Here is a 1117864-nt window from a genome sequence, read left to right as displayed (position 1 = left end):
GTGGAGATTTCATAGAACTTTGCTTTTACTATTCATGGCATAAGCGCACTAAGTTTTTCCTTCTTATAATCTTTTCTTGAAAAGCGTACTGTCTGTCTGCAATTCTGAAGCTATTCTGATAGGTGACTGTCATCCTATTACATTTCCTAATATATACCTTCCCTCCAGTGGTCTCACTATTAATAAAAAGATCACCGTACACGTAGTTTTATCCACAGGGGGCGTGATTCACTGTTGATCCCACAGCCCTGCTCCTAACCTGTCAAAGTGAGATTCACCAGTCTGTGCTGCATACATCAGAGAATGTTGTAGAAGCAATCAGAAAAATAACAAATATCCTCTAATAGATGACGAAGTCCTGCATTCTCTAATGGTGACAAAACTTCACTTTCTCAAGAATGTAAATCAGCTCCTATAAGATTTCCTTCAGTATTTCCTGACCCAAGAAATGAAATCTCTCTTGATTATGGTTTTCTCTGTCTGATAGTGGGCAGTTATAATCAGAGCAAGTCTTGGGTATAGTTTCACAACTTCAGGAATATCTGGTCATTTCATAATCAGCCATGTACAACACTGGATCTTACCGTAAATCTCCAATGGCACTTGGTTTTGGTTGTAGTCATCGTTTCTCTTGGCCAAGAGAAGTAAAATCGAGCATTTCAACTGATAAATAAGGGTATTACATAGACGAGACATACAAAATCATATTTATCTTACAGAAAGAGAAAGGTGCTGTTAGGAGTGGATTCATTAGCTTTCTTTCAGTTCCACTTACAGGTTTTAGTAGTGGATTGCATTTCAATTCTTCTTTTCAACCATCATATTCCTATCACTTCTAATCATGTTCATTGTCTTCCATCAGTGTGTGTCAAGAGTCAGTTGGTCCTGTTGGTATTCCACCTGCAAAGATAGCATAGAAGGGGAAACAATTGTAAAAAGAGATATTTTTTAAGCTTAATTGGGCCACAGTTAATCATCTCCCCAAAGAGAGACTGTCTTACGTATAGAAGGAGCAACCACTAAATGGTGGGACTCCCAAAGGAGAGAGTGCTTCAGCTTTCCAGCCAACAAAAAAACGGGTGAGTATGAAGCTGTCTGTGACTTTTTTCTACCTGTCAAGGTATCTGAAAACATGCATTCAGAGGCTTTTCCAATTTCAGTTTTGTCAAAGGTCCTCTGATTGAATCTCCTATGGAACTTTGAAATCAGTGATCATAGTATAAATTATTTTAATTAGTTGACTTGTAGAGCAGAACATTATAACTTTTAAAAAAGCAACATAACTTTGTAGTTAGAATTGTGACCCATGTCTTTACATGGGAAGAATTGCTTGCCCAAAATTGCCTGGTAATCGATGTAGCGTTTTATAGATGCTTGACCTGCTCACGTTCTTTAGAATCATGCATCCCTAACCTTTTCCAAAGATCCAGAGAGGTGTCCCCTTGGGAATATGCAGCCTTAACCTTTCTTTTCCTAATTCCCAACCTTTGTAGCTCTTCCCTGGCTACTCCCATGATATTCATTTCCCTTAGTAGTGTTCACTATTACCTTTCAGCAATGGGGAAAAGGCTCATGCTAAAAATTCTCGGGGCATGTTTTTCTGAAAGTGAACTTGTCATTGGAAAATCAGATATTAATATAATGATATTTCACCTAGGAAACAGTCTTTGGATCTTAGTGTGGATCTCTATAAATGTTTAGGACAGGATTAGACCCTGAAACTACACACAGCAGCTGTTCATTTTGTTCCTCTCTGGATCACATTCTTTTTTTTTTTTTAATTTAAATTTATTTATTTTAATTGGAGGCTAATTACTTTACAATATTGTATTGGTTCTGCCACACATCAACATGAATCTGCCACGGGTGTACACATGTTCCCCATCCTGAACCCCCCTCCCCCTCCCTCCCCGTACCATCCCTCCAGGTCATCCCAGTGCACCAGCCCCACATTCTTAATGTTTTAGTGCCCATCCACCTAGCCTTCTATTCTATTGATATATGTAGGTATGGATGGAGGATAAAGACCCACACATACATCTTCAAACATCAAGAAAAATAGCATATGTAGCTTCCATGCCTCCAGGAAATATGGGTGGATCAAGTATTTCTCTGTAGTTATTATTCATGATATGCAAATGGTAGGGAAATTCACATTAGTAACCAAACACACCAAGAGAAATTGACTAATTTCAATGTTACTGAGTCAATTTTGACAGTTAATGCCGAGCCCAGCACTCCTAATTTGTTGATTGCAAAGACAGATCTACCTAGCCAAATCCAAGAGTATAGAAGGAAATTAATTTACTAAAATGATTATATAGCCCTATGTACTGGAAATTGCTTATTTGCCTATAAAGACCTGGCCCAGAGATTTTCAGAGACATTTCCCATACATTCCAAAGTTGAAATATGCATGTGTATGCATGCTCAGTCGTGTCCAAGTCTTTGTGACCCCACGTACTGTAGCCCACGAGGCTCCTCTGTCCATGACATTTTCCATGTTGAAATAAACCACATTTAATTTATGGAATTAGTTATTAGATCTCTTAAAGTCACAAGGTAGAGCAATAAATAAATTCTCCAAGCAGATCTTTCCTGAAAATATGATCCTAGATTTGCAGTGAACCATCCTCCTATATGAAAATCTCATTTCTTCCAAGTAGAAGAAACAGTTTCCCTTAGATAACAAAATACATAATGATGTTTCACCTAAAAATAGACAGTTATATAAGTATTTAAGATAAAGCTTATATGGCCCATGTGTCTACTGAGAAAAATAGTTCTCTGCGTTCTTATACTCAACACTAAAATTTGTAAAATATTTCAAGGAAGATATCTTAAAAGATTTTACATTCTCATGATGCTCATATAATTGAAGAATATGGTTAATTATGCGGGTGAGAATTATCTGTGTGCTTGACAAGAACATATTTTTAAAATAGTAGAATTAACCAAAAGAAAATGTGTTATGATCTCATCCCAGGCTACCCTTGTCTAAGATACTTGAAAGCCCTCATCCTTCACAGGTGACTCAGCAGTAAAGAACTCGCCTGCGAATGCAGGAGGCATAAGAGATGTGAGTTCAACCCTTGTGTCAGGAAAATCTCCTGGAGGAGGATATGGCAACCTACTCCAGTGTTCTTGCCTGGAAAATCCCACGGACAGAGGAGCCTGGAGGGCCACAATCCATGGGGTCACACAGGGTCAGACACAGGGTTGGACACAAAGGGTCGGATGTGACGGAGTTGACTTAGTGTCATGCATGTTTTCTGCTCCTACTAGTATCCTTGTGGAAGATCAACTCCCAGTTTTCAGAAACAATAGTACAATTAACACACTCTCAGTTTTTATATGAAAATCGAAGCTGAGAATGCATAACTTTTGGCTTTGGCAACCCCCCCAAAAAGTATGCTTTTGGCACGCTTTTCTGTATTGCTGAGTTATTTTGTGTAATGCACTGGACTTAAACAGGTGTCTCATAAAATTGCCTTCAATAATTTCCGTCCTCTTTTTTCTAAAGTAATGAGCAAGATTATAGTCATGTCTGACTATTTGCAACCCCATGGAATAGTCCATGGAATTCTCCAGAATACTGGAGTGGGTAAGTCATTCCCTTCTCCAGGGGATCTTCCCAACCCAGGGATCAAACCAGGTCTCCCTCATTGCAGGGAGATTCTTTACCAGCTGAGCCACCAGGAAAACCCAAGAATACTGGAGTGGGTAGCCTATCCCTTCTCCAGCAGATCTTCCCTACCTAGGAATCGAACCGGTGTCTCTTGCATTGCAGGCAGATTCTTTACCAGCGGAGCTACCAGGGAAGCTCTGTCAAGCCCCCCAAAAGTATGCTTTTGGCACAGTTTTCTGTATTGCTGAGTTATTTTGTGTAATGCACTGGACTTATACAAGTGTTAATAAAAATGCCTCCACTAATTTCCTTCCTCTTTTTTCTAAAGTCATGAAGTTTCTAAATTTCACAACGTAGCAACCTGATAATTTCATTTATAGAAAGCGGATTCTGTTTTTATGTTATTTATATTTCAGAATTAAATATTTAAAATAATCAACACACCAGAAGGGATATTGAACTTAAATCTAGCCCATACAAACATTAAAGCTCAAACAGACCTATCAGTATTTAAAAAGCTTCTGAAACACTGACCTTTTATGCACAGTAAATTAAGTGCTGTTTTCAATCTTCTTTTTACCAAAAGTTGTCATTTCAACCTGTGTAAAAACCAACCAAAAAAAATTATTTTTGAAATAGTAGTTTGAAGATTATTTCTATGAGAATCAGATATAGTTTCAGCAGTTAATCTCCTCTATCCCATCTCTTCCCAGAGCATAGAGATACATAAATACAAAATGGATGATATAAATCAAAGAACTCAGATTGTATTTTCAGATGTCTAGATTTGCCCTAAAAGTCCATGTCAGGTTGACATTCTTTTTTATCAGATCTCTTTTATAAACAGGAAAAGGGGGCAGAGATGGGAAAGGAAGCATATTCCTGATTTCCTTTTCCTTTTTTTGCTAAGGGTGTAAATTTAAAGTCATTTGAAAATTGCTTATAACACTATTAATTATATCTTTCCTTCTAAATACATAAGTAGATTTTTAAAAGAAAGAATTTCATTTTTCCTTCCTCATTTGGCAAGCATTTCTGGTAGAAACTTTTTTGATCAATTAGGGCCACTTTCTTCCTTTTCCAATTATACTGTCTTTTGGGAGGTTTTGAATACAGCTCTTGAAAAAAACATCCTCTTGTAGGTCAAATCCTGGGGGATTAACAGGATGTGAGTTTATATTTTTCTGGAAGCACACAGGTCCCCATACATTGGCTGATATTTTCTAGAAATGTGTTTTGGCGTGTTGGTGTAAAAGGAATGGGACTCCCACCTAATTTTGCCCAAATACCTAATCATCTACTGCCATATAGACTCTCCACTAACTATAGCTTAGCTTAAATGTTCTCAGCTAAATCAACCCTCAACTATCATATACACTAATTGTCTTATCCCTAGCATTTGCTGCTAACATCTTCAGTTCAGTCGCTTAGTCGTGTCCACCTCTTTGCGACCCCATGAATCGCAGCACGGCAGGCCTCCCTGTTCATCACCAACTCCCGGAGTTCACTCAAACTCATGTCCATCGAGTCGGTCATGCCATCCTAACATCTTACGAACAGGCAAATTCACCCTTTCAACCAGTTGGTACATGAAATTTCTCCAGGGGGAAGGATAAGGGGTGGGTACAGAGTGGAGCCTATTTAACAAACTGTTTCATTATGTCCTAGAATCTGTTTGGGACACTTAGACAATTAGAAATACTGAGATGACTTTATTTTATTGATATTTCACCAACAACTTTTGTGGTATTGGATCTAAGCAAAGGATAGCACCATGCAAAAATGTAAAGTTATTTTTATTGTTAGAATTTGCAAGAAAATGTCTTTGATCTTTCAGTCTAAAACTTTAAGCACAAGTTTTTGCTGCCATTGGTAATCCAATAGGAAATTTGACACCCTGAATCTTGGTAAATGTATGCCTGAGGCTTAAAATATCCTTGATATTTTCAGATTGTTCTCACAGACTGCATAGATTTACTTTTTTTTCTAATAAATGACTATCTTTCTCATCAAATGGATTGGGAATTTTCCCAATAAGCACCCGAAGAAACTGTGAGCATTAGACTGCATCAGTGGCTCTGTTTCAGTATCCCCTTTTCCCACTTCTGACTCTTAATCCCTGTGTACATCTTTCAGAAACAACTGCAAATAGTGAGAGAAAGTTAAAAAAAAAAAGAGTTGTCCTCCCTTTCAGAATGGACTAAACCTACTTCTTATCTTTAAAAATGTAACTGTTACATTTTTTAACATTAGATACAAAACCGAGAGAGATGCTTTTAAATCTCAGATATGAAGCAAAGATTGCATTTATGCAAAGCTCTCAGGAAATTTGTGTTAATCATTGAGACATGGAGTTTACTAACATTACTCACATCAGTACCCAACCACTACCCTCCCCATCCTGTTCATTCAGTATCTAGAGGCAAACAAAATGTAGAGCCAGGAAATAAAGATGATGGGCTTCCCTGGTGGCTCAGAGGTTAAAGCATCTGCCTTGAATGCAGGAGACCTGGGTTCGATCCCTGGGTCAGGAAGATCCCCTGGAGAAGGCAATGGCACCCCACTCCAGTGCTCTTGCCTGGAGAATCCCATGGAGGGAGGAGCCTGGTAGGCTACAGTCCATAGGGTCGCAAAGAGTCGGACATGACTGAGCGACTTCACTTTCACTTTCTTTATTAATATCATAATCACATCACCACTCAGTTACTACATGGTGTCAGGAAGTAGGCAAAAGAGATGAAATCAATTCTAGTCCTTGAACCAGATCACCACCTTGCTCACTCCTGTGATGGATATGGTCTGTGAACATTAGAACCATGCCAGAAGGATACTTTTCACTTGAGATGAATAATACTTGCAGAGATTCCTTTCTGCTCTGAGCCAGAATATTGTGTTTGACTCAAACCTTTCCAAACAGAATCATCCAGCTCCATCACATACTTGTTGTCTGCTTGGAGAGTGAATCCCTCTTTCAAAACTGGTTGCCATGGAACCAATTTCAGCAACACTTAAGTATTAGACCTAGTGATGAGGAGTCTAAACTTTCATTTTTTTCCTTTCCAGCCTATGCACTTACACTCCAACTCAAAAAATCATGTTGTTGGTAAAATGAAAATAATAATTGCTTTGTCATTGTTTAGAATTAATTCATATATTTTCTGAACTTGAAGCTTCCAGTTACTCAAATGAGATCCGTGGGTTTACCCAAAGACTAGGTTTGTTTTGTAAAGATACCAGAATTGGTTTGGGTCCCTTTAAAGCAACAGACAAGATAATAACATTTGAAAACAATAAAGGTTCAGCACAGACTGCTGGGTTAGAGGAGGGCTGGGCTTTTGACAGGCTTCTCAGTGTTTTGCTCTTAATCTGTCATGGTTCCCCATACTCAGTGGAAGGATATTGACACAGCTCCAGACTCTGCCTTTTATTTCCTAATTCTCCCTGGAGAAACAGACCTTCCAGAGCTTGTAATATAAAAGGAAAAAAGATTGTGGGGGAGGATGACAGGTGCCTCATTGGTTGACCCAGAAGTTTTGTACAAAAACACAGACCATCTGATTGTCTCCATATTAAGACGGTACTTACTAAAGGGCTTTTGTTAGTGACTGCAACCCACCCAGAAAACAAGATTTGAGGAAATATTTCCAATCCTTTATCAAAAGTCAAAAATCACTTTGTTGAAAGTATCTTAAATGTCACTTTATCTTCCTGCCTAGAACTCATACATCAATAAGGACTGAAAAATGCAGAGAGTATTTGGGCAGTTCAGTTCAGTCACTCAGTCGTGTCTGACTCTTTGCGACCCCATGAATTACAGCACACCAGGCCTCCCTCTCCATCACCAACTCCCAGAGTTCACTCAAACTCATGTCCATCGAGTCGGTAATGCCATCCAGCCATCTCATTCTCTGCCGTCCCCTTCTCCTCCTGCCCCCAATCCCTCCCAGCATCAGAGTCTTTTCCAATGAGTACTTGTGAATTAAAATTTTAACTGGATGCTGGAGCTTGATAAGAAACTTGATAAATATCAACTGACAAATTACATGAATAAAAGGAATCAGAAGTTAAATCAAAGATGGCCACAATTTAGCAAGTCAGTCTTCCAAGATCATTGACCTACTTTATATTCAGTTAAAACTTAAAAAATAATTTATATAGCCAAATCAGTGGAACAATTTTTAAATCAAATATCAGAGGCAATTACATTTTTTTCAATCATACAATTCCATAGACTTCAAGCATTTCTTTTGTGCAGAGTATTATACTAGGTAATCTAAGATCGCATCAAGCATTTAAGACAATTCCAAGAAAATTAGCACTAGCCCTGAATTTAGTCAGAAAGAGTCCGGTTATGGCACTCTAATTAAATTAATCTTCAATTTTGGTCTAGAGACATTTTATCAATTTGAAACTGCTAAATGGAACTGTTCTGAAATCTGTCAAGGAACTTTCCTTTAATAGAAATAGAACTGCTAATTTTCTTAACTCCACATTCTGTCTTTTACCAATGAGATAAATGGATTCAGACTCAACATCTTCAGAGTGTACAATGAACCAAAACCTGTGTGAGAATGACATACAGTCTTTTGTTTCAACATTCAAGTTGGGATAAACTTGTTCCAGAAATGATTTGCCTCCCCATTACTGAAGTTTTTTCTATTGGGTGTTGATATTAGTTCATCACTGAATGTTCTTAACTCTGCCCATTGCTCTTTTGACTTTGAGGTGTCTGACTGTATTTGGAGTTACAACCTCAGCTGTCACATTTTAACAGTCAACAAGAGAAGACCTCAGTCCCCATGTCTGAGTACACAATGTTCTCTTTATTTCAACACCAAATAATCACCAAAGAAGTGACCCCAAAGGCTTTCATCTGTTGAAAATTAGAATTTAATTGTTTCAGAGGATTATGAATCTCAAGCTCTTTTGGGACTTAAATTTCCTCATCATGAAATGGAAGGACTTCGCTTTTAACTTGGCTTTCCAGAACCCATCAGGCACTGGCGTGATCCTGGTATCAATCCAAGGGGTATGGGTTGAAGGTGCTTTATGTTGGGAACCAGTTGGTCCTCATCACACTCCTCACAATACTTGATTATCAAATGTGAGCATCAAGCCAATAAAGCTACGTTAAGTCGGATGGGAATTTAAAGATTTACTTTGAAACAATTCTTTACGCAATGCTGAAAAAATTTCCTTCCCTAAGGGGAGTGAAAAGTCTCTGCCTTTGTGGGATGCCCGACAACAGAAAATTTAACCAGATGGGAATGCCTTCCTCCTCACTGACCTTCCTAAGGTTGAATCTGCTAATCTTCTAAATGTAATTTCTGAGTTCACACAGTTTCCCACAATAATTCCACTTTTATTTTTCATTTTTTTGTGTACTTAATGACAATCTGTTAGGAGAAAGAGACTGCCAGTAGTGACTTTATACCAAAGTGTGTGAATGCAAACAAGATGTATACTGACCAGGAGAAAGATTATTAAAAGATACAAGTATTCTAAAGGAAGATGAAAAAAGAATTGCTTTTGCTGCAAACTCAGCTGTCTTTTAAACACTCCCTTGTTATGGAGAAAATGACTCCTCAAAAAGATTTTACAGAAAAGACTTAAATCCCATCCCTAGCAATCATCTGATTCGCCACAGCCCAAATGTCTCATTAGCAATCTGGAATTGCACACGGTTAGAGAAAATATAGCAAAAGGATGTAGACATTGCCATGGGGAAAAGAAAGAAAAAAGAAAAGCAATCACGACAAACTCTGCTTATGTAAACAATGTTTTAGTGGAATATATGTAAGCCTTCTCTTGAAGGAATACCAGTTAGAATGTCATCAGAAATGGCAAAACCATTTCAACATCATAGCAGTAATTTATTCCAGTTTTATTAGCACTGAGGCATAAAGCCAAATTTGTCAGGAGGAGAGGCAAACAAAAACTCCTGGCATTAGAACAGAGAAAGTGATCTTGTGAGCCTAGTTGTTGAGAGAGAAAATTAAAAGATAGTATTTTTGTCCTAACTAAGGGCTTCCCTGTTACCTCAGACAGTAACGAATCTGCCAGCAATGCAGGAGACCTGGGTTTGATCCCTGGGCTGGGAAAATTCCCTGGAGAAGGGAATGGCAACCCACTCCAGTATTCTTGCCTGACAAATCCCATGGACGGAAGAGCCTGGGGTTGCAAAGAGTTGGACACAACTGAGTGACTAACACACACAGTTATGTCTGACTTCTACCTAGGGAAAAAATTACTTTTCCTTCTCTCATTGTATGTCTTTATATAAAGCTGCTATTTAGTTGCAGTAGCCATCATATTTTTATATTTCTTTAAGTCCCCCATGTTGAGTTTGACCCCTATTTCACATTTGATTAGCAAATCCTAAATTGGAAAGGTAAATATTTGTGTCTTTTAAATAACAAATCTGCACCATAAGCATTTTCCAGATATGTCTGCCTTAAGCCATCCTGGTAGCTCGGTCAGTTAGCAGTAGGTGCTTGGTAAGGTGGAGAAACCATAAATAGATGGAACTTGCCTTCTTCGTAGGAAACAACCCCTTCACACAAACTCATGTCTGTCTTTCCTTAACCCCTTGTGCCCGTCTAGCCTCTTGATTGACCGAGGTCCACATGTCAGTCAAAAGAATCGCCATCACTGATTACACTTGTTGACAGCTTGTCGAACAGAATTCTGCATCAATGATACTTCATGGAGTGGCCTTTGGAGTACTTGCTTCCGCTTTACTCTTTTACGTAGGTCCCTGCATTTAATAGGTGTATTACTAGAAAAAAGTCAACAAACCTTTGTTTGTGTTCAGTGAAGGAACTGTGAACAGATTTAGCTGTTATCATGTTAACCCTCCTGAGGTCTCAGGAAGAATATCACCTGGGTGGCAAGAGAGAATTTTAATACTATTACTAAAATAATACTCCCTGAAGAAAGGTTGTAGAGTTTTCTGCATTTGCCTCTTGGGACTAAATTTAATGAGGTATAAAAAGCCTTTATCCCTCAGAGGAAGGTCATAGGTTAGGGCACGAGTTTGAGTCATATTTTACTTATGGGTTTGCTCTATATGCTAATATAGGACTTAAACATCGGAACCTCTCATTTCTCAAGAAGTAAACTAGTACCAGTTGAATTCATCCTTTGCCTACCTAATAAGGATGCCTCAGGAAAAATCCAACTGACCATCCCATTCCAGATGGAACTGGGAGCTCAATTAAGGTACTTTGAAAAACTAAAGTGTGTTTTAGAAGAAACTACTACAGTGGCTCTTAACATTTGGTCCATGACAAGGCAGCATCTGTAGCAACTTTGAAATTTGTTAGGTATATAAATTCCCTGGTCCCACCTGAGAGCCCAACCCAGACCCATAAATCAGAAAACCTGGGAATGGGCCCAGCAATGTGGCTTCTAACAAGCCCTTGGGATGATTCTGATGTATGTTCAAGTTTGAGAACTACAATCTGTGCTCTCAGTGGTCAAGAAGAGTTCATGTCATCCTCTGTTTAACTCTGCTTCCTCACAGGAAAAAGTTTAAAAGCTTAAATGATAGAGTCCATCTAGGCCCAGTACATTCTGATATATTTACAGAAATGTCCAACATTCAGATGTAAAATATTCAGTATAACCTGAAGGAAAATTAATCCTTACACATATTCTTTACTGGTGTAACTGAGCTTCAGGCAAGATCTCCTATCAGAAAGATTAGCTTTTCTGCTGCTACTAAGTCACTTCAGTCATGTCCGACTCTGTGCGACCCCATAGATGGCAGCCCACCAGGCTCCCCCATCCCTGGGATTCTCCAGGCAAGAACACTGGAGTGGGTTGCCATTTCCTTCTCCAATGCATGAAAGTGAAAAGTGAAAGTGAAGTCGCTCAGTCGTGTCCGACTCTTAGCGACCCCATGGACTGCAGCCCACCAGGCTCCTCTGTCCATGGGAGTTTCCAGGCAAGAGTACTGGAGTGGGTTGCCATTAGCTTTTCTAGTTCTTCCTAAAACACAACAGCTAATCTGCTTTGCCTGACTAACCAGTGTCCAGAGAATGACCTTGGACACCTTTCTCTTAATTGATCAGCTCTGGTCCATTTGCCTTAATGCTAAACCATTGTCTAACAGAACTGAGTTATATTTAATGCTATGGTCTATTGGTTTGAAGAGTGGGTATGGACTGAGCTAAAATGATTATGGTTCTAAGTGAATTTGGGTTTTCAAAGATAGTTTCAAAGGTTCACATAGCTCATAAAAACCTGGAAACCACAGACAATGTAGACAACAATCCCAAGACCCCTGGGAGGTTTTTTCCTAGGCTCATTTGAATTGGTGCAGAACAAGAGTGAAAAGCCAGCAAGTTGATTTGGCTTATTAAAATGGCTTAGGAAAGGGAGTTTAAGGTTGTGGGATATGTGTGTATGCTTCTTTAAATTGAACCTGAAAGTATCACATTGACAGCTACTTAAAAAATCCATATGTATATATTTTTGACCACTTCTTCTGATGCAGAAAAGTAAACTCAAAGCAGCCAAAAGGAAACCGGAACCTCAACAATGATGTTCTGAAGAAAATGCTAAACTATGTTCCCAGGTCTTCCTTCAAAGAACCGAACTTGTCAGGTATCTTAGAATGACTTTTTGCTTTTTTTCAGGAATTACTGAAAAAGAATAATTAATTTATCATAATGCTGTACCTGCTTCTCTAGAAATCTGATTGTTGGTCAAAATTTGAACATTTGGGTGTCCTGTTTTCTGTCTCTGACAGCATTTTCTCATCAGTTCTTTCCCCACTGTGACCTGATCACCACACAGTTCCAGCCAAAGCACCATTCCCCTTCCTCTGTCTGCACTGTGCTGTCCATCTCCATCTGCATATTTGGCCTTTCACTCAGAGCTAAAACCTCACTGAAAAGACCCTTCTTAGAATGATCATCAAATGTCAAGGTGCTTGATAAGGGGACCTGCCCCTTTGCAGAGGGAGGGGCTAGATCAAACTGACCGGGGCCCACTCAGAGCCTTGACCTCCCCCCCAGAACTCTGTTGTCCACCAGGCAAAATCACAGTGGTGGCTTGGCTTTATCCACAATCCATGGTTTAAGTTATTGACTCAAGTCTTGAAATCTTAAATCAAACCTGGATTTGGATTCATTTTGATATTTGTCAAAACTAATACAATTATGTAAAGTTTAAAAATAAAATAAAATTTAAAAAATAAAAAAAAAAAAAAAAATTTCCCTCAGAAAGCGCAAGAGAAAAACTTCTATGTTCTAAAGCCCCCCAACTTGTGCAGTACATTAACAGGTCTTGACATTAGAAGGTAACAGAAAATTGTCTGAATCTCCAGCAGCTTCTGCCTTTCCATGCCATCCATAGTGATGTTCATAGGACAGTGGTGCAATTTAATACTATTCTAATAAGCCATAAACATAACTGTTGGCACAACTGTTATTCCAGGGGGACTTCCCTAGCTTTCACCTATTAATTTTAGTAGACAGTAGAAGGCTCACACTGAGGACACATTTTGAGCTTCTAGATGAGCGCCAGAAAAGGAACTAGCATTTTGTACCCACTTTATCTACACAAAACACTGCTCTGTGCCACTGGGAGTGTTCCTGGCACAGCAGCCCGGATGGAAGAACTCAGGTAGGAAACAAATTTAGAATGTCTCTCTCACCTTTGGTTAGAGTGGTAATTCATTCCCACTGAAATAAGCTTGGTGGATACTTTTGATAGTAAACTGAACTCATAGGCAATCCATAAAGAAAAGGGAGGCAGATCACTGTGCCAGAAACCCTCTCATCCTAAGAGGCGATCATAAATCCAACGCACAGGACAGAAAAGGAAAGGACACGCACAGTATAAAGGACCCACCACAAATAGCCTCCAAACACAGATAGGGGGAGAGTGGAGAGAAGAGGGACAAAGTGGAGGAGGAGTTTGTGTCTCGAAAAATGAAGTAAGCAATCATAATGTCCCTCTAGCTGATTCTGAAAACAATCGCCTGTCTAAAGCTAATTTTTAAACAACTTCACTGAACTTTGAAATTTCTGAGTAGTGGTATGTCAATAATACATTTGGCTACTTAACTGAGTCTTTCCGTTTTTATTCTTCCATGCCAATGAATGTAACCTCTGAGACTGACCATTTTAAGTACACATACATGCATACCACACACACACACATAAACATTATATATTACTCATTTTGTGGGAAATATAGTATATTATAATTAAAAAGATTGCAGTGGATTCTTTCAGTGTGTTTCAGTGATAATATTTTGTTGGAAATAAAGATATTCATACCCTCTCTTTGCTGACCATATTGTTAAAACTGTGATCTTAAGCAGTGCTGTCAGAAATGCCTGTGTAGAATATCTTCTCTAGTATCAATGAGTCAATATACTTTGAATTTAACTTTCAAAAAAGGTATGTGCTAAACTTAAATATTTTTATATCTGTGGTGTTTTCCTATTAACCTATAGTTGTGAACAAGTGAGTTTACAACTGGTATCATCAAAAAGGGAAATGGCCTACACAAAATGTTAAAAGTGGAGGAAGTTATTTGTAAAGTCTTCTGCCAAAGACCATTTAATGATCTGTAAAATGTAGATTAACTTCTTTCATTACGAATGTAATTGTAAGAAATGCTCACCCTCTCATCCTCTATCTTTTGAAAATTAATATTTTGTATTTCTAAGGACCAAGGAAAATATTTTTTAAGCCAATGTAATACACAGACGCCTTGGAAATGAAAGGTACAGTGACTTAGATCAACAGCGTGATGTTAGGTTAGAATTTCAACATCTGATGGTAAATTTATCAGTCTTTCCTATAATTCTTAAACTGCACTAAAATACGTTTGGGTAATTCAGCTAAATCTTTTCAAATTAAAGGCACCAACATTAATGGCAGATCTTATCTGACATGGAAGGTATTAAAGCACTTGCTTTCAAGCACCTTGAATGAATGGAAATTACCATCTAATTTTCCCACCTAACCATCACATGTATGTTAACTCAGAAATCTAACAGCATTGCATAGAAGGTTAACAGACTATGTACACCAAGGATATTAAATTTGTGCAGTTAGTGAGAACTAGCCATTTAAAAATATATTCAAATGTTTTGTAAATAAAATTTTTGATTCCTATAGTTTTGTTCAAACTACTTTTAAAATTATTAGATATTATTTGAATTTTAAAAATGATCTGTTATAAGTTAGATGTTGCTTTATTGACTCTGTGATTCAATGTACACTCAGCCATATTCCTGTGGGGAAACATCAATCTTACTGAGTTTCTTGGCATGAGCCAGATCTTCATAGATTCTTTAAGGACTCTAAATATGAGACAAAAAAAAAAAAAAAAGGAAAACAAAAAACACACCAAAATTAAATGCTAGTGAAGAAATTAGAAACCTATTGTATAAAATGTATTTTTAAAATCTTAGGATATATGTGATTTACACTGCCTGTTAATCTGGTCTGTTTGTGAAATAACCACAATATTTGTTAAGACCCTGAAACACCGAATATTTGTGATGTTTGTATAGCACCATTGTTATAATATGTGATTTCAAATGGCAAGCATCTTTGTTGTAATCATGTGAGCCCACAGAAGAATAAAGTCCTGCTGTTAATGTATAACCAGCTCTCAGAATTCAAATTTCCTGCAGCTTCTGTATCACCAATAAATGAGAATTGTGAAAACAATTTTTAAAGAATTGAGTTTATGATCACTGTGCATTTTCCTAATGAATTAATTAGGAGAGTTTTCAACAGAATGCCCTTTCAGTCAGTTAAATACAACTGCTGATTCCAACCATACCATCATTTCAATGGTTTCTGTATCCTTGATCTACCTACCCAAGACCAGAAGCTTGCTGCAAGGTGTGTCCTAACAAATGTACAATAAATGACTTTTCCTGCATGCTGCCTGAGATATACTGTAATTTGAAATGTCTTACCCAACAAATTATATATTTCATAACCCCAAATTGAACTGTCAATATTTCTTATGTGTATAACTGATGGTATATGAATACCAAAATCAGAAGCACTGTCTGTCATACATGTATGTTAAATGTGACATTTAACTTGTTAAACTGTAATCTGTGAAGTGTTCATTGCCTGAATGAGTCAATTCTGTACAAACCATTGTCTTAACTGTTTTCCTAATCTTACCGTATTTCCTAACACTTAAATATAAATGTTTGTAAATTAGTCATTCATTTTTATTGATTTTTTTATGTATCTTCAGTGTGACTCCATTAACTAACTCCAACAAAGGAGAATCAAAATGTTTCCCTGTCATAGTTAATTCCAGGCTCAAGAACATTATAGCTTTGGCAAAAATTCATTCATCCATTTGACAAATACTTATTGAGTATCTACTGTGAATCTGGCTCTATATAAATATTGGGAGAATTTTTGAGGACAAAAGTAAGGACTTCTGAACTTTCCCTAAACTATTCTGCCGTGACTTTCATGTAATTAACAAATTACTTTCTTTCTATGTTATAGCAATGATAGAAATTAGCCACTGAGGAGTCTTGGATTAAAATACAGTACATTTGGCTCAGAAAATGCAACTATCACTTGCAGAAGTATTGTCTTAAAGTCGAATTAAAAGTTAAATTAAACTAAATCTCAATTTAAGAGATTTGACCCTAACTCTGGAAGAAACATTTAAAAGATGCCGCCTTAAAATTTGTATGCTTAGTTGCTCAGTCATGTCCAACTCTTTGCGACCCCATGGACTATAGCCTACCAGGCTCCTCTGTCCATGGGGATTCTGCAGGCAAGAATACTGGAGTGGGTTGCCATGCCCTCCTCTAGAGGATCTTCCCAACCCAGGAATCAATCCTGCATCTCCCACATTGCAGGTGGATTCTTTACCATCTGAGCCACCAGGGAAGCCCAAGAATTCTGGAGTGGGTAGCCTATCCCTTCTCCAGGGAATCTTCCTGACCCAGGAATCAAACCAGGGTTCCCTGCATTTCAGAGGGATTCTTTACCAGTTAAGCTCCCAGGGAAGCCCCAAAATTGTATACTATGTTTTAAAAAGTTACTCAAGTTTCATTGCTACATATAAAATGTAGCATCAGATCACATTTCCTAAAATGATACTTCTGTGGGGGATAAAAGAATTCTATAAAAAAGAACATAATGCCTGCTAAATTATAAATATTTATCCACAGAGTACCACAAAAGAGAATACACCCAGGATGTTTTCTCAATGATATATTTCCTTACATGTATTGTGTTGATCAAAAAGTTCATTCAGCTTTTTCTGTAACAGCTTAATGAACTTTTTGACCAACCCAATACCATATCCGTTTTTTAAAAATGCTTGTACACACACACACACACACACACTTGCAGCCAGATTCATATCTTTCACCACATTTTCATCATTTTTATTCAAGGAGATGCCCCCATATAACCCTATGGTTCCTGCCATTAAGGTAATAAAGCACTTAAGGTAATAAAGTTGATGAGTATATATGCCTTGACTTTGGTATCACAAATTAATTTCTGCAGCATTTCTCATTCCTCTGAAGCTGTTGGAAACAACTGCAGCTTGCCATTCACACAGATATTCATTCATTCACTGTAAATATTTGCTAAGTACTGGATTAGATCTTCCTGTGCCCAGCTACATGTGCCCAACATGGAATAGTGCCCCTAAGTGCTGGTTGGTGGGGTCAGAAAGTTTGGATTTAGAATGCAGCTTTGTCTAAACCTCAATTTCTTTCTGTGTAAAATGAGACTAATAGTATCTATTTTTTAGGGTTGTCATAAAGATTAAATGAAACAATCACCATGTATGGAGTGCCTGATACTCATAAGGCTGTCAACAAATGGTTGTTGGTATGTGTGTGCTGGATAGTATTTATGTCCCTGATAACAGTGACAAAACTTTCTCCTGATCAAACTTGAATACGGCTCCTCGGAGACCTCTTCTTGACTAGACCTTGAACTTGGGCTCTGTCCCTGGCCCACTAAGTTCAATTTGGGGGGGAAAAAAAAGCCTTTAGGGTCAGTTTAGTGAAAATCCTCCCAACCCTTGATACTTGGTCCAGTTCCCTATCCCCCAACTCTTCACAACTTATCACCCTGGCCTGCCTTCAACAAGATTCCTGTTGAATCGGACTAGCAAAAATGCACCCAGCCTTGCTGTTCACTTTTAGTAATTTTCTATCCACCGACTCCCAATCCTGCTCCTTGGTTATCAACCCCCATTTGTCTTCATTCTATTCAGATTTGAGTACAGTCTCCTTTCCCTTTTTTAAAAAACTCTTCCTTATCATATTTAACAAGTGTCTGAATGAATTTTTCTTGAACACCAGCAACATCTTCTATACTGAAAGGTGAAAAAACCAAATGAGCTGAATTCTTTTTTTTTTTTTTAGTTTTCATTTTTTTTATTTTACTTTTTAACTTTACAATATTGTATTGGTTTTGCCATATAACTCCCTTTATCATAGTAGCTTTAGCCAACATTTATCAAGTGCTTGCTATTAACCAGATAATGTACTAAGCACTTGACTTGGATTATATCCCAAATTCTCACAAAAACTTTCTGAAACAAGAATAATTTCTGTCCCTTTTTACACATGAGAACTTTAATCTTAGAGAAACACTTGCCCCAAATCACTCACCTATGAAATGGCAGAATCAGACATTGAATTCAAGCCTGTCTGACTCCAAAGCTTAAGTTTATGATCATTGATAGAGCTATCTCTATCTTGAAAGTATCTGCTAGGATTGAGCAAACTCCCAAGATAACATAAAATAATAACAATGTCTATCAATACATACAACCCATGCAATCACCATGATCACTAGGTGAGTCCAAAAATTTCCTCAAGATTTGATAATATAATTCCACAGTGACAGTTCTACAGCATTATTATCAGAGAACTTTTCTCTGTGGAACGAGATTATAGAATATCATATCCCTAAAGAGACGTTAGCTAATATGCCCCCGAGGCAAGAAAAGCACACAAAGTAAGTTTCCCATGCCTCATCAAAGTCACACTGGAAACAGCTCATCCAACACCACCTTCACCTTCAGACAACCATAGAGAACAGGTATATATCTTTCTTGCTATTTTGGCCTTTCTTATCTGTGTACATCTGACTTGGAAACAAAAATCAAGCTGATTTCACTCACAAACTTACAACACAACTCTTCCAACAAAGCAAGTTACAACTGACGTGTGTGTGGTAGATACTCCATGATTGGGAACAACTATCAGTCAAAAACTGGGCTTGAGTACACCAGGAATTCTCTCACTGCAAATGATCATTTTGTTCTAAGCTGTCCATAACAACAGCTATGTTGAAGCACTATAGTCACCGTCTGTGAACAGCTGTGATTCTCCAATTGCACCTAGTTTCTGTGCGTATTCCAGAAAAGAATCTACTTCTGCTTCATTGACTATGCTAAAGCCTTTGACTGTGTGGATCACAACAAACTATGGAAAATTCTTAAATATGTGGGAATACCAGTCTATCTTATCTGCCTCCTGAGAAATCTGTATGCAGATTAAGAAGCAACAGTTAGAACCGAACATGGACTGGTTCCAAAGTGGAAAAGGAATACGTTAAGGCTGCATATTGTCACCCTGCTTATTTAGCTTATATGCAGAATACATCATGAGAAATACCAGGCTGGATGAAGCACAAGCTGGAATTAAGATTGCCGGGAGAAATATCAATAACCTCAGATATGCAGATGACACCACCCTTATGGCAGAAAGTGAAGAGGACCTAAAGAGCCTCTTGATAAAAGAGGAGAGTGAAAAAGCTGACTTAAAATTCAACATTCAAAAAACAAAGGTCATGACATCCGGTCCTGTCACTTCATGGCAAATAGATGGGGAAACAATGAAAACAGTGACAGACTTTATTTTCTTGCACTCCAAAATCACTGCAGATGGTGACTGCAGCCATGAGATTAAAAACACTTACTCCTTGGAAGAAAACCTATGACCAAGCTAGAAAGCATATTAAAAAGCAGAGACATTACTTTGCCAACAAAGGTCTGTATAGTCAAAGCTATGGTTTCTCCAGTAGTTATATATGGATGTGAGAGCTGGACCATAAAGAAGACTGAGCACCAAAAAATTGATGCTTTTGAACTGTGGTGTTGGAGAAGACTCTTGAGAGCATCTTGGACTCCAAGGAGATCAAAACAGTCAATCATAAAGGAAATAAGTCCTGACTATTCATTGGAAGGAGTGATGCTGAAGCTGAAGCTCTTATACTTTGGCCATCTGAGGCAAAGAGCTGACTCTTTAGAAAAGACCCTGATGCTGGGAAAGATTAAAGGCAGGAGGAGAAGGGGATGACAGAGGATAAGATGGTTGGATAGCATCACTGACTCAATGGACATGAGTTTGAGCAAGCTCTGGAAGTTGATGATGGACAGGGAAGCCTGGCATGCTGCAGTACATGAGGTGGCAAAGAGTCAACATGACTGAGCAACTGAACTGAAATAATGTGCTTATCAGCTACAAAGCACATACTCACAGACAGGGGAAGACAATATAAACAGATCCAGAGATTTGCCACTTAACTCTTGAGTTTTCTTTTCATTTAGAACCCAGTCATTAAACATGTTTAAGTGCAGATTCCCAGGATCCTACAGTTGACATGCTTACATAGGCAAAACTATCAGTAGCTCTTCCTAGGATCTGTGCTCACTCATTCACTGGCAGATGAAACTTCACTCCATTTCAAGGAATAACACACTGCAAATAAACAATTAGTAAAGGGTCACATTCAATCTTCAGTTAGCACCTTAGCCAAATCCTTTTTAAGGGCCTCTACTTCCATATCTCATCCACTGGCTGAAAATGGAATGCCATGATATATTTTCAGAAATTCTGAGATGATAAATCTATAACATTTGAAGGTTATCTATGATGGTCCCAGGCAAATCCCATCTATTGAAAGGAAATCATTTCATGTGAGCAATAAACACTGGCCTTTATTACCAATATTTGGTATGTTAAGGAATTTTTATAGCAATAACAAATTATTAAATAGACTATATGCAACAAAGAATTCATCCTAGGTTCTTGTTCTTGCAATATGTCACTAAAAACAAGGTACAAGTATAATAAGAATCCAGTATCACAAACCAGAAAATTCGACAATAGGTCAATTCCTCATCAAACCGCTGTACCTATTCTGACAGCTCTGCTGATTTTGCTTTGTGAAAAGAAAAATGTTAACAACCTTCTTTGGTTACCATGAGAACTAGAAGACAAACAACCAAGCAAGTTTCCTAAAGGAAAAAAAAAAAAAAGCATGTGGCCATCTGTTTAAAAATTCTAGCCAGCAAATTCCAAACATATATAAGTCCCAGTCCTAAAGAAGCCAGCACCTAAAGCTGCAAATGATAAGACTGTCCTTGAGTAATCTGAGGGCAACTCATGTTTGGCCATAGTGCAATAAAAATGAAACAAAAATCATGGTTCTATTACTGAATACAGAAAAATCTGTATTTCATGACTGAAGGTGACATGATGCCTTATCCTTCACACATTCATGAGGATTTCTACTAAGCCACAGTTCCATAAACCCCAAGGGAAAGATTAACTCAAAACTCCTATCTAATCTCCTTCTGTCAATGAATCAGAACATAAGAGTTTTTTTGGTTTTTGTTTTGTTTTGTTTTGTTTTTTCCCAAACATCCTTTCCCAAAGGCTTTTCAGTTCAATAGAAACAAATTGCCAAAGTGCCTATGTCTTTCTGAAGATGATGAGAAGCAAAGTCCAGATGTCAAAAAACATATAGTTGTCAAGAAAAGATTAATACACACACACAAAATGGCTACAAGAAGAACAAAGACAATATTAGAGCCTTTTAGAATTGTTGAAGGATGAAATTAAAAAGAAAAAAAAAAAACACACATCGTAGGCAAATGGCAGACCCTTTCAGCTCAGCCAACCAGGGCACTTCAATTTTATTTGAATCAGAGAAAGATTGAGATGGAACATCATGTTTTTTAATCACGGGAGCTACTAGTGCTTGACCTGCTGTAACTTTTGAAAAATTGCTGTTCTCACTATAGGGCAAATTCCGTGAGTCTAAATGTCACTGTATTTCAATTGCAAAACTTCTAATATTCCTCCAGAAGGGCACTAGAAAGTAAGGGTTAAGAGCATAAATTCTGGACCTCGACTCAGTTCAGTTCAGTTGCTCAGTCGTGTCTGACTCTTTGCGACCCCATGAATCGCAGCACACCAGGCCTCTCTGTCCATGACCAACTCCCGGAATTCACTCAGACTCATGTCCATTGAGTCAGTGATGCCATCCAGCCATCTCATCCTCTGTCGTCCCCTTCTCCTCCTGCCCCCAATCCCTCCCAGCATCAGAGTCTTTTCCAATGAGTCAGCTCTTCACATGAGGTGGCCAAAGTACTGGAGTTTCAGCTTTAGCATCATTCCTTCCAAAGAAGTCCCAGGGCTGATCTCCTTCAGAATGGACTGGTTGGATCTCCTTGCAGTCCAAGGGACTCTCAAGAGTCTTCTCCAATACCACAGTTCAAAAGCATCAATTCTTTGGCGCTCAGCTTTTTTCACAGTCCAACTCTCATGACAGTATTCTTGCCTTTAGAACCCCATAAACAGAATGAAAAGGCAAAATGATAGGATACTGAAAGAGGAACTCCACAGGTCAGTAGGTGCCCAATATGCTACTGGAGATCAGTGGAGAAATAACTCCAGAAAGAATGAAGGGATGGAGCCAAAGCAAAAACAATACCCAATTGTGGATGTGACTGGTGATAGAAGCAAGGTCCGATGCTCTAAAGAGCAATATTGCATAGGAACCTGGAATGTCAGGTCCATGAATCAAGGCAAATTGGAAGTGGTCAAACAAGAGATGGCAAGAGTGAATGTCGACATTCTAGGAATCAGCGAACTAAAATGGACTGGAATGGGTGAATTTAACTCAGATGACCATTATGTCTACTACTGCAGGCAGGAATAGCTTAGAAGAAATGGAGTAGCCATCATGGTCAACAAAAGAGTCCGAAATGCAGTACTTGGATGCAATCTCAAAAATGACAGAATGATCTCTGTTCGTTTCCAAGGCAAACCATTCAATATCACAGTAATCCAAGTCTATGCCCCAACCAGTAACACTGAAGAAGCTGAAGTTGAACAGTTCTATGAAGACCTACAAGACCTTTTAGAACTCACACCCAAAAAAGATGTCCTTTTCATTATAGGGGACTGGAATGCAAAAGTAAGAAGTCAAGAAACACCTGGAGTAACAGGCAAATTTGGCCTTGGAATACGGAATGAAGCAGGGAAAAGACTAATAGAGTTTTGCCAAGAAAATGCACTGGTCATAGCAAACACCCTCTTCCAACAACGCAAGAGAAGACTCTACACATGGACATCACCAGATGGTCAACACCGAAATCAGATTGATTATATTCTTTGCAGCCAAAGATGGAGAAGCTCTACACAGTCAACAAAAACAAGACCAGGAGCTGACTGTGGCTCAGATCATGAACTCCTTATTGCCAAATTCAAACTGAAATTGAAGAAAGCAGGGAAAACCACTAGACCACTCAGGTATGACCTAAATCAAATCCCTTATGATTATACAGTGGACCTCGACTAGTTGGGTTCAAATCCTGACTCTGCTAAGCTAGATATTCATGGTTGTTTATTTGCTCAGTCGTGAATGGCAACCCACTCCAGTGTTCTTGCCCAGAGAATCCCATAGACAGAGAAGCCTGGTAGGCTGCAGTCCATGGGGTTGCACAGAGTCGGACACGACTGAAGCGACTTAGCAGCAGCAGCAGCAGCAGCAGCAGTCCAACTCTTTGCCACTCAATGGACTGTAGACTGCCAGGCTTCTCTGTCTATGGGATTCTCCAGGCAAGAACACTGGAGTCGGTTGCCATTTCCTTCTCCAAGGGATCTTCCCAACCCAGGGATTGAACTCATGTTTCCTGCAATACAGGCAGATTCTTTACCACTGAGTCATCAGGGACAATTTACCTTATCTATGCCTCAGTCTGCTCATGGGGCTTCTCAAGTGGTTCAGTGGTAAGGAATCTGCCTGCCAATGCAGGAGAAACAGAAGATGCAAGTTTGATCCCTGGGTCAGGAAGATACCCTGGATAAGGATACAGCAACCCACTGCAGTATTCTTGCCTGTGAAATCCCATGGACAGAAGAACCTGGTGGACTACAGTCCATGGGGTCACAAAGATTCAGACACATCTGAGCACACATGTACACACACAGTCTCCTCATAAGTACAAAGGGGACAATTATAGCACCTCTCTTGTGGAGTTATTCTAAAGATGAAATGAGTTAATACACACAAAGTGCTTAGAGGGTGCCTGATACAGAAGGATGTTACATACTCTCATCGTAGCCTACAGACAGCTATGATTGGCTGTTTGCTACCTACCCACACTGAAATATGACAGTTCTACTCTGTGTTTAAGGGAGAGAAACAGAAAAGAACAGAAACTGATGCAATGGGGAAGAGACAAAAGAAAAATACAAAAGTGGTGGCAGGAAAATGGATATTAAGGAATGTAGAATAAGAAAAGGAGGGTGGAAGGAGAAAGGAAGATTGATGGGTTCAAGTATTGATACACTTATTGATGCCTGCTAAAGTACAGTCAACCCCTGAACAACGCAGGGGCAGAGGTACCCACCCTCCACACAATCAAAAATCTGAGTATGTGTGCATGTGTGCTAAGTCACTGCCGTTTCTCTGCATTCATCGATTCAACCAACCGTGGATCACGTACTTCTATAGTGTTTACTACTGGGGGTGGTGGCGGGTGGGAAACACGTGTAAGTGGACCCATGCAGTTTAAACCTATGTTGTTCAAGAATTAACTGTACTCTAAAACATCTGATTTAATATAATTTTATAAAAAATAATAAATCAATAGTTCACCTTTATTAAGTCCCAGCACTTACTAGGCACTTAGTATATATCATCTCATTCAACCTTCAACAAAAAGAAAAATAAATAACAGTAAGGTATTATTTTAATCTTTTTATTTATTTATTTATTTTAATTAGAGGCTAATTACTTTACAATATTGTCTTGGTTTTGCTATACATCAACATGCATCCACCACGGGTGTACATGTGTTCCCAATCCTGAACCACCCTCCCACCTCCCTTCCCATACCATCCCTCTGGGTCATCCCAGTGCACCAGCCCCAAGCATCCTGTATCCTGCATCAAACCTGGACTGGTGATTCATTTCTTATATGATACTCTACATGTTTCAATGCCACTCTCCCAAATCATCCTACCCTCTCCCTCTCCCACAGAGTCCAAAAGACTGTTCTATACATCTGTGTCTCTTTTGCTGTCTCACATACAGGGTTATTGTTACCATCTTTCTAAATTCCATATATATGTGTTAGTATACTGTATTGGTGTTTTTCTTTCTGGCTTACTTCACTCTGTATAATAAACTCAAAATGGATTAAAGATCTAAACATAAGACCAGAAACTATAAAACTCTTAGAGGAGAACATAGGTAAAACACTCTCGACATACATCACAGCAGGATCCTCTATGACCCACCTCCAAGAATATTGGAAATAAAAGCAAAAATAAACAAATGGGATCTAATTAAAATTAAAAGCTTCTGCACAACAAAAGAAACTATAAGCAAGGTGAAAAGACAGCCTTCAGAATGGGAGAAAATAATAGCAAATGAAGCAACTGACAAACAACTAATCTCAAAAATATACAAGCAGCTCCTGCAGCTCAATTCCAGAAAAATAAGCGACCCAATCAAAAAATGGGCCAAAGAACTAAATAGACATTTCTCCAAAGAAGACATACAGATGGCTAACAAACACATGAAAAGATGCTCAGCATCAGTCATTATCAGAGAAATGCAAATCAAAACCACAATGAGGTACAATTTCACACCAGTCAGAATGGCTGCAATCCAAAAGTCTACAAGCAATAAATGCTGGAGAGGGTGTGGAGAAAAGGGAACCCTCTTACACTGTTGGTGGGAATGCAAACTGGTACAGCCACTCTGGAGAACAGTGTGCGGATTCCTTAAAAAACTGGAAATAGAACTGCCATACGACCCAGCAATCCCACTGCTGGGCATACACACCGAGGAAACCAGAATTGAAAGAGACACATGTACCCCAATGTTCATCGCAGCACTGTTTATAATAGCCAGGACGTGGAAGCAACCTAGATGTCCATCAGCAGATGAATGGATAAGAAAGCTGTGGTACATATACACAATGGAGTATTACTCAGCTATTAAAAAGAATACATTTGAATCAGTTCTAATGACGTGGTTGAAACTGGAGCTGTTTAAACAGTCAGGTATTATTAGCACCATATTTCAAAGGAAAACTTGAGAATTAGAGAGGTCCCTAATGCATGAGGCTTATATGGTTATTCAGTGCAGAGGCAGCATGAGGACTGGTCTGCATATCCACCCCCTGGGCTGTATGCACTCTCATACAAACATCAGGACAGAGTTCAGTTTTGGAAAATTCCAAACGTTGAACTGGATGAAAATGGTAACAGCTATAAAGAAACCTACTCCTGAAATTTTCTCTTCTGTTCTCGTCCTTGCAAATTTGTTGTTAGACTGATAGTTTTATATAACTTTATCAAAAGCAATAACCTCTTACTCCTTCATAGTCTCAGTTAATCTAGGGATTCATTATCGTTGTCAATGTACATGTGCATATTGTAGAACCAGGCTCCTGCTATGGTTAAAGTAAAAGTAATTCTTACATGATGGGTCTATTTTTTTAAAAAGTCCCACACCTCAAAATGTTAAAAATCAAACCTAATTTTCCCACATGGGAAAAAATGTGAAAAATAGGGAGATTGGGTTTACAACCACAAATACTTATGCTTGATAAACTATTGTATTCCAGAAGACTGAACTGCATCAAGTTTTCTAAGTGAAAATATGTGAAGTTTTCTAAAATGCATACAAATCTTTTTCAGGGAAACCAACTATTTAATTGCTGATAATTGCATTGAAGTTGATGTTACATCACAGCTCGAAAAATTCCTCGTGGATTCTTTCACAGTTCCTTCAAAATTTTTTTTGCAAGGAGCCAGAAAGTGAAAGAACTTGTTTACTGTGATCATAAAAGTTATGAAGTATGTTTTGAGAGGAAATTTTACAGAAATCTTTAAAGAGGTGCTGAGAAAGATGCCAAGTCACCAATCATCCAAGGAAACTTACACCTTGTCTTCTTCATTCCATTGTAATGAGACTGTAGCTCTATATCCATGGGAGGCATGAGACAGCAAGTCACTTTTCAATGCTGAGATTAATTTCCTCCTACTGATAAGACAAAGGAGCACTTACACACTGCATTCGAGAATCTCTTAGGAATAACATGTGTTTAATTGGCAAAGTGCTTTAAGGGTAATTACTCTGCATCAAAGACTGCCTATGAGAATTTAGGACTAAATCTATCACTAGGATAGGGCATTTCGTTGATTACTTACATTTAATAAACTATTGTCTTTATGTAACCTATTAAATAGAATTAAAGATGAGTGAGAAGGTTTCAGAATCGATAGAAGACATAATTTACTTTTATTTTCTCGTATGTCAGAATATAGAAATCTTTCTTGACTTCTCCCGGGAGTTAATTTTACTAAGTTGCTATATTTATTCACAAAAGAGGTTCAGGAAATTAACCCACAGCCTCGGTAGCCATATGTTTGTCCTAGAGTTGGCACTCATGCATTATATGGATGGAAGGATGGGTAAATATATGGAAAGGCCAGAAATAGAATCTAAAGACTGGATGGGACCACTGTGGTAAATCAAGTTACTGGGGAAGATTTCAGCAATTAGAGCAGTGGTTTTAACCTTCGCCAGACATTAACAAGCACCAGGGGAACATTTCAGAGAAACACTTGGCTCAGGACCCTTCATAGGCCAATTAAATTAAAAATTTTACATATGGTAGTAAGTGGTATAGTATAAGGTATTTTTCAAAATTTTACCAAAAATAGTTGCCAGGTTCTACAAATAAAAGATAGTTTTCTCAGTTTAAGTTGAATTTCAGATTTAAAAAATTAGTAAATTTTGGTGTAAGTGTGGTCCAGGCAACAGTTGGGATATACTTATACTAGAAAATTATTTATTGTTTTTCTGAAATTCAAATTTAACTGGGAATCCTTATTAATCTGACAACCTTATCCCCCAAGATATTCTAGTACAGTATTAAGAACCATTGTGTTCCATTAAATTAAGTGGGTAGAGTGTGTCATCAAAAAATAGAATAGCAATAAACTAGGCTATCCAGGACATCCAACATTTGGCAGTCAACAGCGGGGACACAGACCCAGAAGCAGTGGTCTATTCTAGAAAGACTGATGAGAGCCAAAGTCAACCCTCAGTTTCAAAGAAACTGGGGAATCAGATGAGAAGCCAAAGCAGTGAAACATGTATAATAGCATATAAGAAACGAATCGCCAGTCTAGGTTCAATGCAGGATACAGGATGCTTGGGGCTGGTGCACTTGGATGACCCAGAGGGATGGTACGGGGAGAGAGGTGGGAGGGGGTTCAGGATTGGGAACACGTGTACAACCGTGGTGGATTCATGTTGATGTATGGCAAAACCAATACAATATTGTAAAGTAGTTGGCTTCCAATTAAAATAAATAAATTTAAATTAAAAAAAAAAAAAAAGAAAGAAAATGCTTGCCCAGCCAGGAGGCATTGGGTAATTGTCTAGAAAGGGTACAAAGACACTTTCTGGGATGATGCAAATGATCCACATTTTTGTTTTGAGTGGTGTTTGCATAGGTGAATACTGCTGCTAAAACTCATAAAACTGAGTGCTTAGAATCTATGCATTTTATTGTGTGTAAAGTATGCCTCTATTTTTTAAAAAAATATATAGTTATTAGATTTTTCTGTGCAATATTGTTGCCCAGCAATGCTATTGTTATTATCAAGAGATGCTGATGGACTATGTTGCATTGTTCATAACTGCCTTTTTGTATTACAACTATTTGTAACTTTATGAAATCTTCATAAATACGATCAATTGCAATAATAAAGTTCTGGAACACTTAAAAATGAAAAAAAAAAAAAAGAAATTCAAGTAAGTTTAAATGAACAAGACAAGGATCCAGCGATTTAGTATGATATGCCTTGGGGTTTTCAGGATTAGAACACTGCTGTGTAAATAAAGAAGATGAGAAGAGAATTCACAAAAAGCAAGATGCTTCACAGCAGCACCAAATAATGGATTCAGGACACCTCTGCTAAGGAATGAATTCATCTCAGAGTCCGAGGTCTGTAATTCTAAGAGAGTTGTGAAGTGACTATTTCTGTGATTGGAGGCCTTTGGGGTTGAGGGTTGGACATTTCATTATGGTGGAATCAGCAAATAAGCCAGCACTCACATCAACAACTCTTGAAAAGAGTCTCTATTGACCAGTATTCATGTCAAAGCAATAGCCAGACCAGAACAGTGTTAAGAAGATAAGCCTTGAGCAAGATAAATGTCAGTTACTATATAAAAGAGTTTCCTTTTGTGAGCTGAAGTTGCCAAAATGAAAGTAGATTTGACATTAAAGGGACTATCAGAGAGAAAAAAAGATTTAAGAAGGCTTGCTCCCTGTTAGGAAAATCCAAGCGTATTCTGAGGAAAAAAAAACAAAATACAAAAACAACAAGAACAGAAAACGTAACAGTAGAATATATCGCTTTTGGAATACCAGTTTTAAAACACAGCTGAGTCTTGAACATCACAGGAATGAATGGCACAGGTCACTTATATGAGGGTTTTTTAATAGTAAATACCACAGTACTATATGATCCATGATTGAATGAATCCATGGATGCAGAAGAACTATGTATGAAAGCAAAGGGCTGACTATAAGTTATAAACAGATTTTCAACTATGTGAGGATCAGTGCCCCAGTACCCATGCTGTTCAAGATTCATCTGTATAGAAATAATTGGAACAAGAAAGATGTGGGGTCATCTGTCTAGAAACAGCTGTAACAGGAAATATGTATAATACCTTTAAAAACTCCAGTAACTTCTATGTATAAATACAAAAAAGGAGACACTAACAGAAAAATGAATGCGTATAGAACAACCACTTGCAAAACAGACTATCCAAGTTGTGAAAAGCAAAACATAAAAGGCAATAACCACTTCAGGAACTAGAAAAATGCGTATTAAAGTTACACAGTAATGATAACACATACCCACCAAAATAGCTAAATTAAAAAGACAGTCAAATGTCAAGTGTTGGTAATAACATGAATAATTGAAACTCACACACTATTAGTTCAATCATGCTGGAAAATCATTCAGTATCACCTATTAAATGTAGAAGTATGTATATCCTATAGTCCAGCAATTTCACTCCCTAATATGCAACAGAAATAAATGTGTGTAACATATACCCAAACTCATATGCATGCATATTAATAACCCAAACTGGAAAAACTCAAATGTTCAACCATAGAATGGTTCCATAGCTTGCACGATATTTACGCAATGAATACAATATAGAAATGAAATTCAAACTACAGTTATTCACAATCATTTGATGAATCTCATAAATATAAGGAAGCCAGACATTAAAGAAAAATTACATACGGTTTCATTTGTGTAAAGGGCTTCCCTAGCGGCTCAGATGGTAAAGAATCCACCTGCAATGCAAAAGACACGGGTTCAATCCCTAGGTTAGGAAGATCCCCTGGAGAAGGGAATGGCTATCCACTCCAGTATTCTTGCCTGGAGAATTCCATGGACAGAGGAGCCTAGTGAGCTACAGTCCATGGGGTTGCAAAGAGTCGGACATGACTGAGCCACTTTCACTCACTGCCTATAATTAGGGAAATCTGGCTCCATATTACATCTGTTCCTTTTTATTTTAACCTTTGTGCATTCTTGCCTGTGCTTAGTGATGTTGCATCTTTTGTAAAAAAAAAAAAAAAAAAAGAACGTTGCCTGTAGCCTGAAATATACAGGATATCCTATTCTTAGGGCTCTGACTGGTAGGAGTCCATTCATATAGAGATAAGAAGATGCAAAGCAGAGAATAACATTTGTCTTTTTGGAGATTTACAGGAACAGTGACCTGACCTACGTGGACAGCAGCAAGAACAAAAGATTCCTACACCAAGAAGTGGCAACAACTAAAAATGCCCTTCTCTCACCTTGTGTTTAAGAGAGCTTTGCTGAAATTCTTCAGGAGTTTGTAGTTTTGAGGGCATAGGCCACCTGTCTCCTTGCATGGCCTTGCAATAAACCTTTCTCTGCTCCAGACTCGCATGTTTCAGTTTGTTGGGCCTCACTGTGCCTCAGGAACACAAACTTGCATTCAGTAACATACCTATTTTACAGGTGTGTGTGATGAAACAAAGGAACCTTCATGAAAATGCTTAATAACTATTATCATGAATTTTATTCATTTGTCTCAAACAGTTTTCAAAACCACAAGCTTACTTGTACAATTAGAATGTTATCTGACAGAGGCATCACAGAAGTGCTTTCCTTGCTCGTACAAATAAATCAAGACAAGTACAGCTCATTATTCTCTTATGTTCTGTTAAATCCTATATGCAGTATATATAACATTCTTAACTTTCAGACAGAGTAGAGCTTTGAGCATGATTGCCTCACCCCTAACACCCAGTGAGCAATTTCATACAGCCTCTCAGAAAATGAGGTAGATGATTCATCCTATTCCTTATATTCACTATTCATCTACCTCTCAGGTTTTTCCAGTGATAGTTATCAACAGTTTTCAGACTGTTTCAGATTTGAAATGTGATCTTTTGTCACTAGCCAATGTCCTAGAGGAAGAACTTTTGACCTGTTAATGCTGCTAAGCTGCTAAGTCATTTCAGTTGTGTCTGACTCTGTGCGACCCCATAGACGGCAGCGTACCAGGCTCCCCCGTCCTTAGGATTCTCCAGGCAAGAACACTGGAGTGGGTTGCCATTTCCTCCTTCTCCAATGCATGAAAGTGAAAAGTGAAAGTGAAGTCGCTCAGTCATGTCTGACTCTTTGTGACCTCATGGACTGCAGCCTACCAGGCTCCTCTGTCCATGGGATTTTCCAGGCAAGAGTACTGGAGTGGGGTGCCATTTGAAGTTAAAAAAAAAAAAAAAGTGAAAGTGAAGTCTTCAGTCATGTCCGATTCAGTCATGTCCGATTCTTTGCAACCCCATGGACTGTAGCCTACCATGTTCCTTTGTCCATGGGATTTTCCAGGAAAGAGTACTGGGGTGGGTTGCCATTTCCTTCTCCAGAGGATCTTCCGGACCCAGGGATTGAACCCGGGTCTCCTGCACTGTAAGCAGATGCTTTACTGTCTGAGCCACCAGAGAAGTCCACTGAAGTAAATAGAAGTGCAACAAATGAGTTGTCTTCCTGCTCTCACTTCAGGTAGAAAGATCCTTCTAAAACTTACTGTCTCTTCCTTTGCCCTTGACTCACATCAAGAACTATCTTTCTAGGTGCCAGTGGTCACTCCTAGGCTTCGGCTGGCTCAGTGCAGCCCATATCTACCTTTGTACTAATGCAACAGGCAGGCCTCCCCAGGTTCATTTCCTGCATGACTGAGACTTTATGTGGCATCATCACTCTCTCCTCTACGGTGGGCAGTTTTAAAAGCTGACTTTCATCACCTGTCTCCTTTATCTCTCTTGACATCACAAATATTATGGTAAGGGTTTCTCCCCCAAATTATCCCTTGGTAAAGAGGGAGTCACATTATCTACATTCTTAAAATTTCTCCAAATAAAAAGTCACAGCTGTGTAACTTTACTCAAAATAATGAAATGTCTTTCGGATGAAACAGGTTCACCTGAAATCCCCACACTCAGTGTTAGTTTCATGTGTATCGGGGTCATATGATGGATTAGGTTGGGAACAAGAAAGAAATCTTAAATCAAATAAAGATGTAGGAATTATTCCTGAGGTATGATCTCATAATTGAGTAAACAAGCATTTTAAAGAGCACTTGAAAAATCAACATAATAACATGTTGTAGCCACAACAAACACACACACACACATGAAACGAAGATCAAGGATACCATCTTTTGAATGAGTATTTGTGACAGGGGATAATAAATGCCAGTAAAAGCATCCTACACAGATTCAAAAAGGACTCTGTCTCAAAAACATAGATAGAAATAACGATGGCATGCTTTGGAAACCTGTCAGATGATTCAAAAGTGGCTCTATTGAGCATGATGCTTATGCTCAATATTTCATGTGTTTTAAATACAGTTATTCATAGAACATGAGGGTATAAAATACTGTATGACTAATTAATACCTTATAAAATATGCTATTTTCATATGTCTTTATAACTAAGTTAAAAATAAATATAATTTGACATTCATTTGCATCCTGAAAAGTTTACTCCTCATAACTGAATTTGTTTGGTGTGGCTGCTATACTTTACGCTGGGAAAATGGTAGGCACTTTATGTGGAGTCTCCTCATGCTTATGCTTGTATGTTAGTCATTTGGATCCCTCACCAACTCAGGTAGTCAGAGAGTTAAGAAAATTGAGGCCCCAGGTATCGATGTTATAGTCAAGACTCACACAGTGTTATCAATGGCACAGGTTGGATTAGAACCCAGGTCTCTACATCAGACCTATGTTCATTTCAGTCAGAGAAGAAAATCTCAGCAACATCACAAAGGTAGGAGCAAGCATGGTGGAAGTAGAAAGTACTGAGGACAGTAAACAGAGAAGCTCTATAGGATCATGGGGCTTCCTTGGTAGCTCAGCTGGTAAAGAATCTGCCTGCAATGCAGGAGACCCACGTTTGATTCCTGGGTTGGGAAGATCCCCTGGAGAAGGGATAGGCTACCCATTCCAGTATTCTTGCCTGAAGAATCCAATGGACAGAGGAGCCTGGAGGGCTACAGTCCATGGGGTCAGAGTTGGACACAACTGAGCAACTAAGTACAGCACGTGTTATATATATTTATATGTATGTCATATATTATATACAAATTTATATATATATATATATATATAGCCTCAGTTTTCTTAACTCTTTGAATACCTGAGTTGCTGAGGGAATCCAAAGGACTAATACAAGCACGAGGAGATTCCACATAAGGGGTCTACTATTTTCTCAGTGGAAAGTATTGCAGGCACACAAAACAAGTTCAATTTAAGAAGTAAACATATATATATATATAAAATTATATATAGTTATTTTAGGAGTATATATTTAAATATATATATTTAAACTGAAAGAGTAATACATGTTATGGTAAACATATGATTTTGTTTCCTTTTTCTGCAGACTAATCCATTAAGTACTGTCAGGAATGTCTGTCATAGACTTGTGTTCTCAATGGCAGGAGAGGTACATGACTTGCTTGGATCCATAAGAGAGTCCCCCCTCTCCTGAACGTAGTTACCAATCTACCTGGGTCCCATGATCCAAGAGGGGCTGTAGCAGGGAACAAGTCTAATTCCATATTAGATCTGTTTCTTTCACTTTAACCTTTGTATTCTGTTGCTTTTTCTGTAAGTTAACCTCTAAAGGGATGTTGCCTACTGCTTAAAATATACATAATGCCCCATTTTGGGGAACCCTGCCTCCCATGTGTGAGTGTTAAGCTAGAATACCTTTGTTTAGCCTGCAGGAAACATCCTGACCAGGCCCATCTGTAAATGGCTGCAGGAAAGAAGAAACTGACATATCCCCTCTGGAGTCTTCTGGCTGGAACTAGGAAATATTTGTAACAACTTACTGTCTTTTTTGCTCCTTACCTCCCCCTCTTTGTTCTATAAAATAAACTAGCGTCCAAACCCTGGCAAGATGGTTCTTTGGGACTCTTCTTATCATCTTCTCAGTCTGCTAACTTTCTGAATAAAATTGCCATTCTTTGCCCCAACAGCTCATCTCTCAATTTGTTGGTCTGTCATGTGGTAAGCAGTACAAGCTTGGACTAGGTAACAAGGCCAATCAGGATCCTGTATAGAAAATCTCTTTGTCCTGGGGTTACAGAATGGAAATAACAAAGACTAGTGTTCCCGTTGGCCACATCTCCTGACCACGTGGAGAAAGCTCATCTTTAATAGGTGTGAAGAAGGCCAATGCAGAGAGAAACAGGGTCAAAAAATCTAATGAAGGAGAACACCCTGTTTTGAGACCCCTGTTCTGGTTGTTGCTCAGTGTTCCTAGACTTCCCAGTCATATAAGCTACTAAATTTCCCTTTTTAATCAAAGTCAACCAATGAAAATAAAAGTATATCAAGAAAATAAAACCAGACAATTAACCTTTGACAAAGGAGGCAAGAATATACAATGGGGAAAAGGGGAAAAGACAGTCTCTTCAGCAAGTGGTGTTGGGAAAGCTGGAATATATAAAAGCCACATATAAATCAATGAACAAACCACACCCTCACACGATACACAGAAATAAACTCAAAAAAATAGGTTAAGGACTTACAAATATAAGATAAAACACCATAATAACCCTGAAAGAGAACACAGGCAAAACATTATCTGACCTAAATCATACCAATGTTTCATTACTTCAGTCTTCAAGGGCAATAGAAATAAAGGCAAAAATAAACAAATGAGACCTAAACAAGCTTATAAGCTTTCGTACAGCAAAGGAAACCATAAACAAAATGAAAAGACAAAGTACAGACTAGGAGAAAATATTTGCAAATGTTGAAACTGACAAGGGCTTAATTTCCAAAATGTGCAAACAGCTCATACAACTCAATAATGGAAAAACTAACAAATCAATTGAAAACTGAGCAGAAGACCTAAATAGACATTTTTCTAAAGACATACAGATGGTCAATAAGCACATGAAAAGATGCCCATCACAAATTATTAGAGAAATGCAAATCAAACCTGCAATGAGGTACAACTTCACACTGATCAGAATGGCCATCATTAAAAAGTCTACAAATGATAAATACTGGAGAGGGTGTGGAGAAAAGGGAACCCTCTTGTACTTTGATGGGAATGTAAAGTGGGCTTTATCCCAGGGATGCAAGGATTCTTCAATATCTGCAAATCAATCAATGTAATACACCACATTAACAAATTGAAAAATAAAAACCATATGATTATCTCAATAGATGAAGAGAAAGCCTTTGACAAAATTCAACATCCATTTATGATAAAAACTCCCCAGAAAGCAGGAATAGAAGGAACATACCTCAACATAATAAAAGCTATATATGACAAACCCACAGCAAACATTATCCTCACTGGTGAAAAATTGAAAGCATTTCCCCTAAGTCAGGAACAAGACAAGGGTGCCCACTTTCACCATTACTATTCAACATAGTTCTGAAAGTTTTGGCCACAGCAATCAGAGCTGAAAAAGAAATAAAAAGAATCCAAATTGGAAAAGAAGAAGTAAAACTCTCACTGTTTGCAGATGACATGATCCTCTACATCGAAAACCCTAAAGACTCCACCAGAAAATTACTAGAACTAATCAATGAATATAGTAAAATTGCAGGATATAAAATCAACACACAGAAATCCCTTGCATTCTTATACACTAATAATGAGAAAATAGAGAAATTAAGGAAACAATTCCATTCACCATTGCAATGAAAAGAATAAAATATGTAGGAATATATCTACCTAAAGAAACTAAAGACCTATATATAGAAAACTATAAAACACTGGTGAAAGAAATCAAAGAGGACACTAATAGATGGAGAAATATACCATGTTCATGGATTGGAAGAATCAATATAGTGAAAATGAGTATACTACCCAAAACAATTTATAGATTCAATGCAATCCCTATCAAGCTACCAACGGTATTCTTCACAGAGCTAGAACAAATAATTTCACAATTTGTATGGAAATACAAAAAACCTCGAATAGCCAAAGCAATCTTGAGAAATAAAAATGGAACTGGAGGAATCAACCTGCCTGACTTCAGGCTCTACTACAAAGCCAGTCATCAAGACAGTGTGGTACTTGCACAAAGACAGAAATATAGATCAATGGAACAAAATAGAAAGCCCAGAGATAAATCCACGCACATATGGACACCTTATCTTTGACAAAGGAGGCAAGAATATTCAGTGGATTAAAGACAATCTCTTTAACAAGTGGTGCTGGGAAAACTGGTCAACCACTTGTAAAAGAATGAAACTAGAACACTTTCTAACACCATTCACAAAAATAAACTCAAAATGGATTAAAGATCTAAACATAAGACCAGAAACTATACAACTCCTAGAGGAGAACATAGGCAAAACACTCTCTGACATACATCACAGCAGGATCTTCTATGACCCATCTCCCAGAATATTGGAAATAAAAGCAAAAATAAACAAATGGGACCTAATTAAACTTAAAAGCTTCTGCACAACAAAGGAAACTATAAGCAAGGTGAAAAGACAGCCTTCAGAATGGGAGAAAATAATAGCAAATGAAGCAACTGACAAACAACTAATCTCAAAAATATACAAGCAGCTCCTGCAGCTCAATTCCAGAAAAATAAATGACCCAATCAAAAAATGGGCCAAAGAACTAAATAGACATTTCTCCAAAGAAGACATACAGATGGCTAACAAACACATGAAAAGATGCTCAACATCACTCATTATCAGAGAAATGCAAATCAAAACCACTATGAGGTACCATTTCATGCCAGTCAGAATGGCTGCGATCCAAAAGTCTACAAGCAATAAATGCTGGAGAGGGTGTGGAGAAAAGGGAACCCTCTTACACTGTTGGTGGGAATGCAAACTAGTACAGCCACTCTGGAGAACAGTGTGGGGATTCCTTAAAAAACTAGAAATAGAACTGCTTTATGATCTAGCAATCCCACTGCTGGGCATACACACTGAGGAAACCAGAACTGAAAGAGACACATGTACCCCAATGCTCATCACAGCACTGTTTATAATAGCCAGGACATGGAAGCAACCTAGATGTCCATCAGCAGATGAATGGATAAGAAAGCAGTGGTACATATACACAATGGAGTATTACTCAGCTATTAAAAAGAATACATTTGAATCAGTTCTAATGAGGTGGATGAAACTGGAGCCTATTATACAGAGTGAAGTAAGTCAGAAAGAAAAACACCGATACAGTATACTAACGCATATATATGGAATTTAGAAAGATAGTAACAATAACCCTGTATATGAGACAGCAAAAGAGACACTGATGTATAGAACAGTCTTTTGGACTCTATGGGAGAGGGAGAGGGTGGGATGATTTCGGAGAATGGCATTTAAATATGTATAATATCATATATGAAATGATTCGCCAGTCCAGGTTCGATGCACCATACTGGATGCTTGGGGCTGGTACACTGGGATGACCCAGAGGGATGGTATGGGGAGGGAGGAGGGAGGAGGGTTCAGGATGGGGAACACATGTATACCTGTGGCAGATTCATTTTGATATATGGCAAACCCAATACAATATTATAAAGTTAAAAAATAAAATAAATAAATAAAGTGGTTCAACCATTATGAAAAACAGTATGGAGGTTCTTCAAAAATCTAAAAATAGAGTTGCTGTATGATCCAGCAATCCCACTCCTGTACATATACCCAGACAAAACTGTAATTCAAAAAGATATATGCACCCTTATATTCATAGAATCACTGTTCACAATAGCAAGACATGGAAACAACCTAAATGTCCACCAACAGATGAATGGATAAAAAATGTGGCATACACACACACTAAAATATTACTCGTCATTAAAAAACATGGATGGTCCTAGAGATTATCATACTAAGTAAGTAAGTCAGAAAAAGAAAGACAAATACTTCATGATATCATGTATATGTGGAATCTAAAATACGACACAAATGAACAGAGCTACTAAAAAGCAGCAGATTCACAGACATAGAGAACAGACTCATGGTTGCCAAGGTAGAGAGAGATAGTAGGAAAGGGAAGTACTGGGAGCTTGGGATTAGCAGATGCAACTATAGGATAAAAAACAAGGTCCTGCTATTTAGCACAGGGAACTATATTCAATACTATGTGATAAAACATATGGAAAAGAATATGAGAAACATATGTGTGTATTTATACATATAATTGATTCACTGTGCTGTACAGTAGAAATTAACACAATTAACACAGCAACATTTTATTGAATTACACTTCAATAAAATTTTTAAAAAAGACAAAAGTAGAAATCAACCACAGTCATTACCCAGGAATGAAAACACTAACAACCCAATTGAAAACTGAGCAGAAGACACACTCACGTGTGGAAATACGCTGTTTAATGAAATATTTTTTATGATATATTGCAAATATATTAGCATAGGATGCTTCACTTCTGTAAATTCTAATACTAACCAGCTGCATAAGAATGAGCCATCTCTTAAAATCCCTGGTTATCAGTTTTTGCATGTTTCAAAGGAAGAATCTGGAAGCAGACTGCTAAGATCCAGCAAAGCTGGTTAGGGAAAGTGAAACCTTTGAATGAAGTATTTTAAATGCCAGGTACAGCAGTCTGAGCAGCAGTCAACTACAGAGGGCTGCTAAGCCAGAGTCCTTCTCAACTTCACTATTTTTTTTTTTTTTTTTGGTGGAGGGTGGGGGTGTCTGTTGTGGGGGGAGTACTTTTTATTTTTAGCTCTTAGAGCACTGATTGAAATTCTAAGCTAGTCCCCCAAACATAACTTTTTCCCCTAATTTCTATCATGTCCTGAAAACAATTCATTTCTGTTTTTCTTATTCCTGAAATGAGCCTTATTATATATAAGCCATATGTAACAAGTTGTGACCTTGGCTTCTGAAGAAAGGAAGATTTGAAAACTCACTACTAGTCCACTTTTGTGGACTTTGGGCTATTCTCTTATTTAAGATGCTCTCCTGAATCCAAGTATAATTGATAGTACCTAACTCCCTGATAGCATATTCAGAGACATTACTTTGCCAACAAAGGTCCGTCTAGTCAAGGCTATGGTTTTTCCAGTGGTCATGTATGGATGCGAGAGTTCGACTGTGAAGAAAGCTGAGCACCGATAATTGATGCTTTTGAACTGTGGTTTTGGAGAAGATTCTTGAGAGTCTCTTGGACTGCAAGGAGATCCAACCAGTCCATTCTAAAGATCAGTCCTGGGTGTTCTTTGGAAGGAATGATGCTAAAGTTGAAACTCCAGTACTTTGGCCACCTCATGCAAAGAGTTGACTCATTGGAAAAGACTCTGATGCTGGGAGGGATTGGGGGCAGGAGGAGAAGAGGACGACAGAGGATGAGATGACTGGATGGCATCACCGACTCAATGGATGTGAGTTTGAGTGAACTCTGGGAGTTGGTGATGGACGGGGAGGCCTGGCGTGCTGTGATTTATGTGGTCACAAAGAGTCAGACACGACTGAGTGACTGAACTGAACTGAACTGAACTCCGTGATACATGGGGCTTCTCTGGTGGTCCAGCAGTAAAGAATTCAGCTGCAGTGTAGGAGACGTAAGAGATGTGGGCTCAATTCCTGGGTCAGGAATGAAGAAGAAATGGTAACCCACTCCAGTATTCTTGCTTGGAGAATAACATGGACAGAGGAGCCTAGTGGGCTACAGTCCATGGGGTTGCAAAGAGTCAGACATGACTGAGCACACTAGGTGATACCCGCTCTGCTAGCCTCCCATCTAATAACAGTCTGGATCTTTTGACTGCTCTTGCTTTCAGCCACAGAGCAATCCCAGAGGAAAGGCTGAAGAAAGTTATGGGCCTTTTTCACTCCTGGGAACTTTATCAATAGAAACCTGAGAAGGAATTTTCCCCAGAAGGGACTCTTCAGTAGAAAAGATGTCCCTGCAGGGAGGTGACTTTAGTGGCTTTTACCATTTATCTGGCATGTGGTATTTGCTCCTTCTTACAGTAAAAATTCCTCCAGGGGCATGATTTCTAACAGCCCTTACTAGAATGGGTAGATGCTGTCATGTACAATATCAACCTGAAAAGAGTAATTCTGACACAGAACTGGAGTCCATAAGCAGAGGAGGCCCGGTGTCCCTCTGCCATGGTCTCCCTCCATCCATGTGGTGTGGTTTTACCATCATAGGCTACATTTCCTGGTATACATGGCTTTATTTGGGTTAACCTCTAATGCACCCACCCTTCAGTGATGTTTCATCATTATCCTTAGACTAATGGCTTTTAAGGGCTTCCCAGATAGCACAGTGGTAAAGAATTTGCCTGCCAAGGCAGGAGATGCCAGAGACACAAGTTTGTTCCCTGGGTCAGGAAAATCCCTTGGAGTAGGAAATGGCAACTCACTCCAGTATTTTTGCCTAGACAACTTCAAGGACAGAGGAACCTGGTGGGCTGCAGTCCATGAGGTCATAAAGGGTAAGACTGATCACACACTAGAATGGCTTTTAAACATGATTTCTTAGCATTGGTCTCCAGGTCATCACCCAGATGCCAGGAGCTCCTAAACACTGTGACGCCCACTTAGGGAAGGTAAGAAGGGAACCAGTATGGTGAGCATACTCTAAGGGCCCGGATACTCTGCTTCGCATGTATGTTCACTATCTTAAGTCATCATTATAACTGTATGGTCTGTAAATATTACCCCCTTTCTTACAAACGAACCTTGTCTCAGAGATGTCACTTTCCTCTTGCACGTCAGAGATGTCACTTTCCTCTTGCACGTCATCATGTCACATAGGATGTGAAAGACTTAGTGCTCTGCTGTGATTCTTCCCAGATTAGACCAGAACCTTTCAGAGAAATCCCTTGAGGAAACAGGAAAACAGGAAATAACTATTTGGGCCTCCCCCACCCCCACCTCAGAATGGATCTGTCACAGCTGATGATGCAGTCTGTTTTTGAATAACTGTAGATACTCTTTCCCTTCAGATCTATTATGAAGGATGGGATCAGTTGAGATGGAGGGGGAAGAGGGGCAGGGAACTGGGGAGTTCCACTTGAGCTTCTAAGTGCTGGTCGCTTCTTCTGACCTGTAACACCATTCTGGGGACCACTATTCAAGTTCCTCTCCTGGGAAATTTAAAGACAAAGCTACTTGTCTGAGCTGAACAACTCTTGGAAGAGAAAGGATGGCTGTAATTTCATCAGAAGGCCAAATGAATGACCAAGAGGAGAAAGAGAAAGATAGCAGGGCTGGCATACTCGGAGATGACTGGTTAGTCTTAGTCTAATGTAGGCTTGGCTCTATTAGCTGTGAGGTGGAAAGACATATTAAGACACCAGGCAGCAGAGTGGCCCTGTGAAAGTCATGCTTTATGAGTAAAGTAAAACAGAAGGTTGGTTTGGAATTATTTTTATCATTCCTTGACTCCATAGCCCCCACCACATACATATAAACATATGCATGCATGCTCAGTCACTTTAGTAGTGTCTGACTTTTTGCAACTCTATGGAGGACTGCAGCTCAACAGGCTCTTCTGCCCATGGAATTCTCCAGGCAAGAAAACTGGAGTGGGTTGCAGCACCTTCCTCCAGAGGATCTTCCTGACCCAGGGATCAAACCACGTCTCTGTGATTTCCTGCATTGACAGGCAGATTATTTACCACTGAGCCACCAGGGAAGCCCCATGATTCCATATCAACTCTGCCCTGTGTAGTAAAAAAATATACCTGCAGAACTAGAAAAAGGGCCTGGTTTTTTAGCTTTCAAGAGGTAATAGGGAGGTTGTCAAGTACTGTATAATAAATTCAATTTCCCTGCCCTCTAATTCCTTGGTTGGCACAGGTGACTTTAATTCCCTACTACCTCCTGGTCCCCCAGTGATGCTCTACTGAGCTCCACTGAGATGGCAGCAGCTGACCCCAGGCTGTCCCTGTTGCCTGAAGTACAACATACTGCTCTTCTCACTTGCATCAACATCAAGAGGAAGCCTGACCCAAAAGGTAATCTATGATAGAGAGGAAGAAGATGATACCGAATTTAGCTGGTGCAAACTGAGTTAATTAGTAAAGGCAGGAGAAACTACACAGCAGACCTTAAGAAGAAAAAAGAAGAGGAAAAGGGTTATAAATGAGTTTCACCACAAGACTGAGGATACCCAACAATGCTGAGTAAATCAAATCTTGGAGGGGTAACGGCAAGTTAAGTCTTTCACTGGGCAAACTCTGTCCTGGCCATCACACATTCACCTATGCTGATCTGATTTAATGAGAAAAATTAACATGCAAATGCAAAAGGGTCATGAGGCGGCAAAGTGGCATGCATTCCATCTAGGAGAGTCTTCTGGGGAAGTGCATCTTGGAGAAGTTTGAAACAAGATTACAATAAGGGGTTAACTTGCTCTCCAGAAGAGAGGCAGATCTTCAGTCTCAGAAATCTGTTATTTCTACTATTTCTGGTAGAACTCACGGTAATAATCAGTCCTTTCTACATCTTGGCTAGCTTCATGCATACTGCAACAACCTCAGGCCCAGAAATCTGTTGTGTTGTTTAGTCAATAAGTCGCATCCAACTCTTTTGTGACCCCATGGACCATGGCCCGCCAGGCTCCTCTGTTCATGGGATTTCCCAGGCAAGAATACTGGAGTAGGTTGCCATTTCCTTCTCCAGGGGATCTCCCCAGCCTGGGATCAAACCCGCGTCTCCTGCATTGGCAGGCAGATTCTTTACCACTGAGCCACCAGGGAAGCCCAGAAGTTAGTCCTAGGAGAATGTGTCCTGCCATGGCCTCTTGTCTTTGTCCTGGGGACTAGGCCCTCCTAGAGTAGGGTTATAAACAAATAGTCAATGACTAGAATTGGCCAGTGATCATGTGGTCCAGGGACAGCCTCTAGGTCTATGGGTTGTTTGAAGACCCTCACAAAGAAAGAGACTGGTTGGAGCTGGAAGTGTTAGTGATTTCTCTCAAGTAAAACAATAGTCTGAGCCTTTGTTTTGATTGGTCCAGGACCATGAATAAGAGCCTTTTCAGCATCTGAAGTTTCAGATGTGGAATTATGATGAGGTCTGTTGTAAATAACAAGAATAAGACAACTGATATGATTGCACCAGCTGTGGCCAAGGCTGGCTTCCAATAGATATCAACCAATTAGTATGGAAGACCATATGGGTGGTTTTGTATGTACATTTTACTTTTACATTCTCTCTCTTAACCATCACAATAACTCTGTGAAGTAGATACAATTTATTTTATGAATTAGGTATTTCAGATCAGAGAGGTTGAATAAATTGCCCAAAGTCACACAGCTATCAAATATTATACTTAAGATTCAAACTCAGGACTCCAAAGTTAATGCTACTCTCTCTGTTGTATTTTCTGTTAAAAAAACAGCTACACCCTACTCTTGCAATGCAAGACCCCAAAAGTCCATAATCAGTATCAGTTCCACCTTATAAGTGGAAGCTGGGTGAGAGTAAGATGGGAGGAGGGATGGTGCAGGGAGCAGCAGGTAGGAAGAAATAGATACTGCAGGGGACAAGTACTGGCCTCTCTGAGCTCTGGGTGTGGCCCCGGGATGACTAGCTGACACTGAGAAATGACTGTGTTGGTTAACTGATCCTAGAAGTTGGGGAGCAATGTAGTAGTTGGAAGCTACTGAAATACTAAGATTCTGGAGAAAATTGCCAATTCCCACAAAAAGAAAGGCATTGAGAAGGTTTGATCTAGAAAAGAAGAGGCAGTTCATCACAAGAGTTGATTGTCTTCCCATAAGAGACCAAGTGAAATTCAGAGACATTCCTAAAGGAAAAAGAACAGAGAATAGGATTGTTATTTTTCCTGAATAGTCTGTCACGGTTGATGACTCCCAGTTTGTTCTTGAGTTAAGTGTCGACACTCTTGCTAGCATAGAAAGTCTGATCTCCACACCAGTGACAACCAGGAACGTAGGGGCCTCGAGGGGTAAGGAAACATCAGTGATGGAGCAAATGTCATTCTTCTAGCAATTCACACTACGGCTTGGTTAAGGCTCCATGGCCTCTCAAGAATTCTAGAAGCAGCTGGAAAAAACTGCAAGCTAAAGCAGCAGCCCTGCCCCATGTAGTATGTTTGTGTAGAACCTCAGCATCTCTTTAAAATCTCCCGTGGAGTGAGGAGGAGGACTGAGTTATGACACTCTTATCCATCTCTTAACATTTCATGTGATTGAGTTCCTTACAGAGTCCACCACTGGCAAAAATCACAGTTCAATAAATCATCTCTACAACATCCCAGGAGGTAGGGTAGGAATTATTTTCTTTGTACAGATGAGAAAACAGAAAAATTTCCACTTCATACTCTTTGTCCCTAATACAATGTGTTTTCTATGTCACTGTACTGCCAGTGGTGGGAGGGAGCAGGCTGGTACCTTGGAGTGGGGCTGACCTGGAATGGGTAGCGTCTAAACTGTGGCATGAAAAAAAAAAAAAACACAAAAAAGATCAACTAAAGCCCCAAAGATGCACTCTTTGGGAAACAACTTGCTTTTGTTCTTTCTGCTAGATCCACAGAAGGACCACACTCTACCCTGCCCTTCGCCCTCTTTTCCCATCTTGATTCCATTTTCTCCTAGAGGTACTGTTATGGGTTGAACTGTGTTTCCCCAAAAGCTACACTTAAGTTCTAACCCCAATACCTCTGCATGTGACCTTATTGGGAAATGCACATGTGTTGTGCGTGTGCTCAGTCACTTCAGTTGTATCCGACTCTTTGTGACCCTATGGACCATAGCCCACCAGGCTCCTCTGTCACTGGGGATTCTTCAGACAAGAATACTGGAATGGGTTGCCATTTCCTACTCCACAGGATCTTATCAACTGAGGGGTCAAACATGAGTCTCTTGTATTACAAGCAGATCCTTTACTGCTGAGCCACCAGGGAAGCCCATTGGGAAACAGGGTCTTTAGCAAGGAAGTTCAGCTAAAATAAGGTCATTAGAGGGGGCCCTAATCCAGTATGACTGATGTCCATATAAAAGGGGGAAATTGGACACAGAGACATGCCCAGAGGGAAGACAATGTGAAGACACAAAGGGAGACCACCACCCAAGACTGGGGGACTGAAGTGATGCACCTAGAATCCAAGAAATACCCAATGCTACCATAAGAAAGGCATGGAATAGTTCATGCCACAGAGCCATCAGAAGGAGCATGACCCTGATGACACCTGACTCTAGATCTCCAGAACTAAGAGACAATGAACTCTGTTGTTTAAGAGCCCAGTTTTCCATTTGTTGTTATGTAAGCCCAGGTGCCTTCTCCTGCCATAGTCCACCTCCTCTCAGCCTCCCCAGCCCCACAACTTTGGATAACTGGGGTCAGATGTCAGACTTCTTGTGTTCTATGAGACTCTGCAGAGTTTTCCATCCTTTGTATTTTACCGCTCTTGGAGTTTTTTCAGCTCTTCATTTAGACTTCTCATACTTCCTCCTGGACTCTTAGGTCTGTTGATTTGCATTTTAAAGTATATTTGCTGCCAACATACTTTGAGCCAGACCTGGCTATATTCTGGTTGATCCATCCTTCTTAGCACACTTAGCACAGAGTATTAAGAATCTATATTGCATTTTATTGACCCTTTCACAGAGACAGTGGTTTGCAAACTCGAGCGTAGTTCAGAATCACCTGGAGGACTGATTCATTGAAGCATGAACTGTTGTTCCCGACCCCTGATTCAGCAGGTCTGGAACAAGGTCTCAGAGTTTTCCCTTTTAACTAGTTCCTAGGTGTTGCTGTTATGAAGACCACACTTTGAGAATCACAACTCCGATAATCATGCTTGTGGGAGCTGGAGGGGTTAGTGATCCCCTAGAGAAGCTGGAGGGAAAGCAATTCAGGCTGCAGAGCCTCAAACTGGTGGCGAAATCTAGTGCACATTTCAAATTAACCCATGTTTGTTGTCTACATTAAAAGTACTGGGACAGATTCTTTGAAACAAGCAGATTTACATCTGGACCCTCACAAGGGGAAATATTTTGCATCTTCCAAGTGAAGCTCAGATGACTAATGGAGCAGTAATTCTTTCACCCTCTCACAACTTTCGTTCCAGAATCCTAAGGGATTGTTTTGTAATTCCCAATACCTGTTTCTCTTCCATCCATCAGAATCATTTTAAGAGTTAAAAAGAGCCACTTGATTCAAACATGCTGAGAAAGCAGTAAGTCAATAAGCAGCAGTGAGCATGGAGGTTAAGGGAGCAAGCCTTGAAGTCAGACATTCTGAGCTGTGATTTCCATCCTGCAATGTGCAAGCAACATGACCCTGGTCACTCACTCCGCCTCTCCATCTCTCAAAGAAGAATAACAGGACCACTTCCTCTCAGGGAGCTTATAAGAGTTATAATAAACTCATTCAATCACTGGCATTAGTCAACTTTCAATAAAGTTTGGGGATTGCTAGTTTCATCATCATATTTCCCATGAACATCTTATCATGCCTTTAGCAGATAAATCATCCACCAATGAGTAGAGCCAGAGTTACAAAAATACAGAGAATTATGTTAGGAGCTGGTGTGGCTGGACTACTATTGTAGGAAAACAGAGCATATAAGGAGCACACAGGAGGAGGACACCCGAGGAAGGTCAATGTGTGGGTGACGCAGGAGACACAGTAAAGGTTAGACTCTGATGTCACAATGTTGCACAACGTCCTTATGACTGGAAGAGAGGGATCCTCTTATTTATGAATTAGACTAAACAATCCTGGTACTCATTCGCTTATGATTTTCCTTTCTGGAATTGAAGATCAAATCCGCATTAACTAAATCCAAAAGTTTTCAGATTTCTTTCCCTCCAAATAACATTTAGATGAGTTAAGTGTAAATGAATATGAAACAGATGGATTAAATTGCCACTTAAGTACACAGGGGGATTAAGAATCAAATAGAAAAGGCAATTAGCAAAATACATTCTGAGTTCACTGAACCTGAAATACTTGAAAAGGTATTTGCCAGGTGGAACACACCCAAAATGCAGCTGCAGCTCCCCAAACCCTAAGCCCTCTGTCACCGGTCTCTGAGAGTCCCCACCTGCCACTCATCTCCCTCTGCCTCCACTAAGAGCCATAGAGACAAGCAGTAAACTTTCATATTCATCATAAGGACATATTCCAATTATTAGTATTCTTTTACTAATGAAACTGCTCTAAAATTTTTCTGCTTTTGAAACTGGCTTTCAAAACTTCCTTACATTTTTTGCTCCTGAAAAGCACAGAAACAGGAGATAGAGGTGAATAACCATATGGGTTTGAAATCCACTATATTTATTCATGTAATTGGCAGGTATATCCAGGCAGCTGCAATGTGGAATGAATGAATATGCAAATACCGTGTCCTAAGTCAGAAGATCAGACCCCAAGATGAATGACATCCCTCAGGGACACTATACTTTAGAAAGGGAACAACACACACACACATCTGGGTGAAAAGAATGAGATAGTAGGGGATCACACACAGCTGGACACAACTGAGCAACTGAGCACACACTCATACAGCCAAAAATGTGGGCTTACGGGAATTTAGCAAGGAGAGTCAGAGAGCAGCAAACTAAAGTAGAAATTATGAAAGAACCCTGAATTCTCCTCTCAGCTTTACCGCTCACTAGCTGTTTCCCTCCGGCAAGACACTCTGGGCCTCAGTCTCCCCAGCCACGGGTGGTTGGAATAGATTAATTTCCCAGCATTAGCACACTTTTCATTTTTTGTAAATGGAATCTTAACATAGAATTTCAGTATGTTTAATAGGTCAAAACAGACCTTTTCCGGGAGATATTGGGCTTTACTTACCATGTCACCTAAATCAGACAAAACAGGTAGAAACCTCTGGAACAGATGCTTAAAGGTGATGTCAAGTCTAAAAATCTACAGGCCTGCAAAATCACTCACAGTTGAGGTGAACAAAGACTATGTCTTCAAAGGAGAAGCAGAAAACTGGATAAATACAAAGGATCTCAAGGAAGGAGCACTTCTTTATGGGGCAGGGACCTCCAAGCAGCCCAGGACCCAGCAGTGATGAGCTTGTCCACTTCCACAGAACAGAATGAGTAGGAAGAGCACTGGCTTTGAAGTCAGATGGCTGAGTTTAAATCATCATCTTGCTGTTAACAGAGCTGGGTGACTACAGACAATCACTTAATTTCTCTGAACCTGATTTCCACATCTTGAAAGTGGCTTAATAATGTCTACCCTCACAGGGTTACTGTAAGTTTAAGTGAATAATGTAAGTATATATATACACACACAAACACACACACACATTTTTTTTATTGTGTGAAATAAAATTTACCAATGTAACTGTTTTAAGTGTAAAGTTTAGTAGTATTAAGCATATCCATATTGTAGAACAGATCTCCAGAACTTTATCTTGCAAAACTGAAAGTATGTTCATTAAACAACTCCCACCCACAATCCCTGGGAACTAACGTTCTGTTTTGTGTTTCTATGGATTTGACCAGAGATTTCATATAAGTGGGGACCATATAGTATATACATTTTATAAATTAGTAACAGACTTATTTCAGTTAGCCTAATTTTCTCAAGGTCACCTATATTGCAGGGTGCGGTAGAACTTCTTTCCTTTTAGGGGTGAGTAACATTCTGATGTAGACATAAAGCACATTTGGCTTTCCATCCATCCGCTGATGGATATTTGGCTCATTTCTATCTCTTGGCTACTGTGAATAGTGCTAAGTTAACAGTATACAGTTAGGCCTTGAATGGCACAGGTTTGAACTATGATGGTCCACTTTCATACACATTTTTCAACAGTAAATACTACAGTACTATTCAATATGTGGTCGATTGAATCTGTGGGTGTGGAACCACAGACACACATGGCCGACTATAAGTTACATGTGCATTTTCAACTCTGCAGAGTCACAATCGCCAACCCAGGCATGTTCAAGAGTCAACTGTGTTTCAACAAACCTGATTCTCTGTAAATATGGGCTTTGTTTTTTGATATTTTTGCTTTTAAGCAAAAATTAGTATGCCTTGTCATTCATATTTCATGAATTTTGCTCTTCTAGCCACACACATTTCCTATTCTTCTTGTAACCAGTAACACTCACTTATTAGCAACAGATCAGATCAGTCACTCAGTCGTGTCCAACTCTTTGCGACCCCATGAATTGCAGCACACCAGGCCTCCCTGTCCATCACCAACTCCCAGAGTTCACTCAGACTCACATCCATCGAGTCAGTGATGCCATCCAGCCATCTCATCCTCTGTCGTCCCCTTCTCCTCCTGCCCCCAATCCCTCCCAGCATCAGAGTCTTTTCCAAGGGGTCAACTCTTCGCATGAGGTGGCCAAAGTACTGGAGTTTCAGCTTTAGCATCATTCATTCCAAAGAAATCCCAGGGCTGATCTCCTTCAGAATGGACTGGTTGGATCTCCTTGCAGTCCAAGGGACTCTCAAGAGTCTTCTCCAACACCACACTTCAACAGCATCAATTCTTCGGCGCTCAGCCTTCTTCACAGTCCAACTCTCACATCCATACATGACCACTGAAAAAACCATAGCCTTGACTAGACGAACCTTTGTTGGCAAAGTAATGTCTCTGCTTTTGAATATGCTATCTAGGTTGGTCATAACTTTCCTTCCAAGGAGTAAGCATCTTTTAATTTCATGGCTGCAGTCACCATCTGTAGTGATTTTGGAGCCCAGAAAAATAAAGTCTGACACTGTTTCCACTGTTTCCCCATCTATTTCCCATGAAGTGGTGGGACCGGATGCCATGATCTTCGTTTTCTGAATGTTGAGCTTTAAGCCAACCTTTTCACTCTCCACTTTCATCTTCATCAAGAGGCTTTTGAGTTCCTCTTCACTTTCTGCCATAAGGGTGGTGTCATCTGCATATCTGAGGTTATTGGTATTTCTCCCAGCAATCTTGATTCCATTTTGTGTTTCTTCCAGTCCAGCGTTTCTCATGATGTATATTAGCAACAGTGAAAGTGAAAAGTGAAGTTGCTCAGTCATGTCTGACTCTTTGCGACCCATGGACTATAGCCCACCAAGCTCCTCTGTCCATGGGATTCTCCAGGCAAGAATACTGGAATGGGTTTCCATTTCCTCTCCAGGGGATCTTCCTGACCCAGGGATCGAACCCAGGTCTCCCACATTCCAGGCAGACGCTTTAACCTCTGTGCCACCAGGGAAGCCCTTAAATACAAGAAAAAAAATACAGTCTCTCAGTAAACCTCCTATAGAGGCACAGAACTTCAGATCCAAGTACTAACATCAAAGATTTCAAGGGAGGAAAGGAAGCCAGGTTGAAAGAAGGAGGGGGAGGAGGCGGGAGAGGGGGGCAAAAGGAGTGGCCTTACAGACATCTCCTGCTACCTACAGATACCCAGGTGTTATGGGCCTCTACCCTGGGCCTCCAGAGAAGGGAGGACTGGAACTCAGCCCTACCAGAAATGAGACCAGATCAGAACCAGAATTCGAGTTCTCTGCCAAGAGGAGGTGATCAGTCTCCAGTCCTCAGCTCAGGCTGAGGGCCCTTCGACCAGATTCCTGCGTCCAGGACTGGGGGACTAGAAAAACGGGGAGAGGATAGGAAGGGTTAAGGAGAGGAAAGAGAGAGGGAAGGGGAGTGAGGTCAATAAAGTCTCTTATTCCTTACCTGGTTGGGGCACTCTGGCCAGTTGTCCACGTCAGGAGGAGACCAGGGACAAAAGGGTCCCAGTTGCAGCTGCTGGGTCTGGTCCCTGGCAAGCTGGCCCCTGAGTACCCTGAGTGGTCAGGATGTCAGTCTCAGCAAAGAAGAGTCCCTGCCAGAGTTGCCATTTGCTGCAGGAAGGAGGACCCTTTCCAGGGCCCGAAACTGGGCTCTTGTCTAACGCTTGGAAATGAATTGTCTGAGGAGACACATGTGCTGACAAAGCAAGAGACTTTATTGGGAAAGGGCACCCGGGTGGAGAGCAGTAGGGTAAGGGAATAATAAGTGACTCCTAACAAAATAAATGACCTAATTTACCCAGCTGAGTTTTGAATCCATAACACTGATATAACTGTACAATGATTCAATTGAGTTTAATAGCCATTGTCTTCTATGTCAAAATTGCCTTCTCCTGAATTAAGGCAGGAATAAGAATCAGAAAGATCATCTCCAACTTTCATTAAAATACTCTTGGATTCCTTACTTTGTCCACCTGCTTTCCCCTCCCCCCCCCACCCATTTTTCCACCAGAGAAAGTCTAAACAAGCTTGCATGCATCTTGGAACCAGATAGATTCTGTCCCTGAATTTTCTGCATTTCTATTCTGTGAGTTGAAGGAAATATTCCAAAAATGAACCTAAAATTACCTTCATTTATGTGATTTAAAGCATTCCAGAATATCTGAAGAACTATGGATGGAAGTTCATAACGTCATATAGGAGGCAGTGACCAAAACCAATCCAAAGAAAAAGAAATGCAAGAAGACAAAGTGGTTGTCTGAGGAGGCTTTACAAATAGCTGAGAAAAGAAGTAAAGCAAAAGGCAAAGGAGAACGGAAAAGATATACTCTACTGAATGCAGAGTTCCAGAATAGCAAGGAGAGATAAGAAGGACTTCTTAAATGAACAATGCAAAGAAATAGAGGAAAACAATAGAAAAGACTGGAATCTCTTTGAGAAATTGGAGATATGAAGGGAACATTTCATGCAAAGATGGGTACAATAAAGGACAGAAATGGTAAGGATGAAGCAGAAGAGATTAATGAGAGATGAAAAGAAGAACTATACAAAAAAGGTCTTAATGACCTGGATAACCATGATGGTGTGGTCACTCACATAGAGCCAGACATCTGGAGTGTGAAGTCAAGTGGGCCTTAGGAAGCATTACTATGAAAAGCTAGTGAAGGTGGTGGAATTCTAAAAGATGATGTTGTTAAATAGTTCCATGCAATATCCCAGCAAATTTGGAAAACTCAGCAGTGGCCACAGGACTGGAAAATGTGAGTTTTCATTTCAATCCCCAAAAAGGGCAATGCCAAGGAATGTTTGAACTACTGTATAATTGCACTCATTTTACATACTAGCAAAGTTATGCTCAAAATCCTTCAAGCTAAGCTTCCATAGTACATAAATCAAGAACTTTCTGCTGTAAAGCTGGAATTAGAAAAGGGAGAGGAACCAGAGATTAAATTGCCAATAATCATTCGATCATGGAGAAAGCAAGGGAATTTCAAAAAAACATCCACTTGTGCTTCACTGACTAGGCTAAAGCCTCTGACTGTGTGTATCACCACAAACTGGAAAATTCTGAAAGAGATGGGAATAGCAGACCACCTTACCTGCCTCCTGGAAAACTGATATGCAAGTCAAGAAGCAACATTTAGAACCAGACACGGGAATGACTGTTCCAAATTGGGAAAGCAGTGTGACAAGGTTGTATATTGTCACCCTGCTTATTTAACTTAGATGAAGAGTACATCATGTGAAATGCCAGGCTGGCTGTATCACAATCTGGAATAAAGATTGCCAGGATAAATATCAATAACCTCAGATATGCAGATGATACAACCCTAATGACAGAAAGAAAAGAGGAACTAAAGAGCCTCTTGATGAGGGTGAAAGAGGAGAGTGAAAAAGCTGGCTTAAAACTTAATCAAAAAACTAAGATTATGGCATCTGGTCCCATCACTTCATGGCAAATACAAAGAGAAAAAGTGGAAGCAGTGACAGATTTCATTTACTTGGGCTCCAAAATCTCTGAGTAGGGTGACTGAGGCCATGAAACTAAAGGACATTTGCTTCTTGGAAGGAAAGCTATGACCAACCTAGATAGCATATTAAAAACTTTTTCCAGTATTCATGTACGGATGTGAGAGTTGGACCATAAAGAAGGCTCAGTGCCAAAGAATTCATGCTTTTGAACTGTGGTGCTGAATATTACTTTTGAGAGTCCCTTGGACTGCAAGAGATCAAACCAGTAAATCCTAAAGGAAATCAACCCCTGAATATTCAGTGGAAGGACTGATACTGAATTTTAAGCTCTAATCCTCTGGCTACCTGATGAGAAGAGCGGACTCACTGGAAAAGACTTAATGCTGGGAAAGATTGAAGGCAAAAGAAGAGGGTGGCAGAGGATGAGATGGGCAGATAGCATCACCAACTCAATGGACATGAATTTGAGCAAACTCCAGGAGACAGTGGAGGACAGAAGAGCCTGGCATGCTGCAGTCCATGGGGTTGCAAAGAGTCAGACATGACTTTGTGACTGAACGGCAACAAAAGTATTCCAGATGAAATTCTGCTTCCACTGTAAAAAGTGGTCATCCACTGATGATAATACTGCCCACAGCAACTGAGACATAATTGTTTTAGTGATCACCTGTAAGATTACCTGCCTAGCACTCCTTTATTGCTCTTTTTTTCATAATGCCCTCCTCACCTTGATATGATGAGTTGAAATTTTTCATCACACTTGGAACTTTTCAGCCAATTGCTTCAGATAGTTCTGCCCCTCTTCTCCTAAGATTCCAATTTTAAGTGTTTGACCACTGGGAATTATTCCATAATTATTCCAATAATTCCATTATTCCACAGGTCATGGACACTGTGTTCACATTTACAACAGGACATTAAAATCCTTCTTCGCTGATTTTATCATTTCTATATCTGCTTGTTCTCACTGATTTCTCTCTTGATTATGGGTCACATTTTCCTGCTTCTTCACCTGATGATCTATGACTGGATGCTGGACATAGTGAATGTTACACGGTCAGTGCCTAGATTCTGTTTTCTTTTTTTAAAGAGTGCTTCTCTTAGTTTACCTGTGGATCATCAAATCCTTTTGAGGCTTCTTATAAAACTTGGTAAGAATGGGTTTTTAAGTAGTCTCTGGGAATTATTCAGCTTCTAGCTCCCTGGTAATTCATTATTTTCCCAGATGCTCTTTCTTTGCCTGGCCTGTGGGGATTCACTGCAATGTGGACAGGTTAGTAATTATCCAAGGAATTGAAGAAATCCCTATGCAGATGTCTATGCACTTTCTCTGGATATTTTCTTTCTCTTTAGTATTCTGTGCCATAAATTATAGCTACCTTAATCCCTCAAACTCTGATCTCTGAGACTACAAAGTTCAACAATTCTATCTGGGTTTTTTCTCCCTGGGCAGAGTCCAGAAATTGCCTACAGGTAGGAAGCTGGGTTAATCATATTGCTCTTCATTTTCTCTTCTCTAGATTCACAGTCCTCTGCTGTCTATTGTTAAATTTGGGGCAACAGTTTTCAGAATTTTTTATGGTGAGAAGGCTAATCGGGTACCAGTTATTTTGCCATGGCAAGAAGATAAAATGTTGATTTTAAAAAGAGATGCAATTTTTGAGATCCTGTTATGGACCATTGGTTTCACATACATTATCTCTATTCTTTACAATAATTTCTGAAAGGTTGGTAGTTTATTTTCATTTTATGGACAAAAGATCAGAGGTTCTAAGAGGTAATGTCATTTGCCTGAGATTGTATAGCCAATAAATGAGCTCTGATTCCAAAGATAATTTGAAGCAATTGGTATATCATTCCATTTTTATTTCTACAGCTACACTAGCTTTATTATTCTATTTTTCTCCCTTCTAGAATCCTTATCCACTGATATTTTAAGATGATGCCTTCTTAAATGGAGAAAAACCACAATCCTGCAGTACGTCAAAGGACAAACAAATCTGTCAAGAACAAATTTCCTACTGTTTAAATTTTATTCAATAGTGTTTTAAAACATTACTTTTATTTTAAAACCAATATATATTATATGTTTATATATAACATATATTTATATGCATGTAATGAATATTATAGAATAGAATGGATAGTCAACTTGAAAATTTAAGATAATGTTAAAGACTTTAGAGGAATGTTGTTTCTCCAGGAGGTTGCTTTGAATTATTTACCCAGAATCCCAGAAGTATAGCTTCACTTTTTTCTATCAGGGGCATGCATGAAAAATCTTTGACACACACCAGCCTGAGGATACATGCAGCACATAAAGGCTGAAGGGAGGATAAGCATGCAGGCAAGAAAGTTTCAAAATGAAAGGCTATCCCTCTTCTATCACAGAAAGGGGTAGAGTGTTGCCTCTCACAATACTTTTTGCTCTCTAGTTTTATTTTATACCACAAAATACCCTGACTGCCTTTATGAAGGAACATTTTATCTCCCTTCTTCTCTTTACTGCAGTGGCTTTCAAATTTACAGTCTCTAAGACTCACTCAGGCAACTTTTTGAACATCTAGACTCCAGTCCCTACTTCTTAAAGATCTGATTCTGTGTTCTCAAGATCTCAGAAATCTGCATGCCCATCAAGCTGCAGGTAATTCTGATGGTCTTTGGAGTACAAAGATAACAACAGCTCTAGTGTATTGAGCTAGATGTACAATACGTACATCACAGGTGCTGTCTAGGACTCTTCCCCAAACCTGGAGGGGATATAAAACCTGCCCATACTTCTTACTGGGCCTCCCTGGTGACTCCCATGGTAAAGAATCTGCCTGCAATGCAGAACAGAATGTGATCCCTGGGTGGGGAAGATCCCCTGTAGAAGGAAATGGCAACCCACTCCAGTACTGTTGCCTAAAGAATCCCATGGACAGAGGAGCCTGACGGACTACAGTCTATTCTTATCGGTGGGCAATTAACTATAGGAAAATAATACCAACTGTTGAATAGAAATCTATTTGTTATATTTTCAAACTTCATTTTAGTTGACCAAGTAAAAATCAATTCATAAATACTACAAAAATTCACCAGTGGCTCATGAACTTGGATCTTAGACTATAAAATAAGAACAACACATTCCCTAAATTCAAGCAGCTCATGTGCTAGTAGAAAAGACAGATGTGTGAGCAGTTAAATTACAATGTAAATCTGATAAGTACTATTCTCAAGATAGGAAGTGGGGGAATGGTATATAAAACAACTAACGGCTGGAGAACACTGTAAAAGCTGCATTTAGTCAGTGCCTTTTGAAGGATAAGAATGCATTTTCAACCACACAAGGGACAAAGAATGCATACAAAATATCTAATCTGACCCTTCGGTCATGTCCATGGAATAGCCAGAAGTTCAGTGTGGCAGAGAACGGGGTTATGAGATATGGGGAGAAAAGCACATCACTTCAAACTATAACAGGTGGGTTTGTCCAAGAACTAAAGATGAGGGCATCTGCGGCAAGAAGTGAAGGGGACCAAGGATGAAGTGCAAGGGGATTGTTTAAATCCAGCTAAGATTCAGCCCAGGGCATCCTCTACGCCTCTGCGGAGCCAGAGAGTTGTTTAAATGCTCAGAAAATTGTGCCCAGATGTTTTGACATGAGGACCTCATTTCCCAGGAAGTCAATTAGACACATTTGTTGCTTATCCACGGAGTTCTGGTCTCTGCCAGATTATTCGGCACTCCAGGGGAATGTGTTGTTCAACCCTGTCGTGTCTCCCCAGTGTAATTGTCATGTATATGTCTGCAACTAATTGATGCTTGCTTGCTTTTTAATAATTAGTCAGGTGGTGGTAATAAAAACCGAACCAAAAAAAAACCTGGGCTGAGTTTCATTTAATGACTGTTTGGGTAATGAAAATTAACAGCAGAAGAATCCAAGCACAACCTGCTTTAACCTCGTGTACTGAAATGGAGGAGGGCTGGCAGGGGGTGGGGTCCACCTGACATTCCCTCAGCCACGTCTCCTGCCGAGTGTGAGGGGTGGGGTGAGGAAGGGAGGCCGGGTGTGAGCTGAGCCCATTCCAGTTCCCTGGAGAAAGACAGTGAGTAGTCAATCATCAGGGGAGCAGACAGATCTGTCTTAAAAGGTTCCCTTCTCATCTGCTTCACCCTTTTCACCCTCCTGACACTTCCCTCAAAATATTTTCGTATGGCCCCATTTTGCCAAGCTTCCCACTGAAGCTCACAGTCCAAGGCCTGTCGAACCAGGAGCATCTCTGGGTACCTGAGATGCTCTTGATCTACCATGTCCAACAGATGTTAATGTCCTCTAGCAAAATGTATGACTGTTCTAACAATAGCCAGGAAACCTCTGGAATAAAAGCTTAGGTCACTTCATTAAACAAAGAAACCCAAACAGTTGAAGTGTGGACAAGAGGCAAAGAGAGTAAAGGCTGAGTACTATCAGAGGAAATTCTTTAATATCAGCTACACCCTTGTGGGCTTCCCAGGGGGCACTAGTGGTAAAGAACCCACCTGCCAATTCAGGAGACATGAGATTTGAGTTCAATCCCTGGGTCGGGAAGATCCCCTGGAGGAGGGCATGGCAACCCACTCCAGTATTCTTGCCTGGAGAATTCCATGGACAGAGGAGTCTGGTGAGCTACAGTCCATAGGGTCACAAAGAGCTGGACACAACTGAAACAATTTAGCACGCATAGCACGCACACCCTTGCAAGGAGTTTGGAAATAATTATTCTAGCTTTCTATGTATTCTTCTTGCTGTTTTCTATTTACCACTCAAGCCTAGCTCTCTTAACACCAGTCTCTCTTATTCTGCTGACCTTGAGGTCTGCACTTAGAAGTCTTACGTGTGTGTTAGTTGTTCAGTCGTGTCTGACTCTTTGCAACGCTATGGACTGCCCACCAGGCTCCTCTCTCCATGGAAATCTCCAGGCAAGAATACTGGAGAGGGTTGCCATTTCTTTCTCCAGGGGATCTTCCTGACCCAAGGATCGAACCCAGGTCTCCTGCACTGCAGGCAGATGCCTTACCGTCTGAGCTATCAGGGAAGTTCAAAAGTCTTATAGGCGTCTTCAACTTTACATGTCTAAAAACAGATTCTTTTTCTGCCCCAATGCCTCCATCTCAATAAATGGCAACTTAGAGTTTTCCATTTGCTCTGCTCCAAAGCCATGACATCATTCTTTATTTCTCTCCCTCTCTCACAGCTCACATTAATCCATTAGCAAATACAGTTGGCATCCGTCCTCCTATTGGAGTCCAGAGTTTGATGATTTCTCATCCCCTCCATCACTGTCTCCTTGGTTCAAGCTACCATCATCTCTCCAAGAACCAGAATCATTCTGTCTGCAGCCCTCTAAGAGTTTCCTGCCTTCAGGCTAAGAGATAACGTTTATTGAGCTTTCATTAAGTGGTAGCACTGTTCTAAGCATTTCAAAAGTGTGAACTCACTTGACCCTCATATCAACTTCATGAAGTCACACTGGGTTTATCTCCAAGTCTCCAAATGAGGAACCTGAGGCACAAGGCGGTAACTGTGCTGTCTAATTTCTCAGACCTGCCTTGGTTACTCTCTGTCTTAAGACCTGATTGGCTGCCTCCTCCTCTGATTCTGGGCACCAGTGTCCTAGCAGTAAGTTGTTACTAGTAAAGATAACTTTATTTTGCTTGTATCCAAATAACTGTTGTATGCTGGTTTCATCCATCAGAATGTCTTTCCCCATGTTCTATTTTTTACCTTGAGAATGGACATTTGATTAGTGTTCAGAACCAATAGTGGTCTGTGCCTGAGACCTCAGAGGAAAAAATTTCATTTTCATAGAAGATTCCTATGCATACAATCTCTTAAGCCTAGGGGAAGGAATATTAATCACAAAATTCCTGGTGCCATCATAGATTCATGAAATGGAGCTTTTATTTTGGGGGTTGCTGGGAGGTTGTCAGGAGGAGGATCTACTCGTAGATGATTCCCTGAAGTTACATATCATCATTGATCCCTATCTGTGGTAAAAACTCTGATGTTTAGCCTTAAGCCTCAAGGAAATATTCAGTCCCTCTACTGCTTTGATACTCAGATTTTTCTGAAAACTTATCTGCTGGTAAAGTTCCATGATATTTTTAAAGAGGATTTAGAATGTAAGGTTAAGATATTTGGGAAACTAATGAAATATAAAGAAAAATAATCCTATCATCCCTCACTATTTTTTCCTATTTTTCTTTTTCCAGTCTCCTTCCCTCCCTACACCCCAAACCCTATCATTTCCAAGAAGCTAAAAGAAGTTCTATATATCATAATCAGGAGACTTTTCTGGTTGCTATTCTTTAAAATGCTCCAAAGGTAATGGGGAGATGTACATTAAGTAGAGATGTTGATTTGTTAAATGTGGCCAATAATTTCCTCCCATAAGAAAAATATTTTTTTTTTTTTTTTCCTTCCAATTTTATTTTATTTTTAAACTTTACATAATTGTATTAGTTTTGCCAAATATCAAAATGAATCCGCCACAGGTATACATGTGTTCCCCATCCCGAACCCTCCTCCCTCCTCCCTCCCCATACCATCCCTCTGGGCCGTCCCAGTGCACCAGCCCCAAGCATCCAGCATCATGCATCGAACCTGGACTGGCAACTCGTTTCCTACATGATATTTTACATGTTTCACTGCCATTCTCCCACATCTTCCCACCCTCTCCCTCTCCCACAGAGTCCATAAGACTGTTCTATACATCAGTGTCTCTTTTGCTGTCACGTACACCGGGTTATTGTTACCATCTTTCTAAATTCCATATATATGCGTTAGTATACTGTATTTATGTTTTTCCTTCTGGCTTACTTCACTCTGTATAATAGGCTCCAGTTTCATCCACCTCATTAGAACTGATTCAAATGTATTCTTTTTAATGGCTGAGTAATACTCCATTGTGTATATGTACCACAGCTTTCTTATCCATTCATCTGCTGATGGACATCTAGGTTGCTTCCACGTCTTGGCTATTACAAACAGTGCTGCGATGAACATTGGGGTACACGTGTCTCTTTCCCTTCTGGTTTCCTCAGTGTGTATGCCCAGCAGTGGGATTGCTGGATCATAAGGCAGTTCTATTTCCAGTTTTTTAAGGAATCTCCACACTGTTCTCCATAGTGGCTGTACTAGTTTGCATTCCCACCAACAGTGTAAGAGGGTTCCCTTTTCTCCACACCCTCTCCAGCATTTATTATTTGTAGACTTTTGGATCGCAGCCATTCTGACTGGTGTGAAATGGTACCTCATAGTGGTTTTGATTTGCATTTCTCTGATAATGAGTGATGTTGAGCATCTTTTCATGTGTTTGTTAGCCATCTGTATGTCTTTTTTGGAGAAATGTCTATTTAGTTCTTTGGCCCATTTTTTGATTGGGTCCTTTGACAAAATTCAACATCCATTTATGATAAGAACTCTCCAGAAAGCAGGAATAGAAGGAACATACCTCAACATAATAAAAGCTATATATGACAAACCCACTGCAAACATTATCCTCAATGGTGAAAAATTGAAAGCATTTCCTCTAATGTCAGGAACAAGACAAGGGTGCCCACTTTCACCATTACTATTCAACATAGTTTTGGAAGTTTTGGCCACAGCAATCAGAGCAGAAAAAGAAATAAAAGGAATCCAAATTGGAAAAGAAGAAGTAAAAATCTCACTATTTGCAGATGACATGATCCTCTACATAGAAAACCCTAAAGAGTCCACCAGAAAATTACTAGAAATAATCAATGACTACAGTAAAGTTGCAGGATATAAAATCAACACACAGAAATCCCTTGCATTCCTATACACTAATAATGAGAAAACAGAAAGAGAAATTAAGGAAACAATTCCATTCACCATTGCAACGGAAAGAATAAAATACTTAGGAATATATCTACCTAAAGAAACTAAAGACCTATATATAGAAAACTATAAAACACTGGTGAAAGAAATCAAAGAGGACACTAATAGATGGAGAAATATACCATGTTCATGGATTGGAAGAATCAATATAGTGAAAATGAGTATACTACCCAAAGCAATTTATAGATTCAACGCAATCCCTATCAAGCTACCAACAGTATTCTTCACAGAGCTAGAACAAATAATTTCACAATTTGTATGGAAATACAAAAAACCTCGAATAGCCAAAGCGATCTTGAGAAAGAAGAATGGAACTGGAGGAATCAACTTACCTGACTTCAGGCTCTACTACAAAGCCACAGTTATCAAGACAGTATGGTACTGGCACAAAGACAGAAATATTGATCAATGGAATAAAATAGAAAGCCCAGAGATAAATCCACGCACATATGGACACCTTATCTTCGACAAAGGAGGCAAGAATATACAATGGATTAAAGACAATCTCTTTAACAAGTGGTGCTGGGAAATCTGGTCAACCACTTGTAAAAGAATGAAACTGGACCACTTTCTAACACCATACACAAAAATAAACTCAAAATGGATTAAAGATCTAAACGTAAGACCAGAAACTATAAAACTCCTAGAGGAGAACATAGGCAAAACACTCTCCGACATACATCACAGCAGGATCCTCTATGACCCACCTCCCAGAATATTGGAAATAAAAGCAAAAATAAACAAATGGGACCTAATTAACCTTAAAAGCTTCTGCACATCAAAGGAAACTATTAGCAAGGTGAAAAGACAGTCTTCAGAATGGGAGAAAATAATAGCAAATGAAGCAACCGACAAACAACTAATCTCAAAAATATACAAGCAACTCCTACAGCTCAACTCCAGAAAAATAAACGACCCAATCAAGAAAAATATTAAAATTGCCTTTAGAGCCAATTTCTCTAGAGCTGTTTTCACATAGTTTAACAAAAGGACAAATTTGCCAACTGCCAATGAAACCAACAGTAAAAATGAAACCCTCGGGAAATGATTTAATCTAAACCACATTCAAAATGGATAAACTTATCAAATACACGTTTCAAAACCAGCTTCCCAACCACATACGAAGGAATGGAAGGTGCTTTATATTAGGAATCACTGGACAAATGCAAGGTTCTTCCAGATCTGATTATGTCCAAGGTCAGAATAGCCAGTACTAGCAGAGGATGTACAAGCAATCAGTCTTGGTTACTAATAGGAAACAGACATCACGCTAACCACTATGTCCATCTCAGCTTATCTCACATTCTATAAACTGGCAAAATGAGAATTCAGAAATCAAACATAGAGAAGGAGAAACAAGAGGCATACACAGTCCTTATGAAATACATTAATTGGGTGGAGGGTGTCAATTATTCATACTGATGAATATATGCTACATTCATCTTTTCATTCAAGATTCTGTTATATGTGCTGGGGAAACCACAATAAACGTGTCTCCACTTTGATGCTAGTGTGGAATACGGGTACTCCAGATGTTTCTAAAAGTGTGAAAAGTACTATGAAAAGTGCAGCAGAGGGAGTTTCAGAAGCACATAATGGGTAAAATTATCTGGAGTTCAGATTAGGCTGGTGTGAAGAAGGGACAACAAGTACTGAACACAAAGAATGCACAGGAATTAAAGTAGAAGAGCATTGTAGGAAAGAACATGTGTACACTTCTGGAGGGGGAGAAAATAAAAGATGCCCTGTGGGCAGTCAAGAGACTACACGGAAGCAGGTTGCATGGGGTTGGAGAGGTGAGCAGAGCCAAAAGGTTGCATAAACAAGGTTTGGATTTAATTTTAGCAGCAAGCATATGCTGTTGAAGGCATTTAAGCTATAACAACAGGAGGAGTCATATAATTAGACTTACAGTTTTCAAAGAATATTCTGTATGTAGACTAGAGGCTGGATTTGAGAAAGATAAGGAATAACTTCATTCACTAAATATATTTTGTACAAACTACTGATTTGCTTAGGCACTAAAGATATGGCAGCCAATGAAAAAAAAAAAAAAAGATAAATAGTAGGAACATCAAAAAGGAGATTAACATGATAGTCCAATTGGGAAAAAGGGTGCATGGACTAGGATGCTGACCATAAGATCTGACCATAAGATCATGTGAGACCTTTCACATGATTTAGTGATAATGCAGTACTAGAAGTGAGCAGTGAGAAAGAGGACTAATGGAGCTACTTATAAATATACAACTAAAAAATAAAAAAACTCCATAAGACTGTTCTAGGAGAGGGAGAGGGTGGGAAGATTTGGGAGAATGGCATTGAAACATGTAAAATATCATGTAAGAAACGAGTTGCCAGTCCAGGTTCGATGCACAATACTGGATGCTTGGGGCTAGTGCACTGGGACGACCCAGAGGGATGGTATGGGGAGGGAGGAGGGAGGAGGGTTCAGGATGGGGAACACATGTATACCTGTGGCAGATTCATTTTGATATTTGGCAAAACTAATACAATTATGTAAAGTTTAAAAATAAAATAAAATTTAAAAAAATAAAAAATAAAAAAACTAACTATAAAAATAAATAAATAACTATAAAAATAAACTTGAGCAGCAGGCAAGTTCATGGAGTCTATCAATAAATTCAGTCTTGAACATATTTCCAAAAGATTTTAAGGTATATTGAAACATTCAAGTGGAAAGATCAAATAAGCTTTATACAAATAGGTGGGGCTTGGCTAGGATCAAAGATGAATATAGGTAGTCAATGAAATCATGGAAGTAGATGAGATGAGCTGGGAAGAGTGTATCAAGTGAAAAATAAAGCACTGTGAAATTTCAACATTTACAGGTTACTTAGAAAAAGAGTTAAAAGAATCTGAAAAGGAATAACCAGAGAAACCATGAAAAGTGGAGCTTTGAGAAGGAAGAGTGGTGGTCACTGTGACAAATGTTTCTATGAGGTCAAATAAGGACTGAAAATTGTCCATTGTATTAAACAATATGAAAGTCATTGGCAACCTTGATGTTAAGCAGTTATAAAGTAGTGGAGAAGGTAAAACCATATTATAATGGGTAGAAGGGTGACTGTGAGATTGGAAAATAGAAATAGTAAGAACTCCTTCTTTATGAAGCATCTGGAAAGGGACAAGAGGGAAAGCAGGCAATCAAGATGTGATTTGATCCAGGTAGAAAAGACTGGGGACTCTCTTCCCAGAAAGGAATGCCCGGTGAGAACTGCAGCATGAAGGATGCCCAGTGACGGGTGTGCTCAGACACCCTGCCAAAGCTCATCACACCCCAAAAGATTTGGGAAATTGTACTAGTTTCTCACTCTCATCTCTACCACTTACTTTTTGCTTTTTAAAATTGAGAGAAATCTGAGAATGTTTAAAAGCTGATTGGAATGAGTCAGTAGATATGGAGAAATTAAAGCTCCTGGAATTAGGAAGGATTTAACAAAAAGGTAAGTTCCTGGAAAAAGGAAGAAACTGTAGAATTTAAAACAGAGTGTAGGAATCAGACTTTTACAATAGGAGCTTAAATTACAAAAGTGGATAAGCAGGAAAAGATGATTGAAATAGCTGGATTTGTGAATTTGGTAGCACTAAATTGAGTGAGTTCTTGTCTGATTATGTCTAACTTCTTTGTAAAAGAGGAGCCAGATCTATCGCCTTAACTGAAGGAGGATACCCTGATTTGGAATTTTGAGGACAGCAGGACAGTTTGAAATGGAAAAGTAAACTGAGAGACTGCTGGGTCGTATCATGTACTCAGATGGAGATGATCACCACGAAGTTAAGACAATGTCAAGAAACACCCAATAAATCAGACACAGGCACATGAGAAAGAGGGTGGTTGGATTTGTCCAGGGTTTAGGGTTTCCCCAGGTGAGTGTAATTACACTAGAAAGTTGGGTTATTAGAAGAGAGAAGTTTGAAATGATAGAATACTGCATACAGGCTAGATAAAAGTGAGAGAAAAGCAAGAGGCAGAGGAATCAACGAATTTGAAGTCCCAGTGTGTGTTATAAGAGGGGGTCATGAGGACAATTTAATCAGAGAGCTCCAAGCAATGAGAATAAATTATGGTTTTGGAACAGTTTTGACTGATGTCAGGCTCCAGACTGTGGCCAGCTGAGTATAAAACTGAATGAAGGAAGAATTCCTCAGAGAGAAAGAAACTGAGAGCCCAAGATATGGGATGGATTGTTTATAGAGCATTAAAATCCCCCTGGATGATGACTGGACTGTGAAAGCAGAGGCAAAGCACTCTTGGGATTGAACATTCCATGAGGAGGACTCACTGGGTGGTCAGCAGATAACAGCAAGAAGGAAACATGAGAGGGTGGTGGAACAAAACTCACGAGTCTCCAAGAAGCAAGATCATCATCATAGACTTGGGGAATGAAAATCACACCAGCGATCAGTGGCAGGATGTAGCAGAAGGAGCCCCTGGGGAGGGAGAATCCTCAGGTGGGACCCAGGTTTCCGCCACAGCCAGGAGGTACAGGGAGAAGCAAATAAATAGCACAAAGTTATAGGGAAGTTTGTTCATCAGTTACCAGGAATTCTGAGAGCCAGATGGAAGGGAACAAGGAGAGAAGCTAGAGTGGAGAGTGACACTGGCGGGGGCAGGAAGCCTCAAAAATGCTACAGAAAAGGGAGGCAATAAACACAGGGACAAAGAGAGACAAGCAGGACAGAGGAAGAATAATGATGCGATGTCCTTGAAATCCTATCTTTAAGTATCTGTTTAGTGTTTACTTAAAGAGATTGGGGGGAATCTGATTTCACAGTGATAAAAAGTATCTGGATTTTCCTTCGGCTTTTTAAAATTGAAGTATAGTGATTTTGCAATGTGGTATTAGTATCGGGTGTACAGCACAGTGATTCAGTTATACATACACACATTTTTTTTCAGCTCCTTTTCCATTTAGGTTACAACAACATATTGAGCATAGTTCCCTGTGCTATACAGTAGGTCCTTGTTTACGATTTTATATTCATAGTGCATATATGTTTATAAATTAGGAGTTTGGAATTAAAAAGTATCTGTATTTTTAAGTTCAAAATATGGGTAGTATTACTTGCCTTAAGCACTTGGAAGGACAATTTCTGCGATAATAAGTGTCTCCGTTTTCTCCTTCTCCTTGCCGACTGAACAGGCAGCAGACACCAGAGGAGGGACCTCTGTCAGCCTGACCTCACCATCCTGACTGAGGGGCTCCTGCTAGAACTCCTGCCCTCTGGCTCCTTTACTCTCTCCCTGCCAAGGGACAGTGACATGGCTAATTGGTGAACTCAGCATGTGCTTGGCTCAATGGCTTCCAAGTCTCCTCCCCTTGCTTCTTCCTGCCCTCAGGATGTGCACATTACCTGTTCTCTGCCAAGGGGAGTGCTCCTGGGAGAATGAATTAGCAGAGGTCTGCTAGGGGCTGAATACATAAGATTTGCTTACCCAGGGGTGAAGCATTAGGAAGCCCACAGTGCACACAAAGAAAAGGCCATTTTATTGAGTCACCTTCCATAGTAGCAAAGCTAACATTTTAAATCTCCATCCTTCTGCTTCCTGTGTCTCATTTTTCAGCTGGCTCCAAACTCAGGGTGAAATCAACAGTGTCTTATTATTGCTATTATAACAAACTACTACAAACTTGGTGACTTAAAACACTATCAGTTTGTCATTTGATGGTTCTGTAGTTCCTAGGGTTCAGGGATGAGGGCATGGACATCCTAAGGGACCACAGATTTTAGGCTGTCTGATACCCCACTTGCAGGTTAAGTGCTTCTGTCTTGAAAGAGAAGGAAGGGCAGGAAGCAGTGTTAGCTGTGCCACCCAAGCCTTCCCAGACTTATTTCTAAAAGCCTACAGCCACTGTTCAGATTTTGCTAGGTGACCTGGAAATTTAGAGAGAAATTGAAGGGAAACAGAAGACAGAGGATTCCCTCCAAACTTACTGGAGGGGTTGCGGAGTTTGGAAGGTGGAGAGAAAGGTCATGGAGTTAGCTGGGAATCTTCCACCCACCCGTGAATATGGAGAAAGCAATGACCAGGTGTGTCCCTGGAGGAGCCAGCACCTCAGCACCACAGTTCCAAGACCTAGCAAAGATCTCCCTTCCCCATTGTGATGTATGGGGCCAGAGAACCATCTGACTCCATGGAATCACCATGCCTTGTACAGTGAGATCAAGGGCCCTTCTCTGATTTTCTGCATCATCTTTAAAGAGACTTGCTCAAGATAAGCACAACTTTTATTCTCCTCCTTTCATCTCAGGAAAGTTTCCAATTTTGTCCACGGTTTTTTCTCCCCCTCCCTGCCTTTTCCTCCTCCTTCGATTTTCCTTTGTGACTTTCTAAACCAGACAATTTCTTGGAGAGCATACTACCGAATTTGAATTTTAAGTAATGAATCATTCATATTCAGTACCTGGGGCAATGCCACCTATTGTTCAGTTTTCCTAGCCAAATGAGACACAAGGGGCCAACAGGCTGATGCTAAGGTAGATGGATTTATGTAGACACACAAAGGAGATTGGTAGAAATTAAAAAATATGTGTTTTTAATATTTTCACTAAAGACATTGTTATATGGGCACCCTAGCTAAAGTGGGTAAGTTTATATTTCCTATAAGGAAATCAAATTAACTAACCCCATATTTCCAACACTTCTAAGAATTCTGACATGCTCCTTCTGACACATGGAAAGTACAGAAGTCCAGAAGGGACTGTCTTCTGGAGGATGCCAGAGATAAGCAGTGACACGAAGCAAGATGGCTAGCAGAGGGGGAGCCAGACCTCCCAGAATCCACCTGGGACTCACTGCGGAGGACTGGGGGCTTTGAAATGAAAGAAAGGATTCCTTTGCCTCTTGGTTCAATAAAGCCCCAGGGGGGCTTCCCTGGTAGCTCAAAGGGTAAAGAATCTGCCTGCAGTGTAGGAGACCAGGGTTCAGGTCTCCAGGTTGGGAAGATCCCCTGGAGGAGGAAATGGCAACCCACTCCAGTATTATTGCCTGGAGAATTCCATGGACAGAGGAGGAAACGTTCATGGGGTTGCAAAGAGTTGGGCACCTTCACACTTTCAAAAAGGAAACATCAGGTAGTTGATCCAAAGGCATAAGCAGAAACCTTGATACCCTGCATGTAGGGCAGGTAAGATTCCTCTCTGCTTTCCCTGTCTGCCGTTCAGGCTCAGCCACAGGTTTGGGTCAGTGCTGAAGGTGGGATCTCTCTGCTGGACTGCTGGCTGCAAGGCTCTGAGTGCACTGTTCAGATTTTTCCCTTCAAGTACTATTTGCTAGACTTTTGCTCCTGAAGATAATTCTGTCATTATTCTTAGCTGATTCAGCAGTCATTTAAAGATACTTGTGTACTTACTTGTGGCTGCCTAGCATCCTATTTCTATCCCTTCTGGTCAGCGTTCCATCTTTCCTTGGGGAGAATCAACCCATTCCGGGGAGCCTTGTGGAAGGGTGATTTCTAACACCACCTTCCCCAGCAGGCTCCTCTTTTGGAAGCTCATGGGATCTTGACCAGTCCATTGGATGCTTGCTCCTGGGACTCAGAATTTTGAGGAACTGAAACCAATGCTGGAGGAAACGGAAAGGTCAAATTGATTAGAAGTTGTAGAAGGGCAGCGGCATTTGGACCCAAGTGGCTTTACAGTGTGTCCCCAGCTGAATCTGGCAGCTCTGCCTCCGGAACGCCCTTGGTTTCCCATCCAATTGCCAGTCTTGGATCTTGAGTCTCCTTTCACTGCACAGACTCCCTCCCAGTATCCTGCTGGCCAGTGTCCTTGTTAAGAGAGCTTGCTTGCAGTCAGGAGCCTAACTATTGTATTTTTATAGAGTTTTGATTCTATAAGTCAAGATAGTCAAGAGACAATATTTAATAATCCCTCCTATGCCATTTGGGCTTTCCCAGTGGCTCAGTGATAAAGAACCTGCCTGCTAACACAAGAGACATAAGAGACATGGATTTATTTCCTGGGTCAGGAAGGTCCTCCTCCAGGGGGGATCTTGGCAACCCACTCCAGTATTCTTGCCTGAAGAATCCCCATAGACAGAGGAGCCTGGAGGGCTATGGTCTACGGCATCACAAAGAGCTGGACATAACTGAAATGAATGACTGAGCATGCATGCACACACGCACGTATGACAGTAAAAAGTTGAGTTGGGATGTGGATGGGGACAGAAGGAAATGAAACGAGTACAGACCACTTAGAACTTGTTCTTCACACTATTTATGTCAAGAGTACAATTGACTTCAAGCACAGATGGGAACAAATGGCTGTATTAAGGAGGAATGATAAGACAGGAAAACCAGGCTGCCTCCTAGCATTCTTCTGTGTTGATGACATCATTATTTATGAGGAAATACTAAGAATTCCTAGAACTCCAAACACAGAAATCTCTAGACTGAATCACAAAATTATATTCCAATACAAAATATATTATTTCTATAATACTGTGTTAGTTGCTCAGTCATGTCTGACTCTGAGACCCTAAGGACTGTATCTTGCCAGGCTCCTCTGTCCATGAAATTCTCCAGGCAAGAATATTGGAGTGGGTTGTCCCCTTCTCCAGGGCATCTTCCCAACACAGAGATTGAACCCGGTCTCCAGAATTGCAGGCAGATTCTTCACCATCTGAGCCACCAGGAAAGCCCAAAATATTGAAGTGGGTTGCCATGACTTCCTCCAGGTATCTTCCCAACCCGGGGATCAGACCTGAGTCTCATATCTTCTGCATTGGCAGGTGGGTGCTATGCCACTAATGCCACCTGGGAAGCCACACTACTACTTGGAAAGCTCAGACACTCACACATAATCAACTGTTTACTATCAGAATTCAGAGGAATTAACAGTGGTACAGGATACTTTAAAAGTGCAATGGAAAGAAAAAAAAATCTGAGACACTTAAAGGAACTGATATTAAGGCCTTACTAGGCCCTACACAATGAGTCCAGTCTATATGTCTTCTCTTCTTTCACACTAGTAAGTAGGGCTGTCGGAGAGGGCAATGGCACCCCACTCCAGTACTCTTGCCTGGAAAATCCCATGGACAGAGGAGCCTGGTAGGCAGCAGTCCATGGGGTTGCGAAGAGTCGGACACAACTGAGCGACTTCACTTTCACTTTTCACTTTCAGGCATTAGAGAAGGAAATGGCAACCCACTCCAGTGTTCTTGCCAGGAGAATCCCAAGGATGGGGAGCCTGGTGGGCTGCCATCCATGGGGTCGAACTTAGTCGGACACGACTGAAGTGACTTAGCAGGAGCAGCAAGTAGGGCTGTGTTTACTCATAAAAGGTTAAATTTAATTAATACCTTTTATTTAAAGAAAAGTACTCTTAAAGCTTGGGAAAATGCAACTTAAAGTGACAGGTATGATATCAGCCAACAAAAGGTCCACAGAGAAGAAGTTAGGAAACAGATTCAGTTGAAATATTCTAGAGAAGACACACTTCCTGGAGGTGATAATAAAAGAGCCATTTGCTGAGTTAAATAACATGGTGATCATAGGTTTTCAATTAAGCCACCATAACCAACCACATATATTAAAAGTGCAATGTCATATCCATCAAAGTAATGACACTGGTTTATTAGTTCCAAAAGTACTATGTGAAAAACTAAGCAGCTCTTTACTAAGGGCAGAAAGGTGAAATTAACATGTAAATGACTGCCAATGCTAAGGAATTTTCATAAATAGTAATACGGGGCTGCTCAGTTATCCCATTCAAAGCCCCATTCCTACAAAATTCTGGGAACTTAGAGCTCACATCACTTAGTTATGTAACATTTGCTTATATTTTTGGTTTTAAAAAGAAAATTCTTGCATAGTGTCAAATGTGAATGAAGTTATATGAGTGGTACATCAAGTGTCTGTTATAAAAGAATTCTAAAACACAGGAAGATCCTAAAAAGCAAGGCCTAAGGAATCTAAGTTTATGCCATTGGAACAGTTTAGCATGAGCAGTAATTCAAGCAAGTTTCTTTCATTTTGAGTTTTTCCAGTATGTTATCTATTTTTACCCTCACACTTCAAAATGGGTGGGGGTTGTGAAATATAAGTGTATATATCTTGAGGCCTGGCAAAAGACTTAATTTTATCCTCTCTCCTACACTTGCTTACCCATATCTGTGTGCATTAGAATTGACTTATATGTTGAATTAGAAACATTAATCTATTTAAACAGTTATCTATCAACAACAGATATGTCTAGAAACATAAAATGGAACAGAGAGGCAGTGTCTGCTGTCAAAGGAAAATGCACTGCTTTGTCCAAGCCCTCCAGTCCATCCTGCTGCTTTTTATGTCAGAAGGGAATAGCCATGTCACTGAGAATAGCCTCATGCTTAGAGGTCCTAGGGGTGCAGCTAAGATCACCAAAATGTCCCCTTCCCTCCTCCCCAATCCCATGCCCACTATCACTATCACTTTGCTTCTGGGTCTTGCTGCCAGATGAGCAGAAAACCTTCAGAAAGAGAAACTGGCCTCTGGCAGCAGAACGCCTGGTGCCCCAAGTTGGAGGTAGATGGTGGTGGTGTTCGGCAGTGGAGCTGCATGCACTCTACCCTTTGGCCACATCCCTGCATCCCCAGCGGAGCTGCAGCTTGTTGGCCCCAGCAGGTGGAAACGGCTGAGTCCACAGCCTTGGCTGGTGGCAAGGTAGGTCCTTGATGTTAAGTCAAAAGAAAGGCAGGAGAGGCAGCTTGTTGAGTGAAGAGTTAGGAAAGATTACAGACTGGCAGCCGCCGAAACCAAAATCTTAACCTCTTTAATATGTCTCAATAGGAAAGGAAATTGCCAAGGTCGTGATAAGCAACTGTGTCTTAATTCCCCTAGAAATGCTCTGTATGGAGATTTATAGCTATGTATTAATAACAGTCACCAATACTATCACTTGTTAGCCACACTCATCTCAACATGGATTTAAATACAGACCCTTATGTAACTGTATCATATCCCTTACTGGAGTAGAAATTACGTGGAGATATTTTTTTTAATGTAATCTCTTTTATAATGACAAACGCTCTCCAGATGCATCTGGGGTTCAGACCTTAAGATGGCATGCTTATTCACTTCTATAATAATGTTCTTTTGAGTAGAGATCTCCTGGTGAGGTTGAATCAAATATTTTCTTGATTTGTTTCAAATCATGCTAATTTAGATTGCTTAAGGAAAAGAAATGCTTTTATTTCTAAGTATCTTCCTTTGCTTCAAAATGAATTAAGGCAGCAAGGTAAAATAAATTAGAACCAAATACTGGAAAGACATCAAACAAAACAAGAAGTAAAACGAAAAATGAATACAAAAGGGTGTAACACAGAGCCAGGAGTGAGACAGATTCGATTGCGTTCTCCTTAAATAGCCTGTGCCATTTAGCACAGCTGCATGCCCTTCCATCTACTCATTCTAATAATTAATTATTTAGTGTCTATGTACCAGACACTCTCCATGGAACGCTCCACCTTTAGCTTTCAGAGCAATGTCCTCTTCTGATAGAACTTCTCTCTGTTGTCTTAATTGGCCCCTAATCCTTTTGCCATTTCTCAAAGGCCACAGGATGTTTTCACCTTAACATCCTGGGGATTCCACAAACTTACAAAACTGCCCCATGTTGACCAGCCTGAAATCCCACAACTCTAGGAGACAATGAGTCTCCTTCACTTTACTAAGGTCCCCGCCAAACTGCCAGTCACCTAGGCATTAAACTACAAAAGCATTTGTTTCATCCCTCACCTCCCCATCACCCTGACAATAAGCGCAAAGGGCGATGGATAGAATCAAGGATGCACTGCTGTGTGCGCTCACATGAAAGAGGCAAGCCAGGCCTCTGTTTACAGAAAGGTGAGTTGGAGGAAAAACAAATCAGATTTAGGGAGGAAAAAAGGAGGCTATTGTGGGAATAATAAAGAGACATAATCATGTCTGCAAAAGATTAAAATATTTATAAAACAGTGCTACCCGCAAATTCATAGCAACAAATGTGAGAAGCTAGGTTTGTACATTTGATTACTTCCTGCAGTAAATAAACATATATTGACTCAAGGAATAACTTTCCCAATGCTATTACTTTAGATGAATAATTTATTTTGACTATACACAAAGAGCACAGAAATGAAATTGCTTGGGAGTACTTATATGCTTATATTAATAATTTTGTTTTGGCTTTTAAGCATCTTCAGGCACCATGCTGCTGCTGCTGCTGCTGCTGAGTCGCTTCAGTCGTGTCCGACTCTGTGCGACCCCATAGACGGCAGCCCACCAGGCTCCCCCATCCCTGGGATTCTCCAGGCAAGAACACTGGAGTGGGCTGCCATTGCCTTCTCCAATGCATGAAAGTGAAAAGTGAAAGTGAAGTCGTTCAGTCATGTCCGACTCTTTGTGACCCCACGGACTGCAGCCTACCAGGCTCCTCTGTCCACGGGATTTTCCAGGCAAGAGTACTGGAGTGGGGTGCCATTGCCTTCTCCGTCAGGCACCATACTTGTCATCAAAACACTATTGCTTTTTAAAGATTTCTTTTGTGCCAGACAGTATTCTAAGTTCTTCATATTGGTTGTCACCAATATGTCACAGTAAGGTATTATTATAAATATGAGGAAACTGAGGTTTAATAAGATTGAGTATGTTCTTTAAGGTCAAACAGTTAGAATGTGGTAAGGCATGGAATGGAACCTAGAAAGTCTGATACCAGATTTGGTCACATTAACTAGATCACTGCTTAACCATTAATTTAGGATATGTGATCGGAAAAGGCAATGGCACCCCACTCCAGTACTCTTGCCTGGAAAATCCCGTGGATGGAGGCGCCTGGTAGGCTGCAGTCCATGGGATCATGAAGAGTCAGACGCAACTGAGTGACTTCACTTTCACTTTTCCCTTTCATGCATTGGAGAAAGAAATGGCAACCCACTCCAGTGTTCTTGCCTGGAGAATCCCAGGGATGGGGGAGCCTGGTGGGCTGCCATCTATGGGGTCGCACAGAGTCGGACACAACTGAAGCGACTTAGCAGCAGCAACAGCAGCAGGATATGTGATAGTTACAAAACAACCTCCAAATTTTAGTGGCCTAACATAACAATAGTTTCTTTCCCAAATAAACCTCAAAGTCTAAGTCAGTCAAGCCTTCTCCAGGGCAATTGCTCCAGGAGGTGACCCCATCGTCCTGGTTGCTCCCGTTTTTCAGCTCTGCCATCTGACCACATTGTTGTGCAGCTGCCATGAGAGAGAGAGAGCTGGAGAGCTGCATGCCAGCACGGACATCATTCAACCTGGAAGTGACATCTGTCATTTTTGCTCACGGTTCATGGTTCAGAGTCATCACACAGTCACATCCTCACTACATGGGAAGCTAGAGAGCATCATCCAGAGTTCCTAAGAGGAGAAGAATGAAATGGGCTTTGGTGTTGCAACCTTAAGGCTCTCAACCACTCAGCTTGGGAATTCTTGAAGAGGCTGTTTTATATGCAATATATAACTTTATTCAATAGAATACCTTTTAGGAAGAGCACTGTCTGTATCTAGAAGAACTATTTCCTCAAGGGAATTTTAGAGAATGTATGGCTATAAAATGCTGCAGTCCGTGGGGTCGCAAAAGATCCTTCTTAGTGACTGAACAACAACCAGGCTCCAAGAGCGTGATGGAGTTCCACAAGGTCATTAGCAGCTTTTAATGAAATGAAAAGCAGGAAAATTTGTTTTTCTTCTTAGAAGAATGATCAAAAACAGAGAATATACTTAACAAGTAATCAGAGTAAGCTCCAGCCTAAAGAATCAGTGGAGCCCATTCTTGCTGTAAGAGAAATCTTTTCTTGTTCTGCTCTCAATCTCTTTGAGAGATACAGGAAAAGAAAAGATAGCATGAAGCTAAAGGGTAATGTGATCTCTCCCTGGGACCCCAGTCTTTAGTAAAATTGACCAGAGGACATATTCAGAATAAGTCAATTTTTTGCGTGTGGAAAATGGTAAAGGAGCAAAAGGGCATATTTGGGTTGATGTAACCCACTCCAGTGTTCTTGCCTTGAGAATCCCAGGGACGGGGGAGCTGGGTGGGCTGCCGTCTATGGGGTCGCAGAGTTGGACACAACTGAAGCGACTTAGCAGCAGCAGCAGCAGCAACCAGCAACAAAGGTCTGTCTAGGACCTGAGCATTCTGCACACCAAGGAAATGTACTTCCTGAGGGACTGGGTGGAGAGCATGGTGGGTAAAATACCACCTGCTGCTCATAAAACTAAATCAGAAGAAAATACCAAGAAAGAAAAAACAGATAGTAAGAAGGCAGAGGAAAACATAAAGACAGATGAACCATCAAATGAGGAACGTGATCTAGAAATTGACAATGAAGGTGTGATTGAACCAGACACTGATGCACCTCAAGAAATGGGAGATGAAAATGTAGAGATAACTGAGGAGATGATGGATCAGGCAAATGCTTAAAAAAAGCAGCTGCCATTGATGCCCTGAATGATGGTAAACTACAGAAAGCCATTGACTTGTTCCCATCAAGCTAAATCCTCGTTTGGCTATTCTGTATGCCAAGAGAGCCAATGTCTTCATCAAATTACATAAGCCAAATGCTGCCATCTGAGACTGTGACAGTGAGCTATTGAAATAAATCCTGATTCAGCTCAGCCACACAAGCGGTGAGGGAAAGCATTCAGACTTCTGGGCCATCGGGAAGAAGTTGCCCATGATCTTGGCCTTGCCTGGAAGCTGGATTATGATGAAGATGCTAGTGCAATGCTGAAGGAAGTTCAACCAAGGGCCCAGAAAATTGCTGAACGTCGGAGAACGTATGAGCAAAAACGTGAAGAGCATGAGATCAAAGAAAGAATAGAAAGGGTTAAGAAGGCTTGGGAAGAACATGAGAGAGTCCAGAGGGAGGAAGAAGCCAGAAGACAATCAAGATCTCAGTATGGCTCTTTTCCAGGTGGCTTTCCTGGGGGGAATGCCTGGTAATTTTCCTGGAGGAATGCCTGGAATGGGAGGGGGAATACCTGGAATGGCAGGAATGCCTGGGCTCAATGAAATTCTTAGTGATCCAGAGGTCCTTGCAGCCATGCAGGATCCAGAAGTTATGGTAGCCTTCCAGAATGTGGCCCATAACCCAGCAAATATGTCAAAATATCAGAGCAACCCAAAGGTTATGAATCTCATCAGTAAATTGTTGGCCAAATTTGGAGGTCAAGCATAATGCCCTTCGGACATAAAGCCCTGCTAGAGGAAAAGCAACTTAGATCACCTAATGGATGTTGTAATAATACAAACCAGGGTACCTCTGACCTTCTCATGAAGAAAGCTGGGGTGCTTTGAAGATAATCCCTACCTCTTTGCCCCAAATGCAGCTGAAAACATTTTACAGCGGTGTGTCATTAGGGTATTCATTCAGATAATGTTTTCCTACTAGAAATTAAAAACTTTAAGCACTTTTTAAACCTTAAAAAAAAATGAAAGCTATGGTTTTTCCAATAGTCATGTATGGATATGAGAGTTGGACTATACAGAAAGCTGAGCGCCGAAGAATTGATGCTTTTGAACTGTGGTGTTGGAGAAGACTCTGAGAGTCCCTTGGACTGCAAGGAGATCCAACCAGTCCATCCTCAAGGAAATCAGTCCTGAATATGATGCTGAAGCTGAAACTCCAATACTTTGGCCATGTGATTCGAAGAACCAACTCATTGGAAAAGACCCTGATGCTGGGAAAGATTGAAGGCAGGAGGAGAAGGGGACAACAGAGGACAAGATTGTTGGATGGCATCACCAACTCGATGGACATGAGTTTGAGTAAACTCCGGGAGTTTGGACAGGGAGGCCTGGCATGCTGCAGTCCATGGGGTCACAAAGAGTCGGACATGACTGAGCAACTGAACTGAACCAGCATCAGAAACAGTAGATTTAACTCGGGAACCAGAAGTCAAGGAGGCCACAGGAGAGTGATCTCCTAGGAATCAATAGAATTAAAATCTTTGATTTATTTCTTTCTTAATCAAACTAAAGCTAACTGTGAGCCCACATCAATAGGACTGATGGGATAATTCACATCAGTCATTTCTGCCCACTCCCCCCACCTTATGGTTTTGGAAAAGTCCCAGAACACTATGCAAACCAAACAGCAGGGAGCTCCCTTAGGTTATCTGTAATCATTGTCGGTCTGCATTGGTCAGCAACTCTGTCCCCAGATGTCACTACCCCAGCTTGCTTGTGGCCCTCCAAAGGACAAATCTGTTTCTTCTGTGCCTTAGCATCCCTGAGCCTAAGGTCCTGAATTTCTAGGGTACCAAGGAGTTGCTTTTCTAGCAACCCTTCAATCTTGGGTTGAATCTCTTTCTTCTTTCTTGCTACTGTCAGGGTTCTAAAGACTGGATATTTTTACTCCCTCAAAATTCACATGTTAAATTCTAACCCCTAATGAGATGGTATTAGGAGGAGGGGGCAATTAGGTCATAAGGATGGAGCCCTCATGAATGGGATTAGTGTTTCCTTATGAAAGGCCCTACCCAAGAGAGCGCTCTGCTCTCTGTCATGTGAGAATACAAGTTGGTAGTCTGCACCCCAGAAAAGGAAGCTCACCAGAATCCAACTGTTCTGAAACCTGATCTTGGACCTCAAGGTTCCAGAACTGTGATAAACAACTTGTTGTTGTTTATAAACCACCCAATCTATGGTATACCATTTAGCAGCCCAGACTAAGCTTCCGGGGCTCCCTGATTTCCTCTCTTCCTCCAGAACACCCAGAATAATATCTGCAACATTCCTACAAAGTAAAATTTCAAACAAAACAAAGCAACCCCTCCCATATACGTACATAGAATACACACAGACAATGAAAAAACCGATTTTTGGTAGGAAATACACTAGGATGATGATGGTGGTCATCTCTGAGAAGTGAGATTATGGAATCTTATCCTGTTTTCCAAAACTTCTGTGGAGAATACATGCAACTGTTACAATAAATCAACAGCACTTCCCTAGTCTGAGGTGAATTTCAGGGCAAAATGTTTCCAACCTGCTGACAGCTCCCACCTGGAGCTCCTGATTTCCTTTCAGCCTCTCAAGCCTGTTCAGCCTTGTCAGCACTAGAAAATTCTGAGGAATTTATGACCCCAGGGCCAATCCCCAGCTGATGGGGGCTGGAAGTCAGTAAATGTCTCAACTCCCTATCCTCCAGTAGGACATCTGACACATGTCCTACAAAGTACCTCAGAGATCCCAGTGACCCAGAGTGCAATGTGCTCGTCAACACACTTTACTGGCTTTTCTCCATTCCATCTCACCTTCTCCAGTTCCTCAGCTGTGCTCCCTGGGATCACTTCACAGGTAAACTACTCCTGACTGAGTCTTCCTTGGAAAGGACCGTGAATCAAGACGAGGAAAAGTCAGTATTTCACAGTGTCACACTTGTTCACATCTGTCTATCATGCAGTGTGCCCTACTGAGAGCTCCAATGAACCAGGTGAAGAGAATTCCTACAAACAGGACCCTATGGCTTATGAGGCATCAACCTTCATCCTTATCTCTATTCCTCTACATCACCTAGTATAGAGTTTTGCTCACATTACTCTATTAAATGGTTGTGGAATTCTCTAATGGAAACTTGAATTCTTCTTTCAATGAGCCAACACTAGCATGGGTTCAAAACCAGACTTTTGAATCTCTATATGCAGCGCAACCAAAGGATGCTCCTTAAAGGGTACTGCTTGCTCATTGAAAGGCTGCTGCTGTTGCTGCTAAGTCGCTTCAGTCGTGTCCAACCCTGTGCAACCCCAGAGACGGCAGCCCACCAGGCTCCTCTATCCCTGGGATTCTCCAGGCAAGAACACTGGAGTGGGTTGCCATTTCCTTCTCCAATGCATACGTGCATGCTAAGTCACTTCAGTCGTGTCCGAATCTGTGCGACCCCATGGACAGCAGCCCACCAGGCTCCTCTGTCCACAGGATTCTCCAGGCAAGAATACTGGAGTGGGTTGCCATTTCCTTCTCCTCCTTAAAGGGCACAGGTCTTTTTTATATATAATTCATCACAGTGCCCAGAAGCACATGTCTGAAGTCAGTGATGTGATTTTGTAAATCAATTCAAGTGGGTGCCATTTCAATGATGGTCAATAGTGCACACTAAAATAAATGTCACTTCCCCTTCCCATTTCCTCTAGAATCATCACATCCTTTGCCACCAGTTGTACCTACACAATGGTTAGTTACCCTCAGAGAGTAAATACTGGCTGGCTGGCATTCTCTTATATGAGCTCTCTGTGAGTCACTGCATCCACAATTTGCTGGTATCATGAGAATTTCTATTTATGATGATGAGACAGAAGTACTAATTGCATAATCTTTGAAGGCTGTCATCAAAGAAAAAATGAATTATTTTCTTAATTGTATTACTCTTCAAAAATTGGCAGTCTGTCTGTGGGCAACTAGTACTCTCGGCTAACCAGTTTATTAATAGTAAGATCTCACATGTGCGGATCAAGCTGAGGTCCACAAGAATTCATCAACTACATCGCCAAAGGCATTGACTGCCATGCCTGACACTGTTGAGAGTCTGTCCCTCTGCCGCATGACTAGTGTATAGCTCAAGTCTTTTACCTTGGCATCCTGAGAGCAAGGATGGAGGCTGAACAGAGGAGAGAGGAGTCCATAATAGCTTGAACTTTGGAATCAGATACAAGCCTGTAATCTTTGTTTATACATTCAAACTACTTCATTATGACCTAGTAGATATCTGACAAATAAAGGTAAGTGTTATATTCATGACATTTTAAAATACCCAAAAAAGGGTCTCAAGTACTTGGTGGCATTGAAAACTTACAGAAAATGCTCCTCATCCCTCACTGCATTTGAAACCTGGGATTAATTTAGGACTGATAGTACCCAAGGAAAAGTCAGCAAAGTTACTCTTTTCATCTGGAGTCCTCGGTTTCCCCACTCAGTCCTCTTCACTCTTCCTCCTGAGTGCTCAGTCTCCATCAAATGGCAAAATGTCAATAACACACACTGGACTTGACACCATAGACCTCTCCTTCATCTGGAATACAGATCAGAATTCAATCTTGCTGTGGGTCACTTTTAGATGAAGACAGAGATTCATGTTCCATTTGTGTTTGCGTCTGGACTGGAGACAATATTGGAGGAGGACTGGAGGTGAAAGAGTGACAAAGAAGGTTGCTGGGCTCTTACCCAAAAGGCTCACTTTGGACACACATTCTCTTAGGTTCGCCTCTCTTTCTCCCTGTTCCTATCATTACCTCCACAGTCTCCTCGTCTTTTTTCCTCTATCTCTACTTCAAATGTGAGCAAAAATAGATTTAAGGTATTTTCTGTTTCGTATTTACATTTAAGGATGAACCTATTTATTATGTACCATGCACCATTTATGATATTTTCTTATATAATACCTTAGTGCCTCTGTTTACATTCAAACTCAGTTTTACTTCCCCTAAATTTAGTGTTACTTGCTCTACCCAAAATTATTCAGAGGAAGGTAGTCAAAGTTAACTAGAAAAAAATGCCCTAATACTTCTTTTACCCAGTTACCCAGTTTTAGGTCAAACTCAAAGGTGACTATGAATTCAAGTAGCCCAAAATGTATACAAGCATATCATGTTCAATGAGCAAGAAATGGTTGAGAGAAAAGAACAGCTGACCCTTGAACAACATGGGTTGGAGTGCAGGTCCATTTACATGAAAATTTTTTCAATAAATACATATGGCACTACATGATCTGAGGTTGGTTAAATCCACAGAATCCACAGAGGCAGAACACAGATACAGAAGGCTGACAGATTTTTGTATCCATAATGGGTTCTGGAACCAATCCCTCATGAGTACAGAAGGACAACTCTACTATTATACCTGTGATTGGTATCCACACGCACTGTGCTTAGTCTTTCAGTCGCGTCTGATTCTTTGCAACCCCATGGACTGTAGCCCTCCAGGCTCCTCTGTCCATGGGGATTCTCCAGGCAAGAATACTGAAGTGGTTTGCCATGCCCTTCTTCAGGGGATCTTCCCAAGCCAGGGATCTAATCCAGGACTCCCACATTGCAGGCAGATTCTTTACCATCTGAGCCACCAGGGAAGCCCTGAAAAAATATTAACGCTCTTCAAAAACTTATCAATGAAGTAGAAATTGAAACAGATATTTGCAACCTTTTCTCGACCCTGAGAATGGCTTTAGCAACCATTATGCAATTAGCTTGAGGACATCACAGCATGTCGTTCATGGGCTCATACCTAAAAGGCTCATTTTGGACATATGTTCTCCTAGGTTCTCCTCTCTTTCTTCCTGCTCCTATCATTACCCTCCACATTCTCCTAGTCTTACTTCCTCTATCTCTATTTCAAATGTGAGAGAAAAGAGATTTAAGGTATTTTCTGTTTTGCATTTACATTTAAGGATGAACCTATGTATTATGTACTATGTATTAATTAGTTAAAAGACAAAATGATAATAACGTACCCACATAAGGTACCTAGAATGACAGAATGGCTAAATTTGGGGTGGAGGGAGTTAGTTAGCTTACTTGGTTCCATGGTCCACTACTTAAATTTTCTAAGTCTCCATTTTCTTACAAATTACACAATAATTCTAGGCCATTGGGAAAGGATTACATGAAATAATGCATATAAAACACCTAGCACAATCCTAAAACATAATAAATTACCCATAAAAGAAGTTTATTCTGAGCACAGTTATTTCTTTTTTTTTTAATTCATTTTCTCGTCTCAATTTTCACTTTGTATAGTTTCTATTTAAAATTAATAGCCTTCTTTCCTTCATGTTTTGCTTGTGGTCTCTGTGTGTTATCAATTAGAAATCCCAGCTATTCTGGGAAACAAGGTCTAATTCACCATGGGAGTTGCCACTTTCGTTGATAGTAATTATGCTAACAGCAGTGGCCACTCTTGAATCTTAACTACAGCTGTCTTCAAAGGCAGTGACTGACTAGTTTCCTCCAGCCAATGGCATATTGATTATACACCTTCCTGCCTCACTCGCCCTTGCTCTCAACATGGTATTTATGAGCCAATACCCCCTGGCATCCTCACTCAGCTAAGCCAGCCTGAAATGCACCCAGCTCCAGCTCAATTTGAGAAATTAGACGGTAATGAGAAAATAGGGAGTGAGTTGGTAAAACAAGCTGGGATGATGGAAAATCTGACATGATTTATGTCTAAAGATCAATGAAGGTGAGAGAGTAGAATACAGCCAAGACAGAGAAGGAAAACAATTTTCTGTGTTATATTGTACTTCTAGAACTATCTCCACAATCCCAAAGGAAAGAAGCAAAACTTGCCAATGAGCATTTGATGAAGTCAAATTTGGAGTTTGTTCATCATTCGTTTAAATATTTACTGAGTACCAACTGTGGAACAGGCTCTCTTTGAGATGCTGTGAAATAAGACTTAACAAAAAGCAAAAATCTCTACTAGCAGAGAGCTGAAGTGGGCTGCCTGCTAGCATTTGACCAATTTTGCTTGTCTCTTCTAGTCTTGTGGGTCTGAAATTTTCATGAGTTAAAAAGAAGTCAATAGACTTTCACTTCTCTTTTGCTGAGTTTTTGAGCAAGAAGCTCTTGAAGGAACCACATTTGTGAATTAAAAGAAGTTAGAAGAGCTAGGGAGGGAACCATGTATAGAGGTGAGGAAAAGGACTTCCAAAAAACTAGAAGGCACACAGAAGCAAGCCCACTGAAGCTAGAAAGTGTATTGACAATATCAAGTGTAGGAAAGAGAGAACGAAGCCCTTTGAAACCATTTCCAATGTTAAACATCCATGCTGGTGTTACTAAAGCTGAAGAAATGAAGGTTAGTTTAGCACTTTTCCTAAGCTAACTCAATCAAAAGCCAGTGAGCATCATGATATCATGTGGCACAACTATTAGAACTTCCCTTAATGAAAGCAGCAGTCCTTGGTCCACAGGTCAGACACTTTATTTTAGAACCTAGAAACAAGAGTAATACAAGTCTGTCCTCTGATTCTCCATAGAATCGAGGAAAAAGACACATGTTGACAGTGGACTAATTCTTAGTATCTAGAGGTTTCACACGTAAAAGACTGCTTAGGAATTGAAAGATCAGATGGCCTTATAAGCAGTAGTCAAGAGAATGATATTTAGTGAATATGAGTTACTTTTCCTACTTATTACTGCATCAAGTAGTAACTGATGTCAGAAATTTTGGTCAAATACTTTGAAAATTCAATAATTTATAACTTCTCCCTTTAACTCCCATATTCCACCCCCAAATTGTGTTCACTTTCACAGTAACAGATAACTCCCTTTATGTCAATTATTATTTTTAGATTATATTTTTATATTGACTTGGATGATTACTTAATTGGCCTTTTTTCCCTCCACAAAGCTATAAGTGGCTGGGAAAGCAGAGACCAAGTCATATTTTTACTAATTACTGAATCACCAGCACCCAGCACATAGTAGGACCTCAATTAATATTTGCTAATCGAGTGAACCTCCAACCTTTAAGACTGCAGACTTGGTTATATTCCAAACACAACATTATGATAGACAAAGCTGGTGTGAATGAGTTACGAGGAACTGGGGAAAGGGAAACAGAATGAGATTATTTACGATAAGTAGTAAATTGTGCTGTGGGAAAGTCCAATTCAAAATTCCAGGAAAGGGTAGGCACAGACCCGTGGGAACCAGATGTGCTGATGTCAACTTCTTCAGTAGTTTTCGGGCTGATATTATTAATACCCATTGTCATCATCATCATCACTATTTGCAGCTATTTCTGTGCTAGGCATGTTACATATATTATTCCTGCTGCTACTGCTACTGCTACATTGCTTCAGTCATGTCTGACTCTGTGCGACTCCATCGACGGCAGCCCACCAGGCTCCCCCGTCCCTGGGATTCTCCAGGCAAGAACACTGGAGTGGGTTGCCATTTCCTTCTCCCATGCATGAAGGTGAAAAGTGAAAGTGAAGTCGCTCAGTCCTGTCCGACTCTGAACGACCCCATGGACTGCAGCCTACTGGGCTCCTGCATCCATGGGATTTTCCAAACAAGAGTACTGGGTAGTGGGGTGCCATCGCCATGTTATTCCTAATCACCAAAAGACCTGCTTATGTGTGATTATCCTCATTTTACAACTGAAGAGATGAAGGCTTCCAGAGTTAAGCAGAAAAGCCAGAAATCAAACTCAACTATGATCCAAGTGTACTGCACTTCCTCCCCGAACACCAGCTCAGGAATCACAATTTTTTCCTACTAGATGTCTTCCACAAAATTCACCATCTTAGATTTCTTAGCAAACAGTTTGCCTCTCCACCTGATTTGCTTTGACACTACTGGTGGCCATTAGATTCAGCCTGTTTTTTCGAAGAAAATGTTTTATTTTCTGTGACATAGTAGTTTCTTACCTAGTCCTATTCTGACAACTCAGGCTGCTCTAGCCAAAAAGTAAATGAAACAACCCTGAGAATACCCTATGGTAGAGGCCTGAAATCATTCCTGTTTGGTCTTGCAGGAGAGTGCCAGCTTGAGGATATCACTCACTCCCCACAGGAAAGCCGTACAGTATGACAGAAGGGGTCCTTTAGTTAAAGTATCCTTTAAAAAGCATAATTCTTTTTTTCCTCAGTGGTTCAATAAAGGAAAGTGCCAAGTCAATCACATTTATGTTGTACCTTCCCATCTCCAGGCATCTTTATTTGCATATTAGAAACCTTACAAATATTTAGTGAATCTAACTGGTTTTAATAGATCATCTATTCTAGGGAGGAAGGAAGATCCAGTCTGAAGATGACAACGAAGACTTAAGGAATATATCTAATCAGATTTGATGGCAAGTAAGCAGTGGAAACTGGAGTAGGAAATGGCAACCCAATCCAATATTCTTGCCTGGGAAATTCCATGCACAGAGGAGCCTGGCAGGCTACAGTCCCTAGGGTCACAAAAGAGTTGGACACGAAAGAGGACACATGCATCCTGGGTTGAGTTAAACTAGTGGAAATGAGTGGAATTATAAAAAAGTGTGTGGTTCTAACTAGTGCATGCTGTAGACCTTAGTGAGCACTGACCTAAAATGCTAATACCTAAAAGACCATCAGAGCAGCTTAGAGAGACTAGAATTAAATTTAGTGTGAATTTTCTTTCCTCTCATCTACAGCTGACTGTGGAAAAATGTTTTTCAATGACCCACATATACATGAAATTTCGGGTCCCCTATGGAAGGCTAGGACAGAAAACTTTGGAAATTATGCTGGGTTAAATGAGAACAGCATATGTCAACTAGTTTACTCTCACTGATTGTCAAGAGTAATTTTCTCTTCTCTTTTTTGGATCTTGGTATGACCCAGATAATCACGATGGTGTGATCACTGACCTAGAGCCAGACATCCTGGAATGTGAAGTCAAGTGGGCCTTAGAAAGCATCACTACGAACAAAGCTAGTGGAGGTGATGGAATTCCAGTTGAGCTATTCCAAATCCTGAAAGATGATGCTGTGAAAGTGCTGCACTCAATATGCCAGCAAATTTGGAAAACTCAGCAGTGGCCACAGGACTGGAAAAGGTCAGTTTTCATTCCAATCCCAAAGAAAGGCAATGCCAAAGAATGCTCAAACTACCACACAATTGAACTCATCTCACACGCTAGTAAGGTAATGCTCAAAACTCTCCAAGCCAGGCTTCAGCAATATGTGAACCGTGAACTTCCTGATGTTCACGCTGGTTTTAGAAAAGGCAGAGGAACCAGAGAGCAAATTGCCAACATCCGCTGGATCATGGAAAAAGCAAGAGAGTTTCAGAAAAACATCTATTTCTGCTTTATTGACTATGCCAATGCCTTTGACTGTGTGGATCACAATAAACTGTGGAAAATTCTGAAAGAGATGGGAATACCAGACCACCTGACCTGCCTCTTGAGAAATCTGTATGCAGGTCAGGAAGCGACAGTTAGAACTGGACATGGAACAACAGACTGGTTCCAAATAGGAAAAGGAGTACGTCAAGGCTGTATATTGTCACCCTGCTTATTTAACTTATATGCAGAGTACATCATGAGAAACGCTGGACTGGAAGAAACACAAATTGAAATCAAGATTGCCGGGAGAAATATCAATAACCTCAGATATGCAGATGACACCACCCTTATGGCAGAAAGTGAAGAGAAACTCAAAAGCCTCTTGATGAAGGTGAAAATGGAGAATGAAAAAGTTGGCTTAAAGCTCAACATGCAGAAAACGAAGATCATGGCATCCGGTCCCACCACTTCATGGGAAATAGATGGGGAAACAGTGGAAACAGTGTCAGACTTTATTTTTCTGGGCTCCAAAATCACTACAGATGGTGACTGCAGCCATGAAATTAAAAGACGCTTACTACTTGGAAGGAAAGTTATGACCAACCTAGATAGCATATTCAAAAGCAGAGACATTACTTTGCCAAAGGTTTGTCTAGTCAAGGCTATGGTTTTTCCTGTGGTCATGTATGGATGTGAGAGTTGGACTGTGAAGAAGGCTGAGCACTGAAGAATTGATGCTTTTGAACTGTGGTGTTGGAGAAGACTCTTGAGAGTCCCTTGGACTGCAAGGAGATCCAACCAGTCCATTCTGAAGGAGATCAGCCCTGGGTGTTCTTTGGAAGGAATGATGCTAAAGCCGAAACTCCAGTACTTTGGCCACCTCATGCGAAGAGTTGACTCATTGGAAAAGACTCTGATGCTGGGAGGGATTGGGGGCAGGAGGCAAAGGGGACAACAGAGGATGAGATGGCTGGATGGCATCACTGACTCGATGGACGTGAGTCTCAGTGAACTCTGGGAGTTGGTGATGGACAGGGAGGCCTAGCGTGCTGCAATTCATGGTGTCGCAGAGTCGGACATGACTGAGCAACTGATCTGATCTGATGTGGCATGTTAAAAAAAAAACCTAGCTATACACCTCCCATTTTCCATCCAACTTTGAAACGTTTGGTCCTTTGCCAAAATATTGATAAATGTAATAAATTAATGATCTGAAGGAGAAAAATCATCTTTTGGGCAATGTTTCAAATTAAAAGTACTCCCCACTTTAGGGAAATTCAATTTATGAAATTCTAAGATTTTAACCAAAATCTGTGTATAAATTATGGATTGGAAGAAAGATTCAGGGTTTATTTAAATTACTAAAAGAATTTCTTCCATTTCACAAGATCCTCTGAAGGCTTACTATAAATGGTGCATTAGTGCATTGAATATATGGGATAGGATTTAATGGCACAGATGAAATTAATATAGCGTCCCCAGGCTCTCTCCTTAGGAAACTCAACCTATGGATTCCATTCAACAAGTTTACAAGGAGGGTTCAACTCTGGTAAATACTGGAAGTGTAGGAAGATGGTGCAGGACTGGTGTGTCACTTCACCTCCCTGGGACACAAAAATACATGATTTTCTTCTGCTTTAAGTGGTCTTGGGTCCCAAGGCCAGCAACTAAATTTTAAAGAAGCCCTAGATGAATTCACCTTATTTTTTTTTTAATAAACTAGAAGGAGAACTCACTGATGTGAAAGCAGAACTTAATTAAAACTGAAGAGCAGATGAGCTGGAACTGAAGAGCAGGAAGTGCCATTAAAACCAAAGCTGTCTTCCTCCTCGAACCCTCGACCCCAAGACACACAGAATGAGCAGCCAAGTACAGAGGGGATATCACTGCCCTGTTAGGATAAGAATAATCATGCTAGTACTGATACCCTGAACAATTATTATAATAATTCCAAAGCATTCATTATATCGAACTGTATTGCTGATGACATCACAGTAATGACTACTGAAATATATCTTAATTATGAACAATGATCATAATACAGTCAAAATTCCTCCCCCTACCCTCCAATAATTAGATGTTCTCTCAAATGGCAAGACCAAGAAGATGTGTATTTAGGAGTTTGGAAAGACTTCTGAGGAGAAGATAAGGTGACCCCCTTTTTTAAATTTATTTATTTTAGTTGGAGGCTAATTACTTTACAATATTGTAGTAGTTTTTGCCATACATTGATATGAATCAGCCATGGGTGTACATGTGCTCCCCATCCTGAACCCTCCTCCCACCTCCCTCCCCATCCCATCCCTCTGGGTCATCCCAGGGCACCAGCCCTGAGCACCTGTCTCATGCATCAAACCCTGGACTGGTGATCTCTTTCACATATGATAATATACATGTTTCAATGTTATTCTCTCAGATCATCCCACCCTCGCTTTCTCCCACAGAGTCCAAAAGATTGTTCTATACATCTGTGTCTCTTTTTCTGAAGGTGACCCCTTTTGTATCTCATGTGGCACTGATTATGGATCCACTTTCTCCTCAATACCTGCCTACTGAGATGATTTCTTGTGTTTTCTTCCTTCCTCATCTACCCTCCCAATAAACGCTCATTGCCAAAAGTGCCCAAGCTGGTCACTGTTTCCTGCAACATGAAAAAGCACAGCCAGCGCACCTGGCTAATTACACATCTGCCTCATCACTCAAGTCCTACCCCCATTAATTTAAGAGATTTCAAGAAGGGAAGAGAAAAATCCACTTGCCACCTTCCCTCCATTCTTGCATATCATTCAACGACATAAGGCTTCAGAGAAATAAAAAAACATTGTATCTCATCATGAAGAGATTAGGAGTCTTTAATCTCTCAGTTCAGTTTAGTTCAGTCGCTCAGTCTTGTCTGACACTTTGCCACCCCATGAATTGCAGCACACCAGGCCTCCCTGCCCATCACCAACTCCTGGAGTTCACTCAGACTCATGTCCATCGAGTCGGTGATGCCATCCAGCCATCTCATCCTCTGTTGTCCCCTTTGCCTCCTGCCCCCAATCTCTCCCAGCATCAGAGTCTTTTCCAATGAGTCAACTCTTCGCATGAGGTGGCCAAAGTACTGAAGTTTCAGCCTTAGCATCAGTCTTTCCAAAGAACACCCAGGGCTGATCTCCTTCAGAATGGACTGGTTGGATCTCCTTGCAGTCCAAGGGACTCTCAAGAGTCTTCTCCAACACCACACTTCGAAAGCATCAATTCTTCGGCACTCAACTTTCTTCACAGTCCAACTCTCACATCCATACATGAACACTGGAAAAACCATAGCCTTGACTAGACGGACCTTTGTTGGCAAAGTAATGTCTCTGCTTTTGAATATGCTATCTTCAGCTAAACCCCATAATACATTATAATCTTGGGTTAAAAAGTCAGTAGTTACTCAGTGTCCTAATAAATCACCTTCTAGATGCAGACTCAGCCCAACAAGACAGCTCTGCATGCAGTTAGTTCAGGCAATGTATTCCATTTGAAACCCTGTCTGACTTAGCTCTCTAGTGTCTGAAATTCTGCACCCCTATGTTTAAGATATATCTCTCATAAACAGCATATAGTTGGGCTTTGGTGTTTTTTTTTTTTTTTTAATCTTGTCTGATGATCTTTATCTCATTGGAATATTTTACCTTGTTTATTTCATATGTAATGACTCATGTATTTGAGTTTAAACTACCACATTACCACTTACTTCCTGTTGGCCCCATCTGTTCTGCGTTTCTCTCTCTCTCTACCTTGGTTTTGTTCAGATTTACTGAATTTATTATTCTTCATCTATTTTCATCTAGATTATGTTGTTTTCTTGGTATTAGTTCTGCTTAGGACATGTATCTTTGGTCTGAAGGTTTTCTGTCACCTCTGGGAAATTCTTTCCAGTTGTATCTTCAAATATTGTTTCTGTTATATTCCCTCTCAGTCTTTTTTAAAAAAATATTACACACAGTCATTTTAAAGTTCAGGCCTAATTAACTCCATTATCTGGATCCTCTATGGATCTGGTTCCTTTGTCTCTTGTTTCTTTTGGTCTGTGGTGACAAATTTATGTTTCCTCGTATGAAATATGTAGGTAAAATTTGAGGCTTTACAATATGGTATCTTCCTTCTAAGTGGTTTTAAATTTGCTGCTAAATCTAGGCAAAGGACACTCACAATTTCAAATCATCACAATTCAATCCGGGTTTGACATGATTCAAAACCTATTTCCAGGAGAGGATGTGGAGAAAAGGGAACTTTCCTACACTGTTGGTGGAAGTGTAAGTTGGTATAACCACTATGGAGACTAGTATGGAGGCTCCTTATAAAACTAAGTATAGAACTACCATACAATTCAGAAATCCCAATCCTGGGCATATATCTGGAGAAAACCATAATTCAAAAAGTTTCATGCACCCCAGTGTTCATTGCAGCACCGTATTTACAACAGCCAAGACATAACAGCAACTTAAACATCCATCAACAGAGCAATGGATAAAGAAGAGTTGGTACATATATACCCTGGAATATTTCTCAGCCATAAAAAAGAACAAAATAAGGCCATTTGCAGCAACATGGATGGACAGGATGATTATCTTCCTAAATTAAGTATCTCAGAGAAAGACAAATATCATATATCATCACCTACATGTAGAATCTTTAAAAAAAAATGATACAAATAAATGTATATTTGCAAAACAGGAACAAACTTACAGACATAGAAAACAATCTTATGGTTACCAAAGGGATGGGGGAGAGGGATAAATTAGGAACTGGAAGTAACATATACACACTATTTTATGTAAAACAGATAACTAACAAGGACCTACTACAGCAGGGAACTCTGTTCAATATTTTGTAACAACCTATATGGGGAAAGAATCTGAAAAACAATGGAGACAAATTTATATATACACATATATACACACATACACATATAACTGATTCATTTTGCAGTATCAGAGAAACTAATACAAAATTGTAAATCAACTATATCCAATAAAAATTGACCAAAAAAAAATCTATTTCCAGTTTACTCTTACTCCTAGGCAGTGCCTTTGGGATCCCAATACAAAAATCTGAGGGATTTAGCAGAGCTGCCTCCCTGATGAATCCTTCACTCTGATGTTTGTCTCACCTGTAAGCCTCTAAAAGCTCTGCTTAATATTCTCAGCCTTTGAATCTCCTTTCCACTGGAAAACAGCCCCAAGGGCCCAGCTCATCCCTTCAGGGTCTTCTCCCAGATCTTTGATCCATAAGTTGTCACTGTTGTGACTTTCTTAAGGCCTTAGAAGAGATGTTTTTCATATTTGATCCAGCTTTTCCACTATTCCCAGTCGGAAGATTGGCCTGAACCATCTAAATTCACCATTATCAGAAGTAAATATCTCATGACCTAGAATCTAACCATTAGAGAGTTCTCTCTGGCTGAAGACTTTGCTTCTACTTAAAATCTAAACACTGAAGAAGAGTACATCAAGTCTCTTCATTCATTTACACTTTCAAGGAAATAAATATGTTTATTATTTCCTAGATTGGGAGTGAAAAACACAAAGGAAATAGTGGGTGCCATAAGTTTAGCTTGCAGGAAGAATTCTCAGTATTGCATATACAGATAACAGGGATAAACTGATAATGTAGTTTATTTATATTAACCTACACTAACATATTTTTGATCCTGGGGTTTTATGGATGCCATTTAGATGATTCTTGACTGCTCAAGTTTCTCACTGGAAAGATCAGTGTAAGGATATTAATCCATCCATCTGTGGCTGCCAATGGCAAGGTCAATCATCATTTGTACCGTTTGCCCTTAGCATGAAAAATCTGCTCAGCCTTAGCCTGATAAGCAACTCTGATGTCTTCCCTCAGGAAAGCATGGGCTACTAATTATGAAATGATTCTCTTGGTATTTCATTAAGTTTATGCTCCCCGCCAATGACAGAGATGATCATTTATTTATTTGGAACCATTTTTTTATGTGCAAAGCACTAAGGCAGGTGATAGAAAGGATAAAAAAGCTGAATCTTGATCCCATCCCTTTATAACATGACTCTAGTTATATTACTGTGATTTTAAGAGTTTTATTGAAGTGACTTACAATAAAGAACCATATACAAGTCCTTTTTGAAAGAAGTCAAGGCATAAACAATAAATCTATGAACAAATCTCTACCTCTGTTCTCAAGGAGTTTATGATCCAGAACTAACTCAGCTTACCATGGAGTTAATTAGGATGGGATTGCCCTTGAATGGAAGGTCATTGGGCAACTTTGGAGCATAGAAGGATGCTCTTTCAATGTGGACACTGTGAGTTATCTGCTGAACAACCAGTGTTCCTCCTCTTTTTCTTAATAGAGCCTGTTTTATATTTATCCTCTCCATCCATAGTCAGGAGAAGGGAAGCTGGCCACCCCTCCCTCCCCAACATCTGCAGGGGTGGGTATGGTTGATCTAAATTAATCTTCTTCCAGGACCGGTAATTAGGGCAATGGTAGGCACATGCCCCGGCTTGTCCACTGGCTCCCGGCCCGGCAGGGCACGGTGCAATCCAGACGACAGACTGGAGGGGTGGGAGCTGGGAAGATCTTCCTGGGAAGCTGCAGGGAAGAAGGTGCACTCCTCGCACGATTCCTAGAGGGGCGGCTGCCAAGGCAGTCCAGAGCATGTGGGCAGGACTCAGAAACTTGGTGCAACTTAGACTTCCCTGGTGGCTCAGATGGTAAAGCGTCTGCCTACAAGGTGGGAAACCTGGGTTCAATTCCTGGGTCAGAAAGATCTCCTGGAGAAGGAAATGGGCAACCCACTCCAGTATTCTTGCCTGGAAAATCCCATGGACATAGGAGCCTGGTAGGTTACAGTCCGTGGGATCACAAAGAGTCGGACACAACTTCACTTTACTTTTCCTTTGGGCGCTTGACCCAGTGCTGGTCACTGAGATGTGAGAGCAAGTCTAAACTGCTCCAAAAACAAAGCCAATCCCCAGGTCAGGAAGATCCCCTGGAGGAAGAAATGGCAACCCACTTCAATATTCTCACCTGGAAAATTCCATGGACAGAGGAGCCTGGTAGACTCCAGTCCATGGGTCACAAAGATTGGACACAACTGAGCACACACAAACACACACACAAGACAGAGCCATAGAAAGAGACCTGCTGTCTTCTCCCTCCAGACGTTTCTAGGTTTAATGATGACACCCAGAACTGCAACAAAGCTTAGGATGAAGACAACGTGAAGAATGACAGACTTTAGAGATGGCAGGAACATGGCCCTTTGATAACATCATTAAGCCAGTGAGGCTGGAAGTGTAAGAAATTAATTTCAGACATGATTTTCAAGAAGGGCAGAATGTAAGGATATTGCCTCATCTTTTGCCTACCTTACTCTGCATGTGTTCACACAGGCAGGAATCATATGGAAGTCATCGGGGTTGGGAGATAATCTTTAGTCACATAGTCTCCTCTTAGTGACTTTGTCCCCATTTGATAAGACACAGGAATTGGACAAATCACAATACAAGCGACAGCATCATTCCTGACAAGGGCAAACTAAAATGTTGGGCTTGACCTATGGTCAGAGTTGAGCTTCCTAATCTCTCTCTGTTGTATGTGGTCCACAGCTGAAGCTTTCCTCCTCCCCTGGAGGGCCAGGACCTACCTAGAAAACACATCAGAGTTGTGAGCAAAGCAGCGCTGCTGAAAAAGGTCTTTCCAAGAGACACCTCGGCAAGGTTGAGCCTTCCATGCTCAATTACTTCATCTGTCACACTCCCTGCTCATATCCTCCATCTCCCTGGAGACATACGATAAGGGCTTACAAGAGGCCCTTCCATGTAGTCCTTCCATTCTTCTCCATGTTGCGGCAGTAGAGCACTAGTTCTTTCCTCTCCTTGAAAACTGGATAAGGGGGACAGCTCCTCCACTGTAACCGGGGCAGAAGCTGTGTTCAACAGAGGAGCACTTCTTATTTACCTGGCTTAGAGTCCAATCTTAGCAGCATGTAAAACATGTTAGTTGAGATTTTGAAGGAGATGTAATATATAGAGCTGCATACATATATATACATGTGTGTATGTGTGTATATATGTGTGCATATATTTATATATATATGCTATTTTGTGGTAAGGAATCAAAACTTCTTGGTTAATACGAAAATTTACTTGCTGGAGATTAACATTTTTATTAAAGAAAACTCCGATGGAGTCAGATTACCTGTGTGCCATGTGACAAGTGATGAAGTTTTTTCCTTCATTGCTCCTTTCCATTCCTAGCTCATCCTTTAAGGGTTTTCCCTTTGTATATCCAACTATACAATCCACAGACAAAAATTTATTCAATTATTATTTACTGTAATGTAGTAATAGTTTCTTCAAGATTTTACTTGTGTCTCAAAATTGTGCTTGCGTCTCACCACTAGCCAAAGCGTGAAGAGAATAGAAATGACTTGAGATGTATTCAGGCCAAATGGGGGAAAACTCAGATTAAAGCCATCAGTTTTAAACACCTTGATCAGTATCATCTCCATGAGTAGGAATACTCAGAAACTGCTCAAAATGTGAAGGCTCAGTCAAATAAGATGTCAGCTGCACTCTTCAATTTATGGAGCTTGGAGCCTCCTCACACTCAATCCACTATCAAAGGAATGAGTCGCTGAGCTCAGGGATGGGTTTAGCAACTCAAAGTTCTATTGGTAAAAACAAAATATTTAAGACCCACTACAGTTTCCCAGCCAAACAAAGTAAGTCCCCCCTGGGAGGGTAGGTGCAAAATCGATATGAAGGGAGAACAATTGATGTACACAGGGAACTGCTATCTGGAAAATATTCGGAAGTTATATTTGCATGGCCAACTATCCTTGGCCATCTGAGGCTGACCAGAAGCTAACAGACTGAACTCTACAGAGCTGAGAACTCTCAGTCACACGAGCTATATCTGGTGATTTCTCACATGAACCTCTAGTCGAGAGGAAGAAAAGAAATTACACTGACCTGAGCTAAGGTTTAATGTATGCATTCAAATAGCACATTCTCCAATTCCCACTCCTCTTTGGAAATGAAACTTTTAAAAATGAAAAATTCACCCCCCAAATTAGGAGAATAATACATGGACCATCTGTGCTGTCCCCAACTAACTTGGGAAATAAAATATTATAAATACAATTGAAGCCTTTCTTATGTGCATGACCCTCCATCCCCCAACAGTGAAATATTCTGGATTTTCCACTTATCATTCTCATGCATGACACTTTTTACCACATGTCTGTAATCCATAAACAATATACAGTATTTTAATGGTTTTAAGATTATATAAATAACACGCTAGTGTGAATATCACTTCTGCAACTTGCATTTTTTTTCTCTTGACATTATGTTTTCCAAATTGAAGATTTTTGAGCAGAACCATGATAAGATTTTTCCTCTTGTTTTGACTTAGACCATCACAGTCTTGAGAAATCAGGTAGATGAATAATAACTTAAGTACAGTTGGCCCTTCATACCTACAGTTTCCACAGCCACAGATTCAACCAATCACAGATTGAAAATAATTGAAAAAACATTCCATAAACTTCCAAAAAGCAAAACTTAAATCTTCCACAGTTGTACTGGCAACTGTTTACACAGCACTGACATTGCATTAGGTATTATTGGTACCTAGAGATAATTTAAAGACTATAGGAGCGTGTGCAGAGGTTTCATGAAAATTCTACACCATTTTACAACAGGGCCTTGAGCATCCAGATTTTGGTATCCACCTAGGGGTTCCAAGAACCAGTTCCCCCATGGATAGATACCAAGGCATGATGGCAAATCACTCCAAGTTTGTTACTATGTCCACCTATAATAAGCTAGTATCAACAATCTTCAAACAATTGGGAAAAATTATTATTTCTTATTCTTTAATATTCTGTACTTTATCTCTCTTTTCATAGATAATACCCTACCATCCCACACTCTTCTATTCTTTCTAATGCCTCCAAGACAGAGAAGTATGTAGACACCAAAATACGATATGGTAGCAAGCAATAGATAAGATGAATTCATCATGCTTGATTGTAGAAAAATGGGAGCCTTCTTTGAAGAGTTATGATAGGATGGGAATAAAAGAGATTGAGTCCCCAAGCCAATAAAAAAACATCTCCAATATATTCCCAGTCCCAGTTCATAAGTCCACCTGAAGTGTAAGCCCCCATGAAGGCAGAGAGTATGTTTCTACTTCTCTGTATCACGGTGTGTGGCATATGCTCTGCATAAGACAAATTGACAATGAATATTTCTTGAAAAATCTGATGATGGTGGTGAAGAAGACTGAGATCAAAAAAGTTCAGCATTAACACAATGCCAGGCTTTTAAATCATCAAAATTACTGATTTGTTGCATTTTTATGTAAGCTCTCCTAATCCTTTCTTGTGTTTCCAACACAAACAAGCATCCTTTTTCATGTTCTTTCAATCTCATTAGTAAAAAAAAAAAAAAAAAAGGAAATCTGCCACCTTTGAATACCAATCATCTTCATATTTTTATACCTGAGGCTAAATATACCATCAATGAGCTTTAACCTTATCAGCTAGAGCCCTGTACCACTGTGCTGACAGGAGAGCCAGCCGGTTCCTAGGGGGTATTCTGTCAGAGCTATAAATCAAGATCTTCTTCAAGCAACCATCAAGTCCTGTTTCATCCAGGCCAAGGCAGGAAAAATGAGCTTATGTGTCAGAAAGTTAACAGATTACTTCACAATAAGAAATATAGCTGCCATGGAGAACAGAATATGCCAGTTTCCAAGACTGGCTTCCTCTCTCACACAGTCCTGAAGGTTTGCTGATGACATTTATTTTCAGAAGGTCACCACTGTGTGTGCCTCTCTGCTGAGCTGCAAGTGCCCTGTTGCTCTAAGCCAGAGGGAATATCCTGCTTGACTTTGACCAAGCTTAGCTTTCTCAGAGGTTTATTTTATGCTCAGTGGCTTTCTATTAATAAGTGGAAGTGTGAATCTTTGCTTCAGTCCTCTTTAAGTCCTTCTTTGTCTTTCTATTAGTCCTTCTTATTTTTAAAAATACTGATCTGATTAAGCCCTGGTCCCCAAAGCAAACCTCATAAGGGCTCTGAGCAAATGTGTATGTAAGAGTTAAGCTTAGTAGGGTTCTTTATGTATGCAAAGAGTCCTAATTGGATCTCCTGAATCCAATCTATACCTATATTCATTTAAAGGCAAACTAAAATATTACTATCTCATAAAAGAGGCACACCTCTTCAAGTAAGCTGTTATACAGTAGATCATCAGCAAAGCTCTCAATCCTAAAATTACATATTAAATCATAATCTGGACTGATGAAGATATAGGCAAGGAAATAAATAATATACATGCTTAAAAAACTCAGATGACATTAGTTCTCTATGACATTTTTGGTAACAGTTTACAATATCAGAATATGTGAGCTGAAAAAAACTTTAATAATTTTTTAATCACAAATTTCACAATGGTGCTTAAATTGACTTTAGTCAAAATAACCAAATTACCACTGGACATTTTATCAGGACATGAGAAGATCTGAATCAAGCAATTCTATAGAAACTATTGATACAGTCATAATTTCTATTAATAGCAAAACACTGAAGATAGCATATGAAGATCAAGTATACTCTAGCTTCAACTAGTCCCTTTCCAACAACAAGCTTAACAGATTTTCCATAATGCACAGTCCTTAACTATTTATGCATTTTATTTAATCTCAAAACCCAAAAAAGAGAGCTGGGATCTAGTCAGATCATTTTCAGCAGGTTCATGAACTACAGATTTTAAACCCATTTCAATAATTTGAGCAATACCAAAGAAATTCTTAGCAAAGGAGTTAGAGCAATTAAAAGTTTTAGCTGATGTTAAACATCAAACTTTCAATAACCCCCTCATGAATTTAATAAAACCTGGGCAAATATAAGCCAAAATTCTTTGATACAACATCCAAAGGTTGGACTTGTGTTTCTGAAAAAAGGCATTACATTATTTTTTAACACTGGAGGATCTCCCCTTTCTAACTTCAAGGCCAGAATAAGATCTTGAGCATTGGCCTTAGAGGACAGGTGTCCTATGGCTATTCTCATGCCAAATGCCAAGAGTCAGGCCACTATTAGGGCAAGATGGGGTGGGAACAGGAGACAAAGCAGATTTAAACATTGTCTGTTCCTTGTGCAGTGCATGTAAAAGAGGGGCTAGGACAGATAATAACTTATATGCAGAGTACATCATGAGAAATGCCAGGCTGGATAAAACACAAGCTGGAATCAAGATTGCTGGGAGTAATATCAATAACCTCAGATATGCAGATGCTGCTGCTGCTGCTAAGTCGCTTCAGTCATGTCAGACTCTGTGCGACCCCATAGACAGCAGCCCACCAGGCTCCTCCATCCCTGGGATCTCCAGACAAGGACACTGGAGTGGGTTACCATTTCCTTCTCCAATGCATGAAAGTGAAAAGTGAAAGTGAAGTTGCCTAGTCATGTCGGGCTCTTAGCGACCCCATGGACTGCAGCCGACCAGGCTCCTCCATTCATGGGATTTTCCAGGCAAGAGTACTGCAGTGGTATGTCATTGCCTTCTCCGGATATGCAGATGACACCACACTTATGGCAGAAAACAGAGAACGAAAGAGCCTCTTGATGAAAGTGAAAGAAGAGAGTGAAAAAGTTGGCTTAAAACTCAACATTAAAAAAAGGAAAATCATGGCATCTGGTCCATTAAAGTCATGGCAAACAACAGGGAAACAATGGAAATAGTGACAGACTTTATTTTCTCGGGCTCCAAAATCACTGCAGGTGGTGACTGCTGCCATGAAATTAAAAGATGCTTGCTCCTTGGAAAAAAAGCTATGACCAATCTAGTTCAGTTCAGTTCAGTCACTCAGTTGTGTCCAACTCTTTGTGACTCCATGGACTTCAGCACGTCAGGCTTCCCTGTCCATCACCAACTACTGGAGCTTACTGAAACTCATGTCCATTGAGCCGGTGATGCCATCCAACCATCTCATCCTCTGTCATCCCCTTCTCCTCCTGCCTTTGATCTTTCCCGGCATCAGGGTTTTTTCAAATGAATCAGTTCTTCACATCAGGTGGCCAAATATTGGAGTTTCAGCTTCAGCATCAGTCCTTCCAATGAATATTCAGGACTGATTTCCTTTATGATGGACTGGTTGGATCTTCTTGCAGTCCAAGGGACTCTCAAGAGTCTTCTCCAACACCACACTTCCAAAGCATCAATTCTTTGGTGCTCAGCTTTCTTTATAGTCCAACTCTCACATCCATCCATGACTCCTGGAAAAACCATGGCTTTGATAGACAGACCTTTGCTGGCAAAGTAATGTCTCTGCTTTTTAATATGCTTTCTAGGTTGTTCATAACTTTTCTTCCAAGAAGCAGGCATCTTTAAATTTCATGGCTGCAGTTGCCATCTGCAGTGATTTTGGAGCCCCAAAAAGTAAAGTCTCTCACTATTTCCATTTCTTCCCCATCTATTTGCCGTGAAGTGATGGGACCAGATGCCATGATCTTAGTTTTCTGAATGTTGAGTTTTAAACCAACTTTTTCATTCTTTTTTACCTTCATCAAGAGGCTCTTTAGTTCTTCCTTGCTTTCTGCCATAAGTTTGGTGTCATCTGCATATCTGAGGTTATTAATATATCTCCCGGCAATCTTGATTCCAGCTTGTGATTCATCCAGCCCAGGATTTCTCATGATGTACTATGCATATAAGTTAAATAAGCAGGATGATACTATACAGCCTTTACATATGCCTTTCCCAACTTGGAACCAATCTGTTGTTCCATGGCCAGTTCTAACTGTTTATTCTTGACCTGCACACACATTTCTCAGGAGGCAGGTCAGGTGGTCTAGTATTCCCATCTCTTGAAGAATTTTCCCCAGTTTGTTGTGATCCACATAGTCAAAGGTTTTGGTACAATCAATAAAGTAGAAGTATATGTTTTTATGGAATTCTCTTGCTTTTTCTATGATCCAACAGATATTGGCAATTTGATCTCTGGTTCCTCTGCCTTTTCTAAATCCAGCTTGAACATCTGGTAGTTCATGGTTCATGTACTATTGAAGCCTGGCTTGGAGAATTTTGAGCATTACTTTTCTAGCATGTGAGATGAGTGCAACTGTGCAGTAGTTTGAGCATTCTTTGGCATTGCCTTTATTTGAGACTGGAATGAAAACTGACCTTTTCCAGTTCTGTGGCCATTGCTGAGTTTTCCAAATTTGCTGGCATATTGACTGAAGCACTTTCACAGCATCATCTTTTAGGATATGAAATAGCTCAACTGGAATTCCATCACCTCCACCAGCTTTGTTCATAGTGATACTGACTAAGGCCCACTTGACTTTGCATTCCAGAAGACTCCACGCATGGACATCACCAGATGGTTAATACAGAAATCACACTGATTATATTCTTTGCAGCCAAAGATGGAGAAGCTCTATACAGTCAACAAAAACAAGACTGGGAGCTGACTGTGGCTCAGATCATGAACTCCTTATTGCCAAATTCAGACTTAAATTGAAGAAAGTAGGGAAAACGACTAGATCATTCATGTATGACCTAATTCAAATCCCTTAAAGTTATACAGAGAAAGTGTCAAATACATTGAAGGGATTAGATCTGATAGACAGAGTGCCTGAAGAACTATGGATGGAGGTTCATGACATTGTATAGTGATCAAGACCATACCCAAGAAAAAGAAGTGCAAAAAGGCAAAATGGCTGTCTGAGGAGGCCTTACAAATAGCTGTGAAAAGAAGAGAAGTGAAAGGCAAATGAGAAAAGGAAAGATGTACCTATTTGAATGCAGAGTTCCAAAGAATAGCAAGGAGAGATAAGAAAGCCTTCTTCAGTGATAAGTGCAAGAAATCGAGGAAAACAATAGAATGGGAAAGACTAGAGATCTCTTCAGGAAAATTGGAGATACCAAGGGAACATTTCACACAAAGATGGGCACAATAAAGGACAGAAATGGTATGGACCTAACAGAAGCAGAAGATATTAAGAAGAGGTAGCAAGAACACACAGAAGAACTATACAAAAACGATCTTCATGACCCAGATAACCATGATGGTGTGATCACACACTTAGAACCAGACATCCTAAAATGACCAACCTAGACAGCATATTAAAAAGCAGAAACATTACTTAGCCAGCAAAGTTCCATCTAGTCAAAGCTATGGTTTTTCTAGTAGTCATGAATGGATGTGAGAGTGAACTATAAAGAAAGCTGAGCACCAAAGAATTGATGCTTTTGAAGTGTGATGTTGGAGAAGACTCTTGAGAGTCCCTTGGACTGCAAGGATATCCAACCAGTCAATACTAAAGGAAATAAGTCTTGAATATTCATTGGAAGGACTGATGCTGAAGCTGAAACTCCAATATTTGGCCACCTGATGTGAAGAACTGACTCACCGGAAAAGACCCTGATGCTGGGAAAGATTGAAGGCAGAAGAAGGGGATGACAGAGAGGATGAGATGGTTGGAGGGCATCACTGCCATGATGGACATGGGTTTGTAAAGCTCCAGGAGTTGGTGATGGACATGGAAACCTGGCATGCTGCAGTCCATGGGGTTGCAAAAACTCAGACAGACTGAGTTACTGAACTGGAACCAGAGGACAGCTAACTTGATGTCCATTGCATCAAGCCAGCAGGAGAAATACCACATATTAAGACACATGAAATATACTTTTAATAATACTTCTAATAACCTTTATCTCTTGTGCTCAGTCACTTCAGTCATATCTGACTCTGTGACCCCATGGAACATAGCCCAGCAGGCTCCTCTGTCCATGGGATTTTCCAGGTAAGATTACTGGAGTGGGTTGCCATTTACTTGTCCAGGGGATCTTCCCCACCCAGGGATCAAACCTGCATCTCCTGCATCTCCTGCTTCTTCTGCATTGCAGACAGATTCTTTACCGATAAGCTACCAGGAATAGTTAGGATCTAATTATAAGCCAGCAACTGAGTTTTTCCCACCCAGCTCTTAGCAACTACACCTAAAGAACACCAAAACTTTTCCTACATCATGTGGGCAGAATCCAGGTCCATCCTGGATTTTCTGCAACTTACAAGCCTTCTGGTTATGAACCAGTGCATGAACCTCTCTGAGCCAGTTTCTTCTTAATAGCCTATGGCCAGATCTCAAGAAAAGATGAGACAAAGATGAGCTATAATCATCACTCCATGTAACTCTATGAGGCCTTTCTTGTCTTACAGCACAGTACAGTGGAAGGAACACAGGCTCAGAGTTGGAGAGTTAACGATTTGAGACTCGAGTCTGGTAACTAGTGCCATGTTACACAGGAAGAGTAGCTAGCATCTCTAGGCTTTATTTTTCCCCAACTATAAAATGGGGATAATGATACATTCACCTGCTTTTTAAGCGACGTCTTCACACTGAGTTTTTCAAGGGCAGGGACTGACCCTTATAGGTATTCAGTAAGGGAGGTCATAGCAGTGGTTGTTGCTATTATTATTATTATTGTTGTTACTGTGCTGGTTGATTGATCTGGAGAAGCTGTGGGCCAACTGAGAAACAGTGAAAAAGGAAGGAAGACAGAAGTGGAGCTGCCTTGACAGAAAGAGACTGGTGGTGTGTGAGGGGAGAAGAAATAGGTTAAGAAAATTAGGAGAGAAATCTTTAAAAAGCCAGAGTGGGAAGTGAGAGAGAAGGTCAGTAACCACATGAAAATAGGTTGAGGGGAGGAGAAACAGAACCCATGAGAGTGGTGGTGGTGTAGCCATTCTAATAAAAACTTCAAAAAGACACATGAGGATAAAAAGCTTCCCTGGCAAATGGGACCACTGTGATTGGTATGAGTCAAGAGATCCCTTGGAAGAAATACGTCATCATGACAGACAATTGAAAGCTGCTATAATAAGCATCCAAAGAGCATGGCTTTGACTACACTTAAAGAATATAATAAATACATACAAATCCTATCAGATGTTTGCTCTCCTACTATACCCTAGTTTAAGGGAGAAAGGGTAACAATTCCAGCACAGTACTGAATACAAAACCTTGTGGAGAGGGAATACCAAGATGCCACTGGCCTTCAGGACTTTAAGTAAAAAAATAATAGGCCCTCTTCATTCAGAAGACACCATACTGTTTCACAGGAAATTTCTGAGAGGGAATTTATTACTAAACAAATCACTCCTGTGTAACTACAACTAACCAATTGGTTTACCCGAAGAAATCAAGGCCTTTTTTTTTTTTAATATCACACTGGAATCCCCAGTTTCCAGGACACGGTGGAAAGGTCTTCCAGTTCCATCTCATGAAGGAACAGCTGAAGGTGCCTCACAAGAGGCCCTGCCCCATCTTCAGTGATGTGGATTCTTCACCTCACCTCCGCCTTTACCCAAGGTATGCAGATACCTAGTTACACACTCTCCATCAACCAGGAAGCTGAAGCCTGTTCACTATAGAAAGCAGGGAAACTTGGTGACCTCAGCTTCTGAAGATTCAGAATACTTGATATTAAAAGGGCTTTCTGCTTCTCCCTCTTTGTTAAGGGGAAAAACAAGTAAAGGATTTCTTGAAACACTGGGGAATCTCTTCGGCTATACTAGCATAGGGTGTGCCTTCCTAGCAAAGACATGTCAGTCTGGAACAAGATGACCAGGACAAATCCCAAGGCAGGTGAGGTGAGCAACACAGCTTAGATATGGATGGAAACAGTGACTGAAGGAATCTGGAGAGAAGAGCAAAGAGAAACAACCCAATGGTCATTGTGGAGGTCAGCCAGGGCGGTATAAAGGGGATGGAAGTGTGGTACCCAAGGAGCTCAGGACAGGAGCCATCTAAGGGCGGAAGTGCCCTCTGGGGCATGGAACCAGCAGCAGAGAATGCAGTGGGTGCAAGAGAGACTATAAAACAAACATTGTTTCCACAATCCCTGCTGATACCTTCATTATGGCTGCTTCTGGGAGGAGCCACAACAAAGCTGTTTGCTTTCTTTATTTGACAGCGTGCAGAGAGCTGCTGCTGGCCAGATTTTACACAAAGCCATGATTTCTGGGGCCAAAATGCTTGCTGGTGAAAAAATATATTCCTAGGATTTGAGTGGCTTCCTTCAAACAAAGGATAAAAGATATAGGATTTATTCCAGCACATCAGCTTTCCAACTGTTTTCATCAATGCATATTCACCCAAAGTATACACAGGACAGAGTTCACTGAGAAAATGATACTCACTTTGTCATTTCCAATAGGTCTCAAAATACTAAATTTACATTAAAGGACAAATCCCTTTCAAGTCTTGTGAAAGAAAAAGGTTCACAAGACCAAAAAGATGGAGGTGAACTCAAAAGTCCTCTTATTCTATCTTCAAGCTGCTGGGTTACTAACAGTTTAAATACTTGTCACTGACCCTTTTGCAGACTTGAGCAGTCAAGATCTTTTACTGAATTATCTTTCTTTAATAAAATACAATTCTTCAGGCAGATTTACCCATGCCTAAGAAAATACATTCAGTGTTAAAAATTAAATGAAACAAATGTTTACAGTGCTATATAATTTAGCATTTGAACTGGGGTAAAAAGGGGGGACTAAAGTGGTCATATTCCCCCAACACCATGTCCAGACCAGCCTGCTACGTCGCTTCAGTCGTGTCTGACTCTGTGTGACCCCACAGTCCGCAGCCCACCAGGTTCCGCCATCCCTGGGATTCTCCAGGCAGGAACACTGGAGTAGGTCACCATTTCCTTCTCCAATGCATGAAAGTGAAAAGTGAACGTGAAGTCACTCAGTCGTGTCCGACTCTTAGTGACCCCATGGACTGCAGCCTACCAGGCTCCTCCGTCCATGGGATTTTCCAGTCAAGAGTACTGGAGTGGGGTACTCCAGAAGGTACATTGCCTTCTCCGCCAGACAAGCCTAAAAGCATCCAATTTGTCTGTTACCAATTCTGATAAACCAGCAGCAAGACCTCTAAGTACTAGCAGCAATGAATGAGGGGAAACAAGTGACACATATTCAGGATTTGTCTTTCCCTCCTACACTGAATTCACAATCCAAGATAAAGACAAATGAGAAGAGAGAAAGAATAGAATAACAGAAAGACTAATCCCAGGAAAACAGAAAGGTGAGGTTTATTCAGTGGTAGACAAAATCCTACTTAAATACCTAAATGCCCCACCCATTGCCAGGTATCCATGACATTAGCCAACAGAATTACTGTATAATCTACTGGAGGGGAAAAGGAGAAGCTCCCACGTATGGACCAGAAAGCCTCCGTTGCATGATTCTGGCTCTCTACTTTCCACTATGGACAGATAAGTCACAGTGTGTGATACTTTGGTGACACAGGCAATTCATGATAGTCAGATCATCCTGGAATGAGGTCCAGGTGGTGCCAGTAAAGCAGCTACAGAACAAATATTCCTGATGTCTGATTCTTGGCAGGATACTTTAAACAAAACAAAAATTATATTTTGTTGTCAAATAAAACATGGCACATGCAGCAAAATGGTTTTGCCCTTCTAATAAAGGTCAGAACCTTACTTTAGATGAAAGGGGTGGCGAATACCCCTCACAACAGGGGTTTTATCAGTTTAAAAGATTCAAAGATGTATTTTGCTTTGCTTTGTATAACTTTCCTTCACCAATGTCTGAAACCTGTATTCCTCAAGGGGAAGATATGCCAAATATTGTTTGTTTTAAACATGGCTGGTAATCAATAACATAATAGGTCCTTCCATTTATTTCACTTAAAACTCATATGTCCTCACTCCCTCCTTTCTACACTTTGGGGGTTGAGATCTCCAAGTGTGTAACTTGAAAACCCTACGGAAATGGTGATGATATCCACACGGAGGACTTGCATATTTAGGGCCAAGCAGACACGGTGGCAGTCTATAGTAAGTACTGGTTCCCAAAATTGAGAGATTGAGTCATCCCTGGAGAAGGGAATTGCTAAGATTCAACACATGATTTAGAAGTGGTTTACAAACACACTGCTGGTGAAGAACTGGGCAACAGTTAAGATCAGAATAGCCTGCCAGTTTGAACAAAGTTTTAAAGGAATTCTTTGTCCAGTAACCCATCTGAAGAAAGGCTGTGTTAAAGAAGTCAAGTGGTCCACAAAGAGGGTTTTGAATGTATCCATTTGGAAGACACTTCCAGTCAGTATCATGCCTTCTCTGTTGTAGAATGGGCCTGGTTCATCATCCATTCAGTTCCGTTGCTCTAAAATTCAGATATAATATTTCTAAGGACAATATGCTTATCTTGGTTCTGACTCCATGATTTCCCAGCAATTTATGATCATTTATTTGCTGTGACAAATAGGATGACCTCAAGAAGATGCCCTCGATACTGAACACAGTATTCCAAACCTGGAAAGACATTCACCCCACTGTAAATCACTCTGAAAGCTTCCGGATTTATCATGTGTTTCTTGGGGGTTTAGGTTGTATCAACACCTAAGGGCTGCAGGAGCTCTGGGAAAAATTGAACCCAGAAAGTTGTCGATTGCCCTTAAACCATAGAATCTCCACCAAGGAATATCTAGTGAGGCTTTAATTGAGCTAACACCAACTTCATTTAGCAGCATCTTTTTTTTTTTTTTTTTTAAAGCAGAAAAGACACAATGCTCCCCCTGCCTGGGGGCTGTTTGGCCCACCTCCAATAGCACTGTGCACACAACAGATCATTCAAATGCATCCTCCCCGCACCATCATGAAGATGTTTTGTTCTGGTGAAGAGTAGTTAATGCGGATGTTAGAACAACCCAGAGTCATTTTTATTGTGAAGACTGGATGTGTAATTCAAACTTGTGAATTCAATAACTTCTCATTCTAGCACCCAAAGGAAATGTGTCTAGTCGAGCTCATTGCAATCAAATGCCCTCCAGCACACTGAAAACCCATTAAGAAAGAACAAGACACTCCAGACACTTGCTGCACCGCTGGGAACGGGGGCACAAGGGAGATTGCAGGCCCTTGGAAAAGGGAAATCACATAATTTCTTTATGAAAAAAAAGTCATTATCTTTTTATTAACCTCACTGGGATACTCTGAAGTATCATACATACTAGCCACCTTTTCCCCTTTCCCTGGAAGCCCCAAGCCCTTCATAAAATATATCATTTCCCAGTGATGTACCAAAAATACATCTCTGAATGAATACGTGTCTAGATGGATAAAGCTGCATTATTTGTTAGTGTAGATGAGGCTTAAAACTTGGCTTGGACTTAAAGCGTGGAGGGCAGTAATTTAGGAAATTGGCTTGAAAAGACTGTTGAACTTTAAAAAAAATTATAGCTAGCACTTGCCTTGTGCCAGACACTACCTACCTGGGAGCTTCTGATATGTTTGTAATCCTCCCAATAAGTCTGCAAGATAGTTATTATCCGTCTTTTAGTAATGGAGAATCTGAGAGAGGAAGTAACATTCCCAAGGTTATACAGCCAGACAGCCAGAGAGACAAATCTGTCTGATGTCCAAAGACTTTTCCTTGAAATACACTGGAGCAATTCTCAGAATTAGTTCTGGATCAATGATTAAACAGTCAGCCTCTCTATGCCTCCATTTTTTCCTTCTATAAAATAAAAGTAATATATGAAGTAATTCTGAGTTTCCTTCTTACTTTAAATCTTATGACACTATGTGACTTCTACACTGCCCAATACGCAATGCAGCAGCATTTTCCTAGGATTTGTAGAAGCCTTCAAAGTGCTAAAGCACAAAAATCTTGTTTATAATCTATTGGCTAAACACTATGCTAGCAGTTACCTTCAATAGCCAGTTACCAAAATTGAACCTGGAAGACAGCAAATGGTTTTAGTCCTTCCTAAAAGGTTCAGTGTAGTCAGCAGAAAACAAACAAACATATTCACCTCAATGGATCTAATTATGAGCTTCCCAGGTAACTCAGAGGTAAAGAATCCGCCTGCCAATGCAGGAGACACGGGTTCGATCTCTGGGTTGGGAAGATCCCCTCAAGAAGGAAATGGCAACCCACTCTAGTATTCTTTTCTGGGAAATCCCACGGACAGAGGAGCCTGGCAGGCTATCGTCCATGGGTTCGCAAAGTGTCGGACACGACTTAGTGACTGAACAACAACAATTATTACAGGGTGATCTTTGAGGAATGGATCTGCAGATGACCTTAGCTGCCACAATTCCAATGGTGTATTTCAGGTGCTTTTGGCTCAGTTTGTCTTTCAATAATACCTGCTGCTTAAGTAGATATGAATATCTGAGAGTTGAAATACTGTAGCTGACATTCTTTGCAAAATTCCAGGTCTGAAGAATTCTGTCCATTGTAAGATCCCTTATTAGTATTAGGGATTTTAAATTAGACAAAATGGTTTTGTTGTAAGTGGGAACTATTTCTGGGAATGTAGCAAATTAAAGTCAGACTCAGGTGTCAGTTCTGTTCTGCCAGGAACAGACTGTGTGACAGAGGGTTAAATAAAGAGCTGACACACCTCCTCTGAACCTCAGCTCCTTACTGGTAAATGTGTGTAATAATATTCACCTTACAGGGTTGCTGTGAGACAACAGGAAGTGGGATATAGAAACAACCTCCTAACTGGTGTCTCTGCTTCTATCCCAGCCCCCACAGACTTTTCTCAGAACAGCAGCTAAAGAGATTCAGACAGAAACAGAAGTGAAAGAACTGCTCTCTCACTCGCAGTAAAAGCCAAAGGCCCTTCTGTAAGGCCCTGCAGGATCTGTACCTTCTCCCCACCCCTTCACCCCCTAGTTCTCTGCCCTTATCTCTGGTCAGCCTGCTCTTGAATGGTGTGGCGGCCACACTGCCCTCCTTGCAGGCGCTGGAGTGCTCCAGGCATGCTGCTGCTGCCTCAGGACCTTTGCACCTGAAGCTCTCTCTGCCTGGAATCCTCCTTCCCCAGATGCGCACAACTTGCTCCTCACTCCTATGGGCCTCTGCTCTCAGAGCACCTTCTCAGTACCCTCTTCCTTGGCATCCTTTCCAAAATGATCACTCCTCTGCTCCCAAGTCCTCTCTCCCTTCTATTTATTTTAACTTTAGTATTTATTACCATATAACAGACTATAGGTTTTACTTATTTGTCTTGTTTTTTAGCTGTTTTGTCTTCTAGAATCTAAGCTGCCAAGACATGTATCTTTGATTGGCTTTTCCATTGCTATGACACCAGTTTTCAGAGTTGTGCCTGGCATATTAGTGTTCATTAAGCTGTTTGGATAAAGGAAAGAAAAGAAGGAAGTCTTTTTAAGGCAGTACTTTTCAGAGTAGCAAAAAGCTGGAAAAATATCTGTCAATAGATAAGTATATAAATAAATTGCAGTATGACACACACAAAAATACTATTTAGAAGTGAAAAATAAAGGCAACTGTGAAAAATATACATGATTCTTAGAAATATAGTTTGAGTAAATAAAGTAAGCTGCAGAAAACTTTAATACACAGCATAATACCAAAGCCCAATTATAAGGAAAACAAAACAGTACATTGTTAGGAATATGTTCATATGTGATAAAAACTAAACATATATATATATATGGAATGAATTTGCTTGCCAGGAAATTAATTTGCTTTCCATATAATATATATATATATATATATATATGTATACATACATACATATATGTATGGAATTAATTTGCTTGCCAGGAAATCCCTGAACACTACCTTCCTGTAACTGTCACATATATAAACTGGGTAACCACACAAACCAATAGACTATATAATTTAAATATATATACATAAATATATAGTGAAGGTAATAAAATAAAATAGAAATTTGATGCATAATTGTTTCAGGTTAACCGTTATCTCAAGAGAGATAATTAAAGTGTTAAGGGGTATCATCAACATTTCTTCTTTCCTTCCTTCTCCTTTCCCTTCATCTTCCTGTTTGAGAGAGAAAGGGAGAGAGATGCAATAGTGTGAAACTATAAAGTCTTCCAAATTAAACTATAATTTCCATGTAATCAGAAAAAAAAACTCCAACAGGATTTGAAAGAATCTGAAAAGCATATAATCCTGAAATGCATATGAAAAAGCAAACAGCCAAGAATAGGTATGAAATATAAAGAAGAATAAGAATATGAACAAGAACAAGGAAGGCTTGCTGTCTGACCAGATACCACAGCAATGCCCCCTTAATCTTGGGGGATTCAACGTAAAACCCCTGGTAGATGCCTGAAGCTGTGCAGAGTACTGAACCCTACATACACTATACTTTTCCCATGCATATCTATGATAAAGTGTAAGTTATTAATTAGACAAGAAACAGATTAACAACAATAATAAAAGAGAATTATAATGTATAGTAATAAAAGTTATGTGAATGTGGTCTCTCTCTCTCCCAAAATATCTTATTGTACTTTACTCACCCTGCTTGTGATGATGTAAATCAGAAGATAAAATGCCTAGGTGATAAGATAAAGTGAGCATTGTGACATAGCATTAGGCTATTATTGACTTGCTGACAATGAGTCAGAAGGAGAATCAACCCCTTACCTATGAACTATTTCTGGAATTTTCCACTTAATATTTTCATACCATGATTGACTGTGGGTAACTAAAACTGCAGAAAGTGAAATTTCAGGTAACAGGGGTAGGTGTGGGTAAGAGGATACTTACAGCATAGTTAGTGGTTAATTGCACAAACTCTGGAGTCAGACTTCATGAATTTGAATCTCTGTTTTGCAATGTACTGCCTATGGTTGTGTTTTTTCACATGTTCTTGTTCAGATAAAATGACATCATACATAAAGTCCTTCCAATTTGTCTGACAAGTAATAAGTGCTTTGTAAGTGTTAGATATTATTGAAGCAATAAATTAACAAAAGACATAATTAGACAATTCACTGAAGCAGAAACTTTATAGTGTCCAATAAACATGGAAAATTGTGTCAACCTCACTAATACCTAGGGAAATACAAGTTAAAGCAATAAACAAAAAATCATAGAAAAAAATCTGATAGTACCACATATTAAGGAAGTTGTGAAGAAAAAATATTTTTTTAACTACAATATTTTTAATAAACAATCTGGCAATATTTACTAAAGCTGAATAACACATGAACTACAGCCCAACAATTTTACTCATGGGTGAGTTCTCTAGCAAAACTCCCCCAAGTCTCGCAGAACATGACACATGGTACCAATCATTATGATTTTGACACAGACAGATCAAGATGGTGGAATAAGAGGTCATAGAACTCACTGCCCCACATGAACACATCAAAAATAGATCTATATATGGAAAAATCCTCACTGGAAATTGGCAGAAAAGCTCCACTACAATCAAAGCTATAAGAAGAATATATGTGGAATTGAGGAGAAAAGGAAAAGAAGTAATCAGGTCAAGACCTGTGGCCCTGGGAGGAGACTCAGAAGAAATGGGAGATTATATGGGCTGAAATTCACCCTGGGAGTGAGCAGTTCAGGCCACTTCTTGGGCACCCTAGTCCTAGGTCCTATATAAGGAAGATAAGCCCCCTAGGTGGGTGGGAGGGCTGCTGGAATGAACAGGAGGGCTGTGGGAAGCGTGGACTGCTCTTGCAAGGAGTGTGTGCATGCTGTCTTGCCCCCAAAGGTGGAATGGAGAAGGCAGATTTAAGATTCTCTAGTTGCTGCAGATTTAAGACTTCTCTAGTTGGAGAAGGAAATGGCAACCCACTCCAGTGTTCTTGCCTGGAGAATCCCAGGGACGGTGGAGCCTGGTGGGCTGCCGTCTATGGGGTCACACAGAGTCGGACACGACTGAAGTGACTTAGCAGTAGCAGTTGCTGCCCAGTTTCCTGTGATAGAGTTAGCATGTGCCCCAGCCTGGGCTGAGCAAACATTCCTGTCTTGCTTACTCCATGTTGTAGATCTGCACTGGACCAAGAGCTGCCACAATTCAGGAGACATATTTGTCATGGGGTGCAGATGAAATTCAGACCTGGGGTGGCATCTGGGAGGGGTGGATGGAAGCAGTCATTGTTGGAGTGTACTCAGAGGCATATTAGAAGCAGCCTGGAATTCTGATGGTGGCCAGTCCACCACAGCCCAGGCCCCAATACATGCCAAGAAATCACGCAGATCCCACCTGCCCTGCAGTAGCTCCACGACAGGGAAGGGGAGTCTAGGGGTTATTGGCAATGAGGGACAAAGAGGACTTAGACCCAAGACCAGGTCTGAGAAGGGCAAGGACAAAAATTGCTAGCATCTGTATAGGCAGTGCATCAGAGGCAGCTTAGACCTCAGTCTGCAGATAACTAGTGTCCCATCATAAGCCAAGAGCCTACATAGACCATCCCTTGCTTTAAGACTGCTTCCCTCTCAGGCAGCGGTCCAAGAACTGGGAGAGAGGAAAACACACACACAAAAGGAATAGAGTCAGCTCAGACCTGATCCGCAGAGCTCTGCCTCACATGTGGCTCCAGTCTTAGATTCTCCATCTCCAAATTCACCTCCTGATGCTGCTGCTGCTAAGTCACTTCAGTCGTGTCCGACTCTGTACGACCCCATAGACAGCAGCCAACCAGGCTCCCCCGTCCCTGGGATTCTCCAGGCAAGAACACTGGAGTGGGTTGCCATTTCCTTCTCCAATGCATGAAAGTGAAAAGTGAAAGTGAAGCCGCTCAGTCATGTCCTACTCCTAGCGACCCCATGGACTGCAGCCTTCCAGGCTCCTCTGTCCATAGGATTTTCCAGGCAAGAGTACTGGAGTGGGGTGCCATTGCCTTCTCTGATTCACCTCCTACTAAGGTGATAGCTGCCAGCATATCCTGAGGAAGGACATGACTTTTGTCCATGTCAAATCTAGCTCTCCAAACAAATGCACTGGGCATAAGTAGTCTATAATGGACACTCCCACATAAGGACACTATTTCAAGACCATCGCTGGTAATTGTTAAGCTAAATTCATAGAGACAGAGTAGTTAAGCAAAATTAAAAGGCAGAGGAACTGCTCTCAATTGAAAGAACAAGAGAAAAGCACTGAAAATATAATGAAGTATAAATAATTTACCAGATAAAGAATTCAAAATGTTAGCAAATGAATGCTCACCAAATTAGGGGAAAAAATAAATGAACACAGTGAGAATTTTAACAGGGAACTAGAAAATATGAAAAAAATTATAAATGAAGAATTTCATAAGTAAAATAAAAAAAACACACTAGAAGGAATGAATAGCAGACTAAGTGATACAGAAAATATATAAAATAGAGACCAAAAAAAATAGAGAAGACCAATGAAACCAAGAACAGTTGTTCGTTTGTTTGTTTTTCCAAGATAAATAAAATGGTTGGACCTTTAGCCAAGTTCACCAAGAAGAAAAGAGAATGGATCCAAATAAACAAAGTAAAATGTTAAAGAGGAGAAATAACAGCCAATACCTCAGAGATACAAAAACATCATAAGAGAATACTGCAAGAGTTACATGCCAACAAAATGCGCAACATAGAAGAAATGGACAAATTTCCAGAAATGAACAAGACTGAACCAGGAAGAAACAGATAATTTGAACAGATTGACCACTAAAAGTGAAATTGAATTTGTAATAGAAAAAGTCCCAGGAAAGAAAAATACAGAACTGGACAGCCTCACAGGGGAATTTTACCAAACATGTAAAGAAGAATACCTAGTCTCTGTTCCAAAACACTGAAATGGGCAGAACATTCTCCAAAATTCATTCAGCAAGATCACCATTACCCTGATATCAAAACTAGACAAAAACACTACAGAAAATAGAGGCCAATATTTTTTATGAACATTGATGCAAAAATTCTCAACAAAATATTAGCAAACCAAATCCAAGAAAACATAAAAAGGATCATACACCATGATCAGGAAGGATTTATTCCATGGTTGTAAGGATGGTTCAATATACACAAAAATCAATGTGCAGACCATATTAACAAAAGGAGAGATGAAACCCACATGATCACCTCAACAGATGCAAAAAAAAAAAAAAAAGCATCTGACAAAATTCATCATTCACTCAGAATAAAAACTCTCAAAGTTACTATATAGTGGGGACATACCTCAACTTACTAAGACTATTTAGGACAAACTTAGAGTTAACATTATACTCAAGCAGTGAATAGCTGAAAGCCTTTCAGCTTGTTAAATTTAGGAATGAGACAAGGATGCCCACTTGCACTGCTTCCATTTAACACAGTATTCAAAATCCTAAGCACAGCAATCAGACAAGAAATAAAAGCTATTCAAATTTTAAGGTAAGAAATAAAACTTTTACTGTTTTCAGATGATGTAATACTCTATATAGAGAACTCTAAAGTCTCTACCCCAAACCTATTAGAATAATTTAATTCAGAAAGGTTGCAAGATACAAGATGTATATACAGAACTATGTTGCTTTTCTGTTTCCCAACAGTATCAGGAAGTAAAAAAAAAAAAAATTATTTAAAATTGCATCAAAAAAACAAAATATCTAGAAGTAAACTTAACCAAAGAGGTGAAAGACCTATACTCTGAAAACTATAAAACATTGATGAAGGATATTGAAGATGATTCAAAGATGGTTCAAAGAAATGGCAAGATAAACCATATTCTTGAATTGAAAGTATCAGTATTATTAAAATATTATTAAAATGGCCATACTACCCAAAGCAACCTACAAATTTAATGCAATCCTTACCAAAATACCCCTGACGGAATTAGAACAATCCTAAAATTTACATGGAACAACAAAAGACCATGAATTACCAAAACAATGCTGAGAAAAAAGAATGAAGCTGGAGTTATAACCCTTCCAGACTTTAGCCTATACTATGAAAACAAAGCTTCAGTAATCCAAACAGTATGGTTTTGGCATAAAAACAGAAATACAGATCAACGGAGCAGAACAGGAAGCCCAGAAATAAAAGCATGCACCTTCAGTCAATTAATCTATGACAAAGAAGGCAAGAATATAAAATGGAGAAAGACAGTCTTCCCAATAAGTGGTGTTGGGAAATCTTGCCAGCTACATGTAAAATAATAATTTAGAACATTCCCTCACACCATATACAAAAGTAAACTCAAAATGGTTTAAAGACCTAAATGTAAGACTTGGAACAATAAAACTCCTAGAACTTAAGCAAAAAGAAATAATAAGAAATAATAGTTCTTCAGGCAAAAGAAATAATATCAAAAGTAAACAAATCAGCCTAACTAAACTTAAAAACTTTTGCACAGCAAAGAAATCGATCAATAAAATAAAAAGACAACCTATAGAACTGGAGACAATATTTGTAAATTATATGACAGACAAGGGGTTATTATCCCAAATATATAGATAGCTCATAACAACAAAAAACCAAATAAGTAGATGGTTAACAGGCACATGAAAAGATGTTCATCATTGCTAATTATTACAGAAATGTAAATAAAAACCACAATGAGGTATCATCTCACCCCTGGTCAAAATGGCTACCATCAGAATGTTGACTAAGATGTGGACCAACCCAGACAGCATATTAAAAAGCAGAGACATTACTTTACCAACCAAGGTCAGTCTAGTCAAAGCTATGGTTTTTCCAGTAGTCATGTATGGATTTGAGAGTTGGACTATAAAGAAAGCTGGTCACCGAAGAGTTGATGCTTTTAAACTGTGGTGTTGGAGAAGGCTCTTGAGAGTCCCCTGGACTGCAAGAAAACACAACCAGTCCATCCGAAAGGAAATCAGTCCTGAATATTCACTGGAAGGACTGATGCTGAAACTGAAAGTCCAATACTTTGGCCACCTGATGCGAAGAGCCAACTCATTGGAAAAGACCCTGATGCTGGGAAAGATTGAAGGCAGGAGGAGAAAGGGATGACTGAGGATGAGATGGTTGGATGGCATCATCGACTTGATAGACATGGGTTTGGGTAGACTCTGGGAGTTGGTGATGGACAGGGAAGGCTGGCATGCTGCAGTCCATGGGGTGGCAAAGAGTTGGACACGACTGAGCAACTGAACTGAAGATGTGGAGAAAAGGGAACCCTTGTAGATTGTTAGTGGGAATATAAATTGGTGCAGCCCCTACAGAAAACAGTACAGTAGAATCTTTAAAAGCTAAGAATAGAACTGCCATATGATCCAGAAATGTCACTCCTGGATATATATTTCAAAAGATGAAAACACTAATTCAAAAAGCTACGTGCCTCCAATGTTGACAGCAGTGCTATTTACAATAGCCAAGACAAGGAAGCAAGTCAAGTGCCCATTAACAGATGACTGGATTAATTAATGAGATGTGGTGTATGTGTGTCTGTTGATATATCAATATATACTACTGAATATTACTCGGCCATAAAAACAATGAGATTCTACTGTTTCTAAGAACGTGTTATTATACTTAGTGAAATAAGTCAGACAGAGAAAGACAAAGACTGTATGATATCACTTATATGTGGAACCTAAAAAATAATGCAATTGAATGTGTATGTATATAGAAACAGATTCACAGAAAACAATGTTATGGTTGCCAAAGGGGGGAGGGAAGTGGGGAGGGACAAACTAGGAGTATAGAATTAACAGATACAAATACTACATGTAAAATGGATAAGCAATAAGGCATACATTATAGCACAGGAAATTATACCCATTATCTTGTCATAGCCCATAATGCAGTATAATCTGCAAAAAATACTAAATTACTATGCTGTGCACTTCAAACTAACACAGTATTGTAAATCAACTACTTCAGTTAATAAAAGGTTGAAGAGGATGACACATTCCAAATTCATTCTATAAGACCACCATTACCTTAACCAAAACCAAGCAAAAACAGAAAATTTCAGGTCAATATCCTGGATGAACATAGGTACAAAAACTCTTGATAAAATATTAGCAAGCCAGCAAAATATTTAAAAGACTCACATACCATGATCAATAGGTACTTATTCCAGGATGCAGAGATGGTTCAGTAATCACAAAACAATTAATGCTTTGATTCACCACATTACAAAAGGAAGGATAAAAATTAGATGATTATCTCAACAAGTGCAGAAAAAAGCATCCATTTATAATAAGAAAAAATCCTCAATGAAGTAAATACAGAAGAATGTACCTCAACATAATAAAACCATAATAACAAGCCCACAGCTAACATCTTAATGGTGAAAAATGTAAGACTGTCTTCTAATACCAAGACAAGAATGCCCTCTAACCACTTTTATTCAACATAGTATTGGAATTCAAAGTCAGAACATTAGATAAGAAAAAGAAATAGAGGCCACCTAAATTGAAAAGGGAGGGGTAAAGCTATCACTATTTGCAGATGACATGATATATAGAGAAAACTCTATAGACTCCATCTAAGAACTGACAATAGTAATAAATTTAGCAACGTGGCAGGATAAAAAAGTCAATATACTAAAAATCTATTGCATTTCCAAATACTAATAATGACCTAACATGAAAAGAAATTAAGGAAATCCCATTGACAATTGCATCAAAAGGAATATCCAGGGATAAATTTAACCCAGGAGGTGAAAGATATGTACACTGAAAACTATACAACATTAATGAAAGAAACTGAAGAAGACACAAATGAATGGAAAGATATTACACATGCATGAATTAGAAGAATATTGCTAAAATGTCCATCCTACCCAAAGCGATCCCTATGAAAATTCCAATGACATTTTTCACAGAAATAAAACAATCCTAAAATTTGTATGGAACCACAAAAGACCCCCAAACAACCAAAAGAATCCTGGGAAAAAGGAAAAGGTGAAGGTTATCAAAAGAGTATATAGTTTTGCAGAAAAACTAACACATAGGTCAACAGAACAGAACAGAAACTCAGAAATAAATCTGCAGATATATAGTCAATTAATTTACAACAAAAGATAAAAGAATATACAATAGCGTAAGGACGGTCTCTTTAATAAATGGTGTTGGGAAAACTGGATAGTAATATGCCCAAGAATGAAACTGGACCTTTATCTTATACTATACAAAAATTAACTCAAAATAAAGACTTGAATGTAAGATTTGCATGAAAAGATGCTCAACATCACTCATTATTAGAGAAATGCAAATCAAAACCACAATGAGATACCACCTCACACTGGTCAGAATGACCATCATCAAAAAGTCTACAAGCAATAAATGCTGGAGAGGGTGTGGAGAAAAGGGAATGTTCTTGCACTGTTGGTGGGAATGTAAATGGATAGAGCCACCATGTAAGATGGTATGGAGATTCCTTAAAAAACTAGGAACGAAACCACCATATGACCCAGCAATCCCACTCCTAGGCATATACCCTGAGGAAACCAGGGTTGAAAAAGACACATGTATCCCATTGTTCATTGCAGCACTATTTATAACAGCTAGAACATGGAAGCGACCTAGATGTCCATTGACTGATGAATGGATAAAGAAGTTGTGGTACATATACACAATGGAATATTAGTCATAAAAAGAAATGCCTTTGAGTCAGTTCTGATGAGGTGGATGAACCTAGAACCTATTATACAAAGTGAAGTGAGTCAGAAAGAAATAGATGAATGTTGCATTCTAACGCACATATACAAAATCTAGAAAAATGGTACTGAAGAATTTATTTATAGGGCAGCAACGGAGAAACAGACAGAGAATAGACTTATGGACATGGGGAGAGGGGAGGAGAGGGTGAGATGTATCAAAAGAGTAACATGGAAACTTACAGTACCATATGTAAAATAGATAGCCAATGGGAATTTGCTGTATGGCTCAGGAAGCTCAAGCAGGAGCTCTGTATCAACCTAGAGGGGTGGAGGGAGGAAGATGGGAGGGAGGGGAGGGGATATATATATATATATATATATACACACACCTATGGCTGATTCATGTTGAGATTTGACAGAAAACAACAAAATTCTGTAAAGCAATTATCCTTCAATAAAAAAAAAAGTTAAAAAAAAAAAGACTTGAATGTAAGATTTGAAAGCATAAAACTCCTAGAAGAAAATACATGTGGTAAGCTCCTTGACATCACTGTTGGTGATGATTTTTTTTAAATCTGACACCAAAACCCAAGGCAACAAAAGCATAAACAAACACTTGGGGGTACATCAGACTAAGAAGCTTCTATACAGCAAAGTAAACCACCAATAAAAAGAAAAGGCAATCTACCGAATGCGATTAAACATTTGTAATTTATATATCTGATAAAAGGCTCATTTCCAAAATATATTAAAATTCATATAACTCAATAACAAGAAACATCAACAATCCAATTTTTTAGTTGGCAATTCTAAATACCTATTTTGCCAACGAAGATATACAGATGGCCTTCAGGTATATAGGTAGATAGTCACTATCACTAAGCAGGGAAATAAAAGTCAAACCCACAAAGAGATAGCACCTCACAGCTGTTAGCATGGCTATTATCAAAAAGACAAATAGCAAGCGTCCATGAGGATGTGGAGAATAGGAAATCCTTGTGTATCATTGATAAGGATGTTTATCAGTGCAGCCACCATAAAAAACAATATGGAGTTTCCTCACAAGTAACAAAATATACCTATCATATGATCCAGCAATTTCACTTCTGGACATCTGTCTAAACAAAAGGACGAGCTCAAAAAGACATATCCACACCCATATTGATTTTAGCATACTTATAATAGTCAAGATTATAGACAAGTCCACCTAAGTGTCCATCAATGGACAAATGGATAAAAGAAACTAATACGCACACACACAATGGAGTATTATTATTCAGCCATAATAAAGAATGAAATCTTTCCATTTGAACAGTAGGAATAGATTTTGAGGGTATTGTGTTGTGCTTCGTTACTCATTCACGTCCAACTCTTTCCGACCCCATGTACTATAGCCTGCCAAGCTTATCTGTAGGGATTCTCCAGGCAGGAATACTGGAGTGGGTTGCCATGTCCTCCTCCATTTGAGGGTATTAAGCAACAGGAAATAAGTCAGGCAGAGAAAAGACAAATGCCATATGATCTCACCAATATATGTAATCTAAAAAAAAAAACTACAGAATAACAAAAACCCCACACAAGCTCACAGATACAAGCTGTATCTTGAGATGGGAGTGGGCAAAATGAGTGAAGGAGATCAAAAGGTTATAGACTTCTCATTACTAAAAAAGTCAAGGGGATATAATAGGCAACATAGTAACTACAGTTAATAATACTATATTGCATATTTAAAAGTTGCTAAGGGTGATTTTTTTTTTTTTATTGCAGAGCTCGGCATGCAGGATCTTAGATCCCCAGCCAGGGATCAAACCTGTGCTCCCTGCAGTGGAAGGGCAGAGTTTTAATCAGCAGACTGCCAAGGAAGTCCCAACAAAAGGTTAATCTTTAAAGTTCTCATCACAAGAAAAAAATTGTAACTATGTGTAGTGATGGATATTAATTAGACTTATTGTGATGATCATTTTGTAATATATGCAAACACCATTCATTATGTTGTATACCTGAAATTAATATTTTATATATCAACTATACCTCAAAAAAATTTTACTAAAAGTATAAAAATATATTAGGGATGAATAAGCACCAAATTTAGAATAGAGATTACTTTTGAAGGAAGGAAGCAATAAAGGAAAGATATTGAGGGAACATCAAGTACTTCTAAAGTGCAACTTCACTAAAATGTATGAAGCACATTAAGCAAGATATAACAATTTGCCAAGCTTAGTAAGGGAATATTTTATTATTGTCTATTGTTATTGTTCAGTTGCCCAGTCGTGTCTGACTCTTTGTGACCCCATAGGCTGCAGGACACCAAACCTCCCTGTCCTTCACTATCTCCCAGAGTTTGCTCAAACTCCTGTCCACTGAGTCAATGATGCCATCCAACCATCTCATCTTCTAGTCGTCCCCTTCTCCTCCTGCCCTCAAGCTTTCCCAGCATCTGGATCTTTTCCAGTGAATCAGCTCTTCACATTAGGGGGCCAAAGTATTGGAGCTTCAGCTTCAGTCACCTTCCAGTGACTATTCAGGGTTGATTTCCTTTTCTTTAGGACTGACTATACTTTCTGGTGGCTGAGACAGTAAAGAATCTGCTTGCAACGCAGGAGATATGGGTTCGAACCCTGGGTTGGGAAGATCCCCTGGAGAAGGGAACAGCAACCCACTCCAGTGCTCTTGCTGGAGAATTTCATGGACAAAGGAGCCTGGTGGGCTACAGTCCATGGGTTCGCAAACAGTTGGACATGACTGACTAACACTTTCACTTTCTTTCCATACTTTCTATTAATATGTGCCCAAAATATTTCATAATTTTTAAAAAATCTGAGTGTTGAGTATATTGCTGAATATTACATCAGAATCACATTCCTTTAAGATAAATAAAGCAGAAAGAGTATGGATGTATCCATGTATGTATACATGTCGATGTATTAGTGAAGGAAGATGCGGACTGCTGACTGTGGCTACCTCTGGAGTAAGAAATGGAAAGGGGAAGGAAGCAAAGAGAAGTTCCATGTTTTGTTCAATATGCTTCTGTGGCTGGAATCTTTGAGAATGTTCCACTTGAGTCATAAAAAAGAGAAAACACTGGAATTAAACCCAGAGGAACACTCAAAGGCAAATCCCAAAGAACACAAAGGTTAGACCTCAGTTCTGTAGAAAAGCCAGAATCTTTCTTGAGGGAAATGTCTCCCTTCCTTTGTAGCAGTGAATTCCTTTAAGAGTGGCTTAGAAGCACTAAAGCAGATGAGGCATTACTGGGGGAAAATTATTACCAGGGTTGTCCTGAAGCTACTACATTCACTCAGCAGAAGGAGCCCAAGTCTTTAGGATGGCACGGGGACTATAACCATCCTATTTATTTGTGCAGGACAATTGTTTCTAAGTCAAGGAGTATTCACAAAATAGAACCATCATGAGTTTTACAGATTAAATGGCAAAACAGTGCTGGGAGGGGAAGGGCTTCAAGAAGTTGGTCTTCGGATCTCCAAATATAAGGAAGCCCATTACCATTAATCACAGTGAAACCAGAGCTCAGCAATAAAAAACAGTTGGCTTTAGAAAGAGCTGTTTTCCAGGAGTCATTTATTCATTTGATGTTATGTCAGTGATAAACCATGCCAGCTATGATTAAGCCAAGTTCATTCAGATGCACACCGCTGTGTTCTGGAACAGCTAAGACCAAAGCCCTCCATCTTTGTCAGGAACTCCAAACTATTTGGGCAACTCAACAATGCATCTCTGTGGCAACCAGTGCTTAAAATGTAAATTGTGTTCCTCAGGGTACCTAAAAGCAAAGTGAAGGAGGTGTGAGGTGGTGTGAAGGAACAGTAGACTTTGCAGAACCATGTCAGAGAATATCAAGGTCAGGAGGCTTGTCCTTCTTTGTTTCTGGAAATTAAAATAGTTGAAACAACACATAATAACAATATCTGACATTTCTTGTGGACTAATCCTACGGCCAGAAGGAAACTGGGTGCTATGCATATCCCACTTCTTTGACTATTACAACCTCATGCAGCCTAACGTGTCACCAGAACAGGCCCCCTGAGCCTTCTGCCCACAGCAGACCTGGGTATCAGCAGGCTGATCATGGTGCAAGTTGAAATGATGTCCAGCTGTGGCATATCCTTTGGGAAAATCATTTTATTTATCTGAGTTCCAGATTCCTCTCCTTTATTCTCATTAATGATAAAATGAAATAATGATTATAGAAAGTTTCTGAAAAGTGCTCAGCTACTGATTGTTATAAAACCTAAACTGTAATGAGGGGGAAAGTATTCCAACATTCAGCACACATATACACACACACACACAGATGGCTGTCCTCAATTTCACAGGTACCATATCACCTCTTTTTTTAAGAAAACCATATTCTCGGACTCTTTCCTCAAAACAATATCAAAACAATACACAGATCAAAATAGAGACTAGTACTCAAGTCTTCAAAATACAGCATTACAAATACATTCCATTGCCTGTATCACACTGCCCATCTTGCATCATGCTGCCAATAACCACTACTCTCGTGTATGTGTGAGTGCTCACTCAGTCATGTCCAACTCTCCTGCTTCCCTTCTCTCCATGCAAACACCAACCAGATCGCTTCATGTTAGTGACCAATTTCTTCTGGTCCACTCATGGAGACATAATAATGCAGTTTCCATCTAAAGATGGCAAATCATTATATTGCCAACAAAAATTAGTGTTTTTCTATTGCTTTGGGTTATTCAAACAAAATAATGCCTTGCTCTTGTTTATATACACACACACACACACACACACACACACATATATATATGCCTTAATTCCTCTTTAACCACTGCCCCTAATTATTTTTATGTATTTATTGGCACAGACACACATAATATACATAAAATTTTATATGTGTCACATAAATGGTGTTCAGTTCAGTCGCTCAGTCATGTCCGACTCTTTGCAACCCCGTGAATTGCAGCATGCCAGGCCTCCCTGTCCATCACCAACTCCTGGAGTTCACCCAAACTCATGTCCATCGAGTCAGTGATGCCATCCAGCCATCTCACCCTTTGTCATCCCCTTCTCCTCCTGCCGCCAATCCCTCCCAGGATCAGGGCCTTCTCCAATGAGTCAACTCTTCGCATGAGGTGGCCAAAGTACTGGAGTTTCAGCTTTAGCATCATTCCTTCCAAAGAAATCCCAGGGCTGATCTCCTTCAGAATGGACTGGTTGGATCTCCTTGCAGTCCAAGGGACTCTCAAGAGTCTTCTCCAACACCACAGTTCAAAAGCATCAAGTCTTTGGCACTCAGCTTTCTTCACAGTCCAACTCTCACATCCATACATGACCACAGGAAAAACCACAGCCTTAACTAGACGGACCTTTGTTGGCAAAGTAATGTCTCTGCTTTTGAATATGCTATCTAGGTTGGTCATAACTTTCTTTCCAAGGAGTAAGCGTCTTTTAATTTCACAGCTGCAATCACCATCTGCAGTGATTTTGGAGCCCCCCAAAATAGTCTGACACTGTTTCCACTGTTTCTCCATCTATTTCCCATGAAGTGATGGGACCAGATGCCATGATCTTAGTTTTCTGAATGTTGAGCTTTAAGCCAACTTTTTCACTCTCCTCTTTCACTTTCATCAAGAGGCTTTTGAGTTCCTCTTCACTTTCTGCCATAAGGGTGGTGTCATCTGCATTTCTGAGGTTATTGGTATTTCTCCCAGCAATCTTGATTCCAGCTTGTGCTTCTTCCAGCCCAGGGTTTCTCATGATGTACTCTGCATATAGGTTAAATAAGCAGGATGACAATATACTATACAAATTCTGTAACTTACTTTTCTATAACAATATGTCTAAACTTCTAGCAATGTTAAAACCGATGTCCTATTTACATAGACTTATTCTATGGAACTTGATGCGATCTAGTGTATCCTGTTATTACTTGGAAAAAGTGAAGACATTTTCCACTTCCAGTTGAGAGGAGAGAGGAACAGAAAGACACAACTGCTGGGCTGGTTTCAGGCACATCAAGTGTTCTGGTCCTTGATTGAATGTCACACTTGATGTCTCATTTATAAGTGACATTGTCAGGAAATCGGGCAAATCAGGAGAGAAGTAATAGCTCCAGAGCTTCAAAACATAGCAGCTGAATTTTTTTAACAGGAGGGACCAGAAAAGAATTTTCACTTCAAATCCCTCCATTTACCAATAAGAAATCTGAGACTAAGAAATATTATCAATTTATCCAAGGTAATAGCCCAAGTTTCCTGGCTTTGCTTCTGTATTGGGTTTTCTTTTTTCCTACTTCTTCAAATCTGTCTCAAAGAACTCAGGAATAAACAATAAACTAGTCTATATTAAAAAAAAAATCCTTGCAGCTCACCAGCTGTAACAGCTGCTGTATTTGATTTGGTTTTTGAGCTGGGAAATGACAGTAAAAATTAATTGATATTTAATCAATCAACAGTAATAATGACAGATTGCTTTCAGACTTTTCTAAAGGCCTAAAAAGTCAATATTTGCTCAAGTAGGGCAACCACAGGACTTCAACAGGCCACAAATAATATCTGTGGTGAGAATTAAATTTACTTAAGTGATGCATTTACTTAGCACAGTGCCTGGTACATCAATGCTTCCTACTAGTAAGCATTTTTATCCAAATGCACCCTCTTTGCTTAAGACTCTCTCATTGCTCTGAAATGAAAGAAACTGAGGACCACTGAGTCCTGCTCACCAGCACCCTAGCCCAAGTCAACTTTCCAATTCTTATTTCATTTTATTCAGAGAGGGGTGGTGATGATGTTTGGGTCAATTCCAAAAGGAAAAAAAAAACAAAACAAAACAAAACAAAACCCTATTTCATTAGGAAAAGTGTCTTCCCATTATGGAAGCCAGCACTTTTCCTACCTGGCATCTCTGCTCAGCTATGAGTGGAAATGGTTTCTAATTATCCTCCCAGGCCCCCTCTTTCTCTAAGTCTTTAGACAACTACCATGTGCCAGCTGGCAGTGAGCACTGAAGTTGAGAGACTCTTCTCAGGTTTTGCACATTTGCTGTATTAACAAGTTTGTCCATTTGATTTCTTCCAAGACCTTCTTTCTAAATGAAAAGTAAACATGCCATTGTCCTTGGATAAGCGCCTCTTTGACCTTCTCTCTTAGGCTTATGAGAAGCAGATGCTATGTGGTTAAAATCTGGACCTGGGGACACCCATCAGTGTTCTAATCATATATGTGTAAACCAGATGTTGGCCAAGGAATCCTGGCCTCTTGAATGTAGATAAAATCAGCTCAATCCTTGTTCCATACATAGTGCAAGTCCAAAACATCTGCCCGCCCTCCAAACTTTCTTACACATTCTTGGGCAGCCGCATTGCTCATGGTCACCTCTGCTCCAGGCTCCTATTTCTCATAGGCTTGTTTTCTCCACTCAGCACTGAACATCCCCAAATGTCAAACTTAGCTTTGCAAGCAATTTCCAAATCAATCAATCAAACACAACCCCAAAGCAAGAACAGTCACAACTCAAGTGAACTTCAGATCTGAGGAGAGACAGAAGAGGCTGTGGCATCTCAGTTTTTATGCATTCTTGTTATTATGAGATGCCTTTAGGTCATTTCACCATGGGGAATTTCCACTGGCTGCTCTTGAGACCAGCTTCACCCCATATTTCTGGCTTCATTTTTTTTGTCCAAACTATTTCATCTCTCTTCTTCACAGAACTCCAAATTCCTCTCCTTCAGCTATGCAGAGCCATTCAACCCTTCCAAGATTAAGACTTTGCTCCCAGACAGCAAAAGTCCGTCTTCGCTTACCTTCACTTACCAAACCCAGCAAGCTCCTCAGCAAGGCCACACAAGCTCTACTTAGAGAGCAGTTGTCATAGCTAATGGAAGTTTTTCATTTGGGGGTGGGGAGGGCGGGGATGGTGTTAGGGATGGGACCAGAGGACAGCATTGGTCATACTGGTTTTTGTACCTGCTCAAGTTGTGTGCTTAGATGCACAGCCATTTGCAGTCACCTTGAATGGAACCAAGTTGTAAGGAATTGACATCTTGCATGTGTGCATGCTCAGTCATGTCTGACTCTCTGCGAGCCCATGGACTGCAGCCTCCCAGGCTCTTCTGTTCATGGGATTTTCCAGGCAATAATATTGGAGTGGGTTGCCATTTCCTTGTTCAGGGGATCTTCCCCACCCAGGGATTGAACCTGTGTCTCCTGCATTAGCAGGTGGATTCTTTACCATTGAGTCACCTGGAAAGCCAGGAATTGACACCATGGGAAGAAACACTTAAGACATAGGAAAGAAAAAGCAGCTAAAATTATAGGAAGATAAAAAAATGTAAAAAAGGAGTGATGAAATAAAGTGAAAAAGAATGAGAAACAAAAGGGGTAGCTAAAAGAAGAGGAGGCTGATTTTATGACAAATGGAAAGAAAAGGAAGAAAAAAGTGTGAAAGAAGGCAGAATTGAAGGGGGCAGTAAGAAGATGAGGGTGGCAGAGAAGAGATGTCGCTCTGCCTACATCTTCTCCTGGCTCCATCATTCTTGAGGTCACCCAGCCTGTAGGTCTCAGCAGTGTGGTCTTACAAAGCAGAGCATGAGGCTTGAACTCTGGTCCAAGCTCTAATGAGTGTCTGTAGGCAGGTCCTTTACCCTGTCTGGCCTGGTTGATGCATTTCTAAAAGACAGTCATTAAACTCAGTGTAAAGGTCCCTTCCAGGGACCAGTTTCAATGTCTCCATGAAACAGGTTAGTTAACTCCTCAATCTCCTACTCCACTGCACACTTAGTCGCTCCCTTTTTCACCCCTGTCCCATTCCCTCCTCCTCCTTGATCTGGACATAGTCATAAGCCCGAAAGCTCTCACTGAGTCAGCTGTCCATCTACTATCCAGATAGCTGCTAGCTACCCAGCAGCATCCCAAAGACCATCAGGAAGAGACACAATGTTCAAATGCATCATTTTAACCATGATTCCAACCACTTTTAAGTATCATGTAAAATCACATGGTATCAAAATAAACTGGTTTTACTGTTTAGTAACTGGTACTACTGTTTTAAGATTTACTATTACTGTTTAAACTAAAAGGCCAAAATGCTATGTGAATTTACATGCAGATTTATCTGCCTTGTTAAACACCCATCAAGTCCCAGAGTGTGCAGACCTCTACTATACACCACGGGAGATTGCAGAATCAAAGTAATGTGGGTTAGGGAGTCAGGGGCACCCTAATCGGGGAAAAGTAGGGCTGGCAAGTAGGGAACTGGGCTACATGACTCTACCTACAAAGCACAACAGCTTGTAACAGTCCTTATCAAAATTCCTAACTTCTCAAAGGCCTCTCCCCACAGCCTTTCAGGGGAAAACAATCAGAGAATTAGAGCACCTAATTCACCAGTGCTATTAATAGCTAGAAGACAGTCTTTCTAAAGCAATAAGACTTTATTTCTTATAAATAATAAGACTTATTTCTCTACAAATAAGTCACTAAGTATATCATTCATATCATGGAATGGGCTGAAGAGAAATACAGACATTTGTGAGCAAAGATACCTTTTCTGTACCTCTGAAATTATGCTACACAGACTACATGATTTTTCCATGTGTACATCAGGCTGCATTTTTAAATTAAAAAAAAAATGTTTTGCCATGTGCTGATACTAAAATGGTTTTAAACAATGAGGAAAGAAAGGCTGGGAGATTTTTAAAAAGGAGGGGGTAAGAAACCAATGAAGACTACTAGGGCTGGTAATCTTACTGTTATACTTGGAGTGGGCTTTATTTATACAGAGCAAGTCTGGCTATAGCAGATTAAGTGCCTGAGAATTAGGTCAGAGAATTGGCCAGCACTCACAGTTTTGAGAGCTTTAGTGGAAACCCTGAGAGAAGTTTTCCATGGTCAAATCTGTTTGGGAAATGCCATATTCTAGACCCCTGTCTTTGAGAGTCACAATACCTATTAAAGACCATAAGGTTTCTTATAGGAAAAAAGATAATTCTCTCAGTAAAGCTCAGCCTTGTCCAAACCCATTTGGCTACAGAACCCTTTTTTCACATAATGCCTACTAGATCTGGTATTCCAGAAACACACATTTGGAACAACCGACCCAACATCATTCAGATGTTCATAATTAACCTCTTCTCTGTCATAGGAAGATGAAACCTAAGAGCCATAAAGTCTTAAAAATAAAATTACCCTAGATTGGTGTTCACAGATGAAAGGCAAGTTGGGGGAGGGGGGTTCAATTTTACCAGGTGGAATAAGATGCAGATTAACTAAAAAGCACTGAGATGTTTATCACTGCATGAGGCTTCTCATTTTTTGGCTGTCGCTCTGGACATATGAAGGACCACATGATCTTGAGCTACCTTTGCATGACATGTTATCTGACCTTCCTCCCATGGATAGTCATTTTTCCCTGTTAATTCTTCAGTGAAGTCATCTCAGTTTGTTAATAATGCAAAAGTGTGCTGTCTTGCTTGTAAATCACAGTCTTAAGAAGTCGCTCAGTCGTGCCCGACTCTTTGCGACCCCATGGATAGTAGCCTGCACCAAACTCCTCTGTCCATGGGATTTTCAAGGCAAGAAGTACTGGAGTGGGTTGCCATTTCCTTCTCCAGGGAATCTTCCCAAGCCAGGGATCAAACCCAGGTCTCTCACATTGTAGACAGACGCTTTACCGTCTGAGCCACCAGGGAAGTCCAGTACATGCAATACTAGGACACATATAGTTCTACGAGAACCAGTAAGTAAAACCTTGAACAAGGCCATACCACCAACTAACTGCTGTCTGACCTCACCCAGATGACTTAACACTTGGCCATGACTGCCTCACATTGTGAAATGAGAGCATAGGACTTGATTCCAGTCCGAAATCCCAGTCAGCTCTAACAGAACAAGAGACAAAAGATTAGTTAAATATTCTGGTGTAGAGTCAGAACAACCTAAACTCAGCTGCATGCTTGGATCAATTATGGAACTTCTTTTGACTTTGGGATAATAATAATTATCCCCAATTATCCATTAATAGTTGACCTAATACATGAGGCTTTAATATAATTAGTTACATTAAAAATATTTATAGTCTGGATCTATAAGTATTGCTATTACAATGATCATAGTTTCCTATGCCACTGAAATCTGGGCATCTAGGTAACAGACTGGGCCCCCAGAAAGGGCCATACTGGGCCATGTGAAGTCTACAGACACATGTAGAATAGCTTGATCGTGCTAGTCTACACTATGTGTTAGAAATGCCTACTGCTTCCACATATAGGAAACAAACTATGGTTACCAAAGGGCACAGCAGGGAGGGGGATATAGAGCGTGGGCATTTGAGATTAAAGTACACACACTACTATATATAAAATAGATAACCAACAAGGATCTACTGCAGAGCACAGAGAATTATATTCAATATCTTATAAAAATAGTGAAAGAGAATGCATGAAAGGATATTATATATATATATATATATGCATATTGGAATCGCTTTGCTGTACACCTAAAACTAACACAACATTGTAAATCAACTATATTTCAATAAAAATATATTTTAAAAAGAAATGCCTACTGCTAAGTCATTTGCTGAGAGCTTGAAACGAACCAACAGCACAGTTGGCCCTCCATATCCTCAGGTTCCACATCCACAGATATGAGTGGCTGACTGTACTAGGCTACTTTGAATAACGAACTTGAACATCCATGGATTTTGGTATCCACAGGGGTCCTGGAAGCATCTCACTTGGATAAGGAGAGACAACTTAAACCAGATACTGCTGATGCTCTGCTTAAAAGCCACTAAAGGACTTCCCCGGTGGTCCAATGATTAAGAACCCACCTGCCAATGCAGGGGACACAGGTTCAACTGATCCCTGGTCTGGGAAGATTCTACATGCCTCGAGGCAACTAAGCCTGTGCACCACAATTACTGAGCCCATGTACCGCAACAAGAAAAGCCATCACAATGAGAAGCCTTTTCACCCCAAAGAAGAGTAGCCCTTGCTCATGGCTACTATAGAAAGCCCATGTGCAGCAACAAAGACCCACTGCAGACAGAGAGAAAAAAAAAAGTAATTAAAAGCTACTGGTTTCATTCTACATCAAGAGTAAATTACCAAATGCCTACAGGTCCTAGTACCAACTGGTACCAGATTACCTCTCCTCTTCAGTCACTTCTCCAACCACACTGCTCTACTATCAATATTGTGCTCCAGCTGCTGCTCCTGTCTGGGTGGCATCTGCCCTCCTTCTTTGATGGCCTGCTTTTTTCTCATCTTTCGGACCTCAGTTGAAGTATTACTTCTTCAGAGAGACTTCCCCAACCACACCATTGAAAGCAGCTCCCAATTTCCTCTACTTACTGCACCAAATCCCATATCCATTGTGTTAGCACTCTGTGATCAATTCATTTGTTGATTTATTTGGGTCCAGCTGCAATATCTCAGGGCCCATCTTAACAATAACCAGTTATGCAAGCAGAGTGGAAAGTTAGTCTCAAATTTTAGTCCTGATCTTTTGGGTCCAGTGTCCTCTACTCCTCAGTCACAGTTTCTATATCTATTAATTAAGAACCCCTCCCCCCCAAAAAAAGAATCTTACTGGTGCAGCTAAGCTTAGATATTCCTCATTAGTCCGAGGAGGAGGTAGATCCATGCCATACAATATGACCTACCATTGTGGGCATGATTGGACAGATACCCCAAAATATGTTTGAACAATGTTCAAGTTCCATGGAGCATAGTAGATGGATTAAGTTCTGAGCAAAATCTAGAAAATGTCCCCTTTCAAAACCTACTCAGCATCTCCTTCATTTCCTCCTCCTCCTTTCCTTAGGAAAGGAAAAAATCCTTTCCTAAGCAGCTATGACCACATCCTCCTCTCTGAGAGCACCCACATTAAAGCCTATATCTCACTGCACTGTGATTTTTTGTAAGTCCATCTCCCATAATGAGATGGAGTACCTCACATCTGTAAGCACCTCATACAGTGCCTACTTAGTATGTGATGTTCAACAACTCTTTACTAAATGAAGAAATCAATGCATGAATGAACTGATTAATCAAAAGTTAACAGTTGACTATGACAGAGTAAGTAAGTGAAGTTGCTCAGTCGTGTCCGACTCTTTGCGACCCCATGGACTGTAGCCTACCAGGCTCCTCTGTCCATGGGATTTTCCAGGCAATAGTACTGGAATGGATTGCCATTTCCTTCTCCAGATCGAACCCGGGTCTCCCGCATTGTAGACAGACGCTTTACTGTCCGAGCCACCAGGGAAGTGACTATGACAGATGGCATATTCAATTTGAGAGGAAAGAGTTATCCTGAGCAGTGTTGGGTCAGATGTTAGAGGTGTTGATATATAAATAGTCAAGGATGTAGAAAGAGAGGTCATCTGTGTACCCCAAGGACTGGCCCATAGTCAACCTCAGTAACCTGTAATTGTAATGATGATAATGATGATGATGCCAGCAGTCAAGGATGAGGTACATAAAACATTTCTCCCTTCTGATGGAAAGGTGACAGTTGTTCAGCACCTTCCTTCATCTTCTCTTCTCTCCACATACTTTTAAAGGTCACTCTCTAAAAAGACCATTTTTAGACCTGGTTCTGTGGGAGGATAATTAAAGAGAAATTATCTGCATTTCAGAGGATGCCTTACATTAAGCTGAAATTAAACTCAGTGAAATAATTCCATTTTTGCCGCAAACATCTTGAAGCTCTTTGGGTCTCCAGTAGGAGAGGGTAATCCAGTTTTTATCATTTGCTTTGCTTGAATACAGCTGCTTCCTTTTGCTGAAACAGCTGGAATATATCTTGTTTCCAAAGTTTTGCTTCAGAACTTGGCTTTCCCTCTTTTTTTCCAGGCCTGGTGTAAATAAGGACATAAGCTGAGAATGAAAACATAAACCTAGAACAGCCATTTAAGGAGTTAGAAAATCTGTTTTCCTTATAAGCAATGATGGGACTCCAATCCATCACCAATTTCCCAGGAATGTTAAGATGTCAGATGGGATATCAGTTACAGATAGTCTGCAGAAAGCAACCTGTGTCTAAAAGGATGGAGTTTTAGAGAAACAATTCTGTGAAAACTAATTGTGTATGTTTCTCAGAATGACAACCTTAATCATTTGAGTAATGTGAATGAAGACTGTTGAAACATCACCCCATGTCCAATAACCTTGGAAACAGGCTAAGCATGTTGCTCTTTGACAAATGGATACAGCTTTGTTGGACCTCAGTCACTGACTTTACAAATGAAGAATATTTCTAAGAGCACTGGCGAGTGTTTGATAAAATAAAAAAAGCAATTGCTTTCCACATATTAACAATAACAATGGTGATTCCATAATATTAATAACAGATATTATTGATAATTTGATACCTTACAATTATAGACTATCGGATTTCAATCTCAACTCCGCCACTTACTATTTATGTGACTTATAAGTTATTTGATTGCTCTCTACTCCAGTTTACTCACTTGGAGTATGAGGATAATAGTATCTACCTTATAGGAATGGGCAAGGGTTCAATCAACAGGGCATGGTATAGAATGCTGCTAAGTCGCTTCAGTCGTGTCTGACTCTGTGCGACCCCATAGATGGCAGCCCACCAGGCTCCCCCATCCCTGGGATTCTCCAGGCAAGAACACTGGAGTGGGTTGCCATTGGAATGAGGGCTCTGTAAATATTAGCTCAGTTATTACTGAGTTCTTACTATGTATCTCATGTTAGTTTGACACTGAAGTCTCTGTTCCTCATCCTTGTTCTATCCTGCCTCCTGGGTGATGGTTGGTAGATGGGGTGGGTGAGGAGGGTGGATGGGTGGAAGACAGAGCAAAGAAAAGCATTAACAGAAACACTCAACTAAACCTTTTAACAGCTCACTCTGTGACTCGTATCACATACATATCACAAGACAGAGACATAAGCCACAACATTTCTAGAGAGGAATCATGGAACAAATCTCACTGTATACCCTGTATTTCTTTCATAATGTTTTCAATCAGGGAAAATCTGAGTAAAATCTATTTAACAAAGGTTTATTAAGCAGTTGAATGAACAAAGGATAAATCTTGGGTTGAAAAGGCAGGTAAGTGGCAGAAGGTAACAGAGAAGAGGTAGAACTTGCAGAAGGCAAGCTGATGGTGGTTGGGGTAGGGGCCAGTGGGTAGATGGGGTTACCAATGGAGTGAAGGGCATCTCAATTAGCCCTTTTCTGTCCTCTTTTGATTTACATGATGGCAGAATCTGGGTGAGCCCCTGTTTACAGTCAGGTCCGGGAGAAGTCAGCTCTAAAGTGGAATTTAATGTGCAGGGAATTTATTAGAAAGTGTCTTCAGGATCAACTGTGGTGTAAGGTGAGAAAAAGAAACAGGATTGGGGAAAGGCAGAAGTTGAGCCATGAAGCAAGATCTGTGGCTTCAGCAGATCTCATGAGGGGCTTTGGAGCTACAATAGCCATGAGATTTACCTCTGATGAGCCAAATGGGCCAGGCCTTTGCACTCCTGCCTGGATCCATCACCATATGTGGGATGGGGGCAAGCAGGCTTTCTGCAGCTGATGCAATCTCTGAAGAATCTGACAGCACTGCCAGAAGCTGGGACAATAATCCTTCTGAAAAGAAGAAACTGGTCCTCACAATCCCCAGATTAGCGTTTTTCCACCTGCAGTCCATCAGCCACCTACCTCAGCATCACCTAAAAGGGGCAGATTCCTGGGTCCCTACTGCTACCTCTTGAATCAGAGTCTCTAAGGGTAAGGTCTGAGAGTATGCATTGTAATAAGCTCCACAAGTGAACCTGGGTCACAACTCTTACCAAAAAAAGCTACATGTATGAGTTTAAAGAAAAGCCTGTTGGCAAATAAAGTAGGAACTTGAAAAAGAAAATTTCCAAATTCTGCTACTAATCCCACCATGTTCAATGCAATTGACAAAGTAAATTCTTGACGAAAATTAATTTCCTACAGCCCCCTCGGTGGCTCCTGTATGAGGATTTCCCTCTGTGAGCATGGGTACATTCTCTGTGGTTGGCCATCCATCCTGTATGTCCACAGATGCCCAAGAGGAACACAGGGCTTCAAATACATCAACCAGAGCCTGGCAGGCCTGGTGCTGCAAATGCTGATTCACTGTACCAACACAGTCTACGGGCTCATTTGTGTCTCTTCCATGGAATTCTTGTCACTTCTGAAGAGTCCATCAGTTCAGTTCAGTCACTTAGCTGTGTCCAACTGTTTGTGACCCCGTGGACTGCAGCATGCTAGGCTTCCCTGTCCATCACCAACTCCTGGAGCTTACTCAAACTCATGTCCATTGAGTCAGTGATGCCGTCCAACCATCTCATCTTCTGTCTCCCTTTTCTCCTCCTGACTTCAATCTTTCCCAGCATCAGGGTCTTTTCCAATGAGTCAGTTTCTCACATCAGGTAGGGCCAAAGTATTGGAGTTTCAGCTTCAGTACCAGTCCTTCCACTGAATATGCAGGACTGATTCCCTTTACGATTGACTGGTTTGATCTCCTTGCAGTCCAAGGGACTCTCAAGAGTCTTCTCCAACACCACAATTCAAAAGCATCAATTCTTTGGCACTCAGCTTTCTTTATAGTCCAACTCTCACATCCACACATGACTACTGGAAAAACCATAGCTTTGACTAGATGGACTTTGTTGGCAAAGTAATGTTTCTGCTTTTTAATATGCTGTCTAGGTTGGTCATAGCTTTTCTTCCAAGGAGCAAGCGTCTTTTTAATATTATGGGTGCAGTCACCATCTGCAGTGATTTTGGATCCCAAGCGTCTTTTTAATATTATGGGTGCAGTCACCATCTGCAGTGATTTTGGATCCCAAGAAAATAAAGTCTGTCACTGTTTCCTTTGTTTCTCCATCTATTTGCCATGAAGTGATGGGACTGGATGCCATAATCCAGTTCTTTGAATGTTGAGTTTTAAGCCAACTTTTTCACTCTCCTCTTTCACGTTCATCAAGAGGCTCTTCAGTTCCTCTTCACTTTCTGCCATAAGGGTGGTGTCATCTGCATAGCTGACGTTATTGATATTTCTCCCGGCAATCTTGATTCCAGCTTGTGCTTCATCCAGCCTGGCATTTCGCATGAAGAGTCCATATGTCAGTAGTACAACCCAGTTAAATCACTGCCTTGTATAAGGAAGCTTTGGGAAGTTGTTAAATAAACTTCCAGCTCCACACCCCCTGAGGAGTATACTTAGAGAACAATTTAATCTCTGTCTCCAAATCTCCACTTTTCTACACGTAATTTTTCATTTGAAACCCATCCTCTGAGCACTGCCAAGTTCACCCCTCTTCCTGCCTTCCTTATTAAGGTCTGGGGCTAGCAATGATATCAGTCTAAAGGCCTTAACCTAAACTAGCTAGACAAAACTAAATATATGGAAAACATCAAAGTTTTCTTTCTGAAAAAGTAAATATTCATATTTGTCCACATACATTATGAGACAATGAAGTTCACATGGTTTGACTCCATAATTCACTTCTTGGAAGTAACCTAAAGAGTAACAATAAATGTGGAGAAAGCACAAAGATATTCATCATAGGATAACCTCTAAAAGTGACACAAATGGAAAAAAAAAGCTAAATATATGCTACAAAAAGAATAACTTAGTATACATTACATGATGGAGCTATTAAAATGTTTAGGAATGTTTTGAATAACAAAGCAAAGAGACTTCTTTTACTGTTGAGTGAGAAGTGCAGGATATGTAGCAGTTCACACTAAAAGAATTCAAACATTAAAACTGCTTATTGAAAAAACACTAAAATATTAATATCAATGTGTCTAGGCGATGGAAATGAATAATTTTCTTTGAAGTATTTTAATGTTACACTCTAAGTTTATAATTTTTAAAGAAACATATAAAACTTAAACCCTCAAGTTTGTTAAGTCTCTCTATATATATATTAACATAGAAGTCCATTAAAATGTGGATTCCTAAATTTGAGGACAGTGTTTGCTTCCTAGAAATATCCTGGTATATGGGAAGTGTATCAAAGAAGGGATAACTTGTTATTCAGGTATAATCAATCCATAGACTTGGGTAAGGTCATGTGGTTTCAACTATGTTTTCAGAAAAGTTATTTGTTGATAGTCCCCAAAGGAACTGCCCTTCCCTGGTGATAGGATCACTGCCACAGTCACCTCTGGAGAGGGATCTATAGTTGCCTGCACTATGCATGTGACATCGACAGATTGCTTTGCTTTGTGAAGTTGGCTGTCTTTATTGGAGCCTCAGGTGTAATTTCTGGTAATTCTGTATGAGTTATCCTTCTTTGCTTGTCCTTTCAAGGAAACGAGACATTGATTACAGAATAGTAAATTCATTTCCATAAAAACTGTAAGCAAAATTAAAAAGATAAACATTTTCAAATCAAATAAGCTGGGGAAACGTGTCAGAAATATGGTAAGAAATAGTGTTCTTTTATTAAAGGACAAATCAAAAAGAAAAAAGATAAAATAAGTACTTTTTTAACATAATCTTCAATGCTGGCAAGTGTACAATGAAAGAGATGCTCATACACAGATGAGAGGAGTGCGACTGACACAGTTCTTCTAGAGGTCTGCAAGGCTACATGTATCAAGAGCCTTTAAAATAGCTATGCTCTTACACAATCTTTCCTTTTCTAGGGATCTATTCTAAGAAGATGAGTGGAAATTTTTCTGGTTATTTATCACTGTGTAACAAATCTTCTAAAATTTAGTTGCTTAAAACAACAGCAGCCCATATTTAGCTCACAGATGTATGAATTGGGCAGGGTTCTGCAAGGAAGGCTCATCTCTGATCCACACAGCATCACCCAGAGCAGAGGAGGCAACAAGAGCTGTGTCTATGACTGTTAAGTTGTGGCCAGCTGGGAGCTTGGATAGACTGAAGTCCTCACTTCCTCTCCACATGGGCCACTCCCTCTGCTGCTTTGGCTTCCTCACAGTGTGGAGGTTGGGTTCCAAGAGGCACAAGGTGGCTTCTACTAGTTCCTTAAGGCTTAGGCCCAGAAATTGGCCTAGTGTCTTTCCCAACCAAGATTTAAAGGGAAGGACCTAGAGCCCACCTCTACATTGAAAGATTATTAAAAAAATTTAGGGGCTATGTTTTAAAACTGCAACAGAAATGAATACAAATGTACACTATGTCTATCAAAGCCTTAGACATATTATGAAAATATGACATAAATGAAAATATGAATACTCAACATTAGGGGGCTAGTCAAATAAGTTATTTATTTAGCCAATAGGATATTCTATAATCATTAAAGTTATGTTTATAAAAATTATGTCTCAAATGTCAAGGAAAATGCTTATATTAGATTTTTAAGATGGACAAAATCTGCATTTATTGTTTATTGCTAAGTTGTGTCCAAGTCTTTGTGGCCCCATGGACTGTAGTTAAATATGTAAAATGTACTGAGTTGGGATACACTATGATAAACTAAAGCTTAATTCTGTAGAGAAAATAAGATGTCTACACCAATATCTTGTTATAAGAAATGATAAAAATCATTACAGAAAGACAGAGGAGTCATCACAGTATTTGAGAGGAAGAATAGGTTACTTTCACTGGAGGAATCAGGGGAGTCTACATAAAGGAGGTGATAATACCTATTGTTGTTTAGTCGATAAGTCATGTCCAACTCTTTTGCAGACCCCATGGACTGTAGCCTGCCAGTCTCCTCTGTCCATGGGATTTCCCAAGCAAGAATACTGGAGTAGGTCGCCATTTCCTACTCCAGGGGATCTTACTGACCCAGCATTCAAATCCTAGTCTCCTGCATTGACAGGTGGATTCTTTACCAATGAGTCATCAAGGAAGCCCAATCTGCATGATTTGTGTAAAAAAAGCAATAGTTCTTTGTATCTGTAAATTATCATTGGTTTTCATTTTGTGCTTTCTTTCTTTATATTCTTGTAGTATTTCCCTAACATCCCATAAGGGGCATGTGGATTAGTCACTAAGTTGTGTCCAACTCTTGCAACCTCAGGGACTGTAGCCTTCCAGACTCCTCTGTCTATGGGATTCTCCAGGCAAGAATACTGGAGTGTGTTGCCATTTTATTCTCCAGGGGATCTTCCCAACCCAGGAATTGAACTGGAGTATAAGGGGCATACTTACTTTAACTATTATAAAATATAACTGTTGGATTTAATAAATGGGAAACAAGCCCATAAACATAACAGTTTTTAATGTGGTCTGTTGGCCAGTCCTGGACCTTGGACTGCAGCAGCTTGGACTCTGCCTTAACCCTGCCTGTAATGGGCACCCTCACACAAAGTTAAAGCTCAGAGCTTTACCTTTGCTGGGACTTCTGCCTTCCATTCTACCTGATGTGTCATCCAACCATCTCATCCTCTGTCACCTCCCTTCTCTTCCTGCCCTCAATCTTTCCCAGCAGCAGAGTCTTTTCCAATGAGTCAGCTCTTTACATCAGGTGGCCAAAGTATTGGAGTTTCAGCATCAGTCCTTCCAGTGAATATTCAGGACTGATTTCCTTTAGGATTAACCAGTTTGATCTCCTTGCTGTCATCCTGTGTCTTCTCCAGTACCACAATTCGAAACCATCCATTTTTCAGCACTCAGCCCTCTTTATCATCCAGTATTCTTGTCTTGAGAACCCCATGAACAGCTGACCTTGTTACTACCATCATTATGCTACTTAATCCTTTTATCTACAGGCCATTCCTCTCTTCTCAAAAACTCAAATTAGATGTGGCTTCCCTGACCCAACTCCACTTACAGCTATGCTTATGCTATGTCCTTTCTGTCAGTTTCTATGGGACTCTATGCTGACTCCTATTCTTACACATCATATTTGTAGAATTATCTGCTGATTGTTCATCTGAACAATAAAACTCACCTATTTATTAGTTCCCTGAAGACAAAAATTGTTTTGACCACTGTATTTGGGCTTCCATGGTGGCTCAGATGGTAAAGAATCTGCCAGAAGTACAGGAGATCTGGGTTCAATCCTTGGGTCAGGAAGATCCCCTGGAAAAAGGAATGGCTACCCACTTCAGCATTCTTTCCTGGAGAATTCCCTGGACAGAGGAGTCTGGCGGGTCAGTCCATGGAGTCATAAAGAGTTGAACACAACTGAGCAACGAACACTTTCCCTTTCACTGTATTTGTAGTAGACACTGGCTTCCTCCAAAGCCATTTACAATCCTCCCTCCCTTGCCACATCTCACAATAAATATTAAAAAGTCAAATGTTTGTATCACCAGCCTTCGTTATAGCAAGCAGTTATGGCCCATGAGACAAAATTTGCTGTGAGGATTTTACTTAAAAAGCAATATTCTTCTTTCCTTTCCTTGACATTCCTACTTTGAGTAGCATTGTAATAGCTGGAGGACAGTGGTCATCCCGTCACAAGAAAAAAGCAAGACAATTTCTGGGATATTGACAAGCTTCTAAATCCAATAGCAGCATTATTACCTAAGAATGATAAAGACCTATCTGTTTAAACCAGCAAACTAAGACCCAGGACCACATCTGGCCCACTTCCTCCTTTTGTAAAGTAAGGGTGATAAAAGGGTTATTCACTTATGTATTTTCTATGACTGAATTACATAGGGGCAATAAAGACCACATGGAAAAGCCTCAAGTATTTATTATCTGGCCCTTTACAGAAAGCTTGTTGACCCCTGGTCTAACCACCTTTTGGTCATGGTTCCTGTTGATTACATACAGCCAAGTGACTTTTTGATAAATGTCATATCCCCAATACCTAACATAAGATTATCCCAAAGAAAGTGCTCAATAAATGGATGTCCAAGGAATGAATGGGTCAATAATTTGAGGTCACTGACAATATCTCCATTAAAAAAACCCCTCCAGTGCCAAGCAGCACCTTTCATCGTGGATACTCAATAAATGTATATAAATTTTCATTTAGATGTGGAAACAAAAAAAATTAACTTTCAAAACAATTAGAGAAAATTTAAATACTGAACCGTGTGGGCTTAAGGGTAACAGTTTTGAAAATGCTGGGCTATATGTGTGAGCTAGTGCAGTAAAATTAATTTTCATGGTGCAGCTGGGAACTTTAACAATTTTATTCCCTTTTCTTGGTGGAATTACATTCTAATAACTCACACAGTATTTGACTAATAGGGGCTTTTAGAGGTACATTAATCTTAACCCAGGATGTTTTACAAAAATATCTTCTAGGACTTCCAGTCCTAAGGATTTGACAAGGACTCTGGAAGCTTAAAACACTAGTTGTTTAGCTGAGTAGAACTTACAGAAGAGAAGTTGGCTGGAAGGGCATTCCATATGGGAGGTGGAAGCATAAGAATAAAGTACAAAGGTACTTATTTGCCCCTTATGGGAATTAGCATAAGGATATAGTACAAAGGTAGAAAAGACTGTGGCAAACATGATATGGAGTGATATTTAGTTTCTCCATTTATTTTGGAATGTTATTTTCCTTCTAAATAGAAACCAGTATTGAATTCAGGATATTAATGGGGCCTCTCATTTGATAAATAAAAGTATTCATGGTCTCACAACTAGTGGTCTTGTCATCTGAAGTAATCAATGATTTTAAATCATAATGAACAAAAGAACTACACTTTTACCTTAGGCCCAACTGCAAGTTGAGCTATTTCAAATCCTAAAAGATGATGCTATGAAAGTGTTGCACTCAATATGCCAGCAAATTTGGAAAACTCAGCAGTGGCCACAGGACTGGAAAAGATCCATTTTCATTTCAATCCCAAAGAAAAGCAATGCCAAAGAATGCTCAAACTACCGCACAATTGCACTCATCTCACAGGCTAGTAAAGTAATGCTCAAAATTCTCCAAGCCAGGTTTCTGCAATACATGAACCGTGAACTTCCAGATGTTCAAGCTGGTTTTAGAAAAGGCAGAGGAACCAGAGAGCAAATTGCCAACATCCGCTGGATCATGGAAAAAGCAAGAGAGTTCCAGAAGAAAACATCTATTTCAGCTTTATTGACTATGCCAAAGCCTTTGACTGTGTGGGTCACAATAAACTGTGGGAAATTCTGAAAGAGATGGGAATACCAGACCACCTGACCTGCTTCTTGAGAAACCTGTATGCAGGTCAGGAAGCAACAGTTAGAACTGGACATGGAACAACAGACTGGTTCCAAATAGGAAAAGGAGTACATCAAGGCTGTATATTGTCACCCTGTTTATTTAACTTATATGCAGAGTATATCATGAGAAACACTGGGCTGGAAGAATCACAAGCCGGAATCAAGATTGCTGGGAGAAATATCAATAACCTCAGATATGCAGACAATACCACCCCTATGGCAGAAAGTGAAGAACTAACGAGCCTCTTGATGAAAGTGAAAGAGGAGAGTGAAAAAGTTGGCTTAAAGCTCAACATTCAGAAAACTAAGATCATGGCATCTGGTCCCATCACTTCATGGCAAATAGATGGGAAAACAGTGGAAACGGTGGCTGACTTTATTTTTGGGGGCTCCAAAAATCACTGCAGATGGTGATTGCAGCCATGAAATTAAAAGATGCTTACTCCTTGGAAGGAAAGTTATGACCAACCTAGATAGCATATTAAAAAGCAGAGACATTACGTTGCCAACAAAATCCATCTAGTCAAGGCTATGGTTTTTCCAGTGGTCATGTATGGATGTGAGAGTTGGATTATAAAGCTGAGTGCAGAAGAATTGATGCTTTTGAACTGTGGTGTTGGAGAAGACTCTTGAGAGTCCCTTGGACTGCAAGGAGATCCAACCAGTCCATCCTAAAGGAGATCAGTCCTGGGTGTTCATTGGAAGGACTGATGTTGAAGCTGAAACTCCAATACTTTAGCCACCTGATGCAAAGAGCTGACTCATTTGAAAAGACTGTGATGCTGGGCAAGATTGAAGGCAGGAGGAGAAGGGAACAACAGAGGATGAGGTGGTTTTGTGGCATCACAGACTCAATGGACATGAGTTTGGGTAAACTCTGGGAGTTGATGATGGACAGGGAGGCCTGGAGTGTTGCGGTTCATGGGGTCACAAAGAGTCAGACACAACTGAGCGACTGAACTGAACTGAACTGATCTACATGTAGGACAGTTTACTAAGATAATCTCTGTTCAGTTTCTTGTCTTTAAACACTCAGATGAGTCCATCAATAGTCCAAAACTCTTTTGCATTTTAAAGTGATTTATGTCATAAAGAGAACATGTTCAAATAAAGAGTATACTTTTGATACACCTCTTCTGGCTATACCAAGAACACTGAAAGTCCAGTATATAGATTTTGTAAACACTGTGCCAATCCTTACCAAGTGTTGCCTACAAAGCTGCCAGAAATCTGAACTAAGAATCTCCCAACTCCCAGTGGAGGAAGTAAATGAAAAGTACCCTTTTTTTTAAAGGAATATAGTGGTTTCATTGAAGGGACAAGAGAAATGGAGTTGAACTGAGGAAAAATCAAAACATAAATAAAAAAAACCATAATGGATCCACCAAAAGTTGAATTGAATAAATGAGTCAGGGGACCAAGGTTGGGACACTTGAGTGTATTAAGAGATGAAAAGGAAGGATGAGGAGCAGGCATATAAAACCCACTTACTGTGCTTCTACAGTCTTGAGCTTGACTTAAATCCCACCCTTGCTTGGTCAGCTGGAGCTCAAGGGAAGGCAAAAGACTCAGTGAGTTTATCTCTCTAATACTTAGAATCCTTAACTCATTAAAAGGCTCATTTATAGGATTTCTGCCTCCCTCTTAACAACATCATTCTCTTTTCTTGAAGGAATTTCATTCAAACAGTGTATACAGCATTGGCCAATAAAAAGTTTTTAGAAGTATATTGAGCCATGGTGACTCAAAGAAAAATCTCAAAGGATTTCTGATCTTAATGATTTGATAAGGAACCCAATTCACCTAAAGACTGACACCTTGGAGTGTGCCAAAATGCTTTGCCCTGGAGATATCTTGTTTTTTGCCTTTTCACTTTTTCTTCTACTTCCTTGGGCTAGGAAGAGAGATGAAAAGAACATTACACAAAAATCAAGACCTGAATTCTGGCCAAGGATCTTCCACAAAGTAGCCTATGGTTTCAGTCAAGTTACTTAACTTTTCTGTGTCATAATTATGTCTTTTGTAAAATAACAGTTCAGAGTTCTGAAATCCTTACCAGCAATATGAGTCCTGAGGATAACCCCAGACCTTGTAGTGATCATTGTTCTGGATTGTAACTGCTCTAACATCACTCTAAGTTCCCGTGGAAATTATTTTAAAGGCAGTACATTTGGGAAGATGGCAAAATGTAGCAGAAAGCATGTGGATTTTGGAGTCAGATACCTAAACTGACAGAAGAAAAAGAGCAGCTCTTACATAAATACAATTTTTGTTACTTTGGGCTGGTTCCTCAACCTCTTTGAGCCAAGGCTTGGCTCAAACCCTTGAGCCAACATTACAAGGATATAGTGACAACTACCTAAAGGAACATATAAAACATATGGCAAGGGGTCTGAAAATTTCAAGTACTCAATTAATGTTAGTTCCACATCCACTTTACCCCCATGGTTCAAGATAAGAAGAGATGAAAAAGATTCAGGCAAGATTACAAAGGGTTTGACCAAGAGTAATTAGGAGTATAGTGAATAAAATAGATGTGGAAATTTAGTAGAATAAAATTATTTGAAAGTAGAGAGAGTTCAGTTTTAGGAGTATCAGTTTGAGATGAAAGCTAAATAGCCTAGAGAAAATAAATGTCCAGAAAGCAATTGAGAATGTAGAAAGAAAGGCTTGTGAAAAATAAGAGAAGATTAAAAAATTTGAGTGTCTTTCATCATTAACCCTCTAGAGGTAAGTTTTTCGAGTGTTGATTGCAAGCCATTCTAAGAAATACATTTGATATTTCTAACTAGTATTTACTAGTGTATATGTGTGGGCTTCCCTAGTAGCTTAGCTGGTAAAGAATTCACCTGCAATGTAGGAGATCCCAGTTCAATTCCTGGATAGGGAAGATCTGCTGGAGAAAGGATAGGCTATCCACTCAGTATTCTTGGGCTTCCTTGGTGGTTCCACTGGTAAAGAATCTGCCTGCAATGTGGGAGACCTGGGTTCAACTCCTGGGTTGGGAAGATCCCCTGGAGATGGGAATGGCTACCCACTCCAGGAGAATTCCATGGACTCTATAGTCCATGGGATTGCAAAGAGTCAGACACAACTGAATGACTTTCACTTCACAAAGTGTATACGTATGTGTGCACATGCATATGAATGTATATAGGCATGAAATAAATTCCCCATTTAAGAGTTTGTATCCTTACACCATGATACAGTAGGGTATTTTCTATTGCTTTCTAGTCTATTCTACTCTTTCTGTTTCATTAAGTAAAAAAGAAATTATGGCAGCAACTCTAAGTCGATTCCACGGCCGAGTAATGTCGACAACCGAAAATTTGAAAGACAGTCCTTTGGAGGAAATAGAGACATAATTTATAGCTATTATCTAAACTATCCACATAAAGAACTCAATAATGACCTTCCAGCTTTCTCCACAGAATAAAAATCCCTGGTTTCCTGAGACAAGATAGAGCACTGCATGTGTCTGATAATTTGTTGGTTGATTTAATGGTGTGCCCTTGAACAGTAACTGACATAAATAAAAGCTTTTATCAGTTTTAAACTGTGTTCCTCTGGATTTGGACCTTTGATCTCCTCACCAAACCTGGTAAGAATTCACACGGGTTCATTGGATTAGCAGAGAAACTGAGGTTTCTGAGTCACACAGCTGTGAGTGAGTCCAGTTTTCCTGAATCTGTAGGTCAAGTTCTTCACAAGTAAACCTGCATAACTATTCTGTTCAAAGCAACAAACACATTGATAAAGTACAGACAAAATATTCTTACTCAAATAAATTCCTGCTGCTGTTCAACATGGCAATCATTTCACAGGCTTCACCCAAAACACAGTGCAATGTGAACTTGAATCTCCCTCCAAGAGTGTCCCCACTGATGGACTGTTGATCCATCAAGTTGATGGGCTGTTTCCATCAGTGTCACATCCAGATTCTCGGCATCTGTCCCCAGCCTGCAGCTAGGCTTCAGTGCTCTGCTGTTTCCACGTAACAAGATGAGAGAGAATCCTAACTGAGACTATTACCCTTGTCTCTAATGAGTGGTTTCCATTAAACCAAGTCCTTAGCTAGTCTCAATAAGAGAAGAGGTAATTTCCTGATATTGGATCTTTTTATGACTTTCTGTAAATGACTCAGTGGGGACAAAAATGCTTTTTCTCACAAATCGTGGTCCTGTAACAATTTTCTATCTGATGGAAAAATTAAAATGAGGAACAGTATATAGTTTGCTTAGATCTCTTTGATCCCTGCTTTTCCCTTTCATATGCTTTGAATAAAATTAAGCTAAATCATCAAATAATCAATTTTTCAAATGGTTTCCCTCTTGAAATTTTCCTCCTTTAAGACCCAGTCTAAGTGCATCTTCTTCGCAAAGATTTCTCTGGTCATAATTAATAACTTCTAATGCCCCACAGCAAAGTCTATGCCTCTCTATTTTAATATTATCATTCTGTTTCTACTATTAAAATTTTTTTCATTTAAAATCATTTAAATCTCATCATAAAAATTGTATATTAATATTTGATTATATTTTTGTTTATAACTAAACTCCTTCAAAATTCTAGGTATCATTTATGACTTGATCTCCATGTCTTATGCACAGGAGGTCTACATAACTGACAATGGTCATACATAAGGTCTACATAAGGTCTACTCGTGATATTGAATAATCTGTAAGTTAGAAATCAATGTCGTTTTGCAGTATTCTTCCCTGGTATTGATCAATATAAACAGTTCTTATACTAATACTGTTTCTTCTCAGGGAAAGAAAATCATAACTCAAACCAAGGACAGGGGAAAGTCTCAATGGAATATGAAGGAAGTAGGAAACACCAAGTCAAGCATGGGGAATCCCTGTCATTCAATAGCTTAAAAGTGAATGGGAACTGAAAAGAGAAAAAATACAGAAATGAACAAAGATATATAATTATGAGGTAAGAATTGGACAGAATGACCCCACACTGATTGCAAACCTAGTAAGTAACCTATATATACACAGTGCTTATTTAGTTCAACAAAATGGGTGATCTTCTGTCTTACAGATACAGAACCTGAGGCCCAGACAAGTAAGGAGTTTGCCAAGATTACATTCAAGAAGTATCTGAATCAGGATTTAAATTTGGCTCTGTCTGATGCAAATGTGGGTCTGTCTAATGAACAGACTGGTTCCAAATTGGGAAAGGAGTATGTCAAGGCTGTATATTGTCACCCTGCTTATTTAACTTATATGCAGAGCACATCATGTGAAATGCCAGGCTGGATGAAGCACAAGCTGGAATCAAGATTGCTGGGAGAAATATCAATAACCTCAGATAAGCAGATGACACCACCCTTATGGCAGAAAGTGAAGAAGAACTAAAGAGACTCTTGATGGAAGTGAAAGAGGAGAATGAAAAAGTTGGCTTAAAACTCAACATTCAGAAAACTAAGAACATGGCATTTGGTCCCATCACTTCATGGCAAATAGATGGGGAAACAATGGAAACAGTGTCAGACTTTATTTTCTTGGGATCAAAAATCACTGCAGATGGTAACTGCAGCCTTGAAATTAAAAGACGCTTGCTCCTGGGAAGAAAAGCTATGACCAATCTATACAGCTTATTAAAAAGGAGAGACATTACTTTTCCAACAAAGGTCCATCTAGTAAAAGCTTTGGTTTTTCCAGTAGTCATGTATGGATGTGAGAGTTGGACTATAAAGAAAGCTGAGTGCCAAAGAATTTATGCTTTTGAACTGTGGTACTGGAGAAAACTCTTGAAAGTCCCTTGGACTGCAAGGAGATCCAACCAGTCCATCCTAAAGGAGATCAGTCCTAAATATTCATTGGAAGGACTGATATTGAAGCTGAAACTCCAATACTTTGGCCACCTGATGTGAAGAACTGACTCACTGGAAAAGATCCTGATGTTGGGAAAGATTGAGGGCAGGAGGAGAAGGAGATGACAGAGGATGAGATGGTTGGATGGCATCACCAACTCAATGGACATGAGTTTGAGCAAGCTCCAGGAGTTGGTGATGGACAGGGAGGCCTGGCGTGCTGCAGTTCATAGGGTCACAAAGAGTCAGACATGACTGAGCGACTGAAATGAACTGATGCAAATCTTTTTTCCACACTTGTGACTGCCTGTCTAAAATGTTATTATTTTTTTTTTTTTGCTATCCCAATTGATAGGATATATAAGCATAGTGATAGCCATAAGGTATTAGAATTCCCATCTCTCAGGTTGTATTACTTCTGCCTTTGTCTTGCTATTTCCCCAGGTAATATATGCTCCAAATTGTAAAAATAAGGCTAGTTCTATTTGCTTTTCAACAGGTGTTTGATCATAATATCCTGGACAGGGGAGATACTACTTTCTATCAAGGAACTGTCAGAGCTGCTAACCTTTAACCATAGTTTCTAATGTGGAAACAGCAGAACTGAGGGCCCCAAAGGGATAGGAAGCCTTGTTCACAGGTAACTGAAGTCACACACTCCATCAGTTCCAAGGGGAAGTCATCAGGGTTTTGCATATAGAAATCTAAAATCTCGTCTTCCTCATTTGCACTGATTTTAAGAGTTGGAAGATCTATCTATGAAATGTTTAACACATTAACAACAGAATCAGTCCCTTAAAAGGCAATTGACTAAATTGTTCTAACCCTTGCCCTTGAGACCTTGGCTCCTAATTTAAAGCTAAATCTATCCTTGGCCAAAAACAATAATCAAAGTCACAGAAACAGAGAATAGAAGTGGTTTCCAGGAGTTTGGGGGAAAAAAATTGGGGATTGCTATTCAGTAAGTATAAAGTGTAAGTTCTAGAGCTTTGTTCTGCAACAGATGGCCACAGATAGTAACACTATATTGTGAACTTAAAGCTTTGTTAAGAGGGTAGATCTCCTGTTGGATGTTTTTATTGTTAGGGAGGGAAGAGCAGGGAGAGAGGACATATTGTGGAGGGGATAGGGAGGAAAAAAATGAAATTCCACTGGTGGTTGCCAGAGCGAAGTGGGAGGGGAGTTTTAAGTAAAATAGGTGAAGAGGATTAAGAGGTACAGACATCCACTTAGAAGATAAATAAATCATGGATATGTAATATAAAGCATAAAGAATATGGCCAGTACTATAATAATTTTATATGGTAACAGTTACTAGACTTATCATGGTGATCATTTCATAAAGTTATTCAGATGTCGAATCACAGTGCTATATACCTGGCACTAATATAACATTGTAGTTAGCTATACTTTTCAAAACTGAAAAAACTCAGTCAGGATTCAGGACACCAATTTTACACTGAACCTGTCATTAGCTCCTGATTTAACCTTCCCATATTTAATTACACAAATGAGCTAATACAGATCTCTCTTCCTATTTCCTTCTTACCTAAATGATGGGCACTATATCAGAGACATGTTCTGTACTTTTTCACTTAACTAATATATCCTGGAAAAATCAGTTCATAACAGTTCACAGAGACCTTTCTCATTCTTTCTACAACTGCACAGGATTCTATTTGTAGGTGGCTTAGTTACTTTGCTCGGAGAAGGCAATGGCACCCCACTCCAGTTCTTTTGCCTAGAAAATCCCATAGATGGAGGAGCCTGGTAGGCCGCAGTCCATGGGGTCGCTAGAGTCGGACACAACTGAGCGACTTCACTTTCACTTTTCAGTTTCACGCATTGGAGAAGGAAATGGCAACCCACTCCAGTGTTCCTGCCTGGAGAATCCCAGGGACGGGAAGTCTGGTGGGCTGCCGTCTATGGGGTCGCACAGAGTCGGACACGACTGAAGCAACTTAGCAGCAGTAGTCACTTTGCTATGGATGGGTAGTTAGATTTTTTCTATTTGTATTTCCCAATTACCGATGATAAATCTTGTGCATTCATAATTTTCATATTGTTAGGGATGTATCTTTATGGCAGATTACGAGAAGTGAGATTGCAGGATCGAAAGGTGAGCACAGTTTAGTAGGCATTGCCAAATAACCGTTAGAAAGGGTTGTAAAGTTTGCATTTCAAGTGGTAGGTATTGAGAGGAACTGTCCCCTCACAGCCTTGCCAACAGAGTATATTGTCAATACTTTTTTTCACTCATCTTAAGGGTGAAAAATGGCATATCAGTGGTTTTGTTAATTTGCATTTCTTTGATTATACATGCAACTTTCATATTTCTAAAGGCCATTTACATGTTAATCTGAATTATCTGATACTGTCCCTTTCCCACTTTTCTGTTGGATTTTGGCCCTTTGCTCCTTGATGTTTACAGTTCCTTTATATATAAAAGAATATTTGGTTTAGTCTGTAGTATATGCTGCAAATATTTTCTCCCAGTTTTTCAGCTATGGTATTTTTTTTAACATGCAAAAACATTTTATTTCATATAGTCAGAGTTATCAGTCTTTTATTGCCTATAGATTTTGAGGTGTAATTAGACTTTTTCTTCACCAAGAGGAATTCACTCATGTTTTCTTACAGTTCTACATAGTTTTGTGCTTACATTTAGATCTTTGATGCATTTTAAGTTAGTGATGTATTTGCTATATAGTGTAAAGTACAAATCTAATTTTTTTTTCTTTTTCCAAGTGGTAACTAGGCTATTCAAGCTTCCTTTATTAAAAAGTCCATCTTTGCTTTTTATCATATTGTGAATTTCCATATAAAGTTTGGTCTGATACTGAGTTTCTCTGCTATTCTACTAGTGTATTTGTCTATTTACACTTTAGCATCTCCTTCTTTTAATTATAGAGGCTCAACGTTAATGTCTGATAGGTTTGGTCCACACTCATAATTTTTCTTTTTCAGTGTTTCTCTTTTATTCTGTATATTTGGTTATTCTTTACATTTGGTTTCTTTATAAAAATTTAAGCATCAATTTATAAACTTCCATAAAAAGCTTGTTTATATCTTATCAATTAACAGGAAGAACTGATATCTTTGTAATGATGTGTTTGAGTTATTTATATCTTTCATTCTCTTCAGTTTGTCAAATGTAATATATCATGTGCAGATATACTTTTGTTTCTTTGTTTATTCTTATACTTTGATTCCTTGCATCTACTCACTGATTAATGCCTGTACTGAAACAAAGAAATTAGTGAATGTATTGGCATCCATGCTATCCATTCCTTATCTTGGAAATACCTCTAGAGTTTCTTCATTAAGAAAATGGTTTTGGGATTTATATATATTTCATCATGTTAACACAAGAGAAGACTCTACATATGGACATCACCAGATGGTCAACACCGAAATCAGATTGATTATGTTCTTTGCAGCCAAAGATGGTGAAGCTCTATACAGTCAACAAAAACAAGACGGAGAGCTGACTGTGGCTCAGATCATGAACTCCTTATTATCAAATTCAGACTTAAATTGAAGAAAGTAGGGGAAATCACTAGACCATTCAGGTATGACCTAAATCAAATACATTATGATTATACAGTGGAAGTGAGAAATGGATTTAAGGGCCTAGATCTGATAGATAGAGTGCCTGATGAACTATGGACAGAGGTTCGTGACATTGTACAGGAGACAGGGATCAAGACCATCCCCATGGAAAAGAAATGCAAAAAAGCAAAATGGCTGTCTGGGGAGGCCTTACAAATAGCTGTGAAAAGAAGAGAAGTGAAAAGCAAAGAAGAAAAGGAAAGATATAAGCATCTGAATGCAGAGTTCCAAAGAATAGCAAGGAGAGATAAGAAAGCCTTCCTCAGTGATCAATGCAAAGAAATAGAGGAAAACAACAGAATGAGAAAGAAAAGAGATCTCTTCAAGAAAATTAGAGATACCAAGGGAACATATCATGCAAAGGTGGGCTCAATAAAGGACAGAAATGGTATGGACCTAACAGAAGCAAAAGATATTAAGAAGAGGTGGCAAGAATACACAGAAGAACTGTGCAAAAAAGATCTTCATGACCCATATAATCACGATGGTGTGATCACTGACCTAGAGCCAGACATCCTGGAATGTGAAGTCAAGTGGGCCTCAGAAAGCATCACTACAAACAAAGCTAGTGGAAGTGATGGAATTCCAGTTGAGCTATTTCAAATCCTGAAAGATGAAGTGCTGCACTCAATATGCCAGCAAATTTGGAAAACTCAGCAGTGGCCACAGGACTAGAAAAGGTCAGTTCTCATTCTAATCCCAAAGAAAGGCAATGCCAAAGAATGCTCAAACTACCACACAATTGCACTCATCTCACATGCTAGTTAAGTAACGCTCAAAATTCTCCAAGCCAGGCTTCAGCAATACGTGAACCGTGAGCTTCCTGATGTTCAAGCTGGTTTTAGAAAAGGCAGAGGAACCAGAGATCAAATTGCCAACATCTGCTGGATCATCGAAAAAGCAAGAGAGATCCAGAGAAACATCTATTTCTGCTTTATTGACTATGCCAAAGTCTTTGACTGTGTGGATCACAATAAACTGTGGAAAATTCTGAAAGAGATGGCAATACCAGACCACCTGACCTGCCTCTTGAGAAATCTGTATGCAGGTCAGGAAGCAACAGCTAGAACTGGACATGGGTCAACAGACTGGTTCCAAATAGGAAAAGGAGTACGTCAAGGCTGTATATTGTCACCCTGCTTATTTAACTTATATGCAGAGTACATCATGAGAAATGCTGGACTAGAAGAAGCACAAGCTGGAATCAAGATTGCTGGCAGAAATATCAATAACTTCAGGTATGCAGATGACACCACCCTTATGGCAGAAAGTGAAGAAAAACTAAAAAGCCTCTTGATGAAAGTGAAAGAGGAGAGTGAAAAAGTTGGCTTAAAGCTCAACATTCAGAAAACGAAGATCATGGCATCTGGTCCCATCACTTCATGGGAAATAGATGGAGAAACAGTGGAAACAGTGTCAGACTTTATTTTGGGGGGCTCCAAGACCACTGCAGATGGTGACTGCAGCCATGAAATTAAAAGATGCTTACTCCTTGGAAAGAAAGTTATGACCAACCTAGATAGCATATTCAAAAGCAGAGACGTTACTTTGCCAACAAAGGTTCGTCTAGTCAAGGCTATAGATTTTCCTGTGGTCATGTATGAATGTGAGAGTTGGACTGTGAAGAAAGCTGAGTGCCGAAGAATTGATGCTTTTGAACTGTGGTGTTGGAAAAGACTCTTGAGAGTCCCTTGGACTGCAAGGAGATCCAACCAGTCCATTCTGAAGGAGATCAGCCCTGGGATTTCTTTGGAAGGAATGATGCTAAAGCTGAAACTCCAGTACTTTGGCCACCTCATGCAAAGAGTTGACACATTGGAAAAGACTCTGATGCTGGGAGGGACTGTGGGCAGGAGGAGAAGGGGACGATAGAGGGTGAGATGGCTGGATGGCATCATTGACTCGATGGATGTGAGTCTGAGTGAGCTCCGGGAGTTGGTGATGGACAGGGAGGCCTGGCATGCTGCGATTCATGGGGTCGCAAAGAGTCAGACACAACTGAGTGACTGAACTGAACTGAATCATGTTAAGAAAGTATCCCTCAAGCCTTCAATTCATTTTTTTTAATGCTTTTATCAGTTAATATTGAATTTCCTCTATGGCTTTATCAACATCTATGGAGATGGTGGCTTGGATGGTAAAGAAATGCCTGCACATAGAAGAAACATACCTCAACATAATAAAAGCCATATATGATAACCCACAACAAACATTATCCTCAATGCTGAAAAATTGAAAGCATTTCCCCTAAAGTCAAGAACAAGACAAGGGTGCTCACTTTCATCACTACTATTCAACATAGTTTTGGAATTTTTAGCCACAGCAATCAGAGAATAAAAAGAAATAAAAGGAATCCAGATTGGAAAAGAAGAAGTAAAACTCTCACTTCAGATGACATGATCCTCTACATAGAAAACCGTAAAGACACCACCAGAAAATTACCAGAGCTAATCAATGAATATAGTAAATTTGCAGGATACAAAATTAATACACAGAAATCCCTTGCATTCCTATACACTAACAATGAGAAAACAGAAAGAGAAATTAAGGAAACAATTCCATTCACCATTGTGACAAAAAGAATAAAATACTTAGGAATAAATCTACCTAAAGAAACAAAAGACCTATATATAGAAAACTATAAAACATTGATGAAAGAATCAAAGATGACACAAAGAGATGGAGAAATATACCATGTTCATGGATCAGAAGAATAAATATAGTGAAAATGAGTATACAACCCAAAGCAATCTATAGATTCAATGCAATTCGTATCAAGATGCCAACGGTATTTTTCAGAGAACTAGAACAAAAAATTTCACAATTTTTATGGATATACAAAAAAACCTCGAATAGCCAAAGCAATATTGAGAAAGAAGAATGGAACTGGAGGAATCGATCTGCCTGACTTCAGACTATATGACTAAGCTACAGTCATCAAGACAGTATGGTACTGGCACAAAGACAGAAATATAGATCAATGGAACAAAATAGAAAGCCCAAAGATAAATCCATGCACCTATGGCCAGTTCATCTTTGACAAAAGGAGGCAAGAATATACAATGGAGAAAAGATCATCACTATAACAAATGGTGCAGGGAAAATGGTCAACCACTTGTAAAAGAATGAAACTGGAACACTTTCTAACACCATACACAAAAATAAACTCAAAATGGATTAAAGATCTAAACATAAGACTAGAAACTATAAAACTGCTAGAGGAAAACATAAGCAAAACACTCTCTGACATAAATCATAGCAGGATCCTCTATGACCCACCTCCTAGAGTAATGGAAATAAAAGCAAAAATAAACAAATGGGACCTAATTAAACTTAAAAGCTTTTGCAAAGCAAAGGAAACTATAAGCAAGGTGATAAGACAGCCTTCAGAAGGGAGAAAATAGCAAATGAAGCAACTGACAAAGAATTAATCTCAAAAATATACAAGCAGCTCATGCGGCTCAATTCTGGAAAAATAAACGATCCAATCAAAACATGGGCCAAAGAACTAAATAGACATTTCTCCAAATAAGATATACAGATGGCCAAAAAACACATGAAAAGATGCTCAACATCACTCATTATCAGAGAAATGCAAATCAAAACCACAATGAGGTACCATCTCACACCGGTCAGAATGGCTGCTATCAAAAAAATCTACAAACAATAAGTGCTGGAGAGGGTGCAGAGAAAAGGGAACCCTCTTACACTGTTGGTGGGAATGCCAACTAGTACAGCCACTATGGAGAACAGTGTGGAGATTTCTTAAAAAAACTGGAAATAGAACTGCCATACGACCCAGCAATCCCACTGCTGGGCATACACACCAAGGAAACCAGAATTGAAAGAGACATGTGTACCCCAATGTTCACTGCAGTACTGTTTATAATAGCCAGGACGTGGAAGCAGCCTAGATGTCCATCAGCAGGTGAATGGATAAGAAATCTGTGGTACATATACACAATGGAATATTACTCAGCCATTAAAAAGAATACATTTGAATCAGTTCTAATGAGGTGAATGAAACTGGAGCCTATTATACAGAGTGAAGTAAGTCAGAAAGAAAAACACCAATGCAGTATATTAATACATGTATATGGAATTTAGAAAGATAGTAACGATGACTCTATATGTGAGACAGCAAAAGAGACACAGATGTAAAGAACAGACTTTTGGACTCTGTGGGAGAATGCAAGGGTGGGATGATTTGAGAAAATAGCATTGAAACATGTATATTACCATATGTGAAATAGATGACCAGTTCAAGTTTGATGCATGAAACAGGGCACTCAAAGCCAGTGCACTGGGAACAACCCTGAGGGATGGGATGGGAGGGAGGTGGGAGGAGGGTTCAGGATGGCGGACACATGTACACCCAAGGCTAATGAAAATTAATTAATTAAAAAAAGAAAAAAGAATATATCTGCAATGCAGGAGACCTGGGTTTGATTCCTGGGTTGGGAAGATCCCCTGCAGCAGGACATGGCGGCCCACACCAGTATACTTGCCTGGAGAATTCCCATGGACAGAGGACTTGGTGGGCTACAGTCCATGGGGTCTCAAAGAGTTGGACACCACAGAAGTGACTGAGCACATGCATATGGAGATAATCACATGATTTTCCCCTTAGAGTTATCAGTATGTGATAGTAATGAATTTACTATTATCAAACCAACCATGAAATAAATTTCACTTGGTCATAGTGTATTTTTTCTTAATGTGCTTTTGAACTCCATTTGTCATTATTTTTGCATCAATATTCATAAATAACATGGTTCTGCTATTGTAATTTGATAGTATATTTAGCAGAATTACATATCAATATTATCTTTGCTTCATGAAAAAGTTGGGAAACTTTTCATCTTTGTTTTCAAAGCTCTGGAACAACTTACACAGCGTTGAGACTATTGCTTTTTGAAGACATACTAGAATTCCTCTGCAAAACCATCTGTGCCTGATCCTATTTTTGTGGGATACTTCCTTATCTCTCATTATTTCTACTATAGACATTGATCTGTTTATACTTTAATGCCAGTTGGGCCAATTTTCGTAATCTCTATTTTCCTAAAAATGTATCCAGTTCATCTAAATTTTTAAATTTGCATATAGGTCTGTACTCTACTAGTAGTTGTAAATTTTCTTCTGTTTCAATGGTTATGTCCCCCTTGTCAATTATTATTTTGTACTTATGTGATTTCTCTTTGTCTTGATCAAGTTAGCTAGTTTTGTTGACTTTAAAAAAAATACAATTTTGGATTTATTAAGCCTACTTATTTGCTATTCTTTACCTCACTGACTTCTGCTTTATCCTTATGATTGCCTTCTTTGTGTTTTATTTTGTTTTTCTCTCACTAGATTTTGAGCTAAAAATTTATTTTCAGTTTAATTTTTAGTGTAAGTGTTTAGTTCTGTGAATTTTTCATTAATGACTGCTTAAAATGTATGCCACAAATTCTAACATATAGAGAGCTTTTTCTTAATTTTTCATTTTATAATTTCATTTTGTATTTCCCTTTTCACTAAGGAGTTGTTTAATAAAAAATTTTAAATGTCAAGACAATTTCTCTTTTTCTTAGTTATTTCTAGTTTTATTGCTTGTGATCATACAGTTTCACTTGTAATATTTCTACTTTATGAAACTTAGTAATTCATTAGAGCTGACTTGTACTGGTTTATGAAATTCAATTATCTTTCTCTCTTCCCAACTCCTTGTTCAGTGGCATTACATTGGTAACTTCAAATTGGCTATAAGAAGATTTACATCAGATAAATTAGCAAATGGTACCACAGTTTTTTCTTCTAGAGAGCTGCTTGTTAAATATTTATCACCACACCACTGAATTTATTGTGTGAATGTATCTGTAGAGTATCATACAATCAAATTGAGTGATTATTGCATGAACTTGAAAAGAAAATGTCCTCTCTATTGTCAGGGTATAGAGTTATACCTATTCATAAGGTCTTCCACATCGATTGTTTCTAGGTCTTTCATCTCTATTTTTGTCTACTTTGTCTTTCTAGTATTAACATTGATGTATGAATGTCTCCTGTTATTACTGTGGTTACCTCTGTCCCTTTGCAGCTTCTATAGTTTATTTTTATGAAGGTAGTTGTTATATTATTTGGTGCATAAATATTCATAAGGAGTGTTCTTGCTTGGAGAATCCCAGGGACAGGGGAGCCTGGTGGGCTGCCGTCTATGGGGTCGCACAGAGTTGGACAGGACTGAAGCGACTTAGCAGCTGCATCAGCAGTGCCAGAGTCCAGATTCAGCAGCCAGGGTATCAGCCTGAAGGGATGAGCAGTGTCAGCAGGAAATGATGTAGCCTCTGACTCGAGGTATGGGACTACATGTTTATTTCAAGCATCAGCTTCTCTTTTATACCTTTTCAAAAGCCTTAGATCAGAGGTTTGACATTTTCAGTTCTCCCTCACCCAGATTATTGTCTCATTGTTACCCTTCAGAGTTCCTGCTACAGTGATTCTCTCAGAATCATGTTTACTTGTGATTACATTATAACTCATGCTATGTCTGGGCTGCATATCACATTTCTCAGTTTATTTCTTATCTTTCTAAATCCTGCTTGCCCCTAGTATCCTAAGCTCACTATCTCCTAAAAAGGCTTCTAACTATTCTTAATTATTCATAAACCCTAAACTCAGCAAACTTCTTTTGCCATAAACATTTCCCTCACAAACAGGTCTCAGATAATAATCTTTCCCATGGCCTCAAGCTGTGGCCTATGTGCTTATCCTGGGACATTCTTTGCAAAAATCCTTGAACAAATGTCAATGGTTACTTTATAGATTATTTTCTGGTCACAACTGCAGAAGGCTTTGTGCTTTCTAAGGGTTCTCTCAAGAACAATAAGCACCTTAACATTCTTTCCAGCCAACTCAACGAAGAAAGGAAGAAACAAGTCAGAATCACAAGAGCTAACTCCTTCATCCCGGGTCCGTGCCTGTGGAATGAGAGAGGGGGCTGGGGCCGTGCCTCCATTTTGTCAGTAATGCCTAATGCAGCTCCCAACAATACTGTGAATTGTGACTTTCCCATCAGCAAGTATCCTTCTTAGATCTCAAAGAGATAATTCATACACTGATGTTTATAGCAGCATTATTCAAAATATCTAAATGCAACCCAAGGGTCTATCAATGGATGAATGGCTACATAAAATATACATATAATGGAATATTATCCAACCTTAAAAAGCAAGGAAATTCTGACATATTCCACAACATAAAAGTTGAGCCTATTATGCTAAGTGAAGTAAGCCGGTACACACAAAAAACAAATACTGCTTGGTTTCACTTATGAGATACCTCGGGGCTTTCCTGGTAGCTCACCTTGTAAAGAATCCACCTGCAATGCAGGAGACCCCGGTTTGATTCCTGGGTCAGGAAGATCTTCTGGAGAAGGGATAGGCTTCCCACTCCAGTGTTCTTGGGCTTTCCTAGTGGCTTAGATGGTAAAGAATCTGCCTGTGATGCAGGAGACCTGGGTTCAATCCTGAGTTGGGAAGATCCCCTGGACGAGGGCATGGCAACCCTCTCTAGTATTCTTGCCTGGAGAATCTCCATGGACAGAGGAGCCTGGCAGGCTACAGTCCATCGGATTTCAAAGAGTCAGACATGACTGAGTGACTAAGCACAGCACAGCATGAGATACCTAGAGTAGTCAAATTCATAGAGACAGAAATTAGGATGGTGGTTGCCAGGGGTTGAGAAGGGCTGGGAGGATGGGAAGTTATAGTTTAATAGGTATAGAGTTTGCTAAATGAAAAAGTTCTGAAGAAAGAAGGTAGTGAGGGTACTAAGGTACTAAGTCAAGATATTAGTACCACTGATCTGTACACTTAAATATGATTAAGATGATAAATTTTATGTTCTATGTATTTTACCACAGTACAAAAAATGGGGAAGAAAGTGCCCTTCTTTGACATATTTATGCTTTGGGGTTTGAATTCTATTTTGTCTAATACCAAGATTATTACCCCTACCTTCCTTATTTTTCTATTTGCCTGCCATGCCTTAGTTCATTTATTTGTTTTTAGCCTTTCAAAATTACTTACTTTCAGCTATAGCTCCTATACACAGTTTATGTTTTTTGAGCCAAATTGAGTATATTTTTATTTGAGTATATAAGTTAAACCCATTCACATTTATTGATATAACAAATAATGTTTGATCTCAACCATGGCAAAATTTTATAATTACATGTATTTTGCTATATTTGCTACTTTTGTTTTTCTATGATATGCATTGTTTGTTCTTCAAACAACTTTTGGTATTAGAAAATATTTGTATTTTTGTACTGGTGATTACAATGGTTCTTATGTGTCTGTAATGCTTCCAATCTCCTGGGTTGATTGGATTTTGCCTTTTATGATCTGGTTTATCAGTTTTTGTTACCATGCTTTACCTCCTACCTCCTGCTAATACAAATACCAATAAACTTAGTTAATTTTCTTCTTTCCTGTCCCTTTTCCTCCCACTTTTCAGTCACATTATTTCTACTATGTCACAACATTTGTGCTTTTGCTAGCCTCATCTCCACCTTTTTTTAAAATTCTTATGTTGATATTTGCTGCTGCTAAGTCGCTTCAGTCGTGTCCAACTCTGTGTGACCCCATAGATAGCAGCCCACCAGGCTCTGCCGTCCCTGGGATTCTCCAGGCAAGAACACTGGAGTGGGTTGCCATTTCCTTCTCCAATGCATGAAAGTGAAAAGTGAACGTGAAGTCGCTCAGTCGTGACTGACTCATGGCGACCGCATGGACTGTAGTCCACCAGGCTCCTCTATCCTTGGGATTTTCTAGGCAAGAGTACTGGAGTGGCTTGCCACTGCCTTCTCCAATGTTGATATTTACATGCTGAAAAATTTCATCTGAGTTTCAGGTTCAGCAAAACCCTTTGGTTGAAATTTCCTCCATCATTTCTTAGGGAGGGATGAAGTTTATCCTCTACAACTGACAAAATTAATGCAATAATGAATACATCCTCAACTTTTTCTGCTATATAAATGATATTCCAAAATTATGCTATTGTTATTTTATTTTCCTTAAACAAAATTAGTAGCAAAATACCACTATGTCTCTCATTTCTACCCACTGCTGCCAGGAAAAAAAAAATCTTAAGTCCATAGTAATATCTGTTTCACACTGAGTAATCCATTTGAAAATATTATGGGTTAAAATATTGCTTTTAACCTATATTGCTTTCGTTAAAAGCAACAAAACATACCACACATCAAAAAAAAAAAGCCTTTCCAAATACCTTTTAATAACATTCCCACTAGAATATTTAGATAAAACCACAATTTAATTGAATCTCTGCTAAAACATATAACCTTAATAGCGTTATTCAGTGCTGGCATCATCCCAGTCAATCGTAGTTCTGTTTATTCATTTGATGTCTTAACACTTAGTTGAATCATCTAATGAAAACATCCCAAGAAAAATAATGGTGTAATTATATAAGCATGTGGAGCAGAACAATTATAAAGCAAAAGCCATTAGCATTCAGTCAGGTTAGAGAGTTAATCAGCATATGCATATATCTTAAGGTGCAGGCATCAGTGGCCTTTACTATCTGTTTTGCTGGTTTTTCATTCTGCATGTTTATTAATTTTCTTTAACTAGATGCCATAGAATGTTTTCCTTACTTAGGTGTTAATGCTCATGTACATGTATTCACTAATTCCAGCTCAGAAATGCCCAGGAGCCTTGGAAACCTAAGTGGAGTATAATTACAGGTACATCAACAGGGAAGAAATAGGGAAGTCTGTGTGGAGTGAGACCTTTTGTGTGCATGGTAGGCACAAGGTCTACAATTAAATTCCTAAGTGGGCCTTCAACAGGCACACTGGTTCATCAGGAAAACCCCCAGCGTTTAACTGTAAGTGAAAATGTCATGTAATTTTAGAAGTCCTTTTTGCAGTCTGACTCCATTAGTCTGACGGGAAACCTTTGAGAGAGAGCAATTTCTCTGAACTTATTTTCTTGGTAGCCTTTTCCATCCTTCCTTTTCCTCCTCACCATCCTCTCACATGGCAACTATAAATATCTCTTCCTTGAACACACTTGCTTAGGTACTTGACAGCTTGACTCAGTTCTCAAGAAGACGTGGTTTTGATTCGTGTGTGCCTAAATCACTTGCTTCAAAATATCACGTTTCTCAAGACTATACCACTTGAGTCGAGTGAAGGCAAGGGAAGTTTCATGAAACTTGATAGAACTAAAATTCTCTTTGGGAGAAAGGAAAAAACAATCTGGCCACTACAGAATATCATTCTACAATGAAAGGGACTCGATGAGTAGTCTTAGGGACAGAATTTGTCAGAACATGTTCTTCTGTAGAGGCGCATCAGAACCTGAGATGTGTGTCACCCAGGTAGGTTCATTATTAATACATTCACTCTAGGTGCCCTAATATAAGGAAATGAAAACCTTAAAGGCAGAACACATCACTTGCTTTTATACCTCAAGAATTTTAAGGACATACGTGTGTGAACTTAAGTTTTGATGAGGTGGTTAGTGCACAAAGGGAATATAAATGACTCATTTTCAATGACTCACTCTCATTCCCTCTTTTAAAAAAATTTTTAAATAGCATGTAATTTCAAAGGTTCAAATTATGTGATCAATTCTTCTATGACATGTGTTAAGAAATCCTTCAGCAATTAAAAATTTCCTAGGAGGAAGGGTATGATAGCAATCTGCTAGTATCTTTTTTATATCGATGTACCATTTTGCAAAAATAGCTCAACTCTCTTTATAAATAATTATTCTCAAGGTTTTCAAATAGTATGATTTTTAGTCTTCTCTAGTCTAGCCAAAGAAAGGCCAATGAGAGCACCTACAGTGAAAATAATGAGTGAAAATGACTCACCAAGAAAAAGGTACAATGTAGTGGAAAGAACTGAATTTAGGACAAAACAGGCAGGCATATGATACACAATGACAGAGGTTTTTACCAAAAACAAACAGGTTGAAGAGATAACTAGAGGCCTGAGGTTTCCCGGACATTACACCGAGATAAATCTGTCATGACGTGATTCTTACCATCAACTTCACAGACCTATGCACCATACACTCAGACATGTACATATTCTTAGTAATAGGGTCAAAATAATGAAATTCACATTGAGACTCATACACAAACCAAAAGGTTCCCAGTAGGGGTGTGGTAGCCATGGAGATTCTAGAAAGAACTTGCAAGACAGAAACCGGTACAGGCACTATGGAGAACAGTATGGAGGTTCCTCAAAAAACTAAAAATAAAACTACCATATGCCCCAGCAACCCCATGCCTGAACACAAACCTGGAGAAAACCATAATTCCAAAAGATACATCCACCCCAATGTTCAGCACTATTACAATAGCCAGGACATGGAAGCAACCTAAATGTCCATCAACAGAGGGATAGATAGAGAAGATGAGTTACATATATACAATGGACTATTCAGTTCAGTCGTGTCTGACTCTTTGCAACCCCATGAATTGCAGCACACCAGGCCTCCCTGTCCATCACCAACTCCCGGAGTTCACTCAGACTCACATCCATTCAGTCAGTGATGCCATCCAGCCATTTCATCCGCTGTCGTCCCCTTCTCCTCCTGCCCCCAATACCTCCCAGCATCAGAGTCTTTTCCAACGAGTCAACTCTTCGCATGAGGTAGCCAAAGTACTGGAATTTCAGCTTCAGCATCATTCCCTCCAAAGAAATCCCAGGGCTGATCTCCTTCAGAATGGACTGGTTGGATCTCCTTGCAGTCTAAGGGACTCTCAAGAGTCTTCTCCAACACCACAGTTCAAAAGCATCAATTCTTCGGCACCCAGCCTTCTTCACAGTCCAACTCACACATCCATACATGACCACTGGAAAAACCATAGCCTTAACTACACGGACCTTTCTTGGCAAAGAATGTCTCTGCTTTTGAATATACTATCTAGGTTGGTCATAACTTTCCTTCCAAGGAGTAAGCGTCTTTTAATTTCATGGCTGTAGTCACCATCTGCAGTGATTTTGGAGCCCCAAAAAATAAAGTCTGACACTGTTTCCACTGTTTCCCCATCTATTTCCCATGAAGTGATGGGACCAGATGCCATGATCTTAGTTTTCTGAATGTTGAGCTTTAAGCCAACTTTTTCACTCTCCACTTTCACTTTCATCAAGAGGCTTTTGAGTTCCTCTTCACTTTCTGCCATAAGGGTGGTGTCATCTGCATATCTGAGGTTATTGATATTTCTCCACCACAAATCTCTTTTACTTCACTTTCCTGGCATCCACTTCCCGAGGGACTCGACTGTCCAGAGTAACCATCACTTTCCTGTCACTAGACTGTTGTATCTACATGACACTGCCCTTGTCTTGTTACCAAAATAACAGAACAGTCAGCAATCAGAAACCTGTTGAGTCTAGCGGTGTGATAAGGCTGTTTCCTTGAACTCTACCCTCCAGTAGTTCTGACATGCTTGCAGTTCCCTCAAATTCACCATGAAATTTTCTTCTTCTTCCTTGACTTTTACCTGGTTTGTTGCTATTTACAATCCCGGATCAGATTAGGTATCTGTTCTTCTAGGAAGCCTTCTCTGACCTGAGCTCATTCATAGCTTTTGTAATCCTATTGTGTTTCAAAAGGATTATATATGTATCCCTTTTGTACCAATTAGACTATATAATCCAAAATTTCATGGCTATTTATCTTACTAGTCTATCATCTTGTGAGCAGAGACTATGTGTTTTAACCTCCAGTACTAAGCACAGCACTTGGTAACTAGAGTCAATAAATGCATAACCCATAGTGAACAATAGAACACATGTCACTGGGTACCACATTTATCTTCTTTGGTCTAAATCAAAATTATTTTTTTAATTCATTTCACCAAAGATTTTATTCTGGCTTCTTTTCTTGAACTGAAATTTGCTGCTAGTCATTGCTGTTGCTTTTTTAATGTCAGCTAACTTTTCTTGACCATGCCAAAGCCTTTGACTGTGTGGATAACAATAAACTGTGGAAAATTCTGAAAGAGATGGAAATACCAGACCACCTGACCTGCCTCTTGAGAAACCTATATGCAGGTCAGGAAGCAACAGTTAGAACTGGACATGGAACAACAGACTGGTTCCAGATAGGAAAAGGAGTATGTCAAGGCTTTATATTGTCACCCTGCTTATTTAACTTATATGCAGAGTACATCATGAGAAACACTGGGCTGGAAGAATCACAAGCTGGAATCAAGATTGCTGGGAGAAATATCAATAACCTCAGATATGCAGACAATACCACCCCTATGGCAGAAAGTGAAGAACTAACGAGCCTCTTGATGAAAGTGAAAGAGGAGAGTGAAAAAGTTGGCTTAAAGCTCAACATTCAGAAAACGAAGATCATGGCATCTGGTCCCATCACGTCATGGGAAATAGATGGGGAAACAGTGGAAACAGTGTCAGACTATTTTTCTGGGCTCCAAAATCACTGCAGTTGGTGACTGCAGCCATGAAATTAAAAGATGCTTACTCCTTGGAATAAAAATTATGACCAACCTAGACAGCATATTCAAAAGCAGAGACATTACTTTGCCAACAAAGGTCCGTGTAGTCAAGGCTATGGTTTTTCCAGTGGTCATGTATGGAGGTGAAAGTTGGGCTGTGAAGAAAGCTGAGCGCCAAAGAATTGATGCTTTTGAACTGTGGTGTTGGAGAAGACTCTTGAGAGTCCCTTGGACTCCAAGGAGATCCAACCAGTCCATTCTGAAGGAGATCAGCCCTGGGATTTCTTTGGAAGGAATGATGCTAAAGCTGAAATTCCAGTACTTTGGCCACCTCATGGGAAGAGCTGACTCATTGGAAAAGACTCTGATGCTGGGAGGGATTGGGGGCAAGAGGAGAAGGGGACGACAGAGGATGAGATGGCTGGATGGCATCATTGACTCGATGGATGTGAGTCTGAATGAGCTCCAGGAGTTGGTGATGGACAGGGAGGCCTGGCGTGCTGCGATTCACGGGGTTGCAAAGAGTCGGACACAACTGAGCAACTAAACTGAACTGAACCTTTTCTTGATTACGCTCAAGTTTTTCTTTTTGCATTTGCTTTCTGTTTTTGTCTGTTATGTTGGTTTTGGAGTTAATCTCTGTTATATCATTTGTGTGGGAAACTATATTCCAGGTTCCAAAAAGTTTTATATATTCTATAGGGTTTTAGTAATGGATTCTGCCTTTACAAAACCAACTAAACAGCTATACAAGGTAATGCCAAGCTACCATGATGGGGTTGTGAAGAGTGAGCAAGGAAGTGTTCCTTTCCTGGAGACTGTATGAACATGTTTATAAGCTAAAAATTTTTTTAAAAAAGAAAAAGAAGAAGGACAAGGTGGCAGAGTCAGGATACTTCTATGTTTGTCCTCAAGATTTCTGTTAATTAAACTAATTCAAATAACCATGCTTGAGATGTATTAAAGGTTTCAATAAATCAGGTAAGGCCCTGGATTAAGCAATTCATATATAGTATTTAATTCTTCCTAGTAGCTCAGAGCTTCCCTGATGGCTCAGTGGGTAAAGAATCCACCTGCAATGTGGGAGACCTGGGTTCGATCCCTGGGTTGGGAAGATACCCTAGAGAAGGAAATGGCTACCTACTCCAGTATTCTGGCCCGGAGAATTCCATGGACTGTAGAGTCCACCGGGTCTCAAAGAGTCAGACACAACTGAATGACTTTCACTTCAGTGGCTCAGATATTAAAGAGTCTGCCTGCAATGTGGGAGACCCGGGTTCAGTCCCTGGGCTGGGAAGATCCCCTGGAGAAGGGAATGGCAACCCACACCAGTATTCTTGCCAGGAAAATCCCATGGACAGAGGAGTCTGGTGGGCTACAGTCCATGGGATCACAAAGAGTCAGACATGACTGAGCGACCATCACTCACTCAGGTACTGTGAGACAAGTATTATCTCCCCCATTTTATAGAACATGAGACTGAGGCTTAGAAATGTGAAGTCGTTGTCCAGGGTGGAAGAGCTAGCCAGAGATGGAGATAGAATTTGACAAGACAAAGACTGGCTCCAGCTGTACCTCGGTGAAGCATGGCTTCCTGTCCAACCCCATTAAGCTGTCAGGAAGAGTGATTACCCACAGGCATGGTGAATAGGTTTTAACTCATGCCAGCTCTGATAAATTTGTGATTGTTTTGATAAAGATTCCAATGCTCCATCAGAGCTCAGAGAAAAAGAATGCTGTTCTCACTTAGTAATATCTGCCTTTGGTGAGAAAGTGGAAGAGGGACTATTTGCTATGTATTTGCCAACCCTGGAATAGTGAATTCTCTGGAGAGTTTCTATCTTTTCAATACTCCAGTTAGAGTCATAAGAAGAAAAATAACATTGACAATTGCTGCCACTCCTGATTTATTTTTTAATGGAAAGACACCCATCTGTGATATAAAACTTAAAAATGGAATTCAAGCTGCTAAATTGTTCTGAAATCTGTATTGGGAAAGGTTAACCTCAACTACCACTGCTTCCAACATTCTATAACTTTTTTAAATGATAGAAGAAGTGATAGTCCAGCAGAAGGGACAAAATGAAGTGGTATGCTTCCCCCGCACACCCCCCCCCAAAAAAAAAAAAAAAAAAAACTAACTAAACTTCCTTATAACTGTCAACCAACTGCCAGGAGCTTCATGAGTCATGCACCCAGATTAATATATCTCAGTTCACCATTGACCCAGGGAAATATACAGGAAAATCACATCTGTCTAAATATATCCAACCATTTCTCATCACCAGACCAGCAACTGCCATGACCCAAGTCATTCTCATTGCTCACCTGGGTGACTAATATCCCTCTACATGGCCTCGTGGTTTCTATAATACCTTTGTCCTCCGCAGATTTTAGCACAGGTGCCAGACCAATTCTCTTAAAAGCATAAGTCAGATCCAATCACCCATTCCTTTGCTCAAAACCATCCAACATCCCATACTCCTCAGAGGAAAAGCCAAAGTCCATACAGTGGCCTCTGAGGCACTAAGCTGCCTTTTATTCCCCTTCCCATCTGCATCTCACTTCTGTCCCCTGCCTCCCAACTCTACTGACACTAGCCTTTGCTATTCTGTAAACATGCCAGGCTTGCTCCATCTCAAAGCTTTAGTGCTTGTGGTTCTCTCTGACTGGAATGTTCTCCCCAGGTCTCCCCACAGACTCACTCTCTCTTGTCTTTGTTCCAACATCCTCTTCTCAATGAGGCCTTTCTACCTAACACTGCAACCCCACATTCTCTACCATATCTGCCTTCTCTGCTTTTTACAAAATACTTTTTCTGAATACCTTACAACCATCCTACACATCGCATACTCACTTTTTGTTGACTTGCTCCTCTCTCCACCCTGACTGAACTGCAACCTTCCTGAGGGCAGGGACATCTTCTGCTTTGTTTTCTGCTGTCTTCCCAGGAGAAATTGTGGCTGCCACGTAGTATGAATGAACGAAGTATCTAGACCTACAAAGTCTGTTTCCTGGAAAACAGAGAAAAAGAAAGTAAAATCAAAATTCTAAACTTTTTTTTTAAACAGTGAATCCAGAATGTATAAAGATTCCTAAATGTGGCTTTATGTGGGAACCTGAGTTTTTCCTGTGGTCATGTATGGATGTGAGAGTGGACTGTGAAGAAAGCTGAGCACCGAAGAATTGATGCTTTTGAACTGTGCTGTTGAAGACTCTTGAGAGTCCCTTGGACTGCAAGGAGATCCAACCAGTCCATTCTAAAGAAGATCAGCCCTGGGATTTCTTTGAAAGGAATGATGCTAAAGCTGAAACTCCAGTACTTTGGCCACCTCATGCGAAGAGTTGACTCATTGGAAAAGACTCTGATGCTGGGAGGGATTGGGGGCAGGAGGAGAAGGGGACAACAGAGGATGAGATGGCTGGATGGCATCACTGACTCGATGGACATGAGTTTGAGTGAACTCCAGGAGTTGGTGTTGGACAGGGAGGCCTGGAGTGCTGTGATTCATGGGGTCACTAAGAGTTGGACACGACTGAGCAACTGAACTGAGTTTATTTCTTTTTTTATTGGAGTACAATTGGTTTACAATGTTGCGTTAGTTTCTGCTCTACAATGCAGTGAATCATGTAGGTACGCATATATCCCCTCCCTCTTGAACCACCCTCCCACCTCCCAAACTCCCTCCCATCCCCCTCCCATCCCACTCCTCTAGGTCATCACAGAGCACTGAGCTGAACTCCGTGTGCTATTCAGCAGCTTCCCACTAGCTATCAGATTTCACACCCGTAGTGTATATATGTCAGTCCTACTCTCCCCGTTTGTCTCATCCTCCCTTTCCCTGCTGTGTCCACATACCCATTCTCTATGTCTGTGCCTCTATTCCTGCCCTGCAAATAGGTTCATCTGTACCATTTTCCTAGAGGACTGTTACTTAATAAAGATGCCAATTTCCAGGGGTCTTAGTCCCCAAGACTCCACACTAAAGTGCTCAGTTCAGAGTGACCACAAAAGCACTTTTTGTCCTCACTACTGTGTAGCCAGAACGGATGAATCATAATATGCGTTGTACTGCCGCCAGACCAGGTGATTCTTGTGCACTTGAAAGTCTGAGAAGCATGATCCTGAGTAATGAGTTCCAGCAAAGGGCTCTGAGGCCTTATCAATGGATGTACAAGTCAGTCTTCTGACTCCAGGAAACCTATGTGTTCCTTGTTCTTAGACACAGAGCTTTAAAAAAAAAAAAATGTTGACTTCAATTGTCAAGGTTCCATTTCCAAGTCCAGTTTCAGCTACATGTGAAATCTCCTAAAAAAGAAAAATCTTTGCTCAGTGTCCCATCCTGCCTTTAGTTCACATGCTGTGGCCAGCATGCATCTCAGCTTAGCCAAGAAAGCATCACACAAAGAAAGTAATGCCAGAACACTTACATTGAAAGCCCATTGATCGATCACGTTTCCCTCTTGGGGCCCCTGAGTCATCTGTTTAGGCAGAGAGAAATATGGGCCCTCCCTCCCATCAAGGAAATTTTGAGTTTCAGATGGGATGGTATTTGTGAAAGTCCTCTGAAAGGATAATAGTGCTGCATAAGATGAGGTATTATCTAAGCATTAGTATTTTACTTGCCATTTCCTAATACATGCTTGGTTCATGCTTAATGAGATGGATTCACTCCACATCACGATTAGCAGTTGAGGCCCAACTGTTGTTTGTTCTTGTGCCAGAAGCCATAGCAGCTAAGGTAGGACATCTTCCAATCAGATGGTTTTGGTCCTAATTATTTTGCACAGCACCGACACAGCAATACACTTTCCCTTGCCACTGACAGTATTATAAGAAATAACTATCCTTCCTTCCTGAATCATCAAATCATTAGAACCAAGTCTCTCCCCACCCGTTGCCTAGAGTTCTCATCCTCTTTCTGTGCTTCAACCATCCTGTCCCTGACAAATCTTCCATCACATTGAGGAGCAACTCGCCTTGTCCTCGCCAAGAAGGAAACTTCTCACCCATGGGAGCAAACAGTTGCTGTCCTTGCTAAAACAGATGTTTTAGCAAACATGCAGGCTAAAACATCTCATAAATCCACATTCCTATCGATAACATCTTCTATTTGCCCTGGGAATTTGGATATCATTCCCAGCTCTTCAGCTCTTGCTGATTCCTCTCTGACTTCATTGTTGTCTTCTGAATTCACAGGATTCATCCACCAGCAATTCCACTACCTCTCCAGGCCCGCCAGTTGTGATCTTTGCCTCTATGCTATATTGTCGACCAGAACCAAAGTGCCTGGGCCTGGCCCCTCTGAGTTACTTGATCCCAAGGCCACTCAAGAGCTAGTACTGGTACCAACATGCTGGTCCTTCTCATGAAACAGCTCACTCTGCTTGTGCCATTATCTGGGTGCCATTTCCATCTACAACCCCATGGTTGTTCTATGGGACACTCTCCAACAGCTCCCATAAGTTCTTTTATTTTAAAAGATGAACTTATCCAGTGAAGTATAGTGAACATATAGAGAAACACATGAGTCATAAACAGCTCAGTAAATATTCAGAGTGAGCACATGGGTATGATTTCCATTCAGATCAAGAAATAGAACATTTCCAGCATCTTAGAAGCCCCTTCATGCCATTTCTTAGTTATTAAAATCCCCAAGATAAAATACTGGCTACTCCCAGTCATCATCCACCTCCCAACAAAGAACCATTCCCTTGACTTTTAATACCATAGGTTCATTTTGTCTACTTTTGAGCTTTACCTATGGATTCGTGCAGGATGGATTCTTTTCTGCCTGCCTTTTTCTACAAAGCAGGTCTATAAGAGTCATCTGTGTTGTTGCATGCAGCAGTTTTTTATTACCATAAAATATTATAGGTTATAAATATACCACTACTTACCTACTTTTGATGAACATTTGGCTATTTCCAGCTTTGTTCTGTTAAAAGTAGCATTGCTATAAACATCTTTATTTATACATGTCTCTTGGTGAACATAATGTACACATTTCCTGTTGAGTATATAACTGATTGAAAGGATGTATATGCCTTCACTGTCAGTACATGTGACAGTTTTTCCAAAGCTATTGTGCCAGTTTACACTCCCATCAACAGTATTTGTGAATTCCAGTTACTCTACATCTTTGCAAACATCCGGTAATGTATTTTACATTTTAGCCATTCCAATTATTGTGATTTAATGCGACCTCTCATGACTGATAATTTCAGGCATCTTTTCCTGTGTTTATTTGCATTTTAGATATTTGCTTTTATAAGTGCCTGTTCAAATACTTTGCCCATTTTTCTGTTCACACATCTTTTTCTTATTGCCATATGGGGTAAACATATTTACATTTGTAGGTGGTAGAAATGTCATCTCCCACTCTGCAATTTGCCTTATCACTCTCTAGTGTCTTTTGATAGAGAGATGTTCCTAACTTAGAGTTCAGAAATCAAAATTTTTCCCTTTTGGTTATTGCTTTCTATGTGTCCAAAAATCCCAGCAAGCGATCGTCTGCCTCTAACGGATGCGCATTGTCCCCACCATGGCATCTGTTGATATGAAAGTCACTCAAAATAGTCGACCTTTAAAGTCATACAAATGGCAAAATTTCTCAGGTTTTCCCTGAAATTGACTTCTCAAAGGTCAGCCAAGAGCTAGCCTAGACCTTTGAGTCATCCACATACTGCTGATATAAGATTTATTGACATTGGCTTGAGAAATCCAGTCCCAAAACATCCCCAGTGAATGAAGCAAATACCTGTTTTAAAAAATGCCTATCTCACAATCACTTATCAATTTGTTAAATAAAGACAGAAAGTATTATATTTAATTATATTGCCTTGTAAAAAAAAAATATTGATCAGCATTAGATTGTGAGGACCTTTATATCCCAGAGACAATTTAGGGCCATTTTGTTGAATCCTCATCACAGAGAAGATAATATTATATCTTTTACAGATGAGAATTTGAAGTACAACTGTAAGAATTTAGATAATACTTGAAAGCCCATAGAACAGAGCTTGTGACATTGACTAAGCAGTCAGTAAATCTTGGCTATTGTTGTTGCTGTTATTGCAAGTCCGTCACTTTGCAGTGGTAAAAAATAAGGCCCACAGAGATAAAGCACCCAGTTCTCAACTCACATGGCTATCTCGTCGCAGAATTAAAACTAAACCCCATGTAATCATATTCTCAGCCAATAGATCCTTTTTCTTAAACAGTCTGTCAGCATTGCCCGCTGGAAATAGTTTCTGAGGATATTCACAGAGCAATGGATTCATAAACACAATAGCTGATGGGGGTGAAGCACATTACTTCATATTTTCATTTTTATCACTCTATAAATACTGTGCTTATTATGATTTGATCTTTTTGTTGCTGAAACAACATCCTTCCTATTTTTCAAATAAGATCATTTTACTTCGAATATGAATGTTACCTTCTCCACCAAAATGATAATTAATGGTGAGTGTTTCAGTTAATTTTGTTGGGTAACAAACTATCAAAAAATGTGATAATATAGAACAGCAATCATTTTTTTTCCCCCCTCAGGAATCTAAGGGTCAGCAGTTTAGGCTGTGCTTACCTGAGTTGGACTCATTCACACTTTTGTGCTCAACTACAGATCAGCTACCCAGCTCTGCTCCCGGGGGTTGAACTTCAGCTGCTGGGTTGATGGTGTCTCTGGGCCATGTAGCTCTCTTTTTCCCATAGTCAGCCTGGGCTTATTTGAATGGTGATTCCAAGAGAGCAAATCAAAGCATGAAAAGCCTCTTGGGACCCATACTCAGAGCAAAGCACTCGTGCTACATTCTATCGGCCAAAGCAAGTCACAAGTTGTTGGAGGTGGTCACGGAGATGATGTGACTGCTGGTTGACCCAGGCAAGTGGAGGCTCCTCATATGCTAATAATGATTATTTAAAAATGCTTTTGCAATTCAAAACGCCACTTTTTTAAAATAGAAATCTATACCTCAGAAATCATTCCCAATATATGTTGAAAGATAAACAATTCATTCTTGGTGTTAGAATAACCTGTTCTTGGAATGGAGGTCCCACTATTCCCAAATGAGCAGCAACTTCAAGGACTAGGATGCACCAGTGAGAAAGTAAGGCGTAGTTGAGACCATCCAGATTGCATACGTGACTGAACCCAGTTAAAGCCTCCACATCAATTTTCAGGATTCTGACAGTCAGGTGGGAAAATCGACTCATCTTGCAGCTGCCCCAGACAAGCCACAAGCCACATCTTGCAGTTGCCCCAGACAACACTTATATGGGTTGTTCATTAAACCTTAAAGCTACCAGTCTGGAGTGATCTGCCTCTTTCTTCCATCTCTCCTCACCCTCTGTGCATGAAGGCCAATTTGCAAACCAACACAAGTCCAGCCCAGATTCAAGAAGTGAGGAGGTAGACTCTACCTCTCAATGGAAGATATTGCAAAATCACACTGTCAAAGTCAGATACAGTGAGGGAAACAGTTGTGGCTGCTTTTGAAAAACTTTATGACATTGAATATATGTAAGTGTCATGTAAATACGTGAATTCTATCCTTGTGTGGATTAGAATTCCTGCTTTCTTTTAGCAAAATAAAACTTTCTCCATAGTCACTAAAATAAAGATTTATATTTTATATTTTTTCCTATCATATGAGCAAATATTTTAAAATTATAATACCCAAGGTTGACAAATTAGGAAGGAAATGTGCATTCTCATATGTATATGCAAAGTGCATACTTTTTGAATCAAGAATCTCATGATGAAGTTATGTTTTAAAAATGTGGATTTCAATCCTGAACCCCTCTCCCTGTGGCAGATTCACGTTGATGTTTGGCAAAACCAATACAATATTGTAAAGTAATTAGCCTCCAATTAAAATAAATTTTAAAAAAAGTTTCTGAAAAACAAAATGTGGATTTCACAAAGATATACCTTCCTCCCACAGCTATTTAATTAAGCTTTTTTTTTTTTTTTAACACTGAAACACTGAAAAAGTTGAGGCCTAACAATAAATTGGTTAAACACACTCTGATATAACCATATAATGAAATACTATGAAGTGAAGTGAAGTCGCTCAGTCATGTCCAACTCTTTGCTACCCGGTGGAGTATAGCCCACCAGGCTCCTCTGTCCATGGGATTTTCCAAGCAAAAATACTGGAGTGGGTTGCTATTTCCTATTCCAGGGGATCTTCCCAACCCAGGGATCAAACTCAGGTCTCCCGCATTGCAGGCAGATGCTTTAACCTCTGAGCCACTAAAGTCATTCAAATGAAGATGTAGTCAAATATTAAATGATATGGAAAGGTAGTCACAACATATTAAGATCAACACAGGAGGAGCCAAGATGGCGGAGGAGTAGGACGGGGAGAACACTTTCTCCCCCACAAATTCATCAAAAGAGCATTTAAACGTCGAGTAAATTCCACAAAACAACTTCTGAATGCCGGCAGAGGACATCAGGCACCCAGAAAAGCAACCCAACTCTTCGAAAGGAGGTAGGAAAAAATATTAAAAACAAAAAAAAAGAGACAAAAGAGGGAGGGACGGACTTCCGTCCCGGGAAGGGAATCTTAAAAAGAGAGACGTTTCCAAACATCAGGAAACCTTCTCACTGCCGAATCTGTGCCGAGCTTTGGAAGCACAGAGGGCAACATAACAGGGAGAAAAAATAAATAAACAATTTAAAACTCGCAGATTGCGAGCCCTACGGTAACTCCCCCAGCAGAGAAGCAGCGCAGACGCCTGCATCCGCCATTAGCAAACCGGGGCTGGGCAGGGAGGCGTGGCGTGGGCTGCATCGCTGAGAGTAAGAATCTGGCCTGAATACCCTGAGCGCTATCTGAGCGAAATAATTTGGGCTAGCAAACCAGACTGTGGGATACCTACCACGCGAAAAGCCAGCCCTAACCTAAGACCGCCAGGCCCGCGCACGGAACAAAGGACTGAACAGAGAAAGCCGGCTTCAGACCTTCCCCCTGAGGTGACAGGCAGCCAGAGCCGGAAGGGGGCAATCGCAGCCCCAGAGAGACATTATCTATAAAACTGTAAGCAGGCTTCTTTGCTAACTAAAACTTCTTGGGGGTCTGGACGGTCAACATCTGCCTGAGAAGGTGCGCCGGTTTTACATCCAGATAACCGAGTGGCGGGGAGGCGATAAGTCGCAGCATTGGCGCTCGCCTGGGAAGAGCAAATTGGCGCTCGGACCTGGGAAGAGCACAAAACGCAGGCCCAACTGAGTCTGCGACTCTGAGGACTACCCGAGTGCCTGAACCTGAGCTGCTTGGATCTGGGAGGTGCATGCAGCCCAGGGCCAGCCTCGGATTGTTCCCGGCGGAACAACCTAGAGTCCGAGCAGTGTGGACAGGGAGGCTACAGGCGCTGTGAGCGGGGGCAGACCCAGGGTGGCTGAGGCACTGCGAGCCCATGCCAGTGTTATTTGTTTGCAGCATCCCTCCCTCCCTCCCCACAGCGCGACTGAACAAGTAAGCCTAAAAAAAAAAAAAAAAGTGTCCTCCACCGTGCCCTTTGAGTCAGGGCGGAAACCAGATACTGAAGAGACTAGCAAACAGAAGAAGATATAACAGAGGGAAACGCCTTGGAAGCTACAGGCAATAGATCAAAACCCTGTGGTTACTACGGACTACATAGGAAGGGGCCTATAGATCTTGAGAAATATAAATCTGACCAAGGAACTAGCCAAAAATGAACTGAACCCACAACACCCACAAAAAAAAAAAAAACAAAAAAGTCCTAGATATATTTTTATTATTTTTACGATCATTCTTTCTTTTTTAATTAAAAAAAAAAATTTTTAAGTCCTCTATTGTTCCTTTAATTTTCACCTTTATATCCTATTACTTTGCAAAAAAAAAAAAAAAAGACCCTATTTTTTTCTTCTTCAGCAAACTTCATATATATATATTTTATAATTTTTTGACCTTGTTTTTTTTTTGTTTGTTTTTGTTTTTTTCTTCTTTTCTTTAACATTGTATTTTTGAAATTCTAAACTCTACTCTAGATTTTTAATTTTCGCTTTTTGGTATATGTTATCAATTTTGTACCTATAGTTTTTTTTTATATAATTTCTGTGACTTTTTTTTTTTTTCTTCTTCTCTGTTTCTTTCTCTTCTTCTTTTATATAACATTGTATATCTGAAATTCCAAACTTTACTCTATATTTTTAATTTATGCTTTTTGGTATTTGATATCAATTTTGTACCTGTATTTTCTTTATAATTTTTGTGACATTGTTCGTATTTGTTTGTTTTCTCTCTTTATTTTTCTTCTTCTTTTTTTTTTCTTTTTTAACATTGTATTTTTGAAATTCCAAACTCTACTCTAGATTTTTAATTTTTGCTTTCTGGTATTAGTTATCAATTTTGTACTTGTACTTTCTTTATAATTTTCGCAACCTTGTTTGTTTTTATTTGTTCGTTTTTTCTCTCTTTCTTTTCCTTCTTCTTTTCTTTAACATCGTATTTTTGAAATTCCAAACTCTACTCTGGATTTTTAATTTTCGCTTTCTGGTATTAGTTATCAATTTTGTACCTGTACTTTCTCTATAATTTTCGCGACCTTGTTTGTTTTTGTTTGTTCGTTCTTTCTCTCTTTCTTTTCCTTCTTCTTTTCTTTAACATCGTATTTTTGAAATTCCAAACTCTACTCTAGATTTTTAATTTTTGCTTTTATGTATTTGTTACCAATTTTGTACCTATAAGGACCCAATCTTCAGGACCCATTTTTCACTAGGGAGTGAGATTACTGGCTTGACTGCTCTCTCTCCCTTTGGACCCTCCTTTTTCTCCACCAGGTCGCCCGTGTCTCCTCCCTAACCCCTCTCTACTCTACCCAACTCTGTGAATTTCTGTGTGTTCCAGACGGTGGAGAACACTTAGGGAACTGATTACTGGCTGGATCTGTCTCCCTCCTTTTCATTCCCCCCTTTTATCCTTCTGGCCACCTCTGTTACCTTCCTCCTTCTTCTCTTCTCTGTATAACCCCGTGAACATCTCTGAGTGGTCGAGTTGTGGAGTGCACATAAGGAAGTGACTACTGGCTAGCCCACTCTCTCCACTATTGATTCACCTCATCTCATTTGGGTCACCTCTAACTCCCTCCTCCCTCTTCTCTTCTCCATGTAACCCTGTGAACCTCTCTGAGTGACCCTCACTGTAGAGAAACTTATCATCTTTAATGTAGATGTTTTATCAATGGTGCTGTATAGAAGGAGAAGTTTTGAAACTACTGTAAAAATAAGACCGATAATCAGAAGCAGGAGACTTAAGTCCAAACCCTGACTCCAGGGAACTCCTGACTCCAAGGAACATTCATTGACAGGAGCTCATCAAATGCCCCCATACCGACACTGAAACCAAGCACCACACAAGGGCCAATAAGTTCCAGGGCAAGACATACCAAGCAAATTCTCCAGCAACAAAGGAACACAGCCCTGAGCTTCAAGATACAGGCTGCCCAAAGTCACCCCAAAACTATAGACATCTCATAACTCATTACTGGACATTTCATTGCACTCCAGAGAGAAGAAATACAGCTCCACCCACCAGAACACCGACACAAGCTTCCCTAAGCAGGAAACCTTGACAAGCCACCTGTACAAACCCACACACAGTGAGGAAACGCCACAATAAAGAGAACTCCACAAACTGCCAGAATACAGAAAGGACACCCCAAACTCAGCAATTTAAACAAGATGAAGAAACAGAGGAATACTCAGCAGATAAAGGAACAGGATAAATGCCCACCAAACCAAACAAAAGAGGAAGAGATAGGGAATCTACCTGATAAAGAATTCCGAATAATGATAGTGAAATTGATCCAAAATCTTGAAACTAAAATGGAATCACAGATAAATAGCCTGGAGACAAGGATTGAGAAGATGCAAGAAAGGTTTAACAAGGACCTAGAAGAAATAAAAAAGAGTCAATATATAATGAATAATGCAATCAGTGAAATTAAAAACACTCTGGAGGCAACAAATAGTAGAATAACAGAGGCAGAAGACAGGATTAGTGAATTAGAAGATAGAATGGTAGAAATAAATGAATCAGAGAGGATAAAAGAAAAACGAATTAAAAGAAATGAGGACAATCTCAGAGACCTCCAGGACAATATTAAACGCTACAACATTCGAATCATAGGGGTTCCAGAAGAAGAAGACAAAAAGAAAGACCATGAGAAAATACTTGAGGAGATAATAGTGGAAAACTTCCCTAAAATGGGGAAGGAAATAATCACCCAAGTCCAAGAAACCCAGAGAGTACCAAACAGGATAAACCCAAGGAGAAACACCCCAAGACACATATTAATCAAATTAACAAAGATCAAACACAAAGAACAAATATTAAAAGCAGCAAGGGAAAAACAACAAATAACACACAAGGGAATTCCCATAAGGATAACAGCTGATCTTTCAATAGAAACTCTTCAAGCCAGGAGGGAATGGCAAGACATACTTAAAATGATGAAAGAAAATAACCTACAGCCCAGATTATTGTACCCAGCAAGGATCTCATTCAAGTATGAAGGAGAAATCAAAAGCTTTTCAGACAAGCAAAAGCTGAGAGAATTCTGCATCACCAAACCAGCTCTCCAACAAATACTAAAGGATATTCTCTAGACAGGAAACACAAAAACGGTGTATAAACTCGAACCCAAAACAATAAAGTAAATGGCAACGGGAACATACTTATCAGTAATTACCTTAAATGTAAATGGGTTGAATGCCCCAACCAAAAGACAAAGACTGGCTGAATGGATACAAAAACAAGACCCCTACATATGTTGTCTACAAGAGACCCACCTCAAAACAGGGGACACATACAGACTGAAAGTGAAGGGCTGGAAAAAGATTTTCCATGCAAATAGGGACCAAAAGAAAGCAGGAGTAGCAATACTCATATCAGATAAAATAGACTTTAAAACAAAGGCTGTGAAAAGAGACAAAGAAGGTCACTACATAATGATCAAAGGATCAATCCAAGAAGAAGATATAACAATTATAAATATATATGCACCCAACACGGGAGCACCACAGTACGTAAGACAAATGCTAACAAGTATGAAAGGAGAAATTAACAATAACACAATAATAGTGGGAGACTTTAATACCCCACTTACACCTATGGATAGATCAACTAAACACAAAATTAACAAGGAAACACAAACTTTAAACGATACAATAGACCAGTTAGACCTAATTGATATCTATAGGTCATTTCATCCCAAAACAATGAATTTCACCTTTTTCTCAAGCGCACATGGAACCTTCTCCAGGATAGATCACATCCTGGGCCATAAAGCTAGCCTTGGTAAATTCAAAAAAATAGAAATCATTCCAAGCATTTTTTCTGACCACAATGCAGTAAGATTAGATCTCAATTACAGGAGAAAAACTATTAAAAATTCCAACATATGGAGGCTGAACAACACGCTGCTGAATAACCAACAAATCACAGAAGAAATCAAAAAAGAAATCAAAATTTGCATAGAAACGAATGAAAATGAAAACACAACAACCCAAAACCTGTGGGACACGGTAAAAGCAGTCTTAAGGGGAAAGTTCATAGCAATACAGGCACACCTCAAGAAACAAGAAAAAAGTCAAATAAATAACCTAACTCTACACCTAAAGCAACTAGAAAAGGAAGAAATGAAGAACCCCAGGGTTAGTAGAAGGAAAGAAATCTTAAAAATTAGAGCAGAAATAAATGCAAAAGAAACAAAAGAGACCATAGCAAAAATCAACAAAACCAAAAGCTGGTTCTTTGAAAGGATAAATAAAATTGACAAACCATTAGCCAGACTCATCAAGAAACAAAGGGAGAAAAATCAAATCAACAAAATTAGAAACGAAAATGGAGAGATCACAACAGACAACACAGAAATACAAAGGATCATAAGAGACTACTATCAACAATTATATGCCAATAAAATGGACAACGTGGAAGAAATGGACAAATTCTTAGAAAAGTACAACTTTCCAAAACTGGACCAGGAAGGAATAGAAAATCTTAACAGACCCATCACAAGCATGGAAATTGAAACTGTAATCAAAAATCTTCCAGCAAACAAAAGCCCCGGTCCAGACGGCTTCACAGCTGAATTCTACCAAAAATTTAGAGAAGAGCTAATACCTATCCTGCTCAAACTCTTCCAGAAAATTGCAGAGGAAGGTAAACTTCCAAACTCATTCTATGAGGCCACCATCACCCTAATACCAAAACCTGACAAAGACGCCACAAAAAAAGAAAACTACAGGCCAATATCACTGATGAACATAGATGCAAAAATCCTTAACAAAATTCTAGCAATCAGAATCCAACAACACATTAAAAAGATCATACACCATGATCAAGTTGGCTTTATCCCAGGGATGCAAGGATTCTTCAATATCTGCAAATCAATCAATGTAATACACCACATTAACAAATTGAAAAATAAAAACCATATGATTATCTCAATAGATGCAGAGAAAGCCTTTGACAAAATTCAACATCCATTTATGATAAAAACTCTCCAGAAAGCAGGAATAGAAGGAACATACCTCAACATAATAAAAGCTATATATGACAAACCCACAGCAAACATTATCCTCAATGGTGAAAAATTGAAAGCATTTCCTCTAAAGTCAGGAACAAGACAAGGGTGCCCACTTTCACCATTACTATTCAACATAGTTTTGGAAGTTTTGGCCACAGCAATCAGAGCAGAAAAAGAAATAAAAGGAATCCAAATTGGAAAAGAAGAAGTAAAACTCTCACTATTTGCAGATGACATGATCCTCTACATAGAAAACCCTAAAGAGTCCACCAGAAAATTACTAGAAATAATCAGTGACTACAGTAAAGTTGCAGGATATAAAATCAACACACAGAAATCCCTTGCATTCCTATACACTAATAATGAGAAAACAGAAAGAGAAATTAAGGAAACAATTCCATTCACCATTGCAACGGAAAGAATGAAATACTTAGGAATATATCTACCTAAAGAAACTAAAGACCTATATATAGAAAACTATAAAACACTGGTGAAAGAAATCAAAGAGGACACTAATAGATGGAGAAATATACCATGTTCATGGATTGGAAGAATCAATATAGTGAAAATGAGTATACTACCCAAAGCAATTTATAGATTCAACGCAATCCCTATCAAGCTACCAACAGTATTCTTCACAGAGCTAGAACAAATAATTTCACAATTTGTATGGAAATACAAAAAACCTCAAATAGCCAAAGCGATCTTGAGAAAGAAGAATGGAACTGGAGGAATCAACCTACCTGACTTCAGGCTCTACTACAAAGCCACAGTTGTCAAGACAGTATGGTACTGGCGCAAAGACAGAAATATTGATCAATGGAATAAAATAGAAAGCCCAGAGATAAATCCACGCACATATGGACACCTTATCTTCGACAAAGGAGGCAAGAATATACAATGGATTAAAGACAATCTCTTTAACAAGTGGTGCTGGGAAATCTGGTCAACCACTTGTAAAAGAATGAAACTGGACCACTTTCTAACACCATACACAAAAATAAACTCAAAATGGATTAAAGATCTAAACGTAAGACCAGAAACTATAAAACTCCTAGAGGAGAACATAGGCAAAACACTCTCTGACATACATCACAGCAGGATCCTCTATGACCCACCTCCCAGAATATTGGAAATAAAAGCAAAAATAAACAAATGGGACCTAATTAACCTTAAAAGCTTCTGCACATCAAAGGAAACTATTAGCAAGGTGAAAAGACAGCCTTCAGAATGGGAGAAAATAATAGCAAATGAAGCAACTGACAAACAACTAATCTCAAAAATATACAAGCAACTCCTCCAGCTCAACTCCAGAAAAATAAACGACCCAATCAAAAAATGGGCCAAAGAACTAAATAGACATTTCTCCAAAAAAGACATACAGATGGCTAACAAACACATGAAAAGATGCTCAACATCACTCATTATCAGAGAAATGCAAATCAAAACAACTATGAGGTACCATTTCACACCAGTCAGAATGGCTGCCATCCAAAAGTCTACAAATAATAAATGCTGGAGAGGGTGTGGAGAAAAGGGAACCCTCTTACACTGTTGGTGGGAATGCAAACTAGTACAGCCACTATGGAGAACAGTGTGGAGATTCCTTAAAAAACTGGAAATAGAACTGCCTTATGATCCAGCAACCCCACTGCTGGGCATACACACTGAGAAAACCAGAAGGGAAAGAGACACGTGTACCCCAATGTTCATCGCAGCACTGTTTATAATAGCCAAGACATGGAAGCAACCTAGATGTCCATCAGCAGATGAATGGATAAAGAAAGCTGTGGTACATATACACAATGGAGTATTACTCAGCCATTAAAAAGAATACATTTGAATCAGTTCTAATGAGGTGGATGAAACTGGAGCCTATTATACAGAGTGAAGTAAGCCAGAAGGAAAAACATAAATACAGTATACTAACGCATATATATGGAATTTAGAAAGATGGTAACAATAACCCGGTGTACGAGACAGCAAAAGAGACACTGATGTATAGAACGGTCTTATGGACTCTGTGGGAGAGGGAGAGGGTGGGAAGATTTGGGAGAATGGCAATGAAACATGTAAAGTATCATGTGGGAAACGAGTTGCCAGTCCAGGTTCGATGCAGGATGCTGGATGCTTGGGGCTGGTGCACTGGGACGGCCCAGAGGGATGGTATGGGGAGGGAGGAGGGAGGAGGGTTCGGGATGGGGAACACATGTATACCTGTGGCGGATTCATTTTGATATTTGGCAAAACTAATACAATTATGTAAAGTTTAAAAATAAAATAAAATTGGAGAAAAAAAAAAATAAGATCAACACAATTATGGTGTTATTTGCTTTATTTGCATTTTTGAATTATAACTACTTTCTAAAGATATTACAATTGTATTTTTGTTTTTTTACAATCAAATGGATAGATGCCCTTTGACAATAAACTTGTCAGTCCTTTTACCTGCTGCAAATGTTGCATTAAGAAAAAACTAAATCTACCTTTAGTTCAGTTGCTCAGTCATGTCCAAATCTGTGACCCCATGAACCACAGCAAGCCAGGCCTCCCTGTCCATCACCAACTCCCAGAGTTTACCCAAACCCATGTCCTTCAAGGTGATGATGCCATCCAGCCATCTCATCCTCTGTCGTCCCCTTCTCCTTCTGCCCTCAATCTTTCCCAGCATCAGGGTCTTTTCCAGTGAGTCAGCTCTTCACATCAGGTGGCCAAAGTATTGGAGCTTCAGCTTCAACATCAGTCCTTCCAATGAACACCCAGGACTGATCTCCTTTAGGATGGACTGGTTGGATCTCCTTGCAGTCCAAGGGACTCTCAAGAGTCTTCTCCAACACCACAGTTCAAAAGCATCAATTCTTCAGCCCTCAGCTTTCTTCACAGTCCAACTCTCACATCCATACATGACTACTGGAAAAAACATAGCCTTGACTAGACGGATTTTGTTGGCAAAGTAATGTCTCTGCTTTTTAACATGCTGTCTAGGTAGGTCATAACTTTCCTTCCAAGGAGTAAGCGTCTTTTAATTTAAATGCTGCAATCACCATCTGCAGTGATTTTGGAGCCCAGAAAAATAAAGCCAGCCACTGTTTCCACTGTTTCCCCATCTATCTGCCATGAAGTGATGGGACTGGATGCCATGATCTTAGTTTTCTGAATGTTGAGCTTTAAGCCAACTTTTTCACTCTCCTCTTTCACTTTCATCAAGAGGCTCTTTAGTTCTTCTTCACTTTCTTCCATAAGGGTGGTGTCATCTGCATATCTGAGGTTATTGATATTTCTCCTAGCAATCTTGATTCCAGCTTCAGTGTAGGCTATTATCACAGAAGAACTTACGAATCTCATGTACTGTAACACATTGTTTAAACTTGAAGCTGTGCCATGAGTCATGAACCCATGCTTGCCAGTCATTTTCTGTTTTAATACTCCAGTAACCGGGATAGGCAGCACAGTTCTTTTGGGGATGGAAGTCATAAAATGTTGTTAATAGGCACAGCTTTGCCATGTTCCAGTTGAATGACTTGAAAAAAATCCTTTTTGTTTCATTTTTCCATCTGTCAGATGAGGATACAACTCACCAAACTTCTTGAGAGCAAAAACTGACCAGGTCTAATTCAACTTTGTGTCCTCAGCCATGCCTAGGGATACATTATTTGTCTTCCAATAGTGCACCTGCCTACTTCATGGAGGTGTCTGGGGAGTCATGGAGGATGCATCACTCTATTAGGAAGGTTTCCATAAGGAGGGAAGATGAATCAGACACCACTTATGTACCATGTCAAGTCCTCTCATATTCACCTATGTCAGGGCATTTGGCCACTTGTTCTAACCTCAGTGACTGCAGTATACTAACTCTATGGGAAATCTGTCCAATCTCACTTGGGACAACCCAACAGCATCTTACCACACACCCATATCAAGGAATATTGAGACACTACAGGACCCACACACATGCAACACAAAAGCACATAAGAATTGGCACTTAAGGTGATACTCTGACCAGTGGAAAAAGTCTTTTCCCTTCCTCCCCAAAAGAGACCATCCTGAGAAATGGCCATTTATATGGCCAGTGAAACATGGGTAGTGCATCATCATGTTAGATCGCGCACCTTCCTTGCTTCACTTCCCCTTTCCCTCACTTCTACTTCCTAGGATTTCAGGCCCCCACAGGAAGGGCCCTGAAGGGCAGTGGTTAATGAAATCCTGGTGGACAGAGCTGTCAGCAGTATATCTGACATTCACTTTGTAGGGAGAGATCACTTAAGGTATAGATATACAAGGAATCCAGGGCAGTTGATTGGCTGGTTTGTCAGGGGCCCAAAAGGAACAGATTAGAAGACTGGGGAGAAAGAGTTCTATGAAAGACATAAAACGGTGGACATTTTTGAGCACAGGCACAAAGTGTGCAAGGTTATGCCTCACGTTCTTCAGAGAATGTGAGTGTCCTCCAGAGCACCCACCATAGAGGAGATTCTCAAAGACCAAATGGATAGGAATGACTTGTCCTGCATAAGGCCAGGCTGTCTCCTTGACTACCCAAGGTGGCATGATGAGCCCATACACAGAACAATCATGGTGTAGGAATGGAAGCTACAAAAGGACCCCTCAGCATGGACTCACTTTAAGCGAGACTGACCCAGTTCTACTACTGCTGAATGCACAAGCTGCAGAAGGAAAAATTAATGCCGAGCCCTCATATGGCACCATGCTGGAGGGGACCAGCCAACTGTTTGATGGCAAGTTAATTATATCCATTCCACCTTAGAGGAGATAGCAATTTATCACAACCAGAATCCATGTCTACTCTGTATATATGTTCTCCTTCCTTGCTACAGAGCAGTATTATCCTCTGAGAAGATATGCAATGTCTGTTCTCCTGACATGACATTCCATATAACATGGCCTTGGACCAAAGGACCAATTTCTTATTAAGAACATTCAACAACAGGTATACAAAACATGATACCCAAAAGCAGTCAAGCTAACAAAATGCTGAATAGGCGGCAAAAGGCTCAGTTCTTTAGCAATGTTGAAGATGGCCTCAACACACCAGGGCTTTCTTACCTAAAATGTGATATACACATTTAACCAATAGCACTCTGTTCTCAATATGGAAAATATGAGACTCCAAAGGGTAAAAATAGGTTTTGCCCCTTTCATCATCACTTCTGGTGACCCACTGTGGAATTTGTGTTTCTCATACTATTTCCTAATTTGGGATGGGGGTAGGGATAAAGTGAGCAGTGTGAGGAATAAATTTTTCCATCAGGTAACACACAATGATTGCAGTGAATTCTCCACTGTAATACCAAAGGCTTCCTTACATTATCAGACAAAGAAGAGAATCATCCTATTGGTAACAGCAATCAACCCTGACTGCCATGAGGAGCTGGGGTAGCTGTCATACAATGGATGAAGGGAAGAGAAGCAGAGGATTCCCTGGAATCCTTGGTGCTTCTCAGTCAATAATCACAGTAAACAGACAACAGTAGCCTTCACAGCCTGACATAAACAAGGCATAGAAAACCTGAGGGATGAAGGTTTGAGTCACCTTACTGGGTAAGCACATCAGATCTGTTCAGGTGTTGGCCACAGGTAGGAGAAATCTAAAAGAGATGGTGGAGGAGGGAGATGATACACTACTAATTAGCAACTGTCATCTGCATCATTAACCATCTTGTCCAAGTTTCTGCAGAGTTTGAGCTGCCCATTACCTTGGAAGGTCCTCTAACTGGATTTGTGCTCTCCCCTCCCAGAGAGGCCATCATTTCATAGTATAGGAGCCAAACATGATGTCTGTTCTCAATCCTGCACCATGTACTTCTTGTCTCCTGCCCAGGGGTTCCTGTTGTTACTATGATGGAATATGCTGCAGAGCCCACATAGGCATATCCAAGGTGTTCAGAGGAATTAACACCCATGAAGTTAACTTTAGACCAAGGGCAGGCAGGAACAGTGGATAAATTCTTCTCACTTCTTCCCTTGGACAGACTTTTTGTAGACCAGTCATTTACATAATCTCTAAGAAGATGATCCAGCAAGATGAGCAGCTGATCTTGACACCAAGTGGTGGTGGGCTCGATAATGTACCTTTGTATTGGCCTTCCCTCCTTTCCTAACTCAATTCTGTCTTCCCTGCTGTTCCTTGGGACTATACTTCCTAATAAAGTAGCACAGAAGCCTCTGCCTCGGGCTTTGATTTCAGCAAAAACCAGGATAAGACAGAAAGCAATGGGTAAGCACAGCTGTGACGTTCACTCCAGAGGAGAAAAACCTCTGAGGTAGACAGCAAGGAATCTAGAAGTGGGAGGACACAGTCCACTATTCCCAGAAACATGAGTCTTCATGAATTTCCCAGGGACCTGGGTTCAATGCCAGGATTAAGGCAAAGACTAGTCCTATAGTCAACAAATGGATAAATATTCCCAAAACTCCCTTTCTTCTTCATCAACCTTAGAATCTATCTTTCCTGTTCTGATGATGTTGACCCTATCTTCATCCCCAAGGATGGTCATGATACCAGGCATGGCCTATCAAAAGCCCCCCACCCCTAGAACCATGATTGTTTCAAGGATTAGTCTCTGATTAGAACCAAACCAGTCAGGATCTTCTCTGGGATCTTTCTACCAGTTCTATAAGGGGAAAAAAAAAAAAAAAAGCTCTCTTTTTACTGGGGCACTCAGACTGGGAGGATGTGAGTCTTGAGCTTCTAGTGGTCTTCACTCATGTCCCATGGAATCTGCCCAGTAATACAACCAAAAGGAAAAACTCAGAGCAGCAAAAAAAGACTTTTATTATTGATGCCACTGCCATAGGTCCAGGTGGGACTATCAAGAGATAAGCATACATTAGTTTCTAGGAAAGTAGTCAGGGATGTTTATGACCACAACACTGTCACAATGAGGTGAGCCCTTATTAGCTTCCCTGGTGGCTCGGACAGTAAAGAATCCGCCTGCAATGTGGGAGACCTGGGTTCAGTCCCTGGGTTAGGAAGATCCCCTGGAGGAGGGCACGGCAACCCATTCCAGTATTCTTGCCTAGAGAATTCCATGGACAGAGGAGCCTGGCGAGCTACAGTCCATGGGGTCACAAAGAGTCAGACACAACTGAGCCACTAAGCGCACAGCACAAGTGAGATTTGAAGGCTGTCAAAATGCTATCAAAGATAGTGTAAGCATAACAATCTACAACTTAGAGCTAGCTTCACGCATGTCTGGATCTGGGGTTCCACACATTATAACCATGACTACCTCTGTTCCTCTATTTTCAGCTCTAAATTCTACTCTCTTTTTGGAGGGGAGGGGCTTCACTATTGGGCAGCATTCATGTGCAGAACAGTCATGGCCTTGAGGATCAGAGTGATTATGGTAACTGTAATAACAGGTGGTGATTACAGCCAGTGAGCGGGGAGTGGGAGAGGGAGCTCCAAGTCGGGGAGCAACACGTCCATCTCACAGCCAGAAGAATATATGCTCCCTCCCTTTCTGGATTTGGTGAAGATTGTAAGGTAAACAGAGGCAGAAATCAAAGTTGGAGTCCTAGGGGTCCCCTGGAAGGGAGCTAGGGAGAAAAATGTTGCTTTTGATTGGCACTTTTTTCCTCAGTGGCTCCACCTTTGTCTACTATAAGCATGCTGCTAAGTCACTTCAGTCGTGTCCGACTCTGTGTGACCCCATAGACGGCAGCCCACCAGGCTCCCCCATCCCTGGGATTTTCCAGGCAAGAACACTGGAGTGGGTTGCCATGTCCTTCTCCAATGCATGAAACTGAAAAGTGAAAGGGAAGTCGCTCAGTCGTGTCTGACTCTTCGTGACCCCATGGACTGCAGCCCACCAGGCTCCTCCGTCCATGGGATTCTCCAGGCAAGCATGAACCACATCAAATGTTAAGCAGATAACATCTGACAGACACAAGACCATATTTCCTCTTCTCCTTACCACAATAACATTCCCCTGCACACCATTTGGATTTATCACTCTTGCCCAGAATTCTAACAGCTGAGTCATGAGAAACCACAAACTGAGAAACAATTTGATTAAAAAAAAAATTTTTTTTTAAGTTAACATAAGCATCAAACTGTAAAACATGCATATATGAAATTTAGTTTTGCAATTAAACAAAATTCCCAACAAAGTCAATTTCATACCTCCTAAGACATACATAGGTAACATTCTTATGATGCCTAGGAATTAAGCATATAAGTGGTTTGAAGAAATTACTTGTTGCATTTTTCATAAAGTCAAGGCAAACTGTATGAAAAATGAGTCAGTTGTCGAGACAGGAAAGAAAACAAATGGTCCCCTTAATCCTCTCCCATCAAGAAGCAATTCTGGGAGGAGCTAATCAGTGCCCAAAGGACCCCAACCCTTGCCAGGAATGTAAACTTCCCACCCTACTCCTAGCAACCAGGGCCAAGACAGTGGCCAGCTGGTGGGTGGAAAATAGCTGGAGCTTCACTTGCCCTGTGATTAATCCAAGAGATTCCAGAGCACCTTCCTGTTTCTTTTAAAGAACATACAACATTAGACCAAAAGGATTTTGAAGGCAAGAAACTCCACATCCAAGATGTCTAATACAGCAATTTTGCCAAAATCAGGGGTTTCCTGTCTTTAATTTCTTTTGCTTTCTATAAAATTTTAGGCATGCAATGAGCTCAAAGAAGAAAGGATGAAGGGCTGAACTGTGATCCTTCCAGAAAAAATGAAAACAAATGAAGCAAAATAAATGAAGCTAATGTGTGTATGCGTGCTCAGTTGTGTCCGACTCTTTGTGACCCCATGGACTGTAGCCCACCAGGCTTCTCTGTCCATGGAACTTTTTCAGGTAAGAATACTGGAGTGGGATGCCATTTGCTACTTCAGTGGACCCTCCAACCCAAGCATCAAACTTACATCGCTTGTGTATCCTGCATTGGCAGGTGGGCCCAAATGAAGCTAATACTAATAGTTATTTGGAAGGAAATATATAATAAAATAACTGATACTTTCCTTTAATTTTAAGAAAAGCAGACAATAAGAATCTAAAATTCAAGCCCAAACATCCCCTTCCATACTTCTTACCTCTCCACTACTATGTCCCTACCTGGAAAGGTGCTCTGATACCTGAGGGCAATAAAATGTTGAGAAGGAGAGGGACCCTGCCTGTCTATAGTCAGGGAAGCAGAGGGTATGTGAACGTGAAGAGCCCCCTAACCCAGGCTCTGGGGGTTAGAAAAGCTTCCTGCAGAGAATGATATCTTTGCCCAAAACTAAAACTCAAGTTTCTACAACGTGGAGAATAGTGTTCCAGGAAGAGGAATAACATACATTAAGCCTGGAGAGGATACTATCACTGAAAGATGCTCAGGTGAGTTCATTTGAGAGACGGATGTAGGTAGAGAGCAGAGAATGAGAAAGAGATGAAAATGGGGGGAAAGAGGCAGGAACAAGATCATGAAGGATTTTAAGTCATGTTTAGGTGTTTGCAATTTATCGTAAGAAAAACAACAAGACATGAGGAGATTTAACTGAGGGAGGGACCTATACGTAAGTATTTGAGAATCTTTGCAATCCCAGTGTCTAGTATGATGCCCAATTCTTAACAAGTGTTTAATAAATGCAGGGGGGTGAGGAGGTATGGCAAGTACAGAAGAGAAGACTAACCAATAAAAAGATGGGTTTTATAGACTGTTATAAAGTATTTATAAACATACTCATAATTTTAAGTGTATGCTATAAAACAATCAACTCATTAGATCACAGTCACAAAACAAAACCCATCACAATGTTTAAGATGCTAATATTACATCTTAAATATTAAAAACAAAACCATAAGTTACTTCATGAATGTTTCCTCATTGCATAAATTCAATAGTTAAATGCTAACACTAAGGGAATAGGTGGCAAAGGTGTTCTGGAACTTGAGGCAAGGAAAGATGATAGCATAACCATAAAGAGTATGGGCTGTGGTTTACTCTACCTACATTCAAATCCTAGGTCCTAACAACATCCCCAGATATGGAACATTAGCCGAGTTACATTTCTGTACCTCAGTTTCCTTGTTTGAGAAATAGAAATGAAGTCAATTACCTCCATAGTTTATTGTAGGACTCAGGTTACATAGTACCTAAACAGCAACCACACCAGGCCTGACAGGGTGACAGCTTTGTCACCATTCACTCCCCTCACAGGTGAGAAAGGAAGGCTTTAAAGCACAGCATTATGAAGACTTTAGAGACGGTATGGAATTCTCAAGGGTTGGAGGATGCTGAATACCGTTTAGAAAGGAGAGTGCCAGAGAATCCTAACCCATTCTGAAATTTTATCTAGAGTTGGGCCCACCACCTTTCTTTAGAATTTAGAATGGAGATGAAGTTCTCATTCATTGTAGGTACTTCAGTCATTCACTCCACAAGCATTTCTTGAATACCTACATGCCAGGCACCACATTAAGGAGTTATAGAGTTGACAATGAAATAACAGATCAAAAACAAAAAAGAAAACAAGGGAACCAGTACGTGAAGTACTGTGACAAAGAAAACTTATACCTACAGGAAAGAAATGGAGCAATTTAGGCTGGGGTTCATCAGACATTTTGTGAAAAGTGACCTTCTTTCGCTTTCCTAAGCCTAGAGATGAAGTGCTAACAATAAAGGCTCTGAGCAAAGTAATCACACTGCCAAGCAGAGGAAATGGTGTGGTCTAGATATGTAGCAGATACACACAAGTATAACCAGCAGGTCCTGATGTACTGATTAAAATCTCAGGATTAGCAGAGCTTTTGTGGACTTCCTGAAGAATCTTCAAAAATTAAGAATTAAGGAAGGTAGAGATAACACCAGAGAAGGCAATGGCACCCCACTCCAGTACTCTTGCCTGGAAAATCCCATGGACGGAGGAGCCTGGTAGGCTGCAGTCCATGGGGTCGCTAACAGTTGGACATGACTGAACGACTTCACTTTCACTTTTCACTTTCCTGCATTGGAGAAGGAAATGGCAACCCACCCCAGTGTTCTTGCCTGGAGAATCCCAGGGACAGGGGAGCCTGGTAGGCAGCCGTCTACTGGGTCGCAGAGAGTCGGACACGACTGAAGAGACTTAGCAGAGATAACACATAGGAAGTTTTACATATTTTTTATGTTAAGGCCAACAACAAAGCTCAAGGAAAAGAGGGGTGGTAACAGTACCTGCAGAGATGAGAGAGGAGGAGCAGCAGCAGCTTCTTCAAAGGTACTAGAGAACTTAAAACCATGTGTGAAGGAGTTAGGAGTGGTGAGTGGGAGCAGACTAGACACAAAACAAAAAATACATCCTTGGGGATGTCATTAAAAAGAAAAGGGAAAGAGAAAAGTCATTAAGAATTGTAATTCACATATGTTTTTCAATAAGGGTTTAGAAGAACAAAGCAGAAGAGTAAAGCCTGTCTTGTATTAAAAAGGAGGGATGAAAACTACAAAGTAATTTATCAGTGTAACCAGCATGGTCCGTCTCTCTCATGTATCCCCATTCCCCAAATGACATTATCTGAGATCCTTATTCCATTTGACTAGATAAATCATTCCCAAGTATCCCGGACTCTCTGGGAAATGCTTCACACTCTTAGAATCCACCTCAATTGTCCCCTGGCTCCAGGCTTCTATCTGTGGACCATCACTTGTATAGTTCCCTGCCACCTCATCGGATGCTTCCAACAGGCCACTCCGCTCCTTTAGACTGCTGTGTCTAAAGCCTGGGTACAGATGCTTCCTCAAGTCTCAGTTAAAACAAGTCAAATAAACAGGATTTTGTTGCTGTTTTGAGGAAAATAGAGGGGTTGAAAAAATAGAAAGCAGTAAAATTGAAACCACTTTTATTAGATATGGTGCCCACCAAACCTATAAGGGGCTTCCTGGTGGCTCAGATGGTAAAGAATCTGCCTGCAATGTGGAAGACCGGGGTTCAGTCCCTGAGCTGGGAGGATCTCCTGGAGAAGGGAATGGCAATCCACTCCAGTATTCTTGCCTGGAGAATCCCATGGACAGAGGAGCCGGTGGGCTACAGCCCATGGGATCACAAAGAGTTGGACACAGCTGAGGGACTACACTTTTCAAACCTATAAACTAAGACCACTCCCATCTAAATCATTTTTTTAGGACCCTGCTTATGAACCACACATATACCATAATGGAATGTCTTTAACATATGTTGGTTTTCAATAAAACAGTTTCCTAATCCCAAGGCCCAGAAAGACGAAGGAGTTTATTCCTCACTTCCTAGTGCTCATTCAAGACCTTGGACCAGCCTCCCCTTTTCAAGGGAAAAACTCCAAGGTAAGGCCTTGCTCTATGGCTTTCCTGTGAGTGAGCTCATAAATATTTTATGCACAGATTCCCAAGTCTGGATATTCACTTTTTTTAAAAGTTCCCTGTGTTCTACAATATATCCTTGTTGTTTATCTAGTTTATTCGTACTAGTACATTTCTCTTAATCCCATCCCCCTATCTTGTTCCTCCCCAGTGTTCCTCTCCCCAGCGGAAAGCACGAGTTTGTTTTCGGGGTCCGTGAGTCACTTTCTGTTCTGTTGTATATATTAATTTTATCTCTAGATTTCTGGATATTGACTCTTTAATGTAAGATTCAGGACCTTGGTCTAGTTTGTGCTAAACTGCATCAGACTAAGGACACATGAGGTAAAGATCGTATCTGCACATGTTTCCCGCCATGACAGGTCTCAGGTTCTTCTCTGCTATCAGTAACCACTTAAATACACACAAAGGCTAGACTACATTGATACACAGAAATACAAATGTATGCATAGTGAGTGAAGTTGTTCAATTGTGCCTGACTCTTCATGACCCCATGGACTGTAGCCCACCAGGCTCCTTCATCCATGGAATTTTCTAGGCAAGAGTATTGGAGTGGGTTGCCATTTCCTTCTCCAGGGGATCTTCCTGACCCAGGGATCGAACCTGGGTCTCCCGCATTGCAGGCAGACGTTTTACCATCTGAACCACCATACTGCTGCTACTGCTAAGTCGCTTCAGTCGTGTCTGACTCTGTGGGACCCCCATAGACGGCAGCCCACCAGGCTCCCCTGTCCCTGGGATTCTCCAGGCAAGAATACTGGAGTGGGTTGCCATTTCCTTCTCCAATGCATGAAGGTGAAAAGTGAAAGTGAAGTAGCTCAGTCCTGTCTGACTCTGAGCGACCCCATGGACTGCAGCCTACCAGGCTCCTCCATCCACGGGATTTTCCAGGCAAGAGTACTGGAGTGGGATGCCATCGCCTTCTCTGCTGAACCACCATAGGAAAAAGCATATTCTAGGAAAAACAATCCCAAGATGCAATTCTGTCTGCTGTAAAGACATACACTGTAAATCATAAAGTCAAACATCTTATTCTGAGGGGCCCAAGAAGCCTCAACCCTTTTGAAGTCCAGGAAGAAAACTTTATCCTGTGTTCAGCTCAAGGCCCACAGGATGAGGACTAATGGTGTTCAGAATGAAGAATGATTACAAACCTCTGATTAAGTAGCTGCTCTTCTTTAAGTTCTTAAAACAAGCAATTTTTTTCAGCTTCTACCCACCGCATTGTTAGGATTGCCACCTGACACTAATATACAAACAATTTGATATTTGTGAAGTTTTTTTTTTTAATACTGGTGCATTCACAGTATATCTGTATATTAAAATTTATTTTTCATAATTTAAAAAAACCCTGAAAGCCAAATACATGCAAAGGGCTTAGATCAGTATAATGTATCACCTCAGCAACTATAAAAGAGGTCAGTCTTTGCAAAGCTGAAGACAAAATAATTTAGAGACAATAATGAAGATCTTGAATACCACAAAGAGAGGGGCATGTCCTCAAATTTTCATATCCTAAATTATATCCTTAGTTCATTTTGAAAACTCATTGCCATATATTCCTGGCCAGAGATCTTAGAAACCATTCATCTCTTGGAACCCTTAACTCCTTTTGTTCTTTGGTTGTCTGATAGTCACTAATTGATCAGTTGCTTCTCAGACTGCATATCCCTTATAGCTAAAGTCCTTCTACAGAAATTGTATATGTAAATCTTCCATAAATCTGAATGTCAACCTTGGGCTTCCAATTAAACAGAACATAAACATACATTTATTTTTACTTCTCCCAACTCCACTAAGATTACAGTGAATTCAGTTCAAAAGCAGGGCAAATTTCTTAGGCTTCAGAATTCCTTGGAAGTACCAAATGCCTTTGAGGTCATGGGAACTCAGTGAAAACCCACATGCTGAATATGAAATCTCTAGTTCTTTTCCCAATATAACTCCTAAAAGGCAAAGCAGTCAGGTATATGTCCCTCAGCCAGAAGGTTGGAGAATTATCCCTAGGAAAAACTAAAACTAGACACCTAAATATATTGACATTTTGCACCCACAATGAAATGTCTTAGTCACACTTTGATTCACAAAAGTGAGCAAACCCCTCAATCATATGAGACTTTCCAAAGAGCATTTCAATGCCCCATTTCAAAATGTATGCCAAGGACCACCATATATTTAAGAAATACCTCTAAAATGAAGACAGAATACAAAACAACAGAAAAAAAAAGATATAAGAGTCAGAGATAATGCAGAGAAGAGAAGAATATATGAAAAGAACTATTAATGGTCATGCTCCAAGAGATTTTTGGAAACACTACAAGAATGAGGTGCTCTAAGGTGATCTCAGCACCACAGAGGCACAAAACCTCCCTCATTTTTGTCCCCGTCCAACTCCCACCCCCAATGTCAGCATTCATCCATGGACAAAAGTGTCTGAGTCCAGCACCATACACCAGGGGACCTAGGAAGTCTCACCTGCCCATAAATCACGTAACAGGTAGACAGACCTGTCTTAGCTGTGGACTTTGCAGTAGCCCATGACCTGATTCCAGACCCTCTCAGCCACAGTCCATGAATCCCTGGAAAACATTGTCTCAAACACTCACCCAGGGACTTCTCTGGAGGTCCAGTGGTTAAGACTCCACACTCCCAAAGCAAGGGGCCTGGGTCCAATCCCTGATGAGGGAACTAGATCCCACATGCTGCCATTGAGAATCCTCAAGCCCCAGCAAGGGCCCGCATGCCACAACTAAGACCAAGTGCAGTCAAATAAATACATATATAAATAAGTTCTTTGTAAAAAATAAAAAACAAAAACCACTCACTCATGGATGAGAGATTCTTTGTGGAAATCCAAATTTCCAGAGAAGTGCCAGCACATTAGTGTAGCAAAAAAAAAATCAATTTGGATCCATTGAAGTGGGTCAGAAGAACAATTTGACTTTACTTCCATCACCCCTCCTCCAAGATGGCACAGGTTAGGGCCAAGAGATCTTCTCTTGCTTGTGATTTCTCCTGCACAAGGAAGGGAGTGTGTGAGTGAGCAACAGCGTTCTCCAGCTATGCAGGATGCTGCCAAAGAGGTTAATTTCTCTCTCATCCAGCCAGAGTAATGATTGTGAGCTACATGACTGGGAGGTAAGTGGAAGGGATAGAAGAGACTGGGAGAGTGGCAGATATATCTCTAGGGGAGAATTGGAAGGAATTAACTCCAACAGAAACTCTATCCTGTCCATGAGCTGCTGGGAACATCTCACCCACAGATCTCCCCAGGTGACCCACAGGTACCCTACAGAACTCTGCATGCCACATCCACACACCCTGTCTTCCTGTGACTGGCTACTCATGCACGCTCCCAACAGTGACAGCAAGGACTATATTTGGCAGACATCCAGTGAGCATGCACAAAAATCCAGTCCAAATATTCTAGACACAGAGAGCCAATAGACTTGAACTTCACCTTTGGGAAAACACAAGAGGTTGTCACCCACTCAAACTAGTACGTTGCAGAATCTGAAAAAGTAATACATGTTTAAGAATTCTGCAACAAGCAGCAGAAAGCATGGACCAGGTTATCCACAGAAGGACTGAGATACTTCAGAATCTCTAGCAAAACTAATGGAAGTATTCTCTCTCCAGAAAGCAGTCATTAAAAAGATAGAGGATGTGACTGCTACTTCAAACATAAACAGCAATGCTAAACTTCAAGGAAAAAAATAACAATAAAAAAATAAAATAAAATAAAAACAAAAAATGTTAATATTTCCAAAAAAAAATTAAAAAAATAAAGGAAAAAAAATCAAAGTAACATGAAACCAAAGGATCACAGTTTTCCGGTGATCAGACTCAGAGACATGGAGGCCAGTGACGTAGCCATTAAGAATTAAAAATTGCTGTTTTTAAGAAACTCAATTAACTACAAGAAAATACAGTGGCAATTTAACAAAATCAAGAAAGCAATATATGAACAGAACAAGTAAAATCATTAAAAAGTACCAAATTGAAATTTTAGAGCTGAAGAATAAATAAATTCAACAGAAGCCATCAAACAGGGAAAAAAAATCTGTTACCGAAGACAAGAACTTGGAAATTATCCAGTCAGAAGAGAATAAAGAAAAACATGATAAGGAGTGAAGAAACCTATGTTATCTATGGATTACCGTCAAAACTCACAATGTTTTTAATTATTGTTGTTCCCAAAAGAGAAGAGTGAGATGAGGGCAGAAAGTTTATTTAAAGAAATGATGGCAGAGAAAATCTGGAGAAAGATTTGAACATCCACGTTAAACTGATAGACCATCAAATAAAAAATCAACATAGACAGTCTCCAAGAAACATTACAATAAAAATGTCAAAGATCAAAAGCAAAGAGAGTCTTAAAAGCAGCAAGAGAAATAAAGCATGTAACTTAGGAAACCCCCGATAAGGCTATAAGCAGATTTCTCAGCAGAAACTTTACAGGTCAAAGGATAATGGGAAAGTATATATTCAAAGTCCTGAAAGAAAAAAAAAAAAAACTGCCAAAGAAGAATATTTTACCTAGCAAAGCTTTCATAAATGAGGAACATTTGCTCCAGGACACACAAAAGCTGAGTGTTCACCACCACTCCCAAGCTAAAAGATCCGAAGGGAGAAATAGACAACAATACAAGAGTAGCAGGAAATTGAATATTCCACTTTCAACAATGAATAGATCAATCTTACATTTAAAAAAACAAAAAAATTCTGGACTTGAACCATACTTTAGACCAAATGGACCTAATCAACATATATGGAATATTCCATTCAACAGCAGCAGAATATACTCTACTTAAGCACACACAGAACATTCTCCAGGATAGTTCATATGACAGGTCACAAAGTAAGTCTTAGAAAAACTAAGAAGATTGAAATCATACCAAATATCTTTTCCCCCCAAAATGACATGAAACAATATCAACAAACAAGAAGGCTGGATAACTCACAAACATAAAGTTGTTTATGCTCCTGGACAACTAGTGGGTCAAAGAAGAAATGAAAACAGATATCAAAAATATCTTGAAACAATTGAAAATGGAAATAAGCACACAAACACCTATAAGACATCACAAAGGCAGTTCTAAGAGAAAAGTTTGTAGTTCTGTTCAGTCACTCAGTCATGTCCGACTCTTTGCAACCCCATGAATCGCAGCACACCAGGCCTCCCTGTCCATCACCAACTCCCACAGTTCACTCAGACTCATGTCCATCGAGTCAGTGATGCCATTCAGCCATCTCATCCTCTGTCGTCCCCTTCTCCTCCTGCCCCCAATCCCTCCCAGCATCAGAGTCTTTTCCAATGAGTCAACTCTTTGCATGAGGTGGCCAAAGTACTGGAGTTTCAGCTTTAGCATCATTCCTTCCAAAGAAATCCCAGAGCTGATCTCCTTCAGAATGGACTGGTTGGATCTCCTTGCAGTCCAAGGGACTCTCAAGAGTCTTCTCCAACACCACAGTTCAAAAGCATCAATTCTTCGGTGCTCAGCTTTCTTCACAGTCCAACTCTCACATCCATACATGAACACTGGAAAAACCATAGCCTTGACTACACGGACCTTTGTTGGCAAAGTAATGTCTCTGCTTTTGAATATGTTATCTAGGTTGGTCATAACTTTCCTTCCAAGGAGTAAGCGTCTTTTAATTTCATGGCTGTAGTCACCATCTGCAGTGATTTTGGAGCCCCCAAAAATAAAGTCTGACACTGTTTCCCCATCTATTTGCCATGAAGTGATGGGACCAGATGCCATGATCTTTGTTTTCTGAATGTTGAGTGGTAAGTGCCTATACTAGGGGAAAAGATCTCAAACAACCTAACTTTACATCTCAAAGAAATAGAAAACCAACAACAAACTAAGTCTAATGTTAGCAAAAGGAAGGAAATAAAGATTAGAGCAGAGATAAAGGAAACAGACACCAGAAAAAATTAGTAGAAGAGATCCATAAAACTAAGAACTCCTTTCTTGAAAAAATGCACAAAGATGACAGATCTTTAGCTAGAATAACTGGGAAAGATCAAATAAATAAAATCAGAAGAGACTTTGCCACTGATATCATACAAATAGAAAGGATCATAAAGAAACATTATGAACAATTGTATGCCAACAAATTGTAAAGCCTAGAGGAAATGGATACATTTCTAGACACATACAACCTACCAACACTAAATCATAAATACAAAACTTGAACAGACCAATAATGAGCAAGGAGAGTAAATCAGTAATTAAAAACTTTCCAGCAAAGAAAAGTGCTGGATCAGATGGTTTCATTGGTGAATTCTACCAAATATTTAAAGAAGTATCACCAATCCTTGAGGCATCAGTTCACACTTATTAAGATGGCTATCATCTGTAGGACAAGAGATAAACATTGGTGAGGATGTGGAGAAAAGGTTGTAAGAATATACATCAGTATAGCCACTACAGAAAACAGTGTAAAGTTTCCCCAAGAAATTAAAAATTACCATATGATCCAGCAATCCCACTCCTGGGCATATAGCCAAAGGGAATAAAAACAGGATCTTGAAGAGATATCTGCTCTCCATACTCACTGCACCACTATTCACAAGAGCTGGGGTATGGAAACCTCCTAAGTGTTCATCAACAGATCAACGGAGTATTATTCAGCCTTGAGAAAAAAGGAAATCCTTCCTTTTGCAACAACATGGATTGACCTTGAGTACATGATGCTAGTGAAATAAATCAGAACAAATACTATATGATCTCGTTTATATGTGGAATTCAAAAATGCCAAACTCATAAAAACAGAGTGGTGTCACCAGGTGCTAGGGATGGCAAGGAAAAAAAAAAATAGGAGAGATTGTCAAAGGGCACAAATGTGCAGTTGTAAGATGACTCCGTTCTGGGAATCTAATGTCCAGCATGGTGATTATAGTTTATAATATGGTATTATATACTTGAAATGTTCTCACCACAAAAAAAGGAATGCTAATTATGTGATGTGATGGAGATGTTAGCTAATACTAGGCATTGGACTTCCCTGGTGGCTCAGACGATAAAGCATCTGCCTACAATGCGGGAGACCCAGGTTCGATCCCTGGGTCAGGGAGATCCTCTGGAGAAGGAAATGGCAGCCCACTCCAGTACTCTTGCCTGGAAAATCCCATGGACCAAGGAGCGTGGTAGGCTACAGTCCATGAGGTCGCAAAGAGTCAGAGACAACTGAGTGACTTCATTGTCTGACTGTCCTGTTGCAATATATAAGCATCAACTCAATATGGTAAACTTCTTAAACTTTTACAATGTTATATATCAAATGTATCTCAAGTAAAACTGGTAAAAATCACAGTGGCAAAAGTTATTATCAGTAAAAGTTGATATGTATTTTAAAATGTGGTAGATCTAATTGTGAAATATTCCAAGGGAATATTTTAGAAAAGTAAAAATAAAGCATTAAAAAAAAAAAAAGAATGAGTTGCTTTAAAAACTAACGCAAAACAGTATGGAACAAGAGATAGTTTGTGATGAGTAAAAATACCATATATATACACACACACATATATGTGCATATATATTGTGATATATATGTCTCAGAATATAACAGTTGAACAAATCTCCCAGGGAAGCAAGTAGCAGCAGTAGTTTTGGGGTATAAGCCACTTGGAATGCAGCTGCACTAGCTGCTCCTACTGGAGCTATGCCATATCTGGTCCTACTCTGGAACTGAGCTTCCAGGGCACCATATAAATCTAGTCCCTCCTAAATGGTCTGAAGCAGACAGAGGCTTGCAAGCTTTTGTTCCTTCCTCCTATCACACAGTGCCAAACCATTCTTATCAAATCATTTACTTCATTAGATAGATAGTTGGAATACAGGATGCCAAATATCACCATATTCAATTCAAACCATATAGACACTGTCCTGAAGCAGGGACATGGGAAACCCTCAGAAATGTCTTACTTACTATGTAACATGTACCACAAAGGAAGGGGGTATATCCCCCCTGCATTTCCTGCTTCCGCAGTCAGTTCCAAAGAAATGATTAAAACATAGGAAAATATGAGCCTTTGTCACCCATCACCGTTGAGTAATAATCACTTCAGTCATGAAGGAGTCTGCTCCGATAAGGAAGCACACTGCCTGGAAAATGTAATGTTTCATATTCATGCATCTGTGCTCTTGCAAATGCTTTCTTGGCACCATCGTATTTTGTATGATTAATTTTCCACTAGATTTACAAAGGAATAAAAGTCCTTCTTTACAGAAGTTTGACTTGTATTTTCTAAGTAACTCCTGACACCAAATGCTGAAATTATGCCTTAGCTTTCAGCAGGGGAAAAAAAATGTTATTTTCTCCAGCTAGACATTTTTAGTTGGACATTATCTTTTCTAACATAACTCTAAGTTTTATCTTTTTTTTTTTTTTTTTTTTTTAGCAAAAGCACATACTAGATAGGCATTATAATATACTGAGTCTTCAGGTCTATTATAGCCCTCCTAAACTCACATACAGAAAAAAACAGTAAAACTCAGGGTCCCAGTTCTCCAGTCCAGGACATACAGAGCAAGGTACTGTACAACCCTCAGGGTACCAGAGTGTGCATAGGAGAGCTCAGTAAGAGCATAGCATAACTCTGACCTAGGCTTGATACCCATTCTCAGAATGCAGAATCATCCCTCTTTTCTGAATTTAAGTTAGGAAAAGTGATAGAAGGGCTTCCCTGGTGGCTCAGACAGTAAAAGAATCTGCCTGCAATGCAGGAGACCTGAGTTCGATCCCTGGGTTGGGGAGATCCCTGAAAGAGGGCATGGCAACCCACTCCAGTATTCTTGCCTGGAGAATCTTGTGGACAGAGAAGTCTGGTGGGCTACAGTCCATGGGGTCACAATGAGTTGGACATGACTGAGCAACTAAGCACACAAAGGATAAAAATCCCAGGATCCTGTGTCAAATGAAGACCCAGAAAGCAAGCTATTCGTCAGGTGCCATGCTGTACATCATAGGTGTACATCGTGCCTATATATCAGGAGGCACTACATTTTGGAGACAGCTTTTATAGACAGTAAACAGTATAGAACAATAATAACAACAACAACAACAAACACAGCTTCCTCTCACATCCCCCTAATCCTTCCTTCCCTCATCAAACACACATACTCCCACAAAACTGGATTCATTACATTTATGATAGGCCCAAGAACTTATATCTTTAAAAACCTCCAGTGATGATCAGAGAGGGCAGGGGTCCCCAATCTCAGGGATCTAAGGCCTGATGACCTGAGGTAGAGCTGATGAAAATAATAGAAATAAAGTGCACAACAAATCGGAGAAGGTGATGGCATCCCACTCCAGTACTCTTGCCTGGAAAATCCCATGGACGGAGGAGCCTGGTAGGCTGCAGTCCATTGGGTCGCTAGAGTCGGACACAACTGAGCGACTTCACTTTCACTTTTCACTTTCAGGCATCAGAGAAGGAAATGGCAACCCACTCCAGTGTTCTTGCCTGGAGAATCCCAGAGATGGGGGAGCCTGGTGGGCTGCCGTCTTGGGGTCGCACAGAGTCGGACACGACTGAAGCGACTTAGCAGCAGCAGCAGCACAACAAATATAATGCAATTGAATCATCCTGAAACCATTCTGTACTCCAGTCTGTGGAAAAATTATCTTCCACCAAACCAGTCCTTGGTGCCAAGAAAGGCTGGGGCCCACTGAGCTAAGGGACCACCTTTCTAAGTCAACCTTTAAGTCTCTTCCAGAGCTTTGGTAGATAGAAAATATGGCTTGTGCTGTACAGGAGCTTGAAATATAGTTAGCAATATAGAGCAATATAGGTGTTATATGAGCTATATCAGTGTAATAAATGTTCTAGGAATACAAAGATTCCAGAAGCTCCTCTCTGGAGGAGGAGGAGGACCCCAAGATAAGTGTCAAAAAATCTGTAGGGTGTGCAAAGTCAAAAGAGACGGAAGAGGCCATTCATGGAGAGAGACACAAAAAGAGCACTGGAGTGTGCTGCTGCATGCCCAGTGATACCTGCAGATGGATACTGGCCATGAGCAGTGCCAGTCTGGTCTTGAGACAACAGTTCTCCCCTCTGGAGAGCTTTCACCCAGGTTTACCTTATGAACCCTGAAGCGGAAAGAAGAAGAGTCCTCAGCCTACTGTATCGATGTAGGCAGCCTGGTGTATCTTTCAAGACCTAACTCAAATCTAGCCTCATCTCATAAAGCCTTCTCAAGTCAACCCAAATCTCTTATCTTTTCTCCTCTGAGCCCAGCTAGACATGAATTAAGAGCACTTAATCCAATTCCCTGGATTACATCCGCACAATACATCCTGAAAGGTTCTGCTGCTTGCCCTACGTCACACAGGCAGAAGACCCAAGTGAAGCAGACCTCTGGTCTCCTGTTGAGAATCCAGTGTTCTCTGTGGTGGTTGCCTAGGGATGGGGAAGTTGGGGGGCTAAGAGCTGAGGGGGTATGGAATTTTCTTCTGGAGTGAGAAAGATGTTCTAAAATTGATTTTGGAGACCACTGTGCAATTCTGTCCAAGAGCCACTGAATTGTACACTCCAAATGGGTGAATTATATGACATTTGAGTCATCTTAGACACAATAGATAATTCAATATTCTGAAAAGTTATTCAAGTAACCCACAGTAAGGGAGAAAAAAAGGAATACAAAAAAAAATTAAGATGGTACATTTAAACCCTAAAATATGTAAGAAGTTATAATAAACATAATGCTAAGAAGGAAATTTATAGCACTAAATGATCATGTTAGAAAAGATAAGTCTTAAATCAATAGTCTAAGCTCTTGTCAAGAACCTAAAAAAGAGCCAGATAAACTCAAAGCAAGCAGAAGGAAGGAAATAACAAAAATCAATTTAAAGTAAGAAAACAAAAGAATTAATGGGAGAAAAAAACTAGTTCTATTAAAAGATCAATATAATTGTCAAACCTCAAGTAAGACTAACAAAAAGGAAAATGTGAATTATCAATAATAGTAATAAAACATATTATATCACTATAGTCCCCACAGACTTCAAAAGGATAATAAGGGAATGCTAGGAATATCTCTGCAAGCATAAATGCAATAAGTTAAGTCACTCAGTAGTATCCGACTCTTTGTGACCCTGTGGACTGTAGCCCACCAGGCTCCACCGTCCATGGGATTCTCCAGGCAAGAATACTGGAGTGGGTTGCCATTTCCTTCTCCAGTAAATGCAATAGATTAAGTGAAATGGACCAACTCCTCAAAAACAAACCATCACAATTCATCCAACACAAAATACTAAACTTGAATAAGCCCATAACTATTAAAGATATTAAGTTATAATTTTGGAACTCCCAATAGAGAAGTTGCCAGACCAAGATGGTTTCACTGGACAATTCTACCAAACATTTAAAGAAGAGTTAACATCGATTCTACATAATCTCTTCCAGAAAATAGATTAGGAAAGAGTAATTCCCAGTTCATTTTATGAAGAGAGTTTTGACATGATACAAAAACCAAACAATATTTTTAAAACCACAAATATTCTTAAATATAGTTGCAAAGAGTCCTTAACAAAATACCACATAGAATCCAGCAACACACGGGAGTTATATATCAATTATACCCTAATTTTTAAATTTTTATTTAAAAAAAGAATTATACACATGACAGGCCAGGGTTTATTTAGAGATGCAAGATGGGTCTCATATTTGATAGTCAAACACTGTAATTCACTATATTATTAATAGTCTAAAAAGAAAAGTCCCTGATCCTACCAAATAATATGAAATCCACATTCAATAAAATTCGACACCCATTCATGATAAAAAAAAAAAAAAAGTAAAATTTCTCAGTAAGAAGAGAGAAATTCAACTTGATCTACAGACTCTACAAAAATCCACAGCTAACAGACTTCCTGGTGAATGAATGAATGCTTTCTAAGTTCAGGAACAAGGCAAGGATGTTTGTCCCCATGTTTTTATCCATTACTGTACTGGAAGCTCTAGCCAGTATAATAAAGTAAAATAAGCAAATAAAAGGCACACAGGTTGGAAAGGAAGAAATAAATCAACTCTAGTTGCAGATAATATGATTGTCTATGTGAAAAAAATCCCCAAACAACTACATAACAAAGCTTTCTCAAACTAATGGAATCTGCAAAGTCACAGAATACAAGATAAACATAAAAAACTGCATTCCTATATACTAGCAATGAACACTTAGGACAATGAAAGTTAAAAAGCAATAGCATTTAGCGTTGTTCAAGAACATAAATCAAAGATAGAAGGCGCTATTCTAATTGAACTGGAAATAACTTAGATGTCCTTCAACAACTGAATAAACTATAGTATACCTATACTATGGCATACTGCTGAGTAATAAAAAGGAATAAACTATTCAAACAACTGGATAAATACCTAGAGGAATCTGCTGAGTGCAAAGAGCCAATTGCAAAAGGTTAACGTGCGTGCGTGCGCGTGCGTGCGCATGCGCGCATGTATGCGCACTTAGCTGCGTCCAACTCTTTGCAACCCCGTGGACTGTAGCCCACCAGGCTCCTCTGTTTATGGAATTTTTCAGGCAAGAATTCTAGAGCAGGTTGCCATTTCCTAATCCAGGGGTTCTTTCTGCCCCAAGGATTGAACCTGCAATTCTTGAACCTACCTGCATTGGTAGGCGGATTCTTTGCCACTCTGACACCTGGGAAGCTAAGGGCAAACTCCAGAAAGCAGAGATGTTTCTGCCTACTTAGGGGCCAGGATGCTTTCATGTGTGAGGTGAATGTGATAACCACTTCACTACAAAGTTTACATACTAATTCTATTTAGATAACATTGTTGAAATGATACAATCACAGAAAAGTTGAAGAGCTCAGTGGTGGCCTGGAATTAGGTACAGGGCAGAGAAAGGAAATGGGTATAGCTATAAAAGGGCAATGTGAAACATCCTTGTGGTGATGGAAAAGTTCTGTATCTTGACTGTATCAATGTCAGCATCCCGGTTGCGATGTGTTGTAGTTTGGCAAGATAATCCCAAAAGGGTAAACTAGGTGAGGCATAAATGGGATCTCTGCATTATTTCTTACAATTGCATGAAAAGCTACAATCTGAAGAATAAAATTTTCATTTAAAAAGAAGGTGGCATGCTTCAAGAAATAACATGAATAAAATTTTGAACAAGCAAACATTTTCTAAATCTAAGAATCCTGTTCTAGATACTCATCCACCCCTCCAGCCTGATTGTTCTGTAGCCCTACTAGGAGCAGCGTGGTGGGTAAAGGGTAAGGAAGGTCACACACCTGGAAATTATCACTGAGACTTGGAAGTCACTCGATCAACTCCAAGTTAGACAAAATGCCCCCCCACTGCCCCACAATCCAGTTTCTGCTCCACAGCCAAACAGGAAGGATATTTGAAATCTCAAAGACTTGATCCTATCTAGGAAAAAAAGCCTGAGAACAGCAGTCCCCACAGACCTCTAACCAAGATAAGCAAGATGACATCTGTGACAAGAACTGAAGTTCTCAGGAGACTTATTAAGTGAGGAATTGAGGTCTACAGTGGTCATGATTGCAGTTTGAAGGAAAGGGAAGGTTTAATTCACACTAGCGCCTACAATTTGCAAATGGAAAAGTAAAATAGGAATTGAGATACAAAGGTGAGGAGGAGAGATTTTAGTCCCAAATTGCCTGGTTTGTCTTGGGGCTTGAGGCAACCACCTCCTCCATCCCCACCACCCACAGGCACATGACCTCCAGAATTCCTTTCAGGATGTATGTTGCCAGTAACACAGCAGAATCCAATTTCGATCATGTGGTATCTCCTGTCATATCAAATTGTCTCATCATTTTCTGTATAGGAAATTTCTCAATACTCGGCATTTCACACACAGGTTTCCCAAGTTGAAGAATTTGTCATTCCAATGCTAACACTGCTCTCTAGTGGCTCAACAGGCAGCTAGCTGGGCAGAGCTGAAAACCTGTTTGCTCAGTTTTATCATATTGATAGCACTCTCCTCCACCAAAGCAGCTTCACAAGATAACAATTTCCTTTTGCTAAAAACCAATTCATCCTATGATATCATGCACAAGCACATTAGAACAGTATTTGCAACTAGGTTAGCTAATATGACTATGTTTAAGCCTCACTGGTGATTTAGTCACTAAGTCGTGTCCAACTCTTGCAACCCAACGGACTGTAGCCTGCCAGGCTTCTCTGTCCATGGGATTCTCCAGGCAAGAATACTGGAGTGGGTTGCCATTTCTTTCTCCAGGGGATCTTCCTAACCCAGGAATCAAACCCAGGTCTCCTTCACTGCAGGCAGATTCTTAGCAGTATATACATTTATCCCAGATTTTAAAGATTTGATAGGATTCTCCTTAAATATTCCTCATAAATGTATATCAATGTTACAATATTAAAACATTTGCCCACAACTCTAATAATACTTATGGTATAAGATGAATATTTGGTTTCCTTTGCCATTTAAGGAAGAAAGCATGACTCTGCCTCTTTAGAAAGCATGATGTTGGGGAGTTGTATGGAGTATAGGACACATGGTTTGAAGGATCCCAGATATGAGTTTAGATCCAACCCTACTACTGGTTAAGTATCTCAGTCAAATCACTTGATTTTATGATGCCTTGGTTGCCCCTTCTATAAAAATGGAAATAAAAATAATGCCCGGCTCACAAACAAAATGGGAGAAACTTAGAATTCCTGGCATAGAATAGCTTCTTCAGAAATCATGTGTATTATGAGGTATAAGTTTGTGTCAGTTACACATGCCAAAGAAACTCAAGTTATACAGGAAAAGTCATTAGGAAGAATTATAAAAAATAATTTCCTTTCCAATCTAATGACCAAGATAGGAACATAAGCTCCTATCTCCAAATACTGTATTTTTTTTTAGTAATTCTTTGAAATAATAGCATTTACTATATGATATTCAGTTTTTTCAGTACTTTACATTAGACATTTAATCCTACAAATATCCTACCAGAAAATCTGCAACAGAGAGATCAAGGTTCCACAGCTTGTCTGAGGCTCCAAGGGCATTTGAACCAAGACACTTAACTGTGCCCTTCTATTACTGTGTGGGATCACCTCCCTTAGGCAAGCCCAAGCATATATAAGGGAATGTCAACTTGAGATTTGTGTTATCAATGATGGCTTACTTTTAACAAGACTGAAGATCACGCTGACTGGTTTTAGAGAATAGAGAAGTGAGCCACCACCCAAGAATCAAAATATACATTTCTAATTAGAAATTCTTCCTACCCACTCATTTTATTTGCTTGCCATGCATAAACCAGAAAAATGAACAAGCAAAATGTTTTCACTTGTTCAGTATTTTATGATATGTGGTTTCTTCCAACCCCTGAAGACTATTTTCATCTTCACAACAATGCTGACATAGGAAAGTGTTATCACCCATGTTAGACATCCAAGGCCAAGATGGGTCAGTAGTAGATCATCCAAGATCGCAGAACCAGTAAATGTCAGAGCTATGAGCCATAAACCCTATTCTTCGCTGCCAATCACATTTTTCCCCTTACAAGGTCTCTAGAAAATCCTGTTCCCAAGTAGATCTCAAAGCCTATTTTCAACAACACCAGCAGTGGAAAACCCAGTTTTTATTAGGGGGAAAATGGAAGAAGCTGGAGGTTGACCAGGCCAGGTAATTCTGAAGGAGCCATTGTTGCCTTTCCCTGATTCCCAAGTCAGCTGTGGTTCCTCCAAGCCATGAAGATTAGGGCAGGGATGGCAGGCGGAAATGAATCCTCACACCTATCTTTAAATCCATCAACACAGAGAAACAGATCATCTGCCAGCTCTCAGGATCCATAACCACATTGGTGCATCAGGACACACATCCAACTTTGCCTTACAATCAGGGGGCAATGAAATTGGTTTTCTATATTGCTGTTTTCAGAACTTCCAGTGAAAGCTGAAGATGATGAAGAGGCGCTTCCCAGAATTATCACATCAGACCTTTAGTGGTTCATTCTACCCCAGTGTTCCTTTAGGCCCACATCTGTATAGCCAAGCTCTATTTATCACATCCTAATAGCTCATCTTCAAAAGATATTTTAGATGTTAAGTTAGAAGGATGCAGTCCCTTGAAATTGCTATTCTCCATCCTGAGAAATCTATCAACTATTCATGTTTACAGTCTTCACTCAAAATGAAGCCATACGTATTACCTATTTTATTGAAGGGGGAAAAAACCCTCTAAAGAAAGAATTGTCTGTCTGTGCTCCAGCTACCATGATGTCTTATGGTGGAGGGTGAAGCTTCAGCGGCCTTTCGATGCAAGAGGCAAAGTCACCCTCAAGCATACAGCGACAACGAAGACTACGCTTTCCAAAGTTGCCTGGCAAATTATCTTGTCCCCCACTAAAAGGAAAACAAATCTCTACAGATACACGCAGCTGCAAGCAATTACTCATCTTCATTAAACACTCACTGAAAAGACTAATTCAAAGGACCCGATGTCTACACCTGTGTGAGCAAAGTAAACAAGTTATAAGGGGAAAGGGCAACATCTACATAAAAAAAAAAAAACCACCTGTCTATAAAAACCTGTAAATGGTCATTTTCAGAACACCACTATTAACTAATCAAGGCACCCAATTACTCTTATCGTTAGTAAGTGGCCTGCATTACTCCAAGAATAAATAATTTATGGCTTCTGTTGCTAAATATTGTCAGTCTCCTGCTACACAAAATACAAGTCTCATGCTACTCTTTAAAAATGGCATAAAATTAACAATTTGAGAGAGATTTTAAGGTCCAGGAATATCCTCCAGCTTCCACCCAGGGACTGAAAAATATGTACTTAAAGGTTTCACAAAGCAACAAAAAATGTCAAGGGCGTGAATGTGGAATATTGAGTTGGCCAAAAAGTTCATTTGGGTTTTTCCATAACATCTAATGGGGCTTTCCTGGTGGCTCAGATGGTAAAGAATCTGCCTGCAATGCAGGAGACCCAGGTTCAATCCCTGGATTAGGAAGACCTCCTGAAGAAGGGAACGGCAACCCACTCCAATATTCTTGCCTAGAGAATTCCAAGAACAGAGGAGCCTGGTGGGCTATAGTCCATGGGGTCACTAAGAATCAGACGGGACTGAGTGACTAAGAACAGCACATAATATCTTGTGGAAAAATTCAAATGATTATCTTGGCTAACCCAATACAAAACACTATCCACTCTGGACACAACCTAGGATCCAGCATTGTGCTGGGAACATTTCATTGGTTATTTTATTTTCACCACAAATAAACAATGTTGCTAGTATCATTTTCAAAGTTCAGAGAAAAGAAGTGACCGGTCCTTGTTTTCACAGCTTGTGAATAGTCAAACAACAATTGGAATACTCTTACTCCAAAGCCCAAAGTCTTAATCACTCGGCTGGTCTACATAAGGGGCTGAATGTTTAATAAATGGAATCTCAAATTTAGCTAACATGTTGAAATCAACTGAAGAGTTGTTTTTCAACACTAATATATAGATTCAACCCCCAGGGAATGAGTAAATAGATTTCAAGTCTGTTCTGGACTTTGGGATTTTTTTTCTAAAATTTCCCAGGTTAACTCTCTTATGTTCTCAAAATTACTGGAATGATATAACTAGCAGGGCTCCTGCATTCCTTTTCTCTTTATATCATGTCCTGGAAATGGGAGCAGTTTAGCAAAGGCTTAAGAGAGTTGGTTTGGGATCATTTGGATCTGGGTCTGAATCTCAGCTCCATCACTTCCTGCCTTTGTAATTAGGGCAAAATTAGTCTTGCTAAACCTTGGTTGTCTTGCCTATAAAATGGAAACTCAGTTGATTGTGATTATTTAAGGGCTTGGCATGGTGCTGACAAGTACCATGTAAAAATTCCCAAAACGTCACTACTGTTATTACTACAATCATCATCTTTGAAATATTGCTTAACTTATTAGTTTAGTGAGTTTGTTAAATCAAGATGGAAATCATGCATAAAATAACACTATTAATGTTGATAACCATCTTGGTGATTATCCACTGGTGTTTGTGAGATATATTCACTTATCACCTCATTTAATACTCATCACATCTCTGGCATTATTATTCTATATTATATGTGAAAATGAAGTCCAGGAATACTGTCTCTTTACTAATTTCACATAGTTCCTAAGGGGCAGAACCAGAAATTCAAACTGACTGTCAAGGTGGTTCAGGTTCAAGTAACACTGAACACATATTGAAAGTGGTATTTTTGCAGAAACATACCAAAAAGCATGTAAGAGTTTTTCTTCAATGTAGAATCAACAATTTGAGGTTATCTTTTGAACTGCCTGTAGAGTTAGTTTTTAAATACAAGATAAAATCACTCTTTGTTGTTATTTTATATGGTATGAAGTGTGACCCAGCTTGGTCACTCAATCCACAATGTTTACTTTTAAATATTTCTTTGAGTATGGATTTGTTTTCAAACAATGGAAAATAGAGTTTTCCATCAACAAGCATGTTCAAAGAGATTTGCCTCAGATTATGTAGGTAGTTTCAGAAAAGGAATTTCAAATTGATGAAGCTATAATAGCATTCTATCAAAATGACCAGAAAAGTGTGAACCTCTTTGGTTGGACAAGGTCTGGTTTGTTTTTCAAGTTTCCTCATTTTATCGCAGCAGCTTATATACACCTCGACTTATTTCTGAGGCACAAGTGAGACGTCAGGAAATCTCCAATGACTAAGATTGTTACAGGAAAAAAACCCAATTTTATGTTCACTTTGGATTCCAGTCGGTCCTTTTTCTTCAGCTGGGAGTCATTTTTCCCCTGATGCACACAGATGAAATCACTTGACTCCATTTTTCTTTGATTTCATAGAAATGGCCTCTCTAAAGTTATCCTGGAGGTTTAATTCTCATAGTAATTCCTTTACATTTTAAAACCTCCTCCTAAAGTTATATATTTCTATCAAACCCATAATCTTTATGCAATTGAGGATATTCTTAAAAATGCCTGAAAACTCATTTCAGAATCTTAGTCCTGCTTGGTAACAACCTAGAGAGGTAGGATGGGGAGGGAAGTGGGAGGGATGTTCAAGTGGGAGGGGACATGGGTAAACCTATGGCTGATTCATGTGGATGCTTGGTAGAAACCAATGCAATACTATAAAATTATCCTTCAATTAAAAAAACTTAAAAAGAAAATCTTATCCATATGTAAATATGGATAAAATACAGATAAGGAAAAATTAAGGACCAGCATAGGCAGCGAATGGACATTAGGTCCAAAGACCATGATAACTAGAAGGAATACTAGAGATCATTCAGTCCAACTCACCCACCCCTATCCATGAGTGAAACTGAGGCTAAGAAGTGTCGAAGGACTTGTCTGCAGCCTCTCAACTAGCAGAGTGGGGACTATAACTTCTAAAATGTTTCTTCTGACTCTTAGGGTGGAGTCCCTCATCAGTGTCTGCATTGCTTCAAGCAATAAATAATAGGATAGCTCCTTCAGGTAGACCAGGTTTAAAAAACATGATCATTGTGGACACATTGTGGGGAGGAGAGAGGGGGACAAACTGGGAGAGTGGCACTGACTTATATACACTACCATGTATAAAACAGATAGGGAGTTGGAACTTGTTACAAAGCACAGGAAGCTCAGCTCTGTGATGACTTAGAGGGGTGGTATGGAGCTGAGAGAGTGAGGTTTGAGAGAGAGCAGATATATGTATACATATAGCTGATTCACTTCATTGTACAGCAGAAACTAACACAACATTGTAAATCAATTACACTCTAACAAATAAAAATTATTTTAAAAAATAGGAGATAAAAAATAAAAACATGATCATAATGAGATATTATAAGGATGAAGGAAAAAACACTAATGTTAAGTCCAGAACTGTTAAACTCCCAGAACTAGAGAATCAAGTTTCCTCCAGCTTACAAAGGGACTTGGAGATCATCTGATCCTCACTTACTTTACAAATAAGTAATCTACGTGCAGAAGAGTCGACATAACTAAAAAGTAACAGCAATAGTTAACACATATTGACTTTTGCTCTAAATCGAGCACTTTCCTAAGCCACTGATATGCACGTTCTCAAATGCCTCCACAGGTAGATCCTATTAGTAGTTCTGTTTGTAAAAGAGGAAATTGAGCAAAAGGAGGTCATTACCAAGTTCACACGGCTGTTGTGGTAGGCAGCCTTCTGAAATGGCCCCCAAGGATCCCTGCCTTCTGGTATTCATATTTACTAGTAACTAACAGAACACAGCTAAAGTGATGGAGTGTCACTTCTGAGATTGGTTACAAAAGACTGGCTTGACTTGACGGTCTTCTCTCTTCAGTTCTAGCTTGCCTTCTCCAATGAGGCCAGATGAACGACACAAGAGGAGAAGCCCACATGGCATGGGACTGCGAGTGACTTCTGGCCAAGAGCCAGCAGTAAACTGAGCCCCTCCATCCAACAGCCCACAGAGGACTGAATCCCACAAGTAACCAGGGGAGTGAGTTTAGAATTAGCAGCTAATGTACCCTCAACTAAACCTGGAGATGGCCACAACCCAAGCCAACACCTTGATTGTAGCTGGTGAAGATTCAACTAAACTGCACCAGGATTTCTGATACACAGAAACCAAGGAACAATATTGTTTTAAGACACTAAGATTTGTGATAATTTGTTATGTAGCAATTTGATAAATAATACATTTACAAAATTGGAATCTCAGGATTTAAGCTCAAAGGCAACTGACATATCCCGTTTCTTAGCTTATAGAATAACATCACATGGATAGTCTATGGAAGATCATAATCAACCTCAAGTATCATGACTAATTCATGTTTTCATTAATTTTTAAAAATTACTGAACCTCTAATAGAGATAAGCAACTCCTAGATTCTGTGATATGAACATTTATGATACAAGGTTTCTGATCTTTTACTATGTACTTTCTATTAGCAAGGAAAAACATGCAAACAAGTAAACATTTTTAAATTACCACTCAAATTCAAATTATACATATTTTTCTGATTATATATGCAGTTTTGTATTTTAATGTAGATATGCACTGAACATCTAATTCCTACTCTTAATAATAAGAGTTGTTTTTTTTTAGTAGCACAGGGATTAACCCTTTTTTACAAAGGTCCGTCTAGTCAAGGCTATGGTTTTTCCAGTGGTCATGTATGGATGTGAGAGTTGGACTGTGAAGAAGGCTGAGCACCGAAGAATTGATGCTTTTGAACTGTGGTGTTGGAGAAGACTCTTGAGAGTCCCTTGGACTGCAAGGAGATCCAACCAGTCCATTCTGAAGGAGATCAGCCCTGGGATTCCTTTGGAGGGAATGATGCTAAAGCTGAAACTCCAGTACTTTGGCCACCTCATGCGAAGAGTTGACTCATTGGAAAAGACTCTGATGCTGGGAGGATTGGGGGCAGGAGGAGAAGGGGACGACAGAGGATGAGATGGCTGGATGGCATCACTGACTCAATGGACGTGAGTCTGGGTGAACTCTGGGAGTTGGTGATGGACAGGGAGGCCTGGTGTGCTGCGATTCATGGGATTGCAAAGAGTTGGACACAACTGAGCGACTGAACTGAACTGAACACATAAACAATGTTATTTAGTATAAAAACCATTACCCACTCCTATCTCTTCATTCAACCTAAGCACATTAGTATTTTAAATAATGCTTCCTGAAATTAATATAGGAAGAAGACATACAGCAGATGGGGTTTATAAAAAGAACCTATAGGGAAAGAACATGAGATATTTAGAAATAAAACACAAATTAGAAAATAAGGAAGTTTTTAGGGAAATAAAAGGCAGGGGTGACATTAAACTTGACAGAAAAGAGCGGATAGAATTATTGATTGCTGGCTGTAGCTAACCCATGTTCTGACTTTTTTCCCCCTGCTTTCCTCTGGGGTACAGATGAGGAGAGTTTGCACTAAAATGATAATCCACGGCTTATTTGAAAATGTATCTGACTTAATTAGCAGAGGATGACAGAGGGGATAAAGGCCCTGAATGTTGACTTTGGGTTCCTAATGGTTTTCAAGAGAATTTGTCTCAGTTTGGTTGATGAGACTGACAGGCTATGAAGTCAAAGTAGTGACAGAATAAAAGAATGATGTGTTTTTCCCTCGAGCTATTGGATTAAGAGCTGGAGATATAAATTTTTCATGAATTTGTGTTTTACTATCCATAAATATTTCTTTCTGCCTCAGACAGCTTAAGGAGTCTTTCCTTTTCTCATCTTTTCCAAAAATATTAGTTTTGGCTTACTTTTTGGTTTTACGCTTTTATTTTCTTTAGCTGCACTAATGCTGTGTTCCACCCTAATGACTCTTTTGTGAGAAATAAAGCAGTGATTTTTCTTTTTTTGTAATTCTCTAAAGTGAAAGAACTTCATACACACTAAATTAGCCACATCCTCATCATTCTTGCCAGACTGTGTCTAACAGGTAAGTATTTTCAAGGGAATTGTCCACCAAAACATGAAGACTGCATTGGAGTTTGAGTTACTCAGCTTAGGCTTAACTCAGCTGAACGAAACATCATAGTTGTTTCGTTGGCATTGTAACATGAGTTGGGGCAAGTGACAGATATTTCCTATGGTTCTGGAGGCTAGAAGTTCAAGATCATGGTGCCAGCAGGGTCGGGCTCTGGTAAGGGCTCCCTTGCTGGCTTGCAGATGGCTGCCTGCTCCCATGTCCTCATATGGCAGAGAAAGAGCTGCTGTAGTCTCCTCCTCCTCCTCAAAAAACTAATCCATCCATTCACGAAACTCTACCCTCCCCTAAACTTAGTTGCCTCCAAATGCCATTACACTGGGGGTTGGAGCTTCAATATGTGAACTTGGGAAGAAACACAAGCATTCCCTTTATAATACTGCCTAATATCATTGATTTAGGGCACTAGGGCTAATGAGCTCATAGTAGACTGAGTGCTTTGCTCAGCCTATGGGGCTGTAGTCATGAGCAGCTAGAGAGAGACTGTCATGCCAAGCTGGACTATCTATGATGCACACACACAACAGAACCAGCTGTGTAATGGGATAGGAATTTTAAGCAAGTATAATGAATACATAGAATTTAACACAACATAAGCCAGATTAATGCTAAACACAAAGCAGGGCTAAACTCAATGATGTTAAAATGTTTAAAAGCTAGATATGGAAGTTATTACATTGAAATGAAAACTCAGTAGAATGGATTAACAGCAGAATGGACTAAATTAAATCACAGATTAGAGAGCTGAAAGAGTCCTGGGAGAGTTCCTCAACCCAAACATCAGCAAGGACATAGGTAGGGAAAACATAAAGATGGAAGATATGAAGAACAGAAGAAGGAATGTCCACGAAAGAGAGAAAAATAATGTGAAAAAAATGACTGATGAGACTTTCCAGAACTAAAGACAGACCTGAGGGCTCAGGAAGACTTCAGACTATAGGGAATTTTAAGAAGACAGAAATATAACTGAGACTCTTTACTAACTAAAAACAAAAACAAACAAACAAAAAAAATTCAAGACAAAGGCTTCTGAAGTGGCTGAGGGAAGCCAATCTCCTTCCCAAAATCCTGAAATTAAAGTCTGATTTCTCAGCTGCATTGGATCCATGAATACCAAGTGCTAGTATTTTCAAACTGCTGAAAAGATCATTGTGGTGGTGGTGATTTAGCCGCTAAGTCGTGTCTGACTCTTGCGACCCCGTGGACTGTAACCCACCAGGATCCTCTGTCCATGGGATTTTCCAGGTAAGAATATTGGAGTGGATTGCCATTTCCTTCTCCAGGGGATCTTCCTGACTGAGAAATCAAACCCAGTCTCCTGCATTGCAGGCAGATTCTTTACCGACTGAGCTATGAGGGAAGCCCATTAACCCTAGAATAGGGTTAATGAAAAGATCATTAACCCTAGAATATTATATCCTATTATGCTAATATTCAAAAACAAAGACACAATCCTATTTCAGACTTGTAAGATGTCACCAAAAAAGGAAAAAATACCAACACTGAAGCCATTTGAAAGATATTCTACAGGAAGATGAGAAATGAGTGCAGAAGGAAACAAAGAGATGGGAAGTAAGCAAAAATAAACAAATTCAAAAATTTTTTAGTTTAAATACAGAGGAACAGAATGAGGAGGAAGGAAGATGGAAGGTGGAAGGGAAAGAGGCAGAAATGGGGATACAGGTGAGGACAATCAAAAGGGTAACAGGAAAAGAAAAAATATACTCAGTCTTGGAGGAGGAAAAGAAACTTGAAATGCTAACAAAAGAATTAGGGGATGGAGGTGGAGTATGAACAAACATAGGCAGATGGGCGTGTGCTCTAGTACTCCCCTTGTGGTGTTTGGGGGCCGTAAGTGCCGACACATTTTGTAACCTGATAGGGGAACAGCTATAAATATGGCTTTCAAAAATTTAGGAGTAACCAGAAGAATAAAAATTAAAGCCCAACTTTCAAGCCTATCCAGAAAAAGAATTGTTTTTAAAGAAAAAGCATAGCAAATAGGAAACGCTGAGCTAATTCTCAGATATTTTTGTCTTTGAGTCTGTACAGTAAACCACATTAATAAATTTTCTGATGTTGAATCACTCTTCCCTTGAGAAACTATATTTGATCACAATGCATTAAAAAGTTATTAGATTATCTGTGAACTATATTAAGATTCTTTTATCTAGACTCATAAATGAAATGGCCCTATAATTTTATTTTTTTGTGTGCTTGTCTGATTTGCGTATCAGAGATAATCTATCTCTGTATGATGATTCAAGCTGCTTTCCTTCCCCACCCCCCTTTTTGTATACTGTGTTCTGGAAACATAGCCAAGTCAACTTGTGCTTTGAATAACCTATAAAACCCTTTGTGCCTAGCTCATGATGTGAAGGGGGTGGATTCTTGCTATTATAACATCTTTAATGGCTACCAAGGCCTCAAGGCTCTTTTCAGTCTGGCGCATTTACATCTGCAGATAGACCATCTTTTTCTTACAATCTGTGGTCCAGGCAAGCAAGCCTACTTGCAGTCATCTCAGTGTTACTTCTCCCCCTCTCTTCCTGTACTCTGTATGTGTTCTTTCTTCTGCCTGGAATCACCCACGACACTATCTACCAATCCCCACTTGCTTTTTAAAACCTCTGCCTGGGCATTTCCCCTCCTGAACACTTCCTCAACACACCCTCTAAGGCAGCCTTTAGGAGGTTCACCCTCCTAATCACACCCTCAGCCTTTTTGGCACCAGGGACCAGCTTCACGGAAGACAAATTTCCACAGATGGGTGAGGATGGGGAACAGTTTCAGGATAATTTGAGCACGTTACATTTGTTATGTACTTTATTTCTATTTTTATTACATCAGCTTCACCTCAGATAATCAGGCATTAGGATCCTGGAGGTTGGGGACTCCTGTTCTAAGGGAGGAAGGTCTTGTTCACTGGATGGAGTCAACTTTCACAAACACCTATGTTCCATTTACATATGTCCTGGTTTCATAACTGACACATTTTCACGGTCCTCTGAGGTCAAGATCGCAGTGTGGGACACATGTTCCTGCCACAGCACTCTGGGTCTCTCCTTTTATTGGAGCCACACGGACCTCAAGACAGAGGAGAATTTATCAGGCCTCAGCACCCTGAGGACTCTAAAAGGGGAATTTTTAAATAACTAACCTAAGAAACAGGTAGTATGTTTCAACTTGCCAGAATCCTTTTACAGGGCCATCAACTTACCAGGATATACAATCGACTTGAGAGAAAGCCTCAAGGCATGCTTGGGTCACCCATCCTTCATTAGTTCAAGCTCTTTGTTTGACACCACCACAACCCCCACACCCTTGTGATCACAATTCTTCTCACACTGCACTGACACTGAGTGTGCCTCCAGCTTAGAAGTGGGTTAGAGAAAACTAAAAGGCCCTTGACAGACGGAACACTATTCTAAGGAACCATTTACATTATTGAATCAGATTATGTCTAAAGTGGATTAAGAAGAAGTTAGGGACTTAAAAAAATGATGACATTAATCACAGGCTAATTCTTTGTCTACCTTGCATGTCTGAGTTGTGTGAGTTAAACTATTTGACCTAGTTATATGCAGAGGCAGATGGAAAGAATCTGGTCTTTCCTCTAAGAATTCAGCACAACTTTTAGCTAGGAGAATTAGATGAACATTTCAAGCCAGGAGACTGTCATTTAGAAAATTTAGAAAAGCCAGACCTGGAATCCGAGGTGAGGTTAAGCCCAGCCACACTCTACAAATTCGGTATCTTGGGCTAGTGATTTTAGTACTCTGCTTGCTATCTCTATATAAAATAAGCATTCCTATCTAGCTCACAGGGATCCCTACCATGAAAGGGGTGAAATGAGATTTCTCTTATGAAAGTGACTTGTAAACAAAGAATTACACAGATCTATTATTCAGTAAGCAAAGAATTGTTGGCTGGCCTTAAAAAGGGCTGCAGTATTTCATGCCTGGCTTGTACCTTTTGTATATTAAATACAAGAGATAATTTTCTAGATGACAGTCTCCTGGCTTGAAACATTCATCTAATTCTCCTGGCTAAAAATTGTGCTGACTTCTTAGAGGAAGGACCAGAATTTTTCCATCTGCCTATACATATAATAGGGTCAAAAAGTTTAACTCAAACAACTCAGATGTGCAAGGTGGACAAATAATTAGTCTATGGTTAATGTCATCTTTCTGCCAGGTTCCTAACTTAACTCACTTTAGACATAATCTGATTTAATAACGTAACTGGTTCCTTACAATCATGTTCAGTCTCTCTAGAGAAGGATGCTCAGGGTCCCAGCTCACCTTTACATGCCGCAGCCTCTCTCCCTAACTTGGCATCAAGGTGTATGGAAGAGTCGAGTGTTTGAGTCCCTAGGGACATTGTGGGTGCACCAATCTTATACTGGAGTTGTGGGGCTTGGCTGGCCTGACCTCTAGAACAATAGTCCTGGCCGGCCTGGGTGCCCCCAGGCTCTGCTGGCCTTCCCTTGTTGAAGCTGGTGTAACTCAGGCTCATTCTTCTGATTCAGATGGTACTCGTGTGCTGACTCACCATAGTTTGGTTTCTATGGGCTGCCGGTCAGGAACTACTCACCACCACATCCTGGGTCAAGGGTCACTGCTGCAGTATCAGCCCCCTGAACAGGCCCACTGGCACACAATCCAGACCCTTCCTGACAGAGGCATTAGGGCAACTCACTATTGGCTTCTCTGTTCTGAGCCAAGGGGTGATGTCCCATGGCCGCACTCCAGAGAAACAAAGAGCGGGGAGCCTTTCTGTCTGGCATTAGCCTTACTTACCCCACACATGTTTCCCTTCAAGCCTAAACCTGGTGAAGGAAAAACGGGCAGCGCACATCTTACCATCTCCCTTCCCCCTTTTTGTCTGTATTCTCGGTACACTTTTTATAAGACAGCGGATAGTGTAGGCAGCCTCATCATTTTCCTGCATCCAGTCCTCCCCACACCCAGACCAGAGGAGCTGGCTGCCATGAACAACTTCCTCACCCTGGGCAGGACTCTGCTTATTTGTTGATCCAATCCAGTCTTAGGTATTGATATAAAGGGGAGATGGGGGACTCAAAAAACATTTCTCAAGACCCTATTTTAAATATCAAAATCTGAGGATGTCCTTGCTCTTTCCCTTAGCATCCCTTTTGTAATACAGTCTGTTCTTCAGGCCAACATGTCTGCCTGTGGGAGGCTGAGCCTGTATCCAGAAAGGGAGAAAAGGAAAGCAAACTAATACATTTTAAAGATATTACCCCTGTGACAGACCAGTGGGTACACTGTGGTGACATTCAATGTTTCCATGGAAGGATGAGGAATGGAATTCAGACATAGACCTCCATCTGGAAGACCCACTGCCAGAGGCCTCTCGAGATCTTAGAACAAGGGATTCCCTGGTATTCAGGGATCCTGGAAGATGCAGCCTAAAAAGGGCCCAAATTTTCCAAGTGGTCAACCCTAGTATCAGTAGGCAGATATCCCAAATACTCCTGCTGGTGATGGAAGGGGAACAGTTGATCATGGCTAGCCCCTGTATCTGCAGGGAGCAGAGCCACAAACCCAGATGTTTACAGGCAGTAGACCGAGAATACACATGTCTGAAGCAGTGGGCTATAACGACTCTATAGAGTGAGTGGAGCCTCCAGGGCACCACAGAGTAGAGACTTTTTAAAAAATGTTTTAAACGTGGTTTCTTCCCCCACTCCTTTGCCCCCCTGCTAAAGCGCTCAAGCCCAAATATATCCTGTAACCCAAATTTTGCATCTTTGGAATTTATATACAATTAAAATAATCCTAAATGATTGGTGTCCTCAGAGTAGAGAAGGGGTTGGCAGCATTGAGAAAGTAAGTAAAGCATCTCAAAAATACATCAAGTGAGGAGTTAAGAACTCACTAGCTACACTTCATGTAAAGAATCTGCCTGCCAATGCAGGAGACACAGGGAACGCAGGTTCAATCCCTGGTTTGGGAGGATCCCCTGGAGTAGGAAATGGCAACCCACTCGAGTATTCCCACCTGGAAAATCCCATGGACAGAGAAACCTGATGGGCTACAGTCCATGAGGGGTTGCAAAGAGTCAGCACACACACTTCACATTCAACTCGAATGACACTTTAAAGTAAACCTTATTTCATCTACATTGATGGTGAAGAGGGTGTAGATTGTTTAGTTGGGGATCTATTGAGTTGGCCAAAAAGTTCATTCAGGTTTCCATACACTGTTACAGAAAAACCTGAATGAACTTTTCGGGCAACCCAATATTTCTATCATAATTGATCTTTAAAAAGTATACTAAGTCAGGAGTCACAAATCCAAATGGCCACAGGGCTCATGCAGGAAGGATCACTGTGTGGGGCAAGAGGTGAACTACAGGATTGCGGGACTGGGAAGACCTGGGGAGGCCTGTCTGCCTGCAGACACTCAAATGCAATGTTTTAATATAGTCTTGAGGGACAAAAAAACATCTGCTGTGTCTCTGGGATCAGCAGGACACTTCTTGGGACCTCTGGTGTACGTGAACAACTCATGTATCTCCTAAAGAGATGAAATTGGTTTCTATTTCATAGAACAAGATTATGTTGGAATTAAATATCCCCTCGGTAAGAGCATATGTGTGTCTGTGGTCCCAACACAAAACACAGGTCTATGACCCTTGAAGGGATTATCTGTGAAAAAGATCAGTGAGAAGACCATGAAGATACAAACGTCATAGGTTTCAAATCTTTGTCCTTAATAAATATGATGATTATTAGAAGGGTGTGAAAAAGCTGTGCTTGAGATCAAAATGAAATTTCCCTGCTTTTCTAAGTTGATCACTTTGTTTTCTGTCTCTGTGTGTGAAGTTATAGAACCCACCAAAATCTTGTAAGATAAGATCTCCTCAAAACCTACACTTCTAGCTTCACCAATTGCAGTGATTCATCCTTCTTTTGAAAACATCTGTGTACTCAGCAAGCATCTGACTGCCCTGGATGTTTAGCCTGGGATTCAAGGTGTATCTACACCATGGACCATCTAAAGATCTCATAGATTGATGGCTTCTCTTCTTCCTCCCAAGCAAAGACCAATCCTAAGAGGGTAAAAAAGGTCACTTTTGAATAATAGGCACCACGTGTTCTGGGAAAACAAGCGTGGGGTTGGAGGTGGCAGGCAGGGAAAAGGGACAGAATTATGACCAAATGCCATTCAGAATATTTCTAAAATACTTCCCAGAATAGTTGTCCTTCTGGATAATTGTTCTTTCCCTGCAGCTCTTCCATTTTTGCCCTGGAGAAGAGGAGGTCAAGTACCACCTGGGGCAGAAGGAAATGAAGGGGCATTTCCTGTCAATGGAGGAGAAACAGGAAGTCCTTATTGTGAGGGGAAAGTAGTTGTAAGGTAGCCTGTGAGCAGTCAGATTAAGTTTCAGCTGGAGGAACAGGGAGTAACTTTCAAAACCCAGTTGTCTGCCAGGTGCCAGGATAAAGCATCTCCAGGCACCAATTTTGTCAGTAATATAATAAAACATTTTATCCTTATCTCTCTAAACTCCTATATCATTTTTAATATGTTATAAATAGAAAACAGCTAAGAGGGGTGCTGTTTATTAATTTCTCCTAAAACCCCCAGTAAGTATCAGGAGACCTTATGCAGAATATTAGCAATTCTCCCAAAGGGCAGCTTTGATTAAATTCTAACATCTTGAACAATCATAGGGATGAAATGGACTGTTGAACCTGGTTAAGGATCATTGTTAGCCTTCCATGGGAGATGGAAAGGAGTGAAATGAAACCACACTGTTACACAAAGGTAAGATTGAAATGGACTCTGAGGGATGAAGCAATGAAAAAAAAAAAAAAACTTCTTGGCTCAATAACTAAGATGTTCTTGAAGGAATTCAATGTCATTAAAGCAAAATCAGACTTCTGTTCTTCCTCCCAAGTATAAGGGTATGAAAGAGGTCATTTATGAGAAAGAATAGGCATGCATAGCCAGCAGAATATTATATAGCACAAGAGTCAAAATCATAAGGCAAGCCTTGGACATTCATGATGTTAACACTGGAACAGAAGGAATTAAAAGGTGAAACATTATTACTTCTATAAAGAGGTGGCAGAACAGATGCTGGTGTTTTGGAACAACTACTCCATTTCCTGTGCCAGAAACCCTGCATGTAACAGGACAAACTATGAAAGAGCCAAGGTGAAGGGCATTGTTAAGATCAAAAGGGGACAAGAACAAACCTGAAGCCATTGCTCTACACTTCCTGTCCCTTCCACTCCCATAGTGAGATCCATAGACAAAGCCTTGGCCACCTCTTGCCAGTGAACCACACGTTCAATGACCTCTTCTTCAAAGCAAATTTTAGGTCAAAAGAGATTTTCTTCCTTCACCAACTCCTTGGGCCTCTATCAGCATCCCATTGAATTAGAGGATATAGACAAGATAATGGGTTCTTGAAACCCTGTATGCCTCAAGACTTGAATCTTTATTTCTTTTTTCATTAAGTGCAAACCATCTCTCCTACACCTTCCAAGTAAACCTACTCTTCTCTATTTGTTCATGTCACCCTTGCTTCTGGGATTCTGCAGGACACAGACCGCCCTGGAATCACATTCTCAATATGGTCTATATCCAAGTCACTTGTCCCTTGGTCCCACCGCCACCCCCAATTCACTAGGGTTTATACTATGTTTTCAAAAAGCTATCACTATCCATAATTTTTCACCATAAACTATTGGAAAATAAGCTGCTCTTTTAGAATTCACTCTGCCTAAAAATGCAAATTCTAGGAGTTTGTTTATTCACAAAAATTTTTTTGTATATATGCAAGCAAGAGGGTAAATGCAGTTTGTGCACGTGAGGATGTTTGGATCATTCTTTTACTAGATTGGAGGCTCCTAGAGGGTAATAAGAGATCTTGTCTGTGACATGTTACTTATCTCCCAAAACAGGTTATTAATGCTTTTAATAATGAAGATGAAATTCCCCACAACACTGGTTTCACCTCAAGACAAGAAAAAGGGGCAGGGTATGGGGAGGGACTGCTTGGTGTGTATTAGGCTTGCTATTATCTGAAACAAAACCAGAAAATAACAAATCTTGGTGAAGATGTGGAGAAAAGTGAGCCCTACTATTAGAGGAAATGTAAAATGGTGCAACACCTAGAGAAAACAGCATGGAAATTCCTCAAGAAATTTAAAATACAACTACCATATAATCCAGCAATCCCACTCCTCAGCATATGCCCAAAAGAACTGAAAGCAGGATCTCAAAGAGATACATGCACACCCTTGTTTGTAATAGCATAATTAATATACAAGAGGTGGAGGCAGATCAAATGTCCATCAACAGGTCCACAGATTAACAAGATGTGACATATACACAGAATGAAATAGTATTTACCCTTAAAGGAGGAGGAAATTCTGTCCCATACTGCAGTATGCATGAACCTTGAGGCCATTATGCTAAGTGAAAGAAGCCACTTACAAAAAGACTATATGATTCTACTTATAAGGGATCTAAAGTTGAACCCCATCTTTACCATTTTCTCACTATATGATTCTAAGAAAATTAAGCTCTCTATACCTTCATCTTCTTATCCATGAAATGGGTGTAATACTACTATCTACACATCACGGTATTGTTGTGGGGATTAAAGGAGTCGATACACATAAATGCCTAGACCCATGCTTGTTATCTAAGAAGTGTTCTGTTAGTGTTAATTTAGGAAACCCTCATTTCCTAATAATCACAAGAATGGTTAAAACTGGTTTGGTTTGCATCTTACCACAGCATGACCTGAGGCTTCCATGATAGCTCAGAATTTAAAGAATCCGCCTGCAATGCCTGGTTCGATTTCTGGGTCAGGAAAAATCTGCTGGAGAAGGGAAAGGCTATGCACTCCAGTATCCTGGCTGGGGAAATCCTATGGACTGTCTAGTCCACAGGGTTGCAAAGAGTTGGACATGACTCAGCGACTTTCATACCATGACCTAACCTCTATACGAAGAAATTTACTTATTCAAAACTGTCAAAACCACGTATCCCCTTCAGAGTCTGTGCTTAGTTGCTTAGTCATGTCAAACTCTTTGGGACCCCATGGACTGTAGCCCGGCAGGCTCCTCTGTCCTTGGGATTCTCTGGCAAGAATACTAGAGTGGGTTTGCCATTACCCTCCTCCAGGGAATCTTTCCAACCCAGGGATTGAACCCAGTTCTCCCACATTGCAGGCAAACTCTTTACCATCTGAGCCACCAGGGAAACCCAAGAATACTGGAGTGAGTAGCCCATCCCCTCTCCAGGGGATCTTCCCAACCCAGGAAACAAACCAGGGTCTCCTGCATTACAGGCAGATTCTTTACCAGCTGAGTTACCAGGGAAGCCCCAGAGTTTGGTAAGGATTAAATGAGATGATCCATGTAAAACATTGTGTGTGGGGCCTGGTCCATGGTAACCAATCCGATTTTGTTTGAGTTTTCATACAGTCAATCAACAACTTTTAAAGACGTTGTCACATGAGAACTTTTAAAGGCATTGTCACATGAGAACAACTTAAGTCACATGAGAAAAAGAGTGCAAGACTCCATCTCTTGTTCTCATACTTATTCCTTTTTACTGAATAAAGATACCTTTACAACCATGATATAGGAGAAAGGCCTGTAGAGTGGACACAGCATGGGCAGAGTGCCAAGGAGGGAAGGAAACTCGGGAAAAGGCTTCACGGAGGGATGGCATCTAAACTAAACTTTCAAGAATGGGCAAGCGTGTCTTTTGGAACTACGATTTTCTCTGGGTATATGCCTAGTAGTGGGATTACTGGGTCATACGGCAGTTGTACTTTTAGCTTAAGGAAACTATAATTTAAAAAGACACATACACCCCAATGTTCATTGCAGCACTATTTACAGTAGCCAGGACATGAAGCAACCTATTTGTTCATTGACGGAGGAATGAATAAAGAAGATGTGGTACACATACACAATGGATTATTAGTCATAAAAAGGAATGAAATTGGGTCATTTGTAGAGATGTGGATAGACCTAGAGTCTGTCATACAGAGTGAAATCAGAAAGAAAAAAATACTGTATATTAACATACACATGTGGAATCTAAAAATATGGTACAGATGAACATATTTGCAGGGCAGGAATAGAGATGCAGATATAGGGAATGGATGTGTGGACTTGGAGGAGGCAGGGAGGTGGGATGAATTGGGAGACTGGGATCGACATATGTGCACAGCAGCGTGTAGAACAGATAGCTAGTGGGAAGCTGCTGCATAGCACAGGGAGCTCAGCTCAGTGCTCTGTGATGACCTAGACAGCTGGGACTCTTGTTGCTATTCAGTCACTACGTCATGTCTGACTCTTTGCAATCCCATGGACTGCAGCATATCAGGCTTCCCTATCTTTCACTATCTCCCAAAGTATTCTCAAACTCATGTACATTCAGTCTGTGAGGCCATCCAACCATCTCATCTCCTGTCACACCGTTTTCCTCTTGCCCTCAAGTCTTTCCCAGCATCAGGGTCTTTCCCAATGAGTCAGCTCTTCACATCAGGATAGGTGGGATGGGGAGTAGGATATAGTGAGAAGTCCAAGATGGAGGGGACAAATGTATACATTTAGCTAATTCACTTTGTTGTACAGCAGAAACTAACAACAACAACGCTGTAAAGCAGATATATCCCAATTAAAAAAAAAACAATGGACAAGACTTTAACAGGAGGAATAGTGGGATTGGAGGTACAGCTTCATTTCCCTAGTGAGGAAATTGTGCCTGAAAGTGTAGAATTCCTTGATCCAGGGGTCCCAGTGAGCAAGTTGGCAGGGTCCAGACCTGAAGCCAATCCGGTTGGCTCACAACCCACACTCTCACCCACTGAGTCCTCTAAGAGTCTTTACATCTTCCTCTTTCAGAATAAGATTTAGGGAATAAAACTTTTCAACATTAGATAATCCAAATTAATCTAGAGAAAACCTCCTGGCCCAGTTAATGTCCTCCCTCCCACAGCTATGAGCCCTCTAGCTGGCCTGTCTTTACCTGACATATATGAGAGTGTCCATCACACCCGAACCCTGGGAGGCCTCAAGGAATTAAATTTAAAATCACATTGCATTCTGGGGAACAAGAGTCCTGTGGCTTTGATCTAGACACTGTCTCCACATTGCAGATGTTGATGGAGCTGCTCCTTATGGAGAGGGTTAAGCCTCTCAGTAGGGCTGCAAGGGTGACCAGATGGCACTAACTTTGATGCTGGGAGATTGATTTCATCTTGAGTTTTTCCTCCCCAAGTAGAGACGGTGATATTTACTATATATTCCTCACACAATGACCACAGCCCAGGCTAATGAATGCTTCTATTTATCTCAGGGAGGCCCTGAAACCTTTAAGGGAAAACAATTTGGAGCTCTATATTTATTGGATGCTCGCGATCCAGTGGAGACCCACTGGTCACCAATGGCAGCAACATTTCAGAAACAAGCTCACTATAAACCAAATAAACTATCCAGGGTAATGGTCTGTCCTCTTCTGCCCACCAGGAGTCACAGTCATCTATCTTCCATTGATTCCAGTTTTCTTCTCAGAGTCTCTTTCAAGTTATAGGTCATAGAAGACCTTGACTGACACCAGATGCAATTAGATTTGCCAGAAAGTAAGAATTCAGAGATGGTGCAATAGATTATGCCAGAGCTACATCTTACAGAGAAGATGGAAAACCAAGACAAAGAAAGCTAGTGGGGACATATCTGCAAGGATTCTCCCTCCACACCACCTGTTAGTATCAGCAACTCCCACTGATGGACATTTCCGGGGGGCCAGTCACCATGGCCACCTGTTTTAAATGCCTGTTACTCCACACACAAACCCTGGAAAATCTGTAGTACTGCTTATACTTAACAGTTAAAGAAATGGAAGCTGAGAGGAGCTAGGAAATTTTTCAAGGTCACACAGCCACCAAATGGCAGAACTGACATTTGAAAGCAGCTCTATCTAATCTCAGATCTCCTGCCAACCTTCTCCCACACACCCCAATCCTGTGACTGGTGTCCTGGAGACCCAACCACTCTGGAAGCAGGAAAGGAAGGGGATAGAAGTCGGAGATTATAGTTAAGTAGGCATCTCCTAGGCCTCGACTGTTATAACAAAGTTGATCATCAGGACACATATAGCTCAAGTTGATGACTCAACCATTACTGAAACAAGAAGATGCTTTAGCAGAAGACAGACCCAAGGTCCATCCAGCCACAAATTATGCAGCTTCTCAGAACTTTTATGAATTCTCTTTCAGAAAAGTGGAGCTCACACCACCTGGTTCATAAAGTTGTTATGAAACTGAGTTACTTAACATACATTAAATCATCTGCTGCTGCTGCTAAGTCTCTTCAGTTGTGTCCAACACTGTGCAACCCCAGAGACGGCAGCCCACCAGGCTCCCCCGTCCCTGGGATTCTCCAGCCAAGAACACTGGAGTGGGTTGCCATTTCCTTCTCCAATGCATGAAAGTGAAAAGTGAAAGTGAAATTGCTCAGTTGTGTCTGACTCCTAGTGACCCCATGGACTGCAGCCTACCAGGCTCCTCCGTCCATGGGATTTTCCAGGCGAGAGTACTGGAGTGGGGTGCCATTGACTTCTCCCAGAAGATAGTAAATGCCTGAGCAAGGCTAATCCCCCCAACCCCTCCTCATAGCCCCATGATTCCATTCTTCTGTCTCCCAGTCTTATGAGATGAGCATACAGCCCAACAGAAGAAGCTGAGTCAACCAAATGTGTAACCTTGCCATGGCCTGGATTTCTTTCACAGTTTCTTTTTCTGAAACTTTATAACTGACTAAAAAAAAACAAATGTTTTGAATAAAAACCTACCCTTTGCCAATCTATTCCCTTTATGTCACTCCCTTTTCTATATAAACCTCACATATGGGAAACAAAATGTACTTGATAATATGCTTTCAAATATAATTTCCTTCCTTCCATCTTCCCTGTGGGCACAGCTCCCAGAAAAAGTCTTCATACCTCATTAAAAAAAAAAAAATCACTGACTTTATGAAGAGTTTAGTTCTGGCTAGTCTTTCTCAGTCCCAAAAGATCTGGCTGTTGTAGATTTTACCCCATAAATACCCTAAAGGAGAATGACAATAGAAAAAACAAACCTCCACAGGAAGGCTATAAATCTTATTACTGTTTAAGGCATTATGTTTATGACTTGCCACCTTTGATAAACAAAGATGCAACTTTAATACATGTGACAAAGAAATGCTAATTATGTGATGTGAATCAGATGTTAGCTAATGGTAGGATGGTCGCTGTTTTGTAATATATCTATCAAATCAATAGGCTGTACACCTTAAGTTTAAAAAGTTATACGTCAATTACATTTCAATAAACCTGGGGGAAAAAATAATACATGTGACCCAACAGTTAAAACCAAATGCTTTGAATCACATTGTCTGACACAACAAAATCCATTTTGATTTGTATGAGATTGTGGTTTACTTTTGGTATTTTTGTTACTTTGAAATCCCTGAGCACCTTTTTGTTTTTAACTATTCACCAAATCCCTCTCACACTGTCATGCTTCTAGCCCATCCTACCATCCTTTTAACAATACAATTTTATAGTATCCCATGGATGCCTGGAAAGAATTTTAGTACCTGGAAGGCAGATACCATGTAATTCATTCTGGTTCTTGGTTCAGGGCCTTGCATATAATGGATGCTAAGTATTTAAAGTCAGTTGAACTGCATCTTATTCATCTTTCAGATGTCAAATAGAGCCTAAACAATTACCAGGTATCTAGGCCAGACTTTATATCCTTGGTTATTTTATTGAGCTGATGGATTGTTAACTTTAAGACAAGCATGGTACTTTACACGGGAGAACACATTGTATAATAAAACATTCCCTGGATATTCAGTTAACTGGGAATTAAGCCGAACATCCCATGTAATGAACAATTAGTGAGCTGGAGAAAGAAGCTTGGGTCCTACTTCACAACTCTTGTGGAAAACAAGTAATTGATGTTAATTCTTGCAGCAGAAAGATCAAGGAAGGATTCACTTAAAGTGTGAAAGTATCGTGTCTCATGTTGATAAGGACCTAAGGCTCTTCCAGTTTGTAAAAAGGCTCTGATTTTGGGACTATCGTACTATGTGAGACTAAGCAATGCAGGACACTTCAGTAGCATAAAAAATGACCTAGATTTAAAGTGAGAAATTTGTGAGGTTGAGAGACCCTGATCTAGATTAAGCTCTGCCACTTGCTACTTGTGTGACCTTGACCAAGTGACTTTCCTTAACTGTGATATGAAACATGGAATTCCTTCCCTATGTAACTTGTAAGTGCTGTGAAGATCCAATATGGTAATAAAGACATATTTGATAAACTAAGCATATAAATACACTGTAAGCATTAAAGCATATTTAAGAAATGAAAAAGTTCCTGAGTCATGAGTAACCTCAGCCAGCCAGTGCCTCAAAATGAGCAGCTCCAAGGGGTCAGGTCAAGGACACAGCTTCAAACACAGCCCTCTAGCAAGAAGGCCTGTTTTCCCTAGGAGCCCAGGTTCACCTCATAGCAGGTCTTAACCCCCAAGGCTATTCTAGAACAAACGGAATCCCTCAGAAAGCATTTAGGAGATGCCTGGGAGAGCTGCTAGGGAAGGGTACCTGGTTCTCACCACTGTTGGCCTCCATCAGACCCCAAGGTGGTGACCAGCTAGCCTATCCTGAGGTAGACTTCCAACTAGAGACAACCAGGAAAACCAAATTGGGTTCCACTCCAGTGGCAGTTCCTTAAATTCAGAAACATTTATAGACTGAAACTAATTTGTCAAAGACATTCCACCAAAAGGTGGTGATCTCAAACCCTAGAGTTTAGGGATTAGTCATGAGTTCAGGCACAGTCCAAATGCTTATGGAAACAGGGGCAAAGTAGGGCAGAAAAGCAGTTAGTATCAAAACATAAGGTGGCCAATTCTTTTTAGCTGATGAAAACTCTGGCAGAAAAGTAGCTTAAAATGTTTTTCTTTCTAGGCAGTCCTTGGAGATGAAATTATCTAGAATGGTCTTCACAAATCATATGCTTACTTGATTGGAAGAGGTAGAAGGGAGAATGGAGGTACACCTCAAAGTCCAAATCATGTTTAATTTATTGTAAATCCTAGAAATTTAAGACATTTAGTGACATGCCCCCAAAGCTAAGGAACTGTACAGGAAATTCTAAGATTTTTCTTTGAGGTATGGCATTAATATTAATTCAGTCAACATCCATCAGTCTCCTCTCATTTAATAATACAGAGTAAACCTCTACAGTTATACTCAAAATAGATGTTAAAATAAGAATTGAGATATGTGGCTACAAATTTTAAATAACTTAAAATGGGAAAGAACAAAGCACAAATCATAGATATGTGTCACTTTTTTGGTCATTTTAAATAAGTGGTCTTCAGTGGGAAGTTCAGAGTTAAGGAAAGATTTCTAAATATGTATGGCCATGAATTATAAGACATGAGGATGGGAGTATTTTTTAAAATCCTAGGAAACAAAATGTTAGTGATTGTGGTACATTACTATTGGCCCTAGTTAAAAAAATTTTTTTTTTCCTGACTCTCTCAGCTCTGCATGGTTGCACTTGTCGTCACACGTGTGACTTTCGTAAAGGGGAGAGAGAGGAAGGATCTCCTTGGGATCTCAGATTGGCCTCCTGGTGGCCAGTCTTGCCTTGAGGGGCGCAACAGACCCTGTGTGGTGGGTGGTTAAAAAAAAAAAAAAATTTTTTTTTCCTATCAGAAAACTTATTTTAAAAAATCTGAGAATGAAAAATCCCCAGTTCTTCCTACACTCTGCCTATTAAAACACTCTAAATCCTAACTTTATTGAAATGTGCTTATTTCTTTCTCCTTAAGTGATCCCTGGATTTGGAGCCATAATAAAATATCAATGACTGATGGGTTCTTTTAAACCATCCAATTGCAAAGTACTTTGTTAAGGGCACTCAAAGACAGATCTCATGAAGTTCCTGCCATCACTTTATTGGAATGCTTAAATTTTCAGTTTTATTAAGGAAAATATGAGGGAAAATGGAAAATATGATAAGAGATTAATGTGTTTAATACACCATAAGATATTTTATAAAGCAGAATATGATTACTTATTCTGTATACAGGGTCAACTAAGGGTTATTAAAGGAATTAGAGTGAATGGGAAAAACCCAGGAAGACATCGAGAGAGGGATCAGAATTTTTTTCAAAGATGAATAGGATAGTGATAGAATAAAGAGGGAAGGTACTTCATTATGCCAAACAAAATGCAAAAGTGAGAAAAAGAACAGAGGACCAAGGGTTGAACAGTTTGGCTGGATCAGAGGGTGAAGTTAAGCCACCATAAGGAAGACTGGAAAAAAAAAAAAAAAGTGAAGGACCTGAAAGGTAAATTTCAATTTGCTATTTAAAAAAAGAAGGAAGGGAGAGAGAAAGAAAACCCTTTTGATGATGACCCAGCCGTGACTCCAATGGCATAATTAAAGCAATATTTTAATGAGATTAATAGTATAACATGTAGAAAAGGAAAGGGCCAAGAGTCACATGGATCAAAGCCAAAGACAAGGTATCCAACAGTTCTTCCAAAGTTCAGTTTCTTTAGCTATCCAAAGCTATGTTTACTAAGAATGACATAATACCAACTTTGACTTATCTACTGAAAGACTGTTCATATAAAAATAGCTGTCATTTATTTAAGTATGTTTTCTGCATGCCAATCAATATTATTAAAAATGAATCCTTCTCTTGTGGATTCTACCACTCCAGTTAAAAGATGGTTCAATGAAAACCATGGACTATAGACTATCACAAAGTCTTGATTCAATTATCTTATGATGGCTAAATGATAGAAATATTATTCAAATCATGAAGCCCAAAAGTTCTATTGGTTCCTACACATCAGAAGCATCGTGCTAATTTCTGGGGACCAAACGTTTAGAACATTAGTTAATGTACCAGAATTGTCCAGAGTAGGCAACCAAGTTGGTAAAGAACCTGAATATAAAGCCAAACAATGGAAGGAGCAATTCAGATTCCTTACAAATCTCCTTATTGCCAAATTCAGACTTAAATTAAAGAAAGTAGGGAAAACCACTAGACCATTCAGGTATGACCTAAATCAAATCCCTTACAATTATACAGTGGAAGAGAGAAATAGATTTAAGGGAATAGATGTGATAGAGTGCCTGATGAACTATGGATGGAGGTTCATGACATTGTACAGGAAACAGGGATCAAGACCGTCTCCAAGAAAAAGAAATGCAAAAAAGCAAAATGCCTGTCTGAGGAGGCCTTACAAATAGCTGTGAAAAGAAGAGAAGTGAAACCAAAAGAGAAAAGGAAAGATACACCCATTTGAATGCAGAGTTCCAAAGAATAACAAGGAGAGATAAGAAACCCTGTGGCGGATTCATTTCGATGTTTGGCAAAACCAATACAATATTGTAAAGTTTAAAAAAAAAATTAAATTAAAAAAAATAAAATAAAATGTACTTGATAAATAAGAACCCTTCCTCAGTGATCAATGCAAAGAAATAGAGGAAAACAATAGAATGGGAAAGACTAGAGATCTCTTCAAGAAAATTAGAGATACCAAGGGAACATTTCATGCAAAGATGGGCTCGATAAAGGACAGAAATGGTATGGACCTAACAGAAGCAGAAGATATTAAGAAGAGGTGGCAAGAATACACAAAAGAACTGTACAAAAAAGATCTTCACGACCCAGATAATCACGATGGTGTGATCACTGACCTAGAGCCCAGACATCCTGGAATGTGAAGTCAAGTGGGCCTTAGGAAGCCTCACTATGAACAAAGCTAGTGGAGGTAATAGAATTTCAGTTGAGCTATTTCAAATCCTCAAATATGATGCTGTGAAAGTGCTGCACAATATGCCAGCAAATGTGGAAAACTCAGCAGTGGCCACAGGACTTTAAAAGGTCAGTTTTCATTCCAATCCCAAAGAAAGGCAATGCCAAAGAATGCTCAAACTACCACACAATTGCACTCATCTCACACGCTGTAAAGTAATGCTCAAAATTCTCCAAGTCAGGCTTCAGCAATACATGAACTGTGAACTTCCAGTTATTCAAGCTGGATTTAGAAAAGGCAGAGGAACCAGAGATCAAATTGCCAACATCCGCTGGATCATCGAAAAAGCAAGAGAGTTCCAGAAAAACATCTATTTCTGCTTTATTGACTATGCCAAAGCCTTTGACTGTATGGATCACAATAAACTGTGGAAAATTCAAGAGATGGAAATACCAGACCACCTGACCTGCCTCTTGAGAAACCTGTATGCAGGTCAAAAAGCAACAGTTAGAACTGGACATGGAACAACAGACTGGTCCAAAAAGGAAAAGGAGTCCGTCAAGGCTGTATATTGTCACCCTGCTTATTTAACTTTTATGCAGAGTACATCATGAGAAACGCTGGGCAGGAAGAAGCACAAGGTGGAATCAAGATTACCAGGAGAAGTATCAATAACCTCAGATATGGAGATGACACCAGCCTTATGGCAGAAATTGAAGAACTAAAGAGCGTCTTGATGAAAGTGAAAGAGGAGAGTGAAAAGGTTGGCTTAAAGGTCAACATTCAGAAAACTAGATCATGGCATCCAGTCCCATCACTTCATGACAAATAGATGGGGAAACAGTGGAAGACTTTATTTTGGGGGGTTCCAAAATCACTGTAGATGGTGATTGCAGCCATGAAATTAAAAGATGCTTACTCTTTGGAAGGAAAATTATGACCAATTTAGACAGCATATTAAAAAGCAGAGACGTTAGTTTGTCAACAAAGGTCCATCTAGTCAAGGCTATGGTTTTTCCAGTGGTCATATATGGATGTGAGAGTTGAACTATAAAGAAAGCTGAGCGTCAAAGAATTGATGCTTTTGAACTGTGGTGCTGGAGAAGACTCCTGAGAATCCCTTGGACTGCAAGGAGATCCAACCACTCCATACTAAAGGAGATCAGTTCTGGGTGTTCATTGGAAGGACTGATGTTGAAGCTGAAACTCCAATACTTTGGCCACCTGATGTGAAAAACTGACTCATTGGAAAAGACCCTGATACTGGGAGGGATTGGGGGCAGGGGGAGAAGGGGACGACAGAGGATAAGATGGTTGGATGGCATCACTGACTCAATGGACATGAGTTTGGGTAAACTCTGGGAGTTGGTGATGGACATGGAGGCCTGGCATGCTGCAGTCCATAGGGTTGCAAAGAGTCAGACACGACTGAGTAACTGAACTGAACAAATCCACTTGCCCCGTCTATTATATAATATGTAAAATACAAGAAAATACAAATATGAGAAAAATGAGAAGTACAGTAACTTTCACCAAGAGTTAAAGAGCCATTCTGAAGAAAATGCATTAATCTGTACTACTCTGAATATAGATCATAAGCAGTAGGTTGAAAATATAGTGGAGTAACTTTGGATGAATATAAGAAAGTTCAGACAACCAAATATAATCATTTGACAATAGAACAGAACTCCTCAGCATATACTGACCTTTCTAATACCAGAAGTTTAAACCAGAAGCCAAACCATCTGTCAAGGACGCTGTGGGAGTGAGTCTTTAATATGATGCAAAATCTAGGATTTAATTCAACCCTTACATCTCCATTCTAGAATATCCTCCTCTCCTGAGAATCACATTGTTTGTCTACCAGGAACTGAAGCCTACTCCAGCTAGCTTAAACCAAAGGAAAGTTTTACTAGAAGGAACTAGGAGTGCCTCAAGAACCCAAAAGGCAAGAAAAGTAGTTAGGCCATAGAAGGGACTGGAAGAAAGGATAGAAGATGGTCAGGATCCAAGAAGCAATCTGTTTCTCAGGCTCTCCCTCTCCTCCTCTCCTTCTTCCCTTCCCCTTTCTCCATTTTTTATATATTTTGATTTATATATATATATGTTTATGTATAAACATATATATGTGTGTATGTATATATATATATGTATATGTGTGTGTGCGTGTATATATATATATATATATCTCAACATTCAGATAGCACAAATACCTCCCATCTATGTGAAAGCCTCATTTGGATCCTCAGAACAACTGTAAAGGTCAGGTGTAGTGTATTACTATCTTCATTTAATTTTGAGTCAGCTTTACAATCTATGAAATGAAATCTACCAGTCTTACATTAATGGTCTAGCTGGGCCTACATCTAGGACTTCCTGAGTCTTTTCAACTGCTCCTGCCACACTCCTTCAATCAAATTTATTTTTTAATAAGTTCAGTTCAGTTGCTCACTCATGTCCGACTCTTTGCGACCCCATGAATCGCAGCATGCCAGGCCTCCCTGTCTATCTCCCACTCCAGGAGCTCACTCAAACTCATGTCCATCAAGTCGGTGATGCCATCCAGCCATCTCATCCTCTCTCGTCCCCTTCTCCTCCTGCCCCCAATCCCTCCCAGCGTCAGAGTCTTTTCCAATGAGTCAACTCTTCGCATGAGGTGGCCAAAGTACTGGAGTTTTAGCTTTAGCATCAGTCCTTCCAATGAACACCCAGGACTTGTCTCCTTTAGGATGGACTGGTTGGATCTCCTTGCAGTCCAAGGGATTCTCAGGAGTCTTCTCCAACACCACAGTTTAAAAGCATCAATTCTTTGGCACTCAGCTTTCTTCACAATTCAACTCACATCCATACATGACCACTGGAAAAAGCATAGCCTTGACTAGACGGACCTTTGTTGGCAAAGTAACGTCTCTGCTTTTTAACATGCTACCTAGATTGGCCCTAACTTTCCTTCCAAAGAGTAAGCATCTTTTAATTTCATGGCTGCAATCACCATCTGCAGTGATAAGTTAGTAAACTCAAATAAGAATTACTTCACAACCTGATGAGTAACAATTAACTACCTCTTACATATCTTTTCACAACGTGTTGCTTTCAATTACTACAGCAACTTGATCTTGGCCTTGAAAATATTCAAAGAATGTTATAGACAAGGACAGATACATAACTACAGTTCCTTTTGCCTGGGACACTCCTTGCCCCTCTCCCCAGTATACATGTCTTTGCCATTTTCCCTACTAGGATATAAGCTCCAGGTGCCTAGAATAGCACCTGATGCAGTATAGATGCATGATAAACATTTGTTGAATGAATAAATAAACCCATCTCTCTGTTGCAGAGTCTATGGCCCTCCAGGAAATCTGGATCCCCTTCCAATGAAAGGAATTACTTTCTTGGAGTCTTTACTTGATTTTGCTTTGGAGAAACTTTATCAAAAGCTTAATACAACTTAGAACAAGAGGAGTAGGTGGGATAATTTTCCAAGAACAGTAAGATCTCCTCTGAAACTTGCCTAATCCAATAGAAAAAATCAGGGAGAGAACTGAAATAACAGACCCACATTAAAAACAGTAGACATAGACTTATTAATGCTTTGATTGAGATACTGAAAGGGGACAAAATAGTGATGAATGGAGCTACTCAGAGAAGACTGAGATTGTGGGTTCCCAGCACCCAGAGCAAAAGGAAAATTGCCATGGGACAGAAAAGGGTAGATCATCTGCCCTCTAATTACACTGAGAACCTGACTTCTTGAAAGTGAAGAAAAGTCAAATTCAAGGCCATTACAGAGTGCAGAGTACTGGTTTCAAGTACAGCTTTGAGCATAGCTCAAGTAAGGTGATCAGGACCAAATTTCTTTCCTTTCACCTCTCTGCCTTTTTCTATCTTGGTTCTATCTTCAGTTGGCTTTCACTCTGGGGCTGTAAGAGATCGCAGTATTTCTAGTCTACATGCTTCTAGCTTCAAGTTTAACAGGAAAGAGTGAATCTGCTTTGGTGGTATCAATAACCCATGTCCCAGAACTGAGTCTCATTAACTCTGATTGGCCAGACCCATCTCTAACCCACTACTGTAACTAGCAGAATGGCATGTGTAGATTGACCCATGCCTAGGTCTCAGGCTCCATTGTTAAAATCAAGTGTGGAGTCAACTTCTTTTGAAACATATAGACTAAGAGTGGGGAGAGAGGTGGCTCCCTCAGTGGACTATTGGAGCATATGTTTCCTAAAAAGGCAAAGTAGATATTAGACTAAAAAACAACTAGTGCTTACTATTTGCCAACTAAGCTCAACTGTGTCTTTTATCCTAGTCGGCCAAGAGTATGCTTTGAGTCTGCATTTTCGGAATTCCTCAAAACAATCAGAGGGGGTATAAATTTTGGAGACAAATGTAAATTAACATCTGGCTCCAGCTTATATTTACTATGTGAACTAAAGCAAGATATTTAACCTTACTGGTCAATTTCTTATTTTATAATATAGTGATAATTCTTCCCCATAGAATTATTAGGACTTGAGTAAAATATGTATCTATATTTCTTAGCTCAATGACTGACTAGAAAACCCCCAAAAGGATAGCTACAATGATGCCATTAATCATGACGGTATCTGGAATTGCACCATTGCTAGTAGAACTTAGTTACTAACCTATTCCTCTATTCCAGGACACTCAGCATACTCAAGAAGGCAGAGTTCACCCAAAGAAGGTGCTGTGGCCATCCCAACCCATGTGTTCTACCTTTCTGTGATCTACCATCTCAGGTCTATGAAACTAAGATTTCATTAGCCTTATTTTTTTGACATCTTAATATATTTTGGGCTTCCCTGGTGGCTCAGCTGGTAAAGAATCCGCCTGCAATGCAGGACACCTGGATTCCTGGGTTGGGAAGATCCCCTGGAGAAGGGATAGGATACCCATTCCAGTATTCTGGCCTGGAGAATTCCATGGACTCTATAGTCCATGGGGTCGTAAAGAGTTGGACACCACTAAGTGACTTTCACTTCACTTCACTATATGTTAAAGCAAAAATTGGGCCTCCCTGGTGACTCAGACAATAAAGAATCTGCCTGCAATGCAGAAGACCCAAATTCTATCCCTGGGTCAGGAAGATCCCCTGGAAAAGGGAATGGCTACCCATTCCAGGATTCTTGCCTAGAGAATTCACGAACAGCAGAGCCTGGTGGGCTAGAGTCCATGAGGTTGCAAAGAGTTGCACACGACTGAGTGACTAGGCACACACACAAAGCAAAAATATTTTATCTTTTCCACAAAACAAAAGGTTAACTAGCTCTACCTTTTAAAAAGGCAAAACTTAATCACTGTAAAAAGAAAAACACCAAATCCCTTTGGAAAGCTGACCAAACACTGAAAGCTCTGTTTAAAGCAAGCACATTTTGCCTCCTGGTCACACTCTCTGCATTTGTAATTTTGGCATATTCTACAAAACTCCCTTTTCTTGGGCAACTGAAACATTCAGTTTATCACCCCCTGTTGCTAGGGCTTAATGAAGCTGGTTCATTGACAGAAATAGGCAAATTTTCTTAATATTTCTCAGCATCTTCCCTGCATCAAGCAAAATGGAGCTTTCATCTTAAATATTAAAACCTCATATTCCTGCTTTTCTTTGAACATGCTGCCTAAATTATAGGCTCTCAATGACACTGGGAAGGACTTACTTGGACCATTAGATGGAAGGCAGTATTTCTCTGTACATTTTAACAGTGTTTCTAACGCTTTCTCGATGTCCTTTCTTTGCCTTTCACTATGACTAGCAAATCCTCAGAAGGCCTCTTGGCACTATCCATAATTCAGCTTGTCCTCATTCAATTTGATTCTACTTTAGAATAAATAATAGCTCATTACGGTCACTTTTGTCACACTGTGAGTATCCCTGACATCAGAGGAGAAATTCAGTTTTATCATTTGGGCCACAATGCGAAGTATTCTTAGTACATGTTTGTTTGTTTGTTTTTTGTATTAAAAATTTCATAAAAGAGTTTAACATCTTTTTTCATGGGACTTTTTTTTAAAGTCTAGTTTTCTAACATCTCTACAAGGAGGTAGATTGGGGACCATTAGGCCACTCAAATGACGTTACAGCCTTCAGATTTACTTTAGGAAATGTTAGAGAGCAAGAAGAATCTTGTATTAGAGAGTATGTAGTCTCAGGAGAAAACTTTAAACTATACGACTCTTCGATAACATTCAAAATACTTTTTCTTCATCATGCAGGTATGAAAGCCCCACAAGCAAAAGTTTAAAAATAAAACAGAACACCAGTGAAACTAATCACAGCTCATCACATATTGTCATGAGGTGGCTAAAACCAGCATTCTGGTTTTACATTCTCTGCTAGTAAAAAAAAAAAAAAAAAAAGAATCCTTGCACGAGATATTCACTTTATTGAACCTATCTGCATAACGAGTACTAAAACAATGCTTTTGATATTTTTCTTCTCTTTAAAATAAATAACACTTCTAGAAGAAAACACTTCCAGGCTACATTCTCCTGGACTAATGAAGCCAGAACAGAGCATTTTCTTCCATGATTGTCATGAAAATGAAATTTCTCAAGTTAAATCTTTCTAACCAGGCGATCTGACAACATTAACACCCTTGTTCAACAACAGCTTGTTTCACTAGAAGACATCTGCTTTTAAGATATTAAGAAATATTGTTTAAAAATCAAATCCTATTATGAACCTTGCTTTTATTTTCTCCCACTCAAATTTTACCTTTACTTTCAAAAGACAAAGATACACTTTGATTTCTCAGGATTTTTATATCATCTTCCTTTCAGACTTACAGTCACTATTCTTTTATAAACTTCTTAAGATTACAGTGCTTGCTGGAATTTGAAGGAAACCAAAGTCTTGGGATATTATACAAGGTTTTATGTTGGAGAACATGCTCCCAATCCACCTGATAGAGTTCTAGGTGAGCAGAGAGGATGGCAGTCAAGTCAATAACTACATGAGACTTCCCTGCTCCCTCCGATACTTTGTGCTAGCTTCCTTGTGAACTCATCCTTGCTTACTCCATCCTCATGGAGCTTACAGACAGAAAAGAAGGTCCTTCATTCATGTTTCTCTGGGCTGTGGCAGTCACTCAGCTAGTCTTGGCCATACATGTTATTCAAGATCAGACACTGGGTTCTCCTCCCTCTCAGGCTCAGCCTAGCAATCTAGAGTTCTTCTTCTGAAAGAAGTTCCAATAACTCAGCCTGATTCCCTTTCATCTTTAGTCATCACTGCATTCTTTATTCCTTGGGCTTTCTGCTACCCCCACCATCAAGTTGGTTTAATGATGCTGAATGTATCAACTCTCTGCTTCTTAGCAGATACCAATGATATCATTTTTCATTTAATGGTCTTAAAGAAAATCACTAAGGAGAAAACAAAGTCATCAACATGGAGATGTTATTGAGTTACTAACAAAGCAAGTGGCAGGCCATTTATACTCCAGCCCACCTGTTTTACTACTAGGGGTGGAATGAAAAATCCATCCCACCGGCCTGAAGAGTAAAGGTAACAAGCCTTTCAGGGGCTCACAAGGCCAGATGACTCCCAGTTCTCCTGGCCCCTAGCACCCAAGGACAGGAACCCTTGGAGCATCTGCTCAGAGGGCAAGACTTCACAAAGACCCAAAAGCAAGAAAGTCAGATGGGGTCAGAAGACAGGGCCCTCTGCTCTGTGAGATCTGGGTCACCCCTGTAGGATACCTCCTCTAATGAGGCCCATTTTGAAGAGAACTCTGGTGCTTCAAGAAGTGGACTTTGCCGAGGTCACACAGCTAATAAATGATCTCCAACCCTCCCCCGCCCCCAATCTGCCTGACTCAAACTCTTGACCCCTCTGCTCCTGAGGGGTAAGTTTCCACGTGAAACTTTCCACGACCCTCCAGGGCAATTCTTTTTTGCCTCCCCTCTATCCTAAAGAATTTTTAGCTGTTGTGTCAATGCATGCTAAATTGCTTTAGTCGTGTCTGACTCTTAGCAACGCTATGGATTATAGCCCACCAGGCTCTTCTGTCCATGGAATCCTCCAGGAAAGAATACTGGAGTGGGTTGCCATTTCTTTTAGCAATGGATCGTTGCAACCCAGGGATCAAACCCAAGTCTTACGTCTCCTGCATTGGCAGGTGGGTTCTTTGCCACTAGCACCACCCAGTGCAAATAGAAGAGGCTCTTTTCCCTCTGCCCTTCTCACTAGCAGCTTCAGGTCCCAGATGTAACTTTGCATCTTGGGGGAGAGGCGGAGCCAGTTCTTACTGCCTGGGGAACCAGCCTGGGTTCAGGGTTGGAGACAGGCCGGCACCACGGGATGGGGGACAGGTCAAGGCACATCCCGTCCACTTTCCAGGGAGAGGGTCCTGAAAGCAGAGAGAGGCTTTAGAGGAGAGGACATTGATGGGGGCTCACAGCACAGGAGAAGCTGAGAGGATGGACTGGAGACACCACAACAGTGAAAAGTTGCCACACAGAGAGGGGAGAAATTTTCTGTCACTGCCGCGAACTGGAAACCATAAAGACAGACAGACTGCTAAAGCTTTAGGAAGCCTTGTGGGTGGAAGCCTCTGTAAAATATCTAAGTGTGCTAAGTCATTTCAGTCGTGTCCAACTCTGCGTGGTCCTGTGGAATGTAGCCCGCCAGGCTACTCTATCCATGGGCTTCTCCAGGCAAGAATAACTGGAGTGGGTGGCCATACCCTCCTCCAGGGGATCTTCCCTAAAATATCTATACCATCTTTCTTAAAAACATGTGGTTTTAACAACAAAAATATTCAAGTCTTCTGAAATTAGTTTGTCCTTTTGTTCCTGGGCCACATGAGACTCGGGGATTTATTTAAATTACACAGAAAACAAATCAGCACCTGACCACCACTGCCACTTCTTTGGAAATAACTAGAAACCTCTCTGATATGATTCATCCTACCCATGAGTGCTACTGCTAACTGTAATTCCAGTAGATACTGGCTCCTTTTTTTTTTTTTTTAAGTCAAAAGAAATTTTTAAAAACACAAAACCTGATAAATTGGGCATTAGAGGTTTTTTTTTTTTTTTAAACACTCCAGGAGAAAAGGAAAATCCTAGCAAAACATAACCAGCTCCCTGGAGAGCAGAAAATAAACCATGTATACAATGACTAGATGGCTTGCTTCCAAAGTGATAAAAATATAGTTTGATTATGGGGACTCAGCAGGGAGGTGGGTTTCCCTAATAAATACCTTGATTCCAGGTGAGCATTTGAGACCCTAGAAGACTCTGGGAGCATGTACATGTATTCAGAGGTCATTAGTCATCATTTAGCAGACCATTATGCCAATTTCTCACCTTAGTGAAGTCTCCAGTTGAGAGTCCATTAAATTATATTTGCTCTTCAGAGACTGACTTCCTGATCTACAAGGCTGAGTAATGAAACAGTGATACTCATATCAGGAGATGAAACTAAGGAGGTTATTTTCAGCTAAGCATGAAATAATTCACCTGGTAAATAACTCAGAAAAAAAAAAAAAGCTAAAATATTGGAAGCAACAATATTAATACCAAGTTAACTCCCAAGCTGCTGAAAGTATGACTCACTTTGTTAACAAAAGTGGGTTTTTTAGACTCTTAAGGAAGCCATTACCTGAAATAGAAGCTGGTTCTGGGAATACAAGGCTCAGGGAACATTTTATTCCCTGCTCCAATAAAAGTGGATCCTCCAGCAGACAAGGAACTCCTAACTTCTTACCCAGATCTACCATCACTAAGAGCAACAGCAAGTTACATACTGTCATGAGATATTCATGATCCTAAAGAACAAGGAGTCCCAGTGCCTTCATTTTTTCCATTTTTTTAAATTAAGGTAAATTTCAAATAAAATACAATGTCTCTCTTTTTAAATATGCAGTTCAGTGGCGTTTAGAAGACTCACAATGTTATGCGACCATCACATCTAGTTCCAAGACACTTTCATCACTCACTCCAGAAGAAAACCCTGTACCCACTCAACAGTCACTTCCCATTTCCCCTGCCCCCAATCCCTGGCAACCAGTAGCCTGCTTTCTCTGCAGACTTAACTATTCTGGGTATATCATGTGAGTTAAATCATATAAATATGCAATCTTTGGTCCCTGGCTGCTTCTACGTAGCATATGGTTTTTGAGATGCACCCATGTGGTAGCACTTAGTAGTACTTCATTATTTTTCACAGCTGAGTAATATTCCATTGCATGGATAGATCACATTTTGTTTATCTGTTCATCAGTTGATGGACATATGGGTTGTTTTTACCTTTTGGCTCTCATGAATGCTGCTGCTATGAGCTGGGGCCCTTACTAATATAGTTTATTTCTATAAAGCACCTTAAAACCCTCAACAAGTCGCATACAATACCTCATTGGATCCTCTAATAAGATCCTCCCGATTCATTTCTGAGATACAAAATACTTGTTCCAAAAGGTATATTCTAAGCAACCCACTCGACCATTATTAAGTGGCAGGATCCAGGTCCTTTGACTGTTAGTAGAGAGCTCTGTACCCCACACATGTAGACTTCTGGTCCTTAACTCTATATTATTTTCATCTGGAACCAATTTTCCTTGGGAAGGTAAGGCCATGCTAATTCATACTCCAAACTCTATTCAAAACTGTGGCTAGATGCAGTTCTTAGAAAGTTGGTACTGGATTTTCTCTTTATAGTCTGGGATCTGATACAGTGTCTCTCTAGCACAGAGCTGGCACCAAAAGGTTTGGAGGGAGCAGAAGGAAAGGGATGGGGATAAAGAGACAGAAGGAAGAACGATATATACCAGGCAGATGCACAGTATCACAGTTGGGAGGATATTCGTTCCTGTGGTTTCCTGAGATTTTGCCCCCTTTACACACAGTGGGGACACCAGTCAGGGGAGCTTTGGAGCAAGTCGAGACTATAAGCAAAATCAGTGGTAGAAAGTGCTGGGGTCAAACCCCCAGTCTGCAAATTTCCTGCTATGACATCAGGCCTTTTTCTCATTCCTGTTTTTAAAAAATTTGGCCATCTAAAAAACAAGCCAATATGAAAACTAATAACAAGAGCCATAGCAAAAAATACTTCCTAAAGGGCGTTAATTCCATCATCTCACTGCCAAGGTTGTATTACCCACAGCATGCTCTGTGTCCAGGAGAAATCATGGCTCTGGGTACACTGTTCTTCTAGCCAAGTCAATCCTGGATTTACAATCCTACACACAAAGTACAGAGTTTCTAGGATACTGGACAGGTCCCAGAAGATGGATTCTGATCCTTGAAGCACTCTAGAATCATAAAATCTCAGAAACCTGTCCAAGTAATATTCCCAATCTGTATGCCATTGCAATACATATTAAAAAACTATCCTCCTACAGTGTGTTGGGTTAAGTGGCTAGCTGCTCACAGCTGGAGGTAATGAGTCTGGGCCTACTAGCTGAGAAGGATGGGAAACTTTTTTTAAACAGAAGCAAACAAAACTCCAGTCATCCAAATCAGCAACTGATTGCAGAATATTACCTTATGGTAAGAACTTAGTGCTTAAAATTTTCTCTCCTTTTCCTTGTTGGATCTTTCACATTAGCATTACGTAATCCTTATAGTGTCTCTTAGAAGTAGGTGGTATTATTCCCATTTCATAGATGGGGAGACTGAAGCTAAGAGTAATTGATTTATCCAGCTGACAAGTATCAGATCCACTGCTCTAAATCAGGCCTGATTAAATTTGTTGTTCATGACACGATTTGTTCCCAAGCTTGGATATACATCAGAATGAGGAGAGCTTGTTAAGATAAAGAGTCCCAAAGATGGACCCATGGGATCTGTGTTTCTGATAAGCCCCCAGGTGCAGCCAGTCTTGGGCCCACATTCAGGAACCATTACCGAACTGACATCCCACCACAGTGGTCCAGAGACTTAAATCTGACCAAGGGTTCACCGTTGCCCAATAGTTACCCACTGACTTGGCCCAACCAAGCTTTCATCAGGCCTCTCTCCTCCTCACAAGCCTCTGAACTTTGACCCCAAGCCTGAGAAAGAGCTTTCAATAAAATGCATGTCTGTCATGCCTCCTGGTCGTGGCCCAACCCATGTCTGTCTGCCCTCTGGTCGCTTGCCTTATTTCCCCCTCAAAGTTCTCCTAGCCCTGCTTTCCCCTCCCTATGAAAGAAAAGATTTTTCCTGTTTGGTTTTGAGATGCTTGTAGATCCTGAGATCTGAGTGTGCACCCTCTTACAACAGCCTTTTTGAATAAAGTCACTGTTTATTGGAATCCAGATTTGTTTTTTTGTTGACAAAGCCCTCAGTTACGGACTAGGCCTCAAGCTTCACAGAGGTTTCTCCACAGGGGGGAAAAATTGCACATTATTTTGGGTTCTTTTGTGCAGACAGCAAACTGGCTGGGACTTTGACCCCCTGGCCCGCTTGGGGTACCATCTCAGGCTGACGTGTTAGTCCTCACTGTGGACCTTTCTGACCTAAGCTTCAGAACTCAATCCCTGGCATTTGAACATCAAGCCCTGTGGGGACCCTCAGATAACAGACTTGGTATTTTCTCCAGTTTTTTCCCTCACAACTTGAAAATAAATGTGTCTGCCATGAAATACTTCCCTCTGGAGATGCACCAGCATGCTTGTGAGCATCCTCCAGAAACGCTTTGCAAAGTTGTCAAGGCTCCTCCTGTCAGAGGCATCTTGAAAACTGACTATTTTCCTCTAAGGAGCTGCCTTCCTAGGCTTTTCTCCACTCAAGGTGGAGACGCACACTTTATATAAACTATGACTAAGCAGAATCCAAACAGTATCAGGCTGCCCCCGCATGCCTGCGTCTCCTGGCTAAACGCTTGGCCTTGGCTTTGCAGAACTCTTGCCAGTAAATCACCCAGATTCCCAAGATGCAGATTATGGGAAGAGGAGAGTGCCAAATAATGAAATTAAAAGATCTTTTCTCTAAATGTAGAATCCCTTTCCACCTGAATTAGAAAGCATTAGGCTGTTTCTAGTCTACTGCTTAGGATGATTTCATTTGAGAGTTGTTTCTATAAATAATTACACAATTATGCTCTGTTACACAATCCTATGATGTTGCCAACTTTGTCTTTCAAGCAACAGAAGTCAACATAGTTGACATTTGTTTTTTTCTTAAAATTATGACAATCAGAAGCAATGCTGTGTATGCAGTTCCACCAAGACAGTTCTAAAGCTTTCCAAAAGGCAGTGCTTTGTCTTCTCTACTCCCCTAGAGACTCAAAATAAAAGGTGACCAATACGTTAGCAGGGGCGTCCCTGAAGGCTCAGACGGTAAAGAATCTGCCTGCAATGCAGAAGACCCAGGTTCAATCCATGGGTCAGGAAGATGCTCTGAAGAAGGGACTGGCTATCTGATCCAGTATTCTTGCCTGAAGAATTTCAGAGAAACTTGGTAGGCAACAGTCCATGGGTTCGCAAAGAGTCAGACATGAAAGAGCAACTGACATACACAATAGGTTAACAAGCAGCAGCATGTATTGGAAGAAAAACCCTGGAGGGAAAACAGCCAGGTTTCAATACCAGTTCCCCACCTGTCTAAGGCAAGTTCCATCTTAGGCAACACAACCACTTCGAGTCTCAAGTTGTTAATCTGTAAAAGTAGGCATGAATAGCATACAACCCAGCCTACTTCATTTGGTTGAGAAAATGAAGCAATTTGAAAGCACTTTAAACACAGTAAAGTGTTTTAGAAAAGCAAAGCAATAAACACAAAGCACCATCATTAAAGCCGTCAACCCATCCCAGCACGCTGCTAGGCACCCTTTATTTTACACCTCCAGAGAAAGAGGATAATTCTCACCCTTGTCATATATCCTGAAGTCTTCATGAACGACTTTGTCCAAAAAACTGACCGACTGTACAGGTAAATGGCGATATGTTAACAAAGTGCATAATGTATGCAAATCTGCCTAAGGTAAATCTTAGGTAGTATATACACTCGATTTAAGTACAATAGAACTCCACTGTCTAAGGCCTCATTTGAGTTCTTACAGGAATTAAGCAATCAATTTACATAACTCAGTAGAAATTGTTGTATACATAAAGGTACAGATTTTTCTTTGAAATGGACAAGAAACTGGAAATATTTTTCCAAACAAATCTTTTCATAATCTCTCAAATACATTCTGTTTTCTCATGTTGGACCTGCCATGGAGAATTACTGTATTTTCATCACTTTGGAGAGAAGGAAACAGAAGCCCAAAATGAACAAATCAGTCAAAAAGACCTTTTAAGTATCTGTAAAGTTTCTCTAGAACTGGGCCTGGAAAAGATGTTGAAACTTCAGTATCTGCCTTGTGTGAGTTTACCTTGTCGGGGGCAGACGTCTCCATGGCCTGGGGTGCTAACCGAAGAGCTTGCAGAAGACTGAGTTCAGAATTAAGGCTTCAGAAGTAACTGTCACCACAAACATTCCAAAACAGAGCTAAGACCCAGTGTGCCTGGGGCCCTTTTCCACAAATCTCTCTCTTTAGTGGTGCTCCAAGTGCAGAGAACCAGCTTGGGGCCAGCTGCAGAGAGAGCAGAGCATTATTAGAACTGCACTGTTCTCCTGACCCACGACAGAAGGCTAAAAAGCTTTGAGGGTGGGGCCCAGCAATGGTTTACCAAGTCCTCCAGGTGATTCTGATGCACAATTAAGTATGAGCATCTCCACTCACTTCACAGTATAGCGGAAAAAGAATGACATCTCTGGTTTTAGGATGCTGTCCCTAGTGCCTGAAGTGGTCCTGGTTCAGTGCATACTCCCTTCATGTGCCACTTTTTATCATTTTTATCATTAGGAAAAATTTAAATCATGTTGAAATAGTGGATAACCCATTAGTCAAATCCACTTCACCTGCCTTCCCTAATTAAGGTCGTCTTTAAGACTTGCAATTCCTCCAAGCTGCCCACAGCCTACACAATAAGATGTTTGCCTGAGTTGTTTTCCAGAAACTTAGAGTCAATTGTGTCTAGTTGGAACTGAGCTGGTTAAGACTGGATGGGACCACCCACTCCTCCAACTGGGCATGCACATCTAATCTGTGACCTTTTGATGTCAGAGGGCAGAAAACTCCACCCTCAGATGGTGCTAAGCTCCTCCATTTTTCAATGTGCAGAGGCCTCCAGCTTAGTTAGGTGTCAGCAGAAGGAAGATTACTGCACCTTTTCCCAGTCACCTTTCCCCACCTCTGCATGCCCCAAATGGCCCTGCTTCTTTAATCTTTATCCCATAAATACCCCTGCCCCTTGCCTTTGTGGAGGATCTGAAACTGGTTCTCCTGTCTCCTCGCTTGGCTCCCTTGTGAATGAAACTTGCTCTACTGCATTGCACAACTCCAGGGCTGTGTTTTACACAATACAACCTGAGTTATATAACACTGCAGTTTTGACCACAATTCACTTTTTTATGAATATCTTCCAAATACATATATCCTCCAAATTGAATCAGTGGTACATATCCTTTTAGAAACTGTTTTTTCAATGAAAGATATAATCATGAATATTTTGTCTTTAATATTTCTAATCACCCATCTCATGACAGCACAGTAGCCCTCTCATGAATAATTACATTATGTGTTAGTTGCTCAGTCATGTCCGACTGTTTGTGACCCCATGGACTGTAGCCTGCCAAGTTCCTCTGTCCATGGGATTTTCCAGGCAAGAATACTGGAGTGAGTTGCCATTTCCTTCTCCAAGGGATCTTCCAGACCCAAGGATTGAACTCAGGTCTCCTGCATTGCAGGCAGATTCTTTACTGTCTGAGCCACCAGGGAAACCCCTTATGAATATGTTATCTTTTTAATTGAAATATAGTTGACGTACAATATTATATAAGTTGCAAGTGCACAATATAGTGATCCACCGCTTTTAAAGGTTTTATTCCATTTACAGGTATTATAAAACACTGACTATATTCCCCATGTTGTGCAATATATCCTTGTAGTTTATTTTATATATTATAGTTTGTACCTCTTAATCCCCAACCCCTGTCTTGCCCTTCCCTCCTTCCTGCTGTCCATTGGTACCCATTAGTTCGTTTTCTGTGTCAGCACAGTGGTCCTTTTTGTTGGCTTACCATAATTTAAGAAATCCTATATTTTGATAATTTGGGTATTTATAGTATGGAACCCTTACAAATATTACGGAAACAACTTCCAGCTGTCTGTGCACGCCTATGGTGGTTCCTTTGTGGTTATAGCCTAAGCAGAGAAGTGAAGAATACGGTTTGTCATTATTTGTGGTGCTATAATTCTATTCTTCCTGGTAGCAAGTACTAATCTCTACATTTTGGAATCTTCCTGTTTTAACCTATTAATGCTTACTCAATTAAATATGTTAAGCTTTATCTTTATCACAGGAGCATCTAGCTCAACGTCCAATCAGTGAGAAAACACATGGATTGGTCTGCATGTTGCTGTGTTAAAGTGAACTGAGACCCTATGACAGTTCTAGTTTTAATAATTTTAAGAACCTCCATACTGTTTTCCATACCAGTTGCACCATTTTATATTCCCACCAACAGTGCACAAGGGTTTCAATTTCTCCACCTCCTCACCAAAACTAGTTATACAGCAATCCCACTCCGGTTATATATCCAAAAGAAGTAAAAGCAAGATCGCAAAGAGATATTTTCACACTCATGTTTACAGCAGCATCATTCACAAGAGTCAAGAGGTAGAAGCAACTGAAATGTCCATTGACAGATGAATGGATTAATAAGATGTGGAATATACATGAAATGGAATATTATTCAGCCTTAACAAGGAAGGAAATCCCATCACACACTACAATATGGATGAACATTGAGGACATTAGGCTAAGTGAAATAATCCAGTCACAAAAAGACAAATACAATATTATTCCACTTATGAAGGATCTAAGGTAGTCAAATTGATAGAAACAGAAAGTAGAACGATGGTTGCCAGGACTACAGGGAAGAAAGAAAGGGCAGTTGTTTAATGGGTAGAGAGCTTCAATTTGACAAGATGAGAAAGTTCTGGAGATATTTTGCAACAATGTGAATACACTTAATACTACTGAACTGAACACTCGTTTTATGTTATGAGTTTTTTACCACAGTGAAAAAAGAGAAAGAAAAAAGTGCACTCAGCTTCATGTCTAAGTACTACCTCCTGGGTCGAATGTTCTGTGTGCTCACACATAAAGCCTGCATCTAAAAGGGTCAAGGAGCTTCCCAGGTGGCACTGGTGGTAAAGAACCCACCTGCCAATGCAGGAGACATAAGAGACATGGGTTTGATCCCTGGAGGAGAGCACAGCAACTCACTCCAGTGTTCTTGCCTGGAGAATCCCATGGACAGAGGAGCCTGGTATGCTGAAGTCCATGGAGTCTCGAAGAGTCGGATACAACTGAGTGACTTCACTTTCACTTTTCTCTTTCATGCATTGGAGAAGGAAATGGCAACCCACTCCAGTGTTCTTGCCTGGTGGGCTACAGTCCATAGGGTTGCAGAGTTGGACATGTCTGAAACAACTTAGCACTGTTGCTGCTGCTAAGTCATTTCAGCCGTGTCCCACTCTGTGCGACCCCATAGACGGCAGCCCACCAGGCTCCCCGTCCCTGGGATTCTCAGGCAAGAACACTGGAGTGGGTTGCCATTTCCTTCTCCAATGCATGAAAGAGAAAAGTGAAAGTGAAGTCACTCAGTTGTATCCGACTCTTCGAGACTCCATGGACTTCAGCATACCAGGCTCCTCTGTCCATGGGATTTTCCAGGCAGGAGTACTGGAGTGGGGTGCCATTGCCTTCTCTGACACCTTAGCACAGAACAGCACAAAAGAGTCAAACTCAGAGAAGCAGAGAATCAGTGGTGGTTGCCAAGCACCAGGAGGGATAGAGATATGGAGAGCTGCTGTTTGATGGGGGTAATGCTTCAGTCAGGCAAGATGAATAAATTCTAGAGACCTGCTGCTCAACAGTATGCAACACTGTGTGCTGTGTGCTCAGTCCTGTCCGACTCTTTGCGATCCCACAAACAGTTGTAGCCCACAAGGCTCCCCGGTCCGTGGAATTCTCCGAGCAGTAATACTGGAGTGTGTTGCCTGGGTTGCGGTTTCCTTCTCCAGCACTGTATTGGGACTTAAGAATTTGCTGAAGCGCGTGGAGAATTTCTCCCCACGTTCCTGATGCTCTTTGCTCAGTGAGTTCAGCTCCTTTCCGGCATCTGGAATCCTTCAGTGGCTTCCCTTCTCCTAGGACTGAACAGACCTCTGGTCAATGTGTATCTTATGGAAGCAAAGCCACTCTGGAAGGAACCGTGTTCCTGTGCGCTCAGCACTGCAGGAGACAGACCTCAGCCTTCCAAGGAGCTGGTTCATAACAGAAGGCCCGACAGGCATTTCGGAACCTGGGAGAGCAGGGATTATGAGCTCCTGGCCTGCCTGGGGCAAGCAAGGAAAACCCACAGGTCGGTCCAGCAGAGCCAGACCCCTGGTGGCAGCGCTGCAGCCATTTGGCTGAAAGCTGCAGAGCCTGCTCTAATGTACCGTCTGGGGAGGAAATGAATCACATGATAGAGGGCTCACACCTCTCTGGTCCCAGCATGTCTGTGGGGTCGTTAGTCAGCTCACATGGGCTGGAGGGAATCCTGGTTCCTCCTTCCTCCAGGTTATCACCAGAGGTACTGCGTTTTCCTTTTCTCCAGTTATGGCAGCTGCTGAAATATACATGGAAGGAAGCAGTAGCGGTCTAGGGAAGCCAGTGGCTGAGGGTTGTGTGGAGGCAAACATCACCTCGGCTTCTCCCTCTCCACTGGCGCCTCAGTGTCCTCCCCTGTACCCGGGTGAGCCTGGCCACCGTCCTCGTCTCTCACGTGTGGGCTCTTGGGCTGAGCCTACAAGTCCTGCCACTGATGAACTTGCCCCCACCACACTCCACTTCCACCTGCAGCCTCTTTAGGGACAAGCCCTGACATAACGGGGCATTAATTATGTCAGAAATTTAGAAAAGATATGTGGGCCTTGTTTCACCCCTTGAAATGGTCTCTTCCCACTATCCCCTCCGTTTCTACCTACATGAGTACCATTTACCCTTCTTCATCCTCCTTTCAAGTCATATCAAGCTCCCCTCAGCCAGTCACTTAGCTCTCTCTGACGGACCAGTCCACAGCCGACAGTGGGTTCTCCTTTCCCACGTCCCTGGAACCCTCCTTGTACCGCTTGATTCTTGGGTGCTTAAACTTACTTGTATTATCCTTCAATTTTCTGTGTGTATGTCTCATCTCTACCACTAAACTATAAACTCCTTAAAGTCATAGATTGTAAGAAATATCCCCATGCATGCCCTCCCATCACAGCATTTATCCTAAGAAAATTACCACAGGCACTTACGGTCAGTGAGTGGCAACCAATATGTCAACACTAATAACCACTCCGAAAGTTTTTCTCCCAACAGAGCCCAAAAGAGCAGTGATAGTCTGTCTCTTCCCTCACTTATCACTGTCCTCTGCTTCCTAGTTCTCTGTATCCCAGGACCCAAAGCCCTGGCTGTTCTTTAGTTGTCCAGAAACTCTGGAGATTGCAGGACCAAGAAAGAAACTCCAATTTCTTCAGAAACAAGCACACCGTCCTCCAAAGTTCTCAAGATCAAAACACTGTATTCTAAACTGAAATGAGTAAAGATGGTGGAATTCCAGAAAAATGGGGAATCACTGACCAGGAAAAAGCCCCCTCAGTAACAGAGGAGACATCAGTGTGAATGGTGGGGCTCAGTGGCAGGCAGAGGAGATGGTAGGGCTCTGGGCAGGAAGAGTGGGCTTCTCTGCTGTTGTCTCCAGTGACCCTCCCCTAGGGGCTCAGTCCCTGTCTCCTCACTGATGTCTGCCATTTATTTAAAAATAGACAAAGCCTTTGTTCTTCAATCAGAGACCATGTTCAAAATGCAAATATTCCCAGTGTTTAAACTGACATTAAGATGTAAATGGTTTGTGTCAGATCCTTTACTTAATATAGGCTGCGACAACAAAACAATAAAAGGAGACTCACTGAATGAAGAAAGAGAATAGAAAAAAAGCAAAAGTCGCCCTTTGGGGCCAACAATGAATTTTCTCACTCTCTCTCTCTTTTTGTAGCCCTGATCCCATCTGCTCTAGAATAATAATAAATCAACAGAATCAAAAATCGCAATTTACTTTTATAGAATGTAGTCTACAAAATACCTTCATTTCCATTGTCTAAATCGTTTTCCAGAACAACTCTGTGACTTAGACATAGTTCCCACTTGACCGGTAAATAAAACTAGCCTCTTGGAGGCAAAGTAAGTACCTTAAGATACCACAGGTCAAATCAGGTCTCTAAGCTTGGCTCTATATCCATGTATTCAGCAAATAATGATGAAGGACCTACTCCAGATCAGACTGTGCCAGGGGCTGGGAATAAAATGATGGGAAAAAACCACACAGATTGTCCTTAGGGACCTTGGAGCTAATTAAGGGGACGAGTGCTTGACTAATAACAGAAGTAAATGTAGCATCACAGATATGCTAAGAGGTATGGAGGTGATAATAGGAGAATTGACCTACAGCCAGCCTGTGCATTCCAGAAATTCTAAGAATGCCAACCTGGCAGCAGCAGAGAGCGAGACTATGGATAGCTTAGGGAGGTAGGTGGGAGCTAGATTGTGCAGCATCTGGTTTCCAGTGGCTTCAGGGCTTCCCTGGTGGCTAAGATGGTAAAGAATTTGCCTGCAAGGAGGGAGACTGGCGTTTGATCTCTGGGTCAGGAAGATTCCCTGGAGAAGGAAATGGCAACCCACTCTAGTTAGTATTCTTGCTTGGGAAATTCCATGGACAGAGGAGCCCGATGGGCTACCCACCACCCACCCCCCTACCACCACGGAGTCATAAGAATCAGCACGACTTGGTGACTAAACAACAACAACAACAACTAAACAATAACTGCTAAGTCCATGGTCTTTCTGTTAAGAATAATTGATGGCACTAACATGTTTCAAGCAAAGGGATGATTCTGAGAAGTCTTCATAACTGAAAAGAATTGTTGTGGACAACGTTATCATGTGCCCACTTGGAACCATATCCAACTGAACTGAGCATGTCCAACTGCAGTGGGAAGCCACAGCCCACCAGATCTGAGAGCTCTGACTTAAGCCATTACACCTTCCTCTTTCCATTCAACCAAGCATTTCTAGAGAGTCCCTCCACATAAGGTTCCACTCCAATGATGTCTCAGACTCAGACTCTGCCCTAGGAGAAGAGCCATGCAGACAGAGAGCTTGAGAACAAGGTAGGGAGTGATGACCACCTCCTGATAAAAAGAAAGGAAATAATCACAGAATGACTGAGCTGCAGTCTTTTCTCCAGATTGTGAACATTTGGTTTTCATTGTTTTCTGACATTTATTGTTGCAGAGAAGTCAGAGGCCATGCTGATTCATTGTTTTATGCAATCTCTCTTTTTGCTTTTTCAGACTTACATAAGCTTTATTCCTGTATCTTTTCAATTCAAAATTTGACTCTGAGTCAGGGTCACTTCTGATGATCTCTGAAACATAGATTGCTTTCAGTCAGCCTATATGAATCTTTTTTCAACTTAGGAAAGTGTTCTTTAAGTTTAAATATATTGTTAGTGCTTCTATTTGGAATGTTCTGGTACATCTTTGGGATCATATAAAATGATTAAATTGGTTCTCTATTCTCCTATATATATGTATGTATAAACATACACACATATATATGGATATACAAGTATATATCATCTGATATGCATGTATATAGAATAACATCTTATCTTTCACCTTCATTATTTCATTGTACTTTTCCTCTCAATTCTGAGCTTCTCTGTTTGCTACACCATTGATTTGAAATCTGTAATGTCCATTCTTCATGTTACTGCCACTAATAAGAATTTAAATTCTGCTTCATTTAAAATTTTTTTCATCTTATTACATCAGTTGCCCTGATGACATCTCTGGTTGTTCTCTCCTTAATTTTCTGCTTTTGTTTTGCAGATGCCATATCTTCTACATTTTTATTAAGGCAGCTAAATAATTATTACATTTTTTCTTGTGTCCTTCCAGTTAATAATTTTGATAAATCTACACCTCCTATGAATTTTCAGGATGATATACCATCTCACTTATTTTGCAGAAAGTTCTATCTCATAGGAAACATATTCCTATGGTTTTTGTCTTATTTTTATTAAAACTCAAATGAGGAGCTATCTACCCAGGCCTGCATTTCCCAAGAAATAAGGAGTTTGAAATGTCCTTGACCCAATTCTCTGTTCCATCTGGACCTTATTGAAAATCCTTTCTCAGGTCCATAGGCTGTTGTGTGCAGCTCAGACCAATTTCCAGTCGTGAATGGACTTTTCCTATAGAGCAGCTCTGCCAGGCTTCAGTGGCATTGTTCCCTACTCTGACTGGCTGCTTCCCTGGCGAGCTGAACAGATGGAGTGAATAAAAACCTCTCTTGAAGCCTGCCTTCAGCCCATTACTCATGGAGTCAGCCCCAAGGAGGGGATCATGAACCCTACGAGTTTATGGCCCCCTCTGCCCATGGAGGCTCCAATCTCTCAGTGGAGGGGTCATAATGAAAGTGAGAAAGATTATATTGTGGTGACATTAAATTATTAATACATCAGCCAAGCGCTAATGGAGATGGTTACCTAGTTTTCCAGTTGATACCAATCTTGCATTTCACATTCCAGTAGCCCAGGGGAGTGGTCACCAAGGTGCTCAGCACCAATTCTTAGGAAGACAATCTTAACTGATTTCTAAGCGTAAGTGGGCTGCTGATTATGTTTTTCACAGTGCTTCAGCTGTGCAGTCCGTGGAAATTTCTCTCAAGTTTGAGCAATGGGCTGCCAGTCATATTCCCCATATTTTTCAGTGTCTTCCAGGATATTTTATTTAGAAGCCAAGAGAGATTATGCAGGGACCATTTGAACCCCACTCAACACATGTTTTTAACAGAAGCTTCTTCTCTTTAATGTCAGGACTCAACTGCAGGAATTAACTCCAAAGCTAAGAAGAGAGCAGGGTAGGGAAAATGCAGACTGGAAAAATGCAGTCCACTCCTCCTGGGTCTGCACATCTCATCCTCTATCAAATGGAGAAATTATAATGCAAGAAGTTTGCCTCAGGAGCACCTGGCTAGGATCTATGCCTGAAAACTGAAATAAAAGCAAATATAAATGCTCAGGTTCAAGTGTGAGCTAAGATCTCAAGACCCTGAGGTCTGCTCTGTTCCTGTCTGGCTGTGGGATGATGGGAAAACTCCTTGGCTCTAAAACCTTGAGGGCACTCATTTATTTTAAAAGTCACTGCTCTCAGTGAGTGGTTCTCAAGTAGAAGCGATGTTGCTGATAAGACAGTACCATCCACATGACGAGTATGGAGGCAGGTAAAGACAAGCTCAAGATCTCTGCCCAAGGTGCCATCCAGGTCTAAAATCCTGTGGTTTTAATGAAAACTGCATTCAGCAAATGAGAAGTAAGTTCTGGGTGATATCTGGTCCTACTTCTGGAAAGCCCATGGCTTTCCTGAACTGCCAGGAAATGCCCTTGCCAAGATCTCTGGAATGGCCTAACCCAAGATTGCTTTAGGGCTGGTGTGTGCTTTCCAAAGTGGTAATGTTCCTTACATTGCCAAACCAGCTGTGCTGGATTCAAACAATGACAAATGATAAATGTAAAACCCATTAAACCAAAACAGGCATAAAGTAGTTTAGGCAACTGTGTATTGCACAAGCTAGTGTTACCTGATTTTTTTCCTTTTTTTCCAGCAGAGTGGGAAGGTGAGAGAAAATCTAGAGCTCTTGTACAGTATTTCCACCTGAAAGGGGAATGGTACCCACTAATGATGCCTTTACTGTGTCTCCTATTCTCTAAGTCACACACAGGGCTACCTCACAGGGCTGTGCATCCATGCAGACGGTAATATGAATGGCATCCTCCAGATTATATACTGCACATCCAAGACAACCGTACACAACAACTCTTGTACATACACATGTGAACATATTTGTATGTGCATAGCCAATAAAGGCCATGGCACCCCATCCAGTACTCTTGCCTGGAAAATCCCATGGACAGAGGATCCTGGTAGGCTGCAGTCCATGGGGTCGCAAAGAGTTGGACACGACTGAGCGACTTCACTTTCACTTTTCACTTTCATGCATTGGAGAAGGAAATGGCAACCCACTCCAGTGATCTTGCCTGGAGAATCCCAGGGATGGGGGAGCCTAGTGGGCTGCCGTCTATGGGGTGGCACAGAGTCGGACACGACTAAAGCGACTTAGCAGCAGTAGCAGCAGCAGCCAATATATACACATATTTGTACAACTGTGCCAAACATATACATACAAACCAAGGTATTATACATATATATAGATAGATATGCACAGTACCAAACACAAATACATCTATCTAAATACTAACGCATGCATGAAAATACAAGTACAGCATACATCACATGTATAATACATATATAGCTAACATACACACATTCATATACATATATGTGGAATATATATATGGACATACCAATATATACACATTCACATATCCATATGTGTTGTGTGTGTGTGTGTGTGTGTGTTTAGTCGCTCAGTTGTGTCTGACTCTTTTCAACCCTAAGGAATGCAGCCTACCAGGCGCCTCTGTCCATGAGATTTTCTCAGCAACAATAGTGGAGTAAGTTGCCATTACTTCCTCCAGGGGATCTTCTTGACTCAAGGATCAAATCTGCATCTCCTGTGTCTCCTGTGTTGGCAGACAGATTTTTAACCACTGAGCCACCAGGGAAGTACACATATCCATATATAGATGCTAAACATATACACAAATACCCAGGCACATATACACACAGCACAAGCAATAATATACCCATACATAAGGGCTGATGCATACATGCAAATACATAACAGCAAATAAATAATACAAATATATCTAACACACATATGTTCACATACATGAAAGTGTGTGTATGTGCATCCATACATATGCACACATGCATATGCTCAAACATATACATTCACATCACATATACAAACATACATACAAAGTTATGCCTCTGTACATATATATACACACACTGTTTTCATGATAAATTATAATTAATCAATGAAAACAATAGCAACTTTCAGTTCAGTTCAGATCAGTCACTCAGTCATGTCCTACTCTTTGCGACCCCATGAATCGAAGCACGCCAGGCCTCCTTGTCCATCACCAACTCCCGGAATTCACTCAGACTCATGTCCATCGAGTCAGTGATGCCATCCAGCCATCTCATCCTCTGTCGTCCCCTTCTCTTCCTGCCCCCAATCCCTCCCAGCATCAGAGTCTTTTCCAACGAGTCAACTCTTCGCATGAGGTGGCCAAAGTACTGGAGTTTCAGCTTTAACATCAGTCCTTCCAAAGAAATCCCAGGGCTGATCTCCTTCACAATGGACTGGTTGGATCTCCTTGCAGTCCAAGGGACTCTCATGAGTCTTCTCCAACACCACAGTTCAAAAGCATCAATTCTTTGGTGCTCAGCTTTCTTCACAGTCCAACTCTCACATCCATACATGACCACAGGAAAAACCATAGCCTTGACTAGATGGACTTTTGTTGGCAAAGTAATGTTGCTGCTTTTGAATATGCTATCTAGGTTGGTCATAACTTTCCTTCCAAGGAGTAAGCGTCTTTTAATTTCATGGCTGCAGTCACCATCTGCAGTGATTTTGGAGCCCCAAAAAATAAAAGTCTGACACTGTTTCTACAGTTTCCCCATCTATTTGCCATGAAGTGATGGGACTGGATGCCATGATCTTCGTTTTCTGAATGTTGAGTTTTAAGCCAACTTTTTCACTCTCCTCTTTCACCTTCATCAAGAGGCTTTTTAGATCCTCTTCACTTTAGCAATTACTTTTTACATGCCAGGCACCTTTCTAAATGATTCACATGTGTTAAGTCATTTAAACCTCAAAAAATTCAATGAGATCTTAATTTTAGCCCCATTTTACATGAACCAACTACAGCAAAGGAATTTTTAGTAACTTGGTCATAGAGCAAGTAAGGACTGGAACCATGATTTGAATAGGATCCATATTCAAAAGCTATATGAAAGCTAATTATATCTACGTTATTAGGGAACATTTCTCTGTGAGAGAATTATGTCCGATAGTAATAAATGGCATGTGGTAGTGTCTATAAGGCCACAAAGCTGGACTGCAATGGCCTCTCACTAGCCCTTTGAAATGTTTTTTATTCCTTTCCTGATGCCTTCTCTGTGTGCATATCCTCCCTTACCATTCTACCTCTATCCTCCTAAACACACACACACACTCATTTTGGCAGTCTTTCAGATCTTCTTTATATATTCACACATATATGTAGTTCTTTATAATTATATCTAACATTTATAGAATGCCTAATATATAAGAAGATGCTACGCATGCATGCGTGCTAAGTTGCTTCAGTCGTGTCTGACTCTTTGCAACCCAAAGGACTGTAACCCGCCAGGCTCCTCTGTCCATGGGATTCTCCAGGCAAGAATGCTGGAGTGGGTTGCCGTGTCCTCCTCCAAGGGTCTTCTAGACCCAGGATCAAACTTGCGTCTCCTGCGTCTAATGCATTGAAGGCAAATTCTTTACTCACTGAGTCACTGGGTAAGCCCCAGAAGATGCTATATTTCCATGCTACTTAGTTTTCACAGCATTCCTGAAAGGTATTTAGTATTTCTCCTGTTTTAGAAGAAACTAAAGCATGGAGAAGGCAATGGCACCCCACTCCAGTACTCTTGCCTGGAATATCCCACGGATGGAGGAGCCTTGTAGGCTGCAGTCCATGGGGTCGCTAGGAGTCGGACATGACTGAGCGACTTCATTTTCACTTTTCACTTTCATGCATTGGAGAAGGAAATGGCAACCCACTCCAGTGCTCTTGCCTGGAGAATCCCAGGGACGGGGGAGCCTGGTGGGCTGCCATCTCTGGGGTCGCACAGAGTCGGACACGACTAAAGCGACTTAGCAGCAGCAGTAGCAAAGCACAGAGAGAAAACAATTTGTTCAAGGACGCACAACTAGTAAATGGCAGAGCAGAGTGAAAACCAGGTGTTCTGACTCCACAGCTCACGTTCTCTTCCCTGTACCACCCTGCTTCTCTTTCTTTTCATCCCATAGAAATCTCTACCATTTCCATGCACAGATCACAAAAATTGGGAAGGATGAAATCTAGTGAGCCAAAAGATCTTAAGATTTTTGAAATAAAATTGCTGGATTCAGGTCCAAATATTGATTTAAAAAATCACTGTGGCCGTGTTAGGGAAAAAGAAGTTTCACACAGCCAACTGGATGCTTACAAAATTACTGAAGGTCTGGGGTCTGGGCGGGGCCTGACTTCCAAACACCATGGCAAAACGGGCCGCCCCTGGAACTTCTACCTCTGTCCCAGGCAGGGACCTGGAACGAGGATGGTGCTGTTCTGCTGCTGGCTTCCAGGTCCCACTGGGCCCGCTGCGATCTGCGCATCAGGGCCCCTTTAGGACAGCTGGCCCTGGAGGAAAGCATCGCCTGCTGAGCTCTCATGAGCGAAACAGATGCTTCCCGCACTGCCGCTGTTCTACCCTCGGAGCTGATGCTTGAATTTAAGTCTCCTTGAAGTACATCCAAGTGGTGAAACCCAAACCATATCCAAATCCCTACTGCAAGGGAGGCTGGGAAAGCAAGTTCATAGTTTTCCAGCTGCGGTACAACAGGCACACAAGAAACATTGAAATGGTTGTTGAGAGACACAGTGCCCGTCCCGTCCTTTTTAACAGAAAGGAAGTGAATCTCTAAAGAAGTATTTGAAAGTCTACATAGTCAAGTAAGAACATCTCTCAGTCATCCAGCGAATGGCCCATAAAGGAAAGCACATGCTCTGTCCAAAGGCAAAGTCAATCCTTTGTGCTAAACAACCAACTCTGCCCTGGGAACTCTTTCCCAGGTGACAAGGAAGACCCCTCAAAGTTTGCTACCCATCAGAGGTATGACCAGAGCAAGGGATGATGGGCTGACTTCCTCCCAGTCTCAAACGTTGAGAGGCTCTTTCCCAAGCCTGAGAGGGGTACAGACGGTGCAAAGTTGCCCCTCAGCAGGCTGTGAGAGGTAAAGCACTTTCCGAGAGCTGTCATGTTCTGGCCTCTCACCACTTGGACCCTGCCCAACCCTTCGTATTTCCATCTGGCACACCAAGGACTTGGCAGGGAGAGAGGCCATCCCAGTCCAACCCAGGCGAAATGAAACACTTCCCTGTCCCAATTCTGAAGCCAAAAAATTAAAAGGGTTGCAGTGATTCCCTTTTTCCAAAATCACCTTGATTTTAATCAGTACGTCTCTGCCTGCCTTCATGTCAGATGGGCTGCTAACCAGATGTGACTAAGTCTATGCAGCAAAACATCTGAATGCAAGGGTGAATTTTTTTTAGAGTAGCTGAGGTTTAGGAATCCAATAGAGCTGTACAGCCATTGTGGATATAGGTTCCAATATGTTCTTATACTACCGAGAACTTGAGTTTTCTAAAACTGAATTAGACTTAAGGACACCACCAGCCATTCTCAAAATATCTGCTGCTGCTGCTGCTGCTACTAAGTCACTTCAGTCATGTCCGACTCTGTGCGACCCCATAGACGGCAGCCCACCAGGCTCCCCCATCCCTGGGATTCTCCAGGCAAGAACACTGGAGTGGGTTGCCATTTCTTTCTCCAATGCATGAAAATGAAAAGTGAAAGTGAAGACACTCAGTCATGTCTGACTCTTAGCGATCCCATGGACTGCAGCCCACCAGGGTCCTCCATCCATGGGATTTTCCAGGCAACAGTACTGGAGCGGGTTGCCATTGCCTTCTCCACAAAATATCTGCTAGTAGCTACCAACTGCAGCCTTATGGTTTCAAGGTCTTCTCTTATAACCATGAAAATTTTTTCTTATTATATTAGTGGCAAATAAGACAGTTCAAGCTATAGCCTCCTAGCAGAAGGCAATAAATTCTTTAGCCAGAGTAGAATTAGATAATTAAATTGCTTTTTAAAAGGCAGAAAATAAAAATGAATTTTTTAAGGGAAAAAAAATTTTTTTAATATCTTCCATGGACTAGATACCGTTTTAGGCAGTCTACATCTTACTTGATAAATTCTCACACTAAATCTATCAAACAATTCTCACCCTCTCCATTTTTCACTATTTGCTTCAGGAATACAACTATTGTGCTGTGGAGATGGGCTTTGCACCTAAATCTCTGATTCCACAACCCTTGTGGCTCCCGGTAATACGTGGGTATTTCTCAGTTCAGTCGCTCAGTCGCATCCAACTCTTTGCGACCCCATGAATCGCAGCACGCCAGGCCTCCCTGTCCATCACCAACTCCCAGAGTTCACTCAAACTCACATCCATTGAGTCAGTGATGCCATCCAGCCATCTCATCCTCTCTCGTCCCCTTCTCCTCCTGCGCCCAATCCCTCCCAGCATCAGTCTTTTCCAATGAGTCAACTCTTCACATGAGGTGGCCAAAGTACTGGAGTTTCAGCTTTAACATCATTCCATCCAAAGAACACCCAGGACTGATCTCCTTTAGAATGGACTGGTTGGATCTCCTTGCAGTCCAAGGGACTCTCATGAATCTTCTCCAACACCACAGTTCAAAAGCATCAATTCTTCAGCACTCAGCTTTCTTCACAGCCCAACTTTCACATCCATACATGACCACTGGAAAAACCATAGCCTTGACTAGATGGACCTTTGTTGGCAAAGTAATGTCTCTGCTTTTAAATATGCTGTCTAGGTTGATCATAACTTTCGTTCCAAGGAGTAACCGTCCTTTAATTTCATGGCTGTAGTCATCATCTGCAGTGATTTTCCCCCAAAACTTTGCTAGGCATTCCCTTTGGTAGTTTATATTACAAAAATAGTAGGCACTCTTTCTACTTTCCAAATATGAATTATTATATTTTGTTATTAAATATAGAAGTGTTGTATGATCATATTTATTCTTTCAAAATGCACATATATCCACAGGTTATAATGATACACCATTTCCCTCACCATCGCTATTGTGCCTTAAAAGGGTTAAAATAACATCAACCAAAGAAAAATAACTGAAAAGTGGATGAAATTAATAAACAATGTAAAGAGTCATGAAGTTGATAGATACAATCACCTTAAAATAAGATATTCCAAATTCAAGTTGGATCTCTTAGGAGTTGGCATTTTCATTTACTTATTTGTGATATCCTGCTGCTGCTGCTGCTGCTGCTAAGTCACTTCAGTCGTGTCCAACTCTGTGCGACCCCATAGACGGCAGCCCACCAGGCTCCCCCGTCCCTGGGATTCTCCAGGCAAGAACACTGGAGTGGGTTGCCATTTCCCTCTCCAACGCATGAAAGCGAAAAGCGAAAGTGAAGTAGCTCAGTCATGCCAGACTCCCAGCGACCCCATGGACTGGAGCCCACCAGGCTCCACACTTCAAATTGTTGTAGAATTAGAATTAGAAATTATATGCTATGCAAAATTATTTATAATTTGAAAGACTGTACAAAAGAAGATAAAGTGTTCTTTTTGGATACTAAGACATTTATTACTAAATTGACCTCTATGACTTGAATAAACAAATATTCATATTAGAAAGGAGGTGTTTTCTTAGGTACAAGTGAGTATGATACTCTGAAAGAAATTTGTGTCAGACATCTGTTTGACTCAGACATAAATTTCTAGAGAACAGAGTTTTTTGCTTTGTTTCATCTTTACATTGGACCCAGGATGTATGGCCTAGTGAAAGAAAGAGGACATATTTTGGAGTCAGAAATCCTGGATCTGACCCCAGTTCCTCTACACACTAGTTGAGCAGCACTAAAAGACTTGCTATCTCTGACCCTCATTTCCTCATCTTAAAAATTACACGTTTATCTGCATCAAAGGCTTATGGTAAAAATCGACCATGTATATGAGACCTCTATATATGCATCAGTTCAGTTCAGTTCAGTCGCTCAGTCGTGTCCGACTCTTTGCGACCCCGTGAATCGCAGCACGCCAGGCCTCCCTGTCCATCATCAACTCCCGGAGTTTACTCAAACTCATGTCCTATTATATTATATTCAATATATAAGCATCCCTGAATTGACCATGCATCAGATAAAACACCAAGTTATTCTGAATAAAGTTAATTTTTAATTTTTAAAAAAAGGGTTATTTCTGAAGGAAGAAAAAATCTAACCCATTTTATCAAGTATGTTTTTTTGATGAAGATCAAACCTTTAAGTTCCCCACCTTCTTTCCTGCAATATGAAGATGAAGTTCTTCTATCACTTTAGTTTCTTTTTTTTTTTTTTTGGACATTTACATCCCAATACTATTTACTGAGCAAAGATATAATTTTCTTGATATTACAGGTAGCCCCGTTTAGCCAGATCAGTAAAGCGCTGGCTCTCCACAGCGCCACCTAGTGGGTTAGGAAGCATGTACACACCACTCCTCTACAATCAGAGCGGTTAATTGTTTCTCTACGTTTCTGCTTGCTAAAATCTACACTACACATAGAGGTATATGAAAGTGAGAAATCTGATTTTATCTATCTACTTACTATCTATTAAAATGTAAAAGTAATTTACTTTTTCTTTTAAAAATTTTTAAAGAAAATACTTTTAACAAACCCTGCACTCAGAATATGAGAAGAGCATGCTTCTAAAAGCATTTAAAATACTCTCTATACATAAATCTAAGAATATCTGTGAGAAGATTAATATTAGTATTTGTCAACAGTAAATGCTTTAGCAAACGTTTTCCCCCCAAATGGTAAAAGTTATATGCTTAGTCACTAATAAAACACAAAATATGTTTTAGAAAGTGACAAAAAATATAGGGAAAACACATAACTTGATGGGGGGGGGTGAATACTGATACAAAAAAAAAAAATATTTGACTAGTTAAGAAGTGTCAAGCATAAAAGCACTCCCACAAACACAGACATGCACAGACATAACTTCAAGTGGTGATAGGTACTTTTTCTTGGGCTACAAATGCAACTGACATTTGCCTTTATTTACATTGAAGAGGTGGTAAGTTAAAGGGGACTGTGTTGTGATAGCTCTGAGTAATTTGCCAATACCTGCCCTGGGATTAATTAAAAACAGATAAAATTAAAATTAATTAAAAACAGATAACAGATTCATGACAGTCCCTGGAAAATTATCAAGCAGTATCCTAGGAACAAATGATGCCCACCAAACTTCATTCTTTTGCTAACATAAGCATTCAGAGATAGAATTTTTATTCTCTTCTAATGACTTTTAAGCCCAAAATATTTCAAACATATGGAAAAGTATAAAGAATAATGAACCCATGTGAACCCACATGAACAAATATTGACATATTGCCCAATGTGTTTCAAATATTGTTTGTTTTCTTTCATTTTAAGGAATAAAATATTGCAGAAATTACTGAAGTCTTCTATTAACTCCTCTCCAATCCCACTTCCTTTCTTTCTACCCAGAGGTAATCACAATCTTGAGATTAGTATGATTCATTTCTATGTATGTTCTAATAATAAGACATGCTGGAATTAATACTGACAATTCTGAAATAATATAAAAGTACCTGGTGAGAATAGTCAAAAATAGAATGTGTTGCTTTTGCTTGTTGGTTTTACTTTACAGCCCACATAAACCTGCTTAAAATCTACCCCAGTATTGAGAAAAATCAACTTTCAGAATTGAAACAAGTCAATGTCTGTTAACAATGGTGACATTATTTTTAGCTTGGGATAATATTTTTTTCTTCAGGCACGTCAATTTTAGCCAAGAGACTCAATACTGCCTAAATTCTTTTGTTCTAACAGCTTTCTTTGCAATAATTCCCCCATCCCTTACATAGTATTTATTATCCAGAATGTTCCGGCTCATATTAGCAGCTTCCACCCATTAACCAACGAGATTTCGAAAATAATAGATAGCAGCATTACAAATCAGTCTGCAGCCCTTTGCTGGAAGTAGTAACTCAAAGACACTGAACACTCAGGCTGCAGCCCCCTATCTTTGGAGCTGTACTTCCTGAAGACTGTATAGTTTTAGAGCTATTTTCATCACGTCTATAGTTTGGTCAAATGAATTGCAAAATCTCTCTTCATTTCCTTTTCTGAGATAACTTTTGAAAGCACTATAATAGAATAAGCTTTTAAAACTTATATTGCCTCTTCAGTTTTTTTTTTTTTTTCCACCATGAGCTGAGCAAGAATTTTGAAATCTGATCTTCCAGGCTAGAGCTATGAAATATGTAACATACCTAAAGAGAACTACTAAGGGGTGCTGACCATCTGGTCTTGCCTTCAGTAGGAACCAGTGTCTTGCCTGCTATTAAACTCCTCATGTATTTATGCATAATAATATCATGATGGAATGTCTTTAACTTTTGGACTTTATAGAGACAAAAGGAATTTTCAGGATGACTGAATTCACATTTGCTAGAAAATTTTATAAACAAGTTACCATATATATTTATATGTAACAGTACATGGGGTTTAGCAACTATAATAAACTTTGACAGCCAGGGCTAAGGGAACAGTTGTGGTGGGCTTTAAGCTCTTTATTCTTTCCCTGGATGGTCTGAAACCTGAACACTTCTTGCTCACACAGATCCTTTGCAGGCTTCTATCATTTTCCCTAGGAGATGGCAAAATGTTGCCGCTGTTCTCTGCCTCCACATCGAGGGCCTGATATCTGCAGAGCAGCTTCACTGTAGTTCTGCATTTCCTCTGAGCATGGTACCATTGGAGGGGGAGTGGAAGCAGTGCTTTCGCAGTAATGGAGCTATAAATGGATCCTATATTTGCATTGTACTATGATCCTTTCTGTGCAACATTAATAGTCTTCAACCTCTTCATAAAAGTAACTTATGAATATCCAGAGCATTATGATTGAAGTACCTTCATGCCCAGTCATTGGATGGAAGATGCCTTTTGACTGTCATGGGGAACCATCAGAAATGATTGATCTGCTTTCTAATCTTGGCCATAAAGATGAGCTGCAAATCATCAATACTATTATAAGAGTAATTTCATAGCCCTCTCTGGCTACAAGAAAAGGGTAGCCACAAGAAATGAAGATTCACTGGCTCAAATAACAGAAAAGGAAACAGAGATATTATGGTCCGATCCTATCTTTCAATTCTACCTCTCTCATAAACCCTGAATCTCTCACCCTACTAATTAATGTCTTCTTTCTCTGAACTCTGGCTGCATTTCATCTCTACTATACATTGTCATGTGGCTATACCCTAAACCATACACTCTGACTTTGGTTCATAACTTAGTCTTGACTTTGCAATCTATTTGTGAAAACAGGTACTCCCCAATACACATAAGTCCCTCTCAGCATTTACGCTGTATCTAGGCACATGTCACATGCTCCATAAATACTCCTATTTGATAACAGAGCACTCATGATTTGCTAAGGACATGACTCACTAGGATATACCCAGCCTTCCCAAAATATAAGCTAACATGCCACAAAACCAGAGCCATTACCAAGCACTTCTTCTTGAAATGGAGTAGGTATAGGATGAAAGTTGGACAGTAACCTGCAGACTGTGTTTCTGATCTCACTGCTGGTTGAGACCTGCTCTGCAACGGTTAATACCGGTATAAGTTAGTACTGGTCTAAGTGCAGAACAGGTCTGCTCGGTACCAACGTCAGTGTGGATATCACATCATCACTGTCAGTCTCCCCATTAAAATGCCAACATCTTGCCTCATCCTTGCTTTCCCTCAAGTCATCCAAGAGCTGATCAGGAGTCCGCATTGTGGTGGATGTTCAAAGCAGGGCGCCTAGTGTTTTGCTTTGGTGTGAAAAAGAGGTGACTGTAGGTATTTCCCCTCTTTCATGGGTTATTTTGCAACTGCTTAATAAGAACTGTGTTGTGGGGCCAGTTGTGATAAAGTGCTGTTAGATCTGTGACCCTAACAGAGAGGAAAAGAGACCTGTGTGGTCTGCTGTGCCAATGAAGCATGAAATGAAAGCCAGTTCATTTTCCCACATAACCCTGGAGCAAAAATAAACCAACCAACCACTAGTTCTAAGTCCCGAACCCAGGGCCATTGTTATATAGAATCCCCCTCTTCAGTGAATCTATATCTCCTTCTATCTATAACAAAACACTTCGACTATCCAAGTAACATCTATCTGAGATTAAACCAGGACAGACTCCAACACAACAACTACACTTTGATGTGTTCAGTCAGTCCTGCAGACAATGCTTGGTACACGTATAAAGTCACTCGTGAATCTGATATAATCCTAAGCCCCTAAGACGTATGATCCACATATTTAAAATGATACTATTCATTTGACACAGAAGTGTTGGCCAAAAATGGGAATTGTCTTGAGTCGCTGTATTAATTCACTTAAAACTGTAGTCTATAAAGAAAAGGACCTCGTTTGTATTGTTCAATTTTATCCTCAGGGCCTAGAAGAGTGAGTATCATAAGAGGCATTAATTTGGTGACTGTTAAATGTTACATGAATTCATGTAATTTAATTTCATTTTTCATGTATTCGTGGTTTCTTTGTCCACTTCACTTACCTTTTCCTATATCCAAGTCCTCACTGGAAGATTGCTGGTCACATCTAGGCCCACACTTCAATGCTTTGACTCCATAACGAACACAGGAGTTTGGAACTTCATGCTAGAATTCAAAAGGAGGCTGTTTGGTAGTAGGGATTAAAGGTGTTTCTTATGGACCTAAAAACATACTATATTGGTGCCCTCCAAACGGCATCACAGTCTTTCCACTTGGAAGTTCATTTCAACAAGTGGTGAACAAAGCAAATCCTAGCAAAAACAGTGAGAACACAAGAAAATGAACCCAGAAAAACAAGTCTGCCATGAGACTATCACACATGACTTTGCCTGGTTAGTCCCAGAGACTTTCAGAATAAGGGGTGTGGAAGTGAGGAAAGAAGTAAAAGATGAAGGAAGGGAGAGTTTGCCAGCAATCTTGGCTATGCAGCTTCAGACTTAATTGAAATGGAAATTTTAAGATTAAAAACCCCTTGAGCATCTTTGAGACAAGAGAAAGGGCACCGAAGCACATTTAAATCATCTTTCCCTTGAAAAACAAATCAAAAAGTTGAGACATTTTTATGCCACATAATGGAAAGTCAGGTTTCAACCTTGCAGAAGAATAGATGATTCTAAATTTGAAAGTAGAGTTTGGGAATTAATGGTACCATTAACATTTTAAATGCTGTTTTGAGCACACGCACTAGAAAATGATAACAATGTGAAGCTCCTGTATTTAACAGCTCACTGCTTCTATACACTTTGCTCTCAGAGCAAGCATGACGAATTAAAGAAGGGATGCATTGGTCCTTTGTCATTATGACATACACAAACAAGAGGCTTTTTCCAGTAGCCCCCGTATGACCTTAATAATAACTGGAGTCTTCCTTCAGTTTTCCTCGCATGCTACTTCCTCCTATGTCTTCTAAAACAGAGACCATAGCAGTGCTTAAATACTGAATCTTGCAGAGATATGCACATTTTTTCTCATTGAAGTACATGACAAGACACTGCAATCAATTTCTATCTGTTTCCATCAATTTATTTGGAGTTATACCGTTGAATCTCAGGGGCAATCAAATCCTACCTATTAATGGGTTACTAATATTTAGATATAAGGGAAATAGCAAATGTAAACAGAACTCTCAAATCTCACAATGATAGTAAAATTTAAAAGAAAGCATGAACACCTATATTCTTCTAATATTTTAGCTTTGAATTTTTATCAACAGTAGAATCATTGAGGCAGTGGAAAGGGAGTATGCCTACCTCATGGGCTCATCTCACTGCAATTGTCCTCGTCCCTTTGTGGCGCTAAGGATATGCACAGTCAAGCAGCAAAAAGATGCAAATGTAATCACGGCTCTATATCTAGTCTTCCATCAGAACTTATCTCAAGTCTTACTCAGAGGAGCTTCTCTTGCCTTCATATGATATCAATTCTCTTTATAATACATGCTCATAGTATTTTTACAGTTGTAATTTTCCATCTGTTTCATGATAATTTGAATACTGCCAGCTTTTCCATTAGACTAGAAGCTCTGCAAGGGTAAAAACGAAATCTCACTTTTCTCATGCAGCGTACGCACCATAGTTACTTGTTGAGCAATTGAATGCATCAAAAAAAATAATTAATTAATTAATCTATAGGGCTTCCCTGGTGGCTCAGGCATAAAGAAACTGCCTGCAGTACAGGAGACCAGGGTCTGATGGACTCCTCTGTCCATAAGGTCACAAAGAGTCAGACATGACTGAGCAACTAGCATTCCTACTAATAAAGTCATAAAATTAATAAAGCTCTGACCACTGAAAGCCTACGTTTATTATTTAACTTCTCTGCACAATTGCTAGCTGCTTTAAAATGAAGCAAAGCTGTATAACTATAAACCCAAAGTTGGCCTATTGTCTGATTTCACTGCTAGCATAAATATATGTCTTGAAAAAAAATCCTAAATATCTAATGCTTGATAAGAAAGCAAACCGTCTGTCAAGGCACTGTGGGAAAGGTACACGGGAAGGGAACATTTTGATGCAGAAGTTGAAAACAGGGAGAAAGACTGGTCCAGAAAAATGCTAATGAAGGCAACAGCCTAGATAAAAAAATATCTGAGTGGGAAGGGGCAAGAGGAACACAATATGGAGTGCATAAGAAGCATGAGCCACGGAAGGAGAAAGAGATAGGAAATTAGGAAATAACAGATCTGAGTCGTGTATCACCATGAACAACCTTGCCTCACACAAGATCTGATTGGGCGGGTGCCCTGTAAAATAGTTCAGGTCTAAAAGTTGAATTTTTTTTTTTTTTTTGCATAGGACAACAGTTTTACCGAAGTGTCTTCATCTTTGGAAGCCTGAAAGATATTAGAGCAATGATTGTCTCCTGCCAACAGTGTGCTATTTTGTTGGCTGGGCTTGCAGCAAAACAGTTTGATTTTGGCTGTAAACGAGAGTTTCTTGATTACCTGCACTAAAACCCTCTCTGCAGGCTCTATGAACAGATTCTGGGGGAGGCCAGCCTCAGAGGTGCTTCAGGAGCTCCCAGGAGAATCTAAAACATATATACACACACAAGCCTCTTAAGCACAACACAGAGGTAACGCCTACAGGGCTTTTTCACTCAGGTAGAAAGAAGAGAGACCATGTGTCAGTCTTCATAGGAATAAGCACTTTTTGTGGAAAACCCTCTTTCTGAATGCTGCATCCACACACCAAAACTCTAAGGGGCTCTAACTGACTCAAGACCCCGCTCTTTACATCTCCAGTATTTTAGGATATAATTTTAGGATATAATTCCTCTTCTTTGGTGACTAGTACAATAAATCCCCAAATTTGTGGCCTTCCCACAAGTCTTAAGCTCTTAAGCTGACAACTGGGACTTAGCCCTTTCTCAAGAGAGTTCCCAGCCTGGCAGGTATACTGATCAGCAGAGTCAGGCCATCCCTTAGCCATTCCCTCCAGCCTGTGTGGGTCCTGGCCTCTTACTGAGAGGTGGTGTTTCAGAACCCCAGAAGGGTTCTGCTGAGCCCTCTCTTAACAGTTATGTCATCCAAGACATAACTCTTGCAAAGAACTTGGTCTGGATCTCTTAGGATTGGATTAGGAACCCTAGTCATGTCTCTCAAGTCTTTGGGGTTTGAGGGAAGACACAGGTTGTGCGAACTTTCCCTTAGCTCCTGGTGGTTTCCATATCAAGAGAGCCTCCCCTAGTAGCTCAGAAAAGAACCCATGATTCTCTCCTGGCAAATTCAAACTCAGGTATTTGGGGAGATTAGCCCCAAATCTCTCCCATATGTTCTTCCAACAAAGCATTGGGATGCATTTGAGAATTCGGATCAGGAAAAACCCCGAGTTTCCTGATACAACCATTCAAGCTAGTTTCCAATGATAAGGATAGATTTAAGATGAAAATCATGCCTGCCCAAACACATACCATGAAGGAAACATTATCTCAGAAAAAGATGAGCAGAGGAAATAGGAAAAATGTAAATTACTTTTAGTACCTAGATGAATCTCTGGCAAGGTATCATGTTTAGTTTTCAGTACCTAACTAATTTTCATCGCTGGTAAAAATAAAAATATGGATGTAAAGTTGATCTCCAGAATATAGAATTGCCTCTGTTCTCAAATGACCCACGAAACCTTTCCAGTGACTGAGGACAATATATGTGTCAGGTTTAAGGCAATTGTAAGAGTTGCTTAATAAAAAACCCACTTACAAAATAATGGGAACTTTAACCATGCAAAATAAACTAAAGAGAACTGGTATACATTCAGGAACTTCTGAGCTTAATTAATAATACAGATTTTATATCCAGTCAAATTTACATTGAGAGGAGAAGCTATTTTTATTTCGTGACAGCATGACCTCGATCATGAGAAAACAACAATAGGAACAGAGAGCAGAGGGGATGCTGACGGACCTAATACTGAGAAGCAAGGTCTCATCCCTATCATTTAGCTTTTCATGCCTTCAAAACCATCCTAAAGTCTTCTAAACTTGAAAAATGTTCCCCCAAACTGGAAATAATATACTGATGGTTTCTCTCACAATCCTACACTTACACCTCTTGACTACATAAACTAGGTATGAACATCACACCCAGTTTAGGATGTAATTCACACAACTGTGGTTCCTTAAGCCTACATTCGGATTTAAGAGGTAAATCACTGTAGAATCTTTAAAAATATTTTTCCTAATATCAAACAATGACGAGGACTCCCCTGGAGGTCCAATGGTTAAGATTTTGTCTTCCAAAGTAGGGCGTAAGGCCTGGTCAGCGAGCTAAGATCTCATATGCCTCATGGCCAAAAACCCCAAACGTAAAAAAAACAGAAGCAATATTGTAACAAATTCAATAAAGGCTTTAAAAAATGGTCCACACTAAAAAAGAAAAAACAATGACGTTAAGAAGCACATGAAATGACTGTTCAAACCAGAGAAAGTTTCATTACCTCATCCTCCATGTTTCTGCTCTGAATTAAGAAAATCCTTAAAAAGTCAAAATAGTTACTGTGTACTTAACAGATTCTTAAGTAGCATCTGACCATGTGAGTATAATTCTTTCTGGTAGTTTCTACAGTAGAAAGAGAATCAAGTTGTTAAGAAACTAAATGACCCTACCTACCCAGTCCATGGAATTGAACATATAGACGATGGATACAGGACGTGATTCCTCACAAAAAATTAGTCAGTCTCACCCGATGGTAGCTCAGCCTGTTAGCCCCATGGCTCCAGATAAAGGACAGGAGGATCAGATTCTAGTTAAAAATAATGTCAAATTTTAAATTTTTCCACTGATGAAGAAGAGGATCTTTTGTTCAAGAGGGAGAAGAAAATCATCACATTCAAAATAAAAATTCACATTTATCTCATCCCCCAAGTCCCCACCCCTCATGATATTTACCCTCTGACCACAATTCTTCTTAGTTGTTTCTAGAAGTTTATAGACTGTCTAAAGCCTGCATGTCATATACACCCACTTCTGGCTCCTTTGGGGTCACCTTATTCTCCACACACAGGGTGCTATTCAGGCATTTCCCTAATGTCTGGGCACCTGCAGCAAGACTCTGTCAAATACCCTGAGGTACTGGGGCTTCAGCCATAGTCCTTTAATGGGGTAATTGCCTTCAGTCTTCTCTGCTTTTCCTCTGTCCTTTCTCAAAAATGTACACATTCATTTTCCTACACATCCACCATAATATTTATGTCAACAGCAGTCAAGCATAAGCAAACGTGGATTCTCTACAGTGAAGGTACGAAACAGGGACAGCAAGAACAAGACAGGCTCCCCCTCGTGATCCTGTGGCCAACCTCAGTGGGTGCTGCCAGTAACAAGGTGTGGAGGGTGACCTCTGCGGAAGAAACCATGAGTGGATGCTGTGCTTCCCCCTCCTTTTATAGAAAAATTAAAGGAAAATATTAGCAGAAGAGGGTAAAGAGCTTGAGGGTACCTATATTTCAAAGCTCTATTTACTCAAAACTCTGGCTACATTTCTACCACATTTACTGAAAAGCCCAAATTTATTTGATGTTGTCACTACAGATGGGTCAAATTACTTGGATTATAACTTTAAGGGAGTGATTTTTCACCTTTCAAGGGAGTCACCAAAACTGGCCCTGCTCAGTGACAATAGTCATCACCACACTGTGCATTACATCCCAGAACCTACTGAAGCTCAAATTTTGTATCCTTTGACCACCTTCACCCATTCCCTCCACCCAAAACCACCAACCCCACCCCGCCACAACCACCAATCTCTTCTCTGTTTAAAATATACTTGTTATACCCTTTTGCTTTGAATGTTTCTGTAGCCCCATATACAAGGTATATCTCTTATAAACAGCATACATACAGGTGAATTTTTTTAATTGAGTTGAACAACCTTTATCTTCTAGTGTATTTAACTCAGTTATATTTGCTATGATTACTGATATATTTGGGTTTAAATCTACCAATTACCATTGTAGATTTTTTTTTGTCCTATCTGTTCTTCATTTCTTTTTTCCCATCTTCTTGCCTTGTTCTGTATTAAGTACTATTTTATTATTTTATTCTATTTTTCCCTTTATTAGCTTCCCAGCTAGATAATACATTCTTTTACTATCTTTGTAATGGTAACCATAGAAATTACACATGCACTCTTGTTTTGTTAAAATATAATTTAAATTTACACTTTTATCAATTGATGAACAATGCAAGGATCTTTGAACATATTAATGTGATTTACCCCTCTTGTACTATTGTTGTCACATATTTTAATCCCCCCTATATTTTAAACCCCGTAGGTTCTTACTTCTTTGGTAGCTCTCTGATGTGCATGTATACACACACATACACACACTCACATACTCAGCTTTTCTGGCTTTTTTTTTCCAGTGGAAGAATTGGTCAGTAACCAGCTAGCCTGTTGTTGGATTGGGAAATCCAAGTAACTCTGTCTTAAATACAATAAGTAAACCATGATTTGTCTGCTAATATTTTAAGATACAGTCATAGATTTTATATTTTCATTAGCAGTTGACTATGCTTCCTTTATTTAATTCAAGGGTTGGAAAAGTACAGCCAAGTCAGGCCTGTTTCCTATTTCTCTGTATAGTTTTATTGTAAAACAACAGCCACACCCATTTACATATTGCCTATGGCTGCATGCACACTACAGAGACCATATGGCACACAAATCCAAAAATATTCATTATCTGACCCTTTACAACCATAGCTATGGTTTTTCTAGTGGTCATGTATGGATGTTAGAGTTGCACTATAAAAAAAGCTGAGTGCTGAAGAATTGATGCTTTTGAACTGTGGTGTTGGAGAAGACTCTTGAGAGTCCTTTGGACTGCAAGGAGATCCAACCAGTCCATCCTAAAGGAAATCAGTCCTGAATATTCATTGGAAGGACTGATGTTGAAGCTGAAACTCCAAAACTTTGGCCACCTGATGTGAAGAACTGACTCATTGGAAAAGACCCTGATGCTGGGAAAGATTGAAGGCAGGAGGAGAAGGGGACAACAGAATATGAAATGGTTGGATAGCATCACTGACTCAATGGACATGAGTTTGAGTAAGCTCCAGGAGTTGGTGATGGACAGGGAAGCCTGGCGTGCTGCAATCCATGGGGTCGCAAAGAGTCAGACACGACTGAGCAACTGAACTGAACTGAACTGACCTGATCCTTTACAGAAAAAGCTTGCTAGTCCTCTGATTTAATTTCCATTTTGAAAATCAAGACTTTTACTGATATTCTAGTCTCGTTGCTTCCACTATCTGTATTCCACCCTATTCTAGAGATCACTGATAGATTAATATTCTAAAACTCAGCTCTAATCACATTACTAATCATACAGTATTCTGCCATATATGAGTTATCTGTATGTATTTGCTTTCTTACTAAAATATTTATAGTATTCCTTTCTTGACTGCAGTATTTTTCCTTCATATTCTAAAATTCCTTTTTACTAAACTACACATGATAGGTAATCAGTATTTATTCATGAATAACAAGTTTATTCATTGTTAGAAGACATAAAATGTTCTTTTTCACTCTACCATTTCAACATTAATGATAGGCATCTGAAATGATATGTATTATTTTCAGCTCATTACTCTGCAATTTCACTTGAAAATAATTCACCACCACCTCCACTGGGATGCTTGCTTTTCTGCCATGCATCATCCCTCACAGAACCCAGCTTTATCCTTCTGTCCCAGGCTCTTACTCCCACCGGCCAATTCAATTTGGAGCCCTCTTAATCAATTAAAGGTTCCTCTTTCTAACCACATTCTTCTCAGTGTTTATGAGATGTCTTGTTTCTTTGTCTTGTCCTTTGACTCAGAAGTCATGATTTAGTAGATAAATCCTGCTCTGCTAAACTATATGAGGAGTCAACCAGTTCACTTTCCCACCCTCTCTTCTAGTCTAAAGCCATAGGGTTTAAGTAGAAGCATAAATGAATATAAAACCTGAATGACCTTTCCTTTATTTTCCTTTATCGCCCAGAGATTCAAATCTCTTACAGATTACTCCTCTAGGTGACTCAGCAAATGCAGAGAAGTTTTAGGGTGAGCAGGACAAACTGCAAGTCCACAGTACACATCAGCACTTCATCTGAAAGGGCCTCCAGCCAACTCTATACACCACTTTGTTTATCACTGAGACATGTTTAACTCAGAGTTTTGCATAAACTGTCCTTTAGGACATGGGTCTTCCTTGAAATGTTTATCAGGTTGTATAAAAACAACTTCCTTAGTGATAATTATGATAAGTTATAAATAAAACCAGTTTTTCCACTGCCAGTCTCTTAGAGCCTTCACTATTCTAATGGGCACTCTGGACCTGGGAGGGAGGGCTACACAGTCTTACCTCAGTCTTGGAAATAAGCTATTAGCATCTTGATGGACCACTGGTATTAACTGAGTACAGTTTGTAAATGCTGATAGAACTCTCAGCTCCAGCTAGGGCACTTAAGAAGATATTTAATACCTAGTTGAACTGTTTTCCTCTTATTATTGCTTTCTATTGAAATACTGCTGTACTGTCAACTTGAACTCAGCATTCCCATGAAAGCTGAATATCTTACAGCACTGTACTCCCAGCAAAGCCTGTGAGCTTGCCTGGGGAGCTGTGAGGAGTAACATATCTCTTGATGGTGACAATTCTAATTGGATAAATCTAAAGTTAAACAGCCACAGCAATAAGAAAAACCTAGCTTGAAGTCTTTATACCTCTCTATATTTTTATTTCATTTAATCTTGTATATTCAATTTGAAATCACTTTAAATGACATTCAGGGTCAAAAAGGAGAGAAAATTACAATTCTACACCCTCATCTCTTACTTTATATTTATTTGCCTCTCCCCAACCCTCCCCTTATGTTTTTTCCTTAAAAGAAAATAAATAATCTTGCCTGGTTTGCTATATGTTTCCTTTCCTTTTCTGGGTAAGATTATTAAATCAGTTGGGTATTGGTTTATCACTTGGACCAGCTTGTTGTAGAAGCAATTTTTTCAGACATATTTCTCATCTCCAACACATTGAGGGAGACGTGCATAATTAGTTTATGAACAGATGCACACTGCAGCTTCCTCTGATAATGGAACCACAGAAAACATGTTTAAGAGCCATCCCGTCAGTCCAGAAGCCATTATGAGGGCCCTCATAATGATCAGAGAAGCCTGGTAGGCATACTCGTAAGAAATGAATGACAGAGGAAAGTTATTGGTCACTAAACTATTTCATGTTCTGCTGAATTTTTCAAAATTCACTTCCAAGCCTGTTATTTTACTACCAGTGTTAGAAATGGCTTTCTCTCAAACTTGAAGTATTCTTGTAAAGGGATTGTCCCCCTGGAAAACTAGTAAGACATAAAACTGCATCCACACACATTTCTCCTATCTCTTCTTTCCCAGACTGTATCCCTTCTAACATGGGATGAAAAGGAAAGCCTGAATATGATTATTCAGGCAGAACTTGATCACTCAATTCCCAGTGAGCCACTCAGCTAACTCCTAGGTATGTATTCTAGAAAACCAGTTTAACAAAAAATAATTACTATGTGCATCAAAATATAAAATGCTTATATCATGTCAACCTTGAAAATTAGTGTATCTATGCTGCTGCTGCTGCTAAGTCACTTCAGTCGTGTCCGATTCTGTGTGACCCTATAGATGGCAGCCCACCAGGCTCCCCCGTCCCTGGGATTCTCCAGGCAAGAACACTGGAGTGTGTTGTCATTTCCTTCTCCAATGCATGAAAGTGAAAAGTGAAAGTGAAGTCGCTCAGTCGTGCCCGACTCTTAGCGACCCCATGGACTGCAGCCCACCAGGCTCCTCTGTCCATGGGATTTTCCAGGTCAAAAGTACTGGAGTGGGGTGCTATTGCCTTCTCCAAGTGTATCTATAGTTGATGTAGGAGTTGATGTAATATTTATAGCAGAAAAAAAGGATATAACATAAGTAAATTTATGAGGGAAATGTTCAATAATTTGTCTACAACAAAATTTTACAGCATTTAAAAAATGTAGATAGAGAAATATTGTATATGTTAAATAGAGAAGCAAAATATATGTCTCAAACTCTGAACGAATCATGCACACATATGGATACACTGAGAAAAGCAAACTAATGCACCAGGTAATTTCTACCTTATAAAAATTTACATCAGAAAGTATCTCATCATCTTCACATTTCCTTTGTATCCTAATTAAGGTTGACTTTAGCCAATAAAAATATAGTATACTAGGCATATTTTAATTTCAGATTTAAGACAACTAATATTTAGTATAATTAGTGTAAAATATAATTAATAGTTTAACTTTTTAATATAGTATGCATGTAATTTGAATACATATTTATATATCCAAAATTTTATTTTTTAACTGAAAATTCAAATTTAACTTGATATCCTGTGTTTTATCAGGCAACTCTGGCTTCTTTCAACATAACAAGTCAAATGGAGAACTGGAAAAGAGGTTAGTGTTTGGGAGGAAAAGATTATTTAAACTTGAGTGATCAGTCTACTTCTTATGCATGTCCCCAAAGAGAAAGGCTATGTCAGACTTGGTTTGTCACTATTAATGTGGAATTCCCCAAAGTGGGTAGAGATTCACACCAGTTTCTGCAATGACCAACTCATCCCAGGATGCCTTTGAATTAAATAGCAATCCTTAGTACAGCCACACGTGGTGAACCATTTCTGCAAATATGGCACAAACCACAGAAATTTCATGCAGAAATTAAATTTTCAACCCCCTTTCTCTGATGGGGAGTAAAAGGCACTTAGACTTTCTAGCCTCATCTTTATGACAAAAGTCTAAATGGAGAAAATAAAATATAAAATGCTTCCATCATGTCAACCTTGAAAATTAGTGTATCTATATGCAAGCAAGTTTTTATAGCAATACTATTAGCATGTTGCTAATAGTAGGCAGAATGGTTTGTGGAAATAAGATTTCAAATTCCCAATATTTTCCTTTACCAACCATAACAATAGCCTGGCTATCTGAATTTTAAATGAGGAAGTATAAAAATCTCCTTGAAAGTATAGAAGACAACTTACAGAGCAGCCAGTAAAATGCCTCATTTTACAAATAAAAATGGAAGTGCTGACAGGTTAAGTAAACTCTTCAAGGTCACATCTACACTGTGGCTTCCCTTTAGGAAGAAAAACGGAAAGTTTTTCATTTTTCTCACCAGTGCGGCTAGGTGATTGAGGACCAACCATTAACAACAGCACATTGATTTACTACGACTAGGAGTTTCAAGTAAGCAAAACGCACAAAATAGAGCAATGTAGATAATTCTTGACATTTTGCTTTCAGTACAACTCAAAGATGAATTCAAGGATTATGATTAGTAAATATGTATTGATTTCCACTAAGAATATAAAGAATACTTGATTATGCATTATGTTGATTTCCAAGTCAATAACTTTTCTCCACGGCAGCCTTCCACTCTGCATTCAGGTGACTATGCACTGATGCACACAGAGAGGATTGTGGGGATTCATTGAAATAACCCATTAAACAAATAATTAAAAACAAATCCCATATCCAGTTTTTGCTTCCACAAATAAGAGATTTATACACCTCTCTTGAAGAAATTGTTAGCTTAAAATTGTGGAGAGTAACAACATGTTATTTTGTGGGTTCTCAAAGTAATAAAGCTTGCAGGCAAATTGTAATCCATTGTCAGATTAGATGCAAAAGCAGCATTTCTGTAGCAGTTTAAAAGAGTTTTAGATATTGCTAGCAAGGATCTAGTTTCTTTCCTTACAGCAAATGTTACAGAACAAAATACAACACTTTTTTCTTCATCCCAGATGAAGCTCCTTGATATATAAGTGAGCAAGATGGACTCATAAAACACTTGTATTTTACTCAGTTGCCTTACTCTCTTCTTTTAAAGGGAAGGGTGGCATCTTGTGGTACAAACATAACTTGCTTCAATAAACTTACTTTCCCTGTGAGCAAAACAGTTTGGGAAATGGCATCTGGTTCTGAGCATTTAAATTTCTTCTCTCTACAGGACCAGCCCTGCTCTTGCCCTTTGGTGGCTGCCGTTGCTGTCAGGGGACCAAGGGCAGTGGGTGGAAGGTGCTTGGCTTATTAAACACAATCTGACAGCCAAACCACCAGAGTAGATGCTTCTGGAACAGTGGCACTCACCCCTTCCCCACCCTATTCTCCTGGGTGGGGCAGGGAACCCTGATTTTTAGATTTCCTGAGGTTTTTCTCTCCTTGCTGACTTAGCCTACATGATTAACCCTTCCTATAATTACAGTCTCAAGCACTTTGTTTCTAAAAGCACTTAGCCTATTTCTGGGATAGAGAATGGTAGCTGTGGGTTTACAGCAATTCAGTCTTAGCATTTTAATCACAGTGCAGGGAAGAAGGAAAGCCCTGCACAGTTGGGACCAGGAGAAAAAGACACAAAAATGTTCCAAAACAGCTTATTTCATATTGAACAAAGGCAGGAACTCTGCCATAATAATGACGTTCATGGGAGTTAACTTTAATTGTAAACTTTTGCCTTCATGAATTTTTTTTAATTTATTTATTTTTAATTGAAGGATAATTGCTTTACAATAGTGTGTTGGTTTCTGCCATACATCAACATGAGTCAGCCATAGGTGTACACATACGTCCTCTCCCTCTTGAACTTCTGTCCCACCTCCCACACATCCCACCCCCGAGGTTGTCAGAGAGCACCAGTTTGAGTTCCCTGAGTCATACAGCAAGTTTCCATTGGCCATCTATTTTACATATGGTAGTATATATATATATGTTTCCATGCTGCTCTCTGCATTCGTCCCACCCTCTCCTTCCCCTACTGTGTCCACAAGTCTGTTCCCTTCATCTGCATCCCCGTTGCTGCCCTGAAAATAGGTTCATCAGTATCATCTTTCTAGGTTCCACATGCATGTGTTAATAATATACGATATACTTTTTCTCTACTTTGTTTAATAGGCTCTAGGTTCATGCACCTCATTAGAACAAGCTCAAATGCATGCCTTTTTATAGCTGAGTAATTGTGTATATGTACCACACTTTCTTTATCCATTCATCTCTCAGTGGACGTTTAGGTTCCTTCCATGTCCTAGCTATCGTAAATACTGCTGTAATCAACATTGGAAAAAGAAATGAAGGAAACAATAGTAGAGGTTAATAAAACTAAAAGCTGCTTCTTTTAGAAGATAAGCAAAATTGACAAACCATTATCCAGACTCATCAAGAGAAAAAGGGAGAAGAATTAAATCAACAAAATTAGAAATGAAAAAGGAGAGGTTACAGCAGACAATGCAGAAATACGAAGGATCATAAGAGACCATCATGAGCAACTATATGCCAATAAAATGGACAACCTGAAAGAAATGGACAGATCCTTAGAAAAGTTCAAACCTTCCAAGACTGAACCAGGAAGAAATAGAAATTATAAACAAGTCAATCACAAGCACTGAAATTGGAACTGTGATCAAAAATCTCCCAAGAAAACAAAAGCTCAGGGTCAGATGGCTTCACAGGTGAATTCCATTTAGAGAAGCACTAATGCCTATCCTTCTCAAACTCTTCTGAACAATTGCAGAGGAAGGAACACTTCCAAACTCATTCTACAAGGCCACCATCACTCTGATACCAAAACCACATAAAGTCATCACACAAAAAAAGAAAATTACAGGCCAATATTATTTGATGAATATAGATGCAAAAGTCCTCAACAAAATTCTAGCAGACAAAATTCAACAACACATTAAAAAGATCATACACCTTGATCAAGTCAGGTTTATCCTAGGATGCAAGGATTCTTCAATATATGCAAATCAATCAATGTGATATGCCATATTAACAAATTGAAAGATGAAAACCGTATGATCGTCTCAACAGATGCAAAGAAAGCTTTCAACAAAATTAAGTACCCATTTATAATAAAAACTCTTCCAAAAATGGGCATAGAAGAAACCTACCTCAACACAATAAAGGGCTTCACAGTCAACTTTCCCGGAAGGATGTCTTCTTTCACTTGTCAGTGACACTTAAGACTGAGGTCCAACTGTGTTTGCTCCTCATGCTGGAATCACACCACTGGTGTGTCAGACACACAAGCACACAGCAGAGCCATCCATACATTCATTTCTTCCATAGCTTGGATCACAACCTATCACTTTTCAAGTGGCATCAAAGGTTTGTGAAGATGTTTTAAACCATGTTTACTTGTATTAATAGCTTCTAGTTTCTCCCTACTCTTTTTTTTAATAAAAATATCTATGATGCACAATTGTTTCATTAGCACATTGTTCCAATATACATAATATATATGTGGGCATGTCCCCATGTTATGAAATTTAATGCCAACATAGGCTGTCTTGGTAGATGTATTTTGGAATCCCCCCAATTATTCAGCACTTATGCCATTCTTATAAATAACACTTGTAAATCTCCATGCACATTTCTGATTACTTTCTTGGGAAAGGAATCCTGAAAATATTTCTGAGTAAAACATTATGCATATTTTAAGAGTTTTTAAATATATTACCAAAGTAGCCATCTAAAAGACTGTACCAATTTACATTCCACCCAGCAACATTTTCACACAGCAATTTGAGTTTTATTGCCTATTTAAACCTTACTATTTTGATAGGTGAAAACTAGTGTCTCATAGCTAAAGGAAGAACTTGTATGATTTCTAGCAGACAAAATATTTATGTTTTCACTTCATATGAATGCCTTTGTTTTCATTCCTTCAAACTCTTTGCCTATTTTTCTATTAAATTGTATATCTTTTCATATTAATTGGACCAATCTTCTTCTGTACAAAGTCAATTATTTACAATTTAAGTAAAAATTGTCCCCATTTTTTCAATTTTACCTCAATTCCAATTTTTAAAAATTCTAGTTCAATCTGTTTATCTCTTAAATCTGCCAGTAGCCTCTTCTTTTCTTTTTCTAACACATTTTCACTTGCCTAAGAGCTATAGCCTTTATTCCTACCAGAAGATGACTTTCTTCCTTTATCAGTCTAGCATTTGCAACAGGCTGTGTTTCATGTCTGAAAAGAATGGACTGATTATTCAATAAATGGTGATAAAACAATTGGATGGCTAACAGGTTATAAAACTTAGATTCTTACCACAAACAGACATACACAGAGGCATGCACAAATTCCAGATGAGTTTAAGATAGAAAGATAAATGAATTAAAAGAAAAGAAATAATAAAATAATGAATTAGAAAAAGAAATGAAAAGAAATAAAGGCTATGAGTCTCATTAAAAAAAAAAATTTCATGCAAAGTGCAGTAATGAAACACAGACACCAGGACTTAAATAGCAGGCAAGTGGATGATATCCCCATGGACTGGCGAGCCCAAGGGCTTGGCCAAATACACAGCTCTGTGTAAGAGAACCCTCCCACATCCGTGAAGGGTTAGGAGAAGAATCCCCATGATCACTGATCCTGAGTTTCTCATCACTGGTAAGGTGTTAGGAGAGATGCATGTAATCTCATTTAAAGAACATAAGGTAAAGTAGCAGTTCTTACATGCCTGATTGGAGTCACAGACTCATACCTTGACAGATAGGTAAGTAGGTAGATAGGTAGATAAAAATAATGAAGAAATCAACATCTAGATTATGGATATTTTTAACCCCCTCCAAAACAATAAAAAGACAGTAAAAACAGGTGAAGTACATAAAAAGAAAATTCACAGGAAAAATATATAAATGATGAATATACATGTGAAAAGATCTCAGAATAAATAGTAGTTAGGGAAATGCAAAGTCAAACAACAATTAGATGTCATACTTTCATCTACAAAATAGCCAAAATCAATAATTTGACAATATCCAATGTTGAGAAAACTGGCAAAAACCCTCATCTGAGTGGAAATTGGCACAGCCCTTCTGGAAGGCAGTTTGACAGTACTGACTCATGTTTTAAATGTACAAGCTCTTTGTCTCAGAAATCCACAAGTATGCTCCCTAGAAAAATATTTACACTTACATACAAAGGTGATGCAAGAAATTTTTCAGCATAATTTTTCAGTTTTATGGGTGAAATGTCAATTAACATCTTTGTAAAATTATTATTTGTGCATATTTAAGCATATATTTTATAGAAGTGGATTTGCTAAGCCAAATTAAATTTTTATATCAATGGACTAGTTGCCCACCAAAACATTAGGTTTTGTTGACTTTTAACAAACAATGGATAAGTGGATAATATCTCAGTTAAACAATTTGCATTTCCCTAGTTATCAAAGAGGTTTTTAATTTTTTGCACACTTGAATTTATATACCTTCTCTCTAATAACTTTTGAGTTTTAGAAATTTTTCCTAATGCTATTAAATTTTTTTACCATTTTTAAGCTTTAGTGAAATATGCATAACATAAAACTTACTATTGTAACTATTTCTAACTGTACAGTTCAGTAATGTTAAGTATATTTATAATGCTAGGCATTCAATCTCCAAAATTGTTTCATCTTGCAAAACTGAAACTCTGTACCCAGTAAACAAGCCCCCATTAACTGTCATTCTATTTTCTTTCTCAAATGAATTTGATGACTCTGGGAACCTCACATAAGTGAAATCATATGGTATTTGCCTTTCGTGATTGATTTATTTCAATGCAATTTATTTTTAATGTTGAAAACTGGAAAACAAAACCTACTAAAAAGCAGAATAGTTAGATAAACTATAGTATATCCATATTTTTATAACATTCAATTATTTGTTTTATAAGAGAGATATAGATGTATTGACCAGAGGTAATTATAAGTTAGGTCAAGATCATCATCTTGGGTTCAGGTGGTAAAAACTTGCAGAGTCTTGATATATTCTGAAGTCAGTGCTAATAGTATATACAACTGGGGTAGCTATGGGATTTGAGAGAAAGATGGCACTAGTGTTTCTGACCTGTGAAAAGGGAAGATTGGAGAGAGTATTTCCTGAGATTGGAAAGATGATTGGAGGAACAGGTTGGGACATGCAGGAATCAAGAGGGGACTGTTGGTCATATTAAATCTAAGATGTATTGCTGACATCTACGGTGCATATGTAACTATAAAAAAGCATTCATTTTAGCTCACTGTCTCATGCCTTGGGGTTAGACCAATACACTTTTTAAAAGAATTCAGTAACTTTAACCACATGGATTAAAATTCTTTTTCAAAGTTAAAAAAAAAAATGTACACCATATGCAATTATAATCTTTCTAGTCAAATATGCATTTTAATATAGTCAAATATACATTGTATAATAGCATTATACAATGCTACCACCTGCATAAAATGAGTCAATCATAGTTTAATAAGACTTGGATACAGCGAAACAATTTATAATGCAAAATAGAATTATCACATTTGGTGATTATCAAAACTGCAAACCGAATAAAATGAGAAGTTCCATCTGTTACTCTCTACCTTTCACCCCTACATGAAGGAAATATAAAAGGGAAGAGCTCCAGGAGCTTCTCCAAGTGGCTGCATCAGATGAAAGTTCTCATTTGGCAGGGAATGTGTGTTATTCATTTTTGAATCACCCACAGCGGCTTGTGTGTAGTAGGCGTCCAATTAACATTTGTGGAATTTAATCAAAACCTATTGAGCTGTAAAGAAAAATGCCATGGTCATTATTCAATACATTTGCACAACCATTTATTATGAAATGTTAAAAAAAGATAGCTTAAGTTCTGGAACTTCAATTATCCACAACACAGACAATAACTGAGAAAATAAGTGAAAAAGCATTAACTACCATAAAACTACCTGTACTATTGAAGCAAAGTCACCTTTAGGCCAGAGAAGAACTTAGAATTACAGGTAAATTAAAATTCATTGGCTTAATAAGAGTAAATTAGAAGCAACAGGAACAGTTATTTTAACTAGTAAGGTCAGTTCAGTTCAGTTCAGTCGCTCAGTCATGTCTGACTGCCACATACCAGGCCTCCCTGTCCATCACCAACTCCTGGAGCTTGCTCAAACTCATGTCCATCGAGTCAGTGATGCCATCCAACCACCTCATCCTCTGTCATCCCCTTCTCCACCCACCATCACTCTTTCCCAGAATCAGGGTCTTTTCCAATGAGTCAGTTCTTCGCATCAGGTGGCCAAAGTATTGGAGTTTCAACTTCAACATCAGTCCTTCCAATGAATATTCCGGACTAATTTCCTTCAGGATGGACTGGTTATATCTCCTTGCAGTCCAAGGGACTCTCAAGAGTCTTCTCCAACACCACAGTTCAAAAGCATCAATTCTTTGGCACTCAGCTTTCTTTATAGTCCAACTCTCACATCAGACCTTTGTTGGCAAAGTAATGCACTTTGCCAAAGTTATTACCAAAGAAATAACTGGTAAATGCACTGGTAAATAACAACAAATGAAAGAATAAAGGATACCAATTATAAAGTAAATAATTTAAATAATATATTGACCACTAGTGGCATTTTTCTCTTACAAAGTGTTGTAATTGACGTGCATGATGCGAAAAGATTCATTTCCACAAATGTGTTAATAATACATAATTAAATGCTCAGTTCAGTCTCAGTTTAGTCACTCAGGCATGTCCGACTCTTTGCAACCCCATGAATCGCAGCACGCCAGGCCTCCCTGTCCATCACCAACTCCCAGAGTTCACTCAGACTCATGTCCATCGAGTCAGTGATGCCATCCATCCATCTCATCCTCTGTCATCCCCTTCTCCTCCTGCCCCCAATCCCTCCCAGCATCAGAGTCTTTTCCAATGAGTTAACTCTTCTCATGAGGTGGCCAAAGTACTGGAGTTTCAGCTTTCGCATCATTCCTTCCAAAGAAATCCCAGGGCTGATCTCCTTCACAATGGACTGGTTGGATCTCCTTGCAGTCCAAGGGACTCTCAAGAGTTTTCTCCAACGCCACAGTTGAAAAGCATTAATTCTTCAGCGCTCAGCTTTCTTCACAGTCCAACTCTCACATCCATACATGACCACTGGAAAAACCATAGCCTGACTAGACGGACCTTTGTTGGCAAAGTAATGTCTCTGCTTTTGAATATGCTATCTAGGTTGGTCATAACTTTTCTTCCAAGGAGTAAGCGTCTTTTAATTTCATGGCTACAGGGATTCAAAGTGAGTAATACATAGGCTCAGTTGACAAAGAACTAAAAATCCCAAGGCAGAGATAAGAAAATTATACAACTATAAACAAAGATGGACTATGAGGTTTATACAACACTGAGAATACAAAAGAAAGTGAAATAAGAAAGATGTGATTCAGAGGATGTGGAAAGAAAGGAACCCTGCTACGTTGTTGGTGGGACTGTAAATTGATATAACCAGTATGGATAACAGTATAGAGATTCCTTAAAACACTAAAAACAGAGCTACCATAGGATCCAACAAACCCAATTCTGGGTAAATATTTGAAAAAAACTCTAATTTGAAAGGACACATGCACCTTAATATTCATAGCAGCATTATTTACAATATCCAAGAGATGAAAGCAACCTAAATGTTCATAGGCAGATGAATGGATAAAGAAGATGTGGTACATATATACCATGGAATATTACTCAGCCACTAAAAAGAATGAAATAATGCCATTTGCGGCAACATGAATGGAACTAGAGATTATTATACTAAGTGAAGTAAGATAAAGACAAATATCATATGATATCACTTATATATGGAATCTGAAAAAAAAATGGTACAAATGAACTTATTTATAAAATAGACTCATAGACATAGAAAACAAACTTATAGCCACCAAAAGGGAGAGAGGTGGGGGAAGGACAAATTAGGAATTTGGGATTAACATATACACACACTGCTATATATATATATAATGGAGAAGGCAATGGCACCCCACTCCAGTACTCTTGCCTGGAAAATCCCATGGATGGAGGAGCCTGGTAGGCTGCAGTCCATGGGGTCGCTAAGAGTCAGACACGACTGAGCGACTTCACTTTCACTTTTTACTTTCATGCATTGGAGAAGGAAATGGCAACCCACTCCAGTGTTCTTGCCTGGAGAATCCCAGGGACAGAGGAGCCTAATGGGCTGCTGTCTATGGGGTGGCACAGAGTCGGACACGACTAAAGCGACTTAGCAGCAGCAGCAGCAGCTATATATAAATAATCAACAAGGGCCTACTGTATAGCACAGGAAGCTGTATTCAATATCATTTAACAATTTTATAATGGAAAAGAATCTGAGAGAGAATAGGTTAATAGATATACACATATACATATAGCTGAATCACATTGTTGTATACCTGAAACTAACACATTATAAATCAACTATAAAAAATTTCAATGGGGGCGGCCCTAAGATGTTGGAGGAATAGGATGGGGAGACCACTTTCTCCCCCACAAATTCATTAAAAGATCATTTGAACTCTGAGAAAATACCACAAAACAACTTCTGAATGCTGGCGGAGGACACCAGGCACCCAGAAAGGCAGCCCATTGTCTTCAAAAGGAGGTAGGACAAAATATAAAAGATAAAAAGAGAGACAAAAGAGTTAGGGATGGAGACCCATCCTGGGGAGGGAGTCGTAAAAGAGGAAAAGTTTCCAAATACCAGGAAACCCTCTCACTGGTGGGTTTGTGGGGATTTTTGGAATCTCGGAGGGCAACATAACCAGGAGGAAAAAATAAATAAATAAAACCCACAGATTACATGCCTAACTGCAACTCCCAGTGGAGAGGTACCCCAGACACTCGCGAAGGCCACCAGCAAGTGGAGGCTGAACAGGTAGGCGAGGGCTATATTGCTTAGGGTAAAGACTGGGCTTGAACACCCTGAGGACAATCTGAGGGAGGTAACGTGAGATAGCAACCCAAACTGTGGGATAGCCAGAGAGAGGAAAAAAAAAAAAAAAAGAGGAAAGAGAAAGAGAACTTTCCCACGAAAAGCTCTAACCTAACACACTGCCAGGCCCGCTCACAGAACAAAGGACTGAGTGAATACCAGAGGAGAGCTAGCCGGCAGTAGACCAGCCCATTCCCCGCCAGAGGCAGGGAGGCAGGCGTGCAACAGCCAGAGCTGGAAGGCAAGGGGCAAACTTGGCCCCAGAGATGGCATCCTCTACCAAACTGCAAGCAGGCTCCCAGTTGCTAACTAAGTCTTCCCGGGATCCTGGATGGTTGACATCCACCAGGAGGTTCGCAGCCAGAGATCAGCTCCCCAGAGGAGACACACAGCACACCTGAGATGGTGCTCGCATTGCACACCCAGGAAACAGAGCAGCTGGGACAGGGGAGGTGATAAGACGCACTACCCCACCTGGGGACATTGCACTCACCAAGCACCTGGTCACCTGAGCTGCTCAGATCTGGGAAGGGCACAAAATGCATGTCCGACCAAGTCTGTGCCTTTGTGGAGTAGCAACACGTGAACCATGAACTTCCTGATGTTCAAGCTGGTTTTAGAAAAGGCAGAGGAACCAGAGATCAAATTGCCAACATCCGCTGGATCATGGAAAAAGCAAGAGAGTTCCAGAAAAACATCTATTTCTGCTTTATTGACTATGCCAAAGCCTTTGACTGTGTGGATCACGATAAACTGTGGAAAATTCTGAAAGAGATGGGAATGCCAGACCACCTGACCTGCCTCTTGAGAAATCTGTATGCAGGTCAAGAAGCAACAGTTAAAAAAAAAAAAAGAAGCAACAGTTAGAACTGGACATGGAACAGCAGACTGGTTCCAGATAGGAAAAGGAGTACATCAAGGCTGTATATTGTCACCCTGTTTATTTAACTTATATGCAGAGTACATCATGAGAAACGCTGGACTGGAAGAAGCACAAGCTGGAATCAAGATTGCCAGGAGAAATATCAATAACCTCAGATATGCAGATGATACCACCCTTATGGCAGAAAGTGAAGAGGAATTCAAAAGCCTCTTGATGAAAGTGAAAGTGGAGAGTGAAAAAGTTGGCTTAAAGCTCAACATTCAGAAAATGAAGATCATGGCATCCAGTCCCATCACTTCATGGCAAATAGATGGGGAAACAGTGGAAACAATGTCAGACTTTATTTTTATGGGCTCCAAAATCACTACAGATGGTGACTGCAGCCATGAAATTAAAAGACGCTTACTCCTTGGAAGGAAAGTTATGACCAACCTAGATAGCATATTCAAAAGCAGAGACATTACTTTGCCAACAAAGGTCCATGTAGTCAAGGCTATGGTTTTTCCAGTGGTCATGTATGGATGTGAGAGGTGGACTGTGAAGAAAGCTGAGCACCGAAGAATTGATGCTTTTGAACTGTGGTGTTGGAGAAGACTCTTGAGAGTCCCTTGGACTCCAAGGAGATCCAACCAGTCCATTCTGAAGGAGATCAGCCCTGGGATTTCTTTGGAAGGACTGATGCTAAAGCTGAAACTCCAGTACTTTGGCCACCTCATGTGAAGAGTTGACTCATTGGAAAAGACTTTGATGCTGGGAAGGATTGGGGGCAGGAGGAGAAGGGGACGACAGAGGATGAGAAGGCTGGATGGCATCACCGACTCGATGGACATGAGTTTGGGTGAACTCCGGGAGTTGGTGATGGACAGGGAGGCCTGGCATGCTGCGGTTCATGGGGTCACAAAGAGTCGGACACGACTGAGCGACTGATCTGATCTGATCTGAGAACCTGAACCTGAGCAGCCTAGACCTGGGAAGTACATGCAACCCAGGGCCTGCTTTAGAGCAACCTCTCAGTTCCTGCAGAGCAACCTGGAGCCTGAGCAGTATAGACCAGGAAAGCACACTCACCACGAGTGGGGATAAACCCAGTGTGGCCCAGACACTGTGAGCACTCCCTACACATGCCAGTGATATTTGTTTGCAGTGTTTCTTCCTCCCTACAGCACAATTGAACAAGTGAGCCTAAATAAATGACCACCTTCCCACCTTGTGTTAGGGTAGAAGTTAGATACTGAAGAGACTTGCAAACAGAGGAACACAAAATAAACAAAGAAGAGAGAACCACTTCAAAAGTGATAGGTGCAACAGATTAAAACCCTGTAGTTAGCACTGACTACATTGGAAGGGACCTATAGACCTTGAGAAGAAGTATAAGCTGGAACAAGGAACTATCCGAAACTGAACTGAACCCACACTGCCCTCAACAGCTCCAGAGAAATTCCTAGATATATTTTACTATTATCATTTTTTAATTTTTTAATGTTTTTTTTTATTTTTAAGTTCTTTAACTCCTTTAATTTTCATTTTTAAGACCTAGTATTACCTTGCAAAAAAAAAAAAAAAAAAATACCCTATTTTTAAAGCAAATTTCATCTTTTTTTATAACTTTTGCGATTTTTTTTTAATATAGTGTTTTTGAGAGTCTAACCTCTACTCTAGATTTTTAATCTTTGCAATTTGGTATTTGTTATCAATTTTGTACCTTTAAGAATCCAATCTTCAGTACCCATTTTTACTTAGGAGTGTAATTACTTGCTTGATTGCTCTCTCCCCTTTTGACTCTCCTTTTTCTCCCCCAGGTCACCTCTATCTCCTCCCTCCCCCTTCTCTCCTCTACTTAACTCTGTGAATCAATTTGGGTGTTCTAGGCTGTGGAGAACATTTAGGGAACTGATCACTGGCTAGATTGGTCTCTCTCCTTTTGACTCCCCCTCCTCTCCTCCTGGTCACCTCTATCTCCTTCCTCCTTCTTCTCTTCTCTATGGAACTCTGTGAACCTCTCTGAGTGTTCCAGACTGTGAAGAGCAAATAGGGAATTGATTACTGGCTAGATTGCTCACTCCCCTTTTAATCCCCCCTCTTCTCCTCCTGGTCACCTCTATCTCCCTCCTCCCTCTTCTCCTCTCCATGTAACTCTGTGAACCTCTCTGGGTGTCCCTCATTGTGAAGAGTCTTTGCACCATTAACCTAGATGTTTTTATCATCAGTGCTGTATGGATGAAGAAGTCTTGAGGCTACTATAAGAATAAGATTGAAAGCCAGAGGCAGGAGGCTTAAATCCAAAACTTGAGAACACCAGAAAACTCCTGACTCCAGGGAACATTAATTGACAAGAGCTCATCCAAAAGCCTCCATACCTACACTGAAACTAAGCTCCACCCAAGAGCCAACAAGTGTCAGAGCAAGACATACCAAACTAATTCTCCAACAATGCAGGAACACAACCCTGAGCACAAAAATACAGGTGGCCAAAAGTTACATCAAACCCATAGACACCTCAAAACTCACTACTGGACACTTCATTGCACCCCAGAGAGAAAAGATCCAGCTCCACCCACCAGAACACTGATGTAAGCTTCCCTAACCAGGAAACCTTGACAAGCCACACATCCAACCCCACCCACAGGGAGGAACCTCCACAATAAAGAGGAACCACAAACTGCCACCATAGAGAAAGGCCACCCCAAACACAGCAACCTAAACAAGATGAAAAGGCAGAGAAATATTCACCAGGTAAAGGAACATGATAAAAGCCCACCGAACCAAACAAAAGAGGAGGAGATAGGGAGTCTACCTGAAAAAGAATTCAGAATAATGATAGTAAAAGTGAACCAAAATCTTGAAAACAAAATGGAGTTACAGATAAATAGTCTGGAGACAAGGATTGAGAAGATGCAAGAAAAGTTTAACAAGGACCTAGAAGAAATAAAAAAGTGTCAATCAATAATGAATAATGCAATAACTGAGATCAAAAGCACTCTGGAGGGAACCAACAGTAGAATAACTGAGGATAAGTAAGGTGGAAGATAGAATGGTGGAAATAAATGAAGCAGAGAGGAAAAAAGAAAAAAGAATTAAAAGAAATGAGGACAATCTCAGAGACCTCTGCGACAATGTTAAACACCCCAACATTTGAATCATAGGAGTCCCAGAAGAAGAAAGCAAAAAGAAAGGCTATGAGAAAATACTTGAGGAGATAATAGTTGAAAACTTCCCTAAAATGGGAAAGGAAATCGCCACTCAAATCCAAGAAACACAGAGAGTTCCAAACAGGATAAACCCAAGGCAAAACACCCCAAGACACATATTAATCAAATCAATGAAGATCAAACACAAAGAACAAATATTAAAAGCAGCAAGGGAAAACAACAAATAACTCACAAGGGGATTCCCACAAGGATAACAGTTGATCTTTCAATAGAAACTCTTCAGGCCAGAAGGGAAAGGCAGGACATACTTCAAGTGATGAAAGAGAAAAACCTACAACCCAGATTACTGTACCCAGCAAGAATCTCATTCAAATATGAAGGAGAAATAAAAAACTTTACAGACAAGCAAAAGCTCAGAGAATTCAGCACCACCAAACAAGCTCTTCAGCAAATGCTAAAGGATCATCTCTAGACAGCAAACACAGAAAAGGTTAATAAACTCGAACCTAAAACAACAAAGTAAATGGCAATGGGATCATACTTATCAATAATTACCTTAAATGTAAATGGGTTGAATGCCCCAACCAAAAGACAAAGACTGGGTGAATGGATACAAAAACAAGACCCCTATATATGCTGTCTACAAGAGACCCACCTCAAACCTAGGGACACTACAAACTGAAAGTGAAGGGCTGGAAAAAGATATTTCATGCAAATGGAGACCAAAAGAAAGCAGGAGTAGCGATACTCATATCAGATACAATAGACTTTGAAATAAAGGCCATGAAAAGAGACAAAGAAGGACACTACATAATTATCAAAGGATCCATCCAAGAAGAAGATATAACAATTATAAATATATATGCACCCAACATAGGAGCACTGCAATATGTAAGGCAAATGCTAACAAGTATGAAAGGGGAAACTAACAGTAACACAACAATAGGGGGAGAGTTTAATACCCCCACTCACACCTATGGATAGATCAACTAAACAGAAAATTAGCAAGGAAACACAAACTTTAAATGATACAATGGACCAGTTAGACCTAATTGATATCTATATGACATTTCACCCTAAAACAATGAATTTCACCTTTTCCTCAAGTGCACTCGGAACCTTCTCCAGGAGAGATCACATCCTGGGCCATAAATCTAGCCTTGGTAAATTCAAAAAAATTGAAATCATCTCAAGTGTCTTTTCTGATCACAATCTGGTAAGATTAAATGTCAACTACAGGGAAAAAAAACTATTAAAAATACAAACATATGGAGGCTAAACAACACACTTCTGAATAACCAACAAATCACAGAATAAATCAAAAAAGAAATCAAAATATGCATAGAAACAAATGAAAATAAAAATACAACAACCCAAAACCTATGGGATACAGTAAAAGCAGTACTAAGGGGAAGGTTCATAGCAATACAAGCCTACCTCAAGAAACAGGAGAAAAGTCAAATAAATAACCTAACTCTACACCTAAAGCAACTAGAAAAAGAAGAAATGAAGCTCCCCAGGGTTAGTAGAAGGAAAGAAATCATAAAAATTAGGGCAGAAATAAATGAAAAAGAAACAAAGGAGACCATAGCCAAAATCAACAAACCTAAAAGCTGGTTCTTTGAAAAGATAAATAAAATAGACAAACCATTAGCCAGACTCATCAAGAAACAAAGGGAGAAAAATCATATCAACAAAATTAGAAATGAAAATGGAGAACTCACAACAGACAACACAGAAATACAAAGGATGATAAGAGACTACTATCAGCAACTGTATGCCAATAAAATGGACAACTTGGAAGAAATGGACAAATTCTTAGAAAAGTATAACTTTCCAAAACTGAACCAGGAAGAAATAGAAAATCTTAACAGACCCATCACAAGCACAGAAACCGAAACTGTAATCAGAAATCTTCCAACGAACAAAAGTCCAGGACCAGATGGCTTCACAGCTGAATTTACCAAAAATTTAGAGAAGAGATAACACCTATCCTACTCTTCCAGAAAATTACAGAGGCCAGTAAACTTCCAAACTCATTCTATGAGGCCACCATCACCCTAATACCAAAACCAGACAAGGATGCCACAAAAGAAGAAGACTACAGGCTAATATCACTGACGAACATAGATGCAAAAATCCTTAACAAAATTCTAGCAAACAGAATCCAACAACATATTAAAAAGATCATACATCATGACCAAGTGGGCTTTATCCCAGGGATGCAAGGATTCTTCAATATTTTCAAATCAATCAATGTGATACACCTCATTAACAAATTGAAAAATAAAAACCAGATGACTATCTCAATATATGCAGAGAAAGCCTTTGACAAAATTCAACATCCATTTATGATAAAACCCTCCAGAAAGCAGGCATAGAAGGAACATACCTCAACATAATAAAAGCCATATATGATAAACCCACAGCAAACATTATCCTCAATGGTGAAAAATTGAAAGCATTTCCCCTAAAGTCAGGAACAAGACAAGGGTGCCCACTCTCACCACTACTATTCAACATAGTTTTGGAAGTTTTAGTCACAGCGATCAGAGAAGAAAAAGAAATAAAAGGAATCCAGATTTGAAAAGAAGTAAAACTCTCACTGTTCGCAGATGACATGATCCTCTACATAGAAAACCCTAGAGCCTTCACCAGAAAATTACTAGAGCTAATCAATGAATATAGTAAAGTTTCAGGATATAAAATCAACACACAGAAATCCCTTGCATTCCTATACACTAACAATGAGAAAACAAAAAAAGAAATTAAGGAAACAATTCCATTCACCATTGCAATGAAAATAATAAAATACTTAGGAATAAATCTACTTAAAGAAACAAAAGACCTATGTCTATAAAACACTGATTAAAGAAATCAAAGATGACACAAATAGATGGAGAATTGTATCATGTTCATGGATTGGAAGAATCAATATAGTGAAAATGAGTATACTACCCCAAGCAATCTATATATTCAGTGCAATCCCTATCAAGCTACCAACGGTATTTTTCAGAGAATTAGAACAAATAATTTCACAGTTTGTATGGAAATACAAAAAACCTCAAATAGCCAAAGCAATCTTGAGAAAGAAGAATGGAACAGGAGGACTCAACTTGCCTGACTTCAGACTATACTACAAAGCTACAGTCATCAAGACAGTATGGTACTGGCACAAAGACAGAAACATAGATCAATGGAACAAAATAGAAAGCTCAGAGATAAATCCATGCACCTATGAACACTTCATCTTTGACAAAGGAGGCAAGAATATACAATGGAGAAAAGACAATCTCTTTAACAAGTGGTGCTGGGTAAACTGGTCAACCACTTGTAAAAGAATGAAACTAGAACACTTTCTAACATCATACACAAAATTAACTCAAAATGGATTAAAGATGTAAATGTAAGACAAGAAACCATAAAACTCCTAGAGGAAAACATAGGCAAAACACTCTGACATAAATCACAGCAGGATCCACCTCCCAGAGTAATGGAAATAAAAGCAAAAATAAACAAATGGGAGCTAATTAAACTTAAAAGCTTTTGCACAACGAAGGAAACTATAAGCAAGGTGAAAAGACAGCCTTCAGAATGGGAGGAAATAATAGCAAATGAAGCAATTGACAATTAATCTCAAAAATATACAAGCAACTCCTGCAGCTCAATTCCAGAAAAATAAGTGACCCAATAAAAAAATGGTCCAAAGAAATAAACAGACATTTCTCCAAAGAAGACATACAGATGGCTAAGAAACACTTGAAAAGATGCTCAACATCACTCATTATAAGAGAAATGCAAATCAAAACCACAATGAGGTACCATCTCACACCGGTCAGAATGGCTGCTATCAAAAATTCTACACACAATACATGCTGGAGAGGGTGTGGAGAAAAGGGAAGCCTCTTACACTGTTGGTGGGAATGCAAACTAGTATAGTCACTCTGGAGAACAGTGTGGAGATTCCTTTAAAAACTGGAGCTAGAACTGCCATACAACCCAGCAATCCCACTGCTGGGCATACACACCGAGGAAACCAGAATTGAAAGAGATACATGTACCCCAATGTCCATCGCAGCACTGTTTACAATAGCCAGGACATGGAAGCAACCTAGATGTCCGTCGGCAGATGAATGGATAAGAAAGCTGTGGTACATATACACAATGGACTATTACTCAGCTTTTAAAAAGAATCCATTTGAATCAGTTCTAATGAGGTGGATGAAACTGGAGCCTGTTATACAGAGCGAAGTCAAAAAGAAAAACACCAATACAGTATATTAATGCATATATATGGAATTTAGACAGATGGTAATGATGACCCTATATGTGAGACAGCGAAAGAGACACAGATGTACAAAACAGACTTTTGGACTTTGTGGAAGAAAGCAAGGGTGAGATGATTTGAGAGAATAGCAGTGTAATGTGTATATTATCATATGTGAAATAGATCACCAGTCCAGGTTCAATGAATGAGACAGGGTGCTCAGGGCTGGTGCACTGGGATGACCCTGAGGGATAGGATGGGGGAGGGAGGTGGAAGGGAAGTTCAGTATGAGGAACACATGTACACCCATGGCTGATTCATGTGAATGTATGGCAAAAACCACCACAATACTGTAAAGTAATTAGCCTCCAATTAAAATAAATAATTTTTTTAATTCCAATAAAAAAATTTTAAATAAAAAATGATGATATTCATGGAAGAAGGCCAAGGAAAAGGAAAGACTAGGGGGGCTTCCCTGATTGTCCAACAGTTAAGACTCTGTGCTTCCAATGCAGGGGGCATGGGTTTGATCCCTGGTTGGAAAAACTTAAGATCCAATATGCCATGTGGCACTGCCAAAAAAAAAGAAAGTTCAAGGAACTTACCAAGTAAGCTAAAGTATAGGAATAAGTTGGAGATTAATGAGAGACACAAATGGAAAGGCGGGTTGGAGCCATACTATGGAAGGCACACACATCAAGATGAAAAATATTTTAATAAGTAAGGGTGAGTATTTGAGACATAGAAGGATATTAAGCAGATAAATAAGATGATTGGAATTTTAGTAGTGAGAAAATTAACAATCTTTTATAGACCTTGCTCCTTCAAGTGTGGTTCCCAGACCAGCAGCATCAGCATCTAATCTCAGCTTGTTAGAAATTCAGACTCTCAGTCTCCACTGCAAACATACAGAATCAGAGTCTACATGGGGACAAGATCCCCCAGGGAACATGCAGCACATTAAAGTCTGAGAAGAACTGGTTTAGAATAGCCTAGAAGGGAAAAATTCTGAAAATGGAAAGCCAATTAAGAGTTCATTAATAAAAGACAAATTAAAGTTGTAAGAATACAACTATGAAAAGTTTAAAAACCTGAGATACAGATTACGAAACCATTTAAGCAAATTAAAACCAGTCGTACACAAAACAAGACACAAGTTGAATGCAAACAACTACACTTTACAATGGCAGCCTGTAGAGGGAGGAAGGGAATGGAGTTGGGACTGAGCATAAAAAAGCATGAGTGTGTAAGCTCATTACAGGTTCCTTGCAAGGACAATGTGCAGTGAACTGAGGGGTGAGATTAACCCAACCCTCTGCATCGGGCTCTGAAGTACTAATCATGATAATCAAGAAAGTCCCCAACCCATCACTGTGAGCTTTCAATTATTGTACAAACCTTATGTCATTGTTCTCCATCCCCCTTTGCTTCATCCTCATCTTCCTAGTCCTTCCTCTCTCTTTCCCTTTGATCCTCCTCCTCCACCATTTCCTTTCTTTTCTCTCTTTCTGTTCTTATTTTTTCTTCCTCCTCCATCTCTTCTTTCCATTCTTTTTCAACTCTTCCTTCTTTTCTTCCAGAATGAAAACTTTTATCATGTATATATCACAAATTTTACCACAATGATATTAACGATAGCATTTATTGATTGCTTACTATATACCAAGCATCATTTCAAGCTCTTTGTATATATATTTATCCTCACATCAAGTATGTACTATTTTTCAGAAAGTGAAACATGGAGAAGTCAAATAACTTGCCCAAGTTCACAAAGCCAATAAGGAACAAGTAATAAATTCAAACTCCAGGCAGTCTGTCATCAGAATCTAGGCTATTAGTCACCATGCTACACAGCCTGCTCTGAGATAACTCTCAGAAGTGTTCCAAATCCTAATAAGAATGTCTACTGTAGCATGGTTTAAAACAAACAAACAAAAAATCTGTTCTTAACCTAATGTCCACTAATAGCTGTCCATATGTGTGTCTGTTTGTCATATGAACTAGATCTTGCATGTATTTACATGAAGAGACCTAAAGACGTAAGTGAAATACATAAGGAACAAAATACTGTGTATAACATAATTTATTTGTGATTTCCTTTTTAAAAAGAAATGTATGTGTGTGTGCATACACGTGTACAAAATTGTGAGTAAGTATATCTGCAAAAATATTTGGGGGAAAATTATATCTAGGAATATGTTCACAGTAGTTTAAGTTGGAAAAGTCTGGGGTAGAAAGAAAAAAAAAACCCACTTTTTATTTTTCATCCTTGGAGTGCTTATATATTCTAATCACACACTATTTGTTGTTGTTCAGTCACTAACACATGTCCAGTTCTTTGTGATCCCGTGGACTGCGACATGCCAGGCTTCCCTGTCCTTCACTGTCTGCTGGAGTTTGCTCAAACTCATGTACATTGAGTCAGTATGATGCCATCCAACAATGTCATCCTATGTCACCCTCTTCTCCCCCTGCCATCAGTCTTTCCCAGCATCAGGGTCTTTCCCAATGAGTCTGCTCTTCGCATTAGGTGGCCGCAGTATTGGAGCTTCAGGTTCAACATTGGAAGGTTCAGTCCTTCCAATGAATATTCAGGGTTGATTTCCTTTAGATTGGCTGGTTTGATTTCCTTGCTGTCTAAGGCACTCTCAAGAGTCTTCTCCAGCACCACAGTTCAAAAGCATCAGTTCCTCAGTGATCGGCCTTCTTTATGGTCCAACTCTCACATCCATACATGGACTACTGGAAAAACCATAGCTTTGACTATACAGACTTTTGTTGACAAAGTGACGTCTCTGCTCTTTAATACACTGTCTAGGTTTGCCATAGCTTTTCTTCCAAGGAGCAAATGTCTTCTAATTTCATGGGTCCAGTCAGCATCCATACTGATTTTGGAGCACAAGAAAATAAAGTCTATCACTCTTTCCATTTCCTGCATCTATTTGCCATGAAGCAAATGGGACCAGATACCATGATCTTAGTTTTTTGAATGTTGAGTTCTAAGCCAGTTTTTTTTCACTCTCCTCTTTCACTTTCATCAAGAGGCTCTGGAGTTAGTCTTCACTTTCTGCCATTAGGGTGGTGTTATCTGCATATCTAAGGTTATTGATATTTCTCCTGGCAATCTTGATTGCAGCTTGTGCTTCATCCAGCCCGGCACATCACATGATGTACTCTGCATAGATGATAAATAAGCAGAGTGACAGTATACAACCTTGACATACTCCTTTCCCAATTTTGAACCAGTCTGCTGTTCCACGTCTAGTTCTAACTGTTGTTTCTTGACCTGCATACAGGTTTCTCAGAAGGCAAGTTAAGTGGTCCAGTATTCCCAACTCTTTAAGAATTTTCCACAGTTTGTTATGGTCTACACAGTCTTTAATGTAGTCAGTGAAGCAGAGTTAGATGTTTTTCTAGAATTTTCTTGCTTTTTCTATGATCCAATGGATGTTGATGTATGTGTGTATGTATATATATGTGTGTGTGTATATATATACACACACACACACACATACATATATATATAAAGGAAAAGACTAGTCCTAAAATAACAAAAGGATACATTGAAATTATGAAAAATCACATCAATAATGATGATAATTCTGCCCTCAAGGTAATCTGTAAATCTGAAACAAAGTGACAAGAAAAACAACAATATCTTTGGAAGCCAATTAGGAAGTTCTATTGGGCTTCCCAGGTGGCACAGTGGTAAAGAATCTGCTTTCAAATGCAGGAAACACAAGAGACACAGGTTCGATCCTGGGTCAGGAAGATTCCCTGGAGTAGGAAATGGCAACCTGCTCCAGTATTCTTGCCTGGAAAATTCCATGGAGAGAGGAGCCTGGCAGGCTACAGTCCATGGGGTCACAAAAAGTCAGACACAGCTGAGCACAAGCGCAATCCTACTTCTAGGAATTTATCCTACCAAAACCCTCCTATTAACTCCATGATTCATGTTCAAGGCATTTACTGCAGCACTGTTTGTAAAAGCAAGCCTGCAAACAACCTAAGTAATCATCAATAGACAAGTTAAATAAATTATTGCATATTTATCCTGTGGTATATTGTGCAAGTGATTAAAAGCAAAGTATTACAAAGCTCTCAAACTATTACCTGTTTTCTTATCAGTTATAATTGTCATTTTAACATGACAGCTCTCTTTCAGACTTATTTATAAAATGTTATCATTTATCACTACTGTGCATACATAAAAAGGAAAATGTAAGTGAAATGAATTTAGGGATTCCTAAAACTTTCTCACGCTCACAGAGTTTAATTCCCTCTAGGCTCAGAATTATAGAAATCCATATTTTGCTATGAAATGTCATCCTCTGTTCTTCATTATCTTCAAGATCACCTTCAAAAATGTTGACACATTATATTATTTGATGAGGGAATCTTTTAAATTTTTACTAGAAGAAGGAATTGGAAGGTTTTTCAGTTCTTCCAAAGTGATCTTCCCAACGGTCTATTGACTGAAACATCAAGGCGTTGCAGTGGTACACCCTGTGCATTCCAAGACAGTGGTAATTGCACCACAGTTCACTTCAGTTCAGTTCAGTCACTCATTCATGTCTGACTCTTTGCAGCCCCATGGACTGCAGCACGCCAGGCCTCCCTGTCCATCACCAACTCCCAGAGCTTGCTCAAATTCATGTCCATCGAGTCAGTGACACCATCCAACCATCTCATCCTCTGTCTTCCCCTTCTCCTCCTGCCTTCAATCTTGCCCAGCATCAGGGTCTTTTCCAATGAGTCAGTTCTTTGCATCAGGTGGCCCAAGTATTGCAGTTTCAGCTTCAGCATCAGCCCTTCCAGTGAATATTCAGGACTGATTTCCTTTAGGATAGACTGGTTGGATCTCCTTGCAGTCCAAGGGACTCTTAAGAGTCTCCAACACCACAGTTCAAAAGCATCCATTCTTCGGTGCTCAGCTTTCTTTATAGTCCAACTCTCACAACCATACATGACTACTGTAAAAACCATAGCTTTGACTAGATGGAAATTTGTTGGCAAAATAATATCTCTGCTTTTTAATATGCTAAGTTGGTCATAACTTTTCTTCCAAGGAGCAAGCATATTTTAGTTTCACGGCTGCAGTCATGATCTGCAGTGATTTTGGATCCCAAGAAAATAGTCTCTCACTGTTTCCATTGTTTCCCCATCTATTTGTCATGAAGTGATGGGACCAAATGCCATGATCTTAGTTTTAGGAGTATATAAGAGAACTTACTCTGAGAGTTGACGTTCAGAATGAATCTTAAAGGCTCTTAACCCTGAAGTAAACAAACTATCTCTACTCCCTCATCTCCCATTCATTCTTCCTGCCACCTCACCAGTAATGACTCTTGCCCAAGTAGAAAATGATCTCTTGCCTGGCGAATGTATTTAATACTTTACCATAGCTTACTTTATCTCTTTTTTCTCTCTCCTTGTCTTGTCAAATCTTTCAGTATTGTCCACTGACTTTATTATAAAGATCCATGCCAATATCATGGCATGTAAGGACACATACCTAGTTTGAAAAAAATCTTCATTTCAGAAAAAAAAAAAAAAAAAAGCCTATAGGAAAATAGATTAAGATGCAGCAGAGAAGTAAAAAACAAACCAAAAAAAAGTTCATCTTATTTAATAAGTCAATTGACAAATACAATATAAGAAGCATTTGATAGAAGTAATAGCCTCACCAGTACCTTTTTTCCAAAGTAAAGTCATGGTCAGGAGCAAACCAAAAATCCTGATCTCTGTAGGCAGGGAGTTCTCATGGAAAAGAAAAGAATAGCAGACTAGATAATTTGAACTAAGCTCCTCACTGAGAACAACTAGGAAAGCTGAACCAAAACCAAAACAACAACAAAAAAAGACAAAAGTGAACCAAAAACCTTACAAAATAATGCAGTATTGCAAGACCATGATTAAAACACAAGAAATGAGAAATGTAAGGTGAGGCACTCAAAGCTATACTTTTTCCAAAGACATTTGCTTATGTTGGAAAAGAAACTATGAAGTTCATCTGTATTTTGGAAACCTCTTAAATAAAAGGAGACAGAAATCAAGGTCTGGACACTGCCAAGGAATAGGATTCTGATAAATTAATTCCCACTTTAAAATTATGAAAATCATGCCCTCAGGGTAGATGTTAACCAAAACTAAATCAGCAATAGCAGCTATTTGTAACCTATTTGTAACCTCCAATCAGCTGGAGGTTCAGGAATCTCAAGCTTTGAACAAAATGAAAGTTCTCTCTGAATAAAGCACCATCATCCCAGGCATCAAATATTTCTCCAAATATTTTTTAAATATGATGTGCAGCATAGGCTTAAAAGTAATCGAACACAGAAGGAAACAAAGACCCTAAAAAAATATATAAACAATACATAACAGAAATAACTCACAAATATATGATGCATTGAAATTATGAGGCAAAGACTACTAAGAAAGCAAAACAACAAAAAACAATTGTGCTTATTATGTTGAAAGAAATAAAGACCAATATTTAAGTTTAAGACAGAAATTGAAAACTATTTAAAAAAGAAAGACTAAAAAGCAAGTAAAAGTCTGGAATTTAAATACATAATTCCTAAAATTAAGAACTCAACAGATGGTTTGAATATTATATTAGACACAGACAGAAAAAAATTAGTCAACTAAAAGACAGGTCAAAAGAAACTATCCAGAATATACCACAGAAAATTCAGAAAAGACATTTACAGGATATGTTGAGAAGATATAATAAATGTTTTTTTCAGAGACCCAGAAGAAGACAAGAGAATGTGCTGGAGACAATACCTTGAAAAGAGAATAGCTAAGAATACATGAAGACTGATGAAAGATGTTAATCCACAGATTCAAGAAGACAAATAAATTCTAAGCAGGGTACATTAAAAAGAAATCCACATAGACACCATATCAAAAAGGGCAGAAACAGAAGACTAAGAAGTCTTAAAGCCAGAAAAAAAGTGCTCCAAAGGCTCAAAAGTTAGAATTCTAGCTGACTTCACAATACTAACAGTGAAAGCCAAGACTACTTTCCAAGTAGTCCAAGTAGTACATTGGATTACTTTCAATGAGAGGAGGGTGGGAGAGGGGAGAGGTAAGGGAGAAAATAGCACTCTAGAATTCCATATTCAGTAAAAATATCATTCAAAAATAAAGTACAACATTTTCAATTAGGAGAAAAAGGTTTAGTTATCACCAGAAGACTCACATTAAAGGAAATTCTAAAGAACATATTTAAATGGAAAAGAACGATTATCTGAGATGGAAGCTCTGAAATGCAGCAAAGAATAAAGGATGAATAAGGTGGTAAAAAAGTGTAAATATGAAATAATATTAAATGTATAAAAAAAAGTCTTATGATTTCTAAAATGTTAATAATGAATATTACCTGGACACAACAGCATATTAGTTATGGCAGTAATTAATAAAGTTTTCCAAGGTACTTGTATTATCTTGGTGAAAATTTTCATTAACTTAGACTTTCACAAATTATTACTGAATATTTTTGGTAATTGAAATGTATCTTCTAATTTTGAAGGTAAGCCCTAAAAGAATAAAATTTTTAATTTAAAAAATAATGCTTTTTTAAAAGATGGAATCATAACTAAACCTAAAAGAAAGCAATAAAGAAAAGAAAAAGAAACAAAGAATAAGTGGAACAAATAGAAGACAATAAGATAGTAGATTTACATCCAAACACTCAGTAGTTAAGTGGGCAGAATCTCAGAATTAGAAAGCCTTTCTCACCTAGTCACAGGGAGTTTTGAAACAATCATAGGCCTTACTCAGACACAGATAGAAGCAAGCTGCTCCATAAACTCTGCAGCATGGAAAAGCAGGGGAGAAAAATTGCATTCTTCCTTAGAGCAACTGGGTTCCATGAGATAAGAGGAGAAAGATCTGAACCCTGCATGACCACTTCCTGTCCCCAAGTGAACCAGGAAAATAAATCACTTTTCTCCTGAAAGGATGTGTGAGGAGGTAGAGAGGGGTTAAGAATATTACAATGTCTGAATAAAACTAGGGAAAATTCAGGCCATGGTCATAGTAATATTTAATTGTTCTAATCTACTGACTGCAGCCATGAAATTAAAGGACACTTACTCCTTGGAAGTAAAGTTATGACCAACCTAGATAGCATATTCAAAAGCAGAGACATTACTTTGCCAACAAAGTTTCGTCTAGTCAAGGCTATGGTTTTTCCTATGGTCATGTATGGATGTGAGAGTTGGACTGTGAAGAAGGCTGAGTGCTGAAGAATTGATGCTTTTGAACTGTGGTGTTGGAGAAGACTCTTGAGAGTCCCTTGGACTGCAAGGAGATCCAACCAGTCCATTCTGAAGGAGATCAGCCCTGGGATTTCTTTGGAAGGAATGATGCTAAAGCTGAAACTCCAGTACTTTGGCCACCTCATGCGAAGAGTGGACTCATTGGAAAAGACTCTGATGCTGGGAGGGATTGGGGGCAGGAGGAGAAGGGGACGACAGAGGATGAAATGGCTGGATGGCATCACTGACTCGATGGACGTGAGTCCGAGTGAACTCCAGGAATTGGTGAGGGACAGGGAGGCCTGGCGAGCTGCAATTCATGGGGTCGCAAAGAGTTGGACACGACTGAGTGACTGATCTGATCTGATGTCACTGAGACATATTTGTTTGAGGGATGTAAGAAGGAAAAGTTAGGGAAGGAGAAAATAAGTGTACAAATAAGGCAATTCTTTAAAAAGCTATAAAATCTATGCCAAAGCTAGAGAGAACATCTCAGGTATTTCCAGGAGCTGTTAGGACAAAAATGAAGGAGCAGATACAAATTATTAGGAGAGAAAAGGAAGAAAAAATGATCAATACAAAATTTCAAATAAAATATAATTTCTTCAAGGCTTTACTTTAAAGAATATCAGTGGCACAAAAGGATGCATTTTAAAGAATGCATTTTTCAGCTAAAATTGGAGAGCAGTTTCAGTAAAAGAATTCAAATAGAAAAGATACCATTTCAGTCCTTCAATCTTTAAAAATACCCCTAAACTAGCCACCTCAGAAAGATAAAAATATATCCTGCATTTAAAGAATTCCAGAGAAAGATTTTACATGCCATCTCAGTAATTAATTTCAACACTTGACACAAACTGTTTTTATCAACTAAATCAACTATCATTCAGAACCTTAATAGGAATATATTTTAAAAAATTAAATTAATTTAACCTAACCCTTAAATCTATTTTTTTTTCCTTCAGGAAAATAAATATCATACAAGTTACATAAGGCTGGTGATAAGACGCTCTGTTGAACTCTCAGGCAAACCTTCCCACAAGAAGACTTACAAAACCCGGACGTTGCATGAAAATCAAAAGAACAGAAAGAGCATCAGTCTTCATCATCATTGCTTGACAGACCTGGTGTAGGTGCAGAATTTATAATCCTGAAGTGAATTGCTTGACTTTGTGGAAATCAATGAAAGTAAAATTCAATTTAAATTTTGTATTAAAATACCATAAATTTTAAGATATGACTTTGCTGTTGTCGTAAATCAGCAAGACTGGTAAAAATTACTACACGTAGAACTAGAGAATCATCATTCAAGTACGTAAATTATATCCTTGAAGTACAGTATTGGCCCTTTCAGCCTCATCAAGAAGAGAAAAGTTGAGTCAAGTCTATATACTACAGACATACCATTTTATTCATATCGGCAGTCTTCAGAGGTGGAGATTGATATGGCTAAGTCTAATATATATGATATGCAATGATTAATAAACTTACTAAATTTGAGAAGAAGCAACTGTATACACTGTCCTTTTTAAACACTGGGCTTTCCTTGTGGCTCAGCTGGTAAAGAATCCTCCTGCAATGCAGGAGACCTGGGTTTGATCCCTGGGTTGGGAAGATCCCCTGGAAAAGAGAAAGGCTACCCCACTCAGGTATTCTGGCTTGGAGAATTGGAGTCGCAAAGAGCTGGACAAGACTGAGCGACTTTCACTCACATATAACTTGAGAACTGGCAATATTTTACTAAAAAAAAAAAGTACCCTTGTAGCATGACAATGAATTAACCAAGACTGCTAACTTCCTCTCCTGAACTCAATTTTAAAAAAGCAAAAACCAAAACAAAGGAAAAACAAGAAAAAGAAACCAAAATCCAGGGAGGAAACATATGCATTTTATGTTTTTAAAAGCTAACATAAAATCCACATGAGCCTCCTGAAGATCTAGAAAGTGGTTATGACCTTAAGTGGAAAGGAAATAACAGTCTGTTCAGGGGGTTTACAAACCAGGACACCAGTTTCAGACTCCCTACCCTGGGCCAAGGAATCACAGAAGGATTCAGGGATGAATTAAGATGGAATATATGTCAGATACTATGAATATATTTAAGAAATATAAAGGAGAGTGTTACCATCTACATAATATTAATAGCATATAATTGGCCCTTAAACACACAGCAGGTAGAGATGCTTACCATCTATATAATTAAAAATCTGCATCTAACATTAGTCTTTCCTCCACATCTTCAATTTAGCATCTACAAATTCAACCAACCACACATCATGCAGTATTGCAGTACATATTTACTTTAAAAAATCTTTGTATGAGTGGATCCATGTTGAAACTCATGTTCAAACCCATGTTGTTCAAGGGTCAACTGTAAAGGGAGAGTAAATGAAAGGAGGTAAATATTTGAAGAATTAATGACTGATAGTTTCCCAGAATTAAAGATGAAAGGCCTTAGATTAAGAAGGCATATGGCACATCAAAGGGCAAACAGAAGTGGAAAAGAAAATCCAAAATCTAGACATCAGTAGAGGAAAACTAAAGGACTTCAAAGTTCAAGAGAAAATTTGGAAAGCTTCTAGTAAGAAAGAGCAATTCCACTACAAAGAATAAAATTCAGATGATTAGTTGTCTTGACAGCCATAGCAGAGACAATGCAAAATGTTTTTAAAGTGTTTAAAGACAAAAGCACTGAAGTTAAAATTTTATGCCCAATGCTGCTGCTAAGTCGCTTCAGTTGTGTCTGACTCTATGCGACCCCATAGACGGCAGCTCACAAGGCTCCTCTGTCCCTGGGATTCTCCAGGCAAGAACCCTGGAGTGGGTTGCCATTTCCTCCTCCAATGCATGAAAGTGAAAAGTGAAAGTGAAGTCGCTCAGTCGTGTCCAACTCTTCGCGACCCCATGGACTGCAGCCCACCAGGCTCCTCCGTCCATGGGATTTTCCAGGCAAGAGTACTGGAGTGGGGTGCCATTGCCTTCTCCATAGTGTCATTTAAATATAAGAAGGCAATAAGTAAGTATTATTTGTATGCAAAGCCTCAGAAGAAAGCTCAGCATAGCACAAAGACCTGCTGTGAAAACACTTTTACAATAAGTACTCCAAAAGAAAGAAAAAAACTAAAGTCTGATATAAAGGAAGTTAGAGTGAGTAAATAAGTTAAAAAGGGTTATTTTACCTTTAAAAAGCAACAGAGCAAAAAGTTAATAACCTGAGCTAAAGGGGGATGATACCAAGTGGACTTTCTTGAGAAAAGAGGAAAGAAGAGGTTGCCATCAGAAGACACCATTTTACAGATGAGGAAACTGAGAACAGAGAGGTTAAAAACCTATGTAAGGACACACAGCCACTAAGACACAGGGCCAAATTCAGTGCCTGAATTCAAATTCAGGCAGTATGACTCAGAGCTCAACCTTCAAGGAGAAAATATAGATATCGTTAAAAATCAAGAACTATGAAAGGGGAAAAAATAAAACCATAAAAGTAGGTCTTAAACACCGGACATTCAAAAATTTTAAATGTATACCTGTCTAACCAACATAAGAATATTTGATGTATTGATCAGAAGTAAGGAAAGGAAAAATAAATTGACCAAATGAAAGTATGATAAAGAGATGAGATGAATCAGAAAGTTTTAATAACTCTAAATATGACAATAACTAAAATAAATGCAAATCACTACATTAAACTAACCAACAAAAACAAACAGGGTGTCAGTTTGGTTTAACAACAAACAAAAAATAAGATTTAAAAATACATTGTCTAGAGACATGCTTAGTACAGAAAAGCTGGAAATGAAAGGAAGGGAAAAGACGTAATAGGCAAGTGTGAAGCAAAAGAAAGCCAGAGAGGTGGTTTTAACATCAGCTGAAAGTGAATGCCAAGCCAAAAATAGCAGGGAAGAATATTATATACAGGTTAAAAGAATATAAACCCAAAAGGTATAATGATTATATCCCTAAGTGTACTTACTGCTACTGCTGCTAAGTCGCTTCAGTTGTGTCCGAGTTTGTGCGACCCCATAGACGGCAGCTCACCAGGCTCCCCCGTCCCTGGGATTCTCCAGGCAAGAACACTGGAGTGGGTTGCCATTTCCTTCTCCAGTGCATGAAAGTGAAAAGTGAAAGTGAAGTCGCTCAGTCGTGTCCGACTCTTAGCGACCCCATGGACTGCAGCCTACCAGGCTCCTCCGTCCATGGGATTAGCAACATCTCAAATAATAATAGTTCATCTACAGTTAGTGCCTATCAGATTCCAAGCACTCTTCTAAGAGCTTTACATGTATTAACTCATTTAATCCTCAACAAACCTATGCTGTAAATATTAACCTCCATTCAGCAGAGTAGGGAACTGAGTCATAGAGGGTGAAGAGGCTCGCATAAGGACATGCTCATGACTCAGAGTTCACCTTCTCAACCCCTATTTTCCGCTCCTATTCTAAATTATAAAGTAATAACCAACAAGTTTTTAAGGTGATAAATCAAGAACAAATTATGAATTTACTTGGAAATTTTAACACACCCTACAGAAAATGATAGATCAGGTAGATAACAAATAAATAAAGTAACAGAACATGGATCAGCAAATTCTGCCTTGCTGGTTGGCTGGCAGCCAATTTTTGAAAATAAAATTTTATTGGAACACAGCTACACTCATTTATTTACATATAGTCTATGGTTGCTTTTGCATTACAACAGCAGAATTGAGTAGCTATGACAGAGAATGTATGGTCTGCAAAGCCAAAAATATTTACTATCTGTCCTTTAAGGAAAGATTGCCAGCCTCTGTTGTAGAAGATTTAAACAACAAAGTTAACAAGAACCAGTGATAGATAGAGCATTTTATACCTAGAGAATAGCATCTGCACATCTCCCAAACAGTATAGCAAATTCATTACCTTAAAGCTCTAATTCTGTCCCCCTTGCACAAAAACACAGTTGTCCAAAATATAACCCTAATCACAATATTAGATTATAAAACAAACAGAAGGACCAGGAAAGTAAGATGAAAATTAGTGTCTTCCTTAAGAAAAGGTATTTGAATGTGACAGTCAAAGGCACAGATCTTTAGTGCTAATGTAAATGACAGTAGAAGAATAGGTGAATAAAATGTCTCAATGCAACTGTGAACATTCATCAACAGAATTAAAATAAGCATTACCCTCCATTTATTGAATCATCCACTGCACATCCCTTGAAGGAGAAAAAGTGAGAACAACAGATAAGGGCCTGGGCATTGAGGTCAAGCAGCACACATTTCATTCTCAGCTCTGCCACTGAGCACTGTGTGTATTTCAGAAAGTCACTTAACCACTCTGTGCCTCAATTTTCTGATGTGTAAGATGAGACTAGTACCCAACTAACCACAGTTATTGGGAGTAATAAGTCAGTTCAGTTCAGTCGTTCAATCATGTAGGACCCTTTGTGACCCCATGGACTGCAGCATGCCGGGCTTCCCTGTCCATCACCAACTCCCAGAGCTTGCTCAAACTCATGTCCATCAAGTCGGTGATGCCATCCAACCATCTCATCCTCTGTCGTCCCCTTCTCCTCCTGCTTTCAATCTTTCCCAGCATCAGGGTCTTTTCAAATGAGTCAGTTCTTCACATCAGCTGGCCAAAGTATTGGAGTTTCAGCTTCAACATCAGTCCTTCCAATGAATATTCAGGACTGATGTCCTTTAGGATGGACTGGTTGGATCTCCTTGCAGTCCAAGGGACTCTCAAGAGTCTACTCCAACACCACAGTTCAAAAGCATCAATTCTTTGGCGCTCAGCTTTCTTTATAGTCCAACTCTCACATCCATACATGACTACTGGAAAAACCATAGCTTTCACTAAATGGACCTTTGTTGGCAAAGTAATGTCTCTGCTTTATAATATGCTGTCTAGCTTGATCATAGCTTTTCTTACAAGGAGCAAGTGACTTTTAATTTCATGGCTGCAGTCAACCATCTGCAGTGATTTTGGAGCCCCCAAAAATAAAGTCTGTCACTGTTTCCATTGTTTCTCCATCTATTTAGATGGGAAATACTGAGGAATAAGTGAAATGATGTAAACGGAAAGGCCTTAGCATAGTATAGCTCCTAGAACATAGGAAGTTTTCAATCTATTAGTAATTCAGATATCACTCAGTTGATCCTTGGGAAACCATCATGACTCCAGAAACAATGCACTATGCAATTACTTGCTTTTAAGTTTTTTAAAAAAATTTTTTCTGTTGTTATCATATGTTCAACTAGTCATGTTTGAGAATATAAGTTTCTGGTCTCCTCTTTTCTTTCATTCACTAAGAATAATCCAAGTTTAGAAGCAAGAGCATTGTGGGGAGTGGGCAGGGTAAAAGTCTGACATATGTACTGATGGGAGAATAGACTCAAAATGTAAGGAAATCCAAGTTTAAAAGCCAATGTTTTTTCAGTTCTGTGACTATCTCCTAAGAATGACTGTTACGAATGATGGTCAAGCCAGATATGTTTTTATGATCAATATCCTAGAAAACAAGATGTTTTCTAGAAACAAGGTCATCCCTGATAAAAAATCAATTTTAAGAACAAAAGTCCAAAGGTTATTTTCTCTTAAATCTAACTATAACCATGATGCTGTAGGTCAAAAATCTCTATCTTATTATGATCAGGACTGAAAAGAAATAGAAGAAAATGTTATCAGACTAACAGAAATAAAGGCTTACCAATATTTAGGTGGATTCATTTCTTATTATACAGTTAATAAAGGCAGAGCAAGAGAAACTGGCAAAACCCACGATTCAAAGATCTGATTTAATAGCAGAACTTGGACCCAGAATATGTCATTAATGATGCTTTGGGGGAAAATTTAACTTTGCATCTCTCTGGACAAATATTTTAATTTGAATGTTTACTTTGTAGAATTAAAGAAATCCTAAGCTAAAATTGGAGCCAGGACAGCCTCTCTAAGGAGCTCTCTTTGCCCTGCATTGCGTTATCAATTACTCCAAACAGGAAGAGGCATAAGCCTACATCTCTGATAGGAAGGCATCTCCTACTCAGCTGTCCAGCAGGAAAAATAAAACTCTCAGGCACTGACAATCCAGTCTGCTAGCAGCCCCAACAGATAAGAAGCCTCCATACTTTGGACTTGCAGCTTCTTCCAGTGGTCCCCTTGGTTATTACAGCCCCTCTCTACTCCTCCCTTTTCCCCATAAGAACCTATTTGCCTTCCTTGTTTTCTGAATTGCCTATGGTCCACCACAGTTCTCATATCCCACAGTGCAGTTCTTCTATTTCAGAATAGGCTTGCTTTTGCTGGTAAAATAACTGGCTATTATATTATTAATGGGTTTCCCTGGTGGTTCAGATGGCAAAGAATCTGCCTGCAATGCAGGAGACCCGGCTTTGATCCCTGGGTTGGGAAGATCCCCTGGAGAAGGGAATGGCTACCCACTCCAGTATTCTTGACCAGAGAATTCCATGAACAGAGGAGCTTAGTGACCTGCAGTCCATGGAATCTCAACGAGTCAGAAATGACTAAGCAACTAACACTTTCACTTTGGCTTAATATTATTAACATTGACAAAGCATAACCACCAGCTCTATAATAAAGGAAGCCTAGGGAGGAAACCTAGAAAATATTCATTGTTTTGGATGAAGTTTCCTGTAAGACTAAGTCTCTTTTGTGGGAAATTTCTAATTGGGAATACTACCATTTAAATGGTAATCCGAAATGCAGTACTTGGATGCAATCTCAAAAATGACAGAATGATCTCTGTTTGTTTCCAAGGCAAACCATTCAATATCACAGTAATCCAAGTCTATGCCACAACCAGTAATGCTGAAGAAGCTGAAGTTGAATGGTTCTATGAAGACCTACAAGACCTTTTAGAACTAACACCCAAAAAAGATGTCCTTTTCATTATAGGGGACTGGAATACAAAAGTAGGAAGTCAAGAAACACCTGGAGTAACAGGCAAATTTGGCCTTGGAATACAGAATGAAACAGGGCAAAGACTGATAGAGTTTTGCCAAGAAAATGCACTGGTCATAACAAACACCCTCTTCCAACAACACAAGAGACGACTCTATACATGGACATCACCAGATGGTCAACACCGAAATCAGATTGATTATATTCTTTGCAGCCAAAGATGGAGAAGCTCTATACAGTCAGCAAAAACAAGACCAGGAGCTGACTGTGGCTCAGACCATGAACTCCTTATTGCCAAATTCAGACTTAAATTGAAGAAAGTAGGGAAAACCACTAGACCATTCAGGTATGACCTAAATCAAATCCCCTATGATTATACAGTGGAAGTGAGAAATAGATTTAAGGGACTAGATCTGATAGATAGAGTGAGTGCCTGATGAACTATGGATGGAGGTTCGTGACACTGTACAGGAGACAGGGATCAAGACCATCCCCATGGAAAAGAAATGCAAAAAAGAAAAATGGCTGTCTGAGGAGGCCTTACAAATAGCTATGAAAAGAAGGGAAGTGAAAAGCAAAGGAGAAAAGGAAAGATATACCCATTTGAATGAAGAGTTCCAAAGAATAGCAAGAAGAGATAAGAAAGCCTTCCTCAGTGATCAATGCAAAGAAATAGAGGAAAACAATAGAATGGGAAAGACTAGGGATCTCTTCAAGAAAATCAGAGATACCAAAGGAACATTTCATGCAAAGATGGGCTCAATAAAGGACAGAAATGGTATGAACTTAACAGAAGTAGAAGATATTAAGAAGAGATGGCAAGAATACACAGAAGAACTGTACAAAAAAGATCTTCACGACCCAGATAATCACGATGGTGTGATCACTGACCTAGAGCCAGACATCCTGGAATGTGAAGTCAAGTGGGCCTTAGAAAGCATCACTACGAACAAAGCTAGTGGAGGTGATGGAATCCCAGTTGAGCTATTCCAAATCCTGAAAGATGATGCTGTCAAAGTGCTGCACTCACTATGCCAGCAAATTTGGGAAACTCAGCAGTGGCCACAGGACTGGAAAAGGTCAGTTTTCATTCCAATCCCAAAGAAAGGCAATGTCAAAGAATGCTCAAACTACTGCACAATTGCACTCATCTCACATGCTAGTAAAGTAATGTTCAAAATTCTCCAAGCCAGGCTTCAGCAATATGTGAACCGTGAACTTCCTGATGTTCAAGCTGGTTTTAGAAAAGGCAGAGGAACCAGAGATCAAGTTGCCAACATCCGCTGGATCATGGAAAAAGCAAGAGAGTTCCAGAAAAACATCTATTTCTGCTTTATTGACTATGCCAAAGCCTTTGACTGTGTGGATCACAATAAACTGTGGAAAATTCTGAAAGAGATGGGAATACCAGACCGCCTGATCTGCCTCTTGAGAAATTTGTATGCAGGTCAGGAAGCAACAGTTACAACTGGACATGGAACAACAGACTGGTTCCAAATAGGAAAAGGAGTACATCAAGGCTGTATATTGTCACCCTGCTTATTTAACTTATATGCAGAGTACATCATGAGAAACGCTGGACTGGAAGAAACACAAGCTGGAATCAAGATTGCTGGGAGAAATATCAATAACCTCAGATATGCAGATGACATCACCCTTATGGCAGAAAGTGAAGAGGAACTCAAAAGCCTCTTGATGAAAGTGAAAGTGGAGAGTGAAAAAGTTGGCTTAAAGCTCAACATTCAGAAAACGAAGATCATGGCATCTGGTCCCATCACTTCATGGGAAATAGATGGGGAAACAATGGAAACAGTGTCAGACTTTATTTTTCTGGGCACCAAAATCACTGCAGATGGTGACTGCAGCCATGAAATTAAAAGACGCTTACTCCTTGGAAGGAAAGTTATGACCAACCTAGATAGCATATTCAAAAGCAGAGACATTACTTTGCCAACAAAGGTCCGTCTAGTCAAGGCTATGGTTTTTCCTGTGGTCATGTATGGATGTGAGAGCTGGACTGTGAAGAAGGCTAAGCGCCGAAGAATTGATGCTTTTGAAGTGTGGTATTGGAGAAGACTCTTGAGAGTCCCTTGGACTGCAAGGAGATCCAACCAGTCTATTCTGAAGGAGATCAGCCCTGGGATTTCTTTGGAAGGAATGATGCTAAAGCTGAAACTCCAGTACTTTGGCCACCTCATGCAAAGAGTTGACTCATTGGAAAAGACTCTGATGCTGGGAGGGATTGAGGGCAAGAGGAGAAGGGGAGGACAGAGGATGAGATGGTTGGATGGCATCACTGACTCGATGGACATGAATCTGAGTGAACTCCAGGAGTTGGTGATGGACCAGGAGGCCTGGCGTGCTGTGATTCATGGGGTTGCAAAGAGTCGGACACGACTGAGCAACTGATCTGATCTGACCGTTTAAATAAGACTGTTGGACTCACAGCTGACCTTGTGTACCATGGATTTCACCCTTTACATAAAATATGGGAATCTCTTAAGTGATTATTGGAAACCTTTAAATCAATTAAATTTAAATTTTTTTTCTAAAAACTTTTTTCTTAAGCTTTTAAGTCTTCCTAGATCTCCTGGAGAAGGAAATGGCAACCCACCCCAGTATTCTCGCCTGGAGAATCCCATGGACGGAGGAGCTTAGTGGGCTATAGTCCACAGGGTCGCAAAGAGTCGGACATGATTGAGTGACTGACCGCCCCCCCAGAGCAACTCACACTATTATCTCTTCAAGCCTCATCAATAATTATCACAATTGGTCATTTCTTTTAGACTATTACTGAGAAATAACCCCAAAATAAACTCTGAAAATTAATAGTTTGAGTTGTTTTACTGTTCTTGTCAAGTTATGGACTGGCTGAATTTAAATCTTGTATTTAAACAAATTACACTATCAACTCCAAAGGAAAAAAATAATTAGAATAGATTCATTAACACTCCATCTTACTAATCCGTTTCCTAGGATACCTAAGAACAAGATTTTTCTTTGATTTCGAAATATTTTTATTGAAGTAAATCTAACCACACACAAAATACATAGCTGTGTTGATTTTTAAAATCATAGAAACAACAGCAAGCAATTTGAAATTTTATACAGGTTTTCTTCTGATATTTATTTACTGAGACATTTGTTTCCAATTTCAACAGTAAATAAAGAAAGAGAATAATGTCACACATCACAAAAGCTCATTTCTGTAGGCAATGCTAGTGTTAATGCAATCAAGTGAAATAAACAGGAAAAAGCTTATAAAAACTGTATCTGAGTGATGATTAATAGTTTTAAAATTTGTTCCTTGGGTTGTATCTTATCACAGTTCTGTTTACAAGTAATCCAGGATGTAAGATTGGATGATTTGCCTCTGTCAGATGTTGAAGCCTGGGTAAAATAAACAGTTTTCATTTGATGCCATAAAACTTCAGCCTAGAAGGCCATCACAATAACTCAGGAAGGTAAATAAAACACAGAGCACTCCAACCAACATATTTTTTTTTCCTCCTCTCACTTCATAAAACCAAAACTAGGCTAAAACCATGCAGCCATAAAACATCAACCAGCCCTCAATCACCTCTCTCAAAGGCTCCAGAGGCTTCTGTTTGCTTTTAGAAGTGACCATGAGAAGCCCCTTACATTGTGTAGTTTGGCTAAAGGTGAAGCCGTGTCCCTTTTCCTGGATATTGTACAAAAGAACAGCATTCTTTTGTTGTACCAAAGAGAAACATTGTGCAAAACAAAATCCATTCTCCTTGGTTTTTGGTGTTTTCTCTATTCCCTAGCCATGCACCACACTCAAGTACATTTAAAAGACTTTTCTTTAGAAAAACAAGCCATGGGCTAGCTAGTAAAGAATTTTCCCCGCTAGGTTCCCTATAATAACCCTTATATTTAGTTGATAAGAAATAGGTATCAATAATAGTCAAGCCCAGGTGTACAGAGATCTTGGTATTTTTTTAAATAACTAATTTTCTAAAAATAGACTTGCCATATGATCCAGAAATCCCACTCCTGAGCATATGCCCAGACAAAACTAAATTCTGAAAGGATTCATTCACCTCTTTGTTCATAGCAGTATAGTTTACAATCGCCAAGACATGGAAATAACCTAAATGTCCATCGATAGATGAATATATAGGATAAAGAATATGTGATTTATATATATATATATACATATAATATTCCATTGTATATAATGGAATATTATTCAGCTATAAAAAAGAATGAAATAATGTCATTTGCAGCAACATGGATGGATCTAGAGATTATACTCAGCAAAGTCAGTCAGAAAGAGGAAGACAAATACCATAGGATGTCACTTCTATGTGGAATCTAAAATACACCACCAATGATTACAAGCAGACTTACAAACATAGAGAACAGACATGGTTGCCAAGGGGAAGTGGGTGTGGTGGAGGGAAGGACTGGGATGTTGGAATTAGCAGATGCAAACTGTTATATACAGGATGGATAAACAACAAGGTCCCACTGTATTGCACAGGGAACTATATTCAATATCCTAGGATAAACCATGATGCTAAAGAATATGAAAAGAATATATAAATGCATAATTGAGCCACTTTGCTGTACAGCAGAAGTTAGACACAACATCGTAAAATCAACTATAGGTCATTTTTAAATGACTTTTTTTTACCGTTGTCTCAAAAGCAATTTTTACAAACCTCTCTAAATACTTTACATAAAAATTAAATTTTATCTATATGACTTTTATCACTATCTCAAGCAATTAATTGAGGTAAAATCTGAGGAAGACCCTTGCAAGCGTGCTGAGTCGCCTCAGTTGTGTCCTACTCTTTGGACTGTAGCCCTCCAGACTCCTCTGTCCATTGGATTCTCCAGGCAAGAATACTGGAGTGGGTTGCCATGCACTCCTCCAAGATATCTTCCTGACCCAGGGATCTAACCCACACCTCTTACAGCTCCTAATTGAAGGTGGATTCTCTACTGCTGAGCCACCAGGGAAGCCCAAAGAAGACCCTTCAGTTTAGTTCAGTTCAGTCGCTCAGTCGTGTCCAGCTCTTTGCGACCCCATGAATCACAGCACGCCAGGCTTCCCTGTCCCTCACCAACTCCCAGAGTTCACTCAGACTCACGTCCATCGAGTCAATAATGCCATCCAGCCATCTCATCCTCTGTCGTCCCCTTCTCCTCTTGCCCCCAACCCCTCCCAGCATCAGGGTCTTTTCCAATGAGTCAACTCTTCGTATGAGGTGGCCAAAGTATTGGAGTTTCAGCCTCAGCATCAATCCTTCCAAAGAAATCCCAGTACTGGTCTCCTTTAGGATGGACTGGTTGGATCTCCTTGCAGTCCAAGGGACTCTCAAGAGTCTTCCCCAACACCACAGTTCAAAAGCATCAATTCTTCGGCGCTCAGCTTTCTTCACAGTCCAATTCTCACATCCATACATGACCACTGGAAAAACCATAGCCTTGACTAGACGGACCTTTGTTGGCAAAGTAATATCTCTGCTTTTTAACATGTTATCTAGGTTGGTCATAACTTTCCTTCCAAGGAGTAAGCATCTTTTAATTTCCTGGCTGCAATCACCATCTTCAGTGATTTTGGAGCCCAGAAAAATAAAGTCTGACACTGTTTCCACTGTTTCCCCATCTATTTCCCCCCTTAGGAGAGACTAATTCCTAAACCTGTCTCTTTCGCCCTCTTTGCATTTCTGATTGATGGAGTTTCCCTAGGCATTCACAAAACTGCTGTTATATCAACCAGAGTGAGCTGGCCCGCAGAGTGTAACAAGAGTGACACCTGTCACAGGTCAGAAAGAAGGCCCACAACTGACTACATCCCTTCCCTATTTTCAAACAGAGCAACACGTCACCATCAGAATGTCCTTCTGTGTCCAATCTTACTCCTTTCATCTGTGGCTAACATATATAAATTCACCAGCCCTCTGCAAAATACACATTGGTTATAGTACATGCTAAGAAAATGAATCTAGTACTTAAGGTTAATTTCACTCTCTAAAATGCTGCTTTTATCTGAATATTTAAAGGTATATCATGTCAAAAGTAAAAACATTGAGATTTTCCTTCACCTGATTTAAAACTGTAAGCCTTGCTCTTTCCTGCCCTCCTAGCCCTTCTTCAGCTGTCCTATCTTTTAATAGCACTTTTCACCTTCTAAGCAACAGTTAGAACTGGACATGGAACAACAGACTGGTTCCAAATTGGGAAGGGAGTACATCAGGGCTGTATATTGTCACCCTGCTTATTTAACTGATGGGCAGAGTACATCATGTGAAATGCCGAGCTGGATGAAGCACAAGCTGGAAACAAGATTGCAGGAGAAATATCAATAACCTCAGATACGCAGATGACACTATCCTTACGGCAGAAAGCAAAGAACTAAAGAGCCTCTTGATGAAAGTGAAAGAGGAGAGTGGAAGTTGGCTTAAAACTTAACATTCAGAAAACTAAGATCATGGCATCTGGTCCCAATCACTTCATGGCAAATAGATGGGGAAACAATAGATGGGGAGATAAAGTGACAGACTTTATTTTGGGGGGCTCCAAAACCATTGCAGATGGTTACTGTAGCCATGAAATTAAAAGTCACTTGCTCCTTGGAAGAAAAGCTATGACCATCCTAGACATATTAAAAGCAGAGACATTACTTGCCAACAAAGGTCCACTAGTCAAAGCTATGGTTTTTCCTGTAGTCATGTATAGATGTGAGAGTTGGACTATAAAGGAAGCTGAGCACCAAAGAATTGATACTTTTGAACTGTGGTGTTGGAGAAGACTCTTGAGAGTCCCTTGGACTGCAAGGAGATCCAACCAGTCTATCCTAAAGGAAATCAGTCCTGAATATTTATTGGAAGGACTGATGTTGAAGCTGAAACTCCAATACTTTGGCCACCTGATGTGAAGAACTGACTCATTTGAAAAGACCCTGATGCTGGGCAAGATTGAAGGCAGCAGGAGAAGGGACAACAGAGGATGAGAGGGTTGGATGGCATCACTGACTCGATGGACATGAGTTTGAGTAAGCTCTGGGAGTTGGTGATGCACAGGGAATCCTAGCGTGCTGCAGTCCATAGGGTCATGAAGAGTCAGATACAACTGAGCGACTGAACTGAACTTTCACCTTCTAACACATCACATATCTTACTTATTATAAAAATGGCTCCTTTGCTTGCCCTCTGCAGCCCCCAGCTAGAATGTAAGTGCCATAGGGGTATTTTTTAAAACAGAGTGATTTGTTTCATTCACTAATGTTTCCCATATGTTTACCTAAAATTGTGCCTGGCAGAGCTTACATTCAATAAACATTTGTACAATGAATAAATTTTATTTTTTATTTATTACTATTCTACCCTGCTGACTTTAATTACTGGAAATATAAAAAACATAAATGCAAAAATGAGTAAGAATTATACCCAACCTTGGTCTGTTTTTGATAGCCATGTCAGGGAGTGTTTTACAGTAAATACCACAAACCTGTGTAATAACAGTTATACATTTAGGCAAATAGTTTTAGAGTTTTAGCTAGCTTTTCTGAAAAACATTTCATTCTGGGATTTATCTACCTCCAGTTTGAGTATTGTCTATGATAACCTTTGTTTCAGTTCAGGATGCTTTTGTAAGCAGGTAATGACAGAAGAATCCACCTGCAATGCAAGGGACCCTGGTTTGATTCCTGGGTCAGAAAGATCCACTGGAGAAGGGATAGGTTACCCACTCCGATATTCTTGGGCTTCCCTGGTGGCTCAGATGGTAACGAATCTGCCTGCAATGCAGGAGACCTGGGTTTAATCGCTGGAGAAGGGAATGGCTACCCACTCCAGTATTCTGGCCTGGAGAATTCCATAGACAGAGGAGCCTGGCAGGCTATATAGTCCATGGGGTCACAAAGAGCTGGACATGACTGAGAGACTTTCATTTCACTTCAATGACAGAAGAGCCACTGTTAGGGAGATTAAACTATAATGAAATAAGCACCCTCAGAGCTCAACAATGTTATTAAAGACCCAGGTTCTTTCCAACTTTCTGCTTCCCCATTAACTTGCATTTTTTTTTTTTATCATAATGCTTGTTGCCTCATGGTTGCAAGAGGGCTGCCAAGGCATAAGATATCACACTTGCACTCAAGACAGAAAAAAAGGAGGAAAATGCCATACCATTGAGTTCTCTGGTATCTGTCTCTTTTATTAGGAAAGCAAAAGAGGTTCAAGAACATATAGCAGAGATTCACTGGACAGAACTAAATCACATGGCCAACCACAGAGATTAAAAAGCCAGGAAAAGCAAAGATTTGGCAAAGAACAGGATTGCCTGACAATGGTTTTCTAACCTAGTGAGAGATTTTGTTTTTAATGCTAATGCCTAGGCCCCATTTCAAATGAGTTAAATCGTGGAATCATGGAAGGAAAGCAGGAATCATATTTTTATTTTTTTAAGAATTACTTTTTTTCATGGCATTCTCTCCCGTTCTGTCTTCTGTTTGTTTGTTTTTATATTATAGTTGAACAATGTTGTGTTAGTTTCATGTATACAGAAAAGTGATTCATTTATACATATGCAGGTATCTATTTTTTTTTCAAATGGGTATTTTTTTTCTTTTTGATGTCTCTCTTCCCTTTTATTTTTTCCCCCTTTATTTTATTTTTTAAAATAAATTTATTTATTTTAATTGGAGGTTAATTACTTTATAATATTGTATTGGTTTTGCCATATATCAACATGAATCCGCCACAAGTATACACGTGTTCTCCATCCTGAATCCCCCTCCCTCCTCCCTTCCTGAACCATCCCTCTGGGTCATCCCAGTGCACCAGCCCCAAGCATCCAGTATCATGCATCGAACTTGGACTGGCGATTCACTTCATATATGATACTATACATGTTTCAATTTCATTCTCCCAAATCATCCCGCCCTCTCCCTCTCCCACAGAGTCCAAAAGACTGTTCTATACATCTGTGTCTCTTTTGTTGTCTTGCATACAGGGTTATTGTTATCATCTTTCTAAATTCCATATATATGCGTTAGTATACTGTATTGGTGTTTTTCTTTCTGGCTTACTTCACTGTGTATAATAGGCTCCAGTTTCATCTACCTCATTAGAACTGATTCAAATGTATTCTTTTTAATGGCTGAGTAGTACTCCATTGTGTATATGTACCACAGCTTTCTTATCCATTCATCATGGGTATTTTTAAAAGCAGCATTGGTGACTGTCATGCACAGGCAAGGATGAGAATCACATACTGGGCCATTTTAGAGTTATTGACAGAATCAACCACATCCATGGCCATCGTGAATGAAATAATCTGGCTTTTGTAAAAAAAAAAAAAAAGGATTAAGGACAGGGAATGGGTTGGGAAAGCAAATAGCATCAGCCACATTTGTTAACTTAATGTTGTTATCATAAGTCTACTTGAAAGGACTCACTTTGTTGTTCATTCCCTCATTCTTTCAGAAGACATTTATTAAATACCCCCTAAATGTAAGGCCAAGGTCTGTCTAGTCAAGGCTATGGTTTTTCCAGTAGTCATGTATGGATATGAGAGTTGGACTGTGAAGAAGGCTGAGCACTGAAGAATTGATGCTTCTGAACTGCGGTGTTGGAGAAGACTCTTGAGAGTCCCTTGGACTGCAAGGAGATCCAACCAGTCCATTCTAAAGGAGATCAGTTCTGGGTGTTTTTTAGAAGGAATGATGCTAAAGCTGAAACTCCAATACTTTGGCCACCTCATGTGAAGAGTTGACTCATTGGAAAAGACTCTGATGCTGGGAGGGATTGGGGGCAGGAGGAGAAGGGGACAACAGAGGATGAGATGGCTGGATGGCATCACTGACTCGATGGACATGAGTTTGAGTGAACTCCAGGAGTTGGTGGTGGACAGGGAGCCCTGGCATGCTGCAATTCCTGGGGCCGCAAAGAGTCAGACACGACTGAGTGACAGAACTGAACTGAAATGTAAGGCACTGGGGACAAAAGATGATTAAATTCTTAAAGACTAATGAGGGACATAAATACATAGGGAAAAAATCCATTAAAATCCAATATCCCTGACTTCCCTAATGGTCCAGTGCTTAAGACTGTGTGCTTCCACGGCAGTGGGTGTGAGTTCAATCCCTGGCCAGAGTGAGGAGGGAAGCAGGAAAAAAAAAAAAAAATCCAATGTGCCAAAGTCTGGGGAGAGGGGGAAACAAGAGGCTGCTCAGTTTTACAAGATGAAAAAGTCCTACAGATTAGTTGTATAACAATATGAATATAGTTACTACCAAACTGTATATTTAAAAATGGTTAAGATGGTAAAATTTTATGTTATGTGGTGTTTACCACAATTTTTTAAATGAAAGCAAAACAAATGAAAAACAATATGGTGAATCCTAATAGAGGAATAAGGCTAAAGAGCTTATGAGAGAACACAAGATTGTTTTTTCACTTTCAAAGCCTTTGAAAGTGAATAATCGCCCAATTATCCTTTTTGGTAACCATCTGTCTCTACTTGCCAGTTTCATCCTTTATGACCTGATCTTGGGACAACCTGTGGTTGTTCAGTTGCTAAGTCATGTCCAACTCTTCGCGACCCCATGGATTGATTGCAGCATGCCAGGCTTCCCTGCCTTTCACTATCTCCTGGAGTTCCCTCAGGTTCATGTCCATTGAGTCGGTGACACTATCTAACCATCTCATCTTCTGCCACTCTCTTCCCCTTCTCCTTGGGACACTTTCTTGCTTAGAATGTGATCGACAAATGGATATAGATTGTGGTCAATTTGGGGTCCACGTTAAGTGTTTAGGCTTATAAACAGCTACATTTGGATTAAACTTATATCTAGTCAGTCTTTCCTCATTTTTTCCCTTGCATTTGCCCCCATGAGATTTATCTTATTATTGAGATTTTTGTCTGAAGTGTTTGAATATCTCTTTGACAGCATCTGGGTAGAGAGCCAACTCTAATTTGAAGAAGAGCAAGGAGTTTCCAAATCAAGTTATCACCTAACACTGTTTTCAACCAGTTATGTATATGAATGTTTTAAATTCTATGCATACCCATTCTGAAATAGCAAATAGCATTACTTACCATATATGAGCCATACATTTAAAACATATGAGTGCCAAGTTTACCTGCAATTGTTTGGGTTATCAGTCGTCTCCGATATTTGTTATAGGGCCCTGTCTTCCAGTTGCCCTAACTGGGCACTCAGTATCAAAGTTGCCTTCAAGGAAATCAAACTCTCAGAACTGTGACTGCTATTCTCAGGCCCCAAGAAAAGAGCCTCAGGGTTTGTAACAGCATTCCCTCCCTCCCTCCCCCAACACACATTCTTTCACAACTTTAGAAACTTGGTTTTTAAAGAACCCAAGTTTATCATCACATCATTAAATTGGAAGGATGTTTCCAATTTAAAGAGTATGTGTACTCCCAGAATCTTAAAAAGTCTGGAACGTCTGCACAGTAATCTACATCCAATGTAGACAGCCAATACAATATCCACTGCAAACTACGTACAATAGCAGATCACAAATTTGAGCAATTCTGATTTGTGTGATTAATCCATGTTCAAATCTAGTACTATTTTAAATAATAGTAATAAAATTATAAGAAAATGACTATCTAAAAATATAAAATTGAGGATGTTGAGCCCAACCTCTGGTTTTAATCCCCATTAGTTTATCTGCCCTGGGACACTCCAAAATTGCAACACCTACACCTGTCAAGAATAAGAAATAAGCACTTAAGGATTAGACACTGGTTTATATTAAATTTATTGCTTCAGGTAAGAGATAAATTCAGACACTTAGGTTTTCCTTATGGACTCTACTCTGAGTTTTGACTTCTGTTGCTGTTGCTAAGTCTCTTCAGTTGTGTCCAACTCTGTGCGACCCCAGAGACGGCAGCTCACCAGGCTCCCCCATCCCTGGGATTCTCCAGGCAAGAACACTGGAGTTGGTTGCCATTTCCTTCTCCAATGCATGAAAGTGAAAAGTGAAAGTGAAGTCGCTGAGTCGTGTCCGACTCTTAGCGACCCCATGGACTGCAGCCCACCAGGCTCCTCCATCCATGGGATTTTCCAGGCAAGAGTACTGGACTGGGATGCCATTGCCTTCTCCGTCAAAACATGCTACTATATATAAAATAGATAACAAGGACCTACAGTATAGTACAGGGAACTATACTCAATATTTTATAATAACCTATAAAAAGAATCTTAAAGCTTATATAAAAACTGCATATATCTGAATCACTTTGTTGTATACCTGAAACTAACACAACACGGTAAATCAACTATATTTTAATTTAACAAAGACCAACACCATGATAACTTTGAATCCTAAAATACCTGAGGCAAATAGCTGTTCCTATTTGTTTTACTGAAAGTTTGGGCTACTTGAGAGGGTCTAACATGCCAATACCAGAAACAAATTTAATTCAGTATTGAAGATCCTTCTTAGAAGTCCTTCAGCAACCACACCACAGGCAGCCTCTCTCTGGCTACTTTTCTCCTCTGGCCTCATCTTCCCCCACTACTCCCCAAACCTCCTTTCCTTTCCTGAGCTCACCATATTCCCTACCTCCCCTTGACTTTTTAAGCAGCACAGTTTAATTATTAATATCTCTAGATTTCTCTAGTTGAAGCCTCGCTAAACACCATCAAGGAATTCTCTTAAAGACTCATGTGTACCTAAGGTGCATTCTGAAGCTACTTTTAAGATTATTTATCTCAGCCTGGCTACATTTAGATTTTGAATTTTGTGAGGCAGAAGATCTGCATCACCTAAACTGATCAAAGTGACAGAGAAATAGAGCAACATACATATAGTGATTAAAGATACAAATACCTTTATCTATCTGGGATCTAGAAGTTCAGATCAGATCAGATCAGTTGCTCTTTGTGACCCCTTGAATCCTAGCATGCCAGGCCTCCTGGTCCATCACCAACTCCCGGAGTTCACTCAGACTCACATCATTCGAGTCAGTGATGCCATCCAGCCATCTCATCCTCTGTCGTCCCCTTCTCTTCCTGCCCCCAATCCCTCCCAGCATCAGAGTCTTTTCCAATGAGTCAACTCTTTGCATGAGGTGGCCAAAGTACTGGAGTTTCAGCTTTAACATCATTCCTTCCAAAGAAATCCCAGGGCTGATCTCCTTCAGAATGGACTGGTTGGAGCTCCTTGCAGTCCAAGGGACTCTCAAGAGTCTTTTCCAACACCACAGTTCAAAAGCATCAATTCTTCAGCACTCAGCTTTCTTCACAGTCCAACTCTCACATCCATACATGACCATAGGAAAAACCATAGCCTTGACTAGATGGACTTTGTTGGCAAAGTAATGTCTCTGCTTTTGAATATGCTATCTAGGTTGGTCATAACTTTCCTTCCAAGGAGTAAGCGTCTTTTAATTTCATGGCTGCAGTCACCATCTGCAGTGATTTTGGAGCCCAGAAAAATAAAGTCTGACACTGTTTGCCCATCTATTTCCCATGAAGTGATGGGACCGGATGCCATGATCTTCGTTTTCTGAATGTTGAGCTTTAAGCCAACTTTTTCACTCTCCACTTTCACTTTCATCAAGAGGCTTTTGAGTTCCTCTTCACTTTCTGCCATAAGGGTGGTGTCATCTGCATATCTGAGGTTATTGATATTTCTCCCAGCAATCTTGATTCCAGCTTGTGTTTCTCCCAGTCCAGCGTTTCTCATGATGTACTCTGCATATAAGTTAAATAAGCAGGGTGACAATATACAGCCTTGATGTACTCCTTTTCCTATTTGGAACCAGTCTGTTGTTCCATGTCCAGTTGTAACTGTTGCTTCCTGACCTGCATACAAATTTCTCAAGAGGCAGATCAGGTGCTCTGGTATTCCCATCTCTTTCAGAATTTTCCACAGTTTATTGTGATCCACACAGTCAAAGGCTTTGGCATAGTCAATAAAGCAGAAATAGATGTTTTTCTGGAACTCTCTTGCTTTTTCCATGATCCAGAGGATGTTGGCAATTTGATCTCTGGTTCCTCTGCCTTTTCTAAAACCAGCTTGAACATCAGGAAGTTCACAGTTCATGTATTGCTAAAGCCTGGCTTGGAGAATTTTGAGCATTACTTTACTAGCATGTGAAATGAGTGCAATTGTGTGGTAGTCTGAGTATTCTTCGGCATTGCCTTTCTTTGGGATTTGAATGAAAACTGACCTTTTCCAGTCCTGTGGCCACTGCTGAGTTTTCCAAATTTGCTGGCATAGTGAGTGCAGCACTTTCACAGCATCATCTTTCAGGATTTGGAATAGCTCAACTGGAATTCTATCACCTCCACTAGCTTTGTTTGTAGTGATGCTTTCTAAGGCCCACTTGACTTCACATTCCAGGATGTCTGGCTCTAGGTCAGTGATCACACCATCGTGATTATCTGGGTCGTGAAGATCTTTTTTGTACAGTTCTTCTGTGTATTCTTGCCATCTCTTCTTAATATCTTCTACTTCTGTTAGATCCATACTATTTCTGTCCTTTATTGAGCCCATCTTTGCATGAAATGTTCCTTTGGTATCTCTGATTTTCTTGAAGAGATCTCTAGTCGTTCCCTTTCTGTTGTTTTCCTCTATTTCTTTGCATTGATCGCTGAAGGTTTTCTCATCTCATCTTGCTATTCTTTGGAACTCTGCATTCAGATGTTTATATCTTTCCTTTTCTCCTTTGCTTTTCGCTTTTCTTCTTTTCACAGCTATTTGTAAGGCCTCCCCAGACAGCCATTTTGCTTTTTTGCATTTCTTTTCCATCAGGATGGTCTTGACCGCTGTCTCCTGTACAATGTCACGAACCTCATTCCATAGTTTATCAGGCACTCTATCAGATCTAGGCCCTTAAATCTATTTCTCACTTCCACTGTATAATCATAAGGGATTTGATTTAGGTCTTACCTGAATGGTCTAGTGGTTTTCCCTACTTTCTTCAATTTAAGTCTGAATTGGCAATAAAGAGTTCATGCAGTACCAAATAATTTCCAACATTATGTCCTGTTCTGAAGGTATTTTATGAAAGCCTCAAATGATTGCCTAAGTTATTGCTACAGACTGCAGCCTTTATTTTGTATCTGTATTGTTTTTCTGTTAAGCCAAGTAATTAATACTGTAATTAAAAATTGTAGCATTAAATATAAATAGAATATTCTTAGTTATTAAAATTCCAGGTGGCAGTAGTGGTAAAACCTGCCTGCCAAAACAGGAGACGTAAGAGACTCGGGTTTGATCCCTGGGTTGGGAACATCCCTTGGAGAAGGAGAGATTAACTCACTGCAGTATTCTTGCCTGGAGAATCCCATGGACACAGGAGCCTGGTGGGCCACAGTCCACAGGGTTGCAAAGAGTCAGACATGACTGAAGCGACTTAGCACAGCACAAAAATTTTTTTACAGAAAATTGTTGGAAGACAAGGCTGATTATGTGTGGATATGTATCAGAAAGAATTTTCCAAGAGTGCTTAAAAAAATCTGTTTTTCAAAGCAGCACAAAATCTCTGTGGGCAGCAAAGAATTATCACCCTTCAACAAGAAGAAAAACAGAAAGATATGAATACATAATAAAGTAAGTTTGCTTGCTCCATACTCCACTCTCAACATTTCGTGCCAACAATGGGAGGAAAGTGACTGAATCAAGCCAACATTCTAATAAAATCTCCATATTCTATTCTGCCAAATACCATTCACATTAAAACAGGGTGTTTTTTCTGTACTTTTGAAGAAATAAAATCTGTCCTTTGGTTGCTTTTGTTTACTTGTAGTTCATGTCAGCTTGAGTTTTAAGGTGATTTTTTTTTTAATGACTACTGATAAACCAGGCAAAATAAATGGCCATCTACTGGAAAGCAGTAAGAGGAGAAAATGAAAGGAGGAAAATATAAAAATATGGGCATCCTAGGTGGTTTGAGAAGTTTCTGGGACTTTCTTTGGACTAGGAAATAGAAAGAGAGGTTAAGAGCAAAGCTCTCAAGGAAAACAGTTCACAGTAAACATACACACAAATGCAGCACAAGAAAAGGAATATTAAAACAGCAGCCTCAGTAAAGTGAGTGTAACTGCAAGAATAAAGTGGCTTTATTTTATTTAGGCAATATAGCCCATTAAAGTAAATTGAAGAAAATTGTAGATTCAGTCATTCTTTCAGTCAGCAAATATATCGAAAAAATAATTTCCAAACTCTAACGGGGACACTATAAAGGTCTATCAAATATAAATATGGTTTTATGGGCTCAAAATACATTTAAACAAATAAAATCACATCAAATACCCTAGTGTTTTGAAACATGCATTAAACACTCAGCATGCTTTTCTGAGAAAAAGCACTGAATATACTAGGCTTTATTTGTACATCAAAAGAATTTCATGTACTGCATAACTAGAGAAAGATAATATCTATAAAGGAATTGTCTCTCTAGATCAAGCATGGCAGTTGCATCTTTTGAATTTTGATGCTACACAAAAACTACAGAGATATACTAATGAATACATAATGCTTTTAAAGGCAGTATTTACATACATAATGCAATAATTTTCTGCTAAATTTTCTCTTTTCTGACTGTACACTCAGGATGAGTGCATGTAAATGGTTTAAATGATCAGTATGTGGCCAAGAGCTTTTTTCCAAAGTGCTTTTGCCATTGCAAACATAAAAATATGTTTATTCTTTCACAGCTGCATTGACTTGGTTGGAATGCGTGTATCCAGCAGATCTCTGCATCTAAGCTTTTACCACAATGTCACAATTCAGCTGAACTCTAACAATATTTATAAAATTCTACTCTTTGTAAGTTACCATGCTGGCCTGTGTGAACAAGAGCTCATCATACCTCCACAGTGCCCACCACCTGCATATCTACCTTAGGGAGGTGGGCTTCTGAAGGCAGAGAATGTCCTGACTTGGCAAAGAAGCTCAAAAGTTGCTGAGAAGCCACAAACAGGACAAATGCTCACTCAACTTCAGAATATGTTCATTTGTTCAATCTTATTTATAAAGTGCCTACTATATGTCAGGCCCAGTTGCTTTCCTTTCCTTCCCATATGTCATATTTTATATATCATCCTTTATATGTCTCTCTGGGCAATCCAGCACCATCACATTGCTTCCCATTAAACTGATAGGTTCTCAAAGGCTGGGGCCTTATCATATCAACTGACACATTGCCATGGAATCAATAAATATTTATTAATGAATAAATAAATGATAAAAGCATAATTTTATGCAGTAAAGGCAAGGAAAGAGCATCATAGAAGATGTGGTGTTCTAGCTTAGGCTTAAAGAGAAGAAAAGGAAGCAGGTTCTAGACAAAGGGAACAGTGTAAGCAAAGGCCTAGACAGGGGAAAGAGTGGGGATTTGGGGGAAGTTGGCAGTTGAATTGGTTGGTATATAGCTCTGGTTCCCTCCTGGGAAGACGAGCCTTGGCTCACCACCAACCCCACTCAACTGTACCAGAATACTGGGGATGACATATTGAAACCTGACATATTGAAACAACTCCCCAGGTCATTCTGAGGAATATTTCTGGTTAACAAACGTTATTTATAAAGTGTGTAGAAGGGATGATGGGCAAAGAAGAAATAGTAGGCAAAGTTGCAAATTATCAGGACTTCCCTGGTGGTCCAGTGGTTGGGAATCCATCTGCCAATGCAGGGGACAAGGGTTTGATCTCTAGTCTAGGAAAATCCTACATGCCAAGGACCAACTGGGCCCATGAGCTACAACTACTGCAGCCCACACTCCTAGAGCCTGTGCTCTGCAAGTAGAAAAGCCACTGCAATGAGAACCTGAGCATCACAATGAAGAGTAGCCGCTGCTTGCAGCAACTAGAGAAAGCCCGTGTGCAGCCAACAAAGACCCAGCACGGTCAAAAATTATTTTTTAAAAATCTCACAAACAGAACACTCAGTTCAGTTCAGTCTCTCAGTCGTGTCCGATTCTTTGTGACCCCATGGACTGCAGCACGCCAGGTGTCCCTGTCCATCACCAACTCCTGGAGTTTACTCAAACTCATGTCCATTGTGTCAGTTATTCCATTCAGTCATCGCATCCTCTATCATCCCCTTCTCCTCCTGCCTTCAATCTTTCCCAGCAGCAGTGTCTTTTCCAATGAGTCAGTTCTTCTCATCAGGTGGCCAAAGTATTGGAATTTCAGCTTCAGCATCAGTCCTTTCAATGAATTTTCAGGACTGATTCCCTTTAGGATGGACTGATTGGATCTCCTTGCAGTCCAAGGGACTCTCAAGAGTCTTTTCCAACACCACAGTTCAAAAGCATCAATTCTTTGGTGCTCAGCTTTATTTATAGTCTAACTCTCACATCCATACATGACCACAGGAAAAACCATAGCCTTGACTAGACGAACCTTTGTTGGCAAAAAATGTCTCTGCTTTTCAATATGCTGTCTAGGTTGGTTACAACTTTTCTTCCAAGGAGCAAGTGTCTTTAAATTTCATGGCTGCAGTCACCATCTGTAGTGATTTTGGAGCCCCAAAAAATGAAGTCTCTGTTTCCACTGTTTCCCCATCTATTTGCCATGAAGTGATAGGACCAGATGCCATGATCTTAGTTTTCTGAATGTTGAGTTTTAAGCCAACTTTTTCACTCTCCTCTTTCACTTTCATCAAGAGGCTCTTTAGTTCTTCTTCGCTTTCTGCCATAAGGGTGGTGTCCTCTGCATATCTGAGGTTATTGATATTTCCCCTGGCAATCTTAATTCCAACTTGTGCTTCTTCCAGCCCAGCGTTTTTCATGATGTACTCTGCATATAAGTTAAATAGGCAGGGTGACAATATACAGCCTTGACGTACTCCTTTCCCGATTTGCAACCAGTCTGTTGTTCCATGTCCAGTTCTAACTGTTGCTTCCTGACCTGCATACAGGTTTCTCAAGAGGCAGGTCAGGTGGTCTGGTATGCCCATCACTTTCAGAATTTTCCACAGTTTGTGGTGGTCCACATAGTCAAGGGCTTTGACTTAGTCAATAAAGCAGAATAGATGTTTTACTGGAACTCTTGCTTTTTCAATGATCCAGTGGATATTGGCAATTTGATCTCTGGTTCCTCTGTATTTTCCAAATCCAGCTTGAACATCTGGAGGTTCACGGTTCACATACTGCTGAAGTCTGGCTTGGAGAATTTTGAGCATTACTTTACTAGTGTGTGAGATGAGTGCAATTGTGTAGTAGTTTGAGCTTTCTTTGGCATTGCCTTTCTTAGGGACTGGAATGAAAACTGACCTTTTCCAGTCCTGTGGCCACTGCTGTGTTTTCCAAATTTGCTTGCATATTGAGTGCAGCACTTTCACAGCATCATCTTTTAGGATTTGAAATAGCTCAACTGGAATTTAGTGATGCTTTCTAAGGCCCACTTGACTTCACATTCCAGGATGTCTGGCTCTAGGTGAGTGATCACACCACGGTGATTATCTGGGTCATGAAGATCTTTTTGTACAGTTTTGTGTGTTCTTGCCACCTCTTCTTAATATCTTCTGCTTCTGTTAGATCTATACCATTTCTGTCCTTTATTGAGCCCATTTTTGCATGAAATGTTCCTTTGGTATCTCTAATTTTCTTGAAGAGATCTCTAGACTTACCCATTCTATTGTTTTCCTCTATTTCTTTGCATTGATCACTGAGGAAAGCTTTCTTAATTCTTCTTGCTATTCTTGGGAACTCTGCATTCAAATGGGTATATCTTTCCTTTTCTCCTTTGCCTTTCGATGATTCTCTTCTATTCACAGCTATGTAAGGCCTCCTCAGACAACCATTTAGCCTTTTTGCATTTCTCTTCCTTGGGGATGGTCCTGATCCCTGCCTTCTGTACAATGTCACGAACCTCCATCCATAGTTCTTCAGGCAGTCTATCAGAATATTAAACATTAAAAAATTGCAAATTATCAGAGCATAAATTATATGAGTTGATATCAAGAGATAAGAGAGATCAGTAGGGGACCAGGTCATGGCAGTGCTGCCCAAGGCAGAAGAAGAAATAACTCCTCCAGCCTCAGGCTGGCCAGCAATGTACTCTCCTGGATAGAACCACGGCTGACCCAAGGCTGCAGAGTTTTAGGACTGAAGTTTGGAAAGCTCATGTAACCTGACTCCATAAGAATTTTCACAATATGTCCTAGCGGACCATGAGCTGGGTAGGGGGCAGGGCAGAGTGGAGGAATATCCACTTACTGAACTTAATATCCTATTGTGAGGAACAGGAGACACACTTGATAGAGAGGCACATTTAGTAGTTTCTGTATACCTGATTTATATAACTACAGAGCTAATTTAATGCTGCTTATTAAATAATATGAATTCTAGTCTTCAAGTGATGTATTCATTGTCAATTTAAAATTCAGAGTTTAAAAGACACCTCTTCAAATACTGTTAAGAGAGTCAATCAAATCAGGTGGCCCAGACTATATAGTTAATTTAGTGCAGAAATATTACCTCTTTTATGAATATAAAGACATTTTGGTGGAGCATGGAAATGTCTGCTCTTGGGCCTAGGAATTCCCAGTTTGGGCCCAATGCTTGGAGAAGACAGAGCCTGGTCCTCATCTTAGGAGAGTAGTGGGGAGGGATGGAGATGAGGGGAGGGAGTTGGTAGGAATGGAACAAAGCTCAGTATGTACAGTATAAATCAAGACTTAGGTTCTAGCCTGAGCTGTGCCCCTAACTCACTGTCCCTGAGCCTCTTTAAGCATCAATTTCCTCTATCTGAAAAATAAGAAGATGAACGAGATGATAGTACATCTCCTTTTTAAAAAATATTTCACATCTTTATTTTTAAAAGTTATGTCAGAGATATAATTTGTTTTAAAGTTATGCTAATGAGTGCGAGCCTGCTACGTCTCTTCAGTCTGTGTCTGACTCTTTGCGATCCCAAGGACTATAGGATGCCAGGCTCCTCTGTCCATAGGATTCTCTAGGCAAGAACACTGGAGTGGCTTGCCATGCCCTCCTCCAGGGGATCTTTCCCACCCAGGGATCAAACCCACCTCTCTTATGTCTCCTGCATTGGCAAGTGGATTCTTTACAACTAGCACCACCTGGGAAGCCCAAGCTAATGCATATCATATTTTTTTATTGCCTGTTTATATTATTATAGTCAAAGATTAAAATAAGAGTACACTATTTATACTCTTGCTGCTGCTGCTGCTAAGTCGCTTCAGTCGTGTCCGACTCTGTGCAACCCCATAGACGGCAGCCAACCAGGCTCCCCCGTCCTTGGGATTCTCCAGGCAAGAACACTGGAGTGGGTTGCCATTTCCTTCTCCAATGCATGAAAGTGAAAAGTAAAAGTGAAGTCGCTCAGTCGTGTCCAACTCTTCGCAACTCCATGGACTACAGCCCACCAGGCTCCTCCGTCCATGGGATTTTCCAGGCAAGAGTACTGGAGTGGGGTTGCCTTCTTATCCAAGTTCCAACTTCTTATCCAAGTTCCAACTTATTGTTTTCTCCAAGGTACAACAGAAAGACCTATTACTGATGTATCTTCCTTTGTTATAGTCATTTAAAGAGTAGCAGTCACAGATGTTATAGGGAAATCATTTTTAATGCTTCATTTTCCCACCTTAAAAAATATTGATTTGAAAATATTATTCATTTATTTTATACACCAACAATCAATCGTTTGGAATAGGATGTCTCATTATTAGCACAAACCAGTAATCTTATCCCCTATCTCACTACCGGGGAAGAACTGAGGTAAAAATCTAATGGATATTTTAAGCAACGCCATCAGTTATTCATTCCCTCCAGTCTTTCACATTTTATGTTGTTTCCTATAGTCATCATTCACTTCTTTAGCATAGCGAAGCCATGCTATCAGAGGCAAAGATGTGCCATAAGAGCATCTGCTAAGGATCTACCAGATGAGTGGCAGTCTTTATTATTCCCAGTTATATATCCCAATCACATCCCTTCCACCTGCGATTCTAAATAATTCCAGATGCCTAATCAACGAGGTTCCAATCAGTTAACCTAGGAGACCCACAGGGCCCCTCTCAGCCGATCAGACCTTTCTGGGACCTTCCGGCCTGGTTCGCCCTTGGCTACACCCGGCCCTTCGGCCCCTGCGCGCCGCCTCCGGGACCTCGGGGCCGCGCCGCGCGCACCCGAGGCCACGTGACCCCGAACTGCCATGGCGGTGGTTCCCGGAGGTCCCAGCTCCAGGCCTGCAGCGGGCGCCCAGTTTTTCTGCACCGCGGGCCGCGGCTTGGAGCCCTTCCTGATGCGGGAGGTGCGGGAGCGGCTGGCTGCCACCCAGGTGAGTCGGCCTCGCAGCGAGCCGGGGCGAGAAGCAGGGCGGCCCAGGCCCCGCCCCTGCCCGTGGTCCCTCCCCGCTGGGGTCGGTCCTCGACCCTCGAAAGTGACGCGAACCCCTCACTGTCTGACCGCGAACCCACAGAGGCGACGGCCGGGCCCTCGGAGTTCTGCTGGCAGGTCCCTTAATTACTGCCAGAAAGACCCGCCAGCCCTTTCCCCCTACACATCTGTCACTGTCACGGCTGAAGGTTTTTTTTTTAAAAAGAGCTATTGATGTGAGTTACTTCCTAGATTCTTTAAAGAAAAATGTTTGATAGTGCCTGTAATTAGAATTAGACCCGTAAGAATTCTTTCTCCAGCTTTTAAATGCAAATATAATCGTCAGGTTCAGCTATTTTTGTCAGTTTCCTGACACTGTGTTTATCTCAGGACTGTTGGGAGGATTCAGTGATAAAAGTTATGTAAAGTACAGTGTAAATCCGCAGTAAATAGTAGCTAGAAAAATACCCTAGGATGCCTCAGAGAAGGAAGTTAGCAGTTGCTGGTATTATTACACTGTTAATTTCGATGAAATGAAGAAAGTTGTAAACATCAGTTTACCGTCTAGTACATGCTGAGCCTGTTTCTTGAAAACAGGGAAAGGATGTAATAGAAAAAGGCTCCAGTGTCTTGATGGGATTATATATGACAGTGTAAATGATGTATTTTTGGAAAATGAAAGCTTATTGAAAGAAACTGACCACTCCACTCCCAGGACTCCTGAAGTGTTGAAAGCTCACAAAAGGAGTTTCTGTGATGATGATTGGAGAGAGGACAGAGAGGATCATGAAGAATGACATCAGTCTTATTAGACTTAACTGCCGTTTGTGGTTTTAGTCACCGAATGTCATAGAGTGTTAAATGTAGCTAGTCTGAAAAAGCAACAATATAATAGCAACTGCCGACATGGGTTAAGCATTTAATATGTCAGACACTTAATTTTCACAACAACCCTATCTTTTGAGGTGGGCTCCACATTTAACAGAAATGGAAAATGAAGCACAAGTAAGTCCAATAAAATATTCACATCATGGAACCAGAAAATGGCAGAGCTGGGATTCACACCCAAGCTATCTGTGAAATCAGGCATGTTATCATGTTCAACCCAGGCAGGTTGGCACCTGGTTCCAGGTCCTTGAACACTGTGAAGCCATGACACCATGCCGCACTGATTTTTTTTTTTTTTTTTTCAAATATTCACTTAGAGTTCTTGGTATGAAAAATAGAAGGCTTGACCCAATCTGCGTATGCTTCAGTATTAGAAAACTGACCTCTCTGCTTGTTCTCAGTGTTTGCCATTTGCACCTCCGTGGTGTACTTTCACATGTTCCTCTATTTCCTATCAATTGGAGTCATATAAGTTATAGCTGGCACTTGGTCACGTTCAGGTTTGATTTTTTTTCCTCCGGTGTTGGGGCAAGCCTCTTTATAGGTTCCTGGGTATTTTTAAATACTTACAGCATATAAATATAATATATACTCTAGTATGCAGTGTGTAGCATACCTTAAAGTAATGTATTGGGTAAAATTAAGCTTTACTTTGTAATTCTGTTTAATGTGTTAAATACTGTTATTATAAAAATAAAAGTAGAAACAGTAATCTTGAAGATAAAATTCATTGTAGTAGAGGTGTCTGCAATGCCAGAGAACCAGGAGGCCCGGTCAGTTAATTAATTAGCCTTTATAAACCCACATAGCAAAACAATTAGCCCACATAGTAGGGTTAAGCAGATAGTCGAGTTATTTCAGTTATTTCATTTAATGGGATGATTGCATAAGGTTCTAGATTCTATGCATTCCCTGTAGATTGGATACTTTTTAAAAAATTAAGTAAAATATATATTTTTAATTCTCTCTTCTAAAATGAAACACAAAAGCTCACACCCCACCTCGGTCCTTCACCTAGCACTTAAAAATTAATTCTAAAATTAAGTGGCATCTGTAGAATTAGGAAAACTTTGGTATCTCCTTATTACTGTACCTTACCTTTTTGCCTTGGCTTAGGCTTTTCATCTTTGCATTAGATCTGACTCCCTAAATTTTAAAAGAAAAACAAAAATACTAACTGCTTAGATATTATAGCTGACAACAGAGCTGTTTTTTCTTTTAATAAAGGCTGTTGTTTCATCTTCTGAAGTGTTAGACATAAAACCAGTTGGTTTTAGACACTTTTAATGATTTAATTCCAAATGGTAAAAACAGATTGGATATATAAATAAATTTTCAAGTAACAAATACTAGTGTGAAATAGTCTAAAATGCCACAGTCCTCCCTAATTATTGTAATTGAATATGATCAGTTACAAACAATAAACTAAAGAAAATGAGTAACAGTAGCTTCAGCAGTGTTTGAAATCATAAATACCAAAACTCGTTTTTCTACTACTTTGAGATAGAATACTTTACAAAAGGTGAACTATTAAAGCACTTGCATATATATAATTGATTCTCACAGTGGCTATTTTACCATTTCATAAACTACTTTTTTTTTTTTTAAACTTTACATAATTGTATTAGTTTTGCCAAATATCAAAATGAATCCGCCACATTCTGATTACATGCTCATTTCTTATAAAAGGAATGTAGGCCTAATGTTAATTTTTTTTAAATAAACAGAATAAACCAGTGTTGGTATTGATTTTTAGAATGTATTTAACATTTTAAGTGGCTAAACACATATTTTTCTTATGATTGAGCACCCCAGTAGATTAAAGGACCTTTTGCTGCTGCTGCTGCTGCTGCTGCTGCTAAGTCGCTTCAGTTGTGTCCGACTCTGTGCGACCCCAGAGATGGCAGCCCACCAGGCTCCCCCGTCCCTGGGGTTCTCCAGGCAAGAACACTGGAGTGGGTTGCCATTTCCTTCTCCAGTGCATGAAAGTAAAGAGTGAAAGTGAAGTCGCTCAGTCATGTCTGACTCTTAGCGACCCCATGGACTGCAGCCCACCAGGCTCCTCCATCCATGGGATTTTCCAGGCAAGAGTACTGGAGTGGGGTGCCATTGCCTTTTCCTAAAGGACCTTTTAGGTCCTCTTCCTCTTAATTAACTTGATTTTCAGTCGAAAAAATATTTTGTTCTCCACACCCTCCTCCAATAAAATATTTTTAGAAGCTCATTATATAAATTATCTCCCTTGATACTCAAGTAAATGAGAAAAGATAAGATCTTTGTACTATTAAATAATTAATTTAATGTCTAGACTGGTCTAGATGTTTGTATCAGTTTATTTATAAGACTTGAATCTTAGAACCATAGATTTACAGTAAAATATTTATTTCAGTTCCCCCAGAATCTTAACTGGCTATTTCATGTGATGGCTTAATATCAACTATACTTTTAGATCAAGTAACAAAATCTAAACTTCAAAAAAATTTACCTTTTAAAACTTTGTTTCCAAGTTCTAAGCATTTTGAGGTATATATTCAATTTTGACTTTAGTGGGAAAATGTCACCTTTGTAATGAGAAAGAAGTAAATTGTAAAAACCGGAAGTTCTTGTTTTAGTTACTTCATTATCCCCTTAAATATTCATTCCTAAACATTCTTTCATTCCCTACTTCCTCTGTCTGTCTTAGGTACATTGCTAGTACCTAAAGTCTTTGGAGTTTTTAAAATTTATTTGTTTTTCCAGCTCTATTTAGATATAATTGATATATAGCATTATTTAAGTTTAAGGTGATCTGATACGTTTATATGTTGCAAAATGATGACCACCATAGCATTAACTAACACCTCCATCCCATCATGTAATCAGCATTACTTTTTTGATGTGAACATTTAAGATCTACTCTTTTAGCAACTTTCAGCTAAATAATACAGAATTATTAGCCAAAATCACCATGCTATACATCAGAATCCCAGATCTTGTTCATCTTAAAACTATAGAAGTATTGGGGTTTTAATTGTCATCAACTTAGGGCTTCCCCAGCAGAGATTCTTCTTCATCAAGCTAGAGTGTAACTTTAGAAATTACCATCCCAAAAGCTTAATTAGAACAGGTCAGATCAAACATACCATACACTTGGAGTTCAAGTTCCACTGAGTGGGAGCTGTCTGTACACATGGAACACCCCTGATTCCATGGTTGCCTCAGTCCTAGGAGATAACTTAAAACCATGTTAGTTAGCCTGAGGCCATTCCTAAAGGAGAATGCTAGGAGCATCCACATCCATCCTGAACTTTAGGGGGTTGGTTGACCCAAAAGGTTTAGGGTTCCATTGGCATTGAGCATCGTTTGCTGTACCTCGTTTGACTCTCTGAATCAGTGCTCTTTTCATTTTCCTTTCTTCTCTGACTTTGTCTACATATCTATCCTGTCTTTCAAGCCTCTTTCAGTTTGATGCGTACTCTTGCTTCTATCCATTGTCCGGTTCCCACAGCCAAGTGGTTCATTATTTCTTCCTCAGTAATCTGCTTCTCCCTCCAGCATCACATTCAGCACTCAGTCCTTTATGCCCCGTCCACAGAAATCTTTCTTCCAGCTAATTTAGTGCTGTCATAGTTTTCATCAGAAGTCTATAATGGTGAACCATTACCATCTGGGGTAAAATTGTTACTGTTTTTCAAGCTGGGCCTGAGCCGCACCATCCATCCGCCTGACACCATCCAGTCAGCATCACACAACAAAGGTTGCCATGCTGTCTTACAGTTTACTTCAGCCAGATTGTCACGCCCACCTCTGCATTCTTCCCCTGCATTCTTTTGTGAGAATCCCTCTTACCAAATCTTACAGGATTCTTTCCCAAGACTTTTACTAATGGTGGCTTCCATCGTTAGTAATGCTTATTGTACCTGCAACTTACCAGAACATTTATTAACATTTTACTTTTCTCCTGGGCTTAATGCAAATTATTGTCTTATACATTTTACATTTTAATTGTATGTCAGTATATGCCTTTTACATTATTATTCATCTGTAGGATTTATACTCTATGCTTCCTTGTAGACCATGAGGTACATGTTTAATAAATACCTACTGATTAGGTTAAACTTGGTCTAGACACCTAATTTGTCCTATCCATTTTGCCTTTCCTTTCCCCACTTTTAGTAGTTGTGTGAGATTTGATAATTAATCAGTATTTTGTGTTCTATTTTTTTTTTAGTAGAGTGTACACAAAAACTTTCCAAAAAGTAACACAGAAAGATTATGGTCTTGGTCACTGATTATGTGATTTCATACAAATTATTTAACCACTCTAAGCTTTAATTTCCTAATCTATAAAATGGAGATGATAAAATCTACTTTAGAGGGTTGTTATAGGATGAGGGGGAAAAACGTATTCAGAGTGCCTAGGATAGTCTAATAAATAGTAGATACTTCAGAAATAGGCATTTTTATTATTGTTAGATGCTATGTTTTAATGTATTAAGGGGGAGGGAAGGGAAATGATTCTTAATCTGACATTGAACTACATTAATATCTATTTTTTCTATCTCTAGGTTGAATACATTTCAGGAAAAGTTTTTTTCACCACCTGTTCTGACTTGAATATGCTGAAACAATTGAAATCTGCAGAAAGGTTATTTTTGCTGATTAAAAAGCAGCTTCCATTTCCTGTTTCTTCTGTGAGTAAAGGTAGGTGTATACCTGTTGCTTTTACCTACGTGACATAGTGCACTCCAGAGTTTTTTGCTTGGCAATTAATATGTAGCCATTTCACATTTTAAAGAATCATTCATACCCCTGGGATCATTAATTTTAGTTATTTTTCTGTATTTCCTGAATATTATCACCTAATTGTGTTTCTTCTCTTTTACAAGTTTTGACCAATGTGTTGCCTGCCTTCTGAGATTTTAGTGTCCTAAGTCACATTTCTTCCTTGAGAATTATGATCAGACACCTTCTCTAAGGCTATATATGGTTGGTGCATTTATTTAGATTTAGGAGCATGTAATAACCCCAAATGCATTGATTTAAATAATTGGTCAGAACTTATAAATTTTACCTGATGAGTGATATAATTGGAAAATACTACATAGTAAAATTTCCTATTGTGGGGAACTTTAAATTGATAAAGCATTAAAGAGGGCTTAAGAGATTTCTTGTCCACTCCCTACTTTTATAAATGTGCTGCTAAAATAACGTAAAGATACTGACAAAAGCAAAAAAGGATCAGCTATAGCTGGATAAAACATTGCCTTAAACCTTATTTTGACTGCTGCTTGTGCACAAGAAATCATGTCATCACAGCCTATAATAAACTGTGTCAAGAGCAATTCAAATGGTGAGACATCAAGATGGGGCAGAAAAATTGTTAACAAATCCTCAGATATTATGTTGTAAGGTCAGTAAAACTTCATCCCAATATTCCACACACTTTCATCTTTAAAGAACTACAGTAATTACTCTTTGATCATCTTGATGGCTTTTGCTTATCAAGAAAAGATTACATTTTACTAAGCATGACTGCCAGTTCCTAAATTATGAATGAGTTGTGTATCTGAAATGTTACTTTATGGAAGCTCATTTTATGATCTGTGCTAATATTTTGTGGTCTTAAATAGTCTCAAGATTCAGTTGCTCTGTTTTTGAGCTCTGTTTTGCAATTTACTCTTTTTTAAAACTTAATTTTTTATATGCAAGATCAGCATTACTTTAAAGATCAACACACATTGTACATCTCTGTGTATATCGAAGAGATACATATGTTATCATAGGACAAATGATCTTGCTAAAGTAAATGGTAACTTTATAGGAATTTTAAAACAGGTTTGATGTTAAGTATGGAATACATGAATGAACTTTATTCTGTACAATATTCTTAAATTATATAAGTTCCAGATAAAAGGGAAATCAGTATTCATGTAGCAATTTAATAAAATTTCTTATTTTAAAGAAATAAAGGTAATGGGATTTGAGGGTGTGAATAGCTTCAGTAAAGGATAAACTGAGATTTTACTTATTTAGGAAAAATACTTAATGAACTACAAAGACTTATAAATGATGATCCTGAAAGTTGGTTGAATGCCATTTCAATTTGGAAGAATCTTCTTGAACTTGATGCAAAAAAGGAAAAACTTTCTCACAAAAATGCTAACCCACTCAAAAGAAAAGTGGGAGAAGATGATATCACTGCTAAGAAATTGAAAACAGAACAAATCCAAGAGCTACAAGAGACTAAGGAATGCCAGCTGGAAAAACAAATAGAAGAAAAAATATTGGAGCAAGGAAATTTTATCACCGAAGGAGAAAAATTTCAAAAACTTCAGGATGATGTCACGGAAGCTGTTGATACGCGTAACCAGACCAACTTAACTTTTAGAGTTTCCTGTCGCTGCAGTGGAGTCGTTGCAAAGACCCTTACTGCGCAGGTACACTTGCCCCCCAGAGTGGGTTCCCATTTTCTAAAAGAATTAATTATTCTTTAGATCAAAAATGAGGTGAAAACTTCTCACAGAATACATAACCAGGCCCAGACAGATCACTCGACCTAATCGCACATAACTAAATCTCTTCTAAAAATGCATTTTCCTTCTTAACTTTACCTCAGATGCTTAAGAGGAATACTGTGCCAGTCTACATAAAGACTCCCTTTTACTTTCTCCCTAAAAGTTTCCTTAAACTCATAGATACTGTTTACATTTGGAAATTCGAATATCATGGCCCTAAGCTTTTTGGCTTTCTCTTCAGTTCGGTTCTATGTTGATCGAGTGGTTGCTCAGCACCAGGTCTTGAATGTGGGATCTTCCCAGGACCCAGACTGAGATACACAGGTGTACTTAAAAGGAGAACGAACACCACAAAAGGACCCTGCAAAGTTTAGTGATATTGAGGGCATAGGTGTGGGTCCTTGGGCCAGTCTTAAAATCAGACAGACTCTTCAGTCTGAACCTAATGCTACTAAACGGGTACTTTTAAAATATACAGAATTGCCATAGCTAAAATAATTCATCTTTCAGTTTGCATCTATTTCCTGGAACCCAGAATGACCATATTTATCAGGCCACAATCTGGTTATTTCATGTGCCTGAAATTACAAGGAGAGAGATTACACACTAGTAAACGTCAATGCCATAAGATTTGTTGGGGTGGAAGCGGTACAATGCACCCTTATTGCCTTGAATAGAAAATGCTTTCATGTAGTATTTTAATATTGTAACCTTAAATTACCATCAGATAGTATGATTGATTCCCTGATAGTTTTCTGCTTACATTTAAACTTAAAATTTTCATTTTTAGTATTCTTATCTTTTTTTAACCTGTTGCCTTTTCAGGAGGTAGGAAGAGTAATTGGAATTGCTCTTATGAAACAGTTTGGATGGAAAGCAGATTTGAGGAATCCAAATTTGGAGGTAATGAATGTTCATTTTATTTTATATGCTCATAACCTAATTCTTTAAAGACAATGCCAACTATTCTTTTGTTTTTAATTGAAATGTAGTTGACATAAAATATTATGATTCACGTGAATTACACAGTGATTCAACATTTGCATACATTGTAAAATCATCACAAGTCTAATAGCCATCTGTCTCCATTCAAAGTTATTATAATACAGCTGCAATGTCAATAACTTTTAGTGTGCTTTTTAACTTTGCTTTAAAGTTTTAAGTCATGTCTACATGGATCCAGCAGTCTGACTCCTCCTTTGCAACAGAATACTGCAGATTCTTTTGCTAGTAGTTTTCACTGTGAAAATGTCTCATTCAAATTGAACTTTTGGAATGGAATTGTTTAGTCGCAGTTAAACTAAACACTAGAGATGCTCTCTATAATCACCATAATACATAACAAATATCTATAAGAAATTCTAGTTAATGTAAAAAATAAAATTGGAAAACAGACCTGTGTTAATAGTGGCTTTGTTAGGCTTGTGGGATTATTTTTCTTTCCCTTTTCTCTATTTTCAAAATTAATTTAATGAAGTTATACCATTTTTAATTGGAACAAAGTAAACACATGGGACAATGAATTCTGACTATAACAAATGTTCTTTAGTGTTTTTTGAAGACCGTAAGTTTGACCAGTAGTCATTTTTATGATTCATTAATTGGTAGATTATTTTTATATAGCTTTAAAAGGAGTAATGGCTAGTCAAACCAGAAGGCTTTGTGTTGTTTTCTATTTTGTTATTTGATATTTTTTGCTTTTAAAAAGGCATGCCTAGTGTATATCCTTTATTTCTGTTTTGCAAAATTCTTTGACGCTGAGAATGTTTTTATAGAAGCGTATCTTCTTTCATCTCCCCGTCTATGGTTTGCTTATCTTCCCTCTGGTTTCCTCCTCATCTCTCCCTGACTCCACCTCAGTGTCTCAGAACCACAGTTTTCTCAGTTTAGCTCATAAACAAATATATCTAATTGAATTCCTATCATCCATTTAATGCAAATAATAGCTATTGGTAGAAATAATTAACACAAAACAAAATTGACAACAGAATCACACATAGTAAAATCTGTGTGACCAAAACTGACAGAAGAATCAAATTTTAGCAAATTTTGTTCTGTACAAGTAACAGAGAAAACTTCATAGTGCAGAAAGCTGTACCTGATAACATTTGGTGTATAAAAATATCAGTATATCATAACTTTAACTGTTAAATAGAAAAGAATCAATACCAATCAGTAGCTTTGCTAACATGAATAAGATAAAAAAAATTGTAAAGTTTAGCTTCAATGATCAAAGAATTAAACTAAATGGAATTCATTCCAGATTATTCTTTTCTTAGTAAAAGCTTATCAATATTGGAATAGTTCTGATTAAACTATATTAAAATACCTTTGGGGTAAAAGTATCAGGAGTCAAATGTTGTTGAGGTCAAAGAGCAGAGTTAGAATATTCCATAAACCTCATCAGGCTAAAGGAATAAGATTCTTTTAAAATTTATGTGGGCTACTAATTTCAACTTGAGACATTTAAATCCTCACCATGACCTAACATGAGATCTATAGCTAACACTGCTGTGTGGTATTGGAAGGTTGTGAAGAGTAAATCCTAAGAGTCCTCATGGTGAGGAAATTTTTTTTCCCCTTTTTTGCTTTTCTTTTTATCTACATGAGAAGATGGATGTTAGTTGAACCTATTGTGATAATCATTTCATAATATACATGAATCAAACCTTCATACTGTATGCCTTAAACGTAGACAGTGATGAATGTCAATTATTTCTCAATAAAACTGGGGGGGAAATAACAGGAGAAAGATGATCAGTTCAGTTCAGTTCAGTCACTCAGTCATGTCCGACTCTTTGCCACCCCATGAATCGCAGCACACCAGGCCTCCCTGTCCATCACCAACTCCCGGAGTTCACTCAGACTCACGTCCATCGAGTCAGTGATGCCATCCAGCCATCTCATCCTCTGTCGTCCCCTTCTCCTCCTGCCCCCAATCCCTCCCAGCATCAGGCTTTTCCAATGACTCAACTCTTGGCATGAGGTGGCCAAAGTACTGGAGTTTCAGCTTTAGCATCATTCCTTCCAAAGAAATCCCAGGGCTGATCTCCTTCAGAATGGACTGGTTGGATCTCCTTGCAGTCCAAGGGACTCTCAAGAGTCTTCTCCAACACCACAGTTCCAAGGCAACAATTCTTCAGTGCTCAGCTTTCTTCACAGTCCAACTCTCACATCCATACATGACCACAGGAAAAACCATAGCCTTGACTAGACGAACCTTTGTTGGCAAAGTAATGTCTCTGCTTTTGAATATGCTATCTAGGTTGGTCATAACTTTTCTTCCAAGGAGTAAGCGTCTTTTAATTTCATGGCTGCAGTCACCATCTGCAGTGATTTTGGAGCCCAAAAAAGAAAGTCTGACACTGTTTCCACTGTTTCCCCATCTATTTCCCATAAAGTGATGGGACCAGATGCCATGATAGAAAGGAATAAACTCTTCATGTAACTGATGCACTTTTCTGTACACCTGAAAGTAGCACAGCTTGTGGATTAACTATACCCCAATAAAAATTTTAAAAAGAAAAAAAAAAAGCAGTCCCTATAAATAATAGAGTGAAAGGTCACTCTTGCTACAGTGTATTAGCTTAAGCAGGTTTTCTGTTAACCATGATATCAAGTCTTACATGAGGCTAGAATTAGGGAAGATTTAGGTAATTGTCTTTAACCTAAACGGAGAAGGCACTGGCGACCCACTCCAGTACTCTTGCCTGGAAAATCCCAAGGACGGCGGAGCCTGGAAGGCTGCAGTTCATGGGGTTGCTAAGGGTCGGACACAACTGAGCAACTTCACTTTCCACTTTCATGCATTAGAGAAGGAAATGGCAACCACTCCAGTGTTCTTGCCTGGAGAATCCTAGGGACGGCAGAGCCTGGTGGGCTGCCGTCTGTGGGGTCGCACAGAGTTGGACACGATTGAAGCGACTTAGCAGCAGCAGCAGCTCTAACCTAAAATGCTTAAAAATCTAATTTAGTTAGGGTAATTCAAAGAATCGCTGTAAAGAAAAGTGATCTTGAGTTCTTCTTAATGTGATTCTCAATATAAGTTGTTTACCAAATTGACTTCAGAATTTTTCTATGAGATGTACTTAAAATTTACTTTGCTCAATAAAAAATACTATGAAACATTTTTTCAGATATGAAGAGGCCTTGGAATTTGAGGGTTCAGGATGGGGAACACATGTATACCTGTGGGGGATTCATTTTGATATTTTGCAAAACTAATACAATTATGTAAAGTTTAAAAATTAAATAAAATTTAAAAAACAAACAAACAAACAATATATATACGTTGTATAGATTCCAAATGGAAGCTTTCAAATTGTCATTCATTGGGTAACGCATTACCTGGTCCATTCTAACGTCAATATTTGTTCTTTCAGATTTTTATACATCTAAGTGACATTTACTCTGTGCTGGGAATTCCTGTGTTCAGGTACGTATTATTTCTAAGCTTCAGGTTTGTGTCTTAGGAGAGTTTGTAAAACTAAAAACTTTGTGTTTTTATTCATAGTGTGAAACACTGATATATCAGAGGGAGCTTAAATCAAAGCCTTTGAGTTCTTTGCTTGAACCAGTAAAGTATTTGCATGGAACTTTGGATCCTGATTGGACTGGTTAGAGTTGTGAAAGATTTGATCACAATAGTCGACTGATTACATTTTTCATATTGAAAATCATATCTATTTTTTTATTAAATGATTTTCACAGGCCTACATTTAAACTAATTTTTAGTCCATTGGCCTCTTGGATTTTTCATTAAAATAGAAAATACATCACAGTTCTTAAAATTCATCTTGAACATACTTCACATTTTACTGCAGTTTTTTTTGTGGGAGAGTAATTCCAATTTTTAAAATCTTCTTCAGGTTTTCTCCCTAGTTATGTAGGGTACTATATAATAATAAATGCAGTTGAATTTTTCTGAATATTTCTTATTCAGAAATATTTATTGAATGTTTATCATACAGCAGTACTTTCTTAGATGCTTTGGGAAGGAATGGATGGTTGGATGATGGAAATAGTGATTTGCAGTTTCTTGGGAGCCTGTAAATATTGTTGGCATCTTCAAAACATTTTACATGCATAGCCATGTTTACATAGTATAAAGTGATTTAGATATCTTTTCTCTAGGTGATTCTAGGTATGGAATATTTTTAAAATCATAAAAATCCTATGGAAAGATCCCATTGACCCTGAGGTCACATTTGTACATGTGTAAGCCCGGATCAGGATGTAAAAAGAATGCTTAAGGTCATTGTAACAGTTTTATCAGATGATGCACCATCGCAGTTGATTAGCACAGAGCTGAGGACATTCTGGATGGTCAAGAAATGCTGAATGATTGAGTTCTCGCTGTGTGCTAGTTATAGGGTAGGCCCCACTAGCCTCGAGATTACAGAAATCACGCGCCAATAGTCACTTTACCACATATGAGGTCATCACATGGCTCAAGGCCCTGTTGGCTTCCCTTGGCCCCCACCTACTCCAGTACCCTCCCAACTCTCCCAGACCAAACCTAACCCACTGTTTTACAACTACACCTACGAGGTGTCCAGGCTTCCCTACTTCAGTGCCTTTTGGAGTGCCAGGCCCTAACCCCTGCAGATGTAGATGGGGATACCCTATATATTGTAGATAGGAAATGACCCACGAAAATGAAGAAATGTATAGAGATATGAAATACAGGGAAAGCAGAGTATGCTTAGTTTATGTCTGTAAGTTTTGCAGTACTTCCAGGTAAAAGGTCTCCAAACACACGTTTGAAGATAAAGATCTGGGATTCAGGGGACTGATCTAGGCTAGAGATGGAGATGAGAATGTCTTCAACTTGGTGATAATGGTGTGTAAGAAAATAAAGAAGAGATTCATATATGAGGACAAGAGGATCAAAAGCCACATTTATTTTTGTACTGGGGTAAAAGCCAGCTAAAACTCCAAATAAACACATTAGCCAGGTCCTATGAAAGTAGAGAATTATTTTTATTTTCAAAGAGTTTATTTCTGAACAGTTCTTTTCCCTGAATAATTTTATTTTACTGATATAATGAGGCCCTTTTGTTGAAGTAATAGCAGATTAGTTTTGTCCAAGCAAAATAAGAATGGGTACCCTTGTGTCACACATTAATAGAGTTGGCTACCATAAAATAAACCTCTATTAGCAAAAGTATGCACACAATAGTCAAAAATTTCAAAGGTTCTATATAAATCCCCGATGCGTAGAAAAGGACTTCGTAATGTGTATGGACAGAGACAGTTTTCCGTACCAATTCTATTTATGTGTGTGTGTCTAGAGTGAAAGTAATTTCTCAGTTTTGATTTTACCTGATGTGTTTTGTAGCGAGATAATTGCTGCACTTAGCCTGCTGAAGCAAGATTCGTTGATCAGATTATTTTATAATTCTTCTACCCACAAAGTTTATATCCCAGATTCCAAATCTCTGGATATAGTACTATTTACAGTATGAAATTTTATTTCCTGAAAAACCTTTTCAACAAAAACAACCTCTCGTAGTTTTATCATGCAATCTTCTTCATCATAATACTAAATACATAATTACACTGTTTTATTTAAAAGACATACCTCATCTAATTCTAAGATCTTAAGAGGCTTGCAATAAATACAGACAAAACAAGAAAACTTTAAGAGCAGAAAGAAAATGATGAAAGGAAATAGGGTTTGGAAAACACTGTGGCTTGGTGTATTGTTAGTAGAAGAGCCCTCTTAGTGGCTTTAAAACAGGCCTAACCACAAAACAACCAAGCATTGATTTTTGAAATCATACATCATGTCTTACCAATAAATTGTATACACAAAATGGATAAGTGCATTGAAATTTGCAAGGCAGTGTTGTTCACTGCACCAGAAACATAGAAATAATATTTTGAAAATCTGTATCAAATCTGGAAACACCGATATTAGCAATAATGGGGTAGAAGATCAAGTATGAAGTGATAGGTAATGGAGACCGGTGAACTCACTGGGGAGTCCTCTGCTTCAGCATTTCATTCAATAAATTATTTTCGACAATGCAGTGTCAAGCTTCATTCCAACTTTAGAGAAAGGTGCAAATGAGCAAAAGGCAAACTTACGAAAGGGACCTTTTAGAAATTCTTTAAGGGTTGGCATCCGTTCAGCCATGCGTCCTATTCTGCACAGTGCAGTTTACTCTCGATGACTCTGGGTCAGTGAGAAAAGGTCTATTCTACATGGGAAGTCAGGGAAGCGTATAAAGTTAGAAAGACTTCCCTCATAGGATTAAATTTTTCAAGTTAAGCACTTAAGGGTTTAAATTTCAGTTATCTAAAAAATTTTCCTTTCTGAAATACCACACTGGCTGGTTAGACAAGGTACCAGTTAGAGAAGGTAATTTTGTATTAATAAAAAGGTTATATACTCTCTAACTTAGGCAGTACTTCAGTGCATGATGTACAGGTATGAATGGGTTAATTATTTTTGTTTGTATCCTATTAATAGGGTTCCTTTAGCCTGCAGAGCTTACATCAAGACAGCAGGGTTGAGATCTACCATAGCCTGGGCAATGGCCTCCCTTGCAGAAATTAAGGTAAGGAACCTGTTCTGGTCCCTTTTAATTGAATACCAAGGTCCTTTCCATAATTAATTTACACAGCCTCTTATTGATGGTTGCTTTCTTTTCTCTTTGGTTCTTTTAACCTTTTTTATTCTGTTTTTCTATTTCTTTTCTTGCCATTACACTTACGAACTGCAGAGATAGGCTTTTGTCAAACTTCTGGGAGTATTTTGGCTATGAAAATGCTGAGTCAAAAGATAACTACATTTTATTATTTCTAATTTTTTGTCATAGTCATGTGGCCTGTACAACTTCTACTTAAAATTTAACCAAGATCTTGATCAGTTTTTGTAAATGCTCCATGAACATAAGAAAATAATTTTATTTTCTAGTGAAGAGATGGCCTCTGTATCTTTTACTTGCTGTTTTACTATCTGCTCAGTACTGAAAGAGGTATTTTGAAATTATTTAGATTATATTTTTTAAGATTTTGCATTTTTATTCATTGTCACCTCATTCTGTAGTTTGTTCTGTAGTTTGGTTTATACTCATTTGACTGTTACTGCCTCATTGTAAAGTGTTCCTTTTTATTGTTATTAAAGGTTTCATCATGTTGATTTGTAAGTTTAAACTTAAATTTCACCATGTCTTAGTATTTCCACTTTTTTTTCTTTGCATTTTCCTTTGTAGTTCTGCTTTGTTTTCAACTTTGTTTTCAGTGTGTATTTTTTATAAACATAGAACTCTATCTTTATCTCACAATGATAGGCTCTTTCAGTGAGAGAATTCAGTACAGTATTATGATAGATACACCAGTTATGATAGATTTGCTTTGCAACTTCTTGCAGTTTACTCTTTATTTATGCTACTTTCATCAAGTGAATTGTCTCATTGTTTTCCCTGAGGTTGGATTTTACTCTGTGTGCTATTGAATGGCTCCCTCTCCCAGCTCTCTTAATTAAACACATGAGACTTGACTTTAAAACAAGACATCAACTCTTTTCTTTGCCAGCACACTGTTTTTACCACCGACACTCTGAACTTCCTCCTCTGTCCGCTCCTCCCTTGTCATGAGATGAGACCTCCAGGGTATTTTTTCTCTTCTTCTGGCCTACCTTTGCTCCTCCCTACAGTGAGACCTTTGAAACATGTTTACCCTCTTCCACTCCCAACTACCAGCTTGAACTGAATTATTTATTATGCATCAAAATTTCCAAGTATATCCATTTTCAAAAGTTCTTATACTGCACTTATATTACACAACCCATCCGTAATCATTAAGATGCAGTGTGTGTAACATGCATTTCTGTATAAACACACAGGTATAGTGTGAGGTACAGAGCTTCTCACCCTTCTTCTTCACTTTATCTTTCTCTCTTTGAGGTCTCTGCTCTGCTTTATTTGTTGCTTGGATAGTCTTTTCTTGGTACTTTCCTCAAACTTGGTATTTGGTATAATAATATACGCTCTGGACTCCAGTATCTCCTTACACTTCTTCCTGTCACCTGGGTATCCCCCCTTCGGCTTGGTATGAGATCCTTGAGTTCCAGTCCTTTTCTCTCAGACGTCTATAGATGCTATTCCATTATCCTTTCACTTCCAGTGTTTTAGGGGAGCAATTCTTGCCCGTATGATTTTTCTTTTCCTTGATGGCTATCTTGTTCTTTTTATTTGCAAGCTTGTAAGAGTTTTCTTTTTAATCCTCTAATCTTAGGGATATTACCAGATGTACTTGTGTAAGTATCTTTTTTATTCAGCCCAGAACTAGATGAGTCCAACTCCCTGAGTTCCCTTTCCAACCCTACCACTTACAGGCTGGGAAACTTTACGTAAGATACTTAACATCTCTGCGCCTCGGTTTCTCACTTCCAAGATGAGAATAGTCATCTCATAGGACCATGTGAATTAGCATTTATCAAGGGATTAGAACAGCACCTAGCATATAGGAAGTACCTAAGTGTTAACTTCTGCTATGGTAATGTCAAGGAGGGAGAAATTACCTCGCTATCCCCCCTTGAGTTCTTTTGACTGATCTAATAATTAAATTGACACAAGACAGATTAACAGGAGAAAAAAAATTTTAATTTGTACGCATGAAACTCTCATAGATGTGGGACCCCTGAAGTGATGGAAGCAGGCTATTTATATATTATTTTTAGACAAAGAAACACTTGTGAATATTTAACAAAACAAAGGGGTTTGTGCTTGGGGTAGCAGACTAGTAAAGAAGTAACAGTTTGTTTATCCAGCTTTCTCATGTATACAGCTTTGAATTCCCTAACTCGGGTGATAAAGATGCTTTCTATCCTCCTGGTAGAGGGAAGATACCTTCACTTGGGAGATTAAATTCCTGCTTTCAGGGGGAGAGAAGTGGGTCAGAGTGTATTTCCTTTTTATATCATTACCTGCTGTTTCTTAAGTAACTTTTAACTCAAAATAATCAATATGCCATTAAAGCATATTTTGGGGCATCCTGCCCTGGACCTCAACAGTAATAATAATTATAATAACTATTATTTAGTATATTTAATAATTATAGAAATCATTTTTCCCTCCAGCTCAGGTACTCTTTCATCCATTTTTTACTTATTATTTCCTCAACTATTTTGCTTTAGTGTCTTTTACCTTAAACAATTTCCTTTTTTTTGTTTCTGGAGATCCTGTGATAAACATGTTAAGCTTCCTTTCTCACATGTTTTCCATCTCTTTATATTTTGCCTGTATATTTTGAGTTTTCCTTGGACATTATCTTCCAAGGTATGACCAGAGTCACCAAAATGTGCTGTACTTTATTGAAATGTTTAGTTTTAAAATCATGGACTTTTTTAGCTTTGGAAAATTGTGTATGTGTATGCCTAGAGAATTCCATGGACAGAGGAGCCTGGAGGGCAGCTGTCCATGGGGTCGCACAGAGTCAGACACGACTGAAGCGACTTAGCATGTATGCATGCACTGGAGAAGGAAATGGCAACCCACTCCAGTATTCTTGCTTAGAAAATCCCAGGGACAGAGGAGCCTGGTGGGCTGCTGTCCATGGGGTCACACAGAGTCAGACATGAAAGAAGCGACTTAGCATGCATGCATGCATTAGAGAAGGAAGTGGCAACCCATTCCAGTGTTCTTGCCTGGAGAATCTCAGGGACAAAGGAGCCTGGTGGGCTGCCATCTATGGGGTCGCACAGAGTCGGACACGACTGAAGTGACTTAGCAGCAGCAGCAACATGCTATATTTGGTAAAGAACTGTCTGCCAATGCAGGAGACAGAACAAACCTGGATTCAATCCTTAAGTTGTGAAAATCCCTTGGAGAAGGGCATGGCAACCCTCTTCAGTATTCTTTCCTGGAGAATCTCATGGACAGAGGAGTTGGGAGGGCTACAGTCCATGGGGTCACACAGAGTCTGAGGCAACTTAGCACACATCACACGCTATATTTGATCTCTAGCGGCTTTAACTTTTTTCACATATTTATCTGTTCCCTCCAGAAGTTTCATTTCACTAGATGTGTATTGTTTGTTCTGCCTGTTTTCGCTCTAGCTTTTGAGGGACTTCCTACCCTTAGATGTGCAAAGCATGGTTCTTTTTGGGAGAACACAGTATGACCCACCGTATAAATGATCCCAGTATCCAGCCTTCATCCAGGCGGCCCCTCTTTGGAGCTTGGTACCTAAAACTGCACAAGCAGCTCAACCTTGAGTAGGCCAATGCCATGGAAACTGAAATTTAAGCCTGGGGGTGTTAGGTATTTTTCATGTTCAATGTAAACCATTCTACTTCATGCAGATCATAAAAGCAAGGAAAATCAAGTTCTGTGTAAATCTTGGTTATTACTTTAAGCATATGGAAATACTTCTCTGCCACTGTCTATGTCCCCAGGTGTCATGACAGTCCTGCAGTAAAATCAGGACATTGAAAAATATTTAAGGGCAGATCACCTCATCGAAGAGGGACTGTGGGGAGAAAGAGCATGGAGTTTGGTACATTTTAAGTCATTAATAAAAATTAGTTCTCATACCGCTATTAATCTTAAAATTGTCATTTAAATCATTATTCTTTTTGTTACTTTTCTGCCCCTTCATGGGGGATCCATATGACACTCTGGTAGACTTTAGTGTCAGGGAGAAGCTTCTGAAGGACATTTTGTTTCTTTTCATCAGGTAGCCCCTGGCTCTGGCTGAACCCCGCTGTCTTCTGAGCACTCTGCCTCCTCTGTAGACAGACCAAGGGACCTCTGGGCCTGGCGCTGGGGTAGGTGTCCGGCTTGCACCTCGCTGCCCTTTCTGCCCAGGATCTCTCGCTGCCTTAGAAGCACGTGCCATCCAATCATCCTGGTCATCTACAGATCTCTTGTCACCGCTGTACTAGTATACAGCATTATTCCTGTCAGAAATCAACTCAGTGTCTGCGCTATCTGATCCCTTAGTGTCTTGCTCTCCCTGCCTCTCATGATCTGCTGTAGTCACATCCTAGAATTTATCATACCCAGAAAAGTATACCTTCCCCAAATCCCAGAAATGCTGCTCTTATCCTCCTCCTCCTTCCCACTCACTTCCTCCTGTGCCCTGCCATCGTTTTTTAACTCCATGAGACCGCTAGTCACCGGTGGCCCTGTGCTGTGCTGTGCTTAGTCCAGTCGTGTCCGACTCTTTGCAGCCACATGGGCTGTAGCCCGCCAGGTGCCTCTGTCCATGGGATTCTCTAGGCAAGAATACTGGAAAGGGTTGCCATGCCCTTCTTCAGGGATCTTCTGACCCAGGAATTGAACCAGGGTCTCCTGTATTGCAGGCGGATTCTTTACCGGCTGGGCTACCAAGGAAGCCCAGTAGGTGGCCCTGCTCACCACCTGTACTCAGCCCTCCCTCCCCATGTGGATTTTAGGCTCTATCATTACAGTCATTCCCTTGAGCATACTTGTAATTCTCCTGCTTCTTAAGTGACATAAATAATGGAATCAAAAGAGAAGTTTAACATGTTCTCACGAGGTCTACCAACATATTGGAATTACAGTGGCTTATAATTATTATAATCATTATAATAAATGAACTGTCCTTGTTTTGCTCCCTTACTTGTGTGCTGGATTCCATTCCCTCGTGCCTCCTTAAGGACTTTTTTCTCTACTGGGTCATTCCCATCAGCATGTGCACGTGCTATAATATCTTGCAACTTAAAAATGAATTGACCCTCTCCTGAACCCACATGATCCATCAGCTCTCACCCCCTCCTCTGCTTCCCTTTAGAGAAACACTTAGGACCAGCCATCCATATTTGGTGTCTACTTCTTCCTTCCCGTGCTCTCTGGTGTCCCCTTCCCTCAGGCTCTTCTCTGAGCACGCCACCGAAACCACTCACCTTGCTTAGCCTACCCGCACGTGGTCACTGTCACCACTCCTGCCTGTGGGATGTTTCCCCTTTGTTTGAGGACCAGCCTAGGCTCTGTGTCAGGGTCCTCTGCTGTCAGGGTCCTCTGCTGGGCCTTCATCTACCAAACGTTGGTACTTAGGAGATCACCAACATCCAAACGATAGGCTTATATATTTTTTTTACCTTCTCTTAAAAACTTCAGTCACATCAGACCATTGTCATTTTGTAATATTCCGCATTGCCATCCATCCTGTCGGTTCTTCCTTTAAAATATACCCAGAATCCAACTACTTCTCCCCACCTCCACCAATGTCACTCTTTATTCGGGCCGCCATTATCTCTGCCTGGATTCCCTAACTAGCCTCCTCGTAACTCCCCTACTTTTCTGTGGTCCTTTCTCACCAGGGCAGCCACAGTGATCCCTTTGAAATGTTACATCATGTTTCTCCTCTGCTCAGAACCCTGCAGTAGTTTCCCATCCTTCAGAATAGAATCAGAATCCTGGTAACAGCAACAAGATCAGACATGGTGTGACACCCTCTGTCCCCCAGAGGGGAGAGTCATTAGTTTCTTTCCTCCAGATTTCCTGCTCTCCTCTCAGGTACAGAGAGGAGGGCCCCTTTCCTAACCTCTTCACATTGTGTGTGTCATGCGACTGACGTGCTTTCCCCAATTAAATGTTGGTGGAAATGATGTGTGTCAACTTCCAGATGGCACTTTAAAAGCCAGTGCCTGATTTGTTGTGTTTTCTTTGCCTCTGCTGGTGACCCCTTCACTGTGTCACTTTCCGGGTAAGAAGCAGAAGCCCCACGTGTCATACTGTAGGCTTGTACCATGAGCTGAACGGTTTTTTAAACCTGTAGGACGTGGTGGTTGTAATTCTACACAGCGCATCTTGGTGCAGCTGCCTGGCCCCCACTGTGCTTTGACACACTGGTCTCCTGCCTAATCTTTAAATGTGCCAAGCAGACACCTGCCCTAGGGCTTTAACTACCTGAAACTCCTAATAGAGTTGAGAAAGGAATCTTTACTCTGAAATGATTGATTCCTCAAGTTTTAGGCTTCTTAGATAATACCTGTTACAGTAGATTTAACAGCAGCAAATCCACATTTCTGTCTATAGGCTGGTGCAGTTGTTTTAGATCCAATGTGTGGACTTGGAACAATACTTTTGGAAGCTGCTAAGGAATGGCCAGTAAGTTCTAAAGTTTGGTAAACCAAGCAGTGTTTTACTTTAATCAGTGTGTGTTGTGTATTCACTTAACCATTATTTACAGGTAGATTGTCTGTTTAGGGATTATTATTTTTAATTATATGAGTTACTATTTACTTGTAGTCAAAGTAGACTATGAGAGGTTAATTAAATTACTGTGTTATTTCTTTAAATACTGTGATAAATTTAGGAAATTATGACAGAATTCCAGTAACTAGTCATGACCTACATTATATAAATCCCTCAATTCCTTAGACATTTGTATTTTAAAATATTAATTATAAAATGTTAAAAATTAATGTGTTAACATTTTACCAAAAACTTCTTGGGTTTTGGTCCTTGAATGTTATTTTAAAGAAATATCATAAATTTCTTTTAATGTGAATTAACAAATCTATTGATTTCATTTTCATCATTTGAAAAACTGCAAGTAGATTTCCTTAACTACATAAATACGGTTTTATTTACAATGTGAGTTTCTCCCCTCACAGCATGTGTATTACGTGGGTGCTGATGTCAGTGACTCCCAGTTATCAGGTGCATATGACAATCTGAGAGCTGCAGGCCTCAGGGATAAGATTGAGTTACTTCAAGTCTCTGTTATAGGTAAGATATTAAAAATGCAAACTTTTGGGGGAAATAAACATGTGTAAACACACTTAGAATCATAATATAGAACACCACTCCCTTTTCATATGTTAATATAAAGGTTGAATTATTTATACCTTGTGATATATCTGTGGGGCCAATACTCAGTTTACTTCCAATATTATAATTGTAACTTTTTTATTTTTGAAAAGATTCATTGTCAGGAACTATATTTATGTAGTTTCCCTAAGTATGTAAGTAAAGGCATGCCTGAAAAGCATGGTACAGAGTAAAAGCATCTTAAGAAATTTTAAGATGTGTTTGTTGCATCTGAACCATTTCTCATATGATAACAAGGGATCATTTAATATAGGCATAAAATGAACAGAATAATAGCAACAATAATTTGTTGAGAATCTGTGAATTCTTTGCAATAAACGGTATGAAATGTTTTGAATTATCTTACCTTCCCCTTGCTTCAGTTGGATAGTATTCCTATGTTATGGAGAATGAGGTAACAAGCCTTCCCAGTTTGCTACACCAGTACTACTTTTAATGCTAAAACAGAAATTCTAGGGCAAACCAGGATTCATCACCCTGTGAGGCAGAGGAAAGCCATTACTCCCTGTTTACTGATGGGGAGTCAACAGCAAGAAACATTATAAGGAATCAAGTCTATGGAGTCCAAAATAATATTTTACTAACACACATGGTATTTAGACTGAGAGAAGCCTCACATTCCTCCTATCTTTCCGTCAGTGTGCCTTTCTCCCTTAAAAGTGACCACATTTAATTCTCAGCTAAGAAAATCATATTCTCTTGGCACAGTGAGAATAGGTGATAGACAAGTCCCTGTAATCTAGAGAAACAGTATATTGTTAAAAAAATTTGTTCTATGATAGTAAAAAAGTAGTAGAAATGCATTGTTAACAAAATATTAGGATAACTTTTCTATATAGATGCATAATAAAGTAGCCCCAAAGAAGAAATTGTATTGTTGGTTGAAGTTTCATAATTGTTTGCTGCCAGTGACTATCTTTTCAATCTTTCTGTCGAGGTTTTTAATTCGACTCTGTGCAACACAAGTTTCTAGAGGAAGCTGAGGGATGATTAGATTGAAATCAAGTTTTCATATACATTTCTTTAAGAAAGCTGGTTTTTTTTTTTTTTGAAATCTTCAAGAAAAATGGAATAGCTCTATAAATTGTTCCAGAGCAGTGGTTTTTCCAACTCTTTACAGTCTCAAAAGTGCCTTGGTTGCGTGAGAAAGGAAGTACTAATTTGTCCATCAGAATATCGCTGCTGTACCAGCTCAACTTTCATCAGTTCTCATGTTTTGGGTATTTCTCATAAGATTTCACTTTAAAAACAAGCATTAAGTGCTCAATTGTTAATAAAGAAAAGTTTTTTTTTTTTTTTAAGTTTTCTATTATACCTAGTAGCCAAATAAATCCTAGCTTTTTAAAAGATTAGTCTTTTTATTGTCTGTTAAGAACAGACAATAGTAGAGCAAGGATGGAAACAGAGAGACTAGTTGCAAGACTATTGCATTAATCCAGGTAAATGGTGGTGGCTTGGGACAAAGTGGTATTGGTGGAGGTGTTGAAAAGAGGTCAGACATACATATACACACACACATATATATGTATATGTATATATACATCGAATGTAGAGCCAACAGGATTTGTTAGTGGATTAAATGTGAGAAAAAGAACAAGGATGACTAAGCTTTCTGGCTTGAACAGCTAGAGGGTGGCATTGCCGTTTATTGAGTTGTGGAAAACTGCAGGAGGAACAAGAGTTGGGGGCTTGTTCAGTTCCACATGGTGATTAAGAACCATTAAGATCTCAAGGTAGTAGTCAACATACAAATCTGGAGTTTAGGGGAGACAGTGCACGTCACTAGTCTAGATAACATTTACATCCATGAGATCAGCTAGGAAATGAGCACAAATAGAGAAGAGAGAGGCTTTCTCTGAGGATCAAATGCCTAGAGTTCTGGAGAGTGAGAATCTAGTAAAGGAACAACCAGGGATGAGAAAGTAAGAGAGAATCTGAGCAAGAATGAGCAGCTGTGTCAGATGCTGCTGGTTGGTGAAGCACGTGTAGCAGCAAGAACAAAGGCTTGCCTGCCTGAATGGGATCTGGAGAGAACAGGAAGAGGTAACTTGAAGACAGCTAGTTCTCATCATTCTTTTGGGTAGTTGGGCTGGTAAGGGAAGCAGAAAAGTTGGCGTTCTACCAGGTATGTTGTGGTTCACACCATATTCTGCACAGTTCATGAAGCTGCCAGGCTGCTCTGGCATCTGGGAAGTCAGGGGGAATATGAGAAGTGATAGGTTGGGTGTGAAATATGTGTGGGAAATAGGGGGTGAGAAGCCCACCTTAGAGAATTTGAGTGTTTTTGCTACGGTGGCTTTATCATATATCATATGCTATAAGTCCCTTTGTTTGGTAACACTGTTCTGTAACAAACTCTTTCAGCAGCAATAAGGTTTTAAAAGTGCATATTTAATGAAAAATTATATACTGAATTACTATTTCTCAAGAAAGCTGTTGATGAACATGCAACTAAAGTAAAATGTTTATTTACTTTTATCATGCACTGTGAGGGCAATGGTGATAGCAGTAACCAAATGAAATAAACTTGTTTATAGAGGCATCTAGCATTTACTCCAAAACTTAGTCATTATTTCAAGGAGAGCAAGCCAAAATTTAGTGTTTATCAGATGCAACAGAAAGAAATGCATTTAACTATCACTCTGTGAAGCATGACTTTTCATTTAGATCAAATGACCACTCTTCTAAATTAATTTTGTTCATTTTCAATTCCAAATTTTCTTATGTATATAAACAAAATGAAGCTATAGCTATTAGTACATTGGCTCCATTAGCAGAAGACCTCTGCAGAAAGTTAAATGTTACCAGTTTGTATCAGTGTTACCAGATCCTTCAAAAAGAAAATTAGCTAAGTCAAACCAGTAATGGTTTAGTATTCCTACCCCCTCCCAATTCTTGGAAATTTAGGAATTTTTTTTCTGTCAGAGATGAAACATCTTTCATTATTGTGAACGCTACTGTAGATTCAGCTCAGCATTTATGCATTGTTTGGTAGACCACAGAATCCTGGTGAAGATTAATGTTCTTATTAAATAAAGAAATCTATGACAGAGAAATGTACTTAGAATTTGACATGGTACCTACATAATTCATAATTACCTCCAAACAAACTGTGATGTTCTGAATTGAAATAGTAACTTATCAAAATAATAGACTTAAAAAATTTTTTTAATATACACAGAGTAACTAAACTGTAGACTATCTGTAAAGATGGTTGAATGCAAAAAAATTCAACCTGACAGTACATGCTTTTTTGTTTGCCCATCATTTGTTGGGTTTAACTTCTGTGCAGAGTCAATCATGAGAAACGCTGGACTGGAAGAAGCACAAGCTGGAATCAAGATTGCCGGGAGAAATATCAATAACCTCAGATATGCAGATGACACCACCCTTATGGCAGAAAGTGAAGAGGAACTCAAAAGCCTCTTGATGAAAGTGAAAGAGGAGAGTGAAAAAGTTGGCTTAAAACTCAACATTCAGAAAACGAAGATCATGGCATCTGGTCCCATCACTTCATGGGAAATAGATGGGGAAACAGTGGAAACAGTGTCAGACTTTATTTTTCTGGGTTCCAAAATCACTGCAGATGGTGACTGCAGCCATGAAATTGAAAGATGCTTACTCCTTGGAAGGAAAGTTATGACCAACCTAGATAGCATATTGAAAAGCAGAGACATTACTTTGCCAACAAAGGTCCATCTAGTCAAGGCTATGGTTTTTCCAGTGTTCATGTATGGATGTGAGAGTTGGACTGTGAAGAAAGCTGAGCACCGAAGAATTGATGCTTTGAACTGTGGTGTTGGAGAAGACTCTTGAGAGTCCCTTGGACTGCAAGGAGATCCAACCAGTCCATCCTAAAGGAGATCAGTCCTGGGTGTTCATTGGAAGGACTGATGCTAAAGCTGAAACTCCAGTACTTTGGCCACCTCATGCGAAGAGTTGACTCATTGGAAAAGACTCTGATGCTGGGAGGGATTGGGGGCAGGAGGAGAAGGGGACAACAGAGGATGAGATGGCTGGATGGCATCACCGACTCAATGGATGTGAGTCTGAGTGAACTCCGGGACTTGGTGATGGACAGGGAGGCCTGGCGTGCTGAGATTCATGGGGTCACAAAGAGTCGAACACGACTGAGCGACTGAACTGAACTGCAAATGTTTAATCCGAGTTTAAAATGGGAAAAAGACAGTCTCTTTAGCAAGTGGTACTGGAAAAGTTGGACAGCTGCATGTAAATCAATGAAGTTAAAACACATCCTCATACCTGCACAAAAATAAACTCAAAATGGCTTAAAGACAAACATAACCCTGGAGGTGGGAGAGAGGCTTAAGAGGGACAAGATATATGTACAGTTGTGACTGATTCGCATTGCTGTACGGCAGAAACCAATACAACATTGTAAAGCAGTTATCCTCCAATTTAAAAAAAAAAAAGATATAATACCATAAAACTCCTACCCTAGAAGAAAGCATAGGCAAAGCATTCCCCGATGTAAATCGTATCAATGTTTTCTTCGGCCATTCTCCCAGGCAATAGAAATAAAAATAAACAAAGGGACCTAACCAAACTTATAAGCTTTTGCACAGAGAAAAGAACACAGACAACCTACAGAATGAGAGAAATATTTGTAAATGATGCATCCAACAAGTGCTTTATCTCCAAAATACACAAACAGCTCATACAACTCAACAACAACCACAAAAAAAAGTGCAATCCAAGAAAAAAAAATGAACAGGATACCTTAATAAACATTTCTCCAGAGGATAGATGGCCAGTAGGCATATGAAAAGATGCTTAGCATCACTAAATATTAAAGAAATACAAATCAAAACTACAATTAGGTACCACCTCACACTGGTCAGAATGGCCTTCATTAAGAAGTCTGCAAATAACAAATGTTAGAGAAGATGTGGAGAAAAAGGAACCCTCCCTATACCATTGGTGGGAATGTAAGTTGGTGTGGTCACTATGGAAAACAGTAGGGAGGTTCCTCAGAAAACTAAAAATAGAACTATCGTATGATCTACCAATCCCACTACTGGGCATATATACTCGGACAAAAGTATAATTCAAAGAGATACATGCACCCAGAGGTTCACAGCAGCACTATGCCCAATAGGCAAAACTTGGAGACAACCTAAATGTCCATCAGCAGATGAATAGGGAAAGAAAATGTGGTACATACATGTGTGTGTGTGTGTGTGTGTGTGTGTGTGTGTAATGGAATGCTGCTCAGCTGTAAAAAAGATGAAATAATGCCATTTGCCGCAACATGGATGCAACTAGAGATTATCATACTAAGTGAAGTAAGTTAGAAAGAGAAAGACAAATACCATGTAACATCACTTAGATGTGGAATCTTAAAATATGGCACAAGTGAACAGAACAGAAAACAATCTTCCTGTTCACAAAACAAAAACAGGCTCACAGACAGGGAGATCAGACTTGTGATTGCCAAGGGGAAGAGATGAGGGAGTAGGATGGACTGGGAGTTTGGAGTTGGTAGATGCAAAGTATTACATTTAGAATAGATAAACAACAAGGTCCTACTGTATGCCACAGGGAGCTGTGTTCAATCTCCTGGGATAAGCCATAATGGAAAAGGATATAACCAAAGAACTGTATGTGTATAACTGAGTTACTTTGCTGTACAGCAGAGATTGGCACAACATTGTAAGTCAACTATACTTCAGTTTTCTTAAAAATGTTTAAATTTTTGAAGATGTACTGATAGCTGATGTACCTAGCCAGAGTATCTTATAATTGTGCTATAAACTTTTTTAAATAAACAAGTTGCCTAATTGTAGTTGCAGTTTTTTCAGAATTCATTGGAAATCTGTAATCAAAGAATTCAACAAATGGAGTGCAAAAAAACTTTTAAGTTTTTAAAGTTTTTGATAAATTGCAGTCATTAAAAACAAAACTGGCAACAGCACTTTAAAATTATCTCCCAGATGCCAAGCTACATTTTGCATATTCAAGACTAATTATGGAATTCTGAATTAGCAATACATATAGAAATTTCAACTTCATTGAAGTATTTGTATTCTCTATTTTATGAAATCAAAAAGAATAGTATAAAGAGAAAGATAGTAGAAGAGAAAAATTTCACCAGCAGCAATCAAATAAAGAAAAGGCATAATCTAATGCAGTAAACTTCAAAATCTGCCCACAATGGAAACAAAATTATAGGACAATAGCCAATGAAATAGTGGCTACTTACAAGGTTACTAGGAGAAGGCAATGGCACCCCACTCCAGTACTCTTGCCTGGAAAATCCCACGGACGGAGGAGCCTGGTAGGCTGCAGTCCATGGGGTCGCTAAGAGTTGGACACGACTGAGTGACTTCACTTTCACTTTTCACTTTCATGCACTGGAGAAGGAAATGGCAACCCACTCCAGTGTTCTTGCCTGGAGAATCCCAGGGACGGCGGGGCCTGGTGGGCTGCCATCTATGGGGTTGAACAGAGTCAGACACGACTGAAGCGACTTAGCAGCAGCAGCAGCAGCACAAGGTTACTAAGGCAAAGTGGGACCCAGAAATATGCTCAACCAAGATATCATTTTAGTACAAATATATTTTCAAATATAAAAAGTTCAGGCAACGTTTCACTAACAAGCATGTCAGAGGGGGAAAAATTATTAAAAATTAATAAAACCCAGACATTTAAGAGATGAACCAACTGAGGAATAGAAAAAGTCAAGGTGAAATGGCCGGTCATGAAGATTAAATCAAATATACAAGTATATGAGCAACTGAGAATTACAAGATAGAATGCCATTGTTATAAACCTAGATGATGGAAAGAATAACAAAGTACAATGAAAGAAAATATAAAAAGGATGTGCTCAGCCTTGTAAAAGTTCTCAGTTTACCCAGTCTCTTGTCTACATATATACATGAAAGTTATTTTAAAGGCTCTTAAAACTTTTGGAGAGAAAATATCTTAGGGCTATATCCTGGTTTTAAGCAGTTCTTACTCAAACTTATCCCAGAAGGAGGGAGTAAATAGGACAGTTTTATTCAAGACATACCAGTCTTTTACCTTTTTTTTTTTCATGTTTTTGAATCATCCTGCAGAGATGTAAAAAAGATGATTTTTTTACTTATTTTAAGCTATGTTTCTATTTCAGAATTTTATCTCTTTGTTCTTTAACTCTTTGTTCACAGGCAGTTCAAACATTTAATAATTTAAAAGATTTTACTGTGTGTTGACTCTTATGGGTCAGGTGCTCGTGATTTTAGGAGTTCATGCATCAGCATCCCTGGAAGTAGGGCCAGCAGTTTGCGTTCTTCCAGGCCCTTAGTTGATTCTGATCCACATTAAACATCAAGGTTGGTTGTAGGGCCCAAGATTTTGCGTTTATAGTTCCAGGTGATACTGATTGTGCTTCTCTGGGGACCGCATGTTGAGAACCACTGCTAAGGGAAAGGCAAGTTGGAAAGAGACCCATCTGGAAGTAGCAGCCCCACTAGGTCTTTGAGGAGCCGTGAGAAGAATTGTGAAGTTCTGCAGCGCTTCCTGGAAGGATTCTGACCCACTGGCTCCCCCTGGCTGTCATCTCCTTATACACGCGAGAGAGGACGTTGTAAATACTGACAACAGCTGACAATTACTGACTGCTCATTGTGTGCCAGGCAATGTCTGTTGATACTTTCTGTAGGTTCCTCACATGTTAACTTCTGAGATAGGTACTCTTATCCCATTTTACAGATGAGAAAAGTAAAGCAATAATTTTCCAAAGTCACACAGCTGGTAAGTGGCAGCGCCAAATGCAAGCTGACACCAGAGCCTGCACAAAAGCTCGGATTATTTTCTGTTCTATTATTGGAAGATGACACTGGTTCTATGTAAAAGATTACTCCCTTCTGTCTCAGTGATGTTTATTCCTTCATCTTCTAAAATGATTTAAAGCAGTTCGGTAAATTATAATACAGAGTAGAAAACTTGCAAATGAAAGTAGACTAACAAGCAGGGGAAAAAATCCAAACTGGAAGATGGGCAGCTCGTGTTTGTTGTGTGTTTATGTAAGCAAAAGACTTGGGCTCAATCTCAAGATAAGTTACTGCCTGGTTCCTCATGTATAAACATTTGATAACCATGTTTGCTCATTGTCTTTAGTAGTTTTACAAGTATAGTTACAGTGTTCAAGTGGATGTGTGCGTGTTCAGTTTGCTCAGTCATGTCTGATTCTTTGCAGTCCCATGGACTATAGCCCGCCAGGCTCCTCTGTCCATGGGATTTCCCAGGCAAGAATAATGGATTGGGTTGTCATTTCCTCCTCCAGGGAATCTTTTCAACCCAGGGATAGAACCCACATCTCTTGTGTCAGCAAGCAGACTCTACCACTGAGCCACCTGGGAAGCCCCACTCTATATCAATGCCCTAAAACTAAATGAAAAAAGAAAGTGAAAGTGATAGTCACTAGTTGTTTCCGAATCTTTGCGACCCCATAGACTGTAGCCCACCAGGCTCCTCTGTCCATGGGGTTTCTCCAGGCAAGAATACTGGAGTGGGTTGCCATTCCCTTCTCCAGGGGGTCTTCTGGACCCAGGTATTGAACCCGATCTCCTGCATGCAGGCGAATTCTTTACCGTCTGAGCCACCATGACGTTAAAACGTGACTTGGGGGAAAAAAAAAGATTTCCTGCCTAGTTCTAACAAAATATCATCCCATTACTTGTTTTCTAACAACTCACTCTTTCTTCTATTAGCAAATGTTCATCCATTAGACTTTCCCAGATAACAGGATTTTTTGTTTTGTTTTTAAATTTCCTGCCAACAAAAATTTGTATTCAGAATAGTAAAGATTATTTAAATTCTATTGTGTTTCTATAGAATTAGGTGCTGTCTGAAATTAAAATAATTTTTTAAATTTAGATGGTGGTAGTAGAAGTATAAAGAGTGCAAAGTGAAAAGTATAATCAGAAAATGTGGAAGTTGAGATTGGGGGTATTACCTTGTGGTAATTAATTTCTGAGAATAAAATGTAAAGTTGAGAAAGAAATTTAGATTTGATAATCAAACACTATATTTTGTTTTAGTGATGTCATTTTCTTGATTATTGATTGTTTAACTTTTTCTCTAATCTTAGGACTTAAGTGGATGTTCTTAACCTTTGGGGTTGCCATTAAAAATACAATGAAACATATGTGTCACTTTTCTTAAAAACAAATAAATCTACAAATGGATTTTATATATGATCATGAAAAGAAAAATGAAAGTTATAGGATATAATTTTGTAAAAGGTTTTTCTAGGCATCCTAATAGATTTCTTCTTGGATCTAGCAATTTTCTTTTCATGTAATATTTTTAAAGAGTTTAATTTTCTGGTTAATTTAAAATTCTGCTTAACTTATGGCATATTTTATTACACTTGAAAAGCCACTTTTCAAAGAACAAAATACAACAATTGTAACATCTATTTTTAGTGATTCTGAAAGCCTTCAGGATCTTGTCATTCCTTAGAAACAATATTAGAAGCCTTAAATTTTATTCAGTATGCAAAAAATCCTGTGTACTTCAGTTTTATCATATTTAGGTTGTAAATGTTTGAACTTACTGTAATAGAATTTTCTCATTTTTGTATTTCAGAATTGCCATTGCCTTCAGAAAGTGTTGATATTATTATTTCTGATATTCCATTTGGAAAAAAGTTTAAGTTAGGAAAAGACATCAAAAGGATGCTGCAGGAGATGGAAAGGTAAGTTGTTGAGTCTCTTTCCAAAATCTTTGACCCATGGGGCATTTAACCAAAATGTATTGTAGCTCTTCAGTTAAGATTTGATTACATTTTAGTAATTTTCTCGTGTTTTTATAGCTTAATTTTCTAAGATTTCAAATCAGAAGTTTATATAGTTATAAACTTGATATAGTTATTCTATATCATCATACTATAAGTTTTATTCAGGAAAAGATAATTTTTCATTATAGCCAAAAATTTGAAAATCTAAAATAGTGACATATATTTCAGTCACTGAGCTACTTAATTTACATATTTACTTCTAATTCTCCCCCAACCCTGCCTCCTATGTGTTAATCCCCCACATTTTACAGGAGAGAAACCAGGACCCAGAAATATTATCCTTCTCAAGATCACAGAGCTACTGAGCAACAGGACAGAATTTACATATGAAACATTCAGTCAAGTAGAATGATGCCTTCGTTGTTGGTTTGAAATGAAAATGCAGAAGTGCTAGTCATGTAATGTTTCTAAGGTCAACCTCAGGGAATATAATGCAGTGAAGTGAAAGTGTTTCTTTGAGAGGTTCAAACAGTGAGACCTGAATATGAATTTTCCTGATCATTTCAGCTGATAGAGAACCTAGAACACAGAGGAATGAAGGGACATGGATAAGGGGTCCGTTTGTATTAAATTGTCTCAACTGAGTGTGTGATGGTGCAGGACAGCGTAGTACATGGTCGGGAGCCTGTGTGTAACCCTGTTCCACAGTTACCTGACTTGTGACGTCACCTGGGGTCTCAGCACCTGTAACTCAGACATTTCCTGAGCTCCTGTATCGCCTTCTGCTTGATGGAGCATTCCCCTCGAGATTTTGCAATGCTGATTTCATATTAACATCATTTCAGGAGCTTCTGAAAAACATTGATACCCATTCTCCACTCCTCCTCTTTGAGACTTTGATTTAATCAGTCCAGGGTAGAACCTGGGCATCCAGTATTTTTTATCTCCCAAGGCGATTCTGTGGTGCCCCAAGGATTAATAACCACGGCCTTTGTGCCTAGCGTGGTAACTTACCAGTTGTACTGTTAAGCTAGCCCGTGGTGAGATACTACTGTAAGAGCATGTTACACTTAATATGAAACTTTCCACCCAACCTGGAACTTTCCACTAGAGGTGGCAGCTTAGCCTACCTGATGATCTAGTGCTGTGTATTTTAAACATCTTCACAAGTCACTGGAGGGCAGTGTTTGGAGTAGACTGTCCTTTCATCGCTAGTAAATTAGACCAGCCTGACTTTCTCTCGGTCAGTTTTGATTTTTATTCTAAGTAACTGAAAATGAAACTAACAGATATGACCACCCTCACATTGTTTCAGGAAATTTAAATATTTACGCGAGAATCAGGAAGACATTCAAGATTTCCCGCGTAATTCAGGTGCCTCCCAGAAAGAAAAATGGTACTGATTAACCTATTTGCAAGGAAGGAATGGAGATGAAAATGTAGAGAATGGGCTTACAGACACTGTAGGGGAGGGAGAGAGTAGGATAAACGGAAAAAGCAGTATCAACATGTATACACTATCATGTGTAAAATGGATGGCTGGTGAGAAGATGCTGTGTGACACAGGGAGCGCCGTCTGGTGCTCTGTGATGGATTAGGGAGGGATGGGAAAGGGAGGGAAGCTCTAAAGGGAAAGGATGTATTTATAGTTACAGCCGTTTCGAATCGTATGGTAGAAACCAACACAACACTGTAAAAATTAAAAAAGCAAAAAATTTTTTAAATAAACAAAATTTAGAAAAAAAAATTATGCCTATGTACATAAGGAACGTTCCTGGCTCCTGTGCCCAAGCTTCCTTGCTACATGGCCTCAGCCTTTATTGTTTGGCTTTTAACTTTTTCTGGTTTGAGGTTTTGTACAGGCCATATATTGTAACACAATGGTGAAGAGCATGGTCTCTGGAGTCAGAATACTCAATAGTTCTTCTGTCATTTCTGTCCTAGGCATGTTGTTCAATCACCCTGTGCCTCATCTTTAAATAATAGTACATACTGGATAGTGTTGGCCTGAGGAGTCAGTAGATTTAAAGCTCTTAGGACAGGCTAATTTTCCAGGCCAGAATACTGGAGTGAATAGGTGTTCCCTTCTCCAGGGGATCTTCTCAAGCCAGGGATCAAACCCAGGTCTCCCACATTGCAGGCGGATGCTTTACCAGCTGAGCCACCAGGGAAGCAAGGACAGTGCTAGGTGCCTTGAAAGCTCTCAGTAACTGTTAGCTCAGACCTGATTTTTCAGTGTAGAACAGTTCTGGTGCTTTTGAGAAATAGGTGGGGATATACATAAATATATCTAAAGTATACATAACTTTTTTCCCAATGACTTACCAGTAGTTTACACTAAGAAAAAATACAAAATAAACATGTTTATAATAGGCAATGGAAATATTGGGTCCTGAGTGTAACAGAGCACTGGATTCTTCAAGAAAGAACATACAATCAGAATTTTAAATTGTCGGACAGATGATTGCTCTGGTGGTGTGAGCGCTGCACTCTCAGCTCAATTATTTCCTCCTTTAATTTACTTCAGCAATAACAATCTCATGTATGCAAAGGAGAAATACAGATAAGTATAATATTTGAGCTTTCTTCTCAACCAGATGAGCAAAATTAGAAATTTAACTTGTTCGGCTTGAAGGAAGAAGTCACTAAATGCCCAGAAGATTTGAGGTGGATTCATGGAAGAAGCATGATCTCAGTGAAATTTAGAAATTTGCAAAGAATGAAAAAGGAGACCACACCATGTTTTATACATGCAGATATTCTAGCAAGTACTTCTTGGGTAATAATGAAGCAAAAAGAATGTTCAAAAAACAATGAGTATACCAGACTGCTTGGAATAGAGACGAGTGGTAGAAGGTTAAGGCCTAATGCCATCCAAGTTCAAATAAGTTGGGTGTTTGTGTCATCTACCCCTAGCCTTGCAGGTTCACATGTAAAAGAGAAATCTCTTTTATGTTGTTTGATACAGAGCTTCTCCAACTTATTGACCACATAATTCTAGCTGATTTCTTTTTTATATATACAAGAAATAATCTCTCATACTATACTAGTGTTTATAGGAATCCAGTTTGAGACATATTGCTTTATAATTTCTGAATAGCTTTCTTAGTAAGAAATTTATATGTATATGAATGTGGAAAGATGCTTAGAAGGACATTTTATCAAAAATGGTCACCTCTGAGTAGCAAGATTCCAGGTGATTTTTACTTTCTTATTTTCTTCCATTATGTGAAAAAAGTTACAATAAATTAATTGCTGAACATCCTGTTAGACATCATTCCATGTACACATATACAAATAGATGTTTTCAACTTTGTATTAATAGGATCATCCTTAATTTACTGCACTGTATAAACTGCTTTGTTTTTTCCACTCAGAAATATGTCACAATCATTCTGATGAGTCGTTATAATGTACATGATAATTTTCAGTGGTTGCCACAGTGGTTGCATTATATGTATATACCATTATGTAGCCTACAGAACTCGGGATGGGTATTTAGGTAACTTCCACCATTTTATTTTAATAAAGAATAACATTCTGAGCCATCTTTGCACAAACAGTTTTTCAAACTGACTATAATGAGTAAGTTATTTAAAACCACAGTGCCTCTGTTTCTTCATCTGCAAAATGGATGTGGCAACAGAATATACTTGAATTCTAAGGACTAAATGATATACAAAGCATTTAAAACAACATTCATCACATAATACATGCATGCCTGCTGAGTTGCTTCAGTCATGTCTGACTCTGTGCAACCCTGTGGATTGTAGCCCGCCAGGCTCCTCTGTCCATGGGATTCTCCAGGCAAGAATACTGGAGTCAGTTGCCATGATCTCATCCAGGAGATCTTCCTGACCCAGGGATCCAACTCACATCTCTTACATCTCCTGCATTGGCAAGCAGGTTCTTTACCACCTGCTTCTAGTGCCACCCAGGAAGCCCTTGATACTGATAAATATTAGCCGTCTTTGCCATTAATTGTGACTATTATTCTACTACTGCTACAGCTTCTGCTCTTATATCTTAGAATAATTTCCTAGATGTGAGATTGCTGGGTCAAAGGTTATATGCATTTCATATTTTTGATATATTATTGCTAAAGGGAAAGGGAAAGGGAAGTCGCTCAGTTGTGTCAGACTCTGCGACCCCATGGACTGTAGCCTACCAGGCTCCTCCATCCATGGGATTTTCCAGGCAAGAGTACTGGAGTGGGTTGCCATTTCCTTCTCCAGGGGATCTTCCTGACCCAGGAATTGAACCCAGGTCTCCGGCATTGTAGGCAGACCCTTTACCATCTGAGCCACTAGTCAAGCCTCCATATTATTGCTAAACTACTGTCCAAAAAGTTATATCAATTTTTGTCTTTAGGAATACTCATTTTTTTCTAATCTTGCCATCTTGAGTGTGGTAGTCTTTTTATTGTTGTTAATATGGTAGGTGAAAAATTGAATCTCATTTATTATCTTAATTGTGTTTTTTCCTATGTGTTCAGAGATACCTGTGTTTTTTGTTTCTGTCCCCTGGTGTCCAGCCACACCTTTTATCTCACCTCCTCCTCTCCCAGTAGCAAGAGTTTATCCCCTTGGTTCCTGCGTCCTCAGGAACTGTTCTCTGCCCACTTCTTTCTTACCTTCAACCTGTCCACCTCCTCATTCTCTCCAGATCCAGTTATCCCTTCCCCAGACATTTTTGTGGCCTTTCATACTGACACACTGTACTAGGCAGTGGGGATCTGGCTGTGAACAGGACAGAGTTTTTGCCCACGTGGGGCTGGCACTCCAGCATCGGAATACAAATCATGAATAAATCAACAGAATAATTTCAGATCACGATAGATACGATGAACACTAAAGACGACATTTTTGCCAGAGAGTGACTAAGAGAGCAGCAGTGGCTTCCTTAGATAGATGCTCAGGGAAAGGCCTCTCCAAGGAGGCGTCTGAACTCTGAGACCTGAATGATGAGAAGCACACAAGGGAGTGGGTGTCAGTGCCCCAGAACAGCAGAGCTGGATGTCCTGGGGCAAGAAGAAGGGCGGTCAGTTTGTGGAACACACGGTGAGCAAAGGGAAGCAGGCAAGTGGGAGCCGAGAGTTTATTTGAAGTTTAATGGTCGAGAGCTTCGCAGGGATGTAGTTGTGTCTGGTGTGGAAACTCAGAAGGGGAGGTTGGGGGATGATGACAGATTTGGAAATAAGACCTGTCAGGCTGCGGTAGTGTGGGCAGAGGAGAGCATAGAATGAAGTGGATGAATCTGTGATGTCGTTTGCAGACAGACTCGTTTAGATTGGCGGACTGTTGAGATGAGGGAAAGCTACTTCAGCTCCTGACCTCATTGCTGGGTGTGGTGGGGGCAGGGCTCCCTTTAAGTCTTGGTCCTCCAGCTGGCACCTGGTTTCTTAACCTCTGCAACCAAGTTCTTCAGAGAAAAGTCTATACTTGTTCTCCTCACCTTCCCACCCCCGCCTTGCCTCTGCAGACCAGTACTGGCTCCTGGCCCCAACTAGGAGTGCTGCCCCAGAGTCACTAATATCCTCATCACTTGTTAGTCCTGTAGCATTTGACAGTGTTGAGACCATTCATTCCCGTCTTAAAACTCTGCTCTTCTGGCTTCCATGCTATCACCATAGTTCAGACCTTCTCCTTGGCTGTTTCATGGGCTCTTCCTTCTCCATCCTTCCTTGAATGTTAAGTCCCTGTTCCTTGACCCCTTTTCTCTCCTCTTTCTGTTTGTCCACCCTAGGTGATCTCATCCCCCATTATTGCTTTGTGTTTGTTAAGTCCTTCAGTTGTGTCGGACTCTTTGCGACCCCATGGATTGTAGCCCACCTGGCTCCTCTGTCCATGAGATTTCTCAGGCAAGTATACTGCAGTGGGTTGCCATTTCCTCCTCCAGGGGATCTTTCCCATCCAGGGATCGAACCTGCCTCTCATGCCTCCTGCATTGGCAGGTGGGTTCTTTGTCACTAGCACCACCTGGCTTTATCTGCCATTTATTATGGGAAACTCAAATCTCCACCTCCGACCCTGGTCTCTCTGACAAGCTCCAGGCCCTACGCCCAGCTGTCTGTTGGCCCCCCGCTCAGCATATTCCACACGAGCTCTTCCATCCCCTCGTCCCGCCCACTCTGGTTCCTCCCAGCTGGACTACCTTCAGTATGTCCTCTCCACAGCTTCCTGTCTCTGCTCCCTTCCCTGCCTCGGGCACCCCCTTGCTCCAGTCCCCCAGTCCCTCGGCCCAGCTCACTCCTGCTTGTCCTTCACACCCACTGCAGCTATTCTCAGCCTCTGAGAGTCTCCCCGACTCCGAGTGCCCAGGTTTGGGTCCCACCTGAGGTGTTTCCGGAGCCCCTCACCCTTGCCTCAATAGTGGCGTTTGCCACATATGCTCTTTAGCTCTTTCCTTGCCTCTCTCTCCCACTGCTCAGTCGTCTCTTTAGCAACTCGGGACTGTATGTCCTCATTCATCACTGTTTCCATGTAAGTGCTGTATAGACTTTGGTCGAGCGATTGAGAAAGTGAATCCTCCCCCACAGGCTGACACTGCCGGGCCTTCCCTGTCGCCCTTTCTTGTTTTCGTGCTCAGTCCTTCCTGGGGACTTTGTTCTGTTCTTGTTCAGCCTGCTGCCTTTCATGTGCTCAGATTCCTCAGGATCCTTTCATTTGCCTTTTCCTTTGTACAATCACTTATTAAACTGTGACTACAAATTACTTTGAGGCTTGCCTTTTAAATAGAGTAAAAATAGATAATTAAAGCAGATTTGTACTAGTGATTTCATAATTACTATAATGAATATGCATTATGGAAGATACTACCTAATTATCAAAATCCTCGTATTTAAATGGCTAAAATTAAATTTCAAATTAAGAACACCAAATATTTTAAACAAAGTGGGATTGTTTGTTGTCTACAAAGAAAGAAATACTCATACTAATTACCTTTTTTTTTTTTTTTTTTGTGCCAGAGTGCTTCGTGTTGGTGGGACCATCGTGTTGTTGCTCAGCGAAGATCACCACAGGCACCTTAAGGGCGGTGAGACGAGTAGCAGCCCTTTGAATTCCCAGGGCGGCCACACAGAGGAACCTGGAGGCGAAGAGCGCTTGACTCCTGCAGAAAAAGCTGCTGTATCAGAGCCAGTGTCATCGTCATTCGCAGCCAGCAACCAGGAGTGCTTGGACAGAATGCCACCGCTTGGCTCTTTGGTGCCAGTGGACTGCTACAGAGTGAGCCTTGGAAAAACAGACGCCCTCATCTCCAAGTATAAGAAGTCGTACTCCCCTGGGCGATAGCGGCTTGCTGCTACTGAGTCCTTACATGTCAGCTGAACAGCGTAGAGGGCAGTTGTTCCAGGGATCTTAACAGTGCCAGAGAGTTCCAAGTCAACAGATTCCCCTAAAACAGGGTTGTGGCTGCTGGACGCCTCTTCTTCCATAGAATTCTGTTTAACACTCTGAAGAGTGTTTCTGACAGAGGATAATTAACAGATATTTGAACTAAAGGACTCTTAAACTTGCCCTTCTGTCAAAATGTGAACAGGTCTGCTCTGCCCACATTGTTTCTAAGCAGAAGCTTCAACCTCAAAGCCAAGGTTTTCAGAGGCTCACCATCAAGTGTATCTCACTCATCACAAATTTGATACTGTCTTCATTGTCAGGTTTTTTGAAACATAGAAACTTTTATTTTTTGATATTTAACTCGATTTTTTTGAGCCTATAATTTTCTTCTCCATTTGAATGAAAAGAACTTTTATTCACAGTACATTTTTTATGTCCCATGTTATGTAAAGCATCAGTGGGAATAATAATATGAATTAAACCAATATCCTCCAACATAAGGGAAAATAAAGTTTTGTTTTTGTTCTAAAAGCATTGTCACTTCATTCCTACTTAAATTAAATGCATCCTTTGTGTTCACTTCTTAAAGTTGATGAAAAATATGATTTTTTTCCATAGCATAATATAGCTTCATGGCTGCTTTAGTACCATTTGAACAATGTTTCCATTTTGGGGAAAATTCTCATCTTGTGAATCCCACCTCTCCAAAATAGAAGCAAAAACTTGTTTCTGGCTAGGGTGCGATGTGTAACCTCAGCTCAGTTATCAAGGCCCACTGTCAGTGTAGGGTGAGTGGGGTACGTGGGATAGGTGGGACATTTACCCAGAGCACCTCATAGTGGGCCCAGTGGGACAGTAATCTGTTATGTATTCATACAGTAAATACTCATTGCAAACTTACTATCTGCCGAGGCACTTTTTCAGCCCTTGGAGCTATCAGTGAACCAAGCAAATCCCTGCCCTCACAGGATTTAAAGCTAGTGGGGGAGACAGATAAAAAACGATAGACATAATAAGTCATTTATTTGCTAGGTTAAAAGATAACCTAGCGAAGATAATCTAGGTAAGTAGAAGGACCTTGCAGGGAGAAAATAGAGCAGAGTAGTGGCGAGAACATAGGAGGATGGGGGCAAATGTTTTGCATTCTGCTTAAAACAGCTCCAGCTTCACTGAAAATGTGAGATTTGAGCAAATATTTAAAGGACATGGAATAGTGTTCCAGGCATATGGAACAGCCGTTGCAAAGGTCCTGTGGCCAGAGAGTGCCTGATGTGTGTGAGGAACAGCAGAAAAGCACGTGTGGCTGGAGGAGAGTGAGTAATGGGGAGAATGAGAGGTTAAAGAGAAAGTGAGGGGCAGGTAAGGGTGGGAGGGGTTGGTGGGTGGGTTAAATCACATAGGACCTTGACGACTACAGGAAGACTTTGACTCAAAAGCAGTATAGAGTATTTAACAAGTCACAATCTAACATACACTGTATAGGATCACTGTGACTGCTGTATTGCACAGCGACTGTAGGGAGGCAAGGGTGGAAGTAGAGAGGTCAGTTGGGAATTTTTGCAATAATCCAGGCAAGAGAAGGTAGCTTGCCCCAGGATGGTGGAGCACAGGTAGTAAGAAGCAGCTGGATTCTGGATGTATTTTGTAAGCAGAACCAGCAGGATCTGCCGATGGAGAAGACGCAGGAATGACCACAAGATTTTTTGGCCAAGCACCTGGAACAGTGGAGTTTTCCAGTCAACTGTCCAGGGAACAACACAGGAGGAGCAGGCTTGGTGTGAGATATCAGAAGTTCAGGTTCAGACTTGCTCGCTTTGAGATACATATTAAACATTCAAGTGGAGGAGCTGAGTAGGCAATTGAATAAATAATCTGCAGTTTAAGCTGAAGGTCTGTTCTGGAGATAGAAATTTTGGAATTTACAGCATAAAGTTGCCATGAAACTGAATGGGGTCACCATAGGATGGAGTGGAGGAAAGAAAGGAAGAGGAGCAGGGCTGAGCCCTGGGTTCCTTCAACAGAAGAGGGATCTGCAAGGGAGACTGAGAAGGAACAAGCGGTGAGGCAGGAGGAAAACAAGAGCAGTTGCCTGGAAGGCAAATAATATGGTGGAGGGAGTGACCAACTACTAAACACGGCTAACCAGCCTAGTAAGAGAAGGACTGGAAATTGACTATCGGATTTAACAATGAAGAGGTCATATGGGACCTTGATAATGGGAGTTTTAGTGTTGTAGAGAAGGAGAAAAACCACACTGGATTGGGCTTCAGAGAAAACAGGAAAAGAACCAGAGGTAGTATGTATAGGCAACACCTTCAACTAGTTTTGCTGAAAAGAGCAAAAACGTAATAGTTGGTCAGGGACGTGGTGTTGAATGATTTTTTTTTTTTTTTTATGATGAGAGAAGTAGCATTTTTTTATGTTGATGAGACTGTTCAAGAAAGGTAAAAACTGATGAGCCAGGGAAAAGGGGCCAAATGCTAGAATGTCCTTGAATAAGGAGGTGGTACGAGTCCATACATGGAGGAATAAGCTTTCGATAAGAGCATGAATAATTTCTCCATGGTGACTAGTGGGAAGAAACATACAGGCATTTCTGCTATAACATGATAAATGTGTTTCTGAACACTTTTTCAATCCAAAATCCATGCACTAAAAATAACAATTTATGGAAAAGTAGGGTTGGGGCAGACCATTCCAAACCTATCCAATTTTGCAAACTGCATGCTAGCAAAAACTGACATAGTTGTTTGTTGTTTTTTTTTTTAAAGCCTTATATTTCATATAAATAAATCAGAAAATAAAAGACTCCACCTTCCCAAGAAAAGGGCAAAGACAGCCTGCTAGAATTTAGGAGAAGGAAAGATAGAAACTGCTGAGTCACGCCAACGGGTGGCCATTTCCTTCTCCAGGGGATGTTCCTAACCCAGGGATCAAATGCACATCCGCTGTGTCTCCTGCATTGCAGGCAGATTCTTTACCCACTGAGCCATCAGGGAAGTCCCCTCCAAGACAGAACCTGTGGCCAAACCACCAAGACCAGGAAGGACCAGGAAGGAGCGGCATTACGTCAAGTACCTTATTCTGCAGCTCGTCCATTCAGCTCACCCCATTGGTGTCCTTCCCATTCGGCAGCTTTTATCTGGTGGAACAAAATATTAATGTGCTGGGGAAAAAATCACTTGTGATCCAACCCAATTTCCATATTACAGTGACATCATCCCCCTACTTAGCAATAATATTTAATGCCTGTCACAGAAACACACAGCGTAGGAGAACAGACTGTAAGTGGGAGCAGATGCTGGAAGGTGGGCGGATGTGCTGGTGAAAGACTGTTGGAGTCTTCCTACCACTTCCATTTTCTCAGTGAAAAAGTATGTGGTTATTTCCCCAGTTTCTGAGTCTGTGGTTGGAACAGCTTTCCTGTGCAGTGAAAGAATCTACACAATGAGCTCCAAACCAGGGGCTTGGGGTGTCTATTATGGAAGGACTAAGGTTACATACTCCCTAGGCTCCCCCTTCCTATCAAAATGACCAAAGAAAAGCAACACTGTACGTCTATAGGAACTGCAGATCTTGCTGCCACCAAGAATGAGGCACAGATGCTCAAGGGCACAGATCCCATCACTTGGCATCTGAATGCAACCTGTGTCAGCTTTGGGTCTGCTGCTGTGGCTCATTTACTCCTCATGGACGCCTGGGTAGGAGACAGCTCTCTAGCTGGTCCAGGCACACTGGAAGCAGCTCTGCATTTTGCCCTTAGGACCCAGGAGAGTGAATGATGCCCAGACAGTCTGGGATCAGCCTGGATGCTGTGTGGACTCTGTCGCAGGTCCTAAAAGGGAAAGTGTAGCTGCAGCCTCTTGGCTTTTGGAGAAAATCCAAGCTTTCTTATGCAAGTAGTTATTCTTTTAGAAATAACTCTTGCTGCTAAGGGCTTGACCATAGGATTTTAGGTGACCATGTGACCTAAACTATCCATCCTGAGATTCAATCCAGCAAGCCAAGAGTGAGAGGGCTCAGTCTGACAGCATGCCTTCATCAGATGGGAATGACATATACCAGCACTGAGTGTGTGTGACTGACAGTCCTCATCCAGTGAGGTGCCTCCTGCCTGCCACTCCCCTCCCTCATAATCATGGTCCCACAGGGAATTCCCAATGAGTAGATCACCAAGGAGGAAAAAAAGCCAAATCTGGTTTGCAGATGGCTCTGCCAGTTTAGCTGTTATCTTCTGGCATTTAACTCCCAGAGCATGTCAGCCCCACTTGGGGCCAAGGGATGATGGGGAAAGGAAACATTCCCAGGGAGTACCGCTTGAAGCGGTCTGCAATGTCCACTTTACCTTAAAGGAGAGATGGCCTGAGAAGAGGATGCCCCCCATGTCATGGGCAGTAACTACCAGTTTGAAAGGATGGTGAGCAACATGAAGTGTGGGAAGAGGAATGTGGATGGACATCTCAGGATGGGCTCCCATATGGGAGAATCACTGGGTCTCAGCCACTGGAATGGTCCAGAACTCCCACCACGCATGAGACTCAGGTGTGTGAGCAGCAGATTGCCTGGCCTGCGCCTTCCCCGTTTTTCACTCAACAGCCTCATGGACAAAGTGGGCATGGTTTCAGACACAGAGATGAGGCGCTGGCCCAACAAGGACTTCTCACCAAGGCTGATTGCCTACTGCCCCTGCTGATGAATTTTCAGCAGCAGTGACCAGCCCTAAGACTTCGATATAATACCACACGGAGGAGGGGAATTAGAGTGGAGACCCTTCCCTGGTAGGGAGGGCAAGAATCTGTTCTCACTAGACTAACTGCTCACTCTGGACCCCAACTCTCCAGACCAGCCACGCCTTTCATGGACCTTGTTTCCCTGCAACAATACTTCTCATCAGAGTTCATTTACAGTGCTGTGTGTGAGACACACCACTGTGAGATCTGTGAGACCAAGGTTCATTGAATTTCTAGTCTTGTACCATCTGTCCCATCACCTCAAACAGAAGTCCTGATGGCAGGGTGGAAGGGCTATTCGACACTCAATGACTGTGCCAGCATAGAGAAGTCCTTGAGAGGCCGAGAGGCCTCCTTGCAGAATGCTATGTGCACTATGAGCCAAAGACCAATAGATGGTGCTCTTTCTCCCGAAGTCAGAAAAAAGGGATCAGGGGGTGAAAGTGGAAGGCAAGCCTGTTACCATACCCCATCTAAGCAGGCACCATGATGGAATCCACTCTCTGGAAGGGTGTCAGCAGAAGGATCTGGCCTCAGGAGTCATAGGGCCCCAAAGGAACGGTACGAGCTGCGGATGGTGCAGCCCAATGAGGCTGCAACGGCTCATTGTGACAGCAGTCCTGTCATGGCAGCTGGATGATGTTTCTGGTTGTGTAGCCACACAAACTAATTTCCTGCCCTCCCGAACACCTTAATATACCTAATTTTAATGACGTCTCTTCTGCTAAACTGCCTAGAGTAGATTCTGTCAGATGCAGCTAGGAACCCTGTCCCACACACCTGCGTTACTGAAGCCCACTCCCGTCCTCCGGGCACAGCCCTCTCCTTCTCGGTGGGGTGCACTCATCTCTTCTGCATTTGTTCTTTTGCCACAGGTCTTAATTTTATATAATTTCTACACCCCCCCTTCACCAAAATTACTTTTAATGTTTTGGCCTCTTAAAGACGTTGAACAATAATACAGTCTTTTTCATTCTGTGCCTAAACCTTACTTGAATATTTAGAAGAGAAAAAAAAAAACGTGCAAAGTTGCACATCTTTGTGTGTGTAACCAAGATGTAGCAAATGGCAGGTAGAAAATATGTTTCCTCATGGACTTGAATGACAGTTGGTGGACATCCTCAAAGGCAGTGGTTCTAAATATCTTTGCACACTTGGCAGAATTAAATCATGGTTTCAGTGTCTGTTAAAACAGCTTTAATAATCAAATGCACAAAATGATAAAGCTTTTTAAAACAAGTCTCCAAAATTTGAGGATATCTTCTAGTAGGAGTATTCTATCGTATTTTCCCCCACCCTTGGCACAGGGTGTGGCCCCCAAGAACAGTTAATATTCCTTGAACAAAACTAAACTGGCTCCTATTGGAAGGGAACAAATAGATGTTTGTGGATCTGAGGACAGTTAATTAAAGAGACACCCAGAAAGCCATGTGAGAGACAGACAGCTGTCTGGGGAGAGGCCTACTTTCTACATAACCTAGAAAACTAAGCCTCCTCAGGGATTCTAAATATATTGATTTTTCAAGAGGAATCACTCACTTGGATATTGGGTAAATATAAGCGTTCAAGGAGCCATGCAAGAAAGCTTTGGGGCAAAAATTAGCGAGATGAGAGGTCTTCACAGAAAAATCCTGGTAATAAAGAAATCTTAAGTGAGTATTTTCATGCACGTTATACAAACACATTTTTACATAGTGTTTATAGCGTTTTCAATTCTCTTATTCACTTCATTCATTGGACGGCCAAGCATCTCTGAGTACCTGCTGTGTGTCAGGCTCTGGGATGCTCATTAGTAAAGTGAAAAGGTGGGCAGGGAGCAGGAAGACAGCAGCCAGAGGTCTCCACGTATGACAGGGCTATCCCCGACCTCCAGACACAGAGGGACAAAATCACTCTCTGAAAGAGCTTGACAGAGAAAGATGGACAGAGTCCAGGATTGAGAGCAAAAAATAATGGATTTGTGGGGAGTTAAAAAAAACTGAATTCCTGCCTAGGTGTGGCTAGCTTCATCTTTTAGTTACATCACCTTTTAATGACATCTCTTCTGCTAAACTACCTAGAGTAGATTCTGTCAGTTGCAGCTGGGAACCCTGTTCTGCACACCTGGGTTACTGAAGCCCACTCCTGTCCCCCGGGCACTGCCCTCTCATTCATATAAATTCTGTGAATTTATGATGCTCAAGAGATGCAAGAATTTGAAGTATCATTTTGCCATCCGAATGCCACAACCATTTAATACTGTCAGTTTTCATCAAGTTCATTCAGCAAGTAATGGCCTTCTCAAATGTGTAATAAATGAGAACAATTACACCAGGCCCTCTCCCTGCCCATCCTCCTCTTCACATTTCTTCTTACCATTGAGTGGCTCTCCTCCTAGTTGCCCTTCTGTGGCTCCTGCCCTTGATATGTCTACACTATTTAGATTGAATTCACCTCAGAAGAGTGGGCATATTAACCATGTGTTCTGCCAGGGGCCCCCAAATGCCCAGTCTTGGACTCTGTGTATTAACATGATTCACTGGGCCAGAGGTTTTTTGGTTTTGTTTTTATGTAAGTTAGATAGTTCATCTTTCAGTGTCATATCTTTTTGCCTTTTCATACTGTTCATGGGATTCTCAAGGCAAGAGTACTGAAGTGGTTTGCCATTCCCTTCTCCAGTGGACCATGGTTTGTCAAAACTCTCCACCATGACCTGTCTATCTTGGGTGGCCCTACACAGCATGGCTCATAGTTTCATTGAGTTAGAAAAGGCTGTGGTCCATATGATCAATTTGATTAGTTTTCTGTGATTGTGCCCAGTCTGTCTGCCCTCTGACAGATAAGAATAAGAGGCTTATGGAAGCTTTCTGTTGGGAGAGACTGACTGTGGGGGAAACTGGGTCTTATTCTGATGGGTGGGGCCATGCTCAGTCAATCCTTTGTCCAATTTTCTGTTGATGGGCGGGGCTGTGTTCCCTCCCTGTTGTTTGACCTGAGACCAAACTATGGTGGCCTAAAGGAAATCAGTCCTGAATATTCACTGAAAGGACTGATGCTAAAGCTGAAATTACAATACTTTGGCCACCTGATACAAAGAAATGACTCCTTGGAAAAGACCCTGATGCTGGGAAAGATTTAAGGCAGGAGGAGAAGGGGACAACAGATGATGAGATGGTTGGATGGCATCACCGACTCAATGGACATGAGTTTGAGCAAGCTGCAGGAGTTGGTGATGGACAGGGAAGCCTGACGTGCTGCAGTCCACGCGGTTGCAAAGAGTTGGACACAACTGAGCAACTGAACTGAACTGAAGTCAGATAATTGTATGACTGTCTTGCTCAAAGCCCTCCAGTGATTTTCCCATTTTCCTCAGAATAAAACCTAAAGTCTTGATCTGGCCCCTGGTACCCATCTAACTTCATCTCTGACACATCCTCTCTCATTCTGACCCCTTGCCAACCCAGGAATGTGCAAAGTTCTGTCCCATCTCAGGCCTTTGGACTTGCTGGCCCTCTCCCTGGGCATCTCCCCTTATCCTGCACTGCTCAGGCTCTCAGTTGAAATGCCCTCTGATGAGCAAGGCCATCCATGGCCTCCTTACCTAAGCCAGCCACCACCTCACCCTTCACACCTAGTCTCAGAGCTCTTTTTCCATTTCTCTTTATATGTATGACATGCTTGTCTGTTGGCTGTCTGCCCATTACAGTGGCAGGTCCTTGAAGGCAGTGGCCTTAGTAATTTGCTCACAGTTTCTCTCCTGTACTGAAGTCAGTCTCTGACACATACTAGGCACTCAATATAGATTTGGTAAATAAAAGACCACATGAAGATTCCATTCCATGATCATCTGCCAACCAGATGAACAGAGCCAGAAAGGCCTGGATGCTAGACCAAGATCCCCCTCACTCTGAACAAATGCATACACTCCAAAAAAGAAGAAATGTTCAACTGTTATTCCCTGAAGAGAAATTCCCCCCACCTGCTTTCTTTTCCTTTGTGACATTAGAATGTATGGAATCGCGCAGCCCAGAACCAGCTGCTCAATCGTTACTAGGTAAAAGCTTGACATTTTCTGTGACACCCTTCTTGATTATGTAGGCGTATCACAGCCCCACAGGCTGACTGCTTTTAAAAATAATGAAGTTGTACTAAATTTCACTTTAACCCATTGCATTCTTCACTCCTCTGGCTCCCCACAGCCACAGGTATTTTTTTGGACAAGGTTGTGAAAAGCGGGCATCCATGCATCCAGCCCTGTCCAGCTCCACAAAACTCTTAGCCCTTTAATCCATCTCTCTCCAGCTCACCCTCATTACTCCCTCTCCTTCACCTCAGTTCCCTTGAAAACCATTCCTCACTCCTATGAACACTCTTTAAACTGTTACTTGATTTGGAAAATTCTTTGTTTAAGAACTGGCTCATCCTTTGAATCAATACCACATTAATTACTTGTGTTATCTCCTCCAGATTACCTTTCACACTTGGTTTAGTTTCCATCCCCTAGTCCACGTTATCTGAGAAACGTGTTGGCACAATAGTGATTTACTGTAGTCACAGCAGAGGCATATAAAGCAGACACAGATGCCCAATTGACATGTTTGCAGGAATACAGATGCTTTGTTCAACCTCAAAATCTACTTAGCTGTTCTGTTTAGGGTGTTAGACACCTCACTAGAGACTGGCTGAGAGATCTTAGGTTAGTACTCAGTCTCGTTTCCTCTCTTGTCAACAGGGATGATGATGAGGGCCTCCATATACCTTCCAAGGCTGCCTTGAGGTTTGGTTTGGTTTGGTTTTGAACTCACCACTCAGTGATCAACCTCTCCAAGAGAAAACATAAAGTGAAGTACTCTCCTTGATTCATTAGAAAAAAAAATAAGAAGAACCTGTAGGATATCCTTTTTTGACTCAACATCAGATGGCTTTACTTTACTGTTTGTGTAATCCCCATGCTATATTTTCAAAGTTGCATTCAACTTGGATAAATAAAAGTTTACCAAAGTATTCAAAGTATTTCATGGGCTTCTCAAAAGTGTGGTGATTGCCAACATCCCTGGAAATCACATAAGCTCATGGATGTGTCTAGAGGTTCAGGAGAGGTGACTGGTTTTCAGTACTGTACATCAAGACAGTCACAAAACAAGGACTAAAATCCATGAGTCTCTGAAATCTGATACTATTTCTAACTGTATAGCCTCCTTTCTGAGTAATTGCTCTCATTTAATCATTTTTAAAAAGCCATCAGGAATGCTTTCTCAGGACAAAAGAAGGCAGACCCACCCACTTAAATATTAATCTTTGAGCCACCCTGGTGACATGGGAATTTCTCAAAATGTTCAGTGGGGGAAGTGCCAAGAAGGTAATTAAAATTGCTGTCATACCTTTAGGCTGCCGAAGGTCACTCATGTAAGGAGAGGTTCTGTGCTTGTAAAAATAGGTCTGGCATTCTTTAGAGAATTACAAAGGTCAGTGTGTGCTCTGGTTTAGAAATGCAGTAGCTTGATTAAAACCTGCAGAGCAATAACGTCCAAGGGGAACCATAAAAAATGTGGGGGAGTATGAACATATCTAGATGTACACGACTTTGAAAAATAAAATCAAATATAGCTAAAAGTGGACTGGCAGTGTTTGTCCTGGGGCTCCAGTAGGTGGTGTGGATGTCATGTGGAAAAGTGGAAAAAGCAATGACTTTGGAGTCAGCAGGCCAGTATCTAAACCTTGGCTCTGCCATTTGATACCTTAGAGAAGGTGATTTAACCACAAGGAGCCTTAGTTTCTCCATTTAGAAAGGAGCTATAGAACCTAAAATGGACTGAAATCAGTGAATTTAACTCAGATGACCATTATATCTACTACTGTGGGCAAGAATCCCTTAGAAGAAATGGATTAGCCATCCTAGTCAACAAGAAAGTCTGAAATGCAGTACTTGAATGCAGTCTCAAAAACGACAGAATGATCTCCATTCATTTCCAAGGTAAACCATTCTATATCACAATAATCCAAGTCTATGCCCCAACCAGTAATGCTGAAGCTGAAGTTGAATGGTTCTATGAAGACCTACAAGACCTTCTATAACCAACACCCAAAAGAGATGTCCTTTTCATTATAGGGGACTGGAATGCAAAAGTAGGAAGTCAAGAGATACCTGGAGTAACAGGCAAATTTGGCCCTGGAGTTCAAAATGAAGTTGGTCAAAGGCTAACAGAGTTTTGCCAAGGGAACACACTGGTCATAGCAAACGCCCTCTTCCAACAACACAAGATAAGACTCTACACATGGACATCACCAGATGGTCAATACCAAAATCAGATTGATTATATTCTTTGCTGGAGAAGGAAATGGCAACCCACTCCAGTATTCTTGCCTAGAGAATCCTGTGGACAGAGGAGCCTGGTGGGCTGCTGTCCATAGGGTCGCCCAGAGTCAGACATGAGTGAAGCAACTTAGCAGCAACATATTCTTTGCAGCCAAAGATGGAGAAGCTGTATACAGTCAGCAAAAACAAGACCCGGAGCTGACTGTGGCTCAGATCATGAACTCTTTATTGCCAAATTCAGACTGAAATTGAAGGAAGTAGGGAAAACCACTAGACCATTCAGGTATGACCTAAATCAAATCCCTTATGATTATACAGTGGAAGTGACAAATAGATTCAAGGGATTAGATCTGATAGACAGAGTGGCTGAAGAACTATGGATGGAGGTTCATGACATTGTACAGGAAACAGGGATCAGGAATATCCCCAAGAAAAAGAAATGCAAAAAGGAAAAATGGTTGTCTGAGGAGGCCTTACAAATAGCTGTGAAAAGAAGAGAAGCAAAAGGCAAAGGAGAAAAGGAAAGATATATCCATTGGAATGCAGAGTTCCAAAGAAAACCAAGGAGAGATAAGAAAGCCCTCCTCAGTGATGGATGCAAAGAAATAGAGGAAAACGATAGAATGAGAAAGACTAGAGATCTTTTCAAGAAAACTAGAGATGCCAAGGGAACATTGCATGCAAAGATGGGCACAATAAAGGACAGAAATTGTAGGGACCTAACAGAAGCAGAAGATATTACGAAAAGGTGGCAAGAATACACAGAAGAACTGTACAAAAAAGATCATGACCCAGATAACCATGATGGTGTGATCATTCACCTAGAGCCAGACATCCTGAAATGCGAAGTCAAGTGGGCCTTAGGAAGCATCACTACAAACAAAGCTAGTGGAGGTGATGGGCTTCAAGTTTCAAATCCTAAAAGATGATGTTGTGAAAGTGCTGCATTCAATATGCCAGCAAATTTGGAAAACTCAGCAAAACTCAGCAGTGGCCACAGGACTGGAAAAGGATTGCATTCCAATACCAAAGAAAGGCAATGCCAAAGAATGCTCAAACTACTGCACAATTGCACTTATCTCACATGCTAGTAAATTCTGGCTCAGAGTTCTCCAAGCCAGGCTTCAACAGTACATGAACCATGAACTTCCAGATGTTCAAGCTGGATTTAGAAAAGGCAGAGGAATCAGAGATCAAATTGCCAACATCTGTTGGATCATCGACAAAACAAGAGAGTTCCAGAAAAACATCTACTTCTGCTTCATTGACTACGCCAAAGCCTTTGACTGTGTGGATCATGACAAACTGGAAAATTCTTCAAGAGACAGGAATACCAGACCACCTGACCTGCCTCCTGAGAAATCTGTATGCAGGTCAAAAAGCAACAGTTAGAACTGGACATGGAACAATAGACTGGTTCCAAATCGGGAAAGGAGTATGTCAAGGCTGCATATTGTCACCCCGCTTATTTAACTTATATATCAGAGTACATCATGAGAAATGCTGGGCTGGATGAAGCACAAGCTGGAATCAAGACTGCTGGGAGAAATATCAATATCCTCCGATATGCAGGTGACCCCACCCTTATGGCAGAAAGTGAAGAAGAACTTATGAAAGTAATGTAAGTAAAAGAGGAGAGTGAAAAAGTTGCTTAAAACTCAACATTCAGAAAACTAAGATCATAGTATCTGATCCTGTCACTTCATGGCAAATAGATGGGGAAACAATGAAAACAGTAACAGACTTTATTTTGGGGGGCTCCAAAATCACTGCAGATGGTGACTGAAGTCATGAAATTAAAAGATGCTTACTCCTTGGAAGAAAAGCTATGACCAACCTAGACAGCATATTAAAAAGCAGAGACATTACTTTGCCAACAAAGGTTTGTCTAGTCAAAGCTATGGTTTTTCCAGTAGTCATGTATGGATGTGAGAGTTGGACTATAAAGAAAGCTGAGTGCAGAAGCATTGATGCTTTTGAACTGTGGTGTTGGAGAAGACTCTTGAGAGTCCCTTGGACTGCAAGGAGATCCAACCAGTCCATCCTAAAGGAAATCAGTCCTGAATATTCATTGGAAGGACTGATGCTAAAGATGAAACTCCGATACTGTGGCCACTTGATGTGAAGAACTGATTCATTGGAAAAGACTGATGCTGGGAAGGATTGGGGGCAGGAGGAGAAGGGGACAACAGATGATGAGATGGTTGGATGGCATCACCAACTCAATGGACATAAGTTTGAGCAAGCTCCGGGAGTTGGTGATGGACAGGGAAGCCTGGCATGCTGCAGTCCTTCAGGTTGCAAAGAGTTGGACATGACTGAGCAACTGAACTGAACTGAATGTTTGTAAGGAAGATGTCCTGGAACAGTCCCTAAGAAAACTCAGTCCTTCCCTTCAGCATCTCATCAATGTCAAGAAACAAAACTGGAGAGGACTTAAAAATCAGAGCTTTCTTTTCCACTTCTCATTTATATCTAACATTTACAAGAATGAAGGAGACCTGGAAATTGACAGGAATAAAACTCCAGCACCAGCCTCTTAAATTCAAGTGCTTTGAAAATGGGAAGTGGTTTTTTTGAGCATCCAAGAGAGTCCAGAACTAACAAATGGAAACCAGGGCTTAGAGAGAGATGAGAAAACCTCAACAATTTATGCAGCTGCCTGGGTCCCCTTCTGCAGCCCAGTGCTTAACAGCTTCCACCGGTGTGGAGAGCTGTGATGTGTTTCATGTGTGCGGAATGAGTTTGAAGCCCACTGATGCCACATCCAGTGAAGTCAGGTTCCAGCATGGCCCAATTCCCAAAGCAAGTATTGAGGTCTCATCACAGTCAACTTGATTGACAGGCAAAGCCAGGAGGATAAAAATAAATGGTGTTTTATAATTCAAAAACTAAACATCCAGAGCCTGACATCTCTCTGTGATTTTTGAGGGATCTGTTGTGTTCTGGGGGCACTGTCAGTGGGGTCCCAGGCCCTTCTTGCCAGGATCTAGTGGAGTCTTCATGAACCCCCACTCCAGCAAAGCTTCCATGCACTTTCCAGAATTCCCAGAGGATGTCATTCCACATCTACATAGTATTTAGGGGATTTACCTCTAGGGGCCTGTGTAGATTTAGAATGTTTCCTAAATAGCTTGAGAATACAGTTCTCTATACTCACAACCCACGCTCTCAAGGTGGTGGCATCATTCGAGACTTGGCCATCCAGAACGAGCAGATGATGGGGTAGTGGTCTGTGCGTTTGGTGAATGTCAGTAATACCAGCCCTCAGACATGATGGAGACTTAATGAACGCAGGCCAATAGTCTGTCAGGTTGAATTTAAGCTAGGGGTGGCCAGGGCATGACATCTGCCTTCCCCATTCACTTACAATCACTACATCCTTTCCTCTCTGGCTGGACTGAAATCTTCCCGAACACCAGTAAATGATCAAGTTCCTACTCAGACTGAATCCTATTTGCCAACACTGTATAAGCAGCTTCTGGAGAACAACTATAAACCAAAGAGGACGAGGCTAGCATTGGATCAATTAGAGAGAAAGCACATTGCAGTCACTAGAACACATTCTCAGCTACAGCTTTTCAATCCTGGGCTCCACTCAGGATTTATCTTAACACAGGTGCCATCCTAGGTGACACTGTGTTTGCCATAAAACTTTGTATTGTTTTCTTTTTTCAAATTGCTATATGCCTTTTTGATATAAGAACCATAATTTCCTTAGTAAATAACCTATTTTCTTGGGCTCCAAAATTGCTGTGGATGGTGACTGCAGCCACAAAATTAAAAGATACTTGCTTCTTGGAAGAAAGGCTATGCCAATCCTAGACAGTGTATTAAAAAGCAGAGATGTCACTTTGCGGACAAAGGTCCATAATAGTCTAAGCTATGGTTTTTCCAGTAGTCATGTATGGATGTGTGAGTTGGACCATAAAGAAGGCTGAGTGCCAAAGAATTGATGCTTTTGAACTGTGGTGCTGGAGAAGACTCTTGAGAGTCCCTTGGACTGCAAGAAGATCCAACCAGTCAATCCTAAAGTAGATCAGTCCTAGGTGTTCATTGGAAGGACTGAAGCTGAAGCTCCAATACTTTGGCCACCTGAGGGGAAGAGCTGACTCATTGGAAAAGACCCTGATGCTGGGAAAGATTGAGGGCAAGAGAAGGGGATAACAGAAGATGAGATGGTGGATGGCATCACTGACTCAATGGACATAGTTTGAGCAAACTCCGGGAGATAGTGAAGGATGGGGAAGCCTGGTGTGCTGCAGTTCAGGGGGTCACAAAGAGTCAGACACAACTTAGTAACTGAACAACCAAAAATTACTTAGTTGTCATCCTTGATAATGTCCCCTCTTTTCCCCCTCTCCATCTACCTTACCAGCATGCCTTGTCAATTCCATCTATAAAGTATACCTCCCCACTTCTATCTTCATCATATTCGTACCCACCATTACACCTCCAGGACTCCAGCAACAACCACCCCCCTTCTCAATGGGCTTCTCCACTTCAAGTCTTGCCTCCTTCCAATCTATTCTCCATCCAGCAACAACACTGACATTGTTAAACCAGAAATCAGATCCCATTGTTGTCCTTCATTAAAGACTTTCATTGCTTTTCAAGGCCAGAATAAAACCTCATCTCCTTATGGTGACCAGGAAGGCCCTGCCCATCCTCGAAGTCTCTCCTACACCACTGCCCCTTGCTCTTACCCCTCCAGTCAGTGGTCTTCCCTCATTTCTTGTCTGCAGACAGACCCTGACAGAAGTCCACGTGTAGCCCAAGGCCTTGCACATAGCAGACAGTATTCTACCGTACGGTACATGCTGACAGAGGAAAAAATAGGAAGACAGAAAAGTATCTTATTTTATAGCCAACCATTTTGTTTTCCTCTTACAGATGCTGTAAGAAGACATATTCTATTAGATTTTAGGACAATTAGAAATCTTTCTTTTGAAGGATGGCAGAATATAGGTTGTATACAAAGAGGAAATGTATTGGATGGCCATGTTCCCAGTATGCAGTGGGGTGACCTGAGCATCGTCAGGCATTTGTGGTTGTCCTACAGCAAGGAGAACTTCCGGTCAAACGACAGGGCCCCAGGGAAATTCAAATAATGCAATTTAAAAGGGTTCTTGGTCTGTATAGCTATTTACATTCAAAGGAAATTATTTTTGAAGCATTCCTTTCAGAATTCCAATTAGAGATCTGAAACATATCAGCACATAAATGGAAAAACTTTAAAATGAGGTGTAGAACCATATTGAGGTTACTAATGTAGTACTGTTCGAACCATCAAATAAATGTCCCATGGTACTTAGTTCGTAACACATTTCAAGTTATATCTGGGATAGTTTAGGTTAATAGTCCTTTTAATTATTCTAATGAGACTTCCTTGCTTGCCAAGCTATATTCTCATTCCATTTAGCCTATTATACTACTGTTTATTTTTTTATGGGTTCCCTAAAATTGGTGCTAACAGAGTCAGTTCTGTCCAGGGAAGAGGAGAGTTTGTTTTTATGACTGAACTCATACATTTATTCCACAAAGGTTTATAAGCACCTGTTGGGTTCCAGAGCTAAACACTGGAGACAAAACTCAAACAAGACACAGTGTACACCTTGCAAGAGTCTCTCATCCAGTTAGGGGTGAGCAGGTGATTAGTCAGCTGGGAAGTCTGCAAGAGGCAAACTCATTCCCACCACCAAAAAAAATTAATAATGTACTTTTCATGCTACTGATAGATTCAAATAAGAATGATATGAAGTGAAGCACATAGCCAATGAAAACATAATTCAAAAGAAACTTACTTAATAACTGGATTGAATTACTTTAATCCTGGATTTATGGAATCATGTGGGGCCTGAAGGGACTTCCTAGGTGGTGCTAGTGGTAAAGAATCCACCAGCCACTGCAGGAGATCCAAGAGATGCAGGCTTGATTCCTGGGTCGGGAGGATCCCCTGGAGGAGAAAATGGCAACCCACTCCAGTATTCTCATCTGGAGAATCCCATCGACAGAGGAACGTGGCAACTTACAATATATAGTAAGAAACGAATTGTTGAAATATATAGTTGAATATATAGTTGAAAAGAGTTGTGTGTGACTGAAGTGACTTAGCATCCACATGGGGCTTGAAAGGGTAACACATTTTTTATTTGTACTTTATTGCATTTTACTAGAAAAAGCTTCACAGGGGCAATAATTTTGGTCTGTTTTGCTTCATTGGTGTTCCCCAAGTGCCTAGAAAACCACTTAGAATTCAACAAATATTTAAAGTATACCAGGACTCTTGCTTATTAAGGGTCCATGGTGCTTCAAAGAAGGAGGGGATAGGGTTTCCTTTGAGTGGGCAGCAATGTTCTAACATTGCAAATAAACCAAAAATGATACTGATAAAAGGAGGGGTCCATGTGGCCTATGATTATCTCATCAAGGCTTTGGGTAGAGCTCTCTTTTTCGGTAAATATTATCTATATATGGCAGATGGACTTGAATCTTAGTCTACAATCTCAGGTGTTCTGTAAATTTATTTACTTTTTATTCAAAGCCCTTCCTTGCAGGTCTAGGGGGTATTTGCTCTCAGTCATTACTGGGGACACACACAAACTGTACCAACATTCCCAGACCTCCCAAGGGTCAGACAGGCCACCACTGAGAGGTCCATTATTCCAAGGAGTGGTCCCTCCCAGCCCATTGATTCTGTTGCTCTGAAACCATGGTTGGGGCATGAGAGCCATTGTACTAAGGGCCCAGTATTTCTGCACACCCACACAGCCATCCTTCCCAAGGTCCTTGATAACCTCAAGAAATTCATGTGCTTGTGCTTAGTCGCTCAGTTGTGTCCGACTCCATGTGACCTTCTGGACTATATTCCGCCAGGCTCCTCCATCCATGGGAATTTTCAGGCAAGAATATTGGAGCGGGTTGCCATTTCCTCCTCCAGGGGATCTTCCCAACCCTGGGATCAAACCTGGTCTTCTGCACTGCAGGTGGATTCTTTCACCGAGTCATTGGCGAAATCCTTCCAAGAAATGCACAGACCCAGCTAATCACAGGCCTGCCACCCTTTTCTCTCTCCATTCTCCGGGATGCCCTTGAGCACTTCTCGCCCACAAAGTCAGTCCTCTAGCCTGGCCTCCCTTCTGGACTTCTGCATCCTCTCTTCAAGAATATCAGCTACCTCTGCTTTCTGCTCTGCAAAAATACCCGAGGCAAAACATACACACACACACACACACGTAGCCTAGCTACAGGCATGTAACTCCAAGTGGGAGAGAGAGAACATGAGAACAACATTAATTAATTCTTCTGCACATGCAGTACTGTGTGGCCATTTCAATCACTCCTCATTTGCAAGATAATTAAGAAAACACCTCTATGAGAAGCCTAAGGACTGGAAGCCAAATGCCTGTCTTTGGCAACATTTACTCACACTCTAAGATAGTAAATAGAAAGCAAGAAACCTTGCTCTGAGCTCCCTTTGGCTGAAAGGCAGGGAAGCTCTGTTCTTGCCAACACAAGTTTGCATCCTAAGTGTACTCCCTTGGCTTCTGGGCAAATCTTTCTAGTACGTGAACCCTTCAACCTTCTGTCACTCTGAGTCTCTCTTCCACTCACACCTCAAGCCCCTGGGAAGCTTTTCAGAAACTTCAAACGTCACTTACTCAGACGCTGCTCTGGTGGTTGGAATATAAATGCTCAAGAGTCCTGACATCTTCTGTGGGGCTCTTTAAAGAAAACTTCAAAGAAACGGCTCTCCGGCTTTGAAAATTTCCCACATAAGTAATGAATGAAAATAATTGCCCCTTTCTATACATCTCTGATCTCATCCAGAGGGATGGGTTTATTAAATAGGCCTGAGAGATTGTCGGGGAATATGGCCACAGGCCTCAACAAGAGCTTATGAGATCACCCAGATCATCTAACCTCTTCTGAAAGGCTTACGTGAAAATATGCGGAAGTTTGATTTTTGGGCAGGGGTAGGTAGATTATCACTGTCCTTCTACAATCACCAAATCAAGTTTCATCATGAAGAGAGAAAAATCTTTTACAAAATTAAAATCTGAAACACTGCTGTACTTCTGGTATAACATCTTTTCTCTTTTATAGACCATCTTTCTCACATGTTGTGTGTAGAATATCAGATAATGCCAAAGTTTTTAAAAGGAAAAGCAAAAAATTAGCTAGTAAACCTACCCTTCCATTTAGGGCTTCCCAGGTGGCATAGTGGTAAAGAATCTGCCTGCCAGTGCAGAAGACACAGGAGATGCTGGCTCAATCCCTAGTTTGGGATGATCCCCAGGGGGAGGAAATGGCAACCCACTCCAGTACTCTTGTTGGGAAAACCCCATGGACAGAGGAGCCTGCTATATACAGTCTGTGGTGTCATAAAGAGTCGGACACGGCTTAGGAACTGAACATACACACTTTTCCATTTAAAAGATAAGGAAACGCCATGGAAGAGTTTGAATTTTGTCCTATACCCACACATTAAAAAAAAAAAAAAAATGAAGCAAGTGCTCTGAGTCTGCCCTTCAGCTTCATTGTCAGTAAAATGGAATAAAAGTACCTACCTGGATGATCAGGCCACTCAAGATAGTTCTTCTCTTGCTCTCAGCACATCCTCTGCTTGATCCATCCCTGCTTTACCTACACCCTACTCAAGGGAATATGCTTGCCCCCTGCCCCTTAGGCCAGAATAGTTCCACCTGCTAGTTTATTAAAGGGAAACATACACCCTCATGATAGTTGTTAAGCTGCGGGGCGGGGCTGTGAGGGAAGGTGTCTCAGCTTCTTGTTTCCCTGGTAACTAATGAGCCAATCTGACATCAATTCCCTGAGAAATGGTAGCCTCCTTCTCCCCCAGGTAGCAAAGACCACTGCCATAGCCTGCCTGCCATCTACTGAGGGGTATTGCTCTAGGACCTTTTTGCTTCAGATGTGTAAGATTTCATGTCCAATAAACTGCTGATGTCTCTCTGTCGCTGTCTCTGGGCTCTTTCTTCCGTCTTGAGGCTGGTCATCCACAAGGCTTGCAGGGTGCTGCCTAACACTACCTGATAGAACTTTTGAGAGGATTTGAATGAAATTATACCTGGAAAAAACAGTCCAGTTACTGGCACACAGTACGTGCTAAATGAATGTTAGCTATTAAGGAGATAACCACAGCTCTGACGCAGTACAGTGACTCTTTATCACAGCTGCACGTCATACCTGAGGTGTTTCTTTTCCAAAATTATTCAAGCCGAGGCCCAGCTGCAGATATTCTATGATAATTGCTCTGGGACAGGGCACAGTTTAGGTACAAGTGAAGATGATTAAGCAGGTGATTCTGCTGTGCAGCCAAGGTTGAAACCCATTGGCTTAGGAGGTCCAAGGATAAGGCCAGAAACTGTAAATCCTTATCACTGGCTACATGCCAGGCAGACCGCACACAGAGAGGAAGAGGGAGAGAAGAAAACTCAAAATACTTCAGTGAGGTTTTAAAAGAAGCTTGAAAAATGATATCTTTTGTCAATAGCATATGTGTGGGTGCCACAAAAGATAAATAAAAATGACCAACCTCACTGAAATGAAACAAGTCTGTGAAAAACAAGAGTTCTCACCTGTCCAAATGGCTAGGGAGACCTACTGCCATGGCTGAAAGACAGAAGAACACACCCAGATTAACAAGGAGGCAGTCATTTAATGCAGAGATCCGGTTAACATAAAGAGACAGGTTGAACAACAGACAGGACTTCAAACAATACTGCATAGTATTACAGGGTAACTCTTCCACGGTTGGTCTGTTTCTCTTATGATTTCGATTCCAGTACAAAGAAGGAGAAGAGACTTCAATTAAAAATAAATAAGGCAACAGAAGAATCTTCCTGTAACAAAAAACATCAACAAATAATGCACAAATATTTGGAGCTGACACAACAAGACACCATTAGGACAAGTTCTGAAGGTGCAGCATGAAAATTTAACAAGCATGGTACAACAACAAGAAAATTATACTCGCTTTGTTATGAATCCTTTTGCAAATAGAAATGACTCTCGGGTAATTGTTATATACAAACTTTCTGAAATAAGTGGCAATCGTACAAATTTTTCCATTGCAGTTTCCTCTCTTTCTAAACCGAGAAATGTTCCATGGCACTGTTCCCTACTCCTCATAGTCAAAGCATAAATAGTCATTAAAGCACTTGAATCCACAGTAGTCTTGTCCTTATAAAAGTATGGAGGTTTTGCATGATTAGATATCAGTCATCCACAAGGGGCTGGCAGGCAACAGACTGGAATGTAAAAGACGGTATTTGTGCTTGGGATCCTGACTCAAACTCTGCTCCGTCCCCTTCAAGAGTCGTCCGCACTGTGGACGGGGCCACCAAGCAGTGAACTTGAGTGTGGACAGTCATACCGTGGAGTCCCTGCCAGACTTTAGATGTGCAATCTTGGTCCAGCTGATAAATGGGTAAGCAATGCAGAGACCTCCAGCTGCCACAATAAAGCCTAAACTGCACCAGGCACAAAAGATAGACCAGCTGTAGCCGTGTTCCACATCATCAGGCAGGCTATAAATTAGCTTCGGGAGCCGGTTCAAATCATAGGAGATGCTGGCAGCGTAAGTGCAGAGGGAGATGGTGCAAAATATTCCTATAAATAATACAAAGAGAGCAGAGTGATCCGTTACTGTTTTGCCGGCTACAGGCAAATGCCAGACAGGCCTTTGTGAACATCAGATCAACAAATGAGATGATGAGTCCAAATTAATAAAAGATCCACAATTCTTTCACTTGAATTACTTCATTCAACAAACATTGGCAAAACCTTTATGTGCCAGACTGTATGCTAGGTTCTGGAGACACAGGAATGAAAAAAAAAGATGCAGGAAATTCTGGTAACTTGAATTATTCAGAATTATCTAAATTAAATGGTATGTATATATGAATTTTTTTCTTCTTAAAAACTTAGAAATTTTGATTATTTTTAAGGAAAAAATCTTCTATAATCACTCAACCCTAATACAAACAATTTTCATTTCCTTTTTATTGTTTTTGTTTATTTTATTTTTGGCTGCACTGGATTTTCTTTGCTGTGTGCACGCTTTCTCTAACTGCAGTGAGCAAGGGCTGCTCCCTAGTTGTGGTGATCGGGCTCTAGGGTGCCAGATTGGTAGATGTGGTGCTCGAGTTTAGAGGCTCCAAGGAATGTGGGATCTTCCTGGACCAGGGATTGAACCTGTGTCCCCTGCATTGGCAGGCAGATTCTTAACCCCTGGACCATCAGGGAAGTCCCAAGTCTCATTTCCTTTTGTTCTATACCTGAGTTGATGCATTTTTAGAGAGCTGCAGTCATACCAAGTCTTTCTTTTTCAATTAACATTATCCTTGAAATGTATCTGGTTGTCTGTGAATAATATCTCAAATTAATTTTTACAAGTTTCTTTTAAGGCACAGAGCTTGGCACGTTCTAGGGCTTCAAAAATCTTTTTTTTTTTTTTAATGAATGGATACAAAAATTTAAAATAATATAAATTAAATCCAAGAAGCTGGAGTTGATGTAAAATAGCTGACATCATATATAGGAGATCTATAACTCAACCGCTCAGAATGCAGGTAATTTGGGTGGCTTAAGGAAAATGAGAGTCCCTTGGACTGCAAGGAGATCCAACCAGTCCATTCTGAAGGAGATCAGCCCTGGCATTTCTTTGGAAGGAATGATGCTAAAGCTGAAACTCCAGTACTTTGGCCACCTCATGCGAAGAGTTGACTCATTGAAAAAGACTCTGATGCTGGGAGGGATTGGGGGCAGGAGGAGAAGGGGACGACAGAGGATGAGATGGCTGGATGGCATCACTGACTCGATGGACATGAGTTTGAGTAAACTCTGGGAGTTGGTGATGGACAGGGAGGACTGGCGTGCTGCGATTTATGGGGTCGCAAAGAGTTGGACACGACTGAGCGACTGAACTGAACTGAAGGAAAATGAACAATTTAATTTGTTCATGTCAACATGTTATATAGAATTGTCCTTTCAGAACACTAAAATCAGCATTCTGATAAAAATGCTGCAAAAGCCCAAAAGACAGGATTCTTAGTACTCATGGATGTAGATGGTTCTATTTCACCACAGTGGATCCCAAGGATGCTCCTTTTTGGTAGGCATGGGATTGCAATAAGGCAGTTGCCGAGCTGAAGGTGGGTAATAAATACAAAAATCCAGTCAAGTATCAGAATGTTTCGTTCTGTTCTGAGTCCTACATATCTGTTTTTAGTATTTTGGTTTATCCTTGTGTACAAAGGAGGTTATATCCATTTGCTGGAAAATTGCTTTGGTAACCTTAGGGATCTCTGCAGCATCTCCATAGGATTCGGAGACAGGTTTGGAACTGTAAAGAGAAGGTGAAAAGTAACAGACCGCTATATCCCGTTTTAATAGAGCTTTGGGGATCAGAAACACCAGAAGAAAACAAACTCAGAACAGGCAGCAGCCAGGAGGAAATAAAGATCACCTTAATGCCTCCTTTTTTCCCCTTAATGACATTTTTAAGTGATAGAATTTGTCTGCACTTAAATCGCATAAGGATACATTGCCTGAATCCTTTTCCAAATGTGCATTTAGAAATGTTTTAAATGAAAAGGACACTTGATCTGAGGTGATTTGATATCTCCTACTCTTGGCATAATTCTATTTTTAGACTCTAAAGCAATTATGTTTTATAAAATCTTGTTTTCTGACTTCTTGCTCCAAATTATTATGGTAAACACATTGCTTTTTGAGTTCTCTAAAGAAAGATCATGATGGAAATAAGTTTTTCATAAAGAATTGGTCCAGTTAAAACCAGAATACTACTCTGCTTTTTTCAAACCATGTAAAGAGCAAATGTTCTTGCATCTACATGAATGTTTTCAATGGCAGCCAAACAAAGACAATGTTTTATATGTAACAAGGCCCGTCTAATGAGTGCTGGTAATAGAACAATAGGCAGAAGAATTTGATCTCTAGAGTGTCAACAGGTAAAATACTAAAAATAGAACAGTAACCTGCTCACAGGAGAACCAACTCTAATCTGCATTTATCTGTCTGCACACAGCTGAGTGCTTGAAAGTGAAGCTTTTTACAAGTAACATATTTTTAATGACCTCAGAAAGTATGAGTTCAAACTAAGACTCTTAAGCAGCCTTTGATGTCCAAATGCATTGGGCTGGGATGAAAATAATATGTATTCTGGTCCCCAGCTCTGCTACTAATCTCTGAGTTTCGTCTAGGAAAGAAAATGAGGGCTTGGTTCCTGAAGTCCCTCGCTGTGCCAATTTTCAGAGACTCTATTATTCCACAATATAGCATAGAGCCAGGCCATTTCCCAAAATTTCCTAGTGAATCTAGTACTCAGTATTATACAGCTAAATAAAAATTGAAAGAGTCATGAATTTTTCTTTCTGCACGTACTCCTTTTGATTTTATACTAAACTTAGATTTTATTGGCATCTCTCCCCTACCAACACCCAAAACTGCTTTGAGTGAAATGAATTTTTTTTTCCCTTGGTTTCTCCTCATTTTATTATATAAACAATGATTGTACAACAATTAGAAAATGCACATAATACAATATTGTGATGGTTTTTGCCATACATTGACATGAATCAGCCACAAGTGTACATGTGTCCCCCACCCCCCATCTTGAGCCCCCCTCCCGCCTCCCTCCCCATCCCATCTCTCTGGGTTGTCCCAATGCACCAGCTTTAAGTACCCTGCTTCATGCATAGAAACTTGGGCTGGTCATCTATTGGGTGAAATGAATTTCAGCGTAACAACACCAGCTCATACTGAATAGAAAAAGATTGTAACCTGAGGATTTAATCTCTCTCTGCCCTGAGTGTCATGCCCAGGGCACTTAGTTTGTGCTTACCTCATGGACACTGTGAATGATATCACTAATAGAAGTTTTTTCCCCCCCAGCAAGTTGCCAGAGAGCTGAAACTCCCCTAAAATGTATACATTTGTACCCACACCCCACACCCAGGAGCAAAAACTGGCAAATTCATGGCATGCTTTTTGGCTACTGACCTCACCCTTGGATCCATCTTGCTTCGCAAACATGACTGCTTCTTTGTCTTATTTGTATTTCTTATTTTTATTTATCTTATCTTGAAATATACACATCTCTGTGCCACTTAAGTTCTTTCTGAAATAGGACATCACCAAACCTTGATGAAAACCTGCTTTATTTCCTTCTGCCTTTACTCTCTCAGCTGGGATGGGGTAGAAGAGACTCCATGAGCCCATAAATATGCCTGATTTCTACCCCTCCCCCTCCCCACAACTGTCCCCAGAGGCTGCTCTTCTGGGGACATTGTTTTCTCCCTCCGAGATGCTCTTGAAGTGGTTCTGAGTGAGAGAAAAGTAAAGATGAGCCAAAGAGCATATCTAGGAATTTCCCCTTTCTGGACCCTCACAGCTCTAAGGAAGTTTGCACGCACATAGCTGCCACAGCTCTTATTCATGGGCTGGGCATCACTGTTTCTGATTATTACAAAGAAATGTAGGGACAGGAGACAAAGCAGTGTTTCCAATGCTTGAAACCAGCTTTTGGAAAAGAGGCCTACTCCATTCAAGATATAAGAAGAGGAAAGAAAAACCCTTCTAACTTCAAAGACACTAAGGAAAAGTGTTTAAAGGACGAAAACATCTTTGGTGCAGCTAGATTAGTAGTCTTGGTCAGTTTTGACCCTGTTGAATTCTATTTTATTTCCCTACACATGTCTTATAGTCTTCATGTGTGTTAGTTGCCTGGGTTGCCTTAAGAAAGTAGCAGCAGTCTGGATGGCTAAAACAACAGAAATCTATTTTATCACAGTTCTGGAGGCTAGAAGTCTGAGATCAATGTCCTAGAAAGGTGAGTTTCTTGCAAGGCCTCTCTCCTTGGCTTAAAGCTGGTGGTCTTCTCCCTGTGCCTTCACACATCCTTCCCCTGATAATATTTGAGTCCAAATTTCTTCTTTTTTATAAAGACACCAATCACCTGGGATTAAGGCCCACCCTAATGACCTCATTTAGATTTAATTACCTCTTTAAAGACCCTGCCTCTAAATACAATCACACTCTGAGGTTCTAGGAGTTAGAACTTCAACATATGAATGGGAGGCGGGCCACACAATCCAGCCGGTAACATTGTGTGCATGTGTTCAATGTATGAAGTACATTTCTATCCCTTTTATCAGATCAGATCAGATCAGTCACTCAGTCGTGTCCAACTCTTTGCGACCCCATGAATCGCAGCACGCCAGGCCTCCCTGTCCATCGCCAACTCCCGGAGTTCACTCAGACTCACATCCATCGAGTCAGTGATGCCATCCAGCCATCTCATCCTCTGTCGTCCCCTTCTCCTCTTGCCCCCAATCCCTCCCAGCATCAGAGTCTTTTCCAATGAGTCAACTCTTCACATGAGGTGGCCAAAGTACTGGAGTTTCAGCTTTAGCATCATTCCTTCCAAAGAAATCCCAGGGCTGATCTCCTTCAGAATGGACTGCTTGGATCTCCTTGCAGTCCAAGGGACTCTCAAGAGTCTTCTCCAACACCACAGTTCAAAAGCATCAATTCTTAGGTGCTCAGCCTTCTTCACAGTCCAACTCTCACATCCATACATGACCACAGGAAAAACCATAGCCTTGACTAGACGAACCTTTGAAGCCTAAGCAAAACTTTACTATTTTAAGAGTTATTTACTCAGTTTGATCCCTGGGTTGGGAAGATCCCCTGGAGAAGGGAAAGGCTACCCATTCCAGTATTCTGGCCTGGAGAATTGCATGGACTATGGAGAAGGCAATGGCACCCCACTCTAGTACTCTTGCCTGGAAAATCCCACAGACGGAGGAGCCTGGTAGGCTGCAGTCCATGGGGTCGCTAAGAGTTGGACACGACTGAACGACTTCACTTTCACTTTTCACTTTCATGCATTGGAGAAGGAAATGGCAACCCACTCCAGTGTTCTTGCCTGGAGAATCCCAGGGACGGGGGGAGCCTGGTGGGCTGCTGTCTCTGGGGTCGCAGAGTCGGACACGACTGAAGCGACTTAGCAGTAGCAGCAGCATAGTCCATGGTGCCTCAAAGAGTCCGACAGGATTGAGCGACTTTCACTTTCTTTCACTTTCACTCAGTTGCTCAAGAGTTATTTATAAGTGGAATTCCCTGGAGGTCCAGTGGTTAGGACTCTGCACTCCCACTGCCAAGGACACAGGTCCCTGGTCAGGGAACTAAATTCCCACAAGCTGTGAGGCGTAGCCAAAAAATAAAAAAGAATTATTTGTAAGCCCCTTCTAGGTTCCAGACCCAGTTCTGATTATCATAGAGGTAGCTGAGTTGAATGAGTTCTTGATGGTCACAGCCATCATTTTCTTGACACTAACGTGATCATGAACCCCAAATGTTCTTTCCATTCACTTCCAAGCACGCATCTCAGGGAAAAGGAGTAGAGACCCCTCCCCACCCCAGACTTCCTGTAAGTTCCACATGGGGCCTAATAGCACAGAGGATATGGGAGTCAGCAAAACCTGCTGAACAAAACTGAGTTCTACAATGCAGTGAGTTCTACACACCTAAGAACCAATTCATTCCAAACTGCCTTCTGTAAGATTTACCTTGGAAAAGGAAATGGCAACCAACTCCAGTATTCTTGCCTGAAAAAATCCCATGGACAGAGGAGCCTAGCGGGTCACAGTCCATGGGGTCACAAAGAGTCAGACATAACTGAAGCGACTTAGCATGCAAGGTTTATCTAGGTAGCAAGTTATTTCAGATAATGTTGCCTTTTTGTCAGTAGCAACTTAGTTAATGCGAGATATGGGATGAGGGCATGGAAAGATAAGGTACCAACCTTGCATTTCAAAGTTCTAAATCAAATGATCCTTCTTAAAAATCCACGAGGAGAGAGGTCACATCTCTTTCTTCTTCTCTTAGACTTTTCCTTCATTTTCTCCTCTCTCCTGACCAACCAGGAGCTCCCTGGGGCAACCACCACTGACACTTTTCAGCCCAGCTAGTGGTGCCAAGGGAAAGGAGTTTATAAGTCCCAAGCCTCTGTCCTGGCTATTGCTGGTAGCATCGTCAAAAGGGTGAATAATTACTGGTTCTGAAGAGCCCTGTAGGCAGTTACTTTTCTTATAAAATATTAAAAGGTTTTCTGCCAAAATTCTTAATTAGAAGATACAGTGATATCACAGAATTACAAGACTGGAAGGGATATTTTCAGATCAGGAAAGAAGTGAATTTATGCTGCATCTCAGATCATCAACCGAATTTCCTTCCCTAAACTCTTCTCAGTGCCCGTGGCCAGCTGGTACAGTATAATTAGGGTAACTGGGCCCACTCTTCTCACCATCCTCCTTTGATGTGCTTGAAAGGCAGAAGAGAGCGGAAGTTGCTTCATCCTGGTTAGCCTGTTTGATAAATAACGTAGCTGCAACACCCAAAGGCATAAACATTGATTTTTTTTTTTTCCCCCATTCCTTCAAAAGATGGCCTGCCCATCATTCTGGTCTCTGCAATTCCACACACACACAAAAAGCTTCATGCTACTTTTCACACAGATTACTCAAAGAGCGATTGCTAAGTTGCCTTAACTAAATGACTAGGCAGGACTAACAGAGACAGATGACACTTCTTGAAAAAGTCAAATACATGATCCACAGGCTGTAACTACTAAACCCAGAAAGCATGCAATTGTCTTCTGAGAGATTGCAGCAGTGTAATTGACCAGCAAATCTTGGTCTGATGTGACACAAGGCTATTGACAGTCCTTATTGATCTTGCCTAGTGTGAATATTCATATGTTTGGCTGCAAAAATGTTAATGTATTTGATTTTAGACCCTGCTTAGGGTGTTAGATAATACAGAATACATGCACTATATTACCTTTCTAAAAATCTAAAAAATATATATTTTTAAAATCCTGAATTCCAAAGTGCACCTGGCGCCAAGAGTTTCAGATATAGCATTAAGAACCTATAGTTTTAGGAAATAATCAATAGATACCCTAGATAAGTCAATACATCTAAAGAGGAGGCCTTTTAAAAAAACAAAAATTGAATGTATTGAAGCAAAACAATGGATTGCCTAATGTGGGTGTTACCCATCCTGGAACTTGGCTGGGGTGGCCTGGACTGTTTCTTCTTTCTCTGCTGTCCCAAAAGCCCTGTATTGTTAGCAGTGGTCACTCCTGGCACAGCCTATGAAGGGGAATGGAGGCCCCAAAATATTTGCATTGAATAAATTAACTTTTGAAAATATTTATATGTCTGCTGCTGCTACTGCTGCTGCTAAGTCGCTTCAGTCATGTCCGACTCTGTGCGACCCCAGAGACGGCAGCCCACCAGGCTCCCCCGTCCCTGGGATTCTCCAGGCAAGAACACTGGAGTGGGTTGCCATTTCCTTCTCCAATGCATGAAAGTGAAAAGTGAAAGTGAAGTCGCTCAGTCGTGTCTGCCTCCTTGTGATACCATGGACTGCAGCCTACCAGGCTCCTCCGTCCATGGGATTTTCCAGGCAAGAGTACTGGAGTGGGGTGATTTATATGTCTAACAAATGATAATCATCATTCTATCACAATGCTGATCTAATGAAAGCATCACTTGAAGCTGAGGCACATACTCACTAGCAGTGCCCAAAGACAGTGCTGTCTGGTCAAGGGCAGCCCCCCACCCTGGATCATTAGTCTTATTTCCTTTGTCCTCTGGATACGCCTCAGTGACAGGGTGTGTAACCCAGAGGACATGAAGTCAGAAGGTTTTATCTGGGGCCCTGTGCCCTTGGCCCTGCTGGCGGACTGCTTGAGAGCCCCAAGGGAATTAGGATACGTGACAGTTACAGCCCTGCTGTTCCACATGTGGGTAATCAAGAGCTGTCTGTATGCAATACGGCAGAAGGAGAGATTGTTTCCAAGTTTCCATTTTAACATCTTAACTGTCACATCACTGAGGATCTTCATTGAAGGTTTGACTAATAAATTCAGGTAGAGTGAAGATGCCAGCGCCTTAGAAGAGGCTAAGATTAGCATCAAAAATCGGTGGGAGTGACGCTGACTAGGACTGCCGAAGACATTTCTGCTTAATTAAAATCAATTCTTTTAACCCTTATTTGCTCTCATCTGCTGCTGCTACATGGAAAGGTCCTATAGCTAATTTATCTCACGCAGCGGATTAACACAGCTGTCTCAGTGTTTACAAGGAAATGGAAAGGTATTATTTGTAGTAGCAAAAATGAAACAAACCTCCCTAAATCCCATAGTACAGGACTACAGCACAGCAAATCCCCTCCATGGAAGAAAATGCAGCTATTAAAATTGATTAAAAACGGAACACAGAACAATATAGGGACATGGGGAATGGATTTGGTAGAATGTTAAATGGAAGCCTAGAAAACAAAATACTTCCCAAATGATGAAGGTTGCAAACATTTTTCTTCTTTTTTTCTTTAAACTTTCTCTTCTGAAATAACTGTAGACTCAAACGCAGTTGAAAGAAGTAAAATGGTGAGTAGGATGGAGGATGAGTGGGAAGGAGGCTCAAGAAAGAGGAGACACATGTACACTTACAACTGATTCATGTTGTACAGCAGAAATTAATACAACATTGTAATTATAACCCAATTAAAAAATAACTTGTGTGTAGGCAAGATCCTACATTACCCATCACTCAATTTCCCCGAACAGTAATGTCTTATGACGTTAGGATAATAGCACAACCAGGAAACTGACAATGATACAATCCATCCACCTTGTTCAGATTTCACCATTTTTATACACTCACTTGTGTGCACGCTTAGTTCCACGGAATGTCACCATGTGTGCAGATTATGTGACCACTTTCATGGTCCAGATACAGGGCATTCCCATCATGAGAATGCCCTGAATTATCTACCCTTTTATAGCCACAGCCACCTCTCTCCCCTTTGTTTACTTTTGTTTTCATGAGACAAAGATGTGGGCAAGACTTGGTTTAGGATAAGGAAAATATTTTAACAACCTAATTTTTCAGATGGTGACATCTATAAGTGGATTTTCCCTTTAGTCCAAAAAAAAAATGTTGTTTGGACAATCAAAATCAAAAACAAAAAAAGCCAAACAGTGTTATGTGGTGTCTGTTTATCCTCCGGGACTGGTCATCAAACTTCAAGTTCACAAGTTTGGGATTCTGGAGGGGGGTTGCAGTGGGGTTTTGCTATTGTGGCTATTGTTCTGCTTATTCTTTTTTGTTTAACAATTGCACAGGGACTTTGAATGATAAATCCTGCTGAGCCCTGAGTCAGTCTGGCCCGAAGTTACACATTCAGTTGAGGGTTGAGTGGAGGCAGGTGGGCCTGGCTCAAGAAACTCTGTTCCTAATTCTGCTCCTAGCGACCCAAGACTGAACTCCCCCCTCCTCTCATTTAAAACTAAACAAGCCCTTCCGCCTCCCAAGGAATGCTCACTGAGGCTGGCTTTTATGGCCCTATGATTTATTTTTATGCCAACAATTGTTTTATATCTAAGAGCATCCTAAATTATCCATGCATTACCCACATTAAAAGTGTCCTTTAAAAACTAATACTGAAAAACCCTGTGGTTACTACGGACTACATAGGAAGGGGCCTATAGATCTTGAGAAATATAAGTCTGACCAAGGAACTAGCCAAAAATGAACTGAACCCACAACACCCACAAAAAAACCAAGAAAGTCCTAGATATATTTTTATTATTTTTACGATCATTCTTTCTTTTTTAATTAAAAAAAAAATTTTAAGTCCTCTATTGTTCCTTTAATTTTCACTTTTATAACCTATTACTTTGCAAAAAAAAAAGACCCTATTTTTTTCTTCTTCAGCAAACTTCATATATACATATTTTATAATTTTTTGACCTTGTTTTTTTTTGTTTTTGTTTTTGTTTTTGTTTTTTTCTTCTTTTCTTTAACATTGTATTTTTGAAATTCCAAACTCTACTCTAGATTTTTAATTTTCGCTTTTTGGTATATGTTATCAATTTTGTACCTATAGTTTTTTTTTATATAATTTCTGTGACTTTTTTTTTCTCTTTTTCTTCTTCGTCTCTGTTTCTTTCTCTTCTTCTTTTATATAAAATTGTATATCTGAAATTCCAAACTCTACTCTAGATTTTTAATTTATGCTTTTTGGTATTTGATATCAATTTTGTACCTGTATTTTCTTTATAATTTTTGTGACATTGTTTGTATTGGTTTGTTTGTTTTCTCTCTTTATTTTTCTTCTTCTTCTTCTTTTTTTTTTTTTAACATTGTATTTTTGAAATTCCAAACTCTACTCTAGATTCTTAATTTTTGCTTTCTGGTATTAGTTATCAATTTTGTACCTGTACTTTCTTTATAATTTTCGCGACCTTGTTTGTTTTTGTTTGTTCTTGTTTGTTCGTTTTTTCTCTCTTTCTTTTCCTTCTTTTCTTTAACATCGTATTTTTGAAATTCCAAACTCTACTCTAGATTTTTAATTTTTGCTTTTTGGTATTAGTTATCAATTTTGTACCTGTACTTTCTTTATAATTTTCGTGACCTTGTTTGTTTTTGTTGGTTTGTTTTTTCTCTCTTTCTTTTTCTTCTTCTTTTCTTTAACATCGTATTTTTGAAATTCCAAACTCTACTCTAGATTTTTAATTTTTCCTTTTATGTATTTGTTACCAATTTTGTACCTTTAAGGACCCAATCTTCAGGACCCATTTTTCACTAGGCAGCGAGATTACTGGCTTGACTGCTCTCTCTCCCTTTGGACTCTCCTTTTTCTCCACCAGGTCGCCTATGTCTCCTCCCTAACCCCTCTCTACTCTACCTAACAAAAAAAAAAAAATAAAAAATAAAAAAAAAAATAAAAACTAATACTACTGAGGCTTTTGTCTGACCCTCAGCCCCTTTCATTTTCCTAAGGATACAACGTGGGGCCTTTTCAGGGCTGGGGGTAGTGAATCTGTACTTTGATGTCTATGAGGACGAGAGTTTGAAAAATGAGGCCTCAGCTAATAAAGGAAGGGAAGAAAAGGGAGAAGATTTTTAGCCTCCCAGGGCTACAGTCCTTCAGTCTCTGTGTAATCCCCCAAACTTGGAAAAGATGTTCTGCTAAGAATTTTTCAGGACCCAGGTGACTTCTAAGTGCTCTGTTCACAGTGATCATCCAGATTCCAGATCACTGCCAGTTACAGCCTCACACAGAACTTAGAAGGAAGGGCCTCTGTGGCAGAACTGGGTTAGGCGGGCTGACTGGTTGACCATTTACCTGTCAGTCACGAAAGACAGAGAAGACAGTGCCAACCACCGAGGGGTGCTGCTGCCTCCAGTTAACACCAGCTTGAGTAAGTGGCCGTGACAGTGAGAAGTGTCAGAAAACCCAGTCATGCTCACTTGAGTAACAGGACTCCAGAGAAGCAAAAATAAGCTTACTCAAAGTGCCTGCACATCTAGAGTAATAGCGCCCCAATGCTAAGCGTACTCGGGTGAGACTGCTAACTTGGCACTCACTCATCACTATCACACTCATGTCCTGAGAAGCAGCAGGAGGAAAGGTTTTTTTCCCCAAAGCCACGTTCAATTTCAGCCTTCAATTCAGCTCTTTTGACTCCTTCTTAGGCAAAAATGTCCTTCACCAGCTGTGTCTCCACACACTCCCCACCCAACCTCCTGCTTTAAAATGAAGTCACTGCTCAGTTTAAAACCTTCTGGTGACTTCCATCACCCTTGGATTAAAATCCAAGCCACTGCCCGCTTCTCTGCCTCACAGGATGCTGTCCCTCCCCTCCTTGCTCTCCGGCCACACTGGTCTCTCTGTAGCTCAAAACACAAGCATCAACCCGGCCCTCCTTGGGGCTTGGCATTGTGCCTTCCTCTGCCCACAGCACACTCCCCATTTAGAATAGGGTCCCCTAGGCCAACTCGTTTCTCTTTCTCACAGCTTTTATGGCTGTCATAAATGATCATTTGTGTCTCCCCACAACAGAAATGGAGAAGGATTTTATTGCCTTAATCTCTGTGTGTCTTTAGTATGTAAAGCAGTGCCTGGCCCACAGTAAGTCCTCAAAAAATATCTGTAGAATAAAATGAATGAATGTGTTTTTGTGCGTAAAAATGACACCAGGGACTCCATCACTAAGGATGGACTGAGCTGACCTTCTGCCCAGAGGCATGGGCTGTGCTGAGCTATCATCCTCTGCTGGAGGGTTCCTGAGAACCAATGGTCCACTTTTGCTAAGAGTCCACATCAGAGCTAGGGGGCAATATGAAAGAATGGGACAGAAAAATCAGATCTGCCTCATTCGGAGATTAAACCCAAGACATCTCCATCTAATCTTGCAATGCACCACAATAGGGAAATCAGGACTGTGTTTTTAACATTGCTATTTTCTTTAAATTCTGTATTGCCTACCAAAGCCAAAGAACCTTTTGGTTGCTTTTCTCACAAGTGAAAATAAAATTAACAGAGAGATAACAAAGTGAAGCTACATGCTGCAGAATAGCCTTCACTTTTTCTGGGAAAGGTGTCAGAGGTGCTCCACGTACCTGTCATGAGGAAAAGGAGTCCAGCCACATGCTGGGTCAGGCTTTCCTCCCAGAAGAAGCTGACCGTGGCCACAATGCAGCCACAAAGCAGGACAGCCACAGCCATGCCCAGGAAGCCAGCAGTGATTCTTCTTAAATCTAATCTCAAATACAAACATTCAAAATAACAAGAAGGAGAGTTATTGAAAATTAGAGAATGAAGAGCTCTGTATACACTGTGAAAATTAATAAGTTGCATGGATAGGCATAGTGTCTATAGGGCCAAGGTGATTTAGGAAATAAACTTCCCAGGTATTCAGTAAGAGGACAGACCGGGTATAACGAATTGAGGTATCAGCATCTGCCTTCTCTAAATCCATGGAAAAGTCCATACCAAGTAGAACACAGACCAGAGGACACCAGGGCAAATGAGGGTTATAGATAACGAGTTACTTAACAAACTAAGAGTCTGTTTGCAAACAAACAAGGTTGTACTGAACAAACTGAAGAAGGTCTGCAAAAGATCTTTATTATCCTTCAAAGAGCAACAGAAACCTAGGTCACCACCAACTGCAGTGACTGTAATTAATTTGACTTTGGGGAAAAAGTCTAAAAAGTCAGCTACAGTGAAACATGGTTTTACCTGCACACCAAGGATGCCAATTATTTTATTTTTCAGTTATATTTCCTCCTGCTTATTTTCAAAAAGAATTTGAGAAAGTGAAAGCAGTTGTACCTAAAAGGGGACCCAAGATGCACATATAAGACACCTGCTCATAAAGGCCCTCTCCCCTTAAACACAGGTCCTACAACCCACGCATCCAAGTACTCAGGTTAAGGAAGGGCTGTTTTCATGGCCAAGCCCACTGTATATGCAACTGTCAAGTTTGGTCTATCACAAAACCACCAATGGTTGTGATCACAGGGCCAGGAACCCATCCCCTCCCCACCTTCTGGGCCATAACCAAAAGATGGACTGACTTCATGTGCTTTGGTGCCCTGGGCTTCCCTGGTGGCTCAGATGGTAAAGAATCTGCCTGCAATACAGGAGAGGCAGGTCCAATCCCTGGGTCAGGAAGATGCTCTGGGCAAGGGAATAGTAACCCATTCCACTATTCTTGCCTAGAGAATTCTATGGATGGGGGAACTTGGTGGGCTATAGTCCACATGGTTGCAAAGAGTCAGACATGACTGAGCAATGAACACTGAATACTCTGATTGCCCACCCTCCTGTTATTTTCTTTTTCTATTTTCCTCTCTCCTTTTTTAAATTTGAATGCAGATACTTTTAAAAATTGTGGCTAAATTTCTCTGATCCCTCTTAAAGCAATAGATCCCAAACATAAGGCTGACCCTGAGACCAGTCAACAGTCCTGGGCAAGGTGGATCATGCACACCTATGCACATACAGAGCCCAGACAATAGGCACACCCTGCTGCATGAATGTGGGCGGCTCTGCGAAGGTGCCCAGGCAGACACCACCTCACTGTGTGTTCCTGTGGCTCCCGGGCAACTCAGGGTGGTGTATACAGGGTAAATTATGGTAGCTTCCAGTCTTGGCCTTGTCACACATGGTTCATCCCTTTCTTTCAAAAGAATTTCTTATTTCCAGCTCAGAGCATCTATACTGAATCAGGGCATTGCAGCCTAGAAGAGAAAGTGTATACATCACAGAGCTAGGGGTCACAGACACAGTTCATTTAAAGGGGCTGTTTAATATTACAGTGTAGGTCATTTTGAGACATTCAATATCATCATAGCTCAGCCACCATAATCTCACAACCTCCTAAATTCCCTGTGATTCAAGTTTTATTTACTATGGCCATTAAAATGTATACACACAAGGTTCAGATATAATCCACTTGGGATTCGCATTAGTACCAGACATGTTAAGCTTATCTGGTAAACATGGTACAGATCACCAAGTGTGACTGTCTTGGAAAGAGCCACGCCTGAGACTGCTGAAAGCATCTTTCCATGAGAACCTCAAAGAGGATTAGGAGGACAGTGCTCAATGTGGTCTTGTTGGGCAGTGACAGGGTACAAACTCAGAGTAAAGAGATAAGGTTCTTTTTCAGGACCCAGTAATGATCTTTTCTCACCTAAAACCAATGACTATGTGGCTTTCTGGATAGATGATTAAGGCAAAGAACCCCAAACATGCTCAAAAGTAATTATAAGAACACTTAGATAAGGCTCTAACTAAGGTCTGTTGAGAAATGACCATTAAGATCAGCCAGCCAAAAATAATTTTCAGGAATTTTCAGGTTTATTAAGAAATAAACCACATTTAAGCCAAGGACTTTCCAAGTTCTAAATGTGCCGATCACAATATCTATAATATTATACCACTGTTGTGGGCAGTATCTTAAGAGCTTCCATTTATGTGTTTGAGATTCAAAATAGAGCCCTTTGCTCTGCAGAGAGATTTTACTTTGCAAAATGAAACTCTGCCTTTGTAATGACTTTGGTCACCAAACAAGATCACTGAAGTCCTTGCACTGACTGCATTGGAAACGACAATGTCAACCTCTGACTGCGGTAAACACTAAAAAGAATTAGGCCTAGTTTTTTTTTTTTTTTTTTACTTTCCTGTATTAGCTATCCCTAGGCAACGCGAATCAATAGTTTTCAGGTAAATATCAGTTTTCTTTGATGTCACGCTGACGATCCTTTCTAGACTTTCACATTTTCCTGACAGTAACAAAAGAGTTCCTGCCATCAAGATGTGGAGGTAACAGACACCTTCTGAGAAAATTATAACATACACTCAATAAAGATATTTGAGTAGAAACACCAAGGTCTGAGACAGAAACGGTAACTAAAATGAATATTGGATAAACAAAACAAAAATAAGAGCACCTAAGGTATAATCTCCTGGGCTCATTGAGACAATTACCAGATCAGGGTCTTGTACCCCATGACTTGGTAAAGGAAACACCCAGGATGTGGCTTGTATACAGATGCCACCAGGACAGACAAGCTCACTGCACTGTCTCCCAGAACCCCACGCCTCACTCTCACACGTCTGATCTGCAAACAAGCTGTGACCTCGGCATGGTGAGATGACCCTCTGAGTCTCTGCCCAAGTCAGATGGGGCCCAGAGGCCCACGCAGGATCAGCACAGCATCTTTCAGTCCAGATCTGAAACGGCTGGTGGGAATACTTTTTGTTCAGAAAGACACCGCTTCCTCTCTGACCCTTTCCCGGAAATACTCACGAAGCAGGTGCCATTCATCTTGCTGGATTGTCTTGGTCAAATTGAAAGGGATGTTTCGTAAGCGGATTGGCTGAGAAAAGTGGTACTTGATGGCTGTACATCGTTGTGCAATACCTTGAAGGAAATAAGAAATGTGAGCTACTAGTTTGTGCATTTGTAATAGAATTCTGGAAACTGAAGGCAGGGTAATGCATCCTAAACTGGCTTGAAGGGACAAGGGAGAAGAGTCTATTGATTACTCTCATTAATAGAGACAAGTCAAAGCAGTAAAAACCCAAAACATGAAATAATTTTTTAAATCATGTTTCCACCTTTGAATGTATTAAATTTGATAAGAATCTAAACTCCCTTAATTGTTTTTTTCAACATTGAATTTGTGTTAATTAAACACAAAACTCCTCAAGGAGACATGGTCTAAAAGTATACAGAGGATTGGGAGAAATCAGCTTGGAATGTTAACACAGATAAATCTCATGCATCCAAATTTGATCCAACCTCAAACTCTCAAATAATCAAAAAGTACATCAGGAAGTGTGTTGTTTGTAAACCAGAAGACATTTTTCCATAAAGAATCTTCCACATGATGGTTTAAGTGGTAATTAGGTCTCCAGACAACCCACGAGAACCTAACTAGCCCTAGAGTAGCTGAAGTAATTCCTTAATACAAATTTTATTGATCTGAATTCAACGTCCTAAAAGCAAGGGTAATATTAAAAGGAGAAAGAAATGTGTTTCCTCCCTTTTCTGGTTGTTTGCATAATATTTTGAAAGGGGAAAATACCTACTACTTTATCTAGCAACTTCTATATTCCCTTCCAATCCATGCTTTTATTGCATAGATTAACATAGGCCTATTTTTCCCCTAAAATTTGCTGAATCCAACAAAAGTATCTATCTTCCTTTCAAAGTAAAATATAACAAAACTTTGTTGTTTCCTTGTAAATCACCGTGATCAGTTGTTTGGATAAATGCAAACTGATTAGATTAATTTTTAAAGAGCTGTGAGTAAATGTTAATCCTTTAACTCAAGCAGCTGTTAAAAAATATTCTCATAGATGCAAATAAATCTCTAATTGGTAGACTTGGAGTAAATGTAATAATAAAGTGAAATTTTTTTAAAGATCAGACATTGAAAAGGGAGATTAATATTTGAGCACAGTTAATATCATGAGCCAGTTAGCCCCTGACATGAAGGCACCTACAGAATCATCTCTCATAAATAGTTTCTCAGTCATTAGTGTTCGTAAGAATCACCGGGGGAGATAGTTTAACGTGCAGACCCTGGACCTCACCAAAGATATTCTGAATCAAAAGATTTGGGACGGAGCCACAAACCTGACTTTTAACAAACATCCCAAGTAATTCTGATACAGGCAGCTGAAAAATACTACCCAAGACTATGTCTGCTTTTTGGAAGCTTATTTTTCTTTTCCTTATGAAACCATAGATTCTGCAAAAAGCTCAAAGCTCCCTTTTACTTTTCTCTTTGGTTGTGAGGTCTATAAGGTATGTAAGTTCAGTGTTTATATATGTTATGTGTTTATAAGTCAGAAAATTCCTGTGCTTACAAAGAGCAAATGATCTGGGCTGAGAATAATAATAGATAACAGACTGAAAATGTATTAATGGTTTACATTTGTGTTTTTCAAAATTATCATTCTACTTGATACTCATCCTTGGGCTAACTTTGAGGCTCTGTGTAAGCAGGAACTGAAGGGCTAAAGCAGAGTTGAACGACATGCCCCAACACACACACACGGTCCATCAGCAAAGACTGGTAACCTATTGGTTCTAGGCAGTTAAGGACATTTCTGTATAGTCATTAGCTTCCCACTAAGCTAGTCAAGCAGAGACTTTAGGGCCTACATATGACAAAGGATACAGACTTCACAGAATTAGTTCAGTAGAGTCACTAAACAAACAAACAAAAACTATTGACACAAAAAACAATAACAAACTCTGAGCAGGAGGGAGAATCTAATTTCCAGAATTGCTATATAATTTTAAATGCCCAGTTTCAATTTAAAACTACAAAGCAAACACAGAAAAGGAACATATGAGTCATACATAGGAAAAAAAATAGGTCAGTCAATAGAAACTATCACTGAAGAAGCCCAGACACTGGATTTATCTAACCAAGGCTTCACAATTCAAGGTTTTGTTTCTTGGTTTTTGTTTTCTGTTTTTAACACACTGCCAAATATGTGAGATCTTAGCTCCCCAACCATGGATTGAACCCCTGCCCCCTGCAGTGGAAATGTGGAGTCTTAACCACTGGACCACCGGGGAAGTCCCTAACCAAGACTTTAAATCAAATGTTCTAAATATGTTAAAAGAATTAAAGGAAACCATGTCCAAGGGGCTAAATGCAAGTGTGAGAATGATGTCTCACCAAATAGAGAATATTAGTAAAGTGACGAAATGTATGAAAAGAAAAACAAATAGAAAATCAAAAGTTGAAAAGTATAATAACTGAAATTAAAACATTTATTAGAGGGGCTCAACAAAGTTTTGAGCAGGCAGGAAAAATAATCAGTCAACTTGAAGATAGATCAATTGATATAATCCAGTCTGAGGAATATAATGGGAGTCCCAGAAATGAGGAGAGGAAAAAGGGACAAAAAGAATATTTGAAGAAATAATTGTCAAAACTTTCCCAATTTGATGAAAAACATGAATCTATACATCTAAGAAGTTTGATGAAGTAAAAAAAGGACAAACTCATATTCAGACACACCATCATCAAACTCTTGGAAGCCAAAGATGGAGACTCTTGAAAACCACAAGAAAAAAAGCAGTGTATGATATGTAAGGACTCCCCAAAAGACTGGACACTGATTTCTCATCAGAAACCATGGAGGCCAGAGGGAGTATTCAAAGCACTGAAAGAAGGATTGTCAACCAAGAATTTTGAATTCAGCAAAGTTATCCTTCAGAAATGAACAGAAAATGAAGACATTTCCAGTTAAACAAAAACTGACAGAATGCGTCACTAGCAGACCTGCCCTATAAGAAATAGTAAAGGAAGTCCTTCAGGCTGAATGAAGTAACAGTAACTGAATCCACATGGAGAAACAAGAAAACAACAAAAACATTTGTAACGTTACAAAACAGGGAAACATAAATGGAATTACACTAAATATAAATAGACCAAACATTCCAACAAAAGCAGAGATTGCATTACAGATAAAACAACATGATCCTTATGTGATACCCACTAGAGACACACTTCAGATTCAAAGACACAAGTAGGTTGGAAGTAAAAGATGAAAGAAGATACACCATGAAAATAGTCACCAAAAGAGAGATGGAATAGCTATACTAATATCAAACAAAATTAGACTTTAAGACAAAAACTGTTATTAGAGACAAAGAAAGACATTTTATAATGATAAAAGGGTCAACTCACTAAGAAGATATAACAACTTTAAACACATTTTATCCACTTACCAACAAAGCCCCAAAATACTAAAAAAAAAAAAAAAAACTGACATAATTAAAGGAAGAAATAGACAATTCAACAATAATATTTGGAGACTTTAGCACTCCACTTTCAATAATGGTAGAATAGCGGAGAGTCAAGAAATAAACAGAAGATTTGAACAACACTATAAACCAACTAGACAAAACAGGCATCTACAGAACACTCCACCAAACAGCAGAATATACATAATTTTCAAGCGTACATCAGACACTCCCCAGCATACACCATATTTTATGCAATAAAATAAGTCTCAATGCATTTAAAAGTCATGCAAAGTATGTTCTCTGACTGCAATATAATGAAATTGGAAATCAATAACAGAAGGAAATTTTGGAAATTCAGAAATTTGTGGAAATTAAGTAACACTTCTAAACAATAAATGAGTCAAAAAGAAATTACAAGGAAAGTTTAAAAACACTTTGAGATTAATGAAAACAAAATCACAATATGTGAAAATCTATGAGATGCAGCACGGAGAAGGCAATGGCAACCCACTCCAGTGTTCTTGCCTGGAGAATCCCAGGGGCGGCGGAGCCTGGTGGGCTGCCGTCTATGGGGTCGCACAGAGGTGGACACGACTGAAGCGACTTAGCAGCAGCAGCAGCATGAGATGCAGTTAAAGCAGTGCTTATAGGGAATTTACGCCTGTAAATGCCTACATTAAAAGAGAAAGTCTCAAATCAGCAGCCTGACTTTCTGAAGAAACTAAAAAGAGAAGAACAAACTAAACCCAAAGCAGAGAGATTACATAATTAGGGTAGAAGTAAAGTTAGTAGAGACTAGAAAAATGAGGAAAGTTTTTTTTTTTAATTTATTTTTTAAAAGATTAATAGAATTGATAAATACTTATCTAGACCATTCAAGGCAAAAGGAGAGAAAACTTGAGTTACTAAATTCAGGAACAAAACAGAAGACAACACTTCACAAAAACAAAACATGGTAACAAGAGAATACTGTGAAAAAATTATATGTCAACAAATTAGATACTACAGATTATACGAGAACTTCCTAGAGAGACGCAAATTACCAAAACTGACTCAAGAAGAAATAGAACATGTAAACCGATCGATATCAACTAAAGAGCCTTGAGTTAGTTATCGACTTAGTTTAAAAAAAAAAAAAAATTCCCACAAAGGAAAGTCCAGAACCAAAGAGCTTCACTGGTGAACTTTACCAAATGTTTAAAGAAGAATTAACCATGTTTCATAAACTCTTAAAAAAAAAAAAAAAAAAGAGGAGGGAACAATTCCCAAATCATTGGATGAGGCCAGGTTTGCCCTGATATGAAAAACAAAGGCATCACAAGAAAAGAATATTACAAAACATTTCTTATGACTATGTATTCAAAAGTCCTCAATAAAGTACTAGCAAACTGAATTCACCAACATATAAAAAGGATAGAACATCATGACTAAATGCAATTTATGCCAGGATGGTAAGGTTGGTTCAACATAAGAAGATGAATTGATATAATACGCCTTATCGATAGAATGAAGTGCAGAAACCACCTCATAGATGAAAAAAAAAAAAAAAGCATTTGTCAAAATTCATTTGGTACTCACCAATTCCCCTAAGAATTAGACATAAAATAGGTATTATTAATTCCATTAGGTGGGAAGAAAAATCTGATGCTCACAAAGGTTAAGTAACTAGACCAAAGCAATAGAACAAAGTACAAAGCAATAACCGCACTTTAACATATACAGTGTCACCCAAACTTTGCATAATGCTCACTCAGGAAAGTTAGGAATCCTTAACTCTTTTAGAAATGCCTCTTAATTCCGTGGGTAGTGAGACCTGTAGTTAGTTTGTTTTCATGGAAAGGCATTTTATTTTAAACACGGGAGTGTATACATGTCAATCCCAAACTCCCAATCTATCCTTTCCTCTCACCCTTCCCCCCTGGTAATCATAAATTCAAGAACTGTAGTTATTAAATGAACTGTCAGTTTGAAGTGAAAAACAAATTTTTCAGTTTAGTACAAGCATATGCTCTTTTGGAAACACACCTGATACCCAAATTGAGGCTTCTGTCTGTACATTTTCCATACCTTTCAACACACATTATTCAGAGACTGGATTGGCTCATGGTTGACTCAGTGGCCTCATCCTTCCTGCATCTCACAGAAGCTGCTTAAGGCTAGATATGGGGTTGGACTGGGAAGAAATTCTCTCAGACTCAGAGGGCTGGCCTTCTACCAACTCCCGTGCTAAGAATATCTTTGGTCCCTTGCTAAACATCATTACTAATACTCTCAGAGCCCATTTCCTCCTTCACCCCTGCTGGAAATGGGTGTGATCCCAGGGGGCAGAGGCAGTAGCAGAAAGGAGGCGACCGGCCAGCCCAGTGTTCTTCTGCTCCCCACACATGCCAGGAATGAGGTAAGCAGTGCACACGCAACCAAATTATCTTTCCTTCCCCAGGAGGCTTCCAGGCTAAATTTAAACTGCCAAGAACTCTGAAATGAGAAGACATAGGAAGCGTGGAGAGTGACAAGGTCTGAATGGAGCACCTAAAATCCCAAAGATTAGGAGTATGGTGGGGAACCCAGAGCAACTTCCTTGAGTTTGCAAGAAAATGCTCTACAGCCCGGGAGTTACACTCCCTTGAAAGATTATTCGAGATTTCAGGCAGAAGTGGGGGTAAAGATGGAGATAGGACAGATCGCAGTAGGGTCAGAGGCCTGCCATTAGCTCTTTTATATCCTTTAAACATTTGTCCCACCATCATAGCAGAAAGTCAAATCGATTTGAAAAGGAAAGTATATTATTAAGTTCTAATTTCCTATGGCATGCACATAAAACTGACAAAATGAAACTTCATGAAAATCACACAGGAAAAGGCCTGCAGTTGCTTGATGGTTTGCTAAAGACAAAGTTCTTCTGATAAAAAGACAAGAATATGTATATACCTAAAGGGTGGTCAAGATAGAAGTTCCGTGAGATATACTGAAGAGCAATACTATGAAAATCCACAAGGAGGCATTAGATGCAAATTTTTTCAAATCCATGCATGCAAACTGAAATTAACTGGCTTTCCAGGCTTAGAGAGCAATGAATCTGGTTCTCTGGAAAGGAACACAAAAAGCATGAGATCATAGCACCAGATGGCATCACACAATGGGGGGAAGAGACACGCAGGGGGTTGAAAAGAACAACTTGTGGTCTATATTTAGTGATTAATTAGCTTCTTAAAGGGCCAATCAGTTCAGTTCAGTTGCCCAGTCGTGTCCAACTCTTTGCGACCCCATGAATCGCAGCACGCCAGGCGTCCCTGTCCATCACCAACAACAGAGCCACTCTAATGATGATATAAACCATGGAATAAGATATATAGACTATGCTGCACAAGGGTTAAAAATGGGGCTTAGGGGCTGGTGAATTTCTGTTGTTTCTGATGCTTAAGAGAAATGAATCAAATTCTGAGCTAAGTTACAGAAACTCACACTCTAGGTAAAATGACTGAGAAAAGTGAGAAACAGCAGAAGATGCTGTAAAAAATCATCAATCAATGACGAAGCAGTACATGCAGTGGCTAAAGGCCTTGCAGTCAGCCAGGCTCAGATTTGAATCCCAGCTGTACGATTTTGGGCAAATTACGTAACCTCCCTGAGACTCAGTTCCATCATCTGTAAAAGAGTGGGAACAATGGCAGATATTTCATGGGGTTATTGTGGGAAACAGAGATAGCACGGGATGTGGCCCACTCTAAGGCTCAGTAAACGTCAGCATTGGATTACGAGTTATCTCTCGGCATCTGCCCATGTTCACCACCAGAACAATCAGACACACTAGGAGTCTGAACCCTAAATGAGCATCGCTGTTGCTGCTGCTGCTAAGTCACTTCAGTCGTGTCTGACTCTCTGCGATCCCATAGATGGGAGCCCACCAGACTCCCCCGTCCCTGGGATTCTCCAGGCAAGAACACTGGAGTGGGTTGCCATCTCCTTCTCCAATGCATGAAAGTGAAAAGTGAAAGTGAAGTCGCTCAGTCGTGTCCAACTCTAGCGACCCCATGGACTGCAGCCTTCCAGGCTCCTCCATCCATGGGATTTTCCAGGCAAGAGTACTAGAGTGGGTGCCATTGCCTTCTCCAAAATGAGCATCGCACATCAACCCAAATGCACAGAGAAATACACACACACACTCATGAAACACCTGACTGTACAACAGTCTAACCAGTGGCTTTTCTGTTTCCTCTCCTCCACCACCTCTCAAGACTTCTATCGAGTCTTCACTTCACACCTGAACAGCTGGCTAACTGGCCACTTTGCCACTATTTCCCCACCTTCCACCCCACCCTGCATGCCACAGATAAACTTGCTGTGTGAAGGTGTGGGGCCTCTGGAGCCTTAGGTGCTCATCTATAAGGTAGGATATGAAAACCTTTATGATTGTTGCTATATCCACCTGCCTTTCACAGTATCATGAATTTAATATGTTTCTTTAAATTGATAACTCTACCGAAGCCTTTGGCTGTGTGGATCACAATAAACTGTGGAAAATTCTGAAAGAGATGGAATACGAGACCACCTGACCTGCCTCTTGAGAAACCTGTATGCAGGTCAGGAAGCAACAGTTAGAACTGGACATGGAACAACAGACTGGTTCCAAATAGGAAAAGAAGTATATATTGTCACCTTGCTTATTTAACTTCTATGCAGAGTACATCATGAGAAACGCTGGGCTGGAGGAAGCACAAGCTGGAATCAAGATTGCAGAGAGAAATATCAATAACCTGAGATATGCAGATGACAACACCCTTATGGCAGAAAATGAAGAACTAAAGAGCCTCTTGATGAAAGTGAAAGAGGACTGAAAAAGTTGGTTTAAAGCTCAACATTCAGAAAACTAAAGATCACGGCATCCAGTCCCATTACTTCATGGCAAATAGATGGGGAAACAGTGGAAACAGTGGATGATTTTATTTTGGGGGCTCCAAAATCACTGCAGATGGTGACTGCAGCCATGAAATTAAAAGATGCTTACTTCTTGGAAGGAAAGTTATGACCAACCTAGACAGCATATTAAAAAGCAGAGACATTACTTTACCAACAAACATCTGTCTAGTCAAGGCTATGGTTTTTCCAGTGGTCATATATGGATGTGAGAGTTGGACTATAAAGAAAGCTGAGCGCTGAAGAATTGATGCCTTTGAACTGTGGTGTTGGAGAAGACTCTTGAGAGTCCCTTGGACTGCAAGGAGATCCAACTAGTCCATCCTAAAGAGATAAGTCCTGGATGTTCATTGGAAGAACTGATGCTGAAGCTGAAATTCCAATACTTTGGCCACCTGATGCGAAGAGCTGACTCATTTGAAAAGACCCTGATGCTGAGAAAGATTGAAGGCAGGAGGAGAAGAGGACAACAGAGGATGAGATGGTTGGATGGCATCACCGACTCAATGGATATGGGTTTGGGTAAACTCTGGGAGTTGGTGATGGACAGGGAGGCTTGGCGTGCCGCGGTTCATGGGGTCGCAGAGAGTCGGACAAGACTGAGAGACTGAACTGAACTGAAGTGGGACACAGTTTTACTTGCCATCCTGTAACATTGTATTTGTTTTAGAATTCTGTATTTATTTGAAAACAAGGTGTCTTGAACAAGGTAGGTGCCATATAATTGTATAATGAATAGCTTTAAAGCTGTGCCAATGTAGCAGCGTCCACATTTAGGCAAACAGAAGATAAGAACATTTCTAGGGGACTCTGAGAGCAATAAGCTCAGAGTTTTCATTGTCCAACTCTGTCTTGCTCCTTCTGAGACCATACCATCAGCTTCCCCCTGAGTCAAGCCCAGGTTACAAGCCCCTACCTTCTATCCCTGACCCCCAGCTCACTTACCTGCAACTGGTCCCCAGTGGCTCCCCCTACCCCTCCCAGACATGTCCCATCTCTTCCTATACCTCCAACCTTCCCCTTAGAACAACCTACAACCTACTAAGCCCTCAAGGCTCAAAGTCTTCATTCAAAAAGTCTTCTCTGAGCACATGGCCCATGCAGCTCACCCCCTTCTCTGGCTTTATTTTGATGTTCAAGGCTGAGCCACACAATCTGGCTCTAATTACTCAGTCTTTATTGCCTAACAAATCAGCAAGTCTGCCTCCCCCGAAAATCTGAAATTCCTTAAGGGCCAGGCTGTGACTTCCCTTCTGGGTCTGTGATGTTTAAGAGGTACATCAGCCACAGCTGTTGACGAATGCAGTATAACTGATACTTTGGGTCCTCTAGCAGGTAAAACGGAGAAGGCAATGGCACCCCACTCCAGTACCCTTGCCTGGAAAATCCCATGGACGGAGGAGCCTGGAAGGCTGCAGTCCATGAGGTCTCGAAGAGTCGAACACGACTGAGCGACTTCATTTTCACTTTTCACTTTCATGCATTGGAGAAGGAAATGGCAACCCACTCCAGGGTTCTTGCCTGGAGAATCCCAGGGATGGAGAAGCCTGGTGGGCTGCCATATGGGGTCGGACAGAGTTGGACACGACTGAAGCGACTTAGCAGCAGCAGGTGAAAGGGCTGGTGAATAGCGTGCATGGTTTCCTAAAACATTTCAAAAGCAATTTGGAATTCCATAACTGGCCACGAGCAGAAAAATGAAGAGCTCTCTCCCCACCAGCACTACCTGCACACATCCCAGGTTAAAAGGAAAGATCGACCGCGGGGTCACAGGGCAGGGTGGTCACCATGTTCTTCCCTAAGAGATTTAATTTCAGAGGAAGGCAGGTGCTAAACAGGAAAAAGGAAAGGTTTTCCTCATCACCTCCTTGAATCAGCATGAACAGCTCTCACTTAGATAAATACACTAAGTACAGTAAGCCTAGTAGCTTAAAGCTGACTTTTAAGCCTAAAATGACCAAAACCAGTCCTGAAGGGCAAACCCATCATGAAGTGTCCAGAACTGAAGGGAGAAAGATATAAAATCAGTAAACCTATAATGTTGCTGTCCAGTAGAAATGGAACACAAGTCACATAAATAATTTTAAATTTTCTAATAGTCACATTATAAAAATAAACAGGGGGTATTAATTTTAATATATTTTAACAAGCAATCAAGATTTTGAACATTATGAATGAGATATCTGACGTGCTTTTTTTTTACACCAAGTCTTCAAAACCTGGTGTTTGTTTTTCCCTTATGGCACATCTCCTTTTGGAAGTCTCCTTTCAAGCACCCATAAGTCTCCTGTGGCTGGTGCCTCTTGCACTGGAGAGAGGAAGTTTCCAGATGAAGGTGAATAAGACTCTATAAAAGCAACTAAGAGCAAGAAGGTTGGATACTGGAAGTGCCTGAAAGGTGTGAACGTTATTTTTTGCTGAGACTCTTTCTCTACAATACACTAGCTTGTTCTACTATAATTACTTATGATTAATACTAGTGGAGAATCAATTTTTAGCAATGTGGAATTGTGTTTGTGTTCACTCTGTTGGAGCCAGACAACCTGGATTTGTATTCTGGCTTCACCAGTCACTAGCTGTGTGCCCTTGGCCAGTTACTTAACCTCTCTGGGCATCAATTTCTTCTGTTGTAATATATAGACAATGACAGTTCATCTATCACACAGAGGAGTAAATATATAGTACTTATGCAATACTCATGTAATATTATTAGTGCAATTACTATTACTATTGTTAATACTACTACTGTTACTATTTCTACTGCTGCTATTTTGAACAAACCCAGACAACCACACTATTAAAGGTAAGATGCTGGGGAGTTCCTTGAACTGTAGAAAACACATGATCTCTGGGGTTCAATGCCAGAGGGACGGTTCAATGCCAAGTCTGATGGATTCAACCTACTGCAGAGATAGTGAACATCAACACAGGAAATTTTTTTTAAAAAGTGACAGTGGAGAAAACCAGAAATAATACTGGTCACACAGGCCCAGTCCTGTGTAAAGGTGGACACTGTCACTGGGTTAGGGTGATGACTGGTCTGCTGAACTTAACTGTCCTTGAATTTAGTTATGTTGCTGGGTCTAAAACATAATAAAACATTTAAAACTTGCAAACCAGGGATTCTCAGTTTTGAACCATCATGGCACACCATCAGGGACGTGTCTGGTGGCTTGGGGATTTACGATTAGAAGCTGAAGAGAGGATGTGATTTTCTGTGGCTTATGGGGGATGTTAGCCCAGCTGAACACTCTCTACCGCTCTCTCTTTCTCCCTTCCTTCCTCCCTCCCTCCCTCTTCTCTTCCCTCCTCTACCCGCTCTCTCTAGCAGGATATGAGAGAACTGAAATGCAGAGACAGGTCCTGGCCTCTTTTTTTCCATCTCAGAGGCGGCAGGATGAGAAACAGGGGAGTGATTCCACCACTGGAGAGAAGGCAGATGCACTAGTAACCGATACCCCCTCCCTCACCCTATTCCCTGAGCCCCGGCTCATGTGAAACCAAATACAGCCATCAGCTAGTGGATACAGGAGCATCACACGCTGTGTATTTTCCCTGCCACCCACAGGGGATACCATGTTGCAGGGACAGGCCAACAGTCATTTCTAGTTACTCCTTCTCTGGTCACAACATGCTGACCTCAAAGAGATCAATACAGTCTGGACAATAGCTGTCTTAATAGTACCTGGGTCTGTTGTTAATACATACCTGAAGTTAAAATCTCCTGACTCAGGAAGGCATCCAAACAGTCAGTGTGAGAAGCACATCGAAGCTGTCTTCCCCCTCCAGTCCCCAGGACTTTTTCAATTCATGTGAATGTCAATGAGTATACATTTTTTAATCAGCAGGTTAAACCCTTATACTCTACATATTGGGAGAAACTTGGGAATATGAGTTTTTTGTGTGTATGCATTTAATATATGTGTATAAGAAGCAGCATGTGCAGTACTGTGCTCAGTCACTTCAGTCATGTCCTGCTCTTTGTGACCCTATGGACAGTAGCCTGCCAGGCTCCTCTGTCGATGGGATTCTCCAAGCAAGAATACTGGAGTCAGTTGCCATTCCCTTCTCCAGGGGATCTTCCCCACCCAGGGATTGATCTCCTGTGTCTCTGCATTGCAGGCTGATTCTTTACCTGCTGAGCCACCTGGGAAGCCCCACAAAGAAGCTGCATGCAAGAGTGCAAACTGGAAGATCAGCTTTGGAACCAGCACATTGTGTAATTTAAACAATATACTTGACTACCCTGAGCCTCCATTTCCTCATTTGTAGAACAGAGGTGATACAATCTCATAGAATTGTTCACGAGGATAAAACGAGGTCACATATATGGAGTGTTCTAACACTGCCTAGCCCATAACTGATGCTTCATAAAGGCCAGTGTCCATTCACATCCCTCTCTTCCCGCCCTCTTCATAAGCAGGACCATTACAGTGTGAGTCCTGACCTGAGAGATGGCAGGAATTTCATCCTCGTTGCCAGCATTTGGGGAAAAAAATACTGGCTGTGTGTCAGTCACTATCTTTTGCCATCAAGAGTAAATCACCTCATCATTTATTCTTTATTTCATTTGCTCATTCATTCAACATTCATTTAGCAAGTACCCTTTAGATGGAGAACCTGCTTTCTGAATCTAGAATGTGGTTCCACAAAAACTGAAAACTAACAATATCAAACCAAACTACAACTCTAAAATGGGGAAAGGGGGAGAGAGTGGAGGATGAATGGGGAGAGAGAGGGAGCAATCTCCCACCTGCCACATGATGACCTATAAATACTGATGGCTTTAGCAATTCACCAACTACTCAAAAAAGAGCAACTTTCTGGAGAAAAGCTGCCAATTGTAGAGTGGGTTGGCAGTGTCCCAGGGCAGATTATCCTTAAAAACAATGCACTCTTGGCCCTTTCCAGGTGCCTTCATAGAATTCTTCAAACTGACTACACTTTCAAACGTTTGTTTCCTCCGTGAAGATAAGCCCTGGATCGAGCTGAACTGACTAATTGCTACTATACATGGAGATGAGGAAAGCAGTTTGGTAGAGCTAATTTATGAAAATATGGACAAGAGCAATAGCTCTGCTCAGACTGTGAAAAAAATCTAAACATATTTACTATCATGAACAATGTTCTCATGTCCCCTTCACCAGATGGGCTGCTGGATTTATGCTGGGATGTGTCACAGATACACATCAAGATAAATGGAAACTAGAAGCCCCTTTAAAAGCAGCCCTTAGGATCTCAAGAGAGAGCCTATTCTACTGCTGGCTTGATTACTAACAGGGTTGTAGTCTTGGGCTTTGATAGATGATTGAAATCAATTTCAAAAACCATACAAACTATTTTAAAACAATATTTTCAACTTTTTCTGAGTAAAGATCAAGGCTAAGTTCCTGGATGTAATCTCACAAATGACAGAATGATCTCTGTTCGTTTCCAAGGCAAACCATTCAATATCATGGTAATCCAAGTCTATGCCCCAACTAGTAACACTGAAGAAGCTGAGGTTGAACACTTCTATGAAGACCTACAAGACCTTTTAGAACTCACACCCCAAAAATATGTCTTTTTCATTATAGGGGACTGGAATGCAAAAGTAGGAAGACAAGAAACACCTGGAGTAACAGGCAAATTTGGCCTTGGAGTACAGAATGAAGCAGGGCAAAGGCTAATAGAGTTCTGCCAAGAGAATGCACTGGTCATAGCAAACACCCTCTTCCAACAACACAAGAGGAGACTGTACACATGGACATCACCAGATGGTCAATACAGAAATCAGATTGATTGTCTTCTTTGCTGGAGAAAGAAATGGCAACCCACTCCAGTATTCTTGCCTAGAGAATCTGTGGACAGAGGAACCTGGTGGGCTGCTGTCCATAGGGTTGCCCAGAGTCAGACACAACTGAAGTGACTTAGCAGCAGCATATTCTCTGCAGCCAAAGATGGAGAAGCTCTATACAGTCAGCAAAACAAGACTGGGAGCTGACTGTGGCTCAGACCATGAACTCCCTATTGCCAAATTCAGACTTAAATTGAAGAAAGTAGGGAAAACCACTAGACCATTCAGGTATGACCTAAATCAAATCCCTTATGATTATACAGTGGAAGTGAGAAATAGATTTAAGGGACTAGATCTGATAGATAGAGTGGCTGAAGAACTATGGATGGAGGTTCATGACACTGTACAGGAGACAGGGATCAAGACCATCCCCATGGAAAAGAAATGCAAAAAAGAAAAATGGCTGTCTGAGGAGGCCTTACAAATAGCTATGAAAAGAAGGGAAGTGAAAAGCAAAGGAGAAAAGGAAAGATATACCCATTTGAATGCAGAGTTCCAAAGAATAGCAAGGAGAGATAAGAAAGCCTTCCTCAGTGATCAATGCAAAGAAATAGAGGAAAACAAAAGAATGGGAAAGACTAGAGATCTCTTCAAGAAAATTAGAGATACCAAGGGAACATTTCATGCAAAGATGGGCTCAACAAAGGACAGAAAATGGTATGGACCTAACAGAAGCAGAAGATATTAAGAAGAGGTGGCAAGAATACACAGAAGAACTGTACAAAAAAGATCTTCGTGACCCAGATAATCATGATGGTGTGATCATTCACCTAGAGCCAGACATCCTGGAACGTGAAGTCAAGTGGGCCTTAAGAAGCATCACTACAAACAAAGCTAATGGAGGTGATAGAATTCCAGTTGAGCTATTTCAAATCCTAAAAGATGATGCTGTGGAAGAAAGTGCTGCCCTCAATATGCCAGCAAATTTGGAAAACTCAGCAGTGGCCACAGGACTGGAAAAGGATTTCATTCCAATCCCAAAGAAAGGTAATGCCAAAGAACACTCAAACTACTGCACAACTGCACTCATCTCACATGCTAGTAAAGTAATGCTCAAAATTCTCCAAGCCAGGCTTCAGCAATACGTGAACCGTGAACTTCCTGATGTTCAAGCTGGATTTAGAAAAGGCAGAGGAACCAGAGATCAAATTGCCAACATCTGCTGGATTATCAAAAAAGCAAGAGAGTTCCAGAAAAACATCTATTTCTGCTCTATTGACTATGCCAAAGCCTTTGACTGTGTGGATCACAATAAACTGTGGAAATTTCTTAAGAGATGGGAATACCAGACCACCTGACCTGCCTCTTGAGAAACCTGTATGCAGGTCAGGAAGCAACAGTTACAACTGGACATGGAACAACAGACTGATTCCAAATAGGAAAAGGAGTATGTCAAGACTGTATATTGTCACCTTGCTTATTTAACTTCTATGCAGAGCACATCATGAAAAACGCTGGGCTGGAGGAAGCATAAGCTGGAATCAAGATTGCCGGGAGAAACATCAATAACCTCAGATATGCAGATGACATCACCCTTATGGCAGAAAGTGAAGAACTAAAGAGCCTCTTGAAGAAAGTGAAAGAGGAGAGTGAAAATGTTGGCTTAAAGCTCAACATTCAGAAAACAAAGATCATGGCATCTGGTCCCATCACTTCATGGGAAATAGATGGGGAAACAGTGTCAGACTTTATTTTTCTGGGCTCCAAAATCACTGCGGATGGTGATTGCAGCCATGAAATTAAAAGATGCTTGCTCCTTGGAAGGAAAGTTATGATCAACCTAGACAGTATATTAAAAAGCAGAGACATTACTTTGCCAACAAAGGTCTGTCTAGTCAAGGCTATGGTTTTTCCAGTAGTCCAGTAGTCATGTATGGATGTGAGAATTGGACTCTAAAGAAAGATGAGTGCCGAAGCATTGATGCTTTTGAACTGTGGTGTTGGAGAAGACTCTTGAGAGTCCCTTGGACTGCAAGGAGATGCAACCAGTCCATCCTAAAGGAGATCAGTCCTGGGTGTTCACTGGAAAAACTGATGTTGAAGCTGAAATTCCAATACTTTGGCCACCTGATGAGCCGACTCATTTGAAAAGACCGTGATGCTGGTAAAGATTGAGGGCAGGAGAAGGGGATGACAGAAGATGAGATGGTTGGATGGCATCACCGACTCAATGGACATGAGTTTGGGTGAACTCCGGGAGTTGGTGATGGACAGGGAGGCCTGGCGTGCTGCGATTCATGGGGTTGCAAAGAGTCAGACACGACTGAGTGACTGAACTGAACTGAACTGAAGCAATTTTAAGCAAAACTGACAGGTTTGAACTTCACTCCCTTTACTGTTTCAGTCTACCCTCTCATAGTTAGGTGGCCTGGTAGGTTCCAGAGGCAGGAAGCAAAGGAGCAAGAAAATCTCCAAATTGGATGAATTATCAATTATTCACTCCAACAAGAGCTGAGGATGGCACTCACTACCTTCCAGTGGCAAGAACCTTATGGAAGAAGAAGCCAAATCTCAAAGTCATTTGTAGCAGCAGCAGGAAGACAATAGGCAGGGCAAGATCCCTCCGTATCCAGCATCTTTTACACTATTTCCCATGAGTTCTGGCTCCTCCAACAGTTCTATGGGCATTTCTAAATCATGACATAAATCTGCAGCCAGATAGCACACTGTTGAGACCCCCAAGAATTGCTATAGTGTAGTTATAGGAAAATGATAGTCATGCTCTTATTTATTATATTGCCTGTGATGCTATAGTCAACGTGCCTTCTCGTGCATCCTTATAAGTTACATAAGGCACCTTTCCTGTCCCTTCACAAGGAGGGCACAGCGGTTTGCCTTAGGCCACACAACTAAATGGTGATAATGATAGTTTACCGGGGACTTATTCTGTGCCAGGGTCTGTGCTGAGAGCTTAACCCACATTTCCCCCATGAGATAGGTTCTGTTTTACAGAGGAGAAAACAGAGGCTCAGAGGTTCAATGATCTGCCTGAAGTCCCACAGCGAACAAGTGACAGAGCTGGCACTGAATTTGCATCTGCTTCCAAAACCAGTTCTTAGATATCTTAACAGACTCTGTCAGATGAGCGTCACTATGATCATATCAGACCACATCTGATCATAACTAATTAGTCCTCTTACATGAATAAGGACAAAGCAGGCAGGCATGGATGGACATATGGCGTTGCTTTTATTGTAATATTAATGTGTGTATTTCCATCCTCTTTGCTCTCATAGTGCCCTTTACCCACAAGGAAGCAGAAACAAAGACCAAAAAAAAACATTATCCAAAGCTCTGCAGGCAAAATTTCTTTCCCTGCTTGGTGAGGAGGTTTTCAGGTGCCTACAGAGGCAGAGGAAAAACAAAAAGGGCACAGGAGTAGCTGGGGAGAGAAAGGAAGGTGTAGAAAGGATGCGAGGGGCAGGAGGGCCATTCGAGGCTGAGATTCCACCTCAGAGTCCTGGACACACATGGGTCCCAAATCCAGTGGCGGGGGCGGGGTGAGGGGGGTGTTGGGGTTTAATACCTAAAATGAAAATGGAAAGGATAAACTTCTTCCTTGACCAAGCAGAACTCACCTCTGATGGGAATCTCTGTGCGGGTAGGGAGAGGGAACGGGCAGGAGGAGGAAGGCCCACTCCCCAGCTCCCTACTTTAAATTGAAGTCCCCATCCTTCCCCCTACCAGAACTAACCACCTACCCACACAGTCCAAGCAGCCAAAATAACCATTGGATGCTTAATCCTGAAGCATAAATGTGCCTCTGTCCAGCTCCAGTGATAGTGTGAAGGAGAGCTGTAACTCTCTATTTCCACCTGTGCTTATCACATCTAGTCATCACACGTTCTTACTGGAGGACGAGCACAGGACGAGATAACCTGAATATAGTCCAGGGCTGTGTCTTGTTTACTACGGTTCTCACTGCACCTTATAACACACACACACACACACACACACACACACACACACACACACTTATACACACTGCCAGATTTCAGCCCACATCTCATCCAAACATCCCCACCAAATGTTTCCAGCCCTAATTTTACATCAGTCAGAATAAAAGACACAGACAACCAGCAGGAAAAAAAAAAGTGCCAATAGGCAGTTCGGCTAAGTATCACTTCGATCAGCTATTTGTGGATATGGAGCTAAGAATCCAGGAAGTAGGCAGAGTTTATCTGAATGACAAAAATTACAGGTTAACCCTTAGCCCCCACTCATCTAGTCGGGTCAGCAGCAATGAACCTCTCCTTTGCTCCCCCCACCCCGGCCCCCCAGCCTGTGCTCAGTGAGCTCTCTCCTGCAGCTCCCAGCTCAGCCCAGAGCTATAGCCCATTAGCATTCCTATCACTCTCCTCAACCCAAGGGGAAAAACTTCCAGCTGCCTCATACTTAAGCATCACCCTCAGCACCATAAGCCTGAGCCTGTGCATAATTGACAAGGAATATGTTGATAAGGAGTGGGACTGTTCCAAGTTTCTGAAGGATAACTAGGTAATTAAAAGAAAAACCTAATTTAAGAAAATTCAGAAGAAATGCTTTAAAACCCTCTGGCAACATCCTTTATGGATTATCCTCTTTTACAGAGACCTCGGTTTTGCCTTTGTCTGCTTTTCAAAGCCCAGGGCTAGATCGCCACTGTTTGAGGGCATCCACAGCCCCCAACCTCCTCTGAAGGTAACTTAAAAGCCCTCGACTAGAAGTAGAAAGGCCACTTCCATTCCTCCTCCAGGCTCAGAAGTATCTGAGTTTTCTGAGGTTTGAGCACCTGGAGACTTCTTGCTCAGGACTTTGCATAGTACCCTCTGAGGACCCTGGCAGCCCAGCTAGCAGTTGCCCCCACTTTTATCAGGCAGTGCAAAAGGACTGAGAGAACCCCATGAACCCCCCCACCAGGAGCGCCCGTGCAGTGCTCCCTGCTTCTGGCCACACCACTTAGCTGCCTGGCTGGCTTAAAACCACAAACAGAGCCAGCCAGCTGCCAAAATACACCCTGAGACAGACAGACACACCCACCCACCCACACACACACCTCCACTACCACATACCAGGTAATCCATCAGCTCCCAATAGACAGCCTGGGCCAGCATGTTCTTTATTCCACTCTCCTCGCAATTGGCTTAACGTGAAATTACGGCCCCACCCTGCTACCTTTGATTTCATAGGCTATTCCAAGGACTAAGGGAGCACAGGTACTTCTGATGCTTGATCACCTCCTGCATTGCCCCCACGTGGGGGCGTGGGACTGACCTGGCCTTATCTAGTTTGATGTGTTGGGAACAGTTCTAACATCAGCAAATGAACCTTGTGACTTCCCCCCAATCCAATCCTACCTGTAAGTGAAAACAAACACAAGTCTTACCCTCAGAGAGTCTAGTGAAGGACAGTGGCATTGTTGAAATTAATAGGACAAGTAGATGCAAAATTATGACTCTGACATAAAGGAGATGCACGCAGTGACTGGGAACCATAGAGGAGGGTGTCTGAGTGCTGAGGACAAGGTGGAGACAGTCCAGGAATGCTGAGGTCTCGAGGATGAGCAGGATTATCCTCATGGAGCAGAAGGAAAGGCACACACGAGGGCTTTGAAGAAGGAGGCCTGTGAGACTGGGGTGCAGAGGCCGAGGAGGTGTCAGGGAAGATGGTACCAGAGGGGAGGTGGAGGCTAGATCACAGAGAGCCTGAAGTTGGATCTCCACTGTGAGCCTCAGTGGAACAACCCCAGATTGTAAATGACCAGAATCGATGATGAGAATTGATTTTTAAAAAAAAAAAACAAACCAGCCAGAAAACACTTCCCTTTTTCCCCCTAAATGGAGAATGGACTGGAGGGGGCGCAGAGTCATTTGAGTGAAGGAGATATAAGTAGGTGTCTACAGAACTGCCCAGAGAAACAGGTTCCCGACCAAGGGAAGGCAGAGAAGATCTCCTGCAGTGAATCTTAAAACAGAGCCAGAGTCAGCCAGGTCACAGGGGTGCTGACATTAGAGGCAGCAATGGGCATTCCAGACAGAAGAAATAGCAAAAGGGAAGGCAGAGAGGCAAGGAGTGTTTACAGGGACTGATAGGAGGTTCAGTACTGTGTGAGATGGAGCATGATGAGAAATAAAGAACTAAGAGGGGAGGTTGTCAGAGACCAAACAGGAAAAGCTCCCTCCCCAACTATGCAAGGCCTCACCCAGCAAGTTATCAGGAAGCACAGAAGGGTTTAAGCAGGGATGTGATAGGATCAAGTTTTCTCTCCAGTAGATGATTCCGTCAGGCAGACAAAATAGGGGATAGGAGGAGAGACAAGAGTCAGAGAGATTAGTTACCTAGAAGGCTATGAGTCCACTAAAATAACTCTGCAGATATTAAAAAGAGATTAAAACTGGAAAACTCTTGTGGCTCAATGCTGGCTACAAGGCAGTATATATCATATTATCTAAATATGTCTCTGTACTTATGGTTACCAGGGTGGAAGGCTGGGAGGAAGGGACAGTTAGGGAGTTTGGAACTGACATGTACACACTGCTATATCTAAAATGGATAACCAACAAGGACCTACTGTATAGCACTGGGAACTCTGCTCAATATTATGTAACAACCTAAATGGGAAACGGACTTGAAAAAGAATGGATACATGCATATGTATAATTGAATCACTTTGCTGTATACTTGAAACTAATACAACAGTGTAAATCAACTATACTCCCATATAACATAAAAAGTAAATATATGTGTGTGTCTTTATATATTTGCATAAAAACCGGATGAAAAGAAATCAAACTTTGAACAGGATTATATAAGTAAGTCGGAGGGCTACAGTTGATGTTTGTTTTCTTCTTTGCAGTTTTCTACATTTTCTATAATGAGAGCATGTTAATGAAAGTTCATAGTTAAGAAAGAAAGATATAAACCACGGAGACAGCATGAACCATCCTATCACACTGATGGCAACAATTTACATTTCGTGAGTGCATGATGTTTAGTTATCCTAAATCTTAAGCCACAAGATAAATATCATTCTCTCCGTGTTCAAAGAGAGGAAAATGAAAAACAAGGAAGGAAAATGATTCACTTAACATGACACAAAGGGCTGGAGGCAGAAGCAGACAGGAACAAGGTAGACGCATGGACCCTTGAGCTGGTTCAATTCCTTTTTTTGCTGAGAAATTATTTGAACACAACAGTTCATGCACAATCCCATAATTAGAACCAGCCCAACAGACTGCACGATTATCAGCCCAGATCAATAAAGAATAAGCCAATGCAAAGCCGTGGATAGACAAGGCCACAGGCTACACCGTTACAAGGACTGATTCCAGAATCCTGAGTGAGATTATGACAGTATTTTTCTAGAAGTGAGGAGAGGCCAGCCTTAGAAGGGAAGACAGCAGAAGCTGCTTCCACACTGTGCCCATCCTCATGCCTCCCGATGGTGTTAAAAGAGAGGAAAATTCCAACCCAAGTGGGACACAACAGTTGCTCACTTAACTCCCATGCCAGAAGAGGTAGCATGGTTCTATTTCTCTAATTACTGATCATCTCCTGGCTTTCCCCACAGCTCCAGGAGCTACATAATCCTGGCTGAAGCCACAGTGACATATACTGAACCCTCCTGGCTCCCTCCTCCCTAGGATGAGTTCCTATCTCCGTCCTAGGCCAGGCAGCTGTGGTCCCAGGACAGCACCAGGCCTGACTGCTGTTCTTCCATGAGTGCCCAGAAAACACAGCAAAAACACCTTCATGGGAGACTGGCCTGTGTGATCCTTATTTATTTATTTATTTGAAAACTTCAGAAAAGCTTAGAGAAACCCAGCGGTATTTTTTAATATAGTTCCTACAGCCTAAAATAACATTCTTGGCTTTGCCGGATGGGAGGGTTGAGGTCACGGGGAGGGAGGATGGGAAAGGGACGAGGCTGCCCCAAATTGCCAAGCTGGCAGATTAAAGAAGCACAAATTAGTCAGTGTCCAGGTTTATGCTAAAATGGACAACACTGGATTTTGCAAGCTAATAAAGTGGCATTTACATGTAAATATACAGAAAATGAATAACCAATTTACATTTTCTCAATCTACCCGGCAAGTGGTCCTGAGGATCAATAGAATAACAATTAACTGGAAGTTCAGTATCCAGGGGTCCTAAATTAACCTTGCCACAGTAGACCCCCCTGTACATGCTTTGCTTCTTCTAAAGAAGGTGGAAATGGGAGGTCATGGTGGAGCATGGCTGGCAAGTCAAGGTTGTGAACAGGATGACCTTGTGGGATGCCCTATAAACATGACTTAGCCCTGTCTGTCAGTCTCCTGGATACTCTCACAGACCCACACATCTGCCCTCTCAGTGGCCTTTCTATTTTTGAGCCCTTTTTAGTCCCTTGGGCTATATCATTTCTGCCCAGCTCTCAGTCTTACCCGCCTCCCCCGGCAAGGATGGTCACAAACATTAGATCATTCCATAAACAAGAAGAGCCAGACACTTTATCCAAGGGCCTCTTACTGCAACACAGAACACCCCAAAGGCCTCAGGCAGTGACCCAAGGATGCCTCCAAACCTTCACACGCTGAAGTCGCTCCAGAAACCTCACCTGCGACTATTTGCCCAAACTTCAGACTTAACTCCAACTTGCTTCACCTACAGCTCCCTGTTCCTGGCCCATTAGAAGCAGTAAGGTGGAATACAGAAAAGGACAGCTCAAGACAGACAATGGAAACAGAAGGAAGTGATATTTAGGAAGCAGCAAGCATTAAAAAAAACCAAAAATCAGAACCAACACAATCATTTTCGTGAAAAGTATAGTGTTACTGCGATATTTGGTTTTGAGGCACATAGTTCCACATACCTCTATGCTCCCCAAGAGGAACATATCATGTTAATATGCTATATCCCAGTTATTATATCATAGTTCGTAGCAACAACCTTGAGTCATTCAGCAAAAGTTAAATTTAGTGCTCTCTGTTTCAGAAGGCAGATGAGAAGTATGTAATGCACTGAATAATAGATCCATCCAGTTAGATAAAAACAAGTTTCTGAGGCACAGAAAGGTAGGTTTTAGCTCTCTGGAAAACTCACCTTTTCCTTCCTGACACTATAAATAAGCCATAAAAAGTAATAATCTGGAAAACTCTGAAATCATTAAGTTCAATTTTAAAAATGAGAAACTTGGATTTAGAGAGGTTTAAATGACTTGCCAAGGTCCCATGGGTGGCACAAAAGCCAGGCCCAGGCCCACGGTTCCCGGTTCCCAGGGTTCTTCATCTCCTCCCCACTCCACGTGGCCATCTTCCCCTCCGTATACAAACAGTAATTAACGGCAGTCCCTATGTTATTCTCCTCAACGCTGAGTCAGAGAACATGTCTCCTTTTTCTCGTTGTAAAAACTGCTCTGACTTATACGGAAGGAATCTGCTGTGTAAATTTAAGGTGTTTTTCTTCATGAATTCCATGAATATCACACTCCTCGTCATATGGCTTCTACAGAGTAATTTCAGTTTCCTAGTGCATTATCTCCCACAGATTTTGTAAGAGTCTTCCTAGCGTTACTGTTTGTAAAAGGAAATAAACAAATTCCAAAAGAATGAAGAGACTTTCTAAGAAATATATCCCCAAATCAGCAGACCACAGTGAAGACCGTTATGTGATGACTCTTTCTCCTTGGAATTTTGTCTCCCCCATCTTCACCATCACCAATCAAAACAGGTCTCTCTTCTTTTTTTTCCTTCCTCTTAGATAAACTTCTAAATCTTCCAAATGACCCAAATGCTTATGATGGGGAAAAGTGAGGTGGTGGTATGCTCAACCTCCAGACCATATACACACACTGTCTTCTAGATCTCACGCTCTCTCTCAGTAAGAATCAGCCCGACTCTGATGGGGATAACTCAGATGATTATCTTGTCTACCCATCTCTGCTTTGACTGGAAGGATTTAAGTGAAAACAACTGGTCCAATCAAACATCAGAAGTGGAGCAACAGATCTACCATTATAATCATTGCCATGGATGCCTAAAGAAGTTTACCTGGGCATATCCTTTCATCTACATAAAAGAGAAAATTTGGGGGCAAGGAAAGTCATATCAAATTCAAATTTTTTGAATAGGGCTTTCAGTGAAATTAACTATTATGCCAGTGAAATTAACTATTATGCCAGTTACAATATGTGGCAAGCCACCTAAAATATCATTTGAGGGTAGAAAAAAAAAAAAAACCAAGTGAATAATCAAGATTCATAATACGAATTAAAGTGATCAAATATAACTTGCAGGTATTTAACACAGTGGATTATTAAATTCAGAGAGTACATCTCTAAAACCTTTGAACAAAATGAATCATAGTAGATAATTGTGGATTTCTCTGACTTCACATGGCTTGTGAGTATTAAATACTGTCATGAAGCAAAAAAGGAATAAATATAGGATTTTTTTTTGCCTGTAATAACAAAAAAAAGTGTATGAGTTTTTTCTTTCATCGAAATCTTTCAAACTTCTTCAAAGAAGTTTAAAATGAGCAAGTAAGGCAAAATTTAAATTATACGATACAATTTTCTAAAGGGCACTTCTTTTTTGCTCTCTATTATAAACTCTAACTTCAGTTCCTAAAGCCAGGTATAACTTATTATTACCAATTCCCTGTGAAATTATCTAAGAAGAAAAAAAAAATTATACAGTTGAGTCCTTCCAACCAAATGGCAAACACTGCTCGGGCAGAAAAGAATTCCTGGAACAATACGGAAAGTCCCGCTTTCTCCTTTGAAACCCTCAGGAAACGAAAAAGAAAATTAGCAAAAAGAAAGCATGTCACATTCAAAAGAGCAAAGGAAAGAAATGTGGGTGAACAATTGAAAAGAGAGAAAGGTTCTCAGATTTGGCTTGTCCTAATGCTTACCTACTTCTAGAGAGAAATGACCTTTCTCTATCCTTACACTTTGCTGAGTTAATTAAGCTGCTGTTTGCTGGGCATCCTATAATTACTGCCACTTAATGCTGCAAAAGACCCAGCAGGTTACACCGATCCAACCCCTATATTCACAAATGAGAAAATGAAGATCTGAGAGGTGAGGTGACTTGCCCAAGGTCACATAGCTAGTTAATAGCAGAGGCAAGGAGATGCCCCGAGTCTCTGACTCCTGTCACCTCAATAAACTGCAAAATAAACTTGCTGAGAGGGAGATGATTTCAGCACGCCAGAAAAGCCACCAGTCTCTTGGAGAGCTATCTCAGCTTGAAGAGTCCAAGGAGCACACTTGAACCCCACATGGTTTTCCAGGCTTTTTTGTCAGCAAACAGCCTCCTGCCTAAGACACCTGACACAGCATCCAAATAGCTCAGAAACGAGCCTGACGAAGGGCAGCCACCAAGAGTCTTTCAGTGATTCACTCTAGCTCTTGTGCTTTCCAGGGAAAGGAAGTATGTAACTGGACTTGAACAGCGTTACTGAAAAACAGAACATTTAATAAGCCAAAACTGTACAAGGAAATACTTAGAATAAACCTAGGAAAACACTACATATCTATTGAGTTCCTAGTATCTGAAAAACCACCAAATCAGGTCCTGTGAGAGAATAAAGGAAAAGTTCCTTGAAGGTAGGGACTTCCTGCTACGGGATATAAGCTGAAAGACAAGAAAATTGTAACAAAAATGTAATCCTTTTGCTAAGGCTATGGTTTTTCCAGTGGTCATGTATGGATGTGAAAGTTGGACTGTGAAGAAAGCTGAGCGCTAAAGAATTGATGCTTTTGAACTGTGGTGTTGGAGAAGACTCTTGAGAGTCCCTTGGACTGCAAGGAGATCCAACCAGTCTATCCTAAAGGAGATCAGTCCTGGGTGTTCTTTGGAAGGACTGATGCTAAAGCTGAAACTCCAATACTTTGGCCACCTGATGCGAAGAGCTGACTCATTGGAAAAGACCCTGATGCTGGGAGGGATTGAGGGCAGGAGGAGAAGGGGACGACAGAGGATGAGATGGCTGGATGCCATCACTGACTCGATGGACCTGAGTTTGAGCAAGCTCCGGGAGTTGGTGATGGTCAGGGAGGCCTGGCATGCTGTGATTCATGGGGTCGCAAAGAGTTGGACACGACTGAGCGACTGAACTGAACTGAACTGAAGAACATTTTGTGAGGAAAATCCTCCATAGAGAAGCACCCTGTTAGTTTTACAGTGGTTTTTAGAATACATCAAAAACAAAAGCAACCATAAATGTTTTGTTTTACATAATACTATTACTGTTTTTTTAAAATACCAATTGCTTTGCCTTCTTTGAATTATTAGTGTCCTAGTCTTTGAAAGCTCAGAATAAGTCTCTCTTCTCCCTTTCCTTAAATTGAATGAGTGGGTGAAAAAGAATGGACCAAATATCATGGTGATTTGAATCAATCCAGTGGAATTTTTTCAACAACTCTTCCATGGGAAGATAGCCATGTGCCAGATACTGAGCTAAGTGGCATCTGTTCCCAACCTAGGTAGGGAGCAAAGTGGGCAAGGAAATAAACCACAATATAATGTGCCTGCATGCTCAGTTGCTCGGTCGTGTCCGACTCTTTGCAGTCCCATGGACTGTAGGCTGCCAGGCTCCTCTGTCCATGGAATTTTTCAGGCAAAAATACTGCAGTGGGTTGGCATTTCCTACTCTAGGAGATCTTCCTGACCCAGGGATCAGATCCACGTTTCTCCTGTGTCTCCTGCATTGGCAGGTGGTTCTTTATCACTGCAAAACCTGGGAAACCCCACAATACAATGTAGAAAGTAATAATAGAGGTATGTACAAAGCACACTGGGGTCCTAACTAACAAAGCAATTAATTCTGCAGGTAATGAGAGACTAAGGGGAGAGTCAAGGAAATCTAGAGAGGAAAAAACAATAGAAGCCTTCAAGGAGTGACCAAAAGGACAAGGAGCAGTGGCATTTCAGGCAGAAGAAACAAATTCCAGTGACACAGAGTGAAGGGCATACGTACTGAAAGAAGAGCAAATGATCTGGTGAAGCCTGACCCCAGATTGCAAGAAGTGTCTGAGTACATAACAAGGAAAGGAGTTGGAGCCACAAGGAGAAGGCCTTTTTATGAACTTCGAAGAAGTTTAGACTTTTAGATATGAGCAGTGTAATGATTTTGTTTTGGTTTTGCTTGGTTTTGACCCCATTAGCCATTTTAAAGCATGTAATATCTTGTTCTTTAGTACATTACCATTCCTACCATCTATCTCTAGAACTTTTCTATCCACCCCAAAGAAAATCCTATGAATCAGTCACTTCCCCATTCTTCCGTCCTATTTTTCTATCTCTATGGCTTATTCTGGATATTTCATATTCATGGAATCATATAATACTTTGCCTTTTGTGTCTGATTTCTTTCACTGAGCATAGTATTTTCATGGTTCATCCATGCTGTGGCATGTATCAGTACATCATTCCTTTTTAATGTTCCATTATATAGATATAGCATATTTTCTTTAACCATTCATCAGCTCATGAACATTTGGGTTGAATCCACCTTTTGCCTATTTGGAACAGCACTGTTATGAATATTCATGTACAAGCTTTTGTTTGAGCCCCTGTTTTCCATTCTAGAGTATATTCCATTCTAGGATATATTGCTAGGAATGGAATTGCTGGATCAATTGGGTCAGTCTATTTTTACCTTATTGGGGAATCCATCAGACAGTGATTTTTAATCAAAGTAAAGGCATGGTAAGATTGTATTTCAGAAAGATAAATGAACTTGATAGATATTTAAAGAAACAAGATCTTAGAGGGTTGGTTCCCCAAAGATCTACCAAATAGTTGTTCATTTGCTCTTTCCTGCTTTCCTTTATTTCCTGCCTCTCCACTTGTTTTTTTTTTCTTTTTTTTTTCTTTTTGAACCTGCAAATTGGCATGCAATCTGGTGGTCCTAAAATATGTCCTCCCACATACCTTGTGGCTCTACACCATCTTTTGAGGCTTCTGGGCTGAAATCCTGCTAGCTCAGCCCATCTGCAGTAGTTCAGATTGTTTTCTTGCTTTGTAATTCCTGCTGTAAAGAGGTATCAAGCTTTAATAAATAGGCCTCTCAGTTTCAAATAAGAGGTCCAAGAGGAACGCAGCAATTCCATGAGGAAAGGTGAAGTGCCCTGGAGTGCTGTGACTTGAACATTCCTGCTGAGATGCTTGAGCTTCATCTTAATACGCTCTCCCTCCATCCCACTCCTCCAAACACAGAATTCCATGTTGCTGAACAACCACTTCCTTAGGTGACCTTCCAGGTTTGAACAACACTGACCTCATCAATCCAATGTGTATTAAATTTATAGCAACTGCACTATCAGATCTTAAGAGTGCATCAAAATTCTCTAAAATGTACGGTTTTGAAAATTTCACATTCCATTTTGTTAAGTGCAATTATGAAGAAGCCACCATAAAAACAACCATTCAGTCCCTGGGTTACTACAGATTAAAGAGTCACAAACCAGCCTTTAGAAAAGCAAAGCACAGAGCTTTCAGGGTGCTTCAATATGCCCATGAAAAATAGAATATGCTGCTCCCAAATATGCCACTCTGATATAAGAATCATTTTGAGCTGAAGGCAATTGAGAAGAAGCAGATACAAGAAAAACTCTGCCCTTCTCCTACTTGCCTAAAAGCAGGACATAAATTTATAAAGGTGCTGCTTCCTTCTTCTACCAAGGATAGAAGTTAATTACCAGGGATAACTCTAGATTCTCATCAGTGAAGAGATGGCAGCAGAGGAATCTACATAACAATCCTTGCTAATTTCTAGCCCTGATTTACTACCAGTCTCTCCTAATATTTGCCTTCCCACAATCTGTCAGCCCTGGAAACTCAAAGTCCTTTTCCTTTGGTTATCACTTCTCTGAAAATGTACTGTTCTTTCATTAAGATGCCATATAAACCTAAGTCCTAAACACCACTTTGAGCTACCAATCTCTGAGGGCTCCATATGCGTGATGCACACGTTAACTTCTGTTTTTCTCTCTTCATCTGTCTTTTATCAGTCAATTTACAGGAACCCAACCTGAGAATTTAACAAAGCTAGTGGAGGTGACAGAATTCTAGCTGAGCTATTTCAAATCCTAAAAGATGATGATGTGAAAGTGCTGCACTCAATATGCCAGCAAATTTGGAAAACTCAGCAGTGGCCACAGGACTGGAAAAGGTCAGTTTTCATTCCAATCGCAAAGAAGGGCAGTGCCAAACAATGTTCAAACTACTGCAAAATTGCTCTCATTTCACAAGCTAGCAAAATAATGCTCAAAATTCTCCAAGCTAGGCTTCAAAAGTATGTGAACTAAAAACTTCCAGATGTGCAAGCTGGATTTAGAAAAGGCAGAGGAATCAGAGATCAAATTGCCAACATCCGTTGGATCATCGAAAAAGCAAGAGAGTTCCAGAAAAACATCTACTTCTGCTTCATTGACTATGCTAAAGCCTTTGACTGTGTGGATCACAACAAACTGGAAAATTCTGAAAGAGATGGGAATACCAGACCACATTATCTGCCTTCTGAGAAACCTGTATGCAGGTCAAGAAACAACAATTAGAACCAGACATGGAACAACAGACTGGTTCCAAATAGGGAAAGGAGTACATCAAGGCTGTATACTGTCACCTTGCTTATTTAACTTCTATGCAGAGTACATCATGCAAAATGCTGGGATGGATGAAGTGCAAGCTCGCATCAAAATTGCCAGGAGAAATATCAGTAACCTCAGATATTCAGATGACACCACCCTTATGGCAGAAAGTGAAGAACTAAAGAGCCTCTTGATGAAGATGAAAGAAGAGAGGGAAAAACTGGCTTAAAACTCAACATTCAGAAAACTAAGATCATGGCATCCGGTCCCATTACTTCATGACAAATAGATGGGGGGGGAAATGGAAACAGTGACAGACTTTATTTTCTTGGGCTCCAAAATCACTGCAGATGGTGACTGCAGCCATGAAATTAAAAGACACTTGCTCCTTGGAAGAAAAGCTATGACAAACCTAGACACTGTAGTAAAAAGCAGAGACATCACTTTGCCAACAAAGGTCCATACAGTCAAAGTTATGGTTTTTCCAGTAATCACGTATGGATATGAAAGCTGGACCATAAAGAAGACTGACCACCGAAAAAATGATGCTTTCCAACTGTGGAGCTGGAGAAGACTCTTCAGAGTCCTTTGGACTGCAAGAAGATCAAACCAATTAATCCTAAAGGAAGTCAGTCCTGAATATTCATTGGAAGGACTGATGCTGAAGGTGAAACTCCAACACTTTGGCCACCTGATGCGAAGAGCCGACTCATTAGAAAAGATTCTGATGCTGGGAAAGATTGAAGGCAGGAGGAGAAGGGGATGACAGAGGATGAGATGGTTGGATGGCATCACCGATTTGATGGACATGAGTTTGAGTAAGCTCCAGGAGATGGTGATGGACAGGAAAGCCTGGCGTGCTGCAGTCCATGGGGTCACAAAGAGTTGGACACAACTGAGCAACTGAACAACAATCACAATCTGAGAATTTAGCGATATAGAGGAAAAAGATGTTCTTTTACTTCCCTATTCCCATCAGGGCAGGTTGTAGAGAGGGAATGTGGTAAATCTGGAAGCACCAGCAAGAAACTGGGTTCTCTCAGTCCTGTTCTCCCTATGGAATGATCGCAGGTAGGACTGGACCACTGTCTGGATTTCAAGCTGCAGCAGCACTAAAGCAGCCACACTTCCTTTAGCTAACAGTAGCCAGACTTGGTTCAGGTATCAAGCAGGCAAGTGCCTCCTGGGGACACTGAAATCTTAGCCTCTGTCATGAGAAGCTTGATTGGTCTAAGGGGCTCATTCTAATTCCATTCAATTCACTGGGGATTGGTTTAGGAATGGTCATGTGACATAATTCTAACCAATAATGTCTGTGGGAAATCTGGGAGACTTCTGGGGCATTACATTCATTCTAAGAATGTTTAGGAAAAAAGGGGCATGGCCTCTCTCCTGCTTTAGCCTTTGAACTACTGTTGTATAAGGAAGTGACCATCAGTCCTGCTGGTGACCAGGAAGAGACAAGCCTGAAGGCAAAGTTGCCCATGCTGCAACAACTAAAGCCCAACAGAATTCAATCTTCAATTGACCAGCCTAGGTACAGGCTTCCTCTGGACTTCTTGTTATGGGAGAAAACACATTTTTCTTGTAGGTTAAGTCATTTTTATCTGGGTTTTCTCTTATTTAGCTCTAAAAGATCTTTAGTAAACCTTACACAAGTGGATAAATGTTTATCAAGCATTTTATTAATAGCATTTTAAAAAATTAGACTTACAACCAAAATTATAATGTTTCATACCTGACCTTTTCAGGAATTAAAAACTCCAGAAACCTACATATATGGGACAATACTTAGCCAGGGGATGGGGGAGGAATAGGTCTGCCATTTTAACCTACAAATAGAACAGGAAGAGTGCTAAAACAAGAACCGTGTGATAATTGAAAAAATAAAAACATGCTGTAAAAAACACCCATGCCACAAATTTCCAAAATGAAAATCTGGGGCATATTAGTAAGGAACATTCAATTTCCTCCATGGCCTATTCAAATGTGACTGCAGAATCATCTGTATATGGGTTTACTGAATAGTGAACTCTGTTTAATGCCTCTCAGGGTCTCTCAGACAGATTTATTTCAATAACTCTGTTACACTTGGAGGGCAAACAAAACTATGACCTTTTATGATTCCTCCTGTCATTTTGTTTTTAACTTTCTCAAATCAAGTGTGTTGGGATGGGTTCAGAAGACTAACAGGTAATGAGTTCTTAATAAAGTTCCCAATTTCCAAATCAGAGACGGTGCCTGGGGACGACTTTGGGAGATTGAAGTGCACATGCTCACTGTATCCATCAGCTTCCTGTACAAGCCTCACTCCTAAAAAATACACAAACCGGATAAAGCCTCCACTCCCACAGCCAATCAGACTGCTTTCTCTAAGTTTCTTCTACATAAGATCAAAGGACCTCCCCCGTGCAAAAGCTAGAGTCTATTTTATAAATTAAAACTTATTTGAGATTTTGCTGATAACAACATTCCCTCCTTCACAGACATTCTAAAAACACTTTCTGAGCAAAAAACAGAGAGTTAGAGCTGGTGTGCCAGGAATTACATGTAATGGGCAGAAGTGTGCAGCGCACAAGAAAATTCTCTATCACGGCATCATAGTAAAAAAACTGGGTGAGGATCACAGCTCAAAGTTCCTTTCAACTCTATGAATCTTTAATTCAACATGTGCTTACCCATTTTCCTCCAACCAATTTGAGTTTCTTTCAGAAACAAAACGTAACCCTTGAGAAAAAAAGGAAAGAAATACATGACTTTGATGCTTCTTCAGCAGACATTTCTGGCTGGATTCTATCTTCTACTGCTGAATAGTAAGCGATTTCCTTGTGCCTTTTTGGTTTTGTTTCTTTCAAAAAACTGAACAAAAAGACAATATTTTTCAGAAACGTTCTTATCGGCAGTCACTGTCGCTTCTTCTGCCACTTGAATTCAGCCTAGCTCTTTCTTTCTCTAGTATTTGTTAGTTTTAGCTTGTTTCAAACAACATTTTCATTGTCTGAACATCAAAGTTTCCCTAAAATGCTAAGGATCAAACTAAAATGCTAAGGATCCCTAGATGCTAAGGATCAAACCCCCGGGAATAAGTGACTAAGTATTAGTGGCATGAAGCAAATACTGAACTTTGACAAAGACTCCATTACTGCCCTTGGCCATTGTATTTTTAGTTTCTCCTCTCCTACAGTTTATCTTCTGCTGAGTCAAATTGCTGCTCTGATGATCAGTTTCATAATCTTTCAATTCCATGACAAGTGATCAATTCTGTTGTTTTTCAGGATAACTTCCTTAAATACCATTTAATGGGATGCCCATGCTAAAAATTCCATGACAACTATAAACATTACTGTAAGGAGTTTTCAAAACTGTGAGAACATAAGGAACGGCATTCAAACTCAAATTAACCAAAAGCCCCAGCCCACCCCCTCAGACCCTCTTCCTCACTACTGAGGGTGTCCTTAGAGACAGCAAAACCTCACAGGGCAAGGAGGACACAGCACCCATGTGTTTCACTAAGCAGCCTCTTATTTTCAAAAGCATTTCTTTTCAACACTCAGTAACATTTGCTGACTGATTTCTGAATGAAGCAAATGCTTACATCCCCCACACCAAATAAAAATTCCCTAAAATATAGGCAAAAGAGATCCAAGTCACATACAGCCTCCTACCCCTACCCCCACCCTCACTCTCTCAATCTTGCCAGTTAAAGACCCTAAGAATATATGTCAGTGTTCTCTGGCATGGCAGATGGAAGCATCAGTGTTGATTTACAGTTGAGGGACCTATTTAAAGGGACACTAAAGCCTTCTGGATTATCTATACATTCAAAATTTCTCACATATTTCTGGAATCACTTCCCTGTCTACCTGTATGGTATTAAACAACCTGGTGGAACCAGAAGGGAACAGATAACATCCTTTTGGTCCTTAGAGGAGAAATGAGTTGATTGATTTTTTTTTCCATGAACAAAACACTTAAAAGTCTGAACACTGGGGGACATCCAGCAAGTTGTAGAAATAATTCAGTGTGTCTTCAGTCAGTCAAGATAACGAAAACTGAAATATGGTGTGTATTGTTCCCCTTTTTTCACTTGCTAATGCATTTCCTGATGGGTGTCCCCATGACATTATTGTTTGGTCTGCAATCAGCTTATCTGGCTGAGTTACAAGAAAGATGGAGTGCAGCCTGGAGTTTCCTGGTACTCTACAGCAAACAAAGGCTGTCAGCTTCGTGATGGCTGATGCGGACTCTCTCGGGCTCCAAGAAGTTCAGTTACCTCCTTTTAGTTAAAACTTGCAATAAAACAGATTAATCACTGCAATCACTTTTAACCGCAGGGAAGCACTATAAGAAAGTGAAAAATAAATAAATAAACCAGCATCAGTTTTACCAGGTTTTGAAGATAAAGTCCATTTTCTACTGTCAGATGCCTTTATTTTGATAAAAATCTTTACAACCAGTTGTGCAAAGCTTTAGACAATAGTAATGGTATGCTATTTTTAAAATACATACATATATATATATATATATATATATATAAATTGTAGAAAAAACTAATTTGTTACACTTAAAGCAAGTCTACAGGGTTAAGATGATCTTGTCTGAATTGCCCCCAAATTACTGAGCTAATGTTTTACTCCAAAGGAGACACATTTACTACTTGTACTATTTGCCAAACCTCCAGCTTAGTTGTTTTCAACTTTTTCCTTCCATCTCACCAGTTGCTTCTGCAAGGGACAGGGAAGTGAAGGGGATGACCAAATCAGATTATTTCTACTCTTTTAACCAGAAAATAATACAGGAAAATAGGCCTCAGACAGTCAGTCACATAATTATCAAAGAAGGACAATGGAATCTCTCTGAAAGATAAGATGGACACAAGAAAGATGGGCTTAAGGACACTGCCAACCTGATGTTACAGCTTGCTTGTAAGCTGGCAGAGGTCACAGCTCAGTTACCTGGGGTATACTGCACTGCAGGTGTACTCAAAGAGGAAAGGAGGGTTCGTTCTTGGTAACTGTTGGGAAAATCCTAGGACCAGCCTAAATTCCTTCAATGTGGCCACTCACCATCGTTTCCCATTTACCACTGACACTGGGCGTCTCAGTTACTCCCTCAATGAAATGTAACTCCCGGATGCTCCCCCAACAAAAGCTATCTTCTCTTGCAATCAAGAACACTTGGAATTATGAGTAGTCTGCCTGATGGGGTTTAAGGGCTCTTTCTGAGCTTTGAAGAGAAATCAGGAGCTAAGAAAAAAAATCACAGCCAACTCTAGTATGATTGGATGTGAATGTTCTATGGCATAGCAAAAAACTCTTCTGTTGTTCCCCTCAAGGTCATTGCTAAATGTAATCCACGAGACACGGTAGATACAAATGTCATTGACTCTTGCAATTTTGATCACAAACCACTTAAAGCACCATCCACTTTTGTGTTTATGAATCACTATTAAAAGGTGACTTCTCTGTGCAGATGGAAAGAATAGAAGCAAATGTCGTTTTTTGATATCAGAGAGGCAAGTGAGAATTTAATTTCTATGCAAGATAACTTTCAGGAGTGTTATCAATAGGATGTGTTGAAGCATAGGATATCACACTCAGGTATGTTCAGCCCCAAGACACTGCAGCACAAATCTACAAATCTAGTCATTAAGAGCTGTGTAATATGAGCTAGCACTTGTTTAATCATAAAGTCACAGGTAATACTGTTTCATGTCGGAAATGATACAGAAATAAAATGCATCTTCTTCTCTCGCCTGTGCACGATGAATATGTGATACAATGGTGCTGGGAGACCCACCACAGAGGTCAGGCACGATAGTAAAGGAACGATCCATCTTCTGCCCACACAAGAAACCCGGGCTTTGCTGATGGGCAATGAGAGAAGCAGTCTTCCAAGAGAAAGGGGGATATGCCAGGCGGTACATAAGCAGTCCTCTCATGTACCCCCCGGAACATAGATAAACTTTTTTCTATTTATTAATATTACCCCATCCCTTCAAAGTTTGTGTTCATTCATGTTTCATGATGAAGTTTGTTTGGTTTTCCACACAAGTGTACAAAAAAACAAATGAAATTTTTGGACAAGCCAATATATTTCAGTACAGAGTGTGCTGCTGCTGCTAAGTCACTTCAGTCGTGTCCGACTCTGTGTGATCCCATAGATGGCAGCCCACCAGGCTCCCTTGTCCCTGGGATTCTCCAGGCAAAAACACCGGAGTGGGTTGCCATTTCCTTCTCCAATGCATGAAAGTGGAAAGTGAACAGAGTGTGCAAGCATACTCAAATGCTCAGTCACGTTTGACTCTTTGCGACCCCTTGCACTGTAGTCGGCCAGGTGCCTCTGTCCATTGGATTATCTCGGCAAGAATACTGAAGTAGGTTGCCATTTCCTCCTCCAAGAGATTTTCCCCACCCAGGAATCAAACCCATGTCTCCTGCAGCTCCTGCCTTGGCAGGCAGATTCTTTACCACTGCATCATCTGGGAAGCCCATGTAAGTACAGTTCCTGTATCTAATTTTTAAATAAAAAAATATAAATTACATAGAGTGGGGTTTAAAACAGTTTCAGAGACCACTGCCTTGAGAAATAGAGAGAGAAAAAGGAAGTCTTAATGATATCCCCAGCACCCCCAAAACTGAAGAATCCCTTTGCCAGCAGCATCTTCTGGTCCAAGAGAAGGTCCGAGAACAATGTGTAAACTAATGGGTCAGGAAGGAGAAACAGTGCTCGCCTCCCAGATTTCCCAGATACATCTGCTCTTGGGAGATAATTATTCTAACACAAATGATACTTTGGTCTACAAATGAGCTGGAGAAAATCATCAATCTATTTTTCTGTCAGGTAGAACTTGGTGGGTCCTGTACAGACTATTAATTTCATGGAAAATAAGCCAACAGGGAAAACAGATAAATCATTAGCAGAGTGAGGAAGAGACCCAATAAATGCCTACCAATCCTCCTACTTTCTCTTTCTTGCAGAGAGTAAAATGACAAAGTATTTATGTCCCACTGTCTTTGATATCTCTGTTTATCTCATTAAAGGAAAAATGCTTCTGAAACCACAAGGACATATTCTATTTCAAGTTTTAAGAATTCAATCCCAAATGATTTATACAAGTGAACAATATGACTACAGAATCGTAATCTTCATATTTCTAAAATTCTATCATTCTTAACTTCATAAAAACAGAACACTACCACATTCATTTCCCTTTTGTTTATTGCAGGCAATATATAATATTAGGATTCAGTTTACATAAACAAGGAACATATATTTGAAAAGTAGTGTGGATTGTTTTTAATGAAAATTTTTAATTAAAAATTTTTTTCAATTAAACTTAAGGCTAGTAAGAACAGTTGGCACTTTTGATATCATTTCAATGACTAATCCCTACTCAAAATTAATTTCTCCAAAGTTCCATATAATGTATTCACAAGACTCATCAGTGTTTATTTATTAAAGTCAGTGTTTTCAGTAACTGAAAGAAGCATTATAGAATGTTTCCAACTGAGTCTCTTTCCATCTGTCCTTCTATTTTACTGTTCATCAAGTAGTTTAAACATAAGAATTGCACTGGGAACAGAATGCCTGGGTGTCACCCGAAGGCTCCGGCTCTCCATCACTTTGCAGTGTACTGTGTGTCATTTACCTACCAGTGCTAGCAGCCTGCCCAAAGTGTTTATCCCACAGCCTACTAAAAGTAGTTATTCTATAACCTACTAGAAAATAACTACAGTACTTGATAGCAACTCCATCGGGGCAGGTGTTTTTATCCATTTTTTTCACTTCTGTATTTTCTATTTTTTGAAGTGAAAGTGAAAGTCACTCAGCAGTGTCCAACTCTTTGCGACGCCAGGGACTATACAGTCCATGGAATTCTCCAGGCCAGAATTCTGAAGTGGGTAGCCATTCCCTCCTCCAGGGGATCTTCCCAATCCAGGGATTGAACCCAGGTCTCCTGCATTGCAGGCAGATTCTTTACCAGCTCAGCCACGAAGGAAGTCAAATTGTCTATACATAGAACAATACCTGACATTCAATACATGTTTATAAAGTAAATAAATTGGGTGAATGGTGGAAAAAAAGAATCTATCTTTAGGTCACCTCCTCTCATTTCCTGGGCTCTGTACACAATTCATGCCACCTGCCTTCCTGGCTTTCTTTTATACATAAAGGCTTCTTTCCAATGTGGTATTCCCAGGGGCACAGAGGGGCCTGAGGCCCTCCTCTTTAAACCCATTCTTTCAAGTTTCTACCACAAGGCTTCTTTAACTGTTCTAGCCCTCCTGCTGCTGGATGGACGATGATTAATTTGCAAACTTACCAGAATCTGTCTTTACTTTGAACAGCAAAGCTTTGTTAGCAACAAGAGTTAGCTGCAAGAAGGATCTACAAGGAACAGTTAGTCAACTGACAACTCAAATACAAAAGAACTCTCACATGTGTAGCTGAAATCTTCCTAATATTAACTGACGAAATAACAGGGTTTTGATGGGCATTTATTTCTATAATGCAGTGCAAACTTAATATCTCTATAGCATTTGTAAGTTCCCATGTTATCCCAGTGGGCAAGATAGTAAAATGTGGATTAGTCAATATAGTAAGAGGACTTGGTGCTGGAAAATCTATATTCAAATTGTGTTGGGGACTGGTCCTTCCTCAGCCTAAGACAGTAGCATCGAGTTCTAGTCTTGGTCCTTAATGGGTTTATCAATAACTTTACCTCCACTCTGACTGAAGGTCCTGGTTGGAGGTCTAATCTAGACCTTCAAGGGTCACTCTGGGCTAAAAGTAAACTAGAGTCACAATGAAAGGGTGACATTCAGAGTTTGACAATTTTCCTAAATACCTGTACAAATACCAAATACCAAATACCAAATCAAATACCAAAACAAAAGTAATGTTTACCTAATAGAGGTGTCAAAAATCATCTGTTCAAACTATTCTTGGAATCACAGAATTTTAAAGCTATTCATTTCACCCATTCATTTCACAGATGATAAATCTGAGATCCGAAAGAGTTATGTAAGTAGCCCAAGGTAGATGGGGAGCAATATTGAAAGTATTGCAGGCCCTTTTGGCCATCTCCCAAATAACAAATTATGATCCTACAATGTACTGAATGTCATTTCTCCAAACTCTTCATGTCTTAATAATGGCAGCTCGTTAACTTCCTAGGAAGCTAAATTTACATTGCTATTAGTACAACAATGACAGATTTCAGAACTACAAAAAAAGTCCCCTAAAAGATACTGAGCCTTCCTACAAGGAACAAGAAAACTGAAGACCAAGGAGGCCTGGACTTGTTGGAGGAAACAATGAGATTTAGTGGTATGGGCAACAATGGAGCCCAGGTCTTCTGATGACAACCTAGAACTCTTTAGTATTCCACACAAGGAATTAGCTAAACACCATCAATATTACAAAGCTGAGATCATTTTAATCTAAACTTGTGTTTATGATGAGAAAACTGTAATTCTTGAACTAGTACACAAGTTCCATCTTATGGAAGTGCTAGGGTGGACAACCATGCCAGAAAGATGTAGAAGGGATTTCAAACAATAGGTGGGAGGTTGGACTGAATGACGTCTAAAGTCCCTTCAGCCTCTAGGATTATTGGATTCTGAACTTCCCAGGAGCTGAACACCTCAGCTAGCCAGGGCGGATGAGGAGGTGGGGAATGTGCAAGAGTCCTGAGGGGCATACTCTCCTGCCCTTGGATTGAATGAACTCTACCCTGCTGTTTCAGGCATTATTACATATCCAATTTACATGCAATCAAATACCCTAGGCACAGGAAGAGTGGAAGGAAATGCAGCTCTGTTGTTCATTCCCAAAGACAGACTTCACTGCTTAGCTTTCAAAACTGCCTTGCCTAAATGAGCATTCCATAACTGAGCTTCCACTTTGAGCTTTTACAGTTTGCTCATGTACTTTGCTACTATCAACATTAATTATGCAGCATCTTCATGAGGAGAAACCAGATTTGGATGTGAGGTAGGAGAGGAAAGAATAAAGCGCAGTTTCCAAAAGAAGGTTATTGTATCTGCTCCCTGCTCCCCAAAGCACTGGAGTCCTTCCACCACACACAGATTTCAGATGGCAGTCCCCAGCTGAGCTAGCCATGGGAAGGAGGAAGTTGACATGTTTGAGAAATGAGGAATACGCCAACTAAGAAGACTCTGAGGCCAATATGTTATTAACTCCCTCCTTTCTATGTAATTCCATTCCAAACCAGAATTCAACACAAATCTGCTTCTTTGCTTTCCTGAATGGCTACTAAAAATGTAGATGTACCGATTTTATACGTCTTCTTTTTTCTTTTGCAATAATGAGTTCCAGGGAAGAACGTAGGGTGTTTTTTGTTTTTTGGTTTTTTTCGTCTCAGAGAAAAAGAATTTATCATAAGGGTCAAGCTCTGACAGCTAGAAGAAAGCTTCAGCAATAGGACTGTCACACTGAACGAGATTACAAAAAATAAATAAATAAATAAATTCAATGGATCCAACACGCATGGGAGCCAGGTATCCTCTAGACTTCAAAGAGCAAACTGATGTTCTACAACTCAGTGTCAAATAACAAAACAGCAACAAAACAGCCTAACAAGGTATCAAAATCTGAGAGGGTGATTCTGTAGAGACTCTGTGTGCAAATACAAAAAGCTCTACTTTAAAACGCTTGGGCAGGTTTTCCACTCTGCTCGCCCTGAACTGAGGATGGTGTGCCCAGTCATTAGGAGGAAGGCTGCAAAACAGTCGATGTCCTAGCTGCACTCAGCTGCCTCCACCAGGGCATTACTGTCGTCTGAGGTCTAACCCAAAGGAACCCCGCACTTCAGGGTTTAGAGGAAGGTTCCTCCAGCCTCCTGAGCTCCCCATTAGCCGGTCAGACTGGCATGACCACATCAGTCCCGTCTGCTACCAACATTAAAGCAGGACAAGAATAAAGCCCTTTCCTCCTCTTCTGAGATTTGCACCACTTTTCTTCCAAAGGTATTTCTAAAAGGAAAGCACAACTTGAGGGAAGGAGTCCAGCTGGGCAAGGTCGGGTCTTTTTGAGGGTTCCCTTCCTCGCCAGCGGCAATCGACACATGCATTCCAAGTCGGGCAGGTGTACAAAGACAGCGAAGGACGAGAGAGAGGAGAAGAGGGGGAGGAAGGAGGTCGAGGAAGGAAAGGAGACTGAGGTGAAGGGCTGAAGGGACTTGAGGGAAGAGAGGGAAAGGAAGAGGATGAAGAGGAAAGAAGAGTCGGGGAAAGAAGAGCCAGAGAGAAGGGAGGGACGGGAGAAAGAAAGGGAGACGGATAAAGAAAGGAGGCGGCGGGGAAGACGAAAGAGTGTGCCGGGGACGCGGCGGGGAGGCGGCCGTGGGGACCGGAGCCCCTGGGGAGCCACGAGCTGCGCTCCGCGAGCGGGCGCCTGGGGCGCAGGGCGCGCCCGGCGCTCACCTTTCAGGATGAGGGTGTCGATGTCCCGGTCGATGCCCAGGAAGTAGCACTTCCTCCAGAGGCCCGAGTAGGTGGCAAAGAGTGGCCGGCCGCACTCGGCGTCCAGCCCGCCGAGCCCCAGCAGCGAGCGCCAAGACTCGGGATCGGCGCGCCCTGGGCCGCCCGGGAGCAGCCGGCGCCCCAGTGGGGGCGAGTCCCGCAGCGGCAGGTGCGACAGCGGCATCAGGCGGTTCTTCTGGTCCGGGGGGTCGGCGCCCGCACGGCTGCGCTCGCAGCTCTCCTTGTGGCGCCGGGGGTCGGTCTCGTACCAGTGGTCGGTGAAGATGGCCGTGACCAGCAGCCCCAGGGAGCAGAGGCTGAGGCCGAGGCTGAGCGCCGTGACGAGCGCCCGCGGCTCCATGGCTGCTCGCCCCGCCGCCAGTGGGCCCGCGCGCCGCCGCCAGACACAATGCACTTGGCCTCGGCTCGCTCCGCTCTCTCTCCCGCGCTCCCCCACCTGCCCCCTGCCGCCCGCGGCCTCCGGCTCCCGGCCCGGCGCGCTCCCTCCTCGGCTCCCTCCGACCGCGCGCCCGCCTCCTCCCGGGCCCGCCGCTCCGCGCCACCCCGAGCCTCGAGCACTTTCTCGCTGCCCCCAACCCCGCTTTCACCGCCGCTCCCGCAGCCCCTTCCCCTCCCTCTCGGAGCCCCCCACCCTTCTCACCCCTAACTGTCCACACCGCCTGATCGATCAATCCTTCCGCCCTGCCCTCCCGCGACTCCTCTTCCTTTCCGAATCCCTCTCCTCGCCCTCACTTTTCCCTTGTCTCCTCCTCTCTCCCCTTCACCCAGTCCCTACTTTGCCCCTACTTTTCTTCAACTCGTCCTCCCTCTTCTTCGTCCCTGTCTCCCCGCTCTTGTCCCTTTCTGTCCCTGCCCTGGCCGCGACGCTTCTCCCCAGCTACCCACGAGCGCTCAGCCGTCCTCTCCCCTCCGACGACCTGAAAAGACATCCACCCACATCAGACTCAGTCTTGTCACTTGTCCAAGTTGATGTTGATCAGTGTCCCGTTTTGTAACCAGAAGCGAATCCCATCTGGGTCGGGCTGCACGGTGATACTTAACTCAGGAATCTCGATCTGGAGCGGAAGCAGAAGACCCTTTCTCCCTTCTCGAAGAACGCAGCCTCTCAGACCCCTGGGCGGCTCTGTCACCCTGCCATCCCCCGCTTTCCCTCTCCCTCCCCCACGGCAACCTCTCAGCGCTCTGTCCGCTCCAGACCCTCTTCTGAAAGAAAAGACACCGAGTGTCACTAGAGCGATGGACCAATGGCCAGAGATTTTTCTCCCACTCCAGCCTGCTCAGAGATGGACTTCTTTTTCGTCGACCACCTCCAACTCCCGCTGGAATGACGGCCTCCTGGAATTTCTACTAGTCTATAGTGATCAATAAGCCCTTGCAATGGCACCTGGTCTGTGAGGTGATTCTTGTCCTTAAATAAAGAAAGTCCTTAGTAATAAATAAAGGGAATTTTTTTTTTTCCTCCTGTGCAACTTAGATGGGCTAGGAGGGTCAACAGCGTAGCAATACTATACACCAAAGTCAACATCTCAGCTTGCTTCTGTTTTCTAGGGCACTCAGAGGTATTAATTGAGAAAAGCAGGCAGATTCACATTTTCTAAAATGAGGAAACCTTAGGACTCAGGGTCCTGAAAGAGTTAATCTCTGTGTTGTGTGGAATCTGATGATAGAGGAGCAATACCCTCCTGCCACTTAATGCCCAGGAGGCCACATCACAGACAGAAAACCATGCTGCGGGAGCCCAAGGATACCAAGTTTTGTATTCTTTTGCTATATTAATGATCAAAAGATGATGAGGCATTCATTAGATGCTAAATGTCATTACTCCATGATTTAATGGGACTTATTAATTAGTGCCCCACATCAGTTGGTATGAATATTATTTATATATTTCCTCTGAAATGACATCTGTAAAGGTGGTATAAGAATCTTTCTGAGATTTGTTTTCATTGTTGTTTGTACTCAGCATCTTCAGAGGGTATATTGCCCATGAAGACTGTGTACCTCCCTTCACAGATAGATCATTGGAGCAAATCTTTCAGTCATATTGGGCACCCCCTGCCTATTTCTGCTGACCTGACAATGTGAATTATTACTTGGATTGTCTCAGCAAGATCTATGGTGAGCTTCAGTCTAATTAAGAAAGACAAAGAATTATAATTTTAGTGTTCCTCTCACCTATAAGCTTTTCCTTAACAGGAAATGCTAAGCTCATCAGAGGAGTCTTATCTGGATTTACACAAAAAAATGATGAGTCTTAGAAGCTTGCTTTTATTTATACTCTATAATATGTGTAAAATCCTCGATCTTTATGGATACACAGAAAGAATATCTTTCACTGTGAACCCACAGCTGATATCTGAAACTCACTCTAGTTGTCATATGTCCTTTTATTTTTTGAAAATGCCTCTTGAGATCAAGATATTACAAACCTTGCAACTCCCAAGGATAGTCAAACCTTAAGCAACTCTTCACTCCCTTTACAAATCCTGATGTACTCCAACAAATAAATATTCTGCCACATTTCAGAGTCACCTGATTATCTTCACACAATAACCATGTCCCCAACTGGAGCCAACAGAAGGAAAACTCTTTCTCAGGCACTTCTGTTTAACTTAAAAGAAAATAATGTTCTGCTTTATTTTCTTAGCCAGAACCCTTTGATCATACCCTTCTCTGAAAACAGCATTATCCTTGAAGTTCATTTATGTCTGTGTTTAAGACCAGTCTCAGCATATAATCCAAAGGTTACTATATGATGGATTACCCTTGACAGTACTTCATAAAAAATGTCACACATTACAAATATGGGCCAGCAGCATGTAATGAGAGCACTGCTTCTCCTGGTGCAGCATTAACAGCATCAGCGGGAATGTGACATATGATGTGAACACAGGTTTTGCTATAGTAACTGAGTATCGCTCCATCTATGTTCTTAAAATTTCTCTTTTGGATATTTCCAACAATGAACTGTCATCCACTCTGCTGGGGGAGTGGGAAATACAAAGATGAATCGATGGTTCCCATCTTCTGGATGCTCCCAGACTAGTAGTGAGAGAGACATAGAGCTTTTTCTATGCCCTGTAGTATAGAAATCAGAACAAAGTGTGTGGTAATGTGGCCAATGAAAGGACTAACTGCCTGGGGGAGTCAGGAAGGTTACTTAGAGGTAGTAACTTCTGAGTAAGTTCTCAAAGGATGTGTTAAACTTTGCCAGAAGGACTAGATAAAAGATTGGCATTGTGGCCACAATATAATTCTGATTTATATATCTGCCTGACAGATTTGGAGGCTTCCATATTTGAGGCCACTGTAAAAGAAGAATATTTTTCTACATCTTTAAATCATAACGTTGACATCTTCTAATTCCTGAATACAAGCTAAGTAGTTGCAGACCAGGAAAAGCCTACCCTCCCCAGAAGCCTAAGCCAGAATACAGCTGATTTAGGAGAGCATTTAGCCTGGCAGGGAGTCAAAATGATGGGAGATCAAATATCCAACCAGAACACCAAGGCATGTCTTGGCTGTGGCAGTGCTGTGCCCACAGTGCTTTCCAACTTAGCTTGTTCTTCACTTGTCTTAAATTTCCCTTTTCCATCTCCAGATTTGACATTACCAGTATCTCCCTTGGAGAGTAACAGTACCCTAAAGTGACAGGGACAGAGCTAGAGAATTTCCACCTGGGCATCTCACTGTGTTGTGAAACTCAGTACGTTCAAAGGTCAGTTCTTATATTTCCCCTATGGCTCAACTGCACCTCCTCACTTATCCCTCTTTCTGGTGTTGACAGATCAGTAGATATTTTAGAATTTTCTATCATACCCACAAAGTGGTAGGGATTCTTCCTTTGAAATATCTTTCTAGCCAGTCTCTTCTCTACATTTCTACCTCTTGCTAACACTATGACTCTATCATTCACATCTGGATTATTCTTCCAGCTCCCTCCTTGGCTCCCATAATTCCAGGACATCTGGGTTCGTGGGCAGCTCTTCCTGAAGTTATCCTGGACACTGTTGCCCAATGCATCTTCCTCCAGTGTTGTCTTCGTGACTTTCATCCTTCAGTGTCCAACTCTCCTTTCTAAGTTAAAAAGAAATATCCTTTATCTTACTCTAGAGCCTTCTTTGTTACTGTCAATATTCCCATAGCATTTAAATATACCAACTGATGTGTTGGCTATCTTTAAATATTTAGAAAACAAAACACTTTTGCCTTCTCACACTTATCATAATATCTAGGTGCTTTATGACATTCATTGCATTTCTCTATATAGTCAGGAAGTTCTTAAATTTTCTTACAAAAATGTATACACACACACACACACACACACACACACACACAGGGAGAGAGAGAGACCCAATCATCACAGAGCTATGGCAATGATTTATTGACATACCCATGCTAAGTTAACCATGCTATAACCATGAATCTTCTAAAAGGCCCTTTTGCCCCAGTGCTGAGACCAAAAGTAACATCTTTCCTCATTTCAAATGTTTCGATTCCACAGATTTTAAAATGTGAAGTTTAACCAAAATCACACACTGGCTTTCATAAAGAGTAGGGGTTTATTCTTGGTACTATCAGACATTTTTCCAGCATTTAATGTAAAGATAGACTCAATATGTTGTTGACCTACAATATGTCATTTCTGTAAATAATTGAGGTATCTTACATTAATGTCATCATTCTAAACTGTTCCCCTGTAACAATTTTATTTTAATTCAACATTTATTGAGCACCCCCAATGTAAGTTATTTTGCTGGGTTGTACTAAATGATGCTGAAATGATGAAAAGCATGGCCTGTGCCCTCAGGGAGCTTTAGGTTAGTGGAGGAGGAGGAAGAGAGAAACGCAAGAGGCTATAAAGAGAGATGCTTGGACTGAGTGCTATCATGAAGGTGCAAACAATATTCAACACAGACAGATAGGGAAATCTGGCACAGATCCATTTTCAGTGGGAAGAACATGGTTAAGCCAAGTGGAATACAGGCTATCTCAGAGAGGCCTTGGAGGAAACAGGGTATTTTCTGTATATGTGTCAGTTGAGTCCAGGGCAAAGCCAAAAGTAAATTTTAGAAGGAGCACCTACTATGGTGCTCCTCTCTACCTACCCCACACATGTGGCAATTCTTCTTGCCATTTTATCACTAACTGGAAGTCTGGAACCAGAAAATACCACAAAGCCCCAAAATAGATGGTGCCTGATAAATTTCTCATTTCACTGACACACCACGGAATGTCACCATTCTTTTTCACATTCCTGGATTAAGCTGTTTCCTTTTTAAAGCCTTTAAGCACATATGGTGGGGAAGAAAAAAAAAAAAAAAACCACGTTCAAAGAAACCCATAACCATGTTAAGTCCCACTCAGAGTGTGATGTTTTAGCAGATGGTGGCTCATTAATTGCCATACCTAACTGTATTCCCTGCCTTATCTGTGTGTATGGATACTGGGTTTCTATGTTGAGGGCTAGTTCAGCTCACTCAGGCCGTATTGACAACCAAGGCAGAGATACCTAGTCTCTCTGATCACAGCAGCTAGAGATGCTGTCCAGGTGAACAAAAAAAGCTAGTGTCTCCAGGTGTCTCTCCTTTTTACCTCGAATCTCTTCTCTGAGTTTTACCCACCCAAAAGCACCAGGACTCAGGGAACACACAAGCACGAAACTCAGACCACCTAGAAATTCCAGACCCACTGCTTCTTACCCACTCATCCTTAGCCAGTTACCTAACCTCACCGAGCCACACAAATTCTGAAAAACAGGGATATCAGCAGCTACCTCTCAGGATTAATGAGTCATCGTTAACACATGCTAAATATGTTTCCTCCCACTCCTCCCTGAAACATGCTTCGGAAAACCCATAGCCTAATCATACTAAGCCCATATCGCTTAAATGTCATAAATACTAATAGCTGAACAAGTTATTAATGACATACTTTTTTTCATGTTATTATTCATCTTATTCTTGTAGGAGAGGCAATCTATCCATACTCTTCTCGCTTGTTCAGTTAACATGTAGTGAGCACTTGTGGGTCAGGGAGAGAGCGTTCCAAGGAGAGGGAACTGCCAGTGCAAAGGTCCTGAGGCATGAAAGGGCTCTGTAATCACTGAGGAACTGGAAAGACAGCCCTGTAGCTAAAGAGCAGTGAGTGAGGCAGTGACGGGTATGAGATTCAGTTGCAAAGTTAGCCAACTGCCAGTTCATGCATAGCCTTGAAGGGCATTCTACGGAGTTTGGTCTTCAGTCAAAAGAAAATCTTTGGAGAGTTTCAAGGAGGGGAGGAGCCCAAATTGATTTATATTTTATTTTAATTGTATTTATTATTATTTTTAAATTGGGGGCCCATGGGCAATATTGGACCTATAGGTATATGTAATCAATCCTTTTCTTCTTTCTTAAAAAAAAAATATTTAGTAAATTCACTGGTTTGGCTATGCCAGCTCTTAGTTTTGGCAGAAGGGATCTTCGGTTGTGGCACACAGGATCAGTTCCCTGACCAGAGATCAAACCCTGGCCCCCTGCTTTGGGAGCGTGGAGCCTTAGCTATTATGCCACCAGGGAATTCCCTGATTCATATTGTAAACATCATTAAGTGGGAAATGAATTGGGGCTGGGGATGGCAAGTATGAAAGCAGGGAAACCAGGGAAAGTAGGCTATTGCAGTAGTTCAGACAAGGGATGTTAGTACTTAGACTAAAGACACAGCAGTGGAGGAAGAAAAGTGGGTCAAGGTTGAACTCACATAATTACTGGGAGTCTAGATGAAGAAAAGGTGAAATCAAGAACCAGGCTGACACTTCTGGTTTGAGTGTTTGCATGGTGGTATCATGTATTGAGGTGTCTGATGTTCTTGAGAAGGAAATAAAGAAGTCTATTTGGGGCATGTTAGCCTTTGACTGTGTGTGCACTAAGTCGCTTCAGTTGTGTCTGACTCTTTGCAACCCCATGAACTGTAGCCTGCCAGGCTCCTCTGTCCATGGGATTTTCCAAGCAAGAATATTGGAGTGGGTTGCCATTTCCAAACTGTGGAAAATTCTTGAAGAGATGGGAATACCATACCACATTACCTGCCTCCTGAGAAACCTGTATGCAGGTCAAGTAGCAACAGTTAGAACCAGACATGGAACAGTGGACTGGTTCAAAATTGGGAAAGTAGTACATCAAGGCTGTATATTGTCACCCTGCTTTTTCACTTCTATGCAGAGTCAGTCAGTCAGTTCAGTCACTCAGTCGTGTCTGACTCTTTGCAACCCCACGAATCACAGCACGCCAGGCCTCCCTGTCCATCACCAGCTCCCGGAGTTTACCCAAACTCATGTCTATCAAGTTGATGATGCCATCCAGCCATCTCATCCTCTGTCATCCCCTTCTACTCGTGCCCCCAATCCCTCCCAGCATCAGAGTCTTTTCCAATGAGTCAACTCTTCGCATGAGGTGGCCAAAGTACTGGAGTTTCAGCTTTAGCATCAGTCCTTCCAATGAACACCCAGGACTGATCTCCTTTAGGATGGACTGGTTGGATCTCCTTGCAGTCCAAAGGACTCTCAAGAGTCTTCTCCAACACCACAGTTCAAAAGCATCAATTCTTCAGCACTCAGCTTTCCTCACAGTCCAACTCTCACATCCATACAGTGGCTAAGACTCAGAGCTCCTAATGCAGGGAGCATCCCTGATCAGGGAAGTAGATCCCATATGCCACAACTAAAGATCCCATGAGCCGCAAGGAAGACCTGGCATAGACAAGTAGATGTATATTTTTTTAAAAACCAAGGTAGCTTTAAAAGGAAGCAAAGAATGGGCAAACAGGGGTGGGTTGGATATAACCTATCACTCTCTATAATATTATGTGTACTGACACAGCACTGGTTTGGCATTACTAAGTTTGGAAAAGGCTTGTTCATGTTTTCTTCCAGGACCACTAAATTGCTTTGTCATTTGAGAGAGTTTATTTTTTCAGTTCTCCTTTAATGAAAATATAGTTACCAGGTGGCAGTGGGTTCTTAGTGATGGAATTTTTCTAGCCCCTCCCACCCCTTCCTATGTATACTTATATTATTAACTTGTATATATTGAGAGGTAGTATATGTAGTGCTGGGCTGGATGAGTCACAAGCTGAAATCAAGACAGGTGGGAGAAACATCAACAATTGCAGATATGCAAATGATACCACTCAAATGGCAGAAAGCGAAGAGGAACTAAAGAGCCTCTTGAAGGTGAAGGAGGAGAAAGAGCTGGCTTAAGACTAAATATTAAAAAAACTAAGATCGTGGCCTTTTCATACTGTTCGTGGGGTTCTCAAGGCAAGAATACTGAGAAGGGAATGGCAAACCACTTCAGTATTCTTGCCTTGAGAACCCCATGAACAGTATGAAAAGGCAAAATGATAGGATACTGAAAGAGGAACTCCCCAGGTCAGTAGGTGCCCAATATGCTACTGGAGATCAGTGGAGAAATAACTCCAGAAAGAACGAAGGGATGGAGCCAAAGCAAAAACAATACCCAGTTGTGGATGTGACTGGTGATAGAAACAAGGTCTGATGCTGTAAAGAGCAATATTGCATAGGAACCTGGAATGTTAGGTCCATGAATGAAGGCAAATTGGAAGTGGTCAAACAGGAGATGGCAAGAGTAAACGTTGACATTCTAGGAATCAGCGAACTCAAATGGACTGGAATGGGTGAATTTAACTCAGATGACCATTATATCTACTACTGCAGGCAGGAATCCCTCAGAAGAAATGGAGTAGCCATCATGGTCAACAAAAGAGTCCGAAATACAGTACTTGGATGCAATCTCAAAAATGACAGAATGATCTCTGTTCGTTTCCAAGGCAAACCATTCAGTATCACAGTAATCCAAGCCTATGCCCCAACCAGTAACGCTGAAAAAGCTGAAGTTGAACGGTTCTATGAACACCTCCAAGACCTTTTAGAACTAACACCCAAAAAAGATGTCTTTTTCATTACAGGGGCCTGGAATGCAAAAATAGGAAGTCAAGAAACACCTGGAGTAACAGGCAAATTTGGCCTTGGAATACGGAATGAAGCAGGGCAAAGACTAATAGAGTTTTGCCAAGAAAATGCACTGGTCATAGCAAACACCCTCTTCCAACAACCCAAGAGGAGACTCTACACATGGACATCACCAGATGGTCAACACCGAAATCAGATTGATTATATTCTTTGCAGCCAAAGATGGAGAAGCTCTATACAGTCAACAAAAACAAGACCAGGAGCTGACTGTGGCTCAGATCATGAACTCCTTATTGACAAATTCAGACTTAAATTGAAGAAAGTAGGGAAAACCACTAGGCCATTCAGGTATGACCTAAATCAAATCCCTTATGATTATACAGTAGAAGTGAGAAATAGATTTAAGGGACTAGATCTGATTGATAAAGTGCCCGATGAACTATGGAATGAGGTTCATGACATTGTACAGGAGACAGGGATCAAGATCATCCCCATGGAAAAGAAATGCAAAAAAGCAAAATGGCTGTCTGAGGAGGCCTTACAAATAGCTGTGAAAAGAAGAGAAGTGAAAAAAAAAAAAAAAAGAGAAGCAAAAAGCAAAGGAGAAAAGGAAAGATATAAGCATCTGAATGCAGAGTTCCAAAGAATAGCAAGGAGAGATAAGACAGCCTTCCTCAGTGATCAATGCAAAGAAATAGAGGAAAACAACAGGATGGGAAAGACTAGAGATTTCTTCAAGAAAATTAGAGATACCAAGGGAAGATTTCATGCAAAGATAGGCTCAATAAAGGACAGAAATGGTATGGACCTAACAGAAGCAGAAGACATTAAGAAGAGGTGGCAAGAATACACAGAAGAACTGTACAAAAAAGATCTTCATGACTAAGATAATCATGATGGTGTGATCACTGACCTAGAGCCAGACATCCTGGAATGTGAAGTCAAGTGGGCCTTAGCAAGAGCATCACTACGAACAAAGCTAGTGGAGGTGATGGAATTCCAGTGGAGCTATTTCAAATCCTGAAAGATGATGCTGTGAAAGTGCTGCATGCAATATGCCAGCAAATTTGGAAAACCCAGCAGTGGCCACAGGACTGGAAAAGGTCAGTTTTCATTCCAATCCCAAAGAAAGGCAATGCCAAAGAATGCTCAAACTACCGCACAATTGCACTCATCTCACACACTAGTAAAGTAATACTCAAAATTCTCCAAGCCAGGCTTCAGCAATATGTGAACCGTGAACTTTCAGATGTTCAAGCTGGTTTTAGAAAAGGCAGATGAACCAGAGATCAAATTGCCAACATCCCCTGGGTCATGGAAAAAGCAAGAGAGTTCCAGAAAAACATCAATTTCTGCTTTATTGACTATGCCAAAGCCTTTGACTGTGTGGATCACAATAAACTGTGGAAAATTCTGAAAGAGATGGGAATACCAGACCACCTGATCTGCCTCTTGAGAAATTTGTATGCAGGTCAGGAAGCAACAGTTAGAACTGGACATGGAACAACAGACTGATTCCAAATAGGAAAAGGAGTACGTCAAGGCTGTATATCGTCACCCTGCTTATTTAACTTATATGCAGAATACATCATGAGAAACGCTGGACTGGAAGAAACACAAGCTGGAATCTAGATTGCTGGGAGAAATATCAATAACCTCAGATATGCAGATGACACCACCCTTATGGCAGAAAGTGAAGAGGAACTCAAAAGCCTCTTGATGAAAGTGAAAGTGGAGAGTGAAAAAGTTGGCTTAAAGCTCAACATTCAGAAAACTAAGATCATGGCATCTGGTCCCATCACTTCATGGGAAATAGATGGGGAAACAGTGGAAACAGTGTCAGACTTTATTTTTCTGGGCTCCAAAATCACTGCAGATGGTGACTGCAGCCATGAAATTAAAAGACGCTTACTCCTTGGAAGGAAAGTTATGACCAACCTAGATAGCATATTGAAAAGCAGAGACATTATTTTGCCAACAAAGGTCTGTCTCGTCAAGGCTATGGTTTTTCCTGTGGTCATGTATGGATGTGAGAGTTGGACTGTGAAGAAGGCTGAGTGCTGAACAACTGATGCTTTTGAACTGTGGTGTTGGAGAAGACTCTTGAGAGTCCCTTGGACTGCAAGGAGTTCCAACCAGTCTATTCTAAAGTAGATCAGCCCTAGGATTTCTTTGGAAGGAATGATGCTAAAGCTGAAACTCCAGTACTTTGGCCACTTCATGTGAAGAGTTGACTCATTGGAAAAGACTCTGATGCTGGGAGGGATTGGGGGCAGGAGGAGAAGGGGATGACAGAGGATGAGATGGCTGGATGGCATCACCAACTCGATGGACGTGAGTCTGAGTGAACTCCGGGAGTTGGTGATGGACAGGGAGGCCTGGCGTGCTGCAATTCATGGGGTCTCAGAGAGTCGGACACAACTGAGCAACTGAACTGAACTGAACTGAAGATCATGGCATCTGACCCCATTACTGCATAGCAAATAGAAGGGTGAAAGGAGGAAATAGTGACAGATTTCCTCTTCTTGGGCTGCAAAATCACTGTGGATGGTGACTGCAGCCATGAAATCAGAAGACGATTGCTTCTTGGCAGGAAAGCGATGACAAACCTAGACAGTGTGTTAAAAAGCAGAGACATTACTCTGCCGACAAAGGTCCATATAGTCAAGGCTGTGGTCTTCCCAATGGTCATGTATGGTTGTGAGAGCTAGACTGTTAGGAAGGCAGAAAGCCAAAGAATTGGTGCCTTCAAACTGTGGTGCTGGAGAAGACTCCTGAGAGTCCCTTGGATAGCAAGGAGATCAAACCAGTCAATCTTAAGGGAGATCAACCCTGAATATTCACTGTAAGGACTGATGCTGAAGCTGAAGCTCCAGTATTTTGGTCTTCTGATTCCAACAGGCAACTGATTGGAAAAGTCCCTGATACTGGGAAAGATTGAGGGCAGAAGAGGGTGTCAGAGGATGAGATGGCTGGATGGCATCATCGATACAATGAACACAAACTTGGGCAAACTCTGGGAGATGATGAGGGATAGGGAAGCCTGGCATGCTGCAGTCCATGGGGTCACAAAGAGTTGGACACAACTGAGCGACTGAGCAACAATGTATATTTACAAATATGTGTGAGCATATACAAGCTGATATATACACATATCTTTTAAAGGTATAGGAAGACAAAATATAAGCCCTAAGTGCCAAGGAATTTCAACAAAAATGCATCTTAAAGTTGAAAAAGTTTATCACCTTATTGTCCCTCCACTCTCAACACCTGCCCCTTCCCTTGTCTAATTAGAGCTCTCTGAAAAATGTACAAATAAGCACACATTTTCATCTTTTCAGGAATGACTTATGTAAAGACATCATCAGGATCAATAGATTTGTTTTCTGTAATGTAACATACTCTTAAGCAAGTGTACTTAAAAAATTAGCCCACATGTATTATTGAATACTGGTCATATTTTTACAGTGAGTGATGAGTGCCACTGACTGCCTCTTCTACATGCACCCACGCGGCTGACACACCCTCTTCAATATCAGTAAGGCAGAGCAAGTCACCAGCTTCTATAGAGCACCGCTGGCTGTGTGCTGAGAATTTTCTCCCATGCAGACCTGGCAAGACAATGCTTGTACACAAACACATTGTATAGCCATTTGCTGGCTCCGTCAGAGCAGCAACAGGGCAGGGGCAGGGGGTCTCTGAGCCGGGAACTCTCTCTGTTGGAGGAGTCCCTCTTAACCCTTTAGAGGTAACTAATTTCATGAGGTAACTAATCTCATTCATGGCTGCACAACTGCCTTCCTCTAAACCCCTCCTAAGATCTCTCAAAATGGTGCTAATTAGACATCTCATGCACTTTTTGACTTATCATAACATCATTAACAAGGGAAGTAAGCCCCAATGCTGACCAGCTAGGTGCTAGGGCAGACCTTCTGCACTTTGTCTATACCCCACCTGTGTTCTTGACACATTTCACTTATGGTGCTAAGAATATACAGTTTCTCTTTCTTTTGTTTGTTTGCTTTTGGCTGTTTCTCCATAAAGTATTCATGACCTGTCCACATTCTCCTGGATTTATCAACTTAGCTCCTTTTATATCTACTAGTTAACCTTGATGTCTTCCCTTCCTCCTGTACAATAAATTCCTCTTCTGGATCAATACTCCTCATTCAGTACACACTTGCCTTATAAGTAACTCTCAAGATACTTGGGTCCTTTTACAGAGTCCATGTTTGCAGTTCAAAGGCAATCTCTCGGGCTTTAATAACTTGGATTCAGGTAATCAGGGCGGTAGCTACATATGCTCCATTCTGTTAAATGCCAGGTGGAAATCCATTCTGATTGAGTTCAAAGTGAAATTAGGAAAAAAAGTCTTTCCAGCTCTTTGGTACAGGAAATAGCTCGGGGTTCTGCACAAATCTGAAGAGCTCATTGAATGCATCTTTCCTGTGACTTTAGTGGACACAGTCACTGGAGCTTATTGGTGCTCAGGCTTCTCTGTTGCTTTCTGGAGGATTCACTACAATCATCCTCCAGCCTTTCCTATTCCTGGATGGCAGGCAGAGCACGCCTGGAGGGAATGAGTGCTTAGCTGAGATAAAGGCACGGAGAAAGTGGACGCCAGGATCTAAGGGAAACTGGCGAGACATTCACTCTCCAGCTGTTAGGAACTTTAATTGTCATGTCTATTGGAATTCCGTAGACCCTTGGAACATGATCAGAGGGGTAAGTGGGTCAGAGAAGAGGGGAAATAGTGGTGAATTGTGGGATACCATCTTACAAAGAAAGCAATTTAAAATACTGGTTTCCAATTCCTGCTATAACAAATTACCACCAATTTAAGGACTTAAGACAATTCATTACCTTACAGTTCTATAGGTCAGAAGTCCAAAGTTAGTCTCACCAGGCTAAACCCAAGGCATCATCAGGGCTGCATTCCTCTCTAAAAGCTCTATAGAGACACAAATGTAGAGAACAAACATATAGACACCCAGGGGGGAGGAGGGGATGAACTGGGAGATTGAGATTGACATATATACACTATGGATACCACGTATAAAATAGATAACTACTGAGAACCTACTGTATACTTCAAGGAACCCTACTCAGTGCTCTGTGGTGACCGAAATGGGAAGAAAATCCAAAAAAAGAGGGGATATATATACACACACACATACATATAGCTGATTCACTTTGCTGCACAGTAGAAACTAGCATAACATTGTAAAGCAACTACACTTCAATAAAAATTAAAGATAAACCTGAATATTGAAATAGTAAAAAAAAAAAAAAAGCTCTTGGGGAGAATCAGTTTGCTTGCCTTTTCTAGCCTTGAGAGGTTTCCTACATTCCCCAGCTTGTTGTTTACTTCCTCTGTTTTCAAGGTCAGCAATGATGCATCTCTGTAACTCTTTTTCCATTTTCCACCTGCTCTAATGGTACTCAGGAAAGGTTCTCTGGTTTTAGGAATGCATGGGATTCGCTTGGACCCACTGGAATAATCCAGGATAATCTCCCCATTTCAAGACTTCAAGACCTTAATTATATCTGCCAAGTTCCTTTTGCCATCTAAGGTGACATAGTCATAGGTTTTGGGGGTGGGATGGGCAGATTATTCTATCCTACTGTGAAGAAGGCTGAGTGCTGAAGAATTGATGCCTTTTAACTGTGGTGTTGGAGAAGACTCTTGAGAGTCCCTTGGACTGCAAGGAGATCCAACCAGTCCATTCTGAAGGAGATCAGTCCTGGGTGTTCTTTGGAAGGAATGATGCTAAAGCTGAAACTCCAGTACTTTGGCCACCTCATGCGAAGAGTTGACTCATTGGAAAAGACTCTGATGCTGGGAGGGATTGGGGGCAGGAGGAGAAGGGGACGACAGAGGATGAGATGGCTGGATGGCATCACTGACTCGATGAACGTGAGTCTGGGTGAACTCTGGTGTGAACTGAGTCTGGATGAACTCCGGGAGTTGGTAATGGACAGGGAGGCCTGGCGTGCTGTGATTCATGGGGTCGCAAAGAGTTGGACACGACTGAGTGACTGAACTGACTGACTGACCACAACCACAAATGGAGAAGTAAATGGCAGCCCACTCCAGTATTCTTGCCTAGAGAATACCATGGACTGTATGTAGCCTGTCAGGCTCCTGTGTCCATGGGGTCACAAAAGTTGGACATGACTTAGCAACTAAACCACCCCCCACCCCACAACCACAGAGTTGATATCCTCACTGAGATAGAAAAGGGAAGTGTCTACCTTTAGACCTACCTTTTTTTGTCTCCTTCAGGTCTAATGGGGCTTCCCAGGTGGCTTAGTGTTAAAGAATCCTTCTGCTAGCTGCCGTCTATGGGGTCACTACTGAAGTGACTTAGCAGCAGCAGCAGCAGCAGCGGAGATATGGGTTTGATCCCTGGGTCAGGAAGATCCCCTGGAGTGGGAAATGGCAACCCACTCCAGTATTCTTGCCTGAGAAAGAGGAGCCTGATGGGCTACAGTCCATGAGGTCACAAAAGAGTCGGCCCAGATGGTGCAGCGGTGAAGAATCCGCCTGCCGATGCAGGAGATGCAGGAGACCAGAGTTTGCTCCTTGGGTTGGGAAGATCCTCGGGAGGAGGAAATGGCAACCCACTCTAGTATTCTTACCTTGAAAATCCCATGGACAGAGGAGACTGGTGGGCTACAGTCCATGGGGTTGCAGAGTTGGACACAACTGAGCACGCATGCTGTGCTGTGCAGATCTAATGAGATAACCATAGATTTTTAAAAATTCTTGATTTGACCAGTTAATCTATGATAAGTGAAATTTTATTATTGGCAAGCAATAATAATAGTAATTCCATAATAGTTTTTCTTTATGCAAATTATTACTTTAGTTTCAGTTTGGGAGATAACTTTCATTTCTCCTCTCCATGTCTCTCCTTTGAACATCCAGGAGCTTTCTCTACCTTCAAAATCTTTAATCTTCCTGACCTCTCTAGCTACGGAATGATTTCTTCTACAGGTGACTGCCAAAGTTCTCTGACAATTCATCAACATGTGTTACTGTGTTTTCACTTATCTTCTATCCATCCCTCAGGCCCCAGAAGTTTGATTCCTGCCTTAACTCCTCTATTGATGATCACATGCCAAAGGTCCCAGGTATTATGTCACTGAGACCCTTCCTTACTCTTCTGTCTGCTGCTAGATATTCCCATGGTTCTCAACACCCTTGACCAGGCGCTTCTTGAAACTCCCTGCCCTTGGCTTGCGTGGCTCTCCTGACTCACTCACAGCATGCCGCTAGGCCCTGGTTCCTTGTCCTCCTCCAAGGTCTACCTTCAGACACCACCTCTGCTCTTCTACCCCAGTTAATCATGGGCTTCTCAACATGTTTGCCTCTACGTAGATACCTGCCGAATCTGCTTTTCTGACTATCTGGTGGACATTTCTATACAGGTATCCCTCTGTCCTCTCATATCCAAAAGTCCAGAGCTTAAATCTCCAAATCTGTTCTCCCTCCTGATTTATATACCTACTTACTTATATAAAGGTTGTTCGTTTATTTTAGTCAACAAATCCATCATGGTCCTAGTCATCTTGGCTTGAATCTCCAGCATTGGCGTCTGACTCTTTTAATCCCCTCTGGTTAACTTATTCACTATTTTTATTCCTAATACTTCTGGCATCTTTTCCTTTGCTTCCAGTACTGCCCTCCTGATTCTTATCACACATGCCTGGGTGATCTGAAGTCCTTCTCAGCACTTTCTTCACCACCACTGCTAAAGCAGTTCTTAATCTCTCTTCTTCCATCATGTCATTCTTCTTTTCTTCATTGCCTAAGATCTTAGTGCTGTTTGAACCCTCCGCTCTCTCAATCTGATCGGTATTTCCACATTTATCTTAAACTTTTCATTACAAAAATTCTAGGAGGACCAGGCTGTTCACTCTCCCATGAACATAACTTGTTCATTACTGTTTCTGGGTTCACATGGTTTTCCATTCCTGAAATTCAATCTCTTTCTCCACTAGTTTACTCTCATAGACCTTTCAAAGCTCAAGTCTCAATTTCCCCATCAATACTTCTCTGGCCATTTCCGTTTTAAAGACTTTTTTCTTCTTCTGAACACATTCACATTTGCAGAGCACATTGCAAATCAGCAGAGAACTTCCATAAGGCACAGTCAACCACTCACCTGTCTTTCTGCAACTGTCACCATGTCCTAAATTCTCTCCACTGTTACTATGGATGAACTGTGCAGGTATTTACCTAAGTCAACCTGTCCACTTATCTACCAGATTCCACTTCAGCATTTCTGCTTCTCTTTTCTGTATCAATTTCTCCATCCCTCCTGGATAATTTCCATCAGTACATAGCATGCTGTTATCTTCTCATTTTCAAAAAATCAAACAAACCCTCTCTTAATCCCACTTCTGCCTCTATTCATTTTTTTCTCATTCCTTTTACAGCAAAACTCCTTGAAAAAGTAGCCAGTCTGCACTGCTCTAACTTCTCTCTTACTGTTCTGTCTTGAACGCATTCCAGATGAGCTTGCATCCCCAGTGGTCTGCTGAAAATGCTGTTAGTAAGGTCACCAAAGACCTCCTCTTTTTCTTTTCTTTTCTTTTTTTTTAAATCCAATGTTCAATTCTTATTTCTCATCTTGCTAGACCAATCAGAAACGTTTCAACCTTGATGACTTTCTTCTATTTGAAACACTGTTTTCACTTGGCTTCCCAGACTTCTCCCTGGCCATGCCTCTCCAGTCTTTTTGCTGGTTCCTACTCGTCTCCTGGACTTTCCTGATGGCTCAGATGGTAAAGCATCTGCCTACAATGCAGGAGACCTGGGTTTGACTCCTGGGTCGGGAAGATCCTCTGGAAAAGGAAATGGCAACCCACTCCAGTACTCTTGCCTGGAGAATCCCATGGATGGAGGAGCACAATAGGCTACAGTCCATGGGGTCGCAAAGAGTTGGATACGACTGAAAACTTCACTTTCTCATCTCCTAGACCTCAACTTGTAACAGTTTTATATGTCTCAGTCCTTGCCCCTCTTGTCTCATCTCATCTCATGGTTTAAAGTACCATCTATAAGTGGATTCTGTTAGCCCCCAAATTTATATCTTTACCTGAACCTCTTCCCTGAGCCTTAGATGTGTGCATCCAATTGCTCACTCAGCATCTCCACTTAGACATCTAATAGGCATCTCAGTGCATCCCAAATCTAGCTACTGAGACTGTTATTGCTCCAACCTACACTTTCCATAGCCTCCCTGTGTCCATTGCTGATAACTCCACCCAGTCCCTTTCTTTCTCTCTCATTGTATGCACTAGCATATCCTTTTGGTAGTACTTTCAATATTGATCTGGAATCCAACCACTTACCATCGTTCTACTATTATTACCCAGCTTAAAACATTGTCATCTCTCTGCTGCTGCTGCTAAGTCGCTTCAGTTATGCCCAACTCTGTGCGACCCCATAGATGGCAGCCCACCAGGCTCCTCTGTCCCTGGGATTATCCAGGCAAGAATACTGGAGTGGGTTGCCATTTTCTTCTCCAATGCATGCATCCATGCTAAGTCACTTCAGTCGTGTCCAACTCTGTGCGACCCTATGAACAGCAGCCCACCAGGCTCCTCTATCCACAGGATTCTCCAGGCAACAATACTAGAGTGGGTTGCCATTTCCTTCTCCAAGTCATCGCTCTATAATGACACAAATGACAGGTAAGAGTGAAGGTCCTGGAGTCATAGCATGCAGGCTTCAGTCCAGGCTCTGCCACTTACTGAGGGTATGGTCTTGGCAAGTTATTTACCCTTTCTGTGATTCAGTTTCCTTATTTGTAAAATAAGGATAATGATGATGACTGTTACAAGGTTAAGTAAAAAAAAAAAAAAAAAAAAAATATATATATATATATATATATATATATATATATATATATAAAATAAAGCGCTTAGAACAATGCCTGACAAATAGAAGGTGATCAACACATGTCAGCTACATACCATTATGTATGTATAATCTATAAAGCCATAAAAGCTCCTTGACCATAGATGGGAAATAGCAGGCAAGAAGATAAGGAGAACTGTCAAAATGGCCATTCTCCTAAGCATCAGCCATCCACATTTTTAAATACCCAAACCCTTACTGAACTAGGCTGGGGGATAATTGTTTCCACCCACTCTGGACTGTGCCTACTGCTTGATATATTGCTTATTTCGTGAAATTTTTACCTACAGATTTATAGAACGATGGCATGTAGCAAACATCTCCTGATCACGCTGTGCTGTGCTTAACTATTAGCTATTGTCACCTCTCTTTCCTTTGTCTTGAGAGTACTTCCTATGCTACTCTTCTCCAAATCTCCTTTCAGCTCCCAGGAATCCCAGACAACCTTAGTTCTGATCCTGGCTCTATTCTGGGTTGACCTCCTCTTTTCAGGATGCTATATGTAGTTTGCTGTCATTGCTACCAAATATAACATTTAAAAGAGTGCTCTATAAACCCAGTTAACAATGCTGCCCTGAGAGCCATTTTCAGTTCTCATTTTATTGACACAAAGAACCTGGGATTCTTTGCAAAAGTGGTTGATATGGAAAAGGCTGAACTGCTGAGTGAGGATGGAAAAAGCAAGTAATTCAAACTATGTCCATACTATTCAGGACCAAAAAAACCAGGTAGCTTTCAGAAAAGGAAATTGAGAAATGAAAGAATTTCCCTAAATATTCAGCAAGTCCTGAAGCAGGGATCAAACCTCACTGTTCAAAACTTCAGGTATTTCTTTTGGCTAAATTCCAAGATTCTTTGGAGAGAAGAATCTGTTGTGTTTTTGTTTCAGTGGGGCTCATAAGGGCACATGGTGGCCTGGCTGGGAAACACTGAGCAACATCTCCCCCACCATCTGCCCCCTCCATGACTTGCCACTTGTTCAAGGCTCTTGATCACATGCAGATCGCAGACACCAAATAAATTAGGCAGATGGAGCTCATACCTCAAAGCCACTCACCTGCACTCCTTTTTGACCATTGGTACCTTTTCTCTCTCTCACTTTTTTTTTTTTTTTCAATCAGCCTCATAAATCTGACCCTGACAAGGTCCTATCTCTCCATACCGATAGTCAGAGGTGAAATGGTAATTTGTCCTCAGGCTTTCATCTGCTTCTCCACTTGAGTGACCATCAGTGCCATGTGGTAGGTGGCTCAGTGGTAAAGAATCCATGTGCCAATGCAGGAGACCCAGGAGATTGGGAAGATCCCCTGAAGGAGGAAATGACAACCCACACAGTATTCTTGTCTGGAAAATCCCATCAACAGAGGAGGTTAATGGGCTACAGTCCATGGGGTCACAAAGAATCGGACGTAACTGAGCATCCGCACACACCCATTTACTACAGGGGCTCAGGTGTAGCTGCGCAGAGATGTGTGCCAAGTCCTGCCAAACTGGTGACTCCTTCCAAAAGAACAGGATGGTTCTCCAAGTACTGTGCACATCTGATGATTACACTGCCAAGAGCTGTAAAGAACACGATACATTGTTATGTCTTCTTCAGAATATCTGCTTCATTATAGCTATTCATGTACTGGCTAATGATTACCTGGAGTCAAATAATTTTTCAAGAGGCTTATCCAAGTCAAGGATTGAAGGAAAAAAACAGAGTATCCAGGGTGGTAACATTGCTCTCTGAGGGAAGGAGGGCAAATGCCTCTCTGTAGAATTCACCGTGTTCAGGGACATTTGACTCAATTGTTGTGCCCTGGTCTTGAGCCTGTGAGTCTGGGATATCAATTTTGGTCATGTGGGCAAAGTTTAGATTTCTCATCACTTGTGGAGAGCTGCCTTCTGCCTTCTGGGAGCTGCATCTTGGCTGGGTCTTGGGTCATTTCTGAGTCTTTGCCTTTTTCTGCCTGCTCTTCTTAGAGGAGGCTGTCTCTTTTTCTCCTCTCATCCAGATGCTATTTATATGTGGCTTATGTTCCCCTGTCCTCTCTGGGTTTCCCCAGCTCCTTGCATGGGGAGGGGACACCCAGGTTCTCCCTCTGTTCCTCTGATGTGATTTGTATCCATAAAAATGGGCAGTCATTTTCTACAGAGGCCTTTCTATCTAGTCCATTTTAGAGACCTTGAGGGTTAGAGATACCTTATCATACTCTGGCAGCTTATTTTGGCTATTTACAAAATACCATTAAACTTCTTTCATTGGTTCATAATAAAATAACCTATTGAAAGAGCATCATGCTTTCTCATACTTTTGAATGCCCATCATTCCACCAATACTATAGATGATTTATGTTTGCTGGTGCTTTATGGTAAACTCCAGGCTTTTCACTGGGTACAGTCCTTGGGAAAATAGTGTTCTGTACCCCTTGGAGACTGTGGCCTGCAGGTGTGAGCAGCCACCGGATACCTGTGTTGGAGATGATGAAGAACAAGCCGTAACTGCTGCCATGCACATGGCGCAGTTATTACAGGCCAGCCTTCTCATTCTCTGATGCTAATGCTTCATTTTCATTATGTGTTTGGTTCTCATAGCAGCTCTAAGAAGGATATTAGTACTCTGATCCCCATTTTACAGATGAGGAAACAAAGGCTTGGAGATGCTAAGTAAATCCTGCTCCCCACAAAACAGTGGAGCCTTGCAGGCTACAGTCCATGGGATTGCAAGAGTCCAACACAATGTAGGGACTAAACCACCACCACCACAAAACAATCACATAGAATTTGAACCCAAGCCCCTCTGACCTCACACCCTGGACTCCATATGTCTTGTTGCTATGTCATCAAAGCATATCACTAGACTCTCCTGGCTTGGCTCTGGGGACATGCATTTTATTGGTTTCCTTCCTACCTTTCTTCATGGTCTCCTCTGTGGCTTTTCCTCTCCCTGTGGAGCTTTCAATGCTTGAGAGTCTTAGAGTCTGCCTTGACCAGAACCTCCTAGTTTTCCTAGCTACACTCTCCCCTAAGCAATCTCACCTAGTTCTGTGAACTTAAATATCAACATGCATTTAACACCTATCTGCTGACATCTCTACAATCAAAACTTCCTTCCTTGACTCTCAGATTCAGGCATCCAACTGAGATTTCTAAATGGCATCTCAAACTATTGTCATTATTCAATTGCTCAGTCATGTCCAACTCTTGGCGACCCCATGGACTGCAGCACACCAGACTTTCCTGTCCTTCACTATCTCCCAGAGTTTGCACAAACTCATGTCCACTGATGTCAATGATGCCATCCAACCGTCTCCTCCTCTGTTGCCCCCTTCTCCTCCTGCCCTCAATCTTTGCCACCATCAGGGTCTTTTCCAGTGAGTCAGCTCTTTGTATCAGGTGGTCAAATTATTGGAGCTTCAGCATCGGACCTTACAATGAATATTCATGATTGATTTCCTTTAGGATTGACTGGTTTTATCTCTTTCCTCTCCAAGAGACTCTCCAGAGTCTTCTCCAACACCACAATTCAAAAGCATCAGTTCTTCAGCACTCAACCTTGTTTATGGTCCAACTCTCGCATCCATACATGACTACAGGAAGAACCATAGCCTTGACTATATGGACCTTTGTCGGCAAAGTGATCTCTCTGCTTTTTAATACACTGTCTAGGTTTGTCATAGCTTTTGTTACAACGGAGCAAGTGTCTTTTCATTTCATGGCTGTAGTCACCATCTGCAGTGATTTTGGAGCCCAAGAAAATAAAATCTGTCACAGTTTGCATTTTTTCCCCACCTAGTTGTCATGAAGTGGTGGCACTAGATACCATGATCTTAGTTTTTTGAATATTGAGTTTTAAGCCATATTTTTCACTCTCCTCTTTCATCTTCCTCAAGAGGCTCTTTAGCTCTTCACTTTCTGCCATAAGCATGGTATCATCTGCATATCTGAGGTTATTGATATTTCTCCCAGCTATCTTGATGCCAGCTTGTGCTTCATTCAGCCCAGCATTTTGCATGATGTACTCTGCATAGAAAAGGCAAAATGATAGGATACTTAAAGAGGAACTCCCCAGGTTGGTAAGTGCCCAATATGCTACTGGAGATCAGTGGAGAAAGAACTCCAGAAAAAATGAAGGGATGGAACCAAAGCAAAAACAATACCCAGTTGTGGATGTGACTGGTGATAGAAGCAAGGTCCGATGCTGTAAAGAGCAATATTGCATAGGAACCTGGAATGTTAGGTCCATGAATGAAGGCAAATTGGAAGTGGTCAAACAGGAGATGGCAAGAGTGAACATCAACATTCTGGGAATCAGCGAACTCAAATGGACTGGAATGGGTGAATTTAACTCAGATGACCATTATATCTACTACTGCGGGCAGGAATCCCTCAGAAGAAATGGAGTAGCCATCATGGTCAACAAAAGAGTCTGAAATACAGTACTTGGATGCAATCTCAAAAACGACAGAATGATCTCTGTTTCCAAGGCAAGCCATTCAATATCACAGTAATCCAAGCCTATGCCCCAACCAGTAACGCTGAAGAAGCTGAAGTTGAACAGTTCTATAAAGACCTCCAAGACCTTTTAGAACTAACACCCAAAAAAGATGTCCTTTTCATTATAGGGACTGGAATACAAAAGTAAGAAGTTAAGAAACACCAAGAGTAACAGGCAAATTTGGCCTTGGAGTATAGAATGAAGCAGGGCAAATGCTAATAGAGTTTTGCCAGGAGACCACACTGGTCATAGCAAACATTCTCTTCCAACAACATAGGAGAAGACTCTACACCTGGACATCACCAGATGGTCAACACGAAATTAGATTGATTATATTCTTTGCAGCCAAAGATGGAGAAGCTCTATACAGTCAGCAAAAACAAGACCAGGAGCTGACTGTGGCTCAGATCATGAACTCCTTATTGACAAATTCAGACTTAAATTGAAGAAAGCAGGTAAAACCACTAGACCATTCAGGTATGACCTAAATCAAATCCCTTATGATTATACAGTAGAAGTGAGAAATAGATTTAAGGGAATAGATCCGATAGACAAAGTGCCTGATGAACTATGGATGGAGGTTCGTGACATTGTACAGGAGACAGGGATCAAGACCATCCCCATGGAAAAGAAATGCAAAAAACAAAATGGCTGTCTGGGGAGGCCTTACAAATAGCTGTGAAAAAAAAGAAGTGAAAAGCAAAGGAGAAAAGGAAAGATATAAGCATCTGAATGCAGAGTTCCAAACAATAGCAAGGAGAGATAAGAAAGCCTTCCTCAGTGATCAATGCAAAGAAATAGAGGAAAACAACAGGATGGGAAAGACTAGAGATTTCTTCAAGAAAATTAGAGATACCAAGGGAAGATTTCATGCAAAGATAGGCTCAATAAAGGACAGAAATGGTATGGACCTAACAGAAGCAGAAGACATTAAGAAGAGGTGGCAAGAATACACAGAAGAACTGTACAAAAAAGATCTTCATGACTAAGATAATCATGATGGTGTGATCACTGACCTAGAGGCAGACATCCTGGAATGTGAAGTCAAGTGGGCCTTAGAAAGCATCACTATGAACAAAGCTAGTGGAGGTGATGGAATTCCAGTTGAGCTATTTCAAATCCTAAAAGATGATGCTGTGAAAGTGCTGCATGCAATATGCCAGCAAATTTGGAAAACCCAGCAGTGGCCACAGGACTGGAAAAGGTCAGTTTTCATTCCAATCCCAAAGAAAGGCAATGCCAAAGAATGCTCAAACTACCGCACAATTGCCCTCATCTCACACGCTAGTAAAGTAATGCTCAAAATTCTCCAAGCCAGGCTTCAGCAATACGTGAACCGTGAACCTCCAGGTGTTCAAGCTGGTTTTAGAAAAGGCAGAGGAACCAGAGATCAAATTGCCAACATCCGCTGGATCATCAAAAAAGCAAGAGAGTTCCAGAAATACATTGATTTCTGCTTTATTGACTATGCTAAAGCCTTTGACTGTGTGGATCACAATGAACTGTGGGAAATTCTGAAAGAGATGGGAATACCAGACCACCTGACCTGCCTCTTGAGAAACTTGTATGCAGGTCAGGAAGCAACAGTTAGAACTGGACATGGAAAAACAGACTGGTTCCAAATAGGAAAAGGAGTACGTCAAGGCTGTATATTGTCACCCTGCTTATTTAACTTATATGCAGAGTACATCATGAGAAACGCTGGGCTGGAAGAAGACAAGCTGGAATCAAGATTGCCGGGAGAAATATCAATAACTTCAGATATGCAGATTTCACCACCCTTATGGCAGAAAGTGAAAAGGAACTAAAAAGCCTCTTGATGAAAGTGAAAGAGGAGAGTGAAAAAGTTGGCTTAAAGCTCAACATTCAGAAAACAAAGATCATGGCATCTGGTCCCATCACTTCATGGCAAATAGATGGGGAAACAGTGGAAACAGTGTCAGACTTTGTTTTTTGGGGCTCCAAAATCACTGCGGATGGTGATTGCAGCCATGAAATTAAAAGATGCTTACTCCTTGGAAGGAAAATTATGACCAACCTAGACAGCATATTCAAAAGCAGAGACATTACTTTTTCAGCAAAGATCTGTCTAGTCAAGGCTATGGTTTTTCCAGTGGTCCCACCAGGGAAGCCCCAAGGCTACCCTAATTTAGATCAGCCTTTTTATTCTGAAGCTTGAACACCTAGGGTCCTATTGACCCCAGAGAGCCTGTCGCTTTGAGGGCTAGCCAACTTCAAAGAGAATTAAGGACTTGTGGGAGTACACCTCTCAGAGCCTTACCCTAAACACCTCCTTGAGTGGATTTTTATGGCTGAGCCACTGTTCCTGTGCCCTAGTCACCCTAGGCCCAGAATATCAAAAAGAGACAGCCCCTATATCCCAGAACCCACTGAAATTATTCAGACTAGTCAATCCTAAACTTGTTCACCCTGCCTCACCTGTTTCTTCCTGCAGAAACCACAGTAAGGGCTCTCGCCTTCGCTTTCCCCTGCTCTGTCTGTCTCCTGTCTGATCCTGCTGCTCTCCGGTATGCCCCTGCCCTTGGGAACTGTGAATAACAAACTAGTTTCTCAACCGCTATCATCTCTTGATCTATTGTCCTCACCATTCCTGAATAAAAACAAACCTACCATCTGTGGGGATAGGTTTCATGAAAACTGTGTTGATGAGTGAAAAGATTAGGATTCAGCTGTTGGGGAGATGGTACTAATAAGACCAATAGTTCAGTTATAAGTAAAGTCAATTTCTTTTATGACCCATTGGCCAAATATTCACACTGCAGATCCAGTTATTTGCAAATATTTACTCAGAACTACCATGTACCAACTAGTTCTGTAAATGATCATCTCTCTGCTGCTGCTGCTAAGTCTCTTGAGTTGTGTCCGACTCTGTGCGACCCCATAGACGGCAGCCCACCAGGCTCCCCCATCCCTGGGATTCTCCAGGCAAGAACACTGGAGTGGGTTGCCATTTCCTTCTCCAATGCATGAAAGTGAAAAGTGAAAGGGAAGTTGCCCAGTCGTGTCTGACTCTTAGTGACCCCATGGACTACAGCCTACCAGGCTCCTCCATCCATGGGATTTTCCAGGCAAGAGTACTGGAGTGGGGTGCCATTGCCTTCTCTGAATCATCTCTCTATTCTAATTCAAATAGAATGCTTATGTAAGTAGTGAGAATTACCTAGACCAGGAAAGAACCACAGTTCACCTCTGACACACCATGATCATCTGTGCCACCTGGAATGCAGAGCCATGACAGGGATGATGTGACCTTGGATTCTTTCCAACCAATCTGCAATAATCTGTCCTTTAAATCACCTCACAAATATACAGCCTTTAACTTCATACCCAAATATGCTAATATGCAGCAAGGATGGCTGCCATGTCTTTACAATGTATCTTTAAACACATCCATAAAATTGTCCCAAAGTTAATTGGGCAGTATAGATAAGGAGGGTCTGTAAAGTTTTATTTTAACCATTGTATACTTTTATACTTAGAAAACTTCTCCATCCCAATTGCATAGTTGAGGAATCAGAGACCTAGAAAAAGAGTGATTTTTCTAGAATTAATGGCTAACTGGGGATAAAATCCCTAACTCCTACTGATTCTCTACCCTAACTAGTTGTGTGATTTAGAGCATGTCTACAAACTTCCCTAAACCTTAATTACTTTTTCTGAAAACAAAGATAATAGTACCACTTCACGGCTTTGTTGTAGTATTCAAGATGTGAAAAGGGATTGGCAAACCATAAAACAGAAAATGAATAATGTATGTTATTGCTTGCTGTTGTTCAGTTGCTCAGCTCTTTGTGACCTCATGGAATGCAGCATGCCAGGTCTCCCTGTCCTCATCTCCCAGAGTTTGCTCAAGCTCATGTCCATTGAGTCTGTGATACCATGCAACCATCTCATCCTCTGTCATCCCCTTCTACTTGTGCCTTCAATTTTTCCCAGCATCAGGGTCTTTTCCAAGGAGTCATTTCTTTGTATCAGGTGGCCAAAGGATTGGAGTTTCAGCTTCAGCATCAGTCCTTTCAATGAATATTCAGGACTGACTTCCTTTAGGATGGACTGGTTGGATCTCCTTGCAGTACAAGGGACTCTCAAGAGTCTTCTCCACCACCACAGTTCAAAAGCATCAATTCTTCAGTGCTCAGCTTTCTTTATGGTCCAACTCTCACATCCATACATGACTACTGGAAAAACCATAGCTTTGACTAAATGGACCTTTGTTGGCAAAGTGATGTCTCTGATTTTTAATACACTGTCTAGATTTGTTATAGCTTTTTTTCCAATGAGCATGAGTCTTTTGATTTCATGGCTGCAGTCACCATCTGCAGTGATTTTGGAGAACCCCCCAAAATAAAGTCTGTCTCTGTTTCCATTGTTTCCATATCTATTTGCCATGAAGTGATGGGACCGGATCCCATGATCTTATTTTTTGAATGTTGAGTTTTAAGCCAGCTTTTTCACTCTCCTCTTTCATCTTTATCAAAGGGCTGTTTAGTCCTCTTCACTTTCTGCCATAAGGGTGGTGTCATCTGTGTATCTGAGGTTATTGATATTTCTCCCAGCTATCTTGATGCCAGATTGTGTTTCATCCAGCCCAGCATTTTGCATGATGTACTCTACATAGAAGTTAAATAAACAGGTTGACAATATACAGCCTTGATGTGCTCCTTTCCCAATTTTAGAACTAGTCCATTGCTGCATATCTGGTTCTAACTGTTGCATCTTGACCTGCATACAGGTTTCTCAAGAGTCAGTAAGGTGTTCTGTTATTCCCATCTCTTTAAGAATTTTCCACAGTTTGTTGTGATTCACACAGTCAAAGGCTTTACTGTAGTCAATGAAGCAGAAGTATATGTTTTTCTGGAATTCTCTTGCTTTTTCTAAGATCCAACAGTGTTGGCAATTTGATCTCTGGTTCCTCTGCCTTTTCTAAATCCAGCTTACATTGGTTCACATACTGCTGAAGCCTAGCTTGAAGGATTGTGAGCATTACCTTGCTAACATGTAAAAGGCAAATATATGATAGTTTGAACATTCATTGGCATTGCCCTTCTTTGGGACTGGAATGAAAACTGACTTTTTCCAGTCCTGTGGCCACTGCTGCATTTTCCAAATTTGCTGGCATATTGAGTGTAGCACTTTCATAGCATCATGTTTTAGGATTTGAAATAGCTCAGCTGGAATGTTATTAAGAGTATCATTAAGAATGTTATTAAGAGTATCATTAAGGTTATTCCCAGGTGGTGCTAGTTATAAAGAACCTGCCTGCCAGTGTAGGTATACTTAAGAGATGAGGGTTCAATCCCTGCGTGGGGAAGATCCCTTGGAGGAGGGCACAGCAGCCTACTTCAGTATTCTTGCCTGGAGAATCCCATGGACAGAGGAGCCTGGCAGGTTGCTGTCTGTAGGGCTGCACAAAGTCGGACACAACTGAAGCAACTTGGCACACAAAGCATGCACAGGCTGATAGAACAAAGGGGTCAGGCCAATAAATGTCTTGAACTTACAGTCCCACCTTCTCTCAGAAGACAGAACACATATTCTAGAAATACACTCAGATGAAATCCTTCCTCCAAGAGCCTGAAACAACCATATAGCCTCTGTTTGTAATTATGGATTTATTCTTTTTGGCTACTGTGTAATCCAAGGATTACTCTGGGCATCTTGACTGAAAAGCTTTTAAATTATTTAATCTCCTTTTGCAAATATATATTTAGCTTCAGAAGTAATACATGTTAACTGAAAACTTTCCAATGAAGCAGAAGTGTAGAACGCCAAAGTGATGACCCTTCCCTCAGCTTCCTCAACTCCAGTCCCCAAGGGCAGCACTGCTACACACGCATCGTTTTGTAAACACAGGAACGGCTATACAGCAACCTATTGTGGACACCGCTATTCAGATAAGGCTGCTTGGCTGTTTTTTCACAGCTACCTAATATTCTGCAGCATAAATAACACCATCATTGATATCACCCCCCCATTTAGGTTGTTTCCAATTTCTCATTCTTGTACTGCTACTGCTAAGTCGCTTCAGTCGTGTCCGACTCTGTCCGGCCCCATAGACGGCAGCCCACCAGGCTTCCCGTCCCTGGGATTCTCCAGGCAAGAACACTGGAGTGGGTTGCCATTTCCTTCTCCAATGCATGCAAGTGAAAAGTGAAAGTGAAGTCGCTCAGTCGTGTCCGACTCTTTGCGACACCATGGACTGTAGCCTACCAGGCTCCTCCATCCATGGGTTTTCCAGGCAAGAGTACTGGAGTGGGTTGCCATTGCCTTCATGATGCTGTAATTAACTTCATTGTGGATGGACTTATGGAAACACTTGCTTAAGTATTTCTTTAGAATTGATTACTGGAAGTCAAAGGGCAGACACCATTTGGGAGGCTCAGAGTACCTAGACTTGGGGTTTTCCACTTTAAGTAACTGTCCTGACTTTCACTGTTCTTCATCACCAACTGCACCTCCAGGCAGACAATGTTGCAGGAGTTCAAGGCAGATGCAATCTAGACGGGGCTGAGTCTGTAATACACGAGAATAGAAGCCATTGCATAAGATGGGTTGTGTGGCATGCTCTGCAGTGACTCAGCCCTCGCATTGTTTGCCACTCATCCTGACAACTCTGTCCATGTTTCTGCTGACTCGAAGCATCTGTGTGTACAATGAAACTTATGACAATATCAGCATAGGGTTGCTTTAAATACACCACGGAGGTCATGTCACAGTGAGTATTCATAAATGACTTCTTAATGAATAAAAACAAGAGGAAGCTGAAACTCCCATCCTGCAAAAAGGTCAGACTCAGTCTCCATTTGGAGACAGTGACCATCCATCCTTCATCAGCCAGGCAAAGCCCTGGCTCGCCTAAGGCATGGTTCCACCCAGTGGGCTGCTCACAACTGCAGCCTTTCTCAGCTCCCACAGTCCCAGCCCATGAATGTAAACTCCAACTCTTGGGAAAATGCTGAAACAAATCCCAACTTTTGGAGTTGTCTTCAGCTTTGAAAATATGTTTACAGGAGTCTAGTTGTATTTACTGAACAATCATGGACCAATTCCTGATGCCTCCAATTTTTCACACCAACTGTGATTTATTTGTTACATTTGGACTTTTGGCCATGCTATAGTTTTCCTAAATTGAAATGTTTCTTAAGCTCAAAGATCTCCTTGATGTTCAAAAGCAAAATTGGTTTTCTATAAAAACTTGGCATCTCTGTCATTAATTAACAGAAAGTAGAATGCCTCTGTGCGTTTACCTTCACTAAGTGCATCCATGCAATGCACTTCTTTCCCAGAGGCATGGTTTATGCCTATGGACCAGAAATTAAGAATGGATTTTTCAAAAATGCATTCTTTTCACCAGCAGGGAAGTTTGGAAAAGGAGTCTACTATATTTCATGGGAAGACATCAGATACAGGGGTATGAAAATTAAATAGAGCCTCTCACTGTGAGAAAGTAAATCATGTTAAATCACTCACTTTGTCTGAGGCTACTTTCTGTGGCTTGATCCAGTTTGCCAAACAATGTATAGGCTGATCATTCAGTCAGTCAGGAGCTATTCACTGGCTAGCTTATGACTGATCCAACTTGCTAGTAACACTGCAAGGTAGAAGTGTGTGTATGTGTGTATACACACATGTGTGTGAGATTTCATTACTACTTATAACAAAAGGATTCCTAGAATTTAAAGACTGATTCTGGAAAGTAAGATTACAACCAAGGTTTTCTCTGTGGTTTCCTTTCATTCAGCATAATTTGAGTCATGGTATACTTAAATCCATGAACCATATTGTGATATTGGTTACATTTCTATAATACAATAAATGACTTTAAGTCATAAATATTTCTGGGTATACCTTTGAGACTGAAACTACATATTTCATTATTTTAGCCTCTGTTGCTTTTATAACAAGGTTAGGGATATAAATAAAACTGATAAATACTAGACACTAGATAAACACTTGCTTGCTGACTTTAATTACAGATGATCTCTTCCTTCCTTTATTTATGTTCTATGATTGTTGTTTAGTCGATAAGTCATATCTGATTCTTTGTGATCCCACAGACTATAGCCCACCAGGCTCCTGTGTCCACGGGATTTTCCAGGCAAGAATACTGAAGTGGGTTGCCATTTCCTTTTAAAGGGATCTTCCTGACCCAGAGACTGAACTCATGTCTCCTGCATTGCAGGCAGATTCTTTACCACTGAGTCACCTGGGAAGCCCCATATTCTATGATCAGTTCAATTCAGTTCAGTCACTCAGTCATGTTTGACTCTGCGAACCCATGGACTGACTGTAGTACACCAGGCCTCCCTGTCCGTCACCAACTCCTGAAGTTCACTCAAACTCATGTCCATTGAGTTCATGATCCCATCCAACCATCTCATCCTCTGTTGTCTCCTTTTCTTCCCACCTTCAATTTTTCCCAGCATCAGGGCCTTTTCAAATGAGTCAGTTCTTCACATCAGGTGGCCAAAGTATTGAAGTTTCAGCTTCAACATCAGTCCTTCCAATGAACAGACAGGACTGATCTCCTTTAGGATGGACTGGTTGGACCTCCTTGCAGTCCAAGGGACTCTCAAGAGTCTTCTCCAACACCACAGTTCAAAAGCATCAATTCTTCGGCGCTCAGCCTTCTTCACGGTCCAACTCTCACATCCGTACATGACCACTGGAAAAACCATAGCCTTGACTAGATGGACCCTTGTTGGCAAAGTTATGAATGTCTCTGCTTTTAAGTATGCTGTCTAGCTTGGTCATAACTTTCCTTCCAAGGAGTATAAGGGTCTTTAATTTCATAGTGACAGTCACCATCTGCTGTGATTACGAAGCCCAAAAAATAAAGTCACTGTTTTCACTGTTTCCCCATCTATTTGCCATGAAGTGATAGGACCAGATGCCATGATCTTAGTTTTCTGAATGTTGAGCTTTAAGCCAACTTTCACTCTCCTCTTTCACTTTCATCAAGAGGCTCTTTAGTTCTTCACTTTCTGCCATTAGGGTGGTATCATCTGCATATCTGAGGTTATTGATATTTCTCCTGGCAATCTTGATTCCAGCTTGTGCTTCATTCAGCCCAGCGTTTCTCATGATGTACTCTGCATATAAGTTAAATAAGCAGGGTGACAGTATACAGCATTGACATACTTCTTTTCCTATTTGGAACCAGTCTGTTGTTCCATGTCCAGTTCTAACTGTTGCTTCCTGACATGCATACAGGCTTCTCAAGAGGCAGGTTAGGTTGTCTGGTATTCCCGTATTTTGAAGAATTTTCCACAGTTCGTTGTGATCCACACAATCAAAGCTTTGGCATAGTCAATAAAGCAGAAACCAATGTTTTTCTGGAACTCTCTTGCTTTTTTGATGATCCAGTAGATGTTGGCAATTTGATCTCTGGTTCCTCTGCCTTTCCTAAAACCAGCTTGAACATCTGGAACTTCTTGGTTCATGTATTGCTGAAGCCTGGCTTGGAGAATTCTGAGCATTACTAGCATGTGAGATTAGTGCAATTGTGCAGTAGTTTGAGCATTCTTTGGCATTGCCTTTCTTTGGGATTGGAATGAAATCCTTTTCCAGTCCTGTGGCCACTGCTGAGTTTTCCAAATTTGCTGGCATATTGCATGCAACACTTTCACAGCATCATCCTTTAGGATTTGAAATAGCTCCACAGGAATTCCATCACCTCCACTAGCTTTGTTCGTAGTGATGCTTCCTAAAGCCCAGTTGACTTCACATTCCAGGATGTCTGGCTCTAGGTGAGTGATCACACCATCATGATTATCTGGGTCATGAAGATCTTTTTTGTATAGTTCTTCTGTGTATTCGTGCCACCTCTTCTTAATATCTTCTGTTTGTATTAGGTCCATACCATTTCTGTCCTTTATTGTGCCTATTTTTGCATGAAATGTTCCCTTGGTATCTCTAATTTTCTTGAAGAGATCCCTATGCTTTCCCATTCTATTGTTTTCCTCTATTTCTTTGCACTGATCACTAAGGAAGGCTTTCTTATCTCTCCTTGCTATTCTTTGGAACTCCACATTCAAATGGGTATATCTTTCCTTTTCTCCTTTGTTTTTTGCTTCTCTTCTTTTCATGGCTATTTGTAAGGCCTCCTCAGACAGCCATTTTGCTTTTTGCATTTCTTTTCCATGGGGATGGTCTTGATCCCTGTCTCCTGTACAATGTCATGAACCTCCATCCACAGTTCTTCAGGCGCTCTGTCTATCAGATCTAATCCCTTGAATCCATTTCTCACTTCCACTGTATAATTGTAAGGGATTTGATTTAGGTCATACCTGAATGGTCTAGTAGTTTTACCTGCTTTCTTCAATTTAAGTCTGAATTTGGCAATAAGGAGTTCATGATCTGAGCCACAGTCAGCTCCTGGTCTTGTTTTTGCTAACTGTATAGAGCTTCTCCATCTTTGGCTGCAAAGAATATAATCAATCTGATTTCTGTATTGACCATCTGGTGATGTCCATGTGTAGAGTCTTCTCTTGTGTTGTTGGAAGAGGGTGTTTGCTATGACCAGTGCGTTCTCTTGGCAGAACTCTATTAGCCTTTGCCCTGCTTCATTCTGTACTCCAAGGCCAAATTTGCCTGTTACTCCAGGTGTTTCTTGACTTCCTACTTTTGCATTCCAGTCCCCTATATTGAAAAGGACACCTTTTTGGGGTGTGAGTTCTGAGAGGTCTTGTAGGTCTTCATAGATGTGTTTGACTTCAGCTTCTTCAGCATTACTGGTCGGGGCATAGACTTGGATTACCGTGATATTGAATGGTTTGCCTTGGAAATGAACAGAGATCATTCTGTCATTTTTGAGATTGCATCCAAGTACTGCATTTCAGACTCTTGTTGACCATGATGGCTACGCCATTTCTTCTCAAGGATTCTTGCCAACAGTAGTAGATATAATGGTTGTCTTGAGTTAAATTTACCCATTCCAGTCCATTTTAGTTTGCTGATTCCTAAAATGTCAACATTCACTCTTGCCATCTCCTGTTTGACCACTTCCAATTTGCCTTGATTGATGGACCTAACATTACAGGTTCCTATGCAATATTGCTCTTCACAGCATCAGACTTCACTTCCATCACCCATCACATTCACAACTAGGTATTGTTTTTGCTTTGGCTCCATCCCCTCATTTTTTCTGGAGTTCTTTCTCCACTGATATTCAGTAGCACATTGGGTACCTACCGACCTGGGGAGTTCATCTTTCATTGTCCTATCTTTTTGCCTTTTCATACTGTTCATGGGGTTCTCAAGGCAAGAATACTGAACTGGTTTGCCATTCCTTCTCCAGTGGACCACATTTTGTTAGAACTCTCCACCATGACCCGTCCATCTTGGGTAGCCCTACATGGCATGGCTCATAGTTTCATTGAGTTAGACAAGGCTGTGGTCCATGTGATCAGATTGGTTAGTTTTCTGTGACTGTGGTTTTCATTCTGTCTGCCCTCTGATGGAGAAGGATAAGAGGCTTATGGAAGCTTCTTGATGGGAGAGACTGACTGAGGGGGAAACTGGGTCTTGTTCTGATGGGCATGGCCATGCTCAGTAAATCTTTAATTGAATTTTCTGTTGATGGGTGGAGCTGTGTTCTCTCCCTGATATTTACCTGGGGCCAAAGCCAAACTACAGTTGGTTTCCCTGGTGGCTCAGAGGATGAAGCGTCTGTCTGCAATGCAGGAGACCCAGGTTCGATCCCTGGGTTGGGTAGACCCCCTGGAGAAGGAAATGGCAACCCACTCCAGTATTCTTGCCTGGAGAATCCCATGGACAGAGGAGCCTGGCGGGCTACAGTCCACGGGGTTGCAAAGAGTCGGACACGATTGAGCGACTTCACTTTCACTTTCAAACTATGACGGTAACGAAGATAATATTGAGCTCCTTTAAAAGATCCCATGCATGTACTGCTACACTCACTGCTGCCAACCCTGCAGCAGGCCACCACCGACCCACGCCTCCACTGGAGATTCCTGGACACTCCTGGGCAAGTCTGGGTCAGTCTCTTGTGTGGTCACTGCTCCTTTCCTGGGTCCTGGTGCACAAGGTTCTGTTTGTCTAAGAGTCTATTTCACAATCCTGTGTAAGTTCCGGCAGCTCTATGGTAGGGTTAATGGCGACCTCCTCCAAGAGGGCTTATGCCATATCCGAGTCTGCTGCACCCAGAGCCCCTGCCCCTGTGGCAGTCCACTGCTGATCCATACCTCCACAGGAGACGCTCAAACACACAGTTCTGTCTCAGTCTCTGTGGGGTCCCTGGGTCCTGGTGCACACAAAGTTTGTTTGAGCCTTCTGAGCATCTCTGGCAGGAATGGGGTTTGATTCTAAACACAAATTTGCCCCTCCTACCGTCTTGTTGGGGCTTCTCCTTTGCCCCTGGGCGTGGGGTATCTCCTCACAGCCGCTCCAGTGCCTACCATCTTGCTGGGATTTCTCTGACCTTGGACGTGGGGTATCTCCTCACAGCCGTGAGACAAACATAAAATAAAACACTTTAATTCAAAAATGCTATTCAGAATCCTTCAGGATTGTTGCTCATAAGAACCAGGGTGCATGGTGGGACTTAGAGTTGAAGGAAATTGCCTTGTTGGCAGTCCTCCTTTCTTTTCCCCTTCTGCTGAAATCAGGGCCAGAGCCAAAGACAGCAATGCCACGTGTCCTGGGAGCACTGAGTAGCATCAATTCTATTAAAGTGAAAATGGGACAGAACCCAGACTCAGGCAGGCAGGAGGCTTGCTGGAGGCTTACTGGGGCCTTGGCAGCCAAGAGCAGGCAGGAATGGGCATCATGAACCAGGATGCAAGCCAGGCCAGCTGCAAAATTGAAGGTCCTGAGTCCAGCCTGACTCCTTGGTACACACTCGGTGTATAATGGGGTGACAAGGCCCACAAGATTCACTCCTTCTACCACCATCCCTCACCTAGACCCCTGCCTGGCCTCTCTGCTAGCCACCTGTTCATTTCAACCCCAGTTTCAATCTGGACACCTCCATCTACCTGTTCTTTTCTATGGTAATGTACCCCTTTACCTCTAAGCTCACGACATTTCTTTTCGCTCATCATTTAGTGATGCTTGAGCTGCTTTTCTAGAATCACAGCCATCATGGCCCCTGGAGCCTGTCTGTGGCACTCACTCCTGTAACTACCCCCCTAAGCAACCAGAGCGTTCAGCCCAGCATTCAGCTAATGTTTTGCTCTTTGCTCTAGGCTGAGAGAGTCAGACTCAGTCTCAAGGCATAATCATCCAAGGGTGTAATGAGGTCAGGCACAGTTCAGATTTTATGGCTATGAAGAGTTGCAGCCTAAAAGGATGAACACAGGAGCAAGAGAGTCTTAGACAGGCTCAACTGCAGTGTTAGGTAAGAGGCTGCTTCAGAATTGGGTGACAAGGAAGAGCATGGGCCCGGCATTTGTGGCCATGTCACTGGGCACCCAGGCCAGGAATGTGAATGAATCCCAGAGGTGAGGCTATCACACTTCCTACCAGGATTGGTTTGGGGACTGAGGTGGACAGGAGTTGGGAATTGGGGCTATTTTTAAGTCCAGCCTTAAGGAGTTAGGGAGGAAGAAGTCAGAAGAATAAAGACGGTCCAAGAAGCAAGTGATCGGATTCCTCTTGCAGGAGACACAGACTTAAAAGATGACTGTTTATAGTAGATTAAGACAGAAAACAATCTTTTATTTCCACTGAAAGAACTATGTTTGGAAGTACTTTTAGGAGGGAAAAAAAAAAGATGGAGTAGGTAGCAGTCTGGAGTTTTCCAAACTAAACAAAAAATGGTTATTATAGTAGCTATAAACTTACTCACAAACCAAGAGCATTTATTTCTGGTGGGCATGCACCTTGAAGAAGGAAAAAGAATAAATATCCCTTTCAGAACTCACAAGTTCAAGTTAAATGACAACTTTCTCCATAGAACAGGTTGTTCAAAGGAAATAGCCCAGGAGAAGGCCTGCTGGTTATAAGGGAACATCTGAGCTCCCATACCAAGATCAAAAAGTGTCCTCCTCAATGTATGTGTCAGTAACGTAATCCTCACACAGTAATCTAATTTGCCACTGTACGTCAATGCAATAATCATCGCAGCAAATACTTAAATATACGCTTCCAACCTGGATCAATGCCCAGAAGTAAAATGCATCCAAGGATCCGATATTCTGACATTTAATAGAAGTTTGAATTATATTTCCAGTCTGCTGTGATTTAATTTTCTTGAGTTCAATATTTAATAAAACAATAGAAAATTATTACAAGTATTTGTGCCATTCAGAAACCACTGGAAAAGATCCTAGTTCTAGGGTCAGATATTAAGAGATTAAATCCCAATTTAGCCACATACTAGCTGTCTAACTAGCAAATGACTCACCCTGTCAGTCCCTCAGTTTTTCTCACCAGCAAAACTGAGAATCATCCTCAAATCTACTTACCATGGCTGCTGTGAGGGTTAATAAGTGACTATATGTGAATTGCTTTAAGCACTGCCAGGCTTAAAGAAAGGACTCAGCAGAAATTAACTAAGGTTTTTATTTTCCAAAGTGGAACCAGGCTACTTAGTCCTCTTGTTTCATTTGTTTGCTTGTTTGTTTCAAATAGCTATACAAACATCTACACATTTTCCGTTTGTTTCAAATATTCTTCCAAATAAATTCTTTTTTAGAAAGAGAAGAATTGAATCGATTATAAACTTCAACATGCAGATTCTGAAGTTATGCGGACTGAGAAGATAACCAGGTGAAGCATCTGAACCTCAGATCACAGAGAAATCTGACTTAATGCAACCTTAAAAGTGGGTGCAGCTTCTGAGTTTCAAATCTGAATTTCCAGAAAGCACTAAGAAAGAAAGAACTGGTGTTGTAGTACTATTTACAACAGCCAGAACATGGAAGCAACCTCAGTGTCCATCAACAGAGGAATGGATAATGAAGATGTGGTACATACACACAATGGAATACTACACTCAGCCATAAAAAGAAACAAAGTTGGGTCATCTGCAGAGACTTGGATGGACTTAGAGACTGTCATACAGAATGAAATAGGTCAGAAAGAGAAAAACAAATATCATACATTAATGCATAGATGTGGAATCTAGAAAAATGGTATAAATGATCTTATTTGCAAAGCAGAAATAAAGACACAAATGTAGAGAAAAAATGTATGGACACCAAGGGGGGAAAGTAAGGGGGATAAATTGGGAGATTGGGGTTAACACATACACACTATTGATAGTATGTATAAAATAGATAACTAATGAGAACCTACTGTATAGCACAGGAATTCTTGGCTGAGCTATTACTACTGTCCTAGTTTTACAATCTGTGAAAATGGAGAACAGAGAGGTTAAGTGGGTTTTCCAAGATCATACAGCTAAGCAGTAGCTGACATAGACCTGAAAACCAGCTTTATTCAATTCCGAAGGACCTTGCTTTTAATCACTGCCTTGCATTATATAGTGAAGTCGCTCAGTCGTGTCCGACTCTTTGTGACCCCATGGACTGTAGCCTACCAGGCTCCTCTGTCCATGGGATTTTCCAGGCAATAGTCCTGGAGTGGATTGCCATTTCCTTCTCCAGGGGATCTTCCCAACCCAGGGATGGAACCCGGGTCTCCTGCATTGCAGGCAGACGCTTTACTGTCTGAGCCACCAGGGAAGTCTTAATGCCTTGCATTAAACCCTATTAAAGTCACAAAATAACAGAAACTAAGAGGATTTTGTGTATTTTACAGGTAAGGAAACTGAAACTAGTGTTGTGAGGTGCCTTGACAAATATCACCTGGTTCATCAAAGCAGAGCCTAGGACTTAAGACTCTTATCTGACAATCCAAAAAGCTTTCTCCTTACCTAATCACTTCCTTTTTAAACAAAAGCAGCCTTATTCTAGCTTTGGCAAACTCAATCAATCTCTTTACTGAATGTTAGAAAAAAATTTCCCTTCCAGAAATGACTTACTCTTGTTTCATAAGCTCAGTCAATTCTTTTGTAATCCAAAATATGCACCCTGAAATAAATTCCATGGGTTAGAAGTCTAAGCACATGTTTGTTTGTTTGTTTGTTTTTTCCTCTCCCTGCTTTCGAAACCGCCACTCAGAGCATGCTGCCTAACACAGACTCCCTTCCAGGGACTGGAACTGATAGAGAAAAAGGAGAAAAAAGACAAAGTGCAAACCTATTTTCACAATCAGATCTTTCATTCAACAGATGATTGCCAAGTAATAGATGTGACTGACAACAGTCACCCAATGAGGTCTAGCATCTTAACCAAGATGCCCGTTGTTTCTGATCCATTTGTTAAAGATGCCCATATTACACTGACCATGTGATGATTAAGGCATTGTTTACCAAACCAGGCATCATGACTGATGTTTTTTAAAAAGTGCATATATGCAAAATGCAAATCTGATTACCTCAATAATAGCCCATTCTTTAGCTTAAAAGGAGATGCTATTTTGGAATTATCAGCAGAAGCTCCCCCTTGGCCTCCCCCACCCCCCACTAAATGTGCTCTTTGCACGAAGCAAAATGTTGATAATAGTTGAATGTGGGGGAGTGGGTAAAAGGGTCTATTATTCTAATCTATTTGAGAATTTGAAAACTTGCACAATAAAGGCTCATTTTTTTTTCCTCAAAAGTAATCCTTTCCTTGGGAAGAAGCTTCCCAGAGTCTTGTCTCATCAGGAAGCAAGGATTAGTAGAGGGCACTGGACTTGAACTCAGAAGTCCATGACCTCTAGCAGTCCAACAACCTCCTGGGCCACAGAGCCTTGAAGGTTCAACCTTCCCTAACTCGTGGTTTGTCTCATAGTCTCCCCTGCATTTGCTCCCATCACACTCCCTGAGAGTCCTTATCATACTGTATTTCCTTTGTCTTCTTCCCCATTTCCCCAGGAATACAAGAACTCGTCTAGAGATGGCGTCACAACCCAGTTAATGCTGAGCCACCAGGACCTAGTACAATGTCTGCATGTATCCAACACTCAGGAAATATCTGGTTGACCAAACGGCTCGTTGCGATTTTTCAGGATCTTACAGAAAACCATGAATGAACTTTTTGACCAACCCAATACTTACTCAAAGAAGAAAGAAACTGACATTGATTAAGTATATGTTCATTAGGAGGGCCCATTTCTTACTGGTGTTGTCAAGATTGAGACCACTTAGCGCAGTGGTTGGTGTGTAGTAAGTACTCATTTACTGGTAGCTGCTTGAATAACAATAATTATTTCTACTATCATTATTATTACCCACCTATCATATGATATTTAATCATCACCTGAAAGAAAATGCTTTCAAAGTCTCCATTACTAAGTGGCAGAATTTGAACCTAAAACTATTTGTCCCCAAAGCTCATGATTTTAGCTCTGCATCATTCTGATTTCTTATGTCACTGCCAACTCTAATGTAAAACAGACTATGTGTGAGTCGCTTCAGTTGTGTTCTACTCTTTGCAACTCCATGGATCATAGCCCACCAGGCTCCTCTGTCCATAGGATTCTCTAGGCAAGAATACTGAAGTGGATTGCCATGCCCGCCTCCAGGGGATCTTCCTGAACCAGGGATCAAACCCTGGTCTCAGGCATCTCCTGCATGGGCAGGCGGGTTCTTTACCACTAGCACCATGTGGGAAGCCCAAGTCAGTCTATAGATGGGCCTAAAAAGAGCTGAAAGAGCTCAGTTGTGGATTGTTAACCCCCTCCATTGAATGTCAGATTCTAGAGGTAAGACACCTGACACTTTCCACGGCTGAGAGGAAGAGACATCAAACTGTTCCAGGCTGCTTAAACTCAATTTAATCCCTGAGTGAACAGAAAGAAACAAACAGCAGTCACTACAGTTCATGTGGCTGAAATAAATGTATATTTCGCTTGAGTCAGCAGTGTCCCCCCTACTCTGAAAACGCATTAGTGTTAGTTTACTGTACATATACTTTTCTCCTTAGACTTGGTTTAATTGTGACTATGAAGTCACATGGGGATGGCTAGTCCCAACAGCACAGGTTTGAATTAAATGTTAAGAGAACACTGGGCTGAAACAATTTCCTTTTCCTTCATCTGCATTTGAATTTCCCTTTTCCTAAGGAGCTGTGGATAGCAGATGTTAGGGAACACTAAGTTGAGGGTGACTGGCTGGGCAAGGGCTGTAGTAAGGGATAATCAGTCTATGAGTTCTGCCTGTTTCACTAATTTGGTGATCTCAGACCAGTCACTGTTGCTCTTTATGCTTCTGTTTGCCCAGCCATAAAACAAGAAAAATCATGCACGGTAGAGTTGGGAGTTAACATTAACAAGTACCCTTAAAACCCACATAAGACTTAATAAAAATTTATTGCACACAGAAATCTCCATATTTTTACACCTTCCCATTAAGAAGGTGTCACAACAAATGTCATATGATATCACTTATATGTGGAATCTAAAAAAGATACAAATGAACTTATTTATAAAACAGAAACAGACTCACAGACATAGAAAACAAGCTTATGGTTACCCAAAGGGGTGGGGAGGGAAAGATTAGGAGTTTGGGATTAACAGATACACAGTACTGTATATAAAAATAGATAAACAAGGCCCTACTATATAGCACAGGGAACTATATTCAATATCTTACAATATCCTATAATGGAAAGGAATCTGAGAAAGAACATATATATATATATATATGTTCTTTTATATACATTTATCTCTGAATCACTTTGCTGTACACCAGAAGCTAACACAATATTGTAAATCAACTATATTTCAATTAAAACGATGTTTTTTTAATTTTTAAAAAAACTCTCAAGAAAGCACAAATTTTCTAAGCTTCATTCTCATAAGCCTTTCCAGCCCACAGCTGAAGAGCCAGCATCAGCCAGACACAGCCAGCCATTCTCAGGCAGAAAGTAGCCTCAGGGTCCCTTCGGCTTCCAGAAATCAGATATGACCTCCTTGCAACGTTTTCCTTGTGAACTCAGCCAGGTACCTAGAATTGGACTTCCAGGACCAGCCCTCAGATACTCCTTTTCAAAATTTGTTGTTCAGACCATCAGAGAAAATTATAATTCCATCAAACAATTAAGATAGAGCTCACATTTGTAGCTTTCTGGGGAACGCAGAGTGAAATCCAAAATTACCTCCTTAGCAAGAAAAGTGACTGAAAGTGAAAGTCGCTCAGTAGTGTCTGACTCTGCAACCCCAAGGACTATACAGTCCATGGAATTCTCTGAGCCAGAATATTGGAGTGGATAGCCTTTCCCTTCTCCAGGAGATCTTCTGAACCCAGGTCTTCCTCATTGCAGGTGGATTCTTTACCAGCTGAGCCACAAGGGAAGCCCCTAGCAAGGAAGGAAAGTCCTTAAAACAATAAAAATGAATCAAAGATGTGGCAATAAAGTGTTAAAGGCAGGAATACCTTCGATACTGAAAAGTTTGTCAACACCTTTGAAGTTCAGTGGTTTCACCTCTTTCCAAGTGTTGGGGCTTTTTTTTTTTTTAAAGGACATGAAGAACCTTAAAGAGGTCCTGGGAAGTCAGATGTTTTGCTCTTCAACATCAAACTCTCCTGGAAGATAATAAGGAGCTCCCCTTCAAGCTACACAAATAAAATAATAAATAGGAAAATAGTGGGGAAAATAGGAGATAGTAGAATTGATGAGGACCAAATGTTTGGAAAGCAAAAGAGTATTTCAGGAACCTGAAGGTGAACTTCTAACAATTTATTGACCTGGTAGAAAAGTCTAGAAATTGTGATCATAATGGAACACTGAGACAACTTCCTGAAGGAGTTCATAAGCCCTCATGAACAAAAGGGAACAATGGATCAAGACACCCAGAAGAGCCCTGAGAGTTAGGGAGGAAAATTTTGTCTTGCCCTTGTATGATGAGCAAGAGCTAAACATAACTAGTTGTGCAATGAGTTGACTAGTTGAATGAATACTAAATCAACTCTTCTGAGTACACGGAGTTGTCTTCAAATAACCCACTCATGTTTTTAAGCTTTAAGTCAAGAATCCTAACCAAGTATTATTTACAACAACAAATACTGAGACTGACAGATCCTAAATGCCAACTGATATCCACAAGGGTCGTTAAATCAGCCTAGACTGGAAACACCTACACACTCTCTAGCACAAGGAGAAAACATGTAAACACCACAGAGGTGACCTTATCCAGGCTCCACGCCCCCTTTTCGGTTTCTAAAACCATCGCTATGACCCTTCACCTAGTATGCCTTTCCCCACCTTCATGGCCCACTCCTCACACTTGTCCCTACAAATTACACTCTTATTCCCAGAGTTTGCAGTAATCTGGTTAAGGTAATTTATATTAAATTACAGACTTTTGATGACCCTAATGTTTCCAGAAGAATTTTCATTTTTACAATAAAAGACCCAATAAATTCAACTGATGGTCAGTGTAAAGGTTTTAGTTACATATAGAGAATATTTTTTATATGAGAGTGTTTTAGTGAGAGATACAAGTTATTGAAAACAGATCAAGCTACCACAAGCCAAGAGGGAAACTGGGTTTCATTTTTCTGTCTCCCTAAAAACCATTTTAACAGTTTCTTTATCTACATGGCAGAATAAAGCTGTACTATGCTCTCGAGATTCCACATTGCAGTTCTAGAGACCGACTGACTACCTCTAAATGCCATTTTTAATTTACAGGGAGAAAATCTGACTGGCACAGCCCGGCTTCCTTTGCAGCCAGGGACATGGGTATGACACAGCCCAACCATGAATACTGAGGTCCTACCGAGGGGTAGGGAGTTGTATTGGTAGGTATTATACAGGCTAAATGGATATCCTAAAAGCTCTGCTATAAAGGCCTTCCTGCAGAACCTTTGAATCTGTGTTTTCCAAACTTCTCTGAGGGTAGAATCATCAGACCCTAGACTGAAAAGTCTGAATCAGTGGACCTGGCAATGTCTATTTTTAGTAACTACATCAGGTGATGATTATCGTGAGGTAAGCTTGGGAAACTCTGTTGAATCAAACCAGAGGCTACTGCCTATACAGAAGGACATGTTTGACCTGTGTAGCCAAAATCTCCCATCCTGCATTCCTCAAAGTGTCTTGACCTATGATTGTCAATGAGCCTACTCTCTCCACAATCTGATCTCTTGGAAGTCTTCTTTAAAAAAAAAAAAAAAAAAAATTTACTTATTTTGGCTGCACTAGGTCTTTGTTGCCAGGTGCAGGACTTCTCTAGCTGCAGAGAGCAGGGGCTACTGTCCAGTTGGTGGCACATGGGCTACTCGTTGAAGCGGCTCTTCTTGTTGCAGAGCACGGGCTCTAGGACACATGGGCTGCAGCAGTTGCAGTTCTCGGGGCTAAGTGGCTCTGCGGCATGTGGGATCTCCCCGGACCAAAGACCAAACCCGTCCCCTGCATTGCAAGGCAGATTCTCAACCTCTGGACCAGGGAAGTCTTCTTGGGAGTCTTCTATCCTGAATCATTTCAAAGTCTCAGGAAATAACTATGAGGAGACTCAACATTACCCACACTTCGGAGAAGGCAATGGCACCCCACTCCTGGAAATTTTGCCTGGAAAATCCCATGGACGGAGGAGCCTGGTGGGCTGCAGTCCATGGGGTCATTAAGGGTCAGGCACGACTGTGCGACTTCACTTTCACTTTTCATGCACTGGAGAAGGAAATGGCAACCCACTCCAGTGTTCTTGCCTGGAGAATCCCAGGGACGGCAGAGCCTGGTGGGCTGCTGTCTATGGGGTCGCAGAGTCGGACACGACTGAAGTGACTTAACAGTAGCAACTTTCACAGGATATTTGGGCCCAAAGCATGGAAAAATAAAACAGCATGGAAAATCTTGGGGCCCAAAGATTTTAATTCTTTTTGGATTAAAAAGAAATAGTCAACTTTCCATACAGACTTCCCTCCTCCTCCTTAGAGATCAGGATAGCATGAAAAACTCTCTTCCCTTAAGAACTCCAACTGCCTTGAGAGTAGGTGAGTTTGACATCCTTCACATTCTTACTTCACCCCAATCCCACCATTTCAGTTAACTGGGTGTCCTGGTCTCAAGAATTTTATCACATAGCTTAGAAGATCGATGTGCTACTCCTAAAACAGCTTCATAAAGGATAGTGTAACAAATTAAAGGCTTAGCTTTACCTATTAAGACTCACATAATATTATCCTAATAATACAATGCTGGTTTATTTTCAGGCTGGGGTTATCAACTAAAGGATACCCTTATAAACTAAGGAACAAGCAGATACTTAATGACAACTGCCAAAATCTTTTTCCTGTGTAAAGCACTGTTGAGGTTTTCAAAAGATGTATCAGAAATACAAAAGGCCAGTGAACATATGAAAAAATTGCTCCACCTCAGCAAGTATACAAATTAAAAGAATGAGCTCATTTTTTACCTATCAAATTGGCAAAGACAAAAAAAGAATAATCCCCAGTGCTGGTAAGGTTGTGAGAAGGTTGACTCCCTTGCTGAAAGGAGTATAAATTGGGATGGCTTTTCCAGAAGGTAATTGGAATATGTATTTGTAAAGTCTTAAAAGTGGCTACATTTCTTAATCTAGCACTTTTTATTTGTAAGAATTTATCCTAAAAAAAAAAAAGAACTAAGACTGGGCTCATAGATTTATGACAAGATTGTTCATTATAACACTGACTATATTGGCAAGTACCTGGAGAAAAGAACCCAGCAACAGAAAATAGTTAAGCAAACTAAGGCAGAGACATACAATGGATATATTGCACTGTCACAAAAAACTGAGGAGGTATGATAATATTTATAGATGTGGAGTATTTAATATGTTGGCAAAAAAAATCAGTTTAAAAAATATTTATAAAAATAAAAAAATTTTAAAAAATTATAAGAGGTATGACCTCATTATTGTATTAAAAATTGTAGTAGACTATTTGGGCACAGTTGCTAGTCTGTAATTCATTACTGGGAATCACCCCCACAAACCTACCTGAAAGGGGTGGTCTTCCTGGTCCTGTTTTAGTAACAGCTTGACATTGGCTGATAAAAGTGTGGGATCAGTAAATAGCTAGAATTCTCTGACTGGAGAATAAGAACTAACAGACACAATACCGTGCTCACATGATTGCTGAGGAATAAACTGAAGGATGCTGTTCAATTAGGGCAGGGATGGCCATTTTCACTCACTCGCAAGCGGAAGAGTAGCTGAATGAGCCTTGTCTGCAGGAAGGAAAGGGGGAGAAGAGAGAAACAGAACATGAGCTTCAAAAGACTGTGATGTGTGGAAGGAGGAGTGTCCTCTCCCTAACTTTAAAACCTCCTTTTATTGAACTATCTTGAATCACATAAAGAGTAAACTTCTGAATTTAACAGATACGAGCACCGAAGAATTGATGCTTTTGAACTGTGGTGTTGGAGAAGACTCTTGAGAGTCCCTTGGACTGCAAGGAGATCCAACCAGTCCATTCTAAAGGAGATCAGTCCTTGGTGTTCTTTGGAAGGAATGCTGCTAAAGCTGAAACTCCAGTACTTTGGCCACCAGATGCGAAGAGTTGACTCATTGGAAAAGACTCTGATGCTGGGAGGGATTGGGGGCAGGAGGAGAAGGGGATGACAGAGGATGAGATGGCTGGATAGCATCACGGACTCGATGGACGTGAGTCTGGGTGAACTCAAGGAGTTGGTGGTGGACAGGGAGGCCTGGCGTGCTGCGATTCATGGGGTCGCAAAGAGTCAGACACGACTGAGCAACTGAACTGAACTGATCCCTGAAAGATGGTATTTCAGACCAATTTTCTCTGCTTTTTCTTTTAAATTGTAACATGACATGAAAGGTCAAAAAGCCTGCACTCCACCCAGGATTATGCACTTAACTGTGTGATTTGGAGGAGTCATTCTACCATCTAGATTCTGTGAGACTTTCAAGCAGGAAATCCCAGCTTTTTAGAAAGGACAAAGTAGACTCATGGGGGTAGGACCCAGAGAACTCCCTGTCTGCCCATCTTGCAGGTGACTCAAAACCCAAGTGAAAAAGACTGAATCATGCCCTGCCAGTGAGTGGCAGTCTAGATGTGAGTCCTGGTTCTTCTGAGGACACCAGCAAGTGGGTTCGGGCAAATTGCTTAATGATTTTATAGCTCAATCTCCCTATCTGTAAAATGGGATTAATTTTTTAAATTAATTAATTTATTTAAATTGGAGATAATTACTTTACAATATTGTGGTGGTTTTTTGCCATACATCGATATGAATCAGACACAGGTGCACATGTGTCCCCCTATCCTGAACCCCCCTCCCACCTCACCCCATTCCTCTGGGTTGTCCCAGAGCACTGGCTTGTCCTGCTTTGTGCATCGAATTTGCACTGGTCATCTATTTTACATATGGTAATATACATGTTTCAATGCTATTCTCTCAAATCATCCCACCCTTGCCTTCTCCCACAGAGTCCAAAAGCATGTCCTTTACACCTGTGTCTCTTTTGTTGTCTTGCATATAGGGTGGTCATTACTGTCTTTTTAAATTCCATATATATGTGTTAATATGTTGTATTGGTGTTTCTCTTTCTGACTTACTTCACACTGTATAATAGGCTCCAGTTTCATCCACGGCATTAGAACTGACTCGAATGCATTCTTTTTTTATAGCTGAGCAGTATTCCATTGTGTATATGTACCACAACTTCCTTATCCATTTGTCTGCCAGTGGACATCTAGGTTGCTTCCATGTCCTAGCTATTGTACACAGTGCTGCAATGAACATTAGGATACATGTGTCTCTTTCAATTCTGGTTTCCTCAGTGTGTATACTCAGCAGTAGGCAGTTCTATTTCCAGTTTTTTAAGGAATCTCCACACTGTACTCCATAGTGGCTGTACTAGTTTGCACTCCCACCAACAGTGTAATAGGGTTGGGATTAATTCTTACACAGCTTCCTTAGGACTGCTGAAGGATTCAGCTGAGCTATTTCAAATCCTGAAAGATTATGCTGTGAAAGTGCTGCCCTCAATATGCCAGCAAATTTGGAAAATTCAGCAGTGGCCACAGGACTGGAAAAGGTCAGTTTTCATTCCAATCCCAAAGAAAGGCAATGCCAAAGAATGCTCAAACTACTGCACAATTGCACTCATCTCACATGCCAGTAAAGTAATGCTCAAAATTCTCCAAGCCAGGTTTCAGTAATACGTGAACCGTGAACTTCCTGATGTTCAAGCTGGTTTTAGAAAAGGCAGAGGAACCAGAGACCAAATTGCCAACATCCGCTGAATCATCAAAAAAGCAAGAGAGTTCCAGAAAAACATCTATTTCTGCTTTATTGACAATGCCAAAGTCTTTGTGTGGATCACAATAAACTGGGGAAAATTCTGAAAGAGATAAGAATACTAGACCACCTGACCTGCCTCTTGAGAAATCTGCATGCAGGTCAGGAAGCAACAGTTAGAACTGGACATGGAACAACAGACTGGTTCCAAATAGGAAAAGGAGTACGTCAAGTCTGTATATTGTCACCCTGCTTATTTAACTTATATGTAGAGTACATCATAAGAAACGCTGGACTGGAAGAAACACAAGCTGGAATCAAGACGGCTGGGAGAAATATCAATAACCTCAGATATGCAGAAGACATCACCCTTATGGCAGAAAGTGAAGAGGAACTCAAAAGCCTCTTGATGAAAGTGAAAGTGGAGAGTGAAAAAGTTGGCTTAAAGCACAACATTCAGAAAACGAAGATCATGGCATCCGGTCCCATCACTTCATGGGAAATAGATGGGGAAACAGTGGAAACAGTGTCAGACTTTCTTTTTTGGGCTCCAAAATCACTGCAGATGGTGATTGCAGCCATGAAATTAAAAGACACTTACTCCTTGGAAGGAAAGTTATGACCAACCTAGATAGCATATTGAAAAGCGGAGATATTACTTTGCCAACAAAGGTCCGTCTAGTCAAGGCTATGGTTTTTCCAGTGGTCATGTATGGATGAGAGAGTTGGACTGTGAAGAAAGCTGAGTGCTGCAGAGTTGATGCTTTTGAACTGTGGTGTTGGAGAAGACTCTTGAGAGTCCCTTGGACTGCAAGGAGATCCAACCAGTCCATTCTGAAGGAGATCAGCCCTGGGATTTCTTTGGAAGGAATGATGCTAAAGCTGAAACTCCAATACTTTGGCCACCTCATGTGAAGAGCTGACTCATTGGAAAAGACTCTGATGCTGGAAGGGATTGGGGGCAGGAGGAGAAGGGGACAACAGGGGATGAGAAGGCTGGATGGCATCACTGACTCGATGGATGTGAGTCTGAGTGAACTCCGGGAGTTGGTGATGGACAGCAAGGCCTGGCGTGCTGCAATTCATGGGGTTGCAAAGAGTCGGAAACGACTGAGCAACTGAACTGAACTGAACTGAACTCATGTAAAGTTCTTAGCATAGGAACTAGAACATAAAATAAGCATTAGTTGTGGTCTCCAGAGGCCCTATTCAAGGAAAAGGTATTCCTTACTTTCCAAGAAACAGATTAGTCCCCTAGGCCAATGCTTCTCAAACTTCAGTGTGCCTAGAATTCCCTAAAGATGTTGCTAATAAGCAGATTTTGGTGTGGGCTCAGAATTTGCAATTCCAACTAGTTCTAGGTAAAACAAAGCAGGTAATCCACCAAGCTGTGTTAGTGTTAACACTTCTGCCTCAAAGAAACGCATAAAACCTTCTCATACCTGTTTCCAATGTGCAAAAGAACCCTCAATCAACTGGAAAGTTTTAAGAGTGGGACCTTTTAATTACTTAGATGTTCTCACTAAATTGGAGTTAAACATCGCCATGTTTTCAGTTTCAGCTTTCAGAGCAACTGCTTCTAAAATATATTATTAGTTCACTTTTTGGCTTTGGTAAGTTCAGGACATAATTTAATCTTTCTTGGATGATTTGTGAGGCACTTCAGACTCTTACAGTGCCTCTGGTCATTATTTAGAGCATTCATTTTCATTGCCTGGCTCCACAGACACAGGAGTTATGGGGTAAGAAATTGGACTGAATTTGTTCAGACCCAGAGCATAGTCTGAACTCCGTTGAAGGGTTTTATGTGTTTCTACTGATTCTTTGGAATGAGTGTCTTTGCTGACCATAAAGTGAAATGAAGGATGCTATTCTGGTTACTTGAAGGGTCTGATCATGCTCTGAATAGTTGAGTTATATACACTGCTACAGAATAACACCATGCCATGCCAGGGGTGCAGCCAGGCACTCCTGGCCAATCTGTGGAGGATGCTAAAAGAAGCATCCCTGGGAAACACTCAAGACTTTGAGGATATCAGGAGCTCTTTTACCTCATCACTTATGCAATATTGCTTTCTCCCCAGGCTTGTCTTAACAAAGAATTAGGGCAGCTTCAAAGCCATTTCGCAAATAAACAGACTCAAGACTGCTGCTACTGAACACTCAGGAAACCTGCTTTTCTTTACTCATGGTGGTTTTCAGAGGATTTCTACTCCATGGAATGGTCATTTCTTAAGCTATTTCAAACTCACAAGATCTATTGGGAATCACATGAACCATGTCTAGCCTTGCCTGGCTGTTTTTCTCAGTTCAGTTCTATTTCCTTCCTTCTCCTCCATCCCCCTCCATCCTTTCTTCTCATCCTCCTCCTCCCTCCCATGCATTCTTGCTGAGGCATGACACTCTCAGAGAAGGCTGCACCCTCTCTCCCACCCCTGCTATTTCCCATCCTTGCTCTCTGAGCTTACTCCTTTAAACCAGTTCTATTCTTATAGGAAAACTTGGTCTCCTTTTGATATATTTAAGTCAGGCCCCATTTCTCCCAGATATTTCCCTGAATCTTTCCAAATGTCTGCAGGTCTCAGCACACAGACGTTCTTACCAAAGACTGTTAACAAATGCTCTTTTGGAGCCTGAGATACATCCAGTCTGACCCTCCCTTCAATAGACATGGGTGTGAGAGTTTGCTTGGACAACCCTGCAGCAACACCATTATCAACCCAAAATAAACACAAATCTAACTCCAGTAGCTTTGAAGAATCATGTAGATTAACATCAGTCACATTATGTTTTAAAAGTTCTAATAGACACTATTTAAAAGTAAAAAGAAACAGCTAAAATTAATGTTGGAGATGTGGTAAGGTAAGTAGCTTCAGTCGTGTCCGACTCTGTGCGACTCCATAGACGGCAGCCCACCAGGCTCCCCCGTCCCTGGGATTCTCCAGGCAAGAACACTGGAGTGGGTTGCCATTTCCTTCTCCAATGCATGAAAGTGAAAAGTGAAAGTGAAGTCGCTCAGTCATGTCCGACTCTTCGCAACCCCATGGACTGCAGCCTACCAGGCTCCTCCATCCATGGGATTTTCCAGGCAAGAGTACTGGAGTGGGGTGCCATCGCCTTCTCCGTACCTTACTGGAGATGTACCTTAACCCAATATATTAAAATATTATCATTTCAATGAGTATTCAGTATAAAAAATTGTCAACAAAATAGGTATTTGACATTCTTTTTCTATACTAAGTCATCCCCTGTGCATGCTACACTTGCTGCGTGTCTCAGTTTGGACCAGCCACACTTTAATGGCTCAATGGGCAAAGGTGGGCCCTAATGTCCACATAGAAAGAGAAGAATGTAGATGTCTACTGTGAGTCCCATAAAGGAGCAGAGTGAAAGTTTTTACAAGCATATCATAAAGGCTACATCTTTAAAACCTTTCTTAGACAACTCTCCACCCAAGGCAAGTGCTAAGAATCTCACACCCCACTCACCCCCTCGCTGCTTTGTTCTGTTCTTCATTTTCCCTCCTCCTCAACTTGCTTTTACTGGCCTAGGCCCCTGATACTGAAAATGCTTCTCTGACTGCTTTTCCTCCAAGAATTAGTCCTTCTGGAATTATAGTGAATAAAATGATCTATTTTGTTGGGTGATTCTTCAAGGTTCCTGGTTCACCCGGCACCTGCTCACCAGTCTCCCAGGTTTCTTGAGGGTGCCTGGGTGAACACAAGTGATCCCCAGCCGGAAACACATGAGCCACTCTTCAGATGCGTGGGGACTTCACCAAGGCAACGGAATCTGCCTGTGGTGAAAATGCTCCTGCTAACCAGCCCACTTTGCAGAGCCCTTCTCAGGATCGCTGCCAGCACTGCAGTTCTAACAGGAGAGTTACTGAGAAGAGGAAGGATTCTGCTCTGTGACAAAGACCATTCCCTCCTTCTGACACCTAGAGTCTTGGGAATGAGAAGGTAGAAGACACGGAGGCAAAGCAACACTCCCTGGACAGCAGTTTTATTATATTCAGCTGTAGGGGCTACAGAATTAATCATGATCTGTTTGTACAGCTTTCCTGTCAACACTAGTTATAGCTACCTTGTGCTTCTCTAAGAACTCAGAGGGGATGTTTCCCAAAGACAATCCAGGTGGAGTTACAGTTTCTGGTGGTGAGAATGATTTGCTCATGTCCAGCACTATCTTCCCTAAGATTGTGAAACTCATATTTTTAAAAAGTATTTATTTATTTGGCTGTGTCAAGTCTTAGTCATGGCATGCAGGATCTTTAGTTGTGGCATATGAACTTAGCTGTGGTCTGTGGAATCTAGTTCCCTAACCAGGGATTGAACCCAGGCTCCCTGCTACTGGAGCTGTAGCCACTGGATCACTAGGGAAATCCCTGAAATATCGTTTTGAATCATTTAGTTGGAATGAAGATGGAAAACATTGCTCATAAAATAGATGCCTCTATCTATGGACAACAGATAATAACAATAACATCTAGCTAAGTAGCCTTGATCATCATGAGTCACAGCTGGATCTAACTGTTCAGCTCAGTCATATCCAACTCTTTGTGACCCCATAGACTATAGACCACCAGTGTCCTCTGTCCATGGAATTTTCCAGGCCAGAATACTGGAGTGGGTTGCCATTTCCTACTCCAGGATCTAACTGAATAAATCCTTATTATTATTATAGCCACACAAGAGATATGATTGGACCATGCAAATAACCCAAATGTTCTCAGGAATCACAATCAACTAGACTCCCAAGGGTCATCCAGACCAAAAAAGACCTAAAGCTAGTCTAGTAAACCCCTTAAGTCTTCTAAACCAATGCAGTACTGGCAGAAGTGAGTCACCCAGGGAGAGCACGGATTGAACAGCACTCAGTCCAGCATCTTTTTACCTCATATCAATCACTTCAAGAGACCTTGTGCTGAAGACTTGGCTACTCTCAATACTCCCTTTGTATCTAAACATTAATAAATATCCAAGAAATATCAATTGTTCTTTTCATCTTCCCCCAGCTGAATCGAGTCATTCTAATACTGAATGGCTTTTTAATATCTTTGACACACTCCCTTTCCTATGTCTGCCAATATTATAATGCATTATTTGGCTGGTGATTTTTCTCATTTCTCTTCTCAACTCAGCAGCCAGAACTGCTCCTCCTGACTTGGCAGAAGTTGAGGATGTCCATTCTTGCTGACTTTTGTGCTTGTTCATTGCCAGAAACCCATAATGTTTAAGATTTTTCATTTTTCCTCTGCATTTTTTTGAGAGGAATTATTATTTGTGGCCAGAAATTCCATAGTTTTCAAATTTACTCTATAGTTCCTAAAGTACCTAACATAGGCCCTTATTTCTTTGAAATCCTAAAGAAACATACAATTGTCAAGTAATACAAGTTATGCAAGAATTCTATATACATACAGTCTGATTAACCGAAAGGTATTTTATTATTGTTAAATATAGGAGCATGTTTTCCTGAGTGTGGCACACAATCATAGTTTCCTCTGAGCTAGTTTATTTATTACACTTCTCTCTGCTGACCTGGATGAATAATCATCTCAGGTAAGTTTAAGACAGTTGAGGCAAAGTGGAAAAGGCGCCAATGAACTGGACTCTGCCATTAACTATCTGTATCCTTGGAAAGTCACTTAATACCCACAAACCACATTTATCTTCATCTGTTAAAACAGGAGACTAGATTAGACCAATGACTTCCAAGGTGCAGATCCCTGGTGGCTTCTAAATTCATGGCATCTCCAAGTCCATGTGTACACCTAATAGGTTATAGTTGAAATAAACAATATGTCTCATTCATCCAGGTGTAGCTATTTGTTTCAAATATATGTAATTGCTGTTCTGATTAACAAATTTAAATTCAGGCAAATGATTATTGAATTCATAGTGGCATATTGTCATTATACATCTTCTCAACCCATGGATACTACAAGTTTAAGTCCTACTGAATGGGAATCCAACAACGTTCAGGTTGAAAAGGGATTCTCACACTTGAAGATTTCTGAATCTCTGTGGTATGCTCATCTGTAAGATCCCTTGCAACAGTACAATTCTGTGTTTAAACATTTCTACTTTGACAGGGGGTCTTCCATGCTCTAATTCAAAGGCCAGTAAGGGAAACAGTTGAGCATGGGTCAGACTTGGAGTAACCGTCAGCTCACAACATGCAGTCTGGTCACATTGCACTCTAGCTGCAAAAACTCTTGCAGAGGAGAGGAAAATTCCAGATGAGGGCTATTGCTGTCTTAGAAGATTTCTTGAGACTTTCTCCCCCCGACCCTTTTCTGTTCCATTTAACTGTTGACTCACTTCAGGCTATATGTTTCTGGAACAAGCAATCTAATCTGTATCAATTATGGCAGCCAAACATGAAGCAAGCAGTCTAGCCTCCTTTATAGCCTTAGTATTATAACTGGAAACAAGAAGTCTTTTCAAAATAAGCAAATGCAAATACTAAGCAAATTATACCCAAACCACTTCTTTGAGGAAACATCTAAGTTTTTTTTCACCTTAATATAAGCCTTAGGATAATCCTGATGGTGAAAATTATTCCAAGGATGTAAGACTATATACTCATTTATGTAAGAAGCCAAGTTTAATGATTATAAAAATAAAAGAATATAAATATCTTTTAAAGAACTAAGGAAGGGATAACTTAATTATGAGTTCCTTGAAGGATGGACTATCTTTTATTTATCTCTGTGTCTCTGTATCCAAGCATTTATGGTTGTTATTATATTTATTAGATGGTGAGTTTCCTGAATACGAAAAGAAGAACTGGAAGAAGATCTTGACTGTCCTTCAACTAAAAGGAATAGGATTTGAAATAATCAATCACAGCCTGTGAAATCAATATGAATAACACAGAACTGAAGAATATTTATGTAAATGCATTTTCTAAAAGCTTGGGGGGAAATGGGAAATGAGCCAGTAGAACTACCAGAACATATCACTGTAAAGTGATATCAATTTTCCACTATCTGAAAACAGACTTCTTGGGAACCGGTTTATCAGATTATTATGGAGTAAGCAAACTACCTAGGAAATAAAAAGTGGCTAAAAATGTCAGAAGAATGACCTGAAGGAACCATTTGCTCCAATCTAAAGATGCCAGAGAGCAGAAGACACTAAAATTTGTAGGGAAAGAATGAAGAAACACTATTAAAAAGAAAGTTGGGTCAAGATGCTCAAGAAATAAAGTTTAGGCAAAAACAAAACAACTGACTTAAAATGTTTCAAAAGAGAGAGGGCAGTGGTAAGTTTGTGATGTATGAATGGTTAGCTTGACAACAAAAAGAAACTTCAACCAAAGAAAGAATTATTTACAGGAATAATAAAAGTGGAAATCAACATTTTTTTAGTAAATATTATGCACCTGGCACTATTCTCATCTAATTCCATCTTCCCAATTCTGTCATTAGGTATGTGCAATGTGATCTCATTTTTCAGATGAGGTTGGAAACATTTGTCCTGGGTGACCCAACCAGAAAGTGGCAGGGCCAGGATTCAAAAACAGGACTCTTTGACATGATGGGTATTCAACCCTGCTCACACTGGGGATCCTGATGGAAAGTAAAGGAGCAAGAGGAGCAGCATCGCTGTGAAAAGTTTAAGGTTGACTTTTACTAAATCCGTGAGAAAAGCCTAGCTAGCTGCACATGGAAGAAAGTTGGAATGGTCCACCTCATAAAACAAGGCAACTGAGCATCATTTTAAACAAAAGAAAAGGGAGACATTAGTAGCAGAGGCCATTGACATTGCAACACACTGTTTACAAGATTTTTGCAAAAATTCTGCTTCAGTGGCTGATAAAAACAGCCAAAGGCATGATTTATGCAATCTGGCAGTCTGCCATAGAGAGGCAGGAAAGAGCTGACATTTGGTGAACTTAAGTCACAAAGAAAGGGTACAAAAGAAATTTACTAGATTTTAAGCAGGGAAAAGGATTTTTGCTAAGATAACACAAATCATATAAATACAAACTAGACAATAACACAAGCAGTATAATATCAAGGAACACGGAAAATATTACTTGTGATACAGAATATAGGAAATATAGAAAATCAGCTATTGAACCAGATACTATTTTTGTATTTCATTATGTTTTTTAAAAGATAATACTAAAAGAAAAAAGATAATCCTAGCTCCTAGTTTGAGAAGTATTTTTAATTAGAATTCAATTAAACAAAAATCAATGGGGTTCCACTGAGTGACAGGCAAAGTACCAGACTGGAAGTCCAGAGATTTAATAAAACATTTTAAAACAAATATCTTGGTATTGCTAAGTTTGATTTCTTCACTGGCAAACTGGGTATAATAATAATAGGAATACATTCAGAGAATCTTAGTGAACATTAAATGCAACGATGTTTGTGAAAATTGCCAGTGCTATGCAATCTTCGTACTGTTCATGAGGTTCTCAGGCAGGAATACTGAAGTGGTTTGCCATTCCTTCTCCAGTGGACCACGTTTTGTCAGAACTCTCCACCATGACCCGTCCGTCTCGGGTGGCCCTACATGGCATGGCTCATAGTTTCATTGAGTTAGACTGTGGTCCATGTGATCAGATTGGTTAGTTTTCTGTGATTGTGGTTTTCAGTGTGTCTGCCCTCTGATGGAGAAGGTTAAGAGGCTTATGGAAGCTTCCTGATGGGAGAGACTGACTGAGGGGGAAACTGGGTCTTGTTCTGATGGGTGGGGCCATGCTCAGTAAATCCTTAATCCAATTTTCTGTTGAAGGGTGGGGCTGTGTTCCCTCCCTGTTATTTGACCTGAGGCCAAACTATGGTGGAGGTACTGAAGATAATGGTGACCTCCTTCAAAAGGTCCCATGCACTCACTGCTACACTCAGTGCCCCCAACCCTGCAGCAGGCCACCACCGACCCACGCCTACACCGGAGACTCCTGGACACTCACGGGCAAGTCCGGGTCAATCTCTTGTGGGGTCACTGCTCCTTTCTCTTAGGTCCTTGTGCACACAAGGTTCTGTTTGTGCCCTCCCAGAGTCTGTTTCCCCAGTCCTGTGTAAGTTCTGGCAGCTCTATGGTGAGTTAATGGCGACCTCCTCCCAGAGGGCTTATGTCATACCCAGGTCTACTACACCCAGAGCCCCTGCCCCTGCAGCAGTCCACTCCTGACCCATACCTCCTCAGGAGACACCCAAACACAGTTTTGCTCTCAGTCTCTGTGAGGTCTCTGTGTCTTGGTGTGTACAAGGTATGTTTGAGCCCTCTGAGCATCTCTGGCGGGTATGGCGTTTGATTCTAAACATGATTTTGCCCCTCCTACCATCTTGCTGGGGCTTCTCCTTTGCCCTTGGACATGGGCTCTCTCTTCAAAGTCACTTTAGTGCCATGCAGCCACCGTTCCAGTGCCTACCGTCTTGCTGGGGCTTCTCTGACCTTGGACGTAGGGTATCTCCTCACAGTCACTCCAGTGCTGTGCAGCTACTTTTGCTTTATTGACTATGCCAAAGTCTTTGACTGTGTGGTTCACAACAAACTATGGAAAATTCTTAAAGAGATGGGAATACCAGACCACCTGACCTGCCTCCTGAGAAATCTGTATGCAGGTCAAGAAGCAACAGTTAGAACTGAACATGGAATAACAGACTGGTTCCAAATCAGGAAAGGAGTACGTCAAGGCTGTATATTGTCACCCTGCTTATTTAACTTACATGCAGAGTACATCATGAGAAATGCCGGGCTGGATGAAGCATAAGCTGGAATCAAGATTGCTGGAAGAAATATCAATAACCTCAGATATGCAGAGGACACCACCCTTATGGCAGAAAGTGAAGAACTAAAGAGCCTCTTGGTGAAAGTGAAAGAGGAGAGTGAAAACTTGGCTTAAAGCTCAACATTCAGAGAACGAAGATCATGGCATCTGGTCGCATCACTTCATGGCAAATAGATGGAGAAACAGTGGAAAAGTGGCAGACTTTGTTTTTGGGGCTCCAAAATCACTGCAGATGGTGAGTGCAGCCATGAAATTAAAAGATGCTTGCTCCTTGAAAGAAAAGGACCAACCTAGACAGCTTATTAAAAAGTAGACACATTACTTTGCCAACAAAGGTCCGTCTAATCAAAGCTATGGTTTTTCCAGTAGTCATGTATGGATGTGAGAGTTGGACCATAAAGAAAGCTGAGTGCTGAAGAATTGATGCTTTTGAACTGTGGTGTTGGAGAAGACTCTTGAGAGTCCCTAGGACTGCAAGGAGATCCAACCAGTCCATCCTAAAGGAGACCAGTCCTGGGTGTTTACTGGAAGGACTAATGCTGAAGTTGAAACTCCAAAACTTTGGCCACCTCATGCAAAGAACTGACACACTGGAAAAACCCTGATGCTGGAAAAGATTAAAGGTGGGAGGAGAAGGGGATGACAGAGAATGAGATGGTTGGATGGCATCACCAAGTCATGGACATGAGTTTGAATACATTCTGGGAGTTGGTGATGGACAGGGAGGCCTGGTGTGCTGCAGTCCATGGGGTTGCAAAGAGTCGGACATGACTGAGTGACTGAACTGAACTGATGCAATCTTTATTATCACGATTATTATTTCTACTCTGGTCCTACTTAGGTATATGACCTTAGTTGTTTAGTCACTAAGTCATGTCCAACTCTTTTGCAACCTCATGGACTATAGCCCACCAGTCTTCTGTCCGTGGGATTTCCCAGGCAAGAATATTAGAGTAGGTTGTCATTTCCTTCTCCAGGGGATCTTCCCAACCCAGGGATCAAACTCATGTCTCCTGCATTGGCAGGTGGGTTTTTACTACTGAGCCATCATAGAAACCCTGTATGACCTTAACCATTAGAAAATGGAAGAGGAAATGAGGAGGGCTTTCCTGGTGGCTGAACTGGTAAAGAATCTGCCTCAAAGCGGGAGACCTGGATTTGAAATATCCCCTAGAGGAGGGCATGGCAACCCACTCCAGTATTCTTGCCTGGAGAAACCCCATGGACAGAGGAGCCTGGAGGGCTACAGTTCATAGGGTTGCAAAGAGTTGGACACGACTGAGAGACTAAGCACAGTATAGCATTCTCTGTTAATGTAAATCATTGCTTTTCCTCACAATTATATAAATATATTTTACAACAGATAAGCAATTAAAATGTGTAAAAACACAACATCCCCCTACCTAGGGATAGAGAGAAAGAGAAATTAAACTGACAGAGAGACAAAGCTGCTCGGCTCATTCCATATACTGTCTGTGGCACGCAGATCTGTCAGTCATACGAAAACACTTGTGAAATTCAAATGCAGTGAAGTGAAACTTTGAAAGGAAATATCAACATGCAGGCAGAGCCCCCATCACATTCCATTCAAAGGACACATGTCAACGTTAACAGAATAATATAGCAATTTCTTCTCATTTTGTAAGCTCCTACTGATTCTACAAAGCTGGATAAAAACGTTTGTCACCTCCCCCGTGAAGCCCTCTCCAATTTGCTGCCAGAGCTCTGTGTGTAGCATAAGCTTACCAGTTCTCTGTAGTTGGTTGTCTTACACATTTACCTACCCACTAGATTACGAGGTCCTTAAAAATTAGAATAGCATCTTATTCAACGTTATAGCCTAGCCAACCACTGGGTCTGACACATAAAAGTTGTTTAATAACACTGGTTTGAGAATTGAATTAATTAAGTGAATGCTGAAAACACAAAGTACATGACAGAAACTGGCTCTTAAGTCTACATAACTAGTGTTATGATGCCTTAATAGAAAGATTAACCATTTGAAAAAACGTACAAAGTCCATTCATTTCTCCCAACTTGTCTGGCTTCCTAGAATAAGAATGAAGACTTGCAATCCAGAAACTAGACAGCTGGGCTTTATTGACTAGCTGCTGCTTTTGGAGGCTGTCAGAATATTGTTATTTCCTACCGTCCCCAACTTATAAACATCCAGCCTATGAAACACAGGTGAAATAAGCCAAAGTAAGTAGGATAGAAATTATAATCTAAGATACAATTGAAAAAAAAAAATCACCAATTGGAAAAAGCCTCAATTATGCAAATGTAAGGAGCCTACAGTGTTTCAGAGGGAAACATACATATGAAGAAAAAACTCTTCAAGTAACCAGCCAGAAGTAATAAATTGCATAATAAAGGGAGGGAAGTCAGGCTGGTCACAAACTTCTCCTTTGTATTATTAGATATTAGAAGGAAACTAAGCAGAACGTACAGAATTTTGAGGGGCAAAAGTTGTAATGTAAGGTTCTATACCCAGCTTCTATGACTCTTCTAGTTGCAGCTGAGAGGAAACCTAGTTCTAACTATCTTAAGGTAAAATAAATGAGTAAGTTGGTTCAAAAAAATGTCCAAGGTAACTTTAGGTAGAGCTAAACCCAGGGGCTCAAATATTGTCAGTGCCCATCTCTCTCTTCTTCCTCCCTACCATCAACTCCACCAACTGCTGCTTCATCCTGTCTCTGCTTTTCTATCTATATCGGCCTCATTCTCTCACACTGTATGTACACTCTTTCCTTATCCCATGAAGATTGACCCAGGAAACAATTTCATATATTGTTTTAGCTCATGATTCAAATGGATGACAGACTCCGCTGTATCTGTAATACTTTCAGTCTCATGAGATTACTTTGGTTGCTTGTACTCAGACCATGTCTAATCACCGTGGATGAGAAGTTGGTCCATTGTTGGTTAGATGTGGGTCACACACTGCTCTTGGCAGCCAGGACATACACTGTGATTAACAGTTTCACAAAAACCTAATGTGATAGGAGGGAGGCAGTTCTTTCACAAAAAAAGGGGGGCGGGGGGGGGCAGACAATAGGAGAAAATATCAACCACATTTCCCCATGCCCACTTAACACAAACTCATATAATTTCAAAAGTCCCTCCACCTCATGTTTGTCCAACGAATGTATAAATAAAGACTTACTCCAAAGAGAAACAACACAGAATCACACCCAGTTATCACCCCATCTTCATGCCCAGGATCTCTGGGTGATATACACACCTCTGACAAACAGATAGGCTTCTCTTGATTCAATAGCCTGCAGTCTATACTTTCAAAGTTATATTTATGAAACAACTGAAAGTTTGCACACTGATTGGATATTTCATAATAATAATCACTTAATTTTTTAGGTGCTATTATACAGGTTTTTTAAAAATAATACTTGTATGATATGTAGGGTTTGCTTCAAAATAATCTAGTAAGTGAAGACAGGCATAAAACAAGATTGACTATAAATTGACGATCATTGAGGTTGGATACATTAGCATTCAATATTCTATTTATTGTGATTATGATTGAAATTTTTCACTGTAAAGTTACAATAATAATAGTTATAATGAAGAAAGACCTATGGTGTAAATGATCAGTGTAATGATCCCCTACACCTCCATTAGACAGTAGAGGAAGAAAACTGGGTATCTTCAATTAAAACTCCAGGCAGATAGTATGCCATAATGTATGCCACACTGTGTACCAGATCCTTCAGAACAACACAGCAAGAGTTTACCACTTGACAGTGAAACCAGTCAGACAACACCAGGCTTCTCCCTGTGCACAGACCACCCAAATTCATTATGCTTCAAAGCTGCGAGTAAAACGAAGAATGCAGGAAAAAAATCCTTCTGGAGGTCCTGCCCCTTAACAACTCTCTTGTATTTGGTGTTACTACAAGGACCTGGGGATTGCCTTAGAAATCCAACAATCCCAAGTGCTTTCAGATTGACATTTCTCTGGCAATCCAATACTTTAAAAATCCCAGTCATCCACTGATTGAGTCTATTTCTGTAAGTGAAAATCAGAAATCTGGTCTTGTCCTTGATTATAGACCAGGTTTTTTGCATGTCTGCTTCTTGGCAGCATGTCTTAACCCTCGGCTAAGTGAGTCCTAAATGACTCAGGCTGGGGTGCTTGAGGCAGAACTCAGCAGTGCTGTGCCCAGGTTGAATCTGTTCATTGGCTGTTTAATAGGGAATTAACTGTTGTTACCTTCACCACCAGCCATTGCTCAGCAGGATAGTTTGAGGAGGGGCTTAAAGGATCAGGCTTCTGGATTTCTCAAATTGCTCCTGAGTCCCACTCACATCCCCTACTCCATCTCCCACCTCCCAACTTCTGCCAGCAGTAACTCAAGCTTAGGGCAGGGGTTTTGGCTTCTGTAGTTCCATGAAGTACATGATCATCTGACCCCTAGCGGTCCTAGATTACTGCCCACATCCAAAGGAAGGAAAGGCATCTCTTAACAAAGTTACATACTATCTCCTTCGTACTTTCACAAGGACCAATTTACACTAAAGCACTTTCTTTTCTTGAAAGACATGCAAGAAGCAGGTAACATCCTGGAATTTCGACAACTCCTCTAAAGCTCCGATCTCAGCGCAGGCACATGGTCTGAGTCCAAAGAGAAGAGGTGGCCCTTTAACCGTGTTTCAAAACAGCATAACAAAGACGGACAATTTTCCTGCCCTTAGTATAGGGGTCCTCTCCATTCTGTGCTACACTTTTACTCAACCAAATCTACACTGTAGAGTCTGCTTCTAGCATTGGACTATTCCTAATAACAATTCTATGCTTACTATTTTCACTTGTAAAAGACAGAACTCAAACTATCTTAAGAAAAACAAAGAAAATTTATTGATTTGTTTGACTGGAAGGTCCAAGACTTCCAGCATAGCTGATCAAACATCTCAAACAATTCAGCAGGATTCATCTTTCTCATTCTCTTCCTTCCAGTGCTTGTCTGCTTTCTCTCCATCTCTAAAATCTGTTGGTTTCCTTTTGTTTATGTTGGCCTCATTCTCTCTTACATAGACGAACGCTGTTTACATGGCAGGGAAGATGGCCCCCGGCAGTCCAGCTCTACCTCCGTACAGCTCACAAGCCATATATGTCATTTAACTCAAGGGCCCTGACTGACCCTACTTGAATCATATGCCCACCCCTTGTATTAAGGACAATTAAGGACAGGTCATCACAATTGACCCCTTGTATTAAGGACATTAAGGACAGGTTATTACAATTAACCAGGTCTAGGTACATACCTACTCTGAAGTGATAATTACACCAAAAATACATGGGTTGAAGGAGTAAATTTTCCTCAACTGGAAACAAACAACAAAATAGGATAAGTTGAGCAGAAAACCCCAGCTGTTTCACTATTCCAACTTACTTGTTTTCTAATGCCTGAAGGCATTCCCAATATTCATGGGATCCAAAAATATATAATCCATTTGTGTGTGTGTGCCAAGTTGCTTATGTCTGATGCTTTGCAAGCCTATGGTCCCAGAGCCTACCAGGCTCTTCTGTCCATGGGATTCTCCAGGCAAGAATACTGGAGTGGGTTGCCATTTCCTTCTCCAGGGGATCTCCCCAACCCAGGGATCAAACCCACATCTCTTAAGTCTCCTGCATTGGCAGTCAGGTTCTTTACCACTAGCACCACCTGGGAAGCTCATAATCCACTTATCTTTTCTGAAAAACGTACTTGAAGAATCCCAGCTAACCAAAATTAAGGCATTAATACAGGAGATGTTCAGATACTAAAAAAAACACCAGTATACTTCCTTTCCTCAGTTTGACCCTAGACTTAGGAAATAAGTTTTATTTGTGCTTTCAAGTAGATTATGCCATCGTAGGCTAAGATTTGGTCCCTCTTCTTTGTTTTCAACTTAGCTTCTGCTTTGGCTCCTTTCCTAATTCCAAAAAACCTGATTCTCAAGGCATATCCTTTATCAAACATTTCAGATAGCACCTTTCATTGGATTTGACCAGTTAAACAACATAGTTGGTACATAGCTACTAGGATGGATGAAATCCAAAATACTGATAACACCAAATGCTGAAGGATGTGAGACAACAAGAATTCCTTGCTGATGAGAATGCAAAAATGGCACAGCAACTTCAGGAGACAATTTGGCAGTTTCTCACAAAGTTAAACATAGCCTCACCATATGATGCAACAATCACAGTCCTAGGTGTTTACCCAAATGAGTTGAAAACGTATGTCTTACTAAGACCTGCACATAAATGTTTATAGAAACTTTATTCATAATTGCCAAAACTTGGAAGCACTCAAGATGTCCTTCAGTCAGTGAATGGATAAATGGTGGTATATCCATACAATGAAATATTATACAATAACAAGAAATGATCTATAAAGCCATGAACAGACATAAAAGAAATTTAAATGCCTACTGCTAAATGAAAGAAGACATAGCATACTGTATGGTTCCAACTATACAACATTCTGGAAAAGGCAAATCTATGGCAAATCTGAAAAGATCAGCGGTCTCCAGGAGTTTGGGTTGGGAGGAAGAAGGGATAAATAGGTGAAGCATAGGGCATTCTTAGGGCAGGGAAACTGTTTTATATGCTACTGTCATTATGGACACATGATATGAATTTGTCAAAACTCATAGAACTAGACAAGGAGTGAACCCTAACTTAAACCATAGACTTTAGTTAATAACAGTATATCAATACTTGTTCATCAACTGTAATAAATATACCATATCAGTGCAAGATATTAATAACAGGGGAAACTGAGGTGGGTATTTGGGAACTCTCTCTACTGTTTTTCACTTTCTTTGTTAACCTAAAACTGCTTTAAAAAATAAAGTCTACTCATTTAAATAAAACAAAGAAAACATAATTAGCAGAAGTATATTTTGGTGCAAGAAACAAGAAATTGCTCAAAATAAAATGTGTGCATGTCAAAAGAACACAGGATCCAATCTAGAAGAGCTCCCAGGAGCCAAGGCTGAATCAACTTACATAATAAAATAAATAATGATAGCATAGGGTTGTATAAAATCCAGAGAAGAAAATATTGACAAGGCCACAATGAAATTAATAAGATACAATTCTTTCTTACAGGAGAATGAATTCCAATTAAGAAATGTAGAAGGAATGAGGGAAATAGAAAATCACCATCAGAACACTACTGTATAATCGCTATAGGCAAGATCTACTGATGAATGCTCAAATGAATGGATGAAAGCTTGAAGAGAAACAGGATATCTTCATAGTCTCAAAATATCATCAAAAAATTATTCATTACAATGGGAAAATAGTAACTGTACAATGAAGTAAAGCAGACATCATCTTAAATAAATGATCAAGGTTACATCACTAATAATATGCTGATTCATGTATCCACCAATACCATACCCTGAGAGGGGTACAAAACCCCTAAAGTATCCTTCCCAAAATGCATAATTGCAAGCACACTGTGAAAAAACAAGCTAACCTAAACTGAGTAACATTCTACAAAATATCTGATCAGACTCTTCAAAAATATCAAAGTCATAAAAGACCAAGAAAGGCATGTTCACATTGGATAATTTGAGGGGACTTTTTTATGTGGGATCTTAGTTCCCCGAACAGGGATCAAACCCACACCCCCTGCCGTGGAAGGTAGAGTCTTAACCACTGAACCACCAGGGAAGTCCTGAGGAGACTTTATTACTTTTTTTTTTAAACCGAGGGGACTTTAAACAGGGGTAATTTAAAGGGTCGGCAAGGCATAGGGGAATCACAAAGGATGGTCACAGTGACCAGCACGGGGCTTGAGGGGGAAGGAAGTAGTTAGTGCAGCCTGGAGAGTTTGTGGAGAGGCCACTTGGTAGGACCCATGACTTTCAGGCAAGAACACAGCCATCCTGATGTGACTCCCCCAAGGAAGGAGCCAGAGGAACAAATGCCCTAAACGCACTCTCCCCACTGCCTCCAGGCTCCTGCCAGTGCTCCACAAGGAGCAAAAGCCAACCTGAAGCCAGAGGTAAGGAGTTAATGTGGTCCATACACACCTGTCTGCTGGGTCAACCCGCAGCCTGGAGAAAGCAGAGCATGGACCTGGAGGGAAGCCATTCAGCACAAATCTCACAAAGCCCATATTCTAGGGAAGGAAGACAAACAACATAGTAATAGCAAACATTCACTGATCCTGGGAATCCATTGAAATATAGTTGCCAATGCATGAGTTTAAAAAAAAAAAAGTCAGAAAAGCTGCCTCAAAAAGGAAAACACATTACAGAAAAAGAGAGAAACAGGGGAGGGGAAAGTAATATTAGCATACTCTGTTAAACAAAATTAATATGCAATTGTAAGCATTTAAGTATTCACACTATGTAAATGCATTTTGCAAATGAGATTATAGATTTGCTTGCAAACAGTAATCCTGTTAAATAAATGTAAGGTGCCATTATTTAAAACAACAACAATAACTAGTGGATAATATTGGCAGCAGTCCCTACAGAAAGCTCAAGCTTCCAAGAAGATACTATCTATAAAGAAATGTGCACTGCTCGAAGCATCCTCACAGCTAGAAGGGGCTTAGCAAATGAGAAACATTTCTCTGGAGCCCTCCTTTGAACTGAAATTGATTGGCTTGCTGGACAGTAGCCTGGTGAGTTTCAGGATGGAGGTTCAGAGGACAGACTCCTCAGGCTTACGACTGCTCCACAAAGTTTCTATGTGGGACCAGGACAAACTTAAACAGTTGAAGTAAATGGTTTTCCAGCTCTGCTACTTGTAACTATAAACAAGTCTGTGCTGTCCACTAAAGCCCCTCCTCCCCTTCATCCATAGAGCTGACAAAGCAGAAGGATGGGAGGAGAAGCTGAAGTCACCGGGTGTTTAGATCAGTTCTGCAGGACACAGCAAAACCCAAAATGGATTGTGACCTCCTGATAATCTTTCACAGCAAACCAAGTGATCATTGATTAAAAATAGCTTTGAACATGTATCGCACATCTATTTCAGGCCTCGTTTTATTTGGAATGCAAATACTGCTGGGAGCCAGCACTACATGAGCAGCAGCTGGAAATCTACTCAGACATTCTAGCCAATTCACGTCAAGCCCAGTTGGCGAAATGAATGCCATTCTGCGGTCTCAGGGAAGGAGAGATTGTTAATTATGCCCTACTGCCCAGTGGTTTTTATTATGGACACATCTGGACTGAGAGGCTCATTTGAAATCCCCAGTTTCGCTGCTTCCCAGAGCCTAAACCAAGTTTAAAAATTGATTTGTGAGGATGAGAGGGTAGCGCATACAAACTGCCTCACTCACAGACTCCATCCAGGTAGGGCTCTAATGAAAGTCTGTCCTAGTTTCAAAGGCTCTTTCATGCCTCGAGTGCTCATATTTTCATCAGTATTTCTTACCAGTTCCTAAAATGCAGTGTTTGGACAGGCTGCTCCGTAAATAATAAATAAAACACACACACCCATCCCTAAACCTCAGGGCTAAGGAGTTTAGTTTCCACCGCACCCTCAACCACCGCAGGCTGTGATATTTTCATCTCTCTGAAAGGAAGGTAGGCTGGGATCTTGCGTATTTCGACAGAAAGCCTTTCAAGGAATATCTATGCCTTGCATCAAGAGACGCAGCCGTTTGTTCTCAGGAAAACTTCCCTCCAAATGATCGCTGGCTCCTGTTTTGGCTGCATGAGCACTGGAGTATAGACTGCACTGTGGGAGATGCCATCTTTGAGAAAGGAATTAAAGCAGATCATCAGTCAAACCCAGGGTGGCTATTCAAATCCTACTGGGCTTTACTTTTGTTACCAAACGTCAAAATTTGGAGGAGAGAAAGGTTTATTGACGGCCATGCAAGAAGACAAATGGCTCATGCCTTAAAAACCCCAAATTCCCTGAAAGCTTTCAGCAAAGCCCCTTTCTAGGAATGGTAAGGGAGGGGCATGGTTAGTTATTGCCAACTTCTTGGTGTCAGATCCTTTGTTCTTGAGGCCAGGTCATGGTCAGGTAAGGATGTTCCTGTAAGTCTCTATCAAATGAATGCTATTCTCTGTTCTGACAAAAAACGGGCAAGGTCCCAAGGCACAACTGCCACCCTCTGAGGTCCAGGTCATGGCTGAGAAGAGGAAGATCTCAGCTGGTGGCACCCTCAGGACTAGGTCCTCAGGCCCTGCCCAGCAGTCATTGCTGAGGGAGCCAGGTACCCAACCCAACTGGCCTTTAGGCTCCTCAGACCACCTGTACAGAGTGGGCCAGGTCTCACAGGCTGTGACCCAGGCTGACTGCTGCTGCTATTAGGCTGTGGAGGCAGAAATACGAGGGAGGTTCACCGCTGCCTCAAGGCCTGGGCCTCGACTTGGCAAGGGCTCTGGAGCCCTGCTAGACACATCCCCAGGATGTTCCCTGCACCTGCCCCCTGCTCCCCAGGTCATCCATAGGCCCAAGGCAAGGTGAACTGGAAGGCCCCAGAGGAGAAGCCCAGGATCAACCTCTTCCCTTGTTCTCCACCTGAAGACCAGCACTCCACCAATGGTTGGCTGAAAAATCCCCTCACTAATGGTCGCTCCGCCACAGTTGGTTGCTTGTGGGCGGGGCCACTGCAGCCCCAACCAATGGCTGAGGAAGAATCCTGTAGCTCATTGACAGTTGGTTCCTTGTGGGTGGGGCCCACTGCAACCTGGACGAGTGACTGAGCAGGATTACCTACTACTCTTTCTGACAGGGTGAAAGGCTAATGGCGCTGCATGCTAAGGGCTGCTTGGGACCAGGTTCTACACTCTTTGAGCCAATGAGCCACTTTCTATTGAACTTAGACCTCAAGTAACACAGGTCACTTGGAGAAGGAAGTGGCAACCCACTCCAGTGTTCTTGCCTGGAGAATCCCATTGACGGAGAAGCCTGGTAGGCTGCAGTCCATGGGGTCGCACAGAGTCAGACACAACTGAAGCGACTTAGCAGCAGCAGCAGCAACACAGGTCACTAACCTCCCTACGCTCTATTCCATCCTCCTGTGAGACCACCAGTATTCACCAAGTGGAGAGCATCATCAGACCAGGATGGACATGTAGAACCAGGCTCACCTTGGTGAGTCAGGTGTCCTACCTGAGGCGAAATTGTTACCAAGCAAGGGCAAGCTGCCTGCAGCACACAGAAGCCAGTACTATGGCATCAGCTTTTGAGGAAAGGAAGAGTTTATTATAAGATCAACCGGCAAGGAAACTGGAAGCAAAGTTCTCAAATCTCTCTTTTCCACCCAGGCTTCAAGTGACATTTAAGGAGCTAGGGGAGTTTCAAACTTGGAAGCTTATTGGCTAGTCTTGAATTAGTCCATATTGCAGGAAACCAGATTTTCCTTATTGAAGGACATAGTGCTTCCTAAAGAGCACCATGGCAACATTTCTCGTCTTTGAGTTTCATGGCCTGAAGATCTCTGGCTCTGGGTTCCGGGTTATAGTGGAGACATGGGTTCCCATCCTGCACATGCTCAGTCCTGTCACTTAAAGTCTCCAGGTTTGATTAATCAACTTAGTTACAGAGACAAAACCAGTGTAAGCTGGTGCCATTTCAATCTGATTAATTAACATGTTCTTTAAGGAGACAAAATTAGCTTAAGCTGATGGATGTTTTACATGCTGTTTCAATATCAAAAGTGCTGGGAATCTATATTCACTTACCTCCACCCTCCCTCAAACTGCCTGAATACTAAGATTCATTTCGAATTTGTTCCTTTATGCCAAACCTTTCAAGGTTTTAGCCTTAAAAAAATAAAAAATTCAAGATGTAACCTTCTCCTTAGAGGAGACAGTCATGTTTTTATCAGTCACAATGGTGTCTAAGTTTCCAAACTTTTCATAACAGCAGGAATTCTGAAGGAGGAAGAAAGAATGGAGAGGGTGAGAAGGGGTTGTCCCCATTAAGACAATGAAAGTAAACTCGACTGGAGAGCCTTATAAGTTTTGCCTAGAGCTAACCTTGCTTAGTCCAAACTATCTGCACCAGCACTTGGTTGATGGATCAACTTTATAGCAATCAGTTTCTGATAAAATTGAGGAAAATCAATCAGGTGAAGAACTTGAAAATTATAGAGAGCTATATATAATCTAACTTTAAAAGAATTTCGGAGCTGCCAGACCTGCCTAACAATGTACCAATTAAAGGGGAGAGATTGTACTATTCCTTCCCCAGGAAGTATTTAAACCTGTTTCTGACCATGGTGCTAGACAGAGCTTTTCTTTTCTTCTTCTTCTTCTTTTTTTTTTTTTGCTTTAGGCAGCATGGAACTAGACCAAGCTAAAGGTCCATTCCAGCTCTGAAGTTCTCCTGGTTTACTCAACTACCTCATCGAGCCTTGTGATCCTAACTATAGACGCTGAAGTCCGTGTGACATCACAACAGCCAAGCAGGCACACAGGTGCCCACAACTCACAGGATTAGGAAGTCAGGTCACAACTCTTCTGTACCTCTTTGAACTGCCTGGCATTGAAAGAGGGTACTCCACACTTAACTGGCCTGGACAGGGATCCTTTGGAGTCAAGGTCACTGTGCCAGACTCCTAGTTCTGGAAACAAACTTACTCTGGGCTGCCCAAAGCCCACAGGATAGAAGGTAGGAACTTTAGAGAGTGCCTCTTGCATTTCTCTACCATGAAACTAAATGCTTAGACTCATGCTTCCAGTTGGAGCTAAAACCAAGTCAAAGAAGAGAATGACAGTTTGGGGTCATGTTTGAAAATTTGGTGGAATTCAGATTTGCTCGACACTGAAGTTAATGCCAAAGACTGCTCAAACTACCACACAATTGCACTCATCTCACACGCTAGTAAAGTAATGCTCAAAATTCTCCAAGCCAGGCTTCAGCAATACGTGAACTGTGAACTTCCAGATGTTCAAGCTGGTTTTAGAAAAGGCAGAGGAACCAGAGACCAAATTGCCAACATCCGCTGGATCATCGAAAAAGCAAAAGATATGACAAACCCACAGCAAACATTATCCTCAATGGTGAAAAATTGAAAGCATTTCTTCTAAAGTCAGGAACAAGACAAGGGTGCCCACTCTCACCACTACTGTTCAACATAGTTTTGGAAGTTTTGGCCACAGCAATCAGAGCAGAAAAAGAAATAAAAGGAATCAAATTGGAAAAGAAGAAGTAAAACTCTCACTGTTTGCAGATGACATAATCTTCTACATAGAAAACCTTAAAGATTCCACCAGAAAATTACTAGAGCTAATCAATGAATATAGTAAAGTTGCAGGATATAAAATCAACACACAGAAGTCCCTTGCATTCCTATACACTAATAATGAGAAAATAGAAAGTGAAATTAAGGAAACAATTCCATTCACCATTGCAATGGAAAGAATAAAATACTTAGGAATATATCTACCTAAAGAAACTAAAGACCTATATATAGAAAACTATAAAACATTGGTGAAAGAAATCAAAAAGGGCACTAATAGATGGAGAAATATACCATGTTCATGGATTGGAAGAATCAATACAGTGAAAATGAGTATACTACCCAAAGCAATCTATAGATTCAATACAATCCCTATCAAATTACCAACGGTATTTTTCACAGAGCTAGAACAAATAATTTCACAGTTTGTATGGAAATACAAAAAACCTCAAATAGCCAAAGCTATCTTGAGAAAGAAGAATAGAACTGGAGGAATCAACCTGCCTGACTTCAGGCTCTACTACAAAGCCACAGTCATCAAGACAGTATGGTACTGGCACAAAGACAGAAATATAGATCAATGGAACAAAATAGAAAGCCCAGAGATAAGTCCACGCACATATGGACACCTTATCTTTGACAAAGGAGGCAAGAATATACAATGGATTAAAGACAATCTCTTTAACAAGTGGTGCTGGGAAAACTGGTCAACCACTTGTAAAAGAATGAAACTAGAACACTTTCTAACACCATACACAAAAATAAACTCAAAATGGATTAAAGATCTAAACGTAAGGCAGAAACTATAAAACTCCTAGAGGAAAACATAGGCAAAACACTGTCCGACATACATCACAGCAGGATCCTCTATGACCCACCTCCCAGACTATTGGAAAGAAAAGCAAAAATAAACAAATGGGACCTAATAAAACTTAAAAGCTTCTGCACAACAAAAGAAACCATAAGCAAGGTGAAAAGACAGCCTTCAGAATGGGAGAAAATAAGAGCAAATGAAGCAACTGACAAAGAACTAATCTCAAAAATATACAAGCAACTCCTACAGCTCAACTCCAGAAAAATAAACGACCCAATCAAAAAATGGGCCAAAGAACTAAATAGACATTATCCAAAGAAGACATACAGATGGCTAACAAACACATGAAAAGATGCTCAACATCACTCATTATCAGAGAAATGCAAATTAAAACCACAATGAGGTACCATTTCACACCAGTCAGAATGGCTGCAACCCAAAAGTCTACAAGCAATCAATGCTGGAGAGGATGTGGAGAAAAGGGAAACCTCTTACACTGTTGGTGGGAATGCAAACTAGTACAGCCACTATGGAGAACAGTGTGGAGAGTCCTTAAAAAACTGGAAATAGAACTGCCTTATGATCCAGCAATCCCACTGCTGGGCATACACACCAAGGAAACCAGAATTGAAAGAGACACATGTACCCCAATGTTCATCACAGCACTGTTTATAATAGCCAGGACATGGAAGCAACCTAGAAGTCCATCAGCAGATGAATGGATAAGAAAGCTATGGCACATATACACAATGGAGTATTACTCAGCCATTAAAAAGAATACATTTGAATCAGTTCTAATGAGGTGGATGAAACTGGAGCCTATTATACAGAGTGAAGTAAGCCAGAAAGAAAAACACCAATACAGTATCAGTTCAGTTCAGTAGCTCAGTAGTGTCTGACTCTTTGTGACCCCATGAATTGCAGCATGCCAGGCCTCCCTGTCCATCACCAACTCCCGTATACTAACGCATATATATGGAATTTAGAAAGATGGTAATGACAACCCTGTATGCAAGACAGCAAAAGAGACATAGATGTATAGAACAGTCTTTTGGACTCTGTGGGAGAGGTGGGGGGGATGATTTGGGAGAATGGCATTAAAACATGTATAATATCACATAAGAAACAAATCGCCAGTCCAGGTTCGATGCAGAATACAGGAAGCTTGGGGCTGGTGCACTGGGATGACCCAGAGGGATGGTATAGGGAGGGAGGTGGGAGGGGGTTCAGGATGGGGAACACGTGTACACCCGTGGCGGATGCATGTTGATGTATGGCAAAACCAATACAATATTTTAAAGTAAAAATAATAATAATAATAAAAATTTTTTAAAAAGAAAAGAAAAAGCAAGAGAGTTCCAGAAAAACATCTGTTTCTGCTTTATTGACTATGCCAAAGCCTCTGACTGTGTGAGTCACAATAAACTGTGGAAAATTCTGAAAGAGATGGGAATACCAGACCACCTGATCTGCCTCTTGAGAAATCTGTATGCAGGTCAGGAAGCAACAGTTAGAACTGGACATGGAACAACAGACTGGTTCCAAATAGGAAAAGGAGTACGTCAAGGCTGTATATTATCACCCTGTTTATTTAACTTATATGCAGAGTACATCATGAGAAACGCTGGGCTGGAAGAAACACAAGCTGGAATCAAGACTGCTGGGAGAAATATCAATAACCTCAGATATGCAGATGATACCACCCTTATGGCAGAAAGTGAAGAGGAACTCAAAAGCCTCTTGATGAAGGTGAAAGAGGAGAGTGAAAAAGTTGGCTTAAAGCTCAACATTCAGAAAACGAAGATCATGGCATCCGGTCCCATCACTTCATGGGAAATAGGTGGAGAAATAGTGTAAACAGTGTCAGACTTTCTTTTTTGGGCTCCAAAATCACTGCAGATGGTTACTGCAGCCATGAAATTAAAAGACACTTACTCCTTGGAAGAAAAGTTATGACCAACCTAGATAGCATATTGAAAAGCAGAGACATTACTTTACCAACAAAGGTCCATCTAGTCAAGGCTATGGTTTTTCCAGTCATGTATGGATGTGAGAGTTGGACTGTGAAGAAGGCTGAGTGCCAAAGAATTGATGCTTTTGAACTGTGGTGTTGGAGAAGATTCTTGAGAGTCCCTTGGACTGCAAGGAGATCCAACCAGTCAATCCTAAAGGAGATCAGTCCTGGGTGTTCTTTGGAAGGAATGATGCTAAAGCTGAAACTCCAGTACTTTGGCCACCTCATGTGAAGAGTTGACTCATTGGAAAAGATTCTGATGCTGGGAGGGATTGGGGGCAGGAGCAGAAGGGGACGACAGAGGATGAGATGGCTGGATGGCATCACTGACTCGATGGACGTGAGTCTGAGTGAACTCCAGGAGTTGGTGATGGACAGGGAGGCCTGGCGTGCTTCGATTCATGGGGTCCCAAAGAGTCGGACATGACTGAGCGACTGAACTGAACTGAACTAAAGTTAAGGGTTGAGAAACCTGTATGCAGGTCAGGAAGCAACAGTTAGAACTGGACATGGAACAACAGACTGGTTCCAAATAGGAAAAGGAGTACGTCAAGGCTGTATGTTGTCACCCTGCTTATTTAACTTATATGCAGAGTACATCATGAGAAACTCTGGGCTGGAAGAAGCACAAGCTGGAATCAAGATTGCTGGGAGAAATATCAATAACCTCAGATATGCAGATGACACCACCCTTATGGCAAAAAGTGAAGAAGAATAAAAGAGCCTCTTGATGAAAGTGAAAGAGGAGAGTGAAAAAGTTGGCTTAAAGCTCAACATTCAGAAAACGAAGATCATGGCATCTGGTCCCATCACTTCATGGGAAATAGATGGGGAAACAGTGGCTGAATTTATTTTGGGGGGCTCCAAAATCACTGCAGATGGTGATTGCAGCCATGAAATTAAAAGACGCTTGCTCCTTGGATCAAAAGTTATGACCAACCTAGACAGCATATTAAAAAGCAGAGACGTTACTTTGTCAACAAAGGTCCATCCAGTCAAAGCTATGGTTTTTCCAGTAGTCATGTATGGATGTGAGAGTTGGACTACAAAGAAAGCTGAGTGCCAAAGAATGGATGCTTTTGAACTGTGGTGTTGGAGAGGACTCTTGAGAGTCCCTTGGACTGTAAGGAGATCCAACCAGTCGGTCCTAAAGGAAATCAGTCCTGAATATTCATTGGAAGGACTAATACTGAAGCTGAAACTCCAATACTTTGATATCCTGATGGGAAGAGCTGACTCATTGGAAAAGACCCTGATGCTGGGAAAGATTGAAGGCAGGAGGAGAAGGGGATGACAGAGGATGAGATGGTTGGATGGCGTCACTGACTCAATGGACATGAGTCTGAGTAAACTCCGGGAGTTGGGGATGGACAGGGAGGCCTGGTGTGCTGCAGTCCATGGGGTTGCAAAGAGTCAGACACAACTAAGCGACTGAATTGACTGAATGTTAATGGTGAAGCTTAGGTTCAGAAACAACAACAAATATGGTGCCATGGAAAGAACAAGTTTTTTGGAAGCAAATAGATTTGCATTCAGGTTTCAGTTCTACTGCAAGATCTTTGGCAATTTCTTTATGGCTTCTGGGCCTCCATTTTCCTCACAGGTAAAGTGAAGCTAGTAGTTTTTTTCTTTGAGAAATTACATGAGAATTAAATTAGATAGAGAGCTTCTTAGGTGGCGCTAGTTGCCAATTCAGGAGGCATAACAGAACAGTTTCAATTCCTGAGTCAGGAAGATCCCCTGAAAGAGGAAATGGCACCCTACTCCAGTATTCTTGCCAGAAGAACCCCATGAACAGAAAAGCCTGGTGGGCTACAGTCCACAGGATTGCAAGAGTCAAGACACGACTTAACAACTGAACAACAACAACAAATATATCTTGAAACAAATCTGCCATCCCTGTTTCAGGTTAAGGTGGCCTTAAGCCTACAAATGAGGCATATTTCAGAGATGATTAAGTGGGTTTCCTGGTCAGCAGGTAGTGTGTGGCCAAAGATAAAGCAGACCCTGAGACCACCCGGCTTCATGCAGTCTTATAAGCAAACTAAGCTGAGAATCTGTGCTTTCTGGTGAGTGCGGGGAAGGCAGTCGGGGCATGAGTCAAAACCGAGCTAGAAATGAAAGAGCCAGCACTGCACAGTGCTTGGTGCACTCAAGGGGGTTCCTGCCTTCCAAAACTTCTAGGAAGCGTTAACGGATTGTTTTCCAAAAGCCAGGTTATTTCTCGGACTTTAAGAAATGTGAAGGTAACTACAGCAAGGTTTCTCCCCTAAGGTGATAGGCAAAGGCTTTGATGAGAAGTCCCCAGGAAGCTCAAGTCAGTGGGTAAAAGCCTGACCTTGGGGCCTGCAGACTTGTCACAGCTGAGACCTTGTAATGCCAAGGCTGGAGATCTCTGTGAATGGCCGGGACCTTCACCCCCTGTGTCTCCCCAAGGACAGCCAATGCTTCCCTTACGGAAGCTTCTACTAATACTCCTTATGACTGATTAACTCCTTTGAAGGCCTTAAGTGTTTTCGCTGGTTACAGAGCAGTGTTAGCCCCTCCTGGGCGACATCAGGGAGCCTTTGAGCTGGTTCCACAGCAGCCACAGGTTATCATTCTAATAGCCTGTTAAAAGTCTTCTACTTGGGACTTAAAATTGTAACTTGCTCCACTCAATTGTTCCCTTTTATTTTGTTTTGTTTTGTTTTTTAAAGGCTCAGTGCTTTTCTTTGTAAACATTTAGTAACAGGAATTAAGAAATAGAACAACTGCAAATGGAGCAGTGTTGGTTTTGTTCACTTGGGCTTTTTCCTATCAAAATGTGGTACCTGCTCTCTGTATTTTCCTTCCCAGGATGGAGAACTCAGCACATGACTGGAATCACAGGGATGTGAGAGGGCTGAGGAAGGCATGCAGAGGCATGGATGCAGGGCAGGAGGGGGTGAGACACAGGACAAAGAGGAGGTGGGATGTGGTGGTGGGTGGAAGAGACAGCCAGCGTGGTTGGGAGATTAAGCCAATAAGTAAATATTCTGTGATAATAGGGGCCAATATTCTCATTGCTAGGGAAGGTATTTATAAACATTGAAACAGGAAAGTCTGGAAAACCCTGAGGGTTTAAGATTGAAACCAAAGTATTGGTACATACTTAGCTTTCATTATATGTGTCCAAATATATACAGGCATACAAATATAGAAATACTATAGATGAATATGTGTGGATTATATGTATGTACATTAACATGCACACATGTATCTCATATATATATGTGTGTGTGTGTGTATATATATATATATATATATATATATATATATACATATTTCCTATATCTGTCCACTGAGTGAATAACCTAAAAGCATCGATACCCCATTAGCAATTAAAACATTGAGTGCCCAAATCTTGGTCTCTGAATATACCCTTTATTAAAGGAAACCAGGGTACTGGTTTCCTTTAAACCAGTTTTAAAGGAAACCATTGGTACTGCCAATTCAAGAGATGGGGGTTCAGTCCCTGGGTCAGGAAGATACCCTGGAGGAGGAAATGGAAACCCACTTCAGTATTCTTGCCTGAAGAATACCACGGACAGAGAATCCTGGCAGGCTGCAGTCCAAGGGATCGCAGAGTCAGACACAACTGAGCACATAAGCACAGCGCAAAAGAAACCAGAGATCCTTGGGAAAATGGCCGATTCCAGGCCTACAACTGGGAAAGTACGAGTTAAATCTGAAACATCATCTTATACCAGAAAATAAGGAAATGTTTAATGAGCAATGGGATATGCAATAATGTGGATGAACTGCAAAAAAAACGTTAGGCTGAGTAAAAGGATTGTTGCACAAAAGACATATTGTATTAGTTCATCTGTATGAAGTTCTAGAAAGGATATCCATAGTGGGAAAAAATCAGAGCAGTAGTTGTCTGGTGAGGGGAGTGGTGGGGAGAAATGGTGTACCCAGAAAGGGGCATTAGAGAACTCTCAGTTATGGTAAAATTCTCTCTGGATAGAAATCTGAGTTCTGCAGATGTACACACTAGTTAAAACTTATCAAATGGTACACCTAAGATTTGTGTGTTTCCTGGGTAAATGTTCCCTCAAAAGGAAAGAAGACAAACTAGAAACATATTAAACTACAGTTGTTGGTATGTATACTGCAGCATTCAGGGGAAAGTGTACTGACTGACGTCATCAAATTGCTTTGAAGTGCATCCCCCGAAATGAAGTGAATCAATGGATGCACAGAGAGATAAGTAGATTTGTGATGAAGCAAGTATAGTAAAATGTTAATTGTACAGTCCAGATGATAGATGCATGTGTTCCCTGTGGATTTCTTTTTATCTGTCCTGTATGTTTGAAAAATCCCATAATAAAGTGTTGGGAATTTTTTTAAACCTTGCCATGGCCTAAGGTCAGGAAGCAACAGTTAGAACTGGACATGGAACAACAGACTGGTTCCAAATAGGAAAAGGAGTACGTCAAGGCTGTATATTATCACCCTGTTTATTTAACTTATATGCAGAGTACATCATGAGAAATGCTGGGCTGGAAGAAACACAAGCTGGAATCAAGATTGCTGGGAGAAATATCAATAACCTCAGATATGCAGATGATACCACCCTTATGGCAGAAAGTGAAGAGGAACTCAAAAGCCTCTTGATGAAGGTGAAAGAGGAGAGTGAAAAGTTGGCTTAAAGCTCAACATTCAGAAAACGAAGATCATGGCATCCGGTCCCACGGGAAATAGATGGGGAAACAGTGTAAATAGTGTCAGACTTTCTTTTTGGGGGCTCCAAAATCATTGCAGATGGTGACTGCAGCCATGAAATTAAAAGACACTTACTCCTTGGAAGAAAAGTTATGACCAACCTAGATAGCAAATTCAAAAGCAGAGACATTACTTTGCCAACAAAGGTTCATCTAGTCAAGGCTATGGTTTTTCCCGTGGTCATATATGGATGTGAGAGTTGGACTGTGAAGAAAGCTGAGCACCAAAGAATTGATGCTTTTGAACTGTGGTGTTGGAGAAGACTCTTGAGAGTCCCTTGGACTGCAAGGAGATCCAACCAGTCCATTCTGAAGGAGATCAGCCCTGGGATTTCTTTGGAAGGAATGATGCTGAAGCTGAAACTCCAGTACTTTGGCCACCTCATGTGAAGAGTTGACTCATTGGAAAAGACTCTGATGCTGGGAGGGATTGGGGGCAGGAGGAGAAGGGGAGGACAGAGGATGAGATGGCTGGATGGCATCACTGACTCAATGGACATGAGTATGAGTGCACTCCAGGAGTTGGTGATGGACAGGGAGGCCTGGCATGCTGCGATTCATGGGGTCGCAAAGAGTCGGACATGACTGAGCGACTGAACTGAACTGAACTGATTGCTATTTCATTGTAAAGATGTTTCATAGTTTGTGTAATTTATTGATGGTCAGGTTGCTGTTAGTTTTCCCAACTACAAATACTGTGGAATTAAAGTCTTATACCTATATATTTATATAGGTATATATTACTAGGATAGATTCCTAAAAGTAGAAGTTTTGGGTTACAGAGATTGTACCCTATACTAATTATGTATCTACTGTCTCTCAGCCAAACACCCTCCTCCTACACGGTTTTTTTTTTTTTTTCCCCCAGCCTGGGCTGCTGCTGCTGCTGCTGCTGCGTCACTTCAGTCGTGTCTGACTCTGTGCAATCCCATAGACAGCAGCCCACCAGGCTCCCCCGTCCCTGGGATTCTCCAGGCAAGAACACTGGAGTGGGTTGCCATTTCCTTCCCCAATGCATGAAAGTGAAAAGTGAAAGTGAAGTCGCTCAATTGTGTCCATGGGATTTTCCAGGCAAGAGTACTGGAGTGGGGTGCCATTGCCTTCTCTGCCAGCCTGGGCTAGGAATTTGTAAACTCCCTTTCCCAGAATTTCCAGCTGACCTCTTTAGGGTTTCCAAGAAGATATTGCCAAACTAACCTTCAAAATGGTTGCATCAGTTTGAATTCCTAGCAACAGTGTATCAAAGGGTCTGTTTGCCTAGTTACAAAGTTTCCTAAGTAAGAATCTTCAGGGGTGGGGCCCAGGCATCTGTGTTTTCTAAGAGCATCACCCAATGCACAGTCAGATGGAAGCCACTGCTGTAGATCTGATTCTCAAAGTGTGTCCCTAGACCAGCAGTGTGGGCACCAACTGGGAGTTCGTTAGGTATACAGAAAGCTCAGGAGCTGCATCTTAACAAGATCCCCAGGGGATTCAAATGCATATTAAGGCTTGAGAAACACTGCTCTATAAAGGAATCTGTCAGATGAGTAGCAACAGATCATGTGCTGATATAATTTGGTGGCCCTAATTACTGAAGGAGAATACAAAATCAAAACAAAAATTGAGCACAAATTGAATATTTATTTACAATGAAGTAAGAAGTCATAATATTATAAAATACTAATTTCTAAAACTGAAAAACTCCGCAAACATCACAAAAAACAGGGGGGGGGGGGTGGGCTGGGCGGGGAGGGGGGGGTGCAGCAGAATGGCAAAACATATTTCCTAATGAGCTGCCTGAAGTACATGCACAGTTTTTTTCCAAATTGTTAGTCATCTTTTTATATAATTTTTTATATAATTTTTCTATAAGGAAATGAGGATAATTCAGTCTACTAGAAATTTATTTATTCATTATTGATAATTTAGAAAAGTTTTTTTTCCAACTTCTAATTCATTACAGTGTCATGTAACATTTTTAGAGTTTTGTCAAATTTGGGCTAAGCTGTAACCAGTTTCCTTCATCTATGAGCCAAAAGAGTCATGACATTTCAGGCTTCTTTTGCAGTGGCTAATTTTAAATACCAATGACACATTAACTTTTCTGTAGTCCATGTCCTCATGCAGACCATTACGTTTATCCTCCTTCTGTTCTTTGTCCTGGAGTGTCCCAAATCACATAAATTTCCTCTCATTTTTCTTATTGCTTTGTCTATGTTTTCTTTGCTGTTGTGATCGTTTCCTATCTTCTTGATTTTGGCCATCAGAGACTTTAGCTTCCGTTGTGATAAGAGAGTTTTCAATATTTTAAAGTCTCTGTTAGTCTTCTTTCTTTTAGTTTAAATCATCAATTTCCATTAAGATACATCCTTCCTTTCCTCTTTGAGTTTTAGTCTATCAGCCATTCTGAAAATGGATACAAAATTAGTCCAAAATTAAGGCATGCATAAGAGCAAGTCAAATATATTTCTAAATTGTGTCTATAATATATTGAGCTACATAATAGTATAATCAAATTACTTTTACACTACATCTATCACCTTACTGATGAATATAGGAGTTCCGTCACTAGAACCCTTGTTTCTTGAGGACTATTTAATGAATTGTATCAATACTGCATGCTGTTTCATCTAAAACCAATACAATTCAACTCGATAAGATGTATCAGATATGTAAAGGCTTATTCTGTGATGCATAAAACCTGCAAAATCAGAGACTTACTTCTTACAGTACTGCTTAAAGGTTTTTGCCCCTACAAACACAGACATTCTGGAAAATTCTATTTTGAGCACACATAATCAAAACAAGGGAAAACAGTGTGTTTATAATTATACATGCTGCTTTATTGAGTATATTCCTGCTGAAAGAACATTTCCATTTTGTTTAGGCATCATTGAGGACTGAATCCTCCATTTATAACTTTTCATGTTTGATGACTGGAAGAATTTTCAACAGACTAGCTTCTGGCTCTGTACATTTCAAAATCTTGTCCCTCTCCCAAACCCCACATGCTTCCAGTGCCAAGTATTATAGGATAAGTTCATTCCATGGCATCATCAGTGGCCTTGCCCCTTCATGCCACACTTAGTGAGTGAGCATGCATTGGTATCAATACAATGCATTAAAAAGTCCTGAAGAAACAGGATTCTAGTGACAGAACCCCTTATATTCATCAATAAGGTGATAGATGTGATATAAGAGTAATTTGATTATACTCTTATGTCACTCAAAACATTGTATAGACACAACTGAGAAGTGTTTGACTTGTTCTCGTGCATGCCATTCAGCACAGGGAATAGTAGAAATATTTCTGGAAGCCAGACCTATATTAGAATAACTAGTAACAATGCAACTATACACAAAAGTAACTCTAGACTACATGGAAATGTATCATTAATATCTTCAACCCAATTTCTCTTTATCTGAACCCCAAACGTGCCCACAACCAATTCAAGGCCACCCCACACCTGGGGAATTGCAATGAATGGAGAGTGGGAAGTAAAAAGAGATAGTTGTCTTAACCAATTTCAGTTAAAATATTTTACTTTTTGAAACTTTACAAAAATATATGACCAAGTAAAAGATATTGATGGGGCCCCTCCCAGGGCTTCTGAAAAGAGCTGTGCACGCAAAGATCCTTGAAGCTTAAGCTCATTAAGTTCACAATCTGTCCCTGCAGAGAAGCACATAGGATCAAAATGCTAAAGCAGATAAATATTTCAGAGGTCCCTAGTAGAACCCCCTTGACACAAACATGGGGAAACTGAGGTCCTGAGAGGTTATGTGACTTCCCCAGGATCACCCATGGGCTTAGTGACAGAGCTGGGACTAGACGCTTGCCTCTAAGCCAAGTGTTCTTTCTCTAGAGTGCTTGTAGACTTGCAGTTTTTCCTCTTAGGACTTTTATGCTTTTGTTTGTTTGTTTACTGCAGTAGGTCTTCATTGCTGCCCTTGGGCTTTCTCTAGCTGTGGTGAGTGAGTCTACTCTCTAATTGTGGTACAAGGGCTTCTCATTGAGGTGACTTCGTGTTGCAGAGCACGGCCTCTAGGGTGCAGGCTTCAGTAGTTGTGGTGCACAGGCTCTGCTGCCCCATGACATGTGGAATCTTCCCAAACCAGGCATAGAACCCACGTCCCCTGCATTGGTAGGCAGATTCTCAACCACTGGACCACCAGGGAAGTCTAAGACTTTTATACCTTGAGAGCTAAACTTATGCCCAATGAAGGAAACAAAATATTAGAAGAGGTGTCCCTTCAGATTTCATTTAGGCAAAGTGTCCAAAAAACACCCCTTATCCCTGTGACCAGTCTCACAGCCTCTCAAGAAGTACTTGCCAACAGAGATAGTTTGCTGATCCACTGGATCTTACATGGCAAAGAAAAAAAACATTCCTTCCATAAGTCATAACAAACATGTTGATGAGATGTAGTTTGATACCAAAACAGGCATTCTCTACCCCAAAGAAGGAAGGACTACCTCGTGCTAATACTAATGCCAATGTTAGCCTATTACATGGGTCTCATGCTGTGGCTCTCTTCTGATTTGTGCCTTGAGATAAAGATTTCATATCCTTCATTTAAATTACATAATCTGTTGGGTTTTCATGGGCTGCAGCATGTTTCTATACTAAATTTCAGTGTGGTCATTTCCACTGTGAAGATTTATTTAGTCTGAAAATTCACACCACACAATTAACTTACATATCTGCTACCCACGGAAAAGAAATGCAGAAAAGCAAAATGGCTGTCTGGGGAGGCCTTACAAATAGCTGTGAAAAGAAGATAAGTGAAAAGCAAAGGAGGAAAGGAAAGATATAAGCATCTGAATGCAGAGTTCCAAACAGTAGCAAGAAGAGATAAGAAAGCCTTCCTCAGTAATCAATGCAAAGAAATAGAGGAAAACAACAGAATGGGAAAGACTAGAGATCTCTTCAAGAAAATTAGAGACACCAAGGGAATATTTCATGCAAAAATGGGCTCAATAAAGGACAGAAATGGTATGGACCTAACAGAAGCAGAAGATATTAAGAAGAGGTGGCAATAATACACAGGAGAACTGTACAAAAAAGATCTTTATGACCCAGATAATCATGATGATATGATCACTCATCTAGAGCCAGACGACCTGGAATGTGAAGTCAAGTGGGCCTAAGAAAGCATCACTACGAACAAAGCTAGTGGAGGTGATGGAATTCCAGTGGCGCTATTTCAAATCCTGAAACATGATGCTGTGAAAGTGCTGCACTCAATATGCCAGCAAATCTGGAAAACTCAGCAGTGCCACAGGACTGGAAAAGGTCAGTTTTCATTCCAATCCCAAAGAAAGGCAATGCCAAAGAATGCTCAAACTACCACACAATTGCACTCATCTCACATGCTAGTAAAGTAATGCTCAAAATTCTCCAAGCCAGGCTTCAGCAATACGTGAACCGTGAACTTCAATGTTCAAGCTGGTTTTAGAAAAGGAAGAGGATCCCTTGCATTCCTATACACTAATAATGAGAAAATAGAAAGAGAAATTAAGGAAACAATTCCATTCACCATTGCAATGGAAAGAATAAAATACTTAGGAATATATCTACCTAAAGAAACTAAAGACCTATATATAGAAAACTATAAAACACTGGTGAAAGAAATCAAAGAGGACACTAATAGATGGAGAAATATACCATGTTCATGGATTGGAAGAATCAATATAGTGAAAATGAATATACTACCCAAAGCAATCTATAGATTCAATACAATCCCTATCAAGCTACCAACGGTATTCTTCACAGAGCTAGAACAAATAATTTCACAATTTGTATGGAAATACAAAAAAACCTTGAATAGCCAAAGCTATCTTGAGAAAGAAAAATGGAACTGGAGGAATCAACCTGCCTGACTTCAGGCTCTACTACAAAGCCACAGTTATCAAGACAGTATGGTACTGGCACAAAGACAGAAATATAGATCAATGGAACAAAATAGAAAGCCCAGAGATAAGCCACGCACATATGGACACCTTATCTTTGACAAAGGAGGCAAGAATATACAATGGATTAAAGACAATCTCTTTAACAAGTGATGCTGGGAAAACTGGTCAACCATTTGTAAAAGAATGAAACTAGAACACTTTCTAACACCATACACAAAAATAAACTCAAAATGGATTAAAGATCTAAACGTAAGGCCAGAAACTATACAACTCCTAGAGGAGAACATAGGCAAAACACTGTCCGACATATATCACAGCAGGATCCTCTATGACCCACCTCCCAGAATATTGGAAATAAAAGCAAAAATAAACAAATGGGACCTAATAAAACTTAAAAGCTTCTGCACAACAAAAGAAACCATAAGCAAGGTGAAAAGACAGCCTTCAGAATGGGAGAAAATAAGAGCAAATGAAGCAACTGACAAAGAACTAATCTCAAAAATATACAGGCAACTCCTACAGCTCAACTCCAGAAAAATAAATGACCCAATCAAAAAATGGGCCAAAGAACTAAATAGACATTTCTCCAAAGAAGACATACAGATGGCTAACAAACACATGAAAAGATGCTCAACATCACTCATTATCAGAGAAATGCAAATCAAAGCCACTATGAGGTACCATTTAATGCCAGTCAGAATGGCTGCGATCCAAAAGTCTATAAGCAATAAATGCTGGAGAGGGTGTGGAGAAAAGGGAACTCTCTTACACTGTTGGTGGGAATGCAAACTAGTACAGCCACTATGGAGAACAGTGTGGAGATTCCTTAAAAAACTGGAAATAGAACTGTCTTATGACCCAGCAATCCCACTGCTGGGCATACACACTGAGGAAACCAGAAGGGAAAGAGACACGTGTACCCCAATGTTCATCACAGCACTGTTTATAATAGCCAGGACATGGAAGCAACCTAGATGCCCATCAGCAGATGAATGGATAAGAAAGCTGTGGTACATATACACAATGGAGTATTACTCAGCCATTAAAAAGAATACATTTGAATCAGTTCTAATGAGATGGATGAAACTGGAACCTATTATACAGAGTGAAGTAAGCCAGAAAGAAAAACACCAATACAGTATACTAACGCATATATATGGAATTTAGAAAGATGGTAACAATAACCCTGTGTACGAGACAGCAAAAGAGACACTGATGTATAGATCAGTCTTATGGACTCTGTGGGAGAGGGAGAGGGTGGGGAGATTTGGGAGAATGGCATTGAAACATGTATAATATCATGTATGAAACGAGTCGCCAGTCCAGGTTTGACGCACGATACTGGATGCTTGGGGCTGGTGCACTGGGACGACCCAGAGGGAGGGCATGGGGAGGGAGGAGGGAGGAGGGTTCAGGATGGGGAACACATGTATACCTGTGGTGGATTCATATTGACATATGGCAAAACCAATACAATATTGTAAAGTTAAAAAATAAAATAAAGAAAAGGAAGAGGAACCGGAGATCAAATTGCCAACATCTGCTGGATCATCGAAAAAGCAACAGAGTTCCAGAAAAACATCTATTTCTGCTTTATGGACTATGCCAAAGCCTTTGACTGTGTGGATCACAATAAACTGTGGAAAATTCTGAAAGAGATGGGAATACCAGACCACCTGACCTGCCTCTTGAGAAATCTGTGTGCAGGTCAGGAAGCAACAGTTAGAACTGGACATGGAACAACAGACTGGTTCCAAATAGGAAAAGGAGTACGTCAAGGCTGTATATTATCACCCTGTTTATTTAACTTATATGCAGAGTACATCATGAGAAATGCTGGGCTGGAAGAAGCACAAGCTGGAATCAAGATTGCTGGGAGAAATATCAATAACCTCAGATATGCAGATGACACCACCCTTATGGCAGAAAGTGAAGAGGAACTAAAAAGCCTCTTGATGAAAATGAAACTGGAGAGTGAAAAAGTTGACTTAAAGCTCAACATTCAGAAAACTAAGATCATGGCATCCGGTCCCATCACTTCATGGGAAATAGATGGGGAAACAGTGTCAGACTTTACTTTTTGGGGCTCCAAAATCACTGCAGATGGTGATTGCAGCCATGAAATTAAAAGATGCTTACTCCTTGCAAGGAAAGTTATGTCCAACCTAGATAGCATATTCAAAAGCAGAGACATTACTTTGCCAACAAAGGTTCGTCTAGTCAAGGCTATGGTTTTTCCTGTGGTCATGTATGGATGTGAGAGTTGGACTGTGAAGAAGGCTGAGCACCAAAGAATTGATGCTTTTGAACTGTGGTGTTGGAGAAGACTCTTGAGAGTCCCTTGGACTGCAAGGAGCTCCAACCAGTCCATTCTGAAGGAGATCAGCCCTGGGATTTCTTTGGAAGGAATGATGCTGAAGCTGAAACTCCAGTACTTTGGCCACCTCATGCAAAGAGTTGACTCATTGGAAAAGACTCTGATGCTGGGAGGGATTGGGGGCAGGAGGAGAAGGGGACAACAGAGGATGAGATGGCTGGATGGCATCACTGACTCGATGGACGTGTGTCTGAGTGAACTCCAGGAGTTGGTGATGGACAGGGAGGCCTGGCGTGCTGGGATTCATGGGATTGCAAAGAGTTGGACACGACTGAGTGACTGGACTGAACTGAACTGCTATCTGGGCTATATTCTATGGTCCTCGTGCAAGCAACAATCATTTATTGGATGCCCCTGCTGTGCTGGGCCTTATAATAGGGGAAATAGAAGAAGCATGTGACATCCAGGAGGAACTACAAAGATGAAAGACACAAGATGTTGCCCTTGTGGAGGTCCTACACAAGAGGGAGCACCCGATTTCTGACACAACCATTGCAATACAACATGGTAGAGTCTGAGAGCACAGAGGAAGGACAGTGTCGCTCAGCCAGGACGGGGGAATTCAAGAAGGCTTGGGGCTTCCCTGGCAGCTCAGCTGGTAAAGAATCCACCTGCAATGCGGGAGACCTGGGTTCGATCCCTGGGTTGGGAAGATCCCCTGGAGAAGGGAAAGGCTACCCACTCCAGTATTCTGGCCTGGAGAATTCCATGGACTGTATAGTCCATGGGTTCACAAAGAGTTGGACACGACTGAGCGACTTTCACTTTGGAAAGCTGACCTTTGAGTTAATTCTCAAAAGCAAATGTTCACCAAAGAGAGGAGAGGAAGGACATTAAAAGGAGAAGGGCCAAACTATGCAAAGATTTGGTGATGCAAAGGAGAATATTTAGGAGACAACTAAAAGTTTACTGGGACTATAACCTAGGAGCCTGGGGGCAAGGAAGATAGTAGCAGGGGGAAAAAAATGTGAAGACTGACATATCCACCTGGTCTTGGTGCACCATACTAAAGAGTTTGAACTTGCTTCTGAGGCAAGAGTAAGATTTCAGGCAGTGTGATGACATAATATGTGTTTAGGAAAGCCAAGTGTAGGAGGCAGGGAGTGACAATGCTGTGTGTGGCAAAGGTCCAGGCAAGAAATAAAGAACCTGAGCTGGGAAAAGTCCCAATGACTAGGACGACAACACCCACTGGCAAAGGATCTCAAGAGGTATGTTCGTATAACCATCTCACTGTAAAAGTCTATAACTAGAATTGTCAGGCCTGGATAACTGGACAAGAGCCCTCCCTATCTTCTTTAATACAGCAAGTATTTATTTACAACATAAAGTTCCCAAGTCACCTGTATAAGTATCCCAGGATGACTTATATCTGACCATTCTCTCTGGTTCTAACCTGATGATGTCACATGCCATTCACTTTTTTTCTTTTTCACAGTCATCAGAGTTCTATGTAAATGGGCTAATATGTCTGATTTGAACCCGAGTCAAACTAGAAAACACAGAAATGTACTGGCCCAGTGGAATTAAAGTGTCCATTTATTACTAGGACAGTGAGCACCCAATAATCCCCCACATGCAGAGTTTGTTGGTAAAAGCAAAAGAGAAAAAAAGATTAAACTTTAAGACAAAAGGGGCCTCTGCTCCCATCCCAAATCTGTCTTGAAGCTAGAACACTCAGACATGTCTGTGATAAATGGACCCTCAGAATGGACTGCAAGTCCATTCAGCCACTGGGATGGATGAGGTCTGCTGGGGAGCAGCAGGAAAAGAGGGGAGTTACCTACCTCTTCCCCAAGAGCAGTCGTGCTCAGATTTGCTTTCAAGAGAGAGGGAGAGGAAGAGACGCCTAGTGCTTTTGTCCAGACAGTGGGAGGCAGAGGAAGTCAAAGGCCTTGCCTTAGACGCACTTATCCTTGTCAGTCAAATGTGGCCAAGGAATTTCACAGATTCAGACCAGTCAGATTAATCAGGAAGTCCCAGTAAGAGGATGTAGAGAGGCATAAATGCCTTCCCCACATGGTAAGAGGTGCAGACATGTTTGGTGGAAGGCAGGGGTAGATAAATAGTATACAGAATGCCCAGGAAATCTGGATTTCAGACAAACAACAGATAATCTCATAGTATAAGTATGTCCCAAATACTGCATGGGACATGCACTAAAAAAATGTATTCATCGTTTATATGAAATCCAGATGAAACTGGGCATCCCATACTTTATGAGATAAAGCTGACAGCCCTAGTGAAAGAATCTTCTTCCGTAGCCTAGGTGTTCACCTCCCCACATCTGAATTAGACTCTCAGGGTTCTAGAAATGGAGAACTTTAAAATCACCCAGTCCATCCACTTAAATGTGTCTGTGATGAAAATGAGGAGACCCAGAAAACTGCAATAGCTTGACCCAAGGTAACACTTTGGGCAGACCAGGGCATAAAATACATCTGCAAACCCTATCTCCCCCTCTGCCACCCTAAGCCCCTTCGTCCCTTGGCTCACTAGCTTCTGAATTACATGAAAATTCCCTAAGGGCAAAGAGAATGATTTTTTTAATACCTTCTCTCAATGCCTAACACAGTGCTTTATGAGCCCTGGCAGCGCAATCAATACTGTGGAGTGGCAGGCCGTGGGGCCAAATTACCTGGATGACTGCCACCTCTCTCCTCTCCACTCACAGTTTCCATGTCCTGTGTTGCTGACCCTGGATGGAGGGGATGCTGGGAGGTTGGCACAGCCTCCAGCCAGGTGTGAAAATTTTCCCTGCCCTCCTAAGAGATCGTGAAGTATGACTTGCTGAATAACACACAGCCTTTGGGGAGGATCCTCTCCACTGAGGAAATGGGTTTGAGGAAAACACAGTTGAGACCTTCAAGCTTCTGTGAAAGGCAGTCGTTTCACAGAAAAATTCATCAGAATTTTCATCTTCCTCCACAGCAAATCTTTGGCCAGAGCTGCCAGCAAAGAGCCAGCTGGACTTGGAGTTGCTTCTCTCCTTTCCCTTGCCTCCCTCTTGTGGACAAGCAGACAAGCAGTTAGCACAAGGGAAGTGAGGAGGTGAGGAGCACTTATACACATGCTCAGACTGGTAAATCCATGTCTCTGCCAAGTATGGCACTTGTCCACCTTGCCCTAGACTGCCTCGGGCATTTCTCACAGCCCGCACCACTGTGTCTTCTCCTTGTTCCCAGGACCCTGATCATCTTCCCCCAGTCCCAGCCCCTCCTAATTCCTTCTCCCTGTTCCTGACCTCCTTCTACTATAACCCAACCAAGTCAGGCTTCTTGGCATTCTAGTGCCCCAGCAAGTAATTCCTTACTCCTCCATGGAATAAACTGCATCATTCCAATCAGGAGAAGCTGCCCTGGGGACTTCTCTGGTAGTCCAGTGGTTAAGAATCTGCCACGCAATGCAGGGGATGAGGGTGTGATCCCTAGTTGGGGAACTAAGATCCCACATACCGTCAAGCAACTAAGACCGAGAGCTGCAACTAGAGTCCGTGCACAGCAACAAAAGATCTTGCACGATGCAACTAAGACACAGTGCAGCCAAATGAACAAATATTTTTTAAGAAGAAGCTGTACTGTCTTAAACGGGATACTGAGATGCTTAATGATGATAGCATTTGGACCTCCCCAGTGGCGCAGTGCAGGAGCCACAGGAGACAGGGGTTCGATCCCTGGAGGAGGGCATGGCAATCCACTCTGGTATTCTTGCCTGGAGAATCCCATGGACAGAGGAGCCTGGCGGGCTACAGTCCATGTGATCGCAAAGAGTTGGACACGACTGAAGCAATTTAGCACACATGTACGTAAGCACCTTTTTGAAGCACATACATTATCTTATTTACATTCATACTTTTCACAGCAAACCAACAAAGTGAACACCGTGCTTATGTACATTCTACAGATGAGGAAATCGAGGTTTGGAAACATTAAGGAATATACTCGAGATTTTACTGGGATTCATACTCAGAAAATCTGACGCTAGCCTCTAGAAAGCCCTGTCCAAGACGACTTCCTGCAGCAATGGAAATGTTCTGCATTGTCCAGAGTGGTAGCCATGAGCCACAAGTTGCTACTGAGTGTCTGGAATGTGACTATTACAACTGAATTTTAAATTTTATTTCATTTTAATTTACATAGCCACATGGACCAGTGGCTGCTCTGTTGACTAACACAGCTTAGAGTATAACCCCTATGCTATTCTAGTTATTTGCTCTCCCCTTCCCCATATACAGGCACATGCACATCCTGAGTGGATTAGGGAGATATTTTGCTTACATCATTTCCCAGGCCCTCACTCCACACAAGGACACCCTGGTGAGAAAATTAACAGATGAGTTATGTCCTCTTTGATGTAATAAGGCAAGGTGAAAGCGAATCTGTGAGGTAAGAGATAGGAGATCTTATCCTCGCTCTGCTAGTGATAAGTCCCATCATTTCTCTGGGCCTCAGTTTCTGCCTCTGGACAAGAACAGATTATACTCCCTGATCTCAGACCAGATCCAGCTTTAGTGTTCTGCAGTTAGAATGTGGCCCACAGAACCCTTCTCTGGCTCTCAAGGTGGCACACTGAAAATAAGAACCCCAGGTGAGGAGTCTGGCACCGACAGTGATTACCTGGAGGAAGAGACAGCAAGCACGCTTGATTGTGCACACCCAACACCCCATAATATATGGGGTTCTTTTTTTAGAACCCCAATCAGAGATTCCATTTGCATAATTAACATCTTTAGGAATAATTGCAAATGACACATCTGTTCACCATCATCCCCTCCTTGGCAAACTGTGTGTAATAAACACAGCTTCTTCAGCTCTGAAAACACTTGGTGTCTGTCCTTTGCTTGTTGCTTTAGTCACTTTTCACCTTGGGGCTGTAATAACCCCATGTGACCTATTCCTGCAAGCTCACAGCCTTGCTGCCAGCGGTGCTCAAACCAGACTAGGACTTGCTTGTGACAACTACCCATCTTGATGGGCTACAGTGTATGAGTTCTTAATCTTGGCTCCCTAAAGATGCTCCCTAAAGGTTTCAAAAAATGCACAAAATTTTATGAAGTTCTGAGTGAATATACTTGTGTATGTATGTTTTGGGAAGTGGGTTCATGGTTTCCATTTGCGTTTCAGTGGATCTTCAGGATCCAAAAAATTGTTATAAACCACATGCTCCATAATCTCATTCATATGAAAGTCCAGAATGGGTAAGTTTATGGAGAAAGTAGATTGGACTTCCCTGGTGATGCAGTGAAGCAGTGAATAGGAATCCGCCTGCCCATGCAGGGAACACAGGTTCAATCCCTGGTCCATGAAGATTCCATATGCCTCAGAGCAACTAAGCCTGCAAGCCACAATGACTGAGCCCATGCTGCAACTACTGAAGCCCGCACTCCTACGCTCCCAAATCAGAGAAGCCCATGCACAGCAAAGAAGGGTAGCTCTGGCTTGCTGCAACTAGAGAAAGCCCACATGCAGCAATGAAGACCCAATGCAACCAAAAAGAAAGAAAGATTAGTGGTTCTTTAAGGGAAGGGTGGAAGGTGAGTATGGATAGAAGAATGAGGGGGTGATCACTGAAAGCTACAGACTTTCTTCTTGAGGTGATAAAAAATGTTCTAAAATTGACTGTGGTTGCCCTTATCTGTGAATATAATGAAAACCACTGGATTGTTCAATTAAATGGATGAATTCTATAGTAGGTGAATTATATCTCAATAAAACTGTTTTTTAAAAGGCTAAGCACCCCTGCTTAGAGAAAAGGGCAATAGATTGTGGGTGTCCACAGACTGACAGGCTGAACCCTCTCTGTTCCCGGAAAACCTTGCTCTTGTTCAGTTGCTCAGTTGTGTCCAGTTCTTTATGACTCTATGGACAGAAGTATGCCAGGCTTCCCTGTCTTTCACTAACTTCTGGAGTTTGTTCAAACTCATGTCCAATGAGTCAATGAGGCCGTCCAACCATCTCATCCTCTGTCTCCCCCTTCTCCTCCTGCCCTCAATCTTTCCCAGCATCAGGGTCTTTTCCAATAAGTCAGCTCTTTGCATCAGGTGGCCAAAGTATTGGAGCTTCACCTTCAACATCAGTCCTTCCAGTGAATATTCAGGGTTGATTTCCTTTAGGATTGACTGGTTTGATCTCCCTGCAGTCCAAGGGACTATGAAGAGTCTTCTCCAACATCACAGTTCAAAAGCATCAGTTATTCAGTACTTAGTCTTCTTTATGGTCCAAATTTGATATCTGTACATGACTACTGGAAAAACCATAGCTTTGACTATACGGAGTTTTGCTAGTAAAGTGATGTGTCTGCTTTTTAATATGCTGTCTAGGTTGGTGCCAACCACAGTTCTTTATTGGAAGTAAGACCACTTCTCTGCTGGGTCTCCCATGGGGTGTGAATTAAAAGCATCAGGAGAGCACTCTAAACGAGTGCTTCTCAAACTTCAATAAGCCTATGAGGTGCTTGATGATCTTCTTAAAATGCAGATTCTGATTCATGTTCTGGAGTGGGCCGCAATTCTCCTGGTAGTCCAATGAATACACTATGAATAACAAGACACTAGACCAAAACTGCATTAGCATGCTTTCGCCTCTATGGAATCTTCATGCCACCTAGCTACTTATGACGATACATAATTTCCTGAGATATATGGCCCTTTCTTTCTGACTGTGGTTTTCTCCCCAACCAGCTGATCTGTTTTCTCACTCCACTGAACCAAGCTGAAGTGCTTGGAACCCTCAAGGGACCCCTTTATCCTTCTCGCTTAAAGTCTAAGCCAGATACAGACCCAATCAGCTCATTAGCTTTATTTCCCCTCAGCTCCACACTGGCCCAATTTAGCTCTTCAGAATGAGGTTGCCGTCTGCAAAAGGCACACCTAGCTCAAACAGAACTTCGACAAAATAACTTATTCCATCTGTGTGTCATAAATGTAAATTTTCTTTGGCTCCTCTCACTAAAAGATTTCTCTTCCCCGTACTAGATAAGGAAGGAGGGGACCTGATGCTTATTTTGAACCAAGGGGATATCCATCTAAAGGGGGAAGGCTGTGGATGGTCTCCGTGAAGCTGTTGCCTTGAGAAAGAATAAGGGACCCCTTCATTAGACTTATTCAACTAGAACAAAATCAGACACTACAGGGATTGAACGGTGTCGTATATTAAGGGCTGGTGTCTGTTTCTCTGCCTTGAATCTAGGCTGGCCCCATCAGTTTTTTCACCAATCGAATGTGGCAGAAGTGCTACATTAGGAGCTCCAGAGCCCAGTCCTCGAGAAGACTGGCAGCTTCCTCCCTCTTGAAACACTTCCCTAAAAACGTCATATAAAGAACCCAGCCTAGCCAACTCGAATGAGAGGCTGATGGAGGAGAAGAAGGTACCTCAGCTCACAGCCAGGACCATTTGGAGGGCAGACCCATGAATGAAGCCATCTTGGACCTCTTCCTCCTCACTCCCAGTTAAATACAGACACTGACATGAGACCCGGTGAAAACAACAGAGGAATTACTCAACCACCGTACAGAACTGTGAGAATAACACATTCACTGTCGTTTTAAGTCACTACATTTTGAGATGGTTTGTTATATAGAGTAGATAAATAAATGAAATGATGAAGTAGGTAACACCTAAACACGCTTCAAATATAACTCTGCATTTTGAGAAATGTTCGGTGGTGTTGGGGAGGGAGTTGATCAAGTTCCAGTCAAGCTCTTTCTTCTATTTGCAGCTCTCTTCTCCATTAACAACCAGTTGGTTTGCACTTGTGCGGGTTGCTGATCTTCCACATGAGGAAAACAATGAATGCCCCCAAAGGGGCTCTGAGGAGGTCATCTTCAGTGACTCTACTGTAACAGGCTGTCTTATTTGAACTGCTGCAAGATGCTGTATGGGGCTAGGCTCAGGTCCTCCCTGGGCCAGGAAGTGATGTGCCTGGAGCTTTGGAATTTACATTGAACAAACTTCAGTTCAGTTGCTCAGTCATGTCTGACTCTTTGAGACCCCATGGACTGCAGTACACCAGGCCTCCCTGTCCACTACCAACTCCCAGAGTTTACTCAAACTCATGTCCATTGAGTCAGTGATGACATCCAACCATCTCATCCTCTGCCGTCCCCTTCTCCTCCTGCCTTCAATCTTTCCCCACATCAGGGTCTTTTACAATGAGTCAGTTCTTCGCATCAGGTGGCTAAAGTGTTGGAGCTTCAACTTCAGCATCAGTCCTTCCAATGAATATTCAGGATTGATTTAATGTGGACTGGTTGGATCTCCTTGCAGTCCAAGGGACTCTCAAGAGTCTTCTCCAACACCACAGTTCAAAAGCATCAATTCTTCAGCGCTCAGCTTTCTTTATAGTCTAACTCTCACATCCATACATGACTACTGGACAAACCATAGCTTTGACTAGATGGACCTTTGTTGGCAAAGTAACGTCTCTGCTTTTTAATATGCTGTCTAGGTTGGTCATAACTTTTCTCCCAAGGAGCAAGCATCTTTTAATTTCATGGCTGCAGTCACCATCTGCAGTGATTTTGGAGCCCAAGAAAATAAAGTCTGTCACTGTTTCCACTGCATCCCCATCTATTTGCCATGAAGTGATGGGACCAGATGCCATGATCTTAGTTTTCTAAATGTTGAATTTAAAGACAACTTTTTCACTCACCTCTTTCACGTTCATCAAGAGTCTCTTTAGTTCTTTGCTTTCTGCCATAAATGTGGTATCATCTGCATATCTGAGGTTATTGATATTTCTCCTAGCAGTCTTGATTCCAGCTTGTGCTTCATCTAGCCCAGCATTTCTCATGATGTACTCTGCATAGAAGTTAAATAAGCAGGGTGACAATATACAGCCTTGACGTACTCCTTTCCCGATTTGGAACCAGTCTGTTGTTCCATGTCCAGTTCTAACTGTTGCTTTCTGACCCACATACAGATTTCTCAGGAGGCAGGTCAGACGGTCTGGTATTCCCATCTCTTCTAGAATTTTCCCGTTTGTTGTGATCCACACAGTCAAAGGCTTTGGCATAGTCAATAAAACAGAAGTAGATGTTTTTCTGGAACTCTCTTGCTTTTTTGATGATCCAGCAGATGTTGGCAATTTGGTCTCTGGTTCCTCTGCCTTTTCTAAATCCAGCTTGAACATCTGGAAGTTCACGGTTCACATACTGTTGAAGCCTGGCTGAACAAACTTGAGAGAGTACTAATATGAGGTGTCTAGTGGGAGAGAGGGTCTTCCCCAGTGACTCAGTAGTAAAGATGCCACCTGCAATGCAGGTGGAGAAGGGAATGGCAATCCACTCTAGTATTCTTGCCTAGAGAATCCCATGGACAGAGGAGCCTGGAGGGCTGCTGTCCATAGGGTGGCACAGAGTCGGACATGACTAAAGTGACTTAGCATACATGCATGCATTGAAGAAGGACATGGCAACCCACTCCAGAATTCTTGCCTGGAGAATCCCAGGGACAGAGGAGCCTGGTGGGCTGCTGTCTATGGGGTTGCACAGAGTTGGACATGACTGAAGCGACTTAGCAGCAGCAGCAGCAATGCAGAAATCACAGGAGATGTAAGATTGATCCCTGGGTCTGGAAGATCCCCTAGAGAAGGGTATGGCAACCCACTCCAGTCTTCTTGCTGGAGAATCCCATGGACCAAGGAGCCTGGTGGGCTGCAGTCCATAGGGTCGCAAAGAATAGGACATGACTAAGGTGACTTAGCACGAACTCACACGGGGGAGAAAAGGGACAGCAGGATGGCCATGCGGGGATGGAGTAACAGTCCCCGTTCCCCCAACTTCAAACTCACTGCACAGGACTAATTTTAAATCTCTAAGACAAGAGGAAGAGGAATTATGCCAGAAGCTGGAGAAGATCTTTAAAAAAAAAAAATCTAGGTACACATGCTGCTTTAGAGCTCAGCAGACAGAGTCTCTCTTCCCGTCCTCACCCTGACCCACTTTGCCACACAACAAAGCAGCTCTGGCTTCCTAAGAAGTGAAGACTCGGAAGTATTTGCATGTGTGCGTGAGAAGTCACTTCAGTTGTCTGCAGCTATTTGTAACCCTAAGGCCTGTGGCCTGCTAAGTTGCTCTGTCCATGGGATTCTCCAGGCAAGAATACTGGAGCGGGTTGTCATGCCCTTCTCTAGGGGATCTTCCCAACCCAGGGATCGAACCCATGCCTCCTGCATCTCTTGAATTGCAGGCGGATTCTTTACCACTGAGCCACCCAGGAAGCCCTCCAATGTGCTTAGTGGGATTTATTCTCACTGAGGGCTCAGTCAGGAGCCAAAACACATGAGCAAACTTGTTTCTGAGCCCAAATGATATACCAACACCCTTGGGACGCCCTTGAAATAACAAGAAGAGCCTCTGAGGGGAAGGTGATGGAGGTCCAGAGCAGGCTGACAGAGCTCTGTCAGGAGCACCAATGTGAATGTGTCCAAACACATACACACAGGCTGCTTACACAAGGAAACTTTTCAGTTTCTATTCTGAGGGTCAGAGGTCTCCATGACCCTGAATGAGATGTTCCAATATTATCCAGATGCTTTGTACATTCTTCCACTTCCAAAAGCTGTTTTTCTACAGGTGTTTTAGGTTATGTGACAAACAAAGCTCATTTTCCAACCTGGGTATAGGTTTTAACTAAATCTGAAGATCAAGCTATGGCATGGAGGTTCAGAGCTCAGAGACATAACTTAGATCCTCTCCTCCAGCTATTCGCCTTTTGTCTATTCATGGCAGAATAATCCAGAGATTCCAGTACAGACATTTTACCTCAAGGAGGACACAGACTATATTATATGCTTATTTCAAGAAGGGAAATACAACCATAAATATCATGGACCAGGTTACAGGAAATAAACACAATTTGCCTGACTCAACTAGTTTTTTGTAATGACTTGTTGCTAACGGTTTACGACAGCTTATTCCTCTATTAGTCTAATCACTGGGGGAATGCTCTGTGAACAATTTTTAAGTACACAGTTTAACAACTTAGTAATAAATGTAAATTTTAGAAGTCTTGTAACCCAGCAATTCCACTCTTAGGTATATACTCTGAGGAGAAAACCTCATACAAGGGCCAGAGGAGACTTCAATGAGAAGATGTATTACTATATTGTTTGTAGTAGGAAAAAACATGTTTATCAGCAGGGTGGAGTGAAATAAATTTGGAGTTATTCATACAAAGCAATATAACAGCAGTTAAAATCATTGAACTAGATCAACTGGTACAACATGGATAAATTGCAACGTAATGCTATTTGTAAAAAATTGCTGAAGGTGAACCTATGATATGAGAATATCATTCTAAGTGAAGGAAGTCAGGAAGAGAAAGACAGATATCATATCATATCATTTCTATGTGGAATCTAAAATTTGACAAAATCAACTTATCCATGAAATAGAAACAAACTCAGAGACATAGAGAACAGATTCTATGTCTGTGAGAAACAAACTCACAGACACAGAGGTGAGAAACGGGGAAGGATGGATTGGGATTTGGGGATTAGCAGATGCAAACTATTATATATAGAATGGATAAACAACAAGGTCCTGCTGTACAGCACAGGGAACTATATTCAATATCCTATTAAATCTTATGGAAAAAATAGCAGAAATTAACACAACATTGTAAATCAACTATACTTCAATAAAATAAATTTTTTTAAAAGTTAAATTGAGTTACAAATGCATTTTTTTTAAGTTTTTGAAAGATACATGAAAAATATATCCCAAGGGTTAATACTAAAAGTTCACCTTCAAAGAGGACTACATATCTTTCTGCATGTGTATCTATACAGTAAAAGGATTTTAATGAACAAGGAAGATAAACTCTAATGTGGTAAGAGCTCTTCTCTCTGGAAAGAAAATGGAACAAAACTGTGATTGGAAGTCCAGGGATGTAACTATATTGCAATATTTTGTATCTGAGGAAGGAAGAAAGGGAGAAAGGAGGGAAGGGAGAGAGAGAGAAGGAGGGAGGAAGAAAGGAAGAAGGGAAAGGCATCAATGCTAACATGACAAAATAGCAGCTCTTCAATCTAGGTAGTTGATTCATGAGTGTCAATTACATTTTTTCACAGTTTTTTTTTTTAATATTTAAACTATTTTTCAATTTAAAAATGGACAGCTTGCCAGCAAAAGGATTTCACCCCCTCTGATATAGTGCCTACTTACTTCCTGGGTTTATTAATGACCAAGGCAGAAATAGGCATATCCCTGTACTAAATGCTTACACCCATCTCTTCTCATCTCCACACAAGCTACTTTTCCTCACCATTATATACATGCGTCACCTTTGGTTTCTGCAGAAGATACTAGCTCCAGGAGACAGGATAAAAGGGAAAGGCGGGGGGGGGGGGGGGCATAAAACCAAATCCTTGTAAGACAGAAAGAAACACTTGCTCTGTTAGAGCCCACTTTGGAAAGCTCTGTGTTTCTGTCACCTCGGGCACTCTGATTCATTCCAAGCATCTCCTCCAGATACAAGTCATTTAGCCAGCCAACAGGAGCAACAATTACTGCTGGCTTAAAAGATTGGTTGATTTCTCCGGTGTCTATTTGCCTGCAGTTCTGGCTCTCTGACAAATCAAGTCAGATCAATTTGTACCCTAAAGAGTAAATGGGAGGATGTGATTATTTTCTGGTTCAATAGAAAAGCATTTCATTTCAAAAGGCGACTGCATAGCGTTTCTTCCGAGATTCACTAGGAAGGCGTCAGGTCTGTAGAGAGTAAACGATGGGTTCTCAGGAGGCCGGCTAGCTTTGCTTCCCACCTAAACTTTAGGAACAGGAGCAGGATGTAGGGGTGAACAGAAAGCACACTCCACTGAGAGGCAAGGTTCTATCCATCTCACTACAAATCTTAGTTCAGGCTGCTATAACAAAATATGATAGACTGGATGGCTTATCAACTACAGAAATTTATTTCTCGCAGTTCTGGAGGCAGGAGGTCTGAGATCAGATCCTAGTAAGGGACTTCTTCTAAGTTGCAAGTAGATGACATCTCTTTCTATCCTCACATGGCAGGAAAGAGCTAGGCAACTCTCCAACTTCTTCTTATAAGGGCACGAATTCCATTCATTAGGGCTGTACCATCATGACCTAATTACTCCCACAGGCCCCACTTTCAAATACCATTACATTGAAATGAGGGTTTCAACATATGGATTTTGGAAGGACACAAACATTTATTCCATTGCACCTGTGTTTAAGGGATATTTTCTTTCTTTGTCTCATCAGAAGCAGTGAGTGTTCTAAGAGTTAGAAAGCATGCTAAAAATTCTGGAGGATAACTAGAAACATAACTCTACTGGCAGCCACATCAAGATCTACAAAATTACCCTTGAAATGGGATAAAACCAAACAAAAACAGAAAGTTCTGAAGAATAAGAGGGAAACAGAGGTGACAAAATATTAGAAGCAGTTTGGTCCTTGACATTCTAATGCCCTTTAATTGTCTGCCAACAGATCTGCTGTTTGAGACACAGAATTGGAGATTGCTTCTGGGTTCCCATGACTGAGGGCTTTCCCTGTGGGCTCTGCCTTCTCAGATGTAATCTAACACTTGAACTGAATCTTCAGGGTCAAACTCAACCATCACTCCTGTATATTTTCCATTCCCTCACCCTATAGACATTACAGTTGACACATAGGAGTTGGAATAATTTAGGAGAAACACTCCAGCTTTGGGGGCAAGTTGCATGGGTTCCGTTCTCTGCTCGGTGGTATTTGTTGTTAGACCTTGACAAACAATCTAAGGTTCAACTTCCTTATCTGTGTCACAACAGTGATAGTGTCTTCCTCAGAGGGTTGCTGTTAAAAGACATGGTGGGCATGAAGCTCTTGGTGTAGAATCTGGTGTAGATCAAGTGCCCTATAGATGTTCTCTGTGGATTATTGTTATTGTCTACAACTTTGGCTGTGATAGTATTTGGTTGCCTATGAAAGACCTGGAGATTTTAAATCTGATTTTTTTTTTGTGGGAATATGTTCATTACTTTAGTGGACCTCTGACCTGAGAGGTGCAGTCAAGGCTGCCTCTGAGATATCCCTATTTATCATGGAATTGTCATCCTTCCTTACAGTGACCTCCATGGCCGTCAGATATTTACTCTTGCTCTCTGTCTCTATAACACTCCATGGGAGGTAAGTTTATTCATGAGCACCATTGTGTAGCAATGGACATGAAATCTGAAGGCAAGAGTTCTGGTTCTTTCTGTGGCAATATCTAGCGGTGTATGAGCGATTTGTTGAGCATCGCTGCTTTTGGTTTCCTCATCTGTAGAATAAGATCATTTTTCATGCTCTATTTACTGCATCAGTTTATGAAAAACTGAAAAAAATGAATGTGACGGTATGCTGACTTGTAAAGACTAAGAAGGAAATGAAAGAGATACTGGTTATCTTTATTCTGACATCTGCAAGTCCTTGAATGCATGAACCCAACCATCTATCATGGTAACACAGAAGGTAGGAAGTAGGTCTACATAATACTCCTTTCGCCAGCTTCATATGGTAACAAGAGGCTTTATAAATATCACTGGTAATGGAGGATCCCCCAGGAAAGTTTAAAACTTTTCAATATAAACTATAATTTCTATCTGCAAACTGTTCATTGCTGACGCACATGACATAAACTTGGCAAACTAGCAACCTGCCTTCCTTAATTTAGAAACTGATCATACACAGTTCCTGGTTGGTTCGTATATCGCATTTATGTCTGATTTTAAAGTCTAATTTTCATAAAGGATTGCTAAGGGACAAACATTTTTGACTTGCTTTCTTTTTATTTTCAAAACACAATTGTCGTGTAAAGGATTAACTGACTCGGTGTTTTCTGGCTATATTTTGAAAGTCTCTCAAGCTGTAGCCAAGCCCATTAAAACTTTGTTTGCAACAGGAAATGGCTGCCACGTACAAACATTTTCTTTGTGTCTCTGTTAAGACTGAGCTAATACCTACTGTTGTTATGATCCACTGCGCAGTCCCATCAGCAATGAGGCTTACAAAGTAAATTGTAAATAGTTTATTTGCAACAAGCATTTCCTGCTGCTAAAGACTTATGAACACCCTGCTTCATATCCTTGAGCAATTTGGAGGTGATTAATCACCACTACTATTTAGAGGATGCAACCATAGGCAACAAGGGAAAATGTATTTATTGATATTAATGGGATTTATTTTAGATTTTGTTTTTAAGTGTTCAGTCTCCCTAGTTATGGTGAGACTAGAACTCTCAGACCTTTTGTTACAGGGAAATCTCTTTGTCCTTATCTTCATGCCTTTCTTCACACTGTCTCTTCAGCCCAGATGCCCCCACTCCACCACTATTTCTATATCTGTCAAAATCTTTTCATAGGCCCTATTTTGAGATGCCTCCTTCCTACCTCCAACGCCAAACCAACTCCCTCTCCCCTAAGCTCTCATAGCCATGTACTTGTATCTCTGCATGCTGTTTGTTTTGCTTTTTATTTCCTCATCTCATATGGAATGTTATATTTCTTGAAGGACTGTGACCTATGTCATTCAGATTTTTATCTCTCTCTCCTTAGATAGTGTGGCTCAGTGATAAAGAATCTGCCTGTTATTGCAGGAGACACAGATTCAATCCCTGGGTTGAGTAGATACCCTGGAGGAGCAAATGGCAACCCAATCCAGTATTCTTGCCTGGAAAATCCCATGGATAGAGGAGGCTGGCAGGCTACAGCCCTTGGGGTTGCAGGGAGTCAGACACGACTGAGCAACTGAGCACACACACATTCACGCATGTGCCAGCACCTACATGATGTTCGTACATAGCACACACAGTGCATGACAGCTGACAGAGCATGCCAGCTGTGATGTCCTCACTCAGTAAGCATCTTCTAAGTATTTCCTAGGTACTAAGTACTTCCCGGCTTGTGCCAGACTCTGAAATTGGCAAGGGATTCAGTTCAGTTCAGTGCAGTCACTCAGTCGTGTCCGACTCTTTGCGACCCCGTGGACCGTGGCACGCCAGGCCTCCCTGTCCATCACCAACTCCCAGAGTCCACCCAAACACATGTCCATTGAGCCGGTGATGCCATCCAACCATCTCATCCTCTGTCATCCCCTTCTCCTCCTGCCCTCAATCTTTCCCAGCATCAGAGTCTTTTCAATGAGTCAACAAGGATAAATAAGACATGGTCTAATGAAGGAGATGGCTGTGTCAACAAAAATGACAACACATTGTGATAAATGCTCTGATGAAAGTATGCAAAGTAATATGGAGACACAAGAGAGGGAGAGACCAACTCCTCTAGGGGGTGTCCCGACAGGCTTCACAGAAAAGACAAGCTTTGAACTTCAACTGAAAGGATGGGAGAAATTCATCAGGTGACAAGGGTGTGGTGGGTGTGAAAGGCATCAAAGGAAAAGGGAATCATTTATGAAAAAGTCATGAAGGTGTGAGAAGGATGATGCTGGGGAGGGGAGTGTGGGGGTCATGTGATCAGAGCCTTGGGAAGATAGTGGTGAGTGTAGGGAGACTGGAGGCTGGAGAGAGATGGAGCCAGGTGGTGAAATAGTTTCCATGCCTGGCTAAGGCGCTTCCCCTCGACCTAGCAGGCAAGAGATCTGCGTCAGGTTTTGCAGCAAGAGAGAAAATGAATCAGGTCTGGGTTTTAGAATGACCCTGCTGATGGCAGGCAGCTCAAATGACCATCGCTTTTGGCATTTGTTTCCGTTTCCTGTCACTGCACTTCTGTCCTACCTCACTTTAGGGAATTTAGAGCAAATGAGGGTGAGTTCCCAAAACTGTTAACTCTCTTTAACGCTTCAGTCCAAAGCAGTCACATGCTCAGAATATAAATTTACTTTTGCATACTTTCACGTAGGCAATCACAGTAAAATAAATGTTGCTAATCAGTGTTGGTCTCAAAAACTAACAGTGTTTAATTTCTCTCCCCATTCCCTATGAAATAGCATTGCCTTTATAAGGAGTCAGAGAGGAAGGGAATGGAGCAAGTGAAATGTATGAATAAAGCAATCAGAGTAGTTTAATTAAGTGAAACTCTGCCAGCTGCTGTGAATGTGACCCCACAGCCTTATTTTGTTTATATTTCAAATTATCCTTTCTAAAGAAAGAAAAGAAACATGCCTAGTAAGAATCTTTCTACAATCCCTCACCCCCACCCCATCCATACAGACACCCCCACACAGGCACTGGGAAGCAAACGAGATCTAAAAGGAATCAATTCTCAGACCAACAACAGTGAGAGGCAGTGGGAACTGCTGGGAGTGACTCTCTGAGCCTTGCTAACAGCACCCAAAGTGCTTCAGGATCCTGCAGGGAGGGGAGATATCCTAAAGCTTCCAAAAACAGTGGGGGAAAAAAAAGCAGTGGGGGATGAAGGATGCTCTAATTCTCCATTGGTTCTGCCGTCCTTTGGTCAGTCTTAGAGAGCAAGGAGGGGCCTCGCTATGGATGAAAACCCTAATTTCCTAAATATCATGCTTTTTCAGGACCATACCCTTTAGCAAATAGCCAGTTTCTTTTTTACAGTCCTTGGAGAGAAAACAATTAGCCTGTTCATTTTAACTGTTGACTTATCTTTAGCCAATGAGAGCAACAGTTCAAATTTGGACTTGAAAGTCAGACCTCCCAGGTTCTGATCTTTAATTCATAACTTGCTGTGTGATCTGAGGGCAAATTACTTATCCTCTCTAGGCCTTGAGTCTCTCATCTGTAAAGGAAAGGAAAGAACGCACCCACCCCACAAGTTACTGTGAGGATGAAGTAATGGATGTTGTCAACACTGAATAGGGACCTTATAAATGTTAGTATCATCAGCAAGTATCAACCAAACCTTACTACCCATTACTTCTTATCTAGTAATACTAATTAGTGTGAATTGGCTTATCAAGTTACTTTAGAAACAGAACTGTAGAAGCTTGGTTGTAAAACAAAAAAGTCAAAGAACATGAAATCCAGCTCTTCAGAGAAGGAAACTGAAGTTCAGTGATCTGTCCTGAGGCCCTGCGTTGGTAGTGGTCAAACTGGGACCAGAGCCCAGGGTCCCCAGTTCTAGGTAAGTGCCCTTTCTACCATGCCATGTTTTGCTCGTGGAGAAACTGCAATCACAGGTCACTGAATAACCTGAGAAGCTGGTGGTCAGATATACACTCAGCTCCTAGACTCATCTCTAAAACCAGGACAGTGGCAGGCAAACTGCATAGTTGGTCACCTTACTTAAGGCAGACCCTGGATAAGTATTTATGCAGCAGGTGAATTAATGTCTCCTAAGTACCAGTTAAGTTCTCTGTAGGAAGGTGCTGGCTTATGCTGGGACAAGAACACACAAGAAAAGAGAAAGGGGCGGGGAGTCTGGCCTTCTATATCAACAATGAGAGGTCTGATTGGCCAGAAAACTGTATCTTCTTGGTTAAAAAGAAGGTCTCTAAAAATAGATCCTTTATGAGAAAAGAAAACTGAGAAGTAAAGACAAATCATGATGAGCTTTGTCTAAAGGAAAAAAACAGAAGGTTAGTCAATAAAACACAGCCATAGCGGTGGGGATTGGGGTGCTGGCTGGCCCTGGTTCATTTTTTATTGAGGCCCCTTCTTAGCTGGGGACTGGGAATGAGACCAGGACCCCCCCTAAATATATATAGGGGCACCTGCCCTGTTTTAGGGCAGGACTTGCCACTATGTACCCCCAATGGCTGCATGGCATGGGAGAGGCCAGTAGACAAGCAAGCTTCCAGCCTGGAGAACTATCATGGTCTGAGAGATAGAAATGGAAGGACAGAAGGAAACATACCACCAGCCAGCCGCTTTCAGAATAATTAAAGGATTCTTACACTGTGAGTCACAAGCAGCCTAGAGAGACAGTCAGGAAGTACAAAGCAGTATTTCAGGGCCCAAGAATTTGCTGCACATAAACAGCCATCACTCTCCCTCCAAAACAAAAAGGTATTTCCCCGAAATACAGTGCCACCTTAAACTGGCAAAACAAGTGCCTTCCTGCCATGACTTATGTAAAACTGCATATCAGCAATATGGTTTTTGTTTAGTCGGTGGGTTAAACCCTGAAACCTAGAAGATATTCATTCCCTTTTTATTAATAATAGGTTACTGCACAAACTCCACCTGACAGTGAGAGCTAATGGTCGTGCACACTGGTAATTTCTAATTCCTTTTCAGAAAGTTTCCACTTCCTTCAAATGCTCTTTCAGATGATCCAGGGTAAATAGCAGCCCGTGCTCTGTATCTGGGCCTTGTCTTGGACTTGGCAAACAAAAGAGTTCATTCCTGCTCCCCCACTGTATTATTCTGACAACAGAATAATGAAAATATTTGCCTATATTCTCAACACAGCATTGAGGCGCTGACTAGTCTTAGATTGTTCTTAGAACTTATCATGTGTAACAGACCCAGGGAAAGAGGAATGGGATACATGCTTTGAGCTCCTAGAAGCTGTGTTTAGGAGCCCAGCAGACAGACTTGCCAAAATCAACCAGACCAACCCTCCAAACACCAGACGTGTACAAAGGGACAGAGAGGTTGCTGTCCACCTGGTTCCCATTCAGTAGCTTTACCTGTTTCTGTTGCCCCTTCATGCAAAAGTTATTCTTCTAGTTGGACCAAGGTCACCAAACCAGAAAGAATAAGATCCACATGACCCATGATGAAATTTGGCAGCCAGTCTGGGATTCCCTTCCCCAACAGGGCTGTGGCTCTGAATGCTTTCAGCATAAAACCAACTAGCTGGGAAAACACCTGTTATTCATTCATGCCACCATCAATAAGAGACTTTTTCTGATCTGCTACTACTGCTTCTCCTGCTGCTTAACTAAATATTCTGAGCAGGGCAAAGTGTAGGCAAAATTTAATAGTAGATGAAATCTGCCTGAAAGATTCTCTCCATTTCTCTTTGAGCATGATTTTGGCTATGTCAGTGACCTCCTACTGACTCAAGGGCAACAGGATATCACAAGCTGGGCACTCCAGCTAAAATTACCACTTCCATGGTAATATGCTCCAGCCCTTTCCAGAACCATGTTCCTTCTTTGGAATTACTTCTCTCTGTCCTATCCTTTTCAGGGCCTTTACACCATCAAGGCAAAGAATCTTAGTTAATTTAGATGCTACTAAGGGACTGCGAGAAGACCCAGCCAGTCCATTCTTAAGGAGATCAGTCCTGGGTGTTCTTTGGAAGGACTGATGCTGAGGCTGAAACTCCAATACTTTGGCCACCTCATGCGAAGAGTTGACTCATTGGAAAAGACCCTGATGCTGGGAGGGATTGGGGGCAGGAGGAGAAGGGAACGACAGAGGATGAGATGGCTGGATGGCATCACCAACTCGATGCACATGAGTTTGGGTGGACTCCGGGAGTTGGTGATGGACAGGGAGGCCTGGCGTGCTGTGAGTCATGGGGTCACAAAGAGTCAGCCACGACTGAGCAACTGAACTGAACCGAAGGGATTCTGGACTATTTGCACTGTAAGTCCTTCACTTTTGTAAAACAAAGAAGTTATATAATAGTAGAACAAGCATCTCATTCAAAATGCTCTTCTAAAAGTAATAAAACTGGGATTCAAAGTGGTCTGACTCTAAGTACAGTTCTCCCACCATTGTAAATAGATGGGGCCACATTCAAAGATAATTTTCTTAAGATGTGCTAACTCTTTTTCATCTGATGTCCTCTGTCTTTCTCTACTAATGCTTTATTTTGATGGACGCAATTGATCAAGAAAGATCTGGTTACTCTTTGCAACATTCTCTGGTAGAACTCTACTCTCTGAAGGAGATCCATGATGTAAAATAGATCCACACAGCTTCAACTGCCTTTTTCCTGAGGATCAGTCACTATACTGTGACAGCTCTGAACAAGAATTATCTACTCTATCTGCTTGTGTATACTTCTCTAGATCATATCCCAAGATACAAACAAGCCTAAGGGCTCTTGAGGACATTTCCAGTCAACTGAACTGAACATTTCACAGACTGTCAAATGAAATTGAGAGATTTCAGGACAATTTGAATAAATAATCCTAGATAAATAATTCCTGGCTCCCTGAATCATGATGGTAGAACAGGATCATCCTGCTTTCTCTCCAGCTCCTCAAGGCTTTGTCTTAGCCCATAGAGTTCCAACAGCTGTATACCAGACTGTTAATGTTGAAAATGCTGCCCTGTGTTTTAGTTGGGAAGAAGTTCTGGAAATTTAGCAAGTGCAGTTGTATGGAAGAGAAAGCAGAATTTGTCTTAAGAGAGTTTGGGTAAATTTTATCAGTAAGCTTATTTCTTGGAGCAGGTTGTTACTGTGATATTTTTTCCCCTCTGGATACAAAGTCCTAATGAACTACTTCTTAGGAAAAGGGGCAGAAGAATTGGGTGATAGGAAAACTATTCTGTAACTATTTATTTTCTCTTCTTATAACTCCATTTCAGACTTTCTTCACTTCTCTTTCACTAAAGATAGGAAAGTTATTTTATAAATCTAAAATATTTTTGAGTATTTCTTAGATCTCCTTCAACGATTATGCAAAATATGAAAACGCTGCATAAATTGTCCAGAAGTCAGGGCTAAAAAAGACTCCGATTGGTATCAGAATTTATTATAAAATACAAGTCAAGAGACCAAGAGCTTAAAACAAAACTGAGGGGTGGAGTGAAGAGTGTCGGTGGGTTGCTGTGATTATAAGCAAGCAAAAGATATAGGGATCAAAAGGTCAAGTGTAAGAGGAAGGAATGAGAAGGTCCCATGGGTCAGGGCAGATAAGGTCAGGAGTCAAGAGGTCAAGTACATCCAAGGAATGGCCCTAGGAAACAGAGAGCCTTCCACGTGGACCTTCCTCTGGGTCAAAGCTCCATTCCACTTTATATATAAATCATCCCTACATAGAAACCTGTCTGGGAGTGAATCCAATGAGCAAACAGGTATTTCTGATAAAGAAGAAAAGGAAACAAAAATTAATGAAGCCCAAATGCATACCATTTGACATGCTTGGTTTTCACAATTCTTTGAGAGAGAATGTATGTCATGTTTCAAGATTGCCTCTCACCTTTTGACCATGTTGTTATGTTTAGGCAGTTCCCTGTCTTATGAGTTCTGCCTCCCTGAAGTCATCAGAAAATTTGCTTCCCCAGAGACCTCAGCATCAGAATGAAGGCATGATGCCTAGGGTCTGCCACTGAGATGCTCCCAGGCAAAAGTTTAATCAGAAAAGATGAACCACAGGAAGGAGGTGATGCCTGGGACCCATTTGCTGGCAAGGATGATGGCAGACACATCCAGTCTTCTAGGGTACCAGTTGTCGTAAGGTCAGTTCCTGGCCCAGAAGTATTAGTGCTAGCAAAGCTGCAGTACAGCCTGTGTTCCTGGCGGCCATTCTGTGCTCTGGGGGGAGCGGGGTCAGCAGCTCCCTTACTGGGTCGCTTCTGCAGCATAGTTTCAGGCCTTGACCCCAGAAGCTTAGCCTCAAGCCTGCTTCTCTAGCCTTGCCAACCGCTTTGTGAGCTACCCAGTATCTTTTCTGCCTAATCAGTGAGAGTCAGCTGCTGTTGCTCATAATTAAGAGCTCTGAGTGTTTAAAGATAAGTATTGCTACTATCTCTTCTTATTGAAAGGAGGCCAAAATTGAAAGAAGAGAATAAATTAAAATAAAAGAATAAAAGGTCAGTAATTTGTTCAAGGACATAAAGGTCATCAGTAGCAGAGGCAGTATTTGAAGCCAGGTGTGGCTCCCCATTTACAATTGGAAAATGATAAGGGAAGGAGGACTTCTGAGCAGTGGGGTAGGGAACAGCTTCCTTTTCCACAAATTGCCGATACCTTAGTAGTTGGGACACCTTTTTCTCTTTGCTTGCACTCACTTTTATGACTTCACCGTGTGCCAATATGCATATGGGAGACGCTAAAGATAAACCAGCACCACCAATTTCCATTGCTACCTTCAAATATTGCCGTTCACAGTTTGCAAGGGGAGGAACCACTGTCTGTGGATTGCAGAGGAGGTGGCCAACTGTTTGGGGTTTGTTTACCATTGCTTTTCATGAGTCACGGTGAATTATGTATTATTCATAAACTGTAGGTTTGAAGAAAGTTCCCTTGTGCAGTTTCTGCTCATTGGTTCCTCCAATCCAAGACTGAAACAAATAGCAGCAGATAATGAAGTATATAAATCTACCTGCATTTTCTAATTGTGCAAACTAAAGAGAGTCCCTTGGACTGCAAGGAAATCCAACCAGTCCATCCTAAAGGAGATCAGTCCTGGGTGTTCATTGGTAGAACTGATGTTGAGACTGAAACTCCAATACTTTGGCCAATACCTGATGCAAAGAGCTGACTCATTGGAAAAGACCCTGATGCTGGGAAAGATTGAGGGCAGGAGGAGAACGGGACGACAGAGCATGAGATGGTTGGATGGCATCATCAACTCGATGGACATGGGTTTGGGTGGACTCCGGGAGTTGGTGATGGACAGGGAGGCCTGGCGTGCTGCGGTTCGTGGGGTCACATAGAATTGGACACGACTGAGCGACTGAACTGAACTGAATACCCTGAAAATCAGAAAGAGAAGTTAGAAGAGCAGGTTTTAATTCAGAATCCTGCCATGTACGTGAAAAAAAATAAAAACTGGGCATACTGATAGATACATAACAAACTGGAGATAATCTACTGGCACCTTAAAATTCCAATATCCTTTAAGGTGAAAAAACAAAAATGCAAAAGACCTCAGGCAGATGTCAGGAGAGAGCACAGCTCCAACTATAATGTAAAGTAGCAGAAATCTATCTTAGAGCTCCAAAGCTCTCATTCTTTCCTCCTTTATTCCTCTAAATGGTGCTCTCAACCTTTCCAACCCTCAAATATCTAGGTTCTCTCTCTCTCCAAACTCCACTCAACAACCCACTCATCCACCTTCAAGTGAAGGGAAAGTGGCTCAGTTGTGTCCTCCTCTTTGCAACCCCGTGGAATTCTACAGGCCAGAATACTGGAGTGGATAGCCAATCCCTTTTCCAGGGGATCTTCCAACCCAGGGATCGAACCCAGGTCTCCTGCATTGCAGGCAGATTCTTTACCAACTGAGCCACCAGGGAAGCCCAAGAATACTGGAGTGGGTAGCCTATTCCTTCTCCAGGGGATCTTCCCGACCCAGAAATCAAATCAGGGTCTCCTGCATTGCAGGCGGATTCTTTACCAGCTGAGCTACCAGGGAAGCCCTCCCCCTTCAAACCAAGATACGAATGACTGCTGCTGCTGCTGCTGCTGTTGCTAAGTCACTTCAGTCATGTCCGACTCTGTGTGGCCCCATAGACAGCAGCCCACCAGGCTCCCCCATCCCTGGGATTCTCCAGGCAAGAACACTAGAGTGGGTTGCCATTTCCTTCTCCAATGCATGAAAGTGAAAAGTGAAAGTGAAATCACTCAGTCGTGTCCGACTCTTAGCGACCCCATGGACTGCAGCTAATAGCAACTAAAAAAAACTACTCCTTCCCTGGGCATTTACACTTAAACTCAGTCGAAAACTTAACTACAGGGACTTCATTTCGTAGTGGCCATCAGTCACTTGTTGTTGCCCCCAAATCCTTGTTTTTAATCTCATAACAAAAATAGTATCCTTTGATATATACATAAAATAGGTAACATATTGTGATGGCTCGTTTTATGTGTCAATTTTGGTCACAGAGAGACCAGATATTTGGTTTAAACATTTCTTCTGGGTGTGTCTGCCAGTGAGCTTCTGGATGAGACTAGCATTGGATCAGTAGACTGAATAAAAACTGATTGCCCTCCCCCTTGTGGGTGGGCCTCTTGAAGGCCTGAGTAGAATAAAGACTGAGTGAGAAAGAATTCTTGTTTAGTCACTCAGTCATGTCCGATTGACTTTCTTGTAACCCCGTGGACTGAAGCCCACCAGGCTCCTCTGTCCATGGGATTTCCCAGGCAAGAATACTGGAGTGGGTTGCCATTTCCTTCTCCAGGGGATGTTCCGAACCCACGTCTCCTACATTACATCTCCTGCATTATAGGCGAATTCTTTACTGCTGAGCCACCAGGGAAGCAAGGTGGCTCAGTGGTAAAGAATCCACCTGATAATGCAGGAATCGCAGGAGACATGGATTTGATCCCTGGGTCAGGAAGATCCCCTGGAGGAGGGCATGGCAACCCACTCCAATATTCTCCTGGCATAATCCCATAGACAGAGGAGCCTGGAGGCTACAGTCCACAGGGTCGCAGAGTCAGACGCGACTGACTGAGCACACACGAGAAAGAATTCTTACTCTCTGCCTCATGGCATTTGTGCTGGGTCATTGGTCGCCAGCCTTCAGGCACAGACTAAAACTCTTTCATTGGCTCTCCTGAGTCTCCAGCTTGCCAACTTTAACCTCTATATTCTCATGGGCTAATTCCTTACAGTAGATGATAGATGGATAGATAGACAGACAGATAGATAGATGATAGATTGAGCAATGTTATTGGTCTGTTTCTCTGGAGAACCCATATGAATTCATTATGCATCTGTATTCATTATAAAGTATTAGGAAATAACAAATCCTGGGAATTCCTTGGCGGTCTAGTGGTTAGGAGTCCTTGATTTCACTGCCAAGAGCAGCCGTTTGATCCCCTGTTGGAGAACAAAGATTTCACAAGCTGTGTGGTGCAGCCAAAATAAACAATGAATCCTTATGGGCCTACCACCCAATCCAAGAAGTAAACTCTGATTGCTCTTTTCTTTTCTGTTCTCCAGGCTTCTTCTCAGCTGTCCAAAGAACAGAGACTTCCCAGGCAGTCCAGGTGTTAAGACTCGGCACTTCCACGGCACTGGATGAGGGTTTGGTCCCTGGTCTGGGAACTTAGTTCCCTCATGCCATACCACGTGACCAAAATACACATATATTTTGATCACCTTCTTAATGTCTTAATAGTTCCTCACTGTGTAGATCCTGTCTTCTCAACAATAAATAAACAAATTTAAAAATTGTATTTCCCAGTTCTTCTTGTGCAGGACACCTAGGGTGACTGATATTCCAGCAATGCAATGCATCCATATTAGACTGATTCAGAATAAGTTGTACAGGGAATAGGTGGGGCATGAGTAATTCACATTTCTAGCATGGACTGAAACCAGCAGCATAGTGGCTTTCTGATCATAGGAGATGCTGTAACTCCTCTGGAAGGTCACTTTGGAATGTGGATATGCACACTGAGACTATTCCTGCAAGCTTACCTAAAGTCTGTTTCTTCAATATTTGTGTGATTTTTTTCATCTCTATATCCCTGAATAAATTCCTTTCTGCTTAAAGTAACCAGAGAAAATTCATTGATTACAACTAAAGAACTCTGATCAGTACAAAAATTGGACTATAAATGGTTGCAAACAATAGGTTTCAAGGACATGGAACATTAGATTGACTATCTGACCAATTTGGGCTTGAAGTAAGTATTGGAGTATCATTAAATGATGGGATGTGACCCATGGTATGTGAGTCATGGTATGTGACCATGACTAGTAACCCATGGTATGTGAGATAATAAACAGCAACTTAAATATTATCTTTTGTCATTTGGAATTGTTGCAGGAAAGGGGACCTCTTCCAGGGCCTGAGAGTGGGCTCTTGTCTAACACTTGGAAATGAGTTGTCTGAGGAGGTACATGTGCTGACAAAGAAAGAGAATTTATTGGGAAGTGGCACCTAGGTGGAGAGCAGTGCTCTGCCACATGGCTCACAGTCTCAGGTTTTATGGTGATGGTGTTAGTTTCCAGGCTGCCTCTGGCCAATCAGACTCCTTGGCCAAGATGGATTCCAACAAGGATTCCGGGAAGTTGGTAAGACATATGGCCTGACATCTCCTCTCTCCTTTTGACCTTTCCTGAATTCTTCCAGTTGGTGGTAGCTTGTTAGTCCCACATCACTTACCAGACCTCCTGTGGTTAAGATAACTCATGCCCCTGGTTACTATGGTGCCTGGCCAGGCCAGGAGGCTTCAGCCAGTGTTTCCCTAACAGAATGAAGTGACTATTGAAAATTTTGCCTTCCCTTCTGATTGTTTTCCATTTAACATCATTACATTGGGGTTAAGGAATATATAAAATCCGGGTTGAGATGGCTGCCTCTATTAGCATCTGTGAGCTTATAAAAATGAAGACAGACTAAAGAATGTAAATTCTCATACCCAGATATTCTTAGAGAAACAGGAAGCTTTTAGGACTCCTTTAAAAGAGTTTTTTTAATCTCTTATAGTCACGTGGCTGTCAAATGCAAAGCCAGTGCAGAGTCAGATCTGGCCAGTTACTGAATTTCAGTGCAAGTTGAATTCATGCCCTCACTAGATATCCTATGTGAAAGTCAGGGCCTTGTTTGGGAAAGGGGGACCATAAGAAATGGAATGAGGGCATTGAATGGATCTAGATGACTCTGAGTAGCCTCAAATTCCGCTGCACCTTTCTTACCAAAAGAAGCTGTACCTTCTCCCCTGTCTGAAAATGCTCACCTGGCCTGCTTGAAAACCTTATAGTTACTTCATCTGAGACCGTTATCTCCTACTGGAATTCCTCTTCTCCTGCTTTTCACCCATGATCCTTCATTCCCTGCAGGCTTGTAACTAGTTCTAGATCTAGCATGCCTTTAGAGACCAATTTTAATAGTCAAACACAGAAGGAAAAGATTCATACGCCAAAAGAATTGCAAGATTTTGCTCAAAGTAATATTGGTAAAAACTTGGAGAATTTATTGAGTGTTCTACCAGAAACATAATCTTATGGGCCAAATTATTAGCGTGGATGCACTAGCCAGAGATCCAGGGATTCTGCATTCATTCTCCTTAGCTTGAGCCAATTGTTAACTCAGTTGGTAGACTGTAACCTGGATTCCACTGTGTTCTATCACTGAAGGAAGCTGAAATGCTATGACTCCAGAAACGTAGGGAGATAAGACTGTATAGGTGGATTTATCATACACAATATCTAGCACATACCCAAACTAAGACCAGAGAACACTCCCTTTTCTAAAGCACTGGGGAAAATATTGATGAAGAAAGAACCAGAATCCTTGAAGACTGCTTTGTTGAATTTCTGCTGTACCCTGAGGATGAAGGTGGGAGACGTTGCTATTAAAATTAGTTCCCTGATTTCAGCAGGGTTGATGGATATCAAGAGGGGCAGGCACTAAATAGTAGGACTTAAGTGCCAGAAACAGAGCAGATGTAGTGGTTATAATAGCAGAATGATTTGACTTCCAGGGATCTTTTCATGGTGGCTAATTGATGACGATATTTCTAAAACTGAACTAGATGGGCAGCCTATTCAGGATTTCCTTGCCCTGTAAAACTGAAAAATATCTAAGCCTGGTGAACCTAGACTTAAATCATCATACCTGTCTTAAATCATCACTACAGGATCATGACCTATTTCCCAATATTCAGACTCTCAATCCAGTGAATGAAAAGGAGAAATCTTGAGGAAGGACATTGTAAGAACCTATGAAAATCTGTCTCTATACTTAAAGTGCCTGCATACATTTACCAAGGTAACTGTGTACTAGAGAATGGGAAATACCTATAACTTTCACAAATTATCAAGGTGGCTTTGGACTTGGACTAACCCCCAGGGACCCAGAATATCGCTGCTCCCCCCACACATATTCAAAGCAGAGCCTTACATAAGGGGATCCAGAGATAAATGGAGGTAGAGTCCAAGTCCATTTCATGATAGGAACAAAATTTCTGTTAATCCAACCCCAATCCAATGGGGTTATTAGCCCCATTTCCTGAATTACAGTCTGAGTGGATAAATCTAGTATTATAGGAGAATCTTCAAATTGGCTTCCTGACCCAAAGTGAGCACTATTGGGACTGTCTCTTCCTAACAAAATAGTAAACCAAAAGTAACCCTGTATTTTTAAGAGAATTCTGGAAATGTGTCATCATCAAAGAAAACTAAAGAAATGGTGAGTTCTGTTATGCCCTCATTTAACTCACCTGTGTAGTGACTAAATGGATCTAAGAGCATGATAGTAGGTTATCAAAAGCATAATCAGTAATTTTTGTAGCTGCTACTCTTCCTGAAGTCATCTGTGCTAGAGCACACTGACCCACTCTGGCCATCTAAGATGTAGTTATCAAATCTACAAATGCTTTACTCTCTGTCATAATAGCCTAAAATAACAGAAGCAATTTGCTTTCAAGGCTGAGCACTGAAGAATTGATATTTTCAAATTGTGGTGCTGGAGAAGACTCTTGAGAGTCCCTTGGACTACAAGGAGACCAAACTAGTCAATCCTAAAGTAAATCAACCCTGAATGTTCATTGGAAGGGCTGATGCTGAAGCTGAGGCTCCAATACTTTGGGCACCTGATGCGAAGAGCCGACTCATTGAAGACCCTGATGCTGGGAAAGATTGAGGGTAGGAGGAGAAGAGGGTGACAGAGGATGAGATGGTTAGTGTCACCAACTCAATGGACATGAATCTGAGCAAACTCTGGGAAGTACAGGGTGCCTGGTATACTGCAGTCCACTGAATCGCAGAGTCGGACATGACTTAGCGATTGAACAAGAGCAGGCACAGAACATTCATGTCCTGCCTGTGAGCTACACCAATTCTCTATGCTTCTTTTATTTGTGAAAAAAAGAAATTCTATCTTGTTTAAGTGTTATTATTTCAGGTCTCCTGTACTAAGACTGCAGATGGTGACTGCAGCCATGAAATTAAAAGATGCTTACTCCTTGGAAGGAAAGTTATGACCAACCTAGATAGCATATTGAAAAGCAGAGACATTACTTTGTCAACAAAGGTCCATCTAGTCAAGGCTATGGTTTTTCCAGTGGTCATGTATGGATGTGAGAGTTGGACTGTGAAGAAAGCTGAGCGCCGAAGAATTGATGCTTTTGAACTGTGGTGTTGGAGAAGACTCTTGAGAGTGCCTTGGACTGCAAGGAGAGGCAACCAGTCCATCCTAAAGGAGATCAGTCCTGGGTGTTCATTGAAAGGACTGATGTTGAAGCTGAAACTCCAATATTTTGGCCACCTCATGCAAAGAGTTGACTCATCGGAAAAGACCCTGATGCTTGGAGGGATTGGGGGCAGGAGGAAAAGGGGACGACAGAGCATGAGATGGCTGGATGGCATCACCGACTTGATGCACATGAGTTTGGGTGAACTCCGAGAGTTGGTGATGGACAGGGAGGCCTGGCGTGCTGTGATTCATGGGGTCGCAAAGAGTCGGACACGACTGAGTGACTGAACTGAACTGTACTAAGAGGTAAGAAAATTTCTAACAGAAATATGGACCATGTCAAAATGCATAACACACTCAAAGGATGTGGAAAGAAGGATTTGGAGGTATTTGGCCTTTCCTATTTGATAAATGCCCGAGAATGAAAATGTAGAGTCAGATGGTTTTTCTTGAAGGTGATTAGAAAGACTACCTTAACTGTAACAGTCCACATGCTGCTGGTCTACACAGTCAATTTAGATGATAGGTCAAACATTCTAAGTTTGAGTTTTTAATCCATCAAAGTTGTGGTTAAGCTGAACTGACCAGTTGTTCTATGGGACCAACAAGTCAATTATAACCAGGCACTGATAGACTCAGTCTGTGAGACACACCTGCTTTTGATTAGCAAAATGTCTTCATTTCCACCATATAACAGCAATTTTTAAAGTTTTGATTTTTAATGTATACATAGCCACAGACCTATTCTTTTTCTCTTGGTTCTGGAACCAATACAGAATTTGCTAGCTTGACTGAAAGCTTAATCTCTCTAGAGCTCAGTAGTGAAAGAATAATAACACTACACCCACTATAAATTCCATCAGTAGAGGAGTTATGAAGATGAATGAGGCCACACTGGGCCAATTTCCTGTTTCATGTAAATCTAAAACATAGTCAGAGTCACGTGGGATTAGAACCATAGGCACTATTTTTTAGATTCCCAGGAGAAAGTCACTTTATCAACATAAACTTGGCACAATTTTGAAACATAACAACATCCATTTCATTGGCCCATTGACTTGCTGAAGTAAGTTGTGATGTTTTCCTTATTATTTTATGCCTAAAGCCACAGAAAGATTAATGTTACAAGTTAAACAAACAGTTTGATATTTACAGCTTAGTCTGTTGGTGAATATTAAAGTTCTTTGCTAGGCCCAGCTTCCTGAGGACCACAGGAGAAGGTCACATATGTACTGTGGAGACAGTCAGTGCACTTTCTCCCTAATGCTCAGTCCACAGACCATGTTCAAAAGCAGGGAACACAAGAAATAGCCACCATCTGTCATTGGAAGCAAGGGTAGAGAGTGGTGAGTCAATTTAGAGAATATACTGTTTATGAATAAGGAAGAAGATCTGTATCCAGCTCTGGGTCAGAAATAAGCATTGATTTAATAAATGAGAAGCAGTGGTAAACTAGCACTTCCAAGGGGATCTGCTGGATTCTAAATTTCCATAACATCATTTCCATCAAGATATCTTGTTGAGAATGTCAGCTACATGCTGGAGAATCTGAGAGCCCCTGAGGCCCTTGAGCAGGTTTATTTCTGTGACGTTGGGGAAGGCAGTGAATCCTCAGTGATGAAGGAAGAGGAGTGTTATGGGACCCTTTTTCACAGCTGGTAGCATAATGAATACAGGGACTCTAGACTATCTGTGAAGAGTAAGAATACGCCACCCTGAAATATGCCACTTTGACACACTGATTATTTTAAGCTGAAGACAATCGAAAAAAACGAGACCAAAAAAGTTCTCTCTCCTTCCCCTACTAAGCAGGATATAAATTCGTAAAGTTTCCCCTTCTCCCCTCTCTTCCAGGAAAGACAGAAGTTAACCATCAGAGACAATCCTAGACCCTTATCAGCCTAGAGACAGCACCAGTAGAATCTACATAGCAAACTTAATTGGCCTTTATCTTCTCCTAGTCCCCCTATATATTACCTCACCCAATTTTGCCCTCAACAGAAGTTCAAACTGTAACCAAACACAATTACCTGCAGATCTGGTTAAAATGCAGATTCTGCTTCTCACACCCATTAGGATAACTACTATCAAAAACAAACAGAAAATACATTGCCAGCAAGAAGAGAGAAGTTGGAACCCCTGTACACTGTTGGTAGAAATGTAAAATAGTGCAGCTTCTGGGGGAAACAGTATGATGGGTCCTTACAAATAGAACTACTGTCTGACCCAGCAATTTCACTTCTGGAGATACCCAAAAGAACTGGAAGCAAGGTCTCAAAGAGATATTTATTTGTATACCTAGTAGCACTATTCATGATAGTCCAGAAGTGAAGCAACTCAAATGCCTACTGACAGATAAAATGGATAAACAAGCTGGGGTATATGCATCCAGTGGAACGCTATTCGACTTTAAAAAGGAAGGAAATTCTGACACACGCTACAATATGGATGAACATTGAGGCACTGAGCGAAGTGAAATAAGCTAGTCACATAAACACAAATACTGTATGATTTCACTTACACGAGGCACCAGGAATAGCTGAATTCATAGAGAAAGAAGGTAGACTGGTGGTGAATGGTGGTGGATGGCTCCTCAAGATGACTGTTCTCTTGCTGTCTGTACGTCCCCTATTGACCAGCCCCTGTTACACCTACACCTCACCTACATGAATGTGCTCACCCCTGCCCCAGCTAGTGATTATTCTAATCCTTAGGCCAGAACAGCTCTACCTGGTAGTTTATTACAGAGAAACATTTGCCCTCATAATGGTTGTTAACCTGAGGGGCTATAAGGCATGAGTCTCAGCTGCTGGTTTCCCTGGTAACTGGTAAGCCAACCTGACTTCAATTCCTCCTATAAATGGTAGCCTCCTTCTCCCCCCAAGTCAAAGGTTGCTGTGTCTTACCTGTCGTCGGCCTTACATTTTGAGGGGTTGCTCCAGGACCCTTTGTTTTGGACTCATGAGATCCCCTATTCAATAAATCACTGAAGTCTCAGTTGCTGTCACTGGACTCAGTGTTGAGGCTGGCAGCTACAATGCTTGCAGAAGGCATCCCAACAAGTGGTTATCAGAGCCTGGAGAATGAGAAGCAGTTGTTCAGTGGAAGTTTCTGTTTTGCAAAATGGAAACAATTCCGGAGATTGATTGCACAAGAATGTGAATATACTTCACAGTATTGAACTGTACACTTAAAAAGTGATTAGGATGGTAAACTCTATGCTATGTGTACGGTTGACCCTTCATATCCATGGATTCCACATCCACAGATTCAACCGACCATGGATTGACAATATTTGGGGGAAAAAAAATCCCATAAAGCAAAACTTGATTTGCCACTCACCATTTACACAGCATTTACGTTGAATTAGGTAATAAGTAATCTAGAGATGATTTAAAGTATACTGGAGGGTGTGTGTAGGTTATATGCAAATACTGCCCCATTTTATCTAAGGGACTTGAGCATCTGTGGATTTTGGTATCAGCAGTTTCCTGGAACCAATCCTTCTCAGATACTGAAGGTATGTCTGTATTTTACCACAATTTTTAAAACATCTATATGCAAATTCTGAGATCTGGAGTGGGACTAGAGATTATGCATTTTGGGAGGATCTATTTAAAATTCCAAAGCCCAGACTACACCTAGTTCCATTCAATCACAGTTTCTAGGGGTAGATTCCAGGCATAAGAGGTTTTGAAGCTTTCCAAAACCTGCTTCCAAACTATGATTCCAATGTGCAGACATGTTTGGGAACCACTATTCTCCATTGAGTTGGTTTTCACAAAGGAGCCATCTCACTCTCTTCTAGTAAAGAACTGATTGGACAGCCCAGAACAGGCTGCACTTTAGAAGCATCTATGGCTGATTCGTGTTGATGTTTGGCAGAAACCAACACAATACTGTAAAGCCTTTATCTTTCAATTAAAAATAAATACAATTTTTAATAAAAACTAAAAACAAAAAATTACTTGCACTTTGGTGCCACCATCTCCCACCTCCCAAGATATTCTAATTTAATTGCTCTAAAGGAAGGCTTGGACAGGATAGTTTTTAAACCTACTCAGCTGATTCCATGGAGAAGGCAATGGCACCCCACTCCAGTACTCTTGCCTGGAAAATCCCATGGACAGAGGAACCTGGTAGGCTGCGGTCCATGGGGTCTCGAAGAGTCGGACACGACTGAGCGACTTCACTTTCACTTTTCACTTTCATGCATTGGAGAAGGAAATGGCAACCCACTCCAGTGTTCTTGCCTGGAGAATCCCAGGGACGGGGGAGCCTGGTGGGCTGCCGTCTATGGGGTCGCACAGAGTCGGACACGACTGAAGCGACTTAGCAGCAGCAGCAGCAGCTGATTCCAGGTGAAAACTCTTAGCTGAGATGTTTGCCCATTAACTGCGGCCTCTGCATGGCCCGCCTCTTTGCTCTCTCACCTACCCATCTGTTCAGACTCTGCCCTTTGCCTGTCCTCTGTGCATCCCACACTCTGACGTTGGTTTGATTATCCAAGTATTAAAGTGTGGCTGATTAAGGGAGCACAGTACCAATTAATCAAGTGTATCCAGCAGGCACTGAATACTGTCAGAAATCATGGGTCTACTTTTGTGCCATTAACTTCACGTCCAGAAAATTTTGATTTTAAACCATCCACTTTAGCCTCACAAACGTATTCATTCCTTTCAAAAGTCACAGAAAAGGTGTTTGGTTCATGAAACTTGTCCTACTAAGGGGGTAGGATGAGCATGGGATTTGGAGAATATTTATGTGTCAATTTGCATGGGGCCACAGGGTGCCCCTGATGATTGTGGAAACATTATTTCTGGGTGTGTCTCTGAGGATGTTTTCAGATGAGATTAACATTTGCATTTGCAGATTGAGTAAGCAGATTTTTCTCCCCAGTGTGTATGGGCTTCACCAATCCACTCAAGGCCTGCACAGAATAAAAGGATGAGTGAGAACAAATTTTCTCTCTCCGCCCTACTGCCTTTGATCTGGGACACTGATTTTCTCTTGCCTTCAGACTCAAACTTGGACTGAAATTGACTTACACCATCAGCTCTTCTGCTTCTCAGGGCCTTCAGACTTCAACTGGAACTATACCAATGGTTCTTCTGGGTCTGAACTCCTCAGCGTCTATAACTGTGTGAGCCAACTCCTATATATACATAGGTGTGCATTATATATGTTTATATATATGAGTGTATATAAACACATATATACATGCATCTATTGGTTATGTTTCTCTGAAGAACTCTGGCTAATACAGTGTGCCCTAACAGTACTTCATTCATTCATTTATCACGTAAAAACATATTTTTTGAGAGCCTACTATATGCTGGACACAGTTCAACATGCTTGAATAAAACCAGCATGCACTCTTCCAGCTGCAGAAGCCTCTTTTTCTCAGATTAGTAGAAAACTCCAAATGCCTGTAACTTATATACAAGACACAGATTCTACATAGATTAGTATCTGGTGCTTGTTAGTGAAATTCAGCAATCAGTCATCATATTAAGTCCCTGCCTGCCGTCTCTGATGTGAGACCCAAAGGTTCCTGCCACCTCTCTAGGGTACAGTGTCAGACAGGGCTAAGGAGAAAACATGCTTTATATACCCTGATTGCTTCTTGTTACACCTTGCTAATGCAATCTATATTGCACATTAGAATCAGCACAATATTATCAGAAATGCCAGGCAAAAATGTTCTGAGCTGCAATGCTCTTTGTGCTTTGGGTTTTGTTCTTCAGGAAGTTGTTTTAGAAAGGGCACAGCAAGACCTTGTATTTTCTTGCTAGAGTTGTTAGGGAGAACAACTTCTTTACCCTTTTTCAAATAATAAATCGTGAGTGATAAGGTACATCATTGTATCATGTATGACTACTCCTGGCCAAGGAACATTTAACAACATTCTGATAAGTCACAGGACTTATTTTTTTTTTTCTTAAGTTCTCTTTGATCTTTCAGATCAAAACTGTGGCTAACAGCAATGTTTGGGCCAATTCCATTTATGGTGTGCTATTTGTAAAGAACCTAAGCTGTGGCCTTCCTAGGAATAGGCACTTATGGACACCTACACATAAATACAAGCACTGATTTTCTCTGATTACATGTGAGCCTCTCTCCTCTATAAATCTCTCACAGACAGAGGCCTTACCTATCCAATAGATATATTTCATGTCTGTTGGACTTTTGTGGCTCTTGGAACATTGTTCACTTATCTCCTTTATCTTTGAGAAGTTCAGGCTGTGGAATAGACCCTAGCCACTGATTCTCGAGTCAACCCTGAATGTGGAGGGGTCAACAGCATTTTCTGAGTCCTGGGAAAATTCCTGTTGAGCAGATCAGGGAGATGCTTGAGTTCATCTGCAGACTTAGCTTAGTCTAAATCTCCACTCTGAATGTGGCTCACTCTCTGGAAGTCACCAGCCCCTCCCCAACTCAAAGACCTCACACCCTCTGATGTCAGCTTGAACATCCTGGACTGGGTCTCCATCTCACTTCTCTGAAACTCCCTTATCCCCAGACCTTTATCCTGAAAAAAAAAATTGTTTCCTGATTAGGATACTAGCTCTCAGGTTCACTTAAAAGTAAAATGAAACCCTGGGCCAAAACTATAATTAAGCTTGTAATCTTTCTGAAAGTAAAACCAAGAGGTGAAGCTGTGGTTTTGATTTTTCCCCACATGTAGAAACAAGAAGATGGAGATTACTGTGCTCCTGACTGACTCTGGGAAATTATTTCTCCCTTGAGATAGATAGCCCCTTCTTAGTGGCTTCCCAGGTGTCTCAGTGGTAAAGAATCCACCTGCCAATGCAGGAAACACAGGAGACACAGGTTCAATGCCTGGGTCAGAAAGATTCCCTGGAGTAGGAAATGGCAACCCACTTCAGCATCCTTACCTGGAAAATTCCATGGACAAAAGATCCTGGCAGGCTACAGTCCATGGGGTCACAAAGAGTCAGACACGACTGAGCACGCACACATGCACCCCTTTTTAATCCCATTTTCACTTTTCCCTGATTTTAAATAGTTCTACCTTTGCTATTGCACATCTCCAGGTTAGTTTAGAGGAAAATGGTGAATTTTTTCTTAAGTGCTTAACTCAGGTGTGGTTCAAATTTTCAATTTGCAATTAGAAATTAGGATACATGAATTGTGTCCTAAGGAAAGTTCAAGGTAACTTTATTTTGTGCAACTGATATTTTTGTGTTCTCCTCCATTAGAACATCTCCATTCTTTTTCTCTGAATATAAAGATAAAACCTGCTCATTATAAAAAATGCAGGCAGTATAGGAATTTATACATAAAGGGAAAATTGCCTACAATCTCACCATTCAATAGCTTCTGTGAATTTTTTTAAACTAAGATATAGTTCACATAGCATAAAATTAATCCTTTTAAAGTAAACAATTAAGTTTTTAATATATTCACAAGATTGGACAATCCCCACCATTATCTAGCTCCAGAACCTTTTCAGCGTGCCAGAGAAACCACTGCACCTACTGCCAGTCACTTCCCACCCTCTGTCCTCCCCAGGCCTTGCAACCACTAACCTACTTTCTGTCTATCTGAATTTCCCTATTTTGGACATTGCATGTAACGGAGATCATACAATTTGTGATCTTTTGTGACTGGATTCTTTCACTTAGCATAATGTTTTCAAGGTTCGTGTTGTAGCAGGTAACAGTACTTCATTTTTTTTAATGCCTGAACAACTTTCTATTATATGAATAGACCACATTTTTTTAAACCATTCATCATTCGTTGATGAATATTTGAGTTGTTTACATTTTAGGGCTATTAGGAATCATGCTGTTATGAACATTCATGTGCAAGATAACATTTTCAATTCTCCTGGCCTACGAATATTTTAATGAATAATATTTCAGACTTTTTATATGCATATCCCTATTTACAGATAAATATATTGTGATATATTATCACCCCTAACTATTCATTCCCATTTCCTGAGAAATAATTCCTGGAGGCAATTAATCAGGTGTCAAATGACTTGCAGTGTCTTCCAAGGGAACAATATATATACCCACCCCATCATCATCCCCAACACGTTGCTTTCTTACACTCCACGACTGAGCAGAAGTTGTAGAGCCGCCGTATGTTTCTGTGAGCTCTCCTGCTCTTTCCCTCTGTTCTGGGTAGAAGACTGCTTCTTCAGTTTAGGTCCCAGTGTAAGATCACAGAGCTGAAAAGCAGCTGACTGTAGCCCTCACAACATGAAAGAAGAATGAGTTAGTATTATGAACCGCTGTGATTTGGGGGGCCATTGTTTCTGTGGCAAAGCAAATACATAAATAAATCATATACTATCTGCTTTTGGACATTTTTACAGATAAAACTTTTTTTTTTCTTTTTTTGGCAGTGCCGGATCTTCATTCTCCATTACATGCATGTGTTCCTCTAGTTGAGGCGCACTGGCTTGGTTGCCCCACGGAATGCGGGATCTTAGATTCCTAACCAGGGAACTGGTTACAAGTCAATAGCTTACAATTCACCACATACCCTGCATTGGGAGGTAGATTCTTAACCACCTGACCACGGGGGAAGTCCCCTAACGTAAATTTGTATCAGTGGAGTTACTGAAACTGAGGTCCAAATAGACTAAGTGAATTGTTCGGGGTGACAGAATTAGTAAGAGAGACAAAGTCAATTTTATATCCTTGTCCTGATTTGCCTGTTTTCTAATTAAAGCAAAAGAGAGCGTAATCTGGGACCTTCTGATGAGATTACAGGACATTTATAAAGATCTGCACAGTTGTTGGGCTGAAAATTCCAAACTCACTCATGCTTTACTAATTAATGATTTAATACTAATTGGAAAATTGTAGACAGCTGAAATGTGTGTGTTGGGCTTTTGGGAAAATTTTCTTTTTCAAGCAGGTAGCATATTCTAAGAGTTAACCCTTATTCTTTATCTCTGCAGCCTTCAGGTTTGGAATCAGTACTGACAAATAAGATCTCTGCTTTCAATCCATTTTGCATGTCTTACCCAACTGCCACTGCGTTTTGCATGATTTAACACAATCGCCTGCCTCTGCCCCAGAGCCTGTGAGGGGAGTGGAAGGCAATCTTGGCCAGCACCTGCCCACACTCCGTCTGCTTTAAGGCAGTATTTCCATCTCTTTCTCTATCTTAAACTCATAAGTAAATAACAGTTTTGCATAACTAATTTTCAGAAAGAGAGGATTTTAGTAAATTGCCACTATTATTTAATAATAGCCAATGGCTTACAAAGCACCATGGTTAGAATATACAAGTTTTAGTCTTAATATCACTTAGAGGTGATACAATGGCCACCAGTAGTCTTCAGAAACCTGAGCCCAACACCCAAAGAGCTTGCCTTCCTTACAGTATACTGAGTAGGCAAAGTTCCATTAAAAATAATTGACTTCTGGGACTTCCCTGGTGGTCCAGTGGCTAAGACTCTATGCTCCCAATGCAGGTGGCCCAGGTTCCAGCCTGGTCAGGGAAGCTGTTTCAACATGTCACAACTAAGACCCAGCACGGTCAAATGAATAAATATTTTAAAAATAATAATAACAATTGACTTCCATGTTTTAATAGAGGTGAGAATAGTTACATAATTTCTTTTACCAATTTCTTTTCTTTCTCTCTGATCTATTGGCACCTATACACATAGATATACAGCATATGACCAGAATGGTACAAACTGTGAGTCTTTTGCACCAAATATACTTTATATTTCGGAGAAGGCAACAGCACCCCACTCCAGTACTCTTGCCTGGAAAATCCCATGGATGGAGGAGCCTGGTAGGCTGTAGTCCATGGGGTCGCTAAGAGTCGGACACGACTGAGCGACTTCACTTTCACTTTTCACTTTCATGCATTGGAGGAGGAAATGGCAACCCACTCCAGTGTTCTTGCCTGGACAATCCCAGTGACGGGGGAGCCTGGTGGGCTTCCGTCTATGGGGTCGCACAGAGTCGGACACGACTGAAGCGACTTAGCAGCAGTAGCCGCAGCATACTTTATATTTATTACAGCATAGGTTTTTATGGGCTTCCTCAGCAGCTCAGATAGTAAAGAATCCACCTGGAATGCAGGAGACCCAGGTTTGACCCCTGGGTTGGGAAGATTCCTTGGAGAAAGGAATGGCAACCCACTCCAGCATTCTTGCCTGGAGAATTCTGTGGACAGAGGAGCCTGTTGGGCTACAGTCCATGGGGTCACAAAGAGCTGGACATGACTGAGCAACTAATACTTTCATGTAGGCTTTAAGAGATGATCTTAGTTTAATAGCTCAATTCATAGGCAAGAACAATAATATCCTCAGAACGTAAAGGGCATTTCCTAGGTCACGAAGCAGGTGGCATAGCTAGGCCTAGAACGCCAGTCTCTTGACCCTTAGCCCAGGGCTCTCTCCTCACTCCAGGCCACTCCCTCAGCATGTGAGTAACCCAGAGGGAATCTTTACAACCTGCTCAAGATGGGAATAAGATGGCACAACTGAATCTTCTAGAAAGTTGAACCACTCAAGAAAAGTGCCCTGTGAGTGAGCATGAGCCCTGTGGAGGAATAGGAACAAAGATACCTACTAAGTTGATGGATGGCAGCATACACAGGCGGAGAAGGCAATGGCACCCCACTCCAGTGCTCTTGCCTGGAAAATCCCATGGACAGAGGAGCCTGGTAGGCTGCAGTCCATGGGGTCGCTAGGAGTCGGACATGACTGAGTGACTTCACTTTCACTTTTCACTTTCATGCTTTGGAGAAGGAAATGGCAACCCACTCCAGTGTTCTTGCCTGGAGAATCCCAGGGACAGGGATCGTACAGGTGACTTAGCAGCAGCAGCACACACAGGCCTTTACTTAGTGACAGAATTATGACCAAGTAAGTTTCACCAGTCCTCATACTGTCCCTTCAGTGGGACAAGCCAGGGCTAGTCAGAGACATTGTCTTCAAGGGCAATAGAACGAGGAACACTGAGCAGAGCAGTGGTTAAGTCACTGCCCATGTATGAACCCCTGAGCCCAGCAGGATCTGGCTTTGGTCTATGGGTGGTAGCAGCAACTTTGGCACCACCAGCTGCTGGAGGTTAGTCATCCTCCTCATCAGCCAGGAGCCTTCAGTTCCTGGATCTGAAGGCAGAGTCACGTCCTCTGGCCACATTCACCAGTGTCCGCAGTTTGCCATGACCCAGGCATCCTCTGAAACTGGGAGAAAATTCAGAAGAACCAAGACCTTTGACTAAAGGGAGTGGAGAGAAAACTAAATTCAGTAGGTGACCCCCAAACAATACTACCAACTCTGATTTAAGCTCAAGCTTTTAAGATGGAATTAGAAATGTCCTTCATGGGAGGTTCACACAGGACTTAGTCTATTTGTTTTTAAACTACCAGGTTATTCTTAGGCACAGTGTTTCATAAGGTCCCTAAGATAAGCCAGTGTTTGGAAGGCTAAAAAGGTGAGACACCCAAGCTCAGTAATAGGACTTATGGAAAAAATTAGGTCACCCATTGTTCTAAGGCCTCAAAGGGCCAACATTCAAAACGATTTTGCTTTTTGAGCTTTAGACAATTGCTGGGGGTGTGGAGTGGTAAAAGGAACTTCAAATTATGAAACAATGTGGAAAACAGACATGGTTGAATAATCATCATTGGAAGATCTTTTTTATATAAATAGAAAGAGTTGTCAATCCATAGAATTTGAGTAGATTATATACCTAGAATATTCTTGACATTTTAACTTTCTTTCCTTTTTCTCCTTTCTCAACTCCCCCAGATAGCCTCTGCTCGCTGAAAAAACAAACCCAAAATGCCAAGTAAATCTTCACTCTGACTACAAAACTCCAATGTGCAGGCATTCTGTCACTGCTTGTTATTAAGCAATTTCTGTTTCCAAAATGTAATTTTTTCCCCTTGTTTCTTCCTTTCAGACTTCCCCCACCTTTTATATACCTATTCAGCTGTTTCTCAAAAAGTACCTCTTAGGCAGGTCAAGGAGAGTTATATCTGCACATTCCACTGGAATCCAGTGAGGTTAAGTGTAAGATCAAGGACACAGAGCCAGCCAGGGACAGAGCAAACCCAGAGGCCCTAACACCCAGAGCTCCACAAGCCTCATTATTACACTGCCTCTTGAAAACCCTTGCTGTGATTGGAGTTCCTCCAGCTTTTATTGTCACCATTAAAATTATTAATGGTCCAAGAATCCAGAAGCCCAACTAGAGTTTTCTTGAAATACCTCACCAAGGTTGAGGAACACTCAGTCTGAAACATCATTAAACTCATTGCCCCTGGACCAAGTAAGATAAAGAGCAATAGAACCCTACTTGTGAAACCAAAGTGATATTAAAGGCACTTGCATTAGGCTGAGCTTTTCACACATTTTGTTCTTGCTCCTCTGTTACCAAGGGGACCCCGTTCCAATAGCACTCTGGTGTCAGCGTCATCATTACCAAAGGTGGAAATTATATCTGAGGTGTTAAAATGTGTTTAACTGCTGATTTTCTTTTTCCTCTGAAGGATATTGGTGAATCACTCCTGTATCACACCAACCCCTTGTGTTCTGTGAGTGGCAATTACTCCTTTCACATTAAGGATGGGAGCCCGAAGGAAACAACCAAGCGATGGATTCAGAAGTATCATTGTCAACCAATGTCAATGTCAACCAGAAGATTTTAATCATCACCAGTGTAGCCTAGTGGCTGTCTGTTATAAGAAGGCTCTGAAGTCCTGGTGTATTTCTTCTTTTTCCAATAACAATAATATATTTGAATACCTCTTCATGGTGTGAGTGTGTGTGTATGTGTGTGTTCTTATCAAAATATTTCAATGACACATGAACTAGTAGCCTTCAAGGAATTTTTAAAATCTGTTTCCTATGAAGAATGTCTTTTTCTCAGACTGTCTCTCCAGCATCTACTTAACATCAAAGGCTGACATGCAGCCACAGTGTAACTGAGAATTTTATTTAACCTTGTCTTGTGATGTTATGGGATACAAATGAACAGGAAGTGTTGAGATGGCAACTGTTTGGAAAGCAGCCTGGGGTTGAAGCAGAGACCTCCATTACTCAGCCTAAAAATGGCCATGGTCCCTATATATTAAAAAAGAAAACAAATGTCTAGAGATTCTTCCACAAGTAACTTGCTATGGTATAGAGATGGACTAAAGAGACTTTTTAAAGACTTAAGGTCATAGTGATATGTACCCCCTGATATAATGCCCATGAGAGTAACCCCTAACCCTCTGTGATATTCTTTCCCCAAACCCATAACTCCAGTCTGATCCTGAGAAAACATTGAAGTGAAGTGAAGTTGCTCAGTCATGTCCGACTCTTTGCAACCCCATGGACTGTAGCCTACCACACTCCTCCGTCCATGGGATTTTCCAGGCAAGAATACTGGAGTGGGTTGCCATTTCCTTCTCCAGAGCATCTTCCCAACCCAGGGATCGAACCCGGGTCTCTCGCATTGTAGGCAGACACTTTACCATCTGAGCCACCAAGCAAAACATTAGACAAATCCAAACAGAGGGCCCTTCTACTAAATACTTGATCTACCAAGGCAAACAAGACTGAGAAACTGTCACAAATCAGAGAAGCATAAGAAATCACAACGCCGAAGTGTATTGTAGAGTCCTGAATTGGATCCTGGAACAGAAAGGGAGCATTAAGGGAAAAACTAGTGAAGTTTGAATAAAGCTAGTAGGTTAGCTCATAGTAATGTCACAATATTAACCTTTCAGCGTTGACAAATATACCATCAATACATAATATGTTAACTTTAGGGGAAATCAGGTGAAGGGCTTGCAGGAATTCTCTGTATTTTGTTTGCAACTTTTTGGAAATCTACAATTATTCCCAGAGAAGGACTTGGCAATCCACTCCAGTGTTCTTGCCTGGAGAATCCCAGGGACAGAGGAGCCTGGTGGGCTGCCGTCTATAGGGTAGCACAGAGTTGGACATGACTGATGTGACTTAGCAGCAGCACCAGCACAATTATTCCAAAATAAACAGTTTATTAAAAAGAAAGAAACATATCAACCAATCAAATTGTGGGACTTTACTTGAATCTGGATCAAAGAAATTATTTTTCAAACATTTGTTTATGACACAACTGGAATTTTAAACACTGAATATTTGATTATATGAAGGAATTAATTATTCATTATTTTTAGGTGTGTTAATGGGATTATAGTTGTAGTTTTTAAAGGAGTCTTTTTTTAGAGACACAGACCAAACTATTTATAGATGAAATGATAGAGTGTCTTGAATTGGTTTCTCAAACAGTACAGAAAGGGGAATTTGGTGGGGGTGTCAAAAACATGAGTAAATAATTACTGAAAATGGGTGATGGGTTTATGGGAGTTTATTATTCTATTTTACTTTCTTTGGTATGTTTGAAGTTTTCCACAATTTTTAAAAGATAATTTAAAAGATCCAAAAGAGGAAGACCATAATCCCCTAACTTTGGATCACATAGCATTATATCCATTGCTGTATTTGCCAGCTCGGCAATACCCCCCAATTATTCTTATGCGGTGTCTCCCATCCTTACCAAACCCAGAGGCCAACTTTGAGATCAAAGTTCTCTTTGGATTGCCCACTCACATGAACCTCTGGAACTGGCTCAAAGGTACCAGAACATCATCATCAGCTGGGAGACCAACCCCGGGAACCTGAATAGATTTCCCAGTCCTTTGGTAAGCCACAAGGGCCACCCAAGCCCAGGAGGGAGAGAAGAGAGTGTTTCTCGTGAGTCTAAAGGCAGCCTCATCCTTCAGCCAACTCCAGGAGCAGAGAGGTCCCTTCTCTCTCTCAGTGATGGTTTTGACATATTTAGTTCCTTTTAGCCTCCAAGCAAATTGGATCTGAACACAGATGAACAGGAAGAGAAGTGACGACAAGTCAGGGCTTAATTTTAATGCCAAGCTTTTTTTTCTTCCCCAGTACAGAAGTCTTATTAAAGAAACAGCAGGATGCTGACAGGAAACTGTTTGTAAGTAGAAATAACACTTATTATAACAAGTCAGAACAGCAGGCAGATAGGTTGGTTTGTTTGTTAATTATATCTGATTTTATTTTCTAATGAATGCCTTAAGAAAGGGGAGAATCATTCTGACAGCTGTTTGAAACCAGATTTTAAATCCTCTTAGAAACATGATACGGAGCAGAAGCAATCAGATTCTATGAAGCAAAAGGAGGTCTCCTCCAGCCCCTAATTGTTGATCAGATCTGTGAAGCTTAATAATTTATAATCCTGTGAATGAGGATCTAAATTCCTGCTTTAATTGATGCCTGTTATTTGACGGAGAAAGTCTTTTGCTCACTTACGGGGATGGTGCTGATCATGATATCCAGGGAATGCACATGTAACTTGCTTGCATTTATAACAAGTAATCTATAGTTCTTCTCTATGTATGATATTCCCAAGGAGAACAAAGTATATTTGCTTTAGAGGAAAGTGTCACTTTTATCCAGATTAACTAATTAAATGATTACACAGTCATGAATCAGAAAGAAAGATATAACTTCTAAAATAAGGACTGAAAAGAGAAAGCTGAAAAACCATTTGGGGAACAGGGTTGGGAGTGAATTAACCAGCAAGAGTGTTTTTAAATTGCCCTGGGGGTGAATTAAGCCTCCCACTTTTTTTTGGTCAGAAATGAGTAATTACTAAAGGGAAGCAGCATAGCTCACATCCTGGCATTTTTACTTTTATTGGCAGAATTAAGATTTCACATTATACATTCCCACTCTATGTGCACTTTATAGTCTAACTACAAATACCTGCACATTCAGTCAAGGAAATCTTGGAGATCAGATCTATCCAGACAGAGCAGTCTGAATCATTTAGAACACAGCAAAAATAACATGCGATGGATAAAGTACAATAATTAAGGGAAAAGACAGGTTTGTCATCTAGATAATCCAAAGCATCATCTCAGGTCCCAGAGGGATTACCCGCCCCCTTTCCCTTGGCACTTCCCTTCACCCAGACCACCTTCAAAATTCTGCTTGAAATGGTGCCTCCTACAGGAAGCCCTCCCTGGTTCACTGACCTGATTCTTGCATTTTGCTCCTCACTGCCACAAAAAGCATGTCTGTATTTTGCATTTGGTCCTTAGTAGCTTGTTTTATATCAATATTACAGTGTTTGTTTGATTTGTGTCTTCATTTTACCCACCCCCTTATAGGAAAGTTCCCTAAGGACCCCACTATGTCTTCCATTTGCTGCATATTTCCCCAGGGTGTTTCCTGTCAGCAAGAAGGGCTCTCAGGAAAGTTGCCTATTGACATTGTGGAGCCAGTATCAAATCGATGGCTTTGGCTGGGGCTTTGAGTCCATCTAAAAGTTTGGAGTGGGGGGTGGGGGGATGTGAAATTCTAAAATAATTTTAATTAGATTTTTTTAAACCTCCCTGAACCTGTTTCCGGAGAAGGCAATGGCACCCCACTCCAGTGCTCTTGCCTAGAAAATCCCATGGATGGAGGAGCCTGGTAGGCTGCAGTCCATGGGGTCACGAAGAGTCAGACACGACTGAGCGACTTCACTTTCCCTTTTCACTTTCATGCATTGGAGAAGGAAATGGCAACCCACTCCAGTGTTCTTGCCTGGAGAATCCCAGGGACTGGGGAGCCTGGTGGGCTGCCGTCTATGGGGTCGCACAGAGTCGGACAGGACTGAAGCGACTTAGCAGCAGCAGCAGCAACAGCAGCTGAATCTGTTTCATTATCTGTTATGTGGAGATAATGTGAAAGTCCTATCCCTCCCCTACTCCACCCTGATTTTCTTTAAATTAAGGCTATTTTTGTTTTTATTGAATCAAGGGTTTCTTTAGGCTTGCTTAAATTTTACTAGTAAACTCAAAACCCAGCCTGTGAGCTAGATTCAAGGCTGTGTCAGCACAGATGCCAGCTCAGGGCAGCTAAGCTCCCTTCTCAAAGGGACTGGCTTGGCCACATTCCGAAGTTAATGCACTGTCTGCGGCTTGGGGGCTTTTGGCACAAAAAAAGGGTCTGAATTCCTATAGCCACCAATTGGGCAGTCCCTCTGGGGAGAAAGAAGGAAATGAAATTCTTTATCACATTCTCAAGTCCATGGAATTCTGGCAAACAACAGACATGGCTATTCAAGATGGAGCTGAATTCAGATAGAACTGGAGATTGGGAATTGATTTCCAGGGACTGATGGAATTTCTTACCCTCTCTTTATTAATATCCAGCACATTCAGGAGCCTATCCTAAGGCAATTTTGGCCAAGACATCTCAGCTCGCTCTTAGGAATGAGTGTATGCTGAGATGTGGGAAGCGGGGAGAAACTCGCTGAAGAAACACACCACTTCTGCTTCTGAGAGCCAAGGAGAGCAATCCAATCTGCAAAAATGCCTCTAATCAGCTTTCTTTCCACCAGCACCTCATAAATCTCCTCGGAATTTTCAAGAAAACCAGTGGCAGAGGTCATGCTGACCATGAGGAGATGCTGCAGGCAAATCAGTTTCGGTGCGGCATTAGGAAAGAAATCAGACGAAGGGTAGGAACAACCCAAGAAAGTGGTAAAAGCAGAATGTCCAGTTACCAGCACTGAGAATGTAACCCAGCTCCCCACTGGGTAGAGGAGAAGCCCAGGAATGGGAAACCAAGCAGTGGGAGCAGCTACCAAATGTCCAGTGGCCAAGTTCTAACTACCTGTCTAGCACCTGTCAGCTGGGACCCGGCAGGATCTTGCTGTGCCTTTCTAGACCTGAGTTCCCCATGCGTAAAGTGCACAGAGGGCCAGTTCTATGGGCGTGCACTGGGCTTAGTGCTCTGCTGTCACCAGCTAGAAATTCTTAATAACAAGGAACCCCACATATTTATCTTGCACTGGCTTCCTCAAATTATGTAGCTGGTCATGAAACTAAAAGTGAGATGTAAGTGGTTCTGGCTAAATTAATTGATTCATTTATATTATTTTGTTTTAAGCTATCTGTAAATTATCCTATGAAATCAGCATGATGACAGGATAGAAACTAGAAAGAGACCACACTTTAAAGTAAACACGCTTTACTGGCAAACGGTGTGATCATGATCAAGAGGCTATTCCAATTAACTGATAAGGTTAACTGAAATCCTCCATGTAGATTAACTTTCATAACAATAAGATGTTGAGTTACATACTAAACCTGCAATTTTATACTGAAGGTATTTTAATCTCCTGCTCTTTAAATGGAGCAGATGCTCATTCTTAACTATAATTCTCATTGGATAATACAACATAGAAAATGCATGGCAGTTTCTAGTGATTTTAGTGATGTTAAGATCAAAGTAATGTTCATAATGAAAAGCAAATATTTATTAAAGACTGACTATTGAGTAGGGATCTTGGAGTCTGGGATTTAAGATTTAGGATTAGGATCAAAATCAGGATTAGTTAGCAGTTAGGATTAGGATTGAAGCTGAAGCTCCAAAACTTTGGCCACCTGATGCGAAGAGCTGACTCATTGGAAAAGACCCTGATGCTGGGAAAGACTGAAGACAGGAGGAGAAGAGGATGACAAAAGATGAGATGGTTGAATGGCATTATTGACTCAACGGACATGAGTTTGAGCAAGCTCTGGGAGTTGGTGATGGACGGGGAAGCCTGGCATGCTGCAGTCCATGGGGCCACAGAGTCGGACACGAGTGAGTGACTGAACCGAATTAAGGATTGGGATAAAGGGCTGGGATTAGGATTAAGGCATGGTACCTAACCTGGAGACATAATACACAGAAACCTAGACAAGACTACTGATATATACAAATAATATATACATACTTGCTCACACGTACCCAAACAATAGCAGGGGAGGAGGAAGTTTGGTTAAGGGCCAGTGAGTCTCAGAATATTTCAGGAGTTCAGGGGAGGGCAATCTCAGAAAGGAGAAGCCAGTCTAAACCATCACGGTTCCCTTGGTGACAACAGGGTGGACCCCATGGTATCCCAGGAGCTGGTTCCAGTTCAAGTTTAGGAGTCATCATTGAGTCAATTAACACCATTTCCTGGGAGGCTCTGGCTAGTCCTATGGAGACATAGAGGTGAACAAGCGGAGACTCTGGCCTCCACACAGCTCCCGCCCAAGAGAACCAGGAACACAGACCCCTGACTGCAGTCGTCCCCGGACCACCAGCCCCACCTGCTGCAGCTCAGTGACCGGAAGACTCAGAGAAGATGTGTCCATAGAATTTTCTTTGAGTTATTGATGAAGACAGTTGAAAAGTGAGAAAAATATCCATCAGGGGGATCAAAAGAAGCAATCTTCCATCAGTAGGAATGCACCAGAGAATGGTGAGGTGAGAATGTGACTTTGGGTAGAGATTTGGGTTTTCCTCTTTAGCTGGCTGCCTGGCAGTCCCAAGATCTTACCAATCCTGTTTGCTCAAAATGACAGTCACAAAACATAATGTTACCCGACGTTTCCAAAAGCAAAGAAATATGCAGTATCATTTTTCTTTGCTTTAAGCAACTCTGATTTTTAAAATTCAAAGAGATAAATCACTGAAGGATCCTTGACTTCATAAAATGTCTCACGTCAGGATGGCCTTAAAAAGGAAACTCCTGCAGTAGTACATTTTAGGTAGAATTGACTTCCAAAAAAAGAATTTTTATGCAACATGGAAGCAGCCCATCTACTACATGAAGTCAGGTAGCCTTGAAAGTTGATCCAAGTCATAAAAAGAAAAAAAATACAAACAGTCATTCTTCATCAAGATTATTCAATTGAGAAATCCGGAAGGGCCATCTAAACAATAATTTTCCTGTCAGTGACTGTATTATTAGACTGCAGCTTTCCAGTTTCCTGTATGTTGACAGGAAGCTGATCTCCTGAAGTAATAAGAATAAGACAATGTACACCCATGGGATCCTTTCTTCAGCCCCATTAAATGTTAATCAGGGCCAGTTTATCTACACTCAGCCCCTTCCACTGCAGTGAAAAGTCTGATGTAACAGATTGACATGGAAGGATTTCCAGGAAAATTCTAGAATGGAGTATTTAAATGATGATTTGTGAGCACTTAGAAATTGAGACGTGATCACTGATTTGTATTTTCTTGAGCGGCCATACTAAATGATTGATGAAAGGATCCATGTGAGCCTGGAGGGAGGGTCCTGAGAGAGCATCACAGAGCTCTTTACTGCTCAACGTCTTATCAATGTCTAGAATAAACATTTGGAAAGTTCTGTTATCAAAATCATGTAGCATACAAAGCTGGAAGGCTAACATACTAGGTAGCAGAATGTAGATTTTAAAGTTTCAGCAGTATGGAAGAAAAAAATCAAAATAAGCAAAATATAGTTTATAAGGGATAAATACAAAATTTCACATTTAGAATTTTATACAAAGAAAAAACATCTGGCTTGTTGAAAGGTCATGGGACAGAGAACTAGGTGTCTTGACTGGCCAGAGATTTTATACGGGCCCTTAAAGAAATATAGATGTTAAAAACAATAACGAAAAGCTAATGGTTTCTGGGCAGTTAACATTTATTTTCTCCTTGTTTATCAAAGATTCTTATTTTCCTTATACTGTTCTGAACTTTTCCAAATTTTATACAACAAGAATATGTTATTTTTATAAACAGGAAAAAAACTATTCTTACTATTTGAAAATATTCTAATGACTGTCTGTGGAAGTTGGAGCAGGCTATTCTATACAATAGAGGCTGGAACTAGGGGAAATAACTACTACCCAGCTCATAGTGGAGTGAATTCCCATTTCTGGAAGTGTCCACATAAACACTGGCTAACTACAAAGGTAGCATAGCATTTCTCCATCTACAAAAGATGTATTACAGTAACTGTACTTATCATTTGGTTACAAAGGATTCAATAGGTTCATTCATATCAATGTTCTTAAGACAGTAACAGGCCTGTGCTCAATAAACATTAGCTACTAGTATCTTCCAGGAGGGGCTTCCCTGGTGGCTCAGTAGTAAAGAACCTACCTGCCGGTGCAGGAGATGCGGATTCAATCCTGGGATAGAGAAGATCCCCTGGAGAAGGAAATGGCAACCCACTCCACTATTCTCGCCTGGGAAATCCTATGGAGAGAGCAGCCTGGCAGGTTACAGTCCATGGGGTCGCAAAAGAATCAGACACGACTTAGCGACAAAACAGCATCTGCCAGGAGTGGTACAGAAAGAATGTCTGCTTCACTTGAGAAATTAAATGATTACCAAGGGTTTCTTCCAACTCCATGATCTTATTATTCTAGGTGGGAGATTCTCTACTCCACCCCCACCCCAGATGGCTCTCTCTTATTATCTAAGCCTGAAGTTCTGAACAGAATTCTGATAATAACAAAATTATTGCATGGGAGGAAGTGTCCACCGGAGGACGCTGTCCAAAGGTTATGCAGAATCTCATGAGTTTCCTTACCAACATAGGAAGAAGACCCAGCAGTGGCACTGAACATGTAAACCAAAGTCATGATTGAGTTTCCAACGACTAGACAAAGGATAAGGCGTGGGTGAGATAGCCAAAAAAAGAGGGAGCCAAAGAAATCACAGAAAACCTAAGTCCATGTTCATTCATTCAGTCGTCTATTCAACAAACATATTTACCAAGCATCTTCTATGTATTACACATACTAGGCTCTGTGCTGGGTCTAGGCACAGAAAACCAGGCACAGTCCCTACCCTCATGGAGTCTACAGTCAGTGAGAAATTTATCTGAACCAAATAATCACAATAAATATAAAATTACAGCCATGATCATGATATGAAGGAGAAGTACCCAGTGTCATATGGTAGAGATTTGCCCTGGATATAGAGGTCAGGGAAGACAGTTCTGGGGAAGCCACAACTGAGAAAGACTTGAAGAAAGGGGCGAAGTTACAAGTTGAAGAGGGGTGAGGAGCTTTCTGGGCAAAAAACTATTGAGAAAGGGAAACATACCAAGTAAAAGGAAGTGAAAGAAGGCCAGAGTGGCTGGTGTGCAGTAAGCATGGTGGGGCATGGTTTCAGATAAAGCTGGATAGGTGCAGGGCATGTTACGAATATTGTGTCCTAAAATAATGGAAGGAAATTCAAGCATTTCAACCATTTTCAGCCTGGGCAGTGGTGGCCATAAAAATCAGATGAAGAAATCACTCTGGATATGTTGTGAGAGGTAAAGGTCAAAATGGCTGCAGATAGACCAGTAAAGAGGCTTTTGCAGCAATCTAAGTAAGAGATGATGGTAGCTCCGGATAGTGGGAAAGGAAGAAGGAACAAGATTATGGATTCAGGAGAGGTTTAGAAGGCAAAACTGAATGTGAAGGGTAAGGCAGAGGGAAGGGTCTTGGAGACTCAAGTTCTGGCCTATTTAACTCTTCAATGAGATGGGGAACATTGAAGAAATTTGAGGTTGGGGATGGAGATCAAGTTTAAAAACTATAATTCAAAAACATGCATGCACCCTATGTTCATAGCAGCACGAGTCACAATAACCAAGACATGGAAACAATCTAAATGTCCACCTACAGAGGAATGGATAAAGAAGATGTGGTGCATATACACAATGGAATACTACTCAGCCATAAAAAAACAACAAAATAATGCCATTTGCAGCAACATGGATGCAACTAGGGATTATTATACTAAGTGAAGTAAGTAGAAAGAGAGAGACAAATGACATATGGTATCACTTGTATGTGGAATCTAAAATATGATACAAGGACTTCCCTATTGGTCCAGTTAAGACTCCATGCTTCTAATGCAGGGGGCACGGGTTTAATAGCAGGTTGGGGAAGTTCTGCATGCTGTGTGGTATAGCTGGAAAAAAAAAATAGTAAAAGATACAAATGAACCTATCTAGAAAACAGAAACAGACGCACAGAAATAGAGACCAGACTTGCGGTTGCCAAGACAAAGACAGGGATGGATTGGGAGTTTGGGATGAGCAGATGCAAACTATATAGAATGGATAAACAACAAGGGCCTGCTGTGCAGCACAGGGACCTATATTCAGTACCCTGTGATAAACCATGATGGAAAAGAATAGATATACCTTAAACTGAATCATGGCTCTACAGCAGAAATTAACACATTATAAATCAACTCTACTTTTTAAATACTAAAATTGAAAAAAAAATAGAGTTTGGTTTTGGATGTGTTATATTTTCAATATCTGTGAGACTTCCCAAGTAGAAATGTTAAGTAGGAAGTGGATACGTGGGTCTAGAGCTCAGAGGAGAGATCTAGGCTGCGAAAACGTTTTTGGCATGAATAAAATATAGAAGGAGGGAAGAGAGCCTAGGAGTGAACCTTGGGTATTTTAATATTTGTTAATTTGAAAAGAATAGAGAAGGCTACAAAAAATGATAGTAAATTAGCTGTCAGAGAAGACAGAGGAGACCAGAAAAGTCTTGTATCAGTGAAGCTAAGAAAAGACAGTGGTCCCAGGAGGGATGGTGAACAGGACAGATGACTGCTGGGGAGGCAGGGGAAGAGAAAGGACCTCAGCACAAGCTGTTTGGTTTGGTTGATGGCTCAGGAGCCAAGCTGAGAGTGACCAGAGGAGCGAGTGGGAAGTGAGAAACAGAGTCCACAAGTATAAATATTCTTTCTAGAATGCTCTATAAGGGGGAGAAGAAAATGTAATGGTTCAAGAAGAATGTATGGTTGTGATATGGTTGTCTCCACTCCTCCCACTCCACTCTCAGTGGGAGACTTCAGCACACTTCAAAGGTGACGAGAAGAATCCAATAGAAAAGAGACTAAAAATAAAAGCATGATGAAAGAACATGCAGCACCACAGCAGGATAAGAGGCTAAAAAGGACAGCTGGCCAGGGACATGCCCTTTGGCCAGGAAGATGCAGCAGGTAGGACTTCCTGGTCAAAAGGTGGTCGCAAACGGCAGGCCTCTGTTGATGTTATGACCAAGCTGGTGGAGAGGGGACCAGCTGGAATCAAAGCTCCCTGCTGCCCCCTGGTTTAGGCTTCCAAGCAACGTATCTGTGAGAAACTGGTAAGGTACTACCAAGAAATCTTAGCTCAGGCATCCCAGAGATTGGGTCCTTTCCTCGAATAGAAATAACAGTAGTCCCTGTGGGTGGGAGTTCTTAGGGTCCTCTTCTGAGTTGAAATCCATACCAATTGTTATCTGAAGAAATGATATCAGGTGTGCTTCCTCACTCGGGTCTCAAGTTTATTTCCCAGAAATATAATATTTTGCAAATGAAGAAACTGAGCTGCATCCCTAGCTATGGCTATTCTAAACCTGAACAGAAGAATTTGGAGTTTGCATGAGTCCAGCTTTCCCGTGGTTTCGAAAATGTAGAATACCAGCATGGCAGGAAGCTGTCCTCTGAGACAGTGTTTTCAGACACCCACGCCCAGGCCTGATGAAATCACAGTAGGGAAGGAAACCCAGGTTGTCCCAAGCATCTGCTAGGTGCCAGGCTGTGCGTTGGTCACCTTGGCAGGCATTATCTCATTTAACCCTCATAACACTCTCTGACTTCTGGATCTGAGCTTCTACCCAAGATAAGAGAAATCTGCTTTGCCACCTTTCTGAGTGCTCCAGGCTGGTTCTTTTACTTCCCTGGTGGCATTCATGTATGGCCCCAGGCTAACCTGGCCTGCCAGGCCTCTGACAAAGTAGATTTTTGAGTTTATAGCAGCACATTTCCCTAAGCTTTTCTGTATTTCTCCCAGCCAACTCAACTGCCAGGAAAGGTCTGTATTTTTATCTTCTCAACTTTCCTTTCTTCCAAGTTGGGTTCCAGACAAATATTTGTGGTCACTGCCCAATGAAACCAAAGTACACAAATGTCATGTGCTAATTAAAAAAAAATGGCGAGATGAAGGATTTCTGAATACTTACCAGAGACCTAATACATTATTTTTTTTAAGCCAACAACCCAACCTTAATTACAACTCCCATTGTTAGAGCCTTTTTCATCTTTCAATTGACAGAACCAGGGCAACCCACTGAGCAGGGCTTCTAGAAGGAAGTGAGGTTTCCAACAAATAGGAGACACATCTCTTCTTTCCATTTCTCAAGGACATATTCCAATTGTCCTTGGCCACTAGGGACACTTAGGATCCACACTTTCCTTTGCCACTAGTCACTCTCCCATAATTGCAGTATCTCCTATGAGAATATCTCACTATTCAGCTTTTATGTTCTGAATTTCTATAAATTTTTCTTGATATCTTATTTTTCCCAGCTTTATAATCAGATGATATAAGCATAAGTAGAATGCTGACAATTAATCCCAGATTCATAAAATGTGTATGTTAGTCATGCAGTCATGTCTGACTGTAGCCTGCCAGGCTCCTCTCTCCATGGAATTCTCCAGGCAAGAATACTGGAATGGGTTGCCATTTCCTCCTTCAGGGGATCTTCCTGATCCAGGGATTGGGATCCAGGGATTGAAGCCAGGTCTCCTGCATTGCAGGTGGATTCTGAGCCACCTGGGAAGCCCGCAAAAGCAATCCCTAAACAGTTTGTTCCTAAGAAACAGCAGCTGATCCCAATGGACACTCCTTCACAGGGCAAATAAACACTCTGCGTATGTAATCCCAGAGTGCCTTGCGGATTGCTGAAGTGGGTCAGGGATTCGGAAGGCTGGTCCGTTCCCGTCTTGTAGGAACTCCTGGCCTCTCTAGTCTCTGCCTGCCCCTTACTCCCCAGCCTCTCCCACTCCCCACACTTCCTCCATGTAAAAGTGAGGGAGGCTTTCTTCCTATAAGCTTGCAGCTACCTGTCCCTAACTGAGTTCAGTAATGAATCAGTCAATCACAATGTAATGAATACCAGCTGCATGTGACACTAGATTACCTTTCATTACCTCTGTCTGCATAGCTCATTAAGAATGAGGAAAATAACACTTTAAAACACATACTGCAGAAATGCTGAATAATTATGATAATTATTAATAACACACCAGTCTAAGTGGAAATCAGGTTTTACTCGTATGGATAAAGTTACCTTCAGAGAACAATCCATTTATGGAATAAGTGAGTCAGCATCAGATATTTGTGTTATTTGCAACAGCGATATTCTTTATTCAGTCTGTAGGTCATACCTGGCATTCAAAGCCTGTTTCTCAAACACAAGGCCCTTGTAAGCTTTTCCTTTTAAATGTACCTGCAGCCTTGTCTTCATCACTAGCATAATTTTGAGTTAGGGCTTCCCAGGTGGCATGTTAGTAAAGAATCCTCCTGCCAATGCAGGAGATGCAAGAGACAACCGTCTGATCCCTGGGTGGGAAAGATCCATTGGAAGAGGAAATGGCAACCTGTTCCAGTATTCTTGTCTGGAAAATTCCATGGACAGAGGAGCCTGGTGGGCTACAGTCCATGGGGCTGCAGAGAGTAGGACATGACTGAGCAACCAAGCACACACACAGGCTATTTTTCCAACAAGTGAAAAAATGTTGATATGAACGTATTGTGTGTTTGACTAGTTACTTCCTTTCTTTAGTGAGCATGTGTTGCAGGCTTGCTATGCTACAGGCATTAGGCCAGGCACTGAGCTATCAGTGTGAGCAAGACACACCCATGCCCACAAGTACCTCACAGTTTAGCAGGTACCCACCCAAATTATAGTAATAGTGACTGTTACTGGTACGATGACAGACATCTGTGAAGTCACAGTAAGGCCCCAAAAGCCATTACAGTGGGTTCTACCTATGAAAGGTCATAAAAGACTTTACAGAAGAGATAGAAAACAATCACTTGGCAAAAAATGCACACCATTTCAGATTCACATTTAAGCATTTTGTTATTAAGTGACTAACCTCTCTAAAAAGCAGAGACATTACTTTGCCAACAAAGGTCCGTCTAGTCAAGGCTATGGTTTTTCCTGTGGTCATGTATGGATGTGAGAGTTGGACTGTGAAGAAAGCTGAGCGCCAAAGAATTGATGCTTTTGAACTGTGGTGTTGGAGAAGACTCTTGAGAGTCCTTTGGACTGCAAGGAGATCCAACCAGTCCATTCTGAAGGAGATCAGTCCTGGGTGTTCATTGGAGGGACTGATATTGAAGCTGAAACTCCAATACTTTGGCCACTTGATGCAGAGAGCTGACTCATTTGAAAAGACCCTGATGCTGGGAAAGATTGAGGGCAGGAGGAGAAGGGGACGACAGAGGATGAGATGGTTGGATGGCATCACCAACTCAATGGACATGGGTTTGGGTGGACTCCGGGAGTTGGTGATGGACAGGGAGGCCTGGCGTGCAGCAGTTTATGGCGTTGCAGAGTCAGACGTGAGTGAGCGACTGAACTGAACTGAACATCTCTAAATACAAAAGTATTTGTTATTTCTGGCAGTAATGACAGTTAAGCTTAAGAACTATGGTATTGGCTCTATCAATATATGTGATGTTTTTTACTGAGGTTTGTGGTTTGTATGTTCTTCTATAGAACAATCCACAGTTGCTGTCAAACTGTTCTATTCTCAGCTGGCTGATCTGCAAGCAAAGCATCAGTTTCAACCCATTCTGCAAAAATCTTCTGACCCAGTTCGTGCTAAAGTTGTACATCCTAGAGTAGTGACTTCACTATTTAAATATATATCTGGTGAAACTTAAGCTCTGAAGTTTAGTTAATAGTTTGGTACCAGTGTTCATGTCTTCATTTGGAAAATTGTACTTGGTTGTAGAGATGTTAAAATTGGGAAACTCGGGTATATACAGCAAAGCTCTGTACCAGTTCTACAACTTTTCAGTAAATTTAAAATTAGTTCAAAATAAAAAGTAAATAAATACATGTGTGCGTGTGTGGGTATATATGGGCTTCCCAGGTGGCACTAGTGGTAAAGAATCCACCTGCTGATGCAGGAGATACAAAAGATGCCGGTTCAATGCCTGGGTCAGGAAGATCCCCAGAGAAGGAAATGGGAACCTGCTCCAGTATTCTTGCCTGGAAAATTCCATGGACAGAGGAAACTGGCAGGCTACCGTCCACGGGGCTGCTCAGTCAGACATGATGAGCAACCAAGCACATACACACACACCTGGATATATTAACATTTTTATGAGATCAATGCTACAGAAAGTGTGTCCCACAAATTCTTTTTTTTTTGAGAGGGGGGCTTTGAGTCACCCATCCATGGGGTCTTTTCTGCCAGCAGTTTCTTTTATTTCCATGAAGATTTTACTTACAAAATGCAACTTATTTATAAAGTACAGTTTTTAACATCCACTTTTTTTTCTTTACTTTTTTTTAAACTAAAGTATAGTTGATTTACAATGTTGTGTTAGTTTCAGGTATACAACAAAGTAATTCAGTTTTATATATATATATATATTATATATACAAAAGAATATATATAATAAGTATTATATATGTGTGTGTGCTCAGTCACTAAATTGTGTCAAACTGTGAGCTCATGGACTGTAGCCTGCCAGGTTCCTCTGTCCATGGAATTTTTCAGGCAAGAGTACTGGAGTGGTTTGCCATTTCCTCCTCCAGGGAATCTTCCCAACCCAGGAATTAAACCCTGATCTCCTGCATCTCCTGAATTGGCAGGCAAATTCTTTACCACTGAGCCACCTGAGAAACCCTTATTATATACATATATAAGAATATATATTTTTTCAGATTATTTTTCCATTATAGGTTATAATAAAATATTGAATATCATTCCCTGTGCTATACAGTAGGGCCTTGTTATTTATCTGTTTTATATATAGATATGTACCCAACTCCAGTACTCTTGCCTGGAAAATCCCATGGACGGAGGAGCCTGGTGGGCTGCAGTCCATGGGGTCGCTAAGAGTCGGACACGACTGAGTGACTTCACTTTCACTTTTCACTTTCATGCATTGGAGAAGGAAATGGCAACCCGCTCCAGTGTTCTTGCCTGGAGAATCCCAGGGATGGTGGAGCCTGATGGGCTGCCGTCTATGGGGTCGCACAGAGTCGGATACGACTGAAGCGACTTAGCAGCAGTAGCAGCAGCACAGTGTGTATCTGTTACTAATTTATTCCTCTCCTCCTCAATATCAACGAAATAAGCAACCCAATCAAAAATGGGCAGAAGACCTAAATAGACATTTCTCCAAAGACAAACAGATGGCTAACAGGCACATGAAATGATCCTCAACATTGCTAATTATTAGAGAAATGCAGATCAAAACTACAATAAAATATAACCTCACACTGGTCAGGATGGTCATCATCAAAAAGTATGAATAATAAATGTTGAAGAGGGTGTGAAGAAAAGGAACCTTCCTACACTGTTGGTGGGAATGTAAACTGGTATAGCCACTATGGAGAACAATATGAAGGTTCCTTAAAAAATAAAAAATAGAGTTACCATATGATCCAGCAATCCCACTCTTGGGCATATATCTGGAGAAGGTCATAATTCAAAAAGATACATGCATCTTAATGTTTGTTGTAGCACTGTTTACAATAGCCAAGACATGGAAGCAATCTAAATGTCCATCTACAGGTGAATGGATAAAGATGTATATTTATGTACAGTGGAATAATACTCAGCTGTAAAAAAGATTAAAATAACATCATCTTCAGAACATAGATGGACCTAGAAATTATTATACTAAGTGAAGTAAGTCAGAGGAAGAAAGACAAATATCACATGATATCACTATATGTGGTATCTAAAACTGATACAAATGAACTTATTTACAAAACAGACTATTATTATTAATCAGACAAACTAAATATGGCAACTGAAGTTAAGCATTTAGAAGGTTGTATAACAATTTAACATTTTTACAATATTTAAGCATATGATTGATTTCCTAGAAGTTTACTTTTATTGCATTTTTTAAAAGTATCAATCTGTATTAGAGTTCTCCAGAGAAACAGAACCAACAGAAGGTGTGTGTGTGTGTGTGTGTGTGTGTGTGTGTGTTTATATATACAGAATTCCTTCTTGCTCAGGGGAGTTCAGTCTTTGTTCTGTTAAGACCTTCAACTGATTGGATAAGGCCCACCCATATTATAGAGACATTCTGCTTTACTCAACTACTGATTTAGTTGTCAATCTCATCTAAAAAATTACCTTTGCTGAAACATCTAGAATAACAAATATCTGGGCTCCCTGGCCCAGCCAAGTTACCACAAGTTATCACATAGTCTATGACAGATTGAAAGATAGTTTGAGAATCCTTGTACAAGACAACTTTTAATAGTCTACCAAATAGTTACATTAATAAAAAACCTTCAGACTAAGAATGTTCCTGTTTCCACAGGGGAACTACTATGAGCAGTTCCCTGGATAGTCTAGGGAAAAAAAATAGAATTACTTTTCTATACTCACCATTGAGCCTAAGTCATTAAAATCCATCTTCACCCATTGAGACAATTTGTATTGTTCTAATCCTGAGGTTCCCAAACTTTTCCAATTCATGGCTTCTTACTGTCTCAGTAATTTTTTTCACAGAGATCCTGGGCCAAAAAAAACACTATAAATCTCATTTATCCAATAGGAAGATCCCAACAACTTAGCTATTTGAAAAAAAATAATACCCATAAATTGAAAGAAAAAAATATTTTAATTTTATTCTTAACCACATTTATTTATAAAAAGATATGTATGACAACTGGGCATTGAACATCTTCTCAAACCTTGGAAGCTGTTTAGACACCACCACTCATTCACCTCATGTTCACACAGATTTTTACTTACTAGTCTCATTTTATAACAGCTGCTGAAAACCCAAAGATATCTTTGAAAGGAGTGCAGCACAATCTAATGTTGAAACCCTGAACAACCTTGACCAAGTAGTCCACCTGGGGCCAACAGATGTCAAGCATCACCCTCGACATTTAACCTACACCACAGAACCTCCATGAATTTGCGGTGGTGTCCTGGGCACCTAGCACATAGTCTGGAATTCTTGACTCTATTCTTTTTCAATTTTTTATTCTATCCTCCCATTTGTAAAATAAAATCATCCATTTTAAATGTCTAGCAACTACCTCTGCTAAAGCTGGGATTAAACAGAATATAACATTTACTGTCAGAACTCTGGCCTTTCACCGCTAGCACTCAAGAAGCTGTGTATTTCCTCCTCTGTTCTTTGTTTCTGGTGAAGCCTGTAGAGGATGAGAAGGTCCCCAGTGGCCAGACATCCCAAATATACGTCTCAGAGAGGTTAACAAAATCTTCTGCTCTGTTATACATTTAAATAAAAGTGCAGTTTTAAACTTGAGCTCATAAATAGATACAGAGAACAGATGGGTGGTGGTGAGGGGGCACAAAATGGGTGAGGGAGGTCAAAAGGTACAAACTTCCAGTTATAAAATAAGTAAGTCATGGGTATATAATGCATAGTGTTGTAACTACAGTTAATATTACTAATTTCATATTTGAAAGTTGCTAAGGGAGTAGATCTTAAAAGTCTTCATCCTTGGCTGCCCAGTGGTTAGGACTCTGCACTTCCACTACAGGGGACACAGGTTTGCTTCCTGCTGGATCCTGCACGCTGTGTGGTGTGATCCTGGAAGATCCCACATGGCGTGTAGTGTGTACTGCGGCCAAAAAAAAAAAAAAAAAAAAAGTGTTCATCACAAGAGGAAAAAAAACTTTTGTAGCTATGTATGGTGATGGCTTTAACTAGACATATGGTGATCATTTTGTAATATATACAAATAACGAATCCTTATCCTGTATAAGTCAGTCAGTTCATTCGCTCAGTCGTGTCCGACTCTTTGTGACCCCTGAACCACAGCACATCAGGCCTCTCTGTCCATCACCAACTCCCGGAGTTTACACAAACCCATGTCCATTGAGTTGCTGATGCCATCTAACCATCTCATCCTCTGCCGTCCCCTTCTCCTCCTGCCCCCAATCCCTCCCAGCATCAGGGTCTTTTCAAATGAGTCAGCTCTTCACATCAGGTGGCCAAAGTACTGGAGTTTCGGCTTCAACATCAGTCCTTCCAATGAACACCCAGGACTGATCTCCTTTAGGATGGACTGGTTGGATCTCCTTGCAGTCCAAGGCACTCTCAAGAGTCTTCGCCAACACCACAGTTCAAAAGCTTCAATTCTTCGGCGCTCAGCTTTCTTTATAGTCCAACTCTCACATCCATACATGACCACTGGAAAAACCATAGCCTCGACTAGATGGACCTTTGTTGGCAAAGTAATGTCTCTGCTTTTTAATATGCTATCTAGGTTGGGCATAACTTTCCTTCCAAGGAGTAAGCATCTTTTAATTTCATGGCTGCAATCACCATCTGTGGTGATTTTGGAGCCCAGAAAAAGAAAGTCTGACACTGTTTCCACTGTTTCCCCATCTATTTCCCATGAAGTGATGGGACCAGATGCCATTATCTTCGTTTTCTGAATGTTGAGCTTTAAGCCAACTTTTTCACTCTCCTCTTTCACTTTCATCAAGAGGCTCTTCAGTTCTTCACTTTCTGCCATAAAGGTGGTGTCATCTGCATATCTGAGGTTATTGATATTTCTCCTGGCAATCTTGATTCCAGCTTGTGCTTCATCCAGCCCAGAATTTCTCATGATGTACTCTGCATATAAGTTAAATAAGCAGGGTTATACCTGAAATCAATATAACATTATGTGTCAATTATAACTCAAAAAAAAAGAAAAGAAGTTTTTAACTCATCATGTTATCTTTTAACAGACCATTCAAGACTGAAAGCAGTACAAAAATAGGTGGAATTTGGCACCTTCTAATTTTTTTAACCATTCTCAATCACATTTTATTCTAATCCTGACTTTTCTATCCAATTATATTTATTTCATACATCCTAAATTCCTGTCCCTTGGATCATGTAAGAGGCTCTAACAGGAATATGTGGGACTTAAGCATAGCTTGAAATCAAGTCTTTGTTTTTTTTCATCTGGGTCAAAATGTTCTCTTCATCATCACAGTTGTCGTCATCATCATAAATATGAACTATTTATCCTATTTGGCTGCTATTAACAGTTGAAGGGATGGCCTCCCTCTGTCTCCTGTTTCTAGCTTTTCCTGGCTCCTTTTCCATCAGCAGAGGAAAGGGGAGAAAGAGAGAGACTCATATATCTTATACTCCCTACAAGACTGTCTCTTCCCGGCAACAACGAAAAAGACTTTTTCTTTCTCTCTCTCTCTCCGCCCCCTCCCTCCTTTTTAGGAAGATCCCCTGTTCTCTTATCTTCTGTTCATTACTACCTTCAGATAATTGATACAGACTACCTCTGACATTAAGCTACTGTCTTGTAATGGAAAATACATTCCGTGTCCAAGGATAAATCCAAGCTTATCAGAATATACTATTTAAAACCACTTTCATAAGAAACAGCACACAAATTGTAGATAGATGGCTCAGCGCCACTGGGACTCCAGGACAGGTATCTGATGTCAGAACAAGGAGGGCAGCGCCCTTCACTGCTGCTCTTCATTCCCCCTGCCTGACGTGGAACTCTCCACTTCTTTTCTTGCTGGTGATTTTCTATACACCAGATGTCAACAAATATATTGGATTCTTTATCCTTTAATCTGTTTAACATTTCAAAAGTGCTGAAAGATTTAGGCATATTATCAATTCAACTATGGGCTAGTCTCTGATTACTCAGTTCAGTTCAGTTCAGTCGCTCAGTTGTGTCCAACTCTTTGCAGCCCCATGGACTGCAGCACTCCAGGCTTCCCTGTCCATCACCAACCCCCGGAGCTTACTCAAACTCATGTCCATCAAATCAATGATGCCATCCAACCATCTCATCCTCTGTCATCCCCTTCTCCTCCCGCCTTCAGTCTTTACCAGCATCAGGGTCTGATTACTAGGGGAGGGGATTAGCAGGATACCTGTTTGAAGCAAGTATCCCAGAAGTCACTGTGTTTAAAACCCGTGGGAAGACTGATGGATGGTGCTCAGAAAAATTAAAAGCCAGGAAAAGCAGAGGCCCCGGGGCCAGAACAAGGCAGGTAAACAATGGTTCCATCTGGGAGTCAAGGTGGGAAGTTTTTCTTACCCTGCTCCTGGGGACAAAAGTTAAGTGAAAACATCTTTACAACACTGACTAACTCCCCATCAGAGGGACTCCTGTTTTTGCCAAGCTGATTTTGTTGCAGGAGAGGGGACCCCTTCCAGGGCCTGAAACTGGGCTCTTGTCTAACACTCGGAAAAGAATTGTCCGAGGAGACACGTGCTGACAAAGCAAGAGATTTTACTGGGAAAGGGCACCCAGATGGACAGCAGTAGGGTAAGGGAACCCAGGAGAACTGCTCTGCCGCGTGGCTCACAGTCTCCGGTTTTATGGTGATGGGATTAGTTTCCGGGTGGTCTTTGGCCAATCATTCTAATTCAGAGTCCTTCCTGGTGGCACACGCATCGCTCAGCCAAGATGGATGCTAGCCAGAGGGATTCTGGGAAGTGGATGGACATGCGGTGTTTCCTTTCGACCTTTCCTGAACTCTTCCGGTTGGTGGTGGCTTATTAGTTCCGTATTCCTTATCAGGATCTGCTGTCATAAAACAACTCATGTAAATGGTTACTATGGTGCCTGGCCAGGGTGGGCGGTTTCAATCAGTGTGCTACCCCTAACAATTTCATGAGTGGTAAATGAAATGTTCCTCGAAGAGAAAGATGATAGAGGAAGACACAGGAAAAGCACAACCGAATGGCCAAACGTGACCCGCATTGCAAAACAGGAGGAATTTTCAGAAGCAATGAGAGAGACCAGCCCAACCCAGCTCTCCCTCAGGTACGTTTTCTTCCTTCCTGACTCATCAGTTTCTTTAGGGAAGCCTGGTGGGAAGGGATTAGGCAGCCAGCAAGGCAGCCAGCTTTTTCTGGCACCACAGGGCTTTTTGATTTCAGATCCTGAGTCTTCAAGAACAGACTAGGCATGCCAGTGTTCTAGGCTGGGGGCCAGCAACAATTCAGCTATGACGAAGCACATCAGATGGTCGATGCTCCCAGCCAGAGACCTGAGGACCCTCCTGGGGTTGCCCCTCTCTGGAAGTTTGAAGCTATCAGGACAGGTCTGCCTTCTTGAAACGTACAAATGTCACCAGCCGGGAGTGGCAGATGCCCAGAGGCGTCTGGAAACAGATTTCCATCTGGTAATGGGTTAGGCTTCCTGGGACACAGATTAAAATAGTTTGAAATAAAGCCACGGAAGTACCGGCTTGGCTTTTCACATATTGTTATGGTCTCTGGGTCATTTCCTGCCTTTGGAATTTACTTCCTTTCCAGGTTCAGCAAAACCCCACTGAATACAAGAAAGAGGTGGGGAGTTTTCTTTGCCCAGGCCCGGCAGAGGGGCTGCTCTGCCTCTGGGAACTAGTACCTCTCGGGTGGTTGCCTCTTCCCGTGTTCCTGTCTGCTCACGCTGAGCCCTGCAGGGCGGAAGCTTCAGGAATGGAACAAAAATTAGGAAAGGGAGCCATCTCCAGTTAAGTCAGATGAATCCTCTTGTTTCCTGGAAAATAAGGGAAGGAATAGACTGGGAAGGATGCAAAGGATGATTCATCCTTTTATAAAGAGGAGAGCCCTTTACCACCAGTGTTCTGTTCAGGGAGGGATGCAGCCTCTCTTGGAAAGAGGCTGAAACCAGCTCCACCTGGTCACCCCATCCCCTGACCTGCAGTTAGGTGCTGAGGACAGTGACATCAGCTACACCACCAGGACCTGTCTTGTTTTATTTCACTAATATTAATTTTCTACTTTGTTCCCCAAAAGATTTATGGTACCAATGACTGTCTTCCTGGCAGCATTTTTATGCTCATTTTGGGCACTCTGAAGCTGATGTGACTCCTTGGAAATTTTACCCACAGCTCCTAGTATGCCCTGAACAGCCACTGTGTTTCTGCAATGCAGGGACACCCAGAGGTCAAGGTAGAACCCTCTCACTCAAAAGGCTATAAGAGCTGGTCAGAACTTTAATGCGTAAGCTGCTGCCACTGCTGTTTCCAAAAAACGTTTGTCTCTCCAGAGTGATCCAAAGTCACAAGTTCCCTCTGAAAAGCCAACTCATGCAGTCCTTGTTGTCAGGAGGAAGCTCCTGGTGTCTGTTCAATGTCCACAACTCATCTCTCTCTAGACTAAGAGATCAGAGTTCACAGCTTTGGAGGAAGGGCTCATTTTTGCCCCAACTCTCAGTATAAGCACAGCTACACTGGCAGCAAGAGCTCGGTCAACATAAAGGAAGTGGAAGCTGGTGATCAGCCTTTATTCTGGCGGCCCCCTCCCCCATCCCCAGAAACAAGAACCAGGACTCCCTTCCCTCCCCCACTGCCTTGACCAGGTTATCACTGTGGCTTAGGACTGAATCAAAGTGAACTTTCCGAATCACGCTGTCTCATCGGGTATCCACAGAAATGGTCTGTGACCTTCACGGCAATGTTTCTAGCGTTTAGAAAGTTCCGGGGGGAGTGAATAAGTGGCTAAGGACAGAGTTGGCCCTGTAACTAAGCAGGGTCAGAAACACCTCTAAGGTATGATTTTTTTTTCAATTACATAAAGATATCTTTAATAAAAAAATACTCATACACATGCTGCTAAAGTTGAGTAAAATACGTAATTTTTGAAGCAACCAGAAATCTGCCCAAGGGCTCCAATTTTCCTCCACAAAGGAGATTCTGGATGACTAAGGCCTTATGTTTCCATAACATTTTCGTAAAAGTGTAACGAGGGACTGGTTAACTTTCTAAGCTTTTGCTTTTTTAACTTTAGAGAGTCTGATTGCACAGGTCTGGCAGGAGGCCAGGGACCTGCATTTTTTATCAAGCCCACCTGCTGATGCTGGTACAAGTGGTCTGTGGCCCATATTTTGGAAAACTGTGCTGAAAATAATAGTGAATCATTATCATATTAACATGGATTAACTGCTAATACAAGAGAACATTGCACCTGGATTCCAGGCCAGGCTTTGGTGCTCTGCGAGGCTGCAGACAAGAAAGTTTAATTCTCCAAGATTGAAGGTCTCAGGACCAGATGGTGACCTCTAAAAATTTAGTTGGAGGCTGTTTTCTAAATTATGGCTGAAAATCCCCAAGAGTATGAGGATTTGTCCAAAGGGTCAAAGATGGTAGGCCTTCTACAGCGTGCCCTGAGTACTCACTGAAGTCCTGTGGTCAGAAAACCACAGAGGCCAGGGAGGATCTTCTGACCCCAGGGCTGCAGTCTTGATATCCTACATCTCAGGACAAGAACCAAAGGAACAGATACATCTTTCCTTGCCATTATGCATGTGTGCATGCTAAGTCGCTTCAGTCGTGTCTCTTTGCGGCCCTATGGACTGAAGCCCACCAGACTCCTCTCTCCATGGAATTCTCCAGGCAAGAATACTGGAGTGGGTTGCCATGCCCTACTCCAGGGGATCTTCCCGGCCCAGGGATCAAACCCACATCTCCTGTGGCTCCTAACTTGTAGGCAGATTCTTTATTGCTGAGCCACCGGGGAAGCCCTTCCTTGCCCCCAATCATTTCCAAACAGAAAAGAGGAAAAGGGAAAAGATTAGAGTTATTTAGTGCTTTATATGCCTTTATATCTTTTAAATTCTCAAATAGTCCTAGTATCATTAGTCTCATTTTGAAGATGAGAAAATTAAGGATTAAAGATGTTGCACAAGATTGAATTCAACTATACTTCAATAACAAAATAAATTAAAAGAGAAAAAATGCTGGATAACTTTCCTAAATTGCCAAAGCCATATGGCTATTGAATGCCTGAGCTGAAATTTGAACTCACATCTATCAAAGTGCAAGTTCCATTTTCTTTTCAGAAAGCCATTCACAACTAAAGTTATGCTGTGACCATTCTGATGGCCTAGCTGTTTTGAGACCCTCAAAATACCGTCACCTCTCCATGATCTTCATCCATACCCGTTACCTACTCTATTTCAGAATCTCACCTCATTTTTTATTTTTATTCCATCCCTGGTCTGCAACCAGTCCCTCAGTCCTGGTCATTTCTTATCACAAATTCTTTACCCCCCAGAGGTGAAATATCACCACTTCTCCTGGGCTCAGGAGGACTTTTTTGGTCCATAATCACTCCAACCAATGACTTTAAGACCCTTAGGTTCGAGAGAACCCAGGATATCCCCAGAGGTTTCCAAGGAAAGAGACTCCTCAAATGCCTGAGAGGCATTCAGTCCAATTCAGTTGCTCAGTCATGTTGGACTCTTTGCGACCCCATGGACTGCAGCACGCCAGGCTTCCCTGTCCAACACCAATTCCCAGAGCTTGCTCAAACTCATATCCATCGAGTCGGTGATGCCATCCAACCATCTTACCCTCTGTTGTCCCCTTCTTGGTGCCTTTAATCTGATACCACCATCCGACCCCTACCCCCAACTCCCTATGCCCCACCTGTGGATCTCTTCTCAGATCAGGACAGAGAGGCAGGAAACCAGGGTCAACTGGTACCCTTCTGTATTAGAAGGAGATGCCCCTCCAACCTCAACTTCCTAGTAACAGTGATTATCCTGGGATGCTGGGCACCCCCTAGTGGGAGTAACAGAAGAAAAGACAAACTTGTGATGCTGTTCTCAGTCACCCATCCACCCCCAACTTCCTGCCCTCAGCTGCCTTGGCCTTCCCCCCCCCCCCCCCCCCCCATCTCGCTGTTCTTGAAATGATTCATTCTTCCCACGATGACTCGGCCTTTTGCCCCATAAAGCCCTCCCTGTCTTTAAAAATGTAATGAACTAAAATTAAGCAGAAGGCAACTCAGGCAGAACAGCAGGAAAAACTTCCTATAGGGAGAGCTCTCAAAACCGTGAAATTCCTTATAAGGCAAACTTTGACCTAACTGCAGTGGGAAGACAATAGAGAATATCTCAGAAAGATATTTTTGGAAACGAGGAGGATGAGGGAAAGGCTGCTTTCCTGATTTTAAGATCTATGTTAATACACACATCTGACCCCCTCAGCCTGATTCCAAGACTTAGATTAATGCTTGGTGCTATGTCTTACCTCTCCTAAGGCTGAGGGAACACTCAACCTTTATGCATTTGGGGATAAGCAGGTGAAGCCCTGTCCTAGCAGAGAGGTAGCCCATCTGTAGACTATTGTGGGATTTTCTGAACATGTGTCACTATCGCTCACTCTTTAAAGACCACGGCCATAGCCCCCCATGACAGGGATGAGCCTTATTACATTATAATCAATAAGCCATTTTCTGAGTACCTACAATACACAAGGTTCAAGTAGCCCCAGTCTAATGCATTTTAAAGATCTGCCCATATCTAGTTTAGTCCTTTATATACAAAGAAAGTCTTTGATAAGAGAGCTAAAGGATTCAAGTGCATGCATTAAGAATTCCGGGCATATTCACAGTCCATGTTTTAGTTAAAAACCTGATCATTTGCTCACTGGGCAGGGGACAACCAATCCCATCCTGTAGCCCAGTGCCAGTCCCTAGGGGATGTTATAATTACATGACATCACACCTCCCTTTGGTTGTTACAGTCTTACCTGTTCCTGGATCTGAGTCATCAATTCATTAGTGCCCATTCGAGTTAACCTTCCCTGATAAGTTTCCTGAAACCTTGCTCGTAATGCTGGCAATTCCAGTGCAGAATTGTCTCTGCTCTGGCTCCTGTCTCCTCTTGAATGAAGTCACTTGGACAGTCTGATCTCCCAGGTGCCTACAATGTTGATCTCTTCCATCATTTCTTTCAGAGTCATTTGATATATTCATTTCTTTGACAGCCAAGAACTTTGGAAGAAACTCTCCCCTCAGGCACTTCCATTTTTGTGTCCTTGCAAACTCAGCAGGCGTCTCGCAGGAGGAACCTCTGTGGGGAGTTAGAGGACACACTGGACCCCAGTTCTCAGGACTGCTGAGAGGCAGAGAGAGGTCAAGGATATTCCATGGTCAGCCTCTCATGTCTAACAGCAGAAGCTGGGACTCTTTCCCGAATAACTTGAGCTTGAATTAGAGGCAAGGAAATGGCAACCCACTCCAGTGTTCTTGCCTGGAGAATCCCAGGGACGGGGGAGCCTGGTGGGCTGCGGTCTATGGAGTCACACAGAGTCGGACACGACTGAAGTGACTTAGCAGCAGCAGCATGTCCATTGAGTCAGTGATGTCATCTAACCATCGAATCCTCTGCCACTCCCTTCTCCTTTTTGCCTTCAGTCTTTCCCAGCATAAGGGTGTTTTCCAATGAGTTGGCTCTTTGCATCAGGTGGCCAAAGTACTGGCGCTTCAGCATCAGTCCTTCCAATGAATATTCGGGGTTGATTTCCTTTAGGATTGACTGGTTTGATCATAAAGGTTAAGAAACTTTAATTTGGGCTGTCTGTAATGAGCTGGATTCCTAGCATTGGATGCTTTCCAAGAAGGTAAGCAACCAGAGCAGTTATGGGAAATTCCGCTGTGTACTTTGTGGATAAAGGTGAGGAGAGGGTGTTCAGCTGCACCAAACAGAAATCAATGGTTTATGGAGCTTGGGGAGGGGGGTAGGTGGTGCCCAGAGAGGATGGGCCCCTTGGATCAGGCCTTGAGAGACCCAACACTGAGCCCCCATGGCAGTGTTTGTGAGCAGGGGGAGAGGTTCAAGCTGCCTGCCAGTGCCTACAGCAAGTCAGGTAGATAGGCTTTATCTGCTAACCTCCCCAAGGGAAGGGAATTATGGGCCAGCTGGAAATCTCCCAGGAAAGACAGGTATGCAACTCTTGGATGGCATTCAAGGAAACCAGGCAAGGGCTTGAACTCTGGCCAGAGAAGCAGGGTGTGTGACACCTAGGGAGCTGGGTGGGAGTCATTAGGGCTACACTCAGGCAGGGGAGAATAGGGCGTGGTGTGCCCATGAAGGGTGGGTGTGAGCATTCCAGAGCCTAGATAATGTTTACGGAAGAAGCTTTGGTAAATATAGACTGTAAGTCACTGTGGCTGCAACTGAGTTTCTGGTTCTTTTAGAGCTACAACATAAGGACGTTCTCAATAAACTTGGAGTTAAGAAACAGCCACAGATTGGACCAGATGGCCAGATCTGCAGCCTGCAGCCCAGGAGACAAGGCAAGTCCCTTTGACTTGATAGTTTTGCTTCAGAATCATAGTTACTGAAGGTAAAGCAAGCACTGCAGGTTGTCATCAACTTAATTTTCCTCCCCTCACTTCTGGGAAGTCTGTAAACCACTCTGTTTGGTGCCTTCAACCCTTTATTTCCTGGGGTGTGCTGGAGCCACTACGTACCACCTCCCAACTCCATGTTCAGTTATTGTCATGGCAGTTCACAATCAGTCATGGAACTATTTATACTATGGAAATTGGCCAACAGTACAAATCAGAGCTTTATATTTGTTTCTGGAGAGCCAGTTGTTAAACATTTACCAGTACACCATGCTCTGGTGCCTCAGAAGATAAAGAATCTGCCTGCCATGTGGGAGACCCGGGTTCGATCCCTGGGTTGGGAAGATCCCTTGGAGAAGGAAATGGCAACCCATTCCAGTATTCTTGCCTGGAGAATCCCATGGACCAAGGAACCTGGTAGGTTATATGTCACAAAGAGTCAGATATGACTAAGTGACTAACACATGCCTGTTACTAAAGGCTCTTACATGAAAGAGGGGATAGCTAAAAAAATGTAATTTTTTCCCCTTGTTTCTTCCTTTCAGACTTCCCCCACCTTTTATATACCTATTCAGCTGTTTCTCAAAACGTACCTCTTAGGCAGGTCAAGGAGAGTTATATCTGCACATTCCACTGGAATCCAGTGAGGTTAAGTGTAAGATAAAGGACACACAGCAGAGCCTGAGAGAGAAGTTTGCACACAGCAGTTTATTTGAGAATCCCAATGAACAACAGGGCAATACGGGAATCAAAAGAGGGAAGGAAGAAAAAGCAGTTCTAGAATGTGTTTGTTGTTGAGTTGATTCTGGCGAAGAGCAACAGGCACTCAGTCCCATGGAACCTGCCAAAGGGCCTTCTGCTATGCATCTCAGTATATCTCAATAATTTATATGGCCTTTCCATTATGAAATTACTGATTAAATGCTTGATATCCTTTATTTTCCAGTTTTCAAATAATGACCTGGCTCCCTAGCACGGTTAGTCAACAGTAAATTTTCTTTTAGTATGATAATTAATTCATGGATTGAAATATCCATGCTAACAAAGATCACTTTGCTAACAAAGATCCATATAGTCAAAGCTATGTTGTTGTTTTTTTCCCAGTAGTCATGTACTGATGTGAGAGTTGGACCATATAGAAAGCTGAATGCTGAAGAATTGATACTTTTGAACTGTGGTGCTGGAGAAGACTCTTGAGAGTCTCTTGGACAGCAAGGATATCAAACCAGCCAATTCTAAAGGAAATTAACCCTGAATATTCACTGGAAGGACTGATGCTGAAGCTGAAAGTCCAATACTTTGGCCACCTGATTCAAAGAGCCAAGTCATTGGAAAAGACCCTAATGTTGGGAAAGATTGAGGACAGGAGGAGAAGCGGGCAACAAAGGATGAGATGGTTGGATGGCAACGTACATGAGTATGAACAAACTCCAGGAGATAGTGAAGGACAGGGAAACCTGGTGTGCTTCAGTCCATGGGGTCACAGAGTCAGACACACTAAGTGACTGAACAACAACAATGCACTTCACTGCAGTTATTATCCTGACTTGTGCTCAACTTTGTCCATGGAGGCTTATTCCTGTTGCTTCCTGAGTTTTTTTGTTCAACCCCAGTAGTTTCGGAGAAGGCAACAGCACCCCACTCCAGTACTCTTGCCTGGAAAATCCCATGGACGGAGGAGCCTGGTGGGCTGCAGTCCATGGGGTCGCTAAGAGTTGGACACGACTGAGCGACTTCACTTTCACTTTTCACTTTCCTGCATTGGAGAAGGAAATGGCACCCCACTCCAGTGTTCTTGCCTGGAGAATCCCAGGGACGGGGGAGCCTGTGGGCGGCCATCTATGGGGTCGCACAGAGTCGGACACGACTGAATCGACTTAGCAGCAGTAGCAGCAATAGTTTTTTATGGCTTTCTTCTTTTCTGGTATAATAAGATATCCAATAGAACGTTCTGTGATGATGGTAACGTTCTATGTCTGCACTCTATGATGCTTTAGCCACTAGCCACAGGTAGTGATTAACTACATGAAATGTAGCTAATGCAACTGAGGAACTGAATTTTAAACTGTATTTAACTGTTGATTGATTTTATTTTAAATAGCCACATGTGGCCAATTGCCACCAAACTGACCAACACAATTCTATTTTGTAACAAATGAAGAAACTTAGTTACAGAGAAGCAGTAGGATTTGTTATGGTATAATTTATTTGATCCTTATCATTAGAATAGTGCAGGGAATAACCACATGTAAATAATGTGGGAAACTGCTCTAAAATACTGATTTCTGAGCCTCACCCTCAGTTATTTTGATTCATTCTGTATGAGGTGGTGCTCAAGAATCTGTTGTTTTTAAAAGTTATTTTAATATTATCATGTGATTCTGATGAGCAGCTAGGTTCCAGAGCCACTATATTAGGTTGCTGGAATGTAGTATTTATGTTACAGCTATGGTTCATTGAAGATCATTCCAATGAATCAACTGTACAGCTGTAACTCCTTGTGGTCCGTCTTAGAACTTCTCAGAGGATCGTAACACTCTGCTAGTTAGAGGAGCAAGAGCTACAGGTGCTTACAGAGCCTCGCCTCTCTCTGATGTCAGTGTAGGCCTGCTGGCCTTTGTTTTGCCTGCTGTAACACAAATACTATAAACTGAAAGAAAATAAAGAAAGTGAAGTCACTCAGTCGTGTCTGACTCTTTGCAACCCCATGGACTGTAGCCCACCAGGCTCCTCCATCCGTTGAATTTTCTAGGCAAGAGTACTGGAGTGGGTTGCCATTTCCTTCTCCAGGGGATCTTCCCAGCCCAGGGATCGAACCCAGGTCTCCCGCATTGCGGGCAGACGCTTTACTGTCTGAGCCATCACTATAAACTGAGTAGCTTACAAATAACAGTAATTTATTTCTCACAATTCTGGAGGCTGAAAAGTCCAAGATCAAGATACCAGCTGATTCAGCATCTGATGAGAGTCCACTTCTTTTTTTTTTTTTTTTTTTGAGAGTCCACTTCTTATACACCATTTTTTCACTGAGGCTTCTTTTACAAGGGCACTAATTTCACTCATGAGGGTTCTGCCCTCATGACCTAAACAACTCTTAAAGACCCCTACCTTCTAATACCATCACCTTGTGGGGTAAGAGTTCAACATATGAACTGGGGAGACAGAAACATTCAGATCACAGCATGGCCCACATTCACCCATTGATGCTTTCAAACTGTGGTGCTGGAAAAGACTCTTGAGAGTCCCTTGTACAGCAAGGAGATCAACTAGCCAATCCCAAAGGAAACCAACCCTGATTATTCATTGGAAGGACTGATGCTGAAGCCAAAGCTCCAATACTTTGGCCACCTGATGCAAAGAGCCAACTCATTTGTTAAAGACCCTGATGTTGGGAAAGATTGAAGGCAGAAGGAGAAGGGGGAGTCAGAGGATAAGATGGTTGGATGGCATCATCGACTCAGTGGACATGTGTTTAAGCAAACTCTGGGAGTTAGTGAAGGATAGGGAAGCCTGGTGTGCTGCAGTCCATGGGGTCACAAAGAGTCAGACACAATTTAGCATCTTAACAACGACAACATACATCCAAAATTTTAAAGGCATGGAGCCAAGCCAGGAGTTGGACAGCCTTTACCCTCAGACCAGCCTTCATAACCCATTGTACCTCTTGTATATGTCCTAAGAATTGTGGAAGATCTAAGATTTTAGCCTTTTTACACAATAACAAGTTAGCTGCCACAGAGTCAAGGATGGTAGTGGACAAAACGAGACTCCTGGGCCAAAGACAAAGGACTTTTCTATGCTCCACACACCAAGCAACATGAGCTTCATGTTCATGTCACTCCCCCTTAGCCCCAAGACCCAAGGGGTGACACAGTAGCCCAGATGGAAACCACACACACACTGGGTTCCAACACAGCTGAAGAACCCCAATCTTCTACAATGGGCTGCTAGTGAACTTGCCCAACTTTGCCCCAGAGGGAGACATGGTCTTTATTGTAAAGTACAGTAAACAAAACCTCCTTCTGCTCCAGAGGAAGACACTATTTCTAACTGCCAGGGCTGTTCAATATACAAATACACTTGAAAAGACACTGCTCAACCAAAGGCTGCCAATGCCTTTGGTTGAAGACATGCAGAAACATGAAAGCCCATGGAGAATAGTCTCCCCACAATGTACACCCCAGGGCTCTATTCTTGGTCTATTTTCAGCACAGTGAATCCCTAGAACCAGAACCAAGACAAAAGTACCTAGATAGAGACCCTTCTATTTTCTGCCAGCTATGATGACTTTGGACATGGCTCTGACCTGGAGCAGGAGGTCATAATGCATAGAAGTTCAGTTCAGTTGCTCAGTTGTGTCTGACTCTTTGCGACCCCATGAATCGCAGCACGCGAGGCCTCCCTGTCCATCACCAACTCCCGGAGTTCACTCAAATTCATGTGCATCGAGTTAGTGATGCCATCCAGCCACCTCATCCTCTGTCGTTCCCTTCTTCTCCTGCCCACAATCCCTCCCAGCATCAGAGTCTTTTCCAATGAGTCAACTCTTCACATGAGGTGGCCAAAGTACTGGAGTTTCAGCTTTAGCATCAGTCCTTCCAAAGAAATCCCAGGGCTGGTCTCCTTTAGAATGGACTGGTTGGATCTCCTTGCAGTCCAAGGGACTCGCAAGAGTCTTCACCAGCACCACAGTTCAAAAGTGTCAATTCTTTGGTGCTCAGCTTTCTTTACAGTCCAACTCTCACATCCATACATGACCGCTGGAAAAACCATAGCCTTGACTAGACGGACCTTTGTTGGCAAAGTAATATCTCTGCTTTTGAATATGCTATCTAGGTTGGTCATAACTTTCCTTCCAAGGAGTAAGTGTCTTTTAATTTCATGGCTGCAATCACCATCTGCAGTGATTTTGGAGCCCCAAAAAGAAAGTCTGACACTGTTTCCACTGTTTCTCCATCTATTTCCCATGAAGTGATGGGACCGGATGCCATGATCTTCGTTTTCTGAATGTTGAGCTTTAAGCCAACTTTTTCACTCTCCTCTTTCACTTTCATCAAGAGGCTTTTTAGTTCCTCTTCACTTTCTGCCATAAAGGTGGTGTCATCTGCATATCTGAGGTTATTGATATTTCTCCCGGCAATCTTGATTCCAGCTTGTGCTTCTTCCAGCCCAGCGTTTCTCATGATGTACTCTGCATATAAGTTAAATAAGCAGGGTGACAATATACAGCCTTGACGTACTCCTTTTTCCTATTTGGAACCAATCTGTTTTTCCATGTCCAGTTCTAACTGTTGCTTCCTGACCTGCATATAGGTTTTTCAAGAGGCAGGTCAGGTGGTCTAGTATTCCCATCTCTTTCAGAACTTTCCACAGAATTTTCCAGTTCCACTGGAGAAGGGAATGTCAAACCACTTCAGTATTCTTGCCTTGAGAACCCCATGAACAGTATGAAAAGGCAAAATGATAGGATACTAAAAGAGGAACTCCCCAGGTCTGTAGGTGCCCAATATGCTACTGGAGATCAGTGGAGAAATAACTCCAGAAAGAATGAAGGGATGGAACCAAAGCAAAAACAATACCCAGTTGTGGATGTGACTGGTGATAGAAGCAAGGTCCGATGCTGTAAAGAGCAATATTGCATAGGAACCTGGAATGTTAGGTCCATGAATGAAGGCAAATTGGAAGTGGTCAAACAGGAGATGGCAAGAGTGAATGTCAACATTCTAGGAAACAGGGAACTAAAATGGACTGGAATGGGTGAATTTAACTCAGATGACCATTATATCTACTACTGTGGGCAAGAATCACTTAGAAGAAATGGAGTAGCCATCATGGTCAACAAAAGAGTCTGAAATGCAGTACTTGGATGCAATCTCAAAAACGACAGAATGATCTCTGTTTGTTTCCAAGGCAAACCATTCAATATCATGGTGATCCAAGCCTATGCCCCAACCAGTAACGCTGAAGAAGCTGAAGTTAACGGTTCTATGAAGACCTACAAGACTGTTTAGAACTAACACCCAAAAAAGATGTCCTTTTCATTATAGGGGACTGGAATGCAAAAGTAGGAAGTCAAGAAACACCTGGAGTAACAGGCAAATTTGGCCTTGGAATATGGAATGAAGCAGGGCAAAGGCTAATTGAGTTTTGCCAAGAGAACACACTGGTCATAGCAAACATTCTCTTCCAACAACACAAGAGAAGACTCTACACATGGACATCACCAGATGGTCAACACCGAAATCAGATTGATTATATTCTTTGCAGCCAAAGATGGAGAAGCTCTATACAGTCAGCAAAAACAAGACCAGGAGCTGACTGTGGCTCAGATCATGAGCTCCTTATTGCCAAATTCAGACTTAAATTGAAGAAAGTAGGGAAAACCACTAGACCATTCAAGTATGACCTAAATCAAATCCCTTATGATTATACAATGGAAGTGAGAAATAGATTTAAGGGACTAGATCTGATAGACAGAGTACCTGATGAACTATGGACAGAGGTTCGTGACATTGTACAGGAGACAGTGATCAAGACCATCCCCATGGAAAAGAAATGCAAAAAAGCAAAATGGCTGTCTGAGGAGGCCTTACAAATAGCTGTGAGAAGAGAAGTGAAAAGCAAAGGAGAAAAGGAAAGATATTCCCATTTGAATGCAGAGTTCCAAAGAATAGCAAGGAGAGATAAGAAAGCCTTCCTCAGCAATCAGTGCAAAGAAATAGAGGAAAACAATAGAATGGGAAAGACTAGAGATCTCTTCAAGAAAATTCTGAAATGCATAGAAGAGCAGCCTCTAAAGTTACACTGTCTAAATGGATTCATATCTCAGCTATGCCACTTACTAGCTATATGTCACTGAGAAATTTATTTAGCCTCTAAATGCCTCAATCTCATCTATAAAATGGGAATATAATAACACCTACCTCAAGTTATTACAGCAATTCTATGAGATTATCAAGTTATTATAAAGATTACATGAGGAGGTGGATGAACCTAGAGCCTATTATACAGAGTGAAGTAAGTCAGAAAGAGAAAGATAAATATTGTATACTAATGTATATATACAGAATCTAGAAATGGTACTGAAGAATTTATTTGCAGGGCAGCAATGAGGAAATAGACATAGAGAACAGACTTATGGACACAGGGAGAGGGGAGGAGAGGGTGAGATGTATGGAGTGTAACATGGAAACTTACATTACCATATGTAAAACATAGCCAACGGGAATTTGCTGTTTGTCTCAAGGAACTCAAACAGGCGCTCTGTATCAACCTAGAGGGGAGGGGTTGGTAGGGAGGTTCAAGAGGAAGGGGACATACGTATACTTATGGCTGATTCATGTTGAAATTTGACAGAAAACACAAAATTCTATAAAGCCATTATCCTTCATTAAAAAATAAATTTATTAAAAAAAGGTTACATGAGATTGTGAAAATAACATGTAAAGTATTTAACACAAGTTTCACAGCAAGTCCTCTGTAAATGCCAGCCATTCATAGTACCCCACTGTTATTATTCATGCATTCTCATGACTCTTCCTACCACAGTGGATCTACTTGCTCATATAGAGCCCCAACACACATTGACTTCGTGCACTGTAGCTAAAATGTCCAGTCCTGGCCTGTGCCCTCTCACTGCAACCTGAGCACCAGCCTGATACCCTGTTGGGCTTGCTCTTTTCTATACACCATGGCCTAATAAGCCTAATATAACCTGCCACCTGTGTTTTTTAATAAAGTTTTTTGGACTCAGTCGCATCTGTTCGTTTACATATTGTCTATGGCTGCTTTAGAGCAACAGCACCAGAGTTGAATGGTCCTTTGAAGACAAAGCTTGCCCATCCTTTCCCTCTTCTATTCAGAGACTATATACCAACCCCATGCACCCATCTTGGGGTTATTGATCACCAAGGGGCTCAGGTAAGGGTGAAGAAAAAACACTGCCAGCTCTAAAACAACTCCAAAGTACTGTCAATAGAGAAGGCACCAATTTAGTCTTTGAAGAGCAGTGCTTTATGTTATCCTTCTCTGAACTGGACTATTTACAAGGTCCATCATTTGACTAATATCCATCTGGCAGGCAAAGCATCAATAAACTCTCTTTGTGTAAAATTATTAGCTTAAAAGCAGAGGACTATTTCTAAAGTAAACTTCCTTTTATTAAAGGATTTTTATCAAAAAATACTCTAAAAATAAATTAGCCTTTCAAATAAGAGTAAATATAGATAGAATTTATCACTTTCATTTTCTCCACAAATATCTTTGACATGTTAATAACCACCTAATGAAGACAGACATTAAATGAATATTTATGATCCCATGGTTAATGAATATGATCCATGATCTATGCATCGAGTACTGGATTTCAGAACAAAGTTATAAGATACAGTTAGTCATCATAATTGAATATGCATTGAATGACCACTTTATTTTAGGTCCTCAACCCACATAGAACTTTGAACTTCTTCGTGCAATGCTTTCTCAGGACAGAGAGACAGAAAGTTATTTGAGAAGGCCAGCTCTGAGCAAATAACAACACAGATGCCTTTATCATGTTCAGGGTGCAGTCTTCAACAGCCTTCTGAAAGCAGCCCAAACCCAAAAATGCAAAAAGGGCAACTGGGGAGGGAGTGTTTGGTAACTCGTGTTATTTTGTAATGAAAACAGTATCACATTTCAGAAATTTTAAAGGAAAATTCCCTTTCTCCCTGTACTCTAGTACATTTGTATTTGTGTGTACATCTTTGTGTGCTATTTACACTTCATCCAAATGCACACACACGTTCACATACAGTTGACTCTCAATGAGAGTTTCTATCTGTGTGAGTTGCTCAGTCGTGTCTGACTCTGTTACCCTGTGGACTGTAGCCCACCAGGCTCCTCTGTCCATGGGGATTCTCCAGGCAAGAATACTGGAGTGGGTAGCCATTCCCTTCTCCAGAGGACCTTCCCAATCTAGGGATGAAATCCAGGTCTCCTGCATTGCAGGCAGATTCTTTATTGTCAGAGCCACCAGGGAAGCCCCAATGAGAGCTTATCCTGATAAAAAACTATTTTAAAAAAACATTAATTTTATTTATTTATTTAGCTAGGCTGGGTCTGAGTTGTGGCACTTGGGATCTTTGTTGAGGCATGCCAACTCTCAGTTGTGGCATGTGGGATCTAGTTCCTTGACCAGGAATTGAACTTGCACTCCTTGCATTGGGAGTACAGAGTCCTAGCCACTGGACCACCAGGGAAGTCCCTAAAAACAATTTTGAAATGTGTGCAAAGGTTTATCCACAAGATACTCATCACAGAGGAATCAATAGCATTATATATTAGAGCTACAAGTGACTCTCAAAAAATTGCTACACAGTGGTACCACTTAGGAAGTTTTTGTTTGTTTGTTTGTTTTTAAATGCTAACATTCTGGGCCCACCTGTCAAAAATCCTGATTTAATTAGTTTGAAGTGGGATCGAGGGTTGTGTATTACTTTAAAGCTTCCCCAGGTAATTCTAAAATGCAGCCAGGCTGAGAGCCATGGATTGAGCCCAGTACCTTAAAATTTTACAGGTCAAATATTGAGTTCTGGAGATGCACTTCAAACCCACTGCCCCTTCCTCGGCCAAGATCTTCCTGGATCCCTGCAAATTACAGCAAATAAACAGCCTCTATGTAAAGGAAGATGGTGATTGCAGCCATGAGATTAAAAGACGCTTACTTCTTGGAAGGATAGTTATGATCAACCTAGACAGCATATTAAAAAGCAGAGACATTACTTTGCCAACAAAGATCCGTCTAGTCAAGGCTATGGTTTTTACAGTAGTCATGTATAGATGTGAGAGTTGGACTGTGAAGAAAGCTGAGCGCAGGAGAATTGATGCTTTTGAACTGTGGTGTTGGAGAAGACTCTTGAGAGTCCCTTGGACTGCAAGGAGATCCAACCAGTCCATCCTAAAGGAGATCAGTCCTGGGTGTTCGTTGGAAGGACTGATGTTGAAGCTGAGACTCAATATTTTGGCCACCTGATGTGAAAAGCTGATTCATTTGTAAAGACCCTGATGCTGGGAAAGATTGAGGGCAGGAGAAGGGGACAACAGGGGATGAGATGGCTGGATGGTATCACCGACTCAATGGACATGAGTTTGGGTGAACTCCGGGAGTTGGTGATAGACAGGGAGGCCTGGTGTGCTGAGGTTCATGGAGTCACAAAGAGTCAGACACAACTGAGCGACTGAACTGAACTGAATTGAATGAAATGCAAGATACTCAAAGATTTCCTTGTGTAGGTACGATGTACTCCAGGCTTCTGAGAATAAGGATTTAGCCCTTGCAAAGCAAAGAATAAATTTTTCTTGAAATATTCCAGATTTATAAACACAGGGTCGGATATCATCCCTTAATTGGAGCCGTACCTTTGACCTAGTTCAAATATATTGTGCAAATGTTTGGGATTGTGTTCTCTCAGCCATCCACCCCTCTGCTGAATATTCAACAAAATGACCACCAATATTTAGAATTCTCTTGAGAACATAGGCTCCAAAACTGAAGATCCAGCATACTCCCTCTGTCCTCTTTTTCATGGGGTTGAAACTTAAAGTGCTTCTGTGTTGTCTCTCCCTTTGGGAATTTCCTCTGGAACTGGAGATTAAACATTATGCAAATAATAAATACTTTGAAAGTTCAAGAAAGGAAGAGAATTTGTTTAAGCAATTCTGTTATTGTAGCTTAAATGAGAGATAGCAAACAGCTGTTGTGATTTGACCTGCATTCAAATTCTACTGTACGGTTTGTGTAATTTCCAATTATATTTAATTCTTCTTTGAGATTTATATGTACCTTTGCCAAAACCTCTGGATTCCCATAAACCTTCAAGTAATTGCCCATCACCCAGCCTATTTGTACTTCCTCCCAGGCCAAAAGGGTGTTCTGGGAAAAGACAGATTAAAAAACATTTCTCTCTTGGAATGTTAGTTTGACTGAGATGTTATTTAGATTTTTTAAATAGCCTAAATGCTTGGGTCGATCTGAAAGGAAAATGCTGCCGAGTCTAATGTTGCCTAATAAATGGGGCAAGTCATGCTCACTCAGGCACAGCCCAGAGGGAAAAACAAAATCTTCACTCTTATCCTGAAGGTCAAAACTCCTTGGCTTGACTCGTCATATTTTCTCCTTCTGCATCCTCATGGGTTTCTAAACGATAGACTGCTAGTTAATAATTCTTTATACTAAACTTCCCCTGTTCAAATCACTAATCCCCAAATGAGGGCCCCATCCTCATGACCTCATCTAAACCTAATTATCTCCCAAAGACCCCATTTTCAAATACCATTACATTGGAGGTTAGGGTTTTAATTTTATGCAGAGTACATCATGCAAAATGCCAGGCTGGATGAAGAACAAGCTGGAATCAAGATTGCTGGGAGAAATATACCTCAGATATGCAGATGATACCATCCTAATGGCAGAAAGTGAAGAACTAAAGAGCATCTTGATGAAAGTAAAAGAGGAGAGTGAAAAAGTTGGCTTAAGACTCAACATTCAAAAAACTAAGATCATGGCATCCAGTCCCATTATTTCATGGCAAATAGATGGGGAAACAATGGAAGCAATGACAGACTTTATTTTCTTGGGCTCCAAAATCATTGTGGATGATGACTGCAGCCATGAAACTCAAAGACGCTTGCTCCTTAGAAGAAAAGCTATGACAAACATAGACAGCATATTAAAAAGCAGAGACATTATTTTGCCAATAAATGTCTGTCTAGTCAAAGCTATGATTTTTCTAATAGTCATGTACAAATGTGAGAGTTGGACCATAAAGTAAGCTGAGCACTGAAGAATTCATGCTTTCAAACTGTGGTGCTGGTGAAGACTCTAAGAGTCCCTTGGACAGCAAGGAGATCAAACCAGTCAATCCTAAAGAAAATTAACCCTGAATATTCATTGGAAGGACTGATGCTGAAGCTGAAGCTCCAATACTTTGGCCACCTGATGTGAAGAGCCATCTTACTGGAAAAGACCCTGATGCTGGGAAAGACTGAGGGCAGGAGGAGAAGGGGGCAACAGAGGACGAAGTGATTGGATGACATCACCAACTCAAGGGACATGAGTTTGAGCTAACTCCAGGAGATGGTGAAGGACAAGAAAGCCTGGAATGCTGTAGTCTTGCAGTTTATGGGGTTGGAAAGAGTCAGACATGACTGAGTGACTGAACAACAATGTGTACTAGGGGGTTGGGGAGGAGACACACTGAGTGATTAGTGTGGTTTCTCTCTCTTGATCTGACCCACACTGATAGCACATCCTTGCTAGATGCTGAGTTCCCCAAGAACAAAGGAAGAGCAGCAGGGCTGGGACCAGGCTGAGGCAGGCAAGGAGTGCAGGTTCGTGGCCTTGCAGGGTGAGCGCCTGAGGATGGGTGCCTCCTAGAATGCTGGGCCTCTGGTCACTTGTTTGCCTCTCCCTAGTCCAGGCTTTATTGTGCTCTTTTCTTTCTTTCTTTCTTGTCAGAATTTAGTCTAACATATTCCAGAGAAATCTAGTTAGTACATGCTATAGACTGAAATGTTTGTGTGTCTCCTCCCACCTCCACCCCCCAACACACATAGTGAAGCCCTAACCTGCAATATGATGGTATTTGGAGATGGGGTCTTTGGGAGGTAATTAGGTTTGGACAAGGTCATAAGGGTGGGGCCCTCATTTGAGGTTAATGTCCTTATAAGAAGAGGAAAGCAGAGAGAAATTTCTCTCTCCACATGCATTCACCAAGGAGAGGCTGTGTGAGCACACAGAGGAGCCAGGAACTGAATTCACCAGGAACTGAATCTACTAGCACCTTGATCTTGGAGTTTCTAGTCTCCTGTTTCAGTCGCTGAGTGATGGTATTTTGCTATGGAAGCCTGAGCTATGACAGTGCTCAATCAGGATTTAGTAAAAGGCTGAATTACCTTCTCTTTTAGAAACATTTCTCTAATACAGCTTAAGAAAACAGTTGACTCTAGAAGCAGTGTAATGTGATGTTCAAAACTTAGACTTTAAAGTCTTGAAGTCCCAGGGTAAAACCTATTACAGCCCTGATGCAGTTATTCTCTGTGCCTCAATTTCTTTAGCTATAAAGTACCTACTTCATGGAGTTGTGGAAAGGGTTAAATAAGTCTACACATGTAAAAGACTTAACTCAAATATCGACTTGTAGTGTTGACAGTAAACCAAAGTTACTCCCCAACAAATTAACCAAAATTCCCCCTACTCTGAGTCACAAAATAATGAAATTAAAAACCAAAATTCAAAGTGTCAGTAATCAGTCTTTCAGAGGGGGTCTAAAATCACAAAAGTTGAACACTGCCTCTCTCTGTCCCAAGAGTGAAGCAAAAGCCAAAGTAAAGAAAGTTTAGGAAGGAATGTGAAAAACAAAAAAAACCCAGCAATGATACCAATTGCTTTTCCCTTAAGAGTTAGAGTAAATATTCAATCTGTTCTTTTTTTTGTTTCCCTTTCAAAAAGTTGAAACCTTATTTAAATTCAATTCAGAGAGGATGCTTAGGGCTTATTTCATGATCTAGGAATTATGCTAGTTAGTAAAGATTAAAAAATAACACATTATTGACCGGAGGCATATCAGTATATTTTTAGAGAGTGATACAATTAACACCACCATGCAAAGCTGTTAGAGTTTAAAATTGATCAGGGTTAATTAGACAACTTATGATTGTTGTTATTCACATTTTGCTCCATTAGGTTTTTGTTCCAAACTTGTGTATATTATAAACTCAAGTTTATTACCATAAAATTTTCAAAAATGATGCATCATGGAATTTGCAGTGAAGAATTTTTTGGTGAATTTTATGAGTACTATCTCTGATTGTCTGGGCAACACATACACTAGTGTCTCAGAAGATGGCAGTTCTTCAGAATATAGTTCTGATTCAGACAATATGAATATTAAACCAAGAAAAAGCACCCCCCCCAAAAAAAACTTATTGATTCTGATACAGAAAGTGAAAATGAAACTCACAGTACTGGAGAAGACTTCACAGGTGTTACAGGTGTAACTGTTGAATGGAATAACTAACAAAGTGCTAGAGAAATAACAGAATTAATTTTTAGCTGGCCAAAATAAAAATTGCTGGCCACAGGCTTTAGTTTCTGCAAAAATCCCCCAGTCAATAATGACATAAGATATCCTTGTTCTCAAGCAGCTGAAGGTCTTGAGGTACAGAGATAAGCATGTAGACAAAGCAAAGGTTATTTTGAGTGACAGTTACTCTAGCTTAACTGAGATGAAGTTCACAGGTTCTGTAGGAGAGAAAGGGCAGGGACCTGTCAAAGTCAGAAAATCCTTCCCAGAGAAGAAAAAGATAATATTTGTATTGCTGCTGCCCTGCGGAACTGGAAAGGGAAAAATGGAAAGCATTGTATTTTTCAAGTGACTAGTGAAAAATGGTGTTTTGTTTGTAACTGGACAAACAAGGGCTTAATTTCCAAAATATACAAACAGCTCATACACCTTAATAACAAAAAATCAAACAACCCAATCCAAAAAAGGGACAGAAGACCTAAATATACACTTCTCCAAACCAGATATACAGATGGTCAATAGGCACATGAAAAGATGCTCAACTTTGCTAATTATTAGAGAAATGCAAATCAAAACTACAATGAAGTATCACCTCACACGAGCCAGAATGGCCAACATTAAAAGGTCTACAAATAATAAATGCTAGAGAAGGTGTGGAGAAAAGGGAACCCTCCTACACTGTTGGTGGGAATGTAAATTGGTAAAACCATTATGGAAAATAGCATGAGGGTTCCTGAAAAAACTAAAAATAGAGTTACCATATGATCCAGCAATCCCACTCCTGAGCATATCCAGAGAAAGCTCTAATTTGAAAAGATACATGAACCCCAATGCTCACAGCAACCCTAAATTATAATAGCTAATACATGGAAGCAACCTAACACATGGAACTGATCATGGCCCAGAGACTTCCACTCACTTGGCCAAGGAGTCATTCCCAGCCAATAGATATACTCTCCATAGTCCCTTTAATCAAGCCCTGTGTTGATATTGGAGGTAATCTCACTAAAATAACCAAAGGACAGAATTGGAAACTATGGAACTAGGCTAGGAAGAGTAAGCTACATAAACTGGAAGTCCTGGAAATAGTTGCACGAAGAGCCCCAGGGAATGACTGAGGTGGCAGTTGGAGGGAGGCAGGACATGTATATTGTGGCATATCTCCTTAGATTCTGGAACTCCAGAAATAATTTATGAGATTGGAACACACATGTCCAGATTTGGGAAGGAATAATAGTTGAGATGAACAGATTACTATGTGCTGAGTACTTTGCCCAGTATATAGGAAGTACTCAATAAAATAAGCTGCCCCTACCGCTATTAAAAATTTGTTCCTATCATTAAGACTAGTTAAGGATGTTATATAAAATACAGTACATCTGTGTATATAAGAGTCTGCTGAGGTGGGTGTTGTGGGAGGCTTAAAATAGCCCTCCCAAGATGCCAGGTCCTAATTCCTGGGACCTACAAATGTTATACTATTTGAAAAATCAGTCTTTGCAGATAGGATTAAGTTAAAGATCTTGAGATGGAGGAGATTATTTTGGATTACTGGTATGGGCCCAAAATGCAATCAGAAGTGTCCTTACAGGAGAGAGGAAGTTTACACACACACACACACACACACACACACACACACTCATACAAAGGCAATGTGAAGATAGAACAGAGAGAAATTTACAGATGCTGGCCTTGAACTGACCTTGATTATTGGGGTGATGAAACCAGAAACCAAGAATTGCTAGCAGCCACCAGAAACTGGAAAATGCTGGAAACAGCTTCTCCTCTGGAGACTCTGGAGGGAACACAGTCCTGCCAACACCTTGAATTTGACTCAGTGATACTGAGCTTGAACTTCTACATCTAGAACTATGAGATAATAAAGTTTAATTGCTTTAAGTCACCAGGTTTGTGGTACAGCAGCCATAGAGAACTAAAACATGTATTAATGGGCTTTTCAACCTAGCAAAATTCATCAGTAAACTGTTGTCCATCCTGAGCCCTAGTTAATGAGTATTAATTAGATTATGCAGTTCAAAGGTATAGAGAGACAACGGTGTGCTGATAAACCAGTACCCTGAAAGAAAAAACAAACAAACTGATTTTTAATAGATGCCAATTCCTGTGATATCAATACTCCCACAATGGCCCAATTCCAAAGGTTTAACATCTGGCTCACACAATTGTTTATTACTTAACAATCAGCTCTCACAAACTGGTAGGAGCTGACTTCAGACCTTAGCACCTCCCTGTAGAGGTGCCCTAAACCACTAGCAAAATTGCTCTCAAACTGTATTGAGTGTAATTGAATTTCTCCCTGACAATCCTGAAGGGTACTTCATGGTATTGTGGTTCCTGAGAGTCAACATGGGGAACATTAATTACTGTTGCACTGCGTACGTGCAGAGTTGCTAATCAACAGTGTTGTGGTGGATAGCTTAAACACCAAAGGACTGAGAAGGAAAAGGCAGAACACAATGTCCCATGGGCTGTCAGTTGTATGGTGTTATTCCTTAGGGAACTCTGGAAGGAGTCCAGCAGAGGCTATCCTCTTCCTTAAGTAAATTTATTATGGTATAAATAGTAATAACTGTGACAGAAATCATAATTATTTTCTTCCAATGGAATAAGGCTTTCAGATTTTCAAAGTGAATTAGACTTTCACCTTGAGGAAAATAGAATAGAGGCTTTATCTCCAGAAACAAATGAAGTATGCAAAATTCAGTCTCCAGCCCCATGCTACTGATTTCTGAATAGCCTTCCAGTTGTACATATCTGGGGTTGGGAATGTTTCCTAGTTCCTGGGAAGGAAATTAACTAAAGCATATGACATCTCTGGCAAGAGTCACGATTTCACACACACACACACACACACACACACACAAAACCTTCTTGCAATAACTTCACATATTGCTTCCCCTGGTGGAATCTCTATCTCCAGGAAAAGCTTGAGTCTAAGATGACAACTCCGTTTTTAATGAAAGTGAGAGGTGAATGCTAAAATCAACAGATTTTATTTCTTAAGAAGTCTCCATCTTAAAAATCACTTTTTACAGATGATGTCATGACAGAGATAAGTCCTTCCAGATTTCTTTCTTTATGTTTTTAAAGCATAAAAACATTTAAAGCCTTCTTGAGTGAAAAAAAGATAAGCAAATGCAGTTACTACTCCTGTACTCAACAGTGTTTCCTGTAGATAAAATATTCCAGAGTGTTTGTTATTTACATGAAATTGGGAGTGGGGGTTGGTCACTGGAGAAAAGGTTGACAGGGATTGGTGGTTATGTGATTTATTCCTGAATTAGATTACTGGAATTAATGCTTTCAAATCTCAAAATTGCTATAGATGGCATTATGGATGCCATATAGAATAGATATTATATATGTAAATATATTTATATCTATTACACATATTATATAAATATATTTATGGAAATAAAAGCAAGATAGCTATTAGCCATCCTTGCCAGTAGAGGACAATAAAACCATTTCAGTATTAAAGGATGAGATTACCATTTGTGTTTCAACATGGATGCAGTGCATGCCCTTTATGTACTCATATGTATAAGGGCCAGGATCTGAACCACAGACAATCTGATGCTGGACTTCATAGTGTACCCTAATTACAAAAGAACACATTTGTTAATCATCACAGTGATGAGATGGTATTAAAATGTTTGACAAACATCTACTGCAGGAAACATGCTCATTCCCTATAGGAAATGGACAGTAGGGTCAGAGCTGGAGGGTGAAGGACAAGATTTACAAAGCTTCAGTCCTTTTACTCAAGAGTGATGGTGAGTCAGTTCAAGTCCTCCAACTGTCCCATAGGCTTTGTGGTACAAAAGCAAATAACTTGCAGCGAGCTTAAAATAACAAGTCCAACAACCAGTCTTAATTTTGCTACTGGATTGACTAATCATTTTGCTTGTGAAATCATGTATATCTTGTGGAAAATTTTAAGAAAATCTTTGCAGTATACATAAATCGAATTCCCCAAGGTGACTTCCTTCCCTTTTTATAACACAAATGTCTGCCTATAACCATTTTAACTAGCATTTTCCCACAAGTGTGTTTAAAAACCCCTAAAAAGATTCTAATAATCAGATGTCAAATATAATGAGGTAGGAAGGGGAAGAAAGAGAGCATGGCGGATTAACGGTCCACAGATAATCCAGTGATGCAACCTCTTAAATGAAAACACAGTCTCTGTGCTACTCCAAGGATCCCACAGCATGTTCTTGCTCTTGAATAAAATTAATAACAACAACAAAAGAGACGGTCAAAAGATTACAGCAAAAAGCAATCAGGAGAAATCGTGACTTTGTAATTTCCCAAACCAAAGGAACAATCCCTGAAAAGTGAGGTAACATGGGTGTGGGATTAAGATATAGACGAGTGTTTGAATCCTGGTTGTCCATTTACAAGCTGTGTAATAACGTTGGACAATTCACCTAATTCCTCTGAACCTTAATTTCTTCACTTCTTAAGTAAGATAATTACACATAGTGCATAAGGTTTTTGAGAAGATGCCCAGCAGAAGCTTAATAATTCTATTACCCAACAGGTAGGGAAGTCAGCTGTGTGGTTTTCTTTGAGGCTGTGAGTGAGTGTGTATGGATGTCTCTGGTGGGTTTGTGCCAAGGGGTGTAACTGTTCCGAGAGGCAGGAAGGGTTGGAGGTGTGTGAAGGCTCCCCTGCTCCTATACTTCATTCATACACTTTCATCACCACCAGATGAAAGTTTCACATCATTTACATTTCCATCTGGATGGAAGCAGCCTAGGAATTTTTGCCCTGCCTCTCAGCAAAGATTCACTGACTGCCCCAGGAAGTCATCTGAGCAGTGGTATTCCACCCCATATATTCTTTGCCCATTCTGTGTATCTTTGTACTGAAAGGCAGAACAGTGCAGTGATGAAGAGGGCAGGTTTTAATGTCAAACAGACCTACTTTCAAAGCCTACTTCTGCTATGTGCCACCTCTAAGCCACAATCTTCTAAACAGTAAATGATGATCATAATAGTATCAATATTTACCTCACAGGGTCATTAGGAAAATTAATGGCCAACATATGCTGAGTGCTGTCTCCATGCAAGTACTATTCTAAGGGCTTTAATTTAACTCATTTCTCACTTTAAGTTTGTGAGGTATTGTATTTCCATTCTACAGACACAGCAAATGAAACATTTTCCACTGCTTGCTCGAGGAACCAGAGCCACGCTACCCTGGTTCTGAGTCCATGTTGCTAACTACCATGTAACCCAGCCTAAGAAGAAAAAATGAAATAGAACACATACAGCTCTCCACAGTGTCTGGCACTTGGAAACCAATCCACATGTGATAGCAGTGTAAGTATATTTAGCTACTGTGCATCCAATACTTCTTTATGAATTCTGGTTTGATTTGCCACCTGAACCTCTGTTGGTTCTGTTCACAGCATTTGTACTCTGGTTCATCAAGAGATAAAGTCATGATGCAGATGTTTGGGGGTGCATTCTGGCTGAATTCTCTCAAGTCATTGGAAATATCAGTGAATGGCTGGGCAAACTAATCAATTAGTTAGAGTTAGTCACTCAGGAATCAAGATTGCCAGGAGAAATATCAATAACCTCAGATATGCAGATAACACCACCCTTATGGCAGAAAGTGAAGAAGAACTATAGAGCCTCTTGATGAAAGTGAAAGAGGAGAGTGAAAAAGTTGGCTTAAAGCTCAACATTCAGAAAACGAAGATCATGGCATCTGGTCTCATCACTTCATTGGAAATAGATGGGGAAACAGTGGAAACAGTGACAGACTTAATTTTTTTTGGCTCTAAAATCACTGCAGATGGTGACTGCAGCCATGAAATTAAAAGATGCTTGCTCCTTGGAAGAAAAGCTATGACCAACCTAGACAGCATATTAAAAAGCAGAGACATTACTTTGCCAACAAAGGTCCATCTAGCCAAAGCTATCGTTTTTCCAGTAGCCATGTATGGATGTGAGAGTTGGACCATAAAGGAAGCTGAGTGCCAAAGAATAGATGCTTTTGAACTGTGGTATTGGAGAAGGCTCTTGAGAGTCCCTTGCACAGCAAGGAGATCCAACCAGTCCATCCTAAAGGAAATCAGTCCTGAATATTCATTGGAGGGACAGATGTTGAAGCTGAAGCTCCAATACTTTGGCCACCTGTGAAGATGCAAAGAACTGACCCATTTGAAAAGACCCTGATGCTGGGAAAGATTGAAGGCGGGAGGATAAGGAGCTGACAGAGGATGAGATGGTTGGATGGCATCACTGACTCCATGGACATGAGTTTGAGTGAACTCCAGGAGTTGGTAATGGACAGGAAGCCTGGCATGCTACAGTCCATGGGGTCGAAAAGAGTTGGACACGACTAAGCGACTGAACTGAACTGAACTGAAGTCACTCAATTATGTCCAACTCTTTGTGACCCCATGGACTGTAGTCTACCAGGCTCCTCTGTCCATGGAATTCTCCAGGCAAGAACACCGGAGTGGGTAGCCACTCCCTTCTCCAGGGGATCTTCCCAACCCAGGGATCAAACCCAGGTGTCCTGCATTGCAGGCGGATTCTTTACTCTCTGAGCCACCAGGGGAGCCCAAACTAATCAATAGGGCTTGCAATAACTGTTATTCACCCCTGGGTAATTTGGATCTTAATTGTATTTTGCAGAAGAAAGAAATAAAGGTTCCCAGGCACTACCACCAGATGGACTGGAATTTTAATATCAGCCTTCATACTTCCAGCTGTGCAAACTTGGGTGCATTACTTAACCAATCGGAACAGAAATTTCCTGATATCTAAAATTCAAATATTATCACTCATCCAACAATTGGCTGTAAGGAATAAAGCATGTTAAAGGTTTGTCACATAGGAGATACTCAATAAATGGTACTTAATGTTGTTATTATTTTTGATTGGTTTCTCTTTGAATACATTTTTGTGACCTAAATGAGGACCTTATTCAAGGCATATATCCAGATATTTCTTAAAAGAATTTTTTCTTTTTATCATCCAGATTATATGCATCAATACTGTTTACTTGAGTGGAAGAAATTCTAGAATGGAGAATTGACTTTCTGGTGATGAGACAAAATTAGTTGAGTAAACTATCCAATCAGCTCAGAAGAAAAAAAAAAAAAAAACAGGGTTCAAAGGTTTCTTCCCCCAACCCCCCCCACCCTACCCCCCACCCCCCCTACCCCCCGCCTTTGGGTTTAGTTTATTGCTGTAAGCCTCTGTTTGTTTTAGCTGTGGAGACATGTCAATTTCATTGCTAGTTTTACCCAGGAACTGGAACTCTACTTCAAAATAGGGAAAATTGGATTTTTTTTTTTTTACTCATAGAAAATGACTTTTATATGACTAGAACTCATTTACAATTAGTCATTCAAATATCCAGTGACAGCATAATAAAGATTTAGGCCCTTCATTTAATTATACACTCTGGTTTACTATTCCCTGGAAGTAGTTACACACATTTGGGAACTGCTCCTTTTCATATATTTAAAATAGCATCTAACATTAAAACAGAAATTTATTAAGAAGTAACCTGCTGATCTGAAAGTGCTGATGTGATTTTACAATGTATTTAGGATGAATCCAACTCAATAAGGCTTATATGCAGGGATTTGGGAAATAAGAAGCTTATTATAGGATTTTCATAGCTACCCCAAAATGACAAATGAAGAAAAATTGCAGAAATCAGGACTACATGTTGTAATCCAAAAGGAACCTTTCTACAAACTGAAACAACTTGGAAGACAAAAAAATGGAAGATTAAACACTGAAGGCTGAGTAATATTACTTGTTCCTCTGTGTTAAAGTCTGACAGGAACCATGAGTCAAAATGTAAACACATGCTAGTTACGGTGGACCTCACTAGTTACATTTTGGTCAACCACAGCTGCCTCAAACTCACAGTTGAAAAGGTGTTTTAGGGAAATGAAACTAGACACCGCCCTTTTTTCATGCATGTGATACATTATTCATAATAAGTACTTCTTATAATTGGACTAAGCATACTTATAATATTCCAATGACTTTCCTAAATCTGCAAAAATATATTTATAATATATAATCTCCTTCACCTGAAACTAATACAATATTGAGTCAACTTTATTTCAATTTAAATATATATATAATTTTCTTATATTTTTCATACCTAATTTACAAAATATTCAAGAATTTCCCATTATGAGCTTAATTTTAAGGTCTGAATTTTTTTGATGCCTTCGTTTTTCTGAGCTAGCAGCTTTTCTAATGCACTACTACGAACACACAGAGAGTGGGGAGCCCCTTCAAATACCATATACCAAGAAAATGTAGTATAAATGAGAGGAATCTAAGTATGGGATCAGGTAATAATAGTAAAGCGAATGTTTATTCAGTACCTGCTATTTGCCAAACACTATGCTAAGCGCTTTAGAAGAATTATTTCATTCAGTCCCAACACAACAAAATTCCAGTATTCCAAGTTACAAGAATAAACGCTTTTTAAATCCTCACAGTTGACAAAGAAGTAAATCCCTAAATGAGAATAGAAGTTATTTTCCAGGTGATCTGTAAAATTGGCAATTTGTAAAATTAAAGCTTTCCTGAAATTACCTGTATACTGATATACACTTCTCATACATTGCCAGTGTCTACAGCCAAATGCCAAGTAATTTCTCTGCTTTGTTAGTAATATTTATAAGCTTTTATATGAAATTTCCTTTTTGTAGGCCTAATTGAAGACCAAAAGATAAAACCTCCTTTTCTATACCTTAAGCTAATTTTCACTAAAGTATCTTGTCTTCAGAAGCCAACTACTATAAGATTTTCCATGATTTGGATTTCTCATCCACTCCTCAGACTATATTAACTACCTCCTGTGGACTATACCCTGAGAATACAATAAGACATGAACCCTGCTCTCAAACAACATTCAACCTATTGAGAGGCATGTAAACAAACCATAGCAAATACCATATGCACTATATCATATACTAGAGGTAGATAGAACGGAGGCCTAAAGGAGGAAGTTGTCACTTTCCTTCCTAAAGAGGAAGTTGTCACAAAATAAAGAAGAACATTCTAGAATAATCCAGAAAATTCAAAGTTCATGGAGGCATTGACACGAAAAGTAGTCTTAAATGTAGATGAAAATCTGTGGCTCTCAGTGGTTGTTCAATTGACTTGCATATTTGATCTACCTTTTTTGTCAAAAGATGGACTACATTTTTTAAAAAAAAGCATAGTCACCTACCCTCCTATACTCTTTTATATCTTTATAACACTTTATATCTAAGTCACCTACTCTCTGATACTATTTTACTTCCTGTACCTGACAATCTATTTCTTCCAGCACTTATATTGGCTTCATTTTTATCTCTTAGGTATCTAATCAATTTTGCTAACAATATGAAAATTCTTTTTAAAATATTTATGATACAACCAAGTGATGCCACACCTAAAGTTAGAATAGTTCATTAATAAAGATGGAAAGCAATCATATCAACATTCTGTATTGTTTATGGGTGTATATATAATATAAGAATAAAAAATCACACAAAAATTAAAACTGGAAATTCAAGATAGGTTTTACTTCTACAGATGGCAGGAGAGTAATGGGACAGGTTAGTTACAGGGGCTATAGCTACATGTATAAGACTTTAATTTGGAAAGAAGGAAGAGAGATGAAAGAAAGGGAGAGAGGGAAGAGACAGGGAAGAAGAAAGATATCTGGAGCATATATGGTAAACTTTTATTATATGACTTAGTTGGATGACAATTCATGACATTTTGTTATTTATCCTCTAAACTTTTCTGTATGTTTGAAATAATCTACAGTAAAATGAAAGATGTGCTAATCTTTATACTATTAATCTTCAGTGTTAATCAAATCCAACAGTAAAACAAAAATTTTAAAGTAAAATTAGTAAATTGCACATACAATTTTCTAGCTCTACCAGTAAAGAAACATATTTGCTTCCAGGGAAGATATGATGCACAGTGTTAACTTTCCCACTCTCCTTCTAGAGCATCCTTAAGGAAGATGAAGTGAGTGTCTTTGTATTATAAAGTGACAAGCTGGTGCTTATTAACTACTCTGCTGTGAACCAATTTGTGAAAGAGCTCCTAAAAGACCAATGAAGGGCTGACAATTTGCTCAACCCTTATTTATCATTTTTTTTCCAAGTCCCTTCAGAAATTTTAAGAAGAGGTTTACAGTTCAGTAGGCCTCCAAATGAAAAAGCTTAATGCTAATTCATTTGCTAATAATTAAATTATTAGTTCCAGAAGCAAAATTAAAGCCTCAACATGGTAAATCAAGGAACCAAGTCAAATCCATATTGGGTTTCTGACATCAAAATAGGATGATCTGAAGAGTGGCCATACGTAGGGAAAAGAGCCCAGGGCTGGGCGGATGGAAACCTATCTCCTGGGGCTAACTGGCAACCCCTAGTAGAGTGGTTTTCAGAGTTCACTTATCTCGAGAGGGTGCCCTTTGATTTCACCATCTCTCATCCTTCTTTCAGGGCATTCAGGACAGCCTGCACTGATTTATTTGTCTGAATTCTTATTTGATTTGGTTTTGTCTTGTCAGTCTCCCCACAAGAATTAGAATTCCCTGAGGATAGGGGCAAGTTCTGTGCAACTCATCACCGTATCAGCAGCATGTAGCACAGTGGCTAGAACATAGAGGTCGTCAATTAATGCTTATTGAGTGAATGAATGAGCGAATCTCTGGCTTCCTTGATTCAGACTGGGCTCATCTATAAGAGTCTATTTTGCCTCAGCCTCTCCACTGTGTTATCTGCCCAGACTAGCCACCAACCTTTTCACCTATAGAGCATCCGATTTCACTCCTCACCCTTGCCTGGCTCAGCCCTTCTGGCCTTGATCTCTCCCCTTGGGTTGCACAATGAAAAGTGTGTTTGTCTTGGAGCTGTCTCTCTTGCTGCCTCAATGATCAGCTAGAGCTGTTCACCTCAGCTGCTCTACTTGTCAAAAGAACAAAAACAGCCAAAACCACAGCTGTCTTGGGATTCTATAGCTAATCCTGGAGAACTGGCTCTACTTATTAAATTTACACAAGGCACAAAGTTGACAGTGTGTCTAATACAATGGCGAGTCAATATCACAGTGGTCTTCCCTGGCTGCTTAAGTACACCTCTGGTACATGGTTTTCAAGCTGGCTTCCCTCCTTTAAAGGGGAAACACTGAAAACTTAAAAGTATGTCCAGAAGAGGGTGATACATTTGTAAACTATTGAAATAAGAATGGAGCTAAACACACAGACTCTGGAGCTAGACTGAGTTTGAATCCTGGCTCTAACATAATACTTCCTATATGATATTTTATCAACTACAGCTTAAGCTCCCTATATACGAACTTTCAAGTTGCAAACTTGCAAAGATGTGAACATGCCCAGAGAAAGCACAAAGAGAGACAAAAGGAAGAAGTAACGGAATAACTGAAGAGATTCCTGATGCTAGACATGGCAAGGGGGTTTTCTTTATTTGAGGCACAGGACCCAATGTAGAGCAGTACACAAAGGTTGTAGCATCTGTTCAGAATGCAACCTAGGGCTAAAGTGTCCTCTATGAGGAGAAGAAGAACACTACTACCAGACCTCATCAGACTGTTTTTTCAAGAGGATAGATAGAATTGAATCCAGCAAGGAACTAGGACTTGTGCCATCCATGTCAGGTGTGAGTGAAACTGCAGCTTGCCCTCCCTCTCCTATTGCTGATGACCCTTCAGCTCCACCATCTCCCACCTCCTCTCCCTTCTCCAGTCAGTAACTCTTGTCCGTTCACTCCATGCCAGCCCCTCTATGTCAGCTGTAATATTGTGCTACTGTACTTTTCAAGGTACTGTACTGTAAGATTAAAAATGTCTATTTTTTGTGTTTGTTCTTTTATGTATTATTTGTGTGACAAGTATTATAAACCTATTACAGTACAGTACCATATAGCCGATCGTGTTAGTTGGGTACCTAGGCTAACTTTGTTGGATTTATGAACAAATTGAACTTAAGAAGATACTCTCGGAATAGAACGCATTCATATGTAGGGGGCCTACCGTAAATAACCTTGTGCCCTGGTTTCCCCAACTGTAGAGTGGGGCTAACAGTAGTGCCCATCTCATAGAATTATGGAGATTAAATGAGTGGATACATGCAAAGCACTTAAAATGGGCAGGCACATAAGCTCAATCTGAACATCAGATATAATTATACAAAAAGTGGTTAAGAAACTGGTACAGTATGTGATTCATCATTCTTCAAGACCCTTGCTACTTAGAATGTGGTCTGAGGGCCAGCAGTACTGGCTTCACATGGGAGCTTGTTAGAGATGCAGACTCCTGGGCCCTGCTCTTGACCTACTAAATCAGAGAGGGCACAGCAGAAGCCAAGTTGGGAGCGGGGAGAGGCATAGTAAGATGTCAAGTTTGTAGAACAATAAAATTAGTTTTTTCATTCTTCTTTCTGCCTCCTTACCTCTCCTACATCTCTATGTCAGTCTTTCTTCTCTCATTCTTTCTTTCTTTTTTTTCTTGTATGGGCTTCCCTGGTGGCTCAGAGGGTAAAGCGTCTGCCTGCAATGCGGGAGACTCAGGTTCGATCCCTGGGTTGGGCTTCCCAGGTGGCACTAGTGGTAAAGAACCAGCTTGTCAATGCAGGAGACATAAGAGGTGCGGGTTCGATCCTTTGGTCAAGAAGATCCCCTGGAGGAGGGCATGGCAACCCACTCCAGTGTTCTTGTCTGGAAAATCCCACGGACAGAGGAGCCCAGTGGGCTACAGTCCATTGGGTCACAAAGTGAAGTGACTTAGCACGCACACACACCACTTTCAAAAGGAAAGACACATTAGTCAGAGAGAAGCAGCCACAAGCTTGGAGGGTGCGTTCCCTACCAAGGGAGCATCATCTGGGCGGCTGTCCCAGATCACCCACCATATAGTGAGGTCAGAGTCAAAAGTGGGCAAAGAGGGGCTAGGGTGGGAGGAGTGGGTCGGGTCTCCTGCCAGCTAGAGGCAATACTGACTCCTCTTACTTCTCTAGCTCCTTCAGGAAGAGCTTCTCCAAAGGCAGAATCCCAACCTGACCAGCTCCCTGTCTTCTGTGCTGCAATCTAAAGGAATGTCCTCACTCCGGACCACCCATCCACCTGGGAGGAGTAGGAGGAAGCAGCCACGAAAAAAGAAGAGAACCTCAGGCTGCCCGGAAGCCTTCACAGTGAAGGGGCCAGAGAAAGGGTGTGTTTGAGTCCCCACCATGAGACGTATCCATGGGAACTCAGCTAACCAAAGATATACATATATATTCCGGTTTGGCTAAGATGTCGGCCAATGGAAACCTACTCTCCTCCTCGTGAAGAACCGTGACATACAAGAGAAATACAAAGAACTTAGTAAATAGACTGCGAAGACAGGCCAAGGAAGTGTGGGAAGAATGGATTCTTGTTTTGTTCCACTTTGAAAGCAAAATACAGCTTATTCTGAGATGTCATATTAAGAGAATCTCTGATTGGAATGGAAATGTTGTGAAATCAATCGCAAGACTATCAAAAAGGAAAACAATCTCATCTCACTGAAGAGAGAAAGGAAATATAACAGTTTTTTGTTTGTTTTTCTTTTAACATACACTTTTCAAATGTCATTTTCTGTGCATTTGGCTTTATAACTAGAGTATAAGATACTATATGTCTGGGGCCATATCTTTCTCTTTCAGTTTCCCCAAACAGAACTTAATACACTGCATTACATGCCGTAGTTGCTCAATAAACGCACTGCGTTTCAGGAGATGCTGATCTCACCCGAACTTAAACTGACTTGACAGTAATCAGATGATTAACATCATGAATATGAAGAACGTATGTGACCAGAAAGTAAATGACCCGTATTTATCACAATCCTCTTTGTCCTTTGTTAACCAGGTAATGACATAGGAAGGCAGCAGGTGGGAATTGTTAGAAAAAAGTACAAACAGGTAAGAACTGAGAATCCTTGTTGCTTCTCTAACTTGCTATGCGAATCCTGCTCTCAGTCACTTCACATTTATTAGGACCTTGATTTCCCTCTGGGAAATAAAGGTGGGAGACAGAAGCTATCAAAGCAAATAAGATTTACAGAGATGGGCATCAAAGGCATATCTGGGCAGAGATTCACTTATGTTGAATTTCCTGATGGAGAGGTTTCCAACCTCACTTTGGAAGTGTCACAACTTCCCAGGTTGTTCCACATGAGGAATTTATCCTCAATTACCTGCTTTGTTTGAAAAATGAAGATAATAAATGTGGTCAGTGAAGTCTGGTTGAATATTTGGAAAAGACTCAAAACCCACCAACACTCATAGTCAAACCACCCTTCATTACAACCCCTAAGCAGCATTTTAATAGAGATGGTCTAACGCAGAACTTGGGGAAGTTGGGGAGAAGGGACCAAACCCCGGCTTTATGGTGGGCATGGATCGGGGGGATAGGCAAGATGTAGAATCAGTTCGTGACCCTTTGTACATGGCATCCAAACAGCAAGGATCCCTCCCTGCCAGGTAAGGAATGGGCAATGGCATCCCACTCCAGTACTCTTGCCTGGAAAATCCCATGGACAGAGGAGCCTGGTAGGCTGCAGTCCATGGGGTCACTAAGAGTCGGGCACGACTGAGCAACTTCACTTTCACTTTTCACTTTCATGCATTGGAGAAGGAAATGGCAACCCACTCCAGTGTTCTTGCCTGGAGAATCCCAGGGGCGGGGGAGCCTGGTGGGCTGACGTCTATGGGGTTGCACAGAGTCGGACACGACTGAAGTGACTTAGCTTAGCTTAGTGGGGGAAAAAAAGGGATCCAAATTGTCTGCTTCACTATACCTGGGAGCTTCCCAGGTGGTGCTAGTGGTAGAGAACCCCCTGCCAATGCAGAAATATAAGAGACGTGTGTTTCATCCCTGGGTCTGGAAGACCCCTTGGAGGAGGGCATGGCAACCCACTCCAGTATTCTATCCTGGAGAATCTCATGGACAGAGAGGCTGGCAGGATGTAATCTATAGGGTCACCAAGAGTCAGACATGATTGAAAGGACTTAGCATGCATGCACTACACCCTAGAGATGCCCAGACAAGGTCACTATAGGTCTCAGTCTGTTCAACCTGCTATAACAGAATATCAGAGACTGGGTGCATTATAAACAACAGAAACTTATTTCTCACAGTTCTGGAGGTTGGGAAGTCCAAGTTCAAGGTGCCAGTATGCAGTGTCTAGTGAGAGCCCACTTCCTGATTCATAGGTGGCAGTCTTCTTGCTGAGTCCTCACTTGTGGGAAGGGGCAAGTGAGCCCTCTGGGGTCTCTTTTACAAGGGCACTAATTCCAGTCATGATGACTCCATCTTCATAACCCATGCTGCTGCTACACCTCCCCAGAGTCCCACCCCCATATACCATCACATCAGAGATTAGTTTTCCAACATATGAATTTTGGAGGGGACACAAATATTCAGTCTATTGCAGCATGCTTGAAAGAGTAAAAGAGGCTTACTTTTTTCCTAGGCTCCTCATTATTAAACCAAAGGTCAAAACCAGTAAGTACATTAGTCATTGTTTTAAGACTGCATTGTAGCCTGTGTGCATGCTGAGCCGATTCAGTCGTGTCCGACTCTTTGCAACCCCATGGATTGCCGCCTGCCAGACTCCTCTCTCCATGGGATTCTTCAGGCAAGAACACTGGAGTGGGCTGCCATGCCCTCCTCCAGGGGATCTTCCCGACCCAGGGATCAAACCCACGTCTCTTAAGTCTACCTGCATTGGCGGGCAGGTTCTTTATCACTAGCGCCACCTGGGAAGCTCACGTTGTAGCTTAATCTTGGTTCAGAGAATGGGACAAGCTTATGTTTTAATGTCAGAATAGTAGCAAGAAAATCTGGTGCCAAATATGAGGGTTTATTATATCAGAAGTGGGATGGGAAGCAAAGAATTAACAGGAACATAAGTTAACACATATGCCCCTAAATTTTCAGTTTTCTCATATGAGCATATTTGCTGAAAGCAGGATTTCAGGAGGGTTACACCATATTTCTAGCTATGTTAAGTAACAGAGTGAAGAGGAAGAGAAAGGAAATAGAATCTTATCAAGAAGGAAATGAGTCAAAGAAAAGCAAAAATATCCCTAGAATGCTTCTGAAGTAAATCTATTTAGAAACCTCAGAATCCCTTTAACTTTTGGGGAGGAAAACCAAAAGGCCTTTCTTGGGTTATCATTTACAGTTCTGAAATTTAGCCAAGTTCAGTGAGAATCACAGGATTGTATTTTTTTATATATATGGTATTATTGGCACATCAACTTGTCATTGGAAAAAAACAACAAATTTCAATGGAACAAAAAAAGATGTGGTAAAATCAAATACTACAACATTCAGAAATAGATTGATTTCTAAATCAAATGTTTCTAGCTCCAACTGGAGATTATTACCTGTCCCAGGAATATTATTCAGATAAAGAAAATTGAGTCCAAAGATATAACTCATTTTACTGGTAAGCATTTGTGAGATGGCTGATGAAAATAAAATTAAGCAAACGGTCTACCTATAGCAAGAGTAAATTACATATACTGGATTCTGTTTACCAGACAATTGTTATTGTCCTAATAGCAGCTTCTGTAACAAAATTCTATTCATTCCCTCATGCTATAATTGTAAAATTTTTTCATTCTTCAGTTCAGTTCAGCTCAGTTGCTCAGTCATGTCCAACTCTTTGCAACCCCATGAATTGCAGCACACCAGGCCTCCCTGTCAAATTCCACTAATTCCCATTACTTATCATTAAATTAGTCAATTAAACTTTGTTGAGCACTTCTTTATTGAAATGTTTGTTCATCTAATCCTGCCAGTGTTGTTAACTCAAAATTATTTGTTCTTTTATGTCTGTATTTCTGTTTGTTCTCTCCTCTCCAAAGTTAATCATTAGCAACTTAATTTTTCCAATTCTAAAATGAATATCTGTCTCTAAGAAGCCTACTGTAAAGAAAACTCACTCCAATCATAAAATGAAAGTGATGTATTTGCAGAAAAGACAACAAACTGGTGGGGAAAAAAAAGATTTCTGTTTTTACATATGAGTTATAATTGCTAAGAAATAAAGTTCAGTTATATTTCTACACTGAAGGTCAATTCTGTTGGAGTCCTACTATTATTGAAATCAAAACACTAACTGTTTAATGAGACAAAATTCTCTGATAAACAGACTTCTGTTGAAGTTTTATGTTTTTAAAGAACAGTGTTTCGGGGAACGAGAGGATGGGACCGATTGTGAGAACAGCATTGAAACATACATTACCGTATACAAAATTAGATACTAAGTGGAAATTTGCTATTCGATGCAGGAAGCTCAAATCTGGTGTTCTATGACAACCTAGAGGGGTGGGATGGGGTGGGAGGTGGGAGGAAGGTTCAAGAGGGAGGGGACACATGTATACCTATGGCTGAGTCATGTTGATGTATGGCAGAAATCAACACAATACTACAAAGCAATTATCCTCCAACTAAAATTTAAATTAAGAAAAGAATAGTGTTCCAGATGTCTTATATATCCATCTAAATGTCATGTGATACTGGAAATCATATGTACTACATTACATTATCATGAATCATTGTCACTAGGCCAACAGGAAGTAACAAAAACAAAACAATATGATTTCTTTAGAGGTAACTCAATGCTAGAGACATTTTAACACAGCATTTTCTTCCTATGGAATAGATAAGGATTCCAACATACATAGGCGTGTGTGTACTATATATGCATTATATAGCCAATGTCATTATATTTAAACTTTCACATGTAGATATACAAATATCATGCAGCTGACTTAAATTCGATCACAAATACATTGCTCTTGCTTCTCTCAGTTACACTTAAAAAAAAGTATAATCTTAATAATTCCAAATTTAAAAATCATTATAAAAATAACTTTTATATATTATGTCTAACCTGCAACTAGTATGTGGTTCTTTGAATGTCTATTCCTGCATCCAGTATGATTTTTCATCCTAAAGTTAAATTTGCTACTAATTTAACACATCACAAAGGTGATCACATCTATTTCCTGCATAAACCCCTCAGAGACAGCTTCTTAGAATAAAAGACAAAGAAACAAAGCAAATTCATTTAAAACTCTACAACCCTTAAAATAAGCTGTTAACAATGGTACTCTTTTTCATCTTGGTAGATTACTGTGTTGTATCTGATCCCTTGGCACAGGGCTTATCAATGTAGAAATGTATGACAACTTTAATCATTTTCAGTCCTGCAAGTTATTTGCAATAAAATTAGAAACTCATTTCTGTTTGGCTTTGTTGTTTTTTCAAATTAAAAAAATTTCATTATCCTAATCACTACCTTCCCTAATTCAAGTAGTATCTATAGACCCCTAACACTAGGCAAGTGCTATCTCAAACTAACACATTCAATAGGAAATTCATATAATGGAAGGGACCTCTCAACCCTCTCTCCCTGTCTTATATTACTTCAAAAATACGACTCAGGGCCCAGTGGTACAAACTTATTAAAGCCACCAACCATTTTTTTTTTTTTTAAATTTTTAAAGAGCTCATCAAACGTTTGAGTTAATTATAATTAAACTGCAGAAGCACGGAGTCAGAGGCAACAGCCCCCTCATTTTACCTCTGAGGTTAAGAGATTTGCATCACCCAGGTCAGTAAATAGAAGGCTTGCACCAGAACTCAGGTCTCGCTCCCAGGTGAGTAATCCCAAGTGTGTGTACTATCAAATAAGCACAAGTAACAGCGTTGAGTTCTTTACTGAAGAGAAAATGAGAAGGAGCACTTTAAAATACCATTCAGCTCCATAGGTTTCCAGGCTTTTCTAGTTCTCTTCTAAATGAGTAAGAATTTGTAGATTTTATAAACAGAGCCAAATTTTCAAATAAGGGAATAAGACAAATACAGCCGCATAGGAGGTATGTGTGCTAAAAAAAGAATGCGCCTCTTCTTATCTCAGAAACACTTCATATACATTTTCTTAACTTGAGAAGTCAGGCTATTTTTGATTAAGCACATTTCTACATATCGCGTGAGCCTACACTAGTAGTACAGAAGACAGTGGAAAACCAAAAGAAATGCCACATCTTTCATGGTGTGATTCAGTTTCTTTCCAAATGACACCTCCTTTGAAAAGGCATAGCTTTGGAATCTGCCTTTTGGAAATGCTTCTTTTCAATTTTCAAATATAATTGTGATGTAACTGATCTAATCCGCATTTCAAAGCTTCCAGAGCTGAGCTTACCACCAAAACTAAAGCCTGAGATCTCCTTTTATGGACCCAAATAAAGAACACTGTACTGAATTATTAGATAAGCTTTTGTTCTTTTCTTCACAATATTTGCATGAATTATTCAGGCCTTGTATGGATGGAGCTTTGAAATATTCAAGTTCCTTCAAATATTTCATTATTTAAGGTTCATACTTATTAAATCCTGTAGGAGGTACTTTACCCATGAAAGTACAGATTCAACTCATTTACTGTTTCTTCAGTAGAAACTATATACAGGGCAGAGTCTCCGGTGATGGAGAAGATACAAAGATAAGCAAGACAATCTTAAGAGATTTTATCCACAGGGGGAATACAAAGCTATAAAATACTTGCAAACCACAAGTTATAGAGTTTACAAAGAAAAAGGGATAGCTACCAGGCCAGGGGCTAAAGGAAAAACTTCAGAGAGAAACAAGCATTTCAAATGGGCCCTAAAAGACCAACAGGAGGTTCACAAGTAGGGGAGCCATGAAATGAGGGGCTGAGATCTTCATTTGACCCATGCTCTGGGTTCGATCCCTGGGTTGGGAAGATCCTCTGGAGAAGGGAAAGGCTACCCACTCCAGTATTCTGGCCTGGAGAATTCCATGGACTGTAAAGTCCATGGGGTTGCAAAGAGTCGGACACAGCTGAGCAACTTTCACTTTCACTTCACTTTCACCTTCACTGTTTCATCCATGAGACCCTTTTTATTTTATTTATTTATTTGGGTGCACCAGGTCTTAACTGCGGCATGTGGGATTTACTTCCCCAATATGGGATCAAACCTGCACCCCACCCGGCATTGGGAGTGTGGAGTCTTAGCCATTGGACCACTGGGGAAGTTCCTATGAAACTCCTACCTATGATAACCTGCAGAGCCATATTGCCAGCCATGATGGTGACTCCTCTGGTCTAAACCTTGATTTGCCCCCCAACTTGGCAAACTCATTCTGACTATCCCAGCAGCCCCCTTTCTGGGAGCCGCTCCTGCATTCTTTCCTCACAGAGACTACCCCATGCAGCAATTCTGGTCACAAGGAGCCCTAAAAAGGCAGTGAAGAGCAGCAAATTACAGTCTTATCACTATCCTTAATACATACCCATTCCTTCTCTACCTTGAGTCCTGCTTAATGAAAGATGCAATCCAAATGGCTACAAATGTAGCCATATGACCCCATCCCCATTTCTAATGCATCCCTGATACCCCAAACTGTTGTTATTCAGTCACTAGTCCATGTCCAATTCTTTTCAACCCTATGAACTGCAGCACATCAGGCTTCCCTGTCCTTCACTATCTCCTGGAGTTTGCTCAAATTCATGTCCATTGAGTTGCTGATGCCATCCAACCATCTCATTCTCTGTCACCCCCTTCTCCTCTCGCCCTCAATCTTTACCAGCACCACGATCTTTTCCAATGGGTTGGCTCTTTGCATCAGGTGGCCAAGGTATTGGAGCTTCAGCTTCAGCATCAGTCCTTCCAGTGAATATTCAGGGTTTATTTCCTTTAGGATTGACTGGTTAAATTTCCTTGCTGTCCAAGGGACTCTCAAGAGTCTTCTCCAGCACCACAGTTCAAAAGCATCAATTCTTTGGCACTCAGCCTTCTTTACGGTCCAACTCTCACATCTGTACATAGCTACTGGAAAAATCACAGCTTTGACTATACAGACCTTTGTCAGCAAAGTGATGTCTCTGCTTTTTAATATGCTGTCTAGGTTTGTCATAGATCTTCTTCCAAGGAGCAAGTGTAATTTAATTTCACAGCTGCAGTCAGCACACTCAGTGGTTTTGGAGCCCAAGAAAATAAAGTCTGTCACTTTTTCCATTTTTTCCCCCATTTATTTGCCATGAAGTGATGGGACCAGATGCCATGATCTTAGTTTTTTGAATGTTGAGTTTTAAGCCAGTTTCTTCACTCTCCTCTTTCACCTTCATCAAGATGCTCTTTAGCTCCTCTTCACTTCCTGCCATTAGAGAGGTATTATCTGCATATATGAGGTTGTTGATATTTCTCCCAGCAATCTTGATTCCAGCTTGTACTTCATCCAGCCTGGCATTTTGCATGATATACTCTGCATATAAGTTAAATAAGCAGAGTGACAATGTACAGCCTTGATGCGCTCCTTTCCAATTTTGAACCAGTCCATTGTTCCATGTCCGATTCTAGCCCAAACGGTCGTCTTTAGCTTGATGTAGAAAACTTTTGTGTTCAGCCTCATTTATCCCTATTCTCCCTGGCTCACATTGACTCTTTGTAGACCCCCAACACACACACACACACACACACACACACAACTCACAGGCACCATGTTGCATTTTGTTTCTGTTTTGCTTATGCTTCCCATTCTCTCTGGAAAACAAGCCTTTCTTCCCTGGGTTGTCAAAATAATTCTTACTCTTCCTTTTAGTCTCAATTCAAATGAATTCTCTCCTACTGATAATGTCTTGCTCTTTCTAATAGAACAACTTAGCCTTTCTGGACTGAACCCACATCAGTCTTGATTTTGCCCATACAATAAAGGATTCTCCCTCCTTTATTGGGGCAATAAGGGGACCAGGAAGAAAGCTAGAATATTTATAAGTCTTTTCTGGAAGGGAGTGTCCAGAATCATAAAGCTTGACACAAACTCATGAAAATTCTGCCACTTTTAAGCTATCCTGCTTTGCTAGGAAAACACTGAAATGGTCTGAAAAAGGCATAATAGGGTATCACGGCAGGTGCACAAACAGTGCAATCAAGAAAGGAAATTCAAGGCACAAGGATCAATAAAATGTGCAATTAGCTGGCTGCGGAGAAAATAGTAGGGATCAAGGATGGGTGTGAATTTGACCTTTAGAAACTAGGAAAAGATGGTACCTGTGATGGAATTTGGAAAGTTCAAAAGGGGAATAAATTTGATGGAACAGCAGGACATCAAGTAGAACTACCACAGGCAGGTGGATAGCTATAGAACTCAGGTGGGAAAAGTCCTGGGATGAAGACAGGCACTCACTTTAGAGGTTACTGAAGATGTGAGCAAGTATAAGGGTAAAGGAAACAGAGAGTGAAACCAGAGGGGAAAGACCTTGGGGCCCTCTACAGCTAACACATAAGAGGAGGAAGTGAAAGTAGGTTTAAAAAGGGAAGAATCAGAAGAGGTAGTGAACCAAGTCAGTGGAGCACAGTATTGGCCAAAGGCAGAGAGGTGCAAAAGGAGAGCAATCAACGTGGCTGGATGCTGCAGACGAGTGAAGAAAATGAGGACTGAAGGGAAAAGCTATTTATTTCAGTGACTGAGAAATGGCAGCATTGACCTCAGAGAGGACAGTTTCCAAGAGGAAGGTGAGAGGGGAGGAGGATATTGAACAGTAAAGAGCAAATGGGAGTGGACTTACAGTGCTCTGAGGACCACTCTAAACCAAGACGATGGTGATAACGGATGAGATGTAAAATGGGAGAGAAGTGTGAAGTGTGAAATAGAGTGTGAAGTTTTGTTCACACTCAGAAAGACCTCTGCTGCCCAGAAATGGAATGGAAATAATAAAGCAAGTGGCCTCGAGCTGAAGGCCTTCCTTTTGTTTGGCCGAAAGCAAACAAAGGAATTCAGGAGCTGGACCCATACAAGGTGTCAGGGGCTAAACATCTTCTGTGTAAGGTAACTGAAATCAAGGGTCGGACAGGACTACCCCCTTGACGGAAGCTGCTTAAGACTGCAGGCTTGAACAAATCGACATACTAGAGGATGCGGAAGAGCCAGGCACAGTCTCACAGCCAGAATTTGACTCTGGAGAAGGAAGTGGATCTATAACACTATAGAATAAGATCAAAGTCTGGCCTGGAAGCCCAGGAACTAGCTGGAGAAACCACAAAACTGCTAAACAGGGAAGGTTGTATTTAGAGGAACATACGAAGGAAGGAAGGGAAGGAGGGAGGAAATTAATGCTAAGAAAGTGAGCGAAAAGTAGCAGCCATAACATGAAGAAAAATTCACACACATCCCCCCGCCCCAAAATGAGGGGAAGGTTATAAGACCAAAGAAAAGAAATCATAGGTTTAAATATTGAAAACATTGAAAGAGGTTTAAATATGGCAGAGTGGATACTGCCTGCTTTTCCTCTATCCACCATCCATATCCTCTTCTTTTGATAAAAACATTTCAATTTTCCTTAAAGAACCAGTCTCACTCCCTGTCTGCATGCATATTATAATCTACTGACTGAAACGATTGGTTTGGAGATGAGCATATGAGCAAATCAATGAATCAAAACCATCCTATTGACCGAATTATTGCAAATAGAAACTTTGCAAGGTGAACACTAAAAAGGAAGTTCTGGGTGCTGCTGAGAGAATATAGGATGTAAGCTTGGGGCTTCTGGCAGGATCTCACCACAGGGAGATCATGACCTGAAATGGAGCCAAGACAAAGGGAGGTACAGTAGAGGGATTGAGAAAGCAAGACCAAGATCAAATGACATTGTTTTATCACCTGAATCCAAACGTATTGGCTTATTAGTTAAGTGAGCGCATAAGCTTCCCTTTTTTTGGTTAATTTGAATTACGTTTCTGTTATTCTTACCTGAAAGAGCCCAGACAAAACAGAAATGAAGAGACTCAGTGGTTTCTGTTTCCAGATAACATGGTCAGTTACCTAGAAAATCCAAGAAAATCAGCTGAAAACTATTAGAACCAATGATGCACGGTCAATATGTTAAAAAAAAAAAAAGTCAATAAACTAATTATTTTTAAAATAGAAAGTATGATAAGGAGGGAAAAAAACAGGTTCCATTCACAATAGCAACAAAAAGTAGAAAATAGCCACCAAAAAAACTAATAAGATATGTGCCAGAACTACAAGAAAAAATTATGAAACCTAGACGAAGACTTGAATAGGAGGACGTGAGGTTGTCAAGATAACAACTGTCCCCAAATTATCCAAAAATACATTTCCAACAGAACAAAAATTGATCAACAGCGCAATAGAAAAAGAGAGAGAGCCTGGAAACAAGCCAATGTTTATAGGAATTTAGTATGATTGTAAAGGTAGTATCCTGAAACAAGGGAAAGAATGGAATTTTCAATAAATGATATTAAAACAACTGGCTAATATTAGAAAGAAAAATTAAGTGACCCCCTTTTTTTTTCTTGGCTAAGCCATGCAGAATCTTAGTTCCCCAAGCAGAGATTTTGAACCCATACTCCTGCATTGGGGAGTATGGAGTCTTAATCCCTGGACCACAGAGAAGTCCCAAAGTGACTTTTTTTTTTAACCTCAATTATTTATTAAAATAAACTCTAGGTAGATTTGGGTGAAAAAAGCTAACATACTATTAAACCATAATAAGAAAATACGTAGAAGACCAAATTTCTGATCTTAGGGATAGAAAAGATCTTCTGAAACAATATATAAACTGCAAAAGCCACAACAAAAAGGGTTAAAAAGATTAAGAAATTTCACTTTATCAAAACTTTAGATTTGTTCAATGAAATAAGCCATAAATGAGATTAAAATTCCAGTGACAGACTGGATGAGATCATTGTAACATACACAGCAAAGGACTTGCTCTTAAAGATCCTCAAAGAAAGGCAAACAAAATAAAAAATGGACAAGAAAATATGAACAGGCAATTCACAAAAGAGTAAACACGAATGACAAACATTTGAAAAGATGCTCAGTGTCACCATATTAAGAGGAAATGCCAGTAAAAGCATGGGGGATACCATTTTCCACATTTAATTGGCAATAAGGAAGAAAGATCGATATCAAGCGTGACAAGCATATTGAAATGGAGGTGCTCTCTTAAACCTGGGACTATAAACTGCGTAAAGCCTCTTGGAGAACAAACTGGGCAGCAGCTCTTCCGACTTGAGATGCATCTATCCTTTGACTCCGCAATCTTACACCTTGGTATCTACTCTAGAGAAATACTGCATGGATGCCAGAAGGAGAGTGGTAAGAGGCTGTTCACTGAAGACTATCTGTAGCAGTGAAAACCAGAGCAATCAAAATAATCACCGAAAGAGGGAGAGCTAAACAAACAGCAATGCATCCGAGTTACGTGTAAGAGTATGCAGCAGTTGGGCTTCCCAGGTGACTCAGTGGTAAAGTATCCGCCTGCCGATGCTGGAGCCACAGAAGATGTGGGTTCGATCACTGGGTTGGCAAGATCCCCAGGAGGAGGAAAGGACAACCTATTCTAGTATTCTTGCCTGGAAAATTCCATGGACAGAGGAGACTGGCAGGCTATGGTCCGTGGGGTCACAAACACTCGGGTGTGACTAGATGACTGAGCATGTATGCAGCAGTTAGAAAGAATTAGAACCTACTGCCACAGAAAAGTCTCCAAGAGACATAGCCAAACTAATTAAAAAAAAAAAGCAAGTTGGAGAATAATCCACACTGTATGACACCATTCAGGTCAAAGCAAAATTCCCTCTGTCTATAAATCTCTGTTGTGTGTGTATGTATACACGTATAACTATATAATACATAGAAAATAATACAGATATTTAAACATCCGAAGAGATGAAAAGATAGAGTCCAAAATGAAATGTGCCTTGGCCCGAAGTAGGAACCTGAAATGGAGGTGGGAGGAGAAGTAGAAAGAAAAATTCTTTATTTACCTGTAATGTGTGATTTTTTTTTTTAAAACATCTCTTGTAGCTTTATGAATGTAGGTTTTCACTCTGTTTAGGAAAAGAGCCTCCCCTTTCTAAAGGCCTGTGCCCCTGCACTGCATTCCAGACGAGCTGCATTCCTGAGGAAGCCGTGACTCAGCGCAATGTGCCCCAGGCAGGCTGGTGTGCAGCGATTCTGTGCTTCAGTCCTGGGTCAACACTCACCCAGGCGGACTGTGGGCAAATCAGTTTCAGCTCCCTTCTCACCACCAGCTCAGTTTGGAAGCGGTTCGCTTACAATGGGGTGAGAACAAGGGTGCAAGCAAACTGCCACTCGATAGGCTGTCTCCTCCCAGGCCTCTGGTAACCAGCCAAACTCGCCTTGGCCAAGGGGCGGTGGAGATTTCAGGGGAAATGCTTGCGGACTTTGTGCACTGCTCACAGCAAAAGGGCAAGCTGAGAATACCATGGCTGGAAATTTTTTAGTGCAGTCAAGTGTTTCTGGCCCATCTGGCAGACTAACACAGTTTTTCTTACACTCTTTTTGGTAATTGTAAGGCAGACAAAATGGCTCTTCACCATGAATGAAGTCCTTGGAAAGATGATTTACAGGCCACAAAGAGAGATGGAAATGGGAAGGGGAACCTAAATGCTGTGAACGATCTCCTTAGGAGAATGCCATTAATAAAAACCCTACTTAACAGTCAGGGGCACCCTGAAAGGAGAGGAAGTCAGCATGTATGAAACAGTCGTATAAGTTACACAGCTTCCAGGGCACTACTAACATCGTGCTACTTCCTAAACACTGGATTCCCTTCTCCTTTCTTTTCTTCCACCCCCCAAAGAATCTAAAACAATCTTTTAACAATTACTAAACTAGGGGAAAGGCAAACCACTCTCAGAAGGAAAAAAATAGCTCTAGATATCTTTTTCAGAGTTTGGCTAGGACTGTTGAAGTTATTTGTCATTTTCCCTTCTTCTTGGCCACATTGACAGAGCTTCAGGATTTCAGCTGGTTCCAAGAACTGCTCAATAAAGATCACTCCAGAGAAATTTCATATTCCTGAGATTCCTTACATTTCTCTCTCTTTAATTTTAGGAAATGAGATTGGAAAAGATGAAAAGCGGCCCAGATTGCACCATTTTCTATGCAAGGTTCTCGCAAAGCAAGCTGTGCCTCTCGTTCCAACAAGAACAGAGAGAGGCAATTTCAGTTGGGAAGTGGGCGGTGGGGCCCTTGGAGCAGCAGTAGGACTATTTGTCTTTTGAAAAGACCCAAGAGGCCCAAAAGCTGTTTGAAAGCTTTTTGTAAAGGCGGAGAAGAAAAAACAAAACACCAGACTTTAGTGTGCTCAGCCATTCAAAAAGCTTGTGACTACACCATGGACATCTTTGATTCACCAAGTGTTTACCTTGTACTTGTGCGGTACCAGACTCTGTTCTAGGTACTAAGGGTAGAGCAGCAAAGACAACCAAGTGTCTGATCCCTGGAGGGAGTTTCTGTGAGGGTGGGGATGGGACTGATCTATGAAGAGAGCTCCAGGAAGTCCTTTCCCATTTCCTCGCAGCAGAGTAGTGCTGGTCCCTTCGTCCTTGGGGCTCTGGAGTCGCTTCCTTCTCCTGCGTCCTGGGTTTATTATTCCCATTACCTTTCCCCTTTATAATCACTTGTCCCTTTGTAAACATCAAAGCAGGACCAGGGAGCTGAGGAAAATGAGGCCTGTGACTCATAGGAGGATGTTTTTCTCTTTTTCATTTATGCAAGTCTCTTCTCAAGAACCTTTTCATTATGAGACCAGCTTGCCTCCTCTTTTTCAGAGATTCCTCATTTTCAGCTCTGGTTGTCAAAATCACTCTCAACTTTTCAGTGGTGTTTCAACTCAGCTACCACTCACCTGAGCCCTCAGAGTAGCCTGACGATCATTTCCTGTTTCCCTATGCAGCTTTTTGTTGTTGTTGTTTTTAATCCTTTGTTTAGATGATTCCTCCCAAATCTTCACACTCCTCACAGCTCCCTACCCACATCCCACCCCAACATCCCTGCTCACCCACCAAGCCTCAGCAGATGACAGTGCCCATTCAGAGAGAACACAGAAACCAGCAGAAAGAACTTCTTCCATTTCCAGTCACCTGCAATAGACTGTTTGTATCCCCCAAAATGCATATTTGTGGTTGTTGTTCAGTCCCTCAGTCGTGTCTGACTCTTTGCAACCCCATGAACTGCAGCGTGCCAGGCTTCCCTGTCTTTCACTATGTCTCCTGGAGTTTGCTCAAACTCACGTCCATTGAGTCGCTGATGCCATCCAACCATCTCATCCTTCTGCCCTCAATCTTTCCCAGCATCAGGTCTTTTCCAATGAGTTGGCTCTTCACATCAGGTGGCCAAAGTATTGGAGCTTCAGCTTCAGCATCAGTCCTTCCAATGAATATTCAGGGTTGATTTCCTTTAAAATTGACTGGTTTGATATTCTTGCAGTCCAAGGGACTCTCAAGAGTCTTCTCCAGAACCACAGTTCAGAGGATCAATTCTTCAGCACTTCTTTGGCCTTCTTTATGGTCCAACTCTCACACACATACATGACTACTGGAAAAACCATAGCTTTTGACTATATGGGCTTTTGTCTACAAAGTGATGTTGCAATCTAATCACCAATATGCTGGTATCAGGAGGTGGGGTCTTCGGGAGGTGCTTAGATAATTAAGTCATGAGTGGAGCTGTCCTGACTGGGATTAGGGCCCTTCTAAAAGAGGCCCCAGAGATTTCTCCTTCCCCTTTCCCCAAGTAAGGACACAGTGAGAACCAGGAAGTGGGCTTTCACCAGATATTCACATATTCACCATCAAATTTGCTGGCATCCTGACCTTGAACTTCTCAACCTCCAGAATTGTAAGAAATAAATTTTTGTTGTTTATAATCCACCCAGCCTATGGTATTCTATTACAGCAGCCTGACCTTTCAGAACCTTTAGAAAGGGGAGGCTCTTTTCCTAAACAGAGGGAAGACCCACATTCATACAGCTATTAATACAAAGGCTAAGACACGAAGTTTTCTGCTCCCGCAAACATTTTTTTTCCACCCCTGCACAAAGAAAGGGTGTTCTACCATTTAATGTGAGTGCATGCACCAGAGCTTTGGACCCACTCCATTTAACCTTCTCAGGGAAAAGACCCCAGCAGTTATCCCTTCTTCACCTCCCCGCTCCATCCCTTCCCCTCAGCCAGAATTTTGTTCCAGTCCAATGCAAAAACCCTAGCCTTTCCCTGTATGAACTAAAAGCAAATCCAGAAATCTAGCCAAGGGTGAATATTAACAATAAAAAGACCAAGACAGGACCTACATAAAGATACTGTTGGGTCTTTTTAAAGAATCCTTTTCACCTTTTTTTCTCATATTCTACTGTCTGACATATTTTATCTTCTAATCCTTCCACTGAAATTTTTATTTTGCCAAGCATACTTTTCATTCCCAAGATGTCTATCCTCATATTTCTGATCATCCTTTTTATCACATCTTTGCTCTTGCTGTACCTTTTCAAATATCTGGAAATGTTAATTAGAGACTGTTGGGTTTTTTAAAAATAAATTTACTTCTGTTCCCTAAATTATTTCTCTGTCAGCCTTGTGGGATCCTCATCATTACTTGGCAGACACTGATGAGCACACACAATATATTGCTATTCCATGCCACACTCCTGAACTCGATAGTATCTTTAATCACCTAATGAACAACTCTGACTTCCTAAAGGCACGTCTAACTGAACACATGTTTTCCTTCAAACTTGTTTTTTTCTTTTATCACACTACAAGGCACTACCATGCCCTCAGTTACCTGAGTAAGAAACATAGGAGTAATTCTTTTTCTTTTTTTTTTTATTGTATTTTTAATTAATTTATTTAATTGGAGGATAACTATTTTGCAATGTTAGGAGTAACTTTTGACTGGCTCTATTTTTCCTCGCCTATATCTACTACATTAATTCCCAGTGATTCTATCTCTTTAATTTCACTCAGTGGTGTCCTAATATTTTCTGCTTTGTTGAACAAACATAGGTGGTGTCAGTCCTGGCATTTCTCCATGCATTTGACTGCTCTATCTCAGGGAAGGTGGAATGACCCATGATTTGTCTAGACGAATTTGTTCTGAGCCACTTTTCATCCTCTCGACTGCTAGCTACAGGAGACAAACATCCCAGCCCTCCAGGTTTTGCATTCCCCGAGGTGTCACATGTTGGGTTCCCTGGGAGGCAGATTCTGAGATAAGAACTATTGTGCAGGAGGTTTATTAGGTAGTGCTTTTGGAATCAACAGTTGAGGAAGGAAAGAGAAAGAAAGAAAAAAAAAAAGGAGGGAAAAGAAAAGGACAGGATGGGAAGAATGAGCAGGAAGGAAAAAGAAGGGAGCAAGATTGGGCAAAGGGAGAAGTGCAGCTGTGAGTTAGTCTCAGTAAAGGCTGTGGCCATTCTCCAGGGAGCCCCAGAGCTGGGATGACCTTTCAAAGTTGTCTCAAATTGGGGGAGGGGGACCATAGCTTTATATTCCTTACTGATCAGTCGTTGAATTCCAGCCACTCAAGAAGGAGACATAACTTTGGGCTATCGGGATTTTTCTGCCAAGGCCCTCAGCTGCTAGCTGACTGTAGTAGCAGCACTTCTGGCACAGGAGAATCAGTCCTTTATTTCTGAAGAGGGATCCAGGTGGCATACCTCAAAATTCACCTCAGAGAGGGCTGCCCTCACCTAGGGCTTCATTTAGCATCTCATTTGGCTTTCACTCTAAGCTAAGACCTCTACGGAACTTTTTCCAGCAGTAAATGGCATGTTTTGGAGTCCACCTGTCAATCTTTTGTTTTATTGCTTAATTTTCTTGAAGACCTAGGGGTGCTATTTAAACCTAAGACAATTCTCAGTATCCTTCCTGCCACTTGCTGGGATAAAGCCATCCTCAGCGCCCTCCTAGACTACAGTCATTGGCTGGCTGGCCACCCTATCTTGATTATTACCCCTTTCCAGGTTCTTCTGCACACTTTAGTCAAAGGGAAATTACAAAAGCACAAATCTGATCAGCTCGCCCCCTCCTTTCCTTTGCCCTCAGAGAAAAGATCTAACCTTCCTGATGAGGCTGACAAGGCCAACAAGATTTGATTTGAGATCCTTTGTTTGGTCTGATTCTCAGCTCCATCTCTCAGCTCTGTATCTGATGTTCTCGCAAGAGAGAAGTATCAATATTTTCAGTCTCCACCAGCAACCTAATGGTTTTTTGACTCTGAACTTTTAAAATATTTTCCCAGATTAGAATATATGGAACAGCTTCCCTGTCCATTTCTCTCACTTGAAAGTGAGCATCTTAGAAGTAGAGACATTTCACTGTTCTTACACTAGGCATTCAATAAATATTGAATGAAAGCATGAATATATTTGGAAAGGATTTATGGCTTATTGCATGCTTATTTATTAGCAAGGGCCACTGAACATGGAAAAATATTCAACCTTGCTATTAAAAAGGCGCTCTGAAACAAGGAGGTACAATTTTTCACTTAGAAATTGGCACAGCTACCATCAATAATATTTGAGGTTAGCAAGGGTATGGTGAAATGAGTATTCTGATACACTGCGAATATCAGAAAAGCATTATGACAATATATAACAAATTATAAAATGCTTAAACCATGCACCCTAATAATTGCACATCAGAAATTTATGCCATATAACCAGAGTGGGAAATAAAATATATGTGCAAAGGTATTCATCATTATATGTTTTTCTATTATACTTGCACTCTTAAATTGTCCATATGTTCTACAATTTAAAAATCAGCAGAATATTACTAAAATGCTGATAGGGTTAGAGTTGGGAGCCAGCCTCCAGGATGGCCCAATAATTCTTGCCCCCTGGTATTCACACACTTGTGTTGTTCCTTCTCACATTGTTCCAGAGTTGATCTGTGTGACCAATAGAATATGGCAGAAGTGATGACATGTAACTTTCATGACAGGGTTGCAAAAGACTCCACACCATCCAAGTTAGCCTTTCTCTCAGATCACATGCTCATGGGGAAAGCCAGCTGCCAGAGAGACCCACATGGTAAGACGTTAAGGCCTCCTGATAAAACCACACGAGTGACCTTGGATGCAGACTCTTCAGCCCAAGTCAAGCCATCAGATGACTGCAGCCCCAGGTGCCATCTTGACTGCAACCTCATGAGAAACCCTGAGCCAGAACTATACGGTTAAGCTCTGCCTCCATTCTTGGTCTAGAGAAACTAGATTACAAATGTTTATTATTTTAAGCTTCTAAATCTTGAGGAGGATGATCAACTGTCCAGATTTCACCAGGACTGAGGGGTTTCCTGCTATATGGGACTTTCAGTGCTAAACCAGGGAAGTCCTGGGCAAACTGGAACAGTTGGTTACACTAGTACTTCTAAATACAGCTTTCAGTTCACTTCAGTTCAGTCTCTCCGTCATGTCCAACTCTTTGCGACCCCATGAATCACAGCACGCCAGGCCTCCCTGTCCATCACCAACTCCTGGAGTTCACTCAAACTCATGTCCATCAAGTCAGTGATGCCATCCAGCCATCTCATCCTCTGTTGTCCCCTTCTCCTCCTGCCCTCAATGCCTCCCTAGCATCAGGGTATTTTTCAATGAATCAACTCTTTGCATGAGGTGGCCAAAATATTGGAATTTCAGCCTCAGCGTCAGTCCTTCCAATGAACACCCAGGACTGATCTCCTTCAGAATGGACTGGTTGTATCTCCTTGCAGTCAAAGGGACTCTCAAGAGTCTTCTCCAACACCACAGTTCAAAGCATCGATTCTTTGGTGTTCAGCTTTCTTCACAGTCCAACTCTCACATCCATACATGACCACAGGAAAAACCATAGCCTTGACCAGACGGACCTTTGTTGGCAAAGTAATATCTCTGCTTTTTAATATGCTATCTAGGTTGGTCATGGAGAAGGCAACGGCACCCCACTCCAGTAGTCTTGCCTGCAAAATCCCATGGATGGAGGAGCCAGGTAGGCTGCAGTCCATGGGGTCACACAGAGTTGGACACGACTGAAGTGACTTAGCAGCAGCAGCAGGTTGGTCATAACTTTCCTTCCAAGGAGTAAGCGTCTTTTAATTTCATGGCTGCAGTCACCATCTGCAGTGATTTTGGAGCCCAAGAAAATAAAGACTGACACTATTTCCACTGTTTCCCCATCTATTTTCCATGAAGTGATGGGACCGGATGCCATGATCTTTGTTTTCTGAATGTTGAGCTTTAAGCCAACTTTTTTGCTCTCCTCTTTTACTTTCATCAAGAGGCTTTTTAGTTCCTCTTCACTTTCTGCCATAAGAGTGGTGTCATCTGCATATCTGAGGTTATTGATATTTCTCCTGGCAATCTTGATTCCAGCTTTACTCAGATATAATTCACATGCCATAACATTTGCCTATGAAATGTCCAATGGCTTTAGTGTATTTGAAGCAGTCAGCCATCACCTTAATCCAATTTTAGAGCCTTATAAAGAAACTCTGAAAAAAAACCAAAACAGAAATCCTGTACACTTCAGCTATCATCCTCCAGTCTCCCCACTCCCTCCAACCCCTAGGCAATCATTAATCTACTTTCTGCCTCTAGTCATTCTAGTTTTGAAGATAATTAATTATGCAGCAGTACTGAACAGGGTTATGAATAATAGGATAAAGGATGCTTGCTTTTTCATTACTCTTTCTTTACACTTTACTGAATTCTATAGTTTCTACAATTAGCATATTCTCATTTAAAATTAAATAAAAAGTAGTAATATTCTGATTTATTGAAAACACGATGTATAATTTCACAAAACTGTTTTGGCCCTCCCAGCATCCTTCTACACCCAGTTCTTCTAGTAACAACACTACCCCTCTTCCTTAGGGAAGTGTCTTTCTCCAGGTCCAGGTTGTTCTGATGTGGCAGGCAATCAGAGGATAAGGTGGATACTTGACTCAGTTCAGTTCAGTTCAGTCGCTCAGTCGTGTCCGACTCTTTGAGACCCCATGAACCGCAGCACGCCAGGCCTCCCTGTCCATCACCAACTCCCGGAGTTCACTCAGACTCAAGTCCATCGAGTCGGTGATGCCATCCAGCCATCTCATCCTCTGTCATCCCCTTCTCCTCCTGCCCCCAATCCCTCCCAGCATCAGAGTCTTTTCCAATTAGTCAACTCTTTGCATGAGGTGGCCAAAGTATTGGAGTTTCAGCTTTAGCATCATGCCTTCCAAAGAAATCCCAGGGCTGTTATCTTTTAGAATGGACTGGTTGGATCTCCTTGCAGTCCAAGGGACTCTCAAGAGCCTTCTCCAACACCACAGTTCAAAAGCATCAATTCTTCGACACTCAGCTTTCTTCACAGTCCAACTCTCACATCCATACATGACCACTGGAAAAACCATAGCCTTGACTAGATGGACCTTTGTTGGCAAAGTAATGTCTCTGCTTTTGAATATGCTATCTAGGTTGGTCATAACTTTTCTTCCAAGGAGTAAGCGTCTTTTAATTTCATGGCTGCAGTCACCATCTGCAGGCCAGAATAATTAGATTTTCTCCTCCAATAATTTGAATCTTGCATAGCAGCACACAGGGAAAGAAGGTATTTAAGACTAGTCATCAGAAGGCAGAATCCTAGAGACTTTGCTGGGGAACTTTTGTTTCTAAAATCTCTGTAACCTTCCTAGTTCCTTTTCTTTCTTCTTAGGTATGCAGTAATTGATTTGATTCTGTAACTTACTCCTTTATGACTCCATAAATCTCTTTTTTACTTAAGTTAGTTTCTTGCAATAGAAGAACTCTAACTGGTTCAAATAATATAAAAAATATTCATGTGGTAGGGAGGTTGAATGTAGGGGGCTACCTCCTCAGAAAAAAAAAAAACCATAAATCACTCCAACACAAAAGTTTTTTATTTTTTTATATCACCTATTGGTTCATTTTCACATAGTGTACCTATCATCTTAAATTTTATTTTTCTACCTAACATTGTACCTGTAAAAATTTTTAGTGTCTCTACAAAGTCTGATCACCATTTTAAATGTATGGTATTATCTTGTACTGATAATAGCATAATTTGTTAAATCTTGGTCCACTCATTGAATATTTGGGCTGATTTTAGCTAATAGATGTCATGTTTAAAATAATCATTTCTACAGCAAGCTTTGTGCTTCTGTTGAATTTTTCTTTCCTTAGGATAAATTTACAAAATTGAAAAATGGATCTTCTATGGTGTTTTCCTTGTTCCTTTCATGAATTTGATGTGTTGCTTTGTAAAGTGAAAGGTGCTTTTGTACTACAAATAATTTTCCGGTTTGAATGTTTGGATGTCCATTTATGCAATATTCTTAGATTGGGCAAATTCAGATGAACAGAATTTGCTTAGTTAAAAATCTACATTGTGACTGTTATACAAGTATTCATATGATTATAACTATTTAAATACACCTTTGTATTGAATATTACATAAATAAAAATGGTACAAATCATAAGTGGAGAATCTCAATGAATTTTCACAAAGTGAACACACGCATATGTAATGAGTACAAAGATCAAAAAGGGCTACTGGCCCTCTAGAATCCCCTTTATGCTCCCACCCAATTATAACCTTCTGTCAGATAACCACAATCCTGATGTCTATTATCATAATTTAATCTCTTCTGTTTTTGAACTTTAAATACATGCAGCCTTCTGTGCACAGTTTCTTTCATTTATTATTATGTTTCACACATATATAGCGGTAGTTCATTCATTCTCATCATGTGTAGTATTGCATTGTGTAGATCCACACCATTTAGTTATCTATTCTACTGTTGAATGGATATTTGGGTTGTTGGTAAATTTTGACTACTACAAATAGGACCGAAATTGCTGGGCCACAGGTTATGCACATATTCAGTCATCAAAACTGCCAAATAGTCTCCCAAAGTGGTACCAAGTTTACATTCTCACCAGCTGTGTGGGACAGTTACAGCTGCTTCACATCTTCCAACGTTGTGGTTTTTCACATGTTTATCGGGCACTTGGATATTCTCTTTTCTGAAGTACCTGTTCAAATCTTTGACCTATTTTGGGGGGTCAGACTTATTGAGATATGATTTTCTTTTTTTTTTGAGATATGATTTTCATACAATGAAATTCACCAATTTTAAGAGCACAAGTCTATGGATTTTACAAATGCATTCTATAAGGTAAATATCATCATACTAATGATATAGTTCCCTTTTGCCCTCTGAAGTCAATTTCCTTCTCCCACCCCATGACCACTGGCAACACGGACATGCATACCACCACTGTACCTTGTAATGTACAACTGCACACACATGGAATCAGGTAGGGAGTCTGTGTCTGGCTTCTTTCACTGAGGATAATGCTTTTCAAATTCTATCCATATCATTTCATGTATCAGTAGTTCATTAAGTTTTTTTAAATTGCTAAATAGTATTCCACTGTATAGATGTGCCACAATTGATTTATCCATTCACCTGTTTAATAGAACATTTTGTTTCCAGATTTGGTCCATTATGAATATAGTTGTAGTAAACGTTCAAGAATTAATATATATGTTTATGAATACATATGTTTTCATTTCTCTTAGGTAGATACACAGGAATGTGATTGCTGGGTCCTATGGTAGGTCTATGTTTAACTTCATAACAAATTGTCAGATTTTTCCAAAGTGGCCATATTGTTTACACTCCTACCAGAAGTATATGAGTGTTTCGGTTGCTCCAAATCTTTGCCGATACTCGGTGCTGTCAGTGTTGTTAATATTAACCCTTCTAGTTTGTGTGTACTGGTATCTCATTGTGGTTTTAATTCCATTTCCTTGACAGTTAATGATGTTGAGCATCTCTTCATGTGCTTATGGCCATTCATAAAATATCTATTCAAATCTTTTGCCCATGTTATAAATTGCATTTTTTCACTTTGAGTTCTTACTGAGTCATAAGCATTCTTCTGTATTCTTGATACAAGTCCTTCAGGTATGTTTTACAAATATTGTATTCCAATATGTGGTTTGAGTTTTCATTTTTATAACAGTGACTATACATTTCTATAAGTCTAAATTTATTTCAAACTAAGACTTCCAGAAAGAGAAGAAATAACTAGTTTGTTAAGAGTTTTAAACCATGAATGGATACTGAATTTTATCAAATTACTTTTCTGTATCTATAAAGATTATCATATATATTTTATTTATTTATTGGGTAAATAATAAGACTATTAATGTTAAACTGACTTTGAATGCTTGAAATAAATACACATCTTATATATCATATGCCACTGGATTTATCTTGCTGATATTTAATTTATAATTTTTTTCATCACTGATAAGAGAAAGTAGTCTATAATTTTCTTTTCTTGTAATGATCTCAGATTTGGAGATCAACAGTTTATTGGCTTCATAAAATGAGTTGGTATTTTTGTATTCTCTGAGTTTGTGCAAGACTGTTATTTCTTCCTTAACATTTGGAAGAATTCAATAGTGAAGTCATAAGAATCTGGGGTTAATAGCTAATGTCTCAGTATTTTGGTTTCTATTTATTCCACTTGTTACTTACTCTTTCTTATTGTCTTTTTTTTATTATTAATTTGGGGTACAGTTGCTTTATAATATTGTGTTTGTCTCTGCTGCATAGCAAAGTGAATCAGTTGCATATATATGTATGTTGTTGTTGTTGTTCAGTCACTAAGTCACGTCCAGCTCTTTGCAACCCCATGGATGGCAGCATGCCAGGTCCCCCCGTCCCTCAGACCACCCGTAGTTTGCCCAAGTTCATGTCCATTGAATCAGTGATGCTATCCAACCATCTCATCCTCTGTCACCCTCTTCTCCTTTTGCCTTCAATTTTTCCCAGCATCAAGGTCTTTTTCAATGAGTCGGCTCTTTGCATCAGGTGGCCAAAGTATTAAAGCTAAAGCTTCAGGATCTGTCCTTCCAATGAATATTCAGGGTTGATTTCCTTTAGGATTGACTGGTTTGATCTCCTTGCTGTTCAAGGGACTCTCAAGAGTCTTCTCCAGCACCACAATTTGAAAGCACCAATTCTTCGGCATTCACCCTTCTTTACTGTCCAATTCTCACATTGGCACATGACTACTGGAAAAACCATAGTTTTGACTATACAGACCTTTGTTGGCAAAGTGATGTCTTTGATTTTTAATATGGTATCTAGGTTTGTCATAGCTTTCCTTCTAAGAAGCAAATGTCTTCCAATCTCTTGGCTGCAATCACCATCCTCAGAGATTTTGAAGCATAAGAAGAGAAAATCTGTCACTGCTTCCATTTTTTTCCCTTCTATTTGCCATGAAATGATGAGACAGGATGCCATGACCTTAGTTTTATGAATGTTGAGTTTTAAGCCAGCATTTTCACTCTCCTCTTTCACCTTCATCAAGAGGCTCTTTAGTTCCTCTTCGCTTTCTGCCATTAGAGAGGTATCATCTGCATACCTGAGATTATTAATACTTCTGGCAATCTTGATTACAGTTTGTGATTCATCCAGCCTGGCATCTCGCATGATGTACTCTGCATATAAGTTGAATAAACAGGGTGACAATATATAACCTTGTCATACTCCTTTTCCAATTTTGAATCAGTCTATTGTTCCATGTCTGATTCTAATGGTTGCTTCTTGACCCACATACAGGTTTCTCAGGAGACAGGTAAGATAGTCTGGTATTCCCATATCTTTAAGAATTTTCCACAGTTTGCTGTGATTCACACAAAGGCTTTCATGTAGTCAATGAAACAGAAGTAGATGTTTTTCTGGAATTCCCTTGCTTTCTCTACGATTCAGAGAATGTTGGCAATTTGATCTCTGGTTCCACTGCCTTTTCTAAACCCAGCATGTACATCTGGAAGTTCTTGATTCAAGTCCTGCTGAAGCCTAATTTGAAGGATTTTAAGCATAACCTTACTAGCATGGGAAGTGAGTGTAACTGTCCGGAGATCTGAACATTCTTCAGCACTGCCCTTTTTTGGGAGTTGGGATGAAAACTTACTTTTCCAGTCCTGTGGCCACTGCTGGATTTCCCAAATTTGCTGACATATTGAATGCAGTACTTTAACAGCATCATCTTTTAGGATTTAAAATAGCTCAGCTGGAATTCCATAACCTCCACTAGCTTTGTTGGTAGTAATGCTTCCTAAGGCCCACTTGACTTCACACTCCAGGATGTCTGGCTGTAGGAGAATGACCACACCATTGTGGTTATCTGGGTCATTATGGCCGTTTTTGTACAGTTCTTCTGTGTATTCTCTTTTTCAGATTTTTTTTTCCCATATAGGTCGTTACAGAGTATTGAGCAGAGTTCCTTGTACTATACAATAGGTCTTATTAGTTATTGATTTTATAAATAGTAGTGTGTATATGTCAGCCCCAACCTCCCCTTATTGTCTTTCTTGCCTTCCTTTTGCTTGAGTTTTCTTTATTATTACTTTTCTCTTTTACTATTTACACAAGATATTGTTTACAAATACTTTTACTGTTCTCTTAATAGTAACCCTAGAGTTTACAACTTGTACCCTTGATTTACTTTAGCTTATTATAAATTAGGGCTTCCCAAATGGCACTAGTAGTAAAGAATCTGTCTGCCCATGCAGGAGACGCCAGAGATGCAGGTTCATTCCCTGGGTCAGGAAGATTCTCTGGAGTAGGAAGTGGCAACCCATTCCAGTATTCTTGCCTGGAAAATTCCACAGACAGAGGAGCTGGTAGGCTACAGTTCATGGGGTGCCAAAAAGTTGGACACGACTATGTATGCCCACACATTATAAATGAATACTTTTACTACTTCTGAGACGTCATATCCTTGCTGGCATCCCCGTGAGAGGTCTATACCATTCTGAACTGTTATCTGGGAATGAACATGGGTCTTCACCATTTATGGAAACTGCCTCTTGTCTAGTTCTTGCCTCCTTCTGGAATCAAGAGATCCAAATTCTCCTGAAGTCAAGTCATTCCCATTTTCTTAGAACCCTTCTCCTTCCAGATAATTGAGTCTCCGTCTCCCTAAAACTTTAGAAAATCAGCACATTTTATCCTTTCCTGTAGACAAGAGAAGGGAAAAATATTTGTTTTTCCATGGCAAGCCCATAGACAGGAAAATAAGACATGATATCTTAATCAACTGCCACACCTACTAATATTATTTGGATTTTGTGGCCTTGAGTTAGAATGTAACAATTATTAATTACTCTATTTCCAGGGGAAAGTAATTTCATGTTATAAACTTTTAGGAAACTTTGAGAACCCAACATATTCATTGGATATCAGTTCAGTTCAGTTCAGTCGCTCAGTCGTGTCCAACTCTTTGAGACCCCATGAATCGCAGCACGCCAGGCCTCCCTGTCCATCACCAACTCCCGGAGTTCACTCAGACTCATGTCCATCGAGTCAGTGATGCCATCCAGCCATCTCATCCTCTGTCGTCCCCTTTTCCTCCGGCCCCCAATCCCTCCCAGCATCAAAGTCTTTACCAATGAGTCAACTCTGGACTGGAGTACTGGAGTTTCAGCTTTAGCATCATTCTTTCCAAAGAAATCCCAGGGCTGATCTCCTTCAGAATGGACTGGTTGGATCTCCTTGCAGTCCAAGGGACTCTCAAGAGTCTTCTCCAACACCACAGTTCAAAAGCATCAATTCTTCAGTGCTAAGCCTTGTTCACAGTCCAACTCTCACATCCATACATGACCACAGGAAAAACCATAGCCTTGACTAGCCGGACCTTTGTTGGCAAAGTAATGTCTCTGCTTTTGAATATGCTATCTAGGTTGGTCATAACTTTCCTTCCAAGGAGTAAGCATCATTGGATATATTCCCTCTATAACAGCATATTTCTTGCTTTTCTTTATTTAAGGAAAGGAAAAATTGCAGATACCAATGATAAGGTTCATTATTAATATAAAAATACTCTGGTCACTGCTTTAAGACTTTACTTCAACCTTAATACCCACAAATGAGGTCAACATGAGGGAATAAGTGATCTTTTACCAAATTGCAAGATATTTTTGTGTCTCTAGTTTTCTTTGTCAAGGCATAAATGACATAGAGATAAAGAAGGATAATAATTTAAAAGATATTACCTCCCTGAGGTACACTTTAGAATGAAGAATGAAGTCATAAATACAGATGTAGGTAAGGTCTAATTTAAGAAACTGTATTTTGGATATTGTAGCACTTAGGCCAAAGAACCCTGAGACAGCGGCCTGGTTTAGTAAAATACACCAGGGATAAAACGGAGGTAGTTTTGAAATAGACCATACCAGCTACTACTTTTGCTAAAAGTAACCACACTGATTCCTACATTTATTTCATTCTGTGATAACTGACTTTTCGTTCTGAGAAGAGACAGTGTAGTCCAGGCCTCTCACCATTTCCTGTGCTCCTCAGCTTTCATTCTGGACTAGTAGAAACGAACCTTTTACTCTGAGGTGTCGGGGGAGGTGATTGCCTCAAGCACCAAGCACTTTTTACTAGACAGACTACAGGTAAATTGAACTCAAAGTAACTTCTTTTCCTCCAAAATCCTTTCTGATTTCACAGGTGCAGTATTTTTTGTTTTTTAGTTTCACTGGACCACCATTCCCAGGTCTTGTCTAATAAACACTACAAAAAACAAGGTGTATTTGTGTGTGATTATGCAGCATATCAAGAGAGGAAATGTTTTTCCAAAATAATTTGTAAGTTTGGCCTATGATTGTCTGAAAACTGGAAATAACTATGAAGCAGTTCAATAGTCATAAAATGAATTTTTAAAATCTGACTTTCCCTATAAGAAATAACCCACACTTAATAATTCAAGAGCCGATTATTCAAAACGTGTAATATACAAACCCGTTATTTTTTCTTTTCCCTTCTGCTGCCTGATTTTTCGTCATTTCACAGCTCATTAGTATTCTCTCTCTTGGAAAAGAAAAGCAAATGTAGCTCAAACTAGTATTTTCAACTTTCTATGTACAGGTTTTGTAGGAAGGGTTATAATTATTGGTTCATAAACCACTTTTCTTTAATAAGTATCTGGTTAGGCTCTACTGGGCACTGGGGAAGAATAAAACACATTAAAGACATTGTCCCTGCTCTTAATTCTCTTACAATATAATTGGAAAAAGAAGGTTCATGTACAGTAAAGTCAAACATTAATGCAAGGCAATATATATTTAAACAACAATATGAAAGAATTTGGTCATAAATACATAGTGTACAAGAGAACTTTATAGATCTATTAGGAAGGAAGCTAGGCATGAGCAATGAGGGGTGGCCTGGCTGAAAGGCATGCAAGCTCATCTCTAAACCCCATCCCAGACACACCCAGGAGAGCTCACAGATATGCTACAAAAATAGCCACAGAGACTCTTCCAACTCCTGCACATGCACACAGTGGATACAAACCAATCACAGGGGCTTCTTCAAGTAATTTTAAGCAGCCAGGAGCCCATTAAGGGTTCATAAATATTCTACACATATATACATCTGATTATAACAGACTGAATTATGGGAAGACATATACAACAGAGCCTGCTGTTATATAGCTTGCAATTGTCAATCGGCCTTGACTATATGCCTATTTACGTTTCCTTTCATTGATTGGTGGTGGGTACAGGCCCTATTTTGCATAGTGAAAGTGCAAGTGAAAGTCCCTCAGTCATGTCCGACTCTTTGCAATCCCATGGAATTCTCTAGGCCAGAATACTGTGCCTTTCCCTTCTCCAGGGTATCTTCCCAACCCAGGGATCGAACCCAGGTCTCCCACATTACAGGTGGATTTTTTATTTAGCACAGGGCATAACCAAGAGGAGGAGACAGGAAGTATAAAGAAGAGGGAAGCCAAGAGGGAATGGGATGACTCCTTTGGGGTCAGCCTGCTCCTATGCCTTGGGAGTGTCTGTCTAATGAAAGACCTGTCTGCTTGTGCTGAACTGAGCTGTAACTTTTCTGTTACGTTAAACCCTTTAGTTCGTTGTTCCAAATTTTTGTTGCAATGAGACAAGAACTGAGGGAAAAAAATAAACTGACCTGACAGATCTATCACGGTTTCGAAAAGCGGAAGCAGTTTGAATTGATAAGGTTGGTCACAGAAATTCTCAATTAAGGTAGTGAGACTTGAGCTAGATATCAAAGAATGGATGGAATTCCAGCATGAGAAAAGAAAAAGAAACAAATCTGCACAAGAGTAAAAACCACAAGAGAATCCCAGAACTCCAGGGCCCATGGCCCAGAGATACTTTTAAACGGAATATTCCAAACATACAGAGTATAGAAAAATAATATAACAAACTCTTTTGTCTTTCCCACCCAGCTTTGTCACATATTTACTTTTGATCCACGTTTTTTGCTTTTTTTCTTTTAAAAGAAACACAGATTTGGCTAATGGCTTCTGCATACTCTATCATTATCCTGCCTTCTCAGCAGAGGTAACAACTATCCTGAATTCAGAGTTTATCATTACCACGAATATTTTAAAATGCTATTACAAATGGAAATATGCAGTATCATTTGATGCATTTAACATTCATGTCAATAGTAGCATACTTTATCTTCTGTCACTTTTTTTCACTCAGTATTCCATTAGTTGAGATTTATGCATATTCTAATTCCAGTTTTAGCTCATTTACTTTAACTATAATATTATATTCTACTGTGTGATCATACACAAATTTACTTATCCATTCTCAGGTTGATGAATATTTAGGTTGTTTCCAATTATTTTCCTATTATAGACAATGCTTCAGTGAACATTCATTTACATGTCTCCTTACCCATTTGAGGGAGAGTTTCTTGTATACATGGGGAAGTGGAATTGTTACATTGTAAGACTGTAAAGGCATCTTTAGCTTTGATAATGAAACATGTCCTTCCAACGTGGTTGTACCAATTTATTCTCCTCCTCACGGTGTACAAGATTTCCCTTTTCTTCTTTACCTTTGCAACTCTGACGACTGCAGCATAGGCATGGAACTGCCAGGTACCCTGGAGTCAATTCTTCGTGTAAACTGCAACCTGTAAGCACTTTGCGTAGGTGATGCTCAGTTGTGGACTGCACCATGAACCAGCCCAGCCCGAGCTCAGAGGGGACAGCAAAGCTCTGGGAGAGAACTGGAGAAAGAACGGGCTGAGTGGTCGAGGACTGGGTGCATATCTTACTCATAATACAACCAACACCTAATATAACCTGAAGTTCAGTCATCAAAGCTGACTTTGATGGTGGGCTTCCGTCTATGGGGTCACACAGAGTCGGACATGACTGAATCGACTTGGCAGCAGCAAGCTTCAATCTCCTCATTTCTAAACTGGGGACGATAATAAATGAAGGAGTGATTCCAAAGATAAAATGAGATATAAATATGAAAACATTTATAAATGCTAAAAAGCAATGCAAATTCAGTTATAACAGCTTTGAAAGCTGCTTCTGTGTCATGACTTCTTACATAGGACCAGATAATATTTTAGCAAAATTCAAAACTATTGGCAAATTTCTCATTGGCATTCTTCTCGTAACCTTAATTTATTCTGGGATCCCACCTACCTCAAACTCTTCTTAGGATCACATATAAAGATACACCATAATCTTAGAAAGGTATTCTAATCATTACTTGCAGCTCTCAAAGAGCACCTATAAGGAACCCATTCATGGTTACAGACTCACACTTGAGGTCCATTCTATTCTCTTTAGGCCTTAAACACAAACCCCCAAACTTTCTCTAGGAACCAGTTAACTGAGCTTTTGGTTATTTTCTCCCTTCTCTCTTTCTTTCAACATCTGAAAGGTTGATTCAGCTCCTTTCTGGCTGAATTATTCCCCTTGTCTTCTTACTGCCCGACTAACATGTCTCCAACTATCCTGTCTCTAAATTTCATGTCACAAATATATCAAACAAAGAAAGGCTGGAAAACACTGCCTGAGGAAGAATGAATACATACTCAAATCTTAATAAATCATCCCACAGTATAAATTCTTGATATGGAAGTAACATTCTTTTCACTTTAAATGTTTAAAAAAAAAAAAAAGAAGTCCAGAAACATTTTCTGCTCCCTTTAAGTGGCCTTCATTCAAAAAAAAAAAAAAATTGCTCACCATTGTTCTACACTCTCAGACTGAGAAAAGAACTTAGAGATCTCGTGATTCTACTCTTTATTTGTATGACTCAAATTTACACGTGATGATCTCATTTCCTCTTGTACTTTCTAAATCTGTCACCATCTTTGCAATGGTTTCTCCTTAATGCCCTTTTTATCTTCTCAAATTTAATATGCCTAAAAGTGAGTTCATATTCATTCCAAATTTAGCTTCCTCCCAGGACTTCCATATTTTCACTGTTGGCATTTTAAGAAGCCTGCTTCTTAGCCAGGTGTGGTATTGTCAGAAGAGAATGGGGCCAGGGAGACTAATTAAGAGGCTTGCATCCCATAGCTAAAAACAGACTGCTCTCAGATTTGCGGACATGGTATTTTGGATTTATTTGGAAGGATCAAAGAGGGCTCTCTTTAGGTGACAGGTTAGCCCTAAATATTGACATCAGCAATGTAAAAGTGTTATACTTTTAGGTATTAAAAGTTCCTACAACATTTTCAGATACTGATGCCCAGTTGATGCTGGTGTTGAGACAAAGATAGAATGCCTGTACAGCTCCACACTTACACTTAAAAATGACCATTCATAAATTTTATAGAAGAGCTTAGCCTTTTGTAAATAAAATACAAAGCAGCCAGGAACGTTTCATGAGTTTCCTTCCTTTTGTTCCTTTTATGATGAGAACAATTATTTCACCAACACATGTTTAAACTATTTCTGATGGTATCAGATGCTCAGCTGGGAAAGTTGGTATTACCAGATGAGTCTTAATTTAAACATAAGAAGATTTTTAAAGTATCTTTAAGTCCAGATGATCAGATTCCAGGCTGAAGTTTTGGCTCTAATGCTGAGAAGTGGCAGAGAAGGCAATGGCACCCCTCTCCAGTACTCTTGCCTGGAAAATCCCATGGACAGAGGAGCCTGGTGGGCTGCAGTCCATGGGGTCACTAAGAGTCAGATACGATTGAGCAACTTCACTTTCACTTTTCACTTTCATGCATTGGAGAAGGAAATGGCAACCCACTCCAGCGTTCTTGCCTGGAGAATCCCAGGGACGGGGGAGCCTAGTGGGCTGCCGTCTATGGAGTCGCACAGAGTCGGACACAACTAAAGCGACTTAGCAGCAGCAGCAGCAGCTGAAAAGTGGTCTTGATCCAGTTGGGCTTTACCATGAGCTCAGGCCCAGCAGGTTCTGTTTCCTGAGGCAGAGATCTGGGTCAGTTTGAGAAATGAGTTACCTTCACAGCTGCCTTGAGCAATGAGCAGAGGGTAAGGAATAATGAAAAACTCCTAGCATTTTATTTGAATTATTTTACTGGGCTTTTATTTCTGATTTGCTTTGTTTCTGTTTTGGCTGTTTTTTGTTTGTTTTGATAAAAAAAAAAAAAAAAAAAAAAACTCCAGTCCAGGTTTAAACCAAATTAGTGGATTTTTTTCCTCCAAGGTGATGAACTTTTTAGATATATAAGCAGATTGCTTTGCTACAGGCTTTGTTGAGAGTAAGGTTTGGAGTCCTCCTAAGGGAATAATAGCAACTAGACTAAAGTTTCTAATGAAAAGGCCAGCAGGATGGCACTCTGGGCAGTCACCTACCCTGGAAAAACACTGTATGTAATTGAATTTGTTCCGGTTCAACTCCATCTGGCCCAACAGTTGTCTTACTCTGTACTTGGGAACTAGAGGACAAGGCAATAGCCTTTAACTGAGGGCTAGACGTTATATGAAAGGGAACCAGGGAAACACTGTGCTCTCATCTACCAGGGGACAAAAGATGAATATAATTAGGAGTTTTATCCATAAGATTATCTTAGCATCTCTATCTCTCACCCAGCCTGCAATCAGCCTGCCCTTCCTTACAATCCTTTAATATTTTGTCTATTTTTTCCATAGCCTGCACCCATCAAGGATTAGTTGGGTCTAAAAAGATATCATTTACCTATAGAGCAGGCCCAAGAGCACCCCCTTGAAATCCTGACTTCTCAAGAAGATAGGAAGTACTTCTCTACCTAAACAAAGTTCTTGTCTTGTTTTTCTTTGCCAGATCTCTGCTGGTAGCAACACTGAGTAGTGGTATTCTGTGCCCGGTTTTGTTGGTGTGTTACATCTGTTTCGTGATGAGAAGATGCTATCTGATCTGATGAACTTTTGGCAGGGACTTACAGTAGGATTTATGAGATTAGGTTTCTTGTCCCTGGTACTTCACGGCAATGGGCGTTCAAGAACACCTCTGACGATCTGATTCAGAGGTGAGCAAATGTTTTTTGGAGACGTTTCATGATCAGGACCTAGGGGCCAGCTGGAGTTGAGAATTATATAATTGCAAATTATAATCTGATCCCCTGGAGTTGGGCAGCACAATGGCCCTAAGTTTGTTGGAACTATAAGAAACTGAATCAAAGTTTAGGCCATGATAGTGCCGAGATAATAGGTACTTATAGTCTTCCAGGAGTCAACACTGACCAGACTCCATGTGGAATACTGAGCTAGCTCAATGCTTAGCACCAAAATTTAGAAAGATATGAATATACAATATGTGTCCATATGAGAGGGGTCCAGATGAAATGTATGAAGATCATGATGTATGAGAAAGGCTGAAGGGGATCTAGGAGAATATAACTAAGAGGGGACACTCTGGCAGAAGAGGAGTCACAAATGTCAATACTTAGGTCAGCACTAACCTCCATGATGATAAATCTAATGACACTCTTCTGTCTCCTGTCTCTTTTTTGGCGTTTAACACACTTGATCATTCTCTTTTTAAAAACTCCCTCCTTCTTTGCTTTGTTAATACTAATTGTCCTAGTTCCACAGATAGTAAAAGTGAATTAGAAGGGCAAGAGACTTAGGTGTGGAAACACCTGTGAAGTATAAAGAGGACTGGGAGCAGAAGTGCGAGGCACAAGACTGAGACTGCAGACCAGCTCTGCGGAAGGCTCAGTGAGGCCAACGAAGACCTCAGAGCAAACACTGCTCCATGTTCTCCCAGCTCATCTCCAGTTCTGCCCCCCGCCAATTCACTCGCCACCTGCAGACACTGCCGTATTTCCAAGACATAAATAAGATTATGCCACTCGTGAGCTGATGACCCATCACTAGCCCCCTTGGGTTCTCAATAAAAATCCAAATTATTTATCACAATTTGCATGCCTGTTAAGGGACGATCCCTGTTTACCACTCTAACCTTATCTGTTAGTCACCCCAGACAGAACTACTTTCATTTCTTTGAGTATAATCTTTCTACTCTCAGTATGGAGTATACTTTCTTGCCTGGCTAATTCTCTACTCATCTTTTAAGTCTCAGCTTAGAGGTTCCTTCCTCTGTGAAGATGTTCATAACCAGCAAAGACTAGATTCAGTGCCCTCTTACGTGAACCCAGGAACTACATAATAAAGGGGAAGTAGAATCTTGGCTGTGGATCTACAGAGAGCTGAGAAACATCACTTGGGTGCTAAATACTGGAAATGTAGTAAGAGAGACAGTACATATTAGGACTTCTCTCAGGGAACGTACTATGATGTAGAAAGGAATTCCATGGTAAATAGTTTGGTGTGGGTGATAGCTCTCCTAAGGGACATGATAAACATTCTCAATTCAGTCACTATCCACACCCTCCAGCCCAGCCCTAGGCATTTGGAAATGTTACTGTTGATGTCAGTATGGCTGGGGGCAGTACTGGTGCAGGGCAGGGATTTATAATGCTTGGGGACAGTCCCACACAAGGAAGAACTGTCCTATCCAAAATGCTCCTGAAACCTCCATTGAGAAACACTGTGCTAGGAGGTATGCAAATCTGAGAGCAGAGGTGAACTGCTCAGAATAACAGAGTAGAAGCTGAAAGCTGACACCTGAGGACTTCCATCTCCACCTACTTCCCATGCAGGGCTCCACTTGCCCTGTGAGTAAACGCTGAGTAAAAATACTGCTTTTAAAAATACTCATTTACTATCTTAAAAAAAAATTAAAATATTTATTTAAAGAAAGTAAAAATATATATAGGTTGAAAAAGAACCAAATTACTAGCCTGAGTGGCATCTAATATTTCCTTCTTGCTTTGCTTCTCTGCACCTCAGTACTTACCTGAGAACTTGTCTTTAGCCTCAATTTGAGTTTAGGGACCTATTTCATTGCCAGAACTTCATATATGTTTGACACCTAACAGATGCTCAACAAACATTTCTGAACTATGGCTCCCCAAAATTTAAAATTAGTCTCCTAGTTTTTTCTGTTTCAACTGTAATTTTTATTAGTGATAAATGTAAAAGTTATCACTTATTTCACATTTCTATTTGAGCACATCAAATTTAACATATACAAACAGAATCACTCCTTTGATCCAGTGTTAAAACTCTCCAGCAAATAACCCCAGCTCCTCTTATGACAAATGCTATCACCTTTTGGGGATCTTCCCAATTGTCTAGGTCAGGCACCTGCTTGTCATCCATGTCTCTGTCTGCTCCCTCACCTCTCCAAATCTGTCAATTCCATCTTCCAATTACTTCCTGTTTTCCTTCCCTTTTCTCCATCCTAGACAGCTCTGGCCTTAATTCATGTTCTGTTATTGCATTTGCTTCCTAAATCATATCTCCATCCCCATCCTCATGACTCAGTTTAGTTCAGTCGCTCAGTCATGTCCGAATCTTTGTGACCCCATGGACTGCAGCACGCCAGGCTTCCCTGTCCATCACCAACTCCTGGAGCTTACTCAAACTCATGTCCATCGAGTCAGTAATATCATCCAACTATCTCATACTGTCGTCCCCTTCTCCTCCCGCCTTCAATCTTTCCCAGCATCAGGATCTTTTCAAATGAGTCAGTTCTTCACATCAGGTGGCCAAAGTATTGAAGTTTCAGCTTCAGCATCAGTCCTTCCAATAAATATTCAGAACTGATTTCCTTTAGGATGGACTGGTTGGATCTCCTTGCAGTCCAAGGGACTGTCAAGAGTCTTCTCCAACACCACAGTTCAAAAGCATCAGTTCTTCAGCGCTCAGCTTTCTTTATAGTCCAACTGTCACATCCATACATGACTACTGGAAAAACCATAGCCTTGGCTAGATGGGCCTTTGTTGGCAAAGTAATGTCTCTGCTTTTCAATATGCTGTCTAGGTTGGTCATAGCTTTTCTTCCAAGGAGCAAGCGTGTTTTGATTTCATGGCTGCAGTCATCATCTCCAGTGATTTTGGAGCCCCCCAAAATAAAGTCTCACTGTTTCCATTATTTCCCCATCTATTTGCCATGAAGTGATGGGACCAGATCCTCATGACTGTTCCCCTTTAAAACATTATAAAAATGTACTCAAAACAACAGTAAATAATACTTTGTGGGATTACTATGGTGCCAGGCACTACTGACTTTTACACATTATTTTCTTTTCAACTCTTCATAATTGCTCCTCTTTGAAATAACTTCCCAAGGTTGTTCAGTAAGGAGAGAGAGACAAGATTTGAACCCTAGTAACCAGGCTCAGAGCTGTGCTAGGCGAGGCTATATAATCTCCTGCAATGTTCTGCCACATTGGTTCACAGACATACCTGGGTCTGAGTCTCTTCTCCCATGGATGGCTTGGTTGTACTGAGTCTTTTCTGAGTTAGGGTTGCCTCAGCATTCCTTTCCCTGAGCTGGTGGTGTACTGAAAATGTGAATGGTGGTTATTAGAGAGTTATTAGACAATGAGTTATTAGACTCATTGACAGTGAGTTATTAGACAACAGGTTCTGAGGATAAAACTGAAAGCTGGTATGGAGACCAGAGAATGTCTAAGCCACAGATCCATGAGGGACAGGCTAACAGAAGGGTGGTCTGGATATGGCAGTAACTACTACAGTCCATCTTAGCCTTCATGTGCTCCCTACATAGATGGGTGCTTTAAGGGCCTGGGGCTAAATGGCCAGCTTGGAGTGTACCATTTCCCACCTTGTCTGGCAAACTCTGATGTAGTTTTCAAAATTTAGCTTTAGCATCATTCCTACATCTTCTGGTCAACATTTATGTCCTTCCTCTGTGCTTCTCACACTGTTTTGGATACTGCAAATTCCTTGAAGGCAGTCACCATGGCATTTCTTTGTACTCTATGCCACTAGAATCTAATAACCACCGACTCGAAATGGGTAACAGGCAGGCAGATTCTGGCTAAGCATGAGAGAAAATGTTTAAAGTATAGTTTAACTACAAACTAGTGACTAAGAACCTGACCTTTGTGTAGCACTGCTGCTGCTGCTGCTGCTAAGTCGCTTCAGTCGTGTCAGACTCTGTGTGACCCCAGAGACGGCAGCCCACCAGGCTCCCCCGTCCCTGGGATTCTCCAGGCAAGAACACTGGAATGGGTTGCCATTTCCTTCTCCAATGCATGAAAGTGAAAAGTGAAAGTGAAGTCGCTCAATCGTATCTGACTCTTAGCGACCCCATGGACTGCAGCCCACCAGGCTCCTCCATCCATGGGATTTCCAGGCAAGAGTACTGGAGTGGGGTGCCATTGCCTTCTCTGTGTGTAGTACTACATTTAGTCAAATTTCAGCTTTTTCTGTTACCTTGAGCAGTTTACTGTCTGTGCAACAAAAAATGGAGATAGTAATATCTATGTCATCAAGTTGTGAGATTTAAATGCGATAAAACATGGAAAGAACTTGGCTCAGGGCCTGGCACCTTGTAAGTACTTGGTAATGTTAAATATTGTTGTTTTCTATTATTGTTATATGATTATTTACTAACACTATCTCACAGTAAAGTGGGGTGCTTCAGAAATGTGTGTTAGTCACTCAGTTGTGTTCAACTCTTTGTGATCCCATGGACTCCATCAGGCTCTTCTGTCCATGGAATTCTCCAGGCAAGAAGAGGGTTGCCATTCCCCTCTCCAAAGGATCTTTCTGACCCGGGGGTTGAACCGCATCTCCTGCATTGCAGGCAGTAAGTTCCCTTTTAATGAAGGTATTCAAGCAGTAGTAAATAGGGAGAGACGCTTTGGAAGCAACTTATGACTTCTAAGGATGCTTCTAATCATAGAAGAGGGAAGCTATTTCTCTGATTCAAAGAAAGTGTGATCATTAGTGTTATTTCTAGCGAAGATGAGAAGTGTTAGAATAGAAAAAAAAATCAACTTTGACTGTATATATGTATTAGTATTGCAAAGAACAAAATATTTTATTCTTTGTTGACTGCAAAAGTCCTTTTATTTATGTTGTAACCCACATGGCAAATCAGGCCCTTACATACAAATCCATGTCTTTTCAAAAGGACTAGTTTGGCCCTGCCAAAATGAAACAAACAAAACTTTAAAGACTGTTCCAACCCTACTGAAATGTCTCTTCCCTTTGAAAGAAGTCTATTAGCGATGCAAATACAAAGTTATCTGCACAGATGATAATCCTCACAAACAAAACAGTGAAACCATTAGAATGTTCTTTTTGGCGCATTCAATCTTGAGACTTTGTCTTTACAGCATTAAAAAGGCAGAGAAGGAGAGCAGAACTGGTTCCTATTTGGGATAGTTTATTAGATCTGCTTATCTAAATCCTGGGCTAATTATCCTCATGTTTGGCTTAAAGAAGCCAAACAATTCTCCAAAAGTGGACAGGCTGAAGAACAGGCTTGCACTCTGGGCAAGTGCCTTAAACAGACCCAAAACAGGGTCCTTAGCCATGGAATAACATTTATAGTCAGGAGTTTAATTCTGAAGATACCAGAGGCTTAGGGTAGATCCATCTAGAAAAAAACCCAGTGATAAGTATTTATATAGTGGCAGTTTAAGTAATATGTTCATGGTATAATATGCTCATGGTACTGATACTTTAAAATAATTAAACACTAGATGATTGAAAGTCTACTTGTATAGGCGAAGAGATGGTCATTTCCCAACATCTTTTAGTCAACAGAGCAAACAACTTTGAGAATTTAGTAAACATGCAATCTTACTGTAAGCAAAGGGACTGAAAAGATAAAAATGAAGCAGTTTAGTTCATTTGACTATTATTTGATGATACTTACATGGTCTTTCATCCCATGGACAGAGAACCTGGCAGGCTACAGTCCACGGGGCTGCAAAGAGTCGGGACATGACTGGACAACTAATGTACATGTAGTTAGTTTTCCCAGTAGTTATGCACAGATGTGAGAGTTGGACCATTAAGAAGGCTGAGCACTGAAAAAATTATGCTTTGAACTGTGGTGCTGGAAAAGATTCTTGAGAGTCCCTTGGACTGCAAGGACATCAAACCAGTCAATCCTAAAGGAAATCAAAACTGAATATTAATTGGAAGGACTGATGCTGAAGCTCAAATACTTAGGCCATCTGATGTGAAGAGCCGACTCACTGGAAAAGGCCTTGATGCTTGGAAAGATTAAGGTCAGGAGGAGAAGAGGGCAACAGAGGATGAGATGGTTGGATGGCATCATCGACGCAATGGACATGGGTTTGAGCCAACTGTGAGAGATCGTGAAGGACAGGGAAGCCTGGCATGCTGCAGTCCATGGGGTCACAAAAAGTCGGATACTACTGAGCAACTGAACAATTTTATCCTTAACAGGTTTGACAAGACCTAGTTTCTCAGGGAGACTCGAGGCATTAGAGAATATTGATGGTCAGAGGGTGCGGTGCCTAAGGGTATCAGGAAAGCATTTCTGAAGCAAAACTCCCAAGTGGTACTTCGGAATGGCCATCACCAATCTACTTGATTACCGCTGTTGGAAATGCCTAGTGGGCGCTTCCCAGGTGGCGCTGGGGGTAAAGAACCTGTCTGCCAATGCAGGAGACATGAAACACAGGTTTGATCCCCGAGTCAGGACGATTCTCTGGAGAAGGGCATGGCAATCCACTCCAGTATTCGCGCCTGGAGAATTCCATGGACCGAGGAGCCTGGCGGGCTACAGTCCATGGGATCGCAAAGAGTCAACAGGACTGAGCGACTAACACAATGGGTAGTTTCCTGAGAACAGAAAATTAACCCTCCATACCCAAAAGTTTTCTTGGACAGCTAATAAGAGTTGGAGCTGGTGTCCACATACATGGGATGCAATGGTTGAAATCTGGGTCTTAAGCAGGGTGGAGCTTTGGGTTGTTCAACTATAGAGCTTCCGGATCATCACGTGTTGACATGTCAGGCGTGGGAATGGAGCTTGTCCACCCTCCACCTTTCATCCCCACCCCCCTCTCCTTTGCAAGGTTGCTTGACAGCTTGCTGGTCCCTCCCCCATCTGTGATAATCCAGATGCCTTGTGAAGGTGATCGTCAAGCACTGCTTTAGTTCTAGACTCTGCCTGTCTCCCACGCCCTCCACGCGTTCGGGGTGTTTCCCACCGCCTACCTACTCCACAGGCCACCCTGGCCGCCCTCCTGGCCCGTCCTCTTTGGCACCCCGGCAGGTCAACTCCACGGGCCCGAGTGTCGGGGGTCGGAGTCTGCACAGTTCACTTTTTTCAGGGGCTTTCCTCAGGACACTTTGCCAGCAATACCAGAAAGTCTGTGGTATTCGGTTGTGTCCTATTTGTGGCTGCGTCTTAAAAAAAAAGTTCGAGACACTACCTGCAAATTCAAATTACTACCTGCTCAGGATGGGAGCCTAAGGAGGCGACGTCAAACTTTGTCGTTGGGGGAATGACAAGCGAATAGGCGCTCCTGTCGGCCTGTGCCTACCCACGGTCCCGGGGACAGGCGAGCTTTCCTGGCGCGGCCTGGCTGGCGGCAGCCGCAGACCGGTCCGCCACCACGGGAAGCCGCGGCCCCTTGGGCCGGTAGGGCCCGGCCACCCGCCCGCGCCGGGGAGGCGCGCGGAGCCGGAGCGCGCAAGGGGCGGGCTGCGCGCGGGGCCGGGGAGCGCTCCCTCCGGGATCGCGGCTGCGCAGTCGGGCGGGAGCCGGGAAAAGGGGAGGAGGGTGGCGGAGCCGGAGTAAGGGGAGGGGGAGGAGCGGCCAAGGCGGAAGCCATGTTGGAGTTTCACCCCGAGCTAGGGGCTGCGAGCGTCCTCCGCTCCGTGTGGGTGTGACCCGGGTTCGGCGCCGCGGCGGGCTGCGGGGGGCGGGGACGGTTAGGCCGGTGGTTGTCGTCCGCGGCGGCGGCCGCAGCGTGGAGCCGGGCAATTGTGACCGCCGGGGGGAGCCGGGGGCCGGCCGCGGCTCCCACTCTCCGTGTGGCCCCCTGAGCGCCCCCCCTCCCCTGGCTGGGAGGGAGGCGGGGGGCACCCGGGGCCCGCCATGAACCCCGGCTTCGATCTGTCCCGCCGGAACCCGCAGGAGGACTTCGAGCTGATTCAGCGTATCGGCAGCGGCACCTACGGCGACGTCTACAAGGTGAGGGCGAGGGGCCGCGCGCCGCCGAGGCCGCGGGGCGCTGACCCGCCGCGGGGAGGGTGGGGGGCGCCGGCGAGCCGGGGCGCCGGAGTCCGCCCTGCCTGTCGGCGCCGGAGAGATGTGGGGGAGGAGGCACGGCGGGCGCCCAGGGCTCCGCGGCTGTGCAGCGAACAAAGGGCCGGGCGGTTAACCCCGAGACCCCCGCGTCCTTACCTGGATCTGCCCCGGACGCGCGTTTCCCGGGAAGCGCTGATCCGCGGCGGCAGCTCTGCTCTTGACCGCGTTGAGAGGGTCTGCGCGTTTGTTGCTTTGGCAGGGGCAGTGCGACGAGCCGGATGGCAGGGGTTTGGCGTGTGTCAAACCTGCGTGCTCCGCACGGACCCGGCATATTCCGCGCTGGGTTGGCATCTGCTGCCCACCAGGCCCGGCAATGGTCATTACTCTGGGCAGTCTCAACCACTTTCGTCTCTTAGCATCTGCAGGCCAGTTTCTTTCAATTTTCCAAGTAATGACTTTCTTTTGCAAAAGAGATCTGGTTAGGATGACTCCTTTCTCCCTTTCTTTCGAAAGAGCAACTTTTTCTCCATCTCAAATTGGATTGTGATGCCTTATTAAACTTGTTTCCGTCAGTGACACATACGATTCAACTCTCTCTCTTTTTTTTTTTAAGTGACTTGAACACTTAGGGGAGGTACTGGTTTGACAAGGTTAGAATTCAAAGTCCATTAGTAGCACAGCATTCCTGTTGTAGAGGGACCACTTCTAAATGTGGGAGATAAATCATGCTTCCTTGGCCAGCTCAACTCTTGGCCTCGCAGAGGCTGCCAAGAAGAGGACGCTCATGCCAAATGTGGCAGCAGTCTTGATTTGGTTGTGTATCTTCTTACTGGTAACTGAAGTGGAACTCCTCCTGTTTCACATAACACCTGAGGATGCGTAGAGAAACTTAAGTTTACTTTGGAAAGTTGAGTCTTAACTTTGTTTTGCCCACGTTTAAGCAGAAGATTTTTACTTTGACATGACTTGTAATGCATGTGGTAACTTAGATATTCAACACAATGCAGCCAGTATTCTGCAGGAGTCATGTTTTGTGAATGAGTCGCTTTCCCTTCCCACTTATCTCACCACTTTTCTCCATGAACAGCACGGGTGTCTTATGCATGCCTACTGTGTATAGGGGCTTCCCAGGTGGCTCAAGTGGTAAAGAACCTGCCAGCCTTTGGAGGAGACATAAGAGATGAGGGTTCAGTCCCTGGGTGGGGAAGATCCCCTGGAGTAGACAGTGGCAACCTACTCCAGTATTTTTCCCTGGAGAATATCATGAACAGAGGAGCTTGGTGGGCTACAGTCCATGGGGTCCCAAAGAGTTAGACACAACTGAAGAGACTTAGCAGGCTGGCACTGTATATACTGTGTGTCTAAGCACTTGGGTTGTAGCACTAAAAGAGGGATGGTCTTCGCAAGTCTTACTTGTGTATATTTTTTGGACAAGAACAACAGTAAACAGTCATTTAAATAACTGTCTTATTGCAATTTCCTTTTGTGCTGCAGAGAAGAGAGGATTAGGATTAGGGCTAGTAGAGCATGTACCAGGGGGGACCTCATCTCCTCAGGGGAGTCAGAGGCACTGGGGAAAGGGGATTATGCCAGATAGAAGGAGCATGATCTGGGAAGGCTTGGAGGCCCCAAGGGCAGGGTGAGGATTTGAAAGAAGGCCTGTATGGCCTGAGTAGCCAGAGAGGGAGAATGGCCCTAGATTGAGCAGGCCTCTTATTAGGTCCTCCAAGGAGGTGGGACTTCTCCCTAGGACAATGAGGAGTCATTGCTGGGTTTTAAGCAGAAGAGTGAATTTAGACTTGGATTTTTACAAGCTTTATCACTGCAGTGTGTAGGGTGGAGATGGGGGACAGAGGTGAAGAGCAGTTAGGAGGCCACTGTAAGAATAACCATTATGTTACTGTGTTTGGAATTTGTAGTGATTGTGAAAGTTGAGGTGAGTGAATCCAGGTAACTTAGAATTGGTTAAGGAAGTCTTGCTGTATTGAGATGAAAAGTAACTGAAACTTTGCTAATGTGTCAGTCTTAGGTGGCGGTGTGGACAGTAAGTGCTTTATCAGTTCTTTACAGAATAATCGGCCATGTACTTACTGTGTTTAGAAAAAACAGCTGGTAGTTAAGCCACATGCTTAAAAAAAAAAATTCAGGCCTGTAATTTCCTCAAGACATCTAAGTGCAGTACAGGTATAAGTTGATTAATTTTGTCATCTGTTTAAAATAATGATAATAGAAGCTAACATTTATAGAGTGTTACTTGCCAGGCACTGCTCTAAGACTTCGTTCTGTATTAACTTACTTAATCTTACAACAACTCATGGAGGGAGACATTGTTACTAACTCCATTTTGCAGTAGAAGAAACTAAAGCACAGGGAAGTTGCAGTAACCTGTCAAAGATGGTAAGTGGCCAAGCCAGAAGGTGAATCAGTTTGCTTTAGGGACTGCATTCTTAATTCTTAACTTAACACGTGGGCAGATCATGTATTATCCAAGTGAGGACACAGAGGCACACAACTTAGTTCAGCATTTAGCTGCAGCCGCGCTGTAAGTCAGAGAGGATCTTTAAGTAGTAGTTGGTATACCTAAGTCCTGCTGTGCAGCCAGGCCTCACTGTTTTTGTAGAGTCTGCCAAGTGGACATCAGATAATAGATGCTTGATCCCTGCCTGCCAGACTCTTCTAGTACCAGGGACCCAAAAGAGAGAAACTACGTGGTTTTTGGCATCATACCCTGGTTTGCTGAACAACCCAAAGCTTAAACTATTTGTATTTTTGTCTGTACATAATCATGTTCATGCTATAAAGATAACAGATTTTTTTTTTTGGTATTTGTTTTGCTCTTTTGATTTTCCTTGTTTATGCAAATTGTGTTAATTAGAGAGGAGTGCATTAAAGGATTTTTTTTTTCAAAAGTCAGTAGTTTGCTCCCTGATTTACCAGTGTTTAGGTGCTAAAAATGGAATGATCCGATTAAGTAAAAAAGTTAGAGGCCTGATTATGTACAGTCATTCTTAGAGGGTTGGTGTTTTAAGGGATTTTTGTTTTGAAAGCTATATCCTATGCAATGTAATAATATGCTTATTATATTTAAGGTGGTGTGTTTTGGTTAAAAAGTATTGAGCTAGGATGTGGAAGTGGAGAAGGAAATGGCAACCCACTCCAGAATTCTTGCCTAGAGAATCCTGTGGACAGAGGAGCCAGGTGGGCTGCTGTGTATGGCGTCGCACAGAGTCGAACACAACTGAAGTGACTTAGCTGCATGCATGCATTGGAAAAGGAAATGGCAACGCATTCCAGTGTTCTTGCCTGGAGAATCCCAGGGACAGAGGGGCCTGGCGGGCTGCCGTCTGTGGGGTCGCACAGAGTCGGACATGACTGAAGCGACTTAGCAGCAGCAGCAGGATGTGAAAGAGCCAGAGTTTATTAGCTCTGTAGCCTTGTAAAATCATTTAGCCTCTCAGAGCTGTTTTGGTTTGAAGGTATTATTACCATCACGTGCCCTTCTGTTTGTGGTGTTAAATGACTTATGTCAGTCAACAAGTTTTTAATTTTTTTAAGACCAAAAAAATACAGATAATACATTTCCTCTGCACTGTCTTGGGCTTCCCAGGTGATGCTAGTATTAAAGAACCCGCCTACCAATGCAGGTAGATATAAGAGACACAGGTTCGATACCTGGGTCAGAAGGATCCCTGGAGGAGGGCATGGCAACCCACTCCAATATTCTTGCCTGGAGAATCCCATGGACAGAGAGCCTGGCGGACTGCAGTCCATAGGGTTGCACAGAGGCAGACACGACTGAAGCGACTTGGCATGCACTGCACTGTCTTAAAGTACATGAACATATAATTTAAAAAGAACAGTCATAATACTTTTAAATGTCTTATAACTCTGGGTTTTATCAGATGAAGTATCTGTAGCAGGAGTTACCTAGGGACCTGTGAGTTGACAGCTAAAAGGGGCTCGTTGATTGAGCCTCAGGAGGCCCATGAAATCCTCTGAAATTAATAGACTTAACATTGTATGTTTGTGTGTTTTTCTGGAGAGATGGCTCTTGGTATTATTACGTTTTCAAAGAGGTCCATGATCCTAAGGAAGAAAAGAATGGAGAGCTGTAGGTTTGTTATTTGAAAGCAATTTCTTGGAGAGGTTAGGTAGTTATATACCATATCACGTTACCAGCATTTGTTAACATTAATGTGATTTCCATATGCATTATGCTTTTTTTCTCAGGCAGTTTTCCTGTTGAATTTGTATTTTTCCTACCCTTAGAGCCTTTGTGTCCAGATGTTTTTCTAGATTTACAGCTAGAGAAGATGCTAAAGCTGGAGATAGGGTGAGGCAAGGTGAATTTGAAGCACCGGTTTTCATGTGTTCTAAGAGAGCCTCTCAGTTGGTTCAGTGGCTTTGGCCTGGTCCCTGTGGACACTCCCAGATGCCACCAGCTTGTGCCTTCTCCTGAGTTCTAGCTCCTTGTCTCCAGCTGACCTTTTCGCAGACTACATCTTCCTCCAAAGGTGCCTCATAGCCCTCTTTTGTCAAGTGCCACGGTATGTCCCAACGCAGTTGGTAAGTCTTGAAGCCTTGGCATCATCTGTGCCTTCAGACTGGACTTCATAGGTGTTTTCCAAAGTGTGACCAGGATGCTCCAAGGAAAGCCGTACTATGAGTTACACCAAAGACCAGGAAGTCCTGCAGTAAACAAACCTGGTAAACAGTGCTTTACCCAGCAAACTCCAGACTTCCTTAACACTGGGATTCTTCTCTGTAATTCCAACTGCTTACCCTTAGAACTAGTGTCTTGTAGAACATACTTTGGAAATGTTGATACTGATTTTATCTATGTGTGTTGGGAAGTCATTCCCTCTGGAGCAGAGGCTGTAGAGAGGCTGCGCTCCAGGGTAGCTTTCTCGTGGTGATCTGTGTAAAGAGAGTCTCTGAAAGCTGACGGGAGAAGAATTGAAGACGGGATAGTGAAATCAGGAAATTAATTTGTATGTTCAAGTGTTCATGTGTCCGAGAGGGACCAGAGGAAGTAGTCTTAAACTTCAGAAAGATAGAGTGAGATAAATTAAGGTTGAGTTTCTCACTTCAGTACTTATTTGAGGTGGAAAGTGACAGTGGAACAGATTGTTGAATAATTTCTGTAGACAAACAGGTTATCACAACACATGTGATTGTGTGTTAACTTGTATGTAACTCTGCAGTCTTTCAGGCATTCCGATTAATACCCTCAGACACTCTTTCATTATAGTCAGGATTTGTAAGGACTTCTGTGGAAAAGTCAGTTAAGACATGAAGACCTTTAGCATTTAGAAAAGAACAGCTGAAAGAAAATGAAACATGAGTATCTGGGGCTATGCCCATTTTTTTTACTTTCATGGAGAACAAAGTCGAGAGGGACCAGAGGAAGTAGTCTTAAACTTCAGAAAGATAGAGTGAGATAAATTAAGGTTGAGTGTTCTCACTTCAGTACTTATTTGAGGTGGAAAGTGACAGTGGAACAGATTGTTGAATAATTTCTGTAGGCACAAACAGGTTATATGATTTTGTTAGGCTCTGATTCCCTAAAGAGGTACTTACCTCTAGAATTCGAAAGTACATCTAATTGTTTTGTATTGAGAATGAATAGTCATTCTCTCATGAGAGTCCATTTAACATTTGCCCCACATTGAATAGCTGTAATATGAAAGGAAAGGTTCTAGGGACTGTGTGTGAAATAGTGAAAAGGATAAGACTTGGTACTTTATGTACAGGGGCATAAAATGTGAGCCTACTTTAAGCTGTCATAGTTTGAGATCAAAACTGTGTTGTTTCCCCTTTTCTAGCACATTAAATATCTTACTGGCAGAGGGATTGTTCCGACACTTCATAAAGTGGACAGCCAACCTCTCTATAGCACAGCATAGTGATTTAAGAGTAGTTTCTGGAGTCAGACTACCTGATTTCACCACCTACTAGCCAATTACCTAATCTTTCTCTCTGTTCCTCAGTTTCCTCAGTTGTAAAATGGAGATGTTTAAAAAAGTATTTGGGACAGTGTGTGTGCATGCATGTGCGTGTGCTTGTGTGTGTGTGTGCATGTGTGTGTGTTGCTTAGCCATGTCCAATTCTTTGTGACTCCCATGGACTGTAGCCCTCCAGGCTCCTCTGTCCATGGAGTTTTCCCAGGCAAGAACACTAGAGTTTGTTGCCATTTCCTCCTCCAGGGGATCATCCCAACCCAGGGATTGAACCTGGGTCTCCTGCAAGGCAAGTAGATTCTTTCAGTTCAGTTCAGTTGCTCAGTCATGTCCGACTCTTTGCGACCCCATGGACTGCAGCACGCCAGGTTTCCCTGTCTATCACCAACTCCCAGAGCCTACTCAAACTCTTGTCCATCGTGTCAGTGATGCCATCCAACCATCTCATCCTCTGTCATCCCCTTCTCCCACCTTCAATCTTTCCTAGCATCAGGGTCTTTTACAATGAGTCTGTTCTTCCATCAGGTGGCCAAAGTATTGGAGTTTCAGCTTCAGCATCAATCCTTCCAATGAATATTCAGGACTGATTTCCTTTAGGATGGACTGGTTGGATCTCCTTGCAGCCCAGGGGACTCACAAGAGTCTTCTCCAACACCACAGTTCAAAAGCAATTCTTCAGCGCTCAGCTTTCTTTATAGCCCAACTCGGACATCCATACATGACTACTGGAAAAGCCATAGCTTTGACCAGATGGACCTTTGTTGGCAAAGTAATGTCTCTGCTTTTTAATGTGCTATCTAGGTTGGTCAAGGTTGGTCATAGCTTTTCTTCCAAGGAGCAAGCATCTTTTAATTTCACGGCTGCAGTCACTGTGTGCAGTGATTTTGGAGCCCCCCAAAAATAAAGTCTCTCACTCTTTCTACTGTTTCCCCATCTATTTGCCATGAAGTGGTGGGACCAGATGCCGTGATGTTAGTTTTCTGAATGTTGAGTTTTAGGCCAGCTTTTTCACTCTCCTCTCTCACTTTCATCAAGAGGCTCTTTAGTTCTTTGCTTTCTGTCATAAGGGTGGTGTCATCTGCATATCTGAGGTTATTGATATTTCTCCTGGCAATCTTGATTCTAGCTTGTGTTTCATCCAGCCAGGCATTTCGCATGATGTACTCTGCATATAAATTAAATAAGCAGGGTGACAATATACAGCCTTGACATACTCCTTTCCCGATTTGGAACCAGTCTGTTGTTCCATGTTCAGTTTTAGCTAGAACCCCATGAACAGTGTGAAAAGGTAGATTCTTTACCGTCTGAGCTACCAGGGAAGCCTCATTTGGGACAGGGCCTGTCACCTAATACTCAGTAATGGTTCATTGTCAGTCATAATATTTATTATCGTTATATTGCTATTTCTCCTGCTGCTGTCTTCCTAACCTACTCTGCTCCTCCTGCTGCTGCCTCAGTGGTTTTGCACTTGCTGTCTGTGCTTGAAAATTCCCCTCCCCTAATGTCTGTAGGTTTGCCTTTTCATTTCCCTCAGGTGTCAGCTCAAATGTCACCTTTTAATGTGCATGTTCCTTACGATCCTATAAGAAACAACTCCTCCGCACTTCTGTCTTTACCCAGAATGTGTCCAGATTTTGTAGGACCTGAACTTTATACAGTAATTTGGGTACCCTCAGTGAGAAAACAAATACATTAGAATAAAATGTTTGGTGTGAAAGTGAGTACTTAGAATTAGAAAAGGTGTCCCAGCAAATACTGTAACCTTAGAGGCAGGTCCCTCTCTTCTGAGGGCTTGTCAGGCATTTAAGCAGAGATGCTGGGTGGCGCTTCCGGATGCCACCCACCCTGCCTCTCCTCCCCAGCGGCACCCTCCATGTCCCAGTAGCTCTCAGCACTCTCAGAGGCCCAGGAGAGTGAGGAGGCCTGAACTTTTAAGTTTTATTAGCTTTATAAAAAAATTCAGCTCTGCTTCTTACTCTCCCTAATTCTCACTGTGGCATGTGTCACCTTATATTTATTTGCTTATTGCCCTCCTCTCCGCACTAGGGTGTAAGCCCAAGAAGCTGGTGGTTTAGTTTTGTCCATGGCTGTATCCCCAGAACGTAGAAAAGTGCCTAACACGTATTAGACTCACAGTAAATATTTGTGGAATGAATGAATGAACCGGCATGAGAGAAACCATGTGCTACTACCTAAGTTTAGAGGAAGGAGAACATTATTTCCGGTTTGGAGAAATCACAGCAGGTTTTATAGTGGAGATGATATCAGGCTTGACCTATAGTTGTGGCCACAGTGGGGACAGACTGAATTAAACATTATGGATTATTATTAGGACCAAGGTAAATCAATAGGCTTAATGTATCTTCTGCATAATAAGCAGTGTTCATAGCTTATATGGATGTAAGAATACTCTTGTCATTTTAAACTAAAGACATTTAGTAACTAGTAAAAAAAAATACATGTAGCTGTTACATACTGGTTTTCGTGTTTTGAAAATATGATTAAGTTGGACTTCAAATCAGGAAGAGGACTTTGTTCACCAGTACCAAAAGGCCTTAGATTTGAGAGATGAGCTCATGTTTGTTTTAGCTTTGTTTTTACAGGGTTTTTTTTTGGTGGAGATGCTGCTGGAAGATGCCATGTTTCATTTCCAGCTGCCTTGACCTGAGGTTATAGGTTTGGATTCTTCATGTGACAATGTATTGCCTCCTTTAAACCTTAAAATCTGTTGAAAAAATTTTAGATATGACCGTAAATTTAGGTACGTCCAAATAAGACATTTATTTAGTTTGTTTAAAGTCGTCTTAAAAACTTGAGATGGTAAGAAAGTTCTTCCTGTATAAATCATCCACCTTCTGTTCCTTCATTACCTATAAAATGGAAACTTCTTAAGAAAAATTGAAGTACAGTTTCTGTGGAATATATAAATTACAATGTAGTGATCCACAATATAGAAAGATTATGTGCTGCCGATAGTTTAAATCTCACCTTTGAGACATTGTCCTTTTTGCCTTCTGGCCCCTTAGGAAGAGAAAGTTGAGATTGGAGGAGACAGGGAGAGAGGAAGGAATGGTAGGTGCTTTCCAGGTGAGGAGGGACTGTATATCTATAGGAGTAAAGGTTTAGAGACTAAAAGGGAGGATTGACTAACATGGAAGACCCGTGTGCAGGAGCATGGAGAAGGAGAATTTGCTAGGTGGGGCAGGACCAATTTACTAACTTGGAAGCCAGGTAAAATCGGAGTGACAGGCTGTGGGGAGCACTAACGGTTTTTGTGCAGGATGTAATAATGTTGATGAGTGCCCAGGGTTATTCTGGCAATTTTATTCTGATGAGAATGGATCAGAGAGGAAGGGCAGAAATACCTATGAAAGAATCTGCTTTAGAATCCTTATGTACTCTTAAAAATAGTTGATAATACCAGAGTTGTTTATGTTAATTGTATCTATTGCAATTGACTATATTAGCAATTATACCTGAGAGGTTTTTTAATTTTTTGAAAAAAATAATAAACTTATAACATGTCAACATAAATTGACATTTTCATGAAAAATTTTTTTCAAAATAAAAAATTTAGTGAAGGGAGCAGCATTGTTATACATTTTGCAAATCTTTTTAATATTTTGTTAAATAGAAGGCAGCAGATTCTCATTGTTCTTTCATTCAGCCTGCTGCTGCTGCCACTAAGTCGCTTTAGTCGTGTCCGACTCTGTGCGACCCCATAGACGGCAGCCCATCAGGCTCCCCCATCCCTGGGATTCTCCAGGCAAGAATACAGGGGTGGGTTGCCATGTCCTTCTCCAGTGCGTGCATGCATGCATGCTAAGTCGCTTCAGTAGCGTCCGACTCTGCGACCCTATGGACAGCAGCCCTCCAGGTTCCTCTGTCCACAGGATTCTCTAGGCAGTAATACGGAGTGGGTTGCCATTCCCTTCTCTCTCATTCAGCCTATTGGGATACTTTGTTTTGGTTGACATGTAAAGGAAATCTGGTCTCTGGCACATATTTTTTTGGAAAAGGAGAATATTTTTTAATAGCCTTTTCAGATAATTATGGGTATTTTCCTCTGATATTTCTCTACAACTTGACAGTTAAAAATTAGTTATAAAGTAGAATCTAAGACCTACCATTATGGTAAAACACTTAATTGTTAGTCTCTCTTGAATTTTAAACATCATTTTTACCCATGTATGATTTTTTTTTAACAGCATGCATTGTTCACTCAAAAATATAGATCCACGACATTATCCAGACCTTCCCAAGGTTGCCACCTTTCATTACACAGTACCACAAATCATCACTCATCTCATCAGAAAAGTCTTAAAGTATCAATGGTAGATACAAGTTTTCCAAGACTCAAGTTTCTATTTAAAAGTGCTAAATGCATCCCCTGCAACAAACTGTTGGTTTTTTCATTGAACTGACAAATTCATTTCGTTCATGTTCAAGAAAATGTCAGATATCTAAACATGAATAATCACAGGTAAGTCAGTTGGTCTTTGAAGTAAAAACAGTGTACTGTGGAAAAAGTGGCTAGTTCAGGTTGCAGCTCAATCCCCAGTGCTGTTCTTTGAGATGATAACCAGTGTACTTGGAATGTGGAAGTGTTTTATGCATTTTCTCAAATAGAATATTAAAATAATAAGTGTTTAAGGGTGAAGATTTAATAATACTGATGCTTCCACAAGGGCATTCTTAAGTGAAACTGGTCTGTTTTTTCCCAGTGAGTGCGCGGCAGTGAAGAATACAGTTACTGCTGTACGTTGTGGGGCTGCTGCCTTGATTTGTGCTAAGGCACGGTAGTTTGGGCTTCCCTCGTGGCTCAGATGGTAAAGAATCCTCCTGCAATGCCTGGGTCGGGAAGATCCTCTAGAGAAGGAATGGCAACCCACGCCAGTATTCTTGCCTAGAGAATTCCATGGACAGAGGAGCCTGGCGGGCTACAGTCGGTGGGATCATCAAGAGTCGGACAAGACTGAACAACTAACACTTCACCCGCAGTTTTACCATCACTGCTTTTGTACTGTTAGTACAAATGTCAGCACAGAGAAAGGGGGCCAATAGCGTTTCAGTATTATTATGAAAATGGTTTTGACTTTTCAGACTCTCAGAAAGAGCTCCCAGGGACCTCCAGGGATTCACAGAACTGTGCTAGAGGGTTATATAGAGATCTAAGAGGAAGGTCAATGGGAATGGGTCAGACAAGGCAAACAGAAGTGAAGAATGGAAAGGAAGAACAGATAGATGAAAAGCATCTTGGAGAGAAATTTGACAGGGCTTTGTGGAGAAGTACAGGGATGGAGAGAGACGATTCAGAGAGGACTTAATTTTAAGCCTCATTGAGGAGACTGTAATAGGTGCTTTATAAATGCTTGTTTAAATCAGTTAGTGGGAGAATGGCATCAGTTACAGAGACAGTGAAGTTGAGAAGGGGAGCTCTGACAGTTTGAATACTCTATTAGAAAATAGGTATCCGTGAGGTTTTTTTGCCCCTCCTTATTTTCTGGCTGTGGTTACTCTATAAAGAAACAGGAATAATAAAGACTTCCCTTCATTTTTCTGTGCAGAATAACAATTGTTTACCAGTGTCTTAGGATAAATGAGGCTGATAAGGGCCAGAACCTTTCTCCCAGCTTACTAAGGGATTAACAGGAGGAGATGAAAAATGTGTCCTATTGAAGAAAAATGCTGCAGATTTGGAGGATAATTGATATAAGGAATTAGTGAATGGAACAGTAGAATATGAGCTAGATATTTTTATTCTGGCATAAATTTGAAAAGTTTTTTGTATTCTGATTATAATGTACCTTTTTTAAAAGAAAAAAATAGACAATAAGAAAACTCTGAGAAAATTAAAATGATTGATAGGCTTACTCCCAAGAGGTGAATATTCTTAGTATTTTGATGTTTCTTTGTAGAAGATATTTTACAAAACTTGTATGCAGTTGTGTATTTTTAAAATTAATTATGGCTTACTTAGAGTGAAATGCTTAGACCTTAAATGTTTCAATTAGAGGAGTTTTGACATATATAGTTCTGCAACCCATGCCTTTATTAAGGTAGACGGTTTCCTTAACCTCAGAAAATTCTCTTGTGTCCCTTCTCAGTCATGCAGCACTGCCCCCCTCAACCATTCCACTCCTGTTCTAATTTCTATCACTATGAAAGCTCTTCTAGAATGTGATATAAGTGAATCCCAAATGGATTACCTTGGCACCTTTGACAAAAATCAGTTGACAGTACGTGTGGTATTCGGCACTTTGTCTTGTCCCATTGAGCTGTTTGGCTATATTTTCAACAATACCTCAGTCTTGCTTGTGCATATGTGCATTCTCCAGGCAAGAATACTGGAGTGGGTTGCCATGCACTACTCCTGGAGAATCTTCCCCATCCAGGGATTGAGCCCAGGTCTCACGTATCTCCCGCATTGCAAGTGGATTCTTTACCTGTTGAGCCACCTGGGGGTTTTCTGTGGCTTTATAGAAAGTCTTGAAAACAAGTAGTGAGATCTTCCCAGATGATGCTAGTGGTAAAGAACCTGCCTGCCAGTGCTAGACATGAAAGAGATGCGTGTTTGATCCCTGGGTCCAGAAGATCCCCTGGAGGAGGGCATGGCAATCCACTCCAGTATTCTTGCCTGGAGAATCCCATGGACGGAGGAGCCTGGAGGGGTACAGTCCATAACGTCTCAAAGAGTTGGACATGACTAAAGCAACTTAGCATGCACTCACACAGTAAGTCCTTCAACTTTATCCCCGCCTTTCAAAATTGTTTTATGTATTCTAGGTCCTTTATTTTTACCATGCAGATTTTAGAGTCAGCATTTCAATGATATGAAAAAGGCTTCTGAGATTTTAACTTTTTATTTTGAAGTGATTAAAAACTCACAGGAAGTGGCAAAAAAAAAAAAAAAAAGGACAAAGAGATCACGTGAACCCAACCCCCAGCTTCCCCCAGCGTTGATACTTTGCCCAACTATAGTGCATTATCAAAACCAGGAAGATTGATTGATACAATGCAGTTAACTGGACCTTAGTAAATTTCACCCCTTTTTGCATGCACTCATATTTTCATATCTGTGTGTATAATTCTGTGACATTTTATCCCATATGTAACCTACTGGATTTTATTGGGATTACGTGGAATCTGCAGTTCATTTTGTGGAAAATTGAGATCTTAACAATACTGAGCCCTGTGATCTGTGAATATGGTATCTCTCTCCATTTATTTAGCTCTCCTTTAGCTTATTAATGTTTGCCTTTTCTTCTTATTTATAAATTTCATCATTTGCTTTCTCTACTAATATAGTAAAAGATAGCTATTATGAAGTATTTCTTCATAGTGGTACAGTATTTGTAATGTGAGCCACAGTTTCAGTTTTTATTAAAATCTTCACTGTACTAGTGGTGTCTGACTTCCTTTGATTTAACCTTGAACATTTTTAGCCCTGAGCATATGGACTCTTATTAAAATTGGCAAAATGAAAACAGGGGAAATGAATTTAAAAAGCTGTCCACTTCAACTATATTATCTAAAGATTAAAACAAAGTCCTTAGAGCCTTATATATGAGATGAATTGGTACATATTTTGCAAAATTAATATTTTGTGCTTATTAAAGGAAAATAAAAGATTGCTTCATCCTTAAGAGAAAAACAAACAACATTGTGCTTGATTGGTTTAGAAAATCCTAAAGAATTCTTTCAGATCTTGAGGAGCTTATAATCTGATTAAGGAAACAAATTATGACTAAAATGTATATGTGCTGCCAAAGCAAGTGCAAAATTATGCCTAAAATGGAGCATCTAAGGAACATTTCTAAGGCGGTATTTGAACAATTAAAAGAGCAATAACATGTTTTAAATACTATAGAAAATTCAATTTAAGGGAAAGGTGAGTTGGCACTAATTTAGTAAGGACTTCCAGGAAGAATGAATCTGACCTGGGAGTCAAAGAAATAATTAAGTTTTCATTTTTAGAGAGAAAACTTTTCATTTGTGAGTGAAGCCATTCCAAAGGAGTAGGTATGTATAAACATAAAACTGTGGGACCTAAGTGAGCAAAGAGGTAATGGACATTCTGACTAAAGTGAGCGTTCATATTTTGAGATGTGATAGATAATGTTTCAGATATCCAAGATAAAGACAAATAAATGCTCGGAAAACGTGCTACTCATTTGAACTACAGTATATTTTCCAAATTCGTAGAGCCAGTCTTGTCTTTCTGACCGTCTTAGGTCACTATTGGATGAGTTTTATTTCCTCCCTTTTCCCTCTGTTGGGCTAAAAGTTATTTTTATACATTTTATTTTTATACTTCTGGTTTAAAATTTCAACCATAATAAGGTGGATAATAAGGTTAATGCATCTTTATTCTCTTTCTGGTCAGTGCATGAACTTGAGAATGATTCGACTCAATTGCCACCTTTCTGCTCTGTGTTGTCTGTTAGTTTGGTTCTACACTGCTTTTTTTGTCTCCCAGATGAGTGTTTACTATCATTGCTTTATACATACAGTGCTATTTTACGTTCAACCATATGGTTTTCAGTTTCTTTGCTCACTATTGTTTCTTGGCAACTTACTGTGTCACTCTGGCTTCAGTTTTCTTCTTCCTGTTTAGCATTATTTGGTAGATTATTATTCCTCCCTCCCCCTCTCCCTTCGACTGTGTAAAGGTAAAACTCAGTCTCTTTTTTTCAATAAATATCTCTACTTTTGTCTTAACTTTTATAATGTAGTGTAGTATAACTAAGTTAACAATTACTTTCTCTCGGAACTCTGAAGATATTCTATTGTTGATGATAGGAAGTCTGTTGTCAATTTGTTGTTCCTTGTAGCTTGCTAATCAGTGTTTTCTTTCTAATTGATTTTAAGATTTTTTTTCTTTGACTCTGGTGTTACATTGATGTTTCTAGATGTGGATTTAAATAAAAATATTTGTTTCATCAGTTCTGGAAAATTCTAAGCTGGCATATCTTTGACGATTATTTTTTCCTATCGTTTTTTTCTTTAGAACTATTGTGTACTTTTCTTTGTATTTCATCATGTTGCATAACATCATGATTTTTCAGCTCTGTATTCTGTCTTACAGTATGGTTCATACCTTCAGTATCTTCCATTGTGTCTGTGTCTCATCAGCTATTCAGAATTTCTGTTGCCTTTAAAAAAAATTATTTGAACTCACAGGAAAATTAGAAGAATAATACAAAAAACTCTCATATACCCTTATGCAGATTCACCAGTGGTTAACACTTGGCCACATTTGCGTTGTCATTTTTTTCCCTCTCTTTCTGTCTCTAGATGTATATATATGTATGCACACATATTACTGGGTTGGCCAAAAAAAAAGTTCATTTGGGTTCTTCCATAGCATCCTAAGGAAATACCTGAACGAACGTTTTGGCTAACCCAGTATTTTTCTGGGAAGCATTTGAGAGTAAATTACAAGCATCATGCTCCTTTATGTATATACAAATCACATTGTTTCTCAAATATTTTTCACTTAAATGAAACCGCAGAGTCAGACTTTCAATATAATACTACTATCTGATCTGTAGACCTTATTCAGATTTCTCCAGTGGTCTTAATAATGTCCATAAGAGCATTTTGCCTGCTAGTTTAGAAACTGACACAGGATTATTCATTGCTTTTAGTTTTCAAGACTTTTCAGTCTCTCTTCATCTAGAATAGTTTTTTAGCCTTTCTTTGTTATCCTAGACACTGACATTTCTGAAGAGTGTGTGTCATGTATTTTGTAGAATGTCCTTCATTTTTGGAGTGTCTGGTGTTTCCTTTTGGTTAAATTCGGGTTACACATTTTGGGCAGAAGAGTGTGTAAGTGATGATGTGTACTCAGTGAATCGTATCAGGAGGCACATGATGTTGATTTGTCCCTTTATTAATGTTAGTTTTGATCACTTGATTAACAAGGGTCTGCCAGATTTCACCACTACAGAGTTAACTTTTTTCTTTTTGTAGTTAATAAGTAATTTGTGGGGAGATACTGTGAGACTGTATAATACCTCCTTTTTCATCTAACTTACATCCATTAGTTTTAGCTTCCAGTGATGATTCTTACTCAAGTTATTACTATGATGGTTGCAAAATAGTGGTGTTCTAGCTCCATTAATTTTTTCTGTATTTATTGGTTGACATTCTGTCGTGATGAAGAGCTTTTGCTGTGCTTAGTCTCTTAGTCATGTCCAACTCTTTGCAACTCCATGGACTGTAGCCCACCAGGCTCCTCTGTCCGTTTACTTATCCATTTATTTATTTTTGGACTTAAAGATTCTTATTTATTGAGTTCTAAGTAATCACTATCACTTATTTTAATGGCCAAACTATTTAAGCCTTGGTTATTTAGATTCTGTCTTAGTCAGCTCCAGCTGCAAAAACAAAATACCGTAGACTGGATGGCTTAAACAACAGAAATTACTTTGTCACGGTTCTGAAGACTAGAGGGCTAGGCTCAAGGTGTGCCAGCACAGTTGGTTTCTGGTGGGGGCTCTGTTCCTGGTTTGTGGAGGGCCCTCATCTGCTGTCTTACAGTGTGCTTATGGCAGAGACGCAGTGAAGCTCTCTTGTATCTCTTCTTCTAAGGGCACTGGTGCCGTGTGAGGGCCCCCAGCCTCATTACCTCATCCTCATCTAAACCTAATATCTGCCCAAGGCCCTGTCTCCAGACACCATCACATGGAGATGAGGGTTTCAGCATATGAACTGGGGGGAGGTGGGGGACACAGTTCAGTCCATAGCAGATTCACTTCCTTTAATAATTACATTTCGAGAAGCTCTGTTTTATTATTTTTTTCAAGTCTGTATATTCTTTTTTGCATAGTTTCTTGTTCTTAGGGTTTTGACCCCTTCTTATAACTTTGATTATCTTAACATACTTACTAATGTTTGTTATTCAGATTACTATCCTGTCTTTTCAAATTCGGGGTGGAGGGAATGTTGATCTTTCTGTGTTTTGGTTTGTTGTGTTTGTTGATTCTCCCTTGTGGTAGATTTTTATTTTAATTTTTAATTCATCTGAAATTTATGTGAAAATCTTTTGTGGCTCAAGTTATATGGGAATGTGCTTCCAAAACAGTTTTGCTTTCACTCCTACTGGGAACCTCATGAGTCTCATTGGTCTGGAACTAACCTTTATGTTAAATGCTCAGTTTGGAATTTCTCATACATTATGTGTAATGCAGATTTGAACCCCAGACCCAAATGAGTAGCACACTCTTGGTTTTGAATTCTGAAGGGGCTTTTTTCTTTCCTCCCTGCGGTAAACATCGTGGACAGAGATTTTTGTGTGGACATAACTTTTCAACTGTTTGGGGTAAATACCAAGGAGCGTAATTGCTGAATTGTGTGGTGAGACTATGTTTAGCTTTGTGGAAAAACTGCCGAACTTGCTCCCAGAGCGACTGTACCATTTTGTATTCCCAGCAGCAATGAGTCCTGTTCCTGTCGCTCCACAGCCTCGCCAGCATTTGCTGGTGTCTGTCTTTTGGATTTGGCTATCTTCGTAGGTCTGTAGTGGTTATCTAATTTAATTTGCAGTTCCCGGGGACATTGATCATCTTTTCACGTGCTTGTTTGTCATCTGTGTATCTTGTTTGGTGAGGTGTCTGTTCAGGTCTTTTTGTCTTTTTAAAAATTGGATTGTTTGTCTTCTAACAGTTTTAAGAATTCTTTGTATATTGTAGGTACAAGCCCTATATCAGATATATGTATTGCAGTTATTTTCTCCCATCTGTGGCTTGTCTTTTCATTCTCTTAACAGTGTCTTTAGCAGAGCAGAAGTTCTTAATTTAGTGAAGTCCAGCTTGTTGATTATTTCATTGATCATGCCTTTGGTGTTATTTAAAAACCCATTGCCAAACCCAGACCATGGTCACCTAGATTTTCTCTTCCAGAACTTCTTTAGTTTTGCATTTGACATTTAGGTCTATGATCTATTTGAAATAGTTAATTTTTGTGAGAGATGTTAAGATCTGTGTCTAGATTTTTTTTTTTTTTTTTTGGCATGTGGATGTCCAGTTGTTTGAATACCTTTTGTTGAAAAGATCATCCTTTTTCCATCTAATTACCATAATTTCTTTGACAAAGGTCACTTGACTGTATCTGTATGGGTCTATTTTGGGGTTCTTGTATTAGCTTACTAGGGATGTCAAAATAGAGTATCATAGACTGGGTGGCTTGAACAACAGAAACTTATTTTCTTGGAGTTCCTACTAGCTCTGGAGGCTAGAAGTTCTGAGATCAAGGATTTTTAGCAGAGTTAGTTTCTTCTAAGGCCTTTCTCCTTGTCTTACGTAAATGACTGTCTTCTCCAGGTGTCTTTAGGTGGTCTTCCCCGTAACTGTCTGTGTTCACACAGGGGTAGTTTGAGATTATTAAAGAGTGGTATGCAGTACTTTGGAGTCAGATGTAGCATAGAACTGGGTTTCCCAGGTGGCACTAGCGGTAAGGAACCTGCCTGCCAGTGCAGGAGACATAAGAGAGACAAGTTCGATCCCTGGGTCGGGAAGATCCCCTGGAGGAGGGCACAGCAACCCACTCCGGTATTCTTGCCTAGAGAATCCTGTGGACAGAGGAGCCTGGTGGGCTGCAGTCCATCGTGTTGCAAAGAGTCAGACACGACTGAAGCGACCTAGCATGCACCACACATATAGCATACAACTAGGGGAAGTAAGACTGGGAGTTCATTGAATCCAGTTAGGAGAATGTACTTGCTGTCTGTAGAGTTGTTTTCTGGAGTGTTTAGAGTGGTTGGCAAAATATCCTGTTTATAAGTGATTCAGAAAATAAGAAAAGATGGTGACATCTTTCGTAGTCTTTTGTTGAGGAGTTTGATCCTGTTACTTCCTCCTAGCGCCATATCATTTATATCCTTCTCTAAATGTGTTCCCCAGGGGTACTTACTGAGCATCTCTGCTGAACCCTGTACCACGGCTATGCGGAAGATGTGAGCCCTCTTCTCAGGGAGGTGGCAGGGTAGATATGGGCGTGTGTGTGGGTACACGCTCAGTTGTGTCAAACTCTTTGTGACCCCATGGACTGTAGCCTGCCTGGACCCTCTGTCCATGGCATTTTCCAGGCAAGAGTTCTGGAGTGGTTTACCATTTCTTACCCCAGGGTATCGATGTACTATGTAATTTAATTCCAGCATTAACATTGAGCATTTTTTTATTTGTATTGAATTATGTGATTCTTGATAGACTTACAGAAGATCAGAAAACGGTTGTAACTTTCTAGAAGAAACAGACTGAAAGTTGGTCTCTAAAATGTGCTTAGATTTAATAGGTGAAGTGGAACAACATTGCAGTTGAAATGAATATTGGAAAATGAAGACGATTGAGGGTGGGGGATAAGCAAGAAGGGATCATCCAGGAAATAGGTCAGATTGCATCAAATGAGAATAGTGGAGAATATTGGATATAAATGACAGCAGTAATTAAATAATAGCAAATAGCATTTATGGAGTACTCACCAAGTCCTAGGCATGGTTCTGTGCGAACAGTCCAAGAATGAATGATAATAATGTGAATTAGATTAAGGACATGGGAAGTTTGGAGCATAGGTGGCCTGAAGAGATGGGAAACTTGAATAAAGTAAGCTGTATAGTTGGAGTTTGGACAGATCGATTGAGATAATCAATTTAAGTGGAAATGTGTTGTCTCATCTCCTTCCCCTTCCCTCCCTGCTAGTGGTCGACTAGCAGAACTGGAGGGATCGGGGGGAGATATAGTAAAGAAAGAAAAAGTGAATGTGCCAATGAGATTTCTTCAGATTTCTTATGGGAGCCAAGAGAAGGGACATCTTTTGCTTAGAGGTTTCAAATAAAGAAGAGCTCTCATCTAACTTCCTCCTCACTTTTAAAAAGTGTTCAAAAGATTCAAGATTCGTGGTTTCAATCTTTTTTTTGAGGTGTCACATTTGAGTGAGTGAGTGAAATATGCCCTGAAAGACCTGTGCCGTAATATACATGTGTGTGAAAGTTATGGTATTTAGGAAAAGGTTTGGTGTTACAAGTTACTGAATATGTTCTAGTCGAAACAGCTAAGACTAATGGAAAGATAGTGAGATATGACCCACCATTGTTGTAATCAAAGTTTTCTTTCAACACCTGTGCATCCTTGAAATCCTTTTTTGGATTCCTGTTTTCCTTCCGGTACCTCAGGAGTTGGTGACTTTGATCTCCCAGTGTCCCTACACAGGAGGCTTCACACTGCTCTCCCACCACAGCATCCTTAAGGTCACGGAGTCAGTGAGAGGTAGAGGACATTGAGGCGCCAGTGATAGGAGACTCAGGTGGACAGTCGCTTTATGAAAACTTGTTCTGCTTTCCTTTCTCTGTTTCTTGCTGCGTTTGTCCCCGCCCCTGCTCCTCTGCCTTTTCTCCCTTTAATGAAACCTCAAACCCCAAACCTTCAAAGAGGGTTGAGTAGAGACTATAAAGCCTTCTACAGAAACAGGCCACACGCAGAGCTGTTTACTTTTTGTGTGCCGTTCAACTTGAACAGTCATAGGTCAGCCAGCCATTGTCATTTTTATTTCATAATCATTATGTTGACATTTTTCTTTGGGGGTCTTGTGTTTCTAGTCAGTGCTTTGATGTTCATCTGCTTCACTACTGGAGTCTGCTAATCACATATGATGTTTTCATTTGGAATGTTGAGGTTTTTTTGTTGTTTTTTTTCCTAAAGTAAACTGTGGTTACATGAGGCTTGACAGACTTTTTTCTTTCAAAAAACCAAAATTGAAGGTTACTGTTAATTACTGGGCAGAGTTGCTATTTTTACAGTAGGTTTGTATTGAGATTTCCTTGGCTGTTTCTATCATGTTATAGTATTTGGATTAAATTTTAAAGAACATTTCTGTAATAATATAACCTGTATTGTTTTATAATAAGTGATCATATAAAAGGTATGAAATTTAAATCTGTGTTTTATAATACTTTAGACAAAGTATTCTAAAAATATAATTTAACTTATTTTGGTGGGTTTTAGAAAACTCTGGAAACCGAACTTATTTTATATGGCCGCAAAAGGGTCTAGTTTTTTTTTTTAGCAGCATTGTTTGTAAAAGTTATTCATTTACCTGATATGATCAGCTGTTTTAGAAGATAAATACGTTTTTGTTTATCTGGACAAGGCTTAAACTCATCTTTTTACACTCATACCATTTTTAAAATCTAGTTTCTCTTTTAATTCTTTGGCTTGAGATTTTTTTTTAGCTTATTTTAGAATATTCTTAGATTTATAAAAAGTTACAAAAATAGAGAGTTTCTGTAAACTCCTCACCTGTTTTCCCCTTTTGTTAACATCTCACACGACCATGTGACTTCGTCACAACTGTAAGAACCAACTTTGGTTCGTCACTGTTAATTGAACGTTACCTTTTGTTTGGATTTCACTGGCTTTCCCCTGACTTCTCTTCTGGTACCATTCAGGGTGCCTCCTTACATTTTGTCCTTGTGTTTCCCAGACTTTGTTTGTTTGTGATGGCCTTTACAGTTTTGAGGAGTGCTAATCAGGTATTTTATAGTGTGTGTCTCTATTTAGTTGTATCTAATGATTTTCTCACGGTTAGACTGGAGTATGAATTATTGGGGAGGATGAAGTATCCATGCTACTAATTTGACTTATCACTGGTGATGTTAACCTTGATCACCTGGCTTTGGTGATGTTTTCCAGGTTTCTTCATTGTAAGTCACTGTTCCCACCTTTCCATGCCGTGCTGTCCGAAAGCAAATCATTAAACATAGCCCCACACTTAGAGGGTGACTAGTTAAGCCTCATCTACGTGAGAGAGGGAGTAGCTATGTAAATTACTTGGAGCTTTTCCGTATGGAGATTTGTATCTTTGCTCCTCAGTTAGCATATTCAAAAGCAGAGACTTTACTTTGCCAATAAAGGTCCATCTAGTCAAGGCTGTGGTTTTTCCAGTGGCCATATATGGATGTGAGAGTTGGACTGTGAAGAAAGCTGAGAGCCGAAGAATTGATGCTTTTGAACTGTGGTGTTGGAGAAGACTCTTTAGAGTCCCTTGGACTGCAAGGAGATCCAACCAGTCCATTCTGAAGGAGATCAGCCCTGGGATTTCTTTGGAAGGAATGATGCTAAAGCTGAAACTCCAAAACTTTGGCTACCTGATGTGAAGAATTGACTCATTGGAAAAGACTCTGATGCTGGGAGGGATTGGGGGCAGGAGGAGAAGGGGACGACAGAGGATGAGATGGCTGGATGGCATCACTGACTCGATGGACGTGAGTCTGAGTGAACTCTGGGAGTTGGTGATGGGCAGGGAGGCCTGGCGTGCTGCGATTCATGGAGTCACAAAGAGTCAGACACGACTGAGCAACTGAACTAAACTGATGGATTTATCAGTACTTATTTTATGTTGTGGACTGTAATCCAGTACTCAGATTGCTCAAGTTGTTCCAGCATGGTCATTGGGAGCTCTTTCAGGTTGTCTCTTGTGTCCCTTTGATATGTCCCTATCGTTTTGTTTTTAATACTTTATTACTCCTGGCAATATTGGGAGGGACTGGGGGCAAGAGGAGAAGGGGACGTCAGAGGATGAAATGGCTGGATGGCATCACTAACTCGATGGACATGAGTCTCAGTGAACTCCGGGAGTTGGTGTTGGACAAGGAGGCCTGGCGTGCTGCGATTCATGGGGTCGCAAAGAGTCGGACACGACTGAGCGACTGATCTGATCTGATCTGATCTGATCTCATCAGGCTCATCATGTATATTCCCTGCCCCAGCCTTATGATCAGGCATTTCTTCAAGGACCCCAGATACCTTATATTGAAGAGTACTGTGAGAAGCCAAGATTGGGGTTATAGGAGTACTTGTTCTTACTGGTGTGTCACTCCTTATAGGCCCCCTTCTAGATGCATCTACTGCTACTGCTAAGTCGCTTCAGTCGTGTCTGACTCTGTGCAACCCCATAGACAGCAGCCCACCAGGCTCCCCTGTCCCTGGGATTCTCCAGGCAAGAACACTGGAGTGGGTTGCCATTTCCTTCTCCAATGCATGAAATTGAAAAGTGAAAGTGAAGTCGCTCAGTTGTGTCCGACTCTTAGCAACCCCATGGACTGCAGCCTACCAGGCTTCTCCGTCCATGGGATTTTCCAGGCAAGAGTACTGGAGTGGGGTGCCATTGCCTTCTCCGAGATGGATCTAGGAGATATATATTTATATACGCATGTATACCCTCACGTGTATAAATAAATCTAGGAGATATATATGTATATAATATATATTGTTAATGTATAAAATACTTATATAAATCTAATAAATATATAGTATATAAAATATGTTGTTAATATATAAGGTATTTGTTTTATAATATATATGTTATACATAAATACATGTATTAGTGGTTAATGTAGTTTTTTTTTATTTATATAACTATTCTTTTAAGCTAAATGTGGTAGTGTACTGATGTCTTTGAATCTAATCCAGTCCCCCATGGTTCATTCTAGACTTCCTCATTGCCTATCTGTAGCCTTCTCTAATAGTATGAAACCTGGCTCACTCCCACCATCTGCCATCCATTTATGTCCTTGTTCAATTTTAGTATATCTGTACAGTTTTTTAGGAATTGCCACAACTCTGTTTTACAAGTTTTCAAACCAAACTATCTTCATACTTTAAGTTGCTCATTTGCATTTTGAAGTAATAATTATTACTATATATCATGTGCTAAGCATTTTTCTGTAAGCTTTGGCCCCTGATAATCTGTTTTAATCTTAATCCATGCTATGATGTAGCATCTGCATCTCTAGTTTACAGACGAGAAGAGAGGGGTACAGAGAGCTTTGGTGGTTGGCTTGAGGGTTCCCAGCTAGCAGCAACTGAACCCAGTCTGCCTGCGGAGTCGGTGCACTCAGCTACACTGCCAAAATTAGGTGTGTGGAAGCACAGAGCTATGCATCTGTTGTGTTGGTTTCTACTTTTTTAAAAATAATGTTTTTGTGGGGTTTTTTTTGCCAAGGAAGGAAGGTTGGAAGTGATTCGGTGATATGAGAAAAGCCCCCAGTGTATCTCCCTGGTCATGAGAAGGGACAGTGATAAGAAATGAGTAGATTTCCTTAAAAAGGCAACTATGCAGTGGAACTGTATACTTACTAAAGGAGAGGATATTTATCTTCTGGTTAGTTAAGATTGAGCTTGTGAGGAAAGTAGTTTATGCTTTTGAAAATGTTCTGGCATAAAACATGGACAGCTCCCCCTTCTCCGCCCCAAACCTTCCACCACTGTTGCCAGAATATTATTTTTTCCTTCTGGTAGAAGCATGTGGTTCTCACCCTCTTCAAATATGTTCCTTGCACAGAGGGGAAAGGAGTGGGTCAGAACTGCAGTTAGCAAAGGCGGGTTAGCTGGCTGCTGATCAAGTCAGGAACCCAGTCATTTGAGGGGATTTCTTTATTTAACAGGCCAGAAACATCAAATCTATTCTGTTTCACCAGAGCCTGTTTAGCTTTTGGTTTCATTGGTCAGCTTATATAGAAAAGCTTAGTTATTCTGGAGCTTTTTTTTTCAGACACTGCAGTCCCCCCGCTCTTTCTCCCAACCCCGGCATTTGACTTAAATGTTTTTTAACAAGTTTATTATACCATAAATCTCACCCATTAAAAGTGTACAATTCAGTGAGTTAACCATCTGACTTAAATTTGAGTCTTAAAATAAGAAACAAAATAGAGATGGAATTTATTTTCCCAAATTTATGTGTTTTATATAATTCGTAATTTTATTTTTACATTAACTGCTGCTTAGGGACACCAAAGGTGACTACTAATGCCTAATTTTGTTAATTTATAAGGATTGGAGAGACATAAAGGCCATTAGAAATTATCAAAACGCGGCTTTGTTTATTCCTCTTTGAATAATATACAAAATTGACTTATTTTCACCATAATTCCATTTTCCTTTCTTCTTTTTATTGGCTGTCTCCTTTTTTCCCATTCAGTCTTAAAGGGCATTCAGTCCTCTAACCGTGTTTCAGCTACGTCATAATTAAGCTGAAGCTAGGTTCTGTTTATTACTTGTCTACCAGTAGATGCAAAGGGAAGAGGTCTTTTTTGTACACTGAAAATTCCCACATATTTAGTGTCAGTTCAGTTCAGTTCAGTCACTCAGTCGTGTCTCACTCTTTGCGACCCCCATGAATCGCAGCACGCCAGGCCTCCCTGTCCATCACCAACTCCTAGAGTTCACTCAGACTCACGTCCATCAAGTCAGTGATGCCATCCAGCCATCTCATCCTCTGTCGTCCCCTTCTCCTCCTGCCCCCAATCCCTCCCAGCATCAGAGTCTTTTCCAATGAGTCAGCTTTTCGCCTGAGGTGGCCAAAGTACTGGAGTTTCAGCTTCAGCATCATTCCTTCCAAAGAAATCCCAGGGCTGATCTCCTTCAGAATGGACTGGTTGGATCTCCTTTCAGTCCAAGGGACTCTCAAGAGTCTTCTCCAACACCACAGTTCAAAAGCATCAATTCTTCGGCACTCAGCCTTCTTCACAGTCCAACTCTCACATCTATGCATGACCACAGGAAAAACCATAGCCTTGACTAGATGGACCTTTGTTGGCAAAGTAATGTCTCTGCTTTTGAATATGCTATCTAAGTTGGACATAATTTTCTGGAACATGTTAAATTTCTCCTGTTGCTTAAGCGGAGTCAGATCAATTCACATAGAAAATCTGAAGGCAACCTTAATCATTAATTCTGGTGCTTATGCAGATAGGCATTATGTTTTTAGCCATACATTTGAAACTGTTTAAGAACCTTATCTTTTAAAAAAGCACCTTACTTCCTAGAAGAAGTTTGGACTTTGCAAGTGCAAGCTGTCATTTCACAGAAAAGAGAACCTGGCTAAGAACCACACCTAAGTTGTGGGCTGGTTGCCCCTGGCTCAAAATTGCTTATAAACTCTGGAAGTTCATAGTTCTTCCCAAAATTGTAGGTGACAGTAGTTAGGATTCTTTATGGATTTGGTGGTTTTATTTTGAATAAATGAAGTACCATTTATGTGATGAATTACCGTTGACATAATATTTGGTTTTCATACAACATTCAAAGTATCAGATTGGTACATACTCTTGAATTGAGGCACAGGAGGCAGAGTGGGAAATAGAGATCTGCAAGCAGTTGGCAGTGGAGGTGGGATGTGGAGGCATTTTCCCAAAAGCATTACCGACACATTTTCTTAAGAACACATATTCTTCTGAAAAGTTTTCCTGATGATATTGTAATTTTGAAATTACTATTTGCCTCCCATTTCCCACAGAATGATATCTAAGAACTATTTAATAGAAGATTTTAATGTCAAATTCTGAAATTCCTTACGCATAGGGATTTGGCAGTAAGATATGAACATTCAGAGCAGGAATTTTTCTCCCTGCCTCTGGGCACCACTAGTGTTTAGAGAAGAAGTGTTCAGTGCTTCTCTTTACTTCTTGCTTTTGGCTTTCGATGGAAAGGTTGAGGGGTATGTTTCTAGCTTCCAGAGTTGGCTGTTTTCTAAGAAGATAACAGCATGTTGCTTATTGTAAAAGTATCAAGGCAGAAGGGAACAAAATCATATTTAACTGTGCCAGAACATTTTAATGCTGGCCGTGATCATATTGTTTGGCTTGCAGATACTCCTTGAGCTACGCTTCTTCTGGGGTCACTTTGGGGAAAATGTTATGGGAAAATGAGAATAACTGTGCAGGTCGTTAATGTGAAGATGCAGAAACTGATAGGGAGGAAAGGAATGATGTGCTTTGGGACTGTCAGAATCTTGTACATGTTCTGTAGGAAGCAGGAGATTAAAGTCCCCATGAGTGGCAAAGTGATCGATCCAAAGCTGTACTTCCCCTAGAGCTACTTAGTCAGCATGTGTGTGGTGAAGGTTGGACCTCTTACTCCAAGAACTCTCGGAAAGACAGTTGTGAGCAGACTTCTTTGCCTGGTGGCACAGTGTGCCTGACTCTACCTGATCTTGCCTTTCTGATGACTTTCTGGTTGTACTGTCTTCTCTTTAGTCCCTGTTCCTGACACCTGAACGTCTCCCGTGTTTGCTGTTCCACATAATGGCAAAGTGGATTCTTGCAGTTGTAATCTCAATCGTTGTAGTTACTGGCTGTGACCCATTTTTGACTGTTAGTGTTTGGTTTCACAGATTTTGTGATTGTGCCTTTTTTTGTCACCAATACCAGTATCTGGTATACCTTGGACCACAAGGAGATGAAACCAGACAGCCCTAAAGGAAATCAACCCTGAGTATTCATTGGAAGGACTGATGCTGAAGCTGAAGGAGGAGAAGGGGGTGACAGAGAACAAGATGAGTGGATGGCATCACTGACTCAATGGACATGAGTTTGAGCAAGCTCCAGAGGATAGTGGAGGGCAGAGGAGCCTGGTGTGCTGCAGTCCATGGGGTCACACAAAGTCGGACACAACTTAGCAACTGAACTGCAGGACAGTAACATCAGTCAAGTAGATACTGCTTGGTCAGATGGCCAAATAGTTAAGAAGTTAGTCTCTTGAACTGGGAAGCTGGATTTGAACTTAAGCTCTCCTAGTTTTTTAGCTTTGTGACCTTTGACACTTAATTTATCTTTGTACCTTGGTTTAATTTGTTAGATGAAAATAATGAAATAGGTTATTGTGAGGTTTAAATAAAGCCTTTAGATCTTAGTATATTACCTTTTACTTACTAAGTACTCCATAAATGTTAACTGTTTTTGTGATAGTATTTGTTCCTGTTACTATATAAATTTGAGCCCATATCCATGGCTCAGTTTAGGAAAGCCCTTCTTAGTACTTCCAGGGTTTTTTTGGTTTGTTTTTATTTTGGTATTAGCCTGTCTCAGTCATACTCTGTGTCACATCTTCCAGGTTTTGTTTGCTTTCTTTTCCTCCTACGTAGCACTACTCAATCTGTTGCCTGTTTGTTTGTTTCCCACAACTGGAATGTAAGCTTTGTGGGATCAGGGAACTTCTGTGTCCTATATTTTGTTATACCTCCAACTTTTAGCACAGTCCTGGAACAAGTAGAAGCTCAGTAAGCATTTTGGAGGAAGACATTAATTGCTACAGTTAGCTGTTCAGTGTATAGCTGCAGGAATTGTGGACATTTCTCTTCTTCTTCAACCATTTTGTCATTTTTTTCCAGGTCCCTGACCTTCTGGCTGTCAGTCAGTTTTATCTCTGGAAGTATGTTCTCCCCTGACATGATCCTTTGTATCTTGTTTGGTACAGTAGTAAGGTTTCCCCAAATTTGTTTTCTGGAGCATTAGATCCTAACTTAAAGGACTAACCATTCTGTGATCAAATGAGTTTGGGAAACGCTGCTATTTCCTTTCTCCACATGGAAACTCACATTATATATTAGTGTATTGAAGACTTTGAAAAGTCTTATAATAGATGGTACTTTTAACTTTGATTAGTTATTGTCCTAAACTAATAGATCATAAATCTAAACTTTTTTTTTTTTTTTGCCTAATATCACAGAACACGCTTTGTGAAATGCAGGGCTGGCCTTCTGCTCAAGGCCTGATTTACCCTCTCTCAGTTCCTTTCTGTATAAAATTATGAGGTCAGGAGAGTTACAGCAAAATAGTGAGAAACAACTTTATGAACTCTAAAGTGCCTTAAGGCATTCATTGTTGTCAGGCATTTAAACCTCCCTCTTTAACTACCAGGTGAATGTGGTGACCAATATCCTTGGAATCTGAAGGCATTACATCCCCCTATCTGCAGACCTTAAGGTTTTTCATGGCTAGTAGTCCCAGCTGTTCTTTCCCTTAGAATTTTTTTTTTTTTCTTTAGCTCAGGAAGACTTTCTGCCCATGTGTAGAACAGATACTTGACATACCAGAACTAAATGAATGATGAGGCCTTGACAGATAAAAGCTCACTGGCTTCATCCACTGTCTCACCAGTCTTACTCAGTCATTCAGGGAAATGGACTTTCAGAATTTTAACACATGTTTTTACCATTTAACAAAGGCATTAGGTTTATGCCAGCAGAAGCTTTGTGTCCCAACACCTAGCACCGTGCGTGCTCAGTCACTTCGGTCATGTCCAATTCTCTGCGACCCCATGGACCACGGCCCGCCAGGCCCCTCTGTCCGTGGGATTCTCCAGGCAAGAACACTGGAGTGGGTTGCCATTTCCTTCTCTAGTGATAAAATATGAAGTGAGTGAATGAAGTCGCTCAGTTGTGTCCAACTCTTTGCGACCAATGACTGTAGCCTACCAGGCTCCTCCATCCATGGGATTTTCCAGGAAAGAGTCCTGGAGTGGGGTGCCATTGCCTTCTCCAGCAGGTATTTGGCTCCCAATAAATAATTAGTAACTGAACTAGACACTGAAATTATTCTCTTCCTTCATTCTTGTGTAGTGAAATGAAGACACCAGTTAGAAAGGGAATATAAATTCCTGCAGTCAGTCTGGAACATGCATGACAATTTTACAGTATACTTTAAATAAGTAAGAAAATGTAATCAAGACACCTGAATTTATACGAGAAGTAAGTGAGTCAAAGTGAGATCGGTATAGCCAAAGTTTAAAGTTTTTCCAGTAGTCGTGTATAGATGTGAGAGTTGGACCATAAAGACAGCTGAGTGCTTAAGAATTGAGGTTTTCGAGTTGTGGTGCTGGAGAAGACACTTACGAGCCCCTTGGACACCAGGGAGATCAAACTAGTCAATCCTAAAGGAAATCAACCCTGAATTTTTATTGGAAGGACTAATGCAGAAGCTCAATACTTTGGCCACCTGACGAGAAGAACCGAGCCATTAGAAAAGACCCTAATTCTGGGAAAGATTGAAGGCAGGAGAATGGGGCAGCAGAGGATGAGATGATTGGATGGTACATCGACAGAATGGACAGGAGTTTGAGCAAACTCCAGAAGATAGTGAAGGACCGGAAAGACTAGCATGCTGCAGCCCATGGGGTCGCAGAGAGTTGGACATAACTTAGCAGCTGAACAACAAGGGAGTCAAACTTAATATTTCTCTGTACTCGTCTTTTAAACTGGATCTCATATCGCAACCTTAGCTAAAAATAGAGGTCAAGAAGACTTCTCAGATATTGCTGTCAGTTTATTTCCTAGTCCTTTTAGGAAATCCATCCTCAGTCTAAGGCATAAAATTATAGGGAGTATATCTTGCTTTAAAAAGTTACTGTTTAGGGGATTCCCTGGTGATCCAGTGGATAGTACTCTGCACTTCCACTGCAGAGCACACGGGTTCCATCCCTGGTCCGGGAACTAAGATCCTGCAAGCTGTGAGCTGTGGCCTAAATAAATAAAATTTAAGGGGAAAAAAATGCTGTTTAATTATTGTTTTAAAGAGGACATTTGTTAGGTTCTGTTCATTTATGTATTCAATTCAGTTCAGTCGCTCAGTCATGTCCGACTCTTTGCGACCCCATGAATCGCAGCACGCCAGGCCTCCCTGTCCATCACCAGCTCCCGGAGTTCACTCAAACTCATGTCCATCGAGTCGGTGATACCATCCAGCCATCTCATCCTCTGTCGTCCCCTTCTCCTCCTGCCCCCAATCCCTCCCAGCATCAGAGTCTTTTCCAATGAGTCAACTCTTCGCATGAGGTGGCCAAAGTACTGGAGTTTCAGCTTTAGCATCATTCCTTCCAAAGAAATCTCAGGGCTGATCTCCTTCAAAATGGACTGGTTGGATCTCCTTTCAGTCCAAGGGACTCTCAAGAGTCTTCTCCAACACCACAGTTCAAAAGCATCAATTCTTCGGCTCTCAGCCTTCTTCACAGTCCAACTCTCACATCCATACATGACCACTGGAAAAACCATAGCCTTGACTAGACGGACCTTTGTTGGCAAAGTAATGTCTCTGCTTTTCAATATGCTATCTAGGTTGGTCATAACTTTCCTTCCAAGGAGTGTCTTTTAATTTCATGGCTGCAGTCACCATCTGCAGTGATTTTGGAGCCCCCAGAAATAAATTCTGACACTGTTTCCACTGTTTCCCATCTATTTCCCATGAAGTGATGGGACCAGATGCCATGATCTTAGTTTTCTGAATGTTGAGCTTTAAGCCAACTTTTTCACTCTCCTCTTTCATTTATGTATAGCTTTAAGTAAAATAGTATAATGACTTAAAAATCTTCTGTTCTTTTAAACACATTTTATTATTTCTAAAAGATTTACTTAATGCCTTTGTGGATTAGATGGTATGGTTGTATTTCATTTGAATGAAAAAATAATACAGAAAAGCAATGCTAGGACAGCAGTGTCATTTAATAATATATATATATATATATATATATCTATCTATCTTTAATGTCATTATTACACATAGCCTTTTATGTATTTTAAATGACTGTTCCATACATTTTAATTTAATTGCTAGATTAAGAAAGTTTCATTTTTGAGAAGCCAGAGAGATTTTCAAAAGTTAGGAAAATGTTTTTGTATTTTATATTATTAAAAGTACTAGTTTATGATATTTACCAAGTCAAAGTCTTTTTAAAAATAATCCTTTAAATATCATTTTCACTATAAGTAAATTCATGTTTACCTCTTGAAGGCAAATTTTGGTTTTCTTCACATGTTGTGTGTTTATAGGAAAATCGCATAATATGGTTTTTGGCTATTATAGTTAAATGACTGTAGTGGTTTTCCATAGTTTGTTATTATAATGTGTGGGTACGGAATCAAAATTTATATAGATACAAAGCTTTACAAACACTTTTTTTTTTTTAAATAATACCAGTTGACTTTGTTATGACTATATTACTCTTAATTTTCTAGAACTGTGAAATTCTCTTATTAGAGTGAGTGCAGATTGTTGCATGAGTACAGGGAACTCAGAATTCTTGATTCCATCTATTCCTGACAATCCAGGGAGGGTTCTTCTGCCTCTTTTGCTTTAAAGCAGTGGCCTGTCCCTGAGCTGAAAATCAGCTTTCTTGTTAAGACGGATCAGCAGCCCCACCTCCAGTATTCCAAATTACTGTCCTTCCACCCAGACCTAGATGTAATAGAAACCAAAAAGAGATCAACCAAAGTTATTTCTCTGATGTAATCAGGAAAAAAAGGGTGACTGTTGGACATAAATAGCATTTTGTGGAGAGAAGTTTTTCAAAGTACCTTTAACAGTTGGAATCCCTTTCTGCTATTTTCAGCTCATTGTTGGAATTGGCACATAAAAACTATCCGCTTAAGAGCTGTTGACCCTCTTAAAGCTATTCTTCCCTTAACCACACTGTCTTTATCTCAGGACCCGTGAATTAGAGGTCTGTCTTTATATTTCATATGGTATTAGGTAAACAGGCATTTATACAGACTAACATAATCAGTGATTGCATGTAGAATATGGATAATGATTTTGTTTCTTTCTGTCCATAGTGTTAAATTACTGTGTCTTCCTTAATTTTTACCTGAGTCTCTCTCAGTATCTACCATATTTTATTTTTTTCTTCTGATTTCTGCTCTCTGCACACTAAATTTTTCTGGAGGCATTTACAAACTGGCTGTTTATATTGAAGCATTGAATACAACTTCAAGTAGATTTTTGTTGAGATTCCCATCGAGTACCTATTTTCATATCTTTAATTCTATTTACTCAAAATTCTGCATTTGGTTTTAAAAAGCTGAAGTTCAACTAATCATACATGTGTTGTGTATTTATTATGTATAAGCACTACCCTATTAAGTCATAAATATAAAAATATAAATATTTTTTATATAAATATAAAAATATAAATAAGACAATCCAAGAGCTCACAGCCTTAACAGGGAAGACAATCATACAAATAAGCATAACAACAGTATGATTTTATTTTAGAAGTAAATTGTAGGTTCTCTGATATGGTATGAATACAGATTTGGGGTGAGGATACCAGAAAAGTTACAGTGAGGAAATGATCTTTAAGGATTTTTTTTTCTTTCTTTTTAAAAAGCAGTTTATGGGGGTGTAATTGACATATTGAAACTGTACGTATTTAACTTGTATGATTTGATTACGTTTTGACATATGTATATACCCATGAAGCTATCACAGCAATCAAAATAATAAACATCCCCATAATCCTCAAAAGTTTCTTTGTGCCCCCATGTAATCTTTCTTGCCCCTCGCCTTTCTCACTTCCAGCTAGTCCCCAGGCAACCACTACTGTCAGTTTAGATTAGTTTGCCATTTCTAGAATTTTATATGACTGAAGTCACAGAGTATGTACTATATTGTCCAGCTTCTTTTACTGACCTTAATTATTGTGACATTTACCCATGTTGTTGAGTGTGTCAGTATTCCTTTTTATTGATGAGTATAGTGTTTCACTGTGGGGATACAAGACAGTTTGTTTCTTTACTCATGGTTCTTATTCATGCTGTTTTTATTTTATTTAAGAAATATTTGCCAAACTCAAGGTCACTAAGATTATCTCTTAATATTTCTTTCAGAGTATTTTTCGAAGTAGTGTTTGGGCTTTGCTGTAGTATAGCTAACAAAACGTAAAAATTACCCAGGACTGTATTACAGTCTGATTTCTAGTAAATTTATATGGTTGTGCAGCTATCTCTACAATCTCATTTAGAAGACTTCCCTCACCCCTGGAGGTTTCTTTATGTGCCTTTGATCTCAGATCAATTTGATTATGATGTGCTTTAATGTTTTCTGCATGGTTCTTGTGCTGGGAGTTAAGGTGTCTTAGATCTGTGGATTTATAGTTTTCATCACATTTGGGGAAAATTTGATCATCATTGTAAAAAATTTCTGATTACCTATTATTAAGGTGCTTGAAGCTGTCCCACAACTAATACTCTGATCATTTTATTCCAGTTTTTTTTCTCTGTTTCATTTTGCATAGCTTATACATGATTTGTTTTTGAGTTCATTAATCTTTGCATCCATGCTATCTGATCTGCCAGTGTATATTTTACCTCAGGTAGTTTAGTTTTCATCTTTTAAGCTTGATTTAGGTCTTTTTCATATTCCCTGTTTATAGTTAACTTGCACAATCTTTGCTTCTTTAACATATGGAATTCAGTTATACTATTTTCCTTTTTTTTGTTTTTTGCTTTTTGTCCTTTAGTATCCTAATAAAGTGTTATTATCTTAATATCCTTGTCTAGTAATTCTTTTTTTTTTTTTTTACTCTCTTTTCTATCGATTTTCCTTCCCATTTTATGGGTTGTATTTCCTACCTCTTTATGTGCTTAGTCATTTTTACTGGATTCTAGACATTGTGAATTTTGCCTCAAGTATGTAGGATATTTTTGTGTTCTTATTAATGTTCTTGAGCTTTGTTCTGTGGTGCAGTGAAGTTACTTTGGAATCAGATCCTTGGGAGGTTTGTTTTCAAGCTGAGTTAGGTTGAAACAGAGCATCCTGTAGCTTAGGGCTAGTTTACCCCAATAGTAAGGTAGTACCCTTGTGAGTGCTTTTACCCATGGCCTCTTACATTATGAGGTTTTCTGGCAGTAGGAACTTGAACTATTCCTGGCCTTAATGAGCTGTGGGGGCTGCTCTCTCCAGTCCTTTCTGGTGGTTCTCTTTCGGGTCTCGCACACTGGGGATCGGTGCTGAGCTGAAAAACTTGAGATTTAGGTGGACTCTCTACTGAAGTTGTCTCTCTCTGCAGTTCTCTCTTGGATACTTTTCCTATAAATTCTAGTTGCCTGGGTTTTCCCCTGTTCCCAGCTCCATCTTCTCAACTCAGGGAGACCATGAGACTGCATCTGGATTCCTCCTCCCTGCACTAAGGCCTGAAAATTATCCCTAGGTTATAAGCTGGGACAGTTGTAGAACTCTGTAGGGTTTTGGTTGTCTGTTTACAGGAATCACTGTAGTTACTATCTGATGTTCAGTGTCTAAGAACCATTGTTTAAGATTTTATTTTTTTCAGTTTCTTAAGAAGAAAGGGTAAAACTGGTCTGTCTTAGCCAGGTCCCATACTTTTGGAAGCTCAAAACCACTTTATTACTCACCTAGTTAAAGCGGAAATCACAGTGAAAGCCACACAGTAATCTTATCCATGAAAAATTATCAAAACTCTGAGTAGATAAAGCAGGACTTGCAGTCATAATTTATAATTGCTAATTTATTTATTAAAAAAACAATAGCAAAAAATAAGCATTCACCCCCAAGAATTAGAAAAAGAGCAGAGTGAAATCGTAGGCACTGGAAGACATGTAAACAGAAAGGAGGGATAGGAATTAAGTGAAAAAAAAGAATGTGGGGCAACTGATCAGGAAAACCTAAAGCTGATTATTTGAGAGAACGTGTAAAAATGGTAAGTTTCTGACAAGATCCAGTGCTTTGGCCACCTGATGCAAAGTATTGACTCATTAGAAAAGACCCTGATGCTGGGAAAGATTGAAGGCAGGAGGAGAAGGGGAAGACGGGATGAGATGGTTGGATAGCATCACTGACTTGATGGACATGAGTTTGAGCAAGCTCCGGGAGTTGGTGATGGACAGGGAAGCTTGGCATACTTCAGTCCATGGGGTTGCAAAGAGTCTGACACAACTCAGCGACTGAACTGACAAGATCACCTAAGAAATGAAAGAGAAGGCATAAATAGTATGTATTGATTGATATTTATTGAGGAAAAAAGAGTGTATACCTACCGATATAGCAGATATTTTAAAACTCATAAAGGAATATTATGAGCAATTTATGCTGATAAAAGTGAAAGCCTGCTAGATGTGTGGATTGTAAAGTCACAAGAGAGTCCAGGCTGGAGACTGTCTCATCAAATATTCCAGAGAAGAGATGATAGTGGCCAAAACCCTAGAGCACCAAGAGTGGAAGTGGAGCAGTAGAAGATTCAGCAGGCGTTTAAAGTCCTGTGCGTGAAGAGATGGAGTGTCAGAGAAGGGTTAAGGTGTTGGGTTATCAGATCTTGCCTTGGATGGTATTGTGCAGTAACATTACACCTAAGAAATAACATAATTTGGGTGGAGGCTCTTGAATTTGAGATGTGTTGGGTATGGGAGGTGTTATCCAGTTGGTTATATGGATCTTGAACTTTGAAGAGGGGTCTGAGTAAGTTGTCTGCTTATGTTGCCACAGGATTAGGTTCTTGTTTCCAAACTCATCAGCTTGTTTTTGTGAATATGCCTTCAGAAGTTCCCAGAGATAAAAATACCTTTTTTATCAGATTAAACCCTCCCCCATATAAATATTATTTACCCAGGTAGATCTTAGATACAAGAACAAAGATCCTACTTAGAGCAGTCTCTTCTAATAAACACTAGAACATACGCCTGTAACAGGAGCCCTTAAATTTTTGGCACAGTTCTGTGTCCATACTCAGATTTCTTTGAGTGATGTGGCCGTGACTTAGATTCTGATTCTTTGGAAGTCATTGCTGGGCTTAGCTGACCCTGTCCTAGGCAGCTGGGGCAGCCTTTACTAGACTTTAGCCCTTTCCTCTTACCTTTCATTTCCCTAATTAGTGCCTAAAATACTTTCTAAATGAGCCACTTTCACTTATGTTAACGAGGTGCTAAATGTAGACTTTTCTTTCCTCTCTGGTCCTAAACAAAACTCCCAACCGACCCACAGATGGAAGCAAGATGGGGGGGTGTGTGTGTGTGTGTGTGTGTGTGTGTGTATGTGTTAGTCACTCAGTCGTGTCCAACTCCTTGTGACCCCATGAACTGTAGCCTGCCAGACTCCTTTGTCCATGGAATTCTGTGTGTGTGTGTGTGTGTGTGTGTGCGAGTGTGTATGTTAGTTGCTGAGTTATGTGTGTCTGTTAGTTGCTCAGTCGTGTCTGACTCTGCAGCCCCACGGACTGCAGCCCAGCCTCCTCTGTCCATGGAATTCTGTGTATGTGTGCCTGAGTTGCTCCATCATGTCTGACTTTTTGCAACCCTATGGACTGTAGCCCACGAGGCTCCTCTGTTCATGGAATTCTCCAGGCAAGATATACTGGAGTGAATTGCCATTTCCTTCTGCAGGGGATCTTCCCGACCCAGGGATCGAACCCAGGTCTCCTGCATTAAAGGCGTATTCTTTACCGTTTCCAGGTCCTTTTTAGTTCTTTTTGGGAGAAGAGACTAGCAGATATTGGAAGTGGCTTTTCCTCATTGTTTCATTCCTTCACTGGATTGAAGGCGGTCGTTTACCACCTCCACCATGCCAGTGTTAGCATAATCCCAGCCTGACCTGCGCTGAGCTGGCTGTTATTAAAACCTTTATCTACAGAGGCAGAAGTGTTTATGCTTGTCCCAAGCATTTACTCTCCTGCTGGCTGCTTATAGACATGTGAAATGCAGCTGTGTCCAGCCAGGCGGACAGCATGCTTTTCACCACATAGCGCAAAGTGAGTTTTCCAAAGGGAAGGATGTCCTCTGGTTTTAATAGATTGCTTTGAAATTTGGTATGAGCGTACAGACAAGTGTGATCATGTTTGTGATACTGATGTTTCTTTCATACAGTGATTAGTATTGTTGTCATTTTAATTACTTTAAATATCACTCAGAGGAAAGGCTTACACCATGGTCCAATGACGTTTTTTGACCAAACGTTAACCAAGTCACCAATTTCTTTTTATATCTTTATTCCAAATGTAATGGTTAACTTATGATTTTTTTGACTAGGGAATATATTTGCTTACACGGGTCAGAATTGAAATGCTGTTTTTTAAATTGTATATACCTTAAGAAGTCTTAATCTTACCCATCCCTGTTACTTCTCCCCAGACAATTACATGTAACTATTTTTGCACATTTCTGTTTATTCTTTCAGATGTTATGCAAACAGCTAATTCAAATATATATTCTTTTCTTCCTCCTCCTTTTACTCAAGATTTAGCATACTAATGGTTTTCACTTTATTTTATTTTTCATTTTTATACCTTGGAGCTCTCTATCAGTACAAGAAGATCTTCCGTTTTTTTTTCCTTTTTTTGACTATATAGTATTCAGTTGTGTGTATGTACCATCGTTTATTCAACCAGTCCTCTGTTGCCAAACACTTGAATGTGTTCAATCTTTTGCAGTTACAAACAATTTTGTAGTGAATGAGCTTGTTCATGTATTATTTCTTATGTTTGCAGGTGTCTTGTTTTGATTCCTAGAAATGTGTTTGCTGGGCGAAAGAGTAAACACACCAGTAATTTTGATAAGTATTATTACAGTCCCTTCATGTAAAGGTTGTACACTTTGCATTTCTACCAGCAGTGCCTGAGGATCCTTGGAGCACCTATTCTTAATGGCTTGATGAGAGAGTGGTTGAACTCAGATAGCATTTTGCCTCTGATAAGAAGTGCTATCTCATTTCTGTTTACATGAGTTAGGTTAAGGATTTTATGCTATCTTATTTGTATTTCTTTTAGAGTGTAACCTGTCCATTTTTATTTCAGGTTTTTTCTCTGTTTCTGGAAATTGTATGAGTCTTTTTCTGGACTTTGTACTGTGTCCCATTGATCTGTTCATTCATTTGTCATTTCTTCGTGGTTTTAACTCTTGAGGCCTTATAAAATATGCTTTAATATCTTTTAGGGTTGTCTTTTTCAGAATTTTCTTGGTAATTATTGCTTGCTCAGTTTTTAGTTCAGTTGTAATTAGTGAAAACCTAGTGGTTTTGACTGACAAAGTAAACCAAAGCCAGTATCATCATGTAGTGGAAAAAGCTACTTGCTATGGCCTGGTTAAAACAGTTATGAGTTAGAAAAAAGTTTGTATGTGTGGTGGTGGTTGGTGGGTTGTTTAATAAAATCCACTTTTTACATACTTAGATGTGTCAACATTAAGTTATTAGTTTCCACTCTTAATTTCTGCCGTATTTTCCATGGATTGAGAGCCCTGTGCAGATGGATTTATTGCACATTATGATATTAGTACTTCATTATGAGTTGTTGTTATTTTTTGAATGGAAACAGTGGCATTGACTTTTTTTTAACTGAACGTCAGAATGCTAAAAAGTCTATTTTATCTGAACTACTAGTATTACATCTGCTCTTCAGATCAGATCAGATCAGATCAGTCGCTCAGTCGTGTCCGACTCTTTGCAGCCCCATGAATTGCAGCACGCCAGGCCTCCCTGTCCATCACCAACTCCCAGAGTTCACTCAGACTCACGTCCATCGAGTCAGTGATGCCATCCAGCTATCTCATCCTCTGTCGTCCCCTTCTCCTCCTGCCCCCAATACCTCCCAGCATCAGAGTCTTTTCCAATGAGTCAACTCTTCGCATGAGGTGGCCAAAGTACTGGAGTTTCAGCTTTAGCATCATTCCTTCCAAAGAAATCCCAGGGCTGATCTCCTTCAGAACGGACTGGTTGGATCTCCTTGCAGTCCAACGGACTCTCAAGAGTCTTCTCCAACACCACAGTTCAAAAGCATCAATTCTTCGGCACTCAGCCTTCTTCACAGTCCAACTCTCACATCCATACATGACCACAGGAAAAACCATAGCCTTGACTAGATGGACCTTTGTTGACAAAGTAATGTCTCTGCTTTTGAATATGCTATCTAGGTTGGTCATAACTTTCCTTCCAAGGAGTAAGCGTCTTTTAATTTCATGGCTGCAGTCACCATCTGCAGTGATTTTGGAGCCCAGAAAAATAAAGTCTGACACTGTTTCCACTGTTTCCCTATCTATTTCCCATGAAGTGGTGGGACCGGATGTCATGTTCTTCATTTTCTGAATGTTGAGCTTTAAGCCAACTTTTTTACTCTCCACGTTCACTTTCATCAAGAGGCTTTTTAGTTCTCTTCACTTCCTGCCATAAGGGTGGTGTCTTCTGCATATCTGAGGTGATTGATATTTCTCCCGGCAATCTTGATTCCAGCTTGTGTTTCTTCCAGTCCAGCGTTTCTCATGATGTACTTTGCATATAAGTTAAATAAGCAGGGTGACAATATACAGCCTTGACGAACTCCTTTTCCTATTTGGAACCAGTCTGTTGTTCCATGTCCAGTTCTAACTGTTGCTTCCTGACCTGCATACAGATTTCTCAAGAGGCAGATCAGGTGGTCTGGTATTCCCATCTCTTTCAGAATTTCCCACAGTTGATTGTGATCCACACAGTCAAAGGCTTTGGCACAGTCAATAAAGCAGAAATAGATGTTTTTCTGGAACTCTCTTGCTTTTTCCATGATCCAGCGGATGTTGGCAATTTGATCTCTGGTTCCTCTGCCTTTTCTAAAACCAGCTTGAACATCAGGAAGTTCACGGTTCACGTATTGCTGAAGCCTGGCTTGGAGAATTTTGAGCATTACTTTACTAGTGTGTGAGATGAGTACAATTGTGCGGTAGTTTGAGCATTCTTTGGCATTGCCTTTCTTTGGGATTGGAATGAAAACTGACCTTTTCCAGTCCTGTGGCCACTGCTGAGTTTTCCAAATTTGCTGGCATATTGAGTGCAGCACTTTGACAGCATCATCTTTCAGGATTTGGAATAGCTCAACTGGAATTCCATCACCTCCACTAGCTTTACTTGTAGTGATGCTTTCTAAGGCCCACTTCACTGACTTAAATGATAGATTCTGATTGCTGTCACAGAGGAATCAAAAGAATTAGGAAATAAACATTTTTTATTTTTATGTGTTTGTACCTTAAAGGTTCAAAATCTTGGTCGAAAAAATATGTTTTACACATAATGTCAGATCACAGTTGTATCATCAGAGAATCCCTCCCTGACTTTGTTAGTCTCTAAGGAAGAGTCTCCCATTTACTCTTATAGCACACATCTCTATTTCCAGTCCTGTATTTCTCTTTCACGTTAGACTGTCTTCCCACAAGAGCTTATTATAAAGAACATCTTACACAGAGCCTGGCATTCAATATTTGTTAAATGAAGCAACTGCTGCATTTTTGAGCTTTCTCTAATATTTTCCTCAAAAATGAAATTTAGAGGGGTGGGAGGGATTAAAAAAAAATGAAATCCAGGCACATGTGAAATTCACAACTGAACCTTTAGTTTTATATCAGGCAATTGAAAATGTGTATGGCGTCTGCTTAATACATACTTGTTTTCAGGGAATCTCTTTTGAGTAACATTTCCTGGTTATGGGTAACTTGGTGATGAAGAGCATAGCTTTTTGGAATCAAGACAGCCTGGGTTCAAATTTGTTAACTTATCTGAGTGCCAGTTATATCATTTATAAATGGATTTAATAGTACTGCCTACTTTATAGGGTCATCGTGAAATAACTGAGGTTTACAAACAGAGCTCTGGCACAGTGCCTCGCGTGTAGTATGTGCTGGGTAAGCATTTATTGCTGTTTAGCATTTATTGCTGGGTGTAGTATCATCATCATTGTGTTCTGAGCCGTACTGCCATGGTTTGTGCATATACTGAAGCAGAAAGAGAACATTTTCAGGTAGGAAAACTGTAAAATTGCATAAAATGAATATCCTTCTGTAGTAGGATACTAAAAATATTCTATTGGCATGAGTTAGTATTTTATTGAAGATTCCCTCCCCCTCCCCTAAAAAAAACCCTTCTAGGGAAAAAAAATCTGATTCACCTTGTTCAAGCATCTAAGTAATTAGCCAATGTACTTTTTGAAGGTTGTAGGATATTTTGTAATCATCAAAGATTGATTATCCTTTTTGCACCCTTCTTATATTATTAACACACATGAAAGAGGTTGCTGGTTTTCATCTACATCACACTAGGAATTTTTACTAGAGTGAAAGTTGGCTGGTATCATTGAAAGAGCCTGGTATCAGCATTGCAAAACTGTTGAAGAGACAGACCGTGATCTGAAATGAGTGTGTCGACAAATGTAATCCTTCTGTCAATTTCATGAGCTGTTTTTTGCCTTATAATAATTTAATATGTTTACTGTGAAATGCCAAGATTACTAACTGAAGTTGTTCAATTGTGTCCAACTCTTTGTGACCCCATTGACTGTAGCCCTCTCTCCATGGGATTTTCCAGGTGAGAATACTGGAGTGGGTTACCAATTCCTACTCATGGAGATCTTCCCCACCCAGGGATCAAACCCACGTCTTCTGCATTGGCAGGTAGATTCTTTGCCATAAGCCCCTGGGGAAGCCCATTTCTTCATATAAATCTGTGCCTTTTCGATTAGAAACCTTAGGGACATTCTCTTATGTTTCCGTGGAAAACCATGAAACTAAAATCTTTATGCTTTTATTTGGCTCTGTGTGTGATGTGGTACCACTTAAAACTTCCAGAGATTGAGAATCTGCTAGTAGTTTGGATAACTTGGCTTAAGTTGTAGATTAATTGCACCATCACTTATATATATATATATATATATATATTTTTTTTAATATTTATATTTATATATATAAATTGTTGTGGTGCTTTTAAAAGTTATTATCACAACTTTGCTCTTCTATTTTTGTTCTTAATAATTTTTTTTAATTAACAAGTAAAAAAACCTGAGAGTCTCTTCCTTTCACTTTCTTCCTGTTAGCTGTATGTAACCACTGGTTACTGTGTATTTTTACTGTGTAAAAATGTGTATGCATTTTTAAAGCTTTTCTATATGTATGTGAACTGCTATCTTTATCATATTTTAAATTTATTCCATCGATTTGGTGATTTCTGTGCCAGAAAAACACTTTCCTAAATTCTCTACCTTTTTAGTATGAGAATCCCTTGGACTGCAAGGAGATCCAAACAGTCCATTCTGAAGGAGATCAGCCCTGGGATTTCTTTGGAGGGAATGATGCTAAAGCTGAAACTCCAGTACTTTGGCCAGCTCATGCGAAGAGTTAACTCATTGGAAAAGACTCTGATGCTGGGAGGGATTGGGGGCAGGAGGAGAAGGGGACGACGACAGAGGATGAGATGGCTGGATGGCATCATTGACTCGATGTATGTGAGTCTGAGTGAACTCCGGGAGTTGGTGATGGACAGGGAGGCCTGGCGATTCATGGGGTCGCAAAGAGTCGGACACGTCTGAGCAACTGAACTGAACTGAATACTTGTTACAACAATTTATCTTCTTTTTTAATTCTTTGAAAAATTTTCCTTGGTTAATCACACATTTTCACTTCCAAGTGTATTTAGAATTTGTGTAATAGGATGCCTTTAGGCTATTTGTGAGTATAAGATTTCTAGGCTCAGGTACTCTGCATTTATACAGTAAGGCTTTGATCATATCTACTCTCTGACTTATTCCCTGTGTTTGTTATCACTGGCTGTTAACTGCCTCTTACCTTTCCTATTTGCCATTCCATTTGTCTTTTAGCTGCTAACTAGTACACCCACTTGATTGGATTCTTTGCTTCTGCTTTCCAACTTTTGTGTGAAGCATCTCAGCTTCTCTAGATCTCACTGGCCAGTCAGCAAACAAACAATCATATTACATCTGGTTATGACCTTAGGCTTCTTAATTCTCTGCCCTTTCATTATTGCTGACTACTCAGAGTACACTGCAAATGCCAAACAAGCTTTTTGTTTTTTAATCATGCTTTTGGAGCTATTTCATTTGCTTAGATTTGCAGGACGTCTGTTCTAATAACCAAGATATTATTGGATAGTCATTATGGCAGTGTGTTTCTGCCCTGCACAATTTGAGATAACATACTTGTTTTGTTCCTCTTGCCCTAACTTTTCAGCTAAGTCTTTAAATGTTGTTTAGGTTGTAACAGACCAGTGTAATCAGAGCAGGTTTGGAATTAACTGGTATGATTAACTACACATTGCTACTGTTGGATACCAGCTTCATGTAAATTTGTATTTCCAAAACAGATACTTTTAAAACATTAAAAAAAATTTACCTGATGATTATTTGCTTTGCATAAATGCTATCTAACTGCAGCCTGGTGTGCTGCAGTCCATGGGGTCACAAAGAGTCGGACACAACTGAGCGACTGAACTGAAGTGCTGCGACACCTGTAAAGCTCCTACTTGGTTTTAAGTGCTTTCTTAAAGAAACTAGAATTACTGTTTGTTTTGTGTTTTTTTCTTTTTTCTCCTAAATTTACCTAGTATATTCCATTTAAAGCAGATTCATATTGATTTCTCAATATTTTCTCATTTTATCCAAATTTTGAGAGTTCCTTGACTGAGTTGAGACAGTGGAAAACAAAAGTCCTCACAACTATAATGAGTTTACCTCATTTATTATTTCCATTTTACAGATGAGGAAACTGTAAAAGGTTAAAGAACTCGCTCAGTGTCATACAGGCTGCTGAATGTGTTGTGTGTGTTTTCATAATAAATGATGGAGCTGGGATCCAACCTCACAGAACATACCCAGAACCACTGTGCTTTATTGCCTTTATATGTTTTTGTTTGCTGTTTAATGGATTCAGATTCCATCTGAGTCACAGGAAGGTCCCTTTCCAGCCTTTGGGAGGAGGATATATCACTGGCCAAAGGTGACAGAAGCTCACTGTCCATTTTCCTTTAGCCCTTTCAGACCTGTGTGAGATTATCATGGGAAACCACAAGCTGTCCCACCAGAATGTGGTACCTGAAAATAACATTCATCAGTACTGGCGAGATCAGGTTCAGTTGTTGTCAGCAGTCTGGGCTTATAGCCACTGCGATGCCTGTCTCTGTTTGGTCTTGTCTTTGGCCCCATAACTACATTCTCCCTGCCTTATTCTCTGAATTGGTCTTCTTTTTTCCACAATCTGCTCTTACATTTCTTTTTCCTGTCCATCTGGCCAAGCTCTTTCATAACTTATTCGAGGATATGCTGTCTTCATACTTGGCAGCCTGTGTGAACTCAGGTCCAGTTTTATTGGAGAGGAATGGCCCTGCTCCACTATGGTCCTTCCTTTGTTGTTCGAGGACTGTCCTAGAACACCCCTGGATTGACAGTGCAGCAGAAAACATAGCTGTTTATTCCTGAAAATAATTGCATTAGCAAATAAAATGTGGATCTTGTTAATTTGGGCTCTGGACAACCACAAACGGAAACATGGAATAATGTAGAATGTTAGCCATTTCTGTCCATTCTCATTAAATTACTTTAGCTCAAGCACTTATCATTCCATGCCTGCTTTAACACTGTGTCCTTAGGGGTTGTCCTGTCTTCTTTTCAGCCGTCTTTTCAGTTTATCCTCTGAGATCACCAAAGCATGATTGAGGTAAAAACCCAGCAGTAATGGAAACAAGTGAGATGCAGTCAGAAGGATTTTGGAACAGAGGAAAAATGTGAAAAAAGTGGTATTCATATTGGTCGTTCTCCTGTATTAATAGATGGATTTTTAGTGAAAGGAGGAATAATAGTAGAACATTTTTTATGTAATATGATATCAAAAAAGATGTTTCTAATATTTTTAGGAGTGCTTTGTGAAAGTATCATTTATAGATTTCATGAAGCTAAATTAGTCTGTCTTATAAATATATTTAAGCTTGTAATTTTGTGTCAGGTAAAAAGTAAATACATGTTTTAATATCACTGATTTTAGGGAAAGATATAAATCCAGCACTCAGATGCATTCATGTGTTCCAATAATTTGCTTACTTATTTCAGATCTAAACAGAATTTTAAATTTAAAAGATGCAGTTGGCTGTTGCATGCTTTTATTTAATGGATAGATCCTGATTATTATAGGTGGAAATGGTGTTCTCAAATGGATAGATGCTAGGTTTCATGACTGATGTATTTGAAGGATATATTCTTTTGTAAGGTAGAAATTCATACTTAAAAATAAATAGAAGGCTTCAAGTGAGAAAAAGATTTTACTGGGTAGACTATTTTGTCTTTTTTTCCAATCTTTTTATAATTAATCTGAACTACCAATTATCTCAATAAATAAATATTCAGTTTATTTGACATAATATTTCACCATGGTTGGATTTTTATTTTTTTCTTTTGAAATTTTGATTAGATGTATGTTCCCTTCTCTTTCATGAGATGTATTTATGAGATAAGATGATTTTAAAATGTCTCAGTCTCTCATATCTTCTATATCTGTCTCTTTTGGCTGTTTTAGATCTGTCATTTGGTTTAAATTCTGTCTCTGTGTGTGCTCCAATTAGGTTTTTAATTTCAAGAATTACATTTTTTATTTCCAGAAATTCTATTAAGTTCTTTTTTTCCCATCTTTCAAGTCATTTTTGTTAGCCTCTTGTTTCTGGCCCATGTAGTTAATACTTTCCTTTAGTCCTGTAAACTTGTAAAGCATACTTAACTGTAATTTTATGTATCCATTAATTCCAAAATTTGAACTCCCCACAAATTTCATTCTGTTGTTTTAAACTTTTGCTGTTCTTGTAGTTTGTTTCCTTTTGGTTTGATAATTTTGTTTTAATTTCATGTTTGGCCAGTGCTGTATTTAGGAATCTCCTGGGGCATGGATTGAAAGTGTATTTCTCTATAGAAAATTTGCTTCTCTTTCTGACAGGTGCCTTGATTACCAATGCAGAAACAGCTTAAATTCATTTCTTGGCTTGAGTTTCCTGGTCCTTGCAGTGTAAATTTATACTCAACTGAAAAAATAGGCTGTGATTATGAATTTGAATTTTCGAGGAATCCCATTCCAGTGATTCAAGCGCTTTTTTTTTTTTTTAATTTGTTCTCTGTGTCAGTGGACAGACACCCCCTTCCTTACCTCCATGCACTGAGAGGTGTGATTTGGGGGGCATTGTTGCTTTTTTTGTGATGATCTCAATTGCAGCTTTCACTGTCAGTTCAGTTCAGTTCAGTTCAGTTGCTCAGTCGTGTCAGACTCTTTGCAACCCCATGAACTGCAGCACGCCAGGCCTCCCTGTCCATCACCAACTCCCGGAGTTGACTCAAACTCATGTCCCTTGAGTCGGTGATGGTGATGCCATGTCGTCCCCTTCTCCAGCCTTCAGTCTTTCCCAACATCAGGGTCTTTTCAAATGAGTCAGTTCTTCACATCAGGTGGCCAATTAAAGTCTCTAGATTCCAAGTTTAAGCTGAAGTCATGACTTTCGCTCTTGTTTACCACTCTGATTTCCTGCAGTAAATGCATTCAACAGATTTTATTTTTTTAGCAAATTACTGTTTTCTCTGTTTTTGCCTCCTGTGGATTTCTTTCCTCCTGAGTCCAGCAGTACATTTAAAAGAGTACTTGTTCTGTCTTACTTGCTATAGCTGGGTATTTATAATGGGAAGGATTTTCATATCTAGTTTTACATATTTCCAAAAGCAAAACCTCAGGTGATTTTTTTATACGCACTGGAGTTTGGAACTCTTTGGATTAGAGATGCTGCTTCTGTCGTTTCTTTAGTGGGAAGTAGGAATGAGGTTACCTGGCCCCTTATGTTTTCCCTAACTTATTGCCACTGTTAAGGTTTTATACATGTTATCAGTTCATTTGACATTGTGGTCTGCCAGTTACCATTTGAAAGTATTATTGGTATGGAACAAGTCCAATTTGAATTCCAAATAACTTTAAAAAAATAAACTTTGAAATATAACTTGTTGCTGTTTGATTTTTATCAGTCATAGATTATTTTCTGTCTTTATACAGTCATTAGCTGTTAAGTGCATCTTTTTAAAAAGTTAGTATGATAGTCTCAATCTGTTTTTTGTGGTTTTTTTTTTTTTAAATTAACATCATACAGTCTTAGAAACTTAGATCTTTAATCACCTGATTTTAAGAAACAAAGGCATTCAGGTTAATTCAGGAAAAGAGAGGCTGTTGAAAGCTGCATGTGATAGGGGCCTGGAAGGTTGTCAGGAACTCAGGGCAGCTTTGGAGATACGTTTCTTTCTCATGGTCTCTTATTTTTTTTTCTATGCACTTGTTCTGTTCTCTGCTCTTTGTTGTCTGTCTCCATGCTGTATCTTTTCTGTTTCTTCGTATCTTTATTTTGCCCACAGTCCTGCTTGCTAAGACACTGGCACAACTTTATGGCATCATTTTCACACTGGGTTATATCGCATGCTGGTTCAAACTTCTTAGAGCTGTGATGTCTAATATGGTTGTCACTGGCCACACATGGCTTTTAAAGTCGAAGTTAAACCAACATGTAGGATCTATGTGCTGAAAATACACAATGTGTAGGATCCATATGCTGATAATGTTTTTATAAAACACTCATGAAAAACATCAAAGAAAACCTAAACAGAGAGTAATGTTCATGGACTGAAAAGTTCTGAATGGTAAAGGTGTGAGTTTTCCACAAATTGATCTATAATTATCAACAATCAAGATCAGAATCCCAGCAGGATTTTTTACAGCAAATATAGACAAGGTGATTCTAAAATTTCTGTGAAAAGAGAAAGAACCTAGAATAGCTAAAGGAACTTTGAAAAAAGAAAAATAAAATTGGAAGAATCACAGTGTCTCATTTTTAAGACCTAACTATAAAACTGTGGTAATCAAGATTGTGTGTAGTGTGGGTAAGGAATAGAACAAGATCAGTGGATCAATGTAGAATCCAGAAATAGAACCACACAGATAACAGCCCATTGATTTTTAACAGAGATGCAAGGCAATTCAGTGGAAGAAAGATAATAACCTTTTCAACAAATAGTATCAGAAGAGTTGGACATAAACATGCAAAAGACAAAGGAACATTGACCTAAGCTTCACAAAACAAAATTAACTTAAACAAAAATGAACTCAAAGTATATCATAAATATAAATGTAAAACTTGTTTTTTAGAAGAAAACACAGGAGAAAATCTTTATGACTTGAGGTCAGGCGAGGTCTTACACGTGACACCAGAAGCATCATTCATAAAAGAAAACAATTGATAAACTGGATTTCATCAAAAGTAAAAAATTCTGCTCGGTGTGTTAGTTTGCTAGGTCTGCTGTAGCAAAACACCACAGATTGGGCGGCATAAAACAATTGAAATTTTATTTCCTCACAGTTGTAGAGACTAGAAGTCCAAAGTCAAGGTGTGTTGGTGTCTCCCGAGGCCCCCCCTTGGGTTGTAGGCAGCTGCCTTCTTGCTGTGTTCTCAACGTGGCCTTTTCTCTCTGCACTAACATCTGCGGGCCCTTTTCTTATAAGAAGACTAGTCCTGTTGGGTTAGAGCCCATCTGTATGAACTCATTTAACCTTGGTTACCTCCTTTAAGGCCTTGTCTCCAAATACACTTACATTCTAAGGTATTATGAATTAGAACTTCAACATCCAGATTTTGGGAGCACATAGTCCATTGTTCAGTCGCTCAGTCATGTCCGACTCTTGCGACCCCGTGGACTGCAGCACAGTAGGCTTCCCTGCCCTTCACTGTCTTCCAGAGTTTGCTCAAACTCTTGTCCATTGAGTCAGTGATGCCATCCAACCATCTCATCTTCTGTCGCCCCCTTCTCTAGCCCTCAATCTTTGCCAGCACCAGGGTCTTTTCTAGTGAGTTGGCTCTTTGCATCAGGTGGTCAAAGTATTGGAGCTGCAACTTCAGCATCAGTCCTTCCAGTGACTATTCAGGGTTGATTTCCATTAGGATTGACTGATTTGATCTCCTTGCCATCCAAGAGACTCTCAAGAGCCTTCTCCAGCACCACAGTTCGAAAGCATCAGTTCAGTCCATAATGCTCTGCAAAAGACACTGTTAAGAGAAAAGGCAAGCTAAGACTGGGAGGAAATATTTACAAATCATAGTGCTTGCAAAAGAACTTGTTTCTAGAATATATTAAAAAAAACTTTCAAAGCTCAACAGTAAGAAAATAAACATCCCAATTAAAACATGGTCAAAAGATAGAAGACCTTTCACCAAAGGGTGGCAAATAAGCAGTGGAATAGATGTTCAACATCATTAGCCTCTAGGAAAATGAAGACTAAAACCACTGTGATTATATACCTGTTGGAAATGGCTAAAAAGTACAATTCCAGTTTCTGACAAGGAAGTTCTGGAAGAGCTGGAGCTCTCATACATCACTGCTGGAAATGAACAGTGGTACATCCACTGAAGAACAGAATTGGCAGATTCTTTAAAAATTAAACATATATCTACTGTATCCCTCTCCAAGATATTCTTATAACCTGTGCGTTGGGTTTATAGCAACTCTGTGTATATTTACCAAAAACTAAAAATAGCTGATAGCTTCAACTGGTAGTGAATAAACTGGGGTATATCCATACAGTGGAATACTACTTAACAATGAAAAAGGAACTAATGATATATGGAGCAACTTGGTGAAAGAAGATAAGTCTCAGAAATTTACATGATGATTTAATTTACGTGAAATTCTTAAAAAGGTAAAACTGTAGTGGCAAAGAACAGCCAGTGGTTGCCAGAGGTAAAGGTAAGGGGAGAATGTAACTTTCTAGGGAGTTTTTGAAGTAATGGAACTTTTCTGTTTCCAGATGATAGTTAACTCACTTTATGCAAATCTATACATGTGTTAAAATTACTAGAACTGTATTTTTTAAAGTTGATTTTTTTTTTTCCCCAATTAAAGCTAACTGAGTCCTAAGGATGAAATGTTCAGCATGGTGACTATAGTTAACAATAATGTATTGATACTAAGAGAACAGATCTTAAAAGTTCTCATCACAAGAGAAAAAAAATGTGTAACTAGGTATGGTGATGGATGTCAACTAAACTTGTGATCATTTAGTAATATATATATCAAATCATTATTTTATACACCTGAAATGAATACAATGTTATATGTCAATTATATCTCAATTAAATATTTAAATATCTGAACAGTTTGAGAGCCTTTCAAATTTAAATATCTTATTGCATATCAAATAATTAAATAAAATTCAGTTCTTCAGACAACCAGCCATGTCTTGGTTTGCCAGTAGCTTTATGTGGCATGGGGCTACAGTAAGTGGACAGTGCGTGTAGAACCTTTCCCTTAACACAAAACATTCTATTGGACAGTATTGTTTCAGAGTGGGAGTTAGCGGGTTTTTTCTGTAAAGGGCCAGGTAGTAAATACTTCAGGGGTTCTAGGCCATATGGTCTCTATCTCAGCTACTCAGCTCTTACATTGTGTTGTGAAAGCAGCCACAGATGATACTTAACCCAATGAACACGTTCCTGTACAACTTCATTTACAAAAACAGTCATGCTTGCTGACCCCTGTTTTCAATAATCCGATCAGCCTCTCTCCTTTTTCATGTTGGCTCAGGTCGCGAAGGTAGAGTGACCTTATAGTTTACTGTCCAAGTTAAATAAAATTTTAATTATAAATTTGAGAGTGAAAGTGGGCCCTATTAGTAATTCTGCTAGGACAATCGGCATAACCTATGCAAACCAGGAATGTCTGTCACCCTGGCTATCAGTCTTCCTATAGAATTGGCTGCCCTTGTAGTAGGCTCCTACCTAGTCTGAGTAACTGAGGAAAAGCAAACAAAACTCTTCCTTCAACAGGAGCTTTGGGTTAACCATTTCCCTCTGAAAGGGAGCATTTATATGGGAAGGAGCATTTATATGGGAGACACCCTGAGGTTCTGCCTGCCCAGTGCGCTCAAAATAGCCTCTGTTTTCTGTCCCTGTGCCTTTGCTCATACTTTTCTTGCTGTGCCCTCTTTCCTATCCTGCTTCTGTGTTTGTTGTAATCCAGCCCGTCTGTCAAACCTCTGCTTAAATGGTACCTCCTTCATAAAGCCATCCCTGTAACACCCCTTCCAGACTTAGAAGTTGGTATTTATATTTTAGAAAATTCACAAGGCATGGTGCCTTAAGCCAGGTCCCCAGACCTGGCTGAGTATCAGAAGCACCTCAGTAGCTTTAAATACAGATTGCTGTCTTGTCCTAAACCTGTTGGTTCAGAAATCAGTGGCAGCGTTTTTTGTTGTTTTTCAGCTCCTCATATGATCCTTGTATAACCAGCCAACTGGTTTAGTATTTGGAATCTGTTAATTTAGACTTAAATTATTTGATGCAAACACCTTACTTTTAGAATTAGAAGGAAACTTCGAAATAGTCTCTTTTTTCTCCTCTTATTTTTAGATTGAGGGCAGAAGACACGGGGAAATTACTAACTCAGATCCTATTGCTTGTTACTGGCAGAGCCAGCACTAAACTTTGCATTTCTTCACTCCCATCTTGGAACCTTTCTTTATATATGTTCACATTGGACAGCCCCTTCTGAACAGTAAGCTTTGAATATAGACGGTGTTGGGTATATAGTAGATGATCAGGTTTGTTACTGACAGTTATCTAACTCACTTTATATAGTGTGTAGCATGTTTTTGCCACTAATAGTTCAGTCTAGATTTTGTTTACTCCCATTGTCACAGTCAAGGAATACTTTTCCGATAGTTAGAGATAACTTAGTAGTCAGTATGAAATCGTCTCACAGAAACCTTTTCCCAAACCAGTGCTAGAATTGAACCAATTCAGTGAACCAAACTGAATTCCAGGACAGCTTAGAAATGGTTTCCAAGAGCTCCTCTAATCTGAGATCCGCTCTAGATCTGCAGGATTTTCCAAACCAAACTCACTCCTGTATGAGAATGGTTACCCAGGATATCTGGGAGTGTGTGTGGGGGGTGCCTGACTTGAACTGGGGTCAGGAAGGGTTTGTAGGCAGTGATAATAACCTAAGGTGAGCTTTAAAAGATGTCTAGGAGTTAGGCTAGGGGAGGGAGTTTACGGAAAGTGTTTGTCTAAGCAGTAAGTGCTAGAGGGTAAGTGTGGCTAGCACTGGGGTTGGGCAGTTGTTTAGTTTGGCTAGAGCATAAAGCGCCAAGTAAGGACCAACTGGAAATACAGACAGGTAGTAAACAGTTTTATAGATAAAATGTTGTACTTCACAGCTGGCTGTCCATGTGCAAAGGAGTGAAATTTGAGCCCTGCCAGACATCATAGAAAAAGTCATAGACCTAAATGGAAATGGGTCATAGACTTAAATGGAAAAGCTAAACTATAAAACTCTTTAGAAGAAAAAATAGAGAAAAAAAATCTTTGTGACCTTGGTTTCCAGGCAGTCGTTTCTCAGCTATAATACCAAAAACATAAGCAACTAAAAGTAGATAAAGTTTGACTTAACAAAATTTAAAAATTTTTTGCTTCAAAGAACACCATCAAGAAATGAAGACGACTCAAGAGTGGGATTAAATATTTACAGGTCATGTAACTAATAAGAGACTTACATCAGGATATATAAAAAATGCTCACAAGTCAACAGTAAAAGTACGACACAATTAAAAATGGGCAAAGAATTAGATACACATTTTTTCAAAGACACTATTCAAATGACAAACAGGCATATGAAAAGATGCTTAAGATTGTTAGTCATTAGTGAGTTACTAGACCACAAAGAGATACCACTTCACGTCAACGAGGAAAACTAAAGGTAAAAAGCCAGGTAATAATATATATCGGCTTGGCTGTAGAGAAATTGGAACCCTCATACATTGCTGGCAATCATATAAAGTGGTGCAGCCACTTTGGAAAACAGTCTGACAGTTCTTGAGGAAGCTAAACAGAGGTTGCCATGTGACTCAGCGATTCCACTCTTAGCTCTCTATCCAAGAGAACTGAAAGCATAGATCCACACAGGGTTCATAAAAGCATTATTCATAATAGCCCAAATGGAAACAGCCCACACATCCTTCAACTGGTAAAAGGATAAACAAATGGGGAATTTTCATTCAATGAAATATTATTCAGCAACAAAAAGAATAAAGTCCTGATATATGCTGCAACATAGATGAACCTGGAAAGCTTATGCTCAGTAAAAGAAGCCAGTCACAAGGGACCAGAGTTTGTACGATCATATTTGTGTGAAATATCCAGAATAGTCAAATCCATAGAGACAGAAAGTAGAGTATTAGTTGTCAGGGATCGGGAAGGGGAGGAATGGAGAGTGACTGCTAATGGGTCTTGGGGTTTCTTTCTGGGTTGATAAAAATGTTTCAAAATTAGATAGGAATGATGGTTACATAACTATGTGCATATACTAAAAATGACTGAATTGTACACATTGAAGGGGTGAACTTTTTGGTATGTGAATTGTATCACAGTAAAGCTGTTATAAAATGCTATATTTAGTAAATACTTTAAATTTTCTGGTAAGGAATTTGGATCATGTCTTTCAAACAATAGTGTGTACCCCTAAAGAGTTTTGAACTCAAAAACAACTGATCTGAGCATTACTTTCAGAACATGTGAGAAAGGTGGACAAATCAATGCTGTGGCAGAAGACTAGGTCTAGAAGCTGAGAATATTTATCCTCAGTTTTCTTCTGTGGGCAGATCTGTAAAGTTCATGTTCAATTCAGTTCAGTTCAGTCGCTCAGTCGTGTCCGACTCTTTGCAACTCCATGGACCGCAGCATGCCGGGCCTCCCTGTCCATCACTAGCTCCCGGAGTTTACCCAAACTCATGCCCATTGAGTTGGTGATGCCATCCAAACATCTCATCCTCTGTCGTCCCCTTCTCCTCCTGCGTTTAGTCTTTCCCAGCATCAGGGTCTTTTCAAATGAGTCAGCACTTTGCATCAGAGGCCAAAGTATTGGAGTTTCAGCTTCAACATCAGTCCTTCCAATGAACACCCAGGACGGATCTCTTTTAGAATGGACTGGTTGGATCTCCTTGCAGTCCAAGAGTCTTCTCCAACACCACAGCTCAGAAACATCAATTCTTCGGCCCTCAGCTTTCTTCACAGTCCAGCTCTCACATCCATAGATGACCACTGGAAAAACCATAACCTTGACTAGATGGACCTTTGTTGACAAAGTAATGTCTGTGCTTTTCAATATGCTGTCTAGGTTGTTCATAACTTTTCTTCCAAGGAGTTAGCGTCTTTTAATTTCATGGCTGCAGTCACCATCTGCAGTGATTTTGGAGCCCGAAAAAATAAAGTCAGCCACTGTTTCCCCATCTATTTGCCATGAAGTGATGGGACCGGATGCCATGATCTTTGTTTTCTGAATGTTGAGCTTTAAGCCAACTTTTTTACTCTCCTCTTTCACTTTCATCAAGAGGCTCTTTAGTTCTTCACTTTTCTGCCATAAGGGTGGTGTCATCTGCATATCTGAGGTGATTGATATTTCTCCCGGCAGTCTTGATTCCAGCTTGTGCTTCATCCAGCCCAGCGTTTCTCTTGATGTACTCTGCATATAAGTTAAATAACCAGGGTGACAATATACAGCCTTGATGTACTCCTTTTCCTATATTGAACCAGTCTGTTGTTCCATGTCCAGTTCTAACTGTTGCTTCCTGACCTGCATACAGATTTCTCAAGAAGCAGACCAGTTGGTCTGGTATTCCCATCTCTTAAGAATTTTCCATAGTTTATTGTGATCCACACAGTCAGAAGCTTTGGCATAATCAATAAAGCAGAAATAGATATTTTTCTGGACCTCTCTTGCTTTTTTGATGACCCAGCAGATGTTGGCAATTTGATCTCTGGTTCCTCTACCTTTTCTGAATCCAGCGTGAACATCAGGAAGTTCATGGTTCACGTATTGCTGAAGCCTGGCTTGGAGAATTTTGAGCATTACTCTTCTAGTGTGTGAGATGAGTGCAATTGTGTGGTAGTTTGAGCATTTTTTGGCATTGCCTTTCTTTGGGATTGGAATGAAAACTGACCTTTTCCAGTCCTGTGGCCACTGCTGAGTTTTCCAAATTTGCTGGCATATTGAGTGCAGCACTTTCACAGCATCATCTATCAGGATTTGAAATAGCTCAACTAGAATTCCATCACCTCCACTAGCTTTGTTTGTAGTGATGCTTCCTAAGGCCCACTTGACTTCACATTCCAGGATGTCTGGCTCTAGGTCAGTGATCACACCATCGTGATTATCTGGGTCGTGAAGATCTTTTTTGTACAGTTCTTCTGTGTATTCTTGCCACCTCTTCTTAATATCTTCTGCTTCTGTTAGGTCCCTACCATTTCTGTCCTTTATTGAGCCCATCTTTGCATGAAATGTTCCCCTGGTATCTCTAATTTTCTTGAAGAGATCTCTAGTCTTTCCCATTCTATTGTTTTCTTCTATTTCTTTGCACTGACCACTCAGGAAGGCTTTCTTTTCTCTCCTTGCTATTCTTTGGAACTCTGCATTCAAATAGGTATATCTTTCATTTTCTCCTTTGCTTTTCACTTCTCTTCTTTTCAGAGGTATTTGTAAGGCCTCCTCATGTTACTGATAGTGAATTAGAAATTTTTTAACTATATGCTTTATTATAATTATAAATATTTACCTTGTTTTCATTTTTCTGTAATCAATTTTTCTAGGTGATTGAAAAAAGAATAGCAGGTACAGAGCATTAGAGTTGGTATTTTAAAATTTACTTATGTGTAATCTTGGCTGCTGTAAATTTAGAAACAGCAAAATATGACTTACTTTAGCCAGAAGACCCAAGATTCTTGATGAATCATAATGTTAAACACCTTTCATGAATAAACCCAAGGACTATGATGTGGTAAAGATCAGAAATTCAGGTTTCCTGAGGATTTTTTCTTCCCTTTTTTGTGAATTATCTTATTTCTGTCAAATAAGTTACGTATTAGAAAATATTCAGAAGGCAGAAAGAACAGTAATCATTAGCTGTCTTCTTTTCTTATTGACTCTGAAGAGCCATAATTTAAAAACTTGTTACCCTTTAGAAAATCCTAATTTAAATTTTGAAAAATAGTATTCATAAGTCAAGCCTATAGTAAATAATTGACTCTCGTAAAGTACTTACCCGTAGTTTACTGTCGTAGTTTTTCTGTTAAATATGTGCTGTGTTAACTATTAATGAATCTATTTTTAGAAGAGTACATTGTGTGCTGCAGCCATTTTGGACCCTTGTGTAACCTGTGTTGTCAGTGGAAGTGTGCCCTCTTGCGGTCAGTTGGAAACAGAATTTCAGTTGTAAAAATAGTCACCCGAGCTTTCTCTGAGGGACTTCCCTGGTGGCTCAGATGGTAAAGCGTCTGTCTACAATCTGGGAGACCTGGGTTCGATCCCTGGGTCGGGAAGATTCCCTGGAGAAGGAAATGGCACCCCACTCCAGTACTCTTGCCTAGAAAATCCAACGGACAGAGGAGCCTGGTGCAGGCTACTGCCCATGGGGTCGCAAAGAGTTGGACATGACTGAGTGACTTCACTTCACTTTAGCTTTCTCTGAGTTCATATTTTCTTTTGCTTGTTCGTTTGGAATTACCCAGACTCTGAATTTATTTTTCAATAATCAGAAAATAAAACTATTTCAAGATTTTTAAATGGAGAATTGAGAATTAGAGAGGGGTGTCTTATTTTATTGGAGAAGTGCTTAAAAAAGATACGGATTAGAGGACAGAGTGTCAAGAAGTCTAACAGAGAAGAGGTATCACAACGTGAGGAAAGGCAAGGTGTTCTGATAGTGTTTGAGAAGATTTATGACTAACGGTGCTGTGATATAATGAATATTTTGCACTCTGCTCCATCCTCTTTACAAAATGCTCCCAGAATGACACTCTGATTTTATTTCTATTCCATTTATATATATATGTCTTCTTATCCTGGTGAAAGCGATAAATACTTCTGTGACACTATTGGAAATGTCTGTTTCATGTAATGGAAATTAAGTTAATTTGAGTAAATGTTCGAATCTGTTTTGAACTGCTTGTAGTTCAAAAACTTACTGCTGAGTTCAAAACTTACTACTCTTTAGTAAGTTGGCATCATAAGTGTTCATGAGTTATGGAGATTTTTTTCAAAAGGAATGAACTTCCCTTGAAATTTTAATTTTAATTCTTCGTAATTTGTATTTTTAATACCTTTGTTGTTCTTTGAGTTTAAAGGTTAAATTTTTATTTATATGTTTTAGCAGTGACTGTGTCCCGTATATATCTTCTTAGAAACTGATTTTTTTTTTAATGCCCCAATACTCTTAGAAGGATTCACTGTTAATATTGTTATCATCCCTTATGGGTGATTCACTGAGCTTTCAGTTCAATTCAGTTCAGTCGCTCAGTCGTGTCCGACTCTTTGTAACCCCATGAATTGCAGCACACCAGGCCTCCCTGTCCATCACCAACTCCCGAAGTTCACTCTAACTCATGTCCATTGAGTCAGTGATGCCATCCAGCCATCTCATCCTGTGTCTTCCCATTCTCCTCCTGCCCCCAATCCCTCCCAGCATCAGAGTCTTTTCCAATGAGTCAACTCTTCGCATGAGGTGGCCAAAGTACTGGAGTTTCAGCTTTAGCATCATTCCTTCCAAAGAAATCCCAGGACTGATCTCCTTTAGAATGGACTGGTTGGATCTCCTTGCAGTCCAAGGGACTCTCAAGAGTCTTCTCCAACACCACAGTTCAAAAGCATCAATTCTTCAGCTCTCAGCTTTCTTCACAGTCCAACTCTCACATCCATACATGACCACTGGAAAAACCATAGCCTTGACTAGATGGACCTTTGTTGGCAAAGTAATGTCTCTGCTTTTCAATATGCTATCTAGGTTGGTCATAACTTTCCTTCCAAGGAGTAAGCGTCTTTTAATTTCATGGCTGCAGTCACCATCTGCAGTGATTTTGGAGCCTAAAAAAATAAAGTCTGACACTGTTTACACTGTTTCCCCATCTATTTCCCGTGAAGTGATGGGACCAGATGCCATTATCTTCGTTTTCTGAATGTTGAGCTTTAAGCCAACTTTTTCATGCTCCTCTTTCACTTTCATCAAGAGGCTTTTTAGTTCCTCTTCACTTTCTGCCATAAGGGTGGTGTCATCTGCATATCTGAGGTTATTGATATTTCTCCCGGCAATCTTGATTCCACTTGTGCTTCTTCCAGCCCAGCGTTTCTCATGATGTGCTCTGCATATAAGTTAAATAAGCAGGGTGACAATATACAGCCTTGGCATACTCCTTTTCCTATATTGAACCAGTCTGTTGTTCCATGTCTAGTTCTAACTATTGTTTCCTGACCTGCATATAGGTTTCTCAAAAGGCAGATCAGGTGGTCTGGTATTCCCATATGTTTCAGGATTTCCCACAGTTTATTGTGATCCATACAGTCAAAGGCTTTGGCATAATCAATAAAGCAGAAATAGATGCTTTTCTGGAACTCTCTTGCTTTTTCTATGATCCAGCGGATGTTGGCAATTTGATCTCTGGTTCCTCTGCCTTTTCTAAAACCAGCTTGAACATCAGGAAGTTCACGGTTCACATATTGCTGAAGCCTGGCTTGGAGAATTTTGAGCATTACTTTACCTAGCGTGTGAGATGAGTGCAATTTTGTGGTAGTTTGAGCATTCTTTGGCATTGCCTTTCTTTGGGATTGGAATGAAAACTGACCTTTCCCAGTCCTGCGGCCACTGCTGAGTTTTCCAAATTTGCTGGCATATTGAGTGCATCACTTTCACAGCATCATACCAGTCCACTAATAAGAAGTATTACAACTAAGAATAATTCTCATGACATGAATGAATTTTTCAGTGTTGAGTGAATTGCATATATTGGTCTTCATTAGTTGATACAAAAATCAATTTGTTTCAGTTCATAGTTTAAAATATTTTTAAAATTTTTATTCAATTATAAAACATTTTAAATTTACAAAAATAACTACCATTTTTATACAAATTGAAAAGATGATTTCTGCTTACTTACATGTAATTACACTTGTAAACACTGGCAATCTAATATTATGGGTTGATTTTTTAAAATAGTTTTTACTTTTAATATGTGGCTTGTAAAATGTATTTGGTTTGTATTGAATTGATTTCTTTATACTATCAGATGTGTTTAAACAGATATGAGGAGCTTGTTTTTACAGTTATATAAAGGTATATGATTTTCATAAAGTTTTTTTAGGTTAAAAGTTTAAAGCTAGTTAATTCAGAATTCTTTGAATGAAACAGGACAGTGAAAAAGTTGGCTTAAAATTCAACATTCAGAAAACTAAGATCATGGCATCTGGTCCCATCACTTCATGACAAATATATGAGGAAGCAATGGAAAGAGTGAGAGACTATATTTTGGGGGCTCCAAAATCACTGCAGATGGTGACTACAGCCATGAAATTAAAAGACGCTTGCTCCTTGGAAGAGAAGCCATGACCAACCTAGACAGCATATTGAAAAGCAGAGACATTACTTTGCCAACAAAGGTCCATCTAGTCATAGTTATGGTTTTTCAAGTAGTCATGTATGGATGTGAGAGTTGGACTATAAAGAAAGCTGAGCACCAAAGAATTGATGCTTTAGAACTGTGGTGTTGGAGAAGACTCTTGAGAGTCCCTTGAGTGCAAGGTGATCCAACCAGTCCATCCTAAAGGAAATCAGTCCTAAATATTCATTGGAAGGACTGATGCTAAAGCTGAAACTCCAATATTTTGGCCACCTGATGCAAAAGACCCTGATGCTGGGAAAGATTGAAGGTGAGAGGAGAAGGGGAGGACAGAGGATGAAATAGTTGGATGGCATCACCAATGCGATGGACATGAGTTTGAGTAGGCTCTGGGAGTTGGTGATGGACAGGGAAGCCTGGTGTGCTGAAGTCCGTGGGGTCACAAAGAGTCGGACACAATTGAGCTACTGAATTGAACTTGAGTGAATCGCAGTGGAATGTAATGTTTAAAAAACTCAGGCTCTGGAGTCAGACTGCCTGGGTTTGAATCCCAGCATGTCCCTAGCTATACGGTCTTGGCAAGTTCTCTGTGCTTCAAATTCTTCATGTGCAACACGAGAATATTATTGATATTATTACATTAGTACCTGCCTTTTAAGATTGCTGTAAACATTCAATAAATAGAAAACCACTTGGAATAGTGCTTAGATATACTACAATCTAGGTTTCTGTTAACTGCTGTTATTATCATCCTCATTAAATTTATACTTGGATTGATGTTGAAATTCATTGGGAAGAATATACTGTTTGTTTTGTAAATATAAATCACTTTTACAATTCTTGCTTTAAAAAATATTCTGAATAATTGACAATATAAGTAGTAAGCTAAAATAGCATTTCATAAAGTTTTTATGAAAGCTTTCTTTTCACAGTTATCTTCTTTTGTTTTTTAGGCACGGAATGTTAACACCGGTGAACTGGCAGCAATTAAAGTAATAAAATTGGAACCAGGTAAATTCATTGAAATTTGGTGTTTCTTACTGCCCTCAGCCACTGGATATCTCAGGCTTGTTTTAATGATGTTTGGTCAACATTCTCTATTGTTCCCAATATCTGGCAGAGAGGGCTGTTGTCTGCTCCTCCACCTCTCTGAGACCTGTAGACACCATGCCCAGTTCTTCCCTGAGAAACCACTGATGACTGCAGGAGGAAGGGGAGCTCCTGAGGAGACTGTTGCCTCTGGACTCTGTTGAGCTCACTTGTCACACAGTGATGGCGGGGTTTGTCCAGGTTAACTCTGTCCAGTGACGAGAGGCAGTGTGCTGCAGTGGAAAGAACGGAAGTGGCATCTGGTATTTGCAGACCAGTTCTTGGTGTCCCGTACTCCTGCTCTGTGAACTTGGGCAAGTAACTTTAGCTCTGAGTCTCAGTTTCCTCAGTAAACCTAACTCTCACATTTTATGGGTCGTTAATATTGGAATAGCTGCCTTCTACCTGGAGTAGCTTGTAAAGCCCCAGGACTGCTCCCTATTTTTCATCTGCTTCAACTGTATTCTATCCCTGAATTCCCCCCACTCCCTGCAGAACCCATGTCTTTCTGAACTAACTGCGTACTCTTAAAAACCCCTCTCCTCCCCGGTTTCTCCCTCCCATCGTAAGTATGTACGTGTACTGGTGTCTAGACTGAATTCCACCTCAGTGATAGTGCCTTTCTGCTGATGCCTTTCTGTATGGCCACAGATCCATCCAGTAATATATATAATTTTTTAATTGTAGACAACTTTTTCTGTAAAGGTCGAGAGTAAAATATTGTAGGCTTTTGGGACCACATGTAGTCTCTGTTTATGGTTCTCGCTCTCTTCCCTCCTCTCTTTCTTCCTCCTGGAACGTAAATACTATTCGTTGCCGAAAAACCATTCTTGACCAACCAGGCCACCTGTGCTTGTAGTTTGCCCACCCCTGATGTTGATCATCAGCACACTTAGAAGTGCTGTTAAGATGAAGTTTCAAGGGTGCCTTGACTGACTGTGATCAAACTACATGCGAATATAATGAATTTAAAAAATACTTTCTCATTTATAGGTATTTACAGATTTTTTTTTATGCTCTAATTATATTCTAACATCACAAGACAAAGCTTTTTTCCTTTTCTTTGAAACTCCTATTCTTTAGTGGATATTCAAAATTGACAAACTGACAAAAAAAGAAAGGTTTGACATTTGAAGCAGGGCCTCCGTTTTTAATCATTAAGAAGAGGCTATGTTATTGATGCAAGAGTCTGCTTAGAAGCAGTGTGTTCATACACCATTCCCTCAAATCAGTTTAATGCCTTCTCTTTCGGGAAACCTTTCTCCCTAACCCCTCCTCTGATAAAGATGACTCCTACTACAGGAGCACCTTTTCCCACAGCTGTGATTCTAGAGTTGCCTTTCTTTTTTCCTAAGTTGCAATCAGATTTATGTCCACAGCACTCAACTTAGGGTCAATGCATAGTACTCACTCAGGACATCTTAAAATGTCCTTTAAAAAATTAGGAACTTAAAATCTTATTGTTCATCAGGTCATTTGCTTTCTGATTAGTGAGTTGTTTGTTTTATGTTAATCTTAAATACTGCCTTTTATATATATATATATATATATATCACTGTAATAAATGAAAATACAATTAAATAAAAAGAAATGGAATACATTTCAACTCTGCCACTCAGAGATAACAAGAATTACTACCATATATATGTTATGAGGTATACACTTAAATTTAATTAACATTGGACTGTCTCCTTTTGTGTTCTTAGAAGCCACCTGAATTTTTATATTAAATTTCTTTAATTTGTTTATGTCTTGTGAGAAATGTTTAACTTGTCAGTGAGCTTGAAGTATATGGCCTAGTGGTTATGACCACAGATGCTAAAGCCAAGCTACTTTGATTCTCATCTGACTTGACCACATTGCTTAAGCTTTTTGGATGGACTTTTGTTTCCTCATCCCTAGAATGGGGATAATAGTAATAGCTTCCTCTTAAGGCTGTTGTAGGGATTAAATAAGCTAATATATCTAAAACACTTTAAACATTTCTTGAAAAGTTTATTAGTTTGCCGTAAAGTGACTTAGCAATAGCAATGGCAATGACCTAGCAGTTCCACTCCTGTGTATCTACCTACACAGCAACTTTTACACACAGCAGTGTTCTTCTTAACAGGCAAACGTTGGCAGCAACCTAACTGCCCTACAGCAGCCTAACTGTAAATGAATAGACTGTAAATGAATAGACAAAACTGTAAATAGACAAAATATGTCTATACAATACAATGGAATACTATTCAGCAATAAAAAGAAACAAGCTGTTGATACATGCTGTGACAGTGCTGCCGCTGCTGCTAAGTCGCTTCAGTCGTGTCCGACTCTGTGCGACCCCATAGACGGCAGCCCACCAGGCTCCCCCGTCCCTGGGATTCTCCAGGCAAGAACACTGGAGTGGGTTGCCATTTCCTTCTCCAATGCATGAAAGTGAAAAGTGAAAGGGAAGTCGCTCAGTCGTGTCCTGCTCTTCCAGGCTCCTCCGTCCATGGGATTTGCCAGGCAAGAGTCCTGGAGTGGGTGCCATCACCTTCTCCAGCTGTGACACTAATGAACCTTAAAAATTGTGAAGTGTGAGGAGCCAGATGATTCTGTTAATGTGGAATGTCTGGAAAAGACACATCTACAGAGTCAGAAAGAGGATTAGTCAGCTGGTGTGTTTGTGAGAAGGGATTAATAGTTAATGGATGTGAGGGGTCTTACTGGGTAATGGAAATATTTTCAAATTGATTTATACTGATGGTTGCACAACTAGGTGAATTTGCTAAAGAAAAATCTTTGATTATGCACTTGATATGGATTAATTGTTGCTGTAGTTCAGTTCTTGTCATGCCCGTCTCTTTGCAACCCCACAAACTGTAGTCTGCCAGGCCCCTCTGTCCCTGGGATTTCGCAGGCAAGAATACTGGAGTGAGTTGCCATTTCCTTTTCCAGGGGATCTTCCTAACTCAGGGATCACCCCGCGCCTCCTGCATTGGCAGGTGAATTATTTAGTGCTCAGCCACCAGGGAAGCCCATGTATGATTTTAAAATATGCCTTGATATAGTTTATAAAAATATAATCATAATACCATTGTCTTAACAATATTAATAAGAGCTTCTTAATAACAAATAAGTTTCACATGTTACAATTAGTTGATATGTCTCAAACTTCTTTTATGTCTATAAGTTCTGCCTTCACTTCTTTATTTTTTTCCTTGTCCCTCCTGCCTTTTGTCCTTAGTCATTTGTCCTGTGGAACTTCCCCCCTTAACCCAGATAACTGGGTTTTGCCAGTTATCTCACCATAGAATCATTTAATGTGGTCTTCTGTGGGTGGGGAGTTAGCTCTCGAAGACTGGTAAGATTCAGGTTTGATTTGGAATGTGGTAGAAGAGGACAGCTTCATTGGTAGTGTTATGTACTCATTTTTCTGAATTAGAATTCTAATATCTAGTCTTTGACATTTTGAAAAACAAAAACTAAACCTGAAATAGTCAAGTGTAATGAAAAGGATTTTAAGAATTTGCATCCAAAGTAGTTGTTTTTCCCCTTTTTCTTGATAACTGATATCCAATCTGAACGTGAAGCTAAGTGAAACTGTATTTGGGCAAAATTGTTTAAATTTTTTTGTATAGAATTTGATGAAGGGTAACATAATGGCTGATAATGGTATTGTTTGGATATCAGAGGTAGATACAATAATGGAAGATACTCAGTGACTTTGGAAAATAAAGGATTTCATAGAGGTAAATTTTCTAAAATTCTATTTAAATTGCCAAAGTTGTTTTAACCATTATCTGTAAGTATTTCTCAAATGCATTTCATCTGAAATAGCATGCGGAGAGTAGGATAGTTATCATAATGTAACTAATAGTTATAAGTTGTCTTCAGCAGCTCATGACAAATAAAGAAACGTGACTGTGCCTCTTAGAAAAAGGCTCTAAATGATGACCTTTCCCCACTCAGTGTCGCTAGTTGCCCCTGCTGCCCCCACTCCCATCTCTCTGATGACCGTGCTGAGCAACTTAATAAATAGAATCCTAACCACTGGACTGTCAGCGAATCCCCTAGTTGCTTCTCTTTACATCAGTTAACATTTACTGACAATGTATTGTATTAAGACAAAATGACAAGGCACATTTCTTGATTTTGAAGTCTGGCCCTTTATATCTGCCTCCTCTGTCTGCTTGTTTCTGTTGCACTGTTGGCCAGAAGATTGGACAATCAGGTTTGTTAGAATTGTATCTAATGAAAAAGAGCATGCTATAAGTTTATCAGAAGAACTTTCCTTTGAACTGTGCATTGTCTCTTTTATCTTCTCATGGTACCTTTTTGTGCGTGCCTGATTCTCATTTATGTTCTGAAAAGTTAAAGTTATTAAGGAAGTGCTTAGTTTGAAGCCCAGTTGTTTCTATGATGGATAGTGAAATCAAAGCACGCATGGTATAGTGGTTAAGAATGTGGACTTTGGACCCAGAATGCTTAGATTATAATTGAGGCTCCATCACAGCAAACTGTGTGACCTTGGCAGATATTTAACTGCTCTACCTGTTTTTCCTTTCTGCACAGTAGGGATAGCAATAGTTTCTACTTCCTAGTATTGGTGTGAAAATTAAGTAGTTTAATGTATTGGAGAAGGAAATGGCAACCCACTCCAGTATTCTTGCCTGGAGAATCCCGTGGACAGAGGAGCCTGGCGGGCTACAGTCCATGGGGTCACAAGAGTCAGACATGACTTAGCACCTAAACCACCACCACCAAATAAAGAAAAGAGCCCTTTTTATATGTTTAGTTTGAATCTTTGATATATCCAATTTAGTCTTTAAAGTCTAAAAATGTTGTATAAGGTAACATTTACTTTCCCGAGTCTCTCACACACACATGTACTCTTACACATGCTTAGAACTATTGGAGATACTTAAAATAACATTAATAGGCTCTGAAGTACTAACAGGTCCTTTTGAAATTAAAAACCAGGAAAATGCACCTATCATATTGGGTTTGTCTTCTAAATCAGAGAAGGTACAAAGGAGAATTTGGCCATGTCCGACTGTTTGTGACCCCATGGACTGTAGCCTGCCAGGCTCCTCTGTCCATGGAATTCTCCAGAAAAGAAAACTGGAAAGGGTTGCCATGCCCTCCTCCAGGGAAATCTTTCTAGCCCAGGGGTCGAACTCACGTCTCATGTCTCCTGCATTGGCTGGCAGGTTCTTTACCATTAGTGCCACCTGGGAAGCCCCTGGCAGAATTCCACACGGGCCCAGAAATCAGTAGAAAATAATGATGATGTGCAGAACTTGGTTCAACAGAAATTAACCTTCTTATTAATGTTTTTCCAGATGGTGGAATTATCTTCCTTAAATTCACAAACTCACATAACAACAATAATGCTAATGATGATAAGAGTTCCAGCAGCCACTTTTTGGATGCTTGCTTAGGACAATGTGCCAGACCCTATACTGAGCTCTTCCTGTGTACTGTCTCAATTAATCCTCCTAATGAGAGGCAATGCAGTAGGTGTGGTATTAGCATCCCCATCTCATAGAATAGAAACACAGAAAGATTAATTTGCCTAGGACTGTATAACAGAGGAGCAAATTCAAATCCAAGTTTATGTTTTCTTAGAGCCTGTGCTATTATGTATTCAAGCGTTACAGGCACTTCCTGGAATTTTTAGAATAATTCCCAGTTCTCCAGCAATATTTTTTGAAAGTTTGCCTCTCTACTATAGAGCTCATTGTTCATTATTTTCAGTGTTAAATCTTAAGTTGTTACAGTTTTATTTAACGTAATTTCAGACTTTAGGGAAAATTGGAAAGAATAGTACAAAGAATTTTAATATTTCATCTAGATTTCTCTATTTCTTTTCCTACACTTAAAATACCCTCTTCCTCTGAATACCTTTCATGTGTATTTCCTTAAAACAATGGAATGTCATTCATTGCCTTACATAACAGTACGGTGATCAAAATCAGGAAATTAATGCTGCTACGGGGCTGTTATTTAATCCACAGTTCTTACTCAGATTTTGTCAGTTGCCCCAGTAGTACGTTTTTAGAAAAAAGAAAATCTAGGAGGATGTGTTGCAATCAGTTGCCAGGTCTCTTCAGGTTTTTTGTTTGTTTTAATCTGAAAGAGTTCCTGAGCCTTTGTTTTGAATGCTGGGTCTGTTTATTGCTACTGATGCATGGTTTCTACTAGGTTGTCTTCAGGGATAGAGCCAGGAAATAGGTGTGTATATGCACACATAAATATATACATACCCACGCACCTCTTCCCTCCCCTACCCCCATCTATCTTTGTTGAAAACCATTTCACGCTTATACCTCCAATACCAATCTAATACTCTTCTCTCCATTCCATATGTGTAACTTCCTTCTCCAACAGAGAGAAACTTCATTTCCATTATCAACAGTATATTTATTTATTTTCTTAATCCTTGAACATAAAAGTATTATGAACCTATGCCTCCCTTGAGAACTCAGCTGCTAACTGGAGGTCATTGTTCAGAATTCTGTTGATCTGTAGGCTGAGGGCATATATTATCCTAAAATCTGGTTCTCCGTCTCCCTTTCAAAATTGCTTATGTTATTCTTTTGAAGTCTGTATGGTTTCCAGGCTGCCATAACAAAATAGCACAAACTAGATGGCTTGAAACAGCAGAAGTTTATTCTCTACAGGGGAGGCTACAAGTTGGAAATCAAGGTGTCAGCAGAGTTGGTTCCTACTGAGAACTCTGAAAAATATGGCCAACAATTTTGGTATTCCATGGCTTATAGATGGTTCCAGTCCTTACCTCCATCATCTCAGAGCAAACACCCCGTGTTCAAATTTCTCCTTTGTATGAAGACACCAGCTATAGAGACCACCATAAAGGCCTCATCTTAACTAGATTACAGCAAAGACCTTATTTCCAAATAGGATCACATTCAGAAGTACTGGAGGTTGATTTCGCCGTATCTTTTGAGGGGATGCATTTTACCCCATGAAAACCTGACCAGTTCATTTGTTTCTGTTTGTATTCATCTTTGATTTCATTCCTTTAGAGTATTTGTGAAGTACATGAAACTTGAACATGATTTAGGGAAGTATCATTCTGTTTTTTATTCTATTCCCATTCATCCCCTGTTGATAACCACAATTTATGGTCTCAAGATTATCCTTTCCATGTTGTGTTGTTTTGTTTACCCAAACGGGCAGTACTTGAATATTTTCTTATTTTTTGTTTTTTCACAAAAGGTAGACAGCTAGAGCATACTATAGCTATCCCTTTGAATTTTGCCCTTTTCATTTAACATTATGTCTGAGAAATCATTCCACATTAATTCTCATTCTGTATAGTTACTCCATCATATGACTATTCAGTAGTTAATTCAGTCACTGGTCTATATGTGAGCCTTTAGGTTGGTTTCAGTATGTTGCATTTACAAATATTCCTGCTTGTAAAGTTTATATCATCTATACTGATAAAACTACAAAATGAAAAAGGATGAATCTCAGAAACATTGTGCTAAAAAGCCAAACACAGTAGGTTACCTATTGTATATTCTGTTTATTAATATATGAACTATACAGCATAAGTAAATCCAAAGAGACAGAAATCTAGTTTGTTGTTGCCAGGGGCTGGGGAGAGGGAGGAAGGGGAAGTGACTGCTTAGTGGGTGTGGGGTCACCTTTGGGGGCGATAAAGTGTTTTGAAACTAAATAGAGGTGATGGAGGCATAGTGTTGGGAATATACTAAATGCTACTTTGTTATACGGATGTCACCTAAATAAAAAGTGTATATTATCCATATAATTTAAATAACCGCTTATTTTGTTTTTTTTTTCTGGATGTTGATGCTGTTGACATTTCAGCCACTGGATAATCAGTACATCTTCAGATGCTTCTCAGAAAGAGCATACCCTGAAGCTAATCACTTTAGTGACCATATGTGTATATACTGTCTCTTCACACCTTTTTTTGGTCGCTCAGTCAGATTTAATTTTCTTTACCTCCTCTGTCTTTCACTTTACAAAGTTATGTTTTGTTTTTCTGTTCATTGGAAAAAGCTGAAGTCTAATGATGCTGGAGCTAAAGAACCTTCATGGGAAAAAGTGGGGCATGGTCCAGGATGGGAGTGGACCATAAAGGATGAAAACCAGAAAGATACTTAGGGCCAGATTAGGTACCATAATACCTTTGTTCCATGCCAGAAGGTCTAGAGCCATGGGTCACAGAAGATTATTAGGGAGAAGACTAATATTTAGTCTGTGTTTTAAAAGATAACTGGTAGTAATGTGGCAGATGAATTGAAATGTAAATTAGTATTGGAAACAGAGAGACCAGTGAAGAGGTATATTGAGAAGGGTATTAGGAAAAGAATGTGTATATATATGTATAACTGAGTCACTTTGCTGTACAGCAGAAATTGGCACAAATTGTAAATCAGTATCAAATTGTAAACATTTTTTAAAAGAAGCATATTACATTCAGGTTAACTGCTATAGCAAAAATACCCAAAATAAAGTGACCTAAACAAAATTGACATTTATTTCTCTGTCATATAACAGTTCTGAGGTGAGCACAAGTTGGTAATTCAGTTCTGTTCCATGAGGTTGTTCAAGGATGCCTGTTCCTTGTGATTTATCACCCAGTGGAGCACTCATTCATCTGCTGATGTGAGGTTGGGTCACTGGTATGTCCATCTTTAGCTTGCAGGTAGAGAGATAGATATTTTAAGGCAAGTAACTTTTCTTTTTAAAAAGTGAGGTTGGAAGTCACACACCAGTTCTGTTCGTTTTTGTTGCTCATTTTGTTGCTATAACGTAACTTCAATGGCTGCAGAAATGCAAGAGGGAAATGAAGAGGCTGGGAAAAGTAGTCGTTAACATGTCCAAGAAGAAGGAAAGAATGGCTTTTGGAGGCACAAACGGTAGTCTACCCCACGAGGCAATCTGAGTGTTTTTATTTTGAGGATTTGAACCCGGGTAAGAAAATAGACGGAACTGACCAGTTAACAGTGATGGAATTGTTGTACAGTATTGACTACTTAATTGAAGTTAGAAATCAACCGTTTTTATTATGCCCATTGACTTACCTATGCTGCTATTCAAGAACTGTCACTGGAATATCACCTAGAAACAATATGTCATCAATTTTTACCTATTAAAGAACTTTTCTTTAGAAATTAGTATTAAGGGAATTAGACGGGGTACTACCCCTAGGTAGGTAAATTTGTCTCTGTTTTAAAAACTGCTCATTAGTGCATTTCCTGCCCTGTTATATAAATTATCCATCCATGTTACCTTTTCCCCAAAGTCTCAGAGGATAACAAAAATATGTTTGTAAATTTATTTTAAGCCTTACTCATGAAGTGGGTAAAAAAAAAAATATCTGAGCAATACTAAGACAAGTATTTAATGAGAGATAGAAATATTAATACTTTTATAGAAAAGAGAACAACATTACCCAGATAATGTCACTTCATGATCTCATCTTCCTGCAGAAAGGCTTCTTGATTCTCACTATGTAATGCAGACCAGTGACTTCTGGCGTTTTACCTGAAATACGGCTAATACAAATGTAATATTTACTGTATTCCCATAATACACCAGTATAGAAGAAAGTCCAGTTTCCATTTAAGACCAGTTGCTTCTAACAAAGTTTACATTTTATTGATGTTTTATAAATTACATTGTAGTCCCAGAGATCTTCACAATAAAAATTAATCTACACTTGTTATCTTTTTATTGCTTATGATAACCATGTTAACAGACGTGAGGTGATGTCTTATTGTGGTGTGTTTGTATTTCCCTGGTGATTAATGATGTTGAGCACCGTTTATATACTTGTTGGCCATTTGTGTGTCTTCCTCAGAAAAATATCTCTTCAGTTCCTCTGTCCATTATTAAATCAGATTGTTTGGGGTTTCTTGCCATTAACTTTTATGAGTTTTTTATATTTTTTTTGGATATTAACCTCTTACCTGATATATGATTCTCAGATATTTTCTCCCATACTGTAGGCTGTCTTTTCATTTTCTTGAGGTTCCCTTTGCTGTGCAGGTTTTTAGGTTTTTATCATAAAAATATCCCATTTTTTATCCAGGGATAAATGTTGGTGAGGAGGTGGAGAACAGGGCACCCCTGTGCACTGTTGGTGGGAATGTACATTGGTGTAGCCACTGTGGAAAACACTATAAAGATTCCTTAAAAAATGAAAAATAGGACTGCAGTGTGATCCAGCAGTCTTACTTCTAGGTATATATCAAAAGGATATGAAAGGATATCGAAGAGATACCTGCACTCCTATGTCATTATTCACAACTGCCCAGATAAAGAAACAACCTAAGTGTCTGTGGATGAATGGATAAAGAAGATATGGGTGTGTGCATGTGTGCGAGCTGCTGCTGCTGCCAAGTCGCTTCAGTCGTGTCCGACTCTGTGCAGCCCCATGGACTGCAGCTTACCAGGCTTCTCTGTCCCTGGGATTCTCCAGGCAAGAACCCTGGAGTGGGTTGCCATTTCCTTCTCCAATGCATGAAAGTGGAAAGTGAAAGTGAAGTCACTCAGTCGTGTCTGACTCTTAGCGACCCCATGGACTGCAGCCTACCAGGCTCCTCCATCAAAGGGATTTGCCAGGCAAGAGTACTGGAGTGGGTTGCCAATTGCCTTCTCCCTGTGTGCGAGCATGTGTATACATATATACACGGAGTATTATTTAGCCAAGAGAGGAAGGAAATCTGCCGTTTGCAGCAACATGGATGGACCTTGAGGGCATTATACTAATTGAAATTAAGCTAGCACATTAAATGAGTACATAAACTTCACTGAGGTTAGATAATGTTTCTTCAAAACCAGTGTATCCACTGAAGTTGGATATCTTTCATGGAGAAATTGCTGTATAACAAACAAAAGATAAATCGGCAAACAAACTTTTCTGAAGAGCATAATGTAATCAGTTTAATTAGCAAGCTGTGGAGACAGGAATCTTAAATAGCAGAGAAAGTCAGAATCTGGCCATTTATCAGGCTGGAATAGCAGACATAGATAAAACCTCAAACTCAACAAGAAACAATATTTCTCCCAAGAATGATAGAGCTGTGAAATGTCATAACAAACCCTGTCTTTGAATGACTATGGGTTGCCAACTCACTGAAAAACTTTGTTTTGGAAAATCAGGCTGTCGGAAACTTGACTTGTGTGTAATTATATCAGGAAGAATAAAACATCCCACTCTTGCCTGGAGAATCTAGGTCTCTCTGACATAGAATAATGGTCTTAATTTACAGCCAAGACACACAGCTCCAGATAAGGGGTTTCTGGACACAGCATCCACATCTGTCTTAACTTTGTAGTTCCTGAGGAAAGAGGATCTTGGTTCACTTTGCAGTCCAGTCCTGAAGTAGACCCTTTACACACAGCTCTGCTTTGCTCTAAGCCTATCAAAACACAGCTTCATGTAAATCTCACCTGTACTCTGTGTGTGCGTGCTAAGTCACTTCACTCTTGTCCGATTGTTTGCAACCTATGGCCTGCAGCCCACCAAGCACCTCTGACCCTGGACGTCTCCAGGCAAGAATATTGAAGTCATTTGTCATGCCCTCCTCCGGGGGATCTTCTCAACCCAGGGACTGGACCAGCATCTCTTATATCTCCTGTGTTGACAGGCGAGTTCTTTACCATCGCGCCACCTGGGAAGCCCTATACTCTACTCTTTTGTAACTACTATAAATATTATTATAGTTGTAAGTCTTACAGCTTTCATACTCTGCTCAGTTGTGTCCAACTGTTTGTGATCCCATGGACTGTAGCCTGCCAGGCTCCTCTGTCCATGGAGATTCTCCAGCCAAGAATACTAGAGTGGGTTGCCATGCCCTCCTCCAGGGGATCTTCCCAACCCAGGTCTCCCACAGTGCAGGCAGATTCTTTACCATCTGAGCCACCAGGGAAGGCTAACTACTCTTCCCCAAATCTTGTAACTACTCTTTCTCCTTCGTTTTGTGAGACGGCTGAAGATTGCCCTGGTGTGCAGTCTTGCTTGTTGCAGGGGGTCAGTAAATCTGCTCTTGTCAGACTGCAGGTTTGTTTCTGTGGTTGTTAGGCTGATGGAGCTAGTACACCACCAGCTCTTGAGACTTACTTTAAAAGAAAGTTAAAAGGGATCCAAATGAACGCTTGTGGCAGAGCCTGCTAATAGAATAGAATGCACAGATACGTATTGGGTTCCAGGCCCAAAAGTTCGTTTGGGTTTTACTACATCTTACGGAAAAACTCAAATCAACACAGTACTTTCAGACTTCACTTTCAAGTTCTTATCTTTTTTCTTCTTATTGTGTTTTAAAGTCTATTTTAGAGCCAGAAGATACTTTTTAGGTCATAGATAGATGGTGGTCAGATCTTTTTACAATTTTCAGAACTTGGCGTAGAAAATACTCGAAGGCAGAGAAGTGTCATTTGAACACTCTCTTCCGCCTAATGCTCGCATTTCCTATTGCAGGGAAGCAGGCATGGCGCTTGTAATTTACCCAAGGCCATTCATCTTGTTTGTGGACCTGATTCCTTTGACTCTTTACCAGTTGTTCTTTAGTTTTTCACACTAAAGAAATAGTATTTAATTAAAGTTGCTTGCAGTCACTCATTTGTGGTATTTTTCACAGCTTTAGTTATTAAAGTAGAATGTAAATGCAGACAGATAACACTGATTAGGTAGCAGCTCATGGGAGCAAGGAGAAGGCAATGGCACCCCACTTCAGTACTCTTGCCTGGAGAATCCCATGGACAGAGGAGCCTGGTAGGCTGCAGTCCATGGGGTCGCTAGGAGTCGGACACGACTGAGCGACTTCACTTTCACTTTTCCCTTTCATGCATTGGAGAAGGAAATGGCAACTCACTCCAGTGTTCTTGCCTGGAGAATCCCAGGGACGGGGGAGCCTGGTGGGCTGCCGTCTCTGGGGTCGCACAGAGTCGGACACGACTGAAGCGACTTAGCAGCAGCAGCATGGGAGCAACTCTTCTAAGTAGGGAAACTCATTCCTCTTCCAACACCATGAAAAGTACTGAGATTGATAAGTAGGAAAATTCTTCGTGAGAAAATAAGGTATGATGTTTTGTTTTCAGAAGAGCATTGTTTATTAAACTGTAAAGCAAAAATTTGAAAGTGTGACTAAGTACCAGTAAGACCCATTCCACAGTTTTTTCATGGGGCTCCAGAGTTAACTGTTATGAATCTTCTTTCCTGCCAGCCTTTGACATTAGCCTTCTCTGTCCTGAGAGGTGGGAGAGTGCATTTTCCTCCTCCGTCTCTCATCACAGAGGGCAGGGAGGGGAATGAGTTATCTGCTGCTTTTCCCATCTCCCTGAGCGCTTGATTAAACCCCTTGCCTCCAACTGTTTGTTCAGTGCTGCCAGGTGTTGATTGCCCTCATGAAGAGAGTTGTTACATCATTCGTGATAATTACTTTTCAAAGGTTAACCATGGATTGCCTAGCCACTCCTTAACATACTAGAGCCACATTATTGTCACAGTAAGCTTGAGGCCCACTATACTGGTCAGATTAGATATTTACACAGGGCAAGGGAATAATGTTCAAAAATAAAGAAGATGTTTTACTTAGTATATCTGCACTTTCTTCCTGCTCCTCGACCCTATGTCACTTCAGTGATTCAGCTTCGTGAATATTTGTTTAGTACTCAGTTTAATTAGAATAGAAGGTACAAAGACGTGGTTCCTCCCTTCAAAGAGCTTGTTACCCAGTGTGAAAACTAACCGACCAGAAAGCGTGTGTAAGTAGCCTAATTGCAGAGATTTACCCGTTGAGCAGAGTATATGTATGAGTAGTGGTGCTGGCAATAAGGAATGGTGGTGGTTGTGGCTAGAAAAATGTTACCAATTCACATGTCTCTGAGTAGCTGGCTTTGCTGTTTTCTTGTGAAATACTCTAGATTGGGCCTATTTAGGCAAGATGCTGTCTGACAGAATGTGGTCCACTGGAGAAGGGAATGGCAAACTACTTCAGTATTCTTGCCTTGAGAACCCCATGACAGTATGAAAAGGCAAAATGATAGGATACTGAAAGAGGAACTCCCCAGGTCAGTAGGTGCCCAGTATGCTACAGGAGATCAGTGGAGAAATAACTCCAGAAAGAATGAAGATACGGAGCCAAAGCAAAAACAATACCCAGTTGTGGATGTGACTGGTGATAGAAGCAAGGTCCAATGCTGTAAAGAGCAATATTACGTAGGAACCTGGAATGTCAGGTCCATGAGTCAAGGCAAATTGGAAGTGGTCAAACAAGAGATGGCAAGAGTGAACGTTGACATTCTAGGAATCAGCAAACTATAATGGACATTCTTTAACTCAGATGACCATTATATCTACTACTGTGGGCAGGAATCCCTTAGAAGAAATGGAATAGCCATCATGGTCAACAAAAGAGTCCGAAATGCAGTACTTGGATGCAATCTCAAAAACGGCAGAATGATCTGTGTTTGTTTCCAAGGCAAACCATTCAGTATCACGGTAATCCAAGTCTGTGCCCCAACCAGTAACGCTGAAGAAGCTGAAGTTGAACGGTTCTATGAAGACCTACAAGACCTTTTAGAACTAACACCCAAAAAAGATGTCCTGTTCATTATAGGGGACTGGAATGCAAAAGTAGGAAGTCAAGAAACATCTGGAGTAACAGGCAAATTTGGCCTTGGAATACGGAATGAAGCAGGGCAAAGGCTAATAGAGTTTTGCCAAGAGAATGCACTGGTCGTAGCAAACACCCTCTTCGAACAACACAAGAGAAGACTCTACACATGGACATCACCAGATGGTCAACACCAAAATCAGATTGACTATATTCTTTGCAGCCAAAGATGGAGAAGCTCTATACAGTCAACAAAAACAAGACCAGGAGCTGACTGTAGCTCAGATCATGAACTCCTTATTGCCAAATTCAGACTTAAATTGAAGAAAGTAGGGAAGACCACTAGACCATTCAGGTATGACCTAAATCAAATCCCGTATGATTATACAGTGGAAATAAATAGATTTAAGGGACTAGATATGATTGATAGAGTGCCTGATGAACTATGAACGGAGGTTCTTGACATTGTATAGGAGACAGGGATCAAGACCATCCGCATGGAAAAGAAATGCAAAAAAGCAAAATGGCTGTCTGGGGAAGCCTTACAAATAGCTGTGAAAAGAAGAGGAGCGAAAAGCAAAGGAGAAAAGGAAAGATATTCCCATTTGAATACAGAGTTCCAAAGAATAGCAAGAAGAGAAAAGAAAGCCTTCCTCAGTGGTCAATGCAAAGAAATAGAGGAAAACAACAGGATGGGAAAGACTAGCGATCTCTTCAAGAAAATTAGAGATACCAAGGGAACATTTCATGCAAAGATGGGCTCGATAAAGGACAGAAATGGTAGGGACCTAACAGAAGTAGAAGATATTAAGAAGAGGTGGCAAGAATACAAAGAAGAACTGTACAAAAAAGATCTTCACGACCCAGATAATCACGATCACTGACCTAGAGCCAGACATCCTGGAATGTGAAGTCAAGTGGGCCTTAGAAAGCATCACTACGAACAAAGCTAGTGGAGGTGATGGAGTTCCAGTTGAGCTATTTCAAATCCTGAAAGATGATGCTGTGAAAGTGCTGCCCTCAATATGCCAGCAAATTTTGAAAACTCAGCAGAGGCCACAGGACTGGGAAAGGTCAGTTTTCATTCCAATCTCAAAGTAAGGCAATGCCAAAGAATGCTCAAACTACCGCACAATTGTACTCATCTCACACGCTAGTAAAGTAATGCTCAAAATTCTCCAAGCCAGGCTTCAGCAGTATGTGAACCTTGAACTTCCAGATGTTCAAGCTGGATTTAGAAAAGGCAGAAGAACCAGAGATCAAATCGCCAACATCCACTGGATCATCAAAAAAGGAAGAGAGTTCCAGAAAAACATCTTATTTCTGCTTTATTGACTATGCCAATTGACTATGACTGTGTGGATCACAGTAAACTGTGGAAAATTCTGAAAGAGATGGGAATACCAGACCACCTGACCTGCCTCTTGAGAAACCTATATGCATTGTCAGGAAACAACAGTTAGAACTGGACATGAAACAACAGACTGGTTCCAAACAGGAAAAAGAATACGTCAAGGCTGTATATTTTCACCCCGCTTATTTAACTTACATGCAGAGTACATCATGAGAAACGCTGGGCTGGAAGAAGCACAAGCTGGAATCAAGATTGCCGGGAGAAATATCAATAACCTCAGATATACAGATGACACCACCCTTATGGCAGAAAGTGAAGAGGAACTAAAAAGCCTCTTGATGAAAGTGAAAGTAGAGAGTGAAAAAGTTGGCTTAAAGCTCAACATTCAGAAAACGAAGATCATGGCATCCGGTCCCATCACTTCATGGGAAATAGATGGGGAAACAGTGGAAACAGTGTCAAACTTTATTTTTTTAGGCTCCAAAATCACTGCAGATGGTGACTGCAACCATGAAATTAAAAGATGCTTACTCTTTGGAAGAAAAGTTATGACCAACCTAGATAGCATTTTCAAAAGCAGAGACATTACTCTGCCAACAAAGGTCCATCTAGTCAAGGCTATGGTTTTTCCTGTGGTCGTGTATGGATGTGAGAGTTGGACTGTGAAGAAAGCTGAGCGCCGGAGAATTGATGCTTTTGAACTGTGGTGTTGGAGAAGACTCTTGAGAGTCCCTTGGACTGCAAGGAGATCCAACCAGTCCATTCTGAAGGAGATCAGCCCTGGGATTTCTTTGGAAGGAATGATACTAAAGCTGAAACTCTAGTACTTTGGCCACCTCATGTGAAGAGTTGACTCATTGGAAAAGACTCTGATGCTGGGAGGGATTGGGGGCAGGAGGATAAGGGGACAACAGAGGATGAGATGGCTGGATGGCATCACCGACTCGATGGACATGAGTCTAAGTGAACTCTGGGAGTTGGTCATGGACAGGGAGGCCTGGCATGCTGTGATTCGTGGGCTTGCAAAGAGTCGGATACGACTGAGCTACTGAACTGAACTGAACTGAGGCAAGATGCTGTGTGAAAGAATACTGATTGAACAGAGGAGCTAATATCTCCTGATTCACTTGGTGAGTCCAGAGAGGTTGTGAGGTTCATTTCACTTGGGGTAATTAAGAAAAGAACTGTTTAGCTGAGTCTTTAAGGCTGGCTGGCATTTTGCTGGCAGTATAAGAGAATGGAGAGTATTTCATATGAGGATAATGTGAAAGCAGAGGTGATATTGACTTACTAGGCCTGTTTGGAAAATTGTAGTTTGATTTAACTACAGCGGTATGCTCTGTTGTATTCCCCAGTGGCTCAGATGGTAAAGAATCTGCCTGCAGTGCAAGACACCTAGGTTCAATCCCTGGTTTAGGAAGACCCCCGTAGAAGGGACTGGCTACCCACTCTAGTATCTTGCCTAGAGAATTTCATGGACAAAGGAGCCTGGTGGGCTAAGGTCCATGGGATCACAAAGAGTCAGACACAACTGAGTGACTAACAGTAGTGACTGTGCTCTGTTTGTCATAGTGGGAAATAAATAGGAAATATAGTAGGAAATAAGATGTGAAAAGCAGATTGATTATAGTTTATGGAGAACCATAAATGTAATAGCACAGAGATTTAGACTCTACCCTGTGGATAATGGGATTTTTTAAAAATAGGTTAGTAGTGTGGTCAGTATACACAGGATAGATGGAGAAGAGAGACTCCCCTGGTAAGAAGACCTATTCCTATTAAAACATCCACACTTGAGTAGCATGGTAGGCAGGGATGGGCAGGATTTTAGGGTGAAGGAATGAGACTTAAAATGTGACTGATAAGACAAAGGATAAGGAAGAAGTACTGTCTGTGTTAACATTAGGGGCAGATGTAAGTCAGAATTTAGTTTGTGGGGAGAATAGTTTTGCCATACATTTTTTATTTTCGGGAATGGTAGCTTAGTGAGTTGATTGTGGTTTATGCCTCATGGCCTCAAGAATAGATCAAGAGCCACTATAAAACTTTATTTAAAATCAGGTCTTCTGAGAGAGAACCAGAATGTCTGAAAGCTTGAAGCATCTCAACATTAGAACTCTCCCTGAATAATAGACTGTGGTTCTCGTTGGTAAGCCTCTAGAGATACAAGTTTTACCCTGTATTCCTTCAGTTCAATTCAGTCACTCAGTCACTTGCGACTCTTTGCGACCCAATGAATCACAGCACGCCAGGCCTCCCTGTCCATTACCAACTCCCGGAGTTCACCCAAACTCATGTCCATCAAGTCGGTGATGCCATCCAACCATCTCATCCTCTGTCATCCCCTTCTCCTCCTGCTTGTATTCCTTATTTGGCTTAAAATCTGTGCTGTGCTTTATTTTTCCTTCTCTCTGTTCTTACTCCAGAAACCTTTTTTAGCCTGGTACAAGACCTACTTTGCATAGAGAGACTCTAGCTATGCTACTGTACATTTTTACCAGAGTAGGAAAGATAGAATCCAAAGACTGGGAATTCACCTCTTGTGTTGAGGGCACATGACTTATTTTGGATCGTCCATCGGAGCCACATAGGTAAACCTGGCTCTCAAAAGAAGAGCTGGATCCAGGTAAGAGAAAAAGAGACCTAGCATGCTAGTCAGGAATCTCATATTAAATCATTCTTCCCTCACTACCTGGAGACCATCTGTTACCACTGAGGAATGTTTTCTCATATGTGCCTTTAACTTGAGAAGGCAGCGGAATTTATTTCTTTAAGAAGAAAAAAAAAATCTTAATATATTAAGCACAGATATATACACACAGTACATAAACAGAATATCTGTGGCATTAAATTTTCATGGAGAGAGGTGACTAGGACCAAAAGGGTTATAAACATTGCATTAGAGTAAGACTTTTTTGAGAGTGAGGATCATGTTTTCTTTAAACCAAAAATTAAACCTAATCATCCAATAGAAGCTATTTTGGCGGCTATACCAAGCTGGATATTTTGATCTTTCCATTTCAGTAAGGGACTTTTTTTCTTGATCCTGTTGAACCCAAGTTCAAAATTGGTTCATAACAATTTATGCAAAAATAAGTGATACTTATCTTAAGCATTGTTAATCATGAACACTTACTAGAAGACAGGCAAATAAACAGGCTGTAAGTTATGTTTTAACAAAATTCAGCTGAGTAAATTTGTAGATATAATTGGTTGTATTCAGTGACTCATGAATCAAGCAGAATCCTGTCTGGCAACTGGCACAGCCCTCCTAGGGGATGTACAAAATGGAAAGCTTTTAGAGGAAGAAATATGGGACAGGGGACCTTTAGCAAAAGAAAGGAAGGATTATTGTTAGACCAGGACATCTTTTGTGGGGAAGGAATAGCAAGGGTTTTATGCTACAGATTGCTTTTTCCTCCTCAGTGAGGTTGGAGAGGGCCCGTGTGACGGATTAGTTAATTGATGCTGACCAGAAAATCCCAAACTGGTTGGTCAGGATTACATTCCTGGTGAAAGCTCAAACTGCATTCGGGTTAGGTTTTTGATCTAGGTTAGATATCATGGCCTTTAGTACAAGTGATGCCATCTTAGACCTGTGATTTTCCTTTTTTTAATCTCTCTTTATCAGGTATTTTCATCAGATGAAATATTTGAAGTGTCATTTTCTTCATTCTCAATCCTTAAAAATACATACATTGATATTATAATTAATTTTTCTGTATGTCAAAATATCAAGAAGTCAGTAGGATTATTAGATGCTCCCTTTATATTTCTGTTTGGTATTATAGTTTGACTATTTCTCCAAAAACCAAAAATTAGGTGCTGGTTTTATGGTTTTACAAAAAATATCTTATAATAGTATGTCATTACTTAAAGCCGATTTTATCTTTTTTAAAACCAGTCATTAGATCTCATGTCTTCTTAGCTTACGATAGTAATTGAATTTCCTGGTATTCTGGTAATTTGTGATAATAATTGACAGCTTGTTTAAGGGAATCATAACAGCTCTGGGTTGTGAGCCATGGTTTTACTGAAATTATTTCCATTGTTTCTGTAGTATGAGATGGGGTTTATAAATTGTGTACTTGGAATGGTGTGTGCTCAGTCGCTTCAGTCATATCTGACTCTTTGCGACCCTGTGGACCACATATCATATTAAAAGATAAATTAAAACTGATCTTATAATTAAAATACTTCTATATAATAGGACAGGTAAATATTACCATTTCTCTGTGTTTAAAATAGAAGGAAGATTTGTGAATACCCACATCGTGGGTGTGAGAAACCTTACTTATTCCCATAGTTTAAATTGTTTCCTCAGGCCATAGGACACTGTGTGTATGTCTGTGTGTTTGTATGTAAGAACACATAACATTAGGTCTACCCTCTAAATAAACTTTTAAGTGTATCAAGCATATCAATAACATGATATGCTGTTAAGTATATCATGCAATACAGTTATAGCAGTATTGCTAACTGAAAACTTAAGCTGTATAGAGGGTCTCCAACAAGATTGAAACTCTAAATCTATTGAACAGCACTTCCTCACCACTCCCACCCCACTCAGCCTCCAGATCCTGGCAACCCCCGTATTTTTTCTGTTTCCATGAGTTTGACTACTGTAGATATCTTATAAGTGGAATTATGTAGTATTTATCCTCTGTGACTGACTGATTTCACTCAGCATGTGTTCGGGGTCCATCTTCAAGGTTTATCAGTGTTGTTGTATATGCCAAAATTTCCTTCTTTCTGTGGTTGAAGAGTGTTCCATTGTGTGTGTGTGTGTGTGTGTGTGTGTGTGTGTGTGTGTGTGTGTGTACCACATTTTCTTCATCTATTCATGCATCACTGGACCTCTTAGCCATTGTGAATAATGCTACAGTGACCATGGGAGTGCTGATATATCTTCGAAATCCTGATTTTAATTCTTTTGGTTAAATACCCAAAAGTGGTATTGCTAGATCAGATGATGGTCCTATTTTTAATTTTTTGATCAACCTCCATTCTGTTTTCCATAGCAGCTGCATCATTTTGCATTTCTACCAAGAGTGTACACGTGGTCCGATTTGTTCACATCCTTGTCAACACTTGTTATTTTCACTATTTTTTGTAGTTGCTGTCCTAAGAGGTGTGAGTTAACACCTCTTTGTGGCTTTGCGTTTGTGTATTTGCAAATGTGGATTTGCATTTTCCTTCTGATTAGTGATGTTGAACAAGTTTTTGTATACCTCTGGGCTGTTCGTAATGTCTTCTTTGGAGAATTATCTATTGAAGCCCTTTGCCCATTTTTTAATAAGGGTTTTTGTTTTGTTGGGGTTTTTTGTTTATTTTTGCTGTTGAGTTGTAGGAGTTACTTAGATACTTTGGATACTAATCTCTTATCATATATATGGTTTGCACATATTTTCTTATTCTTTAGGCTCCTTTTTTGCCCTGCAACAGCTTTCTAGTTTAATGTAGTTGCACTTTCCTATTTTTGCTTTTGTTCCTTGTTCTTTTCACATCATAGCCAAGAAGTCATTCCAAGACCAGTGTTAAAGATGTTTTCCCTTTATTGTTTCTGGTCTTGGGTTTAAGTCTTTAATCCATTTTGAGTTGATTTTTGTGTGCGATGTAAGAGACAGATGGATCTCGTGTCACGTTTCTGTATATGGGTATCCACTGTTCCCATCACCAGTTGTTGAAGGGACTAGTCTTTCCCTATTCTGTAGTCTTGGCACCTTTGTTCAAATCTATTGATCATATGTATATGGGTTTATTTCTGGGCTCTCCATTCTCCTCCATTGGTCTATAGGTCTGTCTTTATGCCAGTACTGAAAGGTTTTGATTACTGTAACTTTGTATCTTGTTTTGGATAATCAAGGTCTTTCATAATGGTTTCATATGATTTTTAGGGTTGTTTTTTCTAATTCTGTTTTTTCAAAAATGCCATTGGGGTTTTTACTGGGATTGCATTGAATTTGTAGATCACTTTGGGTAGTATGGACACTTTAACAATATTAAGTCTTTTAATCCATGAATATGGGTGTCTCCATTTATTTCTTTAATTTATTTCAGCAGTACTTTGTAATTTTAAGTATGCAAGTCTTTCATCTTCTTGATTAGTTTATTCCTAAATATATTACTCTTTTTTCATGAGATTGTGTAATTGAGATCTTCTTCATTTCCTTTTCTGAGTGTTCGTTGCTTGGGTATGTTGATTTTGTATCCTAAAACTTCGCTGAATTCATTTATTCTAACAGTTTTCCTGTGGAATTATTATAATTTTCTACATAGAAGATCATCTTGTCTGCAAACAAAGACAGTTTTACTTCTTCCTTTCCAATTTGGATACTTTTTATTTCTTTCCCATCTCTCTGGTCACAGGACATTTAACATGATCCAAAATAGACAAAGAATCAAAAAGATGAGAATTCTTTTGGGTGTATCAATTTTTAAATAAGAGCTACTCATTTAAAAATAATGCCTACTACAAATGCCTATCTACAAATTCAATGCAATCCCAGTAAAAATCGTTCCCTTGTGTCAATTTTTTTTCCAGATGAATTTAGTTACAATTTTTTTTATGTTCAAAGGAAGATTTAATTGGTATTTTGGTTGGAATTAATAATTACATTAATTCAGAGATAAATTCATGAGACAGTTGCCATCTTTACCATAGTAAATTCTTTTGTTCATAAGTGAAATGTTTTTCCACTTTTTTCAATATCTTCTAACTCCAAAAATACTTACAAATAGTTAATTAAATGTAGCCCACACATTTTAAAGCTTATCTTTAGGTACATAATTTAATTTGATGTATGTATTCTAACTTGTTGACTTGATTATTTTTTTTTAATTGTTTCTGGTTGTTTTTTCAGTTGTTTTTTTTGTTTGTTTGTTTTCTTGCTTTCCAAGAACACAATAATATATATTGCAGATAGTGAGAACTTTGTATTTCTACTATTCATACTACCTTATTTTTTCACTTGTGGGTTTCAGTTGCTTAGTACTTCTAGAATAATTCATTAAGTCCTTCAGACTGCCTTCAGACTGAATGCCCCTATTATGTGTTGGGAGACAGAGTAAATAAACAGAGAGTGTATTAGATGTGATAAGTGCTGTGGAGCAAAATAAAGCAGAGTAAGAGTGTTATAGAGTTGTAGTTGTGAGTTGCTGTTTTATATGGGGTTATCAGAGAAGGTCTCGTCTTAGAGGGAACAGTTGAGTGGAGCCCTAGAGGAAGTGAGAAATCAAGGCAGCTGCTCAGAAAAAGAACATTGCAGGCAGCTGAATAAAAAGTACCCTGACTCTGTTTGAGTCAGGAGCTGTGTATGGTATTCAAGGAAGAGCAAGGGAGCCAGTGTGGCCGAAGCAGAGTAAGTGGGGGAATAGTAGGAGAAATGGAAGTAGGTTTACAAATAACAAATCATACTGGGTGACAGCAATAGAGGTAATAGTTATTAAACATGCGTGAGACCTTGTTCTAGCTACTTCTTTCATTTAATCTTTGCAGTAACCTTCAGAGGGAGACACTGTTATCTCCATTTCATAATGAGGAACCTGAGCTCAGAGAAGGTGAGGATTTGCCTAAGATCATACAACCAGAACGTTGTGAAACCAAGTTTCATCGTTCAATATTTTGATTCCAAAATACTTGTCCTTAATCTTGACCCTGTGCTAGACATGTTGAGTCCAGCAGCAAAGCGTAGATTTAATGTTACAGAAATAAGGGAGTCAATCCATTTCAGAGAATGGCAACTCCATCTTTCCAGTTGCTCAGACCATATGTTTGAAAGTGGTATTTATCTCATCTCATTTTTTCATACTCTACATCCAGTCAGACTGAATCAGTTGGCCCTATCTTTAAAATAGATCAAGTTGGTGATCACATCTTTCCATCATCACTGCTCCAGCCCTGGTGCAAGCCAGTGCACATCTCCAGGGATTGATACACAACCTTCTGAATGATTTCCCTGCTCCCATTGCTCCTTTTGTTTTCCACCCAGCAGTCAGTGTTAGCATGTCAGGTCTTTGCGGATTCCTGTCTCAGGGTACAAGACAAAGTGCTCACATATGATATACCCCCTCATCACCCTCATCTTCTGCGCTCTCTCCTAGCTCACTCCACACCAAGCACAGCAGCCTGCCTCCTATTCCAAGAAGCCAGGCAGTTTGACCCTTTTCAGGGGCTCCCTTCCCCTTTGTATCTTTAGTCAAATATCTTCTTTCTCACCCACTCTCTTTAGCCATTCCTGCCAAATCCCTATTCCCTCCTTTGCTTCATTTTTCACCTTACTACTCATTGCTTTCGAATATACTATATAATTTTGCTGACTTATTTTGTTCATTGCCTGTCTACTTACATTAGAAGGTAAGCTCTGCAATGTCAGGGATTTTTGTTTGTATTTTTTTTTAACTGGTGCCATCCCATTGCTGGCAGATAGTAGTTGTTAGTAAAGATCTGTTGAATAACTTTAAAAAAAGAGAGCAGGGAGTTACTTAAGGTTTGACTCTAAGGTATTATAGTGATGATTGTGCAGCATTTTTTATCCCCTGTAAGTTTCCTAAAGTCAAGGAAAGTCTTGTTCATTTCTAGAACTCTGCCCATGCTCTTTAGTATGTCCTCTTTTATGTCATATTAGCTGCTCAGTGTGTGGTGATTGTTGAATGTCTTCTCAACACAGAATGTCCTAAGAATAACTATTCATCTTCACCCAAATGAAAGCACTAGATATTTTCACAAATAATATATATACACAAATACATCCTCATACACATATTTCTTTACATGCTTACACACTAACGTAAATCAGATCTATAACAAAATAACTTGCTTTTAAACTCTTTAAAAGTTATAATTAAATGTTTTAAATTCTAATCTGTATTGTTAGTTACCACGTTAATTAACTTTTGATACTGCAAAGAATTATTTCATTATCATGACATTTGTCGTGACACTTCTAGAAAAACATGTTGGCTTCTGAGAGACATGAACATGTCACTTAGAAGAGACACATAAAGATGCCCCAAGGAAAATTTAAAAAACAAAGAATCAAGAAACAAAAAACAAAAGGTAATTGAGGGTGACATGTAAACTTGTTTATTACTTCATAAGGAAAGAACTAGGGAAACAGAAGACTCACAGTTTACAAGTAGACCCAGACTTGGTTTCCTAAAGACTTGTCTGTTGGTTCACCTCCCAGTACAGATAATCCTTACATTTGCCTGTTTTTCTTATAACCTCTCCTTCCACTCATTGTGCAGATACACATAAGAATACTTGGACTTAGATACATAAACTGTTAAAAAGACCACAGTGGTAGTGCTACCCTGCCAGTTGTTTTCTTTTGACAGCTTCACCATATTTATCTAGCAACAGTGTTTGTGGAATTTTATTTGCTTTATTGAATTTTTTGCCGATTTTTTGAAAATGTAAGTGGATAGCTTATTAAGACGAAAGTGAAAGTGAAGTCACTCAGTCATGTCCAACTCTTTGCGACCCCATGGGCTGTAGCCCACCAGGCTCCTCCATCCATGGATTCTCCAGGCAAGAGTACTGGAATGGGTTGCCATTTCCTTCTCCAGGGGATCTTCCCAACCCAGGGACTGAACCCAGGTCTCCTGCATTGTAGGCAGACGCTTTACCATCTGATCCACCAGGGAAATCCATTAAGACAAAGTGCTTATGTTAAGAGTAGGTCTTACAGCTCTCACATATATGAATAGCTTTTTACAGGAAAGCATTAAATTAAAAATGTATAAAAAATGGACCAAATACAAATGTCTATAATCTTATTCATTTTATCTGTCCTCTGTCTGTTAAAAGGATAGTCTTGTGTTTGTAATCCACTAAAACATTTGTGAATTAACAGTTTGGAAAAGCTACAGTTTGGACAACCTTTTTAGTAAGTGGTTGGTAATTGCATCACTTTAGGATAATGCTAACTGCTGTAATAACTAAACTAGAGCATAATAAGTTTTTATTATCTTCATTATATCCACCATAGTTTGACCTCAGGTCAAACAACAGGGAGGGAACACAGCCCCACCCATCAACAGAAAATTGGATTAAAGACTTACTGAGCATGGCCCCCTCCATCAGAACAAGACCCAGTTTCCCCCTAGTCAGTCTCTCTCATCAAGAAGCTTCCGTAAGTCTCTTACCATCAGAGGGCGAACAGAATGTAAACCACAGTCACAGAAAACTAACCAAACTGATCACGTGGACCACAGCCTTGTCTAACTCAATGAAACCAGGAGCTATGCCGTGTAGGGCCACCCAAGATGGACAGGTCATGGTGGAGAGTTCTGACAAAATGTGGTCCAATGAAGAAAGCAGTGGCAAACCACTTCAGTATTCTTGCCTTGAGAACCCATGAACAGAATGAAAGGCAAAAAGATGGGACACTGAAAGATGAACTCCCCAGGTCAGTAGGTGCCCAATTCCCACGGGAGATCAGTGGAGAAATAACTGCAGAAAGAATGAAGAGACAGAGCCAAAGTAAAAACAACACCCAGTTGTGGATGTGACTAGTGTTGGAAGTAAAGTCTGATGATGTAAAGAGCAATATTGCATTGGAACCTGTAATGTTAGGTCCATGAATCAAGGCAAATTGGAAGTGGTCAAACGGAGATAGCAAAAATGAATATCAACATTTTAGGAAACAAAAATGGACTGAAATGGGTGAATTCAATTTAGATAACCATTATATCTACTACTGTGGGCAAGAATCCCTTAGAAGAAATGGAGTAGCCATCGTAGTAAACAGAAGAGTCCAAAATGCAGTACTTGGATGCCTCTCAAAAACGACAGAATGATCTCTGTTCGTTTTCAAGGCAAACCATTCAGTTATCACAGTAATCCAAGTCTGTGCCCCAACCAGTACTGCTGAAGAAGCTGAACGGTTCTATGAAGACCTACAAGACCTTCTAGAATTAACACACACAAAAAGATGTCCTCTTCATTATAGGGGACTGGAATGCAAAAGTAGGAAGTCAAGAGCTACCTGGAGTAACAGGCAAATTTGGCCTTGGAGTACAAAATGAAGCAGGGCAAAGGCTAACAGAGTTTTGCCAAGAGAACACACTGGTCATAGCAAACGCCCTCTTCCAGCCCCACAAGAGGAGACTCTACTCATGGACATCACCAGATGGTCAATACAGAAATCAGATTGATTATATTCTTTGCAGCCAAAGATGGAGAAGCTCTATACAGTCAGCAAAAACAAGACCAGGAGCTGATTGTAGCTCAGATCATGAACTCCTTAATGCCAAATTCAGACTTAAATTGAAGAAAATAGGGAAAACCACTAGACCATTCAGGTATGATTTAAATCAAATACTTTATGATTATACAGTGGAAGTGACAAATAGATTCAAGGGATTAGATCTGATAGAGTACCTGAAGAACTATGGACGGAGATTCGTGACATTATACAAGAGACAGTGATCAAGACCATCCCCAAGGAAAAGAAATGCAAAATGGTTGTCTGAGGAGGCCGTACAAATAGCTGAGAAAAGAAGAGGAGCGAAATGCAAAGGAGAAAAGGAAAGATAGACCCATTTGAATGCAGAGTTCCAAAGAATAGCAAGGAGAGATAAGAAAGCCTTCCTCAGCGATCACTGAAAAGAAATAGAGGAAAACAATAAAATGGGAAACACTAGAGATCTCTTCAAGAAAATTAGAGATACCAAGGGAATATTTCATGCAAAGATAGGCACAATAAAGGACAGAAATGGTATGGACCTTACAGAAGCAGAAGATATTAAGAAGAGGTGGCAAGAATACACAGAAGAACTATACAAAAAAGATCTTCATGACCCAGATAACCATAATATGATCACTCACCTAGAACCAGACATCTTGGAATGTGAAGTCAAGTAGTCCTTAGGAAGCATCACTACAAACAAAGCTAGTAGAGGTGATGGAATTCCAGTTAAGCTATTTCAAACCCTAAAAGATGATGCTGTGAAAGTGCTGCACTCGAAATCAGCAAATTTTGAAAACTCAGCAGAGGCCACAGGACTGGAAAAGGTCAGTTTTCATTCCAATCCCAAAGAAAGGCAATACCAAAGAATGCTCAAACTACCACACAGTTGTACTCATCTCACATGTTAGCAAAGCAATGCTCAAAATTCTCCAAGCCAGGCTTCAACAGTACGTTAACTGTGAACTTCCAGATGTTTAAGCTGGATTTAGAAAAGGCAGAGGAACCAGAGATCAAATTGCCAACATCTGCTGGATCATCAAAAAAGCAAGAGAGTTCCAGAAAAACTTCTGCTTTATTGACTATGCCAAATCCTTTGTGTGGATCACAACAAACTGTAAAAAAATTCTGAAAGAGATGGGAATACCAGACCACCTGACCCGCCTCCTGAGAAATCTATATGCAGATCAGGTAGCAACAGTTAGAACTGGATGTGGAATAACAGACTGGTTCCATATCGGGAATGGAGTACATCAAGGCTGTATATTATCACCCTGCTTATTTAACTTATATGCAGAGTATATCATGAGAAATGCTGGGCTGGATGAAGCACAGGCTAGAATCAAGATTGCTGGGAGAAATATCAATAACCTCAGATAGGCAGATGACACCAGCCTTATGGCAGAAAGCGAAGAAGAACTAAAGAGCCTCTTGATGAAAGTGAAAGAGGAGAGTAAAAAAAAGTTGGCTTAAAACTCAACATTCAGAAAACAAAGATCATGACATCCGGTCCCATCTTTTCATGGCATATAGATGGGGAAACAATGGAAACAGTGAGAGACTTTGTTTTTTTGGGCTCCAAAATCACTGCAGATGGTGACTGCAGCCATGGTATTAAAAGACGCTTACTCCTTGGAAGAAAAGCTATGACCAACCTAGACAGCATATTGAAAAGCAGAGACATTACTTTGACAACAAAGGTTCATCTAGTCAAAGCGATGGTTTTTCCAGTAGTCATGTGTGGACGTGAGTTGGACTATAAAGAAAGCTGAGTGCCATAAAATTGATGCTTTGAACTTTGATGTTGCAGAAGACTCTTGAGAGTCCCTTGGGCTGCAAGGAGATCCAACCAGTCAATCCTAAAGGAAATGAGTCCTGAATATTCATTGGAAGGATGTTGAAGCTGAAACTCCAATACTTTGGCCACCTGATGTGAAGAACTGACTCATTTGAAAGGACGCTAATGCTCGCAAAGATTGAAAGCAGGAGGAGAATGGGATGACAGAGGATGAGATGGTTGGATGGCATCACGGACTCAATAGACATGAGTTTGAGTAAGTTCTGGGAGTTGGTGATGGACAGGGATGCCTGGGGTCGCAAAGAGTCGGACACGACAAAGCGACTGAACTGGAGTTTTTATTGCAAGTTTATGTCATAGTTTAGAGCAGATGTTCAAGTTGTTGGATGAAATTTTTCTTATGATGACTCAGAGACCCAGACTTCTCACATTTTCTGGGACTTCACAGTGTCATGTAGCCTGCTAATGGGAAAACAAAGAGCAGGAAAAGGGCATAATTTTTTTTGTCCACATCCCATTGGCGAGAACTAGTCTCTTGGGCACATCATGTTGACAGGGAATTGTTGTCTTTTGACTGGCTGATTGCCTCCCAGCAGTAACTTCCCTACCATGAAAGGGAGAGCGTAGATATTTTGTGAGTGGCTAGTCAGCTCTGTCGCACATAATGTTGATAGTAATTATGTGTTAATTTCCTATGGCTACATTTGCAAATCCCACACTTGATGACTTGAAACAGCGCAGATTTATTCTTAATGTTCTGGAATTTAGAAGTCCAGAGTGTGTTTCATTGGGTCTAGATCAGAGTGTCCACAAGGGTGCTTTTCCTCTGAATACGCTAAGGGAGAACCAGTTTCCTTGCCTTTTCTAGCTTGTAGAGCTACATTCCTTGCATTTGTTAATTCTTGGCCTCTTCCTCCATCATCAGAGCCAGCAGCATAGCATCTTGCTCCTTGCCTTCTTATAGTCAAGTCTCCCTCTGTGCTGCGCTCAGTCGCTCAGTCGTGTCCAACTCTTTGCAACTCTTTGGACTGTAGCCTGCCATCCTCCTCTGTCCAGGGGATTTTTTAGGCAAGAATACTGGAGTGGATTGCCATTCCAAGTCTCCCTCTCCCTCCTCTTACATTTGATCTTAGCCAAAAAATGGAGCAGTGATCCCCTCTGCCTCCTGTTAAAAGGACACTTGTGATTACACTTAGAGGGCCCACCCAAATAATTCAGGATAATCTCCCCATTGGAAGATCCTTAATTTAATCACACTTGCGAACCTCTTTTGGCCATATACGGTAGCATTCACAGGTTTCAGAGGTTAGCATCTGGCTCTCCTTGGAGCCGTTATTCAGCCTACTAAATAGATAACATTTTTTACCACTTGGTATGTGTCATGTTTATTCTGAGAACTTTGCATGTGTTAGTTTGTATTTTTCTGCCTGCCTACTTGGTTTATTCATGATCTCTACTTCTAGGCTTGCCTATTTTTCTCAATTAGGTTTTGTTTTTATTTTTGCCATCCTCTGGAAGATATATACTTCACTTTCATGTCTAAAAATTTTACCAAAAATGCCTAGACTCTCAAAATTGGAAAGAATTTGCAGTATCCAGTTAGGTATGCTAAGATTTAGGCGGGGAGGGCTGTTAATTTATTCTTTGGAATATTTCTCTTGAACTTTGATAAAAGTCCTTTAAGTCTGTTAGGCTCCTTTGGATTAATTAATGTAATAAACTGCTTTCTTTTTTCCTTCTCAAATCTACCTTTTTCAGTTACCTTTAAAAATCAAATTGTGAGTTTTTTCCTTTGAATTTTTTTTCCCCACAAAAATGTTGAATTTCATTTGGCCATTGTCCTAATCACAGGAATTGACTTAATAGGATAAAAAGGAAGCACTTTGTATCAACATTTCCTGGGAGATAGTTGAAGGCTTAAAGTCACTCATAGGTTTTAGTAAAAGCACAGGAGTAGCAAGCAAACTGGAGAAGGCGATGGCACCCCACTCCAGTACTCTTGCCTGGAAAATCCCATGGACGGAGGAGCCTGGTGGGCTGCAGTCCATGGGGTCACACAGAGTCGGACATGACTGAAGTGACTTAGCAGCAAGCAAACAGTTGTATAAAACATGCTAATAACTGGATGAAATTAAACCAAAAGCCGATGTTCCTGATTTAGAGTCATCAGGTAGAGGCATTATGTTCTGTCATGGATTCATTCAGACAGCTGCATATTATTGATTACATATTAGGTGCTAGGGATGCAAAGGTCATAAAAGCATCATCCTGTTCTGTAGGCTGTCACAGTCCAGTGAGGATGTAGACATGCAGACGTTGATGCACTGATGCTTGCAGGTGTGACAGAAGCTACAGCTCAAGGTGGCTTAAACAGTACAGGGAATTTATTGATCAAGAACAGGTATATCTGAAAATGACCAAGGCAGATGAGATTTCCAAGTTTAATTACATTGTCACATGCCTTTCCCCTTCTCCCCTTTTTTTGTTTCTTCTTGCTGTTTTCTGCAGATCAGTGTTATTCTGGCTCCCTAAGAGGTTGTGTGATGACTAACAACTTCAGGGCTGCCCCCCAAAAGAGAGCAGCTTTCCTCTAACCATTAAACTAAAGTCCTGGAGTTAACTTTATCTCAACTTTGATTTCCTGTAACCCAGTTACCAGATTGGGGAGAAGGATAATCAAGAGGCATGTGAAAAAGCAAAATTTAGAGCTTACAAAGTATTTAGTGTATCCCTGAAAATTGGTATTAGTCTCATTATGGCTTTATTATTTTTATCTTGGATTTTTCTTAATACACTGAAAATCAAGAATTCTTACTAGTGGAAAGTAAACCCAGCAGAATATCCTCCTGGTTTAGTGATTTTCTTTTGAAATTTTGAAGATATAAAAATTTGCTACTCTCCCTTTGGAGATCTTTGATTTTCATTTCAGTGCAGAAATGACAAATCTGACATACTATCTCTTCTCTACCTCTTCCCTGTGACTGGGACTGTATTGAGTTCATATGTTTCACAGTTAGGCTACTTCAGGTCTCAGTTACATTTACAGGTGGAAAATGCCAAGACCAGAAATGTCAGGGCTTCTCATTACAGCCTTGCTTTTATGATTTAGACTGCTTTGGGAAGCCTATTTTTGACTTTGCCACTAATATTCATTTAATCAGATTTTTTATAGTATATAATGCTTTAAAAACTGAATTAGTAATAAAAAGCTGCTTTGATTTAAATGTAAGTACTTCTACATGTTCTTTTTCTGCATAGTCTCTGGTTTACCACATTTGCATTCATGGCAGTTCTTTTTCTCTCATGACAAGTGTTCATTCAGGAGGCATAGTGTGTGACATTGTTATAGGATTGCCAGATCTTATTTCGAAGAATTTGGGCAAGGAGGAAAGGAGTAGAAGGGGAGAGATTACTTGCTTACAGTCTGACCAGGCTTAAATACAATCCCATTCTACATCCCAGTACACCTGGGACGAGGCACTCGAATACGGGATAGGCCTGTGTGTGGGGACCACCTGGTAACCCAGTACTGCTAAAGGCCGCTCAGCTCTACACAGAGAACTGTGGAGGTACATTTGATAGTCTGGGTGTGTCTAGGGGTTCCTACCCTATCTTTAAAAAGAATTGCTTCTTTGTGTAAACTTATATTAAATGTTATTTGCTAATAAAGGGAAAAAATAATGTATTTCTAGTGAATTATGTGATGATTATATCCAGGGCATAATTGTAATAATAGTAAATGCTTATCTAATGCTTTCTTTGTGTCAAGATACTCTTCTAAACATTTTACATACATTAGTTCACTTGACCCTTCCAACAGCCCTATGAGATAGGTTATTATTATATTTTATCCCCATTTTACAGAGGAAGAAATTGGCACAGACAGATCAAGTAATTTGCCCAAGTCCACACAGCTTCGTCAGGGACAGAATTAGGATTCGAATCCGCAGAGTCTGGGGCCAGAGTTCATACTTTTAATTGCTGTACTTTACTTTCTGTCAAGAAAGGACTGAAGTTATCATTAAAAGTAATATCAGCATAATTTATTATGTTTTGAAACAAATTGACATTTTGAAATTTACCTACTAAATATTCAACATGCTTATTTTTTATTCTAGGAGAAGACTTTGCAGTTGTGCAGCAAGAAATTATTATGATGAAAGACTGTAAACACCCAAATATTGTTGCTTATTTTGGAAGCTATCTCAGGTACATTGTTTGTTTCCCTTATGAAAAGTAATAATGATTTCTGTCATTTAATCCATTTAACAAAATTAAGTTAGCTCAAGTACCATGTTTTGTATATTTCTTCATGCTTTGGAGATAGAATATTTTCACATGAATGGAATTTTTGTGACCTCTCTAATTCTGTAACCAGTACCACAGTCTGTGATATGTCTGTTGTACTCTTGGGAATTCTGGATGTAGTTTCACAAGTAAAAAGTTCTATGGTCTTTCTATGGTAGAGATCTAAATAAACCATTCTGTACATGCCCCTTTCTTCTAGTCTTGGGTGAATTTAGAGAGTATATCTGTTGTTTTTATTAGAACCTTTTTTTTTTCTTTTGTGCTTCTATCCTCAGAGTATTACATCATCCCTTCCTTTCGTTTTATCCAAAGGACTACAAATTATAATTATTTCACTAGCTTCTTATTTTCCCAGGTCCTAAAGTGAACTTAGAAAGACTGAATTTACCACCCCTTGTTTTGGTTGGCAGGACCAGGCTGGGTTTCCCAGATCATATTCCGTAGGGGATGACCTCAAGGTCAAATCTTGTGTTTCATTCACTTCTGTATGTAGTTATAAGTTGACTACTGTGACCTAATTGTTTTCAAGGTTCCTTCCAAAAGAGGGGATTGCAGAATGTTTTCTTAGGTATTAAAAAAAAAAAAAAAAAAACCTCCTGTTTGGTTCCCATACATTGTAGGGTAAGTAAGATAAGGATGTAACTTATTACAGCGCCCCTTCCATCTATGAGCCAAGTACAAAACACTTCTCCTCTTCTGATGCAGGCACAGCATATGGAAAAGACTGGGCAGTTCTGCCCTCTCTTCTTTCCAGCTTGTGAAAAGCCAGCCGGACCAACTCTTCTTGATTCTAACTACTCTTGGACAGCTTTGATTGCCCACCTTCATTGAGGTCGAAGGGTGGGTTTAATGGAGACTTTAGTTCACATAGGGACAGGTACTACCCCCAGGTCAGTGACTATTAAACATTTTGAATGGGTTCTTTAACAACCAAGTTGAAACTGCTTTAATGGTGAGTGGTTCAGACAATACTCTTAACAGCCATTTCTGCATCCGTTTTTATTTTATGGACAGACCCAGCACAGGCAGTTACTGTTATCAGCTCAAAGAAGTCTCTTAAAATCTTTTAAATTCATGATACAAATAATCGATTGCTATCAATATGTTAAAATTATTTCAAAACAATTTGTTTTACTATTCTTGGTTCTAACAAAATGACCCTGCTTAGACTCATTTGGGAGAAGTATTACAAAGTTTTCTTCCTCCAAGGAAGAATAGGTAATTTAAGAGTTTCTGTGTTTCCCCAAAGACATTAAACTGAGTATTTCTCAAACATGGCCTGAGTCTTCTAGAAGTAAGGGACCATCCACAGTCTAACTGTTATTTCAAGATAGCTGCACCCATTTACACGTCAGCCTTGGGGTGGTCTTTCTGTGAAGGAGACAGTAGTATAGTTGCTAGTTCAGAGAGCCTAGAGTTCTGGAATCAGGTTGGTTGAATCCTGACACCATCACTTACTAACTGTGTGATTATGGCAAATTACCTAATCACTCTGTGCCTCTGTTTGCTCATCTCTAAAATGCAGATAATAATAACAGATACATGATGTGATAGCAAATGAGGGTAATTGGTAAATACAAGTGTTTAGAACAATGATTACAACATAATAAATGCTTGATAAATGTTAACTGCTATTACTACTATTATTGGTACAATTGCTATTACTATTAGCTATTTTTTGAATACCATCAGGTCCGTGCCTTATTTGATTTTTTTCAACAATGCTGTTAACAATTTTACTCTGGTAAATATTCTTCCAGTTTTACAAATAAGGTGTTTGAGAGAGTTTCCTACCAAGTATTTAGTTCCCAGTCTCATTTCAAATTATTTACAGAAGCTTTGTTTGATACTTTGCTCGTGAATCACATGACTTTTGATTTGGCCTTTCTACTTCTTGGCAAAAGAGCTGACCAGATAAACTTCTAACATTTCACATCTTACCACCTGCCCTGCCCTGCCCCAGAAAATCCCCCAAGCTCATGTTACACTAAATTGGACATTAGACTTTTTGGCTTCCTTAGGCAGGAGCCTTCTCACACAGGTTAAGCAGCAGAACATTTGATCTTGTTACCAGAATGCAGAATTCCTTTGGAGTTTATATCCATTTTTGTTGAGGCTTTGGGCAAAAGAGCACAAGCTTGTAGTCACATACTCTTTAACCTTAACTTTGAGACTTGCTGCAAGAGAGCCAGTTTGAGGTTATGCCTAACAAAAATGGTACTTCCTTTTAGATTTCAGGAAACATGTATTCTGACTATATTTTGAATACCCTTTTTTGAAAAGTAAACTTTTAAAATTGAAAGATAACATACATACAGAAAAGTGTGCAAATATCTGTTATGTGTATAACTGGATGGATTTTTTTTTTAAGAGGGTACTTTTATTTTAATCTGAATATAAGAATGCAAAGGGCAAAACTGTCCAGAAACCATAATGAAACCGACAAAATTGAGGTTATTATTATTATTTTTTTAAGTGAGGCTGTGTTCATTTGGAGTTGAATGATTTGATATAGGAATACTGGGATTTTTTAGGGGGATTTTTTGTTGTTTTGTTGGTGGTAGGTTTTGGGGGTTTTGTTGTGTTTTTTTGTTCTTTTTGCCACACGGCAACACATGTGGGATCTTAGCTCCAAACCCATGCCCACTGCAGTGGAAGCTCGAGGTCCTAACCACTGAAACACCAGGGAATCCCCAGTACTGTTGGTTTAAATAGATAGTTTTATTCTGTAACTTGTATAGCTGATGAAAGTAATATGAAAGCAAATGGTAGTTATTAATATAAAATAGCAATTAATCCTCTCTTTCTCTTTTCTTCAATAAATTCTTCCCTGCTTCCCTAGGTAAAGTCTAGACCCATCCAAATTCAGACTATGGGATAATGATCACTAGCCTTGTGGGGTGTTAGAGCTGGAAGGGACTAAGAGGTCTTGTCACTTTAGCCCACGCTTTTTTTTAACTGATGGGAAGATGGAGTACTGGATAAATGACTTCTTCAGGTTATCCAACTACTCATTGTACGCACTGGGATTTAAACCTGGCTTTGCAGGTACCTCGCCAGCATTTTTTTAGGTATAGGTATTACATAGTCCTGGAGAAGGCAATGGCACCCCACTCCAGTACTCTTGCCTGGAAAATCCCATGGATGGAGGAGCCTGGTAGGCTGCAGTCCATGGGGTCACAAAGAGTCGGACATGACTGAGCGACTTCACTTCCACTTTTGACTTTCATGCATTGGAGAAGGAAATGGCAACCCACTCCAGTGTTCTTGCCTGGAGAATCCCAGGGACGGGGGAGCCTGGTGGGCTGCCGTCTATGGGGTCGCACAGAGTTGGACACGACTGAAGCTACTTAGCAGCAGCAGCAGCATTACATCGTCCAGAAAGGACAGATTTAGTCTCCAAGGAAACATGGTTTCTTGGATTCTTTTTCATTACTGAATGATTTTACAGAAGGCAAGGAGCTTGTTTGCTTGAACTTGATACAAGCCCTCTAAAATATATATTGTTCTTAGTGACATTCTTCTATCTTGTTGCCATTGTAGCCTAGTATAACAAATTTAGGCCAAAAAACGAGGAAATTGAACTAATATAGTTTGTTAATAAACTTCCCCTCCAGAAAATTACACTTAACCCTTGAATTTACTGAATAGATGACCAGCATATAATTAATTTCAGAAGCATATTTTATAATAGGATTATAGTGAGCTATGATTATTTCCCAAGGAAATCTCGAGACTGAGCCTCCTATAAAACAGGAGCCTAATATTCTTGATGGTGCCTTCCTTATTTGCTCTTTAATATCCTTAAAAGCCTGTGTTTATTCCAACAAGGACCTACTATAAAACACATAGAACTTTACTCAGTATTCCGTAATAGCATAAATGGGAAAAGAATTTGAAAAAGAATTGTTATTGTTCTTTTTCAGTCACTGAGTCATGTCTGATTCTTTATATCCCTGTGGACTGAAGCACATCAGGCTTCCCTGTCCACTGTCTCCCAGAGTTTGCTCAGATTCATGTTTATTAAATAAATATATATATATGTACAGCTGAATCACTTTGCTCTACACCTGAAGCTAATTCAAAACTAATTAACTATGCTCCAATACAAAATTTTAAAAAATATTTTAAAGGCCTGTGTTTATTGAGTGCCTAATTATACATACTATGCAATAACAGCTGACTATATAAAACATTTCTTTGGAAATTTAAAGTAAATAGTCCTGGTTTCATATATATATTTATCTATGTATTTCTGTGTATATATTTATAAAACAACAGATTTAAATCACTTATAGGCCTATTCTTTATTCCTAGAAGAACTTCTTTTAAGCTTCTTTTAACTATTGTTTCTTTTAAGCAAATTATGATTTTGACTTCAGATTGCTTCTGAGCTTTCCTTAGCCCAGCGTATCCTTTGAATAACAGCAAATGCTACTCAAAAGATAAGCCTTTGGAGGATCAAAGCCAGATTTGTAAAAACAATTTTATTTAGATGATGAGATATTTTAAACCTTAGAAATCTAACGTACTTGAACATAATTTAATTTACAGTAATAATATACTTCTAAATCACCACCACTTACAAAGTGTTTTTATATTATTTCTTAGAATGTCTGGAGTGCTGTATTGATTTCTGGAGCTGTTAAGATAGATAAAACAGCCCTTGCCTTTAAGGAGCTTATTATCGAATAGAAAAAGCAAACATGAGCAAATAATTGCAACATGATATGCTAGGTGGACACAACTGAGTGACTTCACTTTCACTTTTCACTTTCATGCATTGGAGAAGGAAATGGCAACCCACTCCAGTGTTCTTGCCTGGAGAATCCCAGGGACGAGGGAGCCTGGTGGGCTGCCGTCTATGGGGTCGCACAGAGTTGGACACGACTGAAGCGACTTAGCAGCAGCGGCAGCAGCATGCTAGGTGAGGCCCTCCAGGTGGCGCTAGTGGTAAAGAACCTGCCTGCCAGTGCAGGAGACATCAGAGACCTGGGTTAGGAAGATCTCCTGGAGAAGGGCATGACAACCCACTCCAGTATTCTTGCCTGAAAAATCCCATGGACAGAGGAGACTGGTGGGCTACAGGCTATTGGGTTGCAAAGAGTCAGAAATGACTGACACACAATATGCTAAGTACAGTAATCATTTTGATGTCCGTTACAAAGTGGTAAAGATGGTAGAGTATCTGATTTTGCTAAAGCGAATCAGAGAGAGTTCTTTGAATGATATGATTCCCAAATGGTGTTAAAGGGTTAGTAAGCATTTACTGTGGTGTGTGCATGTGTATAGAAGATTATAATTTCTGACAAAGGAAATGCATGCATGAAAAAATCATGAAGTGTTCAGGAGACAGCTAACAATCTCACATTAAAGCTTAAGGGGAAAGGGTGTAGTTCAGAAGGTAAGGCTGAGGAGATTTAGGCAAAGAAAGAAACCTTTTATGCCTTAATTAAGAGCTATAAGTGTAGAGCATATTTGTTGGAAGGCTTTAACTCAGAGATAGTATATTCTGTGGGGGAGGAACTTGGAGTGAAGGAGAGTAAGACAAGGAGTCAGTTAATTTTATACAGTATATTTATTACAGTAATCCAAGAAAGAGATGGTAGTCTCTTGAGTTGTACAGAAAGTGGAAGAAATTTTTTTTCTAGAGCCAGAGAGAGGACTTGCCAGGGAAACCACAGAATCTTAACTAAAAATGCCTTTTTGAATGTTCACACTATGAAAATTAAAATTACAGTTAAGTCATTTTAATTTATACCTAGTTACTCTTTTTTAGAGCAGAACATGGCAATCCACTCCAGTATTCTCGCCTGGAGAAAGAGACAGAGGAACCTGGCAGGCTACAGTCCATGCGGTCGCAAAGAGTCAGACGTGACTGAAACGACTAGCGCACACATCTTTTTTTAAAAAAAGAAACTTAATTTTGGAATATGTTCGATTTACATAAAAGTTGCCAAGATAGTACAAAGAGTTCCCTCAGCTTTATCTGATATTAACATCTTGCATAACCCTGGGACATTTGTCAAAACTTAAGAAATTAGCATTAATACAAAACTATCAGTTAAACTAAGATATTTCATTCGAATTTCACCAGGTAATCCCTAATAGTCCTCTTTAAGTGTGAGAGATTTGATGGAACTACCTTACAAGGTACTTTATTACACCAGTATTGCTCAGGTATTTCTACCGAACATTTGTTTTGAGGGGTGCTCATATGTGGGTTTATGGAAAAAATAATTTGGGGGCGAAGCAAATCAGAGAATTTATATTTCCCCTTTATCTTTGTCTTCCCTCGCGCCTTCTGCTGTTTGTTCTCCTCTTCCTGCTCTCCCTTCTCCCCTTCCCAGCTTTTTCCGTCTCCCCTTCTCCCCCTTTTCTTCTCCTCGTCCTCGTTTCCCCACCCTTTCCTCCCTTTCCTGCGTCTCCTCCTTCCATTTCTCCTTGTACTCTGTCTCCCCCAACCCCACTGGTTTTCTCAGAGCCCTTTAAATATCAGTGGCATTGTTAATTTCCAAGAGAAGGTTAATATATGACATTTCTAAAACTCATTTCACTGTCCAGCCGTTAACTTTGAGGGATCGTGCTTCACATAGAGCTGCTGTCCTATGGTCCATTCTTGGTCAGATATTATGCCAAACTGGGGCTTGTTAGGTAGAATTACAGAGAAATAGGTCACCTTGTATCCCCTGAATACATAGCTACCCCTCATTGTTAAAGGGGAAGCAGGTGGATGGGTTCCATATAAAAAAGGCAGTCATTTTTTTTTTTTTTGCATATGTTTAAAAATGAACCAAAACATTTTAAATTCAGCTCACATTAAAATAAATCATCCTAAATTAAAACGCCCAGCAGTTAGTGAACTTTACATTTTTCGCATGGGGTGGGAGGAACGACTTGGTGTGCCCGTTTGTAGCAGACATTCAAGAGCTGTTTATCCTTGGTGATCATGCTCACATTTTTTCTTTTAAAATATTTTTATATTTGGGCAAAATATATAAATAATTATGCTTAGTTTGTTCAATTGGTGTGGGAAGGTTAAAAGGTATGTTGTATTGATAGAAATGATAAACTCTTCAGTGAAATATATATTCTAGTAAACACCGAACTAGAAGGTGAGAATAGTGAATTTTGCCCCTATTTATTTTTCTATTCCTTGTCAAATAGAACAGTGATTTTAGAGGATAAGAAAGAAGAATTCTAAGGATTTGTTGAGTCAGGGAATTAAGAGACACATATATTTACCTCAGTGATTAATTGTATTTCAGTCCCAAATACCCAGGGACAAAGATTTTATAATTTATTGGCCTGCATAAAGTGGACTAATGTGATTCAAGTTCTTCCCTGTTAGACAGATGGCTTGGTGAATGACCAAAAGCAAATGAAGATTCACCATCACAAGAGGGACATTCATGGAACAGATGGAAGTCATTTTTCTAATAAACTCAGAATAGTCAAACATTTTTTATAATAGCAGAGTTAACTAAATAGAGAGTTATAAAGGTGAAGTATTTTATACCTCTTGAAAAGTAAAATTTTAAATGTATTATTACAATTTTTTCCCTCAGTGTGTAAGTTGGAAAGTCATTTCACATAGAATGAAGAGAAAATTGTACTTTTAAGCAAGGTAGGCAAAGGAGTAGACCAACTTCAAGGAGAGGATGGTGTGATACTGAAATATGTTAAAAAGCAGAGAACTCATTTTCTACATCCATTTTCCTTACTAAAGGAGAATTGTTTTCAAAGTAGCAAGGGTAGGAAAAGCATTATTAAGAAGGAATTAAAGCACAGATAGATGAGTAGATAATTACAGAACACTAGACACTACCTGAATCCAAGCCTTTTTAGATTTATATAAAGTATATCTCATTACTGTACTGAAAATATAGCAGACACGATGGCCATCCACTGTCAGTGAGTGCCTTTTGACGAAAAGGAGAGATGTCAAAAGATCAGTGATCACATTGACCAATTCGGAAAGGAAAAGGTGATTTTTAGAAAATACAGACCGTTAAACTTGTCGGTCATCTGTCCCCAACAAGCATCTAAGATAATTAATCACATAATTAGCACTTACAAGAAGGAAGTGGTGATTAACACAACTTTAGTAAGAAGTTACATCAAATCAATCCCATCTCTCTCCTATTTTTTTTTCCTCTTAGAAAAGGGCAGTTTTATCTATTTACACGTTCTCTGAGTTCTAGGAGCATTGTAAGCAGTGTAAATAACTGCCCAACAAGATGAAATATAAGAAAAGAAGTAGAAATGGCTTAACGTTTATTGGGCTTATTAAATTCGAGGTCCTTTACTAAGCAGTTTACATGTTATTTCTGTTTATCCTAAGCAGATCCCAGAACAACCGTTCAGCCAGTTTTTTTAAGGTGTGAGAAGTCCCTGCTGCCTGTTTGCATAATCACTTGCAACAGGAATTTTACATCAGATTCATGTGCAACAGATGTGAAAATATTTTAGAGCCGTAGTTCTCAAAACATTTTGGTCTGAAAGCTCATTTTTTTCTGCACTCTTAAAAATTATTGAGTACCCCAAAGAGCTTTGGTTTCTATGGTTCATATCTATTGATACTTACTATATTAGAGATAAAATTGAGACGCATTTGAAACAAGAATACATAAGCACATATCCCAGTAGCCATCAGAGGACTTACATCATCATCTCACTTCTGCAGCCTCTGGAAGACTCCACTGTATTCTCAAAAAAGAGTGCAAAGGGCAAGTAATTTTTAGTGTTGTTATGAAAATGGGTTTAACCTTGCTGACCCACTGAAAGGATCTCTGGCACTCTTAGAGGGCCCCAGACCATACTTTGAAAACCATTGTCCTAAAGAAAGGATTCAGTCTAGAGAGATCAGGCTATGAAATCCTGCATTATACATATTGAATTATAGTCTAAGCATCATTTCAAAGAATATTAGTTGATGGACTTGCCTGAGTCTTACACCTCTCTGTGCAACCAAAGGTGCAGAGAGGTGCCAGGTGGTAATTATGAGCAGTATACATAGCTATTCATGTCACCAGTGGAAAAATTACTTCTTAAGCTCATTAGTGGAGAAGGCAATGGCACCCCACTCCAGTACTCCTGCCTGGAAAATCCCATGGACGGAGGAGCCTGGTAGGCTGCAGTCCATGGGGTTGCTAAGAGTCGGACACGACTGAGCGACTTCACTTTCTCCTTTCACTTTCATGCATTGGAGAAGGTAATGGCAACCCACTCCATTGTTCTTGCCTTGAGAATCCCAGGGACGGGAAGCCTGGTGGGCTGCCGTCTATGGGGTCACACAGAGTCGAACACGACTGAAGTGACTTAGCATAGCATAGCATAAGCTCATTAGTAACCTCACTTCTTGTTGTTTAGTGGCTAAGTCATGTCTGATTCTTTGTGACCCCATGGACTGTATCCTGCTAGGCTCCTGTGTCCATGGGCTTTCTCAGGCAAGAATCCTGGAGTAAGTTGCCATTTCCTTCTCCTGGCGATCTTCCCAACCCAGGGATCAAACCCACGTGTACTGCATTGGCAAGTGAATTCTTTACCACTGAGCCACTTAAGAAGCCCAGCTAGGTCATACTTTACCATCAGCTGCCATGTCTCAGTTGCGTCGGTGCGTGGACCACCTGTAAATGTGAGGTCCTGATTTCTTTCGCTGGGCTTCACTCTCTTCAACTTTGTAGAATCATGGCAGTTTGTGCTCTTGTTTGCTGACCACACTCTTTAATAGTTTGTGTCCGCTTGTTACATGGTCCGTGGTCCATCGTACCCAGCCAGGTCAGCTCAGCTCTCAGGTCTGCTTCATTACACCAGCCCTGCCATACGTGTCCACTTGTTAGTATACTGTTCATGTACTACTCTGAGGGCTTCCCTTGTGGCTCAGCTGGTAAAGAATCTGCCTACAATGTGGGAGACCTGGGGTGGGAAGATGCCCTGGCGAAGGGAAAGGCTTCCCACCCCAGTATTCTGGCCTGGAGAATTTCGCAGTCAGACACGCCTGAGCGCCTTTCACTTTTCACGTGCTCTACTCTGAATAGTACTTAACTCTGGGTGCCACGTTTTAAGAGACACTGACAAACTAGAGACCTTCCAGGTGAAGGGAACTAAACCGAGGCATCCACAAACAGACCGTTGTTTTACAGTATGACCTCAGCCCATTCTAGCTTCATGTCTTGCACTCTCTCTTCAGGTAGCCTGAATTCAGCTCATGCTAAATCATCCACAGTCTCTCAAATGTGGGTCTTCTTTCAGATTTTCATTCTTTTGCACAGACCTTTTCCATGTCTCTTGGCAGTGAGTTCCTACTTTAACTTCAAGACCCAACTCAAATGTTTTTTCCTCTCTTAAATATCCCTTAACTTTGCTAGTTTTTTTACCTCTAGGTTCTTGCAGAACTTATACAAGGCCGGATTGTCCATTAATCAAACTATAATTCTGTCAAGGGGTCACCAGACCTTTTCTTTAAATGACCATATAGTAAACACTTTAAGTTTTGTGGATTTTGTGTGTTTCTCTCTATCACAATAGCTCACCGTTGCTTTTAGTACAAAAATCAGCCACAGATAATATGTAAGTGAACAAGTTTGACTATGTTCCAGTAAAACTTTACACGGACACTAAAATTTGAATTTCACATAATTGTCATGTCAAGAAATCTTCTTTTGACAACCCTCCCCCAACCATTTAAAAATATGAAAACCATTCATAATTCCTGGTCTGTGCAGAATCAGGCAGCAGGTTAGATTTGGCCCACTGGCCATAGTTTGCTGACCCTGGATCTAATCAATTTGTTTATTCTTTCACTCACTCATGTATTCATTCATTTATAGAATAAATACTCATTTGCTGGATACCTAGGCACTATCGATACAGGGGCAAGAGAGACAGACATATGTCTCTATTATGTCTCTATTATGAAGGCAGAATCTTCTGTGTTAGACTGAGCTTGCTCATCTCTGGCCCCCAAGAATAGTACATTTCCTGGTACGTTTTGAGATGAAGTAATTAATGATTCAACAAAGGAATGAACAAAGGAATAAGCAATTATTTCTTTGCTAATGATTTCTCCTGTGACTTATGATTATGCTGTCTTATAATGTAAATGTGAGAGAGAAATTCTACTAAAGACAAGTGAGTGATAGTTTTTTTTTCTTTTCTTTTGTTCTAAGTGATAAATTTTTAACAAAGGTTATTTTTGAAAGATCTTTGTTGAGTCTAGATATGAGGGTAAAATTTACATTTTGTCTGTTTTGTTGATAAGAGCGCCATCAAAGTGATGTAGTTTAAGATGTATTGCTATTCTATGTGATAAATCTTCTATATAATTTTTGGTATGAACCTTCTAATTAGCATTTAACTTTTATAATACAGTCATAAGGTAGATGGATAACTGATGGAAGGGAAGTTTTTAACTAAAGGAACATTTTCTCTCATTTGAATGTGCTGGATGACATCTTTATATCCTGCAAAAGGTGTATTTTAAGAATTAAAACCTTAGGTTGAGTTACAGTAGCACATAAGTATCGAAGATTCGTTTACTCATAGAGATTAGCTTCTCTCTCAAATAGCACATTGCATTTATGTGGTTTTTCAAGGTATTAACATACAGCCTTCCAATACTTGTTACTTCAAGTAGTTTTAATCATGAAAATGTGATAATGCTTATTTTCTTTTTATAGGCGAGATAAACTTTGGATTTGCATGGAATTTTGCGGAGGTGGTTCCTTACAGGATATTTATCATGGTAAGACCAAAAGTTGTATGTTAAAGAGATTAAGTAGACTTTCTTAAAATGCAGTTATTTACTATATTAAACATCAGTGTTTTGTGGAAAGTATGGTTTATCATTATACTGTATGGATACATAAGGAAATTTAAGATATATACAGGCGAAAGGAGCATTTGCTTTCTAAGTTAGAAAACTTCATGCAGTGGAATTATTTGCTAATTCTAAAGAAGGCATTTTATATATAGTTAGTTCAGTTGGAATAGGAAACGGGAAATGATAGATTTTCCAGAAGTGCTTTAGAAGGTATAATGAAGAAAGTGGGCTTTAAATTGGTCTTTAAAAGATTGGTGAACTTTGGGTACAAAGAAGAGGGAGATGTGCGCTCCTGGGGGTGAAGCAGCAGCACGGTGACATGAAGGTGTGGTTCGAGATCACTCTCAATGTCTGGGGTGTGTCTGGGATCAGATCCAGAGAGCCTCGAAAGCCAGAAAGAGGGACTTACTGGGTAGTCTAGTGGCTAGGACTCATTGCTTCTACTGCAGGGGACATGGGTTCGATCCCTGGTCAGGGAACTTAAAAAAAAAAAAAAAGGTCAGAAGGAAAAACATGAGAATATTGAGTATTTCTGCTTTATGAAAAGTTACTTATTTTCTGAGAATATTTTTTATTAAGTTTGGCTATTCTTTCTATTTGATAATTTTTTCCTTTTTATTAATAACATTTTGATGTCAAAGGTTCAGTGAAAATTGAAAAATATTTGGCACCATTTGCATTACAGAACATAGTGTTTCTGGAAGTTGGTTATAAATTTTAAAAGCTATTTTCCCCTTTTATTGTCTTCATTTGGACTAATTTCTCTACTGTGTTACTTATTGATTTAATTTCCTTCTTTCTTAAGTTTTTTTCAACTAAGTCTCCTGGTGGTAAACTCAGTCTTTGATCCTCATTCTTAAATGATAGATTAAGCAGACATAGGCACATTTTCTCCACTGACAGATGTTTTCTGTCAGCATTTCAAAGATACTGGCCCATTGTCTTCTAGTTTGTGTAGTTGTTGGTACCTTCTGCTAACTATTGATCCTTTGCAGGTAATCTTCCTTTCTTTCTAATTGCTTTTAAGATTTTTCTCTTCATTTTTGGTGTTTCTAGTATCTAAGTGTAGATTACTTTTCCTGCTTGGGACTTAAAGTGCTTACGTATGAGATTTTAGTTCTTTTATCAAATCTGACAATGGTTAATTACTGTCTATTCAAATAGATTCTCCTTCAGTTTCTCTGATTGCTCCTTCTAGAATTTCCATTCCATGTCTCTTAAAGTCACCTTCATATTTTCCAGTTTTTAGTCCCTCAGAACACTGAGGATACTCATAGCCATCTTCTGGTTCACTGATTGTACACATGTGATAAGTACATCCATTAGGTTTTAATTTTTGGTGACTGTATTTTTCATTTCCAAAATTGATTCTGTTTCAGGTCTCCTTCAATTTTTTGTCTTATTCTTGTCTTGTAATTTTTCATCTGTTCTTTTGCATCTTTAGTTTTTTGAAGCATACTTATTTTTTGGTCTTAGATTGCTTCATAATTTCATCAGATATATATGATTGGTCTTAGATGTCTGATTCTGCTTTCTTCATTAGGAAGCAAGAAAGACAGTTGTTACAGAAATAGGTTGTCATGTTATCTTTCCATATCAACCTTCTGATGGAAATAACATAGTAATATAAATTTGTTGGTACTGATCTGTTTATGAAGAATCTATGGAAGAAATAATCTTGTATTAACTTGCATGCTGTCAGACATACATGCTGAGAATATACATGCTTATACACAGCTCCAAACCCTCTTTCTCTGCATTCACTCCTTTGATTTCACCTAGGTTTCTTTCGAATAGCCTCCTCATGGCAATGTATAGTTCTCTTTGGCTGCGGTCTACAGTGCTGTCTACTCACATAACCATATAAGACGTGTACTTCCATTTCTCTGTGTGTGCGTGTGTCTGTTTCCTCCTCTCTCTCTCTTTCATCGTGTTGTCATTCCATTGGGAGTAGTATAAAATACGCTGGATTACCTTCGTTGGTCAGAGAGATGTTCTACTTTTCTAATAACCACAGTGCTTATGGGGTTTTTGTTTGTTGCTTTGCTGGCATATACAAATTATATTTTGATCCATTATGCAATTTTTTTTATTAAAGCAGCTTTTAAAAAATTATTTCTGTTTATTTCTGAAGCACCATTAAGTGAATTTTTACATTTTTTCTTACTGTCCTTAATTCCATCATCTACTCAGTGTGATTTTTCTTACATTTAAATCTTCTTAAAAGGTGAACCATATTAGTTGTCTGTTGCTGTGCAACGGTGATCTTAAAATTCATTGTCTTAAAACAAACGTTTGTTATCTCACAGTTACTAAGGGTCAAGAATTAAGAGTGGCTTAATTGGGTGATTTGCCTTGCAGGACAGGCCAAAACATGTGTAAGACATTTGGTCCATGCTGAAAGTCCTTGCAGTTTGGTCCTGTGCAGTGAGCGTGTTTGGTTCATGCCACATGGTTTTATACAGGACTTGATATCAGTCATCTTTTAGCATGGACCAAATGCCTTGAGGACATTGTGGGCAGGACCAAATATCAACAAATACCAAGATCCTTTCGGTGTGGATCGAAAGTCTTATGGAGGTTTTAGGAAAAACCAAATGTCTGCTAAAATGGGTGATTTTAGTTCATGGTCACTGATGAAGTTGTAGTCAAACTCTTGTCTGGAACTGTAGTCATCTGAAGGCTTGACTAAGGTTGAAGGATTTACTTTCTAGATAATTCACTTACATCAGTATTAGCAGGAGGTCTCAGTTCGTTACCATGTAGATTTCACCATAGGACAGCTTGAGTCTCTTCATAGGATGGCAGCTGATTTCTCCCAGAGGAAATGATCCCAAAGAGCAAGGAAGAAGCCATAGGCTTTTTATGGTGTAGTCTTAGAAGTTGTATTCTGTCATTACCGTTACAGTTTGTTCTTTAGAAGCAAGTCATTTTGTCCAGCCCACTCTCAGGAAGGGAATGAAGTTGCCACTCTTAAGGGGGCTGTATCAAAGAATTCATGGACATATTTTTGACCACTTGGCTGGGGGCAATGGGGCAAATCCTTCTTCTCTCCTTTTGTTTACTTTTCTTTGCAGAACTAACATTAGAACTTTATACTGTTGCAACGTAATAGATTTTTTGGTCTCCGTTTTTCATTGAACATTTTTCTTTCTGTTTGATGTTGTTCTTTAACAAGTTTCTACACTCTGTTAAATATTTATGTTGAATTTTTTTCTCATTCATTTCATAATTTTGAGATCATCTTCAGTGGGAGTTCCATATGACTTTAAAGAGTGTCCTTTCAACAATATTGGATGATTTTCCCCAGGGCTCCAATGGCCTCATTGTTTTCGATACATATTTGAACTCTAAACCTCAGTGAAGAAGCGACCTTATGAATCCAAGAGAAGATATCTTTTTCCCCTGTCCAGATCCCAGGCCATGACACATCCCTAGTCATCTCCTGGTGCTTATCTGCTATTTTAATGAAGATGTAGCCCTTTGAGGATTCTGGTTTTATGTGGGTGTTTGTTTTAACTCTTCCTTTGCAGGCCTATAACCTTTTCTTCTGTGCCCATGTAGGGGATAAAACTAAAGCCCTAGCTTATTAAGATTGGCCTTCTCCTCAGAGACAGCTAGAATATTTGATATTTTCACCATTCTGCTTTTCATTTCATTTCTCTTTTTACTTTTGGCTTCTGAGCAAGTCTCTTACTATTTATAAGCTTAGCTAGACATTTTAAAAATTATTTTAAAATGTTTACCTGGTGTTACTTTCAGGGTTTTCAAGTTATGTTATTTGTCATATTGTGGGAACAGACTTGTCAAGAAGGCCTTTCTTACTGGATGAGAATAGGCTTACAAACCACAGAAATTAGTTACTATATGGTTTATCCTCAGACGTTGAAATTTATCCTTGTCCCTAAAAGAATCTAAGTGAAATAGATTCTTCTCTCCCACAGTTGTAAAATACAAGTAGTCTGAACTACACATTTTTACAAAACGTTTTAAGTTTGTGTAAGTGGGAGATCACTATCTAGTATATGATTTCATCGTTGGGATTTAATTCAATTTCTGGAATAGTTTCTCCTACCTAACTTACTTCTTATATTCTAAAGTGATTTAATAGTGAAAAAGAAAAAAACTGTTTGAATGTTTTTCATAGTTTTTCATAGCAGATGCACACAGAGGAAATACTATTCAAATATTACAATATGATTAAACTGTATCTCTCTCTCTATATATAGAGAGAGAGAGAGATGGAAAGATGTCGTGATAAGTGAAAAAGGCAAGTCCCAGAACTGTCTGTGTAGTATGGTTCCATTTATGTTTCTGTGTGTGTGCACTGCCTACCTGCACTGTATGAAACATCTGTGCATAAAGTCATCTGGTAGAGACAGGCCACACTGTTGATTTTGTTTATTATTGGGTAATAGTGGTTTGGATCAGGAAAAGACCTATCTCTGTTGATTGAAATTTTTTATAGTGAACATGTGTACTTTTATATCTATAAAGCAAATAATTTTAGGGGAAAAGTATTGTTTTTAACTTAGCCAATAATACATGTTATGTCAGTTTTTTTTAAAAAAGTTTTAATAAAAACTAGTTAGACATCTTGGCTGTGCTTTCTTTAACATTTAAGAGGTGTTATGATCAGGTGTAAAAAATGAAAATGTAAATTAATTTCATTGACTATTTCACTGTTTTATTTATTCTGTGAACATTTACTCACTAGCCTTTCCATGCCGGGCACTGTTCTAAACACTGGGGATACAATGAGCAAATCAGATTTTTTAAATTCCTGCCCTCATGGACCTTACATTTTAGTAGAGCTTAAATATATTAAGTCTGTTGCTTAGTGGAACTTTAACAACTTTGTCTTTTATTGAAAAAACACACTTCGAGTAATTTTATTAACATTAATTTTCTCCTCTCATAGTAACGGGACCTCTCTCAGAACTGCAAATAGCGTATGTTAGCAGAGAAACACTACAGGTAAATTCAATGCTAATTGAAAAGTAATGTTCTTTATTAAACTAAATGTTTGATTACTGTGCATAAGCTGTTAAGTAGAATAAGGATTAAATATTCCAGTTTGGAAAATTCTTGAATTTGTACATTATATTTGCAAATAAACTATTTAAAGCTTTAGTATGATAATATACCTCCTAAAATTGTATTTACTTATTTATTTTTACATATCTGTTAGTACCAAAGAAAGTCTTGAAAATTAAATGCTCTTATGAAATTGAAACTCATTCTGATACTAATTGGATATTTATTTTTAAAATGTTATTTCAAACTGAGCAGAGTTTAGTGAAAATTATTTGTCTTAGGAAAATTAGCAGTTCAGAGTGAGCTCTGCCCCTTTCATTTTCTTGATTCTTTTATCTTTTTGGATATTCCAGTAAAATAAAGTGATTATCCCTAGAGCTTTCTGTGATGAGTAAATAAGTAAGAGAGACTACTACTCAGTTAACCACTTTAAATCCTAGAGTGTTTTTTGTAGTAAAGTCTTACTACTGTTTCTGACTTTTTTTTTGAAACTCCAGGGATTATACTATCTTCACAGTAAAGGAAAAATGCACAGAGATATAAAGGTATATATCATATGTTTATTTAATGGCCCTCTTCTTCTTCTTAAAATATTCTGATCAAACTGAGCAAAATTGTCTCAATTATTCTATTTAATGAATTTATTGTCTTAATATGTTACTATAATAAAGTTGAGTGATACTTTGAAGATTTTCATTATTTTTTTATAGCAGCTCTATTGAGATACAGTTTACATACCATCAAATTCATGCCTTTTAAAGAGTACAATTGTGGATTCATGTTTTAATAACACATTTTATCTTGTTTGTGGTTATTTATTTATAAAATGTAAATTAGGTCCATAACTTCCATTAATTTACAGACTTTAGGAAGTTTCTGGCTGGCCAAAATGTTTGTTCAGGTTTTTTTCTGTAAGATGTTTAGTTAATTTTGGCAGTCTTAAGGAACTGTCTTTAATAATGTATCAAGATGGGTAAGTTAAACCTTGACCTTTTCTGCTAGTCTTTAATTGGCAGGGGAGAGCAGGTGCCCCATACATGCTTGGCAAAACACCCCGATGGTAGGACTCAGCTTATTTCCAAAGATAACTGACATCTCCTTTCTTCTTCCTCATCCACCTTACCTCCTGCTTTTTCATTCCCCCTTCTGTTTCCTGAGGTTTTCTCTTACAGAAGGGTTCTAGCCCTTTTGGGAGGAGGGGTGGATCACATATTCTTTGAGTCTCTGATGAAAGCCATGGACTCTCTTCTCAGAAAATATCCTTATGCACATGCCTTCAAATTGTGCATGAAATTTCAGTGGACTCTCAGATCACCTGCTGAGATCCTCTGCTTTAAGTATGGTTTGTAAGCCACTTAAAAGACAAAAGAGCCTTGGATACAAAGGTAGGAGGGATCCTAAGAAGATAAGTAAATCAAGAAAGATTCTGTCATTGGCACTTCAGTGATCTGGAAGAAGTGATAGATTTTTGTTGGAGGTTGGACTGCTTTCTAAGCAGAGGGAACAGTGTGGGCAAAGATACAGAGATCAGAATTTTGGGGTCATTTCAGGGATTGTCAAGTCCGCATCTTACAGATTGAAGAGAAGAAAATGTAGGAGAGTGTTAAGAGATCAGGTTGGCCAGGAGGTTTGGTGCTCCATTATGCAAAAACTTGTGTGCTGGACTCCAGAGTTTGGGCCTGATTAGGTAGATTCTGGCCATTGCCACTATTTCTCCCCTGTCTAAGTCGCTATTATATCTCACCTGGACTTATGGAATAGCCTTCTAACTGGTCTTCTTGCTCCCATTCTTGAGTGGTCCAAAGGAAGTTCTCTACCTCACAACCAAAGTGACCTTTTAAACTCATATCTTGTCACCCTTCTGCTTATAAACTACCATTGGCTTCCCATGATACTCCATATATATTCAGATTTTTTAACATGACCATTAAAGTTATGCATGATATGGCCCCTGCTTTCCTCTCTGACCTCATTTCACACGTCTCTTCGTTTTACTCATTCTGTTCTAACCAGACTAAACTTGCAGTTCCTGGAACATATCAAGTTCATTCTGGTCCCAGGACTTTGCTATTACTGAAATGTTCTAGATTTTAGCATGACTCTTACCCTCTCTTCATCTGAATCTCTGTGTAATTACCACTGCCTTAGAGAGGACTTTTCTTCAGCTTTATCTTCAGAGTACTTACCTCTGTCTGTTTTTGAACCATTTGTTGGTTCATTCATTCATTCGTGTAGTGTGTGTGTGTGTGTGTGTGTTCATTTTTAGATTTTCTTTCATTCCTACTTGGATGTAAGCTCCATGAGAGCTGTAACTTTTTTGTTACTATAACCCCAGAGCTTAAAATAGCGTCTGGTTGCTGGTAGTCTCTCAGGGAGAGAGGGATAAATGGGTGTGTAGATGGATGGATGAATGGAAGGAAGGAAGCATCATAACTACAGGTGACATGATATAAACGGTAATTAAAAAAATTTAATCTGGAGAGAACAAATCGAAGACTTTGCAAAAGTCTAGATTGCTAGGGCCTAATTCAAGTTGAAATCACTACTCTAGTTTTCTTTCCTTTTTCTCATCTCTCCCATTTCTTCTTAGAGCTGCAGTAATATCAGGGGGTGCAGATTTTGGTTATTTCTTCCTCTCTGGGGTGTGGGAAGGGATTTCCTGATATTTTTTCCCCAAACTTACTCTTATATAATTGATTGCATCCTGAACCATACAGGCTGCTTATTTTTGCTTTCTCATTTAAAAGTTGCCCAGGGAGGAGGCGGGTGCAGCCTATAGAGGCAGTATTTCTATTTAACATTTTAATTGGGCATACTTTAAATCATAAGTATTTCTAGGTCTGAGGCTGCCATTTGTTATTTTAAATGTGTATGTTTAATGTATTATATGTGCGGTCTGATAAAATGTTTCCTACTTTAACTAAAATGTTCTCACTTTGAAGGGAGCTAACATTCTATTAACGGATAATGGTCATGTAAAATTAGGTAAGTAAATTTGAGTTTCATCACTTACACAAATTTATTTCAAAGCATAGTAAGTTTGTTTTACTCTGTAGGATTAGGTTTCCCCTTTCAGCAGTGTCTATATATTTTTAGGCAGAAATTTTCGTTGCAGGACATAACATATATAATCTCTCTGTATCTGTTTCCTCTTCTCTTAATGGGAATCAGATTTGTCCTTCATATATGACAGATTTGTTATAAATAATGATTGATGATATAATGAATAGTGAAATAATATACCTTGAAAATTCTTTCACCTCTAACCCTAAAGAAATGGGACTTCTAGTAAGAAATCTGTATAAAATTACCTTGTAACCAAAAAGCAAAAAATCAATAAGGCCAAAAATCCTACCTACTTACGTAAGCTTTTAAAATAAAACACAGTATTAACTTACATAAGAATGCGATTTAGATGCTAAATGGGCTTTTATTTTGTAACTTTTGGTTGTCACCTTATGATTAAAGCAGTTCAAAACCTAAATTTTAACTTAATTTGGAAGTTTAAGATAGAAAACATGTACAATATAGTAACTTTATAAAACTGTGTCTGTTAGGTTTGAAACGATTATTTTGAACTGCCTGCCACTATAAAATCAAAATTCAAATATTTATTTTCTAAAAATAAGATAAAACTATTTTGATCTATAGCCTACATTAGGACTAAGCAAATTTAAAAGTACAATAATTTGCATAAAAAAAATTTCCTAAGTCACCTCTATATATGAGAAAAGCAGCTATCTATTGATGGCTTAGTGAACAGTTTCCATCTGCAATTTAATGTTTTGTGTCAATATTATGTGCCTTAGAGACCTCCTATATATATAATATATATCTTAGTTTGTAAAGATTTATAAATCATTCATTAAAAAACTAGAAAATACAGAATTCAACATACTTAAATAGCAACATAAAAATAAACTGACACAAAGATACATTTCTTGATAGTGATTGATATTGGTATTAGAATGTAAGATTTTTACAAAAAGATTTTTTAAATTTTCTAAGATTTTTATAAAAAGTCTGTTTCAATGTCGTTTCATGGTAGATTTGCCAGTAGAGATTTATTTATTTATTTTTTTATGTCAGCTGTCACGTGTATGGCAGGAAATGAATGGAATATATTCCTACTTAAGGTCCCTTCCAACGACTTTCCTTGAATTTCAGGTCCTGGGAATTAGAAATTATAACATTAAGTCTGGCAGGTTAGAGTCTCTCAGTTGTTTCTTCATCAAAATTATTGATCTTGACTTCTGTTGTCGTTTGATTCACGTGGGGATGTATGGGAATCCACATGGCTATCATGCACCGTATTTTGTGATATTTTAATGCTAGTCCACTTAAAGAATTTAGAGTGATGTTTGAGAATGTCTCATTTCTATGAAATTAATTAAAATAATTACTGAAATTTTTTCATGTTACTTTAATTTTACTTTCAGTTTTATTTTCTAAATGTTTCTCTCTTTTTTTAATAGCTGATTTTGGGGTGTCCGCTCAGATAACAGCTACGATTGCCAAACGGAAGTCTTTCATTGGTACACCATATTGGTAATTTTATTTTGACTGATAATTTAACTTTCTGTTTTTCTATCATTATTGTATGCAGTGTTTATTTAAAAATAGACTGAATGGTGTAAAACAGATTAAGGAGGTCATCAACAGGCCAGGTAATTTAGGTATATACACTGTGGATGAATTACATAATCATTGAATATTCTACCATGTTATTTTTCATTAAGTGGAAAAGGCATTAAAGATTGATGTGGCTTTTAGAAGATCTGGTACAAACCTGATGGTTCAAGTTTTGCCCCCCAAAAACCCTCAACTCTCGGTCCTACACATATTATATATATTTTCACAGTCAGTCCGTATTCTGACAAATTTTTCAACATTATATTATTCACAGTATTCTCTTGCTCAAAACTTTTTGAACCAACTAGTTGGAAGGAACCTAGTCATCAATAAAATGATAATTGGCTTACATTAAATTTTACTTATTGGGGTTCTTGGCTTGCTTCTTGGTCTCTTCCTTCACACGCTCTTAGATTTGTCCTTCCTCCTATTTGCCACATCATTTACTATTATTTTACTTCTGTCCAAATATGTCTTCTAGATTTTTCAAAGACGATACGTTTATATTTCTCCTTTTGTTCTCATTATTTGGGGTTGATTTCCGAGAGGAATAAGAGATTAAACAGTTATCTGTTACAACTCTTTTTAGGTACCCTGTCTCCTCAGTTTGATTTTAAACATCTGGAGGAGCTCTCATTCAGTCTCCAGAATCTAACATGATTCTCTTCCGACTCTCCTTCAACTCTCTCTCATATCATGTCTTTCCCACCTAAACTCTAGGGATGTAGAATATTTACGGAATCTCTCATTCACTGTCACTAAGGTTGGTGGTTATTTCAGTTAATCCGAAAAAGTCTGTGATATTGGCAAATCTCAAAATTAATACACTGCACATGTACCTTAAACATTTTATTTCAATTTAAGGTGAGTACTTTTTTTTTGGCAGGGGACAGTCTTCTGATACAGGATCAAGGCCTTTTCTTTGTGCAGATAACTAGTTAGATGTATGCAATTGAACCATGTTTTTTTAGTTTGTGTTTCTCTAAAGTCTAGTGAGAGCCTAGCCAGTCAGGTTTGTTGAGGTATGAATGTAACATTATTAGGTGTACGATTCTATGAATGTTGAGAAACTCTGTGGTTGTGAAAAATGCCACCACAATGTGAAACATAGGTTTCCATCGCCCAGGAAAGTTTCCTTTTGTTCCCTTTCATAAATTATTTTTGCCCATCTCTAGCCTCTGGCAGCACCTGCTCTAATTTTTGTCTCTATAGTTTTGCCGTTTCCCCCAGTGTCATGCAAATGGAATCATGCAGTCTGTAACCTTCCTAATCTTTCACAGCTGTCCTGTTCTTAGCCTGGTTTGCCAGATTTTTTTGGTTTTTCATCTTTAGAAACTTGTCTTCAAGAATCTTTTCTAAAGCATACATTTTCATTTTCATGACAACTTATTCTTTTTACCTTCATAATAAATTAGTTTTTATAATTAATTAAATTACATATTCATAATAACAAATGTAACAAACAGGTTCACAGATGACTCAGTTGGCTGTGGTAAGGATGCAGCCTAATTGGCAGGAGCAGAAGTGCACAGGGTGGAATCTGCCACTCATATTTTTGTAGAGGAAGAGGGAGCATCACCTGTGAGCTCGTTAAGGTGCCGCCTGTGTGCACTTCATCCTCTATAGGGCATTTCCACAGCCATCAATAAAGTTACAACCGTCACCCTTAAAAATTCACTTTTCTTATGATAATTTGCATAGTCATAAGAGCTACTTTAAAGTTAAAAACCATCTTAAGATCAAGGGTTTAAAAAATTAGAAGGAGTTTTATTGTTTGTTTGTTAACTTGACTGACTTCCTTGACTTTCCTGAAATAATACCGGGAAAATAAACATTCTTGTAAGGCTGCCTAGATAAATCATACTTTTTTTTTAAATCATACTTTTGATATGTAAGAGTTGAAGTGTTTATGTCATGTAGTTATTTTCAGAACTACTGCTTAGGATTTGAAATTTTTTATATTTGAAAATCAGTGTATTTAATAAAATATAGATTTATAGAGATAGAATAAGGCTACAATAAAGTTGAAAGAAACAAAAAATTTACTGAATTTAGGTAACTTTCCTCTTAGTAAATACATTTCTTTAAAAAAAGCAGACCCTCATTTTTATAACTTTCCACACACCATTTAAGTTTATAGTAAATACTAGTTAAGTACTAAATCAAGATTCTTGGTGCCCTGGTAAATAGTTTTGGTCAAGTGAAAACAGTCAGAGACCAGATGACAGTTATTGATATAAAAAGGAAGAACTAAAATGATAAATTATTTATTACAGTATGTTATTTCTCTATAGAATTTTGCATATACAGAGGAAGAAAGATTGGGGTTTGGACAAATTTAGTACATGTTGCTCTATTACATTTGTAAATTGTTATAAACCTTTATACTAAATAGCTAACTTAGCAAAGTAATGGATGAGAAACCAGTAGGGGCTTGGGATGGGGAGGGTCTTACAAGATGTAACGGTCTCATCTTATGAGATGTCGCGATCTTGGGAGCCACATTAAGTACTACATACTTACTTTTCAGATGTCAAGGTCTAAGTAGGCCTCAGCTTACACAGTGATGGTTCCATGTGTCTGGTGGGAATAAGATTAAAATACAGTAAACAGTTTTTTTCTTTTCTGGAATATTTCCTTCAGGATGGCTCCAGAAGTCGCAGCTGTTGAGAGGAAAGGGGGGTACAATCAGCTGTGTGATCTCTGGGCGGTGGGGATCACTGCCATAGAACTTGCTGAGCTGCAGCCTCCTATGTTTGACTTACACCCGATGAGGTCAGTGCGTCGTACCTGAAGAATGCTGTGCTTAAATTGAGGTCCCATCCCCCTCCCAGTACTATTTATCATGTTGTGACCAAATAGCATTCTTAGTTTTGCTTCACCTTATTTGGGAACAGTAGTAGTAGAATTAATGTTTTATACTAAAGTATGCAGTCTTAAAATGCTGTGTAATAATTGTTGATTTTTCAGAGCATTATTTCTAATGACAAAAAGCAATTTTCAACCTCCTAAACTAAAGGATAAGATGAAGTGGTAAGTATTTTTGTGCTATTTACTTTTACAGTCATGAGCAAAACATAGAATTGAAATTTTAAAATCTGATTTTCAAAATTTCTTAGGTCAAATAGTTTTCATCATTTTGTGAAAATGGCACTTACCAAAAATCCAAAGAAAAGACCTACTGCTGAAAAGTTACTGCAGGTATTATTTTTGCCCTGAAAAATGTCTTTTTTTTCAAGAGGTAAGATGTCACTTAATCAAGACTTCTAATAAGTACTATGTTGTTTTATTTTTATAGCACCCATTTGTCACACAGCCTTTGACACGGTCTTTGGCAATCGAACTGTTGGATAAAGTGAATAATCCAGATCATTCCACTTACCATGATTTTGATGATGATGATCCTGAGGTAGGAACTGTTTTTACCGTTTTTACCAAGTGGTATATGTAATGTTTGTGTATATAAACAAACTGGAATCAGTTTGCTAAAGGTCTGGGTCTAATTTAAATAAACTCTTGAGGGAAGAAATACCCCTTGATTTTGCCTATCCTAGAGAAGTCATGAGCTGAGTTTTTTCTGTTGACTTCTTTGGAAGACTGTTTTCTGAAAATATTAAAGGTAAAGGGTGCATTGCAGGCAGGGAAGTCCAATAGTAAAGGCAGAATCATCTAATCCACTTCTTGAAATTACTCTAGTTATTTTAAAGTAGTCATTTTAGATGAAGTTGCCAAATAAATAACCCATTGTAAAAGAGAACACAAACGGGAACCACCTATACAAGGTGTTAGAATATACACAAAATTTCTGTTCTGTTTTCTTCTCCAAAAGAATCCATGTACAATCGCTTCTCGGCCTTTTGGCTAAGATCAAGTGTAGTAAGAATCCATGTACAGTACTTGATGAGTTATTAGTGGTTAGTGGAAAGTATAGGATTGACTTTGTTGGTGACTAATACCCTAATTGTCTGCTATGTTTATCCAGTGTAATTAGAGAATTAATTAACCCTAGTGTGATGGGAGAATAGATATAAAAGGAAGCTTTCACTTTGGTTTGCATATTTAGCATTCCTAACTCAGCTAATAATTGTGACACCAAAGATCAACTCATATATGTTACCTGTCAGAATTCTGTTACTGAGTATGTAGCTGAGGTGGATAGTCTTGAACTTGATTGGCTTTTAGAAGGTACTTAAAATGGTGTAAATTTCAGTGATGATACTGAAGAAACTATGGCTCTTGGTGGTCAGAAAGATGGTCTCAGCTTATCTTAGGTCAGAGAACCTTTCTATCAATTCACCACTGTTCTAACTTATATTTATACAACTGTAAATAAGCCACTGTCCTTTTGTTTAAAGGTCTGGAAAGGCATTTGGAAATTTAAAAAACTTAAAAATTATTAAATATTATTGACTTTATACTAGGGAGAAATTGGGTTTTGTTGTTTTGCTTTATAAATTCTTCTTTAATTTAATATATAGGTGTTGCCTTGATTTGGATGGTAGTAAAGGACTGTAAAAATGATCAAGTGAGCTGAAATCCTGCAAAGCAATCTAAATTGTCCATAAGGAAAATTATAATTGTTTTGTGATCTTAAAAAATTTTTGTCAGAAGATTAAAATCTCTCTTATTGTCCATTTTAAATGTAAATGAAAAATAGTACAACTAATATTTAGTACACTGTGATATATTATAACCTAAGAGAATAGTTTCTTTTCTTTGTTTAAATAAAAAACTACTTCGGTGGATTATTTCACTATCAAGTGGTCTATTTATTAAGTAGATTGCACAGTGTCTGCCTTCTTCTTGTCATTTAACTTCATGACACAGAGCAGGTTATTTTTATGCTTTGGTGAATGTCATTTTCCTACATTCAGAGCACCTCTAGCATTTTATCCTTTGAACTTTGAATGTATGAAATAATCTCCATATTCCTGTGATGTGAAGTTTTTTGCTGGTGCCCCTTCTTCTAGGGCATCTTCATCCTTTTTATCAGAACTTCTTTCTTCACTTGCATCAGCTTCATCCTCACTAAGTTACCATGGCTGTATGTCTGCAGTCTCTTGAACAGCAGCAATGTCAGCATTCTCACTGTCGTCTGTTTTATCTTGTAATTTCATTTCCAGCATTAATCCAGAGTGATCACTTTCTATTTCTTTGCAGCAGTTTTATCTTTGTTGGTTAATTCCTTCTTTCAGTTAACAAGTTTTTGTAAAAATGTCACATGAGTATATTATCCCTGGGAGACAGGGAAACAACACAGCTACACACTTTGCTGCCTGTGCATGAATTGAATAACAGATGCTCAGGCATCAGTCACAGATGTACTTTGAAAGTAGTGATGTGATTAGCCACTGATCATGATGTACATATGTTATTATAAGTAGACTATAAGTCGTCTTGCCTGGTGGCTCAGTCAGTAAATAGTCTGCTTGCAGTGCGGGAGGCCCAGGTTCAATCTCTGGGTCAGGAAGAGCGATCCCCTAGAGAAGGAAATGACAACCCACTCGAGTATTCTTGCGTGGAGAATCCCATGTATAGAGGACCCTGGTGGGCTACAGTCCATGGGGTCACAAATAGCTGGACACGACTGTGACTAACACACACATAAATCTATAGTCATCTGTGGACTGAAGAGCTCACAGTGAAGTTTCTGTCTTATGCAATTACAATCAATATACTGAATGTTGATAAGATACTAATATACTGAATAACATATAATTAATAATTCATAATATACAATTAATATATTAGTGACTAAAATTTGAATCATGTTATAGAGGACTAGTATAATTTAACTATATGATAGTAACTGAAATTCATGTGTATCAAGATTCAGCACATGGACTGCCTGTACTCCTTCAGTGCATTAGATGCTGTGCAGTAGATGCTGCGCTGTTGTCCCTCACTTCATCCTGTTTATTTGTGCTGGATTATAAAGTCCTTTAAAATGTGTTTAAAGTGGAGAAATAATAAACCAAATGTAGAAGCAAGCTGTAGAATAAAGACTCCTCTGAGATTTTCTCATATGGCAGAGAAAGAAATTTCTCCTTATCAAGACTGTGTTACTGGTATTAAAATTATAGGTTAAGGATGGGGGTAGCTTTTCTTTTGACCACAGTTTAAGATCTTTTTATTTTTCTTTTTGATCATACTTTCCCCAGAGAAATTTATAATAATTTATACATATATACTACAGTGTATGTTATGCATAAAAGGTAATATCCAACAGTCTTATTATATGCAAATGATTTGTAATTGCTAAGTATTTGAATGTGCTTAGTATTTCAGCAGTTGCTGATACTATATATATATTGTGGAAACTGAATTCTCTTAAATATTTAGCATGTGTACTAGTTCTACTTCAGTCTTTAGTTTTTCTTTATTATACATTATTCACAATGGAAGAAAGTCCACTTTTCCTGTACGGTTCCCGTGTAATTTCTGTTTTAGAAGTACTGCACATTGAAGTAATTGTGATTCTGGTTTTTACTTGATAGTATTTTCTTCTATATGTTAACCCATTTACTAGGCACAACATTGTAAGATTTAATAACTTTATACCTTTGAAGCTGGGAAAGTAAAACGATTCTCATAGAAAGGGCAGATTTCATCCATGTTCACTGATAACAGCAGTATGTGTTACTAATCTAACGTGATACCTATTTTTGCTTGTTTTTGTTCCAAATATTGTTTTTAAAAGTCCAGGGTTTTTCTCATTCTGCAACTAACTAGCTGAATGTCCTCATCTATAAAATGAAGATAAAGATTTGTTTCACAAGTTTGAGAACAGAATGGGCTAAGGTATATGAAAGCACTTTGTAAACTACAACTCACTGTGTATGTTTGAAGTTTAAATACTTACTTTTTAAAGTTATTTTTGCTTCTGTTTTATTACCCACTGGTGTTTTAATATTTGGGTCTCTCAGATTCATATATCTTTATTTCCTGAGAGATGTCTACACTGAGAATAGTTAACCTGGGTCCTGTTCTTGATTTACCTTATAGAGTCTTAAGAATTGGAGCTCAAGTGTTTACAAATTACATTTTCCAAAAAGATAGATATATGAGTATATCTTCTTCACAGCTAATAACTTCAAAGATAATGTTTCACACACAGGGAGAAAAACCTATTTGGCACATGAAATAGATGCTGGCATAGAGTATATAGAATGAAGTTGCAGAAGCTTTTCAGATAGAGCCATTTTTACTCCATAAAGATTGGAGAATGTCCATGTGTTAGTATTAACAGTAAGAAGAACTCACCCCCACTTCCCCTCCCGCCAGGATACCGCTCTCTGAATGTGGCAGTACACATAGAGAGATTTTAATGAAGTAAAAGGAAAGAAAATAAAGTGCTGCTTCTATAAGAAAAAACATTAAGGTGGGGGAAATGTTGTGTTTACTAGGTAAGAAGACCATAAATCATTAATGCCTTTAGCATTATTTCATTTCATTTATTTTATCCTTGATATAAGAAGTTGAGGCAGATTTTTTTTTAATTACAGTTTTCTCCTCTGAAGCAGGGAAAGCTTGCTGCAGCCTTTGAACACCTATTGTATTGTCAAAATATTCATTTTTGAATATTTATTTATGTTCAACTCATAAGAACACTCCTATATTCACTTACAAGAATATGCCTGCAATGCCTGAGACCTGAGTTCAATCCCTGTGTCGGGAAGATCACCTGGGAAAGAGACGGCTATCCACTCCAGTATTCTTGCCTGTAGAATCCCATGGACAGAGGAGCCTGGCAGGCTACAGTCCATGGGACCTCAAAGAGTTGCACACAACTGAGCAACTCACACTTTCATAAGAAAACTCACTGGGAACCTGCTGTGGATAATATTTATCCCTAATCTTTAGCTCCCAATTTGAAGAGAAAAGAGTTTTCAGTTTGTGGTTGCCATTTAAAAATACTAATAATAAAGTTGTATTTTGTTCCCATTTTTATGTAAAGTGAGAGCTTTCTTTCATATGTAGGTAATTCTGTGGACAAGACAGTCACTTGTCCTTGACTTTGTTCTTTCCTAGCCTCTTGTTGCTGTCCCACATAGGATTCACTCAACAAGTAGAAATGTGAGAGAGGAAAAAACACGCTCAGAGATAAACTGTAAGTATATATTGTATAGAGTTTGTAATTTAACAATGAAAAATAAGATTTCAAGTTGTAATTTAGTTGCCATTATTTTTGCTCCATTTTCTTCCAAATAGATTTTATGTTTTCGATGCTTTGAAAGGTAGAATTTAATTAAGACAGTAAGAATTTTGTTTTCTTGCTCCTGGGAGCTTTCTGGTGGTGGCTGGGGATGTGTATTTATGTGTTATTGTTTGGGAAGAGGAATAAAATTCCTAGAGTAGGCAGGATAGAAGGAATCAAGGCAGCGCTCCCTAAACTTCCATGTTGGTAGCACTTGCCAAAGAGCTTGCAAGAATGCCCTTTCTGATTCAGTAGTTCTGAGGTGAAATCTGAGGTTCTCTGCTTCTGACAAGCTCCCAGGTTACAAAGAAGCTGATGGTCCAGAAGAGGAGAGGGCTGCAAACTTAAAAGCTAAGTGAGGCAAGTAGGGACAGACACTATCACCATTTAATAGAAAATAAAAAAGAAATGCAAAGATGAATAGATCTACCTGTCGGGTGGAGTCATACAACTGATTAATAACAAGCCCGAGATCTCTCAGCCTCCAGGCCAGAGGTCTTTGGCTCCACAGAAACACCTCGGCACACGTGTGTGACCTTCACCCTGGAAGTCCTTTGTGAACCTTCCTTTGGAATGGTGGCTGCACCTTACACTGTGTATTAAGTTCTTGGCAGATTTTGGTGCTGGTGCTACCTAGAAATGCTCATATAAGATGGAAATTCTTGAAAGATAAGCACAATCTACTTGGCAAAAAGCCCAGGACTGGGATTAATACTTTGCCTATAGTCAGTTTTGTGACCATGTTAAATTACCTTTATAGCTCCCACTGAAGCCACGTGGTTTAAATTTGCTAATTTCTCCTCAAAAGTGTTTTTCTAAAAATGACAACCTTAGCATGCAAGCATTCCCCATTAAAAAAAAAAAAAAAAACGTGTTATTTTTATTTATTTTATTTATTATTACTATTTTACTTTGGCTCTGCTGGGTCTTTGTTGTGTCACACGGGCTTAGTTGACCCGCGGCATGTGGGATATTCCTGGACCAGGGATGGAATCCACGTCCCCTTCATTGCAAAGTGGATTCTGAACCACTAGGAAAGTACCCTATTATTTTTTAAACTCTAAAAAATTCGTTTATTTCATTTTTGACTGTGCTGGGTCTTCGTTGCTGCGTGTGGGGTTTCTCTAGTTGGTGGCAAGTGGGGGCTCCTCCAGTTGTAGTACGTGGGCGTCTCATTGCAGTGACTTCTCTTGTTGCAGAGCACGGGTTCCAGAGCATGCCGGCTCAGTAGTTGTGGTGCAAGGACTTAGTTGCTTGGTGGCATATGGAATCTTTCCAGGCCAGGGACCGAACCCATATCCTCTGTATGACAGGTGGATTCTTAACTATTGGACCACCAGAGAAGTCCTCCATTATTTTTAATATGTGAAAGTAGTTACAATATGTCTTTGTCATTTCTTTAATAATACGAGATGCCTTTGTAGTTGATTCAGAAAACCTTATGTGTTCAGTAGTATTGAAAATCTGAAGTACTTTCTATTATGTTATCCAGTTATATTTTTAAGTTGTATTGTCAGGCCCTTTATTGCAAAGTGCAGTTACCTCTGGGTCCTTCTTTAGTAGTTTGTATCAGTGATTATCAGCTCCTAACTACATATGCACATATATTCTATTTAGCTAAATACTGTTACCCTAGTTTTTCTGAGATACTGATATGCCCCATTTTTGGTGGGAGCAGGTGATACGTGATGGACATTTTCTCACCATTTACCAGTAAGAAAAGTGTCATGTCCCTCTAGTATGTTGAGGTAGCAATGGGATTAAAATCACCACTTCTTACAACTTGTGGGTTTGATATTTGAGCCTTTAAAATCTTGTACAATGTTCTAGTATATGCTTTCTTAGGATGTTTTATGATTTTATATGAGATGTTATAAAGTATAGGCAGTCGTGCTATTGACGATAAAGACAGGCTTTGAAAAATAACATTTTAGTAGTCGTATATCTTTGTTCCTTTAATAATGTTTTCTGTTTACAATTACATGATGTCTCTTCATGTAACTGAGGTTTTCTGTTTATTAAGCTAAATGATGTTAAGGCAATATATGTAAAAACTGACTCACTTGCAGAAAAGTTATTACTCTTTCCCTTTTAGAAAGACCTTTTTGCCTTCAGTTGAATATGGTAAGCAAAGACTTGTTTTGAGAGGAAGTAATTCTGGGGCTCTTCTTGTCTGCCAGAGTAGGATCAGTTTTGACCCTAATAGTAGTGATGGGTCAGCAAGTGATCATGTCAGAGCTGTTTCAGAGAACTAAGAGGGAGTTTTCATCTGGATGCTGCTGCTTAGTCAGTTCAGTTGTGTCCAATTCTGTATGACCCTATGGATTGCAGTCCACCAGGCTCCTCTGTCCATGGAATTCTCTAAGCAAGAGTACTAGAGTGGATTGCCATGCTCTCTTCCAGGGGACCTTCCCAATGCAGGGATTGAACCCGGATCCCCTGTGTTGCACGCAGATTCTTTACCACTGAGCCACCAGGGAAGCCCTTTCATCTGGATAGTAAAACATAAATTTATGGTTTGTAACTTGACATATGTTCAAGGAGATAGTAGCAGAAACAGAGATCAAGACCAATAGACGGTTACAGATAAGTAGGAATCTTCAACATTATTAAGAACATCATAAATAGCACTGCAGCCCAGGGTGATTGTCCAGCAGTTATTTGAACAGAAGCTGGAAGGTCCTGTGGCAGAAACTGTCATAACTTTAGGGAAGTTGCAGAGAACAGAAGAGCGACACCAATGTAAGGCGTGAAGAGTGAATCTCCAGAGGGACTTTGTGACTCTTTCTGGGAATGCATTCCCACAGAGTATAAGGGTGGTGAATACCTGTGACAGTTGGGGTTCTGTCCTTGTTATGAAAGTTAGTCTTAAGACAGCATCACTTAAATCCATGCACCTTATCTTTGACAAAGGAGGTAAGAATATGCAATGGAAAAAAGACAATCTCTTTAACAAGTGGTGCTGGGAAAACTGGTCAACTACTTGTAAAAGACTGAAACTAGATCACTTTCTAACACCATACACAAAAATAAACTCAAAATGGATTAAAGACATAAATGTAAGACCAGAAACTATAAAACTCCTAGAGGAAAATATAGGCAAAACACTCTCTGACATAAATCACAGCAGGATCCTCTATGACCCACTTCCCAGAATATTGGAAATAAAAGAAAAAATAAACAAATGGGACCTAATTAAACTTAAAAGTTTTTGCACAACAAAGGAGACTATAAGCAAGGTGAAAAGACAGCCTTCAGAATGGGAAAAAATAATAGCAAACTAAGCAACTGACAAAGAATTAATCTCAAAAATATACAAGCAGCTCCTGCACCTCAATTCCAGAAAAAAAACGACCCAATCAAAAAATGGACCAAAGAACTGAACAGAAATTTCTCCAAAGAAGACATACAGATGGCTAACAAACACATGAAAAGATGCTCAACATCACTCATTATCAGAGAAAAGCAAATCAAAACCACTATGAGGTACCATTTCACACCAGTCAGAATGGCTGCGATCCAAAGGTCTACAAGCAATAAATGCTGGAGAGGGTGTGGAGAAAAGGGAACCCTCTTACACTGTTGGTGGGAATGCAAACTAGTACAGCTACTTTGGAGAACAGTGTAGAGATTCCTTAAAAAACTGGAAATAGAACTGCCATATGACCCAGCAATCCCACTGCTGGGCATACACACCGAGGAACCCAGAATTGAAAGAGACACATGTACCCCAGTGTTCATCACAACACTGTTTATAATAGCCAAGACATGGAAGCAACCTAGATGTCCATCAGCAGATGAATGGATAAGAAAGCTGTGGTACATATACACAATGGAATATTACTCAGCTATTAAAAAGAATGCATTTGAATCAGTTCTAATGAGGTGGATGAAACTGGAGCCTATTATACAGAGTGAAGTAAGTCAGAAAGAAAACACCAATACAGTATGTTAACACATACATATGGAACTTAGAAAGATGGTAACGATGACCCTATATGCGAGACAGCAAAAGAGACACAGATGTAAAGACAGACATTTGGCCCCTCTGAGAGAAGGTGAGGGTGGGATGATTTGAGAGAATAGCATTGAAAAGTGTGTTATCATATGTGAAATAGATCACCAGTCCAGGTTCGATACATGAGACAGGCTCAGGGCTGGTGCACTGGGATGACCCTGAGGGATGGGATGGGGAGGGAGGTGGGAGAGGGGTTCAGGATGGGGAACACATGTGCACCCATGGCTGATTCATGTCAATGTTTGGCAAAAACCACCACAATATTATAAATAGCTTCCAATTAAAATTAATTAATTAATTTAAAAAAAAGAAAGCATCACTGTGCCCCTGTGCTCAGTAATTATGTGGTCCAATGAAAGCAGGCATTTCATATGTGACAATAACAAGGCAGATAATGCATGGAACTGTCCTCGTGTAACTTTATTATGCTATTTGGTGACAGGTGTAGGTGAGAGTTGTTCAGTAGGCCTCTATCAAGGTGAGATACATATATATATATATGTATGTGTATATATATGTGTATGTATGTATATACATGTTTTAATATCTTACTAAAAACTATTTTGTAATCTTTGATTTGTGATCATATGTGAACAGGCATGAGGAACCCATTATTGAAGAGCCTGCTTATCTCCAAGAGCCAGAATTAGATATCTAGTTCATAACAGCTATAAAGCATATACATACTTCACATTACAACTGTGTATTTTGTAGGGCTGTTTCTCAACTTTCTTTATTTGTGCTTCCTATTGCTAAATATTCAAATCTCATGATCTCCTTTCATTGTTGTTAACATTCACAGTAATCATACATACTAAGCTAAAATCAAAACAGTTACAAAATAAGTGTGCTTTGAAATCTTACTCGTTCCCCTGCCTTGATTGAGAATTGTTGTTTTGGCTGAAACTCAGGCTCTTACTAGTTGAGCTGTAATATCTGTGACTCTCTGTTTTGCTTCTTTTTCATGTTTTATATTTGTGCCCCTGCTTTTATCTCGGTGGTCTTGAATGCTGTACCAGGTTATAAAAGCAGATAATGACAATGAGATACAGAAATTAAAGATAAAGGTAGTCAGTCATTCATTAAATTAGAAGAGCAGGGGGAAAGGTGAATGTAGTATAGTCAGTTCATGTTGGCTCTAATATTTCGGTTGTACTTTCGCTGTAGAGGTGTGCTAGTTATTTATCGTTGTTTAACAAATTACCCCTAAAATGTAGCAACTTAAAGCAATAAACATTTATTATCTCATACGTATTCAGGGATCCAGGACAGCTTGGCTGGGTGGTTCTTGCTCAGGGTCTGTCTTGAAGCTACAATCAGAGTGTCATCAGGGGCTGCAGTTTCCCAAAGGCTTGACCAGGGTGGAACATTTGCTTCCAGGGTTACTCACATATTGTTAGCCCAGGACTTCAGTTCCTTGCAGTGTAGCCTCTCCATAGTGCTGCTCAACATGACTTCCTCCAGAGCCAAGTGATCCAGTAGAGAGAGCACCCAGGACAGAAGCCTTATCTCAGAAGCTGTATGCTACCACTGTGCCATCTTCTTATCACATAGGCCACCCCAGGATGTAGGAAGGGACTACATAAGTTTATGAAGGTCAGGAGGCAGGACTTATCAGAGACCACCTTGCAGGCTGGCTTTCAGAAATACTCTGCCTGAATTGCTGTCTGTCTATAAAGTCCTAAGTTAAGATTGTCTGTATTTAATGCTGGGTCACAATGAAGTAGCAAGTTAGATCCTGACATAATTTTGCTAATCATCTTTGGGTTATTAGATTAAGCTTTAACAGCTTAGACTTTCTTAGGTTTCTTCTAGCTAACAGATTGTTTATTTAAATCTTTGGGTGTTAATCAGTCTATAAGAGATGATGGGATTAAATGTGTTTTGCTATGGAGTAACTTTTTAAATTATTGTTAAGAATGTTGAAACAGATCACAGCTTTACTTTTTATCTTTTTTAGTTGGCCAAGTAAAATTTGATCCACCCTTAAGGAAGGAGACAGAACCACATCATGAACTTGTAAGTAGTGTAATCTTGGAATCTTAACACTGAAAATAAATGTTTTAATTAGTCTTTCTGATTTGTTGGCACTGACTACAAAAGCTAGTTAGTAAAATTTTCTAAGCCTTTGGGGAAATAAAAAGGTAAGTAATTCTAAAATTCAAAATAAATAAATCTGTGTTGCTGAGATTAAATATTTTCAAAATTACTTTAGGAGAAACTTAGTTTGTACCATTCTCTGTTTAAATGTCTTTAATGATTTTTTTTTTCTTTTTTCATTTTTGCTTTGCAATTTTTGAGGGGCTTTTTGTAGATATATTTATTAGGATAAATGCCACAGTCTTAAACTAGAATTTTGGACCAGTGATAGTATTAATACGTCTTCTCATTAAGTTTATGGGCAACTTTTTAAGAGTGTCAGCCACTTTTCTAAACATCAAGGCAGAATCCAGTCTCCTTGGAGTAACTGAAATTCAGGAGAGACTAGGTGTACATAGCAGATTAAGTTTATCATTTATTTAAAGATTGCTAAAATGTTCTTTTCATGATTCTTTTTTGTTAATTTTTTATATACTGCTTTCCAAATATATGATAAAATATTAAGTGCAATCTCGGAAGCAAAATGCTGTGCAAACATTTGAGATGTTAATAGTCTACAGAGGAATAAAAAATGAGACTTAAAAAACAAAATCAATCTTAATGAAATTACTTAACCAAAGTTCCAGATTGTATGTTTCATTTTTTTTTTCCCTTTCTTGCTTAATAATGAGAAGAAAGTAACTTAATGAACACTCAGAACTGAAGTGGGAACTTTCTTCTTAAATTTAATGCTTATTTTAATCCACCTGACTAATGGCATACAAAGAGAGTCTTTAGCTTTTAATCTAAAGAGTTGCTCTCAGTATACCAGCATGGAAGAAAAATTCTTAACATGTTAAGAATGTTAAAAGAAAAATTCTTAACATGGTCATGTTACAGTACTTCAGCCTGACCTTTATGGAGAGGATGGAGAAGGTAAATCTTGATGTTTATAAATGCCAGTTGTTATTTTCTGCTTCTCTTTTTAAGTTAGCATTGCATGCATTTAAGTTCTGTACTAATTTAGTAACTGTATTATATAGCAAAGTTGTTGCACCGCTGCTTTTTTAGAAGCTGCTTAATTGGATTTGACTTTGCATTTACCTTAATAAAATGATGTTAGCAGGACTGACTGACTTCCCTTGTGAAAGTCTCCCTTTGTGAATTTGTGGCTTTTAGTCTGAGTGTAAATAACTTGGGTTTTTTGGTCTCTGCTGAACAGCCCGACAATGATGGTTTTTTGGACAGTTCAGAAGAAGTATACTACACTGCAAGATCTAACCTGGTATTTCCCATCTTCTGATTTTCTTTGTCAGCATTGTTTTAGTCTTAACTGTTTTTAGGTTTTTTTAAATCAACCATTTTGTTCAGTTTTAATGAATCAGTTTAAGCATTGTTTTATAAATTCCTGCCAGTAAGCAACCTACCATATATTAAGGATTATAGCAATTTTTTCTATAAGGTAAACATATTTACTCAAAGATACTATAATGTTACAGTAAAAATTAATTTTTTAATTTGTTATAAAAACATTTTTGTTCTCACTCAGATATAAATTTTTTCTTTAAATATTGCATTTCCCTATAAACATGCCCAGTGTGAATAATGTGACTTGTTTTAGTGAACTATAAACCATCCATGTATATACATATCCATATATTACAAAAATAAAATATATATAATTTTAAAAAATAAATTACCCCTAATTAACAATGAAATCCATCTCAGATGAAATTTTAACTTTGTAATATTATGTAATATCCAGTTTTCTCAGGCAAGAATTTGGGTTATAAGGACTCCCTGAAGTTTTTTTTTTTTTTTTAATTTTATTTTATTTTTAAACTTTACATAACTGTATTAGTTTTGCCAAATATCAAAATGAATCCGCCACAGGTATACATGTGTTTTAAATACTATCTTACCATTAGGTAAGAAAAGATGAGAAATTAAGCCTAGCAAATATTAAATAAATAGTACTTTTAACAGTTGTTATTAAGTAGCTTTTTCAATTTTTGTAGCTGGCCAGGGCCCCAAGTTGCCTCAGCATTTACTTCTTGATCTACTTTTCTGCCTTTTCAATTGAATTTTCCTTCTCTTTCCTTCCTTTCATACCTGTTTTAGTTCTGGTTAGTTTAAATGATTCTTTATAAAAATTTCTAAATCTATGCCAAATAACATTTGTAGAACATAAAAGAGACTTAAGATACAGTTTCCCTTTTAGGAAAGTTGCTATCTTGATAGGCAGAAAATACTTGTATATGTAAACTCTTAGCCTTGCAACAGAATGTACAGTGCCCTGCCAGAGTTTCTTCTGGTGGTGACTGTTGAGGAGAGTCTAACATATAATAGATACTATGGAAATCAAAGAAGGAGAAAAGCTTTGGGGTTAATGTGATTGATCTGGTTTGTGGGAGGAACTAAAAGTCTGATTTCAGTATTGTGTAGGAATCATTCTATGTTTTTCAGGAAGAAAATGAACAAATGACTCCTATGTTTCGTGGGAATTAATGTGGGAACAGTCATTGACACAGTTTTGAGAGATGGCAGATAAAGAGCTGAAATTATGGAGTGGTTATACTACTACTAATTATGAGATTAGCTCAGAAAAGAATGGTTCATGTCATCAAAGAGGAAATGATAGATGAACCCATGGGATTGCATGTGTTCCCCAGTTAGGTCTGAAGAAAGAAAGTGCAGAAGACTAGTTACCACATCGGTGCTGCCTCTTCTGCGGTAAGAGGTAGAACCAGCACTGGAGGCAGGGAAGCAGCAGCTGAAACGCTGGAGACTTGAAACTGACGTCGCTCAGTCGTGTCTGACTCTGCGACCCCATGGACTGCAGCCTATCGGGCTCCTCAGTCCATGGGATTTTCCAGGCAAGAGTACTGGAGTGGGCTGCCATTGCCTTCTCCAGGGGATCTTTCCACCTGGAAGAGTCAGTAAATGGCCCAGAGAGGCCAGAAGACATGAGGCCAGAATTAATCATCTGAGGAGACAGGTGAGATGGAATGTCTGAAGACAACACTGCCAGTGATTTGTGGATAGAAAATGTTTTCAAAATTAGGCATATGTAGGCTAGAATGATAGTTAGTGAAATTTGTTGTGGAAATAAAAAACCATAGACTCAAAAGCTTAAAATGACTATTTTATGTATTTATATTCTCCAGGAAAAAAAAACAGCAAAACGAGAAACCATTTTAGAGCTGCAGTCTTTTTCTCTGCCCTGTGTGTAACTCACCTAGTAACTTGGGTGAGTTATCCTGGCTCTGTTCCCTCGAACTTCCTCCCACACCCCTTATGTTATGATAGTGGGGCAGTTGACAAGGGGTCTTGTAACAGAGAAGAGTTTTAGAGCCATTCAACTTGTGGGTAGTTCTGGAAGAAGAGGAATGAATGAAGTATTTGTCAGATCCTACCATTTATAAAATCAACCTTTAAAAATCCACTTATATTGATAACACTCCCATTCCCCCATCCCTAGCCCCTGGCAGTTGCCATTCTATTTTCTATGTCTTTGAGTTTTTCTGTACTCTATGTAAGGGTATTCTGTATTCCATGTAAGTGGAATCATGCATTATTTGTCCTTTTGTTACAAATAATATAAGTGAAGTGACTGGCTCACTTCACTTGGCATAATGTCATAACATCTTCAAGATGTATCTCTGTTGTAGCATGTGTCTGAAGTCTGAATAATATTTCATTGTATGTATAGCTGCATGTTGTTTATCCATTAATCCATCAGTGGACTCTTGTGAATAATGCTGCTGTGAACCTGGGTATACAAAAATGTGTCAAGTTTCTGCTTCTAGTTCTTTTGGGCATATAACTGGAAGGGTGATTGCTGGATCATGTGTTAATTCTGTGCTTGATTTTGGGGGGGATTACCATACTGTTTTCTATAGCAGCTGCATCATTTTACAGTCCCACCAGCATTGCACAAGGGTTCCAATTTTCTCCACATCCTCCATGCTTGTTATTTTCTGAGTGTATGTTTGTTTTATTGAAGTATAGTTGATTTATAGTATTTCATTAGTTTCTGGTGTGTCGCATAGTGATTCAGGTTTTTTGTAAAGATTATATTCCATTATAGGTTGTTATAAGATATCAGGTATAATTCCCTGTGTTATACAGCAAATCCTTTTTGCTTATCTATTTTATATTTAGTAGTTTGTATCAGTTAATCCCGTACTTCTATTTTTCTCTCCTCCTTCTCTCTCCCTTTTGGTAACTATAAGTTTATTTTCTGTGTCTGTGGGTCTGTTTTTGTTTTGTAAGTAGATTAATTTGTATTGTTTTTTAGATTCTGCTTAGACTAGGCATCATATTCTATAGGCCAGTCCACATTGATGCAAATGGCAGTATTTCATTTTTTATCACTGAGCATTATTTCATCATGTGTATGTACCACATCTTTTGTTGACGGGCACTTGGGTTGCTTCCACGTCTTGATGTTGTAAATAGTGCGGCTGAGAACTTTGAGGTGCATGTGTCTTTTCACATCAGTGTTTCTGTTTTTTGGTGTGAAGTATCCATAATTATTCCAGTCTCCTGCTTTCATAGTTCTTAGCACTGTGAACAGGATTTCAACTCATAACAAATACCTGTTGCTGGCCACTAAAAACCTGATGGACCCAACATGTCTGGCTGTTATCTTAGTAGAGTGTTGGCACCAAGATGATGGCCCTAAATCTTTTGCGACTGAAAAGAAGTATTTATCCTCTTAAAGACCTCACCATCTTACTTGTCATCAGTGATTTCTGGTTGCAAGTATTTTCATCTTATGGTTTTTGTAAATGAATTCAGAATATTACTATACCTCAATTTTCAGTACTATAATAAAGGTTTTTTTAATCAGGCAATCTTAATATGTGAAATATATATGAAACATATGAAACAAAAAGAAGAAAGCTTGATTTTAGCATTGTTAGAAAAAAAAAAAAAGGTCTTTCAATTTTGAAAGATTTCTGAGTTAAAAAAGCAAAGTAAAAAACTCAGCAAAATTCGATAATAGTAAGAGTTTTGCCTATAACCATATAAATGAATATATCCCATCTACAAGATGCTGTCTTTATGTTAAAAGAATATATTACACATCTGTTCAGCTACTGCTGATTTTCCTAGTTGTACTAGGCATTTTAGCCCATGTACCAGTGAAAAATATATTGAAAGGTAATTACAGTTGACTCTTGAACAACAAAGGGACTGGGGACACCAGCAGTCAAAAGTCTGAGTATAACTGTAAAGTTGGGCATCCTGTGCATCTGTGTTTTCAGGTTCAGCCAACAGTATATCATGTGGTAGTGTAGTATGTACTTACTGAAGAAAAGCCAACATATTAAGTGGATGCATCCAGGTGGCGCTAGTGGCAAAGAACCTGCCTGCCAGTGCAGGAGATGTAAGAGACTAGATCTGATAGACAGAGTGCCTGATGAACTATGGACGGAGGTTCGTGACATTGTACAGGAGACAGGGATCAAGACCATCCCCAAGAAGAAGAAATGCAAAAACCAAAATGGCTGTCTGAGGAGGCCTTACAAATAGCCGTGAAAAGAAGAGAAGCAAAAAGCAAAGGAGAAAAGGAAAGATACACCCATTTGAATGCAGAATGCCAAAGAATAGCAAGGAGAGATAAGAAAGCCTTCCTTAATGATCAGTGCAAAGAAATAGAGGAAAACAATAAAATAGGAAAGACTAGAGATGTCTTCAAGAAAATTAGAGATACCAAGGGAACGTTTCATGCAAAGATGGGCTCGATAAAGGACATAAATGGTAGGGATCTAACAGAAGCAGAAGATATTAAGAGAGGTGGCAAGAATACACAGAAGAACTGTACAAAAAAGATCTTCACGACCCAGGTAATCACGATGGTGTGATCACTCACCTAGAGCCAGACATCCTGGAATGCAAAGCTAGTGGAGGTGATGGAATTCCAGTTGAGCTATTTCAAATCCTAAAAGATGATGCTGTGAAAGTGCTGCACTCACTATACCAGCAAATTTGGAAAACTCAGCAGTGGCAAAGGACTGGAAAAGGATTGCATTCCAATCCCAAAGAAAGGCAGTGCCAAAGAATGCTCAAACTACCACACAATCGCACTCATCTCACATGCTACCAAAGTAATGCTCAAAATTCTCCAAGCCAGGCTTCAACAGTACATAACCGTGAACTTCCAGATGTTCAAGCTGGTTTTAGAAAAGGCAGAGGAACCAGAGATCAAATTACCAACATCCGCTGGATCATTGAAAAGGCGTGAGAGATCCAGAAAAACATCTGTTTCTGCTTTATTGACTATGCCAAAAGTTTTGACTGTGTGGATCACAATGAACTGTGGAAAATTCTGAAAGAGACGGGAATACCAGACCACCTGACCTCCTTCTTGAGAAATCTGTATGCAGGTCAGGAAGCAACAGTTAGAACTGGATGTGGAAAAACAAACTGTTCCAAATAGGGAAAGGAGTACGTCAAGGCTGTATATTGTCACCCTGCTTATTTAACTTATATGCAGAGTACATCATGAGAAACACTGGGCTGGATGAAGCACAATCTGGAATCAAGATTGCCGGGAGAAATATCAATAACCTCCGATATGCAGATGACACCACCCTTATGGCAGAAAGTGAAGAGGAACTCAAAAGCCTCTTGATGAAAGTGAAAGAGGAGAGTGATCAAGTTGGCTTAAAACTCAGCATTCAGAAAACTAAGATCATGACATCTGGTCCCATCACTTCAGGGTAAATAGATGGGGAAACAGTGGCTGACTTTATTTTGGGGGGCTCCAAAATCACTGCACATGGTGATTGCAGCCATGAAATTATAAGACGCTTACTCCTTGGAAGGAAAGTTATGACCAACCTACACAGCATATTAAAAAGCAGAGACATTACTTTGCCAACAAAGGTCCATCTAGTCAAGGCTATGGTTTTTCCAGTAGTCATGTGTGGATGTGAGAGTTGAACTATAAAGAAAGCTGAGTGCCGAAGCATTGATGCTTTTGAACTGTGGTGTTGGAGAAGACTCTTGAGAGTCCCTTGGACTGCAAGGACATCCAACCAGTCCATCCTAAAGGAGATCAGTCCTGGGTGTTAATTGGAAGGACTGATGTTGAAGCTGAAACTCCAGTACTTTGGCCACCTGATGCAAAGAGCTGACTCATTTGAAAAGACCCTGATGTTGGGAAAAACTTAAGGCAAGAGGAGAAGGGGACGACAGAGGATGAGATGGTTTGATGGCATCACTGACTCAATGGACATGAGTTTGGGTAAACTCCATGAGTTGGTGATGGACAGGGAGGCCTGGTGTGGTGTGGTTCATGGGGTCACAAAGAGTCGGACACGACTGAGTGACTGAGCTGAACTGAACTGAAGAGACACACGTTTGATGCCTGGCTCTGGAAGATCCCCTGAAGAAGGGCATGGCAACCCACTCCAGTATTCTTGCCTGGAGAACCCTATGGACAGAGGAGCCTGGCAGGCTACAGTCGATAGAGTCACACAGAGTTGTACACGACTGGAGCAACTGAGTATGCATGCATACACTTTAAACCCATTGTTGTTCGAGGGTCAGCTGTCTCTGTAGAACACTATGTTAATTGCTATGGAGGAACATCAGCAGTAACATAATCGTTGCTCTGAAGAACATGGGTCTCCTGCATTGCAGGTGGATTCTTTACCACTGAGCTATAAGATTACCCCAGAATTAAGTCAAATTATTCTATAAATAAATTTACTATGGAAAAGAAACAGATCAGCTTTGTTCATTTTAAATCTGTTAAACTATTACTTACTATAAAGTTATGTTGTGTGGTCACGTTTCTTACCTTTTGTATATGAAGACAGTTCCAGGGAGGACTCGTTTTATAATTGCATGATGATAGGACATTTGCTGGAAAATACACCTAACCTGTTTCAAATATACTTCAACAAAATTAAAAAGAGAAAATAATAACCTACTGATATTCATTCCATATTTATTCAGTTTGCGTCCTTTCTTCTGCTTTTATTAATCAGTGTTCCAACCCTACTTGCTTTTCTTTTTAAGAAACAAGAATTATCTAGGGTTCAGTCCCTTTTACATATGTAAATTGTCGACCACATTAAAAAATATTTCCTAACACTTTACTCATGCACCATATTGTCTCATTTTTTTGATGAGAAAAAAAATTCTATTTTCTGTTTTCTTGGTTAAAATATATTGCTAAAGTATTTCTTTTCTGTTTTTGTAGCTAACTGTAATAATTCTTTCGACTTCCTGCTGTTTCCTCATCAGTTATAGATAGACTTTGTAATCTCCAGCTAAGTTTAAAAAAAAAAACTAATAAGATTTTCTTGGTGATATATTCTCCTTTTCCAGTGTTCTGCATCACATCCTCTGTTTACTTTCAGCTCTTGCAAGGCCCTTGTTTTCTTAGAGCCTTTATCCTAGTTCAGAAGTTTTCCCCTATTCATTAAAACACTTAGGACTTTCTGACCCCAAAAGATATTTTAATTGGGCCTAGGTTGACCATCTTAAATTTTTTGCTGAATGTTCAGTTTGAATCTGTTCTGGGCTATTGCATGTTTTCAATCTATGTTGGTTGGCTTCTTTGTTAAATACTGTCATTCATTAATAAGTTGGTGCCTGATTTATGCTACTGAATTTTTTATGTCTATCCAGACATGTTCAAATATATTCTTATTTAGCTTATAAAGAATGGACTTATTGTCACTTTATAGGGTTAATTTGAGTGTTTTGCCAAAAGTTTTGGTAGCATTTTTCTATTCAGAGTAGCTTCCAGGTCCCGTTGGAAAGCTTTTTAGATCAGTCTTTCTTAGATTGCCCTAAAGATACGTGAATGACTGCTAACTTTACCCAAGCTTCACTTTTCTTCCTTTCCTTTTTATTTCTTCTCATTTTTCTTATCTGATTTGCTATCTGAATTCCTGCCATTTAATAAGTGCTTGGTAAATAATAGTTGAATTAAATTAACTGCTTATTAGAAGAACTTAGTGTAGTCCTTTTACTTGATGACATGCCCAGCACATTTTTCCCCCACTTTGGATGCTAAAATATAACTTGATTTACAGAGGCGGAATTACTAAAGAATGAAACCCTTTCAGTTTTAGCTTTCCTGGTAGGGCTTAATACATGGCACATTTAATCATCAGACGTGGATCTATCAACAGATTCTCCCCAGCCTGAGTGTTATTCTGTATGTGAACTTAGGCTCCATTTTCTATTAAAATATTTCATTAGTTATTTTAAATTCTTCTCTTACCTTTCTAAATATCTCAGCTGATCTTTTTTAAGTTATTATCATCAACCTGGTAATTGTCATATAGCAGATGAGCTAGCTATTCTTAGGACCTGTCTATATTTATATAACACAAGCCATGGCCACTCTGCACGAATGTGTGCTTTCGAAAGCTGTCATATGATTAAAGGCTTAAGAGATTATACTGGCTAAAGAGATTGCTGGTCTGGCTTTTAGAAGGGCCCAATTACATGTAGCTAAAGAAAATAAAATTGAATTCAATAAGGTATGCATTGATATTAGTATTTTTCTCTTCTAATTACCAAAGCTTAAAAGTTCCTATGTAACATGACCCCTTAAATAGTACAGCATAATAATTGTGTGGTGGTCTAATGAAAGTAGTGATCTCATCATATTAAAATACATCGTTACAAATTAAAGAGAACAAGTGTCCTTTTTCATTAAGATTTTATGTGATACTAGTGTGACAGTTCACTAATCTTTTTTGTTTATGATATATTATCTTTTATGTCACTGGTAAGTACATATGTTATGCATGGAAGAAAACAGTTATTGAAGAAGACAAAATTTGAGCCTTGTCTAAACCAGGCTTTTGACTTTTATTTTCATCAGATATTTTTTTGGACAGGTCTTAGAGTATTTAAATGTTAAAATGCTTTTCACTTAAATGTGATGTATTGCTTAGAAGTCTCATATTTCCCAGCTTAATATTTATGTGATCTATGTATATCTTAACAAGGCTGAATATTATTTATTAACAGGAAAATAAACAAATGGCATTTGAACAAGCATTTATTTAGGGCCTAATTACTGTGTGCCAGGTACTATGCTAGACCCTAGGCTATAGGGAAAAAAGATGGATTTAACAATTTTCCTATGTTTGAGGAGCTTACAGCCTGGCTATTATTTTTATAGACTTATAAATAAATTAATGAAAAGCCAGTGTAAATGCTAAAGGAGACATATGTGTTAAATACTTTGGAGTCATGAAGAAGGTCACACTATCTTCCTGGACAGTCTTGGAAGGCTGCTCCAAGAAGGTAACTTTTGCATTAAGTCCTCATTGTGCATCTGGCAATATCTTGTAAAATTAGAAAGCACTTTGAGTACACTAATGTATTCTAATGAAAATAACATTCATTTAAAATGTTAAATATTCCCCCCTTAATCATTAAAACAGTGCTTGAAATACCCTGGGAGAAAATGAAACTTTGTACTTTCCATTGTTGTTGGAAGGCACTTTTTCCTCAAGAAGGCATATGAGTCGAGCATACTTATTATTATTTCCCTTATATTTCAGCTCTTAGCTCTACAACTTGTAGCATTCAGTGGACGTGTTTAAATAGTTGACCTACCTTAATAATAATCATGTGAAGCTTTGCTGTGTAACTCTACAAGAGTATTAAAAGTCCTTAAGTGCAGTTTATAATCTTGTGCAAGTTCACATGTATAATTTACTTTAAAAAAGCACCTTATTTTTTAATCTTTAAAAAATTATTACCTGTTGAGGCAGTAGTAGAAATATGTGAATGTGTGTATATACATAATGAATCCAGATCTTATTTACAAAGTCAAACCAAGATTTTTGTTGCTTGTTCTCTTTTGTAATCATTTTTGCTTCTTTATAGCTTGAGCATAAATACCTTATTTAAGCTTTTTCTTTCCAAAAACTTATTTTTACAAGTGTTAATTATAGTAGCAGTGACCATAAATGAAACTTGCATATATTATTCAAACTAATTGCCAGAATATTTTTGGTAACTTAAATCATAAAATGTATAAAGCAAGACTACAAACTTCTGAAATCTTTAATTGTTGGAAGTCCTACTTTGCCTCCTTTTTAAGAACATATAGCAATACAGATTTATTTGAAGTCTGAGGTTTCTCTTTTTAAAAAATATTTATTATAGTATCATGATTTGTGATATACAGCCGTTTTGCTAAATATTTTATTTTGTACCATTAGGATCTACAACTAGAATATGGACAAGGACACCAAAGTAGTTACTTTTTAGGTGCAAACAAGTAAGTAAAATCCTTTTAAAATTATATTTAAATTTAAGAATAATTAAGTTGCCTTTAAATATGTTATTAATTTTATTTTAAATATTTACAGTAGTAAATTATACTAGTCTGGTAGATTATATTTTATAATATGTTTTAAACTTTTTTTTATTACTGCCTTGCCAATCATCTACTCAATAATTGTCATAATGGGGACAATCACATTAAATTTTTTATGTCAAGCTACTTTGTAGACCTTACCTGTTAGGGAAAGCTAAGTACATTCCAACTGAAGAGAAATATATGTTTCAGCAATGTATTGCTTTTATTTGCAGAGTTGACATGTTTATTCCTTCTAAAACTTGTTCCAGTGCATCTTTCAGATGTGTTGGCCTGTGAAAACAGATGGAAATAGTCACACTGTTTAGAAATCTTTGTCTTAACTTTCTTTTAAGAAAATAAATAGTTAAAATGAGTCTCAAGTTTTTGAAGTTATCATATATTTTATGCAAGAAGTAAATCCAACAGTTAATTCAAGGTCAGCTCTATACCAGGCCCTGTGTAGCTGGTGCAGCCCCACAGTGAAGCGGCACCTAGCTTACAGGGTGACAATCTAAGATGTTCATAGGCCTGAATTAGCATGTTACCGGTCAGGGTCTGCTGTTTCTCAGAGTCTCATTTCCTGAGTTCATGGATGAATTATCATTATAAAAGCTAATTTATAGGGAAATACTTTAAATTGGCAAAATCTCCCAGCTGTGTGGCTATTATTTCAATAATCAGAACTTAAAATTTCAAAATACATTTTCAGTGAAATTATAGGGTTGAGACATATTTTAAGTTAAGCAGGTGACTAAAAGACAAGCAACTCAGATTCTCAGATTTAGAGATAGTAATGCAAAATCTCGGAGAAAGCAATGGCACCCCACTCCAGTACTCTTGCCTGGAGAATCCCAAGGGTGAAGGAGCCTGATAGGCTGCTGTCCATGGGGTCGAGAAGAGTCGGACACGACTGAGCAACTTCACTCTCACTCTTCACTTGCATGCATTGGAGAAGGAAATGGCAGCCCACTCCAGTGTTCTTGCCTGGAGAATCCCAGGGACGAGGGAGCCTGGTGGGCTGCCGTCTATGGGGTCGCACAGAGTCGGACACGACTGAAGCAACTTAGCAGCAGCAATGCAAAATCTTGTCTCTTTTTTTATAAACTCAATGTTTAATTTAAATATTCTTTTTTTAACTCAGAGAAGGCTTTGAATGACAAGCTAGAGAAATGCATTAGTTATGATTTAGCTCAAGATTTTGGTTTGTTTTTTATATACCTTATGTTTCCTAAAATTTAAAATAAGTCTAAAATTTCCCTGCTAGAAAAATGAAGTTTGTCAAAATAATAGCAATGTGTTATTTTATAGTTTGTCCTGATTTATTGATGGGCAACAAAGGGAAAGTCTGTCTCATAATGGGTTAGCAAATAAAAAATTCTAATGTGTTTCTGTGTTATTTTTGTCTTAATTTCAGGTCCCTAGTTTTAAGAATCTTGTTAACAAATTTTGATGTATTTTTATGAGATTGGATAATTTGGAAAAATATTTCATTTACCTTTTTTAGTTTATTTGAAATATATTTTTATATTATATACTTGCAAAAATACCCCCAAAATAGCCTGTCACTAAGTGCGTTTCCAGATTCCTTGGTTCTCATTTGTCTGATTGTGGGGTTTTTTTTGATTGTTAAACATTTTCATATTATATAGTTAACGTTGGCTAGGTAAAATGTTAATAATTTGCCCAACCTTCATTTTTTGATTAATTGGATCCCTGCTTAAGGAACTGTATTCTATATAACGAATCACTGGCAAGGTAGGTTGGCCAATATATACATACATGTGACATGAGCATGGATGTAGCACTTCTCTTATTGTACTGATATGTCTGCTTTATTCTTGTGACGAGGCAGTGTTTTAAAACTCAGAGGATTTTCTGCTTTCTCCATAGGTGATCAGGCAGACAGATTTCCATTTATGGGTTTCTACCTATTCCAGACCACATAGGAACTGTCTAAGAGAGTTTTTTGTTTTTTTTTTTAATAGAGTACATACGTATTTTGACTTAGTTGTTTTCTTTTGAATTCTGTTATTATTGGGGTCAACTTTTCTGTTAAAAACCAACAAGATATTATTTTTTAAAGAAAAATTATTTCTGATTTCTATTAATATAGAGCCAAAGTTCTAAAAATAAATTCTCTTCTAAAGACTTAAATCAGTGAAAAGAAATTCTTGGCATAATTAAGTATAGCAGTGCACACGTGTGTGCTAAGTCACTTTAGTCGTGTCCGACTCTGTGACGCTATGGACTGCAGCCTGCCAGGCTCCTCTATCCATGGGATTCTCCTGGCAAGAATACTGGAGTGGGTTACCGTGCCCCTCCAAGGGATCTTCCTGACTCAGGGCTCGAACCCACATCTCTTACACCTCCTGCATTGGCAGGTGGGTTCTTTTACCACTAGCACCACCTTGGAGTGTAGCAGTAATAAATGCCAGATCAGAGTCAGAACTCTTTCTTGCTATAACTGTGTAACTTTGAGAAATCTACTTCAGTTCTCTCTAATGAATGGGGATTATAATAGTACCTACCTCATAGTACGAGAAGGCAATGGCACCCCACTCCAGTACTCCTGCCTGGAAAATCCCATGGACGGAGGAGCCTGGTAGGCTGCAGTCCATGGGGTTGCTAAGAGTCGGACACGACTGAGCGACTTCACTTTCACTTTTCACTTTCCTGCATTGGAGAAGGAAATGGCAACCCACTCCAGTGTTCTTGCTTGGAGAATCCTGGGGATGGGGAGCCTGGTGGGCTGCCGTCTATGGGGTCACACAGAGTTGGAAACGACTGAAGTGACTTAGCAGCATAGTATGTTAAGGATGAAAGGGAATAATCATTGCAAAACATTTAGCACCTTTTTAGTAAAAACACATTAGTTGCCCTTATTTATGGTATTTACTCAGTAAATGTTGATTGTAAGAGTAAATGAGTATGAGTGAAAGAATAAAATTGCCTTTTGGTTTTAAAGAAATAGGTTTTTTGCTTTGTGTTTTAATATAATCAGGGTAATACTTACAGTTTTGAGCCAGTTAGGCAGTTTTGAAAGATTATAGTAACAAGCAGCTAATTCAGATATGCCATACACTTCGGTGGTGGTTTTTTTATTTCTCTGTGTTTCTTCAGTTTATCAGTTAAATATATGATCTGTTTACAGATTGTACCATTTTTAAACTCTTCATCCAAATTTTTTAGTCATTTTAGATTGACTATTTAATTTAATATGTGAGGGCATCTTTTTTGATTTGTTTTATTCATTACTGTCTCAAAATTCCATAAAAGGAATTTAAGTAGGCTAGTGAATAGTGACATTATTTATTATGTTGCATCCAGTCTTGTGATTAAATCAATATCATATTTTTCTCCAACGCATTCAAGATGCAATATTTAGTATAAATGAACCTTTATGTAAATGTAGCTGTATTTCATTTTCTCTTCTATAAAGGCTGAAAAGCAAACCATGTTTTCTCCTTTTCGTTAAAACTTCATGAAGTCTGTAACTTTATTAACAAAATATCTTAACTCATCATAGGAGATTTATAAATGAATTAAAAATATATGAGCCCCTAGCCATAGAATATCTGCTTTTTCATGTTCTCTTATTTTATAGAACCTTTAATCCCAGGAAGATAATATTTTAAAAAGTGAAATGCCATATGAGTCCAATTAAATATGATAAACTGAAAATAAAAATACATTTTAAATTCTCCTTTTAATTATTTTAAAATGCTAATATTCTCTACTGGAAAAGAAATGGCTCAGAAAATATTGTCATATGCTTAAGAAAAAGTTTTTTTCATATCTTCTAAGGTCTTCTAAGATGGCTTCCCTTATAGCTCAGTTGGTAAAGACTTTGACTGCAGTGCAGGAAACCCGGGTTCGATTCCTGGGTTGGGAAGATTCCCTGGAGAAGAAAATGGCAACCCACTCCAGTAATCTTGCCTGGAGAATTCCATGGACAGAGGAGCCTGGCGGGCTACAGTCCATGGGATTGTAAGCGTCGGACACGACTTAGTGACTAACCCCTCAAGATGGTGTGAAAGCCTACTGTAGAGTTTAGAAGACATTATGTTTCATTTGATGAAAATACAGCAATGCTTCTGAAATTTTTAGTCTCAGGATCCCTCTACCGTCTTAAAAATTATTAATGATTTCAATGAGCTTTTGTATATATGGGTTACAAAGATAAATATTTGTAGTACTGAAAGCTTCAAAATATTTTTTTATTTCAAATAGTAATGTACTCATTCCGTGTTATCATTAAAAACGTTTTTTGTGTGTATTAAAAAATTCCTCATCTTTAAGAATGAGGTGAAATGCCAACTCTTAATGGTACCTTCTTTGTAATACCAGTTGATTCTTTTCATGAGACTTAAAAGCAGCTTACATATGGCAGTATAATACAGCAAACATTTTGTTGAGGCCCACAAACAACATTGTTTTATGAAGAATAGCTGTTTTTTTCTGAAGCAGAATAATATTAGGAAAAAAGGTGGCATTGTTTTATATTTTTTGCAGAAATCCTTACTATCTGGCTTGATAGAACATAGCTGGATTCTCACGTCTGTTCCTAATCTATTTTGATATACATCTCATGAAAACATGAAAAGAGCACGTGTTAGTGGTTCAGTCGTGTCCAGCTCTTTGGGACCCCATGGACTGTAGTCTGCCAGGCTCGTCTGTCCATGGAATTCTCCAGGCAGGAATACTGGAGTGGGTAGCCATGCCCTCCTCCAGGTGATCTTCCTGACCCAGGGATTGAACGCAGGTCTCCCACATTGCAAGCAGTCTCTTTACCATCTGAGCCACCAAGGGAAGCCCTTCACATCTCATAGTCTCCAGAAAACTCTCTTGAGTTTCATTCTCAATGAAAGAATAAAAGAGAGAAAGAAAAAGAGTGAATGAGTTTGTATTTTTTTAAAGTGCTTTAGATTATGAAAATAGTTTTACCTTGCAAACCTCTTACAGGAGCCTAAAGGACCTCCAGGGTTCCCAGACCATACCTTGAGAATTGCTAATTTAGAGTAGTGTTACTTAAGAGATGGGCATACCAGACCACCTGACCTGCCTTTTGAGAAACCTATATGCAGGTCAGAAAGCAACAGTTAGAACTGGACATGGAACAACAGACTGGTTCCAAATAGGAAAAGGAGTATGTCAAGGCTGTATATTGTCACCCTGCTTATTTAACTTATATACAGAGTACATCATGAGAAACGCTGGGCTGGAGGAAGCCCAAGTGGAATCAAGTTGCCGGGAGAAATATCAATAACCTCAGATATGGGGATGACACCACCCTTATGGCAGAAAGTGAAGAAGAACTAAAGAGCCTCTTGATGAAAGTGAAAGAGGAGAGTGAAAAAGTTGGTTTAAAGCTCAACATTCAGAAAACTAAGATCATGACATCCTGTCCCATCACTTCATGGCAAATAGATGGGGAAACAGTGGAAACAGTGGCTGACTTTATTTTTCTGGGCTCCAAAATCACTGCACATGGTGATTGCAGCCATGAGATTAGAAGATACTTGCTCCTTGGAAGGAAAGTTATGACCAACCTAGATAGCATATTCAAAAGCAGAGACATTACTTTGCCAACAAAGGTCCGTCTAGTCAAGGCTATGGTTTTTCCAGTGGTCATGTGAGAGTTGAACTATAAAGAAAGCTGAGTGCCGAATAATTGATGCTTTTGAACTGTGGTGTTGGAGAAGACTCTTGAGAGTCCCTTGGACTGCAAGGAGATCCAACCAGTCCATCCTAAAGGAGATAAGTCCTGGGTGTTCATTGGAAGGACTGATGTTGAAGCTGAAATTCTAATACTTTGGCCACCTGATGTGAAGAGCTGACTCATTTGAGAAGACCCTGATGCTGGGAAAGATTGTGGGCAGGAGGAGAAGGGGACGACAGAGGATGAGATGGCTGGATGGCATCACTAACTCGATGGACATGGGTTTGGGTGGACTCCAGGAGTTGGTGATGAACAGGGAGGCCTGGTGTGCTGTGGTTCATAGGATCGCAAAGAGTAGGACATGACTGAGTGACTGAACTGAACTGAATTTAATTGATAATAATAATTTTTTAAACCCCACTGACTGAATACTTACTGTACTCTAAATTACTATTCAAAGCATTTTACCTATATTAATTAATTGTATTTTCAGATAGACATTTTGATCTAGATACTATTGTAATTCCCACTTTACAGATATGGAAACTGAAGCTTAGGGAAATCATAGTAACTGATTGAAGGCCGCATCACTTACAGTGGAGAGGCTGCTTCACAGCTTGAAATCATTTTGCTATACTGCCTCCTGGTCTCTTAGACAGGTCTCTTTTAGACCTAGTCCTTGAAGAGCTTTGTGAATAGATAATACATTTGACCAAAGTCCCTCAATTTTTTTCACATGCAAAATAAGGTTTGCAATTAGTTTATGGTTTTCCTATATCATTTACAACTCCAGACTTAAAATTTTGTCATTTTAAAAGACTTAAATTGTTATTTAACTATCCTAATTAAAACATTTGAAGGCTAAAATCTATTCTGTTAATTGTTTGTACCAGCTAACCATACCTTTCATTTTTCTCTGGTTTTATGCTTTGATAATTCTGAGGGTAGTTTTTTCAACTTTATATAATAGGAAAGGGAAATGATTAGAAGGTACTACCTTACAACTTTTGAGGAGAGTAAATTTTCTGCTGAATCACTTTTACCACAGTAACCTATTAGTAACCGTATTTCTATCTCATTAGCTTTAAGAAGGCTCTTGAGTTTTTATGCTTAAAGAATATAATACAGGAGGTATGCTGCATGAATGGGCAGGGAAAAGAAGTAAGGGACCTTCAGGAATGCTGTGAATTCTCTCTTACATTCCTGAATACCAAAGTTTTATAAATTGCTCCTAATGGTAAAACCCTCACACCTGGTCTGATAGAGGCTTAGTCTCCCAAAAGTGTAAATGTGTTTGCCAGTACACCACTGGAGAACAGATCCTTCAGGTAAGTGAGTGTCTCCTGTGGAAGCAAAGTGCTACTACATTCATGTATTCACATCACATGCATGCGTGCTTTTGCAGAGATCCAACCTGTTGAGTTTCATTTCGGAGGATTGCCTGAGAGCATGATGTTTTTTAAAGTGTGTCACCTTTCTTAAGAAAAAGAAAATATAATTTCAGGTGTCAGGTAAAATAGTCCAGGTAAAAATGTAAATCCTGGAAACCCTTGAGTGTGACCCTGCAATTATTGCTTTGTCAGCTCTATTGTGACCTTTCATGGTGGGTTGTCCTTTGTTTGAATTGATATTTTTCCAGTAAACGCTAGAATTTATTTTGTTCATTTAAAATACATGTATAAAGACATGAGCAGCAGAAAATAGATGTTAAATGATGTTTTATGGTATAGAGATGATCATTGTAGCAAGTTTTTAGTGAGTAATAAAAGTATTTTATTTGAAAATTTTATATATAAGGTTAATGTGATAAAAAAAATTGTACTTGATATTTCTTTGCTTTATTCACATTATTTTTAATTTTTACTTTTCTCCTAAGGAGTCTTCTGAAGTCTGTTGAAGAAGAATTACATCAGCGGTAACTTTAATTTTTAATTAAGTTTATAATATTTTATGTTACAGATGAGTCAAGTCCATTTGCCCCCTTCTCTATCATATAGCCTAAGAGTGTTTTGTTGTTGTTTTAATATTCTGAATCCTAAAAAGATACAGAAATAAAATTCTGTCCTGTGTTAGCTCTTCTTGCATTGTCTAAAATTTCTTCTTAAGCTTTTTGGTAAAGTCCATTTAGTAACAGTGAAATTACCCTTTTTCATCCGTAGAGGGCACGTGGCACATTTAGAAGATGATGAAGGAGAAGATGATGAATCTAAAAAGTAAGTTCTGTTTCCCTTTTTAGTAAAAGAAAGAGTGTCATTTAGCCTGATTGAGTAAATCTGACGGCTTAATAGTGAAGTAATTTTACTGTCTTTTATCATGTAGTATCATGGGTTGTACCAGAGTTTCTTTCCTTTTCTCTGTTCTAGTTGTATTAGTTCGGGCATCCTTAACAAATACCATAGACTGGGATTTATTTCTCATGGTTTTGGAGGCTGGGCTGCTGGTCAGTTTACCTCCTGGTGAGAGCTCTCCTCCAGGCTGGAGACGGCTACCATCTCAGTACATCCTTAGACTTCCCTCAGTGTGTGCGTGCAGACAGAGAAATCTCTCTTCCTCTTTTATAAGGCCACCAGTCCTATTGGATTAGGGCCTCATTCTTATGACTGCAGTTAAATGAGCTTTATTACCTCCCAAAAGCACTGTCCCCAAATATAATCAGTCACATTGGAGTTAGGACTTTAACATATAAATTTTGAGGAGACACAGTTTAGTCCAAAAAGTCTTATTAACTCCTTCCAGCATCAACTCTAAAGTCCAAGACTCATCTAAATATCATCTAAGTCAATCTGATTTCGATCTCATGATCCCTAGATCACCTTTAGGATTTATTTTTTCCTTTTTTTGAAGAAGCATACATGTTTGGAAAGCTCTGTCATCCCGTCTACAGCCTCCCTTCATTTTGTCTTGTCCATCTTCTATTCAAGCTGCCAGTGTTTGTTCTGGTACAATCCCATGAATTCTTTTTTTCTCTGAGTGATAGTTCAGGCATAAATGTAGTATTCTCTCCAGTACATGCTTTCTGATGCCATCCATTTCTGAGCTAATACGGATAGGCTGAGAATTTTTCAGATTTCAAGTTCTGGCTCCTTTTTGCTTAGTAATTGCTTCTTCAGTTCATCTCTCTTCTCTTATTTCACTAGAAGCAATCAGAAAGAACCAAGCCACTCCTTCAGCAGTTTGCTTCGAAATCTCCTCAGCTAACTTATCCAGTTTCATCCCTTGCAGATTTTCCTTCCACAGAACACTAGAACAACACAATTCAGCCAAGTTCTCTGCCACTTTTTATGAAGGATTACCTTTCCTCCATTTCCCAGTAACTGCATTTCCATTTTGAAACCTCACCAGAATAGCCTTTAATGTTCACATTTCTACCAACATTCTGTTAATGCCTATTTGTGTGTTCTCTGAGAAGATGGAAGCTTTCTCACCAGCTCTCCTGTTTTCTCACTGACCTCTCACTCTCAGCGTCCATATTTAACTCTTACAGTCTTTGCTTATTACTCAGTCCCAAAACTGTTTCCACATTTTTAGGTATTTGTTACAGTAGCACCCCACTTCTTGGTACCAAAATATGTTTTAGCTCAGGCTGCCGTAACGAAATATCATAGACTGAGTGGCTTGAGCAACAGAGATTGGTCACAGTTCTGGAGGCTGGGATGTTCAAAATAAGGTACCTGCAGATTCAGTTCCCAGTGAAGCCCTCTTCTTGGCTTGTAGACAGTGGCCTTCTTGCTTTGTCCTCACACAGCCTTTTCGCAGTCTGTGCACACACACACACAGAGAAGGAGATCTCTTCCTCATCTGACAAAGCCACTAATCCTATTGGATCAGCTCCCTACCCATATGACTTCATTTAACCTCAGTTACCCCCTAGAAGCCCAAACACAAGCACATTGGGGGTTAGAATTTCAACCTACGAATTTTCAGTGGACACAGTTCAGTCCATAGCAGGAGTTGATTAAAAAAAATAATAACTGAAAAATGTTTACAGAGACAGTAGACATATCTTGTGGTTTAATGTTATAAATTAGTAATTGGTAGCTGCTAGAATTATTACTGTAACTACAAAGAGTCTTACTATATGGTTGATTAAATTTCATCTGATATGTTTCAAGTAAACAAATCCTTTGGGTACAATTTTTTTTTCTTTTTTTACAACTGTATTTTTAAGGGGAGAATATTTTTCCCTTCCGTATTTATTGATGTTAGTTCTTTGAGAGAGGAGAGGGAGTTTGTTTTTGTTTTTTTAAAGAGGGATGCAGTTTCCTGATAGAGTGACAAAAACACCTGAGAAGCCATTGGAACATTGATTTTCTTTCCTACCTCACCACTATGCAACCTTGGGCTGGGTCACTTAACCTCTCTGGGCCTCAGTCTCCTTAGCTGAGAATTTATGCTCAATAATCTTTTTTTTTTTTTTCTAATTTTATTTTATTTTTAAACTTTACATAATTGTATTAGTTTTGCCAAATATCAAAATGAATCCGCCACAGGTATACATGTGTTCCCCATTTAATTTTAGTTCAGTCCTGAGTTGTAATGAATCTCAGTTTCAATCAAGTAAATTCTGCCATTAGTTTCATAGAGCATGTAAATGAAAAAAGCATGAAGCTTTTGATGAGCTTCATCAGAGATATTTCCTAATAGTAGATAAAAATGAAGCTTATATCTTGATATATTTTTATATCATTTTACTGTCTTTCCTTAAACCAATTGATGCTTGTGTTTTTATATTAATTACCTTTTGATTGATATAAATTGGAATTATAGCTATCTTTTCCAGTTTTAATTACTAAATATTATTTGGAAACAAGAAAGCATATAAACTCAGTTATTTCTCAATAATACTTCATTCAGCATAATGTGATTATTTCACAGAATATTTTGGAAAACACTAATCTTAGAAAAAGAAACCTGTATATATAAATCATCTATATTTTTGAAAAATGAATCATATTTTAATAATGATTTATTTGTAAAATGGAGAGTTCTGATTCTAAGTGTTTATGTTTTTATAGTTCAACCATGAAAGCCAAAGTTCCACCTCCTTTGCCACCAAAGGTAAAAAGATTTCTTTTTCAGTGTGAATTGTGTATGTGTATCTTATTGTTCTGCCACTTTAATACTGTATTAGTATTTACTCTGTAGCTTATTTTCACTTGGGATTCACAAAGAAAAATCTTGAAGTTACTAATCATGATATAAGTAGATGATTGTAGTTGTTTTTGTCTTTTTTTTCCAATTTATTTTCCAATTTATTATTTGATGTTAATTCTAAATAATAAGTTCTAGAAATTCATAAATAAAAATGATTATTTCACTTGGGTTAGAAAACTCATGTATTTAATAAGATTTTCTCTCTAAATCTATAATCTACAAGTAACTGATTTCCTGAGAATGGGTAAAAAAGATAGTGACTTACCATTACAGATATTTAATTTTCAGAAGATACTTTTAAATAAAAAATACAAAATAGGACAGTAATTTGAAAATAAAATTTTAGCAACAAAATCTTTTTGTCAAATAAAACAAAGCATCATTAGAAAACTCCCTGGTGATCCTACGGCTAGGACTTGGCACATTCCTTGCAAAGGCCCAGATTCAATCCCTGGTGAGGGAACTAAGGTCCCACAAGCTGTGTGGCATGACCAAAAAAAAAAGGAATCATAAATAATAATCCCAACTGATAGATATTTTATAAGTAAAATAAGTTGATAGATATGGTAATTTAAGTTTATAAGTTCATATGCATAGCAAATTTTAACTATAAAATGAACTGTTTATAAAATGGGTTGTTATTAGGTTTGAAATCAGGAGTTGTAAATGAGAATTGGAGTCCAACCAGTCTAGATATCCAATGTACTACTATATTTTGTTTTCATTTTATACTTTAAAAAAAATCATGATGCACACACATAAGTAATATTGTTTTTTGTTTAGTTTTATAGTTAGAAATATAGAGATCTGAATTTCAAAGAGATAAATATGGCTCAGTCTCCCTAATAAGGGACACATTATAAAAATTTATAAATTCTGCAAACCTTTGGCTGACTGGAGGGTTTTCCATTGTCTACACAGAAAGTCTCTCAGGTATCCTATATTGCTGAGTTTGTGTTCTCTGATTTAATAAAATTTTAATCAGCATCTTCTGTTGAGCGTCTGGAAGATTAAGCATTAGCATTAAAGACTTAAAGTCATCTGGAAGAGACAGTTTAGAGATTAGCCTTGAAAGGAATTGAACTTTGATTAGCCTGCATGTTTAAAATAAAAAGAGACTCATTTAAATTGGAGATCATAAAGACCAGAATATTTTTATTTGGCAGATTTAAGTAGGTAGGCTTGTGAGGAATTAATAGAAAGAGTACAACAAGGTCTTTTTTCTTGAGAAAACATTTTTGTGTACATTTTTAGGATATATATTAAGATTATCTGAATCAGATAGTTGAATATGCTTGAAACTCAATTATTAAACACAGTTTGAAAGCCTGTGATATATAATAATATTTACTTCAGGGAAGATACTTAATATTTTTCATGTTTAATGAAACATGAGCGATTTCTTGTTTAGTCATTGGTCTTTTCTGTATTTTTTTCAGCCTAAGTCCATATTCATACCACAGGAAACTCATTCTACTGAGGATGATAATCAAGGAACAATCAAGAGGTGTCCCACATCAGAGAGCCCAGCAAAGCCATCCCAAGTACCACCTAGGCCACCACCTCCCAGGTTACCGCCTCAGAAGCCTATGGCTTTAGGTAATGAGGAAGAGGGGGTGAAATGAGAGTGTTGCCAGGTTTTCGTAATGTGTGGAGAAAAGTAGAAGGACTCCTTCTTTTAAAAGATGATTTGAAATTCCTTTGAGGAGAAGAGAAGGAAGCAGTGGCTCTAGAGAGATGAAGTTTGCTTTTTGTCTCATAGTTTGAAGTGTTTTTATGATAGGATTACCTGTGACCCAGGCTGAGATATTTTGTCCCTTGCTTCTCATTTCATGTCTAGCCTTCCCTCTTTTGGAGAATTGTTTGTTCCCAATTTGTCATTTATCTATAGAGTGTGGCAACAAAAGAAATTAAACTCTGAACAAACAAGGAAAATGTGTTTTGGTCCTAGGCTACTTCATTTTGAGAAAAAGGAGAAGATGCCTTGTCGAACTTGTTTGTTTTATTTCGTTTAATCATTTTTAGAAAAATTATTGTCCGTATTTGCTAGGTATTTGCCTCCAAATTAATCCTCAAAGGTGCTGTTTTAATACTGTGAAGTGTCTTATGTTTATGCAAAAGAAGCAGTTAAAAAAAAGAGTAGTAATGCTCCTTGGATAACAAACTATAAATTGCCCCTTTCCTGAAAGTAGTTATGTATTCAGTACTTTTTTCTTTTTAGCACAAATATATGTACTTAGATACAACCTGAATTTTAATTTGCCTATATGAAAAAAATAGAGATAAAACTAGAACATCTATATGATTGTTACACTACTAAATATTCTGATTGGGTAATCCCAAATGAAGGCTGAAACTGCCTCAGAGATAATATATTTTTTTCCTACTTGATAATTTTCTGAATGAAAACTTTCATGGAAATTAATCCTTTTTTTTAATATATTTAAACATATCTTATTGAAGGAAATGGGGTGAACTCCTTCCAGCTAAATGGTGAACGAGATGGTTCATTATATCAACAGCAGAATGAATATAGAGGCACTAACCTTTCAAGGAAAGAAAAGAAAGATGTACCAGTAGGTATTTATGTTCATAAGCTCTACTTGTATTTGTTTCCTTTTTGACTATTAAATTAGTTTTGCAATTTTAATTAATGAAACAATAGCAATTATATATTTTATAATTAGTATATTTATATTTTATTATGTTAATAATAGGTTGTTTAAATCTTGAAAAAAATGACTTTGCAGTGGTAAACATGAATGAAGGCTTTCTACTCTTCAAATTATTTAGGCCAATTGGTTATATTGCATATTATAAAATGTGGGCTTCTACATATGGGTAAACACTTAATATTTTTGTGATTGTTGAGAAATATTATTCTCATTGAAGAAAATGATTCTTATACACTCCTTTTATCGTCTCAAGAACTTATGGAAGGAAAGCCATACCTTCTACCTTAGGACAAATTTCTGTCACATAATTTGTGATGTTACTACTTTTACCAAAGAAAATAGCGAACAAGGAAGAAAAATTAAGGTTATTTCTAGTAGATATAAGATACCACTTCAGGAAAGATGAAATTAGCCTTAGCAACTGTTCCTATTAGAAAAATTAGATAAAACACTATGACATAACTACCAGAACATCAATAGAATTTATCAAGGAGATTAAGAATTTGTAAAGAATTTACACTTAATCATCAGAAGACATTCTATGATGTCCATCATCATAGAGCTTAACAACAAAAAAAATCCTTAAAATTCCCAATTCAGCAGATGTCAACAGATCGTAAGTCAGTATTTTGGGGGAATTTTTTGTGTATACTAGTTTTTTTATTGTTCTAGAAATTCATAGACCATTTAATATTTTTATGTGCATATAGCTATAATAACTTTGTACACTAAACACATTGCTAGAGGTTTTTGTACTGTATCTGTTATTTTATAAGATTTCACTATAGCATGTGACATACCATTTTTATGATTCATTTAAAGCATTTGACTGGCGTTATGCATTGTAATTTGTGAAACTTAGGACATTTTTAACAAAAGTGAAATGTCTTTTAGAAATCATAGGGTTTATGTAGTCTCTCCAACTGAGAAGTGCCATTTTCATTTCATCAGCTTAAATTTTAGCAATCCTTCTAATGTAGTAGTTTAAAAATTCAGCTTAATGACTGTACAGTATAATAACCTTTGAGAAATGAGTACTTTTTAAAATTTATATATTTTAAATTCACTTTTTCTATCACCTTATTAGGATAAGGAACTAGTAGTTAAACTAACAGTCTCAGTAATTCTAAAATAAGTGTGTCATGACTGTATCATAGGATAAATAGTATCCATGGTATATTGCAATGTGATTACAGTTTGTGCAGCTTCTTGAAATTATTTACAACCACTTCTGTCAGTACTTAAATTAAATCCGACAGTTATAACATTTAGAGCTCCCTAATTAAAAATGTTTTGCTAAAATAGATGATATATGATAATTTAGGGACATCTATATAAAATTATGTACATAAATTATTTGCAGAATGAAAAAAAATGATCAGAAATTGATGGCAGTATGTACATCCTCATAAACATATCTCCAAAGTAAAATTTCATAGTCTTAATTTTAGAAATGTCTAAAAGTTACTCATATAAATAGTACTATATAGAATATTTCATTTGTTTCATGTATATGAAATCAGTTAATAGTAGCTTTAAATTTTTATCTCATTTAAATAATTCTGATTTATATTAAACTGAGAAAAATTTATAATGTCATGCCTTAAAATGCTGTTATTAAGATTAAAAGAAACTAGACTATCAGAAGCTTATGTTTAAATTATAATCTCTCCCAAGGAGATTCTTTCTCCAGGGATAAATCATAAAATTGAAAATGATTTATTCTCCAGGGGTAAATCATACACCCCAGGAATGTAGCCCCTTGGCAAAATATCTGGAACTCTTGAGGATGTTGTCACAGATGACTGATGTGATTGTTTTTGCTCTCCTTACATTATCATTATACTCTGACCAATGATTTATGCATTTGAGCCCATCAGAGTTTAAAACTTCAGTGGACAAAGCACTTGGTAAATGAGGTTAAAAATCTACAGACTAGGAGAAAACATTTGTAATATATAGCAGTAAAGTATTTAAGTCTAATTTATATAAACAGCTCCAAAAAATAAATAACTCAGTTTAAAAAAAAAAAAAGCAAGGCAGGGAGGGGAGAATTCACAGAAGAGGAAATACAATTAGCCAGTAAACATTTCTTTAAAAAGGTTCTCAACCTTCCTAGCTGTCAGAGGCATGCAAGTTAATGAGAAACAAAGGGGAAAATTTTTTTAGTCCTGTAAAAACTGTTATCAGTTTGATAACATTGTCTGTGAGACTGTGAAGAACCAAGACTCATACATTGCTGATGGGAGTGATACAAAATGGGCACTTGGAAAGGCAGTTTAGCAGTGAGTATCCACTAAAGTGCAAAAGCTACAGACCCCGTGTTCCAGTGTTTTCACTTCTCACAGCATATTCTTGAAAAAAACCATTCACACATTGTGTAGTAAAGGATACGCGAGGATGATGATTTCCACATTGCTGTTGTAGTAAAAAATAGAAAATAATCTACACATCCAACAACAGGAAGTAGCTAAAGTTTGTTATATTCATACTGTGCTGCAGTTAAAGCCAATGGCAAACAGGTCTGGAAGGATATACAAATACCTGAGTATTTTGTAATGTAATATAATTGCCTAGAGAAAGATTTGGAAGGGTACACAATAAACCATGTGGAGGGGGCAGGTTCTAGGACTAAGTGGACTGTGAAAGGATATAGGGATCTTCAATATTACCTATAATGTTTTGTTTGACAAAGAAATGTATTCATGTATTTTATTGGGACAACACATGAGTTTGAAATAATAGTGTTGATATACCAAACAAAAAGAAGTATAATCATGCATCTGTTCTTTTTCTAGAAGCCTATTAGTAATGGCCTACCCCCAACACCTAAAGTGCATGTAAGTATAAATATCAAATAGGCTAAGTTTTCAAACTCAATACAATGACATATAATTTCTTGAGTACGTGCCTTTGGTTGGATTTTTTTGCCTCTTTGAAAGAACCCCCATTATATTGAAAAAAATCTTAGAAGTTGCTAATATAAATACTAATTGGTTATATTTGAAAAGTATAGCTTTTCAAAAGAATTATGATATATTATATATTTTATAACTTCTTTATTTGAAAATTACTAATGTTCTGTACATATTTTTGAAGGAATGTGAAAAACGCAGAGTTACCAAAAACAGAATTTTAGAACTAAAAGGAGCATTGAAGGAGCATCTGGCCCTAACTTTATTTTGTCCATGGGTAAAACTGAGACCCTTTGGATCCAGTTTGGGTCCAGAATCCTGTTTGCTTAAAAACATGGAGAACTCATGGCTCCTGACTCCTTTTCTCTCTTCAGTCCCCAAGTCTGGGGAAGGAGCATTCAGCTCCTTTGGAAGCTGACCCAGTGGGAGCATGGGGTCACAGAGTTGGACATGACTGAGTGACTATCACTCACTCACTCAAAACTGAGACCCAAAGATACTAGTCACCAAAATCACAAACCGCCACCCAGCTCTAACCAGAACTAAAACTAGACCTTAGATGTCTGTATTATAGTCCTTGTCATTTTTTATATCTATCTATCTATATATATATATACCATGCTGTCTTTTTTAGGATTAAAATTATATTGTGCTCAGTTGTGTCAGACTCTTTGCAACCCCATGGACTGTAGCCTGCCAGGCTCCTCTGTCCGTGGAATTCTCCAGGCAAGAAGACTGGAGTGGGTTACCATTTCCTTCTCCAGGGGATTTTCCCAACCCAGGGATCAAACCCATGGCTCCTGCATTGGCAGGTGGATTATTTATCACTGAGCCACCAGGGAACCCCTTAAAATTATATTAACTCAGTTTAATTTTAGTTAAATATGGATAGAACTACATTTTGCTGATCTCAGTCTATAGCCTGAAACTTCATATAACACTAGTTTAGAAAGGGTCCATAGTTTTTCTAGTTTGTAACCTCTCAAGTCTACTTTTTAGCCCTTTTACTTTTCAACTCTACTATTAGTATAAAAATCTGACTAATTATACCTCATCTTACAAAAAGAAGTTTTGAGTGTAAAGGGTTTCCAAGTCTAGGAGATACATATGTACGAAGGGGGTGAAATTTATTGTTGGCCTACAGGATGAAACTCCTTTATCGGGTATGCAGTTGACAGGGAAGAACTAATAACTGTGGATCAACTGTAGAAGTTAGCTTTAGGTTGGGACTGGTTTGATTGTTTTGTACCTCATTCTGTCATTTAGATTTTTAGGAGTTTCGCAGTACCTTAACATAGGAATTTGAGGTACCTATCTTAAAGGACAATCATCAGGATTAGTTAAGTGATAGAATTTCCGCCCTACACCATAGGGACGTGTCTTATTGGCCTTCTGCCATGCACTGGTATTGCCAGGCTGTTGTTCTTATTGGAGAACTAAAATATTAAAAATACTGGTTGCTCGGTTTCTATACATAAAAGGGAAATTTTAAGATCAAATATTTTGATTATTTTGTGTTAATAATTTTAATCCACTGTAGTCAACAATAATCACTCATTGTATTGTCTCTGTGTTTGTGAAGAAAATATTTCTGCTGTAAAATGATGCACAGTAGAATTCCCTGGTGGTCCATTGTAGGACAAGGTGCTTTCACCGCCGTGGGCCTAGGTTTGATCCCTGGTTGGGAAACTAAGATCTCACAAGCTCTGTGGCATGGCCAGAAGAAAAAAGAAATGACCACAGTGCCGTTCTTCTGATCAAATGCTTCTGTATCCTTTTTCCCCTCCAAGTTATTTATTCTAACCAGAACAGTCATTTCAAAATTAACATCTTACTCTTTGAAGATCAAAAAACATTCAAATGAGTGATATTATATTTCATTATAAGATATTTATTATCTGAAAAGTTTGTAAATGAGCTTGATAAATAAATATTAGCATCAAAGAATAAAGCTTTTTGTTGACTTCCTCCAAGGAGAATAATCAGATCGCTCAATTTTTTTTTTTTTTTTTGTAAAGTGCATCTCTCTGTTTTGAGATTAAAGTACATATATGAGTTTCAAATCAACTGTACCTCTTCCACTTTGTAATATGATATTCAGTGATTAATACTAGTTTTAGGCTCATGAAACCAAGTAAGAAAATTTTCACCTTTGTAGAGAGATTATGGTTTTCCTTATCAGAGAATATTGTATTAGTCTTAATGTGGGATATGTAAGTAATACTTCTATAAGCAAATTATTGTGCAGAATTAATTGCTATTACTGCTTTATTTGAGAAGATAGGAAGAATAAAGTGACTTTTAAGTAAAATCATATCTAACAGTCCTTGTGCCTGGAACCTCCTTGATATCACTGTAAGGCAAGTGAGTAGGACTTGATAGATTCATTTAGTTATTTTTTGTTTTTCCAGATGGGTGCCTGTTTTTCAAAGGTTTTTAATGGATGTCCCTTGAAAATTCACTGTGCAACATCATGGATAAATCCAGACACAAGAGGTAGTACTATCTGTTTTTATCTTTCTGATTGCTTGGTGTTTTCATGAGGCTAGAACAGCACTCAGTTTTAATCACTTTATGCATATCTTTCTGAAAAATAAATTTATTATAATTAAAAAAACATTCAAGGTAAATATGTTTCTTTTGTTATTAGCAGTGTTTGAGGTGACACAGGATATTAAAATTTTACTGTATAGTCACCACGAGAAGGCAGTGGCACCCCACTCCAGGACTCTTGCCTGGAAAATTCCATGGACGGAGAAGCCTGGTGGGCTGCAGTCCATGGGGTCACGAAGAGTCAGACACAACTGAGCGACTTCACTTTCACTTTTCACTTTCATGCATTGGAGAAGGAAATGGCAACCCACTCCAGTGTTCTTGCCTGGAGACTCCCCGGGACGGCGGAGCCTGGTGGGCTGCTGTCTATGGGCTCGCACAGCGTCGGACACGACTGAAGCGACTCAGCAGCAGCAGCACCATATCAATATATTGAAACCATACACTCTGTGCCATCTCTCTGTATAAAGATGTACATAGATACACATGTACACACATGTGCACATGCTTGATGTCTCTTACACACACACACAGGTTTGCTAAATCTTTTAAATAGCCAAGATGTGGGTACTTTTATTTCACAGGTAAAGAAAACAGCACTCAGAGAGGCTCGTTGTTTCACAGTCGGTAGTAGAGCTGCAGTTTGAACCCCGTTCAGTCCTGTCTGAGCACAAAGTTTAATTTCCCAGTACTAACCCTAAACACTGGGCAGTTGAGGAATGCTCTTGACACTCTAAGTTGTTTGTAGGATGCTTCAGCTTAGTCTGGAGAAGTTCTTCACCTACTTTTTGATATGATCATAAAATGTGATCGAACAGGACCATGACCAGACTTGTAACGTCTTCTAGAAGATACTGAACACCCTAGCAGGTATCCAAGTTTAGTTAACCTTTTAAAGAGGCAGTAGTCAGATCTTGGTTTTTTGATGCTATGCTTATAACAGACCATCTGCAAAAATATTTTGAGTTTTCATCAACTTTTCCTGGATTACATTCTATGTGTCATTTGCACGTGATCCTCTCCAAGAGGGAATTTAGAAAAGGAGTTGCAGATTCTCTTATCAGTCCTTAGCACTCTGCAATGAATGAGGAGTCCTAACATGCCATTCTTCAGAACCTGTTCTAAAAGTTTTCTTCAGTGCTTTGAGGCTGATAACTGCATATAAATCAATTCTTTGAGCTACAGTTTCTAACTACTTACTTGCATTAAAATAAGAAATACTGCTTTATAGACGATAGCAATTCTTTTTTCATATGTTAATGCATATATATATATATATACACACACACTAAATGTTAGATTATATAAGTCTTTTGTAAAAGAATTTTATACATCAAAATCAGTGGATTATTTTGTCATTTCAGATCAGTACTTGATATTTGGTGCTGAAGAGGGGATTTATACCTTGAATCTCAACGAACTTCATGAAACATCAATGGAACAGGTATGTTACTCTGTGTTTCTCCCTTTAAAAAAAATATTCTTAATTTATTATACCTAGACATTAAATAAGGAATAAGTTTCAGTGCTGTGATTTGCTGCTGTCTCTTGTTTAGAAAACCTTCCTAGAGCATGTCCTGTTTACTCAGTGCTGGAGACGTACTCAAATTTTCCACAGTTTGTTGTGATCCACACAGTGATTATTCACAGGAGTAGTGCTCACTTTCAAGTGGCTCATGATCTAACAGAGAAAATAGACCTATAAACCAGTAACCGCAACATATTGTACTTCCAGTTAGATGTCACACTAGGAGTGAGTATAAAGTGTAACCCCCAGAGGTGGTTATCACTAGCACCACCTGTGGAGAGAAGAGGAGAGACATTTAAGATGGACCATAAATGATGGTGAATAGAAGGTTGACAGACAGACAAGAGAAACAAACTGCATGACACGAGTAGGGAACTATGAATGGTCAGTTCAGCTAGAGTACAGAATGAGCATAGAATAATAACAATAAATGAAGGTGGGTGAGTAAGCAGGTGCCACACCCCAGAGCTTTGTGTACCATGCTGATGATCAGTAATGAATTCTGTATATATGTCCTTTATGATTTATAGGTTTTCAGCATTTTCTCTCAGCCTTTTTTCCTCCATACCTAGTGTTTCCATACTCTTATGTTTTACGACACCGTGATCTTTTTTCCTCTCTTCTGCTCCAGAAGCCAGGCATGTCCATATGCCCAGATAAGACCATTTTTTGGAAGTACACAGGAGAGTTTTAATTACTGAAAACTCAAGAACCAAAATAAAGGAATAGACATTGTCTGAAAATGTCCTTTTCCTCATCTAGTTTGAGATTACATAGTCTGTACCATAAGGAGAATAGAGCTAATCATATAATGTAGGAACTTAGATAATGAAATTACACTAATTTATTTTTCTTCCATATAAATATGTATATGTAGCATCTTGTTTTAAATACCTTATAAAATGATTTTCTATTAAAAATAAATTTCTTTTTAAAAACTGGCCTAATGATATGACAGCTACATGGTTAATATGTGAATATTTACACTGCCGTTACCTATTATTCTCTGTAAACTTTGTGCTTTTTTTTATCAGCTATTTCCCCGAAGGTGTACATGGTTGTATGTAATGAACAATTGCTTACTGTCAATATCTGGTAAGTCTTTTAGTTTTTAAAAACCTTACAGTTGTTGTTCCTATTTATGTTATCAGCTTTTGTGACACCTTTATTTTTCTCTACAGGTAAAGCTTCTCAGCTTTATTCTCATAATTTACCAGGGCTTTTTGATTATGCAAGACAAATGCAAAAGTTACCCGTTTCTATTCCAGCACACAAACTTCCTGACAGAATACTGCCAAGGTAATTGTACATTTAATTATGTTTTCATCCTTAGAGATAATATGTGAATGCATTTATTAAAAAAAAATAGATATACTACAGAAATTGAAAAAAGCTCTCAGCTTGGGTTTGTAGAAATCATATGTAATGAAGAAAACTGTAAAAAGTAACATATTTTCAGAAGTGTCTATCATATTCTAAAATTTTCTACTTTATACTTTTCCACTTATATCAAACATTTTCTTTCTGAACTGTTTTTCTACAATGTTAAAACTAATTTTTTTTTCCTCTAATTTGCTTGTAACTTTATATCACATATAGTGCTTTTGACTTACTTGTGTCAATTTGAATGAATTGAATTTTTTTCAAAGTAGTTTCTAAACTTAGAAAATTTAAGTGACTTATTAATTGAAGATTTTTATAAGAAGATACTTATAAATTTAGGTGTTTTGTTTTTCTACTTACAGGGATTTTTAATTATGTTTACTCCTCTGTTTAGTCATTATTATTATTTTGGTTATTATTATATTGGACCTTATTTGTTAAGTAAAAGTCTTCTGAGTCTGGTATAAATTGTACTTTACAATACTTCTGTAATGTAACCATTCTTCCTTTACAGTATTAGTTGTAAAGCAACTAATATAGAACCTTAACTTTTAAGTACTTTAAAAATTTGTCGTTAATTACTGAGTTTACAGTATAGCTAAGATTTGCCACTTTGCGCACAAAAGCTTTTTAAAAATTAACTTTTCAAAGGAAATCCTTTTAAAATATACTGCAAGCATTTCCGTCTTCTTAAAATAGATTACACTGAGTTTAACTGTGTCTTTTCATGATGAATTAATTAGTTGTGATAATGAACTTGATTTATTATGTTTGTACTATAGTATCTATAGTTGGACTTAAGGGTATCAGGAAGTTTCTTTCTTCGTATATAGTTTATATGCCCCATTTTTTCTCCCAGCTGCCACTTTCTGCTATTGTTTTTCTGCCTCCTTAGAGCATGACTCCATTCTGCTTTCTAACTTGATAAATCTTAAATTCCTGTGGGCATGGAAACTGACCACCAAGCTTTAAAGTCATATACAGCTCCCAAACAGTGGAAGGCACATAAACTTTAATGTATTAACTTTTGGATACCGTTTTTATCAGAACAGAGTCCTGTTCTTTTCCCAATTTGTGGCTCGTCTTTTTACTTTCTCAGCTCTGTCTTTTGGTAAACTAAAGTTAATAATTTACTAAATACATTCAACGAATTGAATGCCACTCATAGTTTGAGGTGCTATGGATACATCAGTGAAAAAACAAAATCTAAGTTTATTATTATTTTCCTGTATAATCTATTTTTGCATTTTTAAAAGTAATCCTGTGGTCATATTCTTCAAAAATCTATATATTTTATAGTTTTGTTTTTTCATATTTAAATTCTTTATCCATTTGGAATTGATTAGAGAGGGGTTGAGAAAGGTATCCAGTTTATTCTTGTTTTTAATAGATAACCCATTATGTCCGGACCAGTTTTTAAACAACTCATCTTTTCTCCACTGTTCTATAACAGTAGTATTTTCATATACTAACTTCACCTACATGTATTATATATTCATTTCCATTTCCATTTAGGAAATTTGCTGTATCAGCAAAAATCCCTGAAACCAAGTGGTGTCAGAAGTGTTGTGTTGGTAAGTAAACCATCCAAATTCACACAGCTCTCCTGTTCTGCAGAGTGGATAAGAGGATGCTGTGAGGCCCATTTTTCAATCTAGTATAAAACCGTAGTACTCCAGAATATCCTGCCAGTAATAGTTTACTTTTCTCCCTTAAGTAAAATAAATGTATTGCCCATTCTATTTTCATGTAAACTAAACCTAATGTAGAACTTTGCACACATAGTTGTTTCCCAAATAATTTATTGACTAAATAAATGGAGAATGATGTTATTACAGCACGTTACCATACCCTGTTCTCTAAGGGGCCTGTTACTAATCATTCACCATTCTGCTTAGTAATGGCTTTTGAGACTGCATTTATTCACTCAGTATACTTGTTATTTACTCTCATACCTTTAATACATGAAACTTAACGCTTGTGATGTGCAAGTCAGAGTCTCCTTTTCACATACCGCAAGCCTTAAAGTCCTCCTCAACCCCTGTAACAATTAGCTGGTTGATTCGTATCTAGGAAAAGCAAAAAATTGTTTTCTTTCCTCCCTTAAAAACCTCTGAGGCAATTCAGCTTTTTTATTTGTAAACCTGTATCGTGATTAATGTCTCCATCTAGTGAGGACCAAGGCAGTACTGCCTCTGATAAGTACTACCAAGAGCACCCCAAATCACCCTAAATGTGCTACAGCTATCCATGTGGGAACATTTCCCCAAATCTGCTTTAAACCTTTCTTCAGGATCTTGCTGTCTCAGTTAATCTCTCTGATACCATAAGACCTAAAGTTCTTCTGCTACCGTAAGACCTAAAGTTCTTCTTCCCACCCCCTGGCCCCATAATAACCAGCAGTTTTTGAGCATACAAATAAAAATCCTGGAAGTGATGAGAGTTTTGCACTCCTATCTGAAACAGTATTTCTTTTTCACTCTGCAATCAAATTAACAAATTGAACTGGCCTCCACCTTTCGTTTGTTTATTTTTGGAGCAGGCAGCTATTACTGTAAAAACTTTGCATTATAAGAAAACTTACATATACTTTTTTGCCTTGACAGTGAGAAATCCTTACACAGGCCATAAATACCTATGTGGGGCACTTCAAACTAGCATTGTTCTATTAGAATGGGTTGAACCAATGCAGAAATTTATGTTAATTAAGGTAAGCATGAATGTCAGCCTACATCATTTTTTATATAAAAGCTTATCAGTTTTCCTCTTCTTTCAAGAAAACTTTTTTTTTTTCCAATTAATTCTCAAGACAATGTAATGATTTTGGATTATATGGCAGAGTGGTGAAAATCTGCCTAATTATTTTTAAAAAACTCCATTGGCCTGATAGAAGTTTTAAAAGAGACTAGATAGATAGTTCAGGGATGTGACAGTGGAAGTCTGAAATACTGGATCGCATACACAGTCTGATATCAAGAACAGGAGGTACTAAGAGAGCAGTAAAATTTTGTCTGAATATGTTCTCTGGTTGACCTGTTCCACTGTAGCAGAGGGACAGTCTACAGATTGGCATTTGGCTTAAAAAGTCAAGGAATAACCATCATGAAGGGGAAATAATTTGTTTGGAATATCTGCCATCCTGTTAATTCACCTAGGCCTTCCCATGGATCGATTTTTGTGCCTTTGTGTCTCTAGAATCTTAACAAAAAAAACATTTTTTGGCTGTGCCACATGGCATGGGGATTTCAGTTCCCTGGCCAGGGATCAAACCTGTGCCCCTTGCAGGGGAAGCGTGGAGTCTTAACTACTGGGCTGCCAGGGAGGTCCCTCTAATGAATATTTTTTAAAACATTTAATATTACTCAACTGAAATTTAAATTTAGAGGAAAAGCTAACTGAAAATGTATGAAGTGCTGACTCTGTCACTCCAAGGAAATACCAGATGAATTTTTTATGCTGTTTTCCTCGCTATTTTGTATAGATTAACTAGTATTTCATGAGCATTTGCTATCTCCATAGAAATTGGGATCAAAATAGTTGGAGTGGATTCTTCCTAAATTACGTAATATAGAATTAAGATGTTTAAAGTATTGGCTTCCTGTTATTTAAAATTTTATGAGTGACTAGGGAATCTAGTTTTAATTTTCACATCAGTATTTATTAACCTCACAATTAACTAGGACTAAAGAAATGAAATAAAGAGTTTCAAGAATTTACCACCCATTGAAGTAATATTTCCACAAATTCACTGAAACAAAAATTCTTTAAACAAAAAGCTGAAAGGGAAAATAACCTTATAAATTGTGCAAAACAGAACTTCTGAACCCAGCCCATTTCTGTCCACCTGGTTTTGTTCTAAATTTCTCTTTGTTCTTATCTGTTTGACAAAAGCACAGCATATCCTAGATGGAGTGGTAAAGTGTATATAATTATTTTTCTGCAGCCCTTCCCTTCCCTGTCTTTATCCTTAGTCTGTTACAGTATGTCCTTCCTATTCCTTTCTTTACTAACCTCTATCAAAATGAAAAATAGTTCATTACATCAGTTGTTCACGGATACTAATAGTTTGATTAAACCTTAGTATGAATGAATTTCATGTGTTACCCGATATGTTAAACTATTTATCTTAATACATAGTGAAAGATTCTCTCTATTAAAGGAACTTTTTGTATTAAGAATGTACAGGTGCTTGCTTCGATAACACATATACTATTACTAAAATTGGAACAATACAGAGATTAGCATGGCCCCTGCACAAGGATGACATGCAAAGTCATGAAGCATTCCATATTTTTGTGATGTAATTATCCTCCAATTAAAAATAAATATACAAAAAAGAGCATGCAAGAGAGAATATATATTTTGACGGCATGGGAAGCTTAAAAATTACCCATGCATGTTTTCTTTTTTCTGGGTACCAGGGAGCTTGGTGCTGACTGATGAGGCCTGTTGCCAGGATTCTAGGATGTTAGCCTTACATACAGTTCTACTTGTAGGCCTCCTTTAAGACTTCTCACTCTTCCCACTTTCCTTAAACTCCCTGAGCAACATGCACTTTACTGTCTTTCATCTAAACCCAATTCTCCTTTCTTTGTCTCTCTGCTTTGAAATTTCTCTTGAGTGTATTTTGTTTCTATATTTGATACTATCTCAATTAGTATTTATGATGTTTCTATACTATAAGTCTTACCAGATGTATTCAAAAACATTCTTATGTTTTCTGTATTCTTACTCTTCATGACATTTTCTAAGTTTTTGCTTCACTACACTGTTTTATTTTCAATATAAATAAAAGTCATAAATTGAGGCAGATATTCATGTACTTATTACAAATCAGGTACAGTGCTATTTAATTAGACAGATAAAAATGAGTAAGAGAGAAGGTGTGGAGAAAAGGGAACGCTCTTGCACTGTTGGTGGAAATGTAAACTGATACAGCCACTATGGAAGACGGTATGGAGATTTCCTTAAAAAACTAGGAATAAAACCACCATGTGTCCCATCAATCCCACTTCAGGCATATACCCTGAGGAAACCAGGGTTGAAAAAGACACATGTATACCATTGTTCATTGCAGCACTATTTACAATAGCTAGAACATGGAAGCAACCTAGCTGTCCATGGACAGATGAATGGATAAAGAAGTTGTGGTACATATCAGTTCAGTTCAGTTCAGTTCAGTCACTCAGTCGTGTCTGACTCTTTGCGACCCCATGAATTGCAGCACGCCAGGCCTCCCTGTCCATCACCAACTCCCAGAGTTCACTCAAACTCATTTCCATCGAGTCAGTGATGCCATCCAGCCATCTCATCCTCTGTCGTCCCCTTCTCCTCCTGCCCCCAATCCCTCCCAGCATCAGAGTCTTTTCCAGTGAATCAACTCTTTGCATGAGGTGGCCAAAGTACTGGAGTTTCAGCTTTAGCATCATTCCTTCCAGAGAACACCCAGGACTGATCTACACATTGGAATATTACTCAGGCATAAAAAGGAACACATTTGAGTCAGTTCTGATGAGGTGGATAAACCTAGAACCTATTATACAGAATGAAGTGAGTCAGAAAGAGAAAGAGAAATATATTCTAACACATATACAGAATCTAGAAGAATGGTACTGAAGAACTTATTTAGAGGGCAGCAATGGAGAAACAGACATACAGAATAGACTTATGGACATGGGGAGAGGGGAGGAGAGGGTGAGATGTATGGAAAGAGTAACATGGAAACTTACATTACCATATGTAAAATAGATAGCCAATGGTAATTTGCTGTATGGCTCAGAAAGCTCAAACAGGGACTCTGTATCAACCTTGAGGAGTGGGATGGGGAGGGAGATGGGAGGAAGATTCAAAAGGGAGGGGATATATCTATACCTATGGCTGATTCATGTTGAGGTTTGACAGGAAACAACAAAATTCTGTAAAGCAATTATCCTTCAATAAAAAATTAATTTTAAAAGAAAAAAATGAGTAAGAGATAATTATTTCCCTCAAGGACTATCATCAGTAGCAACTGGTTTTAAAACTATTTTATGGGAACGCTCTTCTGCTAGTGACTTATACATATTATTTAGTTATTATTGGAAGCTAAGTAGAAGTAGTCACAATCTGTTGGTTTTCTAATTCACTGAGGAAAAAAATACAGAAGCATTGTTTTCTTCCTGTCCTACTGTTGTTTCCACATTTCAAAGAGAATTATTTTAAATGTTTTGCTTTATTAAAAATAGGACAGATTTTATCCAAAGCACATCCCCGGGTCGTAGGGATGCTCCCAGCGAGCATGGGCATAGAATGTTTGTTGAAGGCATGTCTAGAGCTCTGGGATGGAGGCACTTAGGCAGTTTCGGGGAAGGAGCAATGTGGGAACAACAGGTGTGGGCAGAGTTTCACCTTCCAGTCTGAGGATCACACTGTATCTTCTGACACTTTAAGGCAATTGCTTGTGGTAGCCCCATTTCACCTGTTTATTTTCTCTATAATTTATTTTCTTTAGAATTTATAAGTAAACTACAGAATTAAAAAATATCAATTTCAATAGCTTTTAAAGATACTAACAGTAGCCATTGGGAAATATAATGAAAACAGCCCATTTATAGGAGCAACAAAAATAAATTATAAGTAGCCCTAACAAAATATGTGTAAGACTAATATATTTTTTAAAAAGCTTTTTATTGTAAGGAAGAACATTGCCAGCACCCCAGAGCTCCTCATGGCACCATCCCCCCTACAAAGCAGCTCCCATATTTTCCATTTTTACCATAGCACATAGCCGTAAACATTAGCATTTTACCTAATGTTTCAGCAGTATGGAAGTGGAATCATATTCATTTGGGCCTGACTTCTTTTGTGCAACACTGTGTTTGTGTACTTGTTGGATGTAGCCATAGTTGGTTCCTTTTGATTGCACTCTAATTTCTGGTTGTGTGAAACTGTCATCGTTTTACCTGTTTTAGGCATTTGGGTTACTTTCAGTTTGTTTGTTACTCTTAGCAATGGAACGTGTATACTTTTGCACATGTCTCCTGTGTGCGTGTACAGTCATGTTCTGTAGGTTGTATAACTAGGAGTGTTATTTCAGGGTTCTAAGAGATGCATATCTTTGGCATTAATAAATGATTTAGTTAACCACTGTGGTCATACCAGTTTGTTCTGCCACCATCAGTGTTACGAGCATTTGTCTACTTTTCTCTGAGTAACCCTTATTATTCTCGTTCTTCTGGTGGGTGTGTATAGTTACCTTGATTTTTTTCCCCCGATTACTAACGAAGTGAATGTTTTCTATTTTTCCAGAGTTTCAGAATGTGAATTTAATCTCTTTGTAGTAAAATAAAAATAATTTTAAGCTTATGTATAATGAAAATCAGTTGCATTGTAATTAAGTTAATTTATTGAACAGAATCACTTGAAATACAGGGCTAATTTCTTTTCTGGTTTTTTTTTTTTCTTCCCCTGTCCACGCTTCTAAAAGGAATGTCGCTTGCTAATTAGCATTTCAGTTTTCTCACCCATGTTTGCTCAGTTGGATAAGAAGGCAGAGGAGTATTACTGAAGTGCAGTGTCCAATTAGCAAACAAGAGACTACCTCAAAGGGTGGAGGTGGGGGGACTCTCAGACCAGCCATGCAGTTGCTGGATCTGTTTCCAATTCTGATGCTAAAATGTGTAGTATTTAACTTAAAAATTACAGTGCTGAACCTAAAATCTTTATAAGATGCTTCATAATTTGGATTTTTTCTGCATACCCTGAGTTTCTGTGAGAAGAAGCAGTCTTTATAGTAGAGAGTACTCTGTTATGTATTTTCATAAAACCAAGCATTCCTAATGGCATTCCCGTGAAATTGTTTGGCTTTTGTTTTCCTTTTGTAATATATTTTGTTTTTTTCCAGCACATAGATTTTCCTATACCATGCCCACTTAGAATGTTTGAGATGCTGGTGGTTCCTGAGCAGGAGTACCCTTTAGTCTGTGTTGGTGTCAGTAAAGGGAGAGACTTCAACCAGGTGGTTCGATTTGAAACAGTCAATCCAAATTCTACCTCTTCGTGGTTTACAGAATCAGGTTTGTGGTTTTTATTTCATTATTAAGGCCAGTGCATAGACTGGTTTTGTAAGTAATAAATTTACTATATCTTTCATCAGGCAAGTACAGTGCATAAAAATCCAGTCTTGAGTAACTTACTGAACTGGAAAAAGAGAAGATGACTTGCTTTGAAATAGCTAATTTGTTTGACACATTTAAAACATTCTGGTGTCTCCCAGACTTGAGTGTGTGTCAGAATCACTTGGCTGGGTCCAACCCCCAAGTTTTTCATTCAGTAGATCTGGGTGAGGCCTGAGATTTTCAATGTGTAAGTTCCCAGGATGTTGATGATGTTACTACAGGGACCACACGTGGAGAACCACATATATATATACGCAAACCTTGTTGGTAGTGCAAGTCGTATCCGACTGTTTGCAACCCCGTGAACTGCAGCACACCAGCCTTCTCTGTCCATCACTTACCTCCCTGAGTTTCCTCAAACTCATGTCCATTGAGTCAGTGACGCCATCCAACCATCTCATCCTGTGTCGCCCCTTCTCCTCTTGCCCTCAGTTTTTCCCAGCATAAGGGTCTATTCTAATGAGTCGACTCTTCGCATCAGGTGGCCAAAGTGTTGGAGCTTCAGCATCAGTCCTTCCAATGAGTATTCAGGGTTGATTTCCTTTAGGATGGGCTGGTTTGATCTCCTTGCTGTCCAAGGGACTCTCAAGATTCTCCTCCAGCACCTCAGTTCAAAAGCATCAGTTATTCAGCGCTCAGCCTTCTTTATGGTCCAGCTCTCACATTTTATATATGACCGCTGGAAAAACCATAGCTTTGACTACATGGACCTTTGTCAGCAAAATGATGTCTCTGCTTTTTAAGACACTGTCTAGGTTTTCCACAGCTATTCTTCCAAGGAGCAAGCATCTTTTAAGTTCGTGGCTACAGTCACAGTCCACATTGATTTTGGAGCCCAAGAAAATGAAATCTGACACTATTTGCACATTTTCCCCATCTATTTGCCATAAAGTGATAAGACCATATGCCATGATCTTAGTTTTTTGAATGTTGAGTTTTAAGCCAGCTTTTTTACTCTGCTTTTTCACCTTCATCAAGAGGCTAATAGAAAACCTGATTTAAAGGAAAAGCTGCATTAAGTATATTTTCCAGTATATTTTTGTAATTGATACACAGGTACTACCTGGTAACTTTAATAAATATTTTTAATCATTTGTAATTAGGATACAAAATATTAAGTAAATAGTAAAGCACCTCCAAAGTGTTTGAGGGTGCTTGAAAATAATTCTTTAACATATTTCCTAAATTTTGATCTCCATTTCCCAGTTGAGCACATTCTTCCTTCATAGCTTGTACCTTAGGAAATAATATCTCCAATTAATGAGTTCTTAACAGAAATTTGATTAGTTTGAAACCCTCAGTTGCATTGTTCCAATCCATACACATTGGCAAAACTTGGGTTTTGTGGTAAATTAATCTGATTAAACTGTTACACTTTAAAAAAAATGACCTTAAAGGTCTTTTTATCTTTGTTTTTAAAACACTGTGTTTGTTATGAAGCTCCTTTTGTGTTTTTGCCTAAAAAAGGACATTGTACAATGTTTTGCTATAAAATAGGCATGGCCATTTTTGAAGATAATTTTTAAAGGTCTTGCGAAGGCCCTTTGCTCAGTCTTTGACAACTTAGAGAAGTGTTAAAGATCCAACTTGCCAACAAATATTGATTAGACAGGAATTTGTTGGAAGCCTGAAAGAGTGTTCACTAAAGGAAAAAAATTAAGAAACTGAGGTTTTGGCATTGGGAAAAAAAAATGATCACACATTTAGACACATTCAACAGAAATCTAAAGACAGTCTCATGGCTGCTGAAGCCCAGGGAACTTGGAGAGCTTTCTATTGAAAGAAAGCATGGCCAGCCCTTGGCAACAATATGGGGCTTCTCTTTGGCTTCCTCAAATTCTCTTGTTAAATTCTCCCTTTTTAGACAGTGTCTACCCTTTCAGACATGGGGTTAACTCCTGCTTTCTAATTTCTTCCCTTCTATTGTTGGTTGACTAATATTTTATTTAGTGAATTTTAGTTGTCTTATTTCTCCCAACCATTTTAATTTTAAATCCTTTTCTACTAATTGTTTAATGAAGAGCCTCTCATTTCCTGACACAAGAGTTTTGTACCTTCCATCCCAGGAACTTTTGATCGCTTATCTTAGCATAATAAAATCCCTTTATTAGAAGTTAAATACAACAGATATAATTCATTTCTGATTTTGAGATGATGAGGTTGAGTAAGAGGGTGAAAGTATGTTTAAGGTTTTGTATGAGCTGAAATTATAAGCTGTGGTTTCCTAAACTCTGCTGCATAGTAGAATCCACTTGAGAAGATTTTAACACTCTTGATACATCAAGTCACACACACACACCCCCATTTAAATAATATCTGGAGGTGGCAGCTGGACATCAGTAGACCTCCAGATGACTTCAGTGTTTGGAAACTAATTATTATAAGCCATTTGTAAATCTCATTTTCCTGGCTTTCTATCTAGTAATGCTAGACTGGCTTCTTGACTAATTTTCACCAAATGTGTAAGAGTTACAAAGATCTGGTTGGCCTGATTTATAGGAGGCCTGTTCCATATCCTTCTTAACCCTGGCTAGTCACAGAATATGTGTGAAAGTCTGAACTACAGCTGCCCTTGGATTTATTAGGATTCTAAATACTATGGGAAGTAAAAAACTAGACTGATAGACTAGACTTCAGAACCACTCTCCAGAAACAAGGCCTACAGCTCAACAGTTTTAGCTTTGATATTCATACAAAGTCTAGGATATATTACATCTCTCTTCCTGGAAAGCTAAATCATTTAAATATTTTAGGTTTGTTAGAACTTGGATAAATCATTATTATAAAAATAATGCCTCTGCATTTTTATGGTGCTTCATACTTCTCAAAATATGTCAGTATTTTTTTAACTCATTTGTATTCAAAGTGATTAACTTTCTGATTCATTCATTCAGTAAATATTTATTGCATGTGCTAGGCACCACATATAATGATTTACGAAGCATAGCCCTTGGCCTTCTGAGCTTAAAATCCGAAATTAATCATTGCCATAATATAGATCTCACATATGAATCTCACGTATGAATAGGATAGTGCATTACCGGCAGTAATGACAATAGCTAACCCTCCATTAAGCACTCACTCAGGTTAGCTCTTGTATCAGAGTTTGAACCCAAACCCATCTGAGTCAACCGCTGCATGTGTATGACCAAAAATATATATTTCAAATTCAGTTATATTCAGAATTCTTTTTTTAATGTCTCTGCTTTAAATATTACTGTTTCCTGTAAGTTTTATCAAGTTTGTTTGTGTTGTAGATACCCCACAGACAAGTGTTACTCATGTAACGCAGCTGGAGAGAGATACCATTCTTGTATGCTTGGACTGTAAGTTTTTGTTTATGAATATCTTTATCTTAATAAGATTTCTTTTATCTTAGTTTCTAAGTGACTTTTTTCCGTTATAGGTTGTATAAAAATAGTAAATCTCCAAGGAAGATTAAAATCTAGCAGAAAATTATCATCTGAACTCACTTTTGATTTCCAGATTGAATCAATAGGTAAGTCAGAGTTTTGTGTTTCTTGTTTGATTGCATTATCAGCTGCTTAGAATAATTTGTCCAATAGTTATTTGAAATTATAAAAATATATTACTAAGGACTCATTTTTTTTAATATAGGATATAATGAATATGAGGTATCAGTCTTTGCTTTTACATATTCCCTAAAATAGTTTAACAACTTTGATATAATCAGTAAATAATGTCATCTTCCCTACAGGTTGGGCATTTTCAAAATAAGTAACTATTGTTATTCATAACCTAGTTATGAATTTCCATTTTCTTGAGACTCCTGTAGGGTTTCCCAATAAGTGCTTTACAATTTAGTATAATCTATTATTTTTGCTGTTGTGTCTACTGATCACAGATCCTTAAGTATATGGAATTTCCTTCTTGCGATTTTTACATTATGCTTGATAAGAATTTTTTCTGGAAAAAGATTTCTTACAGAATCAGTATTCTAAAATGATTGCATTCAGGAAAAATAAGGTAAAATGACCATAATAGAGAGAATGCTGATGAATATGAATGGCAGTTAATTTAGCTGTACACTGGTTTTTCTGGTGTTCTTTATCAGTAAAGATCCTTGCATGTATGTGCATTAGCAGAAGGTAAGGCCCAAGGGCAGATAGTTCATTTGTCTTATTCTTGGTCCTATTTTTAATCTTTCTCCCAATTAGAATGCCTCTCTCCAACAAGCAGACACTGATGATAATAAGTCAGTTTTGAGGGACATCTGCTCAAAATGTTCAAATGGAATCCATACTTAAAAACACATGGCCAGGTCAAAAAAAAAAGGCAAAAAAACATAAACTCAAAGTGATACGCCCTCATGAGTGGTAAAGAAAACCAGCGGTGTCCCGCCGAAGATGGGGACCCAGAGCCAGGCGTGTTGTTTGAAGCACCTACTAATTAAGACTCCCCACATAAGGCCTGGTGGCTTTATAGGGGATTTTTATCCACTATTAAAAGAAGGAATAGTCCCTGTCCTATACACCAACTGCTTCAGACTGTAGACAAGAAAGGAATGCAGAATAAATCAGTAACACTCACTTCAGTTCAGTCACTCAGTCATGTCCAACTCTTTGTGACCCCAAGGCCTACAGCACACCAAGCTTCCCTGTCCATCACCAACTCCCGGAGCTTGCTCAAACTCATTTAGCACTGTTGATAGTGAAATCAGTTAAATTACACAGAAAACAAAGTTTCCCAATCTCATGAAAACAGATTTTGGAAAATTTATATAAAATACTAGCAAATAGAATTCCATATCATCAAACAGTAGACTTTATCTCAGAAAAGCAAAGGTAGTTCAGCAGCAGAAAATTTATTTATGTATAGCACATTAAAAGCCAAAATTTACATAACTCTTCAGTAGATGCACAAAAAGCATTCAGTAAAATCTAAGTCATTCTTGGTTTTTTAAAAAGACAACTTTTTAGAAATTATCAGTAGAAGGAAATGTCCTTCATCTAGTACAGCTTATTAAAAATATCATTTAATGGTTAAACTGATTCCCATTAAACTAGATAATGAGATAAGGAGGTTTGCTATCATCATGTTACAACATAGTCTCATTAGACTATGAAAAGGGAACTGTGAGGATTAGAAAGAAATAAGCAAAATATCTTTTTTTGCTGATGGTATGATTATCTACTAGAATATACAACTCTAAACTATTAGAACCAATAAGAAAATTCAAAATTGCTAGATATGAATAACATAGATGGAGAGCTTTCTGACATGCCAGTAAGATGCCTAGGAATAAATGTAGTCAAACATGTGTAAGATCATTATCTAGGAAATTTGAAGTTATCTTTTAAAAGCATAAAAGAAGATTTGAACAAATGAGCTACACTGTGTTGATGTATAGGAAGACTTAATATGGGAAAGATGTTAGTTCACAAATTAATCCACACATGCAATGCATTTGCAGTAAAAAAAAAAAAAAAACCCAGTAAGGTATTCTTGTGCTGCTTGATAAGCTGATCTTAAAATTCATAAGGATAAGCCAAAGGCCAAGAATAGTAAAGTAAATTTTGATGAACACTTGCCCTGCTTGATATTGAAACTTACTGTGAAGCCATAGTGATTAAGACAGTGTGGGATCAACACAGGGATAAATGGAAGAATGGAACAGAAGGCTCAGAAGTAGACCTACATGTAATTGGATATTTATATCATATGTCAGTGGGGAAATGATGTTCAGTTCAACAAATGATGCCAGTACAGTTCGTTATCTGCAGGAAACAAATTAAGAATATTCACTGAATATACACCAAAATATATATTAAATATTTAAGTACAGAAAGCAAAACTAGAATTTTTAGAAGGCACATATCCCAGTAATTCTATTTCTAGGTATCCACTCCAGAGACAATTTTGCCCACGTATGTAGGGAGAGGTACAAGAACGTTTAGGGCTTCCCAGATGGTGCTAGTGGTAAAGAACCTGCCAGCCAGTGCAGGAAGCATAAGAGACATGGCTTCCATCTCTGGGTTGGAAAGACCCCCAGGCGGAGGGCATGGCAACCCACTCCAGTGTTCTTGCCTGGAGAATCCCATGGACAGAGGATCCTGGCAGAGTCGGACACAACTGAAATGGCTTAGTACGCACACATGCACAAGAATGTTTATTGCAGCATTGTTTGTAATAACAAAAAGAATTAGAAACATCATTTGGTTCCTCACACTAAATATATGAAAGTTGGAAACATACAATATAAAGTTCACTGATCATGTGAACTCACTGTGTTCTAATAGTAAAAATAAGCATGAGAACAACAGATACCAGATCTGTAAGGTGGTTATCTCGGGGAGGGAGGAAGGAAGGGTTGGAATGGAACTAGAGGAGGAGCATATAGGGATGCTGGCAGTATTCATTTTTATTTAAAACAAAGAACAAATATGGGGAAATGTTAGTATTTAAGTGTTGAATGGTAGATATGTGTTTTTATGTCATTCTCCTGTTTTTGTATATGTTTCAAATATTTTCACAAAATGAAACTTCCTAAAGCAAAAAAATATTTTCAGTGAATTTTCTTTTTCTTACCAAAATATGAGTCAGTTCAATAATGTATTTATGCTGTTCAGTTTATAATGTGTAGTACATGGTGTGGTAAAGATGCCATTATAAATCTGGACTGACTAATAGTTATTCATTGAAATATTGTTATTCAAGGTAGAAAGAGGGGTGAAGTGACGCTTATTGGTTGGACTTTGTACTGTTAACAGTAACTCAGCTGTTCTTCCTGTTAGTTTGCCTACAAGACAGTGTGCTAGCTTTCTGGAAACATGGAATGCAAGGTAGAAGTTTTAGGTCTAACGAGGTAAGTGATCTTTTTAAAAATTACAATCATTAAATAGTCCTGAAGCACTGGCAAATTCTACATCACAGAGTTTTTTTTAACTTTGGAAAATTCCTGATTGGTGCAATGAAATATTAACATTTTCTGTATTCAATTCAGTGATAAATTGAAGAGCGCATACTTTATAGCCCCCTCTCTCTGTCCATTAAGTCAAACAAGTTCAGTGCGTTATTTTATGTGCTTCCAGATAAGCACCCTTATATTCAGAACAGGAGCTTGCTAAATACTGCTAAAAGTGAGCCAGCTCTGATATTCTTTCAACTTTCCCAGACCATCACCTGGAGCAAGAGTGCAGATGCGGGTTCGCTCTGTCCCTGAAGCACCTTTCCTACTTTGTATATCAGAAAAATGACCAGTGTAGGCTCCAAGTAAAGGGTTTCCCTGGAAGTCAACTTGCCTCCTATTTCTGGTACCCTTATCTCATTATCCTTCCTTCCTTAATTTAACTCCAAGTCATATGACGTATTCTGGAGAAGGCAATGGCAATCCACTCCAGTACTCTTGCCTGGAAAATCCCATGGCTGGAGGAGCCTGGCAGGCTTCAGTCCATGGGGTCGCTAAGAGTCAGACACGACTGAGCGTCTTCACTTTCACTTTTCACTTTCATGCATTGGAGAAGGAAATGGCAACCCACTCCAGCGTTCTTGCCTGGAGAGTCCCAGGGACGGGGGAGCCTGGTGGGCTGCCGTCTTTGGGGTTGCAAAGAGTCAGACACGACTGACGTGACTTAGCAGCAGCAGCATACAACGTATTCAATTCAGTTCATCATTTATGCCAGAAAGTGCTGGTGTTATAACATGAGCAAGACTTGGTACTTGTCCCTTAAAATATTATAGGCAAGTAAGATCATCCTGAGTTCTTTCAGTAACCCCACGCCAGTTTCAGTAGTAAGACTTCTACTTGAGCATTGGAGGGAAAGGAAAACATTAGGTGCCTTGAGTAAGAAAATAGCTTATTGGTGTTTTAAACTGTTACGCGTTAAGCTGAGAACATTTCTCCTGACCAGTAAATGGTACTGGTAGAATGATCATGAGTGTGGGTTTCAGAGAAGATCCTGGGGTTCAGTCTCAGTTTTCCTCTTCAGTAACTGTGTGACCTTGGCGCTTCACTTAACTTCTCTTTGCCTGTATTTCTTCATCTGTGAATTAAGGATAACACTATAGTACTTACCTCATAGGGTTGCTAAAAGAAAGGAAATAAGTAATGTGCTTGGCATAATGCCTAGCCTATAGTATGTATTCAAGAAAGGTGGCTGCCAGTATGTTTCCAAGAGTTACTCCCACAAGAGGGCTCACCTCTCAGGAAGATTTTTTTTTTAATCACCTGAGGGAATGGAACCTAGAGATAAGAATCGTCAACAGCTATAAACACCAGACAGAGAAAGAAAAGCATCGTAGGCTGGATAGAAGAGAATGGTTTAAAAAAAATTAGTTCGTCCCAAAATATCCTGAGGCACTTTTTCAGACTGCTTAGATACCCCTTACTAAATACAACCCCTCCAAAAATGGTCTGTCCTTTAAGTAGGCAAATCCCAAAATACATTGACAATCAGTGATGATGAACTGCTACTATTGAAGTGAGCATGTTAGATCCTTTAGGCATGCTGAGTTACAAAAGAAGTCAAGAATCACTGCTGTTTCCAGAATAATTTTATTTTCAAAATCAATTGTTTTTTTCAGCCTACCAGATTCTGGGGGCAGGCTACTGCCATAATAATTGGGAATGTTTTGCATTTAATAAGCAATAAACAGTGGGTTTATCTTTCTCCTGTAGACTTATTCTTAACTCCCCAATTGGTACTTGGTCACACTGAGGACTTCTTTAAAGATGTATGCCATCAGAAAATATTATTTCAGGAGACTAGTAAAGAAATGGGAAAGAGAATTGTTATCTACTGAGCCTTTCCTTAACTAGGCATTAAACCCACTATAACTTACAGGAATATGCAAGATACCACTGAAAGGTAGATACTGTCTATCCCTTTTGGCAGAAGATAAACCACTTCCAACAAGTTACATACCTTTTGCAGTTGTCACTACTAGTAGGTGGGAGAACTAGGACTGAAACTGGGATCATGAGTTTGGCCCATCGCACTACACTGCAGCCTTTTAAGTGGAAGGACCAGATGCGACGGCCTTATTGCTGCGAGAGCCTTGCTGTCAGCATTAGGGTAGCTGATAAAAGGTTTCTGATAAATAAAGTGGACTAGGTGCTTTGCTTTTAAATTTTTCCCTGGGAGCCTATATTCCTTTTACTACTTTCATGTTTTATGATTGATTCAAAATAATCCATATTTTTCCTAGACTAACAAATGGACATACCTGTGCGCTGACTTGAGAAAGTTAATGGTCATACAGGGGTTCCGTTTCCATCTTGGGAATTATATTTCTTTTCTATAGAGTTATAAATTAAATGCCCATATAAAATTCTGTATCTTTCATTTCAGAAGTTAAATTGGTATTTTCATTGAACAGGTAACACAAGAAATTTCAGATAGCACAAGAATTTTCAGACTACTTGGATCTGACAGGTAGGAAAAGTGGTTGTATTAAATACATAGTTCTAAACATATTTTATAAATCCAGCATAAAACTAGTTTATTTTTCAAGAGAATTGGAATTTCTGCAGTAATATATTCAAGATTATATTTTTCATGCTATAAGTATTCACAGAAAGTTATGAAGCCTTTGACAATGAGCCTGATCTTCCAAGTAACAGGAATACATAGATGTTGTCAGTACTAGTTTTGCATTAAACATAATACCTCAAATATGATTTACAACACAAGAGAGGAAATACCATATGCTAGCAAACAGAGAAGTTTTTAGTTATAGGACCAAATAGGATCTGGGGTTCTATTTTGATTTATTTTCTGACTCTTGAACTACATATTGTTTTTAGAATTCATAATAAGACTCTTGAACTACATATTGTTTTTAGAATTCATAATAAGAATTAAGTTCCCCCTACTTATTCCTAGTTACAGGTTTTACCCCCTCTGGCTCTTAGAACAACACTGGCTTAGAAGAGAGTGGTGGGCAGCAAAATTACTTCCCAGAGCTAGAACTGCCTCTTTAATCATAGTGATTTGCAAATGATTTCTGCCCACATAGCAAATAAGCAGCATTTATTAGAGGCATATAATGAAGAAGCAGTGGAAAAATTTTCTGGTAACATTAGTTTGTAAGAATAACTTTGTTTTGTTATATGTTTTTTATGTGTTTGTTTACTATTTTAGGGTCGTGGTTTTGGAAAGTAGGCCAACCGATAACCCCACAGCAAATAGCAATTTGTACATCCTGGCGGGTCATGAAAACAGTTACTGAGAAGTGTGCTCTGACAGTGAACTATAGGAAGAAAGAACACTACCACTGCAACATTATCGGACGCTTGAAGCTGTGCAGAAGCGCAGTTACCTGGCTTCAGTTCCTTGTAATTTATTGTGGCATGAGACAAGATGGGGCAATTTTTTGTTTTAAGTGGTATGGATATATTTAGCATATTGAACCACACAAGTGCTTACTTCATTGTTATGTAATCTTTGTACATATAGGCAGTATTTTTCTGTGAAACTTCATATTGCTGAAGACACACACTAAGAATTTATGTAGATAATGTACTTTTATGAGATGTACAAGTAAGTGTCTTATCTGTACAGATGTAAATGTTGAAAATGCAATTGGGATTAATATTTTAAGAATTCTTTAGTATATTCTTGGGTGTGGCTATATTACAAAATGGGATGCTGGCAATGAAACCGTACCTTTAACACTATTGTATTTTTATTATATGTAATTTAGTAATATGAAGATAAATCTTGTAACTTTTAAAATTGTAATGGAGGCTGTAATCATTTTATAATCTTGTTTTTAATTTTAATGCAAGTACACTGGTGTGTTTATATTTGCACAAAGTATTGATATGTGATGTATTAAGTCACAAAAGTAAGCTGTGACATTGTCAATATGCATTTGGCTCCACAACATCTTTTATAAATGTATTTGGATTGTTTTCTATGTGAAACAAACCAATTAACCCCTTGTTGTAGTAACTGGTCTTTTTTATATTTCAGGAGAATCCTATAAGATTGCTTGTCTCTGCTTAAAAACAATACCTTTGAACACTTTTTGAGTCACAGAATAGCGGTACCGTGATGCAGCACTGCAGTTTGTCTGGGTTACAGTATGCACAGAGTATGTTAGCATTATCAAGGAGTCCACACTAAACATGTCATATAATCACTTTGAAGAACTATAACATTCCATAGAGGGAATCAGTTCAAATTTCTAGTGGAATTTTTACTTTTGTTGGCCTTATTTTATGATCATTTTCATGTTTCTTTTGATTTAGAGTATTAACACTTGGCCAAAATAATTTAGTTACTACCTCATAGAAACAATATAATGGTTACTACACATCACAGGAACTTAGTTTTGGTTAAAGTCATTTTTGATTGCTTTTTTCCCAGTGGAATGTGTATATACCAAGTTTTAGAAAAATGCACACTTTTGGCTGTTTTTTGGTATATGTTCTTTATATTTTAATGTGAGTATATACACAAAGAACAAACTAAATTGTGATTTATGGTCTTCATTTATTTTAATTGACAATGCTTTTAAATATGTTCCTGATTGTACATAGTGTAAAATAAACATGTTTTTTAACATGCTGTTGTATAGTAGCTTGTCATCTGGCTTAATCTGTATATAGTAAGATTAAAACATATTAAGGAGAAAAGTGTTTTTAATTACTCTGCATTAAATCCTTAAGTAACCATTGTGATCCTTCAGATCTTGATATTTTTATTTGATCTGTCATCTAAATTTCATAAAAGAGTAATATTCCTACATTTGAAGGCTCTTCAACTTTCTGATCAGGAAAATCACAACATTCATAATTTTTTAGTTGGAGAAGTCAACAAACTGCATTCCTGGGCCCAGTCCTGCTTAAGTGAAATTTACTAGGACAAATACATTTACATGTTGTCTACAGCTGCTTTCACCAAAAAAAAAAAAAAAAAGACAGTTTTCCCCAAAAAAGTACATGACCCACAGAGCCAAGATATTTACCATCTGACCATTTATAGAAAGAGTTTGCTGACTCCTGGGTAGAGAAAGGAAAGGAGAATGCTGGGGAATGCAGTTCTGAAGGCAAGGAGGGCAAAGTTAGATGTAAGAAAAACGAGTTGGGGACTGAGAGGTGGGTGACATTTCAACTCTTGTCAATGCTTCTCTGCCTGTTATTATGACCTTGGATAATCTTGACTCCAGAACAGTTTCCTTATCTAAAACTGACTTCTAAATCATAGAGATGTTAAAAATCATAGCAGTCGTGTATATTTATCACTTTGCCCAAATACATTGTGACTAATCTTAGCATTAATAATAATGATTGTTTTAAGGTTTCCTTGATGGCTCAGACGTTAAAGAAATGCAGGGAAACCCGAGTTCGATCCCTAGGTCAGGAAGATCCCCTAGAAAAGGGAATGGCAACCTATTCCAGTATTTTTGCCTGGGAAATCCCATGGACAGAGGAGCCTGGTGGGCTATAGTCCATGGAGTCGCTAAGAGTCGGAGACGACTGAGTGACTAACACAGTGACTGTTTTAAAAACAGATCTTTATCAGTATAACATGATCATCAGTTTGTTGAAAAACAGATTTCATGGAAAAGATTTTTAAGAAATCAATATTCTGTCCTTGGCATTTATTGATCAGGTTGTTGATCCTTTACCTGGGCCACGTATTTCTAGTTTCCAAATCCTGTAAATTACGTAAAGGGTCACATCTCAAAAAAATGTAACCTTCACATTTAACTGTCAAACCATTTCAAAATATTTCCAGAAGATAAAGTATACAACTGGTTGTATGTTACACACGGGCTTTTTAAAACTACAGACCCCTGGAATCAGTCTTTGAGGAAGGGCTCAGTAGCCATATTTTTATAAAGTTATACAAATGACTCTGATGTACAGTGCTTCATGAGAACCACTGGCCCAATGTTGAACTTAAATCAGTGTTTCTGAGTGTGATCCAAGTATCCCTTGACTGAGAAAGAATAATCAGTGGTGACACTCAGGAATGCAAATTTGAGAGCTCCACCTACCAACTTTTGATTGAGAATCTTTATTTAGTAAATAGGAAGAGAGTCCCTAACTGAAATGTTGGGAAAGATTTTATTTCATTGAAATTCAGAGTTGTCTATTCTTGTGAGCTAGTTTCTTGGACATTGATGTTGAAAATGATACCAATTTTTCTAGGCCTTATTGGCATCATTCATCTTGCTAGTGTGTTACTGATTTCAGTAGAGATCAGGAAATAAAGGACAGGCATCACTTTTTACGGTAGATGAAAGTGTGCTATACTAAATAGTGGGTAAACACTAAAGAGTATTACATGAGGGAATATAATAATAAGTGCCCAATGAATGTGTTTGTGCTATTCCACATATTTTCTGTAGATTCTCCCATGGAAGCCCCAAAACAGCCAATGAGGTAAGTATCATTAATGCCGTATTACAGATGAAGAAACTAAGGCACCGAAAGATTAAATAACTTGCCCAAGAATATAGCTGGGAAACAGTGGAGCTAGGATTTGAACCTAGGCACTTAGTTCAGAGTGTATACTCTCAACTACTATGCTAAGCTGTATACTACACAGAATATATCCACTACCCTCTGAAATACACTCGAGCCATTTCTGCCCTGAAATTACACTTACTTTCTCCAGGAATTGGATTTCAGAATCTGATTTTCATGGTCTCTTTGCAGCAAAAGAAATTAACTTTCTGTCTTTTAATTTTTCACTTTATCAAAAAAGATTTTCCTTATTCAAAGTGTTTTGTGTAAGAATAAAAGGATTTGCATATAATTAATTTTACCGTTAAACCTTATGAAACACATCTAGTCAAAACTCATTACAAAGACTTGACTTTCCAAGTTTCCTCTGGTGAGATAATTGTTTAGCTAACAAACATTGATCATTCACAGTGGGTCCAAGTGCTTTACTGACACTGGGGAGAAGACAGAAGATCATCATTCCCAATATTCCAGGAGCACACTTGGATGAATAAATAGGTTTGAAGAACAATACAAAAGGCTGTGCCTAATTCTGCTTTGAGAAAAGAAAAGCCTTTATAGAATGTTATATATAAACCAGGTTGTTAATAGATGAGTTTATCAAGTGCAGAAAAAAATCAGGGTAGGGAGCTGTAGGCATATGCAAAAATGCTTATTCAAGGAATAGTGACGTTAAATAAAGTAGAGCTCAGGGTGTGTGAGGCAGAGTAACAAGACATGCTAACATGCTACTGCCAAGCAGGGATGGGCCTATTTGTAAAGAGCTTCCTATTGAGAAGAGTAGTTCTAATAGTCAACAGTTACAGAAACTGCAGAGATTAAATACCATGATGAAAATAGCCATTGGCAAAAAAAAAAAAAAAAGACTTCCCTGGCAGTCCAGTGGTTAAGACTCCATGCTTCCAATGCAGGGGTGCAGGGTTTGATCCCTGACTGGGGAACTAGGATCCCACATGCCGTGTGATGTGGCCAAAGACAGAAAATAGGCGTTGGGTCTGTACCTAAGGTGATGTGATCTCTTGAATCCTTACTGGGAAAATTACCTATATAAGCATGATGAGGGTAAAAATGATAGAAAAATAAGTTGATACAAGCTTATGTAGATTTGAGTTCAGTGGGATTATGTTTGGTCTTAAAGGCGAAGGAGGTAAAAGTTTCTAGTTTTGTTTTTGTTTCTGTCTTTTGTTTCTAAAGATGGGCAGAGATTAGAGGATATGTCTCAGCAAATGAAGGAAGTGGAGAATTGAAGATAGAGAAGAAAAAGGAAGAAGAGTTACCTCTGAGGGAATCAGAATAATCGACATCCTAAATCTGGGCATGATTGGGGAGCATTTTACTGAGGCCAAAGTGTGTATGTGCTCATTAACAACATAGAGTTAGTGTTCCCACGTTCATCTTGTAAACGAGTAGACTTTAGAAAAATTATCTTTTTCCAGTGTTAGTACCTATGACCCCATATAGCATTCATCACATTACTTGTTTGCTTGACTTGCTTCCCTACTGGGTGGCAAACATGTCTTTCACTGTGAATCAGCCCCACATAATAGTAACAATGCTTGCTGAATTATCAAAACAGCAGCGATGGACCGCAACTAATAGATAAAGCTACTTGTTTCGGAAAAGCCTTAAATCTGCTGAGAAGCTATGTGGACACTAGGGCAGAACCAAAGAGGAACGATTAAGAATAGAGGATCTGGCCACCTCAAGGTCTATGCCCAGGTAGGGAAACGGCCTACTGTAACTTCAATGCTAACTTTTAGTGCTCCTGAGGCCTGGGATAGGAACAGTACTTGGTGTGATCGCAATGTTCTGGAAAAGTTAAAACGTTCCCCGAGTGCCTCCTTCAGGGCAGCTTAACAAAGGTTCCGGGAGGAGAAACTGCGGCTGCGTCCACACTCTGCTGTTAAGGGCTGGCCCACAGGTGACCCACCGAGATGCTGAACCCAGGCCGCGAGTTTCCCTGCGGCGGGCGCCGGGGGAACCCGCTCCGGAAGCCGCCCTGCCCTGCGCGGCCTGAGCGTCCGGTTGCCCGGGAGACGCCGCGCGGGGGCTGCCTGCGCACAGCGCCCAGCGCCGTAGTCGCTGCGCCGGGGCCGCTAGAGGCTGTGTCGCCATCGCCCCGTCTGAGCCGTAAGTCCGGCGGTTGGGAGGCAGGTGGGTCAGTGCCGGGGGCGATGGAGAGAGAAACGGGGTCTGGATGGAGGTTTCCAGAGAAGGGAAGGTTCCCTGAGAGAAGGGGAGCGGGGGAGCCTTCCCGATTGGCCTCCTCGGAGGGACAGACAGTGATGGGCGAGGGCCCAGAGGCGATGGGTGGCACCAGCCGACTGTAAGACCCACCCGGTGTGGGCCCCCGGGGCAGCGGAGCGGCTGTGCTTGGGAACATCGACCCCTGGCGTGCCGAGAAGCTGGACTGTCATTAAATGTATGGTCGAGGCTAGTTTAGAAGCCTGGAAATCAAGTGGATTATGCCAGACTTTCAGATCTGTTATGTGTTCACATGAAATGTGAGGCTTTTACACAAAGTTCGTTTCTTGGATTATGTGAATGATGTGGTCTTTGGTTTCCTGGGGTGCTCTTAGTTAATCCTGTTGTATTGTCACGAAGACAGGTTTTTAAACGGGTGTGTGTACTTCTGAAGTTCTGCGATTTGGTATGATGTTTATAAGACAGACGGAGAATGGTTTTATAGCCCATTTTTCCGGTCAGTTTTATTAAATATAAATACATGTTTGTTGTATTGCAAATAATAACAGTGTGGCGGATTGTGACTTTTAGCGTGTAGAATCTGTAACTTGTCTTGGTCTTCAAAGGGTCTCCTTACTCCCCTATTCATAATGCCACTATTTACCTGTTTCCTATAAACTTTTAGATTAGGAAATTAATATGTTTTTTCACCCCATTTCCTCTCCCTTTCTTAATTTTGTTTTCCTTCTCTCAGTATTTTCTTTAAAGGCTAGCTTGAACCCTCGTGACCTGCCTTGTGGTACAATCATGGCAAATAATCTGCCCCTAAATGTTTTCTTAGTTTGTATGTGCATCCTTTTGCAAATCCTCAAGACTAAGGAAGATAAATAGAACATTTTCAAAGAATTTAATGATCCGCTCAAGTATCTACCTGTCTGTGTCATATTCACCAGTCGGCCCAAGCCAGTACCTGTTTTTGCCTTTGTACACAGAACTTCATTAACTTTAATAGTCAAACATTTGGTAGATTAGCCAAGAGGTACATAGGTTCAGATTGAAGGTGACTAGTGACTGAAAAATATTCTCTGTCAGTTGCTTCTATTCACTGCAGATAACTGTCTCACTGTTTAATATTGATTTCCTGCCCAGGTACTATATTAACAACCAAAATGTATTACTGCTTTTGTTTAAAGCAGAAAGGTACATATTTAGTGGAAAGGTTAGCAAATAAAATTACGATAAGACTGAAACAGACAGGTCGAGCACCTACTGTGTGCCAGACAGTGGGCAAACAAAGTACCTCAAGTGCAGTAAGTAATGTGTAAAAAAGGAGTGAGGAAGTTGTTAACTCACTATGTGTGGTGAGAAAGGGCTTGCCTTTGGGGATCAGGGAAATGATAAGTAGAAAAAGCATTTGAGTTGAACTGCAAAAGATGAAAAGGGTTTGGGGGTCAAACCTTCCAAGCAGCATGTAAGCAGAGACTTAGAGACTTGACAGTGTTTGGGGAAAAAATCTGAGAAGCACTGGCGGGGAAGGTACATTGGGACCAGTGTTGAAAGGACTGTAAATACCATACTACAATTTGAACTTTATTCTGTGACAGTAGAAGCCATAGCCATTTTTGAGAAAGGACGATCTCTGATTATATTGATGTTTGAGAAAGATGTTTTGCTGTCATTGAACTAGATAGGCAGAAAAAAAGTGAGTTGACACTATAGTCCCCCTATATATAGGTTCCTAAAATAGCTCTATTTTGGTATAATAATTTCAAACCTGAAAGCATAGTACAATGAACTCCTATACATTTATATCCTTTAATTGTTTACATTTTGCTCTATTTTTTATTGCTTTCTTTCTCTTTGTGTGTGTATTGTATATATATGCATATTAATTTTTCTGTGCTGTTTGAGAGTACATTGTAGACATCCTGTCCCTTTAAACAGTTCAGTGTTTATTTCCTAAGAACTGGGACATTATCTTATATAACCTCAGTAAAGATTACCAAAATCAGGAAATCTGATATCTGACCTACAATCAGTATTTAGGTTTCACCAGATATCCCAGGATGATTCTTTATAGTTACGATTTTCCCCATTCCAGAACCAAATTCCAGATCACGCATCACATTTCATTTTTTGCTTCTCTTCACTCTCCTTCAGTCTGAAACAGTACTTTGATCTTTGCCTTTCATGACCTTGATATTTTAAGAACACAAGCCAGTTATTTGTAGAATGGTCTTCAGTTTGGCTTTGTCTACTATTACCTTATAATTATATTCAGGTTTCCATTTTTTGGCATAAGTATCACAGAGGAGATCCTGTGTCCTTCTTAGTGGCTCATATGACTCTCCTAGAAATTTCATGTAAATGCGATCATGTGTGTTCCTTATGTGTGTGTGGCTTTTCTTACATAGCATTATGGGTTTTTTTTTAAATATTTAACATATTATAGCATGTATCAGTACTTTGTTCCTTTCTATTTTGTTTTTAATTTTTATTGTAGTGTAATTGATTTACAGTATTGTGTTAATTTCTTTGTTCTTTTCTATTACTGGTATTTTGAATTGAATGAAATGAATGGTATTTCATTGCATGGATACTCATTCATCAACTGATGGTTTGCTTTCAGTTTAGGACTCCTATGAGTAATGATACTATAAATATTTTGGAAATTCCCTGGTGGTTCAGTGGTTAGGAATTAGTGTTTTCACTGCGGGGACCTGGGTCCACCCCTGGGCCCAGCCACGAGGCACATCCTTTTAATTTCTTTTACTTGACTTATTGCACTGATGAGAACTTTCAAAACAATGTTAAGTAGTGGGTGAAAGCAGACATCTTTTTCTCAGTCTTAGGAGAGAACGATTAAGCCTGATGATGCTACTGCTACGTTGCTTCAGTCGTGTCTGACTCTGTGCGACTCCATGGACTGCAGCCTACTAACTGTAGGTTTTTCACAGATCTCCTGTAGGGAATTCCCTTCTAATACAGTTTGTTGAGATTTTTATTGTGAATGGATGTTGGATTTTTGTCATATCTACTGAGATGCTGCTTTGTTTGTCATATTAATATGATGTTTTGCATTACTAATTTTTAGATATTAAAATAACTTTGCATTCCTGAGATAAATCCTTTGTAGTCATGGCATACATCCACCTTATATGTTTCTACTAATTTTGTTGAGGATTCTTAAATCTATGAGAATAATGATCTATAGTTTTCTTGTGATTTCTTTTTCTGACTTTGTATCAAGGTTAATATTGGCCTTACAGAAGGGGCTGGGAAATGTTCTTTGCTCAATTTTTTAGAACAATTTGTGAAGAGTTGATATTAATTCTTCTCGGTGTTTGGTAGAGTTCATCTGTGAAGCCATCTGAGCCTGGACTTTTCTTTGTAGGTAGATTTTTAATTACCAATTCAGTTTATTTTATTTTTTAAGGGTGTAATCAGATTTTCTATTTTTCCTTGAGTTAGTTTGATATTTTGTCTTTTTAGGCATTTGGTCAACCAAGGTATCTAATGTGGTTGCTTAAAGTTGTTCATAATATTCTCTGTTAATCTTCTTCTTCTATAGGGTGGTTCTGATTTTGGTAATTTTTCTTTCTTTTTTCTTAGTCCATCTAGATAAAAGTCCATTAATTTTATTGATCTTTTTAAAGAGCGAGTTTTTTCTTTTATTGATTTTTTTGTGATTGTTTTTCTGGTGAAGAGTTGGTCAGTGAGCATGTTGCTCTTCCCTTGTATGTGAATCATTTTCTCTCACTGTTTTTGAGAGATCTCTTCATCTTTGGTTTCCAGAAGTTTGATTATGATTTATCTAAGTATGGATCTCTTCACATTTATCCTACTTGGGGATTTATTAAGCTTCTTGAATCTGTAGTTAGTGTTTTCCATTACGTTTAGAAAGGTTTTGGCCATTATTTCTTCAAATGTAATTTTCTACCCCTTTGTCTCACTCCCTCTTTCTGAGAAATCTCATTACATGTATATTGGTACTGTTGATTTTTGTTCCAGAAGTCTGTTCATCTTAAGGCTTTTGTCTCTCTTTCCAACTGGTCATTTTTTATTAACCTGTTATCAGATTTACTGATTCTGTCTTCTGCCATCTCAAATCTGCTACTGAATCCATCTAGTGAATTTTTCAGTTATATCTTTTGACCCTAAAATTCCCATTTGGTTCTTTTTTATGCTTCTCATTCTTCTGTGGAGATTCCCTGTTTATCTGAGTCATTGTTGTCATATTCTCTTTTCGTTATTTAAATTACTTGAACATATTTATAAAAGCTGATTTTGAAGTCTTTGTCAGCAAAATCCATCTGCTCAGAATTCATTTTTATTGACTTTTTCCCTGAATATAGGTCACACTTTCCCTTTTCTTAGCATGCTGCATAATTTTTTATTGAAAATTGGACATTTTAGATAAATATTATCCAGAAATTCTGGATTCTGATTTTCTCCCCTGGGTTTTCGTTGGTTTTTTTAATGGGTTGATTTTTGTTTTTGCATTCTGCCTGTATTTCAGAGTCCATCTCCTCCCGTATGTGTGGCTGCTAATGTTTCTATTCAGTGTGTTAGTTTTTTAGTCTGGCTTTCTAGAAGTCACCACTGTCTTGCAGAGCTTAGTGGTCGCCAATAATTTGGGCAGTGGTGGTACTCAGACATCTCTAGCCTAAGTCTTCCACCTCTTCTAGGAAATCAGTATGTGGGTTGGAGAGAGGATTCAAAATTCAATCAATCCTCCAACCTGCCAAGCTTTAACTTTTTTTAAGACTTTCTTTGATCTTCCCCGTGTGTGGAAAGCTAATCTAGCCCCTCTGTGGTTCTCTCATTTTTAGGATCTTCCCATAAATCCCTTGGCTGGTCTACACCTCACCCGCATGAGAACCTCATTTTAAGGCTTGAAAAACTGTTTTCTTTCCCATTTGTTTCATATCAATTCATAAGAATTTCACTGACGTTGTCACAGGTTTTCATCTTCTGAGGTATATCAAACACACCGCCTCGGGAGCAAGGCTGCTGGCTCATGACCCGTCCACACTGGCCTTATTACTGCCCTCATTGAACTGGGGGCAGGGGTAGCGGAGGAATGATGGAAGCCTCAGGCAAGAAGCCGCAGACCCCACTGTTCTTAAGTAGCCTTCTAGCAGCGTATCATAAATAAATGCTTCCCCATTTGCTTTTTGCTTCTACTCAGTTTCCAGATCCTGAAAACTGTTGTATTTTTGTTTTTGTTTCTTGGACAGTTTTGCTTAGTGTTATCCTTGTGTTTTAGGAAGAAAATTTGCCAATCTCTTTACCCCACCATAGTGGTCAAAGTCTGACCTCTTGTGCTTTTCTGTGGGATTAAAAAAAAAAAAAAATTCCTCTATTTCCTATACTTAAACCAGTCTAGATTCTCAATCCCTAATTGGACAAATTTTGGTAAACTCTGTCTTTTGAGGAAATTATCCATTTCATCCAAGTTTTCATATTCATTTGCATAAATGCCTACAAAATAGTCTCATGATCTTTTAAAAATTCTTCTGTTTTGATGGTTATTTCCTCTTGTGATTTTATTTTACATATTGTTATTTCTCCTTTTTTCCTTCATTAAGTTAGGTCATGATTTGTCTATTTTAAATTTTTCAAGGAACCAGGATTTAGGTTTATTAATTAGATCTGCTGTTTTTTGTTTTCTTTGATTTATTAATTTCTATTTCAGTTTATTAATTTCTTGTTTCCCTTTTTGTGCTTTACTTTAGTTCATTTTGTATTTTCTTTTCTGTATTTTTAAATTTTGAACTTAATTTGTTAATTTTTAGCCTTCTATCTTTTTTCTATATGTTTGTTTTGATCTCTGGCTTTTCTTCTCTTTACCGCTTTATGACAGGGTACTTCAACTGTGTTATTATTTTAGATCAGAGTGGTGTTTATCATGGGGGTCTGTCCTGCACCTTGAGGAATGTTTAGCAGCATTCCTGGTCTCTGCATACTCATAAAAATATGTCTCCAGACCCTGAAAAATTCCCCTGGGGGCCAAAACCAACCCTAGTAGAGAACCACTACTTTAAATGTATCTTCTAGATTTTGATATGTTGTATTTTCATAATCATTTTTTTAAATTTTATTAGTTTAGTTTGTGTTTCCCTCTTTACCCAAGAGGTATTTAATAGAAGACTTTTTCACTTCTAGGTAGAAGATCTTTTTTTATTTTATGTTTTTAATTCTTGTTCCAATTTCTTGTTTGATATTTTATGACCAGAATGTTATTTATAATATTTCTACTTTTGAGATTTCCTGATGCTTTCTTTGTGACTTAATAATAATGACTGACACTGAAGCTGAAGATCCAATACTTTGGCCACCTGATGAGAAGGGCCAACTCATTGGAAAATAACCTGATTCTGGGAAAGATTGAGGGCAGGAGAAGGGGGCGGCAGAGGATGAGACGGTTGGATGGTATCATTGACTCAATGGACGTGAGTTTGAGCAAACTCCAGGAGATAGTGAAGGACAGGGAAGCCTGGGCAAGCTGCAGTCCATGGGGTCGCAAAGAGTCAGACATGCCTGAGCAACTGAACAGAAACAACAGTTTTTGTGACTAGTCCCTGTGTGCTTGATAAGAAGGTCCATTCCGTATTATCAGAGTTTAAAATTCAGTTTATATCTCTCCTCTAGGTTCACTTTACTGCTTGCATTGTTTGGGTCTTCTGCAGAGTTACATATTTTGTGTTCACTGGCCTTGTCTTTTACCGCGTGATGTATTTAAGTCTCTCATTATTAATTTGTTTCTATACATGTCTCCTTGCATGCCCTAGAGTTTCTGCTTTACAACAGTAATTGCTGTGTGATTTGAGACTGTTACATCTACATTATGAATTTTTGCTCTTAGCATTAAAACCTGCCCCCTTTTGTCATATTTAATACTTTTTTTAGCTTTAATTTTACTTTGTCTGATACCAAGATCACAAATTCCTTTCTTATTGTTTCCATTTGTCCTATATACCTTTTCCTGTCTCTACATTTTTTTTTCTAATTTTATTTTATTTTTAAACTTTACATAATTGTATTAGTTTTGCCAAATATCAAAATGAATCCGCCACAGGTATACATGTGTTCCCCATCCCGAACCCTCCTCCCTCCTCCCTCCCCATACCATCCCTCTGGGCCGTCCCAGTGCACCAGCGCCAAGCATCCAGCATCGTGCATCGAACCTGGACTGGCAACTCATTTCCTACATGATATTTTACATGTTTCATTGCCATTCTCCCAAATCTTCCCACCCTCTCCCTCTCCCACAGAGTCCATAAGACTGTTCTATACATCAGTGTCTCTTTTGCTGTCTCGTACACCGGGTTATTGTTACCATCTTTCTAAATTCCATATATATGCGTTAGTATACTGTATTTATGTTTTTCCTTCTGGCTTACTTCACTCTGTATAATAGGCTCCAGTTTCATCCACCTCATTAGAACTGATTCAAATGTTTTCTTTTTAATGGCTGAGTAATACTCCATTGTGTATATGTACCACAGCTTTCTTATCCATTCATCTGCTGATGGACATCTAGGTTGCTTCCATGTCTTGGCTATTATAAACAGTGCTGCGATGAACATTGGGGTACACATGTCTCTTTCCCTTCTGGTTTCCTCAGTGTGTATGCCCAGCAGTGGGGTTGCTGGATCATAAGGCAGTTCTATTTCCTACATTTTTAACCTTTCTGAATCACTTTATTTTAGGTGTGTCTCTTGCATATAGCTTATAACTGGATCTTGTTTTGTGAGCCATACTTAAAATTTTTCTCATTTAATAAATGACTTAAGCCCACTCATATTTACTGATACAACTTATTTTCGTTTCTATTCTGCCATATTGTTTTATGTTATAATTATTATGTGCAGAATGTAAAATTTTCTGAATTTCTCTATGTACTGTGTTAGATTTATTTTTTTTTCAATTTCTTTGGTATTTTGGAAAGCTTATATTTTTGTTTCAGTAGTTACCTTTAGACTAATGCCTTTTTTTTTTTTTTTTTTTTTTGGCAGAGCTGCACAGTTTGCAGAATTTTAGTTCCCTGACGGGAAGTGAAACGGCAGTAAAAGCACCAAGTGCTAACCACCAGACTGCCAGAGAATTCCCTAGACTAATACTTTAAAAAAAAAAAATTCTCATAGTCCTTGTTTTCTTATTTAACCTTTTGTTCTCTGGTTTGTCAAGTTTTTTTTATAATTTTATTTATTTATTATTTATTTATTTGTTTTTGGCTGTGCTGGGTCTTCGTTACTGTGCGGGCTTTTCTCTAGGTGCGACAAGAAAGGGCTGCTCTTCATCGCAGCGCGTGGACTTCTCACGGCAGTGGTTCCTCTTGTTGAAGAGTATGGGCTCTTGGGCGTGAGGGTTGCAGTAGTTGGAGCTCATGGGCTCAGTAGTTGTGGTTCCTGGGCTCTGGAGCACAGGCTCTATGTGGCATACAGGCTTAGTTGCTGCATAGCATGTGGGACCTTCCCAGACCAGGGATCAAACTTGTGTCTCCTGCATTGGCAGGCGGAGTCTTTACCACCAAGCCCCTAAGGAAGCCCCCAGTTGTTTTTTGTTTTTTCTTAATATATCTTTTTATTCCTACCTGTTCAGTTATCCCAGAGAAGGCAATGGCACCCCACTCCAGTGTTCTTGCCTGGAGAATTCCAGGGACGGGGAGCCTGGTGGGCTGCTGTCTATGGGGTCGCACAGAGTCTGACACGACTGAAGCGACTTAGCAGCAGCAGCAGTTCAGTTATCCATGAACTTATTCTGCTTCCCTTTTCCCCCATTCTTTTAACAAATTTTTAGTTGCATTACTTCCTACACTATCAAAACTGGTAACATCTACAAGTTTTTACTTATATATTTATTCTTCTACTTTTGTGCCTCCCTTTGTTTCAGTCTTTGAATATTTTAAATGTATACAAAGTCTTTGAATACACTGAATACATTAAATGTTCACTATAAGTCCTTTTGCTGAAGTTTTCCCAGTCAGCTCTTGGTTGGGTGAAAGTTATCCTCTCAGATTTTTTGAGAAGAGCTCAGGAATATAACATTACTGGAATTCTTGCTTGTTTTACACTGTTGGTCTATTTCCTTGAAGGACAGCTTGGCTGAGTTGAAATCCTTGGCTTTCACTTTCTTCCCTTGAATTTCTTCAAAATGCTGCTGCATTCTCACTTTGCGTTGTACGTTGCTCTTGATAAGTTTGACGTCACTCTAATTCTGTTACACTGAAGTTATTTAGTCTTTATGACTGGAGGCTATGAGAGTGTTTTCTTTATCTTAATAATTTTATTCAAATATGTCTCTGAATTGGTTGTTCTGAGTTAGTTAGCCAATTACCTGATGGGTCCTTTCAATATGTACATTCAGATCTTATTTCCAGAAGTTTTTCTTGGTTTATGTTCAAATATTGGTTCTATTCCATTATTTTGTTTTCTTTCTTAAGGAACTCTAGTTAACTTTTGTTGTATCTTCCTTGCCTATCTTCCATTCAACCGCTGTCTCTCTAAACTCGCTCCCTTCTTTCCCCCTCATTTTTAGCCTCTAACCTGCTAGTCTGCCTTTCTTTAATTTCCCTTCTTAAATTTTTATTTCTGTTCTCCTGTTGGCATCTTGTTATTTAGTCTCTATTTCTGAGATCATTTTTCTGTCTCTTTCCTGAGTTAAATCAACTATCAATTTATTTTTTTATCAACATTGTATGTGTGTTAGTCGCTCAGTCGTGTCCGACTCTTTACAACTCAAGGACTGTAGCTGACCAGACTCCTCTATTCATGGAATTCTCCAGACAAGAATACTGGAGTGGGTAGCCATTCCCTTCTCCAGGGGATATTCCCAACCCAGGGATCGAACCCAGGTCCCCCACATGGCAAGCAGGTTCTTCACTGCTGAGCAATTTAAAGTGGTTCTTTCTATCTCCAAATCATTGTTAGAGGATATTTAAATCAGATATTGTGTTAGTTTTCTTCTGCTTCATGGTTAGGTTTTTTGGAAAGTTCTTTTGTTTTTTTTTATTTTTTCAGTTGCACTGCTCTGCTTGCAAGACCTCAATTCCCCAACCAAGGGTTGAACTCAGGCCATATCAGTGAAAGCTCTGAATCCTAACCACTGGACAGCCAGGGAATTTCCTCAACCTATTTGTTATTCCTTTATCACTATTCCAGTGGAGAAGGAAATGGGAACCTACTCCAGTATTCTTGCCTGGAAAATCCCATGGACAGAGGAGCCTGGCGGGCTACCGTCCATGGAGTCAGCAAGAGTCAGACACGGCTTAAACGACTTGGCATGCACTATTCCAGGGAACTCCCTGGAATGATTTTTATCAGCTGTAATGTTTTATTCTCATTTCTGTCCTCTTCTACTAATAATTTTGTGGGGAGATTACTTTTTTCTATTTTATTTCTTGGGCAGGTTTAGGCTTACAGTAATTGACAGCCATCCTAGTTCAAGGAAGCCTGCCGTGCTGCTGTGCTGAAGTGCAGTGTCTAATGGATTGTGCTTTCTTAGTGGTGGGAGGAAGGTTTACATAGCCTTCTGTTTCAGAATTCCCTCTTGTCTTGCAGAACTGCAAATTTATCCTCTTGTTTCTTTTCCCCTTCACTTACCTAGTCTCCAACAAAGACTGAATAAGTCTCTCCCTTCCCTGTTACCTTCTCTTCCCCAAGAGTAGGACAAGTTGACTGATGCCTCCTAAATGCCCTTGTACTTTTAAGTCTCATCCCTGTAGTGAGTGCTCAGATCTGCCAGGACACTCTCAGTACTTTTTGTGCTTGCAATGTGTTTTTCTCTTCTGAGGAGTGATGCTAAGTCTATCTTAGACCCTTCTTTTACTCTTCTCTCTTCTTTATAGTTTTTCCAGACCTCACCCCACTCCCATCTTTGCTCTCTGCAAGGGCTTAAAAGGGCAGCTCAAGAGGTATCTTTTCCAGAATTGGGTGTTTATCTTTCTATTTAAGTTTGGACTCCTCTGTCTCCTTATAATGTTGACTGTATTGGATTTATGTGGTTTTATTGCTTTGGTTGACTTCCGTAGCTTTGTGAAAGGTACATGAGAGAGATCCCATTTAAGCTGCTGCCCCTGACCTTGGCTGCCTCAGTTTTCACTGTGCATATCTTGACAAGCCATTTAGGAACTGTGCGGAGCAGGTTTGGGAACTTTGGGTAAGGGTAGAGGATTAGAAAGAAGACATTTGATTTAGAATGTATTGATTTTGAGATGTTTCTGTCCATTCATTTAGAGATGTTCATCAAACAGTGAGATATCTGATCTGAACCTCATGTCAGAGATAGGAATTATAGCTTCTATAAACTCTGGTAGAGTCCTAGTAGGCTGGAATTAGAGCCATAAATTCCTTTGTGAAATGCCTGCCTTGTTCTAACGCCTACCTACGTACTCAGATTCATCTCCTATGAACATATAAGGGCTTTGGAAAACAGATAATATGGGGATGTTACTCAGTTCAGTTCAGTCACTCAGTCATGTCCGACTCTTTGTGACCCCATGGACTGCAGCACGCCAGGCTTCCCTGTCCATCACCAACTCCCAGAGCTTACTCAAACTCACATCCACCGAGTCAGTGATGTTACTAGTAAAGTACTATTTTCTGGTGCTTTATATTATCATATTCAACAGTTTGGTTGATGTGACAGAGATCTAGATATTATTTTTAGCAATCAGTCTTTGCTGCTGAACCTGTTGAAAGAAAAGGAAAATCATAGATCGGTAGATCAGATCACCTACTTGAGGGAAACAAAATAACACATAGACTAAAACTTCATAATTAAGTTTTTTGGCATATTCAAAATTTCCCTCAGTAACCGTAATGCTCATTAAGTAGGTTAAAGTCATAAATCTTCAATGTTCTATGCCAATAACTTTCTAAAGCAAGTGCCATTTCTCCTGTCCTCCTCCCGATCACCCTTTACTTGGCTGGTGGTGGTAGTTTAGTTGCTAAGTCATGTCTGACTCTTGCGACCTCATGGACTATAGCCCACCAGGCTTCTCTGTCCATGGGATTCTCCAGGCAAGAATTCTGGACTGGGTTGCCATTTCACTCTCCGGGGGATCTGCCAACTCAGGGATCGAACCCATGTCTCCTGCATTGCAAGCAGATTCTTTACTACTGAATCACCGGGGAAGCCCTTTACTTGGCTACAGAAAGACAAATGTATGCATGCTTATACCTAAATGCCTTTAAGATAATAATATCTATATTAAAATTTTTTATATTTGTTTTATTGATTATTTATTTGGCTGTGCTCAGTCTTAGTTGCAGCACATGGAATCTTCGATCTTTGCTGAAGCATGCGGGATTTTTTTTAGTTACAGCCTGCAGGATCTTTAGCTGTGGCATGCAAACTCTTAGTTGCAGCATGTGGAATCTAGTTCCCTGAACAAGGATTGAACCCAAGCTCCCTGCATTGGGAGCGTGAAATCTTAGCTACTGGACCACAAGGAAAGTCTCAATAATTCCTATTTTTAAATACAGTGTAATTAACAGAGTTTTCAGGCTATAACCTGTGATGGATTTTCCATGTGTTACTTGAGTGTGTGCTTAAGTTTTCTTCCTTTTATAGGAGAAAATAAAATCAAAAAACAACAACAAAGAAATGGCATTTGTAAAAGCACAAATTTTTAAAAGGTAGTACTCCTTTACCTCTTAAATACGTTTCCCAGTTGTGTATTTTTATGGTTGCAAGCAAGAGTAGATGATTTCTTTCTCCACTGAGATACTCTTTAGATGGAAAAGACAATAATGGTGAAGTAAAAAAAAAAAAACTGTCCTCATTTGAAACATGAGAAGTTTTTAAAGTGATTGGCTCTTTCACTTGACATTTTATTAATCTGAATACCTGGATAAAGCTGTTCTTCAAATTGCGCGTTCTTTTGAATTCACCAAAAGGCAGTGTAGTGTTGTGAGTCAAATTGTGGTCTCTGGAACCCTACTGCCTGAGTTCTCAGTCCATGCTTCCTTTACTGTGCCTGCTTTCTCATCTGTATAATTGAATACAAATAACACCTACTTCATAAAAATTTGTGCAGATGATCTGTAATTTCATTGGAACAATGTTGTTTAATTGCTAACTATTACTGTGAGATTATATCATCAAGATTCTGGGGTGGGATTTTTGAGACTATTTAGAATTTGTGTATCTTTCATTGCTAGATGTATATGTCTAATTGTGTTGGCTTCATGTGTTACTTAGTGTGTCAACCAGTTACCACAAAATTGATGGATGTATGATGCAAGACAGAAAAACCAAAAATAGTATTATCATAGAAGTCTCTATGGATATGAAAGCATTCATGAAGAATTAGAGCTGCCTTAATTTTTTGTGCTTTTTATTATTTTCCTTAGGATCTAAGAATTTAAGGATCCATTCCTCCATACATGTAAACCCTAGGGGCACTTTCGTGCATTGGAGAAGGAAATGGCAACCCACTCCAGTGTTCTTGCCTGGAGAATCCCAGAGATGGGGGAGCCTGGTGGGCTGCCATCTGTGGGGTCGCACAGAGTCGGACACGACTGAAGCGACGCAGCAGCAGCAGCAGCAGCAGCAGCAGCAGGGGTCAGAAACGATACTCTAGAAAGATTTTGTTAGTGTTTTTAATGACCGCTTTGTTCAGCAGCCGTCTCTCTTCTGTCCACCAGGTGGCAGTAGAGCACTTTGTATCCATACCATGCCCTGTTCCCACTTCGTAGCCAGCAGTATTAACCTGGAATAGGACCAGAAAACACCATACACCAGAGTGTGCAGTGTTCCTTCAGCTGGGTTTTACAGCATCATATTTTAAACATTTTATTGAGGATAATGACAACAATAGATTGGATAATATTCCTTTCCACAAATTCTTTTAGCTCAACTGAAGTACACACAAACCCATGATAAGAAGCATATGTGGAATCTTTGCAGTAGCTGGAATAACTACATAGGACTTAACTGAATTAACAAAACAATCTCCAGATATTTTTTAGTATATTTAAGGTTAAATGGAAATAAACCTTTGGCATCCAGGGCAAATTAATTTTAGGTGGTAAACTGTGAGAGCCCTATCCTTGGTAAAGTGATTAAGCCAAGCCATCTTATTTTCCAGGTGCAACACTGCGCTGCAAGTCAATCAGTACAGAAATTTAAATCACTTCAACACCAATGGAGAAGTATGAAAAATTAGCTAAGATTGGGGAGGGGTCTTATGGGGTTGTATTCAAATGCAGAAACAAAACCTCGGGACAAGTGGTAGCTATTAAAAAATTTGTGGAATCCGAAGATGATCCTGTCGTTAAGAAAATAGCTCTAAGAGAAATACGCATGTTAAAGGTAGGTTAACTTCCTCTGTACATCTATAATATCACAGTACTGGAAAATTACAAAGAATTTTAAAGTGATCTTTTTTTTTTTCTGTTGGACTTAAATTCCTCTGTATCAGCAACTCTGTAAATAGATCATCACTTTGGGCTTTGGCCACTCTGATCTTTAAGTGATATTATGAGTACAGCCATAGACTGTTCAAATTTTGATTGTTAAAAACTCATTCTGGTTGGTAAATATTCAGTGTCTTAAGTCCCCTCATCCCCAGTGTTTATCCTCCCCTTCAGCCCTGGCCTTTCCTCCCAACCCCCAGCCAAGTCCTTCTCCCCATAAACCAGCAACCAAAAGGGCTTTTTGTGGTACAGAGGGACCCACAGGGCTGCATCAGAGTGCCTGTAGTCATCGATCTGGTTTGGGCCCGCCTGAGCTCACTGGTTCTTAAGACACATTGACCATCACCCCCAGCTATGTATACACACTTTACACAAAGCCTTTACATTGTTTTTAAAGGCTTTAAAACAACATAGGATTTAATATGGAAGATTCACAAGTTTTCTATGCAAATTTTTTCCTATCCTAAAAAATCTTACAAGTTTAGAGCCGTAAGAGAGCTTAGAGATGCTTCTCATGCGACATAGGGAGGAAACTGAGACAAAAGGCAGTGCACCGGGATGCCCTGAGGACCTTGTTGGAATGCAGATTCTAAGTCTAGGTCTGGGGTCAGCCTGAGATTCCGTGTTTCTAACAAACTCCCTGATGGCACAGATGCTGCTTGTCTGTGGACCACACTTTGAGTAACAAAAGTGTGATTTCCTCAGGAACACACAGCTCACCTTGGCTTTTTGGCATATGTCACCTGTTTACAGGAAAACCCCAGAAATCTAGTTTTTAAAAGGAGATAAAACTCCCTTCCCTTTAAAAACATTTGTAGCAGGTTTCCTCAACTAAAAAGTTTTAGCATTTTGTTTAAAATATGACTTGATATGCACGGAGTTTTCAAGAGCACATCCATCATGATTTTAAAAACAGTTCCCTGTTAACTTCGTGGCCAGCAGAGAGTGCTGATCAGACACACAGCTCATCACAGATGAACTGGGTGTGTCTGAACCTGGCAGTGGGTGGTTTTCTAATAGGAAAGCTTTTTATGCACCCACTCCCACCAACCCTTCAAGTACAGTTAATGCTCAGGTAGCACCTCCTGGGTTACAAGTGTCCAATTTAAGGGTGCACTTGAAGGTAAAAAAAATAGCCAGATTCCAACTCACTTTGGTCTCCAGTGATGGCTCTCTGATGGTAAAGAATCTGCCTGCAATGCAGGAGACCCAGGTTCGATCCCTGGGTTGGGAAGATCCCCTGGAGAAGGGAATAGCTACCCAGTCCAGTATTCTTGCCTGGAGAGTCCCATGGACAAAGGAGCCTGGCGGGCTACAGTCCATGGGGTCGCAGAAAGAAGGACACCACTGAGAACTAAGCACGATGGCTCTCTGAAGGTGCGTCTCTCCTGCCTCTGGTATGTTTCACCCACCTGCGCCCTGAAGAGATCCCTTCCGTGATAAACCTACCTTACTTTCCTCACATACTCCTACTATTTAAATTTCCTTTGATTTCCTCCTCACTACCTGTTTTTCTTTACACAAGTCACTGTTTTCTGATCTAAGTTCATTTGATTTGCAAAGAAGATATAAATTGCCAATCCACTCAGAGAGAGAGCTGAAAACCTTGCCAGCACATCCAGCTGCAGTACCTGCGCATCCCTGACTCTTGATAGAGACTCTTAGCTCCCAGTCTGCAGTTTTGGCTCAGCACGAAGCATCTGGCTCACCTGTGTGACCTGTTCCGTCCACTGTTTGCCTTTCTGCTCTTTTAGCTGGTGGAGCACATAGGAGACACATTGATCTGGTGCCCCGGGTGTATAGTTAATGTGTAATGTGTTCTCTTTCCCCACACTGTTGAGCAGCAGGCACATAGTCACAGGGTGATACTTTTTGTTCTGGGTTATTTTTTTTTTTTTTTGGTTGGTTGGTTTTTTGTTTTGTTTTGTTTTCTTTTCTTTTTCTTTTTTTGATCAAGCCATGCTTACAGATAAGAGAGAGTATACTGTACAAGTCACGGTACTTTAAGCCTCTCTACCGGGCCTGCAAAATATTTGTTGAGTTTCTACAATATACAAAATACTGCATATCTTTCTGAGTAAATGGTGTCTAGGGTTTGGAAAGTTAATTCGTCTACTGTAGTGGGAAAACAACAGGAAGATGACTCAAAAGTAGGAGTGATGAGATGTCCTGGTTTATAGCTTCTGTCCCAGTGTTCCATGTGGTTAGCATCCCTTTTTGTCTGGCTAGCATTTTCTTTCAAAAGTGTGGTAGTTCACGTGTGAAATTATACAGTCACTTACCTATAGGCAGAGTGACCACGTTTGCCGATTTGCCTGGGACAGTCCTGGTTTATACTCGTTACCCTGGTTGGGTGATAAATTATGTAGTTACTTTAGTGATATTATCTTACTTAATCGGGGTTTTTCCTTTGATTTGCGACATTGTGAAATGCTTGTGAAAGGCAGCCTTGTGAAATGCTTCAGTCTGGGAATTGAATTTAACTCATTAAACATCTCAGCATAAGAGAGAACAAGAAAATCAAAGAAGAGAGCTGAAAATGTGATAAATTTAGACACAGACTAACCATAAGGATTCCTAGAATATGCAGTTATTTCAGATTCGAGAGTTGAGATCTAGTCTTTCTGAGCACAGCACTAAAATCCAAGCCGGATTTCAATGCAGCCATTTACATTAAATCTATGACAGTATATAAGCTAAATGGGTATAGATGATTTTTATAGTCTTTTACTCAATAATTCCATTACCATTCTATATTCAGATCATCTTACAACTTGTATACTTAGAATTTCCACTAAATTCATAAAGCATTTTTAATTTTAGTGCTTATATTTTAAGTTGTACTTTGCTATCTCCAGAGAGATTCAAGCAGCTTAGTTACCCTTTACTATGGGGTATGTTAGATAAATTCTTTCTTCCAGCTTTAAGATTCTTTGGTACTTACTAAGAGTAGTTCCTCTTTTGAGTAACTGTAATAATTTCTCGGCAAGAAATGCACAGAGAAAGATGAGCAAAGCCTTTGGCTCTTAAAATTGTAAGGGGTCTGGGAGAAACTATTACAAGAAGTGAATCACCAACTTTTGTATTTCAATTCCTTTGCAGCAATTAAAACATCCAAATCTTGTGAACCTCATTGAGGTGTTCAGGAGAAAGAGGAAAATGCATTTAGTCTTTGAGTACTGTGATCACACACTTTTAAATGAGCTGGAAAGAAACCCAAACGGGTAAGTAATCTAGAAAACTGAAGTTCTGCTGGCTAGTTCCAGGTTCATTATATGTGGGATTCAGTTTAGTTCAGTTCAGTCGCTCAGTCATGTCCAACTCTTTGCGACCCCATGGACTGCAGCACACCAGGCCTCCCTATCCATCATCAACTCCGGAAGCTTACTCAAGCTTATGTTCACTGAGCCAGTGATGCCATCCGACCATCTCATCCTCCATCATCCCCTTCTCCTCCCTCCCTCAATCTTTCCCAGCATCAGGGTCTTTTCAAATGAGTCAGTTCTTCACATCAGGTGGCCAAAGTATTGGAGTTTCAGCTTCAGCATCAGTTCTTCCAATGAATAATCAAGATTGATTTCCTTTAGGATTGACTGATTGGATTTCCTTGCAGTCCAAGGGACTCTAAAGAGTCTTCTCCAACACCACAGTTAAAAAGTATCAATTCTTTGGCACTCAGCTTTCTTTATAGTCCAACTCTCACATCCATACATGACTACTGGAAAAACCATAGCTTTGACTAGGCAGACCTTTGTTGGTGAAGTAATATCTCTGCTTTTTAATATGTTGTCTAGGTTGGTCATAGCTTTTCTTCCAAGGAGCAAGTGTCTTTTAATTTCATGGCCACAGTCACCATCTGCAGTGATTTTGGAGCTCAAAATAAAGTCTGTCACTGTTTCCATTGTTTCCCCATCTATTTCCCATGAAGTGATGGGACCAGATGCCATGATCTTAGTTTTTTGAATGTTGAGTTTTAAGTTGGGTTTTTCACTCTTTTCTTTCACCTTCATCAAGAGGCTCTTTAGTTCCTCTTCACTTTCTGCCATTAGGGTGGTGTCATCTGCATATCTGAGGTTATTGATATTTCTCCCAGCAGTCTTGATTCCAGGTTGAGCTTTATCCAGCCCATCATTTTGATGGTGTCCTCTGCATATAAGTTAAATAAGCAGGGTGACAATATACAGCCTTGATGTACTCCTTTCCTGGTTTTGAACCAGTCCATTGCTCCATGTCCAGTTCTAACTATTGCTTCTTGACCTGCATACAGATTTCTCAGCAGGCAGGTCAGGTGGTCTGGTATTCCCATCTCTTTCAGAATTTTCCAGTTTATTGTGATCCACACAATCAAAGGCTTTGACATAGTCAATAAAGCAGAAGTAAATGTTTTTCTGTAACTCTCCTGCTTTTTTGATGATCCAACAGATGTTGGCAATTTCTGGTTCCTCTGCCTTTTCTAAATCCAGCTTGAACGGCTGGAAGTTCATGGTTCACATACTGTTGAAGCCTGGCTTGGAGAACTTTGAACATTACTTTACTAGCGTGTGAGATGAATGCAATTGTGCGGTAGTTTGAACATTCTTTGACATTGCCTTCCTTTGGGATTGAAATGAAAATTGACCTTTTCTAGTCCTGTGGCCACTGCTGAGTTTTCCAAATATGCTGGCATATTGAGTGCAGCACTTTCACAGCATTATCTTTCAGGATTTGAAATAGCTCAGCTGGAATTCCATCGCCTCCACTAGCTTTGTTCATAGTGATGCTTCCTAAGGCCCACTTGACTTCACATCCCAGGATGTCTAACTCTAGGTGAGTGATCACACCATTGTGATTATGTGGGTCATTAAGACCTTTTTTGTATAGTTCTTCTGTGTATTCTTGTCACTTCTTCTTAATATCTTATGCATCTATTAGGTCCATACCATTTCTGTCCTTTATTATGCCTATCTTTGCATGAAATGTTCCCTTGGTATCTCTAATTTTCTTGAAGAGATCTCTAGTCTTTTCCATTCTATTGTTTTCTTCTATTTCTTTGCATTGATCACTGAGTGATTTTTATCTCTCCTTGCTATTCTTTGGCACTCTGTATTCACATGGGTATATCTTTCCTTTTCTCCTTTGCCTTTCACTTCTCTTCTTTTCTCAGCTATTTGTAAGGCCTCCTCAGACAACCATTTTGCTTTTTTGCATTTCTTTTTCTTGGGGATGGTCTTGATTATTGCCTCCTATACAGTGTCACAAACCTCCATCCATAGTTCTTCAGGCACTCTATCAGATCTAATCTCTTGACTCTATTTGTCACTTCCACTGTATAATCATAAGAGATTTCATTTAGGTTATATCTGAATGGTCGAGTAGTTTTCCCTATGTTTTTCTTTTCTTTTTTTTTTATAGTGAAAACTTTTATATTTGGAATTAGCCAGCTGGACTCAGTTTAGATGATGCCAATTTTGTTGGCAACATCCAAAGCATCATAGTCAGGGGCCAGTCGAACATATGCCTTCTTCTCTCCATCAGGCCTGATCAGAGTATTGACCTTAGCCACGTCAATGTCATAGAGCTTCTTCACAGCCTGTTTAATTTGGTGCTTGTTGGCCTTGACATCCACAATGAATACCAGTGTGTTGTTGTCTTCTATTTTATTCATGGCTGACTCGGTGGTGAGGGGGAATTTGATGATGGCATAGTGGTAAAGTTTGTTTCTCCTAGGGGCGCTCTTCCGAGGATATTTGGGCTGCCTCCTGAGCCGCAGTGTTTTGGGCTGCCGGAAGGTGGGCGATGTCCGGATCTTCTTTTTTTTGTGGCTGTGGACACCTTTCAACACTGCTTTCTTGGCCTTCAAAGCCTTTGCTTTGGCTTCAGCTTTAGGAGGAGCAGGGGCTTCCTTCTTTGCCTTCGGCGCCATCTTCATGAAAAGCTTCCCTATGTTTTTCAATATAAGTCTGAATTTGGCAATAAGAAATTCATGATCTGAGCCACAGTCAGCTCCTGGTCTTGTTTTTGCTGACTGTATAGAGCTTCTCCATCTTTGGCTGCAAAGAATATAATCAGTCTGATTTCGGTGTTGACCATCTGGTGATGTAGTCTTCTCTTGTGTTATTGGGAGAGGGTGTTTGCTATGACCACTGCATTCTCTTGGCAAAACTCAATTAGCCTTTGCCGTGCTTCATTCTGTACTCCAAGGCCAAATTTCCTATTACTCCAGGTAGCTCTTGACTTCCTACTTTTGAATTCCAGTCCCCTATAATGAAAAGGACACCTTTTTTGGGTGTTAATTCTAAAAGGTCTTGTAGGTCTTCATAGAACCGTTCAGCTTCCTCAGCATTACTGGTTGGGGCATAGACTTGGATTACCGTGATAGTGAATGGTTTGCTTTGGAAACGAACAGAGATCATTGTGTCATTTTTGAGATTGCATCCAAGTACTGCATTTCAGACTCTTTTGATGACTATGATGGCTACTCCATTTCTTTTAAGAGATTCTTGCCCACAGTAGTATATATAATGGTCATCTGAGTTAAATTCACCCATTCCAGTCCATTTTAGGTCACTGATTCCTAAAATCTCGATGTTCACTCTTGCCATCTCCTATTTGACCACTTCCAATTTGCCTTGATTCATGGACCTAACATTCCAGGTTCCTATGCAATATTGCTCTTTATAGTATCAGACTTTACTTCCATCACCAGTCACATCCACAACTGGGTGTTGCTTTTGCTTTGGCTCCATCTCTTCATTCTTTCTGAAATTATTTCTCCACTGATCTCCAGTAGCATATTGGGCACCTACCAGCCCTAGGAATTCATCTTTCATTGTCCTATCTTTTTGCCTTTTCATACTGTTCATGGGGTTCTAAAGGCAAGAATATTGAAGTGGGGGATTAACGATGGCAAATTTCAGATCTGAGCCCCCTTCTGCCTGTTTGCATCTGCTGGCTCTTTCTCTCCAATCTCAGGATGTGCTCAAAGGGTAAATGAATATTAACCAAAGGTAATGTTAACTTAGAGGAATAATGTATAGTATTTAATAGACAAATCTACTGCAAATACAAATTACAATGTATTTCAAAGCTATATGTATTTCAGAGTGATTCAAAGTTATATGTTAGATTGTCCGAATTCAAGGAATGAACCATAGTTCTTTCATATAATTCACTAAAGTTAAAGGAGAAAAAATACTTGTTTGATAAAATTTGGAAAGTCAGTTGATAAATTCAACATCTTCTCCTGATTATTTGGTGGAAAAAAAACCTTAGCAAACTAGAACTAAAATACTTTTTATACACACAAACACACACACACACACATACAGACATACAACTTCTCCAAATTGACTGCAAATTTTATATTCAATGATAAAGCACTAGAGAAACCATCATTAAAGTGAGAAATAAAACATGAGAACTCTAGCCAGCATAATGTACTAAGAAAAACAAATAGGATTTAAAACTTCGGAAAACAAGATAAAATTTCCATTATTTGCATGATATTATTGTAGTCTAACAGAATTACCTAGAGTTACTAAAACAAATGGAATTCAGTTTTCATATACATATATATACATATATCTGTGTGTATGTGTATATATATATATGTACATATATATGTTTGTATGTATAGCACTCTAAATTCTGTACACAAAAAGTAATAGCTTTTGTATCAATCAGTACTGTAGAAAATCTAATGGAAAAGGATCCCATTCAAATGTCAACAATAAAAGTGTTTAGGAATAAAGATACAAAAGATGTTAAAACTTTGCCTAAAAACAATTACAAAACTGAGATACACAAAGGATTTTATTTAAATGAACATATATTTCTGGATGGAAGTATTCATTATTATATTTTGGCTTCCTTCCTGATTTATATATTGCACAAAAATCTAATCAGAATGCCAATGGTTTTTTTTTCCTTTGTGAACTTATTTATTTTTCAATTGAACGATAATTGCTTTATAGAATTTTGTTATTTTCTGTCAAACTTCAACATGAATCAGCCATAGTTGAGAAAGTTCAACTAAACCAAGAAATTTTTTAAAGAAGAAGAAATGCAACTTCAACTGCCAAATAATGTCATATTAGTTTTAGAGAGTCCCTTTGACAAAAAGTATGTAAACAAAACTAAAAAAGAAGTGGCAAATTGGGTGAATCTTTGCCAAATGAAGAATTAATATCATTTCATACATACATATGTAGATTTTGCAAATCAAATTTTTTAAAAGATTCAGTTCAGTTCAGTTCAGTCGCTCAGTCGTGTCCGACTCTTTGCAACCCCATGAATCGCAGCACACAAGGCCTCCCTGTCCATCACCAACTCCCAGAGTCCACCCAAACCCACGTCCATCGAGTCAGTGATGCCGTCCAACCATCTCATCCTCTGTCATCCCCTTCTCCTCCTGCCCCCAATCCCTCCCAGCATCAGAGTCTTTTCCAATGAGTCAACTCTTCGCATGAGGTGGCCAAAGTATTGGAGTTTCAGCTTCAACATCAGTCCTTCCAAAGAACATCCAGGACTGATCTCCTTTAGAATGGACTGGTTGGATCTCCTTGCAGTCCAAGGGACTCTCAAGAGTCTTCTCCAACACTACAGTTCAAACCATCAATTATTCTGCGCTCAGCTTTCTTTATAGTCCACCTCTCACATCTATACATGACCACTGGAAAAACCATAGCCTTGACTAGATGGACTTTTGTTGGCAAAGTAATATCTCTGCTTTTTAATATGCTGTCTAGGTTGGGCATAACTTTCCTTCCAAGGAGTAAGCGTCTTTTAATTTCATGGCTGCAATCACCATCTTCAGTGATTTGGGAGCCCAGAAAAATAAAGTCTGACACTGTTTCCACTGTTTCCCCATCTATTTCCCATGAAGTGATGGGACTGGATGCCATGATCTTCGTTGTCTGAATGTTGAGCTTTAAGCCAACTTTTTCACTCTCCACTTTCACTTTCATCAAGAGGCTTTTTAGTTCCTCTTCACTTTCTGCCATAAGGGTGGTGTCATCTGCATGTCTGAGGTTATTGATATTTCCCCCAGCAATCTTTATTCCAGCCTGTGCTTCTTCCAGCCCAGCGTTTCTCTTGATGTACTCTCAATATAAGTTAAATAAGCAAGGTGACAATATACAGCCTTGACCTACTCTTTTCCCAGTTTTGAACCAGTCTGTTGTTCCATGTCCAGTTCTAACTGTTGCTTCTTGACCTGCATACAGATTTCTCTGTATGGAAATCTCTGTAGGAGGCAGATAAGGTGGTCAGGTAGTCCCATCTCTTTAAGAATTTTCCACAGTTTGTTGTGATCCACACAGTCAAAGGCTTTAGTGTAGTTAATGAAGCAGGGTAGATGTTTTTCTGGAATTCCCTTGCTTTTCCTATGATTTAGTAGATGTTGGCAATTTGGTCTCTGGTTCCTCTGCCTTTTCTAAATCCAGCTGGTACATCTGGAAGTTCTTGGTTTATGTACTGTTGAAACCTAGCTTGAAGTATATTTTAGCATTATATTGCTAGCATGTTTAATGAGTTCAGTTGTGCGGTAGTTTGAACATTCTTTGGCATTGCCCTTCTTTGGGATTAGAAAGAAAACTGACCTTTTCCAGTCCTGTGGCCACTGCTGAGTTGTTCAAATTTGCTGGCATACTGAGTGCAGCACTTTCACAGCATCATCTTTTAGGATTTGGAATAGCTCAACTGGAATTCCCTCACCTCCACTAGCTTTGTTTGTCATAATGCTTCCTAAGGCCCACTTGACTTCACTCCAGGATATCTGGCTCTAGGTGAATGACCACACCATCATGGTTATCTGGGTCATTAAGACCTTGTTTTTATAGTCCTTCTGTGTATTCTTACCACCTCTTCTTAATATCTTCTGCTTCTGTTAGGTCCATACCGTTTCTGTCCGTTATTGTGCCCATCTTTGCATGAAATGTTCCCTTGGCATCTCTAATTTTCTAATTTTACTTTTAAAATAGAAATTAATTTTAGAGACTTCCCTGGTGGTCCTGTGGTTAAGACCCTGTACTTCCAGTGCAGAGGGTGTGGGTTCCATCCCTGGTTGGGGAACTAAGATCCCACATGCCTCAAGGCATAACCAAAAAAAATTTTTCTTAATAATTTAAAAAACGGTTAAAGGAATGAATTAAAGGAATGAATTAATTCATATTTCAACTTTACTTTGAGCTAAATAGGGTTTTGTATGTTGGCTTTAGAGGACAGATTTGTTGTTTAATTTAAATATAAATTAATTTATAAATTAACATACATTTTCATAAAGTTAGACATGGATGCTTAATATCATGCATTGTTCAAGGCCCTGAAAATAAAACCTATAATACATTCAATCCATGTACCAGTTTAACTGAACTGAACATCTCTTTCTTCCTTCTGTGAAAGGAAGGAAGTCCACTGCCTGTAGGACTTAGCTTATGCTTTTCCTCCTAACTTTGTGTCCTCTTTCCCTATCTGTATCATTATCTCTAGAATGTGAAATCCTAGACATTCTGACTATCTGTGAGATTCCTTTTTCTGAATGGTATTGCTTCCCTCCTTTGAATATCCGTGAAATTTTATTTTCATCCCTGTTACGGTACTTGGCACTTACTACCTTACAGGTGTTTAAGTGCATACTCTCTCTTCCTTTGAGTGCAGAACTCATATCTAATTCATCCTAATAGCCTCCTTAGTGTGGAGCATGCTTTGATTCATTCATTCACTTCAGAAATATTTTACTGAACACTTCTGCTAGTGCAGAGGCTAGAAAGATATAATGGCACAATCCTGTGCTCAAGAAGCTTAAAATCTAATGAAGAAACCGATACTCAAAGTAGCCATTACAAATGACAGTGAAAATTGAGTTACCAACAATGCTTCGGATACAGAAGAACAGCTCCAGTCTCTGTTGGTCCCAGGGAATCAGGGAAGTTTCTGCGGAGAAGGACACATTTGGGCTGAGACTTTGAAAAGGGGAAGAACTGGCTGGGTGGGCGATCTTGGTGGAATGCACAGATGCAAGAAAGAACAAGGCATAGTTGAGTAACTCATTTGTCTTGTATGTATTTAGCAACCACAGAGATCTCTGAACTCCACTGCTTTCCTTTGGAAAGTATATTTGGTGTGTTTAGTGTGAGCAGGGCATGGTAACCCACTCCAGTACTCTTGCCTGGAGAATCCCCATGGACAGAGGAGCCTGGTGGGCTACATACAATTCATGGGGTCGAAAAGAGTCGGACACAACTGAACGACTAAGTGTGTTTTACTAGTGTATTTAGCAGTGCCAGGGTATACAGCGTGCTTTGGGTCAGCCCTAAGACTTGGATCTACATGAAGGAATGCAGATAGGAACAATGCAGGCCCACCACTCTTTCTATGAAATGCTGGCTACTTCCAGAGAACTATGATTAATTTAAAATATTTGTCTGCTTTCACTCCCTTCCCAAAATCTTCAACATCCCAAAGAGTATAAACCCAATGAATAGCAACCAGAGGTAAACAACTAAACAGCATACATACCAAGCCTATGGGACCATTGTTTGTTCAGTAGCTAAGTTGAATCCAACTGTTTGCAACCCCGTGGACGGCAGCACGCCAGGCTTCACTGTCCCGGAGCTTGCGCAAACTCTAATAGTCAGTGATGCCATCCAACCGTCTCATCCTCTGTCGCCCCCTTCTCCTCTTGCCCTCAATCTTTCCCAGCATCAGGGTCTTTTTCAGTGAGTCGGCTGTTCATATCAGGTGGCCAAAGTATTGGAGCTTCAGCTTCATTGTTTATCAGGGTAAATTCACAGTTCGAAGAAATAACTGGTGTATAGATATAAGATGATCAAGGTAATGGATGTTCGGGATGAGCTGTGAGATGGTGAGATTGTCTAGAGACTTGAGGACTAAATTATATCACAAAGAAGAGCTAATTCAACACTGAAGTAAGATGGTGAAAATGTACTGCTTCCCCTGCCAAATGAAAGCAACTGGTTTCCTCTACTTTTTTAATAGAGGGAAAAGTATTTGTTAGATCAATAGCTGCAGAGTAAGCCCTGAGACTGTGTTTGATTTGCTGCAGTTAAGAAACTGCATGTACCAACACAATATTGTAAAGCAATTATCCTCCAACTAAAAATAAATAAATTAGAAAAAAAGGGGGTAGGAGGGAGGTTCAAGAGGGAGGGGACATACATATACCTATGGCTGATTCAAGTTGATATATCGAAGAAACTACATGTATGTAAAGCAACTGCAACTGGTGTCATCTGATTAAATTTGAAATAATACATTCCCATTCTCTAAAATCCTTCTCTGTTCAAAATAGGTCCAGGAGGTAAGTTAATTGGTAATGTGATAGAAATTACCACCTACCAACAGGAAAGATTCCCTTCACTGTCGTTGCACTATACATAGTAGAACAGTCCTACCATCAAGAAATTTAAAATCTAGTGAAGAATTAGATATATAAGGGAACAATTAATTATAAATGGTCTTTTAAAACTACTGCTCTCCACTTCTGGCTGGCAACAGCACAGCATGTACGTCTGTAAATCAGGTTTCAATTTATTTTTTTTAAATTCGTCTTTACCTAGGTGTGATGGACATATAAAAGAATTAATTTCCTTCTCAGCAAACTGATCATAGGTAATTTCCTGTAAAGCTATGGGTGTGGGTTGGTGGAGGGGTGGGAGTGAATCATGAGCACTGAGAAGTGCTTTAGCCAGAAGAGCAGCAGCATGTCCCACATGCTGAAGCAGGGAGAGTCTTCCTTTGAAATGACATCCTGGTTTCCTAGGAATGATGGGGTCCCTGGGTGACAGAGGCCAGGAAGGAGTACTGCATGTCCAGAAGTTCCTGTAATAGACAACAGAGCCAGCGTGGTGATCAGAATGATTTGATCTGACCATGGGTTCTCCCACACAAGATAGATGGGCAGGTCTCTAAAGTTCTTTTCTACATAAACTAGAGGCTTGGCTTCAGCCACCGTAATAGCCCCAGGTGGCGCTAGTGGTAAAGTGAAGTGAAAGTGAAAGTCACTCAGTCGTGTCTGACTCTTTGCGATCCCATGGACTGTAGCTTGCAAGGCTCCTCTGTCCATGGGATTTCCAGCAAGAATACTGGAGTGGGTAGCCATTCTCTTCTCCAAGGGATCTTCCCAACCCAGGGATCGAACCCAGGTCTCCTTCATTGCAGGCAGGTTCTTTACCAGCTGAGCCACAAGGGAAGCCCCAGTGGTAAAGAACCCGCCTCCCAATGCAGGAGATGCAAGAGATGCAGGTTTGATCCCTGGGTCAGGAAGATTCCCCTGGAGAAGGAAATGGCAACCCACTCCAGTATTCTTGCCTGGAGAATCCCATGGACAGAGGAGCTTGGTGGGCTATGGTTCATAGGGTTGCAAAGAGTTGGACACTACTGAAGTGACTTAGTGTATAAGCACATCATAATAGCCAAGACCCAGGGCCTCGTGAAGGAGGCAGCTATCCTTGGGGAATAGCCCTGCATTGACATCATGTGTGTGTACTTAATTCTTCCTCTTAGCCTATCCCCGGAGAAGGCAATGGCACCCCACTCCAGTACTCTTACCTGGAAAATCCCATGGACGGAGGAGCCTGGTAGGCTGCAGTCCATGGGGTCGCTAGAGTCGGACACGACTGAGTGACTTCACTTTCACTTTTCACTTTCATGCATTGGAGAAGGAAATGGCAACCCACTCCAGTGTTCTTGCCTGGAGAATCCCAGGGACGGGGAAGCCTGGTGGGCTGCCGTCTATGGGATCTCACAGAGTCGGACACGACTGAAGCGACTTAGCAGCAGCAGCAGCCTCTTCCCGAATGGCCTGTGACCAAATATTTACCAGGATAGTTGTGTACTGGGAAAAGAGAGCTACCCAATCTCTCAGGAATCTCTGAATCATGCTCTGAAGTAAAGCCAATCACCAGTAACTTTGAAAGTTACTGTGGTTCAGCAGTATTGTGGGGATGGGAAGCTTATTGAGAGTCCCCAGTGAAATTTAACCTGAATCCATCCCATGGTAGTCCTGTCAGGTCCACGAATCCATCCTGGGGGCTGTTTCCCCATTTCCTAACTGGATAGTGGAAATAGATACACTGCTGCTGCTGCTGCTAAGTCGCTTCAGTCATGTCCGACTCTGTGCGACCCCATAGACAGCAGCCCACCAGGCTCCCCCGTCCCTGGGATTCTCCAGCCAAGAGTACTGGAGTGGGTTGCCATTTCCTTCTCCAATGCATGAAAGTGAAAAGTGAAAGTGAAGTCACTCAGTCTTGCCCGACTCTTAGCAACCCCATGGACTGCAGCCTACCAGGCTCCTCCGTCCATGGGATTTTCCAGGCAAGAGTACTTGAGTGGGGTGCCATTGCCTTCTCGGATAGATACACTAGAAAATGGAAGAAGAACCAGTAGGTTCTGAGCCAAGGAATGAAGGCAGTTGTGGTAGGAGGAGCCTAGTAGAAGTGTCTGGCACCAAATAGAAAACTGAAAGCAATACTGCAGATTTGGGGACAAACACAGGCTTCCCTGATAGCTCAGTTGGTAAAGAATCTGCCTGCAGTGCAGGAGACCCCAGTTCGATTCCTTGGTCAGGAAGATCTGCTGGAGAAAGGATAGGCTACCCACTCCAGTATTCTTGGGCTTCCCTTGTAGCTCAGCTGGCAAAGAATCTGCCTGTAATGCTGGAGACCTGGGTTCAATCCCTGGGTTGGGAAGACCCCTGGAAAAGGGAAAGGCTACCCACTCCAGTATTCTGGCCTGGAGAATTCCATGGAAGAGTAGGACATGACTTTCACTTTTCATAGATTACTGCTACCATTAATACTTTGAAGTGACATAGCTGGGAAGTAGATGAGCATGTTGCATGTGATAAATCCTCTCCAACACTCCTATCTCCCCAAAACTTTGGATTTCTTCCTCTTCATTTTACTAATGAACTTCCAGCATTGCAATTTCATTTGGCACAGGCACCCATCTAACCCAGATTCTGATCAACCAATTCAGCAATCACCTTCTCTCACTCCTGGCTGCTCCAAGCAGTTTATTGAGCCAGGCTCCATAGGAAGCGTGCCCATAACTGTTTATAATCAGCCGAGTGTAACGTCGTGTTTCCTCCTTTCTGGTCCGACACTAGGAAATCCATTTCCACGTACATTCTCCAGTATAGATTGGCCACTTTTTAGAGTTCTCTTCGCTGTGCAAATCTTCTTTTCTTCTCTTTGACTTTGTAGTAGGCCCTTTGGAACAGGCTGAGATCTGACTTTAGTCAAAGTTTGGAGACATTGACGGGTGGCAGGGAAAGGAGCCTTGAGGAGAATTGACAGCACCCATGTTTTACAGCTGCCTCGAGTGAGATCGTGAGGGGCCCTCCACAAGGCAAGACCAGTCTCCATACAAGTTTGAGGGCTACTTCATGTAAGAAGAGACGTTTGGGACTTCCCTAGAGGTCCAGTGGTTTAGACTCCACGCTTCCACTGCAAGAGGTTTGATCCCTAGTCAGAGAACTAAGAGCCCACATGCCATGAGGTGTGGCCAAAAAGTAAATAAGTAAAAAAGAAGGGATATTTGGCAGGAGGTTGGGATGCTCTTAGTTCCGTGAATACTCCCAAGTGTCGCATTTCATTTCTCAAAGTGTATGTCTCAGTTAATTAACTGAGAAATTAATTAACTTCACATAAATTCAATTTGTTTTGTCATTTAGCACCCAGCAGGACTATTCTCAGTGTCCGATTTTTCAGTCACTTCTGGGATAATCCCAGTGGTCAGTGGAGCAAGTCTTAAAAACACAAGAAATAAGGGCAAACATTGAAACTTCCGGTCTCCTAACTGTGCCTCGAACCAAAACATCAAAGCCTTACTTAAAGCTATCCTTTTGTTTTCTTCAATTTTTCCAGCGAAGTGAGACACAACCAGCCCAACCTCACTTTTATTACTTTCCTATGTGTTCCGGTTTTGTTTGATCACTTTCAGTCCAGCAAAACCCTGCCCTGAATAGGCACTTTATTACAGATGACCACACGCGATTATGTACTTAATTGGTTCATCACTGGGTATCCATTCACCAGGGTTACAGCCACTGATGGTAATTAGATCCCCCGGCCTTCAGACCCAACCAGTCAGGTAGCCTGCCTTTCCAAGGCCTCGACTTTGCTTCCCATGCCCAATTCTGGTGTCCTATTCTGCACTGATCAGGATTCAACAACAGAATTCACTCTAGCTAGTTTAAGCAAAAAGGGATTTATTACAGGGTTTGAGTTTATATAGTCTCTGAGAGTGCCAGTGAAGGAAGCTTAGTTGAGGACCTGTTGGGTACCAGTTACAGTTCGAGGCCCTGGAGCTACAGTAACGGACAAGGTAAAGAAAGCCCTGGCAGAGTTTCAAGGCTTTGGAGGAGAATAAAACACACTGAGAAGCTAGAGAATTCCTGGTGAGGGGCATAGGATGAAGAGTAAACACAGAGTTTTGGTGGTCTGTTGAGGGAAGAGCAGACACTAACGGGCCAGAGCGGAGGTCAGTGAGAATGTGGCAGGAGATAAAGGTAGGGGAGAGGGGTGAACAGAAGTGAAATCATTAAGAGGCCGGTAGGCCACAATAAAGGTTGGATTTTATTCTAGGATAACAAGGGTTTACAGAGAAGGGCTTGATTCATCTTGGGCACTGATAATGAAATTGTTTTCCCCATCGAGTTATATATAAAACTAAAAGATAATGAGCTCTGATGTCAGCGCCAGGATTCCCCTGAGTGGCTGAAAGAGCAGCCTCTGGGCAACCCAGTCTGAATTCCCTGACCCTGCCACCCTCCCTAACACCTTTGGTTTTGAAGCAGGATACCATGTTTTTTGTTGTTTTTTTTAAAACAATTAGTTTTGTTGTTGTTGTTCAGTTCTTTGTGACCCCCATGGACTGCAGCAACCAGGTGCCATCCTTTGTCCTTCACCATCTCCCAAAGTTTGCTGACATTCATGCCCATTGAGTCGATGATGCCATCCAACCATCTCATCCTCTGTTGCCCCCTTCTCCTCCTGCCCTCAGTCTTCTCCAGCATCAGGGTTAGTTACTGGCCACGCCTCGCTGCATGTGGGATCTTAGTTCCTTGACCAGGGATGGAACCCATGCCCTTTGCAGTGGAAGCATGCTGGACCACAGAGAAGTCTCAGGATGTCTAGTTTTTGCTTTCAGACCTTCATGATTATCAATTCTTCCATTATATGTTTGTCATTCACCCACAGTATACGAAGCATTGAGTATCAGTTGGTTTCTATAGGTTTTATTTCACAAAATACTTAGAAAAACTGCTGAGTGTGGCTAAATAATGTTACAGCAGTCTGTGTTTCTGGAATGAGCTCTGTGTGAATCTGTATTCTCTTTGATAACTATCTTTGTAAGATCTGTGGTATTTGTTTGTAGTTGGTATTTTTTATAAATGTTGTTTTGCCTAAAATGGAATCTGCCTTCCTGGAATCTGTGCTAAGGATTCTGTTTTGAACCGAAGCCATGACTCTTCTGTGAAATGCCCTGAAACAGTGCATCAATAGAAAAGTTAGAGGGAATGTAATTGCTGCAATTTATAGAAATGGTTACACAAAATAGACTAAGTACTCTCGAATACACATTGCCCAGATCCCCAAGTGGAAAATACTCCCCAGTATTTTCCACACAGGAAATCTGCAGAGGCGAGAAGCTCCCAGACTCCCATTTTCCTGGGCTCTTGTTCCTCCCTGGCCCCCTGGTTGTGTGCCTGCCTGCTTACCAGGTGCAAGTGCTGTTGCTGTTCAGTTACTAGGCGTGTCTGACTCTTTGCGACCCCATGGGCTGCAGCACGCCAGGCTTCCCTGTCCTTCACCATCTCCTGGAGTTTGCTCAGATTCATGTCCATTGAGTCAGTGATGCCGTCCAGCCATCTCATCCCCTATGCATCCCCTTTTCCTCTTGCCCTCCATCTTTCCCAGCATCAGGGTCTTTTCCAATGAGTCGGCTCTTCGAATCAGGTGGCCAGAGTATTGGAGCTGCATCTTACCAGGTGTAAGTAACAGTTATAAAAACAACTCTTGCATATGCTTGAGTGTTTACCACCAGCATGAATTCAATGAATTGAAGGTCACTCTTCACGGATGCCTTTTTTCCTGCAAAACCAGGCCTCAGTTCTACCTGAAGTTCATACCTGCAGGATCGAAATATATCATGTGCCTCCCATAGATCCCAGAAATCCCACTTCTAGAACTTACCTTAAAAAGATTATTGCACAACTGCCATAGATAGTTGATAGGATATTCACTGAAGCATTGTTTCTAGAAATGAAACTTGGATCAAACCTAATTGCTTGTCAATGAGGACTTACTAAATTATGATACATCTATATAATGAGATCTTTGGTCACTGAAATAGATGTATACATATTCTGTATATATGTATCTGTACCTCAATGCATACAGTGTTTCTGAAAGAGGCAGGGGAATTTGCCAAGGATGAAATGATTGGCTAGGCAGATATGAGAGAATTCTTCATGGATATTCTTTTAACTTTAAAAATATCAAACCTTATGAATGCATTTAACTTTAATATTAAAGTTAAAAAGTAAATGCAGAGAGAGGAAGAGAACCAGGGATTCCCAAAGGGACAATCACTGTAAGTTACAGCAATTATTTTGGGCTAGCAAGATTTGAATGAACATGTCTTATTTCTTTACTTTTCTATATTGTTTGAATTTTCATGATAAGCATTAAAAATTTCAAGTTAAAAAGGAAAGTTACATAGCTATAATGAAAAAAGTAGCAAATCAATTTTTGTTAAAACATTTTTTAAAAAGAACATTTCCAAGATTCCCTTTGTACTGCATCCACTGGCTGTGACAAGCCCCACCCATTCCATTTCTATTCCCAGCTCTGCTCCTGAAAACACATCTTAGGAGTTTTCATTTCCTTTGTTATTTTTTTCCCCAGAGTTGCTGATGGAGTGATCAAAAGTGTGTTATGGCAAACACTCCAAGCTCTCAACTTCTGTCATAAACACAATGTAAGTAACATTCCCTAATGTCTTTGCTAATTTCTTCATGATGACTCTTCTCTCCTAAACGGCTCAGGGGTCTATTTGAAGAGCTAATGGTGGAAGGAGAATAAGAACCAGAGGAGCAAAACAAAAGAAAGTTACAGAATACAAGGAAAAGTAATGCATTATTCATGGCTTTTTTCCAACTTCTATAAGAATCAAATTATTCATTCCTTATGAATTAAAAGTTTGTATGAACTTAAAAGTTTCCTTTTGCCCCAGTACTAATGATTATTTTTAAATAATCAGTACTATGATTATTTTTAAATTGGGTTAAAATAAGTCTTCAGAATATCAGTAGTGTAACCCTCCGTGGCACTTGATTTTCTCTTGTTTTTAACGTCTCTTAAGTCTTTTATACTGTAAAGGTCTCCTTTCCTCTATCTTTTTTTTCTTTTTTCCATCATTAATTTTTCAGAGCCATGGGTGTCAAACTTGAGCATGCATCAGAACCACCTGGAGTTCTTGTCAAGACACATTTTGCTGGGCCCACCTCCAGAATTTCCGATTCCGTAGGTCTGGGATAAAACCTGAGAATCTGCAGTTCTAACAGTTTACCAATTGATACTGAAGCTTCCCAACCTAGAACCATGCTTTGACTTCTCCTGTGTTATAGAAATCCTTTTGGCTGGTTGCTTCCTGTGTGTTTTTTAACTTGTTCTTTTGCCTGTATTTACTGTAAATTGGTGTTTATATCCAGAGGCTTGTCACACTCAGGTTCAGTCTTTTTAGACAGGAAGGCTTCACATACAGTACTGTACACTTCTTACTGTGTCAGCTACCTGAGGCGTATATAACGTCTGGCCGTCTTTCCCACTTTGGATTGTCTTAAAATAGATTAGTAGGTTCAAGAGATGTTCACTCGATCCCCTTCTTTAGCACTTTTGCTGTCAATCTTTTTTTAGTTTTAGCATTTAGAGATCATTATTACCTCTCTCCAGTATTTCATTAAAGTTAAAAGGTGGCAATTTTCTAATTCTAATATTCCTTCTGCATTTATTAATTGGAATTCTATGGAGAAGAATTTACCATGGACCCTGGTTACTGTAAAGTACAGTAAGATAAATATGTGATTATTCCTTTTAGATGTCGGTACTCACAGTGATGAACTGGTGTCTCCAAGAGTGTCTCCCAGCAACCTTGAGGAGTGAAGGGTTCGGTGGGGTGTAGGGCATCATCATGATTTTATGTATGTGATGTGCTTCAGTCCTTTGCAGTCATTGTTCTCTCTGATGTTCAGGTTGTCCCATCTTAGGCCAGCGGGAGCGTCTTTAAGTAAGCTCTTGGGTGCTTTTGCTATAATGATAGTTTTTTTTAAAAAAATAACCTTTTGAGTTGGTGCCTACATAGAGGCAGTGTTGAGGCAAGGATACAGACTACCATATGGTCAGTTTTGATGCCAAGAGCAGAATATCTATCCTGGTAATCTAGGATTGCTGAAAAAGAGTACACAATCATGCAACTAATTTTCAGTACTTAAGGAAAGCTTCCCTTGGTGTTAAGAAGAAACTCAGTGAAGGGCTTCTCTGATGGCTAAGTGGTTAAAGAATCTACCTGCCAGTGCAGAAGACATGGGTTCGATCCCTGATCTGGGAAGATCCCACATGCCAAGGAGCAGTTAAGCCCATGTGCCATAACTATTGAGCCTGTGCTCTAGAGCCAGGAGCCGCAGCTACTGAGCCCACAAGCCCTGGAGCCTGTGCTCCCCATCAGGAGAAGCCACCACAACGAGAAGCCGCACACGGCAGCTGGAGAGCAGGCCCTGCTCACCACAACTAGAGCAAAGCCCAGGAACGAAGACCCAGGACAGCCAAAACTAAATAAAACCATTTAAAAAAAGAAAGTGAGGTTTTTGTTGTTGTTAGAGTAAGTCAGAAGCTTTGACTTTTTATTGATAAAGTATATAGAATATAGAGACATATTGCTCACAAGATACATATTTTTCATGATGCAAATTGTGCTTTCAAATAATTGCTAAAGATGATGCAGAATTGAATCCACATCTTTGTTGCTTTCCACCATGCTCTGAGAGGTATTCAAGTTCACCTAAGTTTGCTGCTGGAGTTTTATGGGTAATTAAAATGATTTTTAAAAAATTTTATTTACCATAACTATTTGTGTATTCAGTTCAGTTCAGTCGCTCAGTCGTGTCCAACTCTTTGCGACCCCATGAATTGCAGCAGGCCAGGCCTCCCTGTCCATCACCATCTCCCAGAGTTCACTCAGACTCACGTCCATCAAGTCAGTGATGCCATCCAGCCATCTCATCCTCTGTCATCCCCTTCTCCTCCTGCCCCCAAATCCCTCCCAGCATCAGAGTCTTTTCCAATGAGTCAACTCTTCGCATGAGGTGGCCAAAATACTGGAGTTTCAGCTTTAGCATCATTCCATCCAAAGAACACCCAGGGCTGATCTCCTTTAGAATGGACTGGTTGGATCTCCTTGCAGTCCAAGGGACTCTCGAGTCTTCTCCAACACCACAGTTCAAAAGCATCAATTCTTCGGCACTCAGCTTTCTTCACAGTCCAACTCTCACATCCATACATAACCACTGGAGAAACCATAGCCTTGACTAGATGGACCTTTGTTGGCAAAGTAATGTCTCTGCTTTTCAATATGCTATCTAGGTTGGTCATAACTTTTCTTCCAAGGAGTAAGCATCTTTTAATTTCATGGCTGCAGTCACCATCTGCAGTGATTTTGGAGCCCAAAAAATAAAGTCTGACACTGTTTCCACTGTTTCCCCATCCATTTCCCATGAAGTGATGGGACCAGATGCCATGATCTTTGCTCTATATAATCAGATTATAAGCTTGAATGCAGTCTCTGTGGATGGTTTATCTTTGTATGTATCTCTTTAATGCCTGGTCTGGATCTTTTTATATATGGTGTTCAGGAAACATTTATGGAGTAACTGGATGAATGTATGAATGAATGAGTCCATCAATCAACTTACCTACCTGATTATGACTTACTGTTTAGAGTGAACCCAAATGTGCTTGTAGCTCTGTGCAACTGCCACCATTCCTCTGCTTGGAACAACATGTTCTATACCTTAAACCTTAAAATATTGAAAACCTCCCACTTATAACCCGTGACCTTTATTACAAATGGATAATTTTTCAGACAAACTTTCTTTCTCTGACAAGAAAATTACTTCTGAACTCTGGTTACCCCATTTTTCTTACACTATGGTAAACCTTTGTGTATCTTTTTAAAATAAACCTATTAGTTGAAACATATGCAAAGGGAAACAGTCTAAATCATATATAAGCTGTTACAATACTACATCTAAAACCTTTATACCCTCCTTATTTTAAAGGAGCCCTCATGATACTCTCAAATAGGAAAGGCAATCCCACCCATGTTGTTGCTGAAGATTCACAGTGGTGACCATGACTATCTTTTATCTCCAGAGCAGTTATCCCAGCCAAGGTCAAGGTAGTAAGGGATTAAGGCCTTGTTACTCAGAGTGTGGTTGGTGAAGGTCTCCTGAGAGCTCATTAGAAATTCAGACTCTCAGGCTCATTCCAGATCTACTGAGTCAGAATCTGCATATTTAACAAGATCTCCAAGAGATTCGTTTACACATTAAATTTTGAGAAGCACTGGACTTAAGAAAATACCTACTCATTTTGTTCTTTTTTACCCTATGATATGGCTAGAGTGAGGTAACTGAAGTGACCCTTTAACGTCATTATCAACTCATGAATTTTTATGTATTTGATGTATCAATTAGAGAAAAATAACTTCATGTCTGGGAATTTCCTGGCAGTCCAATGTTTAGAGCTCAGTGTTTTCTCTGCCGTGGTTCCCGGTTGAATCCCTGGTTGGTGAACTAGGATCCTATAAGCCATGCAGTGTGGCAAAAAAAAAAAAAAAAAAAAAACTCCATATCAAAATGGCAAAATTACAGTGACTTCCAAAATGTGAGTGTGTCTGGCTATAACATCCATTATCGTCTTGTTGATATCAGTGTCCTAGTTGTCAAGGAGGCTTCTTTCCTCTCTGATTATGAGTGTCCGTCCATAAGGCTCAAAGAACAACCTTCTCAGATGTCCATTCAGGCTTATGTAAAGAGGTACCTTCTGGCAGGGAAGTTTCTGGAGATGGTTCTTAGAATTAAGGATCAGGTTTAAAATACCATGGATACCTCTTCCTACTGGCTTGTGAGTCTGTAAAAATGAGATTGTACATCAGCCAGCATAACCCAGTTTAAGCAATGTTTGCTAAAAGCTGTGTATGAAACCCAAGTTTATTAAAATGTTTTGATTCCCCTGACTTACAACTTTCTTTTTCTTTGGTGGAAAATAAGTTGATTGCAAGAGGCATACAGAGTTTACACTTGAGTGCAGTTTTGCATTGGAGAAAGTGAATGCTGTATGTCAAAGCATCTTCTGTTCTCCATGCTCTGGTTCTTACTGTTCCTGTGATTTTTACTCTCTTTTTCCTTCTCCAGTACTCCATCTATTCTTCTTTATTTGTAGCTTCTCTTACCTGTACCTACACTAAATGATTTTCTCTGTTTCTTTGGGACTTGTCTGTACTTCATTAGCCGTTGTATATTTTGGTTGGAAAACAAGTGGCTGTAAATTTCACAGGGATTTGCATATTTCAGTAGGCCACTAGACAGGTAGCAGTATAAGTCCATTTACCTGGTAGTACCACACATAATTCAGAAACTTAGAATTTGCTGCAGACTCATCTGAAGGACATAACCTGTTCTTATTAAATCAGTAGCTATTATAGGTGAATATGACTCAGTGTTAATCCAGTTTTCATAAATGTGTTGCCTAAAAGGTAGGATGAAAACTATGTTGGTTATGTTAGAACAGTGTAGCTTTAAAAATTACCATCTAAGGCCTTCGGACTTTTAAGAGGCCTTAAAAGGTTTCTTCTAGCTGATGGCCATACAAATGATGAAACAGTTGACAGTAATTGAGACTAAATACAAACAAGCTTGCAGTATGAGTGCCGGATTTTTTTTTTTCCATGACCCAGAATGAATTTAGCATTCAACATTTTCTCTTCTTAGATAGCTATTATAAGAGCAAAAAAAAAAAAATTTTTTTTTTCAAAATCATCAGTTTGAAAGGAATATTTAAAGGGACTGACATCACAACAGAGAAGTCAGGCAGAGGGAGCTGATTGTTGTGGTACTAAATCAGGAGTCCAGAGGTTGCCACCTGCCAGCACAGGATCATTGCAAGGATGCACTAATTCATGTGGAAGTGCTCTGAGAAGTCCAGAGCTCCGTGTGAGGGCTGAGTTGTAGAAGAAGAGCAAGATCATTTTTAACCTATTTGCTTGTTTGGAGGGAGAATAACCTGGAAAGCTAAAGTTCTGAAGACGAGGGCCTGAGCTGTTTTCTCCTGGGGCATCCACAGCACGCAGTAGCCATTTCTGGGATAAGAGTGGGTGGGGTTCACTCAGCCCACCGTCATGCACGCCCCCAGCTTGGCCCTCTCACAGCCGGAAAGGAGCATTTGCTTCACTGAGGGTCCTGGGATGGTGCAGCAAGTTGCGAGTTCTCCACCGGAGGGGAGAGTGCCTCCCAGTGGCAACCTGGTCTCCCAGGAGCGACTCCATCATGAGGTCACACCTCAAGAAAGCTGTTCATGGTTGCAGATTAGCTCACTGTTGAGGATACTCGTCTCCTGAGGCTGAATCTTTGGTATCTCTTGTTAATAGGTGGCCATAGGTTCCAGCTGGCCTAGGACAGCTCTGGTCTGTGAACTCAGCTCCCTTTCACACATCCTGACCAGATGGTAAATAAGATGGTCCCTCTGATGCATTTTCTTTTTGTTGTCATTTGAATGTTTTTCCAGTTTCTCAAATCTGTAATATTTATGCAACCTGAATTGTGATTCTTGGGTGGCAGCTGTTCTTATTAGAGGCACTCTGGGTATAATCTCATTCAGGGTTTTTTTTTTTTTTTTAATTAAAGTATAGTTGATTTACAATGTTGTGTTAATTACTGCTGTACAGCAAAGGGATTCAGTTATACATATATATTATTTTTTAATATTCTTTCTCTTTATGGTTTATCATAGGATAGTGACTATAGTTCTCTATGCTATACACTAGGACTTTCTTGTTTCATTCAGGGTTCTACTTCTTACTATTCAAATAGGGCTCAGTAAAAAGTGGAAGAAATAATCATATAATACACCCTTCTCAAAAATTTTTTTTTCAGTTTTCCCATCCAATAATTATTTTAATTTTTTCCCTAGTATAGCAACTTTTTTGTTATGACAAGATTTACAAATGAAAAATTGCTAATTTAAGGTTTTAGAAAAAAAGAAGGAAAACCATATTTGTGTTTATCTCACAGCCTGTGTTTATCATTGAAACTAATAGTTAATGTTTATTATGCTTTGTTGTTTTGATGACTCAGGGAAATAATTAAATATTTTCTTACAGTGTATTCACAGAGATGTAAAACCTGAAAATATTCTAATAACTAAGCAAGGAATAATCAAGATCTGTGACTTTGGGTTTGCACGAATTCTGAGTAAGTAGCAAGTTTTTTACTAAGTTATGCAATACAGATAATTATGAAATGATATAGTTTAAATTCTTTAGATATTGAATTATGCTAATTGTTATAGTGTTATTATTCAGAAAGGGAAATTTCACTTTAATTTTTTAGTCAGTACATTAGTTCATACGCAGCCACATTTATGTGCTGTGCCCATAGGAAAGGAAGAGAACTAAAAGATGCATTTCTGGTCTTCATGCACTTATAATCCGAAGTAGAAGAAACAAAAGACTAACACAAGATGATTGGCAATAAAGTGCTAAAGCGAAGAGGCAGATGGTTCCCCAGAGGGAGATACTAACGTGATCTAGAGTGGTTGGGAAAATCTTCATGGAGCTGATGAGACTGGGAGAGTGAACTGTAAATTACAGAGAGGATTCAGAGACAGTGCTGAGAAGCAAAGAAGTCATCCCAGAGAGAGAGGAACCAAAGGAATGGGGGGACAGTAACTATCTCCCCCTGAATCTAAAACTCTGCAGCAAGTGGAAACATGTGTTAACAACAGACACATTGCAAGGTGGGTGTGCGCGTAGTCAGTTTGTTGACAGGACCTGACGGTGCTTTGGGAAGCTGGTTTATTCTCAAAGCTGCACTACAGAAATTCTCCCCATGCCCTCACCCTGGGCCTCTCTCTTTGGGATTACATAGATGTTAATAAATAGCTAAGGTATCTTTGGAAGTTGAATTTTTAAAAAATTTATATATTATGTTAATATACTATAGTATAGATTTATAGTATTATGTTAGTTTCAGGTGTGCAGTATAGTGATTCAGCATTTTTGCAGATTATACTCCATTATATTGATAGCTTATTACAAGATAATGGTTATAATCTCCTGAACTACACAGTGTATCCTTGTTGCTTGTCTATTTTATATTAATAGTATGGAAGGGGAATTTACTCTCTGAGTACACAGTGTAACAGTTCCCTGGGTTAGTGCGTCACTGCGTGACCTGTTAGGAGAAGCGTGGCTTCTGAGAATTATTGACGCTGATCTCTTCAGAGAGCCTGACCTGCTCTTGATGCATTTGCAGTTCCAGGAGATGCCTACACTGACTACGTCGCTACAAGATGGTACCGAGCTCCCGAACTTCTTGTGGGGGATACCCAGTATGGTTCTTCAGTCGACATATGGGCTACTGGTTGTGTTTTTGCAGAGCTGCTGACAGGCCAGCCGCTCTGGCCTGGAAAATCAGATGTGGACCAACTTTATCTGATAATCAGAACATTGGGTATAAGTTACATTTTATGGCTTACAGAGTTGCTAACTTGTAGTAGTAGTAGTATGTCATTATAATGAACAAGAGCTTTCTGTTGTCTCCAAAGTGCCGCTGAGGGCGGCTGTTGTGGATTGTAGCCAAAGCCCAACCCTTTTCTCAATGTGTGGAGCCCTAACTCCTCTCAGTGAGGAGTTTCAGATGCCGTTCCAAGTCAAGTCAATTAGCTGTGCAATAAACTATACATTTACTTTCCTTATCAGGCTAAGATGGGGCTAAGGGTGTGAGTCAGCTGCATAGAGCTTACTCTGAAGACACTTAATCAAATGCAGTTTCTGCTTTTTCCCCCCTTTCCTCTAGCACAGGGATCAGCAAACTTTTTCTATACAGGGCCAAATGGTAAATATTTTAGGTCTTGCAGCCTCTATTGCAGCTTTCAACTCCACTCCTCTATATGTAAGATTGACAGATTGCTCTCACACACACCATCTCAGTCTTAATAAAAATCCACTAAGAACATTATAACATTTTTCATTGTGCCTGTTTTCACAAATGAGGAAACTGAGGCTCTAGGAGCTTGCATGAATGACCTGAAGTCGTACAACTAGTTATTAACAATTGAAGAATGAGAATGGACTGCAGTGCTCTCTCTCATGAGCTTTCATCCCATGTCACTGTCCTCAACTCTTGCCCTTTCCACCTGGTTGGAAGAGAACATAACCCAAAAGATCAGCTGCAAGCTTACACCTCAGCCTGGGTGTGAACAAAGAGGCAAGCCACGCACAAGATGGCTATTTAGTAATCACTTCCTGTAGGCTCTCCTGGCAGCATGGCTGCCAGGCAAGGGAACTGCTGCTGTCTGATTCCCTGTGTGGTTCCCACACCTTCTTCTGGAGAATTCCAAGCCCTGGAAGATGTGGAGTAGTGTTTCACTATAGGCCACACCTTAAGCTTATGGTGTTTAACTGATTTCCTCTAAGGACTGTAGAAATTTACATTAGGCAGATATTAGACAGATCTGAGTTTGAATCTCAGGTCTGTCACCTAATGACTGTGTGACTTGAGGCAGGTTATCAAGCCTCTGAGCCTCATTCTCTCACTGGGACAGTAGAGATGAAAAAATTGCAACCATCATGAGATAGTTATAAGATTAAATGAGATCATATATGTAAAGCTCTCCACACCACTTGCTTACCTTCTCCTCTGATGGCAGCTGAATGACAGACTGGGGCTTTCCGGGTGGCTCAGTGGGTAAGGAATCCACCTGCAGTGCAGGAGATGTAGATTCGATCCCTGGGTCAGAAAGATCCCCTGGAGAAGGGCGTGGCAACCCACTCCAGTATTCTTGCTTGGAGAATCACATGGACAGAGGAGCCTAGTGGGCTACAGTCCATAGGGTCACAAACGTAACTGAGCAGGCACGCACAAATAACAGAGCAAGCCACGTGTGGCAAAGAGAGTTGGCAGCACCGATCTTACCTGAGAAGGCATAGTTTTTGCAGGGACCAGTTTCTCCCAAATCTAGAGGAAATGATCAGGCTCAGTCTTTCTTTTACATCTGGACCTCAGAAATTAACTGTTGAAGCACGATGCTGTCTTTAACTAAAATTAATCGTGAGTTATGTGGTTTGTATTTTACAGGAAAGCTAATCCCAAGACATCAATCTATCTTTAAAAGTAACCAGTTTTTCCATGGCATCAGTATTCCTGAACCAGAAGAGATGGTAAATTGCTCGATTTTGGTGTTTCACTCTTTGTGCTGGTACTTTCTTTAAAGGGGTGGTTGTTTCTCTTTTAATATTTGTGCTTTGAACTCCTGTTCTCCTTATGACATACTGATACAGGTCGAATAAACCATGTAAAAACTACATAAAATGAACCAGGAGAAGGCTTTAAAAGTTTTCTTGCCCTATCCAAAGATTAATTTAATTTTAAATGTGAAGTGAAAGCATCTTTCTTTCCTTCATAAATATGGTGAGCCTTTTAATCAAAACACTCAAGTATCTTTCCCTGAAATAATTATAAAATAATTATTTTCTCATAAAAAGTACTTAGTTATATTTATTTTGAAAAACAGATGCATTCTCTATTTTTTTCAGCTTCTGAAACCTCAAATCAATACAAACCATCTTTTTACAACATGTCTTTTCACATGGAAGGTCATTCCACAAAACGATCTTTACTGTATTGAAATCAAAACTGCAAACCCCAGTGATCACCTCTACACCCTCGCTGTGGTCTTTGTGGTCATTGATTTCTTATCTGTGTTACCTGAGTTTGGGCTTTGAACTTTAAAACTCCACATGGTCTGTTGTTGTTGGTCTGCTAAGTTTCACATCCGACTCTTTGCAATCCCATGGACTGCAGGATATCGGGCTTCCCTGTCCTTCACTATCTCCCAGAGCTTGCTCAAACTCATGTCCTTTGAGTCAGTGATGCCATCCAACCATCTCATCATCTGTTGCCCTCTTTTCCTCCTGCCCTCAGTCTTTCCCAGCATCAGGGTCTTTTCCAGTGAGTCAGCTCTTTGCATCAGGTGGCCAAAGTATTGGAGCTTCATCTTCAACATTAGTTCTTCCAATGAATATTCAGGGCTGATTTCCTTTAGGATTGACTGGTTAGATCTCATTGCTATCCAAGGGACTCTCAAGAGTTTTCTCCAGCACCACAGTTTGAAAGCATCAATTCTTTGGCACTCAGCCTTCTTCATGGTCCAGCTCTCACATCTGTACATGACTACTGGAAAAGCCATAGCATTGACTATGTGGACCTTGGTTGGCCAAGTGATGTCTCTGCTTTTTAATACGCTGTCTAGGTTTGTCAAAGCTTTTCTTCCAAGGAGCAAGCATCTTTTCATTTCGTGGCTGCAGTCACCATCTGCAGTGATTTTGGAGGCCAAGAAAATAAAATCTGTCACTGCTTCCACTTTCTTCCCCATCTATTGCCATGAAGTGATGGAACCGGATGCTATGATCTTAGTTTTTTAAATGTTGAGTTTTAACCCAGCTTTATTCTGCCTATACAATGAAAGGACCATCAGGGAAGGCTTGTGCCCTGCTCCCAATGTGTTGAAGACAGAGTGATGTGGAGGAAGGGAGAATCTGTTAAGCCAGGTCATGATTTATGGCACCTGTGAACCATTGGGTTCAAATGGCCCTGGCTTCTCTAAACACCTGTTCATCTTCAATTTATTTCATATAATACCTTGATTTATATACTGGACTTCTATTTTATTATGTTTGTTAAGACTCTTAACACATATAATGAAAGGTTAAATGTTTAATTACAAGTATAGAGGTTGAATTAAAAATAATATTCATAAAACATGTTTAGTTTAAAGACTAAAATACAGTAGTTCCCTGGTGATGCAGTGAATAAGAACCTGCATGCCAATGCAGGAGACATGGGTTCAGTCCCTGGTCTGGGGAGATGCCACATGCCTCTGGGCAGGTAAGCCAGAGCGCCACAGCTACTGAGGCGCACACTAGAGCCCATGAGCCTCGACTGCTGAGCCTGCGTGCCTAGGCCCGCGCTCCACAATAAGAGACGCCACCGCCAAGAGAAGCCCGGGCACTGCAGCAAAGAGTAGTGCCCACTGGCTGCAACTAGGAAAAGCCCTCGCAAAGCAGCGCAGACCCAGCACAGACAAAAAGAAGGAGAATGGTGCCGTTAACTTGGAAGCTTCCCCCTCCCCACATTCTCTTCCTCAGTCCCATTCTGTTCCTTGCTTACTATTTGAGTTTTGCATTCATCATTCCTTTGCTTTCTGTAGTGCTCTTATTCATGCAGTTCAGTGTGTTTTCATTAATGTTCAAAGCACCCCTATAAGTAGGTTGGGTATCCCTATAAGTAGATTTTATGGTACTGAAGGGGACATTTAGAATGAGCATTTACCAAACACCAATTGTAAGACATTGTAAAATTAAGAAAATAACTTCAGCTTTTTTTATTACACTATAGTGTAAAATCATGTAAAATTAAGATTTTAAAAAATCTTTGAAAGGAATTACATAACGTATTAAGGGACTTTCTCCAAAGTATTCTTAATACTAATATATTTTAAATATCTGCTACTTTCTTGTTATATAACATTGAAATGCTTTACTCTGTTTTTTAGGAAACTCTTGAAGAAAAGTTCTCAGATGTTCATCCTGTGGCTTTGAGTTTCATGAAGGTACCTAAGAATCAATTATAACCGTATTGACTGGAAATCATAATGACTGGAGCTGGTAACTCTGGGATGGGTGGACAGTAGGTCAAATAAAGCCAATGTAAAAATGTGGTCATTGAAACTATTAAAGAACTGTGAAATAATTACAATTAGAGGAACATCAGTGGTTTAAACACTAAATATTTCCAATATATCCTTTAAAATTAGTAGAAGATAAAAGAGAATGATTATAGCTATGATGAACACCATGCTTCTTTTGCATTCATTAGGAAATTTGACAGTTACGTCAGTGTATTTCAGACTATGGAAATTTATGAGGATGAATGTATTCCCTTTAAGTTGGAAAATCAAGAACTATGCTATCCAATAGGGTGGCCACTAGCCATGTTCCTACTGAGCAGTTGAACTATGGCTGATTAGAATTGAGATGTTCTATATTTCTATGAAAATTACCTTTTAGAAGAATATAAAATATTTCATTAATAATTTTTAAAATATTACATGTTGAACTGATAACCTTTTAGATACACTGGGTTCACTAAAATTCTAAATTGCTTGTTAAATAAATCAGTAGAAGATCAGGCAAAATCAGAACCATGTCGATACTGAATGTAGCCCCTGTACCAGGGTCAAACAAAGAACAAGTTCTAATAAAAAAGCAGAAGAAGCTCATCTATGACCAGTCTGCCATTCTTGCTTGACCGGCTGAGACCATGCTAGAAAGTGTGACTCTTCCATTCACCATGGATACTGAAAGCCTTTAATGGGGCAGGGATGGAGATACCAGTATGAGTATCTATCTTTAACAACCAATTAAGTCATATTTATAGCAATGGCTTCCATACCACTCATCAAAATGACTACTCATCAGAATGAGCTATTTAAAAATACACATTCCAGTAAATAACCTCAGATTTACAGAAGCAGAATCTCTATGAATAGGACCTTGGAGTTTATATCTTTAAGCCTCTCCCTAGGTAACTATGATGAACACCACAGTTTGAAACTCTTCTGATCTAGGAAGTAGAGCCATCAGAGTGACCTAGAGTCAACGGTGTAGACCAGCCTTTGTACTCGTGCTGGCCACTGCCCAGGTTCTATCCAGCGTACTGGATTCCTTCAGTCTGAGTCCTCCTGAGACCAAGAGCCCCACGCCTCTGAACTCTTAGATTGCCCTTACCACTGCTCCACTGGACCTCACCTGCTTTCTGCCTCTCACTGCTCTGACCTGCTCTAACCCAGCATTCTGCAGATCCTATCCTGGAAGTCTAATTCCCCAACTTTGTTGGCTTGTTAAATACAGATTAAAAGCCCACAGATTGTTTGGCCCTACCCCCAGGGCATTTGATTCAGTAGATTTGGGGTTGAACCAAGAAATTTGTATTTCTAGCAATTTCCAGGTGATGCTGATGTAGCTGGCCTGCTGCTGCTGCTGCTAAGTCGCTTCAGTCGTGTCCGACTCTGTGCCACCCCATAGACAGCAGCCCATTAGGCTCCTCTGTCCCTGGGATTCTCCAGGCAAGAACACTGGAGTGGGTTGCCATTTCCTTCTCCAATGCATGAAAGTGAAAAGTCAAAGTGAAGTCACTCAGTGGTGTCCGACTCTAGCGACTCCATGGACTGCAACCTACCAGGCTCCTCCGTCCATGGGATTTTCCAGGCAAAAGTACTGGAGTGGGGTGCCATTGCCTTCTCTGGTAGCTGGCCTAGGGACCACATTTTGTGAAGTCCTACAAGCTATTTGCTTTACAAGTGACACACACCTGACCTACATTGACCCCCTTCAAAACATTGACTGTGCATCAAGTCTGCCCTCAAAAGACTTTGAATTGGCAAAAGAAGAGCAATTCCAGTTATTAACAAGTTTCAGGTTCTGGATACTATACAAACTCGAAGATCTTCTAAACTTGTGTTTGCTCTACCAAGTTGTTATTCAGAGTTTTAGGGTACAGTAACAATACAGGCTCCTCTTTTTAATATCTTCTTTGCTCTTCCCGTCTTCCAAAGGAGTGTCTGAAGATGAATCCAGATGACAGATTAACCTGTGCCCAACTCCTGGAGAGCCCCTACTTTGATTCTTTTCAAGAGGACCAAATTAAAAGAAAAGCACGTAATGAAGGAAGAAACAGAAGGCGTCAGCAGGTACCTCGGTTCCAAAGTTAAAGTGCTATAAAAATGATTATTTTCCTTCTCTACCTCTCAAAGTGAGACTAGGCGGGCACCAAGATCTTTTCTTTGCACTGGTTTAATTCTGTTTGTTTGTCTAATAGAAATTGTGATTGATGCAATAAAAACCATAAAACTGAAAGTTTCCAGATTGCCGCAAAATCTTATTCCAAGTATACTTAAAGTTATTGCACAGTTCTTTTGTTACACTGATTGGATATCCTCCCCACCGAATCATGTACCCAAGACACAACAGTTTCATACAACTAAGCCCGGATTACAGCTGAACTGACTTTAACAGGCATTATGGAAGAATCCTTATACCTTTCTGTAGCCTCCACGTGTATAATAAGAAACTTGACTGTTCTATTCTTTCACCCATGGCAGGCACCTTAGTCTGCCTTTCCTAGGCTTTTCCTGGTAGCCAAAGACAAGCTCTGGACAGATTCAAAAAGTTGAAACTCAGATATCTGAGAACCAATCCTGTCCTAAAATGTGCCAATATTATAGATTAATATGGTGAATATAAAGATAGATGTTGATTCTATGGCTTATTAGGCAACTACCATTTACTTGCTTTCAGACAACATTGAAGTGGAAACAAACTCCATGGAAGTAGGTTTCTTTGGGTTTAGACTTCTTTCCCCCCTCACCTGCATCCCTAGCACCTAAAATAATATCTGTCACATCGAAGGTACTTAATAAATAGTATTCAAATAAATAGTGGGTAGCCATTCCCTTCTCCTGGGGATCTTCCCGACCCAGGGATTGAACCCAGGTCTCCTGCATTGCAGACAGATTCTTTACCATCTGAGTCACTGGGGAAGCTCAGTAAGTAGGTAAACATTGCTTATTGATAAGTCAAGATGATAAGTTTCCATTTCTCAGAAAACTGACACTCATCACATTTTGCGTTTGCTTAATTCTCCACCTCTGATCTACTTTTCTGTTCACCTATCTTCCCATTAGCGTCTTTGCCATAAAGGAAGAAAGTAGTCTCTTTCAGTAGTTAAAATAGAAGTTTTTTGGGAGAGAAGGGTCAAACTGATCAGTAAGATGAAATGTTAAGATGACGTCTGTGTATCCCAAATCTTTATCCAAGATAAAAATCCAAATTTTTATTACATAGGCCCTTTAACTATTCAAGTTACATGCTTGCAAGTTCAAGCCCAATACTGTTTACTTAACCAAGAAATTACGGTTTGTTCAAATTTGAAATAGTGTGAATTGTGTGTAAAAACACTGTCCCCTCAAAAACATCTCACCAGCTCCTGGACCTTTGTCGTGGGGAGAGGGGATGGGCAGGGCTCCACCCTGCCTCTTGGTCCCTGAGCCACTTTCCACTGCGCTCGCCCCCAGGTGGGTGGGGATGCTGCTGTCCCTTGACATCTCCAGTTCACAGCTGTGCTACCCTTTCTTTAATACTTCATAACTCAGCTGAATAAGTCTTCCCAAAGACACAGGACAACAGAAGGAAAAGAAACACCAAGAGCAGCATGCATCTAGAGAATTTCGTTTACAAAGATGTCATGTTCTCTGTCCTAGCCAGCTGCAGCCTGTCCATCTTGTGTGTCAGCCCCTCCAGAGCGCGCCCCACGAGACCATGCCTAACCGTCTCCCTCCATCAGGCAGAGATGGAGAAGGCCCAGGGCAGCCTGGCACACCAGAAGGCCCTAGAGAGCAAGGCCAAGAGAAAGACAGAGACGTCTTCCAAATTTTGATTTTCTTTCTGAGCACGCACGTTTTTCTTAGACATCTTACCATATCAGAAAATAAAGTTTCTGTATCTCTGAGTGATTGACCAACAATCTCCTTAAGCCTAAATATTGTTTAAAGTTGATAGTAAAGAGATTTTAGATCTTTGCTGTTCTGCTAATATCCTAAAATTAATATCTGAAGTTAAAAATCTGAGATGAGTAAAATGTAGACTCTTGCGCTTTTTGTTTAATAGCTGGTGGGAAGTTTTCTTTTAAACCCTGACCAGATACTCAGAAATGAATTCATTGAAACAGATCATAGTACGTCCCTGAGTATCCTATAATGAATAATATAAACTAATTTTCAAGTATCAGAACCACAATTTTTAGAAACGTAACTCTGTTTAATTTTTTAAATTGATGTCTTTTGACATCTTTGTACTGTATGTATCCTTTTGTTTTACCACCTTGAAATCAAACTGTACCAATAGGAATTGTTTTCAATTTACTTTCTTATTTTTGTCTTGTTCTGCTATTAGAATCAACTGTTGCCTCTCATACCAGGAAGCCACATCTCCCCCACACCTGATGGAAGAAAACAAGTCCTCCAGTTAAAATTTGATCATCTTCCAAACATTTAGTTCTTTCAAGAGGAAAGTAATTTAATACGTATACACATTTTTGTACCAGAGAGATAGGGAGTCTCAGTGTTTCAGATGCAAATGAGCCATATGAAAATTAAGATGCTTTCTAGAATTGTTTTGCTCTGATCATTACTGATTCCTCTGCCTGTGTTTTTTACATGCCAAGTTTATCTTTTAGAACATTTTCTATAAATGTTAACAGCATTTGAAACTGCACATATGGAGGAGAGATTTTCGATTTTATCAGAGCAGCCCCTCTTGAAGCAACTTGTATTGAGAATTTGTGAACTTATCCTTTGATTTATGAAAAAGATTTACATATACCATCTTACTTCAGCTGACCACATACAGTCTTAGAGCAATATCAGATTGCTTGCCTAGCCATTGTTTGTGTAAGGAATGGCATTATATTTCTGCATTTTAATTGGCTCTTGTTGCAACCAGGTCTGTTGAGTTAATCCTGGTATTTTATTCTGTGTTTTTATATTGGTGTAGGAAGGGAACCTTGAAATGTCATCTAGGTTTATCCCTTAATTCCAGGGCAGACTCTACTTTCTCTGTCTCATAAGACATTGACAATTCTATTTTTAAAGCTAGCTAGAGAACATGCCGTACATTTACATAGAAAATAGTGGATGAACTGCGAGGAATTACCATCCTTGTGACATCACACCCTAGAATAACTGACTGCTGAGCCTTCTCCTGTCCTTTGGTGCATCACAGTTCCTTATCCTTTTCTCCTCCTGATTAAGCCATCTCAGTACCTAAACCTATCCTCCTGGGTGTATTTTCTAAACATCTCATTGTCAACACTCTCTTCCAAACATTTGCATCCATACACTCTATAAACTTGCCCTGGGCATCATGGTCAGGTCAAGTTTGTAAACACTTCTGAGAGCAGAAAGATTATCATTCAGTTAACTTCATTTTGTGTCTCTTGTCAAAAAAAAGACACAAACAAACAAAACACCTCAATAAGTGAGTTGAATTTATGTTGGGACGTTTTCCCAAGTAAACTTGACACACACATACATACGTGTAAGTACATATTTATAATTATAAATTTTGAAGCATCAGAGTAGATCCCTTTTATCCTGGACATCTAAAAATGGTACAGACTGTTCGAAAGTACTTTTAGTTTGCTAGTAAGGAACTCATGTAAAATAATAGCATGAGGAAAAAATAAGTAAAAATAAAATAATAACATGAGGCTGTCTATCACTGACTGGCATAAAGGCACAAAATAGTGACATCTTTATCAATAAATGTTAAGATGATTTCATTAACTTTTTTCTGCTTCGGGGTCTGGCATACCTAAACATGGTCAAATTTTGCAAATACACCTAATTCCAGAAATTCCTCGTATTTGACACTAAGACACCAAGCATAAATTGTTATTAAGGAAGCACAGTTCCACCTCATGTTCATCTCTAAAAGTCTGCTGCACATATAAACATGGCCCTATGAACTTTCAGAGAATCTCAATCAAGTACTTGGGTGCATCTCTTTATTGAGGAGTTATGACATCTAAACAATAGTTCTGTGCTAACTAAAGATATTTGAGGTGAGCTTATTTGACCATTTAATATTCTTAGTGTGAATATAGCCTGCTTAGGATCTTCTTTATTTTCATCTTATTATCAGAATGTGTCTCTTCAGATTTTTTGCATTTTTAGTAGGATGATACCACAGGTACAAGAACAATGAGGAATAAAAGATAAAAGCAACATTGATTAAAGATTTATTTTTAGCTTTCATAGTGGGTTTTTTTTTTAATCATTTAAGCCTTCTTATTGCCAAACCACTCATGCTGTTCAAGCTCACCTAAATGTGAGCTTACATGCAGAAATTAAGACAGCGCAAGACCCCATTATCCATTTTATAACTGCTTCAAACAACAATGGAGTTTTGGGCAGAGGTTGGTTGGATAACTGTCTTCCCTTAATTTTTGCTCATGTTTAAGAATCCTTTCAAACTAGCATCTCTCTCTCCATTCTGTTCCTTAGACAAATCCATCATTTAGGTATCACTGGAGAGAGGAGAGGTGAAAGCATCTAATGCTTAGAAAAATGTTCCAGTGTAGTCATATTACCTTGAAGAAAAGGAATCTTCTGATAGACATTTGCATGCTTATCTTTCCCTGGGTGGCCCAGGCCATGGAGCACCTCAGATGCCTAGGTCGCTCAGGGGCACACATCTCGAAGTGCGACTCTTTACAGAGTGCGGATTTCTCACCTCTGTACTTTGCAGGCTCCCTTGCATTTCTCAGCTGCATGGAAGACAGCGGTACTCGTCCCCAAATTAAGTAATGACTTTTGTAAAAGTTCTCCTCAGCAAATAGGCTTGCTCTTTGCAGAAGCCCACGTGATTCTATAACCACGCGTTTCCTTCTACAGCCTTGCACACTTTCTGGCTTACCTGGGGCTTGTCTCACCCGTGCCAGCTTCCAGGCTTTCTAATTCACTTACAGAGCTCTTTCCCAGGGCTGTCCAAATACGACACCGTCATGGTGAGTGACACCATCTGAATACTCCTTTCCTCCACATTAGTGTGAGCTCTTGGTGCCCTGGTTTTCTCACTTTCCACACACACATACCTGAGACTCTCCAAGTTGCTCTCTTTCTTTCTTTTTCTCTTTCTTTCTTCTTCCTCCCTTCCTTCTCTTTCATTCTTCTTTCTTTCCTTCCTTTTTCAGGGCACTTTACAATTAAAAATGCAGACCTTATTTATTCTTAGTGCTGCTGCTGCTTCAGGAAAGAAGAAAGTATAATACATAATACCTAGAGAGGACATCTGATTCAACTTTATCAGCCCCGTAGGCCTCTTTGCTTGGACTCTGTCTTTAGTCCTCATTTCGGTCCTGATGATATATCCATGCAGTTGTTCAGACTTGCTCCAACCACAAAGCCCTTGACGGGGGTCACTTTTTAAAGATTGTTTTAACAAGACTGAACCATTAAAAAGTGGTATTCAAGAGGCAGCTGTCAAATGCTTTGGATTAGGGAGGTGATTGAGTAAAGGGAAACAGCAGAATGCAGGGATGAAGAAGTGAGCAGAGAGAATGTCCCTCTGCTAAGGAGCTCTCTCACTGTCTTTTAGTGCTCTTACACATTCCCCAAACTACAGGACATAAGAAAATTAATATGTTCTTTTTAATAAGATGAACAATTTTCAGTTCCGAACATGTTGTAAGGTCCTTGTTCATACTTGCCGTAGAATTACAGTTTTTTTAAAAGGTGGCACTTTCTTTGTCATTTGTTACCACCAGCAATTTCCAATCCTGGTTTTGGAACAACTTGAATGGCACAGAATTCTCCAAAAAATTTAAGTATATATTTTAAATTAAAACATACTCCCAAAATAGGAATGATCCTAAAATTCCACAAACAGTAGAATCTTGGAAAATTGGGGTACTAGTGTAAGGTAATAGTGAAATCACAAGTGTATAGATTTTAATGCATATAGTTAAGACATTAAGATGTCATTAAGACATTAACACTTGCAAGTTAAAGTAGTATGCTGGGTATATACGTGTATGTGTTTTCTACTAGAATCATTAACTCAACAATGTCATTCTTGTTTTGACAGAAGATGAAAAGTCAAGAGTGGTAATTTAGACAATAATAGAAATACCATTTGGTCTGGAAGTTAGGACACTGGTTCTAGGTCTGTGTAGCCTTGTCACAATATGTAACTTTCTTTTGCCTTCATTTTCTCATTTGTAAGATAAGAAAGTGGATAAATGAAATAATACGTTAGGCTCCCCTTCAGCTCTAAACTTCTGTGATTCTCTGTGGGGCATGGTATTTGTGTCTTGGATGTATCTTCCACTAAAATAGTCTTTCTCGAGACTGGTTAACAATATCAAAATACATTTTGCTCTTTATGATTTAGCCAGGAGCAAGGAGATCTCCCTCTTTCTCTCTCTCACCTCCTTTCTTTCATACTCACACAAACACACACACACCGCCGCCTGCTAGTTCTATCAAGTGAATAGCAGTTTACAGACAACCACCTAACAGAGGTCAATTTGATAAACAAAATTAAATTTTAAAGCTAATTATCACTGGATTGTTTTTAATTAATGTAAATCAAACAGGTGTGCTTTCAAAATGCAGAGTAATATGTAATCATTCTTTGCTGTTTTAATCTAACTCTAATTAGCTTGGAAATGACATATGCTGTGAAATACTAATTTAAGATATCCATTAAGGCAAAGAACATTCAGTACATTTCTAACTTCAGTAAAACTTTTGGTAGTTTCAGTAAATGATAACAATGGAATTCTACAAATAGAACTGAATTTTATCTGTTTTATATTTCAACAACAGGGACACAGGCTCAGTCAACCTTATATTTAACTTATCCTCAAAGCTTATAATCAAGCCAAGAATTTTTTTTCCTATTTAACAGGCATATAAATGACTTGTATTTATAAAGTTACAATTCTTCTTTTCTGTCCTGAACGCTAGTCACTGACTGTATCTCTAAATATTGTTACTTTGAAGATGTTGTGTGTCTACTTATGATTTTAGGACATGTTTGTATAAAAGCAGGTCTACTTCAAATCACATGAACTTATGGCTGTGATTCAATTAGCATTTGATAGATAGCATAATGACAATTTAGACTTCTAGATATAATGTACTGCAAACAGTTTTAGTTGTATTATGTTAAATATACATAATATTTTTTTATTTATCTTAAGATACTTGTAAAACCTGAGAATGGGATTAAAAACTTTGGTGACTTTATATTCGAATATATCACTTAACCTGAATATGTTCTTTAGCTTATTTTAATAAAAGTTAGAACTATTTCTGTCTCCTAATTTTTGTTCAACTCAGGTATTAGTCTATTGACTATTACTTTGTATTTAAGTGAGAAAAACTGTCATCTTCATATATTAATTCCAGAATTTGTTATTTAATTTCCTATCAGTTGGAATATCTGAACAGCTGATGTAGCAAACTATTCCTTTTGTTGCCTGGGGCTGGGAATTTTTACAAATGGAAAACTAGCAAAAATTTTTCCAGTCTGACCGGCTTGATGTTTATCTCTGAGAACATCTTTACAACTTTACTTTGAGGCTCTAAGATTGTTTTTCCTCCAGTTCAAATATTTTTTTCTGGCCCTTTACGATACTTAAGCCGCAAGATGTTCTTGTATCTTCAAGCCCAAGCTAGTTTCTGTTATAGGTTTAAAAACACGAAAAGGCTCAAGACCAAACTTAGACTAATGATCAGAGAGAAAAACAATTGATAAAATAATGAATGAGTCACTATTTAAATATACTTCAGTTCTTTTATTTTTTTCTGAACTAACCTTTCTGCTTTCATTATTTTTAATAGCACTTATGTAAAAAGAGTGTGGTCAATTATTTCCAATGGTAGTTGCAACAATTTCTCTCAACCTACATCAGTTTTACCATGACACTTTCCACTCCTCTTACCAAGAGATGAAGTCTCGCTCCCTCTCCTCATCTTATGACCCGTGTCTTCCATAGATGCCCTGTGCCATTTCTGGGCTTAGCCCTTGAAAGGTCTGGCAGCTTCTTCCTCAGACAGAGAAGTCTGTCATTTCTCTCTGGGAAAGCCAGCCTCCATGCTCTAAAGAAGCTTGAGCTAGATACAACTAAATGATGAGATACCACATGGAGAGGAAGAGGCTGCTAGAGGAGCACCAAGGGAGCCAGTCATGTGAGTGAAGCCTTCCTGGGCTTTCCAACTCAGTGTAGCCACCAGCTGAAGGTCCCCAAATCAGCATCCCTAGCCAGCATCAGGTAGAACAGAATAACTGCCCAGCTGAGCCCAGTCAACCTATCAAACTATAAGAAATAATAAACCAGTGGTTTTAAACCACTACTTTCCAGGTTGGATTTGTTACGCAGCAATAGATAACTGAAACAGTATGTTTTTAAATTGTATACTGTTCAGTGGAGAAACATGTTTTCAATTTATATGCAAACTTTAAGTAAGGCATAAAGTTTTCTTTTTAATTTTGTTGAAGTATAGTTGCTTTACAGTGTTGTGTTACTTTCTGCTGTACCTCTAAGTGATTCAGTTTTATATATATATATTATTTTTCATTATTGTTTTTTCACAAGATATTGAATATAGTTGCCTGTGCTATACAACAGGATAGTTGTTTATCCATTCTAAATGTAATAGTTTGCATCTGGAGAAGGAAAGGCAACCCATTCCAGTATTCTTGCCTGGAAAATCCCACGGACAAAGGAGCCTGGTGGACTACAATCCATGGGATTGCAAAAGAGTCAGACACAACAACTAAACAATCCCAAACCACCAGTCCTTTCTTCCCCAGCCCCCTCCTCTTTGGCAACGGTAAGTCTGTTCTCTCTGTGAGTTTGTTTCTATTTCATGGATGAATGAATGAAAGGCGCTCAGTTGTGTCCAATTCTTCGCAGCCCCATGGACTACACAATCAATGTAATTCTCCAGGCCAGAACACTGGAGTGGGTAGCAGTTTCCATCTCCAGTGGATCTTCCCAACCCAGGGATTGAATCCAGGTCACCCACATTGCAGGTGGATTCTTTACCAGCTGAGCCACCAGGGAAAGCTTTCTATTTCATAGATATGTTCATTTGTGTTACATTTTAGATTCCACATGTAACTGATATCACATGGTGTTTCTCTTTTTCTTTCGGACTTACTTCACTTGGTATGGTAATCTCTACATCCATCCATGTTGCTGCATATGGCATTATTTCATCCTTTTTATGGGGGAGTACTCCGGGAGTTGGTGATGGACAGGGAGGCCTGGCGTGCTGCAATTCATGGGTCTCAAAGAGTCGGAAATGACTGAGCAACTGAACTGAACTGAATAGTTGATTGAATATTCATTGGATATCTGTGAATATTCACTGAAAGGACTGATGCTGAAGCTGAAGTTCCAATACTTTGGCCACCTCTTCACCAGATGTGAAGAGCTGACTCATTGGAAAAGACCCTGATGCTGGGAAAGATGGAAGCCAAGGGAGGAGGAGCAGCAGAGGCTGAGAGGGTTGGATAACATCACCAACTCAATGGACATGAATTTGAGCAAACTCTGGGAGTTAGTGAAGGACAGGGAAGCCTGGCATGCTGCAGTCCATGGGGTCACAGAGAGTTGGACACGATTTAGAGACTCAACAACAACAAAACATTCCATTGTATGGAATACCACATTTATTGTATTCATTCTTTATCCATTCATCTGTCGATAAACATTTAGGTTGGTTCTATGTCTTGGCTATTGTAAATAGTGCTGCTTTAAACACTTTTTACATGTATCTTTTCAGATTATAATTTGGGGGTCAGATGTTATTTAGCCTAGAATATACTCTAGGGAATCTAAAAATCCTTCTTCCCAGTTACCCATTGGCCTCTGTCTTTGATTCTTATTTATCTTAGTCAACGCTGCTCTACTTCCCAGGGGAAATCATCTTCTCATAAAACATGTATAACCACCCTATGGGGGAAATCTAAAACACCATAATGAAGAAATGGTCCAGACATTGTATTCTATCAAATCTATGAGTACATTCTAGCTAGAAATTTGCTTGATATCTTCACAGTGATCCAATAGGTGATTTCCTTCTTTTTGCAAGAAAAATATTTACATCTATGTTAGATAACTGGATAGATGCCAGACTACTCATTTTCTCTTTTGTCACCCTGCCAAAAAAAAAAAAAATAAGCAGTCAGTTTGGGTCCTGATGAGTGTTCTTTAACCAGTGCTCTTCACTCATTATCATACTCACTAGACATCAGCTAGGTCATCTTCTGGATGTTAGCGGAAAGACTGATCTACACTGAAATGAGCTTCTGCTCATAACCAAAGATCTCTAGCGCTTTTGACTCTTCAAGATAACTGGTGCCCTTGTCTTTCCACATTTGCCCTCTTTCTCTTTTAACCTGAAAGGCATCCAACCGGAGGTCAGATTTTGGCTTTGCCACTTACAGGTCATGACCTTTGATCATCAGTGTCTTCAACTCTAAAATGAGAATTTTTAACAACCTGAAGTTGTTAAAAGTATTAAGGGAAACAATTATGTTAATATGCTTGGTAGCATGAGGAGCTATGTAAATATTGATTATTATTTTTAATACCTTCTAGAACTTTTGAATATATTAACTTCTACAGTTTAATATGTGATCCCTTGAAATAAATAGAGTTGTTTAATTACACTAGTTGCCATGTTCCCTCCCAAAGAGCGGGGAGAACTCATCTTACTCAACAGCTCCTGTCTTCCATTTGGCAGCTCTTGCATTTCTAACATGAGAAAGAGCTTACCTTCTAGCAAATAAAAACGTCAAGTTTTTCTGTGTACACAACTTAGTCTATTGGCACTGTTTTCAATGTCCACATATTACCTAGCAAACGCTGTCAAGTGCAAGGAAGAAACAATTGTAAAGCCCTCAGTGGAATATGTAACCACGAAGACGAATCCAGTTAGTGGGATTTAGCCAAAAAGGCACAAATTAAGACCTCACCAGAAAACCTAAAGACACCAACACAAGCACCATGAAATAATCTGACCATGACTCTGAGGGATTCGAGAGATTTCCTGAAAGTCAGAATCATCAGAGATAGAAGAGTTGGCTGGGGAAGTACAACTAAATTTTGAAGAAGAAGGAAAAAAAACACTTTTTTAAAAAAAGTGTGGCTGCATGGGCACGTTGTTGCATCACGCAGGCTTAGTTGCCTGTGGACTTGATTGTCCAGAGGCAAGTGGAATCTTACTTCCCCGACCAGGGATAGAACCTGGGTTCCCTGCATTGGAAAGAGGATTTGTAAACAATGGAACACCAGGGGAAGTCCCAGAAAAAAGCATCTCAGGTATGGGAATACACAAAACAAATTTAATATTGTGTGGGTTAAACAGCCCAGGATGATTAGCCATGGAAAACTCAACTAGAGAAAAAGCAAGAGATCCAAGCTAGAGACGCAAAGCTTTTTTCTGTCTGTTTTTATTTTTCCAAACTTTAAACTTTTTATTTTGTATTGGGATATAAATCTTAATTTAATTTGTGTATTCTGGCAACTGAGGTTGTATACACAACTCTTATTCCTGAGGCAGTGAGGAAGTGCTGTGAGTGAGAAGAAAAGTCCATCCTAATCTTTGAGAAATACTTGCACTGAGAGAAAAAAAGGAAAGGCGGGAAATTGTCAGAGGTGCCAGTTGGAGAAAGAATCAGTATCTGTCACTCGTCCAGCAACTGTCCTCCTGTCAAGATCTCCTTTCCACCGTCCCTCCCTTCCTCCTTCCTAATTATCCTCCTCTCTAGCCACACAACCACTGTGGCTACTTTTCTTGGACTTGAATCCCTATCTTTTATCACCAGTTTCTTCCTTTACCAAGTACACATCACTCCACTCTGCTCTGACAAAGACCTAGTCATTATTCAATTTCCCTTCTCCTGATTTTGCTAATCTCCTCCCCCTACCACCTGTAGTCTTTTAGTCAGAGAAAACCATCCTGAATTTAATTTTGTCTTACATAAGAACCTCCTGTAAAATACCAGCACTATCTTATGTAAACTAAATTTGGAAGTAATCTTAGGTTGAATTCAAATAACTCTCTAAAATATGTTTTTTTTTTAAATGATTAATGTCTCCTTGGATGTCATACACTCTGTTATTTCTTCAGTGTAATCCAATTTAGCAAAAACTCTCACCAAAATTGACTCCATTAGATGTTCCCTCTAAATTGTGGGGGTTTAGCCATGAGTTGGCTTCAAGGGGTCCACTGGAAGTCCCTTCTTCCATTTAAAATTCCAGATTCCAAATGTAACCTCGGCTATTATTTCCCCAAATTTCAGAGAGCTTTGCTGGGTTAATACCTGGATGGTTCACAGTACCTCCAGTCTAGGACAAAGGGCATCTTCCCATTTGCCCTGCTACTCACCAGCTTACCTTTCCCTGCATCCTGAACACTTTATGCCTTGAAATAGAGCAAAACCATGACTGAGTCTACCTTATAGACCGACTGGCTTAGAAGAGATAAAAATCCCTTCTTCGTTCTGCCTTAACATTTAGAAATGCATCTGGGTTCCAAAATAACCCCACTGAGAAGCTATTAGGGAGAAAAAGCACCAGTTAGAATTTTGGTGTGAATTTGTTTCAAGGAACAGCTTTCCCTAGAGCTGTTTGTCATCAGAATGTAGGGAAAAGGGCGGTGTGGGCTACAGTGGGTGGGGCTGTTGGGTGACTGGAAGGTAATGTCAGGCATGGCGTCTTTCTTTAGGGACTGTGAGTGAAGGGCACCACGAGAAGTGGAAGTGGAAATATGCCCCCATGTCCACTTTGAAACTTGACCAGTGCCATGCCTGATCATCATTTCTTACAAGGAGCATGCATCAGAACGGCATGGGGAGGCAGACATATACTTTGGTGGGTTCCAAAGCCAGGTCTACTGCCAACTCTACTGTTTTCAAGTGTTCCCTTCTCTCTCTGGCCCTTCAGTCTGTAATAAGGAGTCCTCAAGCTTGGTGTTTTTAAGGATCCCTCTGGCTGATCTATTTTGTGAAGTGACACACACAAACGACTATCACCTCTCTCTCGTCCTGTTCCTGCGTCCTCTTCCACCCTCCTTTTCTCAGGTCTGAGGACAGAGTAATGGCCTATAGCTAAGGATCTTGCTCTACTGGCTTCACAAAGAAGAAACCAGTCCACTGACCTTCCACCTTTCTGATCCACTCTGAGATCTCCTTTCTCTTCAGAGAGCTGGCTCCTTAGCGGCAAATGCAAGATCCTGGGGGTGCAATTGCTTTGCAAGAGGCCAGTTTTCGCTTTATAAGCAAACCAAAGATATGTGAGGTATTAGATAGTTTACACCGTGCTTGAGGTTTGTTCTGCAGCTGCTGTTTTGTTTCGTTTCACCTCGGTAAGCACTTTAAACTCCTCGTTGCCTTGGATGATGACACACCTTAGATAGAGGAGCTGGACACCACTCTGAAGAGGAAGAACACCATCGCTGCCCATTAAGTGCACACAACATGCCCTCTGATCAATAACATTGACAAAGAAGACAACACATGGCTGAGAGAATAGCTCTTAAGTGCAAGTGAAATTGAAACTTCAGTTTTCAAATTGCACAATTCCTAAGGATTAAAGTAAATCCTTGGCCAGGATCCCATGAAGACTCCATCAAGCAACATCGCCAGGAGATTTTCCGGCACTCGCAGTATGTACGGCTCCAGAACATTATTTACAGTACTTTTATCTCAACTTGCTATCCACCAGTTACCTTATCTTGCACAAATTCACAGTGTGGTTTGTTTGTTTAATTTTTCAGAATTTTTAGACCCATATGGGAGCAATAATCACCAATGCAATTGAATATTTTAGGAAATTGATGGGTTCAAACCTAGAGAGAAGCTTTAAATAATGTTAGAAATCTCAAGCCTTATGTAGTAAAAAGGAAAGAAATAGTTAAAATCAACATTCTAAATATAAAGCAGCCAGCATATGTTGAAATACAAATCACTGATACATTGTGGAGGCCAATTATGGCTTTTTCAATTCATCCTTAACTTCACCAACTTGTGCATTTCCACATGTGTATTATTACCTCCTTTCTGTTGGCTTTTATGTTCTTGGTAGATTAACTGGTCCAAGGGAATTAAATGACAGTCAGTGGCAGAGGATGAGATGATTAGATGGCATCACCAACTCAATGGACATGAATTTGAGCAAACCCCAGGAGATAGTGGAGGGCAGGGAAGCCTGGCATACTGCAGTCCATGGAGTCACAATGAGTCAAACACGACTTGGCAACTGAACAGCAACAGCAATAGCCCTTATCGGATGTCAAACATTATAACTGATGCTTTATATAAACACTCTCTAACGTATTCCACCAAACACTGTGGGAAGTAGGTACTGTTAGCCACACTGTACAAGTAAGAAATCTCAGGTTCAGAGACATAGCCAGAAAAGTAGCAGAGCTGGATCTAAACATTTCAGAAAATTTCCACCAAACTTTTCACTTATTTTTGCACTTAAAGGTGGTAAGCACTTAAAGGTCTGAAACTAAGTCCCTTGTTGTTGTGGGGCATTTTTAATTTTTGCTGAATTCTTATATCCTGATATTTGTAAGTTCTCTAAGGCCAACCTTAAATAACTATGGGAAAACACTGTGTCCTTTGTTAAATATCTGGTCTCAAACTGTAGCTAGGTGTTTGGTCTCTCTGTCCGTAGATCTCATTGCATCTGTAAATGAAGACATCTGCATATTCCTCTTCTGAATTTGCAGGGCTGGGCTCTAACCAAAGTGATGGTACTGAGATTACCATGAAATGCAAGCAGTTTGAATGCCACATAAAAAGGTAAAATTTAAAGCCGTCTCCTTTTGTGAGATTACTCCAATTGATATTTACAGATAAGGAAGCCAGGGCCTTGAAAAAACTAAGGGACCCAAAGAAATGTCAAACAGATTAAACAGGTAGTCAAAACTTTGTTTTAACTACTTGTGTCTGTTCATTGCCTTGTTTGATAATGGATTTGAGGCAGTTTGTGTGTATAATAATTATAAAATGGGAGAACAGTTTCCCAAAGCAAGAATGGTGAAATGTTCTAAAATTAGAAAGTGGTTGCACAGTCTGTGAATATACTGGAAAACATCCAATTGTGTACTTTAAAATTGTATAATTTTTATGGTATATGAATTATATATCAATAAAGTTTACTTTTTTAAAAAGAGCATGACTTTATTTTTTTAATAGAATAGAGGATAAAACCAAGGATTGATGACTTTTTAATTTTTATGTTTTTTTATTATTTACAGTCTCTTTTCTCAATTCCATATTAGAATATCACCAGTGAATTGGCCCAAGTCATGTTTAGCTTAATGAGTCAAGAACATTGATCTATTGCCTCTAATTCTCTATTGTGGAGTATTCAGCCAGGTTACAAAGTTTCTACTGGGACTGAGAAATTATTTTCGAGTAAGAATCTGGAATACATTTCCAAAGAGAATGCATTTTTTTTCTCATGAGAAATCTCTGAGTAAATTCAAAGCCGTAAACTCAGGGGTCTTGATTTCTATTGTTGTGGTTGTTGTGTTAGTCGCTTAGTCATATCCAACTCTTTGTCAGGTTCCTCTGTCCATGGAATTCTCGAGGCAAGAATACCGGAGTGGGTAGCCATTCCATTCTCTAGGAGATCTTCCCAACCCAGGGATCAAACCCAGATCTCCTCCATTGAGGGTTGTTTCTTTATCATCTGAGCCACCAGAGAAGCCCCTGGTGATTTCTATTAAGAGAGTTAAATCTGTTATTCGATATACAGACATACATTTGTATACAAGCATACATTTCAATTCCTGGGCCGGGAAGATCCACTGGAGAAGGAAATGGCAACCCACTCCAGTATTCTTGCCTGGGAAATCCCACGACAAAGGAACCTGGTGGGCTACAGTCCATGGGGCCACAGGAGTCATGTGTGAGTCACTAAACCACCACCACCACCATACATTTCAAGCAAAATGTTTTAAGATAGTACACATAAATTGGTCTAGAAATCACATTCATCATTGAATATAATGAGCTCAGAAAAAGGCTTGAAAACAAAGATATTCATCCTAGCATTATTTATGGTAACAAAAAAGTCGAAACAAATCTAAATGTCCAACAGGAGAATTTCAGGGTGGAGTGGAATATTGTACAGCACTTTAAAATGAGGTTTTCATTTATTTTAAGATCTATGTTACTTTTCTGATTACAGAGATAATAATGATATGGTATTATTTTTAAAAATTAAACCTCAAAACATTTTCATACAGCTCCTCCTCATAAGACATAACCCAAATTAACTGCTTGGTGAATATTTTATGTGACCATCCTATAACACTACTTTGCAACTTGCTTCCTTCACTTCATAATGAATCTTTGTATATAAATTCCTGCAGATCTACCTCACTAGCTTGTTTTTGTTTTTTAACCCTTTTAAAAATTGTTCGACTTAGGGAGATGTTCATGACATAATCTTAAGTGAAAAAAAAAGGCAGGCTAGAAAACATCACATACGTTATGATCCTAAATTGGTTAGGGAGGCAGAGTGGCAAAAGACAAAGCAATACAACAAATTGTTAATGATGATTAGTTTAAGTGGTAGAATTAGGAGTAACTCTATTTTCTTCTATATAATATTTTGTATTTTCCAAATTCTCTATGATGAGCACGTTAAAAATAGCACTGGCTTTTTCTACTTCTAAAAATAACTTAGGTTTCTTGTAGGCAATCTGGAAAATACAGATAAACTTCAAATAAGAAAATAAGAAGTCACTCATGATCCAACTACCCTGAGAAAATAATTTTTGCCTTTTAGATACATTTTTAAAACAACTCTGTGTATGTGTGTGTGCATGTTTTACAAAAATAAAATTATGCTGGCCATAATTTTTATAACTGGCCTTTGTCACTTAAATGTAGTGTGAACATTTAAAAAATTCACTAAACACTCTTCTACAAAATGTTCTTTTGGCCACACAGGACCATAATTCATACAGAGGATTTAGTTATTACCATTTTTGCTTTTATAATTGATGTACTGAACATTTGTATGAATAAATCTTGGTGCATATATGCCACACAACACTTTCATCTGGATAAATAGCTAGAAATGGAATTGCTGAGTCAGATGGTCTGCAAAATTTTAATGCTTCTGATACGTCTTGCCAAGACATTCTTCAGAAAAGATTTAGCAACTTTTCCTCCCAGGCCTGGAATGAAAAAGTGGTCATTTTCCACACTTTCAGCAGTGTCAGGTATTAGTAATCTGGAAACTGACTTTTATTATTTTTTCTGTTGGTAGGAAAATGATAACTTTATTACAGAGACCTTAGAATGTACAAATAAGCAAAAAAAAAAAATCATAAGGATACCATCAACCACTGACTCTTTATGTATATGTGTGTAGACTCATATGCATATGTACATATTTACTTATTAATATAAGTAAATCATGTAATTTTGTTGTTGTTCAGTTTCCAAGTCGTGTCCAACTCTTTGCAACCCCGTGGACTGCAGCATGCCAAGCTTCCCTGTCGCTTACCATCTCCTGGAGTGTGCCCAAGTTCATGTCCATTGAATCTGTGGTGCCATCCAACCATCTCATCCTCTGTCACCGTCTTCTCCTTCTGCCTTCAATCTTCCCCAACATCAGGGTCTTTTCCAATGAGTCAGCTGTTTGCATCAGGTGCCCAAAATATTGGAGCTGCAGCTTCAGCATCAGTTCTTCCAAAGAGTATTCAGGGTTGATTTCCTTTAAGATTGACTGGTTTGATCTCCTTGCTGTCCAAGGACTCTCAGCAGTCTTTTCCGGCCCACAGTTCGAAAACATTGATTCATTGGTGCTCTGCCTTCTTTATCATCCAGCTCTCATATCCATACATGACTACTGGAAAAACCGTAACCTTGACTATATGGATCTTTGTCAGCAAAGTGTTAACACACTGTCTAGGTTTGTCATAGCTTTCGTACCAAGAAGCAACTGTCTTCTAATTGCATGGCTGCAGTCACCATCCACAGTGATTTTAGAGCCTAAGAAGAGGAAATCTGTCACTGCTTCCACCTTTTCCCCTTCTATTTGCCATTAAGTGATGGGACCGGTTGCCATGATCTTAGTTTTTTTAATATTGAGTTTTAATCCAGTTTTTTTGACTACCCTCCTTCACCTTAATCAATAGGCTCTTTAATTCCTCCTTGCTTTCTGCCAATAGAGTGGTATCATCTACATATCTGAGGTCATTGGTATTTCTTCCGGCAATCTTGATTCCAGCTTGGACCTCATCCAGCCTGTCATTTCAAATGATGTGCTCTTCATATAAGTTAAATAAACAGGGTGAAAATAAACAGCCTTGTCATACTCCTATCTCAATCCTTAACCAGTCAGTTGTTGTTCCATATAGGGTTCCAACTGGTGCTTCTTGACCCACATACAGGTTTCTCAAGAGACAGGTAAGATGATCTGGTATTCCCATCTCTTTAAGAATTTTCCACAGTTTGGTATGATCCACACAATCAAAGGCTTTAGCGTAGTCAATGAAATAGAGGTAGATGTTTTTCTGAAACTCCCTTGCTTTCTCTATGATCCAGCGAATATTGGCAATTTGATCGCTGGTTCCTCTAAACCTTTTCTAAACCCAGATTCAACATTTGGAAGTTCTTGTTTCACTTAATGCTGAAGCCTAGCTTGGAGGATTTTGAGCATAACTTTACTAGCTTGGGAGATGAATGCAATTATCCAGTGGTTTGAACATTTTTTAGTACTGCCCTTCTTGACAATTGGGATAAGGATTGACCTTTTCCAGTCCTGTGGCCACTGCCGGGTTTTCCAAATTTGCTGGCATATTGAGTGTGGCACTTTAATAGCATTATCTTTTAGGAATTTAAATAGCTCTGCTGGAATTCCATCACCCCCACTAGATTTATAGGCAGCAGTAGTTCCATACAGGGTTCTAAGTGTTGCTTCCTGACCCGCATATCTAGACGGCATGGCTCATAGCCTCCTTCATTTACTCAAGCCCCTTCAGCACGACAAGGCAGTGATCCATGAAGGGGAAATCAGGTAATAAATGGCAGCTAATATTTATTAAATATTAACTATTAGACTCTATGCTATGTGTCTAAAGTGAATTGTCTCACTGATTCCTTATGCCTCTATATAATAGTACTTTCAGCAGCTAATCTGTGTTTATTTTTAAAAGAAAGCTGAGTAGAGAGATTAAGAAATTTGTCTTAGGTTATATAGCTAATATGTGACAGAGCTGAGATTAAACTATGCTTTTTAATATTCCTTGTTCTTATGTCCATTAGGGGCCCCTAGAAGGTTTTAGCGGTAAAGAACTTGCCTGCCAGTGCAGGTAGATGGAACAATGTGGATTCGATCCCTGGGTTGGGAAGTTCTCCTAGAGAAGGGCACGGCAACCCACTCCAGTATTCTTGCCTGGAGAATCCCACGGACAGAGGAGCCTGGCAGGCTATGGTCCATGGGGTCACAAAGAGTTGGACACAACCTAAGCGACTTAGCACACACAGATTTTATATTCTCTGTCATGGGGGACATTCAACTTTATTGAAAGCATAAGTACTGGCCTAACCCCTTTACTTAAATAAGAGCATTTTATTATTTTGACAAATGAAAAGGATGTTTGTAATATTAATATATAAATAAGTGATGGAACAAACAAATAGAGAAGGAGAGACAAATATTCATTTCAGAAGAATTCAAAATAATATATGTAGATACTCTTCCCTCCAAAAGGTGGAGCTCAGTTCCCCTCCCCTAAGTGTGGGTTACACACTGACTCTATTCCAAAGATTTAAGCCTGAAAAGGGTGACTTTAGAGGAACCTGGCAGAGCCCAGCTACCCATGTAATCCACATTACTATCACCAGGGATCAGTCGTCATGGTGATAACATGTACCCCCTGATCTGGTGTGAAGAGAAGGGTCCCTCCCTCTGATAGTCTTCCCACAGCCCAGTATAATCATGAGAAAAAACATCAGAGAAACCTAATCTGAGGGCCAGTCTACAAAATACCTGGTCTGTACTCCTTAGAACTGTCAAGGTCATGAGAGACAAGGAAGTAGTCACAGAGCAGAGGATCCCAAGGAGATATGATAGCCAGATGCAATGAGGGATCCCAGACTGGATACTGGGACAGAAAAAGGACATTTATGGAAAAACTAGTGAAACCCAAATAAAGCCTGGAATTTAGAATAATGTACCAATGTTGGTTTCTTTGACAAATGTACCATAGTAATGTAGTGTTAACATTACAGGAAACATCAGGCATGTCTTTGCAACTTTTCTGTAAATCTAGAATTATTCCAAAATAAAAAGTTTGTTCGTTTGTTTGTTTTTGAAGAAAAGGATGGTTGTTTCCACATGACCATCACTTGTGGGTAGCAGAAATAAGGTTCCAGCTATGGCAGGCTTTTCAGACTATCATGGTCTAAACTGGTCTCCTCTCTTTCTGTTCTTGCTTCCCAGTGAATGGTCCAGTGGCCAGCCAGAGTGCGGCCAAAAGGAAAAACTCTGATGAGGCAGGTCAGGCTGATCTCTAAAACCTCATCCCAGAGATCCAACTAGTTTTCCTATCAGGATTGGTTTTTTAGTTTCTGCAGAACTGAAGGGCCTCTGGTCACTGTTATTGATTAGTCCATTTCTCTGATATATTTCTACTGACTTCAAGCAGGAGGGAAATTTGGGGTTGGATGATTCTACTACAGTGCTGGCTGGCATCACAAATGAGCAGGGAAAAGAAGAGTGTGTTACGATCACCTTTCCCTCCCAGTCTCAGCAAAACTGCTCGCACAAAGAAGGATGGCGAGAAGGAGGAGGTAATTAACAGGCAAACCAGAGAATCAGGGTTCACAAGTATACCATGGGGTGGGCTTCAAGAAGAGTGCCCTTCAGGCACTCTCCAGGAGATGAGGAAAATTTGCCTCAAAAAAGGTGGGAACACTCCAGGAGTGCATGCTGACACCAAGTTTTGTGGACCAAATGAATAAAAAGTATCGCATTCCAGGAGAGGCTGAGCTTAGGAGGTGGAGGTGGAGGGAGACTCAAGAGGGAAGGAATATATGAGTACAAACAGCTGATTCTCATCATATAGCTGAAATTAAGGCAACATTGTAAAGCAATTATCCTCCTGCAGGGTTTAATATAATAGCCACCTGTTGCTCTGGCTAAGCCATGAGAAAATCACCATGGGAAAAGAATAAAAGCAAAATATAGCAATATAGCATAACCAAAATAAGAGTACACTGGGTTGATTAGTTGGGGTCATCATACCCTGCTAAGCTAAAGAAAAACATAGTGTGGACCTTGGAATGCCAGGTCAGTGCAAGTTCAGAACGTTGCTTGTGTACACACCAAGATGTTCTCCCAAGGCATATGCAGGTCTATGGCCTCCAGCCAGGTGATACCCCTTGTACAAGAAACTAACACAGATAGTTTAAAGTAATCAATAAAATGGGAGACATGACCAGGGACACAGGAGGCTGACTTCACCGTGGCACAACAGATACTTTCTGCTTGCCAAGACACAAAGTAAAAGGGATGTGGCTCTGAGGAACAGGGCTCTCGATCCAAGAGGTCTTGAGTCAACTGGTCCCATCTTTAAAACTTTAATTCTGTCTCTATTTTTCCCAAGCTGTGTGTTGACCACTTTCGATCCCTACCTGCTATGCTGGCTGCAGCATACTCCAATTAAAAATAAAAATAAATGTCCCATATGATATCTATGTGCAGCCGTCCAGAAAAAGTAATGGGGATGAAGATTATCATACAAGTTCAATATGGAGGTTGCCTATGTCTCTGTCACCACTTTTAAAAACATACGAACAATGTGGATGAAAACCAGTTGCTGCTTGTCAAAGTCATAAAACCAGGGAAAAAGAGAGAGAGAGCACCACATACCCACAGGACAACGTAACCCTGATTGTTATCTTGAGCTGGACTATCTCTCCAGTATTTCTTCAGATCGTGAACCAGGGCTGTTTCCCTGGTTACAGAGACCAACTCACTAGGACAAAGGGCACAGTGGTTGTGTTATTCCAGGAATTTGTAATGGCAAATGCCAGGCTTTCATGTGAATATGTGTATGTGTCCTGAGCTTTTGGAATAGACTGTTTGTAGATTTGTAGACTATAGCTCTCTTAACCACTTTGTAATCTGCTGCTTTTTTTTTTTTTTTTTGCCTTAAATAAAGCATGAACATCTATGCATGTTACTAAGTGTTTTTCTATAAATCTTCTGCAAACACGATCTTCTCAAAATGACTAAATAAATTAAGGGGTTCATATCAAAGGAATACTCTGTGGTTGTTTAAAAGTAGCTCTCTATGTGCTCATCTTGAACAACTGTATTCTTCATATTGAAGAATTAAGGGTAAAAAGCCAAGGGCAGAACAGTGTGGATAGTAAGATACCACAAAAGAAATAAAAATATAGGCATGTATATTATTATATGTAATATTATGGAAGAATGTCTCTGGAAAGACTGAAAGGGAAACTGTATCAGTTGCCTTCAAGAAGGAAATTCAGTGGCAGGAAGATAGGAGTGGGAAAAGGCTGATTTTTTTTTACTGTATAGACTTAACTATTTTGTGAAACACTCAGGAACTATTCAAAGCGATAATTTTTAAATTACATTATAGTTAATGCCTAGTGTGTACATTAGGTTGTTTCTAGTTATCACTATTACATATAACAAATCTTTGCCTACATTACACTGATTTCCTTCAAATAAATTACTGCAAATGAAATCGCTGAATCAAAAGGTGGGAACAGGACTTCCATGGTGGTCCAGTGGTTAAGGCTCTGCACTTGCTGGATGGTCAGGAGTGGTGGAGAGGGAAAGTTTTTAGGATTTTTCATAGGCTTCACTAACCTCTCCAGAAATAAATGAAATTACATATTTTATTTTCCTGTAGTCTCACCAGGCTTCCCTGGTAGCATAGCTGGTAAAGAATCCACCTGCAATGCAGAGACACCCCAGTTCAATTCCTGGCTCAGGAAGATCCCCTGTAAAAGGGACAGGCTACCTATTGCAGTATTGTTGGGCTTCCCTGATGGCTCAGATGGCAAAGAATCTGCCTTCAATGCGGGAGATCTGGGTTTGATCCCTGGGTTAGGAAGATCCCCTGGAGGAGGGCATAGCAACCCATTTCAGTATTCTTGCCCGGAGAATCCCATGGACAGAGGAGGCTGGCAGACTACAGGCCATGGGGTGGCAAGGAGTCAGACACCACTGAGCCGCTAAGCACAGCACAGCACAGCACATACTCTCACTAACAGGAAAGAGGTTTCTTTCTTTTTACTTTGGTAGGATAAACTATAATGGAACGGAGGTGGGAGGGAGGGAAATCCAAGAAGGAGGGGATATATGTTTATGTATAACTGATTCACTTCATTGTATGGCAGAAACTAACACAACATTGTAAAACAATTATATTCCAATAAAAAATGTATATATAATGGAATAAATGTACATATGTATTATTCCATTATATTCTATACACATATACATAAATATATATGCATGATTATATGGTTGTCTTGCTTCGTGAGGAACACATGGATGGGAAGCGTTCAAGTCTCTGTATATATGATTGTATCTTCATAGTTTTTATCAGTTATAGATTTTGGAGTCAGATAACTTCCTCTCAAAATTTTGAAGACAGGGCTGCAGTAGCTTGCTGATCTTCAAGTCTGACATTGTTGACTTTGGACCCTTTGAAAGTTACCAAATTTCTTTCTTCCCCTCCGAAAGGTTTTAGAGTTTGGGATTCTCATGAGCTGGCTTTCCTTAGATTATGCCGTGTAACAACCTCAGAATCTTAGTAGCTTACAACACTAAATATTTATTTCCTGCTCATGTTACTGGTTGGAGAAGGAAATGGCAACCCACTCCAGTATTCTTGCCTGGAGAATCCCAGGGACTGCAGAGCCTGGTGGGCTGCCGTCTATGGGGTCGCACAGAGTCGGACATGACTGACATGACTTAGCAGCAGTATGTTACTGGTTGGTGGCTGTAGTTTGGCTGTTTTGGTCTACTCCAGTAGTGGGTTGATAATGGACTCCTTTGTCTCCTGGTTCAGGGATCCAGGCTAAAGGAGGAGCTTCCATAGGGGCTGTGCCCTACCAGAACAGTGGGCCTGAGGGAAGCTTGCAGTGCTAAAGGAGGAGCTTCCGGGGTCTGTGCCCTACCAGAACAGTGGGCCTGAGGGAAGCCTGCAGTGCTCCTAGAATCTTCTGCTCAGGAGCAGCACAGGTCATGTCTATTCATAATTTGATGCTTAAGGCAAATCCCTGGGTTGAGTGAATCACAGGGAAGGGGGTGAATAAGGCTTCTCCTTGGAATTCTGATTTTTTTTTTCCCTAGGAGGTGTCCAGAAATAAATCAGCTCCTTAATTTTTACAAAAAATTCAGCTTGTATTAAGCAATTTATGGGCCTCTGCAGTGACTCAGCAATAAAAAATCTGCCTGCAAAGCAGGAATTGCAGGTTCAGTCCCTGGGTCAGGAAGACTCCCTGGAAGAGTGCATGGCAACCCACTCCAGTATTCTTGCCTGGAGAATCCCATGGATAGAGGAGTCTGGCAGTCTATGGCCTTGGGGTCGCAAAGAGCTGAACACAACTGAAGTGACTGAGCACGCATGCACAAAGCACTTTGTGGGTCGTAGTCCTTACAAAGCACTGAAAGAAAACGAGAGGGCAGAGAGGGGCTATTTCATAGCAGTGGCACACACACAAACACACAAACACAAACACACAAACACAAAACCTTTAAATTTGAATTTGGACATTTGCAAGTATAAAGAGCTTCTGACTCCCCTACCTCGGGGGCCTTTTGGCTTCCACTTCTCCCCTGCAACAACTGTACATCTTGCTTTCCTGTCTGTCCTCCTATCTCTCCTCTTCACCCTCTCCCTCTCTTCAGTTCTTGGAATTTGGGGATTGATATTCTGGAACTTAAGCAGGAAGTGGGGGACCTGAGAGAAGAAGATTAAACGTGCCTGTCTCAGTTATCTTTTTTTGCCTAACAAACCACCCCAAAACTTAGCAGCTGAAAACAAAAGCCATTTTATTATCTCAATCCTGTGGGTGAGCTGGAGCCCAGCAGAATGTCAATTTCACCGGTTTCCCATGGGGCATCTGACTGCTGCAGTCAGACAGCGGTGGGGCTAGACCCTCCAGATGGTTCCCCTCACAGGTCTGGCTGGGAGGCTGGGCTCAGGTGGGCCTCTCTCTCCACCCCTATAACACCAGGCCCTTTCTCTTGATGAGCTCTCCACAAAATACCTCCAGCAGGCCTTCTATTAATACCCATTTGCTCAAGGCTGCTGGAGAAGGCAATGGCACCCCACTCCAGTACTTTTGCCTGGAAAATCCCATGGTCAGAGGAGCCTGGTAGGCTGCAGTCCATGGGGTCGCTAGGAGTCGGACACGACTGAGCGACTTCACTTTCACTTTTCACTTTCACGCATTGGAGAAGGAAATGGCAACCCACTCCAGTGTTCTTGCCTGGAGAATCCCAGGGGTGGGTGGGCTGCCGTCTCTGGGGTCTCACAGAGTCGGACACGACTGAAGCGACTTAGCAGCAGCAGCAGCTCAAGGCTGCAAGATACACAAGAGAATAAGTTACCAGGCCTTCCTAAAGCCTCAGCCCAGAATAGGTAGGCTGTCACTTCTGCCACTTTCTGGTGGTTAAAGTGAGTCCCAGGGCCAGCCCAGGTTCAGTGTGGCAGGGGAAACACAGAAGCACGAACAGCAGAAGGCTGCTGTGCTGGGGGCCACCTTTGAAGAGAGACAGCACAGTGCTTTAACACAAGTTCATCACATTCATGCCTTTGTTAAGTGAACTTATAAGGTAATAATAACAGTTAATGCCATGTGGCATTATTCAATACGAAAGTATTGATTTTAAGCTGAATTGCTATTACTACTTTGTTTTTGTCTGTTGACTGAAGATTTTGATCACTTTGACTCCTCATTTCCACCTTCTTTCCCTTCCAAACAGATTCAGTATGATTTAGTTCCTCTGCTGGATGATACCTTTAGACCTTTAATTGACTTTTTAATCAGTCAGCTACTCTCAGTTCATAAAGTGAGAGACGTTTATCACACCATCATCTCTCCTCCTCCTATTTAACTTCTGTCTGCTGTAATTTGCAGCATTGGGGTTAATAGCTTTGTTCTGCAGTGTTCTGCAGTTAGTGTTGCAATTAGACTTGTTTCCCATTCCTCTCTGTAGATTAATTCTAAAAGTTCAAATACAATATGCAGTCAAGGCAGGCCTTGGGGGCCACTGTGAGAACTCAGACTTGGACTCTGAATAAGATGAGGATCCCTTCGAATTCTCTTCTTCTGTGTCCTCTGCCTTGACTCTGCTGGCAGCCTGCAATCGATGTTTCCTAAATGAAAGAAAAGGAGGGGAAAGAAAAGAGGGGGAGGGGAAAGTTTGTGGCAATTTTAATCCACCACACCTGCTTCGGAGAGAGTGAAAGTTAAAGGTGGGGTGATCTTACCAGGAGTACCACGGAGGACCCTATAGTACTGCTCACTGCACATCGGAATAGAAAGATATGACTACATTCCCTTTTTCCCTAAGTGTTGGGATGCAAAAAAAAAAAAGAAAAAAAATGCTTAACTCTCATTTGATTAACATCTTAGGTGTGTATAGAGTTCTGTATTAGAAATATCTTCCCATAAACTTCCTGGTGGTCCAGTGGTTAAGACTCCATGCTCCCAATGCAGGGGACATGGGTTCAATCCCTGGTCAGGGAACTAAGATCCAACATGTTACACAGTGCAGCCAAGGGGGGTGGAAAATTCCCTCTTAATTTTAAAGGCATTGTTTCTCAGTATTCTAGCATCCAATCACACTGACAAGAAATACCAGGTAAATTTGATTTTCATTTCTTCACAGATTACCTGTTTTTGCTTTTGCTTGAGTCCGTTTTCTCTATTCTTTCAAAGTTTTTAGCACTCCTCTATATGCTTAGTCTTCAGAATTTTTACCAAGTGGAATCCAGGTATGAGTTTCCTTCCTCCTTCCCTCCCTCCCTTCTTCCTTCCTTCATGTCTTTCAGAGCTGGAAAATGCTTATATTATTTGTTTTTATCGTTTTCTTTTCTCTGTTTTCCCTTTTGAGTCAGGTGTTGGGCCACTTGGATTAATCCTCCATATCTCATAACCTTTCTGTCATATTTTCTTTCTCTTTCATCTAAATTCGTTTCCGTCATGGTCTCTTCTGTTTCCGAGTTTTTCTCATAAATCTGCCTATGCAAGCAAAGTTGGTGATGGCTTCTCTTAAAGGCGAACAGCTGAGAACCACACTAGAGCTCCTAATGCCAACGCTGGGGTGGGGCGGGGGGGGGGGGGGCTTTGTTCTATTGTTACAAAGCCATTCCATTAGAGGGACCCCTCTACTTAGTGTCAGGGTTGGGTGGAGAGAGAAACACTTGTTGCCAGGTGTGGCTGTGTGGCGCCGGGGAGGCAGGTGGGCAGGGCTGTCTGTCCATCGTGCAGATGGGAATGGATTCTGGTCTCTCCAGCTCCCTTACTTCCTCTTCCTACCGGGCATTTCCAAGCCATCTCCCCTAGGTTTTTCAAGGCATATTCTGCTTTCTCCAGAGCTATGTCCCACTTGCCCATACTCCATGCTGTAACTCTTTCCATATTACATTTAGCCTCTCTTCATCCATTTGCTGTCTTGCATAGACCAGGGGCTTCTCTGGTGGCTCAGTGGTAAAGAATCCACCTTCAGTGCAGGAGGCACAGGGGACCAGGGTTCAATCCTTGGGCTGGGAAGATCCCCTGGAAGAGGAAATGGCACTCCAATACTCTTGCCTGGAGAATTCCATGGGCATAGGAGCCCTTGGGCTACAGTCCATGGGGTCGCAGAGTCAGACACAATTGAGCACACGCGCAGTCCACACAGACCTGTTAAAATCTCTCTTCTGCTGTGGCTTCCCCTCCAGTTCTCTTTATCACCTCAGATTTCTTTGAAGCTATTCATGCAGAGAGCCTGAAGTCTATCATAATTTCTCTTCTTAGAAAGCACAACATCATATAGAAGGGAAAAGGTGAAAATATCTAATATTTGAGAAACCATTTTCTTCCTCTCCCTGTGTTCCTTTCTTGATCCCTCAAGTAGCATCTACAGTCTTTTGAGAGAGTGGAGAGTGAGCCTCCACCTTTTCTTCCACCTTAGCTCACCCACTCTTTCTGAAGAGGAGTAAATTATCTGAGGGGTGAGGTCAGGAAAAGAGTCTGACTTGCGGCTGCACGCTTTCTTGTCTTTCTAGCCTGTCCTCAGCACACCCAAATTCTCTCTCTTTAGCAGATTGTGTCAACGAGTCCAATGTTAGTTAGCCAAGAGCAGTGAAACAGTCCTGGGGTTTGTGTGCTGAGATAATTTATCCATCTAGAAAAGAAAGTGGTATCATTACCCATTTCTGATGGTACTACCCTTCGATTTTATTAAACTTGTATTAAAATTTATTAAATATTTTTTATCCATTTAGAGCTTAAGTGCAGTGTGCTTACAAGGAGTATATTAGAGTGATGAATGGATTTCTTGGTTTGGGATGGACTTGAGCCAAACAGAACATAAGAGTTGTACCAAATTATCTCCAAGTCATTCTGGTATATTTTCTTATTCACAAAGTGGAAATAAACATCTTCAGAGTTCAGAAAAAGCAAAATGTCACAACGTAGTGTAACAAGGTAACTTGGTGTGAGATTGGACCTCAGAAGGTTGTGAACTCTTAATGGAGAGAGACTGAAAAAGAATAGATTGGACTTAGTTTAGGCTGACATGGACCTCATACAGGGTAACCCCATGGACTGTAGTTCGCCAGGCTCCTCTGTCCATAGGATTCTCCAGGCAAGAATACTGGAGTGGATAGCCATTCCCTTCTCGAGGATAAGGGGTATAATTTATGACTAAATAACACAGACATTGAGAAATACACTGACATCGCATTATTTGCCACTGGGTTTTGCCCTCTGTCAGGGAGAAGAAGATTTCCCATAAAGGAAATTGATATTCCACTATTGACCATTCTTACATCAGATAAAGAAAGGCTTAAAGTGCTTTCATTACAGGGTGGAGCCTAGAAGGGAAAGCAATAAAGCAAAGCAAGGTGGGGCTGATGCCGGCACTGAAGGAGACTGATCTGCTAGGCTGGTGTCTCATGGTGATTCCTTCCTTTGTCCCCAGATTGTCCGCAATGTCTCATTAAACATTATAGCCTGGTATTGATGTACAGTGAACAAGAGCTTTCATATAGATATGATGAAGCAATTAAGGGAAGACCAGTCAAGGGATAATAGCCAAAGTGCCTTCACTGGAGTAAAAACGTAACATCTATTAATAAGGAGACTCCAAAATCCAGTGGTTCAAACTACTTTGAAGTTGGCTGCTGCTGCTGCTGCTAACTCGATGCAGTCGTGTCCGACTCTGTGCGACCCCATAGATGGCAGCCCACCCGGCTCCCCAGTCCCTGGGATTCTCCAGGCAAGAGTACTGGAGTGGATTGCCATTGCCTTCTCCTTGAAGTTGGCTACTCTGTCACATAACAGTCAAAGCTGGGAATTCCAAATGAATGCACAGTTCTGTTCCACAGAAACACTCAGGGACCTGTGTTGGTGGGGGCTCTGACATCCTTTATATGTAGCTTTCAAGGCCAGGCTCATCATCACCAAGTAAGCCAAAAGGAAGGGTGAGGAGGGAAAGTCCAAGACCAGGAATTTCCTCTTAAGTAAGGGAGATGGAACTTGCCCACATCACCCTTACTCTTGTTACATCGGTTGGAGCTTTGTCAGCTCAACCAGGAGCAAGGGAGGCTGGGGGCAGTGTGCTGTCTGTCTGGGCAGGCATGTCTTGGCTACATCTCTTTTCTACAGAAAAGAGGGTCCTTAGATCTTGATGGGCAGCCTGCTTGCTCTGCTGCTAGGGAACCAGCAGAGACCAGATGATGCCTATGGAGTGATGGGTTCAGCAAGGGGGCTGTGGTGCGAAAGGGTACCAGAGAAGAAGACAAAAGAAACATATTCAGGGTCTTGCCTGAGGCAGGAAGAGCTGGGGAACACTTAAAAGGGGTTAATTTCATGCAACAAAGTTGGCAGAATTCATCACCAAAATGGAATGAAGAATGTTTTTTTTCCCCCTTTGCTTTATTGAGAGGCAGTGTGAGAACAAGAGGCTTGGGATGAGAGCCTGGGCTTAAACCTTAGATCCACCTGCCACTTAACAACTTTGAAGTTAGAACATTCATTTTCAGTTTCCTCACCTGCCAACTGATAAGACCCTGCCTCCTTAGCTTACAAGACTGTTGAAAGAGTCAAGCGAAACATGATTTTAAAATCCTTTGTAAACAATAAACTATCACCCAAATATAAACGTGTTCATAATGCTAATAAACTTAGTTGGCTTGATCTGCTATGAAATAACATAATGTAAGAATCGAAGCAAACAAAAACCTCAAAACCTATAGACCTTTGGCAAACTTCCCTGGTGGCTCAGTCTGTGAAAGACTCTGCCTGCAATGTGAGAGACCTGGGTTTGATTCCTGGGTCGGGAAGATCCCCTAGAGGAGGGCAACCCATTCTAGTATTTTTACCTGGAGAATCCCGAAGGACAGAGGAGCCTGGTGGGCTGCAGTTCATGGGGCTGCAAGGAGTCAGACATGCCTCAGGCCCATTTTGGAGTGAGGCAAGGTTGTTATAAAAATATTATTCAAGGATCATAAATCTAAAGGAACTAAGACAGATGCCTTTTAGTTTTCCATTTTTGCCATTTGGCTACGTGGCCAGAAGGTACCCACTTCTCTAACAGCATTGTTATAAGCCTTCCTTTGGCAGGTTTGGGTAAGTAAACAACTTTAGAAGTGATACCTTCACCATTCATCTCCAGCTTCTAGTGAGCATCTCTAAGACACAGAACCTCTCTGTTTAAATTACATTTTAAAAAGGCAAAAAAGGAAGAAGGCTCCCAAATAAATCCCAAACCAAAATGCCAGCAATAAAGAGTGAAAGAAAAAGATCAAATGATTTTTTTCCCCCTGGGAGCTCTTCTTCAAACGACTGTAACATCTTGAACCTATCTCCTCAGCAACTCAACGTGTTATCGGAGGCAGCCATCAGTAAACTGTGAGGCAGACCATTTGCCTCTGTCTCCAGAACTTTTGTACACAATCACCTTTGCACTCATAAGGCACCCAGACCTATGGCAGCTTTACTTTTTCCTTTACCCTAATCTGTTCCCAGGAAAGGATTTGAAGGAGTCATTCTTCTTGGGGTATCTGTAATTAGTAAAGCATAACATTTTACTTCTTTTTCAACATTTAACAAGGCAAAAGTTTAAGCCAAAGAAGTAAATCTCTACTTGTGAAATTTCAGGCATCAGTCAGCTGAGTCAGTTGTTTCCATTTCTCAAAAGTCTCAAAAGCCTTGTTATAAGTTTGTATCTTTGCCAATTTATTAAATGAAGAATGATATCTTCTGGTTTTTTATGTGTATTTCCTTCAATTGTGAGCTTTTTAAAAATTATAAGCTTTGCATGTGTTATTGCCACTTCTGTGTTTCCTTTGAATGCTGCTCATTGCTGGCCTTCAGTTGCTTAGTGGGAGAGCACAGGGTAGGAAGTGAAAATACCTGGGAATCAGCTCAAACCACACACCTCAGGCCTCAGTTTCCTCCAAGTGCAGGAGACTGGTCTAGGGAACCATGATGCTCTCTAAAAGCTCTAAAATGCACAACTGGCTTCACAATGAACAGTCTTCTATAATTTTTGCTTGACAATAGTAAATCTCAGGAGAAGGCAATGGCACCCCACTCCAGTACTCTTGCCTGGAAAGTCCCATGGACGGAGGAGCCTGGTAGGCTGCAGTCCATGGGGTTGCTGAGGGTTGGACACGACTGAGCGACTTCACTTTGACTTTTCACTTTCATGCATTGGAGAAGGAAATGGCAACCCACTCCAGTGTTCTTGCCTGGAGAATCCCAGGGACGGGGGAGCCTGGTGGGCTGCCGTCTATGGGGTCGCACGGAGTCGTACACAACTGAAGTGACTTAGCAGCAGCAGCAGCAGTAAATCTCATAGATAAAAGTAAAACCAGAGCCAAAATCTTCTACTGTCCTTCCAGGCTTAATAAACAAATAGGAGAGATTCATCTGTAGCCTGTGTTTGCATCAACCAAGTCAATTTGCATCAGCCTCTTGGGTCTGTACCTCTTCTGGCTAATTTCAAGGTGAATTCTTACCTGAGGGCTTTATTTGCCTGAGCTATGTTTATAGAAATTAGCTTCATAATTGGCTTTCTTAGACATTATCTACTACATTTACCTTAAGCGTGAGAATAAGGCTACATTAGATTGCATCTGCATTGTTTAAATACTATATACAACCTTGACAGGCACCATGCGGTTCAGGTGATAAATTGTTAAAATAAAATGGGTACCTGCCACTCACTTGGTTAAATTGAGGCACATCAATAGCAGTGAATGGTGGCTAAAATACCATAATTTTGGTTAAAAGCATATTTATCTAAAATCCTACTTTTTTCCTTTTCCATCATGGTTTATTCAGTTCAGTTCAGTTCAGTCGCTCAGTCGTGTCCAACTCTTTGTGATCCCATGAATCGCAGCATGCCAGGCCTCCCTGTCCATCACCAACTCCCGGAGTTCACTCAGACTCACGTCCATCGAGTCAGTGATGCCATTCAGCCATCTCATCCTCTGTCGTCCCCTTCTCCTCCTGCCCCCAATCCCTCCCAGCATCAGAGTCTTTTCCAGTGAGTCAACTTTTCGTGTGAGGTGGCCAAAGTACTGGAGTTTCAGCTTTAGCATCAGTCCTTCCAAAGAAATCCCAGGGCTGATCTCCTTCAGAATGGACTGGTTGGATCTCCTTGCAGTCCAAGGGACTCTCAAGAGTCTTCTCCAACACCACAGTTCAAAAGCATCAATTCTTCAGTGCTCAGCTTTCTTCACAGTCCAACTCTCACATCCATGCATGACCACAGGAAAAACCATAGCCTTGACCAGACGGACCTTTGTTGGAAAAGTAATGTCTCTGCTTTTCAATATGCTATCTAGGTTGGTCATACCTTCCAAGGAGTAAGCATCTTTTAATTTCATGGCTGCAGTCATATTACAGGATATTAAATATAATTTCCTGTGCTATACAGTAGGACTTTGTTGTTTATCCATTATCTATATGATAGTTTGCAAACCATCCACTGCCCCCTCCCCCTGGCAACCACAAGTCTGTTTTCTATGTCTGTGAGTTTATTTCATAGATAAATTCATATGTGTCCTGTTTTTTAATTTTTTATTGAAGTATAGTTGAATTACAATGTTTTATTAATTGCTACTGTACAGTAGCCACTCGGTTTTATATATCTGTGTATACATGTATACATTCTTTTTCATACTCTTTTCCATTATGGTTTATCACAGGATACTGAGCTGTACTGTAGGACCTTGCTGTCTATCCATTCCATGTATACCAGTTTGCATCTGTTAATCCAAAATTCCCAGTCCAACCCGCTTTTACTCCTCACACTCTTGGCAACCACAAATCTATTCTCAATAGATTGAGTCCCTGGTTCTGTTTCACAGATAGATTGATTTGTGTCATATTTTAGATTCCACACATAAGCAATATCATATGATACTTGTCTTTCTCTTTCTGACTTACATTGCTGAGTATAATAATCTCTGGGTCCATTCATGTAGCTGTAAATGGCATTATTTCTTTTTTATGACTGAGTAGTATTCCATTCTTGGAGAAGGAAATGGCAACCCACTCCAGTGTTCTTGCCTGGAGAATCCCAGGGACGGGGGAGCCTGGTGGGCTGCCATCTCTGGGGTCGCACAGAGTCTGACACGACTGAAGCGACTTAGCAGCAGCAGTATTCCATTATAGGTATGCACCACAACTTCTTTATCCATTCATCTGTTGATAGACATTTATGTGTTTCCATGTCTTGGCTATTGTAAACGGTGCTGCTATGATCATAGGGGTGCGTGTAGCTTTTTGAACTATAGTTTTGTCCACATATATGCCTAAGAGTGGGATTATTAGATCATATAGCAACTCTTTTTAGTTTATTGAGGACCCTCCATGCTGTTTTCCATAGTGGCTGCATCAATTTACATTTCCACCAGCAGTGCAGAAGGGTTCTCTCTAAAATCCTACTTTGGAAATGGGTAAATAGAAATTACTGCACCCAAACTAAGATTTTCCTAGTGTAGGTTCTACTTGGTGAAGAAGTAAGGATGAAATTCTAAATGCAAAGGTCTAAAAACTCTAGACTTTTAACTCATACATGCAACATGAACGTGAAGTCGCTCAGTTGTGTCTGACTCTTTGCGACCCCATGGACTGTAGCCTACCAGGCTCCTCTGTCCATGGGATTTTCCAGGCAAGAGTACTGGAGTGTGTTGCCATTTCCTTCTCCAAGTGATCTTCCCAACCCACGGATTGAACCCAGGTCTCCCGAGTCGTAGACAAACGCTTTACCATCTGAGCCACCAGGGAAGTCCATACATACATAAAAAGGGATATACTATTCTCAACAGATTATTTCTTCCTGATTTTTGTTGTTTCTTTTGAAAAATTGCTGGAAAAATATCTTACATTTGCCTGTTTTCAACAATCTAGTCCAGAATGAAACAGGCAAAGTTAGGAATGACATTGAGAATTAGGAAGTTAAATAATAACTAAAGCTCTCTAGAGCTATCCTATCCAATAAAGTACCATAATGTGAGCCCTTGAGATATGGCTCTTTCTAACTGAAAGGTACTTAAGTGTAGAACATGCTCTGGATTTTAAAGACACTATGAAAAAAGAGAATGTAAAATGTCTGATTAATAATTTTTATCAATTACACATTAAATAGTATTTTTAATATATGAGTTAAAGAAGCTTTAGCATTTACTCCTAATATATCTATATTTACCAACTTTTAACAATACACATATGAACACCAAGCTAAATTGGGTAAATTATAAAATATTTATTTTAGCTATTATTGATACAAAAATTTTGCTCTTATGAAAAATATTATTAGGGATAATAATATAATTAATAAGAGCAATATATTTGAATATGCCACAGTTGTTTTGTTTTTATTTTTTGGCTTTTTGACCACACAGCTTATGGGATTTTAGTTACCCAACCAGGGATTGAACCTGGGCCCTCAGCAGGGAAAGCATGGCATCCTAGCCACTGGACCATCAAGGAACTCCCCACAAATGTAACTTTTTATTTGACACTTTGCAATGAAACAAAGTCTAGTTCTGTGTTCATTTTTCCCTAATATGTTCTTTAAACTCTATCAAAGCTAAAAACTACTTCAAAACAGTATGTTGAAATACATTATTGGCTAAACTTACTAAGGAGAAGGAAATGGCAACCCACTCCAGTATTCTTGCCTGGAAAATCCCCTGGACAAAGGAGCCTGGCAGGCTATAGTCCATGGGGTTGCAAAGAGTCAGACACAACTGAGTGACTTCACTTAAGTTTGCTAAATCATAGTACTTATTTTTCAGTCCTACTAACAATTATGTAAGTGTTTTGTTGAATCTGGTTAGGAAAGTTTTCCATTTTCCCTAAAGTCAACAGCTATTCTTAGAAATTAATTGGACATTGTCAAATTCTTATTTTTAACAAGTATATTTAAAACCTACTGAAACTGTCCCTTTATAAGATTTTTAGACATGTTAGAAAATTCAATTTCCAACTTTTTTCATATGTGTACATATGCAGGTTTTTATTTAAAGGCATAATTATATTGTTTGAGGTATTTAAAAAGTCATATAATGACTGGGATCCACTTAAATGAGGTACCTACTGCTGCTGCTGCTGCTAAGCCATTTCAGTCATGTCCGACTCTGTGCGACCCCATAGACGGCAGCCCACCAGGCTCCCCCGTCCCTGGGATTCTCCAGGCAAGAGTACTGGAGTGGGTTGCCATTTTCTTCTCCAATGCATGAAAGCGAAAAGTGAAAGCGAAGTTGATCAGTCGTGTCTGACTCTTAGAGACCCCCTGGACTGCAGCCGACCAGGCTCTTCCGCCCATGGGATTTTCCAGGCAAGAGTACTGCAGTGGGGTGCCATTGCTTTCTCCCAAATGAGGTACCTAGAATAGACAAATTAATGCAGAAAGTAGAATAGTGCTTACTAATAGAGACTGGGGAATAGGGAGTTATTATTTAATGGATATAGAGTTTCAGTTTGGGTTGTTGAAAAACTTCTGGAAGTAGAGGGTGGTGATGGTTTCATCACATGTGTGCGTGCCTGCTCAGTCATGTCTGACTCTTTGTGAACCTGTGGAATGTAGCCCGCCAGGCTCCTCTGTCCATGGGATTTTTCCAGGCAAGAATACTGGAGTGGGTTGCTATTTCTCCCTTCAGGAAATCTTCCGGACCCAGGGATCGAACCTGTGTCTCCTATATCAGTTGGTGAATTCTTTACCACTGAGCCACCTGGCAAGACCACATCACACGGTGAATGCACTGAACCGCATGCTTAAAAATAATTAAATGACAAATTTTACCACAATTTTAAAAAAGTAAAAAGGAAGCAAACTACTGATACATGAACAATGCAAGCAAGAGACTTGTCATTTCCATGACATTATGTTGAGAATCCAGACGCAAAAAGGAGAGTACATATTGCACAATTCCATTTACATTGGTTCAAAGCAAGTGTTTCCATCTAACCTACGATAATAGAAATCCTAACAGCAGTTACCTAAAGTTAGGCTGGAGTGAAGATTGATTGAAAAAGGACACAATGGAGCTTTCCAGAGTGATGAAAATGCCCTATATCTTGATTGGTGTTACCCAGGTGCCAACTGAAAAAGCTGCAGCACTGAAAAGTTGAGAACTATGTTTTATTTGGGGACATTACTGAGGACTATTCAGCCTGAGAACCAGCCTCTCACATAGTTCTGAGGAATCGTTCCAAAGATGTAAGAGAAGAGCCGGAATATATAAGAATTTTTCCTGGAAAAAACAGAAACAAATGTTTAGTCAAACAGCAAAAGATTGCTGTTAATCCCACACACACACACACAAAAGTTGTTTTTGAGTTGACATTTCAAGTTAATGATTTTAGTACTTTTCTATGTATGGAAAACAACAAGAGTCTGAGTTGTCAATTATTGCTTTGCTATGCATTTTAACTGTCTGGAGCCAGTGCTTAGTCTATCTTCATCCTGAAATCCCCTAAGGATGCTGACTAGGGGGACTGCGGTGGCTGATGACTTGATGCAGGGCATAATTGGTTGTTTACCTGAATGGCAAGCAACATTCTTTGTTTCCTGAAATGGAAGACAGCACTGTTCGTCCACACAGGTACATACAATTGTCAAAATTCATGGAACTTTATGTCTAGTATTCCTGCACTGAGTTCTATGAAACAATATGATGAAATAAAAATAAAACCAGTGAAAATGTTTTAAACTGAAAATAAAATTTAAAAAAATAAGAGTCATGATATATTACAAAATAAAATGGTACAATGAAAGACTGCTTCAAGAATTCAAGACATGCCTGATGGTCCAGTGATTAAGACTCCATGCTTCTATTGCAGGAGGTGTGAGTTCAGACCCTGGTCAGGTGAACTAAGATTCCCACACACCACGTGGCATGGCTAAATGTATATGTTTGTGTGTATATACACACACACACACATATATATACTGCTTCAAGAATTAAGGGTTGCTTTTTCTTTTTAAGTAACCAGAGCTCACCTCCTCAGCATTTGGGGATTGTCAACCTGAGAAATCCACAACTCTCAAGAAAATCTTAAAATATTTTCCACTATGTTTTGTTTTTGTTTGTTTGCGCTAGCTATTGAATAGCATTCATCAGGAAAGAAACTGAACTAGCAGAGAATGTTAATCTCAACCCCAAAGTATAGTCCCCTATTATCCACAGTTTTGCTTTCTGAGGGTTTAGTCACCTGAAGTTAATGGTGGTATGAAAAGCTGAATGGAAAATTCCAGAAATAAATTGTCGGCTGTTGTGAGTAGTGGGATGAAATCTTGTGGCCACCTGCTCTGCCCCACCCAAGACGGGATTCATCCCCTTGTCCAGTGTGTCTCTGCCTGATAATCACCTAGTAGTGATCTCGGTCATCAGCTTGGCTGCCAAGTATCCCAGTACTTGAATTTCAGTCACCCTTATTTAGTAATAGCCTCAAAGTATAAGAGTAGTAATGCTGACAATTTGAATATACCAAAGAAAAGCTGAAGAGTGTTTTCTTTAAGTTAAAAGATGATACTTCTCCACTTAATAAGGAAAGAAAAAAAAACCAGAACTGTCCTTTCAGTGCTAAGATCTGCAGTAAGAGTTAATCTTCCATCTGTGAAATTGTGAAAAAAGAAAACAGAAATTCATGCTAACTTTGCTGTTCCGCCTCAAACTTGCAAAAGTTACAGCCACAGTGCATGGTGAAAGTGAAAGTTGTGCAGTCATGTCTGACTTCTTGTGACCCCATGGACTTCACAGTCAATGGATTTCTCCAGGCCAGAATACTGGAGTGGGTAGCCTTTCCCTTCTCCAGGGAATCTTCCCAACCCAGGGACCAAACCCAGGTCTCCCACATTGCAGGTGGATTCTTTACCAGCTGAGCCACAAGGGAAGCCCAAGAATACTGGAGTGGGTAGCCTATCCCTTCTCCAGTGGTTCTTCCTGACCCAGGAATCGAAGTGAGGTCTCCTGCATTACAGGCAGATTCTTTACCAACTGAACTATGAGGGAAGCCCTAGTGCATGGTGGGTGCCTGTTAAGTTGCTTTAGTCATGTTTGACTCTTTGTAACCCTATGGACTGTGACCCACCAGGCTCCTCTGTCCACGGGATTCTCCAGCAAGAATACTGGAGTGGGTTACCAGGCCCTCTTCCAGGAGTTCTCCAACCCAGGGACTGAACCCGCGTCTCTTATGGCTCCTGCATTGGCAGGCAGGTTCTTTACCACTAGCACCTCCTTGGAAGCCCACAGTGCATAGTAAGTGGTTCGTAAAGATGGAAAAGGCATTAAGTTTGTAAAATAACATATTTTGAGAGAGAGAGAGAGAGACCACATTTACCTAACTTTAATTTCAGTTTATTATAATTATTCTTTTATTATTAGTTATTTTTGTTCCTCTCTTACTGTCCCTAATTTATAAATTAAATTTTATCAGAGGTAAATATGTATAGTCTACAATGTCTGATTCTTTGCGACCCCATGGGGTGTAGCCCCCCAGGCACCTCTCTCCATGGGATTTTCCAAGCACGAATACTGGAGTGGGTTGCCATACCCTTTTCCAGGGGATCTTCCCAACCTAGGGACGGAACCCAAGGCTCCCACACTGCAGGCAGATTCCTTACCAACTGAGCCATCATAGGGTTCGGTAATACTGTGATTTCAGACCACTGGGGGTCTTAGAAGATACCGTCTCAGTTAAGAGAGGATTGCTGTATTGCTTTCCTGAGTATCTCTCTTATACTCATGAATTCTTGAGAACTTGCTGATTTTAGAAAAATACTCCCCTGCACACTTAATTTTACTCTGTGGCATTCTATTTAGTGGGGTTTAAATTTTGAGAGAAAAAAATTCTGCTTGGATTTCTACTGATAAAGGCCTAAAGGATGTGTTAACTCATCAGTGCAAACTAAAATGTAAACCCCAACCAAAATTTCTGGGAACCACACCCAACTTCCCCAGGAGTAGGGCAGAGCCTGGGGAAATGGGCTGGTAGGGAAAGGGAGGGGGAGGGGATGGCGTGTGTTGAACCCATTCTCTGTGCCATACACTATTTGGGGAACTTTATGGTAATTGTGTCACCTAAAGAATATAAACAAGAGTATGGAAAAGGGATTCGAAAAGAGGTTAAAAAAAATTCTTTGGCTATCTTCACCTACCAAGTACAGAGTCATATCTTAGCAGAAGCCGACAATGACAGGTTCCAGGAAGGACTAGGGTGGAGGTGGCTGCCAAGAACAGTCACCTCTTAGGAACTCTCACACCTCCTCACCATCCCCTCCCCACCCCTCCAAACAGGTGGCTGAGCTTTTGCAAGACTTGTCTAAATAGTCAGTAAAAGAAATTGTGTGTTTAATTTTGAAGAAAAAGCCTGCTGTTTTATATGATTATTTTTAATTAGCTATTTTCTGGAGGTTGATTAAATTTGGAAATAATTGCCTCTTGAGAACTGTTTAAGAACCTCAGATCGTAAACCCAGGACTGCCTCAGGAATTTGGGGATGGGTTGTCACCCTGTGACCAATTTTCAGTCCTGAAAACAAGTATCTGTTGTCTACAGAAGAGATCGTGGTCATGCAAATTTTTTTAGTTCTCTGCCTGGAAAGAGAATCCATCTGGCCGACTTCTCTTTTTTCTCTGTTGTCTTGTATGAAATATGCAAAACACAAGTGCTTGAGCCACCAGAGCAACAGATTATGTTGCCTGTGTATTGCAGATAAAATTGAAACACGGCAAGAAGTTAAAACCTGCCCTTGGGAGAAGCATATAAAAGATACTTTATTTATATAATAGTATAAAATTTTTAATAAGTCTAGTATAGAAATGATTATGAGGAAGAGAAGAAAATTGCCAGTTTGAAAAATGCAGTCCTAAATAAACTTTAAAAGAAATAATTGAAGAGTCTAGAATATTTAAAACTGCGATGTGAATTCATTTTACAAATTTTTAAAAGATTTTTTTATATTGTTAAGATTATATGTCTACCTTTCAAAGCACTTTCATACCTATTATGTTATCTAATATTCATGCCTATAAGGTAGGGAGAGAAGTTATTATTAGACTTAATTTACAGATGAAGAAACTGAAGCTCAGAACAGTTTTACCCAAGGTAATACCTGAGTTGTAGTTAGAACCAACTCTCAGGTCTTGATATTCAAAATTCCTGGGCTCTTGCCATAATATCCCATTGCTTCTGCTCTCTCCCTGAAAATATAAACTAAATAATAAGTTAATTATAGAGCAAGATCTTTAATTAATTATATTTACTAGTACAAATTTAGAAAGGCGTTACAGTGTGGTGGTTAAGAGCATGGGTTGCTTACACTACTTTCTAGTGTGACCTGGAGTAAGATACCAGTCCTTTCGCTGCCTCAGTTTAGTCATCAGTAAGACTGGAATAATAAAAATACCTATCCTATAGGGGTTTTCAAGGCAATAAGTGATTTTTTAAAATTATTTATTTATTGGCTGCTCTGGGTCTTTGTTGCTGTGCCATGGTTTTCGTTAGTTGTAGAGAGTGTGGCCTACTCTCTAGTTGCCGTGGGCAGGCTTCTCATCGTGGTGGCTTCTCTTAGTACAGAGCACTGACTCTAGGGTGCACATGGGCTCGGTAGCTGCAGCTCTTGGGCTCCAGAGCACAGGGTCAATAGTTGTAGCACTTGGGCTTAGCTGCTCCAAGACACGTGAGATCTTCCCAGAGCAGGGATTGAACCTGTGTCCCCTACATTGGTAGGTACATTCTTATCCGCTGGACCATCAGAGAAGCCATGCAAAAAGTGATTTAATACATGTTAAGCACCTGTTAAGTCTTGGGGTTTGGGACAAAAAAAAAAAAAGAAATTCAGGCCAAAGCAAAGGAAAGATTAGTAGAAGAATGCCAGCCAAACAATCAATAAAATGAAAAGGCAACTTAAGGAATGGGAGAATATATTTGCAGACTATATATCTGATAAGTGATTCACATCCAAACTCATAGAACTCAATAACGGCAACAACAACAAAAATCCCATTTAAATGGGCAGAGGAACTGAATAGACATTTTCCCAAAGACATACAAATAACCAACAAGTATAAGACAAGATGTTCAACATCACTAATCATCAGAGAAATGCAAAGCAAAAACTACAATGAGCTGTCACCTCACACCTGTTAAAATGGCTATCATCAAAAAGGCAAGAGATAATGAGTGTGGCGAGGATGTGGAGAAAAGAGAGCCTTTGTGCACTGTTTGTGGGAATGTAAATTGGTGCAGCCACTTTGGCAAACAATGTGAAAGTTCTTCAAAAAATTGAAAATACAACTGTCATATGATCCAGGAATTTCACTTCTGGGTATATATTTGAAAGAAATGAAAGCAGAATATCAAAAAAAATATCTACTCCCTCATGTTTATTGCATCATTATTCACAATAGCCAAGATATGAAAACAGCCCAAGTGTCTGTCAGTGGATGAATGGATAAAGAAGATGTGGTGTATGCATACAATGAAATATTCAGCCATAAGAAAGAAAGAAATCCTCCTATTTGTGACAACATGGAGAGACCTTGAAGGAATTATGCTAAGTGACGTAAGTCAGAGAAAGACAAATACTACAGTATACGATGTCACTTACGTGAGGAATCTAAATAAGCTGAACTCCTTAAGACAGTGTAGAATGGTAGTTACTAGGGGCTGGGGATGTTGGTAAAGGGTACAAATTTGCAGTTAGAAAATAAGTTCTGAAGATGTGATATACAGCATTGTGATTATAGTGAGCAATACTGTATAATATACTTCAGAGTTGCTAAATGACTAGATTTTAAATGCTCTCACTACAATCAAAATATAATTATGTGACCTGATGGAGGTGTTAGCTAACACTATATTGCTATATATATATATATATATATATATATATATATATATATATATAGATGTAATCATACTGCAATATAAATATTAAATCAGCATGTTGTAAGTATACTTCTACAATGTTATTTGTCAATTATATCTCAATAAAAAGAAGAAGGATGTCAGATAATAAATTTTCAATGAATTATGGAAATTGACCATATTGCAACCCCAATGTTACAATTAATCTAATCAGGGATTATCTAAGTCAGTTCTCAAATGTCAGTGTGCAGCAGAATCACCTAGATGCTTGTTAAAACACAGATTGCTGGATGCCGTCCCCAGAATTTAGCCATTCTGGGGTGGTTCCCAAGAACTGGCTTTGTTATCAAGCTTTCATGTGACGCTTGTTCCAGAATCACACTTTGAGAACTATGAGTGTAAACATAGGAGGATGGGTTGTTAAGGAGCGGATTATTCACACACACACACGAAAGGTTTTTAAAACAAATAGTTAAAAGGGAAAAAAAATTTATCAGAATGGAAGAAATTACCAACATCTTTCTTGACTAAATTCAGATACTGTTCACGTTGTTATCTGGTCCTGGAATCTCCAGATCTGAAAAAGGCAGACCTTCCCTGAAATGCCAGGCAAGATCACATCTAAACTTCAGGAGCACTTTAGGACCAAGGATTCTAAGTCCACTATGAACAGACTTGTTTGACCTTAAGCACGAAGTTGCCTTTTCTTTAGGCTCTATCTGCATTAGTTATAAAATTAGGATTTTGAACTAAGTGTTTTCTGTGGGCCTAATGGCAGAGTGTTATAAAGCCTAAAGAAGTTTGGCTGGAAGAAATGACTGCATACTGCAGCTCTGAAATCAGAAAATAGCTATACAGAGACACCATCTCTAGTGAAAGTTATTTTTATAACATTGCATAAGGGATTTCTTTTTCTAAGAAAGTTGCTTATCTTAGCATCTTAGCAATATAGATTTTAAAAGAATGTGAACAAGAAATGTTGTAAGACAGGTTTAAAGAGGCAGTGTTGCTGCAGCCACTCTGCTTTATATAGGGGGCTAGGAATTGTTTCAGAGAAGGCAATGGCACCCCACTCCAGTACTCTTGCCTGGAAAGTCCCATGGACGGAGGAGCCTGGTAGGCTGCAGTCCATGGGGTCGCTGAGGGTCGGACACAACTAAGCGACTTCACTTTCGCTTTTCACCTTCATGCATTGGAGAAGGAAATGGCAACCCACTCCAGTGTTCTTGCCTGGAGAATCCTAGGGACGGGGGAGCCTGGTAGGCTGCCGTCTATGGGGTCCCACAGAGTCGGACACGACTAAAGTGACTTAGCAGTAGCAGCAGGAATTGTTTTACCCTACAGAAATAAATAAGTAAATAAATAACTTGTCAGTTTCTTCTAGATGTAAAACCATAAGCCAGTCTTGTAAAACTTTGTGCAATAGTAAGGTAGACTAAGGGAGACTTGGTCAGGGGAAAAAAATGTTTCTTTGCTACCAATTCTCTTTATAATCAATGCAGTTGTGGTGGATCCCAAGTTTATCTCCTTTATAGATTCTCCATTCCAGTCTTGAGGTCATTCTGAGAAATAAATGGAGTTGGAGCTATAATGGGCATCATTTGAAGGGTCCTCAAAGGAAAACACCTCTCTCTCTTGACCACAACAAGGAAAACACCACAAGGGCCACCAGAAATACACAGCTCCCATCCCTGTAGTCCAGTGGTAAGCATGTGCTGCTGCTGCCGCTAAGTCACTTCAGTCGTGTCCAGCTCTGTGCCCCACCATAGACGGCAGCCCACCAGGCTCCGCCATCCCTGGGATTCTCCAGGCAAGAACACTAGAGTGGGTTGCCATTTCCTTCTCCAATGAATGAAAGTGAAAAGTGAAAGTGAAGTTGCGCAGTCGTGTCCGACTCTTCGAGACCCCATGGACTGCAGCCTACCAGGCTCCTCCGTCCATGGGATTTTCCAGGCAAGAGTACTGGAGTGGGTTGCCATTGCCTTCTCCGGCTAAGCATGTAGAAAGCTAGAAATATTGAGCCTTCCATATGGGTTGACTATCTCAGATCTGCTGTGCTCATTGTGGGTCACGTGGACTTCAAGTGAATCCCAACTTCTGGATAAAAAGGTTACAGCTATTAAGTGTTGATGTGAAACCTGAAAGCACCTCTACTGAATTTCTACCAGAAATCCTACAGAAAGTCAGCCATCTGGGTTCTAACTTTCTGTACAAGGTGAAGATCTAAGTGACTTGAATTAACCTGTCCTGTGCTCCATCTCTGAGGAATACTCTGTGGCTTGGGCTTCCCAGGAGGCTCAGTGGTAAAGAATCTGCCTGCCAATGTAGGAGGCTCAAGTCTGACCCCTGCATCAGGAAAATCCTTTGGAGAAGGAAATGGCAACCCTCTCCAGTGTCCTTGCCTGGAAAATCCCATGGACAGAGGTGCCTAGCAGGCTACAGTCTGTGGGGTCGCAAAGAGTCGGACACGACTTGACGACTGAGCATACACGCAGATGCAGTAGCTTTGCTCTCAACCCACTGGTATGTCTTTATATTATTCATTTTGAGATTCAGAGGTGAAAGACGGGTGATATAGAACTCTGGTTTTAATCATTACAACTTAAACTATCCAGTTATGTTCCGTTCTGCAAAGGGACATGAGGAAGTTACCCAAGATTACTGAAAAGTCTTTCCATTTAATGAGACAGTCTGATAATTTCCTAGTTTTGTATGTTTGATTCAATAAAAATCTTTCAAAGTGGCCTGGAACCATCTGATGCAGAGTCTGGATTTCTCTACAATAAATCCCTCTGCCAAAGGCAGGCGCTGCAGACTTCCTACTGGCAGGAGTGAAGCAAATCGGTGGGTAGAACTATCCTGACGTGGGGGCATTTTCCTCTAGGAGTTCAGTCTTGATACAAGTGTCAGTTCAGCAGTCACACTCCTTTGGAGGGTTGTGGTATCACCTGAGAGGACCTGCCAGCTGCATCTGGGCCACAATGTTGGCATTATTTGAAGTGGCAGGCAAGATGCCTACATTCTGATGTGTTTGGGTGAATGAGCCAGCCAGGGAGAGGTTGGATGACTGAGAAACAAGGGATTCTTGGTTAAACTGAAGTGTTCATTTGAGAACCAAAAATCTTAGCAAATAATCTCTTGGACTTTGAGCCACATATTTCCCCTAAAAAGTATGCATTTTTTTCCCAGTGAAATTTTGTTGGGGGTTATGTTATTGAGGAATGAACTGAGTTGACTATGTGGAACTGTTATTTCATGGCATACTGTCCTAGAAATCTGAAGACCTGCAAGAGATTTAAAAATTCCAACCCTTGTTGTAACTTTTTAAAAAGTTGTAATGTTATCAACATGAATCAAGTTTTAATCTCCTGTATAAGAGGTGGATGAGGCTGCCCGTTGAAATTCAAATTTCTTTCTTTGAATTCTCAGGCATGGTTTGGCAGTGCAAGAACTCTGTAATATTAACAAATTCCATAAAAAGTAAATATATGGGGGGAAAAAAGATCATCTCTACAGTTTCTAACTTTTTATGTGAATTTCATAATGAAGATCCTTTCAACCAAGGAAGAGCAGATCATCTTAATGTGTATGCAATGCAGGGAGGGTGGTTGTCTAAAGGGAAACTCTCACGGGAAGAAGTAGGGAAGGAGACTGGGCAGACAAATGGAAGATTACATGGTTCAGTGAAATCAGAATCTCTGATGAAACAGGCATTTGGAGTTAGGTGGTAATGAACTAGGGAAGTAAGACTTGGGTAAGGAATAGGGAGAGAAATCATAGAGACAGCCAGGGTGAAGTGAAGTTCTGGGCATCTTGACAGCAGAGCCTGTCTGTCAGGTGGGAAAGAAATAGATGACCCAGAGAAACTGGACTTGCTTTCATTCTTCCTTATGTTGCAAGTGTATTATAAACATTACTTTCAGCAAAACTGGTAAGGCCAAAACGATGCCGTTCTGGGAAACAAATTTTTTTTGTAAATGTTTACCACACGCTTTGTGAATTTTTTGCCACAAGTGATTTCACAAATTTTTACCTCCACCTCCTACTACTTCACACTCTTATACCATAGCAGGATACTCATTTATCCCCCTTTGTCATAGTGAAGGTTATAGAGCTAGGAACGGAGGACCGACCAAACAAAGCCAGTGTAGACCCACTATTCTTGGTCTGCAGTATCCAGCTCCTTAGCTCTCATCTCCAAGGAGCTTTGGAATTCCCAAGGGGCTTCCTGGTTGGCTGAGTGGTAGAGAACCCACCTGCCAATGCAGGAGGGGCACGAGACATAGGTTTGATCCCTGCGTCAGGAAGAGCCCCTGGAGAAGGAAATACCAAACCACTCCAGGATTCTTGCCTGGGGAATTCCATGGAAAGGAGCCTGGAAGGCTACAGTCCATGAGGTGGAAAAGAACCAAACAGGAATGAGCAACTAATTACACACAGCTGGGCTGCTGCTTTTAGAATAAAAGCTCAGGGACTTCCCTGGCAGTCCAGTGGTTAAGAATCTGCCTTAAAATGCAGGGTAAAAGAGTTTGATCCCTGGTTGGGGAATTAAGGTCCCACAGGCCGCAGAACATCTCTGTATGTGCTGCAATGAGAGAGAAGCCCATGGGCCACAACAAAAGATCCTACATGATGCAACTAAGACCTGGCCCAGCCAAAAATAAATAAAGAAAATATTAAAATGAAAAAAAGAATAAAAGCCTAGATCAGATGTGCCAGATTGAGAGCCCTGGGGAGAAGTATGTCCAGTCTTTGGCTCACCTGCATTCCATGATAATTATATAACAACAGAAACATATAATTAAAGATATTCCAAAGTGCACCCATGTGTACATATTTATTTCTTTGACTTTAAGAAAATGTCCTAATATTTCAAAATTTAAAAGATTTGCAAAATTGTAGAAAACAGCGTTTTTTTTTTTTTTTTTTTTTTCTCCTTCTGAGGGTTTTATAGCATGCTAAATTGATTTAGCATGGGTCTCATTTTTGGAAGACTTAGTGCTGGTCTTATTTTTTAGAGCATTTAAGGTGCCCAGGAAGAGAGTGGTACCTGCATAGATCACAAACTTGGAAACCTGCTTTTGGGTTCATGAACTTAGGCCAAGGATCCTTTTTTCTAGTACTGAGTTTTAAAGGTAGGAGTTGAATCATGACTAATGGTCATATTTACCTCCTAAAAACAAAATGCTGAAGAACAAGAATTGGATTGAGCAAGGGGATCTCTTCAAGTCAGAGCCTGCTGGTAGCCCCAGCTGGACCTGACAACAGCCTTGTACACCGGTGTCCTTCAAAAGATTAAAGAATGAAGCTGTTGGAACTTTCCTCTCTTGAACAGTCTCATTTTTCCAAAAGATAAATCTGAAACAGCAGCTTACACCCAGTTCTTGGCACGAGGAAACGGACGGAGTGAACAAGTGCTGACCTTGGAGTCAGCTGACCGCTTTGCACTGGGTGATGGAGGGCAGCATGCGCAAAGCAGCTGGATCTCAACTTTCTCCTTGGAAAAATGGGGATACTAACACCCGCTTCATAAACTAAAATATAAGTAAGGAATCTGGGAGGCTAGAAATGCTCTTAAAGTGCTAGTTTTCTTTGGCCGTAACCAGACTAGTTTGAGAGTAGAAGCTCAGGGTGGTAGACTGAGGTCTGTGCATTCAGATATAGGAGAAGGATATGGCAAGATGAGGGAGCTCTGGGTTGATGATTTTGATTTTATTAATAAAAGTCAAAATTAAGAGCAAAAGAGAAGTGGAAATGGATGGGAGAAATAAAGTGTTAGTAAAGAGGGAAAGGTGGAAATTAGGTGCTCTGAAGATGGATGTATAGAATTTACAAGGGATTCAGTAGACTTCCCAGTGATAGTGTCCTCTGGAGGTGTGTGGTCCTGAATGAAGGTGATGCCTGCTAGGCAACTGTATGGTTCTATAGCACCGCGCAAGTACGCATGTGCGGATACAGAACTCGTAGATGGTTGGGATTATCTGAGGCCAGACCTTTTGCAAGGCAAGTGCGGAAAAAAGAGAGAGGCAAGGCAATGCAAAGTATTTTCAAGGGAGTAATCAGAGTGGTAATTATGGAATTTAAGCTAAATAAGGAAAGAAGAAAAGATAGTAGGAGACTTTCCTGAAAATACAAGGGAGCAGTATGAATATTTCCACTTCTGGTATGAATTATGTTGCCTTTCCCCTTAGAAAGCCAATTTTGTTTTAAAATAATCATCTTCTTATCTCCCTCACCTTAGCAAACTAAATCCAGAAGTTTATTAACAGACTGATACAACATGAGCAAGAACAGTTTATTCTAAAATATTTGAGTACTTAAATATTACATCCACAAATGAAAGAAAAATAACCAAATGACCATATCACAAGATGTGGTATCAGTTATCTATTGCTGTGTAACCAACCACAAACTCTGTGGCATGAAACCATTTTGTTACGCTCCTGGATTCTGAGGGTCAGTAATCAGGGCAGAGCGTAACAGAGACCGTTTGTCTCTGTTCCACAATGTCTAGAGATGGGCAGAGGAGACTCGAAGCCAAGGATGACTTCATGACTGAGGGACAGAATCATCTGAAGGTATCCTTACTCATTTGTTTAGCACCTGGTGGGGGCTACTGGCTGGGACCTAAGCTGGACTGTCAGGTGGAAAATCACTGCATGCCTCTCCAAGTACTTTCTCCATGGGTAAATCCGAACTTTCTCATAGCATGGCTTGAAAGATTCCAAAAATGAACATCCCAAGAGAAGAAAGTAAAAGTATGGAAATTTTATGATCCAGTTTCAAAAGTAATATAGTATCACTTCTGGCATACTCAATTTGTCCAGGCAATCAAAAGATCTTTCCAGGTTCAAGGAGAGATGATACAAACTCAGTGGAAAAGGTGTCAAGTGTGGGAGATTGGACATAATGTTGTGACTTCTTAAAAAACATAACCTGTTATAGAAATTGAAAAATTGATCAAATTCAGCATCTCTTGCCATTTTAAAACTCTTAGATGGAAGAAAATAGAAGGAAGGGTATATATCCAAAATAATTGAAAGAAGGATGGCAAAAACATATCTCCACATCCATGTTCATAGTAGCATCGTTCACAATAACAGGTAGAAGGGACCCATGTGTCTGCTAACAGCTAAATGAATAAACAAAACATGGTATATACATACAATGGACTACTGTTCAACTTTTAAAAGGAAAAAAATTCTCATACATGCTACAACATGGATGAACGTCAAATTCATTATGCTCTGTGAACTAAGCCAGTCACAAAAAGATAAATACTGTGTGATTCTACTTATGTAAGTTAACTAGAGAAGTCAACCTCATAGAAACAGAAAGTACAATGATGGTTGGCAGGCACCGAGGGAAAGGGGAAAATGAGGAGTAGTTATTTCATTTGTGCAGAGTTTCTGTTTTATAAGATGAAACAGTTCTGGAGATTGGTCACTCAATAATGTGAGTACACTTAACACCACTGAACTGTACAGTTAAAAGTGGTAAATTAAAAAAAAAAGTGGTAAATAGTAAATTTTATGTATGTGTATAACAATTTAAAAAAAAGAAATTGAAGGAGACTTTCTAGCTCTGCTAAAGCCCTGTAGGAGGGCTTGTCTGGTGGCTTAGTGGTAAAGAATCTGCCTGCCAATGCAGGAGACAGGGGTTTGATCCCTGATTCAGAAAGATCCCACATGCTGTGGAGCAACTAAGCCTGTGCACCACAACTATTGAGCCTGTGCTCTAGAGCCGGGGAACCGCAACTACTGAAGCCCATACGCCCCAGAGCCTGTGCTCCACACAAGAGAAGCCACCGCAGTGAGAAGTCTGCACACTGCAGCTCCAGAGTAGCCCCTCTAGCCGCAACTGGAGAAGAGCCTGCGTAGCAATGAAGACCATGTAGAGCCAAAAGTAAATAAATAAAAATTAGTTAAAAAAAGAATACTGTAGGAGATATGCATATTGGTCTGCTCTAGAATGAATGCACACGTGGAAGATCAGCAGCTGTTTCCCAGGCTCTCTTGTGGTGAGTGCTCAAGATGTGACTTGGTTTCCATTAAATAGAAGCACTTGTGTGAGGCTTTGACCTGGAGCTGCGTCCTCTATGGAGAAAGGCAGTGTGCACAGCATCTGCTTTGTTGGGGTCCCCTGTGGCAGAGGTGGTGAGGTTCTGGGGCCCGCGGATATAGTAGCAGCTTCTTATGAATTTGGCAGATGGCTTCTCGATTCAGCAGGATTCGACATCACGGGTGGCAGCATTCGCAGTTTTGGTCAAGGCAGAGTGGTTATGGGGTCCAGGAGTCGCGTGGGTCCCTTTCCACCCACTTTAATGAAAAGCCTGGAGGCAAAACCATCATGGTCTGCATATAAAATGATTATAAACAGAATCAAAGTCACTGAATTTTAAAAGCAAAAGTACTGGAACAAATGAGTTAAACAAGGGACCAAAATTGAAGACAACTATATTAAAAAAAAAAAAAAAAAACTTTTCTTTTACTCAGCAATAGTCAAGTAGAAATGTAATTTTAAAGTTCAATTCCAAATGACAATAAAAGTTAACAAGAACCAGGAACAGCCATACAAGAACTGAGCCAGAACTATTCAGCACACGGGTTCCATTTCAGTTCTTTTCTTCTCCTTTTCACCTTCCGAATACGTTCCACATTCTCCTAACCAAAATTAATGAACAACTAAAAGGAATATTATAACAGCATACTTCATGAGGATTGTGTCCCCTGAAATCTCAGTCGTAAGAAAACCTATTTTTGCCTGATCAGCTGAGCAAATCAAAATTCAGTTCTTCATTAGTTGTCCCTGTTGCTTTCCATCCCTTGGTTTTACTGTTTTAACTTCTACATTAGAGTTAAGAAAACAAAAACTATACACACTGTAAATCAAGGCAAACTTTTTTGTTTTTCCACAAAGAAGGTTAAGAGGAAAACAATTCAGAAGCAGCAGCTCTTCTGCCTCAGGGAGAGAAAATTTTAATATAACCCTTATGAAACTGTTTTCCTGGCATGGTCTTCATAAATCATGCATGTATAAGTAGTTTTCAAAGATTTAGGGAAATCAACTGTTGCACAAGGGTTGACAGGATATGTTATTTTGTTTTTGTAATTTTTTCTTTCTCTTTCTTTTTTCAGAGTTGCTAGTAGTCTATTGGCCAAAAAAATGAAGAGATTTTTCTCTTTATTTCTTCTCTGTCAGAAGCTGTCAAGGAAGAATAGATGTGAGGAAGTTTGGATACTTTAGCTGTATTTTTCATAAGTAAACTCTGCTTAAGGAGCATGATCAAAATTAGGGTAAACTACAAGCTCTTAGAGCTTCAGAGCTATATCAATTTCTGTACATATTACAAGAAAGTAGTCAGTTTGGAAAATTATCGATGTATTCCTGAAATCAATGAATTTCAACAGCTTATATGGATGCATCAGGATTTAAAATATCTGTTGATGTCCTATAAAATAGTTTCCTATACAAATGTATCAGTTGAGTCTACTGGGAAGCAGAAACTGAGATGAAGTTAAGAGTACAGGAGGCTTATTGAGAAGTAACATCTGTGAAAGGAAAAAGGAGGAAGCTGGTCTGGGTAGAGAAGCCCTCAGACCACAAGGCAGATCTGCCAACAGCTCAGGCATTGCAATGGGGAGCTCCAGAGCAAAGACTGCCCATTAGGGGAGTTCTGCATTGGGTGGAGATTGACAATCTTTTGTTCCACTATCTTGCTGAGCCATTGATTAAGGCTACCTCGAGTAGAGTATGACCTTGGCTTGAAAGCTGAAGGAAACTTGAAGGAGTTAACAGTTAGATGCTGTCAGTTAACTTCACAGTCCTTAGAGGGAGTCCTTTTGTTTTTTTTCCGGGGGATGCACACTATGCGGCATATGGGATCCTAGTTCCCCAACCAGAGGTTGAACCCACACACCCTGGAGGGGAAGGGCAGTCTTAATCACTGGACTGCCAGGGAAGTCTGAAGAAGTCCCTTCTTGAAGGGGCATCTGAGATACACAGCATCTCCATGTCTCTCATACAAGTTAGCATCAGTGTTACCTATAAAACAAATTATGTGCTAAGTCCTTACAATTCTTTTTTATTAAAAACATGATATGGATGTAAAGCCTACAAACAATATCAGTTTTTAAGAAATGCCAACTGACCAACTGGCCTGATTTGTTCTAACATTTTCTTTACATACATTCTTGGAAGAAAACAAGTGCTTTGTAGATCATGTGTGTTGATCTAATAAAATCTGGGGTCACTCCACTAGCCTGGCAGATCATCTAAGCTCTCAGTAGGGTAACAACCCTGATATATGAAGAATTGACAGTGGCTTGCTTGCGTAATACATTTATATGTTGTAATTAAGCCACACACTTTATAGAATGAACATGCAATAAGACAATAGTATTTTAAAAATCACTTGTCTTATTTAGTTCAGAAGGCATTACCACCTCAAGGTATAAGGTATGACTTCAGAGAAACTCAAAACATTGTTTCATAGTCCTTATGGATACTAACATGATAGGAATATTAACTCTTAGGTAACTAAAATTTTCTCCTTTGTCTTATTATTACTACACCACTCCTAATGAGCACCCCCAAAGACATTGAGAATATTAAATAATCAGCCCTCTAGTTTGTCAATATTTATTAAAATAAATATATGTTCCCATTGACCCAGAAATCCTTCTTCAGGGAATTTATACTCAGATATATTTGAATACAAGCAAAATAATTTTACTTATTCCACCACTGTTTCTAATCAAAGGTTAGGGGAAAGAAGCAAATGTCTCCCCCACCCCCAGAAAAGCCAAATGTCCCTAAGAAGATTAATAAGATAAATTATTGTATATCTATTTAATAAAATTATATGTACGCTATAAAAATATGAAAGTGTTCTTTATGTATGGATTTGGAGGAATTTTTAAGATAAATCATTAAATGTAGAAAAAAAGTGCAAAACAGTATTTGCTATAATTTGTTAATAAAGTGGGAATGTAAGAGCATATATTTTTTGGCATACTAAAGGAGTTTAGCACTGTATAAAGCTACAAGATAAATTTTAAAAAATCAATTATATTTCTATATACCACCAATAAACAACCTGACAATGATATTTTAAAAATTTACAATAGAGTCAAAGAGAATAAAATATTTAGGAATACATTTAAGAAAAGAAGCAAAAAGTATGAAAACTATAAAACATTATTAAAAGAATTTTAAAATTATATAAATGGAAAGACAGCTCATGTTCATGAATCAGCAGAGTCAATATTGTTAAGCTGGCAATACTCACCAAACTATTCTATAGATTCAATTCAAACCCTATCAAAATCCAAGTACCCTTTTTTGCAGAAATTGAAAAGTTGATCATAAAATTCATATAGAATCACAAGGGGCTCAGAATAGCCAAAACCATCTTGCAAAAGAAGAACAAATGTGAAGAACTCATACTTCCTTATTTTAAAACTTACTACAAAGTACAGTAATCAAGACAATATAGCACTGGCATAAACTTAAATAGTTTGATGGAATAGAATTCAGAGTCCCAAAATAAACCCTGACATTTATGTCAATTAATTTTCAGTAATGACATTAAGAGGGCTTCCCTGGTGACTTTTATTCTTTACCATTAAGCCACTGGTAAAGAATCCACCTGGCAGTGCAGGAGACACAGGTTGGATCCCTGGGTCAGGAAGATCTTCTGGAGAAAGAAATGGCAACCCACTCCAGTATTCTTGATCTTCCCTGGTGGCTCGGTGGTAAAGAATCTGCCTACCAATGCAGGAGATGCAGGTTTGCTATGTGGGTTGGGAAGATCCCTTGGAGAAGGAAATGGCAACCTGTTCCAGTATTCTTGTCTGGGAAATTTCTTGGATGGAGGAGCCTGGTGGGCTACAGTTCATGGGGTTGCAAAAGAGTTAGACACGACTGAGTGACTAACAACAACAATGACATCAAGACAGTTCAATGGGAAAAAAATAGTCTTTTCAATAAATCATGCTGGGACAACTGGATATTCATCTGCAAAGAATAAAATTGGGCCCCTTCTTCACACCATACACAAAAATTAACTCAAAATGATCATAAACCTAAATCTAAGAAATGAAGCTATAACTCAGGAGAAAATATAGGGAAAAATCTTCATGACCTTGGATTAGGCAAAGCCTTTTTTAGATATTACACCAAAATCACAAGCAGCAACAACAAAAATAGATAAATTAGACTTAATTGAATTATAATTTTTTGGTCCTTAAAGGACACATTAATAAAGTAAAAGGAGAAATGATAGAATGGGAGAAAATATTTGCAAATCATGGATCTGATAAGGGACTTGTATCCAGAATATACAGAGAACAGTTATGGCTCAATAATAAAAAGACAACGCAATTAAAGAATGAACAGAGGATGTGAATAGAGATCTCCGCAAAGAAGATATATGAAAGGCCAAAAAGCACATAACAAGATACTCAACATCATTAACCATCAGTGAACTGCAAATCAAAAGAACAGTGACATACCACTCCATATCTACTGGGGCTTCCCAGGTGGCACTTGTGGTAAAGAACCCATCTGCCAATGCAGCAGACAGAAAAACCACAGGTTTGATCCCTGGGCCGAGAAGATCCCCTGGAGAAGGAAATGGCAACCCACTCCAGTATTCTTGCCTGGAGAATCCCATATACAGAGGGGCCTGGAGGGCTACAATCTATAGGGTTGCAAAGAATTGGACACAACTGAAGTGACTTAGCATGCTAGGATGCCATATCTACTAGGATGGTTACAGTAAAAAAGATATACAATAATAAGATATTGATGAGGTTATGGAGAAATTGTAAACTTTATACATTACTGGTTGAAATGTATTCATGAAATGGTGTCACCACTTTGAAAAACAGTCTGATAGTTCTTCAAAAGATTAAACATAGGGTACCATATGCCCCAGCAATTCTGCTCCTAGATACATACTCAGGAGAAATGAAAACATAAGTTTGCACAAAAAGTTGTACATAAAAAAAAAAAGTTGTACATGAATGTTCATAATAGCATTATTCAGTATAGCCAAAAAGTAGAAAGAATCCAAATGTTCATCAACTGATGAATGGATAAATAAAATATCCATACCATGGAATATTATTCAATAATAAAAGGAAATGAAATACTAATATATGCTTAACATGAAGGAAACTTGAAGACATTATGTTAAGTGAAAGAAGTCACTCAGAAGACCATATTTTGTATGATTATATTTATTGAACTTTATGGAATGGTCAAATCTGTGGAGGCTGAAAGTAGATTATTGGTCGTTCTGAGCTGTGGAGGTAGGGGAGAAATGGGGAATGACTGCTAACGAACATGAAGTTTCTCTTGGGGTGATAAAAAGTATTCCAGAATTGATTGTGGTGGTGGTTGAATAACTGTGAATATACTAAAAACAAACAAACAAAAACATTGATTTGAAAGCTTTCAATGGTGAATTGCATAATGTATGAATTATAACTCAATAAAGCTGTTTGGGGGCTTCTCTGGTGGCTCAGCAGTAGAGTATCTGCCTGTAAGTCAGGAGCCCCAGGAGACCCTGTGTTCGATCCCTGGGTTGGGAAGATTCCCCTGGAGGAGAGCATGGCAACCGACTCAAGTATTCTTGCCTGGAGAATCCCATGGACAGAGGAGTCTGGCGGGCTACAGTTCGTTGGCTGGCAAAGAGTTGGACACGACTGAAGAGACTTGGCATGCATGCGTTCAAAGCTATTTTTAAAAATAACATATATTTGTACATGTTACTAGTTACAAAGAGTGAAAATAACTTTATATTGGAGGAACTTGGCTGGCTCCACCTTAACCAAGTAATCAAAATTAGTATCACCAATGACAGGACAAACTGTCATGTCCCCATGCTGTGACACACTCAGAATGATAGATACCACACATATTTGCTTTTCATATCCAAAATGCAAAAACCTGAATCTTACCATGGGAGAACATCAGACAAACCCAAACTGAGGGAAATTGTAAGACAAAATGGCCTATCAGCTGTAGAAATGGCAATACCATAAAAGACAAGGCAATACCATAAAAGACAAAGACTGAGGAGCCATTCCAGAACTCAACAGACACAAAATCCAAATGCAGTATATGATCCTGCACAGGACCCTAGACCAGGAAGAACCATCTCTGTAAAGAACATTATAAGGACAATTGGTGAAATTTTAAGAAAATCTATAGATCAGATGATAGCATTGTACCCACGTTAGCTTTCTGAATTTAATGATTTGACTATGATTGTGCAACTATAGTCTTTGTTCTTAGGAAATGCACACTGACTCACTGGAAAATGGTTGGGGTAGAGGGGGATGATGTGTACAAAATGGTCTCAAGTAATTCTGAAGAAATACTACGCACACACTTATGTATGTGTGTGTGTGTTTCATTATATATAATCAAACTAGGACAGAGAGAGAGAGAGACAGAGAGGAAATGATATAGCAAATGAACCAAAATGTTAACATTGGTGAGTCTGCATGAAAGGTACATGGGAATCTTTGTCCTGGTTTTGAAACTTTTCTATTAAAATATTATATTTGCATTTGCATCAACAAACTCAGGAGGAATACATAAGAAACTCCTAAAAATGGTTATCTGCTAGGAGACTGGAGGGAAGCACTATAGCTGATGGTAGAAAAGACGCTTCATCAATCATGTGGATGTATTACTTCCTTGAATTTTTAAATGCAAAGTATTAAAAAAATTTTTTTAATTAACCTTTGAAATACATATCATGGCTACTTATATTCAGATATTGAACTTCTGGACTTCCCTGGTGATACAGTGAATAAGAATCCTCCCGCCAATGAGGAGACACAGGTTCATCCCTAATCTGGGAAGATTCCACACGCCTTGGAGCAACTAAGCCCATGTGCCACAACTACTGAGCCCTCAGGCTGCAGCTTCTGAAGCCCCATGCACCTAGAGCCGGTCCTCTGCAACAAGAGAAACCACCGCAATGAGAAGCCTGCGCAATGAAGAGTAGCCCCACTCCCTGCAACTAGAGAAAGACCTCTCGCAGCAACGAAGATTCAATGCAACCAAAATTAAATAAAGAAATCTTAAAACACACAAAAAAGATATTGAACTTCTTATACAATGGTTGCTTGACTGATGAGGTTATTTCCTCTGGACACAAATTATACAAGTTGTTTTAATAGATGATAAGTAACTTGCTTAAGGCAACAGAAAGCAATAAAGGACTTGAGTTGGCTGACCTGAGTTCAAACCAAAATGTAGCTCTTATTCTTCAGTTGTCTTTCCAACCCTTGGTATCTGAGACTAAGAAACCTTGGAGATGTTAGCCTGTTGCTGCTGGGCAGAGGAGCAGAAAAGGGAAACTGGCAATCACTATAGATGCTTCATATGGTTTGTCTTTAAACTGTGATCTTGTAGAAAACTAGCCTTTTCCAACTCTGATCTATAATTAAGAGCAGGTAGATTTTGGGTCTTCCCTGATGGTCCTGTGGTTAGGATTCTGCCTTCCAAAGCAGGGTGGGGAGAGGGGGGTTTAGTCTCTGGTTGGGAAATTAGGATCTCACAGGCTGCAAGATGCAGCCAAAATATTAAAACAAAAGCATGTTGATTTTATTTCTTAAGTGCATTTCTGAGACTGTCGCACTCAGTTCAGAATTGTCTATGAAGCCACTGTGCTCTCTTTCTATTGGCCTATTGTAGCCGTCAACCCCTCCTCTGTGTGTAGTGTGTGTTTGTAATGTAACACAAAGAGTGTATGTGTTTAAATTTTAGAATAAGATAAAGAGAGGTGTACCTACTACTCAGGTTAGAAATAGAACATTACCAGTATCTCATTAGAACCTTGTCTGAAACCTCCCCAGCTGCAAACACTTTTTATTAATATTTTTCTCCTGCAATTTACAATATATCCTAAAGATCTCTCCATATACATACATCCTTCATAACCACCATTAGGAGTTTATTATTATTTTAATATTTTGTTATACTTTTACCATTCGTTTATGAATCCATAAAAATATTAGTTTTCTAATGCTGCATAACCCATTACCCCAAAATTTAGTGGCTTAAAACAACATGCATTTATTATCTCATAGTTCCTGAGAGTTAAGGATTTTGAAATGGGTTATCTCAGTGTTTCTGGCTCAGAATCTCTCAAAAGATTGGAGTCAAGATATGAATGAGATTTCACTCATCTGAAGACTTTACTGGGAGTAAGGGATCTATTTCCAAGATGGTCCAAGCCTCCGTCCTGAGTCTGATGGCAGGAGGCCTCAGTTTCTGTCAATGAGAGCTTCCCCTAGAGGATTGCTTGAGAGTCTTCACAACATGGCAGTGACTTCTCCCAGGAGGAGAGATCTGGGTAGAGAGAGAGACACTCAAGTGGTCATGTCTTCTAAGACTTAGCCTCAGAAGCCACATACATAATTTCTGCAAAATCCTATTTTTGCAGGTGGCTATTGCACACAATTGTCTATTCAACATGGGAGTGGTGTCTATACTGGGGCATGAATACCAGGAAGTAAGGCTCATCAGTTCAGTTTAGTTGCTCAGTTGTGTCTGACTCTTTGCGACCCCATGGACTACAGGATGCCAGGCCTCCCTGTCCATCACCAACTCCTGGAGCCTACTCAAACTCATGTCCATCAAGTCTGTGATGCCATCCAACCATCTCATCCTCTGTCGTCCCCTTCTCCTCCTGCCCCCATCCCTCCCCGCATCAGGGTCTTTTCCAACGAGTCAACTCTTTGCATGAGGTGGCCAAAGTTTTGGAATTTCAGCTTTAGCATCAGTCCTTCCAATGAACATTCAGGACTAATCTCCTTTAGAATGGACTGGTTGGATCTCCTTGCAGTCCAAGGGACTCTCAAGAGTCTTCTCCAACACCACAGTTCAAAAGCATCAATTCTTCAACACTCAGCTTGCTTTATAGTCCAACTCTCACATCTATACGTGACTACTGGGAAAATCATACATATGTGTGTGTGCTTAGTCGCTCAGTCATGTCCAACTCTTTGAGACTCCAAGGACTATAGCCCCTCAGGCTCCTCTGTCCATGGAATTCTCCAGGCAAGAATACTGGAGTAGATTGTCATGCCCTCCTCCAGGTGATCTTTCCGACCGAGAGCTTGAACCCAGGTCTCCTGCATTGCAGGAGGACTCTTTTACTGAGCCACTCAGGAAGCCCACAAGTATTGGAGTGGGCAATGTGTCCCTTCTCCAGAGGATCTTCCCAATCCAGGAATCAAACCGGGGTCTCCTGCATTGTAGGCAGATTCTTTACCAGCTGAGCTACCAGGGAAGCCTAGTAAGGCTCACAGGGCCTTCTTAAAGGTTGGGTATTACAGTAAATTGCATGCAAGGCAGTTCTACTTGTTGATTTTGTCATTGTTGTTGCACTTTATATAATGAATCATATAGTGGGAAGTTTCCTGTCTTGCTCAGGGGTTTTGTGGTCTGTTTTTCTTTTTTCCTTTGGAAGGTCGTGGCACATTTATATATTACCAGTATTATTTTTAAAGAATTCACCTATACTGATATGTGTCTTAGCTCTTTGGGGCTATTATAACAGAATACCATAGACTGGATGGCTTATAAACAGCAAGAATTTATTTCTCACAGTTCCTGAGGCTGGAAGGACATCTTCAGATTCAGGGTCTGCTGAAAGCCTGCTTCCTGGTTGGGAAAGAACTGTCTTCTCTCTTGTCCTCACATGGCAGAAGGGAAGAGCGCTTTCTCTGCGGTATGTTATTTGGGCACTGACCTCATTTATGAGGGCTCCACCCTCATGTCCTAACCACTTTCCCAAAACCCAATCTCCAAACACCTTCATACTGGAGATTGGGATTCAATGAATTTTGGAGGATTATATACTGTGGCTCATTCATTTTTGGTGCTCTGTAGCATTCTACAATTTATTTGCCCATTCTACTGTTTGTTGTTGTTGTTTAGTTGCTAATTTGTATCTGAAACTTCTGTGACCCCGTGGACTGTAGCCCACTAGTTTCCTCTGTCCGTGGGATTTCCCAGGTAAGAATACTGGAGTGGGTTGCCATTTCCTTCTCCAGGGAATCTTCCCAACCTAGGGATCGAAGTCATGTCTCCTGTCTTGCAGGCAGATTCCTTACCACTGAGCCACCGGGGAAGCCCCATTCTACTGTTCATGCTATATGAAATGATAGAGTAAGGAACTTTTCTGGGATACATATACCATGGGAATAAATCTATGCCAGTTTATACAGGTCATGCCCATATCCACATTTCAAGAAAAGAAATAGTTATATAAACTGGTTGTAATCATTTATTTTTCACATAGGAGTGGATGACAATTTTAAGTTTTGTTCAACTTCTAAGTTTTTGCTAATTCAATGAGTGTGAAGTAATATTTTATTGTGGTTTTAACTTGCTTTTCTCTGATTACTAGTGAGGTGAACATTTAACCATCATTTCCTCTGAAGTAAACCATCTGTCTTGGATACTAATTCTTTTTTGGTTATATGAGTTGCAACTACTTTCTCTTGCTTAATGACTTGTCCTTTTAATTCTTTTATGCCTTATTTTAATTTACAGAGGTTCTTAATTTTAATAAAATTAAATTTATCATTATTTTCCTTTGTGATTTGTGTTCTGTGTGTATTATTTGAGAAATATTTTCCTACTTTGAGATCATAAAGATATTATTTATTTTCCTCTCATAATTTTATAATTTTGTTTTTCACATTTAAGTCTTTTATCCACATGGGATTGTTTTGTGCAGGGTAGGAGTTAGAGATATAATTTCATTTCTTTATATATATAAATATTTATCGATTGTGCATATTTCATTTATTGAAAAGTATATCCTTTCCTCACTCATCTGCAAGGCTTGCTGTGTTATGAATTCATTTTCAATATATTTGGCCTCCTATAGATCCATTGGTTGGTTTGTCTGTTCATGTTCCGGTACCACACTGTTTTAATTACTCTGGCTATACAATGTCTTCATATCTGGTAAGTCAGTTTCCCCTATTCTGCTCACGTACAGAGGAAAAATTTTTTTCTGTTCCATATATACTTTAAAACCAGTTCAAGTCCCATGACAAACTGCTGGGAATTCGATTAAAGTTGTATTGGATTGGGGTGCAATCGGCTTGAGGAGCCATTACAACTTGAATCAACTGGAAAGAGACTTTTGCCAAAAATTGGACTCTGCAGGAATCCTGGGGAAAAAAAAGTGCCAGGAATGGCCCCATTTATCTTGGAGACTTTTGATCATTTATTCTAATTGTACCTACATTGCTCCCCACCATCTTTGCAAGAGAGAGGCAGGTAGGGAGAGAGACAGAGAATCAAGATATTTACTGAAAGTGATAGAGGATGGGTATCCAATGGCTTTATCAGAAAGAGAAAATATCTACTTTTTCTGAGATATTTTCTCAAGACAGTATTTGGAAAAATGGAATTGAAAGTGGAGATTGGGAAGAAAGGTGGAGGGGACACATGAAGATAGCATATACAGCTGGAAGAGAAGACTTTAACTCTATTGATGGCTGAAACTGCTGTTTCTTATGCCTGTTGGTCTCTGAAGTTTCAGGTAAGGAATCCTAAGTGGGGGCTGAAAGACTTCTGAGAGAAGGTAGCATATAAAGCTGGGGTCTGCAGCCTGGATAAGAGTTTCAAAGTGAATGTATCTTGGGGAGGTGGGGGGATGCTGTAGTGGGATTGGAGGAAAATGATTAAGGGCATTTCTGGCAGGTGGAACAGAATAGGCAAGAAACAAGAGACAGAATGGGTTTATAGGAGGCATTAGTAGTCCATTTTTAGTGAGACATACGGTTTTTCCTGTGGTCATGTATGGATGTGAGAGTTGGACTGTGAAGAAGGCTGAGCGCGAAGAATTGATGCTTTTGAACTGTGGTGTTGGACAAGACTCTTGAGAGTCCCTTGGACTGCAAGGAGATCCAATCAGTCCATTCTGAAGGAGATCAGCCCTGGGATTTCTTTGGAAGGAATGATGCTAAAGCTGAAACTCTAGTACTTTGGCCACCTCATGGGAAGAATTGACTCATTGGAAAAGACTCTGATGCTGGGAGGGATTGGGGGCAGGAGGAGAAGGGGACGACAGAGGATGAGATGGCTGGATGGCATCACTGACTCGATGGACGTGAGTCTCAGTGAACTCTGGGAGTTGGTGATGGACAGGGAGGCCTGGCGCGCTGCGATTCATGGGGTCGCAAAGAGTCGGACACGACTGAGACTGAACTAAACTGAACTGAACTGATACCGGGAAAGATAAGTAGGCCTGATTGTGCAAGGCCATGAATACCAAACTAGGGACTTTGGACTTTATTCTGGGATGGCTGTGGAGGCTCTGGGAGAGGAGCTGGATCTGAAGTATGTTTCAGGAAGATCATTGTGGTTGCACCCAGGCAGGGAACACTGGCTGCCTTGCGTTGGGCCACTGGGCAAAGCGCGGAGTGCTGCACTCCTACCTGCAGGGGGCGCGCCGCTGGCCGAAAACTCCTCCCCGCCTCTTTCCCCGCCCCTGTTCTGACTCGACGCTCTCAGAACTCGGCTAGCCTGCCTGGACCTCCGCCTTCGGGTCGGCTTGTCTGCCTGGATGAGACCCCGTGCGTCACGTCCGTTCTGGCTCCTGACTCTTTAAAGTCGAAGAGGGCCACAAACTCAACCTTTGCGCCTGCGCGTCGGGTCCTCTGTTAGAGGTTAACGCTAAGGGGTAGACGGGGCTTTCGCGTCTACACTAGCAAGTTTCTGAGTTCACCATGGTCGTCTTCTCTCACAGCACGCCCATAGATCTTGATTTGGCTCAAGAAATATAAGCAGACGATGTAGTGGGACTCGATTGTTCCTTGACCTTAGCAGCGTCGAGCCCCCCACCACTTCCCTTAGGTCTCTCAGCTGCGGAGGGCTGAGTCTCTTCTCTGCAGTTTCTCTCCAGCTGTCTACTGTCAGTCTGCAGCCAAAACGTCCCTGCTAGTGAAAACCTGCCCCGGACGCTAAACATGCCCACCCGGGCTGTAATCCATGTTTCTAGTCTTGTTTACCTCTTCAGTCAAATCTGAGCCTCGCAGTTGAAGGGGACCTTGGAGGTCATCAAGTCCCACCTCTTATCTCTCCTCGTAGTCCCGAGTGAGCGAATGTACGGTTTTTACTTGCACACTCCCGAAGATCACCCGTTTCTTGGGACAACTCTAATCACATAGTCTTCCTGGAAGTTTCCTCCATTCAACTTTCATTCCCTCTTATTGAGAACCTACTATATGCCAACTACTGTAGTTCCTTGGGATACGATGATGAGCTAGAGTGAACTCGGAAGATTGTTGGTCTTGGAGTTTACATTTCAGACGGGGGAGAGGGGGAGACCAACACTGAAAAAATAACTAAAGGCCAGAATTTATACTAGCGAAGAAATATTAATAAATAAGCCAAGTTTTATGGGAGAAAATATAGGTGGGAACTACTTAGTGTGATCATAGAAGGCCTTTTGGACGTGATGACGTTTATAACAGGCCAAGTGAACAGTTAGGAGCAGAATGAGGGAACAGTTACCGGCTGAGGGAAAAGCAAAGCCCCTAAGGCGGGAAGGAGGTGGTGTTTTCTAGGAATAGACAGCAGGCCAAAGTGACTGGAATGTGGTGAGCCAACATTGAGAACGGTGAGGAAAGGTTGAGAATGTAAACAGGATCCAGATGCAGGTTTTGTGGGTCACGGTAAGAAGTTTGAAAAGTATTCTAAGAGCAGTAGGAAGCCAAGGAATAATTTATGGCAGGGGCTTGATCTTAATTCATTAGTTTGAGTGAGTGAGGGAAGTCGCTCAGTCGTGTCCGACTCTTTGCGACCCTGTGGACTGTAGCCCACCAGGCTCCTCCGTCCATGGATTCTCCAGGCAAGAATACTGGAGTGGGTTGCCATTTCCTTCTCCAGGGGATCTTCCCAACCCAGGGATCGAACCAGGGTCTCCCACATTGCAGGCAGACGCTTTAACCTCTGAGCCACCACACAAAACTATATGACATATCATGTTTGGGTTTTTTCCCCCATATCATTGGCAATTTTTAAATGGCTGTCATGTTTTTCTCCAAACCCTTTCTCCTGCCCCTAAACCCTGTCTCAACTATGGGTACTTTACATCGTCTTACCCAGTAGACTTGTGGATGATTTTCAAAATGTCATTCTGAACACTTTGAAAGTGTGGAGAATGTTTAAATGTAAATCATGTGTAGATTTTTAAAGGAAAAGACTCAAGACTTTTATGAGATTCTCAAAGAGGTTTGGTAGAGATTAAGAACCACTGCTTAAACGTTTCTCATCTATGTGATTCTGGTTATCATTCTCTGAAATAGTAGGGCACAATATCAAATTAAACTCAGCCTAGCTCCCTAAACTGTGAAGCAAAGACAATAGGATTGCTATGAGGATTAAATGAGATTAAGCTAAAAAAGTGCTAGTGGTAAACCATGCAGCGCCAGCCACGCAGTGCTACTGTTAAAAGCAAACACCTGCATCTCTGGGATGGAGGAACAGTTTATAGATAATTCTCTTTTAGCATTCCACAAACATTAAGTGCCTATTCTGGGTAGAGCCCCATGCCTTCCAGGAGTTCGTTATCTAGTTGAAAGAGGCTCGTAGCGATACAAAACATGATAAACCAAATACCCTTAGAGGGGCCTCAGTAAGGTGTTCTGGGATCCAGGAGCTGCAAGAGAGGTGTCAATTTCCACTGGAGGTAAGTGGTTATTGGAGTTCATATTTGAAATGGGTTTGAAAGATGAACATGTTGAATTTAAAAACAAACAAGATCAATTACACGTACACATTTTATTCTTGGTGATGTGGAAAGAACGACTGGAAAAACCTCGATTACTATTACCCGAGAAATATTAAGACGTAGGTTTCGTGAGAAAGGCACCTATCTTTTATCCAGTCTGTTTACTATACATTGCATGCTCTGGGCAGTCCTTATCTTCATGTTCGGGAACAAAGTACACAAATACACACCCCTTTCCGAAACGAAAGGCCCAGGGACTCGAAGAGAGGGGTGGGATCCCTGTCGGTCCAACCACACAATGGGGGCAGCTTCACCGTAGCTCACGCCCCACCCCGCAGGCCCCACTCGGCTGGGGGTTCTACTGCTTCGGGCCCTGTCGCTCCTCCCCCTGCAGCCCTCGGGGGCGCAGCCACAGTCCGGCGCTTCCCTCGTTGGCGCTTTCCCTCTTCGGCGCTTTCCCTCCTCCTTTGCTGGGGAGCCGGAAAACCCGGAGCGAACCGGCCCTGCCCGGTGGCGCATGCTCAGTAGCGAGCAGGTTCAGTTCGCTAGTAGGAAGCTCGAGCGCTACACCGGCGTCGGCGGCGGCCGCGGCGGCGTCTCAGGGCAGCCAGATTCCCCAACGACGACCTCGGGCCTTCCCCCTCCCCCGCTAGACCCCGCGCCCAGCTCCGCCCCGCCCCAGGTCGCCAGCGTTTCGGGGTCCGTGCCGCGGGGAGCGGGCGCCGGGGCCGGAGCGTCCCTCCACAGCCCTCCCCCAGCCGCCGGCTCCGCCGCGGGGCCAGGCCGGGCTCGGGAGCGCAGTCCCGGCGGGCGGGCGGTGACCGCGGCGGAGGGCAACCCGGGGCGGCGGCGGAGGGCAACCCGGGGCGGCGGCGGAGGGCGGGCCGGGGAGGGGTAAGGGGGCCCGGCCCCGGGGCGGTGGTGCGGGATGCCGCCGCCGCCGCCTCCGGGCTGCGTTCGCTTTCCGCGGCTGGTGCCTGTGTCGGGTGGGTGGCCGGGCGCGGGCCTCGCCCCCCAGCCCCCTCTCCGGGGCTAGCCCGGCTGCTCGGCGCCCCAAGGGGGCCGGGCCGTCCGGTGGGACCGCGGCCCTGTTCCGCGCTACGAGCTCACCCTCTCGCGGCTCCCCGGCCCGGCCGCCGCCGCCCCTCTCCCCGCCCGGAGGCGCCCCGGGGGCACCATGCAGGCGCAGCAGCTGCCGTACGAGTTTTTCAGCGAGGAGAACGCGCCCAAGTGGCGGGGGCTGCTGGTGCCTGCGCTGAAAAAGGTGAGGAGCGCACGAGACCCCGCTCCCCGGCTGCAGCCTGGGCGAGAGCACCGGGCCCGGGTCGGGGAAGGGCTGGGGAGGCGGGGCGCGCGGGGCCGTCTTTCTTCCCGGTCTCACCGCCTCCCAGAAGGGACGGCACACCCGGAGAGGTTCCCCCGCACTCGTTGGCTCTCGGTGTTGACAGTCACCCCGTGTGGCGTGTGGGAAGGCCGCAGGGAGCCAGGGAGAGTTTGTCCGAAGAATCCAACCGCTGAGAGCTTGCCCTGCCCCTGATTCAGAGACGAGAGTTGGAGGAGCCTCAGTTTTCATTGGAGGTCAAAGCAGGCCGCTTCTCTGCCTTCTCAGTGCTTTCTCGGAGCTGCTGTCAGCCTCCGGTTTTATGTGTCCAGTATGCTCGTCCTAGTGGGTTCAAGAATGCTCTGGCCGTAACGCTTGCCCTAAGTAATTGCGGAGCTCGCCTGCCAGCAGGAACATGGATGGCCTGCTTTGCTCGCCCTCCGTAATCACTCTTCATTCCCCTGAATTCCCCCATTCCTCCGATTTACAGGGGCGGGTGCACATGCCACTGTTTTCTTTCCTTCTTTCTTTCTTCCTTCCTCCCTCCCTCCCTTTCTTTCCCCCTCCCCACCTTCCCCCACCCCCACTCCCCCGTCTCTCTCTCTCTCTCTCTCTTTCTCTCTCAAAACCTTGGCCCTGTCATTCGGTTTGTTGATTAGAAATTTTAGCAGTTCTGTTTCTTCGAGCTTGCCACATTGTTATCTAAAGTTATATACCCCGTGATCTGTACTTTTACACGTTTTAGTATAATTACGAAATGTTACATTTTCAAAGCTTCTAAAGCAATGTTGTGACTTAATAAATACATTAAAACATCAGCAACTGATGTCTGAATGAATATATTAATGAAGGCTATCAGAGTATTTTTGTTTTACCTTATAAATACAGGAGTAGCTTTACTCTTTTAATAGGTATCTAAATCGTCATTGCTCAAAAAATGTTTCATGGTATCTGGTTAAAAAATAATTTTGCTGTTCACTCAGATTTGAGATTATAGGATACCCTTTCTCCTAAACATTTATGCTTTTAAAAAGGTGTTTGGTATTTTTCAGAGGCCAGCAACTTTTACTTTCCCTTTTGTCCTGTTCTCCCTCTCTTGCTATCTTACAGTGGAAGCTGTTTGGTTTGTTAGCAGAATTTGCTGGTATATTTCACGTGTAACTTACTGACTTTTTTGTTCAGATGTCTGATTAGTCACAGACATCTCTGATACTGTTTTCTAAGAAAAATAAAGGTGTGTCATATGCCTTACGTACCTTATTCTTTAGAAATCCTGTCAGGCTCTCACCCTGTTTACTTTCGCTTTACCTGCCGTCTTAGCTTGTAGTAGATGGGGGGTAGGAAGTCTCAGTGATTCCGGAAGCAGGTATCCTGACCAAGGTGGGTGTGGGGTGGAGAGGAGACAGAAAGATTATTGAAAATATATAAAAGAACTCATAAAACACTATCAGTTTGGGACTGTTTTGCTTGGAGGCAAGCAGCTCCTTTGCCAGGAGAATCACCATGAAACCCTGTCAGTTGAGGGTCCTATGAAGCAGTGAGACGAACATCATAGGAGTTAGCAGACCAGGCCTGCCTCTGCCACACTGGTGGCCCTTGCGGAAATCTGTCCACAGAAACATTTTGTTTGGCTGGCATAGTGTTTTTTTGTTTTTAATGTAATTGCTAGTATTTTTAAATGGGTGTTACTACATAAAATCTGAATCTTGAACTTTTCTTGGAGAATGGGAAGATCTCTCCACAGTGGGCCAGCATTCAAGCAGGGCAGTAAGCTGCTGGAGCTGAGTAAATGGCTGCCCATCTGTCTCCGATTGACCACAGACCCCACCAGTCCTCTCTGCTTATTTACATAACCCTGCTTTGACTTTAAGCAGAGATACCCTTGCATGGCAGTAGAAGTGATGGGAGGGGGTGAAAATGTACGCAGTCTAGTTGATGTGTGAGATTTCTTCCAATTCCCACTTAAGATATCCACTAAAGATGATTTTAAGCCACCAAAGACAAGTTAGATATTTCATGTGCCTACCTCCGTATCTTCCTTTAGCCTTATTGTAGTTTGCGGATGCATCAACTTGTGTTATGTAGCCTGGGGCTCTTTGGATATGCTCTTTTCTTCACCTGGACTGCGTTTGGCCTGGCCTAACACTGCTCATCCTCTGGGCTCACTGGACCTCTGATCTTTTCTCAAATCCTCAGGCCTGAATTGGATAGTCTTTCTTTTAGTCTGTTCTTTTAGCACCCTAGCCAGGCACTTAACAATTCCTATTTTTTTTCCTATTTAAGTTCACCACCCCAATTAGATTGGATGGTCCTTGGGAATGGGGATGATATTTTACCCTCATTTCATCCTCTATGTATACAGTGTCTGTCACCTAGTTGGCACTTAAATTTGAATGAATGGGTAGGGAATAGCCAAGGAAAACCATCAGCTCCCTCCCTTCCACTTACTATTTACAAATTTTTTTCTCTTCATGGCTGTATTATTTCATTTGACTGGCTCAAGACTTTGATGTCATTTCTGACTGTCCACACCCAGGAAGAGCCTGTAGGTTCATTTTCCTTGACATGGTCATATAATCAATTCCCTCCTACTCCAACTACACTTGGGTCCCCTTTCCCAGGCTGCTGCTATAGCCTCTTAACTGAATTCACTGCCCCACCTCTCCTTTACTGTTTTTCAGATTTCAGAAGTTATAGGACACTTCTGAATATGTCACACAGTTGTTCAGAACCATCGATGTCTTTTGAGGGCATAGAATGAAGTGTGTATTCTTTGAAATAGACTTGATGTCGATCAGTGATCTGCCTTCATCCTGCTTTTCTGAATGGATTGCCTATCCTGGTCTTTCATATACTTTATGCTTCAGCCAGACAGGACTACCTTTTTTCCTGAAAATTCCCAGAAGGTCTCAATGGATCCCATCTGTTAAAGTCCGATCTTATCTATTGCATAAGTCTGTCATGCCTACTGCAGACCAAGTATTGCCCTCAACAGTAAGAGTTAAAAGGGAATTGACATTATCCAGAAATGACTAAGTTCTAACATGATGAGAAGTGGCAGAGGATGAGTTTGGAGGGAAAAGTAGTTTATAGCAAATTTTTTAATGTTAAGCTAAGGAGAATGATTTTTATTTTGAGGGTATAGATGTCATTGAGGAACCTTAAATAGGGGAATAACATCAGATTTCAATTTTAGAAAATCCACTTTGGCCATAGAATAGAAAATGGATTGCAGAAGAATGAGACCGAAGGTAAGGAGAAAAGTTAGAAAGCTAGTTTAATAGTCCAGCCAGGAGATGATATATATTTGAATTAAGGGAGCATTTGAATTAGGATGAAAGTGTAGAGATGGATTTTATATAGTTGAGAGATGTTTAAAAGGCAGAATTGACAGGATCTAGTAACTCATAGTGATTGGGGTAAGTGGTAAGCCTAGGAGGACTCTTAAGTTTCTGGTTTGAGTGCCTTTAGTCAGGATAGAGAATGTAGGAGGAGTACCTGTTGGAGTACTCCTTTATAGTGCTATAAAGGAGTAGCATTATAAGATGAGTTTTGAACTTGTTAAAGTCCCTTCTGGTTATCCAGGTGGACTTGTAGGACTGGCAGTTGGTTGTTGGTATCTGGTGAACAGATTTGGGACTTTTAGGTGTGTGGGTGGGGCCATGAGATAGATGAAGCTGTCCATTCAAGAGTTACACATGAATGCTCATGGCAGTTCTGTTCAGCAAAAAATTGGAAACAATCCAGATGTCCATCAGCAGGTGAATGTATAAACAAATTGTGATATAGCCATACACTGGAATACTTCTCAGCAGTAAAAAAGAATGAACTATTGATACATGAGACAACATTGCTCAAAATAATTAAGCTGGTAACACCCCCTACTGCCCCAAACACCATAGTACGTACTGTAAACTTATAGAAAAATGCATCTACAGTGACAGAAAACAAGTCAGTAGTTGTTTTGGGGAGAGGCATTTATGTTCATTTGCTTTTTGATTGTACTAATAGTTTCAGGAGCATATGCATGCATTCTTGTGTGTGCTCAGTCACGTCCAACTCTTTTTGACCTGGTGGACTGTAGCCTGCCAGGCTTCTCTGTCTATGAAGTTTTCCAAGCAAAGAATACTGAAGTGGGTTGCTATTCCTTCCTTCAGTGGATTTCCCGACCCAGGATCAAACCTGTGTCTCCTGCGACTTCTGCATTGGAAGGCAGATTCTTTACCAGTGAGCCACCTCAGGAGCGTATTAAAATTCTAACGTGTTATACAGCTCAGATATTTGTAATTTATTATGTGTTAATTGTACCTCAAAGAAGGTGTTTTTAAAAAAGTGAATGAGGCCACTCACTGAAAATGATAAGAAGTAAGAATGAAATTAGGCTGGCATCAGAACTGGAGGAATAAAATGAACAATAGAATGTAGGGAAAGAGCAAAGGGAAAGGAGTGAGTGAAAGAGATTAAGAAGGAAAGAGTCAGGTAGAAAGAATAAGACCCTAGTGTCCGAGAAGCTGAGAATGGATGAGTTTCAAGGAAAGTGTTTTAACTGTGTCAGGCTATAGAAAAGTCAAATAAAGTACCTGAAACATAGTAGTTAGATTTAAGCTGTTAAATCTAACTACTATTTTTCAGGTGCTTATGTCCGGCAGTTTAGGTGTGAGAATAGAAAATAGAAAAACAAACAAAAAAAAGAAGATAGAAAAACATGAAAAATGAGTAGCAAGAATAGATTTTTTTTTTTTTCCAGATTTTTTTTTTCCCCCTTCAAGCTTGTGAATGAAGGGGATTCAAGTTGCGGAAGACACTTGTTTTTTATTTAAATGTGATGGAAACTTGTTTATGTTAGGATGCTTCGGGGAAGTAACTGATGGAGAATGATAGTGAAGATACTAGTATTTGCCTCAAATTATTTGCCAAGTACTATTTTAAGTGCCTTATGTGTTCTCTAATTCTCACAGGATACTATCATTGTGTCTATTTTATAAGACAGAAAACTGAGGTTTGGAAAGGATAACTTGGTTACAGAGTCTGCATTTTAAAACAGTATTAATGATTATATGCTACCTCTGGCAGGAGTGATAACATCCTTTCTTCTGAGGTGGGAGGGGATGAGATAAAATGGGTTTGTAGGTTGAGGAGCAGGGAGTTCATGCTGCTGCTGCTAAGTCGCTTCAGTTGTGTCCGACTCTGTGCGACCCCATAGACGGTAGCCCACCAGGCTCCCCTGTCCCTGGGATTCTCCAGGCAAGAACACTGGAGTGGGTTGCCATTTCCTTCTCCAATGCATGAAAGTGAAAAGTCAAAGTGAAGTTGCTCAATCGTGTCTGACTCTTAGCGACCCAATGGACTTCAGCCCACCAGGCTCCTCTGTCCATGGGATTTTCCAGGCAAGAATACTGCAGTGGGGTGCCATTGCCTTCTCCGGAGTTCATGCTAGGTAGCCTCAATTTTCGTAATGAAAGACAAGATGCTTTACGTAGAGTGAGGAAAGAAATGAGTAAGGATCTTAAGTTTTGGAATTGCTGCTGTGGAGTTGGGAGAAGGAGCCAACCAGTGAATAAGAAAGGATTGCTGAGCAGTGCGGAGTGTGGAGAGCATTGTAGGTTTGAAGAGCATTCATTGGCCTGCTGGTTGTGAGATTTTCTTCCTGCAGCACCCATCAGTTAAGGTAAAAGGGTAGAGAAGGATTGTTGTTTGCTTGTGGCTGCAGTAGAGATGAAGAGAATAGTGGTATTTCAGAAGATTGAAAGTTAAGCTGTAAGAGAGAGAATGGAGGTGTAAATGAGAGCTCCATGGATTAGAAATCTCAATGAGTTGTAAGAGGAGGGTAAGGGGAGCAGATAAAGAATTTTGATTAGAGATATTGATAATTACATTTTGGAGTTTTAAGATTCTAGAAATGAGGAAGATGAAACAGGGGCTCTGGACTGGTGTGCTGAATGGTGGATAGCGTGCATGGATGAGGATGGTTTCCACAAGGATTATGATGTGTGTTGTAGTAGAGAGGAAGAAGGCAGTGGCAGAGAGGTCCAGACATCACAGCAGTGACAATGCTCCAACCAAATAATAAGAGGCAGCTACTCCCTATGATACATTATTTTAAAAACTTTGCCCTTCATTTTAGAATATATTTGTCTTGTAATCAAGTTTTGTATCCAACATTTTATTATGAAAAATTTCAGATACACAAAAAAGTTCAGAGTTGCATGGTAAATACTCGTATACCCACCTGGATTCTCTAATTTACAAGTATTTTATTGTTTGCTTTATCATATGTCTATCCATCCACCAATCCATCTTAACATTTTGAAGGATTTTAAATTAAGTTGTGGACATCAGTACACTTTACCCTTAAACACTTCAGCTTGCATATCATTAACTTAGAGTTCACTCTTTGTTTACAGTTCTTTTTGTTTTTCAGGTAAAATTTATGTACAGAGAAATACACAAATGTTAATTGTACGGTTTAATGAGTTTTGGCAAATGAATACAACTGAAGCTTCTACCAGGCTATGGAACATTACCGGCCCTCCCGAAATTTTCCTCATGTGCCTTCTCAGTCAGTTCCTACCCCCAGCCTCCAGAAGCAGCTGCTCTTCAGATCTTTTATCACCATACATGAATCTTATCTGTTGTAGATACCATATAAATAGAATTGTACAGTATATATTTTTGGTGAGGCTTTTGAGGTTGTGTTTAATGAAGAATTCAGTCTTTTTTTTTTTTTCTGTCATATGAATATGTCAAAGTTTATTAAATGCATGGATACCTGGGAGATTTCCAGTTTGGGGCTGTTGAGAATAAAGCTGCCATGAATGTTCTTACTTATAGCTCGTGTTGTAGAAGTGTTTTCATTTCTCTTGGGTAAATATCAGGAGAAATGGCTCAGAGAGTAAATGTCTGTTAGGTTTATAAGAAACTTCCAGACCTTTTCTCAAAATGGTTGGTACCATTTCATGTTCCCACCAACAGTGTATGAGGGTTGCAGTTGCTCTACATTCTTGCCAATATTTGATGTCATTAGTCTTTAATTTTAGTAATTTTGATGGGTGTGTAGTGTTATCTCATTGTGGCTTTAATTTGCATTATCCTGGTGACTAATGATATTGAGCTCTCATGTTCTTCTGGGTTATTCGTGTGTCTTCTTTTGTGTAGTATCTGTGTGAATCTTTTGCCCATTTAAAAAATTGGGTTGTTTTTCTTTATAGTATTGAGTTGTAAGAGTTCTTTGTATTATCGTAGTTAACTGTCCTTTATCAGATATATGTTTCATGAATATTTTCTTCTGGTCTGTGGCTTGTCTATTCATTTTCCTAATGGTGTTTTTTGATAAACAGAAGTTTTTAATACTGATGGAGTCAAATTTATCAGGTTTTTTTCTTTTAAGGTCACTGTGCTCTGTCACAGAACCCCTTGCCTGCCACCAAGTCATGCACACATGGTCCCAAGGCTATTTTCTAAAAGCTTTAGCTTTTACATGACCTATGATCCATTTCAAATTAATTGTATATGATATGAGGTAGAAATTGAGATTTTTTTTTTTTCTGCTCAAATCTAGTTATTTCAGAACTATTTGTTGAAGAGACTTTCCTCTCCCTGTTGGATTGTGTTGTTTCTGTGAAAATTAAATGAATATATATTATATGTTTATGTAAATGTATATTTAAATATATAATATCTAAAGTAAATATGTATGTGTTTTAGACTCTTCTAGTCCATTGATGTCTTGTTTATCTTTCCCCCAATACCACACTATTGATTACTGTAGATTTATAGTAAGTCTTAAAGTTAGGTAGTGCAAGCCCTCCTTCTTTTAAAATAATTATTTTATTGTTTCTAGATTTTGTATTTCAGTATAAATTTTGAACCATCCTGTCAATTTCTACCAAAAAATCTTGGTGAGATTTTAATTGTAATTTCATTTAATCTGTAGATAACAGGATAGAATTGGCATCTTAACTATAGCAAGTCTTTGGATTCATGAATGTAGTATATGTCTCCATTATTTAGACTTAAATTTCTCTCAGAAATGCTTTGAGTGTAGAAGTCTTACATGTCTTTGGTTAACTTTAATCTGAAATATTTTGTTTTTTGATATTATTGTAAATTGTTTTAAAATTTTTTATTTTACAGTTATTTGTTAATGGGTATATAGCAATAGGTGAAAATTTGGAGAGCAATAGAGAGGAATTGCAGGGTGACAGATGTGCTCAGGCCTAGAGAGAATTTAGTCCAAATGGGAGATGAAAGGGAGAGACTTCTAAGGGAAAAGAGAGGGAATTTCAGAAATTTTATATTGTTATCAATTGGAAGTCCTTAAATAAGCATCAGTGAGTCCTTTGGTATGCTAAAAATTCACGAAAAAGAAAGGCATTATGAAACTCAAAAAGTTGTTTAATAAAGATCATATATCTGAATTAAACAAACATGTAGCTAATTTTTATATATTGATCCTTTATCCTTTGACCTTGCTCAAAGTTGTTTTGCAGATTTCATAGAATTTTTATCTATTTTTGGCCACTCCCTGGAGCATGTGGGATCTTAGTTCCCTGACCAGGGATCCAAGCCACACCACTGCATTGGAAACATGGAGTCTTAACCCTGAACCGCCAGGAAAGCCCCTCCATAGAATTTTCTACGTAATTATGTCATCTGCAAATAGAGACAGTCTGATATTTTGTTTCTTTTTCTTATTTTATTGACTAATAGAACCAAGATTTGAACTTAAGTCTGTTTAGCTTCAAACACAACTCTTCCCACTGCACTGTGTTGCTTCCTTCGAGTAGGTAGGCAGCGTGATACAGAAAAACGGTGTTCTAATTTGTCCTGCACCTTAGATTTTAGGGAATAACTGCCTTAGGGGAGAAGGAGGCGAAATGAAGAAGGCTTTGAAGCCCTTTGTGTTAGACTGAGAAACTTAGCTCTCAAAACTTACATACTGGGGTTCTGCATACACTTGCATGCATTTGACGAAACTATCCTGCTGCATAACACAGTAATGATTTTAAGGTTATGGTGGTGGTGGTTTAGTCACTAAGTTGTATCTGACTCTTGCGACCCCATGGACTGTAGCCTGCCAGGCTCCTCTGTCCATGGGATTCTCCAGGCAAGAATACTGGAGTGGGTTGCCATTTCCTTCCCCATCACTGACCTAGAGCCAGACATCCTGGAATGTGAAGTCAAGTGGGCCTTCTACGAACAAAGCTAGTGGAGGTGATAGAATTCCAGTTGAGCTATTCCAAATCCTGAAAGATGATGCTGTGAAAGTGCTGCACTCAATATGCCAGCAAATTTGGAAAACTCAGCAGTGGCCACAGGACTGGAAAAGGTCAGTTTTCATTCCAATCCCAAAGAAAGGCAATGCCAAAGAATGCTCAAACTACCGCACAATTGCACTCATCTCACACGCTAGTAAAGTAATGCTCAAAATTCTCCAAGCCAGGCTTCAGCAATATGTGAACCGTGAACTTCCTGATGTTCAAGCTGGTTTTAGGAAAGGCAGAGGAACCAGAGATCAAATTGCCAACATCCGCTGGATCATGGAAAAAGCAAGAGAGTTCCAGAAAAGCATCTATTTCTGCTTTATTGACTATGCCAAAGCCTTTGACTGTGTGGATCACAATAAACTGGAAAATTCTGAAAGAGATGGGAATACCAGACCACCTGATCTGCCTCTTGAGAAATTTGTATGCAGGTCAGGAAGCAACAGTTAGAATTGGACATGAAACAATACACTGGTTCCAAATAGGAAAAGGAGTACGTCAAGGCTGTATATTGTCACCCTGTTATTTAACTTATATGCAGAGTACATCATGAGAAATGCTGGACTGAAAGAAACACAAGCTGGAATCAAGATTGCCGGGAGAAATATCAATAACCTCAGATATGCAGATGACACCACCCTTATGGCAGAAAGTGAAGAGGAACTCAAAAGCCTCTTGATGAAAGTGAAAGTGGAGAGTGAAAAAGTTGGCTTAAAGCTCAACATTCAGAAAACGAAGATCATGGCATCCGGTCCCATCACTTCATGGGAAATAGATGGGGAAACAGTGGAAACAGACTTTATTTTTTTGGGCTCCAAAATCACTGCAGATGGTGACTGCAACCATGAAATTAAAAGATGCTTACTCCTTGGAAGGAAAGTTATGACCAACCTAGATAGCATATTGAAAAGCAGAGACATTACTTTGCCAACAAAGGTCTGTCTAGTCAAGGCTATGGTTTTTCCTGTGGTCATGTATGGATGTGAGAGTTGGACTTGAAGAAGGCTGAGCGCATAGAATTGACGCTTTTGAACTGTGGTGTTGGAGAAGACTGTTGAGAGTCCCTTGGACTGCAAGGAGATCCAACCAGTCCATTCTGAAGGAGATCAGCCCTGGGATTTCTTTGGAGGGAATGATGCTAAAGCTGAAACTCCAGTACTTTGGCCACCTCATGCAAAGAACTGACTCATTGGAAACGACTCTGATGCTGGGAGGGATTGGGAGCAAGAGGAGAAGGGGACGACAGAGGATGAGATGGCTGGATGGCATCACTGACTCGATGGACGTGAGTCTGAGTGAACTCCGGGAGTTGGTAATGGACAGGGAGGCCTGGCGTGCTGCGATTCATGGGGTCACAAAGAGTTGGACACGATTGAGCGACTGATCTGATCTCTGATCTGATCCCCATCTTAAAGGCAATAGTTAATGGAAAGATGGCATAGATCATGAAGGAAAAGGCTGAGAAGAAATGATCTTGGGATGGCAATAGGAAGCTAGGAGACTATTCTAGTATCCTTATGTTTGGGAGTGAAGGAAGTAACATTTTAGTGGAAGTGAGAGTTGACCAGGTGAGGATAAGGAGGATGTGTCTTCCAAGGGTTGGTGTTGCACAGAGCCACTGGAATCCAAGAGGAGCTCAGCAAATTAGGAATTCTGAGTAGCTGGAGTCTATTCAGTCTGAAGTGTGGAGTCAGCTCTTGTGAATGAAAGTATTGGATTTTATCTTGTGAGCAGTGAGGACCTATTGAAGACTTTTAAACCAGGTATTAATAATTAGATATGAATTTTAAAGGATCTCTGCTCTGTGGAGCATGGATTAAATGACTGTAGAACTGTAGGCAAGAAGGCAGGTTAGGGGACTTTTGCCACAATTCATGGAAGGGATCGTGGTGTTCTTGACTAGAGCAGTAGCTGTGGGGTAAAGAAGAGTGGACAGATTTTAGCTTTAGAAGTAGATTGGTGGTTGAATGATGGGGTAGCGAGAGAAGATTCAAAGTTGATTCCCAGGATTCTGGCTTAGGAGTCTTAGTGGCAATAGTGATGAAAGGGGGAATACTGGGAATGCTTTGGAGGGAAACTAAGAAACCATCAGTATTCTGGGAGTAGCACGGAGTGAGAGAATTGTGATGGGAGGAGTTTAAACATTGAGGGTAGCCAAGTATGTAAGCATGGAAGGCATCTTTATTGGACTGTCCTTATTAATTATAGGCAGGTACAACCTGAAGATTCTGTCTTTCCGTGTATGTTTCAAATGCTGTCTCCTCTACATAGGCTTTCTACTACAATTCCATCCCCTAAGTAGAATGGATCTATTAATGTCTTTAGTAGACTGGAGAAGAAAATGGCAACCCACTCCAGTATTCTTGCCTGGAGAATCCCGTGGACAGAGGAGCCTGGAAAGCTATAGTCCATGGGGTCACAAGAGTCGGACACGACTTAGTGACTAAACCACCACCATTAATTTCTTTAGTACTTTATGTGTCAATATTAGTACTTAATGAAAATCTGCCCTTTAAAGTTTGTATATGTGGCTTCTCCTCCTCTATATTGGGAGTTGTTTGAGAGCAAGATAGGAACCACATCACCTTTGTATTCCCTCTAATGCTTAGCATGTTTCTCATGTATAGCAGGTGCTCAGTACACATGTTGAATTGTATGTAGCTCTGATCTTGTCCCTTTAAGAATATACTTACTGATGAGTTAGGTATGTCTTAGTTGAGATTTTTAGCAGACAAAGGCATTGGAATTGTCATGTTTGGTGTATCCTATTTTAGCAAATAGGGAAGCAAACATGATGCTTTAGAAATAATTTTTTAAATGGCTAAATTTTAAAAAAAATGCAATGCTTCAAGGAAGAAGCAGATGCCAGGATGGGATTAAGCATGCAAGGAGTTTATTAGAAGTGCTTGTGAGAGAAAATGAGGAAGGAGGCAAGGAGAATCATCAGACTGATGCAAGTCTGACTCCAAGTGAAGGAGAAAGGTAAGGAAGGAAGGAACTTTGGGTGAAAGTCGTAGTTCTAAGGAAATTTAACCGGGACCTCAGAAGTTCTTGAGCAGAAGTTGTCTATCACAGAAATTTCTCATCTTCCAAGATCAGGGCCATCTTAGTGTATGCCTGTGGTGTTCTTTACTGGGAGCAGCCAGTGAGAAGCACGGCCTCTGTGCAAAGTGATGGATTTCAGAGTGCAGCAGCTGGGGCCCAGAGTCAGTTATTTTTCCCTAGAGTCAGAGATCTGAGAGACTGAATCTCATAGCCAGCCATGGTCATCTCTGTGGCTATAAATTGCCTGATTCAGGACAATCGAATTACAGTATTCCCCCCACTTAAAGTGGTAATTTGTTCCCCCAAGCTCCTTATGCTTTTTCTTTTTTTTAAAGATACCTTAGGATGAGTTCCGAAAGTCGGAACTTGATTGTCATTAATAGTACACAGTTTGCTTTGTTGTTGTTTAGTTGCTAAGTTGTATCTGATTCTTTTGCGACTCTGTGGACAGTAGCCCACCATGCTTCTCTATCCATGGGATTTCCCAGGTGAGAATACTGGTCTCTGTTGCCATTTCCTCCTCCAAGGGATCTTCCTGACCCAGGGATCAAACCCACATCTTCTGCATTGGCAGGCAAATTCTTACCGCGGAGCCACCGGGGAAACCCATGGTTTGCTTTAATAGTTATCAAATAAAGTTTGCATTTCCTATTCAAGTTGATTTCGTATTCAGCCTTAATGTACCAAATGACAAACAAAGCAATAAAGATGAAAGAAAACATGCAAACGATACCTACAGTATGACCTAGTGAATCAGGAGTACCTCAAGCACTTCAGGAGTACCTTGAATAGGCCAACCATCCAGTTATGAAGATGAGTGCTTGTGGACTTTCCTTTCTAGGCTGGGCTGCTTCAGGTAGACAAGCACAAATCAGTACAAGAAGGTACACATAAAGTCAGGTTCTGGAAATTACCTGTTGGAGTTGGGGATGGAGGCATATACCAGAGAAAAGAAGGAATTTAAAGTTTTAGTTTTATAGGCCCTGAATTACTCAGATGTTATTTTTACGGTAGATATTTTAACTTTATAATGGGAAGATGATTTTGAAAAGAGTTTCCTTAATGCTGCTTTCCTACTGATTTTGACTGGTGGTGGTAGTTTAGACACTAAGTCATATCCGACTCTTGCCACCCCATGGACTGTAGCCCGCCAGGTTCCTCTGTCCGTGGGGTTTTCCAGGCAAGAATACTGGAGTGGATTTCCATTTCCTTCTCCAGGGGATCTTCCAGACCCAGGAATCTAACCTGGGTCTCCTGCATTACAGGCAGATTCTTTACTGACTGAACTATGAGGGAAGCTGATTTTGACTAGTTTGGTTTTATTCACCAGATTTATTGAGTATTATATGACAGACATTCTGGACAAATGAAAACTAAAACCTCAATTGTTGCTTTTATGAAACTTATATCTGGTGATAAAAAAAAATCTGTTATCTTCCCATCTGTGTTAAAGCACTCTGATTGTACTTTATAGAAAGTTTGATTCAGGGTTAAAAATAAAAATATAAATTTTAAATTTTAAAATTTTAAAAATAAAACAAGTCTTAGAATTAAAAAATAAAAGTTTTAAATTAAAAGAGACTTTTTGTAATAAGCTGACTTAAATTCTAGTTATTCTTTTATAATTCCTGAAACAAAATTTTTTCCTTTTTATATAGACAAGTCCCATCTTCTATTTTATTACAATCTAAACCATTTGCAAGTGAGTTGATTTCTATGTATGGCTCAGTAGTTTGTAATGGAATGCACTTACTGCTAATTGCATTCACAGTTTAAGGACTGATAGGATTCTGATTTCTTTACATATAATTAATAACTTTTTCTTACTGTGGTAGAATATATTTTACATATATCCATATATATATATATAAAACACAAAATTAGCCATTTTAACCATTTCTAAGTAGTCTAGACTGCAAGGAGATCCAACCAGTCCATTCTAGAGGAGATCAGTCCTGGGTGTTCTTTTGGAAGGAATGATGCTAAAGCTGAAACTCCAGTACTTTGGCCACCTCATGCGAAGAATTGACTCATTGGAGAAGACTCTGATGCTGGGAGGGATTGGGGGCAGGAGGAGAAGGGGATGACAGAGGATGAGATGGCTGGATGGCATTGCTGACTTGATGAACGTGAGTCTGAGTGAACTCCGGGAGTTGGTAATGGACAGGGAGGCCTGGCATGCTGCGATTCATGGGGTCGCAAATAGTCGGACACAACTGAGGGACGGAACTGAACTGAAGTGTACAATTCAGTGCCAGTAGCTATGCTCACAAGATTGTGCAACTGTCACCACTGTCTATTTCCAAAACTTTTCATCACCTCAAACAGAAACTCTGTACGTATTAAGCAATAACTCCTAACTTCCTCCTCCCTCAGCCCCCATAACCTCTAATCTACTTTCTGTCTTTATGAATTTAGCTGTTTGAGGTATTTAATGTAAGTTGAGTCATATAATATTTGTCCTTTTGTGTCCGATTTATTTTAGTTAACAAAATATCTTTAAGATTCATCCATGGTGTAGCATGTATCAGAATTTAATTCCTTTTTAAGGCTGAATATACTCCATTTTGTGTATATACCACATTTAGTTTATTCATTCATCTGTTGATGGACACCTGAATTGTTTCTATCTTTTGGCTACTGTAAGGAATGCTGCAGTGAACATTGGTATACAAGTATTTGTTTGAGTTCCTGTTTTCAATTCTTTTGGGTGTACACCTAGAAGGGGAATCGCTGGGTCATTTGGTTTATATGTTTAACTTATTTAACATTTATATGTTTAACAGTTGGTTTATATGTTTAACTGTGTTTAACTTTTTGAGGAATTATCATACTGCTTTCCACAGCAATCACACCGTTTTTACATTCCTACTAGCAGTGCACAAAGGTTCCAATTTTTCCATATCCTCTCTTGCATTGTTATTTTCTGTTTTTTTTTAATTACTATCCTAGTTTATGTGAAATGATACCTCTTTGTATTATGTCTTGTATTTCCCTAATGACTAATAATATTGGCCATCTTTTCATGTGCTTGTTGGCCACTTGTATATTTTCTTTGGCAAATGTCTGTTCAGATCCATTGCCATTTTTAAAACCTATGTGGTTTGAGTTTTTGTTGTTAAATTTTAGGGCATCATTGTAATATTCTTGATGTTAGCTCCTTATTGGCTATATGACTTGTAAATATTTTCTTTCATTCAAATACAACCAAAAATCTACTTTTCAGTTTCTTGTTAATGTCCTTTGCACAAAAGCTTTAAACTTTAATGAAGTTCAGTTTATCTTGAAACCCAACTGCTTTTTGTGTGTTGGTTTTCTTCTGCAACTTTGGTGAATTAATTTACTAGCTCTGGTATCTTGTGGATTCTTTGGAATTTTTCTATATATAGAATTGTCATCTGCAAATAAAAATAGTTTTACTCTGTGTGTGTACATATGGCTTCCCTGGTGGCTCAGACAGTAAAGAATCTGCCTACAATGCAGGAGACCCAGGTTTGATCCCTGGGTCAGGAAGATCCCATGGAGAGGGGGATAGCAACCCACTCCGGTATTCTTGCATGGAGAATTCCATGGACAGAGGAGCCTGGCAGACTATAGTCCATGGGATCAGTTTTCATTCCAATCCCAAAGAAGGGCAATGCCAAAGAATGTTCAAAGTACTGTACAGTTGCACTCACTTCACATGCTAGCAAGGGTATGCTCAAACTCCTTCAAGCTAGGCTTTAGCAGTACAGTAACCGAGAGCTTCCAGATGTACAAGCTGGGTTTAGAAAAGGCAGAGGAACCAGAGTTCAAATTGCCAACATTCATTGGCTCATAGAGAAAGCTAAAGATTTCCAGAGAAACATCTGCTTCGTTGACTGTGCTAAAGCCTTTGACTGTATGGATCACAATAAACTGTGGAAGATTCTTAGAGAGTAATACTGGACCACCTTGCCTGTCTCCTGAGAAACCTGTATGCTGGTCAAGAAGCAACACTTAGAACCTTACATGGAACAACTGACTGGTTCAAAATTGGAAAAGGAATATGACATGCCTGTGTATTATCACCCTGTTTGTTTAACTTCTGTGCAGAGTACATCATGCAAAATGATGGACTGGATGAATCACAAGCGGGAATCAAGATTGCCAGGAGAAATATCAGCAACCTCAGATATGCTGATGATACCACTCTAATGGCAGAAAGTGAAGTGGAATTAAGAGCCTCTTGATGAGAGTGAAGGAGGAGAGTGAAAAAGCTTACACGCATACATGTTCTTTTTCAGATTCTTTTCCCTTATAGGTTATTACGAGTTATTGAGTATAGTTCTGAGTGCTATACAGTAGGTTCTTGTTAGTTATCTATTTTATATATAGTAGTGTGTATATGTTAATATATGCTTTGTAATTGTTTTATCTTCTTGATGAATTGACCCTTTTTTCAACATACAGTGTCCATCTTTGTCTCTTGTAACAGTTTTTGACCTAATGCCTTTTTTTTCTGGTATCAGAATAGCCACACTAACACTCTTACTTTCTGTATTCATGGAATATCTTTTTTCCATCTTTTCATTTTGAAACTATAGTTTTGTGTATAAATTGAGTCACTATAGTCAGCATATACTTTAATCATGTTTTTAAATCAGTCCTGCCAGTCTCTGGCTTTGATTGGGAAGTTTAACCCAATTAAATTTAAAGTAGTGAGAAGAGCCTGGCAGGCTATAATGGGGTCTCTGAGTCAGACACGACTTAGCAACTGAACAACAACAAAAGTGACTGATAAGGAAGGACCTCTGCCATCATTTTGCTTCTGTGTTGTTGTGAAACTTTATACCTTTTTTGTTGCTCATTTTACTGGTTTCTTCTTCTCCCCCACCCCCATTTTATTATAGTGAACCATTTTGATTTCCTTTTGTGTGTATTTTTTTAGAAATTTTCTTTGTGGTAATCCTTGTGAATTACATTTAACTTCCTAAATTTATAGCAATTTAGTTTGCACTGATATGGACTTAACTTCAATAGCATATAAAAGCTCTGCTCCTATGCAGCTCAGTCTTACCCCCTTATATTGTTGTTTTCACAAATTATATCTTTATACATTGTGTATCCAGTATCATGGGTTTGTAATTATTTTTTATGCATTTGTCTTTGAAATTCTATAGGAAATACAAAATGGAGTTAGAAGCCAAATATATATATAGTAGTACCCGTTTTTATATTTGCTGGTGTATTCACCTATACTAGGGGTCACACAGAGTTGGACACTACTGAAGTGACTTAGCAGCAGCAGCAGAGACCTTTATTTCATCATATGACTTTGAGTTGCTGTTTAGTGTCCTTTCATTTCAACTCGAAGGACTATCTTTAGCATTTCTTGTAGGGCAGGTCTTATGATATTGAACTCCCTCAACTTTTGTTTATCTGACAACATCCTAAATTATACCTAATTTTGAAGAACAGTTTTGTCAGATGCAAAATTCTTGGTTGACAATTTTTTTATTTCAACAGTTAAATGTGCATCCTACTGTATTTGGGCATCCATGGTTTCTAGTAAGAAATAAGTTGCTGACCTTATTACGGACTCTTGAACAGTTGAACTATTTCCTATCTTAAAAGATGATGCTGTGGAAGTCCTGCATGCAACATGCCAGCAAATTTGGAAAACTCACCAGCAGCCATAGAACTGGAAAAGATGAGTTTTCATTCCAGTCCCAAAGAAAGGCAATGCCAAAGAATGTTCACAAGTGAGTGAAGTCGCTCAGTCGTGTCCGACTCTTTGCAACCCCTTGGACTGTAGATTACCAGGCTTCTCTGTCCATGGGATTCTCCAGGCAAGAATACTGGAGTGGGTTGCCATTTCCCTCTCCAGGGGATCTTTCCAACCCAGGGATTGAACTCAGGTCTCCCACATTGCAGGCAGATGTGTTACCCTCTGAGCCACCAGGGAAGCCCTGGTGGGCTTCAAACTACTGCACAGTTGCACTCATCTCACACGATAGCAAAGTAATGATCAAAGTTCTCCAAGCCAGGCTTCAACAGTACATGAACCATACACTTCCAGTTGTTCAAGCTGGATTTAGAAAAGGCAAAGGAACCAGAGATCAAATTGCCAACATCCACTAGATCATCGAAAAAGCAAGAGAGTTCCAGAAAAACATCTACTTTTGCTTTATTGACTATGCCAAAGCCTTTGTGTGGATCACAACAAACTGTGGCGAATTCTTAAAGAGATGGGAATACCAGACCACCTGACCTGCCTCTGAGAAATCTGTATGCAGGTCAGGAAGCAACAGTTAGAACTGGACATGGAACAACAGACTGGTTCCATGGAGTACATCAAGGCTGCATATTCTCATCCTGCTTATTTAATTTCTATATAGAGTACATCATGTGAAATGGTGGGCTGGATGAAGCACAAGCTGGAATCAAGATTGCCAGGAGAAATATCAATAATCTCAGATATGCAGATGACATCACCCTTATGGCAGAAAGTGAAGAAGAACTAAAGAGTCTCTTGATGAAAGTGAAAGAGGAGAGTGAAAAAGTTGGCTTAAAACTCAACATTCAGAAAACTAAGATCATGGCATCCAGTCCTATCACTTCATAGGAAATAGATGGGGAAACAATGGAAACAATGACAGACTTTATTTTTCTGGTCTCCAAAATCACTGCAGATGGTGACTGCAGCCATGAAATTAAAAGATGCTTGCTCCTTGGAAGAAAAGCTATGACCAACCTAGACAGCTTATTAAAAACCAGAGACATTACTTTACCAACAAAGGTCCATCTAGTCAAAGCTACGGTTTTTCCAGTAGTCATGTATGGATGTCAGAGTTGGACTATAAAGAAAGCTGAGCACCGAAGAATTGATGCTTTTGAACTGTGCTGTTGGGCAAGGCTCTTTAGGGTCCCTTGGACTGCAAGGAGATCCAACCAGTCCATCCTAAAGGAAATCAACCCTGACTATTCATTGGAAGGACTGATGCTGGAGCTGAAACTCCAATACTTTGGCCACCTGATGTGAAGAACTGACTCATTGGAAAAGACCCTGATGCTGGTAAAGATTGAAGGCAGGAGGAGAAGGGGGCGACAGAGGATGAGATCATTGGATGGCCTCACAGACTTGATGGACATGAGTTTGAGTAGGCTCCAGGAGTTGGTGATAGACAAGGAAGCCTGCGTGCTGCAGTCCATGGGGTCGCAAAGAGTGGGACACGACTGAGAGACTGAACTGAGCAGTATGAAAAGAGTTGCTTCTCCTGCTGCTTTTATGGTTTTGTTTTTGTTTTTAGACAGTGGTGTATAATGTGCCTTGGTGCAAGTATCCTGGAATTTATCCTATGTAGATTTTATCGAACTTTTTGAATTTGTAGATTAATGTATTTCATCGATTTTGGGGTATTTTCAGCCATTATTTCTTTACATGTTCTTTCTGTCCCTTTCTCTCTTCCCCTTCTGATATTCCCACAATGCATGTTTTGGTCTGCTTATTATCCTGCAGGTCCCTTAGGCCCTGTTTACTTTTTGTAAAAAGCATTTTGAGCATATTCAAATCAGTTTTAAAGTTTTTATCTAGTTAGTCTGATGGCTGGGCTTCTTTAGCCAGTTTCTTTCAGTTAATTTTGTTCCTTTCAATGTGCAATTCTGTCTTGGTTTGTTTTTGTTTTGTATGCTATGTGATTTTTTTTTCTTAAACTGGGCATTTGAATAGTGTAATGTAACTGTTGAAAGTAGATTCTTCCCTTTTCCCAGGGCTTGCTGTTGTGTTGTTTGTTTTTATTTGGTTTTGTTTTTGATTGTTGAAGGCTATATTAGTATGTTTGTTGAATGACTTTCCAAAGCTGTTGTTTTTTTCAAACAAAGTATTCCTTGGTGTGTATAATCACTGAAGTCTCTTTGACTTAACTTGTGTTTCCACAGTGTTTTGACAGAGATTTCCTTGAGCTTCAGGAGCTAAAAAACAACCAAGCAAATAACAACAAAACCTCTGTCAGTCTGTATAGCTTGGGTCTGTCCTGGTGCACTCTTGTAACAATTTGTGAAAATTGCCAGTGTGACATAGCAGTAATACAGTAAGATTCAGATTTATATCCTGAGATTTGTCCATTGTGCTATGTAAAATCAAGTTTTCTTCTTTCTACAAAAAATAATTTGTTTTGTTGTTGTTCATTTGCTAAAGTCATGTTTGATTCTTTGCGACCCCATGGACTGCAGCATGAGAGGCTTCCCTGTCCTTTACTATAATCTAACCATCCCATCCTCTGTTGCCCTCTTCTCCTTTTGCCTTCAATCTTTCCCAGCATCAGCATCTTTTCCAGTGAGTTGGCCCTCTCCATCAGGTAACCAAAGTATTGGAGCTTCAACTTCAGCATCAGTCCTCCCAATGAATATTCAGGATTGATTTCCTTTAAGATTGACTGGTTTGATCTCCTTACAGTCCAGGGGACTCTCAAGTCTTCTCCAGCACCATAGTTCAAAAGCATTAGTTCTTTGCTGCTCAGCCTTCTTTATGGTCCAACTCTTATAAATGTATATGACTACTGGAAAAACCATAGCTTTGACTGTATGGACCTTTGTCGGCAAAGTGATGTCTTTGCTTTTTAATATGTTGCCTAGGTTTGTTATAGTTTCCTTCCAAGGAGCAAGCGTCTTTTAGTTTAATGACTGCAGTCACTGTCAGCAGTGGTTTTAGAGCTCAAGAAAGTAAAATCTGTCACTGTTTCCACTTTTTCATCTTCTAATAGCAAGGAAGTGATGGGACCAGTTGCCATGATCTTAGTTTTTTGAATGTTGAGTTTTAAGCCATCTTTTTCACTGTCCTCTTTAACCCTCATCCTGAGGCTCTTTAGTTCCTTTTCACTTTCTGCCATTAGAGTGGTATTATCTGCATATCTGAGGTTGTTGATGTTTCTCCTTGGCAGTCTTCATTTCAGCTTGTGATTCATCCAACACAGCATTTTGCATGATACACGCTGCATATAAGTTAAATAAGCAGGGGGGACAGTATACAGCCATGTCATACTCATTTCCCAATTTTGAACCAGTCAGTTGTTCCATGTAAGGTTCTAAGTGTTGCTTCTTGACCAGCATACAGGTTTCTCAGGAGATGGTTAAGATGGTCTGGTATTCCCATCTCGTTAAGAATTTTCCAGTTTGTTGTAATCCACACAGTCAAAGGCTTTAGCATAGTCAATGAAGCAGAAGTAGATGTTTTTCTGGAATTCCCCTGCTTTCTTTGTGATCCAACAATTGATCAATTATGATCAATTGTTGGCAATTTGATCTCTGGTGTGTCTGCCTTTTCTAAACCCAGTTTATATATCTGGAAGTTCATGGTTCACATACTGTTGAAGCTTAGCTTGAAGGATTTTGAGCATACCCTTGCTAGCATGTGAAGTAAGCAGTTGTACAGTAGTTTGAACATTCTTTGGTCTTGTCCACTTTACAATTGAAATGAAAATGGACCTTTTCCAGTCCTGTGCCACTGCTGAGTTTTCCCAATTTGCTGACATACTGAGTGCAGCACTTTAACAGCATCATTTTTTAGGATTTTAAATAGCTCAGCTGGAATTCCATCACCTCCATTAGCTTTGTTTGTAGTAATGCTTCCTAAGTTCCACTTGACTTGATAATACAGATAATTTGTACTTGTTTTAAATTGTGTTCTAATATTTGGTTTTTAAAATTCTTAAATAAAAAGTAGTTTTTGTAGCTCAGCTGGTAAAGAATCTGCCTGCAGTGTGGGAGATCTGGGTTCAATCTGTGGGTTGGGAAGATCCCCTGGAGAAGGGAAAGGCTACCCACTCCAGTATTCTGTCCTGAAGAGTTCCATGGGGTTGCAAAGAGTCGGACACAACTGAGTGACTGTCACTTCACTTCACTTCAGTTGATTTAAGAAGTCAAAGGTAATTTCAAACCTCTTGTTACTCTGTTCCTAGAGAGCCCAGTTACTAGAGTTAATCCCAGAGGAGCTTCTATATGCAAAATCTTGGATTGACTTCATAGGGTAGTAAAATGATAACTTAGATTTTCCATCCAAGTACTTATAATACAGTGATTGTGTGTGCGTGCTCATTTGTGTCTCTTTGTGACCCCATGGAGTGTAGGCCACAAGGCTCCTCTATTCATGGAATATTCCAGGCAAGAATACTGTAATGGATTGCCATTTCTTCTTCAGGGGATCTTTCCAACCAGAGACTGAACCTGCATCTCCTACATTGGCAGGCATATTCTTACCATTGTGCCACCTAGGAAGCCCATAATACAGTGAATGATAAAACAATTCCAAAAATAGATATCATTTAAAGAACATAGTCTCTTCAAAAAAATAATGTGACACAAATGTGTAAATCTTTTAAATCATTGGATAAATGGTTGAATTAACTATGTTCTAAATATATACACATATATAACAGAACTTTGGGGAGATAAGGCTAGGGTAAGAAGTACTCCTAAAATAGATAAAGGCTACTTCAGTATTTCTTAAATATTTACATTTTTTAAAGTTGTAGTCTCTGAAATTCTGAGAATTGTACTTTCATTTAAATTAGCAAGTATACTCTTAGAAAAATCACAAATGCAGCTGACCCTTGAATAACATGGGTTTGAACTGCATGGGTCCACTCATACATGAATACTTTTCAGTAGTAAATACTACAGTGCAGTATTGTTGCTGGTTAGTTGAGTCTTCGGATGCAGAGGAACTGGGGATATGGAAAGCCAGCTCTTACATTACACGTGGATTAATCCTCAAGTTGTCATATGGTCAGCTGTACCTCAGGAAGATTTAAGCTACATGTTATTTAGTTTATTTAGAGTGCTTTTTTCACTGTTTGTAAGCTGAAATCACACCTGTTCATGAGAGATTGAGAGTCTTAGTGGGTGGTAGCTGGGACAGTGGGTTAAGTACATGTAGTGTATTTTGGAGCGGGGCAAGGCTTTGTGGGAAGGTGTTGCATTGGGGTATGTGGGACTGCATAACAAGGAATAGAGAGAGGAAGGTGAGACCCTGATACGACATTTTCATAGTTGAAAATTTTGACTGAGGTCACTTTATATATGAGAAAGGGGAGTAATATGCTCTTATTCCTTCCTCCTTTCTCCTGCTTTCCTTTCTTTCTTCCTTCAAAAACCACAGAATTTCCTGTTCTCATCTTCTAGAATTCAAAGTTCTACTTTAGAACTTAGATTTTATAATTTAAGTAGACTTTTCTGAGATTCTTAAGATTTAATCTTCTTTTATTTATTTATTTATTTATTTATTTTTGGCTGCCGTGGGTCTTCGCTGCACGCAGACTTTCTCTGTTTGCAGTGAGTGGTGCTTCTCTAGTTGCGGGGCTCTGGCGTCTCACTGCGGTGACTTCTCTTGCGGAGCACAGGCTGTTGCAGTTGTCGCGCGTGGGCTCGGTAGTTGTGGCATGTGGGCTTAGTTACCTCACAGCATGTGGGATCTTCTGAACCCATGTCCCTTCCACTAGCAGGCGGACTCTTAACCACTAGACCACCAGGGATGCCCCAGTGTCCATTTATTTGTCGGAAAATGTGTCCTCAGCATCAAACAAATAATCTCTAGCATCAAACAAATAATCTATAGGAATAGCAGTGAGTTTATAAGTTTGAAATACGTTTGAAAAGGTAACTTCCATTAAAAAGTTTTTTCTACCTTAACATTTCAACTGGTGGCTCAGATGGTAAAGAATCTGTCTGCAATGTGGGGGACCAGGGTTTGATCCCTGGGTCGGGAAGATGCCTTGGAGAAGGAAATAGCAACCCAGTCCAATATTCTTGCCTGGAGAATTCCGTGGACAGAGGGAGCCTGGCAGGACTACAATCACTGGGATTGCAAAGAGTCGAACACAGTTTAGAGACTGAGCAGAAGCACGATTAGTATTCTTGCCTGGAGAATTCCACGGATAGAGGAGCCTGGTGGGCTACAGTCCATGGGGTCACAAAGAGTTGGATGGGCCTGAAGGACTAACACACACAAGCATTTCAACAATTAATAACAAATTTACATAACATTCTTGTTTTATATTTTATATTGTATAGTAAAGTGTTCTTAATTTTGTTGCTACTTTACATCGTACACTTACATGTTTGCTATTAAACTCATCAAAATTTAGTAATCTCTAGTAGCAAATTCTTGAAAATACAATTAATTTATAAACTCATTTCAGTCTTTGGTAATTTTTAAAATGTTCTTCGTATTTACATTTTTGACAGTTAATATATTTTTTAGTGTTGAATATAACAAATATGAAACGTATCCTATTTCATTTTTTAAATTAAAAAACAACACTTTATAAAACTTTTAGAACACAGTCACAAAATTTAAAGCTCAAAAGACTATACAGTGAAAATCTTTCATCTCATTCATCTGCTCTACTGTTCTTACAACCTACCTAGGGGCAAACAATTTACAAGTAAAGATTTTTCTGTGGTTAGCTTGTGTGTGTATACATGTATGTGGTGTGTCTGTGTGTGTTTTCTTTCTTTTGGGGAGCACACTCTTTTTTTAGTACCCTTATCACCACTACCCTCCCCCCCCCACACACACACAAATATACTTTGGAGACCATAGCAGTTAAGGTTATCACCTTTATTTTCTGTGGCTGTATACTACTATTTAGTTGTATTATAATTTATCAAACTAGTGTCTCTGTCTTTTATTAACCAATATGCAATTACTTGCCTTCTGGTTTGTTGAAACAATAGGTCAGACAACATTTGCCACAGTAATGCCTGTGTAAGTGGCTTGCCATAAAAACTCTGGCACCACATTCCTCAGTAGGGCACTCCTGATGAAGGTGACTGATTCTGCCATTGTCATCCACGATATAGTATTTCAGAACAGCCAGCTTAAACCTTCTTTGTCTTATGCTTGTTCTTCTTGGGAGTGATGTAAGACTTCTTCCTTTTCTTTTCTTAGCACCACCACAAAGTTTAAAACGTTAAGGTAAAGAGTGGACTCCTTTTGCATTGTAGTCACAGTACATCCATCTTCAGTTGCTTGGCAGCAAAGACCAGGCTTTGCCCATCGGGAGGAATTCCTTTGTTATCTTGGATCTTGGCCTTTATATTTTCTGTTGCATCCGAGGGTTTGACTTCGGGAGTGATGGACTTCCTTGTCAGGGTCTTCATGAAAATCTGCATCTTGGTGATGGTTCCACTGCAGATGGCAGGTCTAAAAGCTAACTTGTCCCTTACTGAGAACCAGTGAGGTCATTTTCTGTCCTTTTGTTTTGTAAACACTTGTAGCAAAAAATGTGTGTATGTCATATCATATATGAGTGCAGTGTTTCTTTGTGTCTCTTACCCATTTTCTAATTGGATTGTTTGCTCTTTTACTGTTGAGTTTTGAGAGTTCTTTATATATATTTTGGATACTAATCCTTTGTTGGGCCTGTGGTTTGGAAATACTTTGCCCACTTCTTACATTACCTTCTTATCCACTTTCTAGGCTCTTTGCTAGAGCAAAAGTTTTTAAGTTTTGAGGTTCAATTTATCGGTATTTTCCTTTAATGGGTTGGTGTCAGGTCTTAAATAATCTTTGCATATCAATGGATCCTGAAATTTTTCTCCTGTATTTTTCCCTACAAGCTCTATAGTTTTACATTTTACCTTTAAGATACATTTTGAGTTATTTTTGCATAAGATATGAGACTTAGGTTGAAGTTCATTTTTTTTGCCTACACATGTCCGTTCGCTTCAGCACCATTTGTTGGAAAAGCAGTCCCTCCACTGAATTGCTTTTGTACTTTTGCTAAAAATTGTGCATATTTTTGTGGATCTATTTCTGGGTTCTGTCTTATTCCATGTGTTTCTCTCTCTCTGCCAGTACTATACAGTTTTTACTACTATCGCTGTAAAATAAGTCTTTAAATTGGGTAGGATATTTCCTTCCATTTTATTCTTTTCCAAAATTGTTTTAGTAAGTCTAGTTCCTTTTCCTCTTCATATAAATTTTAGAATGATCTTGTCAATATCTACACAATAAATCTTGCTTGGGATATTGGTAGGAACTATGTTAAACCCCTGTATTAATATTGGGGAGTGGAAGAATTGACATTCTGAGATTGTTGAATCACTCATTCCATTAACATAGAATGTCTCTCTATTTGTTTTTAGATCTTTGGTTTCCTGATGAGTATTGTGCCATTTTTAGGATACAAGTCTTATATGCTTGTTTTGTTAGATTTGTACCTAGTGTTTCGGGTGTGTGGGTTATTTTATTTTTTATGTCCATGTGTTCATTGCAAGTACAGTGGATTTTTTCTATGTGTTTGTCTTGTATCCTATGAACTTACTGAACTCACTATTTGTTGTCTTTTTGTTTTGTAGATTCTTGGCAATTTTCTACCTAGATAATCATTTAATTGACAAATAGAGACAGTTTTATTTTCTCCTTTCAAATTTATTATTTTTTTTTAATCTCCTTTTCTTATTTTATTGCACTGGCAAAAACTTTCAGCAGTATGTTTAATGAATATGTTGATTGGACATTTTGTGTTTTTTCTCCCAATTTTGGGGGGAAAGAATTCATTCTTTGGGATCTGAAAGCAGTAGAGGATCTGCCTGCATTGCAGGAGAGGCAGGTTGATCCCTGGGTTGGGAAGATCCCCTGGAGAAAGAAATGGCAACCTACTCTAGTATTCTTGCCTGGAGAATTCCATGGACAGAGGAGCCTGGCGTGCTCCAGTCCAGGGGCTGCAAAGAGTTGGACACACTGAGTGACTAACACTCCCCAGTATTCTTGCCTGGGAAATCCCATGGACGGAGGAGCCTGGTGGGCTGCAGTCCATGGGCTTGCAAAGAATTCAGTGTGACTTAGCTACTAAACAGCAACAACAATTAAGTCTTTTACTCTCAAGTGTATGTTACTGTAGGTTTTTGTAGATGCTCTTTATCCAGTTGAAGAAGTTCCATTCCGTTTCTCTTTCTCTGAGAGATACTTTTTCCCCCATGAGTGGGTGAAGAATTTTGTCAAATACTACTTTTTTTTTTTTTTTTTACCTCAATTGAGATGAATTACATGGTTTTTTTCTTTAGCTTTTTAATGTGGTGGATTACATTGATTAGTTTTATAATATTGGTCTAGACCTGCAACCCTGGAATAAACTCTGCTTGATCATAATGGATGATTCTTTTTGTGTATTTCCAAATTTGACTTGCTAATATTTTGTTAAAGATCTGTACTTATGAAGAATGTTGATCTGTAGTTTTCTATACTGTGTTTATGTTTGTTTGTTTTTTAAATCAGGGTGATACTAGCTTAATAGAATGAATTTGAAAATGTTCCCTTCAGTTCTGTTTCTAGAAAAGATTGTGGAAAATTGATGTTAATTCTTCTTTAAAAGTTTGCTACAATTTTCAGTGAGACCATCTGGATCTGGAGAGTTTTTCGGATGTTTTGAATTTACAAATGCATTTTATTTAGTAGGTGTAAGACTATTCAAATTATTAACTTCATAAGTAAAGTTGGGTAAGTTGTAGTTTTTGTTTTGTGAGAAATTGGTTCATTCCTTCTAAATTGTCAGTTGTTTGTGAAGAGTTATTCATAGTGTTCCCTTTTTTTTTTTTTTTTTGGTAGTTGCAGGGTGTGTAGACACATTCACATTTCATTTCTGATTTATTCCTATGTTGGTAATTTGTATCTTCTCTCTCTCTCTTTTTTTTTTCCTTTGTCTTGCTAGGTGCTTCAGTTTTTGATCTCTTAAAAGAACCAGCTGTTTTATTGATTCTTCCCTATTTTTCCATTTTCAGTTTATTGATTTCTGCTTGTATTTTTATTTTTTCCTTTTTCTTTCTTTGCTTTTATTTTGCATTTTTGCAGAGGGATTCTAGAGGTTGAGAGTTAATTATTGATTTGAGTTTTTCCTTTTTTTTAATTGCTGTAAATTTCTTTCTCAGCACTGTTTTACCTATGCCTCACAGATTTTAATATGTTGTATTTTCATTTTCCTGTAGTTCTTTTTTAAAAAAATTTATTCTTTTAGTGGCACATAATTGCTCTAAGTGGTAGTTTCCGCTGTAGAACAAAGTGAATCAGCCGTATGTGTACATATATCCCCTCCCTCCTGAACCTCCCTTCCCCATCCCAGCCCTCTCGTCATCACAGAGCACTTAGCTGAGCTCCCTGTGCTGGAACAGCAACTTCCCACTAGCTGTCCGTTTTACACATGGTAGTGTATACATACATCAGTCTTACTCTCCCAGTTCATTTCACCCTCCCTTTCCCCTACTGTCCGTGTGTCTTTTCTCTACACCCGTGTGTCTGTTCCACCCTGCAGACAAGCTCATCTGTACTGTCTTTCTAGATTCCATACATAGACATTAATATACTTATTTTTCTTTTTCTGACTCACTTCACCCTGTGTGACAGACTCTAGGCCCATCCATATCACTGTAAATTACCTAATTTCATTCCTCTTTATGGCTCAGTAATATTCCATTGTATATATGTACCACAACCGCTTTATTCTTTCATCTGCCGATGGATGTTTAGGTTGCTTCCATGTCCTGGCTATTGTAAACATTGCTGCAGTGAACACTGCGGTACATGAGTCTTTGAATTACAGTTTTCTCAGGGTATATGCCCTTTAGTGGGATCACTGGGTCATGATAGTTCTATGTTTAGTTTTTTTAAGGAACCTCTGTACTGTTCTCCAAGTGGTTGTATCAATTTACATTACAACCCACAGTACATTTGGGTTCCCTTTTCTCCACACCTTCTCCAGCATTTATTATTTGTGGACTTTTTGATGATGACCATTCTGATGGTATAAGGTATTAATACCTCATTGTAGTTTTGATTTTCATTTCTGTAATAATGAGTAATGTTAAGCATCTTTCCATGTGTTTGTAGGTCATATGTATGTCTTCTTTGGAGTAATGTCTATTTAGGTCTTGCACCCATTTTTTTGGATTTATTTATTTGGCTGTGCCAGTTCTTAGTTGTAGCATGTGGGATTTAGTTCCCTGACCAGGGATCAAACCCAGGCCTCATGCACTGGGAATTAGGTCTTAGCCATGGGACCACCAGGGAAGTCCCTCCTTCAGTTCAATTGTATGTGTTTTTAAATTTCCTTTGAGAATTCCTCTTTGATCCATAGATTATTTACATATAAGTGTATTGTTAAAGTTTCAAGTGTTTGAAGATTTTCCTGTTAACTTTCTGTTATTGATTTCTAGTTTGTTTCTATTGTGGTCAAAGAACATATTTTTAATGATTTCAGTTCTTTTCAGTTTGTTCAGATTTGTTTTGTAGTCCAAGATATATTCTATCTTGTTTTATGTTGCTTAGGCACTGGATAAGAATGTGTTTTCCTCTCTTCCTGTATGGAGTGTTGTATAAATGTTGATTAATTCTTGTTGACTGATGGTATTGTTGAGTTCTTTTAAATTCTTTGTGATTTTCTATATAGTTGTACTGATTGTTTAGAGAGAGGTATTGAATTGTTCAGCTATTACTGTGGGTTTGTGCATTCTCCTTTCAGTTCTATCAGTTTTTGCTTACATTTTAGAACTCTGTTGTTTGGTGGATATGCATTTGGGATTGCTGTCTTCTTGATGGACTGGCCTTTTTAACATTGGATAATGTCCCTCTGTCCAGTGAATTTCCTTGCTTTGAAGTCTACTTTCAGTTCAGTTCAGTTGCTCAATCATGTCTGACTCTTTGCGACCTGATGAACTGCAGCACGCAGGCTTTCCTGTCCATCACCAACTCCTGGAACTTGCTTAGACTCATGACCATCGAGTTGGTGATGCCATCCAACCATCTCATCCTCTGTCGCCCCCTTCTTCTCCTGCATTCAGTCTTTCCCAGCATCAGGGTCTTTTCCAGTGAGTCAGTTCTTTGCATCAGGTGGCCAAAGTATTGAAACTTCAGCTTCAGCATCAGTCTTTCCAATGAATATTCACGACTGATTTCCTTTAGGATTGACTGGGTGGATCTCCTTGCAGTCCAGGGGACTCTCAAGAGTCTTCTCCAACGCCACAGTTCAAAAGCATCAATTCTTCAGCACTCAGCTTTCTTTATGGTCCAACTCTCACACCCATACATGACTACTGGAAAGACCTTAGCTTTGACTATATAGACCCTTGTCGGCAAAGTAATGTTTCTGCTTTTTAATATGCTGTCTAGGTTTGTCAATAGCTTTTCTTCAAAGGAGCAAGTGTCTTTTAATTTCATGGCTGCAGTTGCCATCTGCAGTGATTTTGGAGCCCAAGAAAATAGTCTCTCACTGTTTCCATTGTTTCCCCATCTATTTGCCATGAAGTGATGGGACCAGATGCTGTGGTCTTAGCTTTTTGAATGTTGAGTTTTAAGCCAGCTTTTTCACTATTCTCTTTCACTTTCATCAAGAGGCTCTTTAGTTCCTCTTCCCTTTCAGCCATAAGGGTGGTGTCATCTACGTATCTGAGGTTATTGGTATTTCTCCCAGCAGGCTTGATTCTGGTTTGTGCTTCATCCAGTCCACCATTTCACATGATGTACACTGCATAGAAGTTAAATAAGTAGGGTGAAAATATATAGCCTTGACATACTCCTTTCCCAGTTTGGAACCAGTCGGTTGTTCCATGTCCGATTCTAACTGTTGCTTCTTAACCTGCATACAGATTTCTCAGGAAGCAAGTAGGTTGGTCTGATATTCCCATCTCTTGAAGAATTTTCCACAGTTTGTTGTGATCTACACAGTCAAAGGCTTTAGCACAGTCAATGAAGCAAAAGTAGATGTTTTTCTGGAATTCTCTTGCTTTTTCTGTGATCCAACAGATGTTGGCAATTTGATCTCTGGTTCCTCTGTGTTTTCTAAATCCAGATTGAACATCTGGAAGTTCTTGGTTCAAGTACTGTTGAGGCCTAGCTTGGAGAATTTTGAGCACTACTTTGCTATCGTGTGAGATAAGTGCAATTGTGCGGTAGTTTGAACATTCTTTGACATTGCCTTTCTTTGCGATTGGAATGCAATCCTTTTCCAGTCCTGTGGCCACTGCTGAGTTTTCCAAATTTGCTGGCATGTTGAATGCAGCACTTTCACATCTTTTAGGATTTGAAATAGCTCAGTTGGATTTCCATCACCTCCACTAGCTTTGTTTGAAATCTACTTTATCTGATATTAATGTTGCCACTTCTGCTTTCTTTTGATTAAGGCTTGCATGATGTATCTTTTTCTGTTCTTTTACTTTTATCTACTTATATTATTGTATTTGAAGTGACTGTCATTAGGTAGTACATAGTTAGGTCACTTTTTTTAATCCACTCTGCAAATCTCTGCTTTTAATTGCTATGACCATCTTCATGCAGTGTAATTATTGCTGTGTTATGGCTTAGCCTGCCATTTTAGATACTGTTTTCTGTTTTCTGTTTCCTGGGGTTACTTGAACATTTATTAGAATTCCATTTTGATTTATTTACTGTGTTTTTGTGTATCTCTTTCTATAGCTTTTTGTATAGTGGTTCTGAGTATTACATGATGTATACGGTCAACCCTTGAACAAGGCGGGGGGTTAATCTGTGCATAACTTACAGTTGGCTCACAGTCTCCACTATTGCTCTGAATCTCCAGCTTCAGTCAGCCATGGACTATGTAGTACTATGGTATTTACTTTTTTTTAAGTTTATGTTTAAAAATTACTTTTGGCTCTGGGTCTTCACTGCTGTGCGAAGTCTTTGTCTAGCTGTGTATGGCCAGCCGGGGCCACTGTGTGCGGCATGTGCAGGCTTCTCCTTCCAGCAGCTTCTCGCTGTGGAGCACAGGCTCTGCGCACCTGTGCGCAGCAGTTTCAGCTTGCAGCTGTAGAGCTCGGGCTCGGTAGCTGTGGCTCATGGGCTTATTTAGTTCCCCAGGGCATGTGGAATCCTCCCAGACCAGGGACTGAACCCATGTGCCTGCATTGGCAGGCTGATTCTTAACCACTGGACCACCAGGGAAGCTCCCAGTATTTACTGTTGAAAGATATCCCCCTATAAGTGGAACCACACAGATCAGACTCACATTGTTCAAGGGTTAATTGTGTATAACTTATCACAGCATATTGGTATTATTTTATGTTTGATTGAAGCATAGAGAAATTTATCTCCCTTCCTTTATGTGGTTCTGTATAAGATGATTGCCTTAATATATCCTCTACCTACATTTAGAACCACACGAGACATTGTTACAATTTTGCTTCAGCCATCAAACATAATTGGAAAATGAAGAAGAGAAGGAAAGCCTGTTGTACTTACCCAATAATTTCTTCATCATGTTCTTCCTTCCTTCCTGATGTTCTGAAATTCCTCCTTCACTGTTTGCCTTCTGGTTAGACAACTTCTTTGGAGTGCAAGGAGATTCAACCAGTCCATTCTGAAGGAGATCAGCCCTGGGATTTCTTTGGAAGGAATGATGCTAAAGCTGAAACTCCAGTACTTTGGCCACCTCATGCGAAGAGTTGATTCATTGGAAAAGACCCTGATGCTGGGAGGGATTGGGGGCAGGAGGAGAAGGGGACGACAGAGGATGAGATGGCTGGATGGCATCACTGACTCGATGGCCATGAGTCTCAGTGAACTCTGGGAGTTGGTGATGGACAGGGAGGCCTGGTGTGCTGCGATTCATGGGGTCGCAAAGAGACACGACTGAGCGACTGATCTGATCTGATCTGATCTGATTAAGCCATTCTTTTAGGGTGGGTCTATTGGCAACAAATTTTCTTAATTTTGTTTCATTTGAGAATGTTTATATTTCCTCTTCATTCCATAACAGTATTTTCACCAATATAGGATTCTGAGTTGGTAGCTCTTTTCATCTAGCACTTAAAAGAATATTATCGTGACTTCCTCTGACTTCCATGGTTTTTGATGAGAAATTTTCTGTCATTTTAATTGTTTTTCTAATCTAGGTAAGGTGGTGTTTTTCTCTGACTGCATTCAAGCCAGTCTATTTACAAATCTTCTCTTCCATTTGTGTATGATTTTTTGTGTGTGAAAAAAATATTTCCCCAGCAATATTGTATTGTTAGCCTTAAATAGGAATTACTTGGAAGTTTTAGTAAAATTATTTCATAATGAAACTACTACTTTAAGAAGGTCTCCAGTGAAGTAAAAAAAATTTTTTTATATTTATCTAATACCCCCCTCTAAGCCAGGGTACTTTATATTTTCAGATTCTATTAGCAAAAGTAATTTTTCATTCCTTTGACCCTATTTGAAATTTGGAGTCAAATATTTCAGTCTTTAATGTATATGCTGGAAAACTACCAAGACTTGAATTCAGTGAAATCTCTTTATGACTGTATTTTAAGTTATCTGTGTTACATTAGCATTTTACCTGAGGAAGTTCAAAACTTTGCAGGGTAGGAAAAGTATAAGTAACCAGAAATAACTTCAGATCTGTATAATAAACCAATTCCAGTTTGCTTTTGCTTTTTTAGATTTTTGTCTTCTATTAGGATTTAGGTTGAACAATTATTAAGTTGATAAAAGCATAACTTAATACTTATTGATACTTTATTAATAGTTATAGTATATGGAGTGAATTCTACCTTTTAGAATTATTAAAGTATTAAAGGACCCAGCTTTTTACAGAATGTATTTTGTTGTTCTACCGTTAAGTAATTCCTAATTTTTTCATTTAGTTACCACTTTGGAACAAAAATATCTTGCCAAAATATTAAGCCAAAACATTTCTTCTGTGGTTTCTTTTTCAGAGTTTGAGTATGTTATGCTTTTTAGCAATTCATAATACTGAGCTCTTTTAGTCTGCATACTTTGGTTACAGCAAAAGTACAGGTTTAAAAATAAAATTATTTTCAAATACAAGGTTTTTTTTTAAGTTTTTTAATGGGCATTTAATAATGAATATACTGGTAACTACGGCCATCTTCATATTGATTTTATAGCCTTCTTAAAAATAAAAAAAGAACTTAAAAGATTGAGACTTTCCTTGTGAATCACTTTGTGGGATCTTTTTCCCTTTTAAATAGTAATAATCATTCACTATTCAAGTTAAAATTAAAATAATACAGATGCATGTGAAATAAAAGGGAAAATCTCTTCTTTCTCTTCTTCTATCCCACCAGTCTCAGCTCACCAGAATCTACATAGCCTAATCTTTTGGCTCAAAAATGAACTCTTCTTCCTTTTTAAAAATAGAAGCAGTACTTAAAAAAAAAAAGATCTTAAACGGAAGTTCAATATATTGCCAGATCACTAAGTTTTTTTCCCAAAGGCAGTGAGTAGAATTATGGTGGTACTTGTGTACCTCCTGGGAAAGCTCTTGAGTTCTGTGCTAATAATTTGAGAACTCCTGTTTCTTTTGTGCTTCTGATAGTTAAAAGTAAGAAATTAGTTGAACATTTTATGAAGGAGACATACTCTGGTGTTTAAAAGCATATATTTAAAAAATAGCCTTATATTCCTAATATAAATGTTGCTTTGTCAGAAATTTCAACATTTGGAACAAATTTTATTAATAATTTCTAAATAAATAAAGTATAATTCAAATTAGGTTAGTTAGGATTAGTGTCCAGAAAGCTGTTAGAATTCACATAATGCTAAATGTAAAGTTGTTTTCTGTATTATCTAATTGTTCGGTTGTTTTAGACATACTACTGAAATTAACTCCTGCAATGAAAATATATGTTTTTGTTTATATTTTCTTGATTTTATTCATTTTCTTTCTGTGTTGTGGTTTTTTTTTTTTTTTGACAGGAACTTTGAGGTGTAATTTGTGTTATTATACAGTCTGCCACTTACAGTGTATAATTTAGTGGGTTTTAGTATATTCACAGAATTGTGCAACCATCACTACATTTAATTATTAATCCTTTTCATCACCTCAAAAAGAAACCTTGATTCCTTCTGTCGTACCCCTCCCCAGCCCCAGGCAACCATTGGTCTACTTTGTCTCTATAAAACTGCCTATTCTGGCATTCCATGTAAACGGAATCATATAATATGTGTTTCACTTGGCAGAACGTTTTAGGTTCATCCATGTTGTAGTATGCATCAGTATTTCATTCCTTTTTATAGCCAGTTATTAGCCCATTGCATGGATATGTGTGTGTATGTATGTTGGTCACTTAGTTGCGTCTGACTCTTTGAGACCCCATGGACCCCTCTGTCCATAGGATTCTCAAGGCAAGAGTACTGGAGTGTGTTGCCATTTCCTTCTCCATGCGACCTTCCGAACTCAGGGATCAAACCTGGGTCTTCTGCATCGCAGGCGGATTCTTTACCATCTGAGCCACCAGGGAAGCTTGTATGGATAATGCTACATTTTATGTGTCAATACATGGGTGGGCTTCCCTGATGAACTCAGTGGTAAAAAATTTGCATGCCAGTGCAGGAGACATGGGTTCGATCCCTGGGTCGGGAAGATCCCCTGGAGAAGGAAATGGCTACCCACTCTAGTATTCTTGCCTGGGAAATTCCATGTACAGAAGGGTTACAGTCCATGGATTCACAGAAGAGTTTGACACAACTTAGTGACTAACAGCAACAAAACAATACATGGACATTCAGGTTATTTTACATCTTTTGGCTATTAAGAATAATGTTGCTATAAACACTTGTTTAAATATTTCTTGTGTAGATGTAGTATTTTCCTTTCTCTCAGAGTGGAATTGCTGGGGCATATGGTAAATTTCATGTTTAATTGTTTGAGGAGCCACCAGACTGCTTTCCTAAGTGGCAGCACCACGTTATACTCCCACCAGCAGTGTGTGAGGGGTCCAGTTCCTTCACAGCCACGCCAGTACTTAATGATCGTTTTGATTCTAGCCATACTAGTGGAAATGAAGTGATATCTCATTGTGGTTTTTATTTGCATTTTCCTAAAGTAATAATGTTAGACCTCCTTTCTTGTGCATATTGGCCATTTGTTTATCTTTTTTGGAGAAATGTCTATTCAGATTCGTTTCCCATTTGTTAATTGGGTTCTTTGTTATTAATTTGTGAGAAATCTTTATATATTCTGAATACAGATTCCTTATCAGATAAATGAACTGCAAATATTCCTCCTGGTTTATGAACCAGAGCATTCTTACAATATTGTGATTAATATAGAATAGTTAAAGCTTATATAAACTTTTTAATTTTCAGAAAGTGAAAATGTTTAGCACTTGAACTTTTCTAATCATGGGTTCATCATTAATGTTTCAGGGGTTTACTTCGGGCTTGTGCCTTAGATCAGTTCTCGAACATTATTAAGCATTAACAAGTGGTGCGGATGCTGTTGGTTCCTGACCCTCTGCCTTAATGATCCCTGTTAACTATCACAAAATATTAGAAAAATGCTGATAAGTAGCAGTTTCTACTTATCTACTAGATAAAATTTAGATTTATCCTCTCTTGTTTGCACATACAATTTGCATATATTTGCATATACAAAGTTTCTTATACTATTTAGCCATGGTTAGTGCCTCAGTTATTTGGTTCCTTTTAAAATTCATGCATACACATACTTTTCTTCCTAGGTTTGTCTTCCTTCAGATCCTCACAGTTATTTGAACTTAAGAAAATAATCTAATAATCAAAGAATGTTAGAACTTAAAAGGAGCTTTACAGATCATCCAATTAATTCCTCTTCTCTTTGCCCAGATAGAAATTAATTAAATCACTTAATCCAAGATTACATAGTTAATTAATGGTAGGTATAGGTAGTTCTTGGGGCTTCCCTGGTGGCTCAGACGGTAAAGCATCTGCCTGCAATGTGGGAGACCCCGGTTCGATCCCTGGGTTGGGAAGATCTCCCGGAGAAGGAAATGGCACCCCACTCCAGTACTCTTGCCTGGAAAATTCCATGGACTGAGGAGCCTGTTAGGCTACAGTCCGTGGGGTTGTAAAGAGTCGTACACGACTGAGTGACTTCACTTTTACTTCACTTTCACTTTCATAGGTAGTTCTTAGTAAATTTATTTCTGATAATTCTTTTTTGAAGGAAAGTACAAATTTATTTCAGCTCATATATTTTTAGTGATTTTCAAATACAGATCTCCTTGGCAACATTTCTTCAGATAATAAAAAGCTTACTATTTTTGGAATGACTTAAAAATTGATTCTGTGCTAAATAGTATCTAATTATTTTACCGTGTACCAAAAAACCCATAAATTTAGCCTGGCAGATAATTTGGCTTTTAAAAGTATGATTTATAGGTGTTTTTGTTTTCTCTTTTTCTCTCACCTTTATTAAGGTATAAGTGAGAAAAGTTGTATATACTTTTAAGGTATATAATGTGATATTTTGATATATATTTACATTGTAAATGATTACCACAGTCAAGCTAATTAACATTTCCACCAGCTCACACAGTTATCCTCTTTTTGTGTTGTGAGAACACTTAAGATGTCTCTCAACAAATTTCAAGAATATGATACAGTATTATTGAGTATGGTCATCATGTTGTATATTAGATCTCCAGAACTTACACATTTTGCATTACTGAAGTTTTGTGTAAAGGGGACATTTCCCTTTATGGGTGTCTTTTCTCTTCTGTTTTTAAACAAAGGAAGCATATGAGGAAGAAGATAGATGTTTAAAAATATGTGCTAGTGAAATGTGGGACAGAATTTCATGAATAAACTTATGTAAAACAGAGTACAGTGGGCAGGTTAGTTATTTCCTGGAGACATGTTACACCTATTAGAAAATTCAAAGGCAGTGATAAGAAAAAGACATGTAATAGGAAAAGGATAAAGCTATCTGCCCTCCCTCCCCAACTCCTCCCCACGTGCCCCCTTTAAAAATCTCCCTGGCCAAAGTCTGTGTAAGGGAAGAGACAGTCTTGCTTTCACCAGTCTAAGTTAATAGGCTAATAGATGTTCCTTTTAATATTTACAAAAATACTAAAGTCTCTTTTTTTCGTTTAAAATGAAAGTCACTCAGTCGTGTCTGACTCCTTGGGCTTTTTGACCCAATGGACTTTACAGTCCATGGAATTCTCCAGGCCAGAACACTGGAGTGGATAATCTTTCCCTTCTCCAGGGGATCTTTCCAACCCAGGGATCGAACCTAGGTCTTCCTCATTGCAGGCAGATTGTTTACCAGTTGAGCCATTGTTTAGCCCTTCACTTTAATAGTTAAGCGATCTTTTTTTTTTTACTTTTTGCCCAAAATAGTTAATCTGTGTTGTTTCTTTCATAGGAGTTTGCTTAGCCAAATAGGTAGCTGTATATAAACATCTAGTTTTTTAGACACCAACTGTGAGATGTGTGGAAAGCACTGTTAAACACTAAAAATAGATGGTGAAAGCACTGCTGCCTGCCTGCCTGCCCTTGGTCTGCTCCTGCCTAGGCTTCTATATAGCCAGTGGCCTATTCCAACTATGCTGTAATGTTTCTAAAATCATTTTTATGCTTCATTGTAAAAACTCTTAATTCTATCTTCTTTGAACTGTGAAACAGTTCTGTCCTATGTCAATCTCAGTTTATGTGGAACTGAAATAATTTTTGTCTTAGAACCAAGTATTCCAGTTAAGTCTTTGGGCTTATTTTCATCTTTTAAATTTGCCCTAGATTAGGGAACCTATTACTAAAGTAGGAAATGTAAATCTGCCCCCAATTCAAAAGAGAGTTATTTCAGATAAAAATTTTTGAATGTGGCCTGCAGAATTCAGGTGCTTAAGAGCCACACACTGCCGGGTTGTTAGTTCATATAATCTAGGAAACATGCCTCATTCTAGCCCTTCGTAACTGAGCTGACTTTCCTGCTTGCCTAATCATAGTGTCTCTTTCTCCAGGAAGACTTTTTAGATGAACTCCACTCATCTACCAGTCCTCAAGTAATTTATCAAGAATCCTTAGACATTCTCATGAGTCTGAGAGTTGTTACGAGATTTAAACAACTTTGTGTTTCTCCATAGGTATAGATACTAACGGACTTTCCAGGTGGAGCAGTGGTTTAAGAATCCACCTGCCAATGCAGAGACACAAGAGACATGGTTCAATCCCTGGGTCAGGAAGATCCCCTGGAGTAGGAAATGGCAGCCCACTCCAGTATTCTTCCCTAGGTAATTCCACAGACAGAGGAACCTAGCAGGCTGCCATCCAGGAGGGTCACAAAGAGTTGGACACGATTGAGTTTGCACGCACACACACACATAGATACTAGTACTGTACATCTGAGACCTGGGATCGATCCCTGGGTTGGGAAGATCCCCTGGAGAAGGGAAAGGCAACCCACTCCAGTATTCTGGCCTAGAGAATTCCATGGACCGTGGAGTCCCAGAGTCAGACATGACTGAGCGATTTAAGAGTGTCTATTGGAGGGTGAGTTTGAACATGATCATTTTGAAACAACGACAAAACCTTTTTGAAATTTTGTAAGTAGCATATTTGAGCAGCAGTTTAAAATAAAGATTTTAAAAACTGTGTTTTCTGTGATTCTAGGTAGTTCTTTAGAGGGACCTTCATGGAAACTGAGGGGATTGATGAACTAGAGGTAGGGGATACCACACTCTGTTTAACCAGGGCAGCTTTACTCTTACTTGTGTTATGCATTGTTGTTCAGTGTAGATTTCTCTTGGAAGCTTGCCTCTCCCTTCTAAAAGTTGTGAAAGTCGTAGGACTAACAGGTTTATGATTTGGGGTTTTGGAGGGTAAACAGGATGATGTGTGTGGCTGACTGAATTATTATTATTATAGAAGATCTGTAAACAGATCTTCTCTAGTTAGCCTGGTAAGAAGTCCTCAGAAGTTATTAATGATGATTGGGGAATGCTACTCCAGGACATCTTTGACGAATAAGTCAGTAGTTCTCAAGTTTTTGATCTGATAACTCCTCTACACTCTTAAACAATTATTGAGGGTCTCAAAGAGCACCTTGTATATGAGTTATGCCCATGAATTTATATTTAAAAAATAAAACACTTAAATTTATTTTAAAATAGTTAACTCCTTACGTATTAACAATAAATTTTTTTTATAAAATGTATTTCCCCAAACAAAAAATTTAGTGTCATTTTTTACATTTTTGCAAATCTCTTTTTCGACTTCATAAAAGAAACAACAGTTTCTGGTAGTCCAGTGATTGAGACTATACTTCCACTGCATGGCACACAGATTCAATCCCTGGCTAGGGGACTGAGATCCTGCATGTTGCATGGCAAGGCCAAAACATAAAAAATTAGAAAAAGAAGGAACAGATTCTCTTCATTCAGTTGGTTGTGATATGCTGTTTTAGTTGAACTGTATAAAGAAAATACAGCCTCATGGCTGTAAATAGTTGGGAAGGGAAAAGGTTTTTCAGATATTATGAACATTTTTCTTTGACATCAGACCCCACAAGTTTCTTATTTGCAATGTGGAGTCTAAAACCGTGGCAATGAACTTTCTTTTTCCTGAACTTAAAGTTGCAATGTACCCTTGTAGAAACCTAACTGCTGCTCCATCACCCTCAAAAGTTGTTAAGTGATCTGGCCACTCCTATCTCTGATCTCATCTCCAGACCCTCTGCTGGCTCTGCTTGCTATTTGTTTCTCTGAACAGTCTCCTTCATTGGGCTTTAGTGCTTGCTGTTACCTCCAACTTCACAGCAAATAAATTCAGTCGAGATCAGTCACTCTGTCCTGTTGGCTCTTTGAGACCTCATGGACTTCAGCAGGCTAGGTTTCCCTCCATCACTAACTCCTGGAGCTTCCACAAACTCATGTCCATTGAGTTGGTGATGCCATCCAACCATCTCATCCTCTATCATTCCCTTCTCCTGCCTCCAATCTTTGCCAGCATCAGCGATTTTTCCAATGACTCGGTTCTTTGCATCAGGTGGCCAAAGTATTGGAACTTCAGCTTCAGCATCAGTCCTTTCAATGAATATTCAGGGTTGATTTCCTTTAGGATTGACTGGTTTGATCTCTTTGCAGTCCAAGGGACTCTCAAGAGTCTTCTCCAACACCACAGTTCAAAAGCATCGATTCTTCGGCACTCAGCTTTCTTTATGGTCCAACTCTCAACATCCATACGTGACTACTGGAAAAAACCATAGCTTTGACTAGATGGACCTTTGTCGGCAAAGTAATGTCTCTGCTTTTTAATATGCTGTCGAGGTTTGTCATAGCTTTTCTTCCAAGGAGCAAGCGTCTTTTAATTTCATGGCCGTAGTCACCATTTGCAGTGATTTTGGAGCCTAAGAAAAGTCTGCACTGTTTCCATTGTTTTCCCATCAGTTTACCACGAAGTGATGGAACTGGATGCCATGGTCTTAGTTTTTTGAATGTTGAGGTTTAAGCCAGCCTTTTCACTCTCCTCTTTGACTTTCATCAAGAGATTCTTTAGTTTTTCTTCGCTTTCAGCCATAAGGGTGGTGTCATCTGCATATCTGAGGTTATTGATATTTCTCTCAGCAGTCTTCATTCTGGCTTGTGCTTTATGCAGCCCAGCATTTTGCATGATATACTCTGGATAAAAGTTAAATAAGCAGGGTGAGAATATACAGCCTTGACGTGTACTCCTTTCCTAATCTGGAACCAATCAGTTGTTCCATGTCCGATTCTAACTGTTGCTTCTTAACCTGCATACAGATTTCTCAGGAAGCAAGTAAGGTGGTCTGATATTCTCATCTCTTGAAGAATTTTCCACAGATTGTTGTGATCCACACAAAAGTTCTAGTGTAGTCAATGAAGCAGAAGTAGGTGTTTTTCTGGAATTCTCTTGCATTTTCTGTGATCCAGTGGATGTTGGCAATTTGATCTCTGGTTCCTCTGCCTTTTCTAAATCCAGATTGAACATCTGGAAGTTCTCGGTTCAGGTGCTGTGGAAACCTAACTTGGAAAATTTTGAGCATTACTTTGCTAGTGTGTGAGATGACTGTAGTTGTGCAGTAATTTGAGCATTCTTTGGCATTGCCTTTCTTTGGGATTGGAATGAAAACTGACCTTTTCCAGTCCTGTGGCCACTGCTGAGTTTTCCAAATTTGCTGGCATGTTGAGTGCAGCACTTTGACAGCATCATCTTTCAGGATTTGAAATACCTTAGCAGGAATTCCATCACCACCTAGCTTTGTAGTGATGCTTCCTAAGGCCCACTTTGCATTCCAGGATGTCTGGCTCTAGGTGAGTGATCACACCATCATGGTTATCTGGGTCATTAAGACCTTTCTTGTATAGTTCTTCTGTGTATTCTTGTCATCTCTTAATATCTTCTGCTTCTGTTAGGTCCATACCATTTCTGTCCTTTATTGTGCCTATCTTTGCATGAAATGTTCCCTTGGTATCTCTAATTTTCTTGAAGAGATCTCTAGTCTTTCCCATTCTATTGTTTTCCTTTATTTCTTTGTACTGATCAGAGGAAGCCTTTTTTAATCTCTCCTTGCTATTCTTTGGCACTCTGCACTCAATGGGTATATCTTTTCTTTCCTCCTTTGCCTTTCACTTCTCTTCTTTTCTCAGCTATTTGTAAGGCCTCCTCAGACAGCCATTTTGCCTTTTTACATTTCTTTTTCTTGGAAATGGTCTTGATCACTGCCTCCTGTACAATGTCTCTAACCTCCGTCCATCGTTCTTGAGACACTTTTGTCGATCAAATCTAATCACTTGGATCTATTTGTCACTTCCACTGTATAATCGTAAGGGATTTGATTTAGGTCATACCTGAATGGTCTAGTGCTTTTCCAAACTTTTTTCAATTTAAGTCTGATTTTTGCAATTAGAAGTTCAAGATCTGAGCTACAGTCAGCTCCCGGTCTTGTTTTTGCTGACTGTATAGAGCTTCTCCATCTTCGGCTCCAAAGCATATAAGCAGTCTGATTTCTGTATTGACCATCTGGGGATGGTCATGTGTAGAGTCATTTCTTGTGTTGTTGGTCGAGGGTGTTTTGCGTTCTCCTGGCAAAACTCTCTTAGCCTTTGATCTGCTTCATTTTGTACTCCAAGACCAAACTTGCCTTTTGCTCCAGGTATCTCTTGACTTCCTACTTTTGCATTCCAGTCCCCTATGATGAAAAGGACATCTTTTTTTTTTGGTGTTAGTTCTAGAAGATCTTCTAGGTCTTCACTGAACCATTCAACTTCAGCTTAGTCAGCATTCTGGTTGGGACATAGGCTTAGATTACTCTGATATTGAACAGTAGAGATCATTCTGTCGTTTTTCAGATTGCACCCAAATAATGCATTTCAGATTCTTGTTGACTTTGAAGTCTACTCCATTTCTTATAAGGGATTCTTGCCCACAGTAGTAGATGTAATGGTCATCTGAATTAAATTCGCCCCTTCGGGTCTATTTTAGTTCACTGATTCCTAAAATGTCAATGCTCACTCTTGCCATCTCCTGTTTGCCCACTTCCAATTTACCTTGATTCCTGGACCTAACATTCCAGGTTCCTATGCAGCATTGTTCTTTACAGCATCAGACTTTACTTCCATCACCAGTCACATCCACAGTTGGGCATTCTTTTTGCTTTCACTCAGCCTCTTCTTTCTGGAGCTATTTCTCCACTCTTCTCCAAATAAATTAGATATTGTGTTCAGTCGCTCAGTTGTGTCCAACACTTTGTGATCCCATGAATTGCAGCATGCCAGGCCTCCCTGTCCATCACTAACTCCTGGAGTTTACCCAAACTCACATCCATTGAATCAGTGATGCCATCCAGCCATCTCATCCTCTGTCGTCCCCTTCTCCTCCTGCCCCCAATCCCTCCCAGCATCAGAGTCTTTTCCAGTGAGTCAACTCTTCGCATGAGGTGGCCAAAGTATTGGAGTTTGAGCTTCAGCATCACTCCTTCCAATGAACACCCAGGACTGATCTCCTTTAGGATGGACTGGTTGGATCTCCTTGCAGTCAGTCCAAGGGACTCTCAAGAGTCTTCTCCAACACTACAGTTCAAAAGCATCAATTCTTCGGTGCTCAGCTTTCTTCACAGTCCAACTCTCACATCCATACATGACCACTGAAAAAACCATAGCCTTGACTACACGGACCTTTGTTGGCAAAGTTATATCTCTGCTTTTCAATATACTATCTAGGTTGGTCATAACTTTCCTTCCAAGGAGTAAGCGTCTTTTAATTTCATGGCTACAGTCACCATCTGCAGTGATTTTGGAGCTCAAAAAAATAAAGTCAGCCACTGTTTCCACTGTTGCCCCATCTATTTGCCATGAAGTGATGGGACTGGATGCCATGATCTTCGTTTTCTGAATGTTGAGCTTTAAGCCAACTTTTTCACTCTCCTCTTTCACTTTCATCAAAAGGCTCTTGAGTTCCTCTTCACTTTCTGCCATAAGGGTGGTGTCATCTGCATATCTGAGGTTATTGATATTTCTCCTGGCAATCTTGATTCCAGCTTGTGTGTCTTCCAGCCCAGCGTTTCTCATGAGGTACTCTGCATACAAGTTAAATAAGCAGGGTGACAATATACAGCCTTGACATACTCCTTTTCCTATTTGGAACCAGTCTGTTGTTCCATGTCCAGTTCTAACTGTTGCTTCCTGACCCGCATACAGGTTTCTCAAGAGGCAGGTCAAGTGGTCTGGTATTCCCATTTCTTTGAGAATTTTCCACAGTTTATTGTGATCCACACAGTCAAAGTCTTCGGCATATTGAATTAGGCCCACCCTAATAAAGACCCTGCTTTCAAGTAAAGTCACATTCTGAAGTAGTAGGAATTAGGACTCCTGGTATGAATTTTTAGGGGACACAATTAAGTCCATAACAGTAATATTGCATACTTTATTCAAGTATTCTCTTACTGATGGATGTTTGCTTTCTAGTTTTTACCACTATGAACAGTGCTGAAGTAAAATCATTTTATGTATATTCTTTTATTTGGTTAAGATAAATCCCAGGGGTGTGTTTTCTGGGCCATAGAATTTATTTTTAATTTTGATAGTGGTTGCTGGATTACTTTTCAAAAAGCTGTTATCAGCATTTCTGCCAGCAAGGTAACAGAATAATCTTTTCTGAACATTCCTGTCAACAATAGGTGTTATTGATCATTTAATTTTTGCTAATAAAATATTCTCTAATTCACATTTCTCTTGATTCTGTCGAATTTGAGGAACATTTCGTATATTTGTATAGGGAAAATTTTAAATGCAAAACTTCAGTAAGATTGTAAAAGTTATTTTAAGAAGAAAAACTTAAACTACCATCTGAGTATGTTGCCAGTTCCCACTTAATAATGAATTGAGTTTCAAAAGTTGATTTGTGAATGCTCGTGATTTGAAAGGCACTCTCATGGAAAGGCAGTGATAGGAACAGTGATTGTCAACCTACGCTATAAGGCATGCAGTATAGATAGGATACGGTCCTACTTTATTGGAGGAAAGATATTAATGGTATTTCTGCATTAGCCACCACTTATGTGCTTATGGGAGGTATTGATTAGTTGTATGTAGGTAGACTATTTCGTGTACATTGAATAATAATACATATTCAATTCATAGGAAAGCTTAGATATACTTAAAGACTGTTGCATATACTTTAGTTACAGTGACTACAGTACAAATATATATTTTTGTATTTATTTATTTATACAGAAAATGTTACACTGCCAGATTTTATGACAGCCTTCAGAAGCTGTTTACAACTGATACTCACTAAAGGTGTGTGTGTGAGAGCAGTTACAATATGCATCACATATTTATCTATGTGTTGGGGTGGCATTAAAAGAATAAAGAAAAAAATTCTTTTGTTTATTTATGTGTACTTGATGTCTCATTTCAGTAGACTGAGGTTCAAAATAAGATCCTATTTTTAAAAAGTAAAAGCAAATGGCTGGATCCCTCTTATTAAAATATAAGCTTAGTGAGAGCAATTTTGTGTATCTTGTTCACTGTTTGATCTCTGACATTTAAAATAGCACCTTATACACAGTAGACTTTCAGTAAAAATTTTCTGGATGAGTCCCAGTTTAGGGGGAGAAAGAACTTTTTTCTTCATTCTTTTAATGCCCCCTCCACACACTGATAAATATGTGATGCATGTTGTAAGTACTCTCTCACACACACCTTTAGTGTATATCAGTTGTAGATAGCTTCTGAAGGCTATCATAAAATTTGGCAATATGACATTTTCTATATAGTCTTGGATCATTTGAGTACCATTTAGATTCATTTGAGTACCATTTAGATGGAATGGAACACTTTAGCTATAACTGCTATCTTATGGAAGAGAAGTTTTGTTTTGTTTTATACTATCTGTATAGGAAGTGCTACTTCTGCCTGCTCATTAAAGAAATCTCTTTAACAGCCATCTTCTTTGAAATAATAAAAAACAAAGTCTGTATTTCAGGAATTGGTTCTCTGCTTATCTTTAAACATTTATCATTGCCCTTGTTTTCCAGTCAGAGGTTTTTGAAGTATTATTTTGTTTTTAAGGAATTAAAATAATTTATTAGTCTCTTGTGTAAATGAACTTTATGATCCTAATTTGACAGATTTAAGATGTGATAAAGGTTAATCTCTAGAAATTTAGATGAACAGTTCACATCATGCATTATTTTCTATTTAAGCCTAATCCTTTGTTCGATTTATTTACCTGATACGTTTTATTTGACTCTTAGTAACCATCAATGGGAAGATCCCCTGGAGAAGGGAAAGGCTACCCACTACAGTATTCTGGCCTGGAGAATTTCATGAACTGTATAGTCCATGGGGTCGCAAAGAGTTGGACATGACTGAGCGACTTTCAGTTCAATTCAGTTCAACCATCAGTGAATAAAACCGTTTGAATTTTAATTTCTAAGATTTCATGTATCATGCTGCTGCTAAGTTGCTTCAGTCGTGTCCAACTCTGTGCAACCCCATAGATGGCAGCCCACCAGGCTCCCCTGTCCCTGGGATTCTCCAGGCAAGAACACTGGAGTGGGTTGCCATTTCCTTCTCCAATGCGTGAAAGTGAAAAGTGAAAGTGAAGTCGCTCAGTCATGTCTGACTCTTAGGGACCCCATGGACTGCAGCCTACCAGGCTCCTCCGCCCAGGGGGTTTTCCAGGCAAGAGGACTGGGGTGGGGTGCCATTGCCTTCTCCATCATGTATCATACAACATGTCAACCTTAATATTTTAACTATATGTGACTGAATTACAAGCACTATCATGGTCTGGGGTGTTTTTTTTAAAAACATTAGCATTTCAACACAGTAATTAAATACAGTTGAATTGATTCTACATAATAAATGTTGATTTTAGTTCTGACTGCCTTTATGTTGAATGATTTCTGCTTTAAAAGTTCATGCTCCTGAAATCAAACAGACTCTGTAGCCTTCACTACCACTCGTTTTCACTCTTAATTCAGAGGAAAAGATATTTTATTACTTTCACCCCTATAACACAGAGGCTTTGAGTGTTCCCTGAATGTCAGAGGTTTAGTGTGAAAAACAAAGAGAAAATGATTCTGTAAGTAGATAAACAAGGCCTTGCCTAATGGGAGCGTCAGTAGAGGAAATTTACAAGGGAACAAGTAATTATAATTCAATAAGACAAACCCAGTAACAAAAATGTGATACCTAGTACAAGGATTAGCATAGAGCGGAGTATAAGGCCCATAGATCAGGGGAAATTTTTGATTAATCTCTATATATCCAGCCTGGTATTTAATAGGTTCAATAAATCAGTTAAATGAATGAGATTAATACTGCCTTAGAAAGAGACAAGAAGCAAACAAGTCTTCCCAAATGAGATGAGATCTGGGTTTTGAAAATCAAATAGGTAGACAAAAGGGCAAGAGAATGAATGATAGCCACGGAGAACAGTGTGAAAACTGCATGCCATGTTTCACAAACTGCAGATAGTATGAATTCCTTCAGCGTAAAGTGTAAACTGAAGAGCAGCTAAAGATGGAGCTGTATTAATGAAGAATTATATAATTTCCAAGGGTCTTCTTGAAAAACAACATTTTTTAAAATGTAATCTGATCGATTCACATTTTCTTGAATACTTTCTAAAATGTGTTTTGAGGTACCTAAATCACTTTTTCAAAGCACTTGGGTATTTTTTAAAGTTAATTAGAATTATTGTTAATTAAATATTTTTAATCTTAATATTTCTTACCTCTAGCAATTTAGCTTTATGTCAGATTTTTAGTATATTTATAATATTACATAATACATGGGATCTTTTGTGTAATCGAAGATCATTTTACCCATTTTGAATGGGTAAGATGATTTTACTTGTTCAGATGATAAGATTCATAGTGCTGCATTTACATTTATGGTATGCTGGTGTTACTTAAAAGTATGACCACATACTCAAAGCCAAGTTTTATACAGAGGCCCGCTATATAAATAGATACATTTCATGGACATTCTATTCCTTATGCTGATGGAGCTACTAGACACTCCCCATATGCCTCCAAGGTTTGACAGTCTATGGTTTAGTGGAAAGAGCTTTGCCCTAAATACCAGGAGGCCCAGTTCAGCATTGCTCGTTAGCTATGAGGTTGTGGGTGTCTCCTTTTTCACTTCAGTTCAGTTGCTCAGTCATGTCCGACTCTTTGCGACCCCATGAATCACAGCACGCCAGGCCTCCCTGTCCATCACCAGCTCCCGGAGTTCACTCAGACTCGTCCATCGAGTCAGTGATGCCATCCAGCCATCTCTTCCTCTGTCGTCCCCTTCTCCTCCTGCCCCCAATCCCTCCCAGCATCAGAGTCTTTTCCAATGAGTCAACTCTTCGCATCAGGTGGCCAGAGTATTGGAGTTTCAGCTTTAGCATCAGTCCTTCCAATGAACACCCAGGACTATTTCCTTTAGAATGGACTGGTTGGATCCCCTTGCAGTCCAAGGGACTCAAGAGTCTTCTCCAACACCACAGTTCAAAAGTATCAATTTTTTGGCACTCAGCTTTCTTCACAGTCCAACTCTCACATCCATACATGACCACTGGAAAAACCATAGCCTTGACTAGACAGACCTTTGTTGGCAAAGTAATGTCTCTGCTTTTTAATATGCTGTCCAGGGTAGTTATAACTTTCCTTCCAAGGAGTAAGCATCTTTTCATTTCATGGCTGCAGTCACCATCTGCAGTGATTTGGAGCCCAGAAAAATAAAGTCTGACACTGTTTCCACTGTTTCCCCGTCTGTTTCCCATGAACTGATGGGACTGGATGCCATGATCTTCGTTTTCTGAATGTTGAGCTTTAAGCCAACTTTTTCACTCTTGTCTTTCACTTTCATCAAGAGGCTTTTTAGTTCTTCACTTTCTGCCATAAGGGTGGTGTCATATGCATATCTGAGGTTATTGATATTTCTCCTGGCAATCTTGATTCCAGCTTGTGCTTCTTCCAGCCCAGCGTTTCTCATGATGTACTCTGCATATAAGTTAAATAAACAGGGTGATGATATACAGCCTTTACGTACTCCTTTTCCTATTTGGAACCAGTCTGTTGTTCCATGTCCAGTTCTAACTGTTGCTTCCTGACCTGCATACAGGTTTCTCAAGAGGCAGGTCAGGTGGTCTGGTATTCCCATTTCTTTCAGAATTTTCCACAGTTTATAGAAGGACTGTGTGAAATAACATCTATCAGTTCAGCTCAGTCGCGTCCAACTCTTTGCAACCCCATGAATTGCAGCACACCAGGCCTCCCTGTCCATCACCAACTCCTGGAGTTCACCCAAACTCACGTCCATCGAGTCGGTGATGCCATCCAGCCATCTCATCCTTTGTCGTCCCCTTTTCCTCCTTCCTCCAGTCCCTCCCAGCATCAGAGTCTTTTCCAATGAGTCAACTCTTCGCATGAGGTGGCCAAAGTACTGGAGTTTCAGCTTTAGCATCATTCCTTCCAAAGAACACCCAGGACTGATCTTCTCTGGTTTTATAAATGTGTAGCTGTATTTTACGTGATGCTGGATCCTTAAATAGGAATGTAACCCCAATTATAGCAACTTTTCCAGGACTATCTTAGTGAAACTGGGGCCTGTCTATGTTGTTTTTCATTTGTGAGATATAGGTCTATGTGTAAGATAGTTCTTCTTATTCAACTTTTATAATAAGTTCCTCTCTCCATCCCCCATGTCATAGTTGAGATTTTGGTAGGATAGGCGCAGATATCTAGCCCAGAATTTGGTGTATGGGTCTAAAACTGAGGAGAAAAATCAGATTTGGAGTCATCAGTCCATGGGGCTGCGAAGAGTCAGACATGACTGAGCGACTAACACTTGAACTTTTCATGTAGGTGATAAACATACGGGAGTAAGTGAGATTAGTTAGGGGAAAGAACAGAAGGAGGGAGCAGACAGACAAGGATGGACTCCACATTTGAGGGGTGAAGGAAAATATGTAACTCTAAGAAACAAATGGAAAAAGAAACAGAAATAAAAAGAAGCAGTTGGGATTGTGTGTCACTGATAAGAGAGAGTTTAAAAAATGAAAAATCGAGCCCCCTTCTCCCCCCCACCACCAAAAAAAGCCTGTCATGTAGTTTTAGGGTGCACCTTTCAAGGAAGATTAAGTCAACCTTGAAGGTAAAGGGTGTCTACAAAAACAGTTTAAACCAATGAGGGCATGCAGTTATATGTATAAAAGTAAAACTTTTGTCAAAAGTTCCGTTCATGTTTTGTTTTAAAAAAAGGTTTTTAAAATCTTGCTTAGTGTTGAAGAGGAATCCATTTACAAAGTCTGTTACCTACACACAGAATGCTATGGCTGGTGAATAGAAAGCTGAGAAGCATCTGGGTTCTGGTCTGTACTCCATCCATTATTTTAACTGCTCAAGCACTCAGTCGTCTAATAGGGTGGGAGATCTGTAAACAGATCAGTTATTGTCAGGTAGGTAATTGCTATACCAGAGATGACAAAAAGTTCTTGGGCAAATGATTTACGCCTTTGGGGGCTCCGTTTCTTTACCTGTAAAATAATAATAAATTATTATTTATAGTTGACGTAGCACCCTTCACACAGTTTTGCATTGCTGTAATGTTACTTGCTTCTAATTAAAAAGTATAAGTGCATATATGTGTTTGTATACATATCTGTGTACTTCTAATGTATGTTAAAAAATTCATTATATGGTACACTTGATAAAAAAAAATCTGTCTGTACACTGAGGCTGTCAGGCCCTCAGCTAATGAAGTGTATACAGTAAGATAGACCATACTAAATGCTCTTGGTTAGTGAGTGCTGTCTACTTTAATCCAGTGAGAGTTCTACCATCCTTTGAAGAGTTGAGCATTTTTGAAACATGTTTGTCTTCTGAATTTTATTTTGCTGCCATTTTAAAAAGTAGGGAGTGGTTTTGACCCATAATGAGTGACAAAGGGATACAAGGAAAGACTGGCCGGCCGGTTATGAAATTTAAGTTTTATGAAGAGCGGTGGCTGCGATGCCTTCAAAGAAATGGTTGAGGAAAACGAAGGTAAAGAGTGCGGGGCATTTATGAATAGGTGACCACCAAGTTATCTTCCTGAAGCATGGACAGTCTCTCATTGTCAAAAGTGCCTATTTTGTGTCCTTTGATACAGGGTGACTTTGTATTCAAGGCATTTATTAGCTTGTATTATGTGCCCTGTACAGTGCTAGTTGCTGGAGTTACTTTGGTGAAAAAAAAAAGATACAGGCCTCTTGAATGTTACGATTTGGTAGGAAAGATAGAGTTAACAAGGGACACATCGGAGGTCAGTTTTGCCCAAGCACTGTATGGAGCCAGCGTTCTAACTACCACTGGTTCTGGACAAAAACCATGTAAACTGCATCGTTTATCTCTAGCTTAGCCTCTCCCTCCCTCTCAGTATTCCCACACTCTAGGATAGGCATAGTTTAAGGAAAAAATTTTGAAATTTTGTAATTAAGTATCTGAATCTCTAGAAACATGTCAATAAGCATGTATAGTGCATGTGACTAGGAAAAAGGTTAAGAATTCAGGCTAGGGAAATAACATTGAAATCTGTATTTGCAAGCCAGACTATGTTCTTGAATACAAACCCCACACTTGAAAAAATTACTTGCTTTGTTTATTTAATCAGGTTAAACAAACCTTTAATTACTTTGTGTTTATAGGTTCAGGGGCAAGTTCATCCAACTCTTGAGTCTAGTGATGATGCTCTTCAGTATGTTGAAGAATTAATTTTGCAGCTATTAAATATGCTCTGCCAAGCTCAACCCCGAAGTGCTTCAGATGTAGAGGTATGATTAGTTTTGCCTTGTATCTAATATGTGTGTTTATTGTAATGTCAATATAGGGGGGAGGTGTTTGCTCTTCAGTTCCACACAGTGTCTAATGGTATGTTTAAAATGATGACTAGATTTCTTTTAACTTTGTATTGAGTGTCTGCTAGCTTGTATATGTTTTTGCATCAAACTATTCCATTATATGCTTTTAATCTAAAGTCAACTCTTATTGACCTCTAAATACTACTTCTTGATGCTAGAATGACAGATATATTTAAGAGTGGAATATATCCAAGTGTTTCTTTTTTTCTTGTTGTTATTTCTTAAAGTCAGCTATCATTTCAAAAGCATTTCAGCCAATCCTTCAATCTTCAGTGCTCTGTGTATTTTTAGATAGGAAGTGAACCCCTCCCCACCAATTGAAAGGGAGGGAAACATCAAAATTCTAGGAAGGAAGATGTCACAAATATGACATGGCTCCTGTCTTTTTATGGCTTGTAGAGTAGTGGAGATACAGGTAGATGTATGGGCAATAACATAATGTGATGTCCTGTGAGTAAAGGGTATGTGGGAAACCATAAAAAAAAAGCAAACTAATAATGCAGACTTTGGGGCTTAAGTTTGGATTCTCAGAAGAGCCACTTAAATTGAGTTCTTAAGGAGTCAGGTTTGAGAAGAGAAAAAAAGAAGGTTTGAAGTACCAACTATAGAAAATGGGAGAAAGAGCTGGAAATATAAAAGGAGTTTTCTGGCAATGATGTAAGGTCATTTGACTTTGAAGATCTTGAATGTATAGTGTACAAATCTTTGCATTTCTATGATATTTCTTTTGTGGTCCTTGTGTGGGCTCAAAAAAGACAGTTGAATGGTATTTCACCATGGCTTTACAGTGACAGAACAGTAGGGCAAGAGGGTTGTGGAAATTAGTAATAGTGCTTTACAACCCTTTTCAGGACACAACACACTAGAGTGTAATGATGACTGTGGTACACAGTGGGTGGGGAGGAGGTGGTCTCTGTGTACCCCTGCTGTGTTCTCCTGAGGCAGTTAGCAATTGATATATAGTTATATCCAATAGGAAGCTCAGCTGAAAAGAGCATCAGAGAATCAAATTGGATAAGAGAAAAAATGAAATTTAATAACAGCTGATCTTTGAGCGCTTGCTCTAAACGCTTCTGTGTTTATATTTCATTTAAAGTTTTTAATAACCCCATGAAGATGGTACTGGTTTTCCTGTATTAGAGTATGAGGTCCAGAATATAAGTTCTTATTCACTACCAAACCCCCAGCACCCAGAACAATGTCTGGCGCTGAGAAGGCACTCAGGAAATATAGTTTGAATGAATTAATGTGGAAACTGAAGCATAGAGAGGTTAAATAAGTTGCCCATGGTTATAGCTAGTAAGCAGTGAAGCCAAGACTCTCATCCAGAAAGTCTAAACTACCGGGCATACATTCCAGTAAACTATTTGTCAGTTAGGAGAGGGGCGGGTAGATTGGAAAAACATGGAGGGAACAGGGATTTCCCAATAAGATCAGAGAGTTGATAACACTAGAATACCTGATAGAAATAGAATAGATTGGGATCAGAGACAAAGTTGTTAGGATTTAAGATTCTTAAGGTAACAGTTCCAAAAGCAGGATGTCAGAGATTAACTGACCATGGGTGAGTGGGTCTCTCTCTGGATTTTCTATCTGCATTCAGTGATCTGTATTTCTGTTTTTGTGGCAGTACCGTTATTGTTTGGATGACTATAACTATGTAGTATAGTCTGAAGTCAGGGAGACTGATTCCTCCAGATTTGCTTTTCTTTCTCAAGATTGCTTTGACTATTTGAGATCTTTTGTATTTCCATACAAATTAAAAAAAATTTTTTTGTTCTAGATCTGTGAAAAATTGCATTGGTAATTTGATAGGGATTGCATTGAATCCTGTAGATTGCCTTGGGTTGTATGATCTTTTGACAGTATTGATTCTTCTGATCCAAGAACACAGAATATCTTTCCATCTGTTTGTGTCCTCTTTAATTTCTCTCATCAGCGTCTTACAGTTTTCAAAATACAGGTCCTTTGCCTCCTTCAATAGGTTTATTCCTAGGTATTTTATTCTTTCTGATGCAGTGATAAAAATGGGATTGTTTCCTTAATTGTTATTTCTGATCTTTTGTCGTTAGTGTATAGAAATGCAACAGCTTTCTGTGTATTAATTTTGTACCCTGCAACTTTACCAAATTTATTGATGAACTGTAGTAGTTTTCTGGTAGCATCTTTAGGATTTTCTGTGTATAGTATGATGTCATTGCCAAACAATGACAATACTTTTTTCCCAGTTTGAATCCCTTTTATTTCTTTTTCCTTCATCTTAGAATTTTCTTTTTACCCTGTGAACTATATCCTTAAATTTTATTTTTTGGCTTTCCTTTTCCTTTCATTTTTTTTTTTTCAACTTTTTTTCTTTTCCTTCATTCCTAAAGAATCTTTGTAGTTTCTAATAAGTTTGTCACTCACATTTAGATTTCCAAAGTGATTTCTCATTATTTTCTACCTTTCTAGGCAGAAAAAAAAATTCTCCTACACATTCTAAGCCTTTATTAATAGCACTTTAAAAGTGCCTCCAGGTCTGAATATTTGCACTCAAGTGCATGTATAAGAATTTTCATACAGCCTAGAATGTTTGTATTGGAATTAATCTTCAAGATTATCTATCTAGGCACCTTTATTATGTAAAGGAAAAGACAGGTTCTGCTAATGAGACAGAGCTGAATTGTGAACCTAGCTCTTCATATTTTATTTTTCCCAAGGCCACTAAATGTCAGTCAAAGTGGAGAGTCTCAATTTAAAGCAAAACTGTTAATCTTGAAAGTGGCAGAGTAATAGACTTTAATTCATGGGTCTTTTATCGACCATTTCTCCTTGGGCTTCTTTACCTTAAATTATATAAGATAATTGTAAAAAGAAATTTTATTTTGCTCTGGAATTATAATTAAATTTTCCACGATAAGAGATAAAGTATTTCCTTCATTCTGGCCTTTTTCACAATCAAGGCATCTTTTTAACCCTATCAGTCTTTCCCATGACCTTTGGTAGTACTTCTCAAACAGTCTAGCAGTATACTAATAAATAAGTTAAAAATGTTTTCTTCATCATTATTATTTTCCCTTTCTTGCCTTTTCTTTTATCCTTCCTGAGACTTTCCTTCCCCTTCTTTTCAAAACAGTAGATCAACTTGGAACTAGGTGGATAAAATTGAGATGAGAAGGGATTGCTGTTGTGTTTTCTTTCTCTTCTACCTCAACCCCTGCCTGCTGTTTGCCTCTGTAATTCTACCAATGGTTTGTTTGTTTTTTTCAAAGATGTATGTTAAGTGTATTTAGAATTGGTAGGTTGAGTTCAGCTTCTGTGTTACTCTCGGTTATCACCTCTTATGCCCAACTAAATTTTTATAAATGAATAGGAAAAATCAGTGCATTGCCTATAGTAAAAGAAAGTTTTATTTTAAGAAACTTTGTTTCAGTTTACTATGTATGTGATTACAAGGGTGTGATGCAAAATGTATTAAAGAAAGAAAGTGAAGTCGCTCAGTCGTGTCCGACTCTTTGCGACCCCATGGACAGTAGCTTGCACCAGGCTCCTCCGTCCATGGGATTTTCTAGGCAAGAGTACTGGAGTGGGTTGCCATTTCCTTTTCCAATGTATTAAGAATTTATTATTTCTTACTATGCATTGAAGTTTGCCCACCTCCATGCCTGCCAGTGAGCTATAGGGTTATACTATTATAAGGTTTGTAATCATGGTTATACCTATACCTATTCAGTTAACCATGGGTTAAACCCATCAATATGAAATTTTTAATTGAGAATTATGGTAAAGTTAGTCCAAAATCTCTTAATCGTAATTTTTGGATTAGCAAGTGTATAGTAGTGACTTGGAAAAAAGGAAAAGAATTCTTGTTTTGAACGTTCCTTTCCAACCTTTTCCCCATTCCTTTATTATTCCTTTTTCGCTTGCCAAACTCCCCCAGTATTTTGGGCCTTTGTATTGCCTTTATTATATAGGTTATAGTATCCTAGCAAATAGCTTTTCAACTAGACATTTGAAAAAGTTTGTTAACTCCATTTTTAACTACAGTAATTTTTTTTATTAGAATTAAAATGATCACTTCTAACATTTGACAGCTGACATTGCCTTAGATGAAGAGAAAATTTATTAAACTTGAGTAGGTTAAACTATTCTCAATTCATAAATTTGTTCATAACATGTCCTGGAGTTACTGTGTCCTTTTTCCTACAGAATATCACATAACGATCTTTTCAATAGCAATTGCTAGGACTTTCAATTTACATTTATTGTAATTTTACCTAATAATTTTTACATATTACTGGCTAAATATGGAACAATTCAAAATACGTGTTAAAATTATGTAGTAGTGACCTCTACTGGTTGTAATTATGGTATCCTGAAAGTGGATTTTAGAAACTTCAGAGGTTGAAAGTACCTTTTGTTTGAAATGAATTATATTAGTTTACTAAAGTCGGGAAATTCAGCTTTTACAGTAACATGAGTTCTTTACCTTTGAATGGGAATTCTAACCGAATGAGTGCTAGACATTAAAATGAAGTATCGTGATGAAAATTAATGACCTGTGGAAGATGCAGACTCTAATGATAAAACTACAATGTATTAAAGTTGGCTGTTACTAATGTAAACCTTGATTTCCATGCTTTACAAATAGTTTTGAAATCAAGTACCTTTTTGCATGATGGATAAAGAAAAACAATTCTTACAAGTTTCAAGTGCAAAATGGTATTTTAGATTATAATTGATGTTGAAAGAAAGGACAAATGAAAGTTGAATTTAGATATTTGCTTTTTGAACTTAGATCTTGTTCCTTGAAAATTTATGTAATAATGTTTTAAATAGCTTCTGCTCATTCTTATTATCAGCTTTATCATGGTGAAGTAGAAATTCAGAATATGATGTCCCCCCATTAATAGAAGGAGCATTTAGACTCTTAATTGCCTAATTAAGAAACTAGTACTTTGGCAGTTATAGTTGTCTCTTAGTTTAGGTATGTTTGTAGTATAAATTATACCACATGTGAAACACCTGCTTTTGGTATTCTTTGATTTTTAAAAGTAAATTATAAGTGAAGAACACTATTTAATATATTTGTTGCTTAGTTTTTATTTTCCTATTTTCCAAGGAACGTGTTCAAAAAAGTTTCCCTCATCCAATTGATAAGTGGGCAATAGCTGATGCCCAATCGGCTATTGAAAAGAGGAAGCGAAGAAACCCTTTATCTCTCCCAGTAGAAAAAATCCATCCTTTGTTAAAGGTAAAGCTGAAATACTACCTTCTTGCCTCTTAAAAGCAAAATAAAACCCATGATTTTCAAGCACAAGAAATATATATTATGGATAATAGAGTCAACTGAAGAGTGACATTCTCTCTTTTTAGTTTTTCCAGGAGTTTATGTCATGGGGAGGGATGATATAATAGGAAAGTATATGTTCAGCAACATGATTTAAAGTAGTTTCATACCCACAGTAATCATCAAATTGAAATGACTAAGAAAGTTATAATTGTGAATTTTGTTAATCTCAGATGTTACCAGAACCTCAAAGAGTTTGCAAAACTCCTTTTTCTATTGGCTAGACATACTTGTCCCTATAAATCCTTCAGATTTTAATCCTTCACATCATTAGAAGTGTAGGGACCTCTGTAAGATTGCCATAGGGCCATGTGTCATCTTTGAACAAAAATTCCATAAAGATCACCTATACTATCTAGTCTTGCTGTGCTTAGTCGCTCAGTCATGTCCAACTCTTTGCAACCCCATGGACTGTACTGTAGCCTGCCAGGCTCCTCTGTCCATAGGGATTCTCCCAGCAAGAATATTGGAGTGGGTCGCCATGCCCTCCTCCAGGGGATCTTCCCAACCCAGGGATCGAACTCAGGTCTCCCACATCGCAGGCAGATTCTTTACTGTCTGTGCCACCAGGGAAACCCAAAACTACTGGAGTGGGTAGCCAGTCCCTTCTCCGGGGCATCTTCCTGACCCAGGAATCAAACTGGGGTCTCCTGCATTACAGGCAGATTTTTAACCTGCTGAGCTACCAGGGAAGCCCTACTCTGTAGTCTTACTTGTCATTTTTATTAGTCTAGTCAGTCAGTTGAATCTCTCCAGAACTAATAGAAAAAATAACTGCTGGAAACTTTAATAATGTTATTTGTATTTTATTTAATGACATCATTGATTAACTCTCACATTAAAAATATGGGTATTAGAATAATTAAAACCTTAATAATATTTCTGATATCAGTAATTTTTTACTATAATATAAGCAAAATGCTAATACTTTTATACATCATGTCTAAGTTTTATTATTCAACAGAGTTAATTATCATCATCCCCACTTTGTAGATGAGGTAACTGAGCAGAAAGTGGTTAAGTAACTTTTTGTCCAAGTTCACAGGGCTCTAAGTGATAGTGTTAGGAAATTCAAGTCTGGCTGGACACTTGTATGATTAAGACTATCAAAAAGTTATGTTTTGTCCTTTATTGTTTGAACAGAAATATCTGCCTGTATCTTACTAACTGGTCTGAGGATGTTAAGTGCAACTTACAGAAAATTACTAAGCTATTAGTTGTTGCACTTCTTTATGATTCTCTTACAGTTGATTTATAAAGTTATATTAGTGTCAGGTGAACAACGTAGTGAGTAAGTTTTGTAGGTTGTACTCCATTTAAGGTTATTATAAAATACATAAACTTATTTTGAAGTTTTTTCCTTAATTGGATTGTTTAGAAAATAGAATCTGTTTTCCTATGCAAATTGATCAGGCCCACAAAAGCCCATACTCTCTTTGAAATTGGATAGTGGTACTATTTAATATGCCCTTAATAACCACTGTTGTCCAGCAGGACACAACAGGAATTCTTTTTCCATAGAAACAACTTAGATACCAGGAATGTACCACTAAGTTTTTAGGAAGTCCAGGTTCCTTTGGATAGAAGGATAGAGGTATAAGGATAGTAGATATTCCCAGATACCAATTAAAGGAAAAGAAACTTGTTTGTCATTATTAATTCTGGGTATTCTGAATTAAATAACAATGAGCATTTTCCCCTCCCACAGACTTGGGCTTCCCTTCCTAGTTGAGGGATTATCTCTATAGTTATCTGTACTTCTTAAGTATTTTACATGATCATAGGTAATTTTGGCTTACCTTTTCTTACCTTACATTTTCAAATAGCAATATGTGTATTATTCATAGATGTACCACTTTACAATGGCCTTGGTAAAAGTTACGCTAAACTGGATACATTTTTTTTAAATCAGCTTGTCAAATCTATAGTAAATAATTTTAAAAGTGCTTTTCTTTTAATTTTTCAGGAGGTCCTAGGTTATAAAATTGACCACCAGGTTTCTGTTTACATAGTAGCAGTATTAGAATACATTTCTGCAGACATTTTAAAGCTGGTGGGGAATTATGTGCGAAATATACGGCATTATGAAATTACAAAACAAGATATTAAAGTGGCAATGTGTGCTGATAAGGTAAGATACTGATCTATATGTTCTATTCTTATATTTTTATTTGTGACTTAAATGGGTGCTAACATACTACTCAGACAGAATAAAATTGTATATTGTCTGTTAGGTTATACTTTTAGTAATCTAATAGCAAAAACTCCAGATATCACTTTATCTAAATGAAATTTATATATAGAGTCCTAAAATGTGTTTAAATATGTCATGTAGCTTTTCTTTTCTGTATTGTTGCATGTAGGGTTAATAACAGTAATTCATCTCTTATTAGTGAACTTCTTAAGTTTTTATTTGGATTGGAAGAACTAGAAGATTATGGATTTATTTGAAAACAATTTTTGAAAATGTACAAATACTAAACTCTTGGTAGTTTTATTTCAGTGCCTAACTTTCTTTAGATACTGCTAGTATGGTTTTACTATGATAACATTAAGAGCAAACATTTATTGAAAGTTGAGCGTGTATGTGACTTATTTCATTTGGTCCCTAAGATATCCCTCTACAGTAGATACTCTTATCTACATTTTATAAAAGGGAAACTGAAGTTCACAGAGATAAAGAAATTGGTTCAGAATTTTCTGAGATGCTTCAAAGCCTAGACTTGAACTCCAGATCTAAGTCTAAAGCATTGGACTATATACTACCTCAGTATTTTTATTTAATAAAAATGATCTTTCAAAAAAGAAAATATTTTCTAATGAAGTATTTCATCCCCTTTTTTCTGTTATTGATTTGAAATATTCTTTCTGATTACCTAATCCAGTTAAATATATTTTAGTATTTATTGTTCTTTCAGAATGTGAAAATCACCTGACCTGAAGGATTTCAAATTTTTTATTTTTTAATGAATATTTTATTTTAAAAGAGTAAATGAATATAAAATATTTGATGCTTTTAAATGAATTGATAAATAAAATATTTCTGAGTATGTATATAGCTCACAGAGAAAAGATGCAAGAGAAGCATAAAATGAGGCTGTAGATTTGATGAAAGGGTACTTATATTTGTGAAACAAGCAGAAAGTGATACAAGGTAAAATCTTATTTTATTGTTATAGGGATAATGATGTAGAAGTACACAGGAGGGAAAAGATGAGGTTTAGCAAGAGGAGGAGGAGGAGGAGGAGGAGGAGAAGACGACTTCTTGGGGAAAAAAATGGGACTTATTTTGATCAATCACCAGAAACCTGGGAGTTATTCAAATATGAGTTATGTGAGGCCCTGGAATGAAATGGTGATGCCAAGGGTATGAAACAGAGGAAACTAAGAGAGAAATCCAAGACAAGATTTGGAAACAAAATAGAAGTACTAGATTAACAAGAGAGACAGACAGACAGACAGATACTAGTATTGACAGAGAACTTAGAAGAGGCAGTTTGTGATACTGGATGTAAAATTTTGTCTTAGAGAAGCTGTAGAGGGAGCAGTAGCATTATATCCAAGAAGAGGTTATTGTGTGTCTGTTTATTGTCATTTAAGAACTGTATTCAAATAACAGATTTTGTTTAACTTCAAATTTGACTATAGATTCATATTTTATTATAGTTTTTTATATCTCTGACTATGCAGGTATTAATGGATATGTTTCATCAAGATGTGGAAGATATAAATATATTATCTTTAACTGATGAAGAGCCTTCCACCTCAGGAGAGCAGACTTACTATGATTTGGTAAAAGCATTTATGGCAGAAATTCGACAATACATAAGGGAACTTAATTTAATTATAAAAGTTTTTAGAGAGCCCTTTGTCTCCAATTCAAAATTGTTTTCAGCTAATGTAAGTATCATTGTGTGAATGTATATCATTACATGTGTTGTTAATTTTACATGACCACTCAAATTTGAATTTGTATAGTTCATGACTGCTAATTTGTCCAGTTTTTAAAAGTTGTAGGGTTTAATTTATCATGACTATGATCACAAATGAAGTTGCCAGAAAAGTTTTAATTTATTTTTTAATTTTGAGGGAAATTGCTTTACAACGTTATTTTGGTTTTTGCCACACAATACAAATCAGCCATAGTTATACATATATCTGCTCCCTGTTGAGCCTCTCTCCCCTCCCCCAGCCACAGCAGTTTTGATTAACCACCAGAAATTAAAAGACAAAATCTAAGCTAGACTGATTATGTAAGTATAAATGAATTCACAGAATCTTCCACGAGTTCCAGAGAATAAAGCATCTTGTTTAGGTGGAAGATTTCTGTGTTTAATTTGACTCATTTGCATCATTGAACCAACACTGCATCAGTGCTGCCTATATTGTTAGATGCCATACTTGGCAATGGAGATTCAAGATAAATCAAAAACTATTTACTTTTCTCAAGTACAATCTAGTCAAGACAGAGATGTCAACTCTAAATTGCAATACAGTACTAATTACCATAACAGAAGTATGTGCTAATGTGCTATGTGCTGATTACCATAACAGAAGTATGACAACAGTATTTTGGGGAGCACAAAGGAAGGAGCCAATAACTGGAAATTAGAGAAAGGATTACTGATCTTACAGTAGTAATCAAACCAACCTGATTGGGTCCCGGAAAAGTACTAAGGAAGAATAGCTGAGATTGTCTAAGGAAGTTGCATTCTAGTAATTTCTAAAACTGTACCTACATAATCATGGATGACTGATGGAGAAGTGGTACTCACAACAGAGGCTGAGACGGAATGTTCAGTCATTGTTATGACAATGAGTGAACATTAAAAAATAAAGGAGTAAATGATGAGTTGTACAAATCTGTAAATATAGTAAAAACCATTGAATTGTTTACTTTCAATGGATGAATTGCATTGCCTATAAATCATATTTTAATGAAGTTGTTTAAAAAGAGAGATAAAGAGTAGACAAAGATATTCTTAGGACACAAAAAATCAAGAACCATAAAATTAAAAATTAATAACCTAGACTGCATTAAGACAAAAAAAACCTTTTGCTCTTCAAAAAGCATTATCAGAAAAATAAGAACATAAGCCACATATTGGTGGAAGCTACTTCAAATACATACATCTAACCAAAGGATTGTATTCAGAACATATAAAGAAATTCAGCAATTCAGTAATAAGAAAAACAGCTTGATACTTTTAAATGGGCAAAAAATTCAACACTTTATAAAAGAAGATACAACAGTGATCAGAAAGCATGTCAAAGGATGACCAACATCAGTAGTCACTGGTGTTAATCATTTAGTCATGTCTGACCCTTTGTGACCCCATGGACTGTAGCCTGCCAGGCTCTTCTGTCCATGGGGTTTCCCAAGCACGAATACTGGAGAGGGTTGCAGTTCCCTTGAAGGATCTTCCTGACCCAGGGATCCCGGGTCTCTTGCATTGCAGGTGATTCTTTACCATCTGAGCCAAACCCCCACACATCTTAATAGTCATAAGGAAATGCAGATTAAGAACATTATGAGACACTACTGGATACTCATTAGAAAAGCTAGAATTAAAAAGACTGACAATACTGGATGTTGAAAAGAATGTGGAGCAACTGCTTTTGGGAATGTAAAATTCCCACATTACCTGTGAGAATGTAATCTGGTATAAATACTTAGGAAAATAATATGGTAATTTCATATAACATTAACCATAAATTAGCCATACTACCTAGCAGTTCCACTACAAAATCACACTTGGGCAAAACATCCGTTCAAAGTTCGGAATAGACCAGTGGATTTTAATTTAACAATACAAAGTTTATATAGTTTCAGATTCTACCTTGCAACTAACCTTTAAGAAGCTACATATTGACTTGTGTAATACTGTAAAAAGATAATCACTCCATATATATGCAATGTCCAGAATAGGCAAATACATAGAGAAAGAAAGTGGATCAGTAGTTGCCAGAGACTGGGAGTGGGTGTGCAGGGGAAGAATGGATACAGTATTTTTAGGGGGGATGATGATTTTCTAGAATTTGATGGTAGTAATGATTGAATAGTTTTTGAATATGTGAAAATCGTTGAATAGTATATTTTAAGAGTGAATTTTATGATATATAACTTGTATCTCCATAAAAATAACTATGCAGGAAAAGGAAAGTATCCACAATTATTTGGATAGACTATTAAAATAGTCCTCTCTTTTCCAACTACATGTCTTTTAAAGCTAGATTTTCCTCATATGCTTTAACCAAAGCAATGTATCACAAGAGATAGAATGCAGAAATATACATGAAAAGCCAGCTATCTTCAATTAAGCTAGGAATTAGAGATTGTGTTAGAAAATGTAAAGCAGTACCATTCTCCTCACCAAGATTTTTGGTTGTTTAAGAGAAACTAGCTACTTTTCATAAAAGTGCTATTTATTGTTATTTTTAAATGAATTAAATTTTTTATAATTTTCTTGATTTTAATGTCTAATATGGTAAGTGTAGTAAATGGCAATAGTAAATAATTTCTAATATAGTAAGCAAATAGAGTTTTCAATAATTTTTAAAAGTATAACGGACTCTTGAGACCAGAAGGCTTGAGAACCAGTGACCTAGAGCAATGTACCTACAAATTGTACTTCATTGCAAAAAGAATTCTTTGTCTTTTACTTGTATTTGTAAAGTTGTTAAAATTTTTCACTGTATCTGCCATTTTAAATTTCATGATTATAAAATGACTTATTTGTTCAAAATAAATTTTTTATTGTACAACCTAACTGAATTAATATGTTTTTCTTTCCAACAGGATGTAGAAAATATATTTAGTCGTATAGTGGATATACATGAACTTAGTGTAAAATTACTGGGCCATATAGAAGATACTGTGGAAATGACAGATGAAGGCAGTCCCCATCCATTAGTAGGAAGCTGCTTTGAAGACTTAGCGGAGGTGAGTACTTTAATTATACACCAAAAAATCGTGCATCTAGAAGGCCTAAATGCAGTTCACAGGCCTAGATTTAATTCAAATACATTTGAATAAAAATTGGAATATGAATTCTTATTTCCAGCTAACATAGACATTAACTGTTAGCTGCTCAACTGTATTGCCCCTTCCTCAAAGGGTCACTGTCAGCATTTGTTTCTGTTATTTCATAAAACTTAGAAAAAAAGGAGTCTCTCATCCTTTATAAAAACAAGCAGATCCCAAAGCTGTCTTCAGATCCCACAGTTCACACTTAATTGGCTATCTTATCAATGAAGAGGCCACAGAACTTGGACCTAAGGTCAGGCTACTTATGTTTCAGTCTAAACTCTTGTACTTATTAGTTGTATGTAACCATGGGCTATTTACTTCACATCTCTAAACCTCCCTATCTATATTTGTAAAATAAGGATAATAATAGGACTCGGGATTTTGTGAAAGTTAAATAACCTACCTGAAATATTTAGCTAGTCACCTTCATACAGCTACTTAATATATGATAACTGTGCATTATTATTTAGAAAAAGAAAATGAAGTCCAGGACCTAGTGGCATGGTGATAAAGAATCTGCCTGCCACTGCAAGAGACATGGGTTCAATCCCTGGGTAGGGAAGATACTCTGGAGAAGGGAATGGCAATCCACTCCAATATTCCTGCCTGGGAACTCCCATGGACAGAGGAACCTGTTGGGCTACAGTGTATGTGGTCGCAAAAGAGTCAGACATGACTTAGCAACTAAACAAGTTCATTATTATTTAGAATAGGAAAATCAAGTCTAAGGTTTAGATGATGATCATAGGGGTAGAAAAATGGTAACCTTCTTGATACTTCAGCTGCTAAAATATACAAGTTAGCCCTAATAAGTTAGCATTGATTGTCATTCTGAAATTTCTCACTCTTGCTTTGTTCTCATTCTAAAATCAACTGTATCTTTTATTATAACTCAGGGTTGAGTTTATAAAACAAATTAAGACTTTCAGACAAAATAATATGCTGAGTTTAAGCTTCACTAAGCCCCTCAATGTTGCTTTAAACACATAAAAGTCATAAAGTATAAAAAGAAAAAAGGAATATACATAACTAAACTCAAAACCCACTCCAGTACTCTTGCCTGGAAAACCCCATGGATGGAGGAGCCTGGTAGGCCGCAGTCCATGGGGTCGCAGAGGGTTGGACACGACTGAGCGACTTCACTTTCACTTTTTACTTTCATGCATTGGAGAAGGAAATGGCAACCCACTCCAGTGTTCTTGCCTGGAGAATCCCAGGGACGGGGGAGCCTGGTGGGCTGCCGTCTGTGGGATCGCACAGAGTTGGACACGACTGAAGCGACTTAGCAGTAGCAGCCCCAGCAGCAGACTCAAAAGCAAGGATGTTCTTCAGCCAGAGGGAAAGTTGTACTCAGAGGAAAGTCAAGGAATACAAGAACTAATGGTGGGAAACAGAGTAGTAAATTTTATAAGCTATTGCATAATCTTAACACCAGAATGCTTTTTTTTTTTTTTAACTTGAAGGGTGAACTAAACTTCTCAGTGCGTGATTCGGGCTTGTCTTCAGAAGATAAGAAAAACTAAACAACTTTGAAAGTTTGAAAGTGAAAACCCATGGAAGTGAAAGTCGCTTAGTTGTGTCCAACTCTTTGTGACCCCATGGACTGTAGCCCACCGGGCTCCTCTGTCCATGGAATTCTCCAGGCAAGAATACTGGAGTAGGTTGCTGTTCCCTTCGCCATGGGATCTTCCCAACCCAGGGGTTGAACCGAGGTCTCCTGCATTGCAGGTGTATTCTTTACCATCTGAGCCACCAGGGAAGCTCAAGAATACTGGAGTGGGTGGTCTATCCCTTCAGGGGATCTTCTAGACTCAGTAATCAAACCGGAGTCTCTGGCATTGCAGGTGGATTCTTTACCAGCTGAGCTATCAGGGAAAACCTGGTACCAGGGAAAGAGAATGTAAAGTTTAAACAACTTTAAACTCGCTTTAAAATTTAGAAAAAATTTATAAGTAATAGCAAGCCGTATTTGATTTTTGAAACATTTAAGAAAATCACCAAATAATAGAAATACTACCTATAACAGTGCACAAAAACTATAGAAACAATTTTTAATCATTTCTACGATAATAGGAAAAAATAATGAAACAAAGAAAGCAGTGGTAATGAAAACAAAATACAGTCATCCTTCAGTATTCTTGGGGGATTGGTTTCAGGAATCCCCTTTCCAATATCAAAATCTGTGGATGCTCAAGTAACTTCATATAAAATGGTCTAGGACAGTTAGTCTTCTGTATCAGCAGATGTGGAAGACAGATACAGAGGGCCGACTGTACAGTATGATACAAATAAATCCAATTATGTCATGCTACTACATTAGTAACTCAGTATGCACAAACTGCTGAAACTTGCCTATTTAAAGAAAGTACTTAATTGTTTTAAGGTCTGTTTTATGCAGCTTATAAGTGAAAGTGAAAGTCGTTCAAGTCGTATCCGACTATGTGCGACCCTATGGACTATATAGTCCATGGAATTCTCCAGGCCAGAATACTGGAGTGGGTAGCCCCCTAGAGAACAAACCCAGGTCTCCCGTATTGCAGATGGATTCTTTACCATCTGAGCCACCAGGGAAGCCCAAGAAGACTGGAATGGGTAGCCTATCCCTTCTCTAGCAGATCTTCCTAACCCAGGAATTGAACTAGGGCCTCCTGCATTGCAGGTGGATTCTTTACCAGCTGAGCTACCAGGGAAGCCCTTATAAGACATATACCCAAAACAGAGACATAGAAATACTAGGTTGGTGCAAATGTTAATTGCTATTTCGGACCATGAATTTTAAATCATTATAACTTATAGGCTCAGGCATATCTTTATTAACTAAAATAGGAATCATTACAATGAGCACATTTTTGCCAATGAGAAATAAGTTTGTGTATTCCTGTAACATAAAAATCCATGCCTCAGGATTTGATGAACTCTTGAAAAGCATTTTTTGTCTCCTGCTGATTGTAGAAGTATATTTTCCCTGCAAAAAGTTGTCAAGCTGCTTGAAGAAGTGGTAGTTGGTTGGCAAGAGGTCAGGTGAATATGGCGGATGAGTCTTAAAACCACAAGGTATTCAGAAGTAAGCCCAATAAACATATGCAAGATTTTTGTTAAAATATTAAAATAGATTCTTAAGGAAGATCAAAAATAGAGACACAAAAGGCAACTCAGTTTTAGGATTATATACATATATTATTAAAACTGGGAAAGAATAATAATGTAAGAAAAATATGAAGCTCTTTATAATCTAAAACACTGTGTCCAGTATGATATATCTTAGGGTATATTTTATGACATATCTTAAATGGTTGAAGTTTTTAAAAAATTAATATATTTCACATTATCATTAAAATCTCAACAAATAAGAAAAAGCATAGAAAATTAAAGTCATTCAGAAATTTCTTTAAAATGTTGGCCAAAGTAGGAATAGAAGGGACCTTTCTTAATCTAGTAAAGGATATCTATCAGAAACCTATAAAAGATACATTTAATGACTAAGTTGTAGGAGAATGCCACTCACTACTTACATTGAGCACCCTAATAGAGATACTAGCCAAAAGACAGGAAAAGAAGAAATAAAATTGTTCTGTTTGTAATCAGCATAATTGTCTACATAGGAAATCCAGAAAAATGTATACTGTTATAACTATTAGGTAGGTTCAATATAGTTGCTAGATAAAAAACATATATATATATATATCTTTCCTTAAAAAAATAAGTCTGAGAAATAGCAGGGTAAGTTAAACATCGCATTTTCTGTCATTCACTCCTAACTTCTTTTTCATTCCTCCACTAGGTGTCCTCTTCCTCCTCATTCTAGAATTACCCTTCATAAAATTGAGCTCTTGCTAGAATCTTCAACACTATTTTCATAATAGTTTGGAGGTTTTGTGTTTTTATTTTTACCTGGAATAGGGCACAGGATGGAGGAGAGTGGAGATCCTACCTCCTGAGAAAAATCACAATACATGCTCACTTTTTTTCTTCAGAAATCACCAGAACTAGTAGATTATAACCTTTCGAATTGTTTGGTTTATTGATGATGGTAAAATTTTTTGGCAATTTGAATTAAATTAATTGTTTTGTGAAAACTGTAACAGTGGATTTTAGGTGATATAAACAATTTACTTTCAGCTTGCAGGATATGAAAGTAAGTCTACCACTAAGGAGTAATCATGAGAAAATAAATGCTTGGCACCAGTATTCTAAATGTGTATACTTTATCTGGTTATAGCTATCTATGCTCTTTATTATTCAGACTAAATTTCATTTTCCAGATCCCAAATGCCCCCATATGTTTGTTCATAATACTCTACTGGAATCCTTTAGTGAGAGGTGTCATAATATGCTAGAATCCCATTACTCATCAGAAAAAAATTCATTTTCTTTCTTACTTGAGAATATTAGGTTTACTCTAGTAAAATTAATAGCTATGTAATTTTGCTTTGAGGCTTTAAAAAAATATGTAATTGTACAGTGATAGAAGTCTTCATAATTTAATCTTTCTGTGTTTATAGAGGTAGGTTATTTATTCTTTACCATAGAGAAAGATTTATTTATGTTTTACCTTTTTTGTTTTTTAAGGAACTGGCATTTGATCCATATGAATCATATGCTCGAGATATTCTACGACCTGGTTTTCACGATCGTTTCCTTAGTCAGTTATCAAAGCCTGGAGCAGCGCTCTATTTGCAGGTATAGTAATTTTTAGATCAAGATATAAGATGCCTGTAAAGTAAACTTAAAAATTAAATCACTTTGTTTTGTAGTCAATAGGCGAAGGTTTCAAAGAAGCTGTTCAATATGTTTTACCCAGGCTACTTCTAGCCCCTGTTTACCACTGTCTGCATTACTTCGAACTTCTGAAGGTAAGAAGACTCTTCTACTTAGAAAATATTCAAGTCTGATACAGTTTTTTAACCAGTTTATTTGTGAATCATTATGTGAGTGCTCATGAATATGTCTATATCTGTTTTCTTTTTCTAGTTAAGAACAATTATATATGAATCTACAATGCATGTTTTCTCCAGTTTTAATTGTGAATTTTAAAGCAGTCATCAGATATTTTTATCTTGTGCACTTCTTGCTTTCATGGCCAGTTGTTTGGAAACAGTCTTGGATTTGTGCATCCTAGTCTCCATCTTGGGACCTCAGCAGATTCAGGGACTTAGATAAGGGACCACATGTTGGATAATGCCAAAGTAATGGAGAAGATTAATCACCTAATTTTTGTAGTTTAAGTTTGCAACTATGTCTATAAAAACTACTTATTATTAGTTTAGATACAGTAAACTATAGTAATCCTAGTAAAAAATTTCCCATTTGATTATAGTTCAAAATACTCAATTTTAAAAGTACTGACAGAAAAGAAAGGATTTTGCTTTTTTCCCCTCTTTTCCTATTATGCACTGAAATTAGGGAGAAGGGGAACGTTAGTCTGTATAAGTTATAATTCAATAGTGTAACTTAGTGATTTACTTTTAAATATCTTATGTAACTAATGATGTCTGCTTTGGATTATGGATAATATATCCTAAAAAACATCAAGTTTTCTCAAAAATTTTAAATAAATGAGATAATAAAGATATTTTATTTATCTATAATGAACTAGCCCCATAAAGACAAAATATGATATGCATTAATACTATTATTATTTCTTTAGCTTTAAAAAAATGTTTCATTAAAGAAAAATTGTATTTAGTATCATGTTGTTATGGAGCATGTATTATTAGAAATCAGGTGTATAGTTTACAGGAGTACATGAAGAAATGGGCTCTCTATAATGAATCAATGGACTAGAAAGCCTCTAAAGGTAGTAAACTGAAGGAACTCTCATCCTTCCCAGGTCTTTCTACATTGTAGGAACTTGGAGTTCAGTTAGATTTCTTAAGCAGGACTGTTTGAATCAGGAAAGGACTGAGGAAGTTGAAGAACTTAATCACCAGGCAGAGTTATGGAGCTCTCAGCTCTCTATTCTAGGCTGCAAACAGAATACAATTTATGGTCTTCAGTAGTACAAAGTAAAGTAAAATTGCTCAGTCGTGTCCGACTCTTTGTGACCCCATAGCCTGTAGCCTACCAGGCTCCTCTGCCCATGGGATTTTCCAGGCAAGAGTACTGGAGTGGGTTGCCATTTCCTTCTCCAGAGGATCTTCCCGACCCAGATCGAACCCAGGTCTCCCTCATTGTAGGCATACACTTTACCGTCTGAGCCACCAGGGAAGCCCAGTAGTATAGGATGATTATTTTAAGAGGATAATCAAGAAGAAGCATTTGGTGTATAAAATCATTCTTTGTAAAGAATGACAAACCATAGTCTCAGAATGGATCATTTGCACACAAGTTTATTATATAGACCTTTTCTTCATAATGGCATCTCTAATAATGGGATTTTTTTACCTGAGACTGTAATGAAGTTCTGAAGGATTAAAGACCGTATGAACCTTGAAGCAGTCATTAATCAATAAGTAAGAACAAGAAGCTTTGATGAAGTTTCAGAAGGCTATTAAAACCTATCTTAATAGTGTAAAAGAAATTATTTACTTCCCCAAATATAGGCAATTAAATTAAAAAAAATTTTAAGTTATTGTATTGAAATTTTTATTTTATAATTGTATCTATCAGCAATTTAAAGGTTTCTACTGGTAAACACCTGTATTCCTTGTTCATATTACTGCCTAAATTTCATTGCAAATTTAACAGTATATTGGGCAGGAAATTTTGCCCAATTAATTCCACAAATTGTCATCACTCCTTTTTATTCTGCCTTCTCAGCACTGATGTACTATTTGTGTTTACTGTCTTTCATTTCTATTTGTTGGTATGTTGCTTAAATTATTTTATTGAGCAGTATTTTCAAAGTGTATTCTATGGACTGCTGGTCCCATAAGATACTCTAAAAGTCTGGGGGAGGGAATGCCTTGGTGGGCCAATGGTTAGGACTTCGTGCTCTCACTGCTGAGGACCTGGGTTCAGTCCCTGGTCAGTGAACTAAGATTCCACGTGTTCAGTGGTCAAGTATATTTGGGAAAAACTGTATCCTTAATTACACTCCTAGAAATGTTCTGTATATATTAGAATATTAAAGGCTTTGTAAAATTGTGCAATAAAGCAATCTATATAAAACAGTCTAAAGCAGTTAATTCCCAAATTAATTAGGCCATTTGTTGTTGTTTAGTCACTAAGACATGTCCAACTCTTTGTGACTCCATGGACTCCTCTCTCCATGGGATTTCCCAGGCAAGAATACTGGAGTGAATTGCCATTTCCTTCTCTGGGGGATTTTCCTGACCCAGCAGTTGAACCTGCATCGCCTGCATTGGCAGTCAGATTCTTTACTGCTGAGTCAGCAGGGAAACCCAAACAGGCCATGAAACCCTTAAAAAATGTAATGTATTTCTGGCGGTTGCTTTGGAAAACTTTCATAGCGTTCTTCCATCAGAATAACTGAAAGACCTTCTAACACTTAATGGTCTTAAGATTTTTTTTCCAACAATATGATTCTCACTAACTCTAAATTTTTTTAATCTGGGTATTGCCATAATTCCAAGTTCCAATGTGGACTTGGTGATTTTGGACTCAACAATGATTAAATAAAATCAGCAGGGAACAGCAAAATCTTAAGACATCAGTGACAATTGGAATAATTTATCTATGGCATGGAGTGATCTTTGAAGGCTCATTGGACTAGATAGGAGTCTGATGTTTCTTTTCTGATCCTAGACTGGTAGCCAACTAGCTGAGTAGCCTGCAACAAGTCACCTCACCTTTTGAGCCCTGGTTTTCTTATCTGTGAAATGCTTATCTCACTGGGTTCAGTGTATGTAAAAGTACTTAACATACAGTAAAAATATAAATACCGAGTATTGTCATTACTGGAGACTTTTCTTCTTGTCTTGTAGGTTATCTTCAACTTAAACTAACATTTTACTCCCTTTGTCTTTCACCACTTACCTCCCTTTCATGCCTGCCGGAATTTGTATTCCATTTCTTTGTTGATCAGCTCAGATCCCTTCACCAGAAGCTTCAGTGCCATCTTTGATTCTTCTCTCTCCCTTATTTGTAGAGCATCATGGTTTGATTCCACAAATGAGTCTGAAATCCAGTCTTTTCCCCTGTTGCACTGGCATGGCCTTAGTCCAGACCCTCAGCATGTCTTTCCTAGGTTACTGTAGCAGTTTCCTATAAGGTCTTGTATCTCAGGGAACTCTTGGTTTGAAAAGTGCATTTAGTGTCCTTGTGAACTGGGACACAAAGTCTAAATTCTTTAGCTTTTTTCAGCCTCATCTCTTAATACTTGGTGTTACTTACCTTATGCTTTAGCCATAAAAAATTTCCAAGCAGCCCTGGAAATGTCAAATATGTTCAGAATTCCTTATCTTTTTTTCTATTTCCCTGGAATTTCTCTTCTACCTCTACCATCCCCTTTCATCTGAGAAATTCCCGCTTATCAAAGAGTTTGTTCAAATGTTGATTCCCTGTCAAGTTTCCCTTTCTCTAGGCTGATCCTTTGACTAAGCTGCTTAATTTTCTTTATGTCTCTATAGAACATGTCTCATTTTTATTGTCTACCTTGTCATTAGAATGGAGCTAAACCGTATGTATTTTTGAATTCTCTTGCCTAGTAGTGTTTGGCATTTAGACATTTAATAAATGCTTGTTACAAGATGAATAGCAAAAATAAGGTAAGTTTTCCTTTGAATTTATGTTTGTAGGAATAGTTTACCTGTAAATTGTATATAATTACATTTACTTTGGAAATTTAGAATGTCTTAAACTTTACAAATTCAGAAAATAAAAGTTTAGTTATTGATAGTATGACTTTAATGCCACTGAAACTGGAAAAAGGAAGTAACTCCCTTACCCGTCCACCTCCCCCACCCCGCCCAAGTTAGGAGTCAAGTCTTTGAAACCTTTAATAAACTTTTTCACATTAAAGTTCATTTAAAATCAACAACAACAACTTCCTTTGTATCCTTTTGAAAACCTTATTGCTCCAGTAATGTGATTTTTCTATGTGAAGATTAATTTGCTGTATTAAACAAATTTAGAGTTGTTTCTTGGGGCTAAGTATTTTGAAGGTTACCAAATCAGCACATTGTTCAGTTCAGCAAAAATAGTAACCTTTTCTTTGTTCTTTAAATATATTATTTTATCCTCTAAAGGTAAACTCAGACAAATGTTAGAAAAAATTATCCAGGATGATTTTGAGCAAATCAGTTCCCTAGAGAATTACCTATTCTTTTTCCAGTGCACTGGATACATATAACCTAGGAGATATAAATTGTCTCCCTTAATTTCAAAAGCAGGTTCAAATCTATATTGCGACTTATGCATTAGCGTATTAGTTTCCTAGGGCTGCTAGAGCAAAACACCACAGACTGAGTGGCTTAAAAACAACAGAAATTTATTCTTTCACAGTTCTGGGTGTCGGCAGGGCCATACTCTTTCTAAAGGCTCTAGGGAAGAATCCTTCCTGCCTTTTCTTTAGCTTCTGGTGTATCCCAGTAACCTTTGGCAGGCTTTGGCTTACAGATGCCCTCACTTCAATCTTTGCCTTGGTCTTCTTTTTCACATCTTTACATTCTTGTCTGTTTCCTCTGCATTCAAATCTCTCCTTCCTTTCTCATACAATACCCAGTTAGTGGATATAGGGCAGACCGTAATCCGGTGTGACCTCATCTCAGCTTGATTATATCTGCAAACACCCAGTTTTCAAATAACATCATGTTCAAAGGTACCAGGGGTTAGGACTTTGGAGGGAACACAGTTCAACCCATTACATTTAGTTTTTGGTATACTATAAAAAAATTATATCCATTTTTGTTTTTCCGATTCTCTAGTATATACTGACTTGCTTAAACCCATAAAAATATATTTTTTGCATAGGCCAATTAATCATTGCTTCCTGATCTTAGACTTTAAAATTTAATTTCAGTCCGACAGCAATTTAGTGAAAAACCAACAATTGCAGTATTTTTCAAATAGTAAAAATTCACAGGGATACAGAATTACTAACAATCACCTGAGTAGGACTAATGTACATAACTGAGGTTGGGGTTATCATGTATGGTTTCCCTTAAAAAAAAAATAATATAAAATTTAACACTTAAAACCTCCATTCTTAGGTTTCACTGATAATAAAAAGTGCAAGACGAGCAAAATAATTGAGAGAAAACATTTCCAGGTTTAATTTTAACACGTCATAACAACCCTCTGCTTTTAGATAAGATTAAGAACTAATAGAATAGTAAATATTGCAATGGATGTTAATTCGTTAATAACAGTGCAGTGCTTGTCTTGGTCACAAGCTTTACTTTAGAAAATAAGAGACACTAAAGATTGTAATCTGAATGCTCATATGATTAGATGCTTCCTGTGTTACATAGTAACATTTAATTTCCTAATATTCCTCGATTTTTGTGTACTGACTTGAATAGTTCTTAACTTTTCCCTTTAACATCATAAATAGTACCAAAATTGTAGTCCCAAATGCTTAAGTACAGAATTGTGGGAAAGGATTACAGGTAAGAACTTAGATCTGAATGGTGCAGTGAATAGAAAACTTAGGAACTGAGGGATGTTAAAAATAGGAGATACTTTTCCTCCCAGAGTAGGTTTTTGTTTTGTTTTGTTTTGTTTCTTTTTCAGGATAATATAAATGGAAAAGGCAAATATAAATTGTGCTACATCATTCACTTTAAACACCCCTTAGTGGCCTTCACATAGTGCTCCAGAAACTCTTTTGTAAAGAAATACGCTCTGCAGACCCCCTGCTACAGACACCGTGTATGCGTTTGTTAATGGCTTTGGTTTGTTGCTTTTTCATTAGGGGAGCGGGAAAGTATCAAACATCTTCTACTCTAGGTGATTTCTTATGTAGTTTTTTTCAATATTCTCCATCTGGTTGCTGTATGCTTCAGACCATTTTTTTTTATACTGCCCATATGCCAATGTTTAATACCAGCAATAAGAGGAGATTTAGAAAACATAGCTTCTCTCTGAGTATCACAAAAATAAGCCCAGAAGAGGTCTGTCTAGCTTCCATTCCTTTGAACTAGCTTTGTAAATTTAGAGATTCTTTTCCAGAAACCATGGACTCAAAGCATTGAGCTAAATGGTATATCTGACCACAGATGTTGATGACTAAAGTTAAACATAAAATAGTATAATTCAGGAACAATTATAAACAAACAGCTGACTTATGTTTTACTCTACTTTTAAAATTTTAAATCAACTAAACTGCTATGAGGAACATTTATAGTTTTGGTGATTTTCTATTTGATAAGAACAGAGCAATGGTTTTGAAAGGTATTTTATTTCATAAATGAGATTATCCTAACATTTTTTAGGGTTAATTTCCTGTTTAAAGTTTTAAAATCCTTTCTGTTTAAGATTTTGAACTTGCTTTTACAGCATTCCTTTTTCTGCCATTTTTCTCATTTCTGTTCTTTCTGGAATGCCAGTTACAATGTAGAACTACTTTATGTTGTCCCATACGTCTCTGAGACTATTCATTTTTCTTAAATCATTTTTCTTTTGTTCTTCAAAGTGGTAATTTCTATTGCTCTGTCAATAGAATTATTAGTTATTATACTTACTCTAGAATTTCCATTTGGATTTTGTTTTATAGTTTCCAGAGACTCCCTATCTGAGCACTCAAGAAGACCATGTTTTCCTTTAATTCATTGAATATGGTCACATAAACTACTTTGAAGTCTTTCCTAAATCTGACATCTGGGCCACATGGAGCCAGTTTCTACTAACTGGGTTTTTCCCTCAAATATGGGTCACATTTTCCCAGTATTTTTGCTGGCTAACATCTCTGGATTCTGTTGTGTTGAGGACTATTGGAGTTCCATTTGTGGATTTGTCTTTTGCTCTGTTTTGGATTGTTGGGTTTTTACTCTAGTGGGCAGTTAACTTTTCTGATTTGTGTGTGTGTGTGCTCAGTCGTGTCTTGACTCTTTACAGCCCCATGGACGGTAGCCCACTAGACTCCATTGTCCATGGAATTTTCCTGTCAAGAATACTGGAGTGGGTTGCCATTTCCTACTCCATGGATATTCCCGACCCAGGGATTGAACCCACGTCTCCTTCATTGATAGGTGGGTTCTTTACCACTGTGCCACCTAGGCCTCAACTGCAAATTTGTCTCTTCTGTGTTGTGTAGCAGCTGATATCTCTGTTCACTTTTTAGGATTTCCGTATGCTACTCTTTTAGCCTAGTTCTCTCCTGTCTTCCCTACACATGTATGACTTGACAGACTAAATGTTTGGGCAGAGATAATGTTGAGATTTGGGGGTACAGTCTCTGGTTCACTTACACCTTCAGATTCCCCCTTAATTTCCATGCACTCTGTCAGACTCAGGCTCTGTTTCCTAACATCTTAAACCAGTAAGACTTCAGCTTTCCGCTGTCTGAGCTATGTACATTTGAGAAGTAAACTCAGTTTAAGAAAAGCAGAACTTTATCCATTACAGCACTGTCTTTCAAAAGTAGATTCTCTTTGGTCTCTGCCACATTACTTCACTGGAGTCTTTTCATGCATTCAGAGTTTAGCAGTCAGCCAGATGTTTGGGTAGAATTTATTCTCAGATTTTATGTCTCAACCTTCTGTAGTTCATTCACTTCCAGATTTCCCCCTTCATTTCCTCTTCTATTCTGCTGTCTTCCAGCTCTAGCCTGTAACTCTTCCTTTCGTTCTTCCTCACTGTTATCATGGGAGGTTGGGGGAAAACCCTAATCCCACAACTGTACACTTTCTAGTTGTAACTTTTTAAGAGCAATAGTACTACTGGCTTATGCTCTCTTTTAGATGTTTTCCAGTGCCTATAAATATTTTTAATTTTTTGTTTAGATTGAATAATTGTTATCTGCAGATGGTTCTCAAGACTACTGCACCACCATTACTGGAAGTTCTTGCATTTTTATAGCTCTGCTTCAGTATTTGTTGTGGCTTTGTTATCTGTGACAATAGGAGGGGATACAGTGAAGGGCTGCAACTCAGATTCCACAGGTAGGCAAGAGAGCCGCTAACATTAGAAAATGTATTCTACTAAATTTAAAGATAAAAATAGCTAAGTCCTGCTTAAAATACAATTTGAATATTGGGCATGTTTAAAAATTGGTTGCATTGGTTATTTGGGGGGCTTCCCTGGTAGCTTAGCTGATAAAGAATCTGCCTGCAATGTAGGAGACCCCGGTTTGATTCCTGGATCAGAAAGTTTTCCCTGGAAAAGGGATAGGCTACCCACTCCAGTATTCTTGGGCTTCCCTGGTGGCGCAGATGGTAAACAATCCACTTGCAATGTGGGAGACCTGGGTTCAATCCCTGAGTTGGGAAGATCCCCTGGAGAAGGGCATGGCAACCCACTCCAGTATTCTGGCCTGAAGAATCCCCATAGACAGAGGAGCCTGGCAGGCTACAGTCCATGGGGTCCCAAAGAGTTGGACATGACTGAGGGACTAAGCATAAGCACAGTTCTTAAATCATCCTTTGTCTTTTTCCTCACCTAGATAACATGCTTGAGCTTAAAATATTCCCATACAAAAACATAACACAAATTTTATCTGATTAGCAGGAATTCTAAAAACTTTTTACAGTTATCCAGGATTACTTCTGGAGAAGGCAATGGCAACACACTCCAGTACTCTTGCCTGGAAAATCCCATGGACAGAGGAGCCTGGTAGGCTGCAGTCCATGGGGTCGCTAGGAGTCAGACACAACTGAGCAACTTCACTTTCACTTTTCATTTTCATGCATTGGAGAAGGAAACGGCAACCTACTCCAGTGTTCTTGCCTGGAGGATCCAACGGACAGGGGAGCCTGGTGGGCTGCCATCTATGGGGTTGCACAGAGTCGGACACGACTGAAGTGACTTAGCAGCAACAGGATTACTTCAGTATGAAAGCGTAATAGTGATACTTGGAAACGGCTATCCTTGTTGTTCTTTTTTTGCTGTTGTGTTATGACTTCATCAAATAAACACTGTATTCAGTTTTATCCCACTTTTTTAGCAGGAAATTCACCAAACTCTCTCCTTTTCTTTAAGTTAAAGATAAAAATAAATTTGGCCTTATTACAAAAAAATTGGTTTTAAGTCAGAATGAAAGGAGCTTGGTAACATTATTCACCAGCATTTTGGTCTTTGAGTTATATTTCAGTTTCTTTCTTTTTCTTTTTTAAGTTGTAAGATCTTTTCTTTCATTAAGTGCTTCGCTGTTTTAAAAAGTTTTCAGGATTTCTAACACTGTAATATTTAACTGGTAATTATTTTACTAATAGATAATAATACTTTTATCATTATCTGTCTCTATCATTCTTTCGTTCAGAAATACTGAAAAACTTTTTCATACACGGTTTTAATTCTTATTATATACTTAATGTTTGTATTAATTGTAATTTTCCATACAAAAGGGGTAAATAAAACCAATTTAGCAAAATCTTAAGAACTGCTGTAGATATTTTAATGAATCCATTTACTTTTTTTTTTTTGGACCAATGCATACCGATGTATAATCACTTTGATTTTTAAATTTTTTAATTAAAAAAATTATATTTTACATTTTACAGATTCTTTTAATTACGTTTTTTTATTTTTAAATTAATTTTATTGGAGTGTAATAAAATTTTCAGTGTTGTATTAGTTTCTGCTGTACAGCAAAGTAAATCAGCTATACATATACTTATATCCCCTCTTTTTAGATTCCCTTCTCATTTAGGTTACCACAGAGCATTAAGTAGAGTTGCCATTTACTTTTTTAAAACCATATAATCTTGCCAAGTCTTTCTTTGATAACTGCATGTTTCAGACTGGAAACTGAACTTACCATCAGTATGATGGCTAAGACCATTTAAAGCCCATTTTAATAGGTATATGGGCTTCCCTGGTGGCTCAGACAGTAAAGAATCTGCCTGCAGTGTGGGAGATCGGGATTCGATCCCTCGGTTGGGAAGATACCCTGGCGAAGGGAATGGCTACACACTCTAGTATTCTTGCCTGGAGAATTCCATGGACAGAGGAGCCTGGCTGGCTACAGGCTGTGGGGTCATAAAGAGTCAGACACGACTAAGCGACTAACACTTTCACTTTAATAGATACACAGAAAATTAAAGAGCATATAGTTAGCTAAAAGTATTAAATTATTACTTTTTAAAGAAACACCTTTATTGAGATACAATTAACAAGCCATACTGCTCTCCATTACAATATGCTTTTTTATTTTTTCAAATTATTTCCTTTCCCAAGCACCTGTAGGGGAGGACAGTTTTTTCCTCAACGCTTTTAGAGTCTCTGGCTGGGTCTGAAAAGGAAACTGACAAAAATTAACAGGAGAAAAGCATACAGATTTATTTAATGTAAGTTTTACGTGACACAGGAACCTTACATACTGAGTATTTTAAACTGAAGGAACTTGAGAAAATAGAACCGGGAAGGTCACTGACCTTCTCTTTCCCTTATTTTCCCTTATTTTCTCAAACTTCTTCAACTTTTAAAGTATTCAGTATACCAAGGTGCCAGATTGGGGAATAGTATGTCCTGAACCCTGTCACACCCTTCCCCTCCCCCAGTCCCATCTTATCATTTACTCATGAAGTTTACCTAGAAAAAGCAGTGACCCCTTTGCTGTCAGATAATAAATGTGTCAATCCAAAGGTTACTTTTAGTAGCATGAAGAAAATCAGGAATTTATGCTGATTTCAGTAAGATTAAAGAGATTAAATGAAGAGAGGGGCATGGAAAAGGAAATGGCGCAGTGTAGGCTGTTTATTGTCCACCTGTCTTTTGACCAGCTGTGCTTATTTATTGTGTAAGCAAATCAAATTCACTTTCTTGAAAACTCCTCATCTTTCCCAGCAAAACCACTCGTTCTGTGTTCATTCACTTGGTGAAGTGGTCCCACTATCCATTTGGTTACTCAAAATAGAGACCTGGAAGTCCTCAACTCTTCTCTGCCATTTTCCACATCACATCCACTTTGTGTGTGTGTGTGTGTGTGTGTGTGTGTATGTGTGTGTTAGTTGCTCAGTCGTATCCAGCTCTTTGCAACCCCATGGACTGTAGCCCATCAGGCTCCTCTCTCCATAGGATTTTCCAGACAAGAATACTGGAGTGGGTTGCCATTGCCGCCTCCAGGGGATATTCAAGATTCAGGGATTGAATCGGTGTCTCCTGTGTCTCCTGCATTGCAGGCAGATTCTTTACTCCCTGGGCCATCAGAAAAGCCCCCTAGTGACCAAATAGGTCCTTTTCATTCTTGAAAAGGATCTTTTGATTTCATCTTCTGTTCATTTCTTCTTAGTACTCGAGAGCCACGATCATCTCATCTGGGTTATCACAAATCTCCTTTTAGTCTCATCCCCACCCCATCCCCCAATTTGCTGTTGACTGGTAACCAAACCAAAGCTGTCTTTCTAAAATGCAGATTTGATAGCATTGTGAAGTGAAGTCGCTCAGTTGTGTCCGACTCTTTGCGACCCTGTGGACTGTAGCCTACTAGGCTCCTCCGTCTGCGGGATTTTCGAGGCAAGAATGCTGGAGTGGGTTGCCATTTGCTTAAAATCCTTAATGGCTCCCCATTGACCCAGGTTAATGTTCAAGTTCCTAATAAGGATTACAGTCCTGGCTTGGTTATTGTTGACTTCTCCAGTATCTTGACCCATCACTTCTGTCCACCCCTAACTCCTTCCCACTCACCAAGTTCTACTCTTCAGCCTCATTTCTCTCAATGTTGGCCCTAAATAACTCTTTGAATTAACAAGCTATTTCCTCTGCCTAATACATTTTTTTGTACCTCTGTTGCCCCATGGCTAAACCATTCTTATCCTTCAAACCTTATAGTCATTTCTTTCTGGCAGGCCTTCTTTGCTATATTCTTCTGTCCCTTTATTAGGTTAGGGATTCTTGCTGTATATTTTCAGAATGCCCTGTTTCCCCATTATATCCTTTTGTTGTTCATTTGTCTTCTCTTTAACACTCTAAGCTCTAACAGCAGTGACCAGATTTCGCTTGCTCACTATCATATTTTTATTACTTATGAATGAGAGGGGCTTCCCTGGTAGCTCAGCTGGTAAAGAATCCTCCTGCAATGCAGGAGACCCTGGTTCGATTCCTGGGTCGGGAAGATCCCCTGGAGAAGGGAAAGGCTACCCACTCCAGTATTCCTGCCTGGAGAATCCCCAAGAGGAGCCTGACAGACTACAGTCCATGGGATTGTAAAGAGACAAGACTGAGCGACTTTCACTTTCTTTCATGAATGATAGATGGTTAATTAAATATTTGTTAAATTAATTATGATTGGAACTTTACTGGAAGTCTTCTGTAGACTGCCCTTTTGAGTCTTTTTCCAGTCAGCTACTGTTAATATTCTAAATAGTTTCTAAAAATGTACAAAAGACCCTTTAATTATCTTAAGAAGACTTGTGACTTTCCTCAAAATCTTTGAGCATTTTGCTTTTATTTCCTAATAGTGAACTATGTCATGTTAGAATTTATATTTTAAGATTTACTTTTTATATATTCAACCATTGACTAATTTAATAAAGATACTATTTCATTTAAATTACAATTATTGAAGATTTATACTATTTTACTGTTATACTATTTATTTCATGTAATATATACCATTTTGAAAATGATCATCTCCTCACTTGTCTTGGGAGAAAATGAGGGTTAAGTAAAAAAGATCAAATTTTGTTAATATCATTAAAATCATATACTGGTTGAAATTTTATGTATTGTAGAATTATCTGCATATATGAAATTATTTTTGGACTCAAAAAATAACTTTTGGAGGGAAAGGAAGGACCTTCCTGTTATGAAATTTACTTCATGATTCCCATCTTTGCTTTTGTTCTCACATTTTGTGATGAAATCTTATATGTACCTATAATATTTAAGATAAAGATAAATCTTTATTTTCCAAATCTTAATTATATTAATATATATTTTTTAAAAAGTATAAAAGTACAGTTGGTTTACAATAGTGTGTAAGTTTCAGGTGTACAGCACAGCAATTTAGTTATACTACAGTGTTTATTCCTCGATGATATATTTTGTCATCCTTATGCATTGCAGTTTACCATTTGAATGGAATGTTTTATTTGATGAATATTTTTTAAACAGGTATTTACAGTCTTTTCAGTTCCCTGGATAGTATATTGAAAAGGGCTGAAAGTTGAGACTCCTGGGTTCTGGTCCTGCCTGCCTCCATCATCAAGTAATTGGCAGTTCATTCATTTTATATTATTTCATGTTGGAGAAAACTAATTTCTAGAAATAAAAGCATATAGATTCAAGTTTGTGTTTTTTTAAGAGAAGGCATTATTTGATTGTGAATTGGACAATTTGTTTGTGAGTTGGACTCATAAAATTGTGTCAGGTTCAACACTTTATTTTTTTATGTATAAACCGATTGTTAATTTTATTCATCTACTGAATACTATTGTGAATTATCTTTTTCCAGTGTATAGCCTCTTAGTTCAGTTCAGTTCAGTCACTCAATCGTGTCCGACTCTTAGCGACTCCATGGACTGCAGCACACCAGGCTTCCCTATCCATCACCAACTCCTGAAGGTTACTCAAACTCATGTCCATCGAGTCGGTGATGCCATCCAACCATCTCATCCTCTGTTGTCCCCTTCTCCTCCCACCTTCAGTCTTTTCCAGCATCAGGGTCTTTTCCAGTAAGTCAGTTCTTCGCATCAGGTGGCCAAAGTATTAGAGTTTCAGCTTCAGCATCAGTCCTTCCAATGAATATTCAGGACTGATTTCCTTTAGGATTGACTGGTTTGATCTCCTTGCAGTCCAAGAGACTCTCAAGAGCCATCTTCAGCACCACAATTCAAAAGCATCAATTCTTCAGTGCTCAATTTCTCAGGGTTTCCTTTGGGCACACAATATACTATGTTGACTACTGCCTCTTCTATTTATTTCTAAAGGATTCCTCCCCACCCCAAATCACTGGCGAAAGTGACTCCTTTCTTTTGAAAATGTAAATTTAGTCATATCTATAGGTCATTATGAGTTACCATTGTGCTTTAGAATATGATTCTCTGGATAAGGTTAAGTATATTCTCATATATGGCAATATATCATCAGGACTTGAAAATTTTTTAAACTATTTAGTAAACAGCCATTTGTAAAATTAAATTGCTGTTAGATAATGTTATTAAATAGGCCCCCATGAAAAGCATGGATATCACTTTGGTAACAAGAAGATGCTGCTTTGTAAAGTTTCATTTACATACTAATTGCCCTTGGTTTATTTCTGTAGCAACAATAAGCTACCCCTTTGGTGATAGTTAACTTGAATTATTCTTCACCAATGCCCAGTTTAAATCAGCTGTGTTAAGTAAAAGAAGCAAAGAATGCTTATAAGAAAAGTCATTTATTACATTGAAATTTGTTTTAGATGCTTGACTAATGCTATAAAGGTAAATATTACGCAAACCGATGGACTGTAGCCTGTCAGGCTCCTCTGTCCATGGGATTCTCCAGGCAAGAATACTTGAGTAGACTGCCATGCCCTCCTCCAGAGGATCTTCCCAACCAGGGATCAAATGCAGGTCTCCTGCATGGCAGGCAGATTCTTTACCATCTGAGCCACCAGGAAAGCCCCATGAAATGCTATAGTTAATGGTAGAGAACATGACTCAGAAATTTAAAACATTTTTTAGAATAGAAAATCAAATGCATGTCTAAATGGATCTGTTACTTTGAAAGTTCTTTTTATGTGTGTTAGAATTGTGTGTCTTATATGACTTCTGGTATTTTTGCCTGAATTAATGATATTAAAAAATCAAAGGATAGAATATAAAGGACTCTAATATTCTGTTGTGTGCTCAGTTGCTTCAGTAGTGTCTGACTGCGGCCCTGTGGACTGTAGCCCGCCAGGCTCCTCTGTCCATGGGCTTCTCCAGGCAAGAATACTGGAGCAGGTTGCCATTTTCTTCTCCAGTGGAGCTCCCCAACCCAGGGATTGAACCCAGGTCTCCCGCATTGCAGGCAGATTCTTTACCAGCTGAGCCACAAGGGAAGCCCAATAGAGATGGAAGATACTTTGAAAGATTACCCAGAATCCAGCTTTCAGCCTACCCTTAAGTAAAAACCTTTTATCTTCATGAAAACTTGGCCATTGGCTTTCTTTAATATAGATATAGCTGACCATAGTGAAGAGGAACACTATGAATAAAAAGTATTTGCATTTTTTAATGTATCTATTTTTAAGTCTCTTATCCTTTAAAAACTGTCTCCTCCGTAACCCTTTTTATGTTGGAAATTTTGTGACTAGATTTTTGTTTTGTTTAACACAAATGAGACTAAATTTCCAGAGAGGGTGGATTATGCCTCAGTGAATTTTAAATAATGGATATAAGAAATTTGAATAATAAGACCTGATGTTTTATATTTGTTACTTCTGGAATATTTGAGCATTAAGATACTTTAAGTAAATTATTTTTATAAAAATGGTTTGGAGCATTGAATATGTTTACTTTTCATAGGTCATTAGTAGACACACACACATGTGTGTGTAACCTGTATCAGTTGAAACAAAAAAGAATGTATTATTAGTCTTTAAGAAACGCCTCTTAAACATAAGGCTCTTAAAGTGTTGAGCTGGCAAAAAAGTTTGTTTGGGTTTTTCTGTAATATCTTAAAAACCCAGATGAACTTTTTGGCCAACCCAATGCTAATGGATAATGAAGCTCATTGAAAAGTAAGCCTTTCTAAGTTACTTTGAATTTTTTATGGTTTTATTTCTCAAGTCTTTTTCATTTATGATAGAGAGTAAGTGTTCTCAAATGTTGCATGAAAACTCTGTTAATATATGTTATTTCTTAACTTCTCTTTGGTAGCCACAGATTTATAAGGTTACTGAATCATTGTCACTTATACCTCAGTTAATTGCTTGCTTGAATTACCACCACCTTGTCATATTGATTATTAGTAATTATTAATGACTCAATCCTGTTAAGTACAGACTTTCTGTCTGGCACATGTAGTATCTTTAGCTAGTATTTGAAAATGTGCTTGAGTTCCACTAACATATACATTGCTACTTTTACTCGAAATCTTCACATGTGAATGCTGACAAAGTTCTTCATGATACTAATGTTAATTCTGTAGTTAAATTATAAAGGAAAGCAGTTTACAATAATGTTGTACATTACTATTTTACAAAGGACTTTGATTTTTTTCAGAGTGCTTTGACTTTTAATAGCAACCCCATAAAATAAGCAAAGCAGGCTTTTTATAAGCCTCATTTGACAGATAGGAAAAGTGGGACTCAATCAAATAACTTGCCCCAAATTCACACAGAAAGTAAGAGTCAAATTTTGATCTTAGGCCTTGTATCTTCAACTGCCTTTATACTATATTGCATCCTTCTCTGTATTTTTAAGCATCTTTCTTAAGCATTCTATTGCTGAGAACAGTAATGTGGCAATCAGAAATCTAAGACCAAATTACACAACTTAAAAAAAAAAAATCTCACCTATGTATCTACTGCTGTTCCAAGACCTGTGATAGTTAAAAATATAATTTATATTCCTCATTTCTTTTCAGTAATATTTGTCTGAAAAAATGCACATTGCTGCCTGTCAGAAGGTGTGACATCTTTTAACAGTTTCTACTTTACTTTTTCTGCTGGCACATGTAGTATCTTTAGCCAGTAATTGAAAATGTGCTTGAGTTTCACTGACATATATTTTACTAGTTTTACTCAAAATCTAGGAAAACTGGGTTCCATAGTCATACGGATAGTAATACATATTAGAAGAAAAAGACTTTTAAAAAGAATAATATATTTTATGACACACTAAAATTTTAATTGCAGCAGAAAGAGTTGAGTTAGTGTTATCTTTATCAATAAAATGGGTTTTATTTTTATCCAGAACTGTTCTGTTAATTCAGATTTGTCATTTGTAACTTTGCAGCAGTTAGAAGAAAAGAGTGAGGATCAAGAAGACAAAGAATGTTTGAAACAAGCAATAACAGCTTTGCTTAATGTTCAGAGTGGTATGGAAAAAATATGTTCTAAAAGTCTTGCAAAACGAAGACTTAGGTGAATATTTTCACTTTTTTTTAAAAATAATCCTCCTTTTCACCCTCAATACTGTGGTATAAATTCAGGGATCCCTGGTCCCTCCTCAAGTAAACAATGAAGAAAATACTTTTAGTGACAAGCTTGGTCTTTCAGAGGAAGTGACATCAAAGCCAAGAGAATTTGTTATTGTTTGAAAAACCTTTCATATTTGTGCATTTTCCTTGCATACTCCCAGACAAGACCTCCTGAGAGTCAACTGGTAAGCTAAAGGAGAGCTAGAGCAAATGTATTGGGTAGATTTATGTCAACAACATTGTTCTGTCAAAGTAAAATCAGTAGTGGCCTTTATTTTAGGGATTATGTAACTCGAGGCATTAATTCAGATAATACGCTTCCAGTTTCCTAATTATAGTAAGTGCATGGTTTTTAGCTTTAGGTATTGTCTACTTAAGCATTTCTAGATAAATTTTTTAATCTCTTACTTTTTTTTTCACTGTATTGGGCTACTTTGTAATACTTGTCATTCTAAATATTTAGTAGCCATGGTAGAAATAATCATTCTGTAGCTAAATATATAGGGTAGATTTTTGTCAATAGTCAGCTGTTCTTTTTAGAGCACTAAAAAAAATGTCTCTAATGTGTTGCTTTAGTTTCCAAAATTGTGCAACTTTGTAACACTAATATATTTGGAGATTCAGTGAAAACCTTCACAGTGCAACTTTTAAAAATATGCTTTAGCACTGTCGTTAATATTCATGAATTATAGATTCCCTGTCATCTTTGTACTAACAGTGTTTTTTTCCTTTATCCCAGTGAATCTGCATGTCGGTTTTATAGTCAGCAAATGAAGGGGAAACAACTAGCAATCAAGAAAATGAACGAGATTCAGAAGAATATTGATGGTTGGGAGGGAAAAGACATTGGACAGTGTTGCAATGAGTTTATAATGGAAGGAACTCTTACACGTGTAGGAGCCAAACATGAGAGACACATATTTCTCTTTGATGGCTTAATGATTTGCTGTAAATCAAATCATGGGCAGCCAAGACTACCTGGTGCTAGCAATGCAGAATATCGTCTTAAAGAAAAGTTTTTTATGAGAAAGGTACAAATTAATGACAAAGATGACACCAATGAGTACAAGCATGCTTTTGAAATAATTTTAAAAGATGAAAATAGTGTTATATTTTCTGCCAAGTCAGCTGAAGAGAAGAACAATTGGATGGCAGCATTGATATCTTTACAGTACCGGAGTACCCTGGAAAGAATGCTTGATGTGACCATGCTGCAGGAAGAAAAGGAGGAGCAGATGAGGCTCCCTAGTGCTGACGTTTATAGATTTGCAGAGCCTGACTCTGAAGAAAATATCATATTTGAAGAAAACGTGCAGCCCAAAGCTGGAATTCCAATTATCAAGGCAGGAACCGTTATTAAACTTATAGAGAGGCTCACATACCACATGTATGCAGGTAAGACGTACGAACTTGCCTGTCTCTTTTATTCTCCTCCTTCAGGCTGATTTTTCTTTGTTGCACAGGTCATTGTGCCTAAAATAGAAAGCAAACTGACAACAAAAGACCTCCGCATTGTCAGAGTTCATTTTCCTTTGACTAAAAAGACTGCCACTTTATATTTCTATGAAATTTTATAATTTTTCTACCACATTTACGTATGTTATTTTTAACTTGACAATCAGAGTTATAAATAAAGTTACTGGGCTAAATTTACCCAGTTAGCCAGTGGCAAAAATAAGACTGAAACTAGTGATAAATCAGTCATCATTAGGATCTAAAAATTGTTTTACTCCTTTACGTCTTTTTTTCTCTTTCATTACTGGGATTATAAAATAAGTAAAAATTCTAATATATGTTATGTATCCATTACCAAAACTGTACCAGTAGTACAAATATATACAGCATTGCTTTTTCTTAATTTCCATTCCTAAAATTTATTAAAAATAGCAATCTTGGGGTCTTTCAAATTTTCAGGATTTTTTACAACTGATATTATTTAGAAAACAATGTACCTTATTATGGCAATTTTTAGAGATAAACATAGGGGTTTGGAGGTTTCCTAGAGTGTTGAGACATGTTTGTCTCTAAGTGGGCTGAATCAAATATAATGTTTGGGAGGTAAGGAACAAATGTAATGGTCGATTCTTTAATTTTATTTCTTCTAATAAGGTAACAGATGATACTCCAGTTTTCTTCAGCTTCCCTACATAGTAGGAATTTTGAGGATTATAAAATACTGTGGAAAGAGCACTAAATTTAGGTTCACACCCTCACTCTATCACAGTTTCTTAAGGTTTCAGAAGTAGTGTAGTTTTCATCTCAAAAATCAACATCACAACAGCTATCTTAGAATATTGTTGGAAAGAATAAATGAAATACTAAGGTGAAAGCTCTTTATAAACTTACTTTCAAAGAATGCTTTTATTACAAAGATATATATAAAATCAAACATAACTCTCAAAAGTGCTGGTCCTAAAATAGTTGAATGTATAAGTTAACCTCCATCTCCAGACTTTTTGCTTAAATATATTTCTATCTCTAGGATACGTGTGTTTCTGGGGAAATTTCCCAGTTTTTAAAGTTCTTCAAATGGGCTCTTAGTTCTCTCTGGAAACTATTCTGGCACCAGTTCAATTAAACTTTTAAGAATATCCATTAACTGTAATCCACTGTAATAAAGATGAATGGTATTCAACACTGTTAATCTGTTTAATTTATTAAATACCTGGTCAGAACTACTCATATTGCCTGGAAACTATCAGGGCCACCTTGCAAAAAAGTAAAATTATAATTTTGTTTCCATGATCTCAAAGCATGTTATAAATATGATCTCTTTCATTATCTCCACATGTCTGGGATAAATAAGCCTGTGTTTTGTTTTTAGTTTTTATTTGGCCTCTATTTGGTAGTTCTTTTGCTAATATTTTCTGTTGTAAAATAATAGTGTTTTTTTCCCCCCATAGGTAATTTTAAAAGCAGTTTAGGCTCTTTAAGCATATGCCATTTGGTAGTAAGCAGGCAGTAACTGAAACATGTTGATGATAACAAAAAAAGACTCTGGGATTTTTACTCTTTTTAGTAAAATTAATTTTATTAATTAATCAATTTTACTATTGATTTTTCACTTAGAAACTTACGTAGTCAGGTATTCATTTTGCTGACACAAAAATAAAAAATAAATCCAAGTATAGAAAATTTAAATAAGCTGCCTAGGATCTGCATGAAAAATAAATACATTATTCTGTCATCTTTTTTTACATGTGAAACTAATTTTGATAGGTGCAATTTCAGTAGTAAATACGACCCATCTATTTAGCTGATCACCATCAACTTTAAGATCTAGAATACAGCTTAAAAACTATCTTATTCAATTACCAGAAATTTATGGTTGCAAAACAGTTATTTCTTTGGTCCTTCTTAAGGCATTTTTAAGGATATGAAAGTTCAAATTGTTCTTCTTGCCACATTATTCTGATTTTTGTATCTTAGAAGATTCACAGAAATTTTTAGCCTAAACATTCTAAAGTATTCATCATTTTATTTTAAATACCTTTGTTTTGGGTTCTTAGACTATTGAGAGTATAATTAATCCTTAGATTTTTATCTGTGTTTGTGAGACAGAAGCTCTACTCTTTTTTCTTCTGTAGAGCAGTACAAGTGGCAGGTGCTAAAGAAGATTTACCAGTGTTTCCTATCAAGTCAAGTGGTATTTGATTTCAAAAATATTTTCAAATTTCAAATTTTTTAATATAATTGTTTTCCTTAAAGTGCTACTGTTAGTGATAAAAATATTCTTTACTGCTTGCTTTATTTCACAGAACTACCTTATGATTGTTAATAAGTAGTTATAGCGCTACAATTAAATATTTCTTTTCTAGAGACCTTTTATTTATTTTTTGTTAAGTTAAACAAAACTTAACAAGCATAGCTGATAGTTTTTCTTTAGTCTTGGCAATCTTCTCCTCAGTATACACAGTGCTCACCAAATCTATAGACATAGCACATTTGCTATGGTGTTTTATTAGTTACTTTTGATAGTCACCCTCATTTATATTAATCTTTAGCTTTTGAATAGAATAACTTAAGTAACTTTACTTCTAATTAATATGCACTCAGCTTTCTAAATTTATAGAACTTTGCAGAGTTAAGTGTATCCAAATTTAAATTGACAAGATCTTTTTACTTTTTTAAAATGTTAGAGTTTTTAAAAAATTCCTTTTATGAATTTCTTGAGGAATAAAAAGCCAGTGTTGGGTTTAGAGTATTATAGCTAAGTGTTTTTTTTGACATTTTTCTTTTCTATTTTATTTTGAAGATTAATAGAATATTTTAACTTATGTCATAAATATATTACTAGTGTAACTAAAATCCACAAGCAGCTTTCATGAACTGTGGTTTACCATATATACCAATAAGTATTAATTACTAGCTTGTTTGACTTCTGTAAGGTCTGTGATAAATGTATTACTGGCAACATAGAATGTGTTTTTAATAGACCATGTACGAACTTGTAAAACATTCAAACAGCTATTTTTTTAAGACCTTTTCCAGCTTAATTGGACTCTGAGTCCTCACACAGTGATAATGGATTAACCATTTGTTTTAAGAACTGTTGGTCTGCTCTATTTAATTTTGGTTCGGTAGTTTGATACGTATTTTTTATCAGATCATACAGTGTAAGTTGTGGCTTGCACTAAAACAAAAGCTAGAAGTTAGACTGCATATTTTTATTATGCTGTATAGAATTGTAATAAAAGACATTGGCTGTAATACATGAGAAAAATCCAGTAACTAATAAGCACTACTTACAGACATTTTTTAGATTATAGCTTGGTCAGACATTGTCATCAAAAAACAGAAAACTTGTTTAACCTTCCTTAATTCAGACTTCACTGTGGCTTCAGTCAACTTGATCACTCAAGTGTTTACAGTAATTTATAAAACAGAGCTATAGATCTTAAATGCTCAGTCGTTCACTTTATAGACCCAAACCCAAGGCCTTGAAGGTTATGTGACTTGCCAGAAATCATATCAGTTAATTGCAGGAAAGAGTATGAGAAATCGGGTTTCTTGACTCTTTAAATAATAGAGTTTATTTTCTGCCATGTTACACTGACTCATACAAGGTGAATTTTTTTTCATCTTTATAGTATAATTTTTATTATGTATATTGAACAGTAAAAATAGAATTGCTTGCTTGGTTTGAATTACCAGGAATATAAATGGCTCTTCACTTCTGGGCAAACATGGGTCTAATATATAGTCAGAGTACTGTTTTTTCTTATTGAAATAGGTAATAAATTCTAACTATGGATAACTTCCATTTTAATGCATAGATTTTAGTTTTTAGTTAGATGTTGGTCATTATAATTTTAGTTTTTAACAAAATCCAATCTATTGGTGTTACTTGCTGTGTAAATTTAGGTGAATTGGAAAGTGCTTAATTGTTGCTCAAAAGATTACAACAGAGTCTTATGTAGAATTTAATATATGGTGCTGCAGATCCAGTGTTTCTGGGCATAACAGTAATTTGCTAACTACATCAGAACTGCAGAATTCATCTGAAATGGTGTGGGGGGACATTGTCTTGTTAGATGTATCATTCTGGATCTGGCAAGGATATGAAGAGACCTTTATTTACAGTAAGAAAACACAAAGCAATATGCATAAAAAGGAGGAGATGCAAGTAGGAATTTCAGTTCTATTCCAGAGTTACAGGAAATAATTTAGTATAAATTCATTATTGAGACTTTGAAACAACATGTGTAAAGAAATGTTTGGAGACGGTGTGTCTGGTTTTGATCATCTTTTTTAGAGAAATGAGATGACTTTGAGGTTGGGGGTCTCTTATTAGATCTGACATTATATAAAAAGAACTTTTCATTTTAAAGTGTGGGGAAAAGGGGTTTTCCATGCATGGTGAACTTCGGTTTTAAAGAAAATGGTATTAAAAAAAACTTAAGCCAGTTCATATTTTTCTTTAAAATATTTACTGCTATTTTAGGCCCTTATATTTTTGCAAAAAAAACTGCATTAGATTTCTTTGAAGTTTGTGTTCTCTATAGCTCCGTTTGGGTGTTTTAGCTCTTAAAAACAACTTTTGAACAATTTTTGATCTATAGGGCAGTGCTGTACTATTTTTAAACTCTGATTTTTTTTTTTAAGTGTTTGTGCGTCAGCATAGCGTCTGTTTCCTTTTTTAAGGAATTCAAGAGTGATTGTTTATAAATCCTTGTTGAGGAGCTTATTGTTTCTTGTGGCATTTTAAATGGCTATATTAAAGGGAGAATTATCACATGAACAGACATCCTGATTAACAGTGTTTCACTATGGTGGTTGGGGGAGGGGTGTTTACATAAATAACTCTATGTAACAAATATTTCATAAATGTATTGACCTTGCCAATAAAAATGTATTGACCTTGCCAATAAAAATGTGTTGAAAAAAAGGATTAACTTTTTCACCTCAAATGTAATATGCCGTATTCTGAACATTATAGTAATTATATTCTGATTTCCTAAGATTTTCAAGAAATATACAATAAAATATTATGAAAGAATAGCTTTAGAGTGAGGGAGACAGGCAGCTAAAGACCAGCAGAAAATAGGAGATATCTTACTTGAAATAACCTGGGCCTAGACAAGGGACACGATGGTAATCTTGGAAGATAATTTGTACATACAGAGAGGTTGGGTAGACAGAGGGCAGGGAAGCAGAGTAGGATAGAAATCTTAGTACAGGGCTTTGAGAGTCAAGTAGAAAAGAGTGGTACCTAAAATGAAGAAAAACCACAGAAGACATTTCTACCATTGCTCATATTGAAATCCACTAGGATTTATGTTTGAGAAAGAAGTTTATGGAATTACATTCACTAGCAAGAAACAAAAAGAGGAGAATATCAAAATAGTTGATTTTCATTTTCTCCACAAATATTTGTGCTTACAAATATTCGGTTAAAACCGAATCAGCATAGCATGGCTTTTGTATTTTTAATGCTTTTGCCTTCCATCTGTCTCTGAAACATCACTTTGTAATATAGGGAGATAACTGTTGCTCTGCAACCATCAGAGGCAGTGTAAAACTTAGCTTCTATCATTGTCTGATAAATGTGAAGTAGGTACTTTATTTTTCTACAAAATTACATAACCTGTCCTTATTGATGGGTTTTTTAAGTATCTAATTATCTTGGGCTTTCATCTCATCATTAAGATAAAGGTCTCCAGTGGTTAGTGTAGCATTATATGTGCTCCTATCACTGAAACAGGGAAATCAATAGAAATAAAAACAGCATCTGGAATGTGATATTTTGTGTTAAAATTTCAAGTATAGATGTTATGTCCTTCCTTAATATAAGTTTTTCATTCATTAGCAATTTTCTATGGCTTTTGACTAAAAATAGAGCCAGAATTAATTCAAGCCTGGGAATATATGCAGCCTTTAAGATGTTTTTTGAAAGTATTTAAAGTTTTGCCAGATTTTCTTGGTTTGTTTTTAGCTTCTGCTGGTTTTTCCTTTTGGCAAGTCTGCTCTAATTTCTAATCAGGCTAAAAACAACTTAAACTTGAGTCACTTCAGAAGTTAATACAACAGTGATGCTTGTGGGAGTGTTTATTTCACCGCCAGCTCGAAAAACTCCTCTTCTGAGTACAGTGTACAGGAAGGTACAGCTGCTCCTTCCTAAAATCTGGAAGAAGGCTTAACAAGAATTACAGAATCACAATTAGACTGCTAATTTTTCAGTGACTTCAGTGCCTTTAACCAAGCAAGATTAGCGGTTTACAGCTTTATTCTGAATTAATAATTTATGTAAATTTCTATAGTGACTATATAACTCGTGTATTCACTCTTTATAGTTAGATCTCACAGCTTTGGAAACCTTAACAAAATCCTTTAATCCAAGGAGGTTATGTGATATGGGAGAAAAAAGCAATAAATCAGAAAACACACCATCCAGATTCCAATTCCATTTCTGTCACTCCACTGTGTGACTTTAAAACTCTCAGTTACTTCTCTCCTATGTAGAAAGGGACAAACAGCAGCAACCCTGCTCACTTCACAGAAACGACATGGAATGAATGATGTGAGTGCTCTTTGAATTCATTACGTAACAGACATCAGGAATTGATGCGATCCCTTTTGACTGATGTGGCAGTGGGACACACCGTGACTTTCCCAGCATCTTCATTAGTTAGTAGAGTACTGAGATGGCCAGAAGCTTTGGTATAAGCTGCAAAGGCTGTTCTAAAATAGTTTACCTTTAAAAATAGCCAACTTTCTTAAAACGTACTTTAATTTACTAAGAGCTTGCTTTTTTTGTTTTTCAACTTAAAAGTAGCTTTGATATCCCACAAATTTTTAGCCTGACTTAGGTGGAATTTGAGAAGAAATGGACCTGGATATTGATTTTAGACTTTTAGACTAAACTTTTGTTTTTTTGAAAGGGAGAGGTCACCCTTAATTTTGACAGCTCAGGGATATTTGGAGCACTCTGTACTAAGGTCTGGCTCAGTATCTCTACAGTGGCCACTACTTTGCTTCCTAAATACATGATGTTTTGAGTAGCCTCACCTTACATATAGATTTGCAGAACAGGAAGAAGATTCTTGGAAGGGAGGATTGTGATGAAACCGATATAAATCTCTGTTTTAAAATCTTGTACAGCCTTCTGTTTTAAAATCTTTTCTTCTGGTTGAGACATTAGTCTTTAACGTTTGAGGAACTCTGTAACTGAAGACAAACAATAAAATACCAACAGAGAGGAAATTACTAAAGGATTGTATCTGTTTAAATTACTTTTATCAGTAACCCACTCTAGCCTCAGAAGGTATGAAGCTAAAGGAGAAGAGGGGATTTAAAATGAATATATTTTATTATGTAAATTTTTCTCTAACTTAAAGTATTATAATCTTAAATTCAGGGTTGTCTGATATTTAAATCGGGTCATTATCTTGATGACCACATATACCAGTATATTGGAAATAGATTTTTATGATAAATCCATGAATTTTATTTTGGCAGGTGGGAAATTAATATAGTTATTTTACTTTCAGGCTAAATTTAGGGTGATTCTTAATCAGACAAAAGTCAGACTAAATAGAGGTTTTCCACGCAAATAAATTCTGATTCTTGCTATATTCTATGCTAATAAAAGATATAGTATTTCTTATAAAGAACCCATAGTATGTAGCCTAACAAAAATAAATTTAGTTGCTACTCTCAATAAATTTATCATTAAATTAGAGCTTACCATTCCATAGTGATGTGAAATAGGAAAAGGATACTCCCAATAAAAAACGCAAGTTACTGAATTCTCCCCTCCTCCTTTTTAAAGACTCTTAACACCTAAATGTGGACATTGGTGAAATTTGAGTTACAATGACTGGTGAGTGGTTTTTTTTCCCCGTTATGGGAAGTTGTCCCCCAGCCACCAGGTCTCTCGTGCTGGTGACAGCAGCCTTTCTCCACAGATTGGGAGAATACTGTCCGAGACTAGGATAGGCAGGGCACACTCGGTCAGCTTCCTGCTTTACGGTGAATGAAAAGCAGGTGCTTTCATGGACGTATGAATGAAAAGTAGGTCCTTTTCGTGGAAGCAGTTGAAGACTTGGGCTCTTATGGTGAAACTCTAATTGTGTCTGTGTGTATGCTCACTCAGTCTTGTCCAGCCTTTAGCCACCAGGAAAGCCCCCTCATTGTGTCTATTTGCAGTGCAAGTAATTAAAAGTTGTAAACAGAGCCAAATCAACATATTGTCATACATTGAATAGTTTTAATAACTTACAGGTGTTTATTTGTAAGCATCTTTTAGCGGTTTTAATTAAGACCTCTAGGAAATAAAACAATTTAGAAACTGAATTTAACTTAATCAACGACATTATAAGATCTAATCTCCAGTTGAATGCTCTGTTGACATAATTTAAAGAAATCTAGATAACTAATCCTAGATAAATTAGTCTGGATGGCAGGGAAAAGTAATGGGTTATTGCTGTGGCCTCTGTGTTTTTGAAAGAGAGAAACCACCTGATGATGCTCTGAGATCCAGGTAGCATGTAGAAACTTGCTTCTGTGCTTTGCCTTTCTTCCCTTTGCATTCCTGTGGTCAATAATGAGTTTTAATATCAGCTAGTCAGAGTGTGCAGAGGTCAAGAAACAAGTTGATGTAAAATTTTAGTGTCAATGATTTTTCCACTAATTTAGGAAGAAACTAAAGCTAGCAATTGATTACAAAGTCCAAAGCACCCTGTGTGGTCAAAACACTTTGGGACTTTAAGAGCTGACTATTTAATCTCTTTTGGAAATGTAAATAATAATTTTAATCATTCTTCATAAAAGGTTTTAATAAGATATTTTTCCTTTTTCTTCATAGATCCCAATTTTGTTCGGACATTTCTTACAACATATAGATCCTTTTGTAAACCTCAAGAACTACTGAGTCTTATAATAGAAAGGTCTGTCATTTTAAAATGTTTAAGTTCTTTGTTCTTTTTTTAATGAGATTGAGCTAAGATTTAGAAATATTTTGAATGAGCTTTACATTTTAGTTCAAGAATACTTTAAGAAGAAAATATCTTGGAAGACCATTTGTTTTATATTACTATGTTAGCTTTGATTATTTAAATATAAAAATATTTTTTACATGGAAACTCAGTATGTGAATTTCAAATTTATAGAATTAACCAGGTTAAAGAACTATAAAAATGTAGAATTTAGGCTCTGGAAATTGAATTTTTAATGATCTAAACGTTCTAAATAGAATTTTTTTAATATACCACATGTTGAAGAGAATGGAGTGAACAAGTACTATAATCAAGACAAGTGTTTCTAACCAAAGGGCACTCAACTTTTCAAAACTTACCATTAAAAAAGTTTATGTTAGCTTATTTAGAGTAATTACACAAGCCCAAAATTAATATCATTCCCTTACCTTTATAATCATACCTATTTTTTAGACATTGCATATATTCTTTATTCCTTATTACATTTCTAGTTTTATTTATCTTAGCAAGTATTCATTTCTTTTTAAAAAATTAGTCTTTACATTATAGATACCTCATTTGTTTTCACTGTTGTGTATATCCTTAGTAATTTTTACAGTGCTTTCTTAATTGTGCTGACTAGTGAAAAGATTTATAGTTTTCTGTTGGCATAATTTGATATAATTGATCTTTTCATTAGTTTGTTCTATTTTATGTTAGGTTTGAAATTCCAGAGCCTGAGCCAACAGAAGCTGATCGCATCGCTATAGAGAATGGGGATCAACCCTTGAGTGCAGAACTAAAGAGATTTAGAAAAGAATATATACAGCCTGTGCAGCTGCGGTAAGCATTAAAATAAATAAGTAAATAAGTCTTCGTTGAACTTTTGTTTCAGAATTAAAGTAAATAAGATCTTTCCCAAGCAAGGAGGAAGTAACATGTAAAATGAGTGAAGTAAAGAGAAGTTATCAGAAATTACTGTGTAAGTGTTAATTAAAATAGAATTTTGAAGGTGATAAGCCACTTACAAGATTAAAGTTGACCCTGGAACACCATGGGGGTTAGGGACACTGACCGTCAGCAGGGTGGAAAATCCAGTTTACAGTCAGCCCTCTGAATCCTTGGTTCTACATCCACAGATTGAACCACCTGCCTAGGGTGTGGTACTGTGGTATAGATTTAGTGGGGGAAAAAAAATTACACCTGGAGCCGTGCAGTTCAAACCCTGTTATTCAAGGGTCATCTGTATTTAATTTGTTGAGTTACTGTGTTTTCATTTATACCTCTCATTGTGATAAATGTTTATGTTTGAGTTCCCATATAGTTCAATTCTTCTTCTGTGTTAATACCATAGAGTATTAAATGTATGTCGGCACTGGGTAGAGCACCACTTCTATGATTTTGAAAGAGATGCAGATCTTTTGCAGCGAATGGAGGAATTTATTGGAACCGTAAGAGGTATTTTCTTTTTTTTAAGTGCCTTAGTTTTATATGTAATAAAAGTATGGTGACTATCAACTAACATCACTACTCACTGTAGTTTAGAGGTATTTATAATAATGCCAGCATAATCAACTGGAAAAGTTAAATTTTTTCATCAAATGTTTTTGACCTACAAATTGTTTAATAATGATCCTGTTGATCCAGTGAATTTTCGTTTAGTAAATCAACTTACTGATTATTTTGGACTTGGATAGAAAGAGTCTCAATTTATGCTGTTTTTACACATCTGAAAGTATGTGTACCAGAGGACAATTAGAAACTGTTGTAGTAACACCACAATGGAGGTTGACTGGGAAACAGTTAGGTAAATAGTGCATAACATACAGAGAATCAGCAGCGTTTATTGAACTGAGACCGGAGAAACAAGAGTTCTGTTCTGAACTCTTGCCATTTGTTAGATAAATGGGTGAAATAATTTTGATTCTTTAGACTTCAGTAACACGACAAGCTAAGATTGATGATCTCTAGTTCCCCTTTTATTTCTAAAAATGTCCTCGACAAACTTGTTTCTATTTCCACTGTACACTTTAAATGAGAATCGAAAAATAAGGGATTAAATAATAGTACTTTCATGCCTAGTGCAAAACAAAGCCACATGAAAAACACACAAAAGGAAGGAATCAGTCCTATGGTGCTGTTTGGTTTATAAAATGCAGTTTGTTAGGTTAACAGCTAATGTTGTATGATCCTATCATTATAAATCTTATTTGTATAAGATATCTTTTTTGGAGAGGATTATAAAATAATATTTTCAGCTAAAGTTTAGAACAACAGAAGTGAAAATTTTCTGCAAATAAATTACTTTCTCATTTTATTTAAAAAGGATGTGGAAGAATATATACCAAACTATTAATAAATGGTTAGCCACATGAAGAAAAATGAGACTAGGATAGGAAACAGGGAAATGGTAAAGGGAAACTTCATTTTTAAATTTTGGTTGTTTGAACTTTTTATAACAAAGATATATTCAGGTATCATTTATATGATTTTAAACTTTTTTTAAATAAAATATTGAGTAAAATACTTAAATGTTACTTTTCATATAATGTTATTTCAGGTAAAGCAATGAAAAAATGGGTTGAATCCATCACTAAAATAATCCAAAGGAAAAAAATTGCCAGAGACAATGGACCAGGTCATAATATTACATTTCAGAGTTCACCTCCTACGGTTGAGTGGCATATAAGCAGACCTGGGCACATCGAGACTTTTGACCTGCTCACCTTACACCCAATAGAAATTGCTCGACAACTCACTTTACTTGAATCAGATCTATATCGGTATGTAATTTGATGTTCAAGCTGAAAAATCATTTTAAATGAGTTAACTTTCAAAATTAAATCTGATTTCTGGCGTGTAGGATTATTATAAGACATAATGAGATAGTACACCAAGTGTCTTGTGATAAGGCCTTCTGTATAGAAGACGCCTCTTCTTTTACTCCTTGATCACCTTTGCTCTAGCTGGGTTTATAGCTTCTCTCTCTATGCAGTCGCCCCTAGTTAGTGAATCTACTAAAGTCATTTGCTAACTTCGTATCCTCGGGCAACTTTGATCTTGTGTGACTTACTCCTCTGCTGCTTAGTTTCCTCAAGAGTAAATGGAGTTAATGATGGCACCTACTCCTAGAGCTGTTGTGCAAGGTTTAGAATAGTCCATATATTTATAGCACTTAGCACATTGCCCCACACAGAGTAAGGGCTCAGTGAGTGAGATAGCACCATTGTCATTATGAACTTAAGTCATAGCCATTTAACCTTTTTTAGTTTTTATACATTGATATAGCTGCTAACGGAGAAGGCAATGGCACCCCACTCCAGTACTCTTGCCTGGAAAATCCCATGGACAGAGAAGCCTGGTAGGCTGCAGTCCATGGGGTCGCTAAGAGTCGGACATGACTCAGCGACTTCACTTTCACTTTTCACTTTCATGCATTGGAGAAGGAAATGGCAACCCACTCCAGTGTTCTTGCCTGGAGAATCCCAGGGACGGGGGAGCCTCGTAGGCTGCCATCTATGGGGTCGCACAGAGTCAGACATGACTGAAGCGACTTAGCAGCAGCAGCATAGCTGCTAATCTCAAAAAACATGCCTGTTTCTAGTTTTAAATTTAGACTTTTTAGATTTCAAGCTGTTTATTTTTTTAATAACTAAATGGAAAAGGAAACTAAATGTATAGGTTTCCCACCAAAGATCATCACTATTCCCAAAATCAGTGTTAGAACCTTTTGTTTTTCTTTCCCAAGACTCCTCCTAAGAGAGTTTTTTCCCTGCCTTGGGGAGATTTATGAATTGCAGCAATTACTATACCCTCAATTATTATATCATTATTTAAAAGAATTATCCCAAACTACTTTCTTACCCTCATTTGTTAGATAATATTTATAAGTGCTGGGAAAGACACTGTGAAGAAACCCCACCCATGCCCAAAGCAAAATACTGCTCTAAAGCAATAAAAAGAGTACACAGGTACATGCATACAAAATTTTTTTAAATCAATGGAAAAATGCAGAATTATAATGCTTTTGTTTTACCTTGTTTTCGTAAACCTTTTATCTCACTTGATAAAACAGTATACTAGAGGGAAAAGTATCATGCAGAATTATGTCTTGATGATTTTAGAGCTGTACAGCCATCAGAATTAGTTGGAAGTGTGTGGACAAAAGAAGACAAAGAAATTAATTCTCCTAATCTTCTGAAAATGATCCGGCACACCACTAATCTCACTCTGTGGTTTGAGAAGTAAGTCTTATCGATCTTCTTACTTTTGTAACAGTCAGTGATGTTATAAATTTCACTGCAGTTTTATTTCCGTGTCTCATGTGTTTGTTGTTGTTCCTCTGTTCTGCCTTTCTTTGACAGTTGGTGAATATTTTTCTAAAACAGCATTTTAAGTGTTTTTTTTTTGTTGTTGTTGTTAATGATTGCCTTTTAGGTTTGCCACATGCATCATAACAGAATTAGTTTCAGATTATACCCGAATTCCAGTGATATATAAAAATGTTACTCCTCTATAGCTCTCTTCACTACCCCCCTTTTGTGGTATTGTAACATGTACTACATATAATTAACGATGTAGATCTAGCAGTGCATTGTTACAATTGTTGTTTTACTACCACTTGGTATTATTTTCTTAGCCCTTCCCAGCTTTGCTCTCTTATTGGCAATGTATTTCACGTACGTTACATTTCTATGCGTTATAGACCCAACAATACATTACATACATATTATTTTATCCAGTTGTTTTTTAAAATCAGTTTTAAAAAACATTGAGGAAAAAATAGGCATTTACAGCGTTTTTTATAATTAACTAATTACCTTTAGCAGTGTTGTTTGTGTGGATTCACACTGCTGTCTGGGGTTACTTGCCTTTAGCTTGAAGAACCTAAGTTAGCACTTCTTATATGGTGGGTCTGTTAGCAACAATTCTCTTAGTTCTTGTTTATATTGAAAAATCTTTACTTTGTCTTCATTTTTGAAAAACAATACCTCTATAAGTTTAACTGTTTATTTCTTCTGCCAGTTCAAACTGACTATTGAGTCGCTCTAGTAAAATTTTTATTTTAATTATCATATTTTTCAAATCCAGAGTTTCCATTTGGTTTCTTCTGCAATTCCTGTGTTTTTTAGGACACTCCTATTGATGCACACTGTCATCAGCACCCCCCAACACTTTGCTTTTTAAATCATACTCCCCTTTAGTTCTGTGAATAAATTCAGAATGACTCCTTTGAAATCTTTTTTGTTGTTGTTGTTTAATCTGACTTATCAGATCTGTCTTACAGGCAGTTTACCATTCCCTGTTTTTTTCTCCCCCATTGAGTCTTGACATTTTAGATGTCAAAGGAGATGGGGCCCCTGGTTTTGGCTGTCTAATTGTGTCCCCCCACCCCCCACCTCTGCAAGGTTCTCTGAGGAAGCAGACTCTTGCCTCTCTTACTGAATTGTAAATTTCCTGAATAGATGTTTCTTTACTTGCTGTTTACTTTTAGGGCCATTTCTAGAGACTGCTAAAACTTATATAATTTTCACCAGTGTCCCTGAGGAGTAAGGGAAGCATAACTTCTTGTCATGTCAGAAGTCCAGAATCTCAATACAGTTTTTTAATTGGAACTGGAAATAAGAGTTTTATGTACTGGCCATATTTTTTATGATCTTGACCCATGTTTTATAAGGGTGATGTGAAATTTGCACAGATCATATTGGCATTATCAGAACAAGAGACCAGTGACATAGGGAATGACTGGAGCTATAGTGTGGGTAAAGACCAGAAAGCAATTCCTAAAGAGAAATAACTCCTCTGAAAGTTCTGACTTCCTTTTATTTATTTTACTTCTTAGTCTCTAAAAAGTAAAACTTTGGAGTTTGCCCTCTAAGTGTTGCTTCCTGATTTCTTCTTTATCAACTCAAATAACTATACTTCAATTGCAAAGGCTCTTTTCCATCATAATAGTTAAGTTATGTCTGTAAAGAGGAAACATAACTCATAAGACCTACAGACAGTTTCCATCTCTGTCCTATTTTTAATAGATTGCTGAGAAGGCAGCCATTTCTTTTTCTTTTCTCTTTTGTTTTTTTAATTGTGGTAAGATTTTTTTCAATGTATAAATACAATATTGTTATCTATAGGCATAATGTTGTACAGCATATCTGTAGAACTTCTTTATCTTGTGTAAATAAGTGCTAATCAGCATGAAAATTTATACATTGATAAGCAACTCACCATTTTCCTGGTTCCCCTGGGAACCATCATTTTATTCTTTGATTCTATAAGTTGTTTTTTTTTTAGATACCTCACATACGTAGAATCATGCAATAGTTGTCCTTCTACCACTCGCTTATTTCACGTAGCATAATGTCCTCAGTGTTCATTTTTTTATTTCCTTTTTAAGACTAAATAATACTCCATTGTACATCTATTTCTTGTTTTCTTTATTATTTCATTTGTAGATGGACATTTAGGTTGTTTCCGTATTTGGCTACTGTGAACAGTGTTGGAATGAACATGGGAGTGCTAATATCTCTTTGAGATACTGATTGCAATAGTTTTGGATAAATACCTAGAAGCAGGATTGCTGATCACGGGAAAGTCCTATTTTCGAATATTTGTTGTTGTTGTTGAGGATCTGCCATACTGTTTTCTATAGCGACTACATCATTCTGCATTCTCACCGTTAACATTGTATAAGGGGTCCAGTTTCTGCCTTTTCAGTGGAAGAGGTTCTTGTTCACTTGCCACAGTGGTTTTTGGCCATAGATGTGCATTAGAATTGAAATCACTTCTCGATAAACCACCCCAGACCTACCTGGTTTTTACAAAAGCTCCACAGGTGATCTCATTTTGTATACCTAGTTAATAGCAACTAAAATCATTTTTTAAAAGATGTAAATATATTATACTGGTATCATACCTTTTAAAATGTCCAGAAAAATAGTTAACCAATAGATGATATATTTATAGACATCTGGCTAATGTTTTAATGCATAAACATATTTAATTTGATAATAAGGCAAGTTTATTTTGATAATTTTGCAGTGTTTTTTTTTCATTGTGTTAGATCAGCCTCATCAGAGAATAGTGTAATCTGCAACTTTACATTTTTGTTAATATTTAATATTGGTTTATATTTATTTTTCCATATGTGTATTTTATTTTTTCTTAGATTGATTTGTTTAATATTACATTATTGAAAACCTCTGGAGAGGGGAATGGCTACTCACTCCAGTATTCTTGCCTGGAGAACTCCATGGACAGAGGAGCCCAGCAGGCTGTAATATATAGGGGTGCAAAAAGTCAGACAGGACAGAACAGCCATTGAAAACCAAGTTTAAAATATTATTTTCTTTACCGATAAGTGAGTAGTAGATTAAAAATTCTCTCAGATATTAGAAATAGAGAATAAATGCTCACTGAGGAATTCTTTTTTTGAGCATAGCTTCTTTTTACTTGGATATATATACTTTCCAAGGATTCTTGGCTTTTAAATATAAAGAGCTTTTGTTTTCATTGACTTCTTTATTCTTTCTGATTTTTAAAATTTTATGCTTAATTGTAAAAGTCACTTTTTAACATTATAGTGCTTATCTCAAGAGCTGTTCTTAGAAATGTAGCTAATTATTCCTACATGTCAAAAAAATTGAGCATTGATCACTAAAATCTTACGATTAGATGAAGAATAAGAGTCAGAGAATTACAAAATTTGAGAATAAATTTCCCTAGAACACACCCACATCCTGAAGACCAGCATCCATTCAACAAAATGATAGACATTGTGCTCGTACTCACTCCTGTCTGACTCTTTGCGACCCCGTGGACTGTAGCCCACCAGGCTCCTCTGTCCATGGAATTTGCCTAGCAAGAATACTGTAGTGAGTTGCCATTTCCTACTCCAGGGGATCTTCCCCGTTCAGGGATTGAACCCGCGTCTCCCACATCTCCTGTGTTGGGAGGCAGATTCTTTACCTGCTGAGCCACCTAGGAGAACTCCAGTGCTGAGAGCAAACTCACCAAATACAGTAGGAAAAATGATTGACTGATTTGGCCTGGAAAACAAGAAGAGCAGCATGCCTGACTGAAAGCATTTCCTTCTATTCACCTACTATTTACCTGCCACCCTGAATACATACTCTCTATTGTTATACTATAGCTACCCTCCACTCCATTTTATTTGGTAAATTCTTTAAATCATACCTTTGTTGGGAAAACTACAAACATTTTAATTCACTTTTTGTCTTTGATTCCCAGATGTATTGTAGAAACTGAAAACTTAGAAGAAAGAGTAGCTGTGGTGAGTCGAATAATTGAGATTCTACAAGTGTTCCAAGAGCTCAACAACTTCAATGGTGTTCTTGAGGTTGTCAGTGCTATGAACTCATCCCCTGTTTACAGACTAGACCACACGTTTGAGGTAGGTTTGCAAAGGTGTTTTTTTAAATGAACTTCCATTCCCCATTCTAAGGATCAGGATTTTAACAATTATGATCTTTAGAGACACATCTATCTTTTCAGTAACAGCCAAAATGATGTAATTATCTAAATTTTTTATTGAATTGGTGTGCTCTTTTTAAATTAGGCAACCTCATTAAAATACATTCACAGGTCCTAGCCTAAGTTAGAAAAAGATTTCAGCATCTGATTTGTAATATAATGTATAATAAAATGCTCAGATAATTGAGGAATGGCAAGATAAACTAGATTTTTCTTACATACACACACTTCTTTAAGATTGTACTAGAGTCTATGAAGACAGTCTTCTTGAAGCAGTGTTATCATTCTTAGAGTCAAACTGATACTGTTGTGTTTGGGCTTTTTTACTGTAAGCCTGGCATTTTGGGGCAAAATCTGTGATTCCTTTTCTAAATTTATATTCCCTAAATATTTTTTTTTCTTGTAGCAAATACCAAGTCGCCAAAAGAAAATTTTAGAAGAAGCTCATGAACTAAGTGAAGATCACTATAAGAAATATTTGGCAAAACTCAGGTCTATTAATCCACCATGTGTGCCTTTCTTTGGTGAGCATTTCTTCTTAAATTTTTATCATGTTTCTAAGACAGTTTTTCATTAAGTGACTGAGTATACACATGTCTAATATACCAGCTGAAAATACTTAACAAATATTTAGCACCTGAATCCCCTTAGAATTTTTCTCTGTGAGGACTTTAAGATCAAGCTTAATATGTACATTCTACTTTTTATTTCCATAATGGGCAGCCATTCAGTATTGTATAATGCTTACTTTGGTTTTAATATTCATAGAAGTCTTTTTTATTGACTTTTAATAAACCAGACACTCTGCAGAAGAGGCATGACCATATTTACCCATATTTATAACCATGCTTCTTATATACAGTTTTTTTCACATGGCTAAAAATAATGTGCCTTAGGGCCCACACGTTCTTTCTACACATCAAAATTTTACCTACTCTTTTTCCCTCTCTTCTGCACAAGAGGAAAGAAAGTAGTGCCTTTTCTTTCTGTTAAGACTGAAACCTACCAACCATCTAAATCTTCTCCCTTCTGATAGGTTTCTCTCTCTTATTCCATCATTTATTTCCTGTATTTTATATCTTTAGTATCTCTTTCCAGAGAAGGCAGTGGCACCCCACTCCAGTACTCTTGCCTGGAAAATCCCATGGACGGAGGAGCCTGGTAGGGTGCAGTCCATGGGGTCGCCAAGAGTCAGACACGACTGAGCGACTTCACTTTCAGTTTTCACTTTCATGCATTGGAGAAGGAAATGGCAACCCACTCCAGTGTTCTTGCCTGGAGAATCCCAGGGACGGGGGAGCCTGGTGGGCTGCCGTCTATGGGGTCGCACAAGAGTCGGACACGACTGAAGTGACTTAGCAGCAGCAGTATCTCTTTCACACTGGTTTCTTTTCTGTGCTAGGATGTATGCTCTGGTGATTCTTCCTCTAAATACTTACAAAAATTATGACCTCAATTACATATGTGGTGTTTAATCTTTTTAGTATATGGTATATTTTCTTCTAGCCTTTCCCTTATCTCTATTTGTATATTTTCTATATAGTTTTAAGTTATACTGCATGTAACATTGTTATGTCCTGGTATTTTTTCAGTTAACATCTTTGTTCAGGCTTTCTAATAACAATTTTTGTATTTGCTTTTAATCTTTGTCCTATACATATTGTATATAGTTGTAATTGTGTGACATGTACACAGGGTTTTCTTTTTTCACTTACCATGTCCCAAATGTATGGTGTTTTTTTAGTCTTCATAATTACCATTTCTCATGGCTACATGACGTTCTTTAAAGTTGTTATGACAGTTTATTTAACCATTACCCTATGACCTGACGCGTCCGCGTGTGTTGTGTCTATCTTTTTTGCTTTCCTAAATAATGTTATAATGAATATCTTCATATTTTTGCCTATTTTTTGGATTTGAGAATATTTTCTCGAGCTGTAAAGCCAATCTAGCTAGATAATTTATATCTAGCTGGATATTTCTTGAGCTAGATATTTTTACCAATCTGCCTTTTAGTTTTTATTCTTCGAAATACAGTATTTTTTAAATTCTATAATCTGTTCATTTTCCCCATTATGATTTCTATTGTTTCTAACCTTAGGAAGTTCTTCCAGTTTAGAAATTTAATATTCAGTCATATTTTCTCCTGGCTTTATGACTTGACCTATAAAATTACATTTAACTGTTTAATCAAGTTGAAATCTCTTTTAGATATCATGAAATACTCAAATTTATTTCTCCACCAATTCTTTATTTGTTGACCCTAGTTTATTGAATAAGTTTTTTCTTTATTCCCATTTACATATTGTACCCCCTTCTTTAAAAAAAAATATTCCCCATTAAATTCTTTTTATATTATTTTAATTTTATTGAAGTAGAGTTGATTTACAGTGTCATGTTAGTTTCAGGTATACAGCAAAGTGATTCAGTTATATACATACACATATCATCCTTTTCTAGATCCTTTTCTCATATAGGTTATCACAGAAGGTTAAGTAGAGTTCCCTGTGCTCTACAGTAGGTCCTTGTTGCTTATCTATCATATATAGTAATGAGTACATGTTCATCCCAAGCTCCTGATTTATCCCTCCCTCCAGCATTTCCCCTTTGATAACCCTTAAAGTTTGTTTTCAATATCTGTACGTCTGTTTCTGTTTTGTCAATAAGTTCATTTGTATCTTTTTTAAAATTAGGTTCCACATATGAATGATATCATATGATACCTGTCATTCTCTGTCCAACTACTTCACTTAGTACAATAATCTCTAGGTCCGTCCCATTAACTTCTTATCCTTGTGCCCCAGTCTTAATGACTGGCACTTTATAATCCATGATTCTCATCCAGGGCAGTTTTTGCCCTCCAAGGAACATTTAGCAGTGTCTAGAGACATTTTTTTTTAATTTTTCAATATAGACAGGAATATTGCTAACATTCTTCAGTGCACAGGACAGTCCTCCACAACAAAGAAATAACCAGTTTAAAAGGTCACCAGTACCAAGGATAAGATATCTTGCTTTAGGGAATTCCTTGGCAATCCGGTGGTTAAGACTTGGAGCTCTCACTGCCAGGGCCCCAGGGTTCAATCCCTGGTGGAAGAACTAAGATCTCAGAAGCCAAAATAGCAGGACCAAAAAACCCCCAAAATTCTGCTTTATATTTAAAATATTGTCATATATGATAAAGTTGGCTTGTCTTTGTTTCTTCAGTAGTTTCTTTGCCAATTTTGTCTCTTTATTTTTCCAAATGAACTTGGGAATGAGGGGATAATTCCCCAAAATACAGCTGGAATGATCAATCAATTTGGAAAGGATGTATATATATGATATTTAGTTTTTTCCTTAGGTATTTTTAATTATGAATGGTATTTATTTTTTTAATAGTCAATTTCCCTTAATTCCAGGAATTATTCATTTCAGGAGATTTTCTAAATATGTAATCATATCTAGAATAATAATAGTGGCTCTTCCTTTGATCTTATTTGTGTTAAGCCGTATAGCATTAATAACTTCCCAAACAAAGGTTAAATGATAATAAAAATAAGAAGTTCTGTTTTAATCTCCATTTCAACAGGGATAGGTATAATTTTGCTGTTTGCTTGATTCGATGCTGTTTACTGTGTTTAGAAAATTTCTCTTTATAGTTTTCTACTGCGTTTTTATTGGCAATATACATTTACTGTTTTAAGTAATTTTCTATCTGAGAACAAATGATTTTTCTTGTTTAACAAATTAAAATTACAAGTTTGCTAATACTGAAACTTTCTGTTTATTAACATTGAGCCTTAATTTGTTCATAGTGGAGTAATCTGTTAAATATACAAATGAATTCTATGCATTATCATTTTATTTAGGATTTTTGCATCCATCTTTGTAAATGAGATTGCTCTGTGGTTTCTCTTCTTATACTATATTTATCAGCTTTTGTTATTATGGTTATATTTACTTTGTAACAAAGGTTTAGAAGCTTTCCATATTATTTTATTCCAGGATGTCATAAAATGATCTAGCCTTTAAATTTTGAAATATTCCAACAGAAAAATCATCTGGGCCTAGAATATTTTGTGTCATGTAATTCTATAATAACATTTTCATTTCTTCCCTAATTTTCTTTCTGATTCAGTTTTGTTTTGTGTTTTTGCTACACAGTTGTCTCATTTAGGTATTTTAAAGTACTAGCATTCTGTCTATTAAAATGAAACTTTTGAATTTGCTCCTGTTTGCAATATATTTTACCATTTCTATTTTTACTGTTTGTTTTACATACTGAGTTTTTCTTCAAAACAAAGCTGAAACATAATTATTCTCCCTGATTTTATAGTTTTATGTCATTCATGACTTTTTATCATTATTAATTTATTCTGTCTTCTGAGGATTTTCCCCCATAAATTATTGATAAAATTGTTGAGTTCATTTATTTTCTCTTCCTGATAAAACAATGAAGTCCATGCATTTACTTTTAAGTGTGGTAACTGGTGCCAGTTCATAAACAAAGGAACCTAAGAAGGACCTTAGGTCTGATGTTTATTTCATTCAACCTGTCTACAAATGTTTCTTGAGTACCTAAGTATCAGGAACTATGTCAGGTGCTTAGAAAAAAATGAAATATACGTAGTCATTCAGTACACTTGCTAAACTTATAATCGTGCTATTCGTGATATCCTGTGGTCCCTGTTACTAGATTTTTCCCCTCTATTAAGAGGGTCAAGGGTAGTATCTACCTGACACTTAATTTCTTTATCGTCTTATCAGAATTTGTTACTCAGTTTTTTTTGGCTGGCACTGCTCTATTTACAGAAAGATAAAAATCAGGCAGTTTCTCCTTCCAAGGTTACACCAGGCTACGGGTCTACATCCCAATTTTTCTCCATACACTAAAAGGTTCTACTCACAGATAGAATGCATATATATGGGCAGACTAACATTTCCTCTCAGGTAATAGGATGCGTGGTAGATTCCTACCTCAACCAAGTCTCACCTCTCTAAACAAAATTCCAAGCCCACAGCCTCGGCTCTGCTCTTCCTTTTACACAGCTTTGATTTTGTGTCCTACCCCTGTTTCTGGTTGGTTTGCTTCCTCTCCACTCTTGCTTTCCTGCCATTTTAGAATTGACTATATGTCTCTTGTATCCTGCTCTAGTTTGCAAATGCTTTCATTTCTGTTCTGAAATAATGTGCTGCGTTTATTCATTCAGACACATCAGTTGAATGCCTGTATGTGCCAGAACCAGGACTAGGTGTTGAGAATAGAGGGACAAGTAAAACAGTCTTATCCTCAATAAGCTCCCTTGAAAGAGCAGGAAAATAAGTTACAGTGCTGTGTAGTAAATATACCACTATTGTAGAAACATGTAAGTCAGAGCATCAACAAAGTGTTGTGGGAACTCTGAGCAGCCACTTTTTCCCAGAAACCTCACCCCTCTTCATTATTTGTCATAATGCTCTGCTTTTCCCCTCCCTACAACAGCTAACTTCAGAGCAGGTATGTAAAATGATGTTTTTTTTTTTTTAATTAAGCCTTAACAGTTTATAATATTCAGGTCATATATATATATATGTGCAGTACATTTTCTATCATATATGTGTGTATACATATATATAAACAAACATGCATGCTTAAACATTTTTTACTGATAGTTTATGATCAACAAAATCTAAATACCATGTCTCAAATCATTTGTTCTCCTTTTAACTAGCAATTTATTTGTCATAATTTCCAAATTTTATTCTGGACTGTCTCAGAATGCTACTTATAAGCATTTTCACAACTTAATTCAAGTATACTTTTAACACCTACAATATCCCATAACTTCTTATCCGCATGTTCCCCAGGTCAGTCATTATACCATCACCCAGTCAGACCCTCAAGCACAAAGTTGAGAGTCTTCATTCTCACTGTGCCAACCTCTGCCCAAACCAGTTAACCAGTTCTTGTGGGTTCTACCTCTTAAATATTTATGCAGTCCACTCTATCCCTGTGGACCCTCATTATCTCACCGAGGACTACTGAGCTTCCTCCTTCTAGTATTAACTCTTTCTTAACTCCAGAGAAATCGTTCTAGAATGTAAAGATGCTTTAATCTCCTAATTACCTAGTGAATAAAACCTAAGCTCTTTAATAAAAAAAAGGGGGTCTCTTCCTGACCCACAAACTCTTCACAATTGGGCCATCAATTTGTGGCTAGTATGGAGTATGGAAAGTTAATTTTGGCTGTCATTAATCATGTGTACTGTCATGGACGTTTGTCAGACTGAACACTGAGCTAAGTGGATCATGCAACTTAGCATAGTGCGTGCTAACTCACTTCATTCGTGTCCAACTCTTTGTGACCCCATGGACTGTAGCCTGCCAGGCTCCTCTGTCCATGGGATTCTCCAGGCATGAATACTGGAGTGACTTAGTGTGAAGGAGAATATAACTGACTGCAAGTAAAGGAGGCAGTGATAGGAGATATGAAAAATAAAAGAGCCTGGACTTATTAGAATGCATAGTTGTGCTGAGAAATAACCAAGTAACCAATACACTTAATAACTGAATACTTTCTAGAACCAGACAAGCACTGATATCTATCATATTTCATTATTGCTAACTTGTTCACTATTGGTTGTGAGTCATTTAATCTTTCGAAGAAGATAGCCAAAAATTCTAGTATTTAAAAGTTTTGCTTCAGGAATTCGCTGGTGGTCCAGTGGTTAGGACTCTGCTGCCCTCACAGCAAAGGACCTGAATTCTATCCCTGGTCAGGGAACTAGAATCCCACAAGCCATGCAGTTCCTCTACCATAAACTCATTTAGAACCACTTATCTCTGATTAGAACGTAAGTGCCTGTTACTTTGTTCATTCTTCTCATCCAGTACATAACGTATAGCTGTGGAGAAGGGATTAGAACTACTAACCTCTTGTCTATGCCTGTCCTCATTTCCTGCCCCTCTTCCTCCACCCCACACACCAAACCCCTAAAGTCTAGCCAATTCTGAGTATGCCTTCCAGCTTCACTACAGACCAATGTCTTCAAACTTAATGGCTGCTTTGCTTAGAACACCCCGCTATCTTACTCTACTTATTAAGCTTCTGTTCATTTTTTGAGACTTACTTTAAACATATTTTGATCAGTGATGCCTTTTTCTCTAACAAAAGCTCAAGGCAGAGTTAGGCACACCTTGTTTGTGTTCTCATAGCATCTTATGCATTAGTACTCATTAATATAGCACTTACCAAATCGTACTGTAGTAGCCCACATTCAAAGCTCTGAACTCCTTAGGGAGGAACTGTGTATCTTGTTCATCTTTGTATCTGCAGTACCTAAAGCAGTGCTTGGCATACAGCAGAGACTCAGTACATGTGTACTGAGTGAATGAACTCATATTCACACACTTTCCCCCCCCCACGCATCATAGTACTTGAGAGGAAAAGGCAGACATAAGAGGATAGGGTAAGAATAGCAACAACAGCATCAACAATCACAACCATAGATAATTAAGCATCTGCTTTTGTCAGGCCCTATTCTAAGTCTGTAGATAAATTAACTCATAATGTTTCACACAGCAACCCTGCTATCCTCATTTCCCAGATGAGTAAACCAAGGCACACAGAGGTTAAGCAACTTGTACAAGATTACAAAAACAGAAAGCAGCAGAGCTGGCTCTAGAAAGCAGCAGAGCTGGCTCCAGAACCTTTATGCTAGAACAGAAAGGAACTAAAAAGCCTGCTTTTCTGTTCATTCTCCTCCTCATCCATTGCACAGCCTGCAGTGATGCGGAAATAGGAACTCTACCTGGTTACCATAACTCTAGAAGTACTGAAGACCAGAATATACATAAATTATATGTAGTCCTGTACTTGATAGGATTGCAGATCATTTCACATTTTCATGAGTAAGCCTATCCAAACAGTACCACCTCTGAATTACAAATCCTAATAACCTCTTGAGGGCCCCAAGAGATAATTATGCAGAAAATATGATCCTCTGAATTTAACATTTTCCTCTTTTGCGAAAAATATGTGTCAAATGATGGGTTATTCTTAAAAGTTCCATTAACAAAACCATGACATTATTGTTGGGAGATGGAAAATTGATTATTCTTCTTGTAAATCTATTAATTTTCTTAAACTTGGTCTTCCTTTCTCTTGATATTTACTTAGCCTGTTTTTTTTCATAGAGTGGAAATTTGTGCTTTAATTCTTGGGTTATGATGATTGAGATGGTACGGTGTAATATAATTACTGAAAAAGAAAAAAACTAGCCTTTTCCATTTTTATCCTTGAAATAATTTCATTATATCTTCCAGGAATTTATCTCACTAATATCTTGAAAACAGAAGAAGGCAACCCTGAGGTCCTAAAACGGCATGGAAAAGAGCTTATAAACTTTAGCAAAAGGAGGAAAGTAGCAGAAATAACAGGCGAGATCCAGCAGTACCAAAATCAGCCTTACTGTTTACGAGTAGAGTCAGATATCAAAGTAAGTTGAATTCTTTGAGGATACATATTTCTGATTAAGTTTATAACCACCTGATAAGAGTCAGGTTTATTTCATAGAAGAGAAAAAGGAAAATAAAACTTTAAATAATTCCAGTTTTGTGTTAAAATGTTTTGTTATTTTCATGACTTTTAAATTGAATGTAAATTATTTAACAATAATAATTCTTTGCATTTATTTTAGAGGTTTTTTGAAAACTTGAATCCAATGGGAAATAGCATGGAAAAAGAATTTACGGATTATCTTTTCAACAAATCCCTAGAAATAGAACCACGAAACCCTAAGCCTCTTCCAAGATTTGTAAGCATTCATATTATTTCCTTTACATTTAAATATTTTTTCCGGTTGTTATCTACATCTATCTGGTGGTTTATAGTTTTCTATAAAGGCATTCAGGGATGAAGTGCATGTGTAATGGATAAAAATAATGAATAAGTCCTTAATAAATACACTCAGGATTAGTCCACTTAGTTCCAAGTAAATGAACACTAACATTAATGTGAATAAAATCTTAATAAAATAGATGAAGAAGTTGGGCAAACATACAAGTTTTAGTTTTGTTTTGACAAAGAAAAATGTTATTCATTATTTATTTTAAGGGCAGGAAATTTGACTGATTTATATCGATTCACTTATAGTAAATATATGTACTTACAACTTTTTTGAAAGTAATGACATGAGAATTTAACTATAAATCATTACCTATAAAAATAACAGGTTTGGCAAAAGATACTTTTTGGAGGGGGAAACAAAATTTACATTCTTTCCTATTACTTGTAAGTGCCTGACCAAATTTATATCCAGTATCATCATTTCACTGTTCTGAATATAATCTCTCTTATTCATAAGAAAGTCAGGAATCAAGAAGAAACATAAATGGCTTCTAAGTAACCAAGATAAATCTCATAATGTCTGTGAACTAAAGCTTAATGAAGTTACTCTATAAGAAAATTTCTCAAGGCCTAAAACAATTTCAAAAGACAGATTAAAAACAGAAAATTGAAACTAGCTATATAGTCTGCTCCAGTGAAATACACTGACATCGAGAAACAATCACTCTGTAAGAAAAAAAATGTCATAAAACTAGCATAAACAGGTGAGAACTCAAGCAATTTAATCCATTTGTAAATAGCATTTACAAAATGCATTTGTAAATAATCCTGATGGCATCACTGTATTACCTCATAGTCAGATATCTGAATGCAGAGTTCCAAAGAATAGCAAGGAGAGATAAGAAAGCCTTCCTCAGCGATCAATGCAAAGAAATAGAGGAAAACAACAGAATGGGAAAGACTAGAGAGCTCTTCGAGAAAATTAGAGATACTGAGGGAACATTTCATGCAAAGATGGGCTCAATAAAGGACATAAATGGTATGGACCTAACAGAAGCAGAAGATATTAAGAAGAGGTGGCAAGAATACACAGAGAACTGTACAAAAAAGATCTTCACGACCCAGATAATCACGATGGTGTGATCACTCACCTAGAGCCAGACATCCTGGAATGTGAAATCAAGTGGGCCTTAGAAAACATCACTACAAACAAAGCTAGTGGAGGTTATGGAACTCCATTTGAGCTGTTTCAAATCCTGATAGATGATGCTGTGAAAGTGCTGCACTCAATATGCCAGCAAATTGGGAAAACTCAGCAGTGGCCACAGGACTGGAAAAGGTCAGTTTTCATTCCAATCCCAAAGAAAGGCAATGCCAAAGAATGCTCAAACTACCACACAATTGCAGTCATCTCACATGCTAGTAAAGTAATGCTCAAAGTTCTTTAAGCCAGGCTTTAGCAATATGTGAACCATGAACTTCCAGATGTTCAAGCTGGTTTTAGAAAAGGCAGAGCAACCAGAGATCAAATTGCCAACATCTGCTGGATCATGGAAAAAGCAAGAGAGTTCCAGAAAAACATCTATTTCTGTTTTATTGACTATGCCAAAGCCTTGACTGTGTGGATCACAATAAACTGAAAAATTCTTCAAGAGATGGGAATACCAGACCACCTGACCTGCTTCTTGAGAAACCTATATGCAGGTCAGGAAGCGACAGTTAGAACTGGACATGGAACAACACACTGGTTCCAAATAGGAAAAGGAATATGTCAGGGCTGTATGTTGTCACCCTGCTTATTTAACTTCTATGCAGAGTACATATGAGAAACGCTGGGCTGGAAGAAGCACAAGCTGGAATCAAGATTGCCAGGAGAAATATCAATAACCTCAGATATGCAGATGACACCACCCTTATGGCAGAAAGTGAAGAGGAACTCAAAAGCCTCTTGATGAAAGTGAAAGAGGAGAGTGAAAAATTTGGCTTAAAGCTCAACGTTCAGAAAACTAAGATCATGGCATCCGGTCCCATCACTTCATGGGAAATAGATGGGGAAACAGTGGAAACAGTGTCAGACTTTATTTTTTTGGGCTCCAGAATCACTGCAGATGGTGATTGCAGCCATGAAATTAAAAGATGTTTACTCCTTGGAAGGAAAGTTATGACCAACCTAGATAGCATATTGAAAAGCAGAGACATTACTTTGCCAACAAAGGTCTGTCTAGTCAAGGCTATGGTTTTTCCAGTGGTCATGTATGAATGTGAGAGTTGGACTGTGAAGAAAGCTGAGTGCTGAAGAATTGATGCTTTTGAACTGTGGTGTTGGAGAAGACTCTTGAGAGTCCCTTGGACTGCAAGGAGATCCAACGAGTCCGTCCTAAAGGAGATCATTCCTGGGTGTTCATTGGAAGGACTGATGCTGAAGCTGAAACTCCAATACTTTGGCCACTTCATGCAAAGAGTTGACTCATTGGAAAAGACTCTGATGCTGGGAGGGATTGGGGGCAGGAGGAGAAGGGGACGACAGAGGATGAGATGGCAGGATGGCATTACCGACTCGATGGACATGAGTTTGAAGGAACTCCAGGAGTTGGTGATGGACAGGGAAGCCTGGCGTGCTGTGATTCATGGGGTTGCAAAGAGTCGGACACGACTGAGTGACTGAACTGAACTGAACTGAAGGTATCATAGTTTAAAACAACGGTCTTGGCTTTCATCCCAAGATTAAATTAGTTTCACACAGTCCATTTTAAAAGCCAGAGAAATGTTCACTGTATCTTAGAAAGATTTCCATCAGAAATATTGAAATAACAAATACTCTGGTATTTATAGGATTAAAATTCAGTTATTTAAAGAAATTCATTCCCTACTAATTTAGATAGCCAAGGCTTTATGGAAATGGGGTGTTAACTCTTTAACTTGAATACTTTGATTTGAATCAGTATTAGTGGTTTATGGTTTTCCTGGATATTAATCGAATTTTACCAGGCATTTATAGAAGAACCTTCTTTTCCATTAACGGTGTTGTAAATATTGTGTTTCTTTTGATATGTCTACAGCCAAAAAAATACAACTATCCCCTAAAATCTCCTGGTGTTCGTCCATCAAACCCAAGACCAGGTACTATGAGACATCCCACACCTCTGCAGCAAGAGCCAAGGAAAATTAGTTATAGTAGGATCCCTGAAAGTGAAACAGAAAGTACAGCATCTGCACCAAATTCTCCAAGGACACCGTTAACACCTCCTCCTGCTTCTGGTGCTTCTAGTACCACAGATGTTTGCAGCGTATTTGATTCTGATCATTCAAGCCCTTTTCACTCAAGTAGGTGTTCAAGTTTTAAGTGCTTTAAGTAACTGTTAGTATTATATGTACTAGAAGTAAAAAAGAATCTGTGTGTGTGTATATATATATATATATTTTTTTTTTTTGGTAAATTTGTAGATAAACCACATATCATTTCCAAATATATTATTATAAAAGTATAAAATAAATTAGAACAGGCCTCTTTAAATGTATTACACTTTACTGATAGGCCTGGTAATTAAATTGGTAATTGAAATTTCATTTGAGCATTTGTTTTCAATTGGCAAATTTGAAAATGCCTCTCTGACTTCCAGAGGAAAGGAAGATAACTGCTAAAACTGCATGGACTAATCAATCTGATGCTTTAAATGTTTCCTCCAAAATTACATTTGAAACTGCTCACTACATGATTTCTTTCTGACCAAATCCTGTAGTTTCTAATTTTACAGTGTATCAAAGTCACACTTCTACTTAACCCTTGTTCAGTCAACAGCATCCTATATGGTGCCTAATAAACTCCTGTGCTTTCAAGCCCAGCCATACAACTCTCACAGATTTGTCACTGTCGCTCATCCTTTCCTATTTATAAATCAGTGCTGTCCAATAGAAATACTTATACTATGAGCCCCATATGTGACTTTTAAATGTTCCTTCTACATTTTTAAAATGCAAAAATTAAGTGAAATTAATTTCGATAATATATTTTATTTAACCCAGTATATAACAAAATATTGTCATTTAAACATGAAATCAGTATAAAAATTTACTGAGATATTTCACAGTCTCAGTTTTTGTCCTAAATCTTCAAAATGCAATATGTATTTTATACTTAACGTAGATCTCAATTTGGACTAGCCACATTCAAGCACTTAATAAGCACATGTGGCTAATGGATACCAAACTGTACAGCCCAGCCTAGCCCTTTGAGAGGCTACCTTCACTGTTGCCATTAATTTTTAAAATCAATTTCATATTGAGCTTTAAAGCTCTACTAAGATCTCAGAACCTTTTTTCATTTATTCATTATTAAATCAGAATTTGAATGCAGTTGCTTTTAACCCTTTCACAACCACTTCCACATGCTCTTTCCACTGGCTGTCTTAGCTCATGGTAGAGTTCAAGTTCTCCCCTAATATTAGACGTAATAGGATCCAATACTGAGAGGCATCCTGACACTGTTGGGGAGGTAGTTAAGCACTGGCATAGTACTCCTAACTCCTAGTTTGTCATCTCAGTCTGCTAGTGAGCCTTCTGATTTTAGATAAAACAGTTTTTTGGTGCCTTCTGTGGATTAAACTAGACTTTTTGATTTTTTCCAACTCAGAAATCTGTTTAAAAAAAAAATTACTCTATGGAGTTCTACTATTTTGAGATTTGGTCCAGAATACTACTTATTTATTCCTGTGTTGAATATATATTTATAGTTGTCCATCAGTTTGTCTTATCTTTTCTACCACATAAACTGTGTTTGTTTTAAGAATTACTACATCTTGGCTTTATTTGGCTACTGAAGATTACGAAGTCATGTTATGTTACTAGTAGGCTGTCAGATATTTTTAATAAGTTCAAGTAAAACCAGGTAAAATATTACTGTTTCCCCAACTCGCCAACCTCCTAAATTAAGTAATAAAATAAAACCAGCACTTTTTACAGTATACCTGACTTAAAATTATTATTTATTATGACCCATTTAACTGTTTGAAGAGGTTTTTTCCTCGAGCAGATGGCTATGGTCTGTGTTACAAAGATTCCCACATGAATGAATTATTGAAATCCCATGAAAGCCATCGACTGCAAATTCTGTTTTTCTTATTTAAGTAGCTAAAAATTAAAGATGTGGCGAAACAGGAGATACTTATTTCATTCCCTACTCGTGCTAAATCTTTAAATGATTAGTCAAACAGGGGAAAAGAGTCATTTTGGAATGCAGTGCTCTGGATCATTGTTTTCTCATATGTGGCAGTGGAATAATATTAACTTAAAGTAGCTGGACAAGCGAAACCACTGTAGCAGGAATTAGGCTTCGTCATCTTATTCCTGAGGATTTTTTCAGTTTCTCTTTCTTTGTGATAAAAGGAAACCCCTGTTACTATTCCTTTTGTCCTTAGTAAAAATTGAAAATAACAGATTTTGAAATTAAGAAAGCCAGTATAATACAAAACCATCTGTAAGCTCAGGTAACCCCCTCCTTAAAGCTCATTTATGGATATTAAAGGTCCTTATCTGCTTTTGACCCCACTCTGCTTAACAGATCTGCTAGTGTTAATGGGGGGAGGGCCCAGTGGTCACCAGCACATCCAACTTGATACTCATTGTGTTGCCACTACAGCGAATACCTACTTCCTTGCTGTCCTCAGGGCCTGGCAGGAGAGAGCTGCTGTACCTACATTTTTAAGTCATCTGGACATGTTCCACTCAGTACGGAGAGGTAGAAAGGCATTGCAAAGCAAAGACATTGCTTAAGGTTTTCAAAAGGCGAAATTTGACTAGAATTTTTTGATCAGTTATACTAGTTGTTTTGCTTTTTTTTAGTTTTTTCCCCCAAAATAATTTACTTTAAAAACAAAGATTAATTTCTTCAGCCAATATCTGTCAATATCTCATTTCTTGCTAAATAAGCTTGGACACATCTTCTCTGGTAAGGCTTGCAATCTTACTGAGAGATTAAAAAAAATAATCATAATAAAAGAAACTCATAGTTAAATGCTTAGCCAGGCAGGGTTAAATGCTTTGATTCTGTTTGTACTATGATTTTTTTTCATCTCTCAGTAAGATTGCAGAGACGATGTATAGTTTTAGTTTACTGACAAAATGCTAAATGAGTGAAGATATAAATGCAATAGAAATTCACACAAAGATGACCACAGAATGGGCAGGAATGGTCACAGAAAACTTGGTGGTGAACACAGAGAGGAAAGGAAACTGGCCACCTACCTAGTGCTGCTATACATATGCTCACATTCAGAGCCCTGCTCCACACCTTGCCCTCACCAGGTCCATCTCTCAGGTGATGATGACAGTGGCCGGGAAAAGGCGAAAGACCACCAGCTTTGTATCTGTGGCTCTAGCATGGAGAGAGGAGGATGAAGTGCTCTTGATACATTGCTGTTGAAGGTTGCGATGATAAAAGGGAGCCATGGGTCTGGCCTGGTCTGTGTGCTAGACATGAGCTTTACCCCATCCCTTAGTAGGGAAAACTTTAACAAGAAAAGATATATTTTAAGCTGGAATGCAAAGCTTTTCTTTGTAGCAGGTTGTTGTAGGTGACTAGTTTCTGATCTCATACATTTGCATTTAATAGGCTTTTATGAATTTAAGAAATTATCCATGATTTATATAATTTTTTTCTATATGAAAATGATTATTTTTATTCTCAGAATGACTCAATTATAAATTGGAGGTTATCGTCCAACAGTGGTTTCAACCCTGACTTAAAGTTATAATCCCCTGGAGAGCTTTAAAAAAATACCTATATGCTCAGTCCATGCTTGTACTAGAGCAGCACTGGCATGTGGGCATCAGTATTTTTAAAAACCTTCCAGCAGGGCCTAACATGCAGCCACAATGGAGAAATCACTGATCTGTTGTCTGGGATTTGTACTTAACCAGCGGATGCTACTTTTTGATTAACTGGATTTCAGCCCTAAGTCACTGTCAATACATTTGTTCAGTACCTAGCTGACAAGAATTCCTAGTATATATTTCTTGAGATATATAATGTATAATTCTGAAAGAATTTTTTATAGCATTTTCCAGGCAGTAAGACTAAGCAATTAGTTTGAAGTGACAAATCAGAAAAGTGCCCCAAGTTTACACATAAATCTAAGCCTTTGCTGTATATACATTAGCCCAAAGCCCAGCCTACAACTGTGTGCACAAGTATGTGTGTGTAGGTGTAATCATTCTTTCTAAAAGCCTGCAGTTGGTAGCTGTCATTAGCTTATGTTTTGATTTTACTCCTATATTGCACTAAGTATATGACCATGTTCTCGATTCTTATCCCCAAAAAGCATACTTATTTCCTTCCCCAAAAAGTGGAAAATACATAAGTAGTAAGCACTGGAGCAGATACTCCCTTTAAATCCCTGTTATGTTACTGAAGAGAATCTCATTTGTAGTGAAGAGAATCTTTGACACAGCAGCAGCATTATTTAATGTCAAAAGTATAAAAGTGAATTTTAATCTTTTGAGAGATAACTTATTAGAATTCGCTGGATTGCTACCCTCAGTAACCATAGCCTCCAAATAAATATCAGTATATATGGAAAGGAGGTAGTAGGTTAAGTTATTTGAAATCAGGGCTGTCTGGGAAACAAAAACACTGTATCTATATAAGGAGTCAAATTGCCGACTGAACCTAGGACATAAATTATACTTGTTCTGACCAAAGAAGCTAGAAAAAGCAACAGCCCTAATCAAAATGAGAGAGAGAAACCTGAATTAATCAGCTCAGTCTCATGCTAGAGTTATGGCTTTAGCCTCTTAGATATGATCTGTTCAGAATGTTGGTAATGTGAGGCGGTGTAACCTAAACGACTGTATTGATTTAGAACCAGTATAGATCCTCTAGCTTTTGTCTCAGTTTTTCTACTTAAATGCTCTCAGGGCTTTGCATTTTATAATTTTCAATTTTTTTCTTAAAAGAATTAGTATTTTTGAAATTAGATATTCAAAAGTTATCAGTTTCCTGTATAAATAATGTGTCTAAGCACCAAAAATGTTTAATGATATTTTAAGTGTTTAAAAATATAGAAGGGGAAAAGCTACATCACTTGCAGCTTGTTGTAATATCCCAAGCTGTAGTTATTTTGTGATGAACACATGCCCCAAGAACATTTTCTAAGGTATATATATATTAATAATAATAATAATGGTATTTTTGTAATATAAATTCATTATTTACTACTTATTTTCACAAGTTTGGGTTTTCAAAATTATCCTTAGTGAATGACATATTTCTGTATGTCCAACTGAATTCTTTGCTCAAATTGGGTTTATACATTTTTTGGAAGTCTTCCATTGAAATAGAAGGATATTGTAGTTTTCTCATGAATGCTTTTTCATTTAATTATTATGATATCAAGTAGTGAATCTAAAACAAATCTTCGAAATTCCTAATGATATTAATACAATTTAATTCTTTTTCTCAAAAGTAATAATGAGCTTTTGCTAAACTGTTCTATCATTCTTTAAAACTAGAAAGACAGAAATAACATTTCTATTATAAATAAATTTTTACAGATGAGTTGAATATATTTATGAAAGAAAAAAATCTACTTTTTCTTGTTTCCTTTCACAGGCAGCGATACCGTCTTTATCCAAGTTACACTGCCCCATGGCCCAAGTTAGTATATTTGGTTTAAGACTCATAATTTTTGCTTTGGCTTTAAAAATTAAACCAAATGTAACCTTTCCTGCTAAAACTCGTCTTGGGTCTGGCAGCATTGGTGCCTTGCTTTGCAGCATCTTAGACGTGAGGCCTTCACTTGTACTATCTTTTGATCATAAATGATTTGCTTAAACTTATATAATTCTCATGCTTTTTGTAAAACCTTTCTTCTCTTTTGAAAGAACATTATTATATGGGTGGCTTCCACATTTAACCATTTCTCATTTCCAACTCTGGAGTTCTAATGCCCAACTTAAAAAAAAAAAGCAAGAGCATGCATGCGCATATGAGAATGTTGGCAGCTACATGCAGTGTCTAAGTCACAAAATACACTTAGGCTGGGGGCAGCACAGGCTGTAGGCAAATGACTTATTTGACTTTAGAACAGCTACCTTATCACTGTGACTATCTGTATTATATAACCTAAATATTCATCACTGATAAGCAAAATAAAGTTCCAGTGTAGGTATTTGTTTTTAATTTTAAAGTAAACTAACAATTCACCAACTATCCCATAAATTTTAAGCCAATAGATTGTTTTTTGCTGTCCTTCATACAAATGATTTCAGAATGTATACAATGGAAAATAGTGTTATAAGCTAACTTACATAGTCTCATAAGAAGAAAGGTAGGTGATCAGAATGTTGCTCATTTAAATAATATCAATACACAAAGTACTCTAAGTTCTATCTTGTTATAACATTTAATTGACAAAATTAAAACTGTCAGTGTTTAAAGGAAAGAAAACCTGCCAAATACAATTTCGAATGATCATTTAAGTGTTTTTTCACATCTTTTTCATTGTGCTGATGTACAGGTTAACTTACATTAATGTTTTTCAAAGTGTAGTTATTTATATGCCTATATTAAGCCCTTATCATAAATGTTTGTAAGATAGGTTACAATTAGAGGCTTTTACTTACCTTTTTAGTGCCAGTTCATCAATTTACTCCTAAATCAGGTTCACTAGATTCTAGTGTAATTTCTGTTTTTATTATCAGCATAGCCTCAGTCATTTTAAATGCGTTCATCACAATGAAAAATTTTGGATTAGAATGTGATGAACCTGACTTTGCTTCCCCACCAAGGAGAGCTGATACCTAAGCAAACTGGAGATCCTTCCCCAGGACACTAGAGTCTCTCCCTGCCATCCTTTCAAAGGGTGGCAGGGAGAGACACTGGAGAGAGTGGTTAAGACCAGAAAGTATTCCCAAAGACTATCCAGTGAAGGCAAGGAAATTCTGTACTAAGTCATGAGTGGGGGCGGGGGGTGCGGGAAATGAGCCCATCATAAAAGGTTAACAAAAATTACCGTTCCAAAAGTTTTTGATAGTTTGCTCTCTCCCAGGAAATTTCAGTAATAGATTCACAATGGAAATGTTATTTTCTTCAAGAAGTATAACAACAGAATAACTTAGACAGCTTTTTCTCTGAAAACTGCTGAGAAATTTCTGCATGCTTTTATAGCAGTTTGCTTTAATAAAGGAAGTACCGTTGGGTGTTGCTTTATTGAATTCTGCTTTTGGTACTTCTGTACATTTCTTTTAATAAATATAAGCAGGATTGATGATATAAAATTCCTGTGAACTTTTCAAAATTGTACCATCCTACAGGATCTGCTTCAGTATCATCTATAAGTTTAACCAAGAGCACTGATGAAGTGCCTGTCCCCCCTCCTGTTCCTCCACGAAGACGGCCAGAGTCTGCCCCAGCGGAATCTTCACCATCTAAGGTAAAGTAAAACATCTGGTTATCTGGAGACTGGAATCATTGCAGTTCCATTATAATCAAGCGCTCATCTCTCATTGAGTTCTAACAGAATGAGGTTAATACTTAGGGTATTGGGGCTTAATAGAGTTTAAACCAGAATTAAGTATGGGTTTACCATGCAGTAATGTTTATTTCCTTTCTTCTGAAAGCAGTTTTCTGGTAGGTTTTCAAAATACTTATAAATCTAAATCTGGGTACTGTCAAAAAAAAAAAACCAAACACAAGTTTAACCTATAATTTAAGAGTAATGTAGTCTCAAGCAGTTCTTTAAAAAGATAGAAAGAAAGAGATCTGAAGCTTTATATGAAGGCACGTTTTAAATGAAACTATATCTCAGTGCTAAGTGTTACATATCTAAGCCTGTAACAGGTGAATCTGACAGGCTTTTCAGTGGGATTTTCATGCAAATTCCAGGTCAGAAGAGACCTTAACAGCTCATAATAGCTATTTTTTTCCTACCTGTTTAAATTCCTTTCTTTACCAACTGTTAACATGATTCAGTGGTCTCAAAGTGTCCAGAGAGCAGAGCACCTGGGCAAAGCAAAGCTCTTTGCAGAATACCATGAAATGCTATTATAGTAAATTTAACATTATGAAATTGACAGGTAACATGCTAAATTGAAATGATCTTAGATTGAGTGATAGGTAAGCAGCAGCAAACAAAATTTTGAGAAGAATAAAAACTTAACATTGAAGGAAAAATACTTTTTTTAATGGATGAACTGCCATAACCTCCAATTTAAAGCATATGGCAAAACTCCCTGATCCACACCTAGAGTTCTTCCAGTAACGTATTTGAAAACCCAGCTTAATTCTTAGTATATTCATGGTGCTACATACGTTGTTAATAAATGTCTTTTTTTTTCCATTTATGTTAGATGATGTCTAAGCATTTGGACAGCCCCCCAGCAATTCCTCCTAGGCAACCCACATCAAAAGCCTATTCACCACGGTATTCAATATCAGACCGGACCTCTATATCAGACCCTCCTGAAAGCCCTCCCTTATTACCTCCACGAGAACCTGTGAGGACACCTGATGTTTTCTCAAGTTCACCACTACATCTCCAACCTCCCCCTCTGGGCAAAAAAAGTGACCATAGTAATGCCTTCTTCCCAAACAGCCCCTCCCCCTTTACACCACCTCCTCCTCAAACACCTTCTCCTCATGGAACAAGAAGGCATCTGCCGTCACCACCACTGACACAAGAAGTGGACCTCCATTCCATTGCTGGGCCGCCTGTTCCTCCACGACAAAGCACTTCTCAGCATATCCCTAAACTCCCTCCAAAAACTTACAAAAGGGAGCACACCCACCCGTCCATGCACAGAGACGGGCCACCACTGTTGGAGAATGCCCATTCTTCCTGAGCTCCTCTGGACCAGGATGTACGTTTTCCTAGCCCCAGATCCATTGCTGGCGATGGATGCACTGCGTGTGCCAGCACTGAGGAGTTAAAATGAGAACTCCAAACACTAACGACTCTACTTCAAGATGCAGTCATAAGACAATGAATTTTAACACAGATGTAATTATAAAGTGAATATGGAAAGATTGATCTAGAGGAAGTGGACAACTGATTTCACCTGAAAATCAAGGAAAGGAACCTTTTGCCAGCCAGTGAGCAGAAGTCCTCTTTTTGTGAAGTGATCTGTATCATTAAAGGGATGGAAAACCGTCTAGTGTCCAGCAGGCCCACATGATGACAGTTTTTGTAATTCAAAATATTATGCACTTTTTAAAAAGAAATCTTAAACAGGGATCTTCAAATCCTCCTTTGTTTTCCTTTGCTTTTACTCGTCCTACTTTAGAATATTTTCTTAAAAATCATTCAGAGGACTGTGAGGAAAGGCTGTGGTACCTGCCCTTGTTGGAATCAAGGCCCAGCACCATTCTGCAGTCCTGTTTACAGATTATTACAGTGAATTGAATGGGTACCGAGGCTTCACCAAAGAGGTACTTTTTTTTTTTTTTTTTTTAAGAATAATTATGCCAATTTTAAGAGCATCGCCCTACCCACCCTCCCTACACAAACAGAATGTGGTGGTGTTGCCTTCAAACGAAGTTTTGTGTCATTAACAATGACAGAAGAACTCTTCTAAAAACGTTTAACTGTCAAGCATATGATTTACATTTAGGAGACTGTTAATCTTTATGCTAGATTGTCATTTCCCCCCTTTTCCCACAGAAGTTTACTGGTAATCCATGTCATGGCTTGTAGCTGTCCCTCTAACCATACTGTGGAAATGCAGTCACCCGGTGGGAAAGGAGCACTTGTTGGGCGTCGCTGACACCGGTCATGTTTGACTAATAGTTGAGTGATCAGCATATCTAGAATTACCTTGCATTGCCTAAATCATGTGTATATAGTGAATGTTATATAATATACCTGGCAGGTCTGTTTTAATTTAATTGAATAAAGATACAAATACTTTGTTTGGCTGGCATATATTAAATTATTATATGGAGTAAATGGTTGATTCTTATTTCTTTCAGTTGAAACACACACACAACACTAAGCATAAGAGCACGTATTGTGGTACGCCTTGGTTTCTAGTTCTGGGTGTATGTATTCCTCTTAAAAGAATGATCTAAAGTCGCAGTTCAGCATGTAGGAAAATATTTGGTTAGAATAGGATGGGTATCTTTTAAGCAGAGCTTTGTAAGGTTTTTAATTTCCTAGGTAACATGTATTACAGTTTGTTAAAGTTTATATTAAACATTCTACCTTGCCTGAGGTCTTTGCTCTATCAGAACTATTCATAATAGAACATCTACCTACATCATTAATAGCATAATATGGATTATTCATTAAACCTATGTACTGACCTTCTGAGTCTAACAAATACTGTGACTGAAATGCATGCAACTTGTTGAAGAGAAAAAATGTTATTAATCTCCACTATAATATCTGTGAAGTGTGCAGTATTCCATCCTTAGAGAGTCATCAGTTCATCTGTATCTGCATGTGTCCTCTGAATAATGAAGTAACATTTCAGCAGTTCTGTTAACCATGCCATTAGAGGCATTTTTAGAAGTGCTGCATCATGGTGGAAACCTAGTACTTTAATAATTTTCTGTGATATTTATTAGAGCATTAAATGTACATCACGATAGTACAATATATAGTCCTTTAAGACCAGAATGTTGGTTGTATCATCATTAAGCAATCCATCCTGTCATATCCTTTCTTATTTATTTGTTAGAGTTGAATCTTTTGTTTTTAATATTTGTACCATTCCTTTTAGGGTAGCCACTTTTACAAAATGTCTCCTTTCAAAAGTCTCCCCCAAAATTTATTTCAAATCCACTCTTGTTTGCAAAGCATCCATAAGACCATTCATTCAACAAGTACTTATCTACGCCTACTTACTAGTGCTGCTACAATTAATCATAATACACATTCCAGAATTTCCATGACTTTTTATTAGACCAGCCTCATCATCCCTAGGATTTCCCTTTATGTGTCTTATGCACACTTCTCTTTAATTACCCCAACCCTAACTCCAAAGGAGAACCTGAGAAAAGTCACATTGGAGCCCATTCAGTATCCCTCTGGCCAGTGTGTTAGCCTTCTAATAAGGTAATGACCTCTTTTCAACCTGCCTGATTTTGCATAAAGAAGAAAAACTCAGATTTGAAGTTCTAATCATACTTCTTCCAAAGGGAAGTATTCTTTTACCCTGGTGGTTCTAGGCGACCGCTTCACTGTGCATCAGCTGTATATGCATTGTGGATAGAAGATATTTGTACTCTGAAGTGTAAAAGTGGGGTCAAAATATTTTCTGCAGTGGTAACTGATTAGAAAAATTTCAATTGGATGCCCTTAAACAGTGGTGAGAAAACTATCCTTGCCTTCTTCACATGTGAAGCATTAACTCACTGGCAGATTAACTCTTTGTAGTAACTGAAATCTCCTTAATCCAGGGACAAGAAGTGGCTGAGAAGATAAATGCATCACCACAAAATTCTGCTTTTGAATTCAGGACATTACAAGACAGTGCAGCATGACTTTCCTAAACCACATTCCAAAACATGGAACATTTCTTTTAGAAATGGAAATGCTCTTAGTTGTTTCATTATCTTTGGGTCAACAAAATGAAAATATTTCAAGGCTGAATTTACCTACATGGGCCAATAACCAATATAATAGAAAGGGAGGCTTTCACATCTAAGTACTTTTAAAAACAGGAACAAATAAAGTATATGTTTCTAAAGTTATTGAAAGACAGGTTATTTACTCTTTCCACATCTCCAAATGTATTTTAAGGCTACAAATGATCAGGAAATGTATAAACGTCAAAAGTTTGCTTAATTAAAGGTTTTTGGATATCAGATTATGTGTTCAGTAGGTTACTACGCTCTAACAACTCAAGAATGTTTTAATGAATCTAAATTTAGTGAAGAGCATGCCACCCTAATTATACTACAGTCAACAGAGCAGTGTAGTGAACCATACTTTTTCAGTTGGCAGCTACATTGTGGTTCCAAATTCCTTAATGTGTTTTTCCCTACATTAAAAATTAAGCCAAAAATTAGTTGGTATCTATGATCACTATCTTGTCTTAATTCTCAAATTTAGCTCACTTTAATCATGTACCTCATCGTTTGTCTTTTAATGACAGCTTAAATTGAGAGTTTTAAGTGGCTCAGCAAAACATAATGCAAATGGCGGGGGGGTGGGGATAATTCCAGTTTATTTAGTGTTATACATATTGAGGAAAACCTATTTTTTTTTCCCCTCTAGATTCAGAAAGAAAAAATAAACCATTTCTTTCTTGGTATTCTGCTGCTATAGGTAGGTTCACTTATCTTTTAACCTATATTGTATGACTGTTGTATAAGTGTAGGTCCTATGGAGTTGCACATTAATCTTTACCAGTAAAATAAGCATCACAGGGTTAATACCAGTTTGGCTGAAAGAATTATGCAGTAAAATTATTTATAAGGGAAAGTGGTGACTTAGTTTAATTTATTCAATATTTTTCTTTTGAAGCATCTCATTACTTTTAAAATCATTTCATAATCCTTTATACATGAGCCAATGAAATATTTTGAGCTCTAAAGAAAAGCATGAAGTCTATATGATAAATCTGAACAAAAGCACTTGTAACTTGTTTTGTAAATTTCATGCCTTATTTTCCATTTTTGACACCGAAAAGTGCATTTTCTGTCAACTGTGAGCAAATTTCCCTTTTGCCTTTAATGAAAATAGTGCATTAAGTAGCCAACTGCTGCAGAATTACAGAGCAAGTTAGCTAAAGGTGGATCACATTGGACTACCACTCAAAGAAACAAGATGCATAGCAGATGGAAGTCACACGTGTGGCTTTAGGGAGAGCGCACCTGTGCCAGATGCATGCCACTTTTCAGTAGCTGCCAAATGTGCCTTTAATTAAGAACATCTCTAATTTTTTTCTTCAGATCAAGTCAGCATTTGGGGGCGGGATCAGGGCAGGGGACTCTGGGGTGCAAATATCTGGTGAAACCCACCAGAGAAGAAGCCTTCGTTTGTCAAAGTGACACGAATAACTTTAGTTGAAACATGTTTGTGTATATATATGTGTATTTGCCTTTGTTTAGTAGCACGGTTATTTGCTAAAATAATTGTCCAAAAAATTGCTCTGTCAGTCTCACTTTGATGTAAAAACAGTGCGGTCTACACATCTAATACGGCCTTTGTGCCAGCCGTGTTCGTAGGTGATCTTTGTACTCTGTGTGCAGCAGTATTTGGTTTGCATTTAAAAGTGAAAATAATGGCTGTTATTTTTCTGGCATTACTAAGATAAACCGAAAAATAATAAAGAAAAATGCCTTACACATAGCCCACACGTGTATTATTTTTGCATGTGTTTATTTTAGAGAGCAACATTTTAATGTCATCAGTGACTCTCATTTTAGCTCATACTCTGTGGAAATAGTTTGCTCTTAATCATGCTTTTGCTTTGAGGTGCTTTTTTCTGTATCATAGTATTATAAAAGAAGTTGAATACTTTCTCCTGTTGCACGCTCTGTGAATAGAGTGAGTGGGAGGACACTGGGATGAAAATTAGTGCTTTAGTGACCTTGGGTGTTACTTGGATAAGTTGCAGAGGGAGGGCTGAGGCATTTGTATTCCCTAAAAGAAGTTTTAAGATACCACAGTTCCTCGAAAGGCAGGTTTTGCTGAGACCTACTGGAACATGGCAGACTGACATTCAGCAAGTCTTTGTAGGCTTGGCAAGAAAAGATACAGCTTACAGCTGCACACTGCAAAGAATTATGCAAATGTGAGGTCATTCACGGTGAACTACAGAATGTGAAAACTCGTGATCCTAAGAGATCTAATGCCCTTATTTAAAAATTGAAGCAACTGATTCCTGGTATTTGGAGGACTGCTTTCCGGAACAGTCAAAATTCACTGGGGTTTTTTTGTTTGTGTTTAACCCCTGGTTTAAAGACCCAAAATCATTAATTTGTACAAATTCCATTTGTAGTCCACTGTGAAATCTAAATATGTATTATTGGGTATATTCTAGGTAATCAATTTAATAGCTATAGGAAGATAACATTAATATTGATTCGTCAGACCTGATTTCAAATTTGCTTTTGAAACACCACTTCTTTTGAATTTTAACCAGGTGGTTTGCCTTTTTACTTAGTCACTAGCTCATCACAGATTCAGGGCACTTGAGCCTCTAGGGTTCAGCAGAGACTACGTTTTTGCAGATAGATGCAGATGGCAAGGAAGACTTTGCCTTACAGCCATTCTACTATTTTAGGACTCTTGACTGTCATTGGAGACAAGAAAGAAAGCTACAGCCCATTTTTAGAAGCTGGTTTCTCTACCATCATGACTCATGTAGAAAGGGAAAAACCACTGTTGGTGGAGTACAGGCAGGTGCTTTGGAGTCAGATTTCTGTGTTCACCTTCTGGTTCCATGACCCATTAGATGTGTGACTTTGGAGGAGGTATATAAGTAATCTGAGTCTCAGTTTCTCAGTACACAGGGTTAATAGATCTGCCTGGGACTGTTCTGAGCTTTAAAGGTAAGATGTGAAAACCCAGTGCCTTTCACAGACTGAGTGTTTAATAGTAACTAAAGTTATGAGGGATATATCTTCAGAGTTTGCCTGTTATTAGATATCTGTTAAACAGTTTGATTTCATCCTGAAGTTCCCATAATTTGATTACGTACCATACAGCTTCTTGATGTTCACTGTCATTTAAATTGGTTTTGAGTGACCTTAGTTATAAACATTTGATAAGGGCCCATCTGACTATTCAACATTTCAACAAATATTTATTGTATCTGGTACAGTTTTGATGTTAGGAATATAAGCAATGAACAAAACAGACAAAAATCCATATCATCATGGGACTAATAATCTAGTGAGGAGATGTAGACAAGAAGTAGTAAGAACAGATATATGTAAGAATGTTGTAACTGCTATCAACAAAGGCCAGACAAGATGACAAGCAGAGGCAGGGGAAGTGAAACTTGACCAGTGTGGGGAGAGTCAGCCTCGTGCAGGAGGGGACACTGAGTAAAGCCTTGAAGGAGGTACAGGAAAGAGACATGCAAGTATCTAGGAAAAGAATACGCCAAATCACAGGGAACAGCCGATTCAAAAGTGTGGAGACAGGAGCGTGCTTAATATATCTGAGGAATGGCAAGGCTACTTGTGTCTGGAGAAGATGAATATGAGTGAATAGGAGATGCCATCAGGGGTTTAAGGGGCTCCAGACCCTTTGTAATGGCTTTCATTTCTGTTTGAGAGAAATAGAGCCCTTAGAGGGCTCAATGTGATCAGATTTACATATTAACATCACCCTGGCTGTCATTCTGGCTGCAGTGTTGAGAATAGTTCGAGGTTATGAGTGGGAATAGGGCAGCTAGCCCAGTAGACAACAGATTGGCCAGGGTGATGGCAGAGGCGGTAGTGAGGAGAGGTCGGAGCCCTAATATATGGCTGACGACAGCTAAATTGCTGATAGACTTGATGTTGGGTTTAAGAAACAGAATTGTCAAGGAAGACTTCCAGATTTTGGGCCTGAGCAATTGAAAGGACAAAGTTATCAACAACTGAACTGGGGAAGATTAAGCTGAAACAGGCTTGCTGCTGCTAAGTCTCTTCAGTCGTGTCCGACTCTGTGACCCCATAGACAGCAGCCCACCAGGCTCCCCCGTCCCTGGGATTCTCCAGGCAAGAACACTGGAGTGGGTTGCCATTTCCTTCTCCAATGCATGAAAGTGAAAAGTGAAAGTGAAGTCGCTCAGTCATGTCCGACTCTTTGCGACCCCATGGACTGCAGCCTACCAGGCTCCTCCGTCCATGGGATTTTCCAGGCAAAAGTACTGGAGTGGGGTGCCGGGCTTCAATAAATACAGAAGACATCTGAGAAGTGCCCAGGAGACAGGTGGAAATGTGAGTCTGGAGTCTTGAGAGAGAGTTCATGGTTGAAGATATAAAATTGGGAGTCATTCTCATAAATGTTATATATTAAAGGCAACAAACCAGATAAGATCACCAAAGAAGAGAATACAGACTGGAAAAAGAAGAAATTTAAGCAAAGAGCCCTCAGGCATTGTAACATTAAAAGAAAGGAGAGAGGAGGAACCAACACAGACCAGGAAGGAATGGAGGTGAAAATGGGGAGCCTGTTGTGTCCTTGAGGCCTCGTACGGAAATAATTTCTGAAGAAGGAAGTGATCAGCATGTCCAGTGCTACTAGATATGGGGGGTAAAATGACAGAATTTGTTCGGCAAGGGTGAAAATCACCAGCGCCCCTGACAGAAGCAGTCAGGAGAGTGCTGTGGAATGGGAGGAAAGGAAGAGTTTCCTCTTTCAGGTTTTATTTACATCAAAGGAAGCCGAGAACTGAGACAAAGCTAGAGCAATTAAGTTTCTTTTGCTTAAAATGGGAGAAAAAAAAAAGCGTGTTTGTATGCTAAAGGGTTTGCCCCAGTTGTAAAGGAAAATATGATAGTGAGAAGAGAGGATGGGCTCTAGTGCTAAGAGGAAACAGCCCACTGAAAAACACAGATGGGACCCACACCGGCCCTTTACAGTAGATACCACGATCTTCAGATGAACAGGTTTATATACGTGAGGAAGAAACACTTACACAGTCAGTCTTCCTGCTAAGGATTAGGAGCACTGAATGCTACTATCTCTGAAAGGAATGAAACAAGAAGAAGGAATAAAAATATCTCTACAAAGATATTTAACACAGTTAATAACTTATTAAAGATTATGCACTAAGCTCTTCGAAAGCAACAATAAATTTTGGGAAGCAAGTTATTTGGCTTAAGTACAAAAACACTATTTCAAATGTCTGATAATTTCCCAAAACAGTAT

At 39.6% G+C, this 1117864-nt stretch overlaps 6 protein-coding genes, 1 long non-coding RNA gene, 2 other non-coding genes and 3 pseudogenes across 21 annotated transcripts; 9 read left to right on the top strand and 3 right to left on the bottom strand.

Annotated features, from left to right (window-relative positions):
* The first annotated feature begins 71522 nt into the window (after positions 1-71522).
* LOC133256502 (hsc70-interacting protein-like) lies at positions 71523-76500 on the top strand (annotated as a pseudogene).
* Positions 76501-110250: 33750 nt separating this feature from the next.
* LOC133256515 (uncharacterized) lies at positions 110251-120214 on the top strand. The gene is made up of 2 exons (XR_009739234.1): positions 110251-110423; positions 119997-120214. It is a non-coding gene; the product is annotated as an uncharacterized LOC133256515 (long non-coding RNA).
* Positions 120215-231186: 110972 nt separating this feature from the next.
* Positions 231187-231320, top strand: LOC133257882 (small nucleolar RNA SNORA64/SNORA10 family). Its single transcript, XR_009739740.1, has one exon. It is a non-coding gene; the product is annotated as a small nucleolar RNA SNORA64/SNORA10 family (small nucleolar RNA).
* A 104985-nt stretch (positions 231321-336305) lies between these two features.
* Positions 336306-376328, top strand: THUMPD2 (THUMP domain containing 2). 5 transcript variants are annotated; one of them, XM_061432157.1, is made up of 10 exons: positions 336307-336477; positions 341951-342086; positions 343419-343822; positions 344726-344803; positions 348283-348335; positions 351378-351465; positions 357916-357987; positions 358497-358611; positions 368310-368418; positions 368772-373992. In XM_061432157.1, exons 1-10 carry the CDS (start codon positions 336352-336354, stop codon positions 368848-368850), a joined length of 1260 nt encoding a protein of 419 aa, XP_061288141.1. In that variant the 5' UTR covers positions 336307-336351; the 3' UTR covers positions 368851-373992. The 5 variants fall into 5 exon arrangements, with proteins under 5 accessions (XP_061288139.1, XP_061288141.1, XP_061288138.1 ...); XM_061432156.1 differs by lacking the exon at positions 368772-373992 and adding an exon at positions 375428-376328 and having other exon boundaries at positions 336308-336477; XM_061432154.1 differs by lacking the exons at positions 368310-368418; positions 368772-373992 and adding an exon at positions 362006-366075.
* A 20156-nt stretch (positions 376329-396484) lies between these two features.
* Positions 396485-682636, bottom strand: TMEM178A (transmembrane protein 178A). 2 transcript variants are annotated; one of them, XM_061432152.1, is made up of 6 exons: positions 682619-682636; positions 575047-575216; positions 501304-501402; positions 413551-413664; positions 410351-410488; positions 396485-397457 (listed from the first exon to the last, which is right to left on the bottom strand). In XM_061432152.1, exons 5-6 carry the CDS (start codon positions 410454-410456, stop codon positions 397216-397218), a joined length of 348 nt encoding a protein of 115 aa, XP_061288136.1. In that variant the 5' UTR covers positions 410457-410488; positions 413551-413664; positions 501304-501402; positions 575047-575216; positions 682619-682636; the 3' UTR covers positions 396485-397215. The 2 variants fall into 2 exon arrangements, with proteins under 2 accessions (XP_061288136.1, XP_061288135.1); XM_061432151.1 differs by lacking the exons at positions 501304-501402; positions 575047-575216; positions 682619-682636 and adding an exon at positions 454775-455280.
* On the top strand, positions 682036-865359 carry MAP4K3 (mitogen-activated protein kinase kinase kinase kinase 3). 3 transcript variants are annotated; one of them, XM_061432143.1, is made up of 34 exons: positions 682036-682405; positions 743164-743221; positions 776350-776440; positions 788221-788285; positions 793285-793340; positions 793898-793945; positions 796343-796385; positions 797876-797948; positions 800676-800807; positions 801003-801065; positions 801152-801233; positions 801331-801441; positions 806064-806142; positions 812208-812266; positions 813549-813611; positions 823543-823601; positions 831218-831256; positions 831501-831554; positions 834357-834399; positions 835935-836094; positions 836959-837071; positions 839969-840010; positions 842497-842581; positions 844003-844082; positions 845201-845261; positions 845348-845465; positions 847065-847123; positions 848156-848259; positions 853432-853603; positions 856963-857031; positions 857112-857204; positions 860461-860531; positions 863045-863100; positions 863809-865359. In XM_061432143.1, the coding sequence occupies exons 1-34, from the start codon at positions 682310-682312 to the stop codon at positions 863894-863896; spliced, it is 2685 nt and encodes an 894-aa protein (XP_061288127.1). In that variant the 5' UTR covers positions 682036-682309; the 3' UTR covers positions 863897-865359. The 3 variants fall into 3 exon arrangements, with proteins under 3 accessions (XP_061288127.1, XP_061288128.1, XP_061288129.1); XM_061432144.1 differs by lacking the exon at positions 813549-813611; XM_061432145.1 differs by lacking the exons at positions 682036-682405; positions 743164-743221; positions 776350-776440 and adding an exon at positions 777309-777429.
* LOC133257907 (U2 spliceosomal RNA) lies at positions 801874-802030 on the top strand (annotated as a pseudogene).
* Positions 849737-849844, top strand: LOC133257936 (U6 spliceosomal RNA). The gene has a single exon (XR_009739783.1). It is a non-coding gene; the product is annotated as a U6 spliceosomal RNA (small nuclear RNA).
* A 3829-nt stretch (positions 865360-869188) lies between the features above and the next one.
* CDKL4 (cyclin dependent kinase like 4) lies at positions 869189-924027 on the top strand. Of its 4 annotated transcripts, none has more exons than XM_061432146.1 (10): positions 869189-869276; positions 883429-883652; positions 886859-886980; positions 902668-902740; positions 909197-909287; positions 910350-910547; positions 912174-912256; positions 914650-914706; positions 916711-916845; positions 919106-924027. In XM_061432146.1, the coding sequence occupies exons 2-10, from the start codon at positions 883485-883487 to the stop codon at positions 919205-919207; spliced, it is 1029 nt and encodes a 342-aa protein (XP_061288130.1). In that variant the 5' UTR covers positions 869189-869276; positions 883429-883484; the 3' UTR covers positions 919208-924027. The 4 variants fall into 4 exon arrangements, with proteins under 4 accessions (XP_061288130.1, XP_061288132.1, XP_061288133.1 ...); XM_061432148.1 differs by lacking the exon at positions 919106-924027 and adding an exon at positions 918415-919054; XM_061432147.1 differs by having other exon boundaries at positions 869225-869300.
* On the bottom strand, positions 889120-889679 carry LOC133256917 (large ribosomal subunit protein uL23-like). The gene has a single exon (XM_061432153.1). It carries the CDS (start codon positions 889662-889664, stop codon positions 889188-889190), a length of 477 nt encoding a protein of 158 aa, XP_061288137.1. The 5' UTR covers positions 889665-889679; the 3' UTR covers positions 889120-889187.
* Positions 924028-983224: 59197 nt separating the features above from the next.
* On the top strand, positions 983225-1110994 carry SOS1 (SOS Ras/Rac guanine nucleotide exchange factor 1). 3 transcript variants are annotated; one of them, XM_061432136.1, is made up of 23 exons: positions 983225-983411; positions 1035660-1035785; positions 1040974-1041105; positions 1043168-1043332; positions 1044892-1045101; positions 1048001-1048144; positions 1052801-1052911; positions 1052986-1053084; positions 1070158-1070285; positions 1071081-1071736; positions 1080648-1080729; positions 1081477-1081599; positions 1082111-1082214; positions 1083317-1083539; positions 1084881-1085000; positions 1089004-1089166; positions 1089653-1089770; positions 1097534-1097706; positions 1097908-1098024; positions 1101116-1101380; positions 1106662-1106706; positions 1108365-1108483; positions 1109400-1110994. In XM_061432136.1, exons 1-23 carry the CDS (start codon positions 983325-983327, stop codon positions 1109889-1109891), a joined length of 4002 nt encoding a protein of 1333 aa, XP_061288120.1. In that variant the 5' UTR covers positions 983225-983324; the 3' UTR covers positions 1109892-1110994. The 3 variants fall into 3 exon arrangements, with proteins under 3 accessions (XP_061288120.1, XP_061288123.1, XP_061288121.1); XM_061432139.1 differs by lacking the exon at positions 1040974-1041105; XM_061432137.1 differs by lacking the exon at positions 1106662-1106706.
* LOC133256911 (ubiquitin-ribosomal protein eS31 fusion protein-like) lies at positions 1008344-1008956 on the bottom strand (annotated as a pseudogene).
* Positions 1110995-1117864: the final 6870 nt, after the last annotated feature.

Source organism: Bos javanicus, chromosome 11, assembly GCF_032452875.1.
Source record: "Bos javanicus breed banteng chromosome 11, ARS-OSU_banteng_1.0, whole genome shotgun sequence".
Lineage (NCBI taxonomy): Eukaryota > Metazoa > Chordata > Mammalia > Artiodactyla > Bovidae > Bos > Bos javanicus.
The sequence above is the reverse complement of the archived record's forward strand: the minus strand, read 5'-3'. Positions and strand labels throughout refer to the sequence as shown.

Bases quoted from the DNA above. Each gene is read 5' to 3' on its own strand.
- THUMPD2 (XM_061432154.1), top strand. From the start codon at position 336,352: ATGGCGGTGGTTCCCGGAGGTCCCAGCTCCAGGCCTGCAGCGGGCGCC. The intron at 336,478-341,950 runs GTGAGTCGGCCT...TTCTATCTCTAG, and splicing joins AGCGGCTGGCTGCCACCCAG to GTTGAATACATTTCAGGAAA. The intron at 344,804-348,282 runs GTAATGAATGTT...TTGTTCTTTCAG, and splicing joins TGAGGAATCCAAATTTGGAG to ATTTTTATACATCTAAGTGA.
- TMEM178A (XM_061432151.1), bottom strand. From the start codon at position 455,174: ATGGAGCCGCGGGCGCTCGTCACGGCGCTCAGCCTCGGCCTCAGCCTC. The intron at 413,665-454,774 runs GTGAGCGCCGGG...ATTTCCTTCAAG, and splicing joins CGACACCCTCATCCTGAAAG to GTATTGCACAACGATGTACA. The intron at 410,489-413,550 runs GTGAGTATTTCC...ATTTGAGATTAG, and splicing joins AGATGAATGGCACCTGCTTC to ATTTAAGAAGAATCACTGCT.
- MAP4K3 (XM_061432143.1), top strand. From the start codon at position 682,310: ATGAACCCCGGCTTCGATCTGTCCCGCCGGAACCCGCAGGAGGACTTC. The intron at 857,205-860,460 runs GTAAGTCAGAGT...TCTTCCTGTTAG, and splicing joins TTTCCAGATTGAATCAATAG to TTTGCCTACAAGACAGTGTG. The intron at 863,101-863,808 runs GTAGGAAAAGTG...TTACTATTTTAG, and splicing joins AGACTACTTGGATCTGACAG to GGTCGTGGTTTTGGAAAGTA.
- CDKL4 (XM_061432146.1), top strand. From the start codon at position 883,485: ATGGAGAAGTATGAAAAATTAGCTAAGATTGGGGAGGGGTCTTATGGG. The intron at 910,548-912,173 runs GTATAAGTTACA...TGTATTTTACAG, and splicing joins TCTGATAATCAGAACATTGG to GAAAGCTAATCCCAAGACAT. The intron at 916,846-919,105 runs GTACCTCGGTTC...TTCTGCTATTAG, and splicing joins GAAACAGAAGGCGTCAGCAG to AATCAACTGTTGCCTCTCAT.
- LOC133256917 (XM_061432153.1), bottom strand. From the start codon at position 889,664: ATGAAGATGGCGCCGAAGGCAAAGAAGGAAGCCCCTGCTCCTCCTAAA.
- SOS1 (XM_061432136.1), top strand. From the start codon at position 983,325: ATGCAGGCGCAGCAGCTGCCGTACGAGTTTTTCAGCGAGGAGAACGCG. The intron at 1,041,106-1,043,167 runs GTAAAGCTGAAA...TTAATTTTTCAG, and splicing joins AAATCCATCCTTTGTTAAAG to GAGGTCCTAGGTTATAAAAT. The intron at 1,081,600-1,082,110 runs GTAAGCATTAAA...TTAATACCATAG, and splicing joins ATACAGCCTGTGCAGCTGCG to AGTATTAAATGTATGTCGGC.